The following is an 882,355-nucleotide window of genomic DNA, read 5'->3' on the forward strand; positions in this document are numbered from 1 at the left end:
TGTTCCCAAATGTCAACTTCTTAATTTCCATAAGTGTATGAATTGTCACATAGATTTTAAGCAGTGAATAAAAAAGGAAAACTAAAATAATTTACATTCCAATGACAACAGGTCATTAATTCACATAACTCAAGGACAGTGAAGGAAATTGGCCACCAAGTGTAGTTAAAGAAATTGGCCATGTTTATTCCAAGAAAACAATACCAGCACTGATTTTAATCAATTTAGGGAACCTATTGGAAACCCAAAGCTGTACTTCCCAGTAGCGATTTGAAATCTAATACTCCAAAATCTGATTCCAATGCTTTACCACTGCATTTACTTGAGTCATAAGCAAAAAACTGTGTACGGAAGATTAAAGTTGACAGGAGTCACTACATCACAACAATATTCACATATCAAACCTAGAGAGTTGATACAATAGATCACTGATATGTATACATTGTAGAACTTTAGAAGGCATTCAAAGGTCAAAGTTATGTCCTCCATTATTCAACATTGAATCTGAATGCATGAGACAAAAAACCACAAGGGTACATTACATTTATCATAACAAAAGTCTTAAAAAGTAGTGTTTTCAAAATATTTATTGAAATTGGCCTTGTTCTGTTCACTACTATATCTTTGATTGGATACATATGTTCATGTTCACAGAGCAAGCTGGATTTAAGAATCACCTCACACTGTCAGAAGAACTCTTAATCAAAAACTGCAGCTTTGATTACTATTCACATTATAAAACTCATTTGAGTTTCATCTGGCTGATCTGAACACACACATAAATAAGACAGAAACTGGCCCTAATCTTTCAGATATAGTCCTTTACCAAGGCTAACCGACTAATATTGACAAATACATGTTCCTGCACTACATCTGACTGAGGCGTGCTTATGCCAGGTAGGGTAGGTGACATGTGATTATTCATCTTGTAACATACAATTTTCAAATAACTTGATTTGATGTTTAGGAACGATATTGAGAGTTTCAATAAGAAACTATTTGGTAGAGAAATACAAAAGTTTATAATACTTTACCTACATACCTGAGAAACTGTTACGCAAACACACACTACACTCTTCAGTATACAAAAATGTTGCTGTGGTTGTCTTCAGTCCTGAGACTGGTTTGATGCAGCTCTCCATGCTACTCTATCCTCTGCAAGCTTCTTCATCTCCCAGTACTTACTGCAACCTACATCCTTCTGAATCTCCCCCCTGCGGGTTCGGGGGTAAGAATAGGCCCGCGGTATTCCTGCCTGTCGTAAGAGGCAACTAAAAGGAGTCTCAAACGTTTTGGCCTTAATGTGATGGTCCCCTAAGGGTGTGACCAATACCTTTCAAAATTTTCTGTTAGTGCATACCATTTGGGGAACGACGCCTTACGTGGTGTATTATATGTCCATCTTGCCCTAAGATCTGGCACACCCGATATTGTTGTGGAGTTGGACTTACATCGAGCTTCCAGCCACATCTGCTGCAGTGTGTTCCGGGTAGCGTACGTTCCCTCCATAGTGCACTTCCATCTTTGCCCTCGTGATGTACAAGGATATTTTGACACCCGACATCCAGCATGGTAGCCAATCTGTTGTGGTGGGGTTGTCATGTACACTCTTGGTGGTAGCCCCCTGACTACACAGGGATCACACTGCTGATGCCTGAGCTGCTACCTCCCCACGTATGCCGAGGAGTAGATGCCTATTCCTCTGGGGCATCAGGACTCTCGGCAAAGGCCATCCTGCCAGGTGGTCTTTGCTGCGGCTGGGTGGCGCCCATGGGGAGAGCCCCTGGTCCGAGTGGGTGGCATCAGGGCGGATGACCCACAATGAAGCGTGGTACATCATCTCTCGCTGGTGGGCCTCCACCAGCAGTCTCTAAGCGATCGAGGTCTAACCTCAACAGGAAGAAATTTGATCCAAGATTGTTTCCCTCCCTGGCCACTCCATGGGAGGAACGTATGGCTAAAGAAGGCGGTGGAGATTATTCACCCCGGTACCTTGTGTGCATGCGAGTTGATGGGGAATCATTTATGTAGACCAAGCCCCAGTTTTTTGTGGAGCATTTAGAGGACAAGTTCGGGGAGGTGGAGGGCTCGTCCAAAATGCGCTCTGGGTTGGTTCTCATCAAAACAGCATCCTCTGCCCAGTCATGGAGGTTGCTCACTTGTGACAATTTGGGGGATGTTTCCGTCACCATCACTCCCCATAAAAGTTTAAACATGGTCCAGGGTATTATATTCCACAGGGATCTTCTACTGCAGTCCAACGATGAACTACGCTTCAGTCTAGAACGACGGGGTGTTCACTTCATTCGGCCCATCCACCAGGGTCCGAGGGATAATCAGGTAGCCACCGGTGCCTTCATCTTGGCCTTCAAAGGTGATGTTTTACCCGAAAAGGTCAAGGTGATGGTTTACCGCTGTGATGTGAAGCCATATATACCTCCTCCGATGCGGTGTTTTAAATGCTGGAGTTTGGGCACATGTCATCCCGCTGTACTTCCGGCATCACATGTCAAGATTGTGGACGTCCTTCACATCCCAATACTCCATGTGCTCCACCTCCCATCTGTGTTAACTGCGGAGAACACCATTCTCCATGCTCGCCGGTCTGTAGGATCTTCCAGAAAGAACGGAAGATAATGGAATATAAAACCCTAGACCGCCTGACCTACTCTGAGGCTAGGAGGAAATATGAGAGGCTCCATCCTGTGCCAATGATGTCAATGTACGCCGCTGCTGCAACGATGGTTCTTCCATCTCCTGTGTCATCCCGTACGGTTGGTTCTCTGACTGGTCAGAATCCAACAGCCCCCTTGGTTGTGGGGGGCACTTCACACCCTGTTGCTCCTGCTCCATCTTCTTCAGGAGCAACACCCTCCCACCCATTGGGGACATCAGCTCCCCCTTCCCAGCCAGAGAAGTGCAAAACTTCTTCGGCTACTCTCGCCAGGAAGGGCTTCCTAGGGGACCTCCCTTCGCAAGTTCCGACCAGTGGAAAAGTGGACACCCGCAAGTGGCTACAACGACCACCAGTCCCTGGTCATTGGGCTTCACAGTCGTCGTCCAACCCAGTGAAGCCCATGAAGCCTGAACGACCGAAGGCACAGCGAGAGAAACAGAAGAAGAAGAAATTCCCCAAGGCTAACGACATTGCGGTGGCACCCGTCCCATCACTTCCTACAAGCTCTGCATCTGAGGACGAGGTGAAGATTCTGGCGTCCGCTGGGGACCTCCATCTCGCCGGTCCCTCAGGCGCCATGGAAAGCACCATGACAGGTGCTCAATCAGAGGCAGCAGGTGACCCAGCGGCGTAATCTGCCTTCCCAGTCCCGTCACGAATTTCTCAGCCATGGACAACACCATCCTCCAGTGGAACTGCAGCGGTTTCTTCCACCATATAGCTGAGCTCTGCCAACTTATCAGCCTTCACCCTTTCCTCTGCATTGCTCTGCAGGAAACTTGGTTTCCGGCAATGCAAACCCCCACCCTCTGTGGCTTTCAGGGTTATTATAAGAACCGGGCAGCTTATGAAAGGGTGTCTGGTGGCGTCTGCATATATGTCCTGAACTCTCTTCACAGCGAGTCTGTCCCTCTACAAACACCTTTAGAGGCTGTCGCTGTTCGGGTGTGGATGCCACAGGCTGTTACCGTCTGCAGTCTTTACCTTCCACCGGATGGTAATGTCGTGCAGCATGTCCTGGCTGCTCTGATAGCCCAATTGCCGCCACCTTTCTTGTTACTGGGCGACTTTAACGCCCATAACCCTCTGTGGCGTGGGTCAGTGGCGACAGGTCGAGGCGCCACCATTGAGCATTTATTAGCACAGCTCGATCTTTCACTTTTCAATGATGGTTCCTTCACGCACTTCAGTGGGGCGCATGGCACATACTCCGCCATTGACCTTTCGATCTGCAGCCCTAGCCTCTTACCGTCTGTCCAGTGGCGAGTGCATGACGACCTGTGTGGTAGTGACCACTTTCCGATCTTTCTGTCGCTGCCACAGCGTCAGTCTTCTGGGCGGCCTTGCAGGTGGGCTATGAATAAGGCTGACTGGGACTTGTTTTTCTCCACTGCCGCTATTGAGCCTCTCTCTAGTGATGACACTGATGTGGTGGTTCAATCGTTCACCACCGGCATCGTTACTGCCGCCGAATCTGCCATTCCGCGTTCTTCTGGCTCCCCTCGGCGGCGGACTGTGCCTTGGTGGTCACCTGAGATCGCTGAAGCAATTAAAGATCGCAAACAGGCGCTCCAGCGTTACAAGCGACATCCCTCAATCGACCACCTTATCGCCTTCAAACAGCTGTATGCGCGAGCCCGCCGCCTTATCCACCAATGCAAGCAGGAGTGCTGGGAGCGGTATGTGTCCACCGTTGGCCTCCATGTCACTCCATCGCAGGTCTGAGCCAAGATTCGACGCTTCTATGGCTATCGGACCCCTGACAGCATCCCTACGCTCTCACTCAATGGAGCAGTTTGTACGTCATTGCAAACTGCTTGGAAGAGCACTTTGCTCTGAATTCCGCTTCTGCCAACTACCCCTTGGCCTTCCGCTCCATTAAAAAGCGGATAGAACGTCGGAGTCTTTCTTTTCGTACCCACCATCCTGAATTGTACAATGTTCCATTCAATGAGTGGGAATTTCGCAGTGCCCTCGCCGCTTGTCCTGATACCACTCCTGAGCCAGATAGCATCCACTGTCAGATGCTGAAACACCTTTCAGTGGACTGCCAGCCACGTCTCCTCGACCTTTACAACCGCATTTAGGTCGAGGGGGAGTTTCCGTCTCAATGGCGGATAAGTATTGTTATCCCCATTTTGAAACCTGGAAAGAACCTCCTGGAGTCGGACAGCTACCGTCCCATTAGCCTCACCAACGTTCTTTGCAAGTTGCTTGAATGGATGGTGAGCCGGCGCTTGAATTGGGTACTGGAGTCTCGGGGCCTTCTGGCTCCGTCTCAGGGTGAGTTCCGTAAAGGCCGCTCCGCAGCTGACAATCTGGTGAGCCTGAAGTCAGCCGTCCGTACTGCCTTTGCCCGCCGTCAGCACCTGGTCGCTGTCTTTTTCGACATGCGGAAGGTGTACGATACGACATGGCGTCATCACATCCTTTCTACTCTTCATGGATGGGGTCTTCAGGGCCCTCTGCCAATCTTTATACAAAATTTTCTGTCGTATCGTACCTTCTGCGTGCAAGTCACGGCCTCCCATAGTTCCTCCCGAGTCCAGGAGAACGGGGTACCACAGGGATCTGTCCTCAGTGTCTGCCTGTTTTTAATTGCAATAAATGGGCTCGCTGCAGCGGTGGGAAATTCTGTCTCCGCTTCCCTGTATGCTGACGACTTCTGCCTTTACTACAGCTCTACTGGCGTTGCAACTGTTGAACGTCAGCTACCGGGCGCTATCCGCAAGGCGCAGTCTTGGGCTGTAGCGCATGGTTTTCAGTTTTCGGCTGCCAAGACCAGCGTTATGCATTTCTGCCGGCGCCGAACAGTCCATCCTAAGCCGTGGCTTTATCTTTCCGACGAACTCCTTACTGTGGTGGAGACCCAAAGGTTTTTGGGTGTAGTTTTTATGCCCAGCTGACTTGGCTGCCTCATATTCGGCAGCTTAAACAGGCCTATTGGCGGCATCTAAATGCTCTGAGATGCTTGAGCCACACCCACTGGGGCGCCGATCGATCTACTCTGCTACGGCTCTACCAGGCGTTAATCCAGTCCCGTCTGGATTATGGGGGCCTCGCTTATGGCTCAGCATCCCCATCTGCGTTGCGGGTGCTGGACCCAATCCTCCACAGTGGGATATGCCTTGCCACTGGTGCTTTCCATACCAGCCCTGTGGACAGCATACTAGTGTAGGCAGGCGTCCCTCCACTGCGGCTACGGCACTAACGTTTGCTGGCCACTTATGCTGCCCATGTTTTCAGCTTGCCCGGCATCCTAACTATCAGCTACTATTCCCAGAGTCGCACGTCCATCTTCCAGACCGTCGACCCAGGGCTGGCAGTACAATCGCGGTCCTAACTATCAGCTACTATTCCCAGAGTCGCACGTCCATCTTCCAGACCGTCGACCCAGGGCTGGAAGTACAATCGCGGTCCGCGTCCGAGAGCTTCTCTCCGGGCTTGGGGCTTTCCCTGTTCCGCCTCCTTTCAGGGCACCTCTGTGCTCACCCCCATGGTGTGTGCCTCGCCCTCACCTTCAGCTGGAATTGGCACAGGGCCTGAAGGACTCAGTTCCTCCGGAGGCCTTCCGCGGCTGTTTTTATTCCATCTTAGCCACGTATCAGGGCTCTGGCGTTGTCTGCACTGATGGTTCGATGGTTGCTGGTCGTGTTGGTTATGCGCTAACTCTAGGGGACCATTCTGAACAATGTTCATTGCCGGCTGGCTGCAGCATTTACACTGCTGAGCTGGTCGCCATCTTTCGAGCCCTAGGGTATATCCGCTCATGCTGAGGTGAGTCCTTCGTTATCTGTAGTGATTTCCTGAGCAGTTTACGAGATCTCAACCAGTGTTTCTCTTGTTCTCGTCTGGTGATGGCTATCCAGGAGTCGCTGCATACTCTTGCCTGTTGTGGCCGCTCTGTGGTCTTTGTGTGGACCCCATGCCATGTTGGGATACCCGGCAATGAAAATGTTGACCGCCTGCCAAAAGAGGCCATCAGAGCACCATCTCTGGCGATTGGTCTCCCAGCAAATGATTTGTGGGCTATCTTATGCCGCAAAATTTCTGACCTATGGGACACTGAACGGTGCAACCTGCCCATGCGCAACAAACTCCGCCCTATCAAGGCGACAACAACTGTGTAATGGTCATCGATGCGGGTCTCCCGCCAGTAGTCCGTTGTCCTCTGCCGGCTGCGCATTGGGCACACATGGAAGACACATGGCCACCTATTGCGACGTGTGGACCCACCTTTATGTCGCTGTGGCTCCGTTTTGATAATGGTCCACATTTTATTGGACTGTCCACTTTTATCTGTGCTCAGGCAGTCGTTCGCACTGCCTGACATGCTCCTTGCCCTTTTAGCAGATGACTCTGCTATGGCTGACTTAGTTTTACGTTTTATTCGGACAAGGGGTTTTTATCATATAATTCGAGTGTTTCTGTTTTATTTTAATTTGTTGTGATGATTCTGGCCTTTGGCCTACGATTTTCAACTTTGTTTTTAATGTGTTCTCGGTGGTTGGCTTTTCCTTTTTTATCCCTATGGTCGGCCAACCTCCACCACACTCTGTGTGGTTTTACTTTGTTTTGTCTGTTCTTTGTCTGAGTTTTTCTTGTCCCTTGTGGTCTGCTGTCTTTCCTGTTTTTCGTTTTTCTTCTCTTTGGGTGGTTTTAGTTTTTTGGAAAAAGGGACCGATGACCATAGCAGTCTGATCCCTTTAATCCCACAAACAAACCAACCTTCTGAATCTGCTTAGTGTATTCATCTCTTGGTCTCCCTCTACGATTTTTACCTTCCACGCTGCCCTCCAATGCTAAATTTGTGATCCCTTGATGACTCAGAACATGTCCTACCAACCGATACCTTCTTCTAGTCAAGTTGTGCCACAAACTCCTCTTCTCCCTAATTCTATTCAATAACTCCTCTTTAGTTATGTGATCTACCCATCTAATCTTCAGCAGTCTTCTGTACCACCAGATTTCGAAAGCTCCTATTCTCTTCTTGTCCAAACTGGTTATAATCCATATTTCACTTCCATACACGGCTACACTCCATACAAATACTTCCAGAAACGACTTCCTGACACTTAAATCTATACTCAATGTTAACAAAATTATCTTCTTCAGAAACGCTTTCCTTGCCATTGCCAGTCTACATTTTATATCCTCTCTACTTCAACCATCATCAATTATTTTGCTCCCCAAATAGCAAAACTCATTTACTACTTTAAGTGCCTCATTTCCTAAACTAATTCCCTCAGCATCACCTGACTTAATTCGACTACATTCCATTATCCTCATTTTGCTTTTGTTGATGTTCATCTTATATCCTCCTTTCAAGACACTATCTATTCTGTTCAAGTGCTCTTCCAAGTCCATTGCTGTATCTCACAGAATTACAGTGTCATCGGTGAACCTCAACGTATTTATTTCTTCTGCATGGACTTTAATACCTACTCTAAATTTTTCTTTTGTTTCCTTCACTTCTTGCTCAATATACAAATTGAATAACATTGGGGACAGGCTACAGCCCTGTCTCACTCCCTTCCCAACCGCTGCTTCCCTCTTAGAACTGCCATCTGGTTTCTGTACAAATTGTAAATAGCCTTTCGCTCCCTGTATTTTACCCCTGCCATCTTCAGAATTTGAAAGAGAGTATTCCAGTCAACATTGTCAAAAGCTTTCTCTAAGTCTACAAATGCTAGAAATGTAGGTTTGCCTTTCCTAATATAAGAAAAGCCGTAGGGTCAGTATTGCCTTACGTGTTCCAACATTTCTGCAGAATCCAAACTGATCTTTGCCGAGGTCGGCTTCTACCAATTTTTCCAATCGACTCTAAAGAATTCATGTTAGTATTTTGCAGCTGTGACTTATTAAACTGATAGTTTGGTAATTTTCACATCTGTCAACACCTGCTTTCTTTGGGGTTGGAATTATTATATTCTTCTTGAAGTCTGAGGGTTTTTCGCCTGTCTCATACATATTGCTCACCAGATGGTAGAGTTTTGTTAGGACTGGCTCTCCCATGGCCGTCAGTAATTCCAATGGAATGTTGTCTACTCCTGGGGCATTGTTTCAACTCAGGTCTTTCACGGCTCTGTCAAACTCTTCTTTCAGTGTCATATCTCCCATTTCATCTTCATCTACATCCTCTTCCATTTCCAGAATATTGTCCTCGAGTATATCACCCTTGTATAGACCCTCTATATACTCCTTCCACCTCTCTGCTTTCCCTTCCTTGCTTAGAACTGGGTTTCCATCTGAACTTTTGATATTCATACAAGTGGTTCTCTTTTCTCCAGAGGTCTCTTTAACTTTCCTGTAGGTAGTATCTATCTTACCCCTCATGAGACAAGCCTCAACAAACTTACATTTGTCCTCTAGCCATCCCTGCTTAGCCATTTTGCACTTCCTGTTGATCTCATTTTTGAGATATTTGTATTCCTTTTGTGCCTGCTTCACTTACTGTTTTTTTTTTGTATTTTCTTCTTTCATCAATTAAATTCAGTATCTCTTTTGTTACACAAGGATTTCTACTAGTCCTCGTCTTTTTACCTACTTCATCCTCACTATTTCTTTCCTAAAATCTACCCATTCTTCTTCTATTGTATTTCTTTCTCCCATTCTCGTCAATTGTTCCCTTATGCTCTCCCTGAAACTCAGTACAACCTCTGGTTCTTTCAGTTTATCCAGGTCTCATCTCCTTAAATTCCCACCTTTTTGCAGTTTCTTCAGTTTTAATCTACAGTTCATTACCAATAGATTGTGGTCAGAGTCCACATTTGCCACTGGAAATGTCTTACAATTTAAAACCTGGTTCCTAAATCTCTGTCTTACCATTATATAATCTATCTGAAACATGTCAGTATTTCCAGGCTTCTTCCATGTATACAATCTTCTTTTATGATTCTTGAACCAAGTGTTAGCTATGATTAAGTTGTGCTCTGTGCAAAATTCTACCAGTCGGGTTCCTCTTTCATTTCTTAGCCCCAATCCATATTCAACCACTACGTTTCCTTCTCTCCCTTTGCCTACTATTGAATCCCAGTCATCCATGACTATTAAATTTTTGTCTCCCTTCACTAGCTGCATAATTTCTTTTATGTCATCATACATTTCATCAATTTCTTCATCATCTGCAGAGCTAGTTGGCATATAAACTTGTACTACTGTATTAGGCATGGGCTTCATCTCTATCTTGGCCACAATAATGCATTCACTATGCTGTTGGTAGTAGCTTATCCGCATTCCTATTTTTTTATTCATTATTAAACCTACTCCTGCATTACCCATATTTGATTTTGTATTTATAACCCTGTATTCACCTCACCAAAAGTCTTGTTCCTCCTGCCACTGAACTTCACTAATTCCCACAATATCTAACTTCAACCTATCCATTTCCCTTTTTAAATTTTGTAACCTACCTGCCCAATTAAGGGATCTGACAGTCGATGCTCCGATCCGTAGAACGCCAGTTTTCTTTTTCGTGATAATGATGTCCTCTCGAGTAGTCCCCACCTGGAGATCCAAATGGGGGACTATTTTATCTCCAGAATATTTTACCCAAAAGGACGCCATCATCATTTAACCATGCAGTAAAGCTCCATACCCTTGGAAAAAATTACGGCTGTAGTTTCCCTTTGCTTTCAGCCATTCGCAGTACTAGCAGAGCAAGTCCGTTTTGGATAGTGTTACTAGGCCAGATAAGTCAATCATCCAGACTGTTGCCCCTGCAACTACTGAAAAGGCTGTTGCCCCTCTTCAGGAACCACACATTTGTCTGGCCTCTCAACAGATACCCCTCCGTTGTGGTTGCACCTATGGTACGGCCATCTGTATCGCTGAGGCACACAAGCCCCCCACCAACGGCAAGGTCCATGGTTCATGGGGATGGGATACAAAAATGAAATGTGGAATTACCTTGTTGAAACTGTGAACCTGCCTTCAATAACTCTTTCAATAGAACAATTACACTTTTACACTAGATGAGTAAAGATTGATCTTTTCAGTGAACCATGTTAAATAAATTACTGCTTTTTATTTTATTGTAAATGTTAACCCCATACACTCAAATGTTTGGGCATAGGATTTTAAATGGTCTGTCGGTAATATAAAATTTTCTCTGCAGTACATGCTGTGGTTGTGGTTGAAACAGGAAGTATTTAGTATATGCCAATTTTTATATAAGAATAACAACACATCACATATGTAAATCTACATCTACAACTATGTACATACTCCACAATCCACCATATGGTGCATGGCGGAGGGTACCTCATACCGCAACTGGCATCTTCTCTCCCTGTTCCACTTCCAAACAGAAAGAGGGAAAAATAATGGCCTATATGCCTCTGTATGAGCCCTAATCTGTCTTATCTTATCTTGGTGGTATTTCTGCGAAATGTAAGTTGGCGGCAGTAAAATTGTACTGCAGTCAGCCTCAAATGCTGGTTCTCTAAATTTCCTCAGTATTGATTCATGAAAAGAATGCCTCCTTTCCTCTAGAGACTCCCACCCGAGTCCCTGGAGCATTTCCGTAACACTCACGTGATGATCAAACCTACCAGTATAAAATGTAGCAGCCCACCTCTGAATTGCTTCTATGTCCTCCCTCAATCTGACCTGATAAGAATCCCAAACGCTCAATCAATACTCAAGAATAGGTCGTATTAGTGTTTATAAGCAGTCTCCTTTACAGATGAACCACATCTTCCCAAAATTCTACTAATGAACCAAAGACGACTATCCGCCTTCCCCACAACTGCCATTACATGCTTGTCCCACCTCATATCACTCTGCAATGTTACACCCAAATAGTTAATCGACATGACTGTGTCAAGCACTACACTACTAATGGAGTATTCAAACATTACAGGATTCTTTTCCCTATTCATCTGCATTAATTTACATTGATCTATATTTAGAGTTAACTACCATTCCTTACACCAATCACAAATCCTGTCCAAGTCATCTTGTATCCTCCTACAGTCACTCAATGACGACACCTTTCCGTACACCACAGCATCATCAGCAAACAGCTGCACATTGCTATCCATCCTATCCAAAAGATCATTTATGTAGATAGAAAACAACAGCGGACCTACCACACCTCTCTGGGGCGCTCCAGATGATACCCTCACCTCTGGTGAACACTCACCATCGAGGACAGTGTACTGGGTTCTATTACTTAAGAAGTCTTTGAGCCACTCACATGCTTGGGAACCAATCCCATATGCTCATACCTTAGTTAGGAGTCGGCAGTGGGGCACCAAGTCAAACAGTTTCCGGAAGTCAAGGAATATGGCATCCATCTGATACCCTTCATCCATGGTTCACAAGATATCATGTGAAAAAAGGGTGAGTTGCATTTCACAGGAGCAATGCTTTCTGAAGCCGTGCTGATGCATGGACAGCAACTTCTCTGTCTCAAGGAAATTCATTATATTTGAACTGAGAATATGTTCGAGAATCCTGCAACAAACTGATGTTAAGGAAAATTGTCTGTAATTTTGAGGATCCGTCCTTCTACCCTTCTTATATACAGGTGTCACCTGTGCTTTTTTCCAGTCACTCGGGACTCTACGTTGGGTGAGAGATTCATGATAAATGCAAGCTAAGTAAGAAGCCAATGCAGCAGAGTGCTCTCTGTAAAACTGAATTGGAATCCCATCAGGACCTGGCGATTTATTTATTTTCAACCCATTCAGCTGCTTCACAACCCCAGGGATGTCTATCACTATGTCCTCCATATGGGAATCTGTACAAGACTCAAATGGCAGTAAGTTTGAACAATCCTCCTGTGTGAAAGATTTCTCAAATTCTAAATTTAAAATTTCAGCTTTCATTTTGCTGTCTTCCATTGCCAGGCCAGACTGATCAGTGAGTGACTGAATGGAAGCCTTCGACCCACTTACCAATTTTACGTAAGACCAGAATTTCCTTGGGTTTTCAGCAAGATCTTTTGCTAAGGTATCACACTGGTAGTGGTTGAATGCTTCGCGCATTGCTCTTTTTTAGCAGCATGAATCCCCACTAACTTTTGCCTGTCCTGATTCTCCTGATCTTTCTTGTACCATGAGTGCAACTGTCTTTGCTTTCTGAGCATAGTGTGAATTAAGCTGTTAAACCATGGTCGGTCTTTTCGATCCGTAACCCACTTTTTCGGCTCATACTTATCCAATGTGTGATTTACAATGTGTTTAAAATTTGCCTATAATTCTTCCATGTCCATCATACCAGAAGTAATTGAAGTCGATTCATATACTAAGTGGGATGCTAACAACTGCTTATCTGCTCTTCCTAGTAAAAATACTCTCCTAGCCTTCTTGACCAACTTTTTTGCTTTCCTAACCATAGTCATAATGACAACATCATGATTACTAATCCCTGTGTCAACACTGACACCGTTGATAAGGTCTGGTCTGTTTGGGGCTACCAGATCTAAAATATTTCCATTACGTGTTGGCTGTCGATTTAGCTGCTCAAGACAGTTTTCAGATAATGTGTTCAAAATTAATTCATATGACGGCTTGTCTGTACCACCTGCAATGAATCCATAGACATCCCAGTCTATACTAGGTAGGTTGAAGTCGCCTCCCACTAATATAGCATGATCCAGGTACTTCTGCAAACAGGATGTAGACTCCCTTTGAATGATTCTAGAACTGTCATGGTGGAACCTGGTGGCCGGTAATAACACCCCACAATTAACTTTATTTCCCCTAGCCCTGTTAAACGTGTCCAGATAACTTCACAATCACACTCTACTTCAACCTCAGTAGACATAATATTTTTGTCAACTGCAATGAAGACACCACCTCCTCCAGTGTCTTATCTGTCTGTATGGTGGGAAAAAACAGTATTTCTAATTTTTTTAGTAATGGTCAACAGGAAACTCATTGTTTGACAAGATACATGTTCCTGATTATTTTCTTTTGTAATATTAGAAGTCCCATAGCATTTACTGAATTTTCCCAGAAGAGTATGACACAACAAGAAGTGGATCAAAGAGGAGAGTAGGGGAAGGGAGGAGAGAGAAAAGGAACAGTGATGGCTGAAAGGGAGAATAAGTAAGGTAACTGGATAAAGATGTAGCACCAGTGACAAAGAAGGTGAAATTTTGTACAACGTATGATAAAATGCAACAGGTGCTGATTGAGGTCACATTGATTGTAGGTTCAAAGTGTTGTATGTATATTTCATATTTACATAGTTCTGGGGGGATCTAAATGGTAAGAATTGTGAAACAGCCACTGCTGTTGTGTACAATATGTTCTGCCACTGAGTAAACAACAATGTTCCTGGCCACTTTTGGGCACTGACCATTCATTTGGGAGGGCAGCTGATTGGTGCTCACATCCACATAAAATGCTATGCAGAAGCTACAGCAAAGTGGCTGTATGTCATGACTGCTATCACAGGTGGTCTTCTGGTATGGTAGGATATGCCTGCAACAGAACTGGGATAGGGTGCACTAGGTGGGTTTACAGGAATATTGAAGCACCTGTGTCTCCCAGAGGTATGATACACATGGCAAGGGGTTAGGAATATGCATGTCATAAGGGTAGACCAGGGAAATTCATGGATCGGGCAGAAGGTGGAATATTGCTTTTGGATGGATGTTTATCATTTCAGGACAACTGAAGAGCTAGCAGAGAATGTAGTTAATTTATTTGTTTGAGGGTGACACTGGTTAATGAGGGAGGGCTAAATGTTTGCAGCTGTGTGGTTCAGATGATTGGAGAATTATACACAAAAAAATCTCCAAAGTATCTGTACAGGTATCAATTAGTGCATTCAGCAGTAGACACTGTAGTTCGTTCATGCATTTATTCAGACATTCATTAACTCATTTACATGCCATTTTTGGTGTGAAGAAAATAAAGACAGCCACTGTACTTTAAAACACTGCCCTTCCTCTTTCACTTCTTAGCAGCTGTCATACCTACTATTTATGTAACTTTTTCTGATGTCAGGAATTACTATCAGCTGGCTACATGATTGAAAGTTTAGAAACTTGTTTAATATGAACATTAGTCTCGCCCAGAATTTACATCCACAAATACTATAACAAATTGAAGAAACAGTGACAGAGAATCCAATTGTTGACTTTTTTAAAAAATGTTTGACTTTTCAATTTCCTACCTAATGACTAAATGCAATGGGCTACAGACTTTTGCACCATAATATAACACTGCTTTCTGATCCCTAAATAGTCACTTATAGTATATGTCGAAATTATTAGAGTTTCAAGAAATATGGTTGAAAATTTCACTGTTCATCCTAAATTTCCTATTATTATAGAAAATAAGAGTTGTGGTGTAAACTGTAAGAATCTCTATGATGCTGAAGAGGCTTTTACAAGATAATGTACAGCCACTACTCCCCAGCCTATTTTGTATATTATACACCAATAAGAAAAGAAATATTATTATCTGTGAGAGGAAAAAGTGTGTCCACAAATGCCACATGCATCAGCTGCCTAGAAATGTGCATAGACTGGGAGAAAACATTGAGACTCAGAAACTGACAAAAGCTGCATAAAAATTTGTTTTATTTGCAAATAAGGTAGACCATTGTCAGGCCAGATGCACATCTTCAGCAGGCTCACAGCAATACAAAAGATAAACCAATCTAATGAACATTTTCAAATTTTTAGTGGTGAAACAGTGTTATGGCTCAGTACATTGTATGCGCCACCAGTAACCATGATATTTGCCTAGAATAAGCTCAACAGAAATTTCAATGAATAGATATAAGAAAAAGCAGTAGTATCTTTTGTTTCTCACACAGTTTTCATTTTTAATGGATGCCAGGATGAATAGGGATATGGAAATGGATTAATGATTGCTTGAATAATTGGAAAAATAGTTGAAAAAAGTTTTGAAGGTAATTTATGAATCTGTGCCAATCTTGGGTGAACTTTAATTGACACCAGTATCAACACACCTTTAATATCATCACATTAAAGATCAATAAACATAATTTGCTTTACACACTGCTACTTCCAATAGTGTGCAGTTCGAAATAATCAACACAACCACTGAAATTGTCAATCTGTCACACGAAGGACAATATTTTTAGTATAAGTAAACCAAGTTCAATAGATGCTTATCAAGTCTGAGTCATTACCTTCACATTAATTCCACTGTGTTTAGTCTTGAGTGTGACAACATTGACGCAGGAGCCCCCCCCCCCCCCCCCCTTGCCACAGCTCTGACATGATGCAATACATTCCAATCTGCTCCAAACCTCCCAATGCAGGATCCCTGTGGCAAGCGAAACAATGAACAGACAGAACTTTAACCTACAACTGTGCAAATAAACATTTCTATTCTAATAACTTTTTGTAATACTTCCAATTAATGGCCAAAACACACACTCTTAACAATGCTGGTATGACAGATCCAAGCACACACGTGCACTCACCACCTCCAGAAACAAAAGGGTAATGACACATGAATTAACAAACTGAAGAGCATATTTCTTAGTTTGTTTCTTACAGATATTTTATGATGTATCAAAACATTATCATTGCCACAAAACAAATCGTTAGGTGTCTTTTGTCTATAGCTCATTCAGTTTACATATAGCTTGTACATAAGAAAAGAAAAGAAAGAAAAATAATATGATTCAATACAATTCTCCCACTCCCACTGTGCACTGACATCATATGGAGGTGCACAGTGGCTGAGCTTATTTCCCTTTTTGGGGTTTGATAAACCTGGCCAGTATGGGTAAAACCTTTATTTTTGGTCATTGAATAGTTATCAATTTATATGGGCATGTCAGCAACTTTTAAACCATAAGTATATAAGATTTCTCTACTAACAAAGTACATGCCGTAACCACATAGTCCCATTACGGTCTGTCAGCATCTGCAAGTGTTTAGTTTGCAAAGTACGTGCACGCAGCACAATGTCAGTTGTCATTGCAGTTAATGCTCACATATCCAGTAGATACCAGAGTGTCTGTGTTGTGCTTTTACAGTGGCTTTCTCTGCACAAATTCATGAAGCATGTGTTTAGTGGTGTGATCCCTTGTGAAATCTTTGATGTGGTGACAACTGGTTTCCATATCAGTGACCTGTGGAATTTATTTAATCTTATCTCTCTCATTCATTCAGTGAGGAGACCAGCTGCATATACAACATCTATCAACAGGGTAAGTTCCTTGCTGCTTTTACAACATTGTTGAGCGCAGAAAATTCATATTACACAAAGTATTGCCATTTAAATTTACCATGCACACACATGTATTGTTTTAACACACGTACACTTAACACTTTGCAGCTAGGTTTTGTATGTTTTTGTGCTTTGTTTTTGAACATCTTTCATGCAGTTGCATTACATAAAGTTTTTGTAGTGTCCTTTCCACATGCTGTACATGTAACATAATAAAATACAAATACAATTACAAAATACACTTACCCTATTCATTTGATGACATGCCATTATTGTTGCTCATATATATTATAGTCTGCAACATATTCTCTCCCCTTCTCATATATAGGGTCATTACCTGTCATTTGGTTTTAGTACATCTTGTGAGATTTCATTTTTGTTACTTTATTTGATTCCAACTACATGAGTACACATTTTACTCTTGTTTGGTTATACATGCTTCATACAACATTCATACAATAATAGATACCATTTTTATTTATAGCATAAATTGACATACATTTCATTTCAATTTACAGTGACTTCTTGTCAGAGCATATTTATCAATTCAAAAAGAATCAAAGAAGTAAACAATAATCACTACAATAGGTACTATGTGCTGCTCAGATAAGTAAGCATGGCCTCACCTCTCTAGCATTTTCCAGGAAGTGTCTACACACTACAGGGTTGTGGAAATTCCATGGAAAGGCATTTATGTGCTCAGTTACATCTTGTTAATAGACTTAACTGTGATCCCAAGAACAAAATAGTTTGTTGTTTCTTAGCATAACTCAAATCTGACAATACCAATAGTATCAAATACTTATTCAGTTTTTAAAAGTGCAGCTCAATCTTTACTTGTTATGTTCATTGTATAAAGGATAACCACTTCACAGAGTTGTATCATCAATACGATATGTTACGTATAATGAGGGTAAAACAATATTTGCATAAGTAACAAACATTGATAAAATTTTTTATGTAATTCAGCTGTTTGATGCTTTCATGGGTAGTCAATGCACACGATAATTGGGTTTCAACCTGCTGATTGTTTGGTACCTTAGTTCAGCCTCGTGATAGGTAATGGACTGCAACTGTTTTCTTCTTCACATACTTTCACACTATCACATTAATATGTATCATAAACTTACAACTGTATTTACTTGCAATGTGGTCCTTTATTATGTTTGTATATTACCTAACAATCTCCAAACATTTATTTTTCTTCACTTTAGGACGTGTTGATGCATCATTCCCTGGAAAGAAAACCTTGATACTAACTTAAAAGTAAATCTTTATAGATAAGTGTATAGTGGTTTGATGGCTACTAATATTTTCTTCATATATTCAAGCATGTATTCATTCAGTTCAATGCACTCGTGTTATCACAAAACGTATTTAATGTCACATGTGCATTTCTACTTACCTTATAAATCTGAAAGATAAAATGTATTAGAGGCATGGTGCAACCTCTTATTCAGTTAGCCATCAATACTGACAACTCATTAATTTAACTTAAGCAAGCCTTTTCTCATCTATCAAATATGATTAGTGCATGCACTTTCAATACTTAAATTTGTAAATATAAGGGGCATTAAAAAAGAAAGGAGCTGGAGGCATAATTACAGAAACCAGTACCTGTATGTTAGAAGTATTGACTGGGACTGCAATGTTAACCAGTTCCACATGTACAGCTGGACGTCAATAACCGAGGTGAATTGTTTGCCCCTCAGAGCTTTTTTAAGGGGACCAAAAATGGCGTAATCACAGGAAGAGAGATCCAGACTGTATGGATGGCGGCCAAGAAACTCACATTTGAATTTCTGCAGGAGTGCCGCAACTGTATTGGCTTTTTGGGGCTTTGCATTGTCGTAGAGCATTATGACCCCACGAGTGAGATTGCCTGGTGGTTTTGATTTGGTCGCTTGGCGAAGGGTGGTCAAGGTTTGCTAGTAACGCTGGGCATTCACTGTCATCCTGTGTTGCAGGAAGTGAATCAGAAGAGGGCCATCTTGGTCAGAGAAAGACGTCAGCATAATCTTTCCTGCACTCGTGTAGATGGTGACATCCAGCTGTACATGCGGAGATGGTTAACATGGCAGTCCTGGGAATTTTATGAGACAGCTATTCACCACCTTGTGTCACAGTGGGACACGTGTCTCGACAGCCAGGGTCAGTACTTCTAACATACAGGTACTGGTTACAGTAATTATGCTTCCGGCTCATTTCTTTTTGAACTCCCCTTATATTGTGCATATATACATATGACGTATATAGTAGCGTAGCTTAAGTAAATATCTCGTAGTTTAGCATCCCTTTCCTTGTATATAATGAAAGTAAACTAAGCTCTTCCTGAACAGGCTGTGAAGTCTCAATGGTAGTGACCAGCTGCTGTATCATCCTATCATCCGCAGTCCATAAGCATTACTGGATGTGGATAGGGAGGGACATGTGGTCAGCACACTGCTCTCCCAGCCGTATGTCACCCATTCAAATGCTAGCCCAGCCTGACAGCACTTAACTTTGGTCATCTGACAGGAACTAGTGTTACCACTGCAGCAAGAACTTTTCTCCTTGTATATTATCCCTTAGCTTATCTTTGTATGTGTGTATTGTGTAGATAGTCGTAGTTGTATTAGGTCTACAACTTTGCTTCCGCCGTTTTGCAGTAGACTGCAGTAGAGGTATGTGGGGTTTGTGTGAATGGTCATAGGTGTAATACAATAAGTTTAGTCATCTGTAAACACAATGTCATAAAAATATTAGTCAATTTGCGATTGAATCATAAGGTTATTCTCGATTAAGTACGTCAACTTACGTACCCATTTCTAGCCATTTGCGGGAAGTTTTCATTTTATGCTTTAACATGAAAAAATCTGCATCTGTGGCTCTTAAAATAATGGGTAAGATCAATGGTGAGAGAACTATGAGTGGAAGAATGTACAGAGAATGTTTTCAACACCTTAAGAACTGTGATTTTGATGTCAAAGACCCGCATGGCGGTGGAAGACAGAACATTTTCGTAGCTACTGAAACAGACAAAGACAGTCACAGGACATCATTATGAAAAGCAATTGATGTGTTTGAGCATAGCACTGAAACACAAATAGCCACAATACAGCAATAGACATGTGAAGGTAATTTTGCAGCAGGTCAGTGCTTGACTCCACGTCACAAAACACTTCAAAATATACATGGAAACGTTAAAATGAGAAGTCCTATCCCTTCTGCTGTATTCTCCATACATTGCTCTCTCTGACTACCACCCTTTTCAATCAGTGGCATACAGTCTGGCTGACCAGCACTTCTGATCATATGAACAAGTGCAAAATTGAATCGATTCATGGATCACACAAAAGACGCCCAGTTCTTCCATCACGGGATTTGTATGCTATTCAAAGGATGGGAGAATGTAGTGACCAGCAATGAGCAATACTATGAATCACAATTGTTTTGTAAACTGTTCACAAGAAAGCCTCGAACTAAGGGGGGAAAAAAAAGATCGAAGCAAAGTTGTAGACCTAGTTGTATAGACTCTCTCTTAATTTTCTACGTTTCTGTTTATTCAATAGACTTTACAAATGCTAGTATGGGCTGTAGCTCATCAGGTTTGTTTGTTTGGGCACTCTAACACTTTCCAGCTGTGTCTGCCTGGTGCACGTGCACTTGTGGTTTGTTGACTAGCTTGCTCCCCAATGCACATGCGCTGCATAGCTCTGGGACCACTAGCGTCACAGCGAGTTACGTATTGCATTGCACACTACCGAGTGTTTCACAAATTGATTTATTTGTATACAACTGGGCTATGTGCAAGGCAAAGCACTGTATATAGAGTATCATCATCTCTAGACACATAAAAGTAAAATTCCTCCTTGTTACAAGTACTCATCATTTACACATTGGACATATAACAAAAAATACAAACAAAAATTTTCCTTAACAACTAACTACATAAATTCTGGAATGTGTCTTTCTAGTATTCTAAATCTAATATTATCAAGCGGGAAAGCGCCGGCAGACAGGCACATGAACAAAACACACAAACACACACACAGAATTACTAGATTTCGCAACCGATGGTTGCTTCTTCAGGAAGGAGAGGGAAAGACGAAAGGATGTGGGTTTTAAGGGAGAGGGTAAGGAGTCATTCCAATCCCGGGAGCCGAAAGACTTCCCTTAGGGGAAAAAAAGGACAGGTGTACACTCGCACACACACACACACACACACATATCCATCCGTCCGCTCCCGGGATTGGAATGACTCCTTACCCTCTCCCTTAAAACCCACATCCTTTCGTCTTTCCCTCTCCTTCCTGAAGAAGCAACCATCGGTTGCGAAAGCTAGTAATTCTGTGTGTGTGTTTGTGTGTTTTGTTCATGTGCCTGTCTGCTGGCGCTTTCCCACTTGGTAAGTCTTGGAATCTTTGTTTTTATATATTTTTCCCATGTGGAAGTTTCTTTCTATTTTATTTTAAATCTAATATTATTATACATATATACAACTTAGAGGGTATACAGCCCTTCTTTCAATATATAAACATTTTCAAGTCTTTGTAAGGGTACCTGTATTCGTGTGTATCAATCTCTATGTCCTCAGATAGGAGATTTTAGTAATTAAGTATGGTCTGGTGTATAGTAGTTGCCACCTGAAATTCAGTTTTCCAATTTTCGGGATGTATTCTAAGTAACACCATTTGTCTTATAAAAAATTGTGTTGTACGTTTCAGCTTTTCTGCTGCCAAATTTTCATTGTTGTATTTTTTTTTTATCAAATATGACTGTGTGATTTACCAATTGAACCTCAAAGTTGTGAGTAACTTTAGTCTTATGCCTGTGTGTACTTCCCCTGATTTGGTCTCTTGCAAATAATTGGTTATTTACTGTGAAATGACATTGGCCCTTGCCTATATCAATTTGTACTTGGTATGTCCTAAATGTATCCATACAAATTAAACATTCAACTATTAATTTCTCTACTATCAAAAAATTGCATTGTACAGAAAACTGTCCTAATTTTATGGGAATTAGATCTTGTATTTTGACTCCTTCTGTTTTCTGACCAGTTGGAGTTTGCACCTTGCAATTTTGCACTGGCAGTGTGGGTATACACCCACGTTTCTTCAGTTCTTGAAAGAATCCCTGTGACATCAAATTAGTCATAGCACCTGTGTCAATCACAATGGGTACATCAAGGTCAAAGATTTCGGCTTTAATAGTAGCTTGTATCTTGCCCTCTGTCAAGTTTTCCTTTGTATCCTCACTACTTTGATACAAACATCACTACCTTGATTGTATCTGATGAAGCAAGTGTCAATCAAGCTCATGGCCCCACTCTCCTTCCAGGTCACAGAATGGAGGCCTACCATGACCGGTTCAAGTTTTCCAGTGTCGCATTGTCATCTGGGTTAGGCGTAACTTCTACTATATGGACTTCTGGTATTTGATTTCACCAGTTACGATCCTGTGAGGCTCTCAACTGAAATTCTCTTTGCCTTTGCATGTTATTCGGCAAATGTGCATTGCTTTGCTTGCCAAATTCTGCGGTCTGTGGATTATTTGGCTGTATGCTATTGTTTTGTGTTTACTAAGCTATCGGCTGATTATTGCCAGTATTGCACAGGCTGGCCATACGCTACTATTTGCCCATTGTAGTTGTTTTTGCTAAATTTTTGCCCATTTCTTTTATATCTGGCCTTGAATTTAAGGCTTTTGCCATTGCTGTTATGATTACCGTTACTGTTATCATATGTCTGTGTGGGTAAGGTTGCCATCCTTGTTCTGCTACGAATCCGTTGTTCACTTGTTGGTCCATAAATCCCTGTGGCACTATCTACATATTAACAGGCTTGAATTGTATTGGCCTCTTTTTGTATATCAAATCTATTGAGTCCAGTACAGACAGAAAGTATTCAGTGTCATGTTCCAGAATGGTAATGAGTTTTTCCCTAATCTGGGCAGGTAGACGGTTCTTTAAGATTTTCAGCATGCCTACTTGAGATACCGAGTTTTTTCAGTATCTGGTTTTATTCAAATATTATTCAAAATAGCCCCTTATCCTTCCATGTTTCCTACTGAATGGAGCTGAGTTGAATACTTCACATCTGAGCCTCTTGTATGGCCTCAGACCAATATTTATCCAGAAATGCTCTCTCGAACTGTTCATAATGTCTGTACCCATACTGTCTGTACCCATAGCAGAATGTCAATCTGTGTGTACCCAACAACAAATCTAATTTTCTGAGCTTCGGTGCAGATACAATGTAGAACATTTCAAACTGCTCTGATAAAGACCACGGGGTTTGTTCTTTTCTGCTGAGAGAGCCTTCATTCACACAAGAAAGCACACCTCACGCTACTTGACTGCCATTTCCAGCACCTTGGATGAGAAAGTAACTATAACAGAGAATGGAAGCAGTAATCTGGAGGGGGCAGGGAAGGGGGACAGATAGCAGGGTACAGGTGGAGGGGAGAAGAGCACTGTTTGAGAGAGCGTGCAGAGACTAGACTACCAACAGGTGCAGCATCAGGAGGCTGTGGGGCATGAAGGTGGGTGAGGGGGGACGGAAGTTGATAATGGAGAGGAGTGGGGAAGGGGGAAGATGGGTAGGTGCTTTGACAGAGGGCAGTACACAAAGAGAGTGGGAGATGACAATATGGAGGAGGTGACAGGACAGATGGGGTGGTAACTGTTGGTTGGAGGACATGGGGACAGTAAGTTACTGGAGGTTGAGGCCGGGATGATTCCAGGAGTGAAGAATGTGTTGTAAGGACGATTCCTATCTGTGCAGTCCTGAAAAGCAGGTGGCAGGAGGAAGTATCCAGATGGCTTGGGTAGTAAAGCACCTATAAAGTCTGCCAGAACTATCCCATCCAAGAAGTCCAACATAAACTCCAATCTCTGCTTATAGCCTTAGGCCCTTTCCAGAACTTCTCCTCTGAATCCATTTTGCTCCACATTCTTATAACACCATGCACACCAACCCTCTACATCCTCCCCAAAAATCACAAATCCAACAATTCTGGATACCCCAATGTAGTTGATTACTGTGACCCCATTGAAAGAATTCCAGTCCTTATAGATCAACATCTCAAACCAGTTGCCCATAAGATAGACTCCCACATCAAAGATATTGATCACTTCCTTGACCGAATCTCCACCATCCCCACTCCATTACTTTCTGGATTGTTACTCGTTACTGTTGATGCCACTTACCTATTCACACCAACATCCCTCATGTCCATGGTTTACCGAAATTGAACTCTACCTTTCCCAGTGTCCTTCAAACTCCAAACCAACTACCTCATTCCTCATACATCTTACTAATTTTATCATATCTCACAACTACTTATCCTTTGAAGGGAAGGCATAAAAACAAATCTGCAGCACAGATGTGGGCACCTGCATTTGTACCCTCCTACCCCCCCCCCCCCCCCCTCCTGTTTATGGGCCATCTAAAGGAGACCTTCCTGGAATCACAAAACACCAAAGCCCTAGTCTGATTCAGATTTATTGACGATATCTTCATGATCTGGACTCAAGGCGAGATATGCTATTTTTCTTCCTTCACAATTTCAACACCTTCTCTCCTATTTGCTTCATCTGGACCTTCTCAAACCAGTGTGCCAGCTTCCTGAACATTGACCTCCTCCTCTCTGATGGCCCTATCCACACCTCTATCTACATTAAACCCACCAACATTAATTGCATTTTGACAGATGTCATCCCTTCCACATCAAATGATCTCTCCCATACAGCCTGGCCGTCCATGGATGGCATATCTGCAGTGACAAAAGCTTCTTTGCTCTGTCTGCTGAAGAGCACTGCCTGGAAGAGCATGCAGGGACTAGACTGCCAAAAGGTGCAGCATCAGGAGGCTGCAGTGACAAAAGATTCTTTGCCCAATATGCCTTCACAGACATGTACAATCCCCCAGATCTGGTCCCCAAACACATTCCCCATGCCATTTAACTTCACACACCCCAATCCACTCACCATCCCCAAGAACTAGCTACAAAGGAGAGCTCCCTTTGTCATTCAGTATCATCCTGGATTTAACAACTGAAACTCGGCTTTTGCTGGGGCTTTAATTCACTATCTTCATGCCCTGAAATAAGGGACATCCTACACAAGATCCTTCCCACCCCTCCCAATGTGATGTTCTGTCCCACACACAATCTCCAAAACATCCTATGGCACTCCCAATCTTCATCCCTTGCACCACGGATCATATTCTTGTGGAAGACCCAGGTGCAAACCTGCCTGATCCACCCACCCAACACTTCCTATTCCATCCTTTTACAGGCTTATCCTACCTCACCAGAGGTTGGGTCACCTGTGAAAGGAGCTATATCATACTCCTGCCCTGCTGCAGCCACTGAGCAGGTTTTTATGTTAGTATGACAGCCAACCAGCTGTCCACAAGGATAGCCCACTGACAAATTGTGGCCAAAAGTAAAATAGACCATCCTTTGGCACCACATGCAGCTCAACATGTTATGCTTAATTTCAATGGCTGCTTCACTACCTGAATCATCTGGATCCCCCACTCCACTGAACTGCACAGATGGGAGTTATCCCTAAAACACATTCTTTTTCTTTCCCTGCTCTTCTCCTTTTTTGCATACCCCCCCCCCCCCCCCCCACCACCACCACCATCCCTCCCACTGACCCTCCTTCCTGTCCCACAGCTTCTCAACGCTGCATCCAGTGGCTGCAATGTAATCTTTCTTTGTTTGTATTTAGCAATTTGTCAACAACAAGCTCATCTGTTTCAGCTTACAGGGCCATTTTCAAGCTCACTAGCTGCATCACTTATTGGACCTAAGACTAAGAGGTATTCACCCATCCACTGCACAGATAAGGTGAGTTCTGCTTTTGAAGTAATGAAGCAAAGCCTGATGCAGTATTGCAGCAGTAAGTGAAATGCATTTGGCAACATTTTGCTTCTTATTTCATAAGCTCTCCACATCTCAACAGAAATGGTGTGCATGTGATCATGAACTTCAGATTGTATATGAAGCAGTCAGGTGCATTCAACCACAGTTGAGGGCTAGAGAATTTATGATATTTACCAATCACAAGCTGCTTATCTATGACTTCAGGAAAAATAAAAACAAATGTTGACTGCAGTAATACAATCATCTGGAAACCATTTTTCAATTCAGCACTTAAATATGCTACATTTCTGATATAAACAACATGGTCACCAACTATCTATTGTGAGTTAAAAGTGTGACAGATTTTATTGAGTCTGTTCAGCTTGCAAAGGCATAGGAATCTGACGTGGTACTCTAGAACCTATTGCGTGATGTATAATCCAAACTTCAATTGCAGCTTGTTGATACTCCTGGTTCTGAAGACTAACTACATTGTGCTGTTTTCAGTGGAAGCTCTTCCCATTTCTGTCACCTGCTTTCCACAGAAATGCTTTCTACAGCCACCAGAGCCTTTGCCAACCTGGCAGTACATCACTGACCTGCCTGTTGCCAAGTTCATTTTCAGGCAAGCTATTTGGATGATGCTCTGCTTCCCCGCCCCCCCTATGGAGCTAATGCAGAAAATATGATTATCACTACTAAGTTTGACGGATGTCAATGGGATCAGAAGCATTGTTGATTTTGTTTTGGCAGTTGCTTTGTTAAGCAATGCCCTATGAAAGTAGACTGTGAGAACGTCTTTGATTATTAGGGACACATTGTGCTTAGTGTTGATTTGTCGCAATTTATAAGTCACAAAGTCTTGTTTATTTTCAACATGTACATGTAAATGATGTTTGTTATTCAGATTCAAATGAGTGTCAATAATTTGTCTGCTATCATGGCTGTTGTACCACAAACATGTGGATAAATAGTTCAAATGGATAGTGCAATAGCTGCTCCAACAGCACTTTCAAAGTTAATAATCATGGCTATTTATTGAAGCAACCATTCTATGAAATAAGAGAATTCCATGATATTAGCAACAATTGACATTTGTTTTTAAGGATATTCTGCATTAAAGTAGCACTTTTTTAAGAATCCTATTGTAAAAAAAACATAGATTGTTTAATGTTGAAGTCTATCCCACAGTACATGGTTAATAGCAAATCAAATTCAACTTGAACATAGTGCTTACTTTTAATGCATAGAGGACTGAAACACTCATATGTAAGTATTATCTGTACATTATGTGTGTGTGTGTGTGTGTGTGTGTGTGTGTGTCTGTCAGGAGGAGGGGGTGGGGGCAACAATGATTAACTATATTCATCAGGAAGACCCAAGACAATGTGTATTCATCAGCAATAGGATCCAAAGCAATTTTAGTTGTCAATTTCTCCATTAACTCAATGTTACTATTTCCTGATATTTCAGTTCATGTTCAGAGTAGTTTAATAAAATATTGATATTGTTATATTGTTCAAAACTTTAATCATTTACTTACACAATCATTGCAAACAAGTACCATCTATTTTTCACTCAACCAACAAACCCTTCAAACTACAACAATTTTTTGCAGAGCAGCATGTCATCAATTCCTAAAAATGTTTCATTCAGCGAACATATTTTTATCCTAAGTTAGTAACATAGTGGAGCACCTTAAATATCTCAGAGCTTATAATAATCTTTGTTACATTTCAAAATCACTCTGCAAGAATCTTTAAATTTATTATATACAAAAATTTCCAAAACTATTAAACCATAACAGAACAAAGTTGCTTGAAATTAGTTATTTTGAGAATAAAATAATTTTAATTCAATAAATACAGAATATATCACACCATGCCTATGTAATACACTTCCAGGAGGGACAAACAAAACAACAGTGCCACTAAACTTCCATAAGATCTTGCTGATCCAGCAACTTCTCCATGGTAACTCCACTTCCAGTTTCCACACTGCGGAAAATCGGATGGAATTGATACCATCTCATCATGTCTACCAACTTTCAGTACTACACCCATACCAAGTTCTGCATGGTTTGATATATGACAGTGAAAGAACCAGTATCCTGAAAACAAAAATAAAGGGAAATCAAATTTTGGTTCTGCAACCTCTGAAGATCCAGGAATCATGACACTATACTAAATATTAGTCACAGGGTGTTTCTCTGGCTCATAGCAAGCACACACTTGTTGTGTGTGTGTGTGTGTGTGTGTGAGAGAGAGAGAGAGAGAGAGAGAGAGAGAGAGAGAGAGAGAGAGAGAGAGAGAGAGAGAGAGAGAGAAACTTTCCGACAGTGTTGTGCCTCTCTGGGGTGGGGTGAATTTCTAAGGGATGAATCTGTTGAGGTCATCGGTCCCTAGACTTACACAATACTTAAACTAAGTTATGCTAAGAATAACACATACACCCATGCCCAAGGGAGGACTCAAACCTCCGGCAGGAGGGGCTGGCCTCTCTGGCACTCCACATCTCCATTACATGGTGCGTAGCAATTATCCTTTTCATAATACTGTTACATTCCACCTAGGATTTTCCATTGTTTAACGTTATGTGTACTTATGTATCTTTATACTCTGTATTGTCAAACTGTCCTACCACACTACTAGTAATTGCATAAAAATACTAATGTTTTCACAGGGTGACAATCAGTGCTTAGATTTTGATGGACTAGGCTGTTTTTATCTTTGTAACACACGTTATCTTCTAGGTAGAGTTATGCTAACATCGTTGTAGACACAGATGCACTAAATTTTAGCCTCTATAACTATGAAACTGTAAATAGCAGCAAAGTATTGAAGTAGATAATTAGATCACCACTAAGACAATAATAAGTCCTTTTTACAATCAACAACATGACATTCTTGTCTCATGTACTCCCTGTGTCATCATAATCATAAGCTGCATAAATTCACTGGCCCTGGTGCCCATGTATAATATTCCTATCATGTTCACCTACTGCATTTTCCTCCATCATCCCTATTTCATACACCTGCTGCCTCCCTTTGAGCCATCAGCCACCTTCTCTCCTGCCATCTGCCCCCTTTCTCCCCTTGCTCACTCCACCTGACACAACTCCTCTCCTCATACCCATCTAACTGTGTCGAACTGCAAGCTCTGCAGAGTGTATTCAACTGCCAAACTGCAGTTCCACAATTGTGGATTCATCCGGCACAATGTAGCTGTACAGGTGTGTGTATGTATGTATGTATGTATGCGTGTGTGTGTGTGTGTGTGTGTGTGTGTGTGTGTGTGTGTGTGTGTGTTTTTGTGTGTGTGTGGTTGGGGGGGGGGGGGTGTTAATGACTCAATGATTCTTCTATGCAGTAAGTTGTTACCTTTACTCTTAATTATTTATATTCTGCTGAAACTTTCCATACCATAAACATAAACTAAAGTTTTGCATGTACATTAGCATCACAAAATATAATAAAATGCAATGTTGTGTGTTTGTGCTTAGTACATTTGTAACTCTCCTGCTCTTTTTCACACAGAATAATATTAATATTAGAAGCACTAATAACAATGTGAGATTTTAATTGACAGGTTTTCTTATACTAACTGTATCTGATAACACATATTTCTATTTATCAATCCTTCCTCCTAAATTTGTCTGCTGCTTACTGCATATTAGCCTCCATTATGGATTCTTACTATTATTTTTTTATTTGATTGTGACTGTTTTCTATCCTTGTTGCTGTCTTGGGTTCCAAATGCAGTTTTTTGTTTACTGTTTATATTGTGTTATTTACTGTGCTAAAGTGTTCCTTGGCTCAAGAAATGTAAATCAGAAACATGTTACTACAGAGTTGAAAAATTCCATTTGAAACAGTTTCTACAAAATTAATGCTACAACATCCTGTGTTCACATATGCTCTAGTGCACACAGTATTGAAAGAGCTGTTTAATGTAATATGAATCAACACTTATTACCTGAGACATTACTTTGCTTCTTGTGTGTATAGCTTATGCCAATTTCTTTTATTAGCACTATGATTATATGGTTGAAAACTGTAACCTTGAGGATTTATCTACATAATTTCTGTAGACTGCAGATGATATTCTTACTAATGTTAAACAACTGTAAATATACATTTTCGTGAATCACTTTTGTATATTGGCTCTTCGTTCTGATTTAAAGTGTCTTCTGTTGTTTTGTGCAAAAATACTAAAGCAATGTTTACTTATAAATCTTGTCATGCCCTAGATGTATTTCTCTTTGGTAGTATTTAAGTGTGGTTATTTTACTGCTGTGTCTTTCTCACACATTTGTACCAAAAGAGTTCTATTAGAATCACATGAAATCACTGAGATACTAAACAGACTGTTCTCTGGTCACTACAGATACTTTTGGCAAAAAGAGGTACAAGTGACCTCTAACGGGAGCTATTCAGATACAGACCATATTGTATGTGATGCAAATGAATGAGAAGTGGGACCTGCACATCTATCATACCATGTATGATAACCCCATCTTCTGTCTTGGCTATTATTCATATTCTGTGTTTTATACATTCAACAGACTTTTTCCCCATGATTGTCATATGAGAAAATACAGTTGTGGTGAACTTTTTCCTTTTCTTTCTTAAATGTGTCCCTTAATTTATATTTTTCCTGTTTCCTGCCTTTTTTCTGATGTGACACATTTAAAAAAATTCTTGAATCTGACATTTACCTTAGTTTCTTAAATATGTTTGCCTGCCAGCCCTTTATAATTGTTCCTATTGTGGTGGTTTATGAGTAGACGCTCTTCCAATGTTCCAATTATCCAACACTATTGTTTGTACAAGTTACACAGAGATGTCTCATTGTATGGAGCATACTTAGTTGTCGAACTGAAAACAGTAACGTTGTTGACAGAATATTCATAAATAGGCACCAAATGATGGGGAATTTGATGGAACCCCAGGTTTCTAATGAAAAAGACAGAGTTATTGGTAATGTCAATGATAAATTTGTGGGAGATACCCAACAGTGTTATAATGAACATCTACTGAAGGAAGATTGTGTCACCCATAAACCTGCATACCATAGTAAAGAACAAATAAAAAACAGATAGACTTTTGAAGCTACAGGAATTAATCTTGCAGGCAGATTACTGAATATTTATTTCAGTCCATCATTAGTCTGCAAGCATTATATCAAATCTTTGTTGTCAAAATTCTAGCAAATAAAAGTGTACAACAAGTGAAATTCAAGCGCTCCTGATGTTAGTGAAATGCTATCACATTTTGGACAGTACCTGAAGTAGTGACAAAGAGGAGAAATGGGGAAGCAGAGTCTTAATATAAAAAACAGGTGGTTGTTACGAAAATAGAAACCATATGAAAATAAATAATATAGTAACAAATGATTTTAAAAAAATTGTGACAGAACTTAACATCAGATGAGGAAAGAATTGCAATAAAAGAGCTTGTTTCAAAGAAATGAGAGACGCAACACATAAAATTTCATCAAAGAATATAATGAGAATGAACAAAGAGATAATAAGCATGAAACAAGAGAACATGTAAGTGTGCAGCTGAGAACTAATTAGCACTAATGAGCTAAGTGGTTATTCAAAGTATGTGGTGGATCTTATGAAGTAACTAATTGACAAATGTAGGAGGAAGGATGATGCATGCGATTTCAGAGATCACATGTCCATACAATTCACAAGCCCACTTGTACTGGTCATGTGGTTCAGCCCGCTGGTGCTCTCTGGTGAACTACCAAGGAAACAGTATTATTTAAGTGATTGCGAATGTGTGCTTGGCCTATTCTGTGACCTGCACTACTTTTGTCCAGTCAATGTGTTCAGTGCTATGCACAATATTTATCTCATTGTACCTTATGTTTTTTTTTTCTATAAAGTACTGTCTTCCATAAATCCTGTTTGTTCCTGCTATAAAAAATTCGGTGATGAGTGAGGGTTATGTTTTCTCCAGGTGTTAGTGCCGGTGCTAAGATGCCTGGCAAATATCAACAACAGCAGGCTCTCCCTACTGCTCTAAAACAAATGGCATATGCACATTGAAATTGAACTAATCATGGTGAGCTTAAAGTACTAACCAATCTTGGATTATATGAAGTGAATGGTAGCGCATCAAAGACACAAATACAATGTTAAAATGTAAATGTTTATAAATATTTAATGTAATTACAAAGATAACTTGGAACAACAAGAGGGTGGGATGGTAAAAAAATGGCTCTGAGCACTATGTGACTTAACTTCTGAGGTCATCAGTTGCCTTGGGATGGTCAGAATACGCTGATGCCATCCAGGACTTTTCGAAAGTGGAATGTGAATATTTGGTTGGATTATTTTTCTTGTTGCAAATTTAAAGATACTGTGAAAATTTTATGTGAACAATCAGTCTGATATGAACCACAGCCACAAAACACCAACAATAACAGCAAAAAAGGAGTTTGCAAACAAGAAGAAGAAAAGGATGGTAAAAATAAAAAGTGAGGTGAACAATTAGCAGTGTCAACATGCAACAAAACAATTAAATACTGTTAATCTTTTATTTATTTCTTTTTTTCTTTTTTGGGGTAGTGTTTCATTGTGTATTTATTAACAATGACAGTCATTGAAGAATATGGAACAATAGGGAATAATACAGACATGGGAGACTTAAATAGTGTAGTGAAACAAGAACAGGAAAATGTCAGTAATGAAGTGAATAAACTAATGGATGAATTAAACCAAGATGATGATAATTATGTAAATACCATGCTGTCATTGTTAATAAAAATGAGTAATGACCAGTTTGCAAAACTAATTGAGCAAATTGAAAACCATAAACAAGAAAATAAGAATCAGTTCACATATATTGGTCATTCAAAAAAGAATTATTTGAGTGTATCGGTAAAAATACAGCTTAGTTATATTATATTGATCACAAAATTGAGAGGTTGGATGGTTGGGGGGGTAGAGGCTGTGGAGTCCACAATGAAAGAAATTGAACTTAAATTTAATAACAAAGTTAAAATAGTCAATGATGAGATTACTGAAGTTAAAAAAATGCTTTTGAAAAAGTACATGAGGAAATAAGTAGTATTGACAAAAATGTAAATAGTTGAATTTTGGCTTCGTAAACTAATGTTGACACCAAACTGGCAGTTTTTAAAGCAGTTTTGTTGAACAGGTGAAAACAATAAACAGCAAACTCACAGAAAAGATAAAATTAAGTAACAGCAAAACTAGCTCCCTAGAAAGCAGTGTTTCTGTTTTGTGTAAAAAATTGAAGAATTGTTTAATGATGTAGTTAATAAAAATCTTATTAACAATGTTGGAACTATGTTTTTCAACATTCCAGTGAAAACTTTTCAGGTGAAGGTAGTTTACACCCTGTAGATTTTCTGCAGTAATGCAGAGATAACTTTGTGTTGAATATGCCTGATATTATGAAAATCAAGTTTGTTTGAACTTTTTGAAAGGTTATGCATTAAGCTGGGAAAATCAGTATATTAATGATGACACAACCTATACAGACTTTGAGAGAGGATTTTTAAGGCAGATTTTGGTCAAAGCTGAAAAAAGCAGGGAAATACAACCATAACAGAGACACATACATTTTGAAAGAGGTAGTAATCAAAATTAGCACAGTAATAATCACAACAGAAGGGAACAAATTAATCACAATGGTAACAATTATCATCAGAAGGAGAAGGAAGATAAAAGAGTAAATGGTAAAAATGTTCATTTTGGGAAGCAACCTAGTTGCATCAAACAGGAAAAAATTATACATATCAGTTTTTTTAAAAATATATGTATATTGAGGATAATTATAAAAATGATGATTATGTTGATGTCTTTTGGAGAACTATATTGAGGAAGCAGTGGACTTAGAGACTTTGTATTATGGTAGTTCACATTCAGGAAATCATGTAAAATATTATTGGTAAGTATTTGTAGCTGGAGAAAGTAGTTAATGGAGGAATCTACCTGTAAGACACAAGTGGAAGTAAAATTTTAGATGAGTTTTGCAAACATGAAAGTGCAGGACCATGTAGAATAATAATTTAACTGAGCTATTACATGAAAAGAAAAAATAATCATCAAAGTCAGATTGTATGGTACAGCAAAATGTTGAATAGAGATGAGATCACTGCTACTTGAAACGTGGAAAATTTTCTAATTTGTCAAAATTGACCATCTGATTTTTTGTTTTTGCTTGTGAATATTGCTTCTTTAATTTGAATTTCCATGCTGCAAGATTTGTCTGTTACTTACCTATCCATTTTTTTTATAATTCCATTATACTGTGTATTTGTCTGTTACTGTCTCAGTATAATGGAATTAATTGAGGATAAGTTCCCCAACATGATAGTAATTTCAAATGATCTAATATGCATTAAGAAAAAAACATTTAATTTTTTTACCTTAATGAGTTAGAGTGAGAAAATATTACTATAGTCAGCCAGTGTTAGCAATACCAATACATCTAGTGCTTTAGTGAATAAAAAGAATGTTTATGGAAAATAAACAAGTAAAAAGTTTATAAGCTATGTCAGCTCATTTATTATTGTGTTGTCTTTGAGAGGAAAAGGCAAAATAGATTATGTTGTTTTTCAGACCTACCTGTATGTGAAGTTAACAATTAACATATTTTTCTTGGCTCATGCTGTACTATTTTTGAACAGGATACAAGAATTACAGTGCATAGAAATATTTCTATTTGAGGAATTTTGAAGGTATTATGAGGTTTTGTGAAATATTTTATAATTTTGATAAGTTTATTTTGAGATGAATTCGTGAGTGAGATGAAGGTTTAGTGTACTGTGAACTATAATGAATATGTGAAATTGATGAGGTTTATGATGATTTTAGGGAAATGAAACATTACGGATTCATGTTTATGGAAGTTTGAGCTTGGTCTGATTCGTTGATAGTTACTGAATTTTATTTAACAGCTGCAGGATTCCAAAGCAATGGCATTTTGAAAGAGTTGGTATTGGTAGGATATAATTTACATGTACTAAATATTTAGTTTCTGGCTATAAAGTATTAACATCTTGTGAATTCATTTCCATGTTAATTTTAATCATGATATTTGTGTAAAAAATCCATGAAACTTGAAAACTGGCCATTAGAGCATCTCCTTTTGCTGTCTAGAATTATTGGTCACCCAGTGAAACTTAAACATTTCTTGTGTAATAGTTCTGGGAATGTGTGTGGAAGGCAGCTCACCATTTCTCACAAAATAACTGCAATTTCTTGCACTGTATATCACTTGCTTGTGTTTACTATGATAGGTTTTTTATGTTTAATATTATTTAGTATATGTTCTGAACTTTCATATTGCCTCGCTGAATCAGCATACTTTATGTAAATGCGAAAAAAGAATTTTAAATGTAACAGTGGCAAATAGCTAATGAACAGTACTTTAAAGTAAATTTCAGTGTTGGTGACATTTCTGGCATAATTTATGGCCAATATCTTTTACATAAGCAACTAAATAATCCAGTTTTTAAGAAAATGTGTAAGATATAAGAATGAGCTATTCGTCTCATTCTGCAACATAATTTGAAAGACTTGAAAAGCATTTTTTCTTATGCTGTTGTATAATCTATTATGTGATATGAAAACTAATGAATGCAAATTTTTTGTAACAATCAGAGACTAAAACAAAATAAGTGATAAAAATTGATAATTTTGCACATGGAATAGGTAGGCGGTCTGTGGACTTTGGTAGTCACACCACATGGTGAGTGGTGCCTTCTCTAGCTTGGTGTATCCATTCTTAATTTCTGGTTCACTCTATTCTAATTCTTTCCTATCTGGATTCTATTCCCACTGTGCTCTTCAATTTTTTTAAATAAAAGTGATTATGGTGAGGTAAACATACTAAGCAATCTTGAATCGTATGAAACAAATGATACCACACCAAAGACAAAAAAATTAAAAATCAGTTACTACAAAGCTATTTAACAATGTTTAAATGTAGATGATTATAAATAATTAATGTAATTACAATAATAATTGTTGACTTTTCAAAAAAGATAGACAATTGATTGTGTTTTATTTATGAAATGTATGTTTCAAAGATTGTTTTGCAGATATAGATTGATATATTATAGTAACTTCTTTGCTGCATATTGCTAGAGGTAAATCCTTTTCTTTTGTGCAGTTTGTTGTATAAATTTGAAATGAAAGAATGGAGAATGAGTTATAGGTGTTTTATCAATTTGTATTGAGAAGTAAAATTACTGAAAATATTTGTGTAATTCTGCAGAAAGTCCACCAGAATTGATATTATTACTGAAATACCTACCTAATCACCTTCTACTTAGTTATAGAATGATAAACCACAGAAAGGAGAAGAACAATGAGCCATCAATACATAACAAACAAGATCAACTGTTTCTGTCACTCACTTCAGTGTGTCACAATCTAAGTGTGGCAAATGGTGTGAAAATGTGATCAGCTGCCCAAGTTACTAACTTACTCGAAACATTAATAAACTAACTTTGGGGAACAAGAGGGTGGGAATGGTCAGAGTATTTTTGAAAGATTAGTCTTCTGTCAGTGCAACCATCGCCCTTTGTGGCATACAATGAATTGACTGATATGCCAAGATTTCCATGTTTCTTACGTGGAAGATGCAGACCTACGTAGGACTTTCTTTGTTTGCTGGATTTTGCCATGCATTTATCAGTTGTTATGCCAACTTGCATCTTTGCATGAACTGGCCAACTTATCATTTGATGAACTGTGCAAGCTTCTCTCAATCTGTAAGTGGCAGATCACATGTCATTGCAATGTGTGTAGAATTTTACCATCATCAGAAATGCCCAAACCAATCTTACAAAGCTTGTGCTGCAGTATCACATGGGTTGAGCCAGTGTTGTCAATTTGTCACTAGTACCCATCATCATGAATCCTTCGCTAATCACATGGTGTGTGACATTATTATTCATCTGGCCTCAGATAGGGAAGTCTGTGAAAAAGCACTTCAGTGTGAGAATCTGACACTTAAGGATGTACTCAATACAGCACAGTCCTCTGAAGTGTCATGGGCTGCAAGTGGTCAAATTTCTGCATTGGGGAGATATCAGAAGTTGTGCAGTCAACTCCTGTTAGGCACTTTACATGTGTTCAGGATTACATGGAAGCCACTGCACGGGTTAAAACCGTCAACTCAGTGTCCCATGGGGCAGCACTGGTTAAGGCCACAGCACCAGCAGGACAAATCACGGCAGTGGCAGTGTGCTCACCTTCCATCTTGCCCATACTGCTTCATCCAACATGAGCTTGCTGCATGCCCCGAGTACTAGGTGGTTTGCAATAAGTGTCAGAAAAAAGGCACATTGCATTGTTGTGCAACTCCTCTTCAAAGGCAGATACAGTAGTACTGATGGATATAAAATGTATCTCTACAATGACTGTTTCCCCTAACAAATTATTTACTGACTTGTGTGTGTTTAATAAAGCACTAAAATTCAAGTGGACACAGGAGCTGCAGTGACTTTAGTAAACACACGAATGTATGTGTACTTCGGCTCCCTTGCCCTCACACAGGTTTCATAGAACTTGGTTAGCTACAATAAACAGCAGATTCCAACCCTAGGTCAGTTCTCCACTTTTGTCTCTTACAATTCTGTTGTTCACTCTCTTACCTTCCTTGTTGTGGATCATCCCCATACCACAGACCTGTTCAGGATAGATGCAATGAGGTAAATTTAGTGTCAAATCAAGTTATGTATCAGTAACTGGAGTCCCTCTGCTCTGAATTTTCATCCCTGTTTCCCCAGGGCTCAGTTGGGCTACCAGTTTTCAGTCCCACAATATCGTGAAAGGTGCAACAGGTACCTATTACATTGTGTGACTCTGCCAAGGCTGAATTAGACCATTTGATATCAGCCAGTATCATTCAGCCTATTTCTTACAGTGACTGGGCTGCACTACAGGGCATTGTTAAGAAGCCGATGGCTACCTAATAAGTTGCTTGCAAAATTGTCAGGCACCCACCACTTTTCCATGATTTATTAATTGGAAGCATACTTCCAGCTCCCCTTGAACGAGGCCACTAGGTGCCTTCTCATCATCAATACACCTTTCAGCCTATACCAATTTCAATGCTTGCTTTCTGCCATCACTGGTGCAACTCCCACTGTACCTGACACCGCAGCCGCTGCCAAGAATGTTACTGGGTCCTGTGCAACCTTTGGCACTAACTGCTGACCGTGACAAATTGTCACTATGAAGATGCTGTCCCCAGTCCTGTCATGGCATTGGGGGAAGGTGTGCCAAACCTCCCCCTCATCACTTCTTTTCCCTACTTGCCTGCACCTGCCCACCACATGCCTCAGCAGCTGCCACCATCAGGTGATGAAATGGACGTCAATGCCATCATTGGTGTTTTCCATGACTCTTAATCTCAGTGTCTTGTAAGATCAGTGGTTCTTTTTTCAGGGTACCAGTGCTTTTATGGTACTAGAGCTTTTTTGGAACCAGTGCTTTTTTGGTTCCAGTGCTTTTTTATTACCAGTGCTTTTTATCTGTTCCATGAATTTTTTTCCGTACTGTGTACTTTTCTATGCCTAGTGTTTTTATGTATGTGATTTTCCCATTCCAAGAAGGGAGGAATGATGTACTTTCACTCATGACACCTGTAATTTCATAAATAGTGTGTCCATTCAGTTCACAGGCCCACTTGTAGAGGCTACCTGGGTGAGCCCCGTGGCATACTCTGGTGAGCCACCAAAGAAACAATATTATTTAAGTGATTACAAATGAGTGCTCAACCTACTCTGTAACTTGTCTTACTGTTTTCCAGTCAATGTGTTCAGTGCTCCACACAACCTGCACTTCATTGTATCTTACGCATTTCTCTATAAAGTAGTACATTCCATAAATCATGTTTGCTCTTGCTATAGCAGATTGATAAATAGACATGTGTGTTATCAGATACTGTTAGCATAAGCAAATGTAACCATTAAAACCTTGCATAGTCATTATTACTGCTTCTAGTAATAGCTTCATTAATTGAATTCTTTATGTCAAGTGTATGTGAAAGAAAGCAAGAGAGTTACAGATGTACTGGCCTTCCCACAAGTGTATGTAAAAGAGACCAAGAGAATTACAAATGTACTGGCCTTCCTGCATCATCAGTAAAACACAAACACAAACAACATAACATTTTATTATATTTTGTGCTCTCAATGTATATGCAAAAATTTAACTTTATGTGTATAACAGAGAAGGTTTCAACAGAATTTAAATTATTAAGAGTAAAGGTAACAATTTACTGCATAGAAGTCTCACTGACTCATTGACAGGCATAGAGAATAGAATGAAAACTTCACTTGCTTTTACACAAATCTTTTAAGGAGCTAACGTACACATAGCTCAAAGGGAAGCAGCAGGTGCACAAGATCGAAATAAGGGAGGAAAAGGGAGCAGGCGAACAGGATACAGAGTTGCAGAGAGAGGGGAGGGGGAAGAACTGAAGAAGAAGGGCAGACTGTTGGGAAGATTGTTTGTGTGCGGGATTGGGGGGGGGGGGGGGGGGTAGTATAGACTGAGGCCCAGGAAGATCACAGGAATGAAGAATAAGTTGCAAGGATAACTCCCATTTATACAACTCAGAAAAGCTAGAGCTGATGCTGGGGGGGGGGGGGGGGGGGAGCAGAATTAAAATCAAGCCTTTTGTATTAAGTGTCACAGTTTTCCAGTGGCCATGTGGCCCTATCTTTTGATGGTATAGAATAATCCTCTGCTGGCACTGCAGCAGGATGCTGCAGTGAAATGGACAAGTCTTTCATCTGGGTCCTCCTCCATAGGGTAAAACACGGCAACTTGGGACTATTCCAACTGCTACTACTCTATTCCTGCCAAATAATTAATTATGTTTCAACAGTGCAGTTTCAAGTATACCACATATGCTTGAAATTCATGAAAAGTTATACATACAATATTTCTCATTAATTTATTATTCAGGGAGTAGTTTTCAATTCACTGATTACAATGGTATAGTTAGTTTTGATGAGATCACTCTCCATAAAGAGCAGAAAATAATAGAAATTATTACTAAAGCTTGTAATGGTAGAAGTAAAATGAATATTACCAAACTATCAGTTTAATAAGTCATGTTTGTAAAGGAATTACTTAAATAAGAAGGGACAAACTGGTAGAAGCTGACCTCAGGGAACAACAGTTTGGGTATCAAAGAATTGTTGTAACATGTGAGGCAATACTAAAATTACCATCTATCTTCAATGATCCATTAAGGAAAGGCAGATTTACATTTATAGCATTTGTAGTTTCTGAAAAAGATCTTGATGTATTGACTGGAATACACTCTCTGAATTTTTGAAGGTAGCAAGGTTAAAGAAAAGGGAGCAAAAGATTATTTACAACTTGTACAAAAATAAGACGGCAGTTATAAGAGTCAAAGGGCATGAAAGGGAAGCAGTGCTTCAGGAGTGAGTAGGACATGGTTGTAGCATATCACCAGTGTAATTCAATATGTACATAAATCAAGCTGTGAAGGAAAGCAAGAAGAAATTTGGAAAGGAAATTAAAGTTCAGGAAGATGAAATAAATGCTCTGCAATTTGCTGATGACATTTAATATCTGCCAGAGACAGCAAAGGACTTGGATGCTCAATTGAACGGAATTAACAGTGACTTGAAACGAGGATATAACATATAAGACTTGTGATATAAGATATAAGATTTGTGGCATAACTTGACTAAAAGGAGGGATTGGTTGGTAGGACTCATGATGAGACATTAGGGAATCATAAGTATGGTATCAAAGAGAAGTGTCAGAAGAAAATTTTCTGAGGGAGACAAAGAGACCTGAACAGTAAGCACATTCAAATGGATGTGGGTTGCAATAGTTATTCTGAGATGTAAAGGCTTACACAGGAGAGTAATATGGAGATCTGTATCAAATAAGTCTGTGAATGAAGCCCAGAACAGCATTAGTGGACTATTACAATTACTGTGTTGGGAGTGAAATCAATAGTCCATAAAGTTATATTATTTACAAGTGAACCATGTAATTACAACATGAATGTATTGTGTAAATGAGCTACCACTGAGTGTTAATGTTGTTTATGATGTTGAAAAGTAAGCTTGCTTTACTTGATGAGTGTTTTGGATGAAAATTAGTGGGACAGTTTTCTTCCAAATTTACCAATGGAGTAATGCTTAAAGAATTTTCCATATAATAGAGACTGGACATCACTCACATGAAAACATCTAATATGAATAAATGGGAAATCATGCAAAACTTAACTCAATCATTTTGTGTTGTTCATTGAGCTGCATAACTACCAACAAAAGTGAATCCAGATTGTGAAATTGGTGTTCTGCATGTGTCAACAAGGAATTTCAACCTACAACCACTTAAGTATACATCACAAGGGATATGACCCATGTGAGAAGGGGTGAGAGTGGCATTGTGATGAACCTAGATAATGTTTAGCTGGTTGGGCAGAGGAAAAAACACTTTAGAAGGGGTGGGAATGATTGTGGTTAGAACGTCCTTCATTTTCAGGAATGATGATGGACAATTGAAGCCCTAGCAATGGCCATGGTTCAGTTACTCCAGTCTAGAATAATGATATTGGGTGGAATTGGGAGGTGATCTGTTGTAAATGGTTCTAGAAAGTGATGGATTAATTGTGTGTGAGAATATGATGTGGGAAATCTGTCTGTGGACTAGATGTGCGAGAAAATGCTATAGTGAGACCTTTGGCATACTGGACACGGAAACTACCATCACTGTGGATGTGTGATAAATGGGTGGCCTGACTATATGGAAATAATTTATTAATGTAGAAGGGATGGCTGATATCAAAAGACAGGTACTGTTGATGGTTAGAGTGCTTGATATAAATGTAAGTATAACTGGATCCATCAGAGAAGTGAAGGTTAATATCCAGTTAGATGGCATGTTAGACTGAGAAGGACCATGTTATGTGAATGGGAAAGGGTATGATTAGGCTGTAGAGAAATAAGGATAGGATGTCTTGGCCCGAGTTCAGGTCATGAAGATATCGTGAATGAACCTAACCAGAAAAGGGGTCTTAAAGAGGCTATGAAAATTTCCTCAAGGTGACCCATAATATATGGGCATAGCAGGGTGACTTGCAGTTGCCCATGGCCATGCCACAGCTTTATTTATGAACAATCCCCTCAAAGGAGAAGTAGTTTCATCTGAGGCTGCCATTAGTTAGATGTGTAAGGCATGAAATGGTGGGCTTTGAACTGAAATGACATTGAGAGAGGTAGTTGTGTGCTGGCATAAGGGGGTGTTAGCATGTAGGATGATGGGATCAACAGTGATGACTAGGGACCTAGCTGTTAATGGAGTGGGAATGGTGAACAGCTGGTGAAGGAAGTGATTTGTATCTTTAACATGAGAGGTTGCACAACAAACAATTCATAAGAGGTTTCAGCATCTTCCAACCCACCTGCCTCCCCTTCACAGTCTACGTGACCCCCCCTACCCGCATGAACCATGGACCTTGCTGTTGGTGGGGAGGCTTGCGTGCCTCAGCGATACAGATAGCCGTACCGTAGGTGCAACCACAATGGAGGGGTATCTGTTGAGAGGCCAGACAAACATATGGTTCCTGAAGAGGGGCAGCAACCTTTTCAGTAGTTGCAAGGGCAACAGTCTGAATGATTGACTTATCTGGCTTTGTAGCAATAACCAAAACGGAATTGCTGTGCTGGTACTGCGAAAGGCTGAAAGCAAGGTGAAACTGCGGCCATAAAAGGTGGGAATATAAGGAGATGGGACCTGGATAAACTGACTAAACCAGAGGTTGTATAGAGTTTCAGGGAGAGCATAAGGGAACAATTAACAGGAATGGGGGAACAAAATACAGTAGAAGAAGAATGGCTAGCTTTGAGGGATGAAGTAGTGAAGGCAGCAGAGGATCAAATAGGTAAAAAGACAAGGACTAGTAGAAATTCTTGGGTGACAGAAGAAATATTGAATTTAATTGATGAAAGGAGAAAATATAAAAATTCAGTAAATGAAGCAGTCAAAAACGAATACAAACATCTCAAAAATGAGATCGACAGGAAGTGCAAAATGGATAATCAGGGACGGCTAGAGGACAAATGTAAGGATGTAGAGGCTTACCTCACTAGGGGTAAGATAGATACTGCCTACTGGAAAATTAAAGAGACCTTTGGAGATAAGAGAACCACTTGTATGAATATCAAAAGCTCAGATGGAAACCCGGTTCTAAGCAAGGAAGGGAAAGCAGAAAGGTGGAAGGAGTATATAGAGGGTCTATACAAGGGTGATGTACTTGAGGACAATATTATGGAAATGGAAGAGGATGTAGATGAAGATGAAATGGGAGATACGATACTGTGTGAAGAGTTTGACAGAGCACTGAAAGACCTGTGTCGAAACAAGGCCCCGGGAGAAGACAACATTCCATTGAAACTACTGACGGACTTGGGAGAGCCAGTCCTGACAAAACTCTACCATCTGGTGAGCAAGATGTATGAAACAGGCGAAATAACCTCAGACTTAAAGAAGAATACAATAATTCCAATCCCAAAGAAAGCAGGTGTTGACAGATGTGAAAATTACTGAACAATCAGTTTAATAAGCCACAGCTGCAAAATACTAACACAAATTCTTTACAGATGAAAAGACTAGTAGAAGCCGACCTCAGGGAAGATCAGTTTGGATTCTGTAGAAATACTGGAACACGTGAGGCAATACTGACCTTACGACTTATCTTAGAAAAAATATTAAGGAAAGGCAAACCTATGTTGCTAGCATTTGTAGACTTAGAGAAAGCTTTTGACAATGTTGACTGGAATACTCTCTTTCAAATTCTAAAGGTGGCAGGGGTAAAATACTGGGAGTGAAAGGCTATTTAGAATTTGTACAGAAACCAGATGGCTGTTATAAGAGTCAAGGGACATGAAAGGGAAGCAGTGGTTGGGAAGGGAGCAAGACAGGGTTGTAGCCCCTCCCAGATGTTATTCAATGTGTATATTGAGCAAGCAGTAAAGGAAACAAAAGAAAAATTCGGAGTAGGTATTAAAATCCTGGTGCACAGGATAGGTACGCAACGTCTGGGAACTGTTGTTGTTGTTATTGTGGTCTTCAGTCCTGAGACTGGTTTGATGCAGCTCTCCATGCTACTCTATACTGTGCAAGCTTCTTCATCACCCAGTACCTACTGCAACCTACATCCCTCTGAATCTGCTTGGTGTACTCATCTCTTGGTTTCCCTCTACAATTTTTACCCTCCACACTGCCCTCCAATACTAAATTGATGCCTCAGAATATGTCCTACCAACCAATCCCTTCTTCTAGTCAAGTTGTGCCACAAACTTCTCTTCTCCCCAATTCTATTCAATACCTCCGCATTAGTTATGTGATCTACCCATCTAATCTTCAGCATTCTTCTGTACCACCACATTTCGAAAGCTTCTATTCTCTTCTTGCCCAAACTATTTATCGCACATGTTTCACTTCCATACATGGCTACACTCAATACAAATACTTTCAGAAACGACTTCCTGACACTTAAATCTATACTTGATGTTAACAAATTTCTCTTCTTCAGAAATGCTCTCCTTGCCATTGCCAGTCTACATTTTATATCCTCTCTACTTCAACAACCATCAGTTATTTTGCTCACCAAATAGCAAATCTCCTTTACTACTTTAAGTGTCGCATTTCCTAATCTAACTCCCTCAGCATCACCCGACTTAATTCGACTACATTCCATTATCCTCATTTTGCTTTTGTTGATGTTCGTCATATATCCTCCCTTCAAGACACTGTACATTCCGTTCAACTGCTCTTCCCAGTTCTTTGCTGTCTCTGACAGAATTACAGAGTCATCGGCGAACCTCAAAGTTTTTATTTCTTCTCCATGGAATTTAATTCCTATTCCGATTTTTTTTTTTTTTTTTTTTTTTTTTTTTTTGTTCCTTCATTGCTTGCTCAATATACAGATGGAATAACATCTGGGAGAGGCTACAACCCTGTCTCACTCCCTTCCCAACCACTGCTTCCCTTTCATGTCCCTCGACTCATATAACTGCCATGTGGTTTCTGTACAAATTGTAAATAGCCTTTCGCTCCCTGTATTTTACCACTGCCACCTAATTATCCACTTTATAAAGGGGCTTCACAGCCAAGATACTGTGTAATTCTCGTGTACAGTCATATAAAGAATTTTTCACTCAAAATAATTTAGAATAATATTTAAGAATATAGAGATGACTCACCAAAAGGCAGAAGCACATCGTTGTCAACAGATAAACAAACAAAAGGTACAGAGATTTGCTTTGCTATGTCTCCCTACATTGTGCTCATTTGACTGACAGTTCTTTCCTAGCCCATGATAAGTGTACTGGGGTGAGGTGGGGTGCAGGGAGGTGTGGTGTAAGGGATGGAGAGAGGCAGGAGGCAGAGAGGGGGTCGGGGGGGGGGGGGGAGTGTCTATCAGCATGTGGAAGAATGGGGAGCTGTCCAGGGACTAGCTAGTGATGTAGGTAGAGGGGGCAATTGGCAGACAGTTGCGCAGTGTACACACACACACACACACACACACACTCTCTCTCTCTCTCTCTCTCTCTCTCTCTCTCTCTCTCTCTCTCTCTCTCTCTATTGGTTGGAGGTGGGGGGTCACCAAGTTTAGGCCAGGGAAGTTCCAGGAGCAAAGGATGTGCTGTAAGGATAGCTTCCATCTGTACAGCTCAGAAAAGCAGGTGTTGGTGAATAGGATCCAGATGGCAAGGTTTGTGAAGAGCCACGGGCATTGAAACCTTGCATGTTGTGCTCTGCTGCATGTTGTGCCACTGTGTGGTCCACCTTGTTTTTGGCAACAATTTGGCAAAGGCCATTCATTCTGGCTGGCAGCTGGTTGATTGTAATACCAATGTAAAACACTGTGCAGTGGTTGCAGTAGAGCTGGTGTATAACATGGCTGCATTCACAGGTGACCCAGCCTTTGATGGGTAAGACAAGCCTGTGACAGGGACTGGATTAGCAGGTGCTGGGTTATTGGGTAGGGCAGGTCTTGCATTAGGGTCTTTCACAAGCGTATGATCTCTGTGGCAAAGGACTGGGTGTGGGAGTGGCATAGGCCTACTAAGGAGACTGCCTACACTACCCTTGTCCATCCTCTTTTAGAATACTGCTGTGTGGTGTGGGATGCTTACCAGATAGGACTGACAGAGTACATCGAAAAAGTTCAAAGAAAGGCAGCATGTTTTGTATCATTGTGGAATATGGGAAAGAGTGTCACAGAGATGATACAGGATTTGGGCTGGACATAATTAAAAACAAATTGTTTTTTGTTGCAACAGAATCTTCTCATGAAATTCCAATCACCAACTTTCTCCTCCGAATGCAAAAATATTTTGTTGGCATTGACCTACATAGGGAGGAATGATCAACAAGATACAATAAGGGAAATCAGAGCTCATGCGGAAAGATATAGGTGTTCATTCTTTCTGCGCACTATACGAGATTGAAATAATAGAGAATTGTGAAGGTGGTTAGATGAATCCTCTGCCAGGCACTTAAATTTGATATGCAGAGTATCCATATAGGTGTAGATGTAGATGTAGGAATGGACTAGGAACTTGTTGAGTTGGATGGGTGGCAGAACACCACTTTGGGAGGGGATGGAAGTATCTTGGGCAGGATGTCCCTCATTTCAGGGTATGATGATATATAATCAAAGCCCTGACAAAGGATGTAGTTTAGTCACTCCAGTCCCTGGTGGTAGTGACAAGGGGGGTGCTTCTCTGTGGTTGGTTCCTGGGATGAATGTGAGGATCAGTTGTATGTGTGGATATTTGGTCTGGGAGGTATATCCTGTCTGCAAAGGTCTTTGTGGGGCCTTCAGCATACTGGATGCGGGAGTTCTCTTCACTACAGATGTGTCTGCCATGGGTGGGCAGGCTGTATGGGAGGGATTTTTTGGTGTAGAAGAGGTGGCAGCTGTCAAATTGGAGGTACTGTTGGTGATTGGTGAATATGATGTGGACTGAGGTGTTGATGGAGCCATCAGTGAGGAGGAGATCAACATCTAGAAGGTGGCACGATGGCTGGAGAAGGACCAGATGAAGTGAATGGGAAGAAGGTGTTAAGATTGTGGAGTAATGAGGATAAGTTGTCCTGGACAAGAGTTTGAATTTTGGGAAGTTAAGAATGTTCCTGTAGGTGGTCCATGAAGAGGTTGGCATAGGAAGGTGGCATGTGGGTACCCATGGCTGTGCTATGGATTTGTTTGTATACCTTCCTTTCAAAGGTAAAGTAGCTATGGGTTAGGATGTAGTTGATTATGTGTATGAGGAGTGAATTGGTGGTTTTGGGATCTGCGGGGGTTTGGGAAAGGTAGCGTTCATTCATGGCAAGGCCATGGGTGTAATGGATGCTGGTGTATAAGAATGTTGCATCTGCAGTGACGAGTAAGGACCAGGGAGGTAAGGGTGTGAGGATGGTGGAGAGCTGGTGCAGGAAGTGGTTGGTATCTTTAATGTGGCAGGCTAGGTTTTGCACAGTTGGTTGAGATGTTGGTCAACAAGGGCCAAGATTCTTTTGGTGAGGGCACTATAACCAGTCACAATGGGGTCTTGGAATTGTTAGATTTGTGGATTTTGGGGAGCACATAGAACATGGGTGTGCGGACTGTTGTTGGGGTGAGCAGGGAGACGAATTCAGCAGAGAGGGTCTGGGAAGGGCCTAAAGTTTTCAGCAGGGATTGGATGTTGTGTTGGACTTCTGGAATGGTATCACTTTGGCTATGATTATCTATCATCATCCCTGAAATGAGGGACATCCTACCCAAGATACTTCCATCCTCTCCCAAAGTGGCGTTCCATCATCCAACCTCCACAACATCCTAGTCCATCCCTATGCCACTCCCACCCCCAATCCCCTGCCCCAGGGATCATACCCTTGTGGAAGACCCAGATGCAAGACCTGCCCTATCCACCCAACCAGCACCTCCTGCTACAGCTCTGTCACAGGCTTATCCTACCCCATCAGAGGCCAGGCCACCTGTGAAAGCAGCCTTGTTGTATACCAGCACAGCATTTTACATTGGTGTGACAAGCAACCATTGTCAACCAGTATGAATGGCCACTGACAAACTGTTGGCGAAAACAAGGTGGACAATCCAGTAGCACAACACACAGCAGAACACAAAATGAGAGATTTCAATGGCTGTTTCACAACCCATGCATCTGGATCTTCCCCACCACCAACCTCTTTCATGAGCTGTGCAGATAGGAGCTATCCTGACAGCACATCCTTCACTCCCATAACTTCCTTGGTGTAAAGCTAACTCGCTGTCCCATCACCTCCCTCCACACACACACACACACACACACACACACACACACACACACACACACACCATCCCTTTCTCATTACCCCTGTCCAATACATGTCACCTACTTGTGTGCTGCATCTCACACCCTAGTCTGCAAAATCATGTGCTCAGCCATCTGCCACTGCCACCTCTACCTGCATCCCTAGCTAGCCCACAGGTGGCTCCTCATTCTCCCACAAGTGGCTAGGTGCTTCCCCCCAACCCTATCCCTGCCTCCCGCCTCTCTCCATCACTCACCCCAACCCAGTCCGCACCCCAGTTGTGAAGACATCACTAGTTGTGACCTATATAAAAGGTATTTTTCCTGTTTTCTTTCTTGCTTTCTTTCTTTTTTTTGTTGTTGTTGTACATGAATTTCTGGTGAAACAGCATAGTGTTTATTTTGTTCTGTAATGTAATGAGTAGCTGTTATTTGAAAATAGTGATATGCAAATGATATTATTTCCCTTTTGGACATTAGTAGGTAGGTTTTCTTGTCTTTTGAATATTGTAATGGAACACCCTCCTCCAACACTACCTCTTTTTTTTTTTTTTATATAGAAATAACTGATACTGTGTATACTGTCAGTTCTTGTATAGGTGAACATTCTCAGCTGGTTAACTGAATGAACTTCATTTGATTTTGTATATGATATATTATATTTCAGATAAATATGAAAAAGGAAATTACTTTGTTAGTACTCTGCATGTACATTTAAAACTACTCTTCTTTGAGAAATGTTTGAAATTACAAAATAATGGGAATACTTAAAATTCCTATTATCCTATTGCACAATCCAACAAAAATTATAAAATTTATTTCTTGACTCATTTACAAAATAATGATATATTTTAGTGAAGACCCTTCTTTTGTTAAGAAAATTTGTAAACTCTTTTGCTTTGTAAACTCTTTGGAATATTGTGAATACTGCAGAACGTTAGTAGTGGGCATGCCTCTGACAGAACCAGAAGTGTTTTTTTTTTTTTTTTTTTTTTTTTTTTTTTTTTTTTTTTTTTTTTATGTCACTAATAATGTAATTTGTGGTGTGATAGAAGTGAAAAATTTAAAGTTGGTAAGATTTAGAAGAATGAGACAAAATAAGCAGATATTCATGGCAACAAGCAAATCTTCATCAGTTATTCAGTTATCAAGAACCCACAACATTATAAAAATTACAGCTTCAAAAATGTATCCTAGATGCAAGACTTGAAGCCAACAACAACAGGAGAAAATGAAGATAAGAAAAAAGTTTTTCTTTTGTATACCTTAAACCTCTTGAAGTTTTTGAAAATAGTGAAGAGCCTAAGACAATTCTAATAGTGATGTATGGGAGGGTAAGATTACAAGTGTGGGCATCAGCCATGATCTGTTGACTGATAACAAAGTTTTGTCTGTTGCCAAAGAAGAAAGGACAATTATTTGTGTATTTTTAAATAAAAATGTTATTGAACTTCAATCACTCAACAAAAAAGTGCCCAAGAGCTGCTCAATAAAGTCATATCTACAGTGATGAGATAATATCAATAACAACAATGATGGACCAGATTACTTGGGAGAGGACTTTACAAATACAATGAAGGACATCAGAATTTTAAGTGAAAGTGTAGAAAGCAAAGAAACAGTGAAAACTGATATTAACCAATTGATTTTGGCAAAATTGAGTGCAGTTAATGATCAGTTAATAGAAATAAAAACAGATAACAGTAACAAATTCAGTGCAATCAATGATCAGTTGACAGCAATACGAGCTGAAAACAATGATAAAATGGACAGGGTACAATGCCAAGTAGACCAACTTAGTACTCTGGTTTTGATGCTAAAAATGGGTTGTCAGATGGACTGAAAGGTGTTAATGAAAAAGTCAATATCTTAACAAATAAATTTATTGTTTTGAAAAATGAGTAAGTTGCACAATATTCACAACAGGACTGTTAACAACTCAGATTTCAACAGAAGGCTGCAGAGGAAATACAAAACACAACTTTAGCAGTTTAGATAAAAAAAATTTAATGTTGAAAACAGTATGCTAACTAACGAAAATGTTTTATATCTAAAGGTTTCAACAGCTCAGGGAAACTGTATTCACAAAAATCTGTCTTCAAACAATGCTATTGAATGGTCCTACACTCCATTTAAAAGTTTTCCATCAGACAATTTACATCCAATGGATTTTATGCACCACTGCAGAGATAGTTTGGTGTCAGACAGGAGTGACAATAAAAAAAATAAATTTGTTAAAGGATGTCTTGAAGATGAAGCTCTGTCTTGGGTAAATTAAAATTTAAGTCAGTGGGAAATATACAGTATCAAAGTTTCAAAAAAACTTTTTAAAATAAATTCTGGTTGGAAGCTGAACAGGGGAGAATTAAAACTGAATTTTTGAATGGTACTTATTATAGGAATAGTGATGAAACCCTGAAAGAATTTTGTAAGAATCAACTTAAGAAATTAACACACTTTAACAAACCATTTGACAAAATGATGTTGATTGATGCACTTAAGAGGAGCAGCTTTTACAATATCTTGACAGGCTCGATAGGGCCAAAGAAAGAAGTATGTACCTTAATAATTGAAACAATACAAATCACAATGAGAATAACTGCAGAAACAGAGATAATGGTAAATTCTATCAGGATCCAAATTTTAACAGAGACAGAAATTTTGAACATCAGCAGGATAGGAATAATAAGGATAACAATGGGCAATTTAATAGGAGAAACAGTCATAGAAGTAATTATTCAGGAAACAAAAGTCTGCCTCAATGAAGGTCCACAGTTTTGGGGTGAGGAAACACAATAAATACAGGTCCCCCAGTTCACACTTCCAGACTACAATAAGTGTTAATAATATGGCACATTTATGCTTTGATCAAAAGTTTTGGGATACTATGTTTCATTATGGTGCTAATCACAAACCAGAATGTGAGAGTAGTAAGAATTTTGATGTAGTAGGTACTAATGATTTCTTGTCTTGGTCAGAAAACAGTGTTCTTGATGTATGTAAATCAGGTGGTGACTGTATTGGATCTGAATTAGGTGATATTTATTATGTAGATGTGAATGAGAGCTGTGAAATAACTGAGATTGGTAAGTCTGAGACTGGTAGCTTATTGCAAACGGATGTAGGTGAGATAAGTGACTTTAATGGAGATGATACTTGTGTTATTAATGATGTTGTTGATGAAGTAATTTTGGAAGATTATGATGATGATAATGATGATGATGATGATGATGATGAATATCAGGTATTTGTGGAGTTTAAGAATAATGAATTTTCAGAGTTATTTGTGAAGGATGTTGACAATACAGGTTAGGTAAGTGATGTATGTGATATTATAAGTGAGTGTCACGGGATACCAGTCCAGTCAAAGCAGTTTTTCATTAATGTTAAGCAGAGTTATGATTCAAACAGTGAAGGTGAGTTATCTGTGATGCAAGAGAATAAAGGTTAAAACGTTTTGAAGTTTGTTTGGGACCAGATTGATGATAACATAAATAAATGTGCATTCTGGAATAAGTTAGCCATGGTCAGTCAAAATTTGTATCCAAATTGGTGGAATGTAGTGAAAGATGACCTAAGCCAAAGTGTAATTTTGACAGTAATGTATTTTGTGTTCCTTCTGTAACAAGTGATGTGATGCCATGTAATCCATTCATTGTGTTCAATCTTTACCTGACAACATGAGTAACCAAAGTAATTCTATGATACTAATAAAGGAAAGATAGTGTGGATGTAGCATTTGAGGAAATTGAAAGTGATCTTTTACATGAAGTGTCTAATAACAGATGATGATTCAGATTTGGAGTGTCCTTACATTAAGATTAAGATTGATCAATTGGAAGGGAACAGTTTGATTGATGCAGATAGCGCAATTTGTGGTATATCTGAATAATTTAGAGACATGATTAAGTATAGTAAAAATTTTGTGCCAATGTCCATTGCCAGTATAAAGATAAGAAGAGCTATTAGTAAGCAAACAAATTGGTAAGATGTCAAGTACTGTTAATTTCTGGTATAGAAGATAAGATCTTTAAACATGGATGCATAATGAGCCCTAGTCTAGAAGAAAATATACACTACATTTGCAAATTCATAAGACTATATAGTTGTGTTTTGTTTGTCACGAATGTGGTATGTAGCATGGTGTGATTTCTAAAATTCTGTCTTAGCTATTGACTGAGTTTAAATCTATGATACATTATATAGTTATGTTTTGTAATAGATTTTTGCTTTCAAATTTGATACATATATGCTATGAGACTAAATGAATAGATCCTTTTACAATTTTGTGATGGGATAATGCCATTAAATATAGTAAAAATTAGGAATAGTATCTTACAAAGAGATAGAGGGGCTTGCCAGAACTTACCTCAGCTCAGTACAGCCGATAGAAACACAAAAAACAACCGAAAATTTAAGTTCCTAGCTTTCGGAATAAATGTTCCTTCATCAGGGAGGAGAGAGGAGAAAGAAAGGGAAGAAGGGAAAGTGGATTTAGTTACTCACAACCCAGGTTATGAAGCAACAGGGAAAGGAAAACAGGGAAGGTAGCAAGGATGGAGGCATGGTTGTCAGAGGGAAGCCAAAGATATTCTACTGTAGGTACTGTGCCAGCTTCAAACCAAAGAGGATGCATACAGAAGTAAAGAGGTGTATAGTATAAAGATATAGGATGAAAAGATGCATGAATGGCTAAAGAGAAAAGAGAAAGAGGAGAAGACTGAAAAGTAAATGGGAGTGAGGTTGTTTAACGTAGGTTCAGTCCAGGGGGATGGCGGGATGAAAGGATGTGCTGGAGTGCAAGTTCCCATCTCCGCAGTTCAGAGGGACTGGTGTTGGGTGGGAGAAGCCAAATGGCACATATGGTGTAGCAGGTTCCTAGGTCCCTAGAATTATGCTGGGGGGCATGCTCCGCTACTGGGTATTGGACATCTCCTAGGCGGACAGTTCGTCTGTGTCCGTTCATGCGCTCAGCCAGTTTAGTTGTTGTCATACCAATGTAAAAGGCTGTGCAGTGCAGGCATGTCAGCTGATAAGTGACATCTGTAGTTTCACACGTGGCCCTGCCTTGAATTGTGTATGTTTTACCAGTAGCGGGGCTGGAGTAGGTGGTTGTGGGGGGATGCATGGGGCAGGTTTTGCAGCGGGGTCGGTTACAGGGGTAGGAACCGCTGGGTAGAGAAGGTAGTCTGGGAATATTGTAGGGTTTAACAAGGATGTTACGGAGGTTAGGGGGACGGCGAAAGGCAACTCTGGGTGGTGTGGGGAGAATTTTGTCAAGGGATGATCTCATTTCAGGGGTTGACTTGAGAAAGTCATATCCCTGGCGGAGTAATTTATTGATGTATTCGAGGCCAGGATAATATTGGGTGACAAGGGGGATGCTTCTGTGTGGTCTGAGGGTAGGAATATTGTTGTTGGACGGGGAGGAATGTATTGCTCAGGAGATCTATTTGTGGACAAGGTCTGCAGGATAGTTGCGGGAGAGGAAAGCACTGGTCAGGTTATTGGTGTAATTGTTGAGGGATTCGTCACTGGAGCAGATACGTTTGCCACGAATGCCTAGGCTGTAGGGAAGGGAGCGTTTGATGTGGAATGGATGGCAGCTATCAAAGTGAAGGTACTGTTGTTTGTTGGTGGGTTTGATATGGACAGAGGTGTGGATGTGAGCTTCAACAAGATGAAGGTCAACATCCAGGAAGGGGGCTTGGGTTTTGGAGAAGGACCAGGTGAAATTCAGATTCGAAAAGGAGTTGAGGTTATGGAGGAAATTAAGGAGTGTTTCTTCACCATGAGTCCAGACCACAAAATGTCATCTATAAACCTATACCAGGCCAGGGGAAGCAGCTGTTGGGTCTTCAGGAAAGCCTCCTCCATGCGGCCCATGAAGAGGTTGGCATAGGACGGAGCCATCCTGGTTCCCATGGCAGTTCACCTGATTTGTTTGTAGGTCTGGCCTTCAAAAGTGAATTATGGGTGAGGATGAAGTTGGTAAGTGTCATAAGGAACGAGGTTCTTGGAAGATCTTTGGGTGGGCGTTGGGAGAGGTAGTGCTCAAGGGCAGAGAGACCATGGGTGTGTGGGATGTTTGTGTAAAGGGATGTAGCATCTATGGTGACAAGAAAGGTTTCAGGTGGGAGAGGAGTGGGAATGGATTTGAGGCGTTCTAGGAAGTGGTCTGTGTCCTTGATGTAGGATGGGAGTCTGCGGGTGATAGGTTGGAGGTGTTGGTCTACCAGAGCTGAGATACGTTCTGTTGGGGCTTTGAAGCCTGCTACAATGGGATTGCCAGGATGGTTCTCTTTGTGGATTTTGGGTAATAGGTAGAAGGTAGGGGTACGTGGCTCAGGTGGAGTGAGTAAGTCTATGGAAGCCGTTGTTAGGCCTTGTGAGGGACCTTGGATTTTTAGGATTTTCTGCAGCTCAGTCTGGATGGAGGGAATGGGATCCTGGGTAACAGCTTTGTAGGTTGAGGTGTCGGAGAGTTGATGCAGTCCTTCTGCCACATACTGCACACGTTCAAGTACCACAGTTGTGGAGCCTTTATCCGCCGGAAGGATTACAATACAGCAGTCTGTTTTCAGCTGCTTAATGGCACGGGATTCAGCTGGGGTGATGTTGGGGGTTGTCGGGATGTTCTTCAAGAAGGACTGGGAGGCAATACTGGATTTGAGGAATTCCTGAAATGTCTGCAAGGGATGGTTTTGGGGGAGGGAGGAGGATCCCTTTGAGAGGTCGGTCAAAACCGTTCTAGACAAGGTTCAACACTGGATCTAGTATTTGGGGGCTGTGTTTGGGTAGTGAAGTGATATTTCCAGTTGAGGTTCCAGGTGAATGAGAGGAGATCTTTAACCAGGCAGTGTGGTTGAATTTAGGTGTGGGGCTAAAGGTTAAGCCTTTTGATAGAACAGAAGTCTCTGGAGGAGAGAGGGATCTGGATGAGAGGTTTAAAACTGAATTGGGGTTGGTGATATGTGGCATTTTACTGTGGTTATAGTCTGTGTGGGGTATGTGCTGGGATGGGGAGATTGAGTAGGGTGGCTAGGCTAGGTTTGTTGGCTATGAGGGGCATTTGTTGACGGTTCTGTTGTGGTTGGTGTTTGTGAGGGATAGGGAGAGGGAACCCACTTCTTAGGTGTTGCACTAGCAATGTGGATCGTTTTTTCAGGTGGTGTGTGGCATGGGACTCAAGTTTGCGGCTGGCTTCTAGGATGATGTTCCTGAGTGTGTTCTCCAAGCAAGGGTTTGCGAGATGTTGCCTCCCAGTCCTTCTTGAAGAACATCCCGACAACCCCCAACATCACCCCAGCTGAATCCCGTGCCATTAAGCAGCTGAAAACAGACTGCTGTATTGTAATCCTTCTGGCGGATAAAGGCTCCACAACTGTGGTACTTGAACGTGTGCAGTATGTGGCAGAAGGACTGCATCAACTCTCCGACACCTCAACCTACAAAGCTGTTACCCAGGATCCCATTCCCTCCATCCAGACTGAGCTGCAGAAAATCCTAAAAATCCAAGGTCCCTCACAAGGCCTAACAACGGCTTCCATAGACTTACTCACTCCACCTGAGCCACGTACCCCTACCTTCTACCTATTACCCAAAATCCACAAAGAGAACCATCCTGGCCATCTCATTGTAGCAGGATTCAAAGCCCCAACAGAACGTATCTCAGCTCTGGTAGACCAACACCTCCAACCTATCACCCGCAGACTCCCATCCTACATCAAGGACACAGACCACTTCCTAGAATGCCTCAAATCCATTTCCACTCCTCTCCCACCTGAAACCTTTCTTGTCACCATAGATGCTACATCCCTTTACACAAACATCCCACACACCCATGGTCTCTCTGCCCTTGAGCACTACCTCTCCCAACGCCCACCCAAAGATCTTCCAAAAACCTCGTTCCTTATGACACTTACCAACTTCATCCTCACCCATAATTCACTTTTGAAGGCCAGACCTACAAACAAATCAGGTGAACTGCCATGGGAACCAGGATGGCTCCGTCCTATGCCAACCTCTTCATGGGCCGCATGGAGGAGGCTTTCCTGAAGACCCAACAGCTGCTTCCCCTGGCCTGGTATAGGTTTATAGATGACATTTTGTGGTCTGGACTCATGGTGAAGAAACACTCCTTAATTTCCTCCATAACCTCAACTCCTTTTCGAATCTGAATTTCAACTGGTCCTTCTCCAAAACCCAAGCCCCCTTCCTGGATGTTGACCTTCATCTTGTTGAAGCTCACATCCACACCTCTGTCCATATCAAACCCACCAACAAACAACAGTACCTTCACTTTGATAGCTGCCATCCATTCCACATCAAACGCTCCCTTCCCTACAGCCTAGGTATTCGTGGCAAACGTATCTGCTCCAGTGACGAATCCCTCAACAATTACACCAATAACCTGACCAGTGCTTTCCTCTCCCGCAACTATCCTGCAGACCTTGTCCACAAATAGATCTCCTGAGCAATACATTCCTCCCCGTCCAACAACAATATTCCTACCCTCAGACCACACAGAAGCATCCCCCTTGTCACCCAATATTATCCTGGCCTCGAATACATCAATAAATTACTCCGCCAGGGATATGACTTTCTCAAGTCAACCCCTGAAATGAGATCATCCCTTGACAAAATTCTCCCCACACCACCCAGAGTTGCCTTTCGCCGTCCCCCTAACCTCCGTAACATCCTTGTTAAACCCTACAATATTCCCAGACTACCTTCTCTACCCAGCAGTTCCTACCCCTGTAACCGACCCCGCTGCAAAACCTGCCCCATGCATCCCCCCACAACCACCTACTCCAGCCCCGCTACTGGTAAAACATACACAATTCAAGGCAGGGCCACATGTGAAACTACAGATGTCACTTATCAGCTGACATGCCTGCACTGCACAGCCTTTTACATTGGTATGACAACAACTAAACTGGCTGAGCACATGAACGGACACAGACGAACTGTCCGCCTAGGAGATGTCCAATACCCAGTAGCGGAGCATGCCCCCCAGCATAATTCTAGGGACCTAGGAACCTGCTACACCATATGTGCCATTTGGCTTCTCCCACCCAACACCAGTCCCTCTGAACTGCGGAGATGGGAACTTGCACTCCAGCACATCCTTTCATCCCGCCATCCCCCTGGACTAAACCTACGTTAAACAACCTCACTCCCATTTACTTTTCAGTCTTCTCCTCTTTCTCTTTTCTCTTTAGCCATTCATGCATCTTTTCATCCTATATCTTTATACTATACACCTCTTTACTTCTGTATGCATCCTCTTTGGTTTGAAGCTGGCACAGTACCTACAGTAGAATATCTTTGGCTTCCCTCTGACAACCATGCCTCCATCCTTGCTACCTTCCCTGTTTTCCTTTCCCTGTTGCTTCATAACCTGGGTTGTGAGTAACTAAATCCACTTTCCCTTCTTCCCTTTCTTTCTCCTCTCTCCTCCCTGATGAAGGAACATTTATTCCGAAAGCTAGGAACTTAAATTTTCGGTTGTTTTTTGTGTTTCTATCGGCTGTACTGAGCTGAGGTAAGTACTGGCCAGCCCCTCTATCTCTTTGTTAGTAATTGTTTCACATCTTTATATGAGATTTTCCATTGAATAGTATCTTAGTATATCTGTGTGTATCATCTTATAATTTCATTTTTTTCATTGCATTTAGCTCTGTTTATAAAAGTTTCATATGTGAAAACTTTTTTGTCCTATCTGAAGCAGCAAATCCTACATAAATGCTTCTGCAATATAAATAGGGAGAGGATATGCCGTGTGATGTGAGGAAGGTATTGAACAGCATATTTAGTAAAAAGAAAAAAAAACAAAAAGTTTCAGGATTTGATGTGTATACTAGACAGGAAGTTACCTATCCATTGGAACATCTGATCAGAACTCTAGGGAGGAAACTGAGAGATATGGGTAGATCTACTCCTCACACTGCTGTATGGCTGTACCCTGTTGGAACAGTCGACTTATGAGAGATTAGAGGTGCTGAGTAATGTACTCAAGCATCTGTCAACTACATCAGTGTAGTGACTGAGCTATGTAAATTGTTAGGAAAGACTGCTAAAGACAGTGTTATTCCACATAAATTTATGTTTTTTCAAGTATGGGGATTAACTTCCCAATGCATTATGTACCTTGAAATCAGTATGTATTATATACCTTTTTTTCTATTGCAAGTGAGTCTTCAAGGTCTCTATGTACATAGGTTAGTTTGTATGAACAACTAGCAACTTGTGTAGAAGACACTAACTAGTACCGACAATACAACAAGATGTATACATGTCATTCTTTCATACACAGATTTTGGTCTTCAAGCTACTCAGTTATGTCATCATTCAAAGCTATTTATGGCTCTGTTTACCTGTATTTATCCTGAGTACTGCAATATTGTATTTGACTTGAAATTGAATTGTGTGTGTGTGTGTGTGTGTGTGTGTGTGTGTGTGTGTGTGTGTGTACTCAAGGAGAGTGTGTAGCTATTGATTGAGGCTAGTGCTTCTTATAATTATTCTTTACATATGATACATATGATTGAACATACTAATATGATTATGAACTTTATTCATTTTGTTGCTTTGAAACATTTTTTGCTGGTTTTACCCAGTGTGATTTGGATTCTTGGGTTAGTCCCTACATTGTAAGCTTAGACCCTATTATTTTTTCATTATTTTGTGTTTTCATGAGTCAACATATCTTTAAATTCTCTGGTTTATGTAGCTGATTGGTTTTGTGCTATAATCCAACACATGATTGAGTATATTCTTCTGCTATGTGCCTGTCATTGTGAGTTTTTCGAGGCGGCTCCCTCATCATGCCTTATGCTCTGAATTTTTTTCTCTTCTCTTTTGGAGATGTGGTTTTATGGATGTAAACTTGCAATTTGTGATTCTAGTAGTTTACATTATCTCTGTATTTTTTTCCGTAGTTTAGTGTTGTAATGTTTTAGTTTTGACTTTGTATTATTTGTCTTGTGACAGTATGTTGCACAGATCTGAAAATCTGAAAGGCATGTACTGATATGTGCAGTATAAAAATTATGACTTGTAGTGTAGATATTTTTCTTATGTTTTCCATAATATATAATGTATCAGATACTTCTATATATCTGTGTTCTATTTTTTGGCATCATTTTATACACTGTTCGAAAAATCTTAAAGTCTGTCACAAAATATTGTAAATGAATTGTTTCCAAACTTTGTGAGGGGGGATATTGTAAAGGGATGCCCTCCTCTAGTATTACCTTTCCTCAACAGAAGTTGTTGATAGCAAAAATAATTACAACTTTTTAAGCACTTTAATATTATCTCGGCTGTTTTTCTACCAGAATTGCATACGATTTTGTACACAATGTATTAATTTCAGGCTATAATACATAAAAAGAAATTACTTTATTTCCATTGTTACAATTTCTCTCTACTAGCTCTGAATGTACATTTAAAATTACTTTCTTTTTATTTTTATTTTTTTTATTTTTTTTATTTTAGAGATAATTGAAATTACAACATATCTGGCACACCTAAAATTATTATTATTAATTGCACAATCTGATGATATCTATTATGTTTACTTATGGATTCATTTACAAAATTATGATATAAATTGGTGGAGATTCATTTGTCAAGAAAATCTGTAAACTCTGCTTACACCTGATTGGTGCAGTACACATAGATGCGAGTAACATAATAATAAGTGTCAGACTGAGCACTCTGTGTTCACTTAGAAGTAAATGTCATATTGTCACATCAATATAACCATATGTGAATGTAGTTGTATGGTACTTAGCTGAGTATGTAGAGATAAAAGTTAGACAAAACTGTCTAACTTTTGTTAGTAGAAATCAGAGAGTGTTTTTTCCCACACCATATCAGATTTGCAACAAGCAGTATTGACTCAGTGTTTTATGTTAGTCTGGAGAAAATTTAGTGGCAGGGCTGAGTCTCGATCACTATTGGCTTGATTCATAACTTAACTAGATGATATAGCAGGTTAGGCCTTAATTTTGTTAGCCACGTGTAGCTGGATCACTACACAGTATACTCATTGTGGACCAGGAAAGAGCTGGCAGTCAAATGAGCGCACTGTAGGGAGACAGGCATAGGCATGTAGTGAGTGTATGTGTTTTTGTGCATGTTACTCCAACAGTTTGAGAAAGGAATTTCATTCTGAAAGCTAACAAAGCAAATCTCTGTACCTTTTGTTTATGTATCTGTCAACAATGCAGTGCTTTTGCCTTTCGGCGTGTCATCTCTTTATTCCTAAATATATCATTATTCTCAACCAGAACTTTCTGTGCATTATTAGAATAATATTTACTAAGAACATTATCTGATACCCAAAAGAAAAGTAATGGACTTTACTGAATAATTTAACCTTTTTTAAGTCATGTGTTGCAAGAGTTATAGAGTATAATATGCGTGTTATTTGAGGAAAAAAAATGTTGTCTTACCAGGATTGTCTGCTTTGAATCTAATTACTGTATAACCTCTCATTGGAACAGATATAGTATCTTTAAGAGGTGCTCCTTCAAGAGTCTTATTTATTGCACCATTTTCATTCATTTCTTTTACCCGGACAAGTGACACAGTTTCTTCTTGTTCTAGAAGATCCATAGCAACCACATGGAAATGATAACCATGCATGTGGAAAGGATGGTCTTGATTGGTCCCTTTAAAAAGAGGAAAAGAAATTGTCATAATTCACCCAATTCCAAAAACCATCTGCATGACAGTAAAAACAACTCTAATAATGAAATACCTAGCAAAGTAACTAACACAATAGATTTGATGTGGAATTCATCAGTTGAGCCCAAATGTAAAGCATGCTAAACATGAATAATCAAAACAACATTTTAAAGCAATTGATGCTGCACAAAACATACCAAAATCATTGATTATGTCAGCATTTAGTTCATTATTGTACTTTAAAGAAAGACACATGTGTGTTCAATCCATTCAAATTACTGAAGCAGTTTCCAAAATATGTATGATTATTGGAAGTGATAGAAAGGTATCCATTACCAACCTAGATTTGGTGTTGTCACAATTACCAACAGAATTAAAAAGGGAATATTTCCATACAGTGATGTTTACCAGTTCTAATATGGGATTCATTGCAAATCAGTTTCTTGGCTGAGTGCATTGCTTCTTCCTCTCCCTTAACTGCCAGTGTCTTTGTGAGCAGTGAATTCAGAGATAAATAGCCACTTTAATGTGGAGTTCTGTATTCACTTGCTTGCTACTGCTTCTAATGAAAATGCATTTTAAAGACTTATTGGGGAGTATGTTGGTTGCAGCTCCAAATGCATTTCTGTGAATTATTTGAATTATAAGGACTGCCTGCAAGATCTTACATGTCAATCTTATATAAGATAGGTTTGCAGCTGACGAATGGTACAAAATGTAACCCAGAGCCACCTGAAGGCTTAGACTTAGTTCCTCTGATGCTAAGTTGCATATCAGAGAACAAGTTTCTTCAAGCAAACATGATCAGCTACCAAGTCTTCAATTTTCTCTCACTTTATCTCCATGCACCAAAGAGTCTCTGCAAAAGTTCATTTCCAAGTGTTACAAGGTCTTTCTCTGCTTCTGTATCCCTACATTCATTCACAACAGTGCTGAATCAGGGATTCTTCCATCTTTCATGCACAGAATATGTTCTACAAACTTCAGTTTTTTTTTACAATGATTTTGTGCAAAATGCATAGACCACTTTTTCTCAGCACTTCATCACTTGCAATATAACCACAATAACTTATCTTCAAAATGTACCTAAGTAGCATCAGTGAAAAACAACCATGAGCTCATATGCTGATTTTACTGACATTTTCCAAGTCTCCTGCGTGTACACTATTTGACTACAAATATTCATACACCTATTACTGGACATTTATGTGGGATGTGTTGACCCCCTCACCTTTATGACAGCTTGAACTATGCTGGGGACACTTTCAACAAGGTGTCTGAATCCCATAGAGGAATGGCAGCTCACCCTTCCTCAAAAACTACAACCAGGGAAGATAGTGACTTTGGACACTAGGGTCTGGAGTGAATTCAACATTCTAATTCATCCCAATAGTGTTCTATTGGGTTCAGGCCAAGTCTCTGGGCAGGCCAGTATTGTCAACAAACCATTGCCTTATAGATGCCCTTTTGTGACAGCATTGTCAAATTGATATCATCATTGTCTCCATGCTGTTCCTCTACCTTATGCAGTACACAATTCTGTAAAATATTTTCATACCCTTCTGCATTTAGCACTTTCTTATACGTAATAAGAAGACCTCACCCAAACCATGAAAAACTCCCTCATACCGTAGTACCATCTCCTCCGTACTGGCAATGCACATGATGGCAGGTAATGTTTTGCTGACATTCACCAAACCCAAATCCTTCTGTCAGACTTCTGCAGGGCATAGCATGATACATCACTCAAAATGACACATTTCCAGTCATCCACTGTCCAGTGGTGCCACTCTTTACACAACCTCAAGTGTTGCTTAGCTCACTGACTACAGAAATGTTTGGCTACAAGAAGTTGTTCAATTATTGTACCACATGTTACTCACATAACATTTAATGACTAGTTCCTGTATGAAGACACTGAACTCTCCTGACAAATCCATTCTGCTGGTTGCACTCTGGAACTCACAAGTGATTCCTCCCACTGATTTATGCGATTCTTTCCAGTCACCATCCACAATGCTAAACTCTCCCTGTCCATCAGAACAAGAGGTCCATCTAGTCTTGTTTAGCTGTGGTTGTTCCTTCACATTTCCACTTCACACCAGAACACTAACAGCCAACTTGTGCTCCATGTTTGATGTCAATGACCTCTCCTGACCAAATCATACTGCTGTTATCGCTTCTCACCCACAAGACGACACTCCTCTACTCCTTTTATGATGGCAGGTCTGTCCCTTGTGACAGCTTGTGATCAATTCTGCATACATAGAAAGGTCTGGATACTTTCGATCAAATAGTGTATAGAGTTATTGATGAGATGATAGACGAGTATATCAAAAGCTATGTGGACATACTTAAAGAGTAATTGCCATACGGATCACATTAATTGGAAGACTGCAGAAGCTTGCTCATTTCTGTGCCTGGTGTCCACATTTACATCCCCATTATTACAGATATGGCTGCTGAGATACGGAAATTGGTGAACATCTTGTAGTACCTTCTGTTGTACTATAATTTGAGTACATTGTGTTAAGCCAAGACTGGCAATTCCATCTGACTTAGTAGTCATTAGTTGTAAATATTGTGGTGTTTCTTCCAGAAGAATAAGGTCATCAGCAAAATCCAGATCTGTAAGACTAGACAGCTCATTCCAATGTGTATCCAAGTTTGAGTTGTCCATAGTTATCTCCACTATAAACTCTAAATTTAATATGAAAAGTAATGGCAACAAACTGCATCCATGTCAGAATGCTAATGAAAGGAGTGTTTCCACCTTATGTTCTTATACAGCAAATTGAATCAAGATACAGGTTTCTGAGAAACTCACTTAGATGGCCAGAAATTCCACACAGGCTTACAACATTCCACAAAGCCTCTTTATATTCCCTATCAAAAGCTTTTTTCTGCTTTCTACCAAACCAGAACATGCGATGCACACAAAAGTTGAAGTACTTGATACACACAAATACTTGGAGTACCCAATACAATCAGTCAGTCAGATTACCCAATATACAAAAATGCTTCAGAACTGATACAAATTTTTGCTTTCTTTGGTACGATGTAATACATGATAGAATTATTTCACTTAGGTGCAAATATAACAAAATGTCCAATAAGAAAATATTTAAAAATGCAAAATTGCACTAATTTCTAGAGAAAGTTTTGAAATGAATCAGATTTGTTACTATTTTTGTTTACATAAAAATTAGAGTCTAATTTTAAGAACTTTTGGAATGTAAATGTCATAAAATATTACTGATCTGTAAAATTTATTTTTAATTGTAAATGATCAATATGTGATTGTAACACCTTAGAATTGTAGTAATACATGAACATCACTGGACACTTTGTACCTTAGTTAGTTTTTGGTGTGAGATAATGTTGGTCAATAGTCTGGACTCTGTTCTGTTCTGTTCTGTTCTGCCCTGTTGTTCTGTTATTTTGCTTTTGAATTACGATTGGAAATAAGCATGTGTGGAACAGCTGTGATTTTTAATCTAAATATTAGTATTCAGCAAAGAAAGTAAACCTGTTTATCATACTACAGCCCACTGCAATGGGTTATGACCCAGAAAAGTTAAATGCATCTTAACAGACTCTGCAGCTATTATCTCACTGACATATAAACATTAAAGCTCCCCCCTTTTATGCTCCAGATCTTTACAATACTGGAAGATTGTAGAACAAACCAACTCATTGCTCAAATGAGGTTTTTGACCTCATTTTTACAAAGTAATGAACTTTAGTAGCAGCAAAGTTGGGAAGCATTAGAAGTGGACAATTGGATTCTATTCATTTTTCTATCATGTTAAAAACAAGAAAAATGGCCCTACATTCTAGTCCTAATGTGTCACTTGTGGCCACCTGACCACTATGTCATCCTCTGTCAATCATGTGACCGAATGTGGTACGCAGGCTTTCCAGACCTTCAAGCCACTTATTCAGAGTCAAATTGTTCCCAGTTGGCCTCACAAGACTGAATGGACTCTGGTTCATTCCTCCCACTAAGCAAAAATCCCTCATAGTATCAGGGATTGAACCCACGTGCTCAGAATAATTGTCACGCAGGCTGAACACGGCTCTATGGAGGCGGATGCTACCATGTTTGGCAGAACAAATATTTATTCAGTACAGGATCTCTTGTTCTGAAGCTACCCTGTCCTTCTCATAGTCAACAGTCTACTGCTTCCGGTGTCCTTTCTAGAAAGATGAGGCATTGGGAGAAGCAAGATATCTCTCCAGTTTGACCATGCAATTAGTTGCCCTTACTTTCATAGTTTAGCTATGATGCCATATCTCCAACTGTGTAGAAAGCGGACACAAAGGAATTACAGGCATTCACTGCAAGTGGGAATTCACTGAAGTCAATGAGGAAAGTTGAAAATTTGACTATCTTCACATGCCTCCCATCAGACCCAAATTCTCAGCTTACTCACACACTACTGATGTAGTGCCCCTTGCCCATTATCCTCATTTATCATGGATTCATGGCATTTTGCCAATGCCCATAAGAGTATGTGCCTGGCATGCATCTGTACTGAAGAGATCATTGACCATCTTGCTTTAATTTGCTTACAAGACAGATACTCTCACCACTATGCCATCCAGACACAGTGGTAATTGCAACTGCATGGACTACCCTAGCATGCCTTTCATCATGCTGCAGCATGATAGATTTGTGTATCTTGCAAACATGACTTCCATCACATAATTACACAAATGTATTCAATTTCATTTGGAGTGTTTCACTCAGGTGAATGCCAGGTCTTCTTATGCATAATTTTATGTTGAAAGATACTACTGCTTAGACAGAATCCATAAAGACTGCAGAATAATATGAAACACTCATCATTATCAATCATTTTTCATTCTACCCGAGAGGTGCTAAAAACAGTTACTGTTATTGCTAAGGAACACATTCATATCATCCAGAAGAAGTGTATGATCATGACTGAATATTTCATCAAATACATTTTGCAACAGCTCATAAGAAATGTCTTTCTCTTCATTGTTTGAGTCTTCTATTGGTGCTCAGACCTGCACAATATCAGTCGTGTTGTGAGTAGGATGAAAGTGTGCAGTAATTATTCAATCATAACTGGATTTAATCCCATCTGAGCCTTAGACACTTTTTCACTAGGTTCTAGGCTAATAGTATGCATATATTGATCACTATGCCCTGAGTAAAGAAGTGTTTTACCATTGGTGACCAATGACCAATTAACTTCTCCAAGGCACAGTATATTTAGTTTATAAAATCATATTCTTGGAATAATTGTGCAAGATGCCCTGTTTGATTCACCCAAGTTCTAAACTGGGTGATATGTTTTGCATTACCCATTTCATTGGTGGCTGCATTCCCAGTTGTTTCATTCTTGGATTATTTAAGCCACTGTCATGTCCAAACTGAGATTCATATTCACTTTCAGGTTCAGAACTGTCAGATTTGGATCACTGAATTATTTGTGTTGTTTCTGTAGCAATAATAAAATTTATAGGGTTGGGTTGCTGTTCATATGATGGTTCTTTAGTTGTATGTTACTGCAGACACATGGGAACAAAATCACATCTGTTGGAATTGAAAATGGGTGAACACATACAATGAAAACAACTGCTTTACAGTGTACATATTTTTGCTCAGGGCCAATGAAATCCACATCAGATATTAATCTAAGATTTTCCTATTCTGCATTAAAAACTGATAATGCATATTTCGCAGCAAGATAAGTTTTGTTGTAGTTTATTACATACCTCGCGTAATGAAATTAGTTCTGATAGTATATTTTGGTGTAGAAAAGTAATAACTTTACTTATTAGCTTGTATGCTATTGAGAATTATTCTGTAATAGTATTAATTCTGACATTTTATAAACAAATGGATCCATGTAGGCAATTTGTAAAGCAAAACATAAGAATTTGTTAAATAAAAACTATAAGTTTGTTATATAATCAAAGAAAATAAAAAAAAATTAAAAATCAATTCCACAGAGTTGCTATGCATAAAAGAGAATACTTTGTGAGATGAAGTACCTGTGTGGACATGAATACACAAGTGCCTAACATTGCCAGCCAGATTTGGAGAAACTCAAAGTTCTTTGAGAATATATGTTTCTTGACTATAGTTAAGATGTTTACTCAGACAAGTGAAATGTTAATGCAATGCCATTTAGATTCATTTGCAGACTTGGACAGATTCATACGCAGAGGCCTTATACTGGATGTTCTGATGTCACAGAATGCTGTATATGTTGACCACATAATTACACAAGAAACAGATTATAATTTACAAAGAGCAGTATATAGATTGAGCCAAAATGCAATATATTATAACTTAACTATATCTGCAAATAATACAAAGGTAATGGTTTTCAAAGGAAAAAATCCAGTCAGCTTGAAATTAATAATAAATACAAAAATTTTAGAAATATTCCTCTTCAGTTATCTAGGATGTTATATTAGTTTTAACTATGACAAAGACATTTAGAAGAAGATTAATAAATATCAAGCTATATGTGGAACAATCAGAAAAACTCTGGGAAGAAAAAGAAGAAAAGACATACAAATGAGGTTCTATAAAGTTAAGGCTGTACCAACTCTAGTTTATAGTTCTGAATCTTGAGCAGTAACAAATAATGAAAAGTCATGTTTACAGGCAGCAGAACTGAATGTTATGAGATATGTAAAAAGTTGTAATACAATGGATAAAATAAAACAGGAAGACCAGATTTAAAAATCTTTTAAGTTATTGACAAGATAGAAGAAAATAGAACAAAATAGAAGGGTCATAATGATAGAATGGCAGAAAAAAGATTCCCAAAAAAGATAATGAATTATTGGCCAACTGAAAGGTTTTCTTGTACATTATTCATGTAAAATAGGAGTAGCAATATTAGATTTCCTTACAGTAATAATCAGGCAGTTGAACAGCTCACAACTAGCAAAGAACAACATTAAATCTTGATTAAATAAATCACATCCAGTCATAACAAGACAGATAGTTGTACTAAGTCAATGTCACTATCATGAAAACCACAGAGTTTAATTTATACTGACTAGTCCAGTTGTACTTACAGCTATTTGTTGCAAAATCTCAAAATCATTACATCATCCACTATGATACTAACATTAGTTGCTCTTTATCCCTTCCTGACAACTCTACTGTCCTTGTAACTGTCTTGCAAAAGACACAACTATTAATGGAATCAAACACATCCAGACCAGACATGGAGTAAGAGGTTCACTTCAGCTTAATGAGACCAAATGAGAAGTTGTTTCATTAAATGAGCAGTAATATCAACAAATGAACATGAAAATCTTTTTAAATTAGAAAGCTTGAGGATGAAATGACATTTATTTCTTCTTTTACTGGCATAATCCAACAAGAGAGCATAGGGAAAGATTATACAACCAGATACAGTAGGTGAAAAGTTTAACTCTGTTCAAAGCATATTCCTCCAGCCCTTCGAATTTGTTTTTATCCTAAAATATACAAGGCTGAAACTGAACAGAATCAGAAAAAAATGAGTAAAACCTGGCATTAAAGTACCTTGGGTAGAAAAAAGGAGAACTCAACCTGCTCTAATGAAGAGGTTTTAACAAAGTTGAATGACTTTTACTAACAGTTATAGCAAAGCAAATTAGGACCCATTCTTGTTTTGTTTTGTTACTTGCCTCCTTAAATGAAATTTATTTATGTATTATTTATTTATTTGCCTTCATAATTATCATTATTGTTAGTGAGAGATGTGCCATACAATAAAGCTGTCATTCTGTAACTCCGAGTAAACGACCAGACCCAACTTTGCTAAATTACATTAGTCAGAATAATTTCCTAATTCATTTCAACCATCTCTAGAAACTAGTTTTGCTAAAACTCAGTTCAATTAACTAATAGTAATTATTTCCTAATCTAGTCACTTTGTTGACATGTAAACAGATGTAATTACTATTTATTGATTTAATTATGAAAATAACCCATAGAAATACTTAAAGTATTCATGTATCTAATTTCCAAAACGTGGTAGGAACATCAGCACTTAATTAGTTTCTGCACAATTAACACTTTTATGTATGGTATTATTTATTTAGCTATTTTTCAGTTTTCGTCATCAAGAAGGCTTATTTCAGACGAAACTTTTATCATAAAATTCAGATCAAAACCAATTTTTCTGCACTGGTCAATTAATTTGAAATATAAAATACCGGGGTAAAATACCGGGAGCGAAAGGCTATTTACAATTTGTACAGAAACCAGATGGCAGTTATAAGAGTCGAGGGGCATGAAAGGGAAGCAGTGATTGGGAAGGGAGTGAGACAGGATTGTAGTCTCTCCCCGACATTATTCAATCTGTATATTGAGCAAGCAATAAAGGAAACAAAAGAAAAATTTGGAGTAGGTATTAAAATCCAAGGAGAAGAAATAAAAACTTTGAGGTTCGCCGATGACATTGTAATTCTGTCAGAGACAGCAAAGGACTTGGAAGAGCAGTTGAACAGAATGGACAGTGTCTTGAAAGGAGGATATAAGATGAACATCAACAAAAGCAAAATGAGGATAATGGAATGTAGTCGAATTAATTTGGGTGATGCTGAGGGAATTAGATTAGGAAATGAGATTCTTAAAGTAGTAAAGTAGTAAAGTGTCAGGAAGTCGTTTCTGAAAGTATTTGTATGGAGTGTAGCCATATATGGAAGTGAAACATGGACGATAAATAATTTGGACAAGAAGAGAATAGAAGCTTTTGAAATGTGGTGCTACAGACGTATGCTGAAGGTTAGATGGGTAGATCACATAACTAATGAGGAGGTATTGAATAGAATTGGGGAGAAGAGGAGTTTGTGGCACAACTTGACTAGAAGAAGGGATCGGTTGGTAGGACATATTCTGAGGCATCAAGGGATCACCAATTTATTATTGGAGGGCAGCGTGGAGGGTAAAAATTGTAGAGGGAGACCAAGAGATGAATACACTAAGCAGATTCAGAGGGATGTAGGTTGCAGTAGGTACTGGGAGATGAAGAAGCTTGCACAGGATAGGGTAGCAGGGAGAGCTGCATCAAACCAGTCTCAGGACTGAAGACCACAACAACAACAACAACAATAACAACTCATTTAAGTGTGTTTTGACGCTTACTGAAGAATTATATCATGCTAAGATGTGAAGGAACATCCCAAAAGTGAAAGAAGTGTATAAACCTCTAGACAAAGCATGTTTCAATCAGTTCTTTGTTAAAATAACAACATAATCAGCACATTGTTTGCATTGAACTCCTTCTATATTGTTGATGATACCACTGTGTTAATTCTATACAGGCTTCCTGTAAATGCTGATATGCATATGCCAATCATTAATAAAGAGTGACATCCAGAAGATGTATGAGGATTTCTCTCATTCAGCAAAAGATGCACAAGGCAGGTATTTAATTATTCAAATTCAACTGATGAACATTTACAAGAAAATGCCATGGGAGCTATGAAGATCCAGCAGACAGCATAAGACAAGTGTCAGCTACGACACTATTCCATCATGGCAAGGAACCATATGGGTCTGTAACAATACCTTCTTAGCTGTTTTCATAATATCAAAAAAGAAAACCAACTGTTCTTGGAACATTTAAAGAAAGGAGATATAGTGTTCAGGGATGCCCGAGGAAATTCCACCGCATCTCACCAAAGCAGTACCTCAGTCCTGACTTAAACATTAATCGGCTCCATCATGCATTCGAGGAAATATTTCCTGAAACACATATGATGGTCGATTTTATGGCAGAGTCTTCAAGAAAGAATTCCATAATCTGCAGTTTAGATGATTGAGAACAGATACCTGCCGTACCTGCAATAAATTCATCTGTGAAATAAACGCCAGTTGTGGGGTGTCCAGATTCGCTGCAATTTCTGCAAAAGAGCTTCTCCTCAGGAAAGCTGAAAAAGCTGTAAGTCTTTTTTTCTAGTCAATATCCTTTGAGCACTGTAGTGTATGTAGTTATCAATATGCAACAGGTGATTTTCACACCCACTTTAACACTTAGTAACATGTTTTATATGCGCAAGATGTCGAATTACAACTTGTGTATTCATAGGGGAAATTCTGCAGTCATGTGTATGTGGCGTGAAGGAATTGGAGGCCTTGGAGGCAATGCTATTGCTTCATGTCTTTTAAAGGTTCTGTCCAATTGATTGACACCTAAGCACCAGCTGGAAATATGGTGTGACAACTGCACTGGTCAGAATAAGAACAAGATGGTGTTGTTGGTAGTAATGCATCTAGTAGTGAGGGATACTGTGATTCCATTGAACTGAAGTTTCTGGTCTCTCGAGATTTTGGCATTACTGAAAAATGAAAACGCATTTGCAAAACCATGGTGCCAGAAGAACTTCAGAGTGTAGTGAGATTGTCACAGTTACACAACCCATTTTAGGTGGTGTCAATGGAAAAATCTGATTTCTCTTATGTCTCTCGTGCCTGTGATGAGTTTACAAACACAACAGCATTACAGATCACTAACAAATCATTGATCAAAGTGTCTGTGGCAGATTCACCACAAATTAAAACAAAGAAAACCTTCAATGAGATGGAAGCATGGAAGCATCATACTATTTTCAAGAAGGGAAAATATGAAGAATTAGAGAACACGCATTCCTTCAACAATGAGACACATGTAATAAACTTCAACAATGCCAAGAAAAAAGATTTATTGGCTAAGTTTGATTACCTAGCTCCAAAATATCATCAGTTCTACAAGGACATCTCCTCTTCATAACTTTTTATTGTTGTGTATAACAATTGCTTTAATACCTTTTGTTAATATCTATAGTGAGTATTGTTCAAAACACACAACAAAATTGATTGTACCTAAAAATTGCAAGAAATAAAGCAATTTCTAAAGTCCCAGTTAAATTTTCTTAACTCCTGAAAAATTTACTTTTTGGCAGTTACACCCTTTTCCATGTCAGCTCTTCAATTGTGTTACCATCAGAACTGGTACTATGCTTGTTCAAGTATTATCATGAAACCCTTATTGGAGGTCATTTAGGGAATTTTAAAACTATGCCAAAGATCTGCACAATTGTATTTGGAAAGGGATGGACAGAGAGATCCAGAGGATTGTACAGTCCTGTGAGACCTGTTGCCTAAGTAAATCTGCATTGGACAGCTGACCATGTTTACTGTCCTCTGATGTTATTCCAGCTCTGATGAACAAATTGTACATTCATTACGCTGGTCTGTTTCCATGGTCAAAGGAGGGGATTCACTTCGCATTGGTTTGCATGGATGTATATATATTTTTTTGTTGATTAATCTCCACTAGGAATAAATATGCAATGACAAGTATCAAAAGAAAATGTTGGTACTTTTGGGTCATCCTGAGTACTAGTATCATGTAATGCCACAGCTTTAACATTGATGGTGTTTAGGAACTTATGTTTTGAGATGGCAATAGCACAGACCACCACAACACCTTACTATCCAAATCCCTCATTTGTGGAATGAGCCACTCAAAATTTATGTGCAGTGCTCATTGCCTTCCACCACAATGATAAAACTATGTGGGATACATCCTTGTATTCATTAAGCAACATGTTCAACACTGCTGTTCATGAAGTGCACAAGAATACCCTGGCCAATCTGTCATTTTCATTCAAACCTAATTTGCCCCTCTCCAACCTGTGGTGCTTGATTGATTTGTTGCCGGAGGGGACTGACGCTATGCAGTTCCAAGGAATGTGGAAGTGGGCTAGCAAAAATCTGTAAAGGAATCATGAAAGGACTGCTCAGCATTATAATGAGAAAGGCAGCCCACATCACTGAAGCCAAATGATCAGACATTTCCCACAAATTTTTGATGCTGTGTGCAAGGAGACCAATAAGGTCATGGACAAGCTTTTTGCCCTGTTTCAGAGGACTTGTCCAAATCATATGGTTCATCACTCCAGTTAGGTTCCTGGTAAAAGATCTGAAGAGCAGACTTATTTTTAGTGCTTGTATCTCCTGGCCTGAGCCATATCTGGGAGAAACCGTTCCTGACTGTATCTAAAATATTCTTTATTGTACTGCATACCTCAGTGGACCTATAGAGCAATGTTTTTGGTATTTAATAGTACAGTTTAGTTAAAATTAAGGTATTTTATGTGGCAATTTGTTTATTTCATATAATCAGAAGGTTGTATATGTGCCTTTTGGCAGCCTTTCATGTTGGTTAATAGGTGTGTGGAAGTTTTTCAGCCTCATTCCTTCACCTGGGGCCTTAAGTTTTGTGGTCGGAGGATGTGCCATCATCAGACATGCCATGTCCATGGCAATTTAAAAGACCATGTGAATAGAGCTACAGTTATGCCGGTGCTACAGTGTTGTCAAGCAGTCATACATGAAGTATGGAAGACCTGCTTGGGTAGCTGTTGACTGGTGGATGTCCACCAATAAAAATGTGGTTGATGGGCTCAAGTACAGTTCATCCATCACAGTTTCAGTAAAGAAATCTGTCCTGTGTTCTTACTCGATTATGTGCCCTGGGATTTGCCTTTGAGCTGTTTATGTGCTGTAGTGAAATTTTCACTCTGCAGCAGAATGTGCACTGATGTGAAACTTCCTGGCAGATTAAAACTGTGTGCCAGACTGAGGCTCAAACTCAGGACTTTTGCGTTTCACGGGCTAGAGCTCTACCGTCTGAGCTATCCAAGCATGACTCACACCCTGTCCTCACAGCCTTAATTCTGCTGGTACCTTGTCTCCTACCTTCCAAACTTCACAGAAGCTCTCCAGTGAACCTTGCAGAACTAGCACACCTGGAAGAAAGTATATTAAGGAGGCATGGCTTTGCTACAGCCTAAGTGATGTTTCCAGAATGAAATTTTTGCTCTGCAGTGGAGTGTGCACTCATATGAAACTTCCTGGCAGATTAAAACTGAGTGCTGGACCGAGGCTCGAACTCCAGACCTTTTCCTTTTGCGGGCAAGAGTTCTACCATCTGAGTTACCCAAGCACAACTCACACCCCATCCTCACAACCTCAATTCTGCCAATATGTTGTCTCCTATCTTCCAAACTTCACAGAAGCTCTCCTGCTGAGCTGTGTTCTGCATGCTGCCTCTCCAGGCTCTGGCATACATTGAGAGTATGTCTGCTGCATCGGTATTGTATTTAAAGGAAGCAGGTGGTACTACTGTGTAATTTATATATGCTATTGCTCTGTGTAGGGACAACTACTTTAATTTTCAATGCTGTCAAATTATTATATGACTGACTGACCTTACCTGATTTTGGGTACAAGGTTTAAGTTGGATTGCTGGTTTATATAACTTAGTGAGAATGAAAGGGATGAACCAAGGTAGAATGGAAATTTTCAACACACACATTTACACTGTGCACCCTATAAAAAGATGAAGAAATGGTCTCATTGGCGAAATTAACTATAGACATAAAATTAAACTCTAAATGAGGGAACATAAAATGTGAAGTCTGATATTTTCATTATTGACTCCACTCCTAGTTTTAACCTGTAACCACTGGTTACAATGAGCTGTTCAAAAGCTGTAATGTTTGTGGTAAATGATAACAAAACTAATGTAATGCATGATTCATTCATTTAATTATCCATTCTATCATTAATTCATTCATCATGTTCTGTACATACCATCAACAAGGAGAACTTTGATACAAGTGGAACAAGGTATAGAGTAACAAAACACAATATAATCATAGAAAAAGTAATCTGTAGCCTACACAGTATCAACAAGAAATGGACACAATATTGCTTGATGCTATTCATGATTAAACAATCTAAAATTAACCAAGTCAATTAGAAAAAAAGCTGCTACTAAGGAAAAAAGCTTTTGTTCCTTCATTTATATTAAATATCTTCTGATTGTGGCCAAGATAGATACGAAGCCCACACCTACTACAGTAGTACAAGTTTATATGCCAACTAGCTCTGCAGATGATGAAGAAATTGAAGAAATGTACGATGAAATAAAAGAAATTATTCAGATAGTGAAGGGAGACGAAAATTTAATAGTAATGGGTGACTGGAATTCGAGTGTAGGAAAAGGGAGAGAAGGAAACATAGTAGGTGAATATGGATTGGGGCTAAGAAATGAAAGAGGAAGCCGCCTATTAGAATTTTGCACAGAGCACAACTTAATCATAGCTAACACTTGGTTTAAGAATCATGAAAGAAGGTTGTATACGTGGAAGAACCCTGGAGATACTAAAAGGTATCAGATAGATTATATAATGGTAAGACAGAGATTTAGGAACCAGGTTTTAAGTTGTAAGACATTTCCAGGGGCAGATGTGGACTCTGACCACAATCTATTGGTTATGACCTGTAGATTAAAACTGAAGAAACTGCAAAAATGTGAGAAATTAAGGAGATGGGACCTGGATAAACTGAAAGAACCAGAGGTTGTACAGAGTTTCAGAGAGCGCATAAGGAAACAATTGACAGGAATAGGGGAAACAAATACAGTAGAAGAAGAATGGGTAGCTCTGAGGGATGTAGTAGTGAAGGCAGCAGAGGATAAAGTAGGTACGAAGACGAGGGCTGCTAGAAATCCTTGGGTAACAGAAGAAATATTGAATTTAATTGATGAAAGGAGAAAATATAAGAATGCAGTAAATGAAGCAGGCAAAAAGGAATACAAACGTCTCAAAAATGAAATCAACAGGAAGTGCAAAATGGCTAAACAGGGATGGCTAGAGGACAAATGTAAGGATGTAGAAGCTTATCTCACTAGGGGTAAGATAGATACTGCCTACAGGAAAATTAAAGAGACCTTTGGAGAGAAGAGAACCACGTGTATGAATATCAAGAGCTCAGATGGCAGCCCAGTTCTAAGCAAAGAAGGGAAGGCAGAAAGGTGGAAGGAGTATATAGAAGGTTTATACAAGGGTGATGTACTTGAGGACAATATTATGGAAATAGAAGAGGATGTAGATGAAGATGAAATGGGAGATACGGTACTGCGTGAAGAGTTTGACAGAGCACTGAAAGACCTGAGTCGAAACAAGGCCCCCGGAGTAGACAACATTCCATTGGAACTACTGATGGCCTTGGGAGAGCCAGTCATGACAAAACTCTACCAGCTGGTGAGCAAGATGTATGAGACAGGCGAAATACCCTCAGACTTCAAGAAGAATATAATAATTCCAATCCCAAAGAAAGCAGGTGCTGACAGATGTGAAATTTACCGAACTATCAGTTTAATAAGCCACGGCTGCAAAATACTAATGCGAATTCTTTACAGACGAATGGAAAAACTGGTAGATGCAGACCTCGGGGAGGATCAGTTTGGATTCCGTCGAAATGTTGGAACACGTGAGGCAATACTGACCTTACGACTTATCTTAGAAGAAAGATTAAGAAAAGGCAAACCTACGTTTCTAGCATTTGTAGACTTAGAGAAAGCTTTTGACAATGTTGACTGGAATACTCTTTTTCAAATTCTAAAGGTGGCAGGGGTAAAATACAGGGAGCGAAAGGCTATTTATAATTTGTACAGAAACCAGATGGCAATAATAAGAGTCGAGGGGCATGAAAGGGAAGCAGTGGTTGGGAAAGGAGTGAGACAGGGTTGTAGCCTCTCACCGATGTTATTCAATCTGTATATTGAGCAAGCAGTAAAGCAAACAAAAGAAAAATTTGGAGTAGGTATTAAAATTCATGGAGACGAAGTAAAAACTTTGAGGTTCGCCGATGACATTGTAATTCTGTCAGAGACGGCAAAGGACTTGGAAGAGCAGTTGAACGGAATGGACAGTGTCTTGAAAGGAGGATATAAGATGAACATTAACAAAAGCAAAACGAGGATAATGGAATGTAGTCAAATTAAATCGGGTGATGCTGAGGGAATTAGATTAGGAAATGAGACACTTCAAGTAGTAAAAGAGTTTTGCTATTTAGGAAGTAAAATAACTGATGATGGTCGAAGTAGAGAGGATATAAAATGTAGACTGGCAATGGCAAGGAAAGCGTTTCTGAAGAAGAGAAATTTGTTAACATCGAATATAGATTTATGTATCAGGAAGTCGTTTCTGAAAGTGTTTGTTTGGAGTGTAGCCATGTATGGAAGTGAAACATGGACGATTACTAGTTTGGACAAGAAGAGAATAGAAGCTTTCGAAATGTGGTGCTACAGAAGAATATTGAAGATAAGGTGGATAGATCACGTAACTAATGAGGAGGTATTGAATAGGATTGGGGAGAAGAGAAGTTTGTGGCACAACTTGACTAGAAGAAGGGATCGGTTGGTAGGACATGTTTTGAGGCATCAAGGGATCACAAATTTAGCATTGGAGGGCAGCGTGGAGGGTAAAAATCGTAGAGGGAGACCGAGAGATGAGTACACTAAGCAGATTCAGAAGGATGTAGGTTGCAGTAGGTACTGGGAGATGAAGCAGCTTGCACAGGATAGAGTAGCATCAAACCAGTCTCAGGACTGAAGACAACAACAACACATCTTCTGATTTAGCTTAATATTTGCTTGACTACATTGGTAGTTTTAAAAGAAAATAGTTGCTCAGCTCTATAAATACAGACTCAGATTTACAGTACACTACTACTTGTCATGCAGCTCTAAGTTAACATAAATTTTCAGTTTGTGTATTGAGATGTTCAATTCATTTTTAGAAAAAGTGACTAATGAAGTTATTTGTTATTGGGGACCGGAAAAATTAGCATTTTGTAATAAATGTGAAATAGTTGTGAATTATGCCTCAAAACACAAAAAATGCGAAATTACTTAATCCATTAATGCCCATGGTATGTTATATCATATGTTGCACATGTGTCTTTATTTTGTATTGTTACCATTAGATGGGATGTTGTAGGCTGTTTACAATTGTTTGTGCGCAGTCAGTGGTTACTGCTCCACAACAATGGTAGTTTTCAGTGACGCAAGAATGCCGTCACTGCACAGTTAGCCATTTCTTCTTGGTGCTACTCTGAACTGGCAAGATAATGTGCAGCAGGTAAGAATTTTATCCTATACTGAAACTGCTTATATTGATATGAATGTTTACCTTATGGTTTTAATTTTAGATCAGCATAACAATTAAGCATGATGTTGTTTCTGGTTGTAAACTCTTTATCTAAACTTAGGTAATAGAGTAATTCTTTGTGGTATGATATACCATACAATGGGGAACTATCACTACTTTATATATAATTCAGGAAACATTTCTTTCTTTTTCTTTTTCTTTTAGAGTAATATACTAGATGCAGTTGTTTCCTGATAACACTTTGCTAGATTCTTATGTAGTTTATTTTACTGATGGGTCAAACAAATACTATTATAATCCTGACAATCCCCATGAGGCAGAAGAGATTCTAAAACTACTTGAGAATCTCAGTGATGTAGGTAATATCTGAAGTGAAATAGCATGAGCTGACGAGCTGAATTTAGTCCTTCTTGCACCACACGGTGGAAATGATTCTGATTGTGATAATGCTCCTAGTGATGATGAAAGACTTATTAGTGTCAGTGATACCTGTAAAGGATTTCTTTTGTAGCCAATGGAGGTACAAGTCACTTCAGAACCAAACAGAAATGATGTCATTGCACAGCCTGTGAGAGAAAGCAACAACGGGTATAAGAACACATCAGAACTATCAAATGAAATATAAATCAATACCATGGAAGTGGATATCACAGGAACTCAAAATCATGAATGTTGCAGTCAAGTAGAATTAACTGATAATACATCAGAGCCTTTTCTTGTGGCTAGAGTGAATCAGTCTCATAAGATGCATGTAGACATATTAAAGGAAGTTTTCAATTAAGAGTTTATAGAGTACATTTGTAAAGAGACAGTGAAATATGCTGCTCAAAAAGGATAGTTAGAATTTCAATTTTCAGTTGATGAATTACACAAATATGTTGGAATTCTTATTATTTCTGGTTACAATCCAGTACCTTTTAGAAGAAGGAATTGGGAGACAAAGGTGGATACTTACAATTATCTTGTAAGTAATTCACTCAGTAGAAACAGGTTTGAACAAATAGGGAAAACCTGTTCACTATGGTTACAAGTTAAGGTGACCTGCAACATCCAAGGGGTATGTTGTGATGTTCAGTCCCTACTCTAGTGCTGGTGACAAAGAAGAAGGAAAAACACTGGGAACTGCAACTACACAAAAAATTTATATATGTTTTCTTCCTCCTAATTCAGTTTTCTGCCGTGACAACTGTTTCAACTTTCTGTCACTCTTGGAATCAGTAAGCAAGCATGAATTACACTGCATTGGCACTATCCAAAGAGATAGGATTGAGAAAGTGCCCCTGACAGACGTAAAAAAGGAACCTCATGGATCTTATCGTGTGCTTCAAAATGAGCACCATTCCTGCTAAGGTGGCATGACAACAGCCAAGTGACATTAGTAACAAATCTGCAAATCAATTATTGTCTTACCAAGGGGACCTGCAAGAGATGGAGTAAAGCAGAACAAAAGCACAGAACCCTGCCTCAATTCAGCTAAATACAACTCTACAACAAAGGGATCTCTTTGACAACCAGAGACAACCAGGATCCATTCCAAGAAATGATACTGACCACTTTCTAGAGTCTGCCTTGTTGGTAGCCTTATCAATATGTGTATGCTGTATAGTAAGGTGAATAACAGAAGTTTGTTGGACTTCCGAAGAAGTGTTATACTGTCTCTACTGAGCTCACTAGGAATGGATAAACCCCGCGGGCCCATGCCAGACAAATGATATCTGTAGTGAGAATTTTGGACACTTTGTCAACAAATTCTAACTCAGAGAAGATGTAAAAATTGTAGAAAATGCACAAAATTATGTGGTATAAAATCTAATGTTGCTCTTCACCAGATTCTTGTTTTTTGCAGTATCACAGGTAAACATTGTGCAAAATAGAGAACTTGTCACTGATATAATGTGATAGACTCCATCCAGTTTGTTTTTATTTTCCCAATATCATTAATGACATAATTGTAAATTAGAAAAACAATAATGTATAAGTTTTCATTAATAAAATTACATACATTACCTTCTTGCTACTTAAAAAATTTAATTATGCTATTGAACAGTAAATGCTAATGCCCATCTTATGTTTTATCATAGTGAAAAAATTAAAAAATAACATTTTGGTCATTGATACTTAAGAGAACTACACTGATTTAATTTCATCAAGATCAAAGACAAAAAATAAAGTTTTGGGCATTAATGGGTTAACAGGCGCTATTTCATAGTGAATTGTCTCCACATAAGCTATTTATCAGAGATGGTTTCAAACAGCCTTATTTTCTGCATAAAATGTCAAAAATCTAAGCAGTCACTGGCATTATACATCATCTGGTGAATCCCAATGTAGTACTCAGCCATGGGACCTAGCATCTAATATGAAAGAAACGCGTGCAGTTGTTATTTAGCTAGAGCACAAAAAGTAGTATGATGTGAACCGTTTTAACATTGCATATTAGGTATTGGATGTTTTGAACTGTAGTTGCATTGAATACCACTAGTGGTTAGGCCTAAACTACTTCGTTAACAATATATACACCTTCATAATGACTCTTTCTTTCACATAGGAAAAAATTAATACTGTACTCACCTGGGTCTACAAGCACTATTTCCACAAGATCACCCAAATCAAATTCAATAACATATGGGCAGTTACAGAATTCATCATCACATTCACTACTCTCAGGTTGTATATTTGGGCAGAACTTTTCAGAAGATATCAAATTTCTCTGGGTTAGCAAAGGCACTGGTGGATATTTAAAAGTAACGTTGTTTACTTGAGGATATGGACCTGGTATCTCCAATGAGTCTGAAAAATAAAGTTATTTAAAAAATAACAATTCCATGACACAAAATATACATTTGCATCACACACCCACAGTTTGATGGGGTTTACTCAGTGGTCAGCAAAAGCTTATCCCCAAGTGTAAAATAGATAGTACAACTGAGTTTTATTGTGGACTTGAAGTTTAAGGCATCCATAGCATAGAAAACTGAACTATTACTACTACAAAATTAAATAATAAGTGTAATCTTAGGTTATTTATATTATGATTAGCAATAATATAGTGATTGTTGCACTAAATATACAAAGATGTACATTCCTTGTTGGTTCATCCAGAGCTTCCACACTCAGTGACAAAGTAAAACCAATTTTTTAAATGTGATCCATTGGTCAATTTTCCTCAGACATTCTGTAAATCCAGTCTCTCTTTATCAGACTAGTGCACTTTCATTCATTGATTGTTAACAGGGTGATTCTATGTGAGAGATGCTGTGCAAACACTATATGAGATATGATTAGAAAGTTTTAAGAATGGATCCACTGGTGCTTACTGGTTTAACGGGCAGGTACACAGAGGGTGGGGAGTGAGTCATTGCCTTTTCCTTGAATGCCCTCTAACAGGAAATTGTGTTTCCTTTATTCAGTTCATTGTGGTAGCTATTTGAGTGCTGTTCTCTTAGGGCTTGTTGCTGGATTCTGTCTACACGAAAATGGACATAAAAACGGAGCAACGAGTTTGTGTAAAATTTTGTTTTAAAACTGGAAAATCAGCTTCTGAGACTTACCAACTATTAAAAACAGCTTTTGTAGATAATTATATGAGCCAGTCAAATTTTTTTGTCTGGTTCAATAGATTTTAAAATGGCCACAAACCATTTGAAGACGAACCACTTTCCAGCAAACCTTCCATCTCAAAACTGAATGAAAATGTTGTGAAAGTTCATGACTTAATGCACTCTGATCATAGAATTACAATTAGGGAGATGGCTAATAAACTTAATTTAAGCTTCTATGCAGTTTAGTCAATTTTAACTGAAGATCTGAACATGTGTCAAGTGTCCACAAAATTCATTCCAAAAGTGGTGTCAAGTGACCAGAGACAATACCGATTTGAAGTGTGCCAATAACTGATTAATCGGACTAAAAATGACCCAGATTTATTAAACTGGGTAATTACTGGTGACGAATTATGGGTGTATGGATATGATCCTGAAACCAAAGTGCAGTCTTCACAGTGGAAGACTCCAGGTTCACCACGACAAAAAAAAGCATGGCAAAGTCTATCAAAGGTGAAGACAATGTTGGTGATTTTTTTCGATTCTACCAGTATTATGCATCATGAATTTACCCCTGGAGGACAGACTATTAACCAGGAATACTACAAATGTGTCCTGGAGTGTTTGAGCGGAAAGGTGCAGAAGAAAAGGCCTGCATTGTGGAAAGACAGGAGTTGGGCGTTACATGATGACAATGCTCCGGCTCATCGTGTCTTCTCCGTCATTGAATTTTTGACCAAATTCAAAATTCCTGTGCTTCCACGACCACCACATTCCCCTAATTTGGCCCTGTGGACCTCTACCTGTTTCCTAAACTGCAATTTTCACTGAAAGGGAAGCAATTTGACTCGATTGAAGGCATCCAGGCACATATGGAGAGCGTCCTTAACACACTTCAGGAAAAAAATTTCCAGGAATGTTTCCCAGAGTGAAAACACCATTGGCGTTGGTGTGTTCAGTCAGAAAGGGACTATTTTGAAGGAGATGCATCACAGCAGCATGTAAGTACCACCATTGTACAATTACAAGCCCATTCTTAAAACTTCCCAATCACACCTCGTATCAAGGCAGTTTTAGGTGCAGGGGCTGGAGGGGGGGGGGGGGGGGGGCATTTTGAACTGTGGTTGCATAAGATACTGGTAGATGTCGGGCCTGAACAACTGCAGCAAATTGTTGTGTTGTAGCCACTTCAAACTGTTTTGAGTAATGTAGAATGGCAACCCTTTGAGAGGGTTATACTGTCTGTGTAATACCAGAGCATGTTTTTAAAATTTGTAAACAAAGGATCATGCAGATTGTAAGGCCCATGCAAAATGGGCACAAAAAAATCAAACTAATAAGATAGTTAGAAAGAGATGGTAAAATTAGTCCAAACATGTTTATGTAAAGAAGATTACAAACAGTACAGGAAGGTGCAGAAGCAAGTCAAGGCCACAGAACTGAACACCCAAAACTCAGGTGCCATGTGGCATCACGAACAGGAGTGGCAACAAGAGTCTCAATGGAGACATGAATGGGAAATGGTGAGAGACAGACATGTTGCCTTGCAGGAGCACAAATAGCATTGGACTATAAACTTCACTAATGTGTACTGAACACCAATTCGCAAATTGATACGGGTACAGTAACACATGCAAGTGTACATAACAAACTTTTTGAAATTTGTGGAGAGATGATAATTCATGAATGTGAATGACAAACAGTAACTCAATAATGTGCTCCTGACATGGTATGAGGAAAGTGAGAACTATGGTTCTCCTGACTGAGAATAATTTTGGGCAATTTTGACTCAACAGAGACGGTTTCTGTACTGATGCTAAAATTTAACAAGAAATCAGTATGAATCATTCAAGAAATTGAAACTATATTTTTGTTGCCACAAATATTAATCCAGTGCTGTTCTAGAACTCCAAGGGTTTTTCTGTTTCTGAGACCACTAAAATCACTTTTATAGTATACAGGTCAACAACAAAGAGAAAAAGTTCTGAGTGATGCCAACTGCTATTACTGTCAACACTGAGAAGATGCTCACTGTGAGGTCTTCAAGCTGTGAGTACCCAGTAAATGACTGTCTGATGCTGAGTGAGACCATATCAAGTACGTCCGCTTTTGTAAGAGGAATAGTAAACATTACTAAATATACTTTAACACATCAGGAGTTTACTGAACTTTGTACAATGTTTAATATAAGAGCTATGTACAACACTGCTACTTTTGAAAGTTCTTTACCATTGGCACATTCAATAGTTAGTTTCAGCTAAGCACTGTAATATAGTTGTACACCTGTGGCTACAAAATCTCCAAGCTAGGGAATCAAAATTTTGGAATTGGGAATTCTAAGGTTAGTGCAAACACACAGCAGAGTGTGATGACAGTGCTGTTAAAGTACACGTTATTGACATTTTTGATGGTCAAAACAGTACAGAGAGTTTGTCATGTTCACATATTGTGTGTGGGCAGGGGTGCAGAGTTTGGCAGGGCCTACAGCGAAGGGAAAGTAAGTAGAAGCCATAGAATACTCAGGCAAGCAATGTGCCCACAGCAGGGGTATGTCTAGTGCTGAGGGCATAAACAAGGATCCATATCTTCATATGAAAAAGAAACAGCTGATATAAACGCAAATAAATTACTTAACTGATTTCAGTTCATAGCATTCACCAGTTCACTCTGAATACAGTCCACTGCAGATCACACAATCTAACAGGACAAAGCATCAATTTCTTGGCTGATATTTTGTTTGCACTAAATGAAGTCTGATTTGGAAAAAATAATTAGTGAACAGCAGTGGGGGATGACACTAGATGAGTAAGCAGACTGCAGACTTGAGTAAATGTTCAACACAAGCTATACCCTTGGGCAAACATCACACACAAAATTTAAATATTTTTAGCGTGGTACAGCAGATTCAGCAACTGTAAAATGTAACTATATTACATTTCAGTCTCCAGTTGCATAAGCAAAGAAACTTTACCTAGGTTTCGGCTATAATAATGTAGCCTTCTTCAGAAATGTCACAATATAAAATTAAAACATGCCAGATATTGGACTTGTCAAACTTAAAATATTAGTACTACACTACATAGTCATAAGACTGCATCACTTATACTAATGTTTTGCCAATAGGCCACAAAAGGGCCAAACAGGTGCACCAGGGGCGCTGAGTCGTAAGTGGTTGCCTCAGCCAGCAATGCAGCGAGCTCAGCTGCTGGTCACATGCATGCGCATACAGAGTAATACTGACTTAAAACCAGAAAATGTTCACTAAGATTATTGAGGAAAATAGTTTATTACAATAGTTCGGAGTAATAATGGCATTAAAACCATAAGCGACTGAAATTACGATTCCATAACAGGCAAAAGACATACAACATAAATAAGAATAACATTAGTTGATAACATTATTTGTTACAACAGCTAAAAATTTGCCAGTAACATCTGGAGGAACTCTGGGTAGAATAAAAGTGTTCCCTTCTTGGACATTTGTGAACCTGAAACTTAATGAGGCTGTTTATGCATAGAATTCAAACTTACCAGACTCATCCCGTTAAACATGCGACTTCTGTCATGATATCGCCCTTTTTCCCTTTAGGAGCAGTACCTATATCTTACATGGGTTGACCCTAGGAGTACCCTTTCTCCTTCCATTTTGGCAGGTATGCCCCTTTTAACTTCCTAATCTATGCTACAGGTCGATCCGCTTCTTGGTGCCCCTGTCTGCACAGTATAGGTCAGCTTCTCTTGGGTCTGCCTATCTACCCTTTTCATCCAATAAATGCTGGGTGTGCCCTCCTCTTCCTTCCTGAGAAGACCTCCTGGTTCATTAACCAACCATATATCTTTATGAATACTATCCTTAAATATTCTCTCGTAAAATTACAAATCTACTTTACCTTCATATTCCACTTTCTAATATATCATCTTATATCCTAGAGTCCTCTTTCACCCCTAACTTTTACTATATAAACAGATATCATGCACACACATATTAGATACTATGTCTACCTGTATTTACCAACTCCCATTAGGTACTATACCTTTTCCCCAAGGACTAGCATGGCACATGTATTTGAGAGTGAAAAAAATGACAATGCTGAACCGTCACATATCAACAATCTAATATGTGCATCGATTCAGATTTACATATATCTGTATTCCCCTATGTCCCTTGGTGGTTCTGACATTACTTTAGGTTTCTATCTTGTAATTTTCCTGTTTGTGTCTAAGTGTAATTTTGTGTGTATGTCAATGTGTGTTCATGCAGCCTGAGACTTCAGCCTACTTATTTGAAATAAGTTGAAGGTAATAGGAAACCACAGAGAATGAGAAGGACTTCAGTGATAGTAGTATATGCATATGGAAAGAGAGAAAGGTAGATCAGTACTCAAATGAGAAGTAAGAAAGGAAAAAGCAGACAGTTGCCAAGATCAAAGAAGTGAAAAAAGATAGCCCCAAAGACAGGAAAACCCTGCCCACCCCCTTCCTCAGGATCCCTACTTCGCTGGTATTTGAGTGAGAAGCTGGAGGAGGTATGCTGTTAAATGTCTCCTGCAGAACGAACATTCTCACCTTCACCTTTCAAGTCCCCGAAGAAAGATCTTAGCAACTCCTATGGAATGGCAAATGGTGACGATTCAGTTACACTTGTCTGCATGGGTTGTTTGAAAGGTGTGGTGTGGTGTGTGTGTGTGTGTGTGTGTGTGTGTGTGTGTGTGTGTGTGTGTAGTGTTAGTCATGTAAGTCCCTACACTATCCAATCCACCCAAAAAATCGATACAAACCCTCCCATCTACATCACATCTCATAAAAGGTATAAATTTTCTATAAAATTAGAAAATTATACACTATAATAAGATAGTTATTTCATTAGTTACCTCATATTATATTATCTTTAAATATAATATTCTATTCTGTTCATTCCAACATAAAGTCACTCTGTTTACATAGTACCATCATATTACACCTTCTACCAGAATATTATACTATTAGCTTCATTTTATGTTTAGAGATCACTGTTTATTCATGATTCTCTTAAATTAGTCACATTCTTGTAGTCATATCTGGTCACTCAAATACTAAAATGATAGGATATTTTAAGCAGTTATGAATTGATTAGCGAATAGTTGAAGATTTAAGGGAATTTGGTGTAGGAAAACTAATGTGGAAGTAACACCAAAAACAAATCAGGAACCGACAGTCGTCACTCCACCCACTAACACGGAGTGTTAACGTGCCTGGGGAACAGATTGACTCCACCCAGATGCCATGGATCTGACATTAACTTCACTTGAGCAAATACTAACCAGTACTTTTCATTAAATTTTGTGTGAAGTCCCACAACAAAAAATTCACCACTTTACTACATAACACAGAGTTAGGTAAAGTTATTCTATTTTCTACTCTGCCATAAACAAGTTTGAATTCTTTCCATACCTCATCGACATTTTTCTTAGTGTCATTGTGTTCATAAGACAGAGTTGTAGCCATGGTGTTGAAGGTTATTTTCATGCAATTCTGTCTATCATCTCCTCTACCTGTTCCTCCAGACTGCTTATATTTATAGTGTCTGAAGTTGCTAGTTTTTTCTTAAAATCTCTCTCCACATCATTGACTCAAGTGTTGACACCTGCAATTTGCAATTGGACAACAGGGATCGTCTTACCTTCTCTTTCTATGCTGTCGTTTAAGGTATATAGTCTTTGTTTCACTGCATTGAATGTAACATCACACACAATCTGAAATGACTGTAATTTTTCATTAAATTCGACTGTATATGTTACACTTGTCTTCAATATCAAATTCTAATTTTTGGATCAACTTCTGAAATTGATCATCCTGCTTTTGACTAAAATCCATAAACATTTGATTAATTTGGACAGTTAAAGAATTACTTAATTCATAAATTTTCAACTTTACCATTTAATACATAAAACTTAGAATTTAAAGCTTCACCCCATGATTCTAATTTCTCACTTAAAGTTGTACTCAGTTCTTCTTGCAAGGAAGCATTCTGAGCATTTAAATCTGCTCTTTGAGCATCTATCTTAGCATTTAGTTCTTTTCTTAAAGAAGCATTTTCATAACTCAGTTCTTTTCTTAAAGCTGTCCTCCTCTAGTAGCTGAGTGGTCAGCATGACAGAGTGTCAATCCTAAGGGCCCAGGTTCAGTTCCCAGCTGGGTCAGAGATTTTCTCCTCTCAGGAAGTGGGTGTTGTGTTGTCCTAATCATCATCATTTCATCCCCATCGACTCGCAAGTCACCAAAGTGGCGTCAAATCGAAAGACTTGCACCAGGCGAGCGGTCTACCCAACGGGAGTCCCGTGTAAAGCTGCTGAATCTGATCTCTAGGCTTTAAGTAAATTCACTACTTCAGACAAGTCCGGCCCTTCTTCAGCAATTCTCATAGCCATGGCTGGTTCTGACATCTCTCCTACTTGTTGTATACTGTCCATGCTTCTATAGAATTTAGCTCTTGTGAGCATCTAATACTAATTTCAATTAGACCAATTACGCAGTAAAAGTTCACCCCACAGTATTTTATAAAACTTTCTACTAGAATAATAAAGTTTTTATTTCACGTTCAGCTGGCATAGAATTCTTGCTGCATAGATGAGCGAGTGTAGAATCAGCACCAGTGAATAGCACAGGCACTGGCAGCGTCAAACATTGGTTGCAGCATTGGCAAGTTGACATAAAGTCAGCAACAGTGAATGGCAGCCGTTGTAGTCAGCAACGGTGGCGGCTTACTGTGGTGGCATCAGCGGCTGGTTACTGCGTCAACTTCAGTTGGTTACTGCACCGGCGTCGTTAGCTGGTTACTGCGTCAACATCGGGTGGTTACTGCATTGGCATAGGCACAATTTACTTGGGTGAGAAATATTTCTTCCCCACACCTAAAACTCCTTAGTCAAAAAGTTGAGATCTTCTCTCTGTTCTCTTGACGTTATTACTTTTTTCTGTCTCATATTCTGTTGCATTCGCAACTTTCTTTCTTTGGTTTATTGGACACCACACAATTACTGGAAACAATTTATCAGTCTTGTTACTGCTGGTTGCTATGCAATTCTCAACATATTCTTGTCTCAATTTACTTAAAAAATTCCTTCTTTTCGAGTACTGATCACATCGGTCACCACATTCTGGCAGTTTCTGGCGACTAGAGGAAGTAATGTGGTGCTCGTGTGCAAGACTCACACGTCCCCTTCATCATTGACCTGCTTGAAGTGCTCTGCTGATCTTCTTTTCAAGATAGTTGGCTGTGACAATCTGCTCAACTTCTTCTTCAAAGATATAATGCTGTTTGGAGGAATTTTCTCTATTCTTAAAATGATTGCGTACACCCAAAACACTTTCAAATCAATCCTGCTATATTTCACTTCCATAAACAGAACACCCAGAACACCACATAACAGTTTTCACATAAATGAATCATATTTTGTAAGCCCAGTGACTCATGGTTCGTCAGAAACTGTACAGTTCAAAAAATCTCTCAAGGTTCTCATAAGTCCACCATCTGCAACTCTAGAGAGTCAGTAAGTAAGTAAGTCAAAAGTGAGCCTCTTTTCTTTTCTTTTCTTTTACATAATTCAACTGTTCACAATAATGACTGATGTAGCACCATCATGGAGTAAGGCGCAGTTGCTCCTTACACTGGGCTTGTAGTTTCTGCGACTAGTGTGCCAACAACTTGCTTGCGTTGATCAGTCACCCACATTGTAGCATTCTTTTGACACATATCCACTCTGCGCACACAGAAAACCAGTGCGAGGTAGACACTGTCCCATCTCTCATGCTTGTACGTAAAATATCGATAGTTCGAGACAGTGGAAAGCCGAGGGTCTCTAGAATTTGCGTTGAAATTCTCAACGCACTACACAGTTGGCTATGACTTCATATATTTGCCATCTAAATTGCTGACAAAGAGTGAGCCCAGACATGGGAGGCCACATGATAAAATGGCTATGTGCATGGATGATGGTATGTCACCAGGCATAGTAGGTCAAATTAAGTGTATGGACTGCACCCATGCATTATCTCACCTGAACTACATTCATTTACAAGGGCAGACTATATTTTGGGTGGCAGTTAGTGAGTGCTTCACCAAAATTGACTCATCATAATTTTGCTCATCTGCATTTTAAATGCCTTGGCTAGCTGCTCTAATCCAGAATTCAAAGCTGGGTGGGTTGGAGTGGTGGGCTTTTGAGTATGCTGTTACATTCATAGACTTGTTGAAACACAGATACTGTAAACTGAGGGCCATTGTAGAAAATTACCATAGTAGAAATCTCAACTTCTGGAAAAGTGTTGGTGAGATAACAAATAATGGTTGAGTTGACATCATAGTGTGTGTGTGTGTGTGTGTGTGTGTGTGTGTGTGTGTGTGTGTTTCTCACATTAAAAGGTGGTAATATGTATTCTTTTAAAAAAATAAAGGCACTTGGTGTGTATGCATGATACAAATTATTACTCTCTCAGATGTTTTATTCACACTTGCTAACTCACGTAATTTTGTTTTGATGTTTTATACTATTTATTCCTTGTTCCTGTGTAAACATGATATTGCTGAAGTGTCTAACCCCCTTTGTGACCCCTAGGAGGTCTTCAAAGTCTCTACACACACCCCTAGTCTAAGGCCCCTGCCGTCTTCTGTGGGAACCTTTAACAAGAATGTCTCCTTTGTTTTGTGAACTGAAATTGTCTACAGTTAAATAACAATTACATTGAGCGAATTCACATATGTTCTCTGCTCCCACAAAAGGGGGAGGAGTGTAAGGTTGAGCCAGACAGTAAGGGATTCTATCGTTAATTTATTTCAAAAGGTTAACTTCATTCTTTCATTATGGTACAGCATTAGCCAGCAGTTTCGACTGCCTGTAATTTTCTCGTCCCATGGTCTGGCAACAGCAAGTCAGCACAAGGGTGGGCAATCTCAATCACGCGCCTCCCTCACGTGCTGATGAGGTAACACCGCATAGGTGATGCTGACTGGGCCATGCATCAGAACTTTCCATGCCGGCCCAGCAGGTTCCTCAGCTTCTGACCAATCAGGGCAAAGGAAGCCGCATGGCCATGCTGGATGTACCCTGCCACCCATTGGCAAGGCTCTCTCTCTGCCGCACACTCGGTAGCTGTGAACACCACCTGCCACTCCCGGTGCTGCGGCACCACGTACTTTGTCTCTGTAGCTGCCACACCATTCAGACTTGTCCAAATGGCAGACATCACTAATCATTAACTTTGCCCAGATTTGATGAGAACTATGTATCGCCTACAACTACACTCTGGCTCACCCTCGCCTCCCTAGGCCTAACTCATGATGCCCATTTGAATGCATTTTTTCTGCCAGTAAATGACATTACAAAACTGGTTCAAATGATTTATTTCCACCCACCACTTAGCCACTCCAGTGATCCTGCACAGATGTGTACTCAGTACAACAGTTCATAACGGGAGGAAACCTCCATGGTACACAGTGACTATAAAGGAACTTCTAAAGACACAGAGATTGCTGCATAATAGGTGTAAAACAAAGTGTAGAGCTATAGATGGACAGATGCTGAATGAAACATGTTTGGCAGTCAAGAGCTTACAATGACTACCACAGCAGAATTATGTCAAGTGATCTTTCACAGAACCCAAAGAAATTCTGGTTGTACGTAAAGGCTGTTCGTGGTGCCAAAGTTAGTGTCCAGTCCCTAGCTAATGAAACAGGAACTGGAACATAGGGTGGCAAAGCAAACACTGAAATGTTTAAGCCCATTTTCAAATGTTCCTTTACAAAAGAAAACCCAAGAGGATGGACCCAATTTAATCCTTAAACCACTGAAAAGATGGACAAAATAAGTATTAGTGTCAGGGGTGTTAAGAAACAGCTTAAACTGTTAAAACTGAACAAAGCTCCAAGCCCTGATGGAATCCCTGTCAGATTCTACACTGAATTTGTGGCTGTGTTAGCCCCTCTTCAAACTATAATCTGTCCTAAGACTCTGGAACAAAAAACTCTGTTCTGTTCTTGGAAAAAGGTACAGGTGGCACCCTTCAACGAGAAGGGTGGTGGAAGTGATTCACAAAACTATCCTCCAATATCCTCGACAGTGATTTGTTGTAGAATCTTAGAACATATTTTGAACTCAAACATAATGAGGTATCTTGAACAGAATGACCTCCTAAATGCCAATCAGCATGGATTTCAAAAACCTTGATCATGGGTAACCCAACTTGCACTTTTCTCACATGACATACTGAAAACTTTGGATCATGGCAATCAGGTAGACACAGTGTTTCTTGATTTCCATAAATCATTTGACTCAGTACCGCACCTATGCTTACTGTCAAAAGTATGATCATATGTTGTATCAAATGAGATTTGTGACTGGATTGAGGACTTTTTGGTAGGGGCGGACACAGTATGTTATCTTACATCAGATGTAGAAGTAACTTCAGGTGTTCCCCAGGTGAAGTGTGTTGAGACCCTTGCTATTCACAGTTTATATTAATGTCCTTGTGGACAACATTAATAGTAAAATCAGGCATTTTGCAGATGATGCAGTTATCTATAGTGAAGTACTATCTGAAAGAAGATGCTAAATATTCAGTCATATCTTGATAAGATTTCAACGTGTTGCAGAGATTGGCAACTTTTCTAGATGTTAAGAAATGTAAAATTTTGCACTTCACAAAATTAAACAATGTAATATCCTATGACTGAGTCATTGGTGGAATTGGCCAACTCAAACAATACCTGGGTGTAACAATTTGTAGAGATATGAAATTGAATGATCACAGAGGTGCAGTTCTGGGTAAAGCCCATGGCAGAAATTGGTTTATTGGTAGAATACTTGGGAAGCAAAATCAATCTATAAAAGAGATTGCTTACAAATCATTAGAATACTGCCCAGCATGTGGGACCCATACCACATAGGACTAATAGGAGATATTGAAGGTATACAGAGAAGGGCAGCACAAATTATCAGAGGCTTGTTTAATACCTGGAAGAGTGTCACAGGGATACTGAATGCACTGAACTGGCACACTCTTGAAGACAGACATAAGCTATCCCAGAATATACTACAGTCCCCTATGTATCTGTCACATTGGGATCAAAAGGATAACATTAGAATAATTACTAGATGCACAGAGGCATTCAAACAATCATTCTTCCCACACTCCATAGATGAACGGAACAGGATGAAACCCTAATAACTGGTACAATGAGACGTACCCTCTGCCATGCACCTCACAGTGATTTGCAGAGTATAGATGCAGATTCAGAAAGTAAATTTGAACTACTATCAGATGTTAAAATCACATAAAAATTAGAAACCAAAAAAAATCAATGGTTTTACATTTTAATAAAGTTTAATAGATATTGTAAAACAAGATTATGTGCCTGTTATTCATTTCTGATTTACCAAGCCATGGTATTTTTGTGAGGTGATACTATAACAGTCAACTGTTTCTGAGTTATTGCTTGTGCTGGGTTATTATGTACCACTGTGGGTAGTTCTAAATATGTATTTTCTCTAAAAAGTATTCTTGGAATTGCATAGTGCACTTCGGACACAGAAACGTGAAATTCCAGCAGAATTCTTACCCAATAAATCATATGACGTGGGACATCGAAAATTTGATTCCACAAAGTGTTTAACAATATGCTCCTACGTCCCCAATAAAAGTAAATCAGAATTCATGCTATCATCAATGCATCATGACAAACGCGTTGATCAGCAGAATGGTAAACCTGGTATTATTCTATTTTACAGTTCTACAAAGGAGAGAGGGGGGTGGGGGGTGGATGCTCTTGATCAGAAGATAAATGTGGATGAAGATGTAAAAGGTGGCCATAAGCCATATGATGGGCTGCAATGGATATTGCTATTGTTAACAGTTCCGTAATATGGCAGTACTTCAATCCCAACGCAAAGATGTCACATTGCAAATTTATGAAAGAATTATCAACAACTTGAACTGAAAAGCTCATGAAACTACATGCTACTGTACCAACTCCATCAACAAGTTTGAAAACATTAATTAATTCAGCATTTCGTTTGGAAGAGAAGTTCCAATCATCAAGCTCATGTGGACCTAAAAAGCGTCAAAGATGTAACTTTTGCTCAATAAATCATGACAAAAATGTGTTAGTCACTTGTTCAAGATGCAACAAATATATCTGCAAAAAACGCTGTCAGCAGAAGATATTATGTGTACAATGCAACAAATAGTAACTGTATCATGAACAACAATATTTTAGAGGTTGAAATTTTTGTTAAGCATGAAGTATTGGCTGTTAATTTCTTTACTATACATAAAAAAATACATTTCCCCTTTCAGAGATTAATTTGGGCCTTAATCAACTAGGCAGATGAAGTAAAAAAGAAGAGTTACTACTAAAATGAAAAAGTTTGTTACTTTAAAATTAGCTTTGCAATGAGAATTGAAAAAAATGTAGACATTAAAATAAACATGTTTTGTATGAGTTTCTGTCTTTCTTATACCCCATATTTAGATTAAAGCAATTATAAACAAGTTGAAATGAATGTGTATAAAACAATTACCAAAAAAATAAACCAAAGTAAATGGAGATATTAATAATTTTTGGGTCTCTAATAGTAGTTGTGATAATCAAAAATATCAATAGTAACACAGGGTTAATTAGAAATTTTTTTCTAAGACTACCTACTGTCTTCTGTTGCTAATAGACTACAAAGTGAGTGGTTGTGAAGAAATTGTATTATTTAGAACTTAAGATTTCTCTGTTTTGAACAGCAAAGTGATTGCAGCTTTACACAGCAGTTTCTGAGTAATTCTAAAAATTCAATACATTGATGAGAATGTTCATTCAAAACTAACAATAATCATATTTTGCTATGCAGTTTTTTTCTTTTTTCCTTTTTTTCATAGCACTGAAGAAGTATGAATGTTACAAACTGAATGGATATACAAAAAAGAAAATTCTGCATCTACAGCAGATACAGAAAACCACTGTGAAATGTATGAAACAGACTATTTCCCATTGTGTAACTTTTTAAGGCTTTTTCACATTCTATTTGTGTGTAGAGCATGGGAAGAATAATTGCTTCAATGCTTCTCTGTGCATAATTATTACTCTAATATTGTGTTAATGTTCCTGACAGGAGCTGTACTAGGGGGTTCCTAGATTCCCAACTTAGCAGTTGTTCTTGAAACTTTTTAACCAGACTTTCATAGGATGGGTGACATATCTTCAAGCACCTGACAGTATAGGACTTTTATCATTTGTGTGATGCTTTTGAATTGGTCCACAAAGCTACAACCATTTGCACTGGCTTTCTTTATATATTCAATATCCCATGACAGTCATATTTGGTAAGTGTCCCATAACCTTGAGCAATATTCTAGGATGGATTGCACATGTGTTTTGTAAGCAATCTCCTTTCCACACTGACTACATTTTTCTAACAGCTCACTGTTAACAAAAGGCTGCCACATGCTTTACCTATGACCACACTTATGCCATCACTCTATCTCATCATATCCCAACAAATTGAAACTCTCAGGTTTTTATATGAGTTGACTGATCCAGCAATCCCAATTGTAAATCACTGATTTTGCAATAATAGGGTACTGTACTTTTTTTCCATTTTGTGCAGTGGTCACTTTTATATTTATGACAGTTTAAAGTGAGCTGCCAATCACCACATAACATTTAAATCTTATCAAGATATGACAATATTTGTGAAGCTTTTTCAGACAGTATTTGTTTATGAATAACTGCATTATCTGCAAAAAGTCTGAGTCTGCTATTAATATTGTCTGCTAGGTTATTAACATAAAAAGTGAAGAGCCCCATCATACATTTTTGGGGAACACCTGAAGGTAATTTAACATCTGTGACTCTCCGTCCACTACAACAGGCTGTGTCTTCTCTACCAAGAACTCTTCAATGCATTCATAAATTTCACTTTCTAAACCATATGACCATTCTTTCATTATGTACATTGATGTGTTACTGAGTTAAATGCTTTTCAGAAATCAAGAAATACTGTGTCTACCTCTCTGCCTTGATCCAAGGCTTTCAGAAAAGTGCAAGCTGCATTTATCATGACTGATGTGTTTGGAATGCATTGGGGTTGGTGTGAGTGAGGTAATCCTTTTCCAGATAGCTCACTATGGTTAGCTAGAATGCATTCTAAGATTCTGTAACAAGTAGAGTCAATGATATGGATGTCATTTTTCTGCACCACTTGTGATAGATACCCTTCTTATAGAAAGATGCAACCTGTGCTTTCTTCCAACTACTGGACGCAGTTTTTGTTATAGAAATTTATGATTATTATGATTAAAAGAGTATTTAACTTGGCTGCAAATTACGTTCAATTTTAGTAGTTTCAGCTCTTTCTCAACTATCTGACACTAATATCTGCATCAATCATCTTCAATGTGGTGCAAAAACTAAACTGGTACAGTAGTCCCGGAATACGCTTTGTTAAGGACTCGCAATTTGATGTATAAATATTTTTAAATAATAACCTGAAAAGTAAAAATAAATATTACAAGTTTTATTTAAAGATTTACATTGTAATAGTACAACAACAACAAAAAGGGAAACCACAACCACTTCCATAATGTCATAGAGTGCTCAAAATTCCTATTATCTGCCACAATATACATTTGCAGTCACTACTACAGGAGTTTCTAGGCAGAAAACTATTTCAACAGCACACTGTTTGAATTGGTTAGAGTCTGCAGTACTTGTGCATTGATTTATATTTGAAATTATGCCAAAGAAAAGAATTCCAGTGAGGTAAAATGAGGCAAATATGTACATCGCCTGATAATGTCCTATCCAGAGACTAGTACTGACATTGACAAGCAGTTGTCTAGTCACAAGCTCACAGTGAACTGGGAACCCAATACACAGGGCCAATGACAAGGGGGGGGGGGGTCTATGGGGGCTACAGCCCCTCCCCCCCCCCCCCCCCCCCCCCATGGAGTATCATATTACACTGGATAAAATGACTTCAGAAATCAGCGAATATATTACTCCAACAGATTCAATCTTTTTTTTATAATTATGTAGCAATATAGGTTGTAATCTATTCCAAACACATTTTAACAAAAGAATAAGAGCTGCAAATAGCTTACTACCTAAAGCAGTAAATTTCATTTAACTTAAAATAGGCATCTTATTATTTATTAATACACATTTTTTACAGCAAACTCCAAAACAGTTACAGAAAACTACTTTAAGCAACACCAAATTTTACCAATTTATCAGTAAAGAACCCCAACTCTCCTTTTGTTGAGCCGTACAACCCCCCCCCCCCCCCCTCCCTCTCTCTCCATTAGCCCCTGCCCTTAACCGACTTCAAGAATCGCCCTTGCCAATACACCTATGTATTTCAAGTGAAACTATCTCTAGGAGAGCAGTTCCGATTTTTATAAGACACTGTATGCATCTGTTACCTGCTGAGTTTTCCTCACTAATGTAAGACCCTAATAAATTCCCATAGCTGTTCACACTAAACTGACTCTTATGTGTGACCTGCCTCAGCCATTGCAGTGACACAGGATATGGATAAAACATATTTGTGTACTAAATGTGGATCAGACTTATTGCAGGATTCTTCTGAGAAATTGGTGCTTGTGGGAATAACCTAGATTGTTACCTGGATTCTTCCCCAGCTTTCCTGAATGCGCAGGTAGCAACTCTCCCTGCAACATACAGTTTGTTCCTATAACCTCCCTGGCCTCAACTTTCACTAGTCCCTATCCTCCACATGCCTATCCCCTTCCCTGCTGCTGCTTTAGCCCTGGTAGTCCTTTCCCCTTATCTACTTTTGTCCTCTTTCCTCCTCCCCTTAAAGCCACCTAATGCTGCACATAGCAGCTTGCTATCCTATCTGTACATACTCCCACAGTCTAGCATCTTTCCCCATCCCCCTGCTATTCTCCCCCCACCCTGTCTCATGCCTCTTATGTAGCCCACTACTCATCCCAAAAAGGAAAAAAAAACCTTTGGTTTCTAAACAAAGTAAAATGATTCCTCTCATCCTCAAAAGTTTTCACAACATCCGAAATGAAGCCAATATATGACAGTGAAAGGGTCTAAAATATGAGATATGATGACAATTATTTTGCAATTCAGATAAAATATACATTTTTTCAAATCTACCTTTCATTAATTGAAATAGATAATTGAAACTCACCGTATGATTTGGAGTAAAAGCCAAGGTACACTATTTTATCTGGTGTTCCACTAACATCCACTGCAGAATCAATATCCTTGTTTTTAAGATCAGAAACTCTAATAATAGATCTATTTTCAAGGTAGTCAGGGTTCATTTCCTGAACTGGATTGAAAAGCTGAAAAAAAAATAAATGAAAATAATTATCTCTAGATCCTTGAGGAGTAACTCAAATTTAAACCATAAGGCTGTCATATGAAACTCTTCTTTTTTAAGTCACCATGGAGACTTAAAATCAACTGTGTTGAATAAAGCAAGTTATTGTAAACTAAAATTGAAATAGATGCTGAGCAACAAGTTATGTATTCAACTTTTTCTCTGTTTCCGTATAGTCTAACTCTTAAATTCCATGCACATTTTTCTGTTTAGGAGGTGTAATCTTGCATTTTGTGACTATAGTATATCCTTTTACATTACTAAAAGACTAAAATGGTACTATGCAATTATAGATGTCACTGAGATACATATAAAATCACATTTTGAGGCTGTAGTTGTACAGTAGTTGTGACTCTTGAAGTTTTCCTATCATAGCAAGTATGCCATAAGGTTTCTGGATTGCAGACAAGTTGTGTCAATGTCTTGCAAAATGTAGATGTAATTTGGCTGCTATCCTGAAACCTCATGATGAACTGTAGTTGTCACTCAACACTGTTACACACTTGCAGAGCAACAAGTTATGTATTTAACTTTTTCTCTGTTTCCTTGTAGTTTAATCCTTAAATTCCATGCATGTTTTCTATTTAGGAGGTGAAACCTCACATTTTGTAACTGTAAAGTGTAAATTCAGGCAGTGTGTAGCACAGCTGCTAGTCATTTGTGTGTTCTGAAGAGCCAACAACTATTTGTTTATAGTTAGCTTCCAACTGTTGCTGCTTCACATCTGCAGAGCAGAAAGATATGTATTTAGGTTTTCCCAAGTTTTCTTAGTATTTTGGGATGGGTATGACATGCGCATGCTGAGCACAGATGCAGGAGAAGTTGGCCACAGTTCACAAACAGCTGTATGTGCTATTGGCTGTGGTCAGCCATCTTCAGGCTGTTGCATCTAACATGCCACATAGGACATCTCAGAAGTTACGTGTTTCACCCACAAATTCTGCTGCTGAAGCACCTTCCAGTGGACACAACATAGGGAGATCTGCTATCATCTCAGGATGAGTGGCAGCTGGTAATGAATTCATATCGCTTGAGGTGAAGAGGCAATGTGAAGACTAGCCATCTGAACTCGCCCACTCATCCTATGAGTGGACAGGTGGCCATTCCTTCAGGAGGACTCAACCAGGAACCCAGGGGAGGGGTTTGTCAGTTACCAGAAACTCCAGTGTTAGGCATGTGGTGAAGCCTCTTAGGGAAATAGCATAGAGCACCAGAAAGAAAGCCAATGTACACTTGGTATGTATGCCAGGAATCTTTATGTGAGATGTGTAGAAGGCTTTGCCTGCAGCTATCAAGCATGCAGTGTGTCTAAAAGTTGTGTCTCATGTAAGCACCAATGAAGCCTGTTTCTTGGGTTCTGGGGCCATCTTCAATTCATAAAGGTGGCTGGCAGAAGTGGTGAGGGCTGCCTGCCTTTCAATCAAGCTGCAAGTTGAGCTCATAGTTTTCAGCTTTGTTCCCAGAGTTCAGTGGGGTCTTTTGGTTTGGAACCGAGAGGAGGGTCTCAGCTGAATGCTCTGTGAACTCTGTGATGGTCTTGGCTGAAGATTTCTGGACCTACATGATCAGGCGGAGAGTTGTAGGGGCCCCTCTTGATAGGTCAGGGGTGCACTACACAAAGGAAGTAATTACTTGGTTAACAAAGTACTTGTGGAGTGCACATTGGAGTTTTTTAGGTTAGGCAGTAGTTTGAGGTACTCTGTCGAATACTCACTAGCCAACATGTATATGGTGAAATCAGACCACATTCGGAGTAAAGACACTTCAACTGTCAAAATTTTATCAATAAACTGTCAAAGTATTCATAACAAAGTTCAAAAAATTTACCTCCCTCCAGGAAATTTACCAAGCGAGGTGGCTCAGTGGTCAAGCACACTGGACTCGCATTGAGGAGGATGACGGTTCAACCCCGCGTCCGGCCATCCTGATTTAGGTTTTACGTGATTTCCCTAAGTCACTCCAGGTGAATACCGGGATGGTTCCTTTCAAAGGGCATGGCTGACTTCCTACCCCATCCTTCCCTAATCCGATGAGACCAATAACCTCGCTGTCTGGTCTCCTCCTCCAAAACAACCCCTCAACCCGAACCAGGAAATTTATTGCAGTCAAATTATTCTTGAGACTGAGAGCGGACTGAAACCCAAAGCAGAAAGTTTACTGATCTCATACAGATTTGATTTTGCATATATAGACTGAAGAGGCGAATGAAAATTTGTACCAACACTGGAAACTGAACCCAGGTCTCCTGCTTGCTAGGTAGCCATGCTAGCCATTAAATCACCTTGGCACAGAAATTCACACAACTGCACAGATTACCCTGGAACACAACTGTCCTCGATCCAAATTCTCATTGCCACCCTCATCTACTTTAAAGTCCATCTTTCACATGAACAAAATTCCAGAGGCTCATATGTTCTGGAATAGCATCGAATGAGCCTGAATCCCAGGAGTACGTATTTATACAAATGAAATAACACACATTCAGAGACTTTACTGGTCTCCTACAGATATGATTTTATGTATACAGACTGAAGCAGCAAATAAAAATTTGTATCAAGACCGAGAACTGAATCTGGATCTCCTGTTTACTAGGTAGGTCCATTAGCCACTAAGTCACCTTGGCACAGTGGTTAACACAACTACATGGATTACTCTGGCATGCCTCTGTCCTTGATCCAAATTCTCACTGCCACCGCAGTCTACTTTAAATTCCCCTTTCACATGGACAGAATTGCCAAGGCTCACCATGTTCTGGAATAGCACCTCAACATCGAACGTAAATGGGGGATCCAGCGCGAGTCCCAGTTGCAGGTACTTATACAAATAAAATGACATCGGCGACCACTGATGATGTTTTAAATAAAGCAAAGCACTTATGGTACAAATAATCTTTATACAGTCTCATATGATAGTAAAACTTCCATATTACTTGTAAAACTGTGAATGTAGACGAGAAGCAGCATAAACAAAATGACTTCATGTATTCTCAGTCTTGTTTAAGGGTCTTCTGACAACTCAGTGCCTCTATTATTCAGAGAGTTATTACCTTTAACCCCTTAAATCATTTACACTCATATCCTTCCCATTTTGCCATGATTTCTCTACCATTATTATACCTAAATAGCTGTAGGTGAGGAACAACAGCACTGTACTAGTGGTTTCCTGTCTTGTAGATGCAAAGATAAAGCTTTACAACATATTTGATATGTACAATTCATATTGTCATTTGAAGAAGGAAAAAAAGTAAAAGAAAGGAAAAAACTTAAAGTAGATGTAGTTATAAGTCCATTTCAAGAGCATATTCGTTTGTTGAAAGAGTTAATTGCTTCTTGTTCAGCAAGAATAATAATGATGATTATGCTAATCATGATGACAAAGGAAACTAACCACTCCAGAGGCATAGCCTTCTTCATAAGTAGGAATTCCATCAGGTAGTGTTGTGGTCACAGATGCATCGTCATAATGTAGTACAGCCTCTGCATGAGCTTCAACAAACTTGCCAGAATATTCATCGGTTTTGTGGCAGGAGCCCATTCCACGGAATCTCATCCAATAGTTTCCTGGTGCCTGATTAGCCTCAATCACAAAATCATAACGCTCACCACCATTTATTATAAAAGAGTCCACTGCAACAAATAAAACAATCATTAACAACTGAAATAATATAGAACATCATATAATAATGCACAATACACATTGGTGTATAAATATCCCAATGTGTGTGTGTGTTCTTTTTCTTCTTCTTCTTTTTCTTCTTCTTCTTTTTTTAGCTCTCTGAGTCTGAATAAGTACAGTGTTCTGTGTTCAGAAAGTTCAGGTGATACACAATGTTTAAAATTCTTTAGAAGTAAATCTTATGAGTTAACACTTGACGTAACAGATACAAACGACATAACAGGAATGCAGGCCAAATTACACTTCAAATGAAATTGAAATGGCACCATGAGTAAGGCAAAGATATAAAAATGAGGAAAGGCAATTATTCACATGTTAATTATGGAAGCACTGTGCAAAGACATACAAAAGCAGAGAGAAGTTACTAACTTTTGTGCTACCCCTCTTTTCCTGATGTAAGAACTTATTCTCTCACACACAACGTATATATACCTGCATGCATCCCAATAGCCATTCATAAACAATCAGTGTCAAAGACATCATGGGGGATACATTTGGATGTATTTGGATGTCTATGTTGTTGTGTGTGAAAGTGTGTACTTACATTAAAAAAGGAGCGTATCGCAAAGTTAGCATGATTTCTGTGCTGTGGAGAAGAGTGCTCCAGAAATATATTGCAGACTGTGCAGGGAAAATTCCATTAATTTCTGTGGCTGGATGATCCAATTCTAGCAAAAAAGTGGCAATCTTTGGACATTGTCAAATAATTCAGATATAACTATAAATCATTCTACCACAAAATCTCCAAAATCCACAATTTATATGTCATAACAGAATACATCTTGTTAATAGTGCTTTGATCAATGACTGAACAGTAGCTAGCAGTAGTGCTTAGTTTGCATACGCCAGTTGTTTTCTTAAATGTTTCTGCTTGGACATGAAAAGTAGCTGAAAATATATATATGGTGTCTGTTCTTTTAGACTTGTCCAAACGGGCAGACACATTCTTGATCCCACTGTCATACATATAGAGAATGAGATGAAATAAATACTGACATTGGCTACAACTGGGTACTTTAATGAATTCAATAGTGACAAGTTAAAATTTATGCAAGACTGGAACTGGAACTCGAACCCAGATTCCTCTCTTTCTGCAAGCATTCGCCTTAACAGCTTTGGCTGTCTGAGCCTGCTTTCTTTCCAACATAAATTCACAACTTGTCTCACACTACTTCTGCAGTGCCACCAGTCCACAACAGTCATTGCTCACTGCATCAAACTGGATCCCTGCAAGAGTTCAAGAAAGAGAATGAATCTGCACTGATGAGCTCAATGACCATCGAGCCATACGTATTTATGTATGTGTGGTGTCTGTTGTTTTTGACATACATTGCATTGCTAATTCCACCGAAGACTTTAATTTCAATCTGGATATGACTAGGAGTATTTTTACATTGCTTACAATAATCTTGGCCTCCATTTCACAAGTTATACACTTGCAATTTCCTGTGTGAAATAGTGCGTTACCATCTTCGTAGTTGTTCCATTTGTGAACATGTTCTGGACTAGTTTACTCTGAGCACCACACTGTGGGATGTGCATGTAAAGAATGATTTGTGCTCATATCAAGGGAGGTTTTGTACAAATATGTATGAGCCACAGCAATAAAGTTTTAATCATCACCTTGAAAATCTAAAGTTACATGATTAATTCTGTAATTAGATAAACAAAAAATCTACTCACCAAGCCGTGGCAAGAGCTCAAACATATAAAAAAGTTTTACTTATGCAAGCTTCTGGAGTCAGTGGCCCCATCTTCCAGTAAAAGGGTTGTAGGGGACAGAAAAGCGGTGAAGGAAAAGGAACTGGAGAGGTTTAAGAAAAGGGGTACAGTTCAGAAAAGTCAGACAGAACCCTGGGTCAGGTGAGACTTACCAGACAGGATGAGAAGAAAAGACTGATTGTTGGGGACTGCACCAGATGATATTTGAAAACTTGAGAGCTTAAAGGTGGAAGACAGCGTAACATGCAAGACAGAGATTATTACCAAAACACCATGCACAAGTTAATACATTGAACAGAGATGGGAAGGGGTTGACAAAAAATCAAAAAATGAAAGATATAGGAAACTAAAACAGAGTGAAGAAAGGAGTATTTGCTATGAAGAAATGCTGAGATGAAAAAAAAAATAACTTTCATTAAGGCCAGGTGGGTGGCAAGAACCATGGGCATACTGCAGCACTAGTTCCCACCTCTGGAGTTCTGATAAACTGTTGTTTGGTGGAAGAATCTAGATGGTGCATGTGATAAAAAGGGTGCTAAGGTCAGGTTGTAGAGCATGTAGCATCCTAACTGCTAAATTTGTGGTAGGCATGCCAATGTAAGAGGTGGAACAGAGTTTACATAATAGCTGCTACATGATGTGTGTTGTTTCACAGATGGCTCTCCCTTTGATATTTTGCACAACTATAGTAACTACTCTCACTTTATAAAATATACTTCAGGTTATCAGTTTTCTTCACAATGCTAAACATAAATTTAATGTAATAATGTTTTCTTGTTTGGAGTAAATGCTTCTTGTGTCCAAAATATAAATTATCTAACTGTTTGCTGACTTTGCTTGTAACATAATCAAAGCTAAAATAAGTATTAGTATCTGCATACTGTGTATTAACTTACTTATTTTTATCATTATTTAATAGTACTGGTATGTCTACATCTACATACACTCCTGGAAATTGAAATAAGAACACCGTGAATTCATTGTCCCAGGAAGGAGAAACTTTATTGACACATTCCTGGGGTCAGATACATCACATAACCACACTGACAGAACCACAGGCACATAGACACAGGCAAACAGAGCATGCACAATGTCGGCACTAGTACAGTGTATATCCACCTTTCGCAGCAATGCAGGCTGCTATTCTCCCATGGAGACGATCGTAGAGATGCTGGATGTAGTCCTGTGGAACGGCTTGCCATGCCATTTCCACCAGGCGCCTCAGTTGGACCAGCGTTCGTGCTGGACGTGCAGACCACGTGAGATGACGCTTCATCCAGTCTCAAACATGCTCAATGGGGGACCGATCCGGAGATCTTGCTGGCCAGGGTAGTTGACTTACACCTTCTAGAGCACGTTGGGTGGCACGGGATATATGCGGACGTGCATTGCCCTGTTGGAACAGCAAGTTCCCTTGCTGGTCTAGGAATGGTAGAACAATGGGTTCGATGACGGTTTGGATGTACCGTGCACTATTCAGTGACCCCTCGACGATCACCAGAGGTGTACGGCCAGTGTAGGAGATCACTCCCCACACCATGATGCCGGGTGTTGGCCCTGTGTGCCTCAGTCGTATGCAGTCCTGATTGTGGCGCTCACCTGCATGGCGCCAAACACACATACGACCATCATTGGCACCAAGGCAGAAGCGACTCTCATCGCTGAAGACGACACGTCTCCATTCATCCCTCCATTCACGCCTGTCGCGACACCACTGGAGGCGGGCTGCACGATGTTGGGGTGTGAGCGGAAGACGGCCTAACGGTGTTTGGGACCGTAGCCCAGCTTCATGAAGACGGTTGCGAATGGTCCTCGCTGATACCCCGGGAGCAACAGTGTCCCTAATTTGCTGGGAAGTGGCGGTGCAGTCCCCTACGGCACTGCATAGGATCCTACGGTCTTGGCGTGCATCCGTGCATCCGTGTGTCGCTGCGGTCCGGTCCCAGGTCGACGGGCACGTGCACCTTCCGCCGACCACTGGCGACAACATTGATGTTCTGTGGAGACCTCACGCCCCACGTGTTGAGCAATTCGGCGGTACGTCCACCCGCCCTCCCGCGTGGCCACTATACGCCCTCGCTCAAAGTCCGTCAACTGCACATACGGTTCACGTCCACGCTGTCGCGGCATGCTACTAGTGTTAAAGACTGTGATGGAGCTCTGTATGCCACGGCAAACTGGCTGACACTGACGGCGGCGGTGCACAAATGCTGCGCAGCTAGCGCCATTCGACGGCCAACACCGCGGTTCGTGGTGTGTCCGCTGTGCCGTGCGTGTGATCATTGCTTGTACAGCCCTCTCACAGTGTCCGGAGCAAGTATAGTGGGTCTGACACACCGGTGTCAATGTGTTCTTTTTCCCATTTCCAGGAGTGCATATACTTTGCAAAGCGCCACGAAATGCATTGCAGAGAGCACATCTCATTGCCCCAGTTACTAGGGTTTCTTCCTGTTCCAATCACATATGGAGCATGTGAAGAATGATTATCTGAATGCCCCTGTGTTTTCTGTAATTATTCTAATCTTGCCATCATCGTCCTTATGTGAGTGATACATAGGGGGATGAAGTATGTTCCTAGAGTCAACATTTAAAGCCATTTCTTAAAGCTGTTTTAGTAGACTCTCAGAATAGTTTATGTCTATCTTCAAGAGACCTCCAGTTCAGTTTATCCAGTATCTCTGTGACAATCTCCTACTGTTTAGACCTGTGATCATTTGTGCTGCTTGTTAGCCCTATCTGGTAAGGGTCCTACACACTTGAGCAATATCTTAGAATGGGCAACATGAGTGATTTGTAAGCAGTCTCCTTTGTAGACCGATTGCACTTCCCTAGTAGTCTACCTCTAAACCAAATTCTACCACCTACTTTTACCAATGAATGAGTCTATCTGATCATCCCACTTCATATCCCTAAAAGTGTCACACCAACGTATTTGTATGAGCTGGTTGAATCCAACTGTGACTCATTGATACTAGTCATACAATACTATGTTGTTGTTTTTTTTCGTTTTGTGAGGTGCACAGTTTTATATTTCCAAAATTTTGCACCACTCTGAAATGATATCAAGATCTGACTGAATATTTATGCAGTCTATTTCAGGCAGTATTGGTAACTTAAGACACCATTAATACTACCAGATAATAAATTTTCATAAGTAATCTCTTAGTAACAAAAGGCCATGGCATTTCATCAGTCATCTACATATACATAGCTATTCTTCAATTTATACTTAAGTTGCCTGGCTGAAGGTCTTTTTGAACAACTTTTACACTGTTTCTTTACCATTCCACTTTCTAACGGTGCATGGGAAAAATGAACATTTAATCTTTCTGTATAAGCTCCAATTTCTCTTTTTTTATTATGACGATCATTTCTCCCTTTGTAGGTTGTGACAATAAAATATCTTCACATTCAGAAGAGACATTACTGTAGACAATAAGTTACCAGTAATAACAGATGATGAGAAATTATTGCCAACTGAATATAGTAAATTCTCAGCCATACCAAATGATAGTAAAACATTTGTACTAATAGGAGCTGATAAATTCTCAGCAATGAATGAACGTAGCAAATATTCAGCAGTAACAGATGTCAGTAAATTCTCAAAAGAAACCGAATGTAACAATTTTTTGCAGTAAGGAATCCATTAACTTATCAGTATTAACTGAACATAGTAGCTTACACAAAATGAAAAAAATATAATTTCCTATGACTATAATATCAGTGAGTCACTGTTGGAATTGGCCAACTCAAGTAAATACCTGGGTGTAGCACTTTGTAGTGATAGGAAATAGAATGATCACATAGGTTCAGTGAATGGGAAACCAGGTGGTAGACAGTGGTTTACTGGTGGAATACTGGAGAAGTGCAATTAGTCTGCAAAGGAAATTGTTTACAAATCACTTGTGTGACGAGTTGTAGAATATTGCTCATGTTGTGGGACCTGTACCAGGTAAGACTCACAGGTGATACTGAATGTTTACAGAGAAGGACAGCATCTATCACCACATGTTTATTCGATGTGTCACAGAGATACAGAAGGAACTGAACTGCAAGACTTGGAAGACTCTTGATGATAGACATAAACTATCCTGAGAAAATATATTAATTAAGTTTTGAGAACCAGCTGTAAATGGTGACTCTAGGAATGTACTACAACTCCTATCTATCACTTACATAGGGATCCTGAGGATAAGATTAGAATAATTACTGCACAAGCAACCATTCTTCCTGTGCTCCATACATGAATGGAATGGGAAGAAAACCTAATAACTGGTACAAAGGGATGTACCCTTTGCCACATACTTCATGATGGTTTGTAGAGTGTAGATGTAGATGTAGAATTCATAACAGTGCATTCACCCAACCAAGTAACTTAATTAATTGATCAAATCCATTTCAGTTGAGAAATCACTTCACAGTGTACTGAGTCTTAAAGGAACAGAACCCACAGAGTTTAAGAAACTGGATTCTATGAGAATGTCACATGCAAAGCACTGACTGTGCTTGCCACCTGTTGTTGTCATGTGCTCTTGCCTGCAACTGCTGCATGTTGTGTGTATTGTTCCATCAGTCATAGATGCTGTGTTGGCTGCTTATTGCCCCACCTAGCTATATTGTGTAGAAGTTGCTGAAAGTGGAAAGCACACTGCTAACTAACATAAATGTGAAAGAGCTCATGCACTGCATACTCTATCACTCCCTTTTTTTAACTAATCTTGTATTTGATTCACATTGTGTTTGAAGACTATGTAACACATATGAATCGTCTGTATTTGCATTTGACATGCAATGTTTGATTAGGTTCTTCTTTAGAATGGTATAATTGCTTTATCACTTTTAAAATTTCTTTATATTTCTTAATGGGTATCGAAAGTCATTTCATAATGTTGAATGGCATATTTATCTTCTTGTTGATTTTCCTTAAAACAGCTTGATTAATGTTGTCAAAAAACACTTCTATTTCTTCTTTGTAGATAATAATAATTTGGAAACTGTTTTCAGTTCAAACATACAGACTTAATAACTTTTTGATGTCATAAATAAACATATGCATCACTTTCAGTTATCTTTACTTCTTTTGTGCTGTCAATATTATATACATATAAATCACATCATGTGTCACAGTTCATCAATAATAATGACAATTAACCTCTTAAATTTTTATAAATGAGATGTGAGATGTGAAATTCAGTATTTGGGTGAACCAGATGTCTATAATTAAAGTGCAGCTACTCATGGAGTTCCAGTGTAGGCTGTAATTATGGTATGGCAACAAAACTTTGCAGATATGCTAATGCCTTAATCTGGAATTGATTTACATAGTTCCAACTTTAGCCACCAGGAGCAAATCTGGCATTGTACACTGTTTGTATGTCAGCATGTCATTAACACTATCATTTGACAAGCCATAATATGAGTGAACCACAAAGATATTGAAAAGAGAGACCAAGCACTATTAGTGAAACTGTTTCATGTGTACCACAGCAATTGCAGTGCTTCAATGTGAGAGTATTATTGACTGATAGATCATTAAATGGCTTAAAGAAGATGATAATGAAATTTGTACACATGGGTGTGCTTGTTGTGACACTTGGAAAGGAAGGCATACTATCACAATGGAAGTTATTGAAGAAGTTGCTGTTACTGTAACTGACCATGCAGCATGTGCCTCAGGTGGTGCTAGTGCTTGTGAAGTGTCATGAGAATTGTATATCCCATCATCAACAGCACAGAAATTTTGCATTCAATATTATACTGGTACCTGTACAAGATCAAGACAGTGTAGACAGTGTAGCAACTGAGACTTTATGATCTGCAGCAACAGTCTGAATTTGCTCTTCAGTTTCTGTCATGGACTGAAGTTGATGGAGTGTGGCTGGACAATATTCTATGGAGTGACAAGGCACATTTTAGACTAAGAAGTACAATGAATATATAGAACTGTCAAATTTGGGGTACTGTTAAACCATGTGCTGTGCACTCACCATTGCACTCACTGTACGTGACTGTGTGATGAGGATCCACAAGCACCTTTATTCTTGTTCTGGTCTCCTTTGAGGAGAATGCTTCCAGAAGGCCTGTCAGGTGTACTGTGACTTCTGCATGCTATCAAGACCTCCTAGTACTACATGTGACTCCTACTTTGGAAGAGTGCAATTGTGTGGAAACCACTACTTTTATGCAAGATGGGTCAATACCTAATGTTGCTTGCCCAGTAAAAGATCTGTTTAAGGCAACCTTCCATGAATGTGTTATCTTCAGTGGTTTTTCAGATGTAATACTTGCAAAATCATTTGATCTGAATCCATTTAACTTTGGGTTCTGGGGATATCTAACAGAATGCATTTACCAGGGACACATTTGCTCTCTGTCTGATCTGAAGGACAGTGTATGGCAATACACTGCTCATATTCCTGCTGTGATCAAATGTTGATCATGTTGTTTTACAGATGCAATATCTTGTCAATGTCTCCAGTGCTCATATTGAACTAATTTTGAAAGCAGTGGTTAATAATAAAACCATCATTATGCCTTTCCCACTTGTTTGACTTTTTCTGCTCAAGTCCAATTTCTAATACAATACACATGGAAATATTTTCTTTGAGTACTAGCATATCTACCAAGTTTCACTATCATATGATAATTACAGCCCTCACTGGGCTCTGCGAGTGACTGCACTTTAATTATAATCACACACACACACACACACACACACACAGTTGTACGACGCGACAGGTCAGAGCTAGTGCAATGAGTTCTTCACATGATATTCATTGGACTATTTCCTGTAAATACATGCCATGTCAGTGCACTTGGAAGAGAGCTGTGGCAGTGACATGGCTCTGTTTTTGTTCCTGCATAGCGATTTGCAAAGATGGAAAAAATCAAGATTCGAGCAGTGATTAAATACTTCGTAAAGAAAGGTATGAAAGCAAAGGACATTCATGCCAATTTCCAGAATACACTGGGGGACTCTGCTCCTTCATATTCAACTGTTTCCAAATGGACAAATGAAGTTAAATTTGGTTGGGAGAGCTTAGATGATGATCCACACAGTGGTTGGCCACAATGTGTCACTACTCCATAAAACATTGCAAAAGTGCAGAAATTGGCCATGGAGGATTGCCAATGAAAGTGCATGAAATTGATCACACTTGCCAGATGTCATCTGAAAAGGTATATCACATTTTAACTGAAGAATTAGAAAAGAAAAAAATTATCTGCAAGGTGGATGCCACGACTCTTCTATCAAGACAATGTGTGCCCACACACATGTGCTGTTTCCACGGCAAAATTACACGAACTAAGGTATGAATTGTTGCCACACCCTCTTTATTCACCTGGTATGGCTCCATCAGACTTCCATCTCTTCCCAAAACTGAAAATTTTTTCTTGATGGATGAAGAATCACTTCAAACAATGTATAGCAAGAGTTGATAACTATTTTGCAGGCCTGGAGGAAACTCATTTTCAAGATGGGATGAAAGCACTGGAACATCATTGGACCAAGTGCATTAATCTACAAGAAAACTAAATTGAAAAATAAAAAGGGTTTCAGTAATTAAGTACTTTTTTTCTATGCGGTTCAGAGAACTTTTCAAGCCATCCTCGTAGATGACAAGGCATGGAAAACTTCACACTCCTGACTTCTGAGGTGAAAATTCCAAATTTAACTATGCGAAAATTCTTTACCTTCACTGTAACATCCTGCTAAATAAATTTGGTAACTTTATTTTTTGAGGTATTAGTTAAATCTTTATGATTAGCCCTCGTAAGCAAGCACAGAATTGGAAATAGCTCAGATGAATTAATAGAAGAAAGGCCAGAGGACCAGATAGGATACTAATTAGATTTGATATTAAATATGCAGAGAAACTGATTAATTTTCTATCAGTTTGCTGTAATTCCCAGGAAAAGGTAATTCCAACATATAAGGAAGGTCACAATACCAATGTGCAAAACTACAGCTCTACATCACTGGTGTTGATTTATTGTAGACTTATGGAATAAAAAATGCTCAGAAAAGTTTTGCATCACCAGTGTCTCTACAAAAATGTATGGCTTCATATTCAAGAAAGTAAGACATGAAATACGCTCTATCAACTTTAAAAGAGAGAGAGAGAGAGAGAGAGAGAGAGAGAGAGAGAGAGAGAGAGAGAGAGACAGAGAAAGAAAGAAGAAGAAGCTTTACAATAGGAAAAAAGATTTCATCTTTGCACATATGTGAAATCAAAATATGTTGTTGGGTATCATTCAGTAGTGCATGACTCTATGCTGTGCATTGTAACATGCTGGGATCATCCTCGATATGCTGCCCACAAGATTGTTGGGCATTGTTGCTCAAGACTGTCCAGCTCTCAGATGGTGGCCATGGCCCACCTGAGAAGGTTTCCTGCACTGACACTGCAAATTTCAACTGGTTCATGTCATCTTCAGTTGGTTCATGTTAGTAGCTACCATAGGTCGTTCCTCTCAGGGTTGATTCTTGACTCTAGGGGAAAGCATTCACTAGGTGGTCATGGTATGCTTATGCATTAACATCTAGAAAGATGAACCCCTCTTGTCTGAAGGGCTGGACAATAAGTTGGAGGATCTTGTTCCAGTACTGCATAGTTCTCAAATTATCATTGTGGGCTACGAGAGGTGTCTGACATGATGCTGGCCCTATACATGATAGTGGCCCACGACATGACTGATGTAACTCACTGCTGAATCTGTGGGGCTGCTTGTCAGAAACCTGCACTGTTACCTGTTCATTTCCACATTTTTCTTTGGTGCTCATCAGACATCAGACAAATGCTGTACTTGTTTGTGAAGAGTATCTGATGCCACTGATCCAGGTTATGTTTTAGGTGTTCCCTTGTCTATCATCCTTGAACATCATGGTGCTGTTGGGGTCTGTATGGTTAGTTTAAAAAAAGAAAAAATGAGGTGTGCCATTCAGTTTTACTCTACTTGAGACATGTGTGAGCCATAATTTGTAGGTAGAAGTCATCAGGTGTTGTTGTTTACTGGGGGGGGGGTAATGGTATGGACTTCATCAGGCCCTGAAGCTTTGTTCAGTTTTAATGATTTCGACTGTTTCTCAACTCCACAGACACTAATACTTATATCATTCATATTTTTGGTGGTACGAGGTTCAATTTGGGACAATTCTCCTGGGTTTTCCTTTGTAATGAAATGTTTGAAAATGGGTTTAAGCATTTCAGCTTTTGCTTTGCAGGGTAGCAATTTCAGTACCTGCCTCTTTTGCTAAGGACTGGACACTAACTTTGGTGCCACTATAAGCCTTTGCATATTATCAGAATTTCTTTGAGTTCTGTGAAATATCACTTGGCAATATCCTGCTACAGTAATCACTGAAGACATCACACATTGCCCTCCTGACAGCCAAATGTGTTTCAATCTGCATCTTTCTGTCAGGGGACCTTCACTTTGTTTAAGATCTATTAAGCAGTTATCTCTGTTTCTTTAGAAGTTTCTTTACAGTGATTGGTTGCCATGGATGTTCCTCCCATTATGAACTGTTCTACTGGGTGCATATCAGGTAAATATCTATCTACTGCATGGCCAACAATTCTTTTAAACTTGAGCCAGAGTTCCTCTACACACTCCTGCCCTGTGCTGAAGGTTTAAAGTTCCTCATTGAGATATGACACTACTGATTTTTTTATCTAGTTTACTGAACATATTTATCTTTGTGGTTGTTTTAGTTGTCCTTTTTACTTTGGTAATCATTGTTGCCACAACTGTGTCATGGTCACTGTTACCAGTTTCAATGTGGACTTCCCAAAGACGTCAGGTCTATTTGTTGCCATTAGATCCAATACATTTCTATCATTAGTGGGGTTCCTAACTATCTGTTCTAGGTAGTTTTGAGAGAAGGCATTTAGTAATGTTTCACAGGATGTCTTATCACACTCACTACTAACAAAACTGTAATTTTCCCAATTAATTGTCAGATGATTAAAGTCTCCAAAAATGATTACAGTAAGATTGGGGAAGTTAAGTACAAGTGTACTGAAGTTTTCTCTTAAGTTTTCAGTTACATCAGGAGATGAGTCTGGTAGGCAATAGATGGATCCGATTATCGTTTTATTCCCACCCTTGACACTGAGTCATGCCCAAAGAATTTTACATGCAGCTTCAGTGTCTACCACCGGTGGATTTGAGATTCTTGTCTACTGTGACAATATACCACCTCCATTTCCCTTTTGCTTGTTCTTTCGATACACACTTAAATTTTCTTCAAAAATCTCACACTTATCAATTTCAGCTTTTAACCAGCTTTCTGTACCTAGTATTCTGTGATACTGGGTTACACCACCCATATAGACTGTATATTTAATCAAGCTTCTGACTGCAATAACATCATGTAAGTTTATTTAATTTAAAGAAGAAAAATATTTTGTCATAATGTGATTGGAAAAATAGGGAAAGAAAGAATCTGTAACACAATGGTAACCGGTATAAGGCATATCTTTAATATCTTGAGTTTCCCAAAAGTGGTAGTATGTTCAGTTGGTGTAGGTCAGTTTAGTGGGCAACTTCACATGCTACCATACAATAACAATGCCTCTACAGTGTAAGCATGAAATGACTATCAAAAACCTGTTGATAGTCTCAACAGTGTACATGAGCTGTGTTGCCATATTTACAACTGCAAACACTATGCACCCTATTGAACTGCATTGGAAATGCAGGTTTATTTATCCACATTACACAGATGTCTGTACATAACAATTTGCTGCAGTCAGTTTAGCATTGATTAAGAGGTTTCTGATATAAAAGAAACACAAAAAATGAAAATTATGAGGGTGATGGAAACCTTTTTTTTTTTTTAACATTTCACATTGGTCTCATGTGTGATGAATTTCCTGGAGAATGAGCAACTTCCATGTAGGAATCAACATGGTTCCCATAAATGTCAGTCATGTGAAACACAGTGTGGGCAGTTTGTTCATGAGATCAAGAATACAGTAGATGGCAGAGCACAGGATGACGTTTTTCTTGAGTTACAGATAGCCTCAGACACAGTTCTACACTGTAGTCTAATAAACATTATACTTGGATACAGAATGTCCAAACTAATATGCAACTGGGTTGAGGGCTTCCTAGCAAATAGAACTCTGTGTATCATTCCTAATAGCAAGGCATTGCCAGAAGCAAAGATAACATCCAACATACCTCATGACAGTGTCATTGGGCTGCTGCAAAGTACATAAATGACCTGACAGATAACATATGTATCTATATGAGACTGTTTTGAAGAATAAGAAGCTGTTTTCAGGGGAGTGACATAATTAGAAACTTGTTTCAAAAGGCAGAGAGACTTGTAGATGACCTTTGTTTGGTCCAGATATTAGCATCTGGCCCTAAGTATTAATAAAATTAATGTAATCCATGAGGCAAGGTAAAAAAATAAATAACATTTCTGATTCTTCCTTTTTTATAATTATAATAGTGTTAACAACTATTATCAGAATTTTCAGATAATTGCCTGAATAAAAGTAACAATTTTATTTCTATGCAAATAATACACCTTTGTCCATTAAAAACCATGACCCTAAGAAGGATAGGACATAACAAAATTTTTAATATTCTGAATATCCAGTGTGGCATGAAGAATAGATGATTACATTTGTAGGTCATTCTGGGATACATGGTGTGAAAAATATAGTACACAGAGCTGCCAATTTTGGCAGCAACAAAGACTTAAACCCAGCTGGATGTGAATGACAGATACGACTGTGTTATTCCACGCAGCTTCAGCTGTACCCCAGGGATCATGAATCTTAGTGGCTAGTGAATGAAGGTGTGCCATTTCATGGCAAACACATGACCATATATTTTTAATTAATACGAAATTTGCAGAACATGCTGGTCTGGGCAACTGTTGAGCAGTCTGTGTTGAGGTACATCAGGATAGCATGGATGACCAGCAATCTTGCATTTGCTTGTTGAAAGGTAATATCATTGAGACCTCAAAGATTGGGTGCAGGCACCAGACTCAACACAGCAGAAATGTTAAGGATAGCATTCATATGACCAGCAATGTGATGCAAAGGACATTTTGTTGTGTCCTCCATAGCACCCTACACTATGACACAAAGTGCTTCCCCTGATGATGATGACAAATGCAATCACACAATGTTCAGTCTCCTAGGAACCTCCATACATGGCTAGTTCTATTGTGATATTGTACACAGAACTGGAACTCAGCTGAAAAGATGACATGGTGCCACTGCTGTGACCAGTGTTGTTGTTGGTTGGACACTTGTCAGGTGAGCCTCTTTATGGTACCATGTCAAGTAAAGCTGCAAATTGTCACCATATTCTCAGACCTTGGAGTGCCAGACAATGTCACTTTGTACACATTGTTCTTGTCTTTCTGACCCAAAATATTTGACATGACTATAATGCTGCTCAATTGAGTGATCAACACCATTTTGTTGGTTCGTGGTAGAATATTTTACACATTATGAATGAAAGAACACACAAAACTGGTGTAATATCTCATAACATTTATTATTTTATAAACCAGTTTTCATCTGTTATGTCAATGCCAAATACAAACACAAATATATATGTGGATGTGAACATTTTGTGTGATCAAAAATGTTAAACCAGCAGCACATCTACATAGTATTTCAGCTGCTTTCCAAAGGTGAAAATTGTTACTGTAAGTTTAGGAGTAAACTGAGAGGAATTATTTCAGTAAAAATGTGATGTAAACTATTTAGCTAAGATGACATACGTGACCCACCAAATAATGAACCACATAACACATTGCAAGAATTGGTCAAAGAAGAAAAATAAGTCGAATAATATATAGTCAACTTTGGTTACATATTCCAAGGGGTTGGTTGGAAAAGATAATCTTGTCCTTAGTAGGATCAATATCACAAACTGGTAAAATATTACAAGTGAAACTAAAGAGATAAGTGAAACAACTCTGATTATAAGAAGTAAGATTTTTCTAACAAAGTGAGTGCAACTACAGTAATTGAAATTAAAAAAAATGGGGAATGTTAGGAGTAGTAATTTACAAGATGGTCTGAATGGGATTGTTTGCAGTAGCTTCAGTTTTGCTAAAATCTTTTGTATATCCAAGAATGTAGCATAACTCATGCCCATTTAGCTTTATTTACATGCCATCTTTATTGCGTTGCAATTTTTTTGCTTATTAGTGTAAATGTAAAAATTAAATTTGAGATACTCTGCATAAATTAACTTAAGAATGAAAAATTTTAAGTTTAAATGTACCTTGAATAGGTTCAAAGGATGAGCTTTCACTCGCGATGAGCAATAGCTTATGATTATCAACTGATACTTCAACTGGGCAATAGATAGCTGCATTGAAAATAAGTCGAAAGCGGTACCTGGAACCCTGAAAATGAGATGAAGACAACACTTTTATTTACCAAATACTTAAAAGAAATTAATAGAGGTCACTGATATTGATGTTTTGATCAACAGCAATTTTCCAGGAAGGAAGTAAACATTACAATACACTGTTTTCATATAAATCTGTCACTGATTTAGTAGTACAAGTTTTTCATAAATTATAAAAATAACAGATCATTCATTTGACTATTAAAATTCAGAAAAAATTAATAACTGAAACTATTTCCTGCCATTGTTCTTGAAAAAGTACATAAATTAAATCATCAAAAAATATGACATATGTGAAAGGAAAAAGTATTGTCCATAAAACTGAAGTTAGACAATAATAGAAACATATTGCAGACTATCATTTGATATACATGACACCACTGAGTAACACATGACAGTAGAAATCAAAAATCAATATTAATTGATGTTAGACTTTGCTACTTAATGAAAATAATCTTCTTGGAATGCAAGTAAAAATGTCAATCTAGGAGGTTCGTTTTATTTATTTTATTCAGTGAAAGAAATCAGTATGCACGAAAGCTGGGAACAGGAAGTAGGAATAGACAATGAAGACATGGAAACATGCAGAGGGAATTTAAAAATGTTACACTGAACAGTATAAGTGGATGAAGACAAATATGTCATACAACTCATGGTTTCCTTCCACCACACAACTTTTGTTAAACTATTCTACATCTACATGGTTACTCTGCAATCCACACTTAAGTGCCTGGCAGCAGGTTCATCAAACCATTTTCAAACTACTTCTTTACCATTCCACTCTCAAATGACACATGGGGAAAAGAAACACCTAAAACTTTCCGTTCGAGCTCTGATTTCTATTATTTTATTATGATGATCATTTCTCCCTACGTAGGTGGGTGTCAACAAAATATTTTCACATTCGGAAATGAAAGTTGGTGATTGAAATTTCGTACATAAATCTTGCTGCAAAGAACACCGCCTTTGTTTCAGTGACTGCCACCCCAACTCGTGCTTCATATCAGTGACACTCTCACCCCTATTGCACAATAACAAATGGTTCAAATGGCTCTGAGCACTATGCGACTTAACTTCTGAGGTCATTAGTCACCTAGAACTTAGAACTAATTAAACCTAACTAACCTAAGGACATCACACACATCCATCTCCGAGGCAGGATTCGAATCTGCGACCGTAGCGGTCACTCGGTTTGAGACTGCAGTGCCTAGAACCTCACGGCCACTCTGGCCGGTGCACGATAACACAAAATGAGCTACTTTTCTTTGCACTTTTTGATGTCTTCCATCAATCCTACCTTGTAAGGCACCTACACTGTGCAGCAATATTCCAGCGGAGGACAGACAAGTGTAATGTATGCTGTCTCTTTAGTGGGTTTGTTGCATCTTATAAGTGTTCTGCCAACAAAGTGCAGTCTTTGTTTCACCTTCCCCAGAATATTATGTATGTGGTCTTTCCAATTTAAGTTGCTCGTAATTGTAATTCCTAGGTATTTAGTCGAATTGACAGCCCTTAGATTTGTGTGATTTATTGTATACCCAAAATTTATCGGATTTCATTTAGTACCCATGTGGATGACCTTGCACTTTTCATACCATACAGAAATTCTCTCTAGATCATTTTGTAATTGGAATTGATCATCTGATGATTTTACTAGATGGTAAATTACAGCATCATCTGCAAACAATCTAAGGGGGTTGCTCAGATTATCACCTCAATCATTTATGTAAATCAGGAACAGCAGAGGATCTATGAAACTACCTTAGTGATGGTAAAATTTCTGCGCAACTCAGCAGGTATGTCAGTGGTGTCTTGGGCACTGATATACCCATGGCTACAAGCTACAAAGGTCATTGGTGCCTATCTGAGGCCAGAAGAGGTTTCAAGAGAGTGAGCAATTCAAATGGAGAGGTGCCATGCAGTGGCACTGGGATTGTTGGAAGTAAACTGGAGCAGCAGCAGCAGTCAAGGTTTGGATCACGTGGAGTGGAAGCATGCATCATTTCTGTTAGTATTTACAGAACCTTAGGCAATTCCAGGGCAGTCACTTCTACATTGTAGATTTGCAAGCTTATGAAAAGCTCACTTTTGGAAGTACGTAAGTGTCAAGCCCTTGGGTTTTTCTCACCTTCCTGTTCAATACCAGTGTCACAGTTGTCATAATTTCCTAGTATAAGTACATCTCCCAGTGTGGTTACTGTACCTATATTGTGATTGTGTGTGTGTGTGTGTGTGTGTGTGTGTGTGTGTGGTCAGATTTTCTGAGACAAAATTATGTCCAAGTAGTGCTCATTAATCTAGCTCATGCTTAGCATCAGTCATTAGCAGTATCAAAATAAGTTGTATCAAATTTCATCCTTGGAAGCATTTCTTGATTACTGATTGGTGTTAAAATATTTTGTGTTCATATCTAACTTGTTGTAAGTTTCAGGTGACACCTGTTTAATCTGGTCTAAAACTGCATGAGTCATTGATCTGTGCTAGATTTATGGACCTGTTGTTCATGCAAAGTTTGTTAATATTCAGACGCACTTGCAGTTACTATTTTGCTAAATTACTGTAATTTGCTGTGTACTTTTGTTTATGTGTGAAAGCACAGTTGTAAGTTAGCAAGCACCAACTGATCCCAGGTGATGGTTGGTCACTGGCTCAGTTCAAATTTGTACCATGTATTGTCTACATCGTTCTGTCTTGCAGTGTGACACGTTCTGTCATCGCTGGTATTGATAAATATAATTAAGGTGCTTATGTATAGGATTGTTGAGTCTTGGGTCCAGCTGACCTGTTAAGTAATTTAGTTCCTTGAATAACATTATCTTGAGAATTTAACAGCTTGATTTAAGGCTAACTAATATCATTACAGCAGTAGGTGTTGTACCACCTCACTTAAAACTTACACCTCAATCAAAACCTGTCTGATATTTGATTATGCCATTGAAGTAATTGGCATTAAGTCTTTATTTCAAAGAGTTCTGTGTGGAACAGTGGTTATTCCAAGATTTAGACAAGTTTGGTAATGTTTGCCTTGTATTTGACATTTGACATTGCAAGTCTCACATAGTCTTGGGTGTTAAATGTTTCTTGTTCTATTGAGGAAAGGGCAGCATTATTTTTCCATGCCTAATATGGGTATAAATTGTTTAAATAAGAATAGCAAGGGAAGACTTACTTCCTTAGGTGCGACCACATCTCAATGGCAGTTAATGTATAATTTGAGATCTTTTTAATTAAGAGGAAGAGTTAAAGATGTTGACACAGGAGAGGAATTCATGGCGGGCCACATCAATCCAGCCTGTCTCTCTATAAGGCAAAATTCATCACATTTTTATGAAATGTACTTTTATGCTGTTAAAGTAAGTTCACAGTTTATTTAAGTGCTTTAATGCTGTTTGGGTAAATGCCCATTTTGTTTAAGGGACACATGTGCATCTGTGTTTTGGAAAAGAAATTCCCGCCACATGTCTTGGATTCATTGATTCCATGCTATCGGTTCCCCTGAAACAAGATCAAGCCACACAGACTAAATTCAACACAACAACCTTAAAACTAACTACCACACATGGTATCAGAACCCCAGCACTGGCCCTAACCTTATTCTGTTACCAATGAAATGGCAAGGATCAGGTGAGGGCAGATGAAAGGTGCTGGTGCAAATAAACAATTAATAACATAACAATAATTTTTTATTTAAAACAATGTGGAGAATTGTGTAAGGGACCTGTAAGTAATAGACAGAGGAAGTAAGAGTAAAGAAACTATGGATCAGTTATCCCAGAGGTTACCAAGTTGCAAATGGTAGTTGCAGCATTGCACTGGTCAGAAGATGGAGAGAATCAAATAACTACAGATTAGTAATGGATTCAGAGATGTATTGGTTCTCAATTCTTGGAAGGCTGGCAGCTGTTTAGCAAATTATTGAACCTATTCAGCTGCAGCAACAAAACCATCAACAACAGTTGCAGCAACACAACACTGCCTAAGGAGGAGTCAAAGACAAGGTACATCGACATCATTAAATAAGGATTTTTTATGGCTTCAGACAAAGAAAAGGAAAAGATTGTGACAAATCAGCAAGAAAATTTGCAGATAAGTCACAACTACTATGGAAAAAGCAGCACATCACCAGGTAATGACAAAAGAAAAAATACTTGCAAAACAGTCAGGATAATGTGTCAGAATATTCAATGCCTCAGAAACAAAGTACTAGATCTAGAAGTAGCTTTAAATAATCTTGCTGATGTCTCTTGTATTTGTTTATCTGAACACTGGTGCAAGGCTAGTGAATTAAGTCTCATAAATATAAGCAAGTTTAATTTAGCATCACATTATTGCCAAAGTGTTTCTAAAAATGATGGGGTATGCATTTACTCTAGAATAGGACTGCAGATCAAAGTGAAAACAGAATTGGACCATCTAAATATAGAAAAACATTTTTTATCATGTGCCATAGAGTTAAAAACTGAGGAGAAGAGTGAAAAACTAGTTGTCATTACAGTATATAGATCTCCACTGGGTGACAAAAACATATTCTTCAAATAAATAGAAGCAGCATTAAACACTTTTTATAGTAATGAAGTGAAATTATTTTTATGTGGAGATTTTAATATTAACCTGTTAATTGAAAGTGATGAAAAAAGACAGCTTTTGAGTATACTCAGCAGATTCCACATGAAACCACTCTTTACAGATGCCACCAGAATAAGAGAACTGTCATCTTCTCTTTTAGACAATATTTTCACAAAAATGGAGAATGGTATCACTGAGTCACTAAACGTAAACTTAGGTCTTTCGGATCACAATACACTATTAACATACATAAATTACTCTATCCCCAAGGCAGTAAAATATAAGTGGGGATACAAAAGGCACTTCTATGCAGAAAAAGTGAATTCTTTCATCCAGTTGTTAGCTAATGAAACCTGGGAATATATCTTTGCACAAACAACAACCGAGGCATCTTTCAATGCTTTTTCTAGTACATTCATGTCTATATTTGAGATGTGTTTCCCAAAAAAGCTCACAAAGATCAATGTCATGCCTAGGAACACAAGCCAGTGGATAACACCTGCTATTAGAGCATCTAGTCAAACACTAAAACATATCAGACAACTCAAAACAGATAAGAAAGATGAGCACTTCACAGATTATGTTAAGACATACAAGAAAATTTACAGGAAGGTGATCAAAAAAGCCAAGACAATGCACAATGACAGTGTAATTGCTGGGTCAGCAAACAAATTGAAAGCTATATGGAATGTAGTAAAAAACGAAATAGGCTCAAGCAAAAATGTTAGAAATCCAGATGACTTTGTTTTAAAAGATGATCAAGGTGTGCTAGGAAATCTTACTTTAGCAAATTACATTAATGACTACTTCATAAATACTCCAATCAATCCCAGTAAAAATTGTTCTAAGATTAGTAGAACATCAATCCCAGAAGAACAAAGTGTTAATTCATTATCGCTACCTTCCACGAACAAATTGGAAGTTAATCGAATAATAAAAACAATGAAGAATAAAATGTCCTCAGGGATTGACGAGATACCTTGCTCAGTCTTGATGAGATGTGCTAGTGTCATATCAGACCCACTCACACACATCATAAACATATCATTTTCAGAAGGTGTCTTTCCACAACAATTAAAAATTGCAAAAGTAAAACCATTGTATAAAAAGGGCAATATACATGAAGTGGGAAACTATAGACTAATAGCTTTATTATAAGTATTTTCAAAAGTAATAGAGACAGTCATGAAAAACAGAATTACAAATTACCTCGAGAAATTCAATCTATTGTCTGTAAACCAACACGGCTTTTGCAAAGGAATGAGTACAGAGTCAGCCATCACCCAATTCATTGAAAATATTGTAACAGGTCTAAATAAGAACAACAGTACAATAGGAATTAATTTGGACCTCTCAAAGGCATTTGATACTGTCCAACATGATATCCTGCTAGACAAATTAGAATATGTCGGTATACGAGGAGTAGCGAAAAAGTGGTTTCAGTCATATCTCCATAATAGGAAACAGGTAGTACAAATTGCAACAACAAACAGTAAAAACCAAAGTATTGTTTACAGATCGGATATTCAGTCTGTGCCAGTTGGGGTACCGCAGGGGAGTGTTTTAGGACCTTTCCTATTTCTTCTTTACATAAATGATATCAAGATTCCACTAAATGGTACTCATATAACCCTGTTTGTGGATGACACAAACATTGTAGTAACTGACATGAACCGGGTATTGCCAACATCTGCAACCAGAGTTATAGAATATTTGCAAAATTGGTTTGAAGTGAACAAATTAATCATAAATATCTCTAAAACTAATTATATCCATTACAGGAAAGCAAAGTCACACTCTGATCTAGATCTCAGAATACAAAATAAAGAAATTGTGAGAGTTGCTACCACAAAATTCTTATGTGTACATATAGATGAAAATTTAGACTGGAAATCCCATATCCTGAATCTGTTGCATAAGTTAAGCTCTGCTTGCTTTGCTTTAAGTGTTATTAGTTTTGTATGTAGTAGGGAATGTAGCAGAACTGTTTACTTTGCTTATATACATTCTGCTATTACCTATGGCTCGCCTTCTGGGGTCATAGTAAGAAAAATCTCAAAACCATCTTCACTCTACAAAAACGAGCTGTTAGAATAATATTATTTTTGATATGAATTACTAGAAGATAATTTTCTGCCCGAGTTTGCCATGAGTTAGCTATATAGTATTTTTACCATGACAAGGCCGTACTGAGGTTTTGAGGCAGTACATTGAGAAAGTTAGGATAGCAATCTCTGCTTTGTGGCTTTCTGTTTCTGAAACAGAAATAGTTAATAATATTTTGCTGGGAATAAGACAGGAGGACCCTTCTCATATTTTGTTTGCAAGTAAACAAGAAATCTTACCCCAACTGGATTGATTAGTCTCCAGTATAGAGGAAGTGTGTTTTAGTGATCAAAGGCGAGGGCAAGTGCTCTGAGATAATAGTTCAGGAAGTAATGATCTAGCACAGTTAAGGGGATGATAAGGAGTTTGATGCAAACCATCAATTCTCTGTTTTTTACGTAATGAGCTAGGGCATGTAGTTATTAGTTGTCTGGCTCTTAAGGGGAAAGAGGGGCGAAGTTAACAACAAACTTGTGTAGGGTATGTTTGTAGCTTGCATGTCTTGATTACTAATTGTTGTAAGGTTAAGACAAGGCAGTTTTCACAATTTCCATTTGTTACAGTTAGCCTAAATCATGAGCCAGTTGCCACATTGCTCAATTCAGTCAGTAATATTTCTCTGATCAATAGTTTTTGGTTCCATTGACTGTCAAGGTTGTGTAAAGATTCTAAGCTTGAGAAGTCATACAATGTGTGCTGGTCTGTAAATGGCAGTCCGCTGCTCATAGTGGAATTGTTAAAGTTGTACATTAGCATTCAGTAGTTGTCATGGCCATTAGTATTCACTGTGGTTAAGGGGCATACTACTGAAGTACTTTTGGGTTGTGATTTCTTCCAGAAGAAGGGATGTGTGCTGTATTATGTTGATAAGCAAATCCATTTCAAGTTCAGCCCTTACCAGAAGTTTCCACTGTTTCAGTGTAAGTGCTTTTACAGCACACATCCATTAAAGTGCATGAGAGAGGGGTTTGTTGTTCCCATTTGAACCAGGAATAGGTGCAGGCACTGTTACACAAAAATCAAAGTATTCACTGTGGTTAAGGGGCATACTACTGAAGTACTGTTGGGTTGTGATTTCTTCCAGAAGAAGGGATGTGTGCTGTATTATGTTGATAAGCAAATCCATTTCAAGTTCAGCCCTTGCCAGAAGTTTCCACTGTTTCAGTGTAAGTGCTTTTACAGCACACATCCATTAAAGTGCATGAGAGAGGGGTTTGTTGTTCCCATTTGAACCAGGAATAGGTGTAGGCACTGTTACACAAAAATCAAACAATAGAAAATCCAGGATGGAATATAACATTATTATGAAAAGGAAAGTTGCTACTCATCGTATAGCAGATTTGTTGAGTTGCAGATACATGGCATGTAAGTTCGATGAATGCTATCAGACAACAAACAAAACAAAAGATACAAACAAATATTCCTTATTGCCTTTCAAAATAGGCACCAGCCACTACAACACACTTTTGACAACGTTCATACACCTTCTGCAAACTATCAGCAAAGGCATTTTGTGAAATCAATCGCAGAACAGCTGTCACACGATCTTTGATGGCATTCATGTCCACACAACATTCACCTTTCATGGCAGCCTTGAAACATGGAAAGAGGAAGAAGTCCATAGAAGCCAGATCAGGGGAGTGTGGAGGGTGTTCAAGAACAGTTATCATCTTCTGTGCCAGGAATGCACATGGGCATGGATTGCACAGTGTGCAGGGTCATTGTCATGGAAATGTGTCCATTTTCCAGTCCTGTGCAACACTGGTCACATCCACAAGATATGCTGTAGCAACCAGTTGAAAACAGACAGGAAAAATGCAGCATTAATGGTTTGACCTGTGGGAACATTTTCCTTGTGGACGATGCCATTGTTGTCAAAGAAGGTGATCAATAGTGTTTTCACCCTGGATGTTTGCAGACGGCTTTTTTTTTTTTTTATTTTCCCAGGGAAGACAGCAAACACCATGACATAGAGTGCCGTTTTGAATCCGAATCAAACTGGTAGCACCAGGTCTCATCATCTGTGATGATGGTGTTCAGAAGCAATGGATTCTGTTCACACATGGACATGAAATCACCAGCAGTTTCTATCCATTTTGCTTCCTGATTGTCTGTGAGCTTGTGCGGCACAAATCAGGAGCATATCGTCCACTTACACAAATCACTGCAGATGATGGTGTGCACCATGTTCTTGATGGTGTGCACTATGTCCTTGCTAATGCCCAATTCCTCTGTAATCAATTTGAGAGTCCATCACCAATCTTGTGCCAGAATTTGTCGCACTTCCTCAATCTTTTCTGGAGTTCTGCTTGTCAATGGCTGACCTAAACGTGGCTTGTCTACAGGTGTTTCCTTCCCTTCACGGAAGCATTTAAACCATTTGTACACACATTTTCTGTTCACAGCATCCCTCCTGTACACCTGCACCAAATCAAAGCCAGTTATTGTGTTTTGTATGGACTGAAACCTTTTTGAATACATCTGCGTACTGACTGGTTTGGCAAGTGTGTTTATAATTATCTGGCTGATGAGGTGATACACAGTAAGACCTTTGAACAGCATCTGGATCAAACTGCTTCAGCATTGCAACATCTTCATGATGCAGGTCTTACTGTGAAGCTGTGCAAGGTAAACTTAGCATGTGAAGAAATTTCATTGCTGGGACACCTGGTCTCACTGGGGGCATACAAGTCGATCGTGAATCCACTAAGGCTATTCATTCCTTCTCACTACACAGGAATAAAAAAGATGTTTTTTCCATAAATTCATCTCCAGTTTTTCACAACTTGTTGCTCCACTAAATTTATTGATGAAGAATGTCGAAATGTTCCAGTGAGGTGACACTTAGCATGTAAGGCCCTCAAATCCACTTTGGATAGTGCACCAATCCTGGCCATGTCTGACTTTGAAAAATAATATATATTGCAATGGTTCTGTAACAAGCTAGTGAGGAAGAGTGTAAGCCAATGGTCTTAATTTTCAGGGCATTGTTGGCTGTTGAGTGAAAGTTCTCCCTCAATGAATTGAAGGCATCAGCCACACTCTTCAGTCTCGAGCATTTTAAACTGTATCTGGAGCACAATCCATTCCTACAGGAGACTGATAACTGTGCTCTGACTTTGTTGTTGGCAAGACACAGGAAAACAGTTAATATTGCTAGGTGGATGGTGCATATCTTGGCCTTCCAGTCTTGAGAGGGTAGTCAACATTCTGAGCAGGATGTTTCAAGTCAAAGGACAGGGTGAAGATGAGAAGGAGGACAAGGAGATATGTATGAGAAGGACCAGAGGAACAAGGTCTCATGGTGGCTACAGTTCTGTGTGAGATAGCTGCATTATTTGGTAATTTGGCTGAGAAGCAGGAGGAGGGTCCTCTCTTGCAAAAAAAAAATAAAAAAAAACAGAAGGAGCTCTAGGAGGGGAAGCTGGTGCCCAGATATTCTCTGAAAGGTAGGGGTTATATTATCGTAAGTGACAGGACAACAGGGATAAAATCTGTCTGCCCATTCAGTTAATAATCCTGGTATTTCAGTATTTGCATCATTCACTGTGTGAAGGGCTCTTTTGGGGGGTGAATAAAACTATAGTAAAACATAAGGCTCAGTTGACATGCCCACACTTAACTTGTATGTTTCTAAGATGGTCACAGCTTGTGAGTGGTGTATTAAAGCTAGAATCAACCTTAACAGCTGGTTGGGGAACTTTATTCTGACTGGTCTGAACATCCTGTGAATAAAGTCTTTATAGATTACCTGGGACCCCTGCCCCAGATCCATGAGGATCATCATTACATCCTAGTTGTTGTTGATGCTTTTTCCCAATTCACACCATTTGTTCCCACTATATCAGGTACCACTTCAGTCACACTCACTCATCTGCAACAGGTATTTTGCACATTCAGTGCTCTGAAGATTCTGGTTAGTGATAATGCACCAATCTTCTTGCCTAGAGACTTCGGGTTCTGCTTCAAGAGTGCAGTGAAACTCATGACCACAACCCTGTACCATCCCCAACCTTCATTTGCTGAGAGAGTCATTTAAAAGCTAAAGTCAGTTCTACCATATTCCATGCTGAGATGTGAGGAAAGTGGGAAAGGTCCATACCCCGGCTAAACTTTGCATTCCATAGAGCAGTATACGAAGCTCATAAAATAATACATACCAAACTCATGTTCACCTCCCTGATTAATTCTCCCCTCTGTTAATGATTATAAAGAAACATTTGGAGGCAGCTTGACATAATATCTGGCTTGCACACTGCAGGGAGGCTGCAAGGTTTAATTCAGGAAGGCATCCTGTCAGTCTCAAGGAAGGGGATGTGGTCTGTCTTAAGAAGGATGACCAATAAGATAGTGCCTTATTTTATAGGGCCACAAACGGTCATTGAGATACATTCACATACTAGTTTCTTGGTCCAGGATCAAGCCACACAAAAATGTGTAAGGGCCCATATCAGTTAGCTAAAGGTGATGGGTAGTAAGTGAAATGGTAATAACTTAACTGGCATTTCTACAAAGCCCCAGCCTTCCACTTCTGTTTAAGGGGTGGGGGTGGATGGTGTTTTCGTGTCAATTTTTTGTTATAAATTTGACCCCGGGAACTTGCAGTCTCCAGTGACAGACACTCACCTGAAGATGGCCGGACGATTGTCAGCTGAAATATCGTGGCAAGAAGCCAACATGATCCAGCTGCAGTCCCGAAATTGAAGCAGAGTACTTGGTGATTGATGACTGTTTCATAGTGTGATTGGTTCAAAGGACAGAAGCAGGAAAGTGAAATAGACAGTGCTTCTACTTTGTATGACATTTTAATATTTCTAGCAGTACAATTAAAAATGGCACTCAAATTGAGTCTTGGATTCAGTTCCATGTTTTTGGACATTCTATAACTGAATAATGTCTTGTGAAGCTGTTTATTCATTGAAGTATCATGTGTTCCATCTAGCTTCAGAACAGGTGGAATATTAAAGCAGGTTTTATTAAAACAAACTAATGGCATATGCTTAATAACACCTTTGCTACAAAAATTCCAAAGTGTAGACTATACAAGTAATGTCAAAAAATCATGGCACCAATAAGGAATATAGTGCACCTTGAACAGCCGTACTGAAGTAAAAATTACTTTAAAATACATAGGTGTATCTGTTCTACTACCCACCAAAGTCATTTATATGTAACATTCTACTTTGTGTACAACTAATGTTTAACAGTTAATAAATCTAACACAACAAAAGCACAATGTGCTGAAGAAATAGTACAATGGGACAAACAGTTGCGACCAGTAAATTCACAAGAGCCACAAATGTGTTACTTCATACAAAGCTAAAAATTTGTTTGGGACAATACAGGTAGCACTTACATAGTTATATGTTCAAAAATAAATTGTTTTGTTGTCACAAATTCTTCCCTTATTCGCCATCAAAGAGCAAATTAGGAGTTTCATTGTATTGAATAAAACACAGTCGAATGGAACAACCTGTGGCAGTATCTAGTTAGTTTAATCAGAATAGCTTTTTAAGTTGGACTGCTACAGTGAGGATGCACCAAAATAATGTAGCTTGTTCTCATGTTGAACTTATCAACTTTCAACTTCCAAATGAAGTTCTAAATCGATCATGTTTCAATTTGCAAATTTTGAGTTAGATTAAACACAGGGTATTTCATTGTTTTGGTCACCTATTTTTTTCATTGAAATATCCAATTCTTTAGCAACAGTTGAAATTTATACCTTCACTTCATTTTTAGACCCTGCTACCCTATCTTTCTTTCTCCTAACAGATGGTCCAGTTTACTTTTTATTTCATTATTTGATTTGCATTCATGACACTCAGCTTTTTGTTTGCTTAACCAGTTTTGCCATTATTTCCTGGTTCTCACTCAAAGTACATTCATTATCCTGTTAAGACTTTTGTCTAGTAGTCCATCAATTTTTGTGAGTTCTACTAGATCATCATTCCCATCTGTTTTTGGTCCTAGTGCAAATTTTATTTCTGCAATCAATGTGTTTCAAATATTTTTGGCCAATGTTTAAACAATGATGTTACACGTAATATTTTTTTTATTTTCACATGACCCAATATAAAACACAGAGTATTGTTTCATCGTCTTCCTGGGTCCCCAACACCCAGAGGCAAAGGGCATATGTGCAAGAGTTCTGCTTGTGTGAATGAATATGTGTGTGTGTGTGTTTTTTTTTTTTTTTTTTTTTCCTACTTTGGAAGAAGGACTTTGTCTGGAGGCTTAAATATTTTAGCAGTCTTTTCCATTTTGCCTGTCTGTGATTCAACACCTCCTCTATATGATGAGCAGCAATTTATGCTTTCCATAATGTTGTTATTTCAGAATGGAAACAGATGGTATACCAAGCATAGTCTGCTCCAGTACACACATATACATCATAAGTGTGGGAAATGAAGAAAAGGAATGTGAGAAGATAAAAGTTCATGAGATAAAATTTCAAAGAAGTAGAATAGCACTTACTAGAATGGATAAAGTAAGGAATGAGACAGTGGGAGAAATAGTGAAAAAGAAGCCCATGCAAAAGACATAAGAAAAGACAAGATTAAGATGGCATGGGCAGCTTAAAAATGGGTGTTGGTAGGCTACTGAGACAGAGAGAGATGGATTGTTGGAGTGAAGGAATGTTTGGTGAAGAGATCAGACTGAGACAGAGTGCAGAGAGCAACATGGTGAGAGAACAGAAGAGGTTGAGGAGGACCATGCACCAAACAGACCCAGCTAGGGTCACTTCATTGTTTAAAGGAACACAGCACCTTAAATTAAAATGATCTGAAACTGTACATTAACTGTCCTTGAGGTGTGGCACCATTAAAGAGAGTAAGTCTTCCCCCGTTATTCTTATTTTAACAATGTATACCCATGTCAGGCATGGAAAATAATATAACATATATCAGAACAAGTTTATGTTTTACCTGAGATGGTACAATGTATGCTTCTGGAATGATATTAGTTAGCATTAAAACAAGATATTACGCACTGGATCAGCTGGACCCTAGCCTCAACAAACCTACACACAAGCACCTTAATCATACTTGTAATACCAACGATGAGTGAACACATCACACCACACAAACAGGCTGGACAGTGAAGGGGGAGGCGTGTTTATAGCGATAAGAAGTGCAATAGTATCGAAGGAAATTGACGGAGATTCGAATTGTGAAATGATTTGGGTGAAGGTCACGGTTAAAGCAGGCTCAGACATGGTAATTTGTGGTTCAGCACCTGAAGAATAATTTGGAAAATATTTTGTGTAGATTTCCCAATTATGTTATAGTTCTGGGTGGAGATTTTAATTTGCCGGATATAGACTGGGAGACTCAAACGTTCATAACGGGTGGCAGGGACAAAGAATCCAGTGAAATATTTTTAAGTGCTTTATCTGAAAACTACATTGAGCAGTTAAACAGAGAACCGACTCGTGGCGATAACATATTAGACCTTCTGGTGACAAACAGACCCGAACTATTTGAATCAGTTAATGCAGAACAGTGAATCAGTGATCATAAAGCGGTTACTGCATGAATGATTTCAGCTGTAAATAGAAATATTAAAAAAGGTAGGAAGATTTTTATGTTTAGCAAAAGTGACAAAAAGCAGATTACAAAGTACCTGACGGCTCAACACAAAAGTTTTGTCTCAAGTACAGATAGTGTTGAGGATCAGTGGACAAAGTTCAAAACCATCGTACAATATGCGTTAGATGAGTATGTGCCAAGCAAGATCGTAAGAGATGGAAAAGAGCCACCGTGGTACAACAACCGAGTTAGAAAACTGCTGCGGAAGCAAAGGGAACTTCACAGCAAACATAAACATATCCAAAGCCTTGCAGACAAACAAAAATTACACGAAGCGAAATGTAGTGTGAGGAGGGCTATCCGAGATGCTTTCAATGAATTCGAAAGTAAAGTTCTATGTACTGACTTGGCAGAAAATCCTAAGAAATTTTGGTCCTATATCAAAGAGGTAGGTGGATCAAAACAAAATGTCCAGACACTCTGTGACCAAAATGGTACTGAAACAGAGGATGACAGACTAAAGGCCGAAATACTAAATGTCTTCTTCCAAAGCTGTTTCACAGAGGAAGACTGCACTGTGCTTCCTTCTCTAGATTGTCGCACAGTTTACAAAATGGTAGATATCGAAATAGAAGACAGAGGGATAGAGAAACAATTAAAATCGCTCAAAAGAGGAAAGGCCGCTGGTCCTGATGGGATACCAGTTCGATTTTACACAGAGTACGCGAAGGAACTTGCCCCCCTTCTTGCAACGGTGTAACGTAGGTCTCTAGAAGAGCGAAGCGTTCCAAAGGATTGGAAAAGGGCACAGGTCATCCCTGTTTTCAAGAAGGGACATCGAACAGATGTGCAGAACTATAGACCTATATCTCTAACATCGATCAGTTGTAGAATTTTGGAGCACATATTATGTTTGAGTATAATGTCTTTTCTGGAGGCTAGAAATCTACTCTGTAGGAATCAGCATGGGATTTGAAAAAGACGGTCGTGTGAAACCCAGCTCGCGCTATTCGTCCACGAAACTCAGAGGGCCTTAGACACGGGTTCACAGGTAGCTGCCGTGTTTCTTGACTTCCGCAAGGCGTTTGACACAGTTCCCCAAAGTCGTTTAATGAACAAAGTAAGAGCATATGGACTATCAGATCAATTGTGTGATTGGATTGAGGAGTTCCTAGATAACAGAATGCAGCATGTCATTCTCAATGGAGAGAAGTCTTCCGAAGTAAGAGTGATTTCAGGTGTGCCACATTGGAGTGTCATAGGACCGTTGCTATTCACAATATACATAAATGACCTGGTGGATGACATCGGAAGTTCACTGAGGCTTTTTGTAGATGATGCTGTGGTGTATCGAGAGGTTGCAACAATGGAAAATTGTACTGAAATGCAGGAGGATCTGCAGCGAATAGACGCATGGTGCATGGAATGGCAATTGAATCTCAATGTAGTCAAGTGTAATGTGATGCGAATACATAGAAAGATAGGTCCCTTATCATTTAGCTACAAAATAGCAGGTCAGCAACTGGAAGCAGTTAATTTCATAAATTATCTGGGAGTACGCATTAGGAGTGATTTAAAATGGAATGATCATATAAAGTTGATCGTCGGTAAAGCAGATGCCAGACTGAGATTCATTGGAAGAATCCTAAGGAAGTGCAATCTGACAACAAAGGAAGTAGGTTACAGTATGCTTGTTCGCCCACTGCTTGAATACTGCTCAGCAGTGTGGGATCCGCACCAGATGGGGTTGATAGAAGAGATAGAGAAGATCCAATGTAGAGCGGCGCGCTTCGTTACAGGATCATTTAATAATCGCAAAAGCATTACGGAGATTATAGATAAACTCCAGTGGAGGACTCTGCAGGAGAGACGCTCAGTAGCTCGGTACGGGCTTTTGTTAAAGTTTTGGGAACATACCTTCACTGAAGAGTCAAGCAGTATATTGCTCCCTCCTACGTATGTCTCGCATGGGGATAAAATCAGAGAGATTAGAGGCCACACAGAAGCATACCGACAATCCTTCTTTCCACGTACAATACAAGACTGGAATAGGGGGGAGAACCGATAGAGGTACTCAGGGTAACCTCCGCCACACACCGTCAGGTGGCTTGCGGAGTATGGATGTAGATGTAGATGTAGATGTAGATGTAGATGTAGAAGGCAGAATGGCATGGACAATTCACAAATTAGAACTGAGGCAACAACCAACCATCACCTGGGTTCAGCTGACACTCATTAACTTACAACTGTGCTTTCACATGTAAACAGAAGTACACAGCAAGTTACAGTAATGCAGTAAAATATGAAGAGCAGAATACAATCACGTTAGCATGAGACACTGACATTAATGGACACAGTTCTGTGCTAGCACAGTCACTGCAAGTGTTTCTGAACATTAACAAACTTTGTGTGAACAACAGGACCGAAAATCTAGTACACATCAGTCACTGCTGCACCTTGGATCAAATTAAACAAACATCATCTGAAACTTACCCCTACAGTTAGACATGTCCACAAAATATTTTAACACCAAAAGGTAACCAAAAATGCCTTCAAGGGCAAAATTTGTTACAGCCAATTTAGATACTGAAAATGACTAGTACTATGCATGAACTAGGTTAGAGAACTACTTGCACATAATTGTGTCACAGAATGTCAGACCATACACACTGAAGCAATAAAGGTACATTAACCACAATGGCAGATCCACTTACACTAAACAATACTCATTACTGTGCGTTTTCACTCCAATTCTTTGCTATAAAGTTGACCCCGGTAACTTGCAGTCTCCATTAACAGACACTCACCTGAAGATGCCTGGACAATTGCCAGCTGAAATATCATGGCAAGAAGTCAACACAGATCTGGCTACAATCCCGAAATCTCATTGAACATTCAATATGCCGCGAAAACTTCAAGAATCACACATCATATGACTCTTCATAAACAGAGTCAAGAAAATCAGTTACATGTGATCAAGAGACTAAGAATGCAAAATTTCCTAAAGTAAATATTCTAAAATGACCAACAAGTATGTTTTTGGCTTACCTGTGATACATTAAACACCTCTCTTGGCATTGTGAAGGTTTCATTATCAAGAAAATTTCCTTTTCCATTTATTATATAGCCATTTCCAAAAAGATTTTCATTTCTGTTTAGTACTGTTTTAACCACATCCCTTGTTGGTTCATTGAACCAATGCCAAACAATAATTGTGTGTTCCGGTAGGTCATTGTCATAGAGGTCATTATTGGGTTCTTTGGCTGGAGGCTGACGTACAATCATAGCTCCAAAAAGACCATCAGCCTCTTGGAAACCTGTTAAAGAAAAATTGATATGTTTAGACTTATCACGCTCTTAAATTATCAGGATATCTCTATAAACTAGGCAGTACACTAAATGGTGAGTTGCTTTTTATCAAGAGACTAGGGTGTGCACATACAATCATGAGGCCACAAAATAATTTAGTGATCTTTTCTGCACATATCACAAACACAGATAAAGGGTAAAAGCATAGATGCCTAGAAGCATTGCATTGGCAACAAAAAAGCAAAATATATCTCAAATTTTATTCAAGGTAGAATGAGTAAAGTTATACTAAATCATAACAGAAAGCAAGACCATCTGACAGTCAACTTGATTTGGCAGCATCCAAATTCATTAATGTATTTTTTCAGCTTATAGTTTATTACAGTGTTTGCAGAAACAGATGTCTTCAAGACAATCATGGCTGAGCAACATTATTATTTTTGCTGTATGTTTTTGAGCAAGGAAGACTTTCTTCTTTAAAGACCAGTTAGCTCACAACATTGTTGAATATGACATTATTGAATGAAAAAATGTTAAATATTTTAACTTGCTGGTTTCTTTCTCTCTAAGGTTTGGAATGATTTGACAAGAATATGTTACTGAACTATATAAGTTGATCTAGGAGTTCAAAAAAATGTGCATTTTTCAATTTAAATTCTCGTCAATAAAGGCACCTAACATTTAGAAGTTTCTGCCATACTTATTATATTCACACCATGTGTTTCATATATGCAAGTAGTTGGTGTAGTACCTCTAGATCTACATCTGTACTCTGCAAACCACCATGAAGTGCATGGAAGAGGGTGCGTCCCATTGTACCAGTTATGGTCATTTGAATGCCTCTGTGCAAGCAGTAATTTTGTAATCTTATCTTCACAATCCCTATGTGACAGATGTGTAGGGGATTGTAGTAATATCACTAGAATTAGCATCTAAAGCCAGTTCTTGAAACTTTGTTGATAGACTTTCTCAGGATAGTTTACGTCTATCTTCAAGAGTTTTCCTGTTCAGTTCCTTCAGTATCTCTCTGACACTCTTCCATGGATCAAACAAACCTATGACCATTCATGCTGCCCTTCTCTGTATATGTTCAGTATCTCCTATTATCCCTATTTGGTATGGGTCCCACACACTTGAGCAATATTCTACAATGAGTCACATGAGTAATTTGTAATCTATCTCCTTATTAGACTGGTTGCACCTCCCTAGTCTTCTATCAATAAACCAAACTCCACCACCTTCTTTACCCACAACTGAACCTATGTGATCATTCTAGTTCATATGTTTGAGTTGGCCAATTTCAACAATGACTCAGTGATATTATAGTCATAGGATATTACATTTTTTTTGTTTCGTGAAGTGCAAAATTTTACATTTCTAAACATTTAGAGCAAGGTGCCAATCTCTGCACCACATTGAAATCTTATCAAAATCTGACTGAATATTTATGCAGCTTCTTTCAGATCATACTTAATTATAGATAATTGCATCATCTGGAAAAAGCATGATTTCACTACTAATATTGTCTGCAAGGTCATAACATGGTGTTTCCTCTCTACCAAAACATACTCAATCCAGTCACAAATCTCACTTGATAATCCATATGATCATACTTTTGACAATAAGTGTAGGTCTGGTACTGAGTCATATGCTTTTCATAAATCAATAAACACTGCATCTACCTGACTGCCTTGATCAAAGCTTTCAATATGTCGAGTGAGGAAAGTGGTGGTTTGAGTGTCATATCATCAGTGGTTTCAGAACCCATGCTGGTTAGCACTGAAGAGATCAATCTGTTGAAGATAACTCATTATGTGTGAGCTCAGAATATGTTCCACAATTCTACAACAAATGGATGTCATGGATATTGGACAGTAGTTTTGTGGATCACTTCTACTATTCTTCTTGTAGACAGGTGTGACCTGTGTCTTTTTCCAAGAACTGGACACCATCTTAGAAGAGGGGCTGACTCAGCTGCAAATTCAGTATAGAATCTGACAGGGGTTCCATCAGGGCCTGGAGCTTTGTTCGGTTTCTGCGACTTCAGCTGTTTCTCAACATTACTGATATGAATATCTATTTCATTCATCTTTTCAGTGGTACAAGGATTAAATTTGGGCAGTTCTCCTGGGTTTTCCCTTGTAAAAGAACATTTGAAAATGAAGTTAAGTATTTCAACTTTTGCTTTGCTTTTCAACTTTTGCTTTTGCTTTTCAGTTCCTGTCTTGCACTAGGGACTAGACACTAACTTTGTTGCCACAACAGCCTTTACATATGACTAGAATTTCTTTGGGTTCTGTGTTGAGGTCACTTGACTATATTCTGCTAGAGTAGTCACTATTTTACATTTCATATCAACACCTCTACCACGAATAAAGACACAAATATTATCATCATGAGACAGTTTACAAGACCTATGGTTTCTAACACACAATGGTTTATCAATAAAAAAATTAGTCGATGTTTCACCAACACCACGAACTTGAGACATGGTTACCATGAACGGCCGATAACCGAGAACATCACGAGGAGGTATCTGCTCCAAAGACGTTGTAATAGACTTAGTAGTAGTATCAATATGAATAATCAGAACAGTCAACCAACACTGACCGACAGGATTGTCAGTAACAGAAAAAGTAAAATCAAAACAACCTCCTAGAAAAACAGACTGTCCTTTCAACACATCAATCAAAATGGACACACTGACGTTCGTGTTATACTCAGCAAAAAGAAACCTGTTGGGTCAGTATAAATGACCCATCCCAAACATTCCAGTTATTCATATCTTGATATATCTTGTCAGTGTGGGCCCTTGTAGTTAGGCTGCCCACTTGTTTGGCCGCATGCCAGCCACACGCAGCTTCCGCGCTGAGGAGTTCTAGTCAGCGCTTCCTCGCTGACTAGAACTCCTCAGCGCGGCTGCAGGATAAGCGCACCACCGCAGTCGATATTTTTCTAAGTGCCTGACCTTGGATGACATGGCGTCTATAAATAGCATGTTTCCAGTAGCTGTCACGTAGTCAGCAGCATGCCTCAGCACAGGATACATCGTGTTTTCCAATGGAAGCCTACAATTTACAAGTCTATTTTGGATGTGGAGACTGAGTGTAACATGAACGTCAGTTTGTCCGTTTTGATTGATGTGTTGAAAGGACCGACTGTTTTTCGAGGACGTCATTACTGACAATCCTGTCAGTCAGTGTTGGTTGACTGTTCCGATTATTCGTATTGATACTACTACTAAGTCTACTGGAATGTCTTAGGAGCAGTTACCTCCACATGATGTTCTCAGTTATCGGACGTTCATGGTAACCATGTCTCAAGTTCGTGGTGTTGGTGAAACATCGACTAATTTTTTTATTGATAAACCATTGTGTGTTAGAAACCATAGGTCTTGTAAACTGTCTGATGATGATAATATTTGTGTCTTTATTTGTGGTAGAGGTGTCGATATGAAGTGTAAAATGTTTGGTGATATGACTGTATGTAATAGTATGTCCTCTAAATGCTCTGAAAGACTCCCCATCAACTCTCGTACAAACTAGGAACTGGGGCGAATAATGTCACTGCCAGCCTGAGACTTACACTCCTCCCATGGTGTGGCTAGGGAGGGGAATATTTTGGTATCGTAATTCTGAGTTTAAAATGAGCCCGAGAATGCTTAGAGCCTGCTGGCGGCTGCCCACCACCCTGATGCCACCCACTCCGACCAAGGGCCCTCCCCATGGGTGCCACCCAGCCTCAGCAAGGGCCACCTGGCAGGATGGCCATTGCCGGGGGTCCCGATGCCCCAGGGAGATAGGCACCTACTCCTTGGCATACGTGGGGAGTTAATGGCGCAGGCATCAGCAGAGTGATCCCTGTGTTGTCAGGGGGCTGCAACCAACAGGGAAAATGGTGGCCCAACCACAATGGACTGGCTACCATGCTGGATATTAGGTGACAACTAGTCCATGTTTGTCGTCAGTGCAGAAAGCGGCACTGCACATTGCATGGCAGAAAATGCATGCAGGAATGTATCCATGCCCAAGAGATGGAGAGCGGGCAGGACTGCAATGCAATGATGAATAAGCTGGCGAAAGGTCTCAACGCGCGAAGGATGCAATGCACCAAGTAAGGCACCCTTGCCCAATTGGCTTGCTCTTCGGAAAAATTTTGAGATCTTAAGGTCAAACCTGACAGGAGCAATCACATAAAGGCCAAAACGTTTGAGATTTTTTTTAAACACCTCTTATGACAGGTAGGAATACTGTGGGTCTATTCTTACCCCCAAACTCGCAGGGGTATAATATCTGTTGGGCAAAATGATCCATGGAACTTATAACTAATTACCTAACATCTAACTAAGGCATAAATGGTGTGTATGTTTGATTTTTTATAAGACTGTGATAACAACAAGTAGCTAGCTACCAATTGACAAGTGAAGTGGTAGTCATTGGATTATTTTGTTATGGGCAAAAAGGCAGAAAAAATGGAACAACATTATTGCACCCAATTTTGTTTTAAGCTTGGTGATACTCAGGTTGAAACAATGTGCAAGGTTTGACAAGTGTTTGGGGAGGGAGCAGTGGGCACAACACAGATAAAGGAGTGCTACACCAGCTTCATTGCTGCCTGCTCATCAGTGAAGAGTGAAGCATCCACAAATGAGGATGTTATTGACCACATAAGACCATGGTGGTGCAAGATAAACAAATGGTGAGCAGAGAACTTGCAGACAAGGTTAAAATTGGTATTAGATTCATTCATTCATTCCACTTAAACAATACATCTGGACCTCAGGAGAATTTTAAAAAAAAATTATGTCAACATTGCTAACAACTTATCAGAAGGGACTTTGTTCCAAGATCAGAGTAAGTTCATCTTCCTTAACGCATTGATCACCGGTGGTGAGTCTTGGGTCAATGGGTATGAGCCAGACACAAATATCAAGTCATTGCAGTGGAAGCAGCTCCACAGCAAGGTGAAAGTCATGCTGACCATTTTTTACTCCAGTGGTCCATCATAAATATGCCCCAGAACCTACTAACATCAATGAGGAGCACAACTAAGAGAATCTGTATCGCCTTCATGAAGCAGTGAGATGCAAACAGCCAGACTTGTGGGCAGCAGGCAGTTGACACTTCCACCACAATGAAGCACTTACTTATGGTTCTCAAGTAATTCAGAGTTTTTTGGCCAAACACAACATGACTGTGGTTTTTCAGCCCTCTCTATTCCCCTGACCTATTCCCTAAATTGAAAAGGACCCTCAAAGGGAACAGATTTCAGAACAGGGAAGACATTATGCAGAATCTGAAGGAGATCTGTGCACCATACCAAAAGAGCCTTTCCAGCATGGGTATAGCCAAAAAGGTGGTGCGGGGGGGGGGGGGGGGGGGGGCATCCAGGGATCCCAGACCCACCTATCATCCAAATTAAAGTACGCATATGACCTGTTCACTGTCATGAAATTGAAATATTTTTGATTTTCAATCCTACTCATTGTCGGCAGTCAACATGCCCACGGAACAGTTCAATTCTCACTTGTGGTTGAATCTAATGTTAGAAGTGCTTCTGATTATTGTCTTTGCGCTGTGTGCTGCTGTGACAGTTTGAAATTATCAATAATTTTTTAACCAGAAAGAAGAGCAAAAGCAATTTTAATTCGTCCATCAGTGTTCTGCTAATTTAAAAACATGTATGCACTACTATAATAGCCTAATTACCTATCTATAGCAGTTTAATGTTAGCACTGGAGTCTGTATTTGAAGACTGGTGGAACTGTGGGGTTGCAATACATCAGTAATTCATAAGGCAACAAACAGTAACCATCACTAGAAATTACATTAAATTAAAATCAGTGCATCAAAATGGATTTACCAGTGTTGCCCAAAAATCATGCCAATCGACAAAATTATCACCCAAATGGCAAAGGTTGCATTTCTTAAAAAAAAAAAAAAAAAAAAAAAAAAAAAAAAAAAAAAAAAAAAAAAAAAAAAATTTCATTAAAATTCTATCATTAGTTTCCAACTGGCAAAATATCACCTATTGTGGTCATTTGGGTGGTACTCAATTACTAAACCTAGTTCCAATACCGAATGACAGGAGTTTGTGGAGTGCAAAAGGGGTATGTGATGACAGCACACTCTATAGTTTATTTCTAAAAGATTTTTTCAGCAGGCTGCTAGAATTCATCCGAACCAACTGTATGTTGTACCCCTCTCCCCTTTTGTCCAAAATCTAATTTTCCCCTCATAATACTATAAAAACTGAGCCTGGAATTCCATGCTTGATTAAATCTTAAAAAATTCCTGCATTCCAGAACAATCAAATGACCAAACATACACAATTAAAAGAAAAAAATGGAATATCATAATTCCATCTTTTGTTGTGGTGCATTTTATTTTATTTTAAAACAATAGACAGCTACCAGTTTTTCTAACTTCTCCCCAAAAAAAAAAAAAAAAAAAAAAAAAAAACAGCTCTGCAGGTTGAGGAAGGGTGAGATGCTTAGATCGTTTAAAGCAAATCTATTTATTTCAGGGGCAAGGCGTTTTGAATCCATCCCATAACAGCCCTAAAAATGGTTTCCTATGGTTTCTTTCCCATTTTCAATTTAGGCAAATGCTCATATTGGTCTCTTACAATGGGCCACAGCCAATTTCTTCCAAATTCCACTGTTCTTATATAGAATCCAGTTCCCTTAAAGGTGCAGCCTGTCTCCTTAAATAAAAATAGCTGCATCAAAGGTGAGCTGAATATGTCTTTGGAGACTCCCAACACTGAAATCCATATGACAAATAAATAATAATGCAATGTTTCTTCGGAAATGTATAGGTGGTTGATGGTTGGTGACATTTGGAAGTTTGGGTCTAGCCATGGGCCATGCTCAGGTAGCCTAATGATAAGGTGACCACTCGTAATTGGCGGCAAACCCGGGTATGAGTCCTGGCCTGGCATAAATTTTCATTGTCGTCATTCCATTATATAGCTCATGGTTTCCATATTTGCAATTTGAATACATTTCATATATTCTTTAATGCAGAAAAAGGTGTTTCTACGTTGCAAGAAGTGACAAATGCATACTTAAATTAAGAAATATGGGAAAGTATAAGGCTGAATCATTCCAGATTCTTTGCAAATTTCACCACCAGAAATTGTTCTAAATTCTCTGTTGAACAGAACAATATCAGATCTCTTTATTCCAACAGCCCTGTCAGTGATAGTGATGGTGTCCTAAACAATTGTGCTCATCCATTTCTGATCATTTACTCACTCAAATCCAGATCAAAATAAGAAGAGTGTAAAATGTCCTTGGAGGTTGAAGACAGACTGAAGTGAACTGCTTCATAGTGACTTGCCAAAGTACAGCAGTGCTAAGTAACAGAATTATATCTGTGCTTGATGAAAAGTCATTGTCAAATAAAATGGTTTGGCGTTTCTTCACAGCAATTTCATATTTTGTGGAACAAACCTTAGAAAATGCACTATTATGTTCAATGCTTAATACTATGCACTAAAGGCAGAAAAAGGTGATTAATATGGAAGATTAATGTGTAAAGTATAAAAATCAAATATGGAGTATGCATGAATGTACTTCGAATAAGATCAAAATATGGGAACATGCATGGAAAAACTACATTTATATGGTATTATTTGGCCATGAAATGAATAACACAAAACTATGAGAAGTTACACTATAATTACCTTGATTTCTTAAATTTATTTGCAATTATCTATCATTCATTAATTTTAAGTATTGTTTCTGCAATTCCAATAAGTAAACAAGAACAAGTATTTGAATATGTTATTGACATACCTAGACAGGAAAGAAACAAAATGAAAAAGACAATCATCCACATGACTTCTCCTGTTATGTATTACAGAAGAGCAGTACTTTTACCAGCAATAGATGGCCTTTTAAAAAACTGAAGAAGAAATTTCATCAAAATAATGATTTCTTATCTTTAATCAAAATAATGTTACTTCTTAAATGCCGTCAGAAGAATTTTGATAAGGCATCCAAACTGAAAGTTTACTTTGAGAATAGGGTAATGGAAACAGAACCTGAAGCAGAGTACACATTACGGTGTGAGAAATGGTGTCAGCAAGAAAAGTCTCTCCTCCCTGTTAATCTTATATTGGTTTTTGATGTTTATGACAAGAACTTCTATCACAACGTATGATATCCTTTGGGTGTACTTGCACCCCTACCAGTATCAACATGCAAAGCTGAGAGGTCATTTTCCACAACAACAAAAAAATTGAATGAAGACTTACTCATGGAATACAATTGGCCATGAAAGGCTGACTGGACTAGCCTAAATGTGAGTACACTATCTGTTTCCTTTTGCAGAAAAGTGGAGGGGCACTAAGACTTTTACTACAGCTATCAAATCAAGTTTCTGTAGTATTTATACATGCATACAAGCATAAAAACACATTTAATGTTATTTAAGAAAATTAGTGACATATTTCAATTGCACCAAAAATATTTTTAAATAATTAATTATCAAAGAAGTCCATCTTTCATGTACGCTAAATATATGGTTGTTTCCTTGATAGATGTATCTAATCTTAAATCACTGATCTCTGGTTTTATAGGACGTGTACTACATTAAAATACACTCTAAGACAATCTGATTCTCTCTCTCATTACAGCTCCCAGTCACTGACGTTTTGCTGTCCAGCGCCATCTGTCAGACATTTTATGAACTTTTTTTTTGCTTTTCCCCCCTAATAAAACCCCATGTCATTCCAAGCAAGTGTGTCAGTTTTTACTTCTCTATCAACATTATTCCATGGGTTATTAAGTTTTCAAATTTATACTGACTTTTTGATCACCCGGTGTTACAGTTACATGGCTATTTTGGAAGCAACATTACTTAAGTCAGTAGAAATTGCGTATTCCATACAATATCCCCCGCAAAAAATTGTAGAGAACTTGCTAACATGTAATGGAAAAGTAGAACTACAGAAGTCAGTGATATTTTACTAGGTTTTGTGGAATACAGCTTGGCTATTAAACTTTAAGTACATCAAAAGTGGGATTGTTAGTGGACAAGTTGCCCATATGTCATAATATGGCTTTTTATTGTTTTTTAATTGATTTTCTTGGGGGAAATTTAGTTTGTTTTTTATTTGTGAACAAACTGTGTTATTTTTGTAGAATTTATAACACAAAACATTAAATTGTTCTCCTTCACATTTTATTAAAATTATTTAAAAAATATTACTCAATTGGTTCACTGTTTCAGGGTGACAACTTTAATCAAAATATGTTTTGTAAAATGTTGTCCTCTAAGAAAGTTCTTAACTTTCAAGACCTATTACTAAACAGTGTGCAAACACAAAGCCATTGATTGTCTTGTAAACATCATATTGTGCAAACTGCATATATGCAAAGAAACTGATGAAGTAATGTAATGCTGACAGCATACCACATGTTAAGTTAAATACGGACTTTTTGTGAACTGAGGTAGTTGAGTTTGGTGTAAGGAATGTGCAACAGTTGCAAGTTGGGTTATGATCTGTTGATCTGTATGAAATGAGTGAGTCTGTTACTGTAAATAATGGAAATAGTGAATTACTTAAAGTGAGTAAGAAACAGTGCACAGGCAATATCCTCATCCATCTCTACATCACCCCTACTCCCAACTCTTTGCCTCACGGCTCATATCCCTGAAAGAGACCCAGATGCAAGACCCTCCCATCATCACCTGCTGCATCCAGTCACAGGCATCACCTATCCCATCAAAGGCAGGACCCAGATGAATGTTTCCAATGGCACAGTACTGCTCCCATTAGCCTGTCCATGGCATGGTGCATGTTTTGAGCAGCTTTCACCTAGTTGATGGCATACCCAGACACAACTATTGTCCTGAAAGAACAAGGAACATAAATTATCTGACCAGACAAAAAATTTCCATTGATCCACAGTCTAATCACAATGACCCTGTACCCACAGCAATTGTAACTATCAGTGTCATTGGCTCAACAGAGAAACACATAAGGTGGGGAGTCTCATGTTCAGTAGTGTACAATAAATGAAGTTCTTGTGATTGTACTGTCATCAGATCTGCTACAGGTCATCAACTACTCTGCTTTATAGAGTAACAAGCCTCTGACCACCACATTTTGTGAAGGGGTTTCACATCCCACAAGACATTATCTAGTCATGATTTCATCCTGCTTCAAACACTTTCCACAGAAGCTCAAGACAATGGCAGGTGACTAGCTGAACAACTTTGCTGTTTGTAAGGATCTCATTACAAGGTGGCAGGATCACAAAATCTTTGTCAAAGATGCCTGTGATAGTGGATTTCCCCAAAAGTCTCTGCTCTGATTACATACTTCCCTTACTGTGTCCCTTGCCCACAGTGCTAACCAGAACATTCAATCTCATTGTGAGCAGTGACCATAATGTTTTGGGTCATCAGTGTATATGTAAATTGTACTTGTAATATGTCCTTGGATCCCATAATCTTCCTGGCAGTAGCCTCTGATAACCTCTGTCCTACACTCGCCTCTATTCCTGCCCGAGGACCCAATTTACCTCGTCCTGCATTCACTCCCTCTATTGTACAAATAACCATTCCACACTTAAGAATGTCTACATAGACAATATTGTTGTGCATTTCCATTGGGAAGATTTTACAGTCAGACTTGCAGGAAGTGGATCATAAGCCACTACTCCTTACATTCTGTAAGAGGCAACCATTAAAATTGAAGAACCTAAAATAGTAATGGTACGAGGGCAAAAGGAAGAGTACATAAGTGTGTTTATTGATAGATTGGGACATTATATATAACTGTCAATTTGGGGAAAGAGAAGATGAAATTACCTTCGATAACTTCTTTAAAAAGTACAGAGATTTATAGTAATCTTGTTCACCAGTAAAAAAAAAAAATTATCAAAGTGAAATGAAAATGAAAAGACTGAACTGGTTTAAATAAGAGCTAGCAGAAATAAAAGAAAACAAGCATAAGCTGTACCAGATGCATAAGCAACCCTCTACCCAAGGGGCAGAACAGAGTGGAACATTCATAGGTCATATCTGAAATGTAAAAATTCTACAAAGCTAAACTACTTCTGGCAAAAAAGTGAGCAGTGGAAAACTATATAGAAAGGTATCCCAATGAATACAAGGCAGCATGGAAAATAATAAAACAAGGGAATATACCAAAATGCACGGAAACAGCTCTGCTTGAACCTGAGGAATTAAATTAGTACTTTTCGAACTTAGTTAAAGAATAACACCACCACCTGTTACCCTGATGTTTCAATGGAGGTCTGTCACACCTGCTGATATTATAAAAGCTGAATCCAAATTGTCATGTACTAAAAGTGCAGACTCTTATTGGTTATTGAATAATATCATAAAAAAGACTATACACTCAACACCAGATCATTAGCTTTTATTTTTAATAAATGTGTGGAATTTGGAGCTTTTCCAGATGTTCTTAAGATATCAATAGTTGTCCCAGTTTTTAAAAAGGGGACAAACATCTTTCCCAAAGCTACAGACCAGTCTCCATTGTTCCAATATTCTCAAAGATAATTATTTGAGGCACAGATGCACACACAAATAAGCAGCTTCTTTGAAAAACACAATAACCTATCTAACAATCAGTTTGGTTTTTGCCAGGGGAGAAACACAACAGGGGCCATCTTGGAAATCATTAAACCTTATCAGCTTTCGAAGACAATAACATGGTATCACTGGTATTGTGTGACCTAAGGAAAGCTTTCAATTGCATCCCTATTGATGTACTACTGAGGAAACTAGAGTTTTATGGGGTCAGAGCTAGCACTTCAGCAGTGATAAGTTATTACTTGAGTAACAGAAAACAATTTGTCTCAATCTGAAATGTAAATTCTTCTGTAATGGAAAACAGCACAGATGTACCACAAGGGTCTATCCTTGTACCCTTTTTCTTTATTGTAGCTGTCAATGATTTACCTATTAACATAGCCCACCCTGTCATATGTTATGCTCATGATACAACACTACTTCTAACACATCAGAACATTTCATATCGGAATAGCGTAACAAAAGAAACACTTGATAAGGCCCTGGAATGATTTGCAGCCAATAAGCTCCTGTGCAGTCCTGGTAAAACCCAACAACTTTTAATGGGAATATCAAATAAAGAAGGCAATAAGTCGGTAAAACTCTTAGGTATATACATTGATTGAAAACTCTATTGGGAGGAACATGTCAATCACTTATGTAAAAAAATAACCCAGGTGGCATACCTTATGTGGTGTCACTGCCAGACACCACACTTGCTAGGTGGTAGCCTTTAAATCGGCCGCGGTCCGTTAGTATACATCGGACCCGCGTGTCGCCACTATCAATGATTGCAGACCGAGCACCGCCACACGGCAGGTCTAGAGAGACTTCCTAGCACTCAGCCCCAGTTGTACAGCCGTCTTTGCTAGCGATGGTTCACTGACATTTACGCTCTCATTTGCCGAGACGATAGTTAACATAGCCTTCAGCTAAGTTATTTGCTACGACCTAGCAAGGCGCCAGTATCCGTACTATTGATATTGTGAATCATGTACCCTAAAGAGTGAAGTTCTCCATGAATGGATTTAAAGTTAAGTATTCCACCAGCTACGTCTGTTTTTCTTAATTCTAATTCCCTTGTCACGTTCCAGACCTCACGCCAGCCTGCGTGAGCTAAAACGTGTGCATTTGTGCCTCCTTTAACCATATGGTTGGCTCTCCTACCAACCACAACATTGGCGATGAGGCAATACCATCGTTCTTTTCTAAATTGCCCTGATTTACTTGTGTAATGGCTTCGCCACAATCTCCAGATGTACTGTCCGAATTTTATCGCTTACAGAATCAGCAGACGCAGGCCTTACTGGATGCCCTTGGACAGCTCATCCAGGGTCAACGTGCGATGCAAGACGATGCGGCAGCAGCCGCTTCACCGCAAACGCAGCCACAACACGCTGTTGCACCCACTTTTCGACCTTTTGATGCTGCACTGGAAAGCTGGATGGAGTGGTCACGCCAATTTGGATTCCGTCTCGCCACCTACAGAATTCAAGGTAACAAGCGCCAGCCTTTTCTACTTTCGTCCGTCGGGGTGACCACGTACTGTGTGATAGTCAAATTATTTCCCTGACGCGACATAGCAACTCTGTCCTATGAAGAAATTTTGCCTGCTTTAGATGCATATTTCAAAGAATCAGTCAATGTAGTTGCGAAAAGGTATACCTCCTTTTGTACAAAACATACGGCAGGTCAGACTAATCGGGAGTGGGTTGCAGCCTTACAAGGCCTTACTAGAGATTGTGCTTTTGAGTGTCAATGTGGACTCCCTTATTCAGATACTATGGTACGTGATGCAATAGCACAGAACGTTTCTTATGTTCGTATAAGGGAACAGATTTTGAAACTAGTAAATCCCTCCCTTCAAGAAGTGATGGACATATTGGATCGGACGGGACACACTTGACTTTGAGAGGAATCATTTGAAACTTTGCCAGCAGTGTGTCAGGTTAACCGGCCCGCCGGGCAAGCTGTACGGAGCAGTAAACTGTCCTCGCCCCCGGCTGCCGCCAGGCTCTCAGCCACGTGTGTCGCACCGGCACGCAAATGCAGTGATCAAATCATGCCCACGGTGTGCTACTAAACATTCGCATGAGAATTGCCCATCACGCCAAGCTCTTTGCTTTTATTGTAATAAAAAAGGACTTGTTCAGAGTGTTTGCCAGAAAAGCCCAGATTGGCAGCTCAAAACCGTGCCAGGCCCTTTGCTTCATGCCGGAATCGGAATCGAACCAAGGCTACTCAGGCTCGCGAAACTTCGCCCATGGAAATTCATGTAGTTGATTCCCCTGCGCCCAGTGCCACTCTCTCTAATGATGACTGTGTTCATCCCAAAAATGGTGTGCGTCGACATCGCCGGAACTCCCGTCACGTCGCAAGTGATTATGTACCAGTGTCAGTTCACGTTGCACGAGACAGTCACTCTTGTCGTCAGCAGGACAATAAACTTTTTGTAGACTTGGACATTAACGGAAATGTGATACCATTCCAGCTCGATACAGGAGCTGCAGTTTCACTGATCAATCAAGACACTTAAGAACTGCTGGGCACACCTCCGTTGCATGCCACAAATGTTAAGTTAAATAGCTATTCCGGTCAAAACATCCCTGTGTTAGGACAGTGCAGTCTTCTTGCAACATACAAAGGACAAACAAAACTTGTGTCATTTTACGTCCTTCGTTCTTCTTCTGCAGTGAACTTGTTTGGTTTCGATTTATTTCAGTTGTTGAATTTGTCTATAGTAAATCAGGTCTTATCAGTGAACCAGACTGTGCCTTCAGACAATGTTTCACGTCTATGTAAAGAATTTGCAGACATTTTGCACCGGGCCTCGGTTGCGATAAGAACTATAAAGCACACTTGGAACTGAAAGCAAACGCGCAACCGAAATTTTTCAGAGTGCACAATGTTCCCCCCACATTGCGTGATGAGGTCGCAAAAACGTTACACGATTTGGAATCACAAGGTGTGATTGAACGTGTGCGGGCTTCTCTCTGGGCATCACCCTTAGTAATTTTGCCAAAACTTTCCAGCAGGTTGAGACTTTGTGTGGACTTGAAGGCAACAGTGAATCCACAACTAGTGATTGCAACTTTTCCTTTACCCTGCCCGGAAGATCTCTTTGACAAACTGTGCCCAGGTAAATATTTTTCGAAGTTGGACCTAGCAGATGAGTACTTGCAAATACCAGTGGATGAAGACTCCCAGCGCGTTTTCGTGGCTAACACGAAACTTGGTTTGTATCGATTCAAACGATTGCCATTCGGGTGTGCATCCGCCCCTGCATTGTTTCAGCAATATCTACAAACTGTTTGTGCATCGGTCCCTACTGCAGCAAATTATCTGGACGATATTGTGATCTCTGGAAAGACGGAAGAAGAACATTTGGCCAATCTCAGAACATTATTTCAGGTCTTGGGACAAAATGGTCTTCGCTTGCGGAAGGACAAATGTGTGTTTTTTGCTCGGGGCTTGCCATATTTGTGACATGTACTCAATGCCCAAGGCATACATCCCAGTCCAATGCAACTCCGTGCCATACAAGACTTGCTGTCGCCACAGAATTTGAAGCAGCTACAGAGTGTGCTGGGAAAAATCAACTATTATCATAAATATCTTCTGCATGCCACTTCCATTTCAGCTCTGCTTATGCCGTAAGGGTGTTTCGTTTGTCTGGACGATGGAATGCGAACGCGCCTTTCGACAGTTGAAATCGCGTTGCTTTCCAATACTTGCCTTACGCCATTCGATCCCTGGAAGCCCCTATCGTTGATGGTGGATGCATCAGATTTTGGGATTGGTGCTGTGCTTGCGCACAAAGATGGATCGCACGATCGCCCTATTGCCTTTGCATCCAAATTGCTCTCGTCTGCTCAAGGAAATTATTCACAGATCGAGAAAGAAGCATTGGCGCTCGTATTTGGTTTTACAAAGTTTCATGATTTCTTGTATGGTAGTCACTTTACCATCATCACAGACCACAAATCTTTGACATCGCTTTTTCATCCGACCAAGCCTGTACCTCCACGTACAGAGCAGAAATTCATTCGCTGGTCTATTTTCCTCTCGCAGTAGCACTACAATATCTTGTATCGGTCCACTGCTAAGCACGGAAACGCCGATGCGTTGTCCCGCTTGCCTGTTGCTGAGGATAGGGCATTCGATTCGTCCGAACTTGCTTGCATGTTCATTGATGCAGAAACCGATGATGTGGTCGAGTCCTTTCCGATTGATTTTCGTCGTGTAGCTACAGCCACAGCTGCCGACCCTGTCCTTGCTCCCGTTTTGTGTTTTGTTGCTACGCAATGGCCCTTGTCAAAGTCGCGGATCTGGGACCCGTTGGTTCGCCGATTTTTTGCTCACAAGGAGAGACTTTTTGTACGATGTGGTGTTTTGCTGTTGCGTTCTGCTAATGATCAGTCCTGGGTTGTAGTGCCACATTCGTTACAGTCCTCTGTCTTACGGCTTCTCCACCACGGACATTGGGGTATAGTGAGAATGAAACAACTTGCTCGACAGCACTGTACTTGGTTCGGAATCAATGCCGCGATTACGAATATGTGCTCTTCTTGAATGGTGTGTGCCGAACAACAATCAGCACCACCGTGGAAATTCTTTGCATGGCCAAAAGCCACTTCCCTTTGGCAACACTTACACATCGATTTTGCTGGTCCATTCTGGAATGCTCGATGGTTGGTTGTGGTAGATTCATTCAGTACTTTTCCTTTTGTTGTCCGGATGTCTTCCACAACGTCGTCTGCCACCATCCAAGCGTTATTGCTATCTTTTGCATTGAAGGTCTTCCACAGACTATTGTTTCGGACAATGGCCCACAATTCATGTCCGCAGAATTTCAGTCATTCTGCAAGGCCAATGGTATTCGACATCTGACGTCCGCGCCATTTTCGCCACAGTCAAACGGTGCCGCTAAACGATTGGTCAGGACTTTCAAGTCACAGATGTTGAAGTTGAAAGAGTCGCATTCTCGGGAGGATGCGTTATTGCTTTTTTTGTCCTCGTATCGCTCTCAGCCCTGAGATGGTCGCTGGCCGGATGAGTTGCTCCACGGTCGTCATCACCGAACCTTAATGTCTTTGCTACATCCGCCGCATCAAGTTCCTGTGCAGTGGCGGAAACCTGATTTGCTCCAGGCGACGTTGTCTACTATCACCAATATCGAGGTTCACAGCGATGGCTCGAAGGGCGCATTCTTCGCTGCCTCGGATGCACTATGAATCTGGTTTTGGGGGCCTCTAGTGAGGTGTGTCAGCATCTCAATCAGCTGCACCTCTGTCGTCGCACGGGATCTGCCGCTTGCCATCTGCTTTCTGCGACGGTGCCGTCTGGTCAGCGCCCTGGGGACCCATCTACTGGCTCACCTCAGCCCCAGGTGTTACCGACGCTGCCTTCCATTTTGACCCATGGCGACGCGCCGCCGCCACCCTCGCCGCTGCCTGTTCTCCCGTCGGCGATGCCCGCAGTGGACGCGCCGCGGCAACCGCCGGACGCCTCACTGGGTCATGCGCCACCGATCACTTCCCGTGACCAGTTGTCCTCCGACATGGACCTCTTGACCACTCCGGACCATATGTCGTCTTCAACCATTGGGTGCCCCGGCCCGATAGAGGTCGACCCTTCGGCACCTCCTGTCTCTCTACAGGCGCCATACACCGCATGTTGGCGTGCACCCTGGAGCAGGTTTTCAACCGTTTCCTAGCTCCCCACGGTCTGAATGGGAGGGTGCTGTGGTTAAGCCATGTGTAATTACATAGTGTGTACAATACACAGTACACGACGTACAGGGTATAGTATACAATACTATATTATGTTATGTTATAGTATAATATAGTATAGTATAGTATTGTATTGTATAGCATAGTATTGCTTGTTGCATTCACTTTTAGAAACTATCCTGGTGTAATTTAGTACACTGTCATGCTTAAAATGTATACTATAATGTATAGACATTTATTACTATGTATGTACTACTACATCCTGTATGACAAAGCTAATATCATCGTAAAATGACCTATCATGCATAAAATTCTTGATTGTTGACTCCACAGTCGGCCTCACCATCTGTTCTTTTGCCCCCTCCCAATGCAGCATTTTGTTCTGCAAACAATTGCCCCTGCCAGAATGAGCTAACCAGTGCCACATTTCAATACCATGTACCTGCTGCCTATCTCTCCCAGGTGTCAGTCACTGTGTAGTCCATCTGTATGTCGGCATATTAGCATTGCTGGCCAGAGAAAATGACTTACACTCATATCTCTGACAGTTGATGGTAGGAGTTCAGTTCACTCTGTGCCATGATTAGGTTATGTCATGTACTCTGTTAAGTATCGGGTTTCTATAAAATGAAGTGTGTTGTGTACTCTGTACCATTGTGTCACCTGTCATTTGCTATCACTACATATTGGAGTTTCACAATGGTGACTCCTGGCGTCTGTGTCATGCCATATTTTCAAACTTTACTACCAATCTGGTTACCATGTAATGACAATGCAGCCATCATCACACTCTGCCACTACGAATTTTATGCAAACTGACAATAATTTTCCTGCATCCTTGTTTTACATACCATGCTATGACATAAAACATTCCTGTGCAATGTATCAAACTGTGTTCATATCTGAAACATTGACACAACTGTGTAGTGGACTGAGTGTCAATTACATCTACGGTGTTTCGCCCTTCATCAGTGCCCAAGACATGTCTCGTTTAGACCTGGAATATATAATCAATGTGTTTTGTGTTCCACAATGTCACATCCAACAGTCTCCAAGGGACTTAAATTCAGGTACAAAGTGTCATTACAGTGATGGGCAGAGAAACATTATCCCACTAATTAGACAGCATGCTCTTATCAATACTACTATTTCAATTGTATCATGTTCGGACAACAATTATTTTGTTGACTGTGACTTACAACCAGTTGAACAGTGCTCAGATATTATTTTCTGCTGTACTATATTCTACAGTTACAATGTGTAACTGGTGCCAACAACAATGGTATCAATCAGCCTTAGTGCAGCCTCCACTCACCTCATGACAGCATGAACCTGAACTCAGGTGACTTCTGCCAACTATCACCGAACATGACACTCTCAGGGAGCTATTCATAAAAAACTCTGACTCCCTATTATGCTGTCTGTCAGAACCTAAAAATAAGTTATTAATTTGTGGTGATTTCAATGTTAACTTTCTAAGCAATTCTGATAGGAAAAGTGAACTAGAAGTGTTGTTAACAATATATAACTGAGAATCAGTGACAATTTCCCTACACATATAGCTCAGGATGGTAGTACTCTAATAGATAATGTATTTGTATAACAAGAGCATGTGGAACAAACACATGCTTTCCCTGTGGTAAATGGATTATCTGACCATGATGCACAACTGATTAACTTACAAAACCTAACAGTGTGTACACTTCAGAAACCATTAAGTAAAAGTGTGAGGGTGCTCAACCCAGTATCTATAGACCACTTCAGAGAAAGTTTAGGGAATGTAAACTGGGAAGGTGTATATAATGAACCAAATGTTAATGATAAATGCAGAATATTTCTTGATAAATTTATATCCCTTTTTGAATATCGTTTTACAAAGAAAATTACTAAATGTAACACCACAAACTTTTCAAAGAAATCTTGGATTACTACAGGTATTAAAGTGTCTTCAGAAATAAAAAGAAAACTGTATGAGACAGCAAGAATTAGTAAAGATCTGGAAGTAGTTTTACACTATAAAAATGATTGTAACATACTAAGAAAAGTTGTAAAGAAATCAAGAAATATGTATGTTAGAGAAGAAATTAACAACTCCAGCAATAAAATCAAATCAATATGGAATGTTGTTAGAAGGAAGGCAGGAAAAGTAACTACTGGGGCAGGTAGTATTACTGTCAAAGAGAATGAGACCATCTTAACCAACAGTACACAGGTATCCAATGTATTTAACAATCATTTATTAAGTGTAGGAGAAAAAAATTGATGAGAATAGTTCAAAAGAAAAAGGCAGGCAGTACATAGAAGAGTCAGTTTTGAAAAATTTAGTCAGATTAAGTTTCATCTAACAGCCTCTTGTGAAATAAGGAAAATTATTAAATCTTTGAAAAATAAATGTTCTGTTGACATAGATGACATCTCAAACTAGTTATTAAAATAGTGTTGAGCAATTACAGCTGATGTTTTGAGTCAGCTATGTAATGCATCACTGACGCAGTGTATTTTTCTAGACAGGTTAAAATATGCCAGTGTCAGGCCTCTCTACAAAAAGGGGGAAACCACAGATGTCAATAATTACCAGACAGTATCCTTGCTTACAGCATTTTCAAAAATCTTTGAGAAAGTAATGTACTCAAGAGTGGTTAGCCAACTCAACAGTAATGGGATACTTAGTAAATCACAGTTCGGATTTCAGAAATGCTGTTCCACTGAGACAGCAATATACAATTTCACTGTCCACATAATAGAGTCTTTATATAGTAAAATGTCACCTGTAGGAATATTCTGTGACTTATCCAAAGCATTTGATTGTGTGAACCATGACATTATGTTAGAGAAATTACAATCCTATGGTATAAATGGAATAGCATATGAGTGGTTTAAGCACATCTACAGAACAGGAAGCAAAAAGTCTCTTTATATGCTTCAAGTGATTCAGAGGAGTTTGCCACTTCATCTAGCTGGGGTGAAATTACATTAGGTGTTCCACAAGGTTTGATCATGGGTCCCCTCCTGTTCTTGATATATGTTAATGACCTCCCTTCTTATGTGAAACAATATGCTGAACTGACACTGTTTGCTGATGATACAAGCATTGTTATTAATCCAGTAAAAGAAAGTCTGATAGAAAATAATACCAATAAGGTCTTTGGAAAGGTTATTAATTGGTTTTTGGCAAATGGGCCTCTGAACTTTGAAAAAACACAGTACATCCAATTTTCTGCTGCAAAAAGTATAATTCCTTCAATAAACATAACACATAAAAAGAAGTTAGGGTAGAGCATACTAAGTTTTTGGGTGTACATATAGATGAAAATATTAATTGGAAAATTCATATTTTGGAACTCCTAAAGCAACTAGGTTCAGCAACTTTTGCAATCAGAATAATTGCCAATTTTGAGGATGTAGAAATTAGTAAACTAACATACTTTGCATACTTCCACTCTCTGATGTCATACAGAATAATATTCTGGGGCAACTCAACACTTAGGCAAAAGGTATTCAATGCTCAATAGAAAGTAGTTCAAATAATGTGTGGGGTTCATAGTCACACATCTTGTAGGCATCTGTTTAAGAGGTTAGGAATTCTTACAACTGCTTCACAATACATTTACTGAGTAATGAAATTTTTTCTCAATAACATGGACCTGTTTAAAATTAAGAGCAACATTCATGATTACAATACCAGAAAAAGAAAGATCTACACTATCATTTACTTAATCTATCTTTGGCACAGAAAGGGGTAAAACATGCTGCTATAAAACTTTTTGATAAATTACCAGATGAAATAAAATGTCTGACAGACAGCAGTAATAGTTTCAAAAACAAATTAAAATCATACCTCCTTGACAACTCCTCCTTTACCATAGATGAATTCTTGAATATGAGTAAACAAATCTGGAGATGTAATATATGCATTTTGTGCCATTTAAGAGGGTGGGATAGATAATAAAAATATTTAGGTATAACACTATAATGTAAGCAAAAAAAAGGAAAAAGAAAAAAAAACTTGTTTCTTGTGCACATTTCTTGTGCGTTTGACACGTACCACATCATAAAGGTTTTTCCATGTTATTGATCAGTGGAATATGTAACTAACTAAATAACTAACTAACTCTCGTCACCACACAATCCCAGCTGGCCGACGAATCATGACCTTGCCTGACCATCACCGAAGAAGCTGATGTTCCCTCCACTCCATGGCAGTTGGCTGTTACATCACACCTCTATCTGAATGACACCATGATGTTGCAACTTGGCCCAATCACTGCCTCACTAGATGATGACAGTTACCTACAACAGCTGCCAGACAGCAAACAAACTTGTCCTCCTGCAGACACCAACTTTCCACCATGTGCAACATGTTTATGCTGGCTCCATTGGTGTTTCAGCCATTCTGCACAAAAGTGCCTTTGGCAGTGCACACTTTGACCCTGTGTCATATGACACACACCACTCATGCTGAGTCACAGATGCTACTAAAAGAACCCACCTACTGCATACTGCAACACCCACAGTGATATCATTTGCCACCTGGGAAACAATGCTGCTTCACTGAACAAAATGTTCCAGCAGCATACCATGGTTCTGCCAACATTTACTGGGCAATTTGTTAACAAAAAAAGTCTCTCTGCTTAACATCTGTTCCCTCCTAAATGGATGAAACAACTGAACAACCAAGCAATGGCATATTGTTGCTGGTTTCAAAAAGCCATCTCTTATGACAGATGCCAACTACAGTGCAGGGCATGCAATCCACTGCCCCTGTCACAGTTATGACAATCCCACTCTCTCCAGACAGTGAGCTGCTTATGGACCCACCTGATGTAAACATACTGGGGGTACATCTTCCCCACATCCCCCTGCCATGCTCACCTATGCAGGATGCACTATACGCACATCCATCCTTTTCCGTGACTATCATCTCTATAACCTGTGGTAGACCACCCTTGTGAGTGCTTCTGGCCCCTGGATGTTGCTTCCATGCCATGTTCTGCACTACCAGGATGGGGGAGGGGCAGCTCTGGGAATGTTAGTGTGGCCAGGGAAATGACTTGCAGTCTTATCTCTGGTGGCTGATGGTAAGAGTTCAGTTCACTCTGTGGCTTGAGTGTGTTTATTGTGTACTTTTGTATGTATCAAGTGACTATAAAATAAAGTGTGCTTTGTACTCCACACCACTGTGTCATGTATCAATTGCTATCGCTATGTACTGGAATTCCACAGGCACAATAAGAAAGGAACTTTTAGTCTTTTATATATCAGTTTAATCAAGTAAATGTTAGGTCGCCAATTGGAGATAAAAAACCATAGAAAGCAGTGGCTTTATTCAAAATTCGAGTTTTTCTTCTTATTTGACAGGTTGAATTTAGACACTCTAAGGACAGATAGTTTAAGCAGCAACGCTCCAGCAGGTCGCAGGGAATGGGCGCTGTCCAAAGAGGAAGCGCCTGCAGCTGTTGGTGGAGGGAGAAGGCCATAGGCATAATCACTGGACCAGGTCCACTTGAGGAGCAGTCTCAGGCCACACCTGATGAAGGTTATGAGCTATGTGACTGAAATATTGTGCAAGTATGACGCTGATATCCGGCAGAACACCCGATAACCCAAGATGTCATTAGATCGCCTAGAAAGCCTGAAGAGTTACAGTATAGTACTTATTTTTTACTAATACAGAATACAGAGTAAGTTTGTAAATGACAATTGTTTTTATAAAATAAAGTGTTGTGTACTCTGTGCTACTGTATCATCTATCATTCACTATGTACTGAAGTTCCACAGACACAAAAAATACATCAGTTTAATCAAGTCAATGTTAGGCTGCCAAATGGAGATTAAGAGCCATAGAAAACAGCAGCTTTGTTCAAAATTGGAGTTTTTCTTCTTATTTACTAGGATAAATTTAGTTAGTCTAAGGACAAATAGTTTAAGCAGTACAGTGCTAATTTGTTATGAATACAGCAAACAGACTAAGTTTATAAGTGTTGCTTGTTTTTGTCTCAGTATATTCTTTGCCTCATTTCTCCTATCTAAGGATTCCCTCCTTAACAGGTTCTGTAGAATATGATGAATGAACAAATGAAAGCCATGATAAGTATGCAATTGTAGGGAAACAATTATATAAACTGTAACTTGGTAGTATAAGTAAAAAAGGAGCAGCTTTATTGTTTGCACTTCATAACAAAATCTATTGATGGTGTACAGCACAGCTATCAAGGTAAATATCAAGGACCTGCGTCTCTGTATTGCTGCCATTGTCAGTGGTACATATTCAGTGCACACAAGGTAAGTAGTCCTTACCCAGCATAAACTAGAAACAATGGTGAAACTACTGGAAACATTAAGGTTTAAAAGGATTCCTTACTTGGGTTTACAAATGCAATGTTATGTAATATTTTTGCATTAGTGCTGCCCATTTCTCTAACTCAGCAATCACTGTGAATTACAATTCAAATGAGGACTGCTGTTTTCTGAGCAGTCTGTACAAGCAACCACTGGAGGCCTGGGATGAATTGCTGGCTCCCTGCAACATTCGGTCACCAAGGCCTGAACTCGGGTGACTGTGAGGTTATAATGGCTAAAAGTTTCTTTCTATTGCTATAGAAAACACCCTCGTGGTTAATTCAAGTGATTAATTATAGATGTGGTGCATAGTTTTACATTATCTCAATGACATAAATAGCGTTTATAATAACCATTGCATAACTGGCATGAAGGTAAGCTGCTGCACTCACTATATATCACAGTGCTGAGTGCAGAAAGCATGAAAACCTAAGCAGGGCATCGGCAGTATGACTGCACTGTTTGTGGGATTCTGATTCACAGCTTTGCCCCTCACAGTACACAAAACATGAGGAATGCAATACAATAAGGCAAAAGTTCATCTGAATTATGGATAACAAATGACATTAAATCTTGTGAACTGCATTTGGTACAACAGCAATGAGTGGCTGTCAGCATCCCCTAATATGCAAAAGCTCTATTATTTGTCATGTCATTTGTTTATAAATGATAAATCTGTTTAGAATAATAATGATTACTCTGGCATCACTAATGCTCACAAAGCCATTAAAAAGCATAGCCAGTATCAGAACCAGAAACTGTCCATAATCAATGAAAATATGTTCCCGAAGAACCAAACTGGTTGCATGTTGGCAGAGCACAGTACAGTTCATAATTTACAACATGACAGTTTTGTACAAAAGAATAGGTACACAATTAAATGCTTAGCTGATTTTTTTCCATGGCAAAAAATGGCATTCAGAGGATATTGTGAATCACACTAGTCCCTAAATAAAGGCAATCATATTGAACGTGTACATCTCCCCAGTGAATCTGAGAAAAAGCTGAAACATCAGTCAGAACATTCTTGTGTATTTACAGTATTTACATAAGTGACAAATCTGATAAAGATTGATTTAATTGCTTTGTTTCAAATGCTTTCATGAAGAAATAAGCAAGGATAAAGGTGAATCAAATTTTATCTCCATTGTTCTATATGAAACAACTGACATGAATAACTTCATAAAGGTCTCATCGATATTTCATTACATCACAGCTGGTTGCCAAGTCCCTGGAAGATTTTTAAAATTCATGAACAGCTCAGGACAATCAAGGTGTGTCACTATGGTACAACTGATTCAAGACTTTGGGCACAATGAAAAACTTGTCACTCAGAGTAACAGTGGGGCTGAAATTTGGCTGGTAATTTGATAAATCAGCATTTGTAATTTAGTTACTGTAGTATATGTTATTAACAACATATTGTGTTACATCTATTTCTCCATTAAAGAGGAGTATATATTATATAAATTTTTCATAAATTAACTTTATTTTCAAGTTTCCCTAAAAACTATAATCAACCTCAAAAAGTTTTATGAAATTATTAATTTTTATCATGGCTTTTCTGTTGCCTTAACAGAAATTTTGTTTTGTGTATTTGCTTCAGTTCTTATAGGTAATCACTAATTTTTAGCTGAACAGATTAAAAGACTTAAAAATGCTTGGTTTTAAGTTATTTGTTAACTGTTCTGTAATACGCTGCACTAGGCGAAATGCAGCCCCACTGGGAATGTTGCTCTGAAACATGGAATGAGTCAGCTAACATTTGTAAGCATGTGGAAATCACCCTGGGTACTGCAAATGATTGGCAGCCACTGCAAATCAGTGTGTTGGAAAAGCTTCCAAGTCATGGTACAGGTATCAAATGTGTCTCAAGTACTGTTCTCTCCAGGGTATCCTGTCTCCTTTGCAGAAAGTATGGGATCCGTCATTACTCATCCACTTGACTGTGAGTGGCATTTCAGTGGTAGAGCTAGGCATCATGTACAGGGTGTACAGGGACCAGGGAAGACTCACAGTGTTATACAGATGCCCTAACCTGCAACTTCATGAGCAGTCTTTCACTGAAACTGAGCCAGTGGGACTCACTTCAGCTGTTTTGGGAAAGCCAGTTTTGTCTCATGTGAGGAGGAGACAAACGCTAAAGGGGTAGGGATCTATTAATCATTAATCATCATCAGTTCGAATGCACAGTCAGTGGTGGTACCTCTTAGCAAAATGGCAGTAAGGTGCAGTAAGTGACAGAAAAGGACATCAGGTGCACTCAGTGTGTATGTCTGGAGGCCTCACTCAACATTTTGAAAATGCTATTCAGTCAGCCATTGAGGAACAGGGGGAAAGCAGCTGCAGATTGTGGCACACATTTGAACATATGATACCCATTGTCTGGGCTCCAAGTTGTACTTGGATCATTCCAGCACAGTGACTGGCAGGGAAGGTGAGAAGACCAGGTTTGCACATATAGTTGAAACTAAGCTCACAATCTGCGTCACCATCCACAGAGCTGATTGTGGCTCTGTCAGTCTGAGTCTATTGGAAGGACTCAACCAGAGATTTAAAAGGTTATGTGACACCCTAGGCTGTCACTTCTTGGACTTGCACCATAGGACTGAGAACTGTAGGGTCCCTGTAAACAGGTCAGGTGAGCACTAAACATCAGAGGTTGCTATACAGATAACTGACTGTGTTTAGAAAGCACACGAGGGTTTTTAGATTAGGTGACTCTCCATCTGATCCAGACAATGACAGTTGTAGGAAACACAGATGTATCAGTGTAAGATTGAAATAAATGGATGTCACAGGTGAGAGTGTTAAAATCCTAGTGGCTAATGCAGCAAAGTACCAGAGTTGGAAGGGCTCCTGAACAGCAGTGAAGTTCACATAATACTAGGTACAGAAAGCTGCTTGAAACATGAAATTGATAAGAGTGAGGTTTCTGGGGAAAATTTAAGTGAATATCAAAAGTAAAGGCTAATGGGAAATGGAGGTGGTGTATTTGTCACAGTATACAAGAAATTTAAATCTACTGAGAGAGAAATTGAAGATGCATGTGAGATCATTTGGACAAGACTCAGTATCAGGAGTTGGCATAAAATGGTAACTGATCCTTTTGTCACCCACCAGATTCATCTTCTGATCAAACTGGAAACTTTAAGAGAAAACTTCAGCTCACTAGTAAATAAATTCCCCCATCATACCATAATTATTGGTGGACACTTTAATCATGTAATATTACAAGCAGTTGGTTCGACTGCTACATTCAGTTTGTCTTGTAACAAACTGAATCTTCTGGCAGTTCAGCTGTGGGCGTGCATAAATGTTTGTTAGGGATGTCAGCTGTCAGACAGACAGGGACAGGTGAATTGAGTGCAGGTAAATGCAGTAAACACGTCACTAGGCCCAATAGTCATTAGGGTTTTCCCAGGCAGAAAGAGAGATGTGCTCCAATGACAATGTAGTGGGGCAAGTTAAGATGGAGGGAACTATGACTTGAAACGTTGTCATTGAAATAATTTTAGTGATGAATATATAAAATTCACTAGAAGTATGCTGGAGAAAAACCAATGACGGTTTTGGGACTACAGCAATGGGATGAGGTCATTGAATACAAATCCATGTTTGGAGCTTCAATTGAGGCATAATCTGTATCACTTCAGGCAAGGGGGGTTACCTTCATAGTCTCAGATGTTATTAAATTTAGCATATATTAAAATTCAGGAGTAAGTAAGAAACAATTTTTTTTTATTTTCTCCCAAAAAATTTCTGCCCTGAGATACAAGCCTCCAAAGATGACACTGTGAACACCATTTTGAAGATGTGAATTTTGGAAAAAAATTTAAAATGCTTTATCTCGGTAAGAGTTCTATATACTTTGTTAGAGTTCTTTTATTTAAAAGATAATTGCTTTATGATTACAATGGTATCCTCCACTTGGACACCTGTCAAAGTTCTTTTACTCTTGCCTTTTGAATTTTTTATAATTTACAGAAACAAAACTTTTTCAAAAATGCTAGACTTTTTTGTTGATTAGTATTATGTAGTACTATATTCTCTGTGAAGGAGAGCTTCCACTTTTAAGTTGGACAGATTATATTTTAAAATATCATTTTTTTAACTTTCAAGGGTAAGGTATGTCTTCACTGAAGTTGTTTTTTACTAATTTCTTTGTTACAATGTTTTTCCTATTGTCTTTGTTGCTTTTATTTATTCTCACTTTTTTTGCTGCAGTTTTTCTTTTCACTTTCATGGTTGCAGATATTTCTTACACTTTGTTGTAGTTTCTTGTCAGTTTCTTTGTCATGGTTGTTCATTAGAGGTTTCTGTATTGTAGTTGTTCAGTGCTAATTTGTTTACTGAAGAGGCTTCTATGAAATCTGAGACCATCCAGTGAGTTCTGTGTTTTTGTGAGGAATTTGCCAGTTGACACAGTAACAGTGTCTTTTGTGAAAAGAATTGTTTGAAGTGTCTTCTGACTGGGGCCACAGGAGAGTGAAATGTGCTGACTATTTGCATATCCATAAAAGAGTGATTTATAAGACAAACAAACAAAAAAACAGACTTCGTACATATTGGGAATAAGTGTTCCCATTTGAAGACTCTGTTTCAAAGTGAAGATGTTTCCAGTGATGACATTTTGTGTTTTGAGACTATAACAACAAAGATAGTATTTGAACAAGGTAAAGCCTCCCATGGTGCAGATGGTGCAGATTTTGCATCAATAGAGGAAGAATTAAATACCTTGAATCAGTCAACAACAGTTGTAGGTGTTAGTCCTGTTAAGAAACCATGGTCAGTGAAGTTGAGTCATTAGCTCTATGCATCAAGAAAGTGCAGAGAAATTACTAAAGCTGTGATTCCATCTTCAGAAGAAAATGAACCAAAGCACTCTTGCACCTCTTGCCAGGAATTTTTCACAAATATCAATTCAGCTGTTGAATATTGTGAATCCTACAGTGAAAAGGTCCAAGTTTTAACTGTTATTCCAGAGACATTTTCAAATAAAACAATTTTGAACCACATTGTATCAGTATCAAAGTACATGGTTGACAAATCAATAAATATGAGGTCTGTAAAAGGAGTCTTTGGAAGACCAGATCCCTATTATGGTCATCCTGTAGAAGCATCTCAAGTTCAAACAGTGCAGTCATTTTATCTGGAAGATAGATGGAACTGTTCTTGTCAGAGAGCCAACAAAAAATACACTATAACTGTAACAGTTGAAGGTCAAAAAGCTGTAAAAGTGAAGAGGTACATGACTCACAGTATTAAAGAAACTTTTGCAATTTGTAAGAGCAACTAAACAACTTTACGTATTGGAAGATCAAAATTTTATGCACTATGACCTAAGTGGGTAGTTCCACACCCACCTAGAGATGTCTGTTTATGTGTGTACTGCATGAATTTTGAACTTTGTGTGATAACATTGAAGAACTTACTGGAGAACATGATATATGACCCCTTGGTTGGGCATTTGAAGTCATTAGTAGCCTGTGAAGTAAAGTGAGACATGTTTGTTTCAAGAATGTCGTGACTGCCCTGGAAAGGAAGGACTGTCTTTACAGATACTTGGCCTGGAAGATGTAGCAGATAACTCTCCAGAAATTACATATGCAACATTTGCGGAAAATAAACTAATTAAGAAAACTGTTGCCTTTAACAGTTTCATTGATGAATTTGGTAAATGGTCAGTGAAAGCAGTAACACACTAGCTTCTGAAGAATTGCAATGAGAAAAAACACATTGCAGAAGTGAAAGGGTGTGTACAGGCTGAAGAACTATGTTTAGTGCTTCACTGTGGTTATGCTGAGAGCTGGTCTGTAACTCTCCCACAAGAAGTACAAGTGTATAATTGGGGTAATGACCAGGTTTCAATTTTTACAGGAGTGACATATTTTCAAAACGAGACCACAACTGCTGCAGTTATAAGTGATGACACGGGACATGGCTCACCACATGCTTTGCCAGCAATGCACAAAATTCTACAACAGCAAACAGGGGCAGAGAAGTTCATTATTATTTCTGATGGTGTTCCTAGTCATTTTAAAAATTGTTACCAACTGTTTGAACTGAATATGTTGCTTGTGCCAACTGACTGGGTATACAGTGCTACTGGCTGTAGGAAGACGCCTTGCTGTGGGAAGAGGCCTGCTGAAGCACCATGCTACAAAACATAATCTTTCTAGACCAAATACAGCTGCAATTCAGAATGCTGATGATTTTACGAGAGTCGTGAAATCTTACACATCCACAGCCCTCATTTTTTTGTCCAAAGAGAAAATCGAAGAATTCCATGAGCAGAGAAAAAAAGAATAGCCAAGCAAACTACTCCTATGAAAGGAATTCAGAAGACACATTTTTTGACTCAGAGTGATGGGTGAACTCATATTGCACACACTTTAAAGAGAAAGAAAGAACAAATTTTGTTCATTCAGCCAACACCTCAGAAACAGCAGGATAATATTCAGATTCACAACCTGAGATGAGAGATGTTTGAGGCGTGTGTGTATGGCTGTGACTGGTGGATTGCAGAGATTATAGACACCAGTTACGAGTTAAATGAAATTGTAGTGAACTTTATGCTACCGCATGGACCAGCTGCTGGATATAAGTTTCCAGCTCAAGGACAGCAACAATGCCATCAGTGCTCACTTCCTGTTCACAATGATTTGATGATGGTAAGCGCTCCATTTCCTATAGGTGCAACAGGGAGGCATCACTCTGAATCAAAGGAAGATACTGAAGCAGTGGTACACATTTTATTTCATTGACTGGCTAATTTCAGTACAAAACAGAGTGCACAGTTGTATAAATTCAAACTCTTAAGTCTTTGGACCTTTCACATACATTTTGGAACCATTTAAAATGCTTGAAAAATGAGTCTCTTACTCATCTTTCAAAACTAAAATTATGTTATATAAGGTTTTGATTTTTATGAGCCTTTTATGTGATAATGTGACAATAAAACTGGTTTTATTTATGGCAAAAATTTCAATTGTTTATGAAACCTGTTCAACCTAAAAGTGGAAGCTCTCCTATTCAGGGAATGTAGAACTATATAGGTACCAATCAACAGAAAAAACCAAAATTTCATGGATTGACATTTTAAAAAATCCAAAAATTATTTCTAATAAAACAAATTTAAAAAATGTTATACACAATTTAGTTTATTACATAAATAGTGACATAATTATGGAATCCTCCATAGTGATGCAAATGCTCTTATCAGCAAGAGTTTCCATCTTTAATATTCAAATAACTTTTGATGTGCATTTAATTATAGTTGTGATTTATAAAATAGGTCAAGTTAGTGTGTTGACTCAAATTCCAGATGAGGCAATTTTATGTCTGAGATTTGTTTAATATTGTTGAAATAATGTATAAGTGAATTTATTAAGAGGTTGCAAAAAAACTGCAAAGATTTCTACATGTTTTATCATAAGTATTTGAATGACATTATTGTGAAAACCATGAATGGTGAAAGTATCTGCACTGAATTGTGTGCCCAAATCTTAAAATAGCATGCAGAGCAGAGAAGAGCTTGGAGACTTCTACCTGTCATCTGACATCTAGAGTTTTGGTGAGGTGTTTTTGTATCAGTTTCATCTGGAGTCAGTAAATTTATGGGCATTATGTATGCCACAAATGTTATTTTCGTGTACTGGGACTTGTTTGTTATTATTTAGTGGGTGCTGCTGGGTGTAAATGTTGTGTCTGCAAAGAGCAACTGCAAATTTTGTACTGGCAGTAGATACTGAGCAGTTATTCAGTCAGTTGTTTATATGTGGCCTCCATTCATAGAAGTTGTTCTTAAAAAAATGAAAGGGACTAAATCAAAGTTAAAATGAATTTGTTTTGAGCAATCTTATGATCCTTTGGAATTTCAGCCAACAGATACACCCTCAACTTCACTTTTATTAAATTATTCACAAATGTCTCACTGCTAACATCAGGTTTTGGTATTGGGCTACAGAGAGTTAAGTGAATGGCAACTCCTTATTGGTGATAGTGAGCCACACTCAGAGTTAATAGCCATACACTACCCATACTCTGGTGGATCTTTTTGAGTGTTTGTATCAAAAGGGATACATGATGTGAGGAGCAAGAGCTAGAACCCCAGGAGAAAACTTCATAATCATAAAACAATCAATTGGAAAAATTACAATTTTGTTAGTGGTGGACTTGATAAGACACCCTGTGAAACATTACTAAATTCCTTCTCTGAAGACTACCTAGAACAGATACTTAGGAACCCCACTCATGATGAAATGTATTGGATCTAATGGAAACAAATAGATCTAGCCCATTTGAGGATGTCCATATGATAACTGGTATCAGTGAACAGCATGTGGTTGTGATTCAATGATCACCAAAGTGCAAAGGAAAACTAAAAAAAGCAGACAGATATATATGTTCAATAAATTAGATAATAAATCAGTAGTATCATATTTCAATGAGGAACTTGAAACCTTTAGCACAGGGCAGGAGAATGTATAGGAACTATGGCTCAACTTTAAGAGAATAGTTAACCATGCACTGGATAGATACATACCCAATAGAACAGTTCTTAATGGGAGGGGATCTCAGTGGTATACTGCCACTGTAAAGAAGGAGAGGCTACTGCATAATAGGTGTAAAACAAAGCACAGGACTATAGATAGTGAGATGCTGAATGAAACACATTTGGCTGCCAAGAGAGAATGTGTGAAACCTTCAGTGCCTCCCACAGTAGAGTATGGTCAAACGTTCTTTCATAAAACCCTACGAAATTCAATTTTCTTAGGAAGTGTAATAAGAGCTACATTGATGGAAGACAAAACACTCCAACCATACTATGTCCACATATGTAAATGCATGGAGCAATTACAGCAGGAAGACTTGTGCAGGAGTAAGGTAAGAGCGAAACTTACACAAAACGGAGATGAAAAGTTATACAGGTTTATCGCTATTCACAAATGTGTTCTGTTTCATAGGACCTACCCCAAACAAGAACAATGGCACATGTGTTTGCCAGAGGAATATGTGGATGATTTTATCTTATACACACAGAATACTTGTGGCCATTATGACACTGCAAAATGCACTGACAAAATAGGTAAATATTGTTATTTCCCCAACCTTAGATGAAGAGTACTACAGGTGGTAAGAAAGTGTATTATCTGCCAGAAAGCAAAACATTCTAACATCTCCAAACAGATATATCTTGTAAACATACCAAGTGGATTGAGTATGTCACTCACTTCTTATAAGTTGTTAACAACTTAATCACAACTTGATAATAAATTCAGTTGGGAGGAGCACACCACATAACTGCAGAAAAACCTTAACAAATCTCTATTTGCAAATTCAAGTGTTAGCAGACATAGGCGACATAAAAATGAAAAATCTTGCCTACTTTGCCTACTTTCATTCCGTAATGTTATATGGTATAATATTTTGGGGTAGCTCTTCAAGTCAAACAGAAGTTTTCAGAGTTCAAAAGCATGTAATATGTATTATTTGTGGAGCAAATTCATGGATGTCCTGTAGAAACCTCTTCAAAGAATTGGGTATACTAACTACTGCCTCTCAGTATATTTACTCCTTAATGAAATTTGTCCTAAATAATATATCTCTTTTTCCAACAAACAGCTCAGTTCATACAAACAATACCAGGAACAAAAATGATCTGCACAAGAACTTAAAAGCACTTACTTTAGTTAAGACGTCCACTACTCAGGAACACTCATCTTCAATAATTTGCCAGCAAACATAAAAAATGTAGTTCCACATCTACAAGGATCTCTGCAGCATGGATCTATGAAACAAAATCTAATCTAATCTAATCTAACCTTTCCTACACATCAACTGGATTTAAAGCAAATGAGTTGATGTTTAACTGCAAACAGGTAGATGAGTGGGGGAAACCTTTGCCCAGGATACCAATACAGGAATTATCACTGGATGTTAAAATATGGCAAGTGGTAATCAACAGTGAAACTTGGCTAAATATAGGAAAGGAATTTATGATGGAAAGCCAAAACATACAATGCAATATTACATAGGACAAAAGGTGTTACTTAGAATACATCCCAAATCCATAATAATTGGAAAACTGAACTGTAAGTGGCAACTACTATACACCAGACCATATACAATTACTAAAATTTCCTACTTGTGAGCTTACAGATTGGTACACATGACATGGGTAAAGACGAGGGCCTTGACCCACACAAAGACTTGAGAACATTTATGTACTGAAGAAGGGCTGTATACCCTCTAAGTTGTATATACATATAATAATATTAGATTTAGGATGCTGGAAAGTCACATTCCAGAATTTATGTTGTTAGTTGTTAAGCAAAATTGTTTGTGTTTCTTTTCTTATATGTCAAATGCGTAAGTGATAAGACAAGTGGTTGTAACAAGGAAGAGTTTTACTTTTATGTGTCTAGAGACAAAGATACTCTAAATACCATGCTTCGCCTTATGTGTAGCCCAGTTGTAAACAAGTAAATGAACTTGTGAAACACACGGTAACGTGCAATGCAATACACAACTCGCTGCGACAGAAGTAGTATCAGAGCCACACAGCGCACGTGCATTGGGAACAAGCTAGCCAACAGACCACAAGCACATGTGTGCCAGACAGGCACAGCTGGAAGTGTTGGAGCACCCAAAACAAACAAACCTGATGAGCTGCAGCCCACGCTGGCATTTGTAAGGCCTACTGAATAAACAGTGACACAGAAAATTAAGAGAGAGTCTGTATTACAACTACAACTATCTACACAATAAACACACACAAAGATATGCTAAGGAATTGTATCACTGGAAAGGGATGCTAAACTATGAGATATTTACTTAAGCTATGCTACTATATACATTATATCTATATATGCACAATATTTTCAAATTTAAGTACTGAAAGTTCATGCACTAATTATACTTCATGTACGAGAAAAGTCATACTGCAGGTAAACAAGCAAGTACAGTGTAAGTGACATACTGAATAAGAGGACACATCACACCTCTAATACACCATATCTTTCAGATTTATAATGTGAGTAGAGATGCACACATGACATTAAATAAGTTTTGTGATAGCACAACTGCACACTGAAGTGAATGAATACATAGCTGAATATATGATGAAGGTATTAGTAGCCATTGAGCCACTATATGCTTATCTGTGAAGATTTAGTTTTAAGTTAGTATTCATTTTTTTCTTCCAGGGAATGATGTATCAACTTGTCCTAAAGTAAAGAAAGATAAATGCTTGTAGAGTGTTAGGTACCATACAAACATAAGAAAGGACAGCATAGCAAGTAAATGTATTTGTAAGTTTATAATATATATGAATGTGATAGTGTGAAAGTATGTGAAGAAGAAAACAGTTGCAGTATGCCACATATCACTAAGGGTGAGTACTACCAAATAATCAAGGGGTTGAAACCTAGCTACTGTTAGTGTTGACTGCCCATGAAAGCATCAGACACCTGAATTACATTGAAATTTTTATGCATGTTTGTTATTTATGTAAACATAGTTTTCTATATCTAAAAACAAAGATGATGTAACTTACCAAACGAAAGTGTTGGTATGTTGATAGACACACAAGCAAACACAAACACACACACAAAATTCAAGCTTTCGCAACTCACGGTTGCTTCATCAGGAAAGAGGGAAAAAGAGGGAAAGGCGATAGGATGTGGGTTTTAAGGGAGAGGGTAAGGAGTCATTCCAATGCCGGGAGTGGAAAGACTTACCTTAGGGAGAAAAAAGGACAGGTATACACTCGCGCGCGCGCACACACACACACACACACACACACACACACACACACACACATGTGGATGCCCATATACAGACACAAGCAGACATATGTAAAGACAAAGAGTTTTGGCAGAGATGTCAGTCATGGCGGAAGTACAGAGGCAAAGATGATGTTGAATGACAGGTGAGGTATGAGCGGCAGCAACTTGAAATAAGTGGAGGTTGAGGCCTGGTGGGGAATGGGAAGAGAGGATATATTGAAGGGAACATTCCCATCTCCAGAGTTCTGTTTGTTGGTGTTAGTGGGAAATATCCAGATAACCTGGACAGTGTAACACTGTGCCAAGATGTGCCGGCCATGCATCAAGGCATGTTTAGCCACAGGGTGATCCTCATTACCAACAAACACTGTCTGCCTGTGTCCATTCATGTGAATGGACAGTTTGTTGCTGGTCATTAGCACATAGAAAGCTTCACAGTGTAGGCTGGTCAGTTGGTAAATCACGTGGGTGCTTTCATATGTGGCTCTGCCTATGATCGTGTACACCTTCTGGGTTACAGGACTGGAGTAGGTGGTGGTGGGAGGGTGCATGGGACAGGTTTTACACCAGGAGCGGTTACAAGGGTAGGAGCCAGAGGGTAGGGAAGGTGGTTTGGGGATTTCATAGGGATGAACCAAGAGGTTATGAAGGTTAGGTGGAAGGCAGAAAGACACTCTTGGTGGAGTGAGGGGGATTTCATGAAGGTTGGATCTCATTTCAGGGCAGGATTTGAGGAAGTCGTATCCCTGCTAGAGAGCCACATTCAGAGTCTGATCCAGTCCTGGAAAGTATCCTGTCACAAGTGGGGCACTTTTGGGATTCTTCTGTGGGAGGTTCTGGGTTTGAGGGCCTGAGGAAGTGGCTCTGGTTATTTGCTTCTGTACCAGGTCAGGAGTGTAGTTGCAGGATGTGAAAGCTGTTTTCAGGTTGTTGGTGTAATGGTTCAGGGATTCAGGACTGGAGCAGATTCGTTTGCCACAAAGACCTAGGCTATAGGGAAGGGACCATTTGATATGGAATGGGGTCACAGCTGTCATAATGGAGGTCCTGTTGCTTGTGTTTTAGTTTTACAGTCATTACACGTAACATCATGTTGATAATACAACTCTGTAAACCTCCGCACATGAAATGGTTATCCTTTATGCAATGAACATAACAAGCAAATATTGAGCTGCAGTTTTACACACTGGATAAGTATGCCTTTCTGTGGAATTTCCTCAACCCTGTAGTATGTAGATCCTTCCTGGCGAATCCTCGAGAGGCAAGGTCACGCCTAGTTATCTGGTTATCTGAGAAGCACATAGTATCTATTGTAGCGACTATTGTTTACTTCTTTGATTCTTTTGAATTGATAAATATGCTCCAACAAGAAATCATTGTAAATTGAAATAAAATGTATATGAAATTTAGGCCATATATGAATACAGAATCTATTATTGTATGAACGATATATGAAGAATGTATAACCAACAAGACTAAAATGTGTACTCATATAATTGGAATCGAATAATGTAACAAAAATGAAAACAAAATGACAAGCAATGACATTATATATATATAAAGGGAAGAAATATGTTACATACTATAATGTATGTAAGCAATGATAATGGGATGTCAGCAAATGAAGAGGATAAGTGTATTTTGTAATTTTATTTGTATTTTATTATGTTATGTGTACGGTATGTGTAAAGGACACTACAGAAACTTTATGTAATGCAACTGTATGAAAGGTGCTCAAAAACAAAGCGCAAAAACATTCGAAACCTGGCTACAAATAGTTAGGTGTACTTGTGTTAAAACAATACATAGGTGTGGACATGGTAAACCAAAAATGGCAATTCTTGTGTAACATGAATTTTTTGTGCTCAACAAAATCGTAAAAGCATCAAGGAGCTTACCTCATTGAAAGGTGTTGGATATCTGGCTGGTCTCCCCACTGAATAAGTGAGAGTGGCATGGTGTAACAAATTCCTCAGGCGGCTGATATGGAAACCATTTATCATCGCATCAAATATTTCACAAAGGGTCACACCAGTGAACATGAGCTTCACAGATTTGTGCAGTGAAAGCTACTGTACATGCATGACATGGACACTCTGGCCTTGTACTGAACACTTGAGCATGAACTGTGATGATAATAGATGTTGCAGCATCCGCACCCACTTAGCAAGCAAAACACTGTGCATATCCTGACTGACAACAATGGGATTATGCGGTTACAGCAAGCGCTTTATTAGGAGAGAAAACTTATATTTGTACATGTATGTGTGCCCATATAAATTGATAACCATTCAGGATAACTCCAATGGTTGAAAATAAAGGCTATGCCCATACTGGCCAAGACTATCAACCCTCGAAAAGGGAAATAAGCTCAGACACTGTTCACCTCCATATGATGTCAGAGCACAGAGGGGGCCAACTGAATTGAATCATATTATTTTTTCATTCTTTTCTTATATATAAGCTATATGTAAACTGAATGGGTTATAGCCCCCACCAAAAGTAAATTAACCAGTTGTGTTGTGTCAAGGATAATGTTTTGATACATTGCTAAATACTTGTATGAAACAAAATAATAAATACACTCTTCAGTGTATTAATTTCTGTATATCCACCCTTTTGTTTCAATCAGTGGTAGCGTATGGACATATGCTTGGATCCATGATAACAGCATTGTTAAAAATGTATATTTCAACTGTGCATTAAAAGTTATTAGAAAAGCAAAATTTATTCGCACATTTAATATGTCCACTCCTATCTCTTCATCATTTCACTCGCTGCTAAGATCCTGAACCAAGGGCTTTGGAGCAGACAAGAAGAAGTTACGTGATGTCCTGGAGGAGCGATCTGGCATTGACATTGTCACAATCAAGACTAAACACAATGGAAGTAATGTGAAACAATATGTAACGCAAATTTTGAATGTATTGATGTTGGAGATCTGTTGATACTGGAATCAGTTAAAGTTCAACCACGACTGTGTATAGGTTTATAAATTACCTTCAGATTTCCTTCAACTAGCCTTTCGAATCAAATTTTTAATTATTCAAGCAATAATTAATCAATTTCTGTCTTCCCATATATAACTATTCAGAACAGACCTATAAAAGAAAGTGATAATTAGGCAAGCTTTCGGAACCTGTGGCTCCTTCTTCAGGCAGAAAGGTTGAAGGGAAAGGAAATCTCATCCCATCCAGTAAGTTCTTCCTGACCCTCAGAACTGAGTGACTTTTCCGAAATCTACCCCCTTTCCTAGACATGTTCAGTCCTTTTCCTCCACTCCTCTTCATTCCCCTTTAACACTTGTGCCTGAAGAAGGAGACACAGTCTCCAAATGATTGCCTAATTATAACTTCCTTCTATGTTGGTGTTTTTGCTACTTGGTGAATACATTTGTTCATCTATCCAATTAAATACTTTTGTCAAAAACTGATTGTTTTTATTGCTATAGATATATATGTAGATTGCATCTAGAGTGAAAAAGATGTTTCCTACTGCAATGTTTGTTGTCTTTTTCATTCATGAACTGAATTTAGAGCTGTCATAATCCATATCAAAGATCAAAGAATGCAGATTTTATTCCTTCACTCTGCTTATTCATGCCAGGTTGACGAAATGAATTAGGGATCTATATCAAAAAGTAAAGAAATGGATGTCTAAAATATCTGCCACATGGTGATGGTCTGCACCTCATTTGGTTAAAACAGTGTATGAGTATCACAGTAAACTGGTTTCATTTTTCAAGAAGAAAATAGAACCAGATGAGAAACATGTCATAGCATACTGCTATTCATGGGTTTGAAATCTGATGCAAGATGTCAGTTTCAATTTCCTTCTACATACTTTTGCAGAGATTCTTCACTCTCACTGAAGGATCATTTGATGTACTGGAAGGCCAGAGCTTAAGACATCAGCTACTTTGTAACAAAAATTAATCAGTTCAAAGAAATGTTGAGAACCAAACATGACAGGTTTGAAATAAATATATGGGAAAGAATTGTTCATGACCAATATATGGAAGAACAAGCAACTAAAAATCCTAGGTATGATGATGCAGTCAACTTGGAAACAAACTTGAGAATAATATATAGCAAAATTTTGGACACAGTGGTTGGACAGTTACAAGATAGATTCAGTAACTGGGACTCTCGCTTACTTTCGGAATTTTTAAACATACATAATTTTAATCAACGTAAAGAATATTTCCCTGAATTTGCATTACAATCACCAAAAGATGCTAGGGATATTTTTTTTATTTTTCCTCATTAAGACCACAGCTTGCATTTATATATATATCAGGAGAAATGTGACATAAGTGTGTTGGCCATTTGTTGATGTTTATTAAGTCAAATAGTCTCCAAACAGCAAACTATGGAACTGTGAAACTCTGTAAACCTACTTCCACTATTCCTGCAACTAATTCATCAGCTGAGAGAAGCTTTTCAGTCCTAGAAAGGATAAAAAACGACATACATAGTTCAAAAACTGAAGAATAGCATACCAACTTCTGTCAGTTATCAGTGACAAAGAATCTACTGGAGCAGCTGAGGTATGAACTTGAATTCAGCTCCATTACATATAAATAAGTTTCACATACAAAACTGGAATTATCTTTTATGACTGCTTATCTTAACAAAAAGTAATGCCACTGGCCATTGTTAATAAACTGGTAATGAATATGATGATAAATAGTTTTAGTGTACCATAATTTCTGTAACAGCTAATACCTGGAAGTTCCATTTTAGGAATTTTGGTTTATTACATATTTACTTCCTTAGTTGGTCATTTAAGAATAATGATGAGGTTACTACCATTATGATAGCTGTTCTTAGCTTTTCTCTTTTTGTTCAAGGCAGTTATCTTTCATCAATGCACTTTTTAGCATGGCGTTCATGTGATCATAGGGCAATGGTTTGTATCTCATCTTGGGGAGTCCCAAACATCACTACAGATATTCTGAAGGTGTCTTCATTTGCATCTTCTGGTTGCATTTCCATTTTCCTTAAGCTTTTTTTGAACTGATATACCACAGTGTTATTGTTTTTGTTTTGGAGTCAAAAATGTTAAAGATGTTAGAATCATTTTTCCTCTTAGATGGCTATAAAACCTAACCATATGATTATGCATTTGCTTGTTGTTCAATAAGTAAAGTCATAGGACATATTGGCATTGCAATATATAATAAAGGATCACTCATGTAAACATGTTTTACTTGCAATGGGCTGCTGCCACTTGTCATGAGTTGAAATTATTGGCCATTAAAATAAAAGATTGTCATGAAGAGGTCACCAAAAAATTCAGTCATTTTAATATATGAAAAATGTAATCAAACAATTAAATCCAGGATGGAAAGTACCAATATTATGAAAAGGAAAGTGGCTACTCACCATATAGCGGAGATGCTGAGTCACAGATAGGACAACTGAAACAACTCAGCTGCCTGAGACTGGAGTTGCGTGTGCGAGTTGTGTTTGCATGAGTGTGTGTGTGTGTGTGTGTGTGTGTGTGTGTGTGTGTGTGTGTGTGTGTGTCGTCTATTGAAAATGTAATCAGTAACTTGAAACTCAGAAGAGATCACATACTTATATTAGAACCTCTAATAACAATAATGAACAGTGTGCCTTTATTATTGCGATATCTGGGGTTCTCCTCTCTCTCTCTCTCTCTCTCTCTCTCTCTCTCTCTCTCTCTTTTAATGAGACTACATCATTTTTATGATAACTTATATAAAATGAAAGACAACCATTCAGCTGCAGTGGACTTATGGGTGAAGTACAGAAACGCATAACAGAAGACAGTATTCACACTGGCTTTCAAACTCTTGCTCTCTTCTACCAAAAGAACACACATTCCCACACACAACCACACAGGCATTCAAATGCACACTCCCACAGCTGCAGTGAGACTGATTACTGATTATTGATTATGAAAGCAGTTGCCCTGGAAGACGGAGATGAAGAGGAGGTAGGGGTGGATGCTTGAGACAAGGAAGGGGTTGTGGGATACTGTGAGGCAGGTCTTTTGGCAGATGACCATACAACTGCACAACAAGAGGGAAGGAGTTCAGAGGTTAGAGCATGTAAGAGATATATAAAGACAGAGAGAGGATAGAAGGAAGTAATTGGAGGAAGGTGAAGATGAAAGGGACAGGAAGAGAGAAAGGGATTGGTGTGAGGAATGGGGGATAGAATGGGAGAGGAAGGGAGGGAGAGAGATTGAGAGCAAGGCAGAGAATCCTCAGAGAGGGGAGAGGTGGTGGGGGGGAGGGGAGAAGAAGGTTGGTTGAAGGAGGCTGTACATGATCTGTGTGGGGAAGGAATGGTGTTGGCAGAAGAGAGTAGGAAAAATTATTGTGAGGCAGGGGAAACAGGTTAGTGGAAATTTAGGTCAGATGGATAGTGAGAGTGCAGGATATGCTGAGGTGACAATTCCCATTTCTTTAGTTCAGAGAATCATATGCTGGAAGGGACTGTCAAAATGACTCATGTTGTGAAGCAGCTGTTGAAGTCACCTGTGTTGCAGTGCACAGCATGTTTGGCAACTGGATGGTCAAATCTGTGTTTAGCCACTCTTTGGCAGTGGCCATTCAGGAAAACAGAAGTTGGTTACTTGTCATGCCCACACATAATGCTGTGCAGTAATTGCAGCATAGCTGATGTACAATGTGGCTGCTTTAACATGTGACCCTACCTTTTATTCGACAGGAAATGTCTGCGACTGGATTGTGGCAGGAGGTCCTGAGTAATTGTATAGGACAAATCTTGCACCAGGTTTGAGCACATGTGAATGACCCATGAGGATTGGGGGGAGGCAGTGGGATAGGGATGGACCAGACTATTCAGTAGGTTGGGTGGGCAGCGGATCACTACTTTGGGTGATGTGGGTATGATGTTGGGTAGGGTATACCTCATCTCAGGACATGATGAGATGTAGCCAAAACCCAGATGAAAGATGTGGTTGTGCTTTCCAAGTGATACTGGGTGATCAAAAGAGTGCTGGTCAATGGCTTGTTAACCTGTTTACTGGTGTCAGAGGAGAAGATGGCAAAGGAGATCTTTTTATACATGAGCTGGATAGGATACTGTCTGTCAATAAGGGCTTTGGTAAGGTTATCAGTATATGTGGATGACTCCTGCTTCTCACTGCAGATAAGAATCTACTCATCACGAGGCACTAAGGAAGAGACTTTTTGATATGGAATGGATGACAGCTATCAAAGTAGAGGTACTTTTGGTAGTTGGCGCACTTGTTATCAACAAATGTACTTATAGTGGCATCTGAGAGGTGGAGATCAACAGCCATCAATGTAGCTTATTCAATTGAAAAGGATCAGGTGAAGCAGATTTGGTAGGAGGTGTAGAGGCTATGGAGGAAAAAGCAGAGTCTGGTTCTGCCATGAGCCCATATCATGAAAATGCCATCAATGAATCTGAACCAGATAAGAGGTTTTAGGTATTTAACTGAGCGAGATGGTGCAACAATTAGCATACTGGACTCACATCTGGGAGGATGACAGTTCAAACCCATGTCTGGCCATGCCGATTTTCTGTGATTTGCCTAAATTGCTTCAGACAAGTGCCAAGATGGTTCCTTTGAAAGAGTGCAGCCTACTTCCTTCACCATCCTTCCCTAATCTGATGGGACTCATGACCTTGCTATTTTATCCCTTCCCGCAAATCAACCAACCAACTTTAGGTACTGACTGGATAGGAAGAATTTCTCCAGATGGGCTACAAATAACATAGCATAGAGTGCAAGTACTTATTGCAGTACAGGAGATTTTTTTAATATTTGGCCTTCAAAAGTGATACAATTATTGGTCAGGCTGTGTTGGCTAGAAGGATTAGGAAAGAGGTAGTGTGTTTGGTGTCAGGAAGACTTTGGGGAAAGACAATGTTCCTTGGACAAGGCCATGGGCATGGGTCTTGATGTATAAGGACACTGTATTCACAGTGACCAACAAGGAGTCTGATGGTAACAGGACATTGACTGTCAAAGGTGGTGAAGGTGCAGGATAGTGTCTGGAAAGTAGGATGGGAGGTTACAGAAAATAATTTGGAGTTGTGTGGTCAATAAAGGAAGAGGTTTGCTCTGTGGGAGCATTGTACCCAACCACAATGATATGACCAGTAGTGAGACCTGTGGGTTGTGGCTTGGGTTTGAGTTTGTGGAGCTTGAGGAGAAGGTAAAAGGAAGGAATACATGGGTATAAGGGGGGAGGGGAGAGGGGGGAGGAGTGGCTTGTGTGAGGGAGGTTTCGGTATAGACCTAAGGCCTTGAGCAGCTGCTGGAGGTCTTGTTGAGCTTGTGGGATGGGTTCATGGTCACAAGTTTTGTACACGGAGGTATTGGAAAGCTGTCAAAGACCCTCTGCGTTGTATTCACTGACTCATGACCACTCTGATGGAGCCTTTGACTATGGGAAAAGCAACATGGTCTGAATTGGTTTTCAGCTAATGGATAGCTGTGTGTTCCACAGGAGTGATGTTGGCAAGGAATTTAGGAAAGGAAGGTGAAACCAGATTAGAAGTGAGGAAATCCTGAAAGATTGCCAGGAGTTGACTGATTAGAAGGAGAGAAGTATCATGGTTGGAGGGAGGATAGTACCTCCAGAAGCTCCTCAAGGCCTCCACAACCTGATACCTGATTCCACATCACTCCTCACACCAGCACCCCTACCTCCTGCCACTACACTCTTATCTTTTACCTGCCCCCACAACTTCACAAACCAAACCCCACAAGTCTCCTTACTGATCATCTCTTTGTGGCTCCCACAGAACAAACCTCCAAACTACCCACATCACCCAAGGTAACATCCTGCTGCCTATCCAACCTACTCAATACCTTTGTACATCCCTATATGACTTCTGATCATGCACCCCACATATCATTTCCTTATGGTCGAAACGAGTGCAAGTCTCATCCCATACACCCACCCAGCACCTCCTGCTGCAGTCCAGTCATGAGCATTTCCTACCCAGTAAAAGGCAGGGAAACATGTAAACCGGCAGTGTTGTATATCAGCTATGATGCGATCACTGTGCAGCATTCTATGTGAGCATGATAAGTAACCAACTGTCAACTCACATGTACAGCCACTGCCAAATGGTGGCTACCACAAATCCAATCATTGAGTTGCCAAATATGTTGTGTACCACAAATGACTCAACAACAGCTTCACAAGATGAGCCATTTGGATATGCCCTTCCAGCACAAGTTTCTCTGAATCTGCAGGTGGGAATTGTTTCTCCCGTGTTTCCTGTGATCTCACAATCCCCCTGACTTAAACCTCTGCTAACCTGTTTCCTACTGCATCACCTTGCCTTTTTGCTTCACTCTTCCATTCACACTACTGCTTCCCTGTCCAAGTTCTCTCTCTCTCTCTCTCTCTCTCTCTCTCTCTCTCTCTCTCCCCTTTTTCAACCATCTCCCTTTCACTCCCCTTTCCTTATATTCCTCTTCCCCTCTTTCATTCCTTACCTTCCCACCCTTCCCTCTCTTTATCTCTTATATGGTGCACACTCCAAACCCCTTTCATCTTCTTGTGCAGCCATTCAGTCATCTGTCAAAAGACTTGTCTCATACAGTCCTGCTACCACCTCCTTGCCTTGTGCATCCTTCTCTACACCCTCCGCAGCTCTATCTCATCAGGTAGCTCCTCTCAATAACTGAAAGTCAATAATCAGTCTTTCTGGAGCCACAGGAGTGTGTGTTTGGGTGCCTTTATGGTTTTGTGCTTGTATACTTCTTCACAAAAAGAAGCAAGAGCTTGAAAGATAGTATGGATATTGTTTTCTGTTGTGTGTTTCTCTATGCCACACTTCAGTTCACTGTAGGTGAGTGGTTGTATTGGTTGTATTTCCCTTATTTTATGTATTGTTCTATTTCCATTACAGTTATATATTTATGAGCATTTTTACCTATGTGTGCATGCCATAGATGAGTTCCTGCAACATCTGCCTTAAAACTGTACTGAAATTCATTGTATGGCTGAATAGGACATTGTGTGACATAAGGAACACCATCCATGTATTGTCTTCCACGTTGGTGTAGACCATGCCAATGTATCACAGTACCCTCATTATCAAAGGCATTTATGACATTCACTACAATTATATCATTATGACATACCTGAAAATAAGGAAGAAATGTTAAATTCAATAAATACATCATTATTGTGTGTTCAAATATTTTATGCATGTCTCTAAAAGGTCTACGTTTAAGTTAAAATGCCCATCAGTCTTGTTTATTTTTGCTCCCCAGGACAGTCATGTTTCTTCTAGCTCTGTCCCAAGTTTTTTCAAAGGTAATTCCAGACAGCTGTTTGTCATGGGTTTAACAACTATGAAATGATTTAGCCTATTTGAGATATTTATTTCACCTCTATCAGTATATTTTGTTATTAGTTTTAATTAAGTTGGCACAACTTTATATTGCAACAGATCAGTCCAGTTGTTTTTCTTCACCAATAACCATACTTCCCAGTAAGAATGAGTTCAAAAAAGTGAAAGTGCCCCCTTCAATGAACAACTGCAACAATTTCCATTGATTAGTGACATTAGTTCTTCAGACTCAAAAGGAAAAGTGAAATGCAATGCACGTGCTTCTAGTTTCTCAATAAGTCACAGACATTCTGAAGAAAGTCCTCAGCACTGATACATATAGTTGCTCTGCTTGTATTCCTTTGTCTTAAAAGGTAATAATAAAATATAAATTAATTGACTTTTTTGTAAAATAATTAAAGTGATATTTTGCATTTATTACATTTAATGAAGATTTTTTAAAATTGTTTTTGCAGTATCAAAATTTATATTGTGTCCTGAATTTGGATCTAGAAATTATGTTCAAGTTATTTCAGTACACAATTAGAGGCAAAATTTAAGAAAAGATTTGGTTACCTTAAACCAAAACTTAAATTCTGAATCTGTAAGGTAAAAAAAGCAATGGAAAACCAGGCTGGACTATAACACTATAACATTAGAAATAATTAGGAGCTTCAGTTCTGAATACATTAGTAACTGAACTAACAGCATACTTAAAACACTGTTGCCAGTTGTAAAGAATCCTCCCATTCAGAATATGTGCTTTGTGAATGTCTGGGACATACCTCTCATGAAGCAGCATATTTCACAGAGTAATCTTTTGACTCTGCACTGTGCATACATTTAAAGCATATCACTCTTTTATAACTGCATGGGATCATAATGTTATCTAAGCAACACTATTGCTTAAATTTTACATTTCTCCTTCTCTTTTTTTTCTTTTAAATTTATCATCATTTTATTTATGTCTTTCTTTTTCTTCCTTCTTTCTTGTTTAGCAAGTTCTTCTGTTTTCATAAATAAGGTTTTCCAAGATTTGCATGTTTGGAAAAACTTAATCACTGGATTTGTCTTAATTTATCTTATTGATGTAGTTACTCATTGCAGAGTTTCTTTGCAGCAGAGGATTCTCCATGTCAGTGGGATAGATTTCTATTCTTCATCAATACCTCCTCATTACACTAGAAAGATTAACCTTTAAGTGTGTGGAAGCAAGGTACTACTGAATGATAGACAACATGGTTATACGTGAACTGTTTTATCACATAGAGTGATAGAGTGAATTTACAGTGCTTCCACACAATTACAACATCAAGAATATGCTGATAGTCTCTGCTTTCTATCCCCCACAGATCCTCTCCCTGACATGCCAGAGACCTTTCAACCTCTCAAAGCTGTTGACGTTCCCAAAGAGTCCCCCCCCCCCCCATGGGGGAGTATGGAACACTGTGGGTTGCATTAAAAGTAAGTGAGGTGACAGACCAGCCATGCTGTAGCTGGTGCATGAGCAAGACATGGTCAGACCATTTCTCTTTGAGGCACATGGCATATGGCTCCGGCACAGTGCAGTTGTGGTGAGCTTTTTTGATACATTCAGCATATGGAGGTATTTGTTGTCTGCTGTGGAGGGGGAAGGGGCATACTTACAAATGGCATACAGGTGCTTGCACCAGATGTTGATACGGCTGTCTGATGTGGCTGTAACATGATTCGGAGGTGATGTGCAGTACAGGTGATGCTGACTGTAGGTCTGTGAGTGACTGACTAGATGGTCCTGGTCCCAGAGGTGAGGTTTTGGGGGCGTCAACACAGTCTGTTCACTTGTGTTGGAATCGGGTGGTCTGATGTCTGAGAGGTGCATTGTGTGGTCATCCTGCAGAATTCAAGCAAGTTTGAGCCTTGTAAGTGACACTGTTGTTGGTATGCGGCATACTAGCATGTTGAACATCTGTTTCTGTGGAACAGCACTTTGTAAGTGCCTGTGTATGGTGGCTGGAGAGCTGGATGTATTGTGCTATCATGAACTCAAACCGGTGAAGGTCCTTATGAATGAAAAATTTTGGTTGTGTGTGTGATGACAGTGGTGGCATGTACACATCTGAATATGTGTGCAAACATGGTCCACTAATATCGGCATGTCAGTGTGTGTTGTGTCAAACTATGCTGCGCAAAGTCTGTCAGAAGCAATAGGGTTTTGCTGAATAGGATCTCAGCGAATGATGCATGGATGTCATGTTTGTATGCCAACCAAATGCTGCTATGGCAGCAGTATATTAGACCAGAACCCATCATGGCACATCAGAGCCACTGTATAGTCCTGTGCCACATCTCAACTATCCCATCGCTTTGTGAGTGGCAAGATGTGGTATATGTGTGATTGATATTGCACTACTGCACATGTAGCACAGGGCTGTGAAGAGAGGTGACACAAACTGCTCGCCCTGGTCAGTGGGGATCTCTTCTGGGATTCTGAAGAGCGTGTTCCATATTTCTATAAATGTGCATGCCATCATTTACATTTGCAATATTGCAGATCAGTACTGCCTGAACCCATCTCAGTGTTCTATTCATAGCCAAAAGCATGTACTGGAAGCATTCTGTTCAAGTAAGAGGTGCTACAATCTTGGTATGTACTTATTTAAGCTTGTTTTGGTTATCAGAAAGTGTCCAGCTGTGCCTGAGTGTGTCAGTCAGTTTTGCTTCAATGACAGGTTAGACACCTTGTGCCTAGCTTCTACTGTCTTGCTTAACCCCAGGCCCCATAAATCTGGCCATGACAAGGTGCATTGTTGTTCAGATTCCTGGATTGCTCAAATTGTGTAGTCTGTTGTACACTTTCCATCACATTCTGAGTGGCACGATGAGGTGTATTCTGTCTTGGGACATGTTGCACAGCAGTGTTATCTCAGTACTGGGTAAGGTTTGGCATTCAATATGAACATTGGTCATCTGATCTGTCATGAGTTAATTGGTACAAGGGTCATTGGGTTCCTCTGCGACCACAAGTTCATAGCCGTATTGTAACAAAATTGCACCAGTCCACGAGAGATAATATGTGATTATGTTCACTGCCACTTGAACATAGCGGATGTCAGTAGTGTACTTTGAAATGAGGTCTGAGTGGTAGAAATTGTGTGGGCTGACATCTTGAGGTGAGTTCTTGATTGTGTCCACAAGTGGGTTACAGTCGGTGCAAACCATTATGTTGCAGCCTTCTATGTCCTCTCAAGAAAGTTTGCTCACAGCTTGGATTCTGAGTAGCTCATGACTTAAGGCAGAGCACTTATACTGGGAAGACATGAGCTTTTGGAGAAGAATCTAAGTGGCTATGGTACAATGCTGAAGATATGCTGCAGCACAGTTCCCATCATGTTTTTGCTAGTGTCTGTTGTAAGGGTGAGTTGCACATTCATGTTGGAATGGGCTAGGGTGAGTAGTGATTGTTTTGAGGTCTAGAATGCTTCTTTTATGCTCACCATCTATTTGACCATTTTTTCCATGTTTGTCCTTTCTGGCCAGAAAATCTTTCAGCAGCAGTTATGTAGTAGCACATGTGGTAAGTTAAGGCAGTAAAGGTTTAGTCAGCTGATGAAATGATGTAAGTTGTGGTATGCCTCCAGTAGACACAGGTTCTGGACCATGCACACATGCTCCACCAGCGGATGGGTGCCATCTGCTGTTCAGAGTGTGGCCCAGAAAAGTAACCTCAGGTTGTTTCAGCTAAGTTTTAGACTTGTTAATGGTACCTTCCCTTCATGGAGGGCAACTAATACTTGCTCTAAATGAACTAAGTGGGCATTGAGGTTAATGGAATAGATCAAAATATCATCTAAATATGTGTAGCAGTGCAGGAGGTGAAGGTAGAGCCTAACAATGATTTGTTACCTTGTGTGGGCCGCATTCTTCAAACCATATGCCATACAATGGTACTTGAAGAGCCCAAACAGAGTAATAATGGCAGTTTTCATTATGTTGTCTGCGTGCATTGGAATCTGCAGGTATTTCCATTTACAGTCAATGAACTGAAAATTGTTGTGACTGCAGGTGTATGAATAAAATGTTGTTTGTTAGAAATTGGGTAGCTGTTATGAACTGCCCTGGAATTAAGAACCCGGTAATCACAACAGAGCCTTATGGTCAGAGCTACATGAGATTAGCAAATAAACTTCGAAAATTTAGCATTTTGAAATTTGAGTTTAGCTTTTTATATCTGAATTTATCATTTACTTTTTTGGTTTCTTTAAGCAGTTAAATGACAAAATTCTTACCTTAAAGTTTGATTTTTCTTTTTCACTATTCCCAGTTTTCTTGTAATAACAAAGAGAAGAAGAAAATAGGAAATTGATTATTTATGGAACACATCATCATAATTTTATTTCTCATTCATATTACCACTCACTATACACCAATATGAAAATGTTTATCAATTGAATGCAGTCACTGAAGTTGTTTAAATAGTATCTGGCTTCACTGACCTCTTCCTGTCACTTACAATTAAATTGTATGTTGAGAAGTACCTCTCCACATCCACACTATTGATAGGTGTGCATAGTGTAGATAAAGCAGCATTTTCAAATTCGTCACATTTAAGCTTTTCAAGTATTAGGAGCTGCAATATATCAGGCTTCTTATCATGCCTCAAACACTCAATAAGGTGTCGATGGAATGATGAATATGCCTCAATAAAACCATCAGTTGGAATCCTGTCAAATTTTGGAATTGTTTTTGCTATATTAAGAACAGCAGAATTGTCCAAATTTAACTTCGCACCGCAAACTGCAGGGTTAAAGAGCTTGCCAATGTTTTCATAAAAAGTATTAGCTGGGTCTGGTGTTGTGTGTTTACATAGTTTTAGTAAACTTTTCATAGCAGCAAATTTAAGACAACTTTTTGCAGATGCTTTCCATGCCTTGTTTTGGAATGTGTTCATATAATTAATAGTGTCTGTTGAAAACCAACCATCAGAATTTCTTTTCAGTATTGATTTAATACTCTCAAGTTCCTCCCATAACAAATGTGCAAATGGGTAAGTCGTTCCCTCTAGTGTTGTGGTGAAACTAACAATGCTTGCACATATGTCACTTAAAAATTTGCATTGCAGGATGACTATATCTGAGGCAGCTACATTTTTTAAGTGATCCAGAATGAGCTCAATGGCAGCATTTTTGTTTTGCAGTGATCTGAAAAATTTGATGATAGCTTTTAAGTATGTGTCAAAGTACTTCAGTGCATGGAATCAAGAATTCCAGCTCGTGATTATCGGGTCGGGAAAAAGGTTTTTTGGCAGGTGAGGATATTTTTCTTGGAGAAACTGAAGGTAGGCGCTTCTCATTTTGCGAGAGTGCAGGAATGCCATTTTGACTTTACTCACAATAAAATTTAGCTACTTGAGTTCTTTCATAAAGACATCACCGACTAAGTTCATTTTGTGGGCCCAGCACTTGAAATTTATTAAATGGTCTCCAATCAGTACTTGAAGTGCCTCAAAACAACATCCCATGTATGCAGCAGAGTCGGATACTAAACCCACAACATTTTCATATTTAATCCTGTAGTCTTTTAGGGTATCCACTATGGCCTGGGCACAAGTACTTCTGTTAGCAACATCTAAAAAGTTGCATGAAGCCAGATACAGTTTCTGTTCGGAAGTTGAGGTCATTGTCCGAAATAAAACCGCAAGTATGTACCTTCCATTTTTGTCACTCATTTCACACAAACCTAATGTAAACACACAACTGATTTTGAAGCATATAAGATTGTGAGGTTACGTCGTATATTTAAAAATGTGGATGGAGAGACATTTTGTGCAGTTCAGGAGAAGTAGGAAATTAGACAGAGCATGAAATTGTCTACTTCTACTTTTTAATTGAAGAGTAACAGCCATTGTGGTAACTAGAACACCTGATATCCAGACATCTTTTGTGTAAATCGGTTGAGCAAAATCACTAAAACAAGGAAATAAAATTTTAATTTTAATGAATTTCACTGACATTGGCAATTTTTAATAAATTTCGCTGAAATGCGTTGATGTCACATTTTATCGCACATTTATAGCACGAATTTCACGTAGCTCTACTTATGGTACTTCTTATTTCACTAGAAGTTTGATACAGGAAGCCCACAGACTGTCTGATGGTCGCATGATCCCCACTTGGACCGGTTCATCAGTAGCGTTTTTTGTGATCTGTAGATCTACTGAACAGAAGCGGCATGTTTTATGATGGTTGGACAGAATTGTCATTACAATGTGCTGCATTGTACTATTTTTAACCACACACCTGAATGGAGTGCTAGGGAGTGGGAGGTGGGCATGGCACTGGTTGTGGGTGCCATATGGCACTGCCATCGTCAGCTCTCATACAAGTTCAGTACATTTCAGGTGGCATAGATTACGGCGCCTTCTGTGCCAAGCATGAGACATTTGAGAGTATTGTGTTAATGGCATGGTGATGATCGATTCCCATGAACAGATGATTTACAGGCACTGGTTCAGCAGCATTTGATATCATGGTGAGCTGCAGGTCCATCAGCAGGATGACAAGCCATAGAGTCCATGGAGCTGTGTTGCATAATAGGTTAGTATCAATGTTGGCTCATAGCTGGCACCAGTATTGTTAAGGTTTGTTGAGTTGTGGATGCCGGTCATACAGTGCCTCATAAAATTATTTAAAAAAAATGAGAAAGTCAGAGTAGTAAGAACATTTTAGCAGTGTCCTGTTTGTTCATCTGTGATAGTGGAAAGATGATTAGATCTGCCTGTTTGGCCAGATAACAGAGGATGTTTACATATTTTTTAATGTTGTTGAAGATTCCAAATGACTCAAAAAGACTTTCAGCCATGGCAAACCACTGTGTTGGGTGGTCTTTATTGAATGGTGGCAGTTTGGGGTAATTAACATTCTTTGGAGGTGAAGATTGTGGGACACAGGTATGGTAGTTCAGTGTGGGTGGTGATTTCGCCTTCAGTGTGGCTTTACAATATGTGGCTATCCAAGGTCATGTCACATGAAATGCATGGGAGGCATGAGCGTGTTGGGAATGTTATGCAGAAAGGTTTGAGCTCTTGTAGAACTGACTGTTGGACAGATGACTTGTGTGCTCTGGTTAGCATTTGTTGCATGGGATAAGGTGGTTGCCAGTCAGTAAAACTGATGCATAACTGGTTCCAGAGAAGTGTAATTGAGATGCTCATATTTAGAATGTGACGCAGTAGATACAGATGGAAAAGAATCAGCAGTTGCACCATGTTACGATAGGCACTGACTTGTTAAATTGTTTGTGGAGGCAAGGTCCAGTTTGAGCTGTTGTGCAACTGTTGCATAGTTTAGCCCTGCTGACGATAGTCCATAATACACAGCTAATTGGATGAGAACTGGATGCAACTTGTTATAATCCAAGCAGAGCATGCTATTTGTGGTTGGTAAGACACTAGCACAAGAATTGTGTTGGATAGTATTCTGATTTGTTGCACTGTCCAATGAACATTATCCAGGGCACTATGTAATAGGCAAACAGCATGTGGTAAGATGGCTGCCAATTGTTTGTTCAGCACATCGGACCATGTTGGTACGGAGTTTGGATGCTCATATCCAACACACAGTGCAGAAGATGTGAAGGCGCAAGTTTCACATTTGATGTACGCTGTGGAATAAACTGATTTGAAGAACAGTCTGTTGGTGTGTTGCCCTCGAACTATAATAAGAGACCATTGTTGTGAGTCATTGTTGAAATTGTTCACTGCCCATGTGATCACTGTAGAGATTAACAACACTCTCACTTCCAGCTGTATAATCAGCACAAAAATGACATTGTTCTTTATGCACTGTACTCAGGTTTCTGATGTAATCAGCACTGATTCGGTGGTTGCTGTAGATTGTGTTGGTCACCTTGTTATCAAGGGATCTGACTGAATATCATTGAACAGCAAAATGACACACATTCAGAGGGAAACATGGTGTCACCAATGTGGAAGTAAACTAGTAAGCTATACTAGAACCACTACTGAATCATGTACGATATGGTGTTACATGAAACAATGGAAATTCCACGTTGCAACTCAATGAGTCACCTTTATGATGAGTAGCAATCTATCACGTTATGGTTATACATGAATTGTTTCATTGCATAGAGAGAATTTACAGAGCTTCCTCACCGTTACATCAAGAATGCACTGTTAATCTCTGCTTTTTCTCCCCCAAAGATTCTCTCTCTTGGATGTCAGAGAGTTTTCAAGTTCTCAAAGCTCTTGTTGTTCCCACAAGAGTAGGTGTATCTGTGCTTCTTCACTGCCATGACCACAAGAACTCTTTCTGTTACATTCCTTTGGACATGGCTAAGACCAGTCTCATTACACTTTTGGCTTCACTGGATGACTACTTTGGATGAAGTCACTGAAATTTCCATAATTTCAATAAGTCTCTTAACAACTAATCCTGCACCATTTGTAGCCTCATTAGCATTAAGGTCACTTATGGGCTCAGTTCAAGCAATTTCTTAAAAAAACTTTTAATGTGAGGATCTTGCTACAAGGTCCAAAAGGACATAACTCAGTCAATTTCTTCCCCAGGCATTTCATGAAATTAGTGTTACCTAGATTCCATAAATACAACCATGCACAAAAACTGCTTGCAGATAAGATTTGAGAAAATCATTTTTTTGTTAATATTTTGTCAAGATTTCTTTCTGGTAGATACAAAACTACCCTCATAAAAACAATAAGGCCTCCTCTAGTTGTGGGCACAATATCAAAACAATGAGTCTATACTTTTGTAAATTATGACAATATGCATGTCTGTAAGTTCTTAATCAAATGTATAGATGGCAGATAAGTAGTCTTCACACCTATGTTTAAGAAAAGTAAGAACAACAAATCTCTCTTAAAAGGTACATTCTCTGCCCATGTTGTAGATGTACATTTACTTGATGACAGACTATCTTTTACTTCAGTCATGAATGTTTTGATCCAGCACCATGTTTTATTTTCCTATTATGTATCTTTGGCCTCATGTTGTGAGTGACATCCCCAAAATAAGTTTTTACTTTTTTTCCTCTCTATTGTCACATTAAGATGCCTCTGAAAGCTAAACTTCCTGTCTAGTGGCCATTTGTTCTTTACCTACCAGTACATAGATTGCTTGATTGTACACTGCTAGAATAAAAATACTACACCTTTTCCAATTCACTCAGTATTTATTGTTGCAAAATGCATATGGAGTATATGAAATGGTTACATTTATAGATCAATAGTTCAAGTGGTTCTGAGGTACCAGGTATTGACCTATGCTAAAACACCCATATTAGTACATGGTGTAGACTCTATGGGCACTAATGCAACCACTGACTCTGGTATCCAGTCAGTCATGTAGATGAAGAATACTGTATTGGAATACATTATGCCATGCCTGCTTGACCTGTTCATGTAGTTGTGTATGAGCTACTTGGTTGATGAGTCACAGGAGTCACTCCTTGTCCCATCATATCCCACACATGTTTGATTGGAGACATGTCTGAAAATCATGTTGACAGAGAAAGTTTCTGCACGTTTTTTCAGAGAATGTTGAGTTTCATGGGTAGTCTGTGGGTGACCATTATCATGTTGGAGCAACACATCACCTTCCTGTTGCAAGAATGGCAAAAGAACAGATCTAACAACATTCTACTCATACTGAGCCCAGGTTAGCATTCCCTCCAGATACACTAAAGGTGAACCAGAGTCATAGCTTATCACACTGCAGCCTGTAAGCCTGGGATGGAGCCATTGTGTCTTAGAGTAATTTACTCTATGAGACAGCGTTCACAGGATCAATGTTGTATGCACAAATGAGTATTGCATGCATGCAAGCAGAATCTGCTTTCATTGCTGAACACCATGGCACTCCATTCTGTTATCCTCTTGATCCTCTGATGGCACCAGTAGAACCATGCATGCCAATGCTGTGGCCTGAGTGGAAGCAAGGCTAGAGATACGGGTCTCCTTAGTCCCACTGCTCACAAGCCCTCTTATCCATGTTGTGGTAGTGGTACAATCTGCCATTACTTCCTTCACAGTACAATGGTCTTGGCGGGTGTCTGTTGTGTGTGGACATCCACAAACTCATCTATGGGTGTGAGAGTGTACAAGTGACTACTGGTACCAGCATCACTGCACAATTGACACAACACGTCCAACTTAAGTAGCATTCTCCAAAAGGACCATGCCATCTCTCAGAAGGCCACAATTTGACTCCTGTCAAATTCACTCACTTGCCCATACAAAGCACGTGTGCATTTCCATGACATGGTTGCATGTTTGCTTCACATGTTTGCATCATACTGAGCCTTCTGCCTGTGAACATTCCCTACCCCAGGGTAGACACAGATTGCACTGTTACAGCTATGCCACCTGTTGGTGGATGATGCTGAAACCATTATCAGTACATCTGCTAATGCCAAGTGCCATATGCTGCTATCAGATCAAAACTGATGTTGTCTTTCCAGGCTTGCTAATTTTATTTTCTGTCAGTATATTTCTATCTTAAGTTTACAAAATGCCAATGTGACAATAACATGTTTTTAGCTTTTTTTTCTGTTAGTTACTGTCCAAATGAATACATTACCAATATTGCAGGGCCTGGTATGCGCTGGTTAACAACTGATACAGAACGCACTGCACCACCAGCTGTAATACATCCAGGCTTGCTGCAGTCTTCTTCTACATCTGGGCAGTCTCCACATTGTATGCTCATTGTTGTGAATAAGCCAACAGTAAAATTGTAGTGACATATCATAGGATCTTCATTTTCTTTGCATTCTCTGTAACAGGGATGTGCTGTTCCACCTACAGTAAAAGAAAATATGATAACTAACAATTGAAGAAAAAGCATTGAAACAAAAATCTAGCTAAACACATTTTGTGTGCAGCTGTAACTGGAAAATTAAATTTATTGAACTGTCTTTCATATGTTAAATGAAGGTTGTTACTCGCAGATTTATAATTTTTCAGGTCCATTGACACTAATGGTTTCAGAAAAGGCAAATCTACACAAACAGCTCTCTTCAGTTTCCTAAGTTTGTTTACAAAGCTATTGAGGACAAGGAACTGATATGTGGGTTGTTTTTTGACTTTTATAAAGTGTTTGATCTTATAAATCATAATCTACTGCTGTTAAAACTGTATAATTATGGTGTCCATGGTATTTCCTATGAGTGGTTCAAGTCATTTTTAACTAATAGGAAACAAAGAGTACAAATTTATCAGGATCGAAATGTGCACCATTCTGAATATAAAAGAGTTAATTATGGGGTGCCCCAGGGCTTTGTATTGGGACCATTGTTATTCTTGATTTTTATTAATGACCTACCACAACAGTTTTCAACAGCTGATGATACCAGCTTCATTATAAAAGGGAAGAATGATTATGAGATGCACCAAAAATTGGAAAAACAGCAGAAGTGGCAGAAAAATGGTTTAAAGATAGCTGTTAGTTGTCAATCACAAGAAAACTGTATGGATTAACTTCAACCATATAAGGAACAAAAACAGGACCAATGTAAAATTCACATTATCAAATAGCCAAATTTAGCAAAAGAATCACATAAAACTTTTAGTATTCTGGGTGTATGAGCATCTAAGATGGGAAAAACATGTAGAAATGCTTAACAAAAAATTAAGTAAGTACTGTCACATATTAAGAGTGCTTAAAGATTGCTGCAATACTGAAACAGTAGTGCTTATTATGCATTAGTCTACTGAAGTATGGTATAGTATTCTGGGGAAATATCCCTTTTTCAAAGGAGTCTTTTATGCTCCAATAGAAAGCTGTAAGATCAATAAGTGACGTTGCTTACAGAGCACCATGTAGAGGTTTCTTTAAGGAATTAAAAATCATTACCTTACCATCTATATTTATATTTGAAAGCATTTGTTCATCAAAAACCACCAAGTTTCAACATTGAACAGTGAGATCCTCAATTATCAAACAAGGAACAGGGATGACTATCATAGGGACGTGCACAGAAAATCAATATATCAGGATAGTGCTGTTTACAAACCAAAAATTCTGTACAGTGCATTGCCAGATAGCATCAAAAAAAAAAAAACCAAGTATTAATACGTAAAAAGGAACTTAAAAATTTACTAATAAACAGCAGCTTCTACAACATTAATCAATACTTGGAATTTTGTTCAAATCTGTAGGTCTGCTTCATAACTCTCTAAACAAAAATTCATAATTACCAACCATTCCTAGATAAAACCAAACTTCTTTCATCCACGTATTTATCTAATTATGCACCTAGCATTTCTGCCATATGTTGCTATGCCTAGTTAACTAAAGTACTTGTATTTAACAGTTTTAGTAAAATCAGCCAAGGGGTTTTGCTAGCTTTTATTCTTTCAGTATGTTCATTTATAATTTTATAATCAAATTAAAAAGAATAATGTTTTTGTTATAAAGATGTGATGATACCAATGATAAGATTTTGTACATGATTTAAATATGTAATATTTTATACTGTTCTGTACTTTGATAAGTCAAATATCATGAATGTGATAATACAGACACTAAATAAATAAATAAAATAAAATAAATATGCTGCCCAACATAATAGAATGGGTGATGTGACTTCATTTGAAATGAAATCATGTATTGCATATTTTTACTTAGTGGTTATATTGAAGTACCAAGGCAGAATATGTACTAGGAAACAACAGTAGACTCCCATAATAATCTTGTTGCTGGGGTTCCTTCCCACAGTAGATTCAGATTCATCATGTCAAAGTTTGGAGCAAAATAACTGATGATGGTCAAAGTAGAAAAGATATAAAATGTAGACTGGCAATGGCAAGGAAAGCACTTCTGAAGAAGAGAAATTTGTTAACATTGAGTATATTTAAGTGTCAGGAAGTCATTTCTGAAAGTATTTGTATGGAGTGTAGCCATGTATGGAAGTGAAACATGGACAATAAATAATTTGGACAAGAAGAAGATAGAAGCTTTTGAAATATGGTGCTACAGAAGAATGCTGAAGATTAGATGGGTAGATCACATAACTAATGAGGAAGTATTGAACAGAATTGGGGAGAAGAGGAGTTTGTGGCACAACTTGACAAGAAGAAAGGACCGGTTGGTAGGACATGTTCTGAGGCATCAAGGGATCACCAATTTAGTATTGGAGGGCAGTGTGGAGGGTAAAAATTGTAGAGGGAGACCAAGAGATGAATACACTAAGCAGATTCAGAAGGATGTAGGTTGCATTAGGTACTGGGAGATGAAGAAGCTTGCACAGGATAGAGTAGCATGGAGAGCTGCATCAAACCAGTGTCAGCACACAAATTCAGAAAAATGCACCATGTGGAAAAAAGAAGAAAATGCTGTAGAATCAATGAACCAATGGTGCTTTACTTCAATAAACATGAGTGAAAGAAGTTCATTAGAAATAAACAACATGGCATGACTAAAAAATATGGAATGGAACTACAACGGCTGGAGACATTGTGTGGATGGATTCTAATCAAGGTTCGAGCACTACTCTACCAGAGAACTACAAACACTAGAGCTTAGGAAAAAGTGTCATTCTTCAGATTGCCCCATACTCCCCTAATGGACAGTAAGAAGATACTTGAAAGTAAAGTTCTATGTAGTGACTTCGCAGAAAATTGTAAGAAATTTTGGTCTTATGTCAAAGCGGTAGGTGGATCAAAACAAAATGTCCAGACACTCTGTAACCCAAATGGTACTGAAACAGAGGATGACAGACTAAAGGCCAAAATACTAAATGTCTTTTTCCAAAGCTGTTTCACAGACGAAGACTGAATTGTAGTTCCTTCTCTAGATTGTCGCACAGATGACAAAATGGTAGATATCAAAATAGATGACAGAGGGATAGAAAAACAATTAAAATTACTCAAAAGGGGAAAGGCTGATGGGATACGAGTTTGATTTTACACAGAGTACGTGAAGGAACTTGCTGGCTTCTTGCAGCGGTGTACCATAGGTCTCTAGAAGAGTGTAGCGTTCCAAAGGATTGGAAAAGGGCACAGTTCATCCCCATTTTCAAGAAGGGATGTCGAACAGATGTGCAGAACTATAGACCTATATCTCTAACGCCGATCAGTTGTAGAATTTTGGAACACATATTATGTTAGAGTATAATGACTTTTCTTGAGACTAGAAATCTACTCTGTGGGAATCAGCATGGGTTTTGAAAAAGACGATTGTGTGGAACCCAGCTCGTGCTATTCATCCACAAGACTCAGAGGGCCATAGACACGGCTTCCCAGGTAGATGCCATGTTTCTTGACTTCCACAAGGCGTTTGATACAGTTCCCCACAGTCATTTAATGAACAAAGTAAGAGCATATGAACTATCAGACCTATTGTGTGATTGGATTGAAGAGTTCCTAGATAACAGAACACAGCATGTCATTCTCAATGGAGAGAAGTCTTCCGAAGTAAGAGTGATTTCAGGTGTGCCACAGGCGAGTGTTGTAGGACCGTTGGTATTCTCAATATAGATAAATGACCTTGCGGATAACATCGGAAGTTCACTGAGGCTTTTTGCTGTAGTATATTGAGAGGTTGTACCAATGGAAAATTGTACTGTAATGCAGGAGGATCTGCAGCGAATTGACACATGGTGCAGGGAATGGCAATTGAATCTCAATGTAGACAATTGTAATGTGCTGTGATTACATAGAAAGAAAGATCCCTTATCATTTAGCTACAATATAGCAGGTCAGCAACTGGAAGCAGTTAATCCCATAAATTATCTGGGAGTAGGCATTAGGAGTGATTTAAAATGGAATGATCATATAAAGTTGATCGTCGGTAAAGCAGATGCGAGACTGAGATTCGTTGGAAGGATCCTAAGGAAATGCAATCCAAAAACAAAGGAAGTAGGTTACAGTACACTTGTTCGCCCACTGCTTGAATATTGCTCAGCAGTGTGGGATCCGTACCAGATAGGGTTGATGGAAGAGATAGAGAAGATCCAACGAAGAGCAGCGCGCTTCATTACAGGATCATTTAGCAATCGCAAAAGCGTTACGAAGACAAAAGATAAACTCCAGTGGAAGACTCTGCAGGAGAGATGCTCAGTAGCTCAGTACGGGCTTTTGTCAAAGTTTCGAGAAAGTACCTTCACCGAGGAGTCAAGCAGTATATTGCTCTCTCCTACGTATATCTCATGAAGAGACCATGAGGATAAAATCAGAGAGATTAGAGCCCACACAGAGGCATACTGACAATCTTTCTTTCCGCGAACAATACGAGACTGGAATAGAAGGGATAACTGATAGAGGTACTCAAAGTACCCTCTGCTACACACTGTCAGGTGGCTTGCGGAGTATGGATGTAGATGTAGATGTGGAAGAAACCCCCTTGGAAAACCACTGATTTCAGAAGTGACATGTCTACCAACATAGCAGCTGCAAGACGGAATGACAATAGTGCGGTGACAAAAGCTTCGAACTCTACACCTGTAAAGCCACTATGCACACTAATCATTTTGTCAGACTGAAAAGAAAAGCATAGCTAGCAAACAACTTCAAATGACGCATCTTTAAACTGAAACATAGGCAGAGTTGGTTGGGATAATCGAAACATAAGTCACTGCACGACATCCATCAGAGGGAAAAAATGGTACTTCAACTTGATAGTGCATTGCATTGATGCAGTTGAACAAAACGCATGGCAATTTCAAAGACATGAAGGTAATGGGAAACTGGATCATATCGAATTTTGTTGCTATATTGTAACTTCCATCCTGGAAATAAATGCCCAAAGCCAAATGAAACAAACTGACTTCAGGCCTGCCATATAGAAACCGTGACAAGGTGTGTAAAACGCAGTGCTAGTTGGCATGTAATGTGTTTCATGACCTGTCCTACAAAGTGACTTTTTAAACATACATTTGATCTACTGTCAACTGCAATCAACTTTCACACATCATATATTTCATTGTGTTTGTCATAAACAACATAATTATAATCTGTGGTAAACTTACACTTATATAAATGACATCCTACATACATAACACCCTGTTAATCATATAATAATTAGTCTTTAAGCATGAAACTACTTCTGACAGTTACATGATGCCCGAGTAACACATTTCTGTAAGAAATACACAATTCTTTACAAGAAATTAATTCAGTCTCATCTGGGCTAAAACTGCAAGACTAGGAAGGATATCAGATAATAAAATTTATTTATTGTATATGTAAACATAGTAGGAAGAATATCTGATTAAATCTGTCAGTGGTCTGGGGGTGAAATGTAACATGTCTATCCTATGGGATAATGTATATAAAAAAATAAAAGTGCTGTAACTTACCAAATGAGAAAGCGTTGGTATGTTGATAGAGACAATAAAAAACACACAAACACTAGCTCTACAATTTTGCTTCCACAATTTTTTCTCAAAGTTCAGGGCTTTATTGTGAAAAACTTACAAAAAAAATTATGATTCATAGTACTGCCCATCACTGGCCACTACATTCTGTCATCTTTTGGATAGCATACGAATCCCATGGCAGACGAACTGGGCGTCTTCTGCGGGGATCCATGAATCAATTCAATTTTGCACTTGCTGATATGATTGGAAGTGCTGAACAGCCAGACTGTATAATACTGATCAAAAAAGGTGGTAATCGGAGAGAGCAACATATGGGTAATGTGGGGGGAAGATAGGACTTCTCATTTCAACTTTTCCATGTATATTTTGACAGGTTTTGCGACATGGGGCCCAGCACTGACCTGCTGGAAAATTACCTTTCAAGTCTTTTGCTGCATTGTGGCCATGTGTGTTTCAGTACTGGGCATGAACACATCATTTGCTTTCGATAATGATGTCATGTGACTGTCTTCGTCTGTTGCAGTAGTTACGAAAACTTTCTGTCTTCCTCCACCTTGCCAGTCTTTGACATCAAAATGGCTCTGAGAACTATGGGACTCAACTGCTGTGGTCATCAGTCCCCTAGAACTTAGACCTACTTAAACCTAACTAACCTAAGGACATCGCACACATCCATGCCCGAGGCAGGATTTGAACCTGCGACTGTAGCAGTCGCACGGTTCCGGACTGCGTGCCTAGATCCGCGAGATCACCACGGCCGGCTTGACATCAAAATCACCATTCTTAAGGCATTGAAAACATTGTCTGCATGTTCTTTCACTACTAGTTCCCTCACCATTGGTCCTACCCAGCATTTTAAGAGGCACAGTTGCAGATTTATTCATATTAAAGCAGAAAATTAAAACTTCCTGCAAATGGTGAGAAATGTGTACGTAAGTTGGCGTACTTAATTGAGTATAACCTTATGATGCAATCACAAATCAACCAATATTTTTACGGCATTATCTTTACAGATGCCTAAGCTTATTGTGTTACACCTATGACCAACCACCTAGACCCCACTTGCCGCTACTGCCATCTATAACAAAATGGCGGAAGCAATGTTGTAGACCTAATAGTTTAAGGGTTTTGCCTCCAGTGCCATAGAATTCAGTTTTACAGAAGTGGTGTGTGCTCTACACAGTCAGAAGCTTTACTTAGATAACAAAAAGTGGCTTGAGAAAAGCCTGTATCCTCAAATGCTTGATGTATGTATTTGACTACAGAGTCTATAGTATAAACTATTTGACAAATTTTTCCTAAAACTGTACTGTGATTCACTAATTATTCCTAGATTTTCAAAGTAAACATATAATTGTTGGAAAATTACACATTCCAGTACTTCAGAAAAACCAGGACAACATAAATTGGCCTGTAACTTGAAGATGAGTCAGTATCTCCTTTTCTGTGTACTGGAACTACACTAGACACTTGTATCTCATCAGGAAAATATCCCTCAACAATGTACTTTTTTATACAACATGTTAAGGGATACACAATACAATCTATTACTTTCTTTGATATGTTAAAAGATGTGTCATATATATCTACACTGTTTGATGTTTTTAGATGTTTTACTATTCTAAGAGACTAAGAACAGTAAAATGGCTAAAACCTCCAGACAGTATAGATATATGTGAGATATCCTGCAAAATGCTAAAGAAAGTAATAGATTGTGTTGTGTATCCCTTAACATACTGAATTTAGGGAGAAAACAGGAAACAATCTGTTATTTAGTCAGAGTTTTATACAAATGTTCAGCGTGAACCAGGTTGTGGAGAACCAAGGTGTGGATCAGTTGATCCATTTTTCCACTTGTTTGGTTCATCTTGAAGAATTTATCCAGTTATGCTCACCGTCTGAAGCTCAGCAAAGAACAATGATAAAAAATTATATTTAAATGTGTTATTTACTTAGTCTTACTCCAAACTATGAATTGTTCAGTAGGTTGCACATAGAATTTAAGTAAAGAATTTGTAGCTTTATTATTTTTCTGGCTCCAGTTACTCATAATTCACTTTTGTTTACAAAATTCATGAGTTTTGCCCTCTTGGTGCAAATTTTAGTCCCAGTTACACTATTTAACAAAAGTCAGAAAGCCACTTCATAGCACTGAATATTGTACTTAATCTGAGTATTGGTGAATATAATCCAAGTTGTCAAACCGGGTTCTAAAAGATGAGCATGGATTTCTCTGACTTCTACAGTGCAGTTACAAGCAAATGGAGATCAATCAGTAGTGGAGAATGGGAGATGTTCTGTTGTGTGTCTCTGCACTAACAGACCTACCAACAATAATTTTTCATTATTTAATAGCTTTTATTCAGAGGGATCTTGGAATGTTATATTATAATTCTACAGGCAACCAGCTACACCTAGTGAAGCAAAGTCTACTGTACCCAAATACTATCTCATGTCTTTGTTGTAACAGGCATGATCAAAAAATAGAAAGTGTCTGCTAATGGCACATATGGTTTAAAGCAAAAATGTGTATAGTGAACATACATGTCTGCTACCCATCTTACCCCACTTACAAGAGAGAAATAAAACATGAAAGAAAAGTTAACACTGTCACCCCAATGTTAATTTATTTCAGTTCAGGTGAGTTTCTCAACCCACTCCTTTCACAAGTACTGATCAGAAGCAGGGCATTGAAGCTTGGCTTAGCAATGCAGTTACAGGAATTTGATAAAATAACACATACTTATATGTGTATTACATATTATTCCTAGACATTAACACATTATATTCCTCCAGACTTGAGATGTCTGTATGATGAACACTCAACAAGTATTTTACTGATGCATTTTACTCAGATTTATGAAGAATCAAACAGCAACACAGTCAACAGTATTGTGCTGCCATGATAACTAGTCTTTTGCTGCACAGAATGCTGGAGACAGAGAAAGAGAACGAAAATGCTCACGATTGTTGAGTGGGTGGGAGCTGTGGCGAAATTACTTCCCTCCATATACCTGTACATTCTCAGCCAACAACACAATCACGCCATACAGATCAGATGGATTTAATGAAAGTGCATTACAGAGATGTTCATGTTGAAATGTGGTGCTTATTTGTAGTAATGGCTATGAAGTGAATTATTGGAGGCTCTCATAACCCAGGTACTCAATAAGTGGAAGAGAGATGACTTTTGAACACCTATTTAAAATTTGGGCTGACAGTGTGTAACAACACCGTTAGAACGCATAGGTCGGCATTGTTCCAACAATGATGACTTCCAAGTTCTACAGACCACCATTAATAAGAGGAAGGGACCAAGTTACTGATGGCAGCAATGTTTAAGCTATTTTCATAAAGGATATAAACTGGAAGAAATACGTGACATTATCGGTAATCATGTGTACTCGACTTTCGTAGTGTCAGCTGGTTACGAAATAAACACCATTAAATTAGTGTCATCAAAATGCTGGAAAAAATGTCATGTTATTAATAGTTTTTCACAGAGCACTTCCTGTGGAATACCAGTATTCCACAGAACATAGTTTGGAAAACCCTGCTGTCAACCTCTGATTTGCATTACAGAACTTTCTTTTACTTACACCATCAATCATACTAATGATGATGGAAAAAGGAAAGATCCAATTCATCATTCTGACCATACTTTGTCACTTTTCCACCACAGCCTCTTTTTGCTTCACATATCATATTGGAGGATTTCAAGACATTTGAATGTTAATGTGTGTACTGGGCTAGAATCAATGTAGCAGTAGAGCATGCTATCCAGTCTTGTCATGCTTGTGCCCAAAATCACTCGCTACTGGAGCAATATTTCTCACCTTGACCTATATCTCAGCAACTATGGATGAGAATTAACATAGATTATATGGACCCTGTTCAAATAGAAATGTGGTTGCTCATGATCAATGTGCTCTGCAATTTTTCATATGCAGCATCACTTCTATACAGCACTTCAGCATCTAATGTCACTACCCTATCTAAATACCTTTCAGAATTAATAATTATATGTTAATAATGTAGTGGATAAATGTAATGGTACAAAACAACATTTCTAACAGCACATGCCAATGATGAAGGAGGCAATTTAAGGAATACACTTCGATATTTTGGTTTGGTAGTTAGAGTCTTTGTAAAATGAAATGATACTAAATACTCATACTTTTGTTGATTGTGCCAATTAAAAATACTCAGTTTTCACCATTTCATTCCCAAGTAAGAAAGTCCAAGCCAACAATCAAAAACTGACTAATAATTTTTCCATTGCTTCTGCCACTGACATATTTATATTTTCACAACAATTTATTTGTTACAATATCATCATACTGGATTATATTGCATACAGACAGTTTCATAAGAGCTTTCTTGTCATAAATTATTTATTATTTTCATCTTAATTCATTACTTTATAAAGATTAATTTTACTGACCTAGATGCCACAAATATTTTTCTCTTCTACAGCGTTTGCTAAATTTAACATAATAATTTTTCAACTTTTTTTACAGGCTTTAATGCTTACCCTATATACACAAACACAGTAATTTAAGATGGAGGTATATTTCTACTCAATTCTAGTTATAAAAAGACAAATTTCTGTAAAATTTTAGAATTTATATTATGTAAATAATAGTGTGTCCCAGTGTTGAATATTTTTATCTGAAATTATTAACTAAGTACAAAAGGAAGCAAAATTTTTAATTAATGTCCAAAAAGTCAACTGTCTACTCAGAACTGTATGAAAATGCCTAAAATTTCTAAAAGACAAGCTATTAATAAAAAAAATTTACGTGTATTGGGTGATCCACCAAAGCATCGCATATTTCACACTGAGACAATTTTATTTCGAATGACAGCCCAAATCCAGACAATGGCCCCAATTTTTGTAATATGGGGCATTTATGACTGTGCGTGACATAATCGCCTCCAGTTTATAGCTTAGCCTTTAAACAGTTCTTCCAGCACAACAGCACAGAGCATTGTTCCTTTCACCCACATCTAATTCTGAGGCAGACCTGATGATAAGAACATTTAATATGCAAATGAAGAAAGCTATTATACTATATTGTGTGAGGACATTACAGATCCAGCCTCACCAAGTAATGTAGCACAGCCAAAATTCAGCATGGGAATAGATCAAGTAAATTACTGCCTATACAGTGAAACCAGAACCCCTTCCCACATTTAAATTACCATCACATGTACTTCCAAGTCTGGGCTCACAACTCTGACAGAGTCCTGGGGCTGATTCAAGGCACTGTGACTGATCACAGGGGCCATGAGCTTTTCGTAGTTGTGGTGCAATGGGAGTGGTTGGTGTGCCACAGGAAACAACTGTAACAATGATGTACATCATAGACAGTGGTGAACCATCTTCAGACAGTCAAGGTGGACACAAAAAGGGTGCCAGGGACACCATAGCCTGTCCAAGGACCTAGGTGCACCCTGCAGTCACTTCCAGTCACTATAACACCATTGCCACACCAGCCCACTGCTAGCCACAGTGACTTGCAGAAGGACTAGCACAATGATGATGGATGTCAGTTGAGATGGAGGAACCCTTCCCAATGACCCAGCTCCTCAAAGCAGCCAATCCTCTGGATGTAGGCCCAAGTAGTAACTTGAGCAGCAAGGTCCATACTGCATACCTACACCGCAATCAGTTGGTCTCGCCTTTGACATCATTATGCAGGAGGTAATGGATGACGCCACTCTTGCACATGCTTCTGGTCCTGGAAGCCTAATGTGCCAATTAAAGGAGGGAGGAATTAAATACCCTATGCTAATATTGACTTGGAGGTAAAGCACATGACTGAATATAAGCTCTATGTGCTGGTGCCACGTCAGTATATTATACATCTAGACATCTGGGAATTACACACATGGAGCCTGATTCAGTGTGTGCTGCTTATTTCTACTTTTGGCACATGTAAATCATTTTGATTTGTTAAGAATTGCCAAGTTGCAAACCAGGTTCATTATTCTCCTGTTATATCTGATTTGACTGTTAGTCCTTTACCAGCATCCTTGTATCATCAGCAAACATAGTTTTTCAAGAGTCCTTGACTGTTCCAAGTAATTCATTTGTATAAGTAAAAGAACATAACCAGATCAAGCACAAGCCTTGTGGGAGACCGTATCAATGTTTCCCCACTCTTAATTTAGTTTCATTCCTGTTAAACCATTTGTCTCCTCTGTTTGCTGCTGTAAAAGAAAAACTCTCTTTAAAGGTAGCAGTATGCCCTTAATGCTAAGTCATTTTAATTTCCCTAGGTTCAATTTTCCTTCACACTTAGTAGCAGAGTACCACCAAGTTCAAATTTCATACTTTAAAGAAAGTGTGGGAAGCACCAAAGTTTGAATCTCATACTTCAACAAAGTTCAAGAAAAGCCAAAATCATCATGAGGTAGCAAGAACAGTTAAAACAACAGATCTGATGTGACTGTGTAAAATAATAGTAAGCTCGTGTACAGCAGACAATACATGGAGTGAAATAATAAGTGACTTATACTGCAATGAACTGACTTTGCCATTGTTAGGAACATGCTTAAATACCAAGTGGATACACACATTTCATGAATGGTTCTCACTTGCAACAGTTGCTGGGGGCCTGGCAAACAATTTTCAGCACAAGACAGTGTAGCAGCAAAATCTATTCTGAATAAACCTGATCTATTCCTGCAGTTACTTCTGGAATATGTAGCTTTTAATTAATCTAATTTATTCTTCTCTTCTGCAAAATCAGCTTACTTTTGTATAATAACCATTTCAACAGAGACATAGGTGAACTGCTCCACTCCCCATAAATGACGGGTTGGAACACTCAGTTCGAAAAATGCTACTACCAATCACCATACTGCAGTGATATTTGAATTCTCCTGCAGATATAGAGATCAGAGTAATTTAGGTCCTTCAACACAATTCAAACTCTCAAATGCAGTAATTCGGCTAGATTTAAGACTAATAGCATGACACAGGTCACAGACAGCTGGCAGGAATATAAAAATTGTTACCATTCAAAAGAATATCATTCTACTCTATAAGCATACTACTTTTGTTGACAGTTTATGAGCTTAACTGGCCATATGCTTTTGGACTTGCTTGATTACATTAAACAATCAAAAATGCAGTACTAGTGTGGCTGTAATCTGACAGCTCTCAACAATTTTCATATCTTGGCGGTATATGACATGTGAAACAAGAGCTCTTTATATCTGTAATGGTAGACATTTCTCCAACATATACTTCTCCCCATGATCATAGCAAGATAAAGTTTATGTTAGTGATTACTCAGCTACTGCATCTCTCTTTTTTCCTATCTCCATCCATCTTTTACAATTTCTTTCAGTGACCCTGGCATTTCTGTATTTTTGTCCTCTGTTTAACACCACATTAAAATCATTTATGAAAATGTCTTTCAGGGTGGTGCTCAATTTCACTGGTCATATATTTTTTAATTGTTGACCTTAACAAGTTTTTATTTATTTTATCTATTTTTCAGTTTTTCTTCTCCAGAAATTTTATCACCTCATATACAGTTTTGCACTTCTATTTTTTATTTCTCTAATTTTTTTATAAGGCTCTTGGTAATAATGCTTCACCATGAACATACTTGTGACATAATAATTACATGGTAATAACCAGCAAAACAGAAACCACCAAGATTTATTGGATCATGATATTAATAAAATCTAATTAGTATGAATAATTTTTGGCTAAGGAAATTTCAGGAGAGGGAAAATGTTGAGGAAAGAGAAACACCAAATGGTCTTACATTATAAAGGGCAGAGTACCAAAAATAAATACACAAAGATACTGACAAAAGATAAGAGGCTAACACAAAGCAATACAAGAGTAACAACTAGTGAAGAAATGAATGAGAGAAATTGCAAATATGTGACACTGAAATATTTGTTTTCCAGTTGCTTGGTCTAGAAACGGTATTGCTAATTTAATTGACATACCTGAGATTGTATAGTCATCAGAAGACAGTTCCTTTGCAGTCTGGAACAAAAATAATACAATATTGAACATAATTTTATTCTCTTTATTCTAAAATAGGTTACATCTACATACATACCTGCAAGCCACCATACCATACGCGCATGGTAGAGGGGTACCTTTTGCAATTACTAGACATTTCCTTTCCAGTTCCACTCATAAATGAAGTTAGGGAAAGAAGTATATCCAAATGCATCAATATGAGCCCTAATTTCTCTTATCTTGTCTTTGCAGTCCATATGCAAAATATACATTGGTGGCAATATATTCTTCTGTAGTTTGCTGCAAATACTGGTTCTCTAAATTTTCTCAATAGTGTTTCATGAAAAGAACATCCATCTCCCTCCAGAGATTCCTATATGATTTTACAAAACATTTCCTTAGTACAGACATGTTGGTCGAAACTATTGCTAATCAGTCGAGCAGCATGCCCTGGAATTGCTCCAATGTCTTCACTGTTAATGATCCCAGACACTTGGTCAGTAATAATGAATAGATCACACTAGTCTTCTATACATGATCTCCTTTATAGATGATTTACACCTTCCTAAACTTTTCCTAATAAACCAAAATTGACAATTTTCCTTCCCTGCTACCATCCTTAAGTGATTTTTCCATTTCATATCATTTTGCAGTGTTACAACTAGATAATTAATTGACCTGACTGTGACAAGCAGGATGCCACTAATACTGCATATCAACATTTCAGGATTGTTTTTCTCATTCATCTGCATTAATTTACATTTTTTTTATATTTTTAATGAGCTGCCATTCATCACACCAAATAGAAATCCTAAATCATTCTGTATTCTTCTACAGCCACTTAATGATCATTAATAGGTTCCCATATACTAAATTGTCATCAGCAAACAGTCACAGACTGCTGCTCACCTTAACCACAGATTATTTATATACATAGAGAATGGCGTAGTCCTATCACAAATGCCTGGGGCACTCCTGATGATACCCATGTCTGTGATGAAAATTCGACATTGAGGACAACATACTGGGTTCTAATACTTAAAAAGTCTTCAAGCCACACACATATCTGGCAAGTTTTTCTGTATGCCTGGACACTTGTTAACAGTTTGCAGTGGGGCACCATTTCAAATGCTTTCTGAAAATCGAGGAATATGTAATCTGCCTGTTTTCTTACACCCTTGTTTTCAAGGGCATCATTTGAGAAAAGAGCATGGTGAGTTACACATAAGCAAAGCTTTCTAACTCTATATCTGCTTCTATACTCCGCAAACCACTGTGAAGTGCATGGAAGAAGGTATGCCCCATTGTACCAGTTATTAGGGTTTCTTACTATTCCATTCACACATGAAGTGTGGGAATAATGATTGTTTAAATACCTTTGTGCATGCTGTAATTAATCTAACTTGTCCTCACAATCCCTAATCAAGTGGTACATAGACCATTGTAGTATATTCCTAGAATCATCAATTAACATTTTTTTTTTTTCTCGGGCTAGTTTACATCTATCTTCAAGAGCCTATCAGTTCAGTTTCTTCAGCACCTCTGTAACACTCTCCTTGGGTGAATGAGTCTGTGGCCACTCTTGTTGTCATACTCCGTATACATTCAATACCGCCAGTTAGTCCTATTTGATACTACTCCCACACACTTAAGCAATATTCTAAAATGGATTACACAAGTGATTTTTAAGCAATCTCCTTTGTAGACTGATAGCATTTCCCCATTATTCTACAGCTAAATTCAAGTCTATCACATGCTTTACCCACAACTGAGCCTATGTGATCATTCCATTTCATATCCTTACAAAGTGTTACGCCCAGGTACTTGTATGAGTTGGCTGAGTCCAACTGTGGCTCATTGATATTACAGTCATAGGCTACTACAGTTCTTCATTTTGTGAACTGCATAAATTTTTCATTTATGATGATTTAAAGCAAATTGCCAACCTTTGCATCAATTTGAAATCTTATCAAGATCTCCCTGAATATTTATGCAGCTTCTTTCAGACGGTACTGCATTATAGATAACTGCAACATCTGCAAAAAGTCTGAGGTTACTATTAATATTGTGTGCAAGATCATTAATACACAACATCGACAGCAAGAGTCCCAACACTAGGCTACACCCAAACTTACCTCTACATCTGACAATCGCCCTTCATCCAATATAACCTGTTGCATCCTCTCTACCAAACAATCCTCAATCCAGTCTCAAATTTAACCTTGATCCACCATTGATCATTGTTTGGAAAATAAGTGTAGGTTAGTACTGAATCAAAAACTTTTTGGAAATTAATAAAAGTTGCATTGATCCAAAGCTTCCAGTATCTCACGTGAAAAATGTGTGAGTCAGGTTTCTCAGCATTTTTTCTAAGATTCTACAACAAATCATTGACAAGGATATTGGATGGTAGTTTTGTTGATCACTTCTACACTGAAGAGCCAAAAAAACTGGCACACCTGCCTGGTATTGTGTAGGGTCCCTGCGAGCAGGCAGTAGTGCTGCAGCACATCATGGCATGGACTTGACTTATGTTTCAAGTAGTGCTGGAGGGAACTGATACCATGAATCATGCAGAGCTGCCCACAAATCCATAAGAGTATGAGGGGGTGGAGATATCTTCTGAACAGTATGTTGCAAGGCAACCCAGATATGCTCAATAATTTTAATATCTGGGGAGTTCAGTGGCCAGCAGAAGTGTTTAAACAAAGAAGAGTGTTCCTGGAGCCACTCTGTAGCAATTCTGGAGGTGTGGAGTGTCACATTGTCCTGCTGGAGTTGCTCAAACCCATTGGAAAACACAATGGACATGAATGGATGCAGGTGATCAAACAGGATGCTTACGTACATGTCATCTGTCAGAGTCTTATCTAGACATGTCCAGGGATCCATATCACTCCAACTGCACACGTCCCACACCGTTTTAGAGCCTCCACCAGCTTGAACAGTCCCCTGGTGACATGTAAGGTCCATGGATTCATGAGCTTATCTAGGTACCTGTACATGACCATCCACTCGATACAACTTGAAACAAGAGTCATCCAACCAGGCAACATGTTTCCAGTCATCAACAGTCCAATACCGGTGTTGATGTGCCAAGGCATAAAGCTTTGTGTCATGCAGTCATCAAGGGTACACGAGTGGGCCTTTGGCTCCAAATGCTCATATAAGTGATGCTTTGATGAATAGTTTGTACGCTGACATTTGTTGATGGCCCAGCTTTGAAATCTGCAGCAATTTGCAGAAGGGTTGCTCATGTGTCACGTTGGACAATTCTCTCCAGTTGTCATTGGTCCCATTCTTGCAGGATCTTTTTCCAGTTGCAGGTATGTTGGAGATGATGTTTCACTGGATTCCTGATATTCACGATAAACTCGTGAAATGAACCCCCCCTCCCTTCATTGCTACCTCAGAGATGCTGTGTCTCATCACTCATGGGCCAATTATAACACCACATTCAAACTCACTTAAACTTTGATAACCTGCTATTGTAGCAGCAGTAACTGATCTAACATATGCCTATACCAGTCTCTTTGGTACTTCAATGTACTGCCCTTCTTGTAGATGGGTATGACCTGTGCTTTCTTCCAACTACTAGGCATGGTTTCTTTTTCAAGAATCTAACACATATTCTTGTTAGAAAACCCACAAACTCAGAATAGAACGTAATGTAAATGGATAGATAAAAAATCTAAGAACCTTCAACATCGCAGCGCATCAGCAATCGTTGGTTAGTTTTTTAATGTATAAAAAATCTACTCACCAAGTGGCAGCTGGAGAACATAAATACAAAAAGGTTTAATGTTTACAAGGTTTTAACTTTTACAAAGAATTAACTTTCACTTTTTACTGGCAGAGGAGTTGAAGGGGAAGGAAGAGGGGTGAAGGAAAAGGCCTGGAGAGTTTTAGGTAAAGGGGTACAGTTCAGAAAAGTCACCCAGAACCCTGGGTCAGGGGAGACTTACCAGACAGGACGAGAAGGAACCTTCTCATTCTCATCCTGACCAGTAAGTCTCCGCTGACCCGGGGTTCTGGGTAACCTTTCTGAACTGTACCCCTTTCCCTCAATGACTTCAGTCTTGCTCCTTTGCCCCTCTTCCTTGCCCTTCAACTCTTTTGACAGAAGAAAGACCCACTGGCTCAGAAAGCACCACTGACAGTTATTCTTATTTGACACGTCTTCTCGGCAGCATGAGGATTGAACTAGGGCAAATTTCCAGGGTTTCTTTTGTAAAGGGACATTTGAACACTGAGATAAGCATTTCAGCTTCTCTGTCTCTCTCTTTCATGTTGTTCACAGAAAATTATGTTGACTCCATGGTGCAGTGGTAATTTTGGCACTGTTTCAAAGTCAAGATGGATGCCAGCCTCTTCTGACCAGTGCCAAAAGAGTCCCCAATATTTTCTGTGTCACTTTCTTGTACAGTCCTTACCAAGCTGTAGAAAGAGACTGATCTAAAACCTTGACACATAGATTCTCAGCACAACAGAAATAAGGCAGCAGACTTTTCTGCTTCAGAGTTTTAATTTTAATTTTCAACCCAATATTACAGGAATATTAATATTTTCTAGTTTTATTGCATAACTCATTGGGTACAGTAGATTTAATCATATGAAAATGTAATTTCAGTTTCTTGAATAAAAAAACTGGGATCTATTTTCATATTATTAACATAAAAAGATATACTTCATTTATTTATCACAATAAACTGCATAAAAATATTAAGTGGATAACTATGAATCATCTGAGGTACATAGGCTATTCTAGCCTCTTTAGTTGTCTCAAGAACCCATTTTTCATGCAGATTTTTTCTTTTCACGGCTTAAGTTTTGTGTGTGTGTGAACTCAAGGAACTGGAACTATAAGACTTTTCAAATATTAGGCTTTTCCTTGGGAAGTCAGTTTGCTTTACTGCACAGACTACCAAACAGAGCAGGCAAACATACTACCATATTTTTGTTTGATGATGCATGGAATATTATAGCTGTTGCCCACTGACAGGATTTATTTAACTACATACATATTTATGCACTGAAGTATATTCAATATTTTCTGTTCCTTGAAATGTATACTGTTTGAATGTGAGTGTTGAAAGAATAGGACCAAACAAATATAAAAAATAAAACCAACAGCGTAACAAGAGGAGATGGTTGGTCATCACTGGAGCGAGCAATCAGTGTAACTCATAATTCAGCATAATAGTTTCATAGTAAATTAATACCAATTTTATGCAATATTCAGGATTTAGGTGTAGGGAATAGTGAAGTTGCAAATCTGTACAAAATTTACTTTAGGTGCTGTTAAATTGTTTTTTCATGTAGTCATATTATGATGCAACCACCACTGTAAATACATTGTGCAGTTGATACTGTGATGAATTATTTTAATCCAGGAAAGAGTTATTATTTTAAACAAAAATGTGCTAAATCCAGGTTATGGTAAAGACAAGAGTGCAAATATTATATATTAACTCTACCAAATATAATATAGTCAAACTGAATCCTGAAGTGGAAGTAGCAGCTACTCAGAAAAACCAATTGACAGATCCATTAGTGGCACTGTTTAAAAAATTATAAGTAATGTGTTCTATGACATCTGTTCTAACGAATCATGTAGGTGAAATTTTAGAGGCATAGGTAGTGACCACTGCAACAAAGAATGATATTTCACACTGTTAAAGGGAGGAGATAGTTAAAAAACAGGACAAGACCACATTAGGAATAGGAACAATTGTCAAAACATGCTGCTTTAGTGAAAGAACTATCAGAAAAAATAGAAATTTTAAAATTAGCATATGTCAGAATATCTGAGGCTGTGCAAAAGCTGTCAGATGAAGTAAATGAAGTTAAAATGACAGGCAACCAATTTATCCAAAATTGTTCAGTAGCTGTCTCATAAAGTAGGCAATATTGTTTCTGAACAAGAGAAATCATTATGGCAGATGGTAATAGAATTTACTTCTTGGATGTCTGAAAACTGCTGGAAACTAGTCATTCTGACAGTCAAATGGGGGTTGAGTTTTAAAGCAATAGAGAAACTCAACACAGATATATCACTAGGGCAACAGATGGAGTAAAGAAAAAATTAGCAGCAATTAAGGAGATAGTACATGAAAATAAATTAGTTACACAAGGTTCCAAGAACAGTTTCGTTCATGGCCCTCTGCCATGCAATACACAGTGGGTACAGTTAACTCTATTATCACAGAATTCACTATGTGATATGGGGATTGTGTTATTCTTCTCATTTGTGATGATGCAGGAAAATTCAAGATGCCGCAGATTGTTTCAAGTATTCTTGCCAGAAAATAAAAACATCCACTTGGTTATGTTTTTAGAAGCACTTTATGGAGTAATGCTGTGATCCTAGTCAGATGCACAGGAATAGCATTTGTCAGCAGTTTTACCCAGAGTGATGTCACATTATGGGCCACAGAGGCAGCAAAATATTGTAGGAAATACAATGAATTTGAAAGATCATTTTAGGCAAATATTGGCTTGCTGGAGTGCAGGAGAAGCTACAGAAAAAGATGTTTTTAACCTGAAACTGTTCCGGGTGTACCGAAGCAGCCATAGGGAATGTTTTGAAAAACATTTAAACAAGACTAGGTACTTTAATAATTCTCTGTTGCACCAAAATGTGGTAAGAATACTTCAGATAAAATTGCCCATATACATTTGTGAGAAGTTGATAAACGTTTCAGAATATAACATGGAGATATTCATTTGCATCCTAGATTCTATTGATTGATTGATTTAAACCAGGGAGATATGAAAGCTACACCATAGAATGTGAGTTTTAACTACAACAATAACATCCATACAGAGTAAAACCACTGTGCAATTCATTCCAGTCAGCATAACATGTCAGGAGGTCAGCAGAATAATAATAATAATAATAATAATAATAATAATAATAACCAGTGTGGGGTTTGTCAACCCCATCTGGTGTGTCCCCAGGTGGCAGTTAGGGGAATGCTCAGTAGATATGCTGGGTAGGTGGGAAATAAAATACCACCTGTGGGCCAAAATGACAACCAGAATCCATGCTGCATCTGACTTAGAGCAAGTGGCGGTAGGGTTGGTGTCTGTTCACCAGGAGGTGCAGCTGTACACATGCTCCAGGAACTTACAATCCCTGGCTCTACACAACCAGCAAAGCTAGACAATTGATGACAAGCAAACATGACTCATACAAATAATGACAAATTTACCCCAGGTGGACATTCCACCCACGTCAAAGTGGCAGCCAAGCATTTGGATTCTGGGGAGCTTTGACTTATATGAGAGAGTGCTTGTAAACGTCCACGCAAAACACACATGTATATGGGCACTTTCAATATTCAGACATTTATTCAAGCAGGAAAATTACACAACCTCACAACAGAACTCACGAAGCAGAAAATTCAAATTCTCACCTTGCAAGATTCAGAAATGAAAGACTACAATAATTACAGAATCTTCAAAAGTAGAACAAACCAGAAAATTGGCAAAGGAGCAGTACTATTTGGAATGGCCTTTATTGTAGACAAAAAAGTGCTGGACTCAGTAACAGATGTGAAACCCATCAACAATCGACTAATGAATCTTAAGAATCAAATACACAACCAAAAACTACACTTTTATTAATGTACATGCACCAACAAATGATGATGACAAAAAAAAAGACTGAACAAACAGACATATTCCAGGAAGAACTTGAAACACAGATGGCCAAAATTCCAAAAGATGGTGTGAAAATTCTACTCAGTGACTTCAATGCGCAAATTGGCAGTGAACACAGATACAACAAGACAGTAGGAAACTATCCAGCACACAAATTTACCAAAAGAATGGTACATTACTCATTGAATTTTGCCAACAAAACAACCTAAAAATTATGTCAACCTCACTTTGGAAACATTGCAAAAAACAAAAAACATGGTGATCACCCATGCTTCATCTGTGAGAATTTCAGATTGATCATGTTGAAATATCATATGACTACCAGAAAGAAATTCGTGGTTTACAAGTATGCAGAGCTGCAATATTGATTGCAAATATTGATTCTGATCATCATTTAACCAGAAAAAAATTAAATTGACACCCAAGAGGTAATTCAAAAGAAAAACACAGCTGATCCCAAAATTTGACCTGCACAAAATCAAAGACTCCAAAATCATTGAAAAATGGGAAGAACAACATGCAGAAGACTGGGAGAATTTACAAACTAATATCATCAAAACAACAAAAGATCAGATCGCTCTTCACAAAAAACCAAAACACCCTTGTTGGAATCAAGAATGCAAGAATGCGCTAGATGAAAGAAAAAAGGCATTTCAAAATTACAATTGCAACAAATCAGAAGAAACACAGAAGAAATATTTTGAAATGCCCAAACAGAATTCCAAGATTTTAAGACAAATTAAATGAAAATATGTCAGTGAGCAAGGGCAGTCCAGAACCCAATGAGAGATTCCCAAAAGTGCAGCCATGCTTCTTCTGTAGACATCCACAATTGCAAAAGTGTTGCTAGTGTTGCTAGTGCAGAAGTTTGTGCACAAACTGAACTCTTGATTATGTCCCACAAATGTTCAATGGAATTCATTTCAAGTGATCTTAGTGGTGAAATCATTCACTCAAATTGTACAGAATATTCTTCAAACCAATTGTGGACAATTGTGGCCTGATGCCATTGTGCATTGTCATCCATAGAAGTTTCAACATTGTTTGGGAACATGAAATACATGAATGGCTTAAAATGGCCTCCAGGTAGCCTAACATAAACATTTAAAGTCCATTATCAGTTCAGTTGGACCAGGGTGGCCCAGTCCATTCCATGTATGTAAACACGGCCACGCCATTATGGAGCCACTACCAGCTTGCACAAAGCTTGGTTGACAACTTGAGTCCATGGCTTCATCAGGCCTGCACCACACTCAAAACACTACCATCAGCTCTTACCAACTGAAATCAGGACTCTTCTAACCAGGCCATGGTTTTACAAGAATTTAGGGTCCAACTGATATGGTCACAAGCCCAGAAGAGGTCCTGCAGGTGATGTCGTGCTGTTAGCAAAGGCGCTTGTGGCAGTTGTCTGCTACCATATCCAATTAACACCAAATTTTGTCATACTGTCCTGATTGGAGTGTTCATCATACCTCCCACATTGATTTCTGTGGTTATTTCACACAGTGTTGATTGTCTGTTAGCACTGACAACTCTATGCAAACTCCACTGCTGTTGGTTGCTAAGTGAAGGCCATTGGGCACTGCATTGTCCACAGTAACAGGTAATGCCTGAAATTTGGAATTCTCAACACACTCTTGCCATTGTGGATCTCAGAATATTGAATTCACTAATGATTTCTGAAATGGAATGTCCCATACGTCTAGCTTCAACTAATATTCCACATTCAAATTCAGCTAATTTCTGTTGTGTGGCCTTATCTCACTAGGCACCTTTTCACATTAATCACCTAAGCACAAATGATATCTCTGCCAATGCAGTGCCCTTTTACACCTTGTGCACACAATAATACCACCATGTATGTATATATCATTATCCTATGACTTTTGTCACCACCACATATGTACATATCACTATCCTATGACTTTTGTCACCACCACATATGAACATATCACCATCCTATGACTTTTGTCACCTCACTGTTCAGTCTGCATTGTAGCCTTCAGCAGCTGCTTACTGATAAACTGTAAGGGACCATGCATTATGGCTGAACTAGAAGTCTTTGCAGTAGTAGAACATGCTAGTAAATGCTTTATCCCTGCTCTACCTGAAAGATTAAAAAATGCACAAGATTGCAAAGAGCAATCAGTGGGATTTAAAGTACTATTAATGTAAGATGCTACATATCAAAGGTGTTGTCTTGACGCATGTAGAAATATGAGCCATTTTCAAAACAAAGATCCCAAGCATAAAAAAGTACATAAAGGAGCAATTATCAGTTAGTTGGACAGAGAAGCTCATGAAGCACTATGTGATTCATGACTATGTATTATTTCACCATTGTGATTCACAGGATGCCCACTGATGTTTATAAACACAAACATACACACAAAATTCAAGCTTTCGCAACCAATGGTTGCTTCATCAGGAAAGAGGGAAGGAAAGAGAAAGACGAAAGGATGTGGGTTTTCAGGGAGAGGGTAAGGACAGGTATACACCCGCACACACACACACATATCCATCTGCACAATGACTGTGTATGTGAGGATGGATATGTGTGTGTGTGCGAGTGTATACCTGTCCTTTTTTCCCCCTAAGGTAAGTCTTTCCACTCCCGGGATTGGAATGACTCCTTACCCTCTCCCTGAAAACCCACATCCTTTTGTCTTTCCCTCTCCTTCCCTCTTTCCTGATTGAATTTTCTGTGTATGTTTGTGTTTGTTTGTGTATCTATCAACCTGCCAGTGCTTTCGTTTGGTAAGTCACATCATCTTTGTTTTTAGATATATTTTTCCCACATGGAATGTTTCCCTCTATTATATTCGCTGAGCTTTGGGGCACTTTGGTGTCATCAAATGTGTGAGCAAAATAAATTAATATTGCTACTTTACAAGTCTGAGAAGGAAGGTACAGCAAATTCTATGGGTATGTTTACTTTTTTAGAAGGTCAAACCTATCAAGCATTGCATAAGGAGGGGGGGGGGGGGGGGGGGGATTGTACTCAATTATCACATGTAAGGTCTTACTAATAATTCCAACAGACACTCATGGACCATTGTTACATGCACATTATAAAGGGAAACCCTCCTCTAGCATTATCTTTTCTCAACATAAGTAACTGATACCAAAAATATTTTTTTGAGTTTTTAGTAGGTTCACAATACCTCAGCTGTTTTTCTAAAAGAATTTCATATGATTTTATACCTGATGTATTATAATTCAAGTTAAAATCTGTAAAAATAAATTACTTTATTTTTGATGTTACAATCGATATGTGCTAGTTCTTAGTGAACAGTTGAAATTATTTTCTTTTAGAAACATTTAAAATTACAAAACATGTGCAACACTTAAAATTTCTATTACTAATTGAGCAGTTTTGTGCAATTTACTAAATTTATTTCTGGATTCATTTATAAAATAATAATATAAATTAATAGAGATTCATTTGTCAAGAGAATTTGTAAACCCTTTTTTGCCATCTTTGGTATGGATAGGGATTACGAGTGTTGTGTTCAGACGCAAATTGACTTCGTAACCCTCCACTCACAGCTCCAGGCAGTATTGGCTTCAGTCACACAGCTTGAAGCTGTTTCCAGTGGGCATTACTGTTGGGGACCAGATGTGGGGATCTGAGGAATGTCCAGCATGCCCCATTTGTCCCATTTTTGCTCCACTACTGTGCCCACCCCATGCACTGCCTGCACTGAGAATAACTGAGTGGGAGATCATTCAGATGTGTGGCAGGCAGTAAAAGACTTTCCAGAAAGCTGATCAGAGGGTCACTCCAGTTCATCTGACAAACAGATTTTGGACACTATTCTGTGGCTGACAAAATCCCTAAGCCAGATGCAATTGTTTTTCCCCATTCCAGAGGAAGTCTGATGGCCCCAAGATCTAGCCATTTACAGAGGATGGGCTTACTGTCAGTTGGGAGCCACAATATTGGGCACATAATGGGCCATATTAGGGATATGGTTGCCAAGGAAGGGAAATAATCCTGGTGTGTATACCAGGAGGAGTTATTCCAGGTGTGGAAAAGCTGCTTCTGGATGTCATGAAGAACACAGCATGTACCCAACTCCTGGTGGTAGCTGATGTTGGTATTAACAATGTGTTGTTTTGGATTGGAAGAGATTCTCTCTGGTTTCAGATGGCTAACTCAAGTGGTAAATGCTGCCAGTCTTGCTTGCAAGATGAAGGCAGAACTCACCATTGTAACAGCTTTCACATAACTAACTGTAGCTCTTTCATACAGAGCCAAGAACAGGATCTGCTTCAGAGGCTCAGACAGTTCTGCAAACACATAGGCTGCAAGTTTCTCACCTTGTACCATAGGGTGGTGGGTTTCTGGATTCTGCTTAATAGGTCAGGAATCCACTATGCATGGGACATGGCTACACAGGTAGCTCGGGCTGTATGGAGGGGGCTGGGCTAGTTTTATTAGATTAGAGGGTCTCAGGAACCTACAGAGAGGGCATCAGTCTAAAAGAGTGCAAGGCAAACACACGAAGATATACCTAGCAACAAGCAGTGTTGTAGTTGTAAACTGTCATAGCTTTCTTGGAAAAGAACCAGAGCTCCAAGTGCTAATAAGAAGTATTGAAGCTCAAGTCATTATAGGTACTGCAGTTAAATTGAACAAATAGTTCCTGTGCATTAGTTTGGGTAGAGGTTATTCTTGACAACTAGAATACATTAATAATTGAACATTATTATCTTCTGTAGTGCTGCATGGCTGCTGAAGATGTGCAACTGTCCTTATTTGTAAATAAATAAACTTCTTTGCAGCTTATCTCAGTTTCTAAATCACAGTTCTTTTCTGCCAGTTTATCCACACTTCAGAGCAGCTGATGGACAAGGCATTTGTGAACATTATTTTTTCTAACATAGATCACAACATTTTTTTCTTGTAGGACATATACAAAATAAAAGGGGACTAGTAGCTGTATATCAGGTGGTGGTCTAACCACTGCTGTATATTATCTTGTAAAAGCCTCTTCAGAGTCATTAACCATCTTAAACTTACTCACCAATGCACTTATTCTCTAACATCTTGATGTGTCAAGTATTCTTGCTAGATATCAGCACTATTCTTGCATTATATTTCAACAATGTGACTCGTTATCTTTATCAGGAGCTACCTGAGTCTGTTTGTTGAGTGGAATGCATCCACTGTTAATACCTACACTCTTCCCTCTCATTGCTTATTGCAGGCATTCCCTCGTTGATCTGGAGCTCCTGTCTGTGGGTTAGCTTTTTTTTATCCTCTGTGGTTCCAGGTGTTCCCTCTGTGGCATGATCCCACAAGAAAGGTTCTTAGTCATTTGCTTTTCAGCCCGATGTGCTAGACCAAGTGCTGGTCTTTCATCTTTGGTCCCATGCACACATGTACATGCTGATGTTTTGTTTTTTAGTTTGATGTTGTTGTAAGTGTTCCATTTGTGGTATGCTTTGCAGGACCTCAGGCTGTACTGATTTGGTACCTAGTGTCATGATTGTTGAGGTTTCTGTCACCTTTATCTCTATAGACACTGGGTACCAACTGAGTACAGCCTGGAATCCTGCATTGGATTTGTTGAAAATGCAATAGAAGCAGCAACAGAACTGTACAAAAAGAGAACTGAGGATTTGGACCTGGGGAAAAAATGCCAGATAGAGCACCATGCACATCAAACTAAAAATACAACATTTCAGGACACTTATTGCAGGATAAGACTACAAAAACATAGGTTGCAGATTTATCACCTTGTACCATAGGGTTGTGGGTTTTTGGATTCCGCTTAATAGGTCAGGAATCCTTCATACATAGGACATGACTACACAGGTTTCTGGGGCTGTCTGGAGGGGGCAGGTCAGTTTTATTACATTAGAGGGTCTCGGGAAACTAAGGAGATGGCATCAGTCTAAAAAAGAGTGCAATGCAAACACAGGAAGATATACATAGCAACAAGCAGTATTGTAGTTGTAAACTGTCATAGTTTTGTTGGAAAATAACTGGAAATCCACGTGCTAATAAGAAGCATTGAAGTTCAAGTCTCTATAGGTACTGCAGTTCAATTGAAGAAATAGTTCCTTTGAGATAGTTTGGGTAAAGGCTATACTTGACTACTGGAATAAATTAATAATTGAAAATTATAGTACTCCATCTTTTGGCTCATGGTGCAGCAACCTCCTGAGATGTTCAAGAAAGAATAGGCAGTCTCAGTTTCTACTGTAGGAGCTGTAAATGTGTGCCATAAGAACACTTTATACATCTGGCATATATGGTAAACCTGCTCTTTGTTGGGTTAAGAGTGAATATGTGTAACGCAGGTGGACATGTCCTGTGTATTTTATGGGACAACGTGCCACCCCCCCCTTTTTTTTTTTTTTTTTTTTTTTTTTTTTTTTTAAAAAAATTGCGGGATGTTCTGAAATCTTGCCAGTAGTCATCGAGTGTCCTATAAATTTTATTAAATGATGTGCTACGTTTGGTGATTGTAGGCCTTTCTGTACACTTGCCAGTGGTTCTTGAGTGTTTTTTACGTGATGTCTGATGATGCTCCTGTGAGAGTGAAACATGTTACAAATTACATAAATAAAAAATCATTTAGCAACCAAAACTGCCTATTCTTTCTTGAGATTAATAATTGGTTCCTTTCACCAGCCCCAAAGTCAAGATTGCAGCCAAGGGAAAGCTTGAGTCTTATTTAAAATGGGTGCCCAGCTCATACAATTATAGTTGGTGGTGACTTCAATCTATCCTCAACGTACTAGCAAAAATACATGTTTAATGTAGGTGGTAGGCATAAATCACTGTCTGAAATCATAATGAATGCATTATTTGAAAATTATTTTGAACTAATAGTTTAGGAGTCCACAAGAAGAGTCAATGGTTGTGAAAACATATTTGTCCACTTAGCAACAAATAATCCTGATCAAATAGGAAGCATCATGAAGGATACACAAATTAGTGACCACAAGGTTGTTGTAGTGAGACTGAATACTGTAACATTCAAACCCACCAAAAAAGCAAAATATAACTATTTAAAAAGCAGATAAAAATTCACTACATGTCTTCCTAAAAGACTGTCTCCACTCCTCACAATCTCTCTGTGTGTAAGCATGCATCAGATATGATTTAAATTCAGAGAGATAGTATCAATGGCAATTGAGAGATATGTACCAAATAAATTAAAAAGAGAATCTCTGAGGTTACAGATCCCCCATGGTGAACAAAACAGATCAGAACATTGTTGGAAAAAAAAAATTTTAAAAATAAAATAAAGATTGGCAAAATTTTACAGAATTTCAAAATTTTGTGTGAACTTCAATGTGAGATGCTTTTAATAGTTTCACTTTGTTTTAGATCTGAATATGATCCAGAAAGATCAAAACATGTAATCTATTTAAAAATGTGCAACTGGATTGGAACAATAAACGAGAATTACCTTAAGTAAATGAATTAGTATTAGTAACCTAAGTCAGTGTAATGACAATTAGGTTTGCATTTGGCATTGGTAATAGAAGGAGGTATGCTGTGACCAACTTAAAACTGAATAAAGATTTTATCAGACTCCAAGTAATCAACTACAAAGTCACAAAGCAAGTGCTTGTAGATGTTACAGTGGGTACGTTATTACTAATATTATTATTATCAGAAACTGTTGCCAACTGTCAAATGAAATGAAAAAAAAAAATTGTGTGTACTGGTGATAGAAAAATTCACAGTTTCAGTAGATAGATTAGGATAGCTTGTTACACAAGAGCATACCTCTGCCTCTCATTTGACAGTTAATCATACTCTTCTTTTCTTCCCCAAGAAGCTAACGTTATTAAGCATTTTGTGATTCTTTTATGCAATTGTTTCATATGCTGCCATGTGATACCTGGTGGCATATGCCCTTGCATAGAACATCAGACAGCTGTTCTGACTGACTACAATGGATGTCATTCACATGAGCAAATATCAAACCATGACATTATTAATCAAGACATTGTAGTGATATACCTTTGAAAAAGACCTTAATCAATGGCCTTTTGCAGGGATTTCTGTGAAACTTGGTCAAATAGTGGGCATAGTTAATAAATCTACCCACGGTAAAAAGAAATCCAACCTCAAGAGTAAAAAAGTAACAGCAACAGTGCTGGTGTTATGTAAGAGTAAAAATGTACCAAAATAACAATATGGAAAATGTACTGATCTTACAGTAATGTATAAAATTGAAACTTTATTCAGTGTTAAAAGGAGAAAAAAAATCAACATCTACAAACAATGTTCATGCATACAGAATGTAATATAAGAAAATAAAAATCCATAACCAAAGATAACCTGATCATAATCTTCTCATGTCAAAGAAATAAAAGATCAAAACCCTATCTGAAACAAAATAACTTGAAAACCCAAAGAAAGTAAAAAATTATAAATAGCAGTAAAACTGAATAGAATCAGAATGTTGGACTTCTGTACTAAGTAAATAAATTCTACCATCATTAAGGAGCAGTGTAATGTATCTTATTTAGATCACATTTGTATCCTATTGAGACTGAGACTGATTGTTCATGTAAGAATATAGAGGCACAAAGTATATGGGCTGCTTGAAAGCCTCTGATGCAATTCTGAATTCTACTTGCTAAAATAAGATTTATTAAAAACATTGTCATCTGTTATAGAACTACATTTTGTTCTGTGTTATTGGAGAGACTCATTATTAAGGAAATGGTGCTGATGTTACATTGTGTGCTTACATTATATAAGAAATTAAGTAATTAACTAAAATAATTTGACTCGACTGTGCAATTTATGCCAGCTTCAGTCACTGATAATTAAATAAAATAATTAAATAAATGGTCTTTAGAAATCACAACATGAAAGAAGTGAGTGTAGTGTAATACAATATAGTACATCACTCATTTCAGTTTCTGTGTGGTTGGTCTTTTCATTGAAACCTTTTTTTATCACAATAAATTTCGAACATTAAATTTTTTCTTTGCATACCACAAAGGTCAATGTAAAATGTATCCGGATTAAATTGAGTAATGCTGAGGGAATGAAATTAGGAAATCAAATATTAAAAGTAGCAGATGAGTTTTGGTATCTGGGAAGTAAAAAAGTGACAGTAGCAGAAGAAGAACTGATGTGAACGTGCTTCAGGAAAAGATAATTTTGTTAAAATTGAATATACACTTAAATGTTAGCAAGTCTTTATGAGGGTATTTATCTGAAGCTTAGCTTTGTATGGAAGTGAAATGCGAAGAATAAACAATTCAGACAAGAAGAGAACAAAAGATTTTTAAATATGGTACTGTAGGAGAATGCTGAATATTAAATGGGCGGACTGAATAACTAATGAGGAAGTACTGAATGCAATGAATAAATTCATGGTGCAGCTCTATTAAAAGAAGAGTTCAGTTATAGGACACATCATCAGCTCAGCAATGAAGGGAAGTGAGTGGTTGGGGGGGAGTTAAAAATTGTAGAGGGAGATCAAAGCTTGGACAAGGCAAGCAGTTTCAAACAGGTGTCATTTGCAGTTGTTATGGGGACATCAGGGGGTTTGAACAATGGAAAAGCATGGAGAATTGCAACAAAATGGCCTTTAAACTGAAGACCAGAACATCTTTTAACAATCTATTCAACTCTTTGATCAGCATAGTAGGAACCTTTTCAAGAAAAAGTTACGATCTTTATGTAGAGAAAACATCAGCGTTCATTCACAGAATTGTAAGGACCAAATCTAGTAGATTATTGGTGTTGATATAGATGACTGGTTATGGACCATATTGTGTTACAAGAAGCAGCATCTCATCCATAACATAAAACTAGATAAAGAGTGCACCAAATACAGTAAAAAAGATTGGTTTTTTCAATGTAATTACTGTGAGCTCATTATGTATCAGGAGAACAGAATTTGCAAAAGCATGAAAAATTGAGAGAATTGAGATATATGTTACAAAAGAGCAGCTTACTTTAAAAATAAGACAAAGTTAATTTCAAAGTATACTCACAAATCCTAAAATCATGGAGTTGTGAAGTACAGTTGTTACAAAAATAGCTAAAATCTTAAACACTTTCATATTGCTTTGAAGTATCACCATACACAACAGAAGCAAGATCTTAAGCAACTGTTACAGGAAAAGCCGCAAATATCCAACTTTAGCTTTATTTAAAGGTATGCAACATATGTAGTCATAGAGATAACAGCTATTTTATCATTTAGATTTTGTGAAACAATGATTGACAGAGGAGGGATTAGAGTTCTTTTGTCATGATAAAAATTTCAAGATAAGTTAGTCAATAACAGTTCCCATTGTCAGCAGCTGTAAATAAGGTGAAGAGATATACAGGGTCACACACAGCATCAAGGAAGGAAAATTAATTTCTAGTGTTTTACAAGGCAATAAAAAAACTAAAAATATTGTTACAAGTCTTGTAATACAAAATGTTAATAATCTTTGACAAAACAAGTAAGTATAAATCCAGTTTAATAGCTCCTGATATGTCTTAACTACTGAATACTTAATTATAACACTAAAGTTTAAAAAATTTCATCTATAAATTGTGCATAATGGATATTTTACCAGAATTTAAAATACTACAGAAACAGATGCAAAGAAACAAGGCTGTAGTCCATTGGCAGGAAAAAGTAGAATATACAATTATCAGTTAATGAGAAGACTTCAGGATTTAAACAAAATCCTGTTAAAATCTTTTCCCAGATATCAACAGGAAATGTCTTGCTTGGAGCACACTTCAGTACTCAGCTTAAAATCTCAAGTTTGACATACAGATAGTGCAACTCTGTAAGACAATATCTTTTGTAATCAAATTTATTACAACACTCAAATCATGATAAAGACATCACAGATTTTATGTCACAGATGCTGTTCCAGCACTGCATTTTATGTGGACTCAACCACCTACTTTATATCACATCATAACAAAAATAATCTTTTGTGTGCATGATTTTGTCATTTTTACATAAATTTGTATGAAATTACATATTTTAATAATGACTTGCAGTAACTTTAAAAAGTAGCTAATTTACAACATCTAAAAGAATGATAGCAATAGTTTGCAATAGTCATACAAAATACTTTTCACTAATCAATTTGATTTTTTTTATTTTTATTTTTTTTAAACAGTGAAAACATTACAGGATTGAATTCCAGCAATTTTTATGTCCTTATAGTGATCATGTGTCCCCCTCATCATCAAATTTTTTAAATACATTAGCAATATGATCTGAAATTACTTTAACGTGACTAGAAAGCATCATTAGCGACATTGTAACAGTTACATTCACAAATAACGTTGAAAGTTGTCTGTTAGTAATGTTTACTATATGCATCATTGGTATCATATTCTTGAGATGGCATGGCATCGATGTATTCAGAATGTGTCACCCCATTCTGCCCCATTACAAACTTTTTCATTGCCGTATTTCTGTATGATTTGTCATATACCTCTCAAAAGTGAATTTAGAAGGAAAGCAAAAATAATTTACATCCCATTGACAACAGGTCATTAATTCAGGTAAGTGAAGGACAGTGAAGAAAATTGGCCACCAAGTATACTGAATGAAACTTATCATGTCCATTTTCAAAGTAACAATTCCAGTGCTGATTTAAATTGATTTGAGGAAACTATTGAAAACCCAAAGCTGGTCTGCCCAGAAGGAATTTGGAACTTAATACTCCCAAATGTGATTCCAGTTTTTTAACCACTGCATTTGCTTGATTAGTGAGCAGAGAATTGTTTAAAGGACGAAAACGACAAGAGTCACTGCATCACAGCAGTATTCACATACCAAACCTAGAGAGTCGATACAATATTACATAGTATCCATATGTTATAGAACTATAGAAGGCATTCAGAGATCAAAGTTAAGTAATTCTACTCTATTCTCTGTGCATTCTGTATATACCACACAAAGAAGGAAATGTTATTCACATGGACTATTTTAAGAACCCTTCTTGAAACTTTCCACTCTAATGCTTTGGATGACTTAAAGTGGTGAGGTATGTGTGTAAACTCCCACTTCTTTAATGACATGACTTACTTGAGATTGTCAGCCGACTTTTCTTGCTGGTTAACTTGTTGCTGCAACCTCCTTTTCTCTTCCTCTCCAAAGTATATCTGCTAGAAACAGGAATTTCTCAAGATTCTTTCTACTCATAAAAAATGAGCTGACATATGCAGCTTCTGTTGCTTCACTTGACAACATATATTTGAACATCAGAGTTTTACAAAAATCATTCTCTACATAAACAAAAACTATCAAGTAAGTCTCTTTGCGTATCCAAAGGTTAATTCATTTACACATAGGAAAAGGTTGGCTTAAAACCCAAGTCCATTCCCATTCTGAATCTGAACACACATCTTATCCTCTTCATGTCCAAAACGAACAACAATTAACAATATTTCAAATGTCCTTTTTCTTCCACTACAATAGTCAAAGTTATAAAATGGCACAGAACACATAAACGCTCCTTATTCTTTCACTACGGCTTCCACGGTGCGACAGGCAAACACTTGTCTGTGCCGTTCAACCGCCATGTCTACGGTCTTCTTATTACACACTTTGGACCTGCACACACAGACAGGTGACTTGTAGTAGGTAGGCTCTCTGACACCTATATTTAAGATATCATGTGTTCAAGACAGTAGAAGGCCAAGTGATTCTAGAATTTACGCGGAAATTCTCGAAGCACTACATATCCCCCCCCCCCCCCCTCGTACATTAATATCATACATAATAACAATTCACATTTTAACATTATACCTTTATTTCATAGGTTTCCATATACCTTTTTCACACCAACAATCCTTTACTTTTTTTCTTTACGTTAGCACTCTCTTTAGCTGAGAGATTCTTTAATATCTAGACTTGAGTGTCATTAGTGATCCAGTAAGGCTGACTAGTATTTAGGAAATGTGAGTCATTATTAATTTTTTTTAATTGTAAACTACAGATGTTTGTGACACTTGAGAAATCTATTTTCTGTTATCATCCTTAATACTCCCTTTCCTAAGTATGTATTATTTATAATATTTTATGTGGATTGGAGGAACTCAGGGTACCATGAAAGTGTTCCTTTGGACACTAGTAAACTTATATAAAATGTAATAATGCTCGTTATGCATAGAATTCAAAGTTACCAGAATAATCCTATACAACATGTGGTCTCTGTCATGATACTGTCCCCTCTTGCTAGGATCAGTACCTATACATTACTTGTGACTAGACTGTATCAGTGCACTTCCATTTTCCATTCTGGTAGGTACGCCCCTTTACAAAACATCCCTATTTTTCAGGCCACAGGTCACCCTATCTCCATGTAGATACACCTGCCCTATATATTTAGCAAATGCCCAGTAATCCCCCCTTATCCTGTCTGAGTAGGCCTCATGGTTCATTACCCCCCCCCCTCCCCTTCCCCCCAGTATACATTCCTATGTATACTATAATTAAATATTTTCTAGTAAAAAATAGAAAGTCTATTCTACACTTTGCATTTGCTTCTTAATACATCATCTAATCCCTGGAGTCCTCCCTACTTTTCAAGTTCTGTACTCTTAATAGATTCCATGTCTATATATTAGTCAGTAGATAACATGTTTACTTAGGCTATACGAGTTCCACTATCCTATACTTCTTTGGTTTATGTTGTCTTTCATTACTCATGCCTCCTTCTTATGTATGCTAGATATACAATCATCCTAGTTCATGGTTCTTTTTTATATAAATAAGTGATGTAGAACTGTCACTATAAAAAAAAAAGTGCATATTTTCCAATGCACCCATATCTTTCCTCCTACAACACTGGACAGTTGTCACATTTTTCTAATCTCTTGCCTCAATGTTTGTGCATCTGTCTCTTTTTGTGTGTATGTGGATGTGTGTTTGTTTAGTCTGATTCTTCAGCCTTCTAATAGAAAGGTACGATGCAGGTTATTAGAAACCAAGGGAAGTAGGAAGGACTTTTGCGATAGAAGTATGTGAATATGGAAAGAGGGAAAAAATAGATAGGTCCTCAAGTGAGAAGTAAGAAAGGAAATAAATAGAAATGGTTGCTAAGATTGAAAAGGAGAAAGAAGATAGCCCTAAAGACAGGAAACCCTTCCCACCCTCCTTCTTCAGGATCCCTATCTTGCAGGTACTTGCGTCAGAAGCCGGAGAAGGTTTGGTGTTAAATCATCTACTACAAAACGGACATTCCCACCTTCCCCGAAGGAAATCTTAGCAACCCTATGGAAATGGCAAGTGATGAAGAATCAGTCACATTTGTTCGTGAGGGTTGTTTGAAATGTGTGGTGTGTGTTTTGTGTAAGTCGTGATTTGTAAGCCATACTGTTATCCACAATACCCACCCCTTTCAAACAGATACACCCTCCCATCTACATCACATCTCATAAAAGGTATAAAATATTCTGTACAAAGTAGAAAATTATATGCTACAGTATCATCATTATTTAGTTAATCATCAAATGGTTCACATGGCTATAAGCACTATGGGACTTAACATTTGGGGTCATCAGTCCCCTAGACTTAGAACTACTTAAATCTAACTAACCTAAGGACATCACACACATCCATGTACGAGGCAGGATTCAAACCTGTGACCGTAGCAGTAGCGCGGTTCCAGACTAAAGCGCCTAGAACTGCTCCGCCACAGTAGCTGGCTAGTTAGTCATCCACTATTATATGTTCTGCTAACTTAATATTCCCTTCAGTTCATTAAGACAAATATGCATTAAGAAATATAAATCTGAACTCTGGCTCAACTATCGCAGTACATCTGTCAAAGAATAATGCAGCTGTCATAAGGCCAGCTCAGCGAGGATGGAAACCTCGCGTAGAGCAAAAAGGCAAAAGCTGGCTTGACTATATTACATTCAGCCTGAGAATAGTATTCCCATGACTGAGGGAGACAAGAACTGACCAGGAGCAATTTTGGATGGCGTAAGCACAAATTCTCATTGGTATGGTTTTCTCCAGTACCTCTGAGTGTGGTATGATAGAATAGTTTAATAATTTGGTGGAACTGAGTGGAGAAAAATTATTTTGGAAGAAACACCAAAAACAACTCAGTATCCAACAGTCCATTGACACAGAGTGTTAACGCCCCTGGGAGACAGATGACTCCACCTGGACCCCATGGATCTGATATTAAATTCATTTGAGCAACTGCAGACCAGTACTTCTCGTTAAATTTTGTTTGAAAGTCTCCCCACTGCAAAACAAACACCACTTCACTAGTCAATACCACATTAGGTGAAGTTATTCTACATTCTACTCTATCCTGGATAAGTTTAAATTCTTTCTACAAGTCGTCTATAATTTTGCTGGTATCATTAAGTTTGGAAAAAGCAATAGTCGAAATGTTTCCAGAGGTTACACTCTCGGTAACTTTTCGATCTATAATTTGTTCATATGGTTCCTCCAATCTACATACATTTATAATGTCAAAGTTAGCTATCCTCTCTTGGAAACTTCTTTCTACATTTTCTACTCGTGTATTAATGCCTTTAATTTGCGATTGTATTATTGGCATGCAGTTATCTTGCTTATCTAAGCACTCTTTTAAAGTATGCAAACCCTGATTTATAGCATCAAACTTAACATTATACACATTTCCTAATGATCCTAATTTTTCACTGATTTTGGTTTCTACCGTATTACATTTTTCCTCAATATAAAATTCTGAACTTTTAGTAAATCTTGGAAAGTATCATTCTGCTTGCTGCTAAGGTCAGTGAACAATTGGTTCACATGAATGTTCAAAGAACTCATTTTCTCTTTTTTTAAATCTAGTTTCAAATTTTCACCCTTAATATTTAGTGCATCAAATTCAGTATTTAGAATGCAGCTTCACTTGACAACATATATTTGAACATCAAACTTTTACAAAACTCAATCTCCACATTAACAAACACTATCAAGTAAGTCTCTTCGTGTATCCAAGGGTTAGTTCATTTACGCATAAGAAAAGGTTGGCTTAAAACCCAAGTCTATTCCCATTCTGAATCTGAACACACATCTTATCCTCTCCATGACCAAAATGAACAACAATTAACAATATTTCAACTGTCCTTTTTCTTCCACTACAATAGTCAAAGTTAAAAAACAGCACAGAACACATAAACACTCCTTGTTCTTTCACTATGGCTTCCATGGCATGACTGGCAAACACTTGTTGGTGCCATTCGACCACAATGTCTACAGTCTTCTTATTACATGCTTCAGACCTGCACACACAGACAGGAAACTCTCAGTAGGTACGCTCTCTCACACTTATATTTAAAATATCATATGTTTGAGATGGTAGAAGGCCAAGTGATTCTAGAATTTACGTGGAAATACTCTAAGCACTACACCACTGTGCTCTGTATGTTACTATATCTTTGATTGCATGCATTAGTTCATGTTCATATAGTAATCTGGATGTGTTAATAATCTAACACAGTTAGAAAAACTCTTAACCAAAAATTGCCACTCAAACTGTCTGTCTGTATCCGGATTCCACACCAGCTATTGCCAGGTCTGGGTGGTGACAAGAGCTCTCCATTTGGCTCGGTCCTCCCACCACTTTTCTTCCTCCCCTTCTGCCAGAACACGCCTCTCCTTTCCACAGATATTCTAACTCCCGTTTTCCACCATGTTCTTGGGCACCCTCTAGGTCTTTTTCCATCTATCTTTAGTTCTTCCATAATTTTGGGAAGTCTCTGCCCACACATCCTCTTAACGTGCCCGTACCATCTTAATCTCTTTTTTTTCTTCTCTCATACTTTCTTGTTTAAGGTCCTTTCTAATATCTACATTACTTACTCTGTCCATTCTTCTTTTTCCCTTAATGGATCAGAAAAAAATCATTTCCCCTGCTTGCAGTCTGCTCCAGCCCCTTTCTGTCATTGTCCATGTTTCTCCTCCATAGGTGACAAAAGGGAAGTAAAATCTCTTATACATAATGAGTTTTGCTTTTTCTGAAACTTCCTTATTCCATATCAGATGCTTTATTATTTTGTAGAAATTTCCTCCCTTCTGTAACCTCCTATTAACTTCATTGGTTATTCTTCTATCACTAGATATTTCACTCCCTAAATTAGTGAAACTGTCTACCACTTTGAGGGGTTCTCCATTCAAAGTAATATTCCCGTAGATCCCTTTGTCTCTTAAAATTCTGTTACTTCACTCTTCTCTTTATTTATTTTTAATCCATACCTTTTCATTATTTCCTTCCACGCATCAAGTTGTAACTGTTCATCTACCTCTTTATCACCTCATATTACCATATCATTTGCAAAAATATTCTTTTTGTCTTTTTCTTTTACTATATCTTGAACTGTTCCATTCATTCCTTCCATCACAACATTAAAAAGTGCAGGAGATAGAATACTTCCTTGTTTAAGTCCTTGTCTTATTTCAAAGTATTCTGAGTTCCCTAGAGGTGCTCTAATTCTACAATTGTGTCCTCTGAACATTGTCTTTACTTCATTAATGTATCCACATACTATACTTATCTTCTTCATTTCTTCCCAGAGTCTTTCCCTGTTAAATGAGTCATATGCCTTTTCTATGTCTATAGAAACCATTATCACCTTTTGTTACAATCCCAACATTTTTCTATCAATTGATGGATAGAAAATATCAGGATGATCATGCTACCTCCTCTCCTAAACCCATGCTGTTCTTCACTCAGCTCACTCAGCTCTTTTTCTATCTTATTTGATTTAATAAAATTCTTTCAAAAATCTTGGCTATGTGACTCATAAGGGTTATTCCTCTGTAGTTTTTACAAAGTCTTTTATTGCCTTTTTTGAAGATGGGAACAATGTTTCCTCTTCTCCAATCATTAGGTATTGTACTATTTCTCCACATAGTTGACAGCACTCTATACAGCCATTCATTGCAGTCCTGCTGGACTTGCTGCTCTTATCATGTCCACCGATACTACATCAGGTCCTGGAGCTCCCCCCCCCCCCCCCCCCCCCCCCGCCCCCAATTCACAGCTATTTCCATTTCTTCCACTGTAATTTGTCCTAATCCTACTTCCCAACTTCTCTCAGTTTCTCCATTATTTGGTGTTTCCTTGTGTACCTGCTCCTCAGCGTTTAACAGTTTCTTAAAATGTTCTCTCCAGAGATTTTTGATTTTTGCTAGATCTTCAATCACAGTACCATTCTCTGTTTCCATCTTTACTGGTACTTCAGAAGCGTTCCTTTTACATTTCATAATTTTCTACAACATTTTCTTATTGCTCATCACATCTTCAAGTCTTTTTTTAATCTTCCCATGCTTTATTCTTTGCTGTTTCCACTATTTCTCTACATACCTGTTATGGTCCTCGTCATTTTTAGTTTTCCACCACTTTCTCCATGCTCCACTTATTCTTCTAACTGCTTGGATTGTGGTATCATCCCACCAACTTGTCTGCCTTACTTTCTCCTTTCCAGACGTTCTACCACATACTTTTTGTACTGCTTCAACTAAAATGTCTTTGAAAAAACCTCCATTCTTCTTCTACATTGCACAAAACTTCTGTTGGAAATTTTTGTGTGATTAATTACCTATATTTCTCAGCACTTTCACTCTCCTGCAGTTTCCAATCCTGTATCCTCATCACTTTCTTTTGTTCTCTATTTTTCACACACAGATTCATTTTCCATTGTCCCACCAGTAATCTCACACTTGGAATTACATTCACATTTGTTACTTTATCTCCCCATTCCCTATTCACTAGAATATAATCAACTACAGTCTTCAACCACGCGATCGCTGGATCCCATGCAGCGCTGAGCTGCAAGCGACTGTCTCTATTCAGGATGTTTGCTGTAATTTTTATTTCAATAGTTTCCTTTATTAAACTGTCCAAGAAGCCATTAGTGCAAGCCATGACAGAGGTAACGTCAAATTTTATGTGGTGACCATTTCCTAATGCATGCTCAGCTAACGCAGATTTCTCTGGACAGCATAGGCAAATAATACCTCTCATGTTCTTTTATGCGTTGTTCCGTAGTGCACACTGTTTGTCCAATGCACTTCTGGCCACACTCACAAGGTATTTCTTAGACTCCAGGTGTTTTGACACCTACTGCGTTTTTAACTGGTCTCAGTAATTGATAGATTTTTATTGGAGTCCTGAAGATTGATTTGATCTAGTGTCTTTTCAACAGGCAGCTTATCTTGCCTGGCACAGAGCCACAGAATGGTACCAAAACAAGTTTCTTTTCCTGCTCTTTGTCAGTAGTCTTATTCTGATATTTCCCAGAAATCACTTCTTTCATTTGATGGGCGGTGTAGCCGTTATTCCTGAAAATCTTGCGTAGGTGGCTCAGTTCATGGGGCAGGTTATCGTCATCTGATATTACTCTTGCATGATGCACCAATGTTTGTAATACTGTGCGCTTCTGTACTGGATGATGATAGCTGGTGGCATGCAGGTACAGGTCAGTGTGGGTGGGTTTTCTGTAGACACTGTGGCCGAGGCACCCATTTCGTTTGCTGTGGACAAGGACATCGAGGAAGTGCAATGCATTATTTTTTTTCCACCTCCATGGTATACTGGATATTACTGTTGATGCCACTGAGGTGTTCCAAAAACTCGTATAGTTTCTTGCGTCTGTGTGGCCAAATTAGGAATGTGTCATCAATGTATCGAAAGAAACACTTCGGCTTCAATGGTGCAGTATCTATGGCAATATCCTCAAAATTCCCCATGACAAGGTTTGTAACAGCTGGAGCCAATGGGCTATCCATCGCTACATTGTCTGTCTGATCGCAATACTGGCCATTGTACACGAAATAGGAGGATGTAAGAGTGTGCCTAAATAGTTCAACCATGTCACTTACAAAGTACTGGGAAATTAGGTCCAAAGCGTCTTTGATAGACACATTCATAAACAGTGCCACTACATCAAAACTGACCATATCATCATCCTTACTAAGGCACAGATGGTTGATTGTGCTGATAAATTCTGCTGAGTTTTTTATATGATGATCCCAGTGTCCCACATGTGGAGCTGGAGTTTGGCCAAGTACTTCACCAGCTTGTATGTTGGAGGACCTATTTAGACACAATAAAGTGAAATGGCATCCCGTCCTTGTGTATCTTCAGTAAACCGTAAGTAGTAGGTGGTCTAGGCATCTGTGGGAGAAATTCTTAACCGCACCATCTTCCCCTGAAGATCTCTTAAGAAGTTCTGATGTTTTTCTTGCTATTCTTGATGTTGCGTAGCGTGGGAGGTTCCGATAAGTAGCTTCATTCAGTAGTGCACAGATCTTTGTATCATAATCCTCAAACTCCATAATTACGCTAGCATTGCCCTCATCAGCGGGAAGTAACACAATGCTTGCATCATTACATAGTGCTCGAAGGCTGTAGCGCTCAGCCCTCATCATGTTGGTTGCTGGTACCTTCGTCTTTCTCAGTGTACAGCTGGTTTCTTGGCGTATTTTGTCTGCTGTTTCATGTGGGAGCTTGTTGATTGGCTGTTCAACTCTGCTTATTTCACAGACAGGAATGTCCCATGGTGAAGGTGCAAAATTAAGTCCTTTCTTAAGTGCCGACATTGCACCCACATCTATATCTCTCGCCATCAAGTTAACGACAGTGTGTTCTGGAGATCTGTGGTCCGCACCATGTTGTTGTTGTGAAAGGCGGCCGAATTTTCCTTTCTGCTTCTCTGTAGTTCGTTTCTGTGCTGACATCTCTTGAGAAACTGCAGCAGTGTCGACCCATTCCCAGTCCAAAGCTGTGAGTGTTCTTGATAACTGCAGGTGCAAGGCCATAAGAGCACGTCCATTTGCATCCAGCTGTTGCCTTGCGTTGTGAATCCTTTCTCGTAATAATGCAAAGCTGGCACACTGAAATATCCTAGTGGCAGTGGTGTTGATATGATGGGATACCATAGCAAATCATGGAATGGTCTTCTCGTCGCAGCAGCACAGTAGGAAGGCTAGCGAACTTAACAAATTTGCCTTCTTGACACGCAGCTTTCCAAGACGTTTCATGCTGTGCCATGATTCCTCCTCATAGAGGTACGTAATATATGAATGCAGAGTCTCGCAGTGATAACATTAAATAAAATGTTCTCAGGTTTCCAACCGCATCAATTGCTTAAAACTACACAAGCTTTTGGCTAAGCACTCATTGGCCATTGTCAAGTGGTATGACTGCCAGTGGGCTGTTGGTGCGCCCTTATATACACTAGCTGCTGGCCATGACGTCACGGGCACCAGTGTGTCCTAGATGCTCCAGCACAGGATGGAGGCCTTCAACTGATGAACTTCATGCTGCCCACACCCTACCATCTACTGATGGAGAAACTGACTGCTTTCTGTCAACACCATACAGTAGAGTGCTGCTAATATCAGACTCCAATGTGTGAAACAGGGCCCTTGGGGTCCACTTTCCTGATCAACATTTAAGCACCAACATTTAAGCATCAACTGACCACTTCACTCACTGGCAGCCACTGCACCAACAGGGGGCCTGACATCACCTCCAGGGCATGCAACCACTGAGCTGTCTCAACTGATGTCAGCTAGAATTCAACAGACAGCTGAGGCTTCGTCAGAAGAATGATAACTTGGTAAACATTATGAATAAATAACTGAACTCTAATGACATTTTGCAGTTATTGTTGATGCTTCACAGGTTCCCCAAATAGCAATCCGGACTTTACATAGAGATATTTCCACTTGGCCCTATGTAAACTGGTGCCAGAAGTCTGCACTCTGACACTTCCATCTGAGGGTATGGCATTGGAAGTGTTTGACTCCAATGTCTGGAATTTGGAGGTACTGCCTGCATCCACTATTGTCATATATCACAACAGTAACTGCAGTGCAGTAAACACAAAACAATACAATTTTCAATTTCTTTGTGATATGGCAGAGTTTTGGTGTACTGATAGGCATGCTGTATTCAAAGTATATTTTGTTAAACCTACAGAAACTGTTGATTTATCAGAATTCACAGGAACTGTAAAGGGACATATTTGTTACCAGTGAGATATAATATTTGTAATTTAGCAGGTCATAGTGAACCGTGTACTAAGTTCATGTCTCTAACTTGTTCTGCTTGTAGACAGTACCGTCATGCAGCACTCAAGTGTACAGTGTCACTGGGCAATGTTTAGGCATAAGAAGTAGTTGAATCTAGTTTCATACATTGCAAGTTGTATTTTTCTTGTTTGTTATATGCTATTCTGAAGCACATATTTTCATTATATAGTTAAGTCTGTGGTAAATTGCAGCAAAAATGTTGGGCACAAGGTCAGGTAGTAGTCGTGAGAGTATAACCAGACTGGCAGAGCAATAGTCACAATTGTTAGAGGAAAACATCATAATTAATTGATGGTTCAGTTAGAATCTTTGTGAGCTGTGCAAGAATCACAGCTGCATTCAAGTGAATTGAAATTGCCACTAGCAATGCCCCACTTTTCAGTAGATGCTTCAGTAGTTAACCTAATCACACCCTTCTCCAGCTGAACAACAGAGTACATTACAGTATTCATTAATGATGTATTGGCTACAGCCAGAATGAGTAATGGGTCAGATGAAACTACTCTGCAGATGCCCACTTTACACCTTATGTGTGAAGCCAAGACATATGTGATGTATCACAAAATGCCAAGCAAGGCAAATGCTTTTGAACCATTAGTGGAAGGTTTGCATCAGAGCTACCATAAGCAGAATAGTGCTAGGTTTTTTAGAGAAAAGTTGCTTTGGTTCACATAGAAGGCAAATGAGACTGTGGAGACTTTTTTGGACAGAATCCATAAAGTAAATGTGTGAACATATGAGTTGACAGGGAATCCAGGTGAGAATTATGTCATTCTCAGGGAGGCAGAAAACAGAGCTCTTGAAATGTTTGTGCAAGGAATTCCTGTGGAGTTTTCATGAAGAGTAAGTTTTCATGAAGGGTATGCATGGAAAATCCAGAGGATTTTACTGTGCATTTAGAGGAAATAGATACCACTACATAAGTAGGCAATTATAAGTGAATTTTTGCTTCCAAAAAACATTTTCATCATCGTGGGAAGAAGGGGCATTTGAAGGCACAATGCAATCAACCCCAATGTTACAAATGTAGACTTTTGGCAACAAGGCAAATGAATGTGGGACTATGAATCAGGGTAATGGAAACAAGCAACAGGAAACATTTAACATAAATGGTGCTGTTTCGTCCATTGGGAAACATTCCCAGTAAATGAAGAGTACTTTAGACACTAATTCAGAGGTGGGTGGTTGTTTTATGGGCTTGTAAATGCAAAGTTTTAGTTGATACCGGTACTCATGTATCTGTGATTAATCTAGATCTCATTGGTATGAGAAGACTGGTGATGGGGGTAGGGATCCATGATATAAATTAGATGGAATGGGAAATAATGATTTGGCATCACTGTGGTGAACACAGTTAATTTTTAGGATTGGAACTACTGAGTTTCGGGAGCATATGGAAATATTGCCAACTGAGGGACAAGGGTATTCCACAATTCTCAAACTGGCCTTCCTGGTAGGCAGCATGTGAAAATTAATCTTTCACAGCACGCAGTTGAAGTTAGTGGGGACTTGTTTCTCATTAGTCCAATGGATTTAAGTGTTTCAGTGTCATATGGCACACTGATTGCTAAGATGTCAGCCACTGAACTGCGTACACATACATTAAAGATAATTATGCATGACAATGTACCTGTTGGTGCAGGAAAGTTAGTGTGGGTATCTGTAATGCCAATGTGCTACAGCAGAGATTGTGTGTGGTTGAGCCACTGCAGAACTGTGAAAGATTAGATGAAATACATTGTTTTATAGAAAGAAGCATTGCATACATAGCCAATGTTATTGGGGAACTGATGATTCTGGTAAGCTTTCATAGCTTTGGGACAGATGAACTGACTCTCCCAAAAGAATTAACCATAGGAGTTTAGAAATACTCGAGGATGAGCATATCAATTGATCACAAGAAGACTGAAGTCTCAAACAAACTATCAATGCATCTATACTAAGTGCCAAGGTGTGTCACTTGAAAGACAGTGAATAGAAAGTCATAGAAATCTTGTTGCTAGGATATTCAGATTTTTTCAGTTAAGATGGTCCACTAATAGCAACTCCTCTCACACACACTGCATACCAACATGTGATAATGCACCAGTCTTTAGGAAACCATAAAGTATAGAGAAACACCTACACCCAGTAGTAGATGAATTTACAGATCAACAATTATGTGAGGGTATTGTTGACCATAGTGACAGTCCGTGGGCAGCAAATATTGTTATTGTACCAAAAACGTTAGTTGATGGTACTTGAAAATATCGATTTCTTTCTGTGACTACCATTAATGGATGAACCAGATGCATATCTGATCCCAAACATCTTGGATACATTACACAACCTAGGAAGATGTAAATAGTTTTCAATGATTGATCTTAGACGTAGTTATCACAAACTGTAGTGTTTCCCAAAGACAGACTGCAGACAGTTTTCACAACACCTTCAGGTCATTTCCAATATTGAAGAATGCTGTTTGGAGTTCTGGCTGCATTCTGTCACCAATTAGAAAGGGTATTTCACGTACTGAAACCAAGAATCTGTATGGTATAATTTGACAATATAACTGTCTATCCTCCCCATGAACCATGGACCTTGCCGTTGGTGGGGAGGCTTGCGTGCCTCAGCGATACAGATGGCCGTACCGTAGGTGCAACCACAACGGAGGGGTATCTGTTGAGAGGCCAGACAAACGTGTGGTTCCTGAAGAGGGGCAGCAGCCTTTTCAGTAGTTGCAGGGGCAACAGTCTGGATGATTGACTGATCTGGCCTTGCAACATTAACCAAAACGGCCTTGCTGTGCTGGTACTGCGAACGGCTGAAAGCAAGGGGAAACTACAGCCGTAATTTTTCCCGAGGACATGCAGCTTTACTGTATGATTAAATGATGATGGCATCCTCTTGGGTAAAATATTCCGGAGGTAAAATAGTCCCCCATTCGGATCTCCGGGCGGGGACTACTCAGGAGGATATCGTTATCAGGAGAAAGAAAACTGGCGTTCTACGGATCGGAGCGTGGAATGTCAGATCCCTTAATCGGGCAGGTAGGTTAGAAAATTTAAAAAGGGAAATGGATAGGTTAAAGTTAGATATAGTGGGAATTAGTGAAGTTCGGTGGCAGGAGGAACAAGACTTCTGGTCAGGTGACTATAGGGTTATAAACACAAAATCAAATAGTGGTAATGCAGGAGTAGGTTTAATAATGAATAGGAAAATAGGAATGCGGGTAAGCTACTACAAACAGCATAGTGAACGCATTATTGTGGCCAAGATAGATACGAAGCCCACACCTACTACAGTAGTACAAGTTTATATGCCAACTAGCTCTGCAGATGATGAAGAAATTGAAGAAATGTACGATGAAATAAAAGAAATTATTCAGATAGTGAAGGGAGACGAAAATTTAATAGTAATGGGTGACTGGAATTCGAGTGTAGGAAAAGGGAGAGAAGGAAACATAGTAGGTGAATATGGATTGGGGCTAAGAAATGAAAGGGGAAGCCGCCTAGTAGAATTTTGCACAGAGCACAACTTAATCATAGCTAACACTTGGTTTAAGAATCATGAAAGAAGGTTGTATACATGGAAGAACCCTGGAGATACTAAAAGGTATCAGATAGATTATATAATGGTAAGACAGAGATTTAGGAACCAGGTTTTAAGTTGTAAGACATTTCCAGGGGCAGATGTGGACTCTGACCACAATCTATTGGTTATGACCTGTAGATTAAAACTGAAGAAACTGCAAAAATGTGGGAAATTAAGGAGATGGGACCTGGATAAACTGAAAGAACCAGAGGTTGTACAGAGTTTCAGAGAGAGCATAAGGGAACAATTGACAGGAATAGGGGAAAGAAATACAGTAGAAGAAGAATGGGTAGCTCTGAGGGATGTAGTAGTGAAGGCAGCAGAGGATAAAGTAGGTACAAAGACGAGGGCTGCTAGAAATCCTTGGGTAACAGAAGAAATATTGAATTTAATTGATGAAAGGAGAAAATATAACAATGCAGTAAATGAAGCAGGCAAAAAGGAATACAAACGTCTCAAAAATGAGATCGACAGGAAGTGCAAAATGGCTAAACAGGGATGGCTAGAGGACAAATGTAAGGATGTAGAAGCTTATCTCACTAGGGGTAAGATAGATACTGCCTACAGGAAAATTAAAGAGACCTTTGGAGAGAAGAGAACCACGTGTATGAATATCAAGAGCTCAGATGGCAGCCCAGTTTAAGCAAAGAAGGGAAGGCAGAAAGGTGGAAGGAGTATATAGAAGGTTTATACAAGGGCGATGTACTTGAGGACAATATTATGGAAATAGAAGAGGATGTAGATGAAGACGAAATGGGAGATACGATACTGCGTGAAGAGTTTGACAGAGCACTGAAAGACCTGAGTCGAAACAAGGCCCCCGGAGTAGACAACATTCCATTAGAACTACTGACGGCCTTGGGAGAGCCAGTCATGACAAAACTCTACCAGCTGGTGAGCAAGATGTATGAGACAGGCGAAATACCCTCAGACTTCAAGAAGAATATAATAATTCCAATCCCAAAGAAAGCAGGTGCTGACAGATGTGAAAATTACCGAACTATCAGTTTAATAAGCCACGGCTGCAAAATACTAACGCGAATTCTTTACAGACGAATGGAAAAACTGGTAGATGCAGACCTCGGGGAAGATCAGTTTGGATTCCGTCGAAATGTTGGAACACGTGAGGCAATACTGACCTTACGACTTATCTTAGAAGAAAGATTAAGAAAAGGCAAACCTACGTTTCTATCATTTGTAGACTTAGAGAAAGCTTTTGACAATGTTGACTGGAATACTCTTTTTCAAATTCTAAAGGTGGCAGGGATAAAATACAGGGAGCGAAAGGCTATTTATAATTTGTACAGAAACCAGATGGCAGTAATAAGAGTCGAGGGGCATGAAAGGGAAGCAGTGGTTGGGAAAGGAGTGAGACAGGGTTGTAGCCTCTCCCCGATGTTATTCAATCTGTATGTTGAGCAAGCAGTAAAGGAAACAAAAGAAAAATTTGGAGTAGGTATTAAAATTCATGGAGTAGAAGTAAAAACTTTGAGGTTCGCCGATGACATTGTAATTCTGTCAGAGACGGCAAAGGACTTGGAAGAGCAGTTGAACGGAATGGACAGTGTCTTGAAAGGAGGATATAAGATGAACATTAACAAAAGCAAAACGAGGATAATGGAATGTAGTCAAATTAAATCGGGTGATGCTGAGGGAATTAGATTAGGAAATGAGACACTTAAAGTAGTAAAGGAGTTTTGCTATTTAGGAAGTAAAATAACTGATGATGGTCGAAGTAGAGAGGATATAAAATGTAGACTGGCAAGGCAAGGAAAGCGTTTCTGAAGAAGAGAAATTTGTTAACATCGAATATAGATTTATGTATCAGGAAGTCGTTTCTGAAAGTATTTGTTTGGAGTGTAGCCATGTATGGAAGTGAAACATGGACGATAACTAGTTTGGACAAGAAGAGAATAGAAGCTTTCGAAATGTGGTGCTACAGAAGAATACTGAAGATAAGGTGGATAGATCACGTAACTAATGAGGAGGTATTGAATAGGATTGGGGAGAAGAGAAGTTTGTGGCACAACTTGACTAGAAGAAGGGATCGGTTGGTAGGACATGTTTTGAGGCATCAAGGGATCACAAATTTAGCATTGGAGGGCAGCGTGGAGGGTAAAAATCGTAGAGGGAGACCGAGAGATGAGTACACTAAGCAGATTCAGAAGGATGTAGGTTGCAGTAGGTACTGGGAGATGAAGCAGCTTGCACAGGATAGAGTAGCATGGAGAGCTGCATCAAACCAGTCTCAGGACTGAAGACAACAACAACAACTGTCTATTCGAGAAGTATAGAAGATCATGTTAAATGTCTAGATGAAGTATTTACAAAGAGAGAGAGGGGCTGGCCAGTACTTACCTCAGCTCAATACAGCCGATAGATAACACAAAACAGAACAGAAAATTTACATTCCTAGCTTTCGGAACATTGTTCCTTCATCAAGGAGGAGAGAGGGGAAAAAAGGGAAGAAGAGAAAGTGAATTTAGTTACTCACAACCCAGGTTATGAAGCAACAGGGAAAGGTAAACAGGGAGGGTAGCAAGGATGGAGGCATGGTTGTCAGAGGGAAGCCCTTCGATGTGTGGTTGTCAGCACCTGTACAAATCACCAACTCTTTTTTACTGTCCAATCTTGCCACTTTCCTGAATTATAATAAAATGAAAAGGACAACACAAATACCCAGTCCCCAGGTGGAGAAAATCCCTGACCTGGCCAGGAATCAAACCCAGGAACCCATGATCCAGGAAGCGGGAAGTGAGCCATTATGTCACAAGTGGATCAGGCTGACGACAGTCTCTGTAAAGTAAGGAATAAGGCTTCAGCAGAAAAGAGGATGGAAAACTAAAGGAAGTGAGATAAGCATGTTTGTTAGCTCATACAACATGTTGCAAGAAACTATATCTATTTCATAAGAGGGCCTGACTCAGCAGTTAATAGCCTGTTAAGTGAATACAGCAGAATAAGGGGGACATATTTAGTCATTATGAAATGAGCCTCATGGTAGCTCCCTTTAAATACTCCAGTTCTCCAGCTCTTGTCATGACTTGATCATGGGAATGATGACATTCACAGTTATAGCACTCGATTCCATGATTACAAAATTCTAGTGAATCTTTGTCCTAGATGCTCCAGCACAGTCTATGAACTGAACAAAGGTGTACTAAAGATGATGGCCTTCCTCGATGAACTTCATGATGCTCACTATCTACTACTGCTGCTCACTGTCTTCCAACAACACCAGATCACAGAGTACTTCTAGTACCAGACTTCAATGTGGAATCCAGCAACAGGGTCTCTTGGAGTCCATGTTCCTGTTCAACACTTTGGGTGCAGAAACCTACCAGTTGTAAGGAGGAGGCCAACTGACCACATGACTACCAACATGAGGATGGGTTATCAGGAGTTGAATCCAGAGTGGAACTGAGTACACTCCACAGCTAGCACACTGGGCAACCACAGCTCCACTCACTGGCAGCACCGCACTACCACGGGTGGTGACATTAGCTCTTGGGCATGCTGATCTGACTCAACGGATGTCAGCTAGAATACAACAACCAAAGCTGCTGCAGAAGGATGACAACTTGTAAACATTGTGAATAAATAACTGAACTCTAATAATGTTTTACTAGCATCGTTGACACTTCATAGGTTCCCAACAGCTACCCTGAGTTCATACAGATATGACACCACTCAGTCATCTATATTACTAAATGTCTCCACTATAAGACCAAAAGTATAATGATAAAATGTAAAGATATCTTGTAGGTCCTTTTTACGGCTGTTAATTTTAAGTGGGTAAGGGTTTTATAGTTTTGTAAATCCTTTACTGGTTATTTGATACAGGAATAGAGGACTGACTGTTTCTGTTTACAAGAGAGATATACTATTTCATAAAATTTGATTAAATGTTCGAGTGAGGAAAAAAGTCTGATAGGTCACAAGGGATCTTAGAGTAACCATGAATGTGATTCAGTTGAAGAGAAGGAGCTAGGATTGTTGCAAGTTGTGATATTTTTACAATTGGAGCACTGGAATTAACATTTTATGGGCTGTGGAGGAAAGACCTGCCTAACTTGTTGAGTAAGATGGCATACACCACTTCACTGGGCCTTAGGTACAAACCCTGCTTGCAGATGGGGTTTCCGGAGTGGTGATGGATGACAGTGGTTATCTGTCTTTGGGTTCTCTTTCTTTGGTTTCAATTTCCCTGAATCAGTGCTTTCTTTTTTTCTTCCTTTCCCTGCCACTCTGTACAGAAACTTGACTTAAGACCCACTTTCCCAAACTTATGTCCTCATTGAGAGGATCCTTCGTATAGTTGTTGTTGCATTAGGTTTAAGCAATTTACCATCCCTGAAATACATAGTCTGCTCCCGTCCAAGACTGTGTTACATGTATAGTAGGGAATACATGGGGAACAATGTATTCCACTGTCATAGTAGAGGAAAGGTATGGTGAGAACATTTGTTGAATATGTTCAGAAGAATTGGTGTTATGTGGGAAGGAATGTTTGCTATATATTATTTTGAGATAATGAAAAGGAAGCATTTACAATGCAGAGTGGTATGTAACTTCTTGTACAGTAACTAGAATTCTATTCCTTTTGTGTTTTATTAAACACTGTGTGTAGAGCACATTTCATACCTATTATTATTCAAATGTACAAAACCAGAATTTGTTCTGCTATCACGATCAATAATATGGAGCAAAGATAACAAGCACAAGTGGCTTGTTGATTGCTTTAATTTTGTAGAGAGATTATAAAATCTAAGTTATCTGTGATTTGTGAATTAGTGCATTCATGTTAAGCACATCCAGTGTGGAATCTTGTCCATTCTTTTCATATGACTGTTAATGAAAGAACCTAGATATATTCATTTTTCATAGCCAAACTAAAATTCTCATTAATTAGTAATTAACAAGCTGAAATCTATAAAGCACATACTGTGCAGCTAACTACAACATCTTTTGTTATAGAATGATATCTATTGTGCTATGCATGTGAAGTGTTTTCATGGGGTTACAGTCCTACAGGTATTTACTTATTTTCATCAGTCACTTAACAAACAAAAGTGACATATTAAGTGGATACTTGAGACTGATAAGTTATTAAATTCAGCAGCATTAGGCTGTTAGTGATGAAGGAATCTTGAAACTGAGGTTGCTCAGCTTGGGGGGAGGCTATTTACTGTTTCAAAATATTAATTGAAACACCACCATCTTTTTCTGCCTGAGCAACATCAAGTAAGCAAAGACCAGTTATTTGAGTGTGTAATAATAATTGTTTATTGCATATTGTAAATGTTTATTTTCCATGTGTTAGACGTCCAGGACACTATAGTTGAAGTCACAAACAATGGCGGTCGAGTTTAGGCTTCTTCTGCGCATCAATGTCACGCATTCTCCAACAGCCAATGAGCGTTCAGAAGTGTTCTGACCACTCTTCTGTGAATGCCGTAGTTAATGCAAGCATCAAATGTGATTGTAGATAACTTTTTAGTGAATTTCTATTCCACTTGTCGCAATGTGTCATTACTGATGGTGGTGATAAGTGATAAATTCTGCGTAAGCAAGTGAGAGACATAATTTGCAGGATATACACTTTCTTCAAGTGGAAGGCATGTACATATGCGTACCACAACTGTTGCTTGGAATCGCCAACAATGCAGTTTCCATCCATACCTCAACATGAGCGAACCGCCATCATATGTGGATCGAACTATAGTTCACAGCAACAGGGTGCAGTTGTTATCTAAGGACGTGATTTGTGGCAGTGCAGGTCACTACAAACAGTCAACTGGTGGCCAGCATGCAGGAGAAGCCCAGAACTGCATTGTCAAAAACCTCCATGCATTTTCTTGTATTAAAATGAAATTAACTTATAAATAAAATATGTTTATTTCTTGAAGAGTTTACATGAAATCTCTATTGAGTTTATATATTGTTGTGAAGTTGTTATCAACTCAGTGAAATACTTATGTAAATAAATGTTGGACAGAGAAAGTAATAAGTGAATGGAAAATATTTGAATTTGGAATTTTTATTTACCCAATAATTTCTTGGAAAGCATTTCAAGACTAAAAAATTCTACTGATTTGTTGTGCCTACAGAAAAAAAGAAAAGCAATGTTCAAATTACATTAATATTCATGCAAAAAATACTATGGAAAAAAATTGAAGTAACACCTCTGGAAAAGGCTGTATCTTTTCCAGACAATGGAAATTCTGAATATAAACAATTCACAAAATACATATGAGATGAGGGAAATTAGATGTATTACTGAAAAATCATTAGAGAAGTTAGGGTCCACGTTATAGTCTGAGACATAGTATAATATATACTGCACAGCAAATATTGCACACAAATGGAATAATTTCTATAACGCTTTCTTTACCCATTTCAACCTAAAATGTTGAATTACTTTCAAAAAGAAATATTCCCAATACCATGTAAGACTGTCTCCAGAAGTGAAACATCTGAAGGAGGAAATGTTTACAACTTGAAAACTATATAATGAGTTTCCAGAGACATCAGCAAGAGATATCTATCAAGCACATCGTAAAGCCTAGAAACAAGCACTGAATTTTTACACAAAGGAAATTATACAACATAAAATAGCAAACTCCAACAACAGAAGCAAATCAGTATGGAACTGTGTGAAGGACACTGCAGAAAACCAATGCCTAGGGTCAGCAATATGCAACTGCTGCGTGATAGTGAGGCTGCTTTATATCTTTAGATTGTCAGCAATGCTTTTAATGCCCATTTTATTGATTCAGGTGAACTCTGGCACTGATGACTACAGATCTCCTTAGCAGGTACAGAAATCATGTATGAAATAGGTACAACTGAAATAGAGGGAATAATAATCAAAATACAAAATGAAGTCTACTGGAAGGGATGAAATTTCCTCTACTACATTAAAAAGATGCAAAAATTCACTTGTTCTGTTCTTGCCCACTTATTCAATGAAAGTCTGAATAAAAATGTGTTTCCATCGGAACTAAAATAGGTGGTAGTCAACCCATTGGACAAAAAAGATAGTATGACAACTTCCTTGTCAAAGAAAAGGAGTTACAAGAAACCCAACATGTTTCTAAGAAAGGCTACTCAACAACTCTGCCATATGTGACCTAGTACATACAATATTTATGAATTCAGATGAGAATGAAAAGATGGCATGTTTACTCCTAGACATAACACTTGCATTTGAAACAATATCTCACAAGCTGCTACTTGATGAACTAGAAACTTATGGTACCAGAGGAACAGTCATAACTAAATGATGGATATCAGGTCACAAACAAAATGGGCAACATTGTTAAGAAGTTCAGCTCCAACCCAGCTACTGTAAAGCATGGTGTGCCTCAAGGGTCAGTTCTGGAGACTTTCTTGTTCATATTACATATTAACAATCCACCCACGGAACACCACAGCATGTACTTAGCTGTGCATATGACACAGCAGTTGTTAACTGGGGACCCAACATGAATGATCTGGCCCAAAATTGTTCTGGTGTTTTACCTGGATGGAAAAATTAGTTCCAAAACAATCACGTATGCTTGAACATAAGTAAAATAGGTCTAATGGACTTTCAAATACATCACAGACTGGATGAAATGTAATGGGGTATTGTGTGTGATGATAGTACAAAAATAAAATTGGATGCTCTCCAAGAAATTAGTCTATAAATAAAAATACCACATTCAAAATATTTTCCATCCACTGCTTTCTGTTCAAGATTTATTTACATTACTATCTCTACAGAATCTTGCAACAACTTCACAATAATGTACCAATGGCTTTCCTCAGTGTAATGTTAGATGAGCATCTCTCTTTGGAGCATCATACTGATTTCTTATGCCAATAATTAAGAAAATCAGTTTATGCAATGAGGACAATGGCACAAGTTCTTAATTATGAGTGAATGAACATTATCTACAATGCTTTAGTGTGTCCTTACCTTACATATGGAACTGAAGTATGGGGTGTACTGCTGCCAACCATGTAAATATGGTAGTCATCCTTCAAAAAAGGCAATTAGGATCATGTGTAAGCATGGTAATACTGAACAATGGTAACCCCAAGTAAGAATATCAACGACGCAGGAAAAGATAGATTGCCGTGTAACATAAGGAAGACATATTAACTTGCAGACATACAGTATTAAAAGACACTCACATCAAGCTTCCAGCCATAGCCTATGTCAGCAAAAGAGAAACACCACCATTTCTACACACAAGCAAGCACATCTCATTTACACATGACCGCCAATTCCAGCATCTCAGGTTGGAATGCAGCTATCAAATGGGACACGAGCAGCAATCTGGATGGGGGAAAAGGAGGTAGTGTACAGGTGGGAGATAGAGACAGATGCTGTCTGGTGGAGTGTGCAGGGACTACAGTGCCAAAAGGCACAATATCAGGGGGTTGTGGGGCAGGGAGGTGAGAAAATAAGGAGCAAGAGAGGAGAGGTCTGGCGAAAGATGGGTGGGTGCATTAGCAGAGGATGGCAAATAAATAGGTTGGTTGGTTTAAAAGAGGGAGAAAGAGACCAAATTTTGAGGTCATCAGTCCTTTGTTCCTAATAAAACAAGGCCACAAGTGTGAGAATGAAATAGAAGAGACAGATAACACAATACGGAAAGAAAGGAAAAACCACAAGAACGAAGAAAAGGTAACAAACACTAAAAGGAACAAAAGGACAAGAAAACAACAGAGAAATGCAAGAAACAGTTAGAAGAGAGTAAAAAAAAAGAAGCAGATTACAGTGGCCGGCCGACCACAAAAATAAAAAGAAAAAGCCAGCCACTCTGCAACACGCAGAGGAGTGGAAACTGTTGGCTGGAGGGTGTGGGGACAGTATGTTACCACAGGTTGAGGTCAGGCTAGTTACGAAAGTAGAAAATGTAATGTAAGGATAACTGTCAGCTATGCAGTCCAGAAAAACTTGTGGCATGAGAATCCTTCTCTCCCCTACTGGTTTTTCTTCTACTCAGATGGGAGTCATCCTTACAACACATTTCACACTCTCAGAATTATCCCGGCCTGAATGTACAGTAACATACTGTCCCCACACCCTCCACTCAACAGTTTCCACCCCCTCTGTCGTATCATCTAATCCCCACTCTCACCTCCCACCCTGTTTATTTGCTGCCTTCTGCCAATGCACCCACCGGCCTTTCCCCGGTCCTCTCCTTTCTCACACTTCTTTTCTCTCACCTCTCTACTCCACAACCTCCTGCTGCTGTGCCTGTTGGCATTCTAGTCCCTGACACTCCTTCAGATGGCATTCGTTTCTCTCCCCACCCATACACCACTATCCCATCTTTTCCCACCCCCACGGGACTGCTGCTTGTATCCCATGTGATAGTTCCATTCCAGCCCAAGTTGGCAGTCATGTGTGCATGAGGTGTGCTTGTTTGTGTGTATGAATGGTGTGTGTTTCTCTTTTGTTTAGTGATATTGTGTCTTGCAAAGGGATTTTCAAAAGTAAGAATTTGCTAACACTGCCATCAATATCCGTGCAGCAACCAGCAGCTTTGACCATGTAGTTGTTGATTCTGACAGGAACTACTGTGGGGTATATTTTGATGATCTTTGTCTCAGACCAGTATCAATGGCCACTATATGAGTTAGCTTCTATTGAATAAAGTGCTTCATTTGTGTGTATGATTGTATGTTGGTGATCTCCTCTGCCCTACTATTCACCATGGGAAAAAGAATTCCCACATTGGTGACCCCTGATGTTTTCCATTTGACTTGCTCCCTCTTTCCACTATGCCTAGACAAGTACTTTCATGCAATCCTCATACCGACGTCATTCCGGTTCATCCCTTAATTACTATGGTTGCATCATATGTGACAGTTCTATGTTCTTTTGTGACAACCATGCCAGGTACCACACGTGGGCAGTGTATTATTACCCCCTCCATGCAGACATTGAGTGACGTACTGTTTCCTGCATCCATCCCACCACTGCCGTCACAACACTGCCACTGACCCCTTCTTGTGATGCCAAAAATGGTGCCTGTTGGACATTTTCCTGAACTACCTCATCTACAGAAGGAGAATCCCAAAATGTGATTTGCTTGATTGATAACCCACTGGACATTCATGGAACTCTGAGTGATGATGTGTGCTTCATATGCCTTCTTAGCTACTTACACAGTGAACAAGACCTCATCAGTGACCTGCCACTGGACTTTAACATTAATGCCTCTGCTTTCTTGGTCTACGATCTCTCATTATAGTTATGTAACAGCACTCTCTGTGTTCCATGCAACTCTCCACATGCTCAACAACTCAACCCATGCCATCACATTTCTGTGTGCCTTTGCATCTTTCCTACTGATGTGGAAGAAGATGGCATCATTTCTTTGATCAATTCTCTTTGGCAGTCTTACAGTCTGCATGCCCCTCACCGCATTCACCACTGCCATGACACAGGATCAATTGAGTCCTGTCTCCCGTGCCAACCACCCCCCCTCAAGGTATCAAAACTACATCATTTCAGCCCCATACAGCTCTGCATCTGCTCACTCTACAAGCAATGGCCCTGCTGTGTGCCTCTCATGGGCCAGCCATGCCAAGGCTGGCTCAGGTAAACTTGCCACACAGGATGCCCAACGCTGACCTGCTGCCACTACACCTCGATGACCTTGGACTGCCACATTTCCTCCTGTGCTCTGTACTGCCATTTGAGGATGAATCTGTGATGACCACCAACACAACATCGAACATTTTGTTATCAACTTTGACAAGAACTACTGTGGTGTATGATCTGATGATCTTTGACTCAGTCTGATATCAACGACCACTGTTGGAGTTTCCTTTTATTCTTATATGGTGTTATACTGATAAAGTGCTTCATTTATAGATATGATCATGCACTGGTGATTTCCCCTGCCCACAATTCACTGTGAGAAAAGGAATTGCTATATATGAGAGAAAAGGTGAATCGCTCAAGTCCAGCCCAAAGCACTAAGGATAGAAACTTGAAATTTCCCGAGGATGTTAATCTTATACTGTAGATGTTGTTTAAGTAGGGATGTTTTGATATTCCATTCCTAAGGGGGTGAAATAGGGAATGAATGGCATTTTGAAAATATATCACTATTAACCCTAGCATTACCAACGGGGGGGGGGGGGGGGGGGGCCTCGTAGGCCCACTGACTCAGTTTTTCTATGTTGTATCCACACCCTTTGATATATGAACTTCAAAGCAAAGGTAATTGTTCATTATTGAATGTACTATTGAGTCATTACAGAATTTTGGAATAAAAATGTAATTAAAATTCATTTACTTGATTTAATTCTCTGTGGGCCTTAGAAGCCCACCCGTTGGTAATAGCAAGGAAAGATTTACGAGGTTGAGTCTTTCGTTTCAAATTCTTACCATGAAACGAATTTTGGCATTGTTGCCTTCAGACATATTATTATGAAGTGGACCATTGTTATTTTCAGTGTTTCTGCTGCTGTTGAACCAGCAACATGAGTGGACAATGTTTACGTGATAGTTCCATTGAAAGAGTGCTAGAAGAAGTTTTGAACGAATCAGATTTAGAGGAAAGTGAAGTGGATGATGATGTGGAAGAAATTAGAACTGATTCATCGTCTAAGAATGAAGATGAGGTTGAAGCCAATCCACCAGATGATAATGATACGGAATGTGATAAATTCATTGCAAAAAGTGGACGAGAGTATATTACAAAGCCATCTCGACAATATCAGCGTTCTGTACAAAATATAGTGCGAGAAAGAATGGGGCTAGGACAACAAGGAAGAATTGCGTCTCTGAAAGAGGCTATAGAGCTCTTTTTCACACCTCAAATTATGAATCTAATAAAACTACACTCAAATGAAGAGGCTTCTCGACTAGGTATTCAGCACACAGATGAAGATGAGTTATTTTGTTATATAGGACTCTTGCTAATCATGGGTTCAAATCATGACAATAAGATACCTGTCCAAGATTTATGGTCTTTGCTTCAGGGCCGACGAGTGTACTATGGATCAATGAGTTGGACCCGATTTTTTGAATTGACTAAAATATTGAGGTTTGATGATAAGAACACAAGAGAAATTCATCACCAGACTGACAAGTTTGCTCCAATGAGGAAAATTTTTGAAAGCTTAAATTCTTCACTTCCATTGTATTTCATTCCTGGTCTACATACAACAGTGGATGAGATGTTGTCTTTGTTCCGTGGTCGCTGTCCATTCAAGGTGTTTCTAAAAGAAAAACCTGGAAAATACGGCATTCTAATTCGAATGCTGTCTGATTCTGAGACTAGATATGTGATCAGCATGGACATCTATACAGGCAAGTCAGGAAATACACAGCATTCAAATGGACCGATGGAAATTGTAAAGAGACTAATAAAACCTATTGAAAAATCAGGCCGTAATGTTACCACAAATCGGTACTATACTTCAGTGAAGCTTGCTGAGACTCTATGGAATGATTTTCACCTCACACTTGTTGGCACCCTACAGTCCAACAGACGACACATACCTGAAGAGCTGAAGACTACAACTGGCCGCAGTTTACACTCTTCCATCTGTGCTTATACTGACCCTCAGACACAGAGGCCACAAGTTACTCTTGCATCAACGCTAGTCCGCGAGAAGCCAAAGAGACTGCTGTTGATGCTTTCAACTTATCACTCAGAAGGGGTGTTGAATGAAGACTCAAAAAAAGACTAACATAAATCTTTTTTATAATTCTACAAAGGGAGGCGTGGACACCATAGACCAGATGGCAAGACACTACAGCACAAAGAGAGGAACAAGAAGATGGCCTTTGTCCCTCTTCTACACACTCATTGACATAGCAGCAATAAATGCATATTCACTCTTCCTCCTCAACTTTCCGAATTGGAAAAAGAATTTGCTAAACCACAGAAGGGTTTTTATCACTAACTTAGGTCTCGAACTAATAAGATCTCAAGTAGATAAACGTGCACAAAATTTGTATGGACTTCAGAAGCCAGTAATAATGGCAATGGAAAGCATCACACAAGGGAAGCTCAGCTGCTCTGTAGAACCATCATCCTCAACAGCAGAACCAGGAACACGTGGACGGTGCCACCTATGCTGCCAAGAAGCTGCATCTAAAAAGATCAAGTACAACAAGCTGAGAAAGTCAGCTGTTACCTGCTCTCAGTGCCACAAACACGTCTGTGGGAAACAATGCAGGAAGACAGTGTTGTGTGGAAAATGCGTTGCAGAATGAGACAGTAAATTTTGTTTGCTTCGTGTAGTGTATCGAATTAAAAAAGTCATTTTTATAAGAAAACACTATTTTGAAACATTACTCCAAAAAATATATAAACTGAATCTCGTGATTTGTTCATTTTATTCCTATTATAATAACATCTTTTATTATCCAGTATACAAAAACAATGTCTAAGCATTTTGAATTGTTATTAGAGGTATCAGAAGTAAATAAACTTGATTTATGATAAAATAAATTGTGGTATTCTTTATGGGCCTTTGAGCCCGCCTCCCCCCCCCCCCCCCCCCCCCACCACGTTGGTATTACATGTAACAAAAGATACGTTGGTAATGCTAGGGTTAAGATAATTTTGAAGCTAGAACTGAGGAAACAGGCATAGGTTTTTCAATCAGAAATTTAAAAAAAATATACGTATTTCAGCATTTTTAGAAATTCAACCACTAAGGGGATAACATATTGGGTGAAATTTTCTTTGAAAATGAGTAATTATTAAATAACTGAACTATTTTTGAAGCTACCTCTACAAAAATTTGTATTTGACTTCCTAGTTAGAAACAAAAAAAAATACATGTTTCAGTGTTTTTGGAAATTCAGCTTCCTAAGGGAGTGAAATAGGAAATGAAAAGCTTTATGAAACTGTTTCATTGTGAAAGCATTTTTAAAGCAAAATCTGTGAAAATTTGAATTTGGCTTCTCCATTACAAATACAAAAAAACACATTTCACTTTTTTTGGGAAATTCAACACCTAAAAGAGTAAAATAGGGGATGAAAATTTTAAAGAAAATATTTCATTACATTAAAAAAAATAGAAAGAAAATTGGTGATTCATTTCTCAGTTAGACTTAAAGAAATATATGTCAGGGGATTAAAGTTTCTATGGAAATATCACCATTACAAAAAGAAAAGCACGATTAACAAAAACCTTGAACTCCAGCTACCAGAATCACTTTTTGGTCTGAAGTACATTCAGAAAAGATCATGCTGCAATGGCCATAATTTGCAAGAAAAACTTAGACAGTGTTGCAATTTATTAATAACATAAAACTTTGATGAAAGAAACACAAAACAAAAAAGTCAGCGTAGACCATACAGTCTCCATGAGTGAAGCAGCGGGCGGTCAGCAAGTGTTTTTTATGAAACTGCTCAACTATTTTTAAAATACAAGCAGTATAATAGTCTAAATAGAGTTGTGCACATATACAATACAAGGAAAGACTAAGATTATCATTTGAAAAGACATAATACAAAGTGCAGCCAACAGGCCCCACTGCGAAGGTATCAAATTTTGTAACAAACTCCACAAAAAAACTTAAAAAGCTCACGTAGAGGCTGCTTTGAAATTGCCTAGGCGGAGATTCATATCAATAAATGCTTTTATAGTATTGAGGACTTCCTTCCAAAGGAGTAGAATACTTTAATTTTTTACAAATAGTACTTATAAGTACCAGTAGTCAAGCTCTAAATACTCATGATGGTGTCTGATTGTTCTATATCGTGTCTCCCTACCACTTTCGTGCAACGACGCTCTGAGTGTGTTTTTTTAGGGAATTAACTAGTTTGAACTTGGGACCTGTTGCTGGTAAGGAGATGCCAGACCACACATAACATGTAGAATTCAGAAGAGTTCAGTGAGACTAGCAATGATATAACGAAATACTTAATGATCTCAGCGTCAGCTCCACTGCACTCCCTGTAAAAGAATCTTAATACTAACTAAATTTAGTGGAAGGGGTTCAAGGCTTTCCTATTTTTAGTTAGCTGGTAAAATAACGTCGAAAAAGCAGTAAAGTTTACCATTGGAAATTTTATTCTACTCACAAAACATTGTTTATAAATTGCACTATTGATAAAAGGAGATGTTTCAATACAGGATGGTAAAAACCAACTGCGTTCAACAAAAATGTGAACGAATATTCCCTGAATGGGTTTCCTAGTTCTACAATCGATCGAAGGATGACCTATGCCATTTCACATCTATAATCTAGGTTTAAATTAAGTTTCACAAAAGAGAAAACTATCAAAATGGTCTACAGTGATCCTCAATTATCTTTAATTACTTATCTAACTTGTTGTAAATTACAGTGGCTGATGTGGCTTCTCAATAACTACATAAAAGAAAAATCATCGCGTTTCAGATCTGTTCTTCAAGTGGCAAATGTGAACACCATGAGTTTTAATTAACGATTGACACTAGTATTACACAAAAAAGGGGGTGTAACAGATGAGACTTCTGCAGTTCTGAGTGAAGCCTTATGTGCTCAAAAATGCGGCATCGCATGCGTTCACTACCTTGTCGGTGTTTAGGCAGCGTCAGGGCAGCGACAGGCAGCACAGCTCCACTCACCTCGCAATCTCGAAAACAACTCTCTCCTCACTTCTCCTTACTACAATTTAACGAAGTTCGTTTTAAAAAAAACTATCTGGCTATGTTTTCATCTGACCAATCAGGGTCTCAATGTTAACCTTAAGCTCCGCCTAGAAAAATTCTGTCTATCCAATGAGAAACGTTATACTTTTCATGGTGGGGAAATGTTTTTAAAGTTTGCAATGTAACAGAGACGCGAAAAACTCTCACGCTAAAATCTGCAGCTGGTGTGGTCCTTTTAGCGTTATCGTAAGATCTATACTGTTGTTCTGGAGGGCTCTATCTTTTAACATGGGCTGGGGAGTTGTCCTAATGTAACAGAGACGTGAAGAAGTCTCACGCTAAAACGTGCGGGTTGTGTGGTGCTAGTGGTTAGCTGGCAACGTGGGTGTCCAGTCCATCCCTTATCGTAAGGCCTTCTAGCTTAACACGGTTCTGGTCTTGGCTTCTGTTCTTGTTTCTCCCCTCGGAACTGCATCGGTCTCACGGTGGGAAGGTACGACATGCATTTAGGCATTCTTGTGTTAGTATGTGGTATTCCATTTGCTCACTCGTTACTCGTATTATTTTGGTTAATTTAATGTCACAATTTATTCGGAGCTCTGTGACATACTACTGGATTTGCTTATCATGTCAGGGTTTTCATGGAAGGTGTTGGATTTGCCTGACACCTTACATATCGCCACTCTTCGAACTTAATTTTTGCACTGAATTTAAGCAATGATTGAATCGTTGTCTAAGTCAGTCAAAATTTTTCTAATTTATCTAAATTTTGTTGTGTACTGTTCAGCCACGTTATTCTGTTCTATGCTAGTTTGTATTACTAATTTATATTTTTATATTCTTCCACATTATAATTATAGATGACAAGAGAAAAATATTTTATGCTATTATTAATTTTTAATTATTTTCTTTCTTTATTTAAGTGTGAAGTTTGTTTTTGAAGATGTTTGTTATCGAAAGTGAGGAGTCTTTCACATCGATTTTCTTAGAAATATTTTTTTTATAAATGTAGTAATTGAGTAAAATCTATTCCTAACACATTTTCTAAATATCATGTACAAGTAAAATGCTTTTGTTTCTAGACACTCATTTCAACATTGTTACACTAACAAATAAGAATTATTTCCAAGAATTGCTTTGACAAAGAAATATACATATACAAGTATTGAGATATTATCCTAACAAATGGTACAAATGTTAAAAAATTTGTTTTGACAGAGAAATATACATACACACGTATTGAGGTATTATCCTAATAAATGGTACAAATGTTAAAGAAAGGGAAAACATCCAACAAGATATATTTTTATTCTTTGTGTTTATAAGGAGAAAATAAGTAAAATATAGTTATTCTTTTATTTTTATGAAGAGAAAATAAGTAGTATATAGTTCCTTTATATACTGTCCATTTCAGAACTAATGACTTATTTGTAGCAATAGTCTATTTTTTACTTAAGTCCATAGTCAATGACTGTTATTTTGTAGTTTATTAGCTGTCTGGTGTGCTTAACGTATTTAGTTTTTCACACGTTTCTTTTGCACAATTCCTACATCACTTAATTTGGTTTCACACGTTCACACAATCCTATGAATGTTTAAACATGAGGTTGGCGAATGTTTTTGCATGAAGGTGATGGACTTGAGCGAGATGGATGTGGGCAAGTATTTGATGTACAGCTTCGTTCGTCGTTCCTTGTTGGCTTTGCAAGTGTGTGTTGCTGTTGTGGAGGTCCGATAATGGAATGGAGCTGTGAGTGCAGAATCTCGTGGTTTACTGGCTTTGTATGCGTGAAAGTCATCGTTATGTGTCGCTGAATGCGGTCGTTTTTCGTTGTAATACTTCGCAGACGACTAGTTTACAATAGGATAGGGATTTGGGAAGGTATGTCGTCTATTCTTCACCCATCTTCTTTCTTGGTCTCAATCTTGCGAATCTTCAACTTCTGTTCTTCCTGCTTTTTCTCTGTTTCTTACTTGCTTCTTGGTTCTTCTCTGGGCAGGATATGGAAATATTTATTGATAACTAGTCGCTTTGAAGTTCTCCTCCTGGTAACAGTTTGATAAATTGTTTGGGCGTATCATTTTTAATTTGTGAAATTTCTTCTTCAGTTTTGTGCATCAGCGTGCTGTTTAATAGCAGTAGTGTGACTTTTACGCATATTTTTTGCCAGCTGTGGTTTGCCCAAGCAGTCTTCTCGTCAGGTTTACGAGCGGTGAAGGTGACAATCCGTTGTCTGCTTGTGTGGCAGTCACTACCAGCCCCCATCCCGTCGCGTCTCTACAGGCCTCTCTCACTGTCCATCCCAGCAGGGTTCCACCTAGTGGGCAAATTTATTGCCCACTTTCTATACAAGGGCCTTCTGTTAGTTTCGCTGTTCTTTCCCTTCTCTCGACGCTCCTGCTATGTAGGAATCGTGTTTTGCTAATTACGTCCTTTTCTTTTTTGATACATCTCGCGTTGCAACTTGTGGGTCATTGCATCTCTTCCTTGCTAGAGTTTTTACAATGGTTCTTACAAAAGTTTTACTTATAATCATCTAACATATGTCTAGTACCTACTTGTTTTACACCTTCTTAAAAAGCTTTACAAATTTCGGCGCCCTTTCCATGTTACAATTCTAAGATATTTGGAGTCTTAACGTCTACTCAAGAATCCTCAAATTCGTTTTTTATTTTTGTGTAGTGTTGTGGTGTATAGCACTTTAGTATTTCATGCTGTTAGACTATCTACGCTTTATCCCTTCACCTTAATCTATGGTACTATTGGTGTTATTATTGAAACTACTTTCTTTTTCCCACCTTCCTCTCTCTTCATTCTTCTTTCTCCTGGCGATCTTATCTGCAACATAATCTTGAAATATTGTGCTGATTATTTACCAGTAATAAAATTAATCTTCAAACTTGTACTGAAAGTGTTTAATACTGCCAGTATTAGGTAAAAATACCTCTGCTTTATCTCGTAAAATACCTTCTAATTCTCTTCGACTGTGTTCTGAAATACTTTGAACTTCTTGCAATTTTTCGTCGATTTCTTTATGGACTTCTAACATGAGTTGAGGCGATTCCCTCTTTTGTGCATACCATTCTATTTCTTCATCGTCTTTATATCACGTCATTCTTAATTGTTTGTTTATAACTGGTATTTCTTCTAATTTTAGCTTTTGCTCAAAGAGAAGTGTGACATTACCGAATGTTGCGCTACCTTTCCCCATAACTATTATTGCTCGTCTCTAATTTAAAAAATCTGCCCCTATAATCAAATCTACAGTTAGTTTAGGTATAATCACGAAGCTGGCTTCGATCTTTTGACCTTGGCATGAAAGAGTTAACCTTGTTTGTCTCATAACTTCCGCAGCATTGTTTGTAATAGGACCTCTTACTTTAATCTTACGTGTTTTCAGAACTGGCAATTCCTCATTGGCATTACACTGCATGAATAAATTTTCTGAGATCGGAGTCAGTTCACTTCTGCTATCAATTACAATATTGACTGGGATATGCTTTACCATGGCCTTCACAATTGGTTGAATTTGAAAGGATTGGTTATGTTCTTCTTCTTATTGCATCAACGAATCCTCCACTGAATCATACATGAGTCTTTTCAGGAATTTCCCTTGTGAATTCGAACTTTCTATAGGATAAGCTTCGACTGCTACTTCTCTCTCTTTTATTTCCTCTTCTCTATTTCTTCCTTCATTTACTCTTTCTTCTACATCCTCTACTTTTTCCTCATCCTCGTCTATCTTCACCTTCTTCGTCGCTACTTCCACATAATCACATCTAAATGCTCTAATTATCGCTTCATAACTTCCTTCATTATATACGTTGGGTTGTGTGCCCACTTGTAACTTATTTTCAACTTCTGTCGACTGCGCATTATGCTCATTGAATTTGCTTTCCCTGGTTTCCATCTCAAATAGCTCTGCAATACTCATTACTTCGTCCTTTCCTCCTACATTCATTGTGCATGCCTCTGGTAATTCGTCTTCCTCGTCAGTATTCTCCCAATTAATTTCGTCCCAACACGATATTCTTATTTTCTTGTCTTCGTTTTCATCTGGTCCCTGCGGATTTGTTTCTTCCTTCTTCTCCTCTCGTGATAAGATTTTTACTTCTCTGTTCAAGGTGCTGCAATTGTCCTGGGTTGGTGCGTCATTCTCTTTGGCATGGGCGCTTAGCTGTCAAATCGAACTTTTATCGGGGTTTGGTGGTCTTACCTCCACCTCTTCTATCTGTATTCGCTTTTCTTGTTCAGCTTATTGATAGTGGTTTCTTTGCTGATAATTTGTCGGGCTATTGGTTCTCCAGTACCCGTTCCAGTTGTCGTTATTCCCTCTGTAATAGTTGTTGCCGTTCCTGGGTGAATTATAGTTATTGCCATATTCTCTTCTAAATCTATGACCGGTTCTTTGTTGAAATCTATTGTCGTTTCTTGGCGCGAAGTTATCACGTGGTTCGTAATTATTGTTTCTTCGTACTGTGTCTTGTAGATTCCACTACTTTTTGCTTTCGTTTGCACGTGCGCTGCGTCTTTTCCTTGCTTCATCTTCCGAAAATATGAACTCTAGTTCCCTTAGAATACCTTTAAATGCTTCGACGTCATAGCCTCCGCGACCTACTAATGATTGCTGGTATTTCAATGGTAGCTTGATCACGCATGATTTAATCAACTCTCTGTCACTGTATGGTACATCTAAGCATTGATTTTTGTTTGCCATTACTTCGAAAAATTTCACGGGACTCTTCTCTCCTGAATTTTCAAAATATGGGTTCTGTAATAATTCGTACTTCACTCTGTTCTGTGCTTCGTTGGGCCAATATCGTGAGAGAAACTTCTCTCTGAAATCTTCGTACGATCGGCATGTCGCTGCAACATTCTGCATGGTTTCTGCGACTGTTCCTGACATGTGTGCACATATAAAGTCTAATTTGTGTGCTAGCGTCCAGTCTTCTGGTAATCCTACTCGGAACTGATCAATAAAACTTCGTGGATGTAATGAGTTTCCTTCTCGAAAGTGTTGAAATTTTCTGACTGTGAGGAAATGATCGTTGACGTACTTCGTCATAGTTCCATATGAAGTTCGTGATTCTTCGCCACTTTTGTTTCTGATCATTTCTCCCGTCGTTCTTTCCTGTTGTGGTAGATCCATTGGATATTGTCCACTGTAACTTTCGCGTACCCGCGGTGCAGGCTGTCTGATCTCACATATGCTACTTTCCGCCTGTGATTGGAATCGCAAATGCGTAATATCTTCGTTAATTGCTTGTTTTTCCGGTGCTGTTACAGATACGGATGTGGTTGCAGACTCTGTGCTTGTTCGATCCTGTTCACTACGCTCTTCAATGGTTTGCAACAACTCTGTTCGCAATTTCAGAAATTGTCGCTTCGTTTGCGCTTCCATTTTAACTATGCGGTTATCATATCTTTTCAGCGCTGCTCTTGTGATACGTTTGTGCAACACACTTTTTTCAACAATTTCACGCGCTGTACCTGCTGCTTGTCTAGTAATTTCGTTTATCTGTTTCCTTAGTTTCTTGACATCTCCCTGGGTGTTGTTACGTAATGTTTTGATCTCATCCTGAATGTCATTACGCAATGTTTGTACGTCCGCTTGTACCTTGTCAATGTCTGTTCTCAACTGATTGTAACCTGTTATTAAGTGTCCTATCACTTCTCGAGATTCTTTTGCCTTGTCTTCAATATGACTTAGGTGTAACTGAATTTTTTTGTTTTGTTCTTTAATCTCACGCATTTGTCTCGTGGTTTCTGCATTCTGAATTTGAATTTGGTTCGCTATGTCTTTATTTTGCCTTGTCATGATTTTCGTAATTTGTTGTAATAATTCTGCCAGATTGGTGGGTCCTATTGCGTTTTCTTCCGACTTCCTACGCTCTGTGTTTTCGCTCAAGTGTTGGTTCGCAACCGATTGCATTGACCTCTGCTGTGACACGTTTCTGCTCGCATTCCTTTTACTCTGTAGTGAGGGACCTCTGATTACTTGTACTATTGGTTCTACGTATTCAAGACGCAAGTTAGAATCCTCATCGACTTTCTCTCTACTTTCCTGCTCCTCTGTCGTACGCTGACTTAGGTTTTCTATGCCTTGACGTACATTATCCTCGGTATGGTGCGTTATATGTCCTATTTCTTGCGATACTGCATCGTCTGTTGTACTGTCCTCTATTCTCTGTCCATTTTCATGCTGGGTCTCTACCTCAATTCGGTCAAGGTCTCGATCTTTCCGAATCTCTTATTTTCTGTTTTAAAAGCAATTCAAGCGCCCTACTTCACGTCAACATGCGCTCATATGATCTGACGCATTTCATAAACTTTTTGTTCACACGACTTGACAAACCATTCACTTACTTGTTGGGTCAGAACCAACTTGTCAACGATGTATCTGAAACCTGCGCGCTTGCATTGGAGAGAAAACTTAATTTTAACAATATTAAAATTCATAACTTAATTATGCTATTGCTTCTGCTAGACTGTCTCTATTGAATACTTTCTTACTATCTATCGCTGCAGCTACTGTTTTCGACTATGTATAACTTTAAAAAAAAATTTTTTTACAAAACTTTTTCAACAAGACATTTTTCTGACCTAGTTAGGCATGTGGTCGACCTTCAATCATGGTATTTTACAAATCCTGACAGGGTCGCGATTTTCTAAACATTCATGGTGGTGTCTGATTGTTCTATATCATGTCTCCCTACCACTTTCGCGCAACGACGCTCTGAGTGTGTTTTTTTTTTTTAGGGAATTAACTAGTTTGAACCTGGGACCTGTTGCTGGTAAGGATACGCCAGACTACACATGACATGTAGAATTCAGAAGAGTTCAGTGAGACTAGCGATGATATAACCAAATACTTAATTATCTCAGCGTCAGCTCCACTGCACTCCCTGTAAAAGAATCTTAATACTAACCAAATTTAGTGGAAGGGCTTCAAGGCTTTCCTATTTTTAGTTAGCTGGAAAAATAACGCCGAAAAAGCAGTAAAGTTTACCATTGGAAATTTTATTCTACTCACAAAACATTGTTTATAAATTGCACTATTGATAAAAGGAGATGTTTCAATACAGCATGGTAAAAACCAACTGCGTTCAACAAAAATGTGAACGAATATTCCCTGAATGGGTTTCCTAGTTCTACAATCGATCGAAGGATGACCTATGCCATTTCACATCTATAATCTAGGTTTAATTTAAGTTTCACAAAAGAGAAAACTATCAATATGGTCTACAGTGACCCTCAATTATCTTTATTTACTTATCTAACTTGTCGTAAATTACAGTGGCTGATGTGGCTTCTCAATAACTACATAAAAGAAAAATCATCGCGTTTCAGATCTGTTCTTCAAGTGGCAAATGTAAACACCATGAGTTTTAATTAACGATCGACACTAGTATTACACAAAAAAGGGGTTGTAACAGATGAGACTTCTGCAGTTCTGAGTGAAGCCTTATGCGCTCAAAAATACGGCATCGCGTGCGTTCACTACCTTGTCGGTGTTTAGGCAGCGTCAGGGCAGCGGCGGGCAGCACAGCTCCGCTCACCTCGCCATCTCAAAAGCTACTCTCTCCTCACTTCTCCTTACTACAATTTACCGAAGTTGGTTTAAAAAAACTATCTGGCTATGTTTTCATCTGACCAATCAGGGTCTCAATGTTAACCTTAAGCTCCGCCTAGAAAAATTCTGTCTATCCAATGAGAAACGTTATACTTTTCATGGTGGGGAAATGTTTTTAAAGTTTGCAATGTAACAGAGACGCGAAAAACTCTCACGCTAAAATCTGCAGCTGGTGTGGTCCTTTTAGCGTTATCGTAAGATCTATACTGTTCTTCTGGAGGGCTCTTATCTTTTAACATGGGCTGGGGGGTGGTCCTTGACGTAACAGAGACGCGAAAAAGTCTCACGCTAAAACGTGCGGGTTGTGTGGCGCTAGTGGTTAGCTGGCAACGTCGGTGTCCAGTCCGTCCCTTATCGTAAGGCCATCTAGCTTAACATGGTTCTGGTCTCGGCTTCTGTTCTCGTTTCTCCCCTCGGAACTGCGTCAGTATGTGACATACTACTAGATTTGTTTATCATGTCAGGGTTTTCATGGAAGGTGTTGGATTTGCCTGACACCTTACAAAGCTACATAATTTTTTTGTATCTTTATCGTTTGCAATTATTCATGCACAGTTATGAGGAAGTATGAAACATATACACAATTCAAAACAATTCCTTGATGATGGTTGACTGAAAATTAATGCCTCCACCTTTGTAACTCTTCAACAGTAGGCAGCATTTGTATGCGGCTGGTAATGACTTGTTCCGTAGCCTTTTCTCTGCAGCTCCAGTTGGCGGGAAGCCTTAGCATTGAATGGTTATGTTGTTACAGTGTAAAGTATGGAACCATGTGCAGATGGTCAGTCAATGCAATTTAAGCAACATGCAGTCACTGAATTCTTGAGAGCAGAAGATGTCACTCTAAAGAAGATTCATCGGAGAATGAAAGCAGTTTATGGTGATTGTGTTGATGTGAAAGGATAAGGGAAATGTTTTCCTGCAGCATGACAATGCCAAACCATACACTTCATGTGCCACCAGCACAGGAGAACCTCAGAGACTGAATCCCACCACCATACGGCATCCTCCATACAGTCTAGATTTAGCACCGTCTGACTTCCATCTGTTCCCAATAATGAAAGACAATCTTTGGGGACATCATTATGCTTCTGATGAAGACGTTGAGAGAACTGTGTGACTGTGGTTGTGGAAACAGAGTGTTCACTTCTTCCATGATGGCTTCAGAAAACTTTCATTGTTGCCAGAAATGTATCCAATTAGCTGGTGATTGTGTGGAAAATTGAATATTGGTAATTAAAGATCACATTCTAAGGATTATTTCTGCGTTTGATTTATTAAAATATTCCCACCCAAACCCTGTTAATGAAGTTGGAGGCATTACTTATCATTCAATCCTCATATTTCTTTATCGAGAATAACTAAATGATAAATGGTAGAGAGAACCTGTACAACATAAAAGTTAAATGACATTTAATATTCATATGTACAGAAAAAGGGAAAGATATAATTACTAGAAATAATTACTATGTTCATGGTGATGTTTACTGGCAACAAGATCTGGCATATAAGTTAAGATACATCCAGTGTAATGCAGATAAGTTTATTACCGAATTTAGCAGAAACACTACAAAATGGTATAATGACCACAGTAATTACCACTAAATAGGTACTTCCCTGTAGCAAGGAAAGAAAAGGTTCTTGCTTGCACAGAGAACAAAGAGTCCTAGACTCTCCATGAGTCCCCAATTCTTCACACTACAACATTGTACCACATAGGTGATAACCTCTTAAAGGGCAAAAGAAAACCGATTCTTAAACCAAGATACAATTAATGTTATGACTCCTCATGAGTCCAACACAATATACCATAATAGGTGCTCTCTTTTTAAAGGGCGCAAAAGGTCCTTAGAACACTACTCAATAATATTCATCATTATAAGTGCAATTCCGCACATATTTAAAAAATAAATTTTCATCTGTCAGCAATGCCCTACAGTTAAAGAAAATTATATTGTTATTTATTAAAGTTCCTTTAAGTTATTTTCGCAAATTCTTTAATTGCCAAATATTTATTCACCCAAATGACCTTCCATAATTTGATGGCCCTGGAGATACTTCAGCACCCTACATTTTGATGTACACTCTTTGACATAAAACTCGACCGGCGGCCGGCCGCTGCAGAGGCTAAGTCCGCGCCGGTCGTGACATGGGACAAGTCCGGCTATCTGTACAATCTGCCAACCCTGCAAACTGTGGCACTTCCTGGAGGAAGGCTTGTCCCATATTAGAGGAAAGGTAGACTATGTACGCCCATGGTCTAGTGGTAGCATCCGTTGTGTCTGTCTACAATGACTGTGGATTGAGACCAGCTGGCGTAAAAAAATTTTATACCCTCTTCTCTCTGAATGCTAGAGACGTGAATGTAATGGTAGCGCAGATTCAATCTATTTCACTTTCTGACACACCGATAACAAAATTTTATCCAGTAACAATTTTACGGCATATTTCCTACCGGCAGCGGCCGTAGCGACAGCGCTGGCGCTGCGCTCCCCCATTCTGTATCGAAAGTGCCTGCTGCCACTCATCGCTTTTGATAATTTAAAACTCTTTATTATTAATTGTTGCTCCACACAACATTTCTGCGATTTCCATTCTTGCTCGAAAGCAACGAAGACAGACGCCCTGATTAGTAGGTGGGTACTGTATTACATTAACCGGCAAAACCCGGGTATGGCCCGAAACTAATTTTATAGACTGGGACGAAATCAAACCACCTCACTACATTCAATGAATTTATAAATGCTTCTTACCTCGCTTCTTTTCCTTTCAAAGTGAATTACTTATGCAACCTTTGTCCAATATTCGGATGCTTTTGTCAAGCCAGAGTGAGCATCTGTGGTGTAAAGTGTATTACAGTTTTTGTTTCATTCCTTATGGTAAGTCCAAGCGATAAACTGTGTGAATAACTTGCAGTGCATGCTCTGTAGAAATGCAGGAACACTGAACCTTTGGAGTTCCATGTATGGATTCAAAAGGTATTTAACGTTGATCAGAAGTGACAGTTAAGGTCATCATATTTAAACCAGAAAAATTTATCGTTCTTGAGGTTTCACAGAACGGAAAGGAATTGCTAACGCCGGTGTCATAAAATGTCTACAGTTAAATGTTACTACAAAAATTTAGAAGAGAGGAACTATATTACTCAACATGTTCACTCAATAAACAACCTCGTGATATGTTGGACCTATATGACGAAGAAAGCTCAAATTCGTATCGTTGACAGTCGGTTTGAATTTTTTCAGAAACTATTTTACAGTGAAGCACCTTGGCATTTATAAAGCAAACATCCATGATATTAATATAATTCGAAATTGCACGAAGATTCATGTGTAAAGTCATTGAGAATTTTTACTAGCAGTTTGCAACTCCATTAATTAAAATGGAAAATAAAAGGTTATGTTCAGTAGCTTTCACCGAGGTTGGAACTGCCATCTGATATAGCACTGACACCGCAACTCATAATGGAACCACTGAGTTAACGACGCACTGGCGGCAACAGGTGGACTATAGTCACTGCGATATTGCCTGAGCCTCAAAACGAAACATTAAACACACAGATAGGTGTTACTTATGTGAAGGAAGCCATTCTTAGAGTCCAGAAATTAAATATACTTTCTAAGTGTCTCATCTTACAGTGAATTATATCGTATGAGTCTTTGATGTGAAAAAGTAATGCCAAATGAATTTAACGAGGCAAGCCGGGATACACCCGTAAGTAAATGCACTACCACTGTGTTGACAAATACTTGCTACAAAACTGCTAATTCTCAGCTCTCTTACGAGGCAGCTCTTTAGCGAAATGCTTGTCGTGATTGTCCGATGCGGTTCTTCAGAAGGGAGACGCGCACGCGAGTTTGGTTTCTTGGCGGCGTTCTCCCTTGATAGCTTCTGCCTTCGCCTTGTCGAGTATGTATACATCTGAGGCATTCAATTATCATTAATCCAGAATGATCCAAGTTTCAGCTTCTGGCATGGAAGAAGACTGTGACGCCGACATTATATCATTTCAACGTATGGAAAGCAAAACGGACGATTCAGTGTTTCTCATTCAGCATAAAGCACGTGAGATAATTTTCCGTAATGTTCATAATCATCTCAAAATACAAAGGAAGTAAAAATACATCTAAAGCTTATTTTAACTGAATATAATGTAAGATATCAGACGCTTTCCACATCGATGTCGAATGTGTCCACGTTCAATCTTTTGCAGCATACATCTAGAATGTTATGATTACCAGGAAAATGAAGAAATGTGTTGGTAGGGATGGAAGCAAGAAGAGATGCAATCATCAAATATTCGATTCCTTATGGCATTCATTTCATTTGAGATTTAAGAAGAGGTAAAGCGGGATATTACTTTCATTAACACGAAAGATATTCCGCACGTATGGATAATGAAGAAGTCTACGTCTTCATACGTTTCCTCCTTGGAATCTGTATGCTCTATTATATTGTTCCCGTAATGTTACCCTCTCGTTTGGCCCCTTAAACGATGAACAGATTCCAAATTTAATGCCTCTGCATGAAAGTAGTTGTACAAACCCTTCCTGCGTTTTTTTTTTTTATTTTTTTTTTCCTTGGAATTCATGAAGCAGGCTGCTGTGCGATTCCGCAGCAGCAGTTTATCTGGTAACACGGCATTAAATCAACAGGAGTAGTTGCATAGTTGTGCCACCATATCTGTCCTCCCATTGTCAACTTTATGTATCTCACTTCTCCTGTAGCGTTGACCACGAGGTGCCGAAGTAAATGAGTGTATTCTGCATGACATAACATTCCTTTCTTTCATAGGCACTCTTCATGTGCATCGATACCAAATAGGGATGTGAAAACTCTTGCGAGTGAGAGAATGACAATTATAATCGTAACGAGAACAAACAAATACTGAATGAAGTTTATTGCCATGCAGAACGAGAAGGCTGTGAAAATAAAAACCTATAAAAATAGGTTGATCGTGAAGTTGGCACGATGCAAATATCTTCTTAGCATTTTGCTACTGAATTTAGTTCTGGAAGTTTGCAGAGAAAAAGAAAAATTCGGTACTTCTCGCTTGTGTAATATAATGTGAACCAGCAACTACCCTTTCCTTAGATCACGACTCAAGGAGGTCCCCAAGTAGCTACCAAGGCACTGCTGCATTCTGTTCCCTGACATTGTTCTGATGACCGTTAATGCAGATAGTTCCGATTATGAAACACAAAAAGTATTGCAGGGTAGTTCCTAGGACCGTAATATTAAATTTGCGATGTAGATGGCACATGAACGTGACGAATATATACTAGTCAAAGTAAAAAGATAATGTTATGGGAATTGAGCATGGTCCCTCGGCACCAATACTGAAAGAGAGTGAATGACCACACGTATGCGAAACACTTTCGAAACGTCTGCCAAGTACCAAAAACAGTAGCAAAATGAAGAAAGCATTGGACAGATCAGAAAGGCCTCACTGCTATCCCCAGCCTGTTTGTGTCAGTCCTAGTGGAGCTGCGCTGACAGACGCCAGTCTGATAGCACATTACACTACTGAAATCTATGAATGAATCATGTACTTATACTGATAAGCTTCAGTGAAATTTGTTATACATGACTAGAATATCAGGTGTTGTTATGGATAATGGTCCAACACATTGAACTCATATTGTGGACTCACAAAGAAAAATGTAAATGTGAGACTATTGATGAAGAAAGGAAACAATGGGAAGATGCACTGATGTGCATTTTCATACATTTTATCTCCATACCTGCCATAGTTAATACATCAATAATAACCTTGTTTATTGCTTCAGTAATTGTTACCGTCTTGTTTGACACCTATATGATGTAAACAACACAAATTTGTGTCGATGACAGTTAATTGCAGTCTCTTCGAGGACTTTTTTTGTTTTGTTGTTGATGTAAATTGGTATTTGTGAAGAGTACTACTGCCACAAACCCTGAGAGGTTTCCAGAAAACATGTGATACGGAGGGTGTATGCATGGTCTCTTAGTTATGACATTTAGAATAGCAGTTGCCGCGTGTGGTGGCCGAGCGGTCTGGGTACCGTGTCACAGATTTCGTGGCTCCTTTCGCCGGAGGTTTTAGTCCTCCCCGGGGCATGAATGTGTGTGTTTTCCTTAGAATAAGTTACTTTAAGTTAGTGTAAGTAGTTTCTACATCTAGGAACTGATGGCCGTAGCAGTTTGTTCCCTTAGGCATTAGAACTTGAAAAAGAGCAGTAGCGGAAGGAATTGATAAGAAAGCTTTTTCAGAAAAACTGGAACTAATGAAAAAAACATCTATAGTTATATAAATTGAGCACTTTACTGCAGCAGTGCCTTGTTCGCACAGGAGTAAATACTGCCCTTACTATAATTGTAGCTGACGTATATAGCTCGCAACGTGAAACATGAGAGTATGACCACCTTTGCATGAAGCGACCATTTTCAATTGGAATACGTTTCCTAACTCAAAACCACTCCTCCTGTGGTGATTACTCTCAATATGTTATCGAGATTACAAGAAAATATTAAGTGGATGTAGGCCTGTATCACCTAATCGCAGGTCGTTTCCGCTCGTTTCTGCCAGCTACTTTGACATGGGAAATGCGCATTGACAGGGCTAGGAATCAGAAAATGAATGCACTGGTGACGTAGTTTGAAGTTCCTGGTGTCTCGACCTAAAGCCGTTCACCCTGGTGTGGTTTCTGTGAGGAAATATTGTCCTAGGAAAGTGGACAGGATGATTTTCTCATCCTTTGAAATTGTGAGATAGCCGCATCGGCACGTTTCCAGGATAGTACACAGTTGTTCATGGGTTCGAGACTTCTTTCTTGTATATCTTTTTCCGTATTCCTCCTTTACATTCAATTTTGATATCATCTGACAACTGCCTGCATTGCCTTGATTAAAAATTACATGACAAAGAAACAAATTGTTTTCATGTTTAATGTTCTGTAGGCGCATGCAAATATATGAATTTGGTTACGATTTGCAGATTTTATTATCTTAGTCATAACAGCAACGTTGCATACACGAATTGTTCTTGATCAATGAGCATTACATGAACATACGTTCTCGTAGTGGTATTTCGTTCTCACTAATATGAAGGGAAGACTTATTTCATCAACATTCCTGAAATCAGCTGTTTATCTCAACTGTAGGCGTTTACTCCGAGGTGTGAACAGGCGACGTCGCGACCACGGTCACCTTCGGTAAATGCAACACATTGAGCGAACGAGCACGTGTGAAGTCCATAGAGAATATCTCGCTACAAAACAGATTTGTTTCTTCTATATATCTTTGTCAGTGGAAAGATAAAAAATTATTGTATAATGAATGCTAGCAATCGTTTTGACTAAGCGAAGCAGATTAGCTTTACAACCATGCAACAGAGTCTAACAGTTCAACAGACTTCTGCACTGTATTGAACAACTTACACCATACTTCATCACTTCCAAAGCATAGGAGGACGGTATATTCTGAAAGAAGGCCTACCTGCGTGTTATAACTGGCGCCTTCAACTATATTACCATTCACTCTGTATTCTAATCTCTGTCCCAGCACCCTTCCCTTGTCAATGTAGGCTTTTGTCAACAGCTGCCAGCAAAGTGTTTTGGAATGTGGAATTCTCCGAATAATTTATAAATCTGTAGCTTAGACTAAAGAGCCATTGCAGTTGTCGAATTTTTTCACTGTATGGAAATTATGTATTCATAGTATTAGTCGGAAGTATTTAATTTCTGTGTTAATGGATGATCATTTATTTACCGGACCACAGTCCGATTCATAATAGCAGAGCCGTCCAGAACTGGTTCCAAGGTCAGCAGAGAATAAAACTTCTTCCTTCCGTGCCAAAGTCTCCGGACCTCAATCCCATTGAAAATGTGTGGACGACGGTTACGGGATCATTACCACCTGGGCAAGGAATTCGGAAACTCTGTGGGAAAATATAGAGAATACGTGGTGGGAGATAAACAATCATCACAATCTCTCGAGGAATTGAGCCTTATCACTTCCCCGACGCCTTCGAGCAATTATAGAAAACGAGGGAGGATGGGTAGGGTACAGAAAGAAAAATTAAGGCCAATCCAGTTGTGAGGTCCTAAAGTGTTTCGGAAACCTACTACAGCTAAATGGTCCCTGTGTATTCTCATTAAATGTGTCACTGCGTGTTTGTTACACATAGTAACTAATAATTAAATTCTTTACTCAAAGAAACAAACAAATGTATGCGCAATGGATAAGTGTTTGATTTTGAAATGTTAACCCCAAATTTCGTACACTGCTAATAACCCGACTGTGTTTAAAGAAAATGCGTAAGTAACCGGAATTGTAACTGGGCCTGCAGAATAACTCCTCCTCCGTTCTGTAAGCTATTTCTTTTCTTTTCATTCTGTCTTACTTTCTTCTCTCAAAGCATACTAGCGGTATTACCAGTAACATACAGGAAAAATTGCCTGACCAGCTGATCTTGTAACAGCACATATAAAGATATTTCTACTTCGTATGGTCTCTTACGAAGATAACCTCACCCACGGGAAGGAATGAAGGATAGCCCACAATGCTTGATTCATTACGTCACAGCAACACACTATCACTCTTATTACCATTGGGCAAAGCAATGATGGTATTTCCACGCGGACCAGTACTAGGAAAATTCTATAACTTCTTCAATCACTGTCTGACCCCAAAAACACCTCTCATTTATTGACGTTCCTCAACGTTAACTAACTCTCGCGTGGTTGGAAAGTTCGCGTGGTGGTGATTCCGAAATTTACGTTCCCCTCATATTCGTTTGCAGCAGGTTATTGCAACTGAAAAAAACCTCCACAAGTTACCCAGACTGATTTCCTAATTATACTTCTGCACCATTAAATAATATACCATCCAGAACGTCCAGTCCAAAAGATACTTAAATACACACACAGAACTTTTCACAATACTTACAGTTCTTGTATAGTGCGCATAGTATGGCTACACAAATTATTATTATGCTGTTTCCCCTTTATTCGATTCAGGAAAGTTATGTCACTGATTCTCACGTAACTTTCAAATCCCATTGTTCTAAGAATCAGCTTGACACGTAAATTTCTACTGACTCATTTCACAGAAGGTAACTTCTTAATCATTCATATTAAATTAGCAACCTTTATACATGAATTTCAGAAACTCGTCAAATTACAGACTGAAACACACGCAAGCTACAAATGACTTCTATGAAAACTAATTCTTTCAGATCAAAATTAAGAGCATTACTTTCTACCACGAATTTCTGTTAGCAGCTCGATCAGTTAAAGCCACGACATAGTATTTTCCTACACTTCCACATCAGATTTTGAAACAAACTAACCAAAATCATGAATTTAAATTGACCATTACTAAAAAGAATTATGGTAAATCAACATATTCCTACTTATAAATTAATGGTTCCTAGCACTCAGTCACCCACTCTTCATCATTTTCTTCATCAGACCTTTGTGGTGCGTGCCAGGTCTTTAGGCTATAATAGTTCGTCACATGCATCCTATTTGTGTCGTACCTTCTTTACAATTCAGTTCTAACACTTTACCGTTCACCGAATTACTCAAAGGAAATATCAAATTCCGTTAACTTTCAGTTTATTTTTCGCAGTTGCGACATAGTATTCTCACATTCGCTTATCATCGAATGTAGTGAGGTGGTTTGATTTCGTCCCAGTCTATAAAACTAATTTCTGGCCATACAGATTTCAAGGAGGAAACGTATGAAGACGCATACTTCCTCATTGTCCATATGTGCGGCATATCTTGCCGGTTAATGTAATACAGTACCCATCTACTAATCAGGGTGTCTGTCTCCATTGCTTTCGAGCAAAATTGGAAATTGTAGAACTTTTCTGTGGAGCAACAATTAATAATAAAGCGTTATAAATTATCAAAAGCGATGAGTGGCAGCAGGCGCTTCGATACAGAATAGGGGAGCGCAGCGCCGGTGCTGTCGCCACGGCCGCTGCCGGTAGCCAGCAAATTGATCCCGGAGCTTTGCCGCGCACGGCAACCAGAGGACGACAGTCTGCAACAAATATGCCGCAAAATTGTTACTGGATAAAATTTTGTTATCGGTGTGTCAGAAAGTGAAATAGATTGAATCTGCGCTACCATTACATTCAAGTCTTCAGCATTCAGAGAGAAGAGGCTATAAAATTTTTTTGCGCCAGCTAGTCTCGATCCACAGTCATTGTAGACAGACACAACGGATGCTACCGCCAGACCATGGGCGTATATAGTCTACCTTTCCTCTAATATGGGACAAGCCTTCCTCCAGGAAGTGCCACAGTCTACAGTGTTGCCAGATTGTGCAGATAGCTGGACTTAGAGAATTAGCGAGTTGGCCAGTTTATTTGTCCCATGTCGTTATCGGCGCGGACTTAGCCTCTGCAGTGACCAGCCACCGGTCGAGTTTTATGTCAAAGAGTGTACATAGGCATGTTGGTCACTTGGTAAAGCTGTTCATAACAATTGTCACATTCTATTTGTATCGCCAATAATTCCACATGAAATTCAGTAACACTTATGGTCACATACTGCAATAGTATGCATGGCAATTATAACTGAAGTTCCTGTTTCAAAAAGCTGTAAAAAAAAACTGCTGCTCAGAATGACATCAAATTTGAACACAATATTATTGAAGGAGAAATGTTATGGAAACAAAAGAATTTAACAAAAATTTTCCCACTAGTTGGTGCAGTAAGCATCATAGTATAAAAGGGTACAGTAACAAATGACACATCAATTGCAATATGCTGGCTATGGTGTGGGCTACACATTGAACTAACCATACTGTGCAATGTCCATGACCACACGACTTGGGTATTCAACACTTGTGGCACTGTTTGTTAGGTAAGCCCACCCACCACAGCAAGCCATTCCACACTGGATGGGAGAAATCAGTTTTTTATTGTCCTGAGGCCAAAAACTGCATAAGAAGCAACAATGAAATCAGTTTTCAATGGTTATGAGACTGGCACAAGACATGTTCAGTACACTGTCCACCACTTTCTGCAACAAGTTACAATCGAGAAACAGCAAATTCCACAGAAGCACGGAGTGTCTAAGGAGTCACAGCCAGGATGTGCTGTGGAATGCATGCGTTCAGTTCAGCTATGTTTGTTATCGGAGCACTGAACACAGCATCTTTCAGATAATCCCACATCCAGAACTCACACAGATTAAGATCAGGTGAACTGGATAGTCAGGCTGCAGGAAAATGATGGCTCATAATTCTAGCATTTCCAAAATGCCTCTGCAGCAACTGTCCACTGGATGTGCAAGGTACGGAGGAGCATCATCTTGCATTAAAATGATCCTACCCGTACATCCAGACTGTTGAATGACATTGGTGCGCAAAATACTCTCATAATGTTCACCTGAAATGGTACAAGTGACAAGACCCATCTTCTCCAAAAAAAAATATGGCCCTATAATGGACAATGCCATCAATCTGGACCACACAGTTACCTTTGCAGAATGATGTGCTACCAGTTGACAAGTGAGTGGATTTTCTGTTGTCCGTATTCTGCATTTCTGTGCATCAACAAGTCATTGGATATGGAAATGGGCTTTGTCTGTACACAGAATGTTGTCCATTTCCATATGAGTAAGAAATTCAAAGAGCAAACATTTGTCTTACTGGCAGGTCAGCATGTAGCAACTTCAGAACGTGGGTAATTTACTATAGATACAATGCAGGATGTTTTGTAGAATTTTATGCACCAGGCTCACATGCTTGTCCCATTGTTCAGACACATCACTGCTCGACCCTCCCTGCATTGCTAGACCACATTTTCTACTGAAGTTGGACAGATTATTTTCTTCTCTGCACATTACACTTTAAAAGAACCTGTGCTTTTGAATTTTGTTATTTTCTCCAGACCCTCAGGAGATAATGGACCAATGCCTTTTTTTTATACCCTCAAGTATCGGGAACCTCTGCAGAGCTACCTGGCACACAGTCACTGTTCTTGTAAAAGAGCTTTACCACAGTGCACAATCCTGTATTAAGGCAAACTGAGGAACAGCCGTGAACCACCCATCTTATTTTGCATATCATACAGCACCATCTAGCGGTCAAATTTTCATTAATTTTTTTCCCCATAATGTTTCCCCCTACTTCAATAATATTCTGTTCAAATTTGACATCATTCTGAGCAATGTTTCCTTTTTTACAGCACTTTGAAACTGGAACTATAGTCTCTGTCAGTCAGCTACATAATGTATGGAGCCCATGGAGTGTATCCCATTTCTCCTCAGTCACAAGCTGGTGAACGAAGTTGCTTCAGTGACACCAAATTCCAAAGTGCTTAAATATTATTTACTCCTGCAGTAAGTTTCACTTTCTTATGTGTGTTATAATTTCTCACTGTTTTCTTCATGACAGAGTAATACTGTTTTCTCATCTGGAGCACACTCTTCTTGTGATCAAAATAAAATTATGTACCTGTATACTCAAACTCACGTTCAATATTTTCAAAACATAAATACCAATGAGGTTCCAACTTAAACTAGTAAAATAGTACTGGCAACATAAGATAGTATTAATAGTATCAGATAATAAATTTTCAGTAGTAATCTATTAGCAATAAAAAAAATAATTATTAGTAATAACAGAATATGATAAACTAACATTAATACTTGCAGATGTACCACACTGCTTTGCAGCACTAAGCATTTCTTGACTTCACCAAAGAAGATGAATTCCAATCAAGAACAACTGCCAAGATGAGAAACATAAAAGTAGATATCATCGGTGTAACAAAGCAGCTTAAATCACTTAATAAAGGCAAGGCCTCCGGTCCAGATTGTATACCAGTCAGGTTCCTCTCAGAGTATGCTGATAAAATAGCTCCATATTTAGCAACTATATACAACCGCTCACTCACAGAAAGATACGTAGCTAAAGACTGGAATATTGCTCAAGTCACACCAATACCCATAAAGGGAAGTTGGAGTAATCTGCTGAATTACAGGCATATATCACCAACGACACTTTATATTCGAACATTATGAAATACCTGAAAGAAAAAGATTTATTGACATATAGTCAGCACGGATTCAGAAAATATCGTTATTGTGAAACACAATTTATCGTTATTATGAAACACACCTTATTGTTATTATGAAACCCAACTAGCTCTTTATACTCATGAAGTAATAAGTGCTATTGACAGGGGATGTCAAACTGATTCCATATTTTTAGATTATCAGAAGGCTTTCGACACCGTGCCTCACAAGCGTCTTTTAATCAAACTGCGTGCCTACGGAGTATCACCTCAGTTGTGCAACTGGATTCGTGATTTCCTGTCAGAAAGGTGACAGTTCGTAGTAACAGATGGAAAATCATTGAGTAAAACAGAAGGAATATCCGGTATTCCCCAAGGAAGTCTTATAGGCCCTAGATTGTTCCTGATCTATATTAACGACATAGGAGACAATCTGAGTAGCCGTCTTAGATTGTTTGCAGATGATGCTGTCATTTACCGTCTTGTAAAGTCATCAGATGATCAAAATGACTTGCAAAAGGATTTAGATAAGATATCTGTACGGTGCAAAAAGTGGCAATTGACCCTGAATAAAGAAAAGTGCAGAGTTATTCACATGAGTACTAAAAGAAATCAGCTAAATTTCAATTACGCAATAAGTCGCACAAATCTGAGGACTGTAAATTCAACTACATACTTAGGGATTACAATTACAAATAACCTAAATTGGAATGATCACATAGATAATATTGTGGACAGAGCAAATCAAAGACTGCAATTCATTGGCAGAACACTTAAAAGGTGGAACAGGTCTACCAAAGAAACTGCTTACAATACACTTGTCCGCCTTATTCTGGAGTACTACTGTGCGGTGTGGGATCCGCAACAGGTGGGACTGACAGATGACATCGAAAAAGTACAAAGAAGGGCTGCTTGTCTTGTATTACCACAAAATAGGGGAGATAGTGTCACGGACATGACAGGTGAATTGGAGTGGCAATCATTTAAACAAAGACTTTTTCGTTGCAACAGGATCTTCGCCTGAAATTTCAATCACCAGTTTTCTCCTCCAATTGCGAAAACATTCTGTTGGTACCCACCTACATAAGGAGAAACAGGGCTCGCACGGAAAAATTCAAGTGCTCATTTTTCCCACGTGCCGTTTGAGAGTGGAATGGTAGAGAGACAGCATGAAGGTGGTTCAATGAACCCTCTGCCAGGCATTTTATTGTGAATAGCAGAGTAATCACATAGATGTAGATGTAGAAAAACACAACACAGTGCAGCACCACAAAGCAGTGTACGGATAGGTTGGAATCAACATAGCCAATCAAAAGAATACTTCAAAAACATGTAAGCAGGCAGTGTTTCCTGATGTGAGCGAAAACTGATCATAAAATACCATAAGCAAAATCAAAATCTTTTGGAAAAAAGGTTTTTCTTTTGCAATGTAGAAAGCATGCCAAATTGTAAAAACAGTATCTTTCATTATCGACTGCTGATGACGTTTTATTTCAATAACACACGTTTCATGACAAAATACCCATTTTAGTGTAGTTGCAAAGATGGGTTTAAGTTGCCTTCAGTATTTATATAGCAACTGTGGGTAATATCACCACTCAAATGAAGTTAAAGTCTCAAATTTATATAAAAAACAATACTGTAAAAATAAACTATGCATTCACAGATTGTGATTAAGTAGGAAGTTAACACCACAGCTCACAAGCTACAATGACATTTAGATTCTCTCTCATCACAAATATTTGACTGTTTATTCCAAAATATGTTGTGACTACCACAACACTTAAAGCTGCCACTGTTCTACAACACTGTTGATTTTCAACTTTGACTACATTGTTAATCCATAGTTGTATGATTTCTGCCGATTCAGCATAGGGAAATGAGAGGACTCCATATTGTCATTCAGTATGCTTATATTGTCAGTGCCGTAAGAATTGTAAATAGTAGCAATCAGTAATGGATACAAATCACAAATGTGATTGAGTTGAGAAAAGTGGATCTACAAGTTCACAGTTTCCAACTGGTTCATGCAGGCAATATGACGCTACTTTTAAGTTAATGGTGATTCATGAAGCAGAGGCCACAAACAGCGGTGCAGCAGGAAGAAAATTTGGTGTTGCAGAAGTGAATGGTTGGTTGGTTTAAAAGAGGGGGAAAGGACCAAACTACGAGGTCATCGGTCCCTTGTTCTTCATAAAACAATGTCACAAGTGTTAGAATAAAATAGAAGAGACGTATAACACAATACGGAAAGAAAGAAAAGACCACAAGAACGAAGGCAAGGCAACAAACACTAAAAGGAACAAAAGGACAAGAAAATGACAGAGAGATGCAAGAAACAGTTGGAGGAGAGTAAAACAAGGAAGCAGATTACAGTGGCCGGCCGACCACAAAAATAAAAACGAAACACCAGCCACTCTGCAACACATTAAAACCTCCACCCTAAAAGCACAAGGGTGGAGGACACAGAGGGGCAAAAGACATGCACTAAAACTCAAATCGAATGATAAAACCCACCCTCAAAGATGAAACGTAAAACAAAATCAGCTGATGAGGTGTTGTCTGCTAAAATCAATAACAACAAGTCAGGTAACCGAAGATGAAGTCGCAGGGAAGCCAAAGAAGGACAGAGCAGAAAAATATGTGCAACTGCCAACTGGGCATCGCACTGACACTCAGACGGGTCTTCATGTCACAGGAGGTAGCCATGGGTCACCCAGATATGGCCAATGCGGAGACGGCAGAGAAGCACTGAGTCCCTGTGAGAGGCCCTCATCAAGGACTTCCACACATTCGTGGTCCCCTTAATGGCTTGCAGTTTGTTGTGCATACTGAGATTTTGCCATTCCGTCTCCCAAAGCTGATAAGCCTTGCGTCGTAATAATGAATGCAGGTCAGTCACGGGGATGTCCATCTGAAGTAATTTCCGTGTATCGCATGTGGCCAGTCTGTCAGCAAATTCGTTTCCTGGGATTCCAACGTGACCAGGAGCCGAGACAAACAGCAGTGAATGACTGGACCGTTCCAGGGCATAGATGGACTCCTGGATGGACACTACCAAAGGATGAAGAGGGTAGCAATGGTTGATAGTTTTCAGGCTGCTCAACGAGTCAGTACGAAAAGGAAAAGACTCCTCAGGGCATGAACGGAGCTACTGAAGCGCACGAGAAATGGCCACTGGCTCTTTAGTGAATACACTGCATCCATCGGGTAAGGAATGCTGTTCAATATGGCCGCCGTGCACATAGGCAAAGCCAATGCAACCATCAGCCATTGAGCTATTGGTGTAAACCAGTTCAGAATCTTGGAACACGTCAAGAATCGAGAGGAAGTGACAGTGGGGAGCCACAGGGCACATAAAAGGTCCTGATGAAGCTGCAATGAGGTGTACACCATGGAGGCATACGTGAACGGACCACATATAGAGTTGGCAAAGGGAAGGACTCCAGTTCGGAGAGAAGGGCCTGTGTGCGAACCACAGTTGTTAGCCCTGACCTGGGCTGACAAAGTGGGAGATGGACTGCCGTGGGCGGGAAAAGGAGACAGTAATTTGGATGCTCAGGGGAATTACAAATGTGTGCTGTGTAACTGGCAAGCAGTTGTGCACGTCTGATCTGCAATGGAGGGACACCAGCCTCCACCAGTACGATGGTCACCGGATTAGTCCTGAAAGCTCCTGTCGCTGGTCGAACCCCGCAGTGGTGCACAGGGTTGAGTAAATGCAGCATTGAAGGCACTGCTGAACCATAAACCACACCCCCATAGTCAATTCGGGATTGGACAAGGGCTCTGTAGAGCTGCAGTAATTGGTGTTGCTCAGGCAACGGAGGTCATTGAGGTGCTGCCAGCACTTCTGCTTAAGCCGACGAAGATGAAGAAGCCAAGTCAATCGAGTGTTGAAAACCAGTCCTAAGAATCAATATGTCTCCACTCCAGTAAGTGGATCATCATTAAGGTAAAGTATTGCTTCTGGATGAACGGTAAGACGCCAACAGAAGTGCATCACACATGACTTTGCAGCTGAAAACTGGATGCTGGGGGCTAGAGCCGATGACTGCACCTTGTAGATGGCTCCCTGTAGGCAATGCTCAGCAATACCAGTACTGGAGCAACAGTACAATATGCAGAAGTCGTCTGCATACAGAGAAGGTGAGACAGAGGACTTGATAGCTGCTGCTAGACCGTTAATGGTCACTAAAAAGAGAGAGACACTCAATACAGAGCCCGATGGACTCCATTCTCCTGGATATGGATGGAACTATGGGAGGCACCAACTTGGATGTGGAAAGTACAGAGCAACAGGAAGTTTTGGATAAAAATCTAGAGTGGGCCCCGGATACCCCACTCATACAATGTGGCAAGGATATGATGTCGCCAGGTCATATCGTACGCTTTACTTAAGTCAAAAAAGATTGCAAAGAGGTGTTGGTGTATGGAAAATGCTGTTTGGATGGCAGACTCAATGGGCATGAGATTATCAGTGGCAGAGTGACCCTATTGGAAGCTGCCCTGACATGGAGCCAGTAGGCCAAGTGACTGCAGGACCCAATCCAACCGCCGATACAGCATACATTCTGGCAGCTTACAAGATCGTTGGTGAGGCTGATGAGCCGATAGTTATCCACATCAAGAGGGTTTTTATTTTTATCGGGTTTGAGCACCAGAATGATGGTGCTCTCCTGCCATTGTGATGTAAAGACGCCATTGCATCAGATCCGGTTGAAGATGGCGAGGAGATGTCGCTTGTAGTCAGATGAGAGATGTTTAATTATCTGGCTATGGATCCAATCAGGCCTAGGAGCTGTGTCAGGGCAATGTGCAAGGGCACTGAGGAGCTCCCACTCTGTAAATGGGGCTTTATAGGCTTCAATGTGAATGACAGGACGTTCCCTTCCAGCTGCCGTTTGAGAGTGCAAAACGCTGGGGGGTAATTCTTTGATGCAGAGGCTCGAGCGAAGTGCTCGGCAACGCCCTCGGCAATCGCGTTTGTGTCAGTAGATATCATGCCATTTATGGTAACACCAGGAACACCTGTTGGGGTCTGGTACCCGAAAAGACATTCGACCTTTGCCCAGACTTGGGAAGGTGATGTATGGCAAACAATGGTTAAGACATATCTCTCTGACCACTCCTGCTTCCGTCCTTTGATAAGTTGGCGAACGCAAGCAATGAACCGTTTAAAGGCTATGAGGTGTTCCAGAGAAGGACGCCACTTATGTCACTGTAGAGCTCGTGGACACTCATTAATTGCTTCAGCGACTTCCAGCGACCACCAAGGGACTGCCTTACACGTCGGGCACCCTAAAGAAAAAGGGATCACATTTTCTGCCACAGAAACAATTGTTGTTGACACCTGCTCTACCATCACATCAATGTTACCATGTGGGGGAGATTCAACGGTGACAGCAGAGGTGAAAGTTTCCCAGTCCACATTGTTTAAAGCAGTGACGAAGATGGGGAAGTAGTCACTACCACACAGGTCGACATGTGCTCTCTACTGGATAGATGGGAGAAATCCTGGGCTGCAAATTGATAAATCAATGGCCGAGTTACTACCACGAGCCACACGGAAATGTATGGCGGCCCCATTATTTAAGAGGCAGAGGCCGAACTGAGACAGTAAAGTTTTAACATCTCTGTCTCGGCCAATAAGCACAGTGCCACCTCACAAGGGGTTATAGCAATTAAAATCTCCCAAAAGTAGGAAAGGTTTAGGGGGCTGATCAATCAGTGCAGCTAATACATTCAGGGATACTGACCCATCTGGAGGAAGCTATACATTGTAGATAGTTATTTCCTGCATCATCTTTATTCTGACAACCACAGCTTCAAGTGGGGTTTGAAGGGGCACAGTGTCACTACAGACTGAGTTCAGGACATAAACGCCAACTCTACCTGACACTCTATTATAATCACTACGGTTCCTGTAATATCCCTTATAGCTGCAGAGGGCAGGGGTCCACATTGCCGGGAACCAGGTTTCCTAGAGGGCAATGCAGATAGCAGCTGTAAAGCTTAACAGCTGCCATAGCTCAGCCAGGAGGTGGACAAAACTGCCGCAAGTCCAATGGAGGATGACAACATCATGAGACTGGAAAGCCATGGAACATTCAGTTAGGTAGTTTATGCTTCAGAGTCACCTGCTGCCACTGACTTATTGCCTGAGCAGTCTATATCCATTGTGTCTGAGGGTCTGGTGAGATCTAGGTCTTCAGCATATGCCAAAATCTCCACTCCATCCTCAGACCCAGAGCTTGTAGGTAGCGGTGGTGTGGGTGCCATTGCTATTTTCTTGGTTTTACGAGTTATCTTTTTGGATTTCTCTCGCTGATCCTTCGGTTTCCCTGGCTGGGAGGACTTCGCTGGCTCAATCACAGGGAATGAGGATGAGTGTGACGCCCTATGACCAGCAGCTTTTGGGCTCTTCAGCCATTGCCGGGTGTCATCTTTCCCACTAGCAGAAAACCTTGGAAGGGAGTGACCGAAGGGACCTCTTCCTACTGAGAGAAGGCAAAGAAGACTTACGCTTCTCTGGCTTAGAAATGGGGACAGACACCCCCGATGGTTGGGGGCAGGGGTTGCTCCCAAAGTAGGTGGTGCAGGAGCAACGGGGAGGAAAATGCCCCCCACCATCGAGGGGACAGGTGTAATCTTCCGGCTCTGAGAGGTGACTGGGATTGACATTGCTGATGGTACCAGAACTGTTGTAGTGGTGGCGTAACACGATGTCATACGTACAGGATGCAGGCGTTCAAATTTTCTCTTAGCCTCAGTGTAGGTCAGTCGGTCCATGGTCTTGTACTCCATGATTTTCCTTTCTTTCTGGAGAATCCTGCAGTCTGTTGAGCAAGGTGAATTATGCTCACCGCAGTTGACACAGATGAGAGGCAGGGCACTTGGAGTATTGGGATGTGACGCTGGAAGTACAGCGGGAAGACATATGGCCGAACTTACAGCACTTAAAGCACCACATCAGGGGAGGGATATAGGGCTTTACATTACAGCAGTAGACCATCACCTTGACCTTCCCGGGCAATTTATCACCCTCGAAAGCCAAGATGAAGGCACTAGTGGCAACATGATTATCCCTCAGACCCCGGTGGACACAACAGACGAAATGTACACCTTGCCCCTCTAAATTGGTGTGCAGCTCACTGTCAGATGGCAAAAGAAGGTACCTGTGAAATATGATATCCTGAACCATATTTAAACTCTAATGGGGTGTGATGGTTACAGAAACATCCTCCAGCTTGTCACAAGCGAGTAACTCCCGTGACTGGGCAGTGGATGCTGTTCTGATCACGAGTGACCCAGATCTCACTTTGGACAAGCCCTCCACGTCCCCAAACTTATCCTCTAAATGCTCAACAAAAATCTGAGGTTTCATTGTCATGAAAGATGACCCATCATCTCTTGAATGTACAAGGCACTGGGGTGAATAAGATACGCTGGCATCCTTAGCCTGACATTCCTCCCATGGTGTGGCCAGGGAGGGGATTGATGTAGGGTCGTACTTCTGTGCGTCGAATTGAGCTCATGAATGCTTAGAGACTGCTGGTGTTTCACCACCAGCAATAGATGATGGACTACACTTCATCTTGTGTAATCCACCATGATGCTACCCACTCTGACCATGGGCCCTCCCCCATGGGTGCCACCCAGCTGCCGCAAAGGCCACCTGGCAGGATGGCCATTGCCGGGAGTACCGATGCCCCAGGGGCATGGGTATCTACCCCTTAGCATACCTGGGGAGTTAATAGTACACGCATCAGCAGAGCAATTTCTGTGTGGTCAGGGGGCGACAACCAACAGGATACATGGCGTCTCCATCACAATGGACTGGCTACCGTGCTGGATATCAGGTGCAAAGAAGTCCATGTTCATAGTCAATGCAGAAAGCGACATTGCATAGTGCATGGTGGAAAATGCACCCAGGAAGATGTTCTCGCCCAAAAGCTGGAGAATGGGCGGGACTGCAATGCAACAACGAGAAAGTAGGCTAAAGATCTCAATACACGATGGATCCAATGCACCATGTAAGGCTCCCTTACCCGCTCTTCACGAAAATTTTGAAGAATGGAGGTCAAACCCTACAGGGGACCATCACTTAAAGGCCAAAATGTGTGAAACTCCTTTTCGTCGCCTTATACAACGGGCAGGAATCCCTCGGGCCTATTCTAATCCCCAGACTAGCATGGGGCAGCAGAAGTGAATGCTCATAGGTGGCATCAGATGAAAATTAAAGAATATCAGTCCTACACACGAAATTTTCAGGGGACCAAAACCAGGAAAGTTTCACAGTTTGACGTAGCAGGTTGTTCAGTATGTGCAAGAGAAAGACAATGAAGGCTTCGTGATTGCTCAAGAAATCGTCCAAACAAAGGCATTGGATATAAAGAAGAAGCTTCCAACTGCATGCAAAGCAGAATTCATATCTAGTACTGCCTGGTGCATGAGGATGGTGGGGAGGGAGGAGCTTACATTATGATGCAGGAATGTGCTAGCTCAGTAACTTCCCATGACATATAATAAAAAACTACTTTCACATTAGCATCATATAATCAATCTCATGAAACGTCATGATTAGCCAATAGGTCAAATGTACAGTGCCAATCACATCCCTGTTGATTTTGATATGCCATCAAATGTTACTGTTAATTTGAAAGGCATCGAAAGTGCTCCTATAAGGACTTCTGGTCATGAAAAGGACAGAACAACAGTATGCCGGGACAAGATGGAAGCAAGCTCCCACTACACATGACTCTTTGCAGGAAAAACTGACTACAAGGTTTATCTTTAGATACCAAGAAAAAGAATGAAAAACAAATGGCCTGGTCTTAGACTGGATGAAGATTGTTCAGAAGTGAATACCAGGCTCTTTTCTTTTAAAAAACGAAAATGTCAGTCCTGTGTGCTTTCAGGGATAGCTCACCAGAAAGACCTGGTAACGAAAAATAATACAGACTTGGTACCATATTTTACGGACTATAAGATGCACTTTTTTCTTCGAAAAATTGCTTCCAAAATTCAGGTGCATCTCATACTCAAAATTACTATAAAAATATCCACTGTTTGATTTGAAATTTCTGCCAGTTTTAAAAATTAACATATATTCAATGCTGCGAGAAACCTATCTCTAACTAGCAACATTGGACTCAAATGGCAGGAACAGTGCACCGAAGCAACAAACTTCAGTTGCAGAGGCAATGGAAAAAAAAATAAAAGGTAATCATATGCTGCAGATTATAAACTGAAAGAAATAGAATATTGCACAACAACATGGAAACAGGGCAGCCAATCATCAGTTCGGCTGCCACACACACACACACACACACACACACACACACACACACACACACACACACACACACACAAAACTATTCGCAGTTGGTTGGCTAGTAAAAAAAAAAAAGAAGAGGACGCTAAATGTACAAGTAGAGGACTGAATGCCAAATGGTCAAAACCAGAAAATGACATATTGAAATGTATTCAAGGACACAGTCAATATAGCATTAGAATTAATACAAAAATGATTCAAATACACACTCAGAAGTTAGTGCTACAGTGAAACTTAACAGACTTTAAGAGTGGAGATAGATAGTGCTACAGATTTATAAAGCATCATGGACATAGTATCCAAACCAAAAGCAAAATATGTTTGAAAACACCACAAGAGTATGAAGAAAAAATATCTTTCCATCACACTACTATTCAACATCGAAACAAAACCAGTGCACAACTACATCAAACAGTGAATATGGATGAAACTTCTCTGACATATGATGTGCTGAGTAACAGAACTGTTGCCACGATAGGTGCTAAAACTAACTGTTAAAACAAGTGGACATGAAAAAATGCACTACACTGTTGTCCCTTCATGTTGTGTTGATGTTACTAAACTCAATCCAGTGATTATTTTCAAGCACAAAATAATGCCAGAACCTTCTGAAATACTGCGAAATGGTGGCGTTCACATACACGACAAGGGTTGAATGGACAAGGCTGGTATCAAATTATGGATTAACGAAGTGTGGGAGAGAAGTAAAGGTGCTTTATATAAAAAGAGTTATCTTCTTACGTAAGACCAGCTTTGTTGTTATTTGAAAATGTGTGCAAAAAGAGAAATTGAGACAAGGAAATACAGAGCTTGCTGTTATTGCAGGAGCACTTACTTCATAATTACAACCTCTTGAAGTCTTGATAAATAAACCACTTACATTGTATATGGGAGAGGAATGGTAGAAATGGGTAATGTATGAAACCCAACATGAATTCACACCAAAGGAAGGAGGAGGAAGACCGTTCAGATGACAAATTTCAGGGATTTTAAAGGTCAGTTCAGTTTTATAAACTAAGATTTTTTTTTTTTTTTTTTTAGTCCGGCTTTGCAATCTAATGTTAAAAATGGTAATTTTTAAAAAAATTCTTAAACATTAAGGTGCATCTTATAGTTCATAGTGTTTTGTAGTTGGTAAAATACGGCAATTTCTGGTGGCATTGCCTCACAACTTCAAGTAGTGACTGTTGTTAACAGACCTTTTAAGGTTCACCTGCAAGAACTTTACAGTGATTGGCCTCTTCAAGGAGACCATGCCCTCACTCCGAGGGGGAAGGTAAAGAAATCCCCAGTATACATGCTGGGCCAGTTGATCCTTACTGCCTGGGTATACAGTCTCAAGTGAACTCATTATGAAAGGATTCAAAAAGTGATGCATATCCAATGCTATGGACAGCTCAGAAGATGACATGCTATGGGAAGATTGTCAGGGGCTTACAAATGAAGATAGTGATATAGTGATGGTGACGATGACAATGATGATGATTGAAAATTATTGATTCCACAGAGATAGCAAGCAAAAAAGGAAGTGAAAATAAAAATTAAGGTGAACCATTTCTTTTTGTTTATGTTATTTTTCCTTTTATTATTAAAATATAGGCAATAAAAGGCATAAGTTTAGAATACCTAATTATTAACTAATAATGTAACTTTTTAGGGAGATATTTTATATCAATAAGAGAGTTTGTAATTTTGATTGGTCAGATTATGTTAGAAATAAAATTTTCCCAAGTGGTCCTTTAAAAAAAATAGAAATAGGGCCAATCATCTTATATTCAGGGTCATCTTAACAGAAATAATCAATTATTGGAAATATAATTTAATTGGAAGATAAAAAAATCTACTCACAAAGCAGTGGCAGGAGAACACACATATAAAAGGTATTATGTTTACTGTCCGGAAAAACTACCCAGACCCGGGGTTCTGGGTAACTTTTCTGAACTCTATCCCTTTTCTTAAGCCTCACCAGTCCTTTTCCTTCACCCCTCTTCCTTCCACTTGATCCTTCTGCTAGAAGAAAGAGCCACTGCCTCCAAAAGCTCGCATATGTAATGCCTCCAACATGTGTGTTCACCTGTCGCCAATTGGTGAGTTGATTATTTATTTATATATAACAACAGGGGCATAGAAAAGAGCACATGACTGACTTTAACGGAAAAGATCTCAAATTGAACTACGTAAAAATTCTGTACCGTACTATAATCAAAAGTGTCTGGACACCTTCACATACTGCAGAATTGGCCACTAGTATCATGAGGGGTGGACCCACCAATATAAAAGGAGGCAGTAAACAACAGAATTGCTTGGTCGGGAGAGCTCAGTAACATCAAACATGGATTAGTCATTGGATATCACTTGAGTAACAGATCCATCAGGGACATTTCAATCATCCTAAAACTACCTAAGTTGACTGTTGGTGATGTGATTATGAAGTGGAAATGCAAAGTGACAACCACAGCTAAGCCAAGACAAGCCAGACCTCATGTACTGATGAACACAGGCTGTTGAGGATTGTGGAGGATGGTTGAGAGAAATCACATGAAATCAGTGGAAACAATCACTCATAAGTTCCAAAGTGCCATCAGCAATCCAGCTTGCACAATGTCTGTGCATTGGGAGTCAAAGAGACAGGTGTACAATGCGGCTCCTCATAAGCCACACATTTCTGTAGCCAATGCTAAACAACGACATGGGATGACTGGAAATGAATAATTTAGAGTGATGATTCTTGCTGTGTCCTGTGGCAGTTTGATGGAAGGGTTTGAGCTTGGCAAATGCCTGGTCAGTGTTACCTGCCATGATGTGTAACACCAACAGTGAAGCACAAAGTAGGTAGTGTTATGGTACTGGGGTGTTTTTTTGTAATAAAGACATGAACCCCTTATTTTGCTTATGAGTATGCTAAATGCAGAAAGATATGAACACGTTTTATCTGTATTTTGGTAAACAAAGGAAAAAATAAAAAAAAAGGCAGTCTGGTCTGTTGTGATATCAAAGTTGGGAGTAAATGTTGAGGATAAGAAATTTCACAAATTAAGATTAATAATGATATTATCGTAAATCCTATTCAAATTTCAAATTGCTTCAATGAATTTTTTTGCAAATGTAACAAAATCTGATGTAGATAGGTCAGCCTATCAGGACAATATGAATTTCAGGTACATAAATGTTTTTTAAAAAAATTTATAGACTTACTCAGAAAGATATGGAAGACACTATATTATCATTAAATAATAAAAAAATCATCTGGATGGGATGGAAAGCTTTTCATCATAATCAAATAAGTGTGTTATATTATTTGATACTCATTAACTGTTGTTATAAAACAGTCCTTTGAGCAAGTGTGTTTCCATACATTTCCTAAAATATGATGAGATACAGCCACTATTCACAATGGGATCACCAGAAAATATGGGAAATTATCGTTCTTCACCACTCCTTCGTTCTTTTTTTTTTCTCCCCAAAAAACTTGTGTCAAAACAGCTTCAAAATTTTCTTACAGAAAATTACATTATTCCTAAGAAACAGTTTGGTTTTCAAATATGAAAAAGCACAATAAATGCCATCAGAGAATTTACAGAAAACATAAGCACCTCATTGGACAAGGGTAAAAAGGTTTCAGGAACATTCTGTGATCTAACAAAAGCCTCCAATTCAGTGAACTGCTCTTTACTACTTTACATACTTAAGAGATACAGAGTCAGTGCTACTACATTACATCCGTTCAGTTCTTACCTGACAGAAAGGGAAAAAAGAGAGTTATTTATAACATAAAATTCAATTAACTACTACTCCAAATGGAAAAGAATACCCAAAGGAGTCTTGCAGAGTTCAGTACTGGGTCCATACCTGTGCTTGTTGTACATCAATGATTCACCATTAAATATTGATGCTCACTCACTCTTGTTCACAGCTGACACCTCGATCCAGAGAGAAAATGACACTATTGAAAAAATTCTAGGTAATGTACAAAATGTTCTAGGAAAATCTGAATCCTGGTTTAATAAAAATGGACTAAAACTGAATGTTGCAAAGACCCAGATAATGCAGTCTGTCACTAAACGGGGCCAAGTGCCGTGTAAAAACAGCTCAAAATTATCAGTTGATGACAGGAGAAAGCCAAGTGAAATTCTTGGGCCTAAACCTTGAAATACAGACCTCTTGACAAATAAATTAAACACCCTATATATTGCAACGTTTATTGTATCTAGTGTCACCCTTATCGACACAAAAAAGACCATTATCATAGTTATTTTGAATCACCTATTTGGTATGGGATAATTTTCTGGGGAAATTCTACGAACAGAAGGAGGCTATTAACTCTTGAGAAGAAAATCATCAGAAACATGTGCTGCCCTTAAATATGAGTCATGTCACTAATTATTTAAGAAATTAAGAATACTAATCACTTCTCCATTGTATATTTTTGAAATTTTGATTTTTGTATACAATAACCAACATATACTTGAAAAGTACTGCTTTAACCATAGCAATGGCTCGCATCACAAGGAGAACTTCTAACTTCCTTCAGATCACTTAAAGCTTTATGCTCAGACATTACTGTACATCGGGCTAAAATACATAGCAAACTACAAGGTAGGAACATATCAAATCTGGACCTTGGCTCTTTGAAAAAGATTACTCCATAACATTTTAGCAGAAAAATATTGCTATAACACTGAAGAATTAATGGAAGCCAATTTTACATTTTGAACAGCAGGAAGACAGACTTAATCTGTACACTGTTAATATATAATACCAAATATTGTAGTGTTATATGTATTTTTATTACAAGCACTTGCATAACAGTTAATCTATAATGCATAATTTTCTATGATCAATATAAAAAGATCTAATGATTTACAAAATATTCATTTCAAACTTGTCATGCCTCCTGTACAGCAGATCTAATGATCTGAACACTGTATGTAATGAGACTACTGCATTATATTCAAATTTCACATATGGAATTTGAATTTTATCTCCATGAAAATGCATCCTGTCAGAAAGAAGCATTTACTAGGCAGTGGTTTGTGGATAATAACATTCCTGCAAAAGGCCAACCTGCCCATTATCCAGACATGCATCCAATGGAACATGTTTGGGATGAGTTAAAATGTCATCTTCACTCGAAACTCCAGTGTCAAACATCATTACCTTCTCTGGTTTTGGCTCTTGAGGAAGAATGAACTGTCATTCCTCCACAGACAGTAAGGCACTTCACTGAAACTCAGCAGAGTTCAAGTTGTCATACAGGCAAAGGATGGACACACCCCATATTAATGTCTACTAATAGGTGTTGGATACTTTTGATCAGATAGTGTACAGGCACCATCTTCTGGCACTGAACAAAAAATATCTTAAAGCATTTTGATTTCTGATATATTACAAACTGTTGCCTTAATATTTAGTTAAACAGGCAAACTTCAGTGTTGCCATGCAATTGGATTAGGTCAGAATATAAGATGCTATAACAAACTTTTTCACCAGTGGCACAAGATGATCTGTGTATATGACAAACTAGTATTAACTCCGCAAAATTTTTGACAACACAGGATTGTGTAGCTTTGTAAATGTTTTTCATGAAAATATTTGCTTTTAAAGGCTTTTGCTCTTGTTCGATTGAAGTCTTACTTCCATGACAGAAGGCCACATGGACAAACTGCACAACAGAAATACAGCATTCCTCTAACTGACATGGTTGTTTGGTCAGTGAAATTTGTCATGGTGGGGCTGTAGCAGCATCACAGCTGTGGATCTCCTAGGTCACTCGCACTAGAGGAAAATTCTCTGTTGTGGCACCACAGCTCTACGACTTTTGCCTGTCATAGTGAAATATACCCTGCAGTCATCTGACAACGACTAGACACTCCTGTTACACTGATCAAGAGAATTTTTGTCATTATCAGTGTGAAAAATATCCTAAGCACAGTTGTGGTTTCTGTGTCCAAAAATAAAATTAGTTATTGTCAATTGTCGAAACCATAAAACCTGGACTACGGAGCAATGGCAGAAAGTTACGTGCTTGGATGTGTCTTGTTTCACAGTTTCCAACTTCAGGCTGAGTTTATATCCCAAGAGAGAAAAATGGCATGTGTTCGGTAACATTTCGGCAGACTTACCATGATATTCCATGGACTGCATGGTTACTTTGCAAGATCAAATCACCGCCAAGGATTATGTGATCAATTTGGCTGATCAGTTCCATCCCATGATGATGCTGTGTTCCATGATACAGAGTCTCTGTTCACAGCGCTTGGATTTGTCCAGGGCTCATTTTGTGAGCATGAGAATGAATTGCCATTTCTCCCGTGGCCACCAGATCTCAATGTTATTAAGCCTTTATGGTCTTCTTTTGAGAGAAGGGTGTGTGATCCCTATTCACCTCCAGCTTCATTACCTGAACTTGCCACTATTTTGCACGAAGAATGATGAAAGATTCTCTTCAGAACCATCCAGGACCCGTATTTACCCATTCTGAGATGATTGGAAACTGTTTTGAATGCCAATGGTTTTCCAATAACATATTAGGCATGATAATATGTTTCATTTTTGATGTTTCCATAATTTTGTCCATCCACCTTGGTGCTGACCCAGTACATCAAGATAACTGCTATCCACAGAGATAAACGAGATGTCTACAAGGAAAAAAAATAACATGTTAGGAATAAATTACTCCCTTAACAGAAGAATTAAGGTGGTATGGACTGTACATTAAAGCTGAAGAAATTGCAAAAAGGTAGGAAATTAAGGAGATTGTAACTGGATAAGTTGAAAGAACTAGAGGTTGCTGGAAGTTTCAGAGTGAGCATTAGGCAATGGATGGCTAGAACAGTGGAAAGGAACACAGTAGTAGATGAATGGGTAATTTTAAGAGATGAAACAGTGAAGACAGGATCACATAGGTAAAAAGACCAGGTCTAGTAGAAATCCTTGGATAACACAGGAGTTGAATTTAAATCATGAGAGGAGAAAATTTAAAAACGCAGCAAATGAAACAGGTGAAAATGAAAACAAATGTCTAGAAAATGAGATTGGCAGGAAGAGCAAAATGGCTTAGAATAAATGGCTAGAGAACAAATGTAAGGACTTAGAAGCATTTTTCACTAGGGGGAAGATAGATACCAACTACAAGGAAATTAAACAGGCCTTTGGAGAAAAGAGAAGCAGCTGTACAAATATCAAGAGCTCAGATGGAAAACCATTCCTAACCAAAGAAGGGAAAGATGAAAGATGGATGGAGTATATAGAGGGTCTGTACAAGGAATATGAAGTTGAAAACAGTATTACAGAAAGGATGTATATACATGTGCTACTTGGGGTCTATGACTGACTGTCTGTCTGTCTGAATTCTGAGCCATTCATGTCTTACTGCTGTCGAAGCATTACTTCCATAACTTGGTGAATAACAATGTTTCAAGTATTTATCTTAAAACATCTGTGCCTAATTGTGTGCTGTCATTTGCAAAATGCCTCATTTCAACATCTTGAATCATTTCAGATATCACAATTGTTATGCTCAAATGATTTGCATTGCGCAAGGAACTGATTGGGCGCATCATGCACACTCGACTTTTGGATATAAAACCCAGGAACTTGAGAAAAAAATGAGATATCTCTATCCTCACAGTTTTAAATAAAATTTTTATATCTTATCTACACTTCATTCACTGCACTGTATGTGTTAAAATCAACCATATGCAAAGTTTACACATGTGTTTTTACCTCTGCAACCTTGTCAATATTTCGTGCAATGTTCTACTTAATCTGATGCAGTGCAGTAAGTATGACAGAGACTGAAAAGAAGTTCAGTTCTTTATTAAATGAAGTTATCAGACTGTAGGCTTTGCAAAAAACAAATTTCTTCCACCTAATAGGTTCAGAAACATCGAATGATACTTATGAAATATTGGCCAGAATGCTATCTGTCAGCACAGGCACCAGAATTTGGCAAGCTGTACAGCCATAACAAAAGCGACCTATGCACTGAATGCAGGGAGTATGTCTGTAGCAGGTAATGTTTAATGGATTAATGTCCCCCATTGGTAACCCCTGCAATCTATGTGGATGATTTCTGTATCCATTCTAGTTCCCACTTGGAGGCCTCTGTGAAGTGCCAAGTCCAGGGTGCCACCTGGCACATGGACACTTTAAACATGGATTTCAGTTCCACATTTATCCAGAACCTCATATCTTCTCCCCCATAGGATCACAGTGAGAGTGCAATGTTTCAAAAAGGTTACTGTGTGTTTCCGTCATGCATTGAAGTGCCAGTATATCCCAGTCTGTCTCCTTGTGTAGGCAGTGGCCCTGGGCATTTAAATCTCACAACAGTTGCTCCGCAAACCTTTAATTGTGGTCTGGCCAATTTGCATGGCTGGTAATTTATGTCTGCTGTCCTATGTGGTGTGGACTGTAGCCTAACCTCTTATTAGTTCACAGGCTTTATCTCAGTTAACAAGATTCAGCACTCGTACCTTGATTCCCTTTGTAAAAATGGTGTCTCAGAAACGTTTAGCTGAGCAGATGACAGATGTCTTTTCAAAACTGAGTGTGTGCTTTTCCATTAAGCTATGATTGGCCAATGCTGATTTACTCTCTGGGTAGAGTCTTACATTATGCAATGTTTCCATGCAATGTAGGGAGACATAGTGCTTTCCATTGTAAGGTTTTGATGGAGTTACAATTAGCTCACGTTGATCACCTGTTGTGATGCACTTTTCTGTGGATGACTTAAAAGAGACTGCACTAAATGTAGCACCTCAGTCCCCTAAGAACTTCTACAGGTACACTGACAACATGCACATGGTATGGCAGTATGGGAAGGAATCTAGACAAATTCTGCAGTGCATCAAGATACCTGTGGAAATTTTATTGTGTTGACAATCTGTAAACTATTACAGACACATCTTCCCCCCTCCACATTTGTGTAAACCGCTCTTAATCCGTCAACAAGCCACCTTCCTTGATGCCAGTCTCCCATTTTGCACATGGCTGCCTCAGTACCTCATTCCACATCTATCTTATCAACTACCAATATTGTCCCTAATTCAACAGCTACTTGCCATCCTACACTAAGACGTCTCTTTCCCAACAGGCTACCCACCTGTGATCTGTGCATCTGCAGTGATGCCAAGTCCTTTTCCAAATATCCTGAGGGTCTTGATGAGGCCTTTGCATACTTAAATTATCTTCTCTCCTTGTCCAGAAACAGTTCTCTTTTGCAGTCTCTCTCATCAGCTACAATCTCTCACATATGTACAGACCGAAACAAAGTAGTATATCTCTCATGATCCTGTAACATCCAAACTGGAGCAACAGAATTGTGTTCCTCACAAGCATTTCCTCTACTCTCATTGTACCTTGAAATGAGAAATATTCTCTGCATTGTCCTCCCCACCCTTCCAACAAAGGTATTCTGCCACCCACCCAAATTAAGCAATATTCTTCTCTGTTATTATTCCACATCTGCTCCCAACCCCTTGTCCCGTGGCTTGTAGCACTGTAAAAGACTTTGATGCAAGACTTGTCTCATACACCCTCCCATCCCCACCTTCTGCAGTCCCATCACCCCATCAGAGACAGGAACACCTGTGCAAGCAGCCATGCAATCTTCGAACGTAGTCGGTGTTAGAAGATCCCTGACAGCTAGCAGTACTGCTACATGATCCAGTGAAACGGTTAACAGCGACCACAAGAACTTGCACACAGTCACCTTCCATATGACACCTGAATGATGGTCTTCACAGTAACCGTCTATTGGTTGGGTGGTTGATTGATTGATTGATTGATTGGGGGAGGGGGGCAGGAGAGATAGGGGGAGGGGACCAAGCAGAGAGGACATCAGTACCGCGATTCAATAGCAGCACAAACTAATTGAGGAACAACACCAAAAGTACAGTCCAGTCACTTGGAAAGGAAAATGGGCAAACACAGAGGCAGAAGGAATGTCAAGTGACACGAAGAGTAAAGAGATATGAGGGGTAGGGGGGCGAGAGGGGTGAGAGCACGGTGCACCCCAGAGGCACTACACATGATGGGGCACCGGCACTGCTGCTGTCACATCCTGATACCCACACCAAACCACGATCGCAACACAATGGGGACACCACCAGGAAGAGCAGATACAAGAAAAGGGGAAACAAAACAGCATGAAAGATCACACAAAATGTAGGGAAAAGGGGAGGGAGATCCTGGACACTGGAGGCAAGGCTGAAGGCTTCACAAACTAATGCCAACACTCCAAAAAGGGACTCCAGTTCCAGAAGGCACTTCAGATACTTATATCTGGGAGGACAAATCACTTTTGCAAAGAAAACTGAGGACAGATGTGACCATGTGATGGTCATCTGTTAATATCCGGGACAAGGAGAGTGGGAGGGTGTACCTAGTATGAGGGGTTGAAATGTGAAGGCAGTCCAGCTACAAAGTGTGTGGGGGTGGGGGCAGCACACAAAGAGAGAGAGAGAGAGAGAGAGAGAGAGAGAGAGAGAGAGAGAGAGAGAGAGAGAGAGAGAGAGAGAGAGAGAGAGAGAGGGGGGGGGGGGTTACAGAGAGTAAAGTAGAGGGAAGAATGCCTAATGGTGAGAGTTCCCCTTAACTGCCAAAGTTTACACGACAGGGCGATGGACCATTGTACAGTGACAGAAATGCACTATCCACGATTTAAGAGGGGGGGGGGGGGGGGGGGGCAGAACTGAAATCCATGTTTAAAGTGTCCATATGCCAGGTGGCACCCTGGACTTGGCACTTCACAGAGGCCTCCAAGTGGGAACTAGAATGGATACAGAAATCATCCACATAGATTGCAGGGGTAACCAATGGCGGACATTAATCCATTAAACATTACCTGCTACAGACATACTCCTGCGTTCAGTGCATAGGTCGCTTTTGTTATGGCTGTACAGCTTGCCAAATTCTGGTGCCTGTGCTGACAGACAGCATTCTGGCCAATATTTCATAAGTACCATTCGATTTTTCAGAAACTATTAGGTGGAAGAAATTTGTTTTTTGCAAAGCCTACAGTCTGATAACTTCATTTAATAAAGAACTGAACTTCTTTTCAGTCTCTGTCATACTTACTGCACTGCATCAGATTAAGTAGAACATTGCACGAAATATTGACAAGGTTGCAGAGGTAAAAACACATGTGTAAACTTTGCATATGTTTGATTTTAACACATACAGTGCAGTGAATGAAGTGTAGATAATATATAAATATTTCATTTAAAACTGTGAGGATAGATATATTTCATTCTTCTAATAATTTCCGGGTATGCAGCCGGATCCCGTCGACATTCTGCCACGATATTTCGGCCCAGAGACGTCCGGCCATCATCAGGTGAGTACACAACTACTGAAGAGCCCAGGTGCAGTCGCAGTATTTATACCGATTCTCGCGCACGTGTTGACATGCGCGGCATAGCCGAGTTGTACGTGCTGCCCTCGGTGGTGAAAGTAAGAGATCATCTAGTCATTGAGTATCGAATGACGCTGTCTATTCCGCTGTGAATGTATAATTTTAATAACAGGATTCCAAGTTTTATCCAGTTGAAAGCCGTTGTCACGATTTATAAGATTATCGGCAAGACGTATTTCCACTGATTCCTTGATTACGGAATCCCAAAATCCGGAAACCGGAGCTAAAATTTTTGTTCCATTGTATTCCATTGAATGTCCCAATGAAATACAGTGCTCTGCTACTGCCGATTTTGACGGTTGCCGCAGACGGGTGTATCTTTCATGTTCTGTACATCGTTCATGGACAGTTCTTGTCGTCTGGCCAATATATGCAGAGCCACATTCACAGGGAATTTTGTAGACGCCTGCTTTCTTCAGTTGTAAATCGTCTTTAACGGATCCAACCAGGGCCCGGTTCTTTGCTGGTGGACGGAAGATAACCTTGATTTTATTCTTCTTCAGTAATCGGCCTATTTTCGACGACACATTCCCGGCGTATGGAAGAAACGCAGTTGATTTAAAGTCGTCATCAGCGTCCTCAGTGCGCTGCTTCTTGTTATGACAGTTGCGCATGGCCTTTCTTATTTGGCGTGAAGTGTAGCCATTCTCTTTAAAAACCTTCTCCAAGTGTTCTAATTCTGTGTGGAGGTTTTCATCGTCCGATATTACATGCGCTCGATGTATTAAGGTTCTGAGAACGCCGGCTGTTTGTGCTGGGTGGTGGCAGCTTGACGCCTGGAGATACAGATCTGTGTGAGTCGGTTTCCTGTACACAGAATGTCCTAATGACCCATCATTTTTACGGCATACTAGCACGTCTAGAAATGGTAAAGTGCCATCTTTTTCAATCTCCATCGTGAATTTGATGTTCTCATGTAAAGAGTTTAAATGATGAAGGAATTTCTCCAGTTCCTGTCTGCCATGAGGCCATACAACAAAAGTATCATCTACGTACCGCCAGAAGACCGTAGGCTTTAAGACAGCAGACTCAAGTGCTTTCTCCTCAAAGTCCTCCATAAAGAGATTAGCTACCACAGGGGACAAAGGGCTCCCCATGGCGACGCCGTCTGTTTGTTCAAAGAATTCGTCATTGAATAGAAAGTACGTTGAGGAGAGTATATGTTCAAACAAGGCCGTCATTTCTGCACTGAATAAGTTGCCAATAAGATGTAACGATTCCATTAAAGGCACTTTGGTAAATAGTGAGACCACATCAAAGCTGACTAATAAATCCGAACTGCTAAGCTTAACGTCCTTCAAGCGACTGACAAAATCCTCGGAATTACGTATATGGTGGCAACACTTACCCACATACGGCTTTAGTAGTGAGGCCAGATATTTTGCTGTAGAATAGGTGGCAGCACCAATATTACTCACTATTAATCGTAGTGGGGCACCATCCTTGTGTATCTTGGGAAGACCGTAGAGTCTTGGTGGTACTGCATTGTGTGGTCTCAATCTCTTGATAATTTGTTCAGGTAGAGAACAGTCGTTCAAAAGGGTAGCAGTTTTCCTTGATATTCGGCTTGTTGGGTCCTTTTCAATTCTGCGGTACGTGGAATCATTTAGCTGACAATATATCTTCTCGTTGTAGGCTTCCCTTGTCAGAAGAACTGTGGCGTTACCCTTATCTGCAGGCAGTACGACTGTGCTAGTATCTTCTCTGAGGCTGCGGAGAGCAGCTCTTTCAGCTGGCGAGATGTTACTCCGTTGTGGCGCACATTTCAACAACGTTCGGCAAGATTCACGTCGAATTTCGTCTGCATTATCCGCAGGGAGACGTCTAATAGCTTCCTCAATGGAACTGATGAAATCCGTTAAAGGCAGTGAAACAGGAGTAGGGGCGAAGTTTAAACCTTTCGCAAGCACTGACATCGTCGCATCGTCAAACGATTTCTCCGTAAGGTTCACCACGGATCGTCCAGAGATAGTTTCTTGCGGCTTTCGTGTTACGAGTTGGCTAAACTTCGCACTTTGCCTGTTCGTACTGTTCCTGTGAGCCCAGTCTGCCTTGGCCCAAGATACACCGTCAATCCAGTCCCAGCTAAGGGAAGAACATCTTGCTGCAATCTTCAGATGTAAATAATATAAATTCCTGGCAACAGTGTCTAACTCACGACGCGTATAACGGATTCGTTCTCTTAATAAAGCCAGACTCGCCTTGCGTTTTATATTGTTGGCGGCCACACTATTAATAAAATGAACAACTCTGGCAAAAGTTGGAATCAAGTTATTGTTTCTACATTTCAGTAAAAAATTTAGTGAACACAGCAACCTGGCTCTTTTCTCGCGTAATTTATCCAGTACGTGGATATCCTGAACCATCTCCTCCCCGTAAAGGTATTTGATGTGACTTCTGAAATTTTCCCGGCGTATTTGTTCTTCTAATAATTTCCGGGTATGCAGCCGGATCCCGTCGACATTCTGCCACGATATTTCGGCCCAGAGACGTCCGGCCATCATCAGGTGAGTACACAACTACTGAAGAGCCCAGGTGCAGTCGCAGTATTTATACCGATTCTCGCGCACGTGTTGACATGCGCGGCATAGCCGAGTTGTACGTGCTGCCCTCGGTGGTGAAAGTAAGAGATCATCTAGTCATTGAGTATCGAATGACGCTGTCTATTCCGCTGTGAATGTATAATTTTAATAACAGGATTCCAAGTTTTATCCAGTTGAAAGCCGTTGTCACGATTTATAAGATTATCGGCAAGACGTATTTCCACTGATTCCTTGATTACGGAATCCCAAAATCCGGAAACCGGAGCTAAAATTTTTGTTCCATTGTATTCCATTGAATGTCCCAATGAAATACAGTGCTCTGCTACTGCCGATTTTGACGGTTGCCGCAGACGGGTGTATCTTTCATGTTCTGTACATCGTTCATGGACAGTTCTTGTCGTCTGGCCAATATATGCAGAGCCACATTCACAGGGAATTTTGTAGACGCCTGCTTTCTTCAGTTGTAAATCGTCTTTAACGGATCCAACCAGGGCCCGGTTCTTTGCTGGTGGACGGAAGATAACCTTGATTTTATTCTTCTTCAGTAATCGGCCTATTTTCGACGACACATTCCCGGCGTATGGAAGAAACGCAGTTGATTTAAAGTCGTCATCAGCGTCCTCAGTGCGCTGCTTCTTGTTATGACAGTTGCGCATGGCCTTTCTTATTTGGCGTGAAGTGTAGCCATTCTCTTTAAAAACCTTCTCCAAGTGTTCTAATTCTGTGTGGAGGTTTTCATCGTCCGATATTACATGCGCTCGATGTATTAAGGTTCTGAGAACGCCGGCTGTTTGTGCTGGGTGGTGGCAGCTTGACGCCTGGAGATACAGATCTGTGTGAGTCGGTTTCCTGTACACAGAATGTCCTAATGACCCATCATTTTTACGGCATACTAGCACGTCTAGAAATGGTAAAGTGCCATCTTTTTCAATCTCCATCGTGAATTTGATGTTCTCATGTAAAGAGTTTAAATGATGAAGGAATTTCTCCAGTTCCTGTCTGCCATGAGGCCATACAACAAAAGTATCATCTACGTACCGCCAGAAGACCGTAGGCTTTAAGACAGCAGACTCAAGTGCTTTCTCCTCAAAGTCCTCCATAAAGAGATTAGCTACCACAGGGGACAAAGGGCTCCCCATGGCGACGCCGTCTGTTTGTTCAAAGAATTCGTCATTGAATAGAAAGTACGTTGAGGAGAGTATATGTTCAAACAAGGCCGTCATTTCTGCACTGAATAAGTTGCCAATAAGATGTAACGATTCCATTAAAGGCACTTTGGTAAATAGTGAGACCACATCAAAGCTGACTAATAAATCCGAACTGCTAAGCTTAACGTCCTTCAAGCGACTGACAAAATCCTCGGAATTACGTATATGGTGGCAACACTTACCCACATACGGCTTTAGTAGTGAGGCCAGATATTTTGCTGTAGAATAGGTGGCAGCACCAATATTACTCACTATTAATCGTAGTGGGGCACCATCCTTGTGTATCTTGGGAAGACCGTAGAGTCTTGGTGGTACTGCATTGTGTGGTCTCAATCTCTTGATAATTTGTTCAGGTAGAGAACAGTCGTTCAAAAGGGTAGCAGTTTTCCTTGATATTCGGCTTGTTGGGTCCTTTTCAATTCTGCGGTACGTGGAATCATTTAGCTGACAATATATCTTCTCGTTGTAGGCTTCCCTTGTCAGAAGAACTGTGGCGTTACCCTTATCTGCAGGCAGTACGACTGTGCTAGTATCTTCTCTGAGGCTGCGGAGAGCAGCTCTTTCAGCTGGCGAGATGTTACTCCGTTGTGGCGCACATTTCAACAACGTTCGGCAAGATTCACGTCGAATTTCGTCTGCATTATCCGCAGGGAGACGTCTAATAGCTTCCTCAATGGAACTGATGAAATCCGTTAAAGGCAGTGAAACAGGAGTAGGGGCGAAGTTTAAACCTTTCGCAAGCACTGACATCGTCGCATCGTCAAACGATTTCTCCGTAAGGTTCACCACGGATCGTCCAGAGATAGTTTCTTGCGGCTTTCGTGTTACGAGTTGGCTAAACTTCGCACTTTGCCTGTTCGTACTGTTCCTGTGAGCCCAGTCTGCCTTGGCCCAAGATACACCGTCAATCCAGTCCCAGCTAAGGGAAGAACATCTTGCTGCAATCTTCAGATGTAAATAATATAAATTCCTGGCAACAGTGTCTAACTCACGACGCGTATAACGGATTCGTTCTCTTAATAAAGCCAGACTCGCCTTGCGTTTTATATTGTTGGCGGCCACACTATTAATAAAATGAACAACTCTGGCAAAAGTTGGAATCAAGTTATTGTTTCTACATTTCAGTAAAAAATTTAGTGAACACAGCAACCTGGCTCTTTTCTCGCGTAATTTATCCAGTACGTGGATATCCTGAACCATCTCCTCCCCGTAAAGGTATTTGATGTGACTTCTGAAATTTTCCCGGCGTATTTGTTCTTCTAATAATTTCCGGGTATGCAGCCGGATCCCGTCGACATTCTGCCACGATATTTCGGCCCAGAGACGTCCGGCCATCATCAGGTGAGTACACAACTACTGAAGAGCCCAGGTGCAGTCGCAGTATTTATACCGATTCTCGCGCACGTGTTGACATGCGCGGCATAGCCGAGTTGTACGTGCTGCCCTCGGTGGTGAAAGTAAGAGATCATCTAGTCATTGAGTATCGAATGACGCTGTCTATTCCGCTGTGAATGTATAATTTTAATAACAGGATTCCAAGTTTTATCCAGTTGAAAGCCGTTGTCACGATTTATAAGATTATCGGCAAGACGTATTTCCACTGATTCCTTGATTACGGAATCCCAAAATCCGGAAACCGGAGCTAAAATTTTTGTTCCATTGTATTCCATTGAATGTCCCAATGAAATACAGTGCTCTGCTACTGCCGATTTTGACGGTTGCCGCAGACGGGTGTATCTTTCATGTTCTGTACATCGTTCATGGACAGTTCTTGTCGTCTGGCCAATATATGCAGAGCCACATTCACAGGGAATTTTGTAGACGCCTGCTTTCTTCAGTTGTAAATCGTCTTTAACGGATCCAACCAGGGCCCGGTTCTTTGCTGGTGGACGGAAGATAACCTTGATTTTATTCTTCTTCAGTAATCGGCCTATTTTCGACGACACATTCCCGGCGTATGGAAGAAACGCAGTTGATTTAAAGTCGTCATCAGCGTCCTCAGTGCGCTGCTTCTTGTTATGACAGTTGCGCATGGCCTTTCTTATTTGGCGTGAAGTGTAGCCATTCTCTTTAAAAACCTTCTCCAAGTGTTCTAATTCTGTGTGGAGGTTTTCATCGTCCGATATTACATGCGCTCGATGTATTAAGGTTCTGAGAACGCCGGCTGTTTGTGCTGGGTGGTGGCAGCTTGACGCCTGGAGATACAGATCTGTGTGAGTCGGTTTCCTGTACACAGAATGTCCTAATGACCCATCATTTTTACGGCATACTAGCACGTCTAGAAATGGTAAAGTGCCATCTTTTTCAATCTCCATCGTGAATTTGATGTTCTCATGTAAAGAGTTTAAATGATGAAGGAATTTCTCCAGTTCCTGTCTGCCATGAGGCCATACAACAAAAGTATCATCTACGTACCGCCAGAAGACCGTAGGCTTTAAGACAGCAGACTCAAGTGCTTTCTCCTCAAAGTCCTCCATAAAGAGATTAGCTACCACAGGGGACAAAGGGCTCCCCATGGCGACGCCGTCTGTTTGTTCAAAGAATTCGTCATTGAATAGAAAGTACGTTGAGGAGAGTATATGTTCAAACAAGGCCGTCATTTCTGCACTGAATAAGTTGCCAATAAGATGTAACGATTCCATTAAAGGCACTTTGGTAAATAGTGAGACCACATCAAAGCTGACTAATAAATCCGAACTGCTAAGCTTAACGTCCTTCAAGCGACTGACAAAATCCTCGGAATTACGTATATGGTGGCAACACTTACCCACATACGGCTTTAGTAGTGAGGCCAGATATTTTGCTGTAGAATAGGTGGCAGCACCAATATTACTCACTATTAATCGTAGTGGGGCACCATCCTTGTGTATCTTGGGAAGACCGTAGAGTCTTGGTGGTACTGCATTGTGTGGTCTCAATCTCTTGATAATTTGTTCAGGTAGAGAACAGTCGTTCAAAAGGGTAGCAGTTTTCCTTGATATTCGGCTTGTTGGGTCCTTTTCAATTCTGCGGTACGTGGAATCATTTAGCTGACAATATATCTTCTCGTTGTAGGCTTCCCTTGTCAGAAGAACTGTGGCGTTACCCTTATCTGCAGGCAGTACGACTGTGCTAGTATCTTCTCTGAGGCTGCGGAGAGCAGCTCTTTCAGCTGGCGAGATGTTACTCCGTTGTGGCGCACATTTCAACAACGTTCGGCAAGATTCACGTCGAATTTCGTCTGCATTATCCGCAGGGAGACGTCTAATAGCTTCCTCAATGGAACTGATGAAATCCGTTAAAGGCAGTGAAACAGGAGTAGGGGCGAAGTTTAAACCTTTCGCAAGCACTGACATCGTCGCATCGTCAAACGATTTCTCCGTAAGGTTCACCACGGATCGTCCAGAGATAGTTTCTTGCGGCTTTCGTGTTACGAGTTGGCTAAACTTCGCACTTTGCCTGTTCGTACTGTTCCTGTGAGCCCAGTCTGCCTTGGCCCAAGATACACCGTCAATCCAGTCCCAGCTAAGGGAAGAACATCTTGCTGCAATCTTCAGATGTAAATAATATAAATTCCTGGCAACAGTGTCTAACTCACGACGCGTATAACGGATTCGTTCTCTTAATAAAGCCAGACTCGCCTTGCGTTTTATATTGTTGGCGGCCACACTATTAATAAAATGAACAACTCTGGCAAAAGTTGGAATCAAGTTATTGTTTCTACATTTCAGTAAAAAATTTAGTGAACACAGCAACCTGGCTCTTTTCTCGCGTAATTTATCCAGTACGTGGATATCCTGAACCATCTCCTCCCCGTAAAGGTATTTGATGTGACTTCTGAAATTTTCCCGGCGTATTTGTTCTTCTAATAATTTCCGGGTATGCAGCCGGATCCCGTCGACATTCTGCCACGATATTTCGGCCCAGAGACGTCCGGCCATCATCAGGTGAGTACACAACTACTGAAGAGCCCAGGTGCAGTCGCAGTATTTATACCGATTCTCGCGCACGTGTTGACATGCGCGGCATAGCCGAGTTGTACGTGCTGCCCTCGGTGGTGAAAGTAAGAGATCATCTAGTCATTGAGTATCGAATGACGCTGTCTATTCCGCTGTGAATGTATAATTTTAATAACAGGATTCCAAGTTTTATCCAGTTGAAAGCCGTTGTCACGATTTATAAGATTATCGGCAAGACGTATTTCCACTGATTCCTTGATTACGGAATCCCAAAATCCGGAAACCGGAGCTAAAATTTTTGTTCCATTGTATTCCATTGAATGTCCCAATGAAATACAGTGCTCTGCTACTGCCGATTTTGACGGTTGCCGCAGACGGGTGTATCTTTCATGTTCTGTACATCGTTCATGGACAGTTCTTGTCGTCTGGCCAATATATGCAGAGCCACATTCACAGGGAATTTTGTAGACGCCTGCTTTCTTCAGTTGTAAATCGTCTTTAACGGATCCAACCAGGGCCCGGTTCTTTGCTGGTGGACGGAAGATAACCTTGATTTTATTCTTCTTCAGTAATCGGCCTATTTTCGACGACACATTCCCGGCGTATGGAAGAAACGCAGTTGATTTAAAGTCGTCATCAGCGTCCTCAGTGCGCTGCTTCTTGTTATGACAGTTGCGCATGGCCTTTCTTATTTGGCGTGAAGTGTAGCCATTCTCTTTAAAAACCTTCTCCAAGTGTTCTAATTCTGTGTGGAGGTTTTCATCGTCCGATATTACATGCGCTCGATGTATTAAGGTTCTGAGAACGCCGGCTGTTTGTGCTGGGTGGTGGCAGCTTGACGCCTGGAGATACAGATCTGTGTGAGTCGGTTTCCTGTACACAGAATGTCCTAATGACCCATCATTTTTACGGCATACTAGCACGTCTAGAAATGGTAAAGTGCCATCTTTTTCAATCTCCATCGTGAATTTGATGTTCTCATGTAAAGAGTTTAAATGATGAAGGAATTTCTCCAGTTCCTGTCTGCCATGAGGCCATACAACAAAAGTATCATCTACGTACCGCCAGAAGACCGTAGGCTTTAAGACAGCAGACTCAAGTGCTTTCTCCTCAAAGTCCTCCATAAAGAGATTAGCTACCACAGGGGACAAAGGGCTCCCCATGGCGACGCCGTCTGTTTGTTCAAAGAATTCGTCATTGAATAGAAAGTACGTTGAGGAGAGTATATGTTCAAACAAGGCCGTCATTTCTGCACTGAATAAGTTGCCAATAAGATGTAACGATTCCATTAAAGGCACTTTGGTAAATAGTGAGACCACATCAAAGCTGACTAATAAATCCGAACTGCTAAGCTTAACGTCCTTCAAGCGACTGACAAAATCCTCGGAATTACGTATATGGTGGCAACACTTACCCACATACGGCTTTAGTAGTGAGGCCAGATATTTTGCTGTAGAATAGGTGGCAGCACCAATATTACTCACTATTAATCGTAGTGGGGCACCATCCTTGTGTATCTTGGGAAGACCGTAGAGTCTTGGTGGTACTGCATTGTGTGGTCTCAATCTCTTGATAATTTGTTCAGGTAGAGAACAGTCGTTCAAAAGGGTAGCAGTTTTCCTTGATATTCGGCTTGTTGGGTCCTTTTCAATTCTGCGGTACGTGGAATCATTTAGCTGACAATATATCTTCTCGTTGTAGGCTTCCCTTGTCAGAAGAACTGTGGCGTTACCCTTATCTGCAGGCAGTACGACTGTGCTAGTATCTTCTCTGAGGCTGCGGAGAGCAGCTCTTTCAGCTGGCGAGATGTTACTCCGTTGTGGCGCACATTTCAACAACGTTCGGCAAGATTCACGTCGAATTTCGTCTGCATTATCCGCAGGGAGACGTCTAATAGCTTCCTCAATGGAACTGATGAAATCCGTTAAAGGCAGTGAAACAGGAGTAGGGGCGAAGTTTAAACCTTTCGCAAGCACTGACATCGTCGCATCGTCAAACGATTTCTCCGTAAGGTTCACCACGGATCGTCCAGAGATAGCTTCTTGCGGCTTTCGTGTTACGAGTTGGCTAAACTTCGCACTTTGCCTGTTCGTACTGTTCCTGTGAGCCCAGTCTGCCTTGGCCCAAGATACACCGTCAATCCAGTCCCAGCTAAGGGAAGAACATCTTGCTGCAATCTTCAGATGTAAATAATATAAATTCCTGGCAACAGTGTCTAACTCACGACGCGTATAACGGATTCGTTCTCTTAATAAAGCCAGACTCGCCTTGCGTTTTATATTGTTGGCGGCCACACTATTAATAAAATGAACAACTCTGGCAAAAGTTGGAATCAAGTTATTGTTTCTACATTTCAGTAAAAATTTAGTGAACACAGCAACCTGGCTCTTTTCTCGCGTAATTTATCCAGTACGTGGATATCCTGAACCATCTCCTCCCCGTAAAGGTATTTGATGTGACTTCTGAAATTTTCCCGGCGTATTTGTTCTTCTAATAATTTCCGGGTATGCAGCCGGATCCCGTCGACATTCTGCCACGATATTTCGGCCCAGAGACGTCCGGCCATCATCAGGTGAGTACACAACTACTGAAGAGCCCAGGTGCAGTCGCAGTATTTATACCGATTCTCGCGCACGTGTTGACATGCGCGGCATAGCCGAGTTGTACGTGCTGCCCTCGGTGGTGAAAGTAAGAGATCATCTAGTCATTGAGTATCGAATGACGCTGTCTATTCCGCTGTGAATGTATAATTTTAATAACAGGATTCCAAGTTTTATCCAGTTGAAAGCCGTTGTCACGATTTATAAGATTATCGGCAAGACGTATTTCCACTGATTCCTTGATTACGGAATCCCAAAATCCGGAAACCGGAGCTAAAATTTTTGTTCCATTGTATTCCATTGAATGTCCCAATGAAATACAGTGCTCTGCTACTGCCGATTTTGACGGTTGCCGCAGACGGGTGTATCTTTCATGTTCTGTACATCGTTCATGGACAGTTCTTGTCGTCTGGCCAATATATGCAGAGCCACATTCACAGGGAATTTTGTAGACGCCTGCTTTCTTCAGTTGTAAATCGTCTTTAACGGATCCAACCAGGGCCCGGTTCTTTGCTGGTGGACGGAAGATAACCTTGATTTTATTCTTCTTCAGTAATCGGCCTATTTTCGACGACACATTCCCGGCGTATGGAAGAAACGCAGTTGATTTAAAGTCGTCATCAGCGTCCTCAGTGCGCTGCTTCTTGTTATGACAGTTGCGCATGGCCTTTCTTATTTGGCGTGAAGTGTAGCCATTCTCTTTAAAAACCTTCTCCAAGTGTTCTAATTCTGTGTGGAGGTTTTCATCGTCCGATATTACATGCGCTCGATGTATTAAGGTTCTGAGAACGCCGGCTGTTTGTGCTGGGTGGTGGCAGCTTGACGCCTGGAGATACAGATCTGTGTGAGTCGGTTTCCTGTACACAGAATGTCCTAATGACCCATCATTTTTACGGCATACTAGCACGTCTAGAAATGGTAAAGTGCCATCTTTTTCAATCTCCATCGTGAATTTGATGTTCTCATGTAAAGAGTTTAAATGATGAAGGAATTTCTCCAGTTCCTGTCTGCCATGAGGCCATACAACAAAAGTATCATCTACGTACCGCCAGAAGACCGTAGGCTTTAAGACAGCAGACTCAAGTGCTTTCTCCTCAAAGTCCTCCATAAAGAGATTAGCTACCACAGGGGACAAAGGGCTCCCCATGGCGACGCCGTCTGTTTGTTCAAAGAATTCGTCATTGAATAGAAAGTACGTTGAGGAGAGTATATGTTCAAACAAGGCCGTCATTTCTGCACTGAATAAGTTGCCAATAAGATGTAACGATTCCATTAAAGGCACTTTGGTAAATAGTGAGACCACATCAAAGCTGACTAATAAATCCGAACTGCTAAGCTTAACGTCCTTCAAGCGACTGACAAAATCCTCGGAATTACGTATATGGTGGCAACACTTACCCACATACGGCTTTAGTAGTGAGGCCAGATATTTTGCTGTAGAATAGGTGGCAGCACCAATATTACTCACTATTAATCGTAGTGGGGCACCATCCTTGTGTATCTTGGGAAGACCGTAGAGTCTTGGTGGTACTGCATTGTGTGGTCTCAATCTCTTGATAATTTGTTCAGGTAGAGAACAGTCGTTCAAAAGGGTAGCAGTTTTCCTTGATATTCGGCTTGTTGGGTCCTTTTCAATTCTGCGGTACGTGGAATCATTTAGCTGACAATATATCTTCTCGTTGTAGGCTTCCCTTGTCAGAAGAACTGTGGCGTTACCCTTATCTGCAGGCAGTACGACTGTGCTAGTATCTTCTCTGAGGCTGCGGAGAGCAGCTCTTTCAGCTGGCGAGATGTTACTCCGTTGTGGCGCACATTTCAACAACGTTCGGCAAGATTCACGTCGAATTTCGTCTGCATTATCCGCAGGGAGACGTCTAATAGCTTCCTCAATGGAACTGATGAAATCCGTTAAAGGCAGTGAAACAGGAGTAGGGGCGAAGTTTAAACCTTTCGCAAGCACTGACATCGTCGCATCGTCAAACGATTTCTCCGTAAGGTTCACCACGGATCGTCCAGAGATAGTTTCTTGCGGCTTTCGTGTTACGAGTTGGCTAAACTTCGCACTTTGCCTGTTCGTACTGTTCCTGTGAGCCCAGTCTGCCTTGGCCCAAGATACACCGTCAATCCAGTCCCAGCTAAGGGAAGAACATCTTGCTGCAATCTTCAGATGTAAATAATATAAATTCCTGGCAACAGTGTCTAACTCACGACGCGTATAACGGATTCGTTCTCTTAATAAAGCCAGACTCGCCTTGCGTTTTATATTGTTGGCGGCCACACTATTAATAAAATGAACAACTCTGGCAAAAGTTGGAATCAAGTTATTGTTTCTACATTTCAGTAAAAATTTAGTGAACACAGCAACCTGGCTCTTTTCTCGCGTAATTTATCCAGTACGTGGATATCCTGAACCATCTCCTCCCCGTAAAGGTATTTGATGTGACTTCTGAAATTTTCCCGGCGTATTTGTTCTTCTAATAATTTCCGGGTATGCAGCCGGATCCCGTCGACATTCTGCCACGATATTTCGGCCCAGAGACGTCCGGCCATCATCAGGTGAGTACACAACTACTGAAGAGCCCAGGTGCAGTCGCAGTATTTATACCGATTCTCGCGCACGTGTTGACATGCGCGGCATAGCCGAGTTGTACGTGCTGCCCTCGGTGGTGAAAGTAAGAGATCATCTAGTCATTGAGTATCGAATGACGCTGTCTATTCCGCTGTGAATGTATAATTTTAATAACAGGATTCCAAGTTTTATCCAGTTGAAAGCCGTTGTCACGATTTATAAGATTATCGGCAAGACGTATTTCCACTGATTCCTTGATTACGGAATCCCAAAATCCGGAAACCGGAGCTAAAATTTTTGTTCCATTGTATTCCATTGAATGTCCCAATGAAATACAGTGCTCTGCTACTGCCGATTTTGACGGTTGCCGCAGACGGGTGTATCTTTCATGTTCTGTACATCGTTCATGGACAGTTCTTGTCGTCTGGCCAATATATGCAGAGCCACATTCACAGGGAATTTTGTAGACGCCTGCTTTCTTCAGTTGTAAATCGTCTTTAACGGATCCAACCAGGGCCCGGTTCTTTGCTGGTGGACGGAAGATAACCTTGATTTTATTCTTCTTCAGTAATCGGCCTATTTTCGACGACACATTCCCGGCGTATGGAAGAAACGCAGTTGATTTAAAGTCGTCATCAGCGTCCTCAGTGCGCTGCTTCTTGTTATGACAGTTGCGCATGGCCTTTCTTATTTGGCGTGAAGTGTAGCCATTCTCTTTAAAAACCTTCTCCAAGTGTTCTAATTCTGTGTGGAGGTTTTCATCGTCCGATATTACATGCGCTCGATGTATTAAGGTTCTGAGAACGCCGGCTGTTTGTGCTGGGTGGTGGCAGCTTGACGCCTGGAGATACAGATCTGTGTGAGTCGGTTTCCTGTACACAGAATGTCCTAATGACCCATCATTTTTACGGCATACTAGCACGTCTAGAAATGGTAAAGTGCCATCTTTTTCAATCTCCATCGTGAATTTGATGTTCTCATGTAAAGAGTTTAAATGATGAAGGAATTTCTCCAGTTCCTGTCTGCCATGAGGCCATACAACAAAAGTATCATCTACGTACCGCCAGAAGACCGTAGGCTTTAAGACAGCAGACTCAAGTGCTTTCTCCTCAAAGTCCTCCATAAAGAGATTAGCTACCACAGGGGACAAAGGGCTCCCCATGGCGACGCCGTCTGTTTGTTCAAAGAATTCGTCATTGAATAGAAAGTACGTTGAGGAGAGTATATGTTCAAACAAGGCCGTCATTTCTGCACTGAATAAGTTGCCAATAAGATGTAACGATTCCATTAAAGGCACTTTGGTAAATAGTGAGACCACATCAAAGCTGACTAATAAATCCGAACTGCTAAGCTTAACGTCCTTCAAGCGACTGACAAAATCCTCGGAATTACGTATATGGTGGCAACACTTACCCACATACGGCTTTAGTAGTGAGGCCAGATATTTTGCTGTAGAATAGGTGGCAGCACCAATATTACTCACTATTAATCGTAGTGGGGCACCATCCTTGTGTATCTTGGGAAGACCGTAGAGTCTTGGTGGTACTGCATTGTGTGGTCTCAATCTCTTGATAATTTGTTCAGGTAGAGAACAGTCGTTCAAAAGGGTAGCAGTTTTCCTTGATATTCGGCTTGTTGGGTCCTTTTCAATTCTGCGGTACGTGGAATCATTTAGCTGACAATATATCTTCTCGTTGTAGGCTTCCCTTGTCAGAAGAACTGTGGCGTTACCCTTATCTGCAGGCAGTACGACTGTGCTAGTATCTTCTCTGAGGCTGCGGAGAGCAGCTCTTTCAGCTGGCGAGATGTTACTCCGTTGTGGCGCACATTTCAACAACGTTCGGCAAGATTCACGTCGAATTTCGTCTGCATTATCCGCAGGGAGACGTCTAATAGCTTCCTCAATGGAACTGATGAAATCCGTTAAAGGCAGTGAAACAGGAGTAGGGGCGAAGTTTAAACCTTTCGCAAGCACTGACATCGTCGCATCGTCAAACGATTTCTCCGTAAGGTTCACCACGGATCGTCCAGAGATAGCTTCTTGCGGCTTTCGTGTTACGAGTTGGCTAAACTTCGCACTTTGCCTGTTCGTACTGTTCCTGTGAGCCCAGTCTGCCTTGGCCCAAGATACACCGTCAATCCAGTCCCAGCTAAGGGAAGAACATCTTGCTGCAATCTTCAGATGTAAATAATATAAATTCCTGGCAACAGTGTCTAACTCACGACGCGTATAACGGATTCGTTCTCTTAATAAAGCCAGACTCGCCTTGCGTTTTATATTGTTGGCGGCCACACTATTAATAAAATGAACAACTCTGGCAAAAGTTGGAATCAAGTTATTGTTTCTACATTTCAGTAAAAAATTTAGTGAACACAGCAACCTGGCTCTTTTCTCGCGTAATTTATCCAGTACGTGGATATCCTGAACCATCTCCTCCCCGTAAAGGTATTTGATGTGACTTCTGAAATTTTCCCGGCGTATTTGTTCTTCTAATAATTTCCGGGTATGCAGCCGGATCCCGTCGACATTCTGCCACGATATTTCGGCCCAGAGACGTCCGGCCATCATCAGGTGAGTACACAACTACTGAAGAGCCCAGGTGCAGTCGCAGTATTTATACCGATTCTCGCGCACGTGTTGACATGCGCGGCATAGCCGAGTTGTACGTGCTGCCCTCGGTGGTGAAAGTAAGAGATCATCTAGTCATTGAGTATCGAATGACGCTGTCTATTCCGCTGTGAATGTATAATTTTAATAACAGGATTCCAAGTTTTATCCAGTTGAAAGCCGTTGTCACGATTTATAAGATTATCGGCAAGACGTATTTCCACTGATTCCTTGATTACGGAATCCCAAAATCCGGAAACCGGAGCTAAAATTTTTGTTCCATTGTATTCCATTGAATGTCCCAATGAAATACAGTGCTCTGCTACTGCCGATTTTGACGGTTGCCGCAGACGGGAAAATTACGCCGGGAAAATTTCAGAAGTCACATCAAATACCTTTACGGGGAGGAGATGGTTCAGGATATCCACGTACTGGATAAATTACGCGAGAAAAGAGCCAGGTTGCTGTGTTCACTAAATTTTTTACTGAAATGTAGAAACAATAACTTGATTCCAACTTTTGCCAGAGTTGTTCATTTTATTAATAGTGTGGCCGCCAACAATATAAAACGCAAGGCGAGTCTGGCTTTATTAAGAGAACGAATCCGTTATACGCGTCGTGAGTTAGACACTGTTGCCAGGAATTTATATTATTTACATCTGAAGATTGCAGCAAGATGTTCTTCCCTTAGCTGGGACTGGATTGACGGTGTATCTTGGGCCAAGGCAGACTGGGCTCACAGGAACAGTACGAACAGGCAAAGTGCGAAGTTTAGCCAACTCGTAACACGAAAGCCGCAAGAAGCTATCTCTGGACGATCCGTGGTGAACCTTACGGAGAAATCGTTTGACGATGCGACGATGTCAGTGCTTGCGAAAGGTTTAAACTTCGCCCCTACTCCTGTTTCACTGCCTTTAACGGATTTCATCAGTTCCATTGAGGAAGCTATTAGACGTCTCCCTGCGGATAATGCAGACGAAATTCGACGTGAATCTTGCCGAACGTTGTTGAAATGTGCGCCACAACGGAGTAACATCTCGCCAGCTGAAAGAGCTGCTCTCCGCAGCCTCAGAGAAGATACTAGCACAGTCGTACTGCCTGCAGATAAGGGTAACGCCACAGTTCTTCTGACAAGGGAAGCCTACAACGAGAAGATACATTGTCAGCTAAATGATTCCACGTACCGCAGAATTGAAAAGGACCCAACAAGCCGAATATCAAGGAAAACTGCTACCCTTTTGAACGACTGTTCTCTACCTGAACAAATTATCAAGAGATTGAGACCACACAATGCAGTACCACCAAGACTCTACGGTCTTCCCAAGATACACAAGGATGGTGCCCCACTACGATTAATAGTGAGTAATATTGGTGCTGCCACCTATTCTACAGCAAAATATCTGGCCTCACTACTAAAGCCGTATGTGGGTAAGTGTTGCCACCATATACGTAATTCCGAGGATTTTGTCAGTCGCTTGAAGGACGTTAAGCTTAGCAGTTCGGATTTATTAGTCAGCTTTGATGTGGTCTCACTATTTACCAAAGTGCCTTTAATGGAATCGTTACATCTTATTGGCAACTTATTCAGTGCAGAAATGACGGCCTTGTTTGAACATATACTCTCCTCAACGTACTTTCTATTCAATGACGAATTCTTTGAACAAACAGACGGCGTCGCCATGGGGAGCCCTTTGTCCCCTGTGGTAGCTAATCTCTTTATGGAGGACTTTGAGGAGAAAGCACTTGAGTCTGCTGTCTTAAAGCCTACGGTCTTCTGGCGGTACGTAGATGATACTTTTGTTGTATGGCCTCATGGCAGACAGGAACTGGAGAAATTCCTTCATCATTTAAACTCTTTACATGAGAACATCAAATTCACGATGGAGATTGAAAAAGATGGCACTTTACCATTTCTAGACGTGCTAGTATGCCGTAAAAATGATGGGTCATTAGGACATTCTGTGTACAGGAAACCGACTCACACAGATCTGTATCTCCAGGCGTCAAGCTGCCACCACCCAGCACAAACAGCCGGCGTTCTCAGAACCTTAATACATCGAGCGCATGTAATATCGGACGATGAAAACCTCCACACAGAATTAGAACACTTGGAGAAGGTTTTTAAAGAGAATGGCTACACTTCACGCCAAATAAGAAAGGCCATGCGCAACTGTCATAACAAGAAGCAGCGCACTGAGGACGCTGATGACGACTTTAAATCAACTGCGTTTCTTCCATACGCCGGGAATGTGTCGTCGAAAATAGGCCGATTACTGAAGAAGAATAAAATCAAGGTTATCTTCCGTCCACCAGCAAAGAACCGGGCCCTGGTTGGATCCGTTAAAGACGATTTACAACTGAAGAAAGCAGGCGTCTACAAAATTCCCTGTGAATGTGGCTCTGCATATATTGGCCAGACGACAAGAACTGTCCATGAACGATGTACAGAACATGAAAGATACACCCGTCTGCGGCAACCGTCAAAATCGGCAGTAGCAGAGCACTGTATTTCATTGGGACATTCAATGGAATACAATGGAACAAAAATTTTAGCTCCGGTTTCCGGATTTTGGGATTCCGTAATCAAGGAATCAGTGGAAATACGTCTTGCCGATAATCTTATAAATCGTGACAACGGCTTTCAACTGGATAAAACTTGGAATCCTGTTATTAAAATTATACATTCACAGCGGAATAGACAGCGTCATTCGATACTCAATGACTAGATGATCTCTTACTTTCACCACCGAGGGCAGCACGTACAACTCGGCTATGCCGCGCATGTCAACACGTGCGCGAGAATCGGTATAAATACTGCGACTGCACCTGGGCTCTTCAGTAGTTGTGTACTCACCTGATGATGGCCGGACGTCTCTGGGCCGAAATATCGTGGCAGAATGTCGACGGGATCCGGCTGCATACCCGGAAATTATTAGAAGAACAAATACGCCGGGAAAATTTCAGAAGTCACATCAAATACCTTTACGGGGAGGAGATGGTTCAGGATATCCACGTACTGGATAAATTACGCGAGAAAAGAGCCAGGTTGCTGTGTTCACTAAATTTTTTACTGAAATGTAGAAACAATAACTTGATTCCAACTTTTGCCAGAGTTGTTCATTTTATTAATAGTGTGGCCGCCAACAATATAAAACGCAAGGCGAGTCTGGCTTTATTAAGAGAACGAATCCGTTATACGCGTCGTGAGTTAGACACTGTTGCCAGGAATTTATATTATTTACATCTGAAGATTGCAGCAAGATGTTCTTCCCTTAGCTGGGACTGGATTGACGGTGTATCTTGGGCCAAGGCAGACTGGGCTCACAGGAACAGTACGAACAGGCAAAGTGCGAAGTTTAGCCAACTCGTAACACGAAAGCCGCAAGAAGCTATCTCTGGACGATCCGTGGTGAACCTTACGGAGAAATCGTTTGACGATGCGACGATGTCAGTGCTTGCGAAAGGTTTAAACTTCGCCCCTACTCCTGTTTCACTGCCTTTAACGGATTTCATCAGTTCCATTGAGGAAGCTATTAGACGTCTCCCTGCGGATAATGCAGACGAAATTCGACGTGAATCTTGCCGAACGTTGTTGAAATGTGCGCCACAACGGAGTAACATCTCGCCAGCTGAAAGAGCTGCTCTCCGCAGCCTCAGAGAAGATACTAGCACAGTCGTACTGCCTGCAGATAAGGGTAACGCCACAGTTCTTCTGACAAGGGAAGCCTACAACGAGAAGATACATTGTCAGCTAAATGATTCCACGTACCGCAGAATTGAAAAGGACCCAACAAGCCGAATATCAAGGAAAACTGCTACCCTTTTGAACGACTGTTCTCTACCTGAACAAATTATCAAGAGATTGAGACCACACAATGCAGTACCACCAAGACTCTACGGTCTTCCCAAGATACACAAGGATGGTGCCCCACTACGATTAATAGTGAGTAATATTGGTGCTGCCACCTATTCTACAGCAAAATATCTGGCCTCACTACTAAAGCCGTATGTGGGTAAGTGTTGCCACCATATACGTAATTCCGAGGATTTTGTCAGTCGCTTGAAGGACGTTAAGCTTAGCAGTTCGGATTTATTAGTCAGCTTTGATGTGGTCTCACTATTTACCAAAGTGCCTTTAATGGAATCGTTACATCTTATTGGCAACTTATTCAGTGCAGAAATGACGGCCTTGTTTGAACATATACTCTCCTCAACGTACTTTCTATTCAATGACGAATTCTTTGAACAAACAGACGGCGTCGCCATGGGGAGCCCTTTGTCCCCTGTGGTAGCTAATCTCTTTATGGAGGACTTTGAGGAGAAAGCACTTGAGTCTGCTGTCTTAAAGCCTACGGTCTTCTGGCGGTACGTAGATGATACTTTTGTTGTATGGCCTCATGGCAGACAGGAACTGGAGAAATTCCTTCATCATTTAAACTCTTTACATGAGAACATCAAATTCACGATGGAGATTGAAAAAGATGGCACTTTACCATTTCTAGACGTGCTAGTATGCCGTAAAAATGATGGGTCATTAGGACATTCTGTGTACAGGAAACCGACTCACACAGATCTGTATCTCCAGGCGTCAAGCTGCCACCACCCAGCACAAACAGCCGGCGTTCTCAGAACCTTAATACATCGAGCGCATGTAATATCGGACGATGAAAACCTCCACACAGAATTAGAACACTTGGAGAAGGTTTTTAAAGAGAATGGCTACACTTCACGCCAAATAAGAAAGGCCATGCGCAACTGTCATAACAAGAAGCAGCGCACTGAGGACGCTGATGACGACTTTAAATCAACTGCGTTTCTTCCATACGCCGGGAATGTGTCGTCGAAAATAGGCCGATTACTGAAGAAGAATAAAATCAAGGTTATCTTCCGTCCACCAGCAAAGAACCGGGCCCTGGTTGGATCCGTTAAAGACGATTTACAACTGAAGAAAGCAGGCGTCTACAAAATTCCCTGTGAATGTGGCTCTGCATATATTGGCCAGACGACAAGAACTGTCCATGAACGATGTACAGAACATGAAAGATACACCCGTCTGCGGCAACCGTCAAAATCGGCAGTAGCAGAGCACTGTATTTCATTGGGACATTCAATGGAATACAATGGAACAAAAATTTTAGCTCCGGTTTCCGGATTTTGGGATTCCGTAATCAAGGAATCAGTGGAAATACGTCTTGCCGATAATCTTATAAATCGTGACAACGGCTTTCAACTGGATAAAACTTGGAATCCTGTTATTAAAATTATACATTCACAGCGGAATAGACAGCGTCATTCGATACTCAATGACTAGATGATCTCTTACTTTCACCACCGAGGGCAGCACGTACAACTCGGCTATGCCGCGCATGTCAACACGTGCGCGAGAATCGGTATAAATACTGCGACTGCACCTGGGCTCTTCAGTAGTTGTGTACTCACCTGATGATGGCCGGACGTCTCTGGGCCGAAATATCGTGGCAGAATGTCGACGGGATCCGGCTGCATACCCGGAAATTATTAGAAGAACAAATACGCCGGGAAAATTTCAGAAGTCACAGATATATTTCATTTTGCTCCCAAGTTACTGGGTTTTATATCCAAAAGTTGATTGTGCAAGATGCGCCCAATCAGTTCCTTGCGCAATGCAGATCATTTGAGCATAACAATTGTGATATCTGAAATGATTCAAGATGTTGAAATGAGGCATTTTGCAAATGACAGCACACAATTAGGCACAGATGTTTTAAGATAAATACTTGAAACATTGTTATTCACCAAGTTATGGAAGTAATGCTTCGACAGCAGTAAGACATGAATGGCTCAGAATGCAGACAGACAGTCAGTCATAGACCCCAAGTAGCATATGTATATACATCCACAGTACCTGGGCTGTGGCATAGCAGTATGTGTACACACACCCACAGCATCAAAAATATTAATAGCAATGAGGAAAATACAACTTAACATGGTGCCCTGTGGAATGCTATTCTCCTAGGGCCACAAGAGAGAAGAAATGTGCTAACCTGAACTCCAAACGACTGATGGAACTAACTGATGAGACCCCACTCATGGAGTGTAAGAAAAATGTGATAGCACCAAGCCATTTCATAGGCCCTACTAAGGTTAAAAAAACTGCGACAAGATGGCAGTGCTGAGCAAAAACCAGCCAAACAACAGTTTCCAAACACAACTTATGATTGATGGGAAACTGTCCCTCCTGAAAGCAGCACTGGTGACTAAACAAAAGGTCCCAAGATTAGAGGCTCCGACAGAGCCACTGTATGTTTAATTAACTTGCAGAGGATGTTGGGCAGACTGATCGGCCAGCAACTCTCGAGGGACGATGGACACTTACCAGGCTTAAGAACAGTTACTCACGATACTATTCCTCCACTGAAAGGGACAAACACCTTGCAGCCTGATACAGTTAAACACCTGGAGAAGATATTGTCTTTGTGGAGGAGAGAGGTGTGCCACAAGTAGTTCCCATTCAGTAACAGGTTCATGTAGAATATTTCCTGACAAAGGGTAAAATTTAAGTGGGAAGCTTCAGCCTACTGTTTCTGGAAGAGGAAGTCAGCCAGATAGGATCTGAAAAGGGTTGCAAGGGGTGCTGCGAGAACTGATGGATCGATACAAAGGCCACAAGTTAGGGCATGGCCCTGGATGGGAGATGGCCACTGACAGCTTTGTGAGAGTATGGAACGCAGCCTACACCTGTGATGAAGGGACAGAAGTACCTAGGGAGAAGAAAGCATTCCCAATCCACTCGTTGGCTCTGTTCAGTTAAGCACTGGGCTTCGGCATGAAGACCTTTAATGGTAATCAGACCAGTGATGGATGGGTGCCACTTAAGATGCTGCAAGGCTCTATGCTGATCATGGATGGTGATGGCAATGGCTATTCTCCACTACAGGTCCAGCAGGTAACCAACAGAAATCTCTAGTTTTTCAACACACAAAATCCACAACTCAGTACTAGACTATAAGGAAACTGAAAATTGTAGCAGTGCCATTCAAGGAAATTTGCAATATATTTGACATTTCCTGTAATTCACAACATAAAATAAGTTTACATGCCTTACTGTTCCAGGGAAACGACATATCTATTATCCATTTGTACCTAGTACCTACTCATACATCATGCAAAACTACACACACACACACACACACACACACACACACACACACACACACACACACACACACACACAGACAGACAGACACAGAAAATTTGCGAGTTTGAAAGAGCTCATTAAATTTGTACTATAAAATGCAACAACATGTGCAAGGGTTCCAAAATTTGCTGACTGAAGAAATGTGCTGAGTGCTCAGCAAATATTCACTTTTACTGGACTATCTCAAGATAACTTCATGTTAAACAAGTAACAAGATATGAGTGGTTGAAAGTGTATTTTGGTCTCAGGCCAAGTGTCCCCTGAATATGGGTGCAATGACACATTTGTGCACAGTAACAGGGACCTTCTCTGCCACTAATTTGACAGTCTGCTCTCGCAGGCTCTGTCGAATGGGAGGTTGCAGGTGACCTCCACTCAGTGAACACTTTCCTATTACTGTCTGCCTTTTACAAGAAATGGGGCCTGAGGGGAAAAAGTCACCAAGGTGGATATTATCCAAGGCAAACTGGATGCTTTATAGCCTGCTGGTTGTGCTTGAGCATAGAGATAGTGTCCAAGTCTGGGTGGGTCATATTACCAATGTAATCCATGCTGCTGCTGATGCACCTTTACCTAAATTGTCAGGCAATCACAGAAGGCAATGTGCTCCTTGGTGGTACTATCAGTGTCTTTTGGGCTATATCAGACAGTCAGACGTCACTGCGCAGGTTCAAGCATAGTTCACCAGCAGAGAACCTTCGAGCCATTCTGTCAGCGAGAGCAAAAGCCTGACGACCGGTGAAGGAGAGCAAGCAGCACTCAAGGCGAGAGTTTCTGAAGTTCATTAATTGGTCAACTTCTGGCACTGCAGTATAGGAATCTGTAAGGAAGATACTGTATCTGGGAAACAGATGTCATGTCCATTAGCTGCCATACAGGACAATGGAGACCTGAAAATAATGCCCACAGATATCGCTGACACCATGGCACAGTATTTTTATGATGTAATGTCATCCACTACAGTTCTTTCACAATGTAACCCTATCCATTACAGTTCTTTTATGATGTAATATCGTACATGAGTCGAGTTCCAGGTTTTCATGCATATCTCTAAGTTTGGGAGAGGAGATGTCTTGCTTTTGCCTCCAACAATAATGAGGTCTATAACCTCCTGTTTTCCATGTGGGAATTGGACACAGCATCAACTACAGGTCACGAGACTGCTCCAGGCCTAGACTTAATAAATTACGGTATGCTAGAAGGCCTTAACCCCAGGAAATCTTATTTGCTTTCTGTAATAAGATATGGAGATATGGGGAATATGCTGTCCCTTGGAGGGAATCCATAATGACCCCCCATTCTTAAACAAGGGAAGGACCGCACATTCCCTGGTGGCTAACTGAGTGTCACTCTTGGCTGCTGTGTAGGAAAGACACTACAGCAGATGATCAACTGCCAACTAGTTTGGACTATAGAATCTTGAAATCTCCCCAGTCGTTTCTAGTATGGGTTTAAATGATATGGTTTCACTCTTGATAACCTCGCCATACTGGAGGCAGCTGTACAGGAGTCATTCCTACAAAAGCAGCATTTAATATCCATATTTTTTGACATTGAAAAGGCATACGACACTACATGGAGAGAGAATATACTTTGTCAACTATATGACCGAGTGTTTTGTGGCCGCTTCCCCCTTTTTCTGTGGTACTTTCTCGCTGAACGTTATGTTTTGTACACAGTCAGGTATACTCTTTCCAGCAGCTTTCCTCGCGTTCATGGTATCTCACAGGGGAGCGTTTTAAGTGTGACTTTCCTCATAGTTGCAATCAGCAGCATATCCTCTGCAGTTAGGAGTCCTGTGTAAAGCTCCTTGTTTGCGGATAATTTTTCTATTTTCTGCTCCACTTTAATCCCTTTTCTTCCTCTCATCAGTTACAATTGACACTTAAGACTGCAAGAATGGTCCATTTGGATGTGTTTTAATTTCTCCACAGAGAGAACAGTATATATTGATTTTTATCATGGTTGTTCTCTTTTTACAACTCCAGAACTGAGGCTGCGGGACACTTACATTTTAAGGAGACTGTGTGGTTTTTACATGTCTTATCTAACAGCAAACTTACTTAGCTGCCACATGTCTAGGAGCTCTAAATAAGAGCCCTTAAACACTGAATATCATGAAATGCTTGAATGGGAAGAACTGGGGTACAGATAGACCCTGCTTACTGCAGTTCTGTAAGGGTTTCACACAATCACGTATTTATTATGGCTGTACAGTCTATGGCTCAACACGACCAACATATTTAAAGATGCTGGACTTCAAACACCACGAAGGCATCACAAGCCACAGGAGCCTACAGGACATCCCCTATACCTAGATTGCGTGCAGAGGTAATGGATCTGCCATTAGCTGCTTGGCATGAACGAGGATCCAAATTCCTCATCTGCTCTGACTCGCTTAATGCACTGCAGGCAATCCAGTCAATGTACACAGCAGATAGATCTGTTCAGAAAATCCACAACACCACTCGGCAGTTGCAAAGACAAAGAAAGGAGGTCTCATTCTGTGGGTATCCCTGCGAATGAGTCAGCTGATACGGCAACCAAAGAGCCATGTACCTTTCTCAATCTAACTGACTGACTGCCTTATCCCTCTGCACACTGCTGTCATTGCTGCAAAGGTCTGTCATGTGTCTTTGGGAGGAACAGTGACGCGGAGTGATGGAAAATAAGTTGCAATCAATAAAAGAGGCTGAGGACGTGGCACACCTCCTGGTCAGTTAGAATTCATGAACTTTGTTCAATGCGATTTGGAATAGGACACGGCATCCTGACCAATGACTTCCTCCTCAGATGTGAAGAACCACCTACTTGCGATGCATATGGTGTGCTGATTACAGTTCACCACATTTCAAGTGATCGTATTTTATGTAACGACAAAAGAGTACAAGCTGGTTTACTGACAAAACCGCCCTCAATTTTAGGTGATAATGAGCTGAACGTGGCACGTGTTTACAATTTTATGTTTTGTCTTTTCTTCCACCTAAGCTTTTAGGTCAAAGCTTTTAGTATGTTAGAGGGTGACTGGCTCATTCAGTTATTTTCATGATCCACCAATCTTTTCAGAACGCCTCTTATCTTAGTGGCTGTCCAGATCTGATGTAACTGTTTTTAGTGGTCTGCCTTGACTCACTTGCTCCACTGTGCCATTCAGAGGAATTGTCTATGTTTGTGTCATGTAAAAGAGTATGAGGGAGCTTATGTGATCTCACACTGTATTTTAGGCTATCCTCATTTTGTGTGCTCATGCTCCGTGTGTCTCATTCAGTCAATGTCCAGGCACTGATGACCGTGATGATTGTCCTAAAGATGCAATAACAACAACAAATGAGACATGAATTCTTTACTTATGATTTGTCTGTTTACTTTATTCTCATTCTTTTCTTCCCATGTAAGTCGGAACACTACTTATCAAATACAAATATCTTTATGAACACCTCTTATATCTTAATTTACTATACAAATAAATAGTTTAAAGAACAGTAAAAGTATATATTACAAATTTTAACACTGTACACAAACAATATATGATGAACAATACTGATATTCAGTTTCCATGTGGATACTGTGCATACAAAAGTGGTAACATATTTTACACATAGAACAAATTGTTTAATCTACATTATATTTACAACTAATTTTTTCACTCCCATATTCCATTCACTCGTCTATTACAACAGTAATAAATCCAACACCTTTATCAATAGCTAACTGTATACCATTTTTATGAAAATGGAATGACACGAATATCCTAATTGTCTTTCTTCATTCGATTACTCGTCATTCTGTAAATAATGGAATCACGTCCAGGGTCCATAGTAGAAATAGCAGCTGGAAAAATTCAAACAGGTTCTTGAGAATAGCAAAAATTTAACAAACTGGATGCACATTAAACATAATAATATCCTGAGAAAATGAAACTGCAAACACAAATTGTGAATTAGTACACCATTTGGGGATACAGGGAGAGACTAAAACATCTGCCACAGTTACAATTTTCTGAAGTCATACCAAAATCTCACTACCTACCAGCTATTTCTCCCATTTCCTCTTTCCCTTTCTACACCATACAAGATGCAAGGAGCTCCATTCAGCTGACTATCACATGCATGGAGCCGTGGACACACCACACACCATTGACAAACCACATGTGTATGTGTATTTCTAGTCTACTACCGCAGTACTAAATTCAAAACATATGAAAATAAATTTTGTTCTGATCCATGTCACACAAGCAGATGCTGAAACTGGCTGCCACTGTTTTCCAACACATTTCTATCACCCACTGAATAAATTATTCATTGCATGATGTAATTCTCATTGACAAACTGGTTTAACTGACCCACAAATATTATCCTCTAGTTCCTGTAATGTGTGCAGATTTCATGTGTACACTATCCTTTAGTGCTCATTTTTAACAATTTTTTTTTCCCCGTCATATTCATCCTCCAACAGATTTCTACTTTAGCTTCATTTCATAACTTCATCAAAGAGCAAGCAACCAGTGAGACATCCCACACACATCAGTTGACTTCTTTCACAGCAAACAGATGAGTCATCCATTGAAAATAAAAATATTCTGCTATAAAGCAGACAGTTATGATACACAACTCATCTTAGTGTCTTCCATTACCAATAACATTTATGTTCACTTATGGATACTGCTGTAGAGGATACACTAGATTACCACCACTAATCTGGCAAAAGATCCAAGCTGTGGCCTTTCTTGTTTACTTACTTCTTAGCACTACAGTCCATGAAGCATTCAGGCCTCTAGTACTAAACTGGATTAACCTTCTGTCCTCAGATTTTTGGTCCTGCATTCGCTTTAAATCAATGTTTTCTAGGCTTTCCTCTAAATATTTCTCTTCTTTCTCCTAGTTTGACTAGGAATATCTTCTTCACTATTTTTGCTTTTGACATTCTTTCTATATGCTCTGTCCACTTAAATTCTCTCTCTCTCTCTCTCTCTCTCTCTCTCTCTCTCTCTCTCTCTCTCTCTCTAACTTACTAGTACTCCTGCTTCCTGTTTTCATATACTGGTACATACGTTTTCCATAATTATGTGCAGAACAGTAAAACCAACACATCTCAATCCTTATATTGTCTATCTCCATTTCACTATTTCTACCCATTTCTTATTCACCTTTATCTTTCCACCCCTCATTGTTTTTATAACTATCCATACACTTCTTTTTCATCCCAATCTTACTAGTAGATTACCCTTCTTTCCAATGGTGCTTGTCTGCAAACTGTTCCCCCTTATCTCTTAGACAACTGCCTCATTGTGGGATTGTGCTACTAGCTCAGAGTCATTTTCTTGAATGAATCACAGATTTTCTCCCATATAGCTCACTGTTTATTTTACACCACCGGGGTACCCTGGTATGCTCAGGGAGTTGATATGATATTGTGTGGTAGTTGGATTAGAAGGATAAACTTTGAAGTACAAGAGATAATTTTTTTTATTGAAAACATATTCTAACTATTTACAATAGTTGTTTATAAATAATATTTTTTATTTTGTTGTCCAGGGTATACATGTTCAAATTTTTCGAATTTCCTACACGAGAGCAAACTACGTATATTTAACTGTGGGAGAAGCAGGAGTTGCTGCCGCAATATTCTAAGTTCATGCTTGTACTTTTAACTGTAAAACTGTAGTCTAAATCGATTGGAAATTGCAGCCCTTTAATTTGGAATGGCAGTTCAGTAGATATCAGTGGTATTCTAGGGATAAATAGTGTGTCCCCCTTGTACTTTCCAGTTGTAAGTTTGGCTTTGCTCATTTTATTACTGGCTGATGACCATCCTTGTTCCATTACATAGTTTTGGCGAGTTGAGATTTCTGAGTAGTATGATCGGAGATCCAATTTTAAGTTGAAGACAGTGTAATGGTACTCCCGGTACTTGCAAAGAGTTTGGAAATTCTATAGGGAACTTCACACTTTCTTCAACATTTACTGTCGTGTCGATCAACTCGTGTACTCTTGTCTTCATCAGGAATTTTGTTTTTAATATTAAAGTTGGTATCGCCGACAATATTTTTAGTTGCCTAAATTTCACTTTCAAACAGCCAGTCCAGATTGGTACAACTGAACAATGTTTGGACATGACAGTGATAAATAGGAGCGGTGAGAGCAGATCCCTGATGAGCTCTCACGGATATAGGGAAGTCGTCAGATAGTTCAGCAGCTGATTGTATCTGGCTCTTTGGGTTTTGGCGGAGCAGCCTCACCCACCTAACATGCTCCTCAGGAGTAGAGCAAGCCAAATTAACTCGTGGGGCACTCTGTCAAAGGCCTTTTTGAGGGCAAGAAAGGCCAAGCGTAGTTGTCTTTACTTCTCACAGTACTTTTCAATAAGCAGGTGAGCTGCATGGATAGCATCTGTCGCCCCACAGCCCTTCACGAATCCACATTGATTGATGGAGAGACTAATATTTTGTCAGATCCTATTATCAATTATGCGTTCTAATACTTTCATGCTGCGTGACAAGGCATATTGGGCGGTAGTTACATTCAGCTGGACTTCCTTTCCGATTCCAAATTGGAACCGTTGTGCTACATGTCCAGCCAATGGGAATCTTTCCCTCCTCAATGATCTTATTGAAGTAATCCGTCAACCATTCAGCTGAATTCCAGTGTTTTGATTTCCACAAGTTTGCAGGAAGATCATCTGGCCACTTTGCTTTTCCATTTTTCATTTTCCATAATGCTTCAACAACCTCATCCTTGGTGACTGGTGCAGTGGATCCCCCTCCCGGAGTTAACACTAATTGGAGCATGTGGAAACTCCTCATTGCAAACTTCCTCTGAGTATTTCCTCTATCACTCTGCTACTTTCTTTATTCATCTCTGACTCCACAGGCACAAAATCTAAAGAAGCGACGACAATGAGCCAAAACGGCAGATGTGGGACAAACGCTAACGAAGAAGAAAAAGAATGTTTGGACAAATTTGTTTGACAAGTTTGTTTTCAGCAGTCACTGTGTTGCAGAAATTACTGTTGAGTTTAATGACACTGGTTGTCTGGTCACCAGGATGCATGCCTTCACCCATTTGTAAAAGTTGTTGAGCAAAATGTGCTGCTGTTTCATCTTTCGATAGTTCAACAATTATATTTTTTGTTGTCACAGTATTTGTATGTGTGGCCAGAGACAAGACTTTTTAAGCACACACTGATCTCATCACTGGTGTTGACTTGGGGATAACTGGAAGAGTTTGTCGAAAATCACTGGATAGTATGACGAGAGCTCCTCCCATTACTTCAGGGCTTCCCCAGAAGTCTTATAATGTTCTGCCCAAGGCTTCAAGTGATTTTTATGTACCATTGTGCACTTGTCTCAGAAGTTCACCCTGCCTAGATGCTCTTGAGATATTACATCGCGGGAATTGTTTTTCAGCTACATTCAACGGTAGTTGGAGGCGAAATGGGCAGCTTGTCATCCTTCAATAAGAGTGCCTGAAATGCTGGATGACACCAGTGCAAGTGCATTGTGTTGCTTGATGTGTATTTCCAACAGCAACAGATCAATTAGAAATGTTTTCGCAGTACTGCCTGGCGCATCCAAGTAAATAATCCCACCAGTGTTGTCGTCAATCTGGTTCATGTATATTGTAGATTTCCTTTCGATTGTCGCTGAGGAGTTGTTTGTAGTGAACAATGTATTGAAGTAGTTTGTTAATGGTGTGGCTTTTTTCCTGGGTCATTTCAAAGTTTAGCACACCGGTAGCATTTTTCACAGTGCTTGCATCCCAAGTTTTACTAACTTCTGGCGCTTACTGCTGAATATTTTACTTCTAGGCAACCGAGTATTCCATGGAAGACGTCATCGTTCAATTCAGTGATGAGTTCAGGATGAGCTTCCTCAGATTTGGTACAGTGTCATCACTCATACTCTCTTTGAAGGCTTCCCATAGCTGCTTTCGATTCAATGGGTTACATGTTACACTTATGGCAACTAAGACTCACTTGTTCAACTGAGGTTATGAGTGAGGCTTCTTATAGTGTTAATTTCCAGTGGATATCGTGGATATCATTTCCCAGTAGTCCTAACTGTTGGCATACTTCTCTATACATCTGGCATAGGTAATCGTGAACAGTCTTGTGTTTTCAGATGTAATGTGTATACTCAGCCCTAGTGTCCCAGTTTTCACGATTCCTGGATGTTCTCGTGTTCCACATACAATAGGTAGGGACGTCGGCAGGTAGTAATGTTTTTGTGAATGGATCCATTTGGCACAGTTGGTAAAAAGCCATTAATGTCGTGTTCTGAGATGGTTCACTTACAATTTTTCTGGCAAGCTTGCAGTTTTTCTGGTGGTGTCTTTTTGGGACGTAATCTCTCCATCCATTCTTCAAATGTACTGCTAGATGTTGCACAGTTGATTTGCAGTTGTGTATGGCAAAACTGAAAATCCGCCACATTGCTCCGTTACTGTTTATGTATCTTCCCATGTGGTACATGAGGATCTTGTTTCGGTTTTGTTGTTCACTGTCTTTGGAAATTTGAAATACTGCCATGTCACTGCCTTTGTTCACATACTTACAGACATATTTGACAGATTTTGATGAATTGCAGTATTCTACGTTTGTGTGTGCTTGGACCATTTTGGAAAGTAGTGTGCTACATGGTAATAACCATTGATTATCTGTTTCCAGTTCGTTTTTGCCTTATATTCAAATTTTTGCTGTGAAGCCATCATTTTTGGGTTAACGGGCAGCACCAACAGTGGGGAATTCATTAACATACCAAAAAGGCCTAAAATGGCACACAATCTTCAAGAACATTCCATAACATTCCTGAGTGTTCTGGAATGTTCCACAATGATCTGAGATGTTACAGAATGTTGCTGAACATTCTGGAAACTTCCTGAATGTTCGAGTCTATTCCTAATCATTCTAGATCATTCTGGATCATTGTGGAACATTCCAGACAATTCTGGAAAGTTGTGGAATGCTATTTGATGACCTGGAATGTTCTAGAAGGTGAAACTTCCCAGCCCTTATATCTTAAAGTATAGCCTTCAGGCAGAAATGGGAAACTTGATCATGGATGGGGGATGGAGAGCTACCTACCACACCATATAACTCCGTTGATCATAGTGGAACTCATTTCTGAGTTTTAGCAGCATGCACACTGTACAATTTTATAATATATATTTATTACTGCTGCTCACTTGGACATATGACAACACAATCATTGTGTAGCTCAAGCGATAATGAAGGAATAAGAAGAGGATAACAACTGTGAAATGAAGGAATAGTGCAAAACAATTTTACTTGTGGTTGGCACAATTCATACATAAGCACACCCACTTGAAGGTTAAAAAGGAAACCTGTGTTAAGCAAAGAGTTTAAGACCACAATAATAATACAAGATTTTAAACATGGCTCAAACAGCAATTGTTTAAATTCTTCACGGTACATGATGATAATAGTTTTATCGGAATAAAATTTCATTTTAGAAAACAATAAACTTGTGGGATAGGAATCTGCCCAATATTTTATTTTTAGTATTGCCAGTAAGACACATATACAAGTAAATGAATCTATCTTAGCTTTCTGAACTGTTTCTTGCTACCTCAAGGAGGAAAGCTGGATAGGTTGGGAAAACAAAGCTGTTCAGATTCCTCAAACCTCACCAATAGAGGGATCCATTGTTCTGAGTTAGAGAGAAAGACCTATAGAAAGGGAACGGATATTTCCAAAAGTCAAGATAGTTTTTCGTAAATTTTGTGGCCTTATCGACAGTACTGAAAATTTCCCCTCTTGAAGGTAAGCATGAGCCAGTAATTTTGTCTTAATTTAACCATAGTAGCTTATTATCTCATCATTAATTCTATGAATATTTTACTCACAGTAACTAAATATTGAAAAATTACTTACTTGATATGGCAATCAAAGAGAACACAAATGCGACCATGAACCACAGAATAATATTAAATATTACTGGATAATTTTCTGAGTAATCCTTAGAAAGATTCTTCGGCTTGGTCCAATTGACTGGCAGGTCCTGCAAGCAAAAAGAATGTATTAGGTGATCACAAATTTGTCAAAACAATTTGGGGATGTGTGAAGGCATTGCTGCAGGGCAGATAACATATCTGACAATTTTCATATTCATTCAGAATTGTCAAAGGGGATATATTGTTTCACTCAATTGCACTTAACAAATATACAGGCAAGTTTGTCATTTTCCTAACACTATTTTTGTAAGTCACTGGTGTTCACTTCTGCAAGAGCACCGACTACTACCTCACAATTCCTTTATTCCTCTTAAAATGTTTGTTAATCATCACAGTCCAAAAATGATAAGTTTCATAAATACAGGAGGCAGAAAAAAAAAAGGCATATACTACCTTTTTTTTTTAGGGCGCACACCCACAGTGGTCATTAGCGCCAATACTAAATTATGAATGCACTGTGAGGCACAAGATTAAAACAGCAACTAAAAAGGACAACACTAGGCACATTAACAGGCAAGGGATTAAAAGAAAACAGCATAATCAAATGTCAGACAGGTTCGTCAAGCGGATAAAACGAAGAACATGAGCAGCTGTTCCTGGGTCATCCATTAAAATGTCATATAGAGTACATGGCAGGCCAAGATCAATGCGCAGTGTATTAAAATTCGGACAGGATGTTAAAATGTGGTGTACCGTCAGCAATTACCCAAATGCGCAGAATGGCGCCGGCGCAGCTGTCAGCAGATGGTGATGGCTGAACCAGCAGTGTCCAATCCGTAATCGGGCCAAAACGACCTCCTCCCGCCGAGACAACGGCGTGAAGAGGTCGTCCAAGCCATGGGGAGAGGTTTCAAGGCACGACGCTTGTTTTCAGTAAGTGTAGACCAATCGGCATGCCACAGCGATAAAATGTGCTGACTAATGACCCTGCTAACATCAGATGAAGGCACACAGCAAGAAGCTGTCCCAAGGCTGGAGGACCACAGCCTTGGCTGCGGCATCTGCAGCTTCATTCCCAGGGACAGCAACATGGCCATGAACCCACATAAAGGTAACCGGAGAACCGTCGTCTGCCAGCTGCTGAAGACGAGCGTTGGATCCGGTGCATGAACGGGTGAACCGGATACGGATCACAGAGGTTCTGGATGGCGCTCAGGGAATCAGAGCAGATGACATAAGCAGAATGTCAGCGGCGGCAGATGTAAAGAACAGCCTGATAGAGGGCAAATAGTTTAGCTGTGAAGACTAAACAATGGCCATGGAGCCAGTATTTGAAACTGTGTGCCCCGACAATAAAAGAACACCCGACACCGTCATTCGTCTTAGAGCCATCTGTATAAATGAAGATCGTATTCATGAACTTCGAACAAACTTCGACAAACTGTGAGCGGTATACCGAAGCTGGGGTAACCTCCTTTGGGAGTGAGCTGAGGTCAAGGTGAACGCGAACCTGAGCCAGGAGCCAAGGTGGCGTTTGGCTCTCGCCCACTCTAAAGGTTGCAGGGAGTGAAAAACCAAGGTGCTGAAGGAGGCGACGAAAGCGAACTCCAGGGGGTAGCAGGGCAGATACATACAACCTGTATTGACAGTCGAAAGAGTCATCAAAAAAGGGACCATAAGACAGGTGGTCGGGCATTTATAATAGCCGACAGGCATACTGACAAAGCAGTATATTGCACCGGTAGGTTAGTGGCAATTCACCGGGTCTACTATAGGAAGCTCCAATAGCAAGACATAACCCCCGATGTTGTATAGAGTTGAGGCGGTGTAAGATGGACGGCCGTGCAGAGGAGTATACAAAGCTCCCATAATCCAGCTTTGAGCAGATGATCGACCGATATAGGCGAAGTAGGACGGTTCAATCTGCTCCCCATGACCTACTGCTGAAAACACGGAGGACATTTAGGGAACGGGTACAATGGGCAGCCAAATAAGAGATGTGGAGGCCAGCTAAGTTTCCTGTCAAATGTAAGACCTAAAAATTTTGCTGTCTCCACAAATGGGAGAGTAACGGGACCGGGACGTAAGGACCGTGGGAGAAACTCTGTAGTGCCAGAAGTTAATACAGACCGTCTTCTTGGCAGAAAAACAGAAGCCATTGGCGACACTCCAGGCGTAAAGATGGTCAAGACAATGCTGAAGACAGCGCTCCAGGAAACATGTACGTTGCGCACTGCAGTAGATGGTAAAATTGTCCACGAAAAGGGAGCCTGATACATCAGCTGGGAGGCAATCCATTACTGGATTGATTGCTATCGCAAAGAGAGCAGTGCTCAAAACTGAGCCCTGTGGCACCCCATTCTCCTGGTGAAAGGCCTCTGACAGCACAGAACCCACACGTACCCTGAACTGTCGATCCATAAAAAATTGCATGAATAAAAAGAGAAAGGCGACCGCGAAGGCCCCATGTATGGATGGTGCGGAGAATGCCCGCCCTCCAACAGGTGTCTTAAGCCTTCTCCAAATCAAAGAACACAGCCACTGTCTGGCACTTCCGCAAGAAGTTATTCATAATGAAGGTCGACAAGGTAACCAGATGGTCAACAGCAGAGAGGTGCCTACGAAATCCACACTGGACATTGGTAAGTAGGCGTCGAGATTCGAGCATCCAAACCAAATGAGAGTTAACCATGCGTTCTATCACCTTACAGACACAGCTGGTAAGGGAAATGGGTCGATAATTAGAAGGCAAGTGCTGGTCCTTCCCTGGTTTAGAAATCGGGGCAACAATAGATTCGCGCCAGCATGTGGAAACATGATCCTCAATCCAGATGCGATTATAAGTACGAAGAAGAAAACCTTTACCCGCACGAGAAAGGTTCTTCAGCATCTGAATATGAATAGAATCACGCCCCGGAGCGGAGGATCGTGACCGGGCAAGTGCATTTTCGAGTTCCCGCATGGTGAAAGGGGCATTATAACCTTCATGATTCGAGGAGCGGAGGTTAGGTGGTCTTGCCTCCTCTGCCTGTTTTCGAGGGAGGAAGGCAGGGTGGTAATGAGAAGAGCTCGAAACCTCTGCGAAAAATCAGCCGAAGGCATTGGAGACATCCTCAGGGGCACAAGGACGTCATTCGCGACCGTCAAGCCAGAAACTGGTGAGTGGATCGTAGTGCCAGATAGCCGGCGCAGGCTACCCCAGACAACAGGAGGAGTAAAACTGTTGAAGGAGCTTGTGAAAGCAGCCCAGCTGGCTTTCTTGCTTTCTTTAATATCACGACAACACTGTGCGCGTAATCGTTTAGAATTAATACAAATCACCATCGCAGGGTGGCGTTTAAAGGTACATAAAGCACATCGATGCACTTAAAGTGTCTCTGCATGCTGCGGTCCACCAGGGGACCGGTACGCTAGGTGGAGAAGAAGCAGTATGAGGGATGGAATATTCAGCAGCAGTGAGAATGACTTGGGACCTGACTATCGCAACTTGCGAAGTTTTGATATTGAAATGTCGTCCTGGAAGAGAAGAGCCCCCAGTATGCTTTGGAGATGTTCCAACTAGTTGAGCATGGAGATGGGATGTGATGCAGGAGATGGATAACACATGGGAAGTGATCGCTCGAATACATATCAGAAAGTGCGTACTGTAATGTAACTGACTACTGAAGAGTGCGATACCACCCTTATAGTCGCATCTGCCCTTGCAGGGTCAGTGCTCCAATTTCATTTCTATGATTTTTTTATTTAATATTATTGTATGTAGTATTTAATTTTGCCCAAATCTTTTTTATTGTATTATTCTATAATGTGAACTTTATTTGTTTATTTCTGGAGAATATGTTGGCACCAGTGTGAGCCAAAGACATTCGTGTGTGAAAGGTAGAGAGTCGGACATTGTTAAGGTGACTGTTGGAGTGAGTTAGTTGGACTGTTGTGGGGAGAGCGTGGTTTTGTGAGGTGGACTGTTGATGGGAGTACGGAAGGAAGTCTGTTGTCTTATATAGAGTGTATCTATAAATAGTATGTGATATGAAGATGGAAATTATTGCAAAAAAGTTAAATTAATAAAAATGAAGAATCAATAGTAAAACAAAAAGCGAGTACCAGTTTTCATTAGCACACAAAGACCCGGACCTAATATTAACAATGTTAGTTAGATGGAACGCACCATGGCGACCAAATTCAGCATCTATAGGTAAGGTATTTTAATTAGTTTTAGTAGTCTGTGATGTATCATTCTTTTGTCTAAATATTAAGCTTAACATCGTCTGTTGTAGATACAGACCACCCAAGCTGGCGGGGTGTCGTCAATTGATCATCATAATCTCAGGGTTTGAAATAGCATTTAAATGAATTGAAAGTTTGTCGCTTGATATTTGATTTTCACCCCGGACGAAAGAGGGTACATTACAGTACCACTCAAGCCAGCGTACAAGTTGGGTAGTACATATAGAGAGGTCTAAATGGGAATAGGTGTGAAATGTGTCCAAAAGAAAAGTAGGGGTGCCAGTATTGAGGCAGACAAGACTGAGGTGGTTGAAAAGGTCTGCTAACAGGGAGCCTCTTGGGCAGGATGCTGGAGAGCCCCAAAGGGAATAGTGGGTATTTAAGTCCCCAGTCAACAAAAATGGTGCAGGTAGCTGAGCAATAATTTGCATCATGTCTGCCCTAGTAACGGCAGACAAAGATGGAGTGTAAATAGTACAAATGGAAAATGTAAAAGTGGGGAGAGTAATTCGGACAGCAAATGTCTGCAGATCGGTGTGCAATTTGATGGGATCATAGTAGATATCATCCCGGACCAGCAACATAACCCCTCCATGAGCCAGATTACCTGCCACAGGGGGTAGGTCAAAACGCACAGAGGCATAGTGTGCCAAATCAATTTGATCGCATGGGCATAGCTTCGTATCCTGGAGAGCTATTACGAGCTGCCAGTACAAGCGTAGAAGCAACTTTAAGTCCTCTCGGTTGGAGAGAATGCTGCGAATATTACAATGAAGAAGTGCCATCGTGACAAGAAAAAGAAAAAGGAGAAGCAAGAAGAGGTCACCTCGAAGGCCGCTGAGAGCCTGGCTTTGAGCGGGCACTGCTGCCGCTATGAATAGGCGGAGTGTCATTGTCCATTTTTTCAATAGGTTTGTCGGCCTCCATGTTAAGATGGCCAGGAGGGGGAGCTTCCTCTGCTGGTGAACGTCCAGATGTTCGGCTACCAGCAATGCAGCCAGGCGAAACAGATGATGGCCTGAGGCAGCAACCGCTGGGTGGCGCAGGAGAAGAAACGTGCCGAGGCGGAGGAGAACTTTGCTTCCTATGAGCCTTTTTCGAAGGTCGTTTAGACGAAGTACTGGTCGATGGCTGGGAGTTCGGGGTACGTAGGAAGTCTTCACGGGACGGTTCCTTCTTCAAAGCCCATGCATCTGACTTCTGGGTCTTAGTTTTGGCAGAAGCTGATGAACGCGCTAGTGTCTTAGGGGTGATGGGAGGAAGAGGAGATGTTGACCGGGTGATCTTAGCAATGGCCGCGCACTTAGCGCTAAAGGTCAGATCGCACGCCTGTGTCGACACCTCTCTGGTAGGCTGATAAGAGGGGAGGACAGTACTGTATTTCCCAGCTGGGAGCAGTGTGGGCTTCCTACTAACAAATAGCTTGCGAGCAGCCGAGGTGGACACTTTCTCTTTGACCTGAGTTTCTTGTATACAGCGTTCATCCTTTTAGATGGGACAGTCATGGGACGACGCTGCATGGTCACCCTGACAGTTCACGCAACGAGGAGATGGAGGTGGACAGTCACCCTCATGGGCGTCCCTGCCACAAGTGACGCATTTAGCCACATTAGAACAAGACTGGCGGGTTTGATTAAAATGCTGACACTGGTAGCAGCACGTAGGTGTCGGGACATAGGGGCGAACAGAAATAACCTCATAACCCACTTCGATGCACGACGGCAGCTGAACAATATCAAAAATCTAGAGAAGTGTTTGGGTCGGTAAAAGGTCATTGTTGACCTTTTTCATGACCCTATGGACAGCCGTCACACCCTGCTCAGCGAGGAAAGACAATCTCCTCGTCAGTCAATCCGTCGAGTGATGTAGTATATACCACACCATGCGACGAATTCAAAGTGCGGTGAGCCTCCACCCAGACAGGGAACGTGGACAGAGTGTGGCCCAAAGGAGTTTTTGTGCTTGAAAGGCGCTCTCAGGTACCATTACGCAACCTGGTACAAGACTTGACAGGTCCGGCTATGGCATCTACGCCCTTCTGAATAATGAAAGGGTTGACAGATGAAAAATCTTTTCCGTCCTCAGACCTAGAAACTACGAGGAACTTTGGGGCAGGCAGTAGTACTTTTGTCGCTGGTGGCTGGTCAAGTTTCTGTTTTTGGGCAGAAGTCGAGAGAGAAGAAGAGAAATCCACTGCGGAGGAATCCCCCACGATTGCCAGCGTCTCCGATGGCACACGCCTTCCTTGTGGGGACCCTCTCAGAGGGTGCTCCCGCCTTAGGTGAATGTTTACACCTCAGGTCACACCTCCCAAGAAACGGACGGAGGGACCAATCGGCATGGTTGGAAGGTGTCAGCTCAGACAATGACTTCTCCAAGGGCTTGGCTTTTACCAGGGGGTACGTGTGTGCCTTACTTGTCTACCCAGGGCGGGGAATTACACGTTACCCCGACACCGGCTACATGTGCAAACGTCTGGGGCGGCCTTCGGGCACGCACAGGGAGGAAAGAAGAAGAAGAGGGAAAAAAGGGAGAGAGAAAGAAAGAGAGAGAGAGAGAGAGAGATATATTACAATACACTTACTGCTGGTTCCACTATCTGGCGGGCTCTCCTAGTGTGGCTAACATCACTTGTTAATGCTGCTACTATAACCTGGAACATAACACACAGATTTTCATTTAATGGCTGGTATGTATGAAGACATAGAATTGTTTTTAGGTCTGTTCAGCAATTCAATATCAATTAAGAATGTATTTTACAATGAAAGTTGAATTCAGAAAGTGGCAGTTAAAAGCGATACTCCAGATTAAATACAGTTATAATGTCTTATAACGCAAAATTAACTAGAGAGACAAAAAGAAAAATCACAGGTATGACTGCTACTATTTGATGTTTTGTTGTTGAACATTCAGTCTTTCTCATGTGCCCTATTTATCTTTAAACTGAAAATCACTGAATGGGATGTTATAATTTCAATTAGGGACGCTAAGGGATGAAAAAGAAAGTGGGACATAGAAAAAGGTAAATGACAGTGAGAGAAGAGGAGCTACAGTTTGAAAAGCTCATTCACTGCACAGCTATTAAAACCTTAAAAGACAAAAATTTCGTATGTAGGACGCTGTCAACTCTAAACATACATGATGACATTCTATTGGTACATTCCATTACCTACAGAATCTAGAAAATATAATGAATTTCTTTATGCTGCTAAAAGTTCATCTTTTAGTGTGTCACCAGTGAGTGAAATGTGTTTCTCGTCAACTCTGGAAATAACAAATGTTATGAGAAAAGAAAAATAACAGAAATACTAGGATTCAATACAGCAGATCAGATAAAGACTTGACAGATTCAGTCTTGTAAAATAGCATGACTGTGCAAAATTAAAATCAGCACGTCTTCAATTCAATATATTAAGTTGGATCATTCAAAATTAGAAAAGTTTCTAATCCTGGGACCTATGTGTGGCACCACTGTGAAGTTTACACCTTGCAAACTGCAACAGTTTAAAAGAAAACTGCCTTCTTCATGCTGCATTTTAGTTCTCTTTGTTTTACCTTACTTGGGTGCACAAATAAAAGATTATTGTGCAATGTGAAAGGCATTTTTCTTTTAAACTGCAGCACTTCATATACAGCTGTTGCAAAAATGGTCACCACAAGAAATTTGTTTACAACTTGTGTTCAGGCCAAAGACTTGGATAGATCATACGGCTTGTTACACAAAATGCTAATGTGTAGATACACTGGAACATTCCATAATACTTAGAATTTTTATTACATAATTATTTGATAAACCTGTAATTTTAATCTGTGTACATGTGAATATTCCCATCTGCTGAGGGAACAAGTAGAGTTACTAACGTGATCACATAGTATGCTAGAATTAAGGTATCCTATTTCAATATTATAGAAAGGATAGATTGTTACCCACCATACAGCAGAGATGCTGAGTCACACATAGGCACAACAAAAAGACTTAAATGAGTAAGCTTGTGGCCAAAAGGCCTTCCAAATTACCTCATACTCAGCTCACACACGACTGCAATCTCAGGCATCTGTAGCCACCAGTGTGGCTGTTGCCCGAGACTGCACTTGTGTGTGCGAGTTGTGTGTGTGCATGCAAGTGTGATCTATTTTTGATGAAAGCATTACTGGCTGAAAACTTTGTGACAGTCTTTTTGTGGTGCATATCTGTGACTCAGCATCTCTGCTATATGGCGAGTAACAACTTCCCTTTTCATAATATTGTATCACAAGACGGATGGACGCAGTGTACCTGCAAGCCACGATAGCATTAAACACCATATCAACACCCAATGCTTGAGAATTTATTCCATGTCATCGGTTCCTGGCTTGGAAATATGGTGTGTGCCACAGAGGAGGACATGCTGGGGCATTGTCTATGATAAAGGAACAACAGAAAACTACTTATATGGATATTCTCAATTAGTATCTGTTTGATAAGGGTGAAGTCTAAGAACAGTCTGCCTTAACTATCTTTTTGTAATGTTCCAAATAATTTAACAACTTTGTAACAAACTGTTATAAACAAGAGCATAATATTTGAAATGTCATCAAATACATATCACTTTGTACTTTATTAGTTTAGGGATTCTGGCACATTCAATTGAGAAATGGTGGTAATGTCACTTGGAAAAGGGGGTTGAGGGTTCAAATTTGACATGTCAAACTTCTGATTGGCTATAGGATACTGAAATTTGCTCAACTGCCAGTAGTAAAGTAGGTATCAAGCACACATTATATCTATGCAGAGGGATGGTGCATCAAGCTGGATGATCACCAAAGCCAAAGCCATTGCTGTAATCACAGGTTAATTTGATGGCAGGACTGCTTTCACTGCTAAATGTTAGTAGTGTCCAGTGTGACACTGAAAGGATCTAGTTCTCATATGGAGGGCTTGTGTTCACACTTGTTGCCATGTTTGGCAGCAGAGGGCAATCCCACAGACATCAGTAGGCCAGTGCTATCACTGATGACATCACATGAGTGAACAAAACCATAGAGAATACTTAAATCATGTCATCCAAGTAGGTTGCAAACCATCAAAAACTATACACGTGTTCAGCTTGTACATTTCTGTTTTTATAAAGGAGCTTGACTTTATTAATCATTTATGTAGATCGTTCACACTACAGTATTTTTCAGAGAAAATGTATATAAGCATCATCCATATCAATGATATTAAAAAAGAAAGGAAATAAATGAGAAATGGATAATAAATATGAACACACAGGAGGTGTAGTTATCCAGACTATCTGATTCTTGTTAACCATAATAAAATACAATTAGGTTTTCCTTAAAAGCTCATATTTATTAAAATTATATTTTTTGCAAAAACACTGTTCGTCTCAGCCAAATATCAAACTGAACGAACTTGACTGTTGTGGTAAGTAAGAGATTTAACCAGTCTTAAGCAGTTTTTATTTAGGCAGTGATGAAAGCCCTATCTGAAAACGCATTTCACAACATACCCGTTATAAGCCACTTGCAGGCCACACTGAAAACTCTGCTAACAGTTCACACTGGTTGAATATTTTCTTTTTGCACCAATTATTTTGGCTTTTAAGCTTTTTCAGCTATTTATAAAACTACTGATGGAACAAAACTTTGAGACTGGAAAATTTCTTTCAAGGTCTACACTTCTTGTGTCCAAAACTTTTCCTTCATCTGACAAAATGCTCACTGCAGAGCATATAATACCGACTTCAGTACTCGTGTGTTACTTATCCATGCTCATAAATGTGTTTTTTTTTCATAAATTCACTTTTTTTCCATTTTGCCAATGAATTATACAAAATTTTAACTTAGCGTCATTTCATAGTTTGTTTTTCTTATGCTGTTCTAACACTTTCATGATAAATAACAGACTTCAAATGCTGCGTAGAAGAGGGAAGGATCTGTTAAATATGTGGCAGGAAGTAAGGAGTTATGGAGGTTGTATACCATGAATGTTTCTGCTCAAAATTCTGAAGATACAATTAGATACTAACTGCTCAAAATTTTAATCATCAGGATAGATTACTACGTGAGAAGAAACATGTCAAACCTTCTAGTTTCAGCCTTACCTGACCATCATATGAGTTAATAAATCCTTTTTTCAAATGAATTATTGCATCTCTAAGTAGCTGCTTTGCCTCGTCTGCTGCAGGAGAGTCTTCTCCATGCAAATCAATGACAGGATGAAGTCCGGAGAACACAATCCAATACAGGTCTGGCAACCCATCTCTCAGATCTTCATTTTCTACGTACTCCTGCATATTATGAAACATGTATTTAGTACAGATTTCTGATATGTTCTTATTACTATTGTTAAGTTTTGAATTCATTAGCTTTTTATTTATTTGATAATTTTCTAGCTAATTAATAGAAATGATTCAATTAATTATATACAAGATTACTTTCTTTCAGTCTAAGAAGACTCATTTTCAAATTAAGTGGCTGTATGTCAGGTTACAGGTCCTTTCCCCCTCACATCCAGTATTCATTACTGACTGTAAATAGATCAACGTGCAATACCTTTCTATAGTCTAAATTCTTTCAGTAATATCTGGCCACCTAGTCAATTCATGGTGCACTACAGATGGAACACACACTCTTTTACACACAATTTCTGAGAGATCCAACATGTTCTTGCCCAACCATTGTTTAAGAACATCTTTCCAACATTATATAAGTATATAGTTTTTAAGAAAATTCAATATTCTTGTAACACACTAACATCTTTCTTAAATGATTTACAGTTACCAGTTACATTAATACTTAATGTTTCTCACCTTTTCACCCAAATTATTCAGCAGATGAAGCTGTCTGAGAAATTCCACATCTTCAGTGTTGCTATCATCAAGATACATAACAGGAAAGTCAGTTGGATTCAACAGATCAGTTTCTTCATCAGAAGCAGTGCTCACCTAAAACAAAAATAATATTTATTATATGAACTTTTTAAAAAAAGGAATGAAAAATTAACTACATGGCTGTCACAGTTTGGATGGGTTTCTCTGACAAACAAAAATAAGGAAAAGCTTCCAATTCTTGATGTACAGCTGTCATGCTATTTGTAGACTTATTTTACATTTGTTTCAGGAAGAACAAATCTTCAATCTAATAAAAAATTGAAAGAAAGAAATTTTACTGCATAGGACTTTGCCTGTCGATTTTAAAAAGGCAGATTGTTAACCACCTCATGTGGATGAGGTTCTGTGTTGTGCTCCACTATTTCTGCTGTTTTTAATAGGATAAACGGGCACTACAGTGCTCATCTCCGCCACGCTAGTACCTTTCACTAAATCAGAAAATGCTAAATATGTGCATTTTGTATGTTTGTGTATGTATGCAAGCTAACTTTATGGTTTTTTCCTTAATTTAAGAGTGGGACCGCTTGTCAGGTAAATTCACTGTGTATTTTTTACTGTCAAAAAGTGAAAAAAACCTAATTTTTTACTACACACCAGCTCCAACAAACATTTACACATGCCAAAAATTTTGGCAGTAGTATCCTCATTCAGACAATTGTTCCCCCTACTTTCAATGTATGTGTGTACATGATTATACCTTTTTGTGACTTTTTAGAAACTTTTGAGCATGTAATGTGTTTCCTCATAAATTGATGGTTATGTGCAACAGCTGTGCGCTCTCCAAAGCTTTGCAGTATCTGTAATACCTGGTCTGTAAGAACGTTCCCCATTAATTGCACTGTAGTACTTCCACTGTTTGTTCTATGGAAATGTACACAAGTTCATGATTTCAATGTAAATATAGCTCTTAAGTCAACTCCTGTGGCATAATATTGTGTTCTGTAAATATTATAGCTGTCACATCATGTTACATTACATTACATTCAACATCTGCATTCCGCAGCTATGCACATTTTCTGCATGTGTCAAAATGATCTGCTACTTTTTAATTTGTTACCCAAAGTTCTTACTTCTGTCGTAACACAATTACTCTGAGTGGTAAATCTTCAGTTCTTAAAATGAAATTCTATTCCTCTTAACATAATGGATGCAAAAATTAAAAGATAGCCAGTAATTTTAGTTCAAAGTTATTTACAATTTATTTTTTTTTTAAAAAGAGAGAGAGAGGAGAGAGAGAGAGAGAGAGAGAGAGAGAGAGAGAGAGAGAGAGAGAGAGCACTGTAGTAGTTAAAATGCAGTCCCAATGATAATGATGTTCTCGGGGAAGGGACGAAGTTAATTGCTGTTTGGACACAGCTGAAAATCTTTGATTATGTTCAAGAGATTGTTATTAGGAGAAAGAAAACTGGTATTCTATGGATCGGAGTGTGGAATATCAGATCCCTGAATTGGGCAGGTAGGTTAGAAAATTCAAAAAGGGAAATGGATAGGTTAAAGTTAGATATAGTGGGAATTAGTGAAGTTCAGTGGCAGGAGGAACAAGACTTCTGGTCAGGTGAATAAAGAGTTATAAATACAAAATCAAATAGGGGTAATGCAGGATTGGTTTAATAATGAATAGGAAAATAGGAATGCAGTTAAGCTACTACAAACAGCACAGTGAATGCATTATTGTGGCCAAGACAAATACGAAGCCCACACCTACCACAGGAGTGAAAGTTTATATGCGAACTAGCTCTGCAGATGAAGAGATTGATGAAATGTATGATGAGATAAAGAAATTATTTAGGTAGAGAAGGGAGACGAAAATTTAAGTGTCATGGGTGACAAACTCTATAGTAGGAAAAGGAAGAGAAGGAAACGAAGTAGGTGAATATGGAATAGGAGTAAGGAATGAAAGAGGAAGCTGCCTGGTAGAATTTTGCGCAGAGCATAACTTAATCATAGCTAACACTTGGTTCAAGAATTATGAAAGAACCCTGGAGATACTAGAAGGTTTCAAATAGATTATATAATGGTAAAACGGAGATTTAGGTACCAGGTTTTAAATTTTAAGACATTTCCAGGGGCAGATGTGGACTCTGACCACAATCTATTGGTTATGAACTGTAGATTAGAACTGAAGAAACTGTAAAAAGGTAGGAATTGGAGGAGATGGGACCTGGATAAACTGAAAGAACCAGAGGTTGTAGAGAGCTTCATGGAGAGCATTAGGGAACGACTGATAAGAATGGGGGAAAGAAATGGGTAGGTTTGAGTGATGAAACAGTGAAGGTAGCAGAGGATCAAGTAGGTAAAAAGACGAGGGCTAATAGAAATCCTTGGGTAACAGGAGAGATACTGAATTTAACTGAAGAAAGGAGAAAATATAAACATGCAGTAAATGAAGCAGGCAAAAAGGAATAAAATCGTCTCAAAAACGAGACTGACAGGAAGTGCAAAATGGCTAAGCAGGGATGGTTAGATGACAAATGCAAGGATGTAGAAGCTTATCTCACTAGGGGTAAGATAGATACTGCCTACAGGAAAATTAAAGAGACCTTTGGAGATAAGAGAACCACTTGTATGAATATCAAGAGCTCAGATGGAAACCCAGTTCTAAGCAAAAAGGTGGAAGGAGTATATAGAGGATCTATACAAGGGTGACGTTCTTGAGGGCAATATTATAAAAAAAAGGAAGATAATGTTGATGAAGATGAAATAGGAGATATCATACTGTATGAAGAGTTTGACAGAGCACTGAAAGACCAAAGAAACAAGGCTCCGGGAGTAGACAACATTCCATTAGAACTACTGACAGCCTTTGGAGAGCCAGGCCTAACAAAACTGTACCATCTAGTGAGCAAGATGTATGAGACAGGCGATATACCCTATGTCTTCCAAGTCTTTCGCAATGACATACATAAATAATACGTTCTCGGTTTTCCAGCCGGTCAATTCAAATAAAATCCTCGCGTTTTCAATGGCCATCTCCACCATCATCGTCAGGAGTTCACTAACTGCTGGGGCTGTTACGGTCTCTCGCTTATATAAGCATCATGACATCAGCAGCCTATCAGATCAATCCAATGTGGCGTGCACGTCTAAGTCGACCCAGGCAGCTAGCGGAGCTATTGCCGATGGCAGCACCGTTGATGTCAGGTGGCGCCACGTTAAACTGCTGCTCCCGCACCACGCATCTGTCTCTGCTTTCTTTCGATGTCCAATGCCTGTCCCCACGCCCTGCTGAGTGGGTATCCCTGGTCTCTGTTGAAATTGTTGTTTAAGCGAATCTCTGCCACTTCCTTTATAACGGAGTCCCAATATGTAGATGCATCAGCCAACACTTTTGCATTTTCGAACTGTAGTTTATGTCTGTTTTCTAGGCAATGCTCCGCCATGGCCAACTTTTCAAGCTCCCTTTGTTTTATATGGCACTTGTGCTCAGTACAAGGCTCCGCAACTGTGCAAATTGTCTGTCCAATGTACATGCTGCCACATTCACAGGGTACACCATACACTTGAAGAGCAACGTCGTCTTTAACAGGGCACAACATATCTCTTATCCTGGGAGGGGGAGGGGAGGGGGAGGTGGGGGGGGCGGAGCACTGGTCTTAGACCATGTTTCTGCAGCAGACATCTTAGCTCACTGCTAGTTGCTCTACAATATGGCAGGAATACAGTCTGTTTGGCCTCTTCTACTGAATCAACAGGTGTCTTTCATTGGCGGCCCTTGAAAGCGTTTGTGATGTCTCTTTTGCTGTATCCATTTTCCCCGAAAACATGTTTTAATTTCTGCAATTCAGACTGTAGGTGGTCGTCTTCAGAGAATCTTGGCTCTATGAACCAACGTGTTCAGGACAGCTTTCTTGTGTACAGGGTGGTGCAAACTATTGGTGTTCAAGTACTGATCAGTGTGTGTTGGTTTCCGGTACACTGAATGACCAAGCTGGCCTCCTGCCTTCCACTCAACCAAAACATTCAAGAATGGTAGCTTGTCGTGCTTCTCCATCTCGACAGTAAATTTAATGTTGGGATGGACACCATTCATATGATCGAAGAACTGCTGTAGTGTATCTTCACCATGTGGGCATACCAGGAAGGTGTCGCCAACGTATCTTAGAAAGCAAGATGGCCTTAACGTCGTAGTTTGCGGAGCCTGCTCTGAAGAAATTTGCAACTGCTGGAGACAGTGGTGATCCAATGGCTGTGCCGTCAGTAACTCATAATATTCATTGCAGTACAAAAAGTACGTTGACGTTAGGACGTGACGGAACAACTTAACGATTCCAGATGGAAAATCTTGGGCCAAAAGATCAAGCGTATCTCGTCTTGGCACCCTCATAAAAAGTGACAACATCCAGGCTAACCATTAGGTCGTTTGGGCCTATCTTCATTCTCTTGAGTGTCTCAACAAATTTCTGCGAGTTGACAACATGGTGTTCGCAATGTCCCAATTTTGGTGCTAACAATTCTGCCAGATGTTTAGCAAGTCTGTATGCGGGCGAAATGATTGCACTAACAATGGGCCTCAGTGGAACACTTTCTTTGTGTTTCTTTGGTAATCCATAAAGCCTGGGAGGTCTGGTGGCACGAGGCGTTAATTTCTTCACCACTTCATCTGGTAAGCCAGAATCCTTCAATAAATTCCCTGTCTTTCTGACAATAGCCTGTGTGGGATCACAACTGAGCTTGTGGTACGTGGGGTCTTCTAATAAATGTAGCACCTCCAGGTGGTAGTCTGCAGAGTTCAGAACCACGGTGGCATTCCGTTTGTCGGCCGGCAAGACAACCAACTCTTCATTCTCGCGTAATAACTGTAAGCAACGTCGTTCCTCCTGGCTAATATTAGATTTTGGTGGCTTAGCTTTTGGCAGGATATGGCTGGTAGTTAGCCTGGCAAAAGATTCCTAATGCACTGCTCTATTCCACTAATTATATCCAATATTGGCAGACGTCGTGGAGCTGGAGAAAAGTTGAGGCCTTTACTCAGTGCTGATATAGAGCCGTCGACCAGTTCTTGGTTGGAAAGATTAACAAGCGTTCTCTGGGCCCCCAAGATACAAGATATGTTGTGCCCTTTTAAAGATGACATTGCTCTTCGGGTGTAGGCTGTGTATGGTGTACTCTGAATGTGGCAGCACGTACATTGGACAGACAATTCGCACGGCTGCAGAGCGTTGTACTGAGCACAAGCGTCATATAAAACAGAGGGAGCTTGACAAGTTGGGCTTAGCAGACGATTGCCTAGAAAACTGACATAAAATACAGTTCGAAAATACAGAAGTGTTGGCTCATGCGTCTACATATTGGGACTCCGTTATAAAGGAAGTGGCTGAGATTCGCTTAAATAACAACAATTTCAACAGAGACCAGGGATACACACTCAGCAGGGCATGGGGACGGGTGTTGGACATCTAAAGAAAGCAGAGACAGATGCGCGACGTGGGAGCGGCAGTTTCAAACGTGGCACCTGCCCCTGGTGCCACCTGACGTCACCGGTGCTGACATGGGCAACAGCTCCGCTAGCTGCCTGGGTCCACTCACACACGCGCCACATTGGATCGATCTGATTGGCTGCTGCTGATGTCATCATGCCTATATAAGCAAGAGACCATAACAGCCCCGGCAATCAGTGAACTCCTGTCGACGATGGCAGAGATGGCCATCGAAAGCTCAAGGATTTTATTCAAATTGACGCATCTGGAAAACCGAGAACATTTTATTCAGGCAATATACCCTCAGACTTCAAGAAGAATATAATAATTCCAATCCCAAAGAAACCAGGGGTTGACATGTGAAAATTACCGAACTGTCACAGCTGCAAAAATACTAACACATATTCCTAACTGAGGAATGGAGAAACTGATAGAAGCCTACCTTGGGGAAGGTAAGTTTGGATTCCGTAGAAATGTTGGAACATGTGAGACAATACTGATCCTACGACTTATCTTAGAAGATAGGTTAAGGAAAGGAAAACCTACATTTCTAGCATTTGTAGATTTAGAGAAAGCTTTTGACAATGTTGACTGGAATACTCTATTTCAAATTCTGAACGTGGCAGGGATAAAATACAGGGAGCAAAAGGCTATTTACAATTTGTACAGAAACCAGATGGCAGCTATGAGTCGAGGGACATGAAAGGGAAGCAGTGGTTGGGAAAGGAGCGAGACAGAGTCGTAGCCTGTCCCCCATGTTATTCAATCTGTATATTGAGCAAGCAGTATAGGAAACGAAACAAAAATTTGGAGTAGGTATTAAAATCCATGGAAAAGGAATAATAACTTTGCGGTTCGCCGATGACATTGTAATTCTGTCAGTGACAGCAAAGGACTTGGAAGAGCAGCTGAACGGAATGGACAGTGTCTTGAATGGAGGGTACAAGATGGACATCAACAAAAGCAAAATGAGGATAATGGAATGTAGTCGAGTTAACCCGGGTGATGCTGAGGGAATTAGATTAGGGAATGAGAGACAAAGTAGTAAATGAGTTTTTATATTTGGGGAGCAAGATAACTGATTAACTGATGATGGTCGAAGTAGAGAGGATATAAAATGTAGACCGGCAATGGCAAGGAAAGCTTTTCTGAAGAAGAGAAATTTGTTCACATTGAGTATAGACTGAAGTGTCAGGAAGTCTTTTCTGAAAGTATTTGTATGGAGTGTAGCCATGTATGGAAGTGAAACGTGGACAATAAGTAGTTTAGACAAGAAGAGAATAGAAGCTTTCGAAATGTGGCGCAACAGAAGAATGCTGACAATTGGATGGGTAGATCACATAACTAATGAGGAGGTACTGAATAGAATTGGACAGAAGAGAAATTAGTGGCACAACTTGACTAGAAGAAGGGATCAGTTGGTAGGGCATATTCTGAGGCATCAAGGGATCACCAATTTAGTATTGGAGGGCAGCATTGAGGGTAAAAATCTTAGAGGGAGATCAAGAGATGAATACACTAAACAGATTCAGAAGGATGTAGGTTGCAGTAGCTACCGGGAAATGAAGAAGGTCGCACAGGATAGAGTAGCATGGAGAGTGGCATCAAACCAGTCTCAGGACTGAAGACCACAACAACAAAGGTACATGACAAAGATATCGAAGGTACCCGAGTACTATCGTTTTGCTAACATTGTCTCCTTTGCATGTAATATAGGGCCTATCGCCCCATTTAACTCTGACTGCGTGATGTGTCAGTGGTAGGTCCATGGGCCATGAAGAAATCAGGGTACTACGCTCATCCCCACTTAACAACAAATTTGCAGTACTGCCTCCAAGTGAAGCTCAGCCAATGCAAGATACTTTACTTGTTGGGAATCCTGCCATATTCTCTGTCAGGGGGAGAAATGCACAAAAGGATAGTCTGCAGCAAGAGATAAGCAGAATCACCTTGTGGCTGCAGTAAGTAGGCTTTTAGGGGACTCATTCACTATACTGAAGGTTCTACACGAACAACCACTGAGGGGAAAGTGAGTACGACCAGCAGGTGTTTGTGGCACACGTTGAACAAACCATTTCCTAATATCTGGGCTCTGAAGATATACTTTGACCTTTCCACTGATTGGCAGGGAATGTTGTGAATACCAGCTAATACTCACGAAATTTTAACGAATTACAATCTCAGCACTTTCCTCGTAACCATCTCCTGATTCTGAGTGGAGTGAAGGGAAGGGCCTGAACCAATGACTTTGAAAGATCTATGACAAAGTAGGTTTCACTTTTCTACACTTTAACCAGAGTTGAGTGCACCAAGGCCCCCTTCAGTGACTCAGGGGTGCACTTCATACTACCCAGTTAGTCGAATGTGTGTGATATGCACACAAAGTTGTTTTTCCCCCTTTAAGGTGAATTCCCATTCTGTCATGAGAATAATAACTGTACTGTAGGTGACCCTGAACCATTAGTGTTCAATTCAGGGAAATGCCACAAACATATGAGACTTTGAACCCTAGGGGTCAAGTATTGAACCAACACAACAAAATGCCAGTCTCTAGCCCTCCTGTAAAGCAGTGGGCAGAGCAAGACCTCCTGCAACACAATATTAGGTATTTTTCATGAAAACTACTTACAACAGACAGTTTGGAAGTCTATTCAACATGCAAATGTATTGGATCTAACATCAACAAACAGACCTGGCTTCTGAGGACGTCTACACTGAAAGTTGTCAGCAACTATGAGATCTTTTAACAACATAAGCTGTGGAATACACCTCTCAGGAAAGAGATCTGTTGTGAAATTAGTTGTGATAGATAGTGTTTACAGGTGTTTGTGTGTTTATGTATTTGTACTTTTTAACAGTGCTATATGATCCATTTATGTGTTTTTCATTTTTTCAGAAGTGTATTATAACAGTTTCATGCTCTATTTACATCACTGATGATACTTCTTGCCCATGTTGTGACTTCCTTGTAAACTAAGTACATGTTTTCTTTCCAAATCGTGCACCGAGTGGGGTGGGTAGGCCCACATTAATACACTGCACTTACATTCAGGAGGAGTGGTTTTCATAACCTGTCTGCCCAGTCCAAATTGGGTTTTCCAATTATGCTAAGACAAATGCTAGGTTTGTTCCATTGATATGGATTTAGCACACTTACTACCATATCCTCACTTAATCCTATCTTTGTGTGTGTGTGGGGGGGGGGGGGGAGGGGGCGGGATGTTGCACACACTTTCATGCTCTTCATATTGCTTCACAGATAAATGAAATTGTCATGTCTAAAATAGCATAAAAGACACTAAAAACATTTCTGCAGATACAAGTAGCTGGCTAGCTGAACACTGATATAAAAAAATGAGAAGTCACCCACTCAAATATTAAAAGGTGTTCCCTAACAACTTAGGGTCATCTCCTGAATGGGTTGAAGGGCAATGTCCTATACGCAGCTGTAAAAATTGATCTTGCTTCATCTGAGTGATGGGATGGAAGTGTGCCAAGAATAGATTCTTTGTTTAACCAACTGAAGTTTTTATTTTCAAGCATTTCTAGCCAATCCATTTTCCATGTATCCTTGTTTCTCACCACTGACAACAGCCCACAATGGGCTTTGTTCTATGCTACTGAATTCACATAAGAAAACCTGCTTGGCTGCTCCATCTCACCTCTTGCCAAAAATTCTGACATGTCCTAGTACCCAACAAAGTGACACCCCTGTACCTCACTTATGCAGGAAAAAAAAATTAATATCCTGGATGTTATGGACAAGATTCTCTACTGGATATACTCTCTTATGCACTTCAAGTAACTGTGAGAATCAGAGCAAAAGAGGAAAGCCTTCTGTAGGTGCCTCTTGTCTGCTTTAGAACCATCAAGATTACATAAAACTGAGCATAATAGATAGTGAATACAACTGCCAGGTGAAACCAAAGGATGTTGTCTGGGAAAACATTGGAAAAACCATCTAAGTCCCCTTGCTTGGAGTTATCTGTGTAGATAACTATCATTACACCACTTTATTAAAATAGAAAGGTGCGTATATTGATAGATAAAATATGGCATATTCAACTTGGTGTATGCAAGTAATTTAAAATTAATCCTGGTTGTCTCCATAAGACTGCTTGGTAAAACATTGTAGGAGAATCCCGAGTATCTGCTATGTCTGTCACAAGCTGTTTTGCACACATCCCTAATGGCTTTGCAACTCGTGGGCATTTCAGGAATAGCTACTCTGCTGGAAGGTGAGCAGCAATGGTGGATGCTGTAGACGTTTTTATCAACTTTGGTTGCCACTCTAAGGCCTGCATGGAGTACTGCGTCCAGTATGTAAGTATGAAGTTTGGGCTGAACAATAAATGGTACACCCATTGTATAGGTGAGACTTTTAGGAAAATGTAACTGTATATTTAAAGGATAGGCAAATGGGAAACGGAGGTGGTTTATTTGTTGCAGCAGAAAAGAAACTCAAATCTGCCAAGATAGAAATTGATGTGAGATTATTTGGGCAAGACTCAGCATCAGGGATGGGCACAAAAAAGGCAACTGGAGCCCTCGACTGCCTACGAGACTCATCTCCTGATGTAGCTATAAACTTTAGGGAAAAAGTCAGTTCACTTGAACGTAAGTTCCCAATCGTATTGCAATAATCGGTAGAGACTTTAATCATACAACAATCAATGGGGAAAGTACAGTTTTGTTAGTGGTGGGTGTGATAAGACATCCTGTGAAACATTACTAAATGCCTTCTCTGGAAACTACCAACCAACAGATAATTCAGAACCCCTATCATGATGGAAATATCTTTATTCTAATGGTAACAAATAGACCTGACCCCTTGGAGGATGCCCACAATGAATCTGGTATCAGTGACAGCAACACTTGTGGCAACAATGATTACCAAAGAATAGAGGCCTGATCCCACCTGCAGTAGTTGGTGGTCATGTGTGCAAGAGTTGTGCTTGCTTGTGTCTATGAACAGTGGATGTTTGTTTTGTTGATGAAGCCTGTGGCCAAAAGCTTTATTCAAGTGTCTTAATGGTCCCCGTCTGCATTTTAACCTGTGTTCTTTATGGTGAGTTGCACTAACTTTTTTCAACATTGTTGCATTAGTTCAGTAAACTAAATAAAAAAACCAGTAGTGTCCTACCTCAATGAGGAATTTTAAAATCTCAGCAGAGGGCAGGAGCATGTAGAGGAACTATGGCTCAGGTTTAAAAGAGTAGTTGACATTGGACTGGATAATATGTACCCAGTAGAACTGTTCATAATGGGAGGGACTCTCCAAACTATACAGTGTAAAGAAATAGAGACTACTGCATAACATATGTAAAACAAAGCACTGGGCTATGGACAAGGAGCTGCTGAATGAAATGTCTTTGGCTGTCAAGAGAGCAATGTGTGAAGCCGTCAATGACCACCACAGCAGAAAATTGTCAAATGATCTTTCACAAAATCCAAATGAAATATGTCTTTCACAAAACCCAAAGGAATTCTGGTCGTACGTAAAAGCTGTTAGTGGCACCAAAGTTTGTGTCCAGTCCCTAGCAAATGAGATTTGAACTCAAATTGAGGGTAGCAAAGCAAAAGCCAAAATGCTTAACTCCATTTTCAAATGTTCCTTTACAAAGGAAAACCCATGAGAATTGCCCCAATTTGATCCTCATACCACTGAAAATATGAGCGTAACAAGTATTAGTGTCAGTTCTGTTGGAACAGAGAAAATTATTAAAATCTAACAGAGCTCCACTGCTCAATGGAATCCCTATCAGATTCTATACTGAATTAGCAGCTGTGTTAGCCCCTCTTCAACCATAATCTATTGTAGATCCCAGAACAATAAACCATGCCCAGTTCTTGGAAAAAAGCAAAAGTCACACCATTCTACAAGAAGGGTAGTAGAAGTGATCCACAAAACCACTGTCCAATATCACTGACATCGATTTGTTGTACAATCTTATTCTGAGCTCAAACATAATAAGGTATCTCTAACAGAATGATCTCCGCCATGCTGACCAACATGGATTCTGAAAGCATCTATCATGTGAAACCCAACTTGCACTTTTCTCACTTGACATACTGAAAGCTTTGTCACTAAAGTCACGCAGATGCAGTATTTCTTGACTTCCGAAAAGCATCCGACTCGGTATCACACACACATTTATTGCCGAAAGTATGTTTATATGGGTTGCGCCTGGATTGAAGACTTTTTAGTAGGGAGGATACAGCAGGTTATACTGGATGGAGGGCCATCGTCACATGTAGAGGTAACTTCGGGAGTAGCCCAGAGAAGTGTGTTGGGACCCTTGCTGTTCATGTTGTATATTAAGGACCTTTTAGACAATATTATAATAATCTCACTTTTTGCAGATGATGCTGTTATCCATTATGAAGTACTATCTGATAGAAGCTGCATAAATATTCAGTCAGATCTTGATAAGATTTCAAAGTTGCACAGATTGGCAACTTGCTCTAAATTCAGATATGTGAAAGTGTGTACATCACAAAATGAAAAAAATATAGTATCTTACTGTATCAGTGAATGACTACTGGAATTAGTCAACTCGTACAAATACCTGGGTGTAACACACTATAGGGGTATGAAATGGAATGATCACATATGCTCAATTGTGGGTAAACCAGGTGCTAGACATTGGATTACTGGTAGAATATTGGGGCAGTACAATCAGCCTACAAAAGAGATTGCTTACAAATCACTAGTGCGACCAGTTCAGAACTAATGGGCAAAATTGAACGTGTACAGAGAAAGGCAGCACGAATGGTGACAGGTTTGTTTTCTCCATGGGTAAGTGTAACGGACACACTGAAGAAACTGAACTGGCAGCCTCTTGAAGAAAGATGTAAACAATTCCAAGAAAGTCTAACTAACTAAGAACAGACTTTAGATAAGGACTCTAGGAATAAACTACAACCACCTATATATCACCTACATAGTGATTGTGAGGATAAGATTAGAATAATTACAGTACGCACACAGGAATTCAAACAATTATTCTTCCAGTGCTCCATACGTCAATGGAATAGGAAGACTGGTTGGTTTGGGAAGTTATGGGACTAAACTGCTAGTGTGTCAACCCTTTTTCCTGCATCACACAGGTCTCTGAGGGAAATCATACGCCAAATGAATCACTTAAAATGGGAAAGAGAGCAAAAGGCTTAAAACGAAATGTGTAACCACACAGGAGAAAACAAAAGAAGAGTGGTAAATACAGCAGATGACATGGCTGGCTTATCACAAGGATAAAAAAGGATTAGCTTTGCAGCACATTAAAATCCCCAGCCTAACATCACAAGGCAAGAGAAAAACAAATGGTAAAAAGACAAACAGACAGCAACAGAGAGGCCAATGAAGAATTAAAATGTAGGTAGGGTGAAGGCTTGGAAGGGAAGGCTACATGCTCATCCTTTGAGTGAATGATAAAAAAATCCTCAAATAAAATGCAAAACTGGATCAGCCATCGAGGCATCATCGCCTAACACAGGTAATGTGTCTGGAAGGTTAAAACACTGTCTCAGGGCAACTAGATTCGGGCAGTCCAACACAATGTGGACTACCATCAACTGAGAGCCACAACAACACTGGGTGGATCCTGCAATTAAGAAGCTGACCGAGTCAGCCAAGCATGGCCAATGCGGAGCTGGCTAAGGACAATGGAATCCCTGTGGGTGGCTCACACAGGTGACCCCCGCGCGTTCATTTTCTCCTTGATAACACGCAGTTTATTTGGTATACTTGGGGTGTGCCATTCAGTATTCCAGATCCTGAAAACTTTACGATGTAGGATAAAGAGGAGATCTGTCTGGTGTCCTGATCTCCAGAGTTGGTTAACCAGTCACCTGTTTGACCAGCCTGTCAGCAAGTTCATTTCCTGGGATTCTGACATGTACTGGGGTACAGATGAAGGCCACTGAACATCCACAGTTTTTGAGGCATAAACAGACTCCTGGACAGTCATTATAAAATGATGGCTAGTGAAGCACTGGTCGAGAGCTTGTAGGCTGCTTAAGGAGTCACGCAGATCAGAAAGGACTAACCTGCACAGGAGTGGATATGATCAAGAGCACGAGAGATGGCTACCAACTCTGCAGTGGAAACACTGCAGCCATCCCACAAGGAGCACAGTTCAGTACGGAAAGTGTGGGTATAAGCAAAGTCAAAGTGACCACCGAGCCATTGGTGTAGACTATTCCTGAGCCATGAAACTCATCCTGGAGGTGTACGAGAGTGGACCCAGAGGAAAGGTGGTACAGGGAAAGACTCGATATCAGTGAGAAGGGACTGGACAACAGATTGCAATTGGAATCCCCGACTTGGGCTGCTGTAGCAGGAGCTTGATTGTCATGTCAGGGAAAAGGAGACTAATCTGGATGTAGATGTGAACTATGAATGTGTGCAGTATAATTCGTAAGCAGTAGTTGTCACCTGATCCGCAATGGAGGAACCTCAGCTTCCACGAGGGGCTGTTCACTGGGCTTGTTTGGAAATCTCTCGTCACAAGTTGAATTCCAAAGTGGTGTATAGGGTCCAGCAGGTGCAATGCTAAGGTCGATGCACAACCATATGCCAAGCTCCCATAGTCAAGACAAGACTGCACAAGGGCTTTGTACAGATGCAACAGTGTAGCATGAAGCTTTCATCAGGTCAAAAAAAGATGTCAATGAGGTTATGATAGTGGGAAAAGGTATTTTGGATAGCAGAGTCCAAGTATACCAAGTTGTCAGTGATGAAGCGATCTCATCAAAAACCATCCTGGGACAGAGCCAGAAGGTCCAGAGACTCAAATAGCCAACACAACCATTGGCTCACCATATGTTTGAGTGGCTTGTACAAAACGTTGGTGAGGCCAATAGAATGATAGCTATCCAAATCTAGTAGATTCCTACCACATTTTAGCACTAGAGTGATGATACTTTCTCACTACTGTGACGGGAATTCACCATTGCTCCAGATGCAGTTGAAGATTGCAGGGAGGTGGCAGCAGGGGATGTGTCAGGACAATTGGCAATGACACAGAAATTCCCATTCACTGAATGGAGCATTATACAGCTCTGGGTGGCGTGTAGCAAAAGATAAGTGCTGTCATTTCACTCGCTGTTTGAGGGTATGAAAGGTGATTTGGTAGTTCTCACATGCAGAGGTTTGAGCATAATGCTAGGGCCAAATGCTCTGCGTTTGTGTCTGGAGCGATAAAGACTGTTCCATTTGTGAAAATCCCAGGTACCCCTGCAGATGTCAGATATCCAAAAACAAGCCTAATCTCAGTCCAAACCTGGGAAGGGGAGGTTCGTGTTATGATGCTGGAGATGTATTCTTTCCAGCACTCCTGCTTCCATCTTCTGATTAGCTGACAGACCCCAGCATGGATCCTTTTAAAGGCAATGAGATGCTCCAGGGATTGGCGCCACATATGATGTTGCAGGCCTCACCTATAATCTCTAATAGCCACAGCAAAGTTGCTATTCACTGTATTGCTGAGATGCTGAGTCACAGAATAAGATTTTGGCCCATCACACACACACACACACACACACACACACACACACACACACACACACACACACACACACACACACACACACACCTCCCCTTGTGTCACTCTCTCATATTTTTGTGCTATTTCCTGCGCCTTTCAGGTGCCGCCACCACATGACCTTGTATTTCATCTTACTCCCACCCCCACTCCTCCTCCATTCTATCCCAGTTTGCACCTATTAATTTCACCTCATCCAGTCACATATACCATCCCCAATCTTTACACTTATCCACCCTCACACCTGCAACCAACAGCAAATTTTTTATTTATTTATATCTTTTCTTTGATCTCACTGTTACTTCACACCAATTTTAGTGGGCTTTTGCCTTTCACTAGCCTTGTACTCCCTCAGATTTCATCTTATTTCCCTCTTTTCCATCTGTTTCATCCTTTTTGTGATTTTCCCATGCATTTGAGTATACTTTCACAAATTTTTTTGGGCATAATTCTACATTTTTTTGCATTTTTTCCCACCTCCATGGATCCTTGCTCCTTCCATCTGCATCAATACAGAAAAGTTTCCTTATCCCTAGTCAGAACCCAGTCCCACATACTGTTCCTACATTGTTGCTTGACTCAGGGAATCCCCCCCAAGGGCCTTACCATCAAATTACTCATCTCCAGCTGACACCCTTCCTTCTACAATGACCTCTACCTGTTCAGACAGCACCAACAACATTGTGCAAAACCATACCAATCGAGCCCAAACCTTCCTGAAATATCTTCTCTTCAGTCATAAAATTCTCCTGCTATGCAATCCCAAATTCCTGGAACCCATAACACACATTGAAACTCTTGCCCTCCAGGAACTAGAGCAACATGCACAACACCACCTCAAAAAACTCTCCACCCTGCCCACTTCCTACTCCTGCCTTGGAGTACCACTGTCCACCTCTACAACAACCTCCAGATCTCCACCACATCCCCTCATAGCTGACAAACCCTGTCTCACACACAAACTACATTGACCTCATCCTCCAAAACTCACTCCCACCACCACACATAATCCAGAACATAGACAGACCCAAACCACAGTCATGAACCTTTCCTCCAAAAGCCTTAGCCCTGCAGAAATATCAGTCCTTTCCAAAGGCCTCACCTTTTGCCCACTCACAAATTCAGTCATGCAGTACTTGTCAGAAACCTTCTCTCACTCTCCCAGTCCCTAAACTGGAAACACATTTTCGCAACCAACCCTATCAGACCCAACGAAAGACCAATGCTGAACCCTGCCCGTCTCGGTTCACTCTTCCATCCAACTGTTATCACCCCATTGCGTTCAAATCAACCCCTGTTAACTTTCCAGAATTTCTTAACCTTGAACCTTACCTCACCATCATTCCCAAAATCCTTTAACATGCAAACCAACCTTATATCTGCAGAAAGAACCACAGTCTACCACCTACAAACAGATCCCGACCTTATAATCCTACCTGTGGACAATGGCTCCAGCACTGTTTTGAACTGCAAGGATTATCTGCCAGAAAGACTCCACTAGTTGTCAGATGCATCCACCTGCAAACCTTGCCATAGTGACCACATTCCAGAAATCCAGCAGGATCTGTAGTCTCCTCAAATCCTTAGGCCCATCCCAGAACCAACACTCCTCACACTCCTACCTCCTATGTGATTCCTGAAGTCCATAAACCGTACCACTCAGGATGCCAGTTACTGCGCTCCCACTGAGTATCTCTGTTCTTACAGACCAAAACCTTCAGCCTATTACCCAGAACCTACCCTCCTATATAAAGGTACCAACCATTTCCTCCACCGACTCTCCTCAGTTCCCATTTCTTTACCACATGTTGCCCTGCTCGTCACTACTGATGTCACCTCCCTTTACACTAACATTCCTAATGCCCATGGCCTTACCGCTATTGAACACTACCTTTCCCAATGTCCGACAGATTTTAAACCATTAACCTCCTTCCTAGTCACCATGACCAACTATATCCTTACCCCCATTTACTTCTCCTTTGTAGGCATTATCTATAATTAATCCAGGGTATGGCAATGGGCACCCACAGACCAGCGTCCTATACCAACCTATTGATGTGACATCTAGAGAAATCCTTCCCAAACATCCAGAATCCTAAATCCTTCAACTGGTTCAGATTTCTTGAGGACATCTTTGGGATCTGGATCGAAGGTGAGGACACCCTATTCATATTCCTCCAGAACCTCAATAACTTCTCTCCTGTTTACTTCACTTGGCCCTATTCAAATCACCAGCAAAACCTCCAATTCGATAGCTGCCACCCGTTCCATACCAAGAAGTCCCTTCCATACAGCCTAGCTACCCGTGGCGATCGCATCTACAGTGGTGAGCGGTTCCTCGCGAAATATGCTGAGGGTCTCACTACAGCCTTTACAGACCATAATTATCCTCCCAGCCTTATACAAAAATAAATCTCCCATGCCTTATCTTTCCAATCACCCACCACCTCCCAACGTCTTACCAACTCGCCACAGAGAAGCATTCCCCTCTTAACTCAGTACCACCTAGTACTGCAGCAACTGAATTACATTCTCCACCAGGATTTTGACTATCTCTTGTCTTGCCCTGAAATGAGAAACATCTGTCCACTGTTCTTCCCATCCCCCTCCCCCCAACCCACACAGTGGTATTCCACTAGCCACCAAACCTACACAATATACTCATCCATCCTTACACAACCCTTGCCCTGAACCCCTTACCTCATGGCTTGTATCCCTATAATAGACCTAGATGCAACACCTGTCCATATAGCCTCCCTCTGCCACCTACTCCAGTCCACTTACAAATGTGATCTATCCCATCAAAGGCAAGGCTACCTGTGAAACCAGTTACGTGATCTATAAGCTAAGCTGCAACAATTGTGCTGCATTCTATGTGGGCATGACAACCGACAAGCTGTCGGTATGCGTGAAAGGCCACTGATAACTTGTGGCCCAGAAAGAATGGCTGCAGCTGCTGCTCGTAGTCTGCCTTCAGCTGCCACAGACTGTGGTGTGTGTGTGTGTGTGTGTGTGTGTGTGTGTGTGTGTGTGTGTGTGTGTGTGTGTGTGTGTGTGTTTTTGGCAAAGCCCTTGGGCCCAAAGATTATTTTGTGACAGTCTTTTGTTGTGCCTACCTGAAACTCAGCATCTCCGCTATATGGTGAGTAGCAACTATCCTTTTCATAATACTGTTACATTCCATCCTGTATTTTCCTTTAGAAAAATGTTGTAGCCAGGACCTATCCAAAGCTGTAAGTGCTCTTACTTTGATATTAACACTGATTAAACTGGAGAACAATGTCTATTCTTGTTCAATAAATTTGTGACATGAGTGAAATTGACACTCACTTAGTGACTAAATGTAGCATAATTACAGTGAAGTATACAGTGACGTAAGGTTTAAAATGACAGTGATGCAAGGTTTAAAATGTGTAGAATTTAAAACAGTCTCTGTTCACCTAACTTTTTTGCTTTATACTAAGACCTGTTTTGGTCTACATGATCAACAGATATGCTTAGAAAAGGTAGGCCTAATTATATTGTCCCACGTCTTTTTTTTTTTTTTTTTTTGTCAAATGTTTGAATGTAATGAAAACATGACACTCAAACTGCACAACAGACTGAATTTTTATAGCCAAGTGAGAAGTGGAAAATTGACAAATGGAAGATCAAATGAAACATCTTGAGATCAAGATTTGCAGAAAAAGATTTAACTGCTGAGAGAAATCAAGATAATTACGAAGAAAAAAAATCAATGAGTTGAGGGTGAAAATGAAACATTTCACACACAGCTGTTGCCATTTACTTAAATGAAGCAATAAAAAGTTCATCTCTTCAAGGACTAGCTGTTTCGTGCTCAAAATATTGCATTATTGCGATATGTGATTTTTTAAAACATAGTTTCATTTGAATCATGTACTAAAGTTAAGACATTTCAAGAACACTTTTCTGAAGAAAACTTGAAATTAAAGAAATTTAAAACAATGTCAACTGTTTTATGGAATGAGTTATCTGAAAGTAAGAGATAAAATATATTAGAGAAACATTTGGAGTGCCTTTGAATGACATGCAATATTAAATGCAGCAAATGAGGTGACAACTGAGAATTCACATTCTCTTACTTGACATTCAAATGGTACTCTATTACAAACTTTTGTAAACTGCAAATTAGTTTGCTTTTTATTCATTTGGGCAGAGGTGATGGCAGTATGTCATACAATTAAAAAAATGCATTCAATGATTGTCTCAAATTCTGCACGCTTCCAGTTGAAAATTTAAAATCTGTCTTTTCTGACCACTTTCCAGTATCTGATGCATAAACTGTAACTGATGTAATTCAACATAAAATTGTTGAAGACGTAATGGACTCTACTCCACTTCATTTATATTGTTCAAATGAATAGCAGAGAAAACGTAACAGCAACTCATCAATTGTGCTTGGATGGTTTAGTCAGTGGAGCAAGGATCCCACATTCAAGTCATGGTCCAGCACACAGTTTTAATCTGTCAGGCAGTTTCAGTTTTTGACAGGATGACAAATATGCACCCTTGATTGACACCATCTGAGAGAGAGAGAGAGAGAGAGAGAGAGAGAGAGAGAGAGAGAGAGAGAGTTTTTCTGCTACGAAAAATTTCGAGTGCACACACATGGTGTCACCTGCATTTTCAGTATCAGAACTTCAGACACACTAGCCACAACCACCTCCTCCTCCTCCTCCTCCTCCTCCTCCTCCCCCCCACCACCACCACCACCATTATCCTTAACCATTTGCTGTGCTTTTGTCCTTGAGATCCAAAAAGATGACTAGATTCTCTCCTGATTGCCTGGTCTGGAACCACCTGTTCCTGTCTGCAGTCCAGCATTGCAGCAGTTGGCAGGCTGCCTTGGGGTTCTCTATGTCTTTGGTATGGATGTCTCAGCTGCATGGTGGATCATATTTTTGGGGTTTGGAGCCATAGCGACATATCTACAAAATGCGTGTTTTGAAATGAAGGCAAAAGAAATTTTGCAACAGTAAAATCCAATCACTGTAACCATCAAAGTCACATTACTGATAATTAAGATATTTTGTGGATCTTAGATAGTGTTTACATTCAATCAACAATTCCCAGGTTTAATGTATGACGGAGGTGAAGCAGATATGTGGAAATAGCCAATTTTGTACATATGTCATTATGACTCTTAACCCCAGGTTTGTAACGTAACCCACCCAGTCCTGGATGCTGAACCACACTAACTGACTATACAACTTCCAATTCATTGTTCAGAGCATATTTTGGTGGCTTCCTTTCAGGTTCTCTTCTGTCTAAAGTGTTAAGTGCCATTCAGGGATGGTACAGGTGGTAGAATGGTGGATTGGTCAAGTCTTCATTGATTGATTGATTGATTGATTGATTGAGAGAGTATGGGACCAAACGGTGAGCTCATCAGTCCTGCGAAACCAAAGTGGGTTACATCAGAAAGAGGGTCTCCTAAAAGTAGACGGATTCAGTCAGAGTAGTCAAATTATAAGAGAATCAACATTAAACATACACAGTAGAAGCCTAAAAGGTGAGACCAAATCTAAAAACTGGAAAGAAAAAAGGGGGAAGCTGACATTGGGTCACAGACCGTGAAGACTGCAAAATGAGTCCCAACCACAATCAACGTGCCCCTGCTACAAGACTAAAGGAGAACCTTATATTTGAAAATAATAGCCATTTTCACGGAGGAAACTGAAAACCAGGTCAACCATCTGTGGATCGCCTGCTAATATTAAATTTAAGGAAGCAGGAAGACTATACTTAGCATGAAGGGTCGAAAGAAGGGGATGTTGTTGTTGAAGTTGTTGTTGTGGTCTTCAGTCCTGGGACTGGTTTGATGCAGCTCGCCATGCTGATCAATCCTGTGCAAGCTTCTTCATCTCCAAGTACCTACTGAAACCTAAAGCCTTCTGAATCTGCTTAGTGTAGTCATCTCTTGGTCTCCCTCCACGAATTTTACCTTCCACGCTGCCCTCCAATACTAAATTGGTGATCCCTCGATGTCTCAGAACATGTCCTACCGACCGATCCCTTCTTTTATTCAAGTTGTGCCACAAGCTCCTCTTCTCCCCAATTCTATTCAATACCTCCTCATTAGTTATGTGATCTACCCATCTAATCTTCAGCATTCTTCTGTAGCACCACATTTCGAAAGCTTCTATTCTCTTCTTGTCCAAACTAGTTATCGTCCATGTTTCACTTCCATACATGGCTACACTCCATACAAATACTTTCAGAAACGACTTCATGACATTTAAACCTATACTCAATGTTAACAAATTTCTGTTCTTCAGAAACACTTTCCTCGCCATTGCCAGTCTACATTTTATATCCTCTACTTTGACCATCACCAGTTATTTTGCTCCCCAACAAGCAAAACTCCATTACTACTTTAAGTGTCTCGTTTCCTAATCTAATACCCTCAGCAGCACCCCACTTCATTCGACTACATTCCATTATCCTCGTTTTGCTTTTGTTGATGTTCATCTTGTACCCTCCATCCAAGACACTGTCTATTCCGTTCAACTGCTCTTCCAAGTCCTTTGCTGTCTGTGACAGAATCACAATGTCATCGGCAAACATCAAAGTTTTTATTTCTTCCCCAGGGATTTTAATACCTACTCTGAACTTTTCTTTTGTTTCCTTTACTGCTTGCTATATATACAGATTGAATAACATCAGGGATAGGCTACAACCCTGTCTCACTCCCTTACCAACCACTGCTTCCCTTTCGTGTCCCTCAACTCTCATAACTGCCATCTGGTTTCTGTACAAATTGTAAATAGTCTTTCGCTCCCTGTATTTTACTCCTGCCACCTTCAGAATTTGAAAGAGAGTATTCCAATCAACATTGTCAAAAGCTTTCTCTAAGTCTACAAATGCTAGAAATGTAGGTTTGCCTTTCCTTAACCTAGCTTCTAAGACAAGTCATAGGGTCAGTATTGCCTCACGTTTCAACATTTCTACGGAATCCAAACTGATCTTCCCCGAGGTTGGCTTCAACCAGTTTTTCCATTCATCTGTAAAGAATTCGTGTTAGTATTTTGCAGCTGTGTCTTACTAAACTGATAGTTCGGTAATTTTCACATCTGTCAACACCTGCTTTTTTTGGGATTGGAATTATGTTGTTCTTGAAGTCTGAGGGTATATCGCCTGTCTCATACATATTGCTCACCAGATGGTAGAGTTGTTAGGGCTGGCTCTCTCAAGGCTGTCAGTAGTTCTAATGGAATGTTGTCTACTCCCGGGGCCTTGTTTCAACTCAGGTCTTTCAGTGCTCTGTCAAACTCTTCACGCAGTATGATATCTCCCATTTCATCTTCATCTACATCCTCTTCCATTTCCATAATATTGTCCTCCAGTACATCGCCCTTGTATAGACCCTCTATATACTCCTTCCACCTTTTTGCTCTCCCTTCTTTGCTTAGAACTGGGTTTCCATCAAAGCTCTTGACATTCATGCAAAGTGGTTCTCCTTTCTCCGAAGGTCTCTCTAATTTTCCTGTAGGCAGTATCTATCTTACCCCTAGTGAGATAAGCTTCTACATCCTTACATTTATCCTCTAGTCATCCCTGCTTAGCCATTTTGCACTTCCTGTCGATCCCATTTTTGAGACGTTTGTATTCCTTTTTTGCCTGCTTCATTTACTGCAGTTTTATATTTTCTCCTTTCATCAATTAAATTCAATATTTCTTCTGTTACCCAAGGGTTTCTACTAGCCCTCGCCTTTTTACCTATTTGATCCTCTGCTGCCTTCACTATTTCATCCCTCAAAGCTACCCATTCTTCTTCTACTGTATTTCTTTCCCCATTACTGTCAATTGTTCCCTTATGGTCTCCCTGAAACTCTATACAACCTCTGGTTCTTTCAGTTTATCCAGGTCCCATCTCCCTAAATTCCCACCTTTTTGCAGTTTCTTCAGTTTTAATCTACAGTTCATAACCAATAGATTGTGGTCAGAGGCCACATCTGCCCTTGGAAACGTCTTACAATTTAAAATCTAGTTCCTAAATCTCTGTATTACCATTATATAATCTATCTGAAACCTTCTAGTATCTCCAGGGTTCTTCCATGTATACAACCTTCTTTCATAATTCTTTAACCAAGTGTTAGCTATGATAAAGTTATGCTCTGCGCAAAATTCTACCAGGCAGCTTCCTCTAATTTCTTAGCCCCAATACATATCCACCTACTATGTTTCCTTCTTTCCCTTTTCCTACTGATGAATTCCAGTCACCCATGACTATTAAATTTTCGTCTCCCTTCACTACCTGAATAATTTCTTTTATTTCATCATACATTTCATCAATTTCTTCGTCATCTGCAGAGATAATTGGCATATAAACTTGTACTACTGTAGTAGGTGTGGGCTTCATATCTATCTTGGCCACAATAAAGCGTTCACTATGTTGTTTGTAGTAGCTTACCCGTACTCCTATTTTTTTATTCATTATTAAATCTACACCTGCATTATCCTTATCTGATTTTGTATTTATAACCCTGTATTCACCTGACCAGAAATCTTGTTCCTTCTTCCACCGAACTTCACTAATTCCCACTATAACTTTAACCTATCCATTTCCCTTTTTAATTTTTCTAACCTACCTGCCTGATTAAGGGATCTAACATTCCACGCTCCAATTCGTAGAATGCCAGTTTTCTTTCTCCTGATAATGACATCCTCTTGAGAAGTCCCCACTCAGAGATCCGAATGGGGACTATTTTACCTCCGGAATATTTAACCCAAGAGGACGCCATCATCATTTAATCATACAGTAAGGCACCATGACCACATTGTGGGGATGGGTCGTTATGTAGGAGGAAACGATGGGTGAGCCGGGTATGGCCAATGCGTAAATGGCATAAAACAGTGGATTCCTTCCGAGAGGGGGCAGAAAGAAGTGCCCCAAACTGCAGTAGACTCCGTGATTGTGCACAGTTTATTACTACGGGCAGTAGCGCTCGAGCAGTAGTGCTCCAGATGGCATTCCACTGTTGGTCTAAGAGATCTGACGTAGATACGCTTATCCACAGCTGTAATTGTGCAAGGAAATGTGAGGGGGGGGGGGGGGGGGGAGTACCTGCTTCTCTAGAGGAACGGTTAGCCCATTCATTCCCTTGGATTTGTACATGACTTGAGACAGAGAAAGACAACTGAACGGGTGGCACGCTCAAGGTCGTGGATGGCAGAGACCACTAGGTCACGAGTGTAGCTTTGATAGCCTGCAGGTTGCTCATGGAGTCGGAACAAATTAAAACACTATGGTGGGAGGCCTGAGAAACAAAAAGGAGCACCCTGTGAATGGCTAGAAGCTCTGCTGTAAATACACTACATGATCCTGGCAACATATGGTGCTCAAAGCCAGTATGAGATGTGAAAGCGTATCCCATCTTATCAGTAGTCTTAGAACCATCAGTGTAAAAGATGGTGGCACCCTGGAACTCTGGAAAGGATGGCACATACAAGACGCCGGTAAACCATAGGAGCAACAGAGACCTTTGGACCCTGGAAGAGATCGGTCCTAATCCGTGGTCTAGGCACCATCCAAGGGGGGGAGGGCGGCAGGCTATGGGAGGAACGACATGGGGTACAGTCCAGTAAGTGCAGATGGTGATCCTGGCAGAGGGTAGTGAGACGTATACCAACAGGCAACCCCACCTGTGGGCGGGTGTTAGGGGGGGAGACATCCCTCATTGGCGAAGAGCAGAGGGTACACAAGATGGTCAGAGAACTGGCGAATGGCGACTGTGTAAGAAACAAGGACTGGCTCAATCGGATGTGCAGAAAGGGAATCCCTGCTTCTGTGAGGAGACTATCAACAGGACTAGAGTAAAAGGCACCAATGGCCAGACACACCCCAAATGATGGACATGGTCAAGGAGCTTCAAAGTGGAAGGAGCTGCTAAGCCATAAATGTGACAACCATAATCGAGTCTGGACAAGACCAGAGCATGGTACAAATGGAGAAGAGTGGAATGGCCTGCACCCCAAGAGGTGTGAGCCAGGAGGCGGAGAGCATTAAGCTTCCGCATGCATGTAGTCTTTAGGTGGCGAATGTGGGGCAGCCATGTCAGCTTGTTATCAAACATAAGGCCCAAGAAATGAGACTGTGCTACAACATCGAAGAGATGGTTGCCTAAATAAAGTTCTGGATCAGGGTGTACTGTCGGTTGAAGACAATAATGTATAACCCGCATTTTGGAGGGTGAAAACTGGAAGCCATGAGCGGAGACCCAAGCAGAGGCCCGTCGGATGGCACCTTGGAGTTGGTGCTCAGCAGATGCCACCGAGGAGTTGCACCAGATGCAAAATCGTCAATGTACAACACCAGGATAACCAGAGACCCAACAGAGGTCAGAAGCCCATTTATGGCAATGAGGAAGAGTGTGACACTTAGCACACAAACCTGTGGGATACCATTCTCCTGAATCTGAAGGGTGCTGAGTGAAGTGCCAACTCGAACCAGGACCAGGTGGTAAGATAAAAACCAGCGGATAAAAATCTGAAGGGGACCATAGAAGCCCCAGTCATGAAGGGTAACTAAAATATAACGGCACCAAGCCATGTCATATAACTTCTGTAGGTCAAAGAAAACTGCAACAAGGTGCTGGCAGTGAGTGAAAGCCTGTCAGATGGCTGATTCCTATCAGAGTAAATGGTCACTTGGAGATCGCCCTGTCTAGAAGCACATTGATATGGTGAAAAATGGCTCCGGGATTCAAGTACTCAACATAATCTGGAGTTGACCATCCTTTCGAGCAGTTTATAAAGCACATTCATAAGGCTAATGGGGCGGTAGCTTTCTAAGAGACGTTGAGTTCTTCCCCAGCTTAAGGACAGGCATAACTATACTGTCCTGCCATTGTGACAAAAGCACCTGTGAGCCAGATGTGATTGAAGACCTTGAGGAGCTGTTGCCTCTGGGGAACATCCAAGTGTTGAATCATCTGATTGTGAATGGAATCTGGCCCTGTGGCTATGTCTTGTGAAGAGCTAAGAACCTGCACCAATTCCCATTCAGCAAAAGGTGCGTTATAGGGCTCAACGTGGTACAGGATTAAATGGGGGGAAGGGGGGGGGGGGTCTGTTCAACTCTGCATTTCTGCTGGAGATAAGTAGGAGGGTAGGAAACAGACGACGACGTCATCACAAAGTGTGTTGCAAGGTGTTCCGTGAGGTGCTGGTAGCCCAGAAAACTACAGAGCTTTGACCAAACCTGAGACAAAGAGGCATACGTCCCCAGGGAAGAAACACAGTGCTTCCAGCATTCCTTTTTTACTCTGCTTAATAAGGTAATGAGTCTTAGCTCAGAGACGATTAGAAGTGAGGAGGTTGGTCTGTGAAGGGTGTCACTTAAATCTGCAGCGCCCATCGGCAGTCCTGTACAGTGATGCGATATCCTTGGTCCACCACGGTACCGGCCGATAATGCAGGGGCCCTGTGGATAAGGGGACAGCAGCATGAAGAAGTGTGGCAGAGATGCCTTGCACGACTACATCAATGGACTTTGTGAGAGAGGTGTCAAAGCAGACAGCAAACATGTATAAAGGCCAATAGGCCCTGCGGAATGCCCAACATGGGGGCCTGTCTGCCTGGCACCAGCAGGGGAACGACAGTCACTGGAAAGTGGTCACTGTCACAAAGGTCATTATGGGACGACCAATGTAGGGAAGCTACGAGGGCAAGGGAGGAGATGGTGAGATTGATAGAAGAGAAGGTGCCATGAGTGACAATGAAGTGGGTAAGGGAACCGTCACTGAGGAGAGACAAATCTAAGTCTGTGATAAGTTGGTCGATTAGGATATCCCAACCCACTGAAGTGACACTCCCCCCCCACAGTGGATGGAGGGCCTTGAAATCCCCAAGGAGGAGAAATGGGAGTGGGAGTTGTTGGATTAAGGCAGATAGGGCAACATAAGCAAGTGGCCAACCTAGAGGGAGGTAGACGTTGCGAAGGGTGATTGCCAGGAATCATTTGCACTCAACTGCTATCACTTCCAAGGTGGTACACATTCTCTAAGGACATCAGAGCGAACTAAACTTCAGACCCCCACCAGATGCTATCCCAGGTGCCAGCACAGTTCCAATAGAACACCCGATAACCACGGAAAGTTGGAGAGTGGTCATCACAGAAATGTGTTTATTGGAGAACAAGACAGAATGCAGAATAAGAGGACACAAGACATTGCATTTACGGTAGGTGATGTAGTATCCATTGCAGTTCCACTGGATGATCGTGTGACGTGAGTCCAAGGTAGGCATGAAGGAGCCGAGAAGGTCAGGTCACTTTGTCAGTAATTGTCACCAACAAGGATGGGGCAACATCCATAAATAAGACATCAGACTCAGGTTGTGAGAGGGGGTTGGCACTTCTGGGGGCACCTTGTCATGGGATTTATGTTTATTCTTCTTCTTCTTCTTCTCTTTTTCAGGTGGAGGAGGACACAGGGGGAGTACACGCATCTGCAAGATACGGGACCGAAACAGAGTGGGTGACCTTGGGGTGCACAGATGGTGCGCCTTGTGGCTGAGTGGTGGTGAGTCTTCTGGCCTGAGAGACACCAGGGAGAGGGCCAGATCACCAGGAGATGAAGAAGAGAGGCAGCTCTTCAGCCGGGGAGGGGGAGCGACTCCCTGACGGAAGGTCGTGGGAATTGCAGGGGAGATGGAGGGAGGCGAGGGTGCGGCTGGGGTAAGGACAAGGGAGCAAGAGGAGGAGGAGGAGGAGGAGGAGGAGGAGGAAGTAACAGAGGCAAAAGTTGAAGAAAGTGACACCAGATGGAGTCACTCATACTTTTGGCGAGCCTCAGCGTAAGACAGGCGATCCAGGGACTTTTATTCTTGTATCTTCTTTTCTCTCTTGTAATCTGGGCAATCCAGTGAGCGAGGGGAGTGGCGGTCAGCACAGTTGACACACACAGGCAGCAGAACACAAGGGCTTCCCTCATGGACTGGGTGGCCACAGTTACCACACGAGGGATCCGCCGTACAGTGGAAAGACATATGCCCAAAACGCAAGCACCGAAAGCACTGCATAGGTGGAGGAATGTACGGCTTCACATCACATCTGTGGGACATAACCTTGAACTTTTCCGGGAGGGTATCCCCCCTTGAAAGCTAGAATGAAGTCACCAGTATTGGTGCCGTTTTCTTTGCAACTCTTCTGCACACGTCAAACAAAATGAATGCCACGTCGCTCCAGATTAGCCCAGAGTTCCTCATCAGTTTGCAGGATGAGGTCCCTATGAAAAATGACGCCCAGGATCAGAGACTGGTGAGGAGTAATAGACACTGGGATGTTTCCACGACAATCACAGGCATGAAGAGCTGTGGATTGGGTGGCAGAAGAAGCTTTGATCAGCAGGGAGCCCAACCACATCTTACTAAGAGACTCCACTTCACCAAACTTGTCCTTGATATTTTCCACAAAAAACAGTGGCTTTGTGGCAGTGAAAGTGTCCACAACTGTCTTAGTACAGACGAGGTAACGGGGAAAGGGTTTCAGCCCAAGACGGCAGGCCTGGCCCTCCTCCCATGGTGTAGCCAGGGAAGGGAAGGCTGCCAGGTCATACGAGGCAGCATTTAAGGATTCTTTACCATTCAAAGAGACAACTGTGTGAGAATGGAGAGATTTTTGCAGCTTTATACGCTTCATGCACCAAGCATCTACCCTGATACCACCCACTCCGACCAAGGTTTCTCCTCATGGGTGCCACCCAGCCACAGCAAGAGCCATCTGGCATAGTGGTTATTTCAGGGAGTTACAAAGCTCCAAGAAGACAAGCAACCACTCCTTAGCATACACGGGGAGAGAACAGCTCAGGTATCAATATTGTGAACCCTGTGTTGTCAGGGGCTCAGCCACATGGGTACATAACAGCCCCATCACATGGACTGGCTTACACGTGCTGGTAAGCAAAGAGAGTGAAAGGGGACTACAGAGGGGAAGGGAGGTGGGAGAGGAATCCACAGGGTAGATGCTAAGGAGGGAGTGCTTCCCCATATGGCTCAGACTAAAAATAGTAAATTTTGAAGTGGTCAAACCTCAAGTGGGGGCCGAAACGCCAAAAGGGTGAAGAAACAGGCAAAAGGAACAAAACTGCAACCAATACAGAAAACCAGCGAAATAGCCAGGTCGACATAAATCAGAATGCTGAGAGAGGGAAAGGAGGTGGCAGAGGGAAGGAGTGGGGATAAGGAGGGAGGGGGCAGGGAGAAGGAAATGCAGCTACGGAAAGAAGAATAAGCGTCGATAGCTCAGGGCCCCCGTATACGCCGTGCACAAATTCACAAAAAACTGTGAGGCCCCTGGATGGAAGGAAAGGGAGGAGGGGCGGTAAGTCTTACAGAGGGGATGGTCACAAGGATAGGAGTCACATGGCAGGGATAGGTGACAATGGTCTGGTCATAATATTGCAATGATGGAGGATGGCAAGGGGGGTGGGGCGGGGGAAATGAAAAGCTGAAAAGCTATTTCATATGGATTGGTGTGCAAAATCTCAGACAGAATGCACATTTCAGGGCATTATTTTAGGAAGTCACAGCCTTGTAGATCTAGCTGTTTAAAACATTCAAGACCTGGCTAGAACTGGATAACTACAGGTGTGCTCCTAGTTGCTTTTTGGAGGGATCAGCAGCACCTGGACTGGATGTGATGGCCCATAAATTCTGCTTTCACACTAGGTTGGTGATACAATTACATATAGTGAAGGCCGAGATGAGAATGGAGGTGTACTGTTGTAAAGAGTATGCACTTTAACAAATGCATTTGCCTCAAATCCTAAGGCTGTATTGGAGGTAATGTTAGACTAAGAAATGATGGCAACTGTCAAAATGAAACTACTGTTTGTTTGTAGGTTTAATGAAAACACAAGCATGTAGTTGATCCACTGTGAGGATCAGATAACATCAAGAAAAGTGGCATGGGATTCAGAATATGACCATGTGAAATTTAATTGGAAGAATGTCTTTAGGAATTCCAAAAAGTTCAGCAGATCAATCTAACCATGAGCCCACCATACCTAAAATATATTTTTGCCGACTCCCCTACCCACCATCACTACAACATTCTGGTCAGATCCTATGCTCCCATTTCCCTACCCTACGGCTCTTATCCCTGCGAGCACCCCTGCTGTAAGACTTGCCCCATGCATCTTTCTACCCCAGCCCCGTAACTGGCAAATCACACTATCAAAGGCAGATCCACCTCCGAAATGGCACCAGCTGTTACGGAAACACTGTCTGGTCTTCTGCATTGGTATGATTACCACCAACTTATCAGTTAGGATGAATGGGCATAGACGAAGGGTGTATACTGGCAACATGCAATATCCTGTTGCAGAGAATGCTATACATAGCAATAGTGACCTTGGTGCTGGTTTCACCACACAAGTCATCTGGATTTTCCCTACGGAAACAACTTTCTCAAAACTGATGATCAGAAAACACATTAGAGTGGAAGATGTGATTAAGACAGTTAAGAAAATGAAATGGCAGTGGGCATAAGATGTAGCCAAGCAAATGAGATAACAGAATATCTAATAACTATCAAGAAAAAGTCATCTTTTTCTTCAGTCCGAAGACTGGCTTGATGCAGCTCTCCATGCTGCTCTATCCTGAGCAAGCCTCTTAATCCCCAAGTAACTACTGCAACCTGAATCCCTCTGAATCTGCTTACTGTATTCATCTCCTGGTCTCCCTCTACGATTTTTACCCCATATGCTTCCCTCTAGTACTAGATTGGCAATCCCACGATGGTTCATAATGTGTCCTACCAACCAGACCCTTATTTTGGCCACATTGTACCAATAATTTCTTTTCTCCCCAATTCTATTCAGTCCCTCATTAGTTACGTGATCTACCCATCTAATCTTCAGTACTATTCTGTAGCACCACATTTCAAAAGCTTCTATTCTCTTCTCATCTTAACTGTTTATTGTCCACGTTTCACTTTCATATATGGCTACACTCCATACAAATACTTTCAGAAAAGACTTCCCAACAAATTTACACTCTATGTTAACAAATTCTCTTCTTCAGAAACACTTTCCATGCCATTGCCAGTCTACATTTTAAATCCTCTCTACTTCAACCATCATCAGTTACTTTGTTCCCCAAATAGCAAAACACATTTACTACTTTAAGCATCTCATTTCCTAATGTAATAGCTCAGCACCACGTGATTTAATTAGACTACATTCCATTACCCTCATTTTGTTTTTGTTGATGTTCATCTTATATCCTATCAAGACAATATTCATTCCATTCAGCTGCTCTTCCAGGTCCTTTTCTTTTGTTTCCTTTACTGCTTATCAAAATACAGATTGAATAACATCAGGGATAGGCTACAACCCCTTCTCAACCACTGCTTCCCTTTGTGTGTCCCTTGACTCCTATAACTGCTGTCTGGCTTCTGTAAATATTGTAAGTAGCCCTTCATTCATTATTTTATTCCTGCCACAATTAGAATTTGAAAGAAACATTGTCAAAAGTATTCTGTAAGTCTACAAATGCTATAAATGTAGGTTTGCCTTTCCTTAACCTATCTTCTATGAGAAGTCGTAGGGTCAGTATTGCCTCACGTGTTCCTACATTTCTATGAAATTCAAACTGATCTTTCCTGAGGTCAGCTTCTAGGAGCTTTTCCATTCTTCTGTAAAAGATTTGTGTTAATATTCTGCAGCTGTGACCTATTAAACAGATAGTTCAGTAATTTTCATACCTGTCAGCATCTGCTTTCTTTAGAATTGGGATTACTATATATTCTTGAAGTCTGAGGTTATTTCACCTGTCTCATATGTCTTGCTCACCAGTTGGAAGAGTTCTGTCATGTCTGGCTCTCCCGAGGCTACCAGTAGCTAACGAAATGTTGTCTGTTCCTGGGGCCTTGTTTTGACTGAAGTCTTTCAGTGCTTAGGCAAATTCTTCATGCAGAATCCTATCTCTCTTTTCATCTTCATCTATGATCTCTCCATTTCCATAATACTGCCCTCAAGTTCATCTCCCTTGTATAAACCCTCTATATACTCTTTCCACCTTTCTGCTTTCCCTAATGTGCTAAGGACTGGCGTTCAATCTGAGCTCTTGATAATCATACAGGTGGTTCTCTTTCCTGCAAATTTCTCCAATTTTCCTGTATATAGTATATATCTTACCCCTACTGATATATGCCTCTACATCCTAACATATGTCCTCTAGCCATCCCTGCTCAGCCATATTGCACTTCCTGTCAATCTCATTGTTTAGACACTTTTATTCAATTTCACTTGCTTTATTTATTGAATTTTTATATTTTCTCCGTTCTTTGATTAAATTCAATATCTGTGTTAACCAAGGATTTCTACTAGCCCTTATCTTTTTACCTACTTGATCCTCCGCTGCCATCACTATTTCATCTCTCAAAGCTGCCCACCCGTTCTTTTTCTATTGTATTCCTTTCCCCTGTTCTTGGCAATCATACCCTAATGCTCTCTCAAACCCTCTACAACCTCTGGTTCTTTCAGTTTATCCAGGCCCCATCTCCTCAAATTCCTGCCTTTCTGCAATTTCTTCAGTTTTAATCTGCAGTTCATAAGTAATAAATTGTGCTCAGCGTCCACATCTGCCCATGGAAATGTCTTACAATTTAAAATATGGTTTCTAAATCTCCATCTAACTATTTAATTACATGGAATGTTTCCCTCTATTATATTCATATTTAATTATTAAGATGAAAACATTATTTCTCCTTATCTTTTTTTTAAGAAAAAAGAAAAAACCTTGCTTTTATAAAATTCATTCTAAAATACTTTACCTACAAACTATTACAGGTAATTTATTTTACAATCACATACTTCAGCCAAATCAATGCGTTGTAGGGTGGTGTTAAAGCCAGGATATCTCATTTCAATTTTTTCCTTGAGCTTCTGCCATCCAACACTTTCATCTTCATCACTTATGACTGGAAATGAGTGTCCTTTGATGCTTCCCAGAGATTTGACTCCATCCACAACAACAACCACTGCTGCTTCTGCTAAATGGAATGGGTCCTTTAAAACTAAGCCATTCCAGTCACTACCCTGCAAATAAAATGAGGATACAAATTAAAAATTTAAACAAGGATAAAATAACCACAAGAGAATTGTAAACACTCATTAACAAATGTTTTTAAGTTCCACTGCAACTGTAATCTGACAGTATTGCATCTGCAGCACTAGCAGTTTCAACTTTTACACTTTTGCATAGCACACTGATTAACTTTGATGATTTCCCATCATCTTATTACAGAAAAATATGAACTGAGGCTAGAAAAATAAATATGCTGTGACAAACGTAGTTTGCTGGGTAGATCTATACCAGTAGAAGTGGTAGTTGGCAATTGTAGTAGTATAGGGTGTCTCAAAAGGAAAAAAGAAATCTGTATTTGAAGAGTTCTCTGTGCATGCGCAACAAATCTGGGGAGAGGGGGTATATTCATAGCTTGCTTTGCTTTTATGAATTGAGCCAGTACAGAGCACTTCGTGGAAGTGGACCATGTATTATGTGTGAGAGAATTTTACAAAAATAGCACAGAGGAAATTTTGCAGTGATCTTGGATTATATAAGTTTAATTATTCTCCAAGTGTCCCTCTTATTCAGAAATGGATCAAAACATTTGGAGAGACCAGATCAACACTAGCCAAACCAAAATATAGGCAACCAACATCATCATCAACGGGTAAATCAGTGGAGCGTGTAAATCAGTCTGTTCATGATGATCCTGACCTCTCCATTGTTAAGCGTGTGAGTTCTTTAAATGTGCTTAGGTCATCACTGCACTGAATTCTGCAGTAAGACCTATAACCCTTACAAAATCTGATTGGTGGAAGAATTAAAGCCTCAGGATGCCAGACGTTGGCTGCAATTTGTTAATGATATGACTGAGTACTCTTCAATTTAACATCATCTTGTTTTCTGATAAGGATCATTTTCATCTGAATGGTCATGTTCCTAAACTGCCGCCACTAAAGTGAGTGTCATTTACAACGGCGGCCGAGTTTAGGTTAGTTCTGCGCATCTGACGTAACAAAACACAGTCAGCCAATGAACAGAGAATGACGTTGTCAGAGCTCGACTGCAGTGCAGAGCACAGACGAGTGTCTTCAGTTTTAGAAACATTCAGTCATAAATAAGGTAATTGAACAAAAGCAATGTCTTGATAGCAGACTGTTTTACAGAAAGTTTGGAAAAAGCATTCTTTATACCAATTGCTTCATATTCTATTAATTAATTAAACCAAACAAGCAATAAGTCTCCTAATGCAGGCGATAGCAAGGAAAGATGTTTGTATCATTCTCACTAACCCCTTTTTCGCAATAAAGAACAGCGGTAATTGTTTATTTCCTATTGTACTTCAACGAAATGTGAGTAATTCATAGTCATACCAACAGTGTTTGTCGGTATTTTGCGTGACATTTTAAAGTTCTCCGGGAGTTCTATTGAATGACGAGCTCTGTTAGCGTAATGGTTGAAGTGGGTAGCTGCTAAGTGAAAGGTCCCGAGTTCAAACCTTGTTCGGTGCTTAATATTTTCTTTATTTAAAAACAATATCGAAGTGTCTTACTTCATGAATTTTATTCATTTGAATGTATTTTTTTAAATTTCTTGTAGCAACTAAAATCGACCATACGGAAAGTATATGCTATGGACTTTTACCTCTGCAAACTCTTCAAAATTTCGTGCAATGGTTTACTACACCTAATGCTGCACAATAACTGCATTGAACAGCGAAACAAAAATTAAGTCATTTATGGGGGGAAGGTATCAGTCAAGAAGATGTGTAAACATCCAATTTTTGTGCCAAATAGTTTTTGTGAAATTGAATGAAAGTGTGACAAAGCAGTCGAAACACCATGTGTCTGTACTGCGCAGACTGTGGGGAGCACATCTCTGTAGCAGCGAAAGGGTAAATGCGGCCGTGGTGGCTTTACTTCATAAACTGCGTGCTCCCCCTAACTGTAAGTTTGCGAACTATATTATACTATACTATTCTATGGCGCTGCTTCTCTTGGCGCGTACAACTGGCAATGCAGCAATCTCCCGCCTCTGGCCGGGCATGCGCGAACCGCCAAGATAAAAGAATTGAACTATAGTGTGCTATGGATCTTAAACAGAAGCAAGGGAAACCCTTCCATTCACCAAAAGTTACTGTATTGAATGCACTGTTGGCTTGAGGAATAACTGGCCTGCACTTTGAGGGTGAGAGTCATCGTGCTGTTACAGTGAATCTGGAACATTATATGACAACGTTAAACGACTTTCTGATGACTGAATTGCAAAACTTTCTGTTTATAGCTAAAGAACATGGTTTCAGCAAGACAGATACAGTAAAAATTTTCAATACCATCTATATTGCAAGTTCATGAAATTTTTCCTGGCAAATTGATCTCTAGGATGTGGCAAACTGGCCCCCATACAGTCCAGATTTGAGCCCCATGGAATTTTTCCTTGTGAGGATATGTCAAATCTGAAGTGTATGTCAATAATCCAACACCTCTAGAGCAACTGAAAGAAAACATCCATAGTGAAGCAGTAGTTATCAAAGTGTCTACAAGTCGACCCATTGTGCCAAATTTTGTTGATGATTTAAATGAGTGCTGCAGGCATGCTGGATTGCGTTTAAATGCCATTATTTTTAAGGAAAAATCCCTAACCCATATATTTGAATAATAAACATAGATTCTGTTGATAGCCTTAATCTATTTTATTTTGACTCATCAAACAAACTTTCTTTTCAGACAGCATGTAGTAGTAGTAGTAGTAGTAGTAGTAGTAGTAGTAGTAGTAGTAACAGCAGTTTTAGAACAGGACAACAACTGTTGCTTCAAGAAGGGATGCGAGAGAGTAAGCATGTCTCCGAGACAGAATGATCCCATTGCCAGTGGTGATCCAAACCTGCAGTAGTTTTTATTCTGAAGCCTATTCACAGTTCAGTCACTACCAAGGCAAACTTTGCCAGCCACCCCCTACCCATTTCCTTTTTATGAGCTCTTTAGGCTTTGGGCAACTCAATGTTTGTTTTACTATCTCACAGGAACTTTTTAGATTTTGTACTGCATACTTCTAGCAGCATTTCAAACCAGCTACTTAACTTTTATAGAAATATGTCAATATTAACGCTAATTCAGTGGATAAGAAGGTGAAACACAAAGAACTGACAATTCATTTTAGTTAGAAGTTATTTCTTGGAGAGTCAATAGTCATTATTTTGCTGAACCTTTTTATTGTGAAATTATATTAGATTCACTTGTTTAGAATTATTTATTGCAAAAATGTGTGTTTCCATCATAGCCAAAATATTTCACTTTTTCATAATCTTTTTACTACTTAAAGAAATAATTTGAAAAATACATGACAAATATCTGGAAAAAAGCCGAAAACAATTGGGACTCACTGACATGAAAGTTTGAAATTACATGGCTATCAGTGAGTTAAATAGTGGTCAAACAGTTACATTCATAGACTTAACAGATATAGGTCTTTGGCACCACATTCACAAAGAATAACTAAACCTAAAAGCTGTTACTGGTAAGCGAATATACTTGGCTTAAAACATTGAAGAGCTTCTTGCTTTTCAAGAACAGACTGAAAACTAAAGTAAACATCTCCAGAAATAGAAATAATAATAATAACATGAAACACTCATTACATCTGGAAGCACATGTGCTAACATCCTAAACACGCAAAAAAAGGGAAGACAAAAGTAATATTTTAAAATATCCAATGACTAAACATCTTTAAAAAGGAAAAATACAAAACCAGACCTGAAATTGTTTACGAAATGAGAGTATTCAGCAGCAGACCACATAACAGCAATACAGTGAAAGTTTCCATCAACTTTGAGTTTTGTGCTTAAACTCAAATTCTATCATGTAGTTATATATGTCTACAAAAAGACAGGAAATAACCTTGATTATGTTGTGCTTCAACAGCTGATTAATATGTATGTTCTGAACGCCACCACAGCTGTTACTTCAGATACATTTATTAAGCCACAACAGGGTTAACATCTATCAGTCAAAATGGCATAGTGTAATTACATTCTCGCACTGTTTTACAGTATAATGATAACTTTTTGTAAGAAAAGCTTTTTTGTATACCCATCAATCATGACCATGTTATGTAATCAAAATTCTCTGTTTCTCTTATACTGCACGTAATTGTTCTGATCTGCTTTTCTTTGTCTGCAGGTTTTGCAAAACGGCATCTCTTACACTTGACTAACAACTCCAGTTTGATCTTATAAACATTTCTGTTACACATTCACAGTGTACTTAGTGCATTACATAACTTTACATTTCATTTTTAAGCTAAGCATGTGCATATGTGTATTTATTAGATTACATTCTCTCACTTAAAACCATGACCTTTGTTTGAAAGACCTATGATCTCTTACAATTGATATGTTGCACTCAGTAGATACCAAGCTGGATGTTAATATGTTTACTTCATTCATTGCGTCACCTTGCCTGCACTAGCCCACTATAGCACTGCACATTGCTCTATATCCAACATGTAATGCTGGATGTGCTTACACTAAGCAGAGTCAATGAAGTGAAATACTTAACACATTCCAATATGTACCTTCCAACATTTTATTGGAATATTAAGCACTTTATATTAATATTAATGTGCCTAAAAGAAAACCTGAGGTGATTTTATAAAATTCTATGACTATCTGATAATGTATTGTGCAGAAATTGCTGTTTTGATAGTCTATTTCTTGTGGTGATTAACAATTCCAGTAACATCAATCCATGCTAAGAAACAACCAGTGACAGTAAGTGGATGATGCATAGGGCTGCACACTATCATAATATTTCATATAATAACACGGAGGAACAATTCTTGATTCAATGCAAGTGGTACTTGATGGCAATACAATTACTGAAACATAGGAATGATACTGCTAACCTTAAATTAAGGTCTATGTAAAGTGAGTATGTCAGCAAAACTACTTTCCCATTTTAAATTACATTATTGTATCTTATGTAAAAAGTAGCAACAACAGCAATAATAATGATTGATGTGAAGTATAATGTATTATTACCCTAACAGTTATTATTTCGAGATAACTTTTAGGTTATATCCACAGTAAAAGCACCAACCTTAGAGATTGTAAAGCCAAAACTTGATGCAAGAACTTGTTTTAGTAAGCTCTGGTCAATAACTTCATGACCTTTGAAAACAATACTTTTTGGAGAGTGTAAGAAAACTACTTCTCCAGTCCCAGAAACTGTGGAGAAAAGTAAACATTAATAAAATTACAATTACAAAAATAAACACCAAAAGATTTTAATATGCTACACACATAACTATTCTATTTTCTGAACACTGATAAAAGTGTCTTTGAATGGGTCATCTTTGTGCCATAACCAAAAACTGCTTTTCACTGGCAGATCACTTAGAAGATGCAACAAATCTACTAAAGAGGTTTCCTACACCACTGCTTGTCTGTTCTCTTCTGGAATAGTGCTACATCTATGGTTTTCTTACCTGATAGCCTTGTCAGCAGAATGTTAAAGTTCAAAGAAGGGCAGCTAGTTTTGCATTATCACAAAATTGTGCATAGAGTGTTACAGATATGATAAGCAAGTTGGGGTGGCAATTTGCTGCATGGAGATAATTTCCCAAAATTTCAATCACCAACTTTCTCCTCTGAATGCAAAAATATTTTGTTGATCCTCAGCTATGTAAATAGAAATAACCATTGTGATAAAATAATAAATTAGAGCTCGCACAGAAGGAATTTGGTATTAATTTTTCTCATGGTCTATACTAAAGTAGAACAGTTGTGAAATGGTCTAAGTGGTTTATGAACCCTCAGCCACGCAATTAAGTATGAACTGCAAAGCAGCAGTCATAAAGAACTAGATGTAGCAATAAAGCTCAATAGTTTAGAGTTGCATGTTAATGTAAGCTGGAGACAGCTTTAATGATGGCACACAGTACAGGTTGAGCTAGTATTGTTGTAAAGTACTTGTAAGTGGTATATCAGCATGAATTGCATCTACATACAGCTGGCAGGAGGTTATTTCACTTTTTCACTTTTGGAGTGCAGTGAGTGGGGGCTAATGATCACACAGAGGCCTGTATAATGGATATGAAGCGCAGGTGTTTAAAGGGAAAATTCAAGTGATAATTTGAGAACAATTAACCGTGGAGAGGGGGAAAAAAAAAAAAAAAAAAAAAAAAAGGATCAGAAGATGGACCAGTCACAAGTGCTTGGGAGGGGGGGGGGGGGGGGGGAATAGAGTAAAGTGAACAAAGTCCTGTCAGACAATACATCCAATGAAGAACTTCAAAAATAGCTTCGCTTTTCAATAAAGAAATACCTACCTCTTTTTTTTTTTTACATTAGGCGGTATAGGTAGAGCCTACAATAAACATGGGACCCCTTTTTGCTCATTTGAACACAAAGAGACTGAACACAGCGTAGCAAAATTAAATTAATGGAGTATTCTTTGATCAGTGCTGGCACTGAACAAATGCAAAAGTGTTGCAATCCAATTCAAAACCACAGAGCCAAGTACTGACAAAAGTTTAGATACTGTACATCAAGTTGTAATGACTGGAAGGAAGACACTTGACATACCATTACAGGCTGCAAAGGGTTGAAGTAAGGAACAGGAGTAGTGCCAGCCAGGGCATTTTACTTCTATGGCAAAGAAGTTGGCAACACATTAGGTTCGTGTAGCCAACAGAAGGGGTATTTTCAGTATAAAGTGAGTGACAAGGAAAGAGGTGCTGTGTTTCAAGCACCAAAATTTAAAAACAGACCATGTTATTAAATTTTGACCCTCATAGTGTCGAAATTTTTTAGTACTTGTTTGGAACAAAGGTTGTGGTGATACACTGGTTTGTAGCATAGACTGAGGATCAGGTCAAGATACAAGGTGACCATTTGGTTGAGAGTTGATGAAGACAATACATGCAATACTACAAGTTATCCAATGAAACAAAGATTATGGAAACAAATTTACCTGTAGCAAAGTCCAAGGTTGGGGTTAAGTTTTAAGGTGATCTTATTACAAGTCATCAAACTACGAGGGTAATCCCAAAAGTAAGGTCTCTCTCTCTCTCTCTCCCCCCCCCCCCTCTTTTTTTTTTAAGTACATAGACCTGTTTATTTCTACAATGGTTTACAACTGTTTACAGCTTGAACATATAGCTATTTTTTGACAATCACAATTTCTGTCGATGCATTTTTGTAGATGCTGTGGCAGTTTTTGTATGCCCATATCATACCAGCTCACTGCCATGCTGTTCAGAAAGTTAAGAACCTCTTCTTTCACCTCGTCGTAGGAGCTGAATCACTTTCTGGCCAAATGTTCTTTTAACCTAGGGAACAAGTGATAGTCACTGGGCACCAAGTCAGGGCTATAGGGTGGGTGGGTGATTATGTTAACTGAAACTGTTGCAGGAGAGCAACAGTTTGCCAAGCATTGTTATGGAGAATGTGTATGCTCTTTCTCAACATTCCTCTTTTCCGGTTCTGAATTGCCCGTTTGAGTTTTTCAGTCTCACAGTACCTGGCAGCGTTAATCGTGGTAAGAGTGGGCATGAAGTCGACCAACAATACCCTTTTCTGGTCCCAAAAAATGGTTGTACTGACTTCATCGGCAGACTGTGTTTGCTTCAATTTCCGCAGCTTTGATGAAGAAGGATGCCGGCACTCTCATGATTATTGCTTGGTCTCGGGTGTAAAGTGATATGCCCAGGTTTCGTCAATTGAGTCCTGAAAGTTGTCCTGTTCGGCTGCAAGGCAGTGAAGAAATGCGCAGGAAGCATCAACCCGTTGCCGCATGTGGTCCTAAGTCAGCATGCGTGTCACCCATCTTGCACACACCTTCTGGTAGTTCAATGATTCTGTTAAAATTCTGTGAGTGGTGCTTTCGGGAAACTTCAGGAACCAACAGGCAGAGATCATCCAGGGTGATCCGCCGATCTTCACGCATGCTTTGCTCGACCTTCAACACTGTCTCCTCAGAAATTGATAGTCTCCCGCTCCTTTGTTCATCATGAATTTCAGTCTGACGAGCTGCAAACTCTACACCACTTACGGACATTTTTGACATCCATGCACAACTTACCATACACTTCCATCAATTGATGGATTTCAATTGGCGCAGTGCCCTGTGTGTTCAAAAACTGAATAACTGCGTGCAATTCGCACTTGGCGGTAACATCCAATGGAAGCTACATTCTCAATGGCTGCCAAGCCAAGACAGCGCCTCAGCCCCGTGCGCATGTTTACACACAGCGCGTGAAGCACTTTTGATAACATTGTGACCAACTGCCACATAAACAGAGTTCTGTACTTATAAAAAAATAGGAGATCTTACTTTTGGGATTACCCTCTTAAATTTAGTGAACAACTCAAGGAGTTATTCAGAATTTACTTTCACTGTTTTTATGCTTACTTTGTTAACTTTTGTATTTGTAATTGTCAGCAGAATTTGGTAAGTGCTTTCACTCACTGCTGCAAAACATCTGTCTGCTGCCCTCTCACTGACTACTTACAACCATCTGCTGGCTGCTGACAACTCACCAAGTGTTGCCAAGAATGCTCCCTTAAACACAAAAGTAATGGTATTGCAGCTGATCCAGACACAGATCAATCTTTGAAACATTTTACGGTTGTGGATTCGTATTACACAACTCGATCAAAACTATGATTTTTTTAATGTCTCAAGCTCGACATGGTACGTCAGACAAGGAGTTTTTTTTAATATTACCTATATTCTTTAAGTTTCATCCCGAATAAAAAATCTGGCACAATATATTCTTAGGAAAGTTCCAACAAAGATGTAATCACTGCTGTGGCAGTATGCAGAGACATATCTTTTGGTAATGAGTTGTGTTATCTACCTGTATGAGAGACTAATCCAGTTATAACAGCTTTTTATGCACAAGTTTTATTTCTAGAACCGAAAGGGAACCAACATGTGATGCACAATACTTGCAATTAACAATGGTGAAAGCAGAAGAGTATACAATAGAATAAAGACCATGTTAGCCAGGTGCACTAAAGATGAAAAATACAGCAAACCAACTACATATACGCATACAGATATTCAAACGAGACCAGCGCAACAAGCTACACTATGCAACTCTCCCAGTCTTATTTACTGATTTTCAAAACACAATCAATATTTATTTGCAATTACTTTGAAACTTTGCGTTTGAAAGTGCTTTGTGAATATATCAGCTAACTGATCATCTTATGTAGCACAGGCAGTGAGAATGGAACAATCATCTTCATACCCAAGAGGTAAAATGGCGAAGTCCAATTTCTACAATTTAAACTTTAGATTTTATTTAAAAAACCAAAACATTGCTTTATTTGTGGACGGAAGGTGTCAGTTATGCCCTAGCACATAACTAAGATGGGCAGTGTTTAATGGTTACATGTCCATTTAACACAGCCTACAAATAACCATATGCTTGAGTATGTATGACTGGCACCTTTCATTGAAAATGAAGCAGTGTAAGCGTCTCTTAGATCAGTATCAGTGCCTCGGCCAGTGTCATGGGACGAGGCAAGTAGTTCTCAGTCAGTGAAGGGATTCAACCTGGTGGAGAGCGAAACATAAAAGAGTGTGTTTGTCACTTGTCACTTATGTGAGGAGTGAAAAATAATGGGATATCTTCAACTTGTTGCTTCTGAAGTACAAAGGTAGACAAATAGGAAGAGGATCCCAATGCTGTCACAAAGTGGGTCACAAGGTGTTACGCAAGAATAACTGAACTGGTACACAGACCACCTTGTAGGACAAGACCCAGATGAACTCTAATTTGGTTGAAGCATGAAGTTGGTGGATGAAATGAAATGTAAAGCAAAACATTAACATAATGATGTTAATGAAAATATTGCAACAACATTTGAAGGAACTCTGTATCTACTTTGTCTTCAGCACAATGTCAGTCTAGAAAAGATACTTTTCACTCAATGAATCTTGTGTCCTTCCTCAATAGGCTAAACAAATTGTGTATCTTAGTGTTCATGAAACTATCCAATATAACATTTCCCTAACTTTTTAATTCGGAACTAGGAAAATTGGGCAAAGGGGGCTTTTACATTTCTGTAACAATTCTGACTAAGGATTTCTTTGTCTGAGCCATAAAATGAAAAGCTGTATATGCAGAAAGCACGAGGTCAATTGGTACTCCAGCATTTATAAGAGTGTGCCAAAACAAGATTACTTCTCAACAGCAAACACTCAAAAACTACTATGTGTCAAGGACTAATTAGAATTGTACACACAACAGTATAATTACCATTCAAAATCAAATTACAAAGGAAAAATAATGATAATCATCATTACCAGTCAGAAGACTGTGAGTCTGCTAATACCAAAACAGGAACAAGTGGATTTGGGTTAACAAAGAAACAAAGTAAAGTTTGGGTCTTTGTCACAAGGTGTGGAAAAATTAGAGAAAAAGATGATCTGAATAACAGATAATGAACTCTGGAAAAAGGTCACTCATATGTAGAGAAAGAAGCAGAATGATAACGAGAAGCGTTGGAAATGAAAAGCAGAATCAAGTTCCCAAACTGGTGGGCCAAATGCAAGTCTACAATACCTTGTAATAGCTATCAGTTACAAAAATTTATTATCATTTCTGTATCTTTCCCTATACCTTACATATCTCTTCATGTTTCATATTAACCACGACGGTGTAGTGGGGGTTGTCTTTTCTTTTTTTCACAATTAAGTAGGGTGGGCCCATTTAATGAGTTTTGGCCGAAAAATTTTTTAAAAAAAGCTTATTTTAAACTACTCACCACCGGCAACGAGATAAACCACATACAACAGACTCCACAAGGACTTCATTCCCCTTTAAATGCTGTTCAACTTCCCCGCAATATCAATTCTTTACCCAGTCACCTGCTGCTCGGTGTTGCTGGACACTGGTCATATGACAATCATGGACAAAGATAAAACAGATAGACACAGTACCAGCCCCAAATTTTGACTCAAAAATGGATGTTTTGTATTGATGGTATTTTAAGAGAATAACTACAAATTAGAAAAGAAAGGTAATCTAATTTCTTTTTATCACATTAGTTTGATTCTATGACATATTATGTTCTCTGACATGTCTACAACAAATCATTAACGATTTTCATTTGGTATATTAAATTTGTATTTGACTAACAATAAATTATACAGAACAATTTTTACTAATACTTTCGAATCGTCTGTAACGAGAAAATGGACACATGAAATTAAAATCGTACCCATGAAGAATCGAAATTTTATATCTATGGACTCATTGTTGGCATCCCTGGTTGAAAAGGCAAGATTTGAAACAGTTGTGCGTTCTGATACTGTTGTAGAAACATGTTTGTTTGTAATGAGCGTGGTCGGGGGATTTAACGGGAATATTTAAAGCAGATACAGAAATGGCATCAGTTAGAATCAAGAAAACATTTACGTGTTTTGGTTGCAATCTTCCGTTTTCTGTTAAAGGTGAATTATTAAGTACAATTAGAGATAAGTTTTCTGCACAAACGGCTTGTAAATGAACGAAAAGTCGTTCCTTTTAATAAAAGATCAGTGTAACACATTGGTCAGAAGATAGACATTTTCATTGATCGTATTCTCATCACTAAAGCGAAATCGCTACATTACTGACAAAACCACGAAAGTGCGTTTATCTATGGAGACATTCATTGTCGTGTGTTGTATTGTTTTGCTTGAGTGAGATTATGTTGTGGATAAATATTTGAACTTCAGCACACTGACTAAGCACTACAGGAGTTTTATTTACGAACGCATATAAATAACAGATTGACATCAAAATATCATTCGATGTCGGTCTAGTGATGCAGCCTAAAAGAATGTAATTTTTCCTCGTTTGTAATACTGTATAAGGTGCTTATACATCACCGACGCAAACATCCTTGCTGATGAATGCAAGAGGAAATTTTGGAGCTATAAATCATGACTTCATTTTTCGCCAAAAATCAAAGGTGCCTTCCATTTCTACCGTTTCAGAGATGTTTGAATACATAGGGTTTGTTAACCAATATTTGTAACCTCAATCGAAATAGTATCATACTAATATCTTTCAAAGTGTCCTGCTTAGCTGTCCGATGACCCAAACATGAAAAGCGTCAATTTTTGTATGTACTTATGAATGTCTATTACTGTTGTTTAATGTGCCTGCTGTTAATGGTGTAATTTGTAGTAAAATATTTCAGGTGTTCCCCAACACCTTTGTAGCAAAGTTTAAGCAGATTGTAATAGCGCACCAACCCGTTTTTGGAAATCTAGGTTGTTGCGACACAGTGCTCTGTGAATTAGTCTTGAGTTTGGAATAGGACAGTATGGTTTAAGAAACCAACGAATTTGAATGACAAATTAAGATATTAATATGCAACATAGTCTTGTGCAAGTATCATTTTACAATAATGTAGTATTTGTCAGGATAATACGATGGAAAAATAAGTCTTATATACAGGAATTAATGTACTGGATGAGACACCCCACTGTTTGCCTGAAGTGATTTAGGTAGACTTTAATCAGGATGCTGGACAGAGTACAATCTCCATTCTCCCATATTTGAAGCTGGTGTCTCTACAGGTGCACTAACCCTTTTATTTGCACTTGACCATATCTCTCCCTGCTTATTTGTTTTGTTTTAGAAAGCATTTCTGAAGGGTTCACCACTATCTATAGGCAGTTATCTTTAATTTGATTGCTTGGAGAGACTATAACTAGATATTCCTTGTATGTAGTATTAGGTTAAGTTTTTATCCACCACCTGATAAAAAAAATAGTGAGGTACCCAGAAGGGGAGGTTGAAACAAAACTTCTCTTGTTAAGAGGGTACATGATGTTATTGCAAAGGTTACTAAATAAAGTAAAATTTGCAAAGAAATTGTCTGTACGAGCTCACTTCTCTGTATGATACATATATGCATGGACAAGTATTGTCCTGTTGAAAAAAGGTCCCCGTGATACTGTCACATGAAAGGTAACACAAGGTGATACTGGGTGTCCGTGACATACCATTTTGCTGTCAGTGTTCCCCCCAATCACTGCAAGCCATGACCTGAAGTCATATCAAATGTATCTTCACCCCATGACGCCAAGACCAACATCACTGTGCCTCTCCATTCTTTCGAATGGATCTCTCCCCAGGTCACTGCCATACTCCATGATTGTCATTTGGGACAGTGCAGAAGCGGGGCTCGTCAGTGAACGTAATGCAGTGCCATTCATCTGTAGTCCATACTTCGTTGTCATAGCACCAAATTAATTTGCAGCTGTTTGTGTTATGTGTGGGATGGTAGTTGCCTAGTGTAGCTGCTGCTATTCTCCAACTAATGATATGGGATGACACAGAATGCTGTAGGAATCCACTTGCTCTGAGATGTCAGGAGGATATGCACGGTTATGATGTGCTTGGTGGACAATACAGTGTTCATCCCTCGTGGTGGTCAGACGTGGTTGACGAAAACCTCATTGACAAGTATGCCAGCGTACACATGATCATGCAGTCCAAAATCATGCCTCTGTCGCATCTGAATGCCCAATAAATCTGGATACTGCACTACTCAGTCAGCTGGCCAAATGGAGACCCACAATGAGGTCCCTTTCAAACTTTTTTTTTCTCAGGTGCTGGTAATGCTGTCCAACCCAAGTACATGGCATCCCCGCATCTTTTCCAGATTTGATCACTGAACATCTAATGCTGTTCATGTCCCATACATATCTACAATGTCTGGTAACAACACTAATGCATTCTGCCTGCCATAGGGAATTTCAGCTTCAATATTTACATACCCCTCCCCCCCACCCTTCCTTCACAGATGACTCACTACTCTTTTGTGAGCACAGGTTTGGCACACAAGGGGCTCCTGCCCTTGCAGTATTCCTTCCTTTCGCATACTGTGTGTCTGTCGTCCTATTCTTTCTCCCCTCTCTTGCAGCGTTTGTCCTCCTATTCTTTCTCCCCTGTCATGGGGTCGAGGCATTGTGTAACATCGAGTAACCGAAACATATGAAAGTACTATTTTTGTGTATTTCTCTCCATTCTTGTTCTGACTCCCGCTGTCCTTCCTCCCCTTTGGTGCGCTTATGCTCTCCCTTCCCATGCTTGTAGGCTGGCTCGTGCATTTGACACATAAAGGGCAACAGGGTAATGTGTAATTCCCACCACCCACATCGAAAAGTAGTGCTCACAAATACTCTCTGGTAGAGGCCAGGCCTAGGGAGGAAGGAGTGATTGCCAGAGCTATTAGATCCCCAATTGCCAATTGGTCCCTCTGTATTTTGGAAGGTGTGACCTGGACGTGAACAATGACCTAAGGTGGGTGTACTCCCCTCTGTGCCCTGCCCCCCCTCCCTCCCCCTCAGAAGGAAGAGTTCGCTGTCGGAGATGCTGGCAATCACAGGGGATTCGCCCACAATGGATACATCTGCTCCATCAATGCAACCTCCGTCTAATAAATGGAAATGGAATGCAGCCAAAAACACGATGAATCTTTCAGTTGCACCCCACTACCTCCTGGCGTCACACACAGGAGGAGATCAGAACTTTTCCACAGTGAACCCATTTGTCGTTTGAAGAAAGATATGGATGCAGTTGCAGGTTCACTAAGTCTTGCATTTGATTATGCAATGGAACTCTGATTCTAGAGAGAGGCAATGCCTTTTAAGCCCAAAAACCACTTAAAACTATGGTCCTCCATGAATAGTCTGTTCGTATATAGCAGTGGCTTCCAATCTGGGGGGTACTTAGCCCTGACGGGTAAATTGAAGTTTTATGAGGGGTAAAAACTAAATGATTTGATTATGTTTCAGTCTTAAAACTAAATTATTTTCAAAATATCATGACTATTATCACAATATTGTAATAGTCTTAACATTGATTATGTATGTTATCAGTAATTACTTTTCTCAATTAGTAGCATTAATGTGGAGGTGGTTACAGATTCCTCACATAGCCCACCCACTACACACATGTTCTGCCTTGCCCTGTACATCGCTGATGATAGAAGTGAGGCATATATGTAACAAATGATAACTATTTCAAGAAAATGTCTTCACCAAGTTGTAGATAGTACCTGCAGTAGTGCAGAAATTGCTTCATTACTCACTTCGAAACAGATAAATGAATTAATTGACAGTACAACACAGGTAATGGCTGTTGTATAGTGCTGTCCACAGTGTTATTATTATTATTATTATTATTATTATTATTGCTGTTACTGACTGGTCAGACACAAAGCATCAACAGCCTAAAGTCTTTAAATTTCTGCCAATTTAGAAGTGAGGAGTGAAGCAAAAAGTGGTTTATGAACAGTAAATATAGTGCACACATTTTAACTTAGTTGTTTTTAAATGGGGTTGCAGTGTCTACCCTCACTGTTGATAGTTAGCTTCCTTATCTTAGGAGGAGTTATGGTAGTGCTTGTGATACACCACAAATTCCTTCGTTGTACTTTCTAATACACATTAAATATCATTCATTTTTCATCATTTTAAAAATAAGTGTTCCAAGAAGTCTGGGGAAGAGGGAGGGTGGGGGTACTTTGATTGCACTCAGGGGTAATGGTCTAAGAAAGATTAGGAACCACTCGTGTAGAGGCTTATTGAAACTGAATTGTTCATGTGGTGTCATCTACACTCTGCTGCTTGATGGTATGATCGAGGGAGATATACAACATTATTTCTCTGATCAGGGCGTAACCAATGCAGAATTCATTCCTATCCACACCCTTTCTTTAATGTTTGATTGAGTGGAGCTATGAAGTCATTAATGTCAGACACTGCTTACTGAACCCAATGTGTTGCTACCATTATCAGCGTTATAACAACAATTGCATGTCCTGTGAAAGTGCAGTCATATGTGTAACTTGTGGCAAGGGTGTCATGAGGGAGATTACTCACCTCCTTTTCCCTGCCCTGTGGCATCAACTGCACTGGCAACCATACTGCTTCATCCCGTGAATGTCCTCTTTACCTCGATAAGTGAGCCATTCGGGAGATGCAAGTGAAGGAAAAGGTACCTCTACATGTTGATTGCAAAATGTTAGTTGGCCAAAAACTGTGCATATCACTATCTGGCAGTTGCAGTACTGTTGTTGATATGTCAACGTGTGGAAGATATGGCCCTGCAGATCTCTGACCTCCAGTTCAGTGCCATGGTTGCGAAACCTTACCTCCCCCCACTACAGTTGCTCACCTCCCCGCTCCCCTACAGTTGCTCAACACAAAAAAAAACCTATGCCCACACCGCTGAAGTCACTTTTCTAAAGCTGGCTGGAGGTACTACTCATCACTGGCAACCTTTGCCAAAAAGCATTTCCACAGGGATGATGGTCAGATAGGGTACCTTACGAATGTAACCCTAAATGCTGCAGAATGTTCCAGCCATCGAATCTTTTTCCGTACCTTGATGTGTCCCAGTCCCCTGGTGGAATGAGTACTGCGACATGGTTCATGCGTGGAGATGTATTCTTGGTGTCTTTGGATCCCATCACATAAAGGTGATCTGTATTTGTTGTAAACAGGTGAGCGCAAAGTGTCATCACATTATTAGAGACAGCAAAAAAATTAGTTGGATCTTTTCTACTAATGCTTTTAACAGTTTTGTTCACTCTTCTAATGTTTGGTGTAACCTATGTCAGATTTCTGGAAACAAGGTACAACTGATTCTGGGTGTGACTAGCAAACAATGTCATTGTGGACCCTTTCGATATTTCCAAAACCTTGGGTTGATACTTTGAAGAGATCTTGAGAGCTTCACCCTTTACCATCGTGCCTTCGTACCTAGGAAATGAGTAGAAGGCTTAGGAGATACCTTTCCCCTCTCAGAATTGCAAATGCTACAATACCGTGTTTACTATGCAGTAGCTCGAATATCCTCTCACTTTGTCACAATCCTCTGCTCCAAAACCAGGCAATATTCACATTCAGATGTTGCGGCACCTGTGTCCTGATGGGAAGTGCTTTCTCCTTTGTACGTATAATCGTATTTGGATGGCTGGCACATTTCCGTACTTATGCCTGGTAAGGACAAACTTCTTCCATCCAGCTACCACCCAGTTTCCCTCACCAGCAGTGTCTGCAAGATGTTGGAACACATGATCAATGGTGAGCTGATATGGTGGCTTGAGTCTTGGAATTTCCTAACAAATGCATGTGGATTTTGTAAACACAGCTCTGCATTTGATCATCTCGTCATGCTGTCAATCAATATTATGAACAATTTTATGTGGAAATGCCAGACTGAAGTGTTTTTTTTAAAAGGCTTTTGCTGCCTGCTGGAGAACGGGTATCCTCTTAAGAGTGCACATTTGGGGCTTCCAAGGCTGCCTGCCCTATTTTATGCAGGTGAGGTGTTTTAGAAGGTCAGGTTTTCAAGGTATATGTAGTTCGGTCTTGTCGGAACACTTTTGTCTGGGCGAACAGGTGTGTCAGGGCTCGGTGCTGAGCTTAGCCCGATTTGCCATAGCAGTTAACCCTATCATGGACTGTCTCCTGCCATGAATCTAAGGCTCTCTTTTTGTTGATGATTTTACAATCTACTGCAGCTCTCAATGAACCTGTTTACTTGAGAAATATCTTCAGATATGTCTTGTCTATCTTTACTCATGGAGCGTTGACAGTGGCTTCCAATTTTCCATTGAAAAAACTGTCTGTTGAGACAGCATAAGGAGTTTCTTCTACCGTCCTTACATGTCAGTCATGTTGCTTTTCTGTTTATCAAAAACCATGAAATTCTTGCGGCTCACGCTCGATAGGAAACTGTCTGTTCTCCCACACATCATACCTGACAGGTCACTGTAACTGATCTCTAAGTGTCCTATGTGCTTTAAATGGAACTTCGTGGGAAGCGGATTGGAAAATCCTTTGCTGCTTATACCAGTCCCTTGTCTAATCAAAAATGGACCATGGATATCCCATTTATTAATCTGTTTTACACCACCTCAATACAATTCACCATCAAGGCATACATATTGCCACTTTAGCCTTCTACTGCAGCTCAGTTCTGAGTGTCTATGCTGAATTACCACTATCATTCTGGCATGATGTTCTCCCTTCTTTTTTGATAACACTCTTGACCACCAATGTGGGTAAGCCAAACTTCGTTGTTGCCTACCAGAGTTTGCCTTTGTATACTGCTTCGGAAGCGTAACCTTATGTTAACTGACACATTTCTGATGGGTGAGAGGCCTTCACTGCCTTGGCTTAGTACAGAGGTCCTTATTCATCTTAGACTTAAAGTTTGCTTCTCAAGGACACTACTCTAGATTCAACCTGTCACTGTAAGTTTCTCAAGCTTTGCACACAACTTGGAGACAGCACCTTTGTCTACCCTGATGGCTCTAAGGGTGACCATGGTGCCGGGTGCGTCCTTGTCATTGGTATCAAACATTTTAGTTACTGGCTTCTAGACCAGTTCTCGATTTTTATGGCAGAGTACAGCCGATGACAATGGCTTCTCAATTGTGTATTTTGTTCTGATTCACTTAGTGCCCTCCAGAGCCCCTGTGTGCTATTCACATACCACCCATTAGTACAACAAATCCAAGAATGCCTCCACTCACTCACTGATGATGGAGCCCATGTGATGTTCATGTGGGTCTGTGGTCACATCAGTGTGTCTGGAAACAAAACTACCAAGGCTGCAGTCTAACTACCTATGCTGTTTAGCTGTTCTGTCCCTTCAGATGATCTCTGTGTTGGCACATGTAGGAACATTGTCACGCTGCCATGAACACTTTTCTTATTTACATGGGAAATTGCACTCCCAACAGCTTGGACAACTTCCTCTCACCACTCTCATCGCAAGGAGATTCTCTTAGCTTGGGTGCGTATTGAGCACTGTTGATTCAGCACTGTCATTTATTAAGTGGAGAGCTTGCACCACTCTGGTTAATGCAACCACCCATTGACATTGCGCTGTTTTCTGACCCAATGGCGATTTTACAACCATTAAAGTTTTAATGTTTGTTTACCATCTGAATTATTAGATATTTTAGCAGGTACAGCATGAGCTGTAGATAATATTTTTCCTTTTATCTGTTATAGTAATACGGCAAAGGAAATTTAACTTAATTTTCAACCATGTGATCATCCTCCTCAAAGGGGAAGTAATCTTCTGTAGCTTTACCTCTACTTTTAAGCCATTTGAGCATCCTCCTCAAAGGGGAAGTAATCATCTTTAGCTATCCCTCTACTCTAGTAGTGTGGACTCTTGAGTATTATCGACTTTAACTTCATTTGGTAATTGAACATTTAAAGTTATGACAAGGGCGCTTACTACCTTGACTGATTTGTGCCCTAAAGCACCACCACCACTTACATATCCACCTATGGTTTGCATGTGTGTGAAGTTATAGTGACATCTGACCCTGTCTTCTGCCAGGCAGTGAAGTTTTGTAGTTTATAAACATCACTCCATTTTGTTTTAGTGCATTATCACTGATAGAAAAGTATGTGGTAACTCAATAACCATTAATAATTTTGTCTACTTGAAATTTATTGATGCGTATTAAACATTTTTGTACAGTAATTATTTATAGTAATGATAATCTTTCTATTACCTTCGAGAACAAAATCCTTCTACTCCATCTGTATTACATTACAACACTGTCCATAAGAGAACAGAGCATTTATGCATGAAAATACGCAATTTTGTGGTGCTGTCTGATACTGTGACATCCTCTGGGTGTACTGATGCAACTATTTGTCTCTTGGTTATGGGGTTATTGGTTGCTGTTTGATTCGTAGCTCTTCTGCAGTCTCTTTTTATCTTTGTTTGGTACAAATTGTAGTAGTTGTTGTTGTTGTTGTTGTTGTGGTCTTCAGTCCTGAGACTGGTTTGATGCAGCTCTCCATGCTACTCTATCCTGTGCAAGCTTCTTCATCTCCCAGTATCTACTACAACCTACATCCTTCTGAATCTGCTTAGTGTACTCATCTCTCGGTCTCCCTCTACGATTTTTACCCTCCACACTGCCCTCCAATGCTAAATTTGTGATCCCTTGATGCCTCAAAACATGTCCTACCAATCGATCCCTTCTTCTAGTCAATTTGTGCCACAAACTTCTCTTCTCCCCAATCCTATTCAATACCTCCTCATTAGTTACATGATCTATCCACCTTATCTTCAGTATTCTTCTGTAGCATCACATTTCGAAAGCTTCTATTCTCTTCTTGTCCAAACTAGTTATCGTCCATGTTTCACTTCCATACATGGCTACACTCCAAACAAATATTTTCAGAAATGACTTCCTGACACTTAAATCTATATTCGATGTTAACAAATTTCTCTTCTTCAGAAACGCTTTCCTTGCCATTGCCAGTCTACATTTTATATCCTCTCTACTTCGACCATCATCAGTTATTTTACTTCCTAAATAGCAAAACTCCTTTACTACTTTAAGTGTCTCATTTCCTAGTCTAATTCCCTCAGCATCACCCGATTTAATTTGACTACATTCCATTATCCTCGTTTTGCTTTTGTTGATGTTCATCTTATATCCTCCTTTCAAGACACTGTCCATTCCGTTCAACTGCTCTTCCAAGTCCTTTGCCGTCTCTGACAGAATTACAATGTCATCGGCGAACCTCAAAGTTTTTACTTCGTCTCCATGAATTTTAATACCTACTCCAAATTTTTCTTTTGTTTCCTTTACTGCTTGCTCAATATACAGATTGAATAACATCGGTGAGAGGCTACAACCTTGTCTCACTCCTTTCCCAACCACTGCTTCCCTTTCATGCCCCTCGACTCTTATGACTGCCATCTGGTTTCTGTACAAATTGTAAATAGCCTTTCGCTCCCTGTATTTTACCCCTGCCACCTTTAGAATTTGAAAAAGAGTATTCCAGTCAACATTGTCAAAAGCTTTCTCTAAGTCTACAAATGCTAGAAACGTAGGTTTGCCTTTTCTTAATCTTTCTTCTAAGATAAGTCGTAAGGTCAGTATTGCCTCACGTGTTCCAACATTTCGACGGAATCCAAACTGATCCTCCCCGAGGTCCGCATCTACCAGTTTTTCCATTCGTCTGTAAAGAATTCGCGTTAGTATTTTGCAGCTGTGACTTATTAAACTGATAGTTCGGTAATTTTCACATCTGTCAGCACCTGCTTTCTTTGGGATTGGAATTATTATATTCTTCTTGAAGTCTGAGGGTATTTGGCCTGTCTCATACATCTTGCTCACCAGCTGGTAGAGTTTTGTCATGACTGGCTCTCCCAAGGCCGTCAGTAGTTCTAATGGAATGTTGTCTACTCCGGGGGCCTTGTTCCGACTCAGGTCTTTCAGTGCTCTGTCAAACTCTTCACGCAATATCGTATCACCCATTTCGTCTTCATCTACATCCTCTTCCATTTCCATAATATTGTCCTCAAGTACATCACCCTTGTATAAACCTTCTATATACTCCTTCCACCTTTCTGCCTTCCCTTCTTTGCTTAGAACTGGGTTGCCATCTGAGCTCTTGATATTCATACACGTGGTTCTCTTCTCTCCAAAGGTCTCTTTAATTTTCCTGTAGGCAGTATCTATCTTACCCCTAGTGAGATAAGCCTCTACATCCTTACATTTATCCTCTAGCCATCCCTGTTTAGCCATTTTGCACTTCCTCTCGATCTCATTTTTGAGACGTTTGTATTCCTTTTTGCCTGCTTCATTTACTGCATTTTTATATTTTCTCCTTTCATCAATTAAATTCAATATTTCTTCTGTTACCCAAGGATTTCTAGCAGCCCTCGTCTTTTTACCTACTTTATCCTCTGCTGCCTTCACTACTTCATCCCTCAGAGCTACCCATTCTTCTTCTACTGTATTTCTTTCCCCTATTCCTGTCAATTGTTCCCTTATGCTCTCCCTGAAACTCTGTACAACCTCTGGTTCTTTCAGTTTATCCAGGTCCCATCTCCTTAATTTCCCACATTTTTGCAGTTTCTTCAGTTTTAATCTACAGGTCATAACCAATAGATTGTGGTCAGAGTCCACATCTGCCCCTGGAAATGTCTTACAACTTAAAACCTGGTTCCTAAATCTCTGTCTTACCATTATATAATCTATCTGATACCTTTTAGTATCTCCAGGGTTCTTCCACGTATACAACCTTCTTTCATGATTCTTAAACCAAGTGTTACCTATGACTAAGTTGTGCTCTGTACAAAATTCTACTAGGCGGCTTCCTCTTTCATTTCTTAGCCCCAATCCATATTCACCTACTATGTTTCCTTCTCTCCCTTCTTCTCTCTCGAATTCCAGTCACCCATTACTATTAAATTTTCGTCTCCCTTCACTATCTGAATAATTTCTTTTATTTCATCGTACATTTCTTCAATTTCTTCGTCATCTGCAGAGCTAGTTGGCATATAAACTTGTACTACTGTAGTAGGTGTGGGCTTCGTATCTATCTTGGCCACAATAATGCGTTCACTATGCTGTTTGTAGTAGCTTACCCGCATTCCTATTTTCCTATTCATTAGTAAACCTACTCCTGCATTACCCCTATTTGATTTTGTGTTTATAATTCCTTAGTCACCTGACAAAAAGTCTTGTTCCTCCTGCCACCGAACTTCACTAATTCCCACTATATCTAACTTTAACCTACCTATTTCCCTTTTTAAATTTTCTAACCTACCTGCCCGATTAAGGGATCTGACATTTCACGCTCCGATCCGTAGAACGCCAGTTTTCTTTCTCCTGATAACGACATCCTCCTGAGTAGTCCCCGCCCGGAGATCCGAATGGGGGACTATTTTACCTCCGGAATATTTTACCCAAGAGGATGCCATCATCATTTAATCATACAGTAAAGCTGCATGTCCTCGGGAAAAATTACGGCTGTAGTTTCCCCTTGCTTTCAGCCGTTCGCAGTACCAGCACAGCAACGCCGTTTTGGTTAATGTTGCAAGGCCAGATCAGTCAATCATCCAGACTGTTGCCCCTGCAACTACTGAAAAGGCTGCTGCCCCTCTTCAGGAACCACACGTTTGTCTGGCCTCTCAACAGATACCCCTCCGTTGTGGTTGCACCTACGGTACGGCCATCTGTATCGCTGAGGCACGCAAGCCTCCCCACCAACGGCAAGGTCCATGGTTCATGGGGGGAGGACAAATTGTAGTATCAGTTGTATTGTGAATGACCTTTGTCTGACAACTACTTTGCTATGTATGTTGCCACTTTTGTTTTTTCTTATCCACCAAAATAGTTGAACCTTCAAAAGCTGTAACTTGCAGGTTTGGTTAGTGTAGTATGATTTAGCACTTATAAACCAATTGCTTGTCAGTGCTCGGCAATGACTTAATATTATTTGGAACTATTTACTTGTGCCTTTCCATTTCCTAATATTAGTAATGTATACATTTTGACTTACATCTCATTATTGAGTTATATGCTGCAGTGAATAGCACACTGGACTTATATTTGGGGAAGTGGGGTTCAAATCCCCATCCAACCATTGTGGTTTAGGTTTTTTGTGGCTTCTCTAAATCAGTTTAAATCAGCTACAGTTAATGCTGGGGTTTCTACCATTTCAACCCCATCTGTGCTTGTGCTTGTGCAATACCATTAAGGATCTCATTGTCGACAAGACATTAAACCCTTCCTTTTTTGTGTACCATTACTGGAATTTGTGCTTTGTATTGTAAATTTAAAAAGCAAAATTATTTTCTTGTGTTAACATGATGCTCTTGTTCTTTTTCAGATATCCGCACACTGCGGGGTCCAAGATGTCCTTTGATTTTAAAATGTGGCCATTCTATTTGTGAAGCATGTGCACATGTTGCTGTAATAGAGGGATCTGAAATTACATGTGGTCTTTGCCACCACGGAACACCTTGTTTTTCTGAAAATGTTAGAGCAGATCTTCCATTTAACAGCTATGTGTTAGGAGTGGCAGCCGAAAAGCATACTGTTTCTGTTTCAGAAGATTCAAGCATTGCATTTCAGCCAAACAGAAAGAAACCAACAGCAAAAACATACTCAGAGTCAAGAGGTAATTGGATTTCTGTAATGCACGTGTCCATTAAGCATGAAATTTGGTTTTATAATATTTTGGTTTTTCATTTATTTATTAACCCATGTGTCATTCATGTCCGTTTCGCAGCACTTGCAATTAGTGTTATTTAAACAGTGCATTAGTAGGTATTATTCTGTCTACAAAAAGATTAGTGTTAATATGTAATGAGTGTAGCTTTTGCTTGAAATTTGTCTTGAACAGCACCATATTTTAATGTTTTTGGTCCTAACTGAGGTGGTCTACCTAATTTGGTCTCAGAATGGTAAAAAGTGTGGAACTATTTTGAAAATCATGCATAGGGAGCAAAAGAAAACTCCATTTACAACTATCTTTACTTAATTTACACTATCAGGGAACCTGTATCCATTTCACTCAGGTTGGGATAGCTGGTGCCATGTGGTTGTCCATGCCAGTACCACACATTTGGCATTCAAAAGTGAAATAATTGTGGGTATGCTGGTTGGCCAGGAAGGATTAGGAAAGATGTGATGAGACTGCTATCAGGGGGACAATGGAAATTATAGTGCATGGGGGGTTTTGGTATATAAGGACTTCACATCTATGGTGACAAACAAGGAATATGTTGATGGTGGGACAGGAAAGGTGGTGAAAGATGTGAGCAATGTCTTGAATGTGGGTTTGGGGATTACGGGCAGCGGTGTGGAGATGCTGTCAACAAAGACAGAGGAAAATGTAGTGCATGGGAGGTGTTGGTATATAAGGACATCACATCAATGATGACAAACAAGGAATATGTTGATGGTGGGACAGGAACTGTGGAAAGGTGGTGAAAGATGTGTGCAATGTCTTCAATGTGGGTTTGGGGATTATGGGGAGTGGTGTGGAGATGCTGGTCAACAAAGACCAGGGTTTATTCAGCATTGTACCAAGTCACAAAGGGACGAACAGTAGAGAGACCTGAGATCTCATTGTTAATGGTAAGCCCATTAGGTGGAATACCGTGTGCCAGATAAGATTTTGGAGAGAGGATGTGAGCTTGGACTCTTGCTCGGGAGAGGAGATTTTTTGGAATTGGGAGAGGTAGAATGAGCAGGGATGTATGGTTGGATGGTCGGGAGACGTGAGGACTGGCCAAAAATTTGTGAAAAAGGGTTGAAAATAAGAAAGAGAAAATGTGTGGTTGAAGTGTTGTTTGTTTATTTTTTCAATAATTAGTCCTATTGTACTGTGCTTCTTAAACTCTACAACTTCATTTAGATCATTATGTATATAATTTTTTTCGTTTTTTTATATTATTGTCATTTTCTTTTATTAAAGTCACATAAAACATACGCTTCAACAAAATAGTTTTCTTGATTGAATCAGTTCTGTAAATGTAATAATATTTCCAAATGGGGAAAATCCTGGATGGAGTAAGACGTAACATACAGGAAAGGTAACCACTCGCCTATAGCTGACTTATGTGTGGCACATAGAAACATGCAGTAGCTTTCAAAATCATACTCTTTCTGTAGTAGAAGAAGACACATTCACATGGACACCCAAGCATATCCACTTACAGCTGTAGCAAGACTGACTTGATTGTCAATAGCAGTTGTCTGGGTGGCTGAAGTTTGGTGAGGGTAGTGAAGGACACATGAGGTGAAGCAGATCTACCCAAAGATGGCTTGGCAGCTGCACAACAAGAGGAAAGAAATTTAGAGGGAAGATCATATAAAAGGTAGGAGAGGGAAAAGCTGAGGTGGGAGAAAGGGAGGGAAGAGGGAAAAGCAGTGGGGTGGAAAAGGAGAGGGGAGGGGCAGTGAGTGAGTGTGTATGTGTTTGAGTACATGATCTGGATAGGGAAGGAGTAGTGTGGATGGAAGAGAAAAAGGAAAAGGCAAAGTCAGACATTGGAAAACAGATTAGCAGAAGTGTGAGCCAGGGGAATTTGCAATGGTACAGGATGTACTGGAGAGATAATTCCCACCTGTATAGTTCAGAGAACTGTGTGCTGGATCCCCAGTCATTTGCTCATTGCACCCAATCTAACACTCGCCTCGTGCTCTCTACCGTCAAGCACTCACCATCCTCCCCCTCCCAGCAAACCAAGCGTCACGGCTCACCCACCCACCCACGCACAGCCACGCTCGACCCTGCCCCAGCAACCTGCATTGGCTTCCTCCCTCAACGTCTTGTGCTGACACCTCCTACACAATGGCTCACTCACCCTTCCCACCGCATCACAGTCAACCTACACCCCGCACCATCTCGCACTTGGACACACCTGGCAGTCTTGAGCTCACACACCTCCCCCCCCCCCCCCCCCACACACACACACTGACTTACACGCACCACTGACTCTGCTCTCCCCTCCACACAGTCACCCAATTACCCCACCCACAGTCTCAAACTTGACCCAGCCCATCGTCTTGTGCTCAGGCCACCCTCCCCACACCCCATCGCTCAAGCACCCCTTTACACACTCGCACTAGGATACCCCCTCTCGTAGTCACCCCCCCTCCCAGCAACTGCACAATCTCCTGCTTCACTCTCTTGCTCCCTCTGCCCACTCTCCTACTCTCTATCACACAGTCAACCCACTCTACCCCTCTCTTAGCCTTCCCCCTCTCTCCATCTCCTCTCCCTCTCTCCGTCTCCTCTCCCCCTCTCCTAGCCTTCCCCCTCTCTCCATCTTCTCTTCCCCTCCCTTTTTTCCTCTCTCCCCCTCCCTTTTCCCTCTCTTTCTCTCCTCTCTTCCCCCCCAGCTCTCCTCTCTTCCCCCCCAGCTCTCCTCTCTTCCCCCCCAGCTCTCCTCTCTTCCCCCCCAGCTCTCCTCTCTTCCCCCCCAGCTCTCCTCTCTTCCCCCCCAGCTCTCCTCTCTTCCCCCCCAGCTCTCCTCTCTTCCCCCCCAGCTCTCCTCTCTCCCCCCCAGCTCTCCTCTCTCCCCCCCAGCTCTCCTCTCTCCCCCCCCCCCCAGCTCTCCTCTCTCCCCCCCCCAGCTCTCCTCTCCCCCCCAGCTCTCCTCTCCCCCCCCCAGCTCTCCTCTCTTCCCCCCCAGCTCTCCTCTCTTCCCCCCCAGCTCTCCTCTCTTCCCCCCCATCTCTCCTCTCTTCCCCCCCATCTCTCCTCTCTTCCCCCCCATCTCTCCTCTCTTCCCCCCCATCTCTCCTCTCTTCCCCCCCATCTCTCCTCTCTTCCCCCCCATCTCTCCTCTCTTCCCCCCCATCTCTCCTCTCTGCCCCCCCATCTTTCCTCTCTGCCCCCCCATCTTTCCTCTCGCCCCTCCCATCTCTCCTCTCGCCCCCCCCATCTCTCCTCTCGCCCCCCCCATCTCTCCTCTCGCCCCCCCCATCTCTCCTCTCGCCTCTCCATCCTGCCAGGTGGTCGTTGCTGAGGCTGGGTGGCGCCCGTGGGGAGGGCCCTTGGTCGTAGTAGGTGGCATCAGGGCGGATGACCCGCAATGAAGCGTGGTACATCATCTCTTGCTGGTGGCCAGCCGCCAGCAGTCTCTAAGCGTTCCAGGGCTCAATACAACGCAACTACATATGACCCCAAATCGTTCCCCTCCCTGGCTACACCATGGGAGGAACGAAAGACTAAGGATGCCAGCGAACCATACTCGCCCCGCTACCTGGTGTGTACGAGAGCTGATGGTGAATCCTTTACATCCATGAAGCCTCAGTTCTTCGTCGAGCACTTAGAGGACAAGTTCGGGTAGGTGGAGGGCTTGTCCAAAATGCGCTCGGGCTCGGTTTTGATCAAATCGGCGTCCTCCGCCCAGTCCCGCCGGTTACTCGATTGTAACAAGCTGGGGGATGTTCCGGTTACAATCACACCCCATAAGAGTCTTAATATGGTCCAGGGCATAATATTCCATCGGGACCTTCTATTGCAGTCCGATGACGAGCTTCGCGCCAATTTAGAGCGGCGAGGTGTTCACTTCGTCCGGCGCGTACATCGTGGTCCAAGGGATAAGCAGGTTGCCACCGGTGCCTTCATCTTGGCCTTCGAGGGTGATACTTTACCTGAGAAGGTCAAGGTGATGGTCTATCGTTGTGACGTCAAGCCATATATCCCTCCCCCGATGCGGTGCTTTAAGTGCTGGAAGTTCGGGCATATGTCTTCCCGCTGTACTTCCGGCCTCACATGTCGAGATTGTGGACGCCCATCACATCCCGATACTCCATGTGCTCCGCCTCCCATCTGTGTAAACTGCGGAGAGCACCACTCACCTTGCTCGCCGGACTGCAGGATCTACCAGAAAGAGCGCAAAATCATGGAGTATAAGACACAGGACCGCCTGACATACACTGAGGCCAGGCAGAAGTTCGAACGCCTCCATCCTGTTCGAATGCCTGCCTCTTACGCCGCGGCTACTACTGTTATGGCCCCATTAGCTCTCCCTCAGACTGCCACCTCTCAGAGCCGGAATGCTACACCTGCCCCCTTGATGGTGGGGGGCACTTCACTCCCTGCTGCTCCTGCACTACCTGCCTCAGGAGCAGCAATCCCCCAACCATCGGGGACATCAGTCCCCACTTCTAAGCTGGGGAAGCCTCAAACTTCCCCTGCTCGAATAGCACGGAAAGGGTCCCTTGGGTCCCTTCCTTCCCAGGTTTCCGCCTCTGGGAAGGGTGACGTCAGCCAATGGAAGAAAAGCAGACCAGCGGCTGATCGCAGGGCTTCCCGCTCCTCCTCCGTCCCGGAGACTGACTCGCTGGAGCCCTCCCAGCCAATGAAACCCAAGGACCAGAGAGAAGAAGAAGACCTCTAAGGCCAAGGACCACGCGGTGGCATCCACCCCACTGTTCCCTACAGGCTCTGCGTCCGGGGATAAGGTGGAGATCCGGGCGTCCGCTGAGGACCTGGATCTCGCCGGACCCTCAGACGCCATGGAAGCAGATTGTACTGGTCCTCCATCGGTGGCACCAGGTGACCCAGTGGCGTGATCTGCCTCCTCGGCCCCTTCACGCCTTTTTCGGACATGGACAAAGCAATACTCCAGTGGAACTGCAGCGCTTTTTTCCACCACCTTGCTGAGCTTCGCCAACTCATCAGCAGTCACCCTTTCCTCTGCATTGCCCTACAGGAAACTTGGTTTCCGGCAATGCGGACCCCTGCCCTACGTGGGTATCGGGGTTATTACAAGAACCGGGCAGCTTATGGGAGGGTATCTGGTGGAGTCTGCGTCTACATCCTTAACTCTGTCTACAGCGAATGTGTACCTCTTCACACACCTTTAGAGGCTGTCGCTGTAAGGATGTGGACGCCTCAGCCTATTACTGTCTGCAGTTTGTAACTTCCGCCAGATGGTGATGTCTCGCGTCATGTGTTGGCTGCATTGATAGCACAACTGCCTCCTCCTTTTGTGTTACTGGGCGACTTTAACGCCCATAACCCCCTGTGGGGTAGCGCCGCGATTACTGGCCGGGGTAGAGATGTCGAGACTCTTCTCTCGCAGCTTGACCTCTGCCTCTTAAACACGGGAGAGCCGACACATTTCAGCGTCGTCCATGGCACATTTTCGGCCATCGACCTTTCTGTCTGCAGCCCCGGACTTTCACCATCCATCCACTGGAGTGTCCATGACGACTTATGTGGTAGTGACCATTTCCCCATCTTTCTGTCACTACCACAGCGTCACTCTTCTGAACGCCCCTCCAGATGGGCTCTGAATAAGGCTGATTGGGGCTTGTTCTCCTCTCTCGCCACTATCGCACCTCCTTCCCTTGACACCATTGATGCGGTGGTTCAGTTGGTCACCACCGGCATCGTTTCTGCGGCGGCATCTGCGATTCCCTGTTCATCCGGGTCCCCTCGGAGGAGGACTGTGCCTTGGTGGGCGCCCGAGATCGCAGAGGCGATTAGAGATCGCCGGCGGGCTCTTCAACGCCATAAGCGGCACCCGTCCTTGGAGAACCTCATCGTTTTTAAACAGCTCCGTGCCCGTGCCCGACGCCTTATTCGCCAACGGAAGCAGGAGTGCTGGGAACGGTATGTTTCCACCATTGGCGTCCGTACCTCTGCATCGCAGATTTGGGCTAAGATTAGGCGACTCCATGGCTATCGGCCGCCTGTCTCTGTCCCTGGGCTTTCGCTGAATGGAGTGGTGTGTACTGACTCCGACATGATTGCGGACCGGTTAGCGGCGCATTTTGCTCAGTGTTCCGCATCTACGAATTACCCACTGGCCTTCCGCTCCCGGAAAGAGCGGTTGGAAAGTTGGAGGCTTTCCTTTCACACGCGCCACGCGGAGTCGTACAGTGCTCCTTTCAGCGACTGGGAATTCCAGGGTGCCCTATCTGCTTGCCCTGATACGGCTCCTGGGCCAGACCGCATCCACAGCCAGATGCTGAAACACCTCTCTGTGAATTGCAAGCGACGCCTCCTAGATGTTTTCAACCGCATCTGGGTTGAGGGTGTGTTCCCGTCTCAATGGCGAGAAAGCATCGTCCTCCCCGTGTTGAAACCTGGCAAGAACCCGCTGGAGGTGGACAGCTACCGCCCCATAAGCCTCACCAACGTTCTTTGCAAGTTGCTAGAACGTATGGTGAGCCGGAGGTTGAGTTGGCTCCTCGAGTCTCGAGGCCTTCTGGCTCCGTCTCAGGGTGGGTTCCGCAAAGGCCGCTCTGCCGTCGATAATCTGGTCTCCCTAGAGTCTGCCGTCCGTACAGCCTTTGCACGCTGCCAACATCTGGTTGCCGTCTTCTTCGACATGCGGAAGGCGTACGATACGACTTGGCGATATCACATCCTGGCCACACTTCATGGGTGGGGTCTTAGGGGCCCGCTCCCGATTTTTATTCAGAATTTTCTGTCGTCTCGTTCCTTCCGCGTGCAAGTTGCTGCGTCCCATAGTTCCTCCCGGGTCCAGGAGAACGGGGTCCCACAGGGGTCTGTCCTCAGTGTCTCCCTGTTTTTAATTGCGATCAATGGGCTCGCTGAGGCGGTGGGATCGTCCGTCGCAGCTTCGTTGTATGCAGACGATTTCTGCCTCTACTACAGCTCCGCTGGCATTGCAGTTGCTGAGCGCCAGTTGCAGGGCGCTATCCGCAAGGCGCAGTCGTGGGCTGTAGCGCACGGCTTCCAGTTTTTGGCCGCTAAGACCTGCGTTGTGCATTTCTGCCGGCGTCGCACGGTTCACCCTGAGCCACGCCTTTACCTTGACGGTGAACCTCTTGCTGTGGTAGAGACGCATCGGTTCTTGGGACTGGTATTTGATGCCCGGCTGACTTGGCTGCCTCATATTAGGCAGCTTAAACAAACATGCTGGCGGCATTTAAACGCTCTCCGTTGCCTTAGCCACACCGGATAGACGCATCGGTTCTTGGGACTGGTATTTGATGCCCGGCTGACTTGGCTGCCTCATATTAGGCAGCTTAAACAAACATGCTGGCGGCATTTAAACGCTCTCCGTTGCCTTAGCCACACCGGATGGGGTGCCGATCGGTCCACCCTTCTCCGGCTGTATCAAGCGCTGATCCAGTCCCGCCTTGATTATGGGTGTGTGGCTTATGGTTCGGCGTCGCCATCAGCGTTGCAATTGCTGGATCCCATCCATCACTGCGGGATCCGACTCGCCACAGGAGCATTTCGGACAAGCCCTGTTGACAGCTTACTTGTGGAGGCTGGTGTTCCTCCATTGCGGATCCGGCGCGACCGACTTCTGGCCGCTTATGCTGCCCACATTTGTAGCTTGCCAGGGCATCCCAACTACCGTCTCCTGTTCCCGCACTCGCTCGTCCATCTTCCAGACAGGCGGCCCCGGTCAGGGTGTACGATCGCGGTTCGCATCCGGGCTCTACTGTGTGGGATTGAGTTTTTTCCTCTCCCGCCTGTTTTCCGGGCCAATCTCCGTCTGCCCCCTTGGTGTGTGCGCCGACCATGCATTCGGCTGGATTTGGCACAGGGTCCGAAAGACTCGGTCCCTCCTCCGGCCCTCCGCCGCCGCTTTGTTGCTCTCCTTGCCGAGTTTCCCGGATCTGCCGTGACCTATACCGACGGTTCGATGGTCTCTGGTCGCACTGGTTACGCTCTTACTCTAGAGGATCATTGTGAGCAACGGTCGCTGGCACCCGGGAACAGTGTATACACTGCCGAGTTGGTTGCCATCTATCGCGCCCTAGAGTATATCCGCTCCCGCTCAGGTGAGTCCTTTGTCATCTGTAGTGACTCCCTGAGTGGTTTACGAGCTCTTGACCAGTGCTTTCCTCGTTCCCGTCTGGTGATGGCCATCCACGAGTCGCTCCATGCTCTTGCCCGTTGCGGCAACTCCGTGGTCTTTGTTTGGACCCCAGGTCATGTCGGCATCCCGGGCAATGAGCGGGTTGACACGCTGGCTAAACAGGCAGTGAGTTCACCGGCTCTGGAACTCGGCCTTATGGAGTGTGATCTCCTGTCGCGGAACTCGGCCTTATGGAGTGTGATCTCCTGTCGCTTTTGCGCCAGAAAGTGCTTGGTGCCTGGGGTGACGAGTGGCGCACCCTGCCCACACCCAACAAACTTCGGGCGGTGAAGGAGACGACCCGTGTGTGGCGGGCCTCTCGGAAGGACTCTGTCGTCCTCTGCAGGCTGCGCGTTGGCCACACGTGGCTGACGCACGGCCATTTGTTGCGCCGGGAGGACCCACCGCTATGTCGCTGCGGGGCAGCTCTGACGGTGGTCCACATTTTGGTGGACTGCCCGCTTTTAACAGGACTCAGGCAGACGTTTGCGCTGCCTGATACCCTCCCTGCCCTTTTATGTGATGACGATGCTATGGCGGACCTCGTGTTGAGTTTTATTCGGGCAGGGGGTTTTTATCGTATGATTTGAGAGTTTGTCCTTTTATTTCCTGTATTGACTTGGGCCTTTGGCCTGTGGTTTTAAACTGTGGGTTTTAATGTCATTTGGTGGTTGGCTTTTCCTTATTTTCATGGTCGGCCAACCACCTTCACACTCGGTGCGATTTTAGTTCCGTTTGTCTGGTCTTTGTCTGCCTTTCTTGTATTGTGTCGTCCCTTCTCTCAGTTCTCCGTTTTTAATGACTGACAGTTTTTATTTCGTGTGATTTTATCGTGGAACAAGGGACCGATGACCTTAGCAGTCTGGTCCCTTCAATCCCACACCCAACCAACCAACCTCTCGCCTCCCCCCCCCCCCCGTCTCTCCTCTCGCCCCCCCGTCTCTCCTCTCGCCCCCCCGTCTCTCCTCTCGCCCCCCCGTCTCTCCTCTCGCCCCCCCGTCTCTCCTCTCGCCCCCCCGTCTCTCCTCTCGCCCCCCGTCTCTCCTCTCGCCCCCCCGTCTCTCCTCTCGCCCCCCCGTCTCTCCTCTCGCCCCCCGTCTCTCCTCTCGCCCCCCCGTCTCTCCTCTCGCCCCCCCGTCTCTCCTCTCGCCCCCCCGTCTCTCCTCTCGCCCCCCCGTCTCTCCTCTCGCCCCCCCGTCTCTCCTCTCGCCCCCCCGTCTCTCCTCTCGCCCCCCCGTCTCTCCTCTCGCCCCCCCGTCTCTCCTCTCGCCCCCCCGTCTCTCCTCTCGCCCCCCCGTCTCTCCTCTCGCCCCCCCGTCTCTCCTCTCGCCCCCCGTCTCTCCTCTCGCCCCCCCGTCTCTCCTCTCGCCCCCCCGTCTCTCCTCTCGCCCCCCCGTCTCTCCTCTCGCCCCCCCGTCTCTCCTCTCGCCCCCCCCCCGTCTCTCCTCTCGCCCCCCCGTCTCTCCTCTCGCCCCCCCCGTCTCTCCTCTCGCCCCCCCGTCTCTCCTCTCGCCCCCCGTCTCTCCTCTCTGCCCCCCCGTCTCTCCTCTCTTCCCCCCCGTCTCTCCTCTCTTCCCCCCCCGTCTCTCCTCTCTTCCCCCCCGTCTCTCCTCTCTTCCCCCCCCGTCTCTCCTCTCTTCCCCCCCCGTCTCTCCTCTCTTCCCCCCCCCCGTCTCTCCTCTCTTCCCCCCCCCGTCTCTCCTCTCTTCCCCCCCCCCGTCTCTCCTCTCTTCCCCCCCCGTCTCTCCTCTCTTCCCCCCCGTCTCTCCTCTCTTCCCCCCCGTCTCTCCTCTCTTCCCCCCCGTCTCTCCTCTCTTCCCCCCCGTCTCTCCTCTCTTCCCCCCTACTTCTTCCCTCTTCCCCCCTACCTCTTCCCTCTCCCCCCCTACCTCTTCCCTCTCCCCCCTACCTCTTCCCTCTCCCCCCTACCTCTTCCCTCTCCCCCCCTACCTCTTCCCTCTCCCCCCCTACCTCTTCCCTCTCCCCCCTACCTCTTCCCTCTCCCCCCCTACCTCTTCCCTCTCCCCCCCTACCTCTTCCCTCTCCCCCCCCTACCTCTTCCCTCTCCCCTCCTACCTCTTCCCTCTCCCCTCCTACCTCTTCCCTCTCCCCCCTACCTCTTCCCTCTCCCCCCTACCTCTCCCCTCTTCCCCTTACTTGTCTCCCCCTCTCTTCCCCCCCTTGGTCTCCCTCTCTACCCCCCTCTACTCCTCTCCCTCTCCAGCCTCTCTCCCTCCCTTCCCCTGCCACCTCTTATCCCCTCACCCTTCCCCTCCATCTCGCATTTGCACTACTCCCCCACTCCTTTACTCGTTTGCTTCTCTCCCTTCTTCCCCTCTCCATTCCTCCTCTACCCCTCTCCATTCCTCCTCTACCCCTCTCCATTCCTCCTCTACCCCTCTCCATTCCTCCTCTACCCCTCTCCATTCCTCCTCTACCCCTCTGCATTCCTCCTCTACCCCTCTGCATTCCTCCTCTACCCCTCTGCATTCCTCCTCTACCCCTCTGCATTCCTCCTCTACCCCTCTCCTCTCCCCCTCTCCATTCCCCCTTCCACCTCTCCCTTCCTCCCCTGCCCTCCTCTCCCTCGCTACCTTGCTCCTCTGCCCTCCTCTCCCTCGCTACCTTGCTCCTCTGCCCTCCTCTCCCTCGCTACCTTGCTCCTCTGCCCTCCTCTCCCTCCCTACCTTGCTCCTCTGCCCTCCTCTCCCTCCCTACCTTGCTCCTCTGCCCTCCTCTCCCTCGCTACCTCGCTACCTCGCTCCTCCTGCCCTCCTCTCCCTCGCTCCTCCTGCCCTCCTCTCCCTCGCTCCTCCTGCCCTCCTCTCCCTCGCTCCTCCTGCCCTCCTCTCCCTCGCTCCTCCTGCCCTCCTCTCCACCTCTCCCTCGCTCCTCCTGCCCTCCTCTCCACCTCTCCCTCGCTCCTCCTGCCCTCCTCTCCACCTCTCCCTCGCTCCTCCTGCCCTCCTCCTCTTCCCCCTCCTCCCTCGCTCCTCCTGCCCTCCTCCTCTTCCCCCTCCTCCCTCGCTCCTCCTGCCCTCCTCCTCTTCCCCCTCCTCCCTCCTCCTCTTCTTTCCTGCTCTGCAAAGGGGGGGAAGAGGGGCAGAGGGGGAAAGCGGGGCAGAGGGGGGAAAGAGGGGCAGATAGGGGGGAAGAGAGGAGCGATAGGTTTGAAGAGAGAGCCCCTCTTTCCCCCCCCTCTGCCCCTCTTTCCCCCCTCTCCCTTCTTTCCCCCCTTTGCCCCTCTTTTCCCCCTCTATTAGTTAAATGAGCTATCCCCTGAATGTTATTGCTTCGCTTTTGAGCTATAGAGTTGTGTGATGATGGGACTCTAAGAGCAGTCGGTAGTGACCGATAATAAGCCATTTCCAAAAAGCTGCCATGGCACGCCTCTTTCCAACCATACAGATAGGTTGAGGTCTTCCTTACTCATCTTTCTGTCTACTGCCCTATGATGCCTGGCTTATTGCACCAGCGAGAGGACACTCTAACATGGTGTTTAAGATGCGCAAATCACATTGTGTTTTATTTTCAGACAAAACGTTGTCATCTTATTGGCCACCAGATTTGGCATCTATTTTAGCTGACAATCGAAGCTATGCTGTACGACTATAAAATCATGTGACGTGTTCCCTAAAATTTTAGGGCGATGTTTTAATGTATTATCAGAGCAGCTGACTCATCCATGCTTTTCGTAAGTGATCAGCCAGCACATACTGCTGTGAACCTATTTTAGTTTTCTTTTACAGTTTTAGAACATCTGAACAGCTTTAATGCTATCTTGCATTATATGAGCTGGTGTGATAATGCAGTTGACCATGGGTGAGAGAGAATGTGATTTTATTTCAGATTGATTTGTATCTATTTTCTCCATTTTAACCACATTCGTAATGGTGCTGGTAACCCGTCATCGAGTGCCCTTAACAAACACACACACACACACACACACACACACACACACACACACACACACACACACACACACACACACACACACACACACACACCACATGTTTTTGTGGCTTCTCAACAGATATCTGTCCCCAGCAGTTGGCAGCTACGGTATGTCTGTCAGTATCATAGTCACACAAGCCCGCCCACATTGGCAAAGTCCATGGTTTGTGGGGGAGCACACAGTATTCATATTGCATGGTTATGTATACTAAATACTTAGTTTTCTTTATCTGCATTGGTCCAGAAGATACTAGCAGTCCTGTCTGGAATTCAGTATGATTTGGAAGATATCTAAGTGCAATACACCACCCGCTACACTGTAAGCTACAGGTTGCAGTGTTTTAGATAGCTATCTGAGTCTGCTCTTACGGGTGTTGGTGGCTGCACACTGCCAGAGGCAGAACTTGGTTTGTGCATGGAACACCCTGTTTTTACCTTTAAACTGATAAAGCTGTTCACAACATATAGCATGGTTTGAAAATAGTAATGCTGTATTAGACATGGTCCTGATGTAGGTGATATACCCTTCCCCTCTTCTGTCCTGTGAAGTTATTTAACCAGTCAGTTGTTAATGTGCACTCTGAACCAGAATACGGTTTTGGAATTAAAAAATCATCACCCAGTTTGAAAAAATTTGTAAGTGGCAAAAAAGGGGGAAAAAAAGAGGATTGGCTGGTGAGTGATCCTGGCACAGTTAATTTGTTGTGCGGCTCTTAATCACTGAGCCACTCTTGAACAGACAAGAATGAAAATGTCAGTTTTCCCCTGTTGCTCTTTGTTTTCATTTTTTTCTGTAGTCTCATTGGTGATTTTAGTGGTAGTCTGTTTCAGCTGGGTACGTTGTATATCCATGTACTAAGCTGCAGCCTACAAGTGGAAGCAGCTGAAATCTGATAAAAGGATGTCATTTGTCCATGTTAGACTGTAATTTTGATATTTTTTCCCAAATTGTACGTGTTTTAATGTAAAGGTTCTGGCACTATTCGTTCCTTTGAAAGGAATTGTTATTAAACTTTACTTCTCTGCTGTATGTACTCTGTAAAAATTTTGTAATTAACTACTATTATTGTCACTGCTGGGAGGATTTAGATTTTTTGTGGCCTCTAGTAAGGCAAATGCCAGTGTGATCCATGTAAAGAAGACAGAAAACTTCATTTATGCATCCTGGTGCCTTTGTCTCAGATAACCTTGTTGACATGATTTTAAACCCTTTTTTCCCCTCCCGGTTACTATTTTCTCTGTTACCAGGAAAGTTTAACAGAAGATTGTTAAATATAACTATTATTTTTAGGTATTGCTAGTTCATGTGAGAAATTGTTACAGAAAATGTTATTGGTAGGAAGTGTTATATCTAAATCAGATACAGTGCTTTTTAGTTCACTATGTGGTTCAAAGACATAATTATATTTTGGGGCTAGATATTGAATACTTATGTTTGTTGTGGGTGGATCAATGTGCCAGGAGAGCTAATTGACTTTCTTCTTTTGTTACATTTCCATACTTGACCAGTCCGATTTTTGCAGTTTTGACTTATAACTGTGCTAAGACTGTAATTGAAAACTCCAGAAACTGCTTCATTTGTGGAAGAAGGTCAGCAGGTCTGCTGTAGCCATGGCTTCTTTAAGCATGGTTAAAATGCCCACATTCTTTTTTCACAGCCTATATATTTCATTTCTGTTGAAATTTTTATTTTACATATGATGGAAACTATTTATTTATTCTGTGAGTACTCTTGACATACAAATTGCTAGCTAGCATTCCTATGGAGAATCTTTTGTATTGCATTTGATGTGAGCTTAAATGTTACAATGTTGTCTTTTATGTGGAATTAAAGTGTGTCATAAATTTTTTTCAGAAAAATGTGTGGAATGCAACAGATTTGCTGAAGTGTCATGTTACCAGTGTGATGCTTTGTACTGCAGTGGTTGTTTCACCAAGGTAAGTTCGTCTGTTGTGTCACTAAAAAGCTTGATATTTTAATTTTATTGTAGTAATTCTTGATAATATAACATGTTCAGACGTGATTCAGCCACATTGTATGATTCTGCTAAGATTGCATGAAGTGCAAATGGAAAATCCTAGTGTCACCAACAACACAATGTATTTTCTTAAAATTTTAAAAGTTTTATCCATATCTTCTTTAATGGCATACATTAGCAAAATATTTCAAATGCGTGACACTGGTGTTTCCAATTTTCTAAAACTACTCATGTTGATGGTGAACATTTATATTCAGGGCTGGAATATAGGGTCAAGTATACCGACCACAGCTATTGCTTTGGATTGACTTTTCTCTCTAAACTAGAGAAACTGCAACCTTTGAACTTGAGGCTCCATTCATAAGTATTCATACTCTTGTTTCTGAAAACTCTGTTTCATATCTCAAAATGCTCTTCCATATTTGTGTAATTCGAAACGAATATCAAAATATCTGTGGTACAAATCTTGCAAAGTTTGGTAGTAAACATGTGGGATGTAAATATTTTGGATTATATATAGTAGCATATGGATTTGTTTCAATAACTTTATACATCTAGTGCTTACAATTAGTTGCTGATTGGACTACTACATAGATGTGAAATGGGGCCCATTACTCAGATAGTTTCCCTTAGTATTGAGTAAATTCCTGCTTCGACATTGCCAGTTCCCCAGCTGGAAGTGAATGCCACTGAGATGCCACATTACTCACCACAAAGAGAGAAACAAATGGTAACTAAGTTTGCAGGCTTCCGCAGACAGTGCCATTTAGAATAAAATCAGTTTCGTTATTGCGCTGTGCATTCCCTCCCTACATCCTAAAGTTGTGTTCCATCACCCACCCATCCAATATGCCACTCCCAGTTTAGACTCCCTTGCCACAGAATCATATCCCTGGGAAGACGGATACAAGACCACCCCACCCACCCAGCACTTACTGTTTCAGTCCTGTCACATTCTTGTTCTGCCGTAACAGAGGCTGGGCCACCTGTGGAAGCTGCCTTGTCATATTCAAGCTTGCTGCAATCATTTCTCAGTTTTTTTTATTGGTATAACTACCAACCAGCTGTCCACCAGGCTGAATGGCCACTGTCAAACTGTCGCCAAGAGCAAAGTGGGACCCTGTGGCACAACATGAAGCATGAACATAACATGCTAGATTTCAGTGGCTGCTCCTGTTTGCTGCAGAATCATTGAACATACGCTCAATTCGAATATGATAAACTTGCTTGAGACTAAGAAGCTTATGCCCATGAATCAGCATGGTTTTGGAAAGCATCACTTATGTGAAACTCAGCTTGCCCTTTTCTTCTATGATATACTGAGAACTCTTGATGGAGGGCAACAGGCAGATTCCATATTACTAAATTTCTAGAAAGCATTTGACACGGTGCCCCATTGCAGGTTTTTAATGAAGGTATGAGCGTATGGAATAAGTTCACAGATATAAGTACTTGAAGACTTCTTAAATAATAGAATCCAGTATGGTATCCTCGACGGTAAGTGTTAATCAGAGACGAGGTTTTCATCAGTAGTGCTCCAGGGAAGTGTGATAAGAACACTGTTGTTCTTTATATACGTAAATGATTTGACAGACAGGGTTGGTTGCACACTGTGGTTGTTTGCTGATGATACCATGATGTATGGGAAGGTGTCGAAGTTGAGTTACTGTAGAAAGATACAAGACAACTTGGACAAAATTTTCAGTTGGTATGATGAATGGCAGCTAGCCCGAAATATGGAGAAATGTAAGTTAATGCAGATGAGTAGAACGAGCAAGCCTGTAAAGTTTGAATACAGTATTACTGGTGACCTACGTGACACAGTCAAGTCATTTAAAATATCTAAGTGTTAACATTGCAAAGCAATATGAGGTGGAATGAGCATGTGAGAGCTGTGCTAAGGAAGGTGAGTGACCGACCTCGGTTATTGGGATAATTTTAGGAAAGAATGATTAATCTGTAAAGGAGACAATGTGTAGGATGCTGCTGTGACCTGTTCTTGAATATTGCTCCAATGTTTGGGGTCCGTACAAGGTTGGATTGAAGGAAGATGTCGAAGCAATTTAGAAGTGGGCTGCTAGATTTGTTACCAGAAGGTTGCAACGACAATAGAGTGTTATGGAGATGCTTCGTGAATTCAAATGGGAATCCCTGGAGGGAAGGTAGTGTTCTTTTCGAGCAACACTATTGAGAAATTTAGAGAATCGACATTTTAAGCTGAGTGATAAACAATGCTATTGCCACCAACATACATTGCGTGTAAGGGCCATGAAGATAAGATACAAGAAGTTAGGACGTGTACAGAGGCTGGGGATCTTCTCCTCCACCACAAGCTTTTCTGAAATGTACAGATGGAAGTTATCCTTGACACACATTCTCTGCTCCAAATCTCTCCCCCCCCCCCCTTTTCAAACTACAGTATCCTAGTTCCCGCATGCTTCACCCAACTGTTTCTGCCCCCTTTGTATCATCACCTCCTCCCATCTCCCTCATTATGCACTGTTCGTTGCCCTAGTCCCACCTGTCTGTTCCCCTTCACCGCTCCTCTCCTCTCTGCTCCCCTTTTTCACCCCATCTTCCTTCCCCACAGCCGCATGATGTTATGCCTGGCAGCCTTGCAACCTCTAGTTTCATTCTGGCCAGAGCAGTATTGGCGCACACACGTACGCACGCGCACGCACGCACGCACACACACACACACACACACACACACACACACACACACACACACACACACACACACACACACACACACACAAGGAGAAAGGGGGGGGGGGGAGTGGATAAAGAGAGCTAAGACTCAGGAAAAGGTAGGGTGAAAGGAGTTTGAGAGCTGGGAAGGAGAGACAGCAAGGGAATAAGATAGGTTTCTTGCCATCAGTGAACCCACCTTGGCTTAGGCAGACATAGTGAAAGAGCAGAAGGAAAAGTGTGTGTGGGGGGGGGGGGGGGGGGGGCGGAGGCAAGGGTTCAACAGTAGAAGTGGATATGGTACGAATTGAGAAATTGAAGAATTTGTTATAAGAACAGTCCCCTTATAGTAGCATAATTGTCTTTCAACCTCTCAACGCTTTAACTGTGAAATGAGAGTTTATCTGTATACTTTCCATTATTTGTATTCTACCAACGGTGACCCAGTATTGTAATGACGTCAGTAGGTTGGAGAATTCTATGACGTGTTGGGCAAATGTATGTCATTCTTCACCTTTTTTTCAACACAATTCTTATGTAAGAATTGACAGTGATGTAACACATGCTACCAATTTACCACATGTTAAGGCTTTGATTACCTTATTTGCTGCGACAAGTAATACATAGAGGCATATTGACTGTTTTGGAAGATCAGTGTCATTTTTATGAGAACTAGATTGTATAATCTAACTGACTATGGTAAAATCGACACTTCAGTATTTTATGCCTTTATAGCTGTAAAATATGTTTTTAAATACCACCTTCTTGTCATGTATTTTGTTTGTGCATTGTCTCTGATGGGTTATTCTTCACAGAATAAATGTGTTCCCCTTACTTTCGGAACTATATTTTTGTAGGACCAGTGGAAGTTATTCAGCCTTTTGAATTTGCCCGACGTTTATCGTGGAGTACTTAGTATTTGGGACAGATTTGTTATGCCACTATGGTTCCTTTTAATCACAATATTTTGCACATTTCCAAGTGATAACCTTTGTTTCTCACACTGTGAATGTACAGTAGCAAAATTATGTAATATTTGTGTGTTCTGATAAAATTAAGCATGTAAGAGCTCATGGGCATAATATCATTTGCAGATATTCAGATGAATATTGTGATTCTTTAATCTTACTTTACTAGTTTAAATACAAATTGCCAGGAAATACTATGAACAGTATTGCCTCTTGTCCAGAATGTACAGTATATCCGCTAAAGCTATCTCCAGCCGCATAGGAGGGAAAGAAGAAGAAGCCAGGTAAAGAAACAAGCTGGCACTAGAAGTGAATATAGCACAGTGGACAATTTCCAAGCCTTGAATAGAATTATGGAATAGAGGAATGGATATGAATTACCACCTTGCTTTTAGTTCACAGATTTTAAGAATGCATTTGACGTTGTTTCAATAAAATTTGTACTGACAGCTGTGTTCCCTTACTTTACTGTATTGAATATTAGAAACAAACTACCACATGGGATAACTATATTAAAAACAAAGATTCCAAGACTTACCAAGCGGGAAAGTGCCGGTAGACAGGCACAATAAAATAACACACAAACACACACAAAATTTCTAGCTTTCGCAGGTGCAGGTGGAAAACCTGTCCTATGCACCCTCCCACCACCTCCTACTCCAGTCCTGTAACCCGGAAGGTGTACACGATCAAAGGCAGAGCCACGTGTGAAAGCACCCACGAGATTTACCAACTGACCTGCCAACACTGTGACGCTTTCTTTGTGGGAATGACCAGCAACAAACTGTCCATTCACATGAATGGACACAGGCAGACAGTGTTTGTTAGTAATGAGGATCACCCTGTGGCTAAACATTCCTTGGTGCACGGCCAGCACATCTTGGCACAGTTTTACACCGTCCGAGTTATCTGGATACTTCCCACCAACACCAACCTATCCGAACTCCGGAGATGGGAACTTGCCCTTCAATATATCCTCTCTTCTCGTTATCCACCAGGCCTCAATCTCCGCTAATTTCAAGTTGTCGCCACTCATACCTCACCTGTCTTTCAACAACATCTTTGCCTCCACACTTCCGCCTGGACTTACATCTATGCCCTCACTCTTTGCCGTTAAATATGTCTGCTTGTGTGTGTGTGTGTGTGTGTGTGTGTGTGTGTGTGTGTGTGTGTGGAATGACTCCGTACACTCTCCCTTAAAATCCACATCCTTTCATCTTTCCTTTTTCTGTTCCTTCCCTCTTACCTGACGAAGCAGCCACCGGTTACGAAAGCTTGAAATTATGTGTGTGTGTGTTTGTTTTATTCATTGTGCCTATCTACCGGCACTTTCCCACTTGGTAAGTCTTGGAATCTTTGTTTTGAAAGAAACTTCCACATGGGAAAAATATATTGAGAACAAAGATTCCAAGAGTTACCAAGCGGGAAAGCGCCAGCAGTCAGGCACAATGAACAAAACACACAAACACACACACACAGAATTACTAGCTTTCGCAACCGATGGTTGCTTCTTCAGGAAGGAGAGGGAAAGACGAAAGGATGTGGGTTTTAAGGGAGAGGGTAAGGAGTCATTCCAATCCTGGGAGTGGAAAGACTTCCCTTAGGGGGAAAAAAAGGACAGGTGTACACTCGCGCGCGCGCGCGCGCACACACACACACACACACACACACACACACACACACACACACACACAATCCATCCATCCATCCGCACATACACAGACACAAGCGGACATATTTAAAGGCAAAGAGTAAGGGCAGAGATGTCAGTCGAGGTGGAAGTAGAGAGGCAAAGAAGTTGTTGAAAGACAGGTGAGGTATGAGCGGCGGCAACTTGAAATTAGCGGAGGTTGAGGCCTGGCGGATATCGAGAAGAGAGGATATACTGAAGGGCGAATGCCCATCTCCGGAGTTCGGATAGGTTGGTGTTGGTGGGAAGTATCCAGATAACTCAGACGGTGTAACGCTGTGCCAAGACGTGCTGGCCGTGCACCAAGCCATGTTTAGCCACAGGGTGATCCTCATTACCAACAAACACTGTCTGCCTGTGTCCATTCATGCAAATGGACAGTTTGTTGCTGGTCATTCCCACATAGAAAGCGTCACAGTGGAGGCAGGTCAGTTGGTAAATCACGTGGGTGCTTTCACACGTGGCTCTCCCTTTGATCATGTACACCTTCCGGGTTACAGGACTGGAGTAGGTGGTGGTGGAAGGGTGCATAGGACAGGTTTTACACCGGGGGCGGTTGCAAGGGTAGGAGCCAGAGGGTAGGGAAGGTGGTTTGGGGATTTCATAGGGATGAATCAAGAGGTTACGAAGGTTAGGTGGACGGCGGAAAGACACTCTTGGTGGAGTGGGGAGGATTTCATGAAGGATGGATCCCTTTCTGGGGCAGGATTTTAGGAAGTCGTATCCCTGCTGGAGAGCCACAGTCCCGGGAAGTATTCTGTCACAAGTGGGGCACTTTTGGGGTTCTTCTGTGTGAGGTTCTGGGTTTGAGGGGATGAGGAAGTGGCTCTGGTTATCTGCTTCTGTACCAGGTCGGGAGGGTAGTTGCGGGATGCGAAAGCTGTTTTCAGGTTGTTGGTGTAATGGTCGAGGGATTCAGGACTGGAGCAGATTCGTTTGCCACGAAGGCCTAGGCTGTAGGGAAGGGACCGTTTGATATGGAATGGGTGGCAGCTGTCGTAATGGAGGTACTGTTACTTGTTGGTGGGTTTGATGTGGACGGATGTGTGAAGTTGGCCATTGGACAGATGGAGGTCAACGTCTAGGAAAGTGGCATGGGATTTGGAGTAGGACCAAAGGAGTTGAGGTTGGAGAGGAAATTCTGGAATTGTTCTTCACTGTGAGTCCAGATCATGAAGATGTCATCAATAAATCTGTACCAAACTTTGGGTTGGCAGGCTTGGGTGACCAAGAAGGCTTCCTCTAAGCGACCCATAAATAGGTTGGCATACGAGGGGGCCATCCTGGTACCCATGGCTGTTCCCTTTAATTGTTGGTATGTCTGGCCTTCAAAAGTGAAGAAGTTGTGGGTCAGGATGAAGCTGGCTAAGGTGATGAGGAAAGAGGATTTAGGTAGGGTGGCAGGTGATCGGCGTGAAAGGAAGTGCTCCATTGCAGCGAGGCCTTGGACGTGCGGGATATTCGTGTATAGGGAAGTGGCATCAATGGTTACAAGGATGGTTTCCGGGGGTAACAGACTGGGTACGGATTCCAGGCGTTCGAGAAAGTGGTTGGTGTCTTTGATGAAAGATGGGAGACTGCATGTAATGGGTTGAAGGTGTTGATCCATGTAGGCAGAGATACGTTCTGTGGGGGCTTGGTAACCAGCTAGAATGGGGCGGCCAGGATGTTTGGGTTTGTGAATTTTAGGAAGTAGGTAGAAGGTAGGAGTGCGAGGTGTCGGTGGGGTCAGGAGTTTGATGGAATCAGGTGAAAGGTTTTGTAGGGGGCCTAAGGTTCTGAGGATTCCTTGAAGCTCCGCCTGGACATCAGGAATGGGATTACCTTGCCAAACTTTGTATGTAGAGTTGTCTGAAAGCTGACGCAGTCCCTCAGCCACATACTCCCGACGATCAAGTACCGCGGTCATGGAACCCTTGTCAGCCGGAAGAATGATGATGGATCGGTCAGCTTTCAGATCACGGATAGCCTGGGCTTTGGCTGTGGTGATGTTGGGAGTAGGATTAAGGTTTTTCAAGAAAGATTGAGAGGCAAGGCTGGAAGTGAGAAATTCCTGGAAGGTTTGGAGAGGGTGATTTTGAGGAAGAGGAGGTGGGTCCCGCTGTGATGGAGGACGGAAATGTTGCAGGCAGGGTTCAATTTGGATAGTGTCTTGGGGTGTTGGATCATTAGGAGTGGGATCAGGATTATTTTTCTTCGTGCAAAGTGATATTTCCAGCAGAGACTAAGAGTGTAGGACAGTAAATCTTTGACAAGGGCAGTTTGGTTGATCCTGGGAGTGGGGCTGAAGGTGAGGCTTTTGGATAGGACAGAGGTTTCGGATTGGGAGAGGGATTTGGAGGAAAGGTTAACTACTGAATTGGGGTGTTGTGGTTCCAGATTGTGTTGACTAGAATTTTGAGGTGTTGGGGGGGAGTGGAGCTGGAAGTGGGAGATTGAGTAGATGGGAGAGACTGGGTCTGTGTGCAATGAGAGAAGGTTGAGGTTTGTTGGAAAGGTTGTGGAGGGTGAGTGAGTTGCCTTTCCGGAGGCAAGACATTTCCAGGGGCAGATGTGGACTCAGACCAAAAAATTTTGGTTATGAACTGTAGACTAAAACTGAACTGCAAAAAGGTAGTAGTTGAAAGAGATGGGGCCTGGATAAACTGAAAGAAACAAAGTTGTAGAGAGTTTCAGGGAGAGCATTAGGAAACGATTGACAAGAATGGGGGAAAGATATACAGTAGAAGAAGAATGGGTAATATTGGGAGATGAAATAATGAATGAATGAAGGCAGCAGAGGATCAAGTAGGTAAAAAGACAAGGGCTAGTAGAAATCCCGGGGGTAACAGAAGAAATATTGAATGTAATTAATGAAAGAAGAAAATATAAAAATGCAGTAAATGAAGCAGGCAAAAAGGAATACAAACATCTCAAAAATGAGATTGACGGGAAGTGCAACATGACTAAGCAGGGATGGCTAGGGGCAAATGTAAGTATGTAGAGGCATATATCACTAGGGATAAGAAAGATCCTGCCTACAGGAAAATTAAAGAGAACCACTTGTGTGAATATCAAGAGCTCAGATGAAAAACCAGTTCTAAGCAAAGAAGGGAAAGCAGAAAGGTGGAGTGTGTACATAGAGGGTCTGTACAAGGGCGATGTACTGGAGAGCAATATTGAGGAAACAGAAGAGGAAATAAATGAAGATGAAATGAGAGATATGATACTGCGAGACAAGTTTGACACAGCACTGATAGGCCTGAATCGAAACAAGGCCCCAGGAGTAGACAACATTTCATTAGAACTACTGATAGCCATGGGAGAGGCAGCCCTGAAAAAACTCTTCCATCTGGCGAGGAAAATGTATGAGACAGGCGAAATACGCTCAGACTTCAAGAGGAATATAATAATTCCAATCCCAAAGAAAGCAGGTGTGAAAATTACCAAACTATCAGTTTAATAAGCCACAGCTGCAAAATACTAACACAAATTATGTACAGAAGAATGGAAGAAATTGGTCTAAGCCAACCTTGAGGAAGATCAGTTTGGAGTCCGCAGAAATGTTGGAACACCTGACCCTACAACTTATCTTGGAAGATAGATTAAGGAAAGCAAACCTACGTTTCTAGCATTTGTAGACTTAGAGAAAGCTTTTGACAGTGTTGACTGGAATATTCTTTTTCAAATTCTGAAGGAGACAGGTGCCAAATGCAGGTAATGAAAGCCTATTTACCATTTGTACAGAAACCAGATGGCAGTTGTAAGATTGAAGGGGCGTGAAAGAGAAGAAGTGTTGGAGAAGGGAGTGAGGCAGGGTTGTAGCCTATCCCCGCTGTTATTCAATCTGTATATTGAGCAAGCATTGAGGGGAAACAAAAGAAAAATTTGGAGTACGAATTAAAATCCATGGAGAAGAAATAAAAACTGTGAGGTTTGCCAGTGAGATTGTAATTATGTCAGACACAGCAAAGGACCTGGAAGAGCAGTTGAATGGAATGGACAGTGTCTTGAAAGGAGGATATAAGATGATCATCAACAAAAACAAAACGAGGATAATGGAATGTAGTCGAATTAAATAAGGTGATGCTGAGGGTATTAGATTAGGAAATGAGCCACTTACAGTAGTAAATGAGTTTTGCTATTTGGGGAGCAAAATAACTGATGATGTAGGATGTAAAATGTAGACTGGCAATGGCAAGGAAAGCTTTTCTAAAGAAGAGAAAGTTGTTAATATCGAGTATAGGTTTAAGTGTCAGGAAGTTTTTTCTGAAACTATTTGTATGGAGTAACGCCATTTATGGAGGTGAAACGTGGATGATAAATAATTTGAACAAGAGAATAGAAGCTTTAGAAATATGGTGCTACAGAAGAATGCTGAAGATTGGATGGGTAGATCACATAACTAATAAGGAGGTATTGAATAGAATTTGGGATAAGAAAAATTTGTGGTACAACCTGACTAGAAGAAGGGATCAGTTGGTAGGACATATTCTGAGGCATCAAGGGATCACCAATTTAGTATTGGAGGGAGGCATGGAGGGTAGAAATTTTAGAGGGAGACCAAGAGATGAATACACTAAGCAGGTTCAGAAGGTTGTAGGTTGCAGTAGGTACTTTGAGATGAAGCTTGCACAGGATAGGGTAGCATGGAGAGCTGCATCAAACCAGTCTCTGGACTGAAAACCACAACAGCAACAATATAACAGTTAAACAGCTGTCATTCGATTCTGCAAAGATTGAAAAATTCTGAATTGAAAGGGAAGTCGACAAGAAATTCCATACCACTTAATCTGCACTCAGCAGTCCTAGACGGAGATTTCAGGCCCTTAAACTGGAAAACCATAAAAGTAATACATTTTAATGAAACATTTCAGAACCACATTGGTTTTACAGATAACATAGTACTGGTTGCCTCTAGTGCACGTAAACTGTCCTTCATATGACAAGCTGTAAAGTGTCTGTAAAATCAATTACAACACGCCTAAGATAATATATAATCAAAACATTAAAAATAAAATAATACAAATTAACAATGAATTCTTAAAACCAGTTGCAGAGATTGTATGTGTAGAGCATTTGAATGAAGAATGGGTGATCAGCGGAAGAAATAAACAGAGAAGTGGTGGTGCCTCAGAGTGAATTGAATTTCCAAAACTAAGTTTCCAAATCCTCAGGGAACAGAAGTTTTCAGATATTGTGATTACCAGTTTAGTCTGTCAGTAGGACATGGACTTTAACTATAAAAACTATTCAAAAACTTGTGGGTGTCAGTCGGCAAGGGAGAACTGTATATCGAAAATTGCTGAGGAGGCAGAAAAACCAACAGATTTATCAGGAAACAGACGGTGAAGTGAGTAGTGTACTTATTAACTGCATTGAACACGAAATAGAGTTGGCCAGGGCCTGTAAGTAAGTGAACAGGTAGTGCATGAACAAAGAAGTATTTTTACTAGAGTCTTATATGTAACAAAAGACTCAGAAGATGGCATAAAGGAAAGTAGGTTATTGGCAGTAGGAAACAAGCGGAAGCACATGGGTTGTGTGTAGCTGAAGACTGTAATGGATGTAAAAGCATAGGGAAACCTGTAACAAGCAGTGAAAGTCAAATGTCTTACAATGATTTATGAGGAACAGATTTTATACAGAATGATGAGACACTAGATTGACATTTAATCTGAGTGCTGCCAATTGAGTTGAAACACATTCCAAAATCCAGAGCCAAACTTTTATTTTATAGGTGACGGTGCAGTAAGTGTCCTTGATAGATATAAATGTCTGCCAGTCATGAAATGAAATCTAAATTATATTCATTTTTTAGGTAATTACAGCTGTCAGACCTGATGCATGAACACAGAGTTTTGATATGATTGTGAAAGCCTAAGGCCATGTGAGCGGCAGAAGCAAGCAACTGCGCACGACAGCTTCAGGAGACAAAACACAGCTGCAGGTGTAGTTACGGAAGTGTCCTACGTGAGTGACATCTGGGTCGCTGTCTGTCTCCCGCTGCAACTGGTGACGTTCGAATTCAGGCATGTTTGAATTTTGTCGCTGCAGCACGAGGGACAGAGAGCGACAGCCACATGCCTTCTCGAGAAGAGCAGTGGAGCAGAAGCAACGGCAGCTATGAAAGACTTATCATCCGATTTTATGAAAACTATTTGGTGAAAAAATTTGATTCTTCCGCATCTTATAGATTGATATCCTTAAACGATAAACATCTCAATTTATTTTCGTAATTCATCATAGTTACCGTGCCACACAAAATTGAGTACATTGCTGCACAAATTTTTAAGAATTTGCCGAGGTAAAATCACATTGCGCAGACTTTCCATATAGTTGATTTGAGGCCATACATTATTGTGTATAAAATGTAACCAATATGTCTAAATTGTATTTAAAGTTGAGACCGTACTGATATCTCTCTTCATTCTTGAGATATTGGTCGTTATATCCAACCTTTCCTGCGTTTCGGGAATCAAATGGCTGTAAAAATAGTCATTTCTCATAAACTGTTTAAGATATGGAAATCATGATTTTTGGAAATGACAGCATGTAGAAGGGACTATTTCATCGTATGATTAACAATCAATACTTTTTGTAATATGATACTCAAAGTCAAGAACAGAAAATGAGGTGCACCAAACCTCTCCCTAATATTTTTTATTTCATACTTTTAGATAAATCATTACACAAATCGTTTGACTTTCTTTTCAAAAATCTTGTATGCTTTACTTTTACGGACTATTTAGATTAATTGAAGCGCTTGGCCTTAACACTAACTGCAGATAAATTACATTCGCAACATCAAATATCTGTAAAATTTCATGATTCATTGTAATTTATTAGGAATTCAGTGTGTGTGATAAACGGGGATAGGTGTGTAGATCAAGTTCTTTGGCAAGACCTTAAAAATGCACTTAGCAATGCAGTGTAAATAGTATACATAAAAATTAGTATACAGAATCGTAACTAAGTTCTTTGGCAAGACCGTAAAATTGTACTTAGCAAGACAGTGTAAACAGTATACATAAAAATAAATATACAGAATTGTGAGTGAGTCAGTTAAAACATAACCAGGACCAGGAATCGAACCTAGAACCTTCCCGATGCCCGCAATCACTATCTAGAATGCTACCACTACACCACAGCTACATTTTTGCTTAAACATTCAATCAGTATATTTGTGTGTATTTAGGGTTGTTAGTCATGTAGCCAGTCATTCTTCTGCATTTATTGGCTGTTTAAAGTTATTGATCATGTAAAAAACATTTGTATTTAATTTATTGATGAGATAGTCAAATGTTCCTCTGCTCATTCAAGTGTATTCGAAGAATTTGTCTGGTGATCTTTGTAGTTGATGATATTTATGGAATTCTCCATGGAGATTCCTCCCTTTGTAAATTTCATACACAGCATTCCATTTCGCTTTATTTGCTTAAGTAAACCTAATTTTGTAGCCTTACTCTCCAGCTACAGTATTCTACAGTTTAGGGGCACCGTTTTATAGAAACAGCTGGTTGGCTCTAAGCAACCATCTTGTAGCGCGACATGGTCGCTTGCACACAGCACATCCGAGCTTTTATCCCGATGCTGCTGCTTGTCGCTGGAGTGTCGCGTATCCAGAAGTTGCTTGCTGTCGGTCGCTTCTGTCGCTCATGTAGGACACGGCCTAAGTTGAGAGATTGATTTTAAGTGACTAGTTTTGACAGAAAATGTGAGATATTGTTTGGTTTATTTCTCCTGTCGTACTTTTTGCAATGGGATGGAATAAAAGTAATTGCTTTGAAGTAATGGGTGTTAACTTTTCAGTTGATCTGTGCCTCTTTCTTTGTTGTTCCAATCTAATGTTTGTAGAAAGTTCTGTACTCCACTGACCGAGTGCTTCGTAATGAAATTTTTGTTTTGGCATGGTGGGGAGAGACTGGAATTGTGGCAAAAATACAACATTGAAGGATTATTTGATTAAACAGAGAATTTGAAAAGTTTGCTGTTATACTTGTATTCCAGTGACATCAAGAATGTGTGTTCATGGGGTATCTACTTTTGATACTCTTGCCTGCACCACTCAAAGATAACTTTGAGGCAAATACTTATGTTTACTGCTAGAACAGTTTCCAAACATTACACTTCAGTAATTAGTTCTGCAGTGACATGTAAAGTTTAGTTCGTTGTTTATAGATATCTTAGTTAGATGTAACTCAGAGTAAGCTGCTTCCTGCCACTGCTGCTGAAGTGGTCGTCCCAGTCCATTTCATATGCTAACTGGATCTAGTTACGTGAATTCTATGACATAATCCAGGTACCAAGTCATTTTATAGTGGTTTATTAAAGACAAGCTGCACCACTTCTTGGTGGCAGCCCACTCCACATAACAGGCCACATAGCCATAATACCATAGTAAAACAATTACATTATTACACTGACGTGAAACACAGTGGTTGCGTCTGTGAATGGTCTCCAACTGCCCTTTTCTGAGCCTTCTGCTCCCCTATTTATATGTTCTTAACAATGTAGTTAAAAAAACTATACTGCAAATTTATAAAATCAACACTTAAAAGTTATTATGAAAACTATACACAAAACATTTTGTATTTTATGCTCAAACTGGTGTAAACAATATAAAATATTTTTACATAAGATATACATCACATTATACAAAATAGTGAAAAACAACAATGCCAACCTAATTTTTCTTAATTATGGCTTCATTAGTGAGCTTAAAATAATGCTAGCATATATTGGACAAACATGACATACAAGTAAACGAATTAAAGAGTAAATTTTATGAAATTTCATGTATTACACTAAATCACTTATTAGATACAACTGAATTACGAAACGTTCAATGAATTGCCTCTTTTGAGAGTATTTCATTAGGGTATTGAAAAAGGAATGTAAAACAAGGGATTATTTTATTTCATCATTCACTGAATTATGTATATTCTGTTTGGCTAGTGGCTGATGTCCAGGGGGAAAAAAACTCTGTATGTTTCAGATACACCGTACGGTGAAAGCTCTGCAAAAACATAAGAAGTATCCCCTTACACAACCTGATCCCAAAGGAGTGTTACCATTTCCCATGTGTAAGGAGCACCCGGAACAGAAATTGGAATTTTCTTGTGCAGAATGTGACAAAATAGTGTGTTCTCATTGCATTATATTGTACCATCAACGTCATGAGGTTTGCACTGTGAAGAAAAAGGTGAGTTAATGAATATATTTCACTGTATTCCAGTCTGTGTTTGTATGTGGAATATATCTTCATCATTTACTCAAGAGCAAATGCAAAAGGAAAATGACCACAATTTACATCAGAGAAATGTTTGACAACCTCCGTATTGAATGTGTGTAAACGATGCTTTGTCATTTCCCCCACAATTAATAACTATATGGGATCATGACTAGCTTACACAGTGCCTTCTTGGCACACAAGATTCATGGTTTCGTGTGACCTAGATATGACTTTTAACTTCAGCTTAAAAGGACAGGTACCTTGATTAAACTTAACAAACAGTGTTTCGCATCCTCTTTGCCACAACATATTATTTAAAGTGCCCCCATAGCCCTTAGCTCCTATGGTTTGAACAGGACCTGTGTGTTGGTTATTATTTTTCTCCTTTACCTCACAGAAGTAATCACCACATTACAATATTTCAAACATGTATGGCAATGTTTGATTAAATTTTAACACCATGGCAGCAAGTGTAACAGATTGATTATTTGAAACTGTTCTTGTCAGTTACTTCTGATATGAACAATGAAGCCCTCCCAGGATGCTGAAGACTCATTCATGTGCATAAGTGTGGTGAGCATGAGAGCCTGAGCCATTGTAATACTTCTTTTTGTAGTATTGCAGTCTTACATTCAGCTTTCTCCTCTAATTTGAGATTATAGGGAGGAGGAGGGGTAATGTTCACTATGTCTATCACATTTGATAAGCTACACATGCCTCTTGGTTGGACCAAATGGCGAGCAACTGTGGGAGCCTTCATTGGCTAAGTACGGGTTTGGTGAATCCGGGTTTCCTGACCTATATTGGTGTGTGCTGCAGTCCTCAGAAACCATAAGCTGTGGTCATGCTGAGATAACCACCTTGTGACCCAGTCAGGTATGTTGGGTGTCACGGGGAACAGGGATCTTGACTCCACTGTCCAGATCGTAAACAAATAAATAAATAAATAAGTATTGATCTGAAGGTGTGCTGCTTGCCTGTGTGACAAATGGCTGTTGATGTGAAACAGTCGTTAGTCAGCAACTTGTGGGGAACTTGCCCAACCTCAATTGAACAAGGCCTACCCAGGCAGCTGAGTCTCTGCCCTCTTCCTTCTCATTATTAATAACCACATTTTTGGTGTAAACAAACCATTATTAGTGTTTGCTATATTATGTGTAGAACATAGTCTTTTGCTTTGCCCTCTGCAAGTAAGTTGCTTAACTATTGCTATGATGAGCCACAGCCTAAAGGTTGCCAATGTGAATTAAGATGCCTGCACAACCAGGGAACAGGAAGATGACAACAGAGTTGGTACTTTTGAAATCAACCAATGATATGGTTTTTGACGTTTCAGAATTCGGTAATTTGTTGTACATTTATAGTAGTAGTTGTTTGCATGAAAAATCTCAAATATTTTTTGAGTTATTTATTTGTAAATCTTCCAGAATTGTGGTTTTTGTTAAGTTTTGACGTCTTAAATTCACTGTATTTCAGAAACAGACGTAAAATTTGTAACATTTAATGCAGTTTCTTATAAGCTTTAAAAGTACCAGTATGTGGTAATTGATGATATTCATAACAATGCTGAGTTTTCACATATTAAATTAATTTTTAATTTTGAAAATTACAAAATTGATTTTTTTCAAACAAATGAATGTTAGTCACACACCGTTTGTTAATGTGTCTGCCAAATTTAAAGATTTATTCCTGTGGGAAAATATTAAAATGAATTTTTATTTTGCTGTTAAGTCCCACTTGCAGCGCATGTGCTATAGGGCTTTCTGGTTGGTACTAAGTTGTAATATGCCAAAAACCAAATAAGGTTGTCAGATCATTTTTTGTATTTAGTGACAACCAATTTATTATAATATTAGAATTACACACTTAAATTCAAAACCACATTTAACTTTCCAAAATTAACAGTGAAGATGCCCAAAAAAGACTACAGATAATTTACATACTTACACCTTTATTTTAGAAGTACATTAGTATCATTAATTAAACAATGAGATCATTGTTACTATTTAACAGTGTGTTATTTGAGCGTTTTGCAAAGACAAACTTTTTGCTCATATGCAACAAGAAAGATATTACAGTGATACACTAATAGTCTTAGAGTCCAAGACTGTGTACTGCAGTTTTTTTTTATTATTATTTTTTTTTATTAATGATAAATCAGCAACCCAGTTCTCCCAAGCAATAATGACAGATGGTTAATGTAACAAGCGCTTTGTTCTCCAACATAATCTGAGGATTTGCACAGCTCTTTGTCTGATAGTTTATATGTTCTTCCAGTGGCAGTTTCGGGGTTTAATTTTCAAAATATGAAGTTTCTTTTATTGCACTCAGTTTATCTTGGCTTCTTGGTTTCTGAAAAAGAAATAACTGGTCTAAAAGGATGTATAAATAGAACCTTTACTTCTTCGCCTTTTTTCATCTCTCGACAGCACACAAGACATTGACCTTTTGTTATCATAGGCACAAGCACCAAGTCGTGCAATCTGTTCAAAAGCATGTAGCATATGGATGTACTTGACTTTTATGAACATAAAAATCCTTAAAATGAGAGATAATTTTTGCTTTACCTTTACCTTTGCCCTTGCTCATAGGAATAAAAGCGTTATACTTCTGATTATTCGTGACTGCTATGGCTTTATAAAATCTTTTTGACAACCTCGTTTTTTATGCTGCAGGCGCATCATTGTCACATAGGGGTGATTGATGGCACATATGCCCCACTCAGACAGTTGGAAGGAAGTTATTATATATATTTGATCATGTGCTTCGACAACTCATTAATATGATGTTAAGAAAATAGGTTCAATTTTTATTTTATATGCGTTTATTAAGCCACTGCTTTCAGTCTATATGAATATCCTCAAGTGACAGTGGCACAAATGTGCAAAAGTCATAATTTAAAATGCTTAATTTCCCAATAAAATGTTGAACTGCACATTTGGACTAAGACAAGTACAGTATTCCACTTCGTTGGCAGAGCTTGGTACTTCTCGTATTCCATCATGTGCCTTTCAACTTTTTATTAGATGCTTAAGTATTTTAAAACATGAATCAGGCACTTTTCTTCCACCTTACCCATCAAGTACAAGTGTTTAATGAGTTGTATGTGCACACAGTGATTTGGTCCTCTTTTCCGTCGCCAGTGCTTTTTGCTAATTTTATCTCAACAATTCATCTCTACCGAAGTGAATGACTTTCAAAAGAGGTGGATTTTTTTACCTGGCAATGTTTTGCAATTGCTAAATATGTATGGGAATTGCATATACATCCTAAATTCTGTGCCCCCTTCTGCCCATCTCTTCACTCTCTCTCTCTCTCTCTCTCTCTCTCTCTCTCTCTCTCTCTCTCTCTGTCCATTGTCTCGCCCCCGCCCCCTCCCTTATGTCCATTTCCATCTGAATCTTCAGTAGAATATTGTGTAAAAATTTGAAGTAAATCCGGCAAGATCTATTCCAGATTTTCCTTGTTCTGTATTAAATGTATGTTTATATAGGTAATATACCACAAAAATGTGTAGCCTATGTTCATTAGAGTATTACATAAAAATGTGAAGTAAAGCCTTCAAGAGCTTTTTGAGATTTGTTGTAGCTACACATCCCCAGTATGTATATATGTTTATATTGTATATATTACAAAAATATATAGCCTATGTTCATTAGAGCATAGTGTAAATTGTCAAGAACTTGTTGAGACTTTTGGGAACAACATTTCCGCTTTATGTATTACATATATATTTATATGTTATACATGTAATTGCCCAACTGTGTGTGTGTGGTGGTGGGGGGGGGGGGGTTATGAAAACCTGTGACTGCAGAACTGTCAAACTGAACAGAAAAATTTTGTTCCTTTTTCATGTAAAAAATTCATTAAAACACACACACACACACACACACACACACACACACACACACACACACAAACTGACAGATTGGTCGAGCCGTTATCAAGTGATAATCTATCGTAACTGATTTTAATTTCTGACTTTTCCCGAGTGGATTTTCCAAAAAAAATTCCACCATGCAAACTTTGTTCTGACAATTCCAAAGACTACAAAGACAAAAGTAAATCAGATCTGCTGAGCATTTCTTAATTGATGATATTTCATACATGCAGGAACAGATGTTAATTTCTAACTTTTCTGCTGGATTTCCCTAAAAAAATATATATCGTTTTTGTCAGGAAAAAGTTCATATGAAAGAAAATTTTAAGCAAATTCAATATAAAAGTCAGAAATTAACATCAATTGCTGCATATGTGAAATATTATCAATTAAGAATGGCTGCAGCTTGCAAAGCAAATGCATCTGAGATACAGTCAGCAATACGAATAGGAGTAAAATAAAATTTATGTCTGTACATTACGTTTGGAACACCATAATGAATGTTGCTGCAAATAAAAAAATAGAGTACGACTAACACACATTATTTTCAGAACAAAAACTTCCAATTTTGAAATTTTAAAGATATAAAAAGTTTTGGTTTGGGAAAATTTAGTATTTTAATTAATTTGGTCAAGCAACACATTTTTAAAGCCTAGAATAAACTGAATAAAATGGTGTAAACTTCTGGGTTGTACGTCAAATATTTTTTGAGATACAACTATTTTAAGGTTTCGAAACACTGCAAAATTTCGGAAGCCTCAAACATTAATAACTTGGAAACAGTGTCCAAAAAATCTTTAATTTTGGATTTTGTCTCATTTTGATTGGTAGAAAAAAAAAGACAAAATGTTACAGGTTTCTAAGCCATCAAGGTTCAAATTCATTTTTTTTATTGGTTGATTTCACACGAATGGCTAAGCAGCAATGCTTCATTGTAATTATTATAAGGCTTGCTCTGAGCAGCGAGATGTGATGGGCCAGCAGTGAGGCTGCAGCATTAACGTACCTTAAGACACTTAGTGAATATTCCATTGCAGCTAAGTTGCATGAAACACTATTAATTCCAACCATGGAGTGGTGCCATGTGAATAAATAATAATCTGTCTGATCACTTGCATCCATTCATGTCCATTGTGCATTCCAACGGACTTGGGCAATTCCAGCAGGACCATGTGATACCCTACACGTCCAGAATTGCTACAGAGTGGTACTAGGAACACACTTCTAAGTTTAAACACTTCCACTGATCACCAAACTCTCCAGAAATGAACATTATTGAACATACCTGGGATGAGTTGCAACATGCTATTCCAAAGAGATCTCCATCTCCTTGTAGGCCTATGGATTTATGGACAGCCCGTAGGATTCATGGTATCAGTTCCCTCCAGCACTACTTTAGACGTTATTCGAGTCCATGCCACGTCGTGTTGCGAAACTTCTGCGAACACATGGGGGCCCTACATGATATTAGGTGTATAAAAGGAATGTGCAGAAAGTGATGAAGAGAGAGGATACAGACCTTGAAAGAAAGCCTACATTCATTTTAACTTTCAATGCACCAGTCTTACCCAGTCACGTTAGGACCCGTTTCTTACACTTGTGATTGCGTTTTATCATATCGAGACATTGCTGCTCATGTTGGTTGAGATCCAATGACCGTTAGCAGAGTATGGAGTCGGTGGGTTCAGGAGGCTAATAAGGAACTCCGTGCTGAATCCCAACGGCCTCTTATCACTACCAGTCGAGATGACAGGCATCTTATCCGCATGGCTGTAATGGATTGTGCAGCCACGGCTCAATCCCTGAGTCAACAGATGGGGACGTTTGCAAGACAACAACCATCTACACGAACAGTTCAATGATGTTTGCAGCTGCATGGACTACCAGCTCGAAGACCATGGCTGCGGTTACCCTTGACACTGCATCACAGACAGGAGTGCCTGTGGTGGTGTACTCAACAACGAACCTGGGTGCACAAATGGCAAAACATCACTTTTTCGGATGAATCCAGGTTCTGTTTGCAGCATCATGATGGTCGCATCCATGTTTGGTGACATCTTGGTGAACACACATTGGAAACGTGTATTCATCATCGCCATACTAGCGTATCACCCGGCGTGATAGTAGGGGGCGCCATTGGTTACACGTCTCGGTCACCTCTTGTTCGCATTGACGGCACTTTGAACAGTGCACATTACATTTCAGATATGTTAAGACCTGTGGCTCTACCCTCATTCAATCCCTGTGAAACCCTACATTTAAGCAGGATAATGCATGACCGCCTGTTGCAGGTCCTGTACGGGCCATTCTGGATACAGAAAATGTTCAACTTCTGCCCTGGCCAGCACGTTCTCCAGATCTCTCACCAATTGAAAAGTCTGGTTAATGGTGGCCGAGCAACTGGCTCGTCACAATACGCCAGTCACTGCTCTTGAACTGTGGTATTGTGTTGAATCCGCATTGGCAGCTGTACCTGTACATGCTAGCCAAGCTCTGTTTGACTCAGTGCCCAGGCATATCAAGACCATTATTACAACCAGAGGTGGTTGTTCTGGGTACTGATTTCTCAGGATCTATGCACCCAAATCGCATGAAAATGGAATCACATGTCAGTTGTAGTATAATATATTTGTCCGATGAATACCCGTTTACCATCTGCATTTCTTCTTGGTGTAGCAATTTTAATGGCCAGTAGTGTATTTAGAACCTTGCAGCCCCCATCATCCGTTTTACTCAGTTGCACCAATTGTGAAATGGCCAAAAGTAACATTAACATCTCAACATGAAGAAAATCATTTTATATTGCCAACACCTGCTCATATTGTAGCACATGCCAAATTACACCTGCCAGAGAACAAGTTTTGAAGATTTCTAAGATCAACAATGTGCTGCCAGTACCATCAAAACAAAAGATCTTACCATCAGTGGTTGGTCCATTCTGTCATGGACCTCCCTGGTTTCCTACCCAAAAAGGAAAAGTTTCTTTGAAGAGCAAGTCAAACTCCAATAGAATAAAAGCTAAAGCCACAGAGGTGTCATCAGCAGCCACCTCTGTCACTGAAGATTTATAGATAGAAGTGGTCACTTTAAAAGACCCACCAAATTTCTCTAGCCCACCTCCCATTGCCTTGGACTGCACTACTCCTCAACGTGCAAAAAGAGAGGGAAGACAAACTTCACCAATAGTGTGATATACTACAGTGGAATGCAAATGATTTCGGAAATCATGTAGAACAACCGAAGCTCCCAAGAGAAGCAATAACTGCATGTACGTTGCTTCAAGAATGTGGTGAAAGGACTAAGGGGGGAGTGGTCGTGTTCTTTAGTGGTACACTTAACTCTTACCACTCTCCAAGCAGTTGCTGTCACTGTAAATTTTGTGTCATTCCAGGTATCAGTGAATTCTGTTTGTCTCCCTCTACTGGAACCACTTGGTAGTGAGGCACTCTCCAAGCTTATCAACCAACTCCTCCCCCCCTTCCCAATTACTCCTTTTAGGATATTTCGATGCGCGTAGGGGCAGAGATTCAATTTGTCTAAGGGATTAAATGGTTGGAAATGTCTTGAATCAGAAAATGTAGTGGTGCCAACTTCATGATACTATCAAGGGGAAAAAGGTAGTGCAAACTGAATCATTGTGTTTGTCTACTGCATAAGAGTGTGCCAATATAACTCTGTTATTGCCAGTACTGCAGTGAAGAACTGTGGGTTTCAGGAGCACCTGCATCTAGTCCACATTGACACCCGAAATCTCCTACTTTGTCCCAGCTTTTTCGGGTGGCATGTAAAAGGCAGACTTCAGAGTAACTGTGCAAAGAGCGGTTCATATTATTCTTAATACGTTAGATCATGCCTCTTGGTCAATGTTTATGTTATTCTCATTGATAGAACAGTAAGATGCTTCTTTCATGTAGTTTATCAAGTACATAATATTAAAAAATTGTAAGTCCATTGCGTGTTTACAGCTACTTTCTTTGATGTTTCACCCCAGAGATAAAATAGTGGTTTTCAACATTACTGTTGGAGTGTGAAAGTTCATTTTTGTTCATGAGAGAATTGAGATTTTATTCACTGTAATGTGTATATTGAAATTTATGTTGCCTGGTCCTCATGAAAATCTTGTGGAAATGGGGTGGTTAGGAAGAATTCTTCTACAAAGGATGTTCAAAAAGTTTTGCACAGTCATCTCTAATTTTTTTGTTTTTTTGCAGAAGGAGAATGAAATTTTTTGTGAACATACTTGGAACATTTAGCTATAAGTTGGTATATAAAGTATATTTTATTTACAGGTGAGCCATAAGGGACCGTGAAGTAGATGTCAGGTTGTGATAATGGTCAGTAATGAGTTCCTCTTCAAGACCAGCGATGACTCTGCCACATCGATTCACAGGAAGTTGCTCCCTGTTTATGGGGAGGACACAGTGGATCGTAGCAGTATCCAGCGGTGGTTGCAGAGGTTTAAAGAAGGTGATTTCTCTCTACTGCACAATGCACAATGCGGTAGACCATCGACGGCATGAGTGATGTGAATAAGGAAACCATTGATCAAATTATCCAAAATGACAGATGTGTGATGACATGACAGCTTGCTGAAATGACTTGTTTGTCATTAAATAGTGTGGTATCACTGGCATAGTCACTGGGGTACAGAAAAACGTGTGCATGTTGAGTGCCTAGCTTATTGGCAAGAGAAATGAAAACGATGAGGAAGAATGTGTGCGAGGGTCTCATGAAGACCTTTACTGAAGAGGCGAAATAGTGTTTTGATGACGTCATTACCCAGGATGAAACACGGTTGTTTTTGTCTAAACCTGAGAGCAAAACCCAATCCATGTTGTGGTGTCATCCAGGATCCCCTTGGAAAAAGAAACCAAGACTTTCACTAACAGCAGGCTAAAAGGTGATGGCCTCCTCCTTCTGGGATCAGTGTGGTGTCATTTTCATTTATGTTTTGGATCCTGGCTCCACAATTAACCTGGATCGTTACTGTTTGTCATTGGTCAAGCTGTGACCTGCCATCAAGATGCACAGACCACAGCTTCAGGGTCAGCTCATCAGACTACACCATGACAATGCCAAACCCCATACAGCCCTTATGACGCAGGAGAAAATCAGGAAAATGGGTTGGAAAGTTGTTCCTCATCGTCCCTACAGTCCGGACTTGGCTCCGTCTGATTTTTACCTATTTGGTTGCCTGAAAGCCTACCTGCACGGTAAAATGTTTGATAGTGAGAAAGACTTAATTTCCTGTGTCAAGTGATGGTGTAAAAGTCAATCCCCAGAATTTTACCAAAGTGCATTTACCTCATGGAGAGAACGTTGGCCCACATATGTCACAGTTGATGGAGGAGACATTGAGTGGGCTCAGTGTATAACTAAATGTTCCAAGTATGTTCACAATAAATTTCATTCTCCTCTTGCAAAAAATAAAAAACTTAGACAACTGTGCAAAACTTTTTTAACACCATTTTTAATTACAGCATACTGGTGTTTAAGTACTGGCACCGTAAGGGTGTGGCTGGCGGATACTTTCATGCAGCAATTCATGCCTCCACCGTCTCTTGCTACAATTACCACTGTAACAGTCTAAATTGATTGATATATTAACTCTCCTTTGAACAGCGTGATATGTAGCTCTTCCTTCTTAGAGAAAAGTATGCACTGTCCAGCTCTGTGATACAGAGTGCAGTATAATACAATCATAAAGAATGCCGTCGTTTTTCCGAAGTTTGCAGGCTACAGTGTATCCAGGTATCGTTATTTTCAGGATGAAACAATTTGTGAATGAAAGAAACGGCCTCCCTTTCAAGAAGATGTATTGTAAAAACCTTTACACAAATATACACACAATATGTCACCCAAAATCACGGATGGGAAGAGGCAAATAGTTGGAGTGAAGTATTTGATATCGACTTAAGGAAACATAAAAATATAGATATATGTTCATCTTTCTTTTCGTACATATCGCCTTTATGCGTGGGCATGTCTATATTGCATCTTGCCCCACGCAGTGTTCACATACTTATTAAATGACGTATACTTTGTGACTACATCTAAATGAGATCCATCTCAACAGCATATTCCCAATTGTTCAGGTGCAGATTCTCCAGCTTGCAGGTTATACATGCGTAGTTCAGCAGTTTTGGAAAAAAAAAAAGTGTAGATAGAATGAATATTTTTGTTTACAATAAAATTTCTGGTTGTGGTGATGACATAGATGATGAAAACCTCCGCTATTAGTAAACTCCACTACCATTTTCAGAAATTTTGTGAACAAAATGTACTGAGGAAACAAAGAGAGGAAAGACAAGTTGATCAAGAACCCATTGGCATGCACACACACTCTAAAATGTTTTGATCTGTTAGAATAACCAGGACAAAGTTCATGTGACTATAGCAGTGGTTTGAGTCTTCTGAAGATGAGAACTGTAATCAAGGAAAAAATGAATGAAAAATGGAAGCAGGAAAATATTGGATGGTTATTTCCTGAAAGTCGAGGGCCATTCCATGTTAGCTCAATCACTCCATGACAGTCATGGTCTCAGATTTTGGTATAACTTAGCATATTTGTTCTGTTAATGGATTTAAATAAGAGTGCAAAATATTTATGCTATATCTCAAATGGTCTGGGTTTTGCAGCTAGCTAGTGTTTTTGGAAGTTTAAGGTGTAACATGTTATTCATAGAATGAGATGTTCCTCATCCTTGATCTCCATTGGCCAACGAAAGATGTTCGTAAGTTAAGTAGGAAGCACCCCACTTTTGGGAGGTTTTTGATGGTTTGTACAGATCGCAATTGCACTGGGGACTGTGCTGTTGGTTATAAGGGCTGCAGAGTGGCACTTCTACCTGCTGAGTGGAGTTGTTTGCTCTGTGGAGCTGCAAGTGAAGGGCATGGAGCACACATGACCTCCATGACTACAAAGGAATCATCACAGAAAAGACAATTGATATTCAGATTTTATTGTAAAATTGTTCAGAGTCTCTTGTGATAATCTCATTGAAACATCTAGCTGGAATTTTACACCTAGGTAGTTAATCAATTAGAAGAAGTTAGGATAGTGTATTATAAGAAATACTTTGAGCTCAACTTCTCTGGGTGTATTATTCCACTAGATAGAAGCTAGTCTCTTTCTGCATCATCAACACTGTGTGGAAGAAGTTGGTTCACGGTTCAAGGGCACTGCATAGGACCCCGTTGATGCATTGATATTGGTCAGTGAATAACAGAGAACATAAGAGAATCTAGTAAAATACAAGAGCTAGAGATCAACTACTGGACTGTTCGAAAAGCCCATTCCCATCACCACCAGCAGAAAAATAAGCCACAAAACATTCAAAGTTCACAGCTTTTTGTTGTTGGACAGAAGAAATACATTTTTTTTGTATTTTGACAAAACTGTCATCAAGGAGTGTTACTGAATGGGATTTAAAATGTTTATGTGACACCACAAATGGTCATCAAACCACAGTCACTAAAACAATGAAATTTTTAGAAGTTTTGATGAGCTGAATTGTCATTTTCAAATGTAATCACAAACCTGGAAATCTTGTGACCCATTTCTGCTGCCTTTGCTTCAGTTTACTGGTTTTAGTTTTGTTTTCTTAATATTTGAGAGAAGCGTGATTGCAATTATTATTGCAGTTTTCTAGGTCTGTGATTGCATTTGAAAATGACAACTCAGTGCGTCAAAACTAGTTATGCAACCTTTTAAAAATTTCACTATTTTAGTGACAGTGGCTTGAGAACGGTTTGTGGTGTCAAATAAACATTTTAGAAATACAGTGTGTTCAAATATACAAAATATAATTCAATAGTAAATGATGAAGAGGTAAATTATCTTCCTCATTTAATATTGAATACAGATAAAAAATTTTTAGAGCCTTCAGAGAAATATTAATTAAAAGAATATGAAACATCATGTAACATTAAAGGGGAGAACAATATTATGGGAAGGAAACTTGCTACTCACCATATGGTGGAGATGCTGAGTCGCAGATAGGCACAATAAAAAGATTTTCACACTTAAAGCTTTCGGCCAATGCCCTTCATCAACACACACACACACACACACACACACACACACACACACACACACACACACACACAAAGCAACTCTCACACACGACTGCAGTTTCGGGCAACTGATACAGCCTGAGACTGCAGTCAAATTCTAGCATACAGTTTGTGGAGTTTACATTTCCTTTCTTAAACAACACCAATTTTGCATTAAAAAACTTAAGTTTACGGTATTGAGTAACTTGAACAATATTAAATACACTGCTTGAGGGAACATGGTTTGAAGCAAAAAAAGTTACAAAAATCACTATTGTAATAATTCTAAATTCTTTGTTATTGTTCTGTAAGTGTGTTTGGTATGTTTGAAACTTGAATATGAACCCCCCTCCTACTGTGGTAGTCCACCGTCCACCGAACCAACACAATCATATTCATCCATCCTTACACAACACCTGCTCCCAATCCCTTACCTCATGGCTCATACCCCTGTAATAGACCTAGATGCAAGACCTGTCCCATACATCCTGTTACCACTATCTACTCCAGTCCGGTCACTAACATCACCTATCCCTTCAAAGGCAGGGCTACCTATGAAACCAATCATGTGATTTACAAACTAAGCTGCAACCACTGTGCTGCATTCTATGTAGGCATGAACGGCCATTGACAAAACTGTGGCCAAAAAACAAGGGGACCACCCTGTTGCTGAACACGCTACCCAACATGATATCCCTCATCTCAATGACTGCTTCACAGCCTGTGCCATATGGATCCTTCCCACCAACACCAGCTTTTCTGAATTGCACAAGTGGGAAATTTCCCTGCAGTACATCCTAAGTTCCCATAACCCTTCTGGCCTCAACCTTCGTTAGTCAGTGTCCTCACCCATCCAGCCCCCTCCCTGTTCCTATTCTAACACTACACAGCTGTCATTTCACTGCCACACCCAGTCTTTTAATTTATTTTTATTTCTCTCCTTTCCACTGCTTACCCTCTCCCCCCTCAGCACCTTCTCTCCTGCCATCCGTCTAAACTGCAACACTTCACTGTTCGCCACTCCCACCATACTATCCCTCCCCGCCCCAGCCTCCTCCTTACCCCCTCCCAGTCGCCACTCCCATCATGCACTGGTGCTGCTGCTCACAGTGTGGTTTCAGTTCTCTGAGACTGTAGACATGGGTGCAAGTTATGTTTGCGCGCGCGCGTGGGTGCGTGTGCGTGTGTGTGTGCGCGTGTGTGTGTGTGTGTGTGTGTGAGAGAGAGAGAGAGAGAGATAGAGATAGAGAGAGAGAGTGTGTTTGTGTCAACTGCTGACAAAGGCATTAATGGCCAAAAGCTACAGTTGTGTGAATCTTTTTGTTGTGTCTATCGCGACTCAGCATCTCCGACTCAGCAACGATTTTAGGGCTGGTGCTATACCAACCAAAAAAGCATCAACTGGGTTTTGTATTTCTCTCTGTTTTTCAGCTTTTTTTTCTGCCAAAATGTAAGCCATGAGCTGGCTTGATGCAGATTCTTGTGGTTTAACCTCACGCCAAAATTTCAGTGCTGGTTTCATAAACATGTTCTTATTTGAAGTGATAGACGAATGAGCTGATGACGTTTGGGAATGCCGAGTGCGATCTATCAAATTCTCAGTTTCAGTACCCTGGGTTTTAATGACCCATTCTTCATCTGCAATGTCTTCTTGTGTAGACTATCTTTCGTTTTCAACAATAGATTGCTCCTCTTGGGAATCTGTATTTGATTCTTGTTTATGCTCATTATTGTCTTGTGTGTAAGGAACATTGGAAACTGTTTCTCGTTTTACCATGTAAGGAAGCAGGTACTTTAAAGAGATCTTCATTCTTATATTTATGTTGATGAACAGCAGCTTGTCCTGAAACAGTTTTCCTTTTCTGCAGGGTCTTCTTTAGTTGGTCACGAACAGATGCCCCCTTTTTTTCTTTTTTTTTGTATTCCTCTATTCCACCTGTAGCAAAAATATTTTAAATCACGTATTTATATTACAGGGTTTAAAATGCTGCAAATATTTTCTAGGTTATACCGTATTTCTCATCTTACACAGTTCAATTTTTTTTTCAGGTTCCTTTCTACAGGAGATTCCTTTAAAACTATTTCCTTCAGCTATAGGTTGGGAAAATCCACAGTTGGAGCTATCGTCCATGACACCTCTAGAGCAGTTATCGATTTATTGTTAGAAGAGGTGATGCCTGTGCCGAATGAAGAATAATGGATTGCTATAGCTGAGGGGTTTTGGACAAAATGGCAGTTTCGAAACTGCATTGGATCTTTAGATGGAAAGCACGTGACAGTACAGGCTCCAAACAACTCAGGAAGTCTCTATTGGAATTAAAAACAAAAACAAAAAAACATTCCATTGTGCTTCTTGCTCTGGTTGACCCATGTTATAATTTTATTGCAATATGCGTGGGAGCGTACAGAAAAAACTCTGATGGAGGCATTCTAGTAAATTCAAACCTTGGAAAGTCATTGGAAAACAATACGCTTAGTGTCCCAAAGAGTAAAACTTTACCCGGAACTGATGTTGTACTTCCAATGGTAATTGTAGGCGATGAAGCTTTCCCTCTCAAAACATACTTGATGCGACCATATGCTGGCAGGAACTTAACAAATGACAAGGCTATATTTAATTATCGTTTGAGTTGGGCAAGAAGAATATCCGAAAATGCATTCGCTATATTGCAACAGAAATTTCAAATATTTAGAAGAATCCTTCAGGGAGATCCTAATACCCTTACAATGATTGTGATGGCTGCGTGTGTACTGTACAACTTTATTCGAAAAATGGAACGTTATAATAGGGTGCCTGAACAGAGGATGGATCAAAAGGAAACTGCTGAGGGATCCGGAAGATCATCGAATCTTCGAAATCTACCTCGAATTCGTGGGAGATCAACAGATACTGCATTTGCTGTACAAGAACAACTCAAATTCCTGAATTCTCCACAAGGGACTGTGGAATGGCAAGAACATGTTGCCTTGGCGATATAACAATGACATAAACCAAACATCTGTTTGTAAAATAAAAAGTAAATAAATATCTTTCGGGTATTAAAACTTGTATAGTTTTTATCTTACCTTTGGCTTGTAGATCTGTTGCAATTGTCTTCCAAACTCTGTCTTTGTACTTGATATTCCTGTAGTTCTCACTTCCCTGATCGTAAAGAACAGGAAACTTACGAACTTCTTCTATTAGTCGTTCCACATCCATGTTTTGTACACAGAACAGTCTTGCGCAGTTGCACAGCTCACAAGACAATTCTACCATCAGGTCATGTCCGTCACGTGAAAAATTAAACATGGCGAATCGCGTCCGGCCCCGGCCCGTTGACATTCTCCATGCACGGCCCGGTCAAGTGGGGCCCGCTACATTTGTTTTAATGATGTATTTCCTTGTCCAGGTGATGGCTGATACTCGGACGTGTCTCGGCACGGACACGATTCGGACATTTGTGTCCCGACCTTAATTCAGCAGTTTCAGGCTTCAAATTTTTCCCACATCTGCGATCGTGTTCTGCTATAAATAAATAAATAAATAAATAAAAGAACCCTTCTCTTTGAATAGTTTTTGGGCTTTATGGACAGAATAAGCAGATGTGTTGAGTGTCTTCGATTATTTTTCCCCATTTGGTATCTCATATTCGGCCTTGGTTGTCAGAGATGTCATGCATCTTTGGTGGCTGGGTGCAGCTGAGTATGTGCTCTGCTTCTCCCCTGCCTCATTCTTACTGCTTCTCCCCTTCCTACCACTCCCCTCAGCTGGCAGTGCTGCCACCATTTCTTACTGCTAGCCTAGCAGCTGTCGACGAGAGGCAGGAAGACATGGGGAGTGGTTTGAATCTGATTCTCAGAGATTGTTGACACAGCAAACAGAGACTGGTATCGTGTGTGCATGAACGGCGAAGAGAGACTGGTATCATGTGTGCATGAGGTGTTTCTGAGTGATTGTGTGTGTGTGTGTGTGTGTGTGTGTGTGTGTGTGTGTGTGTGTGTGTGTGTGTGTTTTCTGAAAAAAGCTATGGCCAAAAAGTTAGTTGTGAGAGAGAGAGATTGTCTTTTCTACATGCCTGTTCGCAGCTCAGCGATCATCTTTACAGTGAGCTGCTACCTATCCTCATTGGTTACTAAAGTATTTGCACAAGTTATCTGTTGCATGGATTGATCACCACAGTTTCGTTTCACCAACATGGTGTCTGTGATATGTTAATATCTAGCTATACAAGTGAATTTCCAAGACGGGCCAAAACCACAGACCATTTCTGTGGGTATTTCTAATGGGGGCCTGCTGATCTGAAGCCCATCATTTCCCACTATTGTGCAGGCCGTGCCCGTTGGATCTAGTCTCACCAATCTGCCTCCAGGCTGGGTCTGTTTTTGTGTGGCAGAATCTGGAGGATTCTTGTGATTTATCCATGGACCCAGGACAGAGGTGCTCCTCGGCGATGTATTTCAGGAATTGTGACTTTCTCACTGCAAGTACATCGAACTGTGCAGCATTTTATAAACATTGTATTTATTGTAGTACGGTACATTTTAGCACTTCGAAAATATGGATGATTAGAAGAAGAAAATGGTGTCAGTCGCTAGCAGTTTGTACACTATGTGCTCATACATTTCTTGAAAGAAAAATCACACAATAGCTGCAAAACAATACATATAATACAGTGGATAATAATTGACAATAACGAACATAATAGAAACAACATTTTATTGGTAGTCACTTATATTGTTGGTTTACACAACTCTTCTCTGCCTCATACACTTCTTTCAAGAGGTCTACTTTATTCTGAGGTTATTGCTGAAATCAGTGAAGGTATTTTAAATCTGTCTTGCGACTCGAAGGAAATGAGTGTTTTTGTCACCAAATGTGTTTCATTTTATTGAAATAAAATAACAATAATGGTCTTAATGAAACACACATACCATTTGGCTTGCTTTCTCCATCTAAAAACAGTTCATTACAAAAGATGTTGATGTTAGTGCTTAAGATTTTTGCTCACATGGGGTAGAAATACAGGAATCCTTAGGTTTTTTGGTCAACTTATGTCATTACTTAACCTTGAGATCTCAGATTTTGTCAGAGGAAAATGCTAAAACTTGTCTGGAAATCAGGGAAACTTGTGGCAATCCTGCTGGCATTTAATATAGCTTCAACTCCACACTCATCATTTTTATTTCAAAAAATTGTTTCCTGCAGGATGTACACAGTTTTTGTCCTGGTTTCACTTTGTAACCTTTTGATAAAATGTTTCTACTGTCTTGTATGGTTGCACTGTGAAGTGCTTTTTGAATTAATGATTTATGGTTCTTGAAAGGGTCACAACAAACCTTTTGGAAAATTCATGCTTTTTCACAAAGATACATTGATGGTGGAGACAAATAGTTTTTACTTGATATCTGCTTCCATTCTAAATTTAAAGAATGTTAGTTTCACACAGTTCAACAGATTGTGTGACTTTTTGTTTGACATAGTTAAATAAATGACCGTAGCTTTCGGTAGCTTCCCCAATGATGCATTTCTCCATTACACAGCAAAATAAAAAAGGGGGGGAGGGGGAATGCTATAGTTGAGTCAGTCTAGTGGAGGGGCGTGGTTGGACTCATGTTTTCTCCTACAGCAGCAGTTTAGTTACAATGGACATCTATACTCCGCAACACTTTGCATGTTTCACAGGGTCATGCTTTAAAAATGCAGAAACTGTGACCACCACTTGGAGGGGGTTCCATCTCCAATTCAACATTCCATGTTGCATTACCAGGTCGCTATACCATTCTACTATGGGTCAAGAACTTCCATGAGACAGGTTCAGTACTGAAGAAAAAACTGGGAGGCAGTACAAAGATGACCATGTCTCATGGAAACTTTGAAGTCCTGCATTGTTTGATTCAACATAGTCCAGTTTCTCTGCAAGATGATACTCACACTCTTTGGAGTTATCAAATTCATCGGTTTGGCGCATTTTATACCACCTCATGAGTAGAAGCCTCAAGATTTTGTGAGAAAGGAGACTTTTGCTGAAGTAATGAAAGAGGTGATGTAGGAAGAACCTGAAATTGTGATTTTAATGTCAAATGATTATCATTTTTACCTAAGTGGCAATGTTAATAAACAAAACTGTCATTATTGATCTCCAAATAACCGTCATCAAGTGCACCAGCGCCCACTGCATTGTAAAAGGTGACAATGTGGGCTGGATTAGGGAAATTTGATGTCATATGGCCTAATTTCTTCAAAGAAAATGAGTCGTCACTGTGAACTCGGGACATTGTTTGACCATGTTGTGTGAATTTCTTGTCTCAGAGCTTCGTCACTGACATAAATCATTGAAATGTTTGGTTTCAGCAAGCTCATACTTCCAGTGTTTGTGTGTCTGAAATAAGAAAATTGTTTCCAAGGAAAGTGATATCCAACAGAGGAGATGGTGACTAGCCACCCTGCTCTCCAGACATTACTCCATGTGTCTTTTTCTTGTGGAGCTTTCTTAAGAACAAAGTGTACATCTTTAAACCACATACCATGCTTCAATTAAAGGATACCATTGAGCAAGAGGTTTGTGCTATACCTTGTAATATGCTGGAGAGAGTGATGACAAATTTCACTCTTGATCGATGAGCTTGCCGAAAAAGAGAGTCAATACTGAAAGGCATTACCTTTCACAAATAATTAATTTCTGGCAAAATTAACGTATGAAATGTAAACTATTATTCATTGTATATCTTTTGAAGTAAAATATGTTGCTACAGCTTAAAATTTCGCTATGTTCTATAAATTCAAAAACCTTCAAACTATGCTGTCTGACACAGAATAAAGGAATGTTATTCAGCAATTTGCAGAAATAAGATAACAAGAGTATGATGCTGTGTGCTTCTACAAAACTGCAACACTGTTGTTTCCAAAGCTTGTGCAGAAATAAGCAATACATAATCAGTTTAAACCATTACATAAATAGGTATCAAGCCTGCACATTAAGCTAAGTATTTATTCTTGTTTTTACTGTACTTTACTATTACTTTTCAAAAAGCAAAATGGGTTAAACAAAAGGGAATGTGAACTCAACACACTGCAAATAATCAAGTGAAGTCTTTTAATTATTTTTGTCTATGAAGTAATAAACAATGGAGCGAAAAAAAATTAATTATATTTTCTCTTTTGATGGCATTGCACTTGGTATGAATCTGCATGATTGGTTTTAAAAAATTGAAAACCGCAATTTTTTTTTCCTGGCCATGTGAAGTTTCATGATGCCGTAATTCAAAGTTCTCTGGAACTCTGTACGTATTGATGGATACACAAATAAAATTTTATCAGTATTTGTTGGTAAATAAGGAAGAAGTAAGGTATTTTTTTATATTGAATACACCCACAAACAAAATCTGTTAAATTCCAGAAAATCTAACTGGTCTGAAGCAGAGCAAAATTTTTTTTGTTTTCTTAGTTACATACATTAAATGAACAAATACACTAAGTTTATATCAAAATCTGGGACAGTAGGACTCAAATCTTTATTTATTTATTTTTATTAATGTTTTTACATGATATGATTCTGAATTAAAAGCAAATGCTACAAAATACAGTGTGTTTTAACCACAATTTGGTAAAGGAGTTGTCAGTTTCCACCATATAATTCATAAGTAATGCAGCGGTCTTTCAAAAGTGACGTGTCATGTTTTGTGAATACATTATGTTTCCAGTAAAAGTTTGGGTTGTTTGGCGTATCTGAATTTTTGAGTTATCATTGCAGTCTGAGGTCTTCATTAACCCATGTGATTGTTGTATTGTCCTGTGAATCCATACCTGCCTTAAATGAGACATTCATAAAACCTTTCTTCCATGATGGAATCTTGGTAGCATTTTCCGCAATAAAGAACTAAAGTGATCTAATGGGAACTAATTTGAGAAAGCAGAATCATGAACAATTTGATGTGGTATGGATTCAATATCTTCATTTAATTATTAAACGTGATTGTTTCCATGTATAGATGTCAAATATTATTTTATTTCTTATTGATTGAGGCTGTATTTGTGCCTATGTGCATATTTGATGCAGTTGAGACTTCTGCCTGAAGATGCATGATATTTGAAGCTGCAATCACTATAAACAAGATTTTATTTAACAGCTGTAAGTGGAAACAACCATATTTAAGAATGGTAGTAAGATGACAAACAGTGCTGCAGATACAGTGTAAAATATAAGATTGTGGACAAGGAGTTAAACATAATAAAAATAATAGTAAGAAAAGTTATGCAAAATTAGAAAGCATAAAATCACCTATGAAACTATACTATTTTTTCTGTCAGTCCATTTCCCAGTCCAAAGTTAGAAGCCATTGACATTTATGTCTGTGGAACTAAAGTAAAGAAACCTAAATCTTAAAAAACAATAAATCTTTAAAAGTATGAGGCATAAAGCCCAATAAATTGGTGGCATTGCTACATTTGTTGAGCATTCTACGGCTCATATTCACAAATTCAGTTGAATTGTGAAGTTAATACCATGGTTTTTATAATTACAGAATGAAGAATACCTTGAAAAACTTCAAGAAGCTTGCTTGAAAGGAGAGCATGTATTGAAGCGGCTGGAGAATACAAAAATGGTATGTGTTATGAACAGTCAGTGCTTATAGTTACATTCATAATTGACAGATAATGTACCTTCTATAGACCATAGCTCATTGCATAGAAAAGATATTTTGAAGCAGATAAGCACATAAAAAGTTTATTGCTTGTTTTAGCTTTGCTGTCAAACATGCAAGCTCATTGCATAGAAAAGATATTTTGAAGCAGATAAGCACATAAAAAGTTTATTGCTTGTTTTAGCTTTGCTGTCAAACATGCAATCATCCAAGTGTCAGTTACACACACACACACACACACACACACACACACACACACACACACACACACACACACCTATCATTTTGCCTTTTCTTTGTTCCCCCTCCCCTCAAGGATGTAAGTGGTTACAGTACGAGGTTTATTTTCTCATGTGGACTGGTCATCTTCTGTCATGACGGCTCTGAGAACTTCGTGTTAATCTTTATTTTCCTTCCCTGAAAGAGTATGTTATGTGGTTCAGTGAATAATGTGCGAGCTAGGCCCTATGTCATCTGACCTAGGGGCTCAGCATGCATTTGCTGGGTACAGTCTAGGAGACCTGGGGTTCCTTAGCTAGTGACTGGTGAGCACCGCGCCAGTCCTCTGTTGCCATAAGCTCTAGGTATACTTCGGCGACCATTGTGCATTGCAGCAGTGGAACTTCATGTAACACAGGGAATGGGGATCTTGGCTTAACTACACAGATCTCATTGATGGTAAAACCCATTAAAAAAAAAAAAAAAAAAAAAAAAAAAAAAAAAAAAAAAAAAAAAAGACAACTGTGATCTTTAGGTGTGCTGCGTGCTGATGAGATGCACGTCAGTTGAGGAGGAACAGTTGCTAATTGGGAACCTGCCGCACCCAGGCAAGTGGGGCACTGTCTGGGTGGACTTCCCTCCCTAGCTGCTCTTGGAAACACAGTGAAGCCTGCATCTCATGTTTCTACCCCTAGCAGTACAGTGCACTTCTGAAAAGCATAAACTCCCAAAACCCTGAGGCCTCATGTGGCTAGTTCACCTAGGTCATTTGCGAAAATCGGGGACAATATTCAAAGTAACAGACCACATCCTGTGGTAGATAATGTCTTTGTTGTCTTGAAATGTGTGGATGTTTCTTTTGAAAAACTGGCACCATTCTATACCAATAAAGATTTCAAGTGTCTTGCAGAACAACTCAAATCTGTCAAGAGTTTGCACAGTGGTACTCTCCTTCTCGAGACTATCACAGCTCCTAATGTGCAGAAGCTGTTGAATACCAAATACCTGGAGAATCTCCCATCGACACAGAGCTGAACTCTGGGTTAAATATGATTAAAGGAGTTATAACATGCCGGGACATTATGGGTGTGGATAGAAAAGAACTGCAACATGAAAAGGGGGGGGGGGGGGGGAGGGGGTGTACAAGGGTGACTGAAGTGTTGATGGTGAGCTTCAAAAGTCAGCATCTTTTATCCCGACATTCAATCTGCCGAACTTACCTGAGTATAGTGTAGCAGGCTTTCTCCGCCTTAAGGTTAGACCTTACGTCCAAACTAGTTCACACTTTCAAGTGTGTCACATCATTGTAATTGTCTGGCTACATATGGATGATGAGTCTTGCAGCCCATGAACAAGATTTTCAATGCATCGCCCCACCTGTGTTGTGTTAATTGCTTCTAGCTCCATCCGGTTTGGAGCAGGGACTGTCCTGTCTTCGCTGAAGAAAAGAAGATTCAAGAAGTGAGTAACCCACAATGTCTCATCTGTAGTAAAGGAATTTGAGGCCACTCGTCACCCCAATTTTGTCCAGTCTTTTCCCTCAGCATTGAAGCTGCCTATCCAGAAGGTCAATGTTAGACTGTGATAGTTGAGTAGAGCACATTTACCTGCACCCATAAATGCAGCTGCCAGCTTGCATGACTGGTGCCTCAACTCAATCTTCCTGTCACAGAAACATTAAAAGTTGTCGAATATAATGTCAGCCTAGACAGAAACCCTCATGGCAGTCAATGGGAGAGATCCAGCAGTGTGTCTGCTACACCAGCCTTGTCACCATCCCCAAAATCCAAGCTGGGGTTGGATGCCAACTGGCGACAGTGATCCGCTCCAAGGCTATCAAACCATGTGGCCTTGGTCCTGTTCAGTGGATCAGACGATGACCATACAATTGCTGGTATAAACATTGATGCTTGCCTGACGGGACCGCCAAGACCTTCAAGGGACCACCCTCGCTCTGCTCCCCTCTGCTACAGTCTCCCCACCATGACGGAATGATAAAGGGAGTTCCATACTGCAGTGGAACTTGAATGATTTCCAGACCCATGTGGAGGGGACTACGTCTATTAACTCAGGGTTAGACCAATGTGTCTCTGCCTTCATGAGACACATTGTAATTTGTCTGATGTCCCTGAGCTACATGGCTACAACTCCACAAGAAGGACAACCCCAGTGGAGAACTAAGGAGAAGTGGCTGTTTTTGTCAACAACATCTACCACTCCTCACTTCTCTCCGTCACAACCAGTCTGCAAGCATCTGCTGTATTGGTGCATGTACGTCATTGGTTGACAATATGTTCCCTTTGCCTGCTCGCATGAGGTGATTGACAAAAATGTTCTCAGTGACCTCCTTATTCAAGTCCCCCACCCCCTTCATCCTTTCTGGCAATTTAATGCGCATAATGCACTGTGGGCCTCTGCAAACATATGCCCCAGGGCTAGAGCAATTGAGAGCATTTCCTTGTCCTCGCATGTCTCTCTGTTGAATATGGGCCAAAACTCACTTCAACACCGTATCAGGGTTGTTCACTGTCATCGATCTCTCAGTATACCCTCCAGCCCTTGTATGCACAGCTCAGTGGGAAGTGGTTGATGACTTGCAATCGAGTGACCACTTACAAATTTGTATTCTCCTGCCAGGCAGAGTGGTGCCTGAAAGACATCGAGCACAATGAGTGCCTTGTAGGTCAGACTGGTCGCTTTACGACCAACTTGCTGTGTTTGAACACTGTGATAGTGTCCAGAAATGAGTGAATCACATTATCCAAAAGACCCACCAGCCACTGAAGCATCTAGCCTTCAGGTCAGCTGAGAAACCTAGCTACCCCTTTGTGGAGTGACGAATGCCACATTGTGGTCAACTCCTGACAAGTGGCTCTATTTCAGTTGAAGTGCTGACGACTGATGAGAATATCTCAGCCTTTCGGACAGTGAGGGAAAATGTCGCCGAAGGGTCAATCTATACCAAGCAATCCAAGAAAAAAATAATTGGTAGCTTGACCATCTCAGCAAAATTTTATATTTGCTGGGTGAATTCCCCAGTGTTTATTAGTCTTAACAATATTTTTTTTTTAAATTATTGATTATTATTTTGAAATGGCGGCCATATTTGTTCCAGGCCGCATGCGTTTTTTCGTATTTGCAAGCATCTACATTTTTTACAATTTTCAGTAGTGGATGGTCCTAAGCATTTCAGATAAAATGCATTTAGTTCAACACACTCTGGGCTACAAATTGACATCATCATCAATTAGCAGAATATATTCATTAATATATCTTTAATAGTTCAAAGCTATCAGCCACAAATTAAAAAAATTCAATTTTAGAACAGTAGTTTTCCAAAGAAAGATTTTTCAGCTATAATATTTTTTCTTCTATTACACTGTATAGTATAATTACTTAGAGTATCAATGGTGAGCAGCTTACACTTAAGACAATACACTATTTTAAAAGTTGGATTTTTTTTATTTTTCCATTTTGTGGCCTGCAATATCTTTGTTGGGGGACCAGATAAAAATCTGAAAATTTCACAGTTAATAGAACCCTGTGATATCAAACTTCAGTATAAATTTCAACTTTGAGATTCAATTTGAAGTTATGAAAAAAAATTACAAACAAGAGTCAAAAATACGTTTTTTAACATCTGCTATATCTAGGCTTAAGAAATAAAATTTATCATTTATAGTATATAATTTAATCATATCTGTGATTACTTCCTTTTTTAAATAAGCCTACTAATTGCATTATATTGTTCTCTTGTTATTTGTTATTAGTACATTGCTCATTGATCCTTTGAGAAATTTGTTCACTCAGTTTGGGTGTTAGATTGTAATTTCGCCCAGTCACAGTTGTAAATTCCATGGGAGACAGCTTCCTTAGTACATTTTTAAGTGGCATCAAAACTTAATCATTCTCATTTTTTTTAAAGATGTGCTTTGTCCTGAAGGGTGATAAAATACAACATGTACATGTTGGTTTTGACAATCAATATTATCAACTTCGCCAATACACCACTGTTCGTCATAAACACGAGCCACTTTGTCTTTATTTTGAAGAACCAGTTGTACAAGTTTCCACACTGATGAAGTTCACTATCAGGTGAAGGTGATGTGATCTTACACTTCAGTAAGTTTTGTGAATGGGGTACAAAACAATGACAAGCTGGAGTACCCTTAATCTTCTAACAAGTGTTGTACCTTTCCTTCAAGACACGGCCATAGACTTCTTCCTCACATTGTACAAAAACATAGATAATTCCTTTGATATGTTTTTTTACAGAATTCAAACATCTTTTTAGGTGTTATGGTATGATTGTGATCAGTCCGCTACAGACTTGCTTTTGTGACAGCTCACTTTGTTGTACCCCCGACACCATCAAAAACAATTTTTCCATGGCAGGAAGTGAAAAAGTAGCATTCTACATCAAACCCAAAATCTTCTTTATGAAAGATGTTAATTTTTGTTTTGTTTTTATATTGACTTGCTGCTACATCCAAAAAGTAAATCTGTTTTTGTATGAAAGTGTGGTGTTGTTTAATGTAGTTTTTTAATTTTAGTTGAAAAATGTGCACTGCTGTAGTGTTGTGTTCAAGGTAGTCACTTATGACACAAAAGCTGTCCCTCATTAGTTTATCTTCATCTTTATAATGGAATACAAATGGATGAACTGTGATCTGATTGTTTACCCAGTGGTGCCCTTGTACTTCATCTTGAACAACAAAGGACTAATTTTCTTAAAAGTCAGCAAGAACTAAGCATCCATCAGCTGTCAAGGTTTGCTTTTTGTCTTTCAAAAATTTACTTTGAGCTTTTGGAATAAAATGATGCATTTTCAGATTTTTGAGGCTAGCCACCAACACTTCAAAAAAACTCTTATCGTGATTTTATGACTGTCACCATTTCAGTTCTGTCTTGTCTCACCCATTGTCTGTATTTTATATTGTCAGGCAGGAAATAGTCGTCTTCAGATTCTTGAAACGTGTGAGGTAAGGCTTGTTTGCCTGGACAATCTTCACATTTTCCCTTGCTCATACAATTGTAACTGTCAATATTGCATACCATAACTTCCAAAAGGCCTTTATAGTCAACTCTTAGCCCCATCTATCATCAACTTTACATTGTGATGATACAAACAAACACAAGCATTACGGGTGCCAGATGCCCCTGCAACAGTACACTATCTTGGTCTTAACTCGCAAAACTTTGATCTTCCAATTTTAATGCCAAGACCTTCTTTTTTAAAATCATTTTCTTGCACAGAAAAACAGTCTTTTTTGCCAGGCATCAAACAACTGTTATTATCATCATCATAATACTTAATAACTTTATAAACCGAGCGAAGTGGCGCAGTGGTTAGCACATTGGACTTGCATTCGGGAGGATGACGGTTCAATCCCGACTCCAGCCATCCTGATTTAGATTTTCTGTGATTTTCCAGAATCGTTTCAGGCAAATGCCGGAATGGTTTCTTTTAAAGGGCACGGCCGATTTCCTTCCCAATCCTTCCCTAACCCGAGCTTGCGCTTCGTCTCTAATGACCTTGTTGTCGACGGGACGTTAAACGCTAACCACCACCACCTACTTTATTGATTGTGTTTTCATCTACCAAATTAGATACACTTTTCTTTTGTAATGCTGATAAAATTCCCTGTTCTTTTACTAATTGCCTTGTTAACTTAACAAGACGTTCTGACCCATTAAATTCATCACTAACTTTTGCTTGACTCCAAAAATTTGGCAGTAAACTGATAATCTTAATTTTATCATCTTTGTTTGAAGTACTGCATTTAGTATTTAGTTTTTCTATCAAACCATCATATTCAATTGGTGAAGTTCAGAACTTCCATCTGATTTAGTATAAGTTGTATTTTGAAATGAAACTTCCAAATTCTTTTTGACTGTAGCTGCCACTTTCTCAATTTTTGTATTCAAGGCACTTGATCTTTTATCTTGACGTAGTTTTCTAATTTTACTAGCAGGTGATATACCGAGGATTTCACAAGCTGTATCTACTTTTTTAATGGTTGCTGATAAGTCACAAAATTCTGTACCTGAGGTTTCACTATCTTTTCTCTTGTGAATTACAAATATCTTAGAATAACATATTGGACAGAACGATTTTCCTGCAATGAGACTGAAAAAAGGGCTTTAATTTTTAGAGTAATGATCAAATGTTATTTCTCATAGATCTTTTGTTATAGGTTTCTTATGTTTCTCAAAAGGGTCCATGCAAGACTGACCAAAAAAGGTGATGGAATTTTTTCAAGTATTTCATTTCATGGTACTTGCATGTTGATTTGACCTCTGGGCCGACTCATAGATAAAACAACACTTTTTCTTCTTCACTGTAATCTTTGATTAAAATGATGTCTTTAGGATACACTCCATACACACTTTTGTGACATGCTTCATTAATAACAACACAAACAGAATACTGAGACATCATTTTTCAATTGCACACTTCAAGAACGTCTAGTTAAATAAGTGTGAGTAGACAATGGTTGGTGTAAGGGGAAGACAACAATCAGACTTGTATGGGATTACAGATGCAATTGTTAGCCTGCTGAACAAATTACCACAGCATTGTTTTGACAAATAATCATTAGCTAGTGTAATGTGGTGTGTTATATTATGCAATTGGTATACTGTATTTGATTGGCCTACCAGATATTGCAGATGTTAAAAAACATATGTTTTACTCTTGTTTGTAATCTTTTTTCCATAACTTCCAGTTGAATCTCAAAGTTGAAATTTATGCTGAAGTTTGATATCATAAAGGTCTATTAACTGTGAAATTTTCATATTTATATCTGGTCCCCCAAGATATTATAGGCCACAAAATGGAGAAATTAAAAAAAAAATTAAAAAATAGTGTATTTTTTAAGGGTTAGCTGCTTACCATTGATGCTCCATAAAAAGTAAGTATACTATACAGTGTAATAGCAGAAAAATATTATAGCTGAGAAATTAATCTTTCTTTAAAAAACTACTGTTCAAAAATTGATTTTTTTAAATTTGTGGCTGGTAACTGAACTATTAAAATATATTAAAGAATACATTCAGCTAACTGATAATGATGTTAATTATTTTGCCACAGTTACCTTGGCTGCTAATCAGTATCCAGCTTTCCAGCATCACAGAGTTGCTGCCGAGATGGGCAGTTGGAATTTCCTGTCCATTGATGAAGAGTACAGCTGGTCCATTTTAATGTTGGAGTGCGTCAAGTTACTTTTCTGACGTGTGACAATTTTATTTCCTCTTTTCAAACCAAGAAAGATTGCACATGCCCAAGTAGTTACCATTATGTGCCCTCACTACCTGTAAGGGGAAGACCATGGAAGCAGATGGTCAACTGCCGCCTTGTCAGGAGATCTTAGAATTCAGGCACTCCATAGTCACTTTAAATGTAGGTTCTAATAGTATCATTCCACCTGTGAGAACCTGGCCCACCTAGAGACAGCTATACAGTAGGCTTTCTTGTGCTGCCACTGCCTTCTGGGTATATTTTTTGACATTGAGAAGGCCTGCAATACTACAGTATTTGGACATATTTTATCCTCTGGCAGCTTCATGAATGTGATTTTCGTGGAGGTGTTGCCATTTTTATTCGGTTCTTTCTCTCGCTGTGCTCTTTTAGATATCGATTCGGTGATGTCCTCTCTGATTGCTTTGAGGAGGAGAACAATGTCCCTCAAGGTAGTGTCTTAGTGTGACTGTCTTTGCCAAAGCAATTAATAGCCTTACAGTAGTTTGTTAAATGTCCTGTCCAATGTTCCTTGGTTATGGATGATTTTTCTGTCTTTTATTCCTCTTGAAGCCTTGCAATTACAACACATCAGTTGCAACTAAATCTTTGACAGTTGAATAGAGGGGGGTTTCAAGTTTTCAACCAAGAGGTGTGTGTGTGTGCATTCTTTTTAACTGTTCCTGTTCTCAACAGGCTTCCCAGAGTTAAAGGTGTAGGACACTGTTCTCAATTTTAAAGACACGGTGAGTTTTCTGGGCCTTGCATTTCACGTGAAACTTACATGGGTGCCACAACTTAATGACCTGAAAAGATGGTCACTTAAAGCACTGAGATTTTAAAATGTCTTAGCCACAGTTCATGGGGTATGTGCAATCTTGGCTTGATTATGGATGCATGTCTTATTTAAAGATGTTGGTTATGGTCTACTATGAAGGAATTCTGTTAGTCACTGGCGTGTTCTGAACAAGTCCCATACCGAGCCTCTGCGGTGATGTCACTGAGCCACTGTTTCACGTCAGGCAACAGCTGCACTTTGTGCACCAGCATATAAAATTCTGTCCACGCCATATGTGCATGCCTACCTTTCCATTTCTTGGCCTTCTTTGGAAAGGCTTTTTCATAATCTGCAACAAGCGATGAGACCCTTTGGGATTTTCACAAAGGATTGCCTCTTAGAGATGGGTGTGGCTTGGTTTTAATGTCTATTTTATCTGATGATGAGCCTGGTGAAGTTTTCAAAATTTTGTGATAGGTCTGGTCCGTGCCCTGAGCTTTTAGGCTAGTGATATTACTGTGTTGCAGATTGGCTGGCTCACACCCTTTCCTTTCACCAATCATCCAGTCTCAAGTGTTTGTTGCCTTTTTTTAATGCTTCCACTGTATTTTCTCTTTTTTGCCTTGTTTTAGATTTGACAATGTTATTTTCGTTGCTTTGTGTGCAGGTGCGTGTGTATTTGAGATTTTTCGCAGTCGCATCATTATGTTTAATTACGGATGCCAAAGATCTTGCTGTCATGTGCCCTCAAATCTTCATCAACATCATCGTCATCATCATCATCATCATCATCATCAAGGCCTTCATTTCTAGTGTTAGATGTCCTTTCGTTTAATTCTCACAGCGGGTCTACCATTCTCACTCCTGATGCTTCTGCATTCTACATTAAGCATTTATTCTAATTTTTTATGTTAATTTATCCACTTGTAGTCCAACTAGCCAGTCATATAACATTGCCAGTTCAATTCTTGCCTTATAATATCCTGAATTTAGAATGATGATGAACAAAGGAAACAGTGAGCCCACAAGTTTTTGTGATGATATTCAGTTTTTAATATGTTGTGGGAAACTTAGTCAGTGTCATGCTGAAGTATTTCATTTTAGGATTTTTTGTGGTCGTCGTGTCATAGTTGATGGTGATTTTGCATTTGAACTTAGTAAAAGTCATGGTAAAATTCAACATAACTACAATTTGTACTTGTTACATGTTATTCACTAAGCTGTTTATAGTCCTGCGTTGTGTCATCAGTGAGCCTGCACTTGCAGTTAATTTTTAGCAGTGGACTGATGTGCTCTGAAACTATAATTCTCTAATGAATAATAAGTTATTTTTGTTTTTGTGTAACATACCTGGTTACAATTTTTTTCTTCAGTCTTCAGAAATTGCTGGATAGGTATGGATAAGAGTTCCAAGTTTGGTTTGAAATAAAGTTATTGTGATAAATATAATCAAAGCTCTTTATTTTAAAAAACATACTAAAACATAAATTACTTAATCAACATCATTTCCAGGTGGTAACCAGGTTTACAAACCATGGCTGTATTGCACACTTAGTGACTAGAAATACTTTTCTCCACACACGAATTTTCGATGTAACTCTAGGCATATCATCTTTTATGTAACAGCATGTGTGTATGTCCTATAGAAGTTTGAAAGTGAAGTTTATTAAATGATAAAATTACTATTAGAAACTGAAACAGAGGAATTACTGAGAAGAATAAGATTTAAATGCGCTATTATCTTTTGGAAGAATTTGTTACGGTACATAAAAAAAGTATATGAGAAGATGTATTATAATACTTTGCTCTTTAAAAACTTAATGGGAGTATAAAATGACTAGTGATTCACTAACGTTTTATGAGAATGAATCACAAACAATAAATATGTTGAGGAAAGATGGAATGATAATGGAATTACTGCATTATACATAGCCATTAAAATAAAAATGTGACTATATGGCAGATACCAAAATTACTAAAGTGTGCTTCATGAAGAAACTAATTTCAGAGGAAAATTAGCTCTTATTGTATCTAATTTTTAGCTCTGAAAAACATAAAGCTGTTTCAATGATCGATTCTTGTTTGATATTGTCCTGTTTTTCACTGGAAATGTTAGCATTGTAAATTATAGTGGAACATGGAATTGTACTTTTCTGAGAACTGTGGCCAAAATTATAGTTCTTAGTGTAGCATGTTGACATTTGACATACCATGTTATGGCACATTTTCTGTACCTTGTTCAATATTAACCACTGTACTTACTGTTTTTGGAATGTTATTTACTGAAAGAACAAACAGTACAGATTTTTGTCCATGTAAAAATGCCTTTCTTGCTGTTCATGGTTTTGGGATGCATTGTCATTGCCTTTTACAATGGCTGTCATGTATATTAAGACCAAAACTTGAAATATCTCATGAGGCCTTGGAATGAAACTACAGATTTATGTCTTAAACTGTATGAGAAGTCTGTCGATGATTGACAAAAAATATTTCTTTTGGAGAAACGTTGATACCTCTTTATGATGATGGTATGATGTACAAGATTGTAGGTGGATGCTTGTTGTTTATTGTTTAGTTCTTCTTGGGATTACTTGTGGTTGTTTTTAACTTGCTCTGTTTCTTTTTTTCCTGCTCCTGAAATTTGAGAGCGATGTATTGGTCAACAAGAGGTCCATGAAAATCCTCCGGAAAACTGGGAGTGACTGGAAGGATGTATTTGTATAGGCGCTCATTTAGAACATACAACTGAGTTGTGGACGAGCAGCGCACGTTGAACCACCAATCACATGTCAGTGCTACTTGACTAAAAATTGTTCCATTAGGACAGAGAAATGATGCTTGTCCACCGTTGAGATCACAGTAGTGCCAAACCTGGAAGAAGAAAATTATAAAGATTGTAATTTTACACCACCAGTGGAGGGAATGTTGGTGGACAGGCATTAATTTTGATGCAGAAAGAAATTTCATTTCTAAGTAACTGATTATGAAAGTATTTTCATTGATTACCAGGTAATGAGGAATTGGTGAATATTAACAACGAACATCTTTGTTTTTTGGGAACCTACTAGGTAGTTTAATACAAGAGTAAATATTACTGATATTAGTGGAGATACCGTAAATGCAGATCCACAGTTGATGTCAAAAGAACATTAGTCTCAATCCATCACAGTCCTCAGAAGGGGGATCTTCAGACTTGTTACCAGCATTAAGAAACTAGTAATGGCATTAAATGACAATTGATAGCTTGTATGGTTAATTAAACACTCCACAAGAAAGTGAAATAAAAGGGAAAAATAATCATAACATCAGTCTTTATTTGCACTGTAAAATATGTACAAATATGGAGAAGAAAATGCTTTCTTGGTTTTTGTTTGATATACCTCCCCCACCCCTTCCTTCTCAAAATATCTGGCTGATTAGAAAGTTGCAATGGATTGAACCAAGCATCACAACAGATTAAAATCACAACATGCATGAGTAAGGCTCTGTCAAAAGAGGTATTAAAGCAGGGGCCATACACAGTGGTTTGGGTTGAGTCTTTTATGCTCACTAGACAGGGTCATCCAACCTGATAAGAGGAAAGTAAGTTATGAAAGTAGAATTTCTAAGTGAAAATCTATAAAACTTCCTCCGGATTAAAACTGACAGTTTGTATAAAACACGCAAGCCTTGAGTTAACTCTTTTCTGACGGGGTGAAGATATTTTCCCCTGAGGATGAATGTTGTTCTTAAACAGGGTACAAGTCCTGCTTCTTTGTTACATTGATGATGTTGCAATGACTTTTCCTCATTCGCCTTCTGTGCCTGTTATAATGTTACCATTGTTACATCCTTTGTGTTTCAAATACATACCATCACCTTTGTTCACTTAATAATCTCATAATTTTTTGAGTAGTCACTATTTCAAAATTGTCCCTTAAAGAGTGTTAATCTTACAAAGCAATGGAATAAACAAGTAGCAGTCTTTTTGTTGTGTCTGTCTGTGATTCAACCTCTCTGCTATATGGTGAATAGCAACCTTTCCTTTTCATAGTTTTGTTATAAATCTTAAAAAATATTTATGATAAATACAATTTTTCATTGTGTGTGTGTGCCAAATTGGAAATGCACCAACACTTTCCGTACTCAATGAATTTTGTTGTGCAAAACATTTGTTCAGCAGGACCTTTTTTGGCACATCGAAAATCATTATGTCACATATGGTACCTCATTCAAGATGCCGTTTTCAGTACTTTTGATGTGAAACATGAATCAACCAAAGTCTTGCAGAAAATGAATGATAAAGAGACAAAAATTAGTAGTAGCTTCTTTAATAATGCCTAATAGACAAAAATACCTACCTGGCAAGATGTTTCAGGATCACCAAAGAATCCCTTGTAACGCTGTGTTTTACAGCTGAAGCTTGTTTGTGGAATTGTTGAGTAGGTGGGGTAGTCAACACCAGCTCGACCTGGTGTACTTCCATCTGAGTAAGGATCAGGAAAGATTTGAGTGCTTGTGACACCACCATAGTAGTTCTGTGGCTTGAAACCATGAGGCAACTTAGCAGCGTACCTGCAAGAAATAGAATTTATTAATTATTTAGTAATAATTTATTAATACCACAATGAAAGTTTATAATAGTAGCTAATGCTTCACCTTTAGCAGGAGGAGGAGAGAAAAATCTTATTTCTTTGATATTGAAAGAATCATGCCACAACAAATTGTATCCAGAATGAATGTTCATGCAGCAGAGTGTTCACTAATTTGGAAACTGTGTGCTGGACCAGTTTTTGAACACAGTACCTTGCCTTGCACAGGCAAATGCTCTACCAGCTGAGGTATCTAGGCACAATTCAAGACATTCCCTATCATCTTTAATACCTTCAGTACCTGTCTCCTACACTCCCAACTTCATAGAAGTTTGGCAATGTAATGAATAGAGCCAACCAAGTTTCACAAGATTTGTTTGTGGAATGCATGTAGATTCCTACAGATAGTTTTTTGTTTATCTTGAGACATAACACGCGAGCATAATTACACATTGCATAATTCTGCAATAGTCTGATGTCAGCAATATCATCCAATAGTTATGTGCATCTGTCAGTCAAATCTTTTTGAAAAATGGCTGATTGCATGAACAATGACACTTGACAGATTCAAGAGCAAGGTATAATTTTTTTATTTTTATTTATTTATTTAATATTATTATTATTATTATTGCGTAATACCAAGCTAAATTATAATGTTATGATCAGTTTCTAAATCAGTAACAGAACTTGAGTTTGTGTGAGAGAGAGAGATTAACGCATTTCAAAGTCCATCTAGCTCCTCCCAAAATAAACTTCTGTCATTCATCAAAGCTTCAAACTATTTATTGGGCCTTTTAATTTCACACTCACACCCAAACAAAAATCATCTTGTCCATTGCCCAACCCCACCATCCAGGTGCCACTCTGACGAAATATACGTAATCTAGGAAGGTGGTGACTCTGAGAATACAAAGGTAGCATTTGACATACCAATTGACATAATTGTAACTTTAAGGATAACTCTTACATGATACTGTATAAGAAGCAAACTTGCTACTATTTTATAGCAGAAAGTAAATGTCCTCTGTAGCAATTACAATTTTAATAATGGGTCATAATCATTCTGTAGTAGCTTTTTTACTTTCATACCTGTCAGGTGAATGGTTGCCAATCCCTTCATTAGTAGTGTAGTCCCCACTAGTACTGCCATTGTCAGCATCATCATCATCATCATAAGCAGGAAGATCATTTTCTTCTTCCACATGCTCTGGTAAAGTTGAAGGTGTAGCTGAAGGTGGACCAGGGGTGAATGCAAAGGGTCGTGGTGAAACTGCAACCAACAACTGCTGTGGAACTGTAGCTGTACTAGGGTTCTCTGTTGGTGCAGGAGTTGATGCAGGTATAGCAGGTGGTGGATGGCCATTGTGATACACTGTGACAGCTGGTGTTTTATGATAGTTCTGCTGTTGAAGATGAGGACGAATAGCTGCTGAAACACCTGCTTCAGAGCCTGCAGGCAATGCATTTGATTGCTGTAGGATTGCGAGGATCTGCGCCAGAGCCTGTTGATGAGAAAAGTGTTTAATTACTTTTGATTATCGCGATATTGTTTTAAATCTTTTACTTTGTTGCTACTGTTGGAGTCACGACTGACAGAAATCGAATTTGTGTTCATTATGCACACCTGATGTCGCACATTATCCGACAGCCAGTGGGAGTTCATCAGTGTTCTGAGTGCTCTGTTGTAAAAGTGGTAGCCAGAGCAAACATTAAAAATGATTGGCGTGAGTTATTTTAATGAATTTTTATTCCTTTTCTTGTGGTATGCCATGGCTAATCGTGGGTAATGGTGGTGATCAAGTGAGGAATATAACTTGCAGGATACACACATTTGTCAAGTGTAAAACCCCTCTATGCACTCGACTGCAACTATCACTTGGAATTGGTGATGCTGTATGCCCCCCCCCCCCCCCCCCCCCCCCCCCACCCCCGTGCCTTGACCTGCGTGGACTGCCGTTGTTTGCTTTGCAAATCAGATTTCACTGCATCAGTAATATATTGAATTGAGTAATGACCTTGATTACACGTGTAGGAAATGCAGTATGAGTGAGTGTGTGTGTGTGTGTGTGTGTGTGTGTGTGTGTGTACATTGTGATTCATCATAAATGTTATGGGATAAAGCTGTTAAATTTCTTAGTTGACAGTGTGCTCAAGGTAACCATTTATTGGATATTAATTTCATTCTTCCAGATAAACAAAACATTCTGTTGACATTCTCTTACAGGACACCAAATTTGCTTTTGGTCAGGGGCCTATCTGACATGACTTATTAAGTATAACATGTACTCTCTTTAAAACAAAAATTTCCATTTGTCTTGCAGCACCTTTTTTTTTTCGAAAGGGTCCCAGGTATTTTAATTGTTTGAGATAGTTCCAGTTAAGTTATTCACTCATTCCGACTGTCAATAAAACTTTATCTCTAAATCTCCTCCAACAGCCTAACATTGTATTTAAGATAGATTTAATCTCCTTTTATGGACTGGATGAGAGTTGACAATCCTGTCTTAAACTTCTAAAAGTATAAGTTTTCTTGTTCATTGGTTTTATCATTTCAGGCTTGTATAAATTTTCTCCGTATATATCCTGAGTACTTGTGGTAGTCAGTTTACATAATATCATGACCTGCAGTGAAATTTGTAAATGATGGTCTGTATATGTTGGAACACCCTATAAATAAACAGTTTTATAATTAACCATCTTCATCACAAACTGTCTCATAAGTAGTGTGTGAAAACAAAATTGTAATTGTCCAGTCTGCATGAGAATGTAATGAGGTTCTTTTATGTCATAGTTCATTACATTTTATAATCACTGGCTGTTAATGTCTTCTGTTGTATAATCTCTCCTCTTCTTATTTATTAGTGCACTTGGACTTCCCATTTCATGGAATACTGGCTACCGTCATTTTATTTGTGCATTTTGTGTTCCTATTTTCTCTTATTCTAGTGTTAATTATGTATTATTCCCTATAGTCAACATGTTGTTCCTTTCCTATCTAATTTGCAAGCAGTGAAGAACACCTTTGCAGGCCCATATTAGTATAATGTTGTTCTTGTTCATTAACTATTCTTTCTGCTCTTGTCGTTTGATTACTTCCAAATGTACTGTCCATTTTTCCTTTGATCTTACACTTTCAATGCAAACGAGTCTAATGTTCTTTGTGTGTCATTCAAAGATGAATGCTTTACTATTGAAGCAAGCCAAATTTTCGTTATTTAATGAATTATTTTTAGGAGTTTGGTCAATAAACTTATTCCTTTTATTTAAGGCATTTTGTAATGCACTAACTTTTTATCCTGAAGTGAGTGTAGAGGAAGGGGATGGTAAAATTTGCTCGTAGTTGATACTATATGCACAATTAATCAAAACTAAAAGCTTCTAATGGCTTACACCGTTTGGAAATCCATTTACATATATTTTTAGTCACTGTAAATAATTTAATGTGCAAATTCAAGATACCGAGTCCTAAAAAGGCATATGGATAGAGCAGGGAAATCTCCCAGCTGTTAGCTAGGTCTTCTTCCAGAGCTGCAGAATGCGCTCTCTCCTTGCAGGTTTTTTTATTTTTTTTTATTTTTTTTATGTGTTTGAATCTTAAGGAAGCCTCTGTTCATATATGTAACTATATTAAGACCATTATTTAGTCATGTTTTCAACATAAAATTATTGTCTTTGGTTAATACCTATTCTAAAACACGTTTGACATACTTCAGCTATGATGCTCTTTGTTCTTGCAGTTAAAAAAACTTAAGGAATCAAAAACCAGATTCAGATAGCAATACAATATTTTTAAATTTGTCAAGAATTTCCCAGATTTTGCTGTGGAACATATTTTGACGAGCTGGTGAGTTATATAACAAGATAATAAAATAATAGAACTTGTGTTGACGAGAAGCAGTGTTAAAATCCTCATCTACATGTCTTCGCTTCAGTTTTCTGCAATTTTTTAAAAAGAAATAGGCCCAATGCCGCGATGATCTCTTTAAATAATTGTTCAATATTTACTCTGTCTTCATTTGCCCTCCATTTTCCTCATAGTAGTAAGAAAATGCAACCTAATATTTATGATTGAGGAGATTAGCTGTACATTAGATAACTTCAGCTGATACCTAATGAAAATATAGTGCTGTCCACTTACCTGTATGCCTGCATTGGGCGTGGCTTGCGGGCTGTTGCGTGCCTGGTGGAGGATGGCAAGTATGCGAACTAGTGCATTGAGGCGTGCATCTCCACTGGATTGTGGGTATGGTGCATTGTACACTGGTGTGGGTGCTGGTATGGGTGCCAGAGGAGGAGGCGGCAATGAAGGCTGTGGTCGAGCTGTGGGGGATGGCTTGTAGAGGCTGTTCCCGGTAAACTGCGTCACTGGTCTGGAAAAAAGGAAACTGTTGTCATTTGATGTACTGTGTCAGTATGAGTATTTCATGTTTATGCTTAAGTAAATCATATTTAGGAAATGGGGATAGAGTATGAGTATTTCATGTTTATGCTTAAGTAAATCATATTTAGGAAATGGGGAGAGGGGTTCATTCTTTAACCAGAATGTCAGCATCCTGGCTGATTCTTCAACTATCAGACTGTCAGTTGCAAAATGCATTTGAAACTTTTGCCTTAAAACTAGGAGTTGTTTAAAAGAATGTTGCCCTTATTTCTCCATTAATCTTAGTGTAATATTTGGTGCTTCACATTATTGCTGCAGCACCACTAAGATAATGGGTTCAAAATAAATACTGCTATTGCTGTGTTATTCAGTTCCACAGAAGTAATAGCATATCATGACGTTACTTTTAATTAATTCAGTCTAATAGTTTCTAAATCTGTTGCAGTACCCAAGGTTGTCATCCCTCCACACCTATCAAGCGCTCAATAAATGTGTGCAACCTGTAAAATACTTTAGTTTTTGTCTTGTAGCCTTGTTGCATTGACCATATGTAAGAGTTGTGCTGTGATACATCTCATCATGTTATTGTGTTGTTGAGTGAGCATCTTGTTTCTGTGAGGGTGGCATGGACTGCCTTGTGCATCTCTCAAATTCAGAAACAAACATTATGATCATCCCTTATGGGCAGTATATATATCAGTGCTGGATTGGATCAACGGGGATTAAAAACATATGCAGCTGAAGTTTGATTTGTAAACATGATTCTGGGCACAGTTTTATTTTATAAATTAGTTTGATCCTGTAAAGATTTTAAAATTGTAACAGAGCAGTAACTGAAAACCACCTTAGAATACTTCGTTATTACTTTATTCATTTCCTTATTATTTTTGTGAATGAAGAGAGGGTAGATTATGTCAGGTGCTACTTTTCAGATTTATTGTGTAAATTAAATGAAGCTCATAGACTTCTGGTGACAGGAAAGGGCCACCTGACTGCAAAATACGGATGCACCCGGAGAAAAATGTAGATGTATATCAATTATATTTTTGAGACCGACGTCCAGTGGGCAGCACACAATTAAACAAAACCTTTTTGTCTATTGCATGACAAAAAAAGATTTTAATGTGTCATTATTTCGATTAGTCTTTCTGAAGAGATTTCTTTCTGCTGGTATTGTATCATGGCTGAAGTGTGTCATTTGTGACTAAAGTGGGTGCAGCTGAAGTGGACCATTGTTTTGTAAACCTGGTCCTGGAGACAGTTCCATATCATACATTCTTTGAGATCACTAAACTGTAACTTAACAACCTCCCTGTGCCACCTGTGTAAAATCAATTTTTTTTTAAATAAAGATGTGCAAGTTTCTATGCACTTTTGTCAATATGATTCATTTTGTAAAACTACTACCCTCCTGTGACTTGGAGGAGTAAAGTTTTTAAACTCTTTTAATGAGTGAAAACTACTACTGCAATATAAATGAATGAGACACTCTACCTCCACATTATGGCACAAAATGGAAGTCTTTTGTGATGTCCTTCCCTTTGCTAGGATGCCTCTAAATTTCTACGGGTATGGCATTATACATTATTTTCAGTGGTTCTTCTTTTCATTTTATCCCATTTCACAAGTCTGGTGTGCTGCTGGTGAACTTGTTTTCATTGTTTTCCAAACATTACAGCATGTTGTACATTATTGAAGTAACAGGATTGTTTCGATAATCTCCTTTACATTGTAGTGTAGAAGTGGATCATTCATGAACTAAAAGATCCAGAGGAATGGTTCACTGAAGTTAATAGAAAACACCGAGGAACAGCTTGTAAGGAAGAGCTGTACACCATTCATTTTGCTCGTGGTTGGCTTGTTCCCAGGAACGGTTGTTCACCATTCACTTTGCCTGGTCTCATTCCTATCTGGGTCTTATTCACTTAGTCTCATTTCTCTCTGTTTGCTCTGTTTCTAATCGCAACCTCAGACTCGATTGGTTGGCTTAGTTCTTTTTTGTGTAATTACTCATTTTAGTTCAGCATTTTTATGATCACAAAACATATATTAAAAAAATTAATAAAACAAAAATAAATAATAATAATAATAATAAGGCAAACTCTCCCCCCCCCCCCCCCCCACACACACACACACACACACACACACACACACACTTTTAATGCAGAATGAGTAGACATTGGTGTGTTTTATCTGCTTGATTTAGTGACTAATTTTTAAGATAACTCGTATTCGTTATCCCAATTGTAGTGTAAGAAAGTTTACATGAAATTTGCAAATTTTCATATTTGTTCCAAAAGTAACAGACATGATACTTATGGAGGCTCTTATTTTTCAAGTCTGCTCTACCGCACCCCCTACTCTCTTTTCTTGGCACAAAAAAAGTGTTGCACATGATTTAAGCTCAGTACAAAAAGGGGAAGTGGTGCCTCTCCATTTGAAAATCTGTAGAATGGCGTAAAATGATATTTACTTTTCATCCCAAAACATACTGTTCAGAAGTAGCTTGTTAACAAAAGAGTTTTTTACTTTCTGTTTAATTATTAATATCACATTGCCTCATTAAATTTGATAAGACAACATGTAAACTCATTATTTACCAAGAGTTTGAGGCATTACATTTTAAATTGTACTTATTCTCCCATAATCTTCCATGAAGTCTCTCTTTGCTCTGGAATCATACGGGAATCCTGAGACACAGCCAGAAGTATATACAGCTTACATGAAGTGTATATAGCTTCTGGTCCTTGTTTTTTGTAAATTATTTATTACAGTGTTCAATGAGGTTGATAGCTGTCTCACGTGGGTAATATAAAGCTTTTAGTTTGGCAGCTGGGTTTAGAATGTTGCTGACTTCTTCATTTTCGTACCTAATAGAATCTCTTTTAAGGAACTTGTCACACAAATCAAATCTGTGTAAAGATACTCTCATTTTTTAGAAACAATGTCTTCAATTCCATTAGTCATAATTTTTGGGATTTGATCAGTTCCTACTTTAATCCTTATATATTTTCCTCTGTTGGTTCTGCTTCACGATTGTTTTACCGAAGTGGCAGATGATGCTTTATCTTACATGGTGGCAAGGAAAATAAAAATAGAACAAATTATGCTCTTTTCATTTCATTGTAATTCAACTTCATCGTGGAACATGAACTTTTTCAATATGTACTGTATATGGCTTTCGCCCTCAACCTTGTGTGATGGATCCTTTTAGAGCACGGAAAGGTACCCCATGAGATGATTCTTCAGAAAGAGAATTTGCAGCTAATTTAAAAACTATCAGTATAATCATATTCATATTATGCTTTCAAAGTAAATAAAAGGTATGTTTTCCCAAAATGTCTTCAATCAAACACCCACATCCTGAAAAGTCACTCTAACGGAAAAAACAGATAGTGGGTTTCATGGACAACTTTGTAATAAAATTATCCATAGTAAGTTAAATGACTGAAGTATGTATAAAATAATCAGCAGCGAGCCAGCTGTGAACTTTTTATTTTATTTTGAAGTGTGTGTGTGTGTGTGTGTGTGTGTGTGTGTGTGTGTGTGTGTGTGTGTGTGTGTGTGTGTGTGTGTAAAATTTATATTTAAAGTGTGTTAATATGTGATTAGTAAACTGTAGAATTTAATATTCATTTCACTCTCATATGCTAATGGCAGACTGTGTTTGCTCAGAAGCATGAATCTTGGGGCTGATGACTGATCAAAAACTAGGTATTTTTTTCCGATTGTGAACATCATTAAAGCAGTGATGTGTGTTACGTCATTAAGCTTTTTGGGAGGAAAGATCATTCTCCTCCCCCCCTTTTACGAAGTTCCCACGATCTTCCAGTTTATTTACACTGAAGAGCCAAAGAAACTGTTATACCTGCCTAGTACTGTGTTGGGTCCACAGGAGCATGCAGAAATGCTGCAGCACAATGTGCATGAGCTCGACTGATGTCTGAAGTAGTCCTGGAGAGAATTGACACCATGAATCCTGCAGGGCTGTCCATAAATCCATAAGAGTTCAAGGGGGTGGAGGTCTCTTCTGAACAGCATATTGCAAGGCATCCAAGATACGCTTAATAATATTCATGTCTTGGGAGTTTGGTGACCAGCGCAAGTGCTTAAACTCGGCCACTCTGTAGCAATTCTGGATGTATGGGGTGTCACATTTTCCTGCTGGAATTGCCCAAGTCCATCGGGATGCGCAATGGATGTGAATGGATGCAGGTGATAAGACAGGGTGCTTACATACGTGTCACCTGTCAAGTGTCATATCTAGATGTATCAGGGGTCTCATATCACTCAAACCGTGCACGCCCTTCACCATTACAGAGACTCCACCAGCTTGAACAGTCTCCTGCTGACATACAGGGTCCATGGATTCATGAGGTTGTCTCCATACCCTTGCATGTTCATCCGCTCTATCCAATTTGAAACAGGCTCATCCAATCAGACAACATGTTTCCAGTCATCAACAGTCCAATGTCGGTGTTGACGGGGCCAGACGAGGCGTAAAACTTCATTAGTGGTACACAAGTGGGCCTTCAGCTCTGAAACCCCTTATCGATGATGTTTCGTTGAATGGTTTGTACGCTAACACTTGTTGATGGCTGAGCATTGAAAGCTGCAGCAGTTGCACTTCCGTCCCATTGAATGGTTCTCTTCAATCGTCTTTGGTTCCGTTCTTGCAGGACCTTTTTCTGGCTGCAGTGATGTCAGAGATATGATGTTTTACCAGATTCCTGATGTTCACAGTACACTCATGAACTGGTCGTACAGGAAAATCCGCTCTTCAACACCACCTTGGAGATGCTGTATCCCATCGTTCGTGCGTTGACACCAGTTCAAACGCACTTAAATCTTGATAACCTGCCATTGTAGCAGCAGTAACCAGTCTGACAACTGCACCAGACACTTATTGTCTTATATAGGCGTTGATGACTGCAGTACCATATTCAGCCTGTTTCCATATCTCTGTATTTTAATACGCATGCATATACCAATTTCTTTGGTCCTTCAGTGTATATAGCTGTCCCTGTTGCTAATACAAAGCTTCCAGTTTTAGTATGCATGATCTCAGCTCCTGTGCCAGTAGTCTTGATTTTTTCCAGATAAATCCTTACTTCTCACATACATATTGTGGCACTTTGATGCATGTAAATTAACACACTGGATTATGTAAATAATATGTTGGTTTGACAGATTGCAGTTTACTTCTTGTTATTTCATGCAAGTAATGCCCATACAAGTAATTATTGTTTTGTGGATTGAAAATGATGATTATGTACTTGCTGTGATAGAAGCTTCCCTTGAAAGTTATTGATGATTATGGTGGCCAGTGCTGGGTCCAAACTGGTTCTGTGACCCGTACTTCCATGAAGCTTGCTCTGGCATCTCTGCACCTGTCTTTCGGTCACATTCATCATGTCAGTTGGCTAATGTGAAGCTTTCTGAGAAAGCATTTGGCTAAGGAAATCAAAGTAATCAACCTGTCTAAATTAGGTACTCAGTGAATTTATCACGCAGAAGTAATAATTGTGAATGCATGATGTTTATCTGAAAATTTATATAAAATCCACATAGCTTGCACAATTAGATAAAAGTAAGAGAGTAAAAATGAACAGTTTCCAAAAAGGAATGATCACTAGTGAACTAATTCCCAAAGATAGTGAGTTTGCTGATCTCTAGGGTACTGACACCATTAGAAACTTGAAAACATCATGAACTAAGTTTCTGTAATGTCTTGCTTGTTGCTTGCCGTGGAAAAAAAAGAAAAGAAGGAAAAAAGTGGTCTACATTGGTCATTTAGTATAAACTGTGTCATTGTGTGTGTCTCTCTCTTAACACTTCTTCATTAACACAAATAACAGCTGTTTCATGTACGTTTTTTTGTGTTCCAAGTTAGTTGCAGTCCCACAAAGGTGGCCAAAAATTTCTCCATAAATCATGAGCATATGCTGTTGACTTTGTTTTTGGGTAGACGAAGACCACCCCCCCCACCCCCACTCCCCACCCCCCAAAAAAATTCTTTTTATTATTTGTGGAGTTCAGTGATAGGCTGTTTCCACTCAGTGCTTTAGGTGTCAACATTGTCTTAATGTTTTGAAACATTATTGATATATTTAATTTCTGCATAATTTTTTCTGAGTGGATTTCAGTTAAGCTGACACAGAATCACATTGGTGACAGATGTGATGAACTTGTTTCCTGACATATTAAAACTACATTCTATAGTGAGATTAAAACCTTGAGGCCTTGCCTTTTTGTGATGCAGCAAACTAAAGCTGTGGTATGGGATGTCATACTTGAAATCTTATGCTCTGGAAACTTTTCATAAGTGCTTCTCTAGTGACAGAGGAGGACATGATAGTTACAGCAAAAAATGTACATATTAGTTTCAGGCATTGTACTCATGTTAGTGGTGAGAGTGGCTTTGTCACCATATGGACATTCGTATTTAGATTTCCTGTAGTTTCTCTATATCATTCATGGTGAGCGCTGAAATGATTCTTTTGAAATGAACACATCTGCATTTCTTCTGTATTTTAATTCAACATTCGAAGTTTTTTCTCAGCCCCTAATGACTTTGTCGTGCATGGGACATTAAACTGCAGTGTTCCTTCCTTTCTTGTGTTTGTGAAGAATGTAACTATTACAATATTTCAGTGAAAAAAAAATTGGGTGCGTTGAAGTTCTCCTTTCAGAGCATGTTTGCCACAATGTCAGATGAAAACGAACACCTTTGTTTCTTGCTGTATGCCTGTGTTAAGGAACTACCTTAATGTAAAGTGCTTCATCTGATTGTACACAGATTAACAAATTCACTGTGTGAAACAATGTTTTTCAGTGCTGTAAATATATAAATCCCTCCAACTATAAAAGCAAAAGGTTTCTTGTGTCTATTCCATTTATCTAAATTAACAGCAAAATTTAAGATAATATTTTTGGAGAAAGTATTTGAACAGTTTAACCCACACAAACACTTTATCATGCTTATGAAATTAATACAGATTGTAATTGAGAACTAACTAACTAGTAAAATTTATTGTCAGTATCATATTATCCATTTTTGTTATTAGCTGGTAACTTCTGCTTTAGTCTACAACAAGGAAGAAGCATCTTAGTCTTTCTGCATAGTCATCTGCTGCATGTCTGTGATTTTAGACATTTTCGTATCTTTCATTCAAGAACTGAAGGGGGCTTTGTGGAATAGAACACCCAACTACTATTCTGCAAAATGAAACATTACATGTCTCTCTCGCTGACTTGAGAAGGATATTTTGCGGTGAAATTGCATCTAACGTTGAGACGCATTCACCAGAGTTAAAGAGTTGACATGTTTACCTGTAAAAGCCTATGGGTAGGGGTGCAGCAGCTGGTCTTGCCGCCACACTCTGCTGCGTGATGTAGTATGTCATGTAGGGGATGAGCCGCCGAAACCGTTCTGAACTAGAGGGCACCCAGCCACTGCTGACGGGGCTGCTGCTGTTGCTACTGCTGTTGAGAGTACTGTTCGTGGATGCTGAAAACATGATGTTAAGATTTTATTTCCTAAAATCAACTGAAGATATACATTGATTGCCGTTTATTGGTGGTGACTTCAGTTTACCCTTGGCATGTAGATGAAAAAACATGTTTAAATCAGGAGGTATGCGTAAAACATCTTCAAAAATTGTGCTTAACACATTCTTTGAAAATTATTTCAAGCAATTAGTTCATGAGCTCACTCAAATGGTAAGCATTTGTGGCAACACACTTGGCTTCTTAGCAGCAAATAATCCTGAGCTAACAACAACCATCAAAACATACAGGAATTGGTGAACACAAGGTTGTTCTAGTGATACTGAATACTATAACTCCCAAATCCACCAAAAATAAAAATATATCTATTTGAAAAGCAGATATAAATTTGCTTTTTGTCTTCCTGATAGACAATCTCCACTTCTTCCAAATTAACAATGTAAGTGTACACCATATATGGCTTGAATTCAAGTAAATAGTATTGGACATTAGTTGAGACATTTACACCATATAAATTAACAGAAGACAGAGTTGATCTGCCGGCCAGAGTGGCCAAGCGGCTCTAGGTGCTACAGGAACCGCGCGACCGCTATGGTCGCAGGTTCGAATCCTGCCTCGGACATGGATGTATGTTATGTCCTTAGGTTAGTTAGGTTTGAGTAGTTCTAAGTTCTAGGGGACTGATGACCTCAGCAGTTAAGTCCCATAGTGCTCAGAGCCATTTGAAGTGTTGATCCCCCATGGTACACAAAACGGGTCAGAACACTGTCGCAGAAACAATGAAAAAAGCATGCCAAATTTAAACGAATTCAAAATCCCTAAGATTGGCAATCTTTTACAGAAGCTCACGATGTAGTATGGACTTCAATGCGAGAGGCGTGTAATAGTTTTCAGAATGATACTTTCTCTTTAAACCTGGCAAAAAATTCAAAGAAAATCTGGTTGGATGTGTAATATGCTAGCTGTAAGACACAGTCAATACCTTCTCTGTGTGATAGCAATGGAAATACTATTGATGACAGTACTGCTAAGACAGATTTACTAAACATAGCCTTCCGAAGACAAAGAAGACAAAGTAAATATTCCAGAATTCAAATCAAGAACAGCCACCAATTTGAATAACTTAGAAGTAGATATCTTCAGAGTAGTGAAGCAACTTGAATCACTTAATTAAAGCAAGTCTTCTGGCCTAGACTGTATACCAATTAGATTCCTTTCAGAGTTCACATATGCAATAGTTCCATACATAACAATCATATACAACTGCTCAGTTGATGAAAGAGCCGTACCCAAAGACTGGAAGGTGTACAGGTCACACCTGTATTCAAGAAAGGCAATAGGATTAATCCACTAAATTATAGGCCCATATCATTAATGTCAATATGCAGCTGGATTTTGAAACCTATATTATTTGTGAAGATTATGAATCACCTCGGGGAGAATGGTCTATTGACACATAGTCAATGTGAATTTAGAAAACATCATTCTTGTGAAACACAACTAGCTCTTCACATTAAGTGTTTAGTGCTGTTGACAGCGGATTTCAAATTGAGTCCGTATTTCTAGATTAGCAGAAGGCTTTTGACACCGTACCTCACTAAGTGCGTGTAATAAAATTTCGTGCTTATCAATTTCATCTGTTATGCGACTGGATTTGTGATTTCCTGTCAGAGTTTGTAGTAACTGACGGAAAGTTGTCAAGTTAAACAGAAGTGAATTCTGGCATTCCCCAAGGCAGTGTTTTAGGCCCTCTGCTGTTCCTTAAAAAAGATTTAGGAGACATTTGGAGCAGAAACCTTAGGTTGTTAGCAGGTAATGCTGTTGTTTATCATCTAGTAAAATCATCAGAAGATCAAAACCAGCTGTGAAATGATTTAGATAAGATATCTGTAGGGTGCAAAAATTGGCAATTTCCCTGAAAAAATGAGATGTGTGAGGTCATCCACATGAGTACTAAAACAAATCCATTAAATTTCGGTTACACAGTAAATCAATCCAATCTAAAGGTCATAAACTCAACGAAATAACCAGGAACTACAGGTACTGCTAGAAGGAGAGCATTTCGGCCTTCTGTCTGTTATCTTCCATTTCAGTGGCGTTGTTGTTGCTGAGAGAATGATTTTGACCCACTTACTGATTTTACATACGACCAAAATCTCTTAGGTTTTTACTCAGGCCAGTTGACAATGTCTTACTTTCAGAATCATTGAACACTTCTTGCTTCTCTCATTGCTCTCCTTACACTCATTTTCACTTTGTTCATATTTTGTTTGTCAGCTAGGCTTTTACTTCTCTTGAAACTGAGATGAAGTGCTCATTATTTACGTAGCACTTTTCTAACTCTGCTATTAAACCATGGTGAGTCTTTCCCATCCCTTAAGACCTTACATGGAACTTACTTGTTTAAGACATGTTACATGATGTTTCTGAATTTTTTCCATTTGTTCTCCATATCGTCATCCTCATCACCGAATATTTGATGCTGACTGCAGAGATATTCTGAAATTTGTATCCTGTCACCCTTGCTGAGCAAATATATCTTCGTACCTTTCTTAACATTCCTTGTAGGACCAGTCGCCATAGATGCTATCACAACCTTATGGTCACTGATACATTCCTCCATGTTTACTGATTGGATGAGTTCAGGTCTGTTTGTTGCCAGGAGGTCACCCTCATGAGTTGGTATTTTAACTATCTGCTTGAGGTAATTTTAGGACAAGACGTCCCTACAGCTACAGATCCTGACCCAGCATAAAAGCATCCGATCACCATTTTTGACCGTTCTTTAATATTCAGTTTCACTCAGATTAATTCACATTCAGAATCTGTGATAACCATACTAGATTTTATCAAATTTTTTACTGCAATAAACACGCCGCTACCATTGGCGACTAACCTATCTTTCGATAAACATTTGAGTCTGAACTTAGTATTTCGTTGTGATTGATGTCTGGCTTCAACCAGCTTTCTGTTCCCAATATTATCTGTGCATTATAACCTTCAGTAAACGATATTAATTCTGGGACCCTTCCTTGGATGCTCCTGCAGTTTACTAAAATCATATTAATGTTTTCTGTCTCTGATCTGCCAGGATCCAGATTCTCTGAGGTTGCTGTGGCTGATATAACAGGCAAATCATGTTTGCTCCTAAGGGAGGGGTCCTCTAACCTAAAAAAGCCCCATGTGCACGCCACATGTACTCCGCTACTCTAGTAACCGCTTCCTGCATGTAGTGCGCGCCTGACCTATTAATGGGAATCCTACAATTCTGCTCCCAATAGCGGAGGTCAAGAAATTAACATCAGATACTGTCACAGAGCTGTGTGAGCCTTTGGTTTAGACCTTACACTCTGCACCAAACCAGAGGACCACAATCAATCCTGGGTACGATGCTACAAATAGACAGCTTAGCCTGCACTCCGTGTGTGTTGTTAGTTGTCTTCACCAAATGAGCCAGCTACCGAAAGGAGCCGAGGATGGCCTCCGAACCCAAGTAGCAGGTGTCATTTGTGCCGACGTGTGCCACTACATGCTGCTGGTTGCACCCAGTGTGCTTGATAGCCTCTGGCAGGGCCTCCTCCACATCACGGATGAGACCTCCCAGCAAGCATACTCAATGCACACTGGAATACTTTCCCACCTTGCCTGCTATCTCCCTGAGGGGCTCCATCACCCGCCTAACATTGACGCTCCCAATGACTAGCATACCCACCCTCTGTACTTGTCGGGACTGGGCAAGAAAATCGACCCCAACAGGAGAGGCATCCTGAGCTGGCTCAGAGTTATCAACAACACTGGGAAGCACCTCGTACCTGTTGCTAAGACGTAGAGAGCCAGCCACACGGCCTGCTCCCTCTTTCGCCCTCTGTCCAGTGACACACGAACCCACCACTGTCTGCCACCCACTCTGGAATGAGGACAGACTGGTCAGATATTGCATATCAGAAGCCGCAGCGACATCTGGACCACGAGGGGATTCCAGTGGCAACAGAAGTGTCGCTGGTCTCATCACTGACGCCCTGATGTCACCACAACTTTGAGCATTAGCTAGAAGCTTGCCGATGGTAGCCAAAGCAGATTCCAGCTGTTTACAGACAGCAACCAACTCTTCTTGTGTCCGCTCACAACAAGCACAGTCCTTAGCCATATCGTATTGTGTATAAAATACATATATGGTCTCAAATGACGCTACTGAGTTTGAGAATATACCAGAGAAGAATAAAGTAACCCTAAAAGTTTGTGTGCAGACTTCTCACTGAACTCTGAGACCACAAGCTATTAAACAGAAATAAATTTCTCTACATGGAAAATTTTCTCAATTTATTATCTGTTGCAGTTTTCCTTACATTACATTAATACTTCTTCCACAGATCCTGAATGCGACATTTCGTAATGATGTGGAAAGTGTCAGTTTAACATAAGTTTCCATTACACAGTGTAATATATACTACTTCATATCTAAAAATACATCTATTGAGTAGGAGGAGTTGTCATTCAGAAATTCTTTTAATATATTTTTAATTGTTGGTTGGCTAACTGTCAGACTTTTAATGCTATTTGGCAAATGACCAAAGATTTTTGTGGAAGCATAATTCATCCCTTTCTGGGCCAAAATCAGATTTAATCCAGAAAAGTGGAAATCATTCTTTCTTCTGTTGTTGTAGCTATGCAGTTCGCTATTATTTTTGAATTGTGATGGGTTATTAATAACAATTTTCATAAGTGAATATATGTATTGCGAAGGTACTGTGAATACCCCAGTTCCTTAAATAAATGTCTACAAGGTGATTTTGGGTTGGCTCCAGCTATTATTCTGATTACACACTTTTGTGCAATGAGTATTTTTTTCTCGTAATTATGAATTACCCCAAAATATGATGCCATATGAAAGCAATGAATGAAAATAGCCATAGTACGCTAATTTACTTATACGTTTATCACCAGAATTTGCGATAACCCTAATAGCATAGGTAGCTGAGCCTAGTTGTTTCAACAGATTATCAGTGGGTTTCTTCCAGTTCAATTTGACATCAGTGCACACACCGATACATTTTGAATATTCTGCCTTTGCAACAGACTTCCATTCAAAATCTATATTTATCAATGGTATTTAAGCCATTTACTGAACAGACTTGGGTATACCGTGTTTTCTCAAAATTTAATGAGGGTCCATTTGCAGAGAAACATTTAATAATTTTCTGGAAGACATTATTTACAGTTTCCTCAGCTGATTCTTATTTGTTAGGTGTGATTACTACACACTTGTATCATCAGCAAAAAGAACTAGCTTTGCATCTTCATGAATATAGAGTCTCTAGTCATTAACATATATTAAGAACAATAAGGGACCCAAGACCGAACTGTGTGGGACACCGTTCTTGTTACCTTCCCAGTTAGAGGACTGAAGTGAGATTGGGCAATAGTTGTTAGCATCAAACATATCCCCTTTTTTAAGCAATGGTTTAACAATAGCATATTTCAGTCTATCTGGAAAAAATGCCCTGTTTCAGTGAGCTAATACATATGCGGCTGCAAATTCTATTGATATGTTGGAACAAGCTTTTAATACTGTCTTGTATCTGTCCTGCTTGGGCAGCTTATAGCACCCTTTCTGCTAAAAACAATCACCAATAAAATGCTACTGTAGGTTTTATATCTAGGATTTTGATGCCGAAATGATATTTATGGCAGTCTTGTGGATAACTGTTCTGAGTATTGTTACAACCTGCTCAAGCAGAACTACCACATTCACCAGCCTAAATCTCTCGTGAAAATTCAATTCAGTGAAGACCATTCGGTTGTCCACTGTCGAGCTCTGCACTTCGTGTATGTGAACTAGTGGTGAAAAAGATTTATTACGTTCCGTTCCCCAAGAACCTCTTTACGAGACACCTAAAACGGTATTCCTACTGTCTAACGTTGGAGATACGTTTAACAGAATGCCCATGCTGCCAGTGATCTTTTATAGTTGCCAAATGTTAATGTTTTCCAGTGACATAGAGAAAGAAGTAACTAATCTTGTTCGTATTCCATGCCTTACGGAGGATGTCACAACGTGGCGTTACCGCGTGAATGAAATGGAAAGTGCTGCCACGGAACTGTGTGTGAACGCGCCCGTTGAGTAAGTGGTACACTACTACGTTCTTACACTTCCCATGTCGGCCGTTCACCGACGCAGCTGGGCTGCCGATTCTCAGGTGCGACGTTTATCTTTTTACATTGTTAATTTGATCTAAATAAAGTCATAATGTGCATCCTGACGGCCAAGACTAGTCGGAACTGAGCAGAACTGTTAGCTGAACAGACGAAGCTGGTCAGTACCCTGAAATGAAAGTCTTAGCAGTGAGATGAAATTTTTCCTGTCCGTACGTCTGGAGCAACTTTGTGTGGAAGTAAAATTCAACCGTGGGAAAATCAGAGATCAGTCTGTAATATCCTAGCGCCGAATACATTTCATTCCATTGCGAGGTGAGCGCCCAAGTAAAAACTGAACCAGCTCAACAGGTTCATGCGTTTACGAACTGTGTGACTGGTCAGCTGGACCACCAGATGGTCTCATGAGGGGCGGCCGGTCATTTACTGGTCGTCCTGGTCGCTCCACCATTCCTGCTTAGTGGTCCCCGAACAGTTGTTCCGTGTAGCGGAAGTCATTTGCTTTTAATTTACGATTTGAACGGTTGGGAAGGTCAGCAGAAGCGTTCTTAAAGGGGCAATTAACGGAACAGACTGATCTGAATCTTATGAGTATACAAAACGAGAATAGAAAATGTGGCGACTCCGTAATAGTAAAGACAACATTAACGCCGTTACAATAACACGAAGAACTGCCGTGGGCGAAAAGCCCCTCTCTCTCTCTCTCTCTCTCTCTCTCTCTCTCTCTCTCTCTCTCTCTCTCTCTCTCTCTCTCTCTCCCCCCCCCCCCCCTCTCCCCCCCTCTCCCCCCCCTCCCCCCCCCCTCTCCCCCCCCCCTCTCCCCCTCCCCCACCCACTGAATCCGTGTGCGTGTGAACTGATTACGTCAGCCAAGTACAGAACTGTGTTGTTACATCGCAGAGGCTAGAGTTAGCATGAAGACAACATGCGTGAATTACATTTATACGGCGTACCTCTTCAGCTCATTAATTATAGACCCCCGCTTATTATCCTATGGTTTATTTACGTTCAGTGTTTTGCGTTCGGCTCACACACTTGCAGACGCACACAAAAGTTAATAATCTTACCCTTTAACCTCGTAAACGTGTACGGGACAATCAGAATACACTGCAAAACCATTGAAGTGGTGGTTGCGACATAAGTTCTCCACAATTATATTCGACTGTTATTAATTTGCTTGAAATTAAATTGCTGTTTAATTTGTTCTACTTATGTTAAGTGGCCGAGCGGTTCTAGGCACTTCAGTCCGGAACCGTGCGATCGCTACGGTCGCAGGTTCGAATCCAGCCTCGGGCATGGATGTGTGTGATGTCCTTAGGTTAGTTAGGTTCTAAGTCTAGGGGACTGATGACCTCAGATGTTAAGTCCCATAGTGCTTAGAGCCATTTGAACTTATGGCAACTTCTACTTTGAGGACCGCTTCCCTTACGTTTTATTAATTATTCACATTTGTTGAAAAGTGATGCATTATTAGCTGCGACATATGACCCAAAATCTTAGTGCCTTATACTAAGTATAACTTTTACCTGACTACGGAGGAGTAATTAAAACTTCATGTCAAATGCAACAACTGTAAGAGAACCATAGCTCAGATATTACCTATGTTAACATTGGTATATCCGCTACTGAACTTCGCTATATGAGTTTGAATATAGCAGACAGGCGCTTACGTTTGTTTCACTTGAGTTGAATTCTGTTTGCCAGCAACGTCACGCTGAACTGCACAGATATTTAGTACAGAACAGATCTTGCGAAGTAGAGAGCGAGGGTACTGACTAACTCCCTAATGACAAATAGAAGAAAACTGACTTGCCACGAAAGCCTGAGATGTGAGCTTTCCGGCTACGAACGTCAGTTAAAAAATAGTAGTAGTAGTAGTGATTCACACAGTTCCAGATCCCTGTTCTTTCCTCGCGTTAGATACTGTCTGTCTGCAACCAAATGACCATGTTGTCTGATCGCAGATGACCAGAATGTACATTTAGAAGTAGTTGGCCATAAAGACTATTTTTTAAAGAAAAGAAAAGATTATATGGATTGAATCGAAGCTCCAGAGAGCTACGTTGTGATAAACTGCGATGCTTTTCCGCAGTGGGAACATATTTGGAATTCATCCTAGATTGCTTGCGATTAAGTCAACAAGTGTAATGTGAACGCCGACGTTTTGACCGTGACTTCCCGCTGCTTTAGGAAGTTATTGATGACGTATGTAATGTTGGCTGTCATTGTTGCCACACACGGGTCGCTGGAAGGTAATAACTGGCTTTCTAATTTAGTAGACCAACAAATGCATTATCTGGCATCGGTCACGCAGTTTTGTCTGTAAGTTGGAAGTTGGTTGCCTTCACATATCGTATAGGTAGTTCTGAGCCAAGGATGTGAAAGAGAAAAAAAATATAACTGCTAGAAGGAGAGCAAGGCTCCATTCCTGGTTCCCACGGCTAAATCTACGCCTAGTGTTGCGTTTTTTTCCATTTTTTCAAAACAAGTCGGAAATGTACTTAAAATGGGTCAAGTTAATACGTCAGGATGAAAGCTACGACCTGCTCGCATAGAATAACAAGCAGCGCCCAGTTTGCGAGACTGGAAGGTGTTTTAGATTCGGATCGAATCCGCGTGGCGGATTATAACGGTCGTGACCGCTGTCCTTTGCCGGCCAGCCCGGGGGGGGGGGGGGTTGGCAGTTTCCCATGCTCGTTTAGGCAAATGCTGGCCCGGTCCCCCTTTTTCGCCTCAGAAAATACGATCTACAAAAATTAAAATACGATCACACACAGAACAAAGTTTACACGGTTCATAGAAACGCAACTGAAGACTACGGCGGCAGGAAGGACATTCGCCCTCAAAGTTAAGTTGCCAAATATTGAGTACAGTACCTGTATTAAACAGGATCAACACGGAGAAGTTAGGATAAAAGCTACGTATTATGGAGCTATATTCAGTAAACGACTGTTATTCATTCTGAAATCAGTCGTACATAAGAATTTGCGATTTTATTCATAGCGTTCATTTTCTCAGTGATTGTAGAAGGGTACATGCATCAGAGTAGAATTCAGTCGTGAGTTTATTATCTCGCTTTGCTGGTTTCGACAGATTAGTCTGTCATCTTCAGAAGCTTGATATTGGTTTAGCAGATGTCAATATCTTCTCCACAGGAACGTAATGCCATGAAATTTGCAAAAATGTACGTGATAATTATAACTATAGGTTGACAATTACAGTAAATGTATCACATGTATGTATATGTGATAAATTTTCTGTAAATTATCGGTCTGTGTTTATAATTATCGCCTCTAATTATACATTTCTAGACATGTCATTGCATTATGCTTCCATGAAGAAGGTATTGACATCTGTTAAATCAGTATTAAGCTTCTGAAGATACAGATTAATCTGTCGAAACCAGTAAAGCGAAATAAAAATAAGTATGCAACTGACAACAGAATTTTATTCTGCAGTATATGCAAGAATTTCCATTATATCTAGGGGTTCTTAAATGGCATTTCCACGTTCTTCAGATTGTAAGTTTTTGTGTAGTGACCTGATTGATTCACAAATATCTGAAAGTGAAAATAGGTGTAAGTCTAAAGTTATTTCAGTCTTCTAAGGACTATATCTAAACTTTTCAATGGGCTACATGAATTACTCGGAAAATTTACACAGTTTTGATGACTGTATCTGCCTGACATCAGCAACGTCTTTAAGTGGCACCATGTCAATAAAAGGCCTGTTTGGGTCTCTCACCATTCGGCACCAGTGACTAGTTTGTAGTGTTACTTGACTGTACAGCACCTTCTTGAGTCTTTACACTGCAAAATTTATATAACAATCACGAGATGAGTCTTATTAATTTTCTTATTCATATGTTATAGCTATTGAGGTCGGGCGGTGGTTACTGCTCAGCACTGCACGACGGCGTTTCAGATGTTCGCCTGGTGATACAGATTTAGTTTTTCTGCGTTTTTCGAAATCGCTTAATGCATCGGTTATGATAGATTTCCTTCCCCAATCTGAACTTTTTCCGTCTCCAGTGACCTCGTCATCGACAGGAAGTAAAATCTCATCTTGCTTTTCTTTCCTTTTAATAAAAGCATCTTTTTTATTTTGAAAACGGAAGTTATTTGTGATGGACAAAGTATTGAGCAATTTTGTGAGCGGAGAAGTCTTCGTTAATCTTATTGGTTTTTATCCAAAACTGCTATTACGACTGGTTATAGGTTTTCCCTTCAAACTAGAGCTTTCCCTCTGGCGATATCTGCGAACGGAGAATAGCTAAAAAATAAAAGATGTAAGAGCAAACAAACCGACATCTAAACTGTTTGTGTACTGTAATCTTTATAATCAATACTGGAAACTTACAATACTCTATTCAGAACTTTTGCGGTAAGCGAAGCGTTAAAACACTTCAGAAGGAGCTGTTTTCCATACATCTCTAGTGCTTAGTGAAAGGTTAACATTGTTTCACAAGGAGTCACACAAAATGTAGGAGTAGCAAATAATTTATTATTTATTTATTTCAATGAGGTAATATATGAATTACTGTCGAATATGTAGAAAATGTTTATTAAAGTACAGAATTACGTAAAGCTGCAATTACTTCATGACGGAACGGGAGAGATTGCTAGAGCCGGAAGACGAACTAAACAGTAGCATCTGTGAGTCATATGCTGATGTGCCAGAACCTTATGACCACTATCCATCGCGAGACTGAATACTGACTGATGGCATTGCTGACATGTGGCGCAGTACGGAAAATATGTAAGTGGAGCAGAAACGAAAGGGGAATCACTCTAGAGACGATGCGAGGTACAAATGGTGAAATCCACTCACATAAGCGACTTTTACAAAGGGAATATTGTTATGGCCCGTCACATGGGAAAGAGTTTCTTGGAAACGGCGAAGCTGGTCAGCTATCGAGAGCCTCTATGAAAAGTGGTTGATGGACGTTGCAACCACGAATAGGCAACAAGAAGATGGACGTCTACGCATCATCACAAACGTGGAGGTTGGAAGCTCACCCACTCTGTAAAAAAAAAGGATATGCGACGGTCTGTGGCAGATTTGATGATCGTAGAGTGCAGTGCTGGTGCAGACGCTGGAGTTTCGGACCTCACGGTTCTGCGCACGTTGCTGAACATTGGGGCTCCGCAGTAGATGAGCCTTAAGTGTTCGCATATTGACGCAACGACGTCGCCAATTCTGATTGTAGCGGCGACGGGTTCATCGAAAATGGACCGTGGATCAGTGGAAACGTGATGCCCGGTCGAGTGAATCACGTTTCTAGTTAACATTAGGTCGATGGTCGTATCGAGATAAGTTGTCATCCAGACAAACAACTGCTCGAAACGTGCACCATGCCTCGGCCGCCGGACGATGGGGGTTGTGTTATGCTATGAAGGACATTCCACGGAAGTTCGGAAGTAACCGCAGGCACCATCAAAGCTGTGGACTCCGTGAACATTGTTATGGGCCACCTACATTATTTCATGTTCGATGTCCTCCTCGGCAGTGATGGCATCTTCCAGTAATATAAATATCCGTCAGAAGGCCTGGATAGAGCTACTGTGGTTTGAGGAGCATGATGGTGAACTCAGTTGATGTCTTAGCCGCCAAATTCGCCTGATCTGAATCCGATGAAACACACAAGCACGCTGTTAGCCGCTAGTTCCAGGCCCACAAACCTCCAGCCCGTAATTTAGCGGAATTTCTTAATCTGTGCATAGAATGTGGTACCGTTTATCTCCAGAAATCTACCAATGACTTGTCGAATCCACGCCTGGCAGAATCGCTGCAGTATAGCGTTCCAGATGCGGATTAATACGCCATTAACCCCAGTTGGTCATAAAGCTGTGGCTCAGTATTAAAGGTTCAAGGGAAAAAGAGCTAAATAAGTAGAAGAAATTAAATGTATTATTGAAATCAAGACACTTGGAGGTGTAAGAGGACATCAATAGGTTGTGTGATTAGAACCTCCAGTCGGGTAGACCGTTCGCCGGGTGCAAATTTTTCGATTTTACGCCACTTCGGCGAGTTGCGCGTAGAATCAATAGGCATGCTTACTGGAACATGCGGATATGTCAGGACAGCTGACATTATTGCGTGTACAATAGCTTATTCACTCACCATAACAAAACTTCTGATACGCGAGCGGAGCCACAGGTAACAGCTAGCTGTGAATAAATTGTCAATCATTTGGTAAAAGTGTGGCGTCCTAAACCAACGTATGCTTTTGTTAGCCTCTCATCCTAGCGAAGCTTGTCAAAGTGTTTTTTTACTGTTTTTATAGTCATTTCGAAGGTCATCGTTCCTAGGTTATTGTAAATACAACCCCTATAACCTTATTGTACATCCTTTGAATGCTGTAACTTTTTTCCCTTTAATACTTTCGAAAGAATTATTGAATGGATAAGAATGCTATTTTGTTCTCTTCCCTACTTAAGTCTCGTTGCGTCACTTCTTCAAAATTATTACATGACAGTAGCGTGTTTACGAGCTCGTGGCGAACTTCAAACAATCCAAATAGGCTTCTACATTGAAGACATCTTTACTCCTAATGCAAATTGAGTGATTTTAGTGTTACATTGGAAGTCCCCACGGAACTATTTTTTAAATCCGGGCACTTGTTGTGACAAAAGAAATGTAAATTCAATTTTACTGAAGAACAAGATTTTTCCTTGGTTAACCTCAACAGTAGCATGAAATTTGCTCAGATATAGTCACTTTTAGTACAAGAAATTGAAACTGACCTATGTTGCGCAATAGCATTCTGGAGGATTTAGGTTCAAATAGCCGTCTGGCCTTCCTGTTCCTGAAGTAGGCTTTTTTGTTTTTGTGAAGTAACGCTGGGTGAATGCCCTTCGAAAAAGACGTGATTAATTTTCTGACCTGTCTTTTTAAAATCCTAAATTGCTGTCGATGTCTAATGACCTCGTCATCGACCTGACGTTAAACCCTAACCTTTCTTCTGTGGGTTCTGTTACTTGATGTAGGTGTCACGATGCTGATCTATCTTCATTTTCTTCATTTAATTGTTGAATCGGGAATTGCCAAGTAGTCCAGGAATTCACACGTTGTTTTTTCGTCTATTTACACAGTTGTTCTGACTCCCCTCCATTTAGGAATTTCTTATGACGTACGGTCACACTTTCTTTGGGACAGTCGCCCATCGTTTAATAGCTAATTTCCTTTTTTCCACTCGTAAAAATGTGCATTGGCCGAAATCAAGTGACTGTCGTGTATGTGTCAACAGTCTGTGAGGAGGTAAGGACACAGTTCTCAGTGTAGGACAATGTCTAATGTTCCTTTTATTTATTTGTTTTTCAGTGCCTGCAACGACAACTTAAACTTTTGATGAGAGACTGTGAGTGTTCGTAGAAAGAGACAGTATTAACGAGATGCTGTCAATATGAGATTTATAGGTTTGGAGGTTATGTTGACTCCGATTCGACAAAACGTTGAGCTGCAAACCATAGACTCTACACTACAGGCTATTAAAATTTTAACATCAGAAGGAGGGATGCTACAAACATTATATTGGTTTGAAGTGTACTACATGCTTGGAAATTCAAATTTGAAGTGCAGCTTATGGCGTATAACAAGATATCCTTAATCAAATGTTGCACATTTCAGTATAATCGAACAAATTAAGTAGGCGTTGCGCAATCTACATTCTGTATATAAGGAAATATCACCCAGCTGGCTACTCATTCAGAAATTGCATTTGAATATTGGTTGCATATTCCTTGTAACTAAGAAACATGCTTGCCACTACGTATCAGTATTAGACAGCAGCGGCAGTGTCGTGACCTATCGAGACTGCGGTTTATCGTTTTAACGAAGTTGCTTCTCGCCTTGGTCGGGATATAGAATTAGTGGGTTCAGGATGGCTATAATCAACGATTTGCTGGTTTATAACGGCCCCATACAACTAGCTTCCCCCCCCCCCCCCCCATCCCATGCATATTATTTGGTCAGCCGGGTAGGTACGCCTAGCCACGTCATTTACCATGATATGTGGGATGGGCTTGTATGCAGCAAGACCAGTCAAAAGTGTCACCGGCAGTGCGAAGACATTAAAAGAGGGGAAAAAAAAACGCGCGCTGTCTGCACGGGAATCACAGTTATGGCTTCACTTGACACGGCAGCAGAGGTACACCGGCAGTGGTATGCCTAACTACAGTGGTGCGCCCAGCGATAACTCTGAAAATAGAAGTCGTCTTTTCGTCAAGTCCGGTTTCAGCATCACCATTGATGTACCCTTTTGAGGCGGCTGCAAGGAGAATGAACGTTGCCAGACTACTTTCGTCATTGTCGTCCGGGTGCGGCACCTGACGTGATGGTGTGGTGTGCTATGAGGTGCACAACATGGATCATCTGTGGTTCGCATAGCCGGTAATTTGGACAGCGGGCGCTACATTTCTCCGCGTTAAGGCCAGTGATAGTGTCTTGCCTCCGAGGTCTCCGTAACGTTTTCATTCAAGAAGAAGAGACAAAGCCACCTTTTGCCCTGCTTTTTATGTCAAATTGATTCCATATTTCTTGATTTCTAGAAGGCTTTTTGCATCGTTCCTGACAAATTACTTCCAGTCAAATTGCGTGCCCGTGGAGTATCGTCTCAGCTGTGCGACTAGATTCGTGATTTCCTGTCAGGAAGATCACACTTCGTAATAATTGACGGAAAGTCATCGAGTAAAAGAGAAGTAATATCTGGCGTTGTCCAGGAAATGTTATAGGCCTTCTGCTGTTCCTGACGCACAGAAACAATTTAGGAAAAATCTGAAAGCCCTCTCTGATTGTTTGAAGATGATACTGTCATTTACGCTCTAGTAAACTCATCAGATGATCAAAACCAATTGCAGAATGATTTAGGTAAGATATCAGTATGATGCAAAAGTGGCAATTGACTCTAATAAAGAATAGTGTGAAGTCATCCATATGTTTACGAAAAGGAATGCACCAAATTTAGGTTATACGAAAAATCACGCAAAGGCTGTAAACTCAACTATATACTTAGGGATTACAATTACGAATAACTTAAATTGGAACGATCACATCGATAATGTTATGAGGCAGGCAAACCAAAGACTGTGATTTATTGGCAGAACACCTTGAAAATGTAACAGGTCTCTAAAGAGACTGCCTACATTGCGCTTGTTCGTCCTCTGCTAGAGTATTGCCGTGCTGTGTGGGATCCGCTTCAGATAGGATTGGAGGACATCGAAAAAGTTGAAAGACGAGTAGCTCGTTTTGTATTATCGGGAAATGAGGGAGAGTGTGCCACGGATATAATACACGCATTGGGATAGCTGTCATTAAAACAAAGGCGTTTTTTGTTGGAGCAGGATTTTCTCATGAAATTTTGATCTCCAAGTTTATACCCAGTGTGAAAATGTTTTGTTAGGGAAAATGATCATAATAATAAAATATGAGAAATCAGAGTTCTTAGGGAAAGATTTAAAAGTTCATTTTTTCGGCGCACTTTGTGAGAGTGAAAGCAATAGAGAAGTAGCTTGATGGTGTTTCTATGTACTCTTTGCCAGACACTTAGTTGCGTAATTATTTAGATGTAGATATATTGTCCTACCAGAATACAGAGGGTGTTCGACTGTTGCCGTATCCAGAACGTTCTACAGATCTCTCACCTATCGAAAACATTTGATCATTGGTTACCGAGCCATTTATCAATTCTGACGTAGTTGGAGCGGCATAGAATGTACTTGGGGCGTTCAATATGAGAGACATTACAATTTTTTGTGTTCATAGGAATCATTTATTGAACAAACGATTACAAGTTATATTACAGATATTCCTCGCTAATGTCTATGCACGTTTTCCATTGTTCTGGCAGCTTTCGTATTTGCATAACAAACCATTTTTCGGGTATATGCCGGCTGTGCTGGACAACTGCGTGAAATTTGCCATTTTAGTGAACTTCTTACCCCGCTTGACCTCTTTCTTTGCGTCAAGTAGGACACAGCCGCTATGAGCGAGGTACGCGAATAAAGTGGATGTGGCTGCACTGTAAAGCTTGTGTACGCAAGGTGGAAATGATCTGGCGGCTGGCGCGTGGCCGCTCATTGTGTTGGAGCAGAACGCCACGGCCAAGTTTTTCATGGCCGTTGTTTAATGCGTCAGCGGAGTTTGTTCAGTGACTGCAGTACGAATCACTGTTGACGGCAGTATTGGGAACGAGCCAATCCACCAACTGTATTCCTTCCTGATCCCAGAACACAGTCACTGTGTGTTTTGCCACGAATAGCCCCAGACGCTCTTTCATGGGACGATGGCTCCCAGTACGTCTGCACTCGGTAGACTGACATTTCTTTTCTGGAGTTTCGTGGAAGAACCGTGACTCGTCGACGTAGACAAAATACAAGAACTGCACTGTACTGTGGCACCAACTGTTGGCACTCCCCACACGCTTCTGTTTCAGCACAGTGGTGAGGGAATGAGGCACAATGTGCGTGCACCTTCTTCATCCTCAAATCCTCATGGATGTGGCCCTCTTTAGTTCGTCAAAAGTGTTTTGCTTGTGTTCCACTAGCAACTCATTGATACACTGGGCATTGATTGGTCTGCGTGCATTTGCTGGAAGCCCGGCTCTTTTTCGTATTTCAGCACAGTCCCGGCCGTCTCCGTACCCTGGTACTCAGTGAAACACGGACCTGCGACTTGATGTTGTTTCACGACTTATGGCTGCTAACGTCTCGTGGATGTCTGAAGCAGTTACTTCTTCCCTCCAGAGGAACCACAGTGTCCACCGTTTCCAATGCTTGTCCGCTTACATGTCGTCTTATCTATGTCCAAAAGTGTACTCGTAAGCTGGAATTATTGCTGCTGCAATGCGCCACATGTGGGAAGCAACACCACCATCTGGTGGCGGTAGACAGAAAATAGTCTATCTTTCCACATACTGTACATCGACACACATTTGAATGTGATACTTTGCAGTAGTTATAGGGGTCTTATCAGTCAATACTGAACGTATTAAATAGTACCCGAATATGTCGTCGAAGCTCCGTTGACTCGATGAGACATTTCTTCTGCCACAGGGGGCAGCTGTGTGCACTAAATCTTGCACCCTGTATTAACTGCACTCGGAGATTTGTCGCCGTTTCCTGGGCCCCCTTCATTCTTTCCAATAGCTTAGTGTTGCTGTGCTGCTGAAACACGCGAGTCCTTTATACAAGACGGAAAAAAATACCGCAACACAAAAAAAAGTAATGTAGAGTAATGAATTTTCGGAATTACTTTTGTCCAGGTGAAATATGTGATTAACATTGCAATATCACAGGTTGATATAAGTGCGAGGTAAGCAACTCGAAATGTTAACAGCTGGTACATTAATAATGTGTGTAACGGTAAGAGTGTTGAATGCAAGCACGCAAACGTGTGTGTTGAACAGATGTAGGATGTCAGTTTAGGGGATGGCGTTCCTTGCCTGTTGCACGTGGTCGGTCAATACAGGGAGTGATGGTGAAGGACGCTGGAGTTGTCCAATGATGGGCTAAAACAGTGGTATGTGGGCAAGCGATATCTTGTTGAAAAACACCCTCTGGAATGCTGTTCATGAACGGTAGGTCAACAGGTCGAATCATCAGACTGACTTGCAAATTTGCAGTTAGGGTGCATGGGATAACCACGAGAGTGCTTCTGCTGCCATACGAAATCACACCCCAGACCATAACTCCAGATGTAGGTGCAGAATGTCTAGCTAACAGACAGGTTGGTTGCAAGCCGTTAGCTGGCCACCTCTTAACCAACATACACCCATTATTGGCAATGAGGCAGGACCAGCTTTCATCAGAAAACACAACAGACCTCTCCATGCCCTTTCATGACTCGTGCCTGGCACCAGTGAAGTCGCAAACAGCGTTGGTTCGGGGTCAGTAGATTGCACGCTACAGGGATTCTGGCTCGGAGCTGTCCTTGAAGTAACCGATTTGTAACATTTCATAGTCTCACTGAGGTGCCAAGTGCTGCTCGGATTGCTGCTACAGATGCAGCCAAAGGCGATACACCGAACACGATGGTCTTCTTCATGGGTAGTGTCACATGGCCGTCCGAAGCCCGTTCTTCGTACGACAGTACATTCTCGTGACCATCGCTGCCAACAATCATGTACAGGGGGTACTTTTTTTCTTGTCGCATCTTTCTGCAGTATCGCGGAAGGAACATCCAGCTTCTCGTAGCCCTCACGACCTCATTCAGACTCCGAGAGATGTTGATAATGGCGTCTTTGTCGCCTTAAAGGCATTCTTGACTAACTTCAACTCACTACGTCCAGCCTGAAAGGTGACTAACACTCACGTCCGTTACCGCGTGTAGTTAAAGCTACTAGCGCCACTCTTACGAGATTTCTGCGAAATTTTAATAGACTTCCTCTTTCAGATGTGCATACACGCCTACACATTTCCGTTTATGTCGCACAACTACTCATTGGTATTGCGATTCTTTTTTTTTTTTTCGTCAGTTCGTGTATCGAGTTAACCTGTCCCCCTCATTTCGAGGAACTGTTGATAAATTGAAACTGCTTGATAGTTCGTGAGACTGACATAGCGCGTTGGTACGAGTTCTGTCAGCGAAAGGTAGACATCCGGTATCGATTTGCGATTCGATGCATAGTTGTAACCTTGACATGTTAAGCCTTATATATATTTTTATATATAAGTTCATCAATACCTTTGAGTGCATACTGCATTGGAGAGGACAAAGAATGTTAAAAGACTTGTCGGACGGGCACCTTCATAATGACTTTGGATGGAGGAGCGAGTTGTGGTAATATAACTTAAGTTCTTACGGCACCCCTTTGTTCAGATCGGCCATCGAGCTCACGTTGTGCAAGCCTACGCGGGACGCCAGATAGCGGCACGGCCTTTCAGTGACCGGTGCACCGCTCCGCTGCCGCCTTACGTAAAGCGACCCGGCCAGCCTCTCGCGACATCCCCGCCGCCCTTTCACCGGGTTCGTGGTTTCACCCGAAAATGAGCAGCTCTGTTTAGTGCAAGTGCACTTGGACGGGGTAGAGGCGGAGGCGACGTCTAGCGATACGCAAGTACCATCCATATTGTGAATGGTACAACGCTGCTCAGATCAGCTAACTGCTTGGCTCCTAGATACCGGACAACTTGCATAACAATTTTGGACCTTACATTATGGCGGGATCAGAAATTTTTATGAGCTGATCTGGCATTCACGTTTGCGGCGGTATGCTACATTCTGCTTCTTCAGTTTATCTTACGGAATAATAAATGAGACACCACAGTGACTCAGTAAGTATAGTCGAGACCGTCTAAGATCACCGACAGCTTGTAGCGCTTAGAGACATTTACAAAATCGCGTTGCTTTATTGGTTGAGTTAGTCCCGCGAAGCTGCCACGCCTAGCCCGCTGAAACTGTCAGGGATACCAACTTACGCCAACTGAACTATAGTTTCCGAAGCGTGTGAACTGATTGTATGGGCATCACCTTCCTCACATAGTCTGGCCACTATGCACGCTTCATATCATCCTTATGTGAGAGTAAAATTAAGACATATACATCAAAAACGCTGAAGTATTTATGAAAAGCCTTTTCGTTGTTTTTAGCAGTTTGCGCAATAGACTGGAAGTTGCTTTATTACCCCTACAACAAACTAACTGATTAGCAGCACAACACAACAGTAACTGTGTAATGGCCACTACACTGCTTTAGGACCTACACTTTTATTTGTGAATTGACCCCTTAGGATCACGGTACAATTTCATTTCTTCTTTGTCTGAAGTTTCCTCTTTCTCCAGTACTCGTTCATATGGACGCTGTGCTGTCGCTTCTGTTCATTCGTCCAGGCTCTTCCAGTCTTTTTAGTTCTTTCGACTTGAAATCCTTCCAAATTTTGAATCATGGTCCGAAATGTATCTCTGTTTAACATCTGAACTTCCTGAATGTTGAACCTTTCCAGATCTTTACGAGCGTCCTTAACCCGTGTCGTTGTTGTCTTTTTTTCCACAGGTAGTCGAATATCCTTTTGGTTAGTCTGTTTTTTGCCCATTGTGTATTGGTGTCCTAGAAATGATAACCACCTCGTTTTCATAGTCTCCAAGATTTTCTCCACCTTTTTGTAGATATCATTGTTGCTCCGAAGTTTCCAGCCAGTTTCAACCTGGGTTGCACCCATGATTTTCCGTAATATTATTCTTTCTAGTATCTCCAGCTTTTCCAACTTCTAATTCATGAGAGGCATTCGCTGGCATACAGCACTCTGTTTTTACCACAGCATTGTAGTGTTTTATTTTGGCATTCCAAGAGATGCACTTTTTGTTGTAAATATTTATATTTAATCTGTAAACGCTCTCCATATTTGAGGTCCAGTCCCCAACAGCAGCTTTCTCCAGTCCGTTCTTTTGTATGGCTTCAGCAAGGTATTTGATTTATTTATTTATTTTTTTTTTCCTCAAGCAGTCCAGTCTCTGTTTCAAGGAATTGTGGTCCATGTTTGTCACTTGTCATGAATTCTGTCCTCTCTTTGGAGATCGTAAGTCCTGTCTTGCCAGCGATCCTTTCTAGTAGGTTCCTCTGTATGGCCGCTTCTTCTAAGATCTCTGAAAGTATTTCAAAATCATCAGCGAAAGCCAAGCAGTTGTTTTTTTATTCCTCCCGATTTACTTCCTAGACAGGTTGTGCTAATCCCGTGATTTTCAAATTCGGAATTCCAAATTCTCACAATCTTCTCCAGGACACAGTCAAATAGTGTTGGTGATAATCCACCACCCTGTTGCACACCTGTCTTGATAGAGTTGTTGGATGGTATCCTGAGGGATATCGTGCCTTTTCTGTCCAATTGGCGCCTTAGGTCGTCAAATTTCTGAGCTGCTTGGAGAGCCCTGCCCATAATGCCCCAAAAGTTCCCTATCGGTAAGAGATCCGGCGACCTTGTAGGAGGTGTAGTTTGTCAAGCACGAAGACAAACAGTAGAAGCTCTCTCCGTGTGTGGATGGGAATTATCTTGCTGACATTTAATCCTAGGATGGCGTCCCTTAAAGGGAGAAAAAACGACGTACAATATCGTTGACGTACCGCTGTACTGTAAGGGTGCCGAGGATGACAACCAAAGGGATCCTGCTATGAAATGAAGTGGCAGTCCAGACCCTCACTCCTGCGTGACGGGCCTTAGAGCAGGCAACAGCCAGGTTGGCATCTGACCACTGTCTGGGGCGTCTCCAGACACACCTTCGCTGGTCATCGGGACTAATTTCGAAGCAGGACTCACCATTGAAGACTGTTCTACTCCAGTTAATGAGATTCTGACCCGAAGACGTCTAGTCTTTTACTATTCTTTCCTCACTCTCGCATGGTCTGTTCGATTCTTTCGTCTTTTGTCTATGTGCGGTTTTCTTGCCCCGTACGTGTGGCTAGTTTTTCCTAGGCAAGAGTGGGCTACCCCTGGTAAGTGGCGGGGGAGTGGGGGATATATGTCCCTTCATTGCATTCTGCCTCTGGGGTCATCTGGCTGCTCCCTAGATAGGACACAGTGCCTGCTTTTCTCCCTCTATTCCCCCTTCTTTTTTGTCCCCTGTCTAGTGTTCGTTCACCTTTGGTGGGCCTTGGGGTTTTCTTCCCCAGAGTTTTGCACGGTAGGCCATCTCTGATGTACAGTCGTGTAGACCTGTCTGTTCGAGGAAAGAGGGGCTGATGCCTAGTAATTTGGCCCCTTTAATCATCCAACAAACCCAAAGACCTGTCTGGAGACGCCCTGGACAGTGGCGGGATACCAACCTGGCTGTCGCCCGCCATGCAGCCCTACAGCCAGGATATGGTCTGGGATGCTACTGTATTTCATAACAGGATCCCTGTGGATGTTATCCAAGACTCAGGTTGTCCAGGTACAGCAGTACGTCGACGATGTTCTACGCACCGTTCTGTTGCCCTTCATGGCAAGCCATTCTCGGCTTCATTTCGCCCACACATGGCGAGAGTCTCTACTGCTTGTCTTTGTGCTTACCAAACCTTGCCTTAGCCAGCAAGTTCACCGGACCTCTCCCCAATTGGGAACATTTGGAGCATTGTGAGCAGGGCTCTCCAACCAGCTCGGGACTTTGAAGAGCTACCACGCCAATTGGACAGAATTCTTCACAGTATCTCTAGCGGAACATCCAACAAGTCTGTAAATCAGTGCGAAGCCGAATAACTGATTGCACAAGTGTGTGTGTGTGTGTGTGTGTGTGTGTGTGTGTGTGTGTGTGTGTGTGTGTGTGTGTGTAGGTGTAGGTGTAGGTGTAAGTTACACGGCGACCGTCGTATCCCTGGGACTAGATATTGTTACTGTGTCTGTAGAAGAAGAAGAAGAATTGGCAACAAAAGATTTACACACGCATGTGTTTCATAGCAGGGGATTGCCCGCTCTAGGTCAGCCAAAAATGGCCGAGTATTGAGAAGAGGTTCCTTTCCGAATATGTGTAGAAAGACTGTGATTCTGTCACTGCTTAGGACTTAAATGCGCACCCATTAACAGATGTTGTAATGCCTTTAGTAATTGGCTTCTACTAGCCGGCAGACTGAAATGAGTGAATAATGAAGCATTATGGATATTTTCGGCATTTTTAATGATTTTGTAATGTTAAATAAGCACACTGGACAAAAAATAATAGTTGCACACAAGAGGCATTACGCTAGTACTTAACACCGCCTCTACCCTTGGTAGTGGCCGCAGTTCGACGAGGAAACACATTCATGATAAGACCTCGTACAGCTGTTACACTGCTGGGATTCTGATTGGTAAGTTTCATTGGCTGTCCCGGATAGTAGCAGATATTTTGTATAGGATTAAAATTGAGCAATTTAGCGAGACAATCTAGGTGCGATAGGGTGCACGAGTGTTCGTCAAACCAGAAACGTATACATGCTGCCCTGTCAACTCGGCTGTCATCATCTTGGAAGACGGAAGTGTGTGCACTTACTGAAGAGTGAGGTACTCGACTCCAGATGTCCGTTACACGCAATCCTGTAACAATGTTCGCTCGGAACTGACTGATGTGAACCTTGATCCACTGACCGGAGCAATTCCTACCCGGTTTGAAAGCGGTTTTTGTTGGCAAGGAGTGGTACTCGTCTCAGGTCCCTGTCGGTTCGAATCTTTTTACGATCATTGTTTCTGTGCCGTGGTGCATGAATGCGAGTGGTGCATCATGATTTGTAAAATGCATTGTAGACACATTGGACGGTCTGCACTGATACATCAACAAATCTGGCAACTTCATTCGCAGTGGTTTTGGGCCCGTTCAAACACGATAGCTCCTTTCTGCAACTCTCTGTCTTATCTTACTCCGCAGATTCCATACAGTAGTCTAGTACATACACGCCACATCACTACCATGACATATGTTGGCGGTGGAGGATCATAAGACTGCTTGGTATCACTTGTACACTATCTCAAGCGCACTAAAGCGACCAATGTGCACTTCTGAGAGGATTACGAACATTGTATTCGCTGACCTTATGACTTCCAGATACGCGATCATTCCAACCTAGTCTCTATCGCAAGCTTTTGAGACTGTCTTCATTCATAGGTATAGTGGAATATGTAAGACGAAGCAGAGCTTGTCAGTTTTGCTTTGGGTCAGTGTGTAAAGGAACCTATAGATCTCGATAGTTCGAGCTTCAAAAAACTTGAATTTTTTATCTTATCCGAATCATGGATGGGCTCGATACCTGGCAGCTTAAGTCATTCGTCTGCTCTCCGTAAATCATTATTCGCCCACGCCTTTCGGTATGGTGGGAGGCTGCTTATTTGTGGCAGCTTAGTAAGTACTGTGTGTCATTTCTTTCCCCACAGCATTTATAAAGTACCTATGGCTCGCGTCCCATAACTGTAACCTTCTTTTTAGACCCAATACGATGAAGAATCCTCCATGTTCCCCAGACGAACCATGTTTCTGTTGTTAGACCGGAATTTAGTGGTTTGTCCTTTGCAGATTCGTGTTTACTTCTCGTAAGAAATTAACCATCATCTGAGCATTTTGTTAGGCTGCTAAATTCCGAAGAAGTGTACTTTAAATCTGTTAAATTTAGATTAACAGATGGAGCCACTGACCTGACACTTTGGACTGTTGAGCGACTACCGTTTCTAACTTAAGATACAAATTCTATCCTCTTACTTAACAGCATTCTGTATTTCATTAACATTATTGTTTACAGTGTCGGAAAATATCGTGGACGTGACACCCTTGGAAATGGTTAGTTTGAATAGGAATTACTTCCAGATGGGTGCGCGCTAGTAAAACATACGCATTTGAATCAAGTTTCTATGAACAATTGTTCCACTAGCAGGACTTACACGTCGCGAGCGATTCCTACATTTCAAGATCAATCATTTCAAATAACATAAAGAAAAATAGCTTTATCTCGAAAACTGGCAGGTTTTACGCACGCCAGCCTGCCACATTCATTTTACGTTGCATCATTTTGTGATGGAAAATCTTAAGCACCTTTAAGTGTACTTCCGAGGTTAAGTGTTCTTTCATAGTACTCATGTAATGGCCAAAGATAGCGTAATCAAACACACTTGTCTGGCTAAATTGATCTCTCGACTCTCAACAGTCAGTCTTCTACAAGTGTAGAAAAATTAGCAGTTAAGCAGGGGCTTTGCGCTGATGAAAGTGTCCGAGGTGGATTTCTTGACGAGTTGTTATTCTCCAAAAGCATCTTAAATCACATTCTGTAACACGAAAACTTTTTGGAAGAGAATATACTTAACACATTATTAGGCAGTGTACACAGTCTGTGTACAAGGTTCTCTCTCTCTCTCTCCCTCTCCCTCTCCCTCTCCCTCTCTCTCTCCCTCTCAAAAATAGTCATTAAATGGATTTCCTCCTCATTGATCACTTCATTTCAATGAGTGTAATTCATTTTACATTTTATACGAGTATACCTTGTAGTAGAATTAACCACTGTCCTCCACCACCATTTCTCTTATAAAATATAGCTCCTGCTCAGTGATAGCACTAGGCACATTTACGCATTTATTTCTCGTGAAAGCGTTACACAGTTTCTGTAAAATTTGATGCAGTTATCTCCAAGAATGTATTGTGTTGTTAAGTTCCCAACTTTTACGAAGGAGTTCAATCCCGTCTCCGGCCATCCTGATTTAGGTTTTCCGTGATTTTCCTAAATCGTTTCAGGCAAATGCCGGGATGGTTCCTTTGAAAGGACAAGGCCGATTTTCTTCCCAATCCTTCCCTAACCCGAGCTTGCGCTCCGTCTCTAATGACCTTGTTGTCGACGGGACGTTAAACACTACCCACCACCATCTTACTAAGGAGTAGTTTATAAAACCCAATTCAAAACAAACCTAGCAGCACGATTTTGTCCCAACCTTGAATAGTTTGAAAAAAGTACTATTTAATTTCCTGGCGCAGTCTGATGTGAGAAATTCACTGTCCTTTTGATTCTGTCACATTGCACAATGATAGCAATGGGTCTGTGTAAGACATGAACACGAATGATTAAGTCTTTACGTAGTCCATGACATATCCGATTACTTAATATGGCCTTATCTGACAGAAAATAGAACACTTACTCTTGATTACCTTTATGTTTTCTCTCCATCATGTAATCTTATTTGGAAAACCTTTGCGATGAAAAGATAAAGGACTTCTCAATAAAAGTTCCACGTGAATAGGACAACAGTACGCAAACAAATTGAGTAATGCTACATTTACGGAAAGAAGCCTTCAGGACGTTGACAGCTGTTTGCTTACCAGTTGGTGGAAGGGAGGGGGGAGGAATGGAAGTATAGGAAGTGTAAGTCTTCAGTTTGAGGAAAGGGAGGAGGAGTGGAAGCATAGGAACTATATGTCTTCATCTTGCTGGCGTAACTTATGCTGCGTAATTGAAATTAATCGTGTATAATACGAACGACGCAGATGTTGCCGTGGATCTAGCCAATGACTGTTGTTGGTAGTTACAAATTTTATTATACCCACATTATTTTCGCGCTTTCGGGGTAGTTTTTCATAGCTGACGGACCCATGCTCTCACTTCGCATGCGAACTCCATATGAGAAAGCAGAGAAAGCAAGTTTGGAATTTTGTAGCGAAAACTGCAGAACACATAAAATGCGAGCTTATGTAGATAATTGTTGTTTCGCACGCCGAAAGAAGCCTCTCACCCAAGAGTGAGGCCAGTTAAGTAAGGGAAGCCTTGTAGGCTGTGTGTGGCCTTCCCACACCGGCACGCCCGCGTCCGCTCCGCAGAGGGAAAGGCGTGCTCTGGGCTAGGCTCGACCCCTGCAGCCTCGAGCGGCTTCGTGTTCCAGTCTTGTCGCAACCTCTGTCACTCTCCCGCACGTAACTCTGCCCCAAACGATTCATTTGATACGTACTCATACGTATTGCCGTCACTCGATCCGTATTCCCTCCGATGCAAATCCTCACTGTTGCAAAGCGATCTACCTACCTCCGCCAGCGGGCGAAGTGAATTGGGTAAGGCGTTTGGACAGACAACGGAGTCAGTCCACTTTCCACAGTTTCACATATCATTTTTCTGTAGCACATACTGACAGTCTCCGACTTTGCTGAAAGTCAGGGTCACACGATAGCTAAAACAAAGACCATTAAGCACTCTGCAGATGAATTTTCAGCCGCTAGGGTCATGTTATGAGCATTTTACGTAATGTGGAGTAATTTTGATGATTGGCTTAGATATACACGGAAGGAAAAAATCGCAACACAAAAATTAATTAATGTAAAGTAATTAAAAATCGAAAATACATTTGTCTAGGTAACATATTTAAGTGATTATTACTGGAAAATCACCATTTAACGTAAGTATGAGATGTCATTGCAAATGTGAATTACTGGTACACTAATAACCAGTGTAACCACCAGAACGTTGAATTCAAGCATGAAAGCGTGCACGCATTGTGTTTTACAGATGCCAGTTTGTGAGATAGAGTTCCATGTCTGTGTCGCACTGGGTCGGTTAATACACGGACGGTAAATACTGTTTGTGGATGACGCTGGGGTTGTCGTCCGACGATGTCTCATATATTCTCGGTTGGAGATCTAGTGATCAAGCAACCCAGGAAAAATGTCGACATTGTGTGGAGCAGTATGTGGGGGAGCGTTATCGTGTTGGAAAACACCCCTGGAATGCTGTTCAACAATGGCAGCACAACTAATGAAATCATCAGATTGACGTACGTTGATGTTATCCCACGGTACGTGGGATAACCACGAGAGTGCTCCTGCTGTCGACTGAAATCGCATCCCAGACGACGATTCCAGGTGTAGGTCCAATGTGTTTAGCACGCAGACAGGTTGGTGCAGGTCCTCAACTGGCCTCGTCGAACCAAAACATGGCCATGATTGGCACCTAGGCACGAAAGCGCTCCTGCTGTCACACAAAATTGCACATAATCATCACTGGTACCGAGAAGAAACACCTTTCATCAGAAAACACAGTGGACCTCCAACCTGCCTTCCAGTGAGCTCTCTCCTGAAATCACTGAAATCGCAAATGGCGGTGGTTTGGGATTGGTGCAATGTACGCTACCGGCCGTGTAGCTCGGATCTGTCTTTGAAGTAACCTATTTGTAACAGTTCGTTGGGTCACTGTGGTGCCAGCTGCTGCTCAGATTGCTGCTGAAGATGCAGTACGATGTTCCAGATCCACGATGGTCTTCCCCCTCGGTAGTACCACATGGCTGTCCGGAGCTCGGTCTTCCTGCGTCCGTACATTCTCGTGACCACTGCCGCCAACAATCGATGCACGGTCGCTACATTCCTGCCAAGTCTTCATGCAATGTCGTTAACTCACCACGCCCAATCTCAAAGTTAAGTAACCCTCACGACCGTTACAGTCTGTATTAAAAGCAAATCTGATTTGTATCCTCATACTGGCGCTACTAGCGCCACACTCACAAGACTGGCGCGAAATTTGAATAGACATAATATTTCAGATATAGAAACACGCCTACCAACTTTTGTGTATGTCGCACAACTTCTTCTTGGTGTTGCTATTAAGGGAAGATTTTTAGCGTAAAACAGGAGGCTGCGTAACGCGTTGGAACAAGAAGCTAAGCTGGAATTCGGGATCAGTTCAGTTGTGTAAAACTATTTTATTGCCTTTGTCCATTATTTCGTGTCAGTGGAGAGGAAGAGTTTGTAGGGTGCGTAAAGCAGTATGCTTAAATTTTCATTGTCCATTCGTGAACGACATTCTAAGAGAACTGTCAAGCGACAGAAATTTCCACCTCCGTGTATCGGAAGTGGCTAATTCAAGGGCATATCTGAATTTAGATTTTGTGTGTGCCATTGTTTGCTACACTATCTTCGACGTATGCAAAGGTGTGAAAGATTATTTTTCCAGTCCTTCGTTAAGTTACGGCAATTACTCATTTCAGCTATTGGCTGACACTACTATTGATGACAGACATTACGTGACGGAGTAGTCTACTGTCACCTCTAATCGGACGCATGAGTTTCTTATCGTGATAAAAGTTTGCAATGCAATGTCTTGATGAGCCTGTTGGATTGTTCTTTGTTGACTGAACTTGGCCCGATAACTGAGAATTAACGTTTCGTCACACTAAAATGCGCATCATCGTGAAGTGTAAATGTCGTTGGTGCTGTGGAAGTTGGGCTTCGGTATAACCAAGATCGTAACACTATTGCCCATCTTTCGCAAGTTAACAGTGCTGTTACAAGTGCTCTATGCACCGACAAAAAACACCAATTTGCTCATTGCTCTATCCCTATTTATAAAGTCAGGAATTTCAGTGAAGTGAAAGATCTTACGCGTTAAAAGTAAATTAAAACTTAGTTGTCGGTGAGTTGAAGCAATGATAATACAGAAGCACCGGGTAACGAATATAGTGTTATTTTTGGAGAAACAGTTGATGCATTCCTTTCTATGTGTATGGCCCTATGTATGATTGAAAGATTGGAAGACGTTTTGTATAGAACCAGTAACGCATGTTGGGAGCGACAGTTCAACTACTTAACTTTCGCAAAACGAAAAGTTTTGCTCTCGTTAGCTCTTAATTTTTTTAGTCCTCGTAGTGACTTATAAATGTCCGTTGGCCGGCCGAATAACGTCTTAAACTATATAACCTAAATTACACACTTTTATTGTCGCCTTTCAAGTGCTATAGAATCGTTATTGTGCTCTTTTTAACTGTTATATTCTTGACGCTGAATTCCTTTCTAGCTAAATGCTTTTCCATGGATTTCAGCGCGCGAATTTTCTGACATCATGATCGCGAAATACATAACATTTAAACGCGTCCTTTACTTTTACACGAATTTGTATAACCTATTATGCTGTCTGTTAAAAAGCTTTAGATACTTGATACCGGAAGACGCAATAGAGTAATGCTATGTACTTTAATAGATGAAAAGTACCTTTCTTTCCTTTTCGTTGTCTTTGATAGAGTTCCAGCCTGTCATATTATTTTAAAATAGTTCAGTCATCAAAATCTTCAGTAATTTTTTAAACCTGAAAGACAACTGCTATTCCACGAAGCTGTATGGATTAGTAGAAAGCCGGTTCGCAGCACAAGTAAATAGTAATTCAGTTTGTTCTTAAATAGTCGTTTCTTTCACAAAGGAACAACAGAAGTATCTGTTAGGCCGAAGTGACTATCAGTAGGGTTCACAGCTAATGCCTCTACGAAGTTGCTGATTCCAACCACGAATTTGTAGCCGATGGGGCACAGGTATTGCGGGATGTCCACGCTTATCTTCGCTTACATACATCAACGAGAAATAATAGTTTCGCACAATGATATTTTCCCACCTTACAAATCAGTCGCGTGCTATGGACAAGGGTACGTGAGGAATTTTCTTTTGGGTACTATTGATTTTCATGTATGGGAATTTGCGCTTTTCTTCGTCTCTGTTGCCTGAGGTATTGCTTTCACTGTCTTCCGGTCAACATCCTCCGTTCTCGGGAAAGCGGGCGAGCGACCGGTGCACGCGGAGAAAGCGCTGTGGCGAGCCTTGACACTTCGGCCAAGGTTGTACCACCACCACCACCACCGTCGCATCGTAGCTGCCGCGGCGACGCACCTCGGGGAAGCTACCGGTGGCCTCCGATCCACGTGTCCCTGGTAGCATTTCTCGCCTGTCCCTACCGAGTAAATTCGGAATGCCATATCGAAGAGCTTCTAGCCAACCCTACGCATTCGTCTGGAGATGCAGTTTAATTACTCTTTTTGACGCACTATCAGAGTTGTGGCATCGCGAGTGTGTCGGTATAAGAGGCAAATGCCAGTTTCTCCTTGACAGACAGTTCTTTTCCGAAACCACCTTAAGGTAACTGGTGATTCTGGGATATGCCCACTCCCTGTCTGAGCTGCTACTGATACTCTCAATTCCAGATTCCACGACGTCGACGAGGCGTTGAACGTTAGTTTAAAAAATTCTTCTGTGATGGCGACCCAGTTTGTCACTAATGTGCATGACTTTGGATTTTCATTTTACCAGTGGTCTTGTCACATATAATCACCAAGAAACATATGAATGTTAACTTAGATAAATTTAGCTGTATTTCGAACTGAGATTCGGCTTTTGCGAAAATTTTACAATCGATTCTACCATTCATGTGCGCCTCATGAACCGACCCAAAGTTTCATCACAAGCTTCTATCCAGACTCCGCAGACGTTCTACCTCGATGTTGCTAGCTCTTCTGAAAATTATAACAAGTTCAAGCTTTGTCTTTTCGTGATGCGTAGAAAGATGGCTCACTTGGCAACCCAAGACCCGCTAAATGCACGTATGCAGGTTGCATTCACGATGTGACACACTTCTATCATGTCATGTGTAATCACCACAGCGCTTATCCCGTCAAGTACAGGAAATTCCAATCTTATCTTCGTTGATGGCTAAAGCTTCCCACGAGCAGCAAAGACAATACGAGAAGTTTTGTAATTGACACCAGATATCTATGATGATGACAAGAATATAAGATTCCCGTCTCATTTACAATTTTTTTGGAGAGACGCACATAACATGCGTGTACACCGTGCATGAGAAGTTCCTATTAAAGAATGATTTGTTTTGGCGGAAATATCTTCGTCTTGGTCACCCAAGAATTAGAAGTTGGTCAGACTATGCTGGGTTTGTTATTCGAAAGTGTTAAAAATGGTTCAAATGGCTCTGAGCACTATGGGACTTAACATCTGTGGCCATCAGTCCCCTAGAACTTAGGACTACTTAAACCTAGCTAACCTAAGCACATCACACACATCCATGCCCGAGGCAGGATTCGACCCTGCGACCGTAGCGGTCGCGCGCTTCCGGACTGAAGCTCCTAGAATCGCTCGGACACAGCGGCCGGCTCGAAAATACTAATTTTCGGAGACTTTACTCAAGGAATAGCCATGGCATGATAATTGTATTTATCGACAATACTTTAGTAAGAAGGCGAACGCCGTAGTTTCTAAGTGAAATATTGTTATGATTCGCCATACCGTGTGATTTTACACGCGAGAAATTTCTTGTATCTGATGTCGCTGGACGAAAGAAATTGCTCCATTGATATGTCATCAGACACAACGCTTCATTATTGAAGTACCATGGATTCAATTATATCATCTGTTTCTTGAAAGAAGCCTTATTCATAGTGAAATTATGCTCACTTTCATTATCTGAATATGTTTCCTTCTATGGTTTTGTCAGTGAAGCTTAAAGAACTATGTATTTGTTAGCTGGTGATATTTTATTGCTGTAAAAGAATCTATATAGGAGAGCGCCGCTGTTACGTATGTATTCATCATGTCAGCTCTCCTTTCAATACAAATGTGTATGATTGTCGATCCTAGCCACTTCCCATATCGTCCCAATCCCACTAGCTATTTGCTGTAAAGATTTGGAGGCGCATTCCAAAGTAAAAATTTCTGTGTGCGCAATTCCGATCCGTGCTGTAATCTGTAATTTAATTACCAGTCTCTTTAATACAGCGGTTACACAGAGTAATGTAATGTTTGGAGAACAGTTAAATTACAAGTTTATCGCATGTAGCAAGGGCCTGTGGGCTTAACAAGTCGTACAAAAGTATCGAAGTATGTTTAACGGTGTGCGTAGGGTTATCATTGATTTGGTCAGATTGATCATCAGTGCCATCCTCCGCAAAATAAATAACCAACTGAGGCAGGTCAAAGGCGATATCGGTGATACGCCCGGTAGGCCAGCTGCGTCATCGGTTTGCGTTGTATTTTCACTCGCTAGGCGCTGGCCATTTTAGACGTCTTGGACTCTTTTCGAACTGACCTTTCCTCAGACTTGCGTTTTTTTACAATTCCACACATTTTACGAGTGATACGATACATCTTTCATTATTTCGTAATGTTAAATTTAGTACAGACTTTCACTGTATTCCGGGAATTATTTTTATTGTATCACTTTGGTTCTTCACAGTAAAGTCCGAATCAATGTTCTAGCTAAATGCGTTTTTCAAACTACACCTTACAACTTAACACAAAGCTAATCCGTAACAATTTGGCGCATGCGCCTATACTGGTGCGATGACGTCAAAGGCCAAGCAAATTCTGCTGGATAAGACCTTACAGGCATGATCTACCTATCCGTTTTGGGCTCAACAATTTTTCGCGCATTATTAGTCTAGTACTTATTAGCGATTCAGATCTGACGTTATTTTGTCACACAAGAAAGTTCGACCGACGAGGGAATGAACTTTTCCACGTCACAAAGTTACTGAGTGATGCTTGCCGTTTGGTGCGGTGAATGTATACTTTATCGCAGTTTAATGTTATAGAATGGGTTGTTACGTGTAGAGTCCTAAGCTCTTTGACATCAGCGGTTACGCAACAATAATAAACAATAGACAAAGATTCCCCGACAGCTTTGTTCAAGTGCGCCAAATCCGTTATCGATACACGTCTATTAGCATCCGATGTACGTATACGGTACTGTCAAACCTAACTATTTTTTTCTCTAGCAGGCCTTGTGAGAAATTTCGCTTTACGTTAAACATTTTGAAACCTCATGCCACTTTAATACGGGGTAATGCTGCTGGCGCATTCATGTAAATTAAGCTACTAGAAGCTTTTCGGTATCATTTTTCTCCGAGGTCGACAGTAATGGAACAAGTGCTCAGATTCTGAATTTAAAGTGATATTTTTAACACATTGGAAGCAATCCTGTTAATCCGTGTAGCTTTCTGCCGTTACTACAGAGAGTAGCTTTTGAGGACAGCGTCAGTGCTTTATAGTACTACAAGGAAACCACAGGCAGAAGGAAGCACCGCGCTAGACAAAGGCTCGCGCCAACAGGAAGTAATTAGAACGATAAGAGCGTAGAAATTACTGATTCCGCCTACATTACGTGCGATCCCTTTCTCTTAGTGATTCAGAGCAGAAACATTAGTTGCGAAATATCTATTTATATTCTTCATGCAGAGAATGATTCAGTAAAGCTAAACCATTTTCTAAACAGAAAGAAAAAATCCATCTTCGAAGGCATTGTGTGCTGTTTGATAAAGAGAATGAACGTAGACGTGTGTATAAGATTACATTTATTTCGTTCTCACAAACCGATAAATTCTCTCTCCTCTGTGTGTGTGGGGGGGGGGGGAGCATTGTTTTTTAAAATAATAATTCATCGCCGGCCGAAGTGGCCATGCGGTCCTAGGCGCTGCAGTTTGGAACCACGAGACCGCTACGGACGCAGGTTCGAATCCTGCCTCAGGCATGGATGTGTGTGATGTTCTTAGGTTAGTTAGGTTTAACTAGTTCTACGTTCTAGGGGACTAATGACCTCAGAAGTTGAGTCCCATAGTGCTCAGAGCCATTTTAATCATTTTTTAAATAATTCATCACGTGACCCATTTACGATAGATGCTGCACTTTGTTCGCATCATCGGAACTATTTCATTGTTCTCGCGCATTCTTCAGCGGATAGAGGTTTATGAAACGACTATTTGGAAAGACGTGACACGGCAGCTGTTTGGTTGTCCGTGTGTAAACATGGCTGGGTCATCGCAATGATGTGCTTGAGGTGATACTGAATATGATCTGTCGTGGCCAGACGGGTGTAGTAATCAGGAGTACATGTAAACATCCGGCAAAAGTAATGAAATGTGACTGATACAGGACTCAGAGGGCAGGGAGTTCAACGATAACGTTCAGTTGGTCACATTGTTTGATTGGATTGGACATACAGAGCTTGATGTGTTTTGATGACATGCGTGGAGTGTTCACATACTGATAAATATTTCAAAGACTGGTTGGGAAACAAGTTCTGAAGTATTATCCAGGTATAAAATACAGGTCTGGAAAGCGAGGGTGCTAATCAGATGTTGATGATTTCCGTCTTATTGAAAGACATTTTCCAACACATGTAGCAGCTACAAAAAAAGGAACCCAACAAGAAAGGTACATTAATAAACAGCAGAAGAAAATCAAGTTACAGTGAGAGGTTGAACTGCATGCGGCTCACTGTGTGGAAGTCTGCCATACAAACAGGATATTTTAAATTTTATGACCAAGTCATTATGGTGTTCTGAACAATCTTTAGAATAAGCTGGAAATTTCATGTCTGTAAATCAAGAATAAATTCAGTTATCCTGTTCCCATCTCCGCCATCCCGTTCATGTCCTCAGAGTTGGACACTGGGGAATGCAGTTGCGTGCCAAATTGAAACTGGTTTGGGGATACTGGCACTACTAACACTCTTTCATAGTTGCATCGTATTGAGAAATGCAGTCTACGCTCGAATTAGGACATGGTATAATTGTACTACACACTTACCAGCTTGTGCTTATTAGTACACTTTTGCATATTCCGATAATGAAAATATGCTGCTCGTATATTTCATTTATTCATGTTTGTTATTCATAGCTGGGAAGTATATTTCTCGCTTTCACCTAGGGAGGCAGTGCCGACTCGACGAATTTATTTCCACGCTCCTGGCTGATGCGCCTGACTGTATGCCATGCTGTAGCACGGTATCTGCTTCCATTTGAGAAGCTTACCAGTATCAGTCGACGTGACTCAGTCCTAAAATAAAATGATGATATTGAAGTGGCATAAACTCCACACAGGAAACACTAAAGTCTTAGGCATATGTGATTTTAGCAGATAATTCAGTGCAATATTACACTATTTCGTGTTTAATCCGACGGGAACTAAAACAGAACTTTCACTAATTTAGAAAAAAGTATACTAGTAATCTGTATTGAGTCGTAAGTTGTGTACTGATGGTTTTCTTGCAATTTTCGGGATATTAAACATAGAATATTATATCTGTGCTCCTGGAATGGCCTCAAAAGTTATAGCAGTCGTTAGTTGAGAGAAACCAACAAGAATTCGGAAATTGTTTATTGTAGCAAAATTTGCAGTAAGAGTATGGCTGTAACATACTCCTTTTTCATAGGTCATCACCGCACGTTTTTAAGTTTTCATCCACTATGCTACCCGATTATTTAATGCAATTTTGTGTAAAAAAAAAAGGATCGGTTTGATAATTTTACGCATTTGCACAGAGCCAACCTTAATTATTGTCAAGTACAGAGTTATTACAAATGATTGAAGCGATTTCACAGCTCTACCATAACTTTATTATTTGAGATATTTTCACAATGCTTTGCACACACATAAAAAAAACTCAAAGTTTTTTTTAGACATTCACAAATGTTCGATATGTGCCCCTTTAGTGATTCGGCAGAGATCAAGCCGATAATCAAGTACCTCCCACACTCGGCGCAGCATGTCACCATCAATGAGTTCGAAAGCATCGTGGATGCGAGCTCGCAGTTCTGGCACGTTTCTTGGTAGAGGAGGTTTAAACACTGAATCTTTCACATAACCCCACAGAAAGAAATCGCATGGGGTTAAGTCGGGAGAACGTGGAGGCCATGACATGAGTTGCTGATCATGATCTCCACCACGACCGATCCATCGGTTTTCCAATCTGTTTAAGAACTGCCGAACATCATGATGGAAGTTGAGTGGAGCACCATCCTGTTGAAAGATGAAGTCGGCGCTGTCGGTCTCCAGTTGTGGCATGAGCCAATTTTCCAGCATGTCCAGATACACGTGTCCTGTAACTTTTTTTTCGCAGAAGAAAAATGGGCCGTAAACTTTAAACTGTGAGATTGCACAAAACACGTTAACTTTTGCGAATTTGCTGCACGAATGCGTGAGGATTCTCTGCCGCCCAGATTCGCACATTGTGTCTGTTCACTTCACCATTAAGAAAAAATGTTGCTTCATCACTGAAAACAAGTTTCGCACTGAACGCATCCTCTTCCATGAGCTGTTGCAACTGCGCCGAAAATTCAAAGCGTTTGACTTTGTCATCGGGTGTCAGGGCTTGTAGCAATTGTGAACGGTAAGACTTCTGCTTTAGCCTTTTCCGTAAGATTTTCCAAACCGTCGGCTGTGGTACGTTTACCCTGCTTGCTTTATTCGTCGACTTCCGCGGGCTACGCGTGAAACTTGCCCGCACGCGTTCAACCGGTTCTTCGCTCACTGCAGGCCGACCCGTTGATTTTCCCTTACAGAGGCATCCAGAAGCTTTAAACTGCGCTTACCATCGCCGAATGGTGTTAGCAGTTGGGGGATCTTTGTTGAACTTCGTCTTGTAGTGTCGTTGCACTGTTACGACTGACTGATGTGAGTGCATTTCAAGCTCGACATACGCTTTTTCGGCTCCTGTCGCCATTTTGTCTCACTGCGCTCTCGAGCGCTCTTGCGGCAGAAACCTGAAGTGCGGCTTCAGCCGAACAAAACTTTGAGTTTTTCTACATATCTGTAGTGTGTCGTGACCATATGTCAATGAATGGAGCTACAGCGAATTTATGAAATCACTTCAATCATTTGTAATAGCCCTGTATATAACTCAGTTACCATCTGTAGATAAATTCTAGTTTGAAGCCATTGTAGACTTTGACATTATTTCAACCAATGTGACTGATTACTTTGTTCTCAGAAGACAAAAAAAAAAATCTGCATTGTGGCATATTATGTTGGTGCCAATTATAATTTTGTTCGATATAGCATATCATTCAACACACTACCATTAATCCTATTGTAAAGCAACAATTTAAGCTGAAAGAATTCTCTTCCATTGATTTGTGGTTCTACTCCATCTGTCGTCCTCCTCCTCCTCCTCCTCCTCCTCCTCCTCCTCCTCCCCCCCCCTCCCCCTCCCTGAATCGTTTCTGCTCATGCAGGTCGTTCACAGAGCCTCGTCCAAGCTTCTCGTTGTTCCCCACAGCATATCATTTAGCGTAATCCTTCACCTAGTCTCTCTATCTTGTTCGTGGTCTTCCAGTTGGTCTTCGTCCAGGCTATGTCCATTCTAGGGCTCTTCTTATAACTCTTCCTGGTCCCATTCTTTTAATGAGGCCAAACCATTTAAGCCTATTACTCTCCATAGTTTCTTTTAGGAGCTTGATCTGCAGGTTGGGTTTGATCTGCAGGTTGTTTCGTATTGTTTCGTTCCGAATTCTGTCCCTTCTTGTCTTAGCCAGATCCCTTGTAGAAAGCGCATCTGTGTTGCTTGTATTCTGCTCAGATCTTTCTTTATCCAACATTCTGATCCATAGGGTAAAAATTGACAGGTAATAAGACTTATAGGTCATTATCTTTGCATTTGGCAGGTATTTTTCCAATTTCTGGTTATTTCCGGTACACAATAATAAAAATTCGAACGGTTTTCTATTCACTCCGTAATATCATCCCAGGGGCTTCAGTACTGTATTGGTAAGCCCGTACCAGCGTGCAACCAGAATGTATGCAGTCGCCACGTAGCTTGTCACGATGCGAGCGGCTGCGGATCAGCAACTGGGTCATGGCTACCCAGATCGCGTACTCTCGCTGTCAACCCTAATTATCTACTGGATGAAACTGCAAGAATTGCGCGACCGTGTATTTAAATCTTCATGGAACAAAATCTAGTACCAAAACTCGAAAAGAATGCTGCATTTTGGTCTGTGGAAAACACGTATTTAAAGGGAAGAATTTTGAGACAGTCACAAGAAGAAACTGCTGAATATTTATTTGGCAGCAGTGGAAGCAATCTGCCCGGCGAGATGTGCATAGTCTAGTAAAACATAATCTTTATCCCGGCCTTATCCCGTATTTTCTCGGTGTCGGCATGTTAATCTGGATTTGACAGTGTTAGTGGCCCTCTCTGGACAGAGTTCGTGTATTCCACCCGTTTGTGTCGAGTGGTATCACATGTGAAAGTGCGAGAACGTTTCGCAAATGAATGCGATCTGTATAACGGAGGCGAGGCGTGGGTAGCAGCCCGATATGCACGTAATGAGACGTGGGGAAACTGCCTGAAAACCACATGCAGGCTGGCCGATACACCGATTCTGGTCTTTATCCACCGGGCGCAATGGATCATCTGCGGCGTGCCTCCCGAATCACGGAAGCAACGTGCTGACGTGGACTCCCATCGAGGAGGATCAGTGTAACGAAACATTTTTATTGCTGTAAATAGTTTTGTATTCTACGAGAACATTGTGTTAATTTCCTCAGAGAACAATAATCATGTGAAATACACCTCTCTGCTCCCTTTAAGATCAGGACACAGAAAACGTGTATTCATCGATCTTGCAATTAGTGGTGTTGTGTCCCAACGCCGTCAAAACTAAGCGACCCTATGTCATTTTCCACAAGTTGTGTAAGAAATCATCTTCAGCACAAGTAATCCAACTTGACAACTGTTCGAACGCGGAAATGTGGCCACTGCACTTATATCGTTATTGGTTGCAAGTAAATTTCCTTACAGATTTGTAATGCATAGCCTTAAAACTAGACTGTCATACGCGGTTACTGGGTGTGCTTACACATTCGTTGAGGCGAAGGCAAGAGTTTCAAATCTCCGTCCGGCCATCCAGATTTTCTCCCCGCCGTTTCCTTAAATCACTGAAGGCTAAAATTACCTTCCATTTCCGCGCGAACCGGTCTTCTGACCTTACTAACCTCAGCATATGTAAGACGTTAAAATAGCATTCCATCTATCACACCACCTATTTTGTCCGTATTCGTTCATACAATTTCTCTGACTTTGATATTTCTTGTTGAAATTTCACTTGCATAATTAGTGGACTATAAGCACAGGAACGATGACAGTTGGAAGTCTCACTTCTGTTTACACGCGTACCGAAACTCTACCTCATACAAGGTCTTCAAGGAAAGTGAAAGTAATGTTTGGGATTCACTTACCTACTTCTTCCCTCATGCCCAGTGCAAATAGTGGCAGACACATGTTAGCTGTTTGAAACGTTGTTGGTCACAGTATGGCCGAGCTGTTCTAGGCGCTTCGGTCTGGAACCGCGCTGCTGCTACGATCACAAGTTCGAATCCTGTCTCGGGCATGGATGTGTGTTATGTCTTTAGGTTTAAGTAGTTCTAAGTCTAGGGCACTGATGACCTTAGATGTTAAGTTCCATAGTGCTTAGAGCCATTTGAACCATTTGGTCGCAGTACCCCACAAGCGGCAAACCAGCAGCAAACCGAAGTAAGAGCTGATTCGCGTAGAAAACATTGATTACTTTTCTGAATTCAAAACGATGTACGTTATTGTGAATTTGCTGTGCCGTTTATAAATGACGGTGGTAACTTAAAAGTGACTTAAAACATTGTTAGAGTTCATATTTTGTACAAGAAAGGTAGTTCGCAATTGCTAGAGACCAATATAACAGCAATCTGCTGTTAATCACGTCAAAATTTACCTTTCGATCTTTTAGATCTACATTTATTTCGGCCATACTGCGGTATAAATCTCTAGTTTCACTAAGTTAGAACGTATATTGTATGGAATCTTCCAGGAATGAGGCGTGAAATTAATTCTTCGTTAAGAAATAGAATACAGTAATGAATCCTAGAGTGTGCGTAAGATGTGTCCGAATTATCTTCTGTCCGTTTAAGTATCCGAAGTAAATGATGAAACATGTTGTCATCTCTCTATATTAATAAATGCTGTTGCGAATATTAATAAGTCAGTAACATGTACTCCCTATGAATTATTGTGGAAACTCGTACTGCTTAATGAAACCCATATAGAGTGACAACATGAACAAAACAAAGCTGTAGCTCATTTTTTCCTCTCTGATCCCTTGTCTGTGTGGAATTTAACTTTTTAAAAATGTTGTAACCGATCGCCGTGGTTGTCGAACTGGTCTCCGGCCCTGGAGGTCTGGAATTTAGACCTGAGTAAGAATGGTTATTTTTCCTCGTTCCAGTCTCTCCAAAGGGTTCCACGTCCACTGTAATATATATACTATTATTCATTGGAAGTTTGTGTAATTTTTAGCTCGACTAATTAATCGCTTAGCGTCGTTTTTAGCATCGTTAGTCATGTTTCTGATCTGGGTTTTTAAATTAGCAGGATGCAAAATTCGACTACTCCCATAATAGCGCATATTAGGGTGATAATAGATGTAAACTGTGCTGAGCTACTGACTCAGATATAACGTCTTTTACGTGCTGTCGCACTTTACTAGAAGACATTTTAAAAAGGGAACAAATTTGCTACCTTTAATTCTTATTTGCGGTGAACCATTCTTCACTCATTGTTATAGGCAAGTATTTACGTTAAATTCTTTCGTGAGGGAAATAATAATAAAGTGGCGTCCCGTATTCTCATAGTCCCAACCGACTGTGAGAGAATAAGTAAACACACTACGTACGTGCTTTTCGTCACTGAATGGCGGGATTGTTATAAAGTTTCTGTGAAATACGGTTCAGGTACAACCTTTTTATATGGAGAATATTTTTGACAGTTGTTCGTTGTATTACTTGTCATTTATCCATTGTCGTATTAGTGCATGGTGTACGTTAGCGAGTCTCATCCTCTAACTGAGTAACAATTCCGCACTCTATACTGTCTAGTCCAAAGTATCCAGACACTCCTTGCTGTGCGGAATTGAGCAGCAGATGTCACGAAAGGTAGACGCATCAGTATAAAAAGAAACGGGGATTAAAGTGTTGTTAGTATCGTGCGAACTTGTCAATAGAGAAGCAGTAACAGCAGAATAGGTCGGTCAGGTGAGATCAGTTGCTTAGAACGTGGACTAGCCATTGGATCTCAATTGAGAAACGCATCCATCAGGGATGTTGCAACCCGTCCAAAGCTGTCCAAGACAACTGTTCGCGATGTGATTGTAAACTGGAAGCAACACCCACAGCTAAACAAAGATCAGGCAGACTTCACGTACTGTCGGACAGGGACAGTCGAGCATTGCGGAGGGTGGTTGTAAAAAAATGGTTCAAATGGCTCTGATCTCTATGGGACTTACCATCTGAGGTCATCAGTTCCCTAGAACTTAGAATTACTTAAACCTAAGTAACTTAAGGGCATTAAACACATCCATGCCCGAGGCCAGATTCGAACCTGCGACCGCAGCAGTCGCGGTTGCGGACTGAAGCGCCTAGACCCGCTCGGCCACCGCGGCCGGCTGTAAAAAATAGCATGAAATCAGCGGAAGGAAGGTGCTACTAGCATTCCACGTAGCACAATGCCTATGTGTATGGAGGTAAAAATAATGAAGTGCAATGGTCTATCAACTCGTCAGCCATACATTTCCGTATTCATTGCTAAGCGGTGCTTGAGGTGTCGTAAAGAGTGACGCTTCTGGACAGTGGACGACTGGAAACTAGTGATTTAAAGTGTTGAGTCACGCTATACCCTGTGACAGTCCGATGGAAGGTTTGGGTTTGGCGAATGCTTCGTGAACGTTCTCTGCCATCATGTGTTGTACCAACAGTGAATTATTGAGGAGGCGGTGTTACGGTGTAGGAGTGTATTCCGTGGTTAGTGTGTTGCCCCCTTATTGCTCTTAAGAAAACTCTAAATGCGAAAGATGTGAATACATTTTACAATATTGTATACTGGGTATAGTAGAGGAACTATTCGGAGATTATGATTGTATCAGCGTGATAGTTGACTCGGTTATTAAGCAGCGTCTGTGAGGCAATGGTTTGTGGACAATAACATACCCGAAGTGGAATGGCCTGTCCAGAGTCCCAACCTGAATTTAATGGAACGCTTGTGAAGTGAGTTACAACGTCGACTTCGCTCCCGACCCCAGCGTCCAATATCGCTAACTTCTTTGGTTTCGCCTCTGGAGGAGAAATAGCCTGCCATTCCTCCATATACATTCAAACACCTCATTGAAAGTAGCCCCCAACAGAGTTCAAGCCGTCATAAAGGCAAAGGGTAGACACCTCACATTAATGTCCACTAAGATACGTCGGGATACTTCTGAGCAGATAGTGTACATGCAATCTGGCTAGAATTTCATTCACGGATTGAGCGCCACAGACTTTCCCATATATTTTCTCAAATCGTTTCATTGTGCCCAGAATTTAAGTATAGATAGGAATTGGGATATGAACTAAACATACTCTTCTTCTTTCTTATTTACTTTTTGGAATGCTAATGTAGACCTATGAAAGTATTATGCGTAGGTAAGAAAGTGTTGTCTGCAGCCTGGAAGTTTAATGCAATAGGTACTATTACAAATTTGAAGTGTGTTTTTGCAGTTTACCTAAAGACAAATGGAACGGTAGATGCTTCTCTGAAATGTTGCAGCGAGAGAATGTGACACGGAGCACAAACGGTACATACACAAAGACTATAGGAGGGTATATGAGGTCACCCTCCATTTGTGTAAAAATATAAGTAGAGCAATACTTTGAATTTAATCGCTTTTACAAGAATTATTCCATTTATAATGGTTGGACCAGAACGACGATATGCGAAGCTAGTGTAAAGTTTAAGTAGGGCCTTTTGCAGCGTGTTTTAAGAATTAAGGGATCAGGTTTAAAATCTTACACTCTCAATATGACTTTTCCATCTATTGATTGAAACACCCGCGTCTGCTATTATGTTATTCTTTCGATTCTATCGGCTCCGAGCCGATTCATTCATTAATAGGCCGAATACTAAAATGTGTAGATGTAACACGTTTCTCTGCTGAAGATCAGAAACCTTTCCGCGACTACAATAGGAAACCTTTTCCTATGAGCGACATGTGTGATTTTAAACGATTTGCCGAGTTGCCACTGCGCAGGTCAGCGTTTCCCGTCTTGTAAGAGAAATCGCGTTGCTGAGCAAGTCCTTGATGTAGCAAGCGTAGAACGTGCGTGTCCGGGGTACGCAACTGGTAGACTGCCTTCCCAGCTTGGCGTCCCGCGCTCACTGAAGCACGTCGCCCACCATACATAGTAAAACTTTGCCATTACTGGTCCCTAGTCAACCGCTGGCCTGTGTTGGCACTTGTCTTTATCTATAATTTCTGATTATCTTTAAACTGCTCGTGGTTCATTAAGGTTCTTACTGTGATGACCATGTATGAATTTTATTTATCTCAGAGGTTGCTGTGTGTTATTTTGGGACGAAGCTGGCTATCGTTACAGCTGAAGCATCTGCTCTCTACCGCGCTCCCATTGTATAACTCCTCATGTTCCAGTCTCAAAGGTTAAAGGTCATGGACGATGGATATCGCTGAACTGTTCATCGGGTAATGCCAGTAATACAGTAAGAAACGGATAAGTGTCCAAGAAGCAGACCCTATCATCTAATGTTGACAAATCTGTGTAAATCCCTAAACCTACAGATGTACAATCAGAAGGGTGACTTTTAAATCATTCGAGAATTCCGGTGCAAGAAAGTCAAACAAAGAACAGTCATTGTAGTACAGACGGAAAAAAATAGAAATGTAATATTTTCTGACGCTTGTCTCCTCAAAGGAAATGACGGGAGAATAAATTTCCATATCTCTCTCTCTCTCTCTCTCTCTCTCTCTCTCTCTCTCTCTCTCTCTCTCTCTCTCTCTCTCTCTCTCCACACTGTACCATTTATCGATTACATGTGACATCATAATTAGGATTCAACTTTACTCTGGCATGCTGAAGAAAATACTGCATAAATTTATATGTAAGTAAAAAGATGCAGGAACAGGAATTGGTGCATATGTACATGGGTGACAGAACACGGGGTCCGTGACTGGAAGACTCGCTTTCAAAACGCAGGATGGATGTACTGTGTCATATTTCCTGCCCTTTATCGAATGATGACCTAAGAATATACTTGGACTGCGTGAGAAATTCAAATCCGCTTCCAGTCGACTCCAATCATTAATGCTTTCCATAAAAGAAAGTTTAAGGTAATGTGTCGTCTGTGTCATGGCGATTGGGGACTGAGCAGTGCAGTTTTGGACAGGGCAAGCTTCAGCAGCAAATCGTATGTGGCTTTTCAAAGTGATTACGAGAAGCAAAAACCTACACTAAGTGATCAAAATTATCCGGACACCTGGTTGAAAATGACTTAAAAGTTCGTGGCGTCCTCCATCGGTAATGCTGGAATTCAATATGGTGTTGGCCCACCCTTAGCCTTGATGACAGCTTTCACTGTCGCAGGCATACAGGTGCTGGAAGCTTTCTTGGGGAATGGCAGTCCATCGTTGACGGAGTGCTTCATTGAGGAGAGGTAGGGGTCAGGAATTTTCTCTGCCTCGTGATGACTGGGTGTTGTGTGCTGTCCTTAGGTTAGTTAGGTTTAAGTAGTTCTAAGTCCTAGGGGACTGATGACCATAGATGTTAAGTCCCATATTGCTCAGAGCCAATTTTTTTAGGAGAGGTATCGATGTCGGTAGATGAGGCTTGGCACGAAGTCGGCGTTTCAAAACATCCCAAAGGTTTTCTGTAGTATTCAGGTTAGGACCCTGTGCAGGCCAGAACATTACAGGGATGTTATTGTCGTGTAACCACTCCGCCACAGATCGTGCATTATGAAGATGTGCTCGATCGTGTTGAAAGATGCAATCGCTATCTGAAAATTGCTCTTCAGAAGTGGGAAGCAAGAAGGTGCTTAAAACATCAATGTAGGCCTGTGCTGTGATAGTGCCACGAAAACAACAAGGGGTGCAACCCCTCCATGAAAAACACGACCACACCATAACACCATCGCCTCCGAATTTTACTGCTGCGTTTTTCCACTGTTCAATCGTTCAATGTTTACGCTCCTTACACCAAGCGAGGCGTCGTTCGGCATTTACCGGCGTGATATGTGGCTTATGAGTAGCCGCTCGACCATGAAATTAAAGTTTTCTCACCGCCCGCCTAACTGTAATAGCACTTGCAGTGGATCCTGATGGGGTTTGGAATTCCTGTGTGATGGTCTGGATAGATGTCTGCTTATTACACAATACGACCCTCTTAAACTGTCGGCGGTCTCTTGTCAGTCAACAGACGAGGACGGCCTGTACGCTTTCGTGCGGTTGTGTCCCGTCACGTTTCCACTTCACTATCACACCGGAAACAGTGGACCTAGGGATGTTTAGGAGTGTGGAAACCTCGCGTACAGACGTATGACACCCAATCACCTGACCACGTTCAAAGTCCGTGAGTTCCGCGGAGCACCCCATTCTGCTCTCCCACGATGCTAATGACTACGGAGGTCGCTGATATGGAGTACCTGACAGCACAATGTACCTAATATGAAAAACGACAGATTATGAAGCGAACTACTCACACTAAAATTTTAAGTACAGTACTATTCGCCTGTAAAAATGCTATACGCCGCTATATATTTTATGGAAACCAATGCGACGTTAAATTTTCTTTTAAGAGCATCAGTTTCTTCTGTAAGATTCTGAGCAATTATACATTTTGGATTTCTCCTACATGTGCGCTTTTAACATTGGGCGAGGATCTCGTTTCTGCAGTTTAAATCAGATTCTTATAGATAGATGTTTGCTGTAAGTGTGTATCCGGTTTATCTTTACATACAGAATTGTTTTACGTTTCAGTCTCTTACACTACATAGTTTTGTAATCATATTTCTGACGGGTAAAAAGCTGCATTTGTTACTAGCAAGAGGTGGTGGATCCCGTAATCCTTTCGTTATTGTGTAGTTTGAACTACGAAGGGATTGGATTATCCTTGTATATTCAGTCTAGGGTTGTCGAATTACCACATTATTCTCAGTAATTGTCGGTGCCGAAGAGTCACTCTGAGGTTCCAAAGGTCTCTGGTTAGATCCTTGGTCAGTCCTAGGAGTTTTCTCTGTCACTTTCTAACTTTGGCAATGTTTGTTAATGCGAAAAAGAAACTATGACCCCCCACTACCACTCTCATAACCAGATGGGCAAGTCAGTTCAGTTATCGAAGGAAGGCAGCAGCATACCACATCGAATAGAAACATGCCTAGTGAAGCACTGTAGTGATCAAGTCAACTTTCGGGTTAATGAAAGCAATATTGATTACCTGCGTCTATAATGTGTTTTCATACTCTGATCTTAGTTTGCCCCTATAATTTCTGCTCGTCTTCAACTCCCTGAAATCTTAATGCCTGGTCTGCTGTTCTTGTATGCCATAGCAAATCTACCCTTAATCTGCTCTTTATCCCAATGTGCTTGCACGTATTACCTGTTCAAATGAACTTTGTTTCCCTGTAATAGCTTTGTTAAAAGACACGCACTTCGTTGAATAGCTGTTGCCGTGTTGGCGGTGTAACAGTGTATTTGCGCGCGCGGAAACGCTTGCAGTTACGTCACAGGGTCCTTTGTGCTCCAGTTCCTGGTTCTTTCTCCTGCGCGTCCTTCAGAACGGCCCACTCTCACCGTCTTTCGTCAGTCAGGGACGCCACACTGCCGGCCAGCTTAATGACATGTAAAGTGACACAGCCGATTTCAGTTTTTTAAATTGGCGTTTTGAAGCACACATGCCCATCCATCAACTTAAATACAACACTCTTACTAACAATATAAACAATTCTTATTGTAATACGACATGTTTCACCCTATAACAGCCGGCCGGAGTGGCCGTGCGGTTCTAGGCGCTTCAGTCTGGAACCGCGTGACCGCTACGGTCGCAGGTTCGAATTCTGCCTCGGGCATTGATGTGTGTGATGTCCTTAGGTTAGTTAGGTTTAAGTAGTTCTAAGTTCTAGGGGACTGATGAGCACATATGTCAAGTCCCATAGTGCTCAGAGCCATTCGAACCATTTTAACCCTCTAACAAATGTACATATTAATACATATCTACTAGTATTTGTTCATACAGTTGGAGCTGAGTGCTGTTATGATTGTTTGGGAGTATCCGGCTTCCTGCTGCACTTTCTGTAAATAGTTAAAACTGTAATACCATTAATTTTCAAAAGTTATGTGCTAGGTGACAATTATTGAATTATATGAAATAAAATCGCCATAACTTCTGAACGGTTTGCGTAGGGCTTTCAAACTGCTCGGTTGGCTGCGGGGTATGATGGCTTCATTGTATGGTGTGGCTTAGCGACGAAACCCACTTTCATTTCGATGGGTTCGTCAATAAGCAAAATTGGCATGTTTCGGGGACTCTGAATCCATATTTCGCGATCATGAAGTCTCTTCATTCGTAACGGGTGACTGTGTGGAGTGCAATGTAGTCACTGAATAATCGGTGCGATGTTCCATGATGGCACGGTGATAACCAAACGGTAAGTGAAGATTTTTGAAAATGATTTCATCCGCATTATCAAAGTGACCCTGATTTCGACAAGATGTAGTTCATGCAATACGGAGCTTGACCCCATCGAAGCAGGAGAGTGTTTGATGTTCTGGAGGAGCTCTTTGTGGACCGCATTCTGGCTCTGGGGTACCCAGAGGCCACTGGCATGGGCCTCGATTGGGCGCCATATTCTCTGGACAAGAACACATGCGACTCCTTTTTGTGGGTCAATATTAAAGACAAGGTGTACAGCAATAACACCAAAACCATAGTTGAGCTGAAAACAGCCATTCAGGAAGTCGTCTACAGCATCGGTGTTCCGACGCTGCCGTGGGTCATGCAGAACTTCGCTATTCTTCGACGCCACATCATCGCCAATGACGACAGGCATATCGAAGATGTCGTAACCTAAATCCGAATATCTGTAGTGACATGTTGAATAAAGTTTGTGCACGTCATAGTTTGTAACTAATTTACATTTTTTCACTTAGTTCAATAATTGTCGACCCGTATGTGATGTCTAGAACCCAAAAACTTTATACAATCACAGAAACACCGTACATCAGATGTGCGTCACACACTGTTACCTTGTTAATAGGTAATAATTCCCTTCTATACAAAACCAGAGACGCAAATCGAGGATTATTCCTTATAGCACACGCGCGCGCTCTCTCTCTCTCTCTGTGTGTGTGTGTGTGTGTGTGTGTGTGTGTGTGTGTGTGTGTGAGAGAGAGAGAGAGAGAGAGAGAGAGAGAGAGAGAGAGAGAGAGAGAGAGAACATTTCTTGTTACACCTTATGCAGTTTTTCAAGATTTACTAAGTTAACAACGGATTCTTTTTTCCAGCAGTTCCAGACGATAACTGTCTAATCATCTGTTTATGATCGTACTTCTTGGATAAGTTTGTACTAACATTGCAAAACTATAACTATAAAGTCTTCCCGGACTTTCTATTTTATCTGTTTCTTTCCATCGCGTCGTATTCTGATATTCCGCCACTAAGATGGCGAACAAAAAAATAGATAAGAAACATAATACAGTATTCCTGTTTTCGGGGACTTAAATAATTAGTCAATTGGAGGAGTTCTGGAGACAACACTAATCCATATCCCACATCGCTGACCTTATTAAAATCTTTGCAGCAGTCTGCATGGTTACGTTGTTTACTCTCGCTTCTGATTTGTTTTATGCGGGCACAAATAAATGTTGTCAAGTAACGGAACAGTTATTTTATGTGGATAATAGCAACCTCCAGTGGTGCTGAACTACTAGCGACGTCACTAGCGTAAACTAACTGCCTCCCAAGAGCCATTCACAGCGTTAATGCCGGCAAAAGTACTACAGGAAACAGTCCAGTCGCTGAAACAGTTTTCCATTATGTAAAGAAACATCACTGGCAGCGCTGATGGGACACCCAAGGCAGGGCGCCCCTTCGGCGCTAATGTAGATGCGACTAAAGTAGCAGTGGTAGCAGCTGTGAAATAAGTTAATGGCAAGTGGCAGCCGAACACATTTTTCTCTAAGAACTTGATTCAACAGCAGCAAAAATGTAGTGCTGTTGGCCTCGAGTTGGTTGCTATTTACGTAATTATCAATAATTTGCAATCTTCGAGCGAGACACAGACCTCATCAGTTCACAGCGTTAGTGGAGGTAGGTCCAGAATATAGCACAGTTCACAGCTGATGTTCGTCTAATAGCAGGAAAAGGCAACATGGTCGCAGACTGCCTGTGTCGGAAGTGTGCCAGTTTGAACTCCATTCATGGGACGGAGTAACAAGACGATCCTCTTTTGGGCTGTCTTATACAGGAGCAGCGTTGCAACTCAAATGTGTGTCACCCCGTGATTTGGTGTGCCGCAGCGAAAGGGAAGCAGCGACCGTAAATACCAAAACAATATCGTCGTGAAGTTTTCGACGCACTGCATAACCTAACGCACCCACGAAGCCGACCCACTGCCAAGTTAGTTTAAGCCAAAGTCGTGCAACCCGGAGTGCAAAAAGATTGTCGCGCATGGGCACGTGCATATGTGACGTGCCAGTAAAATAAGAATGCCAGGCATGTCTTAGCACCTATTGCTCACTTCTCGATGCCGTCGGCAAGATTTTCGCATATACATGCGGACATCGTAGGGTCGCTGCTGTGTTCAGTGGATAATGTTATTTTGATTTACCGCGCACTGATTTATTGCGTGCTGCTGAGGGCCCAGGAGAAGTAATAATGCCAGCATCCGCACAGTCGGTTGGCACTGAGCTGTGGTCACAGGTCGCACAACTGAGCATCAGAAGGAGGCACATTCAGCTTACCTGTCAGGCATGGAGTTCAGAGAGTGTTCGTGCACAAAGACGTCCCACGTGTGACTCGTTTCGCCGCACTCAGGACCCCACAAGGTAATCGCAAGAAAAAATCACAATGAAACTTCCTGGCAGATTAAAACTCTGTGCCCGACCGAGACTCGAACTCGGGACCTTTTCCTTTCGCGGGCAAGTGCTCTACCAACTGAGCTATCGAAGCACGACTCACGTCCGGTACTCACAGCTTTACTTCTGCCAGTATCCGTCTCCTACCTGCCTCCTGGCAGAAGTAAAGCTGTGAGTACCGGACGTGAGTCGTGCTTCGGTAGCTCAGTTGGTAGAGCACTTGCCCGCGAAAGGCAAAGGTCCCGAGTTCGAGTCTCGGTCGGGCACACAGTTTTAATCTGCCAGGAAGTTTCATATCAGCGCACACTCCGCTGCAGAGTCAAAATCTCATTCTCAGAAATCACAATTTCAGAATAGGAAAGAGACGTTCTCAGTAGAGCGGCTCAAACTTACCTACACAAATGATGGTTCACTCCTTATTGGGTGCACAATATCGCACTCCAACGTGGAGACCGACGTTTCTGCAGACAGTTCCGATCGATGAATCCTTGACAGCAGAAGGGGAAGGCTAAGCGACAACCGCATAACAGAAGAAACCCATGCCTGCACCAGCCGTTTTCGCGAAAATGAACAGAGAAAAGTGTAAGTTCTACCATACAAGGAGGCGCCAGCCTTTTTTTCATTGTTTTCTTCTTTTTTCGTAAGGGTGGGGGGCTGATGTACTAAAGACTGTAGGCGCATAACTTTTTCTTGTGATCCCCAACAGCTCCGTAGAACTTAATCAGAAAGCTGTCAGATAATCACTAAACGTGCTTCCATATACGAGTAGACCAGGCCGAGTAAGACAGCTTTTCTAGTAATTACATCTATTTCTCGACAATAGTTTCCAATCAGATAACCAAAACTGTAAAACTGACTAACTTATATACGAACGCAGATTCCGCGTATAAGAACTACATTTCTTCAGGGTGTTGCCCATTACACATAGAAGAATACATCAATATTTGTGAAAGTTTCAAGACCAAGGGGAAGTGTGTGACTGAAATGGGCTCTATATTGTAGGTCGGGAACGTGATATGACTCAAATGATTAAGGTTAAAAAAACTGTGTTTGATCACTGGTTTCAAATATTTGGTGCAACGTGGAAACTCCCACGTGCTGCTATCAGAATTTCTAAAATCGTGGCCTGAAATCAGTGATAGCCTGGATTTGATCATGCGTAATCTCCTTTCACTCGGTTTCCGGCTTTTGCAGATGTTACTGTATTTGGAAGTGAAAATTCTTTTCTCTACAGTCTTTCCAGCTGGCTTTGAGCGGTCAAGCCAACGTTTTTGGTTCAAATGGCTCTGAGCGCTATGAGACTCAACATCTTAGGTGATAAGTCCCCTAGAACTTAGAACTACTTAAACCTAACTAACCTAAGGACATCACACACACACACCCATGCCCGAGGCAGGATTCGAACCTGCGACCATAGCAGCCTCGCGGTTCCGGACTGCAGCGCCAGAACCGCACGGCCACCGCGGCCGGCGCCAACGTTTTTCAACGTCGTTAATAAGTAGATATTTTTTGTACCATATTCAAAATACAAAATATTTTGGTGTATTTATACTCATCCCTTTGCATTTTGTTACATTTGTACCATTTTCTTTTTGTAGCTAAATCGTAAAATTCCGTAAAGAAAATTGTATCAGAATGAATGCATTTACAACCCACCGATAATTTGTGATACAAAGCGGTAATGCACAAATTAGGCATCCGAAGCTTGAATGAAGTTCAAAGTGTTCTAGTATATACTGGCTGCTAATTGGTAGTTCCTGAGTTTGTCTCATGGTGACATGTAAGATCGCCCCCCTCTCACCGTCCTCCTTCCTCATCACTCCCACGAAATCTCATATTAACTGCTAATATCTAAAAACGCAGACGAGATTTTTGTTCGGAACCAAAATACGAAAATAGTTGTAACTGAACAGAAGATCGCTCATAAAATAGAGGCCTCTTCAGAGGTACAAATCACCTACTTCGAAAATGTAGAATTCAAACTGATGGAATAACGTAGTATGGAAACTTGTATACTATATGTTATCCACTTAAAATAACCATTCAGTTATTTAACAGATAACATTTACGAATATTTTCAAGAACGTATATATTGCCTGGTGTGTGGTGCAAGACATACAGTGAAACTGCAGTTGTTTTACATTCACAAATAGTGCTCCGAAATATCAAATTACTAGTCTCCTTAATTACGTTATTTTGCCATTTTGCCATTTTGATTTTTGTAAACATATACAGGGTGTTACAAAAAGGTGCGGCCAGACTTTCAGGAAACATTCCTCACACACAAAGAAAGAAAATATGTTATGTGGACATGTGTCCGGAAATGCTTACTTTCCATGTTAGAGCTCATTTTATTACTTTTCTTCAAATCACATTAATCATGGAATGGAAACACACAGCAACAGAACGTACCAGCGTGACTTCAAACACTTTGTTACAGGAAATGTTCAAAATGTCCTCCTTCAGCGAGGATACATGCATCCACCCTCCGTCGCATGGAATCCCTGATGCGCTGATGCAGCCCTGGAGAATGGCGTATTGTATCACAGCCGTCCACAATACGAGCAGGAAGAGTCTCTACATTTGGTACCGGGGTTGCGTAGACCAGAGCTTTCAAATGCCCCCACAAATGAAAGTCAAGAGGGTTGAGGTCAGGAGAGCGTGGGGGCCATGGAATTGGTCCGCCTCTACCAATCGATCGGTCACCGAATCTGTTGTTGAGAAGCGTACGAACACTTCGACTGAAATGTGCAGGAGCTCCATCGTGCATGAACCACTTGTTGTGTCGTACTTGTAAAGGCACATGTTCTAGCAGCACTGGTAGAGTATCCCGTATGAAATCATGATAACGTGCTCCATTGAGCATCGGTGGAAAAACATGGGGCCCAATCAAGACATCACCAACAGTGCCTGCCCAAACTTAAAGCAATGAGTCGCATGTCAACACAAGCACCGAAGTCATCACCACCTTCCTTCAATTGGGCCAACTGGCGGTGAATCGAGGAAGTACAGTACATACTGACGAAACTAAAATTAGCTCTAACATGGAAATTAAGCGTTTCCGGACACATGTCCACATAACATCTTTTCTTTATTTGTGTGTGAGAAATGTTTCCTGAAAGTTTGGCCGTATCTTTTTGTAACACCCTGTATAAAAATAAGGTACTAAGAGTGTTTTTCTCGTGACGACTCCTGCCCTCCCACCCCCCATATCTCTTTCTCGCATCTTCATCTACCCGCTACACAACCGGACGTCCGTTGTTCGTAGTACGAAAGAAAAAATCCGTCTTTGTCGGGAACTGCAAATGCATTACCTTATTAATTGCAACTAAGACATGGTTCTGAGAGATGCCGAAAACTACACGATAGCCTCATTCTGCGTGCTTTCTACTCTGCAGCGGTTTTTTGAAGTGGCAATTTGTCCTTCATCGTTTCAGTTTCAGCAATTTTCTCCCTTCTGCCTGTACAATATAACCTGCCCCTGGATCTAAAATGATATGAAGATCTTAAAAGTAGAACTCATTGACATAGTAACCGTTAATATTTTATTAAAATAAGATTACAACAATCTTGACATAACTTAGCCATCGGAACAAGTGTATACTAATCGTAATGATGTTACAGACCTTCACTTGCTCTTGTAATCCGGTAAACATTTTGTTTCTGTACTTCTGTAGCGGTATCGGCCCTAGTATTTATAAATTGCAGACCGTAGTCATTGGCTACCATCATAACCATTTCGTTAAATAAACGCCTTGATGTGTGATATAGTGATTTAGAAACTAGACTCGTACTTAAAGAGAAGTGAGGTTCAAGTCTCCTTCAGATCACTATTTTCCTAAGCCACTGCATGAGGTGTTTGGGATGGAGCCTTCAACAAGGCCATTGACAGTTTCCTTCAGCTATTAGTCCTTTTTCTGTAACTGATACGTAGTTCTGTTTCTAATAACCTTGGTGAGGACATGACGGTAAGCACTTAAAATGCCTTCCTTCCTCTAGATAATAGTACTAATTTGCTAAATATACGACGCTTACCGCGCGACAAGAATCCTTATTATTTTCTTCAGTGCTTTGTAACACCTGATGTGCCATGTTCAATTTTCGACATTGTTCCACTCTTGCGTAAGTAACTGTATTTTGCCACTTTGTTCAGAAGATACTACGTTATTCTTTGTTGCTAAGTTACTCTTAATCAGACTGCCGGAATGTGGTATTCTATCCCTTTTTAGGTGATATGGTAAATTTACAAGTTCGTACAGACTGAACACAAGTCACTGGGTTCATCATAACACACGAGTTATACAGCGGGGTTTGGTTGCTGCTGCAGCTGGGAATATTTTTCAAGGACGTCAGCGAGTGTGGCTCAGCAATGGATTGGAACACGGCGGCATCTAAGTGTGTGGTTGGAGGACTTCGCGCAAGAAATCACTTCAGCATGAAAAATCTAGATTTATTTACTATGGGAGAAAACAGTGTAACTACTCAGATGTGCATCGATATGATAGGCAAATAGGCTTTAGACATTGCCTCCTCTGCTCTCCTATATGTTAGTCCACTAGTCACTTTACAGATGCTTCTTTTCCTCAGACAAATCTATTTAGTCCGTTTCTCGGTAGTGCAGCTAGTTTCAGTGATAGTTTTCCCAATGGTAAACTGAGAGTATTTAGTACATGCTATACTTAAGACGTTACCAGGGAAGTATTAGCAGCCTTGTCCTGTGGATAACAGGGAAGAGTGAGAGGCTTTTGCGTGTCCGGCTTAATTTCAGAAACGAGCAGATATTGAATTCAAAAGTGTTGAGAGTTTCCATTTGTTCTTGCCTCTAGAATTATTGAGGAAAGCGATAGATCTTCAGGTGACTGGCTTGTAATTAACTTTTGAAATAACTTATGATTCCTCTCTGCACCGCCACTTGATTAAACTAACTCTATACTTATATGCTTTAAAGTTCGTGTATCTTTTAATTGGTTTGTGAACATAGCACACTAGGAGCGAATGTTGTACTAGAATACACATAATTTTGGGAGTGTGGCAATGACAGTGAATATCTATTCTACATTATCTAACAACATCACTAGCACACTAAATGATCCGATTATGCGAGAATTTGCGAGGAGGTAACACAAAGACATTAACGTACATAAACTATTGAGAACTCCATGAATATATATATATAACTGAATTCTCTGTAGGTGCTTGGCAGAAACAATAATGTTAAAAAGGAAACACTTGAAGAATCGTATACGATGTTTCAAACTTACTCCAGTGACTGACCGTTAACAAACGAAAGGAATACTCGTAAATATCAGGTTGTATCCTCAGATGAAATTAAGTTAAACTGGTGACATTAGTTGGTAAAGAGACGTATGCAGCAGAGATGGTTGCTGTATCTGTTCGTGAATCATTTTAGGCTCGTAAATCGCGAGTGGCCCTGTCGGAAGGTTGTTGACAGTAGTGCATGCCGACACAGCCGCGCAGTGAGAGCATCGTACTCACCCAAGGCGGCGGCCGCGAGCAGCGCGGCCAATTGTAACCAGAGGCCGCGTCCGTACATGGCCGGCGGGGACTGAGTTGTGGCTGCGTGCAAGCTCCAGCCGCCTTCCCAACAGACACTCACTCACTGGCCGAGTCCGGCCGAGCCGGCGTCAGCTGCTCGTAGCCTCACCCGCCCCGCCTTGGCTTGCGTTGCCTTGTCCTGCCTTGCCTTACCTTGCTGTGAAAGTGAAATCGAACCCCACTCCCGTCTGGCTCCGGTCGGAGCTGTCCGGAGGTCCGGTCCACCTTCTGGCCGCATAGACTGTATTCAACTCGGCTTATTGCGTTCAACCTTAAATACAGACGTTCTAGGCTATTAGGTTGTTTTTGAATCTCGCTAAGAAGAGATACCCTTTGCCAGTGAGATTGAATTCCGCACCGAGCTACATTATGCAGTGGCTAATACACTGCAATCATATTTCGCTACAGTCAGGCTTCACATCGCCCTGTTCACCGTGATTTAAGTTTACGCAATTTTTCTTAACCACTTAAGGTGAGTGTCTTTCGCATCTAATTACACAACTAACAAATTGTATCGTTAAGTTTCCAACGACAGTGGGACGTTCTCTTTATTGTCTTCCTGAAGAATGGAACTGTTTGCCAGTGCAAGAAATGTGAGTAATAGGCGTTTCTTCTTCATCACTCGTAGTTTCTGGTGCCGCCAGTGCGCTGAAAACAGTTTGCAATATCACATCGGCAAACAGCTCTTCTTCGATAGCTACATTTTGGTCAATTAACTACAATGAACTACTTTTGAAAACACACCCAGTTTATTACTAGATGCAGACGTTTTTCGAAGTCGTCGGGTTGCACAGCCAGGCGCACCGAGCTAAAAATAAAGGAAAATTCTTATGCCTGCCGGGCTATCAGCTCTGCAGGACTACAGAGTGCCGGATTATCGCGGCCTTCCTATATCAGAGTAAAAGTGAATACTGTTGCAAATTGAAGGGGACCAGCACCGCCTTAACCGCCCTTGGATAATCTGTGTTCTAGAAATATCTGCCACACACATTTTGTTTGCAATTAATACTCACAGAAAGCTTCAGCTTTGATAATTGCGCTGATAACCGCGCAGTTGAGCGCCCCACAAACCGATCTTTGACCATTTTAGCCTTCGTTAGGCGTATAACGTGTGGTTATGTGACTGGATTGCACAGTACAAATCCAGAGGTCCGTCGCTCAATCCTCGGCTAGAACTTTTTACACCAATTAATTCTGATAAGACACAAACATTTTAACATGAAGGAAGGATTTTGTAATATAATATCAAATCCTAGAGCAAATTCGGTTCTGTCAGCAAGAGGAGTGAATGTATAGTTGGCGTTCGGAGTGTACTGTAGCCATATTATCCAATAAGTTATGTCGTTTAGTATTGAGGAATAGCATTTGAAAATTAAAAACTAGTCGCAAGGAGAAATAACTTGAGTAAATCTGCATTCATTTGCACTTTGCGATCTCCAGACGCATACCTTGGAAAATTTAACGCCATGGCTTACGCCGGATTTGTCCGTTCTAATGGCAACAGCAAACTGCAAGCTGTTGTAGCCCAGAGAAATTAATAACTAACGCCAAGAAAAATGCTAGTTAACGTTCTAGCCGTCGGCAATGTATTAAAAAAAAGGAAGTGCATCCGTCACATATTTGATTAATTTTGAACTCTATTCGAAAAAACTTTAGTTTACAGGTTCTGAAAAATTTGTGCCTCTGCATTACTTCCGAAAGTTTTGTGTTGTTTATGAACGCTCAGTAGACGCGTGCAAGATTCACAGTTCATAGCAATTAAATCTTGTCTCATATCCAGTTGCTGTGTGGTGCGATCCTTCAGTGTCCTCCAACCAAACGAGATGGTACAGCGATTAAGACACTGGACTGTGATTTAGGAGGAGCGGGGCTCAAGTCCCCATCTTGTTGTATTGATTTAAATTTTCTGCAGAATTTTTTTTTTTTAAAAAAAAAGATCAGTCACTATCTTGTTCCGTCCTTTTCCAGTTCGTGGTAGTTATACATCTCTAATGTCCTTGATGGCGACACTACGCTGAACTCTTTTTAATTTCCCTTCCTTCCTTTTTTCTTTAGCGGTTTCCATTGATCATAAACTTAATATCAGCCCACCTACAAAATTTTTGATACTGTGTCAGCAAATGCAGCACCTGACAATTGAATCACTTAGTGAGACCTATAAATGTTCAGTCACGGTGGTTTGCACTGGTGTCAATTCAGTTTGTTATCTCTATCTGCACAAATGTTGTTTGCGGGCCTTTTATTTCACATAACATTGCTGTTGATCTGCGTTTAAAGGGCTGTTATGCTTAAAGAGAGAGCCTTCCTTTTCGGATTCACTATGACAGCGTTGCTTAAATACCACGAGTCAAAGAACAACGGCTCTCTTCGAAGTTGACGATTTTGTATAGTCGTTCACAGTGATGACACCAAAATCCTATCACGTGAAAGTCTGTCTCAAATGTAGCTTGTGCACAAATGAAGCTTTTTCATTGTGGAATCCCAGGTTACATATTCCAATAATCCTATTTTTGTAGGAATTTGTTTTGACTTGGGGAGAGTGGGAAAGTCCTCTATAAAACAGCCTTCGTGCAGCGCCAAATCCGCATGTCGAAACGGTAGGGGGCAGCGAGCAAGGTTAAGATCGGCCGTTTCGCAGCTGTTGTTCGCTTGCTGTTGCGCTCCACTTTCCTGCGTGAATTCATACCAGTTTGCGTGCGGTACGCGCTCCCACATTTCGCATTGATTTAAAGTGTGCAGAGCTGTAGGATCATTACACTACGCGACACCAATATCTGAACATTTACTTATTTCAAAAAATACTAAATTTAAGCTGTTCCTAAAACCAAACCATGTCACTATGTCAAAAATCATATGAAATATCGTACAGAGTAAATGGCAGTTACTATGTGAGCACGTATAGACTGTGATATAAAATTCTATAATTTGTGTAAATGTTAAGGAGTACTATGGCGTAAAAAGTATTCATATAACATTTGTGTAGATAGAAAATATTTACTCCAGCTACTGTAGCGCAGATAAGTGTGTGCAAAAATTCTGCCGTAACTATAATCTGATTGTCGGTGCATTTACTGACATAGAAGCAAAAAGCTAGTCTGGTGAACTGGTTCCTATATGTTCCCGACGAGTGATGCTAATGACATAAAGAAAGCTTAATTGGTATTAAAGACCAGCCAATTGCGAGACCATCAGAAATAAATTGCAAGAAAATTGTTCATTTCGCTAGTCATAAAAAGATGCTTATGCGATTTCAGAGAACACCGCCCATTGTCAAGTTCATAATATGGAATCTTAGGTTTGTTCAGCGCCCTTTTTAAGCGATGAGAATGAGCGATAGCAATCTGCACACCTGATACCATACTACATTTTAATTATGTTCTCCAGATGCGATTAGAGTGACCAGAAACAAACATTTGATATTTTCATGCTAAATAGACGTTATTAGCCACACGTCATGGTTTCTCACGGGTGGTGGCAAAAACTATCTTCTGCCGGGCGACTGACTCATATGTATGGATATACATAATCCTTCCTCGTGAATCAGTCTGTCTATAACTGTATCAAAATCCCTGCAGTATTTGCTGAGAGTAACCTTCACATACGGACAGAAAAATGCAACAGGGAATTTAATTTATAATGTGTATAGCTAAATAATTATTTTCCACGAAAGCAGTTCCTCATTCCTAAATAGCTTAAAATTCCAATATTTTCAATGCGTCGTAAAATATTAAACTGACGCACAACCTCTAATAAGTGTCATAAAGAAATCCCAAGATCAGATGTTGTAAGTGTTTTATTAAATAGCTCCGTGGTGATCTGTTGTGTTAGTGTTGAAAGTATTAAACTCGTTTGTCAACAACCCAAGAGAAAACGTGTAATAATTCTTATGAACAAACCACACAAAACATTTTTGGAAATGCGATGAGGTAACAATGTTTAAACAGCTGTTATCTCTGTTCGAGGCGTTATAGAATGTGAGGTGGAGAGAGAGAGTGGGGGGGGGGGGATGCAAAAAGTTTCCCTGTTTGTAATAATGTATTTAGCTATGTTTATAGTTTTTATTGTCACAGGCCGGCCGCGGTGGCCGACCGGTTCTAGGCGCCTCAGTCCGGAACCGCGCGACTGGTATGGTCGCAGGTTCTGATCCTGCCTCGGAAATGAATGTGTGTAATGTCCTTAGGTTGGTTAGGTTTAAGTAGTTATAAGTTCTAGGGGACTGATGACCTCAGATGTTAAGTCCCATAGTGCTCAGAGTCATTTCATTTTTTTACTGTCACAATTGATGTGTTGGGCTTGAGATCCACTCCAGTTTTTTAAATAGTACCAGTGTGAGATCCACCTCAGGTTTCTCTTGTTCCTTTGGTAGTAGTACCAATGACTTACATAATTTTGTAGAAGTTTTTGTAAGGGCATGTACACTTGCAGATAAACGTACGTATTGTATGTGATTTTTTACTGACACAGAGGAGAATAATAGTACCACAAATATCTCACCTCACTGGGTCTCCGGGTGTTATCCTTAAAGGTGGAAATCAAAGCTCTGGTCAAAAATACGAACATGTAAAAATCTTTGAATTTCTTTATATCGGCTGATATATATACTGCATGTAAATTATTGTAAAAATATTTAGACCTGTTGAGCAAAAGTGTTGCAATAAAGGGTGAGGAATGAGATTAAAATCTCTCTCTGTCCATACAATAAGGATTTTCAGTGTTTTATATATCACGTAAGGTGATTCTTGTTATGTTTTTTTAATAAGCCATTGCTGATTTAGTACCTGGAGATATAATGTAAAAGAGGGGGAGGGGTGTAAACACAGGGATTATTTGGCCAGCACAGTCGAAACCCCTCAAACCATTGTATGGGAAGTTGGGACGCTTGTTTCGTCTCCTGGTCAGGACGACAAACTAGGTTTTTTTTTTGGGGGGGGGGGGGGGTGTATGCTTCTTTTAGTATGGGAAAAGAGGGTGTTATACAAGAGGAACGAAAACTTGCAAGCGAATAGTTCAGTTGGCGAGAGAAGAATCTGAGATGGCCACTCAAATCTAAGGACACTGCTAGGGTGAGTTTTGCATAACGTCAGTGGACTGTTACATTGTGTTAGGAGGCACTTTGCTGCCACTCAATATGCAAGTCACTTTTACTTCCTGCGCAAGACTGGTTCTAACCGTACGTAATCACCTTAAGTCGGAGTAATTGCTGTTAGACATCTGGTCCAGTATGACCTGTCGTATGTCTTGCAGACAATAATCACTGCCTGGATTTGCTTTAGTCTCCTGCTAATAACATTAGTTGCTGGAAGCCAGCACACCATCAGCGCACTACTTTCTACGTATCAGAGCGCCAGAATAAAAGTTCGCTAGTTAGAACCCCATTTGTCTCGAAGTTATTACTAACTTCGAAGAAAGTGACCGTGAGAATTTTATCAGTTGAATGAACATGTTCTTGTATTCTTTTCAATCTTAGGCTATAATGGAAGTTTGTTAACTGTGTCAGTATAAATAATTAAGGAAGTCTGTAAATTGCAATTTCAGTCAGTTTACCCATACTCCAAAATAGATTTTTTTAACGGAAATATTTATAAGGTGCGGTAAATACATCCGTACAGGTGGCACACGTAATCGGCTTGCTTTGTTGATTGCAAGTTGTCCACGTACTCGCATTGATTGTGATTAATAAATGTGATTAGCCAGCTTCTCAAACTGGATAACAGAAAAACAAATCAATCATCATGTGCATAGCTTCCCAGTGTGTACTGATGTACCACTACTTCAGTGGTCCCCAATTTGCGTCTCTCAACAGATTCAACTGTATAACCTTGTACTTGCTAGTCTGAACTTGTTCGCAGTTTCTGATGACCACAGTGTTGAGGAGGAGTGAAATCCTATCTTTTGGTTTGCAGGAGGGTACTTTGAACTATGACTTACTTCCCAATTAAAGCTAAATTTTTAAAAAAATCACATTACTGAAGATCACTCGTGTTTAGTACTGTTTGCCACTAAATCTCTCGATAAGAGACGTGGGAGTGCCCATATAAGGAGGCAGAATTAGGGACCATAAAACTAGGGCATAATAAACTCTTGCTGCATGCTTTCCATTGCCGCGCCGGCAGTCGACAGTCCATATATTCCCCGTAGCGTCTGACCATCCTGTCGGACACTCAGGCTCGTCACTTTCTAATGCCACACGGCGCGTCGTAAGGTTTAGATGGCCGGTACTTTCTAGCCTGAGCCGCCGCAGCATCTCAAGTGACCCATTAACTTTCGTCTACTTTCACGATGGACCTCGGGTTGTGAGCTACATTTTATCTTTCAGTGTGGGTAGCAGAATATTCAGATATTTGCTGATTAACTGCATTGAAATCTCATGTAATTCGAAACTGCAAGTCACTTGACGAATTTATCAGAGCGTTAGTCTTAACAACAAATTCACAGTGACAACCTCAGTAGTTCATGACGTTGCGGAACTGGCAAGGTGCCTCCTAACACCGTTGGTTGACGTTAGTCTACGTTCATTAAGTCTTTCATTGTATGTTCACGGTTACGCGATAGTTATTTTGCAACTGAAGAATGTTGTCGACTAACTACTGTCTTTTATGAAACTAGCTTTTGAGGTTTTGTACATTGTTTAGAATACCATAGGACTTTCCAACCTGTGTAAACCATTTGTTCCTTAGTTTCGGAAAAATGGGTGTGCACAGGTCGAGAAGTACTCCGTTCGTACATTGACGTGAAGGAAACACAGTGTCATAACAGAAGGCGAAAAGAAACAAAGGCTCCCTTCTCACATTTATGTGCAGTTAGTACACTGCTGGCCATTAAAATTGCTTCACCACGAAGATGACGTGCTACAGACCCGAAATTTAACCTACAGGAAGAAGATGCTGTGATATGCAAATGATTAGCTTTTCACAGCATTCGGACAAGGTTGGCGCCGGTGGCGACACCTACAACGTGCTGACATGAGGAAAGTTTCCAACCGATTTCTCATACGCAAACACCAGTTGACCGGCATTGCCTGGTGAAACGTTGTTCTGCAGCCTCGTGTATGGAGGAGAAAAGCGTACCATCACTTCTCCGACTTTGATAAAGGTCGGATTGTAGCCTATTGCGATTGCGGTTTATCGTATCGCGACATTGTTGCTCGCGTTTGTCGAGATCTAATGACTGTTAGCAGAGTATGGAATCGGTGGGTTCAGGAGGATAATGCGAAATGCCGTGCTTGATCCCAACGGCCTCGTATCACTAGCAGTCGAGATGACAGGCATCTTATCCGCATGGCTGTAACGGATCGTGCAACCACGTCTCGATCCCTGAGTCAACAGGTGGGGACGTTTGCCAGACAACAACCATTTGCACGAACAGTTACGACGACGTTCGCAGCAGCATAGACTATTACCTCGGAGACCGTGGCTCGGTTACTCTTGACGCTGCATCACAGACAGGAGCGCCTGCGATGGTGTACTCAACGACGAACCTGGGTGCACGAATGGCAAAACGTCATTTTTTTCGGATGAATCCAGGTTCTGTTTACAGCATCATGATGGTCGCATCCGTGTTTGGCGACGTCGCCGTGAACGCACATTGAAAGCGTGTATTCGTCATCGCCATAACGTCGTATCACCTGGCGTGATGGTATGAGGTTCCATTGGTTACACGTCTCGGTCACCTCTTGTTCGCATTGACGGCTTTTTGAACAGTGGACGTTACATTTCAGATGTGTTACGACCCGTGGCTCTATCCTTCATTCGATCCCTGCGAAACCCTACATTTCAGCAGGATAATGCACGACCGCATGTTTCAGGTCCTGTACGGGCCTTTCTGGATACAGAAAATGTTCGACTGTTGCCGTGGCCAGCACATTCTCAAGATCTCTCACCAATTGAAAACGTCTGGTCAGTGGTGGCTAAGCAACTGGCTCTCCAAAATACGCCAGTCACTACTCTTGATGAACTGTGGTATCGTTTTGAAGCTGCATGGGCAGCTGTACCTGTACACGCCATCTAAGCTCTGACTCAATACCCAGGTGTATCAAGGCCGTTATTACGGCCAGATGTGGTTGTTCTGGTTACTGATTTCTCAGGATCTATGCACCCAAATTGCGTGAAAATGTAATCACATGTCAGTTCTAGTATATATTTGTCCAATGAATACCTGTTTATCATCTGCATTTCTTCTTGGTGTAGCAATTTTAATGGCCAGTAGTGTACATCTTAGCTGATCTGCTTAGTAGATGTCTCATAGCTCATCCGTTCTTATTCTTATTTTATATGCAGGCATCATCGACTCCTGCGCTCTCTTGAGTTTTTAAGCAGAAAAATAATGCTTGCATTTGGGATCAGGCTTTGTGTGTCATTCTGTTGAACGGCCCTTGGTGTCTCCTGTATAACGTCTAATCAGAATGTAGTGTTGAGATTCCTCTTGTTCGCAGTTTTATTTGCAGACGTGTGAGAACACTTGTGTATTTCAAAAAATAAAAAAAAACAAATTACATGAGAAGGTAGAAGATCAGTGCACAAAGTTGTTCAGTTTTTAAATTTACATGAAAAATTATTTACGATTATGATCCATATCCATACGGCAGATGTTGGGTATTTTTACTGTACAGATAATCGTTTCATTATTAGTATCAATTTGGTTGCGGAGGCCACGAAGGTCTCCCTCCCTTTCTCCCTCGAAACGCGCGAAGTTATTCCCTCTCCCATCTCCTCCTCCTGCCTACCGTCCCCCAGTTCCCTAGGCATTGTTTGGCAGGAGTCTTATTCGACGTAAATATGTGTTCTTGTCCCCAAGCTGTGGTTTAAGAACGAAGAATATTCCACTTTAGTATTACAAAAACATTATGTTCAACTTAATCCAGTGATTGAATGATTTATTACAAACAAACAAAAAAAGCTCGCTGTGTGGTTTGACCCAAGTAGATCAATACGGAGACGTCGCTTCGATTGGACGTCATTGGACAAACAAATATAGCGCATGTCCTTTGCTTCTTCAGAAACATGCACGCACTGATACGTGCTGAGAAGCAGCAACTCTCACATTTCATATAGGACAAGGATTAATGATTGATAAGATAATGCCATTTGCTGTAGCATGTGCCTCTCTCTCTCTCTCTCTCTCTCTCTCTCTCTCTCTCTCTCTCTCTCTCTCTCTCTCTCTCTCTGTGTGTGTGTGTGTGTGTGTGTGTGTGTGTGTGTGTGTGTGTGTGTGTGTGTGTGTGTTTGGGGGGGGGGGGGGGCAGAGAGATTCAGACTATTCCCAGGAACCTTTGCGTAAACATTTGAAATAGTTGGAAAAGCAGGTAGCATCGGTCCTATCACTATGAGGGAGGGTAATCTGCGAAAGTAGTCCTGAAAATCCCATTATGACCGTGGTACAACTTTTGTCACGATAAAGTGTCTGAAATTCACGCGAATGTTGTACCTCCGCTTTGACAGAGCTGGTTTAAAGAACATTCTCATCGAATTTTAATGGACTAAATAATTTACCTGTATGCTGCAGGCGGACAAAACCATGTAGTAATCGGCTTCATCTGCTTTCACCAGAAACAATATTGTAGTGCATAGTGTAGGGAGGACAAAAGTTCGTTGCCAATATGAATACCTCGATCTGGCGATATGCAGACACGTTCAACTTTTCAGCAACTGCAAAAAGTGATGATTTAATGCATGTAGTTTGTGTACCATATAATTCCCGATCTTAGTCTATTTGAAGTTGAGTGAATGATTGTTTTCCAGAACCTCAATAAATCAATTCCCCTACTGCTTCATCACCATCATGATCTGAAACATATACCGTGCAGATCGAAACTTTGCCACAGTTTGCCTTTGCTGCAAAGGAGGGTTAGATAAGTGGAGCGGCTGACCTTAACCGATAAATCGACGTTGTTTCGTCACTTAGCAGACCCACAAAAACAGATTTGGTTGAGTTCATTTCCAAGTACTTACCTTAGGCCATAGCTGTAGCTGCTGCTTTTTTGCTAATTTCTCACAACTCCCAAGCTTTTACACTCAGTGCTTTCACGCCTTGTTTCTCTGGGGCGGACTTGTCAAGAGACTTCATTTACTGCTCAAGGTACAAAGCACACCCTGTCTCTCTCCGGTGCCTCTGTCTGGCTGTTGGCGGCTTTCCCCGTTGGGTCGTTCGATTCACTTTTTCCCGCGTGGTAGCAGAGAAACGTGGCGGCCGTCGACAAGGTCGTCTGGGCGGTTCTTGCCTTTCCTCGAGGCTGGACTCAGCCGATGACCAGCAGCTTCTCTTCCGGAGTGTCTGCACGAAAGCGACTACTTCCAGAAATTAATTGTATTTCCTACTTCAGCTGCTTACATTGCTCAAGATTCCAACCGGTTGCTGTAGATAGTGATAACTTGTCCCTTATCAATCAGCATTGGCCTCTGTCAGTAAAAAATCTTTCTTTAAATTGTTTACATATTGCTTATGATCTTCCCTTGTGGGAAAAATTATTAATACTTCATCATACTTGGAGGAAAAGTTCAGTTTTACAAACCACAATGGTTTGATACGGACAGCTTTGAAAGCGTTTTATGGTTTTCTTCAGCCATTACTCTCAGCCTAAGATTGAGGTTTAACGTCCCGTAACCAAAACTGTCGTTGCAGGCAGAGCACAAGCTCGAATTTAGGAAACATGAGGAAGAAATTGGCTATCTCTTTTTCCAAGGAACATTTGGCTTAAGAGATTTTTGGGTATCCACGAAAACCTAAATCGAGATGGCTGGACCGGACTTGAACCACCTTCCACCAGAACGTCTTATGAATGTACTATCTCTCTCGTTAGGAGACCTGCAGTGTTGTTCTTCTGGCGCCAATTATACACCATAACAATACGATAAGTAAGCCTGCCTTGGGGGAATTGTCATCGGTCTTCTTTGTGCGACAAAATGATACGGTAACGAAATAATTAAGTTTTTTTTACTCTATGCCGTGTCAACAGTTCAACAAAGCCCAGTGTTGGTGGTGGTATTCAGGTCGATAATGGGATCGCTGCTCATGAATTAGCGTTTCTTTGTAGCAAGTTTCTTTGAAGCCGACACCTCGAAGTAGCGATCAGAGTACTCAGATTGGCTGTACACTTTGTTTTGCAGTAACATTCGATAGTGTAGTTTTCTCTGCTTGGAGGATGTAACGCATTCTGATTTGCACATTCAGATTAAAATCCCAAACAGTCCAGCAGAGTTCACTCTCTTGCAGTTTCTCTATATCTCTTCCGTATATTACCAGAATGATTGTTTCAGCCGGTTCCCATGGGTCAGTATTAGTTGTACTCTTCGGCACTGGAGACTGCATACACCTGTGTTGCCAAACGGTAGGCAAAGTCGAATGTAATGTGTTTAAATTCTGGGAAAAATTAAGAAAGTTGTGACATCACATAGTTATTTGTTATCTGAAATGTTGGGTTTCATGCTCAAAAATGCTTAGTTTTCAGACGCAGAAATTAAGTACCATTATCTGTGGATTAATTCAGGCTATTCTCAATTTGTTCGTTAGTGTGTAGACACTGGTGAGTTGTAGCATACTTCAAGGATAGGAGGAACGAATGAAGCAAAATCAAAAAGGAAGGTGTGTAAGATTTGACGCTCCGTTGGCGAAAAAGCCGTTAGACAAACACAACAATCTCAAATTGAAAGAGAATAAGGAAGGAAACCGGAAATGTTCTTTTCAAAGAAACCACCTCAGTTTCCGTTTTTTGAGGATTTAGCGAATAAACGAAACACTAAATTTGAATGACGACACGTTTTTGGAACACCGCTCGTCCCGAATGCGAGTCCATTATGACACTTGGCTCAGGACAGCTACTTTCTAGTAGCTTATAGCGTGAGAGAACAGGATAAAAAATTCGCATTATTTGGCCGTAGACGAGTTTAAGACCTTCACTTCCAGCCTTTTCTCTCGTCATTAGAATTCGATCAAAAAAAAAAAACTTCAGTTTTGAAGTAATATCAGGCAGTGACCTTTACCTATACTCTTCAGGATTGTTTACTTGTTTCTTATCGAAATTTTTTGAACGAAGTGGAGTTTCTAATGTAAATATTAATGTGTTCCAGTCGAAGACTGTTCTATACATAGAGGACTCTTTCACCGCATACATAACTATAAGAGAGTAATAGCGACATCCGAAAACTGTAAGTATTCAGCAGAACTTTGCGCTCTTTCCGCAGCTGACAGTCGTGAGCTCCGTGTTCTTATCGGCAAATGTTGCCTGCAGCGTTTCGGATATCGTGCCAGTCTGCAACGACGTGACACCTCGCTCTCCGATCACAACTGTGGAACCACCAAGCGTTCAGCTACTCGACTACGACTACAGTGGCGTGGTGCAGTAGTTACAAATAATGCCTTCTACCTATTGCCACCAAATTTGCATCACGAGGCAAGGAGCAGAACACATTCCGCCGTCTCATTCGCTGCACTCTAGTTTTGTGGTTTGGAATGTTTTTCGAAACAAGCTTCACGGTCAAAGTATCGCATTCACAGAGACCCTCAAAAAATTGTATCTGCTACAACGAAATAATCAAGGAATGTCCTGAAGTTGACTTACTGTTGCCCCCACAAGTGTTTGCAGAACGGTGTAAATTTCTTATTGCACGATTTTGCGGAATAATGTTTTGTGCATACTACGTCAACGAATACTGTGCGTGAAAGACCTTACGAAAAATTGTGAAGTGCTTTCAGCGAGAAAGAAAATTTTGTAGGGTACGTGTGGTATGTTTATTTGGACATCTTCAGTTTAAAAATTTATTGGCTTCTTCTTTGTCGTTAAATGAAGTTCACGTTTTCCTTAACGGTGATCCGTAACTTTCCTGACTGCATCCCCTCTACCCTTTTATCTTCTTTTGCTTTAACATCAAACAGTGTCGTAGTTTTTCAGAAGAAATTTCTTCTAAATTTTCTCAGAAATTTAATCTTGACCTTCCTGTTGTCTTTCTACGATTTGTCAACTTATTGTACGCTAGGATAGCTTAATTTGACTTTCAAATGTGTTAGGAAGTGTGCAAGTTTTTAACATAGAAGTGGGCTCCTACCTTGCGAGTTGCGTAATCCGAGTCCTTCTGTAATTGCATCTGTTTGCTGGAGATCCCACCTTGAGGCATCATCTCGTTACAAATGTACGAGTAGTAAGTGTTCCCATGCCATTTATAAAATATACCACAACAATAATAATTTGGGGAACCTAAATGTGAAACTATCGTCTAAGTTCAGCAACATTTGGCGTCGTTGACAGCGACTGATAATTTCGTAGCCATTTTTGTAGTGACATAATAATAATAATAAGCACTATTATTACACGCAGTCCGATTGTTCGTTATTAACATTTTTGTAGTTACTTTTATTGAAAGTATGACAATAGTTTTCGGAATCCCTCACTCTAGACCTGACAAAATGAAGTGACAGGAATGAAACCATGAAGACATGAGGGGCTCGTTGACAACAAATTTTGTAAAGCAGTGGTTCTTTATCTGCAGTAGCACTGGAAGCAGAACATTTTTTTTCGTACTACGCAAGATCAACAATACAACGATCGATCAGATTCATTGCAAATAATACCATTATCAAATTGTATTAAGTCCGAAAGGTCAGTGAGCAGGACTGGAATCCTGCACTGCCCTCCTGGACAAGTTACGTATGGAAATAATTTCTCTGACATTTTATGATGTTTCAGGTGAATGCCTGTATCGAGTGTATGGCAATAGGGCTGAATTTACGCATAGACCAGATACACTTGGGCTTGGGTGCCGAGAAGAATGGGAGAACCAGGACCTTGATCGTTGCTTGTGCTTCTTCGGTACACACACACACACACACACACACACACACACACACACAGGCAGACAGACGCGCGCGCGGGCGCAGATGCATATAGTTTTAAAACATGGAGGACAGGACAGGAGCAAAGTCACTAGCGTAGCATTCGGTTAAATTACTTGCTAGAGGCCGATTGTTAATGTCTCTAACCGCAGTTGCTGTATAGTTGTGTTTGCGTCGATTCCTGTACAAGTTAACATCGTTTTGGTTGTCCATTATCATCATTGCGTGCAGTATTTTTTTTTTTTTTTTTTTTTTTTTTCAACACGATAAGCAGTGTAAAAGCTTAAAAGGTACACAGAAATGGAAACAAATTATTGAACGGACATAGAAATCGATCGGATCTGTTTCGTGGTTGCTGAAAAGTGAAAATAACTATTGCGTTTCTCTCCTAATATCCCCTTTCCATTCACAACGCCATAGCACTTTCAAGTCGGGCTGATTTCTTCCCACGCTCCTATATAGTTTCCCTTTTCACAGAAGGAAAATAAATGTAATCAGGAAGATTACTTTTAACTGTGGAGTTTGTGATATGTTTATTTTAAGTAATTTAATTCTTAATTGTATTTTTTCTAATATGGAACCTTAATTTTTCATGGAAGCAGGAAATTAGTATGAGAAATAAAAACACCTGAAGTCGAAAATAAACGTGAAGGGAGGGGTGGACGAAACGTCCATGGCCAAGACGCCGATGGCTGTAAATCCGTCCCTGGCATGGTAGCAAGAGTGTGCAGTGCGGTGTGGTGTAGTTTTGGGTTGTGTTGTAATGCATGAGGTATGAATGGAAGAACGAGGGTGAAATTTGAAGCTGATACATAGGCCACTCCCTCAGACAGCATCAGAGGGGCTGGCGAGTGTAAAATCCCCATCCGATGGACGGTTAAAAAACTTAAAAAAGTGAACCATGTATAGGATTAGGCATGCTGTTCATTCCGTAGTGACATTTTGCACACCCTTGACGACGTCATAATTACAATATTACAAAATTACTTTATTCTTCTGACGTTAGTGCGCCGGCCGTGGTGGCCACGCGGTTCTAGGCGCCGTAGTCCGGAACCGCGCGACTGCTACGGTCTTAGTGCCTCGGGCATGGATGTGTGTGATGTCCTTAGGTTAGTTAGGTTTAAGTAGTTCTAAGTTCTAGGGGACTGATGACCTTCGACGTTAAGTCCCATAGTGCTCAGAGCCATTTGAACCACTTTTTGACCTTAATGGTTGGAAACACATCCAATGTGGATTGCTCCTAAAGAATATTTAATAATTCTTCTAAAGTACTGTGGCCACACTGAAGAGTCAACGATAAATCACATCACCAAAAGTACTTGCTTACAGTACTTGATTTACTATGCTGAAGTGATGTTGAAGTTAGGACGCTTCATAGAACTCAGTAGATGCGATACCGTTAATAATTTACCATGTTTTTTTCTGCTGAGACTGTTGACTAACAGGAGATGGTCGCTAATAAATCCTTTAGATTTCTCTGGAATTTTCCTTTTCGGTAACAAATCAATTATCGGTCTCGACAGTGTGATAATAGTGGCTGTACATGTGACTATTGTGTATGTCAAATGTTTGTTTTATTTCGGCCACACGCTTTGTGAATATGTTCTCGTCTTATTTATTGTGACATCTGCCGTATATAACCAAGTTTAATACATTCCAACTATGACTTCGTTTGTAGAAGTCTGAGCATGCCCAGCATTGTGCTACTTGAAAATGGCCAAAGGCCGAAATCATGATTGTACATTAGAATAAAAGATTTATACAGTCAAATGGCGGAACTTTCATTTAAAAAGTATTACATGACTGTGGCCCCAAACCATGGTAAAATTATAAACATTTAAGGTTGCCGATAAGTTGTTGAAAAAGTAGCCCTGAAGATTGGGCACCTTACAGATCAGATTAGTGACTTCTCAGTATATGTAGGTTGTTCGTATTTCTAGTATTGATTGCAAGATCTGCTGAAGAGTTGATTTGAAGATATTTGTTATTTTTTACAAATTTTCTTACGGAAGAAAGAATACAAGATACACAAGAGTCAAGTTCAAAACGATAATTGTCTTCCACCGTCAGACTTAGAACCGGCTATTTCCAGTTACCACCCGCCGCACTTAACAATCTGGACTGCGGAAGCTCTAAATATAATCTGGAAAAACAAAACTACTGCCATCGTCATGAACCACACGTTATGAGAACGTTAGTTTTATTAGCAGCGTTGGGTAGCTCCAAATTTGCTTCAAAATCCAAAGCACGAGTTTGGTAGCTCGATCCCACCAATCCTAGGACAGAGAAATGCAGCTGTAAATTCAGCATAGTGGCACGCAAGACGGAAGTAAAATAGGAGAAGAAAGTGAAATTGTAGTGACGAATTTATCATGGTATCTTGATCTAAATTTTGTTAAGTTCGATGCTTTTAAATTGGAATGGAACACTTTCTGTACAAAATCAGTCACTATTCTTTCCTTTATCTTGTTGACGGCTGCTATGATTTGCCCCTATTTATCTATCGTAGAGTTTGTCACCTCTAAAACTTACAATATTGTAGAGTTACAAACTTTGATAGCTCGTTAGAAGCTCGAGGAATCTACATAACGCTACAAAGATCATAAAAACTCGGATTGAACATAATTAATGGAAGTAAAATGAGCCGCAAGACAGCTGTAATTTGTGATTTCTTTGTCACAACAGGTTTCGCTGCATAAAGTAAGATCATCAGGTGAACTACATAGGAAGAAGGAGCCTATGTAATATATATGATCAAAATACTAAAAGAATCTTTTAAAAACTAAAAAGAATCTAGTATTTTAAGACAGTAAATAAACCGACAATCACAGCTGTCTTGCCGCTTATTTTATTTCCATTCACTACGAGGTTTAACGGGTGTCTCTGTCCGGTTTAGAAAGTCCCATGTCACATGGAACAGATAACAACAAAAAGTCTGTATCACAGGAGGGAAAGTTAAAACATTATATCACAATTAAAGCAGGAACTTTTTTACGCGTCTGAAATAATCATAATTGATGTCAAAAAAATTATTAAAAATCAAGGAAAGAAAATTCTCAGGTATGTCTTGCAAATCGAAAATACCATCAGAAAATAGCAATTACAGTTGTTCCATTACTTATACAGAGTGGACAACAGGCAAACAGAGAAAAAGTTAAAGAGGACGGCGGAAGAAAGTGCTAACGGATTGTACCAGTCGTCATCACTTTTTTGGTCTAGAGCCAACAATGACGTTGTGGGACAGCATTTCGGGCCACATAAGTACCGATCTAATCATTGATTGGAAACCTGTGCAGATCAGTATGTAATGAGCACTCAGTAGTCTAGCTATATTATGGGCGAGAAGTTGGCTGCCGCCACGCAGGAACAGTTTGTGTTGACTGTTCTCGACCACTCTGAGAGATCCCAAAGCTGTGACACTATAATTGCTTGACGAAGTGTTGTTGTGTTGTGTGAGCACATAATGGGTTAATAACAGTAATTGCACTTATATATAAACGCATTATGCAACACTATCACAAGTATTTACTAAATGTTTTAAATGTGTTTCTTCTACTCATTGCGTTGTTGTAGATTAATTTCATATTCCTTGCCAAACCTATTTACCCCATTTGAAGGAAACCATCTCTATAATGCGCATTCACGATTTCATGTTACTTCCGCTTGGAATGTGTACCATAGCAGCTGACCACTACGCGGCAAACACGGCCAGAGTTGTCAGCAGTTGAAGGTAAACAATGAAACGTCGTCCCTTTCACATCCTCTAACCCCGCAGTGGCCGCACTGCTTCCCCTCTAACCCCCGAAGTGTACTTAGCTCATACCCGAATTCAGTTAAGTCAATTAAAATTAATCACCTCTTAAAATATTACTGTGTCTGTGAGTATTTTCATTTGTTACTATGTAAGCACTAAAACTACACTCTTAAGAAGCTCTTAACGTTAGCAAACGTTTTTGGATTTAGCTGTTTTTAAGTGCGTAGTATTACAAAATACGCCCGAGAACTGCGGACCTCGCGAATACTTGATTCGGGCCGCAGTTTGACGACCACTGGATTAGACTCATCACGTTATCTGTCGTGTTTCGAATCCACCACATCTGGTAACAAGTAGATCAATATGTACCGATAGAAAGAGCTATCTGCTTTATTATCTATTATATCTTATTGTATTTATGTTCTTATCATTGAATTGAACCAAATTTGTAACATTCAAGATCTCAAAATACGCTCTTGTCGATTAGCATTTTCTTCCGCCGACCCCTTTAATTCCAAACTTAGTATTATCGATGAAATCCAAAACAACCGGCCAGCGGATAGCCTGATGGAAATTGGCATTTATGAATAAATCGTTCAAGACAAAACGAAATTTAGCACTCGAATTCCTAAAAACAAATTTTCTAGGAAGTCTACAAGACAAAATTCAGAGTAAACGTAAAAACGAACAAAATCATTCAGTGAAGAGATATTAAAGGAAAAGGAAAACGGAATGGACTAAATAAGTTCAAATGGCTCTGAGCACTATGGGACTTAACATCTGTGGTCATCAGTCCCCTAGAACTTAGAACTACTTAAACCTAACTAACCTAAGGACATCACACACACCCATGCCCGAGGCAGGATTCGAACCTGCGACCGTAGAGGTCCCGCGGTTCCGGACTGTAGCGCCTAGAACCGCTCGGTCACTCAAGCCGGCTAAATAAGTTCAAAGACACTCCTTAGTTCGCCACAAGGAATCAAAAGATTGAATATGTATTTCTGACAATAATAATAATGAATGGTAACAACTACGCTATCTTGCACCATTACATAAACAATATGTTTTATCCCTTCTCATTTCATTTACAACATAATCGTGTTAGGAACGCTGGAGACGGGGAAGTTGCGAATTATCGTAAGCTTTGAGGTAACAACGATACTACATCAGTTGGTTCGGAGCACTGGAGCTTCAGAGTGTGTACACTTATACTAGCAATATAGGAGGAAGCTGCTGGAAAAACATCCACTAAATGAATAGAGGACCAAATCTTAATCAGGCTTAGAACCCAAGTAAATGTGACACAAATCGAGAATCCAGAAACGTCAGTAGAGTAAAGTAGAGCCGGGTCATTGACATTTATGGGAACTTCGATTAGTGAAGTCTTTGACTCCCTGGATTGTAGCGTCTCTGCAATCTTTTCCGAGTCGGTAAAGCTGTTTTAAGTCGAGTTTGTCATTCACGTGAGGGCATGAGTTGTGCAACTCTGCTGTCAACAAACGAAAGGGAAGTTAAATGTACTGTTCTTAGCATTAATCGCAATGATTTTGATTTGAGTGCGTTTACAAGGTTCTTCGTGGAGTGATGATTCATTGCCAGAGTTTCGTTTCGAGGGCACGGCAGTCATTTGGTTCTTCCTATAACAGCGAGTATAAATGAAAGTGAACAAAAGGCGACAAAGTGGTAGTTCAGAGCGAGGCTGAAAGCTGGCCAGGTGGTCCGCATACCGGCAGTAGCAACGAAGTGCGGCGGCTCGGGGAGAAACACGCTCGCTCTTCCTCCCCACGTAGCGTTACGTCTGCGCTGCGTGTTACACGACCATTTCCACTGTTGACGCAAGCCACGCTGCTGAGCAACCTAAAAGTCCTTGCAGCCGCTCCACAAAGTATTCAACGTGCAGTGCGTTCGAATTTAGTTCTCAGAGTGCTGTGCGTTTTATTTTAGAGACGGTGACCTTGTATCATCTGAGAGGCAGCATCTGAATTCTTGAACTCAAATTGAGAAGAGTCGTGAGAGATGTATTTCTAAATTTCTCTTAATTGGGTTGTAAGAAAATATGGAAACCAGTGTACCAGGAACCTAGTCCGGATGACGATATACCTATTTTCAAATTAAATACTTACCATTACAGCATTGGATTGGGTTTCGACTAATGCGCCAACAACAAAACGCAACACAAATGAATTGAAAATTATTTTGACTGAGAAATCTGCGAACGCTGACAATAGTCAGCACCATCTCCATATTGTTTCCACAGTTAACACATTGATTTAATAGCGGATGCCACTTGCTGCAAATGAAATATAAATTCGTACATGCCGTTAGCAGTTCCAGTGTACCCCACTCCTCCTCATTCACTCTTCTGCATTCACCCCTCCACAACACCTGTAGAATGTACAGTCTTCGAAGTGTTGACAGTAAATACCAAAAGCGACAGAAGTTGAGCAGTATGGGTATGGGCCTCACCCAGATACCGGTAGGAACAGAAAAGCTTACTTAATAAAGTATAAAGACACAAGCATCCTTAAAAATCACTTTTACCCTTTCTTCACTCATACAACGATACAACAAACAGAGATGGCTGGATGAGATGTTGAAAAGTTTTCCAGACAGTGATTTAAAATATATTTTTAATTATCTTTAGTCTGTTGGATAGCAACGAAGCCCTGTTTCATTACAGTGTCTTGTCGCAAGACCAATCGTATTGACGCACAATAGTTGCACAACACGTACTGGATGTTGACACATTTACGGTGACGGTCGATAATGTAACGTGAAAAGTTATTAATCCGGGACCAGAAAAACAATTAAAAAGGAAGCTACCAGGTGGATCCTAACAAAAATACACCACACACTGCCGCAAGCCAGTTACCGGCAGTATGCAACGCAAATAAAGATTTAACTCCTTTTGCCCCATAAGTCCGCAAAGTCTCGAAAATTAGTTTTTGGGAATAAAGAAATATCACAAAATGACGGAATTTTAACAGTTCAAAATAAATATATAAAATGACCATAACCATTAGCAATAGGAAACATTAAATTTACAAGGCACTATTAACTCCAATTATGAGTGTTTGTGGGAAATAAATTGGTTCCTGTCATTTGTTTCTAGCACGCCGTTGGGGAAAAAAGAAAGTTTTCTGTCTCGAAAGCCATCAGGAAAAGAGCGCGCAGTAAAACAAGTCTGTTGAATTATTGAAGGATACTATTTTCATTAGTCGATTGCCTGGCGCGTTCTGTTGTATACCTTGTTTTTCGTCTGCCCTCTTGTCTCGTGTACAGGATTGCCATCTGTCGCGATATATCGGGACCATCACCGTTATGAACCTTCTTGTCCCGACTTGACCCGGTTTTGCCACAAATTTGCAGAAATGCTGTTATGAACATGGCTCAAGTACTGAAGTAACGCCATCTTTTAGCGCAACATGTAAATACAGTCTCAGTTAATTTTATTTATGGAGTTTATGTTAACAAGGTCGTCTCACAGATGGCCTTGCAGGTTGCGTATCCTGTATCGACGAAGCAAGTACATTCTAGATCTAGTGCCACAATATAGAAAATACCAGCCTTTTACATTAGACCATAGCTTACGAAAATGCCTAAGGATGGGAAGAGAAAGTGTCGCTTTTTGCATGATTACATAAAAGACTTTTTTTTTTTGTCAAGAAAGGACGTACGGATGAGGAAGCGTTGTGAGAGATTTGTAACCGTTTCATCTCAGTAACTCACGGAGTTAGGACAGATTTGAGGCATCACACTTGCACGAAGAATTGTGCAAATAGATTCGCCGTAGCATCGACTTCAAAGCCTATTTACGTATTCATAATTAAAGAAGATACCCAGGAAGAATTGCTCGGAAATGCTGCCAAACTAACAGCTTATAAAGTTATCAAGCATCACCAATCCTTCAGTTCTCTTGACCGTACCGTAAACTGAATACCGTAAAATAGTCTACAGCGATTGTTAAAAATATTTTCGTACCATACTTCATGTCAACACACAACACAATTTCAAGAAGTTTCATTTTACGGCATCGGCTCGGACGCGTCGGGCCACAGGGCTGAAAAGTTGTTTCCGTTAATTGTTCAATACTTTACTGAAGCTGACAGAACTCGGCAGAAGCTGTTGGAGGTTCGTTCCCTGAGTAAAGAAACGTTGGAGACAACTGCAACGTTTTGTCCAGAACAGTTTAAGACAACGGCAAATTTCATTACCTAAATAATCGCATTTTGTGGAGACAATACCAATAGCAACACAAACTTCGGAGGGCTTCGTCTACACGGCCAGTGGAATGTGTTTGTATCTTCCACAGTACTATATCAAGCGCTGTTGGAGTCCTAATTGTCGATATTGAAATAATCGTCATGAAAATATTTAATTATTTTTCAATATACACAGTAAGAACATAGAAGCTGAAAGTTCTCCGTATACGTTGATTTCAAATATCAGACTCTTCTATTTCATTCAAAAACAAGATGGCTGTCGTTATGCCCACAGTTGAGAGAATTCGTAAGCTTTGGATTCCATTAAAACATCTTTTTGAGCCAAAGACAGTTCACCTAAAGTAATTTCAAATTTTTTTCAGTAATCCGATCAGTTAAATTTACTTTGTCTCTGCAGTCTAAATTGGCTCTGCTTGGAAAGAAAAAAAAAAGTAGAAAGCGTGGAGAAGAATAAATTCTCGATAATATATTAACAGACAAATGAGTCTGAATGAAAGGATGACTTCCAATTTTATTGGCATGCAAACCAAGATGAATTTGAACAAATCAAAGAATGAGAACCGTAACCAAGAAATAAATTTGATTTCGAAATTAGAGGAAGAGACAATGGCTTTCTATACCATAGCATTTGATTACTTAGAGAAATGTGCTATTTCTTGTAATAAATATCAAGTATTTGATTGGATGGCGCTATCTGAAACCCCAGATTAGGTGATGACTAAAAACACTAAAAGTGGTTTGAAGATTTCAGCAGATAGATGAATCTTAAGAGCTTTCTAAGAACTAAGCGTGGCTATGCAAGAATGCAAGTCTAAACACTCAGCGGAAGAAAGGTGGATTTCTTTTCTTAAGGAAACCGAAAGTCCTGAACCCAAATACCAACTGTTTTCTGTTCCCGCACACAACGCCACTATGGAAAGACTATTTTCGCTGCCGTCGACCCAGTGGACTGATGAAAGAAATCGACTGCTGGCGACTGTGGAATCAATCAGTGCCAATTAAACTAAATGCTGACTGCATGGAGTTTTATAAATACATTAAAGTGAAAAAAGACTTACTGAAAAAGGTGAAATCCCCCGAAAAATATGGTGTAACAACTATTTCTTCCGCAACAAGTTCCATGTAATCTGTTCTAAATAAAAAGTAATTATATTAAATAAACTTTTTACTTCATTTCTACATCCCCATTTCAGAGTTTTCATACGAGGTCCCAGTTAGTATGGCAATCCTACTCGTGTAGTATGTTGGAAGAAATAATATTGCACGCACCGTCTTTGTCCGATGTTTGTGTTAACCTTACAAAAGGGTGTGTGTAGTTACGGGCTCACATCTGTCACCTCCCTGCCAACCAGAATGTAAGGGCCGTGGGAACGCGCTTTGTCCGTGCGCTGGTGAACCAGGTTAGGAATTTTCACATAACGTAACACTCCAGCGGTACCGAGGAACAGAGATAATCATATCTCTTGCGTCTTATCGTATATTCTTGTCGCAGCGCACATTATCAGCATTTTATTTTTTTTAGCTTCCTGTGTTGAGTAGAATACGTAATAAATGCTTCATATATTAGAAATAATATGCTAGCAATACCGAGATACGAGATTTCATTACACAGATAGAAATATTATGTGATTAACATTTGGTATTTTTGTAACAGAAAACATTAAATTTTCACATACTTTAAAAGAATACAAATTCCAGCAGCAGGTAGTCTTCAGTCGCAAAGACTCAAACTTAGCAACTTTTATATGTAATAGATATATAGCGTAAATAGAGAATACGTATAGCAAAAAGAAAGGCTAGAAAAACGTTTACAGGCTGACTGAGTGTGCTGCAGAATTCACTTTTTTCCCCTTGCCTCCAGAAAAGATCTGTACTAAATCATACCGACCAACACAATTTTATTGTCAATTCTTTGTGTCCATACGGGCCTTTACCTATGAGAGAAGTGTTGTAAAGAATGCAAAAGAATGTGTCCACTGTTAACACTGCTTAGCTTTCGTCCGCCCTTTGTTTTCGTTTGTATGCGGTTGCCATGCTTTTGTAAGTATACATAGCAATAAACTAATGTCAGTTAGCGTCGTCACAGAAAGGAGGGTTCTTTATTAGGTGACCCGTGAGGTCTGGGGCGCCTTGTCACGGTTCGCGCGGCTGCCTCCGTTGGAGGTTCAAGTCCTCCCTCTGGCGTGTGTGTGTGTGTGTGTGTGTGTGTGTGTGTGTGTGTGTTTTGTCCTTAGTGTAAGTTAGTCATCGCGTAACTTTTGAAAAGTGAATGAAATAAAATAGTGTCAATTTTAGAATGAAGTGTTTTGTTAAAAAATCTCTTATGTTCGTTAACAGGCACAGCTAATTTTTCTCAGGGCGCTGTCTCACGATGGATGAAAAAAAAAATCTTTCTTTAATGTTACGCAATAAGCAAATTAAACACAATACTCAATTAATTACTTATTTTTCCCTGTAAGGGTTGATGCTCCAGTATAGCCGCCTATGTGCATTGGCAGCGTACACAATCGAAAAAATATTTTTAATAAAACTTTACCTCCGACCTAAAAATGAAATTGAAAATATTTTAAGACGCCGTTTTCTATTTATTAAGATTAAATCCTTTCAATATTTTCAGAATTAAGTGACTGTTAAGAATGTTTTTATCATTTTTAACACCAGTCGCTTCGCTTCAATAATGCACTTACACAAAATGGCCAGGGCAACATTTAATTGTTACTTAATTAAATAAGGGACAGGGAAGGTACTTTCTTGCTACTACGAAAAGCACATACTACATTGGATACTGAAACATATATTAAACAAAAATTATAATTACAGTACATGTAATTAAATTAATTACGACCTTCAGCTGGGACGTCAGAACCAAGAAGACGAAAGAGAAGCAGAGCTCAAAGAAACAAAAGCTCTTTTCTTATATACTACGAGACAAAGATCATGTTTATTACAATCATAGGAGCGCATATAGCGCTTTCATTGTAGCTGAATATCGATTACTAGGTTTTATATTCCTTTTTTCAAGAAACGATGCTATATAATTTTAAGTTAGATTAAGTGGTGTGTAAGCTTAGGGACCGGTGACCTCAGCAGTTTGGTCCCATAAGATCTTACCACAAATTTCCAAATTTAACACTATTTCTTGTAGTAGCATTTGTGATCATAACAAAGTAAAGGTAAGACTCATCATACTCAGTTACACAAACATCGAAAGTCACTGCTGCCGCGTGAATAAATACACTTCTTTGCACGAATTCTACTGACCGCTGCAACTGCGTGGAGAAATTACGTGTCACGTAAGGGGGGGGGGGGGGGGGGGGGGAAATCTGAGCACTATGGGACTTAACTATTGAGGTCATAAGTCCCCTAGAACTTAGAACTACTTATACCTAACTAACGTAAGGAAATCACACACATCCGTGCCCGAGGCAGGATTCGAACCTGCGACCTTAGCGGTCACGCGGTTCCAGATTGTAGCGCCTAGAACCGCACGGTCCCGAAAATAGCAGCTCCCATCCGATAGTCCTGTTGGTAATTGTAGTTCATGGAGAAAGTTTTCATACAGAAGCAGCTCTGAGACAGCGTCATTCTTTTTTTCCCCATTAGAATACTGTTATCATGCCAAGAGGATACTGGTTAGTTAACTTCCAAGACCGAAGAAAGTTGAAAGTTGCTCCAGTCGTCAATCCAGTTTCGTACCTTGGGAAGTTCGCCTGTACACTTTTGAAGTATCTACATGAGAAATTTCTTATATGTCTTGTATGCAAAACTAGCTTGTGAGCAGAGTTTGAACTTTTTGAAATACCTCTCCAAGTGCTATCCCCCATTTTAAAAGACATTCCGTATCATGTGTTGGACTTAATCACTTGAAATTTTAATGATTTTGGAATAATAGCATTTAATCTTTATGATTAATTTTGGAGTCACCAGCCGTCGTGTTATAGGAAATAAGCCAATGTGTTGAGTTGTAACTCAGAGAAGTGGGAGGTGGATCTAATTCCTCATTTTAAAGTTTTTTTGTGATGTGATTTGTACCACTATCTTATTCTCATTTTTTCCATCACTTAGACTATTAAAAGTGAAAGCTATAGGTATATAATAGTCTGGATGGATCACACAATAAATTTCAGCTCAAAGTTCTGCATATCGATTGAGTCTTTAAAGCGAGTTCAGCTTGTTCGAGAAATGGAAGATACGTATGTTACATAACGCAGGTTACTTAATTTCACATTTTTAGTACTTTCTTTTATTTTATAATATGGTTTCGATTGTATGTTTTACGTTAAGTGTACAGGATGTCCCAAACATTTACTATAAAATGTACATGTTAAAATGACTAATACACTGAGTACTTTTTAGTAAGGAGTTATTGGTTGGAAATGAGAAATTGATAGTTCGCTTACTCACTGTGGCAAGAACTAACTCACGGCAAGCAGTCCGGCTGTGCAGTACTGCGCTGCATGGTAACGTTATTCTGAGGGGGAGAAAAAAGAGCGTTATGCTGTCTCAAAGCTGCAGAGCATTGATATAACCGAACTCTTGGTTCAAAATACACTCGTCAACAATGAAAATGTTAAATTAATAATTTCAGGTCATTCTTTTGTGTTTCACTCCGCCAAATGCAAAAATGAAATCAGAAATGTTCCATTACCCACCAGTGATTTGTATATATATATATATATATATATATATATATATATATATTCCTGGAAATTGAAATAAGAACACCGTGAATTCATTGTCCCAGGAAGGGGAAACTTTATTGACACATTCCTGGGGTCAGATACATCACATGATCACACTGACAGAACCACAGGCACATAGACTCAGGCAACAGAGCAAGCACAATGTCGGCACTAGTACAGTGTATATCCACCTTTCGCAGCAATGCAGGCTGCTATTCTCCCATGGAGACGATCGTAGAGATGCTGGATGTAGCCATTTCCACCTGGCGCCTCAGTTGGACCAGCGTTCGTGCTGGACGTGCAGACCGCGTGAGACGACGCTTAATCCAGTCCCAAACATGCTCAATGGGGAACAGATCCGGAGATCTTGCTGGCCACGGTAGTTGACCTACACCTTCTAGAGCACGTTGGGTGGCACGGGATACATGCGGACGTGCATTGTCCTGTTGGAACAGCAAGTTCCCTTGCCGGTCTAGGAATGGTAGAACGATGGGTTCGATGACGGTTTGGATGTACCGTGCACTATTCAGTGTCCCCTCGAAGATCACCAGAGGTGTACGGCCAGTGTAGGAGATCGCTCCCCACACCATGATGCCGGGTGTTGGCCCTGTGTGCCTCTATCGTATGCAGTCCTGATTGTGGCGCTCACCTGCACGGCGCCAAACACGCATACGACCATCATTGGCACCTAGGCAGAAGCTACTCTCATCGCTGAAGACGACACGTCTCCATTCGTCCCTCCATTCACGCCTGTCGCGACACCACTGGAGGCGGGCTGCACGATGTTGGGGCGTGAGCGGAAGACGGCCTAACGCTGTGCGGGACCGTAGCCCTGCTTCATGGAGACGGTTGCGAATGGTCCTCGCCGATACCCCAGGAGCAACAGTGTCCCTAATTTGCTGGGAAGTGGCGGTGCGGTCCCCTACGGCACTGCGTAGGATCCTATGGTCTTGGCGTGCATCCGTGCGTCGCTGCGGTCCGGTCCCAGGTCGACGGGCACGAGCACCTTTCGCCGACCACTGGCGACAACATCGATGTACTGTGGAGACCTCACGCCCCACGTGTTGAGCAATTCGGCGGTACGTCCACCCAGCCTCCCGCATGCCTACTATACGCCCTCGCTCAAAGTCCGTCAACTGCACATACGGTTCACGTCCACGCTGTCGCGGCATGCTACCAGTGTTAAAGACTGCAATGGAGCTCCGTATGTCACGGCAAACTGGCTGACACTGACGGCGGCGGTGCACAAATGCTGCGCAGCTAGCGCCATTCGACGGCCAACACCGCGGTTCCTGGTGTGTCCGCTGTGCCGTGCGTGTGATCATTGCTTGTACAGCCCTCTCGCAGTGTCCGGAGCAAGTATGGTGGGTCTGACACCGGTGTCAATGTGTTCTTTTTTCCATTTCCAGGAGTGTATAATCACTGATTAAAATAATGTAATTTTATTTAATTGGTTCAGCAGTTGACGTATTGGACCCGGGCGAGTTTTGTGTCTGACTTTATAAATGGCAACAACGTTCAACAATAAACTTTTTCTCGCAATAACGACTTTCCCGCCCAGGCCAAGATTTACCCCAATAACAGATAGAAAGTATCCTAGTTGCCAGAAGAGTTAGAAGTATTATTTAATGGAAGACCCTCATCGTGTGTTCTTCATCTCGGTATTGATATATGTATTGTTAGCTAATACTATGTTTTCTTAAGTATTGTGTTCAAAGGGGGGTTGTGGAAACATACCTCGCAAATGTATAAAGGATAAAAAAAATTTGTCAAGTTTTTTGCGAATTCATTTTAAAATGCAGAGCGAAATTCGGCTCCGTGTAATGAGAGCTTATGAGTGTTATTTTGACAGTAAAACAGATCAGAATAACTTATGAGTTTCAGAAATTTGTTGTTCCAAATGTATAACATTATTAACTGGCTGTCCAAAGAGTTCGTCATGTGCCTTGTGCAGCTCCCATGATATGGCAGGAATCCAAAGATCATGTAACAGACAGGTATTTCTGCTTGACAGATACACAATCCAGTCATACGAATGTGATCACCAGCAATGTTTTGACGTAAACGTGCAATACCACTCACAGATGTTGGTGGTGGCACTAGGGGGCGAGGGTCTACAGTACTGGCGTTGGTGTAATGCGGAAACGGAGCGATTTATCTGATGTCCAAAAGAGCATGATTATTGGCTTTGGGTGTGGACCAAGGGTGGAAGCATTTACGAAACGGTTAAGTTCGGAAACAGTGCGCGTGCCGCTGTGGTTAAAAGTACCCTGCATGCCATAATGGCGCTAGCGAAAAGGACTTCGAGCCCCATAGATGATGGACATGAACGACGGGTGTGAAGATGTGTACGGGCGAATACACCTGCAACTGTTGAGCAACTGACAGCACAGTTGAACCTAGGGGGCTACCAACAGTGTCTCCTCAGCGACCGGTGAGGGCCTCCGCAGCAGGCGCCTGGTCAATCGAAGATGAAGGCTGTAATTTGCACACCAGAACCGCAGGTGGAGTGAGTGGCGGCGACAGGTAGCCTTTTCAAATAAATAACGTTTTATGCACCATCGAACAGATAGCCGTTGTCGTGTACGGCATGAATCGTCTGAAAGCACGCATTCTGCAACAATCGTCGGAAGGGCCCAGGCCGGAGGAGGGAGCGTTACGGTGTGGCTCAGTGGATCAACACGAGTATTCATTAGTCCTTAGGGTTAGTCCACCCCTAAATGCAGTTTGTTTTTCCTCGGCATGATGGCATGTATCAGCAGGACAATGCAATATGTCACACAGCTCGCAGTGATTGTGCGTGGTCCGAAGAGCACCCCCATAGCCACAGCACTGGCGTCGGCATGGAATCACATCCCTGTTGGTACCCTGCACGTCTCGTAGCGGTCCACGCTGCAAAAGGTGGATGTTCAGGCTTTTGACAGGTGGTCAGATTATTGTGACTCGGCAGTGTATATGTTAAATTAATTCAAAATCCAAACATGTGCCTCATGGACCATACTTCCCATACTAATTACAATAGATAATAGAAAGTGACAATGTTTTTGGAAGTATTGATGACATTAGTAAATTAAATCAACGGAGTGACCCAGATTTTGTGGAAGGAATTTCTAAAAACGGATCTCGCTTTCTAACATGAGGATCTGAATGAATGATTTGGTTCGTGATCGCTTGTTACCCAAACGTATGGCCTATTTGCTTCCGTATTGAAAGCCAGGAGCGTGTGCAAAGTGACACCAATGTAAGTTGTCTGCGTCAACGCCATATAATTTAAGCATTCATTTTCTGAACAGAAGGCCCTAATTTTCTGTGATAATGTTGACTCGCTGATGGAATCACTGCTTGTTGAACATAAACCTGAAGATTGGCGTTTTTTCATTGTCCCCTTGAAAACCAGCTTTGTTCCCTTGAAAACCAGCTTGGAAGGAGTCGTACTACATAATGGATATTCGCACTCTTGGGCTGTGTTGCCGTTTTTACCATAAACACTAATTTGCGGTAACGACAATATGTTCCGCTTGAATTGTTGCAGTAACAGTCGATTCGACGCAAGTTGTCAATACTGAACGACTTTGGAAGGAGATACACAGAGCATTTTGAAGTAATCAGACGAATTTAGTGTCCATGTACCACAGCCAGTTTAGCATGTTGTTGCAGAAGGTGAACAAAATGTGACCAAGAAGACATCTTTATTGTCCCCCTTTGCGGTATTACCTATTAGTGTAAGTGCTTTGTAATCAACTTTTCACGCTATGAGTTGCTGATTATCTTCGAATAGTAAATGAACTTCGGTATTTTATACGTTTCTCCTTAACGTATACTGAGTAGGTGGCATTGTATACGCTATTCTCGAGCGAGAAATTCATTTAATAAAGGCTTTCTGAAATAACACTGGACATGTATCTGTGCCCCTTTTTTCCATATAAATGCTGGTTTTGAAGACACTTACGGAGAACATTCGATTCTTTGATCTGTGAGTAGATACTCTCGCTGTGTCTTACAGATGAACAGCATCGCTCTAGGATTTGCGACTTAGCTTCATTGAAGAACAGACCTTGTCTTACGTCATTTGTTTTAAGAGTTGCCGAGTGCTATTATGGTCTGCTATTTTGAGTGCTGTTTGAATCAACGAACTACGTCTGCGTTTATTTTTCAAACAAAAAAGTTTACTTTTCTTCAGAAATGACAGAGTGATGCGAACGGTAGCGATCTCGCTGCCTATGAGAAGTTCGCTTAGTAGTCTTAAGGCCCTTTTCTGAAGTTTCAAAACCATGTTCATATTTTGTGTTTTTGTTCTCAAGATGATAATTCCATAGTTGAGAGTTGAGTGTCCATAAGAATAGTACGTAACTGTTCTGTGTAAACTGTTTTGACCTATGAAATTCCTTACAGGGAACCAGATGCATAAAACATGAACAGCTTTCAAACTGCAAAAAAGAACTGTGAAAATACTAAGCCAAAATAGTAATCGGTTTCATTCTAAACAAAAATCTGTTAAAAATATTAGGGATTTTTACATTTGCCACTCAGTTACTGCACAAGCAGTTCTCTCTTAGACAATGGAACAGGATCTCGGTAGAAGAATGAAAACTTGCAACTTCCGCACCTTATAACTTTTAATTAACCCAATATTGGGAGAGAGCAAGTACATACCTCTTTATCGCGGCAGCGCAACAGACCGACAGGCACCAGTATCGCTGAAAAAGCAATTGATGCACATAAAAAAGTGATGGTGTAACTTTAGCTTTGTGTCAGCTTACTGAGATACAATCATACCTACCGACGATATCTTTTCCGCACGGGGGCGGCGTGAGAAAGAATCATTACAAATATTTATTTATGTGTGTAGGTCATTTAAAGAACCTGCACAAACAGTGTTGTACACCAGCGATGAACCAGACAGTTTGCATTGTATTTACTAAATAGCCGTGTATTCGAAAGGACGGACGCTGTAATCCCAGTCCGTCCATCATGCTTTAATTTTTTGGGGTTTCGCTAAATTACTGCAGGCAGATGTAAGAACGGTTCGTACTATAAACCCTCGGCTCTCTCCTTCCCCCCTCCTCCTCCCTCCCCCTTCCCTCTACCATCAAATTATAACTGTACGTTTGATACTGTTTTTTTATTGTATTTTTTTTTAATTGTAGTACCACCATGTGTCTAATATCCTTTAAATCTATTTTGCTTGCGAATACTACTACTACGCGAGGAAGTGTTCGCGTGATATGATACATGAATAACTCTTGATCCGTAGGCAACCGCCACGTCTCCGGTGCTGATCAGGTTGCATACAGTGCCAGTAAGCGCGGCGGTCTGTCGGTTTCCTGACCGTTTTGCTACTTGCAAAAGCTTCTAGTCATTGAAGCGACCTTCATGTTCAAGGCTGCTTGGGACTGGATGCCGGGCAGTGGCAGCTACCATTCACCGAGTTGTCTCCCAAGAAAGACTCACGTTAAAACTGTTAAGCACGAATTTGTTTCCTGTGCAAGCTTGCAGGATGTTATATCAACATTAATCGTGATGAAGGAGAAGCATGGATCATTTATGGATACTATTGTTGTTTTCCACGGGGAAATTATGACTTGTATGAGACAGTCCTGTTATTCACAGAACATCATCGGTTATAGTAAATTGACAAGCTATAAATGATTTGCCAGTCTAAGGGAGCAGGGACGAAGGTAAACATTTAAAGTAGACTGTCTTTGTTTAGTGTAGCATCTGCACTAATTTTACGATTACTTACCGAGCAGAACGTACCACTTTTGATGGTCGACACCCATTCAAAAGACAAAGACTGCATGTAGTCAATAAATTCTAATGAGACTACGTTAGCAGTGACGTGGAATGATTTTGTACTTGTGTATTTCGCGGTGGGAAGCCCTTTGGGAACTTCAAGGCTGAAAATAACCTGTGCAGCCTACCTATTTGTTCGTGCGCTCACTTTGCCTTCACGCTTGCGGTCTGCTACCACCTGAGGCACACTTTTTTGTTGAAGGCCATGTCTCTTGATGTAAAGAATACGTATAAATAGCTGCTATAGTGTTAAACCTTAAGTAAAAAATATATTTGCACTTGATGTTTTCCTGTACTGTTGTATAGATTACTACCAGAACGAGCACTAGCACCACTTCAAAATTTTTAAACGTGATTGTTTCTTAACGTGTTCGTAATGTAGTCTAAAATATTTCTTTTTTTCTTTTAGGTAAGTTAACTGACGCAACACACGACTGAAACTTATGCCTTCATGCATCGTGAGTATCGATCAGCCTCCTAATGGTTATTTTACGTTTATTAGTGTTAAGTGATTTGCGTAAATCAACGGTCCAAGTGAATGAGTTTATGGAATTCCTAGCTTTGCCTGATCGGTGTATACCGCCCTGATTGATTGCGTCACAATTTGTTTTTATGTTTAAATGAACTCTGTGTTAAGTTCACAGTTGTTGTGGAAGTACTTTGTGTTCACCCGATTTCATTCGGGAACTGTGCCCCGAAGTTAGAACACCTTGTAACAAGACTGTATATCGATAATTCCGTAAAACACACATTCATGTTGGGCAAGAGACGTCCATGCGCGAATGTAAGCGTTAATGAAACTTCCTTAACCGGCTTGGTTAGGAATGCCCACAACGGGAAGTAAATTGGTGCATCTTGCATGCTTGGTAGAAAATGAGAAAATTAAGCGTTTTGCATACAACCAGATCTTCCCTTGAGCTTTATATTTTCACACAAAAGCTTTCAGCGTTGGTCCATAAAATAATCATTTTCAATTTATAAAATTCATTTTTTTGTGGTGAAAAGCAGGAAAATATAAATACTGTATTTTGTAAACTGAGGGTAATATATTTTCAACGCTCATATCTGCAATGAGGCAATTACTTGTACTTCCTTCGAAACTATTATTAGTTCTGTTCCGGAATGTGAGTGACACGAATGTACTTCCTCTTTTTTTCTTCAGGCGGAGGGGTATGTGACTTAGTTTACTTACTCTTGCTCCAAGGACGATTCAGTTGTCTCCTGAGTCCTGATTTTTGTCTGTTGGATGTTCATTGTTTCCTCCCACCTTCACACGTGCACTGCCTAGCCATAACGAAAGCTGTGCACGTGCAACAGCTCTCCCAGAATAATCTTCTTCCAGCAAGACTCAGATACCACCTACACGTGCAACAATTCTTATAACTCGCATTAGCTCGCTAATTGGTGACAGGTATGTAGCAAATGTAGTTGGTATTAGCGTCTTGGTGGAAAAGTAATATTGTGGGTGAGCTGTTCCACGTGCAAACTCTGCGAGAAGCTGGGCTGTGCACGAGTGGTGGGTGAAAGGCAACGAGTCGGCTAAGGAAATTATAAAGAATGGCCGGCAGTTCGACAGGCCAGCCTTATTGTGCGACCTTCTAGCGGTGTCCGCCCGGACCTGTCTTGAATGTGAAGTCCGTTCCAAACGCCGGCAGCTCTGTTGTGCAGTGCCTGGCTTTTCCGTCATCGCACAATTAAAAAGGCGATGAAGACACCAAACCGGTCTTGTTTGCGCTGAATCGAGCATCGTCATGTAAACTATGACAACCTTAGTAACATTGTTGATTTTTCAGAATGTTTCCTTATCTTTCTGTAAATAGGATGCGTATTGCGGCAAAAGAAGTATATTTGAAGAAATCAGCGGATGAAAGTGCTAACCCTCACTTTATTACCCTTAGCTACACGCTTCGCGGCACTCCGTGCCGCAAACTGCTCGTTTCTGAGTTTTGGCAGCTCTAATGTGTGGTTTAAGGTTGAGCTTCCAGGTATTCCCCCACCAGGAGTCTCCACGTGATTCCCGCATGACACCGTGCCTCTGTGATGTACAGCTACCCTTAACTGAAACACTTCTTCGCGTCATCCCGTATCGCTTGCGTGTGTTGGTGTTGTACAATTATATTAAAAATACACGATAATGTAAGTATTTTTTTACTACTTCGTTGCTTTTTTAGTACTATACATTTATAAATAAATAATTATTATTATTTCTGAAATTACAATGAAATGAATACCCCTAGCTGCATACAGGCGTTGATATAAGTCAATGGGGACAGTTGAAAATGTGTGCCCCGGCCGAGACTCGAACCCGGGATCTCCTGCTTACATGGCAGACGCTCTATCCATCTGAACCACCGAGAACACACAGGATACCGCGACTGTAGGGACTTATCTCTGGCACGCCTCCCGTGAGACCCACATTCCCAGCTCATTGTCCCGCACTGTATTCAAAGTGCCCCTGCCCATTATACTCATTACTCGCGGCTTTTTGCCGATTCCCGTAAGAGTTCGGGCACTGTTTGTGCATCCGCACAGAAGATGATGGTCAAGCGGCCGATGAGCCTTAACTAATATATATATAACAGGAATCGCCAAAAAGCAGCGAGTAATGAGTATAATAGGCAGAGGCACTTTGAATATAGTGCGGGACAATGAGTTGGGATTGTGGGTCTCACGGGAGGCGTGCCAGAGATAAGTCCCTACAGTCGCGATATCCTCTGTGTCCTCGGTGGTTCAGATGGATAGAGCGTCTGCCATGTAAGCAGGAGATCCCGTGTTCGATTCCCGGTCAGGGCACACATTTTCAACTGTCCCCGTTGACTTATATCAACGCCTGTATGCAGCTAGAGGTATTCATTTCATTGTAATTTCATTCTAACGAGCTTCATATATATATTATTACTTCTATTACAAATAAGTTACATTTTGCTTCATTCGTCTAATAGTTCTATTGACTTTCGTCACGTATTTACTTTGCTTTTCCTTTCACTATCCCCTCGTTTCTCACATTTCAGGTGTAGACGTTATAATACGACAGAAGAGATTGTAGAGCTGCTAAGAGAGCTCTCTGATGATGAGCGCGAAGGCAGATTAGAACAAGAAGATACTTCCGGTTTTTCAGACGAAAGTGTCGAAGAAGAGAAAATTATTGAAAATGATCATTCCAGCGAGAGTGAACAGTGAGGGTTCGAAGGCCAAGAAACTCTGGAACTGTCAAGTGAATTTCAAGTATTTTTGGGGCAGGGGAAAAGGTTTGAAACAATTTGGCTTGGCAATCCAGTGACCAAAACCTCTAAAACGTCTTCAATGAATTTGTGGAAAATTTTTCCCGGACCCACGCGTGTTTCACGGGGATGCTAAAATTGAAATTGATCCATTTATGAAGTATTTTACAATTGATATTATTTACCAAATTGTAAGTTACATTAATCTATATATAGAAAGAAAGAGAAGTAGTTGTGTTTATTCCAGAGACAGAGATTGTAAGGACACCTCTCGGTCCGAAATCATGGATCTTTTAGGCCTCGAGGGCCTGGAAGACGAATGGTGCCGGTCTTTTGGTGGCCAGGGCTGCTTTTTGAGTAAACAGATTTCGATTTTTACTACAGTCCCTACGCTTTGACGACTAGCGCAGTTGATCACAGAGATGTGTGGTACATAAATTAACACCATTTAGAGAGGTTTATTCAGAAATAAATGAAAATTTTCAGAAAAGTTATTGTTTATCTGCTTTTGTCAAAAATGGTTCAAATGGCTCTGAGCACTATGGGACTTAACATCTATGGTCATCAGTCCCCTAGAACTTAGAACTACTTAAACCTAACTAACCTAAGGACATCACACTACACCCAGCCATCACGAGGCAGAGAAAATCCCTGACCTCGCCGGGAATCGAACCCGGGCGTGGGAAGCGAGAACGCTACCGCACGACCTCTGCTTTTGTCACCATTGACGAAATGCTCCCATTTCGAGTCCGATGTGGCTTCGTCGTCTATATGCCAGATACGCCAGCCAAATATGGCATAAAAATGTGTGCCTTATGTGATACGAAAACGTATTACGTATGACATTTTGAGATTTATTGTGGCGTTTTGGCAGTATGTACTATCGAATAAACCGATGGACATGGTAAAGAGATTAGTAGAACCATTGGAAGGTTCAAAGAGATATTTAACAACTGATAACTATTATTAAGTTACGAGCTTGGTATACACCTTCTCGAAAATGGCCTTACTTTTCTTGCTACCATTAAGAAGAACAAGCCAGACAACCCTCTTGAGTTTCTTCCTAACAGAATCGCCCAGTAGGATCAACTTTATTTGGCTTTCAAGATTGTTGCACTCTGTATTCTTGATTATAACGCTACTAAAGGTGGCGTTGATTCACATGACCAAAAATATGCCAATTATTCTAAAAATGTGCCAATCATTTTACGAGACGAAGGACAAGGAGGTGGTCACTAGCATTATTTTTTAGATATGGCAGTTGTAAACGTCCATATTATTTTTGTTGCCAACAACATATCAATGTTGGAGAGGAAGAGGCAAAGGCGAGGAAAGTTTACTGAAAACTTGGGATTTAGCCTGAAAAAAAAGAGTTCACATACAATCACTGCCCCTAGGTATAAAAGCATATTTGGTCAAATACAAGGAGCCTTCTGATTTACCAGTAATCCCTTAAGCCTCAGGAGAGCGACCAAGATCTGGTCCATGCTATGAGTGCGGTAAACATAGCAACAAAAAACTTCAATAACATGCTCAGAGTGCACGCGATTTGTGTGCAAAAAGCATTCCACCTGCAATACTATTTTTTCTAAATATTTGTTCATCGACATGTTTTTTATGTAACCTTGTTCCTAGTTAGTCATAAGTAATGAGTTATATTTGAAATATTTATTAAAGTATTATATGTGTCATCATGAGTAATTTGTAACAGTTGTACTACTTAAATTTTATTGCTCAATAAATGTTTTAAAAATACTATGTGGCGTGATTGCTGGAAAATGGACCTAGCGTAACTTTCAGCGGCGCGTGTAGCTAAGGGTTAAAGATTAGTCAGATCACGTTACCTGTTGTATATTGTAACGTTCCAAATGTTGATAACAATTCCACACGTACTGCTAGAAAGAGATAACTTCTACGTAATTTTTTAAATTGGTGTACCCTTTTTATTTATATTCTTAGCTCATAGCGTATGACATCCCGTAGCTCAAAATACACTCTTTTGGGGTAGTATTTTCTTCTGCCAATCCCGTCATTTGATATCGAAAGCTTTTATGTAATGACAGTATTTCAAATGGAGACATACTTCTTCTGAAAGAATGTTATAGTCCTAGAAAGCATTATTAACAAAACAACGACACTGTTCTTACACACATTGGCAGTCGTGATCTCCAAATTGTGCCGTTACACCGCTTATTTTCATATTCTCACACGGTCACCAGCGACGTTCACCGACAGACTTTATAGGTGAAGTAGAAAGTCGTCCTGCTATTTTGGATGTCAAAAGTTATGACTATAGCAACAAAGTGGTGAAAACGAATGCTTGGCAAGAAATTATAACGAAGTTTGTGCCTGTTTTCAACTAGAAGAGCATGGATGGAAAAAAAATTGGTAAGTTTTATGTTTTTTTTTCTCAAATTTAGTACCTTATTTTTCGGACCATAAAACAGTAGCGAAATGTAGTTGGTGCGCCTGTAAAGGCTAGGAAGGTAGTAACCTTCAAGCACATTTGCATCCCTCACTTTTGTTTTTCTTTTCTCCAGTATTAATGCGATAAGAAGGGATAAAATAGATGAACGTGGAAACCATGAGCGCACCCCTACAGGGCGAATGAAGAAATCTAAAAAATATTTGTATTTCAAAATTTTCAGAACAAAATTAAGTGTGCGTCTTACCGTTGTCTTAAGGTCCGAATAATACAGTTAAAATATTATTGTCCATTCCTGTGATTTCTTCTTTCACTTCTCTTAGCAGATCATCAAATGAAGTTTTCGGCATTCGAAAATACCGAAAAAACTTCTCATCTTGTCTCAGATCGACATAAAGAGTATAAAACAGTATTTTCTCCAACCGATCTCGTAGCAGTGGATGTAAGCGTAATGAAAGTTTTGTCCTCATTCTCCTCCTCCTCGTCCCCGCTCGAGTCCATTTCACTAACTAATCAGTTGGCAATACCTGCGGTGTCGGACACCGGTGATCCAGTAGTGTTCATCACAATTACGGGTGACCCTCACCAGTGTCCCAGTGTGAAACTGGCCTAAGACAGATATACTTGCAGCAATAACCGCGTTTGTCTTTAGCAGCTATGTTACGGCCTGTGTAAGACATTCTGATAGGTTACATTGTTTGCACATTTGCTCTGTTCTTGCTCTGAATAAGAACAACTATTTTACTACCTGTGGTTAACGTATTTAGGGGAAAATTGTAAATAATTTCACATTGCCTTGCACATGCGACATCACAAGACAACCAGGTTCCCAGTCTATTTAGTTGATGTTGTACTCAGTAGTATTCAACTTTTTCATCGGAAAACAAACTGCTTGAATATACACTCCTGGAAATTGAAATAAGAACACCGTGAATTCATTGTCCCAGGAAGGGGAAACTTTATTGACACATTCCTGGGGTCAGATACATCACATGATCACACTGACAGAACCACAGGCACATAGACACAGGCAACAGAGCATGCACAATGTCGGCACTAGTACAGTGTATATCCACCTTTCGCAGCAATGCAGGCTACTATTCTCCCATGGAGACGATCGTAGAGATGCTGGATGTAGTCCTGTGGAACGGCTTGCCATGCCATTTCCACCTGGCGCCTCAGTTGGACCAGCGTTCGTGCCGGACGTGCAGACCGCGTGAGACGACGCTTAATCCACTCCCAAACACGCTCAATGGGGGACAGATCCGGAGATCTTGCTGGCCAGGGTAGTTGACTTACACCTTCCAGAGCACATTGGGTGGCACGGGATACATGCGGACGTGCATTGTCCTGTTGGAACAGCAAGTTCCCTTGCCGGTCTAGGAATGGTAGAACGATGGGTTCGATGACGGTTTGGATGTACCGTGCACTATTCAGTGTCCCCTCGACGATCACCAGAGGTGTACGGCCAGTGTAGGAGATCGCTCCCCACACCATGATGCCGGGTGTTGGCCCTGTGTGCCTCGGTCGTATGCAGTCCTGATTGCGGCGCTCACCTGCACGGCGCCAAACACGCATACGACCATCATTGGCACTAAGGCAGAATCGACTCTCATCGCTGAAGACGACACGTCTCCATTCGTCCCTCCATTCACGCCTGTCGCGACACCACTGGAGGCGGGCTGCACGATGTTGGGGCGTGAGCGGAAGACGGCATAACGGTGTGCGGGACCGTAGCCCTGCTTCATGGAGACGGTTGCGAATGGTCCTCGCCGATACCCCAGGAGCAACAGTGTCCCTAATTTGCTGGCAAGTGGCGGTGCGGTCCCCTACGGCACTGCGTAGGATTCTACGGTCTTGGCGTGCATCCGTGCGTCGCTGCGGTCCGGTCCCAGGTCGACGGGCACGTGCACCATCCGCCGACCACTGGCGACAACATCGATGTACTGTGGAGACCTCACGCCCCACGTGTTGAGCAATTCGGCGGTACGTCCACCCAGCCTCCCGCATGCCTACTATACGCCCTCGCTCAAAGTCCGTCAACTGCACATACGGTTCACGTCCACGCTGTCGCGGCATGCTACCAGTGTTAAAGACTGCGATGGAGCTCCGTATGCCACGGCAAACTGGCTGACACTGACGGCGGCGGTGCACAAATGCTGCGCAGCTAGCGCCATTCGACGGCCAACACCGCGGTTCCTGGTGTGTCCGCTGTGCCGTGCGTGTGATCATTGCTTGTACAGCCCTCTCGCAGTGTCCGGAGCAAGTATGGTGGGTCTGACACACCGGTGTCAATGTGTTCTTTTTTCCATTTCCAGGAGTGTATGAGTTACGGGTGTTAGACAAATACCTAAATAAATGATAAAATAGTTCGTAAGTGATTGGTTGCTGTTAAATAGTCGGTATGCAGGCCTACCTCGGCAGGAATTACGTATATAAGCAGTATGTAACATTCCTCATGGGGATTAAACCCATAAAAATATCAAGCAAGCAACTATCTATCTGGACTCGGCAGCCAGTGAGAGAGGTCATACGTGTGTGAGCTCTCTCTCTCTCTCTCTCTCTCTCTCTGTGTGTGTGTGTGTGTGTGTGTGTGTGTGTGTGTGTGTGTGTGTGTGTGTGTGTGTGTGTGTTTTAAAAAAATTAAAAAAGCCAGAAATGTTCAGACTGTAATCGTACGTCAAATTAATTAAATGATCCATAGAGCATGTAACTAACTCAGAAGAAAACCTTCTGGCCGCTTACGTGTTTAGTAGTGTTTTGTTGAGCCTGTCTGTGACTCAATATGTTCGCAATATGGTGAGCAGCAATCTATCCTTTTCATAATATTATCATTACTCCATCTTGTGTTTTCCGTTGTTTGATTTTACCTATGTAAAAAGTGTTTATGCCGAAAGTTTACCAGAGCGATCGGGTTTTGGAAACGTCACATTACTCCTCTGTTTAATTTTGATTTGTCACATTGCTCGTTTCTTATGTTGTTCTGATATGTAACATTGCTAGTTTCTTAGTTTGATATGTGACGTTAACCGCTAATATTATTTTGATTTGTAGCTTCCACCGCATCCTCTATGCACAATTTCATTATTATTTTCGTATTATTAGACGTTCAACTCAACATGTTAACAGTTCCAGTTCTTACCGGGAGAGGCTGAAAATGGTTGTAATTGTCAAAGGTACAAAATACTGAGGATCATCCAGAACCAGAACGACAGCTTAAGATGAAATAAGTAACTGAAACCGTGAGGGAAACTTCTAGTATGCGTGGTTGCTTTAATTTTTAAAAAGCAGCTTGATAGTGCTAATCTTCGGCTGCCGTACAATTACGAATTTTCTTAGTAGTTGCAGACCGATTGTGAACAGGATTTGATTCTTTTGATAAACGTTTCCGCCATCTCCTGTAGTCAAAAAGATCAAATAGAACAACATACTTCCAAATAAAACGGTAACTATGAACTACTTAACACCGATGGTAGCATAGAAGATCCTGATTTTTTACTTTGAACGTAACAGTATGTCCACCAGAAGAATACGATTCCGTCTACAAACCACAGCAAGAACAAAAGGAAGCGCAGCAGACAAAAAAGAAAAAATTACCGAGCTCCTATGAAAATTCTACCGAAGAGCTTCGAAAGCGTGAAGTCCTTTACTTCCGAGGACTCACCGGGCTTGTGATTAGCCTCTTGTTGCGGTTAGTAGCCGTGAAGAAAACCTGCCAGTCGAAAATAATGTAAGCACAAAATGGAAAAAGAGTTCATTCCATTCTTCCCAATGGTAGCATTTAAAAGCAAGAGCCCTTCGTAATTGAAGCAACGAGTACTACTTCTTGTAAGCAAACAAATTTTATCAAAACTGTTCTCAAAATTATACCTCGAAGTTAACTTGAGCTGACAGGAGAGCGGTATTTTCAAATTACTTGAAGATGAGGGATTTGCCCAAGCAACGTAAATGTATCGGACATCATATTGTCGTAGTAGAACCTGAATACAGGCATGCGAAGACAGAAATATGAACCAAGCTTTCTGTTTGGAAAAAATAATCTCGATTGAGACTGTGTAAATATTTTTGTCTACTTTGGATGTTAACCAACGAATAGTTTCAACTAGAATCGAAAAACATAAAGATGGGTTTGTACTAGAGATTTTAGGCGCAGATAACCATGACCCAACATTAAAATTGACATGCGCGCGCACATTAAATAAACCCCTCGCATTTGAGGGTCATTATCTGCGAGCGCAGGCGTCCCGCTAGTTCATAGGAGGAGGAAAAACTATTGCTAATATCTATTGAGACTATGTATAATTTTACAAAAGTAATAGTAAACCTGTGGAACTCTCTTTGTGTTTTCCAAAATATTTAACTTTGATTTCAATTCACACTGATCAGTCAAAACATTATGACCGCCGACCTACTATCGATGTATCCCCGTGCTGGCGATAGCAGCATCACCTGGCGAGGAATGACTTCTATTCAGACGTAGGCACATTGCATGTAGTTAGTATCAGTGAACATCTGTTCGTGTGTAGAATGGGGAAGGCGCGCGATCCATTTGCGTGTGACCGAGGACATATTGTGCTGGCCCGGAGGCTCGGCACAAGCATTTCGGGAACTGCGCAACTTGTTGGGCGTTCGAGGAGTGCTATGGTGAGTGTCTTCAACACGTGGCGAAACCAAGGTGAAGCCACGTCCAGACGTCACGAAGTCCCTCATTACAAATGTCGGACGTCTTAGGCTTTGCATACTAATGAAACGGGATAGGCGACGAACTGGGGTGGAAGTAACCTCAGACTTCAGAGCTAGGCAGAGTACAAGTATGGGTGAACACACAGTGCACCGAACACTCCTAACGATGGGCCTCCGCAGCCAACGACACATGCCCGTGCCAGTGTTGACACCTCGACATCGGCAACTACTGCTGAAATGGTCACGTGACCATCGTCATTGGACATTGGCGGAATGTCAGAGCGTTCAAGCTCTGGGTGAATCCCGATATCTTCTTCATCATGCCGTTGGAAGGGAGCGAATCCGTCTTCTTCCAGGGCAACAGTCCTTAACACCTGTATTGCGGGACGGAGCCAAGTTGACAGCAGCTTCATTATGCTGCGGGGATAATTCACGTGGGCAACCATGGGTCCAGTAGAGCTCGTGCAAGATACCATGACGGAAATGGAGTATCATATACTGTTTGCAGACCACCTACTCCTCTTCATGACGACCTTGTTTCACGACGGCAGTGGCATTTTTCAGCAAGATGATACATCTCGGTCGTAAGGCTAGCAATGTGATGGAGTGTTTCGAGGAAGACAGTGGAGAGTTCCAGTTGATGTGCTAGCCCTCCCCACTACTCGCGAGATCTGAATCCCACCGAACAGATCTGGGATGTGACTGAACATTGCGTGAGAGCTCATAGGTCTCCTCCCCGAAAGGGAGTTAGGTGACTTGAGCGTGCAGATGTGGTACCAATTCCGTCTCGCGACCTACTAAGGTTTGAATGCCATGACACGTCACCGCTATTTTCCGTGCCAAAGGTGGACATCCCGGCTATTAAGTACGTGGTCATAATGTTCTGGCCGATCAGTGTATGTTTTTACGGGACCAAAAAACGTTTGTAAATATATAAAACGGCAACCAGTCACTTTTTAATAGCAATTTATTACTCAATGAGCCGGTTTTGGAACCTTTTCAGGTTAATCTTCAGGTGGTTTTCTGCATTTCTAGGATAATGTGGATGCTGGCTTGCGGCAGTATGGACGGCTTTTTTCGTTAGTGTCCATCTGTGTGCTTCCATTTTGATAGCCAGTTGGTACATCACTTCACACACTTCACACAATCTATATTTATTTACACTGTGACAGAGAAACTTTGCCAGCATCCAGCACTTGCCATACTATTGTTGTGTAGAACATGCTGGATGCTGCCAATGTTTCGCTGTCCCATTGTGGTTAAATACAGATTGTGTAAAAGTGTGTGAAATAATGTACCAACTGGCCATCAAAATGGAAGCAGACACTAACGAAAAAACGCGCCCATACTGCCGCAAGCCAGCACGCAGCATTATGCTAGAAATAGTGATTGTAACTTCCAGAAAACTTTTCAGAAGATGAACCTGAAAAGGTGCGAAAATCGGTACCTGGAATAGTAAATAATTATTTTAAAAAAGTGGTTGGTTTCGATTTTATGCATTTACGTTCAATTAAGTCACGGGTTCTAAAATATCGGTAATGGGTAACCTTATCAAAAAACGCTTATGTGAGTTTTGTGTGGCATAAGGGAATTCTGATGACATGAACAAGTAGCTAAAGAGTGACCAATGTCACATTCACCAACTCAACGGAAATACTAAGAAACACCACATATCTTTCTTTTGCCAAAATTGAGTACCTATGGTTTTGTGCTTCAAATGTATAAGCCCATGGTAATGTAGAGAAACCCCAAATGTTACGAAATTTTCGGTGTTATGTGATCATTGCACTACCTACACTGAAGAGGACTACCCCCTCCTCCCGAAATGTACAAAAGAACACAAAATTATAAGTTTTGAGCACTGTTTTAAACAGAGGGAATAATCAATATTACTTCTTGCTCTTTGCTTTAATTGGTCAAAGTGGCACGGATCAGGAAGTAATGAATAAAAGGAAGAATACACCAGAGTTTACGTTATATGCAGCTCCAAAACAAGTAAGAGTAAAAAATGAAGCATATATTAATTGGAGAGTTGAACCAAAACAATAAGGTTATGTTTGCTGTTAAGCTCTAACCTGAATTGTAGCACTTCTTCAAAATTAAGGTTTAGATATCACCTCTACAAGCGCAGTAGCAGTTCACTTAATAGTGTACAAGAGGCCTGCTGATAAATTCTTGAAGAAATTACATGCGTTTAAAGAAAAAAGTGGAACAGATTCTACCATTGCAAGCCTCTCATTTGATTTTATACAGAACCTGCAGCTGCCTCAGTTACAAATACAAGGCACGTTTTACTTGCGTCAGCTTTCAGTAAATATGTTTAATGTGCATGGTTTACGGGGTGGAACAGGTATGTATTACCTCCATCTTGAAAGAATAGCACGAGGCAGCCTCAGTGAAGCCTCTTCATCCTTTTGGTTATATAAAAGAAAACGTTGACAATATGTTAAACACCTTTACTTGTTCTCTTGTGGGAATCAAAATCCATACAATAGTGAGATCTTGCTTAAGCTTGTGGTTAAGGGAAGATTTCAATTCATCATCCATTACTTTCCAATAAGAGGCCGTCTCTTTCCCCTCTTGTGATAGAGATTGCAGCATGGTAAAAAGGAAAACTGAAATCGTGGATAGGACATATAATTTCAGGGAATGGTGGACAAGTTCTACCGAAAGAACGCTATCTCCGTTGGAACTAAAGGAAGCAAGGAGGAACACACACAAAAAGAAGTCTTGATATTGTTAAAGTTACGCCATTCATTGAGGGATGGAGCCGAAGAGCACATATTCCGGCTGGCTGATCCGTCCGTAATTCCATCAAACCCTGATGTCAGGCTTATCAAAATCATCTGCCTACAAAGGAAAAGAAAATATGTGACCTACGGCTTTCACTCAGAACTTGTACTCTTGACATGCGTATTTGGCCAACGTGTTTCATAAATCTCTCATGTTTATTACATAAATTTTAACTTAATCAAGAAAATGTATCAATATTATCTACAGTGCTTTGACATTCTTCGCTCTACTTCAGTTTTAACGAAAAATGAGAAGAAAAACGGAGTTTCAGAATAATTTTAATGTCTGAAATGTGTTTTGTATCTAGTGAAAAGTTTAGTTTTTTTTTTAAATATGTGGCGCCTCGCAGTATTCTCATTCAATTGGAGAAGAACTTTGCAGGAGTTGAAAATATGATAAACAAAATCTAGACAAGCAGCGATTCTTACGCCCAAAGGGCAATATGAATTTCTCTAATCTCATGCTGTTATATATATGTTGCTGAACAAATATTAAAAAAGTCAAAAATTACGGCTGCATGTCTTGGAAAAAAGTTTTTGAAGTCCACCACATAGTCAAATGAGATTTATCTTTTTAGTCCGTACTCTGCTGTACGTTTTAAGTAGAAACATGTAGGAACGTAACACAAATGTTTGTAGGAAACTTTAATGTTACTTATAGAGGCTACAGTACTGCCTTTTTTACACATCAGTACCGAACCCAGATCACACTGCTGGGTTTTCATGTGCCATAAGCCGTTTGTATAAAACAGCTGACCTTAGATTAACATAGAAAATAACCTCAGAAAAACTGGACTCTGAAATCGGCGTTGTATAAACGTTAATCCCAGATGATATCCCAGTGATCATCTTTGACCTGTTGAAATTTCGTGGATTAAGTCGATTTCAGCTACACTCACCAGTTCACAACCTAGTAATAGAAAAATAAACGCTTTTGTTTTGCGCAAATATCAGTTGCAAAAAAAGGACTGCAGTTAGCCCTCTGACAAAACAACGCCCTACAGTTTGCTGTACGTCGACCTTGAAATGCTTTAACAAGTTCGTCGAGTTTAACGGTCCATTTAATTACATAAATATAATAATTGTTCTGTTTATCTGAAATTATACCCTCCATGTGCGTTTTTTTTTTGGTCATTTTCTTGATATTCTTATAATACATTTACAAAATTTTCCAGTTACGAAAAGCCCGTATGTTTTGCGAATTACAGCCGACGGGCAACTTCTTCCCAGGCCTTTCCTTTGTTGGTCGTAGTACCTTTATCAATTTTTTGCCTTCTGTTGAGTCTTTCGTCTAACCCTATTTGCAGCGGTAAATCACTTTTCACTGGCTAGAAAATTTAAGGTGGCACCGTTTTCTGCTTTACTTTCCACGATATTTACAACACACCGCCTTCAGTAATAAATACTGCGTATCTACGATATACTATTGGTGTCTTCGATCGAATCGCGATTATCCTGTTGATCTTTTGTGTTAGACAACAGAGGAACGGCTTGAGCAGAGTTTGAACTAAGGGCGCCGCCAATTCCTGCGAAGACTCTCGACAAATATTTTTGGAAGCAAACTTTTCCATATCGCTTTTCACACATCGGTATCTAAATGGACTGTCTGGCTGTAGGCATTGTGCTTTTATCATAGACCGACGAAAGGTGTGCTCCTGGAACGACACGGTGTATTTTAGAATCACTTGATGCACAGTTCAGGACCTATTTCATCCTCAATCGCTCATGAAACTACAAAAGCTTAAAAAAATTACGTCCATTATTAATACATGACAGATTGCGACACAGTTAATGTAATGTTTTAATGAAGCGCAAGGTAATAGTGCGAAATATAAAAAATTATTCGAATCAGCCTACATATTAGTATTGTCGTTCCTCTAAACTGTGTAATTAAAGCAAGTGCTCATAATATAACATTTTTTGTTAACCTACTATCAGTTGTTATTGTAATAATTACGATGAAGTAGATAAAGATGCACAATTAGAGCTGTCAGCAGGACGTAGTAGTTGACAGAAACCACGGAAGAGAGCGTCGTGCTTGGGTAGCGCATCGCGCGCCATCTACTGTCTTCTTCTAGAACTTTGTGGTGGTTTTCCTGGAAGATGAATCGTATCCTTGACAAGTTTATGGACGTCATAGCTAAGAAAATAGCCCGTTCTAATGCTTACTTCCACACTTTTTTTTCACTGTACTTGTTTTACGTACTTAGCTGCACCTATTATTAAGAACTGCGATGATCGGTAATGAAGTTGGAAGTGTACTGCTGCTGTTTGTTGATGCATAAAAAAGTTCCAATATATATCACAGTTTTACAGTCAGACAAACCATCTGTCCGTTACAATAATAATAATAATAATAATAATAATAATAATAATAATAATAATAATAGACGTGGAATGATTCATTGCATATGTTCAAAAACAGCAAAGGCTACAATTGTTGACACACGACACAATAAAACATTCTTCTATATACGTCATTAATTAACATTTGATAAAATTGCACAAAAATGATTTACTGCCATTTACACACGTTTTCAGAACATTTCTTATTCTGCATTTAACTGCGATACACGGTGAGGGATTTGCGGGAGACATTTTTTCAGCCTGAAATTTAAGCTTTACAATGGGAAGAGTCATAACTATAATTGACAGTGCGTTAGCTAATTTAAATCCTGCATATTGTGTCGCTTTTCATAGAATGTTATTCTGTCGCTCTAATATAATTTTTTTTCTTTAGTTCTAGTATATACTGATGCATATCACAATATGTTCTGAGATACAGTCTTTTAACGACTTTCACAATCTACATGTTTATTGTTTGAAACAAATCATGGCATTAGCCCTTAAATTTAACTGCAGCGCACTTTAAAAAAAAAATTTTCAGTAGTTGTCGAGATATGCTTTAGTTGCTGCTGCCTCGATTCCACAGTTTAAGCGTGAGTAGAACAAAGCGTCTTTAGGATGACACCATCTTTGCAAAACTTGCTAATCATATTTATTGCATATAAATATTGAAGAGTTAACATGCATGTGCCATTTCAGATTGCTTTGGAGAGTTAAACCAAGAAATTAAAGTCTTGGACAATTTTATGTGCCACATTATTTCAATGGATAGTTCATTAAATGATTCTGCTTTACACATGATGGCTGTATCATGTACATACGAAACTACTTTGGAGCTTAGAGAGCAGTACTTAATGCAGAAGAGGGCCCAGTATCGAACTCCCCGGCACACCAAATTTTATATTAGTAATTTTGGTTTTGTGAACTTGTAAGCTATACAAACTGTTTTCGGATACCCAAGTAGGAATTGATTAAGTCATAAGCTGTGCTTCTTAGACGATGCCCTAAGCTATCTAAGAGAAGAGAAACGTTTGCTAGCCAAAACCTTTCTCAAGCTCTAGGTATACGAGGTCTGTTCAGAAAATTTCGGAATTTTGTCCAAAAAATCTTTCTGCGCTTACGTTTTGCTTATTGTGCATGGTCTCCTTCGAAACACTGACCTCCACAATTGATACACCTCTCAACGCCGTTTCCACTTCCGGAAGCAGTCTTGGTACGCCCCTAGCTAGGTCGCGCGAACCTCCGTCTGCGAATTTTCTTTTATCTCGTCTAACGTTGCCGATCTTCGTCTTTTCACCGGGATTTTCAACTTTGGAAGTAAAATAAAGTCTGTAGAGTACGGAAGATGAGGCAGCACAATGATTTCGTTTTTTATGCAATAGATCCTCACCAACAGGGAAGAATGTGCGGGTGCGTTATCGTGATGCAAGAACCATGAATTGTCTCGCTACATTTCAGGCCTTCTCACATTTTCTCGCAGGCGTCACAAACCGTCCTGATAGTAGGCTACCATCGATTAATACTTCGTCCCTGTGGCGCGAATTCATGTTGAACTACTACTTCAGAGTTAAAAGAAATTGTCAGCACGGCTTGGAAATATGACCTGACGAGGTTTTTTTGGTCTTGGAGAACCTTTCGCGACCGATTGTGGAGACTGAACCTTGATCTTAACATAATAACCGTAGATCCATGTGTCATCTCCAATTATGATTCTCTTAAGGAACATCTCGTTCTCATTTGCGCGTTCCAAAAGCTCTTCACAGACAATAAGGCGGAGGTCTTTCTGGTTTGACTCAAGAGCCGCGCTACGAAAGTAGCGGCAACACGATACTTTCCAAGATGCTGTGTCAGATTTTCATGACATGATCCAACTGAAATGTTAAATTCTTTTGTAATCTGTCGGACTGTCAATCTTCGATTGGCACGCACAGTTTCTTTGACGTTCGTGACATGGGCGTAGACGTTGAAGGGCGTCCTGGACGAGGGTGATCTTTAACTTCCGTCCGGCCATTTTTAAAGCGTGTGATCCATTCTTAACACACCATTATTAAGCAGTCGTCACCGTAGGCTTCCTGCATCATTTGGTGTGTGTCTGTAAAAGTTTTATCGAGTTTCACGCAAAATTTAATGCAGGCGCTTTGCATCTCGAAATTTGTAAATTCTGCGATACAATGTTTTACTCAATAGAACACTGAACAATAACAGCCATACAACAGTGAAACTTCTGGCATTAAACATAGGCGTATACAGAGATGCCAACCGCATTTCGCTCCAACACATCATTGGCGCGAAATTACGAATGTTTAGGTATTTTTTGAACAGACCTCGTACACCAGCAACATGTTCCTTCTTCTCGATGCCACATACCATCTCTTGAATTAATTGAACATTACCTGCCTGCAGTGCATATAACAGAAGTACTAGGAATAGCTAAAATGAAATGTACGAGGGTTGACTGGAAAGTAATTGTATATTATTACAAGGGAGACAAGGAAGCCAAGAGTACATGATGACGGCATCACCATCAAGACGAATGGAAACTTGATAAACAAGAAGCCGGAAGTCGAAAACATTTTGAATAATCATTTTTTAAATGTTGCAGAGAAAATAGGATCTACATGTTAATTAGAAGAAGCAAGGCAGTTAATGGAAGAGGCCACACCATTTGATACAATTGAAATTCCACCCACCTCTCCTTCTGAAATTAAGAAGATAATAGGCTCTCTCAAGAATGAAAGCTCACATGGAATTGATGGCATTTCCAGCAGGATAATAAAAGCTTGTTCCCAAGAGATACGGGGATGTTTAGCCACATATGTAATAGTTCTTTGAAGCAGGATAGTTTCCCAGATAGACTGAAGTATGCCATTTTTAAACTGCTGCATAAAAAATGAGATACGCCTGATGTCAACAACTACCGTCCAGTCTCTCTTCTGTCTGCCTTATCCAAAATTCTTGAAAGAGTAACGTGTTGTAGCTTCACACCTTTTTGTAAAAATAAAGTTTTAACAAAATGTCAGTTTGGTTTCCAGAAGGGTTTTTTTAACGGAAGATGCTATATATACTTTCACTAATGAAATATTAAATGCTCTGAGTAACCGGAAGTCACCCGTCGGGATTTTTTGTGATCTCTCAAAGGCTTTTGCTTATGTAAATCATGGAATACTTCTAGATAAGCTCAAGTACTGTGGCATGAATGGGATAGTGCTCAAACGGTTTAAATCATATCTAACTGGAAGAGTGCAGAAAGTTGAAATAAGCAGTTCACAAAAAAATTGAAAAAAACTGGTGATTTCTCAAACTGGGGAACAATCAAGAATGGGATGCCGCAAGATTCGGTCTTGGGTCTTCTGCTGTTCTTAATATATATTAATGACTTGCCATTCTATATTCGTGAAGGTGCAAAGCTAGTACTTTTTGCCGATGATACAAGTATAGCAATTACACCCAACAGACAAGAATTAACTGGTGAAATTGTAACCGATGTTTTTCAGAAAATCATTAAGTGATTCTCTGCAAATGGGCTCTCATTAAACTTTGACAAAACACGGTATATACTGTTCCACACAATAAATGAAATGACACCATTAATAAATATAGACTTTGATAAGAAATCGATAGCTATGGCAGAATATTCAAAATTTCTAGGTGTATGCATTGATGAGGGGTTGAAATGGAAAAGACACACTGAGGATCTGCTGAAACGTTTGAGTTTAGCTATCAGCTACTTATGCTATTAGTGTCATTGCAAATTTTGGCGATATACATCTCAGTAAAGTAGCTTACCACGCCTATTTTCATTCTCTGCTTTCGTATGGCGGCATATTCTGGGATAACTCATCATTGAGTAAAAGCGTGTTCATTGCACAAAAGTGTGTAATCAGAATAATTGCTGGAGCTCATCAAAGATCATCCTGCAGCCACTTATTTAAAGAGCTAGAGATCTTCACTGTAGCCTCACAAATATATATATATATATATATATATATATATATATATATATATATATATATATATATATTTTCCCTTATGAAATTTATTATTAACAATCCGAACGAATCCATAAGTACTGGCAGTGTACAGGCTACAACATTAGGAGAAAGGATGATCTCCACTGCTCAAGGTTAAATCTAACTTTGGCTCAGAAGCGGGTAAATTACACTGCCACAAAAGTCTTTGGTCACTTACATAATAGCATCAAAAGTCTGACATATAGCCATATAGCATTTAAAAGAAAATTAAAAGAATTTCTTAATGGCAACTCCTTCTAATCATTTGATGAATTTTTGGATACAGTAAGTGGGTAATTTCCTCAACCCCCACAAAAAATAGTGTCATGAAATATTTTGTGTAATGTAATATCTTGTTTTATTAACCTGACAGATTCCACATCATTACGAAGTGTCGTGGAAACAGTACTAATCTAATCTAATCAGACCTCCACCTTCGTAGCTCTTCAACAGTTGGCAGCATTGGTATGCGGCAGTTACAGTGCGTAAACTTTTAGATGGCAGACCTCTCCCTAGTCCTGAATCGGTAGAAGTCGGTAAACGTCGGGAGGCTTCGGTAGGCACGCAGTTCCGACTGCTGCCAACATTACGTAGCTGACTGTGTTGTACCAGGTAGCCGTTGTCGTCTGCTTCGTTATTTTTTTGCGCTGTACTGTTCTGCGTGTTTTTATTGTGCAGTTGTGCTAAACATTATCAAAATGAGTGAAGAAGCAGTTGCTGGCCCATCTCGGGAGTCGCCAACAACCCCTACCGGTAGGCCTACGGTTAGAAGGAAACCAGTATTACGTAGCGATGCTCGCAAAATTATATTTCGTGTGATTGAATGCTGCGAAAGGGAAATGGAGCAGAAAAAATTGCTTCACACTATTTACAAATCTTCAGTGAGAGCTGCCACATATACAGGAGATAGCATGTGTAGCATTGGAAGATTCAAACAGTTTTCCAAGTATCATCCTGGCGTATCACCACAAACGCCTCCCAAGAAAAGGTGAGTTTCCACTTCAGATATTTTGTTCGCGATCACTTTGAAGGAATCACCAAAATTTCATCGCAGTCGGATGAATGGTTTGGGAACGCACAGAGGGTAGACATACATACAATTATTTTTATATATAGAGATTGACAGTTACGCTATACTATATGACCTGTTTAAGTATATTTCAATTTTATAATTAATAGTTTAACATTGCGGGGAACGAAATAAAATGAAAAGAAAAACTTGCGAGCAGTGGGAATCGAACCTGCGTCCGCTGCACGACAAGCCTTTATCTAATCAATTGCGCTACGCATGCAACAATGACCTAAGTGTTGAAACTTTGGCTATTACTGCTTTTGGGCGTTCGGAGAAAAACTCACCTAAGTTTTATTCCAATCGGAAGAATGGTTTGCGAGCGCAGAGTAGACAAACATATATATATATATATATATATATATATATATATATATATATATATATATATATATATGACGATTTCAGTTTCGTTTGCGAACAGCATTTAAAGCGAGTTTTACTTCCAAGCCTTTCGCCTGCTTTCGAGTAAGCATGACGCGCAATAGCATTGCAACTGCTAGGCGTGCCTTGTCCCCCCCCCCCCCCCCCCAACGGTTTCTCACCCTCGCCAGCCATTGCTTGCTTCCTCCTCTCCCCGCACTCCCCTCACAAACTCTGCCGTCTTACAGTTAACACACTATACTGGCTTGTTCTCTACAGCTCCAGTTGGCGGGAAGCCTTAGCACTGGACGGTTGTGTTGTTACAGTGTAAAGTTACGAACCCTGCGTAGACGGTTGGTCAGTGTGATTTAAGCAACGTGCAGTCATAGAATTCTTGACAGCAGAAGGTGTCACCTCAAAGGAGATTCATCTGGGAATGAAAGCACTTTGTGGTGATTGTGTTGGTGTGAGTACTCTGCGTCGTTGGGCGCATAGCATACGTTTAAAGATGTTGAGGCGGGAACATTTGACCTGTGTTACAAAGAGTTGGACGTCCTGTGACAGCAACCACCGAGTTTTATACGCAAAATGTTGACTGATTCAAGACTATCGTCGTATCACTCAGAGAAATTGTAAACACAATCGGCATTTCACAAGAACGTGTGGGTCACATTTATTGCGTTGCTTCGCTATCGGAAGATCTGTGCACGATGGGTGCCCCGTAAGCTAACTGCTGAAATGAAAGCGCACAGACTTGAAATTTGCCAGGAACTCCTTCCGCCTTATGAGAATGAAGGCGACGCCTTTCTTCATTCAATTGTGACATGAGACGAAACTTGGCTACACCATTACGACCCGGAGACGAAACGTCAGCTTATGGAATATCGACATGAAGACTCGCCCCAGAAAAAGAAATTCAAGATGCAGCCCTCAGCTGGAAAAATCATGGCCACAGTGTTTTGGGAGGCAGATGGTGTTATCCATGTTGATTTCCTTGATCATGGAACAAGAATAAATTCAGAGCGTTATATCACAACGCTGCGAACTCTGAAACGACGGCTAAAGAGGGTCCGAAAGAAAAAGGGAAATGTTTTCCTGAAATGACAGTGGCAAACCACACACTTCACGTGCCACCACCACCGCAGAACTTCAAGTCTGAATCTCGCCACCGTACGGCATCCTCCGTACAGTCCAAATATAGCATTGCCTGACTTCCATCTGTTCTCAATAGTGAAAGACGATCTGCGGGGACATTATGCTTCTGCTGAAGCCGTTGAGAGAACTGTGAGTCTGTGGTTACGGAAACAGACTGCCGACTTCTTCCGTGACGGCTTCAGAAAACTTGTTCATCGCTGGCAGAAATGTATCCAATTGGCTGGTGATGATGTGGAAAAGTGAATGTTGGTAATTAAAGATCACATTCTAAGGATTATTTCTACGTTTGATTTATTAAAATATTCCCATCCAAACCCAATAACGAAGGTGGAGGCATTACTTTTCATTCAACCATCGTACTATAACGCGAAGAAGAGTGCAGACTTCCAGTAGATCTCGTAAAAACGTGTAACAACATTTGTGCATTAGTGATGATAAACGTCTATGCCACGATCGCTAGTGATACCTTTATTCTCGATTACTGGTTTCGGTAATCGATCTTGCCGTCTTCAGATCTCGATAGACATGTTACTGCAAAGTCTCAAAATAGTAGTAAAATTACTGTTTCTCATGAGTTTGTAACAGGCCGGGAGACTGATGCATCGGCATGTCAGAATTAAAGCAGCTGTATACACAGTTATTTACCACATACATCTGTCCTTACTTCACTCATAACGGAGTACATTATTTGAGGCAGAACGCCGCAAGTTTAGCGGCGCTCTGGCTGCAGTGCTGTACTCCGTTTTGAGTGACATGGGTTGTGAATAACTATGTATACAGGGTGTTACAAAAAGGTACCACATAAACAAAGAAAATATGTTATATGGACATGTATCCGGAAACGCTTACTTTCCATGTTAGAGCTCATTTTATTACTTCTCTTCAAATTACATTAATCATGGAATGGAAACACACAGCAGCAGAACGTACCAGCGTGACTTCAAACACTGCTCAAACGTTCACAGAAAATCTGTGTTGATGACGTGATTGCACAATTGCGTGCGGATTCTCGTCAGCCCACACATGTTGATTGTGAAAATTTACAGTATGATCACGTTGGAATGAAGCCTCATCCGCAAAGAGAACATTTGCACTGAAATGAGGATTGACACATTGTTGGATGAACCATTCTCAAGAGTGTGCCCGTGGAGGCCAATCAGCTGCTGATAGTGCCTGCACACCTACATCTACATTCATACTCCGCAAGCCACCCAACGGTGTGTGGCGGAGGGCACTTCACGTGCCACTGTCATTACCTCCCTTTTCTGTTCCAGTCGCGTATGGTTCGCGGGAAGAACGACTGTCTGAAAGCCTCCGTGCGCGCTCGAATCTCTCTAATTTTACATTCGTGATCTCCACGGGAGGTATAAGTAGGGGGAAGCAGTATATTCGATACCTCATCCAGAAACGCACCCTCTCGAAACCTGGCGAGCAAGCTACACCGCGATGCAGAGCGCCTCTCTTGCAGAGTCTGCCACTTGAGTTTGCTAAACATCTCCGTAACGCTATCACGGTTACCAAATAACCCTGTGACGAAACGCGCCGCTCTTCTTTGGATCTTCTCTATCTCCTCCGTCAACCCGATCTGGTACGGACCCCACACTGATGAGCAATACTCAAGTATAGGTCGAACGAGTGTTTTGTAAGACACCTCCTTTCTTGATGGACTACATTTTCTAATGACTCTCCCAACGAATCTCAACCTGGTACCCGCCATACCAACAATTAATTTTATATGATCATTCCATTTCAAATCGTTCCGCACGCATACTCCCAGATATTTAACAGAAGTAACTGCTACCAGTGTTTGTTCCGCTATCATATAATCATACAATAAAGGATCCTTCTTTCTATGTATTCGCAATACATTACATTTGTCTATGTTAAGGGTCAGTTGCCACTCCCTACACCAAGTGCCTATCCGCTGCAGATCTTCCTGCATTTCGCTACAATTTTCTAATGCTGCAACTTCTCTGTATACTACAGCATCATCCGCGAAAAGCCGCATGAAACTTCCGACACTTAGGTCATTTATATATATTGTGAAAAGCAATGGTCTCATAACACTCCCCTGTGGCACGCCAGAGGTTACTTTAACGTCTGTAGACGTCTCTCCATTGATAACAACATGCTGTGTTCTGTTTTGCTAAAAACTCGTCAATCCAGCCACACAGCTGGTCTAATATTCCGTAGGCTCTTACTTTGTCTATCAGGTGACAGTGCGGAACCGTATCGAACGCCTTCCGGAAGTCTAGGAAAATAGCATCTACCTGGGAGCCTGTATCTAATAATTTCTGGGTCTCATGAACAAATAAAGCGAGTTGGGTCTCACACGATCGCTGTTCCGGAATCCATGTTGATTCCTACAGAGTAGATTCTGGGTTTCCAAAAACGACATGATACTCGAGCAAAAAACATGTTCTAAAATTCTACAACAGATCGACGTCAGAGATATAGGTCTATAGTTTTGCGCATCTGCTCGACGACCCTTTTTGAAGACTGGGACTACCTGTGCTCTTTTCCAATCATTTGGAACCTTCCGTTCCTCTAGAGACTTGCGGTACACGGCTGTTAGAAGGTGGGCAAGTTCTTTCACGTACTCTGTGTAGAATCGAATTGGTAATCCGTCAGGTCCAGTGGACTTTACTCTGTTGAGTGATTTCAGTTGCTTTTCTATTCCTTGGACACTTATTTCGATGTCAGCCATTTTTCCATTTGTGCGAGAATTTAGAGAAGGAACTGCAGTGCGGTCTTCCTCTGTGAAACAGCTTTGGAAAAAGGTGTTTAGTATTTCAGCTTTTCGCGTGTCATCCTCTGTTTCAAAGCCATGTCTGGATATGCTGTTTCGAGCCACTTACTGGTTTAACGTAAGACCAGAACTTCCTAGGATTTTCTGTCAAGTCGGTACATAGAATTTTACTTTCGAATTCACTGAACGCTTTACGCATAGCCCTCCTTACGCTAACTTTGACATCGTTTAGGTTGTGTTTGTCTAAGAGATTTGGCTGCGTTTAAACTTGGAGTGAAGCTCTCTTTGCTTCCGCAGTAGTTTCCTAACTTTGTTGTTGAAACACGGTGGGTTTTTCCCGTACCTCACAGTTTTACTCGGCACGTACCTGTCTAAAACGCATTTTACAATTGCCTTAAACTTTTTCCATAAACGCTCAACATTGTCAGTGTCGGAACGCTGTACATGGTACGGAAACAACTGTTTCTCCCGTAGCACTCTCCATACAGTGACGTGGTCAACGTTACCTTGTACAGCAGCAACTTCTGTGACGCTGACATTAGGGTTATCGTCAACTGCATGAAGAATTGCCTCGTCCATTGCAGGTGTCCTAGGTCTTCCCCAGTCGCGAGTCATAGGCTGGAATGTTCCGTGCCCCCTAAGACGCCGATCAATTGCTTTGAACGTCTTCCTGTCGGGACACCTTCGTTCTGGCAATGTCTCGATACAAACGTACCGCGCCACGGCTATTGCCCCGTGTTAATCCATACATCAAATGGATATCTGCCAACTCCGCATTTGTAAAGATTGCACTGACTGCAAAACCACGTTCGGGATGAACACTAACCTGTTGATGCTACATACTGATGTGCTTGATGCTAGAACTGTAGAGCAATGAGTCGCATGTTAAAACAAGCACCGAAGTCAACATTACCTTCCTTCAATTGGGCCAACTGGCTGTGAATCGAGGGAGTACAGTACATACTGACGAAACTAAAATGAGCTCTAACATGGAAATTAAGCGTTTCCGGGCACATGTCCACATAACATCTTTTCTTTATTTGTGTGTGAGGAATGTTTCCTGGAAGTTTGGCCGTACCTTTTTGTAACACCCTGTATAGTTCTCTTAATACGGACATGCCGCTGCCCAAATTTTCTAGTCTGTTGCGGAATTGCCAATTCATGACAAACAGTACTTTCATTGCTGTTTTAAGACATATGTAATAACCTGTCCATCCCGAGATACGAAGATGGTAACTGATTACTGATACCGGTTATCGAGAACAAAGGTTATTGTAGTCAAACCTCGATATAACGAATTTTATGGGACCATGAAAATTAAATTATTGTACCAGGGTTATTGTTAGAATGAGGTTTTCTTATCGTGACTCGGAACAAGGTGCCATGTTTTCGTGGGTGAGAAGTACATTACATTACTGTAATAAGAAGTACATTACTGTAATACTTTTCAGGAAAATAAGTGAATTTTTCTAAACACAAAAGTAAGATATTCTACAGGTACAGTATTAATAAATGAAGTGAACAAAATGTGTTTAATTATTTGTCTTCTATTGTCATTACAACTACTGGAGCATCTATGGTTTTACCAGTAATAAATCTCCAGATCACTTTGAATATCATCCTGCGTTACTTAATCCACCACAACATTCTCCCAACATCTTCACTTTCGGAAATTCTTTCATTTTTCCAGCAGTTCACAATCACATTCGGCTGTACACTGTTCCAGGAATTAGCAATCATGTCACAAGCCTGCTTCACAGTGAAACTGTAGGGATTGCTCACCTTTCTTCAATGTTGACGATCATGCTTTGAACTAAACGTGAACGGACTTTTGTCTTAAAGTTGTTAATTATCCCCATATCTAGTGGCTGTAGAATCGAAGTACAGTTGGGGGGGAGTAGCATCATAGTTCAACGTTTTTCAGCGCTGGCATGTTGTTATGCGCACTACAATTATCCACCAGCAATGTAATTTTCTTATTCTTCATTGCCATCTCTTTATCAGGCGAAAGCAGCCCCGCACTAAGAACGAGTAGACATCATCCATGCTTTTCGATTTTCGTGTAATTGACTGCAATAAAAGAAATCACATTTACAATACGACTGTAGCGAAACATTACAGCTGAAGCTATACTGTACTGAATCAACTTATAAATAAAAGGCAGGTAAAATAAATTGTATGTACCCTCTTTCCTGGTAAGCGTCTTACATTTTTGAAGCATCGTGGGTTTGCTGATCGTCCAATCATCAGTGGTGTCAATTTGTGTGTCCCTGACGCATTGCTGCAGACTACATTTAGGCGTACTTTAGGCTGCTTCCCTCCTTTACACTTTTTTCCTCTAAAGTCCATCGTCTTCTCTGGCATCAGTCAATAAAACTATCCCGTCTCATCTGCGTTGTACAATTTTTCAGGACTGTATTTTTCTAACAGTTTACACATGGTGTTTTTCCTCCAAAATTCCGAGTCACCTAAAGGTGCTAATTTTTCTTCTCCAGGTATCACTTTAAAAATAATCCCATGCCTGTCCTTAAATCTTTGCAGCCATCCGTTACTTGCCTTAAAAGTAGCTTAGCGAAAAGCAACTTAGCGAAATCTAAGACTTTTTGACACATCAAAGAACCATTCTGCGCACCTCAGCGTAGCACTGTTCACATCGTCAGCAGCAGCCGTCGTCATTCTTTTTCTTGAAGAGCTAAATTTGCCACGTACAAAAGTTTCTTAAATTTCTTTTCGTTTTTTTAAGGAATGTAGCTAGCGTTGATTGTACAAGTTCATACTTCCTCGCCATGTCTACTTGTCCAAGTTCTAGCCATTGCCCAAACGTAGCGACATCCAAAGCGTTTACATCAACTAAAAACATTCCCAGATCGCAAAAATCACGGAGATAAACTGCGTATGGGCCCAGCAAAACACTTACGTCTGCTTCTGAAGTTCAACAATGGACAAACGAAACACTTCATGGGGGTATTTTTGATCTGTCGTTGCAACTAAGCATGATTTTTTCACCGAACGCGTTTCGCTTTATTGAGGTAAAGCGTCATCAGTGGTCTGTAATTAAGTTATTTACATTTTGAGTTGCTTTTTAGATGGAAAAACAATTTGTTAAGAATAGGTTGATTTGTACTTACGGTGATTTTTCGGCTGATTCCTTGCTTACATCGGGAAATGCCGTCTGCTAGCATATCGTTGGTTTTGTGTGTTAGACACAGATAATTTTGATCTATTTCTTTAGATGTTCTGCAGCACCATGCATTTCACACTTTTATGCACACCACTGTATTCTGTTTGTCTTTGTACTTGAAGTATGTGTTGCTGTTTGTGTTTTGTAGTGTTGCCAAACTTTGACATAAACATTTTTAATTAGTTGCTTGTGTGTGTGTGTGTGTGTGTGTGTGTGTGTGTGTGTGTGTGTGTAATTCTATTTAAGTGTGTATTCTATTTAAGTATGTCTCTGTGTATTTATGTACTGTGTAAGAGTAGAGAAGGAATAGCAGTGGAGAGATTTTTTTTTTTTATGGTCGAGGTAACCATGATTAGTGGACATAAGTATATAGCAGTGTGATGGAGTGTGAATTACAGGAGAAGGTGAGGAGCGTGAAGTGAAATGAAACTGTGAGGGGGGGGGGGGGGTTGCGGGAGGAGGTAAAGGATGGAAAAGGCTCATCGGATAGCACATCCTACTGCAGTTTATGAAGTCTACTACATGTTCGAATCCTGAAAGTGTCATGTATTTTTAAAAGTTTTACACTAAATTCGTAAATATCGTTAGCAAGAACTGATTGTAGCAGTTGTTTCTATTGTGAGAAGTCTTATATATAGCTTCATATTAGTCTTAGTCTGAGAGACAGACAACAGAGGATAAATGCATTTACTTTGCGAACAAACGATTCACTTTGTTTCGGAATGCGTTGTTAGTAGTGAAGATACCACTGTGCAACAAGGTGTTGAACGACGAAGTTGTACGCAAAGATAAAAAGCGTGTACAACATACAGGTGATACAAAAATTAAGGGCTGTGGTGTTTGTTAGTGGAAAGTAACGTTAGCGTCTGTAGCAGACTTGCTTCATCTTCATGTAAGGCAATGGAACTGCAAAAGTTTAAACAGTAAGGATCCTAGCCGGACAGTACGAAGGCAAAATCATTGTTCCTCGTAAAGTAAAAAGTGTCGTCACATTAACTAGAAAATTTCTTTTTAAATAGTGATTGCAAATGTAAGCGCTTGTGAACAGCAAGGAAAACAATAATACGCTGTTTTGTAATCGGTGTGGTGAAATCTTGTAATTGTAATGTGGTTTTTATGTAAGAGGAATGTCGAGTCGTTTTACAAATAGGTTAAAATGTTCTTTCGGGTTAGATTCAAACCAGCAATCTATGAACAGGATCTTGTAAAATTACAGTCTACCGCTGTAACAACTGAGCTACCGAATAATTCGGGTGTAGTTGAGTAAACTGAAAATTTTATCCAGGGGTTTAATATTGTTAAATGGCGCTATCCTTCGTTGTGACATCGAGAGAATATATCTCGAAGGTAAAATGTTGTCAGCTTCAGAGTGCAACACATTTTTAATTAAGTTAGTGAACTTGTGCATCGTCGTGGTAGCAATTTGCCATTGCACTGCAACCACATTTTAAGCATCTTCTCATTCTAAGGAACACTCAAAAACAACATTTCAGGATGAGATGTAATCGTACAGTATCGTACTATACACCATTTGTATAAACAAGAAAAAAAAAAGGCATTATGAGAGTAGGAGCAGCGTGCTAGCCAGTGACGTCACAGGCATCACATGACTCGAATGGAGCATTTTAACGGGCTTTCAAATTATTTGAATTTAATTGCCCTTTTTATAGAAGGATACTGAGATTCAAGTGGAAAAGCAGCATGTTAGAAGCATAAAATGACATAATTAATCTTTTAAGACAGTTTCCAGAAAAGTCAAATACCCCATTATACGACTTGTTTTGGCTGTAGTTATGAGCAACAGCCTGCGAATGTGTGTGGCGCAATTGTCAGTAACTTTAATAGTCAACTCTGTAAGTACATGGAAGTTAGCATTGGAATGACGGGTTCAAAAATTTTGTAGGTGTTGAAGCTAAAAAGATTTGCTTATATCTCTAACTGATGTATAACATATGGCTTCAATTTTATAGCAGTGAGAGATATTTATTTCTGGTACTGACAAAATACTCGGCTTTGTCATGGAAGTAACGTTTTTAGCCGATAGCATTCAAACCACTGAACATAAAAGGTTCCTGACTTGACCTGCCCGCATTGTATATCCTCTACATCGAAGAGTGTGGTTTAAACAACAGGATTGGATAAAACAAAAGGAGAAATGTAAATCTGTCGAGCACGATCACTTTCTTCGTAATTTATGCTTTCAAACCTTCAGTATTCATCGCAACGATGATGCTCAGCTGTTACGTCTTCGAATTTATTTGGGACGCCGTGGGTTACACAGCCTCGAGACACGCACACATCTCTCTCTAATGCTTGCCTTATTTTGGTAAACTTTTAACATAAGTAGATAGTATATTTTGACAGCGTTTTAAATTCAGTTGATGATTACGCGAAATACGGAAAATCGAATTTTTCTTGGCGCTATGCTCAGCTGGTACAGGGTTCCGCAGTAGAATTTTAGTATTTATTTATTTAAAGTTTTTCAGCCCAGTATCGGACCAGAGGGCGTCTTTCTTTCAAGCCGTAAGTCGTCCAGGGTGCACCTCGTGGGACAGTTGGGATATGATGTTTCGTGGTCTAGACTTCACCACAGTCGCATTTCTCTTTAAGGTCCCATTTAATTAGTTTTGTTTTGCTGGCACTACACCCACTCTGATGCGATTCAGTGTTCTTCAAATCTTGCAGCTTGATGTGTTTATCTTTGTACTATGAATCTCTTGCGGTAGAATCGTGTAGGGATTTCAGGAGCATAGATAGCATGTTCTTCGGTATCCGGGATTCCTGCCGGTGTATGTAGATTCCCAAGTGACGCTGGTTTCATGCATCCTTTTGGCTTATATTGACTTTTTTTGGCATGTGCGGTTCTGGACCATACGGGACATGCATATTCTGCTGTGGAAAAGCAAAGTGTTGGGGTAGTTGTTCTTAATACAGTTGGTCTTGCTCCCCAGTTACTACTCACTAGTTTCCTCAAGATGACGATCCTGGCAACAACCTCTTCGCGGATAATTGTATGTAAGTCAGTGATCTGTTCAGCAAGACCCCCAGGTATGTTACAGGCTTTGCCTGTGTATTCCAGGCTGCTGCCAGTCCAAGTGACGTTCAGCCTTGTGATTACCTGCTAAATAATTATCAGGGTTAGATTCACGCTTCCAGGTCTTACTGTTGTACGAGTATCGTACCTTGGGATCATGAAGAAGGAATTATTTAGCCGGCCGCGGTGGTCTCGCGGTTCAGGCGCTCAGTCCGGAAACGCGTGACTGCTACGGTCGCAGGTTCGAATCCTGCCTCGGGCATGGATGTGTGTGATGTCCTTAGGTTAGTTTTAAGTAGTTCTAAGTTCTAGGGGACTGATGACCTCAGATGTTTAGTTCCATAGTGCTCAGAGCCATTTGAACCATTTTTGAATAAATTATTTGTTTCCGCCCACTGCTCTCGTATATGTCCATTCTCATTTGTATCTCAGTAGCCCCATGTGGAGTTGTGTCTTAAAATGAACGGTGATTTCTTGTCCTTGAACTTTTGCGGAAAGGTCAGGCCGAGCTTCGCTCCAGCGGGCTTTTACTCGTGATGTTGTAGTAAAGGTGCCACAGGTAGCATTCATTAGTTGTATGTTGTTGGCAGTTCTGCTGGTCCATGTTATATGCCTATCTCACTCAGGTTTTGAGAAGATGTCGCTGCACTAGCTATATGCCCGTGCTTCAAAGCGGAAGTTAAAAAAGAAGGGCCTTTGCATACCATCACTTCTTAGGGTTCCTTATCTCAATTGGTAACAAGGTACCCAAATGAGATGACTTTATCAATGAATTTGTTTTCCTAGCCAAGAAGCTGAATACGAATGAAACCAGTTGAAAGAAGCCAAGTAATTTCGTTATGTTTCTAATTCACAAAGCGAAAGTAGTAAATGCTTGCATCTTAGCCTAGTAAATGCAGTGTTTGTTAGTATTCGGGAAGATAAGATTTCGGCGCTTAATTCTGTCACTGACGAATACTTCCGTAAATACTTCTGTCACCGAAGTAAAAAAAAAAAAAAGCCAAAAGCTATCTATTGGTTCTTTGGTGTGCTACGAAACTTACAGCGCCATCTATTGGGTCTTTGGTATACTACGCTGTCACTAAGGTCAGCTCGGACAGTGAGCAGTGCCTTTTCGTCTTGCTTTTCCGGTAAATTGGAAGAACTGGCCGTTGTTTTTTTATTGCAACACTTCCTAGGGACGTCGGCGTTATCTGATGAAGTTTGTTGTTCTCTAATCATAAGGAAATGTAAGTGAGGAGGGGAGGGGCGGAGTATCTTGAGGTAATGCACGTAAGGTTGGGGGGGGGGGGGGCGCTTCCTTGTCTCACAGTTTTTTAGTAATATAGATGGCTTCTAAGAGAACAACAATCTTCAAATGCTCTTGTGCCGTAGAAGTAGAATCTCAACCATTTAATATTAATATCACAGTATGTCACACTCAAATGACACTCACTATATTTGGAAAATTGGAAAACATTGGGTGACTTCGTCTGTGATCAGGAAACCTCGGGAAAGGTTATTTTTATTCTGGCTGCAACGAGTAGAAATAAGAAAACTGACTTAAATAAGATCCGTCTGCCTTGTTTAAGAGCTGCAACTCCATCCATCTGATGTTTTTAGACTGGCAAACACTGTTAATGCCGTGCTGTACTCATAGGCTCATCGTCGTCGACTGTTACTTGTTTCCAAGTGCCGTTTGTATTGTGTGCGTGTTTCTTCTATTGATGGTTTTCGATTGTAAGTTTCCAATACTTCGTTGTCCTACTCATCGGCAATAAATCGGAGAAAGGCTGTGACTTTAGGGAAGATCCTAGATCGTCACATAGCTCCTCACTTAAGGATACGTGATTTACAAGTAAGTACACAAATCAAGCTTATATCATACAACAAGGTTTTAAATTGGAGTTGTGAAACAAGATGTTTCGAAATAACTTCTATGTAACTATTCATAGTTATTCACATTTTCATTTTCTGTACATTACACATACGGACCATACGAGTTGGCGCAGTGGTAAGACACTGGATTCATATTCGGGAGGACCGTGGCTCCACTCTTGTGTCCGACCATCAAGATTTGTATTTTCCATGGTTTCCCTAAATGGTTTAAGTCAAATTCTGGGATGTCTACTGTGAATAGGGCACTGTTCATTTTCCTTGAGATGCTTCTCCCATGTTAGCTAGTGCTCTGTCTGTAATACGTCGCCATTGATAGGGCGCTTGAAGCTTAGTCTTCAGTCACGAACTGGTATCGTTCGTACCCTTACTAAATGCTAAAATAATAGCAATTTTCGTGTTCAATCGTGCATCTTGAACGTTGCCATTACAGGAGAACTAGCAAGTTTTTAGTTCGCGATTACTTGTTCTCCTGTTGTGTGTAGCATAATTGCTGACACAGAAAATTGTGAATAAATGGCTGAACAAGTTGACGGCCGAGAGGAATAGACGAATTACGATGCGTAAGATCGACAGCGAGCATTAAGGGGCCTGAAATAAGACTATGCATTTGGAAAAGTATAATTCATCAAATTAACTATAAAATGAACTGTCCACCTTCTGTTTTGATTCTTTTTATTCGTAGACACTAGTCTAAAATTACTGCTTCACATTGACATGTTTCATATCATCCTGTATTGCACTGGTTCCCAACCTTCTGAGACTATTACACCTGAGTGCAATTAGGTATTGTCTTATACCCAACCCCCTTCCACCACGATCAACAGCATTAGCGCCTAACTAATCTTTAGAATGAAAAAGAATTTTCTTTGAACGCTTTTAGTTATTAAATTATAGAAAATAATGATATTTACTTTTCGTAGGTAGCCGAGCGTTCCTAGGCTCTACAGTCTGGAACCGCGCGACCGCTACGGTCGCAGGTTCGAATCCTGCCCCGGGCATGGATGTGTGTGATGTCCTTAGGTTGATTAGGTTTAAGAAGCTCTAAGTTCTAGGGGACTGATGACCTCAGAAGTTAAGTCCCATAGTGCTCAGAGCCATTTGAACCATTTTTTTCGTAGATGTCTCATTAAAACCCCTAGAGAGTCAATGAGACAACTCCTCCTCCGAAAATAAAGTTTACTATCCAAATCGATGGTAGGTACTTATTACCAAGGGGGCTTTCTCAGCGCCATTCTTCTTCCCAGTGACATTTGCTTCACTCACACCCTGCAGCCCCATATTAATCATCCAAGTCAAAGGGTGTACACTACGCCTACTGCTTGTGTACCACTAGATTCCTGGACTCCTTACCCATGAAATGGTAGTAATTGGAAGAGATACGGCTGCCAGTGCTTTGCGTCTGACTACTGCCGCACAGCAATGTAATAGCCAGTACAGCTGTGTTGTCATGTCAGATCGTTTATTGTAGCGAAGTGAATAATGAAGTAGTTTCTGGTCCATTGTGGAAACCACACGCAACTCGTAAAGGCATTTTAATGAGATATCTAAGCACATATGAGTCAATTGTTCTGGCACAATGAATGATACGAAATCTGTATGCAGTAGGGTGGCTGTCTGAGGAACAAGGAAAATGCATGTTCATACATTTGTTTCAAAAGCTCTATCCTACACCAAATTGTCTCACGCGTTAATGCTAGTATTTGAGATAAAATGTAATCATTGGGAACTTATGTTAATCAGTATTGCAGTTAAACGAAAGAGCGATGATAAGAATAATAATGATCTTTTGACAATAGTTCAGTTTTGAGATCCTAACACTACTAAAATTTACCGCTTATAAACTCCATTTTACCCTTCAGGGGGGTAATTACCGCCGGGTTGGGAATCATTGTTGTATTTTCATTGCTTTTCTGTTTGTGGCAAATAATCATCTCCCTCTCACGCACGCACGCGGTAATTTCTCCACTGTTTGTGAAATCAGTTTATGCATATTTAAATATGTCTTGTTAAAAATAAATTATTAACGTAAAGCCAAGATCAGTGAGTTTATGTTTTAGATTTTGTGCGAAATGTTGATGTTCACTTGGTGGTTGTTTAAAGCTGGTCAACTGTGGTGCTTGGTGAACTGTGCTGCTGAAATATGACGCAAAATGAAGTCTCCGCAGTGGATTGCAAGACGAGAAAGGTCATATTTTGACACCGACGCCGATAGGATTATTTGCTCGTTTGGAGACGTATGTTCACAAAACCGCGAGATTCCGGCTGTGATACAATCATTTGCTACTAGAGCCATCGTTTCCTTTGAATTGCCTCTTTATTGTTGAGATGTCGACTTCCAACCAACCACAAGAAGACTGACCAATTTTAACCATATAGAAAGAAAAAGTTCACAGTTGCGTACCTGATGACCACATGAGAGAACAGAAGAAGAGAAAGAGGAGGAGGAGGACGAGAGCAGTGTTTAACAACTCGTCGACATCGAAGTCATTTGAGACAGAGCGCAAGTTCGGGTTAGGGTGGATAAGGAAGGAAATTGGTCGTGCCATTTAAAAGGAACCATCCCGGCATATGCGTGACGCGCTTTAGGGAAATAAATCTGGAGAGCCGGACGCGGGTTTGAACCGTCGTCCTCCCGATTGCGAGTCCAGTGTGTTAACCACTCTTCCACCTCGCTCGGTGAGAGAGCAGATTATTGCGCAAGAGCACACGAGGACGGTTACGGTGAGCGACCTCGTTCTGCTTGCTCGTGGTTTCTCGCAGTTCCAGGAAACTAGTTTACGGATTCCTTCCATAGTAATTTCATTCCTAAACCATCTAAAAAATTGGCGCCGTTGGCCAAATTCTGAAGCTGCTTAGTCATTTTTTTAAAAGTAATTGTAATTGCAGTTGTTCGTGGTACTCCAAGGATACAGTAGCCACAATTAACTAAATGAAACGCCATATGCGGTTCTTCACTATTTAAAGTATTAATCTGTTATCTGATTTTCTTTTAAATCGTGCGAAATGCGTGAAACGTGATGTGCATTACAGAACAAAGGTGAAATGAAGTTCTGCTACACCACATTTATAGGAAATGGACGACTAGTGGCTCAGGTGTGAGAAAAATTGGCAGAGGGGTTAGTGTTAACTTTCCTTATCTTGAGTTAATGCCGCTCTTTACATATTTTGCAGGTTCCTGCTAGTTTGAAACGTTGTCACGAATATTTTTGTCTCTATCGTCTCATTTTTGATTTGGCAATTGGTTGTGAGAGATTTCGATGCCTTTGCGACTAACGACATTAAGGAGGTGAGTGCAGGTTGAACATTTCGTTGAATATGTGCCTACGCCTAGTAAAAGCGTAAGTCCATATTCAACAAAGTGGTCTGCTTGCATTGCGACGTGTCTCACCTCTATAAGACATTACTGCATGTGTACGGGTACTTAGGTGTTCTAGGCACTTCAGTCCGGAACCCCGCTGCTGCTGCAGTCACAGGTTCGAATCCTGTCTCCGGCATGGATGTGTGCGATATCCTTAGATTAGTTAGGTTTAAGTAGTTCGAAGTCTAGGGGACTGATGACCTCAGATGTTAAGTCCCATAGTGCTCAGAGCCATTTGAAGTATTCGAACTTAGGTGTTCATCTTTCTGCCAGTATTAAATGCCTGGTGGGCAATGTAGGGGAGTTAGAATTTGAGAACTTTTTGTTGGCCAACTCATTCCAGGACACTGAAAAGTAACTTCGCACCAATTCCAAAAATTAATGTATTAGGTTACAATGGAAATAAACAGTTGCCTGATACTGTAATCCTTACATTCAAGTCACTTCATTGAACTACTCATAAATAAAGTGTCCCAAAGTCCCCTCTCAGCAGGATCAGTGGGTAGATCTCTCGTGTCTCCCGTGCTTGCAAGTCGTAATTTAGACGACAAAGTAAATTTCCTTGATGTTGAGTGAACTACTCTTTGTAAAGCTGTCATATCCATAAAATGATCTAGTTAGGAAGGTGTAATTGGCTATTGACTTCACATACTTGTTTTCGTAATGTCATCCAACAGAGTTGGAACGCTTATTGAAAAATACCCAACCCAAATACCTATTACAAATGAGTTTCCTCGTGAGTACTATGTTTCTGTAAGCTCTGCCCTTGCACTTGTGTTTAGACAGATGCATGCTTTCATTTCGTTCGTCACAATTTCTTCTACAGATTTTGATATCCTATCTCAATTAACATGGTCACAGTGTTTCATCATGCTAAAGTTTACTTCCTAAAGCTGCATACTGTATTCATGACAAATTACCAACAGTACTTACCACTTAATGATGTGATCTTAATGTGGCCCATTCCTGTCAGTGTTCTTTCCGTTACCAAATTATTCGTTAAAAGCAAAAGTGCCTTCAGACACAAATTGTTATTTTTATTTCCATGTGTTATGCATTTCATTTTCAGGTTCTTAACCAGCCTAAATCTCTCTCTCTCTCTCTCTCTCTCTCTCTCTCTCTCTCTCTCTCTCTCTCTCTCTCTCTCTCTCTCTCCCCCTCTCTCCCCCTCTCCCTCTCTCCCCTCTCCCTCTCCCCCCCTCTCCCTCTCCCCCCTCTCTCTCTCCCCCCTCTCTCTCTCTCCCCCCCCTCTCTCTCTCCCCCCCTCTCTCCCCCCTCTCTCTCTCTCCCCCTCTCTCTCTCCCCCCTCTCTCCCCCCCTCTCTCTCCCCCCTCTCTCTCCCCCCTCTCTCCCCCTCTCTCTCCCCCCCTCTCTCCCCCCCTCTCTCTCCCCCTCTCTCCCCCTCTCTCCCCCCCCTCTCTCTCCCCTCTCTCTCTCCCCTCTCTCTCTCCCCTCTCTCTCCCCCTCCCCTCTCTCTCCCCCTCCTTCCCTCCCTCCCCCCTCTCTCTCCTCCTCCTTCCCTCCCTCCCCCTCCCACTCCCCACCCCCCACATCTCTCTTTCAGAAAAGGTTGCTACTGATTTTGTTGAGCGTATACAGTTGCATTATAAGCTGGAACATTGTGACTACAATTTTGAGAAAACTAAAAAATTACTTACTGTTTCCAGTAGTGATTACATAGCTTTTAAGACAATAAGAGTAGACATACTCATATTTGTATACACACATTCCCAATCACAGATCATATGTAAACAAAATTCATTCAAGACAAAGAATATTCCAATGTAAAGATGCCACATTTTTCACTTACACACAGCTGTTACACTATCCATGATCTTACATTGTTATTTATACAAAGATGTCATTTACAAAACAATTATTTGTGCAAATATCAGATGTCTCCTTTTGTTATGAAATGGCTGCACTTACTAACATAGTTTTGTATTGGCATTTTTAAATATGTTATCAACTTATTGTGATGCTGCCCTAAGCAGACATTTGTGGTACATTTGTGAAGATTTGTGTTGTTTTGCTGTTTATCCTACAGGGCTTCTCTTACTGACTTTAGCTCGTATTTAATTGCACACTGTGTCAATTGCTAATGGGTGCTCCCTATAATGAATTGACATAGTGTGTGACAAAAAAAGAAACCCACATCAGTAATAGGAGTACTATAGAAAAAATAACTTGCTCAGTTCAGATACTCACAATTATTCCCTACTGAGAAACAACTCACAAAAAATTGCTAAATTCTTCAGAAATACCAATTTAAAAATCCCTTTCTCCACAACAACAAATGTGAACGCCACTTGCCTCACACAGTAGACTTAATAACCCCAATAACATACTACTCTAATATATGTAAATTACAGTGTAACACTTACCCTCCATTATACAAGGCCAAAATAGGAAGTATTTTCCCACATGTTACTTAGAGCTTGTTGATACTTTCAGTTTCAACCACTTGGGATAAATCCTCAGTAGCTAGCAATTTGTACCTGAATACACACACAGTAAATGACATCCACAACAGCCTAACTATACTCCACACAGATAATAATGGTAGAAAACGTGATATTCTATAACAGTTAGACATAGTTACACAAAGAAAAACCTTTTTGAAATCTTGTTGAATGAACAAATAGAGATTGCAACCACAGTTCTTTCGCAGTTAATTTTATTTTCTTAAACAAACAAGTATTTGATAGTTGCAACCAATTTATAAGGCCACTTTTAATATTTCCAAAAATAATTATTTTACAAATGACTTCTACGTGTAAATTATTGTTTTTTTATCATCTTAGAAATAGAAACAACTGTGAATATCTGGATATGTAACATCTTTAATTTGGATATTCTTTGACTTGTTTGAATTTTGCAACAACCAAAATTTGAAGAACAAAATGTCTCTGTTTTGGGAACAAATGCACAAAATATGAACACAATTTTCAAACTCCAGAAAAGAGCCATAAGAATAATAACTAAAAATAGTAGCCGAGCTCATTGTAAATATCTGTTCAAAACACTGGGGATTTTATCTGCACCATGTGAATGCATTTACCAGTCAGTTGTAACCATCAAAAATAACATTGGAAATTACTGGACAGACGGCTCTGTCCATGATCATGCAACAAGAGAGAGACTCTACTTACATTTACCAAGAAAAAATAAACATAAAACTCAAAACAGCATTTACTACCAAGGAATAAAACTGTACACTAATTTACCAAAAGAGATTAAATAAATTGCAAAAATACACTTGTTTAAAAAGCCAACTAAAAGGTACCTGTTATACATTTTATACATTGAAGCATCACTTAGATAAAACAGAGTAGGGCTTTGGTAAAAAATGTTCTACAAATATATAATAATAATGGTTATAAAACATCCAACATAACACCTTCACTTTATGTTTTTTCATTCGTTTTTCTTTTTCTATAAATACTTACCACCAAGCTATGCATACACAACACTAACACCTTCGCCTCTTTCTGAGCTCAGCACCTCACTCATTATAGAGGGATGCTGACTCAGTTTTTCAGGATAGCAAATGGGAAGTCGTAGTATAGAAAATGGACCAGAGAGAGAGAGAGAGATGTTACGAAACAATGTGTGTGTAGTGTGTGCAGTGACTTCTAGTGAGATATGAGTGAACAGTGTGGCATTACATCATTTAATAAGTTATTTGTAAAAGAAAGTCTTGTATACCAGGAGTAAATCTAATGTTTTTCTCTAACTAGAAGTCTGTAAATGTATGTGTATACGAATTAGCTTATTTTAAATTGGCCGAATCTTGTAAATACTTTGACATGTCCCAGCTGCTGCTGCTTTTTTATGCCCGACATGAATCCCATCGAACTTTTATGGGACATAAGCGAGAGATGTGTTCATCTTGCATCGGCATTACTTTCACAATTATGGCCGGCTGTAGAGCCAGCATGGGTTAGTATTTCTGCAGGGGAAATCCAATGACTTTAATCCATACCACGCCAAGTTGCTGCACTATATCGGCCAGATGGATCTCCGACACGGCGTTAGGAGGTATCCTATGACTTCCGTCATCTCAGTGTATTATGAGTGACGTTGTATCAAATCACTTTTCGCCGATCCACATTTAGATTTTCCGTAATTTCTCTGTATCGCTTAAGCTGCATGTAGAGAAGGGTCCTTTGAAAGAGACGACCGATTTTAGTTCCTGCCCTTCCCCGAACAGTGTTTATGCTCAGTCACTTAACAACCTCTTTCTCGGTATTAATCTTGCTTCCTTTTTTTCCTTTCGTATTTCTCAGGGGATAGCTATAAAAAAAATTTAACATGACTCTGACTGATGGACTTGTGCTAGTCAGAGTTGTTTAGTTTCTGCTGGCCTACGTGATATAGTAATGCACTGTCACATTTAATGCGAATAACTGAGCGAGAATCGCATATTTTCTCAAGGTGACAGACTGTTCTGTCACTTACTGATACAACTGAACGCCTTTACGTACTTTTATTGTATCCTTTACATATCTGGTGCCTTAACAAAATGACCTTATTTGTAGTAAGTTCGTTTATTAAAATCATGAATGCTTTGGATTCAGTTACTACTTTAGCACATTGATGAGAACGTTGTAAATTACGGGGAACTTTGGTGTTTATAATTTTCATAAAGAGGGATCAAAACATTAAATGACATTTCGTAGCACGGAACAACGTCTTTACGTATTTTTGTTTTTATTAATGTACGGATCCATCTTAGAGCTGTATGTTATTTATACATAAGTAACAAACATATGACAATCTGTAGGTCATTGTCTACAACAACTGCATATAATTATTGTAACTCATTATTAAATATTTAAAAGCGGAAGAACGTAGTAAACCATATTTATTGTCATGTAAATATTGCCTAAATGAAAACACAGAGTATTAGTTAGATTTTTATGTACAGTTTGGTAATAATTAAAAACATAAAAGACCTTATTAAATGGTCCTGTAAATCAGGATTTTTAAACCTCTTGAAAATAAGACTTAAATCTTCTTAAGCAGTTTGTACTTTGAAATAAAACGACGTGACGTTATCTTCGGGACTTCCTTAAAAGACGTCTGCTACATTACATTCGTAAGTCAGTTGAGCGTAGATCTGTTTTCACTTCATGACAAGAAGAGCACATTTTGTCTAAGAAAAGTACATATGGCATCAACCACCTTTTCGAGGCCGCAGATACTGTCCAGATCTGTAATTGAATAGTGAGATACTCACACTGCCTTGCCAAAAAAGTATAGAAATATCAATTGGATTGTACGGTCCCTTCTACCTGAGCAAAAATATTTCTCTTCCTCCACCTGAAGTTCATGATGAATAGCATTTTACCTTTCAAGCTGAGTAAATGAGTTGTACAAGATTAGATTCGATGTTTGTACATTGTAGTAACGTAATGTCGCGATTAAAAGATGATTCGTTTCAGCATCGTTTGAATACGCTGTCAGCTTATACCGGCGTCCACGTGAATATACTCTGCCAAATGAAGTGTGTACGGGAAGGACAGTGATAAATTGTGAATTATTAAAGGCGCAGTGTGCCCAGATGGCCTAGGTGTACAATGTTTCGCATACCTCTGGAAAGAAAAATAATATCGACTATCAGATGTGATACTTAGTGTTAAGCGCTTCCTTTGCTCTTAGTGCATAATATCTTTGCCAATTGCCGAGCGAAATGTAACGCTGTTCAAGGCTACTTCGTTACCAGGAACACACTGCACTTGAGGAAACTATTTCGTATTATGTCACTGTCTGATTTTACACACAGGAGTTGATACCTATTTACGGCACTTTAAACATGTGTCTTTACTACTAGAAACCCTGAATATCAATTTGGTTAAATCACTAAACTGTAGTAAATGGTGAAGTAATTATTGCTACAACTGAAAATATGTTCTCAAACAAAATTTTATGTCAAGACTGGTCTCTGTTATTGAACACATTAAATTACTTGATAAGTTTGTTTTTAGTGTTCGAACCCATGTTCCAGTCACATAAGGTAATCTTGTACACTTCTTTGGCACGGTGGATTATGATCACACTGCACTTTTCTGCAGAAACAGGGCTTCATGTCTAGCATTACAAAGCTAAGAACATCAGGAAGACGCACTGCTCTTCTGTTCAAGTACAACCTGTTGATGTCAGTGAACACTTTTTCCCTATACTCTGGACTGCAACGTTGATTTTCTGCTCACTGCTCCCACTACATTGCATTGCTCAGAAATTTTGTTGTATGTTTGGTAGAGGCCGCCTCTACCCATGTATTAACCGCCTGTAGAAATGAACTAGACGGCAAAGCCACAACGAACTGTGTTGTATAACAAACAACATTTATAGTTTATTATTTACTTCGCGAGGCGAGAAAACTCGCGCTGCTACGAGAATGCTAGACGAAGATATTCTCGAGTAGCTCCTTAGTGATGATGCGGTGCGGCCGCGTGGGGCTCTCGGCACGAGGCTTGCCGTACAGCCGGCTGTTGATGGCGTACAGTTTAGGGCTAAGTTCGCAGCGCACGTTAAACCACCAATCGCAGGCTAGCACGGCTTGCTGGAACTGAGTGCCGTTGGGACACAGGAAGGAAGCTTGCCGACCGTCCACGTCGCAGTAGTGCCAAGCTTGGCACCGCGTCTCCACGTCGGCGAAGAACCCAGGGAACGGCTGGTCATCACAGTAGAAGTTAGTGTACGGCACCAAGCCCAAGATGGGGTAGTCAGTGCCTGGACGACCTGCGGGCAAGAAGAAAAATTGCTGGTATCAAATGTGGTACGAACATCATGTAGCTAAGCGAAAATGTTTTAATGGGAAGGTAGAGCGTCACTAGCAAACTTTCCATTGACATCGTTGGGAGCCAGAAGACTGATAGGACGTATGGGCCATTTTGATACCTCTGTATGCTTTAGGGACTTCCAGTACACGTTAGTAAACAGTGTAAGTGTGTGGAACGGGAAATAAGACAATATTTTTAACATCTTCGGTTTGAGAGCGAAATAAAATGACCAAAGATCACACTGTCTGACAATAAATAGATGTCAATAGGAATGCAGGGAGAGTTCTAGATTTAAAATGGTTCAAATGGCTCTGAGCGCTATGCGACTTCACTTCTGAGGTCATCAGTCATCTAGAACTAAGAACTAAGTAAACCTAACTAACCTAAGGACATCACACACATCCATGCCCGAGGGAGGATTCGAACCTGCGACCGTAGCAGTCACGCTGTTCCAGACTGAAGCGCCTAGAACCGCACGGCCACGCCGACCGGCTTATAGATGTAAATCTAGAACTCTCCTTGACTACCTACTAACATCAACTCCTCTATGGCGATTTTATTCTTGAGGCAGACACTGGTCATTTCGGAGCGCCGTTGTTAATGTACAGCTTCTGCGACTGACACAAGTCACGCCAGTGAAGTGGTGTGTATGTGCCAGTTGTATGGAATTAATATATTAGAACTAAATAGACGTAGAGACGTGACAGAAAGTCAGAAGGGAGCTGTAGTATTTGGAATCAATGTCCGTACCATAATGAAGTAGTCAGATTTGTTGATACATCATCGCGGACTCTCCAACCTGTCTGCATGGGATGGTGCACCACTCTCATAGGCATGTAACAAGGCGTATGGCCGTAGAAAGTTTCTGACCGACAGGGACCGAAGACGAGACGGACAGAAGACGAATATCACCACATACCAATGACAATCGGTTTGAAAACCTGACAGGAATTTCCAGAATCAGTTTTTATCATGCAGCGCACTGTGTGCTGATGTGAAACGTGTCAGATTAAAACTGTGTGCCGGATCGCGACTCGCACCTGGGACTTCGCTTTTCTTGGTAAGTGCTCTGCCGCAGGACCGATCGAAACACGATTCACGAACCACCTTCACAGCTTAAGTTCTGCCAGGACCTCTTCTCCTACCTTCCAGAATTCACAGAAGTTCTCCTGCATACCTTCCGGGACTAGCACTCCAGGAAGAAACGAAGCAATCCCATAGGTTGTGGCTAAGCCGTTTCTCCGCAATATCCTTTCTTCTACGAGTCCAACCCCCGCAAGGTATTCAGGAGAACTTCTGTAAAGTTTGGAATGTAGGGCAAGAGTGGAAGTTAAGGAGTGTCGGCGGGTCCTGAATCGTGCTTGGATGGCTCAGTCAGTAGGGAACTTTTCCGAGTAAGGCAAAATGTGTGGAGGGTTTAGTTGAGGCCTGAGGTAGTTCTGTGGTGTTTTGGGAGCGTTTTTTGTACTATGATTTTGGTTTACTCATTTAGGTTAAATGAACGTGAAACTGGATGTAAAATAACACTTATGTGTCACTTCTTTCACTGTACTCCGTATTGCGGCCTTTCGAAAGGCTCCAAGGACTGAGTGGCAGTACATAAACCAAGGGTGATAACATTAACACCCGCTGCTGATTACAAAAGTTCATAGAAGGGTGAAATCCGAAGGTCCCGTGAAATGTGTAAGAGTGTAATGTGATTCCACGAATTTCGTTACTACTGTGGTACTTACATAAAAAATACAAGTGTGGCCTAAAAATTTCTAAGCCTCGCGCATGTATATCGCAGCACTATGCGAGTGATTTGTTTTTCCCCGGGGTTGGTACTACTTTCGGTAGGCCCTGTGTGACATCGCAAGTATTTACCTTCAGCAGTTAGCTGCAAGCAGCTGTTTGAATTAGACACGGTGTGTGAAATATCAGAAATAAAGAAAATCCAATACCGTTCAATGATAAAGATTTTCCTAAAAGAAGTTTTGATGCCATCAGAAATTCGTTCGAGATTAATAAATGTTTCTGGTGAAATCTCTCTTTCAATTTCCACCGTAAAAAAATTGGCTCCCGAATTTAAACAAGGGCGCGCACGTGTCCTATATGATCCACATTAAGATTATTCTAAAAGTGCAACCACACTGGGAATAATTGAAGACATGTACGATATTAGCTTGGATGCTCCGTATACGAAGGTACGTGAAGAATCCAAATCAAATTCCAAATTGAAGGGATTTTAAAAGAGCTTGTCGACTACGTTTTAGTGTGAGGAAGCTTTGTGCAAGGTAGGTGTCGCGCTATCCCACGGCGCGTCAGAAACTAATTCGTACATCTTCTGAACAGCGTTTTGCGCATTTTTATAAAATTACAAGTGATTTTCTGTGTCGGTATGTGACTGTGAATGAAATTTGAATTCATCACTGCACATCAGAATCAAAACAGCAGTCGAAGCCGGAGACAGAAGCCGGTTCTTCCGTTCCAGAGAAGACTAAGAACACGGCAATGATAAAAGTCACTACACATGTGTTTGTAGGTGCGAAAGAAGTTAAGTAACTCCCTCCAAAAGGTAAAATAATAATTAGGGCATATTATGCTATCCTTCTAACGGATCTGGTTGAGAAATTCGGAAAAAAGACACCTGCCAAGTAGGAAAAAATTTATCAATACCATTTTACTCCCTTCGAACCTCAAGTCTTCTTTGCAGGCCAGCGTATTGTCTTCAATCAACAAACGACTGCAGCTGTAGAGGAGTATCAGCATATCCACAGGAACACAACAGTGATATGGAATGTCACTGTACGAAGTGTATAAAGTTAAAGAAGATTATATTGAAATTTAAAAGTTTTTGAAAATATGAGTTCTCATTTTCACTGTCTTCCGATGGATGGGTGATCATTGAAGATAGTGAAGTGTATCAGAGCGCCGAGGGAAGCCATTAAAATAGAACAGCTTACTTTCAGCGTTGCTTCAGAAACTTTTCCGCAACTTTTAAGTCGATGACTCATAGAATTATGGCATGTTGCTGAAAGAAGCGGAGACGTTCGCGGTATTGTATCGCAAGATTTCCGCCCCATGGTTACGTGCTGGGCCGTGCATGACTACACTACCTTTATTTCTGATAAATTCACGATGAACCCTTGGATACAACGCATGGCAAGAGAAAGCTTCACCGACGTTAGAAGTTTCTTCTGACGCATTTTGTAAGAAGGAAGAGGTAGCAAGTGCAACAAAAGGATGGAGTTTTCATAGTGTTAGAAGTCAGACCATCTGCTCACAAGGCAGCCACTACAATATAATCGGATGAAAACGTATTTGAGTATACTGTCAACCTCCTGATAAAGTTTCATGCCGAATACGTCGAAACTCCCTTATTTAGATGCCATGTATTACATGCGTCTTGTCAGTTGACAATCGTTTGTGACTTCGAGGCTTAATGTAGATCTAGGGCTCAAGGACAGTACCAACTTAATGTGACCTCCATTGGAAACACTTCCCGAGGAAAAAAAAAAATTAGCTAATCCTTCGTTTGGATTTCCGGTGATAACTGTCGAGTTCCTTAAGAATGGATGAGAGATGTGGTTCTTAAGTAAGAGCGGGCTGAGGACATAACCACATCCCAAAATACCATGCCGACAAACCATTGTGTTCAAACTATGACTTTTTTACATTACTACAGTTCGTTATAAAAGCCGTTGACTGTTGTTCATCCTGAAATTTAAGAATGTAACGTGTAATTGTTCCGCCTAAAAATGTTCCAGATTAACTGCAATTATAACTCGCCATGTTGTTGGGTGATCGAATGAAATTTATCTACATCTGTACTTTGCAGATGACTTTTCCAAGTGACCTTAATAATGGCTGTTTTTGCCAGCTTCATTTCATACTGTACGAGTATAGAGAAGAAAATTACGCCACTTACCTTGATTTGTAATTATCTTATGATTGTTGTGAAAGTTCCCGTAGAAGCAGGAAATTCATTTTGAAATCTGTCTTAAATGTTGCCCGTCCGTATTGCGACGTAACACTGTGAATGGAAAGCAGTCAAAGTTGTCCGTGTTCCCTTTTAAGTCACTAAATCGCCGCATTACAGCTTCACATTGATGATCCTTTTGTTTAAAGATTTATTAGCGCGTGATCGGACCCGTTCAACATCCTAAGTTCTTAAAAAATTGTCATGAGTACGGCTTAAATTTTATCAGTAGACCAGAGTTTGCAATACTTCTATACTTCATGGAATTTGTGAGTTCATTTCGCTCCATAAAGAATCTCTCGTTAACACATAGGTGATCGATCGGCATTTTAAAGTATATAAGCGCGTTATCTGGTGCCTCTGAACATAATCGGATGATGGTTCGTACGTACATTGATTACTTTGCCAATATTTTGGTCGGTAAGTAAGACATCACTCACTGCAGGAAATCCAATAGCTTTTTACATGTCCTTTAGATGTACTTAAATTGTTGCCAAGGTGATAGTCTTCTTGTGGAAGTACACGAAATTGTGTCCTAGCTTTCTTGTACTTTAATATAGCCGGTGTTTAGCCATTCGCGTTCACTTTTTCAGCGGATTTCCCAAGATAGCGAGTAAGTTTCTTAAGTATGCAGTAGTTTTGTACACAAAATGCGAAATAATCCCATGTTGTTTCTTCCGTCTTCACTGTACGTGAATAAATATCCATTTCAGTGTGTAACCCCCCCCCCCCCCCCTCTCCCTCTCTCTCTCTCTCTCTCTCTCTCTCTCTCTCTCTCTCTATATATATATATATATATATATATATATATATATATATATATATCCCTCTTCCCGAAATTGTAGTTTAGAAGGAGTCTTTGCAAATATTTACTCCATGTATACGAGGTGTAGGAATAGAAGAAATTATTTCTCTTTTCAATACAACGATAAACCAGTCCGAAGTTGCAAATTTTGACTTTTTTTAATGTACTCGTTGACTAGTTTCGGACTGAGACCCATTTTCAAACCATCGTAACATAGTTAAAAATGTACAACGAACAGGTACAGCGCATACAGGTAACATCTTCGGAACTACCATTTTTGACCATGTTACGATGACGTAATAATGGGTCTCGGCACGAAACTATTCATCGAGTGAATTAAAAAAAAAAGAAAGTTTACAACTTTGGACTTGTTCTTTGTTGTACTGATTAACAGAAGTTGCTGACCCACAGATACTCCAGTATGCTGGAAGCTAGCAAATATTTCTCTTTTGCAGTATACAGTTTGTTCGAAGAGAAAATGTTGAGGCAAGGGAACGATAATCCTATGTAATTCTAATACCACGTGAAAGCAGGTTAACTGGAAAATACAGGAAATAGGTGGCAAGTTGTTTTCCTTGAGTGCACATATTAGCTGGGAAAGTTTTGTTGTACTGCCAAGGTAAATCAAATGCGTTTTGCTGATTACTTTGCCGTTAGGTGAACGTGCTTGTCTGTAAGACTTCAAGAATCTGTTAAAGTGAAGTCGATTCTGGACTACCATGTTATGTGAAAGCAGGTTTTTGAATTGAAGATGTGTTTTGGAAGTATTGTGAAATATTCACTACCCAAGAATTACTAGAGTCGAACGGTTGTTATTCTACCAGACGTTGGAATTTAAAGCACAAAACGGAATTCCTTCCCCCATTAGCTTCCTAAAGCATTTTTATGCAGCAGATTAATCTAAACTAGTGGTTCCCATCCTTTCTCAGATCATTACCCGTGAGTGCATTCAGATACTAGCTAGCCCGCTCACCCCTTCCTCCCACTATCATCAACATTAGCGCCCAATTAAACGTTAGAAAGAAAAAGAATTGTTTTGGAACATTTTTATTTTTAAAATTACGAAAGATAAATGGTATTTAATTAGTGCAGTGGGAATGCTACCTATAATTCCTCCTCAGGAAAGAAAGCTAACTGTCCACATTGATGGTAGGCACTTGTTACAAAGCATTCTTACTCTGCACCACTCCTGTCCCTAGCGATCCCTGCACACCCACACTGTGGACACCATTTAAAATTAAACAAGTTATTGTTTCCAGAATGTGATATGAAACTTCCTGGCAGATTAAAACTGTGTGCCCGACCGAGACTCGAACTCGGGACCTTTGCCTTTAGCGGGCAAGTGCTCTACCATCTGAGCTACCGAAGCACGACTCACGCCCGGTACTCACAGCTTTACTTCTGCCAGTATCCTTCTCCTACCTTCCAAACTCTACAGAAGCTCTCCTGCGAACCTTGCAGAACTAGCACTCCTGAAAGAAAGGATATTGCGGAGACATGGCTTAGCCACAACCTGGGGGATGTTTCCAGAATGAGATTTTCACTCTGCAGCGGAGTGTGCGCTGATATGAAACTTCCTGGCAGATTAAAACTGTGTGCCCGACCGAGACTCGAACTCGGGACCTTTGCCTTTCGCGGGCAAGTGCTCTGCAGAGTAGGAGACGGATACTGGCAGAAGTAAAGCTGTGAGTACCGGGCGTGAGTCGCGCTTCGGTAGCTCAGATGGTAGAGCACTTGCCCGCGAAAGGCAAAGGTCCCGAGTTCGAGTCTCGGTCGGGCACACAGTTTTAATCTGCCTGGAAGTTTCAAGTTATTGTTTATAAATGATTTGATTGTTAGATAACTTGCCTCTGAAATCGTATAAATTGGAAGTCATCGGCCTCAGTGCTTTGTGTCTGGCTGTGTGTCCGTATATTTCACTTTGTAGCCAAAACTACTCACTGCAAATCAATGCCATTACGCGCACAGCAGTAGCCTTAAGTTTCGCTTTGTGCACTATGGTGTTTTGGTCGCGGTAGGTGGAAGTGGACACCCTGTTGTAGGTCGCTTAAAGTAAATGCAGGAATGGTCCCTTTGCAAAGGCCACGACCGACCTTCTACTTCATGATTTCCCCAATCCTAGTTTCTACACCGTCACTAATGATCTCGGTGTCGACTGCACGTTAAATCGTAATCTTCCTTTCTCCCTATCTGCCTCTTATTACTATCATTCCTGTAATGCGATTTCTGTTTTTGATATTAGTAAACAATTTTAAGGTAATCTACGAAAGTGAAAGATCCGCTCGTTGCAGTTCCGGAAGTTCCAGAGCACTGGTGGCAGCATGAGAATCGTGTCCTCGAGATACAAGTGGGTTACGGCCAACGGCGGCAAAAAGACAAGTGGCAATCGAGAGGTCACAGTCCAGTTGCCACGGCTTTGTTATAAGAGAAGTATGGAAATCTTAGTTCCTGCGGTATATCTCGTCCGTTGGCTACGAACTGTCTACCTTAATTCCGCGAAGTATTTATATGGGCCTCCAGAGAACAAATTTTCATTCGGTTACTTGTGATGTATACCAATAATTGAAAAACAAAGTGCGCGAGAAAGAGGTAGCGTACGGTCCGTTATTAAAAATTGAGCACAGTTGTAGCTAGTGACATTTAAATGTTAGTCACCTTTTAATGCGACAGTGCTTCTCTCATAATCAAACAGTGACTCGCCTTTTGAATTTTGATTTTTAATTTTTAACAATTTTTTGTGTTGTACTCACGTACGATCATTTGTTTAATCAGAACATTTCAGTGCCATTCCACTTGATAGAAAAGAAATTGTGTGTTTGCTAAACCTGAATTCTAGTCCAGTACCACAAAAACTGCGATGTTTTCACCGAAATTGCTGCTTAATAAGCACACTTATTCAATTCTTATATGGAATACTGTCAAGCAGCTCATTCTCATTATATTCGGATACCACTATCCTTGCTGTCGTGTCTCATTTGCCCACCAACGACGTATTCAGCTGTACCCATTACATGCAAATTCGCCACGTTACCTGTTCCTGTTAGTTCTTTCCCTTAGCGAAAATAAATAAATCAATCAAAAAGACGACGTCTACAACAATTCGTCGCGACTTGCACAGCAAATGAACAAAGCGCTATTCAGGTGGTCGAATCATTTTTCACAACGGACAAATTTAAAGCTCTCTTTGTGGGGTCGTAATGAAATATCTGTAGCTAAGGCTGTGCATAGCAAAGGAAATATTACTATTTCGTATTTTCTTTTAATGATGTTGCACGGCTCTACATATTAAATGTTGATGTAACTAACTCCGCTGTCTTGTGGACGTTGATGTAACTAACTTCGCTGTCTTGTGGATTTGATACACATCAGCTACGTAATGTCTCTCCCCCCCCCCCCCCCCCCCACTATTCGTTATGAATGGAAACATCATTGTCGTAGTTTGTTATGCCATGCTTATTATATTTTCCGTTATCTTTTGTGTAGTGGCGCATGTTTCCAACAATTAAAGATTACTTCCTCTAAAACGCGCACGAATCTGTAATCGTTCGTGTAGCTGTCTTCTACAGCTTTTGATGGGAAATTTCACCTCGTGTCGTTGACTTTGAATGAATTATTTTTCAGTACTTGCCATTGGTACCTGTGTTGAAAGAAAACAACCATTTAAAGTTAAAGGTCCCATCGAGATATAATGTGTTAGAGGCGGCGCAGTTGCTCAGCCGAAAGGGGATGATTTGTGGGCTGCGAGTTGAGACAATTAGCGTGCATTCACCCAAAATGAAACAGGGAAACCATGAGAAACCTACCTAACAGGTCAAAATCATAGCTGCTCCACTGGAGACGTGCTTAGAGGTTTGTAATGAATATATTTTTCCATCATTTACGTGAAAAGTGGAAACATTCTGTCAGTACGTTTCTGGGAGATTTTCTATATCATTTGTGTTGTTCACACAGTAGTCTGTTTGAATTGCATTAGTCACGAACAGTGGAAGATGTTTTTCGTAGAGCGAGGAAAGCTTACTATCTCGTCACGTTATGACCTGTGTAATGATACAATATCAAATCATGATATAATAATAATAATAATAATAATAATAATAATAAAGAAAGTATAATAGATTGGCTGCGCAGAGTAATGATCAAGGTACCAGCATCACATGCGAAAATTTTGGCGTTCGAATCTCATCAGGTGCTTCGACATTTATTTTAAAAACTTTATCGAAATGACTTTGGTCATTAGTTTTATTCAATTACATGGGTTAAATGTAGTTTTTTTTGGTTTCTGTTCCTGTTTCACACAGTTTTAATCAGCGTATCAACCTCTTCAATTGCTCTCATTATCTCTTCCAATTGTTCTTCTTCCACTTAGAATCTTAATGAATGTGAATTTACTGATTTTTATTTATCTATCATAATATTTTAATATTTGAAACTGTCGATGTGTCGGTAAAAGAACAAAATCTTTTGTATGGACTGTGCAGTGGTTTTAAAATGTATTTCTCGTTATAGAATATACTATTTTTGGTTGGTAATCGTCATACAAACATTTAAAACAATATCTTATTGCATTACGGACAAAATAATGCAGATGAATATTTAAACGAAATAAGATATTATAAATAAGACGAAATTTGAGCAGAATGAGGAACGGAAACAGTGGATTCAATAACATGAACAAAAATAAAGGATTAATTCTTAGTTAATGCAAAAAAAAATAAAATCACAACAACAAAGATTCCAAGTGGAACAAGAATGATAAAAAGAAAAATGAGAGCAAATGAGACAATTAATACAATGATGGAAATGTGACAAAGCAGTAGAAAGTAATTACGTTTAACCTAATTAATTGAATAAAAATGATGACTAAACTAGTTTCGATATCATCATCATCATTTAAGACTGATTATGCCTTTCAGCGTTCAGTCTGGAGCATAGCCCCCTTATAAAATTCCTCCATGATCCCGTATTCAGTGCTAACACTGGTGCCTCTTCTGATGTTAAGCCTATTACTTCAAAATCTTTCTTAACCGAATCCACGTACCTTCTCCTTGGTCTGCCGCGACTCCTCCTACCCTCTACTGCTGAACCCAAGAGTCTCTTGGGTAACCTTGCTTCTCCCATGCGTGTAACATGACCCCACCATCTAGGTCTGTTAATCCAATTAATTCAATAAAAATGATGACTAAACTAGTTTCGATAAAGATACGAAAATAATAATTTCATAACCATTTGAGACGATTTGCAGCAATAACCCTATGCTTGCAACGCCTGTGTCTTAACTATTACTTAGTGCAACCAATCTGTTAAATGTTCCTTTTTCAGAGCTGCGGAGCATCATGCAAAATTCCATAATCCTTTCAACAATTAATCGCAAATGAGGGCCTACCGGGATGAATGGCTGCAAGATGTGATAGCTGGAACCTTAACCTACATCACCGTACAGATGATTTGAAAAAGGCGATCCCACCGAAGGGGACCTCTGCTTCTAGAGAAAAAAAGACGCATCACGAAGGAATTATTCAAATGGGATGGACATCGGTAGATGTGATGTATAAGTACAGCCAGACAAATGATTACAAAAATTGGATGATTTATTCAAGAGAAAGAGCTTCACATTAATGCGTTGGTTCATCTCCGTCCCTTATGCAGGCAGTTATTCTGCTAGTTATTGATCGATACATTTTTTAGATGTCTTTCTGAGGGATATCATGCCAAATTCCGTGCTACAGTCTGGTTAGTATCCCTCCGCAGTCCTTGACGTCTCCACACACGTGTACGACCTGGAACCTCCGCTTCGAACCGAGCCCTGATGACGTGTCTGGAGACGCCCTGGACGGCGGTGGATTACCTACCCGACTGTAGCTCGTCACACGGCTCGACAAGTGGAGTGATGATCTGGGATGCCATTGCTTTTCATAGGAGCAGTACGCTGGTTGTCATCCGCAGCGCCCTTTCAACACAGGGGTACCTTCTCCGATATTCTACGCCATGTGTTGCCTTCATGACAAGCCATCCTGGGCTTACATTTCAGCGAGATAATTCACATCCTCACAGGACTAGAGCGTCTGCTGCTTTGTCTTCGTGCTTGCAGATTTCTACCTTGGCTAGCAATGTCATCCGATCTGCGCCCCAATTGAGAGCATTTGGAACGATATGGGCAGTGATTTTGACGATCTAACGCGCCAGTTGGACAATTTGGCACATAATCCGTCAGAATGACATGCAAGAACTCTTATCAATCAATGCCAAGCCGCATAACTGCTTGCATTGCGGCCAGAAGTGGACAAACAAGTAACTGACTTGGTCAATTTGTGAAGCTCTTTTCCTTGAATAAATCATACAGCTTTTCTGAAATTGTAATTATTTATTTGTCTGTACATGTACATCACATCTATGTATTTCCGTTCCATTGGGATGATTCTTTCGTGGTATCGTTACTTTTGCCTTTGTATTGTTAACAAATACCCGAAGACATTAGGCAGTTACCTCCTCGTAGACTACCAAAATTTTAATGAAATCCATAAGACTTATGATGGCAACAGATAAACAAAACTTTTCACAAGACCGCCGAAAGAACTCTCATTGTGCTCGAGAAGGCCATACGGTGAAACAAGGTAATACCTAACATTGATGGAATTAATGCTGGAAGGGCGTGCGAAGGAGTCGAATGTAATTGTAAACATAGGCAGGATGATATCGGTTGTTCTAACAAGAAAGCAGATGTTAAGTCTCCTAATGGTAGTGTATATTAAATCAAAAAATCTGGAAATCGTAAAATTTAATTTGGTTCTGGTGGTACGCTTCTTGGAACGTCGTGTTGCAGATTGTCAATCATATCAGAATTTAATGTTATGTTGTATATTGTTTCCTGCGCACTGAATTGTCATTCACACTTGAAGAGATAAAGTGTCAAACATTTGAAATTAATGCAAACTTATCGTTAATAGCCAATTACTCCGGCTTTAAAGCTTCGTGTTAAATAGCTTTCACATGTTGCAGTTATACGCGCCACGCAGCGTGGGTGGCAGCTGTTATTCACCTTTCGAAACCTCTCCATTGTGTGAACCCGAATGGCAAACCGTTGTGAAACGGGTCATGTAGTCCCATGTAATTGTGCGCACGCTTGTACGGTCTGGAAAGCGTCAGGGTGGTGCGAGAGGTCTATGACCGAGCACATGTCAGAGAACTAGCGCGGGGGGGGGGGGGGGGGGGGAGGTGTTATGGGGGAGATTCGCATTGCATCACTGTTGTCTGTCTGCTCCCTGGCTGCCTTTGTGTCACGGCTAGCACACAATGTTCGACGGGCTAGTCTGCGTGCGGACCAACCGCCCTTGACTCACTTGGGTTGCGCCCGACAACGATCTCCGTGTGACTCACATGGTAGCATTCACACGTTATACCCGCAGCATTGCAGCGACCCGTCTCCCAGGTTCCCTTTGAGAGAGATATTGCTTACTCTGCACCTACACAGTAATTAATTAATTAATGTCATCTCAAGCATACTTGTCGTCCGTTTTCCATGGTACCTCAGTTCGTTCTACCTGTTCAGTTTTGTTCGTATTTCAGAGTTTACTTATATATCACTAATATTGTTATGTTGAAACTGGAGCCAAAATCATTGCTTTCACACCAATGCAACGCTGTAATTTTGAGTTAAATATTCACTCCTTAAAGCAGTAGTTTCATCAATAGTTAGCAATAAAATGCACTTAAACACTACGATAGACAATACTTTTAACTCACTAGAAGAATTACCTTGAGCTTCGCTTGACAAAAACCGAAAACGACAGGGCGATTCAATTATTTCAACAAGTAAATTGCGTGTAAATAATTTTATGGTGTGATGCTTGCTGCTCTAACTTCCATTGTTAATATTTTACAAGAGGATGATCTACTCTTGCTACTGCAATTTGGTTGTGAGTCGTATACCTCAACGCCGACACAAATCACCCTGAAATATGGTAGAATTTACTCAATACTGTTACTATCGAGTGAACTTAAATTCAGTCAACATGAAAAACGCTTCTAAATGATTGCTTGCATGCCTTGGTGCCTGCCTTAATGATGCCAATCTCGTCCTCACTCCCCATAGCTTGGGTGGAATGGACTCATTATTCTGCGGAAAACAGTATTAGAAAATCGTAATTAAGTTTCGTATTATAGTCTAAAAATACAACTGCTTTGAATGTAATTTTTACTGTCCCTCTATAAGCTACGCTTTTAGAACCATTGAACTGACATTTCACTTTCCGTGGTTCCCCAAAACACTTCACTCTATGTGACGGCTGTTTCTAAAAGACATCTCGCTGATTTCCTATCCCATTGCTGACTAAATCAAGCTTGACCTCAATCAGCTTATCGAATTATTTAACGCAGAATAAGGTATCAGTGGTAATAAGTCTGCAAGAGCACCTATGACAGCGAGTCTTACAAAGAATGTTACGAAAGGTAGGAATATATTTTTGCTTAGCAAGAGTGACAGGAGACAAATTTCAGAGTATCTGAGCACTCAGCATCAAATATTCGTTGATGAGGACGAAGGTGTGGAGAACAAATGGAAAAAATTCAGAAACGTCGTGCAATATGTCTTAAGCAAGTAAGTTCCGAGTAAGGTCTTAAGGGATGGGAAAGATCCACCATGGTTTAATAGTCTTGTTAGAAAGCTGCTACGTGAACAAAGAGAATTTCATCTAAGATCCAAGAGAAGCAAAAACCTAACTGACGAACAAAGTTGAACGAAGCGAAAATGATCGTACGGAGAGCAATGAGAGACGCGTTCAAGGACTTCGAAAGTAAAACTTTGTCAACCGATGTGAGTAAAACTCCTAAGAGCTTTTGGTCGTATGTAAAATCAGTAAGTGGTCAAAATCATCTACCCATTCACTCAGTGACCATTCTGGGACCGAAAGAAAGATAACAGAAAGAAGACCGAAATACTGAAGTCGGTCTTCCGAAATTATTTCACCGCAGAAGATAGTAACATGACCCGTCCTTTCAGTCGTCTTACCAGCTTGGAAATGGCAGCTATTGAGATAACAGGTCGCGAAGTAGAAATCAGTCGCTGAGTTGTGGAAAGGCGCCAGGACCAGATGAGATACCTATAATATTCTAAAAATCTATCAGTAATTTATCGTAGATAGCTTGAGCAACGAAGGGTTCTGGTGACTGTAGGAAAGAACAGGTCATTCCCGTTTTTGAGAAGGGCCGTAGGACAGCACACCCAATTATAGAACTATATCGTTGACGTGTATCTATTGTAGAATTATGGAACATATTCTGTGCTCAAGAATTATGAAGTTTTTGAAGAATGAAAAAATATATGAAGGTAAACATAGATTCCGCATACAGAAATCATGCCAAACTCAGCTCGCTCTGTTCCTCCGTGGCATCTACAGCGTCATGGACAACAACGCTCAGGTTGATTTTCCTTGACTTCAGGGAGGCATTTGACACCGTCTCACACTGCCGTTTAGTGAAAAAAATACGAGCTTATCGAGTATCGCAGCGAATTTGCGACTGAGTTCAAAACTTCTTTCGAGATAGAAGTCAACACGTCGCTCTTAACGGAGTAAAATCGACAGATGTAGAAGTAATTTCCGGAGTACCCCAAGAAAGTGTAATATGACCGTTACTGTTTACAGTATATATAAATGATCTAGTAGAAAGCGTCGGATGCTCTCTAAGGCTGTTCTTCAATGATGAATGGTGCAGGCTCTGGCAGTTGACCCTAAACGTAAATAAAAGTAACATATTGCGCTTACATGGTAAAAGAAATACATTATTGTACGGCTACGTTATTGATGACAAACCGCTGGAAACAGTATCTATAGTAAAATATCCAGGAGTAACCACCTAGAGCGACCTGAAGTTGAATGACCACATTGTAGATGGGTCGTTCGCGAACTTGCAGGTCGAAAGGAACCGTTCACCAAGATAACGGAAGGAGCGAGGAATGAATTCTAAGGAACGGTCTTTCATAGTTCACTTCGGTCGCGGCTTTCTACCCATAGTTCCCGAGAACGGCAAACGGTAGGTCTCGTTCCCGCAGTGGCACTTCGGCTGGTCTCGTTCCAGCCTCGGTCCCGTTCCCGTCTCTGTCTCGGTCCCTCGCCCTGACTCGTCCTTCGTGTGGCCACTCGTTGCCGTTCGCTGCGCACGCCCATTCTAGATCTGTTTCAAACCTTTCTTGAAATGTGGGCTTCTGGTTCTTTTCGTATTGTTCAGCGTCCACGAACGGAAATCAAAATGTATTTTATAATTACGTAAATTACATAAAAATTACATTGTATGTAATACATAAATCTTTTCAGTTTACAAAAGGGTATATAAGCTTACTTCACTATTTCGATAAACAGCAGAAGACAGCCGGCCGGAGTGGCCGTGCGGTTCTAGGCGGTGCAGTCTGGAGCCGAGCGACCGCTACAGTCACAGGTTCGAATCCTGCCTCGGGCATGGATGTGTCTGATGTCATTAGATTAGTTAGGTTTAATTAGTTCTAAGTGACTGATGACGTCAGAAGTTACGTCGCATAGTGCTCAGAGCCATTTGAACACCAGAAGATATACTTATAAAAAGGCAAGTATTTTGTTATTACACATGCAAAAGAAGTTGGCACAGCACACACGAGTGGCCATTTTCCGTCTTTTTTTTTTTTATCCAGGGTAAAACAGCATGTTCGTAATTATGGAAGTCAGACTGACTGACAACCAAATGAAGCCCTCGCTCCATAATCGAGTGTCTGGTCTCGGACCAAGTACTAGACTGCTCGCTGTCACCCACCAAACGTCATCTATAGTTTCTTAGTGATTTCTGCGTACAGATGTGAGCTGAGTTGGTGACCCTTCACTCGCAGCTCCAAGCGGTGTTGGCTTGTCACACTGCTTGAGGCTGCTGCCAAGGGATATCACTGTAAGGGGTCAGACACATGGATGCGAGGCAAGTCGAACACGACCTACGTGTCCCCCGATTGGTCCATTGCTGTGGCTGCCCCTGGTACTGGCTGCACTGAGGTTGACTCCTACCCGTGGTCAAGTGGGAGATCATTCCAAAGTCTGGCAGGCAGCGAAAGACTTTCCAAGGGGCCGATCGTAGGGCCTCCCCGGTTCGTTTGACGAACAGGTTTCGGGCGTTATCTGTAGCTGACAAAGTCTCTGATACGGATGCAGTCGTCCACCCTGTTCCAGAGGAAGATGATCGGCTCGCAAGATCTGGGCATTCACAGAGGGTGGGTTTGCTGGTAGTTGAGAGGTCCAACGATAGGCGCGTATTGCTGCACCTTAGGAACATGGCTGCCAAGGAGAGGAAGGAAGTCAGTGTACACTCCGTGTGCATACTGGGGGGAGTGATTCCGGATGCCAAAAGGGTGCTTCCAGATGCGATGACAAGTACAGTGTGCGGCCAACTGTAGGTGGTGGCACATGTAGGCACCAGTGACGTGTGTCGCTTTGGATAGGAGACGACTCTCTCTGGTCTCAGGCGGCTAGCGGAATAGGTAGAGACTGCTAGTCTTGCTTGCGAGTTTAAGGTGGAGCTCACCATCTGCAACATTGTCGATAGAACTGACTGTGGTCGTTTGGTGCAGAGCCGAGTGGAGGGTTTAAATCAGAGGCTTAGGCGTTTGTGTGACGGTGTAGGCTGCAGATTCCTTGACTTGCGCCATCGGGTGGTGGGTTTCCGGGTTCCGATTAACAGGTCAGGAGTTCATTACACACAGGAGGCAGCTACCCGGGTAGCGGGGGCTGTGTGGAAGAGACTGGGCGGGTTTTTAGGTTAGATGGTCTCAGGAAACCACAGAAAAGGCGTTCGTCTAAAAGGGGGCAAATAAAACACAGTACGGTAGTTGTAGAAACGATCAGCTGGATTTCAATTACGCGATAAGTCACACAAATCTTAGGGCTGTAAATTCAACTACATACTTAGGGATTACAATTACAAATAACCTGAATTGGAACGATCACATAGATAGTGTTGTGGGTAGAGCAAACCAAAGACTGCGATTCATTGGCAGAACACTTGAAAGCCGCAACAGGTCTACTAAAGAGAAATGACAACATCACACTTGTCCGTCCTAATCTAGAATACCGCTGTGCGGTGCGGGATCCGCATCAGGTAGGACTGACGGATGAAATCGAAAAAGTTCAAAGAAGGTCAGCTCGTTTTATATTATCTCAAAATAGGGGAGATAGTACCACAGACATGATACGTGAACTGAAGTGGCAATCATTAAAACATTTCCGTTGCGACGGAATCTTCTTATGAAATTTCAATCACCAGTTTTCTCCTCCGATTGCGAAAACTTTCTGTTCGCACCCACCTATATAGGGAGAATGATCATCACGATAAAAATAAGATAAAGCAGGGCTAACACAGAAAAATTTGTGTGTGCAATTTTCCCGCTCGTCGTTCGAGAGTGGAACGGTAGAGAGACAGCTTGAAGGTGGTTCATTGAACCCTATGCCAGGCATATTATTGTGAATAGCAGAGTAATCAAGTAGACGTAGAAGCTGTTGTTTGCATTAGCTTACTTGTTATGTTTCTCTATTCTGCTTGTAGCAGTCAACAAATCGTGCGTAGTTTGTGAGCAGTCTGTATTCTGGGCTGGTTTTTCGTGCGCCACCTTATATTATTTTACTGCGATTAGTCAAATAACGCTATATTGGCTAAACGAGAGGTTTTGCAGAATCGTGGAAATTACTTATAAAAGTGCGTGAGAGCTCTGTAATGAATAAAAACTGTCTCCAGGGGGGAGGCAAGTGCCCCCTCTTGGCGCCCTCGATTCCTTAGTCACCTTCGCTACTAATTTTCAGTTTTTCGTGAAAACCGTATACCATACACAAATGAACGGTGAACGAGTAAAAATGAACGGTTCCCAAAAAAGAGCTATTGCCAGTGAACTAGTTGCCAAGGATGAAGGAGTTTGTCCATCTCTAGACCACATTGTGAGCTTTCAGCATATGAATGAAATGAGATGTGGTGGCCCTCAACTACGCACCCTCAGACTCATAGTTGAATTATTAAAAGTTTTAGCTGGTATAGTTGTCTAGGGGCTGGGGTACTTTCCGTGTCCCTCGCGACTGTCTCCCGCGTCTCATTGCCCGGAATCACCTCGTGTCCTCTCCGGAAACGATGCTCCTCCCCAATCTCCATACGTCTATCTTAGTAAGAAGCGCTGTGATTGGCTAGAGCGCTCCCTCCATGCCTCCAAGACAACTTACACTCATAAACATATTGAAACACATGCGAAATACTGGATTTATATTTAAATAATTTGAAATTAAATATATATTCCTACGGCTGGACCATAAACACGCTCTAACATACATTATTAAATACATAAACAAATTAAATAAACATACAACAAAGGAACAGCAAGCAAAAGTAGGCCAGTTGCTTTCTGAAACACAGTAAATATTTGACCATATTTGTAAGCATGCTGCTACCGTTTTTTCGTGTAACTGTGGAGTTCTTATGGCCTGACGCGATCGATAGTAATCGGCTACTTTGACCTCCAATAACTCATGTAGTATTGAAGTTAAATGCCTGTAATTTATACCAATTTAGGTTTACACTAAAAGCCTTTTTAAGACACGTCGATCGAGAAAATCGGATGAAGCGTTTAGATTTTGGAAGTTTGTTGCTGGGTGTTAATTGTATAACTTAATCAGATACTAAACTTTAAACCAATAAAGATATTGAAAATCTGATTACACCATGAGAATTGTCGTGCAAATAATGGTAATGTACATGTTTCTTTTTGAGGTATCATCATTCATCTGGCTACTCTCAATTTCTATACGAACTGTGAAATGTCTGCTATTATGGTTTCCCGGCATAGACATTTCCTTCATCGACACAAAGCACCGTCCTCGTCAGCGTCAACATGGAATTCCCAGCCACGTGGCTGGACCCTTCTGGCTTCGGCCAACGTCCGGCACCACGTGGTCAGCCTGCCGAGCAGCCTGTGCCCGCCGAACGACCCGTGCGGCCGCGCCAACTCCGAACTTTAGAATATTTTCGGGGCGCCGCAATTCGCCCGTTACTTCACAACATTAAACAGATAGTGGGAAAAGCAGATTCCCGACACAGATTCATAGGAAGAACCTTAAGGAAAAGTAACTCATCCACAAAGGAAGTGGCTTAAAAGACGATTCTTGAGTATTATTCGTCTCTGTGGGATCCCTGTCAGGTTGGACTGATAGGAGAGATAAGGAAGATCCAACAAAGAGCGGCGCGTTTCGTCACCAGATTGTTTAGCCGGCACGAGAGCGCTAAGGAGACGCTCAACCAACTCCATTGGCAGACGTTGTAAGAGAGGCGTTGTGCACCACGGAGAGATTTACTACTGAAATTTCGAGAGAGCACTTTCCGGGAAGTGTCAGACAACGTTTGGAGGGCTCAGTTATTGGTACAGAAAGTACCCTTTGCCACACACCATTAGTTGGCTTGCGGAGTATGACGTAGATGTAGATGTCTCCTAGATGTAGATGTCTCCAAATGTCCCAGTTGACGACATCATGACGACAGGTGAACCGTAACCTTACTCCCTATTAATTTAAGCAGTACTAAAAAAATCGCGTTGTGGCCGATCGGTTCTAGGCGCTTCAGTCCGGAACCGCGCTGCTGCTACGGTCACAGGTTAGAATCCTGTCTTGGGCGTGGATGTGTGTGATGTCCTTAGGTGTAAGTAGTTCTAAGTCTAGGGGACTAATGACCTCAGATGTTAAGTCCCATAGTGCTTAGAGCCATTTGAACAAAAATCGGTGTAAAAGTGTTTTTAAGCGGTCTGTTGCTATTTAACTCCTGATCAGTATACTACCAATGAAGCATGGCCTAATAAGTTATGTATGTGGTACTTAAACTTGTGTCATCTCTATTTTTCGTAGCACGATGGCTCAGTAATGGAAGCAGTGGTCTTGCATTCACTAGGTACTAGATTCAAGTCTTCAATCTGATTAGCCAGATTTTGGTTTTCTGATAAGACGATGGCACATTCCTTTCCCCAAACCTCACCATTTCACTCCAATCACTAATGAACTCACTTCCTACTAGAAGTGAAACTCGATCCTTCTTTCCTTATTGCCTTAATATTTGTCGAAGCTCACTACTTAGGTCGCCGTTTGCATCGCTTCAAACTACTTTGAGGAGGCTGCATTGAAGAAAACAGCGTTTTATTGCTTTCTGTTGTTACCCTAACATGTTGCATCATCGAGGCAGATAGTTTAGGGTCCCGTTGTAAGATACCGTCACAAGCTAGAATTTGACAAAGAGGAGGCAAACAACAGCCGTGTCAGTTTCATAGCAACAGTCCCAGCTTTTGTCTTCAGTGACTAAGGGAAATCGTGGAAAAGTTAAATGGGTGGCTGAACGGGAATTTGAACCACAGGTCCCTGAAAGCAAGTTCATTGTCTTAATATATTGCGCGTAAATAGATGGAATAGTTAGCACACACGACTAGTATTTGGGAGGACAGCGCTTCAGATCCCCGTCCGACCGTTCAGATTTAACTCTCGCGTGATTTCCCTAAATCGCTCAAGAAAACTAACGGGATGGTTCATATGCCCTACCCAGAGCTTGTCCACCTTCTCTAAATGATCACTTTGTCGATGGGACGAAATCTTCTTTCCTACCGTATTCATACGAAGCGATTTAGATTGAAACGAAAACCAAATGCATGAACGGCGGATTCAGGACTGAAAATCTTCGGGAGAATCCTCAGGAAGTGTACCGCAACCACGAAGAAAATAGCTTACAAAACCGGCGTTCGACCGATACTTTTAATGTTGCTCCTTAGTCCGGGTATAGAAAAGAATAAAGAATTCCCAAAGACTACAGCACGTTTCGTCACAGGTTCGCTTAGTAAGCGCTACTGTTTCGCAAACATTGTGATCCAACTCCAGTGGCAAACGTACGTAGTGCATCGCCAAGTGGTTTATTATTAAAATTCTCAGAACGTGTGTCTTTAAGAGTCAACGAAACACTACCATAAAGGTAAATTAAGGATATTAGATTTCGTAAGGAGGCAAGTCACCATTAGTCTTACTTTTCTGCGCACCATTCGCGATCAGAAATGGAAAGCGGGCGGAGGTGTGACGGGCAAACTTTGTTTGCCTTCCGCAACACACCGTACCATTGGTTACAAACTACAGACGTAAATGTAGAACCATTGACTCATCATTAGTGTTTCTTTTTCATTTACTTACATTGAAAATATGTCATATTTAGGAACAAGTACTTTCAGATTTCTCTCTGATCACCAGTTTCACTAGCAAATTTTACAAAACCTTACACTCATTTTTAAAAACACTTGTTGGAAATTTGACTAGTTGTATTCTGTGTATCCATAACCATACCTGTATGTATCTGTTCCTCAAAAAATAACTTCTCTTTTTACAGAAAACAAAGGAACCCGAATAAACTGTGTAGGAAAACAATAAAACTAATTTTTCTCAGGACAGTAATCTCAGTGTACGTAGTTACTTTACACTATCATCTCTAAGTACCTAGTCGACAATGGCTAACGCGGTGCATGATATAACTAGACGCTTTTGTAGTTACGAATAGGTTTCTGTCGTGTTAGTGTCAGTCACACTTTTATATACGTTGTACCATCTGCTCTTTGCTATACTGTCTATTGAAGTCTCAGCTGTCGGCTTTTGACTTTTCAATAGTTAAAATTTATATGATAATTTGAATAGTTATTCGGTGTTGAGTGTTGGTATTCATAATGTCTCCGAGCTCTGGTTGCTCTCCCCAGAAAGTTTGTATTTCTGTGTCGTCGTCAACCTCACTATTGGTGACGCTAAATCATATTTACATTGTGTGTAGAGTTAATATCCTGCATCGTTAGTCAGTCGTTCTAATCGATATGATGTAACCCATTTTCGCTGGCGTTCGTAGGAGATTCTGAAATACTGATCTAAGTTTCTTACTTTCTGTAGTAGTGTTAAATATGTGTTGAGAAAGGTTGATAAGGTGTAAGAACTTGTGCTTCTGTGGTTATAGGTGATTACGACAGGAAAATAATGAAAACGTACGGCAAGCTTCCCCAACTTGATGGCCGGATCACCAACAACAGTTGCCGAATGATCTCAGTAATACGATATGTCTGGAAGATTTGGTACTTAACAGAGGACATTAACCAGTAGATATTAATCAAGAACTCTTCTTCAAAATGTCCTGTCCGAAGCGAATGACACAGCACTGCAATTTCAGCGAATACTCGTACTGTAGCCGGTTCGTTCCAGGCGGATCGCTCTTTCGCTTAAGCTTCGTAAAATACAGGGATTGAATTTTTATTTCTTCGATTCGCACACCAATTGTTAAGCTTCCGATTGAAACCCAGGCAGTTATTCTTGTGCAGTTGAGTAAAATAAAGAATGAAACACCTACGTATAGTATTGCTCACCATTTATACGTATTCTTCTCTCCGACGAATAAATATATAAGAATAGAGATACCGTGAAAACTTGCATTTCCAATAAAGGTAATGTACACCCTCGTCCTCTCAAGCCAGCGGGTCACGTAGTCGGACTGTAAGCAGCCAGCGGTGGTGTGGTAACTTCTGTGACGTATCGAGCGCTTGTTTGTGTAGAGTCGGTTGGTACTGCGGAAGCTCGGCCGTGTGTACGTCGAGGCCAGCCTTGCAGCCGGAGAGTGTTAACACCGTTTGCCGCCGCCTGGTCGTGCCGAGGTTGCCAGCATCACTGTTATTGCACTTGGTACGGTATAAGCGCAAGTTGCGTCTGGCTGCGAAACTAGTTGAAGAAGACTCAGCCCGGGTAGCAGCATTCGTAGCATCTCGAACATATACGATCAGAAACATTAATTTTTTTTACTCCTGATTACTGAGAGGTCAATCTCTTAAGAGTGTGTCTGTCGGTAACAAGCGAGACAAGTCTTCAGAGCCCAGAAAAAAATAAATTATAAAATAGAAAACATTAAAGGTGAACTCCTTGTCTCAGAATAGTGTTAAGTAGAGCGGAATTCTATTAAGAAAAACAAAAAGAAGAAAAAACTGATTATACTCCAGAGCTTTTTCCCAAAAAGGATTCAGTATCCGTACACTTACGTTGTTCAAAATTGGTATACAACTGTGACGTAAATACACAAATTTTCATAGTTAATTCGAATTAATTTCGCTACGAGTGTGACCTACTCACAGAAACTGAAAGCTAACACTTGATAAAACGCGGAGGAGAAAGAAACACATTGCTGCCGCGACGACTTGGCATTAGAGATTCGGCTTAGGCAATATGGTCAGTGGCCATACGAAGAAGTCATTTGAATACAAAGAGAATCTGTCATCAGCATTCAGGAGGTTGCATCCCATCCAACTAGATTCCCAAGCCAGTTGGCAAGTGTTGGAATTTTTTCTGGTGAAGTGGGTCGTGCGGGGATCGATAAAATAATGAGAGCTTGTGCTTATCGGTCGTCATTGTAGGATATGATAGATGGAAGGACACCATGTGTTTAGGGCAGACTATTTGTCTCTCGATCAGATCTTCGCTCTTGACGTTTATTCACTTTACTGCAATTGTAATGTGAGTGCTGACAGTGGATAAGTATCAGACTACGAAGGCTTGTGATTATATTTATTTTTTGTGCCTAATATTTTTTCAGTCGCATGTTTAGTATTTTCGTATAAAAACGTCATCCACAAAAGGACAATACTCTGATGTGATGTGGCTGTGTGAAGGATAATTTTAAAATCAGTGCGATTAGGAAAATACATGACGTAAAGGATCAATGGGTTAACAGCAGAGGTATGAAAAAGAAACAGAAATTGAAAGTAACATTTCAGTCCTGTAGTAAATGGCTTTCTAAATCACCGAAGAAATGCACTTTGTTATTCTTCTATATGAGATCACCTGAACTTCTTCAAATGCAATAAATTAATTAATCCGAGGATAAACAATTTGCCGTAGAACAATATCTCACGAGGAAAGAATCACGTAGTTTTAAAATAATACTTGAGGTATACGTTTTAACTAAATAAAGTCTAATAAGACAAAGATGAAAGAAATTATAGCCCATTACACACTCGAAGAAATGGCAGGGTCATAGAAAAAAATGTTGATGTTCGCATAGCCGCGTTAAGGCAACCTGGGGGAGAGAGAGCCCCACATATGCAGAGAGGGAGAGGGGAGGGGGAAAGGAAGGATTACAAAGGCGATGATATCACTGAAATGATGTTACCTGGTATTGACTTGCCAAGCTCGAGATATTCCTGAACTGATGGACTGAGAAAGCCGGGAGGAATGTAGGCTCCTGGTTTAGCTACGTTCCTGTCTTCAGGATCTGTCGCTCTGGGTCTCTTCAGGCGTGGTCCTCCTGTGAAACGACAGAAATGATCGTTAATTGCGTAACACACTCTGCTGGATCGTTCGTAAAAGATGACTATGGTGAATCTTGGTAAGTGTATACGATATCGAGGTCTTGAGTGCGGATTAACAGACATTCTAGGAAGGGTTTTGAGTGCGAATCTAAAGGTAGTAGAGCTACAAGCTGCATCTCGGCTTTTTGACATCTCCATATTTGCACTGTCGCCTAGGGTGATGCGTTGCCAATAAATATCACAATTTAAGAATGCCAGAATTTTTAACACAGTTTTCCGTTTTTCTTGGTGGGTCAGTATTTCGAGAAATTGTTGCAGGTTTTGGAGAATTCTCATCCCAAGAAAACTTGGTGAAAACTTAAGACGATGCGGAGACTTCGCTTTTAGGTACATCACCTTATATGGAACACAGAAATGAATGATGCCTCATTAATAAAACTAATTTCTTACGATAGATATTTTCCATCCAGATATTGCAGGAAGAAATGCAGTACTATTCAGTAATTAGTGTGGATAATTGATGGCATTAGAGAGTACCATATAGTTGAAAACCAGGCTAGCGTAATGAATGTTATGGCGCAAGTCCAGAACGTAACTACAGACAATTGCAAAAATTACTGAAGTATAGTCAGTTCCGCAAGAAAGTGTACGCCGCTATCTGTATGAAATAAAAGACACTATTATATATGTTTACATGAAAATTCATAGTGTTATTAATTGCACAATTACCTAATAGTTCATCCAATCGCCGACATTATCAATTATAGCTTGGCACCTTAACCCTCTCTTCGGTATGTCATCCACGTTTTCAACCTCCAAATATCGTTTGACCCACTTAGTAACGAATGTCTTAAACTTTCTAAGAATTTTGGCAGCTGTCCCATATGAAAGCTTTTGTTCCTTTTGATGATTTACAAGGAACGCTGCCTCATGACGCTTAGATTTAAAATTATGGCGTACTCTTCCTCGTGGAACTGACTGTATGTCATCGACAAAGCTCCTACCAAGATAATAGGGAGCACGTGGAACAAAATTGAGGTTATATGATCTGGACGTATCACTATAGAAGGTGGATGAATCAGTTATGTCTTCCGTGGAAGTATGAAACCCTTGGGGATCCAGCAGAGCTAGACAAATTAAAATTTTATTGGCACTGGAAAGTATTCGGAATTTTTATAGGCTGGTGTTCCAAGACAGCTACGCCCCACACAGGTACAGGAAACAAACGAGGACACTGAATCAGTTATCAAGTCATTGTGAATAAGAAAGCACATGAAATGTCAAGTATTCTTATGAATGTCAGCGTAATGTATCTTTCAGATGCAATCAGCATCTAAGTGATTAAAACAGTTGCTGTAAGACCACTTGTCACAGATTCAGAGCGCTAAGACAAAGGCTTATTTCTTTGCTAACTGCGTTTTCAGTTGTTTTGGAGAAGAGTGTATATTACGAAACTAAAAAGTGAAACATTTTCATGGTCACAGTATGCTGTCCACCCACAGAAAAGAAACATCAACAGAAATAATATTGTATTGTTTTGTGTCTGAGGTACTTACAGGGTTAAATTGAAAACAGCAAGTATCTTCATTGGTTTATGACCTTTGCTATAGTACTGTGCTAGTTGTGTGTTTTTGGAATCAGCGTAACGCTCACTTATAGTTCCTTTCGGAAACATCAAATAAGAAGCAGAAGAATTCCTCCAAATTTCAGCAAATAGGGAACAATTTTGTAACTGAATGTGGTAATGTAGTGCGTGGTATAGGTTTTGTTCTATATAATTGCTTTTCTTGACATATGTCACTTATCTACCGCTCAATAAAACATTTTTTAATAAAACTGTGTGATTTGCAGATGTCAAAGTGTGTTTTTGAAAGGCATAGGATGTAATGTGAATGTTTTAGCCAACAGATTAGTGAATAACATCACATCGTACCTTCAAAAAGTAAATTTCTGACACACAACTCATGTAAACCCCAGATTAAAACCCAAATTGTGTTGTTGCTCTAACAAGGAACCCGTTGACAGCGAGGTCGCAAAAGGCCAGTGAAGTTTGCGGCATTGGACGCCCCACGTATTGTCTACCATGCAACCACAGTATTGACTGCTAATGGCAACGGGAGTGGACGCTGGAGGTAAGCAGTGGTGAGCACAGCACCAGGCTACGGGAAGTAGCTGAACTGCTTCCTCGACGAGTCACTCTCAACAGTATTACAGTGCTAGTGGTGTTGCTGTTGCCGAAGTTGACATTTCGTCGGAAAGGAACCACATGGAATTTCGCGAGTGAGAAAGAATTGGCAAATGGAATATTAGCGTCTCTGCAGTGGAATGTGTGGTGTCATATACGCTCGACTCTGCGGACAACGAACATGAGGAGTACCATGATGACAGTACATGCATAACAAGTGACTGTTATTCCAAGTTTCGGACGTCGTGGACTGGGCAGACAGATAAACACGACAGGCGGCAAACTGTGGCAGAACTAACATCATCCTTTTTGGGCAAGGTCCACAAATCCCGTTTCCGGTGAAAAGCAGTAATGGACAATCGTTGTCAAGAAAGTGGGTAGTAAACATAATTACGCAAATTGAAGACCACTCGCAACGTAGAGGGAGAGGGAGAGAGAGAGAGAGAGAGAGAGAGAGAGAGAGAGAGAGAGAGAGAAGATTTAGAAAAAGTCCGCAGCAATATGACCGTGTAATGTATAAGAAAAACTACGGATTTACGGGGGAGGACAAGGCACAGTTGTTACAAAAACTGGTGTTTGCGCATTTCAAGGACGCTCAGTACAATTTAAAGGGGATGTGCATGATAGTGACCTACTACATTATGCATATCAAAGTGCACGCGACATAGACAACAGTGATTTCAAAGGAAGCAGTGTGGATGGTTGCATAATTTCAAACAGTGCTACGAAATTGGAAGACGTAAGATAACGAAATTCCAAACAAAGCATCAATTTGACTATGCACAGAAAACTGCGAAATCGGCCCGAAAATTTGTAGATGAGATAAACAAACTTATCCAATCGTTCAATAAGAAATCGTTTCCAGCTCCGACCACTCGGGATTTGAAGAGGAAATTCATATGAAAGAAACCCCAGAAATTAGCGATACCAAGAAAGTTGCACCAGGATCAACTAACATCGATACTTAACACATTCGTATACAGTTATGCTGTCAATCGAGAGAGTAAATTTGCTGGATGTGCTGTGAGAAGTTGGAGGTGTTGTGCCGCCTACGATTCTTTCTCGTGTGCGTGATCTTCCAAGATCAGGGGGAATATTTACGTCACATGAAGCAAGAACGGGAAAATGGACGTAAGAGAATTACAAAAATGCTATGAGCTCTGCTTTTGGACAAGTGCTGGTCCAAATAACTTCCTTTTGTTCGATACGTGGTCTGCATCTAAAAATCATACTCTTTGGATCAAATTATACCTCCGAAAAAGTTCACACCACCTAGAACTACTGGACAAAATCAGCCTCCGGATGTTTGTTTTCTCCATGCCTATAAAACAGATTATAGTAGTATGTACACTTATGCCTTAAAGAGTAGCCGTAACAGACGACCGACTGATCTCATATTCGATGTACACTGTTTAGTCAGATCGTAATGACCACCACCTATGATCGGTATAAATCCGTCTAGGCGATATAGCAGCGTCATCTGGCGAGGAATGACTGCTAGCCCTCACGTGTCGAAACCAAGGTGAAACCACGCCGAGAAGGAGTGGGGTTGGGCGGCCACCCCTTATTCCAAGCTTCGGACTTTGTAGACTGGGCAGACAGGTAAAACACGACACGACAGGCGGCGAACTGTGGCAGAAGTAACATCAGACGTTAATGCTGGGTAGAGTAGAAGTGTGTCTGAACACAGCGCACCGTATACTCCTAATGATGGGCCTCCGCAGCCGATGATCGATGCATGTTCCAGTTTTAACGCCACGACATCGCCTACTACTACTGAAATGGACACGTGACCCTCGACATTGCGCAGTGGCAGAGCGTTGCATGGTCTGATGAGTCCCAATACTTTGATCATCATGTCAATGGGAGTGTGCGAATCCGTCGGTCTTCCCGGGGAAGAACTCCTTGACACCTGTACTGCCGGACGGAGATAAACTGGCAGCGGCCCCAGCATGCTCTGGGGAACATGGGTGTCCAAGGGTCCAGTGGAGCTCTTACAAGGCACCATGACTGACAAGGTGTATTGTATACTTGTTGCAGACCACGTACCCCTCTTCATGACGACCATGTTTCCCGACGACAGTGGAATTTTTCAGCAAGATAATGCACCATGTCAGAAGGCCAGGAGAGTGATGCAGTGGTACGAGGCACACAGTGGCGAGATCCGGTTGATGTGCTGTCCCCCCAACTCGCCATATCTGAACCGATTCGAACACATCTGGGATGTGATTGAATGTGGCATCGGAGCTCATCGCCCCCTCCGCAGTATTTGTGAAAATTAGATGACTTGTGTGTGCAGATGTGGTGCCAACTGCCTCCAGCGACCTACCAAGGCATCATTGCTTTCTTGCAACGACGCGCCCCTTTTATCCGTGCCAAAGGTGGTCATACCGGCTATTGTTTTGTCCTTATGTTCTGCCTGGTCAGTGTAGGTACGAGAAGAGAGTCAAGAGACATTTTGTCCACAAAGTTTATGTAATGGAATTCCTGGCATTATATATTGTGTAATAAATGGTGTTTACATCTTTAGAGATTCCCTAAAATCTTTTACGCAAGTAGTTACTTTCGTAAATGTTCTTTCTGTCAGAATGTAGTAACAGTCTCATCTGAACGGTGAGAGTTACCTAATTCATGTTGTTGCTTTCCGCCCTTTCCATTTGGAAATTAGTAATGGCTGTTATTGTGTTTACCAGCTACGGCTTCAGCTAACCGTTTGCGGAACGTTAAGCAGTGGAAACATGAGTTATGAAACGTATGACGTGAATTTTTCGCGGTTATCTTTTTGCTTCAAGATCTAACTTTTTGGTGAATTTCTGTAGCGTTTGTAGTCATTGAACGTACTTGGTATCGAAAGACGTGGAAAAGTGTTCTTTTGTGTTTTTAATTAGAATCACTTTTCTCTCCCACTGCAGATGAACTATTAGTGTATAACTGGAATTTCTAATTGCCAGTTTGGAGTTGTTGGGTGGACACATTGATGATTCACTCCTATTTTTTAAAGAAATTCTCTGTTTGTGTGGAATCGCTCACATTAGTTGCTATACTCATTTTCTCCTAACGAAAGTACGATTTCCTTCAATTCCAGGATGTCAGATACGTGTGCACAATTAAGAATCGATACAGAACGTCGTTTGTAAGAGTAGCTGAGAAGTTACTGCTTGCAGGTATATACCGAAAATTTGCGTGTGTCGTTACGTTCCCCTATAAGTGCTTTTTTCTGTTCAGCCAAAACGATTTTTTTCTACCCTCTTTGGACTTTAGAGTTGTCTATAACTCGTAATTTGAACATCGTATTAGGCACGTTTCCGAAGACATCTCTGGCACGAGATGAACAAGTTGCGAACTTGCTACTGCTCGCAGTTAACGTACTGCAACAATTTCCTGTATAAAGAGTGCATCAAAGTTAACATTGCCTCAATAAAATCAGATACATGTACAAAATTTTGTCTCGCGTAGAGCAGAGTTCAAGCGAGGAACCAAATTTTACTTGATGATTTAGCATACATTTGGTTAAATTTGTGATGGAAATTATAAAATCAGAGATGTAGTGCTTTGTTTCTAGCGAAAGCTTATTCTCACATCCGACGTATCTTGTAGTGCTTTGTTTCTAGCGAAAGCTTATTCTCACATCCGACGTATCTTATAACTTGCGGAACAAATTCTGAATACGATACGTTATATCGTATTAAAATTTGTTAATAGTTGACCTATATGTTTATATTTTAAAGAATGTAAACTAAGAGACATGTCCACAGAAGTCCAAAGTTGATGCGATCGACTTTCAAGCATGTTAAGCGGTTAGTTCTCAGCAGAGCTTCGAACCTGAGTGTACGGATTGTGGCAGATAGATATAATTCAGGCCAGGCGCAGGCCTCCCGTCAAGCTCTGACGTACCAGCGTAAGGTCACTGGACAAAATACAGGATTTATCAAATCTTTTTAGTCAAATTGGAACAGGTGGTAGTGGGTCCAGATCCGATCATATTGAGATAGCGAACCAATAGTCGAAAATGCATATTTATTGTGTTATGGATACACTGTACACCTCATAACAAAGCGATGCCGCCACTCTCCATCTGTGTATTGCAACGGCGCATGCAGTTCTGCTGCACTCTTGCAAAGCCCGCGGATGTCTGTTGGACACTGAACAGGCAGCGGGTGATAAACAGCCTACACCCCTGACCACCAGATAGACATAATGTACATAACTTAGCTAATAGTACGTGCGTCATGTGACGACCGCATGCATCGCACCGATGCGTTAACTTTTCCCGCACGCACACCACTATACCTGGTGTCAGTTGTCCATTGCATCAGACAGCTTGCGATGTGCCTGTGGTGAGGTGTGTTACTGTGTACAGTGCATGACGCGTAGTCAAAGATGGGACTTTACTAGTCACGAGAATTGGCAGACATGCATTTAATGTACCGGACGGGCAAGATACAGCAAGCAGCGCGAATGTACAGAGAGTGCTGTTCCAACCGGCGTCATCTTGATTGGAAGTAGTTTGTGGATACGAACTTATGAGAGATGCGTCATTCACGCCACAGACATCCGGCCAAGGTTCCCGCCAAATATATGTTTGAACACCAGACTTTGAGGAGATGGTATTGGAGCATATAGCTGACCACCGAGTTGTAAGCACCCGTCAGCTTGCCCCTGAAACCAACACTTCGAAAGATACAGTGTGGAGAGTACGGGTGGAGCAGGCGTTACACTCTTGTCATAATGACCGTGTGCAAGCACTGGGACCAACAGATTTTAAGCCCCGCGTTCACTTCTGTCTGTGGATTATCCACCGCAGTGCTGTAGTAGCGAACTTCATACATTTTGTATTGTTCACGGATAAGGCCCCATTCATCCGTGACGGCGTTTTCAGCAGCCACAACAGCCAAGTCGGGAGTGAGGACATTACCCACACCACCCACGTTGGTGACCACCAGTAACGATCCTGGTAACGTATGGGTGGTCATTGCCCAGGATCACGTAATATATTTGCTGCCTCCCCGTTTGACTCTTCCGCGTTCCCTGGTGTTCCTACGAGATATGCTTCCACTATTCTAGGAGACTGTATCCCTTGTTGTACGCTAAATGATATGGTTTCAACATCACGATGCACCTGTATTAGTCTCCCCCCCCCCCCCCCAAATCACCCACCTCGCCCTCAAAAGATCACACTGGTCGTTATAGAGCATCGTAAATGGTCTAGAGCCGGTACTAGGTAGTCATCAGACTCTCCACCGCTGTCGTGGTGACATGACGGAAGGGAGTTATCGTGTTTCGACATGGCCATGACCACACTATGAATTATGCATCAACGCAGGCCGTCCAGCGCAGTGCAACATGGTGGAAGAAAAATGGTCGTAACATTATTCTGATCGACATGCACTGCAGACGAGGGTTACGCCTGCGAATTTGTTTCGAAACCTATATGAATTGCTGCTGTCAGTGAATGCAGGACCATCTCGATTAGTTTCCGAACGAACATCGCGAACGGAGTAGCTTCGGATGGATAGGGCACGGATGCTGGACACTGAGTAGCTCCAAATGGGTAAGGCATGGATGCTGGTTAGCGACTTGACGATGCAGATAGTACTTAGCCTACACATACGCAGTGGAAAGTGAAAGTACCTCCTGGTCGAAACTGCCCACGCTAACACCCGTACCTATTAAGTTACCGTACTGCTCTTCAACCACAATGAGAGCGCCAGCTGAGCGGTATCACTCGATGGAGCCTCCAAGTCTTTTTCTTCGGAGTTATTTTCCAATTTCGTTTATTGTCGCTCACTTTTCTGTCGTATTCGTTTGTGTTTCTACCTAAGTTTTGTCTGCCCCTCTTCTCTGTTACTCATCCTTCACATTATCAAGTTAGGGGGCAATCTAGGTTAATGTAGAAACAGAAGTACAACTTCAAACAGCCATATCGACAGTGTACAGAATTTATTTATGTGACGTTAATTTAAAATTATTATAAGAAAAGTGTGTCGTACTCTGGTTTGCATTATTTAATGTATGTCTGCAGTGTAACATTCTTGGATCTTTGGTTTGTCTTTATACTTTATAGGACACGACTTATTTTTGTTTGTAACTTCTATCAGCGTACCACCAGGTAGCTGGTCGTAAGGTCTATGATTTTTGCTTGAGAATCTGTCTTCATTCTGCTAATACACGAACATGAGTTTATACACTGAAGAGCCAAAGAAACTGGCACAGCTGCGTAATATCGTGTAGGGCCCCCGAGAGCACACAAAAGTGCAGCAACACGACGTGGCATGGACTTGACTAATGTCGGAAGTAGTGCTGCAGGGTATGGACGCCATGAGTCCTGCAGGGCGATCCATAAATCCATAAGAGTGCGAGGGAGTGGAGATCTCTTCTGAACAGCACATTACAAGCCATCCGAGATATGCTCAATAAAGTTCATCTGAGGAGTTTGGTAGCCAGCGGAAGTATTCAAATTCACACAAATGTTCCTGGAGCCACTCTGTAGCAATTCTAGACGTGTCGGGTGTCACATTGTCCTGCTGGAATAGCCCAAGTCCACCAAATTGCCCAATGGACATGAATGGGTGCAGGTGGTCAGACAAGGTGCTTACGTACATGTCACCTGTCAGGGTCGTATCTAGACTTATCAGGGGACCCATATCACTCCAACTGTACACGCCCCGCCCCACACCATTACACAACTTCCACAAACTTGAATACTCCCCTGCTGACATGCACGGTCCATGGATTCATAAGGTTGTCTCCATACCCATACACATCCATCTGCTTGATACAATTTGAAATGAGACCAGGCAACATGTTTCCAGTCATCAACAGTCCAATGTCGGTGTTGACGGGCCTAGGCGAGGCATAAAGCTTTGTGGCGTGCAGTTATTAAGGGTACACAACTGGGTCTTCGGCTCCGAAAGCCCATACCGATGATGTTTCGTTGAATGGTTCGCATGCTGACACTTCTTGATGGCCCAGCATTGAAATCTGCAACATTTTGTGGAAGGGTTGCACTTCTGTCACATTGAACGGTTCTCTTTAGTCGTCGTTGGTCCCGTTCGTGCAGGATTGTTTTCAGGCCCCATCGATTTGTCAGAGAGTTGATGTTTTACCAGATCCTTGATATTCACGGTACACCGATGAAATGGTCGCACGGGAAAATCCACACTTCATCGCTACATAGGAGATGCTGCGTCCCACCGCTCTTGTGCCGACTATAACACCACGTTCAAACTTATTTAAATCTGGATAACCTGCCATTGTAGCTGCGCCAGATACCACTTGTCTGATATAGGCGTTGTTTACATATCTCTGTATTTCAGTATGCATGCTTATACCAGCTTCTTTGGCGCTTTAGTGTATATTCAGTGTATAATCTAGTGTGAATTGTGTGCCTATTTTGCTGGTGGCCCATTACCTACTAAGCCGTTTCTAACTAGTTTCTTAAAATAATGTGTCCTTTTAACATTTTGAACCCTGTGTGTTAAACAATTGTTTTTGTCCAGTAATCGAAAGATTGTTGTTGTTAATAACCGAGATATAATCTGTACTACTTCATTAGCATAGATTATATCTCAGTTATTACTTCACTGGTAAATCTTGCATCCTGCAAATAATAAGACATTGCTTATAGTTTTATTCATATTGCTATCTACGTTGTAAATATAACAGTACTTTTCAGCGGATGTGATATTTAGGTACATTGGCCTGTTAGTATCTAGAAAAGAGGCGACCTTAACACGGCATATCGTATTGCTATATGTAGGACACTACTTCACGGTAGCAAGATTAGTATTTGTTTCCAAATACTTTTGCTTCTTGTTTTCACAGTTTTAACCCTACTTAGGAACGAGTCAGAACTATTCGTGTTAGAAAGACCATTATGCATTGTATCATGACCCTGAGTCTTCCACAACAGGTATCAGAATTCTGTCTCTCAAGGACAAATACGTTAATAGCCGCATGCATAAGCATATCGTGTGGCTAATTCCAGAGTCCCTAAAGCGACCTTGGATGCAAATTTAAGCCACGCAGCCGTTTTCTTTGGCAGCAAATGATATCTTTTCGTGTTCAAGAGTCCCTAAGACGCTTTATTGGAGCGAGATTTCATGATGTATATGACACAATCTTGCTACTGTGTAGCGGGAAGGTCAAGTTATTTAATTCGTCAGTCTCGTGTCAGCCATGATACATTGTTGAGTGTGGTTAGTTTAGGTTAAGAATAATGTTGTTCACGTGCTTTAGAAGTCACCAGTAAACCCCCAACCCGATTCTTTAAAGAATTGAACTTCCATGTCTAAAACGTTATATCTACATCTACATCCATATTCTGCAAGTCACCTGACGGTGTGTGGCGGAGGGTACCCTGAGTACCTCTATCGGTTCTCCCTTCTATTCCAGTCTCGTATTGTTCGTGGAAAGAAGGATTGTCGGTATGCTACTGTGTGGGCTCTAATCTCTCTGATTTTATCCTCATGGGCTCTTCGCGGGATATACGTAGGAGGGAGCAATATACTGCTCAACTCTTCGGTGAAGGTATGTTCTCGAAACTTTAACAAAAGCCCGTACCGAGCTACTGAGCGTCTCTCCTGCAGAGTCTTCCACTGGAGTTTATCTATCATCTCCGTAACGCTTTCGCGATTACTAAATGATCATGTAACGAAGCGCGCTGCTCTCTGTTGGATCTTCTCTATCTCTTCTATCAACCCTATCTGGTACGGATCCCACACTGTTGAGCAGTATTCAAGCAGTGGGCGAACAAGCATACTGTAACCTACTTCCGTTGTTTTCGGATTGCATTTCCTTAGGATTCTTCCAATGAATCTCAGTCTGGCATCTGATTTACCGAAGATCAACTTTATATGATCATTCCATTTTAAATCACTCCGAATGCGTACTCCCAGAAAATTTATGGAATTAACTGCTTCCAGTTGCTGACCTGCTATTTTGTAGCTAAATGATAAGGGATCTATCTTTCTATGTATTCGCAGCACATTACACTTGCTGATCTTCGAGCTGTGTGTCGTACAGTGGTTTAGTCCTGCAAATACATTCAGTGATGTATGTGGATAGTGTCTGCAAAATCTATTACGAATAGAATTATTAATAAAGAACTCATATAGGGAAGAGTCATGGCTGAAGCTGCAGGTTTTCTGCTTCACTAGCAAAAATGTAGTTAGCGATAAACAGTTTTCCTGTCACAATTTTATTGGGGGATGGGCGGAGTCAGCGAGAAAAACTTAATTAAAAAATTTGAAATTCTCTGTAAAGTTTGTTGGAAGTTACTCAGTGCCCTCATTTTCAAATACTGGAAGAATTTAGTATGGGTCCGTTAGTCCCTTGTGAGTATACTTGGCCCAGAATAACAAAGTGGACAGCTAGTTGTTTACAGGTCAGCGACCACAGCGACAACCAATCGGAGCAAGAATATGGTCACACCTTCTGCATTGTACACAGTTGTCAAATCGCTCTGCTACATCAGCTGCCAGTTACGTCATATGCGGACAATTGTGTATATATAAAATTATTGTTGTGACTTTCTTCTTTGCTTTTTAATCTGTGTTGTATGTTGTTGTTGTTGTTTTTCTACGAATGTGTGAAGCTAACTGTGTAATAGCTTAGGAAAGTGACAAGAATATTAGCTTCCTACTACGCTCGACTGTCAGTCACTGTTATTCTGAGGCATATACAGGGTGAAAAGTATTTAAACCGACAAACTCTGGGAGGTTGTAGGGGACATCAAAACAAATATTTTTCCCTAGTGTCATTTTTTCCTATGAGGATTATTTAAACCGGTGGAGGCCGTATTACGCTCTTCAGTTGTAGGCAACTGCTGTCCACCAGTGTAGTAGTGCACTGTCTCTATTTACACCTGGAGTGAGTACACTGATATGGTTGGTGTACTACGTAGCGCACCACAACGGACGAGCTGCTCAGCGTGTTTATCAACAACAATATCCTAATCGCCGTATCCCGCATCATTCGACCTTTGCTGCTGTGTACCAACGTATGCGTGAGACCGGGTCATTTAGCAAATTACCTAGACAGAGAAGCTGTGGCACGGTAAGAACGCTGCAATTTGATGAAGCTGTCTTGCAGCATGTGGAGCGGGATCCTTCAATCAGCACTCGTGCAATTGCACGTAACATAAGGACGAATCAGACAAATGTAAGAACAGTCCTTCGAGAGCAATTGTTACGTCCATTCCACTTACAGCGTGTCCACAACCTGGAATCAGTTGATTATCCACCCAGAGCACAATATTCGCAGTGGTGCCTGGAACAGTGTGAAATGCATCCTACATTTCCATCCTCTGTGTTGTTTACCGATGAAGCAACGTTAGTCTTCAACATGCACAATTCGCATGTTTGGAGTGAGGATAACCCACATGCCAGAGCTACAGGCACTCATCAAGTGCGGTTCTTCGTTAATGTGTGGGTCGTTATTGTTGGGGACTGTTTCATTGGGCCGTATCTGCTACCTAGGCCATTAAATGGCAGGCACTATTACAATTTTCTCGCCAGAACATTGCCAGAATTACTGGAGGTTCCAACATGACGGGGCGCCGGCACATTTCAGTCGTCGTGTGCGTCGATTCGTGGACAGGCGGTTCCCAGAAACGTGTGTTGGCAGAGATGGTCCTGTACCATGGCGTGCTTGATCCCCAGATATGTCACCTTTCTACTTTTTCATGTGGGGTGAGATGCGCAACCTTGTTTACGCAACTCCTGTTGCGTCAGGAGAGGACCTGGTTGCCCGGATAGTAGCAGCAGCAGCAGTAGGAACAATGCAGGATTATCCTGGGGTTTTTGCCCGTGTCAGACAGAACATGATCCGACGGTGTAACCTTTGTTTACGTGTCAATGGAGGCATTTTTGAAAATCTGCTATAATTGAAATTGGGTTGTGTTAATACAGGGTGTTTCAAAAATGACCGGTATATTTGAAACGGCAGTAAAAACTAAACGAGCAGCGATAGAAATACACCGTTTGTTGCAATATGCTTGGGACAACAGTACATTTTCAGGCGGACAAACTTTCGAAATTACAGTAGTTACAATTTTCAACAACAGATGGCGTTGCAAGTGATGTGAAAGATATAGAAGACAACGCAGTCTGTGGGTGCGCCATTTTTTACGTCGTCTTTCTGCTGTAAGCGTGTGCTGTTCACAACGTGCAAGTGTGCTGTGGACAACATGGTTTATTCCTTAGAACAGAGGATTTTTCTGGTGTTGGAATTCCACCGCCTAGGACACAGTGTTGTTGCAACAAGACGAAGTTTTCAACGGAGGTTTAATGTAACCAAAGGACCGAAAAGCGATACAATAAAGGATCTGTTTGAAAAATTTCAACGGACTGGGAACGTGACAGATGAACGTGCTGGAAAGGTAGGGCGACCGCGTACGGCAACCACAGAGGGCAACGCGCAGCTAGTGCAGCAGGTGATCCAACAGCGGCCTCGGGTTTCCGTTCGCCGTGTTGCAGCTGCGGTCCAAATGACGCCAACGTCCATGTATCGTCTCCTGCGCCAGAGTTTACATCTCTATCCATACAAAATTCAAATGCGGCAACCCCTCAGCGCCGCTACCATTGCTGCACGAGAGACATTCGCTAACGATATAGTGCACAGGATTGATGACGGCGATAGGCATGTGGGCAGCATTTGGTTTACTGACGAAGCTTATTTTTACCTGGACGGCTTCGCCAATAAACAGAACTGGCGCATATGGGGAACCGAAAAGCCCCATGTTGCAGTCCCATTGTCCCTGCATCCTCAAAAAGTACTGGTCTGGGCCGCCATTTCTTCCAAAGGAATCATTGGCCCATTTTTCAGATCCGAAACGATGACTGCATCAAGCTATCTGGACATTCTTCGTGAATTTGTGGCGGTACAAACTGCCTTAGACGACACTGCGAACACCTCGTGGTTTATGTAAGATGGTTCCCCACCACATCGCACAGCCAACATCTTTAATTTCCTGAACGAATATTTCGATGATCGCGTGATTGCTTTGGGCTATCCAAAACATAAAGGAGGCGGCATGGATTGGCCTCCCTATTCGCCAGACATGAACCCCTGTGACTTCTTTCTGTGGGGACACTTGAAAAACCAGGTGTACCGTCTGAATCCAGAAACAATTGAACAGCTGAAGCAGTACATCTCATTTGCATGTTACATTTTTGAAACGTGCAATGTTGTTGAAGCCAACCGTGCAACGAGGAATAAGTCCGTATATTAAGCACATTTAGCTCTTGTTACAAAAAGTAATTGATAACAATAACAAGCATCATGTTCCGAGATTCTTAATCTCAAAGAGTATCGAATAAGTTTAAGATATGTACTTTAATTAATAAGTTCATTGAAGTAACTACGTCTGTAAATAAGAGATGCCATGAGCATTGACCACCCTCGTTTACCTATTATCACTTGTGGGACAGAATGTTTATACTTCTCAAACTGTTCTGAAAGTATGGTATGTCATAGCGACCTGCCCTGGCTACGCCCGTGTATAGACAATTTTAAAACTGAGGCAACCAGAGCTAAAATAGTTACACATCGCTTGAAACTTCACTGTATGGGGGGTCAAGCAGTCATGTATTCGCACGTGTAGCAGTAATTTTGGTTTTGGGAAACTGTGTCGAGTTACGATAAAAATTCAGTGAACGTGCTGTTTTGGTCATCTTAATTTCCAGCTTTCGTCAGCAGTACAGGTAATATCTTCTGTGCCTAGGGCCTTAAGTTGTAGGAAGCACTCAGTATTTCTACGAGGCAGCTGTTCATAAATTGTAGTTCCTTGTGTGATTAATGAAGCCAACACATTTGTTAATTGTTGTCCAAAACGTTGCAACAGAAAACCGAGAGAAATACTAGGACGACCTGTGAATCGAAGAATCAATAATGGAAGTAAAAATAAGATTACGGAGTGAGATCAAAAGTCGAGATGAAAGATATCAGTGATGACATTCGCTGATGACTTTGCTGTGCTCAGTCAAAGTGAAGTTACGAACAATGCAATGAATACAGAATGCAGATTGAGAGTAAACTGAGGAAAGGCGGAAAGTAGCGCGGAATAGCAGGATAATAGCGATAAACTTATAAAAATAGACCACGGAGTAGATTTTTGTGCTTAGCAAGAGCGTAAAGAAACAAATATCAGGTTACCTGCGGTCAGCATGAAAATTTCATCTCCGGCATTAACAACGTTGAGTGTCAATTAACAAAGTTCAAGAACATTGTACAATACGCTTTAGATAGGTACATGTAGGCCAAAGTCGAGAAGGATGGAAAAGTCCCACCATTGTTAGAGACACATGTTACATAGAGCTACTACGAAATGAAAGAGAGCTCCACTGCAAATTTAAACGAAGAAAAAATTAGCGTAAGAAGAGACATGCGTGAAGTTCCAACTCAAATTCTGTGAACCAACTTGCCAGAAAATCCTAAGAAGTTTTGGCCTTGCATGTAAATCAGTAAACTGATTGAAGCCATCTTTCCAGACACTGTGACCATAATAGTATTGAAACGGAGGATGACACAGAAAAGGTCGAAATACGTAACATCTTTTTCCAGAACTATTTCACAGAGGAAAATCTCCCTGTAGTGCCTCCTTTGAACTGTTGCACGAACGACAAAATGGGTGACAGTGGGATGGAAAAGCAACTGAAATCGCTCAACAGATGGAAGGCCACTGGACCAGGAGATACCAATAAGATTCTGCATAGAGTATGGGAAAGAACTTGCCCTCTTCTAGCAGCAGTGTACTGTAGACCTATAGAAGGGCTACGTGTTTCTGATGATAGGGAAAAAAAGCAAAGGCCATTCCCATTTTCAAGAAGTATCATCGAACCGACGCACAAAACTACATTGATGTGATAAAAATCCTGGTGTATATACCTCGTGATATCGAATCTGACTTCCTTTTCCCCTGCGTAATACATCACCTCAATATGGCATGAAGTCAACAACAAGTCATTGGAATTCCCCCGCACAAACATTGAGTCATGTTGCCTCTATAGCTGTCCATAATTGTGAAAGTATTGACAGTGCATTATTTTCCACACGAACTGACCTCTCGATTACGTCCCATAAATGTTCGATGGAATTCGTGTCGAGCGATCTGGGTGGCCAAATCATTCGCCCGAATTATCCAGAATGTTCGTCAAACCAATCATGAACAAGTGTAGTCTGATAACATCTACATCTACATGACTGCTTTGCAATTCACATTTAAGTGCTTGGCAGAGGGTTCATCGAACCACAATCATACTATCTCTCTACTATTCCACTCCCGAACAGCGAGCGGGAAAAACGAACACCTAAACCTTTCTGCTCGAGCTCTGATTTATCTTATTTTATTTTGATGATCATTCCTACCTATGTAGGTTGGGCTCAACAAAATATTTTCGCATTCGGAAGAGAAAGTTGGTGACTGAAATTTCGTAAAAAGGTCTCGCCGCGACGAAAAACGTCTATGCTGTAATGACTTCCATCCCAACTCGTGTATCATATCTGCCACACTCTCTCCCCTATAACGTGATAATACAAAACGAGCTGCCCTTTTTTGCACCCTTTCGATGTCCTCCGTCAATCCCACCTGGTAAGGATCCCACACCGGCATGGCGCAATATCATCCACAAAAATTCCACATTGTAGTTTGGGAATATGAAGTCCATGAATGGCTGCAAATGGTCTCCACGTAGCCTAGAATAACCATTTCTAGTCATTGATCGGATCACTTGGCTCAGGTAACCCATTATATTCCATTCAAAGTCAGTCCACACCGTTGTGGTGCCACCACCAGCTTGGCAAAGTGCCTTGTTCACAACTTGGGTTCATGGCTTAATGAGGTCTTTGCCATACTCGAACACCAGCTCTTACCAACTGAAATCGGGAGTCATTTGACCAGGTCGCTGGTTTCAGTCGTCTAGAATCCAACCGACATGATCACGAGACAGGAGAGGCGCTGCGGCCGATGTCGTGCTGTTAGCGAAGGCACTCCTGTTGGTCATCTGCTACCGTAGCCTATTAACGTTCTATTTCTCCGCACTATCCTAACGGATACTTTCGTGGTACGTCCCACATCGATTTCTGCGCTTATTTCACGCAGTGTTGCTTGGCTGTTAGCACTGGCGACTCTACACAAACCCAAACGCCGCGGTTCTCGGTCGAAGGCCGTCGGCCAAAACGTTGCCCGTACTGAGAGGTAATGGCCGAAATTTGGCATTCTCGGCACACTCTTGACACTGTGGAATTCGAAATACTGAATTCCCAAATGATTTCTGAAATGGAATATCCCATTCGTCTTATGAGACACCTGAGTACAATGCACTGGCCTTTTATACCTTATGTACACGATACTATCGCCATCTATATATAGGCATATCGCTGCCATGACTTTTGTCACCTTTATCTTTGACGTCAGTCAGTCGGAGAATTTTGGAACCTCTTTCTTGCTTGCGTATTATAAAATTACAGGAGAGCTAAAATCTCCTCTGTAGGTATCGGCATGATTTCCGAAAACAACGATCTTGTATAACCCAGCGTGCTGTGTACAGCCTCTAGGCCCAGAAGGCTGTAGATACCGGCGTCCAAGTAGATGCTGTGTTCGTTGATTTCCGTAAGGTATTCGATTTTTCAGTTTACACTGTTAAGACTGATAATACAGGGAAAAAACTCTTTGCCAGCTCCCGAGGGCTGGAAGTAAAATAAAAGCCCATATTTTTGTAGATCTTCCTTTTCGGAGATGGAGAAATTTTAAATATTACCGCCAGTGGAACCTTTGAAAAAAGCCTTCGTGTCACACTTCTCTGTGACGTCTGAAATCTAAGGACTTAAGATGGCGGCTGCGCCGTAAGCATTGGTTCCCAGAAGCCGGCGCTGTTGCGGCGCCGCCTGTAACCGCAGGCGGCACGGATTCGCGCCGTACTTCGGCGTGGAAAGCGCCGCAGCCACGGTGCTCGGTTCCGAGGCACAGGACGGAGCAGCGTGTCTTTGGACAGGCAGGACGTGTTGGCGGGCTGTGCAGCTCTGGTCGTGCCGACGTCTGCTGAGCGCGGTGGGCGGCATGGCCTTGCAGCAGCAGCAGCATCCGGCACGAGCCACGTGCCGCACATCCTCCCTCTACACACATATACCGTTTCCGTTAAATTGCCGTGCTCTGCCACTCGGTACGGTGTAAAATACATCGTTTGGGCAAGACACATCTACACTAGTGTTCATAAAACCGAAACTACTACTCTTATTTCTTTCTTATGAATTGTCGATATTCTGAAACGCCGAAAGGTAGCACTAATGTACAAGCGACAAAAGTATCGGAGAATTTATGAAGAATAAATGAATTTATGAAAATGATTTTATATATTCGCTACTTGTTTTGTTGTGAGTATACAGTTCTAATTGTTCAGCATAACTGACCGTATTGATACACTTGTTTGAAAATGCTTCGTTGTCGCTGCACGCACGTACACCACTTGGCAGAGGTGGACGTGAAAATAAACATGGCTCCAGTGGCACGAGAATATTGATCAATGAAAATATGCAAAGTGGTTCAGCCATTTCACTTTGACATCGTGCTCTACCACAGGACGTGTTTATATATGCACTATAGAAGTTCTGTAATTATTTGGCGATAATAACTACTTAAAGAAAGAAAAAGTATCTGGGAAGGTGTATAAAACAATATCGTTCACTGTTCATTGGCGTATGCATAGTTCCTAGCAGATGGTTCCATCTGCCAAGGTGATGACACGCCTCTTCAAACAGCTGGAAATGTCAACAACTGATAGGTTTTAAACTTGTCGTTCAACTCAGAAAAAGTAGCTGGTTAAAGTATTAGGGTAAAAAAACTTGGAGCCCATTACCTCCTCCACTCAGTGCTTGAGAAATTGTAACAAATTTTCTGGAACAAAATCCCATTCACCGCATCAGGATCTACTGTATATGATTCGAGCCCAGAGCAACTCAGTCCGGTTTGTATCAAAAAGTATTCTCTAATTTCTCTAGAATGGTGTTAATACAATTTTCCGTCAGCTGAATGTGTCCTCAACCCTTAAGGTTTCTTTGAACACAACAGTTCTATACTAGGCGTAGTCCAATGACAGGTGTTAAGCTTGTGCTCTCTTCCACCATTTAAACAGACCTATCCAGCCAGTTGCAGAGCGACTGTAGTATAACGTGGATTCCAGACCACTATGCAGCATAGAATTTTTCTCGTGTACAAGTACCACCGTTGCAGTTGAAACAAACGATAAGTGACAAAACATTCTAGGTTTCACACCGAATTTCGGGATAGTCCATTTACCACTTTCTGTATGTGCACATACACTGAAGCGCCAAAGAAATTGGTATAGGCATGCGTATTCAACTACAGACATATGTAAACAGTCAGAATACGGCGCTGCGGTCAGCAACGACTGTAAAGGACAAGAAGAATCTGGCGCAGTTGATAGATCGGTTAGTGCTGATACAATGGCAGGATGTGAGTGAGTTTGAACGCTATGTTATAGTCTGGCCACGAGCGATGGAACACAAATCTTCGAGATAGCGAAGATTTTTTCCCGTACGACAATTTCACAAGTGTACCGTGAATATGAGGAATCCGATGAAACATCAAATCTCTAACATTGCTACGGCCCGAAAGAAGATCCTGCAAGAACGGGACCAACGACGACTGAAGAGCACCGTTCAACGTGGAAGTGCAGCCCTTCCGCAAATTGCTGCAGATTTCAAAGCTGGGCCATCAACAAGTGTCAGCGTGCGAACCATTCAACGAAACATCATCGATATGGGCTGTTGGAGCCGACGGCCCACTCATGTACTCTTGATGACCGCGTGACACAAAGCTTTATGCCTTGCCTGGGCCCGTCAACACAGATATTGGACTGCTGATGACTGGAAACATGTTGCGTGGTCGGACGAGGCCAATTTCAAATTGTATCAAGCGGATGGACATGTACATGAATACATGGACCCTGCATGTCAATAGGCGACTGTCCAAGCTTCTGGCAGCTCTGTAGTGGTGTGGGTCGTGTACAGTTGGGTTGATATGGGACCTCTAGCACGTATAGATAAGATTCTGACGGGTGACATATACGTAAGCATCCTGTCCGTTCATTTGCATCCATTCCTGTATGATCATCTGCATCCATTCATGTCCATTGTGCATTGTGCATTCCGACGGACTTGGGCAGTTCCAGCAGGACGACGGGACACCCCAGAAGTCCAGAATTGCTACAGAGTGACTGCAGGAACACTTGTTTGAGTTTAAACACTTCCGCTGGGCACCAGACTCCCCAGACTTGAACTTTATTGAGCATATCTGGGATGCCTTGCAACGTGCTGTTCAGAAGAGATCACCACTCCTTCGTACTCTATGGATTTATAGACAGCCCTGCAGGGTTCATGGTGTCAGTACCCTCCAGCACTACTTCAGACATAAGTCGAGTTCATGCCACGTTGTGTTGCGGCACTTCTGCGTGCTTGCGAGAGCCCTACACGATATTAGGCAGGAGTAACAAGCTTTGGCTCTTCCTTATATGTCGTAGTTATCTTTATGTTTGTGTTCATTTTCTACAACAAAACACTGATGATGACTGGGCTTGTTAACTGTATTAGAATATTCGTAGATAAAATAACTTTTAAATGATTCCTGCCTACCACATCAGTAAAACAAAAGTTAGGTGGCCGCTTTCTGTAAGGATGTTAATTAATTTTCGGCTTATGCACTGTTGGATCACATTATGATGTCAGCTACCAACATCGGAAATTTGCGTCACCCAAACAAAACAGGTAAATGAGTAGGAGAATGACTTAGTCATGCAGACTGAGATGGACCCACATAATGCATTGATTGTGCTCTTCCACCTGTTGTCGAACACTTCTAGACGTGTGCAGCGCCACGGTTATTCGTTGAATCTTCAAATCAGAATCTTATTAATTAAAACGTGAATTTGATGTCTGAGGATGAATCTGTAACCGAAGTTCCTTGCACGGATAGTTCCTTGTTCTGGAGAATAACCCCTCAAATCACAAAAATGACATTAGTTATGTTCAACAAATATTACTTCGTTGTAACTGTTATTCGAAAACTTGTTAGTATTGTAATATGTATTTTTTATTTTGCTAGGAGGTGGAGGAGGAGAAGAAGAAACACTATTTCGATTGCCACATGGTCGGCATGATGTGATCTTAATAATACACAGATCCTTAATATCGTTTCTTTTTGCTATCTAACACACTACACAGAACAGTTCATGGATAACTCCTGCTATGATGCAAAAAATGACTTACAAAATCAGGTTTCTAAAGTTCTTAGTGTTTCCATCGTCATAATGACAGAATTTGCAATTTTTTAATGGTTCTGTTGCTTTTCGTCATCTTTGTCGATACTTTCCTTTAGTATTATAGTACATAAAGATTTTGTGTGTTTTAGTGATTCGTAATGTAAGTAAAGGAAAACGCATGCTAAAGTTCTCTGATACGACAAATTTTATTAGTCACAATAATACAGTGTGCGAAGACGAGAGCTTAGTATGAAAGGTTAATAGTTACTAACTTAAACGAGACATATGTTAGCAGGAATAACTGAAACCGATTCATTGTCTATGAAATGAAACAAACTAAACGTTTCTTTTTTGGTCGGGTTTCATTATTTACAGAATCGAAGTACGTGATTAATCTCTTCGTGGTTTAGCAGGCCGTCAGACATAAACACTGTCTCGCGGCAAATTGTTTGATTCACTCCCGCGTTTAAATACATAATCTTATAGGAAATGCATTAAGTTTAACCTGTTATTTTAAAAAAAAGTCAGATTTGCTGCCTAGGCGTCAGTTATCAAATACATGTCTTGATACAGTCAGGATATAGCTGCATTACACCTTAGATGCTACTACATTATACATCCCGCGCGCAGTCTGGTAAAAAACATGCCGGCTGCCAAAAGGTCGGCCACACACTGTCTAGCATAGGATCTTCATCACGGACACGGAGGTTCAAGCAGTTCTGTGATGTCTTTGCTATGGCACCCAGTCTACCGCTAAGAAATTCCATTAGAGATTCGCGCGTGTAGTGTTTTTACATCAGAGATGACGAGGAATAATTGTGGACATAAATAAATATAGGTGTGAGAGAGTCACTTTCATAAACAGAAATCAGCAAGAATATTAGAAGAAACAGTTAGCTCCACCTTGTACAAACAACTTTTGACTTCAGCCTATGTTTAAAATGATACTAGACGACATTGATTGCCTTTAGCCTGTATAAGCTACGGTTCTGGATTGAGAAATGTGTTTATCTACGCTCTAGGGAGGTTAGCTCCAAGGTATATACGAAAGAGATACACGGGAGTTATCAAGGAAAACTATTAATTTAACAGACATGAGAGGTATAATACAACATTGAGCGGTATCGTTTTCACCATCGGCTTATATGTCAATATGTGGTAAATATTTAGCCAAGTTATACGAAACAAATATCTAACTGTTGCAAGAAATGTAAAATACTGTAATTTTCATTTGTATTTCCACTGCAGAGCTAATGCGAAGTAGTATATACCGAAAACATTCATTGCGTGTGCTTTATCGTCAAAAATTATTTATTTTGCAGATGATGTTCATTGTTGGAACTTCAATTGACATTAATTTAATTCGTTCTAAGGAACTCTATTAACTACACGGCGCAAGAAATGCTTTCCTCTACCATTCCGAAGATAGCTTGTATGTGATGTGAAACTGCCCGTATTTGTCCTGTGTACGCTGCGAGAAAGTTGATAGACGTTGTAACTTTCTCTTCCCATGAGTGTTTAACGGCTTTTCTTCGTAGCCCGAAGCTACAACGGATACATTCGTCGCACATCTTCAAGTAAAAAGTGTCTAATGTTCCTGGTTGTGCTATGTGGTCAAGGATTTTTAGATCCGCATATCGCTGTAAGACATTCCACCACACACAGTTTGGAAGTACTTTGCAGCAATTGTCGGAAATCAACATTAAAAATCGATTCTCATGCGACAGTAAAAGTTCTGAAGATGAAACGGCAATTCACTGTTTTTTGGTATGTGTAGCTTGTGAATTCGTGGGGAAAGTTCCGAATCGAATCCCATAAACATTGATCCGTGCCGCGAAGTATCTCCGAGCCCGTGACTTGAGTTGTAAGTGTAGCTGGGACCTCTGCAGTTTCTACAGGCAAGCATAACTTTTGATAGCTCCTTCTTTAGTTGTACTTACCTTACAAATGAACGTTTGTACAAATAAATAAAGTTGCAGCCGGTATACCAAAATATAGCTATTACTTTTTCTAAAAAGCTTGAGAACTGCCGGCACGGCTTAATGTCAAGGTGAACGTGTCTTCTTCAGCGGTGTTGGCATTTTTACGAATCGCTAGCCAGCTCGCTGCTGTGCGTGATTGCGGAATTGTGTGAAAATCTGGTTATCTGCATGGAAACAAAGAGGAACAAACAGTTAAAACAATAGTGTACTGAAAAATTTAATAAGATGTGTACAGAGCAGCCGTAACAGCTGCGTGCATTTGAAAGACAACACTGAAATATGTGCAGACGCATTTATTATTTCAAAACTGTGAACATTCATACTTAGCATGGCATCTTACGTTATAAATCAAGAGTTTGTTAATGGAGCTACTCGCCTCACTCGTCGCATCATCCAGTAATTTGATTTGGTGATTATCTAATTTTTTCCTAAATTAACTAAGAAGAGGAAAAAAAATGATCTACGTCTTCACCGTGATATTAAGGGGGGGGGGGGGGTTACAGTATTTACGGTTTTCGTCGTAGTGCGGATTCGGGAAACGTGGACGTAAACAAGAATTGTTGCCGCGCCTAATTGTTATGATTGCCAGCAGATAGCGCGTTTAAAATTTTCCAGAACTACCACCAGGATGATTCCACGACTATTTACAGAGCTATGTTCGTGTGTTGGCATATTTTCATTGTAACACTCTTACTGGTAAATGTGTGAATCGATGTAACGTGGGCGGGAAAGACTACCTTTGGGAGTCCCAAAAGATAACTTAGAGAGGCACTCTTCAGTTGTACTAATTATTTATTCAAACCCGACTAATTCCGGGATTTTAAAATTCCATCTTCAAGTGTATGAAACGTGACATACAAAGGAGAGGATAGAAGAAATGTAATGGAATATATCTGTAAAAACCAAAAGAGCAGACTACCGAAACAAGGCAGCTCTCTGGGTTTTTACAGATATGTCGCATTATATTTCTTTCCTCCTCTCCTGCCGGCCGGAGTGGCCGAGCGGTTCTAGACGCTACAGTCTGGTACCGCGCGACCGCTACGGTCGCAGGTTCGAATCCAGTCTCGGGCATGGATGTGTGTGATGTCCTTAGGTTAGTTAGGTTTAAGTAGTTCTAAGTTCTAGGGGACTGATGACCTCAGATGTTAAGTCCCATAGTGCTCAGAGCCATTTGAACCTCCTCTCCATTATATGTTACAGTTTCATACCCCTAAAGATTGGGTTTTAAAATCACACCGGTCGTGGTTTGAATGAATAATTAGTACAGCTGAGCTGTAAATTAATTACCAAGCCTCTCAGTTGCGGATGTCCTACAAACCAAATCTTACTCCCAAAAAATGCTTATATTTTGACGGTGTTCTTGTATGATTGTGACGATGTAGAGGTGTAGATTAGATTGGATACTGGTGACGATCATCTTCCTTAGAACTGCAACAGTTCCACGTCGTTCGGAATATTATTAGACCTGCTCAAACAGTGGAGAAGGAAGTTGCGATCAGCTTTCATTTTAGTCATCGCAACTGTGGAACTTAACTGTGAAGAACAGAACAAACAATAATTTTGAAAAGGAAACGTTAGCTTTGTATCGCCCGGTTTACTCACGTCCACGAAAATTGAAGTAACACACTAGCTTTGTCTGGTGTCTAAAAAGCGAAGTCGTGCGGGGAGCGCAACTACGAACCTGACTCAGATTTTATGGCAGAGAACGCCGTATCCGCAGTGGTACTTCATAAGGGTTGCTGTGCCCTTCCTCCAGTTGCGGACTTGAATGTTGACGCGTCTCGGTCGTCGTAGACAGCGAGACACGTTTGTAGGACAGGCGGAAACATTTCATAACTGCTGGATACTTTCTCCTCTGCTCTCGGCTGTAGGCAGAATGCAAGACGCCGACTGCGTGCAGGCAAACGGGCGTTTCCTGTCTGCCCGCGTGCAGCTGCATTTAGGCGTGTACGCCTCAGTGGAGGACTGTCTCATTTAACAGTAGTCTATTGTATACTAACTTTGGGTATTTAACGGGCGACAAACACGCGTCTTATGGGACGTGTGTAGTGTAAGCTTACTTACGGGAGTGTAATATTTTTATTGAGAGCTCTCTCTCAATAAAGATATCCTCTCCCATAACATACATTAGCATTGTGTTAGAATTATTGTTTTTTATGTAACCTACCGAAATTACTTTAACCTTCACAGCCTGAGGCTTGAAAACCAGTTATTGCGAGATGCACAGATTTTGAGCTGTTTTTTAATTGGATGACTTAAAAGTCCTGAAGATCGTATCAGCGGGCATCTCTGAAACAAGTAACTATGTTATATTGTATACTGTAATTATGTTCGAGAAAGAAGGAAAGAGAAAGATTAAAATCCGGTTACAAAATTTTCTCGCCTTCAATAGTACCAAGTAGCCCGCTTGGCTTAATGTTGCCTTTCTGCAGATTGATTACCAATGAAAATGTCACTTCTGTGGATACCGTGAGATGTTTTGGATTTAATTGAAAATGTTAGTGTATATTTTGAAGATTACATAATGTTTTGGATTTAATTGAAAATGTTGGTGTATAGGTTGAAGATTATGTAATGTACGCTTCCACATCTCTTTCCTTTGCCTCCCAAATACTATTGACTAAAATTTTGTTCACCACTACCAGGATTGGGGAGAAGAGAAGTTTGTGGCACAACTTGACCAGAAGAAGGGATCGGTTGGTAGGACATGTTCTGAGGCATCAAGGGATCACCAATTTAGTATTGGAGGGCAGCGTGGAGGGTAAAAATCGTAGAGGGAGACCAAGAGATGAATACACCAAGCAGATTCAGAAGGATGTAGGTTGCAGTAGGTACTGGGAGATGAAGAAGCTTGCACAGGATAGAGTAGCATGGAGAGCTGCATCAAACCAGTCTCAGGACTGAAGACCACAACAACAACAAACCAGGATTCCCACTGGCAACATCCAAATAGGGGAACCACCGCATGAAAGTGCGTTAGCGAGCTGCATTAAGTTAGGCCAACTGGATCTGTTTTCGTTGATATTCCAGACAGATACCAATATAAATCCTTAGTCATATATTTCCGACAATTTATGCTTGCAAAAGTAATATATTTCATAAAATTCTCCACAGAATTCTCTGTAGCAGGTGATGATCGTCTTTCAGCGCATTGGATATGCGAGGATACCTATAGCCAAAAATTCTTTCTGTTGCAATTGTAACCACCTTCCTCATTATTCATCAGATCGTGAATGTTCCATCCCAGCGCCACTTTCAACGGTTTGAAAGCTTGTAAGTTATTGCTGTCAAGGTCTGGCAAATAGATACTCACATTTTACATTCTGCTTGGTTGCAACGTGAATTTAAGGACTAGAAGCAATCTCATGCATCAGAATAACACCAGAATTTAAAAATCCGTCCCATACTCACGCGTGAAAGGCGACGGTGGTTACTGAGTACATCACCGTTAATTTCTCCCACGGTATTGTGAAGCTGTACCAGAATTATCCCACATTCATCCCAAAAGAAGGTGCACAAAATTATTACGGGTAATTAGGTGCGACTTACATTTGTTTGTAGTGAGGATATATGAGGTCATTCGTTACTTGCTTCGATGGTTGCAAGTTGATTGTTACGTTCCTTGATTTCATCAGCAAGAATTTTTCTGTGGAACCGATTGACTTCGACTGGAAATTGGCACAAAAGTCCTCAGAATCATCAACATTTCGGTCTTTCAATTCTAGTAGCAATTGAAATAGCATACATCTCTCACCCTTTATTGAACTATAGCGTATCATGGACAATACACGAGGATTGACTGAAAAGTAATGCCTCCATCTTCGTAACTCTTCAACAGTTGGCAGCATTGGTATGCAGCAGGTACTGGCTTGTTCCATAGCCTCTTCTCTACAGCTCCAGTAGGCGGGAAGCCTTAGCATTGAAAGGTTGTGTTGTTACAGTGTAAAGTATGGAACCGAGGGCAGAAGGTCGGTCAATGCGATTTAAGCAACGTGCAATCATTGAATTCTTGACAGCTGAAGGTGTCACCCCAAAAGAGATTCATCTCAGTATGAAAGCAGTTTATGGTAATTGTGTTGATGTGAGTACTGTGCGGCGTAGGGCGAGTACGTTTAAAGATATTGAGGCGGGAACATCTGACCTGCGTGACGACCAAAGAGTTGGACGTCCTGTGACAGCAACCACCGAGTTTCATAAGCAAAATGTTAACAGATTGATTCAGGACGATCGTCGTATCACTCAGAGAGAAATTGTAAACACAATCGGCATTTCACAAGAACGCGTGAGTTACATTATTGCTTTGCTTGGGCACCTGAAGATTTGTGCATTATGCGTACCTCAGATGCCGAATCATGAAATGAAAGCGCACAGACTTGAAATTTGCCAGGAACTCCTCTCGCGTTACGAGAATGGAGGTGACGCCTTTCTCCATTCAATTGTGACAGGAGACAAAACGTGGGTACACCATTGCAACCCGGAGACGAAACGTCAGTCTATGGAATATCGACACAAAGACTCGGCCCTGAAGAAGAAATTCAGTACTCAGCCCTTGGAAAAATCATGGCCACAGTATTCTGGGACGCAGATGGTATTAACCATGTTATTTCCTTGATCGTAGAACAAGAATAAATGCAGAGCGTTACGTCATAACGCTGCGAACTCTGAAACGAAGGCTAACAAGGATCCGAAAGGAAAAGGGAAATGTTTTCCTGCAGCTTAACCATGCAAACCACACACTTCACGTGCTACCACAGCAGAACTTCAGGCATCCTTCATACAGTCCAGATTTAGCACCACCTAACTTCCATCTGTTTCCGATAATAAAGATGATCTGCGGGGACATCATTATGCTTCTGATTAAGACGTTGGGAGAACTGTGAGACTGTGTTTACGGAAACGGTGTGTCGACTTCTTCTGTGACTGCTTCAGAAAACTTCATTGTTGGCAGAAATGTATCCAATTAGCTGGTGATTATGTGGAAAAGTGAATATTGGTAATTAAAGGTCACATTCTAAGGATTATTTCTGCGTTTGATTTATTAAAATGTTCCCATCCAAACACAGTTAACGAAGGTGGAGGGGCATTACTTTTCATTCACCCCTCGTAGTATATTGGATCACCACAAACCAACGTGCGTGGATGTTATCTGCACTATTACACGCGAATTGTATGTGACAAGGTTTTTATATTGCTGCATTGTTTTGTGGCATATCTTATGGATCAACCTAGACTTGTTGTACACCTGCTGCAGTGCCAAGGAAAAATCAATTTACTGCATTTTCATTTTGTGTTAACCTCAACTGGTGATACTCTCAGAAAGGACACAGCAGACCCTAGTCGACAAAGATACATAGTCCATGCGCATCTCTGTTACCTCTCGTCCAGTCCTTTCTCATTGTTATAGAACTTTTCTTGCTTTTCATTTGCCGTTCTCGTACTACATGAAAGTTCAATTTGAGATGTTTTCGTGGGGATCTCGGTATTAATGGGGACATTTATTCATTGCAGTTATAAATATGTACAAGTTTTTTGTTACATGAGGATACTTAAAAAGGTCTAGAATTGTACTAAATGCCATATTAAATTTTATAATTTTAGACGTAGTGCAATTTTTTATTGAATTCCTTCCAGTAGTTCATCCGTAATTACTTTTTTTTGTGCCTTACAGAGATTCGACAATGGATTTGGAATGGGTTTGTAGTTCGGATTTTCTGGCATAATGCAGTACCCCGAAATTTCGTCTCGTCCGTCAAAGGCTGAGGAGGGACTCGGCAGTTTTATGCATCGCGTTTATCTGTGCCCTAGACATCTATTAATAAGGTCGCACTTAAAGCCCTCTTGCATTATTCAGTACCGGAGACCTTGGCCATAAGCGATGGGGTATTCGCCGCTAGCTCTGCCGAAACGGGAGTATTGAGCGCGGAATAATGTTTGTTTTGCACAGCGCCTCAACGCAAATCACAGGAGTTTTGGTACAGGCTGTGAACGTCGTAAGAGTTAACTGTAGGCTAATGTCGTTGTTCGGAACTTTGCTTAAATACCGAGCTTGTGGGAGCATTGTCATCGTCTACCAGCATAATTCAGACTGTGCGCTAAACAAGGGTGCGGGAATTATTGACGTGAGATTTTAAGGGACAGATAAATGATCTCTGTATCAGGCAACAAAAGTAGCTTTCCAGCCTTTGCATGGTAATTGTAAAATGACGTACGAGAAGTGAATGCATTACTCGCAGAAGCTGTAAACTGTGTAGCAGAGATTTGCGTTTGTTGAACAGCCGTATTGTTTTATAACATTGATGTGCATCCAGAAAAGGAAATGAAAAGAATTGTCAGTTCAGACCAACCATCTACCGTGCAGAGCAATGTAGGTACTTCATGGTTCTAAGATACTGTGTGCGTAAAAAGCGTAGACCCATTTCATGGTAACTGGATGACTGAAGCCTGCTCCCACCCAAAAGAGGGTTCAGTGTGCCAACTGGCTCGATAATATCGTACGTACTGTATTGGGAATAAATTATGCCGAGTAACGAATGTAAGGTAGGTAGCGGTAGTTCTGAAAGACAAAGAGAGAGCTGTTTCGCGGATAGAGAGCTGCTCCAATCCTTTTATTAGGAAGTAAAGATATGAATCATATATGTGATTGAGATGGTCGTATATTGCACAATCATTTGCCGATAAGACAACAGCCAGACAAGCTTAGTAGTCGTGGGGGTAATTTTAATAGCAACTATAATCGCACAATCCATGGTTGCAGTTCAACTAATGATAATGTTTCAAGCATTTAATTACACTTTTGTACAGCGAATCTGCCATTGATTTAACGAATGACATCTTAAGTGATTGATGTAAATGAAAGGAGGATAACGATTATTGACGACTGTTAGCTGCGTAGTATTTTTCTCGGATAGCCATATGGAACGTTTCGGAAGTAGTTGTAACGTCGACGTTCTGCCGCGTGTGTGTCCTTTTACGTAGATTTCATAATTGCTTTAGATGACAACTGACTGAAACAGGACAAACATAGGTTTCTGCCTTTTCTGAAGCAGCAGCACGTTCGCGGAGTGCACTTCAAGGCCTTTCTATCTCGCTGTGTGTTGCGAGGAAAAGCAAGTAAGCGGCTTGTCAAGGCACCGCTGGCCCCGCTCCCTTTCTAATTAGCTTACTCTGGTTCCGCTCTCCTCGACATAGCCGCGGAATGAAAGATCCCGTAAGTTGCAGCTACGAGCACCAACACTTCTCGTGCGACGGCGATCGGAAAAATTTATTAATGCAGTCACATCGTCAACAGTGAAGACGATAGTCAAGTTCGCACGAAGTAGCGACAACAAATTGGCGCATTAGATGAGAAAGTAAGTCCGTCTGGTGCATACTGTTGCACAAAGTGCCATCTCCTTTAATGTGGTGGCCTAGCTGTTGTTTAACCTGTAATAGGATGCGTGGCTGGAAGTGAAATGTATCAAACTGCAAACTAAGAAGCCTGCTGGCTCCTTTCAGCTGCTGAGGCAAAACGAACTGCTGTCATATGTGCCTCTGGTAAGGCACTACCCTCTAACGCATGATGAATTTCTTCTCCGATGAAACGACACACGTTGATACGCCTCATTTTGATCAAAGAACAACCTAGATCAATAGAGAGTTGCCCCCTGTTTAAAGCTATGGCACAATATGTAGCAAGCATCTTCTATTATTTTGTGCTAATTCCCATAATTACTTGAAATAAGAGTGGAACGTGTAACTTTTCAATTTGTTATTCGTATATTGCTAAATGTGAAAAATTTTCCACATTACACTTTTCTATAAATGTTTTGCACCGTCGTGTACTGTTCCTTCTAATTTAATGTATTGTGTTAAGAAGTCCATACCGTATTTTCGTACTATAAGACACACCTTTATGTTCGAAAAATTGCCTGCAAAATTCAGGTGCATCTTATACTCGAAATCAATATAAAAATGCCCAGTGCCTAATTTAAAATTCCCGCCAGTCTAAAAATGGCCATATATTGGATGCCGCGGTTTCCTATATCTGGCAAAGTTGGATTCGACTGGCAGCAGCATTGCAACGAACATGAATTGTTAACATTGCCTCCCTCCCGCCGCACCATCACAAACCCAGAACATTCTGTAGCCTATGTGTGTAATTCCAAACTACGGTGCCAGTGAACTTGAATTGAAAGTGATTTATGTTACCGGTGACAGTATATAGTTTTGTTAGTAGCTACTTTCGTAATGAAAGAAAATGAAAAGTAGTCATATGGTGCGGGCTAGAAATTGAAAGTAATAACATATGCAGAACAACGTGGAAACAAAGCAGCTAAGTATCATTTCGGCCCTCCACCAACAGAAAACAGAAACTATTCGCGTTTGGTGGGCTAGTAGACAAGAACTTAAAAAAAAAAAAAAAAAAAAAGAGGAATACTAAATGTGCAAGTAGAGGACTGAATGCAAATGGCCAAATGTATTGAAATGGATTCAAGGACAACATCAAAATGGCATTGGAATTGATACAGAAATGATTCACATACACTAGAACTTACATTAAGGGTGGAGTTGGTTGGTGCTACAGGTTTGTGAAGCATCGTGGACATAGCATGCGAACCAAAACCAAAACATCTCGGAAAAGCATGAAGAGAAAATATTATCTTTCCATTGCTTTATTATTCAACATTGGAGGAAAAGCACTATGACACTAAAGCAGATGACGAATGTGGACGAAATTCCTCTGACATTTGATGTGGGAAGTAACAAAACTGTTGCCTTGAAAGATACAAAAACCGTAAATATAAAAACAAATTGTCATGAAAAAATGCACTGCACTGCTAAACTGTTGTTTCATATTTTGCTGACAGTACTAAACTTAATTCAGTGATTATTTTCAAGTGCAGAACAACCCCCCTGAAAACCTTCTCAAATATCGCCAGCTGGTGGTATTAACTTACACGGCCAGGGTTGGAGGGACGAGGCTGGTATAAAATTGTGGATTAATAGACTGTGGGAGAGAAGGAAAGGTGCTTTATTGAAGAAGAGTTCTCTTCTTGTGCTAGATCAGCATAGGAATCATTTGAAAAATTCTGTGAAAGAGAAACTGAGATAGGGAAATACAGAGCTTGCTGTTATTGCGGCTAGACATACTTCACAGTTGCAACATATAGATGTCTCGATAAATAAACGATTTAAATTGTATATGAGTGAGGAATGGAACAAATGGCCGATGGATGAAATGCATCATCAGTCCACACCGAAGAGTGCTTTAAAACAATCTACAATCAAACAAGTGTGTAATACTGAAGAAGAAGAAAATTCAGAAGAGGATTTTCAGGGATTATAAAGTTTGGTTTGGTTTTATAAACAAATAATTTGATTTTAGTCTGGCTTTGCAAACTTGTCTTACAGTCTGTAGTGTATTACAGCCCATAAAATACGGTAATAGGTTTCGATCTGAACGCAGCTCACATTAGTTGCAGGGGGAGGAGAGGTGTAGGAAACGAAGCACAGTTTCTTACAGAATAAAACTCAAAAATATTCTAGGATCGCGTTTATGAATCACCAAACAAACGAGTAAGCTCGCAGGACAAAATATTAGCCACTCCAGTGAAAGAACACTAATCGTTTTGAGCGCTATAGGTACGGTAGAACAGATACCAGAATGTCACTTGACACTTCACTGCTGACGTAAGGTAGAGAGTGCATTGGTGTGTGTGAGCCAGTCGGTTGGATGCAATCTGTGCAAGAAGATAGGTCTACGCGGCGACGTGAGAATGGCAGAAAGGAGTTATCGTGTTTGGATGTTTCTATGAAGTTGCCACATATCTATAAGGACTGGTGTTCTAACCGCGACCATGCAACAAGCCCTACACAATGGTTGTAAAAAGGTCCAAACTGACAAAGACTAGAGTCGCGCCTTGACAAAGATAATAGAAATTGACGCTGTGAGTGAAAGCAAGTCCATCTCAATCAGTTTCGTGCAAATATTTTGAGGAGAACTGCTTGCACTGGATATTTTGCATCGGGTACTTGGCAAAGGGCCATTTCTCATAGCGACATATCAAGTTGCAATTCTTCAGTGGCTCATACACCCACAGAAAATGGCCAGTAGAGCTGGCTGAAGGCATGTGCAATGAGACGAATCGTCATTTGACACTTTTTTTTTCCAAATGATTCAAGACGTCGAATGCACAGATAGTCCAACGAGGCGCGACGGGCTAATGACCCGTTTATCGTGCAGTATGGGGTGGGTGTAGCTCAGCCCGAAGGTAGTTCTGTGATATTTTGGGAGGGTATTGTTCGTAGCATGAGTTGGATCCATTCTTTCATATTGCTGAGATCACAAACCTGAGTGTTTATATCAACTTCCTCAGAGACTAAGTTTTGCCCTTTCCTCCACATCTTCTGCGTATTTCGCTATGCATTAAATATTTGTAGCCATATTTAATCGCTACAGTCATTTTGAATTGACCAGTTTATCGAACCTTAAACGACATTACAGATAAAGTTTTACGTGCACGGTCTCTAATAATAGTAGCATTTCGTTCAGCACCCCTGAAAGCAGGCTCATCATTTCTATATATTAGGTTGGTGCACGAGTTCGTAGAATTGTTGTTTTGCGTGTTGGTATTCCGGTTGCTGTGGGTTTATTTATCAACTAACATTTTTTTTTATTTTTAGCTCCCTGGTGTTATTTGAGTTTACATTTTGTCAATTGGAGATGATGAGTGGAGTTGTCGACACTAAAAACGGAGTACCAAGTGGAGATATCGGAACATTTCCGACATTCTGGGTCTGTTCAAAAAATCCCGACACTTTGTCCACAAATTTTTTCTGCGCTTACCTTTTACTTATTGCTCATGATGTCCTTTGAAATACTCTCATCCACAATTAATTCAACGCTCCCGACGCCGTTTCCACCTCCTGAACGAGTATTGGTACATCTCTTGCTGGATCGCGCGAAGCGCCGTCTGCGAATTTTCTTTTATCTTGTCTGCCATTGCAAATCTCCTTGCTTTCAACGGCATTTTCAACTTAGAAAATAAGAAAATGTTCGCAGGGGCCATGTCTGGAGAGTACGGAGGATGAAGCAGACCAGTGATTTCGTTTTTTGTGCAATACCAAGCACCAATAGGAATGAAAGTCATCGTAATGCAAGAGCCACAATCCGGCCGTTTCCTTCCCACGTTTTCTCTCAGACGTCGCAACACGTCCCTATAGCACCATCGATTAACAGTTTGTCCCTGTAGTACGAATTCAAGATGAACTAATCCTTCAAAGTTAAAAAAAGTATTAGCATGGCTTTGACATTTGCTTTTTTTTGTACTTGGAGAGCCTTTCCCTCATCATTGTGAAGATTGAACCTTCGTCTCAGCTTCATAACCGTTGTCCTACGTCTCATCACTAGTTATGATTCTCTTAAGTAACATCTCGTTCTCAATTTCGCGATTCAAAAGCTCTTCAGAGATAGCGAGGCGAAGATCTCCTTGGTCTTGACTCGAGCTGTGGGACGAATTTGGCGGCAACACGATGCACTCCAAGATGCAATGTCAGGATTTCAAGCCATGATCCAACTGAAATGTTACATTCTTCTGCAGTCTCTCGGACAGTCAGTTTTCGATTGTCACGCGCAATTTCTTTGACGTTCCTGACACGAGCGTCGTCGGTAGACGTCGAAGACCGTCCTGTACGAGGGTCATCTGTAACTTCTGTCCGGCCATTTTTAAACCGTGTGAACCATTCGTAGCACCGAGTACGGCTTAAGCACTCATCACCCTAGGCTTCCTGAACCCTTTGGTGTGTCTCTGTAAAGGTTTGCTTGAGTTTCATGCAAAAGTTAATGCAAGTTGCTCTTCCAACCCTGCCACCCCGAAATTAGCAAACTGTATGACAAAACAGCATCCTCAAAACAGCATTGAACAATAACTAACGGACATGCAACAATGAAACTTACGGCAGTTACTCAGCACTGGCGCGAAATTGCGAATGTTCCGGAAATTTTTGAACAGACCTCGTGTTCTTCTGTTGGATTTCAGTAGGGGGGAGGCAGCATCGGATGCAGCCTGAAACATTCGCTCCTTGTGTGGGCATAATGCCACCGGACAGATAAAAAAAAAAAATCGTTGTGACATTAGTGACTCTCCACGTTCAGGAAGACCTTCGGGGTTTGATGAAGATCGTTTAAACGAGGTAATGCACAATGATTCGCGTCAGTGTATTCGAACACTGATAAATGTGATGAACTGTGATCATTCCACCATCTTGCGACATTTGCATGCAGTCAGGAAGATTCAGAAATACGGGTGCAGGAATATCACATGTTCTAGGCCAAAACCACAAAAATCTGCGTGTGACAATGTGTGCGTCTCTACTTGTTCGTCATCAACTGCCTCGCGGACAATACAAATCATTCCTATCCTGTATAGTTCCTGGTGACCAGAAATCGTGTCTTTATGCTAACAAGGAAAGGAAAGGAATGGTTGAGCCTAAACAAAGCAGCAACTCCCCGCCCCGTAAGAAAACCTGCGCCCCCGCACCCACAAAAGATAACGGTATGCATCTAGTGAAACACTGAAGGTGTGGTCTAGTACGAACTGCTTCCTCGAGATGTAACCATCACAGCTGACATTTGTCAGCAACTGAGACGTCTTCCAGACGCTGACCAAGAGCGACTACCAGCCGACCACGGTGGTCTCGCGGTTCTAGGCGCGCAGTCCGGAACCGTGCGACTGGTCGCAGGTTCGAATCCTGCCTCGGGCATGGATGTGTGTGATGTCCTTTGGTTAGTTAGGTTTAAGTGGTTCTAAGTTCTAGGGGACTAATGACCACAGCAGTTGAGTCCCATAGTGCTCAGAGCCATTTGAACCAAGAGCGACTACCACGAAGACTGCATGAAGTGGTCCTGCTCCACGATAACGCCCACCCGCATTCTACGAGACTGACAGAAAACACTGTACAGGAGATGGGTTGGAAGCCATTCTGCACCGACCTTATGCACCTGATCTTGCCCCCCCCCCCCCCATTTTCACCTTTGCCATTTGCCACCGAACAACCTTCAAGGAACTACCTTTTGCGAAAAAATGAAACTGCGCTCAGAACGTGGCTCGTCGAGTTCTTCGCCTCAAAATCACATGGTTTCTACAATCGCGGAATCGAAAAGTTCCTACAGCGTTGGCAGGTTAAGGAGGAGGTATTATTGATGACTAAAGTCTCTGTTATGTATATCTGTTGTGTTTAAACGTTGCGAACTTGTGCACCAACCGAACTGCTAACCTGGTTCATGGTCCATTATACCAGTTGCAGATTGCCTATCTAACGGGAAAGATTTGATTTTCACTAATTCACATAATTGTCGATAGAGTTTAAAGTTCTGTCATAATCTGCTCCTTAAAAGGTATAATTTTATGTAAACGTTAAACAAAGTAAGGCAGGTATTGGAGATTAAAGTTAGAAACTGTGTGTGTGTGTGTGTGTGTGTGTGTGTGTGTGTGTGTGTTTGTTTGTTTGTTTGTTTGTTTGTTTGTGTGTTGTGGCATTGAGGCAACGTAACTCACAGCGCGCAAATTACGGAAGTATATTCTCCAATATTTGAGAATGAGAATTCTTTGCGACTCCCAGTAAATTTTAAATATAATGTCAAATCTTTGCGAAACTTTTGCTCATTGGCACCTCCCACAAAATGATGAAAGAAAAGAACTTAATGGTTTTCTACATTTTCACTGTTCATACAGCAAAACTTTAGCATCTGGCATGACGATATGATTTCGCAACACATCTGGAACCAGTATTCATTCACACACACACACACACACACAATCACGGGATGTATCTGCAAAATAACATCATTGTAAAACTACAGAGTTCAGGAGATATAACATCCTAAACATTGAGATTCGTGAAAAACTAGCTTTTGATTACAACGGACCGAAAATTATGCAAAAGGACCGGGATTGGGAGGTGTACTGTTGTTAATCCGTGAACGCGAATAACTGACAGGGCTATTGCAATTACGCCGCATCAGACATTTTCAGCAACATTTGTTTACTACATACAGCCACAGGCGCGCCGCTATACCATACCTCTCCAGCTGCTCCGCACCCGCCTTTCTCCACTTCACAACTCTCTCCCTCTCCCTCTCTCCCTCCTTAGTGGGCTCAGCATTCGAGATGTTTTATAGGCAAGCGAAAGTCGTGAAATTAAAATACCATTTATCAGTTATCTTACACAGGCTAAAAAAAAGCAACTAGGTGTTCATAATGTAAAAGACCGACTTGGTATTGTTGTTGAGACCATCGTTCCCGACGCGTTTATCAAACAGCTCTGGTAAGAGCATCCAGGAATCATTCTTCAAGCGATCTCAAACTTTTAATTATGACCTCCTCCTCCTACTCCTGATATCCGGTGTGGTTTTGCTTCTTTCATTTACGAAACCACATCATTGATAACTTCGTGTGACCCGTTGTATACGTAAGTACCAAGTCGGAATTTTATGTCGTTGTACTATACGTGTTATCTGAAAATTATTTCGAGCAGTTAGTTCATGAACCCACGCGATTAGTAAACGGTTGTGAAAACACACTTGACCTTTTAGCAACAAATAATCTTGACCTGATAATGAGCATCAAAACGGATATGGAGATTAGTGAACAAAAGGTTGTCGTAGCGAAACTGGATATTGTAACCCCCAAACCTTGCAAAAATAAACGAAAAATATATCTGTTCAAAAGAGCAGATAAAAATTCACTTGACGCCTTCTTGAGAGACAATCTCCACTCCTTCAAAATTAACAGTGTAGGTTTAGACTAAATGTGGTTTGAATTCAAAGAAATAGTACCGACAGCAGTTGACAGATTTATGCCAGATGAATTAATAAACGACGGAGCTGATCCTGTTTGGTACACAAAACGAGTGAGAACATTGTTGCAGGAAATGAAACATGCCAAATATAAATGACCGCAAAATCTCCCAAGATTGGGGATCTTTTACAGAAACTTGAAATTTAACGCGGACTTAAATGCGAGATGCTTATAATAGTTTCGACAACGAAACTTTGTCTTGAAACCTAGCAGAAAATACAAAGAGATTCTGGTCGTATGTAAAATATGCTAGCGGAAATGCACAATCAATGCCTTCTTTGCGCGATAGCAATGGAAATACTATGGAAGACAGTGCTGCCAAAGCAGTTACTAAACACAGCCTTCCGAAATTCCTTCACTAAACAAGACGAAGCAAATATTCCAGAATTCGAATCAAGAACAGCTGCCAACAAGAGTACCGTGAAGTAGATATCCATGGAGTAGCGAAGCAACGTAGATCACTTAACAAAAGCAAGCCTTCCAGGCAAGACTGTATACCAGTTAGGTTCCTTTCAGAGTATGTTGAGACAACAGCTCCATACTAACAATCATATACAACCGTTCGCTCGATAAAAAACCCGTACCCAAAGACTGGGAAGTTATACATTTCACACCATTATTCAAGAAAGATAATAGGAGTAATCCACTAAATTACAGGCCCATATCGTTAACGTCGATATGCATCAGAATATTGGAACATACATTGCTTTCGAACTTTATGAATTACCTCGAAGAAAACGGTTTATTAACACACAGTCAATACGGATTTAGAAAACATCGTTCTTACGAAACACAATAACCTCTACTCGCACGAAGTGTTGTGTGCTATTGACAAGCGATTTCAAATTTATCCGTATTTTTGGATTTCTGGAAGGCCTTTGACACTGTACCACACGAGCAGATGTAGTGAAATTGTGTGAATATGGAATATTGGCTCAGTTATGTGACTCTATTCCTGATTTTCTGTCAGAGAGATCACAGTTCTTAATAATGAACGGAAAGCCATCGAGTGAAACAGAAGTTATTTTTGGCGTTCCACAAGGAAGTGTTATAGGCCCTCTTCTGTTCCTTAACTACATAAACGATTTGGGAGACAATCTGAGCAGCGTTCTTACGTTGTTTGCAGATAACGCTGTAGTTTATCGTTTATCGACTCGTTAAGGCAACAAATGACCAAAACAAATTGCAAAACGATTTAGAAAAGATATCTGTATGGTACAAAAATTGGCAGTTGACCCTAAATAGCGAAAAGTTTGAGGTCGTCCACACGAGTGCTAAAACGAATTCGTTAAACTTCGGTTAAACGATAAATCAGTCAAATGTAAAGGCCGTAAATTCAGCTAAATACCTAGGAATTACAATTTCCAACAACTTAAATTGGAAAGTACACATAGTAAATGTTGTGGGGAAGGCTAACCATTGGCAGGAGAAAATGTAACAGTTCTACTAAATAGACTGCCGACATTACGGTTGTCCGTCCCTTTTTAAAATACTGACACGCGGTGTGGGATCCTTACCAGAGAGGACTGACAAAGAGTACATCGAAAAAGTTTAAAGAAGGGCAGCACGTTTTGTATTGTCGCGAAATAGGGGGGAGAGTGTCAATTAAATGGTAATGGATTTGGGGTGGACATCATTAAAACAAAGGAGTTTTTCGTTGCCGGGGAATCTTCTCACGAAATTTCAGACACCAACTTTCTGCTCCGAATGCGAAAATATTTTGTTGATGCCGGCCTACTTAGAGAGAAACGATCACCATAATAAAATAAGGGAAATCAGAGCTCGCACGGAAAGATATAGGTGTTCGTTTTTTCCGCGCACTATATGAGATTGGGATAATAGAGAATTGTGAAGGTGGTTCGATAAACCCCCTGCCAGGCACTTAAATATAATTTGCATTGCATTCATGTAGATGTAGTTGGAGATGTCCTGGATGTTGCCCCATATCGTCCACTGCGTCCAACATGAGCGTTTCCTTGTTTATTTCAAAATATTTTCACTTAGCACTTTACAAGCAGTAAAAAAAATTTCGTTGGAAGAGTTACAGAATGTGCTGGGTGAGCAACAGCGGGGCCGACGCTTCGCTCCGTACGGGTCGTCCCCGGCATTTCACGATCCACGATGCCAGTTCGCATACTTCGTGTTTCCTCCCCGCGCTCTCGTTGCCCGATAAAAGGGGCAGGTGCCTTCTTTTCCTTTCTCCGCAGTCTGCACACTGTATATTCTGGAGCGATTAAGTCTGAGCTGAATTGCAGCAGCACAGTATAGTGAATGATTCATTGTCCCACACGACTTGACAGAAGCTTTCGATGAGGTAAATATTTAGCCAGGCAGGGGAACAACCGGACTGGGGTACAGTATTTTACGGAATGTAAGACGCTACGGACTATAGGACGCGCCTTAATTTTAAGCAGTTTCTTTAAAAAACAACATTATTACCGTTTTTATCATTAGATTGCAAAGCCAAACTAAAAAAATTCTCAGTTTATTAAACGAAGCTGACCTTAAAAATACCTGAAAATCGTCATCTGCATCTTCTTCTTCGTCACCGTCATCGTTGTCCTCTTCATGTACAAGATGATCCCCACTGTCATCGAGAGCGTTACTTATGCTTCACTTCTTGAAAGACTTGACAATAATGTTTTCTCTCACTCTAGACACGACTGTTTTATTCACTGACACACTTGTTTTGATTGTAGGTCGTTTTAAAGCTCCCTTCGGCATGAATTCATGTTGGGTTTCATCTATCAGTCATTTGTTCCATTCCTCTCTCATATACACTTTAAATGGTTTATTTATCGAGACATCAATATGTTGCAGCTATGAAATATATCCTGCCGGAGTAACAGGAAGCTCTGTATTTCCTTTTCTCAGTTTCTCTTTTACAGAATGTTTCAAACGATTAGTAAACTGATCTAGCCCCAAAAGAGAACTCGTCTTCGGTGAAGTACCTTTCCTTCTCTCCCACACTTTATTAATCCGTAATTTCATACCAGTTTCGTCCTTGAATCCATTTCAACGTGTCATCGTCTAGTTTTCTTCATTCTGCATTTAGTCCTCTATTTGCACATTTAGTCTTCCTCGTTTTTTCATTTCTTCTTTACTAACCAGCCAAAGGCGATTTTTTTTCTGTTGGTGGGGGTCAAAATGATGCTTAGCTGCTCTGTTTCCATGCTCTCCTGTATATGCTATTACTTTCTATTTCTAGCCCACATCATATGAATTCCTTTTATTTTGTTTCATTGCGAAACTAGCTACTATTTCGAGTATAAGACGCACTTGAATTTTGGAGGCAATTTTTCGAAGAAGAAAGTGCGTCTTACAATCTGTAATATACGTTGGTCTTGAATGTGCCAGCTATGAACCTAGCTTTCGTCTCGTCTTGTTACTTTCATTCGACAGGTCTACCGAAATTCTCAGAATTTTTTTTCTTCTTTATTTTGTAGTTTACTTAACTGGCTGGGTTACTTAATGCTTTTGTAACATTCATAAATGAACCTTAAAACCGTATCACTTAGTGCTCTTCCCCTAATACTTCACAAACCTCTGTCGTTTTTATGAAATTGCGATTTATATCAATCCAGTGTTCGCTGTTGTTAATATATCTTAATCAGTAGTGTCCTTCAAGGTCACTGACGACAACCAAATTGTCACCTAGCATCGCACTCGTCGTTCATTTAGTGTAACGCTCAAAGCTTGCTTGAAGATCATCTAAGAGTAATTAGTTACATCGGCATCCATTGACATCCCACACAATTACCTGTGTTCATGCTCACATTATAGGGCTGGACGTCTAAATCTTAGGCTTAAAGAAACCTTACCGGAGAAATTACATGATTACAGTCCTGTATTACGGTCTTTACTTTAAAAAAATCGCATCGTTTAATATATTATGACGTAGCTACCAGCCCATTAGGGCCATTACATTCCCTAGTACACCATCGGATTTCCGGATAGCATAGATATCTTCAATCCGCGAGTACGGGCTTGAATGTCGCGGCAAAGAAAACGTCCCTGACATGTCACCCTTTCCCTTTGACTCTGTTTAAAATGTGTATCCCATGCGCTGTAATTTCAGCTAGACCTTACGACGTGGGGGCACTTATCTGATGGTAGACCATTGTGTTTCTAGAAACCTTGTGAAGTGTGAAACATTGAAATTATTGTGTTTTCAGTTCTGCAGAATGGAAAACATTGTTGGAGTGTAGTTCCTGAGTCAAGGGAAACTTTGTATGCAGTTACCTCCGAAAATTATAAATTTCCTTGAGGCAGAAAAGTTTATATCCATAAATCAGCCCAAGCGTCGCTCATGCGAAGCTCAGCTTGCCCTTTTTCTCACACAATATTCTGCGAAGTATGCATGAAGGGCAACAGGTAGAGTCCATATTTTTCTAGATTGCCGGAAATCATTTGACACAGTGCCCCACTACAGACTGTTACGAAATATGTATCCAGATGTGTGTGGCTCGAAGACTTCTTGAGTAATAGGACACAGTGCGTTGCCCTGGGCTGCGATGGTTTGTCAGAGACGAGGGTATCGCCAGAAGTGCTCCAGGGAAGCTTGATAGGACCGCTTTTGTTCTCTATATACATAAATGATATGACAGACAGGGTCAGCAGCAAGCTGCGTCTTCTTGCTTATGACGATGTAGTGTACGAGGAAATGTCGTCATTGAGTGACTTTTGGAGGATACAGGATGATTTACAAGGGAACATTCTCAAGTGTCAACAAGTGATCATAAGAAACTTGGCGGGTGTGTAGAGGAGTAAAAATAATGCAGTATGCATCGTTTTGTATGGTTCCAATTTCACTTTTATTTGGTAAAACGCACCTCGAAATGAAATTTAGCCTGGAGGAAATATCTTCGAAACGATAATACACAAAATTCTGTTTCTCATATAAAATTTGACATGTAATCAGCGTTCTTGACAATTGTATAATCTGATTTTGTAATGATTTGAAATTCTGCAAAATATCTCACCACTGTTAATTTTGAAAAATGAAAACTTCTGTTACAACAAAAAGTCAAAGGAGGTTTCAAGCTACGTACATCTGTGTGTAATAAAGCTAATGTTTGAAATACTGTACCCAATGTGATGTTAGAGAATTTTCAACATACCTAATTAAACTATCTGAACATCTTTTATTGCTCTAGTTCTTTATTTTAGTGACACTAGTTTTATATTTTAAATTGTTATTTTACGTTTTAATTCCTTTTTTATTTTATCTTTTCACAAATACGTACCTTGTTAATTAAAAATAATATGTAAATAAACGCTCAAAATATAACGTTTTCTTACATTATGCACATAAAATGTACGAAATTGCTTCACATAATGTACACGACAGAGAGAACACATTGTAAAAATAAAAGTGTACTGCTCTGTATCAGGCATGATTCAGTATATTGGTAAGCAGTGGCGAAAAGAATTGATTACGTACATGTGACTGCAGCTTAATTATATTGTTTCACAAGTGGAGACCGACATCCAAACCATTCAACAGACCTAGATCTGAAAATCTTCGCACCCAATTGTTCCATCATCAAAAGCCATATACATCTCACGACTGTTCCTGTGGCTTCGAGACCTTTGGGGTCACCAGATGAGAAAGTTCCTTGTACTCAGGTACAATGCTCTATACGGTTCTTTCACATTGACATCACTAAGAATCTACCAATAATAAAAATGTTTCACAATCACTGTGAAAGAAGGTATGTTTCACATATCATTTGATCCGGTCAGACGTTTGTTTAACCAGATTTCGATGCTGTCCTAAGGACATTTTGAGCTTTGAAAAGAGATTCTCGAGTTTTCGGTGCAAAATCACCAACTGTGAAAAGGCAGATGGTCAGTGTGAAAAAACTGTTTTGACCTTCATACCCGAGGACAAGAAACTTATTCAACTGATGTTCCCAAAGGACTCGACGGCACATGTACAGACGTGGTAAGTATACGGCTGTAGGTGTTTGAGGAAACTGTTGTCGGCGTCTGAAGAACCTTGTGAGAAGATTTTCAGATCTAATTCTGTTGAATGATTTTGATGTCATGTATCACTTGTACGTAATCAATAATTTTCGCCATGGCTTACCAACTTACTGAAATATGCCTGATAGAAATCAGAATATTTAGATAATCACCCCTAACAATTTGAAGTGCTGCTGCATTTTGTTTTATGTTGTGTTTCCGTCGTGTATATTATGCGAAGAAATTTCATTAATTTTATGAGTGCAAGAACCGTTGTGTTTTAAGCATTTGTTTACAGATTATCATTATTCTAATGTTGTTGTATCATAATAAGGAGTTCCTTATTATTTTCAGTTAAGAGCATACACGTATGTGAAACGATAAAATAAAATAAAAATGTAAAACGTAAAATAATTCAAATATCAGTAAACAAAATAATTAGACCAGTAATGATTGTTCAGTTATCAAATTGTGTACAGTGTTTCAGAAACCAGCCTTATTACAAACAGATGTATGTAGCTTGACATTATTGAGTACTGCTTGAGTGTTTGGTGTTCCGCCAGGTCTGTTTAAAGGAGGACGTCGAAACAATTCAGAGACGGACTGCTATATTTGCTACGCCAGGTTTCGATCAACACGCGAGCATTACGGAGATGCTTTGTGAACTCAAATACGAATCTCTGAAGGTGGACGACGTTCTTTTCGTGAAATACTATTGAGAAAATTTAGAGAGCCGGCTTCGCAGCTGACTGTTGAAGTATTCTGTTGCTGCGAAAGTACATTTTGCATAAGGACCGCGAAAATAACACAAGAAAAATTAGGGCTCTTAACACGTAGTTGTAGTAGTAGTAGTAGTAGTAGTAGTACAAGGTACCCTCGGCCATACTCCGTATGATGGCTTTCGGAGTACATGTTTAGACGTTGACAGCTATCATGAGTAACCTTTCCGAATAAGATACAGAGATTCGGAAGGCCAACCTTTTCTTTTAAAGGTAGTATCGCAACTATGCAGTTCTTGGTTGGTGTGGACGTCCATTATTCGTCGTTAATTTTGTTGTTGAAACTGTGTGTTTAGCGATGGCAAGCAAGTGGATTGTAGTCTCGTCATTTGTGCGCGCCCATGCAGGAGAACACTTCACAGCAACATGCATTTATCCGTCGGATCACATGACGCAGTACCTTTTTGGGGGAGGGAGCGATTGCTCTTGACAAGCTCGGCGATTGTCGACGGTCAGAAGCGTTTGCATTTGTTAGCCCTCTCCAGTTTGTTTACAGCTTACCTTGCGAGCAAATGATGTGCGCCAGGAGCAGCAAGAGAGCTGTGTAGATCTGAGTGGCGTCCATGTTGCGCGGTGAGACGCCTGCAACTGACTGAGAGACGGCGGCTGCACGGGCGAGAGTGGGTCACTTCACCCCACTCCAGTCTCTTCGCCACTATGCACCGTTTGCGTCTGCTGTGCGTTCTCCGAATACCCCGCAACTGCTAGTGCCTATTTTGTAGCATAGAAGCTTCGGGCTGTTCTGCGCTACAAGCAGCTAACTGAGATGGCCTGGGACAATCCAGACTTATGTCTGAAATCAATTACAATTTTTGTGTCGACTGTGTTTTCTTCATAATACTAAGAAGGCCAGCATGCGTAAAGGGTGATTGCTTATTACAGACACACTGTGAAAGATAGAAACACATTGCGCATGTCACTGGATAGTTTCAAAGTTCACTCAGACACTATACCATACACTCAACATGTACATCATGCATTGCGCGAGAAACATAGGAACGATTGTCCATTACATTTTGTACACGAATCAACAGGTCTCTGTTTATGGAATCGAAAGCTTCAACAACTCGGATTCTTAGACCTTGGAGAGTATCTGCCTTAAGTGACTGTCTTTTATGTATCCCACAGAAATGAAAGCAAGGTGTGAGGTCTGGTGACCTGGAAGGCCAAAAAAAAAAATAAATAAAAAGATCTGGTTGTCCACCTCCAACGTTGTGGAATGTTGTTGTTCAGATAACGTTGCGCCCCAAGGCGAAATAGAGGCGAGGCGCCGACTTGTATGAAGATGAAATGATTGGAATCTTCGTGAAGTTGAGGAAACAACCAGTTCTGCAGTATGTCCAGGTATGACATTTTCTCTGCAAAAAAGAGAACTCCTTGAACTTTATGAACAGAAAGGCAGAAAACACATTCAGTTTCGGAGAGTCTTTAATATTCGATGACGATGCAAGTATTTTGTGATCCTCAGATTCTTACATTATGGCAGTTTACTTTACCCGACAGATGAAACGTCTATTCGCCCAAAAAGATGAGTCGTTTGGAAAAAGTGTCCTCTGCCATATCCTGGAGCATTGTTATGCAAAATGCGTACCTTCAATTACGGTCGCCGGGACACAATAAAGAGCTAGCTGTGTTGCACAGGAACGATATTTTCTGATTCATAATGTTAGAGTACAGTATATGCTCCAAAATCCTACTGGAAATTCAGGTCAATGATATGGGTCTCTAATTCAATGGGTTACTCCTATTTCCTTTCTTGAATATTGGTGTGACCAGTGCTACTTTCCACTCTTTAGGAACAGACCTTTCGTCAAGTGAGCGGTTGTATACAATTGCTAAGAAAGGCGCTATTGTGTCTGCATACTCTGAAAGGAACCTGGTTGGTATACCATCTGGACCGGAAGACTTGCCTTTCTTAAGTGATTTGAGTTGTTTCGCAACATCTAAGATATCTACTTTTATGTCACTCATGCTAACAGCTGTTCTGGTTTCGAATTCTGGAATATTTACTTCGGCGTCTTTCGTGAAGGAATTACGGAAAACTGTGTTTAGTAACTTTCGTTTAGTGGCACCATCATCGGTAACATTCCATCACTACGTGCAGTGACGGTATTGGCTGTTTTTGCCACTGGTATACTATACATACGACCTGAATCTCTTTGGGTTCTCTACCATATTTTGAGACAATGTTTCATAATGGAAACTATTAAAAGCATCTCGCATTGATGTCCATACTAAATATCAAGCTTCTGTGAACTTAGCCAGTCTTGGGGATTTTGCATTCTTCTGAATTTGGCATGCTTTTTTTGTTGCTTCTGCAACAGTGTACTGATGTATTTTGTGTACCATGGTGGAACAGTTCTGTCTCTTATTAATTTTGAATTTGAGCCAAATCTGGTCTACATTTACAAAATTAGCTTGGAAGGAATGAAGACTCACTCTTAGGAAGACGTCAAGCAGAATTTTTATCTGCTGTTTTAAATAGGTATATTTTGCATTTATTTTTAGTGGTTTTGATTGATATGGTTTTGAGCCTTGCTACAATGACCTTGTGTTCTTTAATCCCTGTATCTGTCATGACACTCTCTTTTAGATCAGGATTATTTGTGGCTAAGAGGTCAAGCGTGTTTTTGCAACCATTTACAATTTTTGTGTGCTCATGAAGTAACTGTTCAAAGCAATTCTCAGAGAAAGCATTTAGTACAATTTTGGAAGATGTTTTCTGTCTACTACTGGCTTTGAATGTGTGTTTTCGCCAACAAATCGAGGGTAAATTGAAGTCTCCACCAATTATAACTGTATGAGTGGGGTACTTATTTGTAATGAGATTCAAATTTTCATTGAACCGTTCAGCAATTATATCACTTGAGTTGGGGGGTCGGAAGATGGAGCCAATTATTATGACTGTTGAGTATAACCTCTACCCATAGTAATTCACTACAAGATAAACTACTACCAACAGACACAAACACACCACCACCTAGTTCATTTAATCTATCCTTTCTGAACACGGTTTGCACCTCTATAAAAATTTCTGCAGAATTTATCTCCTGCGTGGTAGAGATTTATGTAGTCTGGCAGTAACACAGTTAATGGCGAGAGAAGTGTATTAATTCACCACCTAGTGGCTAGAACACAGTTACAGGGCTTCACAATATGTTGTCAACAACAGGCAGCAGCAAGACCAATCCCTTTTGCACCAACACTATGGGCATGTCAGCATGCTGCTTCACCACAGATTCATAATGCGAACTGCAGAAGGTTCGGTATAACTTTGTGAAACATCCTGCAGTTGCATTTTGTGATGTAGTGCAGAAGGGAGCATGGGGAATTTCCTGCCAGCCCTTCATTTTGCAGACCTATGTAGGAGGAAGTGCATGACCACACTCCGGCAACCTATCTTCCCTCACAGTTCTAACTTCCAGTCCTTCCTTTCCACCTTCTTACACCCCTAAAACACAATTTATTGCTTAATATGGTTTTATTGCACTTTGCTATTAGAGAAAAAATTAATATTTATTTTTAACTGACATTATTTAATGGTGTACATTTATTATATGTTTTGCCACTTAAAGGTAAGTCCTGGCCAAGCATTTTGTCTCAGTGTAATTTTACAGTTCCCTCAAATGAACTTTCCTTGTGAAAGCTTGTTACTTGCCTTCTGTCTAGGAGTGCTAAATTTTAGGCTAGAGGTTTCGAACAACCTCCAGATGTCATTGAATGTGCAGTCAATTAAATTCATGGAAGATGAAAATTTCTGTTTTGGGTCATTGTTACAAAATTCTGAAAATGGGTTTGATGTACATGAATTTCAATATTGATACACTGATTCATTGAACATGAACTGATAAGTAAAGAAACTAAGAAATAAATGTAAATTTGTAATTATTTGTTTCAGAAATTGGAGAAGATTTATTCAGTGCCATCCGTACACCATGCACAGCAACTGGAGCTACAGATATCACGCCATTTTCTGTATCTTCATGGACTCTTACAGTTGATGGAGGAAACTTTGTTGACCCAAGTTCAAGAGTTAAAGCAAGGTGTGTCCTTCAGTCTTCAGAATGTAACTAAGCAGGTTGAAGACAATATAGAAAGCGTTTCAAAAATTTTGAAGGAGGCACAGCTTGCTCAAACGGCTGAAAACATATCAAAAGTTGATATGAACTGTTTAATACAAAAACTTCAGGAAACTACTGAGAACATGCCATGTCATCTCATTTCCAATGTTGGTGAATATGTCAGTGATGAATCGGCAGAGTAAGTATGGATTAACTTATGTACAAAAAGTAAGAACTTGGATAGCATATAATTTTCTTTTGAGCATGTATTCCTGAAAATTATTTGGACTTAGAATTCTAAACACACACACACACACACACACACACACACACACACACACACACACACACACGTGTGTCTGTCTGTGGAATGAAATACATCACTAATCTGCATACAAGGGATTCGGCAGTTTATTGGTAGATCTGCAGAGATATGTGGCATTAGATATCTACCAACAGATCACGTAATTTGTATAAATAACACACCGCTGATTTCGTACACAGTGACGGGGTCCGATAGCAACCCAGAAAGGTTCCGTAGGATTTACATCAGGCAAATTTGGTCACCAAGACATCAACGTAAGTTCATTATAATGCTCCTCAAACCACTGTAGCATGGTTCTGGATCCAAGACATGGACAATTACACAGTTGAAAGATGCCACCACTGTCGGGGGAAGACATCAAGCATGAAGGGATGCTGATGGTTCGTAGCTACCACAGGTTGCCTGCAAGTACAGGAGAATATGTCTCTTAACATAATATTGCTCCCAGCAGCCTGCATCCATGGCGCACTACACATTTCGAGCCACTGTTCTCCTCAGTGACAGTGTTCGTGGGGACGACCATCAACCTAGTGTAACAAAAATTTTATTCACCTGAAGAGCCGACACATTTTCATTGATCAGTGGGCGAATCCTGATGGTCCTGTGCCCATTACAGTTGTAATTGACATTGTTTTTGGGTCAACATGTGATGATGTTTGGGTGGGTTGCTCCTGAGCTCCATGTTCCACACTGTACAATGTGCTCCGAAATATTTGTGTGAGCACCAGCATTGTGCTCTTTGGCAGAGGTGTCACAGATCACCTTCTATCCTACTTTGTAGTGAAGACAAGTCTCCAAACCCCACATTCTGTGATGCATCTTGGATGTCCAACCATGTAGCACCTAGTGGTAGGTTTACTATCCGTCTACCTCTTTCCGTTGTTAGCACAATAGCAGGACATGAACATTCAACCAGCTTTGCTGTTTTCAAGATGCTCGTTCACAGGTTCTGCATAATAATAATCTGCCCTTGTCAAAGACCCTTATCTCAATGGATTTCCCTATTTGGAGCCCATATCTTCACTAGAGTGATTCCTTACGTCTGCTTACTCCGCTTACATACTTTCATCATCATGTAATGTGCCTACAACATTACCAGGTGGCATCCAACATCTCAGTGGGCAATTATCATAATATTTTGGCTTATCAGTACATATACAAGGTCTGTTCAAAGAATTCTCGAACATTCATAATGTCGGACCAATTGTGCGTTGGAGTGAAATGCAGTTGGCATACCTACACATACCTGTGTTCAATGTGAAGCTGCTAGAAGTTTCATTGTTTGTTGTATGTCTTTAGTTATTGTTCAGTAGTGTTTTGAGGAGAATGTTTTGTTACACAGTTTGCGAATTTTGAGATGGCAGAGAGCAACACACAAGCATTTACTTTTGTGTGAAACTCAAGAAACCCTTTACAGAGACACACCAAAGTATTCAGGAAGCATAGGGTGATGAGTGCTTAAGCCGTACTTCGTGTTATGAACGGTTCACACGGTTTAAAAATAGCCGGACGATGTTAAATATGACAGTCATTCAGGATGCCCTTCGATGTCAGGAACATCAACAAAATTGTGCTTGCCACAAAGATTGACTGTCCAAGAGACTGCAGAAGAGTGTAACTTTCAGTTGGGTCATGTCTTGCAATTCTGACACAGCATCTTAGAATCCATCATGTTGCCAGCAAGTTCGTCCCATGGCTCATGAGTCAAGACCAGAAAGACCTCCACCTTGCAGTCTGTGAACAGGTCGTGGACCACACAAATGAGAACAAAATTTTCCTTAAGAGAATCACAGATGTTGATGACATAAGGATGCACTGTTGTGTTGTTGAGACAAAGATTCAATCTTCACAGTGGGTTGGGAAAGATTCTCTAAGACCACAAAAAGCTTTTCAGGTCAGGTCAAATGTCAAAGCCCTGCTGATAGTTTGCTATGACTTTGAAGGATTAGTTCATCATTATTCCTTGCCAAAGGGACAAACTGTTAGATGTTGATACTAACGGGACATGTTGAGACGCCTGAGAGAAAATATGAGAAGGAAACAACCTGAAATGTGGCGAGACAATTCATGGCTCTTGCATCACAATAAAGCACCGGCGCACTCATCCCTGTTGGTGTATGACTATTGCACAAAAAATGAAATAACTGTTCTGGCTCATCCTCCATACTTTACAGACCCAGCCACTGCGCACGTTTTTTTTTTTTATTTCCAAAGTTCATAACCACGTTGAAAAGACAGAGATTTGCAACACTAGACCAGATAAAAGAAAATTCTGAGACGGCGCTTGGTGTGATCCAGTAAGAGGCATACCAAGACTGCTTCCCGAAGTGGAAACAGCATTGGGACTGGTGTATCAGTTGTGGAGGACAGTATTTTGAAAGAGGCCATGTGCAATAAGTAAAAGACAAGTGTAGAAAAAATTTGTGGACAAAGTTCTGGAATTTTTTAAAAGACCTTATATACAATGATAAGCCAGAACATTATGACCACCTACTGTATAGCTGGTATGCCCATCAGTGGCATAGATAATAGCAGCAATGTGTCCTACCATGGAAGCAATGAGGCCCGGGTAGGTTGCTGGAGGGAGTTGGCACCGCCTCTGCATGTTCAAGTCACCTAATTCCCATAAATTGCCAGGGAGGGGACTGACTGACGCCACATTCAGTCACATCCCAGATTTGTTCTATCATGTGCAGATATGGTGAGTAGGGGGTCCAGCACATCAATTGAACTTTCCACTGTGTTCCTCAAACCACTCCATGACACTCGTGGCCTTGTGACTTGGCACATTATCGTGTTGAAAAATGCCACTGCTGTCAGGAAATATGATCCTCACGAAGGGAGTATGTTGTCTGCAACCCGTGTACAATACCCCTTGGCTGTCATGATGCCTTGCAAGAGCTCCACATGGATGCCCATGTAAATGTTCTCCAGAACATAATGGAGCTGCCACCAGCATGTCTCCGTCCTGCAGTACAGACATCAAAGACTTGTTACCCTGGAAGGCAACAGATTCACACCCTCCCATTGGCATGATGAAGAAGGTAGCAGGATTTATCAGATCGCCCAACACCCTGCCGCTGCCAACATCCTGTGCCGATGGTCACGTGCCCATTTCAATCGTAGTTGCCGATGTTGTGGTGTTAATGTTGGGACATGCATAGGTCATTGGCTGCAGAGGCCCATCATTAGGAGTATTCGGTGCACTGTGTGTTAACACACACCTGTACTCTGCCCAGCATTAAAGTCTGTTGTTAGTTGCACCACAGTTCACTGCCTGGCCTGTTTTGCGAGTCTTCCCAAGACAATCACCATAGCACTCCGCGAATATCCAAAAAGTTGTGCACTTTCCAAAATGCTCAAGCCAAGCATCCAGATTATCATAATCTGCCCCTGGTCAAACTCAGATAGATTGCAAATCTTCCTCATTCTACACACAGCAGTTTGGTCACTGGTACTAAATGCACTGTGTGTGTGTGTGTGTGTGTGTGTGTGTGTGTGTGTGTGTCCAGCAGACATTCCCCACCAGGTGATGCTGTTCATAATGGTGAGTGGTCATAATGTTCTCACTGATCAGTGTATAATGGTAATATTATAATTGATAAATTTGATTTTGATTTGACTGTTACTTTAAGAAATATAAAATTATAATAATAGGCAAATCAACATGTTACGGAATGTGCTTTAACCATACCCATTATCATCAAAGAATTCACTTCAACGCCATTTTTTTAGATGCAGACATTTTTTATGTTAATAAGCTTGTCAGTTGCTGTGTGTGGATAAAGTGAAGAAATAAGACAGATGAACTGCTTACTCTTTTGATGTTCAGCTGTGTGCTAAGCCATTTATTGTATTTCGTGGCTCAGTGTTTAAGTTCCACATTATACACCCAAAGGTCTGAGGTTCTATCCCTGGTCAGTCTCAGTCATAGAAGTTTTTTGTCACTTGTCACTTATCACTTCTCCCACCTCTCGCAGTGTATATTAGTATGAAAACAATTGAATTCATGGTTCAGATTTCTTGTTAATTTGTAGGCTTCGTACAGTGGAGTATTACCTGTATTACTTTACTTTCTAAACTGTCTTCTTCCACAACTCTGCAGCTTTAATAGCTTCGTCATTGCATAAAAATAGAGCATCAACTGTGCTAGGACATTCTGTCCCTAGGCACGTGAGAAAATGTTAGAAGTCTGTGCTTCTCTTCGTTCATGCTGGTCATCTCAGGCACATGACCAAATGTTTGAATTTGTGCTTCTCTGCACCGGCCACGGTGGTCTCGCGGTTCTAGGCGCGCAGTCCGGAGCCGTGCGACTGCTACGGTCGCAGGTTTGAATCCTGCCTCAGGCATGGATGTGTGTGATGTCCTTAGGTTAGTTAGGTTTAAGTAGTTCTAAGTTCTAGGGGACTAATGACCACAGCAGTTGAGTCCCATAGTGCTCAGAGCCCTTTTTTTGCACTGGTCACCTTCAGAGTAGCCCCACTTCACCATGTTGAACTAGTGTCTATGGCTGATCTTTCCACCACTTGGAAACATCTGAGTAACACCAAAGAAAGATGCAAACATCTGAGTGAGTGGAGAGTTGAAGCAAAAATAAAAACTATCAAATGAATCCATATATACAAGGTTATTGATCCGTTTCAAGATCTATTAAATGGAGAGAAATAAAATGTAAGGAAGCAACAGATGTTTTAACCATAACCAATAAAACTTAATATACCTCAAACAGAGACTGCCATACTTATTGGTAACAGTGAACACATGTTTCTTAAAACACTTATTATTCATGTTCAAACAATGGAAAATCCAGGATGGAATGTAACAGTATAATGAAAAGGATAGTTGCTACTCACCATACAGCATAAGTAGTGAGTTGCAGAAAGGCACAATGAAAAGAATGTCAGAAAGTTAGCTTTCAGCCAACAAGGCCTTTGCCAAAAACACACACACACTCACACACACACACACACACACACACACACACACACACACACACACACACACACACACACACACAGGTGTGTGTTGAAAAATTATTTTGTGATCCAGACACTCAGATTTGTCACATGACATGTTGCTCTTCGGTCAAGTCAAGAATGAATTATTGAGCCTGAAAGAAAGTGGTGTAAAGCCTTAGGGTGGAGCATGAATGATAATGCCTACTTGTAAATGAACTAGGCTGATAGCTTACACTTCATCAAGAAAGTAATTCCCAATTCTTTAACTCTGCCAGTAATGGGCTAGGTGGAGTTCAGTAAGACTGAAAAGTAGATGTTAAATTCAAGTTATCGATGAAAAAAAAGAATTGTATGTGAAATATATTGTATGTCTTAAGTTGAAGAGGAATTTTTGAGCGCTGTTGTTGGACCAGCAGTTACGCGTGACATAGATTTCTGTTCTGGAAGATGCGAGGACTGACTTCATCTAGTTCAGAATATTGAGATGGGTCTGTAATAAAAATGAAAGCATCCTACTTCCATAGTATTTTTTCCTATTCATTCGCACACTGATAAGATAAATCTGGTGTACAGGGGGGGGGAGAGTCATTGTCATATTCCTACTATTTCTTATTGGCATAGGCGATTGCAGAATTTTGTGTGATGCCATAAAATTATAATTTTCTTAAAAGGATGCTCTTGATTTGTGCACTGTAATACCCTCAGTAGATTACAAAACTGCATTCGTGAGAAGAAATGAAGTAAATGAATTTTCAACCAGTAATGAGTTGTGGCTTATAATTCAGCGCACGGAATGTGTCGGACATTTGCTCCAGCTGTCTGTATTGCCACATGGTACTATTGTTTTGTGATCTTGTGTATCTCCTTCCTTGTATAGTTGAATTTCAGCATTGTTGTAGTTTTGGGGAAATCACTTGTTTGGCAGGTATTCTCTTCAGAACTTTCAAGTTCATTTTGTGTTAATTTACCTGTACACTATGGGTCCATGTCAACCTTACTTGTTCACACTTTATTAATTCTGTTTGTTCTGCTAGGTTTAAAAGTGATGTGTTGTATTACCAATACTTTGGTTTGATATTTGATTAACATAACTATCTGTATGACTCAGGTTTATTGTTGACACAACATTTATGGAAAAAATAGAGAACCACTGTAAAATCGAACTCCCACCCATGGAATGTTATACATTGGTTTCCACACAAGAACTGCCAGAAGATGCAGTAATAGAATCCTTAGAAGATGCAGAGTCGCTTACAGGTCAGATTTAATACCTTATTTACAATAATTTCAGTGAGGTAGTATTTGAACGCCTTTGTTTTAATTACTTTATTTTTCAGACACAGGTTCACAATTATCATTGCTCTCATCAGTCAGCCAAGAAGGCACATTTGACAGAGAATCGGTTCAAGCAGAACCCCTTTTAGCTCGTATTGTGCCAGAGGATATATCGGGAATCGTAACACATGTCCGTAATGATATAGGAAGAGGTAAGCCAGCATCAACATACTTGTACAGCCTAGTATTCGAAATGCACACAGTAATAGAGAGAGAGGGGGGGGGCATCTTTATAGCATTTTTCTGTTACATTACAGCATAAGTGTTGATTAAAAACTCCAGTTGATCTTCATGTCACTTTTTTCCCTTCTTCTTCCCCTCTCTCTCTCTGTTCCTGTAATGTTGCTACTCTCCTCGTAGCAGCCTTCCTTTTGATCATTTCCACTAATTTCTCTTACAAAATTTCCAGGCACTTCAGAAACTTATATAGATGGAGCCCCTATTTAGTCTATCAAAAGAATTTTATCCCATTTTTACTCTTTTGTTTAATTCTTTCACTGTCCATCCAGCCATTGCCTACAACTGCCCTAAACACAAAAAATCAACAAACAGTGCTGTAACTTCACAGGTAGTTTGTAATGTTATCATTTTGATATGTTAGGTATACATTATTTTTGTGTGACTGTAGACCAATGGCGAATACATATCTGCAAGGGGTGCCCCCCCACCCCACCCCCCACCCCCAAATAATTATGGGGCTGCCCACATTGCCACCCATGCCGCCCCTGCTAGTCAGCTTGCACACTATTCATTTGTTTTTTTCATCATTCGACTCGATGTATCAAGTGTGTCAGCTTCATCGTATTTTATACGTTTCTGTATGACACATAGATAGCTAACGCATACCTACAAGAACAGTCGCGTCCATTCTAGTGATCTTGATATGTTATTCTGTCTGGCATGTCCGAGAAAAGTCGCGAATACTCTACTGTTTTCTTGTACAGAGAATCTTTGATAAGTAGCGTTATAAAAACGAACTATTCGCCAAATACGAAGCTAGTTTACGTAATGGTAAAAGTGAAGGTAGCTCAAGATATCTTTAGGGCCCCCTCCTTGAGGTTTTTCTGTGTCCGCCACTGCTGTAGACACTCCCGGCATATAGAGGTGATGAAAAGCTCTCAGGTTTCCAGCCAAGTGGCAGTGTTAAAACACCAAGATATTCCCAAGAGTGACATACTGATCATCTTCTGGTTAAGTTGTGTGTTTCTATAAATGATTGCCAGGCTTACTTTCCAACAATTGATTTTCTGGAGTACTTCCCACCTTGTTGTATTAAATTGTTCCATTCAAATTAATCTGCATAGAGGTAAATAATATAATGTCATTCCTAACAGCATAAAATTTTTATTGATGGCCAACTCTCCCATTGATAAATTTTTGTAGTTGAACTAATTGTTGTATATGTTGTTAACAATGTCAAATAATGTGAGTTGTCATTTAAAATCTGTCTTCTTCACATCTTCATGACAGTAATGTGACCTCTATAAATAGGTGCCACAAAATCATATGCACTACTGTGTTTATACATTCATATGTATGTGGCTACTTTAGTATTGATTTTAAATAAGCTGTTTGAGATGATGTAACTTGCTTCACTGACGATCTAAGGACAGAACATTAGCATACTCTTATTTTGTAAATGAGTAGTTTGTGTTTTTTTCTTCTTTCTACATGTTATGCATGATTGAACCTGTCCTGATTGTGGACCCATGGACTGAATTGTAATCTGTTAAAATTGGGTGGTGCAGATATAATGTATGTATTCCTTCATTTTCCCATTGAATTGATATAAAAATTTCCTCTCGGACAATTGAGACTAGTTTTGATAACGGGGGATTTCCTTGTCTTGACCTTCCTCCAATTCTGACCCTGTCATGTCCCCTGAAGTCTAATGAAAGCTATAGCACTGATGATTCTACAGGATATATTTTTTCAATCAGGGCTTTGTTTCTCAAAGGCTGTCCGTTCCTATCTTGTGAAAAGTTAGTCAAATCCCTCCTCAGAATCTTTGAATCAAAGACGTAGAAGCATTTCATACTCGTTGTTCTGTAATCAATTCCAAAGTCACATCCTCCCGCCCCCTCCCCCTTGTGCAGTTGGTGGTAATTTTATTGAAAACATTTTGGGCATTATGGAGAGGAGGTTCATAGAACTCTGATGATGTGATCTCTGTCTTCTCCTTTCTTATAAAGTTGAATCACAGCATTATCGCAGTTTACCAGAAGTCTCTTACTTTGCGGGTATAAATAACTAACAAATTCTTTTTCTATCACTTTGCCTCCAGTGTTAACCATTTCTCATCGAATACCACCATTTCCTTCACCTTTACTACTGTCTTACCTTGAGTGACTTTGTTTCACCCAATTTGGCATCACATCCTGATTGTCTTTTTTTTTATTAACAACTACTTGTGTTTCCGATTCCTCTGTCATGCTGTACAAACTACAGAGAATCATTGGAATGCTTGCAGAATGTTCTCTGCATTGTAAGTAGGAGGAGATTTCAAAAATAAGTTACACATTATTATGGCAGGCAAAGTAACTTTTATTGAATGCTGCACTACACTTCGAAGTAACACAGATACATGACACTAATTTTTAACATAACCAGAAAGTTTCTGTAAATAATGGCTGCAATGTTCTACCAGCCTTTCAGTTCCTTGGTGATTGACATACATTCTTTGGTCACAAAGCCATTTGAGAACTGCTGTGTGAATGTGCTCATCATCAAAAAATCTGTGATTGCTGTGAGTCAGCTCTCAGTTGGGACTTTGTCGTCTGTAGTCAGTGTCAATAGCCTTCCTTCCCAATTAGGATCACCAATGCATGTGCGGCCTTGGTTAAATTGTTGGCACTATTTCACTGCATCTGTACACAACATGGCTTTTAGTCCATATACCACCCGAATTTCACATTGAATCTGTGAGCAGTTGAACACTTTTTATCAGTTGTTGCATCCTTCGGTAGACAATTCATCTTAATATATTATAGCCATCACATTAAACTGATGATTCATTAATACCTGCACCTGTCAGCATTGCCAGCTTACTTTGATGTTATGGTTGTAATATTTTTCTTGAAGGCTAAGATTATTTTGCTTTTTACATAACTCCTGCATACTGGGTGGGACAGATATTTCATGGTTAGCTTGTCCAAGGATCTTAGTGCTTCCTAAGTTATGTCATCTGCTGGAGGAACCATGCTTCCACTTAGATCATCCAGTGCTCTGTCAAATTCGTCTCGCAAAATCAACCCTCCCTCTTACCTTAATTCACTTCCTCTTACCTTTCCATAACAAGGAACGATGTTGCCAGTACGCTGTTATACCCACAAGCTCAATATCATGCCAGTAGCAACAGCTATGCAGTTTAATTCTGAATTCCTTTTTACGTTCCTTTTAACATGCAGTACTGAGTTCTCCCTGCAGGCTAATAATAACATTATCCTTTTTCTACTCACTTTTGCTGTTAGCTACAGATGTTCTTTTGAATATTATTTTTGAAAGATCACTACAAAGATTCAAACTTCATGACAAGAATGACTTAAAACACTTCTGTTAGCAGCAAACCTCAATTGTTGTCCAATGAATGATATGACAGTGATCTACAAAACAGCAGGCATGACCAAAGTTGTTCCCAGATTAGTAGTTGCTGTGATAATTCTGTCTGTAAACAACTAGGTGTCAGTCACTTGTGAAGCTGATCTGAATATAGTACTATCTTGCCTTCTGAGCTCTTGATGCTCATACAGCTGGTTCTTTTTCTCCAAATATCTGTTTAATTGTGCTACATATGTCATCTGTACTTTTCCTACAATTGAAAGTCCAAGATGGAATCACAAGAATATGGAAAGGATGCATTACTGCTCAGTGTAAAAGAGAGGCATTGATTTGAGACAGGCATAGTTAAAGAGAATGCTTGAAGTGAAAAAGAACACTAGAAATATTTCCACTTTCAGATAATATCATTCTTCAGAAGTAGAAGACCCACACACAATCTCACAAGAGAACACATGGTCACTATCTCTGAGTGTTAATGCCTTAGAAGTTCATAACTCTCATATTTTAACAGAACAACAACTCAGGCACATGGCTACTGCCTCCAGATGCTAAGGCATTAGTCCCCAGAGACAGTGGCCATGTGTAGCACTTTGTTACATGATGAGGAAGTGGATAAGTTTTAGTTGGTTATACAAACCAGTGGGACACAATTATATTGCAGTGCTACAGATGTTTTGGTAGTTACTTTACACTTGTTGTGTTACATAGTTTCTATGGACATTTTGCTTAAGTTACCATTCTTGACCAAATGATTAGTATGTCAGTGTTCTATGTTGAGCACATCTTCAATACTCTTAATGCTGGCAATAAAATCAAACTTCCACTTCACAAGCAGATTTGGAAAAAGATTTAAAATCTGGTTTTGCATTGTTGCACAAAGTGATGTGTACTTATTGTAGTGTATTATCAGTTATTAGTTATCCTATGTACTTTATAGTACTGACTTGTAACTGAATGTCACCTCCACAAGGAAATAGTTGTAATCTTTCCATGCAAACTGAAAATTTCAATGTGAATTCCCGTATGTGTCTGTAATTTTACTGCTTTATTATTGTGCCACTCATTATCAAATAATTTTTTTTCTCAGGAAGTCAAGAGACCGTTACCGTTTGTTACATCAAAAATCCTCACTGCTTCTTCGTGCATAGGGAAAGAGACAAATCCACTTTCAAAAGCATGAATCATTCCTTGGTTAGGCACATAATGTCTAGACCTGATCAACCTTCAGAAATTGTTGAAGGTTAGTAAATTATAATTAAACCATTTAATTAAGCTTAGCAGGCTATTATAAAAATTAACACTATTTTATGATTGAAAATTGAACATTGTTTTGGTATATTTATGTATTTTTATGGTAAATTTTATTATAAAATATCTGGACAAGATTTTCAGAAAGGTCCCACCTTAATAAGCCCAAGTTGAAGCTGCAGTACTAGGGATTGGCAGTATGTTTCCCATTCCATGAGACAGTCTCCAGCAAGATTGAAAAGGTATCACGAAGGCAAGAGATAAAACCAATTTCCAGGCAACCTCCTAAAATTAAATGTAAATTATACAATGGAAAATCCGGAATGGAATAATTACAATATTATGATAAGGATAGACTGCTACTTACCACAGACAGGAGATGTTGAGCTGCAGACAAACACAGTAATGCCTGCCCCACAGACCTGCTACATTTACCATGCCATCAGAAACTCACTCCCATCACCATGCAGAACACAGAAGCATACAGATCTAAAAGATAGTCATGAATCTTTCCTCCAGAAGCCTTAGTCCCACAGAAGTATCACCTTCTTAGTGGAAATACTTTTTCGCCACCAGTCCTATCAAGCAGATTCAACCCAAAGCCAATGTTGAACTCAGTTCACTCAGTTTTGCAATGGTTATTCACCCCCGTTGCCCCCAAATCACCCTTTGTTAACATTTCAGAATTTCTTAATCTCAAGCCTCATCTCACCATCATTCTCTAAATCCCTCAACATTAAAACTAAACTTACATCCACAGAAGTACTGCATCTACCACCTGAAAACTAATCCTGACCTAAATTTTACCCACCAACGAAAGCTCCACATTTGTGGTTTTGAATCACAGGGATAACCTGGTGGAGGCACTTTGCCATTTGTCAGGTTTGTCCACCAATAAACCCAGAAATCGGACAGTATCTCCAGTCTCTCATGCCCTAAGGCCCATCGCAAACCTCTCCCCTGAGTTTCTCTCTCTTCTCACTCCTACCGATTTTTGCATTCCTGCCTTCTACATGCTTCCTAAGTCCATAAACCCAACCACCCAGGACACCACATTGTGGCTAGCTACTGTGCCTCTACTGAGAGTATCTCTGCTCTCATGGACCAACACCTTCAAACTATTTCCCATGATCCATCCTCCTTTATAAAAGACAATCAATGGTTTCCTCCACTGGCTCTCCATAGTGCTTGTTCCTTTACCATGTGACATCCTGATGTCACTATTGATGCCCCCTCCTTCTACACTAAAACCCGTAATACCCATGGCCTTGCTGCTGTTGAACACTATTTTTCCCAATGCCTGACTGACTCCAAACCTACAACCTCCTTCCTGGTTACCATCCTCAACTATATCCTCACCTACAATTAATTCTCCTTCGAAGGCATCATCTACCACTAAATCTGTGGTACAGCAATGGACACCTGCATGGCCCCATTCTCATGAACTCATTCATGGGCAATCTAGACCATCCAGAATTCTAAACCCCTCGCTTGGTTCAGACTCATTGATGACATCTTCGTTATGTGGATTTATGGTGAGGAAAACCTATGCACATTCTTCCCTATGCACATTCTTCCAGACCTCAACACCTTCTCCCCCATTCGCTTCACCTGGTTCTACTTAATCCAACAAGCCACCTACCGTGATGTTGACCTTCACCTCAAGGATGACTACATCAGTACGTCCATCCATAGCAAACCTACCAACCACCAGAAATACCTTCACATCGACAGCTGCAATCTATTCCACACCAAGAACTCCCACCCATATAGCCTACCCATCCATCACCATGACATCTGTAGTATCCCTTTCCAGATATACTAAGGGCTCACTGATTCTTTCACAGATCAAAATTCCTCTCCCAGTATTATCCAGAAACAGATTTCTGCTGCCTTGTCTCTCCAATCAGTCACCACATTCACACTGTCAGGTCATGAAGAAGCACTCCCCCTTTGACTCAGTACCAACCAGTTCTAGAGCAACGGAATTACATTCTCTGCCAGGGTTTTTATTACTGGTACCTCTCATTGTGCCCTCCAGTCAGGAATATCCTACCCAATATCCTTCACACCCTCCCGCAGTGGTATTCCACCATCATCCTCCGAACCTAAGCAATATCCTTGACTGTTGCTATTCTACCCCTGCTCTCAACCCCTTGGCTCATGGCTCATATCCCTGTAATAGATCTAGATGCAAGTCTCTCCCACACATCCTCCTACCGCTGCCTACTGCAGTCTGGCCACCGGCATCTCCTATCCCATCAAATGCAGGGCAACCTGTGAAACCACCCAGTTGCTAAATATGCTTCCCAACACAACATCGTTTACTTCAATGACTTCTTTACATCCTGTGCCATTTGGCCCTCCTACCATACCAGCTTTTCTGAATTGCACAGGTAGGAACTTTATCTCGCAATATGTCGTACATTTCCCTAACACCTTCCCCCCACCCCCACCCACCTCAACCTTTGCTAGTTCCTGTCCTTCATCTACCTATCCCCCGCCCTGCTCTCACTTCAGCACTACTTAGCTTTCTATTCCACCAATGCACCCACTAGTCTTTTTCACCTTCTCTCCTTTCCCACTCATTCCTCCCCTCCCCAGTGTCCTGACTGCACTTTGCACCTGAACCCGTTACATCCCTTCATGCTCCCACAATCAGCACTGTATTTTTCCCCACACCTACCCTGCTATCCATTCCTCTTCCACCCCACTCTCATCATTACCCCTACCAACCAAAGATTGCTTCTCCCATCAGATGCAGTTGCTGTTTACAGTCCGGTCTCAGCAGTCAGACACAGTAGTCCTGTGTGTGAGCTGTGCTTGTGTGTATGTGTTTGTGTTTTCTGCTTTAGAAGATCTTTTGCTCGAAAGTTCAAATATATAGCAGTCTTTTCATTGTGCCTGTCTGTGACTCAGTGTCTCCTCTATATGGAAAGCACTAACCTATCTTTCTCATGATATTGTAAGTATAAATTATATCTACTTAGCAGTAGCCTAATCCTCAGAGAACACAATGTGTACAATGTACATTTAAATCTATGTTCATACTCTGCATTCCACTGTACAGTTCATGGCAGAGGGTACTTTGTAATGTTGACTGTTGTTATCTTTTTTGCTCCATGCGCAGATGGCACGAGGTAAAAGTGATGGCTTTCTGCCTCTTTGTGATTTTCAACCTTTCTTATTTTATCTTAACAGTTGTTTGATGGTATGGATGTTGGAGGCAGTAGAATCAGTCTGTAGGATGTCGTAAATGTTGGTTCTACAATAGTATTTTGTGAAAAGATAATATTCTTTCCACCAAGTATTTCCATCCTGATCCACCACAAACTATCCAAGAACTCTCGCAGGCTCTCATTGGAGAATGCAAATTGATATCACAGGCTAACCTATGTAGACTGATATGGAGCACACCAAATTAGTATCAGGCAGTGATAAACACTCATGGAGGGGAAACACGTTGAAACTCTCGGATGTCCAGAGAAAGGCACCCAAGATGATGGATTTTTCTACTTTATTTTCATCACCTGTCAGACAGTTCTGTTCTTTTTGAAGTGATTGAGGCTTTAACAATGTTTTGTTGTGTACTTAATTTTTGGGAGATAAAGATATAATTTGGTAACATATCCAGTCCTCAATTATTGTTCAGTGGAGTATGGCAGATGCCCAAAGTCTTGTTCCCGTAATTATTTTGAGCAGTGTATTTTGGATAACACTTTCTGTACACTATTCATATAAATATCAATGCGAGAAATTGTTTCCCAAAATCTCTCATATTTTCAAACATTTTTAATCATAAATTTCTAATCTTATTTATATTACCAGTGCAGTTTTCAAAAATAAAACAGCGATTTTCTACACAAACCTATCTGAGACACATTCTTTTAATTCAGCAGATAAATCTGGACTTTTTCTCATAAAGATACCATCCATGTTGAGCAGACTTGAAATACGGTAACTCATGAGTACTGACAATAAAAAATTCATGCCAAGTGAATATTACCAATCATGATTTATCGGTTTGTGATAGATGTGGAAACTTCACTAACCTCTTCCTGGGTGCATAACCTATCAAATTTTGCGATGAATTAGATTCACACATGTCATTTTACCAGAAACACAAACTATTAATTCTGTGATAGTTAAAAGAGCAACCAAAGACGAAAATAACAAATTACTATAGTACAGAAAACCTAGTTGCTCCCAGCATTGACTGTTGTACTTACTGTCACCTATGAATATTTTGCCCCCAAGGGATAGCATGATGAGGACTGTGACTATTGATCAATACAAATAATACAATATCTGGGTCAGTCTGTTGTTTATTTTGCCACTATGCATTTCAATGGTTCACACTATCTTCAACACCATTCCTGTAAACAAACAGTTCTCCACCTGAAAATGATGTTGTGAACTATCGAAACACATTGTGGTAAAATAAGCAAGTGACTGATGCTGAAATTTTTATTTATACCATCAACCCTGTCCTGTTGAATCATATATTTAATGAAGCTGTCATATTTCACTGTTGTTGAACTGGCATTGTAATGTTACTGTGTAGTAGTGCATCTAAAACAGTGAATAAAAGCTATAACTGAATGCTTGATGGTTCTCAGTTTTTCTTTTACTTGTGAGTAAAGGTGGCTATAATTTTTTTTTTTTCCCGAGACTGATTTTTTTTCCCTGATTCCTTCTTTTGTGCAGCTCCAAAACTTTGTGATTGTGTTTCATTGTTTGTTTCATGAATTAAACTGTTTAAATTTCTATGGCTTTAGGTGAAATTTATGCTGTGAAATATTCAGAGGACAAGAGATGGTATAGAGCACGTGCTGTTTCTGTGAAATATGGTGCAAAGGAACCTGCTGCAGAAGTACATTATATTGACTTTGGCAATATGGAGACGGTGCCTTTATCAAGGTAAATGTTTCTAAGTGAAATTCCAGCTGTATCAGATTGCTGATTAAATGCAAAATTTTTCTCAGTTTATCTTCAAAATACTGCAGTTGTCGACGAAATAAATCTTCTTTGTAGTTATGAGTAAAAGTATCCTTTCGAAAGAGTGGAGGTGTGATGCCAAACAAATAAAACATGGAAAACCAAATGAAATTCACTTCTTCAAAGAATACAGTAAACAAGTTTGTCTAAAAGATATGAGAACATTCATGTTGTTCCATTTGTGGAAAGAACAGGAGAGGCGATATGACTAAAGTGATTCACTTGTTGAAAAGGGAATGAGGTTAGGGAGCTTGAAGGATGATTTAAATAGCCATGTACACACAAAGAGTTAATTTTTAAGCCTGTAACACCAGTGTATTGAAAGCTTAGTCTCACTGTAATTGTAGATAACCATTGTGGTGACAATACTAATGACTGCATTTATCGGTGACGTTTTGTAAGACTTGATTGTTTCCTAAGCAACATGTCACCCAGCATTTGAAGAGGAGCCCTTACAAAAAATATATATTTTTAGCAGAAAAAAATCATTAAAAATAATTTTATGTTATCTGTTTCTCAGTTATAGTTTTTGTTACTACCTAGATGTAATTCAAACATTCCCATGACATTCTGGTAACACATATTGCAACTTAACAACAGTTAACATTTTTGTATGACCTATTCATTACTGGTGAAAGTTGTTTTCATCAGAAAATTGACTTGAGAATTGAAAAAAAAACATAATCATTATTTAATTTAATTTTTCTTTCTCAAACTCAAGGCATGCTACGAATACCCATAAAAACTGGGGAACATTACCCCTTATGTCATTCTGAAGAGAAGTCTATGCATAAAGAATACTTAACCCAAGGGTGATCCACTGGCAAGAAAAGGGCTGTATGATAACACAACTGATAGTTGACTAGCTGTTTACTGTTTGGAATCTTAGATATGTGGCACAGCTTGTGAAGAAAGTCATGCTAGTTTTGGATATCTTTAAGGGACATCTAACTGCTGAAGTAAGACAAACTTGCTGCACATAAGAAACATCTGGTCGCAATATCCAGAGGAATGACTTAAAAATTGTAGGTGCTATGTGTGGCCATAAACAAGCTGTTCAAGAACAACCTCGGAAAAAAAGTGTTAGGATTGGCTCCTGGAAGATGACCATGCCCTTACATTGTCTGGTAAGATTATGACACATTTACTTTCCTTTCTGTGCGAGTGGATTCTTGCTTCGTGGTCCTCCATATCATGAGATAAAATTATTATTAGATAAATTACGCAGATTCATTGACTAGATAAATTGTGCAGATTCATTTGGTGAGAAGTAAAAGTGCAAATTCTAACACCTACACTTCACCATGTAATGCAGTAACCACGTGACCTGATTTGATGTGGGGAAAAACAGCCATTACTATTATGAGTGCATATATCTGTTGAGTGCATATTGCTCCCGCTCGCACCTCAGTGCTTGTTCGTGATTTTTTGGCAAAAAACAAAACCATTATGTTGCCCCAGCCACTGTATTCATCAAACATGGCCCCCTGCGACTTCTTTCTATTCCCGATGCTGGAGACAACCATGAAAAGACATTATTTCGCCACCATTGACAAGATAAAAAATACTCACTGAAGGAGCTGAACACCACATTGAAAAGTGAATTCAAGGAGTTTTTCCAAGAATGGAAAAAGTGCTGGCACGAGCGTATTATATCTGAGGGGGATTACTTTGAAAGGGACAAAGTTGTTGTCAATGAATAAATAAAGATTCTTTAACAATGGAAACTCCTGGTTAAAATATAAAGAATTTGAATGTGGCCAGTTACCTTAGAATGCAGTTGTGTGTGTGTGTGTGTGTGTGTGTGTGTGTGTGTGTGTGTGTGTGTGTGTGTGTGTGTGTTTGTAGTGTTACATTCTATCCTGTATTTTCCATTATTCGATATAAGGAAAAGACAGGTTTCTACTTACCATAAATGTGACATGCTAAGTTGCCAGAGAGGCACAAAGACAATTTATACATGTGTAAGTGTCTTTTTGTTGTGACTGTCTGCAACTTAATGCGTCATGTACATGGTTAGTACCAATCTATCTTTTCCTTAAATTCTTGTGAAGATTATTTAAGGAAAACAAAACTTGTCGTTACTTTTTGATCACATTTTCAAAGCTCAGGAGGATTTTGTTCCTCCACAGTCTTGTGTACTGAATGCCGTAACCTTTCAGATTAAAGTTTCATTTAAAGCAGTGTAAGTATAAGAAATCTCTGATTTTAAATTGATAATATTTACGATGATATATCAAAGAAAACTGTTATTAAGTATGGCCTTTCTTCCTCCTTTTCAGTATATATTATGGATATGAGTCATTGTTTTTCTACAGGCAAAAGTTTCTGCAGTTCAAGTTCATAAGAAATAATAGCAAAACTTATTTACAAGTAGTGAGTAAGAGGTGAATACAAGAGATACAGAGAAAAGCTGCTTCATCCACTGCTCTCTCTCTCTCTCTCTCTCTCTCTCTCTCTCTCTCTCTCTCTCTCTCTCTCTCTCCCCCATTTTCCTCCCTTTGATTTTGTTTTGTTTTGCTTTGCTTTAAGGTGCAAAAAACAGCTGGAGTCATACACACCCAAGTCAAAACTAGAGAACACGAACACAGAGTGGAGTTAAACAACTATGCGTCAGCCCAATGGACAGAGTAGGAGGCAGCTAAAAGCAGGCACTTGGTGGGGGGGGGGGGGGGGGGGGGGGCGATACAGTAATGCAGGTCCAAAAACTAGCCTTCGCCATATTACTGCGGCATATAAAAAGTAAAATGCGGTTGACAGCCTGCACGTCTTTTGCTAAAACAGCTGATAAATCAGGCGGAAAACTCAAGCTGGAATGTAAATGGTTAAAGGGGGGGCATTCCAGTAGGAAATGGTGGACAGTTAAAATCTGTGCCCAGTGTGGACAAAGTGCAGTATGGAAAGGGATGAAGTAGTAAATAGCCACTGTAGAAACAAACTACATGAAGTTGTAGATTGTTGTGACCGACTTTAATGACATGTGGCATAGTCAAACATTAATGAATCTTTTGTAAATTCAAATTTTTATGCAACATTTACTTGTACTCAGAACCCCCAGGTAGATGCCGTGTTTCTTGACTTCCGCAAGGCATTCGACACAGTTCCCCACAGTCGTTTAATGAACAAAGTAAGAGCATATGGACTATCAGACCAATTGTGTGATTGGATTGAGGAGTTCCTAGATAACAGAACGCAACATGTCATTCTCAATGGGGAGTATTCTTCTGAAGTAAGAGTGATTTCAGGTGTGCCGCAGGGGAGTGTCATAGGACCGTTGCTATTCACAATATACATAAATGACCTGGTGGATGACATCGGAAGTTCACTGAGGCTTTTTGCGGATGATGCTGTGGTGTGTCGAGGGGTTGTAACGATGGAGGATTGTACTGAAATGCAGGAGGATCTGCAGCGAATTGACGCATGGTGCAGGGAATGGCAATTGAATCTCAATGTAGACAAGTGTAATGTGCTGCGAATATATAAAAAAATAGATCCCTTATCATTTAGCTACAAAATAGCAGGTCAGCAATTGGAAGCAGTTAATTTCATAAATTATCTGGGCGTACGCATTAGGAGTGATTTAAAATGGAATGATCATATAAAGTTGATCGTCAGTAAAGCAGATGCCAGACTGAGATTCATTGGAAGAATCCTAAGGAAATGCAATCCGAAAACAAAGGAAGTAGGTTACACATCACACTTGTTCGCCCACTGCTTGAATACTGCTCAGCAGTGTGGGATCCATACCAGATAGGATTGACAGAAGAGAGAGAGAAGATCCAACAGAGAGCAGTGCTCTTCGTTACAGGATCATTTAGTAATCGTGAAAGCGTTACGGAGATGATAGATAAACTCCAGTGGAAAACTCTGCAGGAGAGACGCTCAGTAGCTCGGTACGGGCTTTTGTTAAAGTTTCAAGAACATACCTTCACCGAAGAGTTGAGCAGTATATTGCTCCCTCCTACGTATATCTCGCGAAGAGACCATGAGGATAAAATCAGAGAGATTAGAGCCCACACAGTAGCATACCGACAATCCTTCTTTCCACGAACAATACGAGACTGGAATAGAAGGGAGAAACGATAGAAGTACTCAGGGTACCCTCCGCCACACACCGTCAGGTGGCTTGCAGAGTATGGATGTAGATGTAGATGCAGATGTAGATGAACTAATTCTTGCAATGAGTATTGATCTTGTGTATTACTTTTGCATTTTGCAATCATTTTCTAACAACTGTAATTTATGGTCTGGTGACTGAAGCACTTTGATGAATGAAGGATAATTGTGGTCTTAGTCTGTTATTTGTCCTTTCTGTTTTGTGGTGCAAACTCTATGTGCCTAGTGTTGGAAACTTTACATAAACATCAGTATAGTAATGTTGTTGGTAACCTTGCAGGTTGCGGAGTTTACCAGATGATATTAAATCGGTACCTATGTTGTGTGCACAATGCAGTTTATTTGGTATTGCCCCAGTTGGAGGCTCTTGGACGGCAGAAGCTAATGAAAGATTTACTGAAATGGTTGAAGGGTAAGTGCACTGTATGTTACTGTATCTAAAATCATTTTGAATTCTTCTGGATCTGCAGCATGGTAGTTGTCTTATAAGGACATTATATGTATATTAAGCCCAAATGCTGCTGTATTCAAAGACTTTTTGCTAAACAAACAACCTTGTAAGTGGGCATCCACAGCCACGACAGGGCACGCAGACGTGTTCCTTGTATGTAGTTCCATATAGATTGGCCAAGTGATCACTATGCACTGTGATACAGTTTGTTTTGGACCCATCCACTGTATTGGAATTTGGCAGTTTTTTATTGGAATTTGGCAGTTTTTATCCATGACATACCGCGTCTTTTAGTTGTGTTTTGTATTTGACAGACAACGAATGTTGGGAAAAAAGATTTTGAGCTTTTCCGCTCGAATGTTTTAATCTTATACCACCTGAAGATGTGACTTTAATGCCACGAAACCAGTAGTGGTACAGTAATAAATGACTAAAATACATCTGAAGCGATTATTAATACCCAAGACTTTTTGCTGTTTTCTGGTGCTACAAGTTTATTTCTGCTTCATGACTATTATCAAGCTATTACTATAACATATCATTAACACTGTTGCTGTCTAATACTTTGCTCTGCTCTGTATCATAGATGTAATGCAAACAAAATTGTTATTCTCTAGATAAGCAATGTCTCAGCAGTAGAATTCGTTGCTGAGCAATATTTGCTAAGACTTACTTAATATTTTCCGTACGTTTAAAAGCCATGTTAGTAAGCTTCAATTGAAGCTATGAGACTTATGGAAAATATTAAATAAGTCTTCATTCCACTGCTGAGCCATTACATATCTAGAGAATGACAATTTCATTCATGTGTGCTACACCTATGATACACAAAACTACAAGGTATTAGACAGTGACAGCATTAACAAGGTGTTACGGAAGTAGCTTGATACCGTCCATGGAGCCAAAATAAACTCATAGACCAGAAAAGAACATCTTAATAAAAAGTCCTTTAATATAACGGCATTTCGAGTTATCATTCATGTAACATCTAAAATCTTTTAAACAATGGAAATCCGGAATGGAAAGTAACAATTGCTACTCACCATATAGTGGAGATGCTGAGTCGCTGATAGGTGCAGCAAAAAGACACTCATAATTAAAGATTTTGGCCATTAAGGCCTTTGTCAACAACAGCCGCCGCCCCCCCCCACCCCCCCCCCCCCCCCCCCCACACACACACATCTGAGACTGCAGTTGTGTGTGCGAGTCGCGTTTGTGTGATTGTGTGCCCATCTGTATGTGTGTCTTGTCGTCTATTGTTGTTGAAGGCCTTAATGGCTGAAAGCTTTAATTGTGAGAGTCTTTTTGTTGTACCTATCTGCAACTCAGCATCTCCACTGTATGGTGAGTAGCAACTTTCCTTTTCATGACATTGTTACATCTTTTGTCATTTCAAAACAACTGTTCATCATTTATGTATTTATTTATCTTCATATTTTAGTTATCTACTCATTACAGATAATGGTTCTTCTGCTAATCAGTATCAGTATAGATCCAGCATGCTATTGTATCTATCAGTGCTAGATTATCAAGGTCATTTTTAAAAACCCAGTTTAAAAAAAGAATATAAGCAAAACCTATAGTTTTAACATCCAAAGACAGGTAACTTTTATTCATTAAAAATGCACACTATAAGCAATAAAAAGTCAAATGCTGCACTGCTTAGTTAAATCAGTTTAAGACTCTTTAGAGAAGTTCAATAAACATCAAAAATTTTCTGTATGCCAGTCACAAAACAAAATAACCAACATTGATTTGAAAAGATGGAGAACAAGCTGATTTATAAAGATTGTTTCCAACAATTTGGTTTACTTGGAATCACTGTCTTCAGGAACAACAGAGAGATCTGACATTGTTAATGGTGTGGATGATGTTGGACTGATACCTACCACTAATTGTTTAGCTGAAACTTTTGTCTGAGCCTTCTGGAACATTGCAGAAATACTAATTTGTTTCTTGTGTTGAGTTCTTTTTTTGACAAAATTATTCAGATTCATAACTTCAGAAACATTGTATTGTTGGCTGCTCTCGGCGAATTTCAGAAAAGTGTTTAAATCTTTAGAAGACTCAGCCCAAGAGATTTGAATTGTAAACGTTTCTTTATCATTGGTCTCAGTTTCTGGTGCTCCCTGTATGACACTTGGTTTTTAGTACCTCCGGTGTGCTGAAAACACTTTTTAATATCACATTGTTTGTCAGCTCTTCTGTAATTGCTAAATTTCTTGTCATTGTCGATCCAGTTGTCGACTTCTTCTCCTGAAAACCAATTCAGATCATTAATGGATGCAGAATTTATCACCTATACGATTTCAGAGCAACCAGTTGTCGGCTCATCATTTATATCACATTGCATCTAACTTCTTAGACCGGTATAGGCTGGGTTTTCTCCAGACCCTGTGCTAGGTTATATTTTTCACAAGAGGATAAAGCAGTTGAAGTCATGAAAATATTGTCGTGAACATTAAAATTGTATCGGAACTCTTTGATGCTGCAAAATGAGCTGGTAGCTTATGCAAAAACATTCCTCTGTATCAGCACTTGAAATTTTGTATGACCTATTAGTCCATTAGGTGAATCAATGATATAACATTGATACTAAAATATGTTCATAAAATATTACTTAACACAAGCTCTGATCTGGAGAGTGAGCTCAGCAGTCATTAAGGACGAGAACTGTCTTAGAATTTGTAGGTATCACTTTTTTAAATATGTCACAGCTTGAATGAAATGTTGAAAGATGCTATCTTTGAACAACTTGGTTTTCGTCCAGGCAGTAGTCTGAGCACATTACATAACTGCTGTATATCACATTTTTTAGAGATCTAAGCTTTTGGTATTTTCCAGTTACAAACAAAGGAAGTGTACGGTCACCCATAGCATTTCCACACATTAAGACAATTATTTTGTCTTTATCCTTTTTAAAAACTTTTATGCTAGACTCTCAGCTCCCACTAGGGTTGAATTTATCGAACTTCACTACAATGGGCCATTCTCATCAGCATTGTGAATTTGGTGTTGGGGACAACTTATGCTATGCAACAACCTTTTGAAACATTTTGTACCCATTTGTAGCAGCCTCATCAGCAGATTTTGTTTCACCAGAAATGTTTAGTTTATAGATATGATGACAAATTTTGTAATTCTAAAATTACCCTTTCAAGAATTAAAAAAACCTGTGGGTAGACCTACATCAAGTAATAATAATAATAATAATAATAATAATAATTTCCTTTCATGTTCTACTTGTAGATAGTGAGGGAAAAAACAATTGTCTATATGCCTCCATATGATCCCTAATTTCTCACATCTTACCTTCATGGTCCTTACACAAAATGTATGTTGATGGCAGTAAGATGGAGCTGCAGTCAGCTTCAAATACCAGTTCTCTAAATTTTCTGAATAGTGTACCTTGAAAAGAAAGTTGCTTTCCCCCTAGAGATTCCCATTTGAGTTCCTAAATCATCTTCATAATAATTAAGTGTTGTTCGAACCTAACTATAACAAATATAGCAGCCACCTCCAACTTACTTCACTGTTTTCCTTCCTGTCGGCCCAAGCACTCGAGCAGTACTCAAGAAGAGGTTGCACTAGCATCCTATATGTGGTCTCCTTAATGGGTTAACCATACTGTCCTAAAACTCTCCCAGAAGACTGAAGCCAACCATTTGCCTTCACAGGCACAATCCTCACCTAATTGTTCCATTCCACAATCACTTTGCATTATTACACGCAGGTATATAAATGACATGACTGTGTCAATCAGGACACTACTAATGCTGTATCCAAATATTATCAGTTTATTTTTCATACTCATTTGCATTAATTTACATTTTTCTAATTTAGAGCTGGTTGTCATGTGAAAAACATTGGCCTTTTCAATTAACTTTGGCCTCATTATTGGCTTTCCTTCTGCTCTCTTAGCACTGAACACTTACACAAAACTTCATCTGTAATTTCTAACTTAGTTTTTTTTTCAGCATTTGCCTAACGTCTAGACTCAACTGAAACAGATTATGACACACATTTTTCTAATCATTTTTTAAAATATGTTTATAGTTGAAGATGTTATATTAAATTTACTTAAAATATTGTTTTGTTCTCATCTTTTTCCAATCTTCTAATGATACAGTTTTTGGTGGGTAATCAGTGTCACATGTTTGTATTTTGCCTTTTTAGACACATTTTTACTGTGTTTGAAGAACATGCTCACTGGTTTATATGAACTTTTTACTATGCTGTAGTGTGTTTGACAGTAGTAGAAATGGCTGTAGTTGGTATAGTACAGCGACTATTAAATAATTACTAAATAAAATTGCACAGTATTGATGCAAATGTAAGTTCTGTAAATTTAGGTCTAATGAAAGAAGAATAATTGATACTACTGTAGCACAAAACTAGCGACACAATCTGGCGAGAATGTAATCGCTCATGAGAAAGACAGTTGTTACTGATCAGGTGCCATGCTGAACGATTTCAACATTTCTCGAAGGATTCAGACTGTACTGCCAACTGTGCTCAGCTAAAAATTTCTGTTGTATGCTGGACTATTGGGTCTACCGGACTATGTTGTATGCTGGACTATTGGGCCTACCGGACTATCGCCTTCTTATGTACGGTTGGCCAACAGCACATTACAGTGTTAGATAACAAAGGAAATTAGGTTTGTAGAGTTGTCATCTAGTAGATGCTGCTGACCTGTATTATGAAAACATCACATGGGAAAGAAGATACCATGTTCTCATGGTTATTGTGGACTCCATGTGAAGAAAAGAAGAAACATGTTTGCATGATGATATTGAAATGTTATTGCCATAAATACATTAAAATATTCATATATATCTGCTTTTGCTGTCATTCAGGAGGCAAAGACAGCAGTGCATCCAGCAGTTACCATGCAGAATTTGTGAGAACAGGTCTACATTCTGGCTATGATTTAATACCAATATCCTCAAACAGGAATATTTAAATTGTAACACACGGTTGCACATAGACACGTTTCTGTAACTAAATAAGGAACAGATTTACACAGGAAATTCAGAAGTACGCTTTATTTTTAGTGCGAGACATGTTTCATTAATCACTTTGCACAATAAATCATAATAATGTGGTGAAAATAAGGACTATACTAGAAATGAGCAAAAATCATCAGGCAGAAGTTAGGTCTGTTGACTTTCCAGAAATCTTTTAGCAGTAGGGAAGTATAGTTGTAGAATAAACTGAGCATCAGATACAGATTATGCAACATTTGTGAAAAACCCATTTTGCTACACAAATTGCAAAAAATGTTGGAGGTATGAATCATATTGCATTTTTTATCGGTTCTCTTGCTTACAAAAGCAGCTGATGCATAAGGCATTGGAATGAAGACCCAAAAGAAAAGCTAATTTCCAATGGAGACAGCAGCTATCAAAGAGAAGTAGAAGTATCAGCAAACAATAATAGGAACATGATAGAATACGTTAAATGGAGGGAAATTATTTGGAAATGTCTTCATGAGGTTATGGGAAGATACAATGAAGATGCTACACCAATTTTTATTAACAGTTATGATTCAGTATTTGTTAATAAACATTTGTGTTTGATAATACAGAATTTAAATTAAAATAAAAATTAAGAAAAAGGGTTCCTCTTAGTGAGGTTCGGTCCAGCAGCTATATTAGTAAAATTTCTGCTAGGTAGCAGTGCTCTGAAATCTTCTATTCTTCAAAGATTATTTTTTCAAGCAGTTTTCAGAATTGTGTCTAGTCTTTTAATTGATGTCCATGCACTAACCTTCAAATCCTGCATGTATGAAAAAAATCAGTGTGTCAACTCCGTAAGAGATAAGTATTCATTGCATAGAAACATGGTGTAAGGAGATCATTTGATGAAACCTACACTATAAGTTTTCATACCACATTTGGTCAGTATCTAATATTTGTGCAAGTTGAATTTTAGTAATTGTATTTAAGTGCAGGTTAATACAAATGTAAATGACTAGTATGTAGCCGTATTTTGACTGTCTTAAATTTATCAACCTGTAGACACTTTCCACATACTACCAAGAAGTCATAGATGCCAATTACGGGATATGCACATTGCTAGACTTAAGCTATTGGTTCTAAAAAGAGGGAAATGCAAATTGTTTGTGAATGGAATAGATATTTTAAAGAAAGAGTGATATTGCACTGAGTGTGAAAATGGTGAGTTCTTCAAACATAAAGCGTTGTTAGAGGCTTTCATAGAAGACAGCTACATATAAGCTCATTTATTCTCTACACTTAAATCCATGTTGGAAGATGTTTAGCTTACAACTTGTGTCTAAATATTCAAACTATCTATTGAAAAATTTAATTGGTTTGGGTACTTCACCCTGTTCTGCTTTGTCCTTTATACTAAGATCATAATCTGTTTTTAGAAAAATAATTCCTTCCTCTTGCACCAGATCAACTAGATTTGACAGCCACTGGTTTTATAATAGTTTTGTGGCATTATATGAATACCACACATCTACACCTTCATCTCACACCATTATTAGTCTGTGTATTTATTTTATTCTTGTGCTTCTTTAGTTCCTTCACCTAATCAGTTATACCAGAGCATTACAGATCACCACATACAGTGTTGTGTGTTTTCTCTTGGTACATCTGACTAATATTAAAATAGTTCTTATTATGTGCACCTTAATTCCTCATTCTGATGTACCAAGATAAAGATCTCTCAGCATGATAATGAAAACAACTATTTGTGCTTTCAAAGAAGTTTTATTTTTCAACAGAATCACATTAAATAATAATACATTCCCTCCAGCAATGTTCCAGTGACATTATCCCCTCTCTGTAGTGTTCTTCTGGAAGTACTGCTAAGTACCCATCTGTAGCCACACTGGCTTCTTGATTGGGTGAAAGCACTGACTAGCAAGGAATTTCTTCAATTTTGAGAATAGCTGAAAGTCTGACTGAGCCATATTTGGGGGATGGGGGGATGTTCCAGCACTTCATAGTCCTAATCCCACAATTTCCATATTGCCAAGACACTTTTTAGGACAGGTACATTGTCACAATGGAAGATGATGATTTTTTTTTTCCTTCTTTCTTTAAGCTGGCTCGGTTTTCGTGTATCCCAGCACCTAGTTTCATTAGAAGTTGAGAGTAGTGTTCTATAGTTATAGTTTTTCCTTTTTCAAAATAGTCAATCAACAAAATTCCTTCCGGCTCCCAAAACATCAATTTTATATGATCTTGCCAATGGCACCGTTCTCGACTTCTTTGGAGCTGAAGAACCACCTTCTTTCGACTGCATGGGCTGCTATTTGGATTCGATTGTGTAGTTGTAAATCAATGTTCCATCCACTGAACACGTATCGATGCAGAAAGTCATTTCAGTTATTTACAAAATGCACCAAGCCCTTTTCAAAAGTATCACACAGATTTATTTGTGACTTGCAGTGATCACACTTGACACCCGTCTAGCGCAAAGCTTTCTCGTGTTCAATTCCTGGTGCAAAATGTGACAAATACGTTCCTTTGATTTCCCTGGAGCATTAGCAGTTTTACACACCTTCATATGCTGATCTTCCAAAATCAGATCGTGCATCTTGGTGATAATTTCCAGTGTGCTTGCACTTTTCGGACCTCCTTTGTGTGGATCAACTTGGATGCTTTTGTAGACATGTTTGAACTGTGCCACCCATTTCTTCACATTGGAAATACATACCAGTGGAACGACTTGCAATTTTACATGGTGTCTAAAAATGTGTACTTACTAACATGATTGGGGGTGGGGGGGAAATCACATGAGTGGCAGAGAACTTTACAGACAACCGTTGTAGTTGATTCTTGATTGTACTTTTTCTTTTCATGAAATTGCTATATTCAAATAGCTGCTAGGCAAGATCAATGTTGACTACCTTCAGCTTGATACATTGTTGTACTGAGTATGAGGAGGAATCAGTTAGTGACTTGGTGAATGAAATGTGATTGTCAGTTTTGTTAGAAACCCGTAATTGTACCAGTACTGGTTTTTCTATTGTAGTGGTGAGGTCTTTGTCCTCTTCCTGCAGTTTCACCTCTGATAATGTGCCTCAGAAATTTATTTCCATTACAGTAGTTAGATACATATTTCCTGTCACTTCAAAAGATCTTAAAAATTGATATTTGTTTCCAGGTCCCAGGTAGTCATGGTTATTATGGCATATAGTTCAAATATATATGAGGTAGATCTCTGTGAAATATCTGGTGTAGTGAACAGCAAAGTCCCTTTTTCCGTGAGGGATGCACTTGTGTTTCTGCAATTTGCATGCTTCCTGGATTCAGCTACTCCAACAGTAAGTTTTAACTACATATTTTTTTAAATTATTTAGTTTGATGCAGTAATTTTTCTACTTAATGTAAATGCTTTCACATTGTTTCAGTTTGGACTAGTGTACTTAGATCAGAACTTCACCAAGGTATTACTTAAATAGGCATTGTCTGAACAAGCTTATCACAAATGATTCCTCCAAAAACACAGCTCACAGTGCTGTTAATGTTGCCAAATGTTGTTTCACTGTACTCATGTATATTTATACTAACAAAAAAACTCATAAAATAATAGCATCATTTGTAAGAATGCCATTGTATCATTAAGACGTTTTGATGAAGATCACTGGGGGGGGGGGGGGGGGGGGGGGAGACTGGTACACCTGCCTAATATAGTGTGGGGCCCCCACGGGCATGCAGAAGAACCGCAGCAAAACGTGGCATGGACTCTACTAATGTCTGAAGTAGTGCTGGAGGAAACTGACACCATGAATCCTGCATGGCTGTTTATCAATCCGTAGGAGTATGAGGGGATGGAGATCTCTTCTGAACAGCTCCTTGCAAGGCATCCCAGATATGCGCAGTAATGTTCAAGCTTGGGGAATTCTTTGGCCAGTGGAAATGTTTAAACACAGAAAAGTATTTCTGGAGCCACTCTGTAACAATTCTGGATGTTTGGGGTGTTGCGCTGCGTCGGAATGAATGCAGGTGATCAGACAGGATGCCTACATACGTGTCACAAGTCAGAGTCATATCTAGAAGTATAAGGGGTCCCATATTACTCAAACTGCATTCGTCCCACACCATTACAGAGCTGCCATCGGCTTGAACAGTCCCCTGCTGACATTCATAAGGTTGTCTCCATGCCCGTAAACATCGATCTACGTGATACAATTTGAAAAGAGACTTGTTGGGCTAGGCAATATGTTTCCAGTTATCAACAGTCCAATGTCGATGTTGACGGTCCCAGGCGAGGTGTAAAGCTTTGTGTCGTGCAGTCATCAAGGGTACACGAGTGGGCCTTTGGCTTCGAAAACCCATAATAATAATGATGATGTTTTGTTGAATAGTTCATATGCTGACACTTGTTAATGGCCCAGCATTTAAATCTGCAGCAATTTGCAGATGGGTTGCACTTCTGTCACATTGAACAATTCTCTTCAGTTATCATTGGTCCTGTCCTTGCAGGATCTTTTTCCAGCCGCAGCAATGTCAGAGATTAGATGTTTCACCGGATTGCTGATATTCACGGTACACTGGTGAAATGTTCGTATGGGAAAATCCCCACTTCATCGCTATCTCGGAGATGCTGTGTCCCGTCGCTTGTGCACTAACTACAACACCATATTCAAACTTATTAAATCCTGTAGCAGCATTAATTGATCACTATTGTGCCAGACACTTGCCTTATACAGGTATTGCCGACCCCAGTGCTGTCTTCTGCCTGTTTACATAGCTCTGTATTTGAGTATGCATGCCTATACCATTTTCTTTGGTGCTTCAGTGTATTTCTCTACCATAGAAAACTGCACAAAAACAAATATAGAGTACAATAAATGGGAATAGGGTTGATTCATTCACTGATACTTTCATTCTTTTGTAATCTGTCTCCTACAATAAAGCATTGAAGGCAGAAACCATAGCATGTCACAGGGATATGTCTCAAATGCATTGCAACTTACTACATCAAATTACCAAAGTACATCGTAAGAAAGCAAGATTCACAGTATCTCAGAAAAATACCTACATGATCTGCTTTGTGAATAGAACTGTAAGTGGTAGTGCTGAGTGGGTTAGCACAGTGGTTAGCACACTGGACTTGCATTCAGGAGGATGATGGTTCAAACCAGCATTGGCCATCCTCATTTAGGTTTTCCATGATTTTTCTAAATTGCTTAAGGCAAATGCCGGTATGGCTCCTTCATAAGGGCATGGCTGCTTTTCTTCTCCATCCTTTCCTAATCTGAGCACGTGATCTGTCTCTAGTGACCTCATTGTCGATGGGATGTTAAACATTAATCTCCTCCTCTTGTAAATGTTCGTAATTGTCAAGGCTGAATGATACCTGTCTATAAGTACCTTGCATGCACTGTAGAGCTTCCTGCAATCCCATAGAACAACGTGGAACTGTAATACTGTTAGTATTTTTCCACTTTCTGCAAGTGATTTCTTCGTTCATCATCCACCCCACTGTATAATTGCATTGTTTTCAGTAAATGAGAAGGAAATGGACATATGCGTGATACTTCCCATAAAAAATTATACTAAATAAGAATTTACTTTGTTCTCCTGTACTTGCGTAACTGTAGTGAACAAGAATTTAAGTGTTCCCTCCAAAATTCTCACGTGTGGACTAGGAAAATATTTAGTGCCTGATAAATGTTTCGTCTTCTTGTTTCTTCTTGTATTTCTCTTATAACCATTCCTGCTGTCGCAGTTTGGACTTGTCTCATTTTGAGACAACTGTAGTCCCTTATTCTTTTCATTTGCTACATTTTTACATTTTCTCCTTTCATCAGTCAGGGTGTATACGACCTGGGACAACCAAGAGATCCGGGAAAAACCCAGGAATTATTTCTTCCGGGAGAAAACCGGAAAAAACTTGGAATTTTCATTGTTTTATTTTTCAGTTAAATTTTTGTAACTTTGACTTCTCGCAACTGCAGAATAATACTGCAGCAATAAAACACGTTCAAGAGGGGGGGGGGGGGGGGGATGAAAATAAAACTTAAGTTCCAAAGGAAATGCATCATATACAGCAACAAAACACAGTGCTCATGCAAGCGTCTGCCAACAGCAAAATGTGTCAAAGGGCTTAGGAAGTCTATGCAATGTTTCATAACAACAAATTGCCTCCGGTGAGGGTGACGTCACAACTGTTTACATTATATTCATTTGAGCAGTTGGGAGTGAGCTTATGCGCATGTGCAGTTAAGTCGCATATGAGTAGTACTTTCTCCCACTTCTGGCTACAGAAGTGTGGCAATTAGCTGTATAAGTGAAAGCAGCAAGCAGCCATATGCTAATGGGAAAAATTTTGCTGGTACGCCTAAGCTCCCAGATTCACGTATGCGCAACAGGCCTGGAACTAGGGAGCGGGGACAAACCACTGGGGTATCTGCCCCGGGTGGCAGTTTCGAGAGGGGGGGGGGGGGGGGGGGCAGATTCATATTATTGAGGAAAAAGACCTTGTTTCACAAAGCACCTAGCATCCAGCTCACGTTGGTCTATCGATTACTCATATGGTTTTGAACGCATCCCTGTTGGCTTTTGAACAAATTATAAGTTTATTTCTGAATGGATCATAAGTTGATTTTTGAATGCTTACATAGTGTATGTGATGTCTCTGCCAGGGAATCCCTGTCGCATCCAGAAATAAATTTTCCTGCAGACAAAATGAGACGGGACTACACGAGCTGAGTCGAATAAAATCGAACAGATGAATGCCAGTCGCTGTTTACGTGGTTGACGGGGTTTGCAAACCATCAGTGTTGTTATAATCACTAGTGAATTCCATAGATACAGACTACCAGAGTGGAAATAAATGACTTGTAGGAATGACTTGTAGGAATAACAGGCAACAAAGATTACGTATTGTCGTCTCCGCGTATCCAAGAAAATGAAATTTTGACAGAAAATTTTTGGCCAGAGCGCTACACTACTAAGGGCCAGTTATACAGACCCGGGCTAGCAGCCGCTCAACTTCTGTTCTGGGAACGCGTTGTACAAACAGGTAATAATGCCTAACCGGAGAATAAATGCAGGATAACTAAACCGGTAATTGTGGCAGGGTGAGTTAACCAGAGAATAAGTTTCGACACCGGCAGGAATAGTTACACAATTAGTGATGACAAGATTGTTTGTTAGAACAAGGAAGGAAAAGAAACGGGGACTCTCACAAGAAGAATTTATATAAAAATTTTGTACTACTACTTTTCGATCTCATGCTTCAAAAGCTAGAGAGCATGAATGAAACATGAAACTATTTCCTAACATAACTTTTTGTTTGTAGTAGGCCTAATAGGCATTTGATATTTGTACTTCGTGAATTATATTCCATCATTTTATAAAAATGACCATTTGTGCCAAACAGTCTCGTTTATTTGGTGTGTGCAACAATTGCTGAAATATTAGGCAGACGTATTTCGTTTCATCTAGCAGACAGTGACAAAATACACATAATCAGATCGAGAAATCACACCAGTCTTGGGTACTACCTGTATTAACAGTTTTTAGACAACAGCATTTCGTTTTTCCACGTAGCAAAATGTTTACGAACTTTGGTGAGGTAATAGATTTTTTCCCAGGAAGGAAAGTATGCCATATTAAACTGTGGCAAGATTAGAGAGGGAAAAAAAGCTAGGACATAAGGATTGAAGAAATGTGTAGTGTCTTGCTTGTCTCTTGTCTTTACTCGTTTTATATATCCCATATTTAATTTTATGTGACACAAAACAGCAAGTTATTAGCTAATAGGCAGTAAAGACTGCAAATTTTCTGAAGAATTCTTGTTCTGCCGGTTACAAATAATCACATCCAGTATTAATTATGAGATATTTTTTTAAAAGATGGGCAGGATGTCAAGCCAACCGACTGGTAGCAGGAGAGGCACCACAGGAGACTTTAATTTCCATTGGCCTGAATATAGTTAGAGGGCACCCATCACAATTACAGATTTGAATTCCACAGAGCGAAATATAGAGACGTGTGATGGAAGAATGCTGTGTGAAGAGGCGTGGCACTGCATTTCGGCACACTTGAGACTAAATAACATGTCTTAATTCCCTCGAACATACATGTTTTATGTGTCAGACTCTTTAGAAAGATGTGCGCTACAAAATGAAGATATTTTTGAAAAGTTGATTTTTTTAATTTTTCGCATCCTACCTCAAATGCTCAAGGTAGTGGGAATGCCACTATCTAATATTGCCATAGTTCGGAAATATTGTAGACCCGGACCTGATGCTCACAGCAGTCTGAGTTGTAGTGGGGAGGCGGTAGTCTCCACGTGACCCGTGTTTACGTTAAGTGATTTTGCTGTTTTTTCTTTGTTTGTTGCTCTCTGCTCTCACGTCAAATGAAAACAAAACAGATTTCTGTGGCCAGGAGGTATTAAGTGAATTAAAATACATTCACATAATTACGGAAGGATTTTTGGTGGGTATAGTTTTTTTGTTTATTTGATCCTCTGCTGCCTCCACTATTTCGTCATGGTTTCAGATAAAACACAATTTAAACAGAGTTCAAAAGACTTTTTGGCAGGCAACTCTTTCTGCTGTGTAGATGAATATCTTAACAGGGACTCTTAGACAAGGTTAAGGAAAAATGTATGGTAGATTTCAGTTTTGAGAGCACATTGTCACAACAGTCAAGATCAGTGTATGATAAATTTATTAAAAGTACATAATTATGTTTTAGTTTGACAGTGTATTAATTTTGTTAGTATTAGCAGTTCTAGTTTACTGTAATGTATTCACGTACTTTGACAGTTTCCTGCCAAATGATTGTATGTTTTTTTTATGTTTTACTTTCTAACTTGTTCCACAATCACGAGAATCATCTTATTTTTGGTTCCATGGGACAAAAACTCAATCTAATATTCAAAGCTGCCCATTCGTCTTCATTTCTATTCCTTACCCCCTCTTTCAGTCAGTTATTACTTAATGCTCCCATTGACACATTCAACAACCTCTGGTTCTTTCAGCTTATCCATATCCCATCTCCTGATTTCCCACCTTTCAACAGTTTCTGCAGCTTAAATCTACAGTGATGACCAGTAACTTGTGGTCAGTGTTATCAACTGTTCCTGGAAATGTTTTGCAGTTTAAAATCTCGTTTTTAAATCTCTGTCTTACTTTTATGTTTCCAGGTCCCTTCCACTTGTACTGCATTGTTTTGTAATTTTAATCTTAAGTATTAGCAATGATTAAATATTATGTTTGGTGCGGAATTCTTCCAGGTGGTTTCCTCTTTCATTCCTCTTTTCATCTGTGTTGCCCTACTTCTTTTCCTTCTTATACTTTTCCTACTGTTGAATTCCAGTCACTCTCCACAATTAAAGTTTTATCTCCCATAGTCCTCCTATTGCCAGGCTTTTTCTGTTGTACTGAGTGCCACTCAGACCATAAAGACACCAAATAATTCCCCCCCCCCCCCCCCCCTGCTCTCTCTCTCTCTCTCTCTCTCTCTCTCTCTCTCTCTCTCTCTCTCTCTCTGTGTGTGTGTGTGTGTGTGTGTGTGTGTGTGTGTGTGTGTGTGTGTGTGTGTGTTTTAATGGACTAACATAAAAACATACATTGTAGTTGTTCGGTCAACGGCCATTGTTCTATACTCACAATTGTTACATTCAAGAAACAAAAAGAAATTTAGGCTGGGGTCATATGGACCCAAGTGGTACTCACTGCAAAAAACTGAGAATAAATTTTAATATGTTGTAAATACAGAACTAAACAAGCATCATTGGATACAGTTGACTCATGAGGGAGAAAGTCACACATTTTGAAAATAATAGTGTGTGTTTGTGGGGGCGATATTTCCTGTACTTAGGGGTTCATATTGGCCACATTGGCTCTAGAAAGGTTAACAATTTGAATGATTTATTTTATCTCCTTATTATTTCACTCTCTTCCATCATATACAGAACTAGTGGCCATGTAAACTTGAACTACTGAGGTGTGTGTTGATCATGTTTATCTTGACAGCTGTAATGCATAAACTGTGCTGTTGAAAGTAATTTACCCACATTACTATTTCGTTATTCATTATTAGACCTATTCTTGCATTACCTCTCTTTGATTTTGTGTTTATAACCCGGTACTGACCTGGCTATTGTTGTTGTTGTTGTTGTTGTTGTGGTCTTCAGTCCTGAGACTGGTTTGATGCAGCTCTCCGTGCTACTCTATCCTGTGCAAGGTTCTTCATCTCCCAGTACCTACTGCAACCTACATCCTTCTGAATCTGCTTGGTGTATTCATCTCTTGGTCTCCCTCTACGATTTTTATGCTCCAATACTAAATTGCTGATCCCTTGATGCCTCAGAACATGTCCTACCAACCGATCCCTTCTTCTAGTCAAGTTGTGCCACAAACTTCTCTTCTCCCCAATCCTATTCAACACGAACTCGTTAGTTATGTGATATAACCATCTAATCGTTCATGTTTCACTTCCATACATGGCTACACTCCATGCAAATACTTTCAGAAACAACTTCCTAACACTTGAATCAATACTCGATGTTAACAAATTTCTCTTCTTCAGAAACGCTTTCCTTCCCATTGCCAGTCTACATTTTATATCGTCTCTACTTCGACCATCATCAGTTATTTTGCTCCCCAAATAGCAAAACTCCTTTACTACTTTAAGTGTCTCATTTCCTAATCTAATACTCTCAACATCACCCGACTTAATTCGACTACATTCCATTATCCTCGTTTTGCTTTTGTTGATGTTCATCTTATATCCTCCCTTCAAGACACCATCCATTCCGTTCAACTGCTCTTCCAAGTCCTTTGCTGTCTCTGACAGAATTACAATGTCATCGGTGAACCTCAAACGTTTTAGTTCTTCTCCTTGGATTTTAATACCTACTCCGAAATTTTCTTTTGTATCCTTTACTGCTTACTCAATATACAGATTGAATAACATCGGGGAGAGGCTACAACCCTGTCTCACTCCCTTCCCAACCACTGCTTCCCTTTCATGTCCCTCAACTCTGATAACTGCCATTTGGTTTCTATACAAACTGTAAATAGCCTTTCGCTCCCTATATTTTACCCCTGCCACCTTCAGAATTTGAAAGAGAGTATTCCAGTCAACATTGTCAAAAGCTTTCTCTGGGTCTACAAATGATAGAAACGTAGGTTTGCCTTTCCTTAATCTATCTTCTAAGTTAAGTAGTAGCGTCAGTATTGCCTCACGTGTTCCAATATTTCTATGGAATCCAAATTGATCTTCCTCGAGGTTGGCTTCTACCAGTTTTTCCATTCGTCTGTAAAGAATTCGCATTAGTATTTTGCAGCCATGACTTATTAAACTGATAGTTCGGTAATTTTCACATCTGTCAACACCTGCTTTCTTTGGGATTGGAATTATTATGTTCTTCTTGAAGTCTGAGGGTATTTCGCCTGTCTCGTACATCTTGCTCACCAGATGGTAGAGTTTTGTCAGGACTGGCTCTCCCAAGGCTGTCAGTAGTTCTAATGGAATGTTGTCTACTCCCGGGCCTTGTTTTGACTCAGATCTTTCAGTGCTCTGTCAAACTCTTCACGCAGTATCATATCTTCCATTTCATCTTCATCTACATCCACTTCCATTTCCATAACAATGTCCTCAAGTACATCGCCCTTGTATAGACCCTCTATATACTCCTTCCACCTTTCTGCTTTCCCTTCTTTGCTTAGAACTGGGTTTCCATTTGACCTCTTGATATTCATACAAGTGGTTCTCTTATCTCCAAAGGTCTCTTTAATTTTCCTGTAGGCAGTATCTATCTTACCCCTAGTGAGATAAGCCAGTACATCCTTACATTTATCATCTAGCCATCCCTGCTTAGCCATTTTGCACTTCCTGTCGATCTCATTTTTGAGACGTTTGTATTCCTTTTTGCCTGCTCCATTTACTGGATTTTCGTATTTTCTCCTTTCATCAATTAAATTCAATATTTCTTCTGTTACCCAAGGATTTCTACTAACCCTCGTCTTTTTACCTACTTGATCCTCTGCTGCCTTCACTACTTCATCCCTCAAAGCTACCCATTCTTCTTCTACTGTGTTTCTTTCCCCCATTCCTGCCATTTGTTCCCTTACGCTCTCCCTGAAACTCTTTATAACCTCTGGATTAGTCAGTTTATCCAGGTCTCATCTCCTTAAATTCCCTCATTTTTGCAGTGTCTTCAGTTTTAATCTACAGTTCATAACCAATAGATTGTGGTCAGAGTCCACATCTGCCCCTGGAAATGTCTTACAATTTAAAACCTGGTTCCTAAATCTGTATTACCATTATATAATCTATCTGAAACCCTTTAGTATCTCCAGGGTTCTTCCATGTATACAACCTTTCGTGATTCTTGAACCAAGTGTTAGCTATGATTAAGTTATGCTCTGCACAAAATTCTACCAGGCAGCTTCCTCTTTCATTTCTTACCCCCAATTCATTCACCTACTACATTTCCTGACCTGTCTAGAACTCCTGTTCTTCCGGCCACCCACTATATCTTAACTTTAACTCACCCGTTTACCTTTTTAAATTCTTTAACATAACTACCCAGTTAAAGGATCTAATGTTCCATACTCCAGCCTGTACAATGCCACTTGTCTTTTTCTTGATGAACACATCCTCCTGAGTAGGAGATGCCAGTGGGGACTACTTTACTTCTGGAATGTTTTATCGGTAGTGTATACCATCATCATTAAAACATACAATAAAGCTGCATGTCATTGGGAAATATAATGGCTGTAATTTCCCCTTGCTTTCAGCTGTTTGCACTACCAACACAGCAAGACCATTTTGGCTCATGTTACAAGTCCAGATCAGTCAATTGTCCAGACTGATGCTCTTGCAACCTGAAGAGGCTGCTGCCCCTAGAAGCAAATGTTGGTCTGACCTCTTCAAGATAGTCCTCCAATGGTTGCACCTATAATACAGCTATTTGTATCGTAGAGGCCTGGAGGTCATCCCACTTTGACAAGTTCCTTGGTTCTTGGATCATTAATTGTGTAAATGAGATACTGAAGAAAACCATTAGAACAGAAGACTTAATAAAGTGAGGTAACGAGAATGAGCAGGGAATATGGAAAAAAATGCAGGATGTAAATTGTAATGGAAAAATTATTGAAGAAGTAGATGCTTTCAGATGTTTAGAAAGTAATCTGACCAAGGAAGGAAAAAGCACACAAACTCAATGTTTTTCACAAATGATGCTGTGGCAAATTTTGAAGATCAGTTATCATCACACAAATTTTGAAGATCAGTTGTCATCACCATGTTACAAATGATGAATTGCTGAGAAGAATTGTCCACAGAGCTTGCACAGAAGACTGAAATTGCAGGGCATGGTCGATGCATGAAACATGGAAGAATACCCAAATCAGAACTGTTCTGGAGACCAACACATGGATACATATGTAAAGGGAGACTTCATTACACCTGGAATGAACTTTTACGAAGGATCTTCAGTACAGGAACACAAACTGGGAGGAAGCTGAAAAACTGAATTTGCTGACTGAATATGCTGCGCGAGTAGAAGTCGAAGGTTGTGCTGATAATCAGTTGTCCCATCTGGTTATAAGGAGAATGCAAGAAGGATAACACTGACACTTTGTGTTCGTAATGTGATTATGTGGTAAATGCTCAACACAATCTTGTTTATCTTGAATGGAGTACCATGAGATTTAATACCTTAGGAGATAAACCTTGAAATGAGCCCATCATGCAACTGATATATAACATAAGATGATAACAGTGAATTTAAATTCAGGAAGGTATACAGTTATAATAGAAAGCATGACATGTTATAGATAAAAAATAATAAAATGTCAAAACTACAATAAAATAAATGAAATTAGCAGGCTGTCATGTTTAAAACATTTTTACAGCTATAAAAGGTTGGCACATAAGTCATAACAATGTATCTCTGTGAACACAGTTTGTACGCTCAGCTAGGTTGCCCGTTACAGGATTTTTTGGACATGTATATTTTTTACAGAAATCTTATAATCTTGAACTCACCCACCAGATTATGTAAATTGTATCAATGTGTGAGCACACCACAGTTATGGACAACATTACTGCTCTCTTGAGTGTGGAGCTGTAAGACTAGTGCAGACAGAACATTCCCAGCTGCCTTCGTGTTCTCATGTGTGCTTTCAGTCATTCAAACTTACGCCATCGGAGATCTTTTATCTACTCCTTCAAGTAAGTGTACCTCCATTGGAGCATGTTTTCAGGCATATGGTCTCGTTAGTTACTTATCATCTCAGGGATGATTTTCTGCAGTTTACCCCCTTTAATGTGCTCACTATGTATAGCCTACTGTCACCTTGGAAGCTGTTACAGTTTGGTTTGTTTACAAGTTTTAAAATTCATGAGAGTGATTTACAGTAATGTGAGGCTGTCATGGCCATATTTATGGATTTGTCCGCCACTTCCTGTCAGAACAACTTCATATTTAAGGTAGCGGAATAAAAACACTACATTTATTTGCTAACTGTTGAAAGTATTTAAAAAAATATCATACAGCATCGCCAGGTGTAAAATGACCCCAGACAGTGACAAATAATAAATTAATATAACTTAAAAAATGATACAGCTCCATACCTTCATATTGATAGGTCACAGATTAAGAAGTCATCAGTGTACATAGTAAATGCAGTTGACGTAAGTGAAGTTCCTCATGGACAAAGCTGGTGTCAGTTCCTACACAAACAATGTTTCTGAAGAATGCAGTGTATTGCTGGGTGATGATAATGTGTTGTATATTGAAGGTGGCAGCGAAGTGATAAACATTGTAGAATATTCAGTGTTTATAATAATACACAGAAAGCAATGAATTTAATGACCCATAAAAAAGTAAACAACACTTAGTAGTACATCAGATATGTAATGGAAGAGTGGCAGTTTTGAAGGAAATCAGCAAACCTAAAGCACAAAGAAATATTCTGACTGAACTCTTCTTGCTCACTAAGCAATTTTGATGTTGTTTCTTGGAGACACTGTAAATTTCAGGCTCCTTTTTTGCACATTTGGAGGTTGTGTAAACTATTAATTATATTATCACCATGATGTTTGCACTTTAGCAGTTTATTACTAAGATGGATTTTGCAGTGTTAATGCATTCAGTTTGTTCTTTAAATCTTGGCACTTTGTTTAGAGTTGGTCCAATATACTTTGGTCAGTAAGACTGACTCTGGAAGTTGTAAATTCATCATAAACGTTTTTCTTTGTTATGTCTTAAATTGTTTCTCAGTTGAACAGTGATGGTAAGGGCCATTTTTGCATCGATATTTTTAAAGTATTTGACTACAAGGTCTTTTCAAAAATGTCCAGAACTTTGTCCACAAAATTTTTCTACATTTACCTTTTGCTAATTGTGCATAGTCTCCTTCAAAATACTATGCTCCATAATTGATACATCTCTCCCAATGCTGTTTCCACTTTCGGAAGCAGTCTTGCTGGATTACGTGAAGTGCCATTTGTGAATTTTCTTTTCTCTCTTCTGTCAATGCAAATCTTCATACTGACAACAGGTTTTCAATTTTAGGAATAAAAAAAAAGTTCAAATGGGCCAAGTTTCGAGAGAATGGAGTATGAGGTAGAACAGTGATTTCATTTTTTGTGCAATAGTCATGCACCAAAAGGGATGAATGTACGGGTGTGTTACCATGATGCTAGAGCTGTGAATTGTCTTGCCAGCTTTCAGGCCATTTTCTTCTCACATTTTCTCACAGGCATTGCAACACACCGTGATAGTACTATTGATAAACAGTTTTTCCCTGTGGCACGAATTCATGATGAACCAATCCTTCAAAGTCAAAGAGAGCTATTAGCATGGCTTTGACATTTGACCAGACCTGACAAGCTTTTTTTGGTTTTGGAGAACCTTTCGTGCATCACTCTTGAAGACTGAACCTTGGTGTCAACACCATAATCGGAAACCCACATCTCATCACCAGTTATAATTCTCGTACGTAGATTGCAAAGTCTTTCTGATTTTGACTCAACTCTTGTTTTTTCCATACTTAGTTTGATGTTTTTCAGCCTATGTTGTCAGTAGTTTATATTAGAGGCTCCTTGGTTGTATTGTAAGATATGTTATAAAACAGCTGGCAACCACAAATTTAAAGATGTTGTTGTTTAACAAATATTATTGTTCCTGGACATTTCTATTTTCACACTTCTGTTCATCTGCTTTACAGGACATACTGTTTAATCAGTTGTTGGGTGTTTTGCATACTATGGTGCGCTATAGTGAAAATATTTTAATTCAGGATACAAGTGAAGAGAAATAATAGTCAGCAGTTGCAAAATAACTGCATGGCACAAGTACTTACAGTGAACATGTCCTGATTACTTTAAAAGCTTGCATTAAAAAAAAAAGTATTTTCCATCTGACATGCAATGCTATCATGATAAATGCGTCCTAGAGTTAGAAACGCAAGTTCGAAAACACACAGTAAAATGTGGGTTATCATTAGCATTTGTGCATTGAACAATCTGATTCTACATTAACTCAAAGTGCTGTATATGTATTGCTGGTTTACAAAGACATGACAAAGCAAAGATACACATTGTTTACATTAGGTGTCAGAGATGAGTTGAAAGATATTAACAACAACATTTCCACAGTAAAAAATAAATAATGCAGTGTAAAGTATTAGATAATTATAACATAATGGCTTTCTAAAAATACATATGAAATAATTTGTTTCTTGTTGCTCATAATAATAGGTTTGATACTTAGCGTATGTTACAAACAGAATTTAATAGAAACAAGGGAGACATACATTTATATTAGCATGTAGTGGACTTTTTTATTGTGTTACATGAGAAAATAGTTTTTGGAAGTTATTTTAGAAATGCATTGTTCGGTAGTTCAGTTTGCTCATTTAGGATGGTGTGAGGTGTAAAGTTGTAAATATTTCTATTTTTGCAAAGATACAATATCACCCATGTCTGCATAGTGAAGGATACGTAGTTTGTTTTGAATGTTTTGTGCAAAATGTTTAGCTTCAGCAATGTGGGCAGCAAAGGTGAATGCACTTGATTGTTTAGCCTAGTTGCATTGAGGTCATTGTTAAATCTATATCTACATCTACATACATATTCCTCAAGCCATTGTGTAGTACATGGCGGAGGGTACCTCGTATCAATGTTTGTCTTTTCCTGTCCTGTTCCACTTGCAAATGTAGTGAGGGAAAAACAGTACTCTTTATAACTATGTAACAAGCCCTTATTTCTCTTATGTCTTCACAATCTACCCTAAATGCACATCGGTCGCGATAGAATGCTTTTGCAGTCAGCTGCAAATGCTCATTCTCAAAATTTTCTCAATAGTGTTTCATGAAAAGAACATTATTTTTCATCTATTATAACAAATCGAGCAGCACATCTCTGGATTGCTTCAATGTCTTCCTTTAATCTGACCTGGGAGGGTCCCAAACAGTCGAGCAGTGGTCAAGAATGGGGAACACAAATGTTGTATAAACAGTCTCCTTTATGGATGAGCTACATTTTTCTAAAATTCGCCGAATAAACCAAAGTAGACCATTCACCTATCCTACTACCATCCTTACATACTTGTTCCACATCATATTGCTTTTCTGTATTAAGCCTGGATATTTTTTCAACATGACTGTGTCAAGTAGCACAACAGTAATATTGTATTTGAACATTACATGATTGTTTTTCCTACTCATCTTCTTAAGCACACATTTTTTACATTCAGCTCAAGCTGCAGTTCATCACAACAAATAAAAACTCTGTCTAAGTCATCATGTATCCTTCCACAGTCACTCAATAGTGATACTTTCCCATACGTTATGCAGTCTTTTCTTGAAGCTTTAGATTGCCTGGCCATTGTAGTATTGTGGACAAAATTCACATATTAGTTTGGGTATCCCAGACCTCTTATAGGTGCGGTTAAAAATACCTGTATTATGAATAGCTTGCTGAAACAGCTTATTGTTTGTGAAAAAACTTATCCTGAGTTTTGTACTTTTGAAGAGATTTTTTGTCTTACAAAAAGGCATAAGGGCATATTTGGTGGGGGTTCAAGGAGCTTGTGCTGACACCAAGGAATTGTTAGATATGTTTAGTTTTCATTTTATTTGAAAGTTTGTCAGCAAGGGAGGAATTGTAAGCAATGTTCCTGCATACTGTTTTAATAATATTAATTTCTTTTAGTTTCTCTGTTTTATTGAGGAGGTTCTTGTGTGTTCGTTCGCATTACTCTGAAATGTGTTGTTTTATGTTGATTTGGGTGACAGAAATTGTTGTTTACTCTTAACATCAGTTGTTGGTTTCCTGTGTGTACCAATCTGATGCTTCTGGGTTTTGTGCACAGTTATAATGTCAAGGAAGTATATGGTTTTATTATTTTCATATTATATGATGGTGATATTTTTGTGCATTCACTGAGCTGATTTGCAAGAGTGTCTGTCTCATCACTTGTACCATTAAATAGAATTTGTGTGTTATCCAGATAGCTCTTGCAATAGATTTCTTTGTGATTAAATTGTTAATGTGTTGAGAAAATTTGCTGCATTTATATTAGTTAATTGGCCAGCGAGACTCCTACCCATTGCCAAGTCATCCTTCTGTTCATAAAATTCTTTATTGAAACTGAAATGGTTATGTGGCAAGATCAGTTCCAACAGTACTGTCAATTTGTGTTTTTTCTGATAAGCTTAACTTTTTAAATGTAATCACATTAGTTTTTTACTATTTCAGCAGTTTCTGCAACTGGTATGTGTGTGTACAGATTGGCAGCATCCACGGAGGCAAACTTTGCTGTTGGTGACATCTACATATCTATAATATTTTCAGTCAATTCACAAATGTTTTTGATGGTGTGTGTCTTTATAAAGGTGAAACTGGCTGCATTTAGGTTATTCATGTTTCTGGTGACCTCAGATGCAGGGCTGCCTTTGGAGTTCACACTGAATCTTATGGTACACTCTGGTTTGTATATTTTGGGTTGTGAATGAAGTCCAAGACCTTTACCCTAGACCATGAGAATAAAAGCGTAAATTCCCATCACCTTACAGTTATGGACAGAAATCAGAAACACCAGCTTGGCATATGCAGGAAACCAAGAGCCACTGACGTAAATATAAGCAACGGTTTTCGTCCCCGAGATCAACATGAAAAAGCATATTTCAAAGCAGTGCTGAATCAAATGTGTAAAATCTCATTTGATAAAACAGAAAATGTAAATAATAATAATAATAATAATAATAATATTGAAACAGTAGCCAGGAACAGTGGCTACAGTCTTTCGTTTATCAACAATCTTTCAGATAAAATGAAAAACAAACCTTTTGCAGTTACTGATTTTCAGCAGTAAGTGCTAAAAATATCACAATTTTTATACTGCCATGCAGTGTTCTATTTAAATTGCCATGTAGCAAACTATATTCAGTTTTAAAATACGAAAAAAAATACCACTTGCCCACAACAGTATGTAGTTCATTGTATGGTATTCTACGCCCATACTCTTTGCCTTTAAATATGTCTGCTTGTGTCTGTGTATGTATGGATGGATATGTGTGTGTGTGTGTGTGTGTGTGTGTGTGTGTGTGTGTGTGTGTGTGTGTGTGTGTGTGCGTGTGTGTGTGCGTGTGTGTGCGCGCGCACGAGTATATACCTATCCTTTTTTCCCCCTAAGGTAAGTCTTTCCGCTCCCGGGATTGGAATGACTCCTTACCCTCTCCCTTAAAACCCACATCCTTCCATCTTACCTTTTCCTTCCTCTTTCCTGACGAAGCAGCCGCCGGTTGCGAAAGCTCGAAATTCTGTGTGTGTGTTTGTGTGTTTTATTTATTGTGCCTATCTACCGGTGCTTTCCCGCTTGGTAAGTCTTGGAATTCTTGTTTTTAATATATTTTTCCCATGTGGAAGTTTCTTTCTATTTTATTTATATGGTATACTCAGATTGCTGTACTACTTCACTTTAAATTGTTGAGTGAATAAAGAAAAAGTATTTTTTAGAGTAATAATCATTATTTTATTATATTTTCGTAAAATGAATATGACACTTTATATAAAGTTAGCTCACTAATATCCACAAAATATGTACAAATTTCTGTGTAAAATTAAATCAGAAAAATGAATTTTTTATCATTATTTACAGAGAGTACACTGCAATAGGTCCAATGTATGCAATTCTGTTTCTACATCTACATCTACATCCATACTCCGCAAGCCACCTGACGGTGTGTGTGTGTGTGTGTGTGTGTGTGTGTGTGTGTGTGTGTGTGTGTGTGTGTGTTTTTCACATAACATTCGTGTTTAGGAGCAGAATACATTTTTCTGGCAAATGGAAATGCCTGAGATGGTTTTGTGCTCCACTATGAAAACATTGTAGGTCTTTTCTTGAGTCCCATATTCAGTAAGAGTGCTATAAAACCTGATGCCTCAGCTACTGTGACATTTTTTCAGTTTCTACGTGGACTGGACAAAGTAGTAGCATGTTTACATACAAGGAGCGAGAAAAAGTTTCTGTTTGAAGAAAGAGTGTGCCAATCAGTAAAATCACAGTGAACAGTGATTCAATCATCCCACCAATGCCTCAGGCTGATTATTCCCATTTGTTTAAACACTGTCTCCTGCTGCAAGTGAAGAAGTCCGTAACTACCTGCTGCACATCCTTCTCATATGACTGGACTTGTCAACCATTACAGACCTTTTTTAAGGGTTTGAAGGCATTATAATCACATGGGGAGTTGGCATAACTTCTGTATTAAAGACATTTTCTTCATGGTGATGTGCGTTGCTACGTAGCAGCAGCACTCCTTGGCACACCAATTTCATAGTGTTGGATTTCGACAAACATGCTGCCTCATACACATTCCTCATTCTCCAGAGGATGTATACCAGTGTGTACCCTCCAGCAAACAAGAAAAGAATATCAGCATGTTGGTCCTGTTTGGGCACCATAGTTCATGTTTCTGCATTTACCACGTACACATCGGAGAGACATGAATGCCACGCCAATCCCTTGCCCACACGTCTGTGCTTATATACTTGATTTATGTGTACAATGCAGAAACACCAAAAAACAGAAACTTTTTGTCTGTCCTTTATATAAACTGTTCACTGGGTGATTGACAACAATCTGTTGATGTACGCTGCAGTGAAAAGTAAATTAAAACATTCCATTGCAGAAGTTCCCACTGGTGGCATCTGCTTTGGTGCAGGCACCTTGTGAAATGTATGTGGTAGCGGCTGTAGTGCATCTTCTATTTCGTCTTCGCTTTTATTCAGTATGCCAGCAACAACACCACTGTCATTTTCTGAATTGCTGCTATTTTCATTAAACTACTCTGTATCGTAAGCGTTTTGCAGTGCTGGTAACTCATGAAAAATAGCAAAAACAAATGAAATAAACAAACTCGAAATAGTCGAGAATCATAAAGAAGAATAGCACGTAAACAGTATTAAATAACAAAACCACAGAAAAACAACAACTTAGTATAAAATAACAGATGTAACCATGTATTAAGAAACATGATGTCAACAAATGAACAACAATGTAGCAGAGTTATCGATTATTGATGTTTCACTGCAAAGAAGCTCAAAAGTCTATAGCTATTAGTGCACACATATAAATCGAAATGTCGAGCATCAGTACTGAGCATCCTAGCACTAACTAGTGGCTAATTCTATAAGCTAAGTGAAAGTAAACAGAGTACCAACTAATCGGCACTCCGACTGTACTGCCATCAGCAGGGGTGATGATAGATCAGTACCTTGACATTCATGTGTTTCCAACACATGCTGCTAAAGCAACCACTGAATATACTCCTATTCCTATTCTAGATAGCCTGTTCTATAAGATAATCATTCTCTTCAAAAGTACAAAGAATAAGCTGTGATGTCAAGCTATTTATTTATTCTGCACAATTTCAGCTTGTTAACTGAGAAGCTAAAATAGGCCATACAATTCACATTTATGTTAGTGAAATGACCCAGCTTCGCATGGATAGCACTAAGAATCTATAGCCAGATGACTTGATATGTTTAGCAGTAATTTTGTTGACTGGGCACTGCATAGAGAGCTGTTCAGAAGAGATGTCCACCACCTCGTACTCTTACGGATTTATGGACAGCCCTGCAGGATTCATGGTGTTGGTTCCCTCCAGCACTATTTCAAACTTAGTAGAGCCCATGCCACATCAGTTGAAGCATTTATGCATGCTCACAGGGGCCCTACACAGTAGGAGGTAGGTGTACCATTTTCTTTGGCTCTTCAGTGTGTAATTCTACATACAATGAACAACACACCATCTTCAAATGCTACCAGGCAACTTATTTTACTGGTAGCTTGTAATTTCTGTAGTATGGGCTCCAATGCTACATCATAAAACTCTGGGCCACAGACTCATCCCTACAGACAGCCTGTTGATATTGTCTTCATTATTTCCTTTCTTGCGCATATTAAAGACATGTGTTTCCTGTGACAATAGGCCCTCGGGCAGTTGTACAATGGTTCTATATACACCAGATCCTAAAGGTGACCTAAGAAAGATGGCCACCTAATGTTGTTAAAGCAGCAGTAATATTGGTCATCACTGCCAGAGATGTAGAATGAGTATCTTGTGCTAGTGATATCACCTTATTTATTGAAACTTCAGGTGACTTTTTGTCTTCTGAAACCATACCGTTGAGAGCTCTTCCTGTATAGCAGCCAGTGATCTAATAATCTCTTTCATAATAGTTTCTCAGATAGCTTTCTGAGAACATTCAGTGGACGGATTGGTCTGTAGGATTTGGTTAAATTGAATTCATGTCTTGTCCTTTACCAATAAACACCACCTCAGAATGCTTCCACAGTGCAAAACACTACATTGGCCAGATAGGTAGAACCTTTAAGATGAGATTTAAGGAGCAAGTCACTTCAGTTTGGCTAAACAATCCACAATCCATCTTTGCTGCCCACATTGCTGAAAAGAAATGTTATATACAAAACGTTTAATACAATCTACAGTCCTTTGCTATGTAGAGAAGGGAAATACCATGAATATCTTCAAAGGAGTCGAAATAGTTCCAAATAAAAGCTTATCAGCTTGCAGCATCCTCAGTGAAAAGGCTGAACTAACTGACAATGCTTTCCTAAAAGACAAAGTTGGAAAAGCTAGTCTCTCATAGGGTGCAAAAATAAATTAATGCTAATACAAATGTTTTACTTCTTTCTACTACTTCTGTGTGTAACATTACATTGAGTGTAGAGTGGTTGATATTTTTAACAATATCAGGAATCTGATATATTGATATTTAAAAAAAAATCTCTCTCTCTCTCTCTCTCTCTCTCTCTCTCTCTCTCTCAAATACTGGCTCCACATTCTAAATATGCTGCTGGTTTTAGAGCTTATATTTAAGTTTTGATTTATTATTAGATAGTCTAAACATCAACAAGCCAGCAGCCTGCCTATACCCCTTAGAACATAAATTGAAAGGAAAACCATGCACATTCACACTTGGCGATAACTACTTTGTTAGTAATGATCACTGCATGTAAGTGGCACAATAAAAGGTGTCTGATCAGTGCTCATTCTGTTTCGTCACGTATTGTCCCAAACATTTTTTTTTTCTTTTTTCCCTGCCAATGCCAGCAACTTAGCATTTGCAGTGTCAAAATAGTGTGGTGAATCTAAATGTTGGAAATTCTTTTGAGAGCACTGATTACATCAGCATTTTTCTCCACGTATCTCAGCCCACCACAAAGACCAATCTTGTCATTTAGATTTTTGTTCATTATTTTCACCAACAATTTCTGAAAAATGCCACTGTGAAGAATTAGCAGACTAGTTGCCTTAAAAATTGTCCGGAGAGAAAGATTGTACGTGATCCACATCTATATCTACATGGATACCCTGCAAATCACATTTAAGTGCCTGGCACATCGGTGTCAACAAATTATTTTTGCATTCCGAGGAGAAAGTTGGTAATTGGAATTTAGTAAGCAGATTCTGTCGCAGTGAAAAATACATGTATTTTAATTATGTCCACCCCAAATCCTGTATAATTTCAGTGACACACTCTCCCATATTTTGCAATGTTACAAAATGTGCTGCCCTTCTTTGAGCTTTTTCGATGTACTAAGTGTCCTGCCAATGAAACACAGTCTTTAGTTAGCCTTCCCCACAACATTTTCTGTCTTCCTTCCAATTTAAGTTGTTGGTAATTGTAATTACTATGTATTTAGTAGAATTTACAGTTTTTAGATTAGACTGATTTATTGTGTAACCGAAGTTTAATGAATTCCTTTAAGCGCTTATGTGGATGACCTCACACTTTCTGTTATTTTGGGTCAACTGCCACTTTTCGCAACATTTGGATATCTTTTCTAAATTGTTTTGCAATCGTATGCAAACAATGTAAGACCGCTGCTCAGATTGTCTCCCAAATTGTTTATATAGATAAGGAAAAGCAAAGGGCTTATAACACTACCTTGGGGAGTGCCAGAAATCCCTTCTGTTTTACTCAATGACCTTCCATCTATTAGTACGAACTGTGACTTCTCTGACAGGAAATCACAAATCCAGTGACATAACTGGGAGGATATTCTATAAACACACAATTTCACTACTAGCCGCTTGTGTGGTACAGTGTCAAAAGCCTTCCAGAAAATCAGAAATATGGAATTGATGTGAAATCGCTTGACAAAAGCACTCAACACTTCATGCGAATAAAGAGCTAGTTGTGTTTCACTAGAAAATTTCTAAACCCATGTTGACTGTGTGTAAATAGACTGTTTCCTTCAAGGTAAGCGTTCGAACACAATATATTTTACAAAATCCTGCTGCATATTGACGTTAATGATATGGGCTTGTAATTAAGTGGCTTACTCCTACTACCTTTCTTGAATATTGGTGTGACCTGTGTAACTTTCCAATCTTTAGGTACAGATCTTTCGTCGTGTGAACGGTTGTATATGATTGTTAAGAATGGAGCTAATGCATTGGCCTGCTCTGAAAGGAACTTAATTGGTAAACAGTCTGGACCAGAAGAGTTGCTTTTATTGTGTGATTTAAGTTGCTTCACAACTCCGAGAAAATTTACTTCTATGTTACTCATGTTGTCAGCTGTTCTTGATTCGATTTCTGGAATATTTACTTTGTCTTCTTTTGTGAAGGCATTTTGGAAGGCTGTGTTTAGTAACTCTGCTTTGGCAGTGCTGTCTTTGATAGTATCTTCGTTGCTGTAGCACAGGCATTGATTGTTTCTTGCTGCTAACATTCTTCACATGCGACCAATGCTCAAAAAACAGTGAAACTTCTTCGCACAATGAAAGTAAAATTATGTTCTACTACAATTGCAAAAGAATGGCTTCAAATGTTTCCCAAAAACTGAGAAAAAAAATAATATAAAATAAGAATATTGGCACTTTATATTGCCATTTTGATATCGATGTATCAGGAATCGCCGATATATGTCTACATTTTTTGGAAAAAATATATCTATATTTTTGGAAAAAATATTGATATATTGATATTTTATCAACAGCCATACTTGAGTGTAAGACCTGTTATTACAAGCAAGAGAAAGAGATTACTTCATATGTATTTTAAAAGGCCACTGTGTTTAACCCTTCACTACGCTGCTTTGCAGATATGCAAAGCAAAGTTTTAATTATCTTTTCGTTCTTGTCCTTGAAATTTAACACTGCCTTGCAGATGGACAGTGTTGCTTTATGAAAGTAATTGAAAGCAGTCTGCCACTAGAATGTGCTACTGTACTCATGACTGGACAGTGTGTGTTGATCTGAGTAGCATTGTCAATCTGGCACACAGTGCTTTCTTCTGATGGTGATTGTTGGTAGTTGCAAGCAAGAACACATGAACCTAAAATATGTAGTGCTTCTATAACATTTGGAGGTACAGTGTTCACTTCAACTTATATTTCTTATAATAAAAACTTACATGAATCAATTCTGTTTGCATATCTGTAATAGTGTGTAGTAATGGTCCCACCGACACTCGAACAGTAACAAATTAGCGTTTCCTTCATTCCACTTCCTTCTAGTTTCTTGTGCTAGTTCAAGAGTTGTAATGGAGCTATTCTCTTATTTTGAAAATGGACGATGTGAACTGATGATGATCGAAGAATTCATGGTTTTAGAATGTCCGTTTTACAGTGAAGACTGGCTAGATTTCAACAATTCGGATGATGCTCCTACTATAATTGTAAATGATCTGGAAGCTGCAGGTAGTGATAGCAAGGCTGAAACTACTGTAGGTCCTTCATATAATATGGCTGATCTAAAAGTTACCATTTGAAGGCAATATAAACTCCTGATCTACATGCTGGTGCTTATGTATTCACATCGGAATCATGATGGGTTACATAGACACTGTAGCAACAAACTCGAATTAGGAATAATGTTTCTGATGTATTATTACTACAAGCTTCTGAAAAACATCCAAAGTTACAGAAAAATCAAATCATTTTTTAAAAAAAAAAGAACAGTGTTTCATTTACAAATGACCTTTTTAGTCTTGAATGAAAACTGCACTGGGCAATCAGTGGTATAGTTGTCTAAATCATCAGTTTTTAAACATTTTCTTATTAATGAATTAATGGCAAAAAGTGTAGATTAAATTATCTGGAATGATGCTTTTGGCGTTCCACTAATAAAACAATGTCCCAGATATACTTTGGGAGTCTAATGACCAATTTTCATTTCATAGACAATCCAAAGTGACCGGACCCTGAAAGTCAAGATTTTGACAAATTGTACAAAATTAGACCTATAATTGATCAGGTGAATAAAAAATGTCTTTCAGTTGCAGTGAGTGAACATTCGTCAATTTTGTGCCACTGGGTGGTGTACCTTGTTTTTGGCAACAGTTTGACTGTGGCCATTCGTTCTAGTTGTCAACTGGTTGGTTGTCACACCAATTTAAAATGCTGTGCAGTATTTACAGCAGGGGTGATATATAATGTGTTTGCTTTCACAGGTGGCCCAGCCTCTGATGGGGTAGGATAGTCCTGGGACAGGACTGGAGTAGATGGTGCTGGATGAGTGTATTGCACAAGTCTCGCATCTGGGTCTACCACAGGGGTGTGGTCCCTGTGGCAGGGGGTTGGGGTGGGAGTGCCATAATGATGGACGAGGATGTTGTGGAGGTTGGATGGGTGGCAGAACAGCACTTTGGGAGGGATCGGAAGTGTCTTATGTAGGTCGTCCCTCATTTCAGGGCATGATAATAGATAAGCAAAGTACTGACGAAGTCATTCCAGTTTGGGGTGGTATTGGGTGACAAGGGGGTAATCTTTGTGATTGGTTCTAGGGATAGATGTGAGGATCAGGTGTGTGTGAGGATATGGCACAGGAAATCTGTTTGGGAATTAGGTCTGGAGGGTATTGTGTGTCTGCAAAAGACTTTGTGAGGCCTTCAGCATACTGGGCGAGTGAGTTCACATCATTGAAGATGTGTCTACCACAGGTGGCCAGGCTACAAGGGAGGGATTTTTTGTTGGAGAATGTGTGGCAGCTGTCAAAGTGCAGGTACTCTTGGTGATTGGTGGGTTTGATGTGGACTGAGGTGTGGATGGACGCATCTGAAAGGAGGTGTGGATGGAGGCATCTGAAAGGAGGAGATTGACATCAAGGAAGGTAGTACAATGAATGGAGGAGGACCAGGTGAAGTGTGTGGGAGAGAAAGTGTTGATATTGTGGAGGAATCAGTATAAGGTGTCCTGGCCTTGGTTCCAGGTTATAAAGATATCATTAGTAAACCTGAACCAGATGAGGGGTTTATGGTTTATGAAGCTATAAATGTTTCCTGTAGTTGGTCAATAAAGAGTTTAACATAGTAGCGTGCCGTGTAGGTCCCCATTGCTGTGCCACAAATTTGTCTGTATACCTTCCCTTCAAAGGTGAAGTAGTTACGGATTAGGATGTAGTTGGTTAGGTTTATGAGGAATGAATTGGTGGGTTTGGAATCTGCAGGGCATTGAGGGAGGTAGTGTTCAATCGTGGCTAGGCCATGGGCATGAGGGATGTTGGTGTAAAGGTGGTTGCATCAACAGTGATGAGTAGGGATCTGGGATGTAAGTGTGGGAGATGGTGGAGAGCCAGTGCAGGAAAGGTTTTTGTGAGAGGCTAGGTTTTGGGCAGTTGGTTGGAGATGTTGATCAATAAGGGCTGAGATTCTTTTGGTGGAGGCAGTGTAACCAGTCAGTGGATTCAGGTTAGAGGTTCTGCAAAGGACCTGAGGATTTCAGCAGGGATTGGAGGTTATGTTGGATTTCTGGGATGGGATCACTCTGGCAGAGCTTGTAGGTGAAGGTGTTGGACATCTGGCAGAGACCCTCTACCAGGTAGTAACTCCAGTTCATCACAACAGTCATATAACCTTTCTCTGCCAGGAGGATGATAAAGTCAAGATCCGCTTTTAGGTTGTGTTGGGTGGTCCTTTCTTCAGTTAAATGGTGGTTGTTCTTAGGGAGGGAGCGGGGGAAGGGTGGTGACGCCTGGTTGGAAGTTAGGAACTCCTGGAAGGTAACCAGGGGATGGTTAGATGGGGGTGTGAGAGGTTCACCCTGGGATGGTGGTATGAATTGAGACGGCAGGGTGATGTTGCGATTGGGTTGCCTTTAGTTTGAGGGGTTGGTGGCAAAGAAGTGTTTCCACTGTAGGGAAAGAGAGAAGGAGAATAGGTCATTGACAAGTCAAGTATGATTAAACCTGGGAGTAGGGCTGAATGTGAGGCATTGGGGAGGATTCCATTTAAGGAACAAGATATTGTCATGAGTAAGAGTGAAAAAGGGAACAAGGACAGGCATGGCATATGAGGGGCAATATGTAAGGGAGGAAGGTTATTGAGCTACTAGAAATGTGTTGTACTGTTATCAGGGGTCGCTTAGCACGTTGAGATGGGCGCACAGCTCTCATAGTGGATGCGGCGGATACTATAGGGTGTAACCAAAGTCACTTGCAACCACAAGGGTCATTGGCATTACAGAGTATATCATAGAGGTGAGAGGGGAAGAAACATAAGACAAAGAAATGGATGGGCAATAGAGGAGAGTTAAATAAAGCAGAGATTAATGAAGGATGGACAACACAAGGTTTGGCTGGAAGGGAACCACTAGCCACAGAAAGTTCTGGTTGAAATTTACAAATTATTTAAGAACATAGGAGACAACTCGCCAAATGGCAGAATCGCTGTGTCATCGATAGGCACACAAACAAAAGGTACATAATTTGCCTAGCTTTCGGAATGCACTTCCTTTTTATAGCTGTAGGAGAAATGTACGTGCGCGCGCGCGCACACACACACACACACACACACACACACACACACACACACACACAGGCACGCCTGTCTCCCTACATCATGTTCAGTCTAGTGCCAGGTCTTTACTAGCCCACTGTGAGTTTACTGTGATGAGGTGAGGTGTGGAGTGGGGTGAGGGGTGGAGAGGGGCAGGGAGGGGGTTGGGGGGAAGCATCTAGCGACTCCTGGGACAGTGGGGAGCCATCTGTGGGTTAGCTAGTAGGGCAGGTGGCAGACAGCTTGGTATGTGATTTCATAGACTTAGGGTGTGAGACAACAGCCTACAATTAGCTGATGTGGGGCAAAAATTGGGCAGGGGACAGTGTACACACACACACACACACACACACACACTCTTTATTGAGTGGGGAGTGGGAGGGGTAGCGAGTTACCTTAGGTTTAGGCTAGGAAGGTTACAGGAGCAAAGGATGTGCTGTTAAGGATTGCACCCATCTACACAGCTCAGAAAATCTGGTGGTGATGGGCAGGATTCAGATAGTGCGGGTCGTGAAGCAGCCATTGAAATCTCGCATGTGGGGCTTTACTGAATGTTGTGCCGCTATGTGTGTACCTTGTTTTTGGCAACAGTTTGGCGGTGGCCATTCTTTCTAATTGACAGCTGGTTGGTTGTCATACCAATGTAAAACCCTGTGCAGTGATTGCTGCAGTGTCAGTACATAAAATGGCTGCTTTCACAAATGTCCTCGCCTCTGATGAGATAGGATAAGCTTGTGACAGGACTGGAGTAGATAGTGCTAGGTGAGTGGATTGCACAGGTCTTGCATCAAGGACTTCCACAGGTGTGGGGGTTGGGGGTGGGAGTGCTATAAGTATGGACTAGAATGTTGTGGAGGTTGGGTGGATGGCGAAACACCATTTTGAGAGGAGTTTTAATTATCTTAGGTAGGATATTGTTCAGCCAATGTTTTGCCAAAAACAAGATGAACCACCCAGCAGTAGCACAACATGTGAGATTTTGTTTAGAACTTAATTGGCTCAAGTTCTTTGCCAGATTGGTACTGGAATAGAAAAGCAAGGCATACCAGCTAGCACAGATGCAATAGAGATTAACAGGCTTAAATATAAGGGATCATTGTTACCTCCATTTTTCACTAGTACTATTAATTCTATCATACATTCTATTTATTTACTGTTTAAAACTACATTTTTATACTTATCAGAGTGTCATATATGAGTGAATATGATAAGTTGCACACAATTTTGCATATATGTAAAGTATTAAAAAAATTCCAAGATTAAGAAAACATTATTTTTTCAACATTTTCCTGACATTACTGAACAATTTTTTTTAAAAAAATAAAGTGCGAAATGGAGCTTTAATTGCTTTGTGATGCACACTGCATCATTTATTTATTATTGCGGAAAATAATGATGTTAATGTCTTACCTGTCAGCTAATCTCAGACACCTAAGTAAACAGTATATCTGTCAGTATAGGTAGAACATGTGAAGTTAATGCAAAGTCAGATTGTTCAGTGTAAAAGTTCTGATGACGACCCACCTTTAACTCTGTGTTTTTGAGATAGTGCTTCTAACACTAGGATATGTTTATGATGATGATGATGATAATATTGCTTGCTAGATGCAAAATGAAGAAAATACAAGCCTTTAATGTGAGCGGGATGTGCTCAATGTAAGTAAATACTGGTGCTATGCAATTTCCAACTACTATTCTTCACTACCTTTTTGGATTTTTATCAGTTACAATATTTCATGATAGGGCACCATGGCACTCAACATACCCAACATCTGATTGAACAGTTTGTCCTGTAATGCAGCCATCTGATTATGAACAAAACTGTGCAACTGGAATTGGCAAAGAACAGTAAAGTTTGTTAAACAAAAGGTCTTCAAATTGTTGGTTGGTAGCTATTTTTATGACATACAATATTCAGTCTTTGCAACTTGCTTTGAAGGTTTTACACCATCAGGCGACTAAGTTGTTCCTGCAACATGAAGAGAAATTATCATGGAAGATATACAATATTTTGATAGCACAAGGATGTGTGCAAAATCAAAACAGATTTAAAATTTAGTTGTTGTGCTTAGTAGTTTCAGACCACCATTTCTTTTAGCTAAAAAGAATTGACCTAGTGATGTTTGCAAAATAAGTTGCCCAGTATAAGGAAGGCATTACATGTTGGTAGCCATATTTCATTGATACTCATCTATCACTGGTGGACAACCTTATTTGCTAAGGGAGATGAATTTCTATTACCACATTTGCTAGTACAATGGAATTTCATTTCTATCAATCCATTGGACCATTTGTGATGGTATTAAATGTTACAGTAAGCAGATATTAAGGCATTTGTCTGAGTGGCAAAAATAATTCACAATATCTAGAGTATTGGAGAACTGTGCTGTCTTAAAAGTATCATGCTGAGGCTGCATTTTTGCATTCATTGTTATGTGGAGTAGAAACTGGATTCATCACAGTGAACCAGGACACAAAATACAGTTCAGTCAACCTTATTTTTACACACATTATCTGTAATTGAGAAAAAATGATTGACGTCACTGTTCTGAAATATGAATGGGTCGCTCAAACACCAATCACAAGATAGAAGATAGTGAGCACCAAAAGCTGCAGCATCATGCTAGATGAAGACAGTAGAGCCTGTAGTGTAGACATAGTCATAAATTTCTGTTCTAGGCATTTTTCTTAAAGGAAATACTAAATTGCAGGTAAAATTTCAAGATTTGTCATAATTTAAAAAAAAAATGTTTTTTGAGTTCCTAAGTTGTTCTTACTACAATCAGGAATTCATCCATTATACTTTCATGTGCTACAATATTTCAGAGAATTCATTGGAACCTGAGGTATTACTTTGGTGGCACATTGAAGGATCATTGCATTTCTCATTTCACAAATGATTATTAACAATGAATGCATGATATGCAAAAATTTTACTTTTAGTATATGCATCAAGGACTCGCTCCCTGGTGTAACCTATCAAGCCTTTCTGTATTGATTTACCTCCATTTCGGTCTTTTACAGCCAAGAACAGCAACAAATCCAATGAGCTCATATCTAGTACAGGAAGTAAAGGTTGGGGAATTGTTGCAAGTAAGAGTTTCACACATTAATTCACCAACAAGCTTCTATGTTCAGAGGGTAAGCTAATGAACTCTCCTGTACTTTGACAAAATGTGCATGGAAGAACCAGTTCTAATTGTGGAATAATTTTTTACAGACCGGAGCCCATGCTCGATCTCTCTATAGTCTCAAGAATGAAATGATGAAATATTATTGTAATCCTACTGAGCATAAAATTTACAAACCTGAAATTGGTAAGATACCACATTGTTTATTTAAGTCCAAGAAAGTAAGATTTATATAGATAACACTCACCCATACTAACATTTGCTCCCAAGTAAAAGTAAATGAGGTCTAAATGCAAAGATGGTTTATACGCCAGAATACTTTAACCATAACAGATGCTCTAAATGTTACCACAGATGTTACAGAAGTGTTGACAATAAAAACTATGATCTTTGAAGTGTATTACTGTTTAGGTGGAACGCTATGTTGCCTCAGATGTTTGTGTAGTTCATTATTTCATACTAGAGCTTAAAAAGTAATTGTAGCAGACAATGAAAATCCATAACAAGAAGAGAGAAAGTTCCATCAGTACTAAAAATAATGGCCAACATTTCCAGAATTTATCTTGGGTGATGTTTACATCCTACTGCTTGCTGCATATGTGGTATTTCAGTAAAAACCATTAGGACATTCTCATTGGGTTGTTCTTTTTGCCAGTCCTGACTGGTACAGGTGGCATGCACCAAAGTTTCCCAGTTACAGAATTGGTCAATGCTGCTAAGTACTAAATATTCTAGACACAGTTCAGCAACTATCATGAAGCATAACTGCACAATATTACACTTTTTCCCACTGACCTGTGACACAGAAGCTTCCCACAGGTGTTGTGTGTCTCACTGGTACTGTTTCATTTTCTATGAGAGTTTTGCATGACCCCTGCCTCATATATGCAGGGACTCATAACCTTTGACTGACACTTTATTTGCAGTGAAGTGGACAAGAGATGATAACTCCTGTACATACTATAGCGAAGACCATTCCACGGGAGAGCCTTGTATTTGATATACATTTGGTATCCCTGGTACATGAACCTCAATAGTCCTCACACCATATCTATTTGCAGCAATTTACAATCACTTGACAGTAGTCATTTGCTGTTCATAAACAGCTGGAAATTGCCCTGAGAATAGCTGTCAGTATGGGGCTGTATTGTGGTGGGGCAATGTTTCACAGAGTGGTAAGCAAATAACTGAAGCTTTCTGATTCTCTCTCAATTTTTGGATGTGTTATGCTAAAAGGAATACAAATTCTCTTTAAGAAATCAAGTGGCTAACACCCAATAAAGTGATTCCTGCTACAACAAGAGGAAAAACCTGCAACAAAATTTACTTATTGCACAAAGTTATCTCGAATTTTGAGTCTCGAACTTTTGTCTTTTCTGTGTAAGGAAATAGTGGAAATTTATAACAAATGTAGACATTATATACACTGCTATTGAAGGGGGAAGCTAAATTTAACATGATATGGCAGTTATATTATGAACAGAATACATTATTGCACCACAGTAGTCAAATTCACATAAGAGATCTTTGATAAACATTGAAATTAGTGGGAACAATTGACAGGATGTGACTTATGTAGCCAAAATGGTATAAAGTAGAAGTGTAAAATATAACTAATGATACATTGCAGAATCTATTTTTCACAGTATTCATTCTTCAGAAATAAACAATATGTCATGTATCCAGAAGCGCTAGTGCACATCATAGCAACTCCATCAGCAAATGACAAATAGTTTTTGTTTGTAAGCTGAAATAATTTGATATTGTACATATGGTTCGCAAAAATTTCATTCTCTTTCAGTGTTGTTGATGAATACAACTTTGATATTTTATGTTCTACATTTCAAAATCATACTTGCATGCATACACAATTAATATCCATTGTAACGTGTTAGTGTTCCTTTTTAGGCATGCCATGTGCTGCATTGAATGCTACAAAAAGTTGGTGTCGGGGACAGGTTGTAGGTCTTCCAGGAAATAAAAAGGTCAGAGTGTTCTTTGTTGACACTGGTAGTGAACTAGAGCTACCATGGTATGAAGTATTCCGGTTACCGGACAAGTTTCTTGCAGTTCCAAAGCAGGTAATCTTATTTTTTGTGGTTCACAGCCTTCTGTAATTGTTTTCGTCATAATTTTTTTGTATTATGTGTATGTAGTATGTGCCTTTTACAGAAAGAAAATCTCAAATGAAACGCACAGTGACACCACTGATCTTGAGATTTTACAAGATTATAAGATGCAGTAACATGAGCACACCCCCCCTGCGGGTTCGGGGGTATGAATAGGCCCGCGGTATTCCTGCCTGTCGTAAGAGGCGACTAAAAGGAGTCTTCAAAGTTTCGGCCTTATGTGATGGTCCCCACTTGGGTTTGACCTGCCATTTTCAAAATTTCCGTTGTTAGTGCGTGCCATTTGGGGAAGGACGCCTTACGTGGTGTTTTTCTATTGGTCCATCGTGCACCTCCATCTTGCTTGCTATCTATTGTCGTGTGGAGGGATTTCCACCCCATGTCTTCTGGGTTGCCTCCTCGTCTTGTGCGCAATCCCCTTCTTAGCGCCCACGGCAACTGTGGACCCTTTCAACACCTAAAATCCAGCACGGTAGCCAGTCCGTTGTGGTGGGGTCGTCATGTACCCTCTTGGTGGTAGCCCCCTGACCACGCAGGGATCGCACTACAGATGCCAGAGCTGTTTCCTCCCCATGCATGCCAAGGAGTATGTGCCCATCTTGTCTGGGGCACGGGGACTCCGGGCAATGGGATATCGGCCAGGTACCCGTTGCTTTGGCTGGGTGGCGCCCTTGGGGAGAGCCCTCGTTCGGAGTAGGTGGCATCTGGGCGGATGTGGCGCAATGAAGCGCAATAAATCTCACCAAGCTGGTGGTCGCACTGCCACCAGCATCTCTAAGCGAGGCAAAATTGAATTCGATGCTGCACAATATGATCCTCAGTCGTTCCCCTCGTTGGCTGCGCCATGGGAGGGACGCAGATCTAGTGCCAAGCAGGAGCCTTATGTACCACAATACCTTGTCTGCAGCAGGACTGATGGTGACTCCTTTCTTTCGACAAAGCCTATGTTTTTTGTGGAACACCTGGAGGATAAGTTTGGGGAAGTGGCGGGTTTGTCTAAAATGAGGAATGGGTCCATCCGCCTCAAGACGTCCTCCCCAGCCCAGTCACGGGCGTTGCTCTTGTGTGATAAGCTGGGAGACGTCCCTGTTACCGTCACTCCCCACAGTAGCTTAAATATGGTCCAGGGGATTATTTACCATCGCGACCTCTTGTTACAGTCCGATGACAAGCTGAGAGCTGACTTGGAACGACGTGGTGTGCATTTTGTCCGTCGTGTGCACAGAGGACCCAAGACCAACAGGGTGGCCACCGGTGCCTTTATCTTGGCCTTCGAGGGTGCTGTATTGCCTGAGAAAGTCAAGGTAATGGTTTACCGTTGTGACGTCAAGCCATACGTCCCTCCCCCGATGCGGTGCTTCCAGTGCTGGAAGTTTGGGCATATGTCCTCCCGTTGCCCATGCAGCGCCACATGTCGAGATTGCGGACGCCCCTCTCATCCCGATTCTCCATGTGCGCCTCCGCCTGTCTGTGTCAACTGTGGGGAACACCACTCTCCATGCTCGCCGGACTGCCCCGTTCTTCATAAGGAGCGGAAGGTTATGGAATTTAAGACCCTGGACCGGCTAACTTATCGTGAGGCAAAACTGAAATTTGAAAGGTTGCATCCTGTCCCTCTTCAAACTTCTTATGCTACAGCTACGTTATCGTCGCCCTCGCGGGCGGCAGTTGTCGCCTCCTCTGTGCCGCCTTCAGTTGGCCCTCGGGGCCGTCCATCTCTGTCTGCCTCCCTCTTGTCTGGGGGCAAGCCTTCCTCTTTTGCCCCCTTAGCAGTTGGGGGCAAACCCCCTTCTGTCACTCCCCCCGCACATGCTCCAGGAGTGACATCTGCTCCAAAACCAGGGGGCTCGATCCCTCCTCCTCCCCCTCCCCCTTCTCTGCCGGCGTCGTCTCCGCCGGCGTCGTCTCTGCCGGCTCCTCTCTCGCGGAAGGGGTCCCTCGGGGCCCTCCCTTCTACCCCGCCGGATGTCAGCCAGTGGCTGAAGGTTCATCCACCTGCTGGTCGTAGGGCTTCTGCGTCGTCGTCAGCCTCCGACACCCCTTCAGAGAAACTCTCCCAGCCCTCTAAGCCAAAGGACAGACGCGAGAAGAAGGACCGGAACGTGTCCAAGAAGAAGGACGCTCCGGCAGTTTCAGTACCGCCTGCTGTCAATAGCTCTGGCTCTGGGGATGCGGTGGATATCCTCGCCTCTGCCGCGGATCTCGCCCTCACGGAACACTCGGGGACCTCTCCTATGGACACAGCTGACTCTCACTCGGTGGCAGCCGTTGACTCTGCGGCGCCGTCTGCCTCTTAGTGGACTTAACGCCCTCCCAGTCCCTTCCTGCTTCCATTCTCCAGTGGAATTGTGGCGGTTATTTCCGCCACCTGCCTGAGCTCCGGATGCTTCTGAGTGTTTCCCCTGTTCTGTGCATTGCTCTTCAGGAAACTTGGTTTCCAGCAATGCGGACCCCTGCCCTTCGCGGTTATCGGGGATACTATAAGAACCGCGCTGACTGTCAACGAGCTTCAGGTGGAGTTTGCCTCTTTGTTCACCACTCTGTCTGTAGCTCACCAGTACCCCTTCTGACGCCTTTAGAGGCAGTCGCTGTCAGGATTGAGTTCTCGCCGGCTATTACTGTTTGCTCTGTTTACGTTCCTCCGTATGGGCAACTCCCCCGACATGTCTTGGCTGCGCTGCTGGCTCAACTCCCGCCGCCATTGCTGCTTCTGAGCGATTTCAATGCCCACAACCCTCTATGGGGTGGGACTGTCTCCGATGACCGCGGTCGCGCTGTGGAGCATGTGTTGGCTCAGCTCGACCTTAGCCTCTTGAACACCGGTGCTCCCACGCATTTCAGTGTGGCCCATGGCTCGTTCTCGGCCATCGATCTCTCTCTTTGCAGCCCCGGACTTGTCCCATCCCTTCACTGGAGAGTGCATCCTGATCTGTGTGGTAGTGACCATTTTCCCATCTATTTGTCACTGCCCCAGTGTCATTCTTCTGCGCGCCTGCCCCGCTGGGCTCTCAACAGGGCTGACTGGCCGGCTTTTACTTCCGCTGCCACCATCGCTTCTCTCCCACAGGGTGACATTGACGAGGTGGTCCGTGTCTTGACCTCGTCAATTATTTCTGCGGCCGAGACTGCCATCCCTCGCTCTTCTGGACTCCCTCGGAGGAAGTCTGTCCCCTGGTGGTCGCCGGAGATTGCTGAGGCTATTCGCGACCGTAGGCGGGCTCTCCAGCGTCATAAGCGGCACCCGTCTCTGGAGACCCTCATCGCCTTTAAGAAGCTCCGTGCCTTGGCCCGTCGTCTTATTGCACGACGTAAACAGGAATGCTGGGAGAGGTACATTTCATCCTTGGGCTCCCGTGTCTCCCCGTCGCTCGTGTGGTCCCGCATCCGGCGGATTTATGGATACCAGACCCCTATGGGTGTCCCTGGAATCTCCCTGGACGGCGCTGTCTGCACGGACGCTGCCACCATTGCTGACCACCTTGCCGCGCACTTTGCTACGAGCTCTGTGACCGCAACTTACCCTCCTGCCTTTCGCTCTCTAAAGGAGCGCGCCGAGCGGACGCCGTTATCGTTCCACACACGTCGTTCTGAAATATACAATGCTCCTTTCAGCGAGAGGGAATTCCTCGCTGCCCTCGCCAATTGCCCTGATACAGCGCCAGGACCGGACTGCATCCACGCGCAGATGCTGAAGCATCTCTCCAGGGACTGCCAGAGACACATCCTTACCATCTTTAACCGCATTTGGAGCGAGGGCGTGTTCCCATCGCAATGGCGAGAGGGTGTTATCGTTCCCATCTTGAAGCCCGGTGCGGACCCTCTGGTGGTGGACGGCTATCGTCCCATTACACTAACCAACGTTTTGTGCAAATTGCTCGAACGTATGGTGGGGCGGCGTTTGTGTTGGGTCCTTGAGTCGCGCGGTCTCCTCGCTCCATCCCAGGGTGGCTTCCGTCAGGGCCGGTCTGCTGCGGACAATTTGGTGCGGCTGGAATCTGCTATCCGTACGGCCTTTTCCCGCCGTCAGCATCTCGTTGCTGTATTTTTTGATCTGCGGAAGGCATATGACACAACATGGAGGCATCACATCCTTGCTACGTTGCGCGAGTGGGGTCTTCGTGGTCAGCTCCCAGCTTTTCTTCAAAACTTTTTATTGCGGCGCTCTTTCCGGGTGCAAGTCGGTGCCGCCTCTAGTTCATCTTATATACAGGAAAATGGGGTCCCGCAGGGCTCGGTGTTGAGCGTTTCCTTATTTCTAGTGGCCATTAATGGTCTGGCTGCAGCCGTGGGGTCGTCGGTGTCTCCTTCTTTGTATGCCGACGACTTCTGCATCTCATTTAGCTCAACGACTACGGGAGTCGCCGAACGCAGGCTGCAAGCAGCCGTTCGCAAGGCGGCATCATGGGCTCTGACTCATGGATTTCAGTTCTCTGCGGCCAAGACTCGAGTTATGCACTTCTGCAGGCGTCGGACGGTCCACCCTCATCCGGAACTTTACCTCGACGGTCAACTACTTGAAGTGGTGGACACTAGCCGCTTCTTAGGACTCGTCTTTGATGCCCGGCTCACGTGGGTTCCTCATATTACTCAGCTGAAGCAAAAGTGCTGGCAGCACCTCAACGCCCTCCGCTGCCTGAGCCATGCGTCTTGGGGTGCAGATCGCAGCACGCTGTTGCGATTGTACAGAGCCCTTGTGCAGTCCAGGCTTGATTATGGGAGCCTGGCCTATGGGTCTGCATCGCCCTCAGTGTTGACGTTGTTGAACCCCATACACCACTGAGGGGTTCGGCTTGCAACTGGCGCTTTCCGTACGAGCCCCATGGATAGTCTGCTGGTGGAGGCCGGGGTTCCCCCGCTGCGGATTCGCCGCCACCGACTGCTCGCCGACTATGCTGTCCACGTGCATTGCTCACCGGGCCATCCCAATCATCGCCTGCTTTTCCCTGCCAGGGTTCTCCCTCTGCCCGACCGGCGACCTAGGTCTGGGCTTTCCATTGCTGTCCGCGTCCAGTCCATGCTGTCTGAACTGGGGTCGTTCCCTCTTCTGCCGCCCTTCCGGGCCTGTGCACCCACGCCTCCCTGGTGTATGACCCGTCCGTCCGTCCGCCTGGACTTGGCACGGGAACCCAAGGACTCGGTTCCGCATGTGGCCCTCCGTCACCATTTTCTTGCGCTCGTCGCCTCATTTTCAGGCTGTGAGCCTGTCTACACTGATGGTTCCCTGGTGGATGGTCGTCCTGCCTACGCTTTTGCTCACGCTGCCCATGTTGAACAGCGCTCCTTGCCGGCTGGCTGCAGTATTTTTACTGCAGAGCTGGTGGCCATATTGCGCGCTCTTGAGCATATGCGTTCCTGCTCAGGTACGTCCATCGTCATCTGCAGTGACTCCCTGAGCAGCCTCCAGGCTATCGACCGCTGCTATACCTCTTCTCCTCTGGTATCCTTTATTCAGGAGTCTGTTTTTGCCATTACCCGCTCTGGTCGTTCGGTGGTCCTTGTTTGGACGCCAGGTCACGTTGGCATCCCGGGGAATGAACGTGTCGACAGGCTGGCCAAAGGGGCGGTCGACGCCCCCACTTTGGTGATCGGCCTCCCGGCTCGTGATTTGCAGCTGGCTTTGCGCCGTAAGGTGCTTCAGATGTGGCGTGACGAGTGGCGTAGCCTGACTTCTCCGAATAAACTGCGGGCTGTTAAGGAGACGACCGATGTGTGGCAGTTCTCCCTGCGGGCTTCTCGCAGGGAGTCTGTCATCCTGTGTCGGCTCCGCATCGGCCATACCTACCTGACGCACGGACATCTTTTGCGTCAGGAAGATCCCCCCCTGTGTCAGTGTGGGTCCCGGTTGACGGTCGCCCATATTTTGTTGGAGTGTCCCCGCCTGCGCACCCTCCGGCAGACTTTTAATCTCCCGGGCACGTTGCCTTTGGTTTTATGCGACGATGCCTCCATGGCTGACGACGTTTTAAATTTTATCCGTGGTAGTCCTTTTTATGGTTCCATTTAGGGGGGACCTGTCCCTTTCCCTTTCTGTGTATCTTGTCCTCGAGTGTCCCATTGGTTGCAGATTTTAATGTGTGTATTCGGGTGGTTGACTCTTTCCCAATTTTTGTTCCCATGGTCAGTCAACCAGTCTCCGACCCTCTTCTTTTCTTCCGTTTCTTTCTGTCCAGTGTTCGTCTGTACTCTTTTTGTCTCTAGTGTTCGCTGCCACATTTGTGTTCTTTCAGTGACTGGGGGGAGGGGCGTCTCCTCCCCCCTTGGGGTTTTACCTGTTCCGTAAATTTTGTTTCGCCGGTTTTTTGGAATGGGGGACTGATGACCTTAGCTGTTTAGTCCCCCTTAAACATCCCAACAACAACAACATGAGCACACACTGATAAAAGAAATATGCCATACATTAATTGAATTATGTACAATATCAACTTTGACTAAAACAAAATACCTGGGAACGCACATGTGGTCCACCATATTTTTGGGCTCACCTCAAGTACTTAAGCAACAAATGAATGCTGAATGTGACATGCAAATTAGTTGTCTAACCTGAAAAAGTCATGAATAGACTACCTCCTCCTCCCTCTGTCCTCCCTATGCCAGCATGTTAATGGAGAAAAAGGAAAACAAAAACAAAGTAAAATGTAGAGGGTGTGCAGTTTCTTGGTTTAATAGGGTTGTTCTGTTTGGCTTTGTATGTATAATACACAGTCCAGTCACATTAATGTCACCGCTGTCTATGTTCAATGTCAACATGCCACAACCACTCATAGAAGGCAGATGGCAGCACTAGCAGTGGAAAGCACAAAGGGAATGTCAGGGATGTGGAAAACAGTGTAGTCATTGTGATGTGGAAACAGAATGATTTGTCTGACATCCGAACTGTCATGATAATTGGCTTTCAGGCCAAGGGTAAAAGCATTTCCAAGACAATTAAGTCTGTTAATGTTTGTGTGCCATCATCATTAAAGTACACAGTACGTGGCACAGTGATGGTATCCAAAACTGGTGCCAAAGCAACTGTGGTGCACCAAGAACCATAGATGATAGGGGTGAATGATAACTGTGGCGATGTGTACTGATGAATAGATGGGCCACTATTGAGCAGCTGAGCATCTGCCCAGGTAAAACAGGGGACCATCAGCAGTGTCTCTTCAACAACCCATTCAGCAAATATTGCTGCATATGGGCCTCCGCAGCAGGCACCTGGTTGATGCACAGCAACGAAGGTTGAAATTTGCATGCCAACACCGCAACTGGACTTCCACTGAGTGGTGACGGGGACTTCCCAGATGAATTACATTTTATGCTCCATCAGACATGTGAAATGTTTGACAGCAAACACCCTACAGCAAGCAAGGAAGCGTTATGTTCTTGGGAATGTTTTCGTGCCATTCCCTGGGTGATCTTGTAATTCTGCAAGGCACAGCGGATGAACACAAGTAGTATGTATCTGTCTTCCCCTAGGACTATGTCCGTCCTTTCATGCAGTTTGTTTTTCTTCGACACGATGGAATCTCCTAGTGGTACAAAGCAACATGTTGCACAGCTTTAGTGCAGTGTATGTTTTGAAGAGAATCAGGGTGAGTTACCATACTCCCCCAGCCACCAAAGTATTCCGATTTAAAACCAGTCAAGACTCTGTGGGTCTGTCTCAAACAGGCTGTTTGCACTATGGATCCTCTCCTGAAAAACCGTGCACTTCTGACCACAGCACTGGAATCAGCATGGCTCCAAATCCCCGTTGGTACCTTCTAGAACCTCATCGACTCTCTTCCTGCATGTCTCGCACTCTACACATCTGGCAGGGGTCTGTGTTGCAAAAGGTGATTATTCATGTTTTTGGCAGCTGGTCATATTAAAGTTACTGGACAGTTTATAAAAACAGGCAAATGAAACAACATAATTGCCCCCTCCATGGCAATGTATAGTTTCGCACGTTCAGCCTTTCACATGTATATATGTATATAACCATTTTATTTGTTTGAGCACTCAGTGGTGTAGAATAATTTGTTGTTTCAGGCCCTTCTATTTTCAGATTAAACTGTATATGGTTTCAGAGACACTTAACAGTTCCAAACATCTAATTCCTTTGTTAGTACCTAGAGTCGCCCTTAACATACCCCAACGGATGTCAACTGTGTATGTAGACAATAGGATTAAGTATTTTATACTGTGATGCGGTCACACATCAAGAGAAATTTTATTTGTTGTTAAAATTGGTTATTAAAATATCGTGAAAGAAAAAACATCTTGGTTATTACAGGCAATACATTGTGCATTGAATGATGTAAGCCCAACACTGAAGTCTGGATGGTCACCAGAAATTAAAAAAGTTATGTTGGAGCTCACATTCAAAAAATCATTGAGATTATTTGTGGATTCTGTGAGTGACACTAACTTGTTTGTCACATTATATGATGTTCAACGTGAAATGGACATTTGCATCAATGCAGTTTTGGTGAGAGAGGGCTATGCTCTGAGCACAGGAATTAGGTAAGTTTTGCAAGACTTTCTTTCATATTGACTTCATCTAACAGCTTAAAACGGTGTCCCACACTGGTACTTAAATCTAGGTGCAGTTGTGTGAGGTGCAGTATCAGTTACACCACTGGAGTATGCTTTACTGATGGAATTGAAAGTTAACTTATCTTCTTCATTGTAGTGACTAGACTTCCAGAAAGAGTTCATGTGAATTATGTCAAACCTTAATAAGAAATGTACTGACTTCTGTATGTATAATTTTACATTACTTTTGTGTACCACTGCTAGACAGAAGGGAGTGTAATGCTTTTGTGTACCTCCTTATTTAGAAGTTGCCATTAATTACTTCTTTTATATAATAGTAGCCTTGCAGTTTTTTTATTTCTTGCAAAGCAGAATAAGTAGTGTTCAAGGATCTTGTCAGAGGTGAAATGGTAGGCATGTTATGATCTTCTATATTGTAATTTTGACCATGGGTACTTCCTAATAGGAGGTTTCAATTTAGCTGACTGGCTGTTTATTTTTTTAAGTTACTTAATTCTGATTTGTGTGTGTTCTTTGTTGTAGCATGGTTCTAGTGTCAAAGTACTAAATCAAATAGATATTTTCATAAAAATATGTTAGTGCACAATGAGAGAGCTTGTGGAACTGTTGGTAAAGAAAATTAAACATTGGAATATAACTATACTATAACTTACTTTTTTTTAAAGCATGCAGTTCATTTTAACAATTATATTATTTTATAAAGTGTCCATATATAATTGCCCCACTATTAATCAGAATTATTTAGGGTTACTATATCTAATGAATCAACCACTTGCACTCAAACTTTTAAGATTTTTTATCCAGTAGTTTCATAGTCTTCAAAATTTTCTTCACTCTTGAAAGAAATTTGAAATCAGATTGTACAAGGATAATAGAATACTAGGTAGTAGTGAAGTTTGATTGTCTGTTCAAGCTTTTTGGTTACCATAACCTGCCTCTTCATTTTTATGGTCTCCTTTAATTTTTGCCACTGTAAAGTGTAGTATGTCTCAGTACTGTAGTATTATTTACTCTGAGTTTGTACTGAAATGTACCAGACATATTTTTACCCACAGGACATTTGCCAAAAATTTCCTTCTTTGGTGACAATAAAACAACCCTTCCATTGGCCTGACTGGGCCCCAGTGTCCGAAAGTTAGAACTAGACCCAAGTTTCACCGTGCATTGTATATCTTTCTTGGTCCTACTTTCATGGAGTGTAGGACAAAATGATTATTTCCTACTGATTCTGAAAAGATAATGCGAAGTATTTTCTAGTTCTGTCTTTTTGAACTAATTGAATGTAAACACTTTCAACCTCAGTGCATAATCTTTTAACAAACAGTCATCTGGTTGGTATGATATTTGTAAACTGCCATTTGTTACAAAGCATACATTGTTTTATTTAATATTTGTGCTTTAGAAGTACAACTGCACAATTTTTCATTTTTCGTACTTTTACTGCTAACCGTTTTCAGAATAGGTACGTAATATTTGACTATTTCTTGCCCAACTATCCACTGAACTATTTTTTTTGTTGGTTTAAGCTTTTATGTAGCAGCTGGCCCACTCCTTGTTGTTGAAACCAAGTCAAAACACTTCATGAGATCTGTCATCCACTGTAATATCTGATGTATTTACCTTTTTTATCTGCTCACTGTAGTTGATTCTCTTGAAGTAGAAGTCCTGCTGGTCAGTGCCTCTGAAATCCTACATGTTGCCATGGAAAGGCTTGTCTTTGTGTTATTTTGGAGCAAAGGAAGACAACTTCCACTTATCTTACAAAAAACTACCTACACTACTTTCCTTTTACAAACTTGTATTTGATGGAATGGATGTACAGATCATTAGAGTGTCTTGTGAATTGCAGTAGAACACAACTTTTCATGTGCCTTGAAGACTCAACATACATTTAAGATTACAATAGATTTTATTTATCACAATAACATCTTGTCTTTTGTTTTCGTTCTTAGAGGGTATGAGTGTTCTTTGACAATCAAGTTACCACCAAGCCACAATGCCAAAACATAAAAGGCCCTGTCCACAGCAGGTGAAGCCATTTATTTGTTGTCACACCTTGCCATTTTCTTGTATTCAACACCTTCCATTTAATGTCTGCACATATGGAAACCAACACCCGAGGACATTTTATGTTCCATAACTTATTCCGTACTTAATATTACTCTGCCATGATCATCTTTCATGTCCACCCCAAATCCTGTATCATTTCAGTGGCACTTCTCCCCTATTAGACAATGATACAAAATGTGCTCCCCTTCTTTGAACTTTATCGATGTACTCTGTCATTCCTATCTGGTAAGGATCCCACACCATGCAGCAGTATTCTAAAAGAGGAGATATAACAGTAGTGTAAGCAGTCTCTTTTGTAGATCTGCTACATTCTGTAAATATTTGGTTGGCCTTCCCCACAACATTTTCTATGCATTCCTTCCAATTTAAGTTGTTCATAATTGTGATTCCTAGGAATGTAATTGTATTTAAGGCCTTTTAGATTAGACTGATTTATTGTGTAACTGAAATTTAACAGCTTCCTTTTAGCACTCATGTGGATAACCCCACACTTTTCGCTATTTAGGGTCAATTGCCAATTTTTGTATGATACAGTTACTTGTTTTGAATAATTTTGCAATTTGTTTTGATCTTCTGATGACTTTACTAGTTGATGAATGACTGCCCCATCTGCAAATAACCTAAGATGGCTGCTCAGATTGTCTCCTAAATCGTTTATATAGATAAGGTACAGCAAAGAACCTATAACACTATCTTGGGGAATGCCAGAAATCATATCTGTTTTACTCAATGTCTTTATGTCAGTTACTACAAACTATGACCTTTCTGACAGAGAGTCACGAATCCAGTCACATAACCAAGATGATATTCCATAAGCATGCATTTTCACCAGAAGCCACTTGTGTAGTACAGTGTCTAAAGCCTTCTGGAAATCTAGAAATATGGTATCAATTTGAAATCCCTTGTTGATAGCACTCAACACTTCATGTGTTTGTGTTTCACAAGAACGATGTTTTCTAAATCCATGTTGACTGTGTGTCAATAGACCATTCTTTTCAAGGTACCTCCTAATGTTTCAACACAACATATGTTCCATAATCCTGCTGTATATTGATGTTAAGATATGGGCCTGCAATTAAGTAGATTACTCCTACTACCTTTTTGAATATTGGTGTGACCTATGCAACTTTCCAGTCTTTGGGTACGGATCTTTCGTCAAGTGAACGGATGTATTAGATTATTAAGTCTGGAGCTAGTGTATCTGGATACTCTGAAAGGAACCTAACTGGTATAGTCTTGCCTGGAAGGCATGCTTTTGTTAAGCGATTTATGTTGCTTCGCTACTCCAAGGATTATACATTAATCATGTAGGCAGCTGTTCTTGATTCAAATTCTGGAATATTTACTTCATCTTCTTTGGCAAAGGAATTTCAGAATGCTGTGTTTAGTTACTCTGCTTTGGCAGCACTGTTATCTATAGTATTTCCATTGCTATCACATAGAAAAGGCGTTGATTGTGCCTTGACGCTAGCATACTTCACATACGACCAGAATCTCTTTGGATTTTACTCCCAGGTTTTGAGACAAACTTTCATTGTGTGAACTGTTATAAGCATTTCGCGTTGAAGTTCGCACTAAATTTCAAGCTTCTATAAGAGATTGCCAATCTTCTGAATTGGGAGTAAAAGGATCCAAATATTATTTTATTCCCATTTCCAAGAATGACCTCTACCCTTACTAACTCACAGATACCACCTACTTCAATTTTGTGACAACATAAACTACTTCTAACAGCAACAAACATGCCAGCACCAACTGTGTTTAGCCTATCCTTTCAGAACACTGTTAGCTTTTTTGCAAATATTTCAGCCGAACTTACCTCCGGCTTTAACCAGCTTTCAGTGTATATAACAGATGACCACCTCAGACAGAACCATTACTTCAGCAGTCATTTTTATGTACAGCATGTTGTGCGCAAATGATATTAGGAATATATTGTCTGTCGAGATTGTAGTTGCTAATAAAACAGTCGCTGCAGTTGTTGTTCTCAAAGTGGATAACACGTTGCATTTTCAATTCCTAGGGCAGGTGTCTTTCAGATTGATTTACCTATTCCCTCAGTTCAGCTGTTCCTTCTCAGTCTTGTGTCACCATTTATTTCTGGCCTTTTGACCTCCCTTTTTAAATTCTGTTTCCGGAGTGTGAGCCATTTGGGGAAGAACTTCCTACCTACAGCCTCTCGCATAGGTTCCCCTCTTTCTCGACCCGTCATTCTCCTTTTTCCCCACCATAGCCCCCCCCCTCATCCCTCCTCATTCTCCCTTCTTCTGCACCATAGCTCCCCCTCGTCACTCCTCATTCTCTTTTCATCCCCACCATAGCGCCCTAGGTCACTAGCACATGTAACCAGTCCATGTGACGAAGACTACCCATCTGGCTATGCTTCTTGTCAACACTTCTGCTACCTGAGCTATCACTGTCTCATGTATGCCTAGGAGCAGTTGTTTGAGTTTTTGGGGCATCAGGATGCCCACCAACTACCACAGTGCTGGCTGGGTGGCATTCATGGGGTGAGCCCCTGATTGCAGTCAGTGGCACCAGGACAGATACTCGGCACATAAAGTGTGCTAAGATCCGTACTTCTGGCCACTCTTGCACAGCCGTCTCTTCAGACAGGAATGATTCTCTCTCTGCTTCTTCTTTTATTTCCTTGGCCATCCATGTCCTGGCCAACCTCTGGGAGGAGGGCAAGGTCTGCCAGCTTGGGATGAAACCCTGTCCTCATTATTTGGTTTGATCCAGGACAGATGGGAAGACTTTACCAAACCATCAGAGGTTAGTGTCATGAAGTCAACTCACTTAGTAAGATGCCATCTGGTTCCATACTTTTTAAAAACTCTCCTGCCAGTAACTCTGCTTCCCATTGTGCTTGCAAGCGTTTTGGTGACTTCTTGGTGAACTTTATTCCTCGCCAGTCCTTAAATATGACCCAGGGCATTATTTTCCACAGGAATCTCCTCCTTCAGTCTAATGAGAAACTCGGACTAATGAGCAATGGTGCAATGTACAGAGAATCCAGAGAGGTCCTAAGGACAGTTGTATTGATAAGAACATTTTCATCCTGACCTTTGAGGAGGATATCCTTCCAGAAAAAGTCAAAGTTATGGCTTACCATTGTGACATGACACTCTATATTGCCTCCCACGTGCAGTGTATCCATTTTGGTCACACATCTTCACAGTATGAGGTGAATCCTATTTGTGGTGACTGTGACCACCCGCTGCATGAGCGGTTCTGGCCAAATTATACTCATTCACCAGGTTGCACGACCTATAAAAAGGAAAGGAACATTTATTAATTCAAAAGTGTCAACCGTGTATCCACTTTGAGACCTGACAGAAATTTGACTGTCTCCACCCGGTATCTTTAACGTCTACCTTTGCTTCTGTTTCATCCTTTCCTCCTCCTCCCCCTCCCCCCTCTTCCTTTCCTTTGTCCTGTCCCCCTTCCTTTTCCTCCTCCCTGACAGCTCCCTTTGCCTCCCATCACGGATATGCTCCTTCTCTGTGGCCAGAAAAGAAATGGTCTTATCTAGCACCCACTGGTGATGGAGCTCCCTCTAGAAACCCCCCTCCTAGCAGCATCTTCATGTCAAGAAGCCTGTTACTTGGAGTAGGTTATGGGACCCAAGCTCTGTGGGCTTCAAGGCCACCTGTTCTCTTTTCAATCCTGTTATTTCTGCAACTTGCTGTCCTCTCAATCATATCCCCTCAAGCCAATAGTCCTTCCTTTTCCTTACTGCAATTCTATCCTCCTCCTATTCTTTCTCCCCTCCATTGAGGACCATGTACAATCGGGCAACCAAAACTTTCGAAAGTATCGGAAGCCTTAGGCGAATTTCATTTTTTCTTTCTCTCCTTTCTTGTTGTTCAGACTTCTTCAGTCCTTCCTCCTCATCAGCGTTTCAGGTCTCCCTTTTTGTCTTTCTTGATCCCCATGCATATGCCTGAAGGCTGGCTCTTGCATTTGGCGTGTAAAGGGCAGTGGAGTAAAGCGTAACTCGCAGCACCCAGGTTGACAGGTAGGGCTCATGCATACCCCCAGTAAAGGCCAGTCCCAGGGAGGATGATGCCTGAGCTGTGACCTTCCCAATTGCCAAATGGTCGCTTTGTCTGGAGTTTAGGAGGTGTGACCTGAGGTGTGCATGGTCATGTAAGATAGGTGTTTTCCCCCCTGTGGGAGCTCCCAGATGGAAGTAGTGCACTAGTGGAAACCCTGGCAATCACAGGGGATTCACCTGCAATGAGTAAGTCATCTCCATCAGCACAAACTCTGTCTAATAAGTGGAAATGGAACAAGGCCAAAGACATAATGAATCTCCCAGTTGCATCCTGCTACCTCGTGGTGTCACACACAGGAGAATCTCTAAAGTTTTCTACAGTGAACCCACTCTTCATTCAGAAAGGTGAGGACACAGTTGCTGGCCACTAAAGTCCTGCACTCAATTATGCAATGGAACTGTGCTTCTAGAGGCAGATGGTGCCTTTAAAGACCAAAAACTGCTTAAAGCTATGCTCCTCAGCAGATACCCTGTTCATGTAGAGGCTCATAGAACAGTGTGTTATTCACGTGGTGTCATATATGTACACTTTGCAGCTTGATGGTATGATTGAGAGAGATATACAACATTCTCTCTGTGATCAGGGTGTAACCACAGCCTATCGAGTTATGAAGAGGGTTGATGCAGAATTCATGCCTAGCCCACCCCCTGTTCTTATCATTTGATCCAGTGGAGCTCCCTTCGAAGATCAAGGTGGGATATGCAGTCACCAATGTTGGACCCTACATACTGAACCTGCTGTGTTGCCACCAGTGTCAGCATTATAACCATACTCATTCACATGTCCTGTAAAAACGCTGCCAAATGTGTCAGTTTCACGAGGGAAATTTCCCTCCTCCATCTCCCCTCTGCATCAACTGCACTGACAACCAAGCTGCTTCCTCCCACGAACGCCCTGTGTACCTTGATGAGTTCTGGAAACCAATTTTAAAGAAATGGAAAATGCATTTGTTTAATAAATGACAAAGAATTGGAGCTTTAAAAGCAATTGGATTTCAGATTTCTCTGTAATCTTTTTATTCATAGATGACGGACAAGTGATTTTATTCATATAGGTGAATAATGTTTAGAATAATACTTGTTGATTATGAGTAATGAATAGTAATTTACACATGTAATCATTGTTCATCAGTTTGCATAAACTGACCATCAGCTGGCTGACTAAATTGGCTGCTTAATATTGCATTTGCCTAGTGCTTAGACCCCAGACCACTGAGACCGTGCACCTATACACATTTTTGTGTTCCATTTGTTATGCTGTAAATCAAGAAAAGTTGCGCTCAAAGTTGGTTTCAGCACTGGAATGCATTACTCGGCATGGTGGTATTCTTGTGACTTCCTCCCATTTCTGAACAGATACAGCCAGCTAGTGGATCCACATTTCAACATATGCTTCAAAATATGCTGCTTCCTCCCACGAACGCCCTGTGTACCTTGATGAGTTCTGGAAACCAATTTTAAAGAAATGGAAAATGCATTTGTTTAATAAATGACAAAGAATTGGAGCTTTAAAAGCAATTGGATTTCAGATTTCTCTGTAATCTTTTTATTCATAGATGACGGACAAGTGATTTTATTCATATAGGTGAATAATGTTTAGAATAATACTTGTTGATTATGAGTAATGAATAGTAATTTACACATGTAATCATTGTTCATCAGTTTGCATAAACTGACCATCAGCTGGCTGACTAAATTGGCTGCTTAATATTGCATTTGCCTAGTGCTTAGACCCCAGACCACTGAGACCGTGCACCTATACACATTTTTGTGTTCCATTTGTTATGCTGTAAATCAAGAAAAGTTGCGCTCAAAGTTGGTTTCAGCACTGGAATGCATTACTCGGCATGGTGGTATTCTTGTGACTTCCTCCCATTTCTGAACAGATACAGCCAACTAGTGGATCCACATTTCAACATATGCTTCAAAATATGGTGCGACTTGATTTAGCATTGTTGTCATTGTTTTAGGCAAAAGAAGCAGTAAGATCAGAGAAAATCATAGGACCAATTGGGGATCAAACCCTAAGTCTTAAGTCATGTAGTCTGGAACTTAAGCCTTTGAGCCACAAAGGCACATTTCTGGACAAACCTTTGATAATGTATTTACAGAACAGAACCTCACTGGCTAAGGGAACAAATACTAATTCTGTACAAGAAGTAAACAAAGAAAATACTGTGACATTATATGTTATTCATTATTTGATTTACAGATAATTTATTGGCAAATAAATTTGTTTGAGTGACCTACGTATTCGAATAATATCAAGAGAGAAATATATCCAAATAATATCTTTGTCTCTCACCATTACACCTTTTGCTGTTTTCCTCTTTCTGTGTGTATTATCAAATATAATGAGTCCTACTAGTTCACCTGCTCGATTTACTCACAAAAGAATACGGTGTAGCTGCATTGAAGTCTTTTAGTTTATCACAAACAAAGTTTACAGTAATTGGGTAAAAATCCTTTTAATTTGTTCTGTTCAAAATGTGTTCAAGTGTCAGCGTGATTTTAGCAGCTGACTGAAAGCGAGCATTAATTCACCAGCTACTATTTCACAGAAATATAAAGTTCCACAACTGAAACAATGGACTTCAATAATGTTCAATATTCAGTTATCCCTTTAATTTTTGTTATACTGTGGTAACACTTGGTGAATATCAGGTATACAGTGCACATTATCTTCATAGAAAACATGGAAAATTGACAGCTAAAAAGAAATTCTAATTCTAAATGTGTTTGAACACTTGCCACAAGCATTAGTGCCACTACGTTGTGTTGAAACTGTATTGGTGGAGTCTGTGGTTTCTTACCTGCATGGCAAGGCCACATGACTGTTGCCCATCACTCTGTGAGTGAGCGAGTGTGACACCAAGTGAATGAACTGTCAGCCGCGTGCTTCCAAGTGCGCATACATTATGAGTGATGTACACGAGCACTATTAATGTGTATTGGCCACACAGCTGCAGTGGTATAGAGAGAGCCCTTCACCACATTGACATTGTGTAGAGGTCCACCTTCATCTTGGACTTAGTTCACTTCCCAAGGTCACTACTCTAGAGTAAACATGTAGCTCTAAGTTTCTGGAATTTTGCACGCAGCTTGGAGACAGCACCTTCATCTATTCTGATGACTCTAAAACTGACTGTGGGGTCCAGTGCACCTTTGTCATTGACAGAAAACATTTTTATACTGACTTCTAGATCAGTTGTCAGTTACTGCAGAGCTTCCCACCTTCTATCAGGCCACCCAGTACATCTGACAACACAGCCTCTTAATTGTGTATTATGTTATGATTCCCTTAGTGTCACTCTGATTCCCTTGTGTCATTCTGGCATTAACACTCTTCTTTCTATATGAGAACAAACTCCAGGAAGTTAAACACCTCTCTACAACTTGGATGGTGGTGGTGGTGGTGGTTAGTGTTTAACGTCCCATCGACAACGAGGTCATTAGAGACGGAGCTCATGCTCGGGTTAGGAAAGGATTGAGAAGGAAATCGGCCGTGCCCTTTCAAAGGAACCATCCCGCCATTTGCCTGAAGCGATTTAGGGAAATCACAGAAAACCTAAATCAGGATGGCTGGAGACGGAATTGAACCGTCGTCCTCCCGAATGCGAGTCCAGTGTGCTAAACACTGCGCCACCTCGCTCGGTCAACTTGGATGACGTCCCTTGCTCCTCGAATTGCAAGGAAATACTTATAGCTAGGCTGCATATTGGAGGCTGTCATTTGTTAAATGGAAGTTGCACACCGCTCTGTGCTCACTGCAACCAGTCATTGACAGTGTGCAAATTTTTTTTTTTTACCCAGTGCCAGTTTTATGACCATTTATGTTTTAATGTATGTTTGTCATCTGAATCATCAGATAATTTAGCAGATACAGCACAAGCTGTAGGTTGTGGTACACTAGCCGGCCAGTGTGGCCGAGCAGTTCTAGGCGCTTCAGTCTGGAACTGCGCGACCGCTACGGTCGCAGGTTCGAATCCTGCCTCGGGCATGGATGTGTGTGATGTCCTTAGGTTAGTTAGGTTTAAGTAGTTCTAAGATCTAGGGAACTGATGACCTCATATGTTAAGTCTCATAGTGCTCCGAGTCATTTGAACCATTTTTTTGTGATATACTTTTTATTTCTCATAATAATATGGCACAGGAAATTTAATATTCAACCATTTGAGCAACCTCCTCAAAGGAGAAGTGATCATTTTAGCTATGCCTCTACTCCAGTTGATTAGGCTTTGAGTATCACTGACTTCAAATTCATTTGTAATTGACCATTTAAAAAGTTATTATCTCAGCTGTTTGGCACTTGAAAGCAACAACAAAACAAACTGACATGTCACCCCTTCCTCTCAATAAGAGTGTGCTCTTACATTAATGGATGTCACTCCGTCCTTACCAGTGATAGACACTGACTCGGCACAGTGACCTATTGTGGTCCGATTGACATCCATCCTGACACTACTTTCCTCCAAAGGAACTCTAATGGCTACATTCCAGAATTGCAGTCTCTTCCTTCTCTCTACTCTGTAACTTATGTTATATTGCAGGAATCTAATTTTGTGGGTATTCATTTGCTGACTTTTGGTGGTTTCTAAGCCTTCTGCCAGAACCGCATTGGCCCTCTGCGAGCCTCTGGTGGTGTCTGTATGTTGATCACCTTAGACATTGTTAGTTCCCTGGTTCCTCTTCATACTGAACTCGGTTCCACGTAGACTCTGCAGTAACGATTTTCAATCTTTATCTCCCCCCCCCCCCCTCCACCCCCCTGACTAGCCTTCTACACTTTGTGCTCTTCTTGCCATCCTTTGACAGGTCCCACTTCCCCTTCCTTCTCCTTGGAGATTTTAAATGTACATAACCCTCTGTGAGTGCGGTACTTGATATATGTTTCTCCAACACTGGAGCCCCCGCACACTTTAGCGTGGCACTAAGCACTTTCTCAACCATTGATCTTTCCATCTCTAGTTCAGATTCCTCATCTCTGTTCAATGAGGATTTCATGACAATTTGTGCAACAACGATCATTTTCTGATCGTCTTATCTTTTCTTCAACATCACTTGCTTGGATGCCCTCCTCGGTGGCCCTTTGCTGATGCCATCCTTTTGGCAGCTACTTCGGTGATTTCTTCTTCCTCGGGTTCTCCCCAAAATTGCTGCTACTATCAAAAACTGTTGTCGGGTCCTCCAACACTACAAAGGACAACCATCTCTCGACCATAACCTTGCCTTTAAATTGCTTCGTGCCTGGGCCCATTATCTAATTAAATGCCAGGAAAGGGTTATTTGAGAATGAAATTTTGCTGCCATAGGATTGCATACTCCTTTTCTGCAGGTAAGGCCAAAGATCAGTGGCATTTTCGGCTGCCGTCCTGCAGGTGTCCAGGAATATCCATAAATAGTATCATCCTCAATAGGCCGGATGCGTTTGTAGAGCATTCTGCTCGGCATTTCGCCTTGCATCAGTGCACTATCCACCTGTGTTCCATCTTCTCAAACAACATCTGTAATGGCTCCCTTTATCATTCGCGTCTCGTTGCCTGGAGCCTTATAATGCCCCATTTAGCAAGTGGGAATTTGCCAGTACAATTGCTCTCCACCACAACACGACTCCTGGACAGGACCGGGTGTACAACCAAATGCTTCAACATTCATCAGTAGCTAGCCATTGTCATATACTTGCTCTAAACTGTCTCTTCAGATCAACAACTATTGTTCGATCAGTTTAATGAAAGTACTTTGCGAGTTACTTGAATATACAGTGAACCAAAGGCTGTAATGGCTCCTTGAATCCCGGGGCCTCTTGGCTTCGATCCAGGGTGGTTTTTGCTGAGGCTATGTTACTGCAGGTAATTTAGTCCATTTGGATTCTGTTATCCGAATGACTTTTGCCCAGCATCAACACCTTCTTGCAGTATTCATCGATCTGCAAATAACTTAAGATACCAAGTGGCACCACCACATCCTTGCCATTATGCATGAGTGAGGCTTCCCTAGTCCACTCCTGATTTTTATCCAAAACTTCCTTTCATGCTGTGCTTTTCAGGTGCAGGTTGGCACTTCCTGTAGCACCACCCATCTGCAGGGTACTGTTTTGAATGTGTGTCTGTTTTTAGTGGCTATCAGTGGTCTGGTGCTGCCTACAGTGTTTCTCTCTTTGTATGAGGATCATTTTTGCATTTATTTGTGTTTTTCTGCATTGGGTGTTGTTGAACGCAGACTGCAGGGAGCAATACACAGAGTGGAATTTTGGGCTCTAACTCGTGGCTTCCATTTTTCGGTTGCCAAGACCTTTGTTATGAATCTCTGTGATCACCATACAGTCCATCCCCATTCAGATCTGTATCTTGATGGGCCATCCCTCAACCTAATGACCTCAGACAATTTTTTAGGACTAGTCTTTGATGCCTTCTTAACGTGGCTTACCCATCTTCGTTGACTAATGTGGACATCTTGGTTGCACGTCAATGCTCTTCAGTGTCTCAGCAACACAAACTGGGGAATGGACTGCTCTACAGTGATATGGCTCTACACAACATAGATCCAATCAGATCTAGATTATGGAAGATTTCCTTCACCATCTTCGACTCAATCAGTATGTTGCTCTGTCTGTAATCACCTCAGTGTTGATGGGTCATTAACACTTACCAAGCTAAGCCCTTAACTGCAGGCCACTCCCTGTGTGCGGGCTGATTTTTTTCTATTTTCAACAGACTTTAAATAGCTGTAAAGGACGTTTAGTTAGAGATACATAAAAACTACAGGTATGGTTTACAACCTTAAGGTTTCAACTTTACATGGGTTAACAGTCATGTGTATGGGGCATTTACTGTTTCCAAGAAGTGATGCAGATTTCTCATCGATTTTGCGAAAATAAATTTTTGTCAAAAATTTATTTTTAATACTTTATTCAATTTAAAGAAGAAATAAATTTTGGAAAGTGATCATTTGATATTGAAAAGACATTTGTTATACCATTTGCATATAAAGCTTAGCTACATAAACATAAGCTATTTTGCATAGTGAACCACAGTGTGATAAAGCTTGAAGCAGGGGGTGACACACAAACCTACATTACACTCACTGCACTCATAAGAAGTATCTTTCCTTGCAGCTCTCCCAGTAATGGTCTTTTGTTTTCCACTACACACTACCCAACGTCTTTGTGCTTTCTTCTTCTCTTCTGCCATTTCCACACGGTTCGGAAAATGTTTCTGCGACAATCGAGCAATCGTTGCAGATCCATGAGAATCCTCAATTCTCTCTCCTCTCTGAAACACTAACGCAGTGCAGACCTCCTGTATAAACTTAGGAGTACTCAGTTTCTTCTCATTGATGCAATTGTGCAAAATGCAATCATTGGGAACTGCCACAGGCGGTGGCTCACCTTCATCTGGCGACAAATCTGTGTCTGAAATAATACAGAACGTAACAGAACAAATCGCAACATGAACTGTCTTGTTCTGCATCGATTTAGTAAGATGTTAGACTTACCTGGAATATCGTTATTTTCCGGCATTTCGTAATCACTGTCACTATCGAAATCCGAAAAATCATCATCAGTAGATTCAGCAAGTACTTCTTCAATCATTTTTCGAAGTTTTGCATCCTCATCACTCGCCATTGTGAGTAAAAAGAAGATAAACAAGCTAAAACCAAAATACTAGCACCAAACTCAACTGTAAACAAACCACAGAACACGTAACATACGAGTGAAAAACACACGTGAATTCATTCGGAAATATATACGGATATATCGCGTTACCTCACTAGGTTCTGCGATCTAGCGCTAATATGATGAACTACAAGCATTACAGGACCTACAGGTTGTAGCGGGAACGCTAACAATGTGCTTGAAACACTAAAAGAATGTGGAATGTGGCGGGACATAATATTACGGCTGCCGAATTTTCTTCGTTTCCGCCCGCGACGTAATATTACGGCAGCCGCACGGTAAGTGTTAAACCACAAACCTTCCTTCCATCCTTGAATAAACTATCATTTTTGCAACCTGTACATTTTAGCAGGACAGAATATTGTGAACAAGCAAGTGTTTGTGTGCGGATGTTTATTCTGCATTAGTTAGCCCTGAATAAAGAAATCATCTGAAAGTTTCTTATGTACCTATTGACCACTCATTACCGCAGCTATATGATGAATGATTAGTTTTACTCCTTCCATTATTTTTCAAGAAAGCACTGTAAACAGAAACCAATTCTCCACATGAAGCTTGGCTATGAACAGCTGAAACATGTGGTGCAGCTTTAAGAGTGACAGAGAAACTGTGGATATTAAAGAATGCAAGGGCAAGGAAAAATCCAGCTTGGTAGTGAAAGACTATTTTTCAACTAAAAAAAATGTACGTTTTTTTAACAGTGCACGTTCTCCAGTCTTTCTTTATTGAGTAGATTCCATCTGTAAAGTATGATTCTAGAGCGTTACAAAATATTGAACTACAGTTGTCATAAATCTCCCTGTTGCTCTAGAAGTTTTCCAATTGCAAATTTCTCTAGATTTTGGAATGGATGGAAGTCAGTAATTGAGTGCCTAGACCTGTGAATAGGGCAGATGGTCAAACAACCAAATGAGGTGGTGCTGTGGTTAAGACCCCTTTAGTAGGTTCAGGTTTCAGTTATGTTTCCAGCCATCCAGATGTGGGCTTTCTGTGGCTTCCCTAAATCACTCGGTGCAGGTTCTGGGACGGTTCCTTTGAAAATACAGCGTCAGTATCCAAAGATCTTAGTTTCCACTTGTCCAGATAACATATGGGTCTCCTCTTATCTGGTAGTCTGAGTGGCCTTTTCCTCTCTGCTCCTTGAGGAAGAAACTTAGTATCTCCAAAAACCTGCAGTGTGCGTGCGTGCGTGCGTGTGTGTGTGTGTGTGTGTGTGTGTGTGTGTGTGTGTGTGTGTGGTTGTGCGTGCGTACGCGCGCACCAGCAATACAATGAAATAATATTTACTGCTGAAGAAAAGTACTGGCCTGCCATTCTGTCTCTTTGTAACTAAACAAAGTTTGTTAGATTTAATTGCAGATCCAGTGTGTTTCCAGTATACTATATCACTTAATGTGCACACATGGAGCACTTCACAAAGGTTGAGCATATTGGATATTTAACACTGTTGCTTTTATAATCTCTTTAGCTGTAGTGGAGTAGGATATGCTTGGCTACATTAGATGGTGGTATGTGAAAGATGTGATTTATAGGACAAATAGTTGAGGACAAGAGTGGCTTATAGATAGGCAGAAATGTTTTGTGGGTTAGATGGGTGGCTGATTACCTGCAAACACTGGTAATAAGCCATATTTAGCAATGGATTGAGATGCATTTCTAATTATTAATTTATTAGATGATAAACAGTGAGAATAAACGGTTCACTATTATTGTTATTATTATTATTATTATTATTATTATTGTCGTTATCAGTACTGTCACTCACTCACTTCATTTGATGTATGTTACAGCTCTGTTCTTGTTGAATATGCAAAATCAGGTGTATCAGTCCAGGACACTGTTCCACACAAGGTAAAACTTAGTTCAATACTATATTTTGAGTTGTATTGTATGGAAATGTAAAAATTGCATAGTGATTATGGATGGTGTATTTCTAAAAATTCATTTAATTTGAAAGTTTGCTAGACCTTGTAACCATTGAGCTGAATTCGTTTGGTAAGGGATATAAAGAAGTTAGCACCAGAGTAGTGATGGAATGAATTTTTGCAGCTACCACAGACTAGTGACCATTTGTTTAAGAATCGCCCAAGGCAAAGAAAAAAGTACATTAAAAGGCTGGTATATCATTTTCACTCTTTTGACAGTAGAATGTTTTTAGGTCCAATATGTCATTGCATGTTAACATTATTTAGCAATTTGTTACTGTTTTTGTCATATTAATATCCTCATTTTACCATTACTGCAGTAGTGTCAACTGTGTGCTTTTCTTTTCAGTTTTTGATATTTACTGCTTAAGTTGATGTCACATTATAGTAGAGATATGTTCTTTCTAGTGATGTGAGAGGAAAAATATTTGAACTTCCATTATGTTGTGTTGTCACATGACTTAGAACTATCTTCAAGTTGATAGCAATTTGTACTCTTCCTGGTGTAGTAAGAGACCGGTAAGTACATGTTATCGATCCCTGTTTACTGGAACACAAATCTCTCTACTTTTCCTTTTCATCTGTGTATGAATGTATTAAATGAAGAGGACCTCATATGGAAGGTTCTGGATTCCTCTGCTTGGGTACCAGAGGCCTGAGAAATATGTATGAGGGAGGGGGTGATACTAAATGAATCTTATTAGTAAAGGGAGTTCCAGGAAGAGCACAAGGTTTAAATTGTGCACCAGTTTGTCTGTTTATATTTGATAGGTTAAGAATTATGACACGTCAGTAGGAGGCAGATAGGAGTTAGTAGACTGACGATTAAACATTGCAGTGGTATTGTTAAACATTACTAACAAAATTGGTGAAAATTTAGTTGCTTACATCTGTAAAGTGCATCAAATTTTTGGTGGAAATAATGCTCTAAACTCACCAACTGAAGATTCATGAATAATGAAGATGAGGGGGAATGCATCGCTAATGTGTCATTATTCTGTGTGCATTGTGGTCTGGAGGAGTCATCGGACCATTTTTCCTTGAAAACAAGACAGGTAATGCATGAATGGTAAATGTGGAATGTTACTGTAATGCGATAACCTAGTTCTTTGAGCCTCAGTTTGAAGATAGTATGTGGTTTCAGCAGAACGGTGCCAATTTCATTGCTGCCTATGAAACATTGGCATTATTGTGCAAATCTTTTTTAAAATCATGTTATCTCTATATTGGTGACCAGGCTAGTGACCATGATCTTGCTATTTAACATCGATAAACTTTCTTGTAGGGCTTTCTGAACCTTTCTGTGTACACCGACAAGCCCACATACCACCCAAGCATTAAAGGCCAAAATTGAATGCCGCATCAAAGAAATACCATAACATTTATGCTATTTATTACTGTAAATTTCATAGGAAGAGTATGCATATGGCTTAAAGCCATGGTATCCATTTACTGTATGTGCTGTTCCATCCATAATTTTCAGATGTGTACGTAATAAATTGGTACATATTTTAATAAATTCTTACAAAAAACCACATTTTATATTAAATTCAAATCTTGTGCTCTAATGGTGTATGTATATGTTTTGGAATTTAATTGAAGGAAACTTCCATTTTATGCTAGATGCTGTTTGTCTGTGCTTTACGTGTACACATTTCAGAACCTTATATGGTGTCTCCAGTGTTTATTATTATTATTATTATTATTATTATTATTGTTGTATCTTACATAACCCTCTTTCATATGGCTTGTCATACTTTTGAATGCTGTTATCTTGTTCACCATTGTCTTAGATCTGTTATCAAGACGTATTTCATTCAGTACCGCTCTTGTAACTATTAAACAAACATTCAGTTGTACAGTAACATGTGAGCTGAGTGTGAAAACTTTGTTTCTGTGGTGAAACAAAATAAAAACATTACTGCGTGAGGTGCAGTGAAGAGAATAAGTCTTTGTAACACGTGTAGTGCAAAGATAAACGAGATGACATTACTATAAACTATGTCCCGCTATATAAAATATGTTAACTATTATACGCAATAGGTGTGAGGGGATGTCTCAAATGGGGTGGGTAGAGGGAGAAAAAAAAAGCCTGGAATTGGGAGGAGGGACTGGGGAAGGATGGCTAACTGCTCGGAGTAAGACAGCAGTTGTTCTGGATTGGAATGTGGGACAAAAAGCAGCTGGTGCATGGGATAGGTATATGGCACACAGGTATTGGGGCTGGTGAGTTAGTGTGGCACACGATGACAGAAATGTGGAAAAGTGGATTTGGAGGAGGGTGTGACAGAGCAGAGGAAAGGGAGAGTGGTGGGTACACAGTGTAGGTACAGTGGGTTATGGAAATTGAGACAAAGAGGTTTAATAGAGTGAAGGATGTGTTGCAAAAATAATTCCCATATACATAGCAGAGAAAAACTGGTATTGCGGTGAAGGATCTAGATGTTACAGTTCTGAAGCAGCAAGTGATCGCTTGTTTTTTTGTGTTCAGCAGTACGTTCAATTCAGCTCTTGGCCGCATTTAGCTATGGCCATTCATTCTTTTAGACAGCTTGTTGGTGGTGATGCTCACATAAAATGATGTGCAAACATTGCAGCAGAGTTGGTATATGATGTGGGTGCTTGGCCCTGCCTGTGATGGGAAAGGATAAGCCTTTGATAGAACTAGACTAGCATGTACTGGGTGGGTGGATTAGGCAAGTGGCTTTTGCAGCACCCTGTAGCACAGATCACGCCTGCTTTGGTCGTAGTGTGTGCTATCCTCAAACCATTTGTCAGCCAGATCACCGTTAATAGACATCCCAGCCACAAATCTTTACATTTCATCTCAAAATTGACTGCCATTCCTCAGACATTGCTTCTGACATAATTTCATGTCCACCGTGTTTTTCACCCTGTGCACGAAGATAGCTAACTCCCAAATGAATATCCTCGTGTCACTGAACTATTGTACAGCCTTGAACATAGTTTATTTGTGCCTTCTATTTCTCAAAACTGATTAGCTTTACAACCAACTGACGCTTCCATTTGTCTATTTTCTGTGGCTACTTCACCCCATCCTGCCTCCATGCTGCAGGTATCCCTGAACCACCTTTGCTCCTTCCACAAGGTACTGTCACTGTACAATCCCAACTATTACACCATATCTCCCAGACTTTACTGTGTATGCACCTGGAGGAGTGCTCTAGACACTAGCTCGAAAAATAATCGAAGTTGTTGACATCCTATTCCTGCCTTGCGATACTATTACACATCAGCACCTACACCCTCACCAAGTAAACCAACTCGCCAATACCTCAGAGCATCCAGGAACTGCATTGCTGACCTTGACATCTGACAAGTCCTCCAAAACTCCCAACACTATAAGAAACACAGAACTTAAGCAAACATAAAACATTGTCATCATCTTATTCACAAAAGACCCTCAATTTCACTGAAGTTTCAGTCCTATCCAGGTACCCCACCTTTAATCCCTTACCCAAATTCAACTATGCTTGTCTCAAAAGACCATCTGCCCTCTTCCCAATCCCATCAGTGGATATTCCTCTTTACTACGAATGCATCCCAATATTGGAACCTGACTCTTCCATTTAATCATGATCTTTCCTCTCTGTCCAGTCACCCTCCAGGAATTCCTTGCATGCAGCTTGGCCTCACAATCTTTCCCCAGACACCTTCCTAAGACTACAAAATTCTCAATGTTAGAAAGAACAGACATCCACAATCTCAAGACAGCCACTGATTTAATTATCCTCCCTGCGAACAAAAAGCTCCACCACTGTGATGAGTCACAGAGACTTTCTCTGATGAAGGCATATATGCCAACTGTCTGACTCCTCCACCTACAAGCTCTGTCATAGTGATCCTATCCCAGAAGTCCAACATAATCTCTAATTTCTTCTTAGATCCTCAGAAACATCCCATAATCTTTCCCTTATCTCATCTCCCTCCAGCCTATGGCATCCTTACACATAATTAATTCTCATTTGAGGAGAAGATACACGAACAGATTCACAACACGGTCATGGCCCCTACAAGGCACCCTCCTAAGCCAATCTGTATAAGGGCTATGTGTAGAAAAGCTTCTTAGACTCCCAAACCTCATATTTGGTTCAGGTTCATTAATGATGTCTTCATGTTCTTTGATGTAGGGCCAAGATGCACTATCCTAATTTCTTCACAAACTCAACACTCTCTCTCCCATTTGCGTCCGCTTGTTGTCCTCAGCCCAATGTACAACCTTCCTGGACAATGACAGCCACCACTCTGATGGCTCCATGCACATATCTGTCCATATCAAGCCAACTAACCACTGACAGTACCTGTATTTTGACAGCTGTCATTTCTTCCAGTCCAAAAAAATTGTTCCCATATAGCCTGGCCACTTGTGTGTGGTGCATATGAAGTGATGAAAATTCCCTCACCAGTATGTTGAAGGAAGTATCTGCTGCATTGTGTGCATATCATTTTATGTGAGTATGACCACCAGCAAGTTGTCCACCAGAAGGATGATTATTGCCAACTGCGGCCAAGAGCAGACTTGAATGTACCGTGGCAGAACATGCTGCTGAGCACAACTTCTTCAAGTTCAGTAGCTGGTTCACAACCATTCCCTCTGGATTCTTCCACCTCCATCAGGTTTTCTGAACTCCATAATTGAAAGTTACCCTTGCAACACATCCTTCATGCTTATTTCTTCTGGCCTCAATCTCCGATAACTTACTGCAGTGCACGCCCTCTACATGTCGGTCTCCCCTTTGTCTGTCGTGTGATCCCATCGCAAGCCATGTTATCATCAGTGTGTGCCACACCAGCTGACTGCAGTGCTATTGCGAGCATCTACTGCTACCCTCCCCTCCCGCACCCCCATCCGTCTCCCTCTGTCCTGTCCCGCTCACTCACTGCTGCCTCCATCAGAGATACAGTCACACTTCCCCAACCGCTTCTCCAATTGCATGCACACTGGAAAGTCAGTCCACACTGTACAATGAAGCACAGACTGTCAGGAAACTATGTTGATATATTTTGAAAACATGTAATTAAATTTAATTGTATCAAAGCAAAATCTGTTGAGAAAACTAGTAAATTGTGATACTGGAATATGTAGTACTGCTGACACACACTAGGTTTGACACTTGCCCTCATTACAAGTGAAGGTCTGAGTGACCTGTCTCTTCTTTTAACCTTCCTTAACCTGTCCCTGTCTCCCTATTGTTGAAAGAACTATTAGTTCTAAAATGTATCAGTTGTGTAACATTTAATTTAGTATGTATCTGTTGGTAGTACTAAACATTTTGTCCCGTGAAGATCACAACTGTAATTAAATTAGTGTTGGTTTGATGTGTACACAACATACATATGTACCAGCTTATTTTCTTGATGAATGGTTATTGAAATCAAAACTTTATTATAAACATTATATTTACAATGGTATGCTGCCACATTTAGCTCCAAATTGGGTTAACTTTGATGCCATTATAGTTTAGGCTTCAGTAAAATATGCAGCATTAGATTGTTCATGACCTAACTAAAGAAATTACTGTTTAAGTGGAGCAGAAATGTACGGTTTGTTAATATAGTTCCATGTTCTGTTATTTTATTTTCATAAAACTTCATTTCGTTTCCCAGTAAGATTTTCTGACTGAAGTAATTGTGCTTAATATTTTATTTCATGTTGTTAGATCCATCGCTATCTATGTATCTGCAGCACAATATGAAGTTAATTCAGCGTTACTGATCTCTTACCTGAAAAACTACAATGTACTTATCTGTGATGATCTGTTTGAAAATTTACAATCCAAAATAGTTAGAATGAATATTGGTGATAGTGTTCTTATTGCACTAGTCAGTATATATATTTAAGGATAGTACACCATTTTATGATGTTTTTAGAAAGCTGAAAAACGAGTGATCTCAAAAGTAAAGCCAAAAGAAGTTGCTGCAGCACAAAGTAAACCTCTGCCAGAAGTGACTGATGTGGTTCCAGACACAGATATAAAGGAAAATACTGATCCATTCCACCTCAGAGTGACTGTTCTTGCTTTAGAGAGCCCAAGCTGCTTCTATGTGAGATTGTATGCCGTGGAGGGTGTATTGTCAGAGTAAGTATTTCTTTTTGTGTTGAAGTAGTTGAGAGATGGAGGAGGTGCATGTTGAGGGTTAAGAAACCAAAGTTACAAGTCTAGCTGATAAAAAGAGTAAAAAAACACGACATACTGAGATACTAACACAAACAGTTACACTGCTTATATATTTGTATCCTGGTAGATTGTTCCTGGAGATGTACTGGTACAGGAAGCATGTGAATAGTTGTTGTCACACTGCCAGTATTCAGAGATTGTATGCACCAAATCATTTTAGTTTATTTTATCGATTGGACAGTAGATGATGAATCACATTTTTGGAAAGGCACGGTTACGAGGGAAGTGAGCACGATTTTGTAAAATATTTTTATTTATACTGTTATCTGTATCTCTTTTATAATGGTGTTGTAGAATAATTTTGCTGGTCAAGGCTTGGTCATTCAGAATGCAGCAGTTTTAATGCGTTAGTGCTCTAAAAGGTGGTTGTGACCATATATTTTAATATTTGTTAATGGATTTCCAGAAGGCTCGATATTGGGTCACATATAGACTTATCATCTGCCATGTGTTGCACATCAAGTAGAACTAGTTCCTTTTAGCAGAAAACCCAAGTAGTATAATAAGTTCCAATAGCCTTAACAACAACAGAGGAATTTTATAAGAATTATCAGCTGATTTTAAGAGCATTCAGAAATAAAAGTAATTTATTAACCCTTTTGGTGCTACAGCTATGCTTTCTGCATTCTGTGTTGAGAGCAGCTCTGTTATGGCTATACTACTTATTAAAAGCTGCTACTTTTGCTGAAGACGGTATTAAAGCCACTATGAAACACTTATCATCCAATTTTAAGAAAACTATGAGATGAAAATACTTGATTTTTGCACGTCTTTCAGTCTGCCATATTTGTTCAATAAACAAGTGAATTTCTTTTTATTATGTGCCATAGTTATTGGGCTGCATCAAATTAAGTAAAACATTCCACAAAATTTTAAAGAGTTTGCTGTGGTAAAAAGGCATTTTGTAAACTTTTGATATGATTCATTTTAGGCTTATCATTGCTTTGTATGAAATGTGGATAATATATTGAAATTTTATTTAAAACTGAGAGCAGAACAATATATCATTTTGTGCTCAAGTTATCTATTTTAATATCCAACTGATGGTCCTACGTGATGCACCCCAATTCAGGCCTTGCACATCATAAATCATGTAGTCATAACAATTATCATATTTCATAAATGGTTAAAGATATCGAAACCAGGTTTTTTGTAAGTGGTAACATGCATAGAGGTACATATTTTGTATGGTAAATGCTCAGAACATTTTTATTCGTCAAGATATGGTTGTAACTCCTCTGTAGCAGTGAGAGGTAGGCAGAACAGAACACGTGAAGATGTCAGTAGTGCTTTAGGAAACCCCAGGGGCCATGTTTATACATGTCCTCAGCACTTGGGGAGTGGCAGTGCTCGACGAGTTAATCTCATCCACAGCAGTTGAAGGGTTAAGACAACTGCTTTAATATAGAAACAAGAAAGAAATTCATTAAAATTTCAATTTAGAGCATTTTAAGATTCTTGAGTGTAATATGTGTCATTCGTGAGAATGATCTGTGTTCCTCTAAGGATGGTCACGCTGATGAAACAGTATAGGCAAGGCAAGGCAAGGCGTGGTGTGGTGAGTGCAGAAGCATTTACTGAACATGTGCATTCATGCCTTGGTGATGCCTCTTTGAGGCATCATAAACACTTCAGAGAAAATGGACATTCTAAAATGTAAATGTTGAAGACTAATTAAGGTTGTAAATCTCAGATCTGGAATCCAGTTTGGTGTGGTAGGACATATCACCGATGTGTTAAGAGTTCATTACTTACTGATGTTTGGATCTGTCTTCACAGTTGATGTAAATAGTTGAAACGATACAGACATATTGGGAGTTGTTGAAGACATTACTCGTCTGCATTCCCGTAAATTATTCAAACTATTTATATGTTGGGGAAACTCAGGATTCAGTCTAGTCCAATTTTGTGTGTCAGAATTGTAAAGTTTCCTACGAAGGATCATTGATTTATCATGTGGTTGTGCACATAGTTCTGCCCCCACCCTCCCCCTTGGGCACAGCCCCAGAAGCAAGGGTATTATGCCCACATGCAACGATTTTGATGCAATAATAAATATGCCAGTGCCCACTAACCCCAAACAATTATTTTTTTCTTGACAAGATCATTTACTATGTGAAGTTCATTCCTCAAGCAGCCCAAATATCTCATCTGCTCAAAAAGGGCATCAAATTTGTGTAGCTGACATCCTGTCAACAACTTTTCAATGCTGTAAGGATTGTCTTAAAACAGATGCCATATACTATGCACCCGTGATTGAGTATTATGACAGATGTGTCCTGTATGGGATTGCGACAGTTCTGTCCTCTAAAATGTTGGTCAGCTTCGAAAGATCTATCACCTACACCCCCAAAACATTCACATTTGTGTCAAGAAGTTTCATGTGTATTTGTATGGCAGCAGATTCCGTCTGTTCATGACCACAACTGTTTGCAGATCGATTTTTGGATTTCGGTCCAAGCTCCCAGAAAAGTAAGTGCAGCAGCTTCAGTGGTGGACTTTGTTTTTAAACAGATATAACTACAAAATGTGCTATGCCCCACTGTTGGACAAGCCACTGCAGGCACCTATTCCCACTTTCCTGTTCCCCCAACAGAAGTGTGATTGACAAAACTGTTTTGTGCTCAGTCAGCACCTGCAACAAACCCTAGATACATTCTCATTGATTATAATCAGCACCTGCAACAAACCCTAGATGCATTCTCATTGATTGTATGTGAGTGTTGGTCTGTGACCTAGTTCTGCACAAAGTTTTGCTAGCACTGTGGTCTTGGTGGCTGGAGCACTTACCAGAACAAGTAGACACAACATTTCACAACTATTTTGCAATGTGATACAGGCTCACCTCAAGACCACCAATAGAAGAGGGTATGCATTGATTTTGTTAGGCAATTTCAGGGAGCTATGTGTTTACTGGTGATGTATGCTCTCTCCAACTTTCCCATTATGGTATGTATGTCGTCAACAACCACCAATGCTACCATCTGTACCCTCTCTACAATCTTTGCCTTCGAGGAAGCTCCACAGACAGTGATGTCTGACAACAGGTCCCCAGTTCACATCTTCACAGTTTAAGACTTCCTGTCACAACAACAACAACATTGAACACCTGACCACTGCCCTTTCCACCAAGCCTCCAACCCAGAGACCTAAAGAATTGTCAGAACATGTGAAGCTCAAATGCCCAAGGCCTTAATGACAATGTTGACACAGTCTATCCAAAATCTTGCATGAGGTATGTTGCTAGATCACCTACGACCTACGGTTTGTACAGCGTGCCCAACCCAAGTACGTCTGCCTGTATGAACGGTGCCTTGTGTCTAGGCCCCACGTTCAGTTGCCACGGGGGGGGGGGGGGGGGGGGGGGGGGGCGGCTTATCATATCATAGGGGATGTCTGCTGTTGGATGACACACCCAGTCATGAACTCCTTCTCTCCTTATCCATCACCAGAACCCACTCTGGTCGTGACTGCATTCACAGTCAGTGTTCTCCCCCCTTCGCCTCCTCCAGACCATGGACCCACCTGATACACCAGCATTCACCTACCTCACCTCTAACCATAACTCCACACTGCCCACTCACCAGTACAACCTGCACCCTCATTAGTCCACTCATAAGGGAGCAAACAATTGTTTATTCATGTGAGAGCCATGGGCACAGAGCTGCTCCCACCACCCAAGACTCTTCAAGTATCGATTATACTGGAGCAGCGTTATGCTTCTGAGATGTTGGCAACATCATTGCCCCTACATTGCCAGGCTGAGCCATCGTAGTTGGCCAGTCCAGATGAGGGCATGCTGCTTGATTCCTTGGCAAGAAATTATGCCATACCTCCCACCCCACCACACCAGCAGTAACACAAACGCAGCCATTACCAACCCTAGATACCGATTTCTAGAGGGGAGGGATTTAGTATCGATAGCAACCCAGAGGTGCTGTAGCTCGCGACAACTGCCTGCTGTGGTCAGAAAGGATGGAACTGCCATGTCATGTGGATCTTGCATGGAGCTGGAGCCACAGGGTGACCAGTACTCTGTTGTGCTGTTCTGTATGAAGCACTTTGTCTAATATCATACCACTTCAACTTTAGCAATGCTGCTTTGTTTCTGTACTATCTTAGTTTCACTATTGGTATATTTTCAGTGTGCAACTTAAAATGATGCTTTTACTTTGAATGGGGAAAGAATATCTACCTTTTTTGTGAAAATAACTTTCTGAAATGCATTTGTTCTTTTCAGTCAAAACAGTCATTGAAGGATTCATTTTATTCCTGTATTGTTGTTGTTGTTGAGAAGATGATTTGAAGATATATGAAGGAACATCCCTTAAAGTACAGCAGTTTGTCTACCTTCAGAAACCAATTTTAGTCATCTGATTGGTCTAAATTTGCCAGCACTGATAATATATACTGTGAGAAAGCAATATAAACATGACTTTTGTAACATACAATCAAATTCTCATCATGGATGTAAAGACAAGTACATAATTGTATTAAGAGTTTTTGAAACAGTGATGTAATAATTTCATTCTCTGGTTTTCAAAATTTATGACATGGTTCTTTAGTTTCCTTATTAAATATTTGTTATTAAATTCCATTTTCTAATGATAAAATTAATTATTATAATATAATAAAATTATTTACATATTACAATGTTTAAAATAAGTATGCTGAGGAGTTAATGTGCTTAGGTGTCTGAAATTTACCTGATCTTTTTCTACAACCCATACCCATTTCATCAATGTATGACTCTGTAGTTACCATTTTCATTCATCCATAACAGTTAAACTGGGTACCAAGTGTCTGTGTTTTGGCAATTATTATCCTACAGTGCTGTCAGCCTTGCAGTTCTGTCAACATTGAGCATGAGCTTTTATTTATTTATTTAATTTTTTTTTAAATTACATTATTTCTGCATGAATTGGTACATTGGGATTTACCTCTTATTGCAGTGTTGTTGGTGCAGAAAGTAAAAATAAATTACATTTGCGTAAAGTATACTGTGAGATGCTATTTAACTATGGATTTTGATGATGGGCAATTTTAGGTAGCTCACTGCATGTGGTTAGATACTTAATGTGAGAGGTTTATTGGTGGAGCATTCCTTATGGAAGATAGAAACTCACACCATAGTCCCAGAACAGCTCATACTTGTACTATTCATTTAATTTACAACCTGTTATCGGACAGTTCTGGAAATGTAGTTAGGAATGAAGTTATAAATACAAGGAATGAAATGACAAAGTTTGGCAGAGGTGAACATGTGTGTTGAGTTTTGAGTAATCTAAATGTGGCGAAGCAAAAGAAATAAGGGAGATAAGATATTTGTTTGTGTTCCAGCATGCTTGCATGTGCTGGTTTCCCCATACCGAAAGAAATTAATCCAATGTTTAAGATATGGCTATAATAGTGTTGGTGAGAAATAACTTTCACTAGTTGATGAGGTATTCAAGATTTATTAATGATGTAGGTTAATAGAAGTGAATTCTTATGCAAATATAAAGTGTGATTATGAAAGTAATGCATAGCAAAAAACTTAATGTAAAACAGAGTAGACCAGTGCATTTGCTCTTTTTAGCAAGAGATACATTTTGTTGTTGAAAGTCACTAGCTAATATGCAATGCATAAACACCATATGTACAAACAACCAGTAGAGGTAAGACACTTATATTCTGTGAACAGGTTTGGCACTCCGATGAATTTTAGTGGCCGAAAAGATATTTCAAATGACAGACCCTGTTTTTAAATGTCAGTATGATCTATGACTCCTCTCTCTCTCTCTCTCTCTCTCTCTCTCTCTCTCTCTCTCTCTCTCTCTCTGTGTCGAACTGTCTGTTCATTATTTGGTAATCAATGGCGGTTGACACCTAAAAACCTGCAACAACTGCTCCTTACATTGCCAGAAGATTAAAGGAGTGCATATGTCTTTCAAAGTGTCATGGACTCATTGCAAATTAATATGGCAATACACTGAAGCAGGTTTTACTTTATTGACATTCCATAAAAACTTTCATTTACAAATCCTGTTATATTATTAAATTAAAATGATCAGCTGCTGTGGTTACCCATTTAGCTTTCTTTTATGCTATAACATTACAGAAACTCCAACTAACAATTCACAAATTTTGTTCATGTCTATTTGAAATGAGTACTTTCCTTACCAAAAGCAAAGCTCATGCTGATAACCATCAACTTTTATTTTACATTTTTTCCTATTTGTATTGGTACCTACAACATCCATGGAGGTGTGTCCAAGTGACCACCTCGAAAGTTCCCCTGTCTGTGCGTACAGTGTTGATAACTATGGGCTGACATTGCGATTCCTGCAACCAACTGCACTTGTTACAAGGAGCAACTCCAAAATCAAAAAAATACAATAAAAAGCAGAAAAAATATATTGAAAAGTATAAATAACGTAGGAGTAAAGGGAACAACTCACCTAATAGTTGAGAAGCTGGGTCATCAATAGGTACATAAATAAGATTGAGAAATCTCTCTCTCTCTCTCTCTCTCTCTCTCTCTCTCTCTCTCTCTCTCTCTCTCTCTCTCCCTCCCTGTCTCTAACAAAAACACACACACACACACACACACACACACACACACAGAGAGAGAGAGAGAGAGAGAGAGAGAGAGAGAGAGAGAGAGAGAGAGAGTTACTCAGCTACTACTAAACTTCGTAGTACAATTGCCTTAACAAATGCTTTCGATCTCCATGTGACTAGGGTACAGAAATTTCTGTATATTTAATCCAATGGGGAAGTTAACCAAAATTTAATGCTACTGAAATCTATATCGTCCCAGAATGAATAGGAGTCTTGGACATATTACCACAAAACAATGGGAAGAAAATTTATGATGCCCATATTTTTGCTTTTGTCACAGAAACCTTTGTTTATGAAACAATGACAAAGCATCATTGTTCTAATTGATTGTTACTCACCACATGAAATGAGACTTGAGATTTATTTGATGTTGACATGGAATAATACCTGCACAATTAGAGAAACTTGTCATTTGTAAAGCAGAAGTGAATAGCAACTGAAAATTTACACTAGTAATGGATTTAAAGTGAGGGAAACTAACTTGCCTTGAATGAAGGGAAAGCTGTAGCACTTATATAACAGAGAAAAAATTACCTGAAAATATATGAGGATAAACATACATACTTCATTTGTAGTGTATTACATTGTTTCATTCATTATACGTTTTTAATGTGGGTTGTCATAGGATTTCATGTAACAGATACTTCAGAATGCCAAAAATCTGCAGCTTAAACTTAAATGTGTCATGGATTTTTTGTCGTGTTGGATTTGTGTGTAAACTCGAACTTTGATCACTTTCTCTGTCATCATTGTCAGCAACTTTCTGTGTGTCATGTGGTACAGTAGTCAGTCAGCCCAAGTAAAGTCATGGAGACTTCACAAAATGGCACAACTTCCATGTGCTACCAGATATTATGTCACTATCTGTGATAGAGGAGTGTTAGTAACAGTGCTGATTTCATTAGATAGTGGATAAATCAGCTTATTTCTCTGTAGGCTTAAAAACCTGTGTTTTCATGTCAGTGAATGATTGCAAAATAGTTGTAATATGCTTGTATGAAAGAACATTAAACATAGTTTGCTTTTTTGTTTGTACAGATTGATGAAAGAGCTACAGGAGTACTATAACACATCCATCGGTATTGAAACTTCTTGGGAAGAAGGAGAGAAATGCTGTGTTTTTAATGCTGCAGATAAATTGTGGTGTCGAGGAATTATTACAAACATCACAGATGATGAAGCTTTGGTATGACTAAGAATTAATGTTCTGTACTTAGTAATTTCTTATGTGTATAACAAGGGGCAAACATTTTATTATTCGTGGTTCAACATAAGCAGAAAATATATTTATATATTAGCTGACAATGAACTTAAAGTAATTTTTACAGTTACACTCACGTATTTTGTTGGCAGTACAAGGTCTTCATAATATTCTAAATAGTAATAAGAAATAGAGTTAGGTGTCTTAGATAGAAGACCTCCACAGTCATAGTTGTGAAAATCATTCGCATTGTGTTAGTCCTGAGTGTAAATATATTTTACACAAAATTGTTCATTTATGACGTAGTGATTATGTTTGTGATAACTTAATGCCTTTTCAGGGACATTTAAAAACTTAGAAGTTACAGATGATGGGATGTGTAACATACTCATTATAGTCCAAGTGTTTAAAGCTATACAAGTAGTGGCGGAGCAGATTCACTGTCTCTCAAAAAGCAACTCTGATTTTATAATAATAATAATAATAATAATTGTATTATAATTATAATTATTATTGTGAATAAGCCCATTGGGACTATGCAAAGTAGTTAGAGGTGGGCATTTGCCTTCCTTTGTGCCCATATTTCTTTTGTTCTCTTCTTGTGGGGTTCCTTTTTCTCTTGGGACCATGTTGTTCCAATCTTTTTCTGTGGTTTTACCTCCTGGTCAGCTTGCCATTTGTGAATTTTGAATCTGAAGGTTTTCCAGTTTTATACATCTTGAGGTGTAATTCCTGCCAATTTCAGATCAGTTTTAATCTCACCAATCCATTCAATGTGTCTGTTTTGGCTTTACTCCTGTTGTCAAAGTAGTCGACTATTTGTTTATTAAGTTAGTAGTAGTAGTAGTAATAATAATAATAATAATAATAAAATTATTCCATTGACTACTTTAAGTTAAGCTATGAACTGCTTGTTGTCACTCACATGATGTAGCTTGTTAGTCACATTGAGGAGAACGGTATTGTCTGCACTGTTAAGGTTGTCTTGTCATGCTGTGTTGGCTGATATTGTTCAGAACCTCAAAAGTCAGTGAGGTAAGCAGTGACAATCAATAATCCAGAATTAATTTTCTTTCTGCAGTATGCCGTGTACTTATTTGAAATTTCCTGGTAGGTTAAAACTGTGTGCCGAAGAAGAGTTCAAACCTGGGATCTTAGTCTTTTGCAGTGGAGTGCTCTACCAACTGAACTATCCAAGTACGGCTCATGACTTGCTCTCACAGCCTTACTTCCATCAGTACTACTTCTGCAGCCTTCAAAATGTCCTCAAGGATGTAACTAATCTATTTCTCAAGAATATTCCTTCTTTCAGGAGTACTTCTGCTATGCACGTAGGACTTCCAACTATAGGAGAAGAGGTACTGTCAGATGTAAAGCTACAAAGGCAAGCCATTAGTCATGCGTGGATGACTTAGCCAGTAGAGCACTTGTCTGCGAAAGGTAATGATACCAGTATAATAGTCTGGTGCACAGTTTTAATCTGCCAGGACTTTTCGAAATCAATAATATTTGAAACCTGTGTTCTGTTGTCTTTTGGTGGATCATTCTGTCACTGATCTCTGTATCTTATTTCCATTATAAGACCTCTAAAATAGTGATAAGATGTCTGGTGATTGATTTGTATAGTAAGCTTCAGAGTTCAGCAGTCCCCATCAGTTAATTTCATAAGCCTACCACAGAGCCAAATTTGGATATACTGCATTCGGCATTTCCACTTTGTGACATCCCTAATAGTGGACTTTGCCACTGTAGAGGTATAAAATACCAAAAAAGGTGGTACATTTGGGAGAAATGAGGTTCAGATTCCCACATGATATCCAGATTTGGGTTTCCAGTGTTTTCCCCATATCAAATATAAAATGAACATGTGGGCATACATGCCCCCCTCCACACACACACACACACACACACACACACACAGGAGACTATAATATGGTGAAACTTACAAGAGGTTGTACAAATGTAATTCTCTCTTTGTTCAAAGCTTGTGGTACGAAATCTGATAATGTACAGATCAGTGATTATTTCTGCCCGTCACCCTCCAAACATGTGCTTGTCAAACTTTGTTACTGACCTGACTGCAACAAATTTTCCAGGTTTTTCTGACGGATTTTGCAACCTACGCAAAGGTTCCCATTAACTGCATTCAAGCACTTGATCCTCGATTTTCTGAAGTACACAGTGGTGCAATTGCCTGTCACTTAGTTGGTATAAAAGCAGCTGGAGATAGATCTCAGTGGCCAAGTTTAGCATGTGAACATCTCGCAGATCTTATTCATAATTACACAGAGCTTTACATCACTAAACGGGTAAGTCTTGACAAATTCTGTGAGCCCATATACCTTTGTAAGCAATAATTTTCTGCTTTATGTGAGCAATATTTCTTGCAGGGAGAGATTGAAAACAATTCGCTTCCTGTTGAACTTTGGGTAAAAGATGTTTTTGAGGGAGGACCATTGGACCCAACAACAGAAGTGTGGAATACATTGAATCAGAAGTTGATAGATCAAGGACTTGCTATTCCTCTGAAACTGTAAGTGATATTTGAATTAGTTCCTTATTCATCAAAGATTTATCTGTAAATCACCCATTCATATTATTAATTTTTGACTTAGTACCTACTATTACAAATTATTTGTCTTTTATGTCTGGTGTGTGTTGTGTGTGTGCCTTAGTAATATTAATTGTGTCAAAGTAACAGTTATTATATAAAAAAGAGAAGTCCTCAAAAACACCAAGGAGATATTTGAATTTTAACATCAAAGTAGCAACCAATTTATGCAGAAGCATTTTGAAATTTTGTATCTTTTTGACATTATATCACAGAATGTCAGGAAATGAGAATTTTGTGTTTGGTTGAGAATCACTCTATGGCATTCTACAGGAATCAGATTGTGTACTAATGGAAGCACACTTTATCTAGAAATTTTCGGTTTTGAATCTGACAGTTATTTTTTTGTCATGAATTCAAATATTTATGCAGTTATTACTCTAATACATTTAAATAAAAGGAGGATCCCCTAATCCTCTCAATAGGTGGGTCCCTGTCATCCTGGGATCTGAGGGATTTCCCATCCCTTTCTAAACTTCCTCAATATATTCCTCTCTCCTCCCTGAGGAAGAAACTATTAGGTGTGGAAGCTAGGATAGTGAGTGTACTATTTTATGTGTCTGTCAGCAACACTGATATTTCTCCTGGTTGTAAGTGCTGGCCATCAACTCTGACTCAAAATTTTAAAAATACTGACTTATTCTGCCTTACTTGGAAAAGCACAGATGACCATCTTGAAGCAGGCTCAGCTTTTGGAAAGCATCTCCCGGCTCGAGTGCTTGCTTGGGAGCTGCCAAGCATTCTCCTATAGAGACACAAAGCCGACATGTGCACTGTTACTGTTGCACCGGTAGTAGATTGGTTACATCAGATGATTAACTATTTTTATTCTGATCTTAAACTATTAAGAAAGACAGAGGACATAATGTGCTGTGTTGTTTGGCTGGCTTTATTAGTTTTTCCTTAAAAATTAAAAATATATAAAAAACAGTTTTCTCGACAAAAGAGGACTCATATGTACACACAATATATTGAATTTTTGTGTTATTTGGAAATCGAGATGTATGTCACAATAAAACAATTCTAAATTTGTGCTGCTGTTGTCAGTCATTTATCAGAGTTTTAAAAATAAATTACGTTTAATCACATTTGAGAAAGTACTCTTAACAGATAAAAATAAGTAAGCCAGTGGAAATCACAGCGAGGCATGAAGACCTGCACAGCTCAGATCTGAATTTCATTTTGCAATTAATTTTATTTATCTCCAAAAGAGGTAAATTTCCTTGAATATTATGCAAAACTGGTTCTGGCTTTAACCCCCCTCCCATGTCGTGACATAGAAAATGACAGTGTGTGGCGCCAAGAATATCTTTGTATGAGGTGGCTACTGTGACTCCAAGGATTGCAGCAATACATCATGTGAGAATGGTCATTGCTCTGCTACAGAGCAAGATTGCAGTTCATATATTGGCACTGATGCTCCCATTATGCTGATACTAATTACAACTGTAATAGCACTATTATGGAACTAGACTTAGATTGTGTAAATCTGATTGCTCATATTCGTAAAGACTGTTCTGTATTGGTTCATTGAAAGTGATTTAACTCACGTTACTTGGAGTAAAAATGTTTGTTCCATACTGTGTTTTGTGTTATTAACTTAGTGTCAATCTTGTTTTCTACAAATTACATGGTTTGTAGTAGTTACCTGGCAGTTTGTGTTAGCCTCAAAATTGTAAATATTTAGGCCTTATTAAAAGAAAAATATTAAAACTTTTTTTCCCAATTGGGTGCCTGTGATGTCCTTACATACGCACTAAATGTCATTATTCCTTTGCAGAGTATCGTAAACAGTGTGCATCATGTACATTAATGTCAGGGGCATAATTTAATTGAATGTTCAGTAATTTAATTAAATGTTCTGTACCTTATGGGTCAGTAAATGTGACCCTTATCTTTCTTTTGTATGTCAATAACCTGAGTTTAACTGTGTATGAGTATAAACTTACCGTATTTACTGATCACACTGCAACGGTTGATAAACAAAGTTAGTAACAATACAGCCAGCGGGCACAGAATAATCAGCTTATAAGAAAGAGTAAACAAGCTATCACACAAGAATTTCAAAGTGTTCAAAAAATGAATCAAGACATCACATTTATCCCTTTCATTGATCAGACATTTGATAACAGTAGATTTATGATTGTAATGCAATTAAAACAACTGAGCATGTAGAATATGTTATTGCAAAAGTAAGCCAACGCTCCCCTTTGTTTTTTTTTATGTTAGAATCCTCTATTAATGAGAAACCAACAAATACAACTAATCATGCCTACTTTCATTATCACCTAAAATACCAAATCTTATTTCGTGGAAATTCAAAAGCAGCCATCTGTACTTTCAGGTTGCAAAGAATGTTGATCATAATTATAAGTGGATGCAAAGCTAGACATCTCGTTCACTCTTATCTCTCAGGTATTCCTGCTTCATGTATCTACATTATTGTAACTCGGTTTTTGTTTAAAATGTGGTATATAATGAGAACAGATTTCTTAAATTTATATTCGTGACCATACTACAAGATTACCTAACCAAAATTTCCCTGATCTGCCAAACAGTTTTAACTTGACAGACTAGTTCATGCCATCTGAAGAGTGCAGATTTGCTTGGAGGGGTGAGCTGTGGTGACTGGGTGGAGAGCCCAGTGGAAACACTCTTGACAGTAAGTAAATAACAACTATTTAACATCAGTGGATGATGTGTTGTAGGTCATGGAGGCAACACACCTCCCTCTCTTGTTCTGGGTAAGGCCTTCTGCCCTGTATGTTGAGCTGGTTCCCTGGGATGCTGACAGCAGGCCTGTAGTAGCCCAGCAGCCTCTGGAGGCCACAATCATTGATGTCAGTTACATCCTACTTCCTGTGGTGGCTTGGAGCCCTGGTGCCGCCTCATGCATCACCACAGCAGCGTATGGGGACAGCTGTGTGCAGAATTTGGCTTACTGCCGTCTGGCAGGGGTTGGACATCGGCTGGGATTGAGGCACCAAGTCCCACTAGGAATTCAGCATTGGCAACAGCAGGCACAGATGGCAGGTCAGCAGTGCTGTGTCACAAAGTCCCACGAAGAGCTGAGTGCCGATGGTGGGTGGCACAGTCCAACATATGAACCCTTGACTGCTGCTGATGATGCCCACTCACTGTCCTACCTGGCATAGCCCTGATGACGTGATGGCACAGGTGGACTTCACAGCAGTGAGGCTTGCCCCCTTCCTGAAAATTCAGACTTACTTATATACCTCTGGTGTGCATTTGTTTCACTAAAACCCAACACATAGTCATATCATCCATAATGAGAGACTTGCCCTGGTATGGTGACATTGACCTGCCTGCTACAGTCGTTAGCTGTGTGTGATGCAGTTCTTCGCTGAGTGTGGAAAAGACCTAGTCCCTCGGGTCTTGCTAGGACCTGGCTCTCTGTTGCAATTACCTCTTTTCTTAATCTGTAAAACAAGTACATAATATTAAATTGGCTATGCTTCACTACTATGCAATTACTATATTAATCTCTCATCTTCGTCAAACTATTTTTCATCCTTTGCTCAGGGAGTCCAATCTCTGGGAACTTAATTTACCATTGGATTGAATTTCTGCATTGCTCGCTGTATCAAATACATAAGAATTAGGCAGAGCAAAATCAAAAACAGTATTGCACTAGGAACTGCAACACTCAAAAGTCATGGTTACCTGACATCTGCCATCCCAATATTATTCCACATGCTGCAACAATTGCTCCACAGTGATTCACTCTTCCTGTGCTGCTATCTTCCAACTTAGTGAACAGTCCAGCCTGAGTTCTTAGGTATTATTAAGGAAGGTAAGGTTTTATTGGACATCTCTAGAGATTCATCTGGCCAGTACAGCTGTGGCTGTGTCACATTCACCAGGGTAACTCCCATCATAGTAGCTGGTAAATGAAATGTGGGTCCCATAATATTACAGGGTGGTCCATTGATTGTGACCGGGCCAAATATCTCATGAAGTAAGTGTCAAACAAAAATCTACAAAGAATGAAACTCATCTAGCTTGAAGGGGGAAACAAGATGGCGCTATGGTAGGCCTGCTAGATGGCACTGCCATAGGTCAAACAGATGTCAACTGCGTTTTTTAAAATAGGAACCCTCATTTCTTATTACATATTCATGTAGTATGTAAAGAAATATGAATGTTTTATTTGGACCACTTTTTTCGCTTTTTGATAGCTGGCATTGTAATAGTCACAAACATATGGCTCACAATTTTAGACAAACAGTTGGTAATAAGTAAGTTTTTTAAATTAAATTACAGGACATAGGTATGTTTCAGCATTTTATTTCGGTTGTTCCAATGTGATACATGTACCTTTGTGAACTTATCATTTCTGAGAATACATGCTGCTACAACGTGATTACCTGTAAATACCACATTAATGCAGTAAATACTCAAAATGATGTCCATCAATCTCAATGCATTTGGCAATATGTGTAATGACATTGCTCTCAACAGCGAGTAGTTTGCCTTCCATAATGTCCGCACCTGCATTGACAATGTGCTGACGCATGTTGTCAGGCATGGTCAGTGGATCACGATAGCAAACATCCTTCAACTTTCCCCACAGAAAGAAATCCGGGGATGTCAGATCTGGTGAACGTGCGGGCCATGATATGGTGCTTCAACGACCAATCCATCTGTCATGAAATATGCTATTTAATACCACTTCAACTGCACGCGAACTATGTGCCAGACATCCATCAAGTTGGAAGTACATCGCCATTGTGTCGTGCAGTGAAACATTTTGTAGTAACATCGTTAGAACATTACGTAGGAAATCTGCATACGTTGCACCATTCAGATTGCCATCCATAAAATGGGGGCAAATTATCCTTCCTTCCTATAATGCCGCACCATACATTAACACGCCAAGGTCATTGTGGATTTTCTGTTGCCCAAAAGTGCATATTATTCTGGTCTACGTTACTGCTGTTGGTGAATGACGCTTTGTCACTAAATAGAATGCTTGCAAAAGATCTGTCATCGTCCCGCAATTTCTCTTGTGCCCAGTGGCAGAACTGTACATGACGTTCAGAGTTGTCGCCATGCAATTCGTGGTGCATAGAAATATGGTATGAGTGCAATCGATGTTGTTGTATCATTCTCAACACCATTTTTGAGATTCTCGATTCTTGCACAGTTTGTCTGCTACTGATGTGCGGATTATCCGCGACAGCAGCTAAAACACCTACTTCGACATCATCATTTGTTGCAGGTCATGGTTGACATTTCACACGTGGCTGAACACTTCCTGTTTCCTTTAATAATGGAACTATTGCGCGAACGGTCTGGACACTTGGATGATGTCATCCAGGATACCGAGCAGCATATGTAGCACATGCCCATTGGGAATTTTGATCACAATAGCCATACATCAACAAGATATTAACCTTTTCCGTAATTGGTAATCGGTCCACTTTGACATGGGTAATGTATCACGAAACAAATACCGTCCGCACTGATGGAATGTTGCGTGATACCACGTACTTATACATATGTGACTATTGCAGCACCATCTATCTCAAAGCAAAAAAGTGGTCCAACTAAAACATTCATATTTCTTTACGTACTACACGAATATGTAATAAAAAATGGGGGTTTCTGTTAAAAAAAAAAAACACACAGTTATTATCCGTTTGACCTGTGGCAGCACCATCTAGCGGGCCAACGATAGAGCCATCTGGTTTCTTCCTTCAAGCTAAACGAGTTTTGTTTTTTGTAGTTTTTTCATTTGATGCTTATTTCGTGAGATACTTGGCCTGGTCACTATCAATATGTCGTCCCGTTGAGTAAAAGTCCATTACTTCACAATTCTAAATGTCTCACCCTCATGATCTTCCCTTGCTCATAGCATCTAGCAACCACTACTACCTTGTTGTACACTGAGTATATCCCAGTGTAAACACACTGTCTGAAAACACGACTCTGGTTCTAACACCTCTTTTTGTCCCTGTGTTTTACCTCTGAACAGTTGCTTGTTGCATGTGGTACCACCCATCGTAATCTCGCAAGTTGGGCATATGGTGACTGTTCTGCTCTGACATTGCTGAAACATCCCCCCCTCCCCCTCCAGTTATCACCATGTGTTGATCCCTGTCTTCTGTCAATAGTAACACCCCTTTTTCTCTCACTTACTCAAACTTTCTTGCTGCCGTTAATGCATCCGATACGTGTGCACTATGTAACACCTAAACACTGCATGCTTGCTTGCTACTGATATCCTTACTGACAAGTATAACCACGCATTATCTGTCATTAGACCCCCTGTAGCACCCTGCTAGTAGAATGGCAAGTTCTGGCTGCTCAGCTCTGCTACTAATTGTAATTCCAGTGGTAATTGAAGAGCTGACATGGAAAAGGGTGTAAGTGCCAAAAAGTAAATTTTTCAGGAGTTAAGAAAATATAACTGGAACTTCAGAAATGCTTTATTTCTTGTAATTTTTAGGTGCAATCAGTTTAGTTGTGTGTTTTGAATAGTGCTCACTATAGATATTAACAAAAGGTATTGAAGTCATTGTCATACACAACAATAAAAAGTTATGAAGAGCAGATGTCCTTGTAGAACTGATGATATTTTGGATCTAGGTAATCCAACATAGCCAATAAATCCTTTTTCTTGGAATCATTGGATGTTCATTACATGTGTCTTATTGTTGAAGGCATGCCTGTTCTCTAATTCCTCATATTGTCCCTTCTTGAAGATAGTATGATGCTACCAGGCTTCCATTTCATTGAAGGTTTTCTTTGTTTTAATTTGTAGTAAATCTGTCACAAACATTTTGATCCACGATTTGTTAGTGATCTGTATTGCTGTTGTGTTTATAAACTCATCACAGGCATGGAAGACATCAAAGAAATCCGATTTTGCCATTGGCACCACCTGAAATGGGTTGTGTAACTGTGACAGTTTCACTACACTCTGAAGTTCTTTTGGCACCATGGCTTTGCAAACACGTTTTCGTTTTTCAATAACGCCAAAATCTTGAACACAAGGTGTATAAGAATGCCCAGAGACCAGAAACTTCAGTTCAGTGGACTCATAGTATCCTCTCACTACTAGATACATTGGAACCAGCAACACCATCTTGTTCTTATTCTGACCAGTGCATTTGTCACACCATATTTCCAGCTGGCACTTAGGTGTCAATTGATTGGACAGAACCTTTAAAAGACATGATGCAATAGCGCTACCTCCATTGCCTCCAATTCCTTCGTGCCACATACACATCACTGCAGAATTTTCCACATGAATACACAAGTTGTAATTTGATAGCTGGTGCATATAAAACATGTTACTATGTGTTAAAGTGGGCATGAACATAACCTGTTGCATATTGATAGCTACAATCGCTACGATGCTCGAAGGATATTGACTAGGTTTAATGGGACCAGAAAGAAGTCTTTCAGCTTTCCTGAGGTGAAGCTCTTTTGCAGAAATTGCAGCGAATATGGACGCCCCACTGCTGGCGTTTATTTCACTGATACGGCAGGTATCTGTTCTCGCCCATCAAAAATGCAGATTGGAAATTCTCTCTTGAAGGCTCTGTGATGAAATTGACCATCAATATGTGTCTTAGGAAATTTTTCCTTGGATACATGATAAAACCGATTATGTTTAAGTCAGGACTGAGGTATTGCTTTGCTGACTGCTGCCTCGAATAATGGCTTTCTTCTGTTGGGAATGATTGTACATGATCTTTTATGTTATGTATGTCAGTGGCATTATATTTTTGCTTGTGTGATGCAGCGGAAGTGCCTTGGACATCCGTGAACACTATATCTCCTTTCTTTAAATGTTCTAAGAGATGTTGGTTTCCGAAAACATCTAAGAAGATATTGTTACAGACCCGTAAAGTACCTTGCCGTGATGGAATAGTGTACGTAGCTGATTCTTGTCTTCTGCTGTGTGCTGGATCTTCATAGCTCCCATGGCATCTTCTTGCAATGTTCGTCAGTTGAATTCGACTCATTAAATACGTGCCTTGTGCATCTTTTGCTAAATGAGAGAATCCTCATACAGCTTCTGGATGTCACTCTTGATCAATGATTGGCATGCATATCAGCATCTACAGGAACCCTGGATAGAGTGAACACAGCGGAATCAGCAACAATATTGAAGGAGTTTAATGCAAACAATGTGTTGATTATGTTCTTATATTTAACAAAGAACTGATTGAAACATACCTTGTCTGGAGATTTATACACTTCTTTCACTTTTGGGATGTTCCTTGACATCTTTGCTCTCTCTAATTCTTCAGTAAGCATCAAAACACACTTACATGAGTAGTGAACATAAATCAACACTCAGGCTTCATTAAGTGTAGCATATACTCTCACTAATTACTGAATGGCACATGCATCCTTTTCCATGCCAACAACCTGGAGTTACATCAGATGCCATCCAGTGGCGTCAGTGGGAACTACAAGCAGTCGCTCTAGACATAGATCTCTCTCCAGGTCACTGGCGGTGGCACATAGGACATTTTCATTGCAAAATTTGAATAATGAATGATTCAGCACTTACACTCTTTTCCATGTCAGCTCTTCAATTGTCCTTGCATTTTCCTCAATGCCCTCAGATACAGCTCAGGTGACAGTGAGATCAGACTTAATTGCCCACATTGCGTAGTGATTGTAGTAGTCTTGTCATCTTATTAATGCATCTAGTACTTGCATACATGTTTGTACTGCTGCCAAGTCCAAGTTTACTATCTGAGACTCTGGCGTAATTCACGACTTCCGTATTAATCTCTCGAAGCTTGTGTTAGTTGTTCAACATGCCGCTTTCCAAGTGTATTTTACCTTCAGTATCTATCCATCCCCCTTTTGCTCTTCTGGACTGGAGCAATACCATCCCAGTCGCATCCTCCATCTGCTGCTTTTATTGTGCACATGTCCCGAGCAACTTTCTGTTGTACTCCTGGAAACATCTCCTCCAGCCTCCTTATCTCAGTCCACAATTCCCACATATTAAACAATAAACTTAATTGACCAACCATAACTGGATAACACTATATGTGGTTGCCTGAAAAATAAAATTCCTCTGTCCAGGTGAATTTGCAGTGCGCCCACTCTGCCCCCAGTGAAGAGGTACACCCCTGCCAAAACTACCATTCTTCTTTTCTGTCCTCCTTCCATACAACAACCTGAAGATGGGGACCAACATCACCTCCCCTTCCCTCAGAAGCCTGCTGTCCCAAACAGCATGTCTTGATATACTGATTATAAATCTCACCATAATGCAGTCATACAATCTAAAATAATGTCTGTGCCCTACACTATACTCAAATGAAAAATATCCAAAAACTACAAAACACAATATATATTAATTGTTTCCTTTGCCTCAGTGCCCATTGAGTATAAGGTATCAGGACTTCCGCCTCTTATTGCTCATCCTTCCACTTCTTATTCTTTGCCTCTTTTTCTTGCTTTGATTAATACTTTTCATGGAATTCCCTTGAATGATCATAGATGCACAATTTTTGACCTTGTCAGAAGCTTTTATTGGTGTCGTGATCTCAAGTACTTGGTAAGAGCACTAGTACTGTGTTAAAAGTTTTCCCTTCGGAGTAATGAACTTGATAACTTCAATCATCTCCTATTTTGTACTGAGATAACATTCCACTCACTTTACTTGTCTCTTCCTGTTTCTCCAGCGCCTTAGTATATGTAATAACTAAACATCTTTCCAGTTGTTCAATGAACTCGTTCCGTCCATTAGCATATGGATGAAGTGGATCAGTTCTCAACTTTTTTACTTTCAATAACCTACAAAACTCTCTCATCAGGTGTGACATGAAGTTCATCCGTTGGTCCTTAATTATTGTCTCCAGCATCCCAATCTAGTGTATCCACCTATTAATCAGTGCCTGCATGACCGTGAATCCTTGTTGCTTCCCCTCCTCCCACCCACCCTCCCCCACCCCCACCTCGATGTCATGAGAAAAATGGTCTATTATCAGCACAAAATGATTACCTGCTGGTGTTCAGTTGAATAGTCGTAGCACGTCCACTGCAATTGAACTACACGGTTCTGTTGCTTCTGGCAATTTCTGCAATAGTACCTGCTTCTGATTCAAATGTGCACACTGCAAACATTCCACAAGATTTCTGATAGACCAATCAACATCATTTTTTCTTCCCTTCCGCCACTCTTTAAGTTCATCATCCTGCATCCACCCATGGCCCTATAAGATGTGATTATGCATTTCAAATTGTACTTCATGTTTCAATTTCACTGCCACATATGGTCCTAATTTTGTTTTTTCTGCATAATAATCCAACATGCAGGCTAAACTACCATTGCTTACTATACAGTCTACACTTCTTGTTGGCAGTCTGTGATGCTTGCCATTCCCCAAAGTACTGATCTAATGCTTTTACTCCTGCTATTTTTTTGCTTACATGCCACATTTCCAAGCTTCTTCCCTAGTTTGTGAATTACTTTGTACTCAAATTCACTAAGTTTAATGCCCATCTCGTAGGTCTACTCAGTGTGTCCTTCAAACCTAGGAATCACTTCAAAGCAGCATTAAACTCATTACCATCCGTCAAGAATTGCTCTCCAGACTAAATCAGGACTTGCCTTTGAAAACAACATTGCCCCATTGTTAGCCCCACTAGGTAGCATGTTGATTACTCCACCCTAGATGTTCCCTTCTGGGAAGACACATCAGATTTAGAGATACAGCAGGTCTCTGACAATAAATACCATTCTGCCGAAGCCTTCTGCACACAGTTTGCCTCGATACAACACTTCCAGTGGATGCCTGAAGCTCACATGCCAGTTACCGTGCAGTACTAAGGCAGTACTGCCACACCCTAACAGCCAAATAATGGTTCTCTCTTCAGAAGTCACATGTGGTTGGCCCAGCCTTGGTCTTTGGGATACAGTTTCAGTCTCTCTAAACAGTCCCCACATCCAAGAAACAACAGAACGATTCACATTAAGCCATCGGGCCACATCAGTTTGCAACCGTCCTGCTTCCATTTTTCTCATGGCCCTGCGCCGCAAAGAGTCTGGTAAGCATCTTCTCTGTGCCGTACTGCTCCATCTGTGACTGTGTACACAGTTATTGTGGATTTGCAGCTGTCTGGCAAACATCACCTCATTTCATAGGTGTGCTGATGTCATCGTTGGCATGGTTGCTCATTGACTGGAACACTATATTCCATCCAGAGCACAATCGTATGGACATCTGGTTGACAGTTTGTATGATTATATCATGAATTAGACACAGGATGGGGGAACAGTGGTTTGTTGCATTAATTTTGGACACCAGTGTAGTTTGTTACAGAGGTTCTGACAATACCCAAAACTGAACATCTGCATAATCAGCAATTCCCTCAGGCATGACACTGTTGTTATGCATGTTTTTTACTAGGTTGATAGGGCACCTGAAGAATATAATTGGGGAAATCAACTGTTTCTCTTATTACTGTAGACTTCTGTTGTCCAGTGCAAAAATTTAAAGAACTTCATCAACTTGTGTAATCATGAAATTGAATCTGGAAACAAGACTGAATGGAACTTCTCCAGGACAACTCATATCAAATCACCACATGATGGAATTATTGGAATAGCAAACAACTTAAACAACTTGCAGCACATCCAACCCTTCAGTGGCTTCCGCTCCCCCCCCCCCCCCCCTCCCCCTCCCAAAAAAAAGTAAAAAATTAAAATTAAAATTAAAAAATTCGTAGCACTTTTTAACTTGTTCACATCTTGTGATGATAATGTGAATGGAATCAAGTTGTTTTTCATTGAAAAGGCCGAACCTGAAATTGCAAGATTGGCTCAAGAAGAAAGGTTTTAAAATGACAAAACCATTTCTGCATCAAGAGATAATCACAAATTCATTCTGTTTGATGAAAAATGACTTCTTATCAGCAAAATTACAAATGATGCAGCACAACGAGTGTGCGAGTGTACACCTGTCCTTTTTTCCCCCTAAGGTAAGTCTTTCCGCTCCCGGGATTGGAATGACTCCTTACCCTCTCCCTTGAAACCCACATCCTTTCGTCTTTCCCTCTCCTTCCCTCTTTCCTGAAGAAGCAACCATCGGTTGCGAAAGCTAGAAATTCTGTGTGTGTGTGTTTGTGTGTTTTATTTATTGTGCCTGTCTACCGGTGCTTTCCCGCTTGGTAAGTCTTGGAATATTTGTTTTTAACAATTGTCTGTCTATCACAAGCTGCCTTGGAGAAAATGCTTTGAATCTCTCACCTGGGAGATACGTAACCTGCACTTAAGACAATAAATGCTGGATTGGGAATATCTCTGAAGTAGCACTTGAACAGAATGATGTCCTTCACATCCATTATGTTGGCCAGGTAGAAAAGGCTATTGCTGAGCTCCAAAAGAGCATACTATCAGCAACATTTCTGCCCCAGCCACAATATAGATGGGACGTCGGTACACGATCCCTGACTGAACTTTACTAAATATTGAAGAAAAATTCAAGTACATATAGTAGTAAAGAACTCAGTCTGGATAACGCAATAGTAAACTCTATAACAGGCTTGGGAACATGTGCAAAGAGACCCATCCGCAGGGCTATAGGGTGTGGCCTCTTGCGGATGGTGTTACCAATTTTTTAAAATTGGTAGTAGCAGAGCTACTATAACTTTTTCTAAACTGGTAGTAGCAAAACTACCATGGACCAATGTCTATATGTTCTTAAAGATAAATTCTCATGCATCCATGTTCATCAAATATGCATTTACTTCACATATATTTTAAACTAAATATTATCTCTTAACCAAAAGATAAATAATTAAAAGAAATCACATAGAAAATAAAAAATCTGCTTTTTCTAGAGGTACTAGTTAGAAAAAAATAGATTGATCACCATTTTGAGATATTTGACCCCTAACACTGGTCAAATTTGATGATAAAACTTAAGATTCGCAGTCTATGTCCACATATCTCATAAACTAAATAATCTTGAAAGTTAATATTTATTATATGGTCTTACATCAACTTTCTTGATTAAAAGAAATGTAGTAACATGAAAATGTTTTAGAGTGGAGATATCAGTGGGTGAAACTTGGGTGGCGTGTAACTTGGGTGGCGTGTAACTTGGGTGGCGTGTACAGCACATTTTGAGCTAAAACTTTACAGAACTATATTTGACATGTGCCTGCGTATATGTCAAAAGTTTTAACAAAATGTAGATGGTCAGGTGAGGACCTTGTCTAGAATTGTCTAATTTGACGTGGACTGTGTCTGACACCCAATGTATGCAACACCATCCGATTCTCTTTTCTTTTCATATTCCAAACAGACCTATTAGGCTTTCCGACTTCTTTCTCCTGATTGACTCCTTAATCGCACTGCCCAGAAAACTTGATGTCTGCACCATGAGGTGTAACTGGTCAATTGGGACAGCTGGTTAATGAAGTACGCTGTTGTTGTTTTTTTGTGCCCGAGGCAGGATTCAAACCTGCGACCGTAGCGGATGTGCGGTTCCAGACTGTAGTGCCTAGAACTGCTCGGCCACCCTGGCCGGCTTTTTTTGTGGTCTTCAGTACAAATACTGGTTTGATGCCACTCTATTTTGTGCATGCTTGAGCAAGTACCCGATCCAAATTCATGTAGAAGTAGGCAATGTAAACTTTTAGTGAAGTATGTGATATATTGTAATTTTATATTATTTTGGTGTGCGTTTACAAATATGTCTTTGTTGTACATATTAACAATTATTTAACACCATTTGAAGTAATTTAATGACATGTAGTACATTATGCCAGTTACAATTCTTTATGAACTGAAATTTCATATACACATGTTTCTCTTCAGTCATTTCAATATGTTCAAATCTACGAAAACAGAATTTTGTTTATGTGATGTAGTTTTTGTATAAAAAGCGTAGAATGTGAATATAGAAACTTCCAGAAAACCTTATAAAATGACATAGTCAAATGTTTAAAATATGAACCATTGGCGTATTAACAACATTCAGCACGACTGTAAAAACATTTGTTTGTATGTGTTATTAATTATCAAGCTGCATCCACACTGGATGTGCTGCACTGCGCAGGAAAATTGATTGAGCAGTGAGAATGACATTGAGCAACACAGAACTGCACAGAATGGAGCAATGTGTTCTTCAGTCTTATGATGTGTCAGCACGCACTTCAGTAACATTGGAGATGAGAAACACTGTCCAAACAGAGCAACACATGAACAAACTGTTTCCTTTTATGCGCCAACGCTGTTTGTGACCTGTTCATCATGGTGCAGAGAAGCACAGTTTGATATCCATACCAGATATGCTACATTGTGAATCGCCGCACTGAATCTCTTTGCTTGATTCTGTGCAATGCAGCCAGTGCGTATACAACTTTAGCATTCAGACATTGGAAAATACAGGCAACTTGAATAGTTCACTTACATATCTGAAATATGTGTACTTCAAAGATGACTCTTTTAAAATAAAATCTTAATAAATTTTATATAGAAAAGTTCTCGGGTTACTAAAAAGCCTAATCTGAGGTAAGTATTATTTGAGATTCAATATATTCCTCATTTTGCATTATGTCCAAATATAACCTATGGTGTGAACTGTCAAGATATTACAGGAAACATTTACAATATTATATTGAAATATTAAGTCACTCTGTATAAAACAGTACAAAGTAGACGTGAAATCAATATTTCAGAAATTCGTATGGAGTTTAACGATAACAATCAACAGATACAGTTGCACCAGATGGTATATATACGTAGACATACTTGAAAATGGAAATCTTCTGAAACAGCTGTTGTAATAATTAATAAATGTTTTGAGCAGTGATACTGAAACCTTACTAGCAATAATTATTTTAAATTGGTAGTACTCTTGCAGTTACACAACTGACTGTAGACAGGAGGGCATATTACAACATGTAGGGGACTCGTTTATGGAATTTTATCAAAATGTAATTGAAGTAATAACTATTTGTTAACATTCTCGGGAAAGGAATGCTGTGGGTGCGCAAAACACACCACTATTCTTTACATCCATACTCAAACATCATGAAAAAGACTTTTTATGTTTGTTGACAGGAGTGAAATACACTGCATACCGTATATCTGTAAAAGTCTACCAATCTTTCTGGAAATCAGGCCAACAGAAAGTAGACGAGTGATTTGTGACTTCTCTTTCTGGGTGTCTCAACCCCTCTGTTCTTGATTTGGACTGCAACATCAACTGAAGTTGATTATCTGATTACCGATTCCTTTCAGACAATATTGATGTGTGTTTTAATTCTTCAGCAAGGCTTTCCTTGCCAGGAAGTTTTAGAACTGTATGGACCAGAGTCGTTAGCATCGAATTTCTTAATCATGGATTGCAATGGCTCAACATGTAGTGGTGGAGGTCATTGTGCGTGGGTTTTCTGTATACACTGTGGCCCAGGTACCTGCTTGGTCTTCTCAGAACTATTTTTTGAAACCAAGCGAGGTGGCGCAGTGGTTAGCACACTGGGCTCGCATGCGAGAGGATGACGGTTCAATCCCGCGTCAGGCCATCCTGATTTAGTTTTTCCATGATTTCCCTAAAACGCTCCATGCAAATGCTGTGATGGTTCCTCTGAAATGGAATGGCTGACTTCCTTCCCTGTCCTTCCTTAATCCGATGAGACCGATGACCTCGCTGTTTGGTCTCTTCCCCCAAACAACCCAACACAAGTTTTTTTTTTTTGAAGTTCCATAATGAATTTATGAATTTATATTGGGATGTATAGAGTTAATTTTATGTTAGGATGTATGGAGATTAAATGTTGCAGGTATTCTTTATAAGGTTTGTTTGTTCCATGTGGCGGTGCCACAAACATGTATCGATACAAACGTGTTGGCTTGAACTTTTTCTGTGTTAGCACCTCTGCTTCAAAGTGTTCCTTAAACACATTTACTGCGGCAGATAACAGATTACCTATTGTCTTGCTATTGGTTTGGTTTGTTCATATTTTTTCTGTCAAACAGGAAATGAGTTGACATGAAAACACGACTAAAATGTTCAGTAAAGCTGCTGTTCAACATTTCATTGATTAGTTCCAAGGAATTTATAGGACGACAGGGAAAATGCAATTCTGCTAGTCAACAGCGGCAATGCTACAATCCTAATGTAATGTGCGGGATACAGTAAAAACACAATGCCCCCACAGAACACAATAAACAGGGAAAACTAATAACCCGGGACAGAGGTTGTAATTTAAAGAAGGCTTGTGGTCCGTCACTCACTTTATTAACATCTCGCCTGCCATTACATTCACTAGAGCTGGGTAAAGCTGCATGTGTGTCATGAATATCAGTGTGGGTCATGAATATCAGTGTGGGTTATGAAAAACAAAAGGATCATAAAAGGGGGTTGTGGGCATGGGGAAGTCATATTCGGCTGTAAGTAGTGGCACAAGATCAACTGTAGTTCACATTCTCATTGGAGTTAATGCTGCGAGTCACATTATAACACTACTCGCAGCACCTGAAGATGATGATTGGGTCAGTCATAAAGATGATATGTGTTAAATGGAAACAGCTCTGCTGGACATCTGTAAGCACATCATTAATGCCAAAATGGTACGGCCCCCATTCTGCTAAACATAGAACTATCCTTAACATTCCTACTGAAATATGTTTTATTGTTAGTATGTGACCCATTGTTGGTTACATGTTTATTGCTGTGGTATTAAGTGTCCAGACAGTATTTATGTAAATTGCACAAAAACTAAAGCCTTCAATAATTAGCGTGTGTTTCTGCATCTGATTATGTAAGCTACACATATAAGAAAGTTTGGAACAAACAACAAAATAGAAAACATACCCACCTTTCAAGGGGACGTACATAGTCTTTACCTTCAAGATTCATTTTAGTACAATTTTTCTGTTGTGTTTCAGGGACAGTGAAGATTCAGTGTACCCATCAAGTGATGTACTGAAGGAATTAAACAATATAAGTAAAGAGAATCAGGTGACATCTTTTCCTAAGGTGAGTGTGTGTCTTCATGCATTAGATAGTAATATTTTGCTCAATAATTACAAAGATTATAAATCAGAATTGGTTGTAAGTCATGGATCAGTTTTGTGTGTAGTGAATCCAAATATCACCAAGAAGTCTCTTCCAAAATTTATTTACTTTGTATTGCAGAAAGATATGTTAAGACAGACGGCTAAATTAAACCAAAACAGTGATGCACAAGATACTAATGATGAGGAAGACAGATATCTTGAAGATGCTGGAAGTATTATGGAGAGTTTTAAGGCTGATGTGGATTTTACAAAGAGCAAAGTTGAAGTGGATAACATTGAGCAACCAATATTTGAGAAAATATCCTCCAGCAAAAAGAATGTTGGGAGAGTCGCAGACAATATGACTGATTGGTTGCCTCCAGTTCCTTTAACAAAATCACATTTTGCAGCTATTGCAACAAATGTTGACAGTGATGCCATTATATATCTTCATGATAGAGAAGGTAATGTATTGCTGCCTGTGAGAAAATTAGTAGACTTTGTGGATTACTGTTCTCAACTGAAGAGACATTTTGTCCAAGGATCGAACAAAATAATGTGAACACTTGTTTAATATGATATACGGTCACCTGTTGACATCCAAAACAAAATGAGTTCTGCATATTGATGCATATTAATGGTTATCAATGGGATTGTTAAATAACTTACCAAAGAAGATAATTGAAAAAAGTTGAATTTAGTAGGATGTTTTCTAATTCAGACCACAATTCTATGATAATGTGAAGACCAAATAATCATAAACTTTTAGCTGTCTGTGAGAGGGGTCAATATGCCAGAAATAATTCTTGCACTCTTGACTGGACATGGTCACCTAAATAGATTCATAGACCTTATTAGCCACATTGTAGTTCATTGTAATCACAAGACCCACTGAGAAGTATGGTGCAATCAGTAATTCATAGTTGCGAAAAGATATTCTGGATCACTCTTCCCCTGGTGCCTTCCACACATGAACTTGTCCTGCAGTTGGGAACAGTTTAGATGTAGGCTGTGTTAGTGCCCTCCACACATGAACTTGTCCTGCAGTTGAGAACAGTTTAGATTTAGGCTGTCAGACATTGTGTGTTTCCATTGGTGTCTAATCCATGTGTAGTATGTTTTGCTTTCCTGAAACCTCTCTTTGAGGTTTGGTAACAACAGCTGTACCATAGAAGATTTGTTTATGCAGTTACAATGTCAGAGTCATTAATGAAAAATTTGTGCATTAGAACACATGAAGTTTGCTGTTCCATTGCAGCACCCTTCTTATTAACAGGTAACAACCCTCTGGGGTTATAATATAATCGTCGTTTATAAATAGAAAACTAGGCTGCAAATTGGCTTCTGGACAGAGAACACTGTTGGGTCACACATGGTATGCAGCATGATTAAGAGTCACATATATATAAAGTAGGGAGTGTACAAAAATATGTGGTGACTGCGTTAAGGTTTATTTCGGGCAACCTGATAAGAACTACGAAACAAGTTTTAGAAAACATGTTAATGTTAGTGAGTCCAATATATCAACATGTAGTACTCATTTAAGGGAGTGCAAGTATTCCGCTAATGATATCACATAGACCATTACCATTCTCGAAATGGCAGAAAAAGGTGGGTTATTGAGTATTCTTGAAGAAGTAGAAATATACATCCATATCCTGAAACACCCAGTCAATATCCGTAATAGACAGATAGTGTTTGTAAATATATAGAACATCAATAAAGTTTTTAAACTATGTAAGTTCGAATTGGAAGTATCTGTTTCCCAGCATACAAATTGACCAAACGTTAACAAGGGACCTGTATATTAGTATGTCCTGAGATGCAGGTACAGGTTGGCAACGTCTTTATATACATAGTAGACACAGGTTTTATTACATCTTGCTCATTGTGTTATTCATAACAGATGACATCATTTTTTGTCTCTCTACACAATGAGCAAGGCGATGCAGTGGTTAGCACACTGAACTCACATTCAGGAGGACTATGCTTCAAACCCGCGTCTGGCCATCCTGAATTATGTGATTTCCCTAAATCACTTCAGGCAAATGCAGGGATGGTTCCTTTGAAAGGGCACGGCCAATTTCCTTCCCAGTCCTTCCCTAACCCGAGCTTGCGCTCCGTCTGTAATGACCTCATTGTCGACAGGACGTTAAACACTAATCACCACCACCACTCCTTTGAAAATGGCATGGCCAATTTGCTTCCCCATCCTTCCCTAATCTGAGCATGTGTTCCATCTCTGATGACCTCATTGTCAACAGAACGTTGAACATTAATCTCCTCCTCCTCCTTTGTCTCTTTACATATTCTGTTTTATATACTATTTGTCCATACGCAGTATTCTGTGTACATTGTGTGCATGATACAGATCGATCTGGGTATATTCTCATACATAATAGTGAGGTCTTTGTTATGAGACCCTTTGTCCTACCATCAGTTTCATGTTTTCTTACTCTGGTAGTACTGTTCGAGATTACGTGTAATTGTGGCTGAAACATTTGATGTGGCACTTAACACACAACTGATGGAGAAATTGTTCAATGGTCATGTTTATATGAATTTTAAAAAAATATTATATTGTCATTCATTTATCATTTTGAAGTTTTATAACTTATACATTCAGTTGGCAACTGCTGCAGTTAAACTCTCCAGTATTGGGGGTAAGCCATAAATGTTACTGACATGGAGAAATGCATGTTAGTCCCTGGTCATGCTATGCCTAGCAAGCCAGTGCTATGAAACTTTCTGGCAGATTAAAACTGTATGCCAGACAGAGACTCGAACTTTGGACTTTCGCTTTAGGCAAGCAAGTGCTCTACCATAAGGCAAAGGTCCTGAATTTGAGTGTCAGTCTGGCACACAGTTTTAATCTACCAAGAAGTGCACTGCATAGTGAAAATTTCATTCTGGAAGCCAGTTTTAACGTACCATCACTTTAAACGAATGAATGAGCTTCGAAGTAGTAACAAAACCTTTGAACATATGTCAGGTATGACCACCAGCTTGGTATGATGACTGACACAACTCTGATGACAGACGGATTTGTCTGAAGAAAATAAGAACAGGGACTATTAATGTTATATCCTTACAAAAGGATGCCAGAGTTCAGCGCATCACATTGATATTTATAGATAGGCTCATACCAATAGCGTGACTACGCAAATTGAAACAAATAAGGAAATTGCAGTAAAGTGCTGGGAAATGGATATACATTCATGTATATGAACACCTTGAACGAGTAGAGATAGTATGTTCATGTTCACAGGACATGTACATTAGTATGTTCTGCAGAAATGATTATCATTTCAGTTACCTCAATTCAACATGCATCCCACTGTCTAGTAGACACAGGGTATACCATGGGCCCTGATAACTTGTTCCATGTGTGATGGCATTGATACGAATAAGTCACAAATGGTGGCTTGTGGTATAGCCATCCTTGTTGCATTTGCCCAGTTCTGAAGTTCATCTCTGGTGGTTGGCATTGTGTCATAGCGGCACAGCCGTTGTTTCACCATATACCACACATTTTCGACTGGCGACAAGTTTTGTGATCTGGCAGGGCAGAGTAAAAGGCTGAAATCCAATGCAATCACTGTGATGCCACGCCCCCTACCTTCAGCAAACTAAAATGTGGCTATCATTTTCACACAAATAGAACCGGAATTCATCTGAAAACAATAGCTGATACCTTTCCTGTCCCCAGTGGTGTCTTTCCATACACCACTGCCACCTAGCATGTTCCTGCACATTTGTCAGAAGGTGGGGGAGAAGTGAATGATGTGCACATAACCCATGCCATAATAAACGGCGACAGACTGTCAACCTTGATAGTGTACAATATGTTCCACTGTTGCACCTGAGCTCAGTATGATGCAAATCTGCTGGCCGCTGTGGCCGAGCGGTTCTAGGCACTTCAGTCTGGAACCGCACTGCTGCTACGGTCACAGGTTCGAGTCCTGCCTCAGGTATGGATGTGTGTGATGTCCTCAGGTTAGTTATGTTTAAGTAGTTCTAAGTCTAGGGGACTGATGACCTTAGATTTTAAGTTTCATAGTGCTTAGAGTCAATTGAACCTATGGCCTTGGCTGTATGCATCACATTCTCTCATGCCAATAATGCATCATCTTTCAAATTCATTGATTTGACTTTATGGTACACACATACATCTATGAGGCATTCTGCACATCTGCTCAAGTTACACTCATCTATTACCTTCGAATTATAGTAACAATGAGTGCCACAGGCACATTTCACCGGTAGGTGATGTTGACTGGCGATTTCAGTGTTGACTATGAATCTGCGGGTCAACATGGTTCAAATGCTAATTATTTCTGCAGATCATACTAATTTATATGTCCTGTGAATATAAATGTCCTATCTGTAGTTTTCTAGGTGTTCTGTTTTTTTTTTCTGAACATGAGGGTAAAATGTGTTGGTCAGGAGACAGAAGAAGAAATCCTGCCACAATAATAGTGGCTAAAGAACTGGCAGTTAAAGTACTTAATGTGGAAAATGTATGCAACAGAATAATTAAAGTTTAAGATAATGCTGGAAGGAAATATCTTTGATGTAAACCATGTTCCTCAAATAAGAAATAAGACAAAAGCTAAAGAAGGGTTTATGATTAAACTGGAAGGTGCTGTAACATCATAACAAGACTATGATTATAGGAGACTTTAATGGTAGATTTGAGAGTGATAAAGGAGAATATGAAGTTGCCATAGAAAGCCATGAAGAAGTTTACAGAATCTTTGAAGGATAGGTTGTTATTAGCCAGACATCTGATAAATAAATGGGTCATTGGTAATGGATGGTATAAAAAAAGAAATAGGCACAAGTTTACCAGATACAAGAGGAATTTGCAACAGAAATCCATAATACACCATGTAAAAATAACAGAAGTAACCATAAAATGGCTGACAGAAGTGAAAGTGATGACAATCACAGACTTTTGGTGGGGACATTGAAGAAATTCAGTGAGGGTAAATGTATGGGGAAGACAGGCAAAAATCAAATACTGGAAACAGAAACAGAGAGAAACACAGGAGATGTACAGGCAAAAAGATTGGGACACTGCTTACTAAGATGAGACAAAGAATGGAGGAGGTTCAAACAGGCTTTAGTTAAGGGAGCAGAAGAAAAAAATTGGAAGAATGTCAATAGAAGTCAGAACAAAGAAACACCATTGTGGGATGAGAGAATTGCAGCAGCAGTCAAGAAGAAAAAGAAGGATAGCATATGGAGAGAATGGTTGAAAAACAGACAAATAGAGATGTCTAAGCACAATCGGAAGGAAAATGATGATGGGGAAAAATTCACATAAGAAAAAGAGGAGAATGTTAAAGATGTCAAGAAGAAATTATACCACACATAAAGTAACAGAAAGTGGCAAACAGAAAATACTTTTAAAGTCATCAACAGAGAGGGAAATCTGTGTGGTAGGAAGTAGTTTTTAAAGAATGTGTGAAAGACTAGAGAAAAAAATACGAATAAATGAAGTTGAGGAAGACAAAAGAAATAATATAATCACAGAGGAAAACATTCGTAAATGAACTAGTGATATAGAAAGGAAAGATCTGTAGATGTTGGATGTAGAGAAACCTGCATTAAAAAAAAATGGGAAACACTTCAGGCAAATGCCAGGATGGTTCCTTTGAAAGGGCACGGCCGACTTCCTTCCCCATCCTACCCGAATCCGATGAGACCAATGACCTCGCAGTTTGGTCTTCTCCCTCAAATCAACCCAACCAACAAAATTGGAAAGCCTCTGGAGTAGATTACATCACAATGGAAAGCCGTATGATGTATTGGAATTCAGTGGCTGTGTGGAATAATAAGTTTAGGGTGCACATGTGTAGATATTCCTGATGATTGGATAAAGGCAATCATTGTACCTACTCATAACAAGTGTGACGAGGTGCTCTTTGAGAACTAAAGAGAAATAACATTTCTTAGCCATAGCTTGAAGATCTGTGAAAACATAATTTTACAAAAAACCATAAGAGAACAAAAACAAGGATTTCACCATGAAAGGTCATCTATAGATGCTATTTTTACAGCTATACAGGTGGTACAGAAGAGATAGGAATTTTGGAAAGACGTAACAGTTGCCTTAATAGATTTAAAAAGACTGACAGAGAGAGAAAGAGATACGGTAAGGTCTGATAGAAAGGAACTGTCAAAATGAATGCAACTCAGCATCAGAAATATGTATAACAAAGTGCCTGAATTGTTTTAAATAGATGGTAAAAAATCAAAATGAATTAGAACAGATAGAGAGGTTTGATAAGAAAATGATATTGGAAGATTATTTTATTTTTTTTGGGGGGGGGGGGGGGGGGGCGTCGTCACTTGGTACTTAGACTGCCCCACACCATAAAGTGGTTTGCAGAGTATAAATGCAGGTGTAGAGTTAAGGTTCAGGTGTACTGTGCCTTTTCAATCCAAGCAGTTATGTAGTCTCCAATAACTGTTCTCCTATCTCAATCACAGCTTTCCTTAATTTCGAATTCCTGATTGTTGGAAATTGATTGTATGTATACAAAATTGTATGGCAGTAGCCATTTTCTCAAATTTAGTTTTGCAAAAATCTTGTTTATTTAATGTTAATAAAGAGACATCAGTGTATTGACATGTATTGCGACACTCCTATGAGTATAATTCATGCACTTTAATTGTGCACCAGAAAGAACTATCTATTGTCCTTCTTTCTGACTGATGATCATGAGTTCATGAAGGTACAGAATTTTTGCGGTACTATATTTGGGCTTTTTCCATTAAGAGTCCAAAGTGTGAAGTTTTATGCACCCTTATTGTCTATAAGTAAACGTATTGCTAATTAATGTTATATTAGAAAGCATGTTTTAAACAATATGCACTTGCATTTCCTTCACCCCTACCCATCCACGCACCCACCTGCCCCCCCCCCTTTTTTTTTCTTGATTGATGATACATGTTAGCACAAATATTTGTGTTGTATTATTTGTTTGAGGTACTCCTTGGGTGGCCTGCAGCAGTTAAAGAGTTCACCAGCACCTAGAAAACGCGAAAGTATGTCGTACAGCTCCTAGCTCTGCATAGACTACTTAAGGAGAGCCTCAGAGTAGGCATTGTTAATACTCGCCAATGAAGATATTATCCAGCAATACATTGTGAAGACTCATGAAAAAATTTTCAAATCATTTTATTGTGTAACTTGTGTACAGTAAGTTGTCAGTTCACATGGTGGCTATCGGATATCGCAGAAAGTACATCTTGCCCTCACATTAAGACTGCCAAGGGGAGACGTACGGTGAGGGGAAAGCAGCATTAGTTATTGCAGCAGTGCTGGCACCATTACAATAATACAGGGTGTTTCAAAATGAACATTCCGGTTTTAAGGCATTGTAGCATTTATTGCACTTATCTTACAATTGTAAATAATACACCAAATGAAAGAGCAACTACAACAGTTTTGTTCATATACCTGTGCATAATGTACAAAGAGTGACTGAAAAACGTGTTGAACAGGTGCGAGTCTTCCACACTTAACCCCAAGAAATATCCCTGCAGAAGGTTTATGGGCCTTCCTTTTTTTTTGGAATGAACTGTAACTGATGTCCCTTATCTTAATATATGACAGCTATGGCCTGTGCCTCATTGGGAAGAAACAACACATATTCATTTGTAGCAAGATGGTGCACATCCTCACTGGCATAACTCAGTAGGTGACTGCTTAAGCGACATTGTATCCGACCGTTGGATGGGGTGCAATGGGCTGATTAACACAGCATTTTATGCATGACCTCCATGTTCACACTCAATCTGATGTGATCATGTGTATGTACCTCTGGTAACAGCTGATCTATCTGACTTTAGAAACAGTGTTATTGCAACAGCTACTCGTGACACATTGATCAAGGTTTCGGAACAACTCGTCTACAGCGGAAACTATCCGGTCTGATAAGTATTCCCTGAGAAGCTATCTATGTTGATCAACATGCAAATTTTATTACAGTTTACGATGCGCTGCACGTCACATTCATCCGTCAGTCGCTTAATGCGTTCATTACATGGGTTCTTTGTTGTCTAAATGAGTGGATATTGTGTAAGATTACCATGTTCACACTGAATAATTGTAAGAAAAGCTGCTTCTGTTTCTCTTTCATTTGATGTATTATTTATAATTGTAAGGTGAAGGTAATATTTGCTACAAAGCCTTGAAACCTGTATATTCATTTTGAAACATCCTGTACTTTGCATCTGGAGACAGCTTAACATTGGCAGCTGTTTGAGACAACTCATCTCTCTCTGTCTATCTAGTGCGGGTTTTCTCCATGTCTGTCTGCACCAGTGAAATCATCAAGTTATCATGGACAAGCTGTGTCTCTGTATATGACTGACTGACTCATCATCATCCAGCCCAAACTGCTAAGGATAGAAACTTGAGATTTGGAGAAAGTATGGATTTTATACACTATAGGCATCATTTAAGAAGGAGTTTCTAGAAATTCCAACCCTAAGAAGGTGAAATAGGGAATGAAGAGTTTTTTTAATAAAATATTATAATTAAGGAACTACTAAAATATATTTAAAGCTACATCTATGAACATTGGTATTTGACTTCTTGATTACAAATAATAAAAAAAATGTGTTTCATTGTTTTTGGAAATTGAACACCCAAGTGGGTGAAATACGAGACAAGATGTTTTTATGAAAAATTTTATTAGGAAAGCATTTTTAAAGCCAAATATACAAAATTTTAAATTTAGTTTCGCAGTTACAAATAAATAAAAAAGTATGTGTTTCTCTGTTTTTGGAAATTCAACCCCTTTTGGGGTTTAATGGAGGATGAAAGTTTCTATGGAAAAATCCCATTGTGCAAGCATTTTCTAAGCTAAATCTATATGAAAATTTGTATTTAGCTTCTCTGTTAGAAATAAAACATACAAGTCACTGTTCTTGGAAATTCAGCTTCTAAGGGGGTCAAACTTTTATGAAAATATTTAATTGCAAAAATATTTTTAAAGCTAAATCTTGGAAAATTGGTGTTTGGCTTCTTGGTTAGAAATGAAAAATACATTTTTCACTGTCCTTGGGAATTCAATGTCTAAGGGGTTCATATTCATTCACTGAGGCTTTATCGCCCTGCCCAAACCATTAAGGATAGAAACTTGAAGTTTGGAGAGGGTGTGGGTCATATACTGTAGGCATCATTGATGTAGAGATTGTCCAAATATCAGTCCTAAGGGAATGAAAGGCTTTTTGAAAGTATGTTGCTATTAAGGGAATTTGGAAACTACAACTATGAAAACTAGTATTTGGTTCCTCAGTCAGAAAATTAAAAAATATGTGCATCAGCATTTTTGTAAATTCAAACCCTAAAGGAGTGCAGTAGGGGATGAAACTTTTTAAGAAATATTTTGTTACATTAAAAAAGATTTTAAAGCTTAACTTATGAAAATTGGTATTTCACTTCTCGGTTAGATTTAAAGAAATATGTGTTAGGGGATGAAAGTTGCTATGGAAATATCTCCACAAGAACACAAAAGGCATGTTTAACAAAGACTTTGGGCTCCAACTATCAGAATCATCTTTTGGTCAGAAGTACATTTGGAAAAGACCATGCTTACATGGCCTTAATTGGTGTGAAAAGATTAGAAGGTGCTGCAGTTTGTGAACAACATAAAAATTCAAGTAAAGAAAGAAAAATAATCTGCAGCCCATAAATTCTATGCAAACTAAGCATGCAGCACTAAGTTAGTTTACTATGTTTTGGTTGACACATACCCTCTCATGTGGTGACCCTGAAGTGAAATATGAATCTACTGTAGAGAAGTTAGATTTGAAGACTACGAAGGTAAAGAGACTTACAAAGAAGGACAAAACATAATTTTCATCTGAATACAGGATTTACTGATGAATAATTTCAGAATGACTTATCAAGATTGAAGATTCCATTATATGTGCAAACAATGTCAGTACACGTGTGAGCCATTAGTACAGTGCATAAGGATAAGCAATTGTGTAAAATCAAAATAACAACAAACTTAATGATAACTTCAGTTCAAAATACAACCAAATATTGGACTTCACATCCCATCTGATGTGAATTAAGAGATTAATTGACTTCCAAAAAAGATTAACATAATATGTGAAAGCTTAGCTTCTCTTGTAGCTTATTAATCATAGAGACAAATATTATATATGAAAGCTTTTCTTTTCTTGTAGCAACACTATGTATATTAATTTAAACCATTAAATTTTCCTGTTCATATGTTTGTGCTACTTAACAGTGATGTTGCTATTGACCTGACTACATCACATGTCCATCCTATGCTCTAAATATCCACTGTTATCGGCTGGCAAGATCACGTGACATGAACTGTGGCTGGCTTACAAAGCGCATCGCAATTGCGATTTCAGTCCTTCGGAAAGTAACATGCGGTGTTTGGTGGAATGCGAATTTATACCTTCGTAATACGAAAATATGCATCGTACATGTTGCTGCACATCAAAGAACATTCCAAAATATGTTTTTTCCCTTGTGTTTCGTTTTCTAAAGAGCCGGGAAATTATAAGCCGCTGTATAAAAACATAACCATTCAAATAACAGACAAATTTTACAGTTCTGGGGGAAATTATACAGTCACTTAACACGGAAAAAGTGTATTTTCACCCGGGAGAAAGTGTATTTTTAACTGGGAGATCTGGGAAAAATCCGGGAATTTTTTTTTCCTTGTCCACGTATACACCCTGTGCATAGAAGTTACTATTTTCATTGCTGCTCTCTCCAGCAGTCAGCTGTTAGAACCAATTTTTGGGGCCTGTGAGAGTGAAGCTTGTGATTTCCTTCTGTAGAACTGATGAAGATCTCTGTCCTCCGCACACCAGGGAGGGACCCTGGGCTGCAGTGTGGGAGGGGTATCTGTCTTTGGGCTGTGTCTTTGTCTTTCTTAGGTTCTAACATTCCAAGTCTTACCTTTTCTTTCTTACTTCTGTCTTTTCATGTTCACTAGTTCTACTGACAGAACGCTTCTTCTGCCTGTATATCTAAAATGTGTTTTCACAGGATTGACCGAGCTGTAGTAATGGTCAAGTAGTTTGTGGATGTAGTAGTTTAATGTCTTGGCCCCAAAATGGAACTTAGTTTTGCTGAATTTATTTTGAAAACAATAATTAACTGTCACAATACCAAGGCATTTTCAGTAACATATATTACTAGAGAGGGGGGAAGGGGAGGGGGTAACTTTGTGCTCACCATAAAAAAAATTAAAAATTAAATGAAATTCATTAATTGATCTTGAATTACATTAATAACATACTTTTGAAAGATTTATTCATGGATAATCAGGATCCAGAACCTGAATATTTCTATTAAAACTGTTTTCAAAAATGCATTTTATGTCTTTCACTTACTTCGTCATTTATGTTTACTAAGTCTGATTATCTTGAGAAAAATTAATAGTAAAAGTTGGTATAGTACTATTGAAGTACCCTTCACTATTATTAAAAAATATTACAAAAACTTGAGGTAATACACAAAAACCTTAAGTACATAACATAGGTTGCGAGAAGAATTATTCACCACTCACTTTGGAATCTACTTCACACTTAGAACATACAACAGTTTTTTGCTGTATTTACCACATGTGTATCTCTTACAATTGTTGCACATTATAGTTGTTTTGTTCACTTTCTTGTACTTTCCTGCATTTGAAAGGCTTTCACTAACTCACAAATGGCATCTACCTTTACCTCCACGAGCTTCCTTTGCACTGAAGTTGTGCTTGATTTTCCATCCGAGAACACCATACCTGAAACTACAGGCTTTTGCACCCCTACAAATATTTGTAGAACTTTCTCCAATGTGTAGTTTCATGAGCTGTAGTCCCAGTCCTTGAAGAAAGAGTCGTCGCTTATTAAGTTTTTTTCTTATTCCAGCCTGGGAAGTTCAACAAAAATAATGTGTAATTATTTACCTCTGCTATGTCCACCAGAGTATAGAAAACAGACAGCAGCCACCTCCTTGTAGCCCTCTTAGTTCAACACTTCTTCAGTCCTCTTAGTTGAACATTTCCTCACCATTTGATCAGTCGTGTCAATGCCACCTTTAGCCTCATTATAATATAAATTTATAACTGTTTTCTTCAAAGTGTCAGTAGGTGAACCAATTGCAGTGTCATGATGTTTAGGTGATAGAAATAGCAGATTGGGTTTTTCATGGGGGATATAAGAAACAATTATGATAGTATCACTGAAAGCAAATTTAGTGGAATATAATTCTCATCTTGAGATATCTTTCAGTCTTGAGGTATGTTTCCTCTTAGCTTGTAATGTTCCCACGAGAGTTAGCTTGTGATTCCTCCATAGATCTTTGACCAAATCAATTGAAGTGTAATATCTGTCTGTAGGGACATTTCACCCTGAATTACGTTTAGGAACCACCAGGAGTTTGACCACAGTTGCAGAGAATTTTATTGTTGTGTACCATCATTTCTTTTCCCAGCATAAGACTCCAAGCTGATAACATAGCTAGTTTTAGCGTCTGTGAGCATGTGTAAAAGTATATCATATTTACCAGGTTTTCCCTTCATGAAGACCTTGAAGTGACAACTGCCACAGAACAGTGACAGTATTTCATCAATAACAGTGTGCATCCCAACAAAATAATATTTTGGCAGTGATTCATTCATTTTATCAAAAAGTTCTCCAATTGCAGCAAACTTATCACATTTCCTGCAATTTCTTAGCAACTCTCTGTCATCAAATCTTACTATTTTAGTAAGCTGGTGGAATCTGGCTTGGCTCATGGTAGCAGTATAAACAAACCTTCCTGAAATGTAGTACCACACATGTGTAACGGATGATTTCTTGTCATTTTCCTTCGCAGTAATAATTAGTAGCCCCATATATGCCATGAACTTAAAATCAACACACAGTTAAAGACGTCCTGAAGGTTTGCATAGGGTGACTAATGGGGAAGACCACTGACTTGCATTGATCGGCTTGAGGACCCCATTAGCTTGCCATTCCCATAATTGTTCAACGAGCTGCTCCATAATGGCAATGGGCACTTGCCTAGCTCAACAAAACTTTGGTTGTGTATTGTCTTTGAATGACACATAAGCTACAAAATTGTTCGTACAACCAAGACCTTTACTAAAGGTTCACTAAATTTGTCACACACAGCTTGCAGCTTGCCTGCAGTCATATCTGTTGAAATTTGCAACTCTGACTTGTGGATTAACAATCCGAAAATGTCAAAAGAATCGAAGCCAAAAATATTGTGTGAAGGTTTGGCAGAAAGCACTGTGGATTCAACTGTCTTTGTTACACTTTGAAAAATAGCTGCTGTACTGAGAGTTCCTAAAACTGAAATTTCCTGTCAGTTACAACCTGACACATGCATAGCTGGACTCAGTATAGGTGAACCTAATCATTCATAAATAATGATTGTTCAGAAGTGTAACTGAGGCATAAGTGTCCAGCTGCAATTTGACATTGTTCTTAGCTCTGTAAAAAGTAATAAACACCTGGTCCTGACTACGTTCCACATCTGAAGAGAGAACTCTCTTCCTGCCTGTTGCTGTCCATTGGTTTCTGTGGGTGGGGCAAATATTTAGTAGTGGGCCTATGTTTGAGTTGGTGTGACTTGCTTGCCAAATGAAAATCACCCGACTGTTGTTTGCTAAGTTTTGTATTTGGGTGACCTTTCACAACATTTACTACAGCTGCGTGGTCACACTGTTCCATGGCTGGCTGTGCTGTGAGAACATTAATGGTGTGAACTGGTTTTGGCATGTTACTTGGGAATTTGCTGCCCACACAGCTTTTTCCTGCACATTGACTGAACATTACCTTTTGTATTGCCAAAATTTTAAAAAAAGTGTCACTACTTGGACACCGAGCATGCTTATGGCGGCTAGTGCACTTTGGGCTTGACTTTGCTATTTTTTTCTATCTACCGGCATTCTGCCGGCATGACATGGCACTGTTTGTCTCTGTACATGATGCCATACGGGCGCAGCGGACACCAGATGGTTTACATTCTACAGCACTACTAGCACTGTCACTATGCAGTTCATTAATATTTGACTTTTGCATCTCATGCTTAGCTAAATCTTAAGTGTCCTGAGCCTCAATTAACTGTAACACTGTATCTAAAGAAGGATAAAGTTGTTTCAAAATAGCAGCACGAATTGTGTCATCACAAATATTTTGAGTATAGCATCACCCAGTGTGACATCACAGTACGATTGTCGACAAATTCACAAAAACTTGTAATGCCTGGTTAAACCTTGTAAACCAGTGATCCACTGTTTATGCGAGTGACCTGCTGCCTCCTAATGGCAAAAAACTTGAACCTTGCAGCACCGAAGAGTGTGTGTTTATCAAAGAAAGTAGTTAACTTTCTAACTGAAGTCTCAAACTCTAACTGTTTTGGTTGTTTTCCAGGAAACTGTTTCACTTTGAGCCTATAAACTTTGTTACCCACAGTGGAAAGAAAGGTGCTATCATCTTCGTACTGTGCAATTTGTGTGCCTCCATGATTCATCAATGGAACTACGTATTCTGGCCAGTCCTCATATTGTTTGTTGAAATGGTGGAATGGCATCATAGAGGCTGAAGCTGCTGTGCTGCTTGTAGATTCTGCTGCTGCTATTGTGTTAGCAACAACTGCTGGATTTGCTTGCCCTGTAACTGAATAACATGCATTTGAGAACTGTCTTGTGATACAGAAGCCACGCCTGTTAGGAATTTCGATTAGACACTGCACACAAAATGACACACTGTCGGTCCTGAGTCAAAAGTCCTCACACTAATGCACTAGACATATGAAAAGAACTATCAAGACATAAATAACAAATAACAAGAGTGGGCAGGCAAAAACAAAAATAAATCCTGTGACTTGCGCAGATCCTTTCCCTCTTCGGTGCCATCTGTTGTGGGATACTTCGAATACAACCTCAGGAGGAGATTGTACTTGTCACCACCATCATCTATCTATAATGTGCTGAGCGAAACACTATGAGAGAAGAATGAGAAGAATATTGAAACAATAATAGTGATAACACCCCCCCCCCCCCCCATGAACCATGGACCTTGCCGTTGGTGGGGAGGCTTGCGTGCCTCAACGATACAGATAACCATACCGTAGGTGCAACCACAATGGAGGGGTATCTGTTGAGAGGCCAGACAAACGTGTGGTTCCTGAAGAGGGGCAGCAGCCTTTTCAGTAGTTGCAGGGGCAACAGTCTGGATGATTGACTGATCTGGCCTTATAACAATAACCAAAACAGCCTTGCTGTGCTGGTACTGCGAACGGCTGAAAGCAAGGGGAAACTACAGCCGTAATTTTTCCCGAGGGCATGCAGGTTTACTGTATGATTAAATGATGATGGCGTCCTCTTGGGTAAAATATTCCGGAGGTAAAATAGTCCCCCATTCGGATCTCCAGGCAGGGACTACTCAAGAGGATGTCGTTATTAGGAGAAAGAAAACTGGTGTTGTACAGGTCGGAGTGTGGAATGTCAGATCCCTTAATCGGGCAGGTAGGTTAGAAAATTTAAAAAGGGAAATAGGTAGGTTAAAGTTAGATATAGTGGGAATTAGTGAAGTTCGGTGGCAGGAGGAACAAGACTTTTTGTCAGGTGACTAAGGAATTATAAACACAAAATCAAATAGGGGTAATGCAGGAGTAGGTTTAATAATGAATAGGAAAATAGGAATGCGGGTAAGCTACTACAAACAACATAGTGAGCGCATTATTGTGGCCAAGATAGATACGAAGCCCGCACCTACTACAGTAGTACAAGTTTATATGCCAACTAGCTCTGCAGATGACGAAGAAATTGAAGAAATGTATGATCAAATAAAAGAAATTATTCAGATAATGAAGGGTGGCGAAAATTTAATAGTCATGGGTGACTGGAATTCGGTAGTAGGAAAAGGGAGAGAAGGAAACGTAGTAGGTGAATATGGACTGGGGCAAAGAAATGAAAGAGGAAGCCGCCTGGTAGAATTTTGCACAGAGCACAACTTAATCATAGGTAACACTTGGTTCAAGAATCATAAAAGAAGGCTGTATACATGCAAGAAGCCTGGAGATACTGACAGATGGGACCTGGATAAACTAAAAGAACCATAGGTTGTACAGAGTTTCAAGGAGAGCATAAGGGAGCAATTGACAGGAATGGGAAAAAAATACAATAGAACAAGAATGGGTAGCTTTGAGGGATGAAGTAGTGAAGGCAGCAGAGGATCAAGTAGGTAATAAGACGAGAGCTAGTAGAAATCCTTGGGTAACAGAAGAAATATTGAATTTAATTGATGAAAGGAGAAAATTAAAAAATGCAGTAAATGAAGCAGGCAAAAAGGAATACAAACGTCTCAAAAATGAGATCGACAGGAAGTGCAAAATGGCTAAGCAGGGATGGCTAGAGGACAAATGTAAGAATGTAGAGGCTTATCTCACTAGGGGTAAGATAGATACTGCCTACAGGAAAATTAAAGAGACCTTTGGAGATAAGAGAACCACTTGTATGAACATCAAGAGCTCAGATGGAAACCCAGTTCTAAGAAAAGAAGGGAAAGCAGAAAGGTGGAAGGAGCATATAGAGGGTCTATACAAGGGCGATGTACTTGAGGACAATATTATGGAAATGGAAGAGGATGTAGATGAAGATGAAATGGGAGATATGATAGTGCGTGAAGAGTTTGACAGAGCACTGAAAGACCTGAGTCGAAACAAGGCCCCTGGAGTAGACAACATTCCATTGGAACTACTGACGGCCTTGGGAGAGCCAGTCCTGACAAAACTCTACCATCTGGTGAGTAAGATGTATGAGACAGATGAAATACCCTCAGACTTTAAGAAGAATATAATAATATCAATCCCAAATTAAGCAGGTGTTGACAGATGTGAAAATTACCGAACTATCAGTTTAATGAGTCGCAGCTGCAAAATACTAACGCGAGTTCTTTACAGACGAATGGAAAAACTAGTAGAAGCCGACCTCGGGGAAGATCAGTTTGGATTCTGTAGAAATGTTGGAACACGTGAGGCAATACTGACCCTACGACTTATCTTAGAAGCTATATTAAGGAAGGGCAAACCTACGTTTCTAGCATTTGTAGACTTAGAGAAAGCTTTTGACAATGTTGACTGGAATACTCTCTTTCAAATTCTGAAGGTGGCAGGGCTAAAATACAGAGCGAAAGGCTATTTACAATTTGTACAGAAACCATATGGCAGCTATGAGTTGAGGGACATGAAAGGGAAGCAGTGGTTGGGAAGGGAGTGAGACAGGGCTGCAGTCTATCCCCGATGTTATTCAATCTGTATATTGAGCAAGCAGTGATGGAAACAAAAGAAAAATTCGGAGTAGGTATTAAAGTCCATGGAGAAGAAATAAAAAGTTTGAGGTTCGCCGATGACATCGTAATTCTGTCAGAGACAGCAAAGGACTTGGAAGAGCAGTTGAACGGAATGGATAGTGTCTTGAAAGGAGGATATAAGATGACCATCAACAAAAGCAAAACAAGGATAATGGAATGTAGTCGAATTAAGTCGGGTGATGCTCAGGGAATTAGATTAGGAAGTGAGACACTTAAAGTAGTAAAGGAGTTTTGCTATTTGGGGATCAAAATAACCGATGATGATCGAAGTAGAGAGGATATAAAATGTAGACTGGCAATGGCAAGGAAAGCGTTTCTGAAGAAGAGAAGTTTGTTAACATCGAGTATAGATTTAAGTGTCAGGAAGTCGTTTCTGAAAGAATTTGTATGGAGTGTAGCCATGTATGGAAGTGAAACATGGACGATAAATGGTTTGGACAAGAAGAGAATAGAAGCTTTCGAAATGTGGTGCTACAGAAGAATGCTGAAGATTAGATGGGTGGATTACATAACTAATGAGGAAGTATTGAATCGGATTGGGGAGAAGAGAAGTTTGTGGCACAACTTGACCAGAAGAAGGGATCGGTTGGTAGGACATGTTCTGAGGCATAAAGGGATCACCAATTTAGTATTGGAGGGCAGCATGGAGGGTAAAAATCGTAGAGGGAGACCAAGAGATGACTACACTAAGCAGATTCAGAAGGATGTAGGTTGCAGTAGGTACTGGGAGATGAAGAAGCTTGCACAGGATAGAGTAGCATGGAGAGCTGCATCAAACTAGTTTCAGGACTGAAGACCACAACAACAACAACAACAACAACAACAACAACAATAATGATTAGTGACAAGAACACACACATTTATTGATGAATACTCAACTGTACAAATCAGCTTAGGTAGCAGATCCTGAAGTTAAACTACTATTCCAGAAGTTAAGGCTGGTTGGTAGACAGTTCTTGATCCACTAGAATGATCACAGAAAATGAGCTGCTTTGGACTCACACCGCGCGGAATGGCCACATGTTTAGAGGTGCCATGTCACAGATTGCGCTGCCGATCCCACCGGCGGTTAGAGTCCTCGCGCGTGCGTATGCGCGCGCGCGCGCGCGCGCGCGCGTGCGTGCGTGCGTGTGCGTGCGTGCGTGCGTGCGTGCGTGCGCGTGCGTGCGTGTGCGTGTGTGTGTGTGTGTGTGTTGTTTGTAGTTTAAGCAGTGTGTAAGTCTAGGAACTGATGTCCTTAGCAGTTTGGTCCCTTAGGAATTCACACGCATTTGAACATTCGATGTGGACTCGCTAGAGTCAGACGATGCAGCGTGAAGTATGCAAATAGCGGGCGTTGTTATCAGTAGTCAAGCTGACTTGGAACTGTGCACTCTGCTGTGGTGCTGGCTTATATCACTTCTCTGGTGACACCACCGCTACGTCTTGGTGCGGCAATTGCTGGTCTGTATGCCATCTTTGGAAGGGCTTGTCGCCCTATTGACACCTGTGGTGCTGCCTGGTGGTGCTTGCTGTCACCATAGAAACAAAGTGTTTCCATTTCCAGACCCATGTTCATGTAACATAATTTCTTTGTCTGTGTGTGAGGAATGTGTCCTGCAATTTGTGCTATACAGTTTTGTTACATTCTGTATATAAATATGTTACCTTGCCAGGGCCGATTCAGTTAATAGAATTTCTTATGGGAGCATGTATGGTTATTCGACGTAAAAAGAACAAACAATAATGATAGTGATGGGTAAAAACAAAAAAGGGATATATTTATCTGATTCAACTCGAACAAGCAGTTTTTAAGGCGTAAAACATAATGGTACCAATGTTTTAAGTAGAAGGACAATTTATGAAAAAGAAAATGAAGTATGAATTGTATTTGATGTATGCCAGATATTAATGAAAAATAGTATTTCTATTATAATATTTAATGTTTGAATTAAGACTGCTTAAAAAATTGTAAAGCACTTGTTCATATATATGGGACAGCATGTGTGAGTATACAAAATTTTATGCAGAATTAAATTCTGTATTTTTTTTCCCTTAAGAGTCAGTTGTGTAAAGTTTTCTGTACCCTCATCATCTATAAATTAGTAAACATGGTTTTAGTTAATGTTACAATAAATTGTAAGCATATGCGAGGATTGTTTAATTTTAGTACAAAAGTTTGTTTACATTGTGTTATTTGTTTGAAGTAGACCTTGGGTGGCATGCTGTTGTTGGAGTTTGCCAGCAGACGCTTTTATGCCACAACTAGTATGCATGGACTGCTTAGGTATAGCCTCAGATTAGGCAGTTTTTAGATTTGTGAATGGAGATATAAAACAATATAATTGTGAAGACTCATGAAAAATATCTGCAAATCATTTTAATGTTAAGGATGCCTCTACATTAAAAACATATATCTATACAGTCGTGTAATAAATGTTCATGGTTTTATAAAGCAGTTGCAGATCATTTCAAAACTTTAGAAGTATAGTCAACAAACAATGTAGAGCAACTAAAGCTACAGTGTAGGAAATGCTGCAACCAGCCATACTGTTACTAGTTTTGGGCTTGGAGCCATCATCACCATGGTAAAGTTGATTTCCTTATAAGTTTAACATTTCTATCTTCATTAAAAGCTCTAGGAAAGCCAAAAAATCAACACTTCTGTCTGACGATGGGCAAACAGGCTCAAGCCTGAAACTAGTAACAGTAGAGTAAAATAGTTTCTAAAAAAATTGTGGTTGGTTGGAGTATTTCCTACAGTGTAATTTACAAAAACATTTCCTATGGTGTAATTTACAAAAACAACTGCTGTGTTCTGTAACTGAAATGGATAAAACAATTACTAAAACTAATTTTGCCACCCAGAACCACTAAAGTGGGCGTAATTTGGTATGAAACTATCCTCTATGGAAGAAACAAAGTAGTTACTTCTGGTCGTTCCATGATTTATGCAGGGAAAGGAACAAAGCTGGATCAGAAGTTTGAAAAACTTTCAGTCTACGTGGTCATAATTCTACTCAAATAACTTCTCAATTAAGGGTATTACTTAGCAATGGACAGAAACAATTTTTATACATGTCCTCAGCCTGCATAAATTCTAGCCATAAAAATTAGAAATCCATATGATATCTCTGACAACTAATGCCATGCCACCTTATCTGAAAAGGAGAAATCTACACTGTATGTCCAAAAAGTTCAGAGACTGATTTTATTCTTGCCACATAAGCAGTCTTGAACTAACAACTGCGCTCTGGAACCACTCAATTGTCAGCAGGCAATGGTGGGTGTGCCATCATAGTATATCAGCATTGTGTGTAAAATCGCAATGGAGCAAAGATCCATGGTTTGACATTTGAGTCCATGAAAAAGGCATACAGCGGTGATTGTTTAAGTCATCCATGAGTATTGAAGTGGTTTAAATATTTTAAAGGGCAGGTGTTGCACAAGGGCAATGAGAGGTCAGGGCATCTCGCCTCACGTTCATCCAATGGAAACATTGAGAAAATTCATTCTCTTCTGAAAATCAACTGTTATCTCTCGTGTAGCTATCACTGAAGAAATGAATACCTCTAAATCAAGTGTGCAAGACATTCCCCAGAATATTTTGAAGAAGAGAGAAGTGTGAAAAATTTGTCTACCAAACTAAAATGATGTTGCAGGAATGCCTGCCATTTCTTGATTGATATGAAAAATACGGACATTTCTTTTCTGGAAAAAATTATCACAGCTGACAAGGCTTAGTGCTATCAACACAAATCTACCATAAAATGACATAGTGCAGAATGGATCACTGATGATTTGCCAAGACTGAAGAACTTGTGAATGAAAGTGACGACAATCCTCATTGCTTTTTTTTTTTTTACACTTGTGGCATTTTCCAAAGGGAATTTGTTTCCAGTGGCACCGATGTAAGTTCCCTGTATGATTTGAGTGTCTGGGATGGTTGTACAAAAGGATCGGAGGTTTCATCCCCAGCTGTGGAAGGAGGGAGATTTCTTCTTGCTGCACAACTATGTAGATGTTCATATGGTTACAGTTTTAGTGAAATTTCTAGTGAAAAAACAAGTGCCAGTTCTCAGTGACACTCCATTTTCACTATATGGTGTCAAGTGACATTTTTTTATTCAGCATTTGCTATTCTGTTTCTGTCACAGGCATATCATTTACTGTCCGGCCCTATTAGAGGTAGAGCCACATCTGTAAGTTAATCATATTATATACTAGCTTTACTGAAAGTTGAGCAAATATTTTATGTGGCCTTGACCACCAGCTATATGTCAAGCTCAATAAAAGACCACTGCCAAACTTTAGCCAAGAGCTAAGTTGAGCACTCAGTGGCAGAAAACATTGCTAAGTACAAAATATTCAACTTCTTTGGCTGCTTCATAACCTTCCACTGACCCCCTCCAATATTAGCTGCTGTTAACTTCATAAATGAAAGAACCCTTACAAGACATCCTTTGATCCTACAATCCTCCTGGTTTCAGTCTGAACTGGTCCTTGTCCCACACCAATTTCCACTCCTGCCCTCACTGTACTCTTTCTGCCACACCCTTCTCTCTTCAGTCTCCCTCTTTCTCTGTTTTATCACCCCTTTCACATCATTGTGCTCCATCTGCCTGTACCAAACTAAACACACCACAGTGCTACATACCTATGTAGTGGCTTGCTGACTCTTCCTTGCTGCGATCAGGCAGACTTCCCCCTTCAGAGCCTCCCTCTCCCTGTATTGTTTCTCCGTGTGCCGACTCTAGATACTACCTCTCAGTCTCCCTCTCCCCCCCTTTTCCATTTCATTTGAGTTGCGGTGCTGGCACAAACTAGTCCCCTCTCTCCCTGCTTCCCTCCCTCCCACCCTCCCTCTTTGTCCCTCCCCCCTCTCCCTCCCTCTGTGTGTGTGTGTGTGTGTGTGTGTGTGTGTGTGTGTGTGTGTGTGTGTGTGTGTGATGGGGGAGGGGGGAGGTCAGGTGTAGCACGTGCAGTGCTAGTTAACGCTGAAATAGTTACTGCTCCTTGCATTATTTATATGCCACCAAAGATGTCATAATGAATATAGATGACTGACTTGTCAAAAAAAGAGTGCCTGTATTCTTGAGGTAATATTTCTTTCTTCTTTTGTTACAGAAAGTAATACATTAACAATGATACAAAATGCCCTGCAATCACGCTTTGGAAATTCAAAACCAGCCCCTCAGGATCTGTATTGGTTTGAAGGACAGTTGTGCATTGCCAAATACCATGGGGATAAGAAATGGTACCGTGGAAAGGTGTTGAAGGTACAGTTGTCATACCATGTTTGAAAGAGAACAAAAAAAGGGAAAGTGGCTGTGTGACGATAAATATATAGAATTTTTTGAATTTGTGTATTTAAAGCAGAGTATAATTGTTTAAATTTCACAGTTAAATGAAGACAGCACACTGAAAATTATATTTGTTGATTATGGAAATGTTGAAGACTGTAGAGCCACAGATCTTCGAAAAGATGTCTTGCTTCAAGAGATACCGGTGCAGTGTCACAGGTGTAAATTGGCAGGAATAGAACCAGTAAGTTCCCCATAGTTTTTAAAAAGATGTGAACATTAATTAACCTGCCATACCTACTCTTAAATTCTTTTTTACAGATATCTGGGGACAGTGTGTGGAATAACACTGGACTGGATTTGTTACATGTCTCAGTTGTAGATCAAACAACCAGTGTAACAATTAAGAAGTTTCCAAAGAAGGATGGTGACCCATATTTGGTATGTTACACATCATGGATTTCCAATAATGACTTAATCAACAGAGCTTTCTACTCTACATTCACTTTCTTCCAAGAAAGGCTTTGCAGGCTTCTACACAGTTATTGGCATGTTCACTGCAGTTGAAACTTCTAAGTGTTCACATTCTTTTTGTCTGTGCTTAGTTGTCACATTTTACCTGTGCTTAGTTGTCTCTTAAGGTAGATTGTTCAAAATGGTGTCTAATCAACAGACACCGGGATCTCCTAATGCTAAAAAGCGTAGGGCGAACAAAAAATTCACTACTGGTCAGATACTGAATATATTACAAACCAGCTTGAATCTCGAGAATATGGAAATGCATCTAAGTAATGATAGTATGGATGCAGAGCTTTCAGGTATGTTTCATGAATATAGTGGAGCATCAGAAGATAGGAACAATGATAGTGATAAAATCATAGCTGCTGAAGATCCCATACTGGCAAACATTACTTAATCAGGTGAAATGTGGCATAATGAACTTCTCCACATGCAATATCACCCATTTATAAAACAGGAATGTTTACCAATTCATCCCACTAGCAATACATTTATGGATTTGTTTAGACTACTACTTACATGAGACATTCCTCTAGGGGAAATTTGAAGAGATGCAAGAAAGAAACTTCACAATAAGAAACACATTGTACAAAAACAGGAACTAACTGAAGGGAAAAGGCAAATCATGAGGAAGAGGTGTAATTAGTGTGCCAAACAGAGAAACAGTACTGACACTGTTTGAACTGCTGTATGATAATGTGGCTAGCAATCCTTTTGTTTTTGATTGGATATTATTAATATTTTAAGAGCTCTCCCTCTTACCCCCCCCCCCCCCCCCCCTCTCCCAGATAGGGCCCTGCGACTGGATGAGTGATGATGCACCAGGTTTATCATTTGGTAAAATAGATTTGTAGCATAGTTCTGTAGCTGATGACGGGACAGGCCAGCCTTGCAGCTCCTAACTGCGTTGACAGCTCATATATTTTCACATCATGAAGGAAATAGGGAAGTTATCTGTCTTTCAAGGGAAAAGATATTACTAATAAATAACAAACAGTTTAATTTTTATCTCCGAGTGTTTTTTGAGATCTCTCTATCTGGGGATTCCTGAATCTATCTTTTTGGGAAATTATTGGGAGTATTTTTTGGTAGTACCTGGGGCTTTCTGAAGACTCAAAATAGTATTTGCAAAACATTTTCTATCATGTTTTATATGGGGGTGCAAATACATGATGACAGATATGACAGTATGGGACGATGTATCTGGAGTTTGAAGTGCTTAACAAATATTCCTTTACTTTGGTAAACTGGTGTTCATCATTGTTGTTCATGTATACAGAACTATTTCTTTTGCTTAAGACAAGACTTTATGTGAATATTCGTAGCACATCCATTGGTTGTAAAATTGCTTCCAGTTAACATTATGTCACTCATTATGATATATGAAGCCTTCTATTTTTTGTGCTTGTCACCATCCTTACCATAGACTGCAATTTGCTAATATATTTCACTTTGTTCTTAGCCCAAGACAACATTAATTTAGTCCCAAGACTACAGTGACTCTCCTGATAGCTAAAACAGGCATTCTCATATATCATTCCCTAAACACAAAAGTGCATTTTCTTCGGTAGCAGTGTCTGGGTGTCTAAATGAAGTGAATTTCTTTCATGTCTAAACTTATTGAGCCGAAAGAATACCATGCAATCAGTAGAGGCGTAATCTGTATCCAAACCCAATTGAACATCACAGAGAAATTTTCCAATTGCATTTTCACAGTTGGCAGCAACTGAATGTTGCACTGAGCTTGACTAGAGGGATAATTGTCCATTTTTAATACTTAAACATTGTTGCAATATGAGGCATTAGGATGACTCTTATTTTTGGAGTTTGATGTTTTTTTCTTTGTGTTACCCTCCAGTTGCACAAAAAAATTATTTGTGGCAATTTAGGCTCCATATAATAAGTGGAAGGGTTGCCCCTAGACTCTTGTATTTAAAAGATAAAATAAAACTGATTCTTTAATCACAAGTAGTAATATCAGAAGACCTCTATTACTTTAAGTTCTGTTACGAATACTGCTGTAATAATATCGATAATGTGACAATCGTATAAAACTGCTATGTACAGCACCAATAGTCAAATAAGATTAGAAAATGAATTTAAAAAGAAATCTTTCTCCCTGATAAAGTCTAAGACCCTATGTTTCATATTCAAATACTAATGGAAGAGAATATGGCTACTACCTTCTGTCTTTTGTAAATAATGTACCGTAATCTACTACTTTCAGTTTAATAACTAAATGTGGAGCATTTAGGAAGACTGTTTCTGTGCCACTGCCGATACTTGTCTTAAGGAACTAGTTATGCAAGTCAAATGTAAATATATATTCTTATTTCATTAGAAACAATCTGTTCAATAGTGTTATTGATAATATCCGAAATTTGATTGAGTCCTGCTTGAATCTTTTCGTCTGATCATCCTACCTCATGATTCAAGGCAGTGGTCATTTTCAGTTTTCATTCAGAAGATGAATAGGATCATACAGGGCCGAAGTAACGTAATGGGAGTACCATTAATGATTTTTCAGTTTTTGTAAAGCCACACTAGAAATATTATGAGAAACAATAATGTGTATAAGTCATGAAATGATACTGAAATACAGATAAAGTGCTTTGGCTTCCAAAGGGGCACATAATATACAAAATTACACTTTTTTTTCTTCTTGTGCAAATAATTCAAATTAATGGTGAACCATAACCATTTTCAAATAATAAACAGCTGTCTTGCATGTTAATAGTCACTGGAGCATGGAAATTTGCTCCACAAGATTGTGGTTTTCAAAATATCTTCAACCAAATGGAAGTTTAGAGATACATCGGCTTAACTGAAGTGTTTTGTGGCCTTCCAATTGTTGGACTAAAATTTGGATTTTATTAAAATTGGGTCCAGACCAAGTTGTTTTGAAATTGTTTCAGGATTAATATCTAGTTGGACCTATTTTTCTAAAATTCAGCTTTTCCAGAGAAATGCTTTTGAGAATAATTTCATACATCTGATGCCTGTACAACTAAGAGATCTTTCTCTGAAATTTTTCAGTCACGCAACTTTAAAAGTGTCTGTATTTGATGCTCTTGTGCCTAATTCTAGGGCTTTGATATTGTATAGAAGACCTCATTCCGAGAGAGAGTATAAGACAATGCTCTCATTGTCAGAAAAGTTCCAGGGCAAGTTGTTTCTTTCTTTTCTCTTTTTTTCTGTTTTTTCTTTTTCTTTTTTGTGTTTTTCTTTTTCTTTTTTGTGTTTTTTCTTTTTCTGTATTTGAGTATGCAATACTAAAAAGGAACGAGTGTTGCTTTTGTGTTACTGGTGTGTGTGCATCCTTGAAATAACCTAGGCCATGTTTCAGTGCAATCTCACTAGGTGGCAGGGCTGTGCTTAGCAACACACTGTTTGGATTCTTGGTACAGTGACACAATGGATGCTGATTGTGTGAAAAGAGAAAATGTTAAGTTCAGGAAAATCCCTAGTGAAATGCAATCAATTATTGAGCAAGTATATGCAGGTCAGGCACTTTCAATAATTGTGTTTTAGAACAGGACCGAAGGTTTTGTGAAGGCAAAGACATTGGAAGACGATCACAGGGCTGGTCTCCCGTCTACAGTACATACTGATGAAAACATGGAGTGTGTAAGGCAGTTATTGCATGAAGACCATCATGTAATTCTGCTTGCAATATCAGAATTACTTAATTTGAATATTATTTGTGTCGTAAGATTTTATGCAGAGGTTTGAGGAAATGGAAACTTCTTGCAAAACTCATCCCCCACACACTAACAGACAAGTAAAAGGAGGAAAGATAAGAATTTCTTCTGAAATACTGGATAGAGCCACATGTGATCCCACATTTTTGTCAAGGATTGTTGCTGGGGATGAAAGTTGGTGCTATCAGTATGACCTTCACAGGAGGCATCACAGTACTGAATGGGTCACCAACCTCGGAAAAAGTCTAATGACAGCCTGTGAGAATAAAGACGAGGTTGATCCCATTCTTTGATATTCAAGGATTAGTTCACCATGAGTATGTTCCTCCAGGTCAAACTGAATGGAACTCTTTACATCAAAGTCTTGAAAAACTTGCAACAACCAGTTCAACTTTGACACCCTGATTTGTGGCGTTCTCAGGACTGGTTGTTACTGAATGACATACTATTTTATCTGTTACTGAGTATCTCACCAAACATTCTGTTTTTGCCATCGACATGTGCCATATTCGCCAACCTCTCGCCGTGGCAATTTTTTCTTGTTTTCATTATTTAAAAGGCAACTAAAAAGAGAGCTTCATCAAGATACTGTAGGTATCCAATGGGCTGTGACAAATGAGCTTACAGGTATCACAAATTAAAATTTCTCTGCTCGCTTCCAAGACCTTCAGAAACATTGGCAGCTGTATATAGATAGCCAAGGGAACTACATTAATAGGAGCTAGGATCACTACTTGGTAAGTACAATTTCCTGTTTTTAAAAACAAATCTGTCCTGGAGCCTTTCTGGTAAAAGGAGTGTTTACCTGGCCATTTCCATAACAATTAAGATGACTGAACATGTTTTAAAATTGTCAGCATTGATGGGTAGTTGGTTTCTCTTTCACTTTTAAATTCATACATGTTCAGAAGCACTTTTGTCTTTCTCAAATAACTAATGATCGATTTGATGCATGAATCTTGGCTGCCCTCTCAACTGTTGCTTGACCAATATCTCTTAATATTGTGGATGTGGTGCTATGCACACAAGCTTTTAGGCAAATTTTGTTTACTTTTGCTTGTGGACTGCAGCACATTTTTGTAGTTGCTTCCATTGCCGGTATAAGGTTTTTAATATTGGCATCCAGTTTCTGATCTTGTGTTGGTATTCATGCTCTTTCCCAGCAAATCATTATTTACTGCACAATGTATTGTACTTTGACACACAGTTAATTTATTTGTACCACATACAAATATAAAAGAAAACATATAGTGGTTGTGTGATCAGTTTACTTCCAGTTATTTCACGTGAATAATACATCAGTAAATGTGTTATCTGCAGTAAAGGAATTGAAGACGAAGACAATATGCTTGTTATGACTGCTGCTTTCCCTTGCAAGTGAAAGACCACTGGGATGATCTGGTTTGAATCCTAAAAAGGAACAGCTCATTTCACTCCGCTCTCTACCTGTCTTGTCTGAAATGACATCGCAGTGAGTTAAGGGGACTAAAATAAGCAACCTGTCTACATTAGGCAGTGTATGAAATTGTTATGTGGAGGTAATATGTTTCGAAGGTGATAGGTTTATTTTTCTTAATTATTATTGAAGATCCAGAGGTGTACCACCTTACACTATGCAGCCCCAATTTCACACAGCTCATTTGCACGTGGAGGAACAAAACTGGAGGGTAGCCCAAGAAAACTTATAATAAACATTAAAAGTGCAATATAAGAGTCACCAATCACCCTAATGAAGCATTTTCGAAAAGTAAAGGCCTTGTGCTTGTATTTAAATGCTGGCACTGCATTTGTGAAACTTCTTTCTGGGCTGTCATCTCTTGATTGTTTACAAAACCCTGGAAGTTATTCATTCTTGTCAAAACATCTGTAGTGACGAGCAGTCTCTCTCGAAATATGCCAAGGACTGAGGTGTTCACAGACTCTTAATTACTCCCACCCTCCCAACAACCTTACACAAAAACAGATTTCCCATCCGGCCACAGAACAGCATTCCCCTCATAACTCAGTATCTCTCAGGAGTGGAGCAACTGATTTACATTCTCTGCCAAGTTTTCAGCTACTGCTCACAGTGCACTGAAATGAGGAATCTCCTACCCACTTTCCTTCCCATCCTTCCCACAGTGGGATTTTGCCACCTGCTGAACCTACACAATATACTTGTCCATTCGTGCAAAACCCCTGCTCCCAACCCCTTGCCTTATGGTTTATGTCTCTAGATGTGAGACCTGTCCCGTGCATGCTCCAACCCCCACCTACTCCAGGGTGATCGTGAGCGTCACCTATTCCATCAAAATCAGGGCTACTGGGATACCCGTCATATGATCTTGTGTTAAGCTGCAACCGTGGTGTTGCTTTCTATGTGCGTGTACCAACCAAAAATCTGTCTGTCTGCATTGATGGCCACCAACAAACTGTGACCAAGAAACAGCTAGGTCACCCAGTTGCTGAGTACACTGCTCAAAACACAACGTTCTTCATGTCAGTGACTGCCTCACAGCCTGTGCCGTCTGGATCCTTAACCACCAACAACAGTTTTTCTGAAATGTGCAGGTGTGACTTCTCCCTACAATGTATCCTATGTTCCCATAACCCTCCTGGCCTCAAACGTAGCGTAAGTCACTGTCCTTCAGCCACTTATCTCCCTCCTGTTCCCACTCCAGCATTACACAGCCTTCTATGGCATCAGTTCGTCCACAGTCTTTGTACTTCTCTCCTTTTCTGCCGCCTCCTCCCCCTCCCCTGGCCACTATCTAACCTCCGGATCACAGTTAGCCCCACCTTCTCCCTCTCTCTGTCCCAGGCTTTTCCTTACCCCCACCACCCAGTTTGCTTTTTTCCATCATGCTCTGCTCTCGCAGCCTGGTCTTAGCAGCCAGAGACTGTGGTCGTGTGTGTGTTAGTTGAGTTTATGTGAGTGTGTATTTCTGATGAAGGCCTTTTTTATTGAAAGATCGGTTTGGCACACTTTTTGTTGTGCCTATCTGCAACTCGGCATCTCCGCTATATGGTGAGTAACAACTATCTCTCATAATATTGTCATTATTCCATCCTGGATTTTCCATTATATTCAGGCCAGCCAAAATTGTGAAGGAGGAAAGCATCAAAGAGTAGATGTTCGGAGATAGAAGAGTTGTGCCACTTTAAGTTTCTATAGCTAATTTTTTTGCTGTTGCCAGCTTGGAAATTTATATTAGTGCCACGAGAGTAGGATGTAGTCTTTGCATGCAAGAAAGTCTTTCATGTCAATTTTGAAGTTGACTTTGATTTGGCTTCAGGTGGCATTTTGGTCTTATTGCTGCTTTAAATTAATGCCAAGCGCTTGCGTCCAGATTTGGAGTAATTATAGAGTTCCTTGGAATCTTCCCAGTTTCTGTTTTTCTAATCTATGCATTGCACAGTTTTTTGTTATTCTTCATTTTATTTTCCTTTACTTATTTGTGTTTGTTATTGCCATTTCTTCTTATACTTTTAGTTATTTACATACTGCTACTGTTTTTTCTGGTGGTGTATCCTATGGAAGATTTTACCTTGAATGCCGATCATTTACAAACTTGTAAAAATTTGGATGTTGCTCCTATGGTTTGTTCTTTGAGAAGCCTTAAAAATTTTTTTCTAATGTTAAACTGTTTCATAAGCCAGATTTAAGGAAATAATTCCTCTTGTTCTATATATATATATAATCTATGTATATTTTGTAAACATACATTAACTAGAAGTCTTACCACTAGTATTTGCAACTTCTTTTCCAGATTTCGCTTATTGGACCACGTAACCACAACATAGCGGATTTCATGGTGCAAAGAAAATTTGCTCGTTACACTTTGGATGCGGATGAAGCTGACAAAGAATGTGATACTAGTGCTGATATCTCTGCAGGTGTTATTATTGTTGATGAAAGTGAAGAAATTAAAGATATGGAAGAAGATAGTATTGGTAATAAAACATCAGATATTCCAGACTGTGATAAAGAACATAAAATAAACCCAGTGAATGATTCCCCTGTGACATCACTAGAGATAAAAGAGGGGGTATTAAGTGAAGATAATAAGCTAGAATTATTTGAAGGATCAACAGTAGACATCAGTGATGCATATATTCAAGGTAAACTGCAGAAGGTGAGAGGCCATAAGGGAAAGGCTGAAATGGAGGAGGAGGTAAGTAGTTCTTACTGCAATCATATTTTTTTTCTATCCCTCTGTGTACTCCATTAAGTGTAAGCTTTCACTACCAGAATGCTACAATTAGTAAAATTTCTCAGACTGTTATATCAAGGTTAGCCCATTGTAATGATAAATAAAATCTTTTTGATCATGTCACAATAACTCCAGGAAATTTTAAAAATAGTCTGCATACTTTTCCAGGTTATGAATTATTGTATTGTTCTTTGTAATAGGCTCTGTGCACAAACTGAAAAACTGTTTTTCTTTTTCCAGAAGGACTCAGAACTGATACAAACTTGTCACAATATGACATATATTCCTCTTAAAGTTCCAGAGTGTGATCATATGATTGTTGATGTTATTGCTATGTTGTCTGCAACAGAGTATATAATTTCTCCACTGAAGTGGGGGACATCACAAGTAAGTATAAAACATTATGTGATGCTAATGAAGGAGCTGTTAGTCAAGAAAATTATAGGTCTTGGACTGTTTGATAATTTTATTAGCCTTGGTGTTCAACTGTTGCAGTATATGAATTCATTTTAAATTAATTAAAATAAATGCTGACTCAGAGAGCCACAGTCACTGTGCATTTTGTTGCAGGATGTTCACTCAAGGGATGATTATGTCAAAATAGACAAAGAAATTCAACTGCATGGACCACTCCAACCAGTTCTACAAAACCCAGATATAGGTATAAAAGTTAAAATCATATATAAGTTAAGAATGTCTTTTAGAAAATGTTGTGAAATGTTTATGAAAAATAAATTATTGGCTATAATGATGAGAACCAATGACGTGCAGTGATCTGCTGTTGTAATCCTAGAGTAATTTTGAAGTATATGGCACTGAAAGAAGTCACTGACTTGAGTAGTGATAAGATGGGAAGATGCACAATATTTTTAGGTTCTCTAAAGGGAGGCTTAAAAAAAACTGGAACAGCATTCATGGTACAAGTGGCGCCGTAAAAGTTACATTTGACAGTAGTACTATGTGCTACCATATAGGATGGTATCATGAAAGTCTGAAGCATTTTTTGCTAGTCTGAATGAGTCGATTATTATGTGTTCAGAGATGCAAACAAGAACATATAGATCAGCCTTAAAACACAGTAAATTGATTGATACCACTTAGTGAAAAGAAATACAACAGAATTCAGTTAGGTGATGGTGCCAGTTAGGTGGTGGTGCCATTCGTCATGGAATACAACCCAGCTCCAACTGAAACTTTCTTCCAAAACCAGTTTTAAAAAAAGAAATCCTTCTCTATGCACACACAAACCGTTATCGTAAGGCAGTATTTGACATCACATTTCTGATGTGAATATTTAAGGGTATTGGCCACATAACACAACAAGGGCTCAGAACTCAGCCACCATCACAGTCACACATACATGCTAATAAAAACGCTTAACATGAAACATAAATACTAACTTTTCAGATCTAAATGTTCCTTCATCAGTGATGGGTTAGGAATTGATTTGGAGAAGGGGGGTTTATTCAAGGCAGACAAAGTTGAAGGATAAAGCATCACAGAGTAGGTGTTCAGAGGTAGTAAATGGAAAGAATTCTGCCACCTTCAGTTCAGTGATAAGATAAAAAGAAATGAGTGAGAGTAGTAAACATAGATTGAAATGAAAGAGAAATGAGAAGTGGAGTGAATAATATAACTGATACATAGGAGGAGAGAGGAAGAGGAAAGAGGAAAAGAAAGAGAGAGAGAGAGAAAGAGAAATCAATACAACATATAGAGGGAGAAAATAAAATAAAAAAATAATAAGTAGTTGGGTAAATAATGGAAAGTCCAAGAAGGTGGCAGGATAGAGGATATGTTGGAGAACAAATTTTCCCATCTCTGGAGTTAAGAAAAATAGTCGTGGATGGAAGGGTTCTAAATGTCTGTGTGGTATAATTGGCACTCAGGTCTCGTAACTCATGATGTAAGATGTTCTCAGGGCAAAAAGTTCTTGTGTTTATTCATTCATGAGTTCAGGAAATTTAACGGTGGCCATTTTTAGACATAGTGCTGTATAGTAACCACATGTTTTATTGTAAACAGCTTGAATGATTTTTAATTGTTGTCTGCCTTTCTTGTGCTGTTTACCAGTGGTGGAGCTGGAATAACTGGTGGTCAGTAGGTGCGTGGCGCAGGTTCTACAATGGGGTAGTCTTGGTAGAGGAATGTATTGAGGCTTAGATGGCATTTGATGACAGTAGAAGTATGTACATAATGTCAAAAAGCACACAACAAGAAAAGTGGCAGCTTTAAAAAAAAAAAAAAAAAATGTCATCATCACACAGTACAAGATTCCAGAGCCCTTTGAGATAGTCTTTGAATGGACAAAACTGGAGTTTTTATCTTAAAACAGATAAATTGAGAATGGAGAAAATTACTGAGTAAAGAAGAAGGAAATGAAGATAAGGTCCACTTAGGTCCCAAACTCAAAGTAGTGTTTGTTGAATGTCTGGCTCTTTTTGGATGAATTGGTCTTTTTTGCTAACACCAGTTCAGCAATTGGAAAGATAAGCCATATTAAAGAAACTGCAGAGAAAGTAGGTCTACAAACCGTCTATGAGAAAACAAAATGCGTGATAGATGTCAGTGAAAGGCTAGACTGGAGTATAACTGAGTACTGGATGATTGCTTCAGTCAAGAAGCTGTTGTGTGGTGAAGTAATTCAGCAGACAGGCTAGAACAAGAAGCTACCGGATTTTCTATTTGAAAATTAAAGTGAGCTAACCATCTACCTAAAAACATCTACAATAAAATTATGCAGAATTGTTGAATATAGGAAGTAAGCAGAGATATTATACCACTTTTGTAAGATTGCTGGGCGCAGGAGATCCTGTGCAGTAATTGAAAAGCTTGAGTTGAATAGTTGCTTAAAAGACATGTAGAATACTATGAAAGATCTTAAGCAACAGATGACTTGATGAACAGATTCAATTGAGATACAACAAAGAAGTATATAGGGAGGTGGAACCAAAAAGTGCAAGCATTGAAAAAAAAGTAGTTGACTGAACTTACAGGTACATCTATTATATGGATAATCTAGAATTTTCTAAATCCAATGTCATCTGGGCTAAGATGATTCCAAGAGTGTGGAGAGATCTATGAGAGAGACATCACTGAAGATGAAACAAGTGACAGGGACAGTTCCAGAATGTGGTGAAAATCTCTCGGGGAAATCATGGTGGAACCAGAACCCATCAGATGGAGAGGGTCTTCACCACAGGGCTTACTGGCAGGATGTCAAAGTATCCTGTTGGACAAAATCTAGACTCTGAAAATGAAATTGGTTATTAACACACATTCCAAGAGACTGAGTTTGAGGGGGAAATCTTAACACAGTAAATCCAACAAGAGAATTAATAGTGGAAGAAATAAAGTAAATTACATTTTGATTGAAAAATGGAATGAAGTGCAGCACTGAATTCAAACTGTTGACGGTAGCTTTTGGCGAATCTACTTTGAGAAATACAAGAGTTTCTGGATGTTATAAACATTTCAAAGAGTTGAGAAGATGTTGAAGATGATGATTGCCCAGGAGGCCCTAGCTCATCGTGTACTGACGACAATGTGAGAGAAGTAAAGAAAATGGTTCTGGCAAATTGCCATGTCGCCATCAGAGAGATTGTTGATGATGTTTGGCTCATGCTAAACAATTTTTTTGGGTGTCTTGGGCATGAAACATGTAACAGCAAAGTTTGTTCCCAAATTGTTTCATTTTAACCAAAAACAGCATCATGTAGGCATATCTCAGGAATTGCTGAATGAAAGTGACAATGATCCAGAACTTCTAACGAATTTGTGATAGGTGATGAAACATGGATATAAAGGTATGACATTGAAACCGAAGCCCAGTTGTCCCAATGGAACCTGCCTGAATAGCCAAAACAGAAAAAATTCGACAAGTTTGATCACATGTGAACATTTTTGTCACTTTTTTTTTAAAAAAAATTTAAATAGTTATTTTACAATGGGAGATTGTATCATGAGTTTCTACCTTATGCTGGTACGATCAGTAAGGAATACTACTTGGAAGTTGTAAACCATTTGCATGAAGCAATCTGAAGAAAATGATCAGAAATTTAGCAAAACCAGTCATGGAAATTGCATCACAATAATGATCCCACTCGCTCTTCAATACTTGTGCACGATTTTTTTGCAAAAAGCAATACCATTATGTTGCTTCAGCCACCCTATTCAGCACAACTTTTTTCTATTCCCGAGGCTGAAGAAAACAATGAAAGTACATCATTTTGCAACCATTGATGAAATAAAAACAGAATTGCTGAAGGAGCTGAACACCATAATGAAAAGTTTGTTCCACAAATGCTTCCAAGATTGCAGAAAGCACTGACACAAGTGTACTGTGGCTGAGGGGGATTACTTTGAAGGGGAGAAAACTGATTTTGATGAATAAATAAAGATACTTTAAGAAAAAAAAGGATCTGTTACTTTTTGGTCACATCTTGTGTTTGTTTCTACAAATGTGAAAGCCATATGCATTTTAGTTCAAGATCTGGTGCGTTGCAGTCAACTACAAACTTCGACCAGTACCAGTCCGAAGAGCCTACCAGTATTTTGCTACATTCATTGCAAAATGGGATGAAGTCATAGCTTTTGTTCTGAGAAAACATTATCATTTAATACTAGTAGCTATACAGCATTTCTTGTTCCTTGAATGTAGTCCACACACAGTGGGATTATGTAGATCATGAATATTAATTTCTTTCTTTTATTGTAGGTATGCCTTGCTGTGCAGAATACACTGATAAAAGATGGTATCGTGCTATTATAGTAAGTGTGCAAGGTAATCAAGTGCAGATACAGTATGTCGACTATGGAAATATTGAAACTGTTGCTAAAGATAGGCAAGTATTAACTTTTAATTATAGTTAAGCTGTCATTACTGCTATTGTGTGTGAGCTGTTTTCACTGTGTAAGAAACCATATGCAAACAATATTTCTTCTTTATATGTAAATAATTCTTCACCTTAATTAGTCCCTTATTTTAAAGATACACAGCTGCATCGTTATTAACTTGATCACCTCTTCATGAGCCTTACATAACTGTTACTTCACTTTTGTATCTTCCATCTGATAGGCTGTAGCATTATTGGATCTCCAGTTTAAATGTTGCTGTCCCATTTTGAAATTCTTTTTTGGGCTTCGTATGGTCTGCATATGTTTGATAATGCTTTGTTAAACAACTGCCTTTCGCCTTCTTCTTCTTCTTCTTCTTCTTCTTCTTCTTCTTCTTCTTCACAGTTTTACCTCCTCTCAATTACCATTTGCCTTCCATGTATTACATAATGTTAGCTGATTTTACTCTAAGTGAGCTACTGAAATACTTGGGAATTCTTACTCTTTATAGTGTGGCCCCTTCTTACAATCTACACATGTACAGTATATTATCTTCTGTTTCAGAGTTCATGAGATGAAAGAAGAGTGGTTACTAATTCCCATTCAGGTGCTACGATGCAAACTTTGGAACTTAGAGGTATCTGAAACTGCAGATATGAGTGAAGCATTGGATTGTATTTCACAATGCATATTGCAGCAAAATCTAAAGGCCTTTATAAAGGTAATGTGGTTCCCAGCAACTTTTATTTAAATGATTCCAAATGTTGCATTATGATTTTCATGATGTCTGAGACAATATGGAGAAAAACTTGTCAGTATTACCTCAGGAAGACTAACAGTCTGTTTACTTGAATCAGACAATGGGAAATCCAGGATGGAATGGAACAATATTATGAAAAGGAAAGTTGCTACTCACCATATAGCAGAAATGCTGAGTAACAGATAGGCACAACTAAAAGACTGTCATTTGTGAAAGTCTTTTTGTTGTGCCTATCTGTGACTCAGCATCTCCGCTATATGGCGAGTGCAACTTTTCTTTTTATAATATTGTTATATTCTGTTTACTGGGAAGCTTGTGACTCATTAAGTTCAGCAGTGCACAAATGTTGGAACTCAATGAACCATAGCCATTAGTAGCTAATTTTTACTTTCATACTAAAGATTGCACAGGCAACATGATACGGCAAGCCATTTTAAGCGGGAAAGCTGATCATCCATAATTTGAGATTGCAAGTTCAGAGAAAGATGGCAAAGTTCTTAAGACTCTGGCATTAACATTGATGAGTAGCAATTTTCAAATCCTTGTCCTGCTGTCCTAATTTAAGTTTACTGTAGTTTCCCGATAACACTCAGCAATTCTGGAATGCTTCCTTAAACATAGCCATTGTAGGTTTCCTTACTAGATCTCAGCCAGTCCAAGCAAATACACTCTCTAACGACTTCGGTCTTGAACAGATGTTCATCTCCTAACCTTTCTTCCTCTACGACGACAGCTTCCTTTAGGATGCCTGAATGTCAGCCCATGAAATTACACTTCTCAAACAACTAGTGGCACATTTGCATCTGGAGAAATTCAAAACCATCCTACACTTGTGAGCGAGATGTACCACTATTGTGGTAGTGGACTTGCAGTCTGAACAGAAATCAGCATTAGTGAACATATGGAATTCACATCAACCAAACTGTTATTTGAAGATATAACCATTTATTTTGACCTTTTTCTGTTTTATGTTGGTGCCATTATTGATTATTCAATTTTTTTGGCTGAAAATCTTCATTCCCATTGAGCCCAATTGGCAGCAAGCAAAATGTCTTAAGAGTCAAGCCAGTACCTCTATGGAACAATTATGGGTTCTTTATGAAGTCTTATCAGTAGTGCAACTCGACTGTAATGGTGCTGTTCACATTCAACTGAATGAACTAGATGCTGTTCATGTTGACAACACTCACTGTGTAAAAGCACAGTATTTCTGATTGCTTCACATGTTCCAGAGATAAGAGCAGAATGAGAAGTAAAGATAGATTGGGGGAAGAGAAATGAATAATGCAATTAAAAACAATGAAAGAAAATAGAGCGACATAATAATTTTAGCACACACAAACACAGTCCATATCATCGTTGGACTGAAGCTGGCACAGTAATCACTAATGTACCACCTGAGACCAACTCTCTCTGGTGCTTCTCCCTTCATCTTTGTTTACGCTTGCCCTAATTAAAGATGGGTCACTCTCATCTTGGGGTCTGAGTGACCTGCCCTTTCCCAACCCATTCCATGAGGAAGGAACTATTAGTTGCAAAAGCTAAGAAGTATCTCACTTTCACTATTATGTACATCTCTCGGCATTACTCTGCATTAACCGAAATTTCTGTCATTACTTGGCAGAAAATCACAATAATATTAAATAAGGAAACACTTCCTAATGTTTCTTAAAAACATCATAGTCACCATTGACTGTATAAAATATTTATTATAAATATTTTATACAGTCAACAGCGACTATGATGTCTTTTAAGAAATATTATATGACTAGGAATCTCAACCATGAAAAGTTAATCACTTCCTATTGTTTTATGAAGTTATATTTATCTGATTAACTTCTCATGGTTGGAGTTCACATGTCAAGTATGAAGTCATTTTAAAAGTGATATTTATTTGGTCACAAAACAGCTTTTGGTTTCTCAGGTCATCTTCAGGTGGCAACTAACAGTTGCAAACACAGATATAATGACCTCTCCAGGGGGCTCACCACTCTTTGGTGAGTCGGTCCTTGGCTACCACTCGACCACAGCCTTTGCAGCACTTCTTCCATTTCCATGCTGTATGTGTATCCCCTGCTATTCTTTTTCGCCTCCCTTGTAGAACATGTCTTGGGCAATTTTGGGGAATGCAGTCAGAAGATTCGATAGAACGCCATCGGAACAGTCCATTGTCTGCCTTTTTTTTCCGTTTTCCTTCATTCTCCATCACCACCTCACACTCTGCTTCAGCATTTGATGTCTCTCTTTTTTTCTGCTTCCTCCCTGTGCACTCCTGAAACTCAGCCCACATGTTTGATGCTTAGCAGGTGACTGGATAATGCGTAGTTCAACCCTGATTTTATAGATATGTTTCACATGTACCCCCTGGTACAGGCCAGGCCCGGGGAGGTGTGATTGCCTGAGCTATTACCTTCCCAATTGCCACATGGACCCTGTGTTTGGAGTTTGAGAGGTGTGACCTGAGGTGTGAACAGTCATCTAAGATGAGTGAGCCCCCTCTAAGGGATCCCACAGTCGGAAGGAGTACACCATCAGATACACTGGCAATCAAGGGGGATTTTCGTAGGGCGAGGGGTTTGCAATGAGCCAAACATCTATTAAACGTAAATGCAAAGAGGCTAAAGATTCAACGATTCTCCCAGATACATTTCGGTTCCTCATGGTGTCACATACTGCAGAACATCTGTCATTTGCTATGTTTAATTCGTTTATTATTCAGAAAGGTGTTGATTCAATTGCAGGCCCTGTGAAATCCTGTTCTTGCCTACACAATGGAACTGTACTTCTAGAAACAAATTGTGATTTTCAAGCACAGTTATCCTGTTCGTGTAGAGGCCCATCGTATGCTGAATTCTTCATCTGGTGTTATTTGCACTCTGCTACTTGATTGTCTGGCTGAGGGCTGATCAGGCGTCACTGAGGTCTATTGGGTGATGAAAAATGTTGATGCAAACTTAGTGCCTCCACACATTCTTTTTTTCACATTTCTTCCATTGAGGATCAAGGCAGGCTATAAAGTCATCACTGTCCAACCATACATACCAAACACAATTTGTTGCTACCAGTGTCAACATTATAACCACATTCTTGTGTCCTGTCAAAACACGGACAAATATGTAACTTGTGGTAGAGGTGCTCTTGAGGGTGCTTACTTGCCTCCTTGTCCCTGCTGTATCAGTTGTAATGGTGAACGCACTGCCACATTCCGTGAGAGTCCCATGTATCTTTATGAGCAGGCCATCCAGGAGATCCAGGTGAAGGAAAAAGTACTCTAGCCTGTCACTCAAAAGTTGCTGCCAAGTCAAAAGCCCTGTGTTTTACCATCCAGCACTAGTAGTATCGTTCTTGCTATGCCTTGCTTTACAAAGGACATAACCAAGCAGACTTGCGACTTCCACTCCAGTACTACAGTTGTGAAATTGCCCAGTATCATCGTAGCATCCCTGTCTCCTTCCCCTACAGCTGCGCAGCAAGCTACCAGATCTTGGCCACTGACAGCGAAATCAAGTGCTACACAACCAGCAGGCTGTAAAGGACAAAAGGAACACACTCTCAAAAACTTTTTATATCCATTCAGCCAACAAATGTCAGAGTCTTTGTCTGCCAGCCGTAAAAGCTCCAAGAAATCAAACAAAGGCAAACGGTCTTCTCCTTTCCCTATTCGGAGATCCTCTTCAAAGGTGTTGTCGCATGATACCCTCAACTGGCTGACCTCCATTTCACCAGTGCCTACAATTTTGCTGCCCTTGGATCTGCAGGTCACTCCAAGGAGAATGCTGGTGACTCTTCAAAGGCTGGCACTTGGCAGCCACTAAGGTGCCTGCTCTTTGTTTTTTTCTTCCTCCTCATTCCCCATTATGACTCTTCTGCAGTGGAACATTCATGGCATTAAATCTAACTAGGAGGAATTACAGCTGCTTTTGGAGTCACAGCGTCTGGTTTTTTTCTGCCTCCAAGAAACAAAGTTGCACCCTCGCGACTGCTTTGACCTCTCACTTTTCCTTCCTGTCGGCTTTGCATGTCCTTTCTGTCTGCTTTGACCCTTCTCTCCTCGTTTCTCCCACTCTGAGGACGACATTCCATCTCATGGAGGGGCATGCTGGTCATTCAAGATTAAGTCCACAACAAAACTGTCCCATTGAACAGCAGGCTGCAAGATGTTGCAGTTTGCATTTTCCTTCCTCGTTTCACCTTTTCTCTTTGTAGTGTCAACACTCCTAGGTCACTCACTGTCACCAGGACAGGCTTACTACAGCTTATTCGTCAGCTTGCTCGCCTCTTTTTGCTGCTTGGCGACTTTTAACACCCACCATCCCCTTTGGGTCTCATGAGAACCTGTCCGAGAGTTTCTGCCTTGGCTGACCTCCTCAGTCATCTCAACCTCATCTGACTTAACACTGAGCATCCATGTTCCTTTATGACTCCACACACACCTATTCCCATTTGGACCTCTTTGGGCCTCTCATTCTGCAGTGCCATCTTGCTCTTCATCTCAAGTGGTCCTTTCTCTCTGATACATACTGAAGTCACCATTTCCTGTGCACTATCTGTTTGCTGACTTCTACCCCACCTGTGGTAAACCCAATTGGCAGTTTTCTAAGGCCATCTGGAATCTTTACTCCTGCCTGATGACCTTTGACGAACAACATTTTCCCATTTGTGATGACCAGGTAGAGTACCTTACAAACATTATCCTTATCACCGCAGAATGTTCCATACCTTGCACTTCTTCTTTACCACACTGTGTCTCCTGTTTCCCTGGTGGACCGAGGAATGCTGCGACATGATTCACATGTGGAGACATGCTCTTCATGTTTTTTAACCATCATCCTACAACGGCAACTGTATTTGTTATAAATAGCTGTGTGCATTGTTGTTGCAATCTTATGGATAGCAAAAAAGCTAGCTGAATTTCCTGTACTGTTCTTTTAACAGTTTCATTCCCTCTTTCATTCTGTGGGACAACCTGTGTCAGCTCTCTGGGACCAAGGTTCATTGCCCAATTTCCAGCTTGTCCCTAGCATATGATGTCATTGTGGACCCTATTGCTACCTCCAACGCCTTGGGCCAATATTTAGTGGAGATTTCGAGATCAACGTACTATTATGCCACCTTCCTCCCGTGGAAGCGAGTGGAGGGGCCTCAGATTATATCCTTCTCCTCTACAATGCCACCTTCACCTTTATTGAGAGGGAACTTGACCATTCTCTCTCTCTCTCTCTCTCTCTCTCTCTCTCTCTCTCTCACACACACACACACACACACACACACACACACACACACACACACACAGCCCCACCTTTCGCTTGATGTTGCAGCACCTTTCGCTTGCAGGCAATCACTTTCTCCTTCATACATAAATCACATTTGGGCAGATGGCATGTTTACCTAATGTTGATGTGAAGCCATTGTCGTATCCATACCTAAGCCCAGTAAGGAAAAACACCTTCCTTCTAGCTAACTCTCCATTTCTCTCAACAGCTGTGTTTACAACTTGATGGAACATAGATTCATGGCCAGCTGGTATGGAGGCACTCGAATCTCGCAATCTACTAACCACTGCACAATGTGGATTTAGAGCACGCAGTTCTGGAGTTGACCATCTCGTTACTTTGTCACCACATGTCATGAATGATTTTCTGGGGAAATAGCAGACAGTGGGAGTGGTCTTTGATTTGGAGAAAGCCTGTGACTCCTGCTGGAGTACTGGTATCTTCCGTACTCTATATACGTCAGGCTTTGAGGCTCCCATTTCCATCGGGAATTTTTAAAGACCAAGTTTACAAGATAAATGTTGGTTTGGCCTTGTCAGACAACTTTGTTCAGGAAAACGGGGTTACTCAAGGCTCCATCCTGAGCATTGTCCACTTTGCCACAGCCATTAACCCTATTATGGACTGTCTCCCATCAGACATCTCCATCTTTCTTTTTGTTAATGGCTTTGCGATATATTGCAGTTCTCTATGGTCTTGTCTCCTAGAGTGGTGTCTTTAGTGATGTGTCAATTGTTTTTATTTGTGGAGTGTCAACAGTGGCTTTCATTTTTTCACTGACAAAGCTGTTTGTATGAATTTCTGGCAACGCAGTGGGTTTCTTCCACCATCTTTACATCTTGGGCCTGTTGCTCTTCCATTCACTGACACTACGAAATTCCTGTTGCTAATGCTTGATTGGAAACTTTTGTGGTCCTGCCATGTGTCCTAGCTGACCGCATGCTTTATCAAATCCGTCACTGTCCTACTTGTCCTGAGTGATATTTCCTGGGGAGCGTATCGGAGTACCCTCCTTAGTTTATACCAAACTTTTGTCAGATCGAAACTGGACTATGGATGTTTTGTGTATTCCTCTGCTCAACTTTCCAGCTCAAGCTGTCTTAGCACAATCCATTGCCACGGAATATGTTTGACCATTGTCACCGTTTACGCAAGCCTGGTTGAGTCTATGCAGAAGCTGCTGAACTACTACTGTCATATCAATGTGATATGCTCCTAAGCGCATAAGCATGCCATTTGCCTGCTATGCCCAGCCACCCGTCACTTCCACCCTTTTTTCAATGATTCCCTTAATTGCCAGTATGGGATGCCCCCTTCTTATCTGTTACGTCCTGGAGTTCACTTTTCAGCTACCGCTCCAGCAGCTTAACCTCATGCTATCTACTATGTTCCTAATGGGAGTAAACCCTTCACCGCCTTGGCTTCTTGCGGCAGCCTGTGTTCATCTTGTATTTCATTTGCTTCCTGAATACACTACTCGGGATTCATTCTATTGCTGTATGTTTCTTGACCTTCACACAAAACTTAGCTATAGCACATTTATGTACACTGATGGCTCTAAGACCGACCATGGTGTCGGGTGTGCCTTTGTCATAGGCACCAACCATTCTCAGTATCAGCTTCCGAACCACTACTAGATTTTCATAGCAGAGCTCTTCACCCTGTATCAGACAATCCAATACACCTGGTGACACAAGCTTTTTAATTGTGTCGTATGTTCCGAGTCTCTCAGAGCCCTTCAGGTTCTCTGTGTGCTGTACACAGTCCATCTCTTAGTGCAACAGGTCCAAGAAAGCTTCCACTTGCTTGCTTTTGAGGAGCCACCATGAGTTCGCGTGGGAATTGGTCCAATGGGGAATGAGGCTGCTGACACTGCTACCAAGGCTGCAGTCGTCCTACCTTGGCCTGCTAGCTCTTTTATTCCTTCAGATTATCATGGTGTCATTTTGGCATCACAGCTGGTCTTCGCTTCATATGAACAAGCTCTGGGGAATTAAAGCTCTCCCAATGGATTGGTCAACCTCCTCTCGGCCCTCTCATCAGGAAGAGATCATTTAGCAAGGTCCGTATTGGGTACTGCCATTTTAGCCATAGTCATTTTTTACATGGTGAGCCCCCACCACTTTGTGTTCATTTTCATCAACCTCTGATGGTTCATTTCCTGACCCAGTGCCCTTTTTTAATCTCTTGCATTCCAGTGTGTGTTTGGCATCTGAGTTATCGGAGTGTTTTGCTTTTATCCGTCGTAGCAATGTGGTGAAGGACATTTAATCTTCAGTTGGGGATCTCCGCTGTGTACAATGTATTTTCTGGGCCTTTAGCTGTATTTCCTTCCGTTGATTGGGCTTAACATATAATCGCTTTTAACTTATTCCTAAAAGAAGAAAGTAGTAGTAGTTTGACTTACATAGATATTTTTTACACAGAAAAAACAAAAGCACAAGGAGATAATTATTTAACATTTATAGAAAAATCGTAGCTGTGCATCCAGAAATTCCTGCAAGCTCCCACCACCCACAAACCTGCAGCTTACCATTTGATGGTGCATCACCTCATGTCTGTTCCATTACCTGAATCTGCTTTGAAACATAACTTCAGAGTATCAATGGCTACAGCTCTGCCCTGATTGATAATATGCTATGAAAAGAGAAAATGTGTGAAATTCACTACTTCTGTACACTGGCAGACAGGAACCAGCTAGCAGTAACAAAAACTGTAATTCCATGTCACATGCCAGCAAAATTTCAGTTAACTTTGCAAAAAGGTTACAGTCACTCGATTACAGACCTGCATTTTATAATACCACAGCATATCAAAAATTTTATTCAAGAGAAATGACAACTATATCCCTATGGCACAGAGCGGTGTGTGTAAAATCATGTGCAAGCAGTGTGGAAAAGTATATATTTGTCAGTCAGCCTTAGCCATGCCAATCAGATTATCTGAACATGAGAAAAGCTGGAGATTAATAAAGAAAGATTCAATCTTACCACTCGTATAATGTAGAATATGCAGATCTTATGGCATTAAAAAAAGCAGAAAGGTGACCCTACTGGAAAGGAAATCAACCAACTTAGGGCACAGAACACTAGTGTGGGTTCAGTTGCCTGAGGCTGCAGTGATGTGAACGGGTTGTGTGTGTGTGTGTGTGTGTGTGTGTGTGTGTGTGTGTGTGTGTGTGTGTGTGTGTGTGTTTATTTTCGAAGGCCTAAGTGGCCGAAAGCTTTAATTGTGAGAGTCTTCTTGTTGTGCCTATCTGCGAGTCAGCATCTCCACTATATGTTGAGCAGCATCTTTCCTTCTCATAATATTGACAAGAGTACTAGGTTAGTGTAAAATTACCAAACTCAATTGTATCTTCCGTGTAAATGGCAAATCATTTTATCTGTGTTTGCAACATTCAATTGTCACCTGAAGATGGCCTAAGAAGCTGAAAGCTGATTCTCTACCAAATAAATATAATTTTGCAGAACATCAGGAAGTGTTCATTTATTTGATTACATTACTATTACAAAAAGAAAAATGTAGTCACAGGTTTACAAAATTAATGGTCTCAATGAAAAATTCAACACTTTCATTTGATACATTAACCCATTTCTTTCAAATTGCTCTCCTGCTGAAAACTGTAACCATAAGGGGGAATTCTAGTACAAACAGCTGGGTCACAAGGGGAATAAGGGTTTCTTGCCAGAAGGAAAAACTGCTTCACAAAGTGTGTGAATCAGAAAATGCATCAATTGGAATACTTGTGTTCTACAAAACATACTCCAAAATACTAAGAAATGTAGTAAGAGCAGCAAAAATTATGCATAATGAAAAATACATTTCTAATTCAGATAATAAAGACAAGGCTATGTGGAGTGTTATAAAAAAGAATCTGGTGAATACAGGTTATCCTGCAACAATATAACACTATCGCCAAAAAATAAAAAACTAACAGTCCCCTTACAAGTACCAACAGTTTTAACAGTTTTTTCACAGGTGTTGTTGATAATATGAAACAATCAAGCTTACAAAACAGCACCCAAGACAATGAATACATAATAAGTGCTTGTAGAGGGTCAGTGTACATCAGTTCCATCTCACAATATGAAGTAGCTAATGCAATTAAAGGACTAAAAAATTCCAACTCCGCAGGCATTGATGGTGTTCGTGCAAGAGTTTTAAAGAAGAGTGCATCAAACCTAACTGAAATAGTTGCACTTATACGACTGCTCACTTCAGGCAGGTACTTTCCTAGATGTACTGAAATCATGTAAAGTCACTCGAGTGTATGAGAAAGGTGATAAAGTTAATGTAAATAACTCCAAACCTATCAAAATTTCCTCCTACATTTCAAAAGTGATAGAAAAAGTGATGTAAGGCAAACTTATGAAATTTGTAAATAAAAACAACATCCTATGTAATGAACAACATGGATTCAGAAATAAGAGGTCAAGACAACTGTTATTTATGAGTTCATCAATTCCATATTAAGCCTAATGGACAAGAAAAAGAAGTCGATAGTAGTATTTATTGACTCGTCATAAGCTTTTGATGAGGTGGGCTATAAAATTCTGCTGTCAAAGCTTGAAAATATAATAGCTGAGGTCTGTCCAACAACTGGATCAGTTTCTTCCTGAGCAATTGTATGCAGGCAGTGTGCATCAAGCACACAAATATCCATCTCAAAATTGTATTTGAACTCTTATCAGACTATAAACAAATTAAATATTGTGTACCCCAAGGATCACTAATGGGACCTCTTGTGTTCCTTTTGTATATATTAATAATCACAACTTAAATGTGGATGTACATAAAATAATCATATTTGCAGATGCCGCAACAGTTCTACTAAAAGGAGACAGCAAAGAACAATTACAGAAACCAGTAAACACTGTCACAAAACAACTTAGCAGCTGGGCACTGAATAATCAATTTGTAATAAACAGTAAAAAAACCATAGCACAAAAAATTCCACAATGCTCCAAACGAGGTCATATTTATCCCATTGGTCACTATCTAGACAAACTAGTTGTAACAGAGCTGAAACCAATTCCAAGGGCTTTAGCTGCAGAGCAATGTAAAATGGAATAAGCATATTAAATACCTTAATGCAGAACAGAGCATGACATGTTACCTTCTTTGCTCACAAAAATTGTGCTGTAGTGAGAAAACAGTAATGAATGCATATCATGTCTACTTCCATTCTTGCCTAAAATGTTTGCAACATTCAATTGTCACCTGAAGATGGCCTAAGAAGCTGAAAGCTGATTCTCGACCAAATAAATATAATTTTGCAGAACATCAGGAAGTGTTCATTTATTTGATTACATTACTATTACAAAAAGAAAAATGTAGTCACAGGTTTACAAAATTAATGGTCTCAATGAAAAATTCAACACTTTCATTTGATACATTAACCCATTTCTTTCAAATTGCTCTCCTGCTGAAAACTGTAACCATAAGGGGGAATTCTAGTACAAACAGCTGGGTCACAAGGGGAATAAGGGTTTCTTGCCAGAAGGAAAAACTGCTTCACAAAGTGTGTGAATCAGAAAATGCATCAATTGGAATACTTGTGTTCTACAAAACATACTCCAAAATACTAAGAAATGTAGTAAGAGCAGCAAAAATTATGCATAATGAAAAATACATTTCTAATTCAGATAATAAAGACAAGGCTATGTGGAGTGTTATAAAAAAGAATCTGGTGAATACAGGTTATCCTGCAACAATATAACACTATCGCCAAAAAATAAAAAACTAACAGTCCCCTTACAAGTACCAACAGTTTTAACAGTTTTTTCACAGGTGTTGTTGATAATATGAAACAATCAAGCTTACAAAACAGCACCCAAGACAATGAATACATAATAAGTGCTTGTAGAGGGTCAGTGTACATCAGTTCCATCTCACAATATGAAGTAGCTAATGCAATTAAAGGACTAAAAAATTCCAACTCCGCAGGCATTGATGGTGTTCGTGCAAGAGTTTTAAAGAAGAGTGCATCAAACCTAACTGAAATAGTTGCACTTATGCGACTGCTCACTTCAGGCAGGTACTTTCCTAGATGTACTGAAATCATGTAAAGTCACTCGAGTGTATGAGAAAGGTGATAAAGTTAATGTAAATAACTCCAAACCTATCAAAATTTCCTCCTACATTTCAAAAGTGATAGAAAAAGTGATGTAAGGCAAACTTATGAAATTTGTAAATAAAAACAACATCCTATGTAATGAACAACATGGATTCAGAAATAAGAGGTCAAGACAACTGTTATTTATGAGTTCATCAATTCCATATTAAGCCTAATGGACAAGAAAAAGAAGTCGATAGTAGTATTTATTGACTCGTCATAAGCTTTTGATGAGGTGGGCTATAAAATTCTGCTGTCAAAGCTTGAAAATATAATAGCTGAGGTCTGTCCAACAACTGGATCAGTTTCTTCCTGAGCAATTGTATGCAGGCAGTGTGCATCAAGCACACAAATATCCATCTCAAAATTGTATTTGAACTCTTATCAGACTATAAACAAATTAAATATTGTGTACCCCAAGGATCACTAATGGGACCTCTTGTGTTCCTTTTGTATATATTAATAATCACAACTTAAATGTGGATGTACATAAAATAATCATATTTGCAGATGCTGCAACAGTTCTACTAAAAGGAGACAGCAAAGAACAATTACAGAAACCAGTAAACACTGTCACAAAACAACTTAGCAGCTGGGCACTGAATAATCAATTTGTAATAAACAGTAAAAAAACCATAGCACAAAAAATTGCACAATGCTCCAAACGAGGTCATATTTATCCCATTGGTCACTATCTAGACAAACTAGTTGTAACAGAGCTGAAACCAATTCCAAGGGCTTTAGCTGCAGAGCAATGTAAAATGGAATAAGCATATTAAATACCTTAATGCAGAACAGAGCATGACATGTTACCTTCTTTGCTCACAAAAATTGTGCTGTAGTGAGAAAACAGTAATGAATGCATATCATGTCTACTTCCATTCTTGCCTAAAATATGGAGTCACTTTCTGGAAAAAATCTAAAACAGCTAATAGCACTTTCAAACCACAGAAAAGGGCCATTAGAATCTGTTAGGATGCGAATCTCTGTTTAATACATCTGGTATTCCTCAGTTACCATGTGTATACATTATGGAAACCCTGTTGTTTTGATCTTCAGTCCACAGACTCTTTTTGATGCAGCTCTCCATGCTACTGTATCCTGTGCAAGTATCTTCGTCTCCGAATAATTACTGCAGCCTACATCCTTCTGAATCTGCTTAGTGTATTCATGTCTTGGTCTCCCTCTATGATTTTTAACCTCCACACTTCCCCCCCCCCCCTCCTCCCCCCCCCCCCCCACACACACACACACTACTAAACTCTAAACTGGTCATCCCTTGATGGCTCATAATGTGTCCTACCAACTGATCCCTTTACCTAGTCAAGTTATGCCCAATTCTATTCAGTACCTCCTCATTAGTTATGTAATCTACCCATCTAATCTTCCACGTTCTTCTGCAGCACCACATTTCGAAAGCTTCTATTCTCTTCTTGTCTAAACTATTTATCGTCCATGTTTCACTTCCATACAAGGCTACACTCCCTACAAGTATTGTCAGAAAAGACTTCTTGACACTGAAATCTATACTCGATGTTAACAAATTTCTCTTCTTCTGAAACACTTACCTTTCCATAGCCAGTCTACATTTTATACCCTCCCTACTTTGACAATCATTTTGCTTCCCAAACAATAAAACTCATTTACTACTTTATATGTCTCATTCCCTAATCTAATTCCCTCAGAATTACCTGATTTAATTCAACTACATTCCATTATCCTCATTTTGTGTTTGTTGATGTTCATCTTTTTTTTATTTTTTATTACTTCTTGCTCAATATACGGATGAATAACATTGGGGATAGGCTACGACCCTGTCTCAATCCCTTCTCAACCACTTTTTGTGTCCCTCAACTCCTATAATTGCCATCCAATTTCTGTACAAATTTTAAATAACCTTTCACTCCCTGTATTTTACCCCTGCCACCTTCAGAATTTGAAAGAGAGTAATCCAGCCAACATTGTCAAAGGCTTTCTCTAAGTCTACAAATCCTAGAAATGTAGGTTTGCCTTTCCTTACCCTATCTTCTAGTCGTAGTGTCAGTATTGCCTCAGATGTTCCAACCTTTTTACGTAATACAAACTGATCTTCCCCAAGGTCGGCTTCTACCAGTTTTTCCATTCATCTGTAAAGAATACGCATTAGTATTTTCCAACCGGGACTTATTAAACTGATAGTTCGGTAATTTTCACATCTGTCAACACCTACGTTCTTTGGGATTCGAATTATTATATTCTGCTTGAAGTCTGAGGGTATTTCGCCTGTCTCATACATCTTGCTCACTAGGTGGTAAGTTTTGTTAGGCTTGGCTCTCCCAATGCTATCAGTAGTTCTAATGGAATGTTGTCTACTCCTGCGGCATTTTTTTGACTTAGGTCTTTCAGTGCTCTGTCAAATTCTTCACGCATTATCGTATCTCCCATTTCATCTTCATCTATGTCCTCTTCCATTTCCATAATATTGCCCTCAAGTATGTTGACCTTGTATAGACCCTCTGTATACACCTTCCACCTTTCTGCTTTCCCTTCTGTGCTTAGGACTGGTTTTCCATCTGAGCTCTTGATATTCATACAGGTGGTTCTCTTTCCTCCAAAGGTCCCTTTAATTTTCCTGTAGGCAGTATCTATCTTTCCCGTAGTGATACATTATTCTACATTCTTATATTTGTCCTCTAGCCATCCCTGCTTAGCCATTTTGCACTTCCTGTCAATCTCATTTTTGAGACGTTTGTATTCCTTTTTGCCTGCTTCATTTATTGCATTTTTATATTTTCTGCTTTCATCTGTTAAGTTCAATTCTTTTCTGTTACCCAAGGATTTCTACTAGCCCTCGTCTTTTTACGTACTTGAGCCTCTGCTACCCTGTGTGAAAAAGTAACAGTTTTTTTACAGCACCACTACTTTTACTAGTTTGAAGTATATTTAACTTTATGAAACATGTTATATAAATAATTAATGTGTAAAGTGTTCTATTGTAAGATTAAATAAGTATGTCTAGAAATAACTTTTGGAGGTATACTTATAACGTGACTTGCCCAGTGTATTATGCAAAAGATGCTTGTGTACACAATAAATACAATACAATACAATATACATTTTGCCTCTTGGAAGGTAAGTGTTAGCCAAGATTCTGTGATCATACAATGGCACACAGTCACTACTCAATATATAATGTACAGTCAGTACACTCATTTCCACAAGATAACATTAAAGGTTTCCCAGCTGGGTGAATGATTTACCTTTAAAACAGATAATGTGATGATGTATTGTCAATTCATAAAAGGAAGTAATATGTCGCAAAATGTTGTTTTATGCTTTTCTGTTCCACTAATGTGTTGTGATAATTTTATTAGCATGTTACTATGTAATTTAGTTTTTCATTTGCCACTAGCAACTCCAGCAAAGCATATCTGCCTTAGGTGAATTACTTCTATCTCTTCTTAGCACTCAAGTACAGTGTGTGCACTTTTCCAAAATATTCTTCCTCAGATGAAAACGGTTAGCATTTGTCTGTAAACATGAGATGAATAGCAGTCACTTTCCTATATAACTAATGGATTACCATTTATTCCATGGCCTCTAACATCACAATCGTCTAATTAATCAGTATATATTGCAACTTTTTTACTTTGTAGCTGTGTTCTTTTTGTCATCAAGCTGCAGATTTTAACTTGTGTATTTATTCAATTTTTTTTGGAAGCATTGATGAAATTAGAGCTACATAGTACACTGTCATTAAATTATTTCTTTACTAGCCTTAGGTTTGTAGAAGTGGGAGAATTTTTTTGGTTAACCATCCTTTGTGTTTGTTAAAAACTGAACACTATATGTAGGCTTGGAAGAACCACGCACAAGACTACCAGCTCTTTGACATGTGTGCTTTTCCACAGTGATAGATTTGATTTCTCATTAGCTCCTCCTCCTCCTCCTCCTCCTCCTCCTCCTCCTCCTCCTCCTTCCCCTTCCTAGCTGCACTGTCAGTTATGGGCACTGTCCTGCTTGAAGACATCAATCCATTCAACCCTGCCTAGTGTCTTGCATCTTCATCCTCTGACACCAATAATTTTTAGACCTTATCGTACATTATCCATGAATCAAAGTGTTTGTTATCCCCGCTTCTTTGTCCCCATAGGATTGTAGCAGCACTTTTTTTAGGGGGGGGGGGGGGAGGGGGCGGAGGTCTCGTGTTTCATACATAAAATATGGTGTGACCCATTTCAAGCAGTTTATTTTAATGAACTTTATTATATCAAGATTTTTATGTATTTTATAAAGTTCGAAACTATACTCTCCGTATCACTCTCGATCTTCACTAGTCATCCCCATAGATTTTATGTAAAACTTTCCAGTCAAAATAATATAAAAGCTCTTCACATTGTTGCATCAATGTCCAGGTTTTTGAGAAGTATATTTTAATACTGTATGTATGTCTCATTCGGATCTCCGGGCAGGGACTACTCACGAGGACGTCGTTATCAGGAGGAAAAAAACTGGCATTGTACGGATTGGAGCATGGAATGTCAGATCCCTTAATCGGGCAGGTAGGTTAGAAAATTTAAAAAGGGAAATGGATAGGTTAAAGTTAGATATAGTGGGAATTAGTGAAGTTCGGTGGCAGGAGGAACAAGACTTCTGGTCAGGTGAATACAGGGTTATAAATACAAAATCAAATAGGGGTAATGCAGGAGTAGGTTTAATAATGAATAAAAAAATTGGAGTGGGTAAGCTACTACAAACAGCATAGTGAATGCATTATTGTGGCCAAGATAGACATGAAGCCCATGCCTACTACAGTAGTACAAGTTTATATGCCGACTAGCTAGTTTCAGGGAGAGCATAAGGGAACAATTAACAGGAATGGGAGAAATAAATACAGTGGAAGAAGAAGGGTAGCTTTGAAGGATGAAATAGTGAAGGCAGCAGAGGATCAAGTAGGTAAAAAGACAAGGGCTAGCAGATATCCTTGGGTAACAGAAGTAGTATTGAATTTAATTGATGAAAGGAGAAAAAATAAAAATGCAGTAAATGAAGCAGGCAAAAAGGAATACAAAGGCCTCAAAAATGAGATGGACAGGAAGTGCAAAATGACTAAGCTGGAGTGGCTAGAGGACAAATGTAAGGATGTCGAGGCTGATCTCACTAGGGGTAAGGTAGATACTGCCTACAGAAAATTAAAGAGACCTTTGGAGAAAAGAGAACCACTTGTATGAATATCGATAGCTCAGATGGAAACCCAGTTCTAAGCAAAGAAGGGAAAGCATAAAGATGGAAGGAGTATATAGAGGCTCTATACAAGGGCAATGCTCTTGAGAACATTAAATGGTAGAGGATGTAGTTGAAGATGATACGGGAGATATGATACTGCATGATAGAGCACTGAAAGACAGAAGTCGAAGCAATGCCCCAGGAAGAGACAACATTCCATTAGAACTACTGACAGCTTGGGAGAGCCAGGCCTAGCAAAACTCTACCATCTAGTGAGCAAGATGTATGAGACAGGCGAAATACGCTCAGACTTCAAGAAGAATATAATAACTCCAATCCCAAAGAAAGCAGGTGTTGACAAATGTGAAAATTATCGAACTATCACTTTAATAAGGCACAGCTGCAAAATACAGGGGTCAAATACAGGGAGCAAAAGGCTATTTACAATTTGTACAGAAACCAGATGGCAGCTGTAAGAGTTGAGGGGCATGAAAGGGAGGCAGTGGCTGTGAAGGGAGTGAGACAGGGTTGTAGCCTATACATGATGTTATTCAATCTGTATATTGAGCAAGCAGTAAAGGAAACAAAAGTAAAATTTGGAGTAGGTATTAAAATCCATGGAGAAGAAAGAAAAACTTTGACATTGTAATTCTGTCAGAGACAGAAAAGGACTTGGAAGAGCTGTTGAAAGAATGTACAGTGTCTTAAAAGGAGGATATAAGATGAACATCAATAAAAGCAAAATGAGGATAATGTAATGTAGTCGAATTAAGTCATGTGATGCTGAGGGAATTAGATTAGGAAATGAGACACTTAAAGTAGTAAAGGAGTTTTATTGTTTGGGGAGAAAAATAACTGATGATGGTTGAAGTAGAGAGGATATAAAAAGTAGACTGGCAATGGCAAGGAAAGCATTTCTGAAGAAAAATTTGTTAACATCGGTTATAGATTTAAGTGTGAGGAAGTCGTTTCTGAAAGTATTTGTATGGAGTGTAGCCATGTATGGAATTGAAACATGGACGATAAATAGTTTGGACAAGAAGAGAATAGAAGCTTTCGAAATGTGTAGCTACAGAAGAATGCTGAAGATTAAATGGGTAGATCACATAACTAATGAGGAGGTATTGAATAGAATTGGGAAGAAGAGGAGTTTGTGGCACAACTTGACCAGAAGAAGGGATCGGTTGGTAGGACATGTTCTGAGGCATCAAGGGATTACCAATTTAGTATTGGAGGGCAACGTAGAGGGTAAAAATGGTAGAAGAATACACTAAGCAGATTCAGAAGGATGTAGGTTGCATTAGGTACTGGGAGATGAAGAAGCTTGCACAGGATAGAGTAGCATGGAGAGCTGCATCAAACCAGTCTCAGGACTGAAGGCCACAACAACAACAATGTTGATTTGAGTCAATCTTATTATTTTCTTTAGAATGGTATTAAAAAGCACACACGAGAGTGCATCCCGCTGCCCCAGTCAACAGTTAGCCCAAAAAGCTGCCATTAAATTTCATTGTATTTGGACTTTATATACTACTGTTTTCATAGTTTGACTTAATGAGGTGTATTAACTGTTTTGGCATGCCAGGTTCATTCATGATTTCAATAAGCCTTTTCTTTTTATGGTATAATATGATGCCGCAAAATTTGCAAGTACGTGATGTGTTTCAATTTTGTATCCTCTTCTTCCTTCCCGTATTTGCCTCACCGTGGGTATTTGGTCAATAGTTGATTTGTGAGAGCTAAAGCCTGCTTGGTATCTCCACATTACTTTTCTTGCAGTAGGTTTTACATGGGTACAAAGCAGGAAGGAGGATATTTTGTACATTAAGCTTAATAAAGTAATTCTTCGATAGTTTTTGCATTCCAAAATGTCCCCTTTATTATATACATCATGTATTACTCCCATTTTCCAATCATTTGGGATGACTTTTTGTGTCCTTATATCTGAGATCAGTGCGTACAGGTATTTAACTGTGAGGGTGATATGGAAAGTAACTGCCATTCTAGCGTGGTATTTGTATTGGTGCACAGAGTGCTGCCATTTCCACATTTATTGTTGCTTTGAGTCAGTAAGCTTCTAGTTGCAAAAAATTAACCTCTTTCTTCCACGCATACGCTGGTTCTAACCTCGAAACAAGAGTACTGCAATAAAAAAGATTGTGAAATGTGAGCAGAAATAAGATTTCTTTCACTGCCGAACATTTCAGCAGTAGACATTCATCAGTGTTTTGCTGTGTGTGATGCAAGTGTAATAAGTGATGGTGGTGTGTGACAATGGGTTCAATTTTTTACAAGTGGTAGACTAAACATTCATGGTAAAGAGAGTAAAGATTTTGTCAAGAAAATTAATGAAACAGTTCATGAAAGTCAAAGATTCTTGATCTCTGAACTTCCTGAACACTTCATGCATATTTCACTTAAGGTTTTGTTCAAAGTCATTAGTAATAACAGAGACTACCAAAAGTTGTGTGCTAGGTGGGTACTTAAATTACTCACAGAGGTCCACAGAACCAAACAAATGGTCTCTGCCCTAGATTTCCTTTCATGCTGTGACATGGAAGGAAACGGATTTCATCTCTTCACTCACAAGAAGAAGTGGCTTGCATTGCAGCACTTTGATGATGACAACAAATTTCAAAACACTGTGAAAAACTGCCTATGCTCCCAGGCATCTGAATTTTATGAAGAAGAAATTTATAAATTAGTGATACTCCATGGCGTATGCTTAAATTTCAATGGTGACTTGTGTTGGAATAGAGAAAAAGCTGTAGTTTCAAGATGTATATATACACCCCACCTCCCTTGCAACTTTTTTATTTACAGCTATATGGAAGTTGCTTTCCAAAATGCCCACATAGATGATCTCCACCACACTTAATATGCTCAGCTGACAGGTTGTCATTGCCAGGTGACTTATTGTTAGCTAGTTTCTTAATTGCTTGTTGAATTTCTTAATTTGAGGGCATCCAATTTTCTTCTTTTTCCAACAGTTGGTTTACAGTTAGTTTCTGTGCTTCAGAATTCTCTTGAGTGTAGCAATTCCTTAAAATACTCTGTCCGACATTGTAACAATCGCTCCTGTAAAGCTATTAATTCTCCATTTTTCCTTCTACATATTGTTTTTGGTTGAAGGCTGCTTCTAAGGCTATTGACCTTTCTGTAGAATTTCATGTTTTATTAACATTATTCAGTATCCTGCAACTGCCTTTCAAAAAAGCTTGTTTCTTTTACTTTAAGGTTTCACTTTTCTCGCACTCTTAATCATACATTGGTTTCCTCTGGTCTGTTGTTCTATACGAATCACTTCCTCTGCAGCAGTCTATATTTCGTTCCTGATTTTGTACCATTGGCCATGGATGATATGAGTATAGTTGTGAAGGATCCCTGTTAATCTATTTGCCTAATTATTCGCAGCCTTCCCTGGGTCCGTAAGTTCTGAGATGATATAATTACTGTGTGTTTCTCCTTGAACTTGAACACTGGAGCAAGCTTACCGACAGTGTCCAAAATACAAATAAAAATGGTGACAAGATATCCGAATGCTAAGTTAGGGCAACAGTGGGTCTTTCCCCCTACCTCTAGTAAACACATCCTGCATAAAGAGAGTAGTAACACCCGATAAATTTTGCAGTGTAACTTAACAAGGCAATGTCCAACATGTGGTTCCAACATAAGATCATGTGTAAAATGGCTTTGGTGTCATCAGATAACAATACTGGGAACAAATTGATCATATTTTAATAGATATTAGACAAGGTTCTGATGTACTGGATTGCTGTTGTTTCTGAGGTCAAATATGGACTCAGATCACTACCTCCTCATACGAAAAGTAAGAGGGACAATTTAGAATGCACATTAGCACCCATACATGGAGATATATACATATGAGGTGCTGAGAACGATAAGGGCCTAAAGCAGACGGTTTTCGAGCCCACATGTAAGTGAATATCAGAGAAACTGATAGGACAGACCATAAGATCAACAGATATCAGGAACATGAATAAATGCTACAATTTCACAATCTGTGATGATGTATTGTAGCCCTTATGGTTCTCAGCACATTGTATCATTGTTTCTAACCTGATTGGCAACATAGAATTACATTTATTAGTCGAGTAAGGAAACAGTTAAGAAACTAATCATAACTTGTATGAGTAGCCTTCCATGTAAATAGAAATCAAAGGAATTTCTGTTGTGTCAGTTAACCAGTTTATTTCCTGATTACTACAGAATATTGATTGATGTGATATACCATGTGTAGCGGACAGTAATATTAAAGCTTTACTTGAAAAGTATTTACAATTGTTTAAATTATAGTATGGTATAACATTTTTTCATGTAATTTTATTTTCTTTATAGGAACGCCATCCCACATTGGTTGTAGAACTACAAACAATAGACGATGGAAAACTAATATATGAAAAATTATTAGAGACTGGACTTTTGAAACGAACTGGCAGCAATTCAAAAAATTTAACTTTAAACTTTGAAAATAAAGACTGATATGTGTGTTAATGATTTGGGTGATTGTCGTTGATAGTCACTGAAAGGATAGGTTTCCACTTTGTCTTATTTATTTCAGACCATTCAGATATAATGAAAAGACTTAAATATTATGTTGTTGCATTTTTAAGGGTATTACTTTGTTCATTTTTTATTTGACTTTCCAGTGTGAAAACTGTATTTTTATTTTTAAGTGACATTCCAGTTTCTTATTTAGCTAAAATTATTTCAGCAGTTTATTGTGTCTTTTGTGTGCTATTTTGTGATATAGAAATAAATGTTTTGTATTGCCATTTATTTGTTGTATCTATTAAAGTTGACGTTACTTCTTATCCTTGACTTCCCTGGAACCAAAGCATTTTAAGTTACAAATAGTAATAAAGAAGAGAAGTTTTTCATAACTGTGTACAAATCAAAACATACCTTGAATTTTTAAATGCCAGTTTAGAATAGATGTATAAGTAGAAAGGAATGACACATAGGCCACGTAAGCTTTAATACATGATAAATTGTTTGAGTCAAGAGTACTAGAACCTAATTTTTGCCAAAATTGTTACATAGGTCACTTTATTCCATGTAACCAAAGTGTTAGATCAGTTCTTAAAATCCAGTAGGGCAATGTCTGGTTTTTACAGTGTCAGTATAGTTTGATGCAATGTTCCTCGGACATGCATGCATGTCTGAAGGAATGGATACAGCTGACACTTCCTGGGAGATTAAAACTTTGTGCTGGACTTAGACTTGAACTTGGGACCTTTACCTTTTGTGGGCAAGTGCTCTACCAAATGAGCTACCCAAGAATGACTCAACACATCATCACAGTTTAAATTCTGCTGGTACCTAATCTCCTACACACCAAACTTTACAAAGGCTCTCCTGCGAAACAAGCTGGATGAATACTACTGGAAGAAGGATATTGTGGAGATGCAGCTTAGTTGCAGCCAGGGAGCTGTTTCCACAATGTAATTTTCCCTCTGCAGTGGAGTGTGTGCTGGTATGAAATTTCCTGGCTGATTAAAACTGTGTGCCTGACCACGATTCAGAACTCGAGGCCTGATTTTGCTTCTCAGTCCAGCAAACAGTTATAGTCTGCTAGGAACTTTCATACCAGCGCGCATGACACTGCAGAGTGAAAATTTCATTTCGGATACTGCTGACAATTGACAGATGTATTTTGAAATGCATTTGCAAATTGTGAATGAAAATATACAACAGCTATATGATTTACTAGTAACATATGGAAATCAGGACTCAAACCCAAATTTCTTGCCTTATGCCAGCATTTGCTTTAACTACAGCAGCTATCCAACCACATGTCATGGCCACATCCTATCATATGTCCTAGTGTCTGTGTCACACACTAATTGTATGATGCCCCCTGAGGGAAAGATATTATTTTATTCATCAGATTGCCTTATTGTGGCATGAAATACAGTAGGGCAGTGTCAGACAGTACATCAAACAGAATAACTCCATTAAAGACCCAAAAGACTGAGGGTGAGACCTTGAATTTCAGCAGAGGAGGAGAGGTGGTGTGATGCCAGTCCATGGATTGCTGTTTTGTTTCTGGTTCGATTTGATGAATCCATGTTTCCTTGCCCGTGATGATGCTCGACAAAAACTTGTCATGCTCCACCTCATAATGTGTAATTAATTATGTACAGTTGGACCTTTGTTACTCTTCATGGTCTTCCGTTAGGTGGCGAGAAACCCAGTGGGCACATGCCTTTGAACATCCCAACTGGTGGAGGAGTTTGTTAGCACTACTAACAGAGACATCAGGTTGTGCAAAGAGATGTTTGATTGTGATCAAAATTGTCCCTAACCATAAGGCTTGGAAAATCCATCCAGTTATGAAAATGCTAAAGGAGTGGCGTAAATATAATTTTGTACTTGAAGAGCATTTGGCATATGACAAATGCATGGTTAAATATTCTGACTGCCACGGTGCAAGCAATTTGTTAGGAGGTAAGGCAATATGATTTGGGTACAAAATATGGAGTGTCGGCACTAAGAATGGCTGTTCAGTCAATTTTAAAATTTACTAGGAAAAAGTCCAAAAGCAAACACGAAGTATGGGAAAGCATTTGGCAAGGCAGTGAGTTCCTTACTGGTATTACTTGATGAAATTCCAGAAGAAAAGAGGGAGTTACATTATACAGTTTTCATGGATAATCTATATATATGGATCAGCACTTTTTCATTTATAAAATTCCTGGGTGTGTGCAGTTGAAACAGAATTCCAAAAAATGCACACTTCAAAGTAAAGGTTATTTTTTCAAGAAAAATTGTTGGTACTATGAAACAGTATGGACTGCTGTATGTTAGTTGAAGGACAATGTGGTAGTCACAATACTCTCTTCTTCATGAGCCAGTCAATCTGTTGGTATGGTTAAGTGATTTTTTTGAGAAAGCAAAGGGGAATATGGAAATCCTGAGGCCTCAAGTAATTGCAAAGTATAACACGCACATGAGATGAACAGACTAAATGGACAAAAATCTATGATGCTACAGAATTGGAATTTGTAACAAAAAATGGTGTAGGCCCCTGTTGACATGGATTCTTGGTGTAGCTATGCAGAACTGTTGGATTCTGTATATTAAATGTGACAGAGCAAAAATTTCTCAACTACAATTCAAGTGGGAAACAGCAAATGTGCTGTTACGTAGATCCCTAGTCCTTCCAAAGGAACTGGAAGAACATCTTCATCAAAGGCTTCAACTGTTAACTATATGTCCGATTCCTTAAGGCTCGACCATACTGATTATTTTATTCAACACACAGAAGAGATGAAAAAGAAAAGGAGTGCTGGAAATAGCTGTAAGTTGATTGTAAGAAAATTTGCTCAAACTGCGAAGTAGGATTATGCATTGAGTGTTTCCTCCTGTTTCATTCCCACTAGATATATGACATACTCTTCATCTAATAATCCATCTACTCTATACATATGTGCTTGAAAATTATTTTCACACAGCATTTCATTTATTTAATTAGCCTTGATACATAATAAATAAAAATTGCAAAAAATTAATTCTGGTGCTAATGGGTTAATATCAATGTAAAGAAAAACAGCATATTAAAGCAGCATGCAATACTATATCTGAAACTATTCAAACCACAAAGAATAGACAACCCCACAAACCAAAATAATAACTTATGCAAAAACTTAAGCGATGCAGATATCGTATGCTATTACTTGATATTGCTTTCATATAATTTTCATAATCATCAGCTGACATTTCCCAATTAGCAGATGGATCGTGGAGCACCAAAAGAACTTTGATGTGTGACCAAATAAAAAACACTCATCCAACTGCAATATACAACTGTTCTCGTGTCAACTCATCTCCTTTGCATATTCAAATTAACATTTTCAGTTATCATACAATAATTACAGCTTTTGCACCTTATTTAACAATGCTTTGCTCTACCTCATTCAAACAAAAAAACACATAGTTACGCCATCCAAAACTCTTACATCTAACAATTCCACATTAAATAGACCCACAAAATATACATCCCCACAGTAAAATTACCTCTCCAGAATTTTAAACTAAAGGTACCATATACAGGGTGAGTCACCTAACATTACCGCTGGATAAATTTCGTAAACCGCATCAAATACTGACACATCTGAACATATAAACAAATATGTAATCAGTGCTGTTTGTTGCATTGTAAGATGTTAATTACATCCGGAGATATTGTAACCTAAAGTTGACGCTTGAGTACCACTCCTCCGCTGTTCGATCGTGTGTATCGGAGAGCACAGAATTACGTAGGGATCCAAAGGGAATAGTGATGGACCTTAGGTACAGAAGAGACTGGAACAGCACATTGTGTCCACATGCTAACACCTTTTTATTGGTCTTTTTCACTTATGCACATGTACATTACCATAAGGGGTGAGGTACGCGTACACACGTGTTTTACATTTTCAATTACGGAGTGGAATAGAGTGTGTCCCGACATGTCAAGCCAATAGATGTTCAATGTGGTGGCCATCATTTGCTGCACACAATTGCAATCTCTGGCGTAATGAATGTCGTACACACCGCAGTACATTTGGTGTAATGTCGCCACATGCTGCCACAATACGTTGTTTCATATCCTCTGGGGATGTAGGCACATCATGGTACACTTTCTCCTTTAACGTACCCCACAGAAAGAAGTCCAGAGGTGTAAGATCAGGAGAACGGGCTAGCCAATTTATGCGTCCTCCGCGTCCTATGAAACGTCTGTTGAACATCCTGTCAAAGGTCAACCTAGTGTTAATTGCGGAATGTGCAGGGGCACCATCATGCTGATACCACATACGTCAACATGTTTCCAGTGGGACATTTTCAAGTAATGCTGGCAGATCATTCTGTAGAAACGTGATGTATGTTGCAGCTGTTTGGCCCCCTGCAATGAAGTGAGGACCAATGAGGTGGTTGCCAATGATTCCGCACCATACATTTACAGTCCACGGTCGTTGTCGCTCTACCTGTCTGAGCCAGCGAGGATTGTCCACGGACCCGGACCAGTAATGCATGTTCTGTAGATTCACTGCCCTGTGGTTTGTGAAACCCGCTTCATCGGTAAACAGGTAGAACTGCAACGTATTCTCTGTTAATGCCCATTGACAGAATTGCACTCGATGATTAAAGTCATCACCATGTAATTGCTGATGTAGCGACACATGAAACGGGTGAAAGCGGTGACTATGCAGTATGCGCAGGACACTACTTTGACTCAGTCCACCGGCTCTCTCAATGTCCCGTGTACTCGTGTGGGTTCATGGCAATAGCAGCTAACACACCAACTGCACCCGCTTCTCCTGTGATGGGCCTGATACGGACCTGTTTGCGTGCTACGACCATAGCTGTTGCATACAGTTAGCGGTAGATGTTTTGCAATGTGCAGCACGTTGGATGCTCTCTGTCCGGGTACCGTTCTGCATACACCCAGCAGGCTTCAGCTGCATTTCGTCGACACTCGCCATAGATGAGTATCATCTCTGCCTTTTCAGAGTTCGAATACACCATGGTCACAGTTCCTACAACACTACACTATACAGACGTCTGGTAACACGGTGTACTACAGTTGGTCTGCGTGCGGAGACGAATGCAGAATAACAATAGCAGCAAGCACTACATGCAGACACTGTGACAGCTAGACCAAACCACAACAGTGCACTACAGCCACACTCGTAAACACGGTCGTCATCTGTAAACATGTCCCTGCAGATGCTGCTCGCCAACTGTGGCCCGTGTTTGTTACAACACACAACTGAACGTCGGAGGTTTCAAGCGTCAACTTTAGGTTACAATATCTCTGGATGTAATTAACATTTTACAATGCAACAAATGGCACTGATTACGTATTTGTTTATATGTTCAGATGTGCTAACAAAGCTAATGTGGTTCTATTTAAAGAAACCTAGGTTAGTGTTAAAAAACATACTTCCATGCATTTTTGTATGGTTTGTATTACACAATTACACTAGCCCCTCTCCTCACGTTCGGTCTGTGGAATCGGTTCGTCAGTATTTGATGTGGTTTACGAAATATATCCAGCGGTACAGTTAGGTGACTCACCCTGTATAATAAAATGACATCCCCCCCCCCACAAAATTAACCAACACACATCCATGAGAATATGAACCACAAGAATATGTATAAGAAAATTATTCACTTCATATACATTAATACATCATACTGTAAACCTCTGATGTTGGTATATTTTGTTTTCACTCACTGCTTCTTCAAAAACTTACCTCTAAACACACATGTATAATAATATTCAAAAAATTAAAGCAAACTATAAACTAACTCTTCAGATGCTGTATGTACTGGTGTACATTTTAGACTCCTCTTAGCCTATTCCTTCTTTCACTATCTCCTCTTCACTCATCACTTTCATGCATAATCTGGCCACCAAGTCCTTTTCAGTTAAATCACCCTTAAACTCAACTTTCTTCTTGACACATCAACCATTTATTTGAAGTAGCTTATTTTTACAGTGTACATTTTCCCCATATTTACTCAGCAAGTCTCTACTAAGCACCACATTTCAGCTCAAATTAGGTACCACAAAAAAAAGTTTGATTAAAGAATTCTCCATCAATGCTTACACCTAAAACTACTTTCTTTCTTAACGGTTTAGTGTAATACCCAGTGGCACTTTTTTTATTCTTATTTGTTTACTCAAAATTTAACTGTACTGTTATTATTAATGTGCTCTTAAAAATGCTCTGCTATCCAGTCTCGTATATTTCTCCCACTTTAATATTTATTATAGGCTGAAACTTTTTGATAAAGTTATTTCTTAATTCACTCTTGGTTAAGAGACCTTCCTCCACCTCATGTACAGTCTTTTGTCATAGTACATATGTAATTTACACTAAATAGTTCTATCTCATCACCTCCTGCAAATATTAAATTAAAGGCCTCTTTAAATTCTAAATTTATTTCACTTAATCTCCCTAAGTTTCTGGCAAAAATGTACTTTTCTTTCTCTCATGATCCTGCTATAAATTGTTGGTGAATTATTGCAAATCCTACCCAGTCTTTTGACTCCATATATCACCATCCATCCAGTACGTACTTCACTGCTATCCGCCGCCCCATATACTGTACATCATTATATATAAAGAAGGTTTGAACCTCATCATCATCATCCTCATTATTTCCACTAAGTGGATTATTATCCACGGTACTCTCGTTCCCCACACTACCCTTCCCCATCGTAAATACACTCCTGGAAATGGAAAAAAAGAACACATTGACACCGGTGTGTCAGACCCACCATACTTGCTCCGGACACTGCGAGAGGGCTGTACAAGCAATGATCACACGCACGGCACAGCGGGCACACCAGGAACCGCGGTGTTGGCCGTCGAATGGCGCTAGCTGCGCAGCATTTGTGCACCGCCGCCGTCAGTGTCAGCCAGTTTGCCGTGACATACGGAGCTCCATTGCAGTCTTTAACACTGGTAGCATGCCGCGACAGCGTGGACGTGAACCGTATGTGCAGTTGACAGACTTTGAGCGAGGGCGTATAGTGGGCATGCGGGAGGCCGGGTGGACGTACCGCCAAATTGCTCAACACGTGGGGCGTGAGGTCTCCACAGTACATCGATGTTGTCGCCAGTGGTCGGCGAAAGGTGCACGTGCCCGTCGACCTGGGACCGGACCGCAGCGACGCACGGATGCACGCCAAGACCGTAGGATCCTATGCAGTGCCGTAGGGGACCGCACCGCCACTTCCCAGCGAATTAGGGACACTGTTGCTCCTGGGGTATCGGTGAGGACCATTCACAACCGTCTCCATGAAGCTGGGCTACGGTCCCGCACACCGTTAGGCCGTCTTCCGCTCACGCCCCAACATCGTGCACCCCGCCTCCAGTGGTGTCGCGACAGGCGTGAATGGAGGGACGAATGGAGACGTGTCGTCTTCAGCGATGAGAGTCGCTTCTGCCTTGGTGCCAATGATGGTCGTATGCGTGTTTGGCGCCGTGCAGGTGAGCACCACAATCAGGACTGTATACGACCGAGGCACACAGGGCCAACACCCGGCATCACGGTGTGGGGAGCGATCTCCTACACTGCCCGTACACCTCTGGTGATCGTCGAGGGGACACTGAATAGTGCACGGTACATCCAAACCGTCATCGAACCCATCGTTCTACCATTCCTAGACCGGCAAGGGAACTTGCTGTTCCAACAGGACAATGCACGTCCGCATGTATCCCGTGCCACCCAACGTGCTCTAGAAGGTGTAAGTCAACTACCCTGGCCAGCAAGATCTCCGGATCTGTCCCCCATTGAGCATGTTTGGGACTGGATGAAGCGTCGTCTCACGCGGTCTGCATGTCCAGCACGTACGCTGGTCCAACTGAGGCGCCAGGTGGAAATGGCATGGCAAGCCGTTCCACAGGACTACATCCAGCATCTCTACGATCATCTCCATGAGAGAATAGCAGCCTGCATTGCTGCGAAAGGTGGATATACACTGTACTAGTGCCGACATTGTGCATGCTCTGTTGCCTGTGTCTATGTGTCTGTGTTTCTCTCAGTGTGATCATGTGATGTATCTGACCCCAGGAATGTGTCAATAAAGTTTCCCCTTCCTGGGACAATAAATTCACGGTGTTCTTATTTCAATTTCCAGGAGTGTACATACTCCCCCTATATAATTTAAAATCTTTGCCCTCGTTAAACACTTGTTTAGAAACCTCCTTGTATTCACAATTCTCTTCACTTAGTTCCCTGCTCTGCCTAGCATTTTCATGCTTACTAAACTTCCAACCATCAGGTGCCCACACTTGACACTACTTGGCCCTGGCTATCCAATAACTAGAATCAAAATCAGCTTCCTCTCTAGTCCCCCCCCCCCCCCCCCCCAGGCTCAACAAACATAGGTGCCTGTTCCACATTTCCACATTTACATTCATATCATTTGCAACAAAAAATTTGCACAATTAGGATTAATGGTATTACTTGTAGTTTTTAACCTAAAAACATGATTATCTGCAGCTATATTCTGTGTAAATACAAAACAAACCACAAACACCTTCTGATACAGGAACAACTGTCTGACCTCAAAAAACATGATTATCTGCAGTTATATTCTGCATATTACAAAAATCATCACCAACACCATCTGATATTTTGTAAGGTACACATGCCGTGCTGTGGGGCAATCAGTATGGTTGAGAATGAATACACTTCATACACTATGATCACAGTGTAGGCACTTTTAGTGCTTCAAGATGGTCAGTTTAAACAGTCTTATGCTGCCATCATCTGATCTAAGAGAAAAACAAAGATAATAAGTGGAATGGAGGGAGGCTACAATTCATATGTCAGATATATGAAACTAATTGTTTACAATATGTGTTTTGCAAAATTTCAAACAGAAAAAAGAAGTTAGTCAAGAATTGTTTTAAGTCAAATACTTGTTGCTGTTTTTCAAAGCTTAATATTGTACCTGAACTTGTTAAAATGTTTTGTAAATTTATATAGGCACATTAATGATATGAATATAATAGAGGGGAACATTCCACGTAGGAAAAATATATCTAAAAAACAAAGATGCTGTAACTTATCAAACAAAAGTGTTGGTATTTTGATAGAGACAAAAAACACACAGATGCGCACACAAATTACAAGCGTTCACAACCCACGGTTGCTTCATCAGGAAAGAGGTAAGGAGAGGGAAAGACGGTTGGTTTGTGGGATTGAAGGGACCAGACTACTATGGTCATTGGTCCCTTGTTCCATAAAAACTAAAACCACCCAAAGAGAATAAAAAACTAACAACAGGAAAGGCAGCAGAGGAAACAGGACATGAAACACTCTGACAGAGACCAGACAAAACAAATTAAAACACACAGTGTGACGGTGGTTGGCCGACCGTAGAGAAAAAGAGGAAAGCCAACCACCAAGAACACTTTAAAAACTCAGTTTAAAATCAGAGGCTAAAAGCCAGAATCAACACTAAAAATAAAAACACTCAGATTAAAGGATAAAAAACCCCTGCCCGAATAAAACACAAAACCAAGTCCACAATGGCAGAGTCATCTGATAAAAGAGCAGAGAGCGTGTCAGGCATTGCAAAAGTCTGCCTGAGCACGGTTAAAAGGGCGCACTCCGACAGAATATGGACCACCGTCAAGGACGCCCCACAACGACAAAGAGGGGGATCCTCACGACACAGTAAATAACTGTGCGTGAGTCGGGTGTGGCCAATGCGGAGCTGACAAAGGACGACTGAGTCCCTGCGGTTGGCTCGCATGGATGACCGCCACACAGTCGTCGTGTCCTTGACGGCACGGAGTTTGTTAGGGGTGGTCAGACCGTGCCATTCAGCATCCCAAAACGAGACAGCATTGCGGCGTAAGACTGCCCGCAAATCAGCCGCCAGGAGGCCAATCTCCAGAGATGGCGCACTGGTGGGCTCTTTCGCCAGGCGGTCAACAGTTTCATTGCCGGGTATACCAACATGGCCTGGGGTCCAAACAAAGACCACAGACCTGCCGCTACGGGCGAGAGTATGCAGGGTCTCCTGGATAGCCATCACCAGACGAGAACGAGGGAAACACTGGTCGAGAGCTCGTAAACCGCTCAGGGAATCGCTACAGATAATGGAGGACTCACCTGAGCAGGAGCGAATACACTCTAGGGCATGAAAGATGGTGACCAGCTCAGCAGTGTAAACACTGCACACCAGACGGCAACGAACGTTATTCAGAATGGTCCCCTAGAGTTAGTGCATAACCGACGAGACCAGCAACCATCGAACCGTCGGTGTAGACAACGCCAGAGCCCTGATACATGGCCAGGATGGAATAAAAGCGGCGTCGGAAGGCCTCCGGAGGGACTGAGTCCTACTGGCCCTGTGCCAAGTCGAGCCGAAGGCAAGGGCGAGGCACACACCACGGGGGTGTATGCAGAGGGGCCCGGAAAGGAGGTGGAACAGGGAAACACCCAAGCCAGGAAAGAAGCTGTTTGACACGTACAGCGATCGGACAACCCAACCGGGGCCGACGTTCTGGCAGATGAACGACTGACTGCGGGAAGAGGACACGATAATTTGGATGCCCGGGCAAGCTAAAAACATGGGCAGCATAAGCAACCAGTAATTGTTGGCGTCGTAACCGCAGTGGAGGGACACCTGCCTCCACAAGTATGCTGTCCACAGGGCTGGTTCGGAAGGCACCAGTGGCAAGGTGTCTCCCGCTGTGGAGGATTGGGTCCAGCACCCGCAACGCAGATGGGGATGCTGAGCCATAAGCCAGACTCCCGTAGTCCAGACGGGACTGGATTAACGCCTGGTAAAGCCGTAGGAGAGTAGATCGGTCGGCGCCCCACCTGGTGTGGCTCAGGCATCGCATAGCATTTAGATGCCGCCAACACGCCTGTTTAAGCTGCCGAATATGAGGCAGCCAAGTCAACCGGGCATCAAAAACCATCCCCAAAAACCTATGTGACTCCACCACTTTAAGAAGCTCACCGTCAAGATAAAGCCGCGGCTCCGGGTGAACAGTGCGTTGCCAGCAGAAATGCATAACGCAGGTCTTGGCTGCGGAAAACTGAAAACCATGCGCTACAGCCCAAGACTGCGCCTTGCGGATTGCGCCCTGTAGCCGACGTTCCTCAGCTGCAATGCCAATAGAGCTGTAGTAAAGGCAGAAGTCGTCAGCATACAGGGAAGCGGAGACAGTATTTCCCACAGCCGCAGCGAGCCCGTTAATAGCTATTAAAAACAGACACACACTGAGAACAGAACCCTGTGGCACACCGTTCTCCTGGACTTGGGAGGAACTATATGAGGCCGCGACGTGCACAAGGAAGGTATGATACGACAGAAAATTGCGGATATAGATCGGCAAAGGGCCCCAAAGACCCCATCCATGAAGCGTAGAAAGGATGTGATGACGCCATGTCGTATCATACACCTTCCGCATGTCGAAAAAGACAGCAACCAGATGCTGATGGCGGGCAAAGGCAGTACGGATGGCCGACTCCAGGCTCACCAGATTGTCGGCGGCGGAACAGCCTTTACGGAACCCACCCTGAGACGGAGCCAGAAGGCCTCGAGACTCCAGTACCCAATTCAATCGCCGGCTCACCATCCGTTCAAGCAACTTGCAAAGAACGTTGGTGAGGCTAATGGGATGGTAGCTGTCCACCTCCAAAGGGTTCTTCCCTGGTTTCAGAATGGGGACAACAAGACTGTCCCGCCATTGCGACGGAAACTCACCCTCGACCCAAATGCGGTTGTAAAGATCGAGGAGGCATCGCTGGCAGTCCACTGAAAGGTGTTTCAGCATCTGAGAGTGGATGCTATCTGGCCCAGGAGCGGTATCAGGACAGGCGGCAAGGGCACTTCGAAATTCCCACTCACTGAATGGAACATTGTACAATTCAGGATGGTGAGTGCGAAAAGAAAGACTCCCGGGAAGTATCCTGTCACAAGTGGGGCACTTTTGTGGTTCTTCTGTGGGAGGTTCTGGGTTTGAGGGGATGAGGAAGTGGCTCTGGTTATTTGCTTCTGTACCAGGTCGGGATGGTACTTGCGGGATCCGAAAGCTGTTTTCAGGTTGTTGGTGTAATGGTTCAGGGATTCAGGACTGGAGCAGATTCGTTTGCCATGAAGACCTAAGCTGTAGGGAAGGTACCGTTTGATATGGAATGGGTGACAGCTGTCATAATGGAGGTACTGTTGCTTATTGGTTGGTTTGATGTGGACGGGTGTGTGTAGCTGGCCATTGAAGAGATAGAGGTCAACATCGAGGAAAGTGGCATGGGATTTGGAGTAGGACCAGGTGAATCTGATGGAACCAAAGGAGTTGAGGTTGGAGAGGAAATTCTGGAGTTCTTCTTCACTGTGAGTCCAGATCATGAAGATGTCTGTACCAAACTTTGGGTTGGCAGGCTTGGGTAACCAAGAAGGCATACCCCATAAATTGGTAAGAGATGGAACGGATCCCCCGTGGTACACAAAAAAGGTCCGAACGCTGTTCCAGAGGCAACGGAAAAAGCATGCGATGTTCAGAAGAACGCGAAATCCCGAAGATGGGCTAAAATTTACAGACGCGCGAAATTTGGCACGTTCTTCGATGCGAGATGCCTTTAATAGGTTCCACAACGAAACATTGTCTCGAAATTTGGTAGAAAATCCGAAGAAATTCTGGTCGTATGTAAAGTACACAAGCGGCAAGACGCAGTCAATACCTTCGCTGCGCAGTGCCGATGGTACTGTTATCGACGACTGTGCCGCTAAAGCGGAGTTATTGAACGCAGTTTTCCGAAATTCCTTCACCAGGGAAGACGAATGGAATATTCCAGAATTTGAGACACGAACATCTGCTAGCATGAGTTTCAGGTTGTTGGTGTAATGGTTCAGGGATTCAGGACTGGAGCAGATTCGTTTGCCATGAAGACCTAAGCTGTAGGGAAGGTACCGTTTGATATGGAATGGGTGAGAACAGAACCCTGTGGCACACCGTTCTCCTGGACTTTGGAGGAGGAGTTGACGCTGATACTATAGCTCCCTACTTAGCACTCATATACAACCGCTTGCTCACCGATAGATCTGTACCTACAGATTGGAAAATTGCGCAGGTCGCACCAGTGTTCAAGAAGGGTAGTAGGAGTAATCCATTTAACTACAGACCTATATCATTGACGTCGGTTTGCAGTAGGGTTTTGGAGCATATACTGTATTCAAACATTATGAATCACCTCGAAGGGAATGATCTATTGACACGTAATCAGCATGGCTTCAGAAAACATCGCTCTTGTGCAACGCAGCTAACTCTTTATTCGCACGAAGTAATGGCCGCTATCGACAGGGGATCTCAAGTTGATTCCGTATTTCTAGATTTCCGGAAAGCTTTTGACACCGTTCCTCATAAGCGACTTCTAAGCAAGCTGCGGAGCTATGGGGTATCGTCTCAGTTGTGCGACTGGATTCGTGATTTCCTATCAGGAAGGTCGCAGTTCGTAGTAATAGACGGCAAATCATCGAGTAAAACTGAAGTGATATCAGGTGTTCCCCAGGGAAGCGTCCTGGGACCTCTACTGTTCCTGATCTATATAAATGACCTGGGTGACAATCTGAGCAGTTCTCTTAGACTGTTCGCAGATGATGCTGTAATTTACCGTGTAGTAAGGTCATCCGAAGACCAGTATCAGTTGCAAAGCGATTTAGAAAAGATTGCTGTATGGTGTGTCAGGTGGCAGTTGACGCTAAATAACGAAAAGTGTGAGATGATCCACATGAGTTCCAAAAGAAATCCGTTGGAATTCGATTACTCGATAAATAGTACAATTCTCAAGTCTGTCAATTCAACTAAGTACCTGGGTGTTAAAATTACGAACAACTTCAGTTGGAAGGACCACATAGATAATATTGTCGGGAAGGCGAGCCAAAGGTTGCGTTTCATTGGCAGGACACTTAGAAGATGCAACAAGTCCACTAAAGAGACAGCTTACACTACACTCGTTTGTCCTCTGTTAGAATATTGATCCGCGGTGTGGGATCCTTACCAGGTGGGATTGATGCAGGACATCGAAAGGGTGCAAAAAAGGGCAGCTCGTTTTGTATTATCACGTTATAGGGGAGAGAGTGTGGCAGATATGATACACGAGTTGGGATGGAAGTCATTAAAGCATAGACGTTTTTCGTCGCGGCGAGACCTTTTTACGAAATTTCAGTCTCCAACTTTCTCTTCCGAATGCGAAAATATTTTTTTGAGCCCAACCTACATAGGTAGGGATGATCATCAAAATAAAATAAGAGAAATCAGAGCTCGAACGGAAAGGTTTAGGTGTTCATTTTTCCCGCTCGCTGTTCGGGAGTGGAATAGTAGAGAGATAGTATGATTGTGGTTCGATGAACCCTCTGCCAAGCACTTAAATGTGAATTGCAGAGTAGTCATGTAGATGTAGATGTAAGCGACCCTTAAATAGGTTGGCATAGGACGGGGCCATCCTGGTACCCATGGCTGTTCCTTTTAATTGTTGGTATGCCTGACCTTCAAAAGGGAAGAAGTTGTTGGTTAGGATGAAGCTGGCTAAGGTAATGAGAAAGAGGTTTTAGGTGGAGTAGCAGGTAATCGGTGTGAAAGGAAGTGCTCCATCGCAGCAAGGTGGAGCTTCAAGGAATCCTCAGAACCTTACGCCCCCTACAAAACCTTTCACTTGACTCCATCAACCTCCTGACACCACCGACACCCCGCACCTTCTATGTACTTCCTAAAATTCACAAACTCAATCATCCCAGCCGCCCCGTTGTATCTGGTTACCAAGCGCCCACAGAACGTATCTCTGCCTACGTAGATCAACACCTTCAATCCATTACATGCAGTCTCCCATCCTTCATCAAAGACACCAACCACATACTCGAACACCTGGAATCCTTACCCAATCTGTTACCCCCAGAAACCATCCTTGTAACCATTGATGCCACTTCCTTATACACAAATACCCAGCACGTCCAGGGCCTTGCTGCCTGTATTTTGTGATGAGCTAATTTTTTTAAAGCAAAACTTTTTTTTAATTTGGTGGTGACAGGATTTTATATGAATACTTTTGTTGATTACAATTTTGTGTTTGACCTTTTTTTCCTTAAATAACTCACTCAGAAAAAGTTTTATTAGGCTACTTCTCTGACGTAATGAGCAGGCTTCACATACATCCAGGATTAGCCCAGACAGTCCTGGTTTTTTAATGCTGTCAATGGAACTATCCAGGGTATGAATTTTATGACTGATGATGTTTTTAAAAACTTTTGACCTATATCTTCGACAATGCTTTTTTAAACATTATCTTACAGTTATCCCTCTGTCAGTTGACCTCAGAGAAGTGCTGACATCGATGAAGAGTTGTGGCTACCGGTTCTGCCGCTGTCAATCATTTGGCAACACAGCAAGGGCAATGTACTTACACTGTTTTAGTGTATCAAATAACTCATCTACATGTTTTTCATCATTTTATCTCTATCCATCCTTTGTCTAATTGTTTGGAAATGAGAAAAATAATGAATGTTGAATGTTAATCTACAACAACAACAAATGTTTGAAAGTTTGAATGACAGAAATGTTGAACTTGTTTATTGCACACTATGTACAGAAGAATTTAGAGACCATGCAAAAACACCTAACGTATCAATGCTACTGCCTCACCAGATATGAGATCTCATTTATAAATATATTTTTTTCACACAAGATGGGAATAGCGCTGACCTATAGTGTGCTGCTAAAGATGCTACATTTTCATGCAACGCAGCTAGAAACTAACTCAGTGTCAAAATACTAGATTACACATCTAAAATGCTTAAAAAAGTTATATGACCCCAAATTTTTATCTGCTGTAACGAAAACCATGACAGTTATTGTTAGCATTATTTCACCATCATAAAATGTTGCATTCTCTATAACACATTAATTCTTCAATAGTAATGATGGATACCTCAAACAGAAGTGTAGAAAACTTGTTCCTATTGTTGTAAGATCTTTCGGACTGTAGAAGAGAATTCGAATGAAACTTTTAAATTTCGATGAAGTGTCAGGTGAATCTGCTCAAATTTTCTCAGTATCTTTTGCAGTCTGTGAAAAAATACAAAACTGTTATAATGCCCATAATAATTATTAGACATCTGGTCAGCAGGAAGGGGCAGACTTTCAGTATCTTCTGTAAAACATCGACTAAGTATTAAAATTAAATCAGAACTTTCTTGTTAATTTTGTGATGTAATTAAAACAGACAAACCATTTGTGGGAAAAAAATTGTACAGTGAAAATAAAACTGAATAATTAGAGTTGAGCATTTAGGTAAACTGTTGAGATTTAAGTAATTTCAAAAATATTTTCTGTGTTAAACCCGAAAAATATGGTAATATGGTAATCCTATGTCTGTGTTGGTCTCTAAAAACATATGGTAAACCTAATAATGCAGCATCTTAGATGTTTAAATACTAAATTGGTAATCCCTTGATGCCTCAGAACATGTCCTACCAACCAATCCCTTCTTCTAGTCAAGTTGTGCCACAAATTTCTCTTCTTCCCAATTCTATTCAATATGTCCTCATTAGTTATGTGATCTACCCATTTAATCTTCAGCATTCTTCTGTAGCACCACATTTCGAAAGCTTCTATTCTCTTCTTGTACAAACTATTTACCGCCCACATTTCACTTCCATACATGGCTACACTCCATGCAAATACTTTCAGAAACAACTTCTTGACACTTAAATCTATACTCAATGTTAACAAATTTCTCTTCTTGAGAAACGCTTTCCTTGCCATTGCCAGTCTACATTTTATATCCTCTCTACTTCGACCCCCCCCCCCCCCCCCCCATGGTAATGGACCTTGCCGTTGGTGGGGAGGCTTGCGTGCCTCAGCGATACAGATGGCCGTACCGTAGGTTCAACCACAACGAAGGGGTATCTGTTGAGAGGCCAGACAAATGTGTGGTTCCTGAAGAGGGGCAGCAGCCTTTTCAGTAGTTACAGGGGCAACAGTCTGAATGATTGACTGATTTGGCCTTGTAACATTAACCAAAACAGCCTTGCTGTGCTGGTACTGCGAACGGCTGAAAGCAAGGGGAAACTACAGCCGTAATTTTTCCTGAGGGCATGCAGGTTTACTGTATGATTAAATGATGATGGCGTCCTCTTGGGTAAAATATTCCGGAGGTAAAATAGTCCCCCATTCGGATCTCCGGGCGGGGACTACTCAAGTGGACGTCGTTATCAGGAGAAAGAAAACTGGCGTTCTACGGATCGGAGCGTGGAATGTCAGATCCCTTAATTGGGCAGGTAGGTTAGAAAATTTAAAAAGGGAAATGGATAGGTTGAAGTTAGAAACAGAGGGAATTAGTGAAGGTCCTCGTTTAGCTTTTGTTGATGTTAATCTTATATCTTCCTTTCAAGACACTGTCCATTCCGTTCAACTGCTCTTCCAAGTCCTTTGCTGTCTCTGACAGAATAACAATGTCATTTGTTCTCCGTGGATTTTAAAACCTACTATGAATTTTTCTTTTGTTTCCTTTACTGCTTGCTCAATATACAGACTGAATAACATCGGTGAGAGACTTCAACCCTGTCTCACTCCCCTCCCAACCACTGCTTCCCTTTCATGTCCCCCGACTCTTATAACTGCCATCTGGTTTCTGTACAAGTTTTATATAGCCTTTCGCTCCCTGTATTTTACCCCTGCCACCTTCAGAATTTGAAAGAGAGTATTCCAGTCAAGATATTCAAAACCTTTCCCTAAGACTACAAATGCCAGAAATGTAGGTTTGCCTTTCCTTAATCATCTTCTAAGATATGTCGTAGGGTCAGTATTGCCTCACGTGTTCCAACATTTCTATGGAATCCAAACTGATCTTCTATGAGGTCAGCTACCACCAAGTTCTCCATTCGTCTGTAAAGGATTTGTGTTAGTATTTTGCAACTGTGTCTTACTAAACTGATAGTTAGGTAATTTTCACAACTGTCAACACCTGCTTTATTTGGGATTGGAATTATTATATTCTTCCCTGAAGTCTGAGGGTATTTCGCTTTTCTCATACATCTTGCTCTCCAGATGGTAGAGTTTTGTCAGGGCTGGCTCTCCCAAGGCTGTCAGTAGTTCTAATGGGATGTTGTCTATTCCCGGGGCCCTGTTTCAACTTAGGTCTTTCAGTGCTCTGTCAAACGCTGCAGGCAGTACCATATCTCCCATTTCATCTTCATCTACTAGCTCTTCCTTTTCCATAATATTGTCCTCAAGTACATCACCCTTGTATAGACACTCCATATACTCCTTCCACCTTTCTGCTCAAAATGTTGAAATGTGTGTGAATTCCTAAGAGACCAAACTGCTGAGGTCATCGGTCCCTAGACTTACACAATACTTAAACTAACTTATGCTAAGAACTACATACACAGCCATGCCTGAGGGAGGACTCAAACCTCTGACGGGAGGGGCTGTGCAATCCGTGATAAGGCGGTGCCTCAAACTGTGCGGCTCAACCTTTCTCTTTTCCCTTCCTTGCTTCGAACTGGGTTTCCATCTGAGCTCTTGATATTCGTATAAGTGGTTCTCTTTTCTCCAAAGGTCTCTTTAATTTTCCTGTAGGCAGTATTTATCTTACCCCTAGTGAGATATGCCTCTACATCCTTACATTTGTCCTCTAGCCATCCCTGCTTAGCCATTTTGCACTTCCTGTCGATCTCATTTTTGAGACATTTGTATTCCTTTGTGCTTGCTTCATTTATTGGATTTTTATACTTTTGCCTTTCATCAGTTAAATTCAATATCTCTCCTGTTACCCAAGGATTTCTAATAGCCCTTGTCTTTTTACCTACTTGGTTCTCTTTTCTCCAAAGGTCTCTTTAATTTTCCTGTAGGCAGTATCTATCTTACCCCTAGTGAGATATGCCTCTACATCCTTACATTTGTCCTCTAGCCATCCCTGCTTAGCCATTTTGCACTTCCTGTCGATCTCATTTTTGAGACATTTGTATTCCTTTGTGCTTGCTTCATTTATTGCATTTTTATACTTTTGCCTTTCATCAGTTAAATTCAATATCTCTTCTGTTACCCAAGGATTTCTAATAGCCCTTGTGTTTTTACCTACTTGATCCTCTGCTGCCTTCACTAATTCATCCCTCAAAGCTACCTATTCTTCTTCTACTGTAATTCTTTCCCCCATTCCTTTCAATTGTTCCCTTATGCTCTCCATGAAACTCTCTACAACCTCTGGTTCTGGCAGTTTATCCACGTCGCATCTCCTTAAATTCCCATCTTTTTTGCAGTTTCTTCAGTTTTAATCTACAGTTCATAACCAATAAATTGTGGTCAGAGTCCACATCTGCCCCTGGAAATGTCTTACAATTTAAAACCTGGTTCCTAAATCTCTGTCTTACCATTATATAATCTACCTGATACCTTTTAGTATGTCCAGGGTTCTTCCATGTATACAGCCTTCTTTCATGATTCTTAAACCAAGTGTTAGCTATGATTAAGTTATGCTCTGTGCAAAATTCTACCAGACTACCAAACGGCTTCCTCTTTCATTTCTTAGCCCCAATCCATAATCACTTACTACATTTCCTTCTCTTCCGTTTCCTACTATCGAATTCTAGTTACCCATGACTATTAAATTTTGCCTCTCCCTTCACTACCTGAATAATTTCCTTTAACTCATCATACATTTCATCAATCTCTTCGTCATCTGCTGGGCTTTGTGTCTATCTTGGCCACAATAATGCGTTGACCATGCTGTTTGTAGTAGCTTACCTGCATTCCTATGTTTTTATTCATTATTAAACCTACTCCGGCATTACTCCTATTTGATTTTGTATTTATAACCCTGTATTCACCTGACCAAAAATCTTGTTCCTCCAGCCATTGAACTTCACTAATTCCCACTATATCTAACTTTAACCTATCCATTTCCCTTTTTAAATTTTCTAACGTACCTGCCCGATTAAGGGATCTGACATTCCACGCTCCGATCTGTAGAATGCCAGTTTTTTTTCTCCTGAGTTGTCTCCGCCTGGAGTTCCAAATGGGGGACTATTTTATGCAGTGAAAGCAGAAAAACATCATAAATAGAAAATCATCATCCGCTAGGTCATAATGTGGACAGAAGTGTGTGTTTGTCGACTGTGACATATGCTCACTGAAAAATAAGACGACGGCCACTGTAAAAGTCTTTGCAGAACTGAATGTCACACTCGCGAATCATGTCAGTTTCGAAACAACATGCAGGGTGCAATGGAATTCCAAAACAACATATCAGTGATGCAAATGTCTGTAACAGGAAAACCTGGTACCAAAGCCATAAAATCTGGTCTATGTAGGGCTGGAAGAATGTCATTTGGCCTTGTTTTGCACAGTTTCCAACTCTGAGCCATGATTATGCCCCAAGAGCGAAATACGGTGGGAGTTCGATATATTGTGGTATTCTACAGGCCCCAAGGGTACTCTACAAGGTCGCATTACTGTCGAGGATTATGTGACCATTCTAGCTGATCAGGTCAATCCCATGGTAAACAGTTTGTTCCCCCAATGATGATGCTGAATTGTAAAGATGACAGGGACCAACCACACAGCTCACATTGTCCAGTACTGGTTTTGCAAGCACAAGGATGAATTCTCACATCACCCCTGGCCACCAGACACCAGATCTCAGTACTACTGATTATTTAGTGCATTATCACTAGCCACATCCATCATCATAACAAGAAGTTGCCAGTATTTTGTTGGAAGAATAGTACTGAATTTCGTTCAAAATCATACACGACCTGCCTCAACTTGTTGCTAGACAAATGGAAGCTGTTTTAAATGTCAGTGGTTTTCCTGTGCCGTATTAGGCATGGTACTGTGTGGAAGTGTCTTGACTGTGGCCACTACTTACAGTAGTTTACAGCACTTGGACCTCTCCTGTTGTTCTAATGTTGAACTGGTGGCAGAAAGGCTCTTGTAGTGGAGCCACTATTTTTGATGACAGATTCTTCTCTGAAGCCACAATACTCTTCTGACTCTTGCTACATGGGTATGGACATGTACACTCAGCCATCAAGTTAATTAGCATGCTGTGTTGGACAACATGCCCGGTGCACGTATAAAAATCTCTCTCTTTGGCACACCATATATAGCCATAACACAGGTGATTGTAATTATGCATATAATAATTTTATTTTCCTGATATTTTATGGGACTCTTCTTTAAACAAATACCACTGACACCGACCATACTACTTCCACATCATATCAGTTCTGTATTATCTACACATTTTTGTTTTTCCACCTCTATTAGGTAATTAATTTTTTTCTCTTAATATTTCATCATACGAACTGCTATTATGTCTAATAAAGGCTAAATGTTTTAGTTAGGTCTCTGGTCCCTATTGGGTTTCTGAACGGGATTGCATGTGGGGTGGCAACACTTCAATGGAAATCCCTAGCAAAACCTTTGGCTTTGTTAGGTCACAAAACAGAGGTATGTATAAATAAAATTAAAAAGGGAGAACTACATTCCCTGGCAACAAAACAAGGATGCCAAAATGCTAAGAATAAGTTAAGACAGCTGGTGACGAAGAAGCTAAAAATAATATTAAATGACACAGCAAAGATATAAAAAAAATATGGATTGCAAAAATACTAATGGATAATGGTGCCCACTGACAAGTAGGTATGGGAGTGCACTGCAGTGACCCATACGGTTAACGAGGCAGAAGCAACAAATAAATTTCATACTTCATTATGTATCCCTCATTACCTTGCAGTTTTTTCTCTATTTTGTCTTTTAGCCACAATGAGACTTCTCTTCACTTTCATTCATATTATTTCTTCTGTTAGTTTCAGTACCATTTGCAGCCAGCCATTCATAGACTTCATGTTCCCAAACAACGATGGAATTTTTATGGATGACCATGTGCCATGCCTTGGGCCACAATTGTTTGCGAGCAGTTTAAAGAACATTCTGGAAAATTCAAACGAATGATTTGGCCACCAAGATCACCTGACATAAATCCCATCAAATATTTATTAAACATAGTCCAAGAGTTCAGTTCAAGCACAAAATTTTTGCAGGGGCTTCCAGCAATCTGTTATGTCCATGCCACATCGAGATACCACTCTATGTTGGGCAAAAGGAGAGGTCCAACAAAACATTAGGAGGTATCCCATGACTTTTATCATCTCAGTGTATATATTATATTCAACAGGCAGCATCACTGTGTAAATGGTATGCCAAATAGATTTGTGTTACAATTTAAAATGCAGAACAATTTGCAAGATTTTACCCCACAGCAGCATCTCATTCTGTTTATGATCGTCTAACCAAACTCCAGGTTTATGACTCCTGTTTAGTTCTTCACACAAATCACGCTTTTGGAGAGGGTTGAAGGTTGCATTGCAATTGGCTGCTGCTAATGATTTTGGTGACAAATTTGAGGGTCTCCATCTCCTTAACCTAATAAGCAATTGTTAATTCCCTTGACAGTCATGTAACTGACATTTTGTTTAGTTTTTATGTGATTTTTAGATATAGTGATCTAATACTGTGGTGGTGATATTTCTTCTGGGCGCTTACACAGCGAGATGTCAGAGTCTGCAATGTGATGTTGCATTTTATCTTTGCCATCATGTTACATAATTTCTTGTTGATTCTTCTCCTTGTTAACTAATTTCAGTAAGATTTAAACTGGGAAAGAGTTTTGTTCATTTATTATACACTAAGTGTATTCTTTTTATGTGGTATAGGTCCATGCGTACACAACTGGTAAACTCTGACTACCGTTTTTCAGGCTTTATGTTTATTGGATAAGTCTATGGCAAACCTAAACAGTTGGACCAATGAACAATGACAACAAATGCTACTGTCCGATAGTGGAAGAAATTCACAGGCTTCAGAATGAAATAGAAACCTTGCAGCTACATCTTTCAGAAGCTATGAACTTTAAGCATATGCCAGGCCAAAGATACAACAATGCCAGCACAGCCCGTAAGGTAAACTTGTCACAAACAGTGACAATTGCTACACCACCAACACACCAAGAAACAGCAATGGATCTACCTAATGGTTTCAGCAATTTATCCACTCAGCAGTTGTAATTATGAGCACCTTAATTCATGCCTTCCCAGCCACATATGTGGTTTGCAGTAATGGAAAATGTATTTCAACAACAGAGATTAGTTAATGATCATGAGAAGTTTACTTTTGTGATAAGTAACCTCGACCATCAGACCTCGGGATTAATATTGGATGTTATATTGAAACTACCTACAGAAGGAGTGTGCAGCACACTTAAAGAAGTACTCATTTCTCGGTGCATGAAGTCAGATGAAATCCGAGTCAGGCAGGTACTGTACCATGAGAAGCAGGAAGGAAAGTTCCCATTGGAATACTGGCAACATTTGTGCAGTCTGGTAGATATTTTGACAGTCTCTGACAAGTTGCTGTACATGTATGGCAACAACAGCTTCCAGCAGAAGTAGGGACTGCACTAGCCATTTAGAAGGAGAGATCAGCTGACAAACTACTACTTGGTGTGGACAGAGTCTACAAGATGCATGAGCCAACTGCAACAGTCACAATGACAACAGTATTCTGCTTACAATAACCACCATGATCGGCAACATGAAAATGAAACCATATCTATAAACGGTGTTGCAGTCACACTATCACTCACAACGAACATTTCAAATGAAATTAAAGATTTAAAAGCTACATTACAGATCTGAGAAAACAACTGCAGTATGGAACAGCAACATCAAGTTAACATTAATGTACATAGTGTGTTAGTACCATAAAAGTTTTGGGAGAGATGCTGCAAGATGCACATCGCCATGCACCTGATCAAAGAGCCAAGGTACATGCAGTAACAGTGCAGTGTTTTTGTATCAACAACAGCAACTGTCACCACATATGTCACCTCCTGCTTCAAAGACATTGTACGTATTAGAGAGAAATATGGGCACATGGGTTTTGGTGAATACTGGATCAATCAGTTTGCTTCCTGTCAGCCGTGCACCGTGCAATGAACAAGACACACTGAGCACTAATTTTCTGCACATTTCACACTAGCAGTCAACTTACAGGGAGAACGTTTGTTAAATCTGACAGACAACAATACAATATCAGGTACTAAGAGGCATAAACTTGTGATAAGCTTCAGGCAATTGACAACTCTATAACTGAGGAGCTACTTAATGAAGAGGAAAACCAGAAACTTTCGGAAAACCAGGCAATATGAACACTTGATGAGTTGACTAAACAGACTGATTGCAAAATAATTAAAAATAGTACAGCAAACTATATCCATACCACGCTGGGACAAGCCATTTCACAATGAGCACGGAGAATTGCACCAGAGAGGCTGGCAGAAACAAAGGTGATATTGAAAGAAGAGTTATAGTTGGGTGTACTTCGCAGATCAGATACCTTGTAATCTCCACCCTTACACTTACAAGGGCAGGGGGGGGGGGGGGGGGCTGTTATGATGCTGGAATCACAGATTTATTTCAAGATTTGTACACCTTTAGTAAGCCATTAAAACCATATAATCTGCAAGTAGTAAGGTGTACTATTCTTGCAATTCTGAGAAAATCACAAGAGAAGTTTTACGCACCTATTATGTGGTTTGTGTATCTGTACATAGGTGCTGGATGTCAGAGTTCATAGTCTCACGTGACTAGTGTTCGAGCATCATAAGACAAATATGTATGAGGTAACAGTTCAACTCACAATCAAACTTAATTATTAATCTATTTTTTTCATTACTGGTCATATTATTTAATTTATATGATATTTGAAAGGTAATATAACTAAAAAACATGCATATTTGCATGAAGTTTTAATGAATTTCATGTTATGTGACTACTTTCTACTCTTAATTAACTTTAATTATTAGATCAAACATATTTATAGCTATCGACAAGTAAACAAAGAAATTAATCCTGATTTATCTGAGGACACCTTTACCCATGATGCAGATCTTCCAACTTGTATAGTTAAAGTCATACCTCCAAAATGTACTCTGATTTGCCAACCACGTGACAATTATTCCTATCAGCAAGTAAAAATCTTTATCAACCGCCTTCAGAACTGTTCATTTCTGACTGACAGAGAACGAGACATTGCTTCTCATGAAGATGCCATTAAAATCCATCACCAGTTGTCAGCACCTATATTTGCCTAAATGTTGCATTATGCATGGTTTGCATCCAAACTATCGGAAGAAAGAGAGATTTTTCAAAATGTCACTGAGGTGTGTTATCCCTTAGAAACTCGGATCATTCTGCGTAAATGTGGGAAAACTGCATTCATTCGATGTAGGTGATGCCGTTTCAGTTTATGTTTTCCATGTCTGTCTGACAAATACCATCTGCAATGTGTGATGCTAAGAGCACATCCAACAAGTAATTGTACATTACTCTCGTGGACTGGCACATTGTGACGTCCTATACTACTAATTGTGAATAAAGACATTTGCATAATTATTTATTGAGGTTTGACTTGGGCTTTCCAAGTCTGTCCCTTGTCCTTGACAATTTAATTCAAAGTAGTAAATAATCAAATAACATATGAAATTCACTACAACTTAATGAAAATGAGCTTTTCTTCTATCATATCACCTCTCAAATGTCAGAAATTAAATAATGCAACCAATGACAAAAAAAAATATAGATTAAAAAAAGTAAGTGTTAGCAGGAGTCGAATCATCACATTGTTCCCGACCTTCATATTAAGTACGAACACTAATGACTTGACCACAGTAACTTCTTACGACTGGCATATTTGCGCAGACACATCAGTTACATAATAGATGCGTAAAAATTCTCTTACAATTTTCTTGGAATTTCCAGAGTAGTGCACCTAAGTACTTCGCCATTATGGTGCTTTAATGGCCTATAACAGGTGTACAAAGTTTGAAGTAAATCTGTGATCCCAGTCATGGCCTCACTATGTTAGTACGCAAAAGGGATGGATCATGGAGGCAGTGGGGGGATTACTGGGCATTAAGTTTGAGAACCATCCCAGATAGATACCCAGTAGCTAACATACAGGACTTCACATGTGCTCTGGCCAGTGCAAAATTTTTTAGCGTTCTCAGCTGTAAGAAAGCATACAACCAGATACCAATAGCTCCAAGAGGCATTCCTAAGATAACAGTGATTATGCCATTCAGGTTATCTGAGATTATATTTATACTTTTCAGCCTTAAGCAATGCTTTATCAATGAGGTGATAAAGAAATTGGCATTTTGTTTTGATTATCTTGGTGCCATTTTGGTGTTCTTGCTGGATACTCAAATGCATGAATGGGATCTGTGTCAAGTGACTCTTTGACCATAGGGTGGCATTACACAAAAATAAATGCGCCATGTACAAGAACCAAGTCACTTTTCTTGGACATATTGTGTCATCGTAAGGTATATTGCCTCTGCCAGAGAACACTGCGGCAATAGTCCCCCCTGCTGTAGCTGCCAAACTACCAACAGCTGACACAATATATGGGAATAATAAATTTTTATTGACGTTATCCAACAGCAACAACTGCGGTACAAACACCACTCACTGATGCACTCAAGTGACGTGACACCAAGTTTGGTGACTGAAGAGGTGGACACCAGAAATGGACAAAGCATTTTGTGATCTACAAGTATGCTTCAGGCAGGGACTGTTACTCAAAACGTTCACTAAGCACAATTAGCTATTGCTGTAGATCCAAGTCAGTTGGCAATAAGAGTATCACTACACCAGCATGCAGAAGAATGACAGCCACAGCAGTTTCTCTTCAAGAAGTTACGGGCATCACAACAGAAGTGGAGCACATATGACAGGGAATAACTGATGATCTATGAAACAATTAGATACTTCCACGTGCTAATAGAAGCTAGATCACAACTGTTTACAGACCACAAACTGTAAATCTGCATTTAAAACATTTACAATAAGTGCTCACTGAAACACTTCTGTCATACAGAGTTTGTAAGCCAGTTTATAACAGACGTCTGAAATGAAAGAGATGCAGAGAGAATTTACTAGCTGACTATTTTTCACATATTTGTGGGATTTCAGGGATTAACGACTATGATAAGTAGATGCGCAGCAGACCGTGGATTCAGAACTACAGAAACTATTAATTAAACCACCTGTCTACAGGTCTGAATTTAGAACAAATTCTGGTGCCTAACTCTAAGCTGTCGCAGTCGTGCAACTTTTCTCAAGGCAAACCAAGGCCATTCATTACAGAGAAGTTAAAAAAAAAGACAGCATTCAGCATTGTCCACAGGAGCCAATGCAACAATCAAATTGCTGACAGACTGTCTCATGTGGCCCACAATGAAGAGAGACACATGCCTTTTTGGTACATTCCTCCATTCCCTCTAAGGAAAGAAAATAGGCCCCACATGTACCTCTGATACTGGAGATTTTCAAGGTGTGTGTGCTAGATTCATAAAATGTTCATGTGGACCTGGTTGGACCTCTTCCAGTCAGAGGGTTAAAGGTACTAATTTATTGCCATAGACAGGTGTTGAGCTCACTCTGTTCCTAGAGCTGGCCAAAATGTGCAGTTTCTAATGTTACCACATGCCACAGTTATCACTCTCCCAGTAATGGTTTGGTGGAAAGGTGGCACAGAACTCTGAAAGCAGCACTGATGTGTGAAGAGAGGTTGACTGAAGCATTACCATAAGTGGTGTTAGGCCTAAATAGCTCACAAATTGGTGTGTTAGTGGCTGAGATGGTTTACAGCGAAGCACTACAGATTCCAGACCATTCAGTACCAACATGTCAAAGTCAGAGAACTTCATGCAGTAGGTGCAGCAAATAAAACGTCATTGCACAAATATCATTGCCTACCTGCCATGACACCCATAAGGTGTCTCTACACGAAGAATTGTATGATTGCTGTCATGTAATGTTATAAATAGACTCAGCCGACTTGTCCTTACAACCACCTCATACTGGAGCATTGAGTCTATTGGTCCTGTACATCTTAAAAAATAATTCATTTATCCTTACCTTTTGTTATCTTGGAGAAGGCTACATTTTCCCCCCATTTACTATTCTCAAAATTCTATAGTATTAGGCATCAAGTAAGTGTGATGTACAGAAAGTGAATGTAGTCAGAAAGCTAATAAAACAGCACCACATCAAAAGGGGTGTTAGTGCATGGACACCTGACCAAGGGACAATCAAAATAACTAGATGCAACAGATGTTTTGGTTCTAAAGCTCACAGCAAACAGAGCTACACTGGAACTCCTTGGATTCGATGAACCATCACAGCCTACTACTGACTACCGCACCCTAGTCAAGACCAACACTTAGTTTACCACATGTTCTTCCTGTAATTTACATGTCAGGTGCAGCACTGAAACTAGTTTGCCTTAACGATAGTCACACACCTGCCTGGAAACAGGAGGTTTAGGGTCGAATACCAGTAAGACCATTGATTTTTTAGTCTGCATTTTAACCTAGCCTTCACCTCTCAATTATATGATTTGCTTGAAACAACTGGTTTGGATCCCACATTAAATTGTAGGTTCCCTTTCCATGGCTAGAAAACTGGGCTAGGTTAGCAACTCGCAAATCACCGAAGTGGTGTCCAATTGAAAGACACACCAGGCCATCGAGCCACACAAAATAACAATAATATAATTATTATTATGCATGCTAGATACAGACCATGTCTAGAATTTTCTGTAACTTAAAGTCTTCAGTTGTATGCGCCCATGTTCTTGCCGTCTTTTCCTAATGTGTTTCACCCGCACTCTAATACTCCAACATCTATGTCTTCTATTATCTCTTTGAATTCTGCAAAGAAATTTGATGGTCCAGCTTCCACACCCACCCACCTCCTCTTCTTCTTCATTAGTCATGATTACACCTTTCCTTACAGTCTGTTCCCTGATACATTTCTTTGTTTTCCCATCAGTCCTAGAAATTCCTTACGTAGATTTTTCCATTTACTGCTGAGCAGCTATAGGTGGTTTAATGGTTTATTCACTACAGGGCTATGTCTTACTGCCATTTGTTAGAAATGATGATAAAATCCCATTATACACTTTTAATTTCAGACAGTATTCTTAGCTGTTTTTACTCAACTGTTTTAAGTCCATCCCATCATCATTTTCAGTTGTACTACATACAGTACTGGTTTTGCAGCTTAACCTTTAAATTTTACCATTTTCCTTTTATTATATCAGTAATTAATGAGTTTTGGAACTACCACAAAACTTGCTCTCTGAAGGTCTCATATCACTTGTAATGTCACATTAACATATTCCTCTTTTGTATTCCCATTTTATAGCTCTGAAAACTTCCCCTGATACTATTAAGGGTAGTTTTGGTCATTTGGACCTCCTCCTCTGACCCCTCATGCAGTGCTGAAGTTCTATGCTGATGAAGTGTAATGGAATATGTAGCATTGTTACATATATTCTTCCATATCATTCCACAACTGGCTGAATATGTAACATACTTCTATTTCTCCATACCTGTATACGAAGGGAGTCCAATATACAGCGTGAGGCAGCTAAGTCGTAACACCTCTTGTATCTCCCCAACCGTAATAGATACAAAGATGCCATTTGGACGGTGAATTGCAGGGACAGGGGCTACTTGAATACATCACATAACATGTTTGTGCTATTTTTTATTACAGAGATATAAGGCCATCCTTTTTTTTTTTTTAATGGAAACCGATGTTAAATTTTGGCGTAATATGATGGGTTTAAAAAGACGGTTTCAAATATGTGTATATCATAATATTTAGGTGAATAGTTTTTGAGACACAGAAATGTTCTCGTATCATGTTCGTCCTTCGAAGCGGCCTTGTCCAATGCGACCTTTCCTGTTGTATAGAGTACATGGTAAATATCGCAAGTTCGTCCTTACACAAACACATCCATTTACCCGACAATAGTAATACACACTGCGAAATTTTGTGCAAAAATTAACTGGTGATGTCGCGCAAATATTATTCAGTTATTTGACAACTGTGATACCAAAATAGTAGACAACATACAGTATTAAAATACTACAAAATGTTAATAAATTTTAAGAAACAGAAATATGAATGTAAATGAGGAGGCCTTTATTGGTCACAATTATTTCGTAAGCGTTTGTTTTTTATTTGAAAATATTTACTACTGATCACAATACGAGCAAATACACACAAAAATGCAAAATACATACTGTACATGATACAAAACTTTACTGAAGCATGTGCTCAAAATTCTTCCCCTCTGCTGCAATGCACATTTGTAGTCACTGTTCGAATGATTTGTGGACAGCTCCGAGGGTGTCACATGAGATACGAGCACGCTTCGATAATATGTTGCTTCATATCATCTGGTGTAGTTGGTATTTGAGCATACACTTTATGTTTGATTGCTCCCCACAGAAAAAAAAAAATCAAGAGGGGTCAGATCAAGAGACCAGGCTGGCCTCTTCACTTTAGCACATCGTCCTATCCAACAATCTGGAAACTATTCATTTAACAGCTCTGTAGCCACAAGAGAAGAGTGAGCAGGACAGCCGTCATGTTTGAACCACATGCAGTTACGCATACTTAGTGGTACCTCTCCCAGCAAAATGGGCAGAACGTTTCGCAGGAACTGTGCATAGTTATTGCCATTTAGTATACCCAGAATGATGTACAGCCCCACGACATTTCTGATGATGCCATACCACACGTTAACACGCCACGGTTGCTGATGCTGTACCTGTTGAAGCCAATGAGGCATATATGCAAATTCACATTACCATGGTTGGTGAAAGTCGCTTCATCAGTAAAAAGCACCCACCAAAAAAACGTTGGATCATCTTGTAGGCGCTGCAGAGCAAACCAGCAAAATTCCTAGCGCCATTTGAAATCCACACCCGAGATTGCTTGATGTAATGAGAGGTAAAAAGGGTAAAATCTATGCTGGGGCAATATACATACAACACTTCTCTGACTTATACCACATTCCGAAGCAATACATCGCGATAAACAGTAGGGTCATTACGTGCAACGCTAGAATGCCCTCTTCATGTACCTTGCCAGTTGCAGTTTTCTGCCTTGTCCTGTGTATGACGTTCCATGATCCCAGTTCAAGTAGTTTCTTGCAAATACGTGCAAGAAGCTGGCGCGTAGGATGCTCACGATCAGGATACAGCTCTCCATATTGCTTTGTTGCTCTAACAGCATTTCTTCTGCTTTCACCATACACTAGAAGCATATCTAACTTTTATTCATTGGCGTACATGTCTGCTCGAAGAAACTGTGATGGAAATGCGATGTCTCATTACCCCAGCAGCACATTTATACCCTTCTCTCCAGCCACTTTGTGTATCACCTTGATGGCGTTATCGAGAAGCAGGAAAACAACGCCTTCTCTGTTAAGTACTTCAGCGGACAACAGGAAAGGTCGCATTGGACAACACTGCTTCAAAGGACGAATATGACATGAGAACATATCTGTGTCTCAAAAACTGTTCACCTAAATATTATGATATACAAATATTTGAAACAGTCTTTTTACAACCATCATGTTACGCTAAAATTTAACATAGGGTTCCATTAAAAACAACAACCAAAGATGGCCTCATATCTCTGTAATAAAAAATAGCACAAACATGAAATGTGATGTATTCAAGTAGCCCCTGTCCTTGCAATTCACTGTCCAAATGCCATCTTTGTATCTATTATGATTGGGGATATACAAGGGGTGTTATGACTTATGCTGGGTGAGGCAGCTAAGTTTCTGTATTTTATAAAAATAATTACATGCAGCATATCATGTTTAAATAATTTCACCGACATTCAACAATGCTTCTATTACTTTTCTGCATAGGTGCCATGTTTTTCCAAAACAACAGTGCTGTACAAAGTCAGGTTCTGTGCTTGTAACCTGCTGTTCATTGTTGTGACTATCACTGGTGTTGAAGTGCTCATCTCCAAGAGCACCTTTCAGTTGTGGGAACTTGTTAAAGTCACTTGCAGAGTGATCTGCTGAATACGGAGGATGCAGGAACACTTCCTAGTCTTGAGTTCACTTAGGTCATTTGAGCTGTATGAGTCCCAGCACAGTCATGAAGGACGAGAACTTTGCAAGACAAAAGTCCAGGATGTTTTCTTTCGACGGCAGTCCACAGATTCCTCAAGATATTACAATACCTCCCTGCAGCCATTGTGGTATTGCGAGGCAAGCACTGAATGAGCAAACTCACTCACAGTCCCAAAAGATGGTTGCCATAGCTGCCCTGCTGAATATATGCCTTCACCTTTTCTGGGGCACTTTAGAGATGTTTCTCTCACACTAATCCCTGATGTTTTGTCTCAGGAGTTGAATAATGGACAGGTCTCATACTCAATGATGAGCTAATTGAAGAGCAGACCTCTCTGATGCATTTCCAGAAATATACTGGCCAAATCCACCCACTGCTCCATGAACGTGTCACACATCTTGCACAGTATTTGCAGTTGTGAAGATAGTCTGCCTGGATCTTTGCAGTGGATGAGAATCCAACTGCAGCCCCTGGAGGTAGCTGCATTGCGATGTTGTAAATGGCAATATGATCATCTTCCTCCAGAATATTGTGAACTTCAATAATGGCAGCATAGCATGTCACTTAGTGGGCCTCCTTGAGTGATGCTCATTACATACACCTTTTTGCCCTTCCAGAAACTGTGCACACCAACATCCACCAATTAGTATGCTCATACCGCCGTCCCTATAGACAGAATTAAGACCCTGGTGGATACTGACAGCACATACTTGTTTTCCTGGAGGGAAAAAAAAAAGACACACACACACACACACACACACACACACACACACACAGTGCAGCTGACAAGTGGATACAATTTGTAGTGGTTAACTCCATGCTAGCTGGCAGCGTGCTGGTAAAATACTGCGGTGTGCATCGTAAGCCAGTGTGAGTGTTGTCAGCACATACCAATCGAATTCACCAGCCTTCACATACCATGGGCACAGTTTATTTTGCAGTGAAATGAAATACGGAAACTTTCTTATCAGATGACCCTCATAGTTTCAAAAATTTTACACAGGCAATCAAAACATTTAAATATAGTATTGTTCCACTTTTGGGGCATTGTCTTCTCCCACAGATATTCTGTAAATAATTTTGATGATTTCTACTGTAATGAAAAAT

The 882,355-nt window shown here is 40.3% G+C and overlaps 5 protein-coding genes across 9 annotated transcripts; 1 reads left to right on the forward strand and 4 right to left on the reverse strand.

Moving 5' to 3' along the window:
- Positions 1-27,068: 27,068 nt before the first annotated feature.
- LOC126336824 (uncharacterized) lies at positions 27,069-221,843 on the reverse strand. Its single transcript, XM_050000885.1, has 11 exons — positions 221,713-221,843; positions 204,039-204,078; positions 190,322-190,542; positions 179,325-179,535; positions 133,726-133,994; positions 116,345-116,468; positions 101,066-101,304; positions 97,484-97,640; positions 80,326-80,544; positions 60,525-60,743; positions 27,069-27,814 (listed from the first exon to the last, which is right to left on the reverse strand). The coding sequence occupies exons 1-11, from the start codon at positions 221,800-221,802 to the stop codon at positions 27,579-27,581; spliced, it is 2,025 nt and encodes a 674-aa protein (XP_049856842.1). The 5' UTR covers positions 221,803-221,843; the 3' UTR covers positions 27,069-27,578.
- Positions 221,844-320,346: 98,503 nt separating this feature from the next.
- On the reverse strand, positions 320,347-382,241 carry LOC126336826 (ATPase H(+)-transporting accessory protein 2). The gene is made up of 8 exons (XM_050000888.1): positions 381,796-382,241; positions 376,115-376,242; positions 370,823-371,047; positions 337,940-338,074; positions 337,232-337,417; positions 333,730-333,798; positions 326,899-327,025; positions 320,347-320,838 (listed from the first exon to the last, which is right to left on the reverse strand). The coding sequence occupies exons 1-8, from the start codon at positions 381,842-381,844 to the stop codon at positions 320,759-320,761; spliced, it is 999 nt and encodes a 332-aa protein (XP_049856845.1). The 5' UTR covers positions 381,845-382,241; the 3' UTR covers positions 320,347-320,758.
- A 44-nt stretch (positions 382,242-382,285) lies between these two features.
- LOC126336827 (RING finger protein 17) lies at positions 382,286-849,525 on the forward strand. 5 transcript variants are annotated; one of them, XM_050000889.1, is made up of 32 exons: positions 382,286-382,483; positions 394,706-394,996; positions 408,997-409,079; positions 423,447-423,653; positions 444,121-444,201; positions 672,852-673,213; positions 679,406-679,554; positions 679,635-679,784; positions 684,278-684,430; positions 689,217-689,358; positions 693,833-693,964; positions 702,149-702,308; positions 731,304-731,420; positions 731,500-731,596; positions 733,319-733,491; positions 741,797-742,026; positions 757,655-757,715; positions 763,682-763,890; positions 771,631-771,778; positions 773,890-774,102; positions 774,184-774,326; positions 791,308-791,398; positions 791,558-791,882; positions 813,910-814,061; positions 814,186-814,329; positions 814,407-814,526; positions 822,055-822,459; positions 822,739-822,885; positions 823,069-823,159; positions 827,216-827,342; positions 827,899-828,055; positions 849,050-849,525. In XM_050000889.1, the coding sequence occupies exons 1-32, from the start codon at positions 382,417-382,419 to the stop codon at positions 849,191-849,193; spliced, it is 5,271 nt and encodes a 1,756-aa protein (XP_049856846.1). In that variant the 5' UTR covers positions 382,286-382,416; the 3' UTR covers positions 849,194-849,525. The 5 variants fall into 5 exon arrangements, with proteins under 5 accessions (XP_049856846.1, XP_049856848.1, XP_049856847.1 ...); XM_050000891.1 differs by having other exon boundaries at positions 382,295-382,483; positions 679,641-679,784; XM_050000890.1 differs by having other exon boundaries at positions 382,312-382,483; positions 822,742-822,885.
- On the reverse strand, positions 453,922-524,615 carry LOC126336833 (translation initiation factor IF-2-like). Its single transcript, XM_050000907.1, has 6 exons — positions 524,449-524,615; positions 468,762-468,939; positions 461,187-461,418; positions 458,138-458,550; positions 456,818-457,031; positions 453,922-455,348 (listed from the first exon to the last, which is right to left on the reverse strand). The coding sequence occupies exons 1-6, from the start codon at positions 524,504-524,506 to the stop codon at positions 455,049-455,051; spliced, it is 1,395 nt and encodes a 464-aa protein (XP_049856864.1). The 5' UTR covers positions 524,507-524,615; the 3' UTR covers positions 453,922-455,048.
- LOC126336834 (uncharacterized) lies at positions 595,869-669,628 on the reverse strand. The gene is made up of 3 exons (XM_050000909.1): positions 669,455-669,628; positions 623,791-623,925; positions 595,869-599,792 (listed from the first exon to the last, which is right to left on the reverse strand). Exons 1-3 carry the CDS (start codon positions 669,516-669,518, stop codon positions 599,452-599,454), a joined length of 540 nt encoding a protein of 179 aa, XP_049856866.1. The 5' UTR covers positions 669,519-669,628; the 3' UTR covers positions 595,869-599,451.
- Positions 849,526-882,355: the final 32,830 nt, after the last annotated feature.

The sequence above is a fragment of the Schistocerca gregaria genome, chromosome 2, assembly GCF_023897955.1.
Source record: "Schistocerca gregaria isolate iqSchGreg1 chromosome 2, iqSchGreg1.2, whole genome shotgun sequence".
NCBI lineage: Eukaryota > Metazoa > Arthropoda > Insecta > Orthoptera > Acrididae > Schistocerca > Schistocerca gregaria.

What these genes read in the sequence shown, in the direction of transcription:
- LOC126336827 (XM_050000889.1), top strand. Translation starts at nt 382,417, where the DNA reads ATGGCATCAGTTAGAATCAAGAAAACATTTACGTGTTTTGGTTGCAAT. An exon ending in AACATACTCAGAGTCAAGAG is followed by an intron (nt 394,997 to 408,996) that starts GTAATTGGATTT and finishes AATTTTTTTCAG; the next exon opens with AAAAATGTGTGGAATGCAAC. An exon ending in ATATCTTCATGATAGAGAAG is followed by an intron (nt 791,883 to 813,909) that starts GTAATGTATTGC and finishes CTTTTGTTACAG; the next exon opens with AAAGTAATACATTAACAATG.
- LOC126336833 (XM_050000907.1), bottom strand. Translation starts at nt 524,506, where the DNA reads ATGTACGGACGCGGCCTCTGGTTACAATTGGCCGCGCTGCTCGCGGCC. An exon ending in CGCCCAATGCAGGCATACAG is followed by an intron (nt 458,551 to 461,186) that starts GTAAGTGGACAG and finishes TCTCATCAACAG; the next exon opens with GCTCTGGCGCAGATCCTCGC. An exon ending in ATCCTGAAACATCTTGCCAG is followed by an intron (nt 455,349 to 456,817) that starts GTAGGTATTTTT and finishes TTCTTCTTCCAG; the next exon opens with GTTTGGCACTACTGTGATCT.
- LOC126336826 (XM_050000888.1), bottom strand. Translation starts at nt 381,844, where the DNA reads ATGAAGTCCTTGTGGAGTCTGTTGTATGTGGTTTATCTCGTTGCCGGT. An exon ending in AACGCATTGATTTGGCTGAA is followed by an intron (nt 338,075 to 370,822) that starts GTATGTGATTGT and finishes TTTTTGTTTTAG; the next exon opens with GTGAGCACTGCTTCTGATGA. An exon ending in CTCTTTGATTGCCATATCAA is followed by an intron (nt 320,839 to 326,898) that starts GTAAGTAATTTT and finishes GAATTTTTCCAG; the next exon opens with CTGCTATTTCTACTATGGAC.
- LOC126336824 (XM_050000885.1), bottom strand. Translation starts at nt 221,802, where the DNA reads ATGGTGATACTTCAAAGCAATATGAAAGTGTTTAAGATTTTAGCTATT. An exon ending in ACTCCATGATTTTAGGATTT is followed by an intron (nt 204,079 to 221,712) that starts GTGAGTATACTT and finishes TTTTTGTTCCAG; the next exon opens with ACTGCAAAGGAACTGTCTTC. An exon ending in AATAGTGCTTGTAGACCCAG is followed by an intron (nt 60,744 to 80,325) that starts GTGAGTACAGTA and finishes CTCTTTTTAAAG; the next exon opens with GGACCAATCAAGACCATCCT.
- LOC126336834 (XM_050000909.1), bottom strand. Translation starts at nt 669,518, where the DNA reads ATGGACGCCACTCAGATCTACACAGCTCTCTTGCTGCTCCTGGCGCAC. An exon ending in GCACATCATTTGCTCGCAAG is followed by an intron (nt 623,926 to 669,454) that starts GTAAGCTGTAAA and finishes GTCGTTTCACAG; the next exon opens with GAGGACCACGCCTGAAGAGA. An exon ending in GCTTGGCAAGTCAATACCAG is followed by an intron (nt 599,793 to 623,790) that starts GTAACATCATTT and finishes TCTTGCCCGCAG; the next exon opens with GTCGTCCAGGCACTGACTAC.